Source organism: Callithrix jacchus, chromosome 6 (assembly GCF_049354715.1).
Source record: "Callithrix jacchus isolate 240 chromosome 6, calJac240_pri, whole genome shotgun sequence".
In the NCBI taxonomy this organism is placed as follows: domain Eukaryota; kingdom Metazoa; phylum Chordata; class Mammalia; order Primates; family Cebidae; genus Callithrix; species Callithrix jacchus.
This window is the reverse complement of record NC_133507.1, coordinates 58556329-59439798: the sequence shown is the minus strand read 5'-3', so window position 1 is coordinate 59439798 and position 883470 is coordinate 58556329. Positions and strand designations below refer to the sequence as shown.

The following is an 883470-nucleotide window of genomic DNA, read 5'->3' as shown; positions in this document are numbered from 1 at the left end:
TCCCTCTTCTCTTGGTGACAGAGGAGCAGGATCATATACTGAGTAAACAGGCCTAACATATCTGGGGGATTGAGATAAGTGGCAAAAGCTAAGACATATGCTAGGAGAGACAACAGGCTGGAAGTAAGGGCAAGTACCAACAAAGCCATATTGACAGCCCAGTGGGGTTAGAAAACCTAAGTTTAATGGAGCCAGTTAGAAAGATTTTGTGACTTCATGGAGCCCCTGAGTGGAGCAGCTTAGGACCTGAAGGATAGAAATCAGATGCTAAATTAATTCATGGGTTGGGGATTGGAGACACAGATACAATACATAAAGGATGCAATATAAGTTGATAAGATTATGGGTGCTGGTTGAAATGAGTGTGGGGTTCATGTTGGATTTGTAGGATAAATTGAGGGGTGTAGGACTAGAAGGGACAATAAGATTTAATAAGACTTAATGAAATCTTTCCAAGTGTTCTGAAATTATGCAAAATTGCTTCAATGTTGAAGCATTTAAATTCATTTATTTACTAAATATTTATTGAGCTTCTGTGTACCAAGCGCTATAATAAATACTGGAAATACAATGGAAAAGACATCAGATAGTCCCTTCTCTCACCTCACTTTCTGTACGATTAATGCTACAGCTGGTATGTGTGTTTGGAGGAGAAGAGAAGTAGAGTAGAAGGTGCTGTAGATGGGCCCTCTAAACCAGACTTGGGTGTATGAGGAGGCTTCCAGTGGGGAGAGATGATGATTCCCAAATATTGGGAAGGTGTTATCTGGGTGACACAGATGTGGAGAATAGTGATTCAGGCAGGCATAGAGAATATTGTTTGCAAAGAGTTGAGAGAAGACTTGTGGATGTGAAAGGGAATCATTTTGACTGTAAGCATGAGAGGTAGGTAAAATCTAGAAAGAGTTTTGTAAGCCATTCTGAGGGCTTACGACTTTTTTAGAGAGCAGTGGGAAGCGATTTTAGGGCTTTAGATAGTAGAATGACATATTTGCATTAGAAAAGTCAATCCAGCTACACTGGAGAAAAATCCACCAGAGTAGGGAAACCTGCCAGTTGTCTGTTGAAAGAGTCCAGATATAGCATGACAGTTGGCTCAGTAGGGGAGTTTTGGGGAGTTTTGATGGGGACAGAACGATGTGAGCAGTAACTGAAGAGAATAGACAGAATGCAGTAAAATAAGAGACGGCCAAGAATAGTGAGTGTCTAAGGTGTGCCAGACACTAAACTAAGTTCTAGGGATGTTACGTTGAACAAGACAGAAAGGGTCAGTGTCTGCTTACAGTCTGGTGGAAAACAACACTGATTATGTCATTACAGTTCAACAGGATGTTATCAGCAAGTTAGGCTATGGGAATCAATAGTCTTGTTTAGTTTGGGAAGTTCACAGAAAGTTGATGAAATGATGTTTAAGCTGAGACCTGAAAGAAAAGTAGAGGTGAGCTCAGTAAAGGAGGGAATGGGATACTTGCTTCCAATATTCTGAAGAGTGCAGCACATAGACCCTGAAATAAGAATAAGCAAGTTGCACTTAGGATACTGAAAGAAGTACAGTATGGTTGAAGCATAGAAAGCAGAACGGCATGTGGTAAGAGCTGATGCAGGAACAATAGGCAGAATTCAGATCACAGCTTCTTGAGGCGTGTTATGGATGTTGGTCTCTGTGGCCTTTATTATTTTGGTTATTGCCTCAGTTTAGAGCAGAGGTCAGCAAACCTTTTCTATAAAGGGCCAGATGGTTTCTATCACAACTATTAATCTCTGCCATTGTAATACAGAAGCATCCGAGACACACACACACGCACGTGTGTGCGTGTGTGTGTGTGTGTGTGTGAATGGGCGTGGCTATGTTCCAATAAGACTTAATTTACAAAAGTAGGCTGTAGGCCAAGAAAATGAGAGAAGGGGAACAGGAAGATTTGGAAAAACCATTCAGGAGGGTATCTCAATAGCCAGTCTATCTCAATAGCCAGAGGATATCTCAGAAGATGGTGAAAGTTACTATTATACTTAGGGCATAATTTTTAGTCTTTGTTGCCTTGGATTAGGCAATCGTTTCCTAGATATAACATCTAAAAAGCAGGAGGACCCCAACCCCTGGGCCACAGACCCGTACCAGTCCATGGCCTATTAGGAACCAGGCTGCACAGCAGGAGGTTAAGTGGCTGTAAACAAGGTTAATCTGTATTTATTGCCACTCTCCATGGCACCCATTACTGCCTCATCTCCGCCTCCTGTCAGATCAGTGGCGGCAGTAGATTCTCATAGGAGTGTGAACCCCATTGTGAACTAGCATGTGAGGGATCTAGGTTGCCTGCTCCTTATGAGAATCTTTTTTTTCTTTGGCGGGGGGGGGGGGGGGGGGGGGGGAGTTTTGTTCTTGTTGCCCAGGCTGGAGAGGAGTGCAGTGGCACCATCTCAGCTCACTGCAACATCCACCTCCCGGGTTCAAGCGATTCTCCTGCCTCAGCCTCCCAAGTAGCTAGGCAGCATGCACCACCACAGCCAGCTAATTTTGTATTTTTAGTGGAGATAGGGTTTCTCCATGTTGGTCAGGCTGGTCTCAAACTCCCGACCTCAGGTAATCTGCCCACCTTAGCCGCTCAAAGAGCTGGGATTACAGGCGTGAGCCACTGCACCCAACCCTTATGAGAATCTAATGCCTGATGATCTGTCACTATTTCCCATCACCCCCAGATGGAACTATCTAGTTGTATGAAAATAAGCTCAGGGCTTCCACAGATTTCACGTTATGGTGAATTGGATAATTATTTCATGATATATTAGAATGTAATAATAGAAATGAAGTGTACAATAAGTGTAATGTGCTTCCATTATCCAGAAACCATGCCTCCACTCCCACCCCCCAGTCTGTGGAAAAGCTGTCTTCCACAAAATCAGTCCCTGGCACCAAAAAGATTGGGAACCACTAATCTACAAAGCACAAGCAATTCCCCACCCTTCAAAAGGAAAAATTTGACTTCACCAAAATTTGAAACTTTTGTGCTTCAAAGGATAGTATCAAGAAAATGAAAAAGGAGAAAATAATGTTCAAATCATATATTTGCTAAGCCTTAATGTCCAAAATAAAGAACTATCAACAATAAAAGGACAACCCACTTAAACAATAGGCCAAGGACTTGAATACTTTGATCTGAGGGAGATATATAAAAGGCAAATAAGCACATAAAAACATTTCAACATCATTAATCATTATGGAAATGGAAATCAAAACCACCATGTGATACCACTTCACATCCACTAGGATGGCTTTAATGAAAAACATGGACAGTAAGTGTTGAGGAGGATGTGGAGAAATTGGAACTCTTATATATTGCTACTGGAAGTATGAAAGAATGCTATGTTCCCTCAAAAAGTTAAACATAAAATTGCCACATGACCCAGCAATTCCACTCTTGGCTATTTACTCAGGAGAATGAAAAAATAAGTTCACACAAAAACTAACACAAATGTTTACACAGCATTATTCAAAATGGTGAAAAATGTCTATCAACAGATGAATGAATAAGCAAAGGATGGTATATCTGTACAATGGAATATTATTTATCCCTAAAAGGAATGAAGTACTGATACATGTTACAACATGGACGGACCTTAAAAAACATTATGCTCAGTGAAAAAAGCCAGATACAAAGGCTACAAAAAGGGCCATTTATATGACATAGCCAGGATAGGCATCTTTATACAGATAGAAAGTAGAATTGTGTTTGCCAGGTACTGGGAGAAGGGAAAAGAGAATGACTGCTAATAGGGATGGAGTTTCTTTGTGGTGAGATGAAAATGTTCTGGACTTCAATAGTGATGGTGTTTGCACAATGTTGTGAATGAAACAAAAACCACTCAATTATGCACTTTAAAGAATAAGTTTTATGGTACGTAATTATACTTCAAAAAATCAAGTGACAATCATACACTCAAAGTATTAATGCATATTACAGTTATTTAGCCTACATTTTGACAAATTCTGTGATAAGGTAGAAAAAAATATAAGCATTACAGACAGATCTGGGTTCAGATCTGGCCCAACCCTTAATGGCTGTGTGATCTTGGAAAAATGTCACTGAAATCAGATTCCTCCTCTGTATGATGGAGGTAATAGTCCACTTGAAGCTTGTGCTGAGGATAGCTGTAATGCACAAAAAGATCCAAAATAGCTGAACTGATGAATCTAAACCAAAAAATTAATATGTGAAAAAGACTAATATAATAGCTGGCAGTCTCTACAATACGCTTATAAAATAGTTTATTTATAAATATATGATATTTGCATAAAGAAAAAAAGTAGTGGTCTGAAGTCGGGAGACCTGGAGATCCTTCAAAAGAAAAACAGGTTGACTTAGACTTAAGCTCTTCAGGAATAGAGACTGTGCTACTCACCTTCTTAGCCCCATTGCATTTTACTTCATCCGATATATGGACATACTTTTTACACGTTAATTGAAAGAAGAGTAACATTACACCTTGGAAAGTTGATTTCTAGGGTAGGTTTTTTGAAAATCTTTCAGATAGAGTGTAAAGAGGGTAAGACTTCCAAACTAATATGGGGTGGAAAATGCAATAATAAAAAGCAATCTAAAATAATAAGTGAAAAAGAAATGTAGCCAGTGAAGAGAAATGAAAGTACAATAAGAGGGTGGTATTTAAGTTTGTATAGTAAGTACATGAAATTTCAAATGATCTGAATTCCTAGTTAAAAGACAAAAATTGCCAAACTAAATAGAAAACCAACATAAGCTGTTTACAAGAGATACATATAAAATAATTATTGCTCTCTCTCTCTCTCTCTATATATATATATATATATATATATATATATATATAAAATATATATATATATATATATTTTTTTTTTGAGACGGAGTTTTGCTCTTGTTACCCTGGCTGGAGTGCAATGGCACAATCTCAGCTCACCGTAACCTCCGCCTCCTGGGTTCAGGCAATTCTCCTGCCTCAGCCTCCTGAGTAGCTGGGATTACAGGCACATGCCACCATGCCCAGCTAATTTTTTATATTTTTAGTAGAGACGGGGTTTCACCATGTTGACCAGGATGGTCCTGATCTCTTGATCTCGTGATCCACCACCCTCAGCCTCCCAAATGGCTATATTTTAAATTACTTTGGTAAAGATTGGCTACCAAAAAACTAGCTATAGGTCATATATTGAATGGTGAAAGGTTGAAAGCTTACCTTGGAGATTGGGAGCAAGTTAAGATGTCCTATTTAGTTCAATAAGACAAGCAACGAAATACAGTATAATGATTGAAAAGGAAGAAATAAAACTGGTATTTCAGTAATGATATGATTGTGTACACCTGATATGATTACACAGAAAATTCAAATCTACAGATGTACTATTCCAATTAATGTCAATAGGTTACTGGAAATAAAGTAAAAAATCAATTTCTATTTATCAAAAAATGAAAAAATTTAAAAGTTACTATGTATAAAAGCATACAAGTATCAAATTTCTGAGCAATAAAAGATTTGCTTAAATAAAACAAGATCAATGAGAAGAATCAAAGAGAACCTAATTAAATATATATGTTAAAAATTGGTAGACTGATTATTGTAAAGATAGTCTTCCTTAAACGTATCTATAATCAATGCCAATGCAGTAAAAATTCAAAGATACAAAATTCAAGGATGATTCTAAATTTTATATAGAAATGTAGACCTCAGCCGGGTGTAGTGGCTCATACCTGTAATCCCAGTACTTTGGGAGGCCGAGGCATGAGGATCATGAGGTCCGGAGTTCAACACCAGCCTGGCCAACATGGTGAAACTCCGTCTCTACTAAAAATACAATAATTAGCCAGGCGTGGTGGCAGGTGCCTATAATCCCAGCTACTCAGGAGGCTGAGGCAACAGAATAGCTTGAACCCAGGAGGCAGAGGTTGCAGTGGGCTGAGATCGCACCACTGCACTGCAGCCTGGGTGACAGAGCAAGACTTTGATCTTGGAAAAAAAGAAAAAAGAATGAAATGTAGACATCAAAGTTAAGAACAAGGGAGGGAGATTCACTCTGTTATCCAGACTTTTCAATAGCAGTGAAGATAATGTGCCAGCCAGGTGTGATGGCACATGCCTGTAGTCCCAGCTACTTGGAAAGCTGATCCAGAAGGATCACTTGAACCCAGGAAGTCAAGTCCAGCGTGGGCAACATAGTAAGACACCATTTCTTATGGAAAAGTTGAAAAACTGCCTATTAGGCTGGGCATGATAGCATGCATCTGTAGTCGCAACTACTTGGGAGGCTGAGGTCGGAGGATCACTTGAGCCCATGAGGCTGAGGTTGCAGTGACCCATGATCATGTGAACATTCGACTGCACCACTCCAGCCTAGGCAACGGTGAGACTCTGTCTCAAAAACACCACCACCCAACCAAACAACAACAGAAAACTACCTATCAGGTATTGTATGTTCTGTACTTAGGTGAGGGGATTATTAGAAGCCCCAACCTCAGGATCATGCAATATACTCATGAAACAAACCTGCACATCTACCCCCTGAATCTAAAAAAAAAAAGATAATACGCAGTTTGTGCAAGGGTAGATAAGTAGACCAAAGGAAAAGAGTCAAGAGCCCAGAAAGAGAGTTGTGTGTATATGAACACTGATTTATAACGAGTAGCACTGCATAGCAGTGGAAAGAGGATGAGCTTTTCAACAAATGATATGATCTATATTGGATATCCTCACACCATACAAAAATCTTTTCCAGTTAGATGGTAACCCTAAGTATAAAAAGCAAAACAATAAAGATATTGGAGGCTGTCATGGTCATTAATGTTGTCCACCAAATATTTCTAATTCCTTTCCAAATAGTTCCAGGTCCATGTTAGGATTATAATTCCCTACCCCTTGAAACTGGGTATAGCCACATAACTTGCTTTGGCTAATGGTGTGTGACTGGAAGTGATATGTGCTACCTGTGGAGTTTTTCAAAGCCAGTGAGTGATCATTCTGTTCTTTTTCTCACTGTCATGACAGTTTGCAATGTTCCAGTTGTCAGCCTAGGTAGGTCTCTGAGGGCAGGACAATCTGGCCGGATAAGCAAAATAAAATGAGCAAAAGTAAACCCAGTGTTTTAATTTGATGAGATTCTTGGAGTTGTTGAAACATAACCTCGATTATGCATACTGATCAAAATTGCTAGGAGGAACAGAATGCTTTTGTAACAAAAAGTTATTAATATAGGTATCAAGGATTTAAAAGTTGATGGTAGGTGATGATGAAGGATGAAAGGAAGATCCATGTTATCCAGGATCAAAATACTTATTGAGCTGTTGTGTGCTGTAATTGTGAGAGAATAACACACCTAATGAATTGGTGACTATAGGGAAAGAGCTGGAAAACAGAATGTGTTGCCTGTCATTGTTACAATACACAGGGTATTACACGGAAAAGATAAACTCACATATATAAATGGCCATTTTGTAGTAGGAATAAAAAATAACATAGTCTAGAAATTTGGTGGATTTAAGAGTTGGAACACACAACTGCTCTTAACCATAACCACTAACAGATAAAACAGAGAGCTTTGAGCAAGAAAGATTAAATTCAACCTTGTGGCAAAGATTGAATGAGAGTATGGTCTTGACACCATGGTTAAAACCTCTGAAAACCTCTGTGAAAGTATTTGTCTCAGAATCAAAGTCCAACTAAGGGTGTGTAGCAGTACAGCCTTTCAATTAGACAAAATGGTTTAGGGAAAAGAGACTAAAAGTATGGCTTTCTCACTGAAGTCCTAATAAATTTGATTTATCAAAAAATAAGTTGAAAGAAGAGTCATGGGAACTAGAAGGCAATGAATAGAGCAAATCTAAAAAGAATGTCTAGAAAGGAGCTGTTGATATAGCTTTTGGAACATGGATTGATTGGACTCCAATATATAAAAAGCATATGTTTTTAAGAGAGTTGTGTTGTTAAAGAAACCATAAATCTAGATATTAAAAGTCTGTGACTCTTTGGGCTTGAAATGACTTTGTACTACTACCAGCCATATATGGAAAAGAAGCAGGCTGAGAGAACTATGCAACTCCCAAGGAGGCAAATTCTCAAATGCCCACTCTAGATGTGGACAAAAAGTATAACGAGAAGGGAGTATATTCCCAGAGCCTGGAGCCACAGGCTACTAAGAACAATGGGCAAAGGAGCTCTTCCCAAGGAGCAGAATCTGGACCTAATCAAGAAATATTGCATACTCACCAGTAGAGGGACTTCAGAGTTTCTTCCCAGCCAGATTTCAAAATTGCTATGAATCAGTGACTGCTGTGTTTTCTTTAATTTTTTTCTGTCTTTTCTTCTCTCTCTGTTTCTTTTTCCTTTTCTTTCTTTCTTTTTTTTGAGACAGAGTCTTGCTCTTGCTCTGTTACCCAGGCTGGTGTGCAGTGGCACAATCTCAGCTTACTACAACCTCCACCTTGCAGGTTCAAGTGATTCTCCTGCCTCAGCCTCCTGAGTAGCTGGATTATAGGTGCTCGCCACCACAGCCAGCTAATTTTTGTACTTTTTAATAGAGAAAGTGTTTCACCATGTTGGCAAGGCTGGTGTCAAACTCCTGGCCTCAAGTGATCTTCCTGCCTTGGCCTCCCAAAATGCTCAGATTACAGGTGTAAGCTACCACACCCGGACTAATTTTTTAATTTTCTAATTGAAAGTGTTTATTGTTGTTATCTAATCCCTTATTATATATTTACATTTTGTTTTTTATGTAATTAGACTTTTTTTTTTTGATACGGAGTTTCACTCTTGTTGCCCAGGCTGGAGTGCAATGGTGTGATCTTGGCTCACTGGAACCTCCACCTCCTGGGTTCAAGTGATTCTTCTGCCTCAGCCTTCCGAGTAGCTGGGATTACAGGCATGCACCACTATGCCCGGCTAATTTTGTATTTTTAGTAGAGATGGGATTTTTCCGTGTTGGTCAGGCTGATCTCAAACTCCCAACCTTAGGTGATATGGTTGCCTCAGCCTCCCAAAGTGCTGTGATTACAGGCATGAGCCACAATGCCTGGTCCGGGTTTTTTACTAAAATAAAAGTTTTAGTAAATATGAATTTTTAAGAAGAAATTTTCAGTAAATATGAATTTTAAAATATATATTATATCACTTTATATTTCTTCTCTTGAAGTGTTCTAGGAAAACTAATCATTAAAATAAAGGGTCCACGGATTAGACTTTAGATTGTTAGAAGCAGATGTCAAAGTTAAGTAAAATATTTTGTCTAAAAGGAATATGATAGTTTTAAGTAAAATATATATGAGCAAGTACCAAATGTTAATAAGAAAATTTAGAGGAAATAAAATTAAAGGATTTTGGCCTAAAAATATTTGAGAATTCCTATCTGAGATCAAATATTTTATTTTTATTTTCTTTCATTGTTAGTATTGGCCCATTATACTCTAGCTAGTTTCCTTTACAAAATAGATTATAGTTCTTTTGCCAGCTATTTGCTGTTAAATTTTCTAAGTTATCCAAACTAATTGTATTATAAGGATACGTTAAGAGAATCATAATTATGTAACTTTACCTCTAGGCTTCTCTTTTCTTATATGACATTTAGGTTTTTAGATGACCTTTATATTTCTTCAGATCAGTGTCCCTTGCTTTAGTTTTTCCAGAGGGGATATCTGCAGTGGATGATTATGTAAAGATGATCCCATCACCTAGATTGGTTGCTTGCCTTGAATGAGTATTATAATCAAGCAATTTATCCTTAATGTTCTTAGTTATTTAAAGAAACAGTTGCTTCAAATAAATTACTTTCTCTTTAATTTTCTGCTATTATAACATATATAATTGTTTGTATTACACATAATAATGTAATAGTATATAATATAATTATAATATGTAATTATAACGGTGAAAGATCCACAGTCATGGTTCCTGGCACACTGGAGAGTTTTGTTTAGAGACAGTTCAGGAACAACCTTCCTCCATTGACTTTCTCCACACCCACTACTCCCTGAATATGCTCCCAGACTGGGCTTTGAACTTGCCCTCTACTACTGTTATCCTCCTTGAAGGCAAACTCTGTACTCTAAATGGTAGCAAGAGAGAGATATCTGTGGTGCCTGGAAGAGTCTCATGTTTGAAGTAATTAATTTGATTCCAGATCCCCATGTGATAAAATGACATAGAACTGTACATAGTTTACCAGTGTCAGTTTCCTAGTTTTTATATTGTACTCTGATTATGTACAATGTAAACTTTGGGTGAAGGATATTGGGACCTCTCTGTACTGTCTTTGCAATTTCCTGAAAATCTATAATTATTTCAAACTAAAAAGTTAAAAAAGACACACACACACACACACACACACACACACACACACACGACAGGTAACTGTCTATTCCATCTCTCTTTGTTTTTGACCTGCTAGTTGACATTATTTGGGGCCTGTCTCAATATCTTTTAATTGTGTTTAACCATCAGCCTTGAAGGTTTATTTTTCTTGGTTTTATTTCCTGCTTGTTACTAGATCTCACTGGCTTACTTCCATTTCTAGTACTATTCTGGCCCCCACCACTATGCTTACATCATCATTTTGAAAGAAAGAAAGATATACGGTAGAAAAAACGTACCTACATGTGACTACACATAGAGATTTATAGATCAGAGATTCATTAGTCAGGGGACTTAACAATGACCAGATGAACTTTTATTTTTATTTACTCATCCATACACCATATTTACTTAGGTTCTGTGTTCTTGTGTTATTCTGTCTCAAAACCCCCAAGGCATACAGTCTTCTACATTTCACCAATAAGAAAACTAAAACAGTAAGAGAAATAACTGCCCTCAGATGATTCAATCGGTGAATGGTCTGACCCAGCATGGCACTAAATCTTTCAGATCTTTCAGCTGTAACTGTTTAAATTAGCCACGGATACAACAAAGATGAAATGCAAACAGGCAGTGTACCTAAAGGAAATACCAAGCATTTCTATCTTTTGTTTTCTGTGGAAATTGATGGCAGGAAGTGGGATAGAGAGATATAGAAGTGTTTTATGTATTGATTTATTTTAAAACAACGTGCATTTATTGAGGGCCTCATGTTCAAGGCCCTGTGTTGGTTGTTTCCAGCAATACAAAGAAGTCAAAAGTCCGTGTACTCAAGGAGGTTATACTATAGTTGGTGAAACATTAATTTACTTGTAAAAAAAATAAGTAGGAATGCAATTACAGTATGAACCACACATGGCTAGCAGAGTAAAAACTATAAATGTCCTAGGGTTAGAGACATTGATATTATTAAGAAATACAGACTTTGATGAAGGGGAAAGGAAATAAAAGATACAATAGAAGGTGGGACGTGGAGGACGGATGTTCCTCAGTTTGCTAGAAGGAAATGGGGGCAATTATTACAAGCATAGACTTTTTTTTTAAATCACACAATTTTGTTCTCATTTAAAAAAAAGTTTTTGTGGGTACATAGTAGGTGTATATGGGCATAGACTTTTAAATCAGATAAGTCTGGGAGTAAATCTGTTGCCCATCTTCCAATTAGTTCTTTGATCTCAGGTAAGTGATTTAGCCTTTCTGGTCTCAGTTTTCTTGTCTATAAAATGAGGATTATTATGGCACTGACTTCTGGGGTCATTGGGAGGATTAAATAAGGTAGAACAGGACCTCCCTTCCCCACCTGATATTGGTTACTGCAAATATCTTTCCTCACTGGGTTATCTGTCTGTTTTATTTAAGTTTTGCCTACAGTGTTGTTCATGGAAGAGAAATGTTTAGTTTTGATATCACATTTATCAATTGTTTATTGGTTTGTCCTTTTGGGATGACTTGTTTAAATCAGTAAAAAGTACATGAAAGCCTGGTAACAAAATGAGAAAAGAATATAAATAGGTAATTCACAGAACCAGAAATCTGTATTATTATTATGTAGATGAAAGAAATGCTCAACCTCACTAACAAGGAAATACAGGCTAAAAGCATAACACTATTCTAGAAAGCATTAGAATTTCTTTGCTGGCAGTACCTGGCAAAGATAAATATGAATACTTTATGACCTAGCTATCCCAATCCTAGATATATATTTCAGAGAAACTTTTTACACAGGATATGGGTAAGAGAATATTCTCTGTAGTGTTTTTGTTATTGAGCACAAAAGGACTGAGGAAAATCTGTGGCTGTCAGATGGGCACATGATAGCAGAGGTAATTGTTCAAAAACATGACGCTGGGTGAAAAAAGAAAAAGGAATAAGATCTATAGCCCAAACCATTTATGTATATTAAAATGTATACACATTAAAAACCTCTATGTAATTTTGAAGAATACATTGAGATCCATGGGTAGTTTCAGGAACATTCTCTAGGCACTTGTGTTTGGGGGTAAAAGGAGGACAGGAAGAGAATTGGGGACACTGGAAAAAACAAAACCATAGGCAGACCTTGTGAAAATAGGGGATGATAGCCCAGATCTTTCACCCTAAGACCGGCACTCTCTAAGTAAAAGTATCCTCCATGTTTTGTAATGACAATTAGTGTTAGTCATAGTGACAATGATTACTGTTAGTGATAGGTAATAATAGTGAGTACAATACGGGTAAGACTAGTGCAAATTTTATAAAAAAAAGATTTATAGAGATTTAAAGATATTTGTAAATGACTGTTAATTAGATACAGTCAAATCAACACATTTCTCAGATCATTCTGCTAATGTTTAATTGGTTAATGCCAAATGCAAACTGCACGTTCAAAACACAGTTTACAAATGTTTCAAGATATACTAGCACTCTGTTTTCTTTTTAATGTTTATTATTAAACTTTTTTGTTTGGAACAAATTTTCAGAAAAGTACGTAATTCATAATTGTTTAGTGAGTTATCACGAAGTAAACATATCAGCACCCAAGTCAAAAATAAAACACAGCAGAGATGCCAGAAGTCTTCCATGACCCACCTCAAATGCTGCATCCTTTTTCCTTTCCAGATGCAATTATTATCTTCCAACACCATAGCTTAGTTTTGTCTGTGTTTGAACTTTTATTTAGAATTTTTAAATACCTTAGTACAGTAGAAATTTTAAAAAAATTTAAAGTTGAATATTAGACCTATATTTGAGATTTCATTTTGTAAACGGTGTTTTCTTAAAGAACTCTTCATTTCCAACTGTTTAATGCTAGTATAAGGAAATCAAGTGATTTTTTGTGCATTGGCTTGGTATGCTGTGACCCTGTCAAACTCACTTATTAGTTCTAGGAGGTATTTTCTTTTCTTCTTTTTCCTTTTTTTTTTTTTTTTTTTGGTAGCTTTCTTAGCATCTTCCATGTGAATAATTATGTCTTCTATGAATAGAAACAGCTCTTTGTTCCTTTCTAATTTGTATGACTTTTATTACTTTTTCTTGCCTTATTGCACTGATTACGATATCCAGTATGATACTGAATAGAAGGGATAAGAGCAGATCCTTCCCTTGGCCCTAATCGTAAGAAAAAAGTATCCAGTCTTTAACCACTAAGTTTGATGTTAGCCATATATTTTTTTAGTTGTCCTTTCACAGGTTAAGGGAGTTTCCTTCTACATTTTTAATTTGCTGGTAGTTTCAATTATGAAGAGATGTTGAATTTGTCAAATTCTATTTTTTTAATCAATTGGTACAATATTTACACCATTTATAGGGTAGATTGCGTTTATTGATTCCCCCCTTCCAGAAAAAGGATTGTTTTGTGGTTGTTGTTTAAATTTTATTTTAAGTTTCAGGATACATGTGCAGTACATGCAGGTTTGTTAAATAGGTAAATGTTTGCCATGGTGGTTTGCTGCATCTATCAACCCATCATCTAGGTATTAAGCCTCACATGCATTAGCTATTTATCTTGATGCCCTCCTTCCCCCTAGCCCCCAATAGGCCCCAGTGTGTGATGTTCCCCTCCCTGTGTCCATGTGTTCTCATTGTTCAGCTCCCACTTATAATTGAGAACATGTGGTATTTGGTTTTCTGTTCCTGTGTTAGTTTGCTGAGGATAATGGCTTCCAGCTTCATATATGTCCCTGCGAAGGACATGATCTTATTCCTTTTTATGGCTGCATAGTATTCCATGGTGTATATACACCACATTTTCTTTATCTAGTCTATCATTGATGGGCACTTAGGTTGATTCCATGTCTTTGCTATTGTGAATAGTGCATTTATTGATTATTGATTATTGAAATCAGCCTTATATTCCTAGGATAGATCTTACTCGGTGTTAGTATACTATTATTTATAATGCAGCCAATTAACTAATATTTAATTGAGAATTTTTGCATCTATGTTAATGAAAGATATTGGTCTATAGTTTTATGGTATTGTCTTTGTCAGGTTTTAGTATTATGGTAGTGCTGGGCTCATAAAATGAGATGTTTTCTGGAAGACATGGTGTAGAATTAATATTATTTCTTCTTTAAATGTTAGGTGGAATTTGCCAGTGAAGCAATTTGGGCCTCTTGATTTCTTTTTCAGATGATTTTAAATGACAGATTAATATAGTTACAGTTTTAGGATATGTAGGTTATTTGTGAGTTTTAGTAGTTTGAGGTTTTTGAGGAATTGGTCCATTTTATCTAATTTTTTAGTCTATAAGCATTGAATTGTTCAGAGTATTCATTTATCCTATTAATGCATATGAAATCTCTAGTAATATCCTCTTTTTTATTCCTGATAGGAGAATTTATGTCTTTCCTCTATTTTCTTTTCAGCCTTCCAAGATATTTGTCAATTTTATTATTCTCCTCAAAGAATTAGCTTTTGATTTCATGTGTTTTCCCTATTGCTTTTCTGCTTTCAGTTTCATTGATTTCTGCTCTTTATTATTTTCCCCCTTCCTCTGAGTTTGTCTTACTATTCTTTTTCTAGTTTCTTTAGCAAGAAGCTTAGATTATTGGTTTGAAATGTTTCTTTTCTTCTGAAATAAGCATTTAGTGTTTGGATATCTTTCTAGTTTCTCTTTCGGTTGTTGATTTCTAGTTTAAAATGTTCTATGTGTATTTAAAAAGAATTCTGCTGCTGTTGGGTGGAATATTCCAAAATTTTCAGTTACATACAGTTGGCTAATGATGATGTTCAGTTCTTACAATCTTGCTGATTTTCTATGTACTAGTCCTATTCATTACTGAGCAAGGAGTATGAAATCTCCAACTATAACTGTAATTTATGTGTTTCTCCCTTAAGTTCTGTTAGTTTTTCTTCATGTCTGAAGCTCTGTTCTTAGGCACATACACATTTAAGATTGTTCTGTCTTCTTGGTAAAATGACCATTGTATTATTGTAGAATGTCCTTGTCTTCTTGGTAAAATGACCGTTGCCTTGTAGAATGTCCTTTATACCTAGTCATTTTCTTTGCTCTGAAGTCTACTTCGTTATTAATACAGACACTCAGCTTTAAAAAAAAATGTGTGCCTGGTATATATTTTTCCATCCTTTACTTTAAACTTATCTGTATCATCATATTTAAAATAAGTTTTTTGAAGATAGTATAATTGGAACTTTAAAAAAGTCATTCTGATAACCTCTATCTTTTAACATGTATTTAGATCACTTACATTAACGTAATTATTACTGTGTTTAGATTTAGGTCTATATTTTAAATATTTGTTTTCTGTTTATCAGTATTTGTTTCTGTTTTCAGGCTTGTGAGATCTTAAACAAAGAAACTGGCAAGTTCTGCCAGACTTCTCATGTACAGAACAGTAAGATAACAGACTTGTATGGTTTTTAGCTGCTAACTCTGTGGTAATTTATTATGAACAATAGAAAATTAATACAAATCCCTTTCCACATTAAATCAGTGCTGGCCTATGTTATCAGTACAATATGGAAGAAATAACAATGTGTGACTTTGTTTCTCTGTGTGTGTGTGTGTGTGTGTGTGTGTGTGTGTGTGTATGTGTGTGTGTTTAGAGATGAGGGTCTCCCTTTGTTGCCCAGGCTGGTCTTGAAATCCTGGCCTCAAGCAATCCTCCCAACTCTGTGCGATTTTGAAGACTACATCACACAAGCATCATGGTAGCCCTGTGAAGAGACTGACATGGAAAGAAAAGAAATGCTTCTGCCATCATCCAGCATCATCTTCCAGACAAATGAATGAGCCACCTTGGAAGTGGATCCTCCAGCCCCAAACAAGTCTTCAGATGTGTGTAACCCCAGCCAATATCCAACTGAAACCTTGTGAGAGACCCTTGGCCAGAACTACCTAGTCAAGCAACTCCTGAATTCCTGACCACAGAAACAGTAAGAGATAATAAATGACTGTTGTTTAAATACTACATTTTGGGGAACTTTTTAATGCAGCCATAGATAACTAATACATGGGCCTACTGTATGCCTACATACTAGAGATATAGCAATGAGTAAAGCGAAGAGCCTGTGTCCTACAGTTTTTACTTTAAGAGAAGATATGTAAACTGTACAAATGGTTACAAATATACTTTGTCAGGTAGAAATAAGTGTTGAGAGAAAAACGAATCAGTGTATGAAGTTGAATAGTAATAGTAGGGTTTCTATAAGATGAACGAGGAACACATCTTTAATAAGTAAAAATATGAATACTAACCCAAGCCATGCAGGTATTTTGGGAAAGAACATTCTAGCAGTGGGAACTTCATGTGTAAAGACCATGAGGTGGGAATACGCTTAGTGAGTGTGAAGAATTGCCAAACATGTGAAGAGTTCTGTGTTGTGTTTTAATCAAAAAACTTCAAGAATGTTTGGAATGAGGATTGCCAGATTAAATACAAAATGCCTGTTAAATTTGATTTTTCAGATAAATAACATTTTTTTCAGTAAAAGTTTTCAAATATTGCAAAAATTATTAGTTCTTTATCTGCAATTCAAATTTAACTAGGTTTCTTATAATTTTATTTGATAAAGTAGGACTATTACAGGAATGGAAAGCACATCTCCTTGGAGGAATGGTGAAAGAGATCATATGTATATTCCAGAACAAAGATGGCTAAGTGAATACACCCATTTCTACCCCCAAATTAAGGCCACTTGGTAGAACTTTTAAAATGGACAATAAGAGGGGAGGGTTAGCTTAGTTGACTGTGTCCCAGACAGCTTCTCTCAGATGTTGTGCAGGCACTGGAAACTAAAACCCACTGAATACATGCATATCTTTGGGTGAGCATCCTCATAGGTAGAATATAGGGGTAGTGCCAGATAATATCTGCAGTCTCCTTCGGCTTTACACTCTGTGATTCAGTGAAGGGGTAGAAATGACAAACTAGCTTCTTGTTTTTTCATCTCCACAGCGATTAGAGCAAGAGTTGCTGAGTCTTGCAATGAGAGAATTGATAAAATGCTTAAGGAAGAATTTCTTAACTGAAGGGTAATTAAACATGAATGGCTTTGCATGGGAGGATGTAAAAATCTTGCTCCTTTGTGATCTTTGAAAAGAGGCAGCAGCTGTTGTGAGAAACTTAGACTCACAGAGTGCTGTCCTGGAGTAGGAGGATGAACCATCCTTGGGATAACTCATTTTCTGGTTGAGAGAAGTGGAGAGAAAAGACCCTTTACTAATTTTAGAAGTTGGTACCAGTTCTCTAGGACTTTGTTATTATGTTGATGTAGCCCTAAAACCGTCTTTCAAAAGTGTCTTTTTACTACCTACATTGATATTAGCTAGAATGACTGTTTAAAAATGTAGATTCCTGAGCCCTACACAAGATCTACTAAATCTGGAAGATGGGCCCAAGAATATACACTTTAACATGTTTTCCTGGTCATCCTTATGCACACGCCAGTTTGAGAATCATGGTTACTGAGAAATAAAAGGGTTTCTTTCTCTGCCTGGGCCTAGGCCTTTAATGGCCTATTTAATCTTACATGTGGTGATGGAGGCCCCTGCCCAGGCTTATTTTCTGCAGGGATGGTACACATGCTAAGAATGAGATGGGAGATGGAGATGCTGAAGAATTTAAAAAGAGGTTTTGGATGAAGATGTTCTGGGCCAGGGAGAGGAGGGGTTTGTGGGTTCTTTCCTACTTCTGCCAAAAATTCCCCTCAAAACTTTATTGACAGAATGTCCTAAAACCATTTCTGCCTCTGTTTATCTTCCTAAAGATTCTACCAGATCTTTTTTTTTTTTTTTTTTTTTTTTGGGGGGGAGGAAGGCAGGAAGGAAGGGAAGAAGGACGGTAGGGAGGAAGGAAGGGATGAAGGAAGGAAGGAAGGGAGGAAGCGGGGAGGGAGGGAGGGAGGGGGGGAAGGGAAGAAAGGAAATCAAGCAATGAAAGAGACATTGCCGACCTGGATCTAGAGGTTTACAAGTTGATTTCTTTTTTTTTGAGAGAAGGAAAGAAAAAAAAAAAAAATAAGTAAAGGAGAGGAAGAAAGAGGAAGAGAAAGAGGGAGAGTAAATGGAAATATTGCTTTATTTTGAAAAAAATTGGGTATTAATAATGGCCAATCAATGTTTCATTTAAACTAATGGGTAGGTGTGATGTGGTATTGACAAGAATGTATATTTTGTGTATTTGAAGTGGAGAGCTCTATAAATATTTATTAAGTTTACTTGTTCTGGATCTGAGTTCGAGTCCTTGATATCCTTATTAATTTTCTGTCTCATTGAATCTAAGTCTCCTATCTGGGTGTTAGGATCGTTAGCTCTTGTTGTTGCATTGATCCTTTTACCACTATATCTTTGTTGCTTTAAAATCTATTTAATCCGATACAAGAATTGCAACTCCTGCTTTTTATTTATTTATTATTTATTTTTGCTCTCCATTTGGTTGGTAAATCTTTCTCCATCCCTTTGTTTTGAGACTTTGTGTATCCTTGCATGTAAAACAGGTCTGGATGTAACATGCCGTTGGGTTTTGGCTGTGTCTTTTGATTGGGAATTTAGTCAATTTAAATTTAGGGTTACTGCCATTTGATGTTGACTGGCTGTTTTATCCATGTGTTGGTGTAAATTCTTCTTTATGTTGGTGCTCTTTACTTTTTGGTGTATTTTTAGAAAGGCTAATACTGGTTGTTTCTTTCTGTGTGTAATGCTTCTTTCAGAAGCTCTTGTAAAGCAGGCCTGGTGGTAATAAAATCTCTGAGTTCTTGCTTGTTCATAAAAGATTTTATTTTTCCTTCAGTTGTGAAGCTTAGTTTGGCTGGATATGAAATTCTGGGCTGAAGGTTCTGTTCTTTGAGGATGTTGAATATTGGCCCCCACTCTCTTCTGGCCTGTAGAGTTTCTGCCGAGAGATCTGCTGTAAGTCTGATAGGCTTGCCTTTGTGGGTTATCCGACCTTTCTCTCTGGCTGCCCTTAGTATCCTCTCCTTCGTTTCAACCCTGGTGAATCTAACGATTATGTGCCTTGGGGTTGCTCTTCTTGAGGAATATCTTTGTGGTGTTCTCTGTATTACCTGGGGTTGAATGTTGACCTGCTTTGCTAGTTTAGGAAAATTTTCCTGAATAATATCCTGAAGGGTATTTTCCAGCTTGGATTCATTCTCTCCGTTGCATTCAGGTACACCTATCAAACGTAAATTTGGTCTTTTCACATAGTCCCACATTTCTTGGAGACTTTGCTCATTCCTTTTTATCCTTTTTTCTCTAATCTTTTCTTCACGTTTTATTTCATTAAGTTGGACTTTGACCTCTGATATCCCTTCTTCTGCTTGAACAATTCGAGTGTTTAAACCTGTGCATACTTCTCGGAGTTCCTGTATTGTATTCTTCAGTTCCATTAATTCACTCATACTCCGCTCTAAGTTGTCTATTCTCAATAGGATTTCATCAAGCCTTTTGTCAAAGTTCCTAGTTTCTTTACGTTGGGCTACAACATGTTCTTTTAACTCACCGAAGTTTGTTATTATCCATTCCTTGAAGAGTGATTCTGTCATCAGGAGGCGCTCGTTCTCCATCAAGCCTTGTTCCATTGTTGATGTGGAACTGTGATCATCTTTAGAGGGAGAGGCGTTCTGACTTTGAGTATTCTCAGCTTTTTTACGCTGGTTTCTTCCCGTCATTGCAAATTTATCCTCCTCTCGTCTTTGAAATTACCAACTTTCAGATTAGGTCTCTTGAGTGGACGTCCAGGTTGTTAGTTCCCAGGGCCAGAGAAGCGGCATTAAAACTGATGGTGCTTTTCTGCCCAGGATTCTCCTGTCTGGCTTCCTTCTTGTTTCCGTAGTAGGCGACTCTGCCTTCCCGGGGCTCCAAACCTCGGTCAGAAGGGGAAGCGGTCCCGTTTACTCTGCTCCGAAAGCTGCCGCGCCGAGGTGCCGGCGGAACCGCTGCGCCGACCACGAGAGTCGCGCTGGCGACCCGTGTGTTTCCACCACTGGGGGATCTTCTGCTCCGTGAGCGACCAGACTTTGTCTGAAAGTGTGGCGTCCTCTAGTTCTCCGCGCCTTCCCTGAGAGCTGCAATCCCGGGATGTTAGCGATCGGCCATCTTGGATCGTTCTCCTCTTTTTTTTTTTTTTTGAGGCAGAGTTTTGCCCTTTGCTGCCCAGGCTGGAGTGCAGTGGCACGATCTCAGCTCACTGCAACCTGTGCCTCCTGGGTTCAAGCAATTGTCCTATCTCGGCCTCCCAAGTAGCTGGGACTGCAGGCAACTGCCAACACACTCGGCTGATTTTTATATTTTTAGTAGAGACAGGGTTTCACCATGTTGGTCAGGCTGGTCTTGAACTCTTGACCTCAGATTATCCACCCAACTCAGCTTCTCAAAATGCTGAGATCACAGACATGAGCCACCGTGCCTGACCCCAGACCTTTTTTTTTTAAATGAATAATATCTTTATTAAGCCAAAATGAAGGATTTTTTTCCATTCCAACATCAGGACAGACTGGGGACTCAGAATATCCCAGTCCTTTATGGGGCAGACAACCATCCCTTCTCAAAGTTTCAGGAAGAACCAGTGGAGCTTGAAAATGAAATAGGGGAAGAGCTTAGGGTCAGCTAGGAAGCAATTCAATGTCATTTAATATTACAAAAGGAATCTAAAGGCACTTAGCATCTCCGAATTCCATTTTGACCCTATAACTCAAGAGTTGTGGTTGTGAAAGACCTTGATAAGAAAGAAATTTGAAGGAAGGACTATTAAATAGAACATTTCAGACGTCCCCTTTAAGGCCTCTGGAGATTCTGCTGGAGCAGCTCCCTCCAGCTGACTTGATGGGCTGCATCTCAGCTCTGGGTTGCTTTTGGATTCCTCCAGATTTCTGCCAAGCCCTGGGTTGCTCATTCCTCTCCTCCTATCGGCATTTCCATGCATATCAGTCTGTTTCAAGCTCTCTTCAAATCCCATGCCTCAAACTCCTTTTACCCTGCCTTCTTTTACCTTCATTTCAAGTTGATGCAGGACAGGTAATGGCTTCCCTGACTGCGTCTCCTCTGCCTTAGACACAGAAAGAACTCTGATCCTGTGTCTGTGGGTGAAAGTGAACTTGGGGTCAGGGGACTTGCCTGCTTCGTATAAACTGAGAGCTCTGAAACATGCCAGAGTTGATTGTTTGAGCACCTCAACAAGCCAATTCAGCCCAAATGGGGTAAACCCCGCTTTAAGCCCAAACCCACAAATCGTGCCCCATAGCAGGCTACAGTCAGTCTTTGCTTATGGTAGCTCCAAACTGATTCTAAAAGTTTGTTCCAGAATAAACTTTTTCCCTAGCAGAGCAGCTTGGTTTGATTTGGGCTATTTGACTACAAAAGCCCAGAGGCCATGCATTTATTTCAAAATATTAGGAATCAGCAGCACAAATGAGATTGCATTTTTGTGAAAAGTTAAAGATTTCTCATTTAGGGAGAGAGTTCACAAAAGACCCCATTAGCCAAGCCTCACCAGTAATTAGTCTGATTTCTCAGGCAAAAGGCAGGCTAATTGTCTGCCATCCATTCCAAAAGACAGAGATACTTTAAAACCTACCACCCATTGAAAAATATCCTCTGGAGAATTTTTTGCTGTATCTGAAGTATTTTCCATTAACTAAATGTTCAAACTAAAATGAATATACAAAGTTATGAACAAAGTGGCTGATTATAATTGTGTCTTTTCAAATGTCAGAACATGGGCCTATTATGAACTGAACTGTAGAGAAATGGAAAGGTGCTAATATTTATAAGGCAATACTGTGAAATATATATTATTATTGAAGTTTAACAGATGAGGCAACTGAAGCTCAAAGGTAAACAACTTTCCCAAAATCACACAACGAGTTAGTGGCAGGGCTCAGATTCCATGTGAATATCATTTCCACAAGCCAGTGTGGAGCTTAGGAAGAAAGCAGCATCGAGTTAGGGGTGTTTTAGGCTGGCTATCAAGAGATCTGCAGAATGGTCTAGTTTTAACAGTGTGATCTCTCAAGGGATGGAATCCATTAGCCAAGTACATATGATGAGACCAAAGTTGAAACCAGTACAGGAGACCTGGCCTGAGCCTAACCTGTGCTCACCTGAGAGTTGGACTCCTCTCACTCGGTTTCATAGACCAGGCCCATCTGGAATATATGCACATAGCATGTTGGCCCATGACAGTGTCTGGCTCTAGTCAAACTCCATGCACGTGAAGCCTGTAGCAGCATTGGTGCTGGATGCTTCAGAAACATTTCTCAACATCCAGACAACCTGAGACACTGGCAGCTTTGGTATGAACAGCTCACCCACCTCCCAACCCCTGCAAGTTCCGTGAATGCATCAATAGGTCCCCAGAAGCAGCAAAGCCATGCTAGATAAGAAACACTGGCCTCTTGGCTACTTCCTCTCTGCTCCTCTCTAATGTCAGCGTGCGGCTCTATTCACCCCAGCTTGTCCATGTGACGTCCTCTGCTCCTGCTCCTCCATTCCAGTATGCAATGGCTGCTGCCACTGCTCCCATGCTGTACCCCAAGGTCTTCCTGCAGTCACAGTGCTGGGGTGGGGTGAATTCCCTTTGTCCTCTCTGAGTTACCAAAGCCACGGCCCTCCCCATAGAAATAGACCCCCAGTGAGTCTGTGCTACTGCACGGAAATGCACAGATGTGGCTAAAGCCACAGTGGGGTATAGGACAGATCCATGAGTATTAAACTTGGACACCATTGTTAAAATGTAGATTTCAAGGCCTTACATCCAGAGATTCTGATTTGCTAGTTCTGGTGTTTGGGGCTTGGATGCTGCCTTTTAAATTAGTTGCTCAGTTACTCTGGTGCAGAGGGTGGGCTGGGAAGCACTGGTGTAGGTCCATGAACTGCGACTCTACCTGCCTCTCCTTTCTGTGTTCATGTGTTTCGCTGGATGCTGAGCTCCTGCTGAGGTGGGACGATGGCTCATTCCTCCTTACATTTTAATGTCTAGGGCAGTACCTGGCATACAGATGGGCATCAGTAAGTGACTGTGTCGTGAATGAGTGGAGGCATTGTGTGAGGAGACTTCTCTTTAATTAAAGAACTGGATGAAAAACCTCCCTTGGTGCACTGTATTGACAGTGGCCACCCTGATTCCCAGATGCTGCTAGTAAACAGAGGGCGCTGGGGAAAGAAAGAATATTAGGAACATAGAGAACCTAATAAGCAAATGATGTGCAGGCAATAAGTATTTAGGGCCCACACCAGAATCTTCAGGTGACTCCATTTAAGTGTCTTTGGGATTATAGTAGAGAGGCTACCAGGTAATTCCAAAAAGGTGGGTGATTGGGCCAGGCTGGTGATGACCATCCTGCAGATAGACAGGTGCTGCTCTCCAGGGACACTCTGGTTTCTTCCTGCTTTCCAGATTTCTTAGAGGAGAGTTTATTTAAAGGCATTTTTTACTTTTTAAAGTATTTGTTGGAGGCCAAAAAAATCTGACCTAAGAGAAGGAATTGGTAAATTCTTACAGCAGAGATTTGGCTTTCGTGGTAAATTGCCCAATATACCCAGTTTTCTTATCAAATAAAGTCTGGGTGCATGTGTGTTGTGTCTTATTAAATGGTGGACAAAAGCCTGAACAGATTGTGGCTGCTGTCAGGGGAAGCTCCCCAGAGCAAATGCTATCTGGTCTCAGTGGTTCTCTTGTTACGCCTTCTCCCACTGAAGAACCCTCTTTGCCTTCAGAAGTCCTGCTTCCAGGACCACATCCCCTATGGCACTACCCTTGGACTCAGGAGTCTTTATAACTGCATCTGTCTGCATCTACAGAGTGGGGGCAGAAGACACCATCTTTTTAATAATAGCTACTGACGGCTGAGAGCTTACCATGCCTGAACCTCATACACACCAAGCACTTCATGTACACTGCTTCCCTCAATCTTCATCATAACCTCTGGGAATTCTCTCTCCACAGAGGAGGAAATGGAGGCTCAGGAGACAGAGTAACTAGCCCTAGGTGCCACAGCCGGTAATGGCAGGGCCAGAATTTAGTCCCAGATTTACAGGACTCCCAAGCCACATTCAATCTCTATGCTATATGGCATCCCTGATTTTTGCTAAAAAAAATAGAGTTTGAAGTCGATCTGTGTTGTTATTGTTCTGTCAGTCTCAACAGTCAGGCATTGTTTATTTTCTGAATTGGTCTTGGGAGTGGGTCATTTCTGAGGTTTGCTCTCCCTAAAGCCCTTGCACTGAGCCTGGTGTTGGGCAAAATGGAGCCATGGGTGAAACTTGCCTAGCTTCATCCCCCACTCTGCCTTCAGCTCTCCTTAGCCCATTCATGTCCTTCTCCAGACATGAATGGGCTCCCAGAGTGGCTGCTGTCACGGATCATTTTCTTCAGAATTACAGGTGAGTTCAAAATGCATCCCCTCTCACGGCACTTTGCAAACTTCAGAGGTTTCACGGAGATATGGCTTCATATCATCTTTGCCCTGGTTCACAAGGTTCAGACTCTACGAATATGTGAGGATCAGAATAAGTGCAGTTATATTTTTGAAATTTGTATTTGAAAATAACTCCAAAATTTCAACTAGTTGAAAAAATAAAAATAGTACAAAGAGCATCTATCTGGTCGTGTTTATACTCCACTTGCTTTATTATTATATTTGCATGTTTCTCCCCACTCCAATAAATGTGTATATATAAAGGTAAGTTACATATCTCATGCCCATTACCCCTAAATGTTCCAGTGTGTCTTTCCTAAGAACAGGGATGTTCTAATATTTAACTGTAATTGCCGAGTCTGTCCCACAGACTCTGGCTGAGGGATGGATGAATGGAGTTCACATGCACAGGTATTTTTGCCTTTGAACACAATTAGGGGACCACACATCTTAGCCTGTGGACAAGAAAGTGTGGCCTCCATAAGCCGGAGATGCTCGCATTTATTTAGTACAGATTTAATGACAAAGGCCTACAGCAAACACCATTTGTGGGTAATTAGCATTGTCGACCTCCCGAATAGGGGGTAGTCTTGGTTTCTGGAGAAATAGGTAAACAAACCTCTCTAGATAAATTCCTTTGCACTCCCTTGTTATCTCCCCTCTGCCATTAGCTCGAAGTAAGAGGATTAAGCTGCCTTCAGCCATAACCCTTTCCTGAAGCTTTTGCAAAACCTCCTGGCCTTCCAAGAAGGTTTGCGTCTTTTCTATAATTTTCCCACCATCCTGACTGATTTCCTATATCTCCCCCTTTTCTGGTTTTTGCATCAGTTTTTGTTGATTGAAGAGTACAGATGTGTGCAGCAACAGGTTTTTCAGGCACAGTGTTTATAAGTCATGTTTCGGCTTTGCATCCTAGAATTAGTAAATAAGATGAACATGAGTGTAATCAGTAACATTCTTTTCCAATCAAGAAGTGACATGTAGTGTTATTTGGCACCTCAGTCCAATTTGTGCCATTGCTGAGGGACCCCACTGGCGTATGTTAATCCTTTCTAGCCAAGCAGTCAAGTTGTTAGAGGCTGGCAAGGCAGTGTCTGCCTAAGTAACGGGCAGAAAAAAGGCAGATTTAGAAGATGGGTTTAATAGAGTGTAGCAGGTAGTAGCAGGCAAAGTGAGAGAATAAAGGAACAAATTATCTGGAGTGAATGGTGTCTGTGTCTGGAGCAGGATTCACTTAGCTTTCTGAGTCGTCTTTTTCAGTATCCCCCAGGTAATGTCTGGGCCTGTGTCATCCAAGGAAGCCACATGGTCCAGGGCTGCAGGTCCTGCCAGAGTCACTTCCTTCATTTCTGGTATCAGGTTGGATCCTAGTCACACCATGGTAAGGTTCTATGCATCGTGCTGGAACCCAAAGAGGGCCTGAGGGGGTGTGAACCCAAGCATATCCTCTTCCCCATGTTAGCAAATCATTTGGACCACATCATATATTACTACTTACAACTTTCCATAAAACTGCAGGTTTTATGTCTTGAGAGGTTTTTGCAGAATGGTTCTCTATAGCTGATTGAAATTTGTCATCTGATTTAAGAAATTAAGGGTAAATAAGGCTTGTGCTAGTAGTGTTGCAGGGTCCTTATTTCATATTCTCCTTTTTTTCATTTTCTGATGGTATTTTTAAGGGTGGAGTGAACTACTTTTGTAGGCAAAACTATGGGAGTATGAGATAAGAACTGAAGTAGTTTGTCAGCAGGAAGGGCATGCTCTACAGGGCCTGTATAATCAGAGAGTGCTATCTGAAGATCTGGAGATAGGGGCACTACTGCTTTGAATTGCTTTTTACTCAAAGAAATTCTTATGACATCAGGGTTGTAACCTGGCAACAGATTGCATCATCTGCAGCCTATATAGATGACTTTACTAACTAGCTGAATATAGGAAGATAGTGTTTTAGTCCCAGTATGTGAGCAAAAAACCTATTCTAGGAAGTGTAACCCTGGGGCCATCTGTCCTATTAATCCTTTTGGGGAATGTTTAATAGGAAAAACAAACAATTAAGCTGAATATTTTGGGTCTATGTGATCTAGTTGCCTCTGAGAAATAGCTTGCTCTATTTCCTCAATTTCCTTTTTTTGCGGCAGGGGTTAAATACCTCAGAGAATCAGGGCTGTATTGCCTTTGTGTGTATGTGTGTGTGTGTGTGTGTGTGTGTCTGTGTGTTATGGACTCTTGCTCTATAACTAGGCTGGAGTGAAGTGGCGCAATCTTGGCTCACTGAAACCTCTGCCTCCTGGTTTCAAGTGATTCTCCTGTCTCAGCCTCCAGAGCAGCTGGCATTACAGACGTGCGCCACCATGCCCAGATAATTTTTGTATTTTTAGTAGATACAGGGTTTTACCATATTGACCAGGATGGTCTCAAGCTCTTCACCTTGTGATCTGCCTGCCTCAACTTCCCAAAGTGTTGGGATTACAGGTGTGAGCCACCGCACCCGGCCTATGTTGCCTTTCAAGATAGAAAGCAGGTTTTGCAATTTATCAGTACTTATGCCCAACATGGGGCAAAGCCAGTTAATATTGCCCAGTAATTTTTAATAATCATTTAAGGTATGTAAATTGCTAGTATTTAATTTAAACTTTTGAGGCCTTACTGACCTGGAAGTTAGTATGTATCCAAGATATTTCCAAGGAGAGAACATTTGTATTTTTCAGGTGCTATGATTAAATGTCTTAATTGTATTTCTTTGGACAGAGGCATATAAACTTAAAAGTACTGGCTTTGTTGGGGCTGCTAATGAAATATCATCTATAAAATGAATAATCTTGCAATCGGGAAATTCTTTTCTACTGGGAGCAAAGCCTGATTTACATGATACTGACACATGGTAGGACTGTTAAGCATTCCTTGAGGAAGCACTTTCCAGTGAATTTGGTGAACTGGCCTTTCATTATTGATAGCTGGTATTGTAAACACAAATTTTTCTCTGTCCTATTCTGTAAGGGGAATAGCATAAAAGCAGTCTTTTATGTCAATAATGACTATAGGCCAATCTTGAGGAGTTGCTGTGGAGGAAGGGAGTCCCAGTTGAGGAGGCCCCATAGGTTGCAGATTAGCATTAATAAATCTGTAAGTCAAGCAGAAGCCTCCATTTGCCAGACCTTTTGGAAATGACGCAAATGAGTGAATTCCAACAGTTGTTGGATGGTTCTATATGGCCAGCTTTTAATTGCTCCTCAGCTAATTCATGGGCTCACTGTAATTTCTCTCCCTTTAAAGGTCACTGTTCTACTAAAATAGGATTTTGAGAGAGCCACATTAGGGGTAGGAGAGGAATAACAGTGGCTATTATTAGAAAGAGGTTTGCTGTTCACACAATTCATCAAATTCTGCCCTCCAGAGGAGGTATTGACTGATCTTTAGAGTTGTTTTAGCTAGCACTGACCAGTCCCATAAAGTCGTATGGGAGTTATTGTTAGTTACAGAAGCCACATGCTATGGCTTCAATTAATCCTTTTGTAAATAGGCTAGCAGCTCCGTGTTCTCTAAAGCTTTTTCTTTTCTTTCTTTCTTTTTTTTTTTTAAGATGGAATCTTGCTCTTCTTGCCCAGGCTGGAGTGCAATGGTGTGATCTCAGCTTACCGAAACCTCCACCTCCCTGGTTCAAGTGATTCTCCTGCCTCAGCCTCCTGAGTAGCTGTGATTATAGACATGTGCTACCATGCCCAGCCAATTTTTGTGTTTTTGGTAGAGATAGGGTTTCACCATGTTGGTCAGGTTGGTCTCGAACTCTCGACCTCAGGTGATCCACCTGCCTCAGCCTCCCAAAGTGCTGGGATGATAGGTGTGAGCCATCATGCCTCGCCATCTAGTGCTTTTTCTTATCTCTATAAGTGTCAAAAGAAATGGGTTCATATACCTAACTGCCTTGTTGATCTTGCATTACCAGGCAGGCCAAGAGCTTCCCTTCTAATGCTGCTTGCCTAAGACAGGGTCCCACAGCTGTAGTGTCTCCCTTGTCCTTTTTCCAATTTACTGGGGGAGGGGGCTTGGGGGAAACCTCTATTTCCTCTGTGGCACTTTTACCCAGTAATTGCAGGGCTGAGGGATAAGAAGGAGGAGGTAAGGTAGGTGACAGTTCCTCCTCCCTTCCCTTTCTAGGTTCTTCAGTGTAGAGCGGGGTCAAAGGAGCCCTGTCTGAGATCCATAATGTTAGAGATGTTACTGGGACCCGTTGTCCTTGCGCATGATGCTATTTCAGACTTCTCCCCACTTGTTTCCAGAGCTCTACATCTAGTGTATCTTCTTCCAGGAACCGTGGATTATGGGAAACAATAGTTGGTATTAGGTCCCTTCATCAAGCCTGTGAAACAGAGTCTCTGCTAGCTTTAAGCAGCCGTTTTAATACTTTCATATGCTATTTCTGTTGTGCTAATAACTATTGTCCCATGATGAAACCCTCGCTTGAACATTTCCCTCGAACTTGAAAATCCTCATCGGGCACCAATGACTTACTGACTGCGCAGTCTCTTCACCTTTGTTTTTGATGGTTCTGTTGCAATCCATCGCAGCCTTCCTCATGCAGGGCACCAACTGCCGAGTCTGTCTTGCAGACTCTGGCTGAGCGACAGATGAATGGAGTTCACATACACAGGTATGTTGTTGCCTGTGAGCACGGCTAGGGGACTGCACAGCTTAACCCACCAACGAGAAAGTGCAGCCTCAATAATCTGGAAATGCTCACATTTATTTAGTACAGATTTAATAACAAAGGCCTAGAGCAAGCACCATTGTCGACCCCCCCCCCCCAGGTAGGTGACAGTCCTGTGTGCGGATGATCAAAGTTTGGTTTCCAGAGAAATAGGTAAACGAACCTATCTAGATAAATTCCTTTGCACTCCCTTGTTATCTCCCCTCTGCCATTAGCTCGAAGTAAGAGGATTAGGCTGCCTTCAGCCATAACCCTTTCCTGAAGCTTTTGCAAAACCTCCTGCAAAAGCTTCTAAGAACGTTTACTTCTTTCATATAATTTTTCCCACCACCCTGACCCATCTCTTACACTTAATACTTTGCAAAGTACTTTATCTAGTCTATCCTCCATATGTCACTTTTGTTAATTAACTTATCAATGTCCTTTATGGCCTTTTCCCATCTCCCCCACAGGATTCAGTCTAGGGTCAGGTATTGCATTTTTTTGTCATTTCTCCTATCCTCCTTTAATCTGGCTTTTACAATGTTGATTCCCCCACCTGAACCCCCTCCACCACTACCTGCCGCCAATACCCTTTTTTGTTCTTTACGAATTTGTGTCATCTTTGTTCAGGACAATGCTAATATTCTCTGTGTCATTTCAGTTTTCACATATCTGCTTGCCAGAGCAAGCAGCACATACCATTCTTGTTTGAATAGCATGTTCCTTATTGTGTATCTGTCTCATGTTTCCTCAGGTTGAACTGAGGTTATGTAATTGCAACATGAATACTGTCCTATCCAGGGCACCACATCAAGAGCCACACACAACATCTGGACTACAGAAATGAGGTTAATTCTGATCACCTGGTCAAAGTGTTGTGCAGTTTCTCCCTTGTTTGGTTACTGTTTTGGTTTTCTTCTCCCTCACAACTAATAAGAAACTAATAATATTTGGGGATCACTTTAAGATGATGCAGATATCCTAACGCAATGATTGAGAGTACTTTTCCCATGCCAAGCACTGTTCATTACAGATGTGGCCTCTTTCCATCCTAGGAGGGCTCCTTCATTTCTCATGACTACAAACCCATCTTCTCTTGGCTTGAAGCCCTCTCTTGGATGCACTGTATCAGGAGCAGGATCAGATCTGAGGTTGCTAATGCTGTGATTGGGAAGCTGCAGATGGAACTGGAGCAGAGAAAAAAGGAAAAGAAGAAATGTTAATGAGGGGGTCCCACTGAGAGGAGGAAACTATTTTCAGAAGCCTGGCTCAGCTCCAGGAAAGGGAGAAACAGACTGGAGGGGCTGGGAGGTCAGGTAATTAGAGTCACTGAGTCATACTAGTGAGGCAGGCTGTTGCTCTGTGAAACTGAGCCCCTGGCCTCCCACACTCTGTGGGGTCAGCAGCCTGGGCATTTTCTCTGCGGGGTTGTCAGTGGGCAGTGGCAACCTAGAACAACTAAGAAACAACCCTCTTGAGCAAGCCAGTGGCTGCCAAGCCTTTTAAAAAGACTCCCCCCCCAAAAAAAAAATCCAACAGCTTCATGACAAAGCAAAACAGGGGCTTTAATTGTTTCAGAGCCCCAGAAGAACCATTTGAACTGCTGTGCAGATCCCAAACTGTGCACAGCCATTCCAGGACTGAGCAGATGCCAAGGGGCCTGAGAGAACTGAGCTGTGCTGGAAGCACACAACCGTGCAACCATTCACTGCAAAATTCTACCCAAGATCCAGGCAGCCAGGTTTTCATTCAGCTCTTCTGCAAAAGAAAGCAAAGAATCAAATAAGGGCATCTTCCTTATTAAATTCTGTTGTATGAACCCCAAATAGGCTTAAAAGATGTCTCTGAAAAAGAGCTACCAAGGAGCATTATGAGAGTTTTCTGCCAAGTTGGGAAGGTGCCCTGGAAGGCAACAATGCAGAGGCATTTTTCTGTCCATCTGTCTATCCATCATCCACCCATCCCTCCATCCCTCCATCTATCATCTATCTATTCATTCTTTCATTCATTCAACCAATGAATATTTCTTTATTAGCTACTATCTTCCTAGAGACCCAGGACACTGAGCTGGAGATGAATAGGGAAGACAATGCCCCAATAATAAAAGAGAAAATTGTTTTATCCTCATAGGGTGAATAGGGAAAACCTTTACTTTTCCTGTCATTGAGAAAATATATTGCTCTTAAGATCTTTGTAAATATAGAATCTAGACTCTTCCGAAAGAAAAAGACCTTCCTTTTCTTTCACTCTAGGAAAAGAAAAATAAAGAAACATAAGCTGACATTCATTAGAATCCACTAAAAGGTGGAATTTCACTTTGACATTGAGCGTTAGAACCAGGACACCGTAGACCCTAGAGTGATTCAACACTTTTCTACGCCCTCTGTCTTGAATTTGTGAAAATAGGTCAGGTCAGTAAGTGTGAGATGCCCAGAGGCTGGAGAAGGCTGGAAAAAAGCTCACAGTCCAGCCTATCTGGGGAGCAGAGGGTTATGACGTGAGTGTGTGATCCAGGACAAGAGCACCTGTCTCCCCAACTTCCCCCACCTCCAACCACAGCCTGAGGAGGGCCATTTGCTTGAGCAGTGTCCCAGTGTAAGGGATGGTTGGGTGCTTCTGCAGTCTTATGCCAGGAGACTTTGAGGGAACAGAAGCAGCAGGGCTCTTCCTGAGCCAATCTGCAGACTCCTGGGAACAGTTGAGATTTCTGCTGTTTAAGGAATTAAATGGTTGGGATCTCACTCACCCATTGAAAATACACCCCCGGATGATACTGAAATGTTGGGCCAGGGTTTCTCCTGGTACAGAAAAATCTAGGGACTGGTTGGTGCATTGCAGGGAGAGGCAGCAGAGGAAGAAGCTCTGCTTGGAAGCCGTTTCTGCAGGATGGAAGAGTGGCGTCTAATAGCCCAAAGTCTCATGAGCAGTGTGCCCACTCACAGCCAAACTTAGGGATCAGAGTTCCCTCAGGGATGGGGAAGACCTCATGCTTTCAGTAATTCTCTATAAGGAATAAGGAAATTGTGAGGGCGTCTTCTGTCCCTCCCTCCCCCACCTCCCCAGCCCTTCTGCCTCCCGTCACAATCATGAGCAAGTCTTTCCCTGAGGTATTTCATGAGTCGCTAATCCAAGTGACTGGTTCCATTTCCAACCCTGGCGATGCCCGTGAAGTTTTAGAGCGAGTGAAGCACACCCGAAGCCTAGTCCCCTTGTGAGGTCCTTACCGCCCACCAGTGTAGGACATGGCCACAAATGACAAAATAAGCCAGTAAATCACCAAAGAGGCCAAAATCGATGTCACAAAATGTTTCACTTGTTTTATTTATTTATACCCAATCTATTTTCAGAAAAACCCTCAGAATAACTTTAGTTACATGTAAAATCTCCATGAGAAACACATTTACACTAACTTTACACATAATTCAAATCATTTTTCTAAGTTCTAAATAAAAAGCAGCAAATAATCAAATGTGGGGGAAGCTACTACAGACAAATTGATAACAGCAGGAAATGACAAGTGCCAACAAGAGGGGAGACAGAAAAACTACTGTAATAGTCCCCAGAACTCAAAACTAACTTCTTGGGCCCGTTTAGTGTGGGGTTAATTAACCCTCAGACTCTTACACCTAATCTAGACTAGGCCACTTCTTGATATTTTCATTGATGACCTTAAGTCACTAAGAGGAGGTAAAATTATGTTTACTTAGGAAGTTGAAATGTATTTGTTTAGAAAGATCTTTGTCTCAAATCACTAAAATTTTTAAGTTTTGTGTGTAAATGATTGAATTTTCAAATTCTTGGAGACTTAGTCATTTAGAATGACTCACAGCACGAGGTTCAAACAAGTCTGGGTATCAGGTTTGCAGCTTGAACACAGGTGTGTTTGGGATTTTAATCAGTTGACTCTTGGTACAAATTATACTTCCCATCTTGAAAGGTATAATTTGGGGCTCCACATAGACCTTCATTGCTATGAATGCAAGTAGCATTAATATGATTCACACAGCAATGATTAGAACCACAAGGACCATATTTTTCACTTGGAATCTATGTGGGCTTATAAACAAGTGACCAGATGGATTCAGTGCTTTCCCAAATTAAAAAAGAGAATTTGGAACTGTAACTCAAGGTGTTTGATCTAAATTCCAAGGCTGTCAAAATTATTATTTTTGGTTTGGTTGATTACATCCTAAACCCCTGGTATTGACTGGCTGTAGGGCACAGTGGCCACTAGTCTTTGGCTGCTAAGAATCTAGTCTTCCTTGTTACTGGTGGAAAGATGGGCTGTACTTCTCCCTACAGAAGCCAGAGGGGCCCAGGTATCTTTCCTAGCCTGGAAAGAATGTGGCCATGTGACCCAGGATTGGCCTTGGCCTTTGAATCCACAGGAAGTAGTAATTGTTCATGATGTCTATACTATTTTAATGAGGTAGACTGTGAGTGTCAGGGTAGAGGGAAAACGACTGCCCTTGAAAAAAAAGAAAGGATCTTGCAGGATAGACTTTGATGTGTGTGTGTGGCATGTGGCATGTGTATAGCATGTGGTGTGTGCATGTATGTATGTCTGTATGTGTGCACACATGAACGTGCATATGTTTACTTGACAGAAGAATTTCTAGTGTCATACCTTGGGGAATGGGTGACGGTGAGACAAAGAAAATAGAGACAGTAGGACCAGAAGAAACTCTGTTTCTGCCCTTAACATAGTGTGGCTATACTATGTTAAGACAAGGGCTGGTCCAGTGACACAAAAGGCGAACATTTAACAAAAATAACAATTAAGATAGCTTATATTTTTTTAACACTTCACATGTCCCAAGTCCTGCGCTAAGGAATTACCATGAATTATCTCATTTAACACTCATTAACATATGTGGTGTGGCCTGTTTATACCCCCATTTCACAGCATCAGTCATGACTGTTTTATTGCCTAATCTAGGGGTCATTTTTAAGTCCTCATTTTGATGTTTAGTGGCATAAGATCTATTAACCTCTCTCTCCTTTGGATGTTTGCCTAACTTGTTTTCTAGGACACCAAATTCTTCTTGTTCCCGCTCTCTAGCCATTGCTTTATTTCCTTTGTGGTCTACACTCTGCTCTCATCACGTATGTGGGGATCCCATAATTTATAGTATCACCTATACATCGATGATGCTCAAAAATAGTAACGGACATTTACTGAATGATTTCTATGTTCCAGTTTTTTTTCCTAAGTAGTTTAGATGTAATAATTCACTTGATGTTCAACACCATGAAGTAATTCCTATTATCGTTCTGATTTTATAGATGAAGAAACTGAGCTACTCAGGCTGCTCACGGTCACAAGCTACTTAGTGGTAGAGACAGAATTCTAACCAGGTGGTTCAGCTCAAGAGCTTGAGTACAGGACCTGAGGTTGAAGGCCCTCTTTAAGAAAAAGAACACAAAATTGCAAATGAAAATTAAGTAGAAACGTGAATATTAAGAATGAGAAAAGAAATCATAACAAATTATAAATCTGAAATTACTAATAGAGGTTTCCATTTTTGGTTAAGATGGAGTGACAGAGACCACATTTACATCTTACCTGAAACAGCCAAAAACAACATCCAAAAAAGTGGAAAAAAATATGATATAGTGATTTTTCAAGACAGTAGCTATCAAGTAACAAAGGACAGTGATCATAAAGAATAAGAAACAAATAAATGTTATAATTACTCTAACTTACTTAACTGAGCATTTACAGCTATAGTCCAAAGAAGAAAATTCCAAATGAAACCTGTTGGACTACCTGAATTGAACAGGCTGAACTTACAGTCTGCGAAGTCCAGTGCATCTAGCGTTCATACATGGACTACTGGGGAGGAAAGAGCTCACAGAGAAGGAATTTCAGAGATCTGCAGAGGGCTGTCCTTACGTATTAGCAGGGTACTAATCAGTGCATGTGTATGAGGAAACTACACAGGGCCAGAGAAAAAAAATCACCCAGAAGGATATCTAGTGTTTGCATAAGACCAAGAATAGTATTTCTTTATACCAGCCAGATTGAAACCCTCAAAATTCTCAAAGCATTGGCTTGAATACTCATAAATGTATAGTCTCAGTGGTAGGAAGTAGCTTTAGAAAAAAGCATGGTCTTCCCTCATGTTAAAAAAAGTCTTAAAAATTCAAAATGACTGGCATCCAGTAAATTACCAGATATACAAAGCAGAGGGTAAATATGACTCATAATAATGACAAAACCAATTGAAATTGACCCAGAACTCATACAGATGTTAGAATTGGTAGGCAAAGACATAGAAACAGTTTTTATGACTGCATTATGTATGTTTACAATATTAAACAAAGACATGAAAGATATTTTAAAAATTCAAATTGAATCTTAGAGATGAAAACTCTCAATTATTTTCTATATCTGAAATTAAAAGTCCATTCAAAGGAATTAATGGTAAATTAGGCATTGCAGATGAAAAGCTGCACAGAGATTATACCACTGCACTTACCTGGAAACAGAGTCACCACACCCTTCCCATCCAACACACTAAGATTCAACCATAGGTGAAAGTCTTTCTCTATGAAAGCCACTCTAGATAGATTGGAAGAGTCAATTAATTCTACCAAACGCACAGACTTCAATGCAGGGACATAAGAAACATGAAACAACAAGGAAATATGACATCACAAAGGAACATAATAAATCTTTAGTAAGAGACCCCAGTGGAAAAAAAATTGACAAATTGCTGGAAAACATTTTCAAAATGATGATCTTAAGGAAACTCAATGGGATACAAGAAAATACACAAAGATGATTGGAAAGACAATGAAATCAGGAAAACAGTTTATGATATGAACAAGAAATTCAACAAAGAAATAAGTAACATTAAAAAATGAAACAGTCTTAGAGCTGAAGAATTCAATAAATAAAATAAAAAATACAATCAAGAGGTTCAGCAACAGACTTGATCAAGCAGAAGAAAGTATCCCTGAACTTGAAGATAGATTGTTTGGAATTGCCTAGCTAGAGGAAAAAAAAAAAAGAATAAAAATAGATAACAAAGCCTATGAGACTTAGAGGACACCATCAAAAAATAAACTTTCATAATATGGGAATGACAGGATAGTAGATGAAAAAATGCATAGAGAAAATATTTAATAAAATAATAGCTGAAATTTTCTGGGGAGAGATATGGAGACTGAATCTGGGAAGCTAAAAAATTTTGATATATATTTAACCCATACAGGTCTTCCCCAAGGCACATTATAAAGTTATCATCAACAGTCAAAGATAAATCATTCTAAAAACAGCAAGACAAAAGTGTCAAGTTACTGTAAGGAAATTCCCATTAAACTAACAGCAGATTTCTCCTCAGAAACCTTATTAATCAGAAGATAATGAGATGCTATAGTGGAAGTACTGAAAGAAAAGAATTTTTAGCCAAAAAATACCATACCCAGCAAAGCTATCCCTCAGAAATGAGGGAGAAATAAAGTCATTCCCAGACAAGCAAAAACTGACAAAATTTGTCATGACTAGGCTGGCCTTACAAGAAATACTTGAGGGAGTCCTGCATCTGGAAGCGAAGATGGTAATCATCACCACAAAAACACTCAAAAGTATAGAACTCACTGGTAGGCCCAATATACAAAAGAGAAAAAGAATCACACTTTGATTCTGAAAACCACCAAACTGCAATGATAAACAATAAAACATGAAGAAAGTAACGAAGGATATATAAAACAATCAGGAAACAAATAACAAAAAGGAATAAATCATTACCTATCAATAATAACCTTGAATGTAAACCAATTAAATTACATACTAAAAAGACATATGCTAGCTGAATGGATAAAAAACATGATCCAACTATATGCTTCCCCAGGAAACTCACTTCACCTTTAAAGACACAGAAAGAATGAAAGGAATGGAAAAGCATATCCCACACAAATGGAAATTAAAAGCAAGTGGGAATAGCTATATTTACATCAGATAAAACAGACTTTAAGTCAGTTAAAAAGAAAAGGGAGGTCATTATGTAATAATAAAGGTTTCAATTCAGCAAGAGGATATAACAATTATAAATATATATGCACCCAACACCAGACCACTCAGATCTGTAAAGCAAATATTATTACATCTAAAGGGAGAGAGAAACTCCAACAAAATAATAGTGGGAGTCTTCAAGACCCCACTCTTGGCATTGGACACATCATCTAGACAGAAAATCAACAAAGAAACACTGGATTTAAACTGCACTTTAAACTAAATGGACCTGACAAATATTTATAAAATATTTTATTCAACAGTCACAACATACACATTCTTCTCATCAGCACATGGAAAATTTCCAGGATAGATCACACATTAGGCCACAAAACAAGTCACAGCACATTTAAAAGAATTTAAATTATATCCAGTATATTTTCTGACCACAATGAAATAAAAATAGAAATCAATAACAAGAGGAACTTTTGAAACTATATGAATACATGAAAATTAAACAACATGTTCCTGAATGACTGAGGAGTAAATGCAGAAATTAAGAAGGAAATTTAAAAATTTTATTAAAACAAATGAAAATAGAAATACAACATAAAACCTATGGGATAAAGCAAAAGCAGTATGAAGAGGAAAGTTTATAGTAATAAATGCCTACATCAGAAAAAGTAGAATAATTTCAAATAAACAATCTAATGATGCATCTCAAGGAACTAGAAAAGCAATAACAAACCAAACCCAAAATAAATGGAAAGAAAGAACAAAGATCAGAGCTGAATTTTTAAAAATTGAAACAAAAATCCAAAAGATTAATAAAATGAAAAGTTGTTTTTTTAAAACATGAAAATGGACAAACCGTTAGCCAGACTAACCAAGAAAAAAGAGAAAAGACCCAAATAAATAAAAACAGAAACATATTTACAACTGATACCACAGATATACCAAGGATTATTAGAAACTATTACAAACAACTATATGTCAGAAAATTGGAAAACCTAATAGAAATAGATAAATTCCAGAACACATACAACCTACTAAGATTGAATCAAGAAGAAATAGGCCTAAACAGACCAATTACAAGAAACAAGGTTGATTTGTAATAAAAGGTCTCCAATCAAAGAAAAGCCGAGGACTACATGGTTTCACTGCTGAATCTATCAAAATTTTAAAGCAGAAGAATGCAAATTCTTTTTAAACTCTTTCAGAAAATTGAAGAGGAGGAAATTCTTTCAAACTCATTCTATGAGGCTAGCACTACCCTTATACAAAAATAGACAAGTACATAACAGCAACAAAAAAAATCACGCAAAATGATAGGCCAATATCCCCAATGAACATAGATGTAAAAATCCTCAACAAAGCACTAACAAACTGAATCCAGCAGTGCATTAAAATGGTCATTCATCATGACCAAGTGGGATTTATCCCAGAGAGGCAAGGATGGTTCAACATTTGTAAATCAACAAACATGATACATCACATCAACAGAATGAAGGATAAAACCATACGATCATTTCAATAGATACAGAAAATGCATTAGGTAACATTAAACATCTTTTGATAATAAAAATTCCCAATAAACAGTATAGGAGTGTATCTCAATACAATGAAGCCCACATATGGCAAACCCACAGGTAACATTATACTGAAAAACTTTCAGCTTTTTCTCTAAGAACTGAAACAAGATAAGAATGCCCATTCTCGCCACTCTTATTCAAGATAGAACTGGAAGTTCAAGCCAGAGAAATTAGGCAAAAACAAAAACAAAAAATAATAATAATGGTGATCTAAATTAAAAAGAAGGAAGTCAAATTATCCCTATTTGCAGATGACATTATTTTACATCTAGAAAACCCTAAAAGGTTCACCAAAATACTCTTAGAACTGATAAACAAATTCAATGAATTTCAGGATAAAAAAATCAACATACAAAAATCAGCAGCATTTCTATACACCAACAATGAACTTGAGGAAAAATAAATCCAGAAAGTAATCTCATTTACAGTAGCTACAAAAAAAAAAAAAATACCTAGGAATAAATTCAACTAGGGAGGTAAAAGTTCACTACAAAGAAAACTATAAAACACTGATGAAAGAAACTGAAGAGGTCACAAAAAAATGGAAAAACATCCCATGTCCATGGATTGGAAAAACTAATATTGTGAAAATTATTATACTACCAAAAGCGATCTACATGTTCAATGCAATCCCTATCAAAATACCAATGACATTCTTCACATAAATAAAAAAAATCTTAAAATTCATATGGAAATTACAAAAGATCTCAAATAGCCAAAGCAATCCTAGCAAAATGAACAAAGCTGAAGGCATCACACTTCCTGACATCAAAATATACTACAAAGTTATAGTAATCAAAAGAAGATGGTACTGGCATAAAAACAGGCACATAGACCAATGGACCAGATTAGAGAACCCAGAAATAAATCTGCATATTTACAGCCAACTGATGTTTGACAAAGGTGCCAAGAACATTTGGTGGGGAAAGGAAAACCTCTTTGATAAATGGCGCTAGGAAAACTGGATATGTATATGCTGAAAAATGAAACTAGACTCCTATCTCTTACCATATAGAAAAATCAAATGAAAGTGGATTAAATACTTAAATGTAAGACCTTAAGCTATGAAACTCCTAGAAGAAAGCATTGGGGAAATGATCTGGGACATTGGTCTGGGCAAAGATTTTTTGGGTAAGACCTCAAAAATAGAGGCAACAAAGACAAAAAAAAGACAAATGATATTTTATCAAGCTAAATACCATCTGAGCACCAAAGTGAACAATCTACAGAGTGAAGAGACAACCTACAGAATGGGAGAAAATATTTGCAAACTATTCATCCAACTAGGGATTAGTAACTGGAATATATAAAGAACTCAACCCGGTATCAGAAAAACAATTCAATTTCAAAATGGACAAATGATCTGAATACACATTTCTCAAAAGAAGGCCTATCAATGGCCAACAGGCATATGAAAAAATGCTCAACATCAGTAATCATCAGGAAAATGCAAATCAAAACCACAATAAGATATCATCTCACTCAAGTTAAAATAGCTATTAACAAAAAGACAAAAAATAACAAATGCTGGTGAGGATGTTGTGAAAGGGAAATGCTAGTATCCTGCTAGCTGGAATGTAAATTAGTATAGCCACTTGGAAAACAGTATTGAAGTTCCTCAAAAAACTGAAAATACATCTGCCAAATGATTCAGAAATCCCACTGCTGGCTAGATAGAAAGCAGTTTCACTACTGGGTTAAAAAAAGAAAATCAGTAGATTGTAGAAGTATCTGCATGCCCATGTTTATTACAGCAGTATTCACAATAGCCAAGATATGGAATCAACCTACATATGTATGAATGGACAAATGAAGAAAATGTAGTATAGTATACACAATGGAATATTATTCAGCTATAAAAAAGAATGAAATCTTGTCATTTGCAGCAATGTGGATAGAACTGGAGGTCATTACGTTAACTGAAATAAGCCAGGCACAAAAAGACAAATACTACATGTTCTCACCCATGTTATGAGAGCTAAAAGTGGCTCTCAGAATGGTGGTTACCACAGGCTGGGAAGGGGGAGGGGAATGAACAGAGGTTGGCTAATGGATAAAGAAATACAGGAAAATAGAAGGAATACGTTCTAGTGTTTGATAGCGCAGTAGGATGACTGTAGTTAAAAATAATTCATTGTATATTTCAAAATAGGTATAAGAGAAGATTTTAAATATTCCCAACACGAAGGAATGATAAATGTTTAATGTACATTTTAATTACCCTTATTTGATCATTACACATTGTGTACATGTATCAAAATATATGCACCCTATAAATATGTACAATTATTACGTATCAACAAAAAAGTCATTTCTTAAAAGATAAAGTGAGTTCTTCGAGAGAGCATAAAAATTCTAAATGTTTATGAACTTAATAACAATGCTTTAAATGATGTACAGTGAAAACCAATATAACTGCAAGAAGAAACAGACAAACTCTAATTATAGATTGGAGAGTTCAAAACCCCTAACTTAATAGGATAAGTAGAAAAACAAGAAAATAAAGATATAGACAACTTGATGAATAGTATCAACAAACTTGATCTAATTGACCTTCAAAGAGCACTCCACCTAATAGCAGAATACACATTCTTTTCGCAGTCCATATTCTTTTTGCAGTCCATTTACCAAGATAAACCATATTCTGCAGCATAAAACAATTCTCAGTATATTTAAAAAGGTTCAGGTCACATAATGAATGTTCTCCGACCATAATGGATTTAAATAAGAAATTAACAAAAGAAAGACTTGTGGAAAATCTCCAAATTTTTGGAAACTAAAGAACATATCTCTACATGGGTCAAAGAAGAAATCAAAAGAAAGAAAGTATTTTAAAGTAAATGAAAATAAAGCCACAGCCTATTGAGAAGTAGGTAAGGGTTACAACAGGTTATAAAGGGTCCCAAAGAAAGTTTTGAGGGTGATGGCTATATTCACTATCTTGATTATAAAGTGTAAGTGTGAGAATTTTATGCGTTTATAGAAATGTCAAAACACCAAATTGTGCCCTCAAAATGCATGCAGTTTGTCACTTATACCTCAACAAAGTGGTCAGTGAAAAGTCATTATAAAAAGGTGACAGATGCTGCCAAAGAAAAACCATCCAGAAAAATAACATCATACCTTATTAACCTTCAATATTTACTGAATATTCTTTATTTTCCTTTCTTTATGATAAAAGTTTTGTAACATTATTTTCTACGAAGAGATTGGAAATAATTCAGCTTTTATCACTGTTGATCAAAGTCGTGTTTTTATTATTTATATCTCAGAAAAATTTCAAACTATTTAACTCCACTGGTAAATTACACATTCTACTTTGGTATCATCAGATGTCATCAGGATAAGGTGAGTGAAATACACTAAATTATGATTTGCTGTGATGCAAAAGCCTACGTTTTCATCTACAGCAGCACTTGCTGTTTTTAAAGCTGCTGCTGTATTGTGCCTTACCAACACAGCAATGTTAGTATATTCAACTTTGGGTGATTCCAGTTGTATATGCTACATTTTAAAGTATAATTTTTGAGGGCCTATAGGTGCCAGGTACTATTCTAAGTGCTTCAGGTATAGTAGTAAGTGAAATTAGCAAAACATCCTTGTCCTTATTGAGCATAGATTTTACCAATAAGAGAAAGAAAATAAAAAAACATGTATAGTATCTTCTATTGTTGCATGCTATCACGAGAAACAAAGTAGGAAATGAGGACAGAAGCTGTATACAATGTGGTCTGGGCAGCCTCACTGAGTAGGTGACTTTTGAGTTGAGTTATCATTCTTACAACAGTAAACTCTTTTGAAAATAAGAAGAAAGTTTCCTAGGAATGGAACCCAGAGCACAGGGAGCAAACCAGTCTTCACTGCCTGAAGAATCCAAGGCAGTGTGGCCACGGGAGTAACTAGAGGGACAAGGCTGGCCTGTGTGTGGCATGCTGAGGAATAGAGTCGTTTCAGAGGTATGAGAAATGTGAGCGCCAAAGCAGGGGAAATCAGGCGAAGTGACAGATTGGGAAGGAGTGTTGTTTTTACTCAGGATGAACTGGGACTCTTTGGAAGATTTTGAGCAGAGGGGTGATGTGATGTGATTTGTGTTTTAACATAATCACTGCAGGGGGTTGAAGAGTGACCCCTAAAAGATATGTCCAAATCTAGATATATCCATGTCTAAGACCAGATATGTCCTAGTACCTGTGAATGTGTCCTTATTTGGAAATACAGTCTCTGCAGATATAATTAAGGATCTCAAGATGAGATCATACTGGATTCAGGGTAGGCCCTAAACCCAATGACTGGTGGAGGATAAGGAGTGAACCAGCAGCAGAGAAGGTAATGGGAAGACAAAGGCTGACGTCTGAGCCATCTGAGAACCAAGAGACTCCAAAACTTGCCAGGGCCTATCAGCAGCTAGGAGAGAGGTGTGGAACATCCAGACCTTCCCCTACAGCCTCTAGAGGAAACCAACCCTGCCCAAACCTTCATTACAGACTTCCGGCCTCCAGGAATGTAAGAGAATAAATTTCCGGTTTTTTTTTTTGGCGATGGAGTTTTGCTCTTGTTGCCCAGGCTGGAGTGCAATGGTGCCATCTTGGCTCCCCATAACATCTGCCTCCCGGGTTCAAGTGATTCTCCTGCTCAGCGTCCTGAGTAGCTGGGACTACAGGCAAGCACCACCATGCCCGGCTAATACTGTATTTTCAGTAGAGATGGAGTTTCTCAATGTTGGTCGGGCTGGTCTTGAACTCCTGGCCTCTGGTGATCCGCCCACCTTGGCCTCCCAAAGTGCTGGGATTACAGGTATGAGCCACTGCCAGCAATTTCTGTTGTTTTAATCCACCAAGTTTGTGGTAATTTGTTCCAGCAGCCCTCATTAATGAACACAATTTTATCGGCTTCTGAATGGAGAACTGACTCTCAGGGAAGCAAAGGACACCCCTGAAAAGGCCGCTGCAGTGATCCAGGTGAGGCCTGCTGCTGAGATGACAATGGTAGCAGCAGAGTGGGGAGAAGCAATAAAATCCTAAAAATATGTTTCAAGAGGATTTGTTGGCAGGTTGGAGGTGAGGCATGAGAGAAAAGGGTTTTAGAAAGGTGTGTGGAGCCTCAGTAGCCAAAGAAGTGGGCAGTGCTGGTTCGCAAGTTCATGTTTCTCACCCAGAGTTTCTGCAAACCAGTCTTCATTTTTGCCAGCGCCACGTCCATGTTCAGCAGAGATAGAGGCTGAACATGGACCTGGGGAGAGAGAATGGACGTGTTCTGCCGTGTTGACTTCTGATGCTGTCAACGACACTACCACATGAGCTAGTTCCAAATTCCAGCTTTTCCTCACACTCCCAGAGCAGCCACACAGGGCCCCTCTGAGGTACTGGCACCCGCTGGCCCTCATGCCCTCCTCAGAGGTCTGGTGGGTCCCTCCTCGAGACTGTAGGTTTTGACGAGCCCAGCTCTTCTCTCTGTTCCCCCAGCCCTCCAGTCAGAGGCTGCATCCTACAGTTACAACCTCTGCGCTGCCTCAGGGGCCCCCTTTTGCTTTTCAGACCTCTAATATCTGATTAACAATTGTTTATATTAATCTAATGCAGAAAGCACCAAGGATCCCAGGAAAAACCTGAGCCTTAAGACCTGGAGTAGCCACACACAAGGCCGGGAAGAGCACATCTAGGGTCTGGTTTTGGACAAGTTACATTTCGATGCCTGCTGGACATCATGAGGTGTCTGATCCTGAGTGGGCTGTCGGATGTGTGAGTTTTGAGTTCACGGGAGAGGCCTGGGCTGGAGATGGTCATGCAGAGGCCACCAGCATGGCCATTCAGCACTACAGGCCTGCAAGGCAGCCTGGAGACATTCCGGGTCTTCTACGTCTTCTCAGTTCCAGTGTCTTTGCACAGATCTTGGCAGAGAGAGAGACTTCACAAATATTTGTGGAGGAAAGGATACACGGATAAAAGAGTGAATGGTATGAGTTAAGTTATCGTGCTTATGACAGTAAACTATTTTAAAATAAGAAGAAAGCTTCTTAGGAATGGAACCCAGGGGACGGGGAGGAACACGGATGGACGCCTCAGAACCGACTTGCATGGCAAGCCAGGTACATGCACCAGAGTGGCCAATCTCCAAAGAGCATTTTCCCTAACAGCAAGTGTCCCCTTTGGATTTTTAGGCCTGGTTTTTGTTTGTTTTGTTTTTAGATGGAGTGTTCTGTGCTGTCCAGGCTGGAGTGCAGTGGCACGATCGCGGCTCACTGCAACCTCTGCCTCCTGGGTTCAAGCGATTCTCCTGCCTCAGCCTCCCAAGTAGCTGGGACTACAGGCATATGCCACCATGCCTGGCTAATTTTTTGTATTTTTAGTAGACATGAGCGTTTCACTGTGTTAGCCAGGATGGTCTTGATCTTCTGACCTCATGATCTGCATGCCTTGGCCTCCCAAAGTGTTGGGATTACAGGCATGAGCCACCATGTCTGGCTTGGTTTTTCTCAGTCCAAAACTAACATTTGGAAACAGGCTCAGTTCCCAGCATATGAATGTGAAGCTCCCCTTTCTGAGCTTCCTTAGGGATAAAATATGGCCTTTCCCATTGGGTATTTCTTTCTTTTATTCACCGCAAGCCTCACATGTACCATCCGCCTCAAGTTCTGGTGCATTGTTAATTATTCATCTCTCCCAGTCCTTTTTCTTGGGAGCAGGATTTCCCCTGGTTTAGTCTCATCTTTGGTCAGGTGGAACAATGGCAGGTAAGGCCCTTCCTCCTCTGCCAGGAGCCGAGTGAGTGAAAAATAATGCCTGGACCCTGCTACCTCAGGCGGCCCCAGCAGGCTGGCCGCAGGGCCTCAGGTGTCAGGTGGCTGTCATGATTCTGCTTTTTTGCTTGTCCTTGCAGCAGCACGGGATGTGAGCAGTGAAGGTGCGGAAGAGGACAAAACAAGGTAAGAGAAAGAATTTCCAAAGCCACTTATTCCCCCTTGGAGAATGAGACCTGTAAACTGCTCTTTCTGTCCTGCATGAGTTGGTATCATCCTGAAGAATTTTCCTTTTTAAGAAACATTACAGCTACCAGTCATGTGATTGTGATTATATCAGCTGCGGCACCAGAAGAGTTTAAATTAGTAAGGTTTCAGTAAATTTGACTTAATACGTGATTGAAAACTGCTGCTCGCCCCCTCTGCCCGAACATTCCGGTAAACTGCCTGCTGGGCCCTCCTGATGGGCCTCACCTGCTTGCCCCGTGGGAAGTTGGGAAGTGCAAGGAGTGGGGCTGGTTCCGTCCTCTAAGCTGTGGACACCTTCCTGTCCCAGAGTAGCCCAGCTGTGAGGGAGCCAGAGTGCAGATGGAGCCACAGCCAAATCGTTGCTGAGCGGGTCGCTTTGGAAGCAGGTGGGTTGCAGAATTGCTCAGACCCAGACCCCTAGAGCTCTGGCTCAGGGCTTCGGTGAACTTTTCTACCTGTTTTTTTTTCCCTGTAGTCCAAAACTTTTACCATGCAATCAGGCCCATGAGGGACTGATTCTGGAGGGAAAGCTTCAGAGTTCCAAGCACTAAATAGGTAGGTGGGTGGTCTCATTCCCATTTCTGCCCACCACAGGCTGGGCAGGCCTCCCTCCTTCCCTGTCTCTAAGGCTGCCCACCTGCAGGGCAGAGGGAAGCTGATGGAAGGCCGTGTCAGTGTTATCAGATGATAAGATGACAAGGTTTAGGATGGTGGCCAGAGGACAGATGCATGTAGCTTTCCTTACCCTCATTATAACCACTGCTCTAAAGTTGATTTATGCCGTTCTGCGGGCCCTGAAGCCGGTGAGGAAGTTCCCTTGCTGGCAGTCTGCCTCAGATGGGAGTAGATAAGGGAGATTGGGAGAATGGGTAATCAGGAAGCATTTAGAGAAAATTGCTTGCCCTCCCAGTGTCATGTTTTAAGGCTTACACAGTCCACTGACAGACACTGTTCATGGTGGCTGAGAGTGAACTTAGGATTTTTAAACGACTACAGAGTGTGGTGTGTGATCCCAGATGCATCAAGAACCTCAGCATGTTCGTCCTTGCTAGTGCCTAGCAGAAAGGCTGGTTGTTGGAAGCCTCTCATGGAGAGGTGAAAATGAGGTTGAGATGAACACATTTTCTTTGGCGGCAGTGGGCTTTGTGAGAGGTGGGAGTGGTGCTGGCTCCCATTGCTGCCGGATGTCACTGGGGCAGTCACTGCTGTTTGCCAGAAGTGGCTGTTCCTAAGCAGAAGCCGATGGACCCAATGCTTTTGCTGTCCTCTTCTGCTCTGCCCCAGCTGATCCCCAGACACTGCCCTCTTGAGGGTTTCACTGGGTGCTTTGGGAGTAGCTACTTGGTGTGGTCAAGCTCTCTAATGGAAACATAAAGGCTACTTTCTGGGTGGTTATCAGTGCAGGCTTGATAAGAATTGCCTAAGACAGTCTCTCCCATTCTAACCAGAGTGAGAACAAAGTCATTGTCCATTTAACGTCAAAACTCCCACATATAAAGTGCAGAATAAATTCGCTTATCTGACAGCTTTTCCTGGACAAGGCCATGTATTTAGGTTTCTTGGCTTTGACACATGGCTTGGTTGTATTTTTCATCAAAAATACGCTTGCTCTAGTGCATCTGAATACCCTAAATCTGCGTTTCTACAGTGGTGACCTTGTGCTCAGCCAGAATCTTTTGCCAGGTTGTGAACAGGCATATATATATATTTTTTGGCCAAATAAACCCTTTCAATGACAAAACAGAAGATGATGTGGTAAGGTAACCAGATATTGAGGTATAAGCATAAAGTAATGCTAAATAAATAAATACAATTATTTAAAAATTTGAAAAAGAATGTTTTTAAATTACTCATCAGGAATCAGCAGTGCTTTTTCCTATGAATAGGCCTTCTGTCATTTTCAGTGGCCTTGGGCTTGCGGGCAGGAGGTAACTGCAGGGTTGGATTAGCTTATTGATGCCGCTGAGAAAGGACAGTAGGATAAAAGGCTTTTTAATTGGCGGGCCTGAGACCCTGCGACAGGCTGATCATCCTGGCAAGAGAGGAGACCTAAATTGATTTAGGACCCTACCAGCTTGCCATTGCCCTTCCTCTTTGTCTCTCTCCCCGCTCTGCCTCTGTGTCTTTGCTTTAGTCGCTCTTCTTTTTCTGTTTCTCTCCCTCTCCTTGTTCTCTCTTACACCTTCTGTCTCCACCCATAAACTTTACAAAGCAGTGTGTATAATCAGGTATATGCATACATTTAAAATGTTCTGGAAACAGTCTCCCCCCCAGCACCCCAACATTTTAAGTTATCTCTGAATGAGAGGATTACACATGACTTTACTCTTTTCCTTCATATGTCAATACTTTTTAATTTTTTCAGTGAGTGTATACATCTTTCATACTCAGACATTTTTAATAAAAATGAGAAGTAGGATGCTGAGTTATCTCACATAAGACAGAGGTAGAAATCGAATGTGAAACAGTTTGTGCAAGCATCTCTTCCCTTGACTAACATCCACTGGGGACAGTGTGGGGACAGTGTCTTGCTCAGTGATCTCCTCAGGCCTAGGAGAACCACTTCACAGAGTGGACTTTGGTACGTGTTTGTGGAATTAATAATTAGGGAAGGCTATGTGGTGAAAAGAAAAGGCAATGTTAGAGGAGGCAGCTGTTTGGTTTTCAAATGGTTGCTCTGGAAGTTTCTGTCTACTTGAATAAAGTGAAAAGGATGGTGGGGTAGAACTAAAAGGTTCTGATTAGACACAGGCAGGATTTAATAAAACGCTCATGTTTAACCCCAGTAATCTTTTACCAGAGGGAATATTACAGACAGGGATCCAGAAATGGCTGTATCCATGAAAAACAAATCTGGGAGAGATTTTTTAACCAAGAGAGTCATTTCTCTGTGGGAATCCTAATACTGGTCTTTGGTTATTTGCTAAAAATATCTATAAAAGCAAGTGTGGGATGTGGGGGAACCTCCATTTTCTTTGAGTTTAACAAGGCTGTTTCTTTCAAGGGGAAATATTAATGGATTTATCTGGTGCCCAAACCTGCTTTACTGTCTCCCCATTCTACATAATCTGGGTGTTCAGCCAACTGACACAGATGAGCCAGAGGCCAGGCTAAGCAACATGCTCTGTACTCAGCTTTCTACCTCCCCGAAATCAACCACCTATAAATGTCTGGTGTGAAGACTACAAAAGTTGAGTGAGTTAGTAAAATGCTAAGCTGATTCCAACAGGACATTTATCGCAGCTGTTACTTTGATGGGTGAATGTAAAGCTCTGTTAAATCTTTCCAGGAATTTCATCTCTAAAGCAGCACACTTTGGGACTTCAGTGGTAGAGAATCCACACCCATATTTTCCTCCCCAAAATCACTTGTCTAGTTTTCATGTCTCCTCAGGACTCTGGTACATCACTCTGATGCTTCTAGAATATTTTGTGCTGAGTGACTTTGTCAGAAAACAAAAAAAGGAAAAACAATTGGTAATAGCTAACAGAATTTGGATTGGTGATGACTGAATCAAGGTGAAATTTCTGGTTATCGAGTAGTCACCTTATTTACTTGGCAGGATGACAGCAGTATTGTGAAAAAGTAATCTTTATTCATTTTGGTCCAATTAAAACTCTGAATCTTTTTAGTGAGAGGCCCCACAAATGTATTTTGAATGTCAAAATAATATGAAAAAAGACTGAAATGTCCTTAAGGGAATGGCCTTTCTCCTAAAGATAGATGCCTTCCTGGTATGGATGGGTAACCCTGCACGTCCCTGCTACCATCCCTCTGTGCTTACTGTCTACTTCATGTCAGCCTCTTAGGCTCATCTGAAAAACTAGAGCCCTAGAATAGAGACAGATGATTCCAGGAATACCTTGACCTTTGAAAATGTTTGTGGACACTCTGAGCCAGCCGTGAACTGTGAAAAGACATCTACTCATCTTCCCTGCCTCCTACACGCCCTTTGGTTCTCTTCATTCAAATATAAATTTGCTTAAATGATTAAAGAGCAAGTTAACTAAGTAAAAACAGTACTGCTTCCTCTGCAGAAATTACATGCTTGTTTTGATGAGGGCCATTTATTTATGAGAGGGTTTGCTGCATGTTATATTGTCTTCGCAGTCTGCTGAGCTACCTCGATTTGGATGCTAGGACAAAATTATTTCTCAATGTAATTTTATGCTTAATTTATAGATTGAATGCCTATGTTTTTAATCATTTCTGCTAGCTTTTAAAACTCTATTAATACTTTAATTATGAGTTTTCTTTGTTTTTATAGCCTAAGGCTATTTGATGGGCAAGCAGATTTTTATAAATTAAATAAGTAGATATGGTTCACTTACAGAGGAAACGAAGAAAATCATCAGCGAAAGTAAAGTATTTGGGGAAATGACTATAATCACTCTCCTAATTTATATAAAGATCCGCCCACAGTGCAGAGCCTTGGCGATTTGACTAGACCATCACTTTCTGGAAATAATGGAGCCTCCACTGCCATCCCCTACTGCTGTTACCTCAGACACAGAAAAACTTTCAACCATGATGTGAAAAAGGAATAAGATTGAATAAGATTGTAAGAAGAAAAAAAGAAAGAATGAACAAGGAAAAAGACAGTACAGAAACTCTAAGGCCTGGGAATGCTAGTCTTCACTCTTACTAATTGGCTGTGAGCTTGGGCACATTATTTACTTTCTATGAGCCTCAGTTTTCACATCTCTAAAAGTGTTAATAATAGCATCAATTTTTTTTCCTGTCATTATAGTGCTTTTTTTTTTTTTTTTTTCCAGATATATTGCCCAGGCTAGTCTCAAACTCCTAGGCTCTGGAGATCCTCACGCTTCAGCCTCCCAAGTAGCTGGGACTGCAGGTGTCACCACTGTGCCTAGCTTTTTTTTTTTTTTTCCCTGAAATGGAGTCTCACTCTGTTGCCAGGCTGGAGTACAGTGGCTCGATCTCAGCTCACTGCAACCTTCACCTCCTGGGTTCAAGTGATTCTGTTGCCTCAGCCTCCCGAGTAGCTGGGATTACAGGCACATACCACCATACCAGCTAATTTTTGTATTTTTAGTAGAGACGGTGTTGCACCTCGTTCACCAGGATGGTCTTGGTCTCCTGACCTCGCTATCTGCCCCCCTTGGCCTCCTAAATGTTGGGACTACAGATGTGAGCCACCACGCCCGGCCCACTGTGCCTAGCTTTGACAGGGCTTTTATAAGGGAAAAAGGACATAATAGATGTAAAACTGCTGTCAAACTGTAAGATATTGTGCAAATATAAGGCAGAGGCCACATGCTGGCATTCATGGGCCAAATATTGCACATATATTTCACTTGGTTTGCTCTGTATTTTTAAAAATAGAGCTAACACTTAAAAATAGAACCATTTACATAAATTTTGGATTTCTTATTTCTCTTGAAAAAACCAAGCAATGTGGCAACTGGGCCTCTTTTCTGTGTGGCAGCAGTTGGCCCAAGTTGAACTGTGGCCCCCCTCAAGAAGGGGCACACCCTTCCAGTTCTGGTGATCCGTACCCTTCCCTGCCAGCTCTCCGACAGTGACAGTGGTCTCTTTCACTGTTACACAACTGGCCTGGCTCACGTGTGCCTTTAAACGTGTGATACCTGAGTAAGATATTAGACAGACTGCTTTAATTCTGTGGCAAAACCCTTTGGATTTGTGAAGACAAAGCCTCAGCTTGGACATTTTTCAGCTGGGCAACTTGGTCAAGTCACTTCAGCTTTTGAGGCTTTTTTTTTCTGTGTACAATGGAAATATGCTAACTACCTCATAAGATTTTGAAAGGTTTTATACAAGATAAGAACCTCAGCTTATAAATAAGAATGAGGGCTCACGCCTGTAATCTCAGCACTTTGGGAGGCCAAAGTGGGTAGATCACGAGGTCAGGAGTTGAAGACCTGCCTGGCCAGCATGGTGAAACCCTGCCTCTACTAAAAATACAAAAAATTAGCCTAGCATGGTGGCCTGTGCCTGTAATCCCAACTACTCCAGAGGCTGAGGCAGGAGAATTGCTCAAACCTGGGAGAGGCGGAGGTTGCAGTAAGCTGAGATTGTGCCACTGCACTCCAGCCTGGATGACACAGAAGACTCCATCTCAAAAAAAGAGAATGAGTGACACATATCTGTTACGTGTTAGTAGATATACAGTTATTTATTGCCATGATGACGCTTTGTGTTACAACCATAAAATCTCAGTGGCCTATAGCAATGAACATGTATTTTCTCTTACGAGTTTATAGGTTGGATGGATGACTCTGCTGATCTTGGTTGTCTCACATGTCTGAGGGTGATGGCTGGGGCAACCATGCCAGCTAGGCTCTTTGTTCCATGTGTCTCAGATTCCAGGAGGCTGGTCTGGGCTTATTCTCATGGCGATGTCAGAGGAACAAAAGAGAGAAAGCAAGAATGTGCTAGTGCTTAAGATACTGCTTGTTTTATATTTGCTATGATCCCAGTGATCATGATAAGTCACATGGCAAAACCTAAAGTTGAGAGTTGTGACAGAAAGGCCCTTCTGCAATGGGAAGGCACTGCAACGTTACATAGGAAAAAGCCCAAGGAGGGTTGAGGATTTGAGGCCATGCCTGCCATCGATCAGCCACAGTAGGTCAGGCTAAACTGCTGAAACAAATAAATTCCAGAGTAGGTAATGACTGAAATACTCTAGAAGTTCATTTCTTATTTAACAGCACAGGTCCTGGAAACTGGATGGCTCCTTTCATTTCTTAGCTCCGTCATCACCTAGATCCCACTACTGCCTATATCAGAGATTAACAAACTTCTTAAAGAGCTACATAGTAAATATTTTAGGCTTTGAGGGCCATATGGTTTCTCTTGCAACTACTCACTGCTTCCCTTGTAGTACATAAGCAGCCACAGACAATATGTGAATGAATGGGCATGGCTGTGTTCCAGTAAAACTTTATTTACAAAAACAGACAACAGGCTAAACTGGCCACAAGTCATAGTTTGCTGACCCCTGCCCCAAGAGCTACAGGCCTGGTAGGCATTGGGTTAATATGCAAGTTAGCACAGAGGACAGTTTTACCAAACATTTTGCCCACGGGATAAGAGGAATCTCCAGCTTCCCCACCTGCCCTATCTCTTTGCTTTCTGGTGCCAAAACACTAAGCCAGTTCTCATACATGCACATTTTCCAAACAGTTGTTTTCCACTTCAAGATGATAATTTTGTAATTAAGGAGTAAAATAGCTTAACTGCTTTTTATTTTATTTTCTTTCTTTCCTTTTTAAGAGGCTTCAAGATGTGTCATGGCTCTCACATAATAGAAATTTATGTATGTAATAGTTAAGGCAGGTGTTCCTGATCAGTGACTGGCTTTTTTCTACAAGGAGATTCAGGGACCTACTTCCTTGCCCCCTTGGGGCTTTTCCATCCCCTCATAGCTACTTCTTGAAAGCTTTGGTCACAAATGGCACACATTACTTCTCACTTTCCAGGGAGGAGAATGTTGACATATAACCTCATGGAACTGCAACAGAGGCTAAGAAATCAGTCTAACCACATATGCTACAAACATGTTCCTATGCAAAGAAAGAATAGCTTCAGATGGATAATTAGTGTTGCCTAATATGTACAGAGCCAGAAACAGCCCAGTACCGACCACAGTGCCAGGTATGGTATGAATTGGTATTTATGGAGGAAGGAAGGGAGAGAGGGAGGCCTACTCCAGTCCAGGTGTATGGACTGCTCATTGACAGGCAGATGGGACTGTCTGTGAAGGATCATGTATCCCTGTCGTGCCATCTGTGGTTTAATCTTTGTAGTACTAAGTAATTCTTTGTGTCCCTTGGATTCTGTAAATGTTGTACTATAACCATACACATGTCCTCTTTGACTTTCATAGATCAAGAAGGAAGAAAATTAAACATTCTTCCTTTTACTTAGGTAATTAATGCATTCATTTTGTCACTTATGTGTAAGTCAATGGGAAGGAAGAAATAATATAAAAGCAACTGAAACAACCTTCCTAACCATATAGAGTCAGCGTTGTCAGCATCATCTCACAGAAGAGTGAGAGAGTGTGCTCATGTTTCTCCGTGCTCCCTTCTGCCTTTAAGGTGTATCTTAAATGGACTTTATTGAAAGTCACCTTCATCACAGGACTTTGAAGCAATTCCAAATGGCACTGTCTAGGTGCTGCCTGTGTCTGGCTGAGGAGGAAGATTCTGTGCAGTTACGTCCCTGGCTGCACATAGACAGCACCTCTCTGTTCAGTCACTTCTCACCACCCTCTGCTGTTTTGGTGACTGCGTGGGGCTGTTCCTTGTTGGAATCTCAAGAAATCCACTTAACCATTGAGGACAGTGCTAAAGGCGCAGTGGCCGAGGGGGAAATCCTTGGGGCAATGTTGAGCACAGTTAATGCAGGGAGGGAAGAGAAGCCCGGCACTCGCGGCTACCACCCCACCTTACTCAGATGGTGAAGGAGAGAGGATGACGAGAGAGGTATACTGGTGGAACAGAAAATGATAGGGACTGGACTGGTGTCTGCTTTAGGGCCCTGTGGAGCTGCAAGGCTGGTTCAGGCTTGCCCCAAGGTACCTCCCAGATTGAGGGTCTGAACTGCCATCTTAACCTACCCATTCTCTTGGAGGGACTTCCAGCGGTGAGTGTGTATAGTCTGCTAGACACAGTGCCTAACCAACCACAAAAGATGCCTTGGCTGGGATTCCCAGCAGAGGACTTGGGTGACTTTCTAAAATAGAACCACAGGCTCCACCTCTAATCAGGGTGTGAGAGTCTAGACAGGAAGGGAAAATAAAAATTAAAAAAAACAAATGATTTCTCAATTATATCAAATCTGGCCAGAATGACATAAAACAAGTCTAATTACTTGAGATAAATGGTTTTGGAAAGAGTTTAATATTTATCAATCTAGTATTATAAGAGAAAATTTATTTTTGAGCACTTGTCACACTCACAGTTCTGGAATGAGTTAATAGGCCACAGCCTTCTTTCTCTTCTATTCCATGTCATTCCATTCCATTGTATCTTTTTAATTTCATAATTTTAGCACATATTTAATGTTTCATAGTGTGCTTGTGTTTTACTGCTTCAAGTGGAATATTACTTAAGTTGTAATCACTATAGTAAAGCAATGAAAAAACTATACAGAGATAAAGAAAACAAAATAAATACATTTAAATAGAAAATGCATTTATATGTTTAAATAACCCAAAAGAAGGCAGGGAAGAGGAAACTAATTCCAGTTAATGCTAATTAAAAGCAGAAGTGGTGAAATAGATTTTTAAAAAGGATCCAACTGAGAAACACACACACAAAAATAGAACAAACAAAAAAGCATAATAAAATGGTAGAACTAAATTCAAACTGATCAATAATTATATTAAATGTAAATGGTCTAAACACACCAACTGTATGCAGTCTACAAGAAATTAACTTCAAACATAGTTATATAGGTAGAGGATGGGATACTGTATCAGTTTTTTTTAAATGCTGTGTAACAGATTACCAGAAGTAGTGGCTTAAATAAACACTTATTATCTCAGGGGTCAGAAGCCTGGGCATGGCTTAGCTGGGTACCTGACTTCAGGGCTTCACCGAGTTTTAACCCTCAGGGTCTTGGTTGAAGCTGTGAGCTCATCAGAACCTTGGGGATGGATGATGGTGGGGGGAAGTGCAGAATCTGATTCCAAACTTCCTCAGGTTGTTGGCAGAATTTATTTCCTTGTGGCTGCAAGACTGAAGTGTAAGTTTCTTATTCATATACATTTGTCAATGTAGATGAAACAGATTAGCTCCTCAGAAAACTGGAAGTTACCTAAACTAACCCAAGACTGAATAATCTGAATGGTCTTATGATTATAAAAAGTAACTGAATCCATAGTAAAAAAATCTTCAAAAACCAGAGTTATCAGTAAGTCCATCAAACATTTCAAAAAGAAATCAATCCTAAATAATTTCTTTCAGGAAATAGAAGAGAAAGAACTACTTCCCAACTCATTTTATGAGGCCAGCTTTACACCGAAAACAAAACTAGACAAAGGCAGTAACAAGACAAGGAAACTACAGGTCAATATCCTCACGACCATTGACACAAAAACCCCCAACAAATTATTAGCACATCAAATCCAGCAATATAAAAAAAGAATGCTATGCCACAACCAAGTGGAGTTTATCCTGAGAAGGCAAAACGAGTTCAATGTGTGAAAATCAGTTAATGCAATTCACTCTATTAATAGTCTAAAGAAAAAGCACATGATTATATCAATTGATGCAGAAAAGGCATTTTAAAAATTCATCATTCATGAAAAAAACCAGCAAACTAGAAATAGAAGGGAAATTATTATTTAATTTGCTTATTTTTGAGACAGGGTCTTGCTCTGTTGCCCAGGCTAGAGTGCAGAGGCATAAACATGGCTCACTGCTGTCTTGACCTCCTGGGCTCAAGCAATCCTTTCACCTCTATCTCCCAAGGAGCTGGAACCATAGGTGCATGCCACCATGTCCAGCAGCTAATTTTTTTATTTTAAATCTTTTGTGGAGACAAGGTCTTGCCATGTTGATCAGGGTGGTCTTGAACTCTTGGCTCAAGCAAGTTTCCTGCCTCAGCCTCCCAAAGTGCTGGGATTACAGGCATGAGCCATTGTGCCCAGCTGTAGTTCATGCCTGTGATCTGTAACTCTTAAACCTGATAAAGGACCCCTACAAAAGCCTTGAATGTGGCAAAACCAACACAGAGTTCTCATATGCTGGGCAACGTTGCACAGTACAATTCCTTTCCTTGTCCTAGTGTGGTCCAGCAATAAAATCCAAGCATCAGCATTTCCAAAATGGTGATTATTGTTCCTGTTTGTCTAGTGACCAGCAGTTGGTGATATCAGTGGAACAGAAGTGAGCTCTGAATTTTTACTGTGTGACAATTGGCATTAGGACTGCACACTCTGTCTTACTGTGACTACATCGGGCAGAAATGGGGTGGTGAAAAGAACATCAAGTTGGTGGAGCAGCACTTTGCTGAACAAGGATATAGGCTCTGATAACAAGGCTGTGCGGCAGGAAGCTGGCAGTTAATCCGATCTTGGGTGCCTCCTGGGAACCGATGCCAGCAATCAGCATCACGCAGGAAAACAGCAGGGACCTGGAAATGAGATTTCTGAAAGTCAGGAAGTTGGCAGTTGAGTCAGAGCTGCAGAACCAGCTGGAATGAGAACCTTTAGCTATCAGCACCAAGTAACAGAGCAGCAAAGAAGAGCTCACTAAAGAGACCATGGAGGTTTTTTTTTTTTTTTTTTAAATGAAGGGACACAGAAATAAAAAGCTTTGCTTAATTGTTACAGCCAGCCAGAGATTCAAAACAGTAGAGTCATAAAGAGAAATGTCTCATGAAGGTTATTCTCTCATGCAGATGAGTGCACTTGAATTTGTAGTCAGGCACTTCTGCTTTTGAGCTTGTTTCTGTCAACCAGACTTGCCACACTTTCTTCTTAATGACTGGAACTTCTGACTTCCCCAAGCTCTTCCATGAGAACTTGGGTCTCCCAGTCAGTTCAAGCAGAAAGAAAAAGAAAAGTTTAACAATGAGGCAAAGTTGGACGTTCATTTCAGGCGTTCTAATCTTCAGCACACACTTAAATATGAGTATATATCTTTTTCTTTCCTGTCCTCTTCCGGAATTGCTAACAGAATGCATCAGTTTAATTGCTCAAAGAAGGTGTCAGGTAAAGCTTAGCTTAACTCTAGTTCTGAAGTATAAAGTTGAGCTGCTCTGGTTCTCAAGATATCCTAAGCAAAGAAAAGTATAGAGACAAAGAAGTGGTATGGAAAAGTCTCAGAAACAAGCCAGCTCTTCCTGGAAAGAAAAATCACTGGATCTCTCAGTGGCCAACAGAAGAACCCCAGCTTTTATTTGAAACTCACAGCCTTCAAGGCAGCATGTGTGATAGAGGACACCCAGTCTGGGCAGTCAATGATGTAGGCTCAGACCCACATTTGCTTCTCCTGGGTAGTGGTTATGGTGAACTCTTGATTCAGGCAGTCTGGATTCAAGGGGCAAACCTGATATTTTCTTACTGTTGACCATGAGCAACTTAGTTCACCTCTTTGTGCCTCAGTTTCCTTGTCTATAAAAAGAGATGATAATCATATCTATCTTGTAGAGTTGTCATGAAGATTAAATGAATTACTGCATGTATAAAATGTCTGGAACCATACCTAGCTCATTATAAGTGCTATATAAATGTTTGCTGTTATTATATACTAACTAGGTCCTAGGGTAATTTACCTGTCTGGTCTCAACTTCCTCAGCTGTAAAGCTAGAGGACTGGCTGTCAAAATGTGGTCCAGAGACCTCTAGCATCAAAATAACCTAGAGTGTCAGTTTAAATAAAATCTCTTAGAGTGGGGCCTGGAAAGAGGCTTGTAAGAATGATTCCAAAGTCACTCTTAGGCATTTTTATTGAATTGTAGGAGAACCCACATAATTAAACGAGCATTGAGCTCATTCAAGAATTGAGTGGCTTTGGGAAGAAGAGAGAAATTGTGCCCTGAGAGGCACAAGCACTGACCCTCTGACAAGAGAATGGAAAGCTGAGTCTGAGCTGGAGACAGCCTGTGCCCATCCCAGCAGTGAGTGGGAATCATGGCCTGGAGATGGGTGAGCTGCCTTTTTTCATAACTGTCCATGAACTGGTCATGGAATTACCTGAAAGTCCTTCCTAGTTGTATGGACTCAGAGTGAACCCTTGAATCTTTGTGGCAATAAACAAAAAAAGTCACTTGTTGGAAGTCAGAACTAACTTCTCTGTCTTCTGTGCTCCCATTCACATTATTTCTATCCTATTACAATTCACATGCTACTGTACACAGTGAAGTGATGTGTCTTCTCCTGAAACTATGAGCGTCTTAAATTTAGGTTGAATACCTTATTCATCATCATATTACTTTCTCTTCCTCTTCCTTTGCCCTAGCATGCACATAGTGATTTGCCTGTGGCCGTTCTTTAGTAAGTGTTTGTTGAATGAATCAGCAGAAGACCCAGTTTGAACTGAGTCACTGGGATGGTGTTTACAAGTCTGTGATCCCAGGCAATGTACGCTGTAATCGATGAGACCCACAGAAACAAAGGCAGTGGAAAAATCCTGCCTCTATCACAAAGGCCTTTGCAGTATTAATACAGTGGAAGATATAAATCTTAATTAGTAGCAGGAAAAAGTGATGATGTATCAAGGTTCCCAAAATGTCAGCTGGTGGCTGCTCAATCCATTCATTTATAGCCGCTAACGGCTGCACTGTGATACTGAAACCAATACTGCTAATTAAAAGTGTAATGACAATCAGCCAGCTCACTGTTAATTGATTCTTAATACTTCAATTACTTGTTTTTATGCCAGTCGAATTTAATCAAAGGAGGTCAGGGAGTCATACAAGGCTTATAATTTTTAAATGATTTTCATACATTAACTTTTCATTATTTTCAAAAGCCAAGTGAAAAGGTACTTATATTCATATATACTTTACTTGCTTATTAAAACTTTTGGAAAATAAAGTTAATCCTTGACGATAATTAGATATAAATATTTCAACAACCAGGGGAAATTTTGTTGCATCTTAGACTTTGGTTCTATAGTCTATGTCTTTATCCTTGGCTGGAAAATAACTCTGGATTTTTAATAAGTTAAAAACTTTGACTTGGTCCACATTCTCCATCATCTTATTTTTCCCTTCTTGTCTTTGACAAGTTTTGAAGGGAAAAGTGGTTTACAAATCCTCTGTTAATCACCCTTACCATGCAGATGCGGCTTCTGCCTCTTTGCATATTTGAAAGCCACCATTAGCCTTTACTCGCTTAACTCAAATGGCCTTTTCATGGTCTTCAGTTGTCTTGTAGGCTTTAATACTATCGACCACTCTTTCTTGGAAACTCTGCCTTCCTTGGGTAGGATCTCCACTAACTACTCCACCAGGAATATTTTCTAGAAGGGATTCCCCACTTGCAATGGAGGCTTACCGGGCTGTTGGGGGCAAGGAAACCCTGGAGCAGAAGTGGTGGCTTCTTCTGGGGAAAAGCTAAATGGCCAGCAGGTCAGAACAACCAGACCAGGAGAGAATGGAAAATTCTAGTCCAATTCTGGGTCTGTGTCCATATTTAAGGGGGCAGGCTGGGAGCACACCTCTGAAAGTGTGGGATGCAGATTTTAGATGTGGAATCAGGCTGTGTTGAGTCAAGTCCTTTAAATCACCAGGGAGCCTGTACACCCTTGGAAATAGAATTGGCAGGGGAGAGAGAAAGCAGATCCCAGGTGGCTGTCTGGAGCACAGGATTGGGCTTTTCCCGGGTGGTGGAGGTGAGAGCACCTCATCTGGAGTTGATTGGAGATTCCCCGTGTGGGGTAGGTGGTGTGCCCAAAGCTGCTGTTGCCAAACTCCTCTTTTGACTTTTGGGTGTTTTAAGAAAACCAGTTTGCCAGCTTATACCCACGGTTTGCAGATGGCTTCTGTGACTACGAGAAGCTGGAGAGGGAAAGGCATTCCCATATTCCCTCTCGGTTTTCATCCATCTTCCCCAACTTTGATAGTCTCTGGCGATCTCCTGGTGAGCTCATCTCTCATAACACCAGCTGGGGAGGCAATGAGCTGTGAGGAGTGAGGCCTTCAGAATTAGGCAGACCCAGGCTGGAAAAGCTGCCTCCTGCTCATCCTTCTTAAGCCAGTTTTCTCGTCTGTAAATGGTCTTGTTGGGTTGTTGTGAGAATTATATAAAATAGAGCTTGTGAAGAGTCCAGGGCGGTGGCAGTCACTGTGCTGGACTCAGTGACTGCCACCGTGGTGGGCTTTTTGCAAGCTTTATTTTATATAATTCTTCTTGATTTATAGAAAATAATTGATTATTTCAAGCTCTGCCTTCTCGCCATTCCCAAATCCAAATTCTCTAGCCATGAATTTATGTCCAAGCTCTGGGTTCCAAACCTCCAGTGGCTTAAGGACATTGAATGAAAGGCTTACTCCTTGTCAGACACTGTGTCAGACTCTTGATTTATATCGCCTTAGTTACTGGACTTGTTTCCATTAGAGGTGAAGAGAGAAGAGGCATAGAGAGATTGTGAAACTTTCCCAAAGCCACACAACCAGATTTAAACTGAGATTTGTCTGACTTCAAGAAACTCATACTTTTTGGGTCAAAATTTGGACTCATCTTCCCTGACTAGACCTGCTCTTCACCAGCGGAAGCAGAAAAATTAAAAATTCCAAGTCCCCTTGAATTTTCCTTTCTTATCACCCCAGTCTCACTCCCTATCCTTTCTCCCTTGCCATCCTTGCCCACTCATATCCAACCAGTCATTATATTGTCCACTCCTTATTCCTCCAGTGTCCCTCTCCCCTCCTTCCACCATTGCCCTGACTCAGTTGTCAGCCCTTCCCAACATGCTCCCAGGAGGCACATTTTGCCCTGGTCTTCTTTGTAGGGCATAACACAGTGCACAGGAGGACAGACCTGGGAGCCTGACTGCTGGCTGCAAATACCGGTTCTATCTCTTATGAATGGTGTGGCCATAGGCAAGTTACTGTAACCACTCTGTGCATTAGCTTCCTAGTATCCACCTCAAAGGGGTGTCATGAAAATGAATTAAATTGACCTTTAAAAAGCATTTGGGCCTGCATCTGGAATACAGTAAGCAGTATATACAAATTAACCAACTGCAACCAGACCACTGGTCCTAACATGATGATTTCTTTGGGATTCTCTTAAGCAACTTCTAAACCCTGAAAAATTGAAGGCTAGTGTTGTGCCAAAACATCTACCCAGACTGATACCGCTGCCTCCTGTAGAAACCCTCTTCTGGTTCTCACACGTGCTTTCCAGATTGGAGCCTCACATTCTTGCTTCTCAGCAGCCATCCCTCTCCTGTGACTCTTGGCCAGCTTGCAGGACCCCTTCAGGACTTCCTCCTCCAGGCAGTCTCCCTAGCCCACAATGATGGCCCCTGCTTGAGACTTGGAGTTTCTTGCACTTATTTTGTATTTAATTGTGACCTACCACATATTTGTTATATTGCATTCTTTTTTTTTTTTTTCTTGAGATGGACTTTTGCTCTTGTTGCCCAGGCTGGAATACAATGAAGTGGTCTTGGCTCACTGCAACCTCTGCCTCCTGGGTTTGAGTGATTCTTCTGCCTCAGCCTCCCAAGCAGCTGGGACTACAGACATGCATCACCACACTAGGCTAATTTTGTATTTTTAATAGAGACGGGGTTTCACCATGTTGGTCAGGCTGTTCTCCAACTGCTGACCTCAAGTGATCTGTCCACCTCGGCCTCCCAAAATGCTGGGATTACAGGTGTGAGCCACAGCTGCTAGCCCATATTGCATTTTTAGACATTTTAATTTAACTTGTAACAATTCTTATGCTTTATCTACACAACTTAATTATAAGCTTCATGCCAGTAGAGACCTTTCCTTTTGCCTGTTTGTTTTTCTCCCACCATATCCACGATAATATTTTACACATGAGATATGTTCGCTAGACATTTGCCAATTGAAGCATATTTTAAAACAAAAATAGCTGACATGAGGCTAAATATAACAAAATTAAGTGTTATTTGGTTTCTTAGTTTCATTTAGAAAATTTTTGTTTCATTTTGAAAGTTTGGAAGTCTTTAATTAGAAATGCATCCTATGGAATTAGTATCCTATATGGCACTTTGAAACCAAAGATGTTAGAGTGACATCGCTTTATTGTTTTTGTAAAGTGTTTAGTGATGTGTATATAGAATATTGCTTGACTAATTTTTTTCACATTTGTATATTTTAAGGTATGGGCAGAGTGGTTTTTGAGATATGGTTAAAAGTCAAGTGAGAAGAATATACATTATCGCCTAATTTAATTTTAAGGTTAGACTGAAGCACAACAAACCTTAGCATCATTTAGTTCTCCTTTACGTTGTAAAGAACCAGCAATCTGATACCTATCCCGAGGACCTATGGGATTCTCTCTTTCTTCCTTTTTCTCACCCTACTCTAGTAACTGTTTTAACTTTCAGTATCTCTTCACTAGTAGGTTTCTATTTGTCACTTTAAGATACCCCCACATCTTTTCGATCAAAAGACGGAGTGGGAGGAGAGGAAGAAAAAGAGGAGGAAAGAAGTATAGCTATTCTTTATGTCTAGCACAACTCTCTCATGTTGCAGATGAGAACCAAGTACATTACTGGTGTAATCCATCTATTCATTCTTCTTAATCTTTTCTTTATAGTAAAAAATCCTAGATTCTTGAGCTTTTCTAGGGACATATTCTCTATGACTTTAATCATGTGTATTGCTCTCTTTGGAACCTTTTCTAGTTTTACAATAAAAACAATTTAATGGAGTTTCTGAGCCCTAGTGCTTTTTCTTTAGAAAAAGAGCACTTGCTTCACTGGAATCTATCCTCCTTCCCCTTCTTTCCCACTTCTTCACTTTCTTTTTAGTGTAAAGCTGAATTATATGAGAACTGAAGAAGTCATTAGGTTCTGTTCATTATTCATCAGTATGTGTCTGTGTGTGCATGTGTGTACAGTCTTAGCTCAAAAGAACAAACTTTAGCCAATAAACCAATAGTGAGAAATGTCTAAACTCCCCTCCTGGACTGGGGTTGGGGATCTTGGAGCCTTGCCTGATGGAGAAATTCCAATGGGCTTATGGTGAAAACATGGCTTACAGCATGTGGATCCTAAAGACCTTTTTACCATCTCCTATAGTGGACTGATGTTGTTTTTGCCCACTCAACATCTTTTCTCCTTTCCTCTGGGAAAGGAAGGAGCAGGAGTCCCATTTCCCATGGGGAGTCCACGTGGCTTGACTGGGGCAGACCCTGCCTGCCCACAACTCACAGGAGTAGGTATTAACTTGGGCCTGGCCAATCAGAGAGCTCCATTTCCTAATTCACAGTGATTGGTTCAGGGCTGGACACATGACCAAAGCCAGATCAGTTAGCACTTTCCTTGGGACACTTCTTTTTGTGCTGTTCTTCCACTGGAGGGGACTAACTTTATAGATTAGCAGCCTTGGGTTGCTGTGACCACGTTGCTTCTCAGTGGAAAGAGCCTGTTAGAAAGATGGAGAGAGTGATAGAGCGCTCTGAGGAAATCCTGTGAGTGATGCCTGAAATCAGGATAACCCTGGACATGTCTGAAGTTGAGCCAAGAAACCACCTTTGAAAAAAAAAACCAGCTGGTGTGAGACATGTTTTTGTCACTTATGCACAGTTCCTAATACACTTGTCATTTTATAATGAGGACATTGAGCCCCAGAGTGGTGAAGTACCTAGAGTAGCCTCCTAATTAGAAATGTTCCTGCCATGTTGGCATTATCCCCTTTCCTTCACTTCCAGCCCACCACTCCCCTTTCCCTATGACGCCAGAGCCATTTTCTAAACCACGTAAGTGGTTGTCTGATTGAGCCCCCCCCCCCTTTTTTTGAGATTAAGTCTTGCTTTGTCACCCACGCTGGAGTGCAGTGGCATGATCTCAGCTCACTGCAACCTCTGCCTCCTAGGTTTAAGCGATTCTCATGCCTCAGCCTCCCAAGTAGCTGGGATTACAGGTACATGCCACCACACCTGGCTAATTTTTGTATTTTTAGTAGAGGCGGGGTTTCACTGTGTTGGCCAGTCTGGTCTTGAACTGTTTTTACATTAAACAACTCCTAAGTCCTGCTCAAAGGATCCACCCACCTCAGCCTCCCAAAGTGCTGGGATTACAGGCATGAGCCATCGCACCCGGCCTGATTTCATTTTTTGTGATGAAACTCTTTGATGACTTTCCAGTTGCCTATGCTGAATAGAGCTGAAGCTCCCCAGCATGGCACATACCACCTCACAGTCAGGTCTCTGTCCCACACGCCTGCCTCTGCTTCTTGATATTTATGTTCCAGCTATTCTAAAATACTTCAGGTTCCCCAAGCATGCCATGCCATTTTAAACTTCTTTCTTTTGCCACTTAGAATTCCTTCTCTCTGGAATGCTCTTCATGTTCTGTGCTAATTTTGAGCTTTTTATTTGTCTTTCACAATTAATCCAGTTTTAAAAAAAAGTTAACCCAGTCATCATCCCTCTCCCTGAAGAAATTAATAGTAATTCTCTCCTTAGAAACTAATAGTAATTCAAGTGACTTCCCTGAGATGACTTGACTAATAGCCAGGACTGGAACCCAAGTCTCCCAACTTCCAGCCCATTGCTCTCCTACTGCCCTATGATAGATTTAACCTGGAAAAGGTCCAGTGGACCCTTAATTCTCCTCTGTTTACAAAAGCACATCAGTTGCACTGGATCACTCTTATTCCCCACCCTGGCATCTGGGTGGTAGCAGCAGATTTCATTGTAAGAGTTTGTAATGTGCCACCAATTATGTGCTGTCTTTCAGGTTGTGCTAATAGCATAAAATGTATGATGCTGAATGTTTTTCTCTAATCTATTCATATAGAGTGGTAGCTCCCGGCTCTAAGCATCTGGCCCATTAACTGCATAGTAAATAATAGTAAACATGCTATAAGTCTTAATGAACGACTTACCTAAAATTATTTCTGTATAATCAGGATACTGTCGTTGCTATCAATAAAAGCAGCCATTGTAGACAGGTGCCTGGGCCCCACTCTGGCCCAATTAAATAAGAATTGCTGAGGGTGAAGCCAGGCCTTGTGATTTTGAAAGCTTCTGTGGTGATTCCAATGTGCAGTCAGAGCTGAGAATCACTGGGCTCATGAGTTCCTCCTTGAGGGGAGGCCTAGACAGGATTGATAAAAGTTTGAGCTATGGGACAAAAATAAGGTCATAAGGGGATGTGACATTTTAAAAGAGTTATAAAATATATTTACTGTTTGGCTGATTCTGGGCATATTGCTTAGGAGTTAGTCCTGCTCTGGAAAGATATTTTTTAAAAAAGAGAAAAGTAAATTTATATATATATATATATATATATATATATATATATATATATATATATATATTTACATTTTAATTGCTAAAGCTAAATGTTGTCTGTATCCTAAACATCATTTTCTTCATTTCCGTATTTTTTCCTCATTAAAATATCCTCATAAAGTGCTGCCTTATTGCCAGGCAAACAGAGAGGAGTTCACCTAGTTAGCTTAGCCTTTCCTGGAGACCTTGTTCTACTTGGTTATACTTTGTGTTCCTACATCTCCTCCTTCCTGCAGTGCTGAGAATACAAAACATTTCTACAACATGCTCTGTTGGCTTCTTTTCCCTCTTTCCTTTGCCTCTCCAGGGTCTCACTGGTCTGTATGTTGTATTTCAATGCACTAACTGAAGTTTAGTTTTTACATTACACTCCTAAGTGATAGATTTCTCCTCTACTTAAAGCAATCTGTACAATATTTAAAATTTTACATTTTCACCAAAATCATTCTTGCTCAGTTTTGCTTTGTATCTGGTATGCACCGCAGCAGGCACAGGATGTTCTGAGTTAATAGACGCCTTGGCAAGTGGCATCAGGGCTTTCCTGGCTTTGGGGCTCAGGTATAAAAAATGAAACTCAGAACTTGTTCTGTACTTCTGAATGTTTTTCTATTGTTTTACTCTCTCTGCAAATACTACTTTTTTTTTTTTTTTTTTTTTTTTGAGACAGAGTCTTACTCTATAGCCCAGGCTGGAGTGCAGTGGCATGATCTTGGCTTACTGCAACCTCTTCCCCTCAGGGCTCAAGTGATTCTCAAGTAGCTGGGATTACAGGTACATGCCACCACACCTGGGAGATGTTTTGTATTTTTAGTAGAGATGGGGTTTCACCATGTTGGCCAGGCTGGTCTCAAACTCCTGACCTCGAGTGATCCATCTGCCTCAGCCTCCCAAAATGCTGGGATGACAGGTGTGAGCCACCAGACCTGGCCATGCTGTAAGTCTTAATGAACTACTTGCATAAAATCATCCTTTTTCCTTTTGTCTGGGAGTAGAGGTCCCATTTCCTATGAGGAGCCCATTCCTATGGCTTGAGCAGGGCAGCCCCTGCCCTTATGGGAGGAGGATTTGACTCAGACCTGGTGAATCAGAGAGCTCCATTTCTCCATTCATAATGATCTCTGTGATTCATAGGGAACTCTGATCATAGTGATTCATAGTGAACTCTGGTTCAGGGTTTCTTGTGTCCACCTCTTCACTTCTCTCTTGCAGTGGGGAAATTGATTCCTGCACTTCCCACCCATGGAACTCAGTGCCCAAGCCATGACAATATGTCAAACGGGAAACACATCCATGAATCATTCCACAATGAGTGATGAATGAAGTAAAACAGACATAGCCCATGTTCTGGTGTCTGTAGATAATGAAACAGAAGTTCATTTTAAAGTACTACTAAATTCACAGTAGCTTGTGCTATATGTTTTTCAATACCAGATAGTGAAAGTACAGCCTCTGCTATGGTAGGAGGAGGGGTGAGAAAAAAGCATAAAGTATTTGGCTTTGAAAAATGAGTCTTTCTCTGGAAATGGTGGGAACCATTGTTGTGCATCAAGACACTGGTTCGGTGGTGTTCCTTATACTCTCCCTTTATAATCCACAAAATGATGAGTTTAGAGCAGGGCTTCTGAATTTGAGGGACACAATATTCTCCTCTCAAACACAAGGGCTCACTGCCGCAGTGATCCTCAACTAGTGTTCCACGTACTCCTATGGAGAATAAGAGTGGAATTGGAATCTAAGGGTGGCTTGGGACATCGGGGTAGGCATATATGACTGGAAACGAGACAGTGTGGTGATGTTTATACCTCTACCCCTGTTCAGAATGTCGGAGAATGTGATTTGAGACTTGAACTATAATTGCTACTTAATGGCAAAACCAAGAGAGTAAAACAGCTCACACACTGTTTAGTTCCTGCTCCTTGTTTTGCCTAACCCACTGTTTATTCCTTCATTTATTCACCAAAAATTTGCTGAGTACTTCTGGTGTGCCAGACACCATACTACTAGGCAGTGGAGTTATGAAGGGAGCAAGACAGACAAGGTTAATATCAACAAAAGATCTCGCAGTCTGGAGACGTGACTGTGAATGAAGAAGCCTGAGAAAGCTCTTTTGAACACGAGACTTCCTTAGCTGCTGGATATGGTGGTCAGGTGAACAATGTGTGTTTTCCAGGAACCACTACAACTTTCTCCAAATGACTTTGTTTTTTAGATTTTTCTCCCTGCCACCTATTTTTATCCTTGAAAAGGGAATTTTACTTGCAATGTAAAGAAAAAAAAAATGGTCTGGGGGTTATTTCCATCTCAAATCGAATTTGCTTTCACAATACAAAATAGTTTTAAAAAATAACTTCAATATTCCAAAATTATGTTAAATTGTAACATTTCAAACTTATAGAAAAGAGCATAGAGTTGAAATTAAAGATGAAAGGAGATCCTATCAATCTCATCAATTCTATTCCAAGGTATTGTAAGTGAGAGAAAGAAAACATTTGCCCACACAGGAAAAAACTTTGTGCAAGACTATTTATAGTAGCTCTATTCATAATAGCTACAAAGTGGAAACAACTCAGATGTCCAGGACCAGGAGAATGAATAAGCTGTGACAGATCCCTAAAAGGAACACTACTTAGCAAAACAACCAACCAACCACCACAACATAACTACTCTAAATATGACAACATGGATCCATATCAAAATAGGCTTCCGTGAGCCTTGATTGCGCCACTGTTCGCCAGCCTGGGTGACAGGAATGAGGCCCTGTCTCAATTAAAACAAAAATAAAAACAAAAGACCCCTGCATACTGCATGACTCCATTTATGGAACTTTGAAACTGATAAAATTAACCTATGGTGCTAGAAATCAGATTAGCGGTTTCTTCCCAGGGTAGTGGGACTTGGCTGGGAATGGAAACGGGACTTTTCTGGAGTGGTGAAAATAGTTTTCCTCTTCATATGCATCTGACAAAATTAGATTGAATGGTATATGTATGATCTGAACATTTCACTCTGAGTAAATTATGCTTCAACTAAAAAATAACACAATTAGAGCTATTTTATAAATATAGTATGTTTCTGTCCCTTTCCCTATTAGCTTGAGAGTTCCTTATGGGTAAGTAACGTCTTACTCTTTATTCTCTTTTAATTTCAACATCTACCACAGAGTAAAGATAAAATAAATGTTTGTTGAATGAGGAAGAAATAATATTATCCTATACTGATACAGTGCTTTCACATTTATAATCTTGTGTAATCCCTGTAGTAACCCTGTAAGTTTACAGCTAAGGCCCAGAAAGGTGATGTGAACCACCTGAGATCACACAGCAAGGACTAGTATGGGTCTCCTGCTATCAAAATTATTTAACTCCAAATCTCATGCTATTTCCATGAAATCCCAATTGATGACATTTGAATAATTATCTGTGTTTTTTCATTAGTCAGTTTTGGCAACACATTTTATGCATCTGTAACTCCAAATTTTTAAAAAGTTTAACAATTATTTGGAGTTAGAAACTTGGCATTGTCCTTTAATATGCATTCTGCCATAACATGTCATTTTCTTCAGACTTCAGGCATGATTTGGTAGCTCCTGGCTATAAGTATCTCACCTGAGAGGTAACTGAGAATCAGAGATAAAGAGAAATCCTTTCTGTTGTCTTGAATCAGGTTGCCATTTAAGCAACTGAAGCAGCCCTGCTAATGTTTAATGGTGTTGGCTGACAAAGTGCACCAGTCTACTGTCCGTCTTTAACATTCTGGGCCACAGAAATCCTCTCTTCACTGAATTCAGTAGTATTTAACCTCATGTCAATATAGTGAAAATCAGCATGTAGTTGGCACTAATGCTACAGTATCCATTTAATGGGCAGGTGAAGGGAACTGACTCATGTTTATTCAGCACCTACTGTGGATTTATGTTTGTTCTCCCCTTTAACCCTTACAACAACAAAATGAAGTAGGCACTGTGGTCCCACTTTAGAGGTGACAAAACTGAGACTCAGGGGATTTGAGTATATTGGCTAAGGTCACATAGTTACAAAGTAGCCAAAGCCAGGATTCAAATACTGGTCTCTCTCCCTTCCCAAATGTGTTCCATCTACCTCTCCTATGCTGCCGCTTCAGGTTATTACACAATGCTAAATGCCAGTTTCAGAAGGTGTGGTTGGCAGAATAATGGCCTTGAAAGATGTCCATGTCCTAATCCCCGGAATCTTTGTTACCTTATATGGCAAAAAAGACTTCATAAATGTGATTAAATTAGGGATCTTGAGATGGAGAAGTTACCCTGGATTATCTGGGTAGGCTCTAGGTAATCACAAGGGGCCTTGTAAGTGAAAGAGGAAAGCAGGAGAGTCAGGGCTCAGAGTTAGAGAGAAGTTTGAAGATGCTATACTGCTAGGGGCCAGAAGCCAAGGAACATAGGCAGCCTCTACAAACTGGAAAAGCCAAAGAAACAGGTTCTCCATTATATCCTCTAGAAGGAATGCAGCCCTGCTGACTCCTTGAATTTAGTACAGTAAGACCTGTTTCAGATGTCTGAGTCAGAACTGTAAGGTCATACATTTGCGTTGTTTTAAGCTATGAAATTTGTGTTAACTTACAACAGCAATAGGAAAGGAATGCAGAGGAACAGCAGTTAACGCCTACAGAAAGTATCTTGGCATTTTAAAGAAGCAAATTTAATTCTCTCTTTTCATAGCTTGTGTCTTGATTAGGAAACCTTTTGGTCAATACCAAATTAAAATGTGCCTGAATTATGAGTCTTAATATTGTAGGAGAAATCTAATGTTGTCAAGGGTTTTATAGAGAAATGGTGATAATTAAACATAACAATAACAATGCCTTAAAATTCACAGAGACCCCAATAATGTGGAAATTTGTCACTTTCTCCACTGTTGTGGACATTATCCGACTTGCCATCTTAATTTCCAATATTTATTACATGTATTCATCATTCATTTAATAATAAGTGTAATTATGCAGCAATAAGGTATATATGTAGGGGTATACATTAGCAGATAGGCAAATAGACATACCATACATTCTGTAGGCGTCTAGATTCTGACGGACTGATTTTCCATTTTCAGTATTAGTTCACTTGCCGTCTTTGAATTAGATGGATACATAAATGTTTAAAAGTTTATCAGATATCTGATTACAAGAGATTATAAATAATTCAGTGCAGAAAATTACCGCTTTAGAGTTGATAGAGGTGGCAAGTAATATACATTTAATGTAATATAAATGATAAATTTTAATCTTATACTATAAGTTGCTTTGATGATTAATCTCGTTTTCAAAAAAAGAATTAGAACTCCTGCCAGAGAAAGAACACTCTGACAGCTACTAGATCTTATAAAAGTTGATTTATTTCTTTTTTATCAGAGTTAATTTTGAAACTTAGGGAAAAAAATCTTGATGCTAAAAGATATGGAAAATCATTCCATGCAGTATAACACGACTCAGTCAGAAGTCAGTCTCACTCAAATTGCAAGCTGCTCGTTTGTTGTTAGACTTGCTTAGCCAGGGATCTACAAGCAGTTCCTGCAGGGTATGAGGGGCAATTTAGGGCCTAGATTAAACACAAAATTAAATTTATATCTGATTTGGCCTAAGTGCGCTATTTTAAGAGTCCAGTAATCTAAATGACCTCTTTGAGCCTCTTTTTCTTATTAAATGAGGACATGTTCTCTGAATTCTCTTCCATTGCTAAAATGTTCCCTGTTCCCACATCATCCTGGGACTTTCCCCTCTCATAGTAGTCATAATATAGTTATCAACTCACAGTGTGTTCAGTCAATCCATTTAATGTTTCCTGCTCGAGTGTCTTGTATATTTAAAAATTTTACTACATTTGGTTGAGGAATATGAATAAACAAAATACAGAGGACTCATCTAGTGCCACTGGGTGAAATGCAGAAAGCTGTACCACTTGGTGAGCAAACGTGCCTTTGTGATCATTAGAAAAAAATGCCCTTTTTTTTGGGCTGATGAAGCCCCACACTAGGGCACATATGTTGGTGAACAGAGCATCGGCTAGATTATAGCTTCTGCATCTCTCCTTGACTAGGTAAATTTAGGCAGTGCACAACCTATCTGACTGCACTCAGCAACTCAGTCACCACTTTGTAATCTACTTGTGGGAATAGCACATCTACTCTACATTCAGTTCTTACAAATTACTTCTAATGGTGCATTGTTGATTCATCTAATGAATCAGAGGAACTAGGATATTTTCATTCTTAACAACCTTTGTGAGGAAACCACCATATGGCTGTTTGCAAACTGTATTGTTTTGTCAAGTTTGTTTTTAAATATCCAAAGTGCTTATGAATTTCACAAGTCTTGCATATAAAAGGAAGGTTGCTAAATCTTATCTATTCATCTAGCAAACATGTTTTGAAAACTATTGTCAAACACTGGAAGATCAGCAGTGGATGGTAAATAGACAGCCACCATCCCTGCCTGCATGGAGAAATATTCTGGGGTTGGGAGGGATTAGTAAACTAGGGACCCTGATAAAGAAGTCTTATTCCTGCTAATATCGGGGCTTACTGAGCAGGAGGCATTGAGGCAGTGGTGCAGATGGTTGCCAAGGAAACCTTTTCCCATTGAACAATAACAGGTGTGGGCCTGGATGTGCAGACGTGCATGTCATCATACTTAATGTTTCTAACCTGACTTGGAAAGAAAAGGAAGCTGGAGGCTTCCTATTGAAGGGACTGGATAGGCAGTTAGAGAGTGCCAGAGGTACTTCGGAAAATTAAGAAGGCTAATTAATTGGTTTCCTGAGCTGGCATAGCATAGTGTCTCTGCAGCTGCAATGCAGGTTGATGGGAGAGTTTCCTTGGGGACTGCGTGTGCCTGGAACCCGGATGTTTGACACCTAAGTAAGGAAGAGAAAGGCCATGGTTGTCTCTTATCTAGGAGAACCAGTGACTGAAAACAGCTCATTCATTGTAAGAAATAGTCTTAGTATATTCAAAGGTTTTTATATATTTTGATCATTCTCTAGTCTGTGCTACATCTTTTCCCAAAAGTTATTCATAAGCCTTAAAAATATTCAAATCCTTTTGTCCAGCAAATCTATATCCAGGACTTTAACTTAAAGCCATTAGGAGATTTATATATATGTGTATATATAAATGTTAAGATGTTGATTGTAGTGGTTCTTAAATAAGGAGAATTTGGAAACACAATGTTTATGGGGCATCAGTTAACTAATTTGGTGTGCCCATGTAAGGGAAAGAGGAATGGTCAGTAACGACCACATGCAAACTAGCAGTTTTCATATTTCTGTACAAGCCCTAGCCCACCAAGGAGTCTTAATGTGAGGGTGGGTGGAGGAGGATTGTAGCTTTGAAAGGAAGGTATAATTTTTAAAACACCTCCCTAGGTGATTCTGATACCCTGAGAGTGGACGTATTCCCTTTTAAGAATCACGATTATAGTTAAATGATGTTAAAACCTACATATGTAAGATTTTTAAAAATACTAAATATGAATAGTAAATAGTCAACACTGGTAAAAGATGCATACCCACACATAGACCCTCTCGAACCTACCCACATGCATTTTTTTTTTTAAGTCTGAAGGAAGGACACTAAAACGTTGAAAGTGATTAGTCTGGGGATTAGGGGTGATTTTATTTGATTTGTGTCCTGTCTGTATTTTCCTACGTGACATCTACAAACATATATTACTTTATAATCAGAGAAAAAGACACAACACATTGTTGAATTTAAAAATATTGTAAAAGTTAAAATAGTAGCCTGTCTTTGCTGAAGAGTGTTAATTTTGACAGAAAAAAAATTCCTGAATTGCTTGTTATACTGTGTGGTCTCTAAGTTATCCACAGTTTGCCTAGCCTGTTGGCTTATGGCAGAGCCAAACCCAGACATTGCTTCCCCCTCATGGCAGCTGCTCAAATTTCAGGACTAGTGTCTACGAATGTAGTAACAAATACCTAAGTTCTCTTCCAAATCAAGTTTATGCTCTGACTGAATAATTTTTTTTTTGAGGCAGGGTCTCACTCTGTCTCCCAGACTGGCGTGCAGTGGTGAGATCATGGCTCATTGCAGCCTTCTGGGTTCAAGGGATTCTCCCACTTTAGCCTCCTGAGTAGCTGAGACTACAAGCACATGCCACCATATGAGCTAATTTTAAAATTTATAGAGACTGGGGAGTGGGTCTCACTATGTTGCTCAGGCTGGTCTTGAACTCTTGACATTAAGCAGTCCTCCCATCTTAAGGTACCAGGATTACAGGCATAAGCCACCATGTCTGGCCTTCAGATTGAATTTCTGGAGAGTCAAATAGTTGTCTAAACATAGCCAAGGCCTTCTGGAACAGTCTCTGGTGACACATGTATAAATGCTATGGGCAGGTGTGTATGTTACCTTCTATGTGGAGAGCTGGATTCTCCTGTATTTTTCTCAGCACTTTGATGAGAATTTTCTAGAGGACTGGACTTTTCTATTTGTGGGTAGAAGTAAAAGTTGGAGGGTAATGAGCTGTACTAGAAGATGACCAGACCAGAAGGCTGATAATGGGGTTCTAGACCTGGTAAAATGAAGACAGGAGTGCCAGCCCTTCTTGCATTCCAGGATTTAAGACTTGGATGAGATAACACTCGAAGAAGTGTCATGAAAGCTATAAAATGTTAATCCTCCATAAACTGTTATTACCTTTTTTTTTTTTTTTTTTTGAGTTGGAGTTTCACTCTTGCTGCTCAGGCTGGAGCGCAATGGCACAATCTCGGCTCAGTGCAACCTCTGCCTCTAGTTCAAGTGATTTTCCTCCCTCAGCTTCCTGAGTTGCTGGGATTATAAGCACCTGCCACTACACCCAGTTAATTTTTTGTATTTTTAATAGAGACAGGGTTTCACAACCCCTGACCTCAGGTGATCCACCCACCTCGGCCTCCCAAAGTGCTGGGATTACAGGCGTGAGCCACCATGCCTGCCCAGTGTTATTACTTTTTAATAATAAGTTAGCATGGATTTTTCATAATCTGAGAGTTAAAAAAACCTACTGATTGGACAATACTGCTGTGGCCAATCCTTGTGAAAAGGAGCAGCCTCTTTTGCTTCGTGGAGTCATTTTTTTCTCAGAATCACATGTGGCAGACCAGGGTTTGTGTTCACCTATCATTGGCCTCACCCTGTGTGACTCTCTCCCTGCTCCCTAACCTCAGGCCATGCCACAGATCTTTCTGTTCCAGGAATGTCTGCTTGCCTAGGTATTGTCTCCGCTTTGGGCTTCACACAGTGCTTCCCTCTGCTGAAAACACTCCCTGTCCCCTATCCCTTCAGCTCATTTCCTCAGTTAACCTTCTGGAGCAGTGTTTCTCAAAGGGTGGTTCAGCATCACCTGGGAACTTGTTAGAGACGCACATTCTGGGGTTCTTCTCCACCACCAGGGTCAGAAACTCTGGATGGGGGGTCCAGCAGTCTGTTTTACCAAGCCCTCCAGAAGATTCTGATGAATATGAAACTTTGAGAACCACTCCCCTAGAGCCATGATTCACAAACTTTTTTGCTTCATTGGGATGCTTAAAAACTGCTGGTGCTCAGAACCATACTCCAGAATCTCCACGGAGAGGTGGGGCCAGGAATCCATATTTGTAAATCTCTTCAGGTGATTCCAATGTGCATCCACATTGGAGAACCACCTCAGAGGCTAGATTTCCTGTCATGGGCTCCTATAGCACCTTGCACTTCCCTTGTGTAACACTCCTGCTCTGAGCCCCACAGGGATAAGGAGGCTACTTTATTCCACCAGGACCTGACACACCACAGGCACCACAAAATGTTTTTGTTTATCTTGTTTGTTTTTTGTAGAAACAGTATCTCTGTTGTCCAGGTTGGCATGCAGTGGCAAGGTCATAGCTCACTGTATCCTCAAACTCCTGAACTCAAGCCATCCTCCCACCTCAGCCTCCTGAGTAACTGGGAGTACAGGTACACACCACCATGCCTGGATAATTTTTTTTATCTTTTATTTTTGTAGAGATAGGGCCTCACTGTATTGCCCAGGTTGGTCTTGAACTCCTGGGCTCAAGCAATCCTCCCACCTTGGCCTCCCAAAGCCAATAGATGTTGACAGAATGAATTACACTGTGCTTTGATTATAGAGTATATCGGAAGGATTGATTTTTGAAATTACTAATACCAAAGACTTCTGCATGACATTTTCCAAAATATGATTAGGGAGGTAATATGATAAATTATAGTAGTTTCACCATATTCAAAATGAAGGAAGATGGAGCTTTATGCAGAGAGAAGTATAAAAGTCTAGGAACAACCCCCAGGGATCTGTGTGTGCGCCGTGTGTGTGTGTGTGTGTGCACGTGCGCACGCACGGGCAGTGGGGAGGCAGGTAAAGCAGGTGAACTCCAGAGCCACAGATTTTTAAAATCTGAAACTGGACCCACTATTTGCCCTGTTTTTCAGGGCAGACTTAATACCCAGAGATTCTCTTTTTACCATTACGATTTTTTTTTTTAAGTATTAGCTAATGACTTTGGTTAAGTTCTTATTTGACTTAGAATGTCATTTGGAATTGAGGGCTAAAACCCATGAAATGAAAATGTGGATATTAAAATGGAGCAGAAAATTGATTATTTGGTTCTGCCAAAAATTTATCTGTTTAGAGTAAAACTTTTTTTTTTTTTGAGATGGAGTCTCACTTTGTCACCCAGGCTGGGGTGCAGTGGTGCAACCTCAGCTCACTGCAACCTCCACCTCCCGGGTTAAAGCAATTCTCCTGTCTCAGCCTCCTGAGTAGCTGGGATTACAGGCACCAACCACCATGCCTGGCTAATTTTTGTATTTTTGGTAGAGATGGAGTTTCACCATGTTGGTCCGGCTGGTCTTGAACTCCTGAACTTGTGATCTGCCCACGTTGGCCTCCCAAAGTGCTGGGATTACAGGTGTGAGCCACCACGTCCAGCCTGTTTAGAGCAAAACCTAATAAGATGTTCTTTGGAAAAATTATCCGGGAAGACACTCAAAAGTTAGGTATTTGTTTTCCTTTTTTGCAATTCATCAGCCATCAAGTGTAGTGCCTGGCACTCCATAAATGGATGAAGAAACCTGAGAGGTTAACCTCTGTTCGTCTTAATGTTATTTTTTGTCACCTAGGCAAAAGTGCAGTGATGTGGTCATAGCTCACTGCAGCCTTGAACTCCAGGGCTCAAATGATCCTCCCTCAGCCTCCCAAGTAGCTGGGACTACATGCGCATGCCATCATGCCTGGCTAATTTATTTTTTTTCTTTTTTGTAGAGACAGAGTTTTGCTCTGTTGCCCAGGCTGGTCACTTCTGGGTTCTTGAGTCATTCCTGACTTGATGTATGTATATATATTTTATTCTTGAGATCAGTGAGCATTTTTCTGCTACTCTTAGATGAACTTTCTAAACAAGCTACCTTCCAGCCTTAACAGTACATTCAAAACAAGTGGACATCCCAGAATAAAGTGGTGATTCTATAGCAACACAAATTAAATGTCCATTCCCCAAAATGTCTCATTGGAGAGAACAAATGATACGCCACATAATTAATAGATTTAAAATATTTATGGTACTTTAGCTTCATTAAAGATAGCAGCTCAAGCAAATTAAAATGAATAGATTCTATCCAGTTTACCTATTGTTATTTTTGAAGTCTGTTACAGAAGAGAAATTATGCAAATGGCTGTCAGGCTATTGCTGCTGCACTCACACTAGGAATGCATTATAATTCCTTTCTTAGAGGAAACACTTATCTGGAGCAGACCAGGCCCTTGGTTTATTTGCAAGAGCTTGTCCCTTCCTTCAAATGGTCCATTTTGAGCTAATAAGCACTGTCAGGATTGAGGTGGAGGGGCGGGGCTGTTGGGAAGGAAATGAGGATAAATTACTAGGGCCTAGTGGCTGGAAGGACCTGGAGCAAATCCCTGGTAAAGACAGTCTAGCCCATTCTCCTCTGCTGGGGCATCTAGTATTTTTTTCCCCTGGGCCTGGGCAGGCTGTCGGTCACCTTCCAGGCTGTATAGCCTTTAATTCCTTGTTGCAATGGGATCCTGCTGTCCTTTTGTTCTGGCTTTTCCTGCAAAAATCTGCCAAGACAATTTTTCGCAAAGAAAATGTCCTTTGTGACTCCACTGCTTAAAAGCCTGGTGTGGCACCCTGTCACCTCTGAGGTAAAATTCCAACCCCCAGGCTGCCTGAAAGCTCTGCCCTCGACTGATTCTTGGATACAAATTCAACTTCATCTCTTGATTATTTTTATAATTCTACTGGAACCAGGCTGGTCTTTTTAATAACCTGTTTCATTTTAATAACCTGCTCATTTGTTCTTTAATTTATTTACCCCACAAATAGATGGGATGATAAGTTCAGTCCAACTGTAGGATTTCATGATTTTACTAGCTGTAATATGAGCAATTATTATAGGAAAATACTGTAGGAAATATAGGAACATAGAACATATTATCCCCATTCTTAAGATTCTTATGACAGTAAATGGAAACACAAAGGCCATTATTGACCAGTGGCAGTAAGATCGCTGTCCTCTAAACCACCTTCTTCATATTTGCCTTCTCTGTGTGCTGTTTCTTGGCTCTGGATTTCTCTCCTGCCTCATCTACACTAATCTTTTTCACTTCTTCATTCAGAACTGTTCCTAGATTTATCTGCTCCAGGAAGCATTCCCACTCAAGTCCTGGGTTGAGCCGACTCCTCCTCAAAATTGATGGATATAACGAATCCAGTGTTATTTAGCTCTTGCTTCCCACTGCTTCAGTTATTTCAAGTGTCATGTCAGCTGGCCAGAAAAGAAGCTTCTTGGGAACCCTGCCTTCCTGTTCCTCACTTCCCCTCTCTCCTCCTTTTTTGAGACGGAGTCTCACTCTGTTGCTTAGGCTGGAGTGCAGTGGTGTGATCTCGGCTCACTGCAACCTCCTTCTCACAGGTTCAAACAATTCTGTTTGAACATGAACCAGGCATGAACAGGCATGAACCACCACACCCGGCCTCCCTCTTTCCTCTTAACCTACTGTTCTGCACATAGCCCGGGGCATGCTGCTGAATGCTGTTCAGTAATTGCTGTTTTTTTTTTTTTCTTGGTAGTTCAGATCAGAAACATGGTGTTTCCTCTGGTACATCTGCAGTTCACAAAAGTGACCCTGACTACATGCTTTGACTCACAAAAAGATGATTAGTTTTGATTGTGAAGCATTTGGAATGAAGGAATTTAATCTGGAATGAAGGAACTTTAAAAGGTTGGGAGAATATCAAATTGGAACTGTTAAATGACATGCAACTGGGATCTATGAGAATGGTTTTGATTCTGCTCTGTCTCCTGGTAGGAGATACTAAATAGATCAGGCTCACTACCAATTAGCATCATCTTAATCTTGCCTAATAGTGAAGCAAAGTCACCAAGGATTTGGTGGATTTATCGGCTCCTCCCACAATAGTCATCTGAGGCTAACACCTCTTGGAACCTAGGTCGAAAGAAAGTCCTTTGGTAACGATGTGTCATACATTCTAGTCATCAAAGACACCATTTTCTGGGCTTGAAGTGTTCTGCTGGTTTTGGAAGGAATGAGAATCCAACCTCTCATAAGCCGGATTCAGAAAATAGGTCATCGATGTGAGTTGCAGTTATTTTCCTTCCAGCTTTCTTCTGTGCTTGCTTTAGATTGCTTTTCTGCAAAGGGCAGATGCAGCTGCCCTGGCTGGTGGGCATTTGAGGGGGATGACAGCCACTCTGGCCTCAGGCCACTGTCTGACATTGCCCAGATTCCTGGGTCCTCTCAGTTAGCATCTGCCTTTTGTCTGGGTAGTTAAATTCCTATTGAAATACCCTCTTGAGTATTGCTTTGCGCGTGCGGGTGCGCGCGCGCGCGCACACACACACACACACACACACACACACAGCATCGTTCATAGTCACTTGATTTGCCACCTGCAGTTTATAACAGAACGGACCTGTGGGGTTATAAACCACTTTATTTCTGCACAGAATTTCTCAGCTTGAGGCCAAATTGAAGGGCATTAGTCGTCAGTAATTTGCAGTTATTTTTAACGTTTTTCACTCAGAGAGGTTTAAGGCAGCTAAAGTTAAGATAAATTTCCTCATGCTTTGGTGGGGAAATGAAAAATCTGATCATTTAGTTAATCATTTGTAAGAGCTGTGGGTATTTATTGTTCCTTAGTGACTGCAATATCATGACAGATTTGTGAATTTGGTAACATGACAATGTAAACAATAGTAGATAAATTCCATTATGCCACGATTCTTTTTTCCTCTCAATATTTTTGTATGTTCAAGGTTTAAAATCCATAGAACTCTGGAGAAGGGAACTTGGAAATCAACCTAGAGATCACTGGATTTCTCAACCGAGCTCTGTCAAATGCCAGTCCTGAGTCTTTCCCCTCGAGGTTCAGTGTCAGCAGTTCTGGGTTTGAACAAGCCAGTGAGGGGTGCCTGGAGCAAACTTTGAGAAACAGCGATTAGTTAAACCATCACACTTTTAGAAGGAAACCGAGGCACAAAGAGGTAAAGAGACTTCCAAGATTTGCCAAGGGCATTGAAAATCAAGCCTATCACTCAAGCCTAGGTCTCCAGGCTTCCAGCTCAGGGTATTCCTGTCCCGTCCCAAGAAACCTCGGGTTTCTCCTGCGCTGCAGTTAGCCTGGCGCAGCCCTGCATCAGCCCCTTCAGAAGCAGCGGAGACCTGGTAATTTATGTCTTGGAACGGAAGGACGGTGACCTCCATGTTAGGACTGTGGCTTCCTCCTGGCTTCATTGCCTTCCTCATTGGAGGGGGGTCTTGAAGTGCCACTCCCCGTCCCCTCGCCCCAACAGGGTGACCTTCTGCCCAAAAGGAGGTCTAGGGCAGGACTGGACTGGTGAAAAGCAACAAGCCCCTTGTTTGCTTGCCTCTCGGCCGCGGCGGACGCCACAGGAAGTCCCTCCCCTCTGTGCAAAGCTCAGACCCCATCCTCAGGCGGGGCCTCCCACTTGCAACTTGGTATTCCTGATGGGGACTACTAACCAGACCCACCCTGGCCACACACTCAGCCTAACCCTCTTGGTATCCACAATAAACAAGATGGTTCCAGAAGTTTCCACTGAGGGAGAGACAGTTCTGCAGGAATGGAGCGGGGGCATGGTGCTGGTCAAGGGGATGGCAAGGGTGAAGGCGCAGCCAGAATCGGCTGGGTGTGTCGCCCCGACAGGGGAGCTCAAGGAAGCAGAGGGAAGAGGAGGAAGTCAGAGAGGGAGAAAGCGGCCAGGCCTAAAGGGCCTGGCGGGCTATGGTGGGAGAACTTTGGATCCTACTCTTTCATAAAACTTTCAGAAAGATCCCTCTGGTAGCTGTGTGGAGAACAGACTGTTGGGGGCAGGGATAGGAACCGCAGCTGGAGACAGAAATAAGCGATCGTGGTTGTGGTCCAGGCAGGAGACATGGGTGGCTTGGAGCTGGCGATGGATGGTGAGGCTGCCACGTAGTGACTGTGGGTGGTGCCCCGGGCCAGGCCTCGCTGCACAGGAAAGCGGCCTGAGGTCCAGCCCAGCTCTGCTGGCCCAGCTGCGCGCCTTCCAGGTGCCGTGTCAGGAATATACTTTCAGGCTAGAGCTGGCAGGACTTATTGTCCACAAGAAGTGTCAGTTAATCTGTTAGGTATTTGTGAAATAATTTGGAGCTTGTTTGAGTTAAGAAATCTTGGCCTGGCGTGGTGGCTCACACCCATAATTCTAGCACTGTGGAAGGCCAAGGTGATCCTTGGATCCAGGGAGCCCAGGAATCTGAGAGCAGCCTGGGTAACATAGTGAGAGCCCATTTCTACAAATAATCAAAAATTAGCTCGTAGTGGTGGGACATCCTGTAGTCCAGGCTACTCCGGAGGCTAAGGTGGGAGAGTGGCTTGAACCGGGGAGGCAGAGGTTGCAGTGAGCCGAGATCGCACCACTGCACTCCAGTCTGCATGACAGAGCAAGACTCTGTCTATTAAAAAAAATAATGAGTAGTCTTGTAAATTTGAAAGATTTCCTTTTCATTTTTATGTAGCCTTCCATGAGTAAATCATGTCATTTTCCATTTTGATCTATGATAGGTGGGTAACTTTTCACCCTGGAGTGCAAGATTCCACCACAGAAGAATAGAATTATTTTTCTAAGTAAAAGCAGAGATTTTACAGAATGTCTTCTACTTATTAACACTTTTTCAGTTATTCATAGTTTTGGTAACGTTTGGTCACTTACACAAAGGAAATCTATTTTTAGGCAGCTAAATGAGACTTTTTCATCTACAAAAGTAGTTTTGCAAAAGTTAGAGGCCAAAGTGACACATGGCTTTATCAGCAGCCCCAAAAGATTATGACTGTTATCTGATTGTTCTATAAGCCTTGAAAAAAAAAAATGTTCATCTCATACTCACTTATCTTTCTTCAGCAGCTCAGAGCTGTTCTCCAGGCTGAGTGAGGTGTGCTGGCCTGGCTACCCCTTGAGGTGCAGTTCTGTGGACGGGGTTGACCTTGCTGCCCAAGTAACATTTAGAAACCCTTGCTTCTGGTTCACAGACTGCATGGTTCACACCCTGGCCATTCTCTCCACATCCTCACCTGAAGCCTTATTCAGATCTGATTGCCCTTCTCACCACACCTCTCAAGACAAAATTCCAGACCTTTCCTTGACCCTCCTCCTCCTTACCTGCTCAGGGGCATTTAGCCCCTTTATTAGCCAGCTTCTTCTTAAAATTCACTGTGCCCCATCTGCTCTCTCTGTTTGCTCCCTACCTACCTGACAGCCCCTTCTCTAGCTCCTTTTCCCTCTGCCTACACCCTCACAACACCTTCTAAATATAAAGATTGTAAATGATTCTGTCCTTGCCCCTCCCCCCATGTCCCACCTATGCCTTGAGAACCTGCTGGATTATGAGTCCATGTGCCCTCTACATGACCCTCCAACTAGTCTTCCCAGCACAAACTCTCTGCTAAGCTCCATTTCTGCCTTCTTGTTACTTAATGGACGTCTTCTCCATTTTCCACTGGAGCATCCAACCCAGCAGGTCCCAAATTGAACTCAGAGTCACCCCACAGAACTACATCTCCTCTGAGGCTCCCCATTTCTGTCACCAGTCTCCGGTCATCCAGGCTCAAAATTTTGCCGTCAGTTTTGATTCTGCTTTTTATTTTGATTTCTACATCCTATGCTTTGCCCCACATCTAGTGATCTAACTACCATTAATTTTCTCCCAGATATCCCTCTCTCTCTCTTACTAAGATTCTACCTTAGTCCAAACCCTCATAACTCTAACCGAAATCCACAGAAGCCTGCTTAATTTTTTGTGTGCTTAGTATGAACCAGGAGTAGGTCTAAGAAGTTTGCATGTATTTACATGTTTATTTCAATCAATCTATAGAATAATCCCATAGAAAAGATATTATCCATATTTTAGAGAGGAAATAACAGGCACAGAGAGATTAAGTGGTTTGCCTATAGAATATGGTTTGAATGCTTAGCAGGGTATTCAGGACTCCAAGGTTCAATCCCAGGTTTATTTTTCAATATTTAACCAATGTTTATTGGGCATTTGCTGTATGTCTCTGACTTAATGGTGCTTACAAACTCTATGGAGTGAAACAGCAGTAAGTAAACAAATAGATACATAAATAGTATTTATAGCAATTAGTGCCATAAGGAAAGAAACAGGATAATATCAGAAAGAATAACAGAGGAAACTACACAAGGTGGTTTTAGCTCATCTCTACAGTGATTCTCAAAGCTGCGATGCTGGAGCAGAGTGGGAAACAACTGCTTTAGAATTATTTGGGGGTCCATGATAAAAATATGGAGTCCTCTACCCACTATCAAATCGTTAATACATGTGGGACTTAATAGGTGCAGCAAACTACCTTAGCATATGTTTACCTATGTAACAAGCCTGTATATTCTGCACGTGCATCTTGGAACTTAAAATTTAAATTTTAAGAAAAGAGTGCATAATCAGTGGAACCACAAAGGAAAGGTCGCCTCTAGTCAGAAAATTAGGGAAGACCTCCTAGAAGACATTTGAGCTATACTAACAGTATCCAGATAGTTCCTCACAAACCAACTAGATAGGCCCTATCTAGCAGTATCCAGATAGTTGGTTTGTGAGGAAGCCAGTTCCTAGTCCTGCGTCTTTACCATTGCTGTGGTTTGAACGTCTCCTCCAAAGATCATGTTGAAATGTAATTACCATTGTGATAAGAAATGGGACCTTTGAGAGGTGACTAGATCATGAGGGCTCTGCCCTTATGAATGGATTAATGCCGTTACAGTGGGAGAGAGCTCCTACTCCTAGTAAAAGATAAGTTCAGTCTCCTTTTTTTTGTCTCTTGAGCTCTCATTCTCTTGCCCTGTCTCACTATGTGAGACCTTCCACCATGTTATGATGCAGCAAGAAGGCCCTCACAAGATATGGCCCCTTGATCTTGGACCTCCCAGCCTCTAGAGCCATGAGCCAAATAAATTTCTGTTGTTTATAAATGACGCAGTCTGTGATATTCTGTTACAGCAACAGAAAATGGACTAACACAACTATTATGCACTTGCTTATTTGTTGGGTTTGGAATTCTCTAATTTGTTCATGCTTGTATAGTATATGTAGTATGTATTTTTTTATTCTGTGTATCTCTGGGTGTTTATTATTTGTAATATTTGTACAGATTTCCTCTGAAATTTCACAGTTTAGGTTTCTGATTTCTTCTTTCTAAAAATCTATTATCTATATTTGAAAGCATTCTTCTTTCTATCTAAAAAATATTCTGAATAGCATACTCAACAATGGACATCTTCATGAATTTTCTAATGAGTCTAAAATGTTGCTTGGCAAGTTTCTATTTAAATCATGCTCGCTAGGCTTGACTAACTGCAGACATTCACAGGGTACATGCTGTAGAGTGCTTTACTTTCAACAAGGTAAGGCTGTACCTCCATTAGGGACTAATTCAGGGTATTCAACAGGGGATCAGACTAGGCCTATTGGGGTTGTTAAGGAACTAAAACCAGCTCAGGAGAAACTCAAATCAGCTCATGAAAAGAGGGGTGCTTAGAAGAATGCAGTAGGAAATTTGATGAAATACAAGGACAGACAACAACGCTTAGAAGGCCTCAGAGGGCCAAGATTAGAATTCATAGTGATCCCACTTACTAATCCTCTTTGTCTCACTCTCTCAAACATGGTCCTTTCAGTTTCTTGCTTCTCTGTTTTCCTTTTCTTCTCAGGATGAGCTTCTACTGTTTCATGTGGTTTCTCCTCTCCTATGACTTCAGCACACATCTGGGTCATAATAGTCTCCTCTGTAGAGATCTCTTATATTTTTTTTAAAAAGATTTGTTTTTAAAATAGAATGACATATGCACTAGCAAAAACCATGACTAAAAATGCATAATAATTTTAAAAAGGATATTAATTTCTCTGTTTTCCAAACTCTCTGATTTTTAGTACCTCTCCCTCAAGTTTAAGAGTTTCCTGTGGAGCCTTCTGGAAAAATATATATGTAGATATACACATACATACACACAAATATATAAATAAAATGACTAGAAATGCAAATATTCTTTTTTTTTGTTTACTTCCAATTATATAGTCACTTTTAGAGTAGGTGTGATGTGGTACTGATAAGAATGTATGTTTCGTGTATTTGGGGTGGAGAGTTCTATAAATGTTTATTAAGTGTACTTGTTCCGGGTCTGAGTTCAAGTCCTGGATATCCTTGTTATTTTTCTGTCTCGTTGATCTGTCTAATATTGACAGTGGAGTGTTAAAGTCTCCCACTATTATTGTGTGGGAGTCTAGGTCTCTTTATAAGTCATTAAGAACTTGTCTTATGTATCTGGGTGCTCCTGTATTGGGTGCATATGTATTTAGGATCATTAGCTCTTCTTGTTGCATTGATCCTTTTACCATTATGTAATGTCCTCCTTTGCTTCTTTTGATCTTTGTTGCTTTAAAGTCTATTTTATCAGAGGCAAGAATTGCAATTCCTGCTTTTTATTTATTTATTTTTGCTCTCCATTTGGTTGGTAAATCTTCCTCCATCCCTCTGTTTTGAGTCTTTGTGTATCCTTGTATGTGAGATGGGTCTGGATGCAGCATACCGATGGGTTTTGGCTTTTTATCCAATTTGCCTGTCTGTCTTTTGATTGGGGGATTTAGTCGATTTAAATTTAGGATTAATAATAATATATGTGAGTTTAATACTGCCATTTGATGCTAGCTGGCTCTTTTGCCCATTAGTTGATATAAATTCTTCATTATGTTGATGCTCTTTACTTTTTGGTATATTTTTGGAAAGGCTGATACTGGTTGTTCCTTTCTATGTGTAGTGCTTCTTTCAGAAGCTCTTGTAAAGCAGGCCTGGTGGTGATGAAATCTCTGAGTACTTGCTTGTTCACAAAAGATTTTATATTTCCTTCACTTGTGAAGCTTAGTTTGGCTGGATATGAAATTCTGGGTTGAAAGTTCTTTTCTTTAAGGATGTTGAATATTGGCCCCCACTCTCTTCTGGCTTGTAGGGTTTCTATGAGAGATCTGCTGTGAGTCTGATAGGCTTCCCTTTGTGGGTAACCCGACCTTTCTCTCTGGCTGCCCTTAGCATTTTCTCCTTCATTTCAACCCTGGTGAATCTGATGATTATGTGCCTTGGGGTTGCTCTTCTTGAGGAATATCTTTGGGGTGTTCTTTGTATTACCTGCAGTTGAATATTGTTCTGTCTTCCTAGGTTGGGAAAGTTTTCCTGAATAATATCTTGAAGAGTATTTTCCAGCTTGGATTCATTCTCTTCATCACATTCAGGTACAACTGTCAAACGTGGATTAGGTCTTTTCACATAGTCCCATATTTCTTGGAGACTTTGCTCATTCCTTTTTATCTTTTTTTTCTCTAATCTTGTCTTCTCATTTTATTTCATTGAGTTGGTCTTCGACCTCTGATATCCTTTCTTCTGCTTGATCAATTTGACTGTTAAAACTTGTGCATACTTCACGAAGTTCTCGTGTTGTGTTTTTCAGCTCCATTAATTCACTTATATTCCTCTCTAAATTGTCTATTCTTGTTAGCATTTCGTGAAACCTTTTTTCAAGGTCCTTAGTTTCTTTGCATTGGGTTAGAACATGTTCTTTTAGCTCACAGAAGTTTCTTATTAACCACCTTCTGAAGCCTGATTCTGACAATCATCACACTCATTCTCCATCAGGCCTCGTTCCCTTGCTGATGAGGAGCTATGATCCCCTGAAGGAGGAGAGGCATTCTAATTTTGGATGTTTTCAGCCTTTTTGCACTGGTTTCTTCCCATCTTTGTGGATGTATCCACCTGTCTGTCATCTTTGTAATTGCTGACTTTCAGATTGGGTCTCTGAGTGGACATCCAGTTTGTTGGTGGTAATGTTATTTCTGTTTCTTAGTTTTCCTTTGGCAGATGCCCCTCCCGCACAGAGCTGGCCCTTCTCAGGTTCAGCTGTGCTTGCTGTGAAACTCTCAACTGTCAGCATTTCCAATTGCTGATTTTTTGTGGGGGTGGGACCAACTGAGCCCGATCACCTGGCTCCCCGCCTCGGAGCCCCCTTTTTTCTTTCCCTAATTGAACTGCAAATATTCTTTTTATTTACTCAAAAGTTGTCATCCTATACACTATTCAACACTCTAAAAACAGATCTTAATTGCATATTTGGCATTCTTTCCACATTAGTTGGCACAAAATTTACCTTTTTTTTTTTTAGTGGTTACACATGGCTTGATTGTATTTAATTTTATGTAACTGTTATTATTATTAGATAATCTCTTGATGATGATGGGCTTCTAGGTTGTATCTGGTTTTCTACGGGAAATAACACTAAACTGAACAGTCTTGTATGTCTACTACAAGTTTAGTAGAGTTTTAGCTCTTATATTTGTTTAATGATTAAAGTTAATATTTTTATGTGGTATAAGGATGAAAATTCTTCTTTTTGCATATTGCTCTACAATTATTTTAGCACTGTTGAAAAGTTTTACTTTCTAGTATGTCAAAATACTAGAATTTAAAATACTGACCTTGTATCTGTAATTTTGATAAACTAATTAGTTCCTGTAACGTTTTTATAAATTCCATCAGATTTTTAAATAGATAATCATGTCATCTGCAAATTAAGCCCATTTTACTTCTTCCTCTCTAATCTGGATCTTTAAATTTTTTCTTGCCTTGTTATTCTAGCTTCACCACAGCATTCAATATAGTGATGAGAGCAGACATCCTTGCCTTGTTTCTGATCTTAAGATGAAAGCATTTAGTTTTTCATCATTAAGTGTAGTGTTAACTCTAGGTTTTTCCTAGATCCCTGTATCAGATGAAGAAGTTCCTTTCACTTTCTAGTCTGTTGAGAGGTTTTTTTGTTGTTTGTTTTTAAATTTTGAATATATGTTGAATTTCCTTCCAAATGCTTTTCCTGCATAGATTTAGATGATCAAATGGTTTTTCTTTTATGATGTGTTAATATGAATCTAAGTGTGCTTTTTTGATTATATATGTGAACTAAATGCCTATCAGTAGAATTACAGAGACAAAGGATATGGGCATTGGTAGATTTTGACTAATTCCTCAAAAACATTGTTTGGCTGGGCATGGTGGCTCATGCCTGTAATCCAAGCACTTTGGAGGCCAAGGTGGACAGATCACCTGAGGTCGGGAGTTGAAGACCAGCCTGACCAACATGGTGAAACCCTGTCTTAAAAAAAAAAAACAACAAAAAACATTGTTTACACTTTCACTCATGTTGTCTCAGAGTGCTTATTTCTCCAGATGCTTCTTAACACTATTATGAAACTTAAAAATCTTGATGGTATAATAGGAGACAAATGGTATTTCATTATTTTGATTTGTACTTTAAAATTTGTTAGTGAGATTTAGCATCTTTTATATCACACATTTGGATTTTTTTCTGTTGGGTTGTTTCTTTTCTTATTGTATATACTCTTGATATAATGAGAAAATTAGCTCCTGATGCAAACCTTCTTTTCTAGTTATTTTTTGGAAAAATATTAGTACTTAAAACAATTCTTTTGGTTTTAGAGAAGTTTTTACTTGTATGCAATTATGTTTATCAATTTTTTTCTTATGGATTTTTAGTTTTCTATTCTACTTGAAAATATTTCTTGCCTACACCAAGACTATAATGTATTTACCTATTTTTTTAAAAAAATTTTGAGCCACCATATTCTATTTTGGAGAAAGAAATGAGGTAACAATCTGGATTAACTTTTTTCTAAACAGCCAGCAAGTTAAGCCAGCATTATTTGTTGAACAGTATTATTTAGTCTATCTTTTTGCCTATTTATTTGAAATGTGATTTTTATCACAAACTCTATTGCTTTGTGTATTTGAGTCTACTTTTGAGTTCTATTCTAACTATCTGACTACTTATAGCTACCTCTGTGGCATAATGTTTTAATTACTGTAGCAGTACAACATGTTTTAGTGTCTGGTCAGATTATGTTCTCAATTATTCTTTTAAAAATTTTTCACATTTTCATGTGTTTAATTTTATTTTATTTTTTTTAGGTGAAGTGTCACTCTGTTGCCCAGGATTGAGTGCAGTGGCATGATCTTGGCTCACTGCAATCTCTGCCTCCCAGGTTCAAGTTATTGTCCTGCCTCAGCCTCCTGAGTAGTTGGGATTACAGGAACCTGCCACAATGCCCAGCTAAGTTTTCAGTTTTCAGTAGAGGTGAAGTTTCACTATGTTGGCCAGATGGTCAAACTCCTGACCTCAAGTGGCCCGTCTGCCTTGGCCTCCCAAAGTGCTGAAATTACAAGTGTGCGCCACTGTACCCAGCCCTCATGTGTTTAATTTTCTAATGAAGTTTAATATCATTTTGTCAAATTGTTTAAAAAAGCTGTAACAGTCAGGTGCAGTGGCTCACTCCTGTAATCCTAGCACTTCGGGAGGCCGAGGCAGGTGGATTTCCTGAGCTCAGGAGTTCCAGACCAGCCTGGGTAACATAATGAAATTCATCTCTACTAAAATACAAAAAAACTAGCTAGGCATGGTGGCAGGCACCTGTAATCCCAGTTATTTGAGAGGTTGAGGCAGGAGAATTGTTTGAACCTGGTAGGCGGAGGATGCAGTGAGCTCAGATAATGCCATGGCACTCCCGCCTGGGCGACGGAGCAAGACTCTGTCTCAGAAAAACCAAAAAACAGAAAACAAAAATCAAACAAAAACAACATTTACTTTCAGACTAAATTTAGGAAGAGTTGACATCTTCACAGTAAAGTTTCCTATCCAAGAATAAGGTAAATGGTTTTGCATTTTTAAGTCTCTTTTCATTTAATTCATTCACTTAAGATTTTACTTTTATATATTCTGCTCTGTTCTTGTTAGATTTAGCTTTAGGCATTTTACTCTCTTTAATTCCTATTAAAGTGGTATTTCCTTTCTGGTTGATTACTTTTTACATATAGAAAAATATATTTTGAAATGTTTGATTTCTTTATACTCAGCTCATCAATGAATTAACTTAATAGTTTTTCATTGTTAAACTTTGATTTTCCAATAATCAGTTATTCCACTATTTATTTTCACCAGCTTCATAGTGTTTTCTATTCTTTTTTTGTCTAATTTCAGTGGCTAATACTTCAAAAACAATGCAAAATTATATAGTGATTATAATACTTTAAAAAAAATTTTATTAGCAATGGTTATAGAAATTCACTATTAACTAAGATGTTGATGTTTGGTTTGAGTGATATGTTTCTGTGCTATTTAAATGCTGGAAAGGAATTAACCCATTTGAATTTTTCTAATGGTCTGAAAATTAAAACGGATATTGAAACTTACCACATTTATTTTGGGCATCTATTTTTAATGTTGTTTTATACTTTGATATATTAATGGGAAAATCAGGGTAATGTATTCCCTAATGTTGCGATATCTTTGCTAAATTCTATTGGCTGATTTTTTTCTATGGTTTATGTTTGTTTGTTCTTTATTTTTATTTTTTGTGGGTACATAATAGGTATATATATTTATGGGCTACATGAGATTTTGATACAGGTATATGAGATTCTGATGCAAATTTTGATATTATAATGCAAAATAATCACATCAGGGTAGATGGGGTATCCATCACCTCAAGTATTTATCATTTTTTTTGTATTACAAACAATCTAATTATACTTTTAGTTATTTTTAAATGTACAAAAAATTATTGTTGATTGTAGTCATCCTGTTGTGCTATCAAATACCAGATCATATTCATTTTATTTTTTTGTATCCATTAACCATCCCTACTCCCCACCACCACTACCCTTCCCAGTTTCTGGTAACTATCCCTCTACTCTGTCTCCATGAGTTCAATTGTTTTAATTTTAGCTTTCACGAATAAGTGAGAACATGCAAAGTTTGTCTCTTTGAGTCTGGTGTTTCCATCCATGTTGTAAATGACAGGATCTCATTCTTTTTATGGCTGAATAATATTTCATTGTGTATATGAACCAGATTTTCTTTATCCATTCATCTGTTGATGGACACTTAGGTTGCTTCCAAATCTTGGCTATTGTGAATAGTGCTACAATAAATATGGGAATGCAGATAGTTCTTCAATATACTGATAGCCTTTCCTTAGGGGTATACCTAGCAGTGAGATTACTGAAATATATGGTAGTTCTACTTTTACTTTTTTTGAGGAACCTCCATACTGTTCTCCATTGTGATTGTGCTAATTTATATTCCTTTATGTTCCTTCTATTCCCAGTTATTTGAGGATTTTTATCATGAAGGGATGTTGAATTTTATCAAATGCTTTTTCAGCATGAATTGAAATGATCCTATGATTTTTGTCCTTCATTCTGTTTATATGATATATTACATTGATTTGCATATGTTGAACCATCCTTGCATTTCTGGGATAAATCCCACTTGGTCAGGATGAATAATATTTTTAATGCATTGTTGAATTTGGTTTGCTAGTATTTTGTTGAGGAGTTTTGCTTCTGTGTTCATCAGGAACATTAGCCTGTAGTTTTCCTTTTTTGATGTACCTTTGTCAGGTTTTGGTATCAGGGTAATACTGGACTCATAAAATGAGTTTGGATATATTCCTTCCTCCTCTGTTTTTCAGAATAGCTTAAGCAGGATTGTCATTAGTTCTTTGAATATTTGGTAAACTTCATCCGTGAGGCCATCAGGTTTCAGGATTTTCTTTTTTGGGAGACTTTTTTATGGCTTTGATCTCATTACCTGTTATTTGTCTATTTAGGTTTTGGATTTCTTCATGGTTCTATCTTGTAGGTCATATATGTCTAAGAACTTATCCATTTCCTCTAAATTTTTCCAATTTATTGATATATAGCTACTCATAGTAGCCACTAATGGTCAAATGGTCATTTGGATTTCTTTGGTATCAATTGTAATGTCTCCTTTTCATCTCTTATTTTACTTATTTGAGTCTTCTTTTTTTTTTTGAGTCTGGCTAAAGGTTTGTCAATTTTATCTTTTCAAAAATCAAACTTTTTGTTTCTTTGACTTTTTCTTTTTTTATTTCAATTTTATTTCTTTCTGATCTTTGTATTTCTTTTCTTCTAGTAATTTTGGTTTTGGTTTGCTCTTGCTTTTTTAGTTCTGTTTTTTTTTTAGAGATGGAGTCTTGCTCTGTCTCCCAGCCTGTAGTGCAGTGGCACAATCTTGGCCCAGTGCAACCTCTGCCTCCCAGGTTCAAGTGATTCTCCCCCCTCAGCCTCCCAAGTAGCTGGGATTACGGGTGTATGCCACCACACCTGGCTAATTTTTGTATTTTAATAGAGATGGGGTTTCAACATGTTGGCCAGGCTGGTCTCAAATTCTTGACCTCAAGTGATCTGCCTGCTTTGGATTTCCCAAAGTTCTGGTATTACAGGCCTGAGTCACTGTCCCCAGCCACTTTTCTAGCTCTTTAAGATACATCATTAAGTTGAGGTTTTTCTACTTTTTTAATGTAGGCACTTACAGCTATAACCTTTCCTCTTAGTACTGCTTTCACAGTATCCCATAGGTTTTGTAGTATTTCTGTTATCATTTGTTACAATATATTTTTTAAGTTTCCTTCTTAATTTCTTCATTGACCCACTGGTGATTTAGGAACATATTGTTTAATTTCCATGTGTTTATACAGTTTCAAAAATTCCTATTGTTAGTGATTTCTAGTTTTAATTCATCATGGCTGGAGAAGGTGCTTGATATAATTTTAATTCTTTTGAATTTTTTAAGACTGATTTGGTGGTCTAACTTAAGATCTACCCTTGGGAATGATCCATATGCTGGGCAAAATGTGTATTCTACAGCCATTATATGAAATGTTCTGTAACTGTCTATTAGGTCTATTTGGTCTGTAGTGCAGATGAAGTTCAATGTTTCTTTGTTGATTTTCTGTCTGGATGATCTGTTCAGTGCTTAAAGTGAAGCGTTGAAATCTCTAGCCTTTAATTTACTAGAGCCTCTCTTTCTCATTAGCTTTAATATTTGTTCTATATATCAGAGTGCTTCAATGTCAGATGCATATATTTACATTCGTTATATCCTTTTCCTGAATTAACCCCTTTGCCATTATATAATGACCTTTGTCTCTTCATAGTTTTTGTCTTAAAGTCTATTTTGTCTAGTTTAAGTACAGCTACTCCTGGTCTTTTTTGGCTTCCATTTGCATAGAACATCTTTTTTCCCATTGAAATAGAAGCCAAAGTAGTTTATTTTCAGTCTCTGCATGCCTTGATAAGTGAAGTAGGTTTCTTGTAGGCTCAGATCATTAGGTAATTTTAAAAAATCGATTCAGCTACTCTGTCTTTTGATTGGAGAGTTTAGTTCATTTATATTCAATATTATTATTGATAAAGATTTAATTTTGCCATTTTGTCCTTTGTTGTATTTTCTGATAATCTCTTTCTTTCATTTTTTTCTTCTTTTAGTGAAGGTGATTTTCTCCGGTGGTATGTTTTGATTACTTGCTTTTTATTTTTTGTGTATCTGTTATGTTTTTTGATTTGTGATTACCATGAGGCTTGCCAATAATATCGTATAATCCATTATTTTATTAAGATACTGATAACAGTGATCTCTTAAGCAAACAGGTAAAGAGAAATTAATAAAGACTCTACATTTTAACTTCATATCTCTGCTTTTTTTGTTGTTTCTATGTATATCTTATTGTACTATCTATGTCTTGAAAAGCTGTAGTTTTAGTTTTTGATCCATTCATCTTTTAGTCTTTCTACACAAGATATGAGTAGTTTATACACCACAATTACAGTGTTATAATATTCTGTGTTTTTCTGGTGCTTACTATTGTCAGTGAGTTTTATACCTTCAGATAATTTTTTCTTGCTTATTAACATCCTTTTTTTCAGGTTGAAGGACTCCCTTCAGCATTTCTTGTAGGTCATTTCTGGTGCTGACCAATTCCTTCAGCTTTGTCTGGGAAAGTCTTCATTTTTCATTCCCGTTTGAAGGATATTTTGGATGGATATACTATTCTAGGATGAAAGTATTTTTCCCCTCAGCACTTAAAATAATGCCGTGTCACTCTCTTCTCCTCAGTAAGGTTTCTACTGAGGAGTCTGCTGCCAGATGTACTGGAGCTCCTTTGTATGTTATTTGCTTTATTTCTCCTGCTACTTGTTGAATCCTTTATTTTTCTCCTTTTGCAGTTTGATTACTAAATGTCTTGAGGTGGTTTTCTTTGGGTTAAATCTGCTTGGTGTTCTATAATATTCTTGTACTTGAATATTGATATCTGCCTCTAGGTTTAGGAAGTTCTCTCATTATCCCTTTGAATAAACTTTCTACCACATCTCTCTTTCTACCCTCTCTTTAAGGCCAACAACTCTTAGATTTGCCCTTTTGAGGCTGCTTTCTAGATCTTATAGGTATGCTGTCTTGTTTATTGTTTTTCATTCATTTTTCTTTTGTCTACTCTAACTTGATGTTTTCAAATAGCCTGTCTTCAAGCTCACTAATTCTTTCTTCTGCTTGATCAATTCTGCTGTTAAGAGACTGATGAATTCTTTAGTATGTCAATTGAATTTTTCCATGCCAGAATGTCTGCTTGATTGTTTTAAATTATTTCAATCTCCATTAAATTTATCTGATAGGATTCTGAATTCCTTCTTTGTATTATCTTGAATTTTCTTGTGTTTCCTCAATACAGCTATTTTGAATTCTCCATCTGAAAGGTCTCATATCTCTGTCTCCCCAGGATTGGTCCCTGGTACATTATTTAGTTTGTTTGGTTAGGTTATATTTTCCTGGATGGTCTTGATATTTATGGATGTTTGTTGGTGGCTAGGTATTAAAGAATTAGGTATTGTAGTCTTCACAGTCTGGGCTTGTTTGTATTTGTCCTTTTGGGGAAGGCTTTCCAAGTATTCAAAGGGACTTGGGTGTTGTGATCTAAGTTTTTGGTCACAACAGCTGTATCTTCATCAGGGGACACTTTAAGCCCTGTAACACTGTGATACTTGCAGACTCATATAGGCAGACCTTGGTGGTCTTAGGCAAGATCTGGAAGAATTCTCTCTCTCTCTCTCTCTCTCTCTCTCTCTCTCTCTCTCTCTCTCTCTCTCTCTCTCTCTCTCTCTCTCTCTCTCTCGCTGCCTAGAGCTGGGAGAGGGGTGAGACAAGTGCCCCTATGGCCACCACCACTGGACTATGCAGGGTCTGCCTAGAGCCAGCACAGTACTGGGTCTTACCCAAGGTCCACAGTAACAACTGCCTGGCTACTGCCTACATTCAGTCAAGGCCCTAGGGCTTTACAGTCAGCAGGTGAAGCCAGCCAGGCTTGTGTTCTCCCCTTTAGGGCAGCAACTTCCTCCCGGTCCTGTGTGGGCTTAGTGATGCTGTCTGGAAGCCAAAGCCTGAGTCAGAAACCTTAGGGATGTACCTGGTGCTCTTTTATGCTGAGGCTGAGCTGGCACCCAAGCCACAAGACAAAGTCCTTCCCACTCTTCCCTCCCCTTTTTATAGCAGAGGAATCTCCCTTGGCCACCACTGCCCAGGCCACAGCAGGAACTACCCGGTTACAGCCAATGTTCATTCAAGGCCCAAATGCTTTTCAGTCAGCTCACGATGAATGCTGGGACTCTCCCTTCAGGATAGTAAGCTCCCCTCAGACCCAGGACAGGTCCAGAAATGCCATCTAAGAGCCAAGGCCTAGAACTGAGGACCCCAAGATCCCTCTTGGTGCTCTACCATACTGGGGCTGAGCTGCTGCCTAAGCTGCAAGACAAAGTCTCCTTTACTCTTTTCTCTCCTTTTCTCAAGCAGAAGGAGCCCCTTCCCATTGCCACCACAGTTAGGAACATTCTGGGTCACACCTGAGGCCAGCATGTCTTTGAATCTTACCCAAGGCCTGCTGCAAATACTGCCTGGGTACCACTGCTGAATATTCAGGGCCAAAGTGCTCTTTAATAAGCAAGTGATGAATCCTGTTAGGACTGGGTCCTTCCCTTTAAGGCAGCAGGTTTCCTTCTGGCCCAGGGTGTGTCTAGAAATGTCATAGAGGAGATAGGGCCTCAGGACTCTTCCTGGTGCCCTGTTCTACTGTGGCTGAGCTGGTATCCAAGTTGTAAGACAAAGTCCTCTTTCCTTGTCCCTCTCCTGTCCTCAAGAAGGAGAGTGTCTTGTGGAGCGATGAGCTGCACTGCCTGGGGTAGGAAGAGGGGTGGCACATTCTCTTGGCCCTGGCTGGTGTGTTGCTAGGTAGAATACCCCCCAAGTCCACTGGCTTTGAGCTCAACACAGCATCAGGACTTGCCCAGGAATTGTAGTCTTTGTGGCCTAGACTGCCTTTCAGATTTCTTTAGAACCCCAGAGCACTTTAGTTCATGGTGGTGAGGCTTGCCAGAACTCAAGTTCCTATCACTGGGAGGTACAATTTCCCCCTGGCTAGGTTGTTCTAAATCCTCCCTCTGTGGGTGCTGGCTGAGTTCTGCCTGGTGTTACTTTCCACTGTGACAGGGCAGCACTGAGTTCCAATGAAAATTCCCTAATCACTGCACTCTCCCTCTCTCAAGTGCACAGATTCTCTCTCTGGGCCACATAGCTGCTGCTGGGAGAAGGGAGGAAAGGTGGCATCAGCAATTCAAGATTGTCTTTCCTACCCTCTTCGGTGAATCTTTCAGTAACATGAAGTTAAAAACCTGGTATTGTGATCCCTCACCTGATTTTAGGTTCTTACAAAGGTGCTTTTTTGTGTGGATAGTTTTTCAGTTTGGTGTTCCTGTAGGGCACTATCAGTGGAAGCTTCTATTTGATCATTTTGCTCCACCTCTAACCCAAGATTCTCCTATTGACTGATTTTTAATTTAGCATTTTGATACAAGTATTCTTAAGTGAGGTTGATTGTAGTTTTCTTTTTCTGTGCTACTTTTATCCTGTTTAGTAGGAATATTTTGTTACTTTAAGTGATTTGAAGTTTTTTTCTTTCGTCATGACCCGGAAAACATAAATTTTCATTGGAATTATCTGTTCTTTGAAGATCTGCAAGAATTTATTATTAACACCACCTGAGCCTGTGGCTTTTTGAGGGCTAGCTTTTTTTTATATTCTGAATTTCTTCCATTATTATATGTCTACTTAAGTTTTCTGTTTCTTTTGGGTTTCATTTTTGTTATTTATCTAAGAAAACATTCATTTTATAATTATAATTACAACAAATAATATTTATAATTTACTATTTTTGAGATTTTCAAAGTAGTTATAATTTTTAAATTTTTATGCATCTGTTTCTTTTCTATTTTTAATTTTTTCTTGATAATTTTATTTTATTATTTTGTCCCCAGAGAACTACACCTTTAATTATGTACTATTTTTCTATTCATCAATTTCTGCTTTTATATTTTTTATACTTTGCTTATGCTTATTTTATTGATCTATTTCTACCTTTTTGAATAGAATATTTAAAAAATTTGTTTTTATTTTCATTTGCTTGGTAAAATGTTTAATTCTATAAGGTTTTGTCTTGACCCAACCTTCTTAAGTTTTTTGCTTTGTAGTATCTTCAATATTGTTATTTTTATTTACTCTATAATTTCAGTTTTGACTTTTTGCTTCACATCAAGATCTAAGAGTTTTAATATTTTCAGTGGCTAGGTTTCTTCTTTTTATTGTTTATATTTAGTTTTGTACTGTGGTCAGGGAAGATTATTTACATTTCATTTTCTTGGAACATATTGAGGCTTTACTTTGTGGCTTAATGTATTCTTTATTTTAAAATTAAAACATCCCATTAGTGCTTGAAAATAAGTTTTATGTTAAATATGCACTCATTGATGTGCATCTAATGGGTTCATCTTTTTTTTGTATCACATGTTTTTTATTTTGTTGCCTTGTTCTGTTATAGCTGGCAGTGTTTTTTACTTTTATTGTGTTTCATTGATTTCTTCTGTAAGTTTATGCTTTTATGAATTTTGACACATTGTTTTTGATACTGAAGCATTTATACCATTTATAAGCTTATTATTGATTTAAACTTTGGCCATTCTAACAGTGCATAGAATAGTATCTGGTGCCTAGTAATTGCTCAATTACTATTGTTGAGTGTAAAGTAATCTTTTATGTTCTTTGATAGTTTTTAATTTACTCTTTTCTGAGTTAATATTATGACTCTCTTTGGCTTTGTCACCCTTTACTTCATTTATATTTGACTTCCTTTTTTTACTTTTAAAGTTTCTGAGTCATAGGCTCTTGAACAGCTTGTTTTAGATATGGATATCTGTAGATTTGTTTTTTTCTGTTTTTACCTTATTAAACAATCCTATGTTTATTGATAGAATAGATATTTACCTTATATTTTCTGTTCTTAATGTCCCCTAACCACCACCTCCACTCATCCTCTTACTCTATAGATTGTCTTTTTGTTTGATGTTTGTTTGTATGTTGATATGGGTAAGTGTGCTTTTCTTGTGGTAATGTCAAAGACTTATAATTTATTTTCAGGTCTTTTAGAGATCTATTTGATAACTTTATAGTAGTTTCAGCATCCATTTGGCAATTTATCAATTATCTATTGCCTACTTACTAAAATTGAGAAAGTTAGCATATATGTTTTCTCCTTATTAATATTGTCTTTTTCCTAGGTTAACTGAATTTTAAAGAGGATATTTAAATCTCAATTTCTTAATTTGGCATCTAAAAAGTAAAGAAAAAGGAGGAAATGTCACCCTTATTTTTCTCTCTGTTTAATGTGATCATTCATTTTTATTATTGAAATGTATAACATTTCCCTTTTGTAAACATACTTCACACTATTGATTAGCTTTATTTCTAAGAATTAATGGGTTCATTTCTTCTTATCAGACTTTTTACTACAGCTTCACAGTTACCTCTTGGTTAGCTAGATTTTGGAATCAAGTGACTTTTTCAGGAAGTACTGAAGCTGTTGCATGTCTGAAAGTGTCTGTTGGGGCCGGGCGCGGTGGCTCACGCCTGTAATCCCAGCACTTTGGGAGGCCGAGGCGGGTGGATCACGAGGTCAACAGATCGAGACCATCCTGGTCAACATGGTGAAACCCCGTCTCTACTAAAAATACAAAAAATTAGCTGGGCATGGTGGCACATGCCTGTAATCCCAGCTACTCAGGAGGCTGAGGCAGGAGAATTGCCTGAACCCAGGAGGCGGAGGTTGCGGTGAACCGAGATCGCGCGATTGCACTCCAGCCTGGGTAACAAGAGCGAAACTCCGTCTCAAAACAAAAACAAAAACAAAAAACAAAACAACAATAAAAAAGTGTCTGTTGTTGTCTTTATAGTTGAACATAGTTTGGCTGAATATAAAAATATTTGCTTACACTTTTTTTTTCCACTTCTGAACTTTATGCATTCTGGGCATGGTGGCTCTTGCTTATAATCTCATCACTTTGGTAGGCCAAGGTGAGAGGGTCATTTGAGCCCAGGAGTTCAAGACCAGCCTGGGCTATTAGGAAGACGCTGTCTTTATTTTAAAAAAAAAAAAAAATTAGCACGTGTAGTAGTGTGCACCTGTGGTCCCATCTACTCAGGAGGCCAAGGTGGAAGGATTGCTTGAGCCTGGGAGGTTGAGGCTGCAGTGAGCTGTGATTGTGCTGTTACACTCCAGCCTGGATGACAGAGCAAGACCCTGTATCAGGGAAGAAAAAAAAACTTTGTTCATATACATGGTTTACATATTTTTCTGGTTTTGAGTGTTAATTGGAGAGAAAATTTGGTTTTGGTTTTGGGGATGTGTGTATCCTATTGTATTAGTCAGGGTTCTCTAGAGTGACTGTGTATCCTATTGTATTAGGGTTCTCTAGAGGAACAGAACTAATAGAGGGAGTTTATTAAGGAAAACTGACTCAGATGATCACAAGCTAAAGCCATCTGCAGGTTGAGGATCAAGGAAGTCAGTGGTAAATCAGTCCAAGTCCCAAAACCTCAGAAGTAGAGAAGCCAACAGTGCAATCTTCAGTCTGTGGCCGAAGGTCTTAGAGCCCCTAGCAAACCACTGGTCTAAGTCCAAGAGTCCAAAAGCTGAAGAACTTGAAGTCGGATATTTGAGGGCAGGAAGCATCTAGCACAGAAGGAAGAAGAAGTCTAGAAGACTAGAAGACTCAGCAAGTCTAGTCCTTCTGAGTTCTTCTGCTTGGTTTATCCTAGCCGCTCTGGCAGGTGATTATGTAGTCCTGCCTAGATTGTGGGTGGGTCTGCCTCTCCCAGTTCACTAACTCAAATGATAATCTCCTTTAGCAACATCCTCACAAACACATCCAGTGATATGGACAGGAGACAGGGAAATACTGGGTAGAAGATGGTGGTTCCCTGGCAAAGACCCCACCCACAAGCATAGAAACTCATGGCCCTAATGGGAACAGGCATTATGTTTTCATGCCCAAAAGTTGCCCTTTGGACTGCCACACCCCCCTATCCTGTACCTGTATAAACCCCAAACCCCAGGATCCACAGAAGATGAGAAGACGAATAGAAGAATAACAGAATGGCACAGCAGAGAGAAGAAAAGGAGCTTCTGAACACCAAGAAAAATTCAGCTGGGGTGGTTGGAGAGGAGATCTGCTGCTGGACATCCAAGCTCCAGAGGAAGATCATCTTCCCACCCCATTCCCTTTCCAGCTCCCCATCCATCCTACTGAGTGCCACCTCCACCACTCAGTAAATCCCCGCATTTACCATCTTCAAGTCTGTGTGACCTGATTCTTCCTGAATGCTGGACAAGAACCTGGGTACCAAGAGAGCACTGAGCTGGTTAACACTTAAGCCATCTGTGGACGGCAAAGCTAAAAGAGTACACTGTAACACATGCCCACTTGGGCTTTGGGAGTCTTAGGTACCCACCCTTAGGTGCTAGTGTTGGTCAGGAGCTCCCAAGGCACTCACTCCAGATCCTGCACCTGACCATTTATGTGCTCCCCCTCCCATAAGGGGTTTGAGGAGGTACACAGCCAAACAGTCAAGCCACACCCCTGTTGCATATCCTGTGAGAGGAGTCAGGGAACTCTCCTGTTTCACCAAGAACAATAATTTGCATCTTTTAATCCAAGCAAGTTGACACTTAATATTAACCATCACACACACACACCTAAAAAATTCTTTCTCTACCTTGATGTTCAGGGATTTCATCAGGAAATATTTGTTTTTCTGAGAGTTGTTTATTTTTCCCTCAGATCTATGGGTTTCTGAGTGTTAAGGGCAGTCACAGTTGATGGATATCAGCTTTACTCTTCTCTCTGAAAAGTCATTGAATGTGCTGTGTTAGGGTCATTCCACCTGATAGGAGGCAACTCCTACAGCATGGCTTTGGAAATGTTCCTCTTTTTAGAATAGAGCCTGATTATTTCTCCTACTTCCTTTTAAGAGCCTAGTATTTGGCAGGCATGGTGGCTCATGTCGGTAATCCCAGCAGTTTCGGAAGCTGAGTCAGGAGGATCACTTTAACCCAGGAGTTTGAGACTAATGTGGGCAACACAGCAAGACGCTGTCTTTACCCACCGCCCTACCAAAAAACATTAGCTGGATGTGGTAGCACGTGCTTGTGGTCCCAGCTATTAATACTTTGGAGGCTGAGATAGGGTGATAACTTGAGGCCAGGAGGTTGAGGCTACAGTTAGCCATGATCACACCACTGCACTCCAGCTTGGGTGACATAGTAAGAATCTGTCTCAAAAAAAAAAAAAAGCCTAGTGTTAAGTAATACATGTAAAAAGTTCTTAGTAAATTCTTATTGAATGTATAAAAGAATGAATCTAGACTCATTTTCCTGCTGCTAACTCACCTTCTCTGTCAATTTTTCTCTAACTAGAGATGAAACTGCCTTTGCAAAAATTGTCAGTGAGAAAATGATGGCAGTGGGGGAGATTTGATCTAGCCAACTCCTCTAGTGCCTTTAGCCTTCAAGCTGCCTTCATTTATTCCTGGGGAGACATTAACTTTAGGAGACATTTAGTTTATAGCTTGAATGATAATAACCCTTCCCCCAAACTCAGCTGTCTTTGCAAAGCTAATGAGAGAGCACCAGGCTAGGAGAAGCAAAGGAGCCTGAATTCTGCTAAGATGTAGACATACATGGTTGTCAGCCATTATTTCAGATGTCACAAGAGATGCAACTTCCCCAATTACTCCTGCAGATAACATCACTATTTTTGAACCTAGGGATTGGTCTTTTCAGGTTTTTTTTTTTTGACCATGTCTGACACCTAGCTCCACCTTGATGGCCAACTCCTTCTGTGGCCCCACCCAACAGCAACTCAGCAAGAGGACAGCTTCAACTCCCTATGATTTCATCTCTGACCCAACCAATCAGAAGCAAGTGCCCAGTGCCTCCCCACTCCCACCGCTTCCTTCTAACTGCCTTTGTAAAATCCCTAATCTCCAACCTTTCAAGGAGAATGATTTGAGTAATAACTCCATCTTTCACATAGTGTGGCTGGCCTCATGTCAGTTAAACTTTTACTGCAATGCCATGAGTTGATTTTGTTTGTGCAGCAGGCAGGAAGAACCCATCAGGCAGTCACAGGGAGTGTTGCTGAGAGTTTTCAGTGTTTGTTTCTTCATGGTCTCCCAAATCCCATCACACTCTGGGAGAAAAGAGAGACAGTGAACTGCTTGAGCAGTGATTCTTAGGATCTATTACCTCTCACTTTCACTGAATGCTACTCTTCAAAGATTATGGCATGAAGTTAAATCCCTTCTTTTGTTTGATTACTGCTAGCATATTTTGTTTTGTTTGCTGGATTTCAAGTTTCCATGGTAGTGTTGTTTATTCATTTGGTTTTAGGGAAAGGAGATACTTGACTTCACTTTGCCATCTCACCTCGAAAGTCATAAAAATTTTTGAAACAAAGTTGGAAGCTCCAGAGCAGAACTCAGTTTCTTCTTCTTCCTTATATTTCTTGTGGAACCTAGTTTAGCTTGAATGTAATTGGCACTTATTATTTACTGAATGCATAAATTACATGTTATGGTAATTTTGGCTACTTTATGACCTGTTATTGAAAGAAGGGTAGATGGGGTACAATAACCTTGAAAAAATATCATTTCTGATTAATCTTAAGAGGTGTTGGGCAAAGCAGCAAGGAATGAGCAGTTAGATGTGGGAGAATCAGGCACACAACAGACTGAGTGTGTTTAGTGCTCACTGCAACCATGAAGAATTGAGCTCTTCTATTGTTTTTGACCTAATGTGGGAAATAAGCCCCTCGGGCCTCTGAAAAAATACAAGTGAATGATCAGAAATTTATCAGGAGCACCTTTCTCCTTTGGTTTTTTTTTTTTCCCCCTTCTTCATTAAACACATCAGTTTTAAAGGCACCATGCGAAATTTCATTTTTGATTCCTTTTATTGCTATCCTCAAGGCCCACCTTAAACTATTCTTCATTTTCCCTTCAGGTCTTTCACTGGGTGCTTAAGGGCAGTCCACCCAGCTAGTTAATGCATATTTCTCTCTTCTCTTATGTGGCTCTGTTTAGCCTTGGGCAGACATAGCTTCGTGCCAGGGGGCAGTTTTTTTTTTCAGGAACAAGATGAGAAAGATCACAGAGCTTTGTAGTGATGAGTAGTTTTGTTCATCTCAGTTTCTGCATGTTGATATTCTTTCTCTTTTCCTCCTTTAGGAGGAAGGAACAAGAGTTGGATGGGAAGAAGAAAGTCATTTGCGTTCTTCTGACTATTGCTTTTCCTTGTACCGTTCAGTAGTTTTTTGTAACTACAGCTCTGCATTTAGTGGCAGTTTGGGCTGGGACAGCAGCCGTATTGTGGGACTGACTGTATCTCAGTAAGCAAGAGGTGGATTGGGAAGGTGAATTTCTAACATTATGAGTGTGAGTGTTTTAAATTTATTCCTTTTCACTTAAGTTATCTAACATAGAGTGAGAATTAAAAAGAATAAATACGAGACAAATACCTGGTTGTTTTTTGTTGGTCTTATGTTAGTGGTTTACTGTTTATTACACAAGTAAAGTGCTCACCCACATAGACTTGGACTTTTTAAAGTAGTCTCAGGGTGATGGTGGGGAAATGCTTCAGGGAGAGGGGAATCCCCTCATGTATGAATACCGGAATATACACTGTTACACATTAACTACACATATTTTTTAAAAAACTTTCTTACGGAAATGGAAAAATATACAAAAGTGTACAGAGCATAATCATGCAATCCCATATACTCAGCTTCAGTAATTATCCTCCCATGATCAGTCTTGTTTCATATGTATCCATTGTTGTTTTCTTCTTTTCTATGTTATTCCCGACATAGCATTTCAGTATGTATTGCTAAAAGATGAGGACACTTTTATTATTTTATTTTATTTATTTAGAGAAGGAGTCTTGCACTGTTGCCTGGGCTGGAGTGCAAGGAAGCGATCTCGGTTCACTGCAACCGCCGCCTCCAGGGTTCACGTGATTCTTCTGCCTCAGCCTGCCAAGTAGCTGGGATTACAGGCGCACACCACCACACAAGGCTACTTTTTTGTATTTTTAGTAGAGACAGGGTTTCAGGATATTGGCCAGACTGGTCTCAAACTCCTGACCTCGTGATCCACCTGCCTCAGCCTCCCAAAGTGCTGGGATGACAGGCGTGAGCAACTGTGCCCGACTCAAGGACACTTTTAAAAAACATAACCACAAATACAGTTATTGAGATGAAAGGTCAAGTTCCCTTGATCCTTTCACAGGTGGGAACTAGAGTGCACTGGCTGTGAGACCAGCTAGCCACTTCAGCACTGGCAGCAACAAACTTCACTCACTGGAACCCACGGGGCTCAGCCCCTCATGGGAAGGAGCATGTGGATGCCTGGGTCAGGGCAAGTACTTTTGCATTCCGGCCCCATGGCAGTGTCTAGAGGTGTGTTACAATTAATGCTCTTTTAGCTTTGTGGCCCATGGACAGCTTAAGTGTACAGTCAATGTGACAGCCTTTTTGGGTTCAGTGAAGAGTCAATGTGATAGCCTTTTGGGGTTCCTGTACCCAGTGCATCCTGAATTATTGTCCAGAGTCCGGGAAGAATCAGGTCACACAAAAGTTTTGAAAGGTGTTGAATGGGGAGGATTTTATTAAGTAGTGTAAGTGGCTCTCAGCAGAAACGGAGCTAGAAAGGGGATGGAGCAGGTGATCTTTCCCTGAAGCCCAGCCCCCTGCAGCTGAGCTCCTCTCCATAGTCATGCAATCTGAAGTTAAGCCACATCTATTCATAGTGTCCAGTGTTCAGTTGCTTCTTCTGTCAATGTTCAGCTGCTGCTTTGCCAGCTCAGGTCTAGAGTTTATCTGGGCACAAAATAGGATGAGTGAGGTGGGACAAAATGGCAACACTTGGGCAGGAAAACAGGGATAACTGTTCTCATTTATGGCCCTGGTTTCCTGGTATTATGTTTCCCTAAAACATAATACCACTTTAAAGGCTAAGTCTCCAAATACAGTATTTAGGTATTTAGGTATTTCCCTACCTCCTGTCTGTATCATTATCACATCTAAAACATAATTAACAATACTTTCTTGATATCAGATAACAAGTCAGTGTTCTAATCTCATGAATGTTACAATTTTTAACTTGATGGTGTGAATCCATGCTTTATTTCACACTTGATATGTATTTTAAGCTTCTTTCGCTTCTTTCAGTCCGAAGGTTATGCTTTTCAACTTATTTATTTTTATTTGTCATTTATTTGCTGAAGAAATAGAGTCATTGGTCTTGGAGAGTTTCTTACAGTCTGGTTTTTGCTTATGGACCTCATGGTGTTTAACATGTTGCTCTGTCCTTTGTTTTTCCTGTAAATTGGCCATCTAGAAGCCTGATCAGATTCGGGTTTAATTTTTTTGGCAACTCTATTTCTTAGGTGTTCTTGAGTGAAGAAGCATAATGTTCGATGTTCTATCTTTTTTTGTGAATGCTAGAAATCTAGAGTGAAAATCTCTATAGTGTAATGTTTGATAAAACTGAACCACAGAATATTTCATGGCTTATTTTTTTTTTAAGTATGTCCTCTGCTGATCATTGAAACCAAACTCCTATAGAAGTCTGTAGACATTCAATCCTAGTAAGATAAAGCAATGCCTGGGGCATTAGTTTACAGCCATATGTGAAACTACTCATTACAGTGTGATGTTTAAATGTGGGCAAGTCACCACTCTCTTGGGGTGGGAGTGGGGGTGGATTTGGAGCTCAGCTGTTCTCTGGTGGTGCAAGAGCAGCCCCTTTGTTGTTAATCTCAAACAGAGGTCATGCTAAGTGCATCTGTTCTTGTCAAGAGCCATAGAGATACAGCCTCTGCCCTTTAGTTTGTTTCCTAAAAAGAAAGAAAAATAAAGGCAAGCAAATGACAATTGTTTTTAACTTCTAAGGTACCACAAGGATAAAGTATTCTACTAAATTATATATTAGGCCGGGTGTGGTGGCTCATGCCTGTAACCCCAGCACTTTGGGAGGCCAAGGTGGGTGGATTACCTGAGGTCAGGAGTTCAAGACCTGCCTGGCCTACATGGTGAAAACCCATCACTACTAAAAATACAAAAATTAGCTGGGCATGGTGGTGCCCACCTGTAGTCCCAGCTACTAGGGAGGCTGAGTTAGGAGAATTGCTGGAACTCAGGAGGTGGAGATTGCAGTGAGCTGAGATTGTTCAGCTGCACTCCAGCCTGGGCAACAGGGTGAGACTCTCAAAAAATTATCACCTACCTATCTATCCACCTATCATCTGATAGTGGCCTAAGTAATGAGAAGTTTGGGTATTTCCTAGATATTTGGTGATGTGTGATTAAAGATAGGCGAACACTAACCAGGAATATCTTTCCTAGGTGATATCCTCTTAGCCCTGCTAATAACTTGGCATTCCTGGTAGTGGAAGGGTTTGGATGACACAGGAGTATGGGGGACATCAGAATCTTGCTCTGAGAGAGTAGGCACTTTGATGAGAAATCCATTTGTGGCACTGACTTCCGAGTACTACCACATGCAACAACAAACTGTGTTGATCAGATCTTTATTTTAGAAGAGCTGCACACACAGACACATCCGGGCCAGTAAGACTTCTGATTGGTTTGCAGACTACATGAGCCTCCCCCACGGACAGGTGCCCTTGTCCACCTCTGCCTAGGTAGACCTAGTCCTTCCATTTGTCTTTCAATGAATACAGAACCTGTAACCTGAGTAACCTGAATTTTCTAGTCTCCTGAGTTCTCTATTTTCTTCATGTCTAAATAAATGCCTGAAGCCCCCATTTTTGGGGACTTTAAGAAGACCAAGTGCCTCTTCAGGGACTTCAAGGGTCCCACAGAGTTCTGAGGTTTCCAGGTATTGTCCCTCTCCAAACTGCTGCTAACCCTTTCTTGGGTCAACCCTGACTACTTCCATGATGCTCCAGCTCTGCCATGCCACAAACACAGACATAGGCAGAAGTTCAGTCTACCCTCAAGATTAACACATTGGCCAGGAGCAGCATTTTGGCTGTCAAAAGGGCTGCTCCAGCTGCCTCCCAAGACCACATTATCACCACTTTATAGGGCTGTATAAGCAGCTACTGTTTGCGATGACCGTTTAATCGATCCTCAGAGAGTTTATAGTGTCAAGTATTGATTTTAAAGACAGAAGCCAGGCAATGCTGTTATGCAGTGCATCTGCTCTGTTGCACCTTTAGTTAACCTTGTCTGTGCATGCCCAGAGAGTATGTGATGGACATGGGGGTAGAACCTGATTGGTGTGCCTTCTGCTCACCCATCATTGGTGCCGTCTGTAGCTGGACCCTCTGAGTGAGTTTTTCTCATTTAGAGGGAGCAGAGATTGCTGTTCAGTGGGTCTGTAGGGCACTTAGCTTCCAGGTCTTTGGTCTTCCCTGTGTCTGTGCCTTTATCTGCTTTTCTTATAAGGACCAGTTGTATTGGATTAGGGCCTCCCCATATGATCTCATTTTACCTTAATACCACTTTAAAGGCTAAGTCTCCAAATAAAGTCACATTCTGAAGTACTGGGGGGTTAGAACTTCAACATATGAATTTGGAGAGGGGACGTAATTCAGCCCATAACAGGGGGTGTGAGGTGGGGGTGGGGGTGCTTAATTGATGGTTTTCTTATGTCCAAATTGTCCCAGTTTGCCATGTTCTGAGAGGTTTAGCAAGGTGGTTCAGTTCAAAAGCAGCTTGAGGCAAAGCAGGATGGTTGATCACCCTATCAGGGTCCCATGGAGGGCACAGGGCAGGTGCTTGGTTTCCCAGACCATCTCAGCCAGAACTGCACCACTTCTCTCTGCTTATATGTCTACATGCTAATGAGATCAATTTAGCAAGAGTTTTGATTCAGTGGCCTCCAAGTTTCTCTCCTGCTGCCACATTCTGTGTTTTAATTTCTTTGAACACAGTGGAATTTGGTAGCTGGATTCAGACTAATTCAGCCATGTGTCTGAAACTAATAACTGACTGGAGCAAAACTCATTTAGTTTGTGGGTAAAAGTGACATAAAACAAAAAGGGGAAGTGTTTGTTAAGCCTCACCTGTTCTGAGGCAGATATTGTTGCTGTGCTGTCTGTGATGACAGATGATACTTACTGGGCTCCCATTATGCTTCCTAGATTCTGTTATCTTAATAGCTGCTCTGTGAAGTAGCTAGCAGCAGCTGCCCCATGATCCAGGTAGAGAAACTGAGGCTTACAAGATGAGTAACCAGTCCAAATCTCACACTGGCTGGGGCAGGGCCCCCAGCCTTTTGCAGGCAGTTTGGCTTGAGCACTGTTGCGTTCTGGTGCTAAGGCCAGATGCAGGTGTCCCTGCTGACGGGGAACAGGGGCCACATTGTAAGTGTAAGGTATTGACATTTAGGCTGATGGAGTCTCTCTTTGGTGCTTTCCCCAGCCTGTCTGGCCTTGACCAGCAAGCACCCCCAGCTGGTTCTACTTTTTGCTCTTATAAAAGCCAGGCTTGGTGCAGTGTTCTCAGGTCGTCAAGAGGTTTTGGGGATCTCGCAGTAAAGAATACTGAATCATACCATGACCAAGTTATTCCTTTGCTAATTAATTCTCTTTCAGGTCCTCTGATTACATCAAGGGAAAAGTTTTTGCCAGCATTTCATTCCTCTCCATCACTAAATGATCTCTCCCCTTTTAAGAAAAAGAGTAACCTTAGGCTGGAGCCCGGGGGCAGCAGTATCTGGCTGGACTTGAATAATTCTTTAGTGTTTTTAATCCTCTTTCTGCAGTTAATTTTGATATATGATAAATGATACCGGTTTTACATTTAGGATAATACTATAAAGTACCTTTAAAAGACATTTATTTAAGTGAAAAAGCAAATAATTTACAAGTATTTAGTAACAAATAGCACGATGATAGACAGATATGGCAAAAATGTGAAGCATGTGGTGAAAAAGATTGACTTTATAAAACATTGGATAGGAGGAAAGCTTGCAGTTCCTGAGAATCTTGGAACCAGCACATGAAAGGCAGGAGTTGTTTGACCAGCTGAGAATCACTGCCTCAGCCCATAGTAGGCTTTGCCTGGGCCCTTAGGGTCCTGTACTGGTTGTAGGCCCCTTTGTTGTTGTTTTTGTGTTTTGATCGTAATGGTGTTCAGTATTTTTGAAATACGGTCATCAGGGTAAAAAAAGAAGTGTGAATTTTTGTGCCTGGTTGAAAGGCTTTGCTTTGGGAGAATTCAGTGTAGAAAATAACTAGAATTAGAAGTGCAAATTGGAATGCCCCACCTGACTCAGCAGTGCTCACCCTGGGTGGACACTAAGCCACAGTGTGGGGAGTGGATATGGTCGCTCTTGTTTCTGGAGCCTGATTGTCCCTCCCCTGGGGTTTAGAAGCAGACCAGAGTTGGGATCTCTCACCCAGTCTGAGAGCAACTGAACTTGGAGAGGCTTTTTCATGGAATCAGTTTTGGGTGACTTTGCCTGCCACGCTTGCTGTTCATATTTAAACCCCAAATCGGTGTCCTTATTAAATAGAGAGTACGGCTAACTAAGGCAAAGTGAATTTGCTGCTCCTGGTTAACCCCTCAGTGTGATTCCCACACTAGGTATTACTGTATGGATAAGGTCTGAGTGTAGCTGTTTGCAGGCCCCAAGACCTTTGCAGCAATAGGTGTTTTACATTGACTGGTGTTTGGTACACGTACCAAACCTCGTCCTTAGCAGCCCAGACTTTGTACACAGATGTTGGGGATTAGCTTCCTGTGGCTATCAGGGAGCCCTCCTCAAGGTTACCACGACCTAGGGACGAAGGTTTTAGACTTAACAGTTTTCAGCCACTTTCCCTGGCAGCAGCCGCCATACAGCAGCCTATCATGACAACTGTCCAATTATGAACAGAACGTCCTCCTCAGCCGTTTTACTGTCTCCTGCAGTGTGTATATCATTTCCATTTTTAGAATCATGTTTTCAGGATGTCTCAGAGCCGTGTTACTCCTCCACGCTATCATTTATTACCATTTCTTAAGGAAGGTTCAAGTTCTTTTTTAAAAAAAAATTATTTAAAATAGAGGAAGAAAATAAAAAATAACACAAGGTTGCTGGTTAATAAATAAAAATCTTTTTTTTTTCAAAAGTCCACTGCCCCCAGTTCTGTGATCTGTTGCACATAACAAATTTTTCTCCTTACCAGGAAACATCTGTATGGATTATTTCACTATAATCCTATGATGCTTGGACTTGAATCACTTCCAGATCCCACGGACACCTGGGAAATTATAGAGACCATTGGTAAAGGTACCTATGGCAAGGTCTACAAGGTAACTAACAAGAGAGATGGGAGCCTGGCTGCAGTGAAAATTCTGGATCCAATCAGTGTAAGTAACAGTTGTAAATTGTAACCAAAATTTGGTGTTTATGCACACAGAGTTTTCAACTCCTTTTCTTGATTTTAGGCTTAATTTTCATGGAACCTGGCATGAAATCTCAAAATGGGTCATGATTTATCAGCTTTAGTGAATGAAGTGACTCCAGTTGGTGTTAAAACTTCCCTTGACTTTTGTTTCTTGTCCATTTTATTGTTGTGTTGGTTTGGGACCATGGAGATCTTCAGAAGTTATTCTCTTGGAAAGAGTAATATATCTTAAAACCTGATCTTTCTGTAAGTTACAAAGTGACCCAGATTTGTGATATTCAATCATCTTAGGCTGACATCTTATTTTAGAGCACTGAGCTTATGCTGTATGCTGTTTTTGCACAGTGAGGTTTTACATGTCTTATCCTGTGTTTGGTCCCTTCAAGCAACTTCACCTTGACTGCTTTGAAAATTCAGACACTTTTCAATAAAAAAGATATTTGTTATAGTATTACTAAAGAAAAAAAGAATATCGCAAACATTGATGTAATATGCAATAATAGAAGGTGTAGATTGTAATAATAGAATGTAATAATGTACTAATAAAAGGTGTAGATTGATGTCTGAATGTCTATTGTTAGGTATTTTGAAGACATGATAATGACATTGAAAATCCACAGTAAGAGGCCGGGCGCGGTGGCTCAAGCCTGTAATCCCAGCACTTTGGGAGGCCGAGGCGGGTGGATCACGAGGTCAAGAGATCGAGACCATCCAGGTCAACATGGTGAAACCCCGTCTCTACTAAAGATACAAAAATTTAGCTGGGCATGGTGGCGCGTGCCTGTAATCCCAGCTACTCAGGAGGCTGAGGCAGGAGAATTGCCTGAACCCAGGAGGCGGAGGTTGCGGTGAGCCGAGATCGCGCCATTGCACTCCAGCCTGGGAAACAAGAGCAAAACCCCGCCTCAAAAAAAAAAAAAAAAAGAAAATCCACAGTAAATATGTTTTATTAAATATTTGAGCATGATGTCATATCTGTACCCTTCCTTACTTATTAGAGTTAATCCAGCTTTCATTTTTCTACACTGCTTAGGACATGGATGAAGAAATTGAAGCAGAATACAACATTTTGCAGTTCCTTCCTAATCATCCCAATGTTGTCAAGTTTTATGGGATGTTTTACAAAGCGGATCACTGTGTAGGGGGACAGCTGTGGCTGGTCCTGGAGGTAAGAGGCTCCCATTGGGTAACCAGTGATTTGAACATAGTGCCAGGGGCCAACAGATGCTTTATTACCTTGAGGGTGTTTTAAGGCACACATTTGAAGTGTAGGTCCCCCATGCATATCACAGGTACCTCACCAGATGTGATATTCTCCCCCACAGTTCTTACAGGTAGGCCATATGCTAAAAATATTCTTGTTTCTCTGCTTCAGAGGTTTAATCATCTTTTATTCTAGTACAGGGTGAATATAGGAATACAACTGAAAAAATTAATTTTCTTCCCTAACACTTAATTGTAAACATGTCTGAATTGATTGCAACTCATTTTGAAAAATTGTTAACCCAAGGTTTACTTGGCTTGCCAAGCTTGGATTTGCCCATTCTTGTTCATCAGTCCTCATTGTAGATTGAGTTTCCAGAAAACTGACTTTGAGAATTGTGTGTGGAAAATTTGCTGGAGAGTTCTTCCCAGAGACAGACCCAGAAAAAAGTGAGGAAGGCAGGATCAGGCGAGGGAGACACTGAACAGCAATATGGTTATAACAGAGAGTTAAGCTGGTCCTCTGGGAAATGGAGAGCTGGGAAGTTTTTGGAATGTTGTCCTGAACTGTATCTCCACAGCAGCCAGTCATTAGCTGCATGCCACCCTTGGGAAGGAGCATAACTGTGGGAGTCTGTTCTCTGAAGTGGAAGCAAACTCCGGGGAGGGGTGCAGGTGAGGGCTGGGAGCTGGTGATATTTCTAGCAGCTTCCACTCTGAAGAGGGAATCTGAAGGGAACATCACTGTATCCACTACAGTCCTGCTTTTTTTTTTTTTTTAATCCAACAAACCTTACATACGCAATTCTCAGAGTCAGTTTTCAATTATGAATGGGAATAATGTGTGCATCTGGATGCAAAAGCGTCAGTTCCCCACAGATACAATTCCCTATGAGACTAAAATGACAGGGAAAATAATGATGATGTATGAATGAATGGATGAGGACAGGTCTATTGCTGCATTCTTACTAGGCCTAGTGAGTGTTTTGTTCTGGGCTCTGACCTTCTGAACCAACTCATGCCTCCATGCCTGAGGTCACATAGTTGACCCAGCAATGTGTGGACGCAAGTGGAAGCCCTAAGGAAGAAGCACCAGGAGAGAAACCAGCCCTCATTTCACTGTCTGATACCTCTTGTCCACATGTTTCTGGCTTTGGGAGGGCCTGAGCCTGGGATACTATGTACTGGCTGCCATGGCAACTGTGTTTGGGGAATTCATTTGTTATATTCAAATGGGATAATCTGCAGGGAAACTGGTTTGAATTTATTTCTGTCACATCAGTTGCCTTCCTCAGAATTTAAAGATGTAAGGGATTTTGGTTTTCTAATTATCTTTGTTCCTTTAGTTGACTGGTCAAGTCATATAACACACTTCTTTGGGGTTTTATTAACTCCCCAACCCCCACCCCAAGAATGTTAGGATTTTATCCTGCCAATGAAGCTCTTTAAAAATGCTATTTGGAAATGGCAAAGTACTGTTTCTGAGGTCTCTGATTATATTTGTCTTCAGCTCTATAAGATCTCTGTGTTTCAGACTTCAGTGTAACTTCCTATTAGAAGTACAGCGACCAAGGAACCTTAGTTTCTGCTCATTTTTGACTCCTGACTAAAAAAGACTCTGCATCAGATGTAGAGAACTGAAACTTCCAGGAATTTTTGAGGGCCCAAAAAGGAGCCTTCCCTCCATGCAACCAGGCAGGCAGGTGGGCTGCTCATACCTGAGGCCACCTGGTGAATGAATGTCCTTCCTGATGAGAGTGACCATCAGGCATGGTACCTCAGGTATGGCCAAAGCAGCCAGGAAGGTTGCACATGGCCTTGAAAGATGGGAAGGAGCCCAGAACTATGAGCGGAACCTTGTGCAGATGCTCCCTTGCCAACTGTCTCTAGTTTTTTCAGAGTGACCACAGGTAGATAATGGGGCTGCCCTGAGACACTGAATTATTCATACCTCTGCAATACAATATGCTGTCATTTATGATTTTTGCTGGTTGTTTTGGTCCATGCCAAAGTTGGTGATATGAGATGCTGGGTATCCTCAGTCGTTTCTGTCCCAGGATGGACAGTCTAAACCAGGCTGCTGGATGATCATGTGCAGTCAGTGTCTCCAGTAGTCTTAGAGAAGCACGGGAATTTCTAGTCTACTAATACTGGCAGAAGCCTCTCTGTTCAGTCCCCTAGCCTTCAGATGGCGGGCAGAGGCCCAGAGAGGTGAGTAACATGCCTATGGTCACATAATTGGTTGCATGGCAGAACTGGAAGGAAAAGCACATTTCAGCACACATTTTCTTTCATCACGTGCAGCTGCTCCTGTGATGCTATCCATTGGTCATGGAAACACAGATGTGAAGTCTCTAGCTGGGATCGCAGCACTTCCTGACCACACACACACACACACACACACACACACACACGTGGATGACAACAGTCCACACAGTACCCTATTTTGCTCCCTCTGCAGCTTTAAAGGCCTGCTTTACGGGACTTGCATACAAAACATTATGATCTGTTTAATATTGTTCTCCTCATCTTGCATATGAAGATGAAATTTATGTTGCCGTTGCTCTTTGTTTGCCTGACTCGATGAAAGGACCAGTGAAAAGCTATTCCACAGAGCAATTCTAGAGGATAGAAAAATGTTATTAATAATCTCCTTAAATCACCACTACTCTGAAAACAAAAGCAAATTAAAAATGTCATTTTCTGAAATTCATTACTGATTGTTAGTAGAAAGCAAACAAACGCTCTCTTTCATGATAGACACCTACTATATTGGAAAGACGTGGAGAGAAAACATGTATACATAATAGTGTTTTGGAAAATCTGAATGCATTTTAAGTGAATTTTTTTTAAATGTATAAGTCCTATTGTCTTTCACCTAAATGGTATACATATGATAAGAAATTAGACTTTTAAGAAAAACACAATACTCAGAAAAAATACCTAACATGTGGTAGCTAAGCCATGAACTATATATTCTTTTTCCTTTTAGTGTAAAACCTTTGGCAAATAGAACCTGGATTTCAGCATGAATCAAGTGTTCTGCTTAAAATAAATGATTTAGAATGCTGGTAAATGAGGCTGGAAAGTAAAACAAATAAACATCTTTGTTCTTTAAACCATGTATAAGATTAGTTTGACATCTTTTTTTCCTTTCAGAGATCTAGGTGTAAGTTCAGTATCTAATATATAGAGCCAAAGCAAAAGGGGTCTAGGGAGAGAGGGAGGGAGGGAGGGAAGAGGAAGAAGAGGGAGTGGAGAGGGAGAGAGAGAGGGAGGGGGACCAACCTTTGTCCAGGTTTTGCTTTTATCCAAGGCCCCAGAAAGTATAGTCTAGACCTGAATATCACTGCAAGTGTTATACATCGAACCACTTTCACCTGTTGATACTGTGGCGTGAAGTATCATGGCATGAAGTATCAGATAAAACCTGAAGTTTATCAGGTTAACAAATCAGGATCGTAGTCAGACTCCGATGGACTCAAACATAGGACTGGTGGATTTTGATTGGCCAGAAGTGGTTAGAAAGCACTGCAACATTTAACACTGACTCAGACAGTGGGTTCTAGAGTGAGAGACATTGGAATGCTGGAAGCCAGGATGAAGGCACAGAAAACTTGAGACTGGAGAAGGGAAAGACTTTGAAATGGAACAGCTCTGCATCCTACATACATATACTATATGTGTTCAGCGAAAGAGAAGGAGTTAAGAGGCTGAGGCATGGGAGCGATTCTGCCCACTCTTGGCTCTTTTAATAAGGATGTGCCCTGGAGAGAGACTGAGATGGGAGGTGAGTCTCAGGGCCCACTTCCCTCTCGTTGCATAAGCATCTCTCTACTCTGATAGAAGCTCTAGGGTTTCAAGTAACATAGTTTTCATTGGTCTTATGGCAAGCCGGTGACGTCAGCTGGCTTTCAGTAAAATAAACATGATTTGTCCAACACAGGAGAAAAAAATGTGCTGTTTGGGAACTGCTGAGAGGTGGACAGTGGCCAACATGATCCTTCCTGAAGGATTTTCTAGAGTAACTTTGACTATCTTTGACTTTTCCTTTATGTTATCTGTAGAATCCAATACCCTTAAAAGACAAAGTCTACTGAACAAAAGGGCACCAAAAAGAAATTCCTCTTAATTCTGCAAACTGACTAGGTCAACACAACATGCTGGTATAGAATCTACTTGAATGTTGGAGCCCAGGTCTGGTGATTGTGTTGCATGGGCCATTCTTTAATAATGTGGAAGAAAGTTGATGGCTTATTGAGCAAGGAACATTTTATTGCTTGAAATTATGGCTGTCTTAGCAAATGCACATACTGTGATTGAATCAATATTCAACGATGTTTTGGAAAATAGATGTGGAATGATTTTTCTATTTTTCTTGGTTTGGAGAAAAATGCTCATTAAATTCTAGATGCATTCAGCTGCCACATTTCCTGAATGCTGAGGGCATAGGGAGGAACTGCAGGGATGGAAATACACCTCTGTTTTTGAATCTGGTGGCTGGCAGAGTGGGCGGCAATAAAGGGCTGATGTGACAACCCTCTGGGTTGGGGTGGGAGGCTTGGTTGCCTTCTTACAATTCTAAGGGGATTATTTTATTTGGTGCATTTAAATATAATTCTTCATCGTGCTTTTAAAATGTTCAACCCATTTCACTGAACATTTATTCTGATTAGACAATTGTCAGTATACACCTGCTTTCTTTTTTTATATCCAAGTGCCCAGAGTCTTTTTTCTGTAACCCATAGGCTGCCCTTGAAAACCTTGCTGTGGGGCTTATCAGCTTCACAGGACAGCTTCTTTTAAAGGTGTCCTGAACAGTTTAATTACCTGTGAGTTCTGGGAAGTCAGACAGCTCTAATTCTCTGACATTTCGTGAACAAAAAGCACCGGCTGAGTAAGATTCCTTTGTTGTTTTTAAATCCATAGCTGTGTTTTGATCCTGCTGACAAATAGCTACTCTTAATCCCTTCAGAGGTTCTAGAGTTACAAATAAAGTTTCTAAGTTGGCTACCTGTATAAAATATTGCTGCAGAGGCCTTTGTTGCAAAAATGGCCACACTTAAAGTAGGGCAGGGAGAGAGACCAAAATGAGGTGTCAGGGGAAAATTCCAGGGTTGCATTTGCTTGGATCATCACCCAGCATTTAATTTAAAATTTCTCTCAGTGCTATTTTAATAGCATACTTGGAATTCAAGAAAGCCCGTGCCTCCCTGCGTGAGATGTGAGCCAGGCTGGGGAGTGGTCCTGATGAAGGTGCTATCATGCTTTGCATCCCTATTACTGCTTTTGCTTTACAGGAGCAGACTATTGATATTTTCCTAATTCTCACAGTTTACCTAGACTCTGTCTCTTCTTCACCTTTCACTTATGGCTGGTCAGAAATTCCATTCATTTCTATCTCAAAAAAAGTCTCCCAAATCTCTCCCTTCCTTTTATCCTCATACTTTTGACCCTGCCTCCCTTGATTACCTCAGTATCTTCTAATGGATACTCCAGCTCTTGGTGTTGTCTTCTGTCCATCCTCCAATCTGCTGACCAAGTCATTTTTCTAGAATGCAAATCTGAACATTGAGACCTCCTGCCTAAAATATGTTAAGAGTTTACCTTTTTTTATCTAGTGATATATTGCAATGTAATGTCCGTATTATAGAATAATAAAGCCCATACTTCTTAGCAGGGCATACCTATCATTCCCTGTCATCTGCCTTCCTTTTCCAACTCCCTGCCCCAGGCTCTGGCACCCTTTGTCCCAATAGTATAGAGTATTTAGAACTTATTACACACATGCACACCCCCCTCATTCTTTCACTCCCTACATTTGCACAAGATGTCTCCATCTTCCTTTTCAAAGAATGTTCTTTCCCTTCCTGTCCACCTGCCAAAAACCCATTTGTCCTTTAAACTTATTGTAAATGTTACATCCTCTGGGAAGCTTTCCTAGACTGTCCCCTCTTTGCTCTCCCTCAGCAGAGTTCACCCTCCCTTCTTTGGTGCCACCACACTTCCTTAGGCACAGCTCTGCTTCCACATTCCACACTATGATGACTCATATGTCCATTGCTGGGCAGTGAAGTCTTGGAGGCTAGAGATTGTGTCATATTCATGATTGAGTAATAGGTAATAAACTGGGCAATCACAAACTATTGAGAACAAAGAGGTGACTTTCTTCTCAATAACTGAACTAAACTTGCTTCTTAACCCCCAGCCTGACTAAAGGAGGCAACTGATTCTAACCCATTTTGTTAAGCTTAAGTCCAGTTGAGTGACTTCCTTGTGGAGCGGCATATTCCAGTATTTATGTCTGATTTTTACTGTCCAGCCAAAACTTAGTCATTTGGATCAGTACTGAGTTTTCTAGGGCCTCTTCTCTCCCTGTTTCCTCTCCCTTTTCCCTGGGTGGCATCTGGATCTGGGTAGAAGTAGCTGCTTACATAATGCCAGGGCAGGGAGGGCAGAGGGCTCTGAACTGTATGGTAACCACAAAGTCCTCATGATAATAAAATGGTATTTTCCGCTTTTGGTATCTTTGATGTTCCTGGTCCCTGACACTTCCTCCTGTCATGAGGTCCTCATGTTCTTTGTCCTTCTTATTTAAACTGTAACCTTATCCCTCTCCCCACATACAGCATAAAGTTCTGAGTGTCTTACAAGTTGTGAGCATATTGTAGAGAGCTGTTATTGTAATCTTAAGCGTGGCCTGCCTCACCATGCCATATTTCCATTTCACTTGACACGGACAGCCCTTGTCGTCAAGAGGTCTCCTTTTAGATTTCCAAATGGAAAGAGGATCATAAGAAACTGAAGTTCTTACACAGGCAGCCCCCTCCCAAAGAGAGCATCCTCATTCCAATCTTGTCCTCTTAATCTCCCCTAACTCCATAAGGACTCTTTTTTTTTTTTTTTTTTTTTTTTTTTTTGTCAGGTGAGAACTTCTTTATGTCAAGTCCCGAGCTCTGCCCTGGTCATCAGTGGACTCTGGTCAATTATCCAATTTTTGTTGCTTGATATGCACAATGTATTTTGGGGAGTTCTGAAAACATTTTGTGTCTCTCAAAAGCCTAGGTTTTAAGACTGTTCTATGAATTATGGCACCGAAAACGCATTCCGTGCTCAAGAGGGTATTAGATTGAACACTGAATGTTATTGGCCCTTTCAGAGTCATCTGAGCCATAGTTAGAATCAAAAGAATATGGAATCCTTTGGAAGACATTGTGCTGGTACTAACATTTGGGCCACCATCAGAGCCATGGGTTTTGAGTTGGAAGTTAAACCTGAAATTGGCAGATAGTGGATTTCAGGCTCACTTAATATAGTGCCAAACTGATGGAATCGTCATAGCCTTCAATGCATTTCACTGCTATTAGGGTCCCTCCTAAGTCTTTCCTGAGATAGTAATTTTATGCTAGTTTTAAAGATTCCTTAATTCTGTATTAAATTTTTAGTCATATACTATTGCTTATGAACAATTTAAATGGTGAAAAAACATGGGTAGATTCAGTTCCAGGCTGCCTTGATTATTAATAATGTATGCAAGGGATCTGCCAACTATATAGCAGGGACTGCACACATATTTCACATGTCATGTAAAAGCATCTATTCACCCTTTATTAAAATGTTGCAGATCTTCATAATTAGAGTTGAATAGATTCTAATGTATTATTATTTTGATAAACCTTATCTTTTAGGGAAGCTGTTAATCTATGCTTCCTCAGGTTTCCTTGCTTAAGAAAAGCCAGGTACAGTGGCTCACACCTGTAATTCTAGCACTTTGGGAGGCTGAGGCAAGTTGGAGACAGCCCGGGCAACATGCAAAACCCCATCTCTACAAGAGTAAAACAGTTAGCTGAGACTGGTGGCATGTACCTGTAGTCCCAGTTATTAGAAGGCTGAAGTGGGAGGTTGGCTTGAGACTGGGAGGCAGAAGTTGCAGTGAGCTGAGATTGAGCCACTGCACTCCTGCTTGGGCAACAGAACCAGACCCTGACTCAAAAACAGAAACAAAAAGCCAGACTCTGTCTCAACAAAAAAAGAAAAAAGAAAGAAAAGTCATTTGATTTAAGCAGCCACAACACAGGGGGTCACCTGCTGTTCTCTAGTTAATTATTTCCCAAATTGCAGACATAGTGCCAAAAGGAAACCTAGGGCTTTAAAGTAAGGGTTTTACCTTGATAAGATCAATGATAGTGTTGCAGAACTTTTTCCTTAGTTCAGCTAAAACCAGGTTCTTGTCACATGACCAGGAAAGATCAGGCTTGTGGACACGTAGAAGGGTGAGGAGCAGAATTTACTCGGCAAAAAGGAAAAAAAGAAAAAACTCAGAAAAGTGAGATGGAACCCTGCTAACAGGCCCTCTACCTCACCAATTGATTCCCAGGTCATCACAGGAGCTGAAGAGAATAGACTCTTCCCTTGCATAAGGTGTGAATTTCGCATGGCTGTGGTTCCACCCATTTTCCCCAGTGTGCCTCGTTGGCTTCAGTCTGCTGTGGTCATGCCCAGACATGTCCCGGGCAGGTTCCCTCATCTGCACAAAAGTAACTGATATAAACACTTGTGGGATGGGTCAGATACTCTCCAGGGATCCCTTTTATTTGCCTAGGCATTTGGCTGTCTCACTCCCTCATGGAAAGAAGTCCACCTAACTGCCATTAGAATAAGGCTAAGGTGAAGGGTAAGGATGAGACCCCTCTTAACTGGTTCCTGCTGGCAGGGGGTGCTGTTTTGGGAAAACAGCAGTCATTGCTCCCTCAGAGGCCTATTTAAGGGTCCCCAGCCACAGGGGCCATCATCTGAGGCCCCAGTTGCATGACCATTTGGAGTCTGATGACATGAAGGGGAAGAGACAAACTGGGTTATTAGAAAACATATATTAAAAGGAAACTGCAGAGGTGGGCTGGCGGGTGTGGGCAGTTAAGGACAGCTCAGAAATCCTGAGTCCTTTTACTTTTGCACAGAATAAGGAAGCCAAAAGCTTAGCACATCAGGCTTTTGGGTTCCTTTCCCCTGAGCCCAATCCTAACCAGTCTAAGGTTTGGGAAATTAACTATTCCTAGTTTGGAGGCTGTGTCTGAGGGGAGTGTCCCATAGTACAGACACACAATTACCTATCAGTGAAGAGAAGACGAAGGAAGAGAAAGGGGGGGAAAAAAGGCTTTTTTTCCTCAAAGGATTCCTAGGGGTTCGGGATACATTCAAAAGGGGTACAGATTGCAGATGAATGGCTACTCTTCTTGAAAGAGGAGAGCAAAGCATCCCTGGTTCCCTTCTCTTCCTAGCAAATACCCGGGGTATGTGAGGGAGAGAAGGTGAAGCATTCCTCTTTCTTTCCTCCATTCTTGTCCCAAGTCCCAGTGACCACGACAGGGTATCACCCATGGTGTCAAAGCAGCTTTCACCCTTGTTAAAAGGGGATCCAGGGGATGGGAGTATCCCCCTATCTCCTCTGCTGTCAGTAGCCTTTGAATTCCCTAGACTTCATTTATGCCATAAATAGTAGCATGGTATTTATCCATGAAATGGGAAGCTTGGATTAATTGGCAGGAATCAGTCATGCTCACTTGTGCTATGCCTTTTAACTATTATCATCTACCTCTGGATCCTTCAAATTCAGTTTCCTTTCCTAGGGCTTTGACCTGAAGCTTGGAATTCAGTATGGGACAAAAACATGCCTCAGAGAGCAGGTGTTGCATGGACTCCTTATCATAAGCCAAATGCCAAGGTGAAGCTGTGCAACTGGGTCATCCCCAACAAGGGAGAAAAAAGGATGTCTTATGACATGCCCAGATAACTGGTGGCTATAGTTATGCTTGCTAAGATCTGGGTGCATGAGGCTTGGCTTTGGCTAACTCCCTTGGTCTTACCTTCCCAAAAAGGAAAACTCTGGGTGATGGGCACCCTATTTATTCCCACCACCTGAAAGGATTTGCAGGATAATTGCTCAGAACTAGAATTTTGATCTAGGTTTTTACCTCACCCATCCCTTTTATTCTTTCTGAGCAGCAACTGGGGATTCCTGGTTGCTTCACAAGAATAAGCAGGGTTAGTTTAAAATGTAGGCAAAAACTTAAAAACAGGCTGGGCATGGCTCATGCCTGAAATCCCAGCACTTTGGGAGACCAAGGTGGGCAGATCACCTTAGGTCGGGAGTTCGAGACTAGCCTGACCAACATTGGTGAAACCCCATCTCTAATAAAAATACAAAATTAGGTGAACATGGTGGTGCATGCCTGTAATCCCATCTACTTGGGAGGCTGAGGCAGGAGAATTGCTTGAACTCACAAGGCAGAGGTTGCGGTGAGCCAAGATTATGCCATTGCACTCCAGCCTGGGCAAGAAGAGCAAAACTCCATCTCAAAAACAAAACAAAGCAAAACAAAACAAAAAAATTTAAAACAACAAATGAGTCTAGAATTTAATGATAAATATATGATAAGTTTTAAAACATAATTTCTCTCTCTCCAGTCCTCATTTTTTGTTTAAAAAAAAAAAAACCATGATAGGACTGAGTTGTTTGCAAAATAGACTTTAGTCTTTTTTTTTTTTTTTTTTGAGACGGAGTTTCGCTCTTGTTACCCAGGCTGGAGTGCAATGGCGCGATCTCGGCTCACCGCAATCTCGGCTCATCGCAATCTCCACCTCCTGCGTTCAGGCAATTCTCCTGCCGCAGCCTCCTGAGCAGCTGGGATTACAGGCACGTGCCACCATGCCCAGCTAATTTTTTGTATCTTTAGTAGAGACAGGGTTTCACCATGTTGACCAGGATGGTCTCGATCTGTTGACCTCGTGATCCACCCGCCTCGGCCTCGCAAAGTGCTGGGATTACAGGCTTGAGCCACCGCGCCCAGCCGACTTTAGTCTTATACTGGATACTAGTACAGCAATAATAATTGTTTCTACATAGACCTTTTAGATTGGCTTTGATGGAACTCTGTTGCACAAGGAATTTCAGATTAGACCTTTTAAAGCCAAGCACAGCCATGGGTTTATATCCTCAAATACCTGTGAGTTGGGTGATCCTCTCCTGTGAGTTGGGTGATCCTCTCCTCTTAAGGTCCCAAGATAAACTTAGAGCTCCTAGGCCTGTCAGAAAGTGACATTCTTTGCTTACCACAGGTCCAGAACTCTATACAGGTACTGCATAGGAAAGGGTATGAGGCCAGTATTCCCAGGGGCTTTTATCGGCTCTGCAAGTCAAGCTTGACTCCTTAAAGGGATATCCTTACAGTCAAAGCCTTGGTAAAACAGTTTCTCCAATATCTCCAGTTGCATCCTATTGCAAAAGAAAGTCAGTTCTTATTGCACTGATACGACCAACTACATTGCCATAAGAATATTCACAGCTAGTTTCCAAATTCTGCAGAAGCCAGGCAGAGAGAGACAGACATACATGCTCCAAATTTTGTTCACAGGAGTATACCTTACTCAGTCATTAAAGGCTATAAATAGGTCAAAATAAGTTTCCTTGACTGTGAAAAAACAAATCAAGGATCAGCAATATTCCAAGCAAAAGTAGAAAAGATTGCTTCAGTTTTCTATGAGTTCAGTCCATTTAGTTAACTCTTGTTTTGTATGATATTTGTGAACATTTCAGCTCTTCATGAGTCCTGTACTTTTTAACTTTTTTCCAATGTCACAGTCTCCAAAGTTATCAGGAACCTGTATTTGAAAACACCTGACAGAGTCATGTAGCACCTGTCAGAGTCCAGTTTATTATAAACTGTCTTTTGAAAAGGACCAAAACAAGACAACAATTGTTGGGAGTAACAGAATTGTCCGGGGTAGTTACAGAAACACAATTCACAAAGAAGTTTGGTTATTTCTGTGGTTTACAATAACATAACAACCCTAATTATGATTGATAACATATATATTAGACATTAGCATTTTAGAAATCCCATACCATTTTGGAACATACATTAGTATTATTCATCAAAATATAACCTAAAAAGATTGAACACCATTTTGGCAATTCCATGTAACTAAACATGCCAAATGATCTCTTTTACCTCTCCTTTGGGTACTCCAGGGGCTCTCTGTAGCATCCAAAAGCTGGACATCAGGAAAGACAATTTTGAAACTGAAGTTTGATTTTGGGAAGCCTATTAAATATATTCGTGGTTTAAAACGATGAAATAGAGTTCCAGATTACCATAAGTTATTTATTTTGACAAACAATGACTGAGAAATTTTAAAACGCAGAAATCTTTTATAACCCTTTACAAATTTTGCTAAAGAGCAGATTAGTGCCTTAACAGTATCTTGTTGTGCTTTTATTTCAATGTTCAGTTTACAGAAAAACCATATACCCTTTTGAATTTAGTCAATATGTTCACACACTGAATTTTTGCAAGATTAATTTTTACAGTCCTTCCTTCATTTGTTTAAACCATCAGCTTTATCTTATCTAATTCAAAACAATGCTTTAACCCTAGACAAGAATTTCCATACCTTCTTATAATCTTTTACGAAAAACACATCTTACTGTTCTTACATACCTTGCATGTAAATCTATTTCTAGTAGTTTCAATTCTAGTGGTAACCCCTAGCAATTTTAACTTTAATGTAAAACCTGGTAAGTTGTTTTTAATTACGTGCTAGGTTCAGCCAAGATTTGACTCCTTCCATCATAATTAAGGGTGTGGTTAATTCCACATGTCCCCAGGCCTTACCAATTGTGAAGCTGGCAAATTGAAAAGTTCTTAAAAACCAAAAAGGCAGTTTATAACCTTAAAACATTTAGCAAACCTAGTATCTGACCTGCATACTTTAGTTCACCTATCTACATTTTGACAGCATCTGCATTTTACCAATAGTCTTTAAGGCTGTTTTTATTTCTCAAAGATTAAAGTCACATGAACTAAAAGGTACCATGGCTTTTATCTTCCCTTTAAAAAAAATTTGATCCAAGCGCTTGTCTTCCATTAGACCAATTAATTAGAGCTCTTTTTTGTAGACATCACATATAGAACACGTATAACTACACAGACAGGTAGAAGAAAACCCAGCAGTCGTAAGATTTTCATTAGCCCAACTCCTATTTGGATCATGGGCCTCCAGGTGGAGCTTTTTAAGAGGCAGGACAAAGAAAATATGCAGCTTTTCAGGCCTATTAAATAGACACGACTGAGAGGAAAAAACAGATTTTGAGAGGGATCTATCTACTTTTAATTCCTGGGGTTCCATGAGAAAAACAGGATTCTTCCCCAGACAGAGTGGCACCTTATCTGTTTTTCCCAAGGAGTCCCAGGCCCCAGGAGTTATCTTAGGGCCTGTCATGCATGCGTTGAGAGAGGGGCAAGGCAAAATGGAGAAAAGTAACTCAGGAAAAGCCTTTTTCCAGTAAAGTAAGATCCCAGAGGAGGAAAATGCATAAAGGTCTTTTAAATATATCATAATTTGGACATCCACATTTAATTAAGCTGATCACTCTCTAAGAAAATTCTTTTAACTTGCTTATTACCTGACTGTAGTGATGCCAAGAAACTTGTATTTCTGGCTTTCAGACTTTACCAAAGGAAACCAACAAGCGTCACTTAAGTTTATGATTTCTCTGTGAGTGTATGTGGTATTTTTGAAGGGGGTGAGGGTAAGCGGTTCTTTCAAAATTTAGAAGCTTTGAAGGTAACCCAGAGAAAGGAAGATTTAAGAAAAAGACTAGAAGTTGTTCATGGTGGGGAAGAGAGTCAGCAAATGGTAAAAGTCACACAGATATTAACTGGAAAGTACTCATTTCCTAAGCTAAGATCGAACATGGGCATCATAGTGAAATGAAAGAACAAAAACATTGCTATGTCCTTATAGGTCCAGATCGCAAGCATGTAAAACAAGATGGAGGCCTGCAGCCAGGTTTGCTGTTGACCATACAGGAAGTCATGAAAAGCATACCAGATTGGCTACAGCTTTAGATCAACCTCACGAATCCTTTTACATCATTAAAACTTCACAGAAAATATAGACACTGATAATTGGGGTCCCTGCCTGGTAAATGTTTTCTGAAAAAAAGAAAAAAAGAGCTGGCTGGGCATGGTGGCTCATGCCTGTAACCCCAGCACTTTGGGAGGCTGAGGCAGGCAGATCACCCAAGGTCAGGAGTTCGAGGCTAGGCTGACCAACATGGAAAAACCCTGTCTCTACTGAAAATACAAAATTGGCCAGGTGTGGTGGTGGTATCTGTAATACCAGCTAATACCAGCTACTCAGGAGGTTGAGGCAGGAGAATTGCCTGAACCTAAGAGGTTGCCGTGAGCCAAGATCGTGCCACTGCACTCCAGTCTGTGCAACAAGAGCAAAACTCTATCTCAAAAAAAAAAAAAAAAAAGCCTTGGGGAAGAATCTCTTATTATTATACCAATGGGTTTCTCCAACAGGGAGAGGAACTTGGGAGCAGGGGAGCCACCAGTTTGCTCGTCCAGTCAACATTCCTGACCCCCAGGAATGACATGGTAGGGGGTGTTGGAAATGGGTTCTTAGTGTTGCAAGAAGAATCAGCACTGAGACAAAGGATCTCTCAGCAAGGTCAGTTTTACTTTCTGCAGAAACAGTGCCGCTCGATAGCAGTCCTGCCACAAGCACACACCTGGACAAAGGAGACAGGATTATTTATAACCTGACGCATCTACTCTGCTGCTGTGTCTGGTTTCTGTTGGCTGGAATGGGAAAACACATTCTATACTTGACCTGATTGGCTAATAGCTTGAGACTTTCCTAAGTAGGCTAGCAAAAGAGAGAAGAAAGAAAGAAAAAAGAGATGATCACCAGATCATCAGGGAAGTGCTTCCAAACAAGGAATGGCATGAACTATGGGCTGCGACTTGCCCAGGCCTGTCCAGCCATGCCTGAGTAGGCTAAAGCAGCTAACTGGACTAGACTATAGGGGCTAATAGCGGATAGAAATTGTGGAATGACAAATTATCATCTTTTTAGACCTTAAGATGGAAACTTCAAAGAGGAATTTCTGTACTTCTCTCAGGCATAATTTCTTCTACTCTCCGAAGAAGTCCAAGGACAAAAAGGCCTAGAAGCAAAAGGAAAAATATTTTTTTGGTTTGCAAGTTACTCACCTTTCCTCAAGCCCCATGTCTGGATGCCAAAAATGTTACAGAACTTTCCCTTTAGTTCAGCTAAAATGGGGTTCTTTCCTGGTCACATGACCAGGAAATATCAGGCTGGTGGACACATAAAAGGGTAAGGAGCAGAATTTATTGGGAGAAAAGGAAAAAAATAGCAAAGTGAGATGGAGTCCTGCTAACAGGCCCTCTACCTCACTCTTTGATTCCCAGGTCACTATACTGTTAAGAATGAAGAGTATAGTGAATGAAGAGACCACCTAAATAGGCTTTGAGTGACAAGGCTTGTTTATTCAGCCAGGTACAAGCAGGCTGAGTCCGAAAAGGGAGTCAGCAGTGGGTGGTGGGATAGGAGCTGGTTTTATAGGTTCAGGGTAGGCAGTAGAAAGTTATAGTTTAGGGCGGTTTTTTTAAGCCAGGGGGTTTGTCACAGGATCCAATGTCACCAGGTGGGCTCATCAGTTGAAGCAGGAACAATGGCAGAATGTTGCAAGCTTGGTTAATCAGGCACTGCAGGAGCTAGCTGTTCTTCTTTTGTGTGTTCCTGTTACCACAGAGTTTCTGGCTCTGGGAGGCCATCTGGAGGTGTACATGCAGGTCACAGGGGTCACCATGGCTTGGCTATGGTGTAGTCCATGGTGCAATGAATTCAAAGGACTTCGCTCACACAAGCTAAAAAGAGCAGGCTCCTTCCATGCATAAGGCATGAATTTCCCATGGCTCCACCCATTTCCCTCAGTTCATTTGTCAGGATCCAGTCTGCTCTGGGTATGCCCAGACAAGCCCTGGGCAGATTCCCTCATCTGCAAAAGCATCTGATGTAAACACTTGTAGGGCAAGTCAGAGATTCTCTGGGGACCCCTTTTTATCTGCCTAGGCATTTGGCTATATCAGTAGCTTTTAGAATCTGGTAAAAGCTCTGAATTTTCTCCCCAGTAAACTGCAAGATGCATGTATAGCATGCTGCCTACAATTTCAGGGTATTTCCATGCTCTGCTCAAAACAGTTAAGAACTCTTGATCTAGGATGCTTGTAGCAAACCCAAATGTGGGCAGTAAAAAAGTTCCTTTGTACCAAGCATCTGTTTCCAATGGACTTCTGCAGTTAATAAGAGTTACCTTTGGAAATCCTTAAGTTCTGAAAAAGTATAATTGTGACTGCTTTATGTACTCAAACTTCAGTAAGATACAATATATTACAAATAACTGATATGCAAAATAAAATCTTACAATGTTTTTAATTACACACAAAAAAGAGAGAAGAGCATAAAGTTGCTGAGAGCCTAAAATTGAACATGAAAAGGTTCATAAATGCACATATGATGCAACTTCACTCCATAAATTTTATCTGCAATGGCAACTCTAGAAAGATCTGCTGGTTGGGCTTTTGATACCTGCTAGCACTGGAGAAATCACTAAAATTTCTTCTCTCTCACACATCAAGGGCATCATCTTGTCTCTCCTGGTTTTTCCTTATCTTCAAATACACATTAAGAAAATAGACAATATTCACATAAAGTGAAAAATATCTAATAAGTTGCCACGATTTTTTGCAACTTATTAGATATTTTTGAAAAAGCATTTGCATATGCTTTTTCTTTCAAATTTCTAAACAATGTGCTTTATGTTGGAAAAAAAACCTCATGCTTTGAATGTAGAGACCTTTCAAACAGGCTTTGTGTGAGCAACATGGCTGTTTATTCACCTGGGTGCAGGTGGGCTAAGGCCAATAAGGGCATTGGCAAAGGGCAGTGGGATAGGAGTAGTTTTTATAGGTTTGGATAGTTTTTTGGGGGGCTGGGGGTGTTGCAGAGTAAGTTCAGTTACAGTGGTTGGGGGGTAGGGGCAAGGAGTATACAAGTGCAGTTACAGTGGCAGGGTTGGGTGAGCGGTATTTACATTATCATAAGAACAGGTAAGATGGCAGGGTTGGGTGAGGGGCTTGTGGGAAGCTCTGCTGGGAGATCAGGGACAATGGCAAATGCAGGCAGCGGGTGGGAGACTTCAGCCGGAGGCAAGCAGGACTTCAGGCTTTCAGACTCCAGGCTTGCATATGGAGTTGTGACAATTTATATTTTATTTTTTATTTTATACTTGGCAATTAAAAAGTTAGCATTCTGGCATGCGCTTTCACTCATAAATCATCACCTCCAATAAAAAATACATATACAAAAAATTAAATTTGGATAATGGAAATTTGAAGGCTGATTATTCCAACCTGGAGTTTTGTGATCTGCAAATTTACTACTTTGAATCGGTATCAGGTGGCTTTTCTTTTTAATTTCTTTTTCTTTTCTTTTTTATATGTGGTCTCCTGTTCTCCCTGTGTCTGGCACCTCTTCTCGCAGCTGTGTAATGGGGGCTCAGTCACTGAACTTGTCAAAGGTCTACTCAGATGTGGCCAGCGGCTGGATGAAGCAATGATCTCATACATCTTGTACGGGGCCCTCTTGGTAAGAACATCCATCAAACTGGGTATGACAGCAGAGGGGATGTTTTGTCCATTGCTTGGGTCCTTATTACATATTAACAATGGGGAAACTGTTCTATGATATGCAAGGAATATTAAAAGCCAGAAGGTGTAGCCAAATGTAGACTTTCATGAGAATTTTCAATAGTAGGGTAATTGCTTTTAAATAAGCATGTAAATTTCCCCTTTCTCTTTCCTGTTGTTTGGTGGTGGTGGGATGCCATGCAGGGCCTTCAGCATTTGCACAACAACCGAATCATCCACCGTGATGTGAAGGGGAATAACATTCTTCTGACAACAGAAGGAGGAGTTAAGCTCGTTGACTTTGGTAATGACTGCTTGTCGTTTGTTTTCTTGATGCGTGCAGTTTAGCCAAAGGGGACAATTTATTGCAATCTCAGAAGACTAGGGCCTCTCTGCTACACCATAGACTGAGGGACTTTTCCAGTCAAATACAGGCTGGGGGGTGGGGGTTCCAGATGGATCACTCTAGGAGATGCTGTTTGTTAATCTATTTTCAGCTTTAGAAGCAATTTTATTAAAGATCGAAAATAAAAGTGTTTCAAAAGAAGAACTTGATGAAAAAACTTTCTGGTTTTCTGCTAAGAATTTCATATCTCAGGGCAATTGTCTATAATTTACATTTTGTCATTTCTTCTTTTGCATATGAAAAGAGAAAGCAGTTTGGTCTTTCAAATGACTTTCACTAGCCTTAGGCATACTTATTCCCAGTGAGCAGAAGGTAAAATAGTCCTGTGGGCCTGAGAGCTAACATCCTTTTAAATTGTGTTTGTTGCTGCTACATGTGAATCTGGCTGAACTGGAAACATTAATGGGAAATGGAAGTGTGAGCGGAAATGCAGGGCAGTATCACCTAAGGCCAGAGAACTATTAACTATCTCCTTGTAATATCATATATTGATATTCACAAAATAACAAACCATTTGGTTTTCTTTCTTGTTTGTTGAATATTTAGTTTTCTAAATAAGTTCTACAATAGTTCTTCAGAGTCATTATTACAAATAATAAGAAAACATTTCCAAAGACACTTTAAAAATGTCAGTTATTATAGTAAAAAATGAGATTAATGATTTTTGAATATTTATTGTTGTATTCCTAAGAAAGAGTTGAGTATAAACATATATCAGTTTATCATTTGCTTAGAAGAAATTACTTAAATGAAGTTTCTTTAGACATACTGGTCTATTTTTACTGAAATGCAAGCAAAGAAAAATAGCCTAGGGAGTATTTTGTTTAAGTCTTATGCTCCTCTTTATAAGGAATGATGTAACTCGAATAATATGCTATGTGTATAACATTAGAGATTTTTTTCCACATGATTCTGGGGGCAGTAAATATGTTGTGAGGGGAAACAGACTGGATGGATGAGGATGGGATGGGAATTGATATTGATTGATTTACTCACCAGCTTTGAGATTTGACATAGAGTAAATAAATGTTCCTAATCTTTCCATTAGAAGGTCCTGAACTTTCAGTGGCTGCAAAAGAAATTTCTAGAAATTAGAACCTGAAAGGTATAGTTGTTTTTTTACCAAAATTGTGGTGGAGGACTTGGTAAAATGGGAAGTTTTCCATGGCCAATGGAATTTTAAGAGCTTCTTGGCTCTCTAATAAAGAGAACATCTGCAGCTAACACAACAGTCATCCCTGCCACAAAACAACCCATGGATCTTTGGCAAATCTATGCTGATGTTTCAAAGATGTGTCCTTTGCTAAGAAGGCACACTGTTCAGTTTCTAAGTTTTTGTCATCAGTGACATTAGTGGCAACCCTTGTCCTTCTCTTTAGGGCTATTTGAGACTTCTTTGTGGTATAAAAGAATATCTTACATGTGTAAAATGCTTTGCAATTTATAAACCATTTTCACATTTGTTCTCCTATTTGGTCTTAAGAAGAACCCTCTGTGGGTAGGTGTGACTGTTGTGATTATCCCTAGTTTGAAGATGAAAAAACTGAGGCTCAAAGGTGAAGGATTCACATAATTAGTAAAAAGCATAATTATGATGGAAAACATTGACTCTCAATCCAGTGTACCTTTACGCCCTCATGGTATGAAGAAGAGAGCTGCTTTTGTTTTTTTTTTTTTTTTTTTGAGATGGAGTTTTGCTCTTGTTACCCAGACTGGAGTGCAATGGCACGATCTCGGCTCACAGCAATCTCCGCCTCCTGGGTTCAGGCAATTCACCTACCTCAGCTCCCAAGTAGCTGGGATTACAGGCGCGCACCACCATGCCCAGCTAATTTTTGTATTTTTAGTAGAGACAGGTTTTCACCTTGTTGACCAGGATAGTCTCGATCTCTTGACCTTGTGATCCACCTGCGTCGGCCTCCCAAAGTGCTGGGATTATAGGTGTGAGCCACCGCGCCCTGACGAGAGCTGGTTAAAGGACATTGGAGTTACATTAAAATTCAGGTCCTCAACGTTGAGCCCCAGATAATATTACTTACTAGTCATTTTCTTTTTCCATTTGAACAAACACAGCTTTCTTGCCAGGTTTCCAGGCTTTTAGGCAAGATAAGACACTGTAATCTTTTTATGTCTACAATGATGCTCTGTTATAGATAGTGCATGCCAATCTTCTTTCTCCAAAAAATGAAGCACATTATTAAGAAAGAAATTATGTGAAATAATTTGGAAATACAATAGGATGACATTTTGGATTGATCCTAGTTGTTGATATTTTTCTTTTGATTTTTGCAGGAATATAGACAGAGATGTCCATTAGAAAAAAATATATACCCTAATGCCTTAAATAGAGTGATAGATGCTCCAGTTTACCAACTATAGCTAGTAGGCTGAATATGACCTGCCTCCTATTTTCACATGGCCTATGAGGTAGAAATGGTTTTACATTTTGAAATGATTGGGGGAAAAAAAAACACTATTTTGTGACATGTGAGAATTATATGAAATTAAAATTTCAGCATCTATAAATAAAGTTTTATTGGAATGCAGCCACATTCATTCATTTATGTGTTTACTATGGCTGCTTTTGTACTATGGCAGCAGAGTTGAGTAGTCATGACAGACCATACTGCCCACAAAGCCTAAAATATTTATTTGGCCCTTTATGGAAAAAGCCTGCCAATCCCTGGTCTAGTGTCATACTTTGTTCTCTTTTGAATTCTGATATCTTTTTCTTATAGGTGTTTCAGCTCAACTCACTAGTACCCGTCTACGGAGAAACACATCCGTTGGCACCCCATTCTGGATGGCCCCTGAGGTAAGCTGGAAATACCTGGTTCTTTCTTTGCACTTGTTGAATGCCTTGGCACTATGCTTTTTTCATGGGTAAGTCATGTGCTCTCCAGAATTTTTAGGGAGAAGAAAGCTCTTTATCCTCATTGAATTATAAGAGTTCTAATTTGGTAAGTGATGCTGATGAGGTGTAATCTCAGAAAAGCAGGATTAAGTCACAGCTACCCCATAAGGTACCTTCATGCAGTTAGAAGAAGGCGTCCCTCCAGAAGATGCAGCTCTCTCCAAGGGTCATGGCTTGGCAAATTCATCCAGCCCTTGTATAAATTAGAAAAAAGTCAACTTCCCTGGATAGACGCAGCCCTAGAGGTACATGGCTTGGTGAAGAGACAGATTTCTGCACCAACTGGCCTACAGATCTACCTGCAGTGGCCCTGGTTGTTTTTTGTTATCAGATACATAGCAACTTACCTTGTGTACTTTGTTGGCTCTTTGTAGTAAAACATGGGATTTATTCCTAATTTAGGTCTGGTATCATCACAGAACTCTCTGGAAAATGACACATATAGAAGTCTGGGGAACCTTCCAGCTGGATGAGGCATGCCCTGAAACACTAGTGCAGTTTAGTTTTTCAGGTCATTTAATTCCACAGGATGCTGACCTTTGCCTGAGAGTAGCTTTTTGGATTAAACAAATGGGTTATTTTAACAAAAGGACTCACATGGTCACCTCCTTAAATGTCTTTCCATCCCTGCATGGTGGTATTTCCTCTGTGTGACTGCCAAAGTGGTCTCCTAACAAAGTAACTGGTTCACATTAATCTCGGCTTAAATTTCAATACCCAACCCCCCATCATTTTTGGCCCTTTCTTTCATGCTTGGGTAATGGACAGGCCCACTTAAAAGAAAAAGGAAAATGCTACAAATGCCAGTGTTTACTTAGATCTTAAATATTTCTTAAATAGGTTTTACAAAACATGAAATTAGATATAAACTTTTTGTCATTTTTATTTGTAGAAATGTAAAACCAAAAGGAAAAAATGTGTTATGAAAAAACTGTTACACAAAGCCAGTAACACTCAAGTAAGCAACTTGAATTTTATGTGACAAATGATATTGTTTTGTGAATCTCAGTTGTCCTTTGCAGTGTGATTATGTTTCAGGACACAACAGCATGGATTATTTTGAGTCTGGCGCACCTACAACCACATACCACGTGGCGACCCAGTTCTCCTACTACTTTATTCCATTTCAGCTAGCATAATCTCTTTGTTCAAACAACATCTCCCTTGATCTCCTCCTGTTACATCTCTGTTGGCTTGGTGCCAACATCATAGTAAGCATAATATGGACACTGTGTGACAAATTGTCAGCCAGATGATCTAGAATATGTTTTTATCCCTTATTCTCCCATTATTATTCTTAATACAATTATCATTGAAACAAAACGAAAAACATAAAAAGTTTTTTAGGGCCTTTGTGAACCCTGCTTTGAGAAACACTGCAGGATAAAGTCAAAACTCCTTTAAATTATGAATAAAGCTCTTACTATTCCAACCCCTATCTGTCCAGCCTTATTTCAGATTTCTTCCCCCAATTTACTAGTTCTTAAAGCCCCAAACAGCAGTGAACAACAGGTGACTCTCCAAATCCCTACTGATGTACCTTTAAGCCCTTGATGTACTATTATATCATCTGGAATGGTCCCAGGTCTCTGGAAAGTTCCTCCTTAACCAACAAGTCTCAAATGCTAGCTCCTCTAGGAAACATTCCCTAATCCCTTGCCGACATTGAGGCTCCTATCCCTAAGTTTCTATCATGTCCTTACAACCTCCATTAATACAGTATCACCACTGTATTGTAGTTGCTGGGAGGCAGGTCTCCCAACTGGACTCAGCTCTAGCAGGGACTTGGGATGCCTCAGCTCTTAATAGAGTGCTTGATACAGAGCCCGATGCTTTAAAAAAAATCTGTTGGGCCAGGAGCAGTGGCTCACACCTGTAATCCCAGCACTTTGGAAGGCTGAGGCAGGCAGATCATTTGAGTTCAGGAGTTTGAGACCAGCCTGGCCAACATGGCAAAACCTCGTCTCTACTAAAAATACTAAAATTAGCTGAGTGTGGTGGTGCACACTTGTAATCCCATCTGCTTGGGAGGCTGAGGCAGGAGAATTGTTTGAACAAGAAGGTGGACGTTGCAGTGAGCCGAGATGTCACCACTGCACTCCAGCCTGGGTGACAGAGTGAGACTCCATCTTAAAAAAAAAAAAAAAGTTGAATGAATGAATGTATTGGTAAAAAAGCCAAAGGGATAAGATGAGTTTGAAGGACTGTTTGAGGAGGGCTTCACAACTATTGTATTAGTACCTTTCTCTGTAGATTTAGATTGATCTTTTCTGAAAGGAAAGCATGACCAAGGTCAGTCAACTAATATTTGTGGTGGCATAACATGGAAGATGGTATTCCTGTTCTAATCTAGAGCAAATTGGTGTTTTCAAAATCACAAAATATAATTAAGAGAAGTATTTTTTTTTTTGCTTTGTATATTTATTATGAGGTGTTTGTGACTTTCCAACTTTAGCTGGTTGAATAAAATATGTGCAGTATTTCTAAAGGGGGCAGCTTATGGTGAGCTTCTTTTTGCTCAGATTCCCTGGAAGTGGTTCCCCTGTTAGCTGGGAAATGCCAGCACTGATCCTACCTGTTGCAATGGGTCAATTGAAGAGTAAGCAGTTTAAGGTATGGAGACCCTCACAGCACATTTCAGGAGTGAGTGCCTGATTGTTCAGGCGCAGGATTCTCTCAGGATATGTGATACGTCTAGTATGCTCTGGGACCCAGGCTACAGTTCTTGGGAATCAGGCCTGCATCATCCTCACATTTTTATTTTCTAAATGGAGAATTACTTTTTCCAAGAAAGTCTCTTTTTGCTCCATAATCCTCCATAAGAATGTCCACAAAAACAACCTTCCATTTTTCAGTCCAGTTCAACAAACATTTATACTGTCCATGTGAGCCACGTTTTGGGTCAAGAACAGTCCTTAAAAGTATAATCAGTAATGGTTCAAAGTAGCATTGTCTGCAAAAGATGGCCTGTGTAGTGTATTGGTCCTGATATGCTTTTACTTCTGCTTGTATGAGTAAGTGGTCTTTAGATTAGACACAACAATGCATGCGATACTAATGCCAATGGAATAAAGAGCACTGCAGGTGACTTGTGCTTCATTTTTTAAATGCAGCTGAGAAATTCTTGATCCTATTTTATTTTTGAGGAATGGAACCAAATAGTTTTTTTCCTTTTTTATTTTCATTTTTATTCCATGAGCTTGAGTAATTGTAATATTTAATTCAAATAGCTATTCTACAAACCAGGTAGCTAATGGAATGTGACCACAATACAGTCAAATGTTGATGAGCAGTCAAGACACAGTTCACTGGGGCAGCTCAAAGTTGCAGCATGAAATGAAATGACTATATTGTCAACACTCTCTATGTTTTCTCTTACTACCTCATTTGGACACTATTAAAGTTGAAAGATACTGGCAGAGTAGTATCAATTCAGCAATGTAGGAGAAGAATTCTGTGGGATGCCCTTAGTGTGTTAGTACTTTGAAACAATACTATAGGGGAAATAAATTGCTTGGCATAGTAAAAGGGTTAGTCTGGAAATCAAGACCAGTATTTTTTTTTTTTTTTGAGACAGAATCTTGCTCTGTCACCTGGGCTGGAGTGCAGTGGCACGATCTTGGCTCACTGCAACCTTTGCCTCCCAGGTTCAAGCAATTCTGTCTCAGCCTCCTGCGTAGCTGGGATTATAGGCACACGCCACCATAACCAGCTAATTTTTGTATTTTTAGTAGAGATGGGTTTCACCATGTTGGTCAGGCTGGTCTTGAACTTCTGACCTTGTGATCTTCCCACCTCAGCCTGTTAAAGTGCTGGGATTACAAACATGAGCCACCACACCCAGCTCAGTACATTTTTTTTTTAATGTGGGTTCTTACTATGTTGCCCAGGCTGGTCTCCAGCTCCTAAGCTCAAGCATTCCTTCTGCCTCAGCCTCCCAAGAAGCTGGGACTACCGGCATGGGCCAACATGCCTGGCTTAAGATCAGAACAGTTTTTTTTATAAACTAAGCACACTGTGTGTCAGTAGCATACTGTGACTACAGGAAAGATTATCTTAAGAGTGAAAGAAAAAGTTTCACCTAGAGACTATCTATTTAGCAGATTATCATGAACAAAATAATTTGAGCAATAGATAATTAAGTTTCTCATATAGTAAAATCAGAGGCAGATTGTTCCAGAGTTTGTTGATTTAGCAGTTCATAATAATAAATTCATGAAAACTTCAGATTTTTAAATCTCCCTGGTTATGACCGCTGCAAGCTGCATGGTGTCATTGTTCAGAGACTGACTTCAGGGCACTTATGACTACATTGCCTGGGAATATCTGAGGGGCAGTAGTGGCTCCAACATGCTAATAACCACAGGCGAAGACACTCATGGTACAACCAAACAGCAGGAAGTTAAAGTGGGTTTTCCTTCTCTGTTGGGATTCAAGACTTGTCCACACTATATTTATTTCCCTGGGTTGCTGTAATCAAGTAGTACAAACTGGGTAGCTTTAAACAACAGAAATATATTATCTCACACTTCTGGAGGCTAGAAATCTGTAACCAAGATGCCAGCAGGGTCAGGCTTCCTCTGAAGCCTCTAGGGGAGGGATCTTGCTTTGTCTCTTCCAGCTACTGGAGGTTTGCTGGCGATCTTTGGTGTTCCTTGGCTTGCAGCTGCATAACTCCAGTCTCTGCCTTTGTAGTCCCATGGTGTTTTCTGTGTGTCTCTGTGTTCACATGGCCATGATCTCTTATAAAAACACCAGTTCCAATGGATTAGAGGCCCACCCGACTCCAGTATGACCTGATCTGAGTTCAACTAATTGTATTTGCAGTGACCCCATTTCTAAATAAGTTCACATTCTGAGATCCTGGGGGTTAGGACTTCAAGGTATCTTTTTTTTTTTTGGAGGACACAGTTCAACCAATAACAGCCTCCCAAATATTAATACTTAGCACCCTCCCTTTGTGTAAATCATTCAAGTTTCCAAGGTAGTTACTCAACTGTTTAGAACCTGCAGGGCTGCAGGTTATGGATGCTAGCATCGTTAGAGGGCTCAGCTTTGCCTGTTTACACACACACGCACACAACCACCTCCCTGCTCCACACACACCACACACATACCCTGTCTGCACTCTCTCAGCCTCTGGTGTTTGAGGCAAACATAGTTCTTTCTGAATGTACAATACATACTAAATTGCCTTCCTGTCTGGGCTCCCAGCACCCCTAGACTCTTGTTCTCTTCTACCTACTCCCAGACAAAGCATTTAAAAATTATTATTATCTCTTTAGGTGATTGGCCAGCTCACAGTCATTTCCTTGAATCTTCTCTACCTGATTAAGCCTTCTGATCTCCTGGCCTATAACTTTAGACTTTATTTTAAATACTTTAAAAAAACCCACAAAAACAACACGGTCTTCCTATTAGCCAAGTTTGTTGTTGCTTTTCTCCTCACTGTCTCCTGACAGCCGATTTCTTAGAGTAAATAGTATGAATAATACTATCCCACATTTGCATAGACTTTTTACCAAGATTTTTTTTAAAATACCACAACCTACCTGTGAGACTGCCATTTGGGCATGATTACATTGATGTTATAGATAAAGAATCTAAGGTTCTGTCAGGCCAAGTGTCCCTGGACACAGAATGGGTAGGTGGGTAATGGTGACTGGAACCATATTTTGTGACTCACTCAACTAAGGAATTTCCAGTATAACCCATGTCCACTGTCAATATTGCTCAACCAGTATTTGTATCAAACACATGCCAGGTAATATCCTGGCCTATAACAAAAAGGATACAAGCCTAGTTGATGTTTATTAGTGGTAATGGCAAGGGATTGGGGTAGTTGATACCTAAAATACCTTTTTCACGATCATATGTAGTGAAGATTTAAACTCAATGTTTGTAAATGACTGAAAGCCAAGAGAAAGAACCAAAGTTGCCATTATCGTTTTTATTGAGGAAACCAGTAGACTTTTGGAATAATGGCTTATATTTAGCTGATGTACACTTTGTGGCCATGCTGGTTGTTAAAATATTAAAATATTTTCATTCTAGATAGCAAATGGTTGTCATCCAGAGCCCCTTGAGTGCTTCTCAGCCACCAGAGGTGCCCTGTCTTTTACCCTGGGACACTTCTGACCTCCTAATGATCCAGCCATTGTGGGACAAAAGGTCTGTCTGACAAGCAGGGATGGCCAGTGCCACATAACACCTGATCGCCAGATATTTTGAACATTGCTCTTGCTGAGCAGAGGCATATTGGGAAGGAAACTTTCGCTTGCCGAGGGCTGGCTTTTGAAATATTTTATTTCATTTTCCCAATAGCTCTCAATCTTTTCTCCATTTTATCACGGAGGAAAGTGAGGCTTAAAGAGCTATAGGAGGAATCGTGCCCAAATTCACATACCTAGTAAACGTTGAAGCTGTTTGCCTTTTCAGAGAGGATGGGAATGAAAGCCCCGTTTTACAGATGAAGAAACCAAGGCAGGGAAAGGGATTCTTGTACTCTTTCACTTTGCAGTGTGTTCATATGGAATATTTGGTGTGGAAAATGTGTACCAGCCAACTGAGACAACAGCTCATATAACAGAGACATGCAAAGATATAGTGGAAGTTTACTCCAAAATTGGGGTGTGAGACACATTATTTTAAAAGATACACATGGAAGACCTATCACCTATATTTGTAGGTTGACTGCACTTTGCAATTCCACCATGCATTAAGGATCTAGTATATGCAGCATCTTCCTAAAACAGCTAAAGCTCTGTTTCTGTATTGGAAAACAGACTTGTGGATAAAATAAACATTTGTTTCTTTTTAGAAATTTTTTTCCATCTTCACTTCCATCTGCTCATTGTTGCAAACAAGAGCTAATCAGCTGAGCAGAGAAACAGATGTGCTGTGACGGCTCCAAAAATGGATCTCTCTCTGCCTGGCAAAGGGTCGTTGACAGGGGACGGTTGCCATAGCGACTAGCCTACACCAATGCAGAAATATCGCAGGCTTTTTGCAGCCACTCTTGTCTTCATTAATTATGCCATTCCTAGTAAATGATACGATAATGCTATTTCCTTTGGCATTGCCAGAGCTAGAGATGACAAATGAGATATTGTGTCAAAAGGCTGAGAAAGACGTACCACACTACAGAGCTGAATAATTATTATTGTCATTATTACCACTTTGTTCCCTAAGCTCTAGCTAACGGGTTGGGTTCCCAAATAAGAGTTAACATTTAGTGAGTGCCTACTATGTGTTAGGTGCTAAGGGAGTTGTGTGTATTAACTCATAAATATCACAACACTACCAAAAAGCTGGTGCTATTGCTAGTCCAATGTTTTAGATGAAGTAGGTAAGTCATAGAAAGTAACCGGTCTTGTCCTTGGACAAGTTATTAGGTAATGCCACCAGAATTTGAACCCAGAGATTTGGCTCCAAAGTCCTTACTTTTAACCATGATACCACAGCAAATTATTTAATTGTGACAACTAGTGTACCAGATAAGTCATGAATCTCTTTTCCCCCAGTTTTTAACTTAGAGGAGAATTATCCTTCCTACTATATGAAGGAAATGTAATATTTCAATGTGATGCTAGAAGCCAGTGTAATGAATGCCCAAGAGAAGAATATGGAAGAAAAGAAAGTTCTTTAGAACTGAATTTAGGAGATTTGCAATCTTAGTCTTAGCTCTGCCACCATTTTCTAAAAAGGATTGGTTCTGTTATTTTTATATGGCTTAAATTTGAGTAAAAATGCACAAATTTTAGAGCAGGATATATCTGGGAGCAAATCATAGGTATCTGCTTACCCATATAACCAATAACCTCAGGCAAGTTACTGAATATTTCTGACTGGTAAAGTGGGGAGAAGTTAAGAGGTAAAATGGGGAGGAAAAAACCTGCCTTAAAAGATAAAATGAAATAATGTACTTGAGTGTTCAGGGCAGTGCCAGACATAATAAGGGCTTTAACAGTGGTGTCCTATGTTGCCCCTACCCCTACCTCTGCTTATCCTGTTCTCATCTGTAAAAAAGAAGAAATTGGCTTCAGTAGTCTTTGCCTTTTAAGATCCTTTCTATTTTCCAGGGAACATTTACCGTTAGTAGAGGGAAGTCCCTCTTTCAGTTCTCATATTCCCTGCTCTGCTGTTCCGCAAGCAGTGGGGGTGGGATCTCACCAATTTCCCAGTAAGAGTGAACTGACGATGTCATGTGGCTGCTAGGATCCGTTTTACTTGGCTGTCTGTTAAAAGACTGGAGATTCGTGGGACTCTGCCAGTCATATCACTGTGAGGAATGCAGGCTTTGGGAGCTCAGGAGAGTTAAGCGAGAGGTTTAGAACTTCAGATTATTGGCTGAAAGACATGTCTGCCTTCTCCAGAAACATTCATCTCTGAGAGTCCGTAACCTTTTGCTGTTCCCTGGTTCACCCCAGGCATTGTGTGTCAGGCTCGAAGAGACAGAGATTCCTCCTCTTGTTCTGAGGCTGGCCCTGGCCTGCCTATGTTTGCAGAGTGGTTGTCTTCTAAGGCCTTGAGGCGCAACCCAGATGCTGAGTGCTCCAGTAGGGGAAGGGCCCCGGGCAAGGGTGAAATGACTGGATGCAGCCTCAGTTTTTCACCTTGGCTCCAGCAATAGTTCCCTCTCAGCTGGAGCTCTGTGGGGAGGTTGAGTCATGTGTCATATGTCAGTGTTGAGGTGGGAGCCGGCTCTGGAGGAGGTGGTGATATGTTATTACCCTCCTCCTGGTGAGTCTAAATATAAGACCCCACCTGAGGGCTTCAGATCCCAGATGTGCAAAGCATGTAAGGCCTAGAGCGGAGGCCTCACATCCCCTCTGAGTTCTGAGTGAGAAGTGCTAAGCCAGAAATATCAAAGGAACAACCACCGGGAGCATTTGGAACTTTTAAGGCTCTCCTCGCCCCTCGCTGGGAAGGTGAGAAGGGTCAAAGCATCTGCTGTTGCCACCTTCTCTTCATCTACCAAAGAGAGGAAAACGGGTTCTGTTACTGCAGGAACAGAAGTGTTTGCTGAAGCAATGTCAGAGTTGGCCTCAGCTCTTCCTGAGCTCTGGGTCCCAAATTACCTGTAGCTGACCTCCAGTCAGTGACTCCACTGCCCTGTTCTGGGTACAGAGTCTCAGCCGATGAAAGAGAATTCCCACCCAAGCCAAACTCTACTTTTGCTCCTGTGACTGATGTCCACTGAACGGTCAGAAGAGAACAAATGGTGGAGAGTGGTCAGCATGAGGGATGGGACCCCAGAGGAGGCTTGAGTAGGATGAAATAGGAACAAGTACAGGCAGATGGACTAGTATTTCTTGTGCTCTATTATGTCCCAGGTATTTCCCATACCTTTTTAGTGGGGAGGTCGGGAGACAAGGTCTTGCTCTGTTATCCAGGCTGGAGTGCAATAGTGGGATCTCGGCTCACAGCAGTCTCCACTTCCAGGGCTCAAGTGATTCTCATGCCTTGGCCTCTCTAGTAGCTGGGATTGTAGGCATGGGCTACCATGCCAAGCTAATTTTTGTATTTTTAGTAGAGACAGGGTTCATCATGCTGTCCAGGCTGGTTTTGAACTCCTGGGCTCAAGTGATTGACCTGCCTTGGCCTCCCAAAGTGCTGAGATTACAGGCATGAGCTACAGTGCCTGGCCTCTCATACCTTTTTCAATTTTAGAAAGTTAAACAGAATCATTCTCTAATAGGGGCATATGACACTCTCAAGGACATCCTTATTTGCACGGTGCTGTCAGCCTGGGTGAGGACAGAAACCGCAGACGACTTGCTGACGAAGGGGTATGCCCAAGTGGGAACTTTCAGATATTTTGCTTGATTTGCTTTCCTTCTTATTTTTCAGATGCATCATGAAGGAGGAAAACATTTTTTTCCTCCATAGTTTCTGATTGTGTGCTCATGCTTCAGTTCTGTTGCCTACTAGCTGTGGCCTTGAGTGTCTCTTAACTTTCTGAATCTGTTTCCTGACCTGGTTTAATAATACTTGGCCTAACAAGGTGTAAAATGGACTGAATTATGGAGGTCCGTCTTGCTCTGTCCCGAACATACTCTGGTGGAAATGGAGCAGTAACTGGCAAGGAAAGGGGCAGCAAGGGAGATTGAAGGCACAGGGAAGTGAGAGGTGGCAGGAAATCCATCTGTTTAATGCTTACATGCTGTGCTTATGGGCTCATAGTGTAGAAGTTACTGTGAGTGTGGCTCTCTGAATATGGAATCTATTTGGAAGTAGCTCAGCATTCTCCATTATTATAAGGATTCCCAAGAGATGCCTCACTCAGGAAGGTGGTGGGTAACCATGGAGTTTGCTTCTGCTTTGGCCATGAACCAGCTGTGTGACTTCAGACAAACCAACTGGCTCTCTCCTCAGACTCTCAGTTTTCTCTTCTGTAAAAGAAGGGAGTTGAATGAGGGAATCTTAAAGGTCCTTTCATCATCCATCTCTGTATGAGGAAGCTCTGGAACAGGCGAGGACAGTGGGATTGCACTGGGTCTCCAAGCAAATGTGCTCTTTCGATTTTTGAGTACTAAGGACACACATGAAATTTGGACATGCTGGGAGTTCTGTGGATAATGGTCCTGAGTCTGAGAGGGGAACTCACCACACAAGTAACAATAAATGATCTGTTCCCAGGGCTTCAGGGAATTTAGGTGCACAAATCAGTGTGTGGGCTGACCTCAAACCCAGAATGAGTACCCCTTCTACCCTCCACTAGCCATGGTGGGAAGCTGGTGTTGTGTTAGTGTGCTTTGTGTGTTTTTAATTTGAACTTGGCTTTATATCTCTGTAGACTTAAGCTGAAACTTACAATCCTGGGAAAAAAGAGACCTGTAGAACGTCACATAATTATAGACCTTTCTGAAGTTCATAAGAACCTTCTAATTTAAACTACTTCTGGCAATTTCTCAGTGTAAAAAATACAGGTCAATCTTAGCCTTAGTTTTGGTTTTATGAAAGACCATTTTCCTGCCAAATACTTCAATTTCAGTTCATCTAGTCCATATTTCCTTTACAAAAAAAAAAAAAAAGAATCTCAAATATATCCTCCCTTGAAATTATATTTCATCTTAGGTAAAATACTTCATTTGTTTATTCAGTGTCTCAGTTTATAACACTTTATGATCATTTGTAAAACTAATAAAAAAATATTTGCCACTGGAATATTTATACTGTAACTACAATTTCTGATTCCAGAGAAGTTCTGATTTAGAAATCTTTATAATCAATAATATTTTATTAATTATGCTGCATGAATTGTGTAAGCAAAATTAAGAATCCTATTTGCCTTCCTACCTCTCAGCCCATCTTATTTGCCAGTCTATTGCCTGCATTTTTGGGCTCAAGGTCAGCCAAGGATTAATAGCTTTCGTCTGTTTGCCTTGCCTCTTATTTAGCTGAATTTAACTCTTGAGATAACAGCATTTTGCCTGTGTACTTGAGTGAAATGTTAAACCCGACCTTTGGTTATAATTTTGGATTGCATGAATGATTCTAGTAAGGTGAGAAATCAGAACATAGAAGGCAAACCTAATTACATTTTTAATGACATTTAAAAATACTAATGGAAAAATAAAGTAGTCTGAATAATACCTATTTCTTAAGTTTGGTAAATTATTTCTTATGACCGCAAAATACCATACTATTTGCTTGAAAACATTGCTGTTAGAGAAACTAGGTTGTCTGAATCTAGATGCTCATATGTTGACTGTTTTTATCCCTTTTACATATAGTATAAGACGGATGCTCTTTTCAGATAATGAAGACCTTGCGATGAGAAGCCGCTAGCTCAGGTTCTTATAGACCAAGTCCTTCTGTAAGGGAGGGTTTATCTCACCCGTCTTGGTAACTTTATCAGTAAGTTCTAGTCGTGGATCATGGTGGCCTGAGAAAGTGAAAGTATTATGCCCTGTTCTTATAGTAGAAAGGAATATAGTGGGGAAGGGAATTTCATTTGTAAAACTGATTAAAAAAATATTTGCCACTGGAATAGTTACACTGAAACTATAATTTCCAATTCCAGAGAAGTTCTATTTTAGAAATATTTATGATCAATAACATTTATCAATTATGCTACATGAATAATTATGCTTTATTATTCTGGTAATAATCTCATGGGGACCTAGTTTTTTGTTTTGTTTTGTTTATTGAGATGGAGTCTTGCTCTGCTACCTCAGCTGGGGTGCAAAGGCATGATCTTGGCTCACTGTGACCTCTGCATCCTGGCTTCAAGCAATTTTCCTGCCTCAGCCTCCCAAGTAGCTGAGATCATAGGTATAAGCCACACCTGGCTAATTTTTTTTTTTTGTATTTTTAGAAGAGATGGGGTTTCACATGTTGGCCAGGCTGGTCTCGAACTCCTGACCTCGTGTTCTGTCTGCCTTGGCCTCCTGAAGCCTTGGGATTGCAGGCGTGAGCCACCACACCTGGTCGGGGACCTAGTTTTATAACTAATATACCACCTTTAACCTGCCGGATTTTTGATAAAGAATCCCAGCAGACGACAAATACTCCAGAAGAAAGAAACATGCCTTTGAAAATTAAGGCAAACTTTTCAATATTTATTTTTATTTTCAAGGCAAAAAAACAAAACTCCTTTTTCTTATAGAAATAATCCATGCTCTCTATAGATGTTTTGGAAAACATAAAAGATCTTAGAGAAGTAAGTAAATAAAATAATTATTGCCCATATGTCAGTGATCCGGTGATATCTACTATTAACAGTTTGGTGCCATAGAAAAAGCTGAATAACCAGCATTTCCATAAGCAGCACTTCAGATGAGGCTCATGAAAAAGGGGTTGCTTGGATTGCTTGCAAAGAAAAAGTAGAGGGAGATAAAACATTTTGTCAAAGTCACCCAGTGAGGGGGTGGCAAAACCAAAACAGAGATACCAGGTTCTGGCATTTTCTAGCATTAGCCGGAGGTGAAAGTCTCTTCACGACCCAAGAGCTGCTGACTGTTGTTTTTCTCTGTCATTCTCTGGCTGGTGGCTAAGGAAAGGAACAGCCATCTTCAACAGAACACAGCTGACCACGCTCAAGGACAGACAAGGGGATATGTGTCAAAGAAGTTGTGGATGTGGTTTCATCCCATAGATTCCTGCAGGAGAGGGGAGAAGGTGTTTCCTCTTTGGGGTAGGAGGGAGTGACTGGGGGTAGATTTAAGGAGTCTGGATCTGTGGAACTCCTTAGCCTGAAGAAGGCTAAAGAGAACTGCCCCAGCAATTGAAGACAGATAATGACTAGCCTTTGCTCCAAAGACCTGCCAAGCAAAGTCATTTGTGAAAACGTGTTTCTTGTTCTCACTTTTCTCCAGAAAGAAAAGTTTTTGGCAGCTAAGGTGGTAATGACCAACATTTAGGAGCCTCAAGCCCACTGCTGGGTAAAATGGCTATTGGCCTTGGGCACTAAAGCTGACAGTGCATAGATATTGCTAGTAATCCACCAGTATTAGTGTTTTTCTTCTTCCAAAAATAAGCAGCAGTGTAGTCTAATTGTACCAGAAAAGCCATAAGTTTGCATTTCAAGGTAGGAACCTGGACTTGCTCCAATAACCAACATCCAAATAATTTCTCTCTCACTGAAGCTCATCTTCCTTAACAGAGGCGTTATTATGACAACCAGCATATTTTTGTAGACCTTAAGACCTTTTACAAAATACTGGCAATAAAATCTCTTCAAAGTTCCAGTCATCCTGTTCACACCTCAGAATAATGTGTTATGCACTCTAGCTAATTTGTATGGCGATGTTAGCCTCTCAGTTTGAGATACTACCCCAAGATCACTTACTTGGAAATTGCAAGGTCATAGTCTGTTAGAGCTAGAAGGGATGGTCATTTATTTCCACCTTACCACTTTATAGATCAAGAGAGGTCCTGAGAGCATAAGTTACTTGTTTCAGATGTGAAGGGGTGTGCATTTGGGGTCCTGGGCCTTTGTCAACACCATCTCATTTCTCTCCACCCCTTTAATATGACTTGCAGAACCTGGAAAACCTGGTCCCAGAGCAGTGCACTCACTGACCACCGCTGCTCTCCTTTCTTAATGGAGCATCCTCACAACTGACTCAGAGAGTTCTTTTTGAGGTCACCTTCTGGGGGCAAGGGAAGAAAGACCATTCAACTATCCAAGCATCCTTTTAACTCCGCTTTATTTAACCTAGAGACCAGGAGAATGTTGAGCTAAAGAGAATGATAGTACTATTTTCTCTTAATGAAATAGCTTCAGACTTTGATATTAGATTGAGAATCCCATTCCAGGGTGTTGGCCTGCATCCTCTTAAGAGTGCTCCTTCAAATCTTATCATATGTGTAACCTGCAGAAAGGGCTGTTCCCTCCTGGTAAGGAGCAATCCCGAAAGAGAGACTCTGAGGAGATGATCCAGATGACAAAAGCTCAGAAAAGCTGGCTAGTGTTGTCAAAATGTGAGTGCAGACAGAGCTGATAATTGTAGCCAAGTATAACTTCTATTACATATAGCACTCATCATCTGGCAGTGATTTGTTTAGTTATCCTTCTCCCTGCCTGGGTTCAAATTCTGGCCCTGATAATTACTAGCTATGTGATGCTAGGTAAGCTGTTTAACCATGTTCTCCTCAGTTTCCACACCTGCAAAAGTGATCATAGCACCTGCTTTGCCAAATTATTATGAGGATTAAGTTCAGTGTGTATTTAACTTTCTCTTCCCAGGGCCTACGACCATGCCAGACTAATGGGTACTCAATAATTATTCATGAGTTATTTTATTAGCATAATTTCCAATAAACTTCCTTGGAAGGCTGAACTTAAGTAGTTTCTTTGTTACATGATGCACCAAAGAGAAGAATCAGGCCAAGATATGCTTTTCTGTTTATCAGAATGAGCAGTGGCCTCCTTCTAGATCTTAAGCATTTGGAGCCCATATCCGTTATTGGACATGTTAGTACACATTGTCTGAGGCCATCTATAGTTGTCCTGGTTTGTCATTTAATTATGATAGATGCACTTTATATTTCAATTGACCATAGCTCCTACTGGAGAAGAATAGAGTCTTATTTCTCTCTCCCTCACAGGCCTTATCACAGTGTCATGAATTACAGTGAACTATTTGTTGATTGATAGGTCTAAAATTATGTTTGTTCCACATTTTTTAAAGTGTCATTTCTGAAAGGAAAGGTGTTGAATAGCCTTCTCTAGGGATCTTTAAAAATAATGAGCGTTCTCACTTGATTGGGGTGAGGAAAGGAAGGTCTTTCTGGGCAATAAAATGGCCTTTGGTCCTGAAATTGGAATTATTTGAACTTCAGTTTGAATGTACATTTGAAAATAACGTGTTAAAAGTATGACAGGATATTCTATTCGGAAGATGGGGCTGGGGCCAGGCCAAGGATGTGGATATACAGAAAATGTTCTTCATCTCAGAAGAGAAGAATACGGGGCAATTATGAGAACAAGAGCACAGGGTCTAGAGCAAGGCAGTTTTGCCAGGCCTTACAAGTCCAGTGCAGTGGGTCTGGAAAACAGCAGGAATACTAGTTTTCTATCATGGCCATAACAATACCACAAACTTAGTGGCTTAAAACATCTGTTTCTTAGTCTTAGTCTATTTTGTGCTGCTATAATGGATTATCTGAGATTGGGTCATTTATAAAGAACAGAAATTTGTTTTCTCACAGTTCTAAGGCTGAGAAGTCTAAGGTCAAAGTGCTGGCATCTGGTGTGGGCCCTCATACTGCATCCTCACATGGGAGAAGGCAGAGGGGAGCAAACCCACTCCTACAAGCCCTTTTCATGGTGACATTAATCCATACACGAGGACCGAATCCTCACAACCTAACCACCTCCCTAAAATACTCTTCTCCATTTGTAAGTCTCCCAGGCATCTGAGACTTAATATATCCTAAATGGAGCTCCACTATTCGCCCAAAACCTGCTCCTCCTACTGTCTTCCTCATCTTAGTAAATACCAATTCTATTCTAGTGGTTGCTCATGTTAAAAACTTTGGGGTTTTCTTTAGCTCTTCTTTCTTATAAGCCCTGTTCAGCAAACCCAGTTGGCTCTACATTCAAAATTATATCTAGAATCTGATTATTTCTCACCATCTCACAATGCCTCACCTGGATCTCTGCAGTAACATAGTTACTGGTTTTGTTTCTTCTACTCACAATCTATCCTCTACATAGTAGCCAGAGTGATCTTGCTAAAACATAAGCTAGATCTGTCACTCCTCTGCTCACCACAGTCAGTTGTCCCATCTCATTTGAAATAAAAAAGCCAAAGACATTATGAAGATCTAAGAGGGTGGCCCTGTTACTCTGATTTTCCTGTGCTCACCCTTTAGGCGTTGCCCCCTCATTGGTGTTCTGGATCATCAAACATCAAAGTTTTCCACCTGGCCATGGCCATGGTGGCAGATTTTAGGTCTGATAGGGGTTCCTGGTCCTCCATGCCCTTTGGCTCACTTCTGACTTCTGTCCCCATTGTGAGAGTCATCAGAGTCTGAATGTAGGAGATGTTCTCGCCTAACTCAGAAAGTTGATAGAAACATTTCTCCACAGGGTTACATACTCCTCAATACAGTGCAAGCCTGGGGTCATTTTCTGGTACTGCTGCTGTCGTATCTAGTCAGGGCAGTAACTGGAATGGCAGCTGCTTCTGTGATGCACACCAGTTGTTGGAGTCTGAGGAGGGGAGAGGTGTTCTTAGAAAAAGGGAAGAGTGGAGTGGGGTCATTTCTACTTTATGTTAGCCATGTGGGTCTTCCAGCATCTCTCGGCTTAGTTGGTTCTACTCTTGGGGATTTCATGCATCTCAAAGTACACAGGCATCTTTGAGAACAATTGTTTCTTGTTGTTGAATTCAGTAGCTGATAGTGAGGTGAAGGATGTAGACAGAGCCTTTCCTTAAAGACTAGCAGGGTTGTGATGATGTGGGTATACACCCTGTTCCTCCCCTTGCACTGTTCTTCGTACTTAGACGGTTCAATGCATACTGTTTAAAAACTAAACTGACACATTTAAAAAAGTTAATGAACATGTAAGACAATAAATTAGTTACAGACAAATAAGGCCTAGAATACACACATTTTATCACTGGAATTCAATGTCATTGTGGCCAAGGGAACTGAGAAGGGGACTAAGATCAGCTCAGGGCCTTTTCAGGACATCCGATGTGGCCGTAGGGTTGATGTATGGTGTCCTGCTTTTGTCTAATAGGTCATCGCCTGTGAGCAGCAGTATGACTCTTCCTATGACGCTCGCTGTGACGTCTGGTCCTTGGGGATCACAGCTATTGAACTGGGGGATGGAGACCCTCCTCTCTTTGACATGCATCCTGTGAAAACACTCTTTAAGATTCCAAGGTAGGACACAAGATGGAGCTCTTGACTCATTGGTTCTTTGTGAAAGCATCTAGTTAGAGGAATAATAAATAGTTTGTAAGCAATTTCTCTCCAAACCTGACAAAGCCTGATTGTGAAATGTATTTTCTTTGAAAAAACAAGGGGGTGGGGGGTGGTCGGGAAGAGGATGTTCCTGAAAGATAACATACCCCAAGGAATAATAAGGCCTTATTTGAACAATGGCATATTTTCAGCACTCAGCTTTTTCTGAGATACTCATTTTTGTACTTTGCATAAGACTACGAATGGAACTGTGGATTAAGTAATCTGTCTAAATACTAGTGTTTTCTTTTTAATTGCATACTTTCTCCAGTATTCGGTGAAAACGTATGTGTATCATACGGCTCTATTCAGTCAGACAGCATTGAAATGTATCAGAAAATGTTACATCAGCACTACATCTTACTCTCCATCCCTTAATTTCTGTCTCAATGGAAAATTGTGTGGAAAGAGGTCTGTTTGGAGAGCATTTAAATGCAAGCATACTTTCTATTCTGTATATTCATTAGGGGTTTGTACAAGAGGTTGGGTTGTCTTTCATTGGAATCAGGCTGATGTATGGCCAGCTCACGGCTCTAGTTACAGAAAATGAAGCTATCCAGGGAGTTCTTCCCAGCCAGGGTACAGTTTGAGAGATAATTTGTACCTTCCAAATGTCTCTTTCAAAGGCAGGCTCTGGGCAGGCTGGGAGCCATTTAGCTGCTTTAACAATACAAGTGTTGACCTTTCCTTATCTGCACAATCACACAGCTATCACAGCCTTTAAACATTTCTACTGATTGCAATTTACATTTCTGATTAGGTCTATTTATATGCAGATGAGGCTCTCTGGTGTTCATCATCATCATGTTATCATTTTATACCTAATCCAGATGTGAACAACCACCAACCACTATTCCAGAAATGATTCCCACCCAAGCCAGAGTTAGTCTTTTTCCCTTTTTTGAATCACAAAAACAGGTCACAGTGATTAGAGGAGCAGACGGAGCACCTGGCTTTTTAAATTAATAGTCTGGTGAGCGTTCAAAAGGATATAAGAATGCAGGAGCCAAAAGCAGCATTGTGTACAGTAATAAGTCAGAAAATGGGAAATGGTGTCTGGAATGATTTGTGTGTGTGCTTTGATTTTTTTACAGATGGTTTACCCCTCACCATTTATTTAATGTGGCAACATAATTTTCTGAATATCAGGATTAAGGTGTAGCTTCTCATTAGCAAAATAATACGTACTTTTGATAAGAGATCATCTATATATTTTTTCTTACTATGCATATGTATATAGACCAGCTGTTCAAAAATTTCTTAAGGTGATAAATGTGAGGCAGCTAAGTGTGTGTGTGTGTGTGTGTGTGTGTGTGTGTATGTATATGTGTGTGTGTTTAAATAGACCCTTTCTCTCCAGTGACTCCACTTAGCTTGCTTCTGTGCCCAGCCAAGTTCTGATCTCTAATAATCTCTCTATTCTCTCACTACTCATCTCTTCCATCTTGGGAGAAGCCTCCAGATCTCCAGATGTGGGAGTAACTAAGCCTCTACTGCCTGCCTCAGGACAGAAGGGATCCCAGGAATTGGGCAATTGCTAGAAAAGGATCCTTATTCGACATAGTTTAAGGCTTTGTTTCTCTCCTCTTAGTGTTACCTTCTGCCCTTTTAATGTCTCTTGGTTCCAGTGCAAATGATGAATCAGATTGAACTAGGCATTGTCAGCAATAATCAGTTAGCAGATTCTCAGTGTGATGATGTGTGCTCATGTGTGTTCAACACTTGCCACTGTCACAACCTTCATGGCTGACTTGACATTCTTGAACGGGAATGATAAGAGGTTTTATTTTATTATATTTTTAAATCTTAGCATGTTTGTACAGCTTTTTTCTTCCCCAAACCAGGAAAAAGATGTTGGGTTTATATTCACCAAGTTATTTACTTTAGAATTACCCTGTCAATTAGAATTGCACAGTTCTCTTTGAAGCTTTGTGAATTGACCAAATGTGTGTGTCACATGTGTACTTAATTTTTAGTGCTAAAAATGTATCCTTTCGCCAGAAAAGCTCTTTGATGAAAAGTAGAGAAATTAAGCATTTATGTATTTTTTAAAAGGCACTCAAATTATTTACCTATGTGTTTCATTAGAATCAATCTCAGTGTTTCTCTTTGTCTCTGTCTCTCTCTCTCTCTCTCTCTTCCTTTTATTATTATTATTTTTTTTAAAGACAGGATTTCACCATATTGGTCTGGCTGGTCTCAAACATCTGACCTCAGGTGATCTGCCCAACTCAGTCTCCCAAAGTGCTGGGATTACAGGCGTGAGCCACCATGCCTGGCATCTCTCTCTCTTCCTAATGGAGAAGCAATTGACAAATAATAACAAAAATCCTTTGAACCTATTTGGCCTCGGAATTATTTTTCTTTCTATTTGAATGTGACTATTTTCAGTGTTTTTGAATTGTTGCCAGTGAAACAATGAGATCCATTTCAGGGTATGCTGGGATCCAGAATACTGTGTGTGGCTTCTTCCTCTGACTTTCCTCACTGACCTTTTCCCTGCAACCCTTTCTTTACTGGAAATAAATTGAGTAAATTACCAAGTAAGGGAAGAAAATAAAACCTTGACTGAGTCAGGGAAGAAGTAACTTTTATAAGTTAAAAAAGATTTATGAGTTACTGAAGTGCTGGTTACCTGTGAGCCTCAGATGTCAACAAAACAGGTAATTAGGAAGGTTCCCTGGTTTACTGTCAGGACATATGAAGCAACTTGCCTGGATGTGGTTGATTTGCCTGTACTTGGGTCTCCTTGCTCTTCCCCTCACTTCCTTTACCCACCTTCTCCTTTCTCTTGACCTTCACATTGCAAGATGACACACAGAGTCATCATGACCTGTCTTTGAAATACTTCATGACTCACAATCTTTCCCACTTTGCAAACACACAGAAATTATCTGCTGATTGGCAGAGCATCCACTATTTGCTGAACCTGTCAGCATGTGTCATCTCATCTAATGCCTGTGCTCCAAAAACGTCACCCCTCTCTGACTGTCGCTGCTCTGCCTGCTGCTATTTTTCTCCAGGAGTTATAAGAGAGCAAATGAATGAAAATCATTTCTCTCAATGTCAGTGGATTCAAATCTCTCTCACGACTCTTTACTGTAGAGGACTTCTTTAAAATTCCAGTGGCTTAAAATGATCTTGAAGATGACCTGGATATATTTTTACATAAAAAGAGATCTGTTTCGTAGACATAAATGCAAGAATCAATACAGTTAGTGGAAATTCACAGTTATGTTGGTCTTTTGACAACCGAGTATCTCTCCTTAGCTTAGAATCTTTGGCTAATGACTCTAGACTTCCACAGAGAGGAGTGAGGAAGGTGGTGGGGACCAGTGTGGGTGTGTTCACTGGTCAGTCACTGAGAGCTGCATCACCTGCCCATTTATCTGGGGCCAGGTAGCAGCTGACTTGGTCCAGTGTCTCATCTCACATTGAATACTTCCACTTTATTCCTTATGGAAAAACGCAGGATGTTTTCAGGATTCTCAGCAGAAATGTCTTTGGCTGGAAGTGGACAGCACAGACTGGCCCAAACATTCCAGTCCTTAAAGCTGGTGATTCTTTCTTCCTACAGAGAACTTTCCCTTCAGCACACAGTTCAAAAAAAGGAGAACTCGCAATCATCACCAATTTGCATTTTGACTTGTTTTCCTCATTCAGTCTAGGTTGTTCCAAGTCACCTGGACCCAACTGTATTTATTTCTTAAGGCTGCTACATCAAAATTGCCACAAACTTGGTGGCTTAAAACAACAGCCATTTATTCTCTCAGTTCTGGAGGCCAGAAGGCCAAAATCAGTGGGTCAGCAGGGCCACGCTCCCTTTGAAGACTCTGTAGAGAAGAATTCGTCTTTGCCTCTGCCAGCTTCTGGTGGCTCCCACTTTCCCCTGGCTTGTGGCAGCATGACTCCAATCTCTGGCTTCATCTTCACATGGCCACCTTTCCCATGTCTCAGGGTCTTCTTTTCTGGTCTCACGTAAGGACACAGACTTAGGGCTTATCCTAATTCAGAATGATTTCATCTTGAGATCCTTCCTTAATTACATCGGCAAAGATTCTTATTCCAAATCAGGTCACATTCTCAGATTCTGTAGACATATCTTTTGCGGGGCGGGAGGGGGGGTCACAGTTCAACCCTTTACACCAACTTTTATGTTTACCAAATTCCCTGAGAAACTAATTTGGGGGCAAGATACAAGACAGTTAGCTCAATGATGATGGAAAAATAATAGCTGCTAAGATCTGTCAAGTGCTAACTAGGGGTCAGGTACAGTGTTTTGTGTTTTAGAAATGTAAATGCATTTAATTCCCAAGGCAACTCTGTGATGTAAGTACTGTTACCACTCCTTTTTCCAGATGAGAAAACTCAAGGCTGTTAAGCAGGCTTGCTGGCCTCTGGTCATGCACCCAGGGAGGAAGAATGATTTGAATCTGAGAAGTTTGACTCTGAAGCCCACACATTTTGCTACTACATTGAAAAGTTAAAGCCCTTCCTTAAATTATATTATTTGTTAAGGAATTATATGTTGAGCACGGAGGGGACTGGGGCATATAGAAATGAATAGAAAGTGGTCCTGCCCTTTCTGTTCATCGGAGGGAAGACAGTCCGATGTTTTTCCTCCTACTCCCAATTTTAAGCTGACATTATTAACCTGAAAATTAGAATTTTATTAGCATCATGACTGAATCAGCCAAAAAACTGAAGAACAGATATCAAGAGTATCATCACAGGTGAACATAGGCTGTCTTTGGCTCATTGATTTATGACCCCCAAACCAGAAATCTCTCCCTTCTCCAAACTCCCCTTCAAGCAACTGCTTTTTATTTCCTAATTTGGAACACTTAAGGCAAGTTTTTCAGCTGAAGAACTGTAGAGCATATGTCATATAAAAGCAGAAAAATAGTTCAAAATATCATTATTCTCACCCAGAAGTTTCTGTCCCATCTCACCTTCCTTGCAAACCTGTATCTCCCGTGTCAGGGCTATTTCCAGTATAGCCAGCATCTTCTCCCCCTTTACCTTTCTCTTATTTTTTCCTCTTCCCTTTCATTCATTCATTCATTCATTCATTAGTAGGAAAAGCTCATTCTTGGTCCTGGGAAAACATGGAAATCTGTTTCTCGCATCCTAAGTTGGAACACATTTTCTCAAGAAAGCCATATTTTAAATGGTTATTTAGGAGGAAGCAGTAGAATAGCTGAAGTTCCCTGCTTTGGATGCATTATTAGATTTTTGTGGCTAAATAGAGCTGAATGACCTGGTCTAAGGACTTGAGCTTTCTCTAGAGCTTTATGTTTACAGAAAAAGAAAATGCTTTCTAATTTACACAAGGGCTTTGGAGCACAGTCCACTGGGAGCTTGGGAATGCCCATGTCCTCTACCCTAGGATACCTTTAGCTTTGTTCGTCCAGACTCAGGTTTGGGTTGGGTGCTTGGGTTGCAAAGATGACAGAGCTTTTGCTGTTAAGGAGCACATCACTTCACTGCCTCCTCCTCATTTATCGGTAAAGGTGAAACAGACAGAGTTTAGATAACCAAAAGGAGAAATCAGATTTTTGGAAACCCAGGGTCTGGATCCTCTTGGACTGCCTGGATGCTGTGGTTAGTGGGGCTCAGATGGACAAGTCACCACCTGAAACATTTGTGTCTATGGGAAAAGCTTTCTCAGGGACTCAGTGCCTACAATTGACTCTTGTCCTGAAATAGGATCTTTGGGTTAAACTTTTATCTTATATAGGCATTTTTTTTTAAAGATTCCTTTTGATTCGGACTTTCCTAATTCCCAAACCACATTGTTCCTATACGGGAAGCAGTAGTCCCTGCCTGCTCCTCAGCTGTGAGACTCAGAGGCAGTAGGGAGCCCTGAGTCACCAGTAATTGTCTTACTATTACAGAATTGTCACAGGACATTTTCCTTTAGGGCTGTGAAATATAAAGAAAAGAAATTAAAACTAAACTATTGTTGAAGTGTAATAAGTGAGGGGTGGTGAGTGTTTAATGGCACAGTGAGGCGGGATTTGCCCTGGGGAGTGTTGGTTTCTCTTCACCAACCCAGGTCACTTAGCTATTGGCCTTTGAGCAATGAATCCCTACAATCCAAGCTTCACTCATAAAGCACGAAGTGCTAGAAGAATTAACATCATTTAGCATTTATTGAGTGCCTAATAGCAAAAAAAAAGTCTTAAAATATTCCAGTAGAAAAACAATTATCTTTTATGAATCTTTTTTTTTCTTTGGGAGATGTCTGATCCCATTTTTAGTGCATTGCCTTGAGTATGTACCCCCTGCAGACCCCCAGAATATCTTCTGGGTCTAGGACTTGACATTCCATTTCCTTGGGAACCCAGTGGCTGGAGGCATCTGGCAGAAATGCCCCAGAAGGCTTTCACTCTGTGGAACACATTTCCAAATTCTTTTTAAATTTGAATTGAGCAGCTGGGGATATTCAATCCTGTGGAAGTACTGCTTGCTGCCCCCCTGCCTAAGTCCTGGCAGGCAGGCGGAATATAGCTTTGCAAGATTTCATTAGGGGATCAGGTGGCAAAGCAGGAGCATGCCTTCAGAGACTTTGGGTCCCCACCACCACTGAGTAAGAAGCTTACCCTGACAGAAAGGCCAAAGGTGCAAGGTGTTGACTCACAGCGCTATCTGTGTTTTCTTCTCATTACCCTGGTTTCGTTATTTTGGCACCACTCACCATGACTAATTTCAGCCCAGCTCCAAAATGACGGCAAGATGGGCAAAGAGATAGGCAAGGAAACAGAGCTCAAAATTGTACTAGAGTTGAGGCACCCTAGTTTCCTCACTACTCCAGAAAAAACTAGGAAATAAAGGTGAGGAATACTTATAACTGCCCTTATGGGTTGGCATAATGGCAGGGGCAGGAGTAAGACAGGGATGAAGAACAATAATGTGATAGTATAAGGAAGATTCTTCACAGCTGGAGCTGTCCATTCCAGCAAGATCCTAGAGTCAAGTGAAGCCGGTATCATTCAAAGGCTAATACAGTGTAGTGGTCCAGCATGGTTGGTTGTACAGTTAGCTACTAGAATGTAACAAATCACTCTCAAACTTAGTTGCTTAATCAACAAACACTTATGAATTTTTATGAGTCAATGGGTTCTCTGGGTGGTTCTGCAGATCTTGGCTGGGCTTGCTCAAGCATCTGTGGTCCACTGAGGATTTGGCTGGGTTGATTGTTCTAGGATAGCCTTGGGTAGGATGACGTGGCTCTGGTCCATGTGGTTTCTTATCCTCCAGCAGGCTAGCCTGGGATTATTCTCATATTGGTGGCAGGGCTCTCAGCATAGATAGGGGAAGGAATAGAAGATTGGACCAGTTTTGCAATCAAGCTATTTCAGTGTTCTGTAGTCAGTCTGCATGGGTTCAACTAGCAGCTCCACCAATTTCTATTTCACCAGTGTGAACTTGACCAAATTACTTCATGTGTCTGTCTCCGTGTCCTCCCTTATAAAATGAGGATATGAGTAATATCAACCTCACAGAGCTATTGTGGGAGTTAATGAATGTAAAGTGCTCGGAATAATCCATAGTAAGCATTCAGTTCATTCTGGGTGCTACCAAAGAAAATATCTCAAGGGCATATTTATATTGTAAGGAATTTTCTTTCCCTTGTAGCTGAAGAATTGAAAACCTCTATTCAAAAAGAGCCACCCATGAGATCAGTTATTTGAAATGAACTAATTGATTGATTGATGATTGTATGTGGAATTAAGAGAGAATGAAGGATGATTTCTCAGTAAGTTCCTACTACTTACATTGCATCTATGTGAAGGACTCTGCCATTAGTGTCCATTGTCACAACTCTTTGTAAATAGACACGCTTTTAAAAGATGTGGTCACACACACCTTGTCTTCACGCACATGCGTGAACGCTGTGACAGGAACTGCACATGTGGAAGCAGAACTGGCCTTAATCTCCACTCCTATGATGTCTACAATGAGTGATGATGCTGTCATCCTCTGAAGAGAACTAGGGCCACGGTGCCTTTCCATTGCTATCAATTCTGTCAATTTCTGTGGTGGCTTTGTGCTTGGTTGATGAGTTGTATGATTGGTCTTGGCTGCCTCCTTCTCTAGGGTCCTTTTAGCCCCCTTGGTAGGTTCAGTCTTCTCCAGGGTTCTAGAAATGTTTTATTTTGTCTGTAGGTAAAGGAGTCCTAAACTTAGGGTCACTGATTCAAAATTGATTCCCATTTTGCTCCTATTTTGTCTACCATAGAGAGTAATTTTTTTTCCAGCCCAACCTGGAAAAGCTCAAAACATTGGCAGAAGGAGACAGAAAATTGAAGCCTGGTGAGAAGATTGTAAGGAGAGCACCTGATTGTTCCAGATAAGTTCAGGTTTCTTAGGGGAGGAGTGATACTCCCGGTACTGAGGGAACATACAAGTGAGGCTGCTGCCCCATCATCAGGGCTCTTAGAATTCTGGAGAACAGGAACAGCATTAGAGGAGTGGAAAAGGGATATTGTGCTTCAATTCTTCAAAAAAAGGGAAGAGGGCGCCTGCAGACTACTATCTGGTGAGCTTGACTTTCATCTTGGGATAATTACTAAGATTTTTTTTTAATTTTCTCCTTGAATAGTGTGTGAATTCTTAGAAGAGAAAGCTGTGATCACTAGAAATAAGCATGGGTTCATTGTAAACAAGCCATGTCGGCCTAATTTTTTACTTTGGTGTTATTGTGAGGCTGGTATGAATGGAGACTATCTTAGACATAATATATTTGTATCTTTGGACTTAAGTAAAATCTACTGTGATATTGTAGTGGCTAAGATGGGAAAACATAGACTGGAGAATGGTAGTAGTGATGGATTCACAACCCAGGAAAAGCTGTGTTGAGGAACACTGGGTAATTATGTCAGTATTAACACACTGGGTGGGGGAAGTTCTGGAGGCCTGAGGCAGGACTCTGCTGACCATCCTGCCATCTGAACATTTTTAAATGTTTGATGAGTTGGAGAACATTGGCAGCCTTTCTGTCACATACAAGGAAGAGATGGTTGGTATCCTGGTGAACTGCACAGGCTGACAGAGCCATGACTTAATAGCCCATGGTGAAAAATGAATTTATTTGTAGCTGTAAGCCCAGTGGGGGTCAAACAGTAAGACCATCTTGCATGATTGAGATGAGGTTTGATAGAGCACATACTACCACTATCCCCCAGAGTGGCTCTGTTTTAGTTAGATGGGACGATGTCTTCCTTCTGAGTACTTCTCCCAAACTGCCACAAGGAAGTCTTACCCTGGCAGGACTCTAGACCTGAAGCTGACATTTCAAACTTGGATTCAGATACCTGGGTTCTGGTTCTGCTCCTGCTGTTACTGTTCCATCATTTCACCTTTCAGAGGGGAATAAATGACCACCATTCTTGAGCAAGAATGTTTTGCATTCAGATAGCAGGGCTTATATAAACAGTTTTCTTAAGCATCCTCTGTACACTCTGTGGCTTCTCAGTAGAGAAGAATGAGGCTGGCCACAACTGCAGGGCTGGGGCTGCTCACTACAGCAGCAAGTCTCACCAGGACAGGGTCCTCAGTCCTTGCCGTAGATGAGAATACCCTGGGAGCTTTTAAAAGATACCAGTGCCTGGGTACCATTCCCCAAGAATTTCAATTTAATTGGTTTGGGTCAAGTTTAGCATTTATATACAAATACAATTGATTTTACAAATATATTTTTGGAATCACATGCATATTATTTTATATTTACAAGTTTCCAAGATGATTCTGAAGGGGTTGAGTAAAACCCTTCCCTGAAACAACATCAGACCCTCATTTGTTTTTTTGTTGATGTTTTAAAACTACAAAGTCTCCTCTGGAAATTCTTGCTCCTACCTTCCCTATTCCCACCCCATGGTTGAGAATTGAGAAATGAGAGATTATATCAATGGGAGTGTATGAAGAATGTAAAGGTAGAAAAAAGGCTTCTAGCAGAATAGCCAGTGGTGGCTGCTATGGGTTGGACTGTGGTGTGCCCCCCACAAAAAGATATGTTGAAGTTTTAACCTCCAATACTTTATTTGGAAATAGGGTCATTGTGGATATAATTAGCTTACTTAAGATGAGGTTATACTGCAGCAGAGTTGATCCTTAACCCAGTGTGACTGGTGTTTTTTTAGGAAGAGGAAAATTTGGACACACACACACACACACGCACACACACACACGAACATCATATAGACAGACACACAGGAAGAGGGAAGGAAGGATCCTCCCGTGGAGGCTTCAGAAGGAGCATGGCCCTACCAACACTTTGATTTTGGATTTCTAGCTTCCAGAACTGTGACAGCATAAATTTCTATTGTTTAAAGCCACCTGGGTTATGGTACTTTCTTATGGCAGCCCTAGGAAACTAGTATAGTGACTACCTGGTTTGGAGTCCATTGCTCCTAGTCGTATCCTGGAGGTCTGCCCAGGGCATGGTTAGGGATGGGACAGCTGGAGGCCAGAGGGAGGGAGGTACTTTTCCTAGGAGAGTCCTAGTGGGTGGGTATGGGGGTCAGATTAGCCACTCTTCTATTCTTCAACCCATAAGTGGCATTTCTGTAGAAGTCAAGACACTCTTACATAACATACTTGGCAGGTCTCAGTCTGCTTCTAGATAGGAAGTGGGTACATGAGAGATTGTTCCTCTCCCTTGCTCCAGAATGCTGAGCCCTTCAGAGTGGAGAAGGGAGCTCTACGTTTCATCTCTGAGTTCTTCCCAGACTCAATACTTCCAGAATGGAGTACAGAATAAAGACATGGCTTTTAACCTCCAATCTCTCTATCTCAGAACAAAGGTGGTACTTGGGGTCATTGAGAGGTAGCTGTTGTGTCCTATCTGAGACAGGTCCTCTGAAGTTGGTGAGGATTTCTGAGAAGATTCAGGTGTCCATCTGGACAAAGGTCAAGCACTTGTGGAATACGATCCAAGGAACAGTGCCATCTGCTTCTTATGTCCCAAAGAGGCTTAAAAACACACAGAGGGCAGGTTGCATCCTGGCATCATGCTTCATCCTGGTCATGCGGAATGGGCATCGACTTCTACCAGGACTCATCAAGGTTTTGTTCTTTATCTCCATGCCAAGCAACTGGCCCATTTAGGGTGTCTTAGTCCATTTCAGGATGCTGTAGCAAAATACCTGACTTAGACTGGGTAGCTTATAAACAAGAGAAATTTGTTTCTCACAGTCCTGGAGGCTGGAAAGTCCAAGATTAAGATGCCAGCAGATCTGGTGCCTGATAGCGGCTCACTCTCTGGTTCATAGATGGGACCTTCTTGCTGTGTGTTCACATGGGGGAAGGCATAAGGGGGTCTCTCTTAGGTCTCTTTTAAAAGGGTACTAATCCCATTCATGAGAAGTCTGTCCTCATGACATAATTTCCTCCCGAGACCCCATTTCCTACAATAATCACACTGGTAATTAGGTTTCAACCTATGAGTTTTGAGGGGACATAAACGTTCAGACCATAGCACAGGGAATGGTAAGGAGCACTGAGTGGGGAGTCCCTTCCTGAACTCTCCTCTTTTATTGCTTCCTCTGCCTCTGAACCTTCAGCGCTTGCTTCCTCTGGCCTCACATTCTTGGTGGAAGTTTGTCTTGCTCTCTGGATTCATGGTTCCCACCTCCCCCTCTTCCTGTGCCCCTTGGGCTGGAAGCTCTTGTGTTCATGCTGCATTACTCATCAGTCTTGATTGGCAAGGCCTCTGCTGGCTGCCCTTACTCCTACAGTCCACACTTATCTCTGATGAAAATATCTATTTCTTTCCTCCTTCCTTCAGGAAGAGTGAAGGGATAGTGAGTCTCCCACTTGAGGGGCTGAGGTGGGTTTAAAATGAGTCATACCTAGGCCTCCAAGTCACAGGGATCCTGTCTGCATGATAGTACTGCTTTATATTTATGTGGATATGCTGTCTTCAGGCTCAGTCCCATACTAGCAACATCTGAGCTGCATACCTCTTGTGTTAGTTTCAAGAAACTATAGTAACAAATTACCATAAATTCAGTAGTGTAAAACAACACAGATTCATTATCCTATAGTTCTGAAAGTTAGAAGTCTGAAGTTGGTCATCCTGGGCTAAAATCAAGGTGTCATAGTGCTGTGTTCCTTTCTGGAGGCACTAGGGGAGAATCTGTTTTCTTGCCTTTTCCAGCTTCTAGAAGCTGCCTGCATTTCTTGGCTTGTGGCTCCCTTCTATCTTAAAAGCCACTAATGGCTGGTTTAGTCATCGCATCACTCTGGCACTGTCTCTTCTACCTCCCTCTACCCCCATTTAAAGACCCTTTTGATTATACTGGATCCACCCAGGTAATCCAGGATAATCTTCCTATTTTAATTTCAGCTGATTAGTTACCATACCCATCTGTTATCCTCTCTTGGATTGTAACCTAACATTTTCACATGTTCTGGGTATTAGGACACAGACATCTTTATTCTGCTTACAACACCTCCCAAAGTATTGCCCAAGAATTTTTAGAAATCTTCAAGAGTGTGCTCCTTATGTGCTCATAGCCATTTTGAGCTATCATTGTGTGGCCTTTGCCTTATTATTTCTCTCCCATCTAGTTCTTCTTTGGCCATGTTTACTGCCTGCTTACCTACCATCAGAACATCCAGGCTTTTGCAGGCTACTCATTCTGGTTACTCCCAAAGTCTCTAGTCCTGGGTGCCAAAGCACTGGATTCCACCCAGAAAAGGAAGTAGCCCCTATCCTGAGCTCTGAGCCATTCTCTGCCACTTAGGTCCCTGAGCCACTCTGGTTGTGCTGTGAGCCTGACCATTTTGGCTCTCCTCTCTCAACAGAGTAACATCAAATCCCTCTATATAAATAGGCCCTTCTATTTTTATCCTTATTCTTTGAATTAGTCCAAGGAGTTAGAGAGAAAACAGACCCGCACTACCCTGTCCACCTTCCTCCATGTCTCCTCTGCCCCAAACATAACACTTTTGGCCTCAGCAGTTTAGAAACAGATGTATTCATAGCAACATTTGCTTGAGGGAGAAGAGGAATAAGGGAGAGTTACTGACTATTTCTGTGGTCTCCAATATGGCAGCATCTGAACCAATCCCTCGGGTGCAGAAAGAAAATATTAGAACTTCTATTCATAGGTATTTCAAATCTAAAAACATCTGTGAAACTCAATACAGGAAATTAACTACAACCAAGGAACCCGTACAGAGCTCTGGCCCTCTGAAAGCACAGAAACGTGGCCAGTTGACTGTATACAACATACAGTCAAACCCTGTCAAACATACACCACAGTCAAACCCTGAAGGGAAAAAAAACAACCCAGAACCCTATTCAAGCAACAGCAAAGTGAAAAAGTAGAAGAAACACCAGTTCCCTCAGCTGAGAAGCAATCAGCAAAGAAACTCTGGCAATTCAAGAAATCAGAGTGTTTCCTTACATATAAAGGATTGTACCAGCTCCCCAGCAATGGATCCTAACCAAATTGAAATGTCTGAAATGACAGACATAGAATTAGGAATCTGGGTGGCAAGGAGGCTCAACAACATTCAAAAGAAAGTTGAAATTCAGTCCAAGAAAGCCAGTAAAACAAAACAAGAGTTGGAAGATGACATAGCCACTTTTAGAAGTAACCAAATTGAACTTCTGGAGTTGGAAAATTCACTACAGGAATTTGAAAATACAGTGGAAGCATGAACAACAGACTAGACCAGGCTGAGAATTTCAGAACTTGAAGACCAGTTTTTTTTTTTTTAATCAACCGGGATAGAAAAAAGTAAAAATGAATTGTAAAAATGAGCAAAGCCTTTGAGAAATAGATTCTCTAAAGAGACTAAACCTATGACTCACTGGGATTCCTGAAAGAGAGGGAGAGAGAGTTAGCAATTTTGCAAACATATTTGAGGCTATAGTCCATGAAAATTTCCCTAATCTCACAAGAGAGGTTAATATGCAAATTTAAGAAATTCAGAGAACCCCTGTGAGATACTATATAAGATGGCTTCCCTAAGAGGCATCGTTATCAGACTTTTCAAGGTCACTGTGAAAAAAAAATCTTAAAGGTAACTAGAGAAAAGTGTCAGATCACTTACAAATGAAACCTCATTATGCTAACAGTGGATTTATCAGCAGATACCTTACAAACCAGAAGAGAATGACAGCCTATTTTCACTGTTTTTAAAGAAAACAGATTCCAAACAAGAATTTCATTTCCCACCAAATCATGGTTCATAAGCAAAGGGAAAATAAATTTTTTCCAGATAAGTAATCATGAAGGGAATTCATTTCCACTAGCCCAGCCTTACAAGAGATCCTAAAGGAGTTCTAAATGAAAGAATGATACCTGCTACCACAAAAATACTGTTAAGGATATAGCCCACGGACTCTGTAAAGTAACTACGCAATTGAGATTACAAAGCAACCATATTGGCTGGGTGTTATTAGCAACCAGCTAATAACATCATGACAGGATCAGAACCTCACATAACAACATTAACCTTGAATGTTAATGGTCTAAATATTCCACTTAAAAAGCACAGAGTGACAAGTTGAATAATAAAACAAGACCCAACTGTCTGCTGACTTCAAGAGACTTATCTCACACATAATGACACCCACAGACACAAAGTAAAGAAATGAAGAAATAGCTATTATGCAAATGAAAAATAAAAAAGAGCAGAGGTCATTATTTTTAGATAAACAGGCTTTAAACCAAAAATAGTAAAAAAGGATATAGAAGAACATTGCATAATGATAAAAGATTCAATTCCTCAAGAAGAATGAACTATCCTAAATATATATATAAAACAAGATTTATAAAACAAGTACTTCTAAATGTATGACTTAGACACAATAACAGTGGGTGACTTCAACACCCCACTGATAGTGTTAGATCATCAAGACAAAAAACTAAGACATTTTGGACTTATATTTGATACTTTACCAATTGGACCTAATAGATGTCTACAGAATACTCCACTGCACAATCACAGAATATACATTCTTCTCATCTCCACACAGAACATACTCTATGATCAACTGCATTCTCAGTCATAAGACAAGTCTCAATACATTAAAAAAAAATTTGAAATCATACCAACCATACTCTTGGACCATGGTGGAATAAAAATAGACATCAGTACCACCCCCAAGGCCCCAGAGTCAAAGCCAGTTCCTGGCCCAGTCCCATCCTGCAGCAGCCTGTGTACTCTTTCCATTCAACATGACAGTTGCCACTGTGTCCTTAGCCAAGGACTTCCTGGCAGGTGGAATGGCTGCAGCCATTTCCAAGACAGCAGTAGCGCCCATCTAGGGGGTCAATCTGCTGAAGGTGCAGCATGCCAGCAAGCAGATCACCACAGTTAAGCAATACAAGGGCATTATTGACTATGTGATCTGTATTCCCAAGGAGCAGGGAGTCTTGTCCTGGCATGGTAACCTGGCCAATGTTATCAGACACTTCCCTACCCAGGCTCTTAACTTTGCCTTCAAAGATAAATACAAGCAGATCTTCCTGGGCAGTGTGGACAAGAGGACCCAGTTTTGGCACTACTTTGCAGGGAATCTGGCATCAGGCGGTGCTGCTGGGACCACATCCTTGTGTTGTGTACCCTCTTGATTTTGCCCATACCCGTCTAGCAACAGATGTGGGTAAAGCTGGAGCTGAAAGGGAACTCTGAGGCCTTGGTGACTGCCTGGTTAAGAACTACAAATCTGATGGGATTAAGGTCCTGTACCAAGGCTCCTACTTCGCTATCTGTGACACTGCAAAGGGAATGCTTCCGGATCCCAAGAACACTTACATCAGCTGGATGATCACACAGACTGTCACTGCCATTGCTGGGTTGACTTCCTATCCATTTGACACTGTTTGCCACCGTATGATGATGCAGTTGGGGCCCAAAGGAACTGACATCATGTACACAGGCATGCTTGACTGCTGGAGGAAGATTGCTTGTGATGAAGGAGGCAAAGCTTTTCTCAAGGATGCATGGTCCAGTGTTCTCAGAGGCATGGGTGGTAATTAGTAAACATAAGTTATTTCCTAGGAATTTTTCCCCTGTGAACAGGCATGTTATATTATATAATGCATCTTGAGCATTCTCAACACAGTCCTGGCTGTCAATTTGTCAGTGGCAACTATGTACTGGTTGAAAATGAGAAGCAATAATACTCATCTGACCAGTTTTCTCTTAAAGCCATTTCCATGATGATGATAATGGGACTCAATTATATTTTTTTATTTCAGTCACTCCTAATAACAAATTTGGAAAAATAAAAGTATCTTAAAAAACTCGAAATAAATACCAAGAAGATCTCTCAAAACCACACAGTTACATGGAAACTAAACAACTTGCTCCTGAATAACTTTTGGGTAAATAACAAAACTAAGGCAGAAATCAAAAAAATTATTTAAAATAAATGGTAACAGAGATGCAACATACCAAAATTTCTGGAATGTGGCAAAAGCAGTGTTAAGAGGAAACTTTATAGTGCTAAACACCTATGTCAAGAAATTAGAAAGATCTCAAATTACCAACCTAACATCATACCTAGAGGAACTAGAAAAACAAGAACAAACCCCAGAGCTAGCAGAAGATAAGAAATAACTAAAATCAGAGCAGAACAGAACAAAATAGATACCTCAAAATACAAAGGATCAGTGAAGCGAAAAGTTGGTTATTTGAAAGGATAAACAAGATCAATAAACCACTAACTAACAAAAGAGAGAAGACTCAAATAAACACAATCAGAAGTGACAGAGGTGACATTCCAACCAACCCCATAGAAATACAAAAGTTCTTCACAAACTATTCTGAATACCTTCATGCACACAAACTAGAAAATCTACAGGAAATGGATAAATTCCCGGAAATACACAACCTCCCAAAATTGAATCAGGAATAAACTGAAACCCTAAACAGATCAATAACAAGTTCTGAAGTCGAATCATTAATTAAAAAAAAAAAAGCCTGGCAATTTAAAAAGCCATGGACTAGATGGAGTCCCAGTTGAATTCTACCAGACATACAAAAAAGAGCTGGTACCAATCCTACTGAAATTATCCACAAAGTCAAGGAAGACAGACTCCTCCCTAACTTACTCCATGAAGCCAGCATCATTCTGATACTAAAATCTGGCAAAGATACAATGAAAAAATAAAACATCAGGCCAGTATCCCTGATGAATATAGATACAAAAATCCTCAACAAAATACTGTCAAACTGAATCTAGCAGAAATTCAGGAAGTTAATTCATTATAATCAAGTAGGTTTTCTTCCTGGGATGCGAGGTTGGTTCAACATATGCAAATCAACAAATGTGATTCACCACATAAGCAGAATTAAAATAAATTATATGATCATCTCAATAGATATAGAAAAATCTTCTGATAAAATCCAATATTCAGTTATGACAAAAATCAATAGGCATCAAAGGAACATCCTGAAAATAATGAGTCATCTATGACAAATTCACAGCCAACATGACTCTGAATGGGAAAAAGCTGGAAGTGTTCACCTTAAGAACTGGAACGAGACAACAATGCCCATGCTCACTACTTCTATATGTCATAGTACTGGAAGTTCTAGCCAGCGCAGTTAGACAACAAGAAGAAATAAAAGGCATCCAAATAGGAAAAGCCAAAGATAAATTATCTCTCTTCACTGATGATATGATTTGATACCTAGAAAACCTTAAAGATTCAACCCGAAAGGTTCCTAGAACTGGTAAACGACTTCAGTAAACAAAATCCTTGTGCAAAAATCAGTAGCATTTCTGTACATCAATCTTGTTCAAACTGAGAGCCAAATGAAGAACACTGTCCCATTTATGGTAGACACACACACACACACACACACACACACATACACACACACACAACATGGAATTCATCTAACCAAGGAAGCGAAAGATCTCTACAAGGATAACTACAAATGAAACACTGCTGAAAGAAATCATAAATGACATAAACAAGTGGAAAAACATTTCATGCTTATGGACTGGAAAAATTAATATTGTCAAAATGGCCATTCTGCTCCTAAGCAGTCTACAGATTCGACACCATTTCTATGAAATTTCCAATGCCATTTTTCAAAGAATTACAAAAAACTATTCTAAAATTTATATGGAACCAAAAAAGCCCAAATAGCTGAAGCAATCCTAAGAAAAAGAACACAGCCAGGGGCATCACATCACTCAACTTCAAACTATACTGTAAAGTTACAGCAGCCAAAACAGCATGGTACTGGTACAAAAACAGTCATATACACCAATGGAACAGAATAGATTACCCAGAAATAAAACTGCACACCTCTAACCATCTAATCTTTGACAAAATGGACACAAATAAGCAATGGGGATTTTTAATAAATCATGCTTGGATAACTGGCTATCATTATGCAGAAGAATGAAGCTAGACTCCTGCCTATCACCATATACAAAATTAAACTCAGCATGAATTAAAGACTTGGGACCTAAAACTACAAAAATCCAACAGGAAGCCTAGAAAATGCTATTCTGGACATTGGTCTTGGCAAAGAATTTATTACAAAGTCCTCAAAAGCAATTGCAATGAAGACACAAATTGACAAGTGGGACATAATTAAACTAAAGAGCTTCTGTGTAGCAAAATAGACTATCAACAGAATAAATGGACAACTTATGGAATGGGAGAATCTATTCACCAACTATGCATCCACAAAGGTCTAATATCCAGAATGTATAAGAAACTCAAACAATCTAACAAGCAAAAACAAAATAATTCGATTAAAAAGTGGGCAAAGGACATGAACAAATACATCTCAAAAGAAGACACACAAGCAGCCAATAAACATATGAAGGAAATGCTCATCATCACTAATCATCAGACAAATGCAAATCAAAATGACAGGGAAATATTGTCTCACACCAGTCAGAATGGCAATTATGAAAAAGTCAAAAAATAACAGACATTGGTGAGGCTGCAGAGAAAATGGAATGCTCATACACTATTGATGGGAATGTAAATTAATTCAGCAGTGCAAAGCAGTTTGGAGATTTCTCAAAGAACCAAAAATAGAATGATCATTCAACACAGCAATCCCATTACTGGATATACACCCAAAGGAAAAGAAATCATTCTACCAAAAAGACACGTGTGCATGTATGTTCATTGCAGCACCATTCACCATAGCAAAGACACGATAGGTGTCCATTGATGGTGGATTGGATAAAGAAAATGTGGTACATATATATCATGGAATACTATGCAGCCATGAAAAAGAATGAAATCATGTTCTTTGCAGCAATATGGGTGCAGCTGGATGCTATTATCCTAAGCGAATTAATGCAGAAACAGAAAACTAAATGCCATATGTTATCACTTATAAGTGGCAGCTAAACATTGGGTAACGTGGACATAAAGATGAGAATAGTAGACACTGGGAGCTACTGGAGTTGGGAGAGGAGAAGGGTTGAAAAACCACCTATTGGGTACTATGCTCACTACTTGGGTGATGGGACCAATTGTACCCCAAACCTAAGTATCACGCAATATACTTATGTAACAAACCTGCACATGTATTCTGTCAATGTAACATAAAAGTTGATGTTTTTTTAAAAAAGAATTCACTAGAGCTGGGTACAGTGGCTTATGCCTGTAATCCCAGCACTTTGGGAGGCCGAGGCAGGTGAATTATGAGGTCAAGAGATCGAGACCATCCTGGCCAACATAGTGAAACCGTGTCTCTACTAAAAATATAAAAATTAGCTGAGCATGGTGGCACACACCTATGGTTCCAGCTACTCGGGAGGCTGATGCAGGAGAATCGCTTGAACCTGGGAGGCAGAGGTTTCAGTGAGCCGAGATCGTGCCACTGCACTCCAGACTGCAACAGAATAAGATTCTTTCTCAAAACAACAACAGCAACACAGAATTCCGTTGAAGAAAGCTGTTTTGTTGGAGCAATGGGGATAAAAACCAAATTGGAATGGAACCTAGGTTGCTGACAACAGCCAATTTTTTTCGACTCTGGGTGGTAATTATACTAGTGTTGGGTTATGTGTGATCTATTTTATAGTATCAACAGAGGGGAAACAAAACCTGTCATTTGAGATAGTGAGCGCAGACACTCTTAGGAGAAATTTGCTTTAAAATGAAGCACAAAAATGGGATGGTAGTTGGAGGGGAAGATAAAGAATACATTTCTTCTTTTTTTTTTTTTTTTTGAAAACGGAGTTTCGCTCTTGTTGCCCAGGCCGGAGTCCAGTGTGCAGTCTTGGCTCACTGCAACCTCTGCCTCCTGAGTTCAAGCGATTCTCCTGCCTCAGCCTCTCGAGTAGCTGGGATTACAGGTATGTACCACCACACCTGGCTAGTTTTGTAGCTTTTAGTAGAGACAGGGTGTCTCCATGTTGGTCAGGTGGTCTGGAACTCCCGACCTCAGGTCACCCATGCACCTGCAGATGTGAGCCACTGCGCCTGGCCAAGAATACTTTTTTTCATGATGAGCTTGGGCAACATAGTGAGACCCTGTCTTTACAAAAAAAAAAAAAAAAAAAAAAAAAAAAGCTGGGCGTGGTGGCAAGCACCTGTTGTCCTACATACTTGGGAAGCCAAGCAGGGAGGATTGATTCCATCACCAGATTGAGGCTGCAGTGAGCTATGATTTTGCCACTACATTCTAGCCTGGGCAGCAGAGTGAGTTTCAATGGTCATCAGTACATGTGTGTTTTAAGTAGGGAGACTGTCAGTATGCATGCAAAATCCCACGATATATGTGCTAAGTGAATACATATAATGTGATCTTTCATTTTGAAGTATATGCAGTGTAGAAAAATAAGTTTTAGGGGAAAATGCCTGGTTGTGGCATGATGCTATATTTAGCATTGTTTAATACTACATAGGATGATTTGACTCTGTCAGCATTTAATCTGCATCTTTTGGGCTGATGATACAAATGTCTAAGAATGACATAGATTAGGCAGGTTTAATCAAAGTTCAATGTCAAATATATAAATGTTTAGGAAGATTGGAAATAGAACATAGGATAGCATCAATGGTATATGTGTATATGTATGTATAAGCACCTACAATGTAGGAAGACTACTCAAAGCTGGGCAGATGTAGCGATCAGTCAGGCAGAGCTTCTGCCCTGGAGAGAGTTCATAGTCTATTTGAAATTCTGTGTTGTGACTAAGTGTACACCTAGCAGAATGGAATGAAGGTATAAAGAAAGGGCATTGGAAACATAAAGGGAAAAATGACCAATTTTGACCAAGGAGATCCAGGAAGTCGTTGTACCTCATTTAAGCTGAACCTACAAGGGGCAGACTTTTCAAAAGGATGGGGGGTGGGGCCAAAGTGATCCTTCAGAACTTTAGTGAGAGCATCAGCAAAGGAATAGCTGTGCAAAGGTGGTCCAGGTCTGGAGTTGCTGGGGTGAGAGATGGGGCTAGGAAGTCACCTTGACAATAGGATGCTGAGCATCTTGGTGACCATGTGGAGCCATTGTGTGGGACTCTAGGGAACTGGAAGCCATCAGCTGCTTTAAGAAGAGTGACAAAAATTTTACTTGTGTTTAAGAAAGATCCTTCTAGAGACAGAGTAAGAATGAGCTGGGGAAAACTGGAGGAAGAAGGCAAAGTGAAATGTGAGGAACTGTAAGAAGGTTGTAACAAGTAAATCAGCACAAGGCAGAGAACGGGACAATGCAGTAAGAGTTGGCCATGTGGACTTGTGACTGGTTGTGGAATGGGTTCTGAGGGACAGGGAGAAAACAGCTGATCCTTGTTCACATTTGGGTAGATGTGCTCCCAGTGACCATGTATTGAAGTTACCCTCTAAATCTGGGAGTCCAAGTCAGAACCCTGGGGCTGTGCTCTTCCTTGTTCAGGTTCCTGCTCTAGAATCCATCTTTGCTCACTCCTTTGTGTATTTAGGGCCATTTGTGTATTTGATTATCTCTCTCCTTAGAATGTAAGAGCCTTTGAGGTTTAGGACTATAATTTTCTGAATTTGTTAATCTGTCATAGCACCTAGCACCACATTTTATGCATACTTAATCTCAAATATTTTTAAATTTAAAATTAAAACATGATTTTGAGGTTACTGATGATCACTGGATCATTGGATTATTAAATGACTTAAAGAAGGATAAATTGGTTTGGTAGAGATTACTGAGGAGACTGTAAAAATTGGAGGGGCTAAGTGGCAGGAGATCTTAGAACCAGACTTTGGTTATTTTTTGCTGTGTAACAAACAACCCTAACACTTAGTAGCCTAAATAGCAATTTGTGGTTTATCATGATTCAGTAGGTTAGGAATGCAGGCAGGGCTCAGCTGGATGGTTTTTCTGCTCCACATTGTGAGTGTCAGTTGGAGCCGTCAACTTGGCTGCTGCATTCAGCTGGCAATTGGGCTGGGTTGGAAGTTCCTAGAAGTCTTCATTTACATTCCCCAGCTCTTCTACATGCCCTCCTTTCTCTACCTGGCTCCTTCACAGCACAGTGGTCTCAGAGTAGTTGGATTTCCTATATGGCAGCCATCATCCTAGAGGGTCCTCTCCCTGTACAGGAAAGCAGAGCTGCAGATCTTATAAGGCTCAGTCTTGGAAGTTACACCATCACTTTAGCCACATTCTACTGATCAGAACAAATCACAGGGCCAGCCCAGTTTTAAGGAGAGGACTCCACTTTTTCAAAGGAAGAGGGACAAAGGATTTGTAGTCATCCTTAATCCAGCATGCAGACATTCAGTCTGCCATGGGCTGGTGGTATGATTTTGGATAAGTTATGTGAAATCTTCTAGCTGACATAATATCAATGTTATTGGGTACTATGAGAGAAAGAGATGGTAGGGCACAATACCCCAATATATAATAGTTATAGCTACTGTTATTACTATTGTCTTACGCTCTTAAAGGATAAATACAATGAATATTGGAAAGAGGATGTTTGTTGGATTTGACATTTAAGAGACTTTGAGTGACGGCTTAGTTTTGGAGGACAGCAGTTTCAAGGTAAGGAGCAAAAGCTAGTGGCAAAAGTTAGGCTATAAGTGGATTTGAGGGTAGCAAGTGCAGCTGGTCAATGAAAAGGGAAATCCTGCTGTCATGTGCCAAAGGGGCAAGTGGAGAGGTAGAAATGAACAGGAGATAATTGTTGAGGGCAGAGTTTTAAAAAGGCTTTTAAAGATTTTACAGAATTCCTGTTCAGAATGCTGTGAATATAAGCCAGAAAGCCACTGGGGTTGGCTTTCATAATGGTACCCCAACTCTTTACTGACTCTGTTCTTGCCTGCTGACAGGGCTGTCTTGTCCTCACTTCCCATAGTCTTCCTCTAGTTGGAGACAGACTTTTAAAGAACATGTAGCTCCTCTAGATTTTTAAGGCTTGGCCTCAATTTCAGAGCACCATGAATTCTTAGCCTATAAGTTACATAGCTGGAGGTTCCAAAACTCTCAAAAGGTTTATGCATTTCAAAAAGGTTATAAAAGAAAGCACTCTTTTATATAACCTGGAAGGTAATTGTGATAAAAACCTATCTTATATATGAATTTGAGAGTAATTATAGCATGGCTGGGGCCAGAATCAAATAATCAGAGTTATTAGGGACACTGCCAGGTACCTAGTTCCCATGCTCAGGTGTGGGTAATACAGAGACAGGGCAAGGTCAGGTTAGGGCAGGGGTCAAGACATGTGGCAGGCATGGGCCAAGACACAAAATAAAGTTGTCAGGTCAGAGGGATGTCAAAACCAGGAGCATCAAGATAGGCAGAGATAATGGAAGTAAAGGAATGTTAGTCCCTGGTTGCATTTAAGTCCAGATAATACCAGATTTTATTGCTTGAAGAAGATGTGTGGTTCTACTGAGAGTCTCCTTTTGCCTTCCAGTCCTGTACCTTGATTTTTCTCTTTTCTCTAGTTATGAGTACATCCCTCCATTACTTGGCTCATTCTAAAAAGTATTTAAGACCATTTACAAAAACAGAGTATGCAATGAGACAAAAACACATGACAGGAATTTTGTGTGAATGCAGCATAAAGATAGAATAGAAAAAGAAGATTAAGCCAAGGGGAGCTGGTAAACAAAATGCACACCATACTTTCTTGTTCACTTGTCGAGCACACACTTACTTCTGAGCTCCCTAGCTGCCAGGACAAAAAGGAAAAATTGTCACTTACACTGTTTGCAGTGTTCAGAAACTTAAACACAAGCAGAATACTCAGGATGAGTAAGATAGTAAACAATGTCTTCGCTATAATTTTTATGGATTCATAAAATTTTTATGTCTAAGAAAATGTGTATCAAGATGTTAATCAGATAGTGGGGTTTGTTTCCTTCATTTGGCTTATTTAGGTATTCTAATTACTTGAAAACTTTTTTAAGGTTTTCAAAATAATAAAATCTATATACCAATTTCGTTTTTGGAAAACTGCAAGTTTGGTCATTTTCAGCTGATATTCCCCTAGATGGGGAGAGGATGCCAAGTGTTGTCATCCCCCATTATCCACTGTTTTACTCTATTGCCATTGGAAGAAACCTGTTAGGAATGACATGGGCCTGTTTACAGCTTTTATTGAATTTCCATAAACTTTTGGCCCCACGGATGAGAATCTGTCATGAACCAATAGGTATGAACTCACCGTAGACCCCGAGGTATTGTGACACTTACATAAGAACCTGGGACTTCCTTCTCTCATTTGTGTCTCTCATTTCTAGTAGACATCCTACAAAAATGTAATTAGCTTATAACCAGCAACAAACCACCTTGATCAGTTAACTAGAAATGCATTTATTTAACTTAGAGAGCACACCAAGAAATGACATACAGCTAGTTCAAAAAGTAATATTTCATTGAGTTTCGATCCATCTGTTTTGTTTTGTGGCCAAGGTAGGCACTCAATCCATTACTCTAAAAAATCTGAAAATTAACCTTGCATTAGGCCAAGCCACCAGAAAGCTACATACATAGGATGCATTGTTTTATTAATTTTGACTGAATTTTTCTTTATAATCATACCAGTCGACACTGAAAAAACATTCAGAGAATGTTCATTGCAGCATTTTTTTCTTAATAGTCAGAAAAACTAACCGGAAGTAGGGAAATGGCCAAACAATTAGGATATATAAATTCTGTGGAATAATATGCATTTGTTAAAAAGAATGTGGTAGATCTCTATGTCTTGACATGCAAAGATTTCAAAACCAGAGGTCCTCAAACTTTAGTGTGCATCAGAATCATCTGCAAGCCTTGTTAAAACACAGATTGCTCGGCTTCCCAGTTTCTGATTCAGTAGGTTCGCTAAGGAGTAGAGCAGGAAGAATTTGTATTTCTAAACAAGTATTAGGAGATAATGATGCTGCTGATCTGGAGTCCACCTGTTGATAACAACTATTCCAAAACAGTGTTAAAGGAAAAATACCAAGTTGCAGATTATTGTGCACAATATAGTCCTAGCTACAATGAATCTTTGCATATTTGAATGGACATAAACTCATGGAAGAGGGCTCAAAGGATATACATCAAATGGTTAACAGTGCTTTCCTATGATGAGGGGAGTAATTTTGCTTTTTCTATACTACTGTATTATTTAAATATTTTATTCTAAGGATATATTTATATGTTACTTGTGTTAAAAAGATAAATTACAAAAACAGGAAGAGTGCACACCCATTTTGCTCTACTCTCAGAACTGGTTAAGTGTGCTCAGTAGTTCTAATAAAAATAGGACTAGAATTTGGATGAGAAAGACTGATCGTGATAGGATGTCTACTGGATCAAAAACCAGAGATTTTAAAAAATGATAGGGTTTAGAGCAATAGAATTAAAGTTTTACTTTGAATTTTGCTCATTTCTCAGACTCTGGACACAGCGGGCTTAGATCTGATATATTTGCTTTTCTCTGAGCCTGTTCTGCCAGATTTTGGATTAGATTTTTCTAGTCTTCGGCTTTAACTTCATGTTGTTTTAAAACCATAGTGTCCACCAGCACGCAGTTTCGGCTCCTGTCCTTGCTGCCCTGTACCGTATGGAAGCCCTCCATTGCCTGGCAATCACTGCTAGAGCCGCTTTCTGCGTTTCCTCCAACTGTGGCAAGCTGGTTGGAATGGGAGTTTAGGAAAGGGCATAGCAGGTTTTGAGAGGGTTGGAGCTGTGACCCCAGAGAAAGAGTACTCAACAAGGGAGCAACAACTGATGGCTAGCCATTGCATGAACTCACGCATGTGGTCTTTTTCACTGTGTCTCGTCAGCCTTTTGGAGTTGGATTTGGATGGTAAACATGAGAGAAAGGAAGAAAAGTATTTTATTCCAACAACCACTACAGCTAGTTGCATAACCATGGAGTTGCGCTTCACCATTTACACAGCATATCCACATGTAATATCTAAGTTAATTCTCAGACCTTGAAAGGCAATGGTATATTTATTTGCCAGATACAGAAATTGGAGCCTATACGGAATGCTACTACATAGCAGCTTTGGAAGTCACATGCCAGTTTTGTAACTTAGTTTCAGGAGTTCAGAAATGGGAAAGACTTCTTCCTTTTCTCTTCAGATATTGTTTTAGTATTTGCTAATGGAGTAAAGAAATGGGTGGGGCACAGGGAATGCTGAAGTGGTGAACATTTAGCCTTTATCTGGAGCCTTTAACGGGAAACCAACATAATCTTAAAATAAATGTTATTTTGTTTTTAAATAATATACACATTTCCTTCAACAAAATGGAATCATATAGGTAGCTCATAAATCTCTTGCATAGGGGCCTCTGGTGCCTACAGATATAGATAAATCACACCGAGAGAATGCTGAGCCATGAAATGACTCTGTTAACATGTCATCTGTCTAGAATAGATTTTCAAATCTCCAACAGAAGGGTCTCAATTATGAAGGGAGGTCACCTAGCAAAGCTGATACTTTGATACTTGATACTTTTAACTTCCTCCATCTGCTGCCTTTGCCTAAGTGTGGAATGTGGCCCAGTGCCTAGAGTACAACATGGTCTAATGGCTGATAGTCATTGTAATTAGTGATTTTAACTTGGAGTGAACTCTGAAGCTCCTCGAGCTGTGCTATCTTATGAAAAGTCATATATCAGTGCTACTTGTCTGGTCTTATAAAGGAATTCTGAATATTGCTTATTGTTATAATGAAAATTTTAAGCACAAACACGCCAAATTTACTGAATTCTTGCTTTATGCCCAGCACTGCCTGATACCACAGTGGGCCTTGGAAACATTCCCAAAATGGCTTTTGTTTTTAAGTTACTGTGAATGCAGTCTCAGAATTTGAGGTGAGGACTAGTAGGTTCGAGTGGTCTATTTGTATTCAGGTTTCAGTATACAATAATATGAAAATAGCTCTTCGCATCCAGTAAACTGGCAGATGCCAACTGACTGGTGAGGGACTGTTTTATTTCTGCATTTTATCTTACCGCTTCTAACCCATGACATCCCTCTTTCTAAATAGGAACAGAAGAGAAACATTTTTTTTTTTAACTTGGCCTGTGGAATAGTCCAGTGGTTCTCAAAGCTTGGTCTCTGAACCAATAGCATCAACATCATCACTTGGGAACATGTTAGAAATGCAAATTCACAGGCCCTAGCCTGGATTTACTGAATCAGAAACTCGGAGTGGGGCCCAGTGATCTGTGTTCTAACAAGTCCTGTGGGTGCTTCTGAGGCTCACTCAAACTTGAGAATCCTGGCATAGCTCATCTCAAACCTCTCTGTTACTGCCTTGGTGTGACCCTCATCAACTTAGACCATTGGAACAGTCCCCAGCTGGTCTCCCTACTTGCAGAGTTAACCTGTCCAGTCTGTTCTCCACATAAGTTGGCCTTCTTAACGAAATACTGATATTTGTCTCGTCACCAGTGGAGTACTCAACACTCTAGAGGGAACCCAAGTTTTCCTCCTTTACTTACTCACAAAGAGTAGACCAAGGCAAAGAATTCAATAGACCACGGTAGTGATAGGCCATGTAGAGGTGGCAGTGGTAACTGGTGTGGTTTGAATGTATCCCCCAAAACTATGTGTTGAGAACTTAATCCCCCATGCAGCAGTGTTGGGAGGTGGGGCATAATGAGAGGTGAGTGGACCATAAGGGCCATAAGGTGTATTAATGCTATTATTGCAGGAGTGAGTTCTTTATAAAAGGACGAGCTTGGTCCTCTTCTGTTTTTCTTTTGCCTTTCTTTGCCCTTTTGCCATGGGATGATGTAGCAAGAAGGCCTTCAGTTTTGTACATCTCAGAGTACCATTCAGGTATAATGAACAGAAAATGTATTAGCTTGTGAGCACCAGTGTCTGGCATTCTGTTGCAGCAGCAAAAACCAGACTAAGACAGTAACCATTATGGGAAGGAGTATTGGATCAATTTCTCTTTCTCCCTTTTCTTTCAGATGGGTTGGGTTGGGTGGTGTATATGTGTTTCCCTTAGGGTCAACTGTATTTGCCACTTGAGACTTAAGATCAAGAGGGCCAAGATTCCAAAGGGAAGGATCCAAAGAAACTACTCAGCCTGGAGCCAAGGCCAAAAGGATACTCTGAGCAATCTATAGTCTGGCCTGTCTCACCCAATGACCATGTAGAGATTTGAGGTCAAAGCCTCAACTGATAATTAAAAGTGATTTAGCTTGGAGCAACCCATCTGTATTTCTGTTTGGGGAAATGGAGGCAAAACTAGGGATCTCAGAATGCTGAGATCCTTCTGAGATCCTGGGTCCTTGCTTATATTGTCCCAGTAAGTCTAGGAACTTCCTCTTGTCTTACATCTCTGGATGGCCACTGCTGCTTAAAGGATGAAGTTTAGATCTCTTGTTACAGCCTAGAAAGCCTTTCATACTCTAGTTCCTGATTATTTTCTCTTGACTCTGCCTAATGTATCCTGCTCTCCAGCCATATCAAATTAAGTCTCTGAAGAAGACATACTCTTTCATTGTTCTTCATATGTTATACATACTATGTCCTCTGCCTGGGATGCTCATTTCTTCCTTGCTCTCATGTACTTCATCTCCAATATTCCCCTTGGACCTGCCACTATCTACATGGTGACCATCCTTCAAAACTTAGTTCATATGTCACTTCCTCCGTGAAACCTTCCTCAAACCCAGCAAGCAGGTTTGGACTCATGTGTATTTATCACATAAAGTTGGTCTAATAAACATTTTTTATGACGATTGCTTTATTCCTGGAATAAGACATTTCCAGGCTCAAAATGACTGCAATTCCCTACCCCATAGCTATTTTTTTGGGGGGGGGGAGGAAGGCAGGAAGGAAGGGAAGAAGGACAGTAGGGAGGAAGGAAGGGATGAAGGAAGGAAGGAAGGGAGGAAGCGGGGAGGGAGGGAGGGAGGGAAGGGAAGAAAGGAAATCAAGCATTGAAAGAGACGTTGCCGACCTGGATCTAGAGGTTTACAAGTTGATTTCTTTTTTTTTTGAGAGAAGAAAAGAAAAAAAATAATAAGTAAAGAGGAAGAAAGAGGAAGAGAAAGAGGGAGAGTAAATGGAAATATTGCTTTATTTTGAAAAAAATTGGGTATTAATAATGGCCAATCAATGTTTCATTTAAACTAATGGGTAGGTGTGATGTGGTATTGACAAGAATGTATATTTTCTGTATTTGAAGTGGGGAGCTCTATAGATATTTATTAAGTTTACTTGTTCTGGATCTGAGTTCGAGTTCTTGATATCCTTATTAATTTTCTGTCTCATTGAATCTAAGTCTCCTATCTGGGTGTTACGATGGTTAGCTCTTGTTGTTGCATTGATCCTTTTACCACTATATCTTTGTTGCTTTAAAATCTATTTTATCCGATACGAGAATTGCAACTCCTGCTTTTTATTTATTTATTTATTTTGCTCTCCATTTGGTTGGTAAATCTTTCTCCATTTGTTTTGAGTCTTTGTGTATCCTTGCATGTGAAACAGGTCTGGATGTAACATAACGTTGGATTTTGGCTGTGTCTTTTGATTGGGAATTTAGTCAATTTAAATTTAGGGTTACTGCCATTTGATGTTGACTGGCTGTTTTATCCATTTGTTGGTGTAAATTCTTCTTTATGTTGGTGCTCTTTACTTTTTGGTGTATTTTTAGAAAGGCTAATACTGGTTGTTTCTTTCTGTGTGTAATGCTTCTTTCAGAAGCTCTTGTAAAGCAGGCCTGGTGGTAATAAAATCTCTGAGTTCTTGCTTGTTCATAAAATATTTTATTTTTCCTTCAGTTGTGAAGCTTAGTTTGGCGGGATATGAAATTCTGGGCTGAAGGTTCTGTTCTTTGAGGATGTTGAATATTGGCCACCACTCTCTTCTGGCCTGTAGAGTTTCTGCCGAGAGATCTGCTGTAAGTCTGATAGGCTTGCCTTTGTGGGTTATCTGACCTTTCTCTCTGGCTGCCCTTAGTATTTTCTCCTTCGTTTCAACCCTGGTGAATCTAACCATTATGTGCCTTGGGGTTGCTCTTCTTGAGGAATATCTTTGTGGTGTTCTCTGTATTACCTGGGGTTGAATGTTGACCTGCTTTGCTAGTTTAGGAAAATTTTCCTGAATAATATCCTGAAGGGTATTTTCCAGCTTGGATTCATTCTCTCCATCGCATTCAGGTACACCTATCAAACGTAAATTTGGTCTTTTCACATAGTCCCACATTTCTTGGAGACTTTGCTCCTTCCTTTTTATCCTTTTTTCTCTAATCTTTTCTTCATGTTTTATTTCATTAAGTTGGACTTTGACCTCTGATATCCCTTCTTCTGCTTGAACAATTCGAGTGTTTAAACCTGTGCATACTTCTCGGAGTTCCTGTATTGTATTCTTCAGTTCCATTAATTCACTCATACTCCTCTCTAAGTTGTCTATTCTCAATAGGATTTCATCAAACCTTTTTTCAAAGTTCCTAGTTTCTTTATGTTGGGCTACAACATGTTCTTTTAACTCACCGAAGTTTGTTATTATCCATTCCTTGAAGAGTGATTCTGTCATCAGGAGGCGCTCGTTCTCCATCAAGCCTTGTTCCATTGTTGATGTGGAGCTGTGATCATCTTTAGAGGGAGAGGCATTCTGACTTTGAGTATTCTCAGCTTTTTTACGCTGGTTTCTTCCCGTCATTGTGAATTTATCCTCCTGTTGTCTTTGAAATTACCAACTTTCAGATTAGGTCTCTTGAGTGGACGTCCAGGTTGTTAGTTCCCAGGGCCAGAGCAGCGGCGTTAAAACTGATGGTGCTTTTCTGCCCAGGATTCTCCTGTCTGGCTTCCTTCTTGTTTCCGTAGTAGGCGACTCTCTACCCCATAGCTATTAATGAGAGACCTGGAGACTCCATTTTAAATGGGGAGAGCAGCTGGGGAAGCCATAGATGTGGAGCTGGGCCAACCAGATTTCCTTTCTTGGAAATTTTAACTGAGACGCAGAGGGTCATCCAATCAGTAGTGTGCATATGAGCTGAAAAGTTGGAAAGAGTTTGGCCTGGACTAGACTGGCCATATTAGACAGACATCAAGATGCATAAGCAGAGCAAACTAGGGAGGGGATGGGGGGTGGGGGGGGGAGAGAGAGAGAGAGAGAGAGAGACACACACACACACACACACACACACACCAAGCTGACTTTAGACAGAGAGAGGGCGAGAGAATGAGAGAGATACCGAGAGAGAGACCAAGCTGACGTTAGACATAAGTGAGACAATGATATCCAGGGATGAATCCACATTTCCGGCCTTTCTTCTTTTCTGTTCCCAGCTTTATTTACTTGAGGCCTGTCTGAATGTAATTTTGGGTTCTCAGATTCATTGGAATGCTTTATCCCTTTGCATCCTTAAATAAAACTCCTTTAACTCAAGCTTTTTGGAGCAGGTTTCTTTTCAGTGCAACCAGGAAAGCTTTGATTAGCACCAGGATTCTACTCACTGTGTTCTCACTTCCATATAGCACAGGGCCTGCTTTTAGTAGGCTCGGTAAATACTGGATGAGTGAACTAACACTATGCGGTAAAGATGCTGCAGAGCGCCCAGAAAATTATTCTGTAGAGTCAAAACCTCAGAGGCAGAGGGCTGTGTGAGGAAGAGAGGGAACTGACTACAAAGAGGCATGAAGCTACTGTTTGGAGTGATGGGATTGTTCTATATCTTGATTCTAGTGATAATTACATGACTCTGTATGCTTATCAAAATGCATAGAATTCTACACCTAAAAGGGTGACTTTTACTGTATGTAAATTACAACTTAATGAACTTAACCTAAAAAAGAATCATTGAAAATGAAAAAAAGAATGCAAAGTAAAATAATATTTTCTCTATAACACATTAATTTCCTAATAAAGCATCTCAATTTTGTTTTGCATTGTTTTATCCAATTCTTTTTTTCCCCCTTGTAACCATGGGATCCAGATAATAGAAATGTTGATTATGGAATATGATATTGCTTTTTGACTTGCTTGACATTGTTAAAAGTGTTGCTAAAATAGAAAGTACTATTTTCTACTTTCTAATTCTGAGTACCGATAAAAGCAAAATATTATGTTCAAAGAGAGATAAGTCCACATTTCTGAGCTTCAGCTTCTGCTAGGCTGTCATTTAATGTTGTTGCCTATTAACTATTTGATTTGAAAGCTTTAAATAATATTGCTTATACTCTCCTAAGCAGGCATCTCTTAGACTTAAGCATTGCTTCACAGGATATTTAAATAAGCTAATTGAAAACAATAACAACAATGACATTTTATGAAGGTTGCATTCCAAAATATATTTGGGAAATTCTAGCGTAAGCAACATGAGCACGTTTCTTTATTTCAAGACTTCCCGATGTCTTAGAATAGTCAGACATCAAGTTTCATCCACAATTTCCAGAGTTGGTATTTCTTTCCCATACCTTTGCTTTGGAACTTGATTTAATGGAATTGTTATTCCTACTATGACATTTTTTCATGTGTACTACATTCTAAAAATACTGTATGGTTGCATTCATTTTATTGTGTCTTATTTTTGAAAGACATGAATCTAGGGCCTCTTGAACTTTTTATTCATGTTTATGCTGAGTACTAGCTTACTTTAAAAACAAAAGTACTTGTGAGGAGGACTCATTAGCAGAGCATGAAAGGTTTTCCTGCCTTTTGACTTCTAAGGCACGTTTCTTTATTTGGGAATTGTTTTATGGTTTGCGTTGTACCATAAGCCCAGTAAAATCTATGCATAAAAAACAAAGCAAAATACCTGAGTTTAAACCAGTACTTGGCATTCTGTGGGGGTAAAGAAATACATTTGCACCTTAAATGATAGTGTTTATATTTTGCTCACACAGGAAAAGACAAAATAAAAACAAGCAACTCTTAATGATTCTGTATATAGTTATAGTGGTCATGGACCTTTAAATAGTCTCCATCATTATGAGAATTTTAAAAGCAGAATTTTTTAAACTTTACTAAATTCAAGCTGCTCTCCTGTCTGCAATGGCTGAGGACGTTAAAAGAACAGTTTCCATGACAGCCGGTGTCACCTCCTAGAAGGAATCATTCATAGATTACTTCTAAATTTTACTCCTAGAATAGCAATAGTCACTTTAGACAAATGAAATCGTGCAAAGAGCTAGTATCAGTTTCCCACCTATACCCACTTTCACCCAAGTCAGGAGGGGGTGATGTGGAATGGAACCTGGTGTGGGTCCAAGCCCTAAGTGAATTATTCCTAGTGTAGCCCCTTGAAATGGCAAATAAGTGGGCCACTTAGAGAACCTTTGAGTGAAACAAATTGGTCCTCTGTTATTTTTAGATTACTTATTCATAAAATCCAAGCTATATTAACTCTGGCTTCATGATGCACTAAATAATTTTCTAGCGTAGAACCCATAGGCTTATGGTTATCCAAGAGCCTCTAAAATCTACTTTGGTAAAATTGAGGAAACATTTTATATAGTATACAAACCCTGTAGCCTAACAGTCCTGTCGTGTTAATTGTACAGCTTACTGCTATAATTATTAATAGATTGTGAATTAGGGACATCTGGTCAATTATTAGAAACACAAAAATAAATCATGAAATTGTTATGAGAGCCTAAAGTGATGACCATCATAAAGGTAGGCAGGAATATTTTATATTTGGTCCTTCACAGGTAAATAATTTCATGTCTGCCTAATATAATCAATTACCTTTATTATAAATTTAATTCTTTGATCTTCATTTCCTTTTGTAGCAGCAATTTCCTATGTAAATTTCAGCAGCAGAAAAAGAATCAGGACCCTGTAATATAAAATGACTGTGTTTTTTGCTTTATAATGGATTTATGTAGATCATCATTCTCATTTCTGGTTTCTGTATAGTCTAGTCTAAAAGGCAAGGTGTTCCCCCACCCCAAGATATGGGCCATTTTATGGATTATACAATAAATGGACTCTAAAGGTAAATTGTTATTTTTCAAAACCAGCTGGTCAGGCAGGCAAGGCAGCTTAGATACAGTGAGTTCTGTTTTGCTCTAGTGGAAAATGCCATTCTGACAAGGTCAGTGCTGGGAACTGGTGTAATCCAGAAGCAGGCATGCAGCACCTGGGGGAGGCTGAGAAGGAGGCCCCTGCTCTGTCTGCTGTATCAGAGGAGTGCTGGAAATGCAGGGCTTCAGCAGCACCTAGAAGCCCAGGTTTAGCAGTAGGTTTAGGGGCTCCCGTAATCTGTATTAATGATTGTTACTGTTAGTCACATAATTACTAGTGTGTTTTTAGTGTATATTATGCTTTAAATAGCATTTCCCAAGAAACTAAAACATAGTGGTGTTTTTCACTGACCACAGCTGTCTTGGGGCAATCTCTTGAGCGGTCACCATCTATGACTGGTATAATGAATCATTAAATCAAAATACATCAGTTACTGGTTTTCAAAGAGAGTCTTGATTTCTGCATAATGTAACTTATATAAGGGTAACTGTATTGTTGCTGAGTGTGACTGCACAAAGAACTCACTGGGCACTGCTTTAACAAATGAAAGCAGGTCAAATGGATATGCGTCCTTTATAAATGGCTTCATCTATTCATTCAACTTAGGAAAGTTGAATTTCCTTTAGGCTAGTAATTTAAGGATAGCACTGCTGAGGACCAGGAATTTGTTTTTACCTGTATTGTTTCATCTGATTGTAAAAGTAATATATGCTCACTGAAAAAATAAAATACTACACACATGTATGTCTTACCAAGAATGAAATCTGCTGAAATCCTACCCCTCAGTTCCGCTGTCGCCAGTTTGCCATGCATCTTCCAGATATTTTCCATGCAGAATACATACATATGCATTTCTGCAATTTGCTTTTCCCCTGTAGCATTGAAGGGGATATGTATTTTAGAAGGACATTTTCTGATATACCGTGATAGAAATTAACTTTTCTATATATCAGATTTTAAAAATTATGGATGTGCCTGGAATGGGTTAAGATAGAAATATTTTCAGTGCCTATTTATCTCTGTAATATTCAAAATCCCTGAGAGACTATGGATAGTTTGTTAGATAGAATCAGAAAGAATAACTGCAGTACTAAGCTTTTTGCTACAGAGTGGGCTTCCAGTGCACAAAGCATTACAATTATTTGGAGACAATCTGTAGCCTTGGAAACAATATGGCAATAGTGACATCAGTAGCAATTATGTGTAATTTTTATCCCCAGTTTATCACCAAGGTAACCAGAGCAGGTCTCCCTGTTTGAAATTTTAAGAACGTCGTAGTCTTATAGACAGCAAGGATGTAGGAAAGGGTTATATTCAGAAATCCTTCTACAATTCATTCTACTTCCCTTATAAAACAGCTCTTTAGAATTCAAATAGCACATATCTATTTTTGGCAACAGCTGCAAGTTTTTGAAGCTATTAAATATAATTCCAAATATTGTAGATACTAAAAAGGGTTCATTCTAGTGCATAAATTTTTTTATCTTTTTACTGATACACAATGTTTGTGCATATGTTGAGGGACATGTGATATTTTGTTTTATGCATAGAATGTCTGATGATCAAGTCAGGATATTTAGGATATCTGTCCTCATGTGCCTTATAATTTTATGTGTTGAGAATATTCGAGTCCTCATTTCTAGCTATGTTGAAATGTACAATAACATTGTCACAAACTTTAGTAACCCTACTCTACTACCAAACATCAGAACTTACTCCTTTTACCTAACTGTATGTTTCTACCCATTAACCAACTTCTCTTCATTATCTCCCTAACCCCTGCCACACATACCCACATTGTTCTCAGCCTCTGGTAACTGTCATTCTACTCTCTACCTTCATGAATTCAACTTTTTTTGTTCCCACTTTTGAATGAGTACATGTGATATCTGTCTTTTGGTTTCCAGCTTATCTTACTTAATGTAATGACCTTCAATTACATCCTTGCTGCTGCAAATGACAGGATTTTATTCTTTTTTAATGGCAGAATAATATTCCATTGTGAATTCCATTGTGTGAATATATATTCCTCATTCATCTGTTGACAGACACTTAGGTTGATTTGATATCTTTGCTATTGTGAATAATGCTGCAATAAACGTGGGAGTGCCATGTATCCCTTTCATATATTGAGTTCCTTTCCCTTGGATAGATGCCCAGCAGTGGAATTGCTGGATTGTACTGTAGTTCTGTTTTTAGGTTTTCTGAGAAATCTCTTTACTATTTTCCCTAATGGCTGTTCTAATTTACATTCCCATCAATAGTGTATGAAAGTTCCCTTTTATCTGTGTCCTTGCCAGCACATTTGTTATTTTTTGTCTTTTTGATAATAGCTATTCTAATTGGGGTAAGAATAGCTATTCTAATTGGGGTAAGAATAGCTATATCTTATTGTGGTTTTTGTTTTGTTTTGTTTTGTTTTGGTTTTTTTGAAATGGAGTTTTGCTCTTGTTGCCATGCTGGAGTGCAATGATGTGATCTCGGCTCACAGCAACCTCTGCTTCCCAGGTTCAAGTAATTCTCTTGCCTCAGCTTCCCAAGTAGCTGGGATTACAGGAATATGCCACCATGCCTGGCTAATTTTGCATTTTTAGTAGAGACGGGGTTTCCCCATGTTGATTAGGTTGGTCTCAAACTCCTGACCTCAGGTGATCTGCCTGCCTCTACCTCCCAAAGTGCTGGGATTACAGGCATGAGCCACCGCGCCCAGCCTCATTGTGGTTTTGATTTGCATGTCCCTGATGATTAGTGCTGTTAAACATTTTTTCATATTACCTCTTGGTATGTCTTTCTGTGAAAAATATCTCTCTCTATCCTTTGCCCACTTTTAAAAAACTTTTAGGTTCAGGGGTACATGTGAAGGTTTGTTCCATAGGTAAACTTGTGTCATGGGGGTTTGTGGTACGGATTATCTCATCACCCAAGTATAAAGCCTACTATACAATAGTTACCTTTTCTTCTCCTCGCTCTCCTCCCACCCTTCACTCTCAAGTAGGCCCCAGTGTCTGTTGTTTTCTTCCTTGTGTTCATAAGTTCTCATCATTTAGTTCCCACTTATAAGTGAGAACATGCAGTGTTTGGTTTCCTGTTCCTACATTGATTTGCTAAGGATAATAGCCTCCAGTTTCATCCATGTTCTTGCAAAGGACATGATCTCATTCTTTTTTATGGCTACCTAGTATTCCATGATGTATATATACCACATTTTTTTAATCCAGTCTACAATTGATGGGCATTTAGGTTGATTCCATGTCTTTGCTATTATGAATAGAGCTGCAGTGAACATTTGTATGCATATGTCTTTATGGTAGAATGATTTTTATTCCTCTGGGTGTATATCCATTAATGGATTGTTGGGTTGAAGGGTAGTTTTGCCTTTAACTATCTGAGGAATAACCATACTGCTTTCCACAGTTGTTGAACTAATTTACACTCCCACCAACAGCGTATACATGTATGTTTCCTTTTCTCCAAAACCTTGCCAGCATCTGTTATTTGACTTTTTAATAATAGCCATTCTGACTGGTGAGATAGTATCACATTGTGATTTTGATTTGCATTTCTCTAATGATCAGTGATCTTTAGCTTTTTTTCTTATGATTGTTGGCTGCCCATATGTCTTGTTTTGCAAAGTGTCTGTTTATGTCCTTCACCCACTTTTTAGTGGGGTTGTTTGTTTTTCTCTTGTCAGTTTGTTTAAGTTCCTTATTGATGCTGGATATTAGACCTTTGTTAAATGTGTAGTTTGCAAATATTTTCTCCCATTCTTTTTGTTGTCTGTTTACTCTGTTGATAGTTTCTTTTGCTCTGCAGAAGCTCTTAAGTTTAATTAGATCCCATTTGTCAATTTTTGCTTTTGTTGCAATTTTGTCATGAAATTTTTGCCTGTTCCTCTGTCCAAGATGGTATTGCCTAGGTTGACTTCTGGGGTTTTTATAATTGGGTTTTACATCCAAGTCTGTTATCTATCTTGAGTTAATTTTTGTATATGGTGTAAGGAAGGGGTCCAGCTTCACTCTTCTGCATTTGACTCTTCAGTTATCCAACACCATTTATTAAATAGAGAATCTTTCCCCCATTGCTTGATTTTGTCAGCTTTGTCGAAGATCAAATGGTCACAGGTGTGTGGCCTTATTTCTGGGTTCTCTATTCTGTTCCATTGGTCTATGTGCCTGTTTTTGTACTAGTACTATGCTGTTTTGGTTACTGTAGCCCTGTAGTATAGTTTAAAGTTGAGTAATATGATGCCTCCAGCTTTGTTCTATTTGCTTAGGATTGTCTTAGCTATCTTGGCTCTTTTTTGGTACCATATAAATTTTGAAATACTTTTTCCTAGTTCTGTGAAGAATGTCATTTGTAGTTTGATAGTAATAGCATTGATTCTGTAAATTGCTTTGAGCAGTATGGCCATTTTTATCATATTGATTCTTTCTATCCATAAGCATGGGATATTTTCCCATTTGTTTGTGTTGTCTCTGATTTCTTTGAGCAGTGTTTTGTAATTTTCATTGTAGAGATCTTTCAACTCCCTAGTTAACTGTATTCCTAGGTATTTCATTCTTTTTGTGGCAATTGTGAATGGGATTGCCTTTCTGTTTTGGCCTTTGTCAGCTTGGCAGTTCTTGGAACTCTCCTGCCAAAAACAACAGAATAAATATTATTCTCATTGTCACATGGCACATACTTTAATATTGACCACATAATTGGACATAAAACAATCCTCAGCAAATGCAAAAAAACCAAAATCACACCAAACGCATTCTTGGACCACAATGCAGTAAAAATAGAAGTCAAGACTAAGAAAATTGCTCAAAATCATGTTTATACTCCTGAATGACTTTTGGGTAAATAATGAAATTGAGGCAGAAATTGAGCTTTTTGAAACTAATGAGAACAAAGATGCAACATACCAGAGTTTCTGGGACACAGCTAAGGCATCATTAAGAGAGAAATTCATAGCACTAAATGTCCACATCAAAAAGTTCAAAAGACCTCATGTTAACAACCTAACATCACAACTGAGAAGCAAGAATAAATCAGCCCCAAAGCTAGCAGAAGCTGAACTGAAGGAAATTGAGACACACACACACACAAACATTCAAAATATAATACATCCAGGAGTTGTTTTTTGAAAAAAATAATAAGGTAGGTCCTAGCTAGACTAATGAAGAAAAGAGAGAAGATCCAAATAAACACAATTAGAAATGATGAAGGGAATGTTACCACTGACCCCACAGAAATAAAAATAACCATCAGAAACTACTACAAATACCTCTCTGCCCACTTTTTAGTGGAATTTTTTGTTGTTATTTGTGTTCCTTGTGTGTTTGGCTATTAGTCCCTTGTCAGATAAATATTTTGCAAATATTTTCTCTCCCATTAGGCATGATGTATCTTTACTCTGCTGATTGTTTTCTTTGCCGTGCAGCTTTTTAGTTTAAAATCTTCCTATTTCTTTACTTTTGTACATTTTGCTTGTGATTTGAGGGTCTTAGCCATAATATCTTTGCCTAGACCATTGTCCCGGAGTGTTTCCCCTGTGTTTTCTTCTAGTAGTTTTATAGTTTGGGGTCTTAAGTTTAAGTCTTAAATCCATTTGGATTTGATTTTTGTGTATGTTGAGAGTTAGGTTTCCAGTTTCATTCTTCCACATATATATATCCAGTTTTCCCAGCACTACTTATTGAAAAGGTGACCTTTCTCCCTTCTCACTGAATGTTCTTAGCACCTTTGTCAAACATCAGTTAGCTGTAAATATGTGGTTTTATTTTGGGTTTATCTTTATTCTGTCCCATTGGCCTACATGATTTTGGTTTTTTTTTGTTGTTGTTGTTCATTTGTTTGTTTTGAGACAGAGTCTTGCTCTGTTGCCAGGCTGGAGTGCAATGGCATGATCTTGGCTCACTGCAACCTCCACCTCCCAAGTTCAAGCGATTCTCCTGCTTCAGCCTCCTGAATAGCTGGGACTACAGGTGCACACCACCACACCCAGATAATTTTTTGTGTTTTTTAGTAGAGACAGGGTTTTTCTACTAAATTGGCCAGGCTGGTCTTGAACTCCTGAACTTGTGATCCGCCTGCCTCGGCCTCCCAAAGTGCTGGAATTACAGGCATGAGCCACCACGCCTGGCCTTACATGGTTGTTTTTATACCAATACCATGCTCTCTTTGTTACTATAGCTTTGTAGTATATTTTAAAGTTAGGTATTATGATGTCCCCAGCTTTGTTCTTTTTGCTTAGGATTCCTTTGGGTTTTCAGGATCTTTTTTGATTTCATACAAATTTTAGAAGTTTTTTTCCCTAATTCTGTGAATTCATATTTTGATAAGGATGCGTTGAGTCTCTAGATTACTTTGGTTAGTATGATCATTTAAATAATATTAATGCTTCCAATCCCCAGGCCTTGGGTTGTGGGCTAGAGTGGGTGCAGTAGCAGTTCAGTGGGTGGAAAAGCCTATTTTTTTTTTTTTTTTTTTGAGATGGAGTCTTGCTGTGTCACCCAGGCTAGAGTGCAGTAGTGTGATCTTCGCTCACTGCAACCTCCGCCTCCCGGGTTCAAGTGATTCTCCTGCCTCAGCCTCTTGAGTAGTTGGGACTACAGATGTATGCCATCATGCCCGGCTAATTTTTTGTATTTTTAGTAGAGATGGGGTTTCACCATCTTAGCCAGGATGGTCTCTATCTCCTGACCTTGTGATCTGCCCACCTCAGCCTCCCAAAGTACAGGGATTACAGGCGTGAGCCACTGTGCCTGGTGGGAAAGCCTATTCTTAGGGTGTGAAAAAGCACTGAGTTGCTGAGGGGTCAGGGTTGCTATCTGTGATAGCCACCTAGGCAGGCAGGTTTGAGGCTCTGAGAAGTATGCCCTTTGGCTTCACTTTCCCCAGCATGTAGGACACTGTGTGGGCTAGAGTTCTGGGGATTCCAGTTTTCCGCTGAATCCAAGTGGCATTTCACCATTGCAGTTCTCTGGGTAGACTCAGGGGGATACCAGTGGTGTGCTCCCAAGATGCAGAGATGCAGAGGCTGTTGTGCCCTGGGCTAGGATGCAGTTTGGTGGGGGCTGGGCTCTCAGAATTGTGCTGTGCTGCCGGTGCCTGGAACTTTAGGGGTGTGTGGGACCCAGTGTGAGCTCCCTGCCAGGAGCTCTCTACTTCATTCTCAAGGCCTATAGGGATCAAGGGACTCTCTTGTGGCAAGGGTTATAGGAGCCTGAGATGAGAAGGCTCCCAGGGGATCCCAGCTGGGCTGTTGCCTTTGCCTCAGGTGTTTTCTGTCACTTCTTCTCTGAATTTAACATGCTTTCTTAGATGCTGTATTTAAAGTGTGACTCTCTACTTGCTATTTTTGTTCTTCTTTTTGCAGGAGTTCAGTGTCCTGTTCCTCTGGTCAGCCATCTTAAACCTCTCCCTGTAGTGCTTCAATTGTTGTGATGCTCTTCCCTGTTCGAATATCTCCTTTAGCTTTGAAGTGGTTATGGGACACACCTTTTTACAAAAACAGGAGAAAGGAGACAAATGGAAAGTCTTCTGGTCCTTTGTAAACCTCATACAGACTGGCTTATTCCTGAAACCAACTGCTATAAAGCTACAAGCCACTAACAACAATAATAATTGTCTCTTCCTAGATTGGAAGATTCTGCTCGGTTTGCTGTGTGGGTTAAATATCAGAAGGCTGGAGGTGGGCATTAGTACCTCTGGTTGAAATTGGCAGTTAAAGTGGCACATTACATTTGGATTTCTGGGTTATTCTTGATAAGTTTGGGTAAGTTGCATGCTGATTCTGAATGAGTGAATAAGTGGATGAGTGAATGCAAAGATGCATAGATGTACCTCATTGTGCAATATTGTATCAGTACAGTGGCTTCTCAGTTTTCCAAGAATCCCTTTTGTCCCATAGCTGAGCAGCTCTTAGGAATTCTTCACTCACATATGCTACTTCTAGTCCTTTCCATAAGTGGAAATCCATGGAACAAATACCATAACAATAACTACTCCACAGTTCTTTTCTGATCTAGGGTGGAAAATGTTGTGTCATATGTCTCTTCTTTTAAATCTGGGGGAAGAGACCAAAGGAGAGGCACAGAGGAAATGCCTCTCATGATGGAATCAATTTAAATGTCCAAATGAGCACTCTGTATGCACCAATCCTTGTATAGGGCAGTGAATCAAACATGGACATTCAAGGGTGCCAGAGTCTGATAGGGAAGACAGATAGGTCAATATAATTATCAGTTAAACCATATGACATTCCCTATATTCAAATGTTTTGACCTACCAAAAGCAGCAATCTCTGATGATTCAGCTCAATCCATGTCAGTATGACAGCTAAGATAATAGAGCTGTGTGTACATCCAGTAGGAGTGCAGAGAGGGGAGAGGCAGGCAGAGTGAGGACTCTGAAATGAAATATTTTTCAGGAGTTGAAACCTTCAAAACATTTTGGTGAACGATGGGGAAAACAGGGAGAAGAGGAAAGAGAGTGAATGGAAACTTTGGAAAATAATAAAAGCATGTATTTCCTGCAGAGAGTGGTCTACGTTGTTAAATTTGATTTTGTTTTTATGTTAAATATTTAAAACATACCAAAAAGCTTAAAAAACAGTGTAACCTCCCACATATTCAAAATAGTTTTTGAGAAAAGGAAATTCACACATTTGCTTAAACTCCTTTTCCTTTAGAAATAAGATGTCATAAAGGTAAAACACCGCTATCCTACTGGTCTCTCTCCTTTCCTGCAGATGACCATCACACTGAAATTGATGTGTATCTTTCTTACGCTTTTTAAAAAACTTTTATTGCATATGCATATACTCATAAAGTATGGTGTGATTGTTTTAAAATGTTATATAAACTGTCTCATACTATTATATTTATTATATTTTTATAAATATATTATAAATATTTATATTATAAATATATTTATATTATAATGTTATATAAGCTGTATGTCTCATACATATCCAGTTGTATGTTGCTTTTGAGTTGCTAAACATCATGTTTTGAAGATTTATCCATGTTGATGATTGCAGTTCTAGTTTATTCATTTTACTTGCTGCATAATGTTCTGTTGTTGGACTATGTCATGCTTTATCTATTAATGGCCATGTTCTTACTGATGGGTGGGCATCTATACTGTTATTATAATACAAATAATTCTCTACTTATCTTGCTGTGGACAAATATTAGAATTTCTCTAGAGGACATATCTAGAAGTAGAATTTTGATGTCAACTTAATCAGATATTAACTACATTCCAAAGGGTTTTTTGTCTTTACTAATTTGTAGGAATATCTTACATATTCAGGATACTAATATTTTATGTTTTATGTGTTGCAAATCTTTTCTCAGTCTGTGACCCCCATATTTTTGTTGGAGGGAGATAGAGTCTTGCTCTGTTGTCTAGATTGGAGTGCAGTGGTGCAATCTTGGCACCTCTGCTTCCCAGGTTCAAGCAATTCTTCTGCCTCAGCTTCCCAAGTAGCTAGGAACTACAGATGTGTGCCACCATGCCAAGATAATTTTTGTATTTTTTTTTTTTAGTAGAGACAGGTTTTCACTATATGTTGGCCAGGTTGGTCTCAAACTCCTGACCTCAGGTAATCTGCCTGCCGTGGCCTCCCAAAGTGCTGGGATTACAGGCATGAGCCACCATGCCCAGCCGTGATTTGTCTTTTAACTTTATGGGATTTATTCTTGAGCAAAAACTTTTAAGTTTAATGTCAAATTTATCAATCTTTTTGTTTTTGGTTATGCTTTTCATGTTATAGAAATCATTATATATGTTAAAGTCATAATGTTATTTTGTATTTTTAAAGTTTTGCTTTTCTCACACAAGGTCTTTAATTCATCTGGAATTTTAGATTTTTTTATATGACATGAGGGAGAAACCTAAGTCTGTCTTATATGAAAAGCCAATTGTTCCAATATCATTTACCGACTAGTGTTTTTTACCCACTGACTTATCATGTCACATCTACCATATATCTAGATCCCATCTATATGTGGATCTATTTCTGGACTTTGTGTTTTGTTCCATTGATCTGTTTGATAATCCTTGTGTGAATACCATACAGTTTGAATTATCATACTTTAATAATAATTTTTGATATTGTAAAGCAGGCCCCTTTAAATAAGCCAAATCTTGGAGTGTGGTCCAGATTTGAGGATGAGTGAGCAGAATTTCTATAGCAGCTAATAAGCAATGCAAAGGAAATGGATAGGTTTCTCCATTGCTCTGTTTTTGTTTTTTTTTTTTTGAGACGGAGTTTCGCTCTTGTTACCCAGGCTGGAGTGCAATGGCGTGATCTCGGCTCACCGCAACCTCTGCCTCCTGGGTTCAGGCAATTCTCCTGCCTCAGCCTCCTTCCATTGCTCTGTTTTATCTCATTGAACTATATCTGATGTGTACAGTTCTTGGTAGCCCCAACAGAGTAAGATGCCTTCTAAATCTGATTAACCTAAAGCTGGGGGCATGAATATTTGTCAATAATTCTATACTGACTGTGGGGTCTTGCTTGCTGGGTCAGTACTGGGGCAATTGTGTACCTGTTCTATCTGTACTTTTACCATATGATCTAGGCAGTTTCCCTTTTGTCTACTTAGAGGCTTTCCTGGGGCATATTTAGTCATGGTTGGTATATTCTTTCTCCTTTTCCTCTTCCTTCTCAAAAATGATTATGACTAATCTTGGCTTTTAATTTTTTAATATAAAATTTAGGAACACTATGTCAAGTTCTATCTTAATAGGAGTTATTTGGAACAGCATAAAGAGTAATTTAGAAAGAATAAACTTTTTGACGTATTGGTCTTCCTGGTATCAAAATAGCATAGACCTTCTTTAACTTAGGTCTTCTTTTATGCCCTCTAGTTGTTGTTTTTGTTTGCATTTTTTTCATTTTATTTTTCTATCAAGGTAAAAAATAAACATAAAATGTATCATCTTTACCATTTTTAAGTGTAGTATTCAGTGGTAATAATGACATTTATATTTCTTTTTCCCCCTTCATTCCTTCCTCCCTGCTACCGTTCTTGGCCTCTGGTAACCATTAATTTACTCTCTATCATTGTGAGATCCACTTTTTTAAGCTCCCGTGTAAGAGTGAGAACATGAGATATTTGTCTTTCTGTGCATGGCTTATTTCACTTAACATAGTATCCTCCAGTTCTATCCGTGTTGCTGCCAGTGACAGGATTTCATTCCTTTTATGGCTGATTAATATTTCATTGTGTATGTATACCTTATTTTCTTTACCCATTCATCCTGATGAGCACTTAGGTTGATTCCATAGTTTGGCTATTGTGAATAGTGATGCAGTAAATATGGGCGTGCATGTATTCCTTTTATATACTGATTTCCTTTCCTTTGGATATATACCCATTAGTGGGATTGCTGGATCATACAGTAGTTCCATTTTTAGTTTTTTTGAGGAACTTCTGTACTGTTCTCTATAGTGGCTGTACCAATTTGCATTCCCACCAAGAGGGTGTCAGTGTTCTCTTTTCTTCATATCTTCATCAACATATGTTACTGCCTGTTTTTGTTTTTGTTTTTTTTCATATAAGCTATTTTAACTGGATGAGGCTGTATATTATTGTGGTTTTGATTTGCATTTCCCTGATGATTAGTGATGCTGAGCATTTTTTCATATGCTTGTTAGCCATTTGTGTCTTATTTTGAGAAGTATCTGTTCAATTTGTCCATTTTTAAATTGTATTTTTTGTTATTGATTTGTTTGAGCTCCTTATGTATTCTGGTTATTAATTCTTTGTCAGATGAATAGTTTACAAATATATTCTCCTATTTTTAGGTTGTTTCTTTAGTTTCCTTTGCTGTGCAGAGCTTTTTAGCTTGATGTAATCTCATTTATTTTTGCTGTGGTTGCCTGTGTTTTTGAGGTCTTACATAAAAAATCTTCACCCAGATTAATGTCCTGGAGCATTTTCCTAATGTTTTCTTCTAGTAGTTTCATTATTTCAAGTCTCAGATTTAATTCTTTAATCCATTTTGATTTGACTTTTGTGAATGGAGAGAGATTGGGGTCTAGTTTCATTCTTCTATATATAATTATCCTGTTTTCTCTGCACATTTATTGAAAAGACTGTCCTTTCCCCATTGTATGTTCTTGGTGCCTTTGTCAAAGATGACTTGACTGTAAATACATTGATTTATATCTGGGTTATCTATTTTGTTCCATTGTCTATGTGTCCATTTTTATTCCAGTATCATACTATTTTGGATACTATGGATTTGTAGTAAATTTTGAAGTCAGAGTGTGTGGTGCCTCCAGCTTTATTCTTTTTGCTTGTATTGATTTGCCTTTGTGAGTCTTTTGTGGTTTCACATAATTTTAGGAGTTTCTTTCTATTTCTTTGAAGAATATCATTAGTATTCTAATAGAGACTTCATTGAATCTGTAAATTGCTTTGACTAATGTCATTTTAACAGTATTATTTCAATCCATGAACAGGGAGTATCTTTCCATTTTTTAGATTCCCTTCTCAATTTCTTTCCTCTGAGTTTTATAGTTTGCATTGTATAGATCTTTTGCTACTTTAGGTAGATTAATTCCTAGGTATTTTATGTTTTTTGTGTCTATTACAAATGGGATTGCTTTCTTGATTTTTTTTGTTTGTTTGCTCTTGACATATATAAATGCTGCTGATTTTTGTATGTTGATTTTGTATCCTACAACTTTGCTGAATTTGTTTATTAGTTATAACAGTTTTTTGGTGGAATCTTTAGATTTTTCTAGATATGAAATCATGTTGTCTATAAACAAAGCTAATTTGGCTTCTTCCTTTCTGCTTTAGATGCCCTTTATTTCATTATCTTTCCTAATTGCTCTGGCAGGAACTTTCAGTGTTAGAGCAAATAAGAGAGGTGAAAGTGGGTACCTTGTCTTTTACCAGTCCTTGGAGGAAAAGCTGAAAGCTTTTTAGTACAATGTTAGCTGTGGGTTTGTCCTATATAACCTTTATTATGTTGAGGTATGTTCCTTCTGTACTCATTTTGATGAGGGTTTTTACATAAAGCAATGTTAAATTTTATCAAATGTTTTTCAGCATCTGTTGCAACAATCAGTTGGTTTTTGTTCTTGATTCTGTTCATGTATTATATCACATTTATTAATTTGAGTATGTTGAACCATCTTTGCATTTCTGGGGTGAATCCCACTTAATCATAGTGAGTAACCTTTTTAATGTGTTGTTGAGTTTGGTTTGCTAATATTTTGTTGAGCATTATTGCCTATATGTTCAACAGTGATATTGACCTGTCATTTTTGTGGTTTGTTGTGTCCTTGGCTGTTTAAGGTGATGCTGTGCTTGTAGAATGATTTTTGAAGTATTCCCTCATCTTCAATTTTTTGAAGAGTTGGAGTAAGATTGTTATTAGTTATTCTTTAAATATTTGGTAGAATTTATCAGTGAAGCCATCGGGTCCTGGACTTTTCTTTGATGGGAAACTTTGTATTACAGCTTTATTCTCATTAATGATGATTGGTTTCATCAGGTTTTCTATTTCTTCATGGTTCAATTTTGGTAGGTTCTGTGATTCGAGGAGTTTATCCATTCTCCCAGGTTTTCCAATATGTTGGCATTATAGTTGTTCATAATAGGCTCTTATGATTCTTTGTATTTATGAGGTCTCAGTTGTAATGTCTTTTTTTCATTTCTGACTTTATTTATTTGGGTATTCTCTCTTTTTTCTTAGTCTAGCTAAAAGTTTGTCAATTTAAAAAAATCTTTTCAAAAAAATAAACCTTTCATTTCCTTGACCTTTTGTGGATTTTTAATCTTGACTTCATTTATTTTTGCTCTGATCTTTATTATTTCTTTCCTTCTACTAATTTTGGATTTGGTTCATTCTTGTTCCTTGAGGGGTGTCATTAGGTTGTTTCTCTGAAGTCTTTCTACTCCTGTTGATTATAGGCATTTGCTGCTACACATTTCCTTCCTAGTACTGCTCTTATTATATCTCATAGAGTTGTGTATGTTATATTTTCATTTTTGTTTGTTTCAAGAACTTAAAAAATTTCCTTCTCAATTTCATTGACTCATTGGTCATTCAGGAGCACGTTGTTTAATTTTTATGTGTTTGTGTATTTTCCAAGGTTCCTCCTGTTACTGATTTCTAGTTGTATTCCATTGTCATCAGAAAAGATACCTGATGTGATTTACATGTTTTTCAATTTGTTCAGAGTTGTTTTGTGGCCTAAAACACGATTTATTCTGGAGAATGTCCTATGTGCTGATAAAAAGTATGTGTATTTTGCAGCAGTTGGGCCTATTAGATCTAGTGTGGAGTTTAATTCTACTTTTTCTTTGTTGATTTTCTCTCTGGATGATCTTTATGCTACTGAGAATGGGGTGCTAAAGTTCCCTACCGTTATTGTGTTGCAATCTGTCTCTCCCTTTAGATCTGTTAATGTTTGCTTTATATACTTCAGAGCTCCATTGTTGGGTGCATATATATTTACAATTGTTATATCCTTTTGCTGAATTGACACTTTTATTGTTATATAGGTACCTTCTTTTTTTCTTTTTACGGTCTTAGATTTGTAGTCTTTTTCATCTGAAATTAAGTATAGCTATTTCTGCTTTCTTTTTAGGTTCCAGCTGCATGGGATACCTTTTTCTACTCCTTTACTTTCAGTCTATGTGTGTCTTTATATGTGAAGTGGGTTTCTTGAAGGCAGTATATAATTGGATCTTGTTTCTGTCCATTCAGCCACTCTCTACCTTTTAATTGGAGAATTCAGACTACTTATATTCAGTGTTATTATTGATAAGTAGAGACCATTGTCATTGTGTTGGCTGTTTTACGATTGTTTTGACACTCTTCCTTTCTTCCTGTCTTCCTTTGTGGTTATCTTCACTAATAGCATGTTTTACTTTTTTGCTTTTTATTCTTAGTGAATCTGTTATAGGCATGCATGCTGAGGTTACCATGAGGCTTGCCAAAAAAAACCTGTAGCTATAACATGTTACTTTAAAGAGAAGAAAGTTATCTTAGATCGCAAACAAAATAATAGAAACAAACAAAGGCAGCCAGGCACTGTGGCTCATGCCTGTAATCCCAGCACTTTGGGAAGTCGAGGCAGGTGGATCACCTGAGGTCAGGAGTTCAAGACCAGCCTGGCCAACATGGTGAAATCCTATTTCTACTAAAAATACAAAAATTAGCCAGGTATGGTGATGGGCACCTGTAATCTCAGCTACTCGGGAGTCTGAGGCAGGAGAATTGCTGGAACCTGGGTGGCAGAGATTGCAGTGAGCTGAGATCTTGCCACTGCACTCCAGCTTTGGAGACAATAGTGAGACTTCATCAAAGAAAAGAAAAAGAAGGAACAAACAAATGCAAAATACCATAAAACAATCTGCATTTTAACTCCATCCCCCCCAATTTTGACTTTTAGTTGTTTCAATTTACATATTTTTATATTACTTGTCTCTTAACAGGCTGCTCTAACTGTTACTGTTTTTGATAGACTTGTCTTTTTGGCTTCATACTAGAGTTATGAGTGGATTGCATGCCAAAATTATAATAATAGAGTATTCTAGGTTTGTCCATGCAGTTACTTTTACCACGGGCTTTTTAACACTTAAGATTTTTCTTTTTGCATGGTAGTGTTTTTTTTTCTTTTAGATAGAATACTCTCTTTATTGTTTCTTGTAAAATATGTATGGTGGTGAATTCTCTTAGCTTTTATTTGTCTGGGAAAGATTTTATCTCTATTTTATAGTTGGATTTTGCTGGGTATAGTATTCTTGGATGACAGGTTTTTTATTTTCTTAAAGCATTTTGAGATTGCCATTTTATCCCCTCCTGGACTGTAAGGTTTCTGTTGAAAAGCCTGTTGGGTGACAAACTGGAGCTCCTTTATATGTTATTTACTTCTTTTCTCTTGCTGCATTTAGGACCTTTTCTTTGTCCTTGATCTTTACTGTGATTATTATATGCTTTGGAATAGTCTTATTTGTGTTGAATCTGTTTGGTGTTCTCAGACCTTCCTGTAGCTGGATATTTATACCTTTCTCATGCTTTAGAACATTTTTTGTTATTTCTTTGAATAAGCTTTCTACCCCTTGCTCCTGCTCAGTTCCCTCTTATACATCATTAATTCTTAGATTTGGTTTTTTGAAATAAGTTTCTATATTTTATAGTTGGCATTCATTTCTTTTCACTCTTTTTCATCTTTTTTCTCTGACTGTGTATTTTCAAATAGTTTTCAAGCTCACTAATTATTTTTCTCTGCTTGTTCCATTCTGCTATTGACCATCTCTGATGAGTTCATTTCAGAAATGTATTTCTCAGTTCCAAGGTTTCTCTTTTACTTCTAAAATTATTTTAATATCTTTGTTAAATTTCTCTGATAAATTTCTAAATTACTTTTCTGTGTTACCTTGGAGATCACTGCATTTCCTTAAAACTGCAATTCTGAAATCCTGGTCAGGGAGCTTACAAATGGTTGTTTTGTTAGGTTAGTCACTGGATTTTTGCTTTGTCTTTTTGGGGAGGTAATTGTTCCCTGTTTGCTGTTGTTTCTTATGTGTAAATGCCTATGTTTTTGAAGGATTAGGTATTTATTCCAATTTTCTCTGTCCAGCTTGTTTTGATTTTTACTGGATATATTTGCTTAGTATATCACAAGATTGCTGTCTCCTTTTTGCCTCTAGGTGGTGCCTTAAGCCCAGATCCGCCTCAGCTCTAGTAAATGACCTGCACCCTGCTTGTCTCAAATGTGGATATCCCAAAGGGATTATCCAGCCAGTGTGGGAAGGCTGAGTAGGGGTTCATGCTCAAAAGACCTCTGAAATATACCTCCTACAATGTGATGCTGCTAAACAGCCACTCTCAATTGGCATCTGCATTAGCCAAATTACAGAACAGTTTTCAGGAATTAGGATGGTGGCCCTGCCTCCCACCTTCATCTTTGCAGGCAGTATGATGCTTCCAATGGGTTGAGTCAAGGACAGATCTCCTGCCAGGGAAACCAAAATGGTGGGAAAGCTACTAAAAATACAAAAATTAGCCGGGTGTGGTGATGGGCGCCTGTAATCTCAGCTACTCAGAAGGCTGAGGCAGAGAATTCCTGGAACTTGAGCTTGCATTTTTCCAGTGTAGAAATTGTGGATTGGGGAAAGGTTTCCACATACTTGTTGAGGGGCATAATGAGGGGGAGACGCATCAAGGATTTGGAAATCCAATTCTTTCACTGTCTACTTGGAATTTTTTTTACCTCCAAGATCTGTCTTAGACAGGATCTGTGTCGTCCTCATATTTGACTTCTGGGTTGTTGCTGGTGAGAATCTTGGCACTTCATACTTGGTTTTGGTTTTCCGTGGAAAGGAATGAAGTTAGATTGTTTGTGCACTGCTATTTGAAAACTGAAACTCTTCCAGTTAAGTTTTATACTTTTTCCATAAAAGTTTAGCACATTAAAAAAGATTTATTTTTAGATACTTATTTTTTATTACTACGAAAATAATATTTTGCTTGTTCTAATATTTATTTTCTAATTAGTTCTAATGCTTATTTTTTACATTATGTTGATTAAAGTGGTGACAATGGTTATCTGCCTCACTTCTCACTTTAAGAGAATGTTTCCAATGTTTTCAGATTTTTTTTGGTGGTAATAATCTGTCAGATTATAAATCTTTATGGAATTGCTTTCTCAACCTCTTCTCTCTCTGTGATCTCCATGGTATTGTCTAGCTTCCTGCAATTCCCCTTTTCAGTCTTCCAGCCAAGAAATCTAAGATTTATTTAGTCTGCTTTGCTACACACTTTTTTTTATGTACAAAGGTTAATATTTAATGAGAAAATAAACCACAAGAAATTATAAATTGTAAACCTCAAACATCACAATATCTTAAAAATACAAAATTTTAAAAACTAATTTTCTACTTTAACATACCTCTAGGACATGTCTTTCTTATGCTTTTGACAGTATTTTGCAATGGCATTTTCTTTCTTTTTTATAATTATACTTTGAGTTCTGGGGTACATGTGCAGAATATGCAGGTTTGTTACATAGGTATACACCTGCCATGGTGGTTTGCTGCATCCATCACCCTGTCCTATACATTAGGTATTTCTCCTAATGCTATCCCTCCCTAGCTTCCCACCCCCTGACAGGCCCTAATGTGTGATGTTCCCTTCCCTGTGTCCATGTGTTCTCATTGTTCAACACCCACTTATGAGTGAGAACATGCCATATTTGGTTTTCTGTTCTTATGTCAGTTTGCTGAGAATTATGGTTTTCAGCTTCATCCATGTCCCTGCAATGGACATGAACTCATCCTTTTTTATGGCTGCATAGTATTCCATGGTGTATATGTGCCACATTTTCTTTGTCCAGTCCATCAGTGATGGGCATTTGGGTTGGTTCCAGGTCTTTGCTATTATAAACAATGCTGCAATGAACATACATGGGCATGTGTCTTTATAATAGAACAATTTATAATCCTTTGAGTATATACCCAGTAATGGGATTGCTGGGTCAAATGGAATTTCTGTTTCTAGATCCTTGAGAAATTGCCACACTGTCTTCCACAGTGGTTGAACTAATTTACACTCCCACCAACAGTATAGAAATGTTTCTGTTTCTCCACATCCTCTCTGGCATCTGTTCAGTCTCCAGATTTTTTAATCGTCACCATTCTAACTGGTGTGAGATTGTAAGAATGATTTATGATCCTTTGGGTATATATCCAGTAACGGGATTGCTGGGTCAAATGCAGTTATAGTAAAACTAAAATAAGATTATATAATGACAAAGGTAACTATTTATCACTAATAAATAATAGTTCTGTACTTCTAAAAATTGAAAGAATTACAAGGAGAAAGGAATCAATTCACAATCAGCATACTGAGAATTATGTTTAATAGACTTTATTTTTTAGAGTAATTTTAGGTTTGAAGAAAAACTGAGCAGAAGATACAGTGATTTCTCATATGTCCCCTACCCTACATGTGCCTGGCTTATCCCATTCTCAATCTCTTCCACCAGAGTGGTACAATTGAACCTACATTGACAGATCACTATCACTCAAAGTCCACACTTTATCTTAAAGTTCAATTTTGGTGTTGTACATTTTTATGGATTTGGACAAATTTATAATGGCATATATTCACTATTGTCTCACACAGGGTAGTTTCACTGAGTATGGGAATTTTTAATAAGTTTAATTTGATGGTGGTATGTTGAAGCTTGCCACTCAGGATTAAAGGGTACACATTCCAAGTATACCTGAATTCAAACATTGAACATGAACTAGGTCACAACTTTTCAATAAATATAAAATTGAATTCACACAAATCACAGTATATAACCACAGTAAAATAAAACTATAAATCAATTTCCAAAAATATAGCAATCCATTTGTTTGAAACCTAAATTTCTGAGTCAAAGAAAACTACAAAAATAGGAACTAGGAACTAATTAGAACTAACTTACAATGAAACTAAACATTTTCAAAATTAGGTTTTAGAATAAATTTTATAATATATTATATTATCTATATATATCATAGGGGAACAAACAAAAATTGGTCTGTCTTCAACTCAAGATTGGTGGTAGGGGAATGGCAAGATAAGCCCAAAGAAGATAGCATATAGAGAATTTTGTTTTTAAGAATAGAAATTAAATAAAATAGAAACAAAGAAAGAATAAAGTTGATTGAGCCAAAAACTGTTTAAAAAGATCAATAGGTTCTGGTTCTAGGTGAGATGAAATAGACAAGCTCTGCTTTGTCTCTCCTATCGAATGAAGCTACAAAAATAGAAACTAGGAACTAATTCAAACTAACTTACAATGAAAATAACATATCCAAAATTAGTTGGATAGAATGCATGCAGTAGTTATTTGAGGATTCTGAAAAGTAAATAGGAGCAGGTGGACTGGGAAAAAAAAGGACAAAATTTTAAGAATCACCCAACCAGTGGTGATTTTATCATTTTTTTCCTCCCTTAGCCTGGTCTCAAGGTACCCTGAAACCAAGAAGTGGATATTGGCATGGGCAGAAAAAGCTCATGTGGAATACCTCTAGCCTTTTTTATACATCTAGAGCTCAAACTAGAGGTATTCTACATGAGCTTTTTTCACCATGCTGACTGTGAATTGATTCATTTCTCCTTGTAATTCTTTCAATGTTTAGAAGTACAGAGCTATTATTTATTACTGATGAATAGTTACCTTTGTCATTATATCATCTTATTTTAGTTTTACTATAAATTTTTGTTAGCATTTGTCTTATATCCTATTAAATCTCCCTCCTTTCAACATTGATGAGCCATTATGTTTCAAATGTTAGCTTATAAATAACATAGAGTTGGATTATTTTAAAAAATTTATACTGAGACTCTCTAATTGGCTAGTTTATTCTGTTTATACTCATAATTTCTGATATCTTTGGATTCATTTATACCATTTAATTTTATTTTCTATTTATGATGCTTTTCTTTTTTGTGTACATTCTATTGTATTGATTGAGTTTCTTTATTGCTTTTCTTTTCCCACCCTCTACCATCTGGACATTATATATTTGATTTATATTATTTTAGTGGATTCCCTTAAATTCTTAGCATACTACATTGATTTAACAAGGTATAAAAACAATCTGTGTCTTTACCTATTTACTATAAGAATAGATGGCACTTAAAAAGCTTTAACTCTAGAAATCTGTCAGTTCATCCATGTATTCTGTCTATATCTTATTTTTAACACCCTCTGCTCCCAAATTAGTCATTGCTATTATTATTTAAAATATCTATATTCTTATCGAGCCAAATATCTTTGTTCCATCTAGTTCTTTGTATCATATTTTTGTATTTAGGATCAAAGTACAGCCTTAAGTAGTTCTTTCAGAGTCTTTGAGTAATAAACGCTCTAAGGCATTGCCTTTCTAACAAATCTTTATTTCTTCTTTATTATAAGACAGCTTTACTTTTGAAAATAACTTAGCTGGGCATAGAGTTCCATGTTGAGAATTATTTTCTCTTGGTATATTGAACATGTTATTCCATAAAATGCTGGCTATCTTCTCTAATTCTTCTCTACCTGAAGCCCACTGTGGACCTGCTAAGCCAATAGAGTGTACTTTTTTCAGGGGTCCTAGACCCATAGCAGCCTACTGAAAATCATATAACTTTCTCCCTAGGAAAATGGGTAAAATATTGCCTATTAATTTGAGAGTTACAGTTGCTCTGATGCTCATCCTAGCCTTCAGTTTAAGAACACTTGTAATAGGGCTTTCAAAGGTAGGAGATCTTTCCAAGTGAGAGACAGGCCCTACATCTTTTCCATGTACACAACTTTGGACCTAAAGTTCCTCCTCCGATGAGCAGAGTGCTGGATCATGGACTGAGAGAGCTAGCTGAAAGAGACAGTAATGGAGACAAAAAGCTTATCCAATGTGAAATAAATTGCTAAACAGCTATCTATGTAGAAGCTGGAGGTGAAGTACAAGGTGCTATTCTGTCTGTATAACCATTGGTAGTTAGTGGTACAGCTACACTTACGTGGTACACCACAAAAGGGGTATTCAAACAGACTTATCAATAGGAATTTCTTAGATATCTCCATGTCGATTCAGTCAATAGAAGGTTCTTGTTAACCAGGCATTGGAAACGACAAAAAAGCATTGTATGAGATTAGGAAGAGGCTACAGAACTGAGCAGAATCTTGTAATGGGGAGGTATGAGGGCCTTTATGGGCATAAGCCCACTATTTATTGCCCAAAGGAGAGCAAAACCAACTGATCTCTGTATTAGTCTATTCTCACAATGCTATAAAGAAATACCTGAGACTGGGTAATTTACAAAGAAAAGAGGTTTAAGTGGCTTCTAGTTGCACAGGCTATAAAGCAGGCATAGGGGCTTCTGCTTCTGAGGAGACTTCCAGAAACTTATAATCATGGTGGAAGGTGAGCAGAAAGCAGGCACGTCTTATACGGCCGGAGTGGGAGGGAGAGAGAAAAGGGGGATGCTACACACTTTTAAACAACCTGATCTCATGAGAACTTACGAGAGCACCAAAGGGGGATGGTGTTAAACCATGAGAAACCACACTCATGAGCCAATCACCTCCCACCAGGCCCCACCTCCAACATTGGGGATTACATTTCAGCATGAGATTTTGGTGGCTACACAGATCCAAACCATATCAATCTCCTTCACGTATTGAATAAGATTATTAATAGGCAAGAACCATGTGAGAAATTAATGAGATGTACACTTTTTTCATCTTCGTCTTCAACAAACTTTTATCTAACATCCATTCTGACTGAGGTATGTCACTAGGAGCTGGGTTGTGAAAAGTCACCTTAGAAAAAGATTTTTTTCCCCCTTCCTCTTCCATATTTTATAGGCCTGAGAAACAAAACACACCCGTTTCCAACAACCACCCCCTCCCCCAATGACAGGCACCCACAGACAGTTAAGAATGTATGGGTATTTGTATAACTTGTAAAATGAATTGAGCTAAATTATAGCTTCCCATTTATAAAACAGGGGTAGTCTAAAGCTGCAGAGTGCAAAATTCAGAGATTGCCATAGTAACTCTGCTTTTCCCAGGAAGTAATTGAAAAAAGGCACATTTTATAAAAATAGAATATTGATGTTCATATCTATAAAGGAATTAATTTACTGACTGATAGAGGGGAAAGAAGAAAGATGAGCCATTGAGCTGCATTTTGATGTGATTGTGATTATCCCCAGGGTGGCAAGCAGCTTAGACTCGTTCTTTTATTTTTGCAGCAAAGAGCACTTTTCTTTTCAGCTTGGTTTGTATATAGAAATAGTTTCCAGAAATATATAGAGCAATAAGGAATTAGAGAGCACATTTGGTAAAACACTGAAAGGCTCCAATTTGTTTCTTGCCATTATCAGTCTGATGAATGTTAAAATTGCTTGGAGGATATTTAATCGCTGTTCATGATTAGTACAGCAGCAATACTATTGGAATAGCTGCAAATGTACCATTAGCAATTAGGGAATTCTGGTCTGTCACAGGTGCCATCATGAGACCAAAGACAAATATATGAATGAAAAATGATTAGGCTAGGAAATAATGATGATAATCATATTCTAGAAATACTATTTAGAGGGTTGATAGAATTTTGATGAAGACGTGTATGTGTATATTTTTATATATGTAGTATAAATATATGACATATATATTTCAGGGCCTGTTCTCTGGAAATTTTCTTCTAGAGAATTATAATTCTCAAGATAATTTTTTAAAAATTTCCCTATAAGATCCCAGCTGGCTAAAAAATGATCCAAATGAAAGCATCTCAGATGGTGAACTCTTAGGCCCTGTGGTAGGAATGGGGAGGAGAGTTTGAGGAGAGAGCCCTCCCAAGAGATCAGTGAGATCACACGCCCGGTAAGGTTGGTTCTAGCTGGCAGAAGTGAGAATAATGTGGTTTTTGTCCACCTGTAATGCCAGCACTTTGGGAAGCTGAGGCAGGTGGATCGCAAGGTCAGGAGTTCAAGACCAGCCTGGCCAAGATAGTAAAACGCTGTCTCTACTAAAAATACAAAAATTAGCCAGGCATGGTGGCTGGTTCCTGTAATCCCAGCTATTTGGGAGGCTGAGGCAGAGAATTGCTTGAACCCAGGAGGTGGAGGTTGCAGCGAGCAGGGATTGTGCTACTGCACTCCAGCCTAGGTGACAGAACGAGACTCCATCTCAAAAAAAAAAAAAAGGATAATTGGATAATTTCAAGCATAGATACCCTGGCATGGGAGTTTTGGAGAGGCCGTATTAGACTCTACTTAGGATTTATATCTACAGTCATGCACACATAATGATGTTTTGGTAAATGACAGACCACAGGTACGACAGTGGTCTCTTAAGTTTATTTTTTAATTTTTAATTTTTTTGAGACTGAGTCTTACTCTGTCGCTCAGGCTAGAGTGCAGTGGCATGATCTCGGCTTACTGCAAACTCCACTGCCTGGGTTCAAATGATTCTCCTGCCTCAGCCTCCTGAAGAGCTGGGATTACAGGCGCCTGCCACTGTGCCCAGCTAATTTTTGTATTTTTAGTAAGCGGGGGTGGGGGGGGGTTGGGGGGGTTCACCACCTTGGCCAGACTGGTCTTGAACTCCTGACCTCGTGATCTACCAGTCTTTCAAAGTGCTGGGATTACAGGCGAGAGCCACTTTGCCTGGCCTCCTTAAGCTTATAATGCCATATTTTTAGTGTACCTCCTCCGTGTTTAGATACATAAATACTATTGTGTTAAAATTGCCTAAATATTCAGTACAGTAACATGCTTTACAGGTTCGTAGGCTAGGAGGAATAGGCTATATGAGAGCCTAGGTATATGGTAGGTTAGGTTTGTGTAAGTATGTTCTACGATGTTCACACAAGGACGAAATTGCCTAATGATGCATTTCTCATAATGTATGCCTATATTTAAGTGATGCATGACTGTAATGTGATGTTTGCTATGCTCTGGAACAATACTACTATTTTTCATTTATGTATGTGCTTCCCCTACTAGGATATGAGCTCACAGAAGGAGGGAAGTGTCTTAATCATTTCTGAGGTCATAAGCCTGGCACAGTTCCTGAAATAGAGAGAGTGGTAAATAAATGCCTGATTGATCGATTAAATGAATGAACCCAGTGAGGCAGACTCACATCCTCTTTTTTAGGGCAATCCTTGCTCCCTGCACATAGCCACTGGCTTGTCTGATATCACAGTCACCTTCACTGCTGCCATGACCCTTAATAGAACTTTACAATAAATTTATTTTTTTTTAAAGAAATTTCTTTTTTAAAAAAAAAGAAATGAAAACAGCCAATATTTATTGAATACTTGCTATAAGCCAGGCACTGGCCTGAGTACTTTACGTGTTACTAAGTACATTTGATCTTTTCCAAAACCCTGGTAGGGTGTTATTAATATCCCCACTTTCAGAGAGGGAAACTGAGGCACAGAAAGAATAAGTAACTTGGCTAAGATTTTGTAACTGGCAAATGGCAGGGCCAGAATTAGAAATCAAGCGGCCTAGCTTTCATTTTTTTCCCCTTTGTTCTCAGAACACTGAGTATTAATGGAAATAAACCCAATTCTTAGATCTGAGAAATTAGGGTACAGATCTTTTCATTGCGGGCAAGGGCAGTAAGGGAAAAAAGATTCATTGCTAGATCACAGGAAGAATTATGTGGGGTCTTTGATAAAATCTAAAAACCTAGAAAGCGTTTTCCAAGTATTAGAAAACATTCATGTTTACATCGTTGGGATGAGATTGTAGCATTCCCGTTTGAGAAAAGTCTTCCATATTCTCAGTGGTGTGCTACTTAATGATAAAATAACTCACTGTTGTTTTGAGCTTGTAGCTTTTAAAAATACTTTCATATCTTGTTTTGTTTGATCCTCACACCCCCTCTGAGGTATTCAGTGCAGATGGGGCAGACATTAGAGTTGCTCAATATTCTGGCTTTCTTCTTTGGGTACAGGGTAGATTGCACTTACCTGCACCTTTGAAATCTGACTATATGAGCTGCTTTGGCCAAGGAAATGTGAGTGGAAATAACACGTGACATTTCTAGGTGAAAGCCTTTGAAAAGTGACTCACCACATTCTGTTTTCCCTGTTACAATGATGAGCAATGTTCTGGGATGGCGTAAGTTTATTAGTTTGTGTGTTTAGAGGACTGACATGGGGGAGGGCCTATATTAAAATAATGGAGTCATAATTTGCATATCAACACCTCTTATATTTTCAATTTTCTAAATCATTATCATAGTGCATATTTTATCTGAATTTCTGCCCCCAAACACGTCCCTCTGGGGAGTAATGTGGATATCACTGGTCTCCCTAGGAAGCTGGTAATCAGGCCTGAGGGCATTTGGTGCCTGGATGAAGGTGGCAGAATAAGGAGCTTAGTGATATAGATACAAGAATACCTATTTCTCCTTTTCTTTTCGTTTTTGGGCTTTGAAAACTAGATGATCAAGCATTACAGGAAACAACAACAGTATCCAACTCGGAATTTCTGCTGGCTGTTTTCAAATTGGTACATCCAGTCTGCAACTAGCTTTAAGTGCTCATGAAACAGACATCATGAAACCTAACCACATTACATCTTAAGTGATTTATTTGATAAGACAGATTTACGTGTTTTTTTGTTTTTACTTTCCCCCATCTCAAAATTAGCTAAGCATGAAGATAAAACAGATTTCTGTGTGAAGACTAAAATCCCAAGAAGAGTTGCTGAATGACAAAGGGAGTTTATTTAGTTAGTTGATGAACCACGGTGGGTGCCAGCACGTAGGCACATCAGATTTTACAGGCTACATCTTTGTGCATTGCCTGTTGAGAAGGCATCCCAGCCCAGGATATATCCTCCAAAAGGAAAGGGAGCTGGATTCTAACTGGGCAGCAATGAGATTAATTTCTTTGAATGTTACACCATTTACTTGTCAGTGTGTATTGAGCACTCAGCTGAACTGTAAAGACCACAGGACCCTGAGTTATCTGCACCAGCTGCTCAACCAGGTTTTATTTTGGTGATTGAAATCCTATTTAAAAGTATCCTAGTTGGCTAATGAAGATATTCTAGACTTAGATAAGTAACTGAGTCCTAGCAATATATTCAAATGTCAAATTTAGGGATGTTGACATTTTAGATTATACATCAAATGCTTCATCTGAAATCAGGAAACATCCAATTATAATACCTCAGATTGAATTGGTAATAATTTTAGATCACTCTATTTTTATACATTTCTGGGAACAAAACATGATCAAAATACTGTGGGATGTGACTAAAAAATTTATCTGCAGTCAAACTCTTATACGAAATTCAATTTACATTTAAAATGGCTGGAATGTGAAAGAGGCAGAATCCTGTAAGGAGAATGCCCTTAGCCAGAATCCCAGCTTTCACCAAGCAAAACAAAACAATGGCTGGGAGTTGCTGGGCGTTTAATGACTAAAATCTTCAATAGTATATAGACAATAACAAGTAGTAGCGATCATGAGTAATTGTTTCCTGATTGTGTGTAATATACAGTCATGTGCAGGGTGGCAGTGAGGACACGTGACCCAGTATCTCTTGGCCTTTTTGTGTGTAAGTGTATGTGCAAGGTGAGAAAGCCTACAGGAAATGAGCAACGTAGAGTGGTCACATAACCAAAGCGGAGACAGGAGGCTGGATTTTCCCTCTCAGGCACTGGCTCGATAATTAGAGCCAGCAGCAGGAGGCAAATTAAAGCCTTATTGGAAAATTTAAATGGATAGGTGTTTGTGGGTTTTGGATATTTCCCCAAAGCCCTGAAGCAAGACTGAAATATGGGAGCAGGCATAAGCAAGTCTTCCCACCAAGTTGGGTATATCCTTTAGCAGCCCTTAAAGTTCTTAAAAACCATAATGCTGCCATAGAGAGTGAGGTCTATGTGACTTCTGATTTTAAAAAAGGGCAGGCACAATGAGTATTAATAGTTGAAGTCAAAATTCTGTGCCTAAGGTTCTTATCTTGTATGTATGTGGTCTTGTGTTTCTTTAGCTCTTACTCTACAAGGCATTTTCTTTTAGAATGAATACATAAATGTACACAATTAATATCTACTTAATATGATTATTAAGAGTCCCTAAATAGAAAAAAAACCCTGCAATACTGAATGGAAGTACTTGCCTTAAATGGGTGGGTTCTCTGTTTTGTGCAATTGAAATGAGTTCAGCTGGGGCTGGGATTGTGAAATCTAAATAGGCATCGTCTACCTAGTGACAACAGCCCCAATTTCAGCATGAGATTTTGAAGGAACTAACTAGCTAACTTTAGAGGAGTGGTTCCCAAACTTCTTCCTGACTTCAAACTTTTGAAAGCTGTAACATATTTCTATTTGGAGGTACTTTCTATATTCATTAAAGTTTATTCTAGTTAGTTCTAGTAAAAGTCTTGCTAAACCATGGCAGGAGTGGGGGAAAAGATACTGGAGGGGATGAGGAATGTATGGTTTTAAAAAGGTCTCCTTCTTGCATTGAGATCACTGGTTTAAAGAATGAGTCCTGCAAAAACAACTTTATATGTGTTAATTTCTCAGGTGTTAAGCATACATTAGGAGAACGAGCTAAAACACAGAGGCCTATGAGGCAAGGATGTAGGCAGTTTTGGTGATATGATGCAGCGACAAAGAGAAGATAGTGCTTCATCCATTATTATCCCTTTTATGCCACTTGTTCTTTTCGTTTTTGTTTTCCACTTGAAGAACATTTATTGAGCAGTTATCTTTTCATTCTTGGGTCTACTAAAACAAACATGCCACGTTCTTTCTTTTTTACATAAAAGGCACATAACATATAATGTTTAGGATTTTTTTTTTCTGGTCACTTAATGTATCTTAGAGCTACAACAAAACTACTTCATTCTTCCTTTATGGCTTTATACTTTACGACTATGTAAATATTCCAACTATGTTAATAGTTGTCTATGAAAGGAAAACTATTTCTTTTTAATTTCTTGATACTACAAAAAAGTATTATAATAAATGTTTATGTATGTATATCTTTGCTGTCCAAAGATATGGGCATTTAGAAGTTTGGCAGATTTTACTCAGTTCTTGCCCAAAGAAGTTTTACCAGATTGTACCCACATCCACAGTGTATCAAAGTGAACCTCTGCACCCTTGGCTATGCTATATTGTCATTTAAAAAATCTCCATCCAGGCCAGGCGCGATGGCTCACGCCTGTAACCCCAGCACTTTGGGAGGCTGAGGCGGGTGGATCACGAGGTCAGAAATAAGACCATCCTGGCCAACATGGTGAAACCCCATATCTACTAAAAATACAAAAAAATTAGCCGGGCATGGTGGCACGTGCCTGTGGTCCCAGCTATTCCGGAGGCTGAGGCGGAAGAATCGCTTGAACCCAGGGGATGGAGGTTTCAGTGAGCCGAGATTGCGCCACTGCACTCCAGCCTGGTGACTGAACAAGACTCCGTCTCAAAAAAAAAAAATCCATCTTATGGGTGGAAAAAATGGTATTTCATATTCTCATTTACATTTTTAAAATTATGCATGAGGCTGATTATAATTTTTCTTTTAAGTTCAGGAGTACCTGCGCAGGTTTGTTACGTAGGTAAATGTGTGTCATGAGGATTTATTGGCAGAGTATCACTTAGGCATTAAGCCTAGTGCCCATTAGTTAGGTCACTTTATTCTTTGATTGCTTTCATCTTATAAAAAACTGGTAAGTCTTTGTTATATAAAGCTTGTTCAATATAAAATACTGTGACTCTCTCCATTAGTTGGAGCCACTTGATTACAGCTTGTTTTTTATACTTGTCCCAAGTACTTACTGCTGCATGACAAACTACCCCAAACTTTTTTTTAATGGGCCAGTTGGGATGATTAACAAATAAATAATAAATAGGTTTTTATTTATTACTTTTTGAAATAGGGTCTTGCTATGTTACCCAGGGTGATCTCAAATTCGTGGGCTCAAGTGACCTCCCACCTCAGCCTTCTGAGTAGCTGGGATTACAGTTATGCGCTACCACTCTTGGATCTATCCCAAACTTTAGTGGGTTAAAGTAATAAACATTTTATCACATTTTATAACTTTGGGGTTAGGAATTAGGCCAGAGCTCAGCTGGGTAATTATTTTATTTTACATGATACGAACTGGGATCAACAATGCTAATCTGCTGGTAACTGGTCCAGTCTACCGGGTCCAAGGTGGTTTCACTCATATGCCTGGGTGCTTTTGGTCGGGATGGCTGGAAGCGTGGCCTAAGCTGGACCCCTCTCCCTATGCTCGTGGTCTCTTCAGCAGGATAGTTGGACCAACATGTCTGTTCAAGGCTCCAAAAACAGGCACTCCAAGACACAGGAAGTAGAGGCTGCCATTCTTTTAAGATCTAAATTCCTAAACTGGCACCACTTATCTGCAAGATACTGTTGGTCAGAGCAGTTACAGAGCCTGCCCACATTCAAGGGGTGAAGGCGTAGACCCCACCTCTTAATGGGAAGAGTGTCAAAGAATTTTCATGTGGCAGTTTCTTTTTTTTTTATTGCATTTTAGGTTTTGGGGTACATGGGAAGAACATGCAAGATTGTTGCATAGGTACACGCATGGCAGTGTGATTTGCTGCCTTCCTCCCCATCACCTATATCTGCCATTTCTCCCCATGCTATCTCTCCCCAACTCCCCACCCCCTGCTGTCCCTCCCGTATTTCCCCCCACCAGACCCCAGTGTGTGATGCTCCCCTCCCTGTGTCCATGTGTTCTCATTGTTCAGCACCCACCTATGAGTGAGAACATGTGGTGTTTGATTTTCTGTTCTTGTGTCAGTTTGCTGAGAATGATGGTTTCCAAGTTCATCCATGTCCCTACAAAGTACACGAACTCATCGCTTTTGATGGCTGCATAATATTCCATGGTGTATATCTGCCACATTTTCCCTGTCTAGTCTATCATCGATGGGCATTTGGGTTGGTTCCAGGTCTTTGCTATTGTAAACAGTGCTGCAATGAACATTCGTGTGCATGTGTCCTTATAGTAGAACGATTTATAATCCTTTGGATATATACCCAGTAATGGGATTGCTGGGTCAAATGGAATTTCTATTTCTAGGTCCTTGAGGAATCACCACACTGTCTTCTACAATGGTTGAACTAATTTACACTCCCACCAACAGTGTAAAAGTGTTCCTATTTCTCGACATCCTCTCCAGCATCTGTTGTCTCTAGGTTTTTTAATGATCGCCATTCTAACTGGCGTGAGATGGTATCTCAATGTAGTTTTGATTTGCATTTCACTAATGACCAGGGATGATGAGCATTTTTTCATATGTTTGCTGGCCTCATGTATGTCTTCTTTTGTAAAGTGTCTGTTCATATCCTTTGCCCACTTTTGAATGGGCTTGTTTTTCTTGTAAATCTGTTTTAGTTCTTTGTAGATTCTGGATATCAGAATGATGTTGGTCTCATAAAATGATTTGGGAAGGATTCCCTCTTTTTGGATTATTTGGAATAGTTTCAGGAGGTATGGTAATAGTCCCTCTTTGTGTGTCTAGTAGAATTTGGCTGCGAACCCATCTGGACCCGGGCTTGTTCTGTGTGGTAGGCTCTTAATTGCTGCCTCAACTTCAGACCTTGTTATTGGTCTGTTCAGGGTTTCGACTTCTTCCTGGTTTAGGCTTGAGAGGATGCAAGTGTCCAGGAATTTATCTATTTTTTTCCAGGATTACTAGTTTATGTGCATAGAGTTGTTTGTAATAATCTGTGATGATGGTTTGTATTGCTGTGGAATCTGTGGTGATATCCCCTTTATCATTTTTATTGCATCTATTTGATTATTCTCTCCTTTCTTTTTTATTAATCTGGCTAGTGGTCTATTTTGTTGATCTTTTCAAAAAAACCAACTCCTGGATTTATTGATTTTTTGAAGGGTTTTTGGTGTCTCTATCTCCTTCAGTTCTGCTCTGATCTTAGTTATTTCTTGTCTTCTGCTAGGTTTTGAGTTTTTTGATCTTGCTCCTCTAGCTCTTTCAATTTTGATGATAGGGTTTTGATTTTAGATCTTTCCTTGCTTCTTATGTGGGCATTTCTTGCTATATATTTTCCTCTTGACACTGCTTTAAATGTGTCCCAGAGATTCTGGTATCTTGTATCTTTGTTCTTGTTGGTTTCGAAGAACATCTTTATTTCTGCCTTAATTTCATCGTTTATCCAGTTAACATTCAAGAGCCAGTTGTTCAGTTTCCATGAAGCTGTGTGGTTCTGAGTTAGTTTCTCAATTCTGAGTTCTAACTTGATTGCACTGTGGTCTGAGAGACTGTATGTTATGATTTCAGGTGTTTTGCATTTGCTGAGGAGTGCTTTGCTTCCAATTATGTGGTCAATTTTAGAGTAGGTGTGATGTGGTGCTGAGAAGAATGTATATTCTGTGGATTTGGGGTGGAGAGTTCTGTAAATGTCTATCAGGTTTGCTTGTTCCAGGTCTAAGTTCAAGTCCTGGATATCCTTGTTAATTTTCTGTCTGGTTGATCTGTCTAATATTGACAGGGAGTGTTAAAGTCTCCCACTATTATTGTGTGGGAGTCTAAATCTCTTTGTAAGTCATTAAGAACTTACCTTGTGTATCTGGGTGCTCCTGTATTGGGTGTGTATATATTTAGGATCGTTAGCTCTTCTTGTTGCATCGATCCTTTTACCATTATGTAATGTCTTTCTTTGTCTCTCTTGATCTTTGTTGCTTTAAAGTCTATTTTATCTGGAGAATTGAAACTCCTGCTTTTTTTGCTCTCCATTTGCTTGGTAAATCTTCCTCCATCCCTTTATTTTGAGCCTTTGTGTATCCTTGCATGTGAGATGGGTTTCCTGGATACAGCACACCAATGAGTTTTGGCTTTTTATCCAAATTGCCAGTCTGTGTCTTTTGATTGGGGCATTTAGCCCATTTACATTTAGGGTTAATATTGTTATGTATAATTTGATCCTGCCATTTTGATGCTAGCTGGCTGTTTTGCCCGCTAGTTGATGCAGTTTCTTCATTGTGTTGATGCTCTTTACCATTTGGTATGTTTTTGGAGTGGCTGGTACTGGTTGTTCCTTTCTGTGTTTAGTGCCTCTTTCAGGAGCTCTTGTAAAGCCGGCCTGGTGGTAATGAAATCTCTGAGTACTTGCTTGTTCACAAAAGCTTTTATTTTTTCTTCACTTATGAAGCTTAGTTTGGCTGGATATGAAATTCTGGGTTGAAAGTTCTTTTCTTTAACGACGTTGAATATTGGCCCCCACTCTCTTCTAGCTTGTAGGGGTTCTACTGAGAGATCTGCTGTGAGTCTGATGGGCTTCCCTTTGTGGGTAACCCGACCTTTCTCTCTGGCTGCCCTTAGCATTTTCTCCTTCATTTCAACCCTGGTGAATCTGATGATTATGTGCCTTGGGGTTGCTCTTCTTGAGGAATATCTTTGTGGTGTTCTCTGTATTTCCTGAATATTGGCCTGCCTTGCTAGGTTGGGGAAGTTTTCCTGGATAATATCCTGAAGAGTATTTTCCAGCTTGGATTCTTTCTCTCCATCACATTCAGGTACACCTATCAAACATAGATTAGGTCTTTTCAGATAGTCTCATACTTCTTGGAGACTTTGTTCATCCTTTTTACCTTTTTTTCTCTAATCTTGCCTTCTAATTTTATTTCATTGAGTTGATCTTCGACCTCTGATATCCTTTCTTCTGCTTGGTCAATTTGGCTGTTGAAACTTGTGTATGCTTCGTGAAGTTCTCATGTTGTGTTTTTCAGCTCCATCTATTTACTTATATCCCTCTCTAAGTTGTTTATTCTCATTATCATTTTGCCAAAACTTTTTTCTAAGTTCTTAGTTTCTTTGCATTGGGTTAGAACATGTTCTTTTAGCTCACAGAAGTTTCTTCTTACCCACCTTCTAAGGCCTGATTCTGTCAATTCATCACACTCATTCTGCATCCAGCCTTGTTCGCTTGCTGGTGAGGAGTTGTGATCCCTTGTAGGAGGAGAGGTGGTCTGGTTTCAGGTGTTTTCATCCTTTTTGCTCTGGTTTCTTCCCATCTTTGTGGATTTATCCACCTGTCGTCTTTGTAGTTGTTGACTTTCATATTGGGTCTCTGAGTAGATGTCCAGTTTGTTGATGATAAAGTTATTTCTTTCTGTTTGTTAGTTTTCCTTCTAACAGTCTGGCCCCTCTGCTGTAGGACTGCTGAGGTCCACTGCAGGCCCTGCTTGCTTGGGGATAACCTGCAGCGGCTGCAGAACAGTAAGGGTTGCTGCCAGTTTCTTCTGCTATCTTTGTCTCAGAAGGATACCTGCCAGATGTCAGTCTGAGCTCTCCTTTATGAGGTGACTGGATATACAGGGGTCAGGTAGCTGCTTGAGGAGATAGTCTGTCCTTTATAGGAGTTCAAGTGCTGAGCTGTGAGCTCTGTTGTTCATTCAGAGCTGCTGGGCATGTACGTTTAAGTCTGCTGCAGCAGAACTCATAACCCGCCCCCCGCTTTTTTCCCCAGGTGCTCTGTCCCGGGGTGTTAGGGCTTTATTTATGAGTTTCTGTTGTGCTGCTGTCTTTTTTCAGGGCTGCCCTGCCCAGTGAGGAGGCAGCCTAGTCACCGTCTGCGTGCAGAGGCTTTGCTGAGCTGCTGTGGGCTCTGCCTAGCTGCCGTGTGAACTTCTCTGCAGTTCTGTTTATACAAGTGCAGTTAGAACTACCTCGGCAATGGTGGCCCACCTGTATAATGGCGGACTCTCTCTCTAATGGCAGGCTGCCTCTGCAATGGCAAACTACCTCCATAGTGGTGGAGTGCTTCGGTAATGGTGGACACCTCTCCTCCACAGAACTGGACAATCCCAGGTTCAGCTGTGCTTGCTGTAAAACTCTCAATCCAGAGCATTTCCAATTGCTGTTTTTTTTGTGGGGGTGGGACCAGCAGAGCCTGATCACCTGGCTCCCTGCTTCAGAGCCACCTTTTTTTTTTTAGTTGAATGTTCGACTCTCTCCCAGGTGTTCCAGTTGCCTGTTAAAAAGGCGTCAGGATCTGTGTGATTTCCCGTGCGGCGACCCACTGCACTGGCTGAAACAGTCGCGCTGCGATTCATGGCACTCTTTTGCCCGGGAATCTCCTAGTCTGGCTCCCTGTTTCAGTCCCCTTTTTAATCAAATGAATGGGTGACTCTGCCTTCCTGGAGCTCCAATCACCAGCTAAAGACAGCATCCAGACCTGTGTATTTTGTGTGGAGAACTGCCATGCTGGGGTGCTGGCAAAACAGCCACAGCGGTGAGAACAGCCTCGCTGGCCAAATAGCTGCACCAGCGAAACCAGCCATGCCAGCCAGAACAGCCATGTTGGTGACCTGTGGGGCTCTTCCACCTGGGAATCTCCTGGTCTGTGGCAATAAAAATCTGTCTGGAAATGCAGCGTCCACTCACCCTCCATGCTTTCACTGGGAGCTGCAATCCTGAGCTGCTCCTAATCGGCCATCTTGGATCCCTCCTGCATGTGGCAGTTTCTAATGATTATTTTGTGCATGCGTCCATAGCATTTAGAACCTAAAGTCAGACCATGTGATGACTTTATTGTTTTATAAACTCCATCAGTGTACATATACAATTTATATGAGTGTGTGTGGGTGGTAATATGGGGTAATTTGAATTCAAACCTGATCCTTGCAACTATTGGTTATCAGACAGTGACTGGTGACTGGCCATTAGTTGACTTATGGTTTTCAAAATGTTCTTGTCAAGTAGAGTTCAGTTGGCTGGACCACTGTGCCTGTGAGCCCAAAGCCAGTGTGTCAGATTAGTAGTTCTGGCCCTGAGTTCACCTATCTGTCATTGCATTTATGGGTGTAAAGTGTTAACATGACAGATGTTTATTTTAGGGAAAAACAAGCCTAAGTTCTTCTGAACGTGGGTCTGGGATGTCATCCTTGTGCATACAAATCATAGGTACACATTGTATGTGAGTGTTTTGCATATTTGGAGACTGTAATAGAAAACTTTTAATTAATTTTTTTACAGGTAGCTTTGCATGTTCTCCGGCAAATGGGAATGGGAAAAACATTTTTTGAAAAACATTTTTTAAAAAACTTTTTATTCTCATTCACCCAAAAGTGATATCATTTTCCTTTTATTTCAAAATGTCTGTGATTCCTGGCCTGGGCAACATAGCAAAATCTTGTGTCTAAATAGATAAAAAATGGAAAAAATTAGCTGAGTGTGGTGGTGCATACCAGTAGTCCTAACCACTCTGGAAGCTAAGGCAGTAAGATCACTTGAGCCCAGGAGTTAGGGGTTATGGTAAGCTATGATCATGTCACTGTACTTTAGACTAGGTGACTAGATGACAGAGTGAGGGTGACTAGATGACAGAGTGAGGCCCTATCTAAAAAAAAAAATCTCTGATTCATTATTTATTTTAGCTTGATGATATTTTCTGCTTTTCTCTTGACTATTGGCTTAAAAAATCATATGTACTTTCACCAAAGAACAGGTTTTCTAAAACAGGTAGTGAATTGTGTCTTTAATGTGAGAAAATTAAAATTCTCTGTTCAGTGAGTCAAAAGTTTTTTTTCAATGCTACCTTTCTTGCTGTTATGAATATAATAGAGAATTCATTGAGTATCAGTGGTAAATGTGACCCTTTTAAGCTTTTAAATTTTATTTTGATGTAGATTTCCCATCCTTCCATATGGCCTTGCTGTGTTGCAAGACAAGGGGGGCCCAAAATTGAGGCTCTGCCAGGGAAGTTTCTTTATTTTGCCCAGGAAGAAATTCAAGGGTGAGCTGGTGGTGAAAGAAAACAGCTTTACTGAGACAGCAGTGTTATAGCTCCATGATAGCTCTTGCAGAGCGGGGCTACCCTGTAGGTAGTGCAGCAAGAATAGCAGCTCAAGGGTAGTCAGGCAGTCACATTTATAACTACTTTTAATTACATGCAAATTAAGGGGCAGTTTATTCAGAAATTTTTAGAAAAGGGTGGCAACTTCTGGATTGTTGTCAGGGAATGAATAAACCGTCATGGTTTTGGTGGGCATGTCAGCCAGTCTCCATTCTAGTCCAGAGTTGAGTCCTGCCTCCTGCTTCAGAAGTATGAAGGCAAGACCTTTTGTGCAACAAATGTAAAGAATGATTTATCTCAACTAAGAATGGGAAGTCATTCTCTTATGACCCCAAATCTAGCCTGCTCTGGCTCATAGTAAATACTCAATAAATATTTATTGAGTCAATGGCCAGGGCAATGATTTGAATGTACTGATCTCCTATTTCCAGCCTTTTGTTTGCCCTGTTGAACCCCATTGTCTCGGAACATGCTGTGATAATAGACTACTCTCAGGTTCTGAGAAAAACGTGAATGTTCTGTTCTGGCAACATTGCAAAAGGATGTTGTAATTGCTGTAGGCAGTGCCCTTTGAAGGCCTTTCTAGCATGCAGAAGCTCGAAAACAAAAATCAAAGAAATGATTGCTTCCTGTAATTATTTTTGTAGCCATGTTGCTGAGTGCAGCACATGCATCTCTCTCTTTCTCTATAGAAAGGCACCTCCCTGGGCCCGGTGGGTATAGATCACAATATCCCTGCCCAGGATTTATGTCAATGGATGTGCAGAAATCACTGCTTCTGTAACAATTTTGATATTTATGTAGGGAAAATTGCTGCCTCCTTTTTGATCTTAGGTAATCTTTACTATCTGAGACTCACTCTGGGTATATCTGGGTCTCTGTGCCTTTAAGTCCAGTGGGGCTGGTTTCATATATTCATGTTGATTTAATTTCTCATCCTTCTCCCCAGGATCCTTTTCCTTCTTGAAATACCACTTTTATTCTGTATTATATAGTTAGTGATTCCTTCTCACATCCCGACACACCTTTCCCTGTTGAACTCTCATGCTCCTTTCCTCCCTGGCCTTCAAGAAAAACAACATCAATAGTTAGTTACTCATGGAAAAATGCCTGCTCCTTTGGAAGCGGGGATACAAATTCAAATGTAGTCAGAGGCCAAGTAGAAAATGAGAACAAAGGAAACATGTAGGTGTAAAATTAAACAATAGGAAGTAGGGGGCCTGGGACTAGACTGATGAGGTTATGCCCTCTGTAAAGGCATTCAGAATCTTTTATTTTTAAATCCATGTAGGCCAATCAAAATGTATCTTTTGGCTGAATCTGGCCAGCTCTCCCTGTTGAATCTTGGATGATCTCAAGGGGATCCTTTTGAGATCTTTAAATTATGTATGCCACTATGGCATATAATTTCCCCCATAAAATGCCACAAAGTATGTGAAAATTATAAGTAGACCCTTCAATACTAATGGAAATATGATAGAACAATGAGGTTGGTTAGGAACACTCAGCCTCACAATTTGAATTGGTATCTCTACAAAATTGTAAATTACTGTGGGTAATAAACCAGTGGCTTGCTTGCAAATAGTCAAAATGATTACTGATAAATCTTTTAAACGCCAAAGAGCTACTAGTTCCTTTTTGTCCTGCCACTAGATCTTTATACATGTTGTTTCCCTCAAAGGGAATGTTCTTCCCACCACTGCTTACTCTTATTAACTTTAACTTGTCTTTTCTACCTTAGCTTATATTTTTTGCATCTTCAGGGAGAGCTTCCCTGATTCTCTCAGCCTAGAACCATATCTCTTTCACTGGTGGTGTTTACACTTCATGAGAGTGATTATTTGATGAAGTCTGTCTGGGCTGCTAGACTGGCATGCATATGCTCACTGTTTTACCCCCAGTTCAGTGCCTGCTCCGTACTAGTAGTTCTTCACTGAACCTTTCCCTGTTGTTGAATAAATGAATAAATGAATTTTCTGTAGACATCTTTTTTAAATTTGAAGTTACTGGATTTTCTTTTTGAGGTGATATTGACGTAGTATAAAATTAACCATTTTAGAGTAAACAATTTAGAGACATTTAGTACATTCACAGTGTTGTGCAACCAGCACCCCTATCTAGTTCCAAAACATTTTCATCACCCCAAAAGGAAACAGTGTACTCATTAAGCAGTTGCTCTCCATTCCTTGTTACTCTCAGACCCTGGCAACTATCAGTTTGCCTTCTGTCCTTATGCCTCTACCTATTCTGGATATTTTATATAAGTGGAATTATATGATATATGGCCCTTTGTATTTGGCTTTTTTCACTTAGCATAATGTTTTCAAGGTTTATTCACATTGTAGCATGCATCAGTACTTAAATCTGACTGACCTATGACTCAATAATATTGCATTGATTTGTAAACAACAGTTTATTTATCAATTCATCCTTTGATGAACATTTGAGCTGTTGATGAAAAGAGTCAAACTCTGTAAAATATTTGAAGAGATTTATTCTGAGCCAAATATGAATGACGATGGCCAGTGACAGCCCCCTCAGGAGGTCCTGAGAACCTGTGCCCAAGGTGGTCGGGGTGCAGCTTGGTTTTGTACATTTTAAGGAGACATGAGACGTCAATCAAATACATTTAAGAAATACATTGGGCCAGGTGCGGTGGCTCACACCTGTAATCCCAGCACTTTGGGAGGCCAAGGCAAGCGGGTCACCTGAGGTCAGGAGTTCGAGACCAGCCTGGCCATCATGGCAAAACCCCGTCTCTACTAAAAATATAAAATAATTAGCTGGGCATGGTAGCAGTCGCCTGTAGTCCCAGCTATTTGGGAGGCTGAGGTAGGAGAATCACTTGAACCTGGGAGATGGAGGTTGCAGTAAGCAGAGATCATGCTATTGCATGGGTGACAAGAGTGAGACTGTGTCTCAAAAAAAAAAAAAAAAAAAAGAAAGAAATACATTGGTTTGGTCCTGAAAGGCAGGACAACTTGAAGGTTGGGGGTGCTTCCAGGCTATAGGAAAATTTAAACATTTTCTGGTTGACAATTGATTGAGTCTGTCTAAAGACCTGGGATCAATACAAAGGAATGTTTGGGTCAAGATAAAGTGGGGAACTATGTTAACTTCTCTTCCCGGGTCCACAAGGGGCATGGTTACAAAGGCAAGAACTTCTTTGAAAGCGCCACACCTCTATCCATTCCCCCACATCCAGGAGCCTAGAGTTCTTTGTCTAACTTTCCCACACTCAGGGAGGTAGACAGCCCAGATGAGCTTCCTTTGTTTAGAAAGCCCGCCAAAAGCCTTGGAAGGCGGGGCTTTATTGCCAGCCGGCCAGCCAATCAGATATCAGAATCAAAGATCAGTCACTCCAGTAGAAGTTTGAGGGAACTCCTCTCATGGGATAAGAACTGGAATGGGGCGGGAGTAACTCCCAGATTAAAAGTCCCCCTGCCCCTTACCTGTGTGGACTCCACCTTTGGATCCCCTCCCATGACAGTGCGGGAGTTCTCTCTCTCTCTCTCTCTCTCTCTCTCTCTCTCTCTCTCTCTCTCTCTCTCTCTCTCTCTCTCTCTCTCTCTCTCTCTCTCTCTCTCTCTCTCTCTCTCTCTCTCTCTCTCTCTCTCTCTCTCTCTCTCTCTCTCTCTCTCTCTCTCTCTCTCTCTCTCTCTCTCTCTCTCTCTCTCTCTCTCTCTCTCTCGTCTCTCTCTCTCTCTCTCTCTCTCTCTCTCTCTCTCTCTCTCTCTCTCTCTCTCTCTCTCTCTCTCTCTCTCGTCTCTGTCTCTCTGTCTAATAAATCACTTTTCTGCAAAGCTCTTTGAGTCCGATACTCGATACTTGCTTGAACACTATCACTGCCGCCAGGGTCTCCTACCCATTCTTGGGTGAGGTCCCAAGGACCTGGAAAATAACACATCCGGACAGGGAACAGTGAGCACCTTTTGGGATGCCCCTGCAACCTGCTCCTGTCCCCCTAATTACAAAAGGATTGTGGAAACTCAAGTTCTTATTTGCAGAGAGAGCCTTCAGGTAGTAGCTTCAGAGAGAATAGATTGTAAAATGTTTCTTATCAGACTTAAAGTGTGTGTCGATGTTCGTGCCAGAGATGTATAATAAGGCATATTACACCCTCACTTCCCATCATGACCTGAAAGTCTCTCAGGTTAAATTTTAAAAGAGCCCTAGCTGAGGAGGAAGTCCATTCAGATGGTTGGAGGGCCTTAGAATTTTATTTTTGGTTTATACGCCTGTTTCCACCTTTTGTCTGGTGTGAATAGTGTTGCTATGAACATGCATGTATGTATATATGTTTTAATACCTGTTTTCAGTCCTTTTCACTATATATCTAGGAGTGGAAATGCTGGGTAATTCTGTGTTTTAGCTTTTTGAAGAACCGCCACCAAGCCATTTTCTACAATAGCTGCACCATTTCACATCCCTACCAACAATGTATAGGAATTCGAATTTCTGCACATTCTCTCCAACACTTGTTATTTTCTATTTTAAAAAAATTTATAGCCATCCTAGTGGGTGTAGATTGATACTACTCGTGGTTTTGATTTGCATTTCTCTGATGACTAATGGTGTTTTAACATTTTTTCATGTGCTTCTTGGCTATTTGTTTACCTACTTTGGAAAATATCTATTCATATTCTTTGACCACTTAAAATTTTAACTGTTTATCTTTGTGTTGCTGAGTTTTAAGATTTTTTTCTAATATATTCTGGATACTAGATCCTTATCAGATAAATGATTTACAAACGTTTTCTCCTGTTTTGTGGGTTGTCTTTTTACTTTCTTGATGGTGTCCTTTGAAACATAAAAGCTTTAAATTTTGATGACATCCATCTTTTTTTTTTTTTTTTTTTTTTTTGAGACGGAGTTTTGCTCTTGTTACCCAGGCTGGAGTGCAATGGCGCAATCTCGGCTCACCGCTACCTCTGCCTCCTGGGTTCAGGCAATTCTCCTGCCTCAGCCTCCTGAGTAGCTGGGATTACAGGCACACGCCACCGTGCCCAGCGAACTTTTTGTATTTTTAGTAGAGACGGGGTTTCACCATGTTGACCAGGATGGTCTGACATCCATCTTTATTTCCTTTGTTGCTTGTGCTTTTGGTGTGTCATACTTAAGAATCCACTGCCAAGTCCAAGGTCATGAAGATTTACCCCTATGTGTTCTTCTGAGAGTTTTATGGTTTTAGTTCTCATATTTGGATTGTTGATCCATTTTGAGTTAATTTTATATTTGTTATAATGTATGGGTCCAACTTCATCTTTTGTGTGTGTATATGCCGTTTTCCCAGCACCACTTGTTAAAAAGACTATTCTTTCTCCATTGGTCTTGAAAATCACTCACATGTATGGGTTTATTCTGAACTCTCCATTCTGTTCCATTGATCTGTATGTCGCTTCTTGTGCCAGTAAACACACTACTTTTATTGCTGTTACTTTGTAGTAAGTTTTGAAATAAGAAAGTGTGAGTACTCTCTTCATATTTTTCAACATTGCTTTTTGCACTAGGTAACTTTTTCTTTGCACTTGACTATATCTTATTTCTTTGCACACCCTCTTCTACCACTCACACAGCCAAGAGTCCTAAGATGCACATTTCTTCAGGGGTTCATCTTTTTTCACAGTCACAAATGTGTCCAGAGCACAGTTCAGGTTTGCTGTGATTTCATGATATGAATACTTTAAGACTGGTCTGGGATAGGATAAATTGATAAAAGGGAGCTGAAATGTGACATGAGCATCCTTCTCTGACCCATCCTGACAGCATTTATGTAATGGTCCATTCACTTATCTATGAGCAGACTGAGTGTGAGAATGGCACCGTTGATATTTAGTACAGCTCATGGCTTTTAGTAGGGGCTTACTGTGCCTATTTAGTGTCTTGCTGAACAAAGAAATCTCTGACTAAATGTGAGTAGATGTCATACCATGCCTAGGCAAGTGTTCTGACCCCACTGACAAAGGACTTGCTGGTGGTGATTAATAAATCAGTTCCTAAATTGTGATCTAAGTTTGATCTGAACCAAGAGGCAAATGCTCTCAAAGTGAATCCTGCATGAAAAGCTGGTGGGAAGGAGTAGAAATGTTTATTCTGCAATTAGCTAAGTCCTAATTATTCCTCTTGACATCTCTGCAGACCACTGTGCTAACCACATTCACTGAGGGTTAGAGGCCAGTTTAAATCACTCTGTTTGTTATCCAGGGGAATCACAACTACATATAATTTTGGGGGCGTGTTTACCTACAATTATTGTTTGAGTTGTGGTTGCACTTAAAACTGATGAATTTCAGGCCGGGCGCGGTGGCTCACGCCTGTAATCCCAGCACTTTGGGAGGCCGAGGCGGGTGGATCACGAGATCAAGCTATCGAGACCATCCTGGTCAACATGGTGAAATCCCGTCTCTACTAAAAATACAAAAAATTAGCTGGGCATGGTGGTGCGTGCCTGCAATCCCAGCTACTCGGGAGGCTGAGGCAGGAGAATTGTCTGAACCCAGGAGGCGGAGGTTGCGGTGAGCCGAGATCGCGCCATTGCACTCCAGCCTGGGTAACAAGAGCGAAACTCCATCTCAAAAAAAAAAAAAACAAAAAACTGATGAGTTTCTTAGTACCTTCTATGGAGGGGGGAATTCCACCTACATACTTGCAAATGTTTCTAAGTTACACATAGAGAAACTATTTATATTTCATTTGTGATGTCATCATGATGTTCTATTTTCTTAACCATTATGGAATTGAAGGACCTGGACAACTGTGTTTCTGTTTTAGACAAATGTAATAAAGACATTAGTATTGCCCCGCATTCCTGCTTTCCACATTTGTGGTTCTTTGACTGTAATAAGAAGTAAAATATTGCACTATGTTTGTCCCTTTGAAGTTGGCCTGCCTGGGTTGTTCACTTTAAAACTTAACATCCTTGAGATAGTTATTTTACCTTTCTGAACTGTGTTTTATCCCTCTGTAAAATGAAGGTTATGACCTTTCCCTTGAAGGGGAGTAATATGGATTACATGAGGCATGTAGATAACATGTGTGGCCAAGTGCCAAACATAGTACTCGGTAAATACATGAGAGCTCCCCGTATATATAATTTAAAAAAAACAGGTTAGGGGTTGAGATTAACCTAGAAAATTGATTCCAGATGAAGAGAGGGAAAAACCTACAGCTGAGCCTATTTTCAGGGCCAGCCTTGGCCTATGTCTAATCTTGCTGCTGTCTGATCCAGTGATAACATCTCTGCACTTGAACACTTAAAATGTTCCTGAAAGGGACCTATGTTATTCAGATATGCAGCCAGCCACCTGACCCTAGAATCAGTTTTAATGTCAGCAAGCATGATCTCTTAAAAATGCTCCTTTGAGAATATACGGAATTCATTTTGTATTGTTTCTCCCTCTCTTGATGTGGCCTTTCTTCCTTTTTCCACGCCCACCTCTTGGCCACCCTCTCATCCCAGCAGCTGCAGGCAAGATTTCTCTCCAGCTGTCCATCAAGTCTTCACAAGCCAGCTGGAATGTAATTGTAATCTATTTTCCACCCCTCAATAGTAGAGGGTGAAACACACACACACACACACACACACACACACACAGCTCAAAACTGCAAGGAGATGGGAGCCAGAGCTACCTCGTGACTCATACAGAGCCCTACATGGATAATATGGATAATTACTGCGATTCATTACTATCCCAGGAAAGAAAACAAGGGTCCAGGTGGGTTTTCGTGAACCACAAGCCTGACAAGTAAGAGAGGGAAGCGGGGGACTGTGCTCCCTCCCTACAGCCCCCCGGCCAATTTTCAGAAAAGTAACATCCTACTGACCTTCTGTTCCCAGCATACATCTTTTATTATGTTTATTTAGTGTGCAGTTTAGAATTCGTACTGTGGCCAAATTCTGCCAAGCACCTCTCTTGAGAAGGCCTCAATAACCTTGAAGCAGGTTCTGATTTGCCTCTTTTCCTGGATAAGGGTAAAATAGGCTCGGTTTTATTAATTCATGTATACATTCAACCAGCAGTTGTCATGAATTCACAGTGAAGAGCTAGATTCTGTAGGAAATGTCCAAGTTGTGTTCATCTCAATGAAGCTTGTGTGCTTTGCCACCCACTGTAACCCCTGCCTAGTAGCATCTCTTGTAGTCATACTAGGGTGCCATTTGCTGGCTCATCCCACTGAAAGCATTCTGTCCCTCCTCTGAATTCCTTTGCTTGTGCTCTCATCTTACCACCTTTCATTAGATCTTTCACTTGTTGCGGATAGAAAACATCACTGAGAAAGGGGGAGTATATACAAAAATACATTGACTCAACTTTCAGCAGAGTTTTTTATATTATTGGTGGGAAATTCAATTAAACTGTATTGACTGAATGAATGATCAAGTAAAGAACTATGTATTTTAAACTAAATGTTTTGAGATGGCTCTGGGGAGGGGGAGGCAAGTCCTAATGAAAGAGTAAGATTTGGGTTAGTTGACAGACATAGAAAGTCCTTCTAGAATGGGAAGTGTTGGAAGAAAAGCGTCTTGTGTTGCTGCTGGGAGTGAATCTCTAGAATTAGAATATGTAGAAGACTACACTAAGGATATATTACTCAACATTGTATTTATTACTCAGCGTTAGTCAATGTTGTGCTCACTATGCTGCTCAAGGCTGGTCCATCAGTATCTATGTGTTTCCTTTGGCAGCAGCCATTCTTTGCAGGAGCCCATTAACTGTATGGAATTTATATTGGGTGATTATGGACCTGATTGAAATTTTTAGGACTACCAAGTTTTTCTTTAAATTACAGGCATCTTGTTGTTCTTAATGTTTTGTTCTGTTGGTTTGTGGTTCTCACATACCAGCATGTGATTCCCTATTTCTTTTGCTTCTGAAAAGACTGAAGTTTTAGGAACTAGAAGCAGCATTTAACTTATGATTCCTGAGAGTCTGCATTATTTTGCAGACTGATTTCTCATAAATTTGTCACACTATGTCAGAGATAATCTGGAAAATTAGTAAAGAGACTTATGATTTACTTAAAATTCTTTTTTTTTTTTTTTGAGACAGTCTCACTGTGTCACCCAGGCTGGAGGGCAGTGGTGCAAGCTCGGCTCACTGCAACCTCTGCCTCCTGGTTTCAAGGAATTCTCCTGCTTCAGCATCCTGAGTAGTTGGGATCACAGGCATGTGCCACTCCACCTGGCTAATTTTTGTATTTTTAGTAGAGACAGGGTTTCACCATGTTGGCCAGGCTGGTCTTGAACACCTAACCTTAGGTGATCCACCCACCTCAGCTTCCTAAAGTGCTGGGATTACAAGCATGAGCCACCATGCCTGTCCTTATAATTTTTAATAATAGGGGAAACTTTAACTATTGCTTATTAAATGTTTACTTCATGTTTGACAGTTGAATGTTTTACATGAATCATTTTATTTAATGCTTATTTTATTTCTGTAATGTATGTATTATTGCTATTCCATTTTACATATGATAAAACAGGCTTAGAGGAGTTAGGAAATTGCCCAGACTCATGAAGATAATAAGCACTAGAACTGGAATTTGAACCCAGGCAATCTGACTTCAGAGCCCAAGCTTTATAGGCTCTCCCAGCCTTGACTTATCTCTGTGACTGGGACTCTGGTCCTGACAGATACCTAGAAAGATCACATTATTTGTCTCCTAGGATCTAGGCATATTAATGCAAATGTGATCTAAAAATGACAGATATCTGGGCTACTTCAGAGATGATTCTAAAGCAGATTTAGTGGATTATTTTTTATTGGAAGAATTACTATTGATTGTCATTGTGTTCATAGATAAAATAATTTGCCAAGCATTCCATATTCACATATCTCACCGTGTTAAGATCTCCAAAACTTCAGCCATACATCCATATGCATATACACACGTATATACATGTGTGTGTATTAATGAAGTATATGTACATATGTGTGTGTATTAATGAAGTATCTGACTTTAAAAGCTAATTATTTTAATTATTTTAGATGTAACAATTTACTGAATTATTTCCAAATTACTCTGAAACTAAGGTATTCCTAGGAAAATCAGTTGAAGTTCTTAAAAGGGTCCTTAAATGAATCACTTCATCTTCCAAAGAAGTTTTTTGTTTCTAAGAACAATTTTCCCTCACTGCATCTTCTGAATACTCATAAAATCTTCATTCTAAATTCTAAAAAGGTCATTTTATCTATCCACTTATGCCTGGGCAGGAAATCTTAGAAGAACATAGTACTGTTTTAATGACCTATAGAGGATGCCATGCCGGCTATCCTGGCAGCTTATTGCCATTCCTAATAATCTAGATAATCAGCAGGTACTTCCTGAAGTGTAAACCAAATATCTCCTGCTGCCTTGGTTTATTCCATTTGATTGTCATGAGACTGATGTTATCTTGTTCATGGTCCTTTTCCTTTCACAGTTATCAATACTGTGATTTCCTAAGGCCAAGAAAGCACAGTATTTATAACTCAATCAATAGTTATGGTCACATTCTAATTTTCTTAAATGCTTCCATCTTGAACAGCTCTCTCAGTCCCAATTTGTAATGTGGCTGAGGAGCTGTGAGCATGCCATCTGTTTGCAAGAATGGGGCCCCTAATGGCTGCACACTTGACTCTGAAGATGGCACTACACATCTCAATCAAGATTTGAGACCTATAGAAGCTGGCTACAGAAACCTACATCGGTTCTCACTTTGTAGAGAGATGTGGCCATTTGAAGGTAATTGGATGGAAACATGAACCTAGAGTGTGATTTGTCTTGCATTTTTGTTTATTGAGTATAACTGCTGTACTCATCTTTGTATAAAGCATGGAAGTAATAGGATCAAATTAAGAAAAACTACTTAGATGGAATAGCAGGGAAGGTTCCCTAATGAAAAGATCTGATAGACCATGGAATAGTCTTCCCCAGGAAGGCTGGTCTCATTGAGATGTGGTTATTACCGAGAAACCAAATAGTCCCCCACTGGCTGCATCTTGGGCAATTTTCATTTTAGTTTGTGACTTTGATTTAATTGGAAAAGTATCTCACATCTGTTGTTGACTACCTAAGGCTGTGTTTCCCAAATTCTAGTTATGTCACAATCACCTAGTGAACTTGTTAAAATGCAGGTTCCTGGGCCCTGTTCCCAGAGGTTCTGTTTCATTAGATCTATGATAGTCCAAGACTCTTTATGTTCACCAAATTTCCTGTATGATTCTATGCAAAGGGTTGTTAACTCTGTTTTGCAAAACATGGAGTTAGGGCCACTTTGGGAAAATTTCAGATCTGATAGTAAGTGTATCTGTGTATTCTGATTTGTTCCTTATCCTCATCCTAATATTCTCCTTTGCCCCATTACCAGAGTCCCCTTCCATTTGCAGACAGAGGAAATGTTTGGTGAAAGGCTGGACATTGCTAAGAAGAGAGTATTCCTCCAAGAACCTCTATCCTTACTTAACCTGGCATTTCCTGTGCTTCCCATGAGGCAGCTTTTTACTGCAGGATTTCCTAGCGTTTTTATCTTGATAAAATCTTCACCATTTTCTAACTTTTTGGTCACAGGATTTCTCATGGGACTACTGATTCATGGAACACGTTGAAAAACTGTGAGTTGAAAGCAAGAAAAATTAGTTTATAATTGCTACTTTTCACCCAAATAACACAGTGACCTTGGATATGTCCTTTATTTTCCTCATTTGTTTTCTAATCTATGAAATAGGAGTAATCATGCCACCTTACCTAAGTCATAGGTCATTTTGATGATTGAATGAAATACATTTGTGACAGTGCTTTGTAAATTATAAAGTGTCATTAGTTGTTATTGGGAAATTGACTAGTTGCATACAAGTTTGGAGAGTAGAGAGAGAGCACTGAACAGTTTGTATTCATCTTTGCCTAGTCTTTCCTTAGATTGACCAAATGGGACTGAAAAATCTGGTCTGCTTGCTTTACCAGGGTTTATCTTAACGCCATGATAATGGCTAAGTAGAAATTCTCTTTTACCACTTTCTAATTTATTCCACTGACAAACTGATTTGACCAAATATTATAGTCCTTAATACTTTGTAGTCAATGCAGATCCAGGACTAGGAAATGGTGGCACATGGTGAAGGAGATGTTCAGGACTATGAGCTAATAGGATGAGGAGGGCTAGGACTGAGGGAAGAACTGGAACCTGGGGCGCTGATGTGGTTATTGGGCTGTACCCCATGAGATGATTGGTCTCAGCCAAATTTCATTGTCTCGAAGACTTTGACCAAACCTGGGGTCAAATAGGCAAGAATCATATATAAGAGAGTCAGTATAGTGGGTGGCAAGAGCAGAGCAGTAGTTACCTCTATGCAGAGAAGATGCTTATAAATTCAGTAGCTGTTGTGTTGTAATTCTGAGTTGTTAGTGTGGGTTGGAGCTTGATAACAGCTAACACCCAAAGGTACAAGAATCAAGTTCCAGGCCTTCTGGAGATGAGGCCAAAAGAATCTGTGTCATGTGTCAAAATTCTCATGAAGTGAGCTTAGTACTAGCCCTAGTGGTGTGATCATAGTGTAATTTAGCATAACAATAGGGAAACCCAAATATACCTACAAAACAAGCACAGTGGAACTTGATAAGAAAGAATAAGAAAGGCTGAAAGGGTCATACATGTGGGGCTAATATTTCTTATTCCATATCTCAGATTTGGGTATAAAACTAATTTTGGATCATGTTTGCTAGAATGACCAACTCCTACATCAGTAGTAATAATAGCAAAGGGTTATTGGATGCTTATTTTATAACAGGCTTTACTCGAAACACTTTGTGTATCTGAATAAATTCTCAAATTGCACCATGAGTTAGGCACTTTTAGTGTTTTATAGGTTATAAATTTGATATAGAGAGAAGCCAAGTAAATTTAGTTCACATAGATAATAAATGGTGCTGTGGAGACTTGAATTCATAAAGCTTGGCTCCAAAGCTGTGTTCTTTTTCGCCATTTTATGCTGCCTCCATCTCACCACGATGATGGTGAAAAGTATAATTGTTGAAATGAAAAAAATTAATTATAGACCTCAGCAGATTTGGGATAGTAAAAGAATTAGTGAACCTGAGGAGAGATCTATAGAAATCAACCAACTGAAGAACTCAGTGGGAAAAAAGACATAGAAGACAAATTAACAGAGCTACAAAGACCTATGGGACACCACAGTGCATTACAGCATACATGTAAAGGAACTTCCAGAGGAGATGAGATAAATACATGTCCAAAATATTTTTTGAAAAAATAATAGGTGCAAACATTCCAAATTTGATGAAAAACATTAGTCTACACAACTGAAAATCTCAACAAACCCAAAGTATGATAAATACAAAGAGACTATGACCTGTACTCATAGTTGAACTGTTGAAAGACAATAAAATCTTGAAATCAGCAAGGAAAAAACAGTTGATCATGTACCAGGGAATATCAATATGATTAATGGCTAACTTTTCATCTGAAAAAATAAAAGTCAAAAGGCAGTGGGATGACTCCTACTATTACTAATACTCCTATACTATTCAAAGTGCTGAAAAAATTGTCAACCAAGAATTTTATACATAGGAAAACTATCCTTCAATAAAAGAAGTTAAAGGAAACCGCAGATAAACAGAGATTGAGAGAACTTGTTGCTAGCCAACCTGCTGTACAAGAAATACTGAAGGTTGTCCTTCAGGCTGAATAGAAATGGTAACTGAAGTCCATAGTAAGGAATAGAGAGCACAGGAAATGGCATAGATGTGGGTTAATATGAAAGATTCTTTAAATATGTTTTTCTCATTTTCACAACCCCCCAAGTAAATGGAACTACAAGCATGTGCCACCATGTCCAGATAATTTATTTTTAATTTGTTTTATTTTTTTGTGGAGACAAAGTCTCATTATGTTGCCCAAGCTGATCTTGAACTCTTGGGCTCAGGTGATCTTTCCACCCCAGCCTTCCAAAAGCTGAGATTACAGGTATGAAACACTGTGTCTGGCCAGTTGCTATTTTATAACAAAAACATAAGAAGTATATTATTTATGGTATCACATTCATAAAGCAAAAGTTATGAAAAATACAAGGAGATGCACGTTGGTTGCAAAAGTTATTTAATGAGTCTCTCTCGTTTTATGAGAAATAGATTTAAAAATAAGCAACAGTGTATGTTTTTGTGAATGTTTCATGGGCACTTGAAAAGAGATGCATTCTCTAATTTCAAGGACAGTGTTTAAGATATCTATGTACACTTAGTTTTAAATATAATTATATATTTATAATATAACATATGTCACATATAAATATTATATATACTCATACCTGCTATGAAAGCTACAAAGATATTCTCAAATTTCAAAAATGTAAGCAGTGCAGGCAACATTCTCTGACTGTAATGTATTATAACTAGAAATAAACAAAGACAGAAAACAAAAAAGTCCTTACTACCTAGGTATTAAAAAAACAAAACCATCTTTAACAGGTCATGTGGGGAAAAAATCAAAATGGAAATTAAACAATAAGTAGAAAATAATAATTTTCAAAGTACTGCATAACCAAACTGGGTGCAGTGTCATGCACCTGTAGTCCAGCCTTGCACTGCTGGACCCAAGTGATCTTCCTGCCTATGGAAGATCACTTGGGTCCAGCAGTTCAAGGCTGTAGTGCCCTGTGATTATGCCTTTGAATAGGTGCTGCACTCCAGCTTGGGCAACATAGTGTTACCCCATATGTTAAAAATCAAGAAACAAAAAAGAAACTCCATGTCAGAATTAATGGGAAATAGTTAAAGCAGGAATCAGAGGCAAATTCATAGCCCTGAATACTTATGTTAATAATCAAGAAAGAATAAAAGCAAATGAATTAAGCTTTCCACCCAAGAAATTAGAATTTTTAAAAATCTAAGTAAAAGATAAGAAAGGATTTAATAAAATAGAAGTAGAAATTCCTGAAGCAGAATGTAGAAACATAATAGAAACAATATACAAATCATGAGCTTTTTTTGGGACAAAAATAATAAAATAGATCATTTATTAACTAACCTAACCAAGAAAAAAGGAAAGAAAGTTTAAATATACAAAAAATAAAAAGAGGGAAGTAACTATAGATACAGAGGAAGTTAAGGGAGCCATAGAAGACCATTTAGATTAGTTCCTTGCAAATGAACTTGAGTACCTGAATGAAATGGGTCCTTTTTGTAGGAAAGTATAATTTAGTGAAAAGACCAGACAGACAAGAATGCAGCATTATTCACTAGTCATTCACAACTTGTGTGAAGTGAGAGAGATTACAGTTTCCTCTCACGAATGTCTGAGACATTTTTGAAAAAGGATGGTGAAATGGACACTGTATACTTAATGTGTTTTTATGACTTAATGTCGATGTATTTATTTTTCATCTTAATTAATATGCAGTATCTGTGATACACTCCCCCATTTTCTGAAAATTCTTGTGTAAATACACTTGCTGGCATTGTGGGTTTCTGCTAGGAGAGTAGGCCAGGCGTGGTGGCTCATGCCTGTAATTCCAGCACTTTGGGAGGCTGAGGCAAGTGGCTCATGAGGTCAGAAGATCAAGATCATCCTGGCCAACATGATGAAACCCTGTCTTTACTAAAAATACAAAAATTAGCTGGGCTTGGTGGCTCATGCCTGTAGTCACAGCTACTTGGGAGGCTGACACAGGAGAATTGCTTGAACAAGGGAGTCAGAGAATACAGTGAGCCAAGATCATTCCACTGCACTCCAGCCTGGTGACAGAGTGAGACTCCATCTCAAAAAAAAAAAGAGTAGCAGCACTATAATATATAGCACAGCTCCTCCACATTCACCCCACTCCCCTCCAGGAAGTGACAACAGACTGATTTTTGAAAAGAAATCTACGAAATAAACACTTACCTATATGTCTCCTGTATCCTCCTTCCTATTTCTGTCCCCTCAAAAGGTTGCTAGGCAACCAGGTAGGAAAAAATATCCAAAGCCCTTTTAAAGAGAAGACATGTTTACAATGTCAGAAAAATAAACGTATGCTTGCTCAGTTAGGCCCCCTTACGAACTGCCAGGACCTGCAGCATAATCCATTCAGTAGCAATTATTGAAATTGATCTTGAGGTTGGTGAAAACAATTGGCCATATTCTGGCTCAGTGGAGACGTGACCCAAGCCATCCAGGTGTGAGAGGGGATGCTGCTTTGGTGTCTTTTGCCCTTGAAAGAGGACGAATGTTCAGTAGTTACTGCTGGGGCCTGTCTCTCTGCCTGGGTATGATTCCATTCTTTCAGTGAGCACAGTCTCTGTAAAGCCTTTTTAGAGCTCACTGTTGTTGATGATCAATCTTCCTCAGGAACTGCTACGACATCTCCTCTGGGATTTCCTATATCCACCTGACTTTAAATGGTGCCTGTCAGTCTATGCTTCTGTGGACCTCGGCGTGCACGTTGTCTCTGGTGACCCAGGCTCAAATTGCCCTAAGGAAGTGTGCAGCCTTCCTACCTGGTGTGTGTGCCAGGGTCTGCTCATGGTGACAGGTGTTGGTGTTCAGCTGCTAGTTTCCTCCATTAGAGACAATGTGGTAGGATCTGATGATACAATCTGTTCATCTGAGGTCTGCCCTGATTTTTTCTGTCTAGAATATAATGCTAACTTTACGGAAACAATAAAAGAAGGAATAGATGCACAATCTGCCCTTTAAATGGTTTTGCTTTGCTGAGGGAAAAAAAATCCATAGCAGTCAATTTCTTTTTGTCTATTACAAATTTATTAACAGTGTGTTGTAATTAGGTGCATGGCTTTGCCTTAGAGGACAAATGGTGCTTGTTGAACTGTGACGTTGGTCTTATTGTGGTAAAATGACCCATTTGGTTTTACCAGCTGTGACTTTGAAGGGAGCTAAATGACAGAAAACGCATAAAACTCAACAGATGAAAACATTCTCAGCTCATACTCCCTATTGCTGATCATTTGGCATCCCAAACAAAATGTCCTTCGGATTTGCTTGCTAGTGTCTTATAATCTGAAGAATACTCTGCTTAAATTGATAGGATGAACTGAAGAATAATATGCTTGAGTGGATGCTTAAGTTGATAGGATATCAAAAGGGCAACTGGCTTATCGTATCAGACCTGCATTCCCCATTAAAATGATATAATTGCTCTAGCAGAATCTAAAGATGTGGTTTCTCATTATCCAAGAATAAATCCCAAATAGGGAAACAAGATGGTGTAGTAGTTGCAATTGTGGATTTTGGAATTGGGCTGCCTGCGTTTGAGGCTTGGCCACGCCATTACCAGCTTCTGAACTTCTCTAAGGCTCCTTTTTCTTATCTCTAAAACAGATACTTGTATATCTTCCTCATAGGGTTTATGTGAGGATTAAATAAGTGCATTATTAGCACAGTGCTTTCACATTGTTAGTTCTCAAGAAGTGTTAGCTATTGTTACGAATGACTCAGACCTCAGAAATAATATTAGACTCTGCAGGAAAATGATCCAGCTTATAGGAAAGTCTTGGGTTCCTGACTCGATCTTAAAGAGCCAGGGGAAAACCCGTTAATCAGCTCCCTTCGGCTGACTCCTGTCTTTGACTTAGCACCCGTGACTGAGTTGGTGAGAAATTGGGGCACAGAAGAAAAAGGAGTTCCCCTTTTATGGCCATGATCCTGGCAAAAGAGTTTTGAATCACGTAGACTTTCACTGGTTCCTTTACCTTTCTATGTTGTGAGAAATCCTAGAGGCAGAGGGACAGAAAAGAGTCAGAAAAGTGCCATGCCACCTGCCTCTTCACTTTTTCAGCGTATACAACATTGAAACCATAGGAATGGAAAACCATGAAGAGATTAAGTCTGTGTGTGTGGTCCTGTCCCCTCACTTGCTCCTGTGCTGGGTCCCTTTTTGTGCATTTTTATTCTTGACTGTCATTTATCCCAAGGATGATTTGGTCAATAAAGGATGCCTCACAGAACATTCCCATTTCAAATAAGGAACTTCTAGAATTAAAAAGTATGAGTCTTAATGAGGAAATTTCATGCCCTTGACAAGACATATTTTTTAAGTAGGGGAAGAGGGTTTCTATAATCTCTTATCCTAATGTCAGAGGAGACTGCACTCGTTCAGTTGATGATAGCTTGAAGTTGTCTATTGCAAGCCCCAAATTAAAATTCCTTAAAAGCTGGTTTCTCATCTTTTTTTTTTTAAAGAGCATGATAACACTCTTGGCCTCTGTCTTTTGGAATTCACTTCCTTCTTGCACCAGTTCTCAAGTTACTGCCTTTCAGCACTGAATCTACCCTTTGCGCTGCTTTGTGACACTGGAGTGGACTTGGTGAACATTTCTTCTTTGACATATGGCAGATGTTAAGCTTTGTCGGTAGAGGGCACTAGAAGGCCACTGGAGGAGCAAAGAACCCTCTTGCAGGTTTCAGTGTACTTTTTCCTAAGTGCTTCTGTGGCCTCTGGCTCTCAGTGGCATTTGGGACACCCTGTGGTGCTCACCCTCCAGTGAGTTCTGGCACCTAATCTGGTGGCTTCTCAGTGAATCTCAAAGGCACCCCAGCAGTTGGTCTCATGTTTGCCAGCCCTGGCTGGTCTCACCTCAGAGAACTTCACCATTGGGCCCATAGTGATACCCTTTCCACTGAGGTCTGAATCTCATCGTTGGATTTGGGGGCAGGGGCTCTTTCAGATTTGTTTCTTCTTGGGTACTCCGTCTCAGTAGAGGAGGCAGTTGCTTCCAATATCTGCTATATCTGTATTCTTCAGAGTTCTCTTTACTCCTTAGTATCTAATCCCTTGTTACAAGTTAATCATTCTTTTTTTTTTTTTTTTTGAAGCAGAGTCTTGCTCTGTCACCCAGGCTGGAGCGCAGTGGCGTGATCACGGCTTACTGCAACCTCCACCTCCCGGATTCAAGTGATTCTCATGCCTCAGCCTCCTGAGTAGTTGGGATTATAGGCATGCGCCACCACAGCCAGCTAATTTTTTTGTATCTTTAGTAGAGATGGGGTTTTACCATGTTGACCAGGCTGATCTCGAACTCCGGACTTCATGATCCGCCCACCTTGGCTTCCCAAAGTGCTGGGATTACAGCCACTGCGTCTGGCCATTAATCATTCTTTACATTAAATTTTCTTTGTTCAAATTTCTGGTGTGGTTTCTGTCTTTTGATTAGACCCAAACTGATCCTAGAAGAAGAGAAGTGGTTTATGCAGATGGTGGAAGAGGAACTGGTCATGCATGGCCCTGCTCTTTCCCTTCTGCTTTCTCTTGGAAGTTAGCCTGCCTGCTTGTTTGCTCTCAGCATACTTAAGCTCAGTGGCTCTGCTCCTGAGTGAGGTGCCTGTGGTGGCCAGGCACCCGCCCAGTTGCAAGACTAGCCAGATAAGTGTATCTCTAATTCTTATCTTTCAGTTTGAGAAAGCCCACTCCCTGCAGATGAAAACTACATTCTCCAAGATCAGTTCTATCCATAATAAAGGTGTTATTTTAGACTTTATCTGCTGACTATTTTTCTCAATTAGTTCAGAATCCAGGTAGGGAGAAGTCCTGCTTTTCATTGCCCCTCCCCTTTCCCCAGCAATTTTCATATAAAACAACTATTTTCAAATAAATTGCCACCAGAGAAAGTGATTGATGAGTATAGCGTGTTTAACCTTTGGCTTTAACTATTTTCTGGCCCTCCACCATACCACTGTGGTTTTTATCCCACCACATATGTAAAGCTTTTTTTTTTTCCTTAAAATGCTAATCTAATTGAGGAATGATTCTACATCTCTATTTAGACACACTGTAATGATCGCCTTCAAAGAACACACTCCCGAAGAACCCATGTAAACAGCCCAGAATTTGATAATGGAAAAGCATTTAGAGAACAACATGATCTATTTCAAACAGATCTCTTTAAAAATCATAATTAAAAAAAAATCGTGTGTTTGCAAATGTGTGTGAAAAAGAACAGACTTGTGGTTTCCACTGTGTGTGAAGGACCACCTAGGAAAAGGGTCATTAGCCAGCCCTGGGGCAAGGTCTGCTTCCCTGACACAATGGACATTAACAGTTGGAATTGATGATATTGCTGAGTTTTTATGGAAGGAGGAAATTAAAGAACGGATGTCAGTAAATGACCACATTGGCTCAGACAGCGAGCCACACACCCACTTGTCCCCTCCATCATCTCTACTGACATGGCACCTTCTATTGTCCTTGACGTTCTCCTGCACTCTTCACGCGTGGCCGAATTGCTTATGCATCCTGTGTGTTTGCGTAAGGAGAGCACAGTAGAGGGAAAGGTACTTCAATGTACTTTAGAGATAATGAGGAAAAATGTAATTCATACCCTTTGTGAACATTTAAATTTTGGGGTAGTGGTCAAGGATTAATAGAGCTTGGTGACACACCCCGCCAACCTCTGTAAGTCATTACCACAGGCCTGGGGTAATAATACTTAGCATGGGAAACATTGTAATCTTCAAATTCTGAGATGATCTTTGAAGCAGATTGGTGCTGGGCTGAAAAGCCAGAGGATGTGCATACCTGTCACTGACTATAGTGGTTAGGAATGGTTTTTTAGGAACTATATGATTCAATGTAGTAACTATATTTTAATGATTGTAGGCTAACATTGTAAATAGCATTATTTAAGGTATAGTATCAAACAGGTCATTAAGAATCAGAATTTAAAGAATCAGCAAGCTTAAAACTTAACTACAAGTCTTTGCTTTTCTCCTTACTAGCTTTGGTAATTTCTTCGGTTTTTGTAAAGTATCATAGTTATTAATCAGAACAGCTCCCTTTCTTAGTGGTGATCTAAGGCTGAGATGTGATTGAGGTGCATTTTGTCTTTGCTTTCTTCCAGACATTTCCCCATCTAGTGTTCTCCTTACACACCCTTTCTTCTCCTTTTCCCTACTTTTAGGGATTGACCCTGATTGGGAGATGCCTTCATGGTGGATTTAGCACTTAGCATGGATATCTTTTCCAACCTGGACAAATCTTTCACATTTAATGAGGGTAGAGTATATAGAACTGTGATACTGATTTCTGTTTCATTTTCATATCACCTGTTTTCTAATTTTAAAGAAATATCTCCAACTATTTTTTTCAATTGTTTTCTCTAGCAGAATTATTAGCATATGTAAATATATATTTGAAACATAGTTTCACTTTGTCACCCAGGCTGGAGTACAGTGGCACCATCTCAGCTCACTGACCTCCTAGGTTCAGGCCATCCTCCTGCCTCAGCCTCCCAAGTGGCTGAGACTACAGGTGCCTGCCACTATGCCTGGCTACGTTTCATATTTTTAGTAGAGACAAGGTTTCATTGGGTGCCCAGGCTAGTCTTGAACTCCTGAGCTCAAGTGACCTGCCTGCCTTAGCCTCTCAAAGTGCTAGGATTACGGGCATGAGCCACCACACCAGCCACATATGTATATTTTGAATTGCTCTTGGTCTGTGCCATGTATGTTGAGGTCATTACCCAGGGATACCCACCACTGGAACAAGGTAGCAGATTCTTGCAAGTGGAACCCAGCAATAGGGTTCAAAGTTTGGAGCTGCTGGAACTGAACAACTCAAGGTCACTATCTACAGTGTGTTCTGGCCCACAGAGCACTATTCATAATCCTATGGGACCATTTACTGGTTTCTTCCTTCTTGGCTTTAGTTCTATTGCCCCCACTGCTCTGAAATTGTTCACTGAGCCACCCCCAGAAAATGAGGCAATATATTCTCTCTTTGCATTTAAGTTTCTTGGAAGGATACTTAGTGTTCACTGACGAGCTTTTGCCACCTAAGAAATCTTTTAAAAGTTAGAAATCCCATATTACATGTGGCATATGTAAGTCATTTCAGCCTTCTTTCTGATAGTGAGAAAAAGAGAAACCTAAATGTTCACCAATACATGAATGGCTAAATAAACTATAGTTACCCACTTTGTGGAATGCCATTTAGGTATGAGGATAATATGTATGCTTTATAATCCCATTTCTATTGCTCTCAACTATGTTATAAAAATTAATTGGCCGGGCACGGTGGCTCATGCCTGTAATCCCAGCACTTTAGGAGGCTGAGGTTGGCACATCATGGGGTTAGGAGTTTAAGAGCAGCCTGGCCAAGATGGTGAAACCCCATCTCTACTAAAAATACAAAAAAAAATTAGCCGGGCATGGTAGCAGGTGCCTGTAGTCCCAGCTACTTGGAAGGCTGAGGCAGGAGAATTGCTTAAACCCAGGAGGTAGAGGTTGCAGCCAGCCAAGATCACGCCACTGCACTCCAGCCTGGGCAACACAGCCAGATTCTGTCTCAAAATAAAAAAAATAAATTATAAAAATTAAGGCCAGGTACAGAGACTCATGCCTGTAATCCCAGCACTTTGGGAGGCCAAGGCAGGCAGATCATCTGAGATCAGGAGTTCAAGACCAACCTGGTCAGCATCAACATGGTAAAACACTATCTCTACAATAATACAAAAATTAGCTGGGCATGATGGCGAGTGCCTGTAATCCTAGCTACTTGGGAGGCTAAGATGGCAGAATCGCTTGAACCTGAGAGGTGGAGGTTGCAGTGAGCTGAGATCGCTTCATTGCACTCCAGCCCAGGTGACTGAGAGAGACTCCATCTCAAAAAAATATATATTGTCCAATTTATATTGTATCGTATACTTACAGACACAATATAAATACAAATATATACAGAAAAACTGTGTATGTGTATATATATATATACACACACACAGAAAAACAGTATATATATATGAATATATATAATCATATATATACAGAAAAACAGTATATGAATATGTATTATATATTATGAATATATATAATGAATATATATGAATATATAAAAATACGTATGAATATATAATGTATATATGAATATGTATTATATGAATATATATTCAGAAAAACAGTATATATATGAATATATATAATATTTATAGCAGATATTACAAATGTATGTGATAAAAGGTCTTAAAGAATATAACCCATACTGATAATGGGGAGGAGACTGGTATTAGGGGTTATAATGAAGAGAAATTTTGCTTTTTAGTTTCTACATTCAGTATTGGGGAATTTTTTTTTAGATGGAGTCTTGCTCTGTTACCAGGCTGGAGTGCAGTGGTGCAATCTCGGCTCATTAACCTCCACCTCCTGGGTTCCAGCGATTCTTCTGCCTCAGCCTCCCAAATAGCTGGGATTATAGGCGCACACCACCACACCCGGCTATTTTTTTAATTTTTATTTTTAGTAGGGATGGAGTTTTACCATGTTGGGCAGGCCGGTCTCAAATTCCTGACCTTAAGTGATCTACCTGCCTTGGCCTCCCAAAGTGCTGGGATTACAGGCATGAGCCACCACGCCTGGCCAGGGAACTTTTTTTTACACTGAGATGAATCATGTATTATAATTAAATGTAAACATTTTTAAAATAATTCATTTTTGAACAGATAAAATATGACAGGGAGAAAAGCAACTTTAGGAACAGGACTGGGGCATGATGCTAAGAGAGACACAGACACAGGACTAACTGTGCAACTTCGTTAATGGGATCTACCAATTGTAATCAGCATGGCAACTCTGTTCCTGTAGTTAATTCTATCAGAACAGTTAATTACATTCAAATGTCTTGCTTTCTTGCTTTTATGGGTAAGTAAATAGAATGCCTTTTAAACACATTCCTAAGTATTTAACTGGATGTTAACAATTGTTTCTTAATTATTATACTTCATTCTTTCTATCTTCCTCTGTTACTCCCCTTCTCCTCTAACACCCTCCTCCCCAGTCAGCTGATTTATGTCCCCTCTGTGAACAGAGGTTCTGCCTTAAAATTTGCAACTTTCAGGAAGCCTTTCTTAATTAACAGCCTCACTGAGAAATTTTTTACTTAGCATCTTCTTGGTGAGTGTGCTTTAATGTTTGAGGACTTCATTTTGCACTTTCTTGAGGCATTGCTTGCTAATTGGTTTTCTGTCATTTTTTGCATGTATGTTCTCTTAATTCCTCTTCCAAAGTAATGGACTCTTCATGAGATAAAATACAGAAAACAATGAGGTATATGGGCATTGGAGACAGAAATACCTGAATTTAAAACATGGATCTTCCAACTTTTGCTGAATGTTTTTGACAAAATTTCTTCTTTTAAATTGCATTTTCTTCCCTTGTGAAACTGGAAGAATTTCCATTTAATAGGATTGTTGCAGTGTTTAGTTGACCAACATGTGAAGCACTTGGCATGAAGCTTTATGGTAGTGAGCACTCAACATATGATGGTTATTGGTATTCATCTTCTATCTCTAGCCCACCATGTTTGTGTGTATAATGGTCCTGACATCAGCTGATGTCTACAATGAGGTTTAAATCATTGTTTATTTGCTCATTTTGGTTATATATTTATTCAAGGACCTGGAGACATTTGGGATGCAGAGGAAAGAAGAATGTAGTAGAGGAACGAGGCTTCTTTTGTCAAATCCAAATCAACACTCTTCAAACTTGCTTGCTGTGAATCATTTAGTTGGAATTTGCTCATATCTGAAAGAACTGTTCCATATTTGTATAATTTTTATGCTACTTTGAAGACAAAGTCATATTTTATCCTATCTCCATTTCTTGGCCTACCTACAACATGTATATGTTTGTGTGCATTCTTTCAAAAAATTTACTGAATGCTCCTGTGCTAGCCGCTGTAGATACACGTGAAACATGAATAGGAGCCTGCCTGGTGGACAAATTATGGAGAGCATTCTAAACTGAAGGTACATCATGTGCAAAGGCCCTGAGGCATGAAAGAATAGGATCTGTTTTGGAGTTATCAGTACTGTGTAGCACAGTGCTATGGCATCTGGTGAACAAGTGGTTTGACATGAAATCAGGTAGACAAGTAGGTGGTAGGCAAGACATTTGTATATATCATGCAAAGGAGTTAAGATTTTATCATTCTGGCAGTGTGTATCTGCTGAAGAATTTTGAGCGAGGAAACAAGGTCATATTTGTATGTTATTTATAAATTCTAGCTACCAGGTATAAGACCGATTAGAGGGATATGAGGTAGAGGGAAGGAGAAAAACAAGGAGGAGTCATGTGGGTATGAGATGATGAGTGACTGACTGCACTAGGATATGAAAGAGGGGACAGGTTTAGAGTGAGGGATTAAGGAAGTAGAACTGAAGACTTGATATTTGATTGGTATATTAGTTTTTTATTACTGTCATAACAAATCACCACGAACTCAGAGGCTGAAAACAACACAGTGTTATTATCCTGTGGTTCTTTAACTTAGAAGTCTGCCGTGGGTCTCAGTGGGCTAAAGTCAAGGTGTCAGTAGGGCTGCACTCCTTTCTTAAGGTGTAGGGAAAATTTATTTTCTGGCTCATTGAGGTTATTAGCAGAATTCATTTCCTTGCATCTGTAGAATTGAGGTTCCCATTTCTTTGCTGTGTATCAGCTGAGGCCCATTTCCATCTTCCAGATGTTGCCTGCATTCCTTGGCCCGTGGCCACTTCCTCTGTCTTCAAAGGCAGCAATGACAGGTGAAGTCCCTTTTATGCATTGAATCTCTCCTGCCTCTTCTTTTTTCTTTCTGCCTCCCTCTTCCACTTTAAAAGACTCATGTGATTAAGTTGGGCCCATCCAGATAATCCAAGACAACGTGCCCATATCCAGGACCTTTACCTTAATTACATCAATAAAGTAGCATATTTGCCATGTAAAGTAGCATATTAATAGGTTCTGAAGATTAGAATGTGGACATCTTTGACGGAGCCATTATTCTGCCTTCGCTAATTGCATTTGGGGTTAAGAAAGAATGTAGAATCCAGGTTTCTGACTCCAACAACCAGGTCGAATGCAGCTTTAAGAAAGGAAGATGTTTGGTTTTGAACATGTTGACCTTAAGTAGTCAGATGCACCAGCCAAAAGGTGGACAAGAAATCAAGGCATATTAGGAAGCTGTCAGCATATAGTAAGCCCTCAGTGAATGTACGGAATGGGAAAAGAATGGGGAGAAGAACAGGATTCTGGGATCAATAATATTCTAGTGAGTGCAACAGGGAGAAGCACTCACAAATGAAACAAAGAATAACCTACATGGTTTCTCTACACTGCTGGTCTTTCTGGGTTGTGAGAGAATTAGAATTTATATTGCCAGTACAAACAAAGTACTGCAAAGCCTTCAAATTCTTTTGGTTTTCATTATATACAGATAATAATCTTTCATAAGATCTTGCTTTACTGAACCAAAGTAGGATGAGCTCCAGGAAAGGCAGGACATCTATAAGATCAAATGAGCTTCTCTTAACCAACTTTCTGTGATGCCAGGCTTCAAAGATGTTTCCTTGTGTGGCGTTTATGTGAAGCCACAGAGGGTTGGTGGTGACCTGGGTGAGTGACGGTTTGCTGCCATTCTCCTCAGACCAACAACTCAACAGTGACTCTTGTGCGTATTTCCTGCTGAGAAAGAGACTGAAAACAGGAAGGTACATTGTTCTCAACACTAAAGTGGATATTCACCATCCATTTCTCCTTGGACCCTTGCCAGGTCACTCTCTACTTGTGGAAGAGAGATGCCCTTTCCCTGCTGGGCTGGCCAGTGTTGGCCTACTAGTGTTGTTTCAGTCAAATCTGTTCAGTCTGTCTAGGAATGACTTAGTCATGGTGAACTGCTTTGGGGGTGAATTAAGTCTATTAGACAGTAGATTGCTTAAGCAGCTCTTCTCTGTGGGACTGACCTCAGTGAAGACAGAATGATCAGGAAACCGAGAAGATCAAGGAAAGTAAAAATCCTGGAAAGGGCTGTAGAGATGATCTAGGATAACCTGCTCACTGAAAGATATAGCACCGAGGCTGCCCACAGAGGTGAGCTGGCCAGGCATGTGGATGTAAAATCTCAGCCCCAGGCAGTAAGAACAGCTCAGCCAAACTAGAATTGAAGCTGAAGTTATGTGATGGTACTAGGGAAAGATGAAGGCATATACTGTTGAATGGAGTAAATGAGACAACGTTGTCTCTGATCCAGGAGAAGGGGAGGAAAAAAGAGGTAACCTGCAAAACATCTGAAGGGCGACCTTTAACTGCTGTTCTTTCTGAGTAATACACAGATAATTTACCGGTTTTTGAATTAGAAGATATGAAGGGTAACTCAATTCTTACACAGAGCAGGTACATCATCTTCCTCTAATCATTCTTCCTTCTCACCTTATCCTTCCCTCCTGCTCTCTCTTCAGACTCAAAAGATCATATATAGTCTAGCCCTAAAAAAAATTGCTCACATGTTTTGGACTTACTATGCTTTTTTACAGCTCTGTGTCTTGGTACAGATTGTTTTCTAAGCCTAAAATGGCTTCACTCTCTTTCTCTGTCTTGAAAAATCCCATCTAATTTTTAGGAGCCAGCTCAAGTTTATCTTCTTTATAAAGTCCTTTGGGACTCCCCAGAGTGAGTAAGCTGCACCTTAATTATACCACCCACATATCGTGCTTGTGCTTCTAGTATATCACTTATCAAACTATGTTCTAATCATGTGGTAGGAAAATACTTGGAAAGGTTATCTGACTGAGGATTAGACTCAGCCGCATGTACCAGTGGCTTAAAAAAGATGGAAGTTTATCTCTCTCTCTCTCTCTTATTAAAGAAGATTAGAGGGAAGCAGACTAGAGCTGGTCTGGCAGCTTTACAATGTCATCATGAATCCAGTCTTCTATCTCAACTCACAGTTTTCATTTTCATGTTCATCTGACATTCATAATGGCTACTCAAGCTCCAGTCATCATACCCATGCTCTAAAAAGCAAGAAGAAGGAAGGAAAAGAATGGCATGTCTCCCCTTTTTGAAGGAGACTTTCTGGAAATACCATACAATAATTCTACATGTATATCATTGACTAGAACTCAGTAATATAACCACATCTAGCCGTAAGGAGCTCAAGAAATTGCAATCTTTATTATGGCAGCAGTATGCTGAAGTAAAACTTGTACCATAGGAAATGGGAAGATAATGGATATTGAGGGGTAACTTGTGATCACATTACCTGATATATATTTATTTCTGGTAATTCTTGCTGCTTTCCATTCCTCTGCCTAATGAATCTGAGCAATCCATGGCTTTAGGAAGCAGTTAGAATCCAGGTAAAAACAAGGACCACATATGATGGCTTTAAAATTTATAGTCATAATTCAGGTGTGCAGAACTGTTACTTTCTTCATTTTCTGAACTTGAATTGCCCACAGCCCCTATTTCCATGTATTGCTAGAAAAAAAAATCTCATCAATTAAAGGTAATGTAGTCACTTCCATTTTAAAATCAAATCTCTTTGGAGTATTCGATCAAATTCAGGACTCTTCCCCCATCCCCCTCCTTTTTTCGCCCACTCACCAGTACATGGTCTGGTTACCTAAGGTTCTTTCTGCCATTCTCTCATTCTCTTGGACCTCCAATTATTAGGTAATTATTAGGTATGGTATACGTCTGTCTCCTTCCCTACCCAGCAACTTCAGGGAGTCTGGGACATTGTTTTGGCTGACTTTCTCTAGTGCTTATTGCAGAAGATGATACATAGGAAACAGTTGAAAATGTGACTGATGAATTTATGAGTGTACTTTAAATGCATCACATAATTAATTTAAATGGTACCATAATGATCTGAAAATCCTGTACAATTAAAAGTCTATTTCACTAAAGCCCCCAGCACTATGTTTATAGCTTTCTTATAGCACTAGTAATCCTCAGCTCTGTTATAGCAGTTTGTGTGCTTGCGTCGCCCCTCGTTACAGCAGCTGCTTCTGGAAGAATGTTCCTGATCTGTGTAGCTCTCACAGGTCCTGAGAAATCCAGGGACATAGTAGGTCTTCAGTCAATGAAAATGAATGACTACAGTAATAGGGGTTGGCACTTTATAATCTACCACTAAAACATGACTCCCATATGAAAACAGATTTTATTAGCGCTATTTAGAATGATATCAATAAAAACAAGCTGGTATTTTGCCTTTAATGAAATTCTTCTCTTTAAGAAAAAAATTGCTATTGTTTTTCAGAAATCCTCCACCTACTTTACTTCATCCAGAAAAATGGTGTGAAGAATTCAACCACTTCATTTCACAGTGAGTATTTCTTCACTAAAAACTGCGTATCTAGCAAAGGTCTTGAACAGTGATTGGAATTTACTTGGCACTAGAAGTTTTATGCTGTTAGCACATTATGACACAGGATTTGTTAGAATAAATGATACAGTATGGCTTTGCAAGATGTGATAAAAAGGCATTTCATTTGACCCTTGGTTATAATAAGTCCTTCTTATCATAGGGGTCACATTTATCTGAGAACCTCCTTTGTCCTAGAGCAAATATTGACAACTTGGCATGTTTAATGCGAAGAGACATGTTTAATGTCTCTAAAAATCTGATGCCCACACTGGGACCAAAGAGAAGACAGAATTTAGCAGTCACCAAAAGAGTTTTTTCAGTGTGAAAGTTGGGCTTGCTCTAGGACCTGTAGCATAGGAACAAGGGTCCAGTTTCTAAGGTGATTGAGGGACAAAGTAGAATCTCAGGCCTGGGGTACCAAGGTATCCCAGCCAAGGCTCAAGGTATGAGGAACAAGATGAAAGCCAAGCTGATGGTGTGACATACCTGGTAGGAGCTATGTCACCAGGCAAGATTTCCTGGGATTAAGACAAGAGCAGAATCAACAGTGAAACCAACAGTGGCTCAGTGCTGGGGTCATGGGCTTTTGACCTCACTCCTGGCGGAGGACCACACTGGTCCTAAAGCTGAGAAAGATACTCAGAATACTGGGGTACAAGCTAGGGGCCTGGTGAATTGTGGGGACAGGAATCTAGGCCAGGCATTACCAACCATACCAAGGCACAGGAGCTTGGAAGACGTACTGTGGGATCTAGTATATCAAATAAGGTGTTCAGAGGTCATGGGAGGAGAAAATAGCTGATCAATAAGAAGTGGGGAAGGGTCAACACAAATTTTTCTAATTTATGTCTCTGTGCAGACTTAGCTTCCACAAAGAAGCCAGGCAATAAAGCAAAATAGGTCTTTGATCATCTTCCTTAATAAATCACAATACAGATCAACTATCTCTTATGCATAATTCCAAAATCCAAAGAGCTCTGAAAGATAAACATTCTTTTGTAGTTGAGTCATTTAATGACTAACCTTCCATGAACCGATTTGGTGATAACACATGACCTTAACTGTGAGGCTATTTATAGTTGTTATTTATCTTACTTAATGTGAATATTCATGTGTTTAGAGGCAGATATATTTGTTTGATTATAGTGTGCTGCCCCAGATCCTGCTGGGGCTGTTATATAATGTACGGTAAATGTACCAGTTTACCTTTCTAAAATTCTATAAAATTCTGAATTCCAAAATACATTTGGCTCCAGGGGGGTTGTATAAACAGCTATGAACCTGTATTTCACTTTCATTTTCATTTCAAATGTAGTATAGTTCAGGGTACCTGAATTTGTCTGCCTGTCCCATCCCTCCTGGACTTTTGCCATGCTCCTCAGGAAACAGGAGTGGAAAAGAACTCAAAGAACCCTACTAAGAAAGACTGTTGGAACATGACCATGAAGTTGAAGGCCAGGGATGGAGGGTATCTCATTGCCCCTTCAGCCCCATGTTGACATTTTTCCCTGGCTGCAGAATGCACTAGGAGCAGACACAAGTTGAAGGTGATGGTGTCAGGCCATGTTGAGAGGAAAGCAGATAATTGCAGCAGGGATGATACATAAGAGCAGTGGAAGAGCCACTTTCAGAGGTTTCAGACCCAAAAGAGTACGTAGAGGGAACTAAAGAGCTGAAGACATGCTGGTAGCTTGGGACCACATTTCAGACCACCCCAAGGAAAGAAATCTGGGAGCTAAGGTTTCAATGAATTTGCTGGTAAGGGCTGAATCCAAAGATTTTTCCTTTTCATTTCATTGCTGCATACAGATACCCTTGATTGACCTTGTCTAAGCTGTTGTCCTAGAAAAATCCATTACATATTCACTAATGCACCTTCCCATACCAAACTCTCCTGATGCCTCCAAAAATGTGATCCGACTCACAAAACTTTGGCTTATGTATACTTTTTCGAGAGTATGTTTGTAATCATAAACTAAGCACAGTATTCCTTGGATGGATTTGAGAATAAAGGTAATAATTGATGACAGGGATTGGACTTTAAGGTTTTACACAATGCAGTTGACCCTTAAACAATGCAGGAGTTAGGGATGCTGACCACCCCCCACTGTGTGAAGTCAGAAATTGCCTATATCTTTTGACTCCCCAAAACCTTAACTACTGATAGCTTACTGTAGCCTGGAAGCCTCGCCAAGAACAAACTGTTGATTAACACGTGTTATATATGTTACATGTATTATGTACTGTAGTCTTACAATAAAGTAAGCTAGAGAAAAGAAAACATTATTAGGAAAATCATAAAGAAGAGAAATGAGTTTACTGTTCATTACCTGGGAGTGGATCATCATGAAAGTTTTCAGCCTCATCTTTTTCACGTTGAACAGGCTGAGGAGGAGGAAGAAGAGGAGGGGTTGGTTTTGCTGTCTCAGGGTTAGCAGAGGTGGAAGAAAATCCATGTAAAAGTACATCCAAGCATAAGTGCATCCATGCAGTTCAAATCCATGTTGTTCAAGGGTCAGCTATGTGGAAATTCCTCCCTAACATTGACAGTTCCTTATGGCAAATCCTCTTACATGCCAATTCAATTCTGCTATGTTTTTCCCAATTCTGAGAATTCCACATGCACTGATTCTGAGTTGCTTTAGACTTAATAAGGTCTTGAATACTAGAATGGAGGGCTAAACACAGAAAACAATGCCTTTGAGTATGCATGCTATCAGGATGCATAAAGCATCCTGTTGAAATTGCAGGGGAGGAAGAGTCGGGAAAGTTTCTAATGAATCAGGAAGGCAATTAGAAATTACGTGATTGTGTGCTTTATTACTAGTTTAAGATGGAAATATGTCATCAGTCTTCTTTTTGTTTAATTACTGTTTTTTTCTTAGTGAAAATATTTATATAATAGATGTTAATAGATTCTTTATTGATCTCAGCCCTCCAGTCCTGTTTTCCTATAACATCTTAAGTTCTTCAACCATAAATTCTTCTGCAATATTTTTGGGAGTATTTCTCAAAATTAGGGAACTGATTATTATATATTTTTAAAAGAAGCCTACCCATCATTCCCAAATAATACCTTTTTTTTTTTTTTGGAGACAGTCTCACTCTGTCACCTGGGCTGGAGTGTGGTGGCGTGATCTTGGCTCACTGCAACCTCCGCCTTCTGGGTTCAAGCAATTCTCCTCCCTCAGCCTCCCAAGTAGCTGGGATCACAGGCGCCCACCACTATGCCCAGCTAATTTTTTTATTTTATTTTTAATTTTTAGTAGAAATGGGGTTTCACCATGTTGGCCAGGCTGGTCTCAAACTCCTGACCTCATGATCCGCCTACCTTGGCCTCCCAAAGTGCTGGGGGATTACAAGCATGAGCCACTGCATCCAGCAATTTTTTTTTTTTTTTTTTTGGAGACAGAATCTCACTGTGTTGTCCAGGCTGGAGTGCAGTGGCGTGATCTTGAGTCACTGCAAACTCAGCATCTCAGGATCAAGAGATTCTTGTGCCTCAGCCTCCCAAGTAGCTGGAATTACAGGTGTGTGCCACCAGGACCAGCTAGTTTTTGTATTTTTAGTAGAGATGGGGTTTCGCCATGTTGGATAGGTTGGTCTTGAATTCCTGAACTCAAGTGATCTGCCCGCCTCAGCCTCCCAAAGTGCTGGGATTATAGGCGTGAGCCACTGCGCCCAGCCCCACTTAATATCCTTTCATTCTGTAGGGGAGACTGCTGACTACTCGGCCAATCAAGTGTAGTTTGATCAAATGCCATTCATTGTATTTATTCAAATCTCTAATTCAATATAAACAGTGATACTCACTGGATTTGAAACATCTTTTTAAAGAGAGAGCCTTAGTTTGTTTTTAAACTAGGAGGCAAGAGAAAGAAAGATGGAGGATTAAGACCTTCAGATTATAAGCTTTTCATTATTGGAGGGACTGGGTGGGAGAAGATGATTATCTGGTAATTTTAGGAAAAGTTTTTTTTTTTAACCTGAATTATACAGATCATTCTTCAGTTCCCTTTGTAGAGCAAGCCACAGTAAATGTTTCTCTCAAAAGAATAAACAGGGCTAAAAGTTCCTTAACAGCTTTAAAACCTTCAATACTTAGTCCTCATGTGACGGCTGAGCCATAATAGAGTTGGTTCAATACTCTAGGTCTTAGTCCATGCTGGTTGCTACCTGCCAAAAGGCTTCTTATGGGCTGCTGCAGGGATCTGCACAAGCTGGTCCAGCTGCAGTCTAGTGATTATAGCTGTGTAGACAGGACAGGTGTGTGTGTTTGGGCATGTGCATATGTGTGTAGGAGGATCAGGGGGGTAGGAAAGTGGGAGCAGTGGGTTGTGGCTTAGTGTTTTTCAGATTTACTTCCAGTCTCCTTAATTTGGAGATAGTAGCAGAGATTTTTTAAAACATCTGAAAGTATGAAATACTATTAGTAAACCTGTTTTGGGTTTTTTAAAAAGAAGCATCAGCCTGTTTGGTTCTGAACCTCTGGTTGTTTGTGATAATTGACCCATTTGCATGTATTAGTTATGCATTTGTCAAAGCATGATTCCTGAAAGCGTAGTTATGATAAATTAAGTGCAATGCTCACATAAATTCTCCACTGCTTTTTAGCCATATGCTAGGACCCTGCCTGATGTGTTTTGTCACCTCAATAATGTGTGGTTGGCTTTGTAGCGATTTCATTATCAGCCCTTTCCCCCATGACTAAAGCTGTTTGCATAACAAGTTTATCTGGTTCAAGTACCAGCCAGACTTCTGCTTTGTCAGGAGGCTCCATTCAGAAGTAGCCTTTTGTTAAGATAAAAAATAATTTTCATTTTGTCAACTTCACCTTGGTCCCAATGGATGTCACTTTTCTCAAGTTCAAACTAATTTCAGGTCTTTGGAATAAACTACAAAAATACTTTCCATGCCATTGGCCAGAAGGTATTTGTGAGCTATGCTTTCTCATTTTACCTCTAAAACTTTAGGGGGCTTTATTAGGAATTAAATTTAGGACTTCATCATCAATGGCTCTTGAGCCAATTAGCGGGACAATCAAGATAGATTTCTTTTGGTCAAGGTCAATTTCACCAGCAGCATCTCGGCTGCTCAGCTTTGGATTTAGTGATGACTTGAACTAGGTGGTCACCTGCACATGAACTGTTCTTTCTTGGGGTGGCTGGCTTGGGTGGTATAGGGGAGAAAAAATAATATCTTTTCCTCACTTATTTTGAGGTTAATGGGTGACACTTCTATAACAAAAGACAGATTAACAAAAGAAAAGTGGAAAAAATTTATTTAATATAAGTTTTATGTGACACAGGAGCTTTCCAAAATAAAGACTCAAAAACCAAGTGAAAACTACTTTTGTGGTTAGGTTGAATGAATAATGGACAGTTGTCTAGATGTGTAGTAGGATCTAATGGTAATAAACTGGGGGAAACTTAGCAAGTCCTCAGATTCTTCTCAGCCTCTCTGTGTAACATTTCTTCTTTCTGGTTATGGGGCAGGTCACCTGTCATATGAGGGTTTTCAAGAGAGAGGGGGTGGGAGAAGGTCAGAAAGACCTTTCTGTTTTTGTGAGTTTTTTTTTTTTTTAGACAGAGTCTTGCTCTGTCACTCAGGTAGAGTGCAATGACACAATCTCTGCTCGCTGCAACCTCTGCTGCCCAGGTTCAAGTGGTTCTCCTGCCTCAGCCTCCTGAGTAGCTGGAACTACAGGCTCATGCTACCAGGCCCAGCTAACTTTTTGTATTTTAGTAGAGACAGGGTTTCACCATGTTGGCCAGGATGGTCTCAATCTCCTGACCTCGTGATACACCCGCCTCGGCCTCCCAACGTGCTGGGATTGCAGGCATGAGCCACCGCACCTGGCCCTGTGGTTTTCTTAATTGTCTTCTGCTTAAAATACTCAAGTATGCTGAGGGGCCATATTTTGGGGTAGCATTTCCTGCACTGCGTCAGTATCTAGCATACCGGTTTGTCTGTTTCTCATTTCCCAGTGTGAGCATTGTGGCCGAGCCCTGCCATTTAGTCATGAAATGTTGAAACAGCCTTTCTTATCCCTCTAAATGACATTCAAATGGGTATAAACAGTGGCATTGAATGTTAACAAGATTAGATCACTCTGAACCATAAAACTACTAAGACTAATGGGCATTTGCATATATTTATTTTTTTTAAATGGAAACTCAGATCTGGAACATTTGCTTTCACTGTAGGCCTGAATGCTGATAAAGGTAACCATTTTGGGGTGGTTGTTTTCTTGACATTGATTGTATTTCCCTGAAGGCAACAATTCTTAGCTCTTTGCCTTTCTCCATTTTGTGTTTCAAGGCTGCTTAATTCCACATGGCTTTATAATGTCAATGAACAACACACTTGCAATGATAAATATCCTAACTCAGTGATTGATTAAGTTCCACAGATATTCTTGGCTATTTAAGTCTTGTCAGATTCTCAGGAGGCCATGCAAAGGGTTAATACTTCCTGGAGTAGAAAGATACAATAACCTCTATTTACATTACTTCACAAATTCATAATTTTAATTAAAATGAGCAGTGGTATCTCTAGTGACAGACTCTCTCCATTTTAGATTTATTTAGCCAATGATTAGCTATTATGATTTCTTGAATTAATTAGCATCTCTTGAGCTACAGGGAATTAGTGAATTAATAAAAAACTCATGGAGAAGCTAAAAATTAAAAATTAAGTTAAACACCCCCCCAAATTATCCACTCCTCACTTAACATATATTGATCAGTATACTTATAAATGCAACTCAAATTCTTTCTCATTTTGAAATATTGGGATTTTGTTTTACAGGAGAAGAACAAATAAAGCTATGTGTGAATTTCAAGGTTATATCTCCCTGAAGAGCATCTAATTTAGATTATCTAATAGATCATCTAAGGAAACCAAGGGCCTGATTTGATCTCACTTATATCCTACTTATAAAGTCAGCTAATAAAATCTGATTTTCTCACAGTGCAAACCAGGAAGCTGCTCACTGTGACTTGAAGTTTGCAACATGCTGCCCATATATACCTGGAATATACTAGAAATATATCCTATCTTCTTAGGAACAATGGCAATGTGAGAGAAATGAAGGTTTAACCTCACACAAAATAAGAAAAAGCATCGTAATGTGCATAATCTAGACTGTTGTCAGCATATCCTGTTTATTTCTTGACAGATGCGGGGTTTAGATTTTGTGAGAAACCAGATCTGTAGCACGTCATAGATTTTACATTAGTGCTTGTGGCACATGATGTTAGCTGACTATTGTAGCTGCAGTGGATTTGTTTAAATGATGTCTGTACCATTTTCTCCATACTGGCTTTTCTTTCTTCTTTTAAAAAAATTATACTTGATGTTCATACTGTAAATAAAAATGAGTCTGTAATTGAGATAATAGAAAGTGAGGGTGAGTGCTGCCTTGTCTGTATGTGCTTGTGCCTGGAGGTGGTGGCTCACACATTTGCCTGTCCCCAGAGAGCCACCTGGATCGTCACCAGGAGGAGGCAGCTGTGGAAGAGCAGTGCATCCAGCTGTGTCATTTGCTGGCTATGTAATCTTGGAAAAGATATTCAACCTGTCTGATTGCTGGTCCTCAGTTGTCAAATTGGGGCTGAGAGTAGTATCACTGTGAGGATTAAATTACATAATGTATATGTAGCACTTGACAGTAATAATAATAATTAACATATTTAACTTCTATGCTAGGCATTGTTCTCTACGTGTTGTATAATTCACTAATCCTCATAATTCTATGAAGTAGTTCTAATATTATCCTTATTTTATAGAAATTAAGGTAAAAAGAGGCCAAGAGTCCCAAGACTACAGCTGGTAAGTGGGAGAGCTGGGATTTGAACCCCAGAAAACTTGTTCCAGAGTTCATGCTCAACCAGCAGTAGAGACTATTTTTATTACCCTTTGCATTTGGTCAGTGCTGCTATTCTGAAACTGTGTTTTGAAAGTGACAATGACTTTTTCTTTCTTGACGCCAATGTACTGTTTCAATCTGTTGTCCACTGTCTTTTTGTTTGTTTGTTTGTTTTGAGACGGAGTTTCGCTCTTATTACCCAGGCTGAGTACAATGGCGCAATCTCGGCTCACCACAACCTCCGCCTCCTGGGTTCAAGCAATTCTCCTGCTTCAGCCTCCTGAGTAGCTGGGATTACAGGTATGCGCCACCATGCTCGGCTAATTTTTTGTATGTTTAGTAGAGACGGATTTTCACCATGCTGACCAGGATGGTCTCGATCTCTTGACTTCGTGATCCACCCGCCTCAGCCTCCCAAAGTGCTGGGATTATAGGCGTGAGCCACCGCGCCCGGCCTGTCCACGGTCTTTTTATTTAGACTTCAGCTCACTTACTTCTACAGTTCAGGCCTCACACACACCACACACTCATACTCACACTCATCCACCCTTTCTCAGTGGCAACACCTCCCTCAACCTAAGAGAACTGGCTGCAACAGGAGTCAAGACAGAATCAAGCCAGATGTGGTGGCTTACAACTGTAATTCTAGCAGTTTGAGGGGTTGATGTGGGAGGATCACTTGAGACCAGGAGTTTGAGCCTGGGTAATAAAGTGAGACCCTGTCTCTACAAAATGTTTAAAAATTAGCCAGGCATGGTGGTGTGTGCCTATATAGTCCCAGCTACGAAGAAGGCTGAGGCAGGAAGATCCCTTGAACACAGGAGTTTGAGGTTATAGTGAGCTAATTGTGCCATTGCACATCAGTCTGAATGATGGAGAGAGACCCTCTTTCAAAAAAAAAAAAACAAAAAAACCCCACAAATCGATGTAGACTTACCTTCACTTCTTTGCTCTGCAGACAACCCTACTTTTCCCCACCTTCTCCAAGTTGAGCGTCTCTCTGGGCTGTCAGCCAGCCACAGGTTTCTACTTGGGGAAGGACAGTGGGAAGGAAAATGGGTGCCTAGACCCTGAGAGGTAGAATCCACAGTACTTGGTAACTAATTTTGGGAGGAGACAGGTACTACAGAGAGGGAACAGTTAAACATGACTCCAGTGTTTTTAGCATGGAAATAGGGTCTTTTCAAAAATATATGTTGGAGAGAGAAAAGGTATAGGATCTAAAGTCAAACTGTATTCCAGCACTGCCAATTAGATTTTTTGGCCTTGAACAAGTCACTTAGCTTTTCTGAGCCTCAATTTCCTCATCTGCAAAAAGAGAATAATAATACTTCTATAATAATAACTAGTTGGGATTAAGATAAACTCTGCATGTGATAGAATACCCAAAAAACAGTGGCTTTGAAGAGTTAGGCTTTTCTTCTTTTCTCTCATGAAATCAGCTGGGAGTGAGGCCACATATGTACTGCGAGTATGGCAGGGCCACAGGACAGCCACCTGCTCCTGTCCTCAAGCTGCCCCACTAAATATGATCTCCATTCCCATGGAAACTCAGGGGCCAAGATGGCTGCTGGACCTCTGATATTCATATACTTATTTTAATAAGAGAGAAAGAGAAAAAAATGCAAGTCTCCTTACTTTTAGACTCTGGCAGTTTCACACAACATATCATTAGCTACAACTTTATCACATGGCCACACCTAGCTGCAAAGGAAGCTAAGAAATACAGTCCTCTGACTGGGCAGCGTGGACCCAAGTCACTGCTGGGGCTCTATCCCTAAATAAAGGGGAGAGCGTATGGACAGATAGCAGTCTGAAGCATGCTACTTTACAGGGTGACTGAGAGAATTAAGTGAGATACAGAGTGAAAGCTCAGCAAATACTAATGATGAGTACAGTATTATCCAAGGGATGAATCACAACAGAAGAGGATCATGAGGAGTAGCCATCAGGATTCTTCCGAACCCCAGGGCTGATCTGTGGCCTGGGGGCAGAGATGAGGAAAGTAAGGACAAGATGGGAGCAGTAGTGTGGCGGTGTTGACACCTTACCGGGTCTTCTCTTAAGAGCTGTGATGTTTTCCTGGTTCGGTGCAAAGCTCCCAGCTTCCTGCCTGCTCTTCCATTCTCGGCTGCTTCCACTGTGGCACTTCCACAGGCTCTGGTGCAGAAGGAAATCTGGCTCTGGGTCAGTAAGAATTTCAGTTAAAAATGGAAATGCAGGATCATGTCACCAGTACTACATTCTTTCAGCCCAGTGATGATTTCTGGCAGGGATAAAAATAGCAGACATAGCCCTTTGGCACTAATGAAGAACGGGGTATGTGTGTGGGTGTGTTTAAATGACTTAAAAAATTGTGACAGAAAATTTAGATATGCTAAGTCCTCGTAGATTCTCTTGGTCTTATGTGCTTTTGGGTGTGTGTGTGGCTTCCATCGCCTTCTTAGTATTTTAATTCAGAACTTCCTAGGGTCATCAAATGCATAATACTGAGGTATCATACAAGGTGGTGAATGGAAGGGGAAATCTCATAATAGATTTTAAATATGAAGAGCTATTTAATGATTTTTTTGAAAGTAACTTTATTTAAAAGGCCATATTTTGGTAAATAATGAGAATTTTTGCCTTTAAAAGATGCCCAAGGCTTGAACCCTTAGGCTAAAGCAATGCTTCACACACAGGTACAGAAAGCCTGGCTTCAATCCCCCATGTCATGGGTCAAATTGTGTCCCCTCAAAATTCATATGTGGATGTTTTAATTGTCAGTGTCGCGAATGGGGCTACTACAGACGTAATTAGTTAAGATGAGGTCATACTGGAGTGGGATGGGCCCCAATCTAGTATGACTGGTGTATTTTAGAAAGGGGCAATGTGTATACAGACACACAGAGAACATCATTTGAAGACTGGAGTTATGCTGTCTTAGGTCAAGAACTACCAGAAGCTAGGAGAGAGACCTGGTACAGATCCTTCCTTCCCTAGTACTTCCAGAGGGAGAATAGCCCTGCAGACACCTCCATCTTAGAATTCTTCCCTCAGACTGGAGACAACAAATGTCTGTCGTTTAGGTCACTTGGTTTGTGATACTTTATTACAGCAGCCCTAGGAAATTAATATACTCCATGACGGGGTATTGTAGGATCTTGAGGCATTTGACCTTTCAAATCTTTGTTTCCTAACCTGTGGGTTAGTAATATTTATCTATCTACCAGTGAGGATCAAGCATACCTTTGAATATTGTAGAGGAAGCTTGTCCAATCCTCAGCCCAGAAGCATCATGTGGCCCAGGATGGCTTTGAATGTGGCCCAACACAAATTTGTAAACTTTCTTAAGACATTATGAGATTTTTTTTAAAGTTAATTAGCTATTGTTAGTATTAGTGTATTTTATGTGTGGCCCAAGACAATTCTTCCAGTGTGGTTCAGGGAAGGCAAAAGATTGGACACCCTATTGTAGAGCAGCACTACAATGTCAAGTATTAATGTGACACCGTAAAATCAGTGTATTTTCTTCCCTCCCGACCTTCCTTTTTCCTCTCTTTCATTTTATTTTTTGTTTAAATCTGTATCATAAGGGTTTATGTTAGATTCCTCCTCCTGAACCAACCTCACAGTGGTAAAAGTGGAGAATTTCTGTAATCGTCAATGATTTGCTGGCCTTTATAGAGGACTTCAGGAACTAAATATATACTGGAATTTAAGATTTCTTGGTTTTAACAAGTACCTCTCCATGAGGAACAGATTGTCATAGAATAACATGGGCGATTAGTGTCAACTTGCATCCCATCACTGACCAACTGATCACTTCCTGGATTCTGACAGAAGGATTCTGACACTGCATCTAGGATAGAGCATCATGATCACTTAGTGATATTTGCTATGGGTCTAAACTGGAGTAATTGTAGCTCATGCCTTTGTGGACCTACAGTTGACGTTTCTTTTTAATTATGACCAAGTTCTTTGTTATGTGAAAATAACATACAGGACCTTAAGGCATTTGGTCTTTCGAGTCTTTGTTTCCTAACCTGTGGGATAGTAATAAAAAGTTCGCTTAGCCAAAGAAAGCGAATTGGCATACATTCAACTAAGTCAGCTGTAGCCTAAAAATACCTGAGAGCTAAAATAAAAGTAGTTGAATAAATTTGGAGTTGTCTGTGCGAGGAGTACAGATAATAATATTGACAGTAAGATTTATTTAAAGCTTACTGTCAGATGATGTGCATCTGACATGGTGAAATGTACTTTACTTGTGTGATTTCAATGAATCTTCACTGCTGCCATATGAAGTAGGTTACTACTCAGACGAGAAGCTGAGCCTCTTATAAATCAATTGTTGGGGGGCTGGGTGTGGTGGCTCATGCTTATAATCCCAGCACTTTGGGAGGCTGAGGCAAGTGGATCACTCGAGGTCAGGAGTTCAAGACCAGCCTGGCCAACATGGTGAAACCTTATCTCTACTGAAAATACAAAACTTAGCCAGGTGTGATGGTGTGCACCTGCAATTCTAGCTACTTGGGAGGCTGAGGAACAAGAATCACTTGAACCCAAGTGGTGGAAGTTGCAGTGAGCCAAAATCCACCACTGCACGCCAGCCTGGGTGATGGAGTAAGACTCTGTCTCAAAAAAGAAAAAGAAAAGAAAAAAGAAATCAAGTGATGGGCTTTAGCCTCACAGCTGGCAAAGCTGTCATTTAACACCAGGTCTGTAACATATTCCAGTATCTGCTCTGATGCTCATGATGCTAGAGTGTGCATGGGTGAATATATGTGTTTAATTGAGGTGAAACTCCCATACAGTATTAACCATCTTAAAGTGAACAACTCAGTGGTATTTAGTATTTCATAATGTTGTGCAACCACACTTTGGTCTACTTCCAGAATGTTTTCATCATGCCACAAAGAAACCCCATATCCATTAGACAGTCTACTCCTCATTTCCTTCTTCCCTTTAGCCCCTGACAAATAGCAATCTGCTTTCTGTCTTTATAGATTTGCCTATTTTGGATATTTCATATAAATGGCATCACACAATAGGTGACTCCTTTTTCTTAGTATAATGTTTTTGGCCAGGTGCAGTGGTTCACACCTTGCACTTTGGGAGGCCAAGGTGGGAGGATCATTTGAGTCTCAGAGTTTGAGACCAGCCTGGGCAACATAGCAAGACACTGTCTCTGTGAAAAAAAATTAAAGTAAAATATAACGTTATTGAAGTTCATCCATGTATCAGCATCATGTATCAGTACTTCATTCCTCTTTATGGCTAGTAATATTGTGTTTGGTTTTTTGTTGTTGCTGATTTTTTTTTTTTTTTTTTTTTGAGACAGTCTCACTCTGCCACCCAGGCTGGAGTGCAGTGGCATGATCTTGGCTCACTGCAACCTCTGCCTCCTGGGCTCAAGCGATTCTCCCGTCTCAGCCTGCCAAGTAGCTGGGATTACAGGCCCCTGCTACCATGCCTGGCTAATTTTTATATTTTTAGTAGACATGGGGTTTCACCATGTTGTCCAGACTGGTCTCGAACTGCTGACCTCAGGTGATCTTCCTGCCTCAGCCTCTCAAAGTGCTGGGATTACAGGTGTGAGTCACCACACCTGGCCAATATTGTGTATATTTTGAGGCAGAATATCAGCAGGCATCCTATGTACCTCCTTCACCTAGAAATACGAAGAAAACCCAAGTCTCAGATGCCTCCTCCATTTCCCCCTGACATTCTCAACATGGTGCCACGGATGACCAGACTGCTAAAGTATCAGGTGTTCTCCCCCTTCCTGGACATGGAGTGTTTGGACATGGTCTTCTGCCCTCTTTATGCGTCAGGCCAAAGCATCAGCAGGCTCTAGCTATAGGAGAGCTGACTATAGCTTAGTATATGTGGTTTCTCTAATCCACTTCTAATTTGGGGTAGAAGCTTTGTTATCTGTCTTTTTCTGGGTACCCAGAACATTCTGTCTTATAGGGGCCAGGTGTTTCTGGGTGATGATTCAGATCTCTGCTCCAACTAGAGTAGCAGCTTTCATAATGCTCTCCCTCAATCTTACTTCAAATTATCTACACAAAACAGTCAGTGTGATCTTTCCGAATCCCTAAACTGATCAAGTCATGCCCTACTCATAATTATTCTGTGGCTTCCCAGTGTTTATAGGGTGCACTAGAACTCTTTAATACACACAGTTATAAAGGATCTGCCCCCTTTCTATGCAATATCATTCTCTCCTCCAAACTCCCTGCACATTCTAGAAAAATAGAACATTGAACAAGTGATCCTTCCCCTGACTGTGCCAAGAGGACTCAGAGACACGTTCCTTCATGCTTTTATGTCAGCATTGTGCCTTTTACAAAACTTTATAATAAGGAGGGGAGAGGGAGCCTGTCAAACCATCCTGGAATGACTTGTTTTCACATCTGTCTCCCCACTCAAACTGTAAATTCCATGAGAGCAGAGAACGTATCTTTACTGCTTCATATCCCCAGTACCTAGCATAGTTCCTAGAACATGGCAGGAACTCAGTAAATATCTGTTCCTTTTGAAGAACCGAGAATTCTTTAGAGGAAGGGATACTCTTAAAATTATATACCTCATGGCCGGGCACAGTGGCTCATACCTGTAATCCTAGCACTTTGGGAGGCCAAGGTGGGCGAATCACTTGAAGTCAGGAGTTCGAGACCAGCCTAGCCAACATGGCGAAACTCTGTCTTTACTAAATATACAAAAATTAGCTGGGCATGGTAGTGGGCACCTGTAATTCCAGCTTCTCAGGAGGCTAAAGCAAGAGAATTGCTGGAACCTGGGAGGTGAAGGTTGTAGTGAGCTGAGATTGCATCGCTGCACTCCAGCCTGAGCAACAGAGTGAGATTCTGTCTCAAAAAAAAAAAAAAAAATTATACACCTGATATAATGGACCTAGTTAGAAATTGAATGTTAGAACTCATGGCCGGGCGAGGTGGCTCACGCCTGTAATCCCAGCACTTGGGAGGCGGAGGCGGGTGGATCATAAGGTCAAGAGATCGAGACCATCCTGGTCAACATGGTGAAACCCTGTCTCTACTAAAAAATTAGCTGGGCATGGTGGCACATGCCTGTAATCCCAGCTACTCAGGAGGCTAAGGCAGGAGAATTGCCTGAACCCAGGAGGCGGAGGTTGTGGGTGAGCCGAGATCGCGCCATTGCACTCCAGCCTGGGTAACAAGAGCGAAACTCCATCTCAAAAAAAAAAAAAAACTCATGATCTTTGGACAGTCTCTCCTAATGACAAATATAATGCTAAGGAAGAGAATAAGGGGTGGCAAAAGTGGTCAAATACGCCTTCCTCTCCGAATATACACACACTATCCAGAGCAAAACTGATTTTTTTTCGTTGACATAGCGTCTCGCTCTGTTGCCCAAACTGGACTGCAATGGTGCAATCTAGGCTCACTGCAATCTCCACCTCCCAGGGTCAAGCAGTCTTCCCACTTCAGCCTCCCAAGTAGCTGGGACTGCAGGCACGTATACATCCAGCTAATTTTTTGTATTTTTAGTAGAGATGGGCTTTTGCCATGCTGCCCAAGCTGGTCTCCAACTTTTGGGCTCAAGTGATCTGCTGGCCTTGACCTCCCAAAAACTGAAATTTTAACTGTAAGAAGAAACATGATAGGATTGTTAAATTGATAGCTACATGGTTAGCTGTGGACTCTTTTTTGGTTGCATTGAATGCATTAAAATAATATCAAAACAAATGTTCTCTGGCAATCTCAGTGGTTATTCCTCTCCAAAAATTTCTGCCCATCTTCATCCCTGTACTCCCTTATTTCCCACCACCAGCTCCTTCATCACATGCTTTAAAATTCCACAGAAAGTTTGAAGAGAAGCTACTTTTCAACTCTGGATTATAAGAAACACCATTTTAAGGCTGCCTTAGGGAAATATGCAAAGATGATGAGTAAAAATTGAGATATGGAAATGTTCAAGACCTAGAAATGCAACTTTACTTCCTCACTGTAAAATACAATTAGGTTGAAATTAAGGTGTTGAAAAAAAGAACATTAGGGGCAAAAAGAACATTAGGGCCATGTCTCACAGATGTTAATCTTGGCCACATACATTAATAGCTTAATACATTAATACAATACATACATTAATAACTTAATTGCTTCACACTAATAGATCTTACTAAAGAAAAATGATTTAGGATGGTAGTAAGCAGAAGAAATGATTGGATAAATTTGAATTTGAAGGATTTTTGCCTTTAGATCTTTCCATGGAAGATATTTCCTGTAAAGGTGAGGCCTTAAGTTTATACTTTTCCTAACACTTGATGTTGATAGGCCACATATATAAAGAAAAGGCCAAAAACATTACAAAGGAAGGGAGGAAAGTAAGAAGGGAGGAAGTTAGTTAAGAATGTTCACTGAGATGGATGAGAATGGAACAAAAGCATGACGTGCTCAGACGGGCTGAAGTCACAGGTCTGCAGGTATCAAGAGTAGTAGTGGCTGGAAGTTTGGCTCCTGTGGGTGAAAAGACTAAGAGGGCTTCAAACAAGACAAGGTTCAGAGTTGGACTCCTACTTGACACCAGTAATTGGGGTGGTTCATTCTGGTTGACAAAAAGAGACTGGGAAACATAATGGGATAGGGGAGGGGTTATGTAATCCTGTGCTCTAACTATGGCAATTTCTTCCATATGTTCTCCATCATCTGGGGTGATGCTGACCATCACCCAGGGCTGTGGCTTTTAGCCACCTTCTGGCCGAGGGTGGTAGAAGGATATGCAAGCAGCCAGGCCTGTGGCTGCCACAGTGATAGGCTCTTCCATATGCCTAATAAGACCATGAGACAGCAGCACAAAATGCCATTCTAAAACCTGGCTCTGGGCTAGAGACCCAGAGAGCCAAGCAGACATAACCATAATGTTATTAGAGTAGAGGGGTGGGCACAGGGGGAGTGAGAGGGAGAGAGAAAACAAAATAATCCTCCTCCTCCTCCTCCTCCTCCTCCTCCTCCTCCTCCTCCTCCTCCTCCTCCTCCTTTCAGTGAGCCTGCCAACTGAAATTTCAAAATAGATTAATAAAGCTGAGGAAGACAACTACCAAAAACAAGAATGAAGCATAAATTCATTTGAAATGAAATTAAATTCATGGAACAGTCTGAAGGACTAGTGTAGATATCTTTTAATGGTAAAAAGGAAAACAATTTGGGATAAAATATGTAAAAACTAACTCTAAATAATCATACAGTTGGGGCAGAGGCAGCGTCCAAGGTGTGATTTAGGCATGCAGAGGTGGTGGTGGTGGTGGTTGTTTTTGAAATGGAGTCTCGCTTTGTCACCCAGGCTGGAGTGCGGTGGTGCCATCTTGGCTCACTGCAACCTCCGCCTCCCAGATTCAAGTGATTCTTCTGCCTCAGCCTCCTGAGTAACTGGGATTACAGGTTCCTGCCACCACACCTGGTTGATTTTCGTATTTTTAGTAGAGATGGTGTGTCATCACGTTGGCCAGGCTGGTCTCCAACTCTTGACCTCAGGTGATCACCGCCCTCCTCGGCTTTCCAAAGTGCGTGAGCTGCTGGGCCCGGCCTAGGCATTCATAGTTTTTTTGTACTCAGAAAGGGAATAGAACTACTGGAAAATTTATAGGTAAGCAAACATGTTAAACTAATTTATAGTTAAGCAAATATGTTAAAACTATGGGAAAACAATGTTTAGTTTTGAAGCCAAAAGAAGAAAGAAGGGTCTACAGAAAATGTTATCAATCTAGCAGAAGGCAGGAAATAAGGGGAAAAAAAGCATTCAAGGAAAAGAGTGGTAAAAAGAGATTTCTATCTGTATGACAGTGCATTTGAATTATCAGGCAGTCAGTTTTTCCCAAGACTTCCAGTACGCAAGCAGTGCTGTGCTGGTAAATGTTTAAACTGGCTTGTTGGGGGTAGGGTTGGGAATGGGGCTGATTTTTAGTGTTAACTCATTTTCATGGTGTAAATATTCTCATCATAGTCAATTTCACGCTATCAATGTGATATCAACCAGTTCACAGAATTTCTGAAAATGTAACAATAATGTCTAATAAGCTTATGCATGTTGGTTCTAGAATATTGTTGTTTATTTGTTTGGGATAGACAGGATTTTCTCATTGTCTTCATACTGCATATAACTTTTGACAATGAAATAAAATTAAAAGATGCAACATTGAGATACCACTACATACCTACTGGAATGACACAAAATCTGGAACACTGACAATACCAAATGCTGGCAAGGATGTGGAGCAAAGGAACTCTCCTTCATTTTCGGTGGGAATGCAGATGGTATAGCCACTTTGGAATACAGTTTGCTAATTTCTTACAAAAGTAAACATACACTTACTGCAGGATCTAGTCATCACCCTTCTTAATATTTACATAAAGGAACTGAAAACTTACAGACACACACAAATCTGTACATTAATATTTATAACAGTTTAATTTACAGTTGTCAAAACTTGAAATCACCAAGATGTAGGTGATTGGTGAATTGATTCAGTAGGTAAATGGATAGGTAAACTGTGATACATCCAGACAATGGAACATTATTCACTGCTAAAAAGGAATTGGCTATCAAGCTGTGAAAAGACATGGAGGAATCTTAAATTCATATTGCCATGTGAAAGAAACCAATCTGAAAAGTCTGTATGCTGTAGGATTCCAATTACATGATATTCTGAAAAAAGGCAAAACCATGGAAACAGTAAAATGATCAGTGGTTGCCAGGAGTTGTGGGCAGGGAGGGAGGGATGAATAGGTGGAACACAGGATTTTTTGGGCAGTGAAAATACTCTGTATAATACTATAAGGATGGATTACACGTCATTAGAAATTTGTCCAAACCCATAGAATGTACAACACTGAGAGTGAACTTTAACATAAGCCATGGACTCTGGGTAGTTATGATGTGTCAATGTAGGTTTGTCAATTGTAACAAATGTACAGCTGGGGGATGTTGACAGTGGGTGCATGTAGTGGAGCTGAAGTGAGGTATATGGGAACTCTCTGCACCTCTCTCTCAGTTTTGCTGTGAACCTAAAACTGTTGCAAAAATTAAGTCTTTAATAAAATAAAATAAAACAAATTCTCTGTATGCTAATGTTCTAACTGAAATCATAAGGAAATTTATTATGAAAACAGGACTTGGTGGCATTCTGTTATTAGAGTATTCATCATATGGTTATGGAAGGCTAGTAATTTATGATCCTTGCTAGCAAAGCCAGATCAATACAGAGATAAATGTCCTCAGCACAAGAGAACTGATATCATCCACATGATAACTGACCACTGTGGCATACATTCATTCATTCACTGCACTATCTGATGTAAGTAGCAGGAAGGATAATATGTCTATGATTTATTATTAATGCATATTAGTATGAAATTCATGAACCAACTAACCTGTTACCTGTCCTTGGCAACATAGTATACAGATGTCTACCTCCAGTAATCGGATCCCACAGAAAGAATCAAACAACCTGTTTAATGCTAGGCATTGCCTATTGAATTAGAAGAGATCCATGAAGTGCCTGAGCTAGTGTTACTCCCTCTCTTCTTTTCTCTTCTCTTCCCTTTCTCCTTGTCATGGGTTCTGCTTCCTTCCCACCCCCCCCCCACCCCCACACAGAACACAGTGGCCTGTCCTAGAGCAGAGATGGGTGCGTAAATGGTCCTAAAAGAGCCTTTTATGTCACTGATTTGCTGCCATGAGTATATTTTGTGACAGCCATTCTACATCACCTATCTATGCATGTCAGTGCATTACAGTGGCTTAAAACTCGGGACATACCGTAATATCAAGGCAGGGAAGCAGCCTGTCCCCTGGGGGAAGAGAATGGAGAAAATGAGAAAGAAAAACAGAAAGGTAACCATTTAGAAATCCCACGTGTAGAGTTCGTTCCCTAACAATAGGAGTCAAAACTCTTCCAAACTGTCTCCCCCTCCCTTTTCTTTCTCAACCTCTTGGGAACATGTGTTGGTTGCCTGCAACGTCTGTGCTTTACTTTGCAAGGGTTAATTAGATGGCCTATTATTCAGCAAATTAAAGGCTTGGTTGCCTGAGAGTTCCTTTCAGAAAGGATTAGGGTCTCTGATGAGGCTTTGATGTAATAGATGGAGCTGTTCTGTTCCATCATGTTAATGGAGGAGTTTTAAGGACTCCCCAGGCTCTCTTTGGCAGTCTGTGTCTTTATTCATTCCCTTGCCTAAAAAAGAAAAATATTTTATCCTGCAAAAGTTTAATGCTTGAACAAGGCACTAGATTGACATCCTGGAGGTGGGGTGGAGGGGTGGAGGGTAAAGTGTTCATTTCTTGTCTAAAATCACACAGAAGCAGCACTTCCTGGCTTCCTTGGGTGGCCACTTCCTCTGCAAAAACCATCTCTAAAAAAGCAGCAGAAGCAGTAATTTGGGCCTTGTGGTTCATTGTCCTTGGAATCTTTTTTGCTAAGAAGTTGGGCAGGAGAGATGGCATGTGACAGGCATGGTGGTGGTTTGTGTCCTCAGGAACGTAAACCAAGACAGCCAATAGCTGTGCAAAATCCTATCTTGGATAAAACATGCACAACTACATGTTATCTGACAAGATTTTTTTCCAGACTTTTTAGTGTGGTTAAGTTGTTATGAAAATCTGGCTTAGTTCATGTTCTCCAATTTGATGTTCACATAATTGGCAATCAGCCAGAGAAGTGTTTAGTCAATTTTAGTCTTTACCAAAAGAATACACATTAAGGGAAGGGTACAAAATGTGGGTGGACACAATGCCAGTAAGACTACTGCAGCACTAGGTCATTATCCTGCCTCTTTAACTAATCTCCTAGCCCCACAGTATATTACGGCCAGACATTTCAGCTGGAATAATTATTGTCATCATTTAGGGAGCAAATTGGCTGCACTTTTGTTCCCATCTCCCCCTTGTGTGATGCTCCAGTCTTATTCCTGTCCTTCTCCAGCTCACATTGTTGGGATTGAATCGCTCCCTCCTTTGAGTTACTTTTGATTCATGGGCAATTTTCAGCAATCTTCTTTTCATTTTTCGCAATGAATAGCACATGGTAGCTTGGCATTCACCTTTTCTTTCCTTAATCGATGCCAGCATCCAGACATTCAACACGTCAGGAAGCAAGAGGCCTGACCCTATAAAAATTCACCAAGTTGCTGCTAGGTTTAGACATGAATTAAGACAGAGAGCTCCTTGTCTCTTTGTATTGGCCACCCAGGGAGATATTTTTTTTTTTAGTAGATAATATGAGGCATCAGTTGGGATTGAAGAATGTCCTAAGAAGCAGCCCTATGAAACCCATAGCCATGTTTACTAGAGAGTGATAATATTCATTACATTGCATGGAGCCATTTCTTTCTTCTTCTTTCTTTTTCTTTTCTTTCCTTTTTTTTTTTTTTGAGACAGAATTTTGCTCATTTTGCCCAAGCTGGAGTGAGTGCAATGGCATGATCTCGGCTTACTGCAACCTCCACCTCCTGGGTTCAAGTAATTCTCCTGCCTCAGCCTCCCGAGTAGCTAGTATTACAGGCACTCACCACCACACCTGGTTAATTTTGTATTTTTAGTAGAGATGGGGTTTCATCATGTTCGCCAGGCTGGTCACGAACTCCTGACCTCAGATGATCTGCCCGCCTCAGCCTCTGAAAGTGCTGGGATTGCAAGCATGAGCCACCACGCCTGGCTGCATGGAGCCATTTCTATGAAAACCCTGGAAAGCTGCATTTTTAGTCTTGTTACCTGTCATTATGTCATAGTTCTCCAAATTGCTGGTCTGTTTTATTTATTTATTTTTATTTAAAAAAATGTTTGAAGACAAGGTCTCACTCTATGGCCCAGGCTGGAGTGCAGTGGTACGGTCATGGCTTACTGCAGCCTCAACCTCCTGGGCTCAAGCAGTCCTCCCACCTCAGTCTCCCGAGTGACTGGGGTAATAGCTGTGCACTGCCATGCCCCCCTAACTTAAAAAATATATTTTTGGTAGAAACGGGGTCTCCCTGTGTTGCTCAGACTTGTCTCTAACTCCTGGGCTCAAGCAATACTGGCTTAACCTCCCAAAATGCTGGGATCACAGAAAGGTGTGAGACACTGCACCCGGCCTCGTCTGTTTTTATATCATGGATTTTAAGAAATATAGAACAGATTATATTTTATCGTTCACATTGTCTGATATAAATCCCAGAGCCCAATCTGTGGACACCTCTAACAAAGTATTTTATTTGGCATTCTAATTCCTATCTTTCTTCCCTAATTTCCCCTTTGCTTCATTGTTCTCTTTGTCTCATAATTTTTTTATCTTGTCTTATCACATATACTTTTATTTATTTAAGCACCTATTATAAGATATCTTAAATTATTTCTGGAACAAGATGAAATATTTTTAAATTTGCATATATTGGTAGGAATGGAAAATGATGTTATGATTTTGGAAGACAGCCTGGTAGTTCCTCAAAAAGATAAACATAAAGTTACCATATGATCCAGCAACCCAGGGGAAATGAAAACGTGTCCACATAAAAACTTGTAGCTGGGTGTGGTGGTTCACATCTGTAATCCCAGCACTTTGGGAGGCCGAGGCAGGTGGATCAGGTCAGGAGTTTGAGACCAGCCTAGCCAACATGGTGAAACCCCATCTCTACTAAAATACAAAAAATTAGCTGGGTGTAGTGGCACACACCTGTAGTCCCAGCTACTTGGGAGGCTGGGGCAGGGAATTGCTTGAACCAGGGCGTCAGAGGTTGTAGTGAGCTGAGATTATGCCACCGCACTCCAGTCTGGGAACGGAGCAAAGCTCTGTCTCAAAAAAAAAAAAAAAAAAAAAAAAAAGCTTATACAGAAATATTTGTAGTAGCAATAATTCATAATAGTTTAAAAGTGGAAACAACCTAAGTGTCTGTCAACTGATAGATGGATAAACAAAATGTGGTATATCCATATAATGGAACATTAACAATAAAAATGAATGTAATATTAATATATACAATGATATGAATGAACCTTGAAAACATGCAAAATGAAAGAAGCTAGTTACACAAGACCATACATATTATATGAAATGTCCAGATTAGGCAAATCTATAGAGACAGAAAGTAGATTTGTGGTTGCCTGGGACTGAGAAGTTTGAAGGAGTATAGGGTGTGAATGCTAATGGATATAGGGTTTCTTTTTGGGGTGATGAAAATGTTCTAAAATTGATTGTGGTAAGGGTTGCACAACTGTTCAAATAATACAAATCTTTGAGGGCCGGGCATGGTGGCTCACACCTGTAATCCCAGCACTTTGGGAGAGCAAGGCAGGCAGATCACAAGGTCAGGAGTTTGAGACCAGCCTGGCCAACATAGTGAAACCCCATCTTTACTAAAAATACAAAAATTAACTGGGCATTGTGGTAGGCGCCTGTAATCCCAGCTACTTGGGAGGCTGAGGCAAGAGGATTGCTTGAACCTGGGAGGTGGAGGTTGCAGTGAGCCAAAATCGCACAACTGCACTCCTGCCCAGGCGACAGTGCAAGCCTCCATCTCAAAAAAACAAACAAAAAAAACTTTAAATTATATATTTTTAATGGATGAACTGTATAGGATGTGAATTATATCTCATTAAAGTTATTATAAGAATTATTGGCAATAATTAGTAGTAAATTTTATTGAGTAGTTTTTGCTGATTTTCTTACATTTAAAATTTTTACTTAATGCCAGATATACACATTATAGTTGCACCTGCTCATTTTCAGCTGAATCTACAGACTTGTTTGGGATTGTGAGTCTCTAAGAATAGGGACAGCCTTCTCTATAGTATGAAAATTCTCTCTGAATTACTGAGTTTATACATTTGATCTACTAGAAAAAGGCCGTAATTGTTCAGGAACGAGTTCTAAGCCTGTGCGCATAAAAGCCATCAGTTCTATTTTCACTTCTCCTTGTCTTTGCATACCCTATCTCCTCTGCCCTTGTCATCTTATTCCACCTGGTAATGAAAAAGAGTGGTCAGAAAAGTAAAAGAATAACTAAGAGATGTAGCATCACTTCAGGCAGTGAAAGAGAATGTTTCAAGAAACCAGGGTAATAGTGGTCATTAGTGACCTCTTGAACAGACAGGTTGAATGCAGTCACTAAAAAGGGAGCACAGAATTGGTAACCTAAAGTCCTTTAGGGTCCTTTGAGAGAGGTTTTAGTTGGGTAGTGAATAGAAAAGATTTTTATGTTCATAAAGATTTAGCTACAGGCCCATCTATAAATTTAATTTGCCTAAGATTCCATTGGTGACCTCTTCTCTTTTCTTTCAACACTCTTGACTTGTCTTCAAGTTCCAGGGCTACAGTCATCATTTTTCCCTTTCCGCTTCCTTAATTCAGACTGTATTCTTCCTAAATGAACCCACTCCCTCCTTCTATTCTACTCTCTAATGTGGTGCCAGGTTATTTTCTGAAGCAAAGATAGAATTGTGTTATATCCATGCTCATGAACCTCAGTTTAATGTGGCTAAGAAAGACCTTCTAGGTTCTGAAAGTGTTCCAGCCAGATTCTCACCTCTGTCTCTGTTATAACTGCATCATTCTGTTCTACTCATATCCCTAGATGAGCCCTGCACTTTATACCAATGAACTTCCTCAAAGGGCTACTGTATCCTCCACTTGGAATGGCTCTTCCCTGCATTTTCTGTCAATATCCCTTTTGTTTTTTAAGACCCAATGATAATCTCTCATGTGAAACTCTTGCTCCTACTTAGAATTATTTACTTCACCTGAGCTATTCTAGTGCTTATACTTTTCAGTTTTAAATTATTATTATTTATGTCCATGTCTATTCTTCTTCTTTCTAAATCCCATGAAAGTGAATGTCCCATTCCAGGCATCCTTCCCCCAAGCATTTGCTGTAGTACCATTCACATTAAATATCTAGTAAGTTTTTGAATGATTCAATGAAATCAGTCTGAACCGATTCTCTAAATCTTTCCTATGTGTAAGTTTGGTATTACCCCAGAAGCTGATAAGTTTCTTGTGGAGGAATATAATATCTTTTGTTTGATTTGTACTCTCTTAGCCCCAACCGCAGTCCTGGTATAGTTTTGAGCATGTAATGATCATGCAGTATGGGATGAATTGTTCATTTCTTTTAGAGGATGGCTGGGTACTATCTATTCCTTCTCCTTGTAGGGAGAAGAATGCATACAAATAAGAATTGTGGTTTTAATTCAGGGAAGGGTGGCAAGTAGAACCATGGGAAGAAATACAATTCATGTGTCCCTGGGCATTTGAGCCTGGACTAAGAAGCAGACCATGACTGTTTGTCAAAATGGAAATTGATTTTTGAATCGAAGAAATGAGCGAGACATTAAAAAAAATAAGATTTCCCAAAAGCGTGAACTTGAAAATGCCACAGTTCTTTGCTTTTGCTGAATTGTCAGACCCAGAAATTCTCTTCCCCTCAGAACTTTGAAAGTTCTGATCAGGACCTCTACTATCAAACAGAAATTTGTCCTCAGTGGTAGGAATCACACTGAGAGAAAGTAGCTAACTAATGGGTGCAGCATTATTCAAATCTAACTCAAATTGCACATTAACATTTCCTTGTTGCTATGGTTTGAAAGTGTCTCCTCCAAAATTCAGGTGCTGCCATTGTGATAGTATTAAGAGGTGGGTTCTTTAAGAGGTGATTAGGTCATGAGAGCCTCTCCATGGTGAAAGGGATTAAGTACCCTTATAAACAGGCTTGAAGGGGAGAGAGTTAGTCTCTTCTTGCCTTTTGGCTTTCCACTATGTGAAGACAGCATTTCTCCCCTCTGAAGGAACCATCTTGGGAGTAGAGAGCAGCCCTCACCAGACAACTGAACCTGCTGGAAACTTGATCTTGGAATTCTCGGGCTCCAGAACTGTGAGAAAATAAATTTCTGTTCTTTATAAATTACCCAGTCTCAGATCATTTGATACAGCAGTGCAAAATGGAGTAGGACACTTATGTAGCACTCATACTGCTAATTATTAACAGGTGTAGGTGTACCGTGCTGTCTTCCTCCAACTGGACTGACTGACTGTATACCCAGGAACTAGTACAGTGTCTGGCCCAGGGAGCTGGCATTTATCAAGTGCTCACTATGTACCAAACACTATAGATGAACTCCCTTCACCATAACCTTTCTGACCATTTTAGGCTTTGATCTCCCAGGGATCACACCTTTTCCAGTCCTTTGAACTAAAGGGTGGCATCTGAACATAGACTAACAATCTGATAAGCTAGTTGCTGGGGCTGTGTGATGAAGTAATGGCTCGTGTTTATCAGTGCCCTGACTGTATCACATGGCTGGAGTTGCCTCCAGACAGATCTGGTTAATTGCAAGGTGCTTTTTATAAAGACTCAACCAAAGAAGAAAGAAAAGAAAGCAAGCAGGAGTAGAAGGTGATGACTTGGGGCCACCAGTTACAATCCTTACAACTGCCTTAGTTCTAGAACACAAAATTGACATCTTCTTGGCTGCCGCCAAGTCCAGCAGAGGGCATCCTTACCCCCATTCTTTGTCAAATGCCATGTGACACTGAAAGCATAGCTTAAACACAAGAAGGAGGTGCCAATAACAAGAACAAAACAGCCATCATAGTCAGTGTGCCTTCAGTTGGCTTTTTCTTGGACATAGCCCTCTTTACCTTGAACCTCTGCCCCATCTTGACCTGTCTCTTGGCTCTGGCCTGGTTCCACTTGGCCCTTCTAACTTCATCTCCTTTGTTTAGCACGTTTACATCTCTCTCCTTTTCTTCCTCAGACTGATTCTGCCTGTTGTCCACGGTATAGTCTCCTTTGCTCTGTTCCTCCTCACTGTGGCGCTCTACTTGTCCCCAGACAAGCAGGGCTGGAGGATCTAGAATTTTTGTTACCTCATCTCCTTCGCTAAGAACATAGTTAGTTTGGGCTTTTCTAACTATTTCATGTTGACCAAGGGATTAGAGAGAGAGGGTAAAGAGGTTTCTGGTTGACAGGTTTCACTCAGGCTGCAACCCTAGGGCATTACAGGGTTACACATTGCAGCTCTCTGCCTTAGTGGGGGTCTCTGATCTGGCTTTGTTTTTGCACAGGGACTCTCTCCAGCCACACTGGTGCACGTTCCTTAACTCTGGAGGTAGATTCTGTTTCATCAGAGATTTGACGTTATGGCTTTAAACCACCCTATATATTTTTTTTATGTGACCTTCTTCACTTTCTTTGAGTCTTCTCTGGGTGAGAAGAGTAGATGTTCTTTATCCCCAAGTTTCCTGCCCAGTCTCAGCCTTCAGGAAACGCAGTGTTCTTCCCTTTCCATTTCCATCCTAGATTTACTTGAGCTCACTCTGGACCTTCGGTACTGACAGCTTTGTCTAAAGATCAGGCTGACTTGCTTATCTTCCAAACCTTGCCCTGGGATCTCTGGCAAGACCTGTTCCCATTACTTACTTCAAAGGGAGACTCAGCTTCCTGTTCTAAAACTCTCCATCCTACCTTCTCAGGGCTTTTTTTCTTTTAGCAAATACTGACTGTTCTCCTTTTGATTGATAACCATAGATCTGCCTCACTGAGTGACGTACTCCCAGTTCTCATTTACCTGTTTCAAGGGAGGACCCCACTTCCCAACCCCAAGTGTGAAGCTAGGATGCAATTTCAGTTCTCACCAGTGAGATTTTCAAATAACATCAAATGTGATATGCGGACTTCAGGAAAACTGAAATGCAGTGAAATATTCCACCAAACAGGGAGGTGATGTTTCACAGAAATACCATATACAACATCAGGTGTCTCATTCTGCCTTCTTTTGAAGCATTAGTCATTTTGGGAAAATGCCTGTTTGTCATAGTCTTGTCTTCCCGAATGGAAATTTTCTTCCAAGACAGAGTACTGTGGGCTCTGATATTTAACCTATAATTAGTGTATCCTCTGGAGGATTTTCTCCCCTTGATGTAGAGGCCTCTTTGTCAGTCAGCCTTCTGTTTGATGATGATAGCAACCACAGGGCAGTAGAGTGTGAATCACAGGGCAGGGAAATGCTTTCTCAGATCCAAAATGTTTAGATCTTCTGTAGCAACGGGAACATGTAACAATCCAAGTAGCAAGCCTGCAAAAAATAGCAGGAAATATAAAAGACAGAGTATTTATAAAGAAATGAGGAGAGACATAAATTCTGAGTTTTGATTTAGTTTTGCCCCAATGTATGGAATAAAATTGCTCACCCTCATGCTTTTCTTACTAGTATTTTTAGTTTTTGCCTTTTCAGCTGCTCTGTATCAAGTGTTTTATTCATTGGTAAACAACAGTCGGAGGCTCTTGACAAATAGCTCCCCCTTGCAGGCATCTGGTTTTTGGTTGAAATGGCAATTTACAGGACAGAGAAGCTGTGTCATATAGCATTATTGTATGAGAGCAGAGAGCGCACAGGCATCACCAGCTCCAGAGCCCGCCCTTGCTTCTTGCTAAGAAATGTCTCCTTTTTGCCTGTTTTTGGCAGAAGCCAGACTGGGAGATTGCTGCAAATGGCTGCAACAACCTGTGTTTAATGTGGTGACACTAATAGATTCTGAGAATTAATCTTCAGCCAAGAAAGCATGATGGAAGGTACTAGAATTTCAAATTAGGTAGCGAATTGATTTCCTTCAAGGCTGTAATTTGCTTTTTCTTCTGGTGGACTTTCCTGTCATATTCAAGCCACCCACTATGGCCTTATTTCTAGAGTCTCTTGTATATATCTCACGGTATACATAAATTGGTATTCTGTTGTTTCGTTTTGTCTCTTAGCACAGAGAAAGCATATCTAAATCCAGATTTTAAAAAAAGATTTAAAAATCCAGGAATGAATGAAAGAATTACTTATGATTTGGGGGAAAAGTAGTGTATCTAAATCTAGTTCTTGTTACTTCTTTCCTAGATTAAAAAACTCTGGAAGGAGCTGAGCTTAGGAAAATGTCTCCCCAGTTTGAAACATTGTCTTTTGCAGAAGCAATAGCCCAACAGAGTGTCTCAGATGTGACAATAATTAAGGGTTATTAGAGCCTCCCCTCAGTCCACTGAGTTGAGGACACTGCTATCCATTCTAAAATCATGCTACTAATTGCTTACAACAGAGCTTCCAAGGATATCATTTGTGAGGCTGACTCACACACAAAAAGGTCTCTGGGTCAAGTAAGTTTGGAAACGTGGACTCAAACAGAATTAAACCTTTTTTTTTTTTTTTTTAACCCTAGTACTTGTAAGAACCTTTAATAGGCTTGTGTGCATTATGATACTCCAAACTTACTTGGTTTAGAGAATCACCAATGTTTTCCAAATTCTTTTGACTAGGAAACTAGTTTCTTTTTTTGATGGAATGCTTTATGTGTCTAGGGCTTCCCCTAATTCACCTAACATTGGCTGGCCCCCAACCCCATACAGAGTTTAACATTTTATGCATCCTTTTGTAAAAACTGCTCAGTCCCTGGCTGGGAGAAGATATTCTTCATTTGGAATTTGCAATTCCTGGTTTAAAAAGCTATACCTGAAATGAATAAGTATATTAGAACTTCTTTAGTTTTGTTTGTTCTCCAAATCAGGTTAAAGGAGTTCTGTCTTGCTTTATAAAAGGACATGGAGGCTATCAGGAGTTTTAAGAATCCCAGCTGTCAGTTTCATCTTCATCCTCTAAACCTCTGCTGACCAGGGATAGAAATGACAAGCCAACAAACTTAAACAGTAGTTTTGGGCACAGCCTACACAGTCTTAAGCAATATCAATTATCCCCTAGTTAAAGTTGGTAAAGGGACTAAAGGCATAATTGTTCTTAGGCGCTCAAGAGAAGCAGCTTAAGAGGTGAATGAAGGTCAGTGTTCTGGTGGTGTCCTGAGTTGCCGGCTTTACAGCTTGCCTGGTCTTGCTTCTTGCATTGCCAGTCTGGTTCTCCAATCTTAAAATGACTTCTGCCTTTGCTCCCCCAGTTTAGTTTAGTTCAATTTAGTTCCAAAACTTTCCCCAAGACTTACCTAGCTCAATTCTTACCAGCTCCAGGAAGTCTTCCCTGCCTAGTTCTTCCCTCTGGCCCTGAAGAATTGTTTTGTAGATTGTACCTTTGCCACTTTTAGCAAAACGGAGCAGAGTAGGACGAGTCCTCCTGTGGGAGTTAAGGAAATGACCTCATCACTGTGAGGACTTGGTCTCAGTCTCTTCACCTCTTAAAAGAGGGGTTAGAATCGAAAATCTCAGTCCCTGTGGCTCTGAAACCCTATGCTTTTGTGTTACTATTTCTTATCCTAAAGATACAAGAAAACATATAACTTTTGCTGTTTCATGTGTTTCTCTTGTCCTTCCATCTTTCCAATTAGATTGTAGATCCTTGAGGAAAAGGGTCATGGTTTCTAATTTATGTACTTTGGCTAATTCTGGTGCTGTGTAATAAATGTTTGCTGAGTAAATGATACGATCCTACACCCTGATATCTAGTAACGCAGGACTTCCAGCCCTGTCTGCACTTAAAGAATAACTTTTCTCTTTTAATCTGTAAAATAATAATTCCATTTCAGACTGGCTCTTTGCTTCATATGAGAAAAAATATATAGAGGAGTATTTTAAAATAAAGCTAGGCCCTCAAGTTCTTCATGCCCTTCCCCTAAAAATCCTCCAGTGCAATTGGAGAGTCACAACTCTGCTTAGCATTCTTTCCCTTTACAGTCAGTTTCAGTTTTGCTGCTCTTGTGGTATGATGGTGCATGGTCGACACACCTGACAGCTATAATTTAACTTGAGCATACCCGAGGATGGTCTGAGGATGGCAGTCGCACCTGAATATGTGTTTGGAGTTCAGAATACGGCCAACCCAGAGGTCAATTCCTTATCGATAGGGAACATCTGAGCTCTGGGCCCTTCCTGTGGAACATCATCGTACGGGGGAGTGAGACTCTTTGTTCTGGGTTAAATGAAGGTTGCCAGGTGAAGGTTGTTAGGAGGAAGGCGTGAAGTGAAAATGCTTTTCGCATGCAGTGGCGGTTCTTCTGTCCAGCACACGGCCACTGGATCATCCCTGTTTGTAAGTTTCTCCTGATAAAACCCTGTGTCTCATTCGTTGGCTCTGGGTCTCTCCTTTGGCCTCCTGAAACTGGTGCCATCCCTACTGAAGTTAATAGTGGTTTATTATGACAGACACTCAACCCACTTCAGTCTGTCTTACTTGGAGAGCTAACAAAGCCTTTTTGTTTTGAGACAGGGTCTCACTCTGTTGCCAGGCTGGAGTGTAGTGGTGTGGTCATTTCAGCTCACTGAAATTTTAAACTCCTGGGCTCAAGTGATCCTCCTGCCTCAGCCTTCCGAGTACCTGGGACTACAGGTGTGCTCTGCTAATTTTTAAATTCTTTTTTAGTAGAGACAAGGTCTCACTATGTTGCTCAGGCTTGCCTTGAACTCCTGGGCTCAAGTGATTCTCCTACCTTGGCCTCCTAAAGTGTTGGGATTACAGGCGTGAGCCACAATGCCTGGCCAACAGGGCCTCTTGATCATTGCTTCCAGAAAGTAGAATGCCCACTATCATCACTTTTTTTTAATCTTCAAGAAATAACAGATTTACTTGTTAGTTTCTTCTTTGTCTAATTCTCTGACTTCGTTATTCACTCATTTCTTTGATTCCTCCATAATCTAGAGAGGAACCCTCTCCAGCATATCAAACAATCTTGCAACCTTGTTGGAAGCCTTCCTTCTCCAGTGGATGCTAACATTGTGAAACAAGCTATACCACCTTTAACTGCATCCTTAGACTCTAGCAGAAACATATTTTCATAAGGCTGGATGGAGTATGGGTTTCCCAGTCTTTCTCAATCCCTGTTCAAGGAGCTTTACTTACCGAAGTATCCAAAGGACCTTGTTTTCAGGCCTCACCTGGAACACTGCCCTGAGGTACCTATCTTAAGGGGGAAGGTAGAGGCAGCTCCAGCCCATTTTCCCCTTCACATGCTGTGAATTTTTTATTAATTGCCTTCTCCCACCTTCAGCCTCTGCTCCTGAGTTTACTAATTTGAAGTGTTGCCACTAGCCAACAGGCTATTGAGGGTGCCCTGGTCCTTTTGTTCATTCTTTCTTTTCAATGAGCATCTACTAGATGATGATTCAATATTTAAAATTGTATATTTTAATATTCAGATGATGATTCAATAATTAAAACAGGAAAAAAAAAGTTGGGAAGGGTTGGGGATGGGTGAGATGAATATTATGTGAGGAAACAAATTTCTCTCCCCATGTTTGGGAAATACTTCAATACTGATATACCTATTTTGTGATGAGAAACCGACATAATGTGACTTATTAAAAATCACTGGGCAGGCTCAGCTTCAGATCCAGCAGTTCCTACCAATTTCTCTGAGGTGCATCTTCAGTAGGAACTCTCAGAGGACATAAGGACTATTTCTCTTAGGAGTTTTTATACACTCTTCCTAATGCTAGGAGGACTGGACCATACACCTATATTTCTGACAGTATCTTGGGTTCCTTCTTTTTTCAGGAAACATGATTATTAGCATGTTTACATAATATCAGACCATATTAGCTTTGATAGTTACATATAGAGGTGAATATACAAGGAATCAAGAGAAGATTGCTGATATAAAGACATGAACACAGTCTTTTTAAAGTATATGCACTGATTCTTTATTTTTCACAGAAAAATAATAGATTATACAAAAGGCCCTGAACCTACAAAAGTCAAATGATGTATTTCTTCTCATGGCAAGACGGAGGTGGTATTTATGGTCCTGCAAGCCGCAGAATGGAGATAATTTAGGTTCTGTTGGCTTTTCTAGCTGAAAGCTTCAGTTCCGATAGACAGGGAATCCCCTGAATCAATTCTAAAACAGACTGACTGGGAAATTTGCCGAATATCTTTTCAGGACTAGAAGGTAGGGGATATGAAAGTGTTTTGACCGGAAAATTGCAAAGGCTAAAGCTTTTTTGTAAGTCTAACGGTCGTGGATTGTTTCAAGAACTCTGCTTAAATGTTTTGAAATCATGTTCAAGGTGAGGCTGAACTTTTTTACCATTCGTCAGTGAATTTCGTTAAAAAAAATGCTGTATTTCAGATGATGCTGGCATGCCACTGTTAAGAAAACTAAAGACGTTTATTTCATGGAGTGGGCAGAATGGCATCCATTTATCCTAAGCCTCCGATGTGGACTGATAGCTTAAAAGGGTGGATGTTAAAATTTCTTCCTCTATCCAAGGGCAGCTACGCAGACTAGAAATGTGATGGCAGTTGGAGGGGTATTCATCAGATTCAACTTTGCTAGAAATTTCCCTGTATCGAAATCATCTTGAATAACACAGAAGGTGCAGCAAACTGTGCTAAATCATTGTTTGCTTTGAAAAGGATTTTGGATCTGAAACAGAAAGTAGTTAAACCGGTGTGGTTTTAACCAATTAACTACAGAAGAATTTAAATGCAACCCAATTTTTGCCATTTTGAATGGACTTTTTGTTCCTTGTTTGTATAAGTCTATCCAAATTCATCTGAATTATATCGTAGTCACTTCCTGTTCTGTGGTTTTTCTGGTTCTTCAGAAGACATTAGAAATCAAGCTGCCAAACTTTCTCTGTGAATGTTTCTTTATGATTAGTTTCTTTCCTTATAAACTCCTAAATGCATTTCCCCACCACTATACAAGGGGCTTTTTGTATATTAGGATTTAATAGAAGTGATAGTATTTAATTCTACATATTTCTGAAAGAAAGTATATATACGAATCAACTTGACTCCACTGAAAATATTTTTCTGTAATGAAAATGCAGATAGAATATTGAGCAGTCTATTTTCAGTGTTGAAATTCAAATTAGAGGTTTAAAAAGATACAATTGATGGCATTAAAAAAATACAACCTCACAAATAGGTGTCAACACAAAAAATTTTAAATTTAACAATTTAAAAATTGATGGTAAAAATTCAAATTGATGGTAGAAATTGTGTTTTCAACTTTGCTTAAAACAAACTAAGATTTCCGATGTTTTAATTAATTCAACTAATAGAGAACTACTATTTTTCTATTTTCTGGCACATATTAATAAAGAAAGAGCTGTTTGATCAGGTTTTATAAATGAGTTTTTACCTTCTCTCTCTCTCTTCCATATTCATAGGGGAACAGGGTGTCTAAGATTGTACTTTGGATTGTTTGTTGATTTTTTGCGAACAGGTGTCTTATTAAGGATTTTGAAAGGCGACCTTCTGTCACACATCTCCTTGACCACCCATTTATTAAAGGAGTACATGGAAAGGTTTTGTTTCTGCAAAAACAGCTGGCCAAGGTTCTCCAAGACCAGAAGCACCTAAATCCTGTTGCGAAAACCAGGTACCATACTCTCTTTATTCTTTCTCCCTGTGGTTGTTTATAAATATGTCATGTCATGTGTTTTGATTTGCCCAGCATTATTACTGGTAATTATCACATGCCTGCATTTTTAAGAGTTTTATTTACATGACATTAAGTACTCCATGCCCAGTGGATGAGAGCAGGAGAGCTTTGGAAACAAACTGCCCATTTGTGTTCTTCCGGCCAATTTCTCTCAAGTGGCTGAAATCTTACTCTGCCCTGGGGTTCAGTTAGCTCTAGTTAAAAATCAACAGATATATGGATTTACATTTAATAGAAATTTGGACTTCTTTTTTACCAGTAAAGGTAACTGTATAAAAGCAACCATGGCTGAGATTGTGTGAAACACCCTTACTTGGCCACTGTAGACTGAAGAGCAGTAATGTAGGCTGTTTCTCTAATGTGCTCTGAGACCATTTTCTCTTTAGTTTAAAACTCCTTAGAGTCAGTTTTGTATTTTTAATTAATGTTTTTCAGGTATTGCTTATGCTAGCTAAAGCAACTGTGATTCCTACCCTACCTCATCCTCTTTTGTTTTAGAAGGTAGATTTTTTTTTTTTAATGTTTATTTTCAGGGGCAAGTGCTTTAAACAGTATTCCCTGGTGAATCTCTAAGAAATAGATCTTTGATTTCTGTCCAGAGGGTGGCAGAATTTCTCTTTAAAAAAAAATTAAATGCAAATAAACCTGCTTCCTATGCTCACCAATTATTTGGTTTTACGAAACCATCCAGGATGTAGATAAGCTCCAGTTCGTTATTATTAAAAGAACATTCAAAGTACTGGAGGTGAAGAAAATGAGGTATCATAAGTTACAAGTTCTGGAAATAATCATGTATTCTGCAGAGAATTGTTTGCTAATCAAAAAGCCAAATATTGCATCAGAACTCTTGGAGCTGGAGGTATAGTTTCAAGGTGACTATATTTTCTGATTTTTCTCTACCACCACCAGGTTCGCTTTTGGATAGCTCAGGACCGATTTTTTTTCCTACTTGTTTGCTTTTTCCACTGCCATTTCTGTTTCTATGGCCTCCCTACAGGGTAGAGAAATGCAGCTAAGTTCTTGTGATGTTGAATCTTTTTGAAGCAGTAGGAACCTCTGTTTAAGCTGTATGAAGCTGAAATCTCTTTTCTCCCTCGTTTTGGTTCCTGTACACCAGCCACCACCCCTACCACCCACCTACACACACACACACACACACGCGCGCGCGTGCGCCACCACCACCACCAAAAATGAAGATAAAATAAAAGAAAAAACAAACCCAATATTTAAAGGCTGTGAGTCAAATCCAACATCTCCTCTTTATCTTCCTGTTTTGGGATTTGCCACAGAATGATTTCTGAGACTTCATTTGCCAAGTTATCTGGATTTTCACATTTGCCTGACTTTGCCTGTCCAGATCTATGCTTTCTCTCTATCTCTTTTTAAAGAAACCCAAACCTTTCTTCTTTTACCATAGAAAATTGTAACAGCAGCCTCTCTTATCCCCTTTCTCTAATTTCTCTTTATCTTTGTTAACTCCTTTGATGTCAGAAGCCTCATGTGGTGGCAAAGGCTTCTCACAGGGTCCTTGAAATCTTAGTTTCCCTCAGTGGTTTGTGTTTCTTTGAACTATCATTAAAAAAATACAACCTCACAAATAGGTATCAGCACTTTTAAACAGTCACTTCCTTAGGATGTAGGAAAATTTATTCCAAAGGAAACACAATGCATGTAATTGACACTTAACCTGCCACCTATCTTGTACTATTACTTCCTCTTAGCAACTGGCGAGGAGCTGGCTACAAAGATGTTTCCAGCCCACCAGGAAAAACTCTCAAATATCATTCCATGATGATAAATCAATATATTTAAAGTTGTGAGTTTCTAAGTTAAAGTAGAAAAAAAACAGAAAAATTGAGGTGACTGTACAGATGAGTGAGGCCAAATGACCCACTCATCATTTTTCTACACAGTTATGGCCACCTGGCAGGCAGTGCAATGTAGTAGTTAAAACCACTGGCGTGGCAGGGTGTGGTGGCTCATACCTGTAATCTCAGCACTTTGAGAGGCTGAGGTGGGAGGATCACTTGATTCCAGGAGTTTGGGACCAGACTGGGTACTATAGCAAGACCTCATCTCCACTAAAAAATTAAATAATAAAAAGTAAAAGAAAAATTACCCGTGCATGGTGGCACATGTCTGTAGTCCCAGGAGGCTGATGTGAGAGAATCACTTAAGCCAGAAGTTCGAGGCTGCAGTGAACTGTGATTGCACCACTGCACTCTAGCCTGGGCAACAGAGTGACACCCTGTCTCGAAAAGAAAAGAAAAAAGTCCATAGGCTCTGCCAGGTTTTCATCTCAGGCCAGCCACTCCCTGGATAAGTTTTTAACCTTCCTGTTCCAAAATTTCTTCTATAAAATTGGGAACATTTTGAGGGTTAAGCGAGTCAATACATGTAAAATGCTTAGAATAGTGCACCCTCCATAAACGTTTGTAGTAGTGGTATATATGGTCTATTTAATTCTGAGTCTTTCATTTCTTTTTAACACTACCTCTTTCCCATAATCTGTACAAATTCATCTTTTTACTTACTGTAAAAGATCATGAAAATAAACACTACTGAGGTACTGAATGTTAAAAGTATCCATTTTATCTCTTATTCAATATCTAATTTATTCATTCAAGAGGCACTTATGTATGTGTATGTGTCAGGTCCTATGCTGAACAGAGGGACTACAAAGGCAAATCAGATGCAGTTTCTGATAAAGAGCTAATAGTCTGGTTTGTGATACAGACAAGAATCAGGTGTGAACAGCTCAACATGAAAAGTACCTAGATAAAGGAATGCCTGGGATACCCGAGAGCACCTGGGATAGACACCTAAGTCAATCTGGGGTTGGAATGGTGGTGGAAGATGCCCTGGAGCTGCTGGGAAGATGATCCTTGAACTGTCCTGAAGAACAAATAGAAGATAGTCAAGGAAAGGGAGTGATTTGGGGTGGAGGGGAAAGAACAAGCAAAGGGCAAGGCAGAAGGGCTGGAAAGAGTGGGGGAATCTGGTGAACAATTGGCTGGAGCTTGGCATGGGGTAGGTGGGAGGGAGAGACAGACAGACAGGAGCCATGTCATAATGAATTTGTTTCTTAGGTGCTAGGGAGCCATTGAAGAATTCCAGAAAGTTGTTCTGGTTGCAGTATGGAGAATGGAATGGAGCAGGGCAAGGCTGCAGCCAGGGAGCAGTTAGTAATTACAGATGGCAGAAGATATTAAAATAATAGTATTGTCAGGACTTAGTGATAGATTGAGAGAGATTAGGGAAATAAAGAAGTGTGTTGGGGCCTACCCAAACTGGGCTGCCTCCCTGGCCTGGTTCACACTGCAGTCACATAGAAACTGCAAGACACTTCTTTACAGTTAATCAAATGCATTGCCAAGTACTTCCGGATATTACACAAAGCTTCCAGCTTTCCACCCAAAGGAGAGTTCTTCAATGGTCTAAGCAGTCCTGGACCCTCCAGCTGGAGCAGCTCTTTTGGATTTGAGAGCTGATACAGAATATTGAAACTTACAACCTGCAGGGAAAACTTTCTTACTATACCTGCAAAGGTAAGGAATGTTCTGTCCACTTTAGTACTTTCCCCAGGGGAGAGAGAAGTTGGTAGTTTCAGGGGGGCTGCAGGGAAGAATGCAAGTTCTTAAAGGATGGGGAACACTTGGAGAGGTGAAGGGCAAGGTTGCACAGAGAGGGAGACATTGAAGACAGAAGAGAGAGGAAGCAATGGAGGAAGCAAGAGGGAGTGTATCAAGGGCCTAAGAGGAAGGTTGACCTTAGAAGGAGAGAAACTAAGCTGGGAGAGACAAAGAAAGGTTGGACAAAAGTATTCATAAAACTTAAGTGAGGAGAGGAGGTATTGTGAAGAAATTCATGTTGAATGATCTTTATCTTTCAAAAAAAAATTTAGCAAGGTGTCAAAGTTGAGAGTGGATTGTGGACTCCAGGGAAGTGTGAAATCTTTGAGATAGTTACTATGAGGAATATGGTAAAGGGTCAATTAAAGACAGACATATGATTACTTAATAGCACAGAAAACTCAGGTGGAACATACTGAATAGCATCCTATTGTAGTGAAGCTTATCAGTGTTTTAAGATAATGCATGTAGAGCATTTGCAACAGCATTTGGCCCTAGAAACTCTCAGAAAATGTACCATCACCGCTGCTGCCTTTCTCATCGGTCATCTTGATTAACTCTTAGCAGCAAGGAATTAGGATTAGGGAAAGCAGACACTATGGTCTTCTTCAGGCTGGAGACTGGCTTCAGTGGACATGATGAGTGGGCAATGAAGCAAGGGAATGGAGGTTAGTAGAAGAGTGTCCTTGGGATCTTTGGGGGTAGGGAAGAAAGGGACACCAGAGTGGCTTATTGACTTTGAAGCTGATCTAGTCTGGGGACTGGCTATTATAATGAAGATGAAAAGCAGATTAATTGAGGGGATGTTGAGAAAAGGGATTGTAGAACTGAGATCCTGGGAACTGCTGAGAGATAATTAGGAACTAGGGATAGCTGAGCTTGTGGACAACTTCAGTGAAATAGAAATAAACATTTTTTTAAGTGTTGACAGGTTGAGGAACTCTTAGATCAGAATGTGGGAAGTGTTAACAAAGTCATTAGTAGGACATGGACAAATGTCCCCTACTTGCAACAAAGACTACAATCAGGGGAAGGGGTAGAAAGGTAAATTAGGGATCACATGCCAAAAAGGATGACATAAGAGTGTGAGGTGAACTTTTAAAAAGGGAGAGATTGGTCAGAGAGAACAATGGTTGGGAAAAGACAGAGGGGAGCAGGGACAATACAATTTCCCAACTCCATCACAGGGAGGGGATGGAAGGTAGTGCTGAGGCAAGCATGTTATAGGGAAGGGTCCATCTCAGTAATGGTGCATATGTAAGAGTATTCAAGAGCAAGGCTAAGAATCATGGAGAGCTTGTTCACATGGAGCAGAAGCTGTGCTGTGCATGGAGGGCTTGAGTATGGTAGGCCCCTGTCTCACCTCTCTTGGGTCTAACCATTCAGGCTTTCCGGAAAGCCAGGATATGATTCATCTCCATTTCACTATATATATGCTACAGATACAGATATGGGACAGTAGAGGCACCTGAGGAGAAGTGACATTGTAATATTTGAGATTTGATAGATACCATTACCTGATGCTGGTTATAGTGTAGGTATGACACCATTGGAATTTAAGTTTTTCCAGTAAACTATAATTTTGTCAAGGCATGTATTTAATTTAGGTACAATAGAGCAGTTATGAATCCAAGTCTTACTCTTTTAAAGGCGGTTAAGAAGCCCTAAAACCATGTGAACAGTGGGTTCAGGGTACATTGTTACTTAATCTGTCGGGGTGTTTTTAAACTATTTGGTCATTTCTTTTATATCAGCACCTATTTCCTTGATCTTCAAAAAGACTTCTTCCCCAACCTGTTTTACAAATTCCTGAATTCATTAGTATCATCTGGTGTGTCATTTCACGGTTAAAGTTCAGAGAAGTAGATTGAAAAAATGCTTTTTATTACTTTACAAGGGTTGCTGGGAGAAGAAGAAAACCACTGTCTGGAATGTGAGTGAAGGCAGGGGAAGGACTTGGTTGTTTCTGCCACAAACACGAACTCAACCGTGAACCTTAGTAAAATTACAACATCCAGCATGCCGTGCCCTGCAGGTGGCTTGGTACTAGCTGAAACCACAGATGTTAAACCCTAAATGCCAATGGTCTGTTCTAAGTATTACTTGGTAGAAGAATTAAGTTGCTGAGGTTTTTTATTTTTTTCTGCTCTGTTTAATGGATTGTAATTCTGCCCTTGCAATTTGCCTGAGGCTGATTAAAACAATGACTTCAGCTTTTCTGATTTCAACCTGCAGCACTGACCTTTAAAAACAGATTTCTCACTATTTAACTGCCAGCTTTCCCCAGTAATCCTTGCTCACTCTCTCCCTCTTCTACCTTCAAATGTATGCATGCATGGACACACACACACACTCTCACACACCCCATATTATATACACTAATGGGTTCTTGGGTTCTTCTGTAAATGAAGTAACTCCAGTAAGATTATAAAGTGCTGAAGAAGCTTGACACACAGGAGGTTAAGGATCCTCCTGTCTTCCTGATAGAAGAAATAAATCTACACCTTGCTATAATTAGTATCTGCTAGCTATCTATACCTATATCTATCTACAAATGAATGAATAAGTTAATTAATATTAATCTTATGCTGGTGCTACTGTTTCTTGCTGCTTAGAGAAGTTGGGTGTATCAAATACTCTTTAATATGATTAATGATAAGATGCTGATTTATTGGGATTCTGGCCAAAACTGTGCTTAGATGAAAAACGGGCAGATACTATAATAATTTCCACCCAAATAATTCTCCTATTTTTAAATCTATGCATTGTAATGTTTGATAGATATAGCCTTAAGTTCAGCGTCAAGATACAGTTCATGAAACTAGAGGTATCCAGCTGCTATTTCTGTCCATATTTGACTCGCAGTAGAATAACACCACTCCTCAATGGGCTGCTGTAGTTTTTCTCATTCTAGGCCCATGATGATATAGTTATAGTAAAATAAAAGTTTCTCTTTCATTGGCTCTGTTCTCAAAAGGTATATTGAATGGAAATAAAGATTTGGAAGAAATATTCAACATCACTGACTTTAGCAACAGTACTGTATTCTCAGTTTTGAGTAATGTTTTCCTTCTTATATGGAATCCATTGAATGCAGTGATAAGGGAGTGAGTTCTCTCTATGGCCATGCAGGCTTTTGTCCTAGATTCTTGAAGACTGGTTTTTTTGTTTGTTTGAGACGGAGTCTCACTCTGTTGCCAAGCTGGAGTGCAGTGCCGCAATCTCGGCTCACTGCAACCTCTGCCTCCTGGGTTTAAGCAATTCTCTGCCTCAGCCTCCCAAGTAGCTGGGATTACAGGCACATGCCACCACACCTGGCTAATTTTTTATATTTTTAGTAGAGACGGGGTTCTTGAACTCCTGACCTTGTGATCCACCTGCCTCGGCCTCCCAAAGTGCTGGGATTACAGGCATGAGCCACCATGCCTGGCAAGGACTGGCATCTTTGAGCTTGGAACTTTTTCCTATTCTCTCTCTCTCTCTCTCTCTCTCTGTGTCTCTATTCTCAACAAATTTTGTTTCCTTTTCCCTCTGGAATCTGGTGACAGTGTTAGTCATTCTCCACTTCTTATAGTTCCACTCTTGGGTGGAGGAGAGGGGTCTTATCTTTAGTGTGGAGGAGCAGAGCCAGAGGTGACCTTCACAATGCTACTGACACAGGGTGACTGTCTAAGAAGTGAGGAAGTATTTCTCAGTGCTGAGATTAACCTCTCGCTAGTGTATTGCTTATTGTTATTATTAGGCTGAACTGATAAGCTAAAAGAATTTGTTTCCTTCTCATGTTTGAGTTATGATTTAGAGCACCTTCTTTTATTACTTGTTTTTCATCATAGTTGGAGAGTGAAGGGAAGAACGTATCCTGTCTCACCTACATGAAGTTCTTGCAGCCCCATTTGTATCTATATGGAAGTCTCCACTTCCACAGGTATAATTGACAGACAGAAAGAGGCTAATTGATTAAGGAGCCACTTTTGGGCAAAATATGTTTGTCAATATAGTTCATAGGACTAGCATCTCTAACAAGGAAGCTATCAGGTGCAGTGATGGGATATTACAGAGCATTCACACAGAAATGGTTTTAACCATAATGCAGATACAGAGATTAAACTAGAGTGAAAGAAGCAGCAGCAGTTTAGGAATTTATTTCATGAGAATAATTCCTCTAGTATTTGAACCAGTTTGGTGCCCTCTAAAGCTCCTTTCCAACCCATTGGCCGGGCCAAAGATTTCAACAAAGACCCCCATCCTCTACCTCATCTATGCTCACTATTGTTTTAGGGAAACTCCCAGCCTCTACCTGTGGCTCTGTCTTTCCCATTCTTCAGATTCTATTCTTACGCCGCACCCATTTCCCTGGACTTGACAGTACAGACTTGCCCTCATTCCCACCCTACTTGATCCATGGACTCAGGTACCGGTTTCCCCTTTACCTGATCCCTGGAACCTAGGGCAGGCCTGCTCTCGATAACCTGCCCCTCCACTGCCATATCAAAGCCAAACTCCTGGAACCAGTCCAAGCCAAGACTTTCCCTCTAAGCTCCAACTCACAAACTGTCTGAGAAGTCAGCCTTGGCAGCCAACATACTTACAGACTCATAAAAACAAGTAGGAAATCTAGGAAAAGCAATATCAACATTACTGGAATTTGAAAACATCTTCTGAGTTTTATTTTACTAAAACTACAATGCCTTACCACATACTCTTGATTTAATAGGATGTTTTTGGCTATTTATCCATTCATTTATCTAAGTCTGCATTCCTCAGACCTTTTGGAATACTCAATCCAAGTAGCTTTTAGTTAGAGATCTGTAATTTTGACACTAAATGAGGAATTCATCAGCAAAAATTGATAATAGATGCAATTCTCAAGTAGGGCACTAGATGGAGCATATGAATTTAAAGGAAATTAAGATCTATAGTTGCTAATGACACAAATCACTTAACTCAGTAAAACTGAAAAAATTAAACCAAATTTATTTTTATTAACTTCAACTAAAAATAAGGAAATATAAAACAATATAACACTTTTTATAAGCTTATGCAAAGTCTAGGATGTTTTTAAAGGAGACTACAAATTGAGATAAATAATGTTTTTTTTCTTCAATAGAATCTCCAAACCCCATAGCCAGAGGAGGAAAGCTAAGCAGGCAGCAGTTTCCAAAGAACACTAGTTGGGGAAAGCAGAAATAGTGCTACACACATATGTATGTATATATATGTATTTTTTTCTGGTTGGGGACATGAAGTGGCCTTTGTCTGCTTAGTAGTAGAGATATCCTGCATCTACATCAACTTCTAGATAGCCTACTTCACTTTTAGGAGCAAATACTTCTAAAGAACTTGATTTCCTGGAAGCAAGGAAAGAGGCCACACATTGCTAATAATTGCAGTTAAAATTTTTAAAAAGTTATTTTTTGTTAATACAATATTATTGGGGAAGATTTTTTAAAATAAGTGATACTGCATTGTGCATATTCACACTGAAAATTAAAACTTTCTACTAGACTGCATCTATTTGTGAGACTGCAAGTAAGGTTTTATCAGTGCTTCCATTTTTAATTGGCTTATAAAAATGTCATCCAATGTGAAGCTCGGCATTCCTGTTTGCAGCTCAGACTGCCATTAAGTCCAGGTCAGGAGTTACTAAAGGGAAAAAGACCCTGGAAAACCCACCACTGGTTCAGTAGTGTTTTGAATTCTGACTTCCTTCTCTAATATACCTGTTACAATTTACTTCTAAGCATCTTGAGACAGCTGCTCCATGCATTCTGTCCAGGGTATTTAGTTGTCTTCAGTGAGGAGACAAGAGTGAAGAGTGCTTACTCCATCTTGACCAGAACCAGATCTGAGGCAATTTTTTAATTCTTGATTTTCTTTGTCACACGATGTGCAGAATAAACTCTGACTTAGCTTATTTTATGCAATTATAAGATATAAATATAGGAAGGAGATAACTAGCTGAATTTCATATGGTAATTTAATTATTTCATGAAAATGTGGTATGATATTTTTTGATGAACATCAAGCAAAATTATTCTTAGATTTTATGTGAAGGGAATTTTGGTCAGAAATATGTATCCTCCTGCTGTTTTATTTAGCAAAATGATTAGCTAGAGGCAGGCAGCAGCTCTGAGTTTTAGTAAAAATGTGTATTACAAACCAATTTGGTTTTTCTTTGCCATCACCAATATGTAAAGACAGAGAAATCATTCTGTTTAATAATTTTAAAGTGCTTAGGTTATAAATTTGATTTGATTAAATAAAAATTAAGCTTCATTGTACTTTGGACCTTTATATTAATTAGCAGCAAAACTGGTTCTAGAACTGGAGATAACTAATAGCACGCTTCAAATATCCCTTTTTCAAATCTATCAGTGATGGAGACTAAAAAGCAAGATTTACTTTAATAGGCTAGAAAGAGAAAAATCAGTTTTATTTGCCCATTTTAATTACCTTATAAACTCAAGACTCAATATGCAGAGCTGATAAGTGTGCTTCTTCCTTTTTACCTACTTTTGTGAAATGCACACCAAAGAGTAGGGTGTACATCAAGATTCCATGACTTCTAACTGGTACTTACCGTGAAACTTGCCGTCAACACCACCTTCTAGGGTCTAGCTAGATAGAACTGTATTGGTTGGTGACATCCTCATAAGTTATGATCATGATGGGCATAAAAGTGACAGAGAAGAACCAAGAAGTCATGCTTCTGTGCTAGTGAATTTACAGTATGTAGGAGGACAGTTTAGGTATGATTCTGTTTAGTCAATGATATTCGGAGTAATGTGTGTAGTTATGCAAATTGTTGATTCCGCCTTTTAACAAGGATGTAAGAATAGTAATTAGTCCATGTTTCAACTTTATTTCATTTCTTTATCCATGACTGTATGTGCTTTCACAGCAACCTTTGAGATAGACAGATCAGTTGTAAGTAATTCTATTTTTTTTTTTTTTTTGAGTCGGAGCGTTGCTCTTGTTGCCCAGGCTGGCTTGCAATGGTGCGATCTTGGCTCACCGCTACCTCTGCCTCCCAGGTTCAAGCAATTCGCCTGCCTCAGCCTCCTGAGTAGCTAGGAATACAGGCATGTGCCACCATACCTGGCTAATTTTGTATTTTTAGTGGAGACAGGCTTTCTCCATGTTGGTCAGGCCAGTCTCAAACTCTGAACCTCAGGTGATCCACCTACCTCAGGCTCCCAAAGTGCTGGGATTATAGGTGTGAGCCACTGTGCCCAGCCTAGTAATTCTATTTATAGATGAAGAAAAGTGACAGATTCTTAGCATTTTTATTGAAAGGTTAAAAAAGAAAACTGAGACACCGGTTGTTAAGGGATTTGCTGAGTATCTCATAGCACATTTCTCACAACTCTGAAACTAGGGCCCAGAGCTCTTCTAGCCAATGCTTTCCCCCTAAACCACATTGAGGAGTGATGAGTTTATGAAATGAATAATGGAAAGGCCTACTTTGCCCTTGAATTAGTTTTAAACATTAAAGAACTATATTTTAGTATACCAGAGGGGATTGTTTTTATCAAACAAGATTTTTAAAGCCCTGGTGAACAGTGCCCTCCAGGAGAAAAACTCACATATTTATACAAAAAGATGTATATACAGCTTTAAGTGCTGCATTGTTACTAGTAGCAAAAAAAAAAAAAAAAAATGGAATCAGCCTAAATGTTGATCAGCATAGGACCGAATAGACCGGGTACAGTGGTTTATGCCTGTAATCCCAGCATTTTGAGAGGCCAAGGTGGCAGGATCACTTGAAGCCAGGAGTTCAGGATTAGCCTGGACAACAAAGCAAGACCCCATCTCTACAAAAAATAATTTTTAAAAATTAGCCAGGCACAGTAGCACACACTTCTAGTACCAGCTAGTTGAGAAGCTGAGTAGGGAGGGTTGCTTGAGTCCAGGAGTTTGAGGCTGCAGTGAGCAATGATTATGCCACTGCATTCCAGCCTAGTGGCAAAACAAGACCCCATCTCTAAAAATGGATAAATAAATAAAATTTAAAAAACAAACAAAAAACCCATAGGACTGAGTAATAAATAGGTACATATTCATAAAGTATAATACTACCCAGTGATTAAAGTGACTGAACTACGTAGGTAGGTAAGGAAGGTAGGTAGGTAGTAGATAGACTTTAAAAATCATAATGTTTAATGAAAAAAAAAAGCTTGCAGAATAAAACCTAAGTATGATATCATTTTTATAACTATACATACAGAACCTGTATATTGCTCATGGGTACATATATGCATATGACCAATATTTTAAAATAGACTGGAAGGAAACCCATCAAATAGTGGTCACCTCATGAGAGAGGAGTGGGATGAGCCAAAAGTCACAAAGGGATTTCAAATCAATAAGAAAAAATGTAAACAATGATCAATTACTTGGTATTTACTATATTAATCTTTGAAAATGTTACGTAGGTTAAAAAAACTATCATAAAAGTTGGGGGTGCTGCTGGTAGATAGGGAAAGAGGACCTCAAGGCAAGTAAGGCACTTATGGCTATACCCCAGTGAGAACTCTATGCCTGACACTGAGCAGAAATCAGAGCTGTTTATTCTGGAAGTGCTGTCTTTGGCATTTAGGCAAAGCAAATATATGTATTAGGTAGGCCCATTTGGTAGCACTCCTCACTCTGGCAGAAAGTAGACTTGAACTGTGGAGATCACTTTATCCCAGTCGTTCTACAGTGACAGGAAAAGCTTGGGGCCCTGGACTGGACTCCTATCCCTGTCTCTGACGTCTCTGAACATATCACGAGATAAGATTGTGAATGAGCCATCCTTGCTGCTCACTTTCTGCTACATTATTTGCTGTCTTAATGCTTAAACTCTCTTGATGAATTTCTAGGCATGAGAGGATGCATACCAGAAGACCTTATCATGTGGAAGATGCTGAAAAATACTGCCTTGAGGATGATTTGGTCAACCTAGAGGTTCTGGACGAGGTACTAACTATTTAGTAGACAATTCTCATTGAAGACGTTTGTTTCGTGCGACAGGTCTTACCTTTCTGTTGCAGACCATGTCCTCCTAAGGTCGTTTGAAAATTTGCTTGTTTTTGTATCCATGGGATGAAGCTCAGGGAGCTTTCAGTTGCTGTGACTCTGATCCTGTGCTGTGTTTATTTAGATAGTTGCTAGAATGATGACGAGAAAAGGATTTGGAATTTTTTTCCAATAAAGTCTTTTATATTGTAGCCTTAATGATGGATTATATCAGCTGAAATAATTTTCTGTTTGATAAAATATTGCAATTAACCCTTAAGAGGTTGTTTGTTGTTCATAAGAAAATGCTTCATTTAGGGAAATAGTGAAGTTAATATAGCTTGAATTTTAAATTTGAAGTCTGTGATAATCCCCATTTAAAATATGCATGTTCAATAGAGCTGTTAATTGCACTGGACCTGTTCATGGTGAGTCTAACTCTGGGGACTGTTTCAGTGCTTAAATCACTACAGAGTAATAACAAGTGTTCAGTTTTGTATTTCTCCCACCTAGATTTTAAGTGCAGTGCTTTGAGAAATGGACCTCCATTTTGTCTGTGCTCTATCAGTAGGAACAGCTTATTAAACAAAATTTAAATACAACATTTTGACTGGTGGGCCTAATTCTTTTCATATATTCCTGTTTTTTTTTTTTTTCAAGGCAAATACTGGCATTGTTTTAATGAATTCAGGATCATTAGGGTCACTGTGTGATTTAAATGCACTACTTTCATCTTTTAGAGAAAGATGTTCTTGTCAGAATAAATTTGTTGTCATTTTTAGAATCTATCCATCGATTGGAAATAATATTTACTCTCAATACCATTTACCCTTTTCTTAGGATACAATTATCCATCAGCTGCAGAAACGTTATGCAGACTTGCTAATTTACACATATGTTGGAGACATCTTAATTGCCTTGAACCCCTTCCAGAATCTGAGCATATACTCTCCACAGGTAAGGGATGTTTTAAGAGCGTACTGCACCTTAATAGGAAATTAAAACTCACAAGGGCAAATGAAAAGAAAGGAAAAGTAAGAATAAAATTATGCTATTCTAGGTGTATATACTCCAAAGTGCAGATAGTAATGCAGTACAAATGGTATTTTTACATCTCGGGGTTCCTTTTTAAAGCAAACTATCACAATAGTTAACATTTATTGAGTGCTTACTGCATGTTAGACACTGGGTTACCTCACTTCTCACGCCATGTGGGACAGGTACTATTGTTAAGCCTAATTGGCAGACAAGGAGACTTAGCATAGAGTCAACTCCCTTGAACTAGCTCAGGAAGCCAGGAACAGAAGTGAAACTTGAACTCAGGCCAGCAGACCCCACAACCTGTACCCTACAGTCTTCCTGATGCAACAAGTCCCCTACTAAGTGACAGAGTCTTGGTTTCATGGGTAATAGGGAGTGGAGTATTAGATGGTCCAGGGAAGATTTTCCTTTAATTATTTTTCCTTCAGTTTTCCAGACTTTATCATGGAGTAAAACGTGCCTCCAATCCCCCCCACATATTTGCATCAGCAGATGCCACTTACCAGTGCATGGTTACTCTCAGCAAAGACCAGGTAGGAACTCACCTTCCTTTCCTACAGAACCACACAGTTAAGACGTGTTCTGTCTTCCTCGTCAGCTCCTAAGCCTTCCTGAAAGCTTTTCGTTCTGGTTGCTGGTGCTGACTCAAAGAAACAGGAGATGAGATGGCAGCTCAGTGGAACTTGAGCATAAAGCCATAGCATCAGGAGACTGTGAAAATGCTTTTCAAGAAACATAAAACATTCACATCAAGAGCATTCGTTTTCTCTGATAAGATGTAATAACAATTTTTCTAATAGGAATATGATGAGAATAGTGCAAACACAACCTGATTACATGGCAATGATTGTAATGAAAACAGCATGTACAATGGCATAAGTGAAATTTTTTCCTATTAAGGTCTTAGAATTTTCATGATTCAGTCGTTTTTGTGTGAAATATTGCACAGAGGTTGGCAGTGACCATGTGCCACATCATTTAGCTGCTGAAAAATTGATAGATTGGGTAGAGAATGAACAAAACTTAAACTCAATGCTAAACACAAGCTCATACATTTTACCTTTCTAGCCTTCTAATTCACAGTAGTGACATATCTAACCTTTGATCCCTCCTTTACTTTCAATAGGTATATTTTTATTTGTTTCTTTATTCTGTTTGAAATAGAAGTAGTCTAATTTGGCAAGTGATTTTTCTGAGAGTATCACTGTATGGATTTCCTAAGACCTGGGAACTTCCAGCTTTGAGGTTTACTGAGTAATAGGTGATATTTTACCAGTGTAGATTACAAAATGGAATACATGGATTTACTGTAGCTTAGAAACATAGCTCCTCCAAATTCTTACCTTTCCCAGAGACTTGTAAAATGTCCCTAGATTTCATAGAGATGAAGTAAATGGAGAGAACTACATAGTTTTTCAGTTCAGAAGTTGTCTTACTGTGTTGTCTTTTATGACACCACTTCTGACACCAAGTGTTGTATTTTTCCCAACACCAACCAATTCTCCAACACCAACTGGGTGCCCAGCAATTGAATTCAATTCCGACACTGCTTGGAGTTAGCACAGGCTCCACAGATTAACCGATTAGGGCCACACGTCAGTTTCCACTTTGGATTCCAGCTGCAAATGGAGTACCGAGGCTTCTCACACTTCTGCCCAGCCGAATATCGGTCCAGGGGTTCTCATGACTCTCCTCAGGTTTGATAATTCACTGGGAATGACTCAAGGAATTTAGGAAAACACTTTACTTACATTTATCAGTTTATTATGAAGGGCGTAACTCAGAAACAGCCAAATGGAAGAGACACATAAGGCAGGGTATATGGGGCAGGGAGGTGACATGGCACACAGAGCTTCCATGACTTTTCTGGGTACATCCCCCTCCCAGCACCTCGATGTGTTCACCAACTTAGAAGCTCTCTAAATCTCATTGTTCAAGAATTTGTATAACTTAATCTCAGAATTCCCTCTTCTTTCTAGAAGTTGGGAGGTAGGGCTGAAAGTTCCCACATTCCAATCACACGTTTGATCTTTCTTTGTTGTTGTTTGTTTGTTTGTTTTGTTTTGTTTTTTGAGACATAGTTTTACTCTTGTCTGCCCCAGGCTGGAGTGCAGTGGCACGACCTTAGCTCACTGCAACCTCTACCTCCTGGGTTCAAGTGATTCTCCTACCTCAGCCTCCCAAGTAGTTGGGATTACAGGCATGTGCCACCATGCTGGGATGATTTTTGTATTATTAGTAGAGATGACATTTCACCATGTTGCCTAGGCTAGTCTTGAACCCCTGACCTCAAGCGATCCACCTGCCCTGGCCTCCCAAAGTGCTGGGATTACGAGCCACCATGCCCCGCACATGTTTGATTTTTCTAATGACAAGTCTGAAGCTGTCTAGGGGCTGCGCCTTGAATCACCTTGTTAGGAATAAACTGAGGTATGGTTGAAAGGGACTCCTTGTGAATAACAAAAGATACTTTTACCAGTCATCGAAATTCCAAAGGTTTTAGGAGCTCAGTGCCAGGAACCAGGGACAAAGACCCGATATATAATTTTTATTATGCCACATCCACTAATTTCCTAGAAATGAATGATAAAAAGATCAATAATACAATAAAAAATGGCCAAACAACATGGATGGGTCTCATAAAAGAAAAGCCTTTTAAGCATATGGAAAGAAGCCTCATTCATAATTTTTAAAATGCAGAATGAAAGTGCACTGAGATACCATATTTTTTAACCTATCAGATTGTCAGAAATCTAACATATTCTGTTGGTGAGGCTACAGGAGAGCAGGCACTGTCTTATATTGGTATAATCCCTAGGAAAACAACTTAGTAATATCTATCAAATTTACAAACATATTTACCTTTTGATCCAACATCCCCATTTCTAGGAATTTCTCCTGCAGATGAACTTGCATAAAAATATAATGACTTATGTATAAGGTTATCCATTGCAATATTGTTTATAATTACAAAGAAAAAACTCAAATATCCATCAATATTGTACTAATTTTAAACAGTTTATGGTACATCTGTACAATGGAACAACAAGTAGCTATACAAAAGGTTGAAGAAGGTATCTGTGTACTGAAACAGGAAGATTCCTAAGAGATTTCTCAGTGAAAAATTAAGGTGTACAGTAGTAGATGTTATATGAAGCACATGAGTTGTTTCTGTGCTATAAATTCTTCACTTGACACTTCATTTTCTGTGCCAGTGCATTGTCATCAGTGGAGAGAGTGGCTCTGGGAAGACAGAAAGCGCCCACCTGATTGTTCAGCATTTGACTTTCTTGGGAAAGGTATTGACCAACCTGCTTTATGTATCATGGCTAGAACTTCCTACATACTGCATATTTTATAAATGATACAATACTGGGTTTTTCTTTATTAGGGCATTCCATCTTTGTTATGTTTGCCTGCTGATAGCGAGGCCTGTTAAGATGTCAGCATGCTATCCTTCTTTCACATAGGGAGGAAAATAATGCCAGCGCAAATTTACTAGATCACCGGCAATTAATTTTCATGTTTTCAATGTAATAGAAACATTCATCCATTAAGTAGTAAAAGTGCTTAAGCACTAGAAACAGGCTCACAGAAAGCTACTGTAGTAATTAAAGGGATGGAAAACAAAAGTCTTTGAGCAAAAGTTGAGGGAAATGAAAATGTTTAGCTTGGTGAACTCGATATTGAAAGAATGACTTCAAAAATCATTCAGTAGTTACTTGTACTCTGAATTAGTGTACTAGGTGACTAAGAATGTGTGGAATTTATATAGATAAGGTTTATTGACTATTATGATAAGTGCCAGAAAGGTTACGGGATCTATTTAAAAATCTTGCTAAACTGGGTAGGCATTTTATCTGTCAAGAATTTTAAATGAAATATGGCCGCAGTTTTAAAACTGCTGTCCTAATCTAGCCAAATCTGATTCATATGCAGATTTGGGGAGTTGCTCATATGAGAAAATGACGATGGTGGTTGATGCGAACTTCCCCCAAATGGAACTCTTTGTAAAAAGACAATGTGGATTTTGGTGGGCAAGGGGTGGGTGTACCTGGCAACTTTGCTGCAGTAATGTTTCTAGAGTCCCTTTTTGACTGTTCTCTGTTTGGCACAGGCCAATAATCAGACCTTGAGAGAGAAAATCCTACAAGTCAACTCCCTGGTGGAAGCCTTTGGGAACGCACGTACTGCCATCAATGACAACTCGAGCCGTTTTGGAAAATATCTGGAAATGATGTTTACACCAACTGGAGTTGTGATGGGGGCAAGAATCTCTGAATATCTTCTTGAAAAATCCAGAGTCATAAAACAGGCAGCGTAGGTGCACTACTTTATCACTCCGTTTTGCCCCGCAATAAAAACTGGGAGGCTTGGGGAATTTTCATGGTTCAGTTTTCACCCTTGTTCTTAATATTCCCCTGCCCTCCCCAAGGGCAAAGAATTATTTAAGCAAAGGATCAGTGGTAGTTTTTGACCTAAAAGAAATTAATGGAAAGAGTACAAAGGGCTGGGGTGGGTGTGCTTGTTTCCCCCGAGTTGGTTGTGTCAGGTAGGATTTAGCAGCATGCAGACATGTTTTAAAACCCTTAGGACCCTTAAAATTGAACTTGTTCATTAAAACAAAGAAGACACCAAGAATATTCCACATGTTAATTTTTTCCTTAGATTGAGACAGATAGAGAAAACAATTATTTGTTTTTAAGGGAAAGTGTTTGGTAATAGAAATCAATAGCACAGACTTTGACATTTCACTAACCTTCTCTACACCTCATCTGTGAAATGGAAATGCTACTAGTGCTGACCTCATGGGTCTGTTGTGAGGATTAACATGGTCTTTTATATAAAATTAATTAAAATAATGCCTAGCGTGGCACATATTATCAAAATGTTAGCTATTCTTCCTATTATAATAGTAGTAACTACAATTATAATTATTAATAATAGTAGCTATTATTATTATTATTTTAGGACACCAGAGTGTCCTGAAATAATAGCATGGCTCCACACGTACATATTCAGGCATTACTAAATCCCTGCTGTATATTAGTGCTGTGCTTTCTGTTGGATTGCAAGAGTAAACTAAATAGAAAAGGTCCTTGTATTCATGGGGCTTGGAGTACGTGGTATAGGAGGAAGAAGTCGGAGAGGATCACAGGCATTAAACAAGTAAACTTAAATGTAGAAGAATTGCAGTAAGCACCAGGCAGCAAGTAGGTGCTATTAAGGTGAAACAAGAGAAGGGAAAGACACATAACCTCGTCTAGGGAGAAAGAGAGGCTCACTGTGTATGGGACGCTTAATCTGAGATCCCAGGATCACCAGGAGCTAGGCAACAAGGTGGGGACCAGAATAAGGAGGAAAAGTGGCAAAGATAAGACTGAGACCAGATTATGTAGGGCTTTGGAACCAGGATGAGAATTTCAAACTTTTTTCTAAGGACTATAGGAACCGGCTGAACATTTCCAAGCAGGAAAATCACCAAAACCCAACTTGCATTTTGAAATGATCATACAAGCTTCAATGGGGAATGAACTGGAGGAGATCTAAGGACTGTGATGACGAGATTAGGAGGCTGTTGCCAAATTCATACAAGAGAGAATGCTGGCCTAGACTAAGGCGGAGGCAGTGGAGGTGAAGAGGAGGTGGGCAGTCTGAGAGATGTTGTGCAAGTGGAAATTACAGGAGTTGTTCTGGCTTGAGAACCCAAGCGTCTTCCTCTATCGTGTACTTGGAGTTTGCTCACACAATAGGGGCTGGCATGAACATAAAACAAATGAAAGATAGAGTGAGCATCATTTACGCTTCCCTGTGGTGTTTTGATTAATTTTTATGAGGTCCCCTGCTTCTGTCTCCCCAGCCTAGGATGGTTTTGAAATTTAGAGAGCTACCTCTGATAGAATGGAAACCATAGTGTTCTGTGTTCAAATGTAAAATGGTCTTTTACAAAGATAATGTGAGGAGAGCTCTAGGTCACTTGATGTGATATGTTGCTTATTGGTGTAAATATTCATATACCTTACTTTCCTTATACGCAACATGGGCATAATATTGTCAACCTGACAAGGCTGTTACGAGAATTAAATGAGATGAAGAGAGGATGGGGCCTGTGCCAGTCCTGTTCATCTAACTGCTGGGCTTCTACCTGCTTTTGGACACACTGTAGGGTTCCTGTGTGGCTGGGTATGGTCTTATGACTGGTTCTGGCAAGTGGGCATTTAATGGCAACCCTCCAGAGTCTGGCAAAGATGGGGGCTGCTCTGCCAGCCACAGCCCATCAGTGACTGCAGTGAGCACAGCCCCACTGCTGACCTGCCAGGGACATGTACTCTGAGCAAGAACTAAACCTTTGTTTAGTTAAGCTGCTAATATCTTGGGATGTTTATTACTGTAACAAAACCTAGCCAGTCTTGACAGATAAAGGGATGGAAATCAAACTGAATTTAGGCTAGGGATGCATATTGGCAGGAAACGTTTGGAAGAATTGAGAATTAGATGGATCTGTAGAGAAACTGTAGGAAGGTGAGACTAAGATGGGCCGGCCAAAGCCTGTGCATATAACAGAGGTTAAAGAACAGGCGATACTCATCTCAGGACTTTCGGTTTCTGTCTCAGTTAAGGGTGCCACAATCACTGGATGCTTAAGCTAGAAATCTAGGAGGCAGACTCTAGGTTTCTTTCTCACCGTTCTCATTTAGTCTATTAGGATGTTCTTTTGGTTGTTTCTCCAGAATATATATAATATTTACTCTTACTCTTGTTCTCCGTCACCACTACCATTACCTTGTCCAAGCTATTATGCTTTCTCACCTGGACCCCCTCACTGGTTTCCCTGTATCCATCTTGGCTTCTTATAATGACACTCAGAGAACATGAATCCCTTTAGTCCCATATCCCTGGCACCTGGTACAGTGTCTACTGTGACTGGCAATTAATATGTTTATTTGTTGAATAGTCACCTTTTTCTGTTTATACATATATCCTATAATATCGTGTTGTATATCTTAAATATACACATTTATTTTAAAAAATTAAAATAGGGACTGGGCACAGTGGCTCATGCCTGTAATCCCAGCACTTTGGGAGGCCAAGGCAGGAGGATAGCTTGTTTGTGACCAGCCTGGGCAACATAGTGAGACTCTGTCACTACAAACACAGAAATATTAGCAGGGCATGGTGGTGTATTCCTATAGTCCTGGCTACTTGGGAGGCTGAGGTTCAATAATCACTTGAGCCCAGAAATTTGAGGCTACCATGAGCTGTGATCACACCACTGCACTCCAGCCTGGACAACAGAGTGAGACACCATCTCTTAACTAAATTTATTAGTTCAGTGGACAAGTGAGTGAGAAATGGCAAGTAGAGGAATCTAGAATAGAAGGCAGGGATAAAGAATGTTACAGAAAAGCTTTGACAGGTTAAACAACCAAAGGAAGATGGGGATACCAAGTAGAGGCTGAACAGGATGAGGGCCATGCCACAAAGGGGGACAAGGGAAGAAGGACGACAAGATTTGTTTCCATGGAGCTAGCTTGACCAAAGAAAAGATTTGCCAAAATTCCAAGGTATCAACAGAAGAGACTGTTCTCCCCCTGAAGAAAGAAAGGGATATGGAGCAGTGCTTTTCAAACTATCTGGGCTAAAGGACCAGTTTTTTTTTTTTTTAATCTCCAACCCATTGTGAACTAATACCTTTGTAAAATGCAATGAAAATTAATTATCAGAAAAATCATCATGCTCTTGGATGTCATGGCAATGTCACTTACTGTAAAATATCTAGGCATGTACTTTCCAGTTCCTTTTTTTGTTCTAAGCTGACACCAGTCCACAGACCCTGCTCAGAGTAGTACCTGTCTGAAAGGACCCTAGCCAGGGTAGCCTAAAAGAGGTGGGTGGCAGTAAACCAGACTAATGAATGACATTTTGAATAGTTTTTTAAGAATACCAGCTTGGGAGAGTGAAGACCCCTAGTTCTGGACAAATTCTGCTCCCTAACCTGCTGTGAGACCTGCAGGCCACCTCCTGTAGGGCTCCAGTAAAGTAGAGGATTTGGCTGTTGTCTCTAGGCTGGAATTCACTGCCTCTGAAGCAACATGTGGTATAAGCAGAAGGCAGTAGGTATTTGGGCTGCAACAGAAAGGTCTCAACATATGCAACCTGACTGTTTCCTGTAAATGTCCCATTCTCTAAAGCCTCCTTTTGCTTGTAGTAAAGTTAAGTGTGTTTAATAATAATGCAAGATTTTGATGTTACTATACTAATCCTATCACTGTTCTGTAAGTGGGATTTATAATATTTAATTGCCTGAAAGTACAAATTTGCCATGGAATAATTTGCACAGAAACAAAATGGTGTAAATTACTTGAGGTGTGGAAGCCAGAATATGTTATTACTACAGTTTTTTTTTTTTTCAGGGGAGAGAAAAATTTTCACATATTTTACTATATTTATGCTGGCCTTTATCACCAAAAGAAGCTTTCTGACTTCAGACTCCCTGAGGAAAAACCTCCTAGGTAAGTATCAGGGGGGTTGGTTGTCAATTTTTGATGAATGTACAATTAGCAATTGACAAACATGGAAGTAAATGGAGCTGTTTTCCTAACTGGAAACTCACAGTCTATTTAACTGAAGTACCCAGGATGAGGTGGCAGGAACTATCTCACCATTTTCATTGTCTAGAAAGTTAAAAAACTCAACTGCACATATTTATTTTTTCTCAGCCATTTGTATCATTATTCCACCATAGTATTAGACTATGAAGGAAATAGGCTGGGCGTGGCAGCTCATGGCTGTAATCCCAGTGCTTTGGCAGGCCAAGGTGGGAGGATCACTTGAGGCCTGGAGTTTGAGACCAGTCAGGGCAACATATTGAGACCCTCTCTCTACAAGAAAAATTTTCTTAATTAGCTGCTCCGGAGGCTGAGGTCGGAAGTTTGCTTGAGCCTGGGAGATCGAGGCTACAGTGAGCCAAATTTGTGCCACTGTGATCCAGCTTGGGTGACAAAGCAAGACCCTGTCTCAAAAAAAAAAAATTAGCTGAGAGTGGTGACATACATTCATAGTCCCAGCTATTTCGGGGGGCTGAGGCAGGAGGATCACTAGAGCCCAGGAGTTCAAGGCTGCAGTGAGCTATAATCACACCACTGCACCTCAGGCTGGGCAACAGAGTGAGGCCCCATCTTTAAAAAACAAATGGCCAGGCACGGTGGTTCACGCCTATAATCCCAGCACTTTGGGAGGCTGAGGCGGGTGGATCACGAGGTCAAGAGATTGATACCATCCTGGTCAACATGGTGAAACCCTGTCTCTACTAAAAGTACAAAAATTAGCTGGGCATGGTGGTGCATGCCTGTAGTCCCAGCTACCCGGGAGGCTGAGGCAGGAGAATTGCTCGAACCCAGGAGTCGGAGGTTGCGGTGAGCCGAGATCGCGCCATTGCACTCCAGCCTGGGTAACAAGAGTAAAACTCCGTCTCAAAAAAAATAAAAATAAAAAAATAAAATAAAATAAAAAACAAACAAACAACAAATGGAAATGCCTGTACTTTCCAAGTCAGTGCTCATTCTGTTTGGTCATACTCCCCTTCATTTAGGTACATAGCTGATGAAACTGGAAGGGTGATGCACGACATAACATCCAAGGAGTCTTACAGAAGACAGTTTGAAGCAATTCAGCATTGCTTCAGGATTATAGGGTTCACGGACAAAGTAAGTGATCATCAAGAGGAAACTCAAGTGGCAATATTCTTAGATGAGTATGAGTAAATGTGGATATTTCTAACTTGGGACAGGATATTTGCTTTTCAAATGCCACGTTGGTCATGTTATAAGGTCTTGCTACTCAGAGTGTGGTCCCAGGACCAGAAACATTTTTATCAACTGAGAGCTTATTAGAAATTCAAACCCGGAGGTCTAGAATGAGTGAAGTAGAATATAAACATTTTAGGCTGGGCAGTGCGGTGGCTCACGCCTGTAATTCCAGCACTTTGGGAGACCGAGGCAGGCGGATCAAGAGTTCAGGAGTTCAAGACCAGCCTGACCAATATGGTGAAACCCCGTCTCTACTAAAAATATGAAAATTAGCCAGGTGTGGTGGTGCGTGCTTGTATTCCCAGTTACTCAGGAGGCTGAAGCAGGAGAATCGCTTGAACCCAGGAGGCAGAGGTTGCAGTGAGCCAAGATTGTGCCACTGCACTCCAGCCTGGGCAACAGAGCGAGACTCCATCTCAAAAAAAAAAAAAAAAAAAGAATATAAACATTTTAACAAGAAGCCCAGATGAACATCAAACTAGGAGAGCACTGTTGTAAGGACCATGTGCTGATAGATTGTTATCATTGTCATGAATTCTTTACAGATGTAATAACAAATACCAAAATCATATTGCATTTTTTTCTGATTTAGGGTTTTTCCAGTCACTAAAGTGAATTGGGAGTAGCAGTACAAGAATATGTAGATTATACCTTAGTCACATAAATATATTTATTCAAGTAGCTCATTGGGTAACAAGATAAATTAATGAAAACCCTTTCAACTTTCGTATAGTTACTTCCTTCTCCATGGTACACAGTTGCATATTATTAACTATAGCTCTAAGTACTGTACTACTTTTTTTTTTTTTTTTTTTTGAGACAGAGTACTGCTCTGTCACCCAGTCTGGAGTGCAGTGGTAGGATCTCAGTTCACTACAACCTCCGCCTCCCGGGTTCAATGATTCTCCTGCTTTAGCCTCCTGAGTAGCTGGGATTACAGGTGTACGCCACCACGCCTGGCTAACTTTTGTATTTTCAGTAGAGATAGGGTTTCACCATGTTGGCCAGGCTGGTCTCAAACTCCTGACCTCCAGTAATCCATCCACCTCACCCTCCCAAAGTGCTGAGATTACAGGCATGAGCCACCGTGCCTGGCCAATACTGTACTACTCTTATCATCCTAGATACAGGCTGTCTCTATTAAATATATGCTAGGGTGACAGACAATATTTATTACCCTAGGCTCAAATATTATTCTGTGATATATTATGTCATAGTTTCTGGGCTTCATGCCATCAATTTTGCAAAATACATGGATTCTTTTGCTTTTTCAACAAAGGGGATGAATGATTAGGAGGTAGGTGAGAGTGTTAAATCTTAAGGGATTAGATTACAAGACACTGCAGTTACCCTGGGACGGCCACTCCAGATAAAGGATTGCTTCTGTGTAATGTTTTGTGTTTGGCTAGCCCTTCCCTCCCCTGCATGGTTGATTTTAGTCATAATAGCACCTTTTTTCCCCCCACAGCCAGCTGTTAATTTTCTCTGTTGGCCTCCCACAGGCTTTAAACTGACAGACAGTGGAAAATCTCAAAGGTCAGATAAAAATAAAAATATATTTTCCTTGGCTCCTTAGAGGGGAGAAATTAAACAGATTCCAGCATTGCTAAAGGACCTTTATGGTTATTAACTTATAGAACAGGCTTTTTTTTTTTTTTGAAGTCACTGGTGTCATGCCAAAGTGCTCAGGGGCACACTTCCTTAAAAGGGTACAGGAACCATAGAGAAGCCAAGGCTAATAATCATTATTAATATGGTTAATATTTTGTTTTGAGTACAAATATAGTCATAAAATACTGTGAAGAGATTGATCCTAGCTGAACCCTTTCATGCTTAGTATTCCATTATTGGAATGCTAAGCATGTAGGAGTTATTTACACCCTGTTGCTCAAGGTCATCACCAAGGTCTGATTGCAAAAATTCAAAAAATTGCAACCTCAGGCATAAGTGGGTTAAAAGAAAGTAGATAATGGTGCTGTTTTAATAATAGCAATGTACTGCTGGTAATAATAAAACAGATGCCATCTGTTTCAGGTTAAACTATATTAAAAACTGTTAAAATCTGTTTTAGTATAACAACACTAAAACATTAAAAACAGAAGAAATTATGTATGTTAAGTATATGTCCTCAAAGTAAGCCATCTGGGACAAAAAGGTACAATAGAAATAAATGAATGACTGGTATGAATAAACGTAAAAGAAAAAAATGTAAAAGATGGTGAACATTTTTAATTAGTGCCTGGTCCATACTGTTAAATGAATAACCAGAATGTAATGGTGTTAAATGTGTGTATTTTCACCGTGTCCCATATTAATTCATACAGGAAATAAACCAGTTTATATCAGCTGCAACCTTAGAAATGAAAGGAAGAATCTGGATCTTATCTCTCCGACTCTGAATTCTGTGGTTCTATCTCTGCAGACAACCTGTTTTGCTGAGTTAACTCAGTTCACTTTATGTTTATAAACTCATAGTAGTGTGACTAAATTCAGAAAGACCCAGTTGAAAGTAGTCAGGAAACAGACACCAAATGCTGATGTAACAGAACTTTTAAGTTTTTCTGGCAGACATTTCTAGATAAAGCTTAAATGAACTGGTCAAGTCAATCCAAATTATGGTTCTTCTCCTTTCTTATAATGTCACTAGTTCCCGCAGGGTCCCTTTATTTTTTTCTCAAACCTTTACAGCAAAATTATGAGTAGCAAACTTTAACGTGGACTCAGGAGCATGAATTTTAAATCTGGGACACCAGCCAAAGTATCTGAAAGAACACTTGACCCTCAGTTTATTGTAAAGAGACTTCCCTGGTGGAGGAGTCTTCCAGGGATGATGATGACTCCTTGTGGAAGGTTGGGGAAATTATACCTAAGACCATATTGTGAAGATTGTGCTTTTCAACTCTTATTTCTGGAGCCAAACCGTACTCTTTTTGTTTAATATTATGCTTGTCTTACTGGTAGGAATTACCATAATACATTAAATAAATTGGGTTTTATATATGTTTATATTTAATGCTACATGAAAACTTTTTAGGCAGATGATCTATGTGATAGTCAAAATTGGACATACACTGCAGATTCCTGTTGGAGAGGTTAGGGAGTAGCCTTTGAGATTGGGGCAAAATTTCTTCCCTTTCTTCAAAATAGATTATGAATTGAGAGAGTACTGCTCTGAAGGGAGATTGAGGGATTATATGTTAAAATATGACTTGAGAGACTTGAAGATTTCTAACGTCTTGATGAGACAGTAGGACATACATTTGACTTTTAAGATGCCAAATGTTGTGAGGCTCTGCAGAGGAGGCTGAGAAGTGTTGGAACAGAGCCTGTAGGGAGGCCCTTCAGCTGGTCCTAATGCAGTACTTAGGGAAGAACTGCTGAAAAACTGGAGAGACTTACTTTAGAAAAGAAAGAAAGTAAAGAGAGACTGGGAAAGGAAGTAAATTCCTAGGAATATACTAGAGAAACAACTACCTGAGATGCCTGTGAGCCAGGCCCAGGGGGATTTCCTTAGAGTAGCACCAGGGTAACAGAGAAAACTGTTTCCTCTCAGCTTTTAAATTAGCCTCAGCTCTATAGAGAGAATATCTACACCAGTAAAAGAAGGGTCTTATGAGAGAAGAAGGAAATATCAGACATCCTGCAGTAGGATTTTGATGGAGAAATGCTCTTTCTTCCCCACTTTTGCTTGTTGGTAGTAAATCAGTTTATACTCATCGACAATAAATTGAGAAACCGTGAAGTTGTTCCATTTTATAACAGAAAGTTGGAAACTGGTAGAAATAGAGATAGCAGCATAGCAAGATTCTGTAGAAAATGGCAGAGATGCCAGGAAAGGCTCTGTAGCTGGAGATGGAGCAAGAGAAAATGGGCAAGGTAAAGAAGGTGAAAAAACCTTCCATGGCTTTCTATGGGAAGAAAATAAGAAAAAATTGATCAACAAGTTTTAGGGTGGGAAGATTAATCCCACAGGTGGACATATAACTGATTGATTTTACCATGAGTGTACGTGACATTTTGACGTGAACACAGAGGTTCCCAGGTCAGAAAGGGAGAACTAATTAACCCAAGGTTTAGGACTGATGGAGTCAAGTGGGTGGAATAACCCAGAAATGTAAACGCCTTAATAAGGTGAACATTGGTTACCCCTGTGTCGTTCTCACTAAATCAAGGAAAGAGACCCAATCGATCGTTAATTTCAGTGATTTACACAGTGTTTGAACATAAAAGTTTTTGCTCAAGGTCACAGTTTTCTGCTTTAAATGGCTGCCTAGGGACTATGCTGAAGAGGATATTGCCAGAGAAGCAGCAGGGCAGGATGCTGGTTTCAAGGGTAGTCTTTGACAGCCATTTTCTTGGTGATTATCCCAGTGTTGAAATGCCTGGAAGTCTTATTTTGGGAGGTTTCATAGCTTGTACTATAATACATGAAGAGAGAAAGAGTCATTGTGGGATGTGTGTTTTAATTACGGGAAATATGTTTGTTTGTTTGTTTGTTTTCCTGAGAGTACTGAGAGTTTCAGATAACCTCTTGAGATATCTGGATATAGAAACGCTGATGTAGAACTCAGGGCAAGAGGCTCTTTTACGCCTGGGATCTGCCTCTGTGGGAAGTTGCTCAGTGAGTGAGCAAGGCTCTCACTGTATTGATCAAAGTAATGAGGTGCTGTCATGTTAAATCCAAGCAAGTCCCAGATCACCTATTTAGTAGGTGTTCTCCTTAGCCACTCTTAAGTTGGGTGATTAAACAATGATTCTTAAAGTGAAAAACATGACATCTTGCCTTTGATTTAGAAGTTGGGAGAATAACGTTTATCCATTGTTGAAACCTAGTTTAAAATCTTCATTTGTCTTTGTAGCAGTATCAGGTATCCAGCAGATGTCGCTATTATAGTCTGTGTTTCTTTTTTTGGCTTTACTGAGTAATGTTTACGGAAGTTGCAATTTGTGAGGCAATACTTTATCAGTGGTCTAGTGACAGTTTCTATTCGTTTGCTGCTATGTAGAGTACTAAATCAAATTACCGGCCTGAGTATTCTTTGTGAAAGTACTTTTCTCTCTATAAGCATAAAATGCAAAATTTTCCTGGCTATATATTTTATTGTCTCACATATTGAAAATGTAAATTTTTTAATAAACAAAGGTACTTTAATTTCTTTTTACCACTAATGCTACATATGTATTCAACTTTCAGTCTAAAAATAGGGCTCAGATAATTGGAGCTGTTTTTCCTCACATTTCTGACACCAAATATGTGGGTTTTTCTCCTTCATACCAACAAATTCTCTGGCACCAGCTGAGTGTCTTACAATTTACTTCAGTTCTGCCACTATCTACCTGGAGTTAGCATCAGACCCATAAGCTAAGGGCTCAGACCCACAAGACTACCACGACTTCAGATACCAATCACAAGTCTCACATCTCCTATACCTCTGACTGTCTGGCTATACATTGAGAGTCCCCACAATCCCCTCCTCAGGTTTGATAATTTGCTAGAATAGTTTATAGAACTCAGGAAACCACTTCACTTACCATTACTGGTTTATTATAAAGGATACAACTCAATAATAGTCAAATGGAAGAAATGCATAGGGTAAGGTGTGCAGGAAGTAGCACAGAGCTTCCATGCCCTCTGAGAACACTACTCTCCCAGCACCCATGCGTTCACCAGCCTGAAAACTCTCCAAACCTCATCACTTAGGGGTTTTTATGGAAGTTCCGTTACATTGTCATGATTGGTTAATCATTGGCCATTGGTGATTGACTCAATGACTAATCCCTCTCTGCTCTCCAGAGATTGGGTTGGGGAGGACCCAGAAGTTCTCTCTAATCACATGATTGGTTCCTCTGGCAACCGACTCTCCATCCTAAAGCTATCTAGAGGTCCACCAAGAGTCACCAACCTAGCATAAACTCAAGTATAGTTAAAAGGGGCTTGTAAATAACAAAAGACTCCTAGCGTTCCTATCACTCACTTTCAAGGGTTTTAGATGCTTTTGTGCCAGGAACTGGGGACAAAGAACAAATACAATTGTCCCTCGGTATATGTGAGGGATTAGTTCTAGGACCCCCCAATTCATATACCAAAATCCAAGCATACTCAGTCTTGCAGTCAGCCCTGCAGAACCCACATATATGAAAAGTCAGCTCTATGTATATGTCAGTTTCACATCTTGTGAATACTGTATTTTTGATCCGTGTTTGGTTGAAAAATATCTATGTATAAAAGGACCTGTGCAGTTCCAGCCTGTGTTGTTCAAAAGTCAATTGTTGGGCAGGCATGGTGGTTCATATCTGTAATTCCAGCACTTTGGGAGGCTAAGGCAGGCAAAGATCAGAATTTCCGCCAACATGGTGAAACTCTGTCTCTACTAAAAATACGAAAAAGAGCTGGGTTTAATGGTTCGTGCTGGTAATCCCAGCTACTCAGAAGGCTACGGCAGGAGAATCACTTGAACCCAGGCGCAGGGGGTTGCAGTGAGCTGAGATCGTGCCACCGCATTCCAGCCTGGGTGACAGAGCAAGACTCTATCTCAGAACAAAGGTTGATTATATATATTTCTTGTTATATAAAAATATAATGTCACAGACAGTTATCACAGATAATTTCTAGTGAGTCTTTCAAAATATTTCCTGACTTCATAACTATATATTCCATTATTTAACTTTAAAACGTTCTAGGAGCCATGAATGAATGTCTTCCCAACTATTTCATAAATGCAATATTCAAGAGGTTAAGGAAACAGCTCCTCTCTTGCTTTAAACAAAAGATCATACCTGAATTTGGAAACTGGTATTAGGGTAAAAGGCTAAATGTGGCTTAAAGAACAAAGAAGATTAGTTATCTCTTAATAACCATTTTAAGGTAAGAAGTTCAGTTGCAGAGCAACTCCGTTAATGCAATTGTTGGTTTAAGGCAGCCTCATCAGTGGCATGGTTGAGGCTGGGTTGCTGGGAGTTCCAGCCGGCTATAATGAGAAGGAAAAGTGTGGAAGGAGGCGTGCTCACACTCGTGAGGCCTGGACCCAGAGGTGATCCACATCATTCTGCTTGCTTCATTGTTAAAATTTACTTATATGATGACCTCTAACTGCAAAGGAGTTTGGGACATTTGTGTGTCCAGGAGAAGAGGGAGAATGGACTTTGGAAGACAACTAGTAGTTTCCACCATAGGTCTAGCGGTTCATGAGTTTGATTGGCAATGACCTTCATCCATGGTTCTTGGTGTTCTTTTCAGGAGGTACACTCAGTGTACAGAATTTTGGCTGGGATTTTGAATATTGGGAACATTGAGTTTGCAGCTATTTCCTCTCAACATCAAACTGATAAAAGTGAGGTGCCCAATGCTGAAGCTTTGCAAAATGGTAATTATTTGATATTTGTGTGCTGTGTTGTTGCCAAAGCATGTGCTTCTTTTACTTTGGTAGTTTTATAAGGCCCTGTAAAATACAGTGCAGCATTTGCTGGTCCTTCTAATGGCTCTGGATGTTTTCACCGACTAGTATTTCCCCAGGGATGTCCTGTGGAACACCAGTGTTCCTTCCATTAGCTGCTAGTTTTCTGCAGAAAATAATTCTATGACAGGTAATTTTGAGCAGTGGTTTTTAACCTTGGCTGTTTTTCAAAAATCCTCTACAAACTGAAAAAAATACAGGAGGTTGGACCTATTGGGAATCTCTGAATCCGTTAAATCAGCATATACAGAAGAGAAAGCAGGCACCTATTTATTTTGAAAGTTCCACAGGTAGTTATGGTGGCACAATGAGTAAGAATCCTCAATTATGAAAAACAAACAAATAAACTGATTTAAATAAAGTAAAACTCTTTTTGTGTTAAACTGTAGGTCATTTTAGGGCCTTTAATATACGAATGTATTTTGTGACTAAGGGTAGAATACTGTCTGCAGCTATTTCTCCAACTTATTGGTCAAAAGGCCACCTCCTCTTCCTTTTCTTCATCAAGCATCTATGAAGTGAGAGCTTTCAGAACAGTTTGAGAGATACTGTGTCAGGCTGGAAGCTTCTTGGGGTTAGGGTCCTAGTTTGTTTTTCTTTGAGTCTAAAATACCAGGATGGAGTCTGGCACATAGTAGATGTTGAATAAATGCTGACAGACTGACTGAAGGAAGGTCTGGCTACGTTCTGTGTCATCCTTACTCTTTGTTTCAGCTGCCTCTGTTCTGTGCATCAGCCCCGAAGAGCTCCAGGAGGCGCTCACCTCCCACTGTGTGGTCACCCGGGGCGAGACCATCATCCGTGCCAACACCGTAGACAGGGCTGCAGACGTTCGAGATGCCATGTCCAAAGCCCTGTATGGGAGGCTCTTCAGCTGGATTGTGAATCGCATTAACACACTCCTGCAGCCAGACAAAAACATATGGCAAGTTCCTCAGAGAGCAGAGGGCTCCGGAGAGCTGTCATTAACCTCACCGTCTCTTAGCGTTTGCAAAAGGAAGCATTGGGTCCTCTCTGGGGTTTTCTTTCTTTTTTTTTAAAGATGGAGTTTCGCTTTTGTTACCTAGGCTGGAGTGCAATGGCGCAATTTCGGCTCACCGCAGCCTCCGCTTCCTGGGTAGCTGGGATTACAAGCACGCTCCACTATGCCCAGCTAATTTTTTATGTTTTTAGTAGAGACGGGTTTCACCATGTTGACTAGGATGGTCTCAATCTCTTGACCTCGTGATCCACCCACCTCGGCCTCCCAAATTGCCAGGATTACAAGCTTGAGCCACCGCGCCCGGCTGGGGTTTTCTTTATTAAAGCTTTCAGGCCTTTTCTTTTAGAAGACACAGGTGAGATCCAGGAGACTTGAAGCATTTGTACCTGACAGGCAAATGACTGAAGGAGCCACTAAAGTGTAGTATTTGAGAGAATAGTCTTGGCTGGGAGCTGGACAAACTGAGTGTGCAGCCAAATTCTACAGCTTAACCCATTTATGCCTGAGGTTGCAATTTTTTGAATTTTTGCAATCAGACCTTGGTGATGACCTTGAGCAGTAGGATGTAAATAACTCCCATATGCTTAGCGTTCCAATAATGGAACACCGGGCATAAATGGGTTTTAATCAGCTGCACGTTCTAAGTCAGTTTTCTCACCTGTAAAATGAGGATAATAATATCCTTTTCATAGTGTTATTTACAGAATCAGAGATATTTTATGAATGTTTTTAACGCACAGTATCTTGCATTATTTTTCCTACTTCTTCGACTGCTTTTTCTTGCTCTTTCCTAAGCATGGGGGTTTCCTATATTGGGGAAGAATTCACCACATCAAATTCTGAAGAGTACTCTTCCAGTTACCTTTGTGGGTAGATAGGTGGGAGAATAAATAAGCAACAGCTATAACCGCCTCAAACAAAGGGACTTTTAAAAATCTATTTTTTATATATGAAGTTTCTCAGTAAGATTTTAAAGGATTCTACTGCTTAAAAAAGAAGTTGAAAATACTGTTGACAGATAAAGGAACAAATAGTTTAAGACATAAACTGCTTCTTTTCTTAGAGGTGGCAGCATACTCTTTCCATCAGTGGGTGAATTTGGTACTCGGGTTGATAAACACTTGTGCACGTATATTCTCCTCATCTTGAGACGGGTGTTTCCTCTCCTAAAGAGTTTCGTTCTTCTCTGTCGTGCAGTAGTGCAGAAGATGGAATGAATGTGGGGATCTTGGATATCTTTGGATTCGAGAATTTTCTGAGAAATTCATTTGAGCAGCTCTGCATAAACATCGCCAATGAGCAAATCCAGTACTATTTCAATCAGCACGTTTTTGCTCTTGAGCAGGTAATAGTGAACTCTGAAGTAACTAAACTTGATGGGGAAAAGGTGTCTCCAAGTTGCCCACAGTTTGCAGCAGAAAGCCTGTAGATTAACAGGTAAAAGACTCTAGAGAGGAAATAGGGTGAAGTAGTCCTGGCTAAATAGTCTAAATTTGTCTGAAAAAAAAGAGATCTTGATTTCTGTGGAAAGGTATATTTCCTTCCTCACTTGAGTGGAGCTGGTGATAAGTTACTCATTTAAATCTTGCACCAAAACTCTTTTGAGCATATTGCTGAAAAGAGCAATATGCACTTTTGCATATTGCTGTGTCCTTTCTACTTAATTAACCAATATCTATGATTGTGTTCAAAATGACACAGGATGACCTTGAATTCAGGACTAGGTTCTTAACTGCTACACTAGCCCTCCCTATCCCCTATCTCCTGTGAACCAGATCCCACAGTAACTGGAGAGGTATCTCCAGGGGGAAGTAAGATGTGTTCTTGGTTTTCTAGAAATGGAAATCTTCCCTCTATGAGTTTAATAATAAATAAGACATAGTGAGAAACTAGTGGACCCAAGGGATGGGGGCTCTTTTCCTGTGGCAGCAGCCTGTGAGCAGTCTGTTCAACCCCAACCTTACTTAAACCCTAAGACTCTTCTGTATGAAGTAGTTACAATGATGAAACATTCTGGCCAAGACTCTTGGATACAGGGATAATTGTTTTAATGCAGGCGTGAGGACACACAAACTAAACTGTGATTAGATAGACACAAAGACCTTTCGTAACAATATCAGCATTGCTTTTCTCACTGGAGCTGGATAAATCTGTACAGCACTCCTCTCCCAATCCACTCTTGTTTCAGTCCAGGTTCCTTCCATTTATTTCCCTGGTAATCTGGAGTTTTTCTAGTTTTCCAACCCTAGATGACTCCTTTGTAGAATTCCTTGCAGAAGAGAAATCTCTTTTCTTGGTTTAAACCATATTTGTTACCAAAACAAATTTTTTTTCAGCTTTACTTCCTTGTACATTTGTTTGTTTGTTTGTTTTGAGACAGAGTTACACTCTGTTGCCCAGGCTGGAGTGCAGTGGCGCAATTTCAGCTCATTGTGACTTCCGCCTCCCAGGTTCAAGTGATTCTCCTGCCTCAGCCTCCTGAATAGCTGGGATTACAGGAGCATGTCACCAGGCCCAGCTATTTTTTTGTATTTTTAGTAGAGATGGCATTTCACCATGTTAGCCAGGATGGTCTCGATCTCCTGACCTGGTGACCCACCCACCTTGACCTCCCAAAGTGCTGGGGTTACAAGCATGAGCTACCACACCTGGCCCTTGTACATTAGTTTCTAAATGATAAGTTACCAAGTCCACGTTTGAGAGAGAGCTTTTGCTAGGTTTAGCTGCCTGCCATAGGCCACTCGTAAGTCAGATTTAAATGCATAGCCTCAATGGTATGCGGAAGATTCCTTTACTATACACATAAAACATATCCTGCTTTCCACATGCATTCAATATTGCCTAACCCAGAAAGTCCATGATAAAGTATCCTGGTGGTACCAAGACTAGTTTCGGGCTGGAGAGATTCACAATCCATTTCCCTCCAGATGGAATATCAGAATGAAGGCATTGATGCTATGCCCGTGGAATATGAGGACAACCGCCCACTCTTAGACATGTTCCTCCAGAAACCCCTGGGACTGCTTGCGCTTTTGGATGAGGAAAGTCGGTTTCCCCAAGCAACTGACCAGACCCTGGTTGGTAGGTACCTTCTGAGAAAAAGACATATATATTTAGAACAAAACTTGGCTCATGTCATCAATTGAGTGTGCTTTAATAAATTTACCTTACCTTAATAAATTTGCCTATATTTTGTCTATGTGGTGGGTTGTAAGAATATAGGCCTTCTTTTTCATTGAATTGAAATGTTCTGGTAGAATTTGAGTCTTAAAGCAAACCTATCGCTATTCCTAACCCCTTCCCACCCTCCTATTCCTGCCAACATGATTAGCATTAGCCTATGTTGATATCATTTTTACACCGTCCTCTCTCTTCTTTCCTATAGTCAATGTTTACTTCTCCTCCTTTGTGTGCCCCCAACTCATGTCTTCACCTGGACCCCCATTCACCTCTAATCTCATTTGGCACAGAAGCCCTTTCCAGCCTCCTGGCTTCCAGGCTCCTACTTTCACCATATACCCTGGACCTGCCAGCTAGTTTTAGTCTTTCTAAAGCCACCTTCTCATTAGGTTACTGTTATCTATAAGATGAATATAGGGCACCTCCCCTTGACATCAGAGGCCCTCTCCTCTGTTCTGTACCCTATTCCTTTGGAATCTTCAATGTTTTTCACAACCTTTGTTCCTCACTGAGATTTGAGGTGCCTGGGGCAATAAGCCTCAGTCTTTACATGCCATTAGTGCTTAGCAGTTTCTCACACCTAGTAGGCTTTCAACCACAGCACTAGCAAAAACTGTGTGTTAAAGGAGGAGCAGAAAGTTTCAAGCCTCTTCCCCAGGTGGAAAATTGATTTGTCGCAGAGATTCACTTTTATGAGTTGAAATCGTAGCCCTCAGTGGTTTTCTTTTATATATAATATTGTCACAAGTCGTCCAGATGAGTTTAAACCAGGGTCCTCTGCCTTCTATGGGATATCTTCACGGTTCTAAAACTAACTGGCAGGGCCTCTGATGTCATCAGTGTCCATGCTGGGAGTTCCTACAAACAGCAGGAGAACATACGATCTCAGAGCACAGCCTGACTAAAGACTACACTACACAACTAAGCAAGGATGTAAGGATAAATACCCATCATATCGATGATCTTGCTCTACCCTTGTTAATAACAAGGTCTTCTTCTGAAAGCCCTTATTCTAAGTCACTCATGGCTCGAGGAACAAGTTTTTGTTTGAAAGAGGAAATAATTCACATTGTAACTCTCCAATGTAAAAATCCACACAGATAAATTTGAAGATAATCTACGATGCAGATACTTCTGGAGACCCAAAGGAGTGGAGCTGTGCTTTGGCATTCAGCATTATGCTGGAAAGGTGAGGCCAGTGTGAGTTATTAGACTCGAATGTGACAAAGCGTAAGTGTCTATATTACTCTGTCTGTGCTGCTCGTGAAATTGCTTGCAGATTTCTTTCGCCTTTCAATTCTTCCTGAATACCTAATCATAATCCTTAAAGTTTCTCGGTGGTGCTGCTCACAGAAAGTTGCCCCTGGCAGAGACGCAGTTTCTCACTGAGGTGGCCCACAGAGTCGCCATCTGCTTCTCACCTGAGGTTTGGCCTATAACTGACAGCTCTCCAGAGAGAAAACATATTACAGCTTTTTGCAGTGTTTAGCGGTAAATGTTCACATTCTAAAGTCATTTAGTGACATATAGGTAATGGAAGAAGGTTAATATCACAGTGGGGCTCAGTTTTTAGTACTTTAATCATATGTCTAAGGGGCCTGAAAGTGTCCAGATGAAAAGAAAAAAAATTCACATTATTATCCAGATGTTAAGCTCTTACAGCTTAACTGAAATTTCCACTTTTTATACATTATACCTCAGTCTCAATTTCAAGTTCCTGAAGCAGATTAGTGACAGATTCAGGAAATTCCCTATCCTATAACCCAAGCTCCTTGCTTATGTGATTCCCAAAGGAGCCATTTGAGTTATGGCTAATTGGCTCCTCTGGGGTCTGCTGAGGCTGTAGGTCCAGAAAATAGGTAAGAGTCCAATAAAAGGCATTTTTGATTATTTTATTGATTTAAGATGTATTATCTTTCATATTTAATATCATGGCATTGGAACTAATTTTTCTAACTGGATATTGGGAAATTCTAGTACAAGGGAAGGGGATTGTTTTTTCTCCACCTAATACTTTATGGTATGTATTTTGAATCTTTGTTAGAAATTGTAATTCGGGCTGGGTGCGGTGGCTCATGCCTGTACTTCTAGCATTTTGGGAGGCTAAGGCAGGCGGATCACGTGAGGTCAGGAGTTCAAGACCAGCTTGGCCAACATGGTGGAACCCCGTCTCTATTAAAAATACAAAAAAAATTAGCTGGGCATAGGCCGAGTGCAGTGGCTCATGCCTGTTATCCCAGCACTTTGGGAGGCAGAGGTGGGTGGATCAAAAGGTCAAGAGATCGAGACCATCCTGGCCAACATAGTGAAACCCTGTCTCCACTAAAATACGAAAATTAGCTGGGTGCAGTGGTACATGCCTGTAGTCCCAGCTACTCAGGAGGCTGAGGCAGGAGAATTGCTTGAACCCGGGAGGCGGATTTTGGTTGCAGTGAGCCGAAATCGCACCACTGCACTCCAGCCTGGCACCTGGCATCAGAATAAGACTCTGTCTCAAAAAAAAAAATTAACCGGCATGGTGGCCTGTGCATGTAATCCCAGCTACTCAGGAAGCTGAGGCAGGAGAATTGCTTAAACCCAGAAGGCGGAGGTCACAGTGAGCTGAGATTGTGCCAGTACACTCCAGCCTGAGCAACAGAGCAAGACTCCATCTCAAAAAAAAAAAAAAAAAAGAAAGAAAGAAATTGTAACTCAGTTTTTACCCTTAAATATTTCATTTACCTTAGCATATTAATGTCCTCTTCAGAGTCTGAAATACCACCATCTTCCCTGATTCCCCTCCCTGTTCCTGTCCTCTTCCTCTCACCTCTCTCTCCATCTCACTGTCCTTTTACACCTGTTTCCTACCCACCCCTCTTCTTGACTCTCTTTTCCTTCCTTATTTTAGGGGAAGAACTTTTTTTCCTGACTGTGTTTTTGCTGCATGCATTTACGATTCAAAGCTTATTTGTAGAGAAGGAATTATGTGAAGGTGTTCCTTAAAATTTATCTGAACTGGATCCCCTCTGTTCTGAGAACCAAGAACTACTCAGCATCCTTGAGTAATCGCTCAGATTCATGAGGACTGAGGGAGGCAGTGAGAGTACTTAAAGTAGTTGTGAGCACAGGGCCAACCTGCCTGAATTTTGGTGCCTACCTACCACGTGTGAAATGTGTGACCATGGGCACATTACTCAGCCTCTTCCTAAGTCTCTACCTGCCTACCAATAAAACGGAGATAATAATAGTGTTTACCTCATAGGATGGATGCTTTGCACATGGTATCTAATATATTTTAATAATTATTCTGATGTGATTCATCTTTGATAGGGCTCTTCAAAAGACAACTAGACAGTAAGTTAAGATAAACTGGCCTGTCAAGATCATAATTTTTCCCCTTATCTGGTGCTCTAGATATAAAAGCATGGCTATGTCAAGATGAGCTGTACACAGAGGTTGGTTAATGACAGGCTAGACAGTTTGCCAATGTCACCACTGATGGAGAGTTGACCTGGCTAACTTGCCATTTGCTATTCATGTTACAGGTATTATATGATGCTTCTGGGGTTCTTGAGAAGAATAGAGACACTCTCCCTGCCGATGTGGTTGTGGTCCTGAGAACGTCAGAAAACAAGCTTCTTCAGCAGCTCTTCTCAATCCCTCTGACCAAAACAGGTACCTGGGAGCCCTCTGATAGCCCTGCTCCTAATACTTTTGCAAGATCAGGTGGCATTTTTCAGTTAGTGTCCAAATATTGCCAGGGCTGCACCACCAACATGGAGTGTCTTTAAGCAGGAGTAAGGGTCTAAATTCAAGAAAAGGAAAGTGATCGTTTCTTTTGTAATTTAGTTGCACAGTGTCAGTGTGTACACAGACACATGTCCATCCACACATAAACATACATACCCGGTCCATAACATCAGCTCTCAGACTTTCTCTTCCTTCTTTGCAGTCTTCCCTTTATAAAGCCATATGAAATCATTAATTCATGCTAAGCACCCTAGGATAGTCTCCGTTTACCAAGACTCATCAGGAAGATTATTTCTATTTGCGTGTGATTCCAGGTGAATGGAGTGTGCTGAATCAGAGGCATCAGAGGTCACGGGTTCCTCAAAGATCATCTTTGTCCAATTTCTGCCTAGTTATGACCCCACCCCACCTCTCTCCTAACCAACAGATCCATCAATGGCCTATATACATGGCCTTTGCCTACTTACAGTTACCTTCTGTTTAGTTGCTGACCGTCCTCATGCCAAAAAAGCAGGAAACTAGGGAAAGTAGGGCCAAAGAACAGAACTTCGAGGTCTTAACTGTTTTTCCAAATGGGTTCTAATTGAGTCAACCTTTTAAAATTTACCTGGGATTCTGCTGCTTTTAGCTGGGCAGCCAACTCAGTCTTCTCACAGCTCTACTCTCAAGGGCTTTATGTTTTTTAAGCTAGGTCTGGAAGTAGCTTTGGGCATGCTTTTAAGAAAAAAAGGAAGAGAAACTTCTTTATCACTGTTCACTGTTCACTATTTCCTCTTCTTTTCTTCCCTACATCCCTCTTACTGGCTGCCAGGTCTGATTTTTAGCAACTTGCAGAGGAATGAAAAGCCTGGCTAAGAAGAAAAGCCACAGTCTCCAGCCTTTGCTTCATCTTAACTTGGAAGGAAAGTTGAAATCAGGCTAATTCTTCAAACATGCTCCAGTAAGCAGAACTAGTAGCAGTGCCCATCAGAAGGCTGCCCTCCAGCTTCCATTCCAGACCTTCCTTGAGGCAGCCGGGGTGTAATTGAATATGGACTCCCGGGAGCTCGGGGCAGGTATGGAAAAGGCTGGTTGGTGTTTCCTTACCAGCGACCCAGGGGTGTAGACTCCTCATTAGGTGACTTCAGCACAGAGGTGAAGAGACAGCCATTACTGATAAGGGACATGCTCTTATTAGATGATTCCAAAATCCATCTAAATAACTCTTCAGCTGGCATTTACCTCCTCCCATAAATATTAGTTACGACTTGTCAAAACTGTTCACAGCCTTGGAATTTCCAACTTCAACCTTTGGCAAAATAAAAACAATTTCATGGCCCGGATCACTAGGTGGCGCTGTGCAGAAAGTAAGGACCTACAGCCATCCTCTGTTCTCTCTCCACTCGCCTGACAGTGGTGGAACAGGAACAAAGAGATAGCCTCCGCTGCTGCTGCTTTTTTTCCCCTCCCAGAGAGCTTTTCTCTTGTCTTGTAACTGTTTCTGAATCTTGTTTTGAAACTACACTTCACACCATTTGATAGAAAGAAAAGTGAAAAATAAGAATAGAAACAAACGTGATGTACCAATAGGCTTGCCAGTATTCCTCAGCTGTATATTATGCATAGTAATTTCCTTTGAGAGCCTGAGCTTGAGCATAGCTTAGGATTCTCCACGTTTTGAGTATGATTAAGAAGGCACAACCATAAAACTAATAAGCATGATTCTGTTTTCTTTTTGCGGAATTATTTACGTAGGAATGAATTCAATCAACAAACATATAGAACAGCTTCTAGTAATAAGGTACTTTTTAGGCAACAAGGGGAATGTAACAGTACAGATACTATGGCTTTGCCATACCATACACCAACTAGAACTTTCTTTTTTTTCTTTTTTGAGATGGTGTCTTGCTCTGTCACCCAGGCTGGAGTGCAGTGGCATGATCTCAGCTCATTGCAACCTCCGCGTCCCAGGTTCAAGCAATTCTCCTGCTTCAGCCTCCTGAGTAGCTGGGACTACAGGTGTGCGCCACCACACCTGGCTCATTTTTTGTACTTTTAGTAGAGACAGGGTTTCACCATGTTGGCCAGGATAGTCTCAATCTTTTGACCTCATGATCCACCCGCCTTGGCCTCCCAAAGTGCTGGGATTATAGGCATGAGCCACCACATCTGGCCTCAACTAGAACTTTCTTTTGCCTTCATTTTCTGTATAGAATTGGGCACTAGTTCTCCTTATGACAGTAGTTGCCCTCAAACCTCAATTGTAACGTGATTGTGCATCCTAGGTTGAATATCAGAATATTACTTTTCTAACTTTAAAACATTCATAGTCTATATTTTTGGGGGTTATTATGTTACAACCTTTGAAGATGGGAAACCTCACTGGACAAAAATAAGTTGTGCTGTTAATCACCAGTGCTTGTTTCAAGCATATTCCTTTTATGAAGTGGAAGGTGCCTATACATCTTGAGATTCCCACTGGAAGCAAGGTCCCATACATCCTGGCACTTTGGAAAAGAATATGCTAATATTTTCAATGCATAGGAAACCATTGTCATTTTAGTTTTTCCTGTTTTAATTGTTTTATCAAAATTAAATGGAGTACTAGTTCAATAAGCATAGATATTATGGGCAATTACTTTGCAAACCTCTTTTGAGGAATGAACTACAGGAAGGAAGAAAAAGATCAAAGTTGGGAAGCCTTGGAGGCAATTGCCCGAAACATAAAAGGAGGTCCAGTGTTGGACTCCTGAATTCTGAAAAAGAAGAGAACATTTATTAGGAAGACCCGTAAGAGACGTTGGCAGTGCTCTGGCTCCTGATCTTGGTTGTGGTTATATGGATGTTCACGTTATATTTATTATGCTGTACATTTATGTTCTGTATACTTTTCTGTGTGTGCTTTCTGTGTCACAGTAATGTTGAGGTTTTTTTCCCCCAAAAGATGGAGAAGAACCCTTAAAAACTGAAGAAAATAAAGCTTGATGTGGTAGTGCATGGCTAGAGTCCCAGCTACTCAGGAGGCTGAGACGGGAGGATCACTTGAGCCTAGGAGTCCAAGGCCAGCCTGGGCAATATAGCGACACCTTCATCTCTGAAAATAATTAAAATTTTTTAAATGCAAAGAAAAACTTTAATTTCTTTATCTAAGGATTCCTGACAGTTAAGTTGAGGTTTTCTAGTAGATAGATTGCCACTGTCCTTTGCTTTCAAAAATAGGTGTCAGAGAGTCCTAGGCTCACTTTCCTCTTCTTTCAAGTTACCTCCTCTCTGGGCTGCTCCGCGGGTAACAATCCCTTCATTAGGATGTATCATATCCTCATATCCTAATGCAAAAAAAAGTATAGTCATGTATAGCTTAATGATGGAGATGCATTCTAAGAAATGCATCGTTAGGTGATTTCCATTGTGCAAACATCATAGAGTTCTTACACAAACCTAAATGATATAGCCTACTATACACCTAGGCTATGTGCTGTAGTCTACTGTTCTTAGGCTGTAAACCTGTACAGTATGTTGCTGTACTGAATGTTGTAGCTAGTTGTAAGATAATAGCAAGTATTTGTGTATCTAAACACATCTAAACATAGAAAAGGTACAGTACAAAGATGGTATGATAATCTTAACGGACCCACCAGTGTATATGCAGTCCATTGTTGGCCAAAATGTCACATGGCATATGACTGTACTGGGGCTTGATTTAATTTCTTATCAAGGTTGAAAGGATCAACCTCTGTGTGTATATGTGCAATCATAATATGAAATCATATATAGTAATCCAGTTGGCATTTTCCTGTTTCCAGCTCCCACTTTCCAGAGTAGTGAGGAGATTAAAAACCATAAGGAGTGGAATAATGAGGCCCAAGGTCACCAGGAGACAGGGCTCCTCCCAGGTTTCTGCAGCCCCCTTCTTTTTTTTTTTTTGTTTTGAGACACACTCTTGCTTTGTCACCCAGGCTGGAGTGTAGTGGTGTGATCTCAGCTCACTGCAAACTCCGCCTCCTGGGTTCAAGCTAATTTATGTATTTTTAGTAGAGATGAGGTTTCACTGTATTGGCCAGGCTGGTCTCCAACTCCCGACTTCCTGATCCTCCCGCCTTGGCCTCACAAAGTGCTGGGATTACAGGCATGAGCCACTGCGCCCACCCATCTGCAGCCTTCTTCTGCTGATACACGGCTGCATCTTGTTGTGGAGGTGCCTGTGCCTGAGAGGCACACTCTCATTGCAAGGTTCTCAGTGAGGTTCTGGTGAAGGGAGGCAGCCACAATCAATATGAATTCTCTCAGATCTCTTCTCATGCTTATGCAACCAGCCTTTTGCCTGCAGATGGGCCACTTCAGACCTGATGAAATGTTCTTTGTAATACTTTCTATTGATAGGAAATTCTCTGAAGATTTTAGGTGTGAAAACTTGAAGTAGCAGCAACACTGCTTTCTAATCCTTCAGCTGGGACTTTTCAAACTGAATGATCCAGATAGAAAACATTAAAAGGAAGGATGTTGTAACAGGGTTTCATGGTGTATTTTCCTGTTTGGGGAATGTTCCACTTGCTACTAGTAAACTGACAGAAAAGTTCAAAAGGCTCACGGGGAGAAAGAAAGAGAGGGTTTCGAAAAGAACTTGAAAATTTGCTTTTGTCTTTGAATCACGAATGCGTATTTTGGGGTGTTAAGGGAGTTATGAACTTGGAAAAATAAGAATAGCACCAGAGGGAACATTCTCTGAACCTCAAAGTTTGATTTTTGCTTCAGAACCTAGAACTGAGTTTTACCCTCATTGCTTTCTTCTGTCTGAAGACTCAGGTCTCTCCCTTGGAATTTGATTTGCAGTAAAAATCAACAATAAAGTATCTCTTTCTTGACTTCTATTTGCTCCTCTTTTTTGGATGGTGGGAACACTTCGACGTTCACTTTCATAACACTTCCACTGCTGAAATTCTTGCTGTCAGTTTTCTGAGTCCTGATTCTGTAATGCCCAAAATGAATTAAACTCTTAAGAGAGTGCCTTTTCGTAACCATCTCTCAGTTTACATTTTCCACTTATGGCCGTTGCTCTATCTGGACAGTTTAGCAAAAGGATCTGGCAGATGAGCTGAATCTAAGTGACAAAGTTTCAGGGACACAGACATGGATAGTGCCAGCTCTTCCTGAAATGGAGGCTCTGATGACCCAGCACCATCAGGGAGCCCTGGGGAGTGAGTTCCTCCTTACAAAAACCTACTTCTATTCAATTTGGGAGTGTACTTCAGTCAATAGATAATTATGTATTTTGAATCTGTCTAGATACGGTGCTATGCATAGGTTATTTCTAGAAGTAATACAACAGAGAGAGTGCTAAATCCCAAAATAGATGAAAGATGAGCAAAAAATCTAAATTCTGAACAGGCATGTAAATCCGTAAGTGAAGCTATATAACAACTATGTCCATACAAATAAAAATAGAAGGAAAAGCCAGGGAAATGTCATGGGTTAACATGAGGAAAGACTTCTTTTAACCAAGAAGAGCTTATTGGATTGGTGTTTGTTTGTTTGTAATAGGAGACTAGAGAAAATTGGACAGTCTGGGAGTAATGAGGCATTCTAAGCCAGGGTCTACAGCACTGGAAATGAGAGGGAGGTGGAAGTTAGCTGATTAAATCAATAGGACAAGGAGGAAAGAACTCTTTGGGCAGAGGGAGGTTATAAGGAGGAAGAAATGATGGCAGGCTGCTGAGCAGAGGGTGGCTCATGATGCCTGTCTGAACTGCTCTAAGTGGTTGGGCTGGGCTCCTGAAGAGCACAACTCTAGGGTGAGATAGAAAAACTTGAACAAGGGTGTTAAAGACTGACTAGTGAGAGCCAGGGTGCACCCAAGGCATCTGTGTGTATAGCTGTGTGTGAACAGGCACTCATTTAATACTTTTACATCCTAGATTTAGCTTTAGGATCCAGTTTGAGTAAATTTTTGTTTAAGATGTGAGGTTTAGTGTTTTGATGTTTTTTTCCATAACTGTGCCCAGTTGTTTCAAAACCATTTGTTGAAATAACTATCCCTTCTCCATTGAATTGTTTTTGCCCCATTGTCAAAAATCAATTGGTTATTGTTTATGTGAGTCTGTTTCATAAATCAAGGTATCTGCCTCTTCACCAATACCACACTATTGCAGATTTATAGTAAGTCTTAAAATCAGGTAGTATGATTCCTTCAACTTTATTCTTTTTCAAAAGGGGTTTGGCTATTCTAGTTCCTTTGTCTTTCCATATAAATTTTAAATGCATCTCGTCTATATCTATAAAAAGTCCTCCTGGGATTTTGACTAGAATTGCATTAAATCTACAGATGAATTTAGGAAGAATTGGCAACCTTGCTGTGTTGAATATTCCATTCCATGGACATGGTATGTCTACTTATTTGGATCTTGTTTGATTTATTTAACCAATATTTTGTTATTTACAGTATACAGATCCTGTACATGTTTTATTAGATGCATACCAAAGTATTTCAATTTATAGAACTAGTATAAATGGGTATTTTAATTTTGATTTTAATTATTCATTGCTAATATGTAGAAATACAGATGACTTTTCTTTTTGTGTACTGACTTTGTCACTCGTAACCTTGCTAAACTCATTAGTCCTAGAAGGTCTTTTGTTTTTTGTTTTTGTATATTCCTTGGGATTTTCTGTATAGACAATCATGTTGTCTGTGAATGAGAACTCTTTTGTTTCCTCCTTTCTGATCTTATACTTTTTATTTGTTTTTCTTACCTTATTGTACTGGCTAGGACTTCTACTGTGATGCTGGATAAAAGTGATGAAAGGAGGCATATTGCTTTGTTCCTGATCTTGAGGAGAAAGCATTCTGTCTTTAACCATTAAGTATGATGTTAGCTGTGGGTTTTATATAGGTGCCTTTGCACTTACTGTTCCCTATATCTGGGAACACTTTTTTTTCCTAAGAGATACCCATGGCTAACATCTCTCTATTCAGATCTTTTCTCGAAACCTAACTTTTCTGGCTATTCTGTTTAAACCTTCAACCTATTCAACATTTTTGTCCCCATTGCTGTTTTATTTTTCTTCTTGGTGCTTATTACTACCTTACCTGTTGTATGCATTTTACTCATGTATCTTGTTTTTGTCTGTCTTCCTTTGCTGTAATGTAAGCTCTAAGAGGGTAGGGAATTTATCTCATTTGTTCATTACTGTGCCCTCAAAGCCTTAAAATATAACTGGAAGATAGTGGGCATTCAATATATTTTTGCTCAATAAATGAATAGATAGATGAGCCAAATCTGTGTATCCACCTGCATTTCCTGTCGGTCTGTCTTCCCTCTATATATATATATATTTTTTTTTTTACAAAGATACCACATGACCAGGGTATCTATGTTTCTTCTGGCCTAAGGGCTTCTAAACCATCCCTGCTCTTACTACAGATAAGATGCTCTCTACTTGTACATAGCATCCCTTTCTCTCTTACCTCCACAAAGATTTTGATCCTGTAGTTATTTCTCATTTCTTCTGTATATCTGTTTATTCCTCTTAATGTGATTGTTCTTACATAGTCTCTTTCATCTTTTTAATCATTTCTTATGGGTTGAATTGTGTGCCCTCCAAAAAAAGATACATTGAAATCCTAAGCCCTAGTACCTCAGAATATGACCTTATTTGGAATTAGGGTATTTACAGAGATAGTCAGCTTAAAATGATGTTTTTAGGGTGAGCCCCTAATCCAATATGAATGACGTTCTTATAAAAAGGGGAAATCTCAACACAGAGACACACACAGGGAAAACACCATGTGAAGATGAAAGCGGAGTTCATAGTGATGTATCTATAACATCTCTCCCCTGAACCTGCTAACCGAACTCTCTGCTTCTCCACTTGCCTTATATAGCCCAACAGCCATCTTAAAAGATACAAATTAGATTGTGTCACTCTCTGTTTAAAGCTTCCACTGGATCTCATCATACCTAGAATATAATCCAAACTCCTTTTTTTTTAACCTACAAACTCCTATGTAATCTGTACTGCCAGTATCTCTGTCCTCACTTCCTTGAAGTCTTTCATTTACTCTGTCTTCATTTTTTTCCTTAGGTATTCCCAAGCCTTTTCCTGACTCTGGTCCAGCTGCTCACTCTGCCTGGAACATACTTTCCCCAGATTTCTATGGGTCCATCTCTTTCTTGCGAGCCAGAATTTAAGCTCAAATGTCACCTCCAAAGAGAGGCCTTGTCTGTCTACCCAATGGAAAGTACCCCTCTCTTCCCCACTTATTCTATTACATCATCTGTTTAACTGTCTCTTTCAAGAGCCGACAAAAGTCTTTCTCTATCCCTGTGCCCACTCCATGCTGCCTGTAAATGACTTGAAGATAGAGCCCTTATTGGTCCTGTTTACTACCGTATATCCATGACCCAGAGCAGTGCCCAATGCATAGAAAGTACTCAATACATGTTTGTTAAATAACTCAGATAACTACTGCAAGATGGAAACTAAAGTTGAAATCCAAGTCTGGACTCCCAGTCTAAGGCTCTATATTAGTATGCTAGGGGTACTATGTCAAAGCACCCCAGATCGAGTGCCTTAAATAACAGAAATGTATTGTCCTCATTCTGGAGGCTAGAAGTTCAAGACAAACACGAAGGCAGGGTTGGTTCCTTCTGGAGGGCTCTGAGAGAGCGTTTGTTCCAGGCCTCTCATCTAGCTTCCAGTGGTTTTCTGGCACTCTTTGGTGCACCTTTGTTTCTGCACCAGCCTTCTGTCTGCCTTAACCTCCACAAGGCATTCTCCCTCCACATCTGTGTTCAAGTACTCCTCACGTCCACTTTGTTTTTTGAGAGGGAGTCTCACTCTGTCGCCCGGGCTGGAGTGCAATGGCACAATCTTGGCTCACTGCAACCCCTGCCTCCCAAGTTCAAGCAATTCTCATGCCTCAGCCTCCCAAGCAGCTAAGGTACCTGCAACCGTGCCTGGCTAATTTTTGTATATTTAGTAAAGACAGGGTTTTACTATTTTGGCCAGGCCAGTCTCAAACTCCTGACCTCAGGTGATCTGCCTGCCTCAGCCTCCCAAAGTGTTGGGATTACAGGTGTGAGCCACCACGCCCTGCCAAGTTTCCCCTTTCTATAAGAACATCAGTCATAATGGATTAGGGATCCACCCTACTCCAGTATGACCTCATCTAAACTTATTAAATCTAAAAGGACCTATATCTAAATAAGGTTACATTCTGGGCCGGGCGCGGTGGCTCAAGCCTGTAATCCCAGCACTTTGGGAGGCCGAGACGGGTGGATCACGAGGTCAAGAGATCAAGACCCTCCTGGTCAACATAGTGAAACCCCGTCTCTACTAAAAATACAAAAAAAATTATTTGGGCATGGTGGCGTGTGCCTGTAATCCCAGCTACTCAGGAGGCTGAGGCAGGAGAATTGCCTGAACCCAGGAGATGGAGGTTGCGGTGAGCCGAGATCGTGCCATTGCACTCCAGCCTGGGTAACAAGAGTGAAACTCCGTCTCAAAAAAAAAAAAAAAAAAAAAAAAAAAGGTTTACATTCTGAGGTACTTAAGGGTTAGGACTCCAACATATGAATTTTTTAGAGACACAGTTCAATGTATAACAGGCTCTTTTTGAGTGGGAGGGGACAGGGGATTGGGAGAGCTTAAGGTACTGAAGCATCACCAAGGAGGATGGAGTGGGGCTGCCAAACCCTAGGCCTGGGTGAGGATGGGACCAGCTTCCTGGGTTTAAATCACCCAGTCCTGTGGGTGTGCAGGAGGCTTCAGTGAGGTCAGGCCCTAGTTTGACTTTCATGTTATTGCCAGTATATTGTCCCTAGTGAGTTGAGGTTGGAGGGGGGCCCATGCTCCCCATACTGCCCTTGGCCTCCTGTGTTATTTCTGAATCTGACAATAAAGCATCATTGGTTTGTCTTTTACATAACTAAGAATGCCATTAAAATGCATCTTTTTATTACCAGAGGCGTTATTTCATGTCACTACTAGTCAATTTTCTCTTTGCAAAACTGGAATTTTAAGCTGGAATCTGGAAAGGTGTGAAAAGAGTCTCTTTCCCTGGAAAACAGTTTCTAGATCTCTTTGTGAAAAGTGCATCCCTAGGTCTTTGTAAAAACTCTAGCACCTAACCGAAAAATACAGGAGCTCTTAACAGCAGCCAGTGTTTACAACAGGGTGGAGCACAGTGCTCAGTCCAGACCTGTTTTCCTGGAAATAAGGCCCGTGATGAGAACAGAACTCTCTACACTTCTCATTCTAAGTTCAGGGAAGGTCTAAGTGTTGTTACCTTCATTCCCTGGCCCTGGCCCCCTGGGGCCAAAGGGAGAGTATACTTTTCTTCCCGCAAACTGAGGGAAGGGGGCAGTTCTCAAAAGAATCACTTGTGAAATTTGGAAGCAGTTACTTAAAAAAAAAAAAGATGCTTACAACTTTGTCCCCTAATTGGATACTTGCTTATCCACCAAAATACATGACCCTTCCCTTTGTAGGGAAAAAGATAACTAGAGAGCATGACTAGATGTCATAATGGGGAACTGTCCTGTTTTGAGTTTTCAGTTCTTCCATTTCAGAAAAATGGAAGGAACCTGTGGAAATTCACAGCCCCACCATTGTCTGAGGACATAGAAGAAATCAAGGGTTACTGTCTCATTGGGAATCAGATAGCACAAGGCATAAAGTTACACACATCAGATGAATGTATTGTTAATGTTGAGCTCAGGGTCAGCTAAAAGATATAGCCACTCTGGCATGGGATCATGTATTAGTTTGATATGGTGCTGGAGGAAATCCCCAGCTATTGCTAGAACCTGCCAGCCTTCGAGGACCAGGATGCACTTTTTACAAATAACTCTTTATTTCATCTAGGAAACTATTTTATCTAGGACTGCCAGAACAGATTAACACAGACTGAGTGGTTTAAACAATAGGAATTTACTTATCACAGTTCTGGAGGATAGAAGTCGGAGATCAAGGTGTCAGCAGGTTTGGTTTCATCTGAGGCCTCTCTCTGAGGCTTGCAGATGTCCCCTTTTCACTGTGTCCTTACATGGTGGCTCCTTGATCTCTGTGTATATTGTCTGGATTCTAATCTCTTCCTTTAAGAAGGACACCAGGCTGGGCACGGTGGCTCGTGCCTGTAATCCCAGCACTTTGGGAGGCATAGGTGAGTGGATCACGAGGTCAGGAGATCGAGACCATCCTGGCCAACATGGTGAAACCCTGTCTCTACAAAAAAAAAATACAAACAATTAGTTGCGCTGGCACATGCCTGTAGTCCCAGCTACTTGGGAGGCTGAGGCCGGAGAATTGCTTGAACCTGGAAAACGGAGGTTGCAGTGAGCCAAGATTGTGTAACTTCACTCCCTCCTGGCAAGAGAGCTAGACTCTGTCTCAGAAAAGAGAAGGACACCAGTCATAATGGATTAGGACTACCACTCTGGAGCCACATTTTAATTTACTGTCACCTCTTTAGAGACCTTTTCTCCAAATACAGTCACATTCTGAAGTACTGGGGGTTATTAGGGCTTCAGCGTGGGAGAAGAAACAGCTCAGCTGATAACAGATCACTAGGAGCCTGGGTAGCTGTTGAGTGTGAGCTCCTTAATTGTGGGGCATGTGGGAACTACCACCTTTCCTCATAAACCCCAGAGACCATTGTGGCCACCCAGGAAGGGTCTACAGCATCTCTAGTCAGAGAAGGAGAGCTCTGTCCCTCTCATCCCCACTCCCTCCTTCTCTGGGAGCTAGCCCAGAGAAGATGTGGTGAGAGAAGAAGCCTCCAAGCCATGAAAGCCATACATCCAGCTTGCGGCAAGGGGGAAAGTGGGGGGAAAGCTGTGCATTTATGTAATAGTAAAGGTTAAAAATAAACAAGAATGAATTATCAAAACCATAATAATATTTTGTGCGACCCCCTTGTAGACCCCTGCCCGGTACCCGACCCCAAATAACAGCTCGAGAGTTGGAAGCCGAGTTCAGGTTTATTGGGACCAGCGGGCAGGCCAGGAAAGGAAGGAGATCCGGGCTGGCTGCGACTGCGCAGCTGGGGTAGGAGGGTTTTATGGGGGGGTGGACGGGGCGTGGACACAGGGCTGGCGGAGTGTCGTAGGAGCTTAGGATAGGCTGTCCGTCTCTGGGCAGACTGCTGAGGTGGCTCAGAGGGTTACGTGTCGGTTCAGGATAGGCCGAGGCTTGGCGGGCTTTCCTGCTGCAATGATTGGCTGCTTGTTGTTGCTGGGCAGAACAGAGCAGGCTTGGCGGGCTTTTCTCAGGGCAGCAGGAAGCCTGGGGGGAGGGTGGGGGCAAGAAACCTGGAGGAAAGATGGCGGGACTTTCTACCAAACATATTTAATAACTGAAGATCTATGAAATGGGACTAAGATACAGTTAAGGAGCTGCCATCTTCACAGAAAGCTGAGTCAACATGGGTGAGGGAAGTTAGAGGGAAAGTGAAATTGTTTCTGGATTATCCTCGGAGAACTGAGAAGTCTCAGTATGCTAATTTCGTGCTTAAGGCACAAGCAGAGAACCACAAACCTTTTGCAGACCTGATCTGAGGAGGCTGGCAGGTTCTGTCACTAGCTGGGTATTTCTTCCACCACCAACCTGGAGTGGGTGACCGATTCTTGTCTCAGGGAAAGAGCAATGACACAGAGACTTCCGTGTGAATAATGGAACTGGCGAATGTTAATTACATGGGCTGCTCATCTCCATCAGTCTGCAGCTGGAGCTGTGCAATTCAGGGCTCTGGTCTAGCCAGCTACACAGTCCTATTTCATGTGACCATCTTGTCTGACAAGCTCGTAAGTGCCATGAGAACAGAAACTGGGTCTCCTGTTTCATTTATATACCAAACATGTAGTCAATACCGGTCACATTGCTTCACAGCTCCATGCTAATTCTGCTTTTTAGAATTACTTCTGCTCCCCAACCCCACCCCTCATCACCGTACCTTCCAACCCTGCCCTTCCTGTCTCCCCAAACTTGTGTTCAAAACTCAGTCCTACCTCTTCCAGGGAGTTTCTGATCTGGGTTGGGTAAAATTTCTGGTACCACTAGAACGTAAGTTCCATTAAACAGACATTTTTCTCCATTTGGTTGGCGCCTCTTTCCATTGTCTAGAGAGGAGTATGACAGGAGGTGCTCAGCAGAGTCTTTCTGTGCAGACAGAGAGTGCGATTCATGGACATAGTTTCCGGGTAGTGCTGGGAGCACTTGAAAGCACATCACAAATGTGGGTCATCCTGTGATTTATGGTGCTGGCTGGAAGCACATTAGAATCAGATCTATTTTAACAAGTTGTGAAATTCAGAAGGAGCTCCATTCAGAACTTTATATTTTGAATGTAGAGAGATGAGTGTGAAGCCTATATTAGGACTCGTGCACCAGAGGAGTGCAGATGTAATTGCAGTTACTTCTGGCATCTGAAACTGATTGCTGGCCCCCTTCCTGGGTTGGGCAGGGTGGAGGCAAACAGAACACTTTTGACTAAAATACAGACCTTGAAGCACGAGAACCACGTAGTCCCTTCACATTACAACGTCCCTCTGAAACGTGTTTGCCTAGAGTTTCCACCCAGCCCACTCCAGCTGCCCTGACTCTGGGTGGATGTGTGAGCGTGAGTCCCACCTTACTGCCACAGCCTGCTGGGAGGACCAGAAGCTGTATCTGTGAGATGGTGTGAGGGCTGTGCCCTATTCTGCCCTAGAACAGGTTGGAGGAGGGGCAGAGGGTCCTGGCCTCATGTGGACTGCCCTGGAGAAACTTCACACCTTCCTGGCTCTTCCCCTGTTAATGAGTTTCAGCCCTTGTTTAGAAAAATCTGATTTTCTTTGTAAGGCTTATTGAGGACAAAATATGTTTGTGATATGGCTGAGTGAAAAGAGCATCTCTTGAAATTCTTGTTGCTTTTTTCCCCCATCCCTGAATGTTTTTAGGTTTTAATTTGTACTCTCCAAGTGCTGTTTTGTTTTTTGTTTAAATGTAAGTGGCTTAAGTGTTTGTTTCATTTTTAAAATTCTCCATGCAGTTTCTTCTACCCTGTCAGCTATAGTGGAATGAAGAACTCCTGACCGTAAGTCAGGAGACAAGCTAAGAGCTACCTGAACTGGTACTGCACATCTGGCAGATTTGATTTAAAGTTCTGAGCAGCTTCCACATCTGCAAAGTGAGGGATGTGCATTAAGAAGAGCTTCTAGATTAGATGGGACCTTAAAAATTAACAGACTAAACCCTAATAACCTCTAGACCAGATGTTCAGTCTTGAGTTGCTTTGTTGTTGTGTAAGGAGAAGGGGTCTCACTCTGTTGCCAAGGCTGAAGGACGGTGGTGTGATCATATCTCACTGCAGCCTGGAACTCCTGGGCTCAAGTGATCCTCCTGCCTCAGCCCCCCAGGTAACTGAGATCACAGGCATGAGCCACTGCACCTGGCTGATATACTCTGGTTTGGAAGTTTTCATTTGGCTCTCTTCAGATAACCTTATGGGACAGTGCTGTACAATGTAACGTAAATGTTCTGTTAGCCACATTTAAAAGTAATAAATAACAAGTCATTGAAAGTAATTGAAATTAATTGCAATAATTTTCAACTCACATATCAGAAGTATTATTGAACATGTAATGAATGTAAAAGTTATTGAGGCCAGGCACGATGGCTCACACCTGTAATTCCAGCACTTTGGGAGGCGGAGGTGGGTGGATTACAAGGTCAGGAGTTGGAGACCAGCCTGGCCAATATGGTGAAACTCTACTAAAAATAGAAAAATTAGCTGGGCGTGGTGCTGTGCACTCATAGTCCCAGCTACTTGGGAAGCTGAGGCAGGAGAATCGCTTGAACTCGGGAGGTGGAGGTTACGGTAAGCCGAGATAACGCCACTGCACTCCAGCCTGAGCAACAGAGGGAGACTCCGTCTTAAAAAAAAAGTGATTGAAATAGTTTACATTATTTTGTACTAAGTCTTCAAAATTGGATGTGTATTTTATATCTATGGCACATTTCAATTTAGACCAGCCACATTTCATATGCGCGGTAGCCACCATATTGAGTAGCATGACTGCAGAGAATCACCGCATCGGACACAGAAGTGCCTCATTTCTGCTCTCAAAGAGAAATGCAGAAATGCCAAGGAGCCCTTCTTGTTGGTCCACCTAAAGAAAATAAAGTGAGGTGGGATAGGACAAAATAGTTCTGCAGGTTGGCTTCTTCATAAAATATTTTATTGTGTGCAGAGTTGACCTCAAATTATCTCCTGGTGTGTAAGGGACATTGTTCCCAGTTTTGCAGAGTTTCAGCAAAAGCTTTTTAGCAGTTTCCCGGGTTCTTTTTGGAGAGAGATATGTGTTCCATATTATCAGTATTGAGCAATGTTTCCCAAAGTGTTTTTCTTGAAACACCAGGTTTGTGTGGTGTGAAGAGGCGTAAGCTGAATAAAATTTTCATGGCCAAAAGGCGTGGGGAATATTGTTTATGAACATCCAATAGGTATCTTTACTGCGGAAATACCAAGAGATGGCTCCCATGTACCAGACATCCAAAATTAGTGAGAGCGTTTTTGTGAGGAGCACCTTGAGAGTCAAGAATCATTGTTAAGGCAGTGCTGATCAGATGATCTCCCTGAATCTTCCTTTTCCAGGACATCTTTCCAGTGTGGATATTAAATCCATTTCCAAAAGCTACACAAAGAAAAACTAAAATAAACTTTAATAATGAGTTATGATAATTAATATTGGGAAAACGTCTGTTGTGAATCAGGTTCACCGTCTTCCTCCAGCACATTTTAATAGTTCTTTCGTAGCTCCTGCATAAGGAGGTGAATGTACATTTTAAGTGGAAGTTCAATTTAGAACCATTTTGTTTTATTTCTTTAATGATCCTGCTAAGTATAGCAAACATAGAAGCTTTGATTTTTCAAATAGTCAGTTAGAAGAAAAATAAATTCTGCTTCTCTCTGCCACCATCCTTTTCATTCATAGGAAGGAAAAATGTTCCCATTTAAGATGAAAGATTCTATGCTTTTTTCATATTTATTTCATACTTCAGTAGCTCATATTGGAGAGAAGGTCTCAAAGCCATTTATAGTTTATTAATTCATCCCACTATAAAATCTTTTTATAATGGGCTTTTAGGTCATTTCCCTCCCTTAGTAACAGATACCTCCTGGCACTTTAAATCAAATACGTTAGAAACAAAGCCATTATAATTATTATCTCTCTACTTAAAGATGGATTAAAACTTTACATTTTTTTCCCTAGGAATTTAGGTCATGTTAATAGAAACTGTATTTTTCTCTTTAGAACACAAGACCGCCTTCTAACAGTCTGGTTTATATGTTAGAAACACAAAGTCAGTCATTTTGCTTTGGTGCCAACATGTTGGGTGCAAAGAGATGCTGTAAAGCACAGCTGTGTAGAGCAACAATTGTGAACTTTACTGGCTTGCATATGGGAGTCATCAGTAAACTAAATTAAGTGTTGCTTAACTGAACTTGAGATTTGGAGGTTGCAAAGGAAGACTGCTAAGATTTTGTTAAGGTTTGATTTTAGTAGAGTAGTTCCATTCTTTGCATTTCACAAGACACTTCAAGTTATGCAAAAATCACATCAACTGTTTTCCAGATGATTAGGTTTGGCTTCTCCATAACAATAGTGATTACCGGGTAATCAGTAGGAATCACTGTTCGGTTGACCTAGTTTGGTGTGTAAATAGCCAAAAAAAAAAAAAATCCAGACATCCTCTAAAATCAACTGGGCTCAATCGGTTTGGCCAGGCAGCAATCCCATCAGCTACTCAGTGGTCTTTCTTGAATAAGATCAAAATCCCTGAAATGATTATAGTGTAACTGGAGCGTCCTGATGGGTTCTGCAAGCATTACTACTTAGTGCTATGGCTTGAGCAAGAGACTTGAATACTCTGCCTTAGTTTTCTTTCTTTGTGGACTGGTGACATGGCTAACTGGGTTGTAGTATTAAGTAATTCATTTTAAAACATTTAGTGCAGTATCTACTACATTGTAAGCCCTCAATAAATGTTAGTATTTAAGCATTGTTAAATATTTTTTGATCTGGAGCAGAATGACAAATATGAGACAACAATGTCAATTTCCATATTTATTTCCTTAATCTTTGATTTCTTTTTGTTTTTTTTTTTTTTTACAATAAAGCAGTAGGTAACATTTGTTTTTTCTCTTTCTCTGTTTTTTCTTGAGGGTTTGAGATTTCTGTGTTTACCTTAAGAAGATAAACAGGACGTACCAGGGCTCACACCTATAATCACAGTTACTCAGGAGGCTGAGTCAGGATTGCTTGAGCCCAGGAGTTAGAGACTGCAGTGAGCTATGATTGTGTCACTGCACTCTAGCCTGGGTGACAGAACAAGACCTCATCTCTTAAAAAGAAGATATACAAGAAAGAATAAAATAAACCCCCAAACTTTATATTATTCAATTTATTTACTTTTTTCCTAGTCATCCAATTCAATATTTAAGGAGGCTTTAGGCACTAGAAAATTGGATAGTCTGTAAAACTCTGATTAACCAAAACTCCTAATTAAGAGCTGTTTTATAAATTTCAAAATATATGCTGAACTTCATAAATATGTACAATTAATTGTGTCAATTATAAATAAAATACATATGTATATATGCTGAAGAGATCATCACTAAGCTGAGCCAACTGATTTAGCTTGAACTAAAATTCCTTGGCTAACTAGCACTTCTAAAGGTTCCATGTGGCTCCAGTCAGATTTTCTGCACCATCAACATCTGCATCTCCACTCACCATTGAAACTCTGTTAACTATAAATTTAACAGGAACACTTTATTTCGCATGCTCAGTAAACATTCGTCCAGCCCTCTGTGGTGGATGAAACCCAGATACTAAGAAGTCAAGTCAAGTCCCCCAAGACCTCCTAATAAGTGAGGCAGAGCTGAGACAAATCCCTGGTGGTTTGACCCTAAAACATACAACCTTTTTTCTTTTTTTTTTTTTTGATTCTTATTTTAAATTTTTGTAGGAACATAGTAGGTGTATATATTTATAGGGGGTACATAAGGTATTTTAATACAGGCATGCTTTTTTTTTTGCAGTCAAAGTCTCACTCTGTAACCCAGGCTGGAGTACAATGGCATAATCTTAGCTCACTGCAATTTCTGCCTCCTGGATTCAAGCAATTCCCCTGCCTCAGCCTCCTGAGTAGCTGGGATTATAGGTGCCCACCAGCACACCTAGCTAAGTTTTGTATTTTTAGTAGAGAGAGGGTTTCACCATGTTGGCCAGGCTAATCTTAAACTCCTAACTTTGTGATCTGCCCACCTCGGCCTCCCAAAGTTGTGGCATTGCAGGTGTGAGCCTCCGTGCCTGGCTGATACAGGCATTCTTAACTGTACCTCTGCAATCCAGGCATCAAATAGCCTGAGCAAAAAGTCTGAAATGTGAAAGGATCGTGGCATGTCCAGAGACCAGCTAAGAGTTCATGGTATGTTGGGGAAAGTGGGGTAAGCTGGTATCTGCTTCTGGAGGGCTTTGGATGTCATGTTAAATTGAAAAATTAAAAAAAATTTAGTGCCACACCATTCATTCACTTATCCATTCACAAATAATTATTGAATGCTTACTATATGCTAGGTATATTGTACTAAGCACTAGGTACGAGGTGCTAAGTAGAATAGACTCAGTGTTTGCCCTCATGCAGCTTAGAATGTCCCCCATGTCTTAGAATGTCACAGACACAGTGTTAATTAGATTCATGGATAGCTTTCAGTGTTGCATCATTAGTTAACATCTTTGCCTTTGATGAGACATTCTCTAGAAATATTTAAACCATAAATCTATTTCATTCAGTTTTATCACTCATCCATGGTGCTACACTAGCCCTGCAAAATGGTTCATAGTCAATTGCTTACCTCCTGAGGATAATGAGCCATAAGTGTTCTTGGATGACTGAAAGAAGAACCTGTGATACTGATGTTTGCCAAGAGATAGTAGATATAATCTCTCTCTAGGCAGCTAGGGTAGGCACATTCTAAAATGTTCTTCTAGTTCATTTGACCTTTTTCTTTTTTTCTTTCATGTCTATGTGAAGGCTTAGGCAAAGGGCACTTTGCAAGTCTTACAGCAGTTGCTGAAGAAATATTTTTTGAGCCAGGTGTTGGATTACAGCTCACACCTGTAATCCCAGCACTTTGGGAGGCCGAGGCGAGTGGATTACCTGAGGTTGGGAGTTCAAGACCAGCCTGACCAACATGGAGAAACTCGGTCTCTACTAAAAAATACAATATTAGCCGGGCGTGGTGGCACATGCCTGTAATCTCAGCTACTCAGGAAGCTGAGGCAGGAGAATTGCTTGTACCTGGGAGGTGAAGGTTGCAGTGAGCAGAGATTACGCCATTGCACTCCAGCCTGGGCAACAAGAGCGAAACTGCATCTCAATAAAAAAAAATTTTTTTTTAATTAATTAATGGGAATAGAAATAGATACTTAGTACCTGGCTTCAAAGGGGTTGTAATCACTATAAGGAGCCAAATCATTTCTAAAGATTAATACAATATATACTAATATAAGATAGCATATTTACATTGATTTTAAAGGACATAGACACAATTGTGCTGACTAGCTGCAACCTCTAGAATCAGTGATGCTTGTAGCGTTCCTTCATCAGAAAATAATCTTTGTTGGCCTTTATTCTCAATAGGTTTCACTCTTTCCAAAAAAAAAAAAAAAAAACAGATTTACATTAAAGTCTGTCAGATAGTACTTTAATTTAGAAAGTCTTTTTGAAATCAGTTATTTTGGACAATACAGTATTATAGTTCCATAAAGCCAAGGTCTCCAAAAAACAATGAACTTCATTCTTCAATGCCATGAAATATATAAGATTCAATGGAAGAAGTGATTCCGGGCATTGGCATTTTATGAGTAGGTTATACATGCATCTGTGAGAAATGTGTATACGTGGGTGTTCAGAAACATGATAATGTAGCTTAGATATGAGTATTGCCGGCCAATTGCAAGTTTAGTTTCCTGCAGAATACCACTCATTTCAGTGTGTATCTCCTTATTTTCTGAATTCTCAAGTTGCTATAGTTTTTCCCAAGGATATACACATACACATGGATTTTTATACTAGATTCTTTTATAAAAGAGCAGTGACATGGAATAGTCATTCTTTAAAATAGAGCAAAAATAATTGGTAAATGTGAAAATTAGACTTTGATACCTACAAATCAAAAGCTAACCTTGAATGCTTTCAGAGACCCAATAGAAAAAAAAAAACATATATAAGTGATTATTGTCTTCACATTAGTACCCAGTTTTTCTAAATGGCTGGTATATGCAAATATGTAAAAGAAGCATAATCTTGGGCCGGGCGCGGTGGTTCATGCCTATAATCCCAGCACTTTGGGAGGCCGAGGCGGGTGGATCACAAGGTCAAGAGATCAAGACCATCCTAGTCAACATGGTGAAACCCCATCTCTACTAAAAATACAAAAATTAGCTGGGCATGGTGGCGTGCGCCTGTAATCCCAGCTACTTGGGAGACTGAGGCAGGAGAATTGCCTGAACCTAGGAGGCGGAGGTTGCGGTGAGCCGAGATTGCACCATTGCACTCCAGCCTGGGTAACAAGAGCGAAACTCTGTCTCAAAAAAAAAAAAGGAAGCATAATCTTTTAGTAGGAGAATAGATGTCATAAAGATGTTGAAAATGAACACCTTGAATTCATTAATCTTAAAAACATTGCAGAAAGGAAGCAAAAAACAATACCTTTGTCTCCTCTCTCATGTGCTAAGGAACAAGAATGATATTTTAAAAAGTGGAGAACTGGGCAAGATAGCGCATGCCTGTAATCTCAGCACTTTGGGAGGTCAAGGTGGGTGGCTCACCTGAGGTCAGGAGTTTGAGACTAGCCTGACCAACATGAAGAAACCCCGTCTCTGCTAAAAAAATATAAAATTAGCCAGGCATGGTGGCACATGCCTGTAATACCAGCTACTCAGCAGGCTGAGGCAGGAGAATCTCTTGAACCCGGGAGGCGGCGGTTGCGGTGAGCCAAGATTGCACTACTGCCCTCCAGCCTGCACAAGAGTGAAACTCTGCCTCAAAAAAAAAAAAAAAAAATTAGAGAACTGAATAAGCTCACTTTAGCCACAATAGTGAAGCAAAGAAGGAGGAATAACTGAAGAGGTCATAGCAACAGAGCCAGTGCTGATTGCTTGTGTTAGCTGTGAAGAGAGCATTGGCAAATGAAATATCCAGGCCTCAGTAAAACCACCATCTAAGCTTCCTCCCTTTAAGCCAGGCTATCATCACCACCCACTCGTTCTGTTGCCTACTGAACTGCTCAGAAATAACACATTTCACATATTTTCGTTTTATCACCTTTATTTTGTTCTTTCTTATTTCCCCCACTTCAGGGGTCTTTTGGGATATATTTTACAACTATAGAAAAAATTTCAGAGCTTGATGCAAGCCTAACGCTACTTAATATTTTTGTTGTTGTTAGATGGAGTCTCGCTCTGTTGCCCAGCCTAGAGTGCAGTGGTGTGATCTCAGCTCACTGCAACCTCCACCTCCTGCGTTCAAGCAATTCTTGAGTAGCTGTGATTACAGGCATGCGCTACCACACCCAGCTAATTTTTTGTATTTTTAGTAGAGATGGGGTTTTGCCATATCAGCCAGGCTGGTCTCGAACTCTGGACCCCAGGTGATCTGCCCACCTCAGCCTCCCAAAATGCTGGGATTAGAAGTGTGAGCCACCACACCTGGCCTACTTAACTTTAACTCCAACTTGAGGCCAGTTATTGCACTTACTCGTTTGCTTGTTGTTCAGCATGTTGTTGGTTTTTGAACAATACTGTTTACCGCCTTGATCAGCTTAGGTAAAGCTCACACGTGTCCTGGCCACAGATGTCATGCAATCTTTTATTTTGGCACCAGGCTGATATTACACACTGTTTGTTCTATCTAGTTCCCTTTCAGAGAACAGTCCACCCCTGTCTACGCCACATGCCTGGCATTGATCTAGGCGAAGCTACGTAGCCACAAAGGTGTTTATTGTGGGCACCATGTTGGAATGCCATGACACACAAGTGCAGAACCACTGATCTTCTCAGACTCCTCATTTGACATATAATGCTAGTAAGTCATAAAGAGTAGACATGATCTCCTTAGGTCAGTGGCAGGTTTGGCATAAGAATCCAAGTTTCTCACTTTCCAGTGTCCTTTTTATTGCTTCCATGCTAAAGAGGAAAACTCAAAAAAGCATTTATAGTTCCAAGCACTGAATCATAATCCTGCACAATGGAAGGCTAACAGTGTCTTGTTCATGGAAGCCCTGTGTAACTTTCTCAGGCTTAAAAACACAAGGAAGCATAGGTGTTGTGGGAAATTATATGACTGACCTACCATCAATAGATAGGTGTGTTGTGCAAATCTTCTAGGGAGGAATTTTTTACTTTGCATTAATCAGTTTATTCACTCCAGTCTGAGCATTTTATTTAGGATTCTGTTCTTAGACTGTGAAATGTAATTTCTCTGTATGAAACTACCTGACCCATATGAGATTTTACTCAAGACTTTGGCTGTATCAGTACTGTACTAACTGGAAGGAGTTCCCTACTAGTTTGTATCGAAACCCTACCTTTGGCCACATGGATGAATGGGCATTCTACCTGAAGAGCAGAACAGGCTTTTGTTCACAGTCCGACCAGTGACTTATGATACCTTAGCAAAGCCTTCCTGCCCATATTTTCTTTCCCCTAAAACTGTGCCCATAGGTAGCATTCTCATGGGAAGGGAGTGGTAAGTAACTTGTTTTTATTCTTGCAAGGGTAAAATAATAAATGTTTTAATGCTATTATTAAATGTCTAATTTTAAAATAAGAAGCCTTCTGGGAATTTGCCTTACAAACTCTCTGGAACTCTCTGGAACCTTCGGGTTTACATTCTGTGTCCGTCTTGTCCTTGACTTCCAGATAGAATAGCTTCCATTTCCTACCAAATTCATGTTTTGCTTTCAAAATCTGGCTCATTCCCTGCCTGCTCTTCAGTTTTTGTTTTCCTCATTTTCTCATGAAAACTTAGTGTTCTGTCTCTTCATGTCACTTTATTCAGAGGTTTATTCTAACACTCACCAGTTTACATTGCAATGAATTCTTTATGTGCCAGCCTTTCCCCTTCCCACAAGAGCTTCTCTGGGCTGTCCTCTCCTTGAAACAAAGAACTGTATAGTTGGCTCTTGAACAATGTTGATTTGAACTGTGCAGGTCCGCTTATATACAGGGTTTTGTTTTTTTTTTTTTTTCAACCAAATGCAGATCAAAAATACAGTATTGGTTGGATGCAAAACTGCATATATGGAGGGCCAACTTATATGTGGGTTCTTCAGAGCTGACTGCATAGATTTTGGTATACCTGGGGGTCCTGGAAAGAATCCCTCATATATATGCCAACTGCATTCTATTAATACCTTATAAGACCCATAGAAGGCCTTTACTGTATTATTTCAAAGTATGAATAACTTGAGCATCATTAAATGAAAGATATCCTATCTCAAAACTGTCCCCCTTACCTAGACCCTAGATCATCTGTAGGTACTCAACATTCCCATCAATAGAGTAATTTCGTAAATTTTTTTTCTAGGTAGCTTTTTTTTTTTAATCATATAAACATCTCACCTGAATGAATTAATATATTCATTTGTCCATTAACACATTATACCTGGATTAAGTGTCAGATGAATAGTAACCCATAGGTTTGGAACAAAGACAAAAGGAGATTTGATGGGAATATGGAGGAGGTGTGTACTGCATGGAAAAGTTCAAGGGTGGGACAGCGAAGCAGGGGGAACTGGATATTGGGATAGGGACGTGACAGCATTAAACCCATGTTGCACCCTCAGAAGTGGAAATAGAGAGGTGAAAAGGGACATGGGGAATTTGAATACATCTTTTGCCCAAATTATGATTTTGCCCAGGACTATCTCTAATTGCTCTGAGATTGGAATAAACCATTCTCATATCTCAGTGACATGGGTGCTGACAGACATGTGTATGTGGCTTTTATTTTATTGTGTTTTTAAATGGTCTTCTTGGGCAGTTTTTGGTTAAATGTCAACAGTTATAGGCTCTTGTACTTTGGTGAATACATATCATGCCATGTGGCAGCCATGTTATTTTCAAGCAAACTCCACCCAGAACATATGGGAAGAGCTTCCTTCATCTGGCTCTAAGAGGAAGGTCTTGTCATTAAAAGAGACTGACCTTCTGCCAATGTGGCAATAAAATGCAGAAAACAGAGCAACTCCACTCTTGGCTGCGTTAGGAAGGAGAAGGCTCGTTAGCTCCTTGAGAGTCTTGGATTCGGTACAGTCGTTTGCTGGACTGACATCCTGTCGATGAGTTTTAATGCTTAAGGAGAGAAGAAGGAGTTACTATTTGTTCCCTAGCTCTACAGTTTCAGATCCCTGGGTCACAAATCTTACAAGCTGTTTACATTCTAAAGAAAAAAGTTAGTGAAAACATTGGTTTGGCTTTCTTCAAGCAAATAGTCTAAAGGTGTTAATTATGTAGAAATTCCTTGAAATACCAGACAACTGCCAATTAAAAGTCAATACAAGAATAGGGAGGGGTTTCTTTGGGGCTTTGAATTTCTCATGTGCATGATAAAGTTGTATATTCAGAAAAGACAGTGAATTTGTTATCTGTGCATACCTTTTTTCAGGAAAACAGATGGAAGGACAGTGTGGTCTCTTACTTAACTCTTGATTCCTTCCCTCCACAAAGCTGCAATCCCTTCTATACATAGTTATGTGCATCACATAATGACATTTCAGTCAATGACAGACCACACATACAACTGGGGTCCCATGAGATTGCTATGGAGCTGAAAAATTCCTGTCTCCTAGTGACATCCTAGCCTTGTAAAGCGTTACTCACGTGTTTGTGGTGATGCTGATACAAGCCTACCGTGCTGCCAGTTTTCTAAAATACAGCAGATCCACTTATCATAGCACTGAATAATGATAATAAACAACTATGTTACTGGTTTACATATATGCTATAGTATGATTTTAAGTTATTAAGTTAGCGTGTGCTCCTACTTATTTCTTTTAAGTTAACTGTAACACTGCCTCAGGCAGGTTCTTCAGGAGGTATTCTAGAAGAAGGCATTGTGATTATAGAGAAGGCTTTGTGATTAGAGGAGAAGACAACTCCCTGTTACTGCTCCGTAGACCTTACAGTGGGACAAGATGTGTGGAGGTAAAAGACAGTGATATTGATGATCCTCACCCTGTGTAGGCCTCTGCTAGTGTGTGCGTTAGTGTCTTTGTTTTTTGTTTTTTTGTTTGAGATGGAGTGTCACTCTGTCCCCCAGGCTGGAGTGCAGTGGCGCAATCTCTGCTCACTGCAACCTCTGCCTCCCGGGTTCAAGAAATTCTCAGCCTCAGCCTCCTGAATAGCTGGGATTACAGGTGCTCACCACCACACCTGGAAAATTTTTGTATTTTTAGTAGAGATGGGGTTTCACCATCTTGGTCAGGCTGGTCTTGAACTCCTGACCTCATGATCTATCCACCTTGACCTCCCAAAGTTTTGGGATTATAGGCATCTGACTTAGTGTCTGACCTAGTGTCTTTGTTTTTAATTAAAATATTAAAAAGTAAAGAGACAAATTTTTAAAAAGATCTTAAAATTTAAAAAGACTTATAGAATCAAGATACGAAGAAAATATTTTTGTACATCTTACAATGTGTTTGTGTTTTAAGCTAAGTGTTATTTCAAAAGAGTAAAGGAAGTTTTTTTTTGTTTTTTGTTTTTTTAGAGAGGGAGTCTCACTGTGTCACTAGGCTGGAGTGCAGTGGCACCATCTCAGCTCACTGTAACTTCTGCTTCCCAGGTTCAAGCGATTCCCCTGCCTCAGCCTCCCGAGTAGCTGGGACCACAGGCGCACACCACCATGCCTGGCTAATTTTTTCTTATATTTTAGTAGAGATGGGGTTTCACTGTTTTGGCCAGGATGGTCTTGATCTCCGGACCTCAAGATCTGCCTGCCTCAGCCTCCCAAAGTGCTGGGATTACAGGCGTGAGCCACCACGCCTAGCCAAGAGTCAAAAAGTTTTTTAAGATTTTAAAGTTTGTAAAGTTATGGTAAGTGGTTAATTTATTATTGAAGACAAAGAAGGCCAGCGTGGTGGCTCATGCCTGTAATCCCAGCACTTTGGGAGGCCAAGGTGGGTGGATCATGAGGTCAGATATTCGAGACCAGCCTGGCCAACATGGTAAAACACCATTTCTACTAAAAATATGAAAAATATCAGCTGGGCATAGTGGCACATGCTTGTAATCCCAGCTACTCAGGAGGCTGAGGCAGGAAAATCGCTTGAACCCAGAGGCGGAGTTTGCAGTGAGCCGAGATTGTGCCACTGCACTTCAACCTGGGTGACAGAGTAAGACTCTGTCTAAAAAAAGGAAAGAAAAATATTTTTAAATAAATGTAGTGTAGCCTAAGTATGCAGTATTTATAAAGTCTACAGTAGTGGACAGTAATGTCCTAGGCCTTCACGTACCACTCACTCACTGACTCACCCAGAGAAACTTCCCGTCCTGCAAGCCTCGTTCATGTTATGTGGGCTATATAGGTGTACTGTTTGTTTACATTTTATATCATATTTTTGCTGTACCTTTTCTGTGTTTAGATGTGCAAATACTTTTCATTGTGTTTTAATTGCCTACAGTATTCCATACAGCAACATACTATACAGGTTTTTAGCCTAGGAGAAATATGCTATACCATATAGCCTGGGTGTATCAACCTTAAAAAAACAAAAAAACCACACACACACACACACACACACACACACACACACACACACAGAAAATTATCTATAAATATAAAATTTAGGAATATAAATAAGGATTATAATCTGGAATGGCATAAAATGGCAAGCCACCAGTGCATTCAGTGAGGGAACGGTTAGGGGAGCTTTTATTAGTAAAAAAGAGATTTTCATAAGCTGCTTAGAAATAGAGTTCATTGGTTCCAGAGGTTCAAAGCCAGAGTTGTCAGTTCATTGGTGGAGATTCTGTTACTGGGCAAGTGTTCTTCTGAGAACATCTTAACTGAATTACTGCAGTCCTATAGAATGCCTAGTGATAAACCTTATTAAAAGCAGGAGATGCATGAAGGATGCAAAAAGGTTTTTTGTGGGGTTTTTAGAAAGTCCTTGGAAACAGTTCTTATCTCAGACATGTAAGCATGAGTCTCCTCTTTTTCAGGCCTTCTCAGCCCTATTTTGTCTGACAAAAGTGATTTCATCTTCTATCTGTAATTGTCACAGTGTGCAGAGGCTATACATCTAGGTTTTTGTAAGTACCTCTATGCTGCTCGCATAATGACAAAATTCCCTATAACTCTTTTCTCAGAATATATCCCTGTCATTAAGCAACACGTGACTATATATACATTATCCATATTCTTTTCATAAGAGATTAGGTCATGTCCAAGTGGGCTGGGAACTCTTCCATCCTGCTTTGCCCATTTGTTTATATTAAACCTTAAAGCTGTAGATAAATGCTAAGGGAGAAAGTAAAAACTGTGGAACAAAATTTAACATCACACGTGATTGCCTTTTCTTGGCTTCCCACAGCTGTGTCATATTTTGTGTCTATCTTAAGTTACTTCGATGTATCAAATCTAAAATAAATTTTTGTTATAGATTTAGGAGAGATGGTTATGTAAAGATGAAAAAAGTTTTTTACCATACAAAATACTATAGGTTTGTGTTTTTTGAGATGAGGTCTTGCTCAGTTGCCCAGGCTAGAGTGCAGTGGTGTGATCATGGCTCACTGCAGCCTCAACCTCCCGGACTCAACTGATCCTACCACTTCAGCCTGCTGAGTAGCTGGGACCCCAGGCATGCCATCACACCCAGCTAATTTTTAAAATTTTTTGTAGAGACGGGGTCTCTCTATGTTGCCCAGGCTGGTCTCAAACTCCTGGGCTTAGGCGATCCTCCACTTTACCTTCCCAAATTCTGGGATTACAGATGAGAGCCACTGCACTTAGCTACTATAGTATTTTTTATAGTATGTTTTTATACAACTATGTACTGAATTTAACTCCTTGTGTTTTGTTAGCTACAGTATTATAAACTGAAATTGGAACATGTTAATTACTGCAAGTATTGCATTAGCCTACGTCTGTCCCAAGCTTGCTCCCAAACATTACCAACAAAACTCGCTGGTAACACAAAAGTGGAGTTTATTGCTTCCCACCACCTCTCCAAGCTTCGGCAGTGTCTTGGAGAAGGGAAGTCAAGGTCAGAGTTTGTTGAGCCAACATTTATTTTAAAGAAGCATCTTTCAAAGTGAGGGCCTTTGATTAGGATTGGGTAAGGATCACAAAGCAGCAATCCAGGGCTGGTGGAAACACCAAGGGGAGGACTTTGACAGGAGAGATTTATAGAATCATAGGGAATGAACTGTCAGGTTGATCCTTTCCGTGGAAGAGCTGATGAGTCTTTCAGGAAGTTTCTGTGATGAGCAATCTAACCATTTGCCTGGGCTTGGAGACTCCTGGCAAAAGAAAGTCATGCTAATGGAGACAGGAATTACACAAGCTTATTGTATTGTAGACGGTAAGATGTGGTTTCGGTTCTCATAGCTAAGCTGAATATGGGGTACATGATTTCAGTTCTCGGGTCTACTAAGATAACTTCATTTTGTAACGGAGGAACTGAAGCATCTGATTTTTTTTGCAGCTCCTTATATTTGTAGCTATTTGACACAAACAACTTTTGACATTTCAGCACTGCTTTGCAATCATTTCTTAGTTTATAAGCCTATTTCTGGGGTTTGGAGAGAAAATTAAAGCAGGAAAATTTCTCAAACAAATGCCCACCAACAGTCACCACTGGAACCCTGCAACAAGTCCTATAAACCCAGAGGATGCAGCAGAGGGAGACTGAATTCTGTGTTTGATTATTTAAAACCACAAGCTATCCTTTGGGGCAGTTCTTAAAAGATGACTACAGATGAAACCCTGGGTTCTGGGGTACTTTCCAAGCAAGGAAAATCCTCTGAAGCAGTAGGAAAATTGCCATCTTTTAAAAGTTCCACCTCTGTCTTCAGACCACTTGTATCTTTTTCTTTAAGTTGGAAGCAAGGAAACTGTGAGATCACTGTAAGCTCCAATTCAGATTCTCCCTTAACACAGTTCCCACACAGGACATAAATTCCATTAGATGTCTCTGACTTCTGTTTTCTGTTTCCAACACAGGACACACATTGGTAGTTGCAGTTTTGAGAAGCACAGGAGGATGTTCTGGGGCTGAGAAGAGGCTGTCTTGGGGGTGAAGCACTGAGGATGCTTAACATTTGAAAGAAGTGTGAACACTGTATTTACGTTTAAATTAAAATGGAAACTTTGTATAGGTTATGTTTCTGAAAGGTGTGTGTGGCGCATCTGCTGAGGTCTATTGTTTATTCATGCTGTAAATCCTTTGAAATGTGTTAAAATGCTTCCCACTCATTATAAAGCTCCTGCCACCCCTGGATTACGACTTTGATGTCACCAATCCTGCTTCAAAGGGTTCTTTCTGGGCTATTAATCACAGTTTAGCCTCTGAAGATATCGCCAGTGAAAACATTTGGACATCTTTGTGCTAGACTTGCTGAAACTTTGAAATCTTGAGTGTCTTGCATATGCACAAATTGCAGCACTTCCTTTCATTAACAACTTTTTATTTTGCTACGGAATCAAATGACACTGTAGGTAAAAAGGCAAACAAATCTCTTCACGCACTTGGTCTAGGGGAAGAGGAATCAGGGAAGTGGTGAAGGGTGGGTGGGGTAGTGAGCAGGCCATTCAGACTCTTCAAAGGTGAAATGTGGGAGGGATCTGAGTGGCCAAGAGTTGCCTCATCATTTTTTCTAACCTTTCATAGTTTTGTTTTTGTTTTTTTGACTAACCAGTGCTTACGTAGAGAATTGGTAAGATTTCCTGGTCTTTTCTTTATGCTTTGAGACCTTTGTGAACAGTTCACAGAAAATAATAATAAAATAGTGCCTAATGCGAAATGAATACTTGCCTTCCTCTAGTCCTGTGTTGACGACGTGTTTTGTGAGTTGTCTTGTTAAATCCCCTTAATAACTCTGAGAAGTATTATGCGAGAAAAACAGGTAGTACTGTTTTCTTATTATGGACAAGGAAACTGAGGCTTTGAAAAGTTTGAGGTCACGCCCCTGACAAATGCAAGGCCCTGTACAACTTCACCGGCCCCAGGATTCAGGGGCTGCGTTCTCCCACTCCCCACCCCACTGATTCACTGCAGGTGGCCACGTTTCTCCTTATGTGTAGAGGGATTAGTGGGGTTCAGGGCTCACTATCCCAAAATATGGCCCCTTGACCTATTGAATATTTTAAGCTGAAGGAATTTGAGAAAATGGCAGAAGCAGGAATGTCACTCTTAGCCCCCACTTCCTTCTCTCATAAAATCTAGGAAGGATTTTTCTGACCTTCCCCTAAAGCAGGCTGTAAGACTGTCACATAGGAACTGGTGGTCTTCTACCCACATGAAAGAAATATCTTTATCTCTGAAGACACAGGGACACAGAGAAGAATCTAAACAAATAGGCCTTGCTCTTTCCCCAGTTTCTTACCATTAGATGACACTTCTTTTATTTCTTTACTACTCTCCTTTTTATTTCCTTAAAAAGGCTCTAGAGTCACCTAAAACTTATATTAAGTAAATTTTTATACTTTTCCCTTGTTAATCTGTCCTTTGTTATAAGGGCCTCAACCATGAGCCTAGGATGGGTAGATAAAAAGATATTTTTCCTCCCCTGAAGGATCCTTACTGCCTGGTCTACTAATCAGTGTCTGTGTCCTAAACCCTCACAATGATGTACTCTATTATCTGACTCCTTTCTCAGGAAAACTTCCTTCAGTGTCTTTTTTCTTCCATATTCATGACTTTTAGTGATAAGCAGTGCTAATCACTGTCCCAGTTGGAGTCTTTTTCTTGTTACAGTAAAACAATATATATATGACATGAAATCTTTCTTTTTAAGTATACGATACTGCATCAACTATGTGCACATTTTTGTACAGCAGATCTCTAGAAGTTTTTCATATTATGTGACTAAAACCCAGTACCAACTGAATAGCAGCTCCCACTTCCTCCTGCCCCCAGCCACTGACGGCTACCATTCTACTCTCTGCTTTTGTGAGTTTGACTACTTTCAGATACCTCACGTAAGTGGAATCATGCAGTACTATGTTCCTGTGACTGGCTTATTTCCCTTAGCATAATGTCCCCCAGCTTCATCCATGTTATAGCGCATGGCAGGATTTCCTTGTTTTTTTTAAGGCTTGGTATTCAATTATATATATATACCATATGTTCTTTTTCTATTCACCTGTCGGTAGGCATTCGGTTTGTTTACATTTCTTGGCCCTTTGAATAAGTGCAAATATCTCTTAGAGATCTTGTTTTCAATTCTCTTAGATACATACTCAGAAGTGGGATTGCTGTATCATATGTTAGATCTATTTTTAATTTTTTTGAGGAAGCTTTATGCTACATTTTCCATAGCAGTTGTACCATTTTGTATTCCCACCAGCAGTACAGAGGGTTCTAATTTCTATCTATCTTCAACACTTGTTTCTGTTTCTTTGATGATGACCATCTTAGTAGGTATGAGGTACTATTTCATCTCATTATGGTTTTGATTTTCATTTCCCTGATGTTCAGTGATACCAAGTATCTCTTCATATACCTCGTAGCCATTTGTATGCCTTCTTTGGAGATACGTGTATTGAAGTCCACATTTAAATTGTTTCTTTTTGTTGTTGTTGTTGTTGTTGTTGTTGTTACTTTGGCTTTTTACTATTTAGTTTTAGGAGTTCCTTATATATTTTGCATGTGAATCCTTTATTAGCTGTATGGTTTGAAAATACTTTCTCCCATTCCATAGGTTATCTCTGCACTCCCTTGATTGTTTCCTTGGTTGAGTAGAAGTTTTAGTTTTATGTAGTCTCGTTGTCTATATTTGCTTTTATGGCTTAGGTTTTGGTTTCATATCTAAAAAATTGTTTTTTTAGATATGAAGTCATGAAGTTTTTCTCCTATGTTTTCCTCTAGGAGTTTTATAGTTTCCGTTTTTGCATTTTAATCTTTAATCCATTTTGATTTGATTTTTGTGTATTCTAACAGTTCAATTTTATTCTTTTGCAGTTGATATCCACTTTTCCTGACACTGTTTGTTGAAGAGATTATCTTACCCCATTGTACAGTCTTGGTGCCCTTTTCAAATATTATTTTTTCACATATTTGTGTGTGTTTATTTCTGGGCCACTCTATTTTATTTAATTGGTCTATTTGTCTTTATTTCAGCACCATATGTTTTGATTACTTTCTGTAGCTTTGTAATATGTTTTGAATTCAGGAAATGTGAGTTCTCTAACTTTGCTCTTTTTCTTACGGTTGTTTTGGCTCTTCTGGGTCCTTTGCGGTTGTATATGGATTTTAGGATACTTTTTGTATCTGCAAAAGATGCCATTGATTCTTAATAAGGATTACATTGAATCTGTAGAATGCTTTGGGTAGTATGGACATTTTAACAATATTAAGTCTTCCAATCAATGAAGAGTTATGTCCACTCATTTATTTGTGCCTTAATTTCTCTGAGCAATGTCTTATAGTTTTTGGTGAAGTCTTTTGTCTCTTTGATTAAATTTATTTCTGTTGTATTTTGATGCTATTGTAAATGGAACTGTTTCCTTAATTTCTTTTTTGACTAGTTCATTTTTAGTGGTTAAAAATTCAACTGAATTAGCCAGGTGTGGCAGAGGGCGCCTGTAATCCCAGCTACTCAGGAGGCTGATCATGAGTTGCTTGAACTTGGGAGGTGGAAGTTGCAGTGAGCTGAGATCATACCACTGCACTCCAGCCAGGGTGACAGAGTGAGACTCTGTCTCAAAAAAAAAAAAAAAAAAAGCAACTGAGTTTTGGGTGTTGATTTTATATCAAACAATGTTGCTAAAGTTAGTTCTAACATTTATCAATTCTAATAATTTTTTTAATGTGGATTTTTTTTTTTCTGAGATGAAGTCTTGCTCTTGTCACCCAGGCTGGAGTGCAATGACACAGTCTCAGCTCACAGCAACCTCCACCTCCTGGGTTCAAGTGATTCTCCTGCCTTGGCCTCCTGAGTAGCTGGGATAACAGGTGCCCACCACCACACCCAGCTAATTTTTGTATTTTTAGTAGAGCTGGGGTTTAGCCATGTTGGCCAGGCTGGTCTCGAACCCCTGACCTCATGATCCACCTGTCTCGGCTTCCCAAAGTGCTGGGATTACAGACATGAACACTGCACCTGACCTTAATGTGGAATCTTTAGGGTTTTCTACATATAAGATCGTGGACAGAGATAATTTGACTTCTTCCTTTCTGAGGTTGATGTCTTTTATTTCTTTTTCTTACCTAATTGCCCCAGCTAAGACTTCTGTTACTATAATATATTGAGTAGAAGTGGTGAGTGTGTGAATCCTTGTCTTTTGATCGTGAGGAAAAAGTTTCAATTTTTCACTGGTATGACGATTGTGTTACTGGAAAGAGGTCGCAATCCAGATTCCAAGACAGGTTTCCTGGATGTTGCCTAAGAAAGAATTCTGGGTGAGTCCATAGAATAAAGTGAAAGCAAGTTTATTAGGGAAGTAAAGAAATAAAAGCATGGGTGCTCCATAGGCAATGAAGCCCCGAAGCCTGCTGGTAACCCATTTTTACGGTTGTTTCTTGATTATATGCTTAACAAGCAGTGGATTTTTCATGAGTTTTCTGGGAAAAGCATTGGCAATTCCCAGAACTGAGGAGTCCTCCTTGGAGGCCACATAGGGTAACTTCCTGATGTTGCCATGCATTTGTAAACTGTCAAGGAGATGGTGGGAGTGTCTTTTCACATGCTAATGCATTATAATTAGCATATAATGTGCAATGAGGATGACCAGAGGTCCCTTTCATCACCACCTTGGTTTTGGTGAGATTTGGCTAGCTTTTTCTTTTTTTTTTTTTAACACAACCTGTTTTATCAGCCAGGTCTTTATGACCTGTATTTTCTGCTAACCTCCTGTCTCATCCTGTGGCTAAGAATGCCTAACCTTCCGGGAATGCAGCCCAGTAAGTTTCAGCCTTATTTTCACTCAGCTCCTATTCAGGATGGAGTTGCCCTGGTTCAAATGCCTCTGACATTTAGCTCTGAGATATTCATAAATGGCCATTACTATGTTGAGGTAATTTCCTTTTATTTCTAGTTTGTTCAGTGAACATAAATACTTTCATGTTCTTTCTTTTTGCTTATAAAACTAATATAAATTCATTTATACATTACAAATTATTTTAAACTTACAATTATTATAGTTTATAATTTATATCATCAAAGTTTCAAAAGCTTCCAAATTTTTAAAATTCAGAGCAAATTATTTTGAAAATTCAAAAACATATAAGGACACAAAGGGAACAATTACTCATGATCCTATTTCTTAACTTTTTCTTTAATTTATGTGCTTTGTGGTCTCTTTCTCAGGTAACTTGGCCCAGACAAGAGCTAGGACAACAGTGGCCTCAAGATCTTTGCCTCCACATTTCAGCGCTGGGAAAGCCAAGGTGAGTAACAGATTTGCACCAAACACGATATGGACTGGCAGGTACTATTGACCCAGGGATAATCCGAAAGTGGGCAGCATTAGTTCCTTCATGCAGCCCACTGCCTGAGCAGTTTAGTAGAGAGATCAAAGGCATTTAGGAAATCAGGGGTTAGGAAATTGGAAACATCATGGAATCCTCACAATCCTGATTCTCAGAAAGAGCACTTAAGAACAATGCTACCTAAAAATAAAGTCTGTCTAAAAAAAGATAAAGCCTTTCTCTGAAACTACCAGCAAGCTGGTGGACCAAATGGAATCGGGGAGGAAAGAAACTATGAGTGTTTCCTGTTGCTCTGCTTTGCTCTCTGAAAAATGACTTGTACACTCGTGTGCAAAGGGGTTATTAGAAGGGTGAAAAAATATCCAGCTGTAAAAATGTCTTTAACTGTTCTATCCTTTCAGCTAAAGTTTAGCGAGAGTCTTAAGGACTGCTTGGTTAATATTCATTGTAAGTGCTAACACAGAAACACAATGACCTTGAAGGTATTGATGTAAAAACTGGTCATATTGGCTGGGTGCAATGGCTCACACCTATAATCTCAGCACTTTGGGAGGCTGAGGTGGGCAGATCACAAAGTCAAGAGATTGAGACCATCCTGGTCGATTTGGTGAAATACCATCTCTACGAAAAATACAAAAAAATCAGCTGGGCGTGGTGATGTGTCCCTGTATTCCCAGCTACTTGGAAGGCTGAGGCAGGAGGATCGCTTGAACCTGGGAGGCAGAGGTTGCAGTGAGCTGAGATCGCACCACTGTACTCCAGCCTGGTGACAGAGCAAGACTCCATCTCTAAAAAAAAACACAATGAAAAACTGGTCCACATCTCTGTATTTTCTTATCTTTTGGTTTATACTGAAAATTTATTTGATAAAGAATAAACAATTTGGCCACACATTAATGCTGCTGAATACTATTCCAAAATTGGTACAGATATACATATTTATACGTACTTTGGTTGAGAATAAAAGACTTATTTGCTTAGAGTAGGAACTTAAATCAGTTTTTGTAAACAATAATTTTCTATTTTTAGAGACAGTCTCACTCTGTTACCCAGGCTGGAGTACAGTGGCATGATCTTGGCTCACTGCAACCTCTACCTCCCATATTCAAGCAATTCTCCTGCCTCAGCCTCCTGAGTAGCTGGGACTACAGGCACATGCCATTATGCCTGGCTAGTTTTTTGTATTTTAGTAGAGATGGGGTTGTACCATGTTACCCAGGCTGGTTTCAAACTCCTGAGCTCAGGCAATCTGTCTGCCTCAGCCTCCCAAAATGCTGGGATTACAGACATGAGCCACTGCGCCCAGCCATTAACAATAATTTTTACACCAATATTGCTATTATAATTCATTGTAATACCCTACATTTCACCCTTGCTACTTGAAGGCAAGATATTAGAACTATCTGGGGCTCTAAAAGAGATTTACACAGGAGTTTCAGTGGTTCTGAGGCCCTATTGGTATCACATGTAAAATTTTATCTGTATTTCATACAGTTGGTTCTCATTATTGGTGAAAGTTGTGCTCTATAAAGTTGCTGCAAACTCTGAATCAGCAAATACTGAACCATCGCTTCTAGGGAAACATAGGGCCAATACTCAGGTCACAGTATTTTTGTGAAATGATCAATGCATAACCTCATTTTACATGTGTTTCTGTTTAAAGACACCTTATTTAATATATGTTTCTTCTAAATAATTATAGTCAGTATTTTATAATATAAAACAGTGTATCAATTGCAGCATTTCTGTCATTGAACTCACAACTAACAGCACTGTAACACATGCTTGAGCAATAATAAGTATTTTCTCCATGAGGCATCTCACAACCTTCTTATGCTTAGAAACACTAGACAGCACTACCCTTGCGGAGATACATTGGGTTTTTTAAAGACAGTCTCACTCTATTGCCCAGGTTGGAGTGTAGTGGCATGATCAGAGCTCATTATAACCTGGAATTTCTGGCTTCAAGGATCCTTCCACCTCAGCTTCCAAAATAGTTAGGATACCACACCTGGCTACTTTAAAAAAAAATTTCTGTAGAGATGAGGTCTTGCTGTGTTTGTCATGCTGGTCTCTAACTCCTGGCCTAAAGTGATGCTTCTGCCTTGGCCTCCCAAAGTGCTGGAATTGCAGGTGTGAGCCATCACACCCAGCCTGAGTTGATAGGGGCAGCATTTTAAACAGCAAAGTTATCAAGAAAAACCACAGAACTGCAAAAAAAAAAAAAAAAAATATATATATATATATATATATGGACACTTGTTTATAGTATGAGAGCTGAAACAAGAAGGCAAAGCATCATCCTCTTTGACCTCAGTGGAAAATGTGTGCATAAAGGGACTGAGCTTTTCTGTGAATGACCGTGAAAGCATTGCAGGTATTGACTTTGGGTTACACATAAATTTTAGCAAGCAGACAAATCCTCAGATAATGAGGGTGTACTGCCTGTGTGGTTTTTTTGGAGTCGCTTCTACCAGTTCTAAAAGGGATTATGACACAGAGACATGAAAGAACTCCATGTAATATTTCCTGTCAACTTCCTCTCCTTTCCTCTGTTTGATTTTTGACTACTGGACTAAGGTATATCTCCTGCATTCCATACCCATAGTACCCACAGTACCAGCATACTGTTGCCTCCCTCCCTGTACTGTCTACCATGGCTCAGACCCTGCCCACATGAAAAGGGTGCCTTCTAGTGTGTGACATATATTTATATCATTAAAATAATAATAATGTGTATGGGTCTGATGAAAATAACTAAAGATTTGTTTTTACTAAGAAAATGAGTTGAAAGTTCTAATAATTAAGGTATCAAAAATACGAAGTACAATAATAGCAACAACAAATGAAACAAAACTAACTCCAGTTACTGTCCAACTTATCCAAGGTAAAATTAAACAGAAGTGACCCTGGATAAAGCTGGGCTCTATACTCAGGGAAAAGTAATGTTGTTTCCTCACCCATCAAAAGGTTTATGGCTGACATTTCTATAACCAAAAAAAAAAAAAAAAAAAAACAAATTAACAAGAGAAAAGCATACAAAGTTATTTAATGTAAGTTCTGACATGAGAGCCATCAGAAATGAAGACCCAAAGAAAAAAGGAAATCCATGTATTTTTATGATCAGATGTGCAGAATTATAACTGAAAAACAAAAGGGTATGATTTAATGGTCATAAATTGGGGCTTATTTAGCAATGACTATTTGCTCAGATTCTTCTTGGTGTCCCCATCTGACATTCCTTACCTCTGGGTATAGATCAGGACATATGTCACATGAGGATCTTCAGGGGAGAAGGGAGGGAGAATGGCAGAGAGTGACCTTCCGAGGCATTATGGCCTGCTTCAGAGAAGAGCTGTGGGAAGGTGAGAGCAGCCGTCCTGCTTCTGCTATTTAAATGCCAAAGTCCCATGTTTCGGGATAGTATGTACTTAATTCTGTCAGTTCCAACACATGGAACAGCACTCACAGAGCCAGTTTTCAATGTGTCTTGCTTTCTATTCAGTACTCTAAAGACGTTTGAGATCAGTGGTACTATAGGAGTTTTTTTCTTCTTCTTAAGGGATAGATATATCACTTGATAGCAAGAAAAATTCTTCTAAAATGGTTTTGTCAAGAAGATAATAAATAGGAGCACTTCTGAGGTTTCAGGATGCAAATAGTGAGCACTTACTGAGAACAGGAGGAAATTCTTCAGTTTTCATTTATTGCCAAAATCTAGATGGTTTATGGGATTTTTTGGAATTTACGTCTTTATCCAAGAGTAAATATAGTTGAAAAATGACGCAAATCTTTTTAATAATACCATGCTTTCAGACTTTCCTTTTACAAGTTATATCAAACCACGTCAGGTGGTGTAAACACCCAGTGAGTTTGCCTTGCCCACTGCCTAGATGGAGCCAATTGATCAAGACAGAGGAATTGTAATAGAGAAAGAGTAATTCACACAGAGCTGGCTGTGCAGGAGACCAGTTTTATTATTACTCAAATCAGTCTCCTCAAGCATTCAAGGGTTAGAGTTTTGAAGGATACTTTGGTTGTGGGGGGCAAGCAAATCAGGAGTTCTGATTGGTGAGGTCAGAGATGAAATAATAGGGAGTTGAAGCTGTCCTCTTGCACTGAGTCAGTTCCTGGGTTGGGGCCACAAGACCAGATGAGTCAGATTATTGATCTGGGTGGTGCCAGCTGAACCATCAAGTCCAGGGTCTGCAAAATATCTCAAGCACTGATCTTAGGTCTTACACTAGTGATGTTACCCCCAGGAGCAATTTGGGGAGGTTTAGAATCTTGCAGCCTCCAGCTGCTTGACTAAGATTTCTAATCTTGTAGCTAATTTTTAGTCTTGCAACAGCAGTCTAGTCCCCAGGCAGGAAGAAGGTTTGTTTTGGGGAAGGGCTATTATTGTCTTTGTTTCAAAGCTAAATGATAAACCAAGTTCCTCCTAAAGTTAGTTCAGCCTACACCCAGGAATGAACAAGGAGAGCTTGGAGACTAGAAGGAAGATGGAGTCAGTTACGTTAGATCTCTTTCACTGTAATAGTTGTCTCAGTTATAATTTTTGCAAAGGTCATTTTGGCCCCTTCCTTTGGGTTTTGTAACACCTTATTCTTAAGGTGTGGGCTATGAAGATAGACAAGATTGAAGACCACTCTAACATCTTCCTGCTGAACAGGGGGTTAGTGAGAGTAGGTGTCGACCCCAAGGTAAGAGGAGTGAAACTGCTTTGCAGCTGTCTGCATGTACTCACAGGTGCTTGGTTGGGGTTTCAAGGCTTACATGACAAGGGTGTTAGTATTCTCATCTGTAGTTTTAATGCAGCATTTATAGAACAGGTAAATAATGTGTTCTAGGATAAGGAGTGCAATTCCATGTTTTAAAAGTAAATATTTGAAAGCATTAGTTTGGGGACTTGTGGCCCACAAATAATTTAGGATTTGGCCCAAACTGCAGAAAATAATAAAAACTGAAGAACAACTAACAGGTATACTATAGTTTTTTTTTCAAGTATAATTTTTCTCTCACTAGTCCCCGATTTTATTAAAGATAAATAATAGTAGGTCAATTTTACTTGCAATATAAATTTTAGTCTTATTATGCTTGGCTTGATTATTTGCATAAACTCCAGTAGGAATAATTATTTGCCATATAGGCTCTTTTAAAATTGGCTATGCTGAAACTTTGTTCTATAAGGAATCTCAGATTATACTTTTAAAGCCTTGAATCTCACCCACCGATTTATCTATGCCTGTAAATACCTGTATGAGTTGGGTGAATTTTCCTCCTCTGAAGGTTTTAAGATGACTTGGTGCTCTTGGGCCTGTCAGAAAGTGACATTCTTTAATTAACTATAGGTCAGGAACCCTGTACAGGGACTGTGTAGACAAGGTATGAGGTTAGCTTTCCCAAGGGTCTTCATTGGCTCTATAAGTCAACTTTGATTATTTAAAGAAAGCATGCCATTCCAGTCAAAGCCTTGGTAAAATAACCAGTTTCTCCAGTTGTGTCCTGTTACAAAAGAAAAGAGATTCTTATTGCACCTATACAAAAAACTAGACTGCCATAAGTTTTGAATACTCACAAATAGTTTCTAAATTCTAGAGAAATCAGGTAGAGAAAATGCAATATCCTCCAAATTTCATTCATGGGAGTATACTTTACTCAATTGCTAAATGTTCTAGATAGCTCAAAAGAAAGAAAAGTTTTCATGACTCTGGAAAAAAAAAAGGGGGGTTAGCAATGTTTAACATATCAGCTCTCCATGAGAGTCCTAGAAATTTGTTTTTCTTCCCCCTCTATTCCAATAACACAATTTCTAAAGTTTATCAGAGACCTGCATTCGAGAGAACCCATCAGAGTCCTATATCTGATTATAAACTGCCTTCTGAAAAGGATCAAAACAAGACAATTGCCTGTGGATAGCAACAGTCTTAGGACAGCCACTATTAAAGCTATAATTGTCTAGGAATTTTGGCTACTTCTGTGGCATACAACAATTTTACATAACAATTAAAAGGCTTGATAATATACATTAAATTATATCAGAATTATAGAAGCTTCCTATAATTTTGAAACACATACAAATAACATATTTATACAAATGCAGCCCAAAGAAAGCCAAACATCATTTCTTATTTGACTATGTTTCCTGTGTGAGTTTTGTATCAAATTAGCCAAAATACATAATTTTTGCACTTTAGGGGACCTAATGTCTAAAAGATTAATTAGGTCAGAAAAAGACATACTTTATAATTTGATTTTGGAAAGTGTGTCAGATATCAAAAGTGTACAACACTGTATATCACTAAATAGAATCCCAGGTTATCATAAGTCATTCATTTAGCCAAAATGATAACTTCGAAATTTTAAAAAAGAAAAGTCATTGACTCTTACAGAAGGGAAACTCAGCTTTCTAGACAACAGGATGTAGTGAAGATAGCATGAGGCCAACTGAATCTGTCTCTTCTCTCTCCCCTCTTTTTTTCTGTGGTTTACTCAAAAGGCAAACAAGATTTTTTTTAGTTGTCTCTTAATATTACATAAAAATCTTTTTCAAAAGGGAAAACCAAATTTCATGTTTACTTTAGGGCATCTTTAATGCTAAAGCTAATTTTTAATAACATTCTATAAATTTATGTTGTTTTAATTAGTTTGACCGTAAGGTGAGATTTTTGTAAACTTCTTGTAACTCTTTACAATTTTCTGCTAAACAGATCAATTCTCTAAAAGAAAACCCTGGTATTCAGACACGTGGGCCCAGATTCTGGCTCCACATCAGTGTGCTTTTATTTTAATGTTCAATCTATGGAAAAATACTAAATAATTCCCTTCAAATCCTGGCCAATTTGCTTCTTCTCACAGAACTTCCTTTACAAGATCAGTCCTTCACGAACCTTTCCAACTTGCTTAAACCTTCAGTTTTGTCCTTTTACTCTTTTAGCTTAAGACAATCTTTAAAACCCTCTAAACTAGACAAAATTGCATTCCCTTTAACAAAGACCATATTCCCATGCCTTCTTATACTCTCCCACCAACACTACATTCTACTTTCTTTCTATACCTTGTAGTCTTGCATATAGAACTCTTTTTCCAGTGGACTCGGATACATGTTACATTGTTAACTTTCAGCATCTTTGATTTTTGATGAAAAGCCTGATAAGTAAATGATCTTAATATGTACTAGCTGTGGAGCCTAGGACAGCAGACAGAAGTGCAAAAAAGGTTTGGTTCTTCCTAGCACAGCAAGGGGGCATGGCTTATACCACATGTCCTCAGGTTTTATCTAGAACTTAATGGCTCTAAAGTAGGTAAGTCAAACAGTTTTCAAAAGTCAAAGAAGCAGTTTAAAAGCATTTACCAAACCTAATATCTGACCTCATTTAGACCAAATGTGGAAATTTTGAAGACATTTTTATTTTACCAATAATCTTTAAAATTCTCTTTATTTCCAAAAGATTGCTAAAGTCATGTGAACAAAAAGACATTAAAGTTGTCTATTTTTCTGAAAAAATATTTAAGCATTTATTTTTAACCCAATTGTTCAGAGCTCTTTCATATATAAATATTACACAGACAGATGTAAATATACAGTGAGAAGAAGGTCCAATAATTGTCAAGATTGTTGTCAGTTTTTAAGTTTCTTAATTGGATTACTGGCTTCAGGATGGAACCCTTGGAAGAACAGGGTCAGGAAAGCTTGCAGTTTCTAGGGCCTAATACGCAGGCACAGCCGGAAGGCAAAAACAGATCCCCAAAATTAAGGGTCCCATTTTTGTATCACATCCTGGATCCTCCAAAAGAGGGAAATACTATGGGAGAAGAGAGAGCAATGCTTTCACTGTGGATTTTATTTTAATCAGCCCATCCTCCATGAGAGTCTCATCTCTCAGTTGGAGGTGGGGATGTTTCCATACCTTCCAGGTGGCCGAGAATGCTTCTCTAAGCCAAGCATGCAAAGAACGAAATGTCCCTCCATAACAGCCCGTATGCCTTAAAAGTATATTTCCTGCCTAGTTGCTGTACACCAAGGCTAAAATCTTTCCCATAATGCAAAGTAATTTCTGATACCCCCAAAAGTCAAAAAAAGGTCAGGTTGCATAATGTAAAACCTAACAGAGCCTTAGATTTTGAGAGATCTGTCTGCTTTCAATTCCTGGGGTTCCATGAGGAAAACAGAGTTTTTTTTCCAGAATGGGGTCTATGGTGCCACCTCTGTTTTTCTCCAGAAATCCCAGGCTGTTCAAAATTCTTAGGTTCTCTCATGTGGGCATCAAGAGTGGCAAGCAGACAAAATGGAGAAAAATAATTCTGTCAACTGAGAAGAAAAACCTTTTTCAGAAAAACATGATTCAAGAAGAGGAAAAAGATAAAGCCCTTTTAAGTATGTATAGCTTGGATAGCCCTTTTAATTTAAGCTGATAGAGCTCTTTTGTTTAAAAAAAAAAAACTTTTAAAATCTCATATTACTAGACTCCAGCTAGAACAACCTATATAGATAGGCTTTTGAATTCTACCACAGGTAACCTCCCAGTGAAATTAATAAGTTTTAACAAAGGTTATAACTTAACCATGGATGCATAAGATGTCTCAAAGAGACAGTAAACAGTTTTTTTTTTTCCTTTTTTTTAACCTTCCGACAAGAGTTAGGATCTCCCCAAAGGTAATTCAGAGAAAGAAAAAATTAAGACAGGAAATCAGAAGCAGTCAATGGGGGGTGGAGGGGAAATCAATAAATGGCAAAAAGTTGCACAAACAACAAACCATAGAGGACTGATTTCCTAAGCCAAGAATTGAACCCAGGCTGCCATTGTCAAAAAACAAAGCCTTAGCTATGGAGCCACAACATTGAGCAGTTCCTATTGTTCTTCCCAAAGAGGCCTAGAGTTGCCAGTTTTGAGCTTGCAAAGGCTTTTAACTGCTTAACATAATTTTTAGGACTAGCTATGACATGACTCCCCAAATCCCTGTCCTCTGGATGGCAGAGACTAAGAGAAAGTATCCTCACATGGTCATAGGGCTAAGCTTTTAAGGACATGAAACAACATGAGAGAGAAACTTCATCTCGTATTGGTTTCAGGGGCCCACAGCAACATTTGCAACTGACCAGCCTGCAGGCTGGCTTGAAAAGTAGGTGTTTAGGGGTCCAAAGCCTGCTTTCTATCTTGTGATACTGCCTCTCCATTGCAGAAAGACAAATTCTTAGCACAAAGTACACTAGATTTGCTGCAGCCTAATAAGTCTAATCTCACAAATCCTTTTTTCTATAATCAAACCTTTGCAGAAGAGACAAACAGTGATGTTTACTATTTACATACACACGAGAGAGAGAGAGAGAGAGAGAGAGAGAGAGAGAGAGAGAGAGAGAGAGAGAGAGAGAGAGAGGAGAGAGAGAAGAAAGAACGTGCAAAACCAGAAACCTAGCAGACCTTTTTTTGCCAGCATTCAAGGTTTCTGGCTTCCTTTTCTCTGCAACTTCCAGAAGAACAGAGCAGCTTTTGATGACCCTGCTCCCTGCACCATACCTGTGGGGGCCAAGCCCTGTTACAAAAGAAAATGTCACTTTCTATTTTGTGGAATCAAGGCAACAGCTTTCCAGTTTTGCAAGATGCTGCCTGATGGGCTGCATGGGGAGCCGAACTAACATTTTCCATCCCAGCAGAAGAAGCAAAATACCCATAACAAAACAGACACTAGTCATCTCAATATCCACTTGACCTAATGAGGCTCTAACTTTCTCCCCTTCGTCCCTGATGTCTGTGATTCACTTAAGGTGGGGAGGAATGTCTCTGGGCAAGACAAAGAGTGGAGAATCACAGAGTCAGGCCCACTGGGCTTTCTTCAGGGCTCACTAACGTACACTTACAGAAGGTTCTTCCAGTTAGGCCTGCTGGACTTCCATCAGCAGTTTCTTCAGAGATCCCATCCACAAAAACAGACACATGAAACAAAGACAGGATGGACTTCAGGCCTCGCAAATCAAGATTCCTGCCCGAGAATTCCAGGAGTGTTCCTTCCAAACTAACCTCCTATTCTCCGTCTGAGAAATCTCCCCAAAATCTTCCTGATTGAGGATAAATCTCCCGAACCGAGACTCTTCCTACTCGCTAGGGAGAGCCAACTGAGACCTTGAAGGAGCCAAACCTATCAGGAGAAGGAAGGAGGTGTTGGCAGTACCTAGAATACTCACTAAATCAGACACCGCATAATGGGGCTATGGCTACAGACACTCCATGATCGGGGTACAGACAGATACCCTGCAATACGGCTCCAGTTACACCCCATGATAGAGCTAGACACAGACACCGTACCATGGGGCTACAGTTATGAAATGTCTCCTCATGACTATTTCTCTATTGCAATTAAATTCATGCACATTGGGCTGGCAGTGACCTGCCAGTAGAGACAATGCCAGAGTCAGCCCCTAATCCAAGAGAACTAGGTGGCAGCTTGGGTGGGCCTCTGGATCCGTCACCGGAGAGGGGCTACTGAACCACAAGCAGGTAGCCACAAAGGCAATTCCAGACCAGTCCCTAAATTTGTAACCACATGGCGGGCTCACCTTGGCGCCACCTAGATAGAGCCAATTTATGAAGACAGTTGAATTACAATAGAGAAGGAGTAATTCACAGAGCCAGCTGTGTGGGAGACCAGAGTTTTATTATTATTAAAATCAAAGAATTTGGGGGTCCGAATTTTTAAGGATAATTCCATGGCTAGGAGGGATAGTACATTAGGAGTTCTGATTGGTCAGCTCAGAGATGAAATCATAGGGAGTTGAAACTGTCCTCCTGCACTGAGTCAGTTCCTGGGTAGGACCACAAGACCAGATGAGCAGTTTATCGACCTGGGTGGTGCCAGGTGATCCATTGCAGGGTCTATAAAATATCGCAAGCACTAATCTTGGGTCTTACAATACTGATGTTATCCTCAGGAGCAATTTGGGGAAATGGAGAATCTTGCAGCCTATAGCTGCATGACTCCTAAACCATGATTTCTAATCTTGTGGCTAATTTGTTAGTCCTGCAAAGGCAGTTGAGTCCCCAGGCAGGAAGGAGGTTTGTTTTGGGAAAGGGCTGTTGTTGTCTTTGTTTCAAAGGTAAACTATAAACCAAGTTCCTCCTAAAGTTAGTGTGGCCTACACTCAGGAATGAACAGCTTGGAGTTTAGGACTAAGATGGATGGAGTCTGTTACGTCAGACCTCTTTTCACTGTAATAATTGTCTCAGTTATAATTTTTGCAAAGGTGGTTTCAGTGGCAGTATATAATGTTTAAGAAGTATGGTTTAGGAATCAGAGTGAGTTCAGACATAGGCATGGCCATCTACTGACTGTAGAACTGAGAATTTTACCTAAAATATGTTAGTCTTGACTTCCTTATAAGTAGAATGGGAAGAATAATAGTCCTTACCTTATAGGTCATTTTGAAACTTCAATGACATAGTGTAGGAAGTGTTTAGTACAGTGATTTCAGATAGGAAATACTTAACATATACTTTATTACTCAAATTTTGATAACCATTTAAAATGGAGCCCATATGTAGATAGAAGCTTGCTCAACTGCTACGGCTTGGGGATTGTAACACAATTTGTAAAACTTATTTGTGACTACTCTGAAGGCTAACCATTCACCAGGAACCAAGTAGGACGTTTGTCATGTGGGCAGAAAGCACGATTGCTCAGCTCCAACTGACTTACCTTGTTGTGTGAGTCAGTGTTGTAGGAGGAAGATATACCAATTTTTGTATTTTTAGTACAGACAGGATTTCTCCATGTTGGTCAGGTTGGTCTTGAACTCTCGACCTCAGATGATCTGCTCACCTTGGTATCCGAAAGTGGTGGGATTATAGCCGTGAGCCACCGCACCTGGCCTATACCTTTCTTCTTAAGGGAGAAGGAGATGGAGAAGTGTGGATGATTTCAGGGTATGGTAAATAATTTTAGGGGAATTTAATGGGCTTTGGTACTGAAGTTCTTATTTAATGTCGAGGGCTTGGGATAGCTTCTTAACAATGTGCACTATGAAATAGGTTCTGTTGCCTGACTTAGTATTTCTATTAGCCTAAACTTGAGCACTATATTTTTAATTAATGCTTTCACTATATTATTGGTCATTGCATTTGAAAAGGAAATAGCTTTGACCCAGTGAGTGAGATAATCTATTATCATTAATAAGTATTTTAGATGACCTATTGGAGGCATCTTTATGTAACCAATCTGGGTACTTTGGCATGGTCTTAAGCCTGGACTCCTTCCCTTAAGGGGAAATCTCTTTTGTACTTTGTTTATTAGTAAGCAGCGATCTGTAACTTGTTTGGCTAGGATATAAATCCTTATACATTTATAAACTCTGAAAACTTCATTACACATGTCTTGGGATCCCTAATGGGTCCTCTGATGCAATGGGACAGGGTTTCTTTTATAAAGGGGGTTGGACAGTATTTCTTTTTGATGTGGAAATATCCATTTTCCTTCTGAGTTTTCTTTAGCACCAATTTCTATTAGCTTTTCTTTCTCAGAAGAGAAAACAGGGATCATGGTAGTAGGAGGGAGGTAAAGGTTGAGTGGAAAACAGGCATAGAAGAAACAGCAGCTTGCTTGGCTTATCTGATCTGTTAAGTTATTTTCCCAACTTTTATGTGTTTTTTTTTTTGTTTGTTTTTTTTTTGAGATGGAGTCTCACATTGTCACCCAGGCTGTAATGCAGTGGCATGATCTCCGCCTCCTGGGTTCAAGCAATTCTCCTGCCTCAGCCTCCTGAGTAGCTGGGACTATGGGTGTGCGCCACCACACCCAGCTAATTTTTTTGTATTTTTAGTAGAGATGGGGTTTCACCATATTGGCCAGGATAGTCTCAATCTCCTGACCTTGTGATCCACCCACCTCTGCCTCCCAAAGTGCTGGATTACAGGTGTGAGCCACCACACCTAGCCCGTTATTTTCCCAACTCTTAAAAGACACATTTTTCTGGTGTTCGGGGACATGGACAATAGCTATTTTTTTGGCAGCTGAAGGTTATTTAATACTCGGGTGATTAACTTTTTGTGAACAAGGTTTTGACCTTTACTATTAAGACCTCTTCCAGTTTAAAATTTTTCTAAATGTATGAGCCACCCCAAAGTCTTACTTAGATTCAGTATAGATGATTCCTTCCTGGTTTTGCAGGTATTTTAAGGTTTGACTTAATGCAAACAGCTCACAAGTTTGGGTAGACTAATTATTAGAGAATTGTCTTGACTATTTCTTTAAGAGCTTTTCCATTAATTACTGAATACTGTTGTGTCGTCTTCCTCAGTCACTTGGGAGGAACCATCTATAAATGAGTGCCACCCTGTTTTGAAGCGGGGTGGGGGGGGCCCTTTCTTGAATTGGGCCTAACCTTTGTGTGATAGTCAATTAAATCTAAACATGTATATTCTCTTTTTAAATTTAAACTCTCTGTTAAGAAACCTGCTATGTTAGGTTCAGTGGTTACTGTTAAATTATCTTGTTTTAACAGAACAGCCTTGTACTTGAAGATTCCTGAGTCAATAAACTGCCTTTTTGCCTTTTTAACTTGATGGGGCGTGCTTACAACTAAATTTCCTCTGAAGATTAGTTTTTTTCTTTGTTTGTTTTTTGAGATTTTTTTTTTTTTTTTTTTTAACTCACTGCTTTCAACCCTTGGAAGGTAACGGACACATCCCTGCCACCAACATAGGGCATAATGTATTTCTTCTTGGGAGGCATGTCTCCTACTAGCATCATTTTCTCTTAAAAGTTCACAAATACATTCCTCATTCAACCCAAATTTTGGCTAGAAAACTAAGGGTTCAAGGATTGGTTCTTGAGTCCAAATGGAACAGCAATAGCTTATCATTTGTTGCTTTTTCTTATGTTAAGTCTTTTCATTACCTTTCCAATATTTTAACATGAGACCTAGGGGACAATGTTGGCGGGGGATATCTTTGTTGCTAATTTTATCCTTTTTATTCCTTGTCTTGCCTTGGGTATTTCTGATATTGGGTCCTAGTTAGGCTCAATCTCTTGTATCAGAAATGTCTTGCCTGTCCTTCTCTAGGGGCTTGCTAGGGCTATTCTGCTCATTTTCTCATATTAGAAATGTCTCTCCTATCCTTTAGCTTCACCTGCTGGAGGTTCCTTGCACCTTCTCTTACTTCATCTGCTCTGGCCACTTCCCTGGAGGGAAATTATGTTCCTCTAAGCTTTGGCTGGACTGTATAAACCCCAGTGTCAGGATCCCTACAAGAAAGCCGCCATTAGCCGTATGAGGTAATGATGGAACGCAGATTGGACTCAATCACTTCACACAGCAGTAGTGCTTGTTACCATTCACACACTTTCAACATCCAGAATCCCAACCACCAAGGAAATACTTCACCGCCCCATGGCTTTTCTTACCTTGGTCTGTGCACAGGGTTATCTGGTCACTGGGGTTTGTGAGCCTCATTTCCCCAAGCTGCTAGGGAAAGCTTTTTTTTTTTTTTTTTTTTTTTTTTTGAGATGGAGTCTCGCTCTGTCACCCAGGCTGGAATGCAGGGGCATGATATCAGCTCATTGCAACCAGCTTCTTTCCTGAGTTGCCGAGAGTCCAGGTTTTGTCACACCGGGTGGGTCTTGATTCCTTTACCTTGAGGCCGCTGCAACAAGGCAGCAGAGCATGCCTACTCACAGGAGAGGACCAGGGACCCTTCCCCAGTGGAGAAAAAATGCTCAGTGTTGCAACATGGAACCAATACTCAGGCAAAAGTTTTCTCAGCAAGGCAATTTACTTCTATAGAAGGGCATCTCATGCATGCAAAACAGAGGCAATGGAGAGCACGCAAGCAAAGGAGAGCAGCAGTTTTTATCCCTTAATGCAGACCTTGTTCCTATGTCTCCCCCCTGTGGACTGGGGTTGGACTGCACAATCTAGGCTAATTCTGATTGATTACTGTTGGCATCATTAGGGGGCAAGGGTGGGCTTTTGATGGGAAGGATGGTAACATAGGTGATGAGAAATGTTCAGGCATGTTTGGTCACAGTAGAGATAGGGAGGGCTGATAGATGAATGGGTAAGATTACTTTGTAGAATAGAAGAAAGAACCAGAAACCAAAAACCTTTGAAGAGAAACTATGTATTCTTAACAACAGTGGCAAGTGAATATGAAGGCCTGGGACATCAGTGTATACTCCTGTAGACTTTATAAACAATGTATACTTAGGCTAAGCTGAATTTATTTTAAAATGTATTTTCTTCCATAATAAATTAACCTTAGTTTACTTTAACTTTTTGATATTTATTTATTTACTTGCTTATTTACTTATTTATTTATTTTGGAGACAGAGTCTTGCTCTGTTGCCAGGCTGGAGTGCAGTGGCGTGAGCTCAGCTCACTGCAGTCTCCACCTCCTGGATTCAAGCAATTCTCCTGCCTCAGCCTCCTGAGTAGTTGAGACTACAGGCATGCAACTGTGCCCAGCTAATTTTTGTATTTTTTAGTAGAGATGGGGTTTTACCATGTTTGTGAAGATGGTCTCAATCTCTTGACCTCATGATCCGCCCACCTTGGCCTCCCAAAGTGTTGGGATTACAGGGGTGAGCCACTGTGCCCAGCGTTAACTTTTTTATTTTATGAACTTAAAAAGGTCTGCAAAACAAACAATGGCTTGGGACAAGTCTGTCTAAAAGACTTTTTGACTCTTTTTTATAATAACACTTAGCTTAAAATACAAACACATTGTACAACTGTATAAAAATCTTCTTTATATTTTTATAAACTTTAAAATTTGTTACTTTTACTTTTAAATTTTAAAAAAAAAAACAAAGACACCAACACATACATTAGCCTAGGCCTACACAGGGTCAGGATCATCAATATCACTGTCTTCTTCTGACTCCACATCTTGTCCCACTGGAAGGTCTTTAGGGCAATAACATGCATAGTTCCATTATCTCCTACAATAGCAATGCCTGCTTCTGGAATACCTCCTGAAGGACCTGCCTGAGGCTGTTTCATGGTTAACATTTTTGTTTTGTTTTGTTTTTAATGTAAGTAGAAAAAGTAACCCTAAAATAATGATTTTTTTTTTTTTTTTTTTTTGAGATGGAGTCTCGCTCTGTCACACAGGCTGGAATGCAGTGGCATAATCTTGGCTCATTGCTGCCTGCACCTCTTCTGTTCAAGCAAATATCGTGCCTCAGCCTCCTGAGTAGCTGGGACTTCAGATGCCCCCCACCACGCCTGGCTAATTTTTCTATTTTAAGTAGAGATGGGGTTTCACCTCATTGGCCAGGCTGGTCTCGACCTCCTGACCTCAAGTGATCCGCCCATCTCGGACTCCCGAAGCACTGCGATTACAGGTGTAAGACACTGCACCCAGTTAAAATAATGACTACTAGTATTATAAATATGTAAACCAGTAACATAGTTGTTGCTTAGCGTTACGCAGTATCGTACATAATCGTACATGCTATTCTTTGATATAATTGGCAGCACAGGTTTGTTTACACCAAATCACCACAAACACATGAGTAATGAAGTGCACTATGACGTTATAATGGCTACAGCATTACTAGGCAATGGGAATTTTTCAGCTACATTATCATCTATGGGACACCTGTCATATATACTGCTTATCATTGACTGGAATGTCCTACTTCCATGGCACGTGAGTGGAACAAGTGCAAGGCCACACAGCTAGCAAGAATTTCAACCAAGTGTGTCAACAGCAATCACTCAGACTAGGAAAGCTTTTCTGGTCTCTTTTTTTCTCCTAAGGTAAAAACACATAAATACTTTGGAGAGGATATTTTCCTTGTCAAATCCCCACTTTTGGGAAGAACTATTTGCTAGATGATGCCCTAATAGAATCCACTTTCTAGGTTATTTCAAAAAGCATTTTTTGTTAAAAAATTAAATAGTGCTACTACTATTATATTAGTGAAATTAATTCAGGAAGACAAACTCTTAGGCTACACAACAGCCTTCTCAGCCCTTTTGGTTTGGATTTGTGGGTCTGGCTTTGGAGTTCCCTGGGAGGCCTGATACCGAGAGAGGTCTAGTTTAAAGGGGTGAAAGAAGCAATTTATGATTTGTTCCTTGTCGGAAATTCTCTCTTTTAGATCCAGTCTAAGTTCAGGAGAACCTTATACTATGCAAATATACAAGAGACCCCTGGCCAACTGAAGACCTTTCTAAATTCTTAAATTAGAAAATGCCCCAATAACATGTCACTCATTCTGTCAAACACAGTACTAAATATGTAGGTGATGAATTACAGATAAACATTAACATTTCCAGGTTGTATATATCAAAGAATAGATTTTTACTTTCTTTGCAAACATTACTCTGTATATGGTTACAAGGACAGAATTTAAAGTCTTGTGAAACACAGATGCTATACGGTTAGACAGGGGCTGTCACTAGCTGGGAGCTCCCTCCTGACCACTATCCTTAGAACTTTTGGAGTGCAAATTGATGCTTAACTCTGCATTTTTCCAAGTTGCTATTCCTTTTATTTATTTATATTTTATGTACAGATTTATGGGGTACATGTGAAATTTTCTTACAAGAGTATTCCTTTTAGGTTGTGTTTCAGCTGAATTAATACACATCAGAGATTTTCTGGTCACTAAACTGTTAAATTCTCAAATGCCAAGGGTCTGTTGTAGGTTCTGAGGGAGGGTAATAGATCAATCCATGAACATCTACCAATAGAAAAATATAAATGAGCTTTTCAGCTGCCTGGGGGGCTGGTATTCACTAGGTAATTTGAATAAAAAGGAAGGAAAATGAAGGAGGAAAACCAGGTTCAAAGCAAGAGGTGCTTCTTCAGGGAGGATCTCCTAATAAAAAGAAGTGGTGGGCCAGGCCGGTGTCTCACGCCTGTAATCCCAGCACTTTGGGAGGCCAAGGTGGGTGGATCACTTGAAGTCAGGAGTGCAAGACCAGCCTGGCCAATATGATGAAACCTCATGTCTACCAAAAAAAAAAAAAAAAAAATTAGCCAGGTGTGTTGGAGTGTGCCTGTAACCCCAGCTACTCAGAAGACTGAGGCAGGAGAATTGCTTGAATCCCAGAGGGGAAGGTTACAGTGAGCCAAGATTGCGTCATTGCACTCCAGCCTAGGCAATAAGAATGAAACTCTGTCTCAAAGAAAAAGGAAGTGGTGGAGAAATTACCAAAGTGGGGTGTGTGTGTGTGTGTCAGATGGGATCAGGGGTAGAAGAAAATAAGGAGAAAAAATTTGAAGGAAATCCAGAATTTACAATTCATCCAAAGGCTGACCCTAGCCAAAGCCTTTTCTTCGGACCTGATTAGTTTGTCCCAAACCTCACCAGCTCTGAGTTCTGTACTCAAATCAGGGTGAGAAGGGGAAAGAAACCTCCAGAGCGGACCCATCTGGTGACAGTGGAGAGAATGTAACATGCTTTGCAGGCGGGGGAGGTGTGTTATGTTTTCTCTTTATTCCCTTTCCTTTCTAAACCCAGGATCCTTCCTTTCCTCCTTTCTCATTAGAAAAAATTAAAAAGTCAAACCTACAGGCAGTTGTATCATTGTTTCAGCTGCCTGTGAATGGACTGATGGCATCTGCCGGGCAGCCCACTAAAATAAAGCTACACTGTCTCTGAGGTCATAGACCTGCCCACAATTTAGATTGCTTTTCTAGGTTTAAAAAACTTAGCTCCCCTTCTTAAATAAACCTATTTTCTTTATCCTTCCCAGTTGAAGCATTTCCTTCCATTTTGCACACAGTCTCCTACATACTCCTTTAGGTAAGCCTCTTTATTTACCCCTCCTAACTCCCATCCCTTTTAGCACCAATTTTTCACTTTCATTGAACAAGGCTGCAGACATCCTCACCCCATGGGAAGGTGGCTGCCTGGACGGCGGTCCACCCATCCTAACCCACATGCTGACAGCAGCGTCTTCCATTTCAAATATTTCTGCTTTGTACCCTTGCCACCTGTTCAGAGCAGATGGGAAGCTGCCACGGCAAGGCCAGTGCTAATGCCACTCATGCACTCTGCAAATCAAAACAGAATTTTTGTTGTTGCATTATAATAACAAAAACACAGGCTGTTTACAGGCAGTCCCTACAATTGTTTTCATCAATAAATTCCTTCCAGTCAGCCCAGGTAGTTGGGTAGATATTGAGAACAGGTGCATTCCATTGGGTTCCCGAATGATTTGGTGCCTGAGCTCCTGTCTACAGTGAGCACATGGGAACTGTGGGAGGTAGGAGGAGTGTTGCAGCATCAGAGTCTGATGACATGGAAGACAACTGGTGCTGGCCTAATTTCCTGCGGTACAACCTGGGCTTTGGGACCATCGTGTCTTTATACTCATTTGGCTTCAGGTGACTTTGCCCAGTTTCCTTTTAGGCAATAGTTTGGTCTCGTGTGACCTTACTAGAGAATTTAACAGGAGTTCATTAGAAGATGGAGAAGTATAGAAATAACAGGGGTTTACACCGAGACCATATGGTGTTTTGCAGAGTGAGATACTGTTGTCAAATGGGCAGAACAATGCATATCCTTTTGTTTATATGTTTTGAAAAATTCTCCCCACAGTATACACTATTGTGTCCTAAATACCATGGCCCCTCAGATATTTGACCAAACAGGCCTTCAGATTTTGAAAAACATGGAGCATGAGTTAAGTGCCTAGATCCTCTAATCACTTCCCTGCACCTGTGCTTCCAGGTGGACACTCTGGAGGTGATACGGCATCCGGAAGAAACCACCAACATGAAGAGGCAAACCGTGGCTTCTTACTTCCGGGTATGGAGTCTTCTTGATCTCTCTTCTGCCTACTTCCAAAGAGGACTCTCCAGGCCTTCTTATGAGATGCCCAGATAGAATCATTGAAACAAGGGCAAAGAACAGAGTCAAGAAAGGTTGGGTTGGGGAAGTGGTGGTGGAAAGGTGGGAAGAGAACACTGGGCACAGAATCCTGCCCATTAAATGACTGATTCTGTTAGCATTTGAGCTGCTTCTTGGATTTAAAGCTCCTAGAGGCAGCCACTTTTCTAGCATACTGAATAGTAGTTAATAAAGTTCCAGAAGACGGCTTATCAAGTTCAGATACTGAGAGGACCTGTCTTCTCATTGACTTTATTTTCCTAGATTGAATTGACCAATTGTACAACTTATTTGAGCCCTATTATTTCCCATTTCTGCCACCCCAATTTCTGACATTTTATCTAGTTAAATGCCTCCTTTGGGTAAAGACTTGGTCTCTAGAAGGGCTCTCTTAAATGTATGTGATATAGCAAAGATAAGACACATACACTCTTGCAGCAATTTGCACAGATTTGTTTGACTTTTAAATATAAAGCATTAGAGTTGGAAGGCCCTTAGGGATCATGTACCACTGGGAGCTAAGGTTCAGATGGTTTCACAGTAAAAATGCTGTTAGGCTGAGCACAATGTTACACCTGTAATCCCAGCACTTTGGGAGGCTGAGGCAGCGGATCACCTGTGCTCAAGAGTTCCAGACCAGCCTGGCCAACATGGTGAAATCCCATATGTACTAAAAATGCAAAAATTAGTCAGGCATGGCAGCAGACACCTGTAATCTCAGCTACTCGGGAGGCTGACGCAGGAGAATTGCGACTGATACGACTGGGAATAAGGTAGTGGAACAGAAAAGCAAAATATAAAAGCAAGGCAAAGAGAATAAAGTAAGTATGCAAAAAGAAGACTATAGTGCCTGTCAACTAATATATATCAAGCAGCTGGTACAGTGCTCTCATAGCAAGAGGGGAAATTCAATTCAATCTAGGAAAATAAAGTCAATGTGAAGACAGGTCCTCTCAGTATCTGAACTTGATAAGCTGTCTTCTGGAACTTTATTAACTACTTTACTATTCAGTATGCTAGAAAAGTAGCTGCCTCTAATAGCTTTAAGACCAAGAAGCAGCTCAAATGCTCTCATAGCAAGAGGAGAGGAAGGACATGGAAAATCAGAGGGGTGCTTGTGAAGCAGGGCTCAGTTGTTCCTCGGTATTCTCAAAATACCAGTTCCATCTCAAAAAGAAAAAAAAAAAGAAATGTTGTTAGATCAAATTTAGAACTGGTCTCGGGGACAGCAGAATGAGATAGTAATATGGGGTTGACACAGGAGAGGGCTTGGCAGGATGAGAGGTCAGGTGGATGGAAAGCTGGAAGGCTGGCTGAAGGGCAGGACTTGGGAGCCAGCACTCTGGATAGAAGGCTCCATGGGAGGCTAGCAGGTGCAAGGATCTAAAGTGCAAAAATCCAACCTAGCCAACAGTGCCTCAGAGGCAGGCTAGAATTGAGCTCAGGGCATGAATTGCAGGGGCCCCAGACCTTTGAATCCAGTACTCCATCCATGCAGTAAGTTGTGCTATAGCATCTGCGGCAGTTGGGCCCCTGCCTCATCATTCTGATGTCTGATTATTTCTAATTGCTACTTATTTCTTATATTGAGACACACCTGGTCCTATCCCCTTTAGGGGCTCTAGCCTCATCTGTTAGTGCATTTTAAGTTGCTATGAAGGAATACCTGAGACTGGGTAATTTTTTTTTTTTTTTGAGACAGAATTTCACTCTGTAACCCAGGCTGGAGTGCAATGGTACAATCTCGGCTCACTGCAGTCTCCATCTCCTGGGTTCAAGCAGTTCTTCTGCCTCAGCCTCCCATGTAACTAGAACTACAGGCATGTGCCACCATGCCCAACAAATTTTTTTATATTTTTAGTAGAGACGGGTTTTCACCATGTTGGCTAGGCTGGTCTTGAACTCCTGACTTTAGGTGATCCACCCACCTCAGCCTCCCTAAGTGCTAGGATTACAGGCATGAGCCACCATTCCCAGCCAAGACTGGATAATTTGTAAAGAAAAGAGGTATATTTGGCTCACAGTTCTGCAGGTGGTACAAGCGTGTTACCAGCATCTACTCAGCTTCTGGTGAGGCCTCAGGAAGCTTTTACTCATGGATCAGGCATGTTACATGACAAGAGAGGGAGGAATAGAGAGGGAGTAAGACAGAGAGGGGATCCCAGACTCTTCAACAACCAGCTTTTGCATGAACTAATAGAGTAAGAATTCACTCATTGCCGTGAAGACAGCACCAAGCTATTCATGAGGGATCTGTCCCCGTAACCATAACCCAAACACCTCCCACTCACGAGGGATCTGCCCCTATGACCATGACCCAAACACCTCCAGTAGGCCCATCACCAACATTGGAGGTCACATTTCAACGTGAGATTTGGAAGAAACACACATCGAAACCATATCCTCCTCCTAGTAACCCTTGGTGTCTGTGTATGTTTTCCCACTGGATTTAGTGGGTCAGTTTACTCTGTGAAGTGATCCTCGAGATCTTAGGGCCCCCCTCTCAGCAGAAAAGCCTCTGGCTTATGGTTTTTCAGAAATATATCTGTAACAACCAGTTTGGTGTTCTCAAAATACAATTCCCAAATGCTAAACCTGGAAAATAAGTTACTGTGGTAAGCTAAGTAACACCAATTTTGAGCTGTAGGAGCAGTGACTATGAAATAATGGACCTGGTTTCTTTTGGCTTATAATAGCCTCTGAAGGTGTCCCCAGAAGAGCTCTAGCAATGGATGCCCCTGAGGAACAACTGAGTCCCCCTTCACAAGCACCCCTCTGATTTTCCACGTCCTTCCTCCCCTCTTGCTGTGAAAGACCTGTACCAGCTGCTTGATAAATATTAGTTGACAGTTACCATAATCTCCTTTTTGCATACTTCTCTTATTTTCTTTGCCCTATTTTTGTATTTTTCTTTTCTGTTCCACTACATATTACCAATCATATCAGTAGGATTTGTTTAGACTATCTGGTGGTTCTTAGGCTGAAGAAGCAATTAGCCCCTTCCTCAAAAGCTGGACATTTTAAATTACAGATATAGATTGTGGAACATCATCTTAGAATACCAGCGACAGGCATTCTAGTTCTGGCAAGGAAATATAGGCTGTCCTAGAGCACGTTCTTAGCTAAGTTTCTGCCATATGGGATATTGCTTAGCACTAGGTGATGTTTAAAGAATGTTTTTTAATCTGCAGCTGACTATAAGTAGAACTTATATTATCACCTTCTATTGCTGATTTCATGTTCTGCTTCAAGAAAGTCCGTGAGCCTCAAACTGCTTTAGAGGTTTCTGCAGGCCTGTGTTGTGGTAACCTCGTTCTTTGTGGATTTTTTTCCCCTGGTAGTATTCTCTGATGGACCTGCTCTCCAAAATGGTGGTTGGACAGCCCCACTTTGTGCGCTGCATTAAACCCAATGATGACCGAGAGTCCCTGAAGTTCTCCCGAGAGAGGGTGCTGGCCCAGCTCCGCTCCACAGGGATTCTGGAGACAGTCAGCATCCGCCGCCAGGGCTATTCCCACCGCATCCTCTTTGAAGAATTTGTGAAAAGGTCAGACCACCATCTTTGGGAATGCATTATTGTAAATGTAGCTCTACTCTGGCCATCCCTGTTTCCTAAGATCCTCCTTCCCACTCCACTCCAAACATGTAATTGGCTAGTTGCCAGCTGCCATTTACTTGCTTGAATGTTGCATTTTTATTGTACTTCACCTAAACGGCAGTGATTCAGCAGCCAGGTTAAGCTTCCTTCTGATCACATTTTAAACGTTCATGTACATTTATATGTTATAAATCCTTAAGTCTCAAGTTCTCCAGGCATTTTGTTGTTAGGATGAAAGTATCCCTCCATAAATGGGCCCAGATTCTGGTGGATTTGAATGCACCTACTCAGCAGTTCTCCTTCCAGTTTCTGGGATGATATAATATAATACTTAACACTTACATAGCACCTAAAGTATCCTAAGAGTACAGGACATTTTAGGGCACTATCCTAAAATGTATTATCTCATCTGATCCATACAACAACCCCATAAGCTAGACTCTACTATTATCCCTATTTTACAAAACATAAAGGTGAGAAAACAGGGGCATGAAAAGAAAGTAAGTGATTTTCCCATGATCTCATGCTGTTCAATGCAGAGCCAGGATGTGAACCCAGGCAGTCTGGTTTCAGCATCCATGCTTTTAATCTCTTCAGTTCAGAGCATTCCATCAGTATTTATTGAAATAAATTGCATGACACTTTCTTAACCCACAAATTGCCTTTGCCTAAGAATGAAATGCTGCTCTTTTCTGAACAACTGCCACAGAGATTATGTATGAATGTGAGTACAGGTAGAAATTTCTGTGAAGAAATAAGGAAAGCAATAACAAGAAAACACCTCTGAGAAGCACTGCTGTCTGAGGATGCCTGGAGAAGAATATTGAAATCTGCTGTATGCCTGACAAAGACAGACCGATCAAGAAAAAAACAAAATCCATTGTAGAACCCGCCTCACTCCTTCAGCCATCTTTAGTGTTCTGGTTTTTTTTTCCACCTCCATTCTGAAACATGTGCCCAAGGTCATTTTTTCCAACTTTTTCTAGGGAAAGACTGGGTCCTAAATATGATAGCTCGCTTCATCAGGTCTCCAAAACTTCTAAATTCCATGGAAAAGATAAGGCAAAAAAGTTCCTTGCAATGAGAACTTTTAAATTAAACATAAGAATGAAGTAGCTTTTAAAAAAGTGTCTTTGAGCTTCTTTTTTCCTCTTAAATTTGGAGGTGGAACAAGGAAAAAATATTTTAGCTCATGAATTTGACTAGTCAAGTATTTTTAGCAACAGTTTTTGAATACATAAAAATATTTAAGAAAACAGGTCAAATGCTGAATGGATTGGCACTTCTTTGTTCATATTCAGAAAGCCATTAGGCAAGTATGAACAGGAGTTTCAAAAATGCCAGTAAATCTGAGGATATCAAAGATTTCTGAGCCAGCAAGTTAATTGGTATTTTGATCCCTTTGAACAACTTAACAAAATGGATGAGTTAGCAATTTTCTCCCTTGATGTTATTCAACAAATAGGTACATTTCTTATCTTCCTGTTCAAGAGTGCTGTTGTGTAAACTCTTAGCAGGAAATATGCAGACAGGACAATCAAAGACAGGAAGCAGCCATTCAAGGTTTATTAAATGGAGTTAAATAAAAGATAAAAACTCATTTAATGTTACTCTACATTTTTGTATTTTCCGGCATTCAGGACTGAAACCCTGAGTATACACCTGGTGATGTTCCTGGGATCATGTTGTTGGGTTTCAGAAAGGGGAAAGATTTCCCCAATCCCCAGATTATCCAACTCTGCAGGCTTGGCCAAACCTGAAATGCTTTCTTCCCCTGTCATCTTTGAGCTTTCTGGCAAAATGACCTGGGTACAATGTCCTCTCATGAATAGGGCCAGGTGAATTGGAAGTCTTTTTTTTTCCTTTTTTATTGCATTTTAGGTTTTGGGGTACAAGTGAAGAACATGCAAGATAGTTGCATAGGTACACACGTGGCAGTGTGATTTGCTGCCTTCCTCCCCTTCACCTATATCTGGCATTTCTCCCCATGCTATCTCTCCCCAACTCCCCACCCCCTGCTGTCCCTCCCCTATTCCCCCCAACAGACCCCAGTGTGTAGTGCTCCCCTCCCTGTGTCCATGTATTGTCATTGTTCAACACCCGCCTATGAGTAAGAACATGTGGCATTTCATTTTCTGTTCTTGTGTCAGTTTGCTGAGAATGATGCTTTCCAGTTTCATCCATGTCCCTACAAAGAACACAAACTCATCATTTTTGATGGCTGCATAATATTCCATGGTGTATATGTGCCACATTTTCCCTGTCCAGTTTATCATCAGTGGGCATTTGGGTTGGTTCCAGGTCTTTGCTATTGTAAGCTATGCTGCAATGAACATTCGTGTGCATGTATCCTTATAGTAGAATGATTTAAAATCTTTTGGATATATACCCAGTAATGGGATTGCTGGCTCAAATGGAATTTCTATTTCTAGGTCCTTGAGGAATCGCCACACTGTCTTCCACAATGGTTGAACTAATTTACACTCCCACCAGCAGTGTAAAAGTGTTCCTATTTCTCCACATCCTCTCCAACATCTGTTGTCTCTAGATTTTTTTTTTTTTTTTAATTTTTTATTGGATTATAGGTTTTGGGGTACATGAGCAGAGCATGCTCAGACAGTTGCGTAGGTACACACATGGCAGTGTGCTTTCTTTTCTTCTCCCCTTCACCCACATTTGGCTTTTCTCCCCAGGCTATCCCTCCCCACCTCCCCCTCCCACTGGCCCTCCCCTTTTGCCCCCAATAGACCCCAGTGTTTAGCACTCCCCTTTCTGTGTCCATGTGTTCTCATTTTTCATCACCCACCTATGAGTGAGAATATGCGGTGTTTCATTTTCTGTTCTTGTGTCAGTTTGCTGAGGATGATGTTCTCCAGATTCATCCATGTCCCTACAAACGACACAAACTCATCATTTCTGATTGCTGCATAATATTCCATGGTGTATATGTGCCACATTTTTCCAATCCAGTCTATTATCAATGGGCATTTGGGTTGATTCCAGGTCTTTGCTATTGTAAACAGTGCTGCAATGAACATTCGTGTACATGTGTCCTTATAGTAGAACGATTTATAGTCTTTTGGATATATACCCAGTAATGGGATTGCTGGGTCAAATGGAATTTCTATTTCTAAGGCCTTGAGGAATCGCCACACCGTCTTCCACAATGGTTGAACTAATTTACACTCCCACCAACAGTGTAAAAGTGTTCCTTTTTCTCCACATCCTCTCCAGCATCTGTTCTCTCCAGATTTTTTAATGATCTCCATTCTAACTGGCGTGAGATGGTATCTCAATGTGGTTTTGATTTGCATCTCTCTGATGATCAGTGACGATGAGCATTTTTTCATATGATTTTTGGCCTCATATATGTCTTCTTTCGTAAAGTATCTGTTCATATCCTTTGCCCACTTTTGAACGGGCTTGTTTGTTTTTTTCCTGTAAATCTGTTTGAGTTCTTTGTAAATTCTGGATATCAGCCCTGTGTCAGATGGGTAAACTGCAAAAATTTTTTCCCATTCTGTTGGTTGCCGATCCACTCTAGTGACTGTTTCTTTTGCCGTGCAGAAGCTGTGGAGTTTCATTAGGTCCCATTTGTCTATTTTGGCTTTTGTTGCCAATGCTTTTGGTGTTTTGTTCATGAAGTCCTTGCCTACTCCTATGTCCTGGATAGTTTTGCCTAGATTTTCTTCTAGGGTTTTTATGGTGCCAGGTCTTATGTTTAAGTCTTCAATCCATCTGGAGTTAATTTTAGTGTAAGGTGTCAGGAAGGGGTCCAGTTTCTGCTTTCTGCACATGGCTAGCCAGTTTTCCCAACACCATTTGTTAAACATGGAATCCTTTCCCCATTGCTTGTTTTTGTCAGGTTTATCAAAGATTGTATAGTTGTATGTATGTTGTGTTGCCTCCAGTGCCTCTGTTTTGTTCCATTTGTCTATATCTCTGTTTTGGTACCAGTACCATGCTGTTTTGATTACTGTAGCCTTGTAGTATAGTTTGAAATCCGGTAGTGTGATGCCCCCCGCTGTGTTCTTTTTGCTTAGAATTGACTTGGCTATGCGGGCTCTCTTTTGGTTCCATATGAAGTTCATGGTGATTTTTTCCAGTTCTGTGAAGAAAGTCAATGGTAGCTTGATGGGGATAGCGTTGATTCTGTAAATTACTTTGGGCAGTATAGCCATTTTCATGATATTAATTCTTCCTAACCATGAACACGGAATGTTTCTCCATCTGTTTGTGTCCTCTCTGATTTTGTTGAGCAGTGGTTTGTAGTTCTCCTTGAAGAGGTCTCTTACATTCCTTGTGAGTTGTATTCCAAGGTATTTTATTCTTTTTGTAGCAATTGCGAATGGCAGTTCGCTCTTGATTTGGCTTTCTTTAAGTCTGTTATTGGTGTAGACGAATGCTTGTGATTTTTGCACATTGATTTTATATCCTGAGACTTTGCTGAAGTTGCTTATCAGTTTCAGGAGTTTTTGGGCTGAGGCGATGGGGTCTTCTAGGTATACTATCATGTCGTCTGCAAATAGAGACAATTTGGCTTCCACCTTTCCAATTTGAATACCCTTTATTTCTTTTTCTTGCCTGATTGCTCTGGCTAGAACTTCCAGTACTATATTGAATAGGAGTGGTGAAAGAGGGCATCCTTGTCTAGTGCCAGATTTCAAAGGGAATGCTTCCAGTTTTTGCCCATTCAGTATGATATTGGCTGTTGGTTTGTCATAAATAGCTTTTATTACTTTGAGGTACGTTCCATCGATACCGAGTTTATTGAGGGTTTTTAGCATAAAGGGCTGTTAAATTTTGTCAAATGCCTTCTCTGCGTCAATTGAGATAATCATGTGGTTTTTGTTTTTGGTTCTGTTTATGTGGTGAATTACATTTATAGACTTGCGTATGTTGAACCAGCCTTGCATCCCCGGGATGAATCCTACTTGATCATGATGAATAAGTTTTTTGATTTGCTGTTGCAATCGGCTTGCCAATATTTTATTGAAGATTTTTGCATCTATGTTCATCATGGATATTGGCCTGAAGTTTTCTTTTCTTGTTGGGTCTCTGCCGGGTTTTGGTATCAGGATGATGTTGGTCTCGTAAAATGATTTGGGAAGGATTCCCTCTTTTTGGATTGTTTGAAATAGTTTTAGAAGAAATGGTGCCAGCTCTTCCTTGTGTGTCTGGTAGAATTCGGCTGTGAACCCGTCTGGACCTGGGCTTTTTTTGTGTGGTAGGCTCTTAATTGCTGCCTCAACTTCAGACCTTGTTATTGGTCTATTCATAGTTTCAGCTTCCTCCTGGTTTAGGCTTGGGAGGACACAGGAATCCAGGAATTCATCCATTTCTTCCAGGTTTACTAGTTTATGCGCATAGAGTTGTTTGTAATATTCTCTGATGATGGTTTGAATTTCTGTGGAATCTGTGGTGATTTCCCCTTTATCATTTTTTATTGCATCTATTTGGTTGTTCTCTCTTTTCTTTTTAATCAATCTGGCTAGTGGTCTGTCTATTTTGTTGATCTTTTCAAAAAACCAGCTCTTGGATTTATTGATTTTTTGAAGGGTTTTTCGTGTCTCAATCTCCTTCAGCTCAGCTCTGATCTTAGTTATTTCTTGTCTTCTGCTGGGTTTTGAGTTTTTTTGGTCTTGGTCCTCTAGCTCTTTCAATTTTGACGATAGGGTGTCAATTTTGGATCTCTCCATTCTCCTCATATGGGCACTTATTGCTATATACTTTCCTCTAGAGACTGCTTTAAATGTGTCCCAGAGGTTCTGGCACGTTGTGTCTTCGTTCTCATTGGTTTCGAAGAACTTCTTTATTTCTGCCTTCATTTCGTTGTTTACCCAGTCAACATTCAAGAGCCAGTTGTTCAGTTTCCATGAAGCTGTGCGGTTCTGGGTCTGTTTCTGAATTCTGAGTTCTAACTTGATTGCACTATGGTCTGAGAGGCTGTTTGTTATGATTTCAGTTGTTTTGCATTTGTTGAGCAGTGCTTTACTTCCAATTATGTGGTCAATTTTAGAGTAGGTGTGATGTGGTGCTGAGAAGAATGTGTATTCTGTGGATTTGGGGTGGAGAGTTCTGTAAATGTCTATCAGGTTTGCTTGCTCCAGGTCTGAGTTCAAGCCCTGGATATCCTTGTTGATTTTTTGTCTGGTAGATCTGTCTAGTATTGACAGTGGAGTGTTAAAGTCTCCCACTATTATTGTGTGGGAGTCTAAGTCCTTTTGTAAGTCCTTAAGAACTTGCCTTATGTATCTGGGTGCTCCTGCATTGGGTCCATATATGTTTAGGATCGTTAGCTCTTCTTGTTGTATCGATCCTTTTACCATTATGTAATGGCCTTCTTTGTCTCTTTTGATCTTTGTTGCTTTAAAGTCTATTTTATCGGAGATGAGAATTGCAACTCCTGCTTTTTTTTGCTTTCCATTTGCTTGGTAAATCTTCCTCCATCCCTTTATTTTGAGCCTTTGTGTATCCTTGCATGTGAGATGGGTTTCCTGGATACAGCACACTGATGGGTTTTGGCTTTTTATCCAATTTGCCAGTCTGTGTCTTTCGATTGGTGCATTTAGTCCATTTACATTTAGGGTTAATATTGTTATGTGTGAATTTGATACTGCCATTTTGATGCTAAGTGGCTGTTTTGCCTGTTAGTTGTTGTAGATTCTTCATTATGTTGATGCTCTTTAGCATTCAGTGTGATTTTGGAATGGCTGGTACTGGTTGATCCTTTCTATGTGTAGTGCCTCTTTTAGGAGCTCTTGTAAAGCAGGCCTGGTGGTGACAAAATCTCTGAGTACTTGCTTGTTCGCAAAGGATTTTATTTTTCCTTCACTTCTGAAGCTCAGTTTGGCTGGATATGAAATTCTGGGTTGAAAGTTCTTTTCTTTAAGAATGTTGAATATTGGCCCCCACTCTCTTCTGGCTTGTAGTGTTTCTGCCGAGAGATCTGCTGTGAGTCTGATGGGCTTCCCTTTGTGGGTGACCCGATCTTTCTCTCTGGCTGCCCTTAGTATTCTCTCCTTTATTTCAACCGTATTGAATCTGACGATTATGTGCCTTGGGGTTGCTCTTCTTGCGGAATATCTTTGTGGTGTTCTCTGAATTTCCTGCAATTGAGTGTTGGCCTGTCTTGCTAGGTGGGGGAAATTTTCCTGGATGATGTCCTGAAGAGTATTTTCCAGCTTGGATTCATTCTCTTCGTCCCCTTCTGGTACACCTATCAAACGTAGGTTAGGTCTTTTCACATAGTCCCACATTTCTTGGAGACTTTGTTCATTCCTTTTTGCGGTTTTTTCTCTAATCTTGGTTTCTCGTTTTATTTCATTGAGTTGGTCTTCGACTTCAGATATTCTTTCTTCTGCTTGGTCAATTCGGCTATTGAAACTTGTGCATGCTTCGCGAAGTTCTCGTATTGTGTTTCTCAGCTCTTTTAATTCATTCATATTCCTCTCTAAGTTATCCATTCTTGTTATCATTTCCTCAAATCTTTTTTCAAATCTTTTCTCAAGGTTCTTAGTTTCTTTGCATTGATTTAATACATGATCTTTTAGCTCACCAAAGTTTCTCATTATCCATCTTCTGAAGTCTAATTCCATCATTTCGTCACAGTCATTCTCCGTCCAGCTTTGTTCCCTTGCTGGTGAGGAGTTTTGGTCCTTTCTAGGAGGCGAGGTGTTCTGGTTTCAGGTGTTTTCCTCCTTTTTGCGCTGGTTTCTTCCCATCTTTGTGGATTTGTCCGCTGGTCGTCTGCGTAGTTGCTGACTTTTCGATTGGGTCTCTGAGTGGACACCCTGAATGTTGATGATGAAGTATTTCTGTTGCTTGGTTTTCCTTCTACCAGTCTAGCCCCTTCGCTGTACGAGTGCTGAGGTCCGCTCCAGACCCTGCTTGTCTGGGGTGCACCTCTAGCAGCTGTGGCACAGCGAGGGATGCTACCAGTTTCTTTTTATGCTATCTTTGTCCCAGGATGATGCCTGCCTAATGTCAGTCTTTTGGATATAGAGGGGTCAGGGAGCTGCTTGAGGAGACAGTTTGTACTTTATAGGGGTTTAATTGCTGAGCTGTGAGCTGTGTTGTTCATTCAGGGCTGTTAGGCTGCTATGTTTGATTCTGCTGCAACAGAGCTCATTAAAAAAACCCTTTTTTTTTCTCAAATGCTCTGTGTTGAGGGAGTTGGGCTTTATTTTTGGATGTCCGTTGAGGTCCTGCCCAGCTAGGATGCAGACTAGCCACTGTTTGCCTGCCGAGGCTCCGCCCTGCTGTTGTGAGGCTCACCCTGGCTCCGCTGTTCTGCTGTTCTCCGCCACGCCCTGCGGCGGAGTCTCTCTGTTGTAGCGGGTTGCCTCGGCAACGGCAGGCTGCGTCAGCAGTGGGCATGTATCTCAGTAGGGACGGGTTGCCTTGGCAACGGCTGGCTGTGTCAGCAATGGGCGTGTATCTCAGTTGGGGCGGGTTGCCTCGGTAATGGTGGCCACCCCTCCCCCTCAGAGCGTCTCGGGTCGTCTGCACGGGGCTTGTTTGAAATCGCGGTTTTGTTCGTCCCACTGGGCCAATCCTAACGCTCTGTTCCTGCAATCCCCTGGGCTGGCCCACTGTCCAAGTCTAGCTCAGTCTCAAGTCCAGCCCTCTCACGTCTCCAGTTGCCGGTTCAACGGGGCACCCGGACAAGTGCGCCCTGTGGGGAGCGCTGGGTAGGGCCGGCCGCCGCCACCCCGGCTGCCGGCTTCGCCAGGCGGAATATCTGCCTGGCGTCCCACGTCTCCTCTTCACTTGGGAATTTCCCCGTTCTGTGAGCAACAAAGATCAGTCTGGAAATGCAGCTTAGACTCACCTCTCCGCAGACACAACGAGAACTCCAATCCTGGGTTGTTCTCACAGCGCCATCTTCTGTCTCTAGATTTTTTAATGATCGCCATTCTAACTGGTGTGAGAGGGTATCTCAATGTCATTTTGATTTGCATTTCTCTAATGACCAGTGATGATGAGCATTTTTTCATATGTTTGTTGGCCTCATGTATGTCTTCTTTTGTAAAATGTCTGTTCATATCCTTTGCCTACTTTTGAATGGGCTTGTTTGTTTTCTTGTAAATCTGTTTTAGTTCTTTGTAAATTCTGGATATCGGCCCTTTGTCAGATGGGTAAACTGCAAAAATATTTTCCCATTCTGTTGGTTGCCGATTCACTCTAATGACTGTTTCTTTTGTGATGCAGAAGCTGTGGAGTCTGATTAGGTCCCATTTGTCTATTTTGGTTTTTGTTGCCAGTGCTTTTGGTGTTTTGGTCATGAAGTCCTTGCCTACTCCTATGTCCTGAATGGTTTTGCCTAGATTTTCTTCTAGGGTTTTTATGGTGTTAGGTCTTCTATTTAAGTCTTTAATCCATCTGGAGTTAATTTTAGTGTAAGGTGTCAGGAAAGGGTCCAGTTTCTGCTTTCTGCACATGGCTAGTCAGTTTTCCTAACACCATTTATTAAACAGGGTATCCTTTCCCCATTGCTTGTTTTTGTCAGGTTTGTCAAACATTGGATGGTTGTAGATATGTTGTGTTGACTCCGTTGCCTCTGTTCTGTTCCATTGGTCTATATCTCTGTTTTGGTACCCATACCACACTGTTTTGATTACTGTAGCCTTGTAGTATAGTTTGAAATCTGGTAGTGTGATGCCTCCTGCTTTGTTCTTTTTGCTTAGAATTGACTTGGCTATGTGGGCTCTCTTTTGGTTCCATATGAAGTTTAAGGTGTTTTTTTCCAGTTCTGTGAAGAAAGTCATTGGTAGCTTGATTGGGATAGCATTGAATCTGTAAATTACTTTGGGCATTATGGCTATTTTCATGATATTGATTCTTCCTAACCATGAACGTGGAATGTTTCTCCATCTGTTTGTGTCCTTCTTATTTCACTGAGCAGTGGTTTGTAGTTCTCCTTGAAGAGGTCCTTTACATTCCTTGTTAGTTGTATTCCTAGGTATTTTATTCTCTTTGTAGCAATTGTGAATGGCAGTTTGTTCTTGGTTTGGCTCTCTTTAAGTCTGTTATTGGTGTATAGGAATGCTTGTGATTTTTGCACATTGATTTTGTATCCTGAGACTTTGCTGAAGTTGCTTATCAGTTTCAGGAGATTTTGGGCTGAGACGATGAGGTCTTCTAGCTATACAATCATGTCATCTGCAAATAGAGACAATTTGACTTCCTCCTTTCCTATTTGAATACCCTCTTTTTCTTGCCTGATTGCTCTGGCTAGAACTTCCAGTACTATATTGAATAGGAGTGGTGAGAGAGGGCATTCTTGTCTAGTGCCAGATTTCAAAGGGAATGCTTCCAGTTTTTGCCCATTTGGTATGATATTGGCTGTTGGTTTGTCAATAGCTTTTATTATTTTGAGATATGTTCTGTCAATACCTAGTTTATTGAGGGTTTTTAGCATAAAGGGCTGTTAAATTTTGTGAAAGGCCTTCCTTCTCTGCATCAACTGAGATAATCATATGGTTTTTGTCTTTGGTTCTGTTTATGTGGTGAATTACATTTATAGACTTGCATATGTTGAACCAGCCTTGCATCCCCAGATGAATCCTACTTGTTCATGGTGGATAAGCTTTTTGATGTGCTGTTGCAATTGGCTTGCCAGTATTTTATTGAAGATTTTTGCATCTATGTTCATCATGGATATTGGCCTGTAGTTTTCTTTTCTTGTTGAGTCTCTGCCGGGTTTTGGTATCAGGATGATGTTGGTCTCATAAAATGATTTAGGAAGAATTCCCTCTTTTCGGATTTTTTGAAATAGTTTCAGAAGGAATGGTACCAGCTCCTCTTTGTATGTCTGGCAGAATTCAGCTGTGAACCCATCTGGACGTAGGCTTTTTTTGTGTGGTAGGCTCTTAATAGCTGCCTCAATTTCAGACCTTGTTATTGGTCTATTCAGGGTTTCAACTTCTTCCTGGTTTAGGCTTGGAGGAGGCAAGTGTCCAGGAATTTATCCATTTCTTCCAGGTTTATTAGTTTATGTGTCTATCCCATTTATCTTTTTTTATGGCTTCATTTTGGTTATTCTCTCTTTTCTTTTTTATTAATCTGGCTAGTGGCCTGTCTATTTTGTTGATCTTTTTGAAAAACCAGCTCTTGGGGTTTTGAGTTTTTTTGATCTTGCTCCTCTAGTTCTTTCAATTTTGACGATAGGATGTCAATTTTGGATCTCTCCTTGCTTCTCAAGTGGGCACTTATTGCTATATATTTTCCTCTAGAGACTGCTTTAAATGTGTCCCAGAGATTCTGGTATGTTGTGTCTTCATTCTCGTTGGTTTTGAAGAACATCTTTATTTCTGCCTTCATTTCATTGTTTATCCAGTCAACATTCAAGAGCCAGTTGTTCAGTTTCCACGAAGCTGTGTGGTTCTGAGTTAGGTTTTGAATTCTGAGTTCTAACTTGATTGCACTGTGGTCTGAGAGACTGTTATGATTTCAGTTCTTTTGCATTCGCTGAGGAGTGCTTTACTTCCAATTATGTGGTCAATTTTAGAGTAGGTGTGATGTGGTGCTAAGAATGTATATTCTGTGGATTTGGGGTGGAGAGTTCTGTAAATGTCTATTAGGTTTGCTTGTTTGAAGTCTGAGTTCAAGTCCTGGATATCCTTGTTAATTTTCTGTCTGGTTGATCTGTCTAATATTGACAATGGGTGTTAAAGTCTCCCATTAGTATTGTGTGGAAGTCTAAGTCTCTTTGTAAGTCGTTAAGAACTTGCCTTATATATCTGGGTGCTCCTGTATTGGGTGCAATATATTTAGGATCATTAGCTCTTCTTGTTGCATTGATCCTCTTACCATTATGTAATGTCCTTCTTTGTCTCTTTTGATCTTTGTTGCTTTAAAGTCTATTTTATCAGAGAAGAGAATTGCAACTCCTGCTTTTTTTTTTTTTTTTGCTCTCCATTTGCTTGGTAAATCTTCCTCCATCCCTTTATTTTGAGCCTTTGTGTATCCTTGCATGTGAGATGGGTTTCCTGGATACAGCACACCGATGAGTTTTGGCTTTTTTTTTTTTTTTTTTTTGACATGGAGTTACACTCTTGTTACCCAGGCTGGAGTGCAATGGCACAATCTTGGCTCACCGCAACCTCCACCTCCTGAGTTCAGGCAATTCTCCTGCCTCAGCCTCCTGAGTAGCTGGGATTACAGGCACATGCCACCACACCCAGCTAATTTTTTGTATTTTTAGTAGAGATGGTGTTTCACCATGTTGACCAGGATGGTCTTGATCTCTTGACCTCATAATCCACCCACCTCGGCGCCCAAAGTGCTGGGATTACAGGCTTGAGCCACCGTGCCTGGCCAAGTTTTGGCTTTTTATCCAATTTGCCAGTCTGTGTCTTTTGATTGGGGCATTTACTCCATTTACATTTAGGGTTAATATTGTTATGTGTAAATTTGATACTGCCATTTTGATGCTAGCTGGCTGTTTTGCCCATTAGTTGATGCAGATTTTTCACTGTGTTGATGTTCTTTTCCATTTGGTATGCTTTTGGAGTGGCTGGTACTGGTTGTTCCTTTCTGTGTGTAGAGCCTCTTTCAGGAGCTCTTGTAAAGCAGGCCTGGTGGTAATGAAATCTCTGAGTACTTGCTTGTTCACAAAGGATTTTATTTTTCCTTCACTTATGAAGCTTAGTTTGGCTGGATATGAAATTCTGGGTTGAAAGTTCTTTTCTTTAAGGATGTTGAATATTGGCCCCCACTCTCTTCTGGCTTGTAGGGTTTCTGCTGAGAGATCTGCTGTGAATCTGATGGGCTTCCCTTTGTGGGTAAGCCGACCTTTCTCTCTGGCTGCCCTTAGCATTTTCTCCTTCATTTCAACCCTGGTGAATCTGATGATTATGTGCCTTGGGGTTGTTCTTCTTGAGGAATATCTTTGTGGTGTTCTCTGTGTTTTCTGGACTTGAATATTGTCCTGCCTTGCTAGGTTGGGGAAGTTTTCCTGGATAATATCCTGAAGAGTATTTTCCAGCTTGGATTCATTCTCTTCATCACATTCAGGTACACCTATCAAACATAGATTAGGTCTTTTCACATAGTCCCACATTTCTTGGAGACTCTGTTCATTCCTCTTTACCCTTTTTTCTCTAATCTTGCCTTCTCGTTTTATTTCATTGAGTTGATCTTCGACCTCTGATATCCTTTCTTCTTCTTGGTCAATTCAGCTGTTGAAACTTGTGCATGCTTTGTGAAGTTCTCATGTTGTGTTTTTCAGCTCCGTCAATTCACTTATATTCCTCTCTAAGTTGTCCATTCTCGTTAGCATTTCGTCAAATCTTTTTTGAAGGTTCTTAGTTTCTTTGCATTGGGTTAGAACATGTTCTTTTAGCTCACAGAAGTTTCCTATTACCCACATTCTGAAGCCTGATTTTGTCATTTCATTACACTCATTCTCCATCCAGCCTTGTTCCCTTGCTGGTGAGGAGTTGTGATACCTTGTAGGAGGAGAGGTGTTCTGGTTTTGGGTGTTTTCCTCCTTTTTGCTCTGGTTTCTTCCCATCTTTGTGGATTTATCCACCTGTCATCTTTGTAGTTGCTGACTTTCAGACTGGGTCTCTGAGCGGACGTTCTGCTTGTTTATGATGAAGTTATTTCTGTTTCTTAGTTTCCTTCTAACAATCTGGCCCCTCTGCTGTAGGACCGCTGAGGTCCACTCCAGGTTCTGCTTGCCTGGGGATCACCTGCAGCAGCTGCAGAACAGTAAGGGTTGCTACCAGTTTCTTCTTCTGCTATCTTTGTCCCAGAAGGACACCCGCTAAATGTCAGTCTGAGCTCTCCTTTGTGAGGTGACTTTTTGGATATACGGGGGTCAGGGAGCTCCTTGAGGAGACAGTCTGTCCTTTATAGGAGCTCAAGTGCTGAGCTGTGAGCTCTGTTGTTCATTTAGAGTTGCTGGGCAGGCATGTTTAGGTCTGCTGCAGCAGAACTCATAAACTACTTTTTGTTCCTAGGTGCTCTGTCCCAGGGAGTTAGGGCTTTATTTATGAGTTTCTGTTGTGCTGCTGCCTTTTTTTCAAGGCTGCCCTGCCCAGCAAGGAGGCAGCCTAGTCACTGTCTGCCTGTAGAGGCTTTGCTGAGCTGCTGTGGGCTCCACCCAGCTGCCATGTGAACTTCCCTGCGGTCCTGTTTGTATGGGGGTAGTTAGAACTGCCTCGGCAATGGTGTCCCACCCTGTATTGGTGGACTCTCTCTGTAATGGCAGGTTGCTTTGGCAACAGCAAGCTGCCTCAGCAATGGTGGACTACCTCCATAGTGGTGGACTGCCTTGGTAATCACGGACGCCCCTCCCCCACAGAGCTGGACCGTCCAGCGTTCAGCTGTGCTTGCTATGAAACTCTCAATCCAGAATTTCTGATTACTGTTCTTTTGTGGGGTGGGACCAACCGAGACTGATCACCTGGTTCCCTGCCTCAGAGCCCTTTTTTTCTTTTTTTTTTTTTAGTTGAATTGTCAACTCTCTCCCAGGTGTTCCAGTCACCTGCTGAAAAGGTGCCGGGATCTCTGTGATTTCCCATGCAGCGACTCACTGCACTGGCTTAAACAGTGGCGCTGAGATTTGTAGCACTTTTTTTGCCCAGGAATCTCCTGGCCTGGCTCCCTGTTCAGTCCCCTTTTTAATCAGATGAATGGGTGACTTCCTGGGGCTCCAATTGCCAGCTAAAAGGGCACCCGGACCAGTGTATTTTGTATGGAGAACTGCCACGCCAAGGCACTGGCGTAGCAGCCGCGCCGGCCAAAACAGCCGTGCTGGCGACCTGTGGGGCTCCTCCTCCTGGGAATCTCCTGGTCTGTGATCAATAAAAATCCGTCTGGAAATGTGGCATCCACTCACCCTCTGCACTTTCACTGGATTTCGCTGCAATCCTGAGCTGTTCCTAAATGGCCATCTTTGATCTTCCCGGGAGTCTTTATGTTCATGACTAGGCATGAAAGAGGCCACCTGGAGATGCTGGAGCCACACTGTTGAGGGACATCATAGAAAACCACTGTGAACATTTACTGTTTTTATGGGCAATGGATTCTGATACATAGTCTCTCAGAAGAAATACATAGGCAAACACATAACTGCTTGCATTAGGATGTGTTCTGGCAAACATCTAAAGAATAGGGATGGCTGGGCATGGTGGCTTATGCCCGTAATCTCAGAACTTTGGGAGGCCAAGGTGGGAGGATTACCTGAGGCCAGGAGTTCGAGACCAGCCTGACCAACATGGAGAAACCTCATCTCTACTAACAATAAAAAATTAGCTAGGCGTGGTATCTCATACCTGTAATTCCAGCTACTCAGTAGGCTGAGACAGGAAAATCACTTGAACCCAGGAGGTGGAGGTTGCAGTGAGCCGAGATTGCACCATTGCACTCCAGCCTAGGCAAACTGGGCAATGAGAGTAAAACTACTTCTCAAAAAAAAAAAAAATGATTAGGGCTGAGTCAGGCTGGGCTCGGTGGCTCACACCTATAATCCTGGTGCTTTGGGAGGCCAATGCCGGCAGATCACATAAGGCCAGGAGTTTGAGAACAGCATGGCCAACATGGTGAAACGCCGTCTCTACTAAAAATACAAAAATTAGCTGGGAGTGGTGGCAGGTGCCTGTAATCCCAGCTACTCGGGAGGCTGAGGCAGAATTGCTTGAACCCAGGATGCAGAGATTGCAGTGAGCCGAGATAGCGCCACCGTACTCCAGCCTGGATGACAGAGCAAGACTCCGTCTCAAATAAATAAATAAAGAATAGGGCTGAGGCTAATTGTTTATCTATGAAGCTATTGTAGTAGACAATGCAGTTTAGTAAGGAGACCAGTTCTAGTCTCCTTTTGTATATAACATCTGGAAAGTAACCCAACGTTCTGTAAAAGATGTTTCCTCATCTGCACGACAAGAAGGCAGGAATACACAAAGCCCACATTCTAAAGATTTTCAAGGATTACTTGCAGATGCCTGAGCCTTACTTAGCTTCTAAGTCTTCTAGGGGTTTTTGTGTTCCCAATCAAGCTCATTGGATGAGAGACCTGCATCTACCAGGCTAAGATTCTTTACAGTTGTTAACTCTTGAACAAAATAAAACTCTTCCCTCTTCCCTTTCATTGGCATCTTCTGTTTCTTCTCATGATGGCGTGGAGAACCATGGTGCCTGGTATCTCTTTCATCTCATTCTCCTTTCTATTCCTCCACTCTGTCTCCTCCAGAAACTAGGAGTCACCTTTGACTTCTCCTCATGTCCTTTAAATAATCCATCACCAGGGCCAGCTGACTACCTGCTAAAGTTTCTCCAAAATGTTCCCTTGGGAATATCTTATCCCTTCTCCCAAAGCTTTAGTCCAGGCCTTTTGTTGTTATTATAAACAGCTCAATTTAGATATAATTCACATTTGATAAAAGTCATCTTTTAAAAGTATACAATTCAGTGGTTTTTAATTTAGTCACAGAGTTGTATAAACATCACCACCATCTAATTGTAGAACATTTTGGTACCTAAAAAGAAACTGCAAACTCATTAGTGATTCTCCCCTTTCTCCTCAATCCCACCAGACTTAGGCAATCAATAATCTAACTTCCGTCTGTATGGATTTGCCTATTATTGACATTTCATGTAAATGGAATCATATAACATGTGGCCTTTTGTGCCTGGCTTCTTTCACTTTGCATGTTTTCAGCATTGGATGAAATAAATACTGGTATTATGTATCAGTATTTTTTTATAGATGAATAATATCCCATTGTATAAATATATCACATTTTGCTTGCTCATTTGTCAGTGGATGAACTTTTGCATTGTTTCCACTTTTTGGCTGTTACGAATAATGCTGCTATGAATATTCATGAACAATTTTTAATGTGGATATGCATTTTCACTTCTTTGGGTATATACCTATAGGTAGAATTTCTTGATCATATGGTAGCCCTATGTTCCAACTATCTGCACAATTTAAATTACCATCACCAGTGTTATGAGAGTCCTGATTTTTCCACATCCTCCCCAACACTTATTATTATTTGTCTTTTTTATTTTAGCCATTCTAGTTGATGTGAAGTGGCATCTCATCGTAGTTTTGATTTGCATTTCTCTAATGACTAATGTTGAGCAGCTTTTCTGTGTTTTTTGGTTATGTGTATATATCTTCTTTGGAGAAATGTTTATTCAAATCCTTTGCCTACTTTTTATTATTGATTGTTATGTACTCTAAATATTAGTCTCTTAGCAGATAGATAATTTGCAAATATTTTCTCTCTTTTTTAAATGAGGTATTAGTCACTTTGATATTTTCTCTCACTGTATGGATTGTCTTCTTCTTCTTTTTTTTTTCTTTGATACAGAGTCTCACTCTGTTGCCCAGGCTGGATTGTAGTGGCACAGTCTCAGCTCACTGCAACCTCCACCCTCCCCAGGTTCAAGCAATTCTGCCTCAGCCTCCTGAGTAGCTGGGATTACAGGTACCCGCAACCATGCCTGGCTAATTTTTTTTATTTTTAATAGAGATGAGATTTCACCATGTTGGCAGGCTGGTCTCAAACTCCTGACCTCAGGTGATCTTCCCACCTCAGCCTCCCAAAGTGCTGGGATTACAGGTGTGAGCCACGGTGCCCAGGCACAAAAAGATTGACTTTTGATGAAGTTCAATTTATTTATGTTTTCTTTCATTGCTTGTACTTTTGTTATTCTATTTAAGAAACTGTCACCTAATCCAGTGTCACAAAGATTTACTCCTATCATTTTTCTAAGAGTTTCATAGTTTTGTTCTTCTGTTTTAGATCTGTGGTCCATTTTGAGTTAATTTTTGTGTATGGTGAGGTAGAAGTCTAAGTTTATTCTTTTGTATATGGATATCTAGCAGTTTCAACACCATTTTGTGGAAAATACTGTTATTTCCTCTCATTGAGTTGTCCTTGCCTTCTTGTTGAAAATCACTTGCCCACACATTTTAAGGGTTTATTTCTGGACTCTCTATTCCATTCCTTTCTCTATATATTTTCTGGGCCTTTTAAAACATTTTTGCTTACCCTCTTGCCAGTTAGAATTCTAAGTGGACTTCCTTCCTATTTCATTCTCCAAAGAGACAGCAGAAGAGAATTGTTAAAATTCCCATCTGAGAATATTGCTTCCTTGATTAAAATGACCATCCAGGCCCCCATGGGGTGAGCTGCAGTGCTCCTGCCTGGTGTAGGGGAGTCCACCTGATTGGCCTCCGCTTGCTTTCCTAGTTTCTCTTCTCATTTCCCACATCTCAGATCACACTCTAGCCAAAACTGAATTACTCGATGTTCCCTAACCACCCCGTGCTGTTCTATTCTTTTGTACTTTTGCTCAGGCTATTTGACTAAATCTCCCTTCTCCAGGCCCTCAGTCTGCTGTCTCAGCCAAGCTAAGTCCTGCTCATTCCTTAGGCCTTTGACCAGGCATTAACTTTTCTGTGATATCCTCCCTGACTTCCCCAGGCTGAGTTAGGATCCCTTCCGATGAGCTTCATTGGTAGCACTTACTACATTGCAGAGCCGTTTATCTACCTCTCACCTCAACCTTAACTGCCTGGGGGTAGTGATATTTTTCGGCTCACTTTATTTTTATTTGTTGAGACAGGACCTTACTCTGTCACCCAGCCTGAATTGCAGTGGCACAATATTGGCTCACTGCAACCTCTACACTCTGGGTTCAAGTGATCCTCCCACCTCAGCCTCCCAAGTAGCTGGGAACACAGTCGTGCACCACCACACCCAGGCTGATTTTTTGGTGTTTTAAGTAGAGATGGGGGTCTCACCATGTTGCCCAGTCTGGTTTTGAACTCCTGAGCTCAAGCAATCTGCCTGCCTTGGCCTCCCGAAGTGCTGGGATTATAGGCATGAGCCACCACGCCTGATCTTCGGCTCGCTTTATGTCTGTACTGTCCAATGTAGTGTCTGGCACAAATTCAGTGTTTAATAAATATTTGTTGAGTTGAATCAAACTCTTACCCCTTCTTCTTCATCACTATTTTCTTTTACTTTCCCTTGACTCACCCTTTGATCCTTGTTCTTGGAAATATATGATATCTAGAACTGGCTTTGTTGAGGTTAAGTTTTACTTGTACTGTATGTGCAACCTAGATTGATAGAATGTAAGATTTCAGGAAAGTCATAGTAGGTCTTTATCAATAAAAGGTAAGAAACCTAAATAAGTTGATTTAAAATAAGACTCTAACCCAGTTTGATAATGCTATTATTAGAGGTTAATACATTAAAAGGCTAACTTTAAACAAATTTGCCTTCCTTCTCTCTATAACAAAAAATGATTATTTTCTGGAAATCCAAAGAGATAAGTTTAATAGGACAAGGAGGACTCTCTCCTTTTCCAGCTTCTTCTGTCTCATCTGCCTACGTCTCAGCTCATACTCCAGAAAAAAAGAAACCACTTGGAGCTTCCTAACACGGCATAAGTACATTTTATGGAAGCACAGTTCTATGAAAGCAGGCTGCTTACTTGGTGCATTAGTCGGGAAACTCTCCATAACAAGTAACTGAAACTCAAACTAGTTGAAGCAGAAATTAAAAGGGGATGATGTATTGGCTTATAAAACTAGGAAGTCCAAAGACATATCTGGATCCAGGCAATCAAATAGTTTTACTGCCAGCGTCGTTTTCCTTGTATCAGTTTTCTTTTTCCCCTTTATGAGTTTCTAATAAGGAGCCAGGTTAACTCTCCTTACATGTTGGCAAAGATGGTTTCTGGATGCTCCTATGGAAAGCATTCTGTAGGCTTAGCAACATTAGCAGCAAGAGAGTTTCTGAGAGTTCTTAGGCAAGGAACTCTCTGATTGTCTGAGCTTGGATCACATGCCCACCCTTGAGCCAATCACTGTGCCCAGGGGTATAATTGGCAGGGACTTGGGGCACGTGCCAGGGTTGCAGTCAACGCCACTTGACCTATGGCCTAAAGGATTCTGTTAAAGGTCAAGAGAGGAATGGACAGGCTGAAACGATAGGCATCCATAACCCTTAGTTTTGACTATTCTTTGCTCTAGTATAAATGGCAACAGTTCAGAAGGCTTCACCTTAGCCCAGGTATCTACCTACCTAGAGGAGCCCTTTAATTTAGAATTGTGTAGGAAGAAAAATTTTATTGACAATAACTGAATGTTAACTTTGGAATAAGAAATATATATATATTTATAATATATTACACATAATATATATTTATAATTTATATATTTATAATTTATTTATATATAAATATATATATATAGTTACTGTCGTTTTAACTTAAGAATGGTTGTCTTATTTGTTTTGTTTAAACATCACTTCACATAGCATACAGAGGGTTACTGAAAACAGTTTCAGCTCCACTTCACTAAGGGATTAGAGAAAACTCAGTTTATTCTGGCCCAGTTTGAATTCATTTCTTGCATTTGACACAGTTTTCTCTCTCTGTGGCCCATGATGTTCTTGTGCCACCTAGGACCCAGCATAGAAGTGCTGCATGTCACTACGTCCCTTCCCTTTCTCGGGGTCTCTTCTCCTAGCCTCTATTTGTGTTTTGTTTGTTTGTTTGAGATAGGGCCCTGCTCTGTTGCCTAGGCTGGAGTGTGGTGGCATGATCATGGCTCACTGCAACTTTGAACTCCTGAGCTCAAGCAATTCTCCTGCCTCAGCCTACAAGTAGCTGAGACTAGATGTGTGAATCACCATGCCTGGCTAATTTTTTAATATTTGTAGAGACAAGATCTCATTATGTTGCCTAAGCTGACCTCAAACTCCTGGACTCCAGCTATTGATCCTCTCACCTTAGCCTCCCAAAGTGCTGGGATTACAGGTGTGAGCCACTATGCCCAGCTTATTCTCTTCTTTTGACTATTTTCTGCCATACATTCAGAATGCTAATCTTATTCTTTCAGCTGAATTTTTGCTTACACTTTGAATGTGCCTTCCTAACTCTGGTCTCTGTTTACCTTATGTGATCCTTTATGCTGCCACCAGAGTTATGGTTATAAAAATATCAAGATGGGCCGGGCACGGTGGCTCACGCCTGTAATCCCAGCACTTTATGAGGGTGAGGCAGGTGGATCATGAGGTCAGGAGTTTGAGATCAGCCTGGCCAACATAGTGAAACCCCATCTCTACTAATAAAAAAAAAATTAGCTAGGTGTGGTGGTGGGTGCCTATAATCCTAGCTACTTGGGAGGCTGAGGCAGGAGAATCACTTGAACCCAGAGGTGGAGGTTGCAGTGAGCCAAGATTGTGTCACTGCACTCCAGTTTGGGCAACAGTGCGAGATTCCATCTCAAAAAAAAATATATATATATATGTACATACACACACGCATTTATACACACATATGTATACATACACATATACACACACACTTATACACACATATGTATACATATACATACACACATTTATACACATGTATATATACACATATACACATATGTATACATACACATACACACGTATACACACATTCATACACACATGTATACATACACATACACACACTTATACACACATATGTATACATACACATACACACATTTATACACATATGTATATATACACATATACACACATATGTATACATACACATACACACATGTATGCACACATACACACATGTGTATACATACACATACACACATATGCACACGTATCTCAAGATGATCATGTCATTCTCAGGAATAAACTTCTGTGCTTCTTCATTGTCTATAGGATAAGATCTAAAGCCTTTAGCTCAGCAAAGTGAGGAGGCCAAAGCAATTCCATCTTGGACACTAACCTGCCATGTTGACTTCTGATTAACCCCAGTTCCAGCAATGCCTCTAAGATTTTTATTTTATCTACTGTTTCTTATGCAAGAGCATCTACTTATTGTCCTGTCCTTAGGTCAAAACAGCCCAATTTACATAGCATGCTTGCTTTTCGCAGGGAGGTTAACTTTGATTGTTCTACACATTCCTTTTGAAAGGAGAGAGTTCCCTGACCCCCCCATAGGACATGTGACAGGGTGTGGCTCATCTGTTTGGTCACCACCACTGCTCAAACCACCTGCAGGAGGGGGAGCATGCGAATGGACAAGCTCAGGAGCTGGGACAGGCACTTTGGGTTCCAGCCCCCCTCTCCAACTAGTGTCTAGGGATGGGGTGTCTGCAACTCCCAAAGCCCAAGTGGGTGTGTTGCAGTATGCTCTTTCAGCTTTGCTGTCCACAGATGGCTTAAAGTGTTAACCAGCTCAGTGGACCCTCTGCCTCTTCACAAGGGCATTGGGCCATTGTGATAGCTTTCTGTATCCCAAGCTCTTGTCCTGTGTTCCAGAAGAATTAGGTTATACATGGACTCGAAAGATGAGTGCAGGGGTTTTATTGAATGGTGGAAGTGGTTCTCAGTTGGATGGTTGGGGAGCTTGAAGGGGGATGGAATCGGAAGATGATCTTCCCTGGAATTTGGCCGTCCAGTGGCCAAACTCCCTCTGAGCTCCCCTAGCAGAAATCGTCTTGGCATTCAGATGCTCCTTCTCCTCTTTCTTTCCCTGCTGTGCTGTTCTGCCATGGTCTGCTTGTCTCCTCGTCTGTTTGTCTACTTTTATAGCCTGGGGTTTGGGGTTTATATGGGTACAGGATAGAGGACGTGGTGGGCCCAAAAGCAACTTTTTGGGTGTGAAAACAGGCATACCTGTCCTTATTTAGGGCCGCAGGTATCCAGACTTGAGAGTGGGGCCTTTGCTGGGGAACCGCTTTCTTCCACCCAGTATTTCCCTGTCTCCTGTTCATATCACTTTCCTATGGTATATAAGTACTGGGTAGGGGGATTAATGGCTCAGGGATCCTCCGTCTTGTCTTACTGCCATCCTAGACACAGACATGGCTTCTGTTCATAAATCTCTATTAAAAGTTTCTTTCTTTCTAAGAAACTGGATATGTCAGCCTCTTTCTTTGGCCTTTCAACTTCCTCAGACTTTTGGGGGTAGGTTTGGGTAGGCCTGCCTACCACAGAGCACAAAGCTTTCCATAACTGGTCCCAACTGACTATTCTCATTTTTCCCACCATTCTCTCTCACACTGCCTAGACTGCTGTCAGCCTGACCTTGGGCCCTCCAGCCCCATTCGTCATGACCAGCCCTTGTGCCTTCTCTTCACTGATGGAAAGCCTCTTCATGTGGCAGTGTTCTCTTCACCTTTCAATTCCCAGCCCAGGCACTTTCTCTGTGAAGCCTGCCTGGACTCTGCCAACCTAGTGGTTGCTCCATCCTTTGTGCTCTCACAACTGGTTGTTGATATCTCTGTATTAGAACATATAGTCTCATTTTTATCCTAACGTGTCTGTCTGTACCACAAGACTGGGAACTTTTATAGGGATAGAGTGACCTTACTCATTTTTATATCCCTAGCACTTCACATGGTGTGGTATCTGGCTCACGATGTATGGTCAGTGTTTCCTGAATGAAGGACTCTATTAATCAGGAATACATTTGACTGTGAATAGCAAATAAACAAACATTCTTGGTGTCTAAAACCAGAGTTTCTCAACCTTTATGTCATTGACATTTTGGACCAGATAATTCTGTTGTGAGCTGAGCTGTCCTGTGCCTTATAAGATGTTTAGTAGCCTCTTTCTAGATTTGACATACTAGATATTGGCACCTCCATCCCCAGCAGTTGTGACAATCCTAAGTATCTCCAGATGTTGTCAAATGTCTCCTGGAGCGGGAGGGGGGAATTAGCCAAGTTAAGAACCACTGGCAAATAGGTTTGTTTTTTTTCTTCTCACATAAAAAAGAAGTTGAGGTGTAAGCTATTTCTGGCATTAGTTCAGCTGTTCAACGATGTCATCAGACACCTGGACACCTTCTGACCTTCTTTCATCCCTTTTGGCCATCTTTAGTATGTGGGTTGGCTTATAGTGTCACAGTCACAAGGTGGCTACTGCCCTTCCAGCCATAACGTCTGCATTTACGGCAGGATAAAGGGGGCAGGATGAATGGCTAAGGCAGCCACATCTCTACCACTTTTATCAGGAAAGAAAGAATTTTTTCAGAAGCCATTTTACATATACCTCATAGACCTGGCCTGGGTCCCATGACCATTCCTGTGGGGAGAGGCTTAGAAAGTGGAGAACAGCACGGGGGACACTGTCACCCAGTAAAAAACTGGTGTTCATTTAGCCAGGGAAAAGTGAGTGTAGAAATGGGGAGGCGGTTAATCATGTTTCTCTCAGAAAAGAAATCTAATATTTATTAATTGAATGAGGGGGGATTGAATGAATAGGGGCTGAATGAATATTGAATAAATATTTCCATTTCCTTACAATCCATTCACTTCTTACTCCTTGCTACCTTGTTTAAGAATCAGAAAGTAGGGCCGGGCATGGTGGCTCAAGCCTGTAATCCCAGCACTTTGGGAGGCCGAGGCAGGTGGATCACGAGGTCAAGAGATCGAGACCATCCTGGTCAACATGGTGAAACCCCATCTCTACTAAAAATACAAGAAAAAATTAGCCGGGCATGGTGGTGCGTGCCTATAGTCCCAGCTACTTGGAGGCTGAGGCAGGAGAATTGTTTGAACTCAGGAAGTGGAGGTTGCGGTGAGCCGAGATCACGCCATTGCACTCCAGCCTGAACTCCATCTCAAAAAAAAAAGAATCAGAAAGTACAGAAATGCCTGACTAGAAGCAGGTGAGATCTGGGAATCTTTTAATTCCATAGTCATGGAGAAGGTGTGTGGGTTGTTATATATATACACACACACATACATACATAATATATATACACATAGATATAAACATATACACACATATGTAGGATTAATATATATATATACACACATATATAGGTATATATGTGTGTATATGTGCACGTATTTATAGGTTTAATATACATTTTATAGGTTTAATATGTTTGTATATATATTAAACCCACAAAACCATATATATGTGTATATATGTGTGTGTATATATATTAAGCCTATATATATGTATGTGTGTGTATATAACAACCCCATACATGTACATACACACACACAGAGGTTTTTGGCAGGGTTCTTGGCTCATAACTCCCATAACCCTTATTAGTCTTTTATTTATAATGTTGGGTGTGTCAGGCCTCAGGAAACAGAATCCTTCTGCCATCCTTTCATGTGTCCCAAGGCAAGGCTTTAATCTTCCCCTTTCTGATCGTGGGTCATAAGATCCTCCCCAGAGAGGGTCCCATCATGTATCCTAGGGGAAGGAATGCTGAAGTCATGAAACTTTCATAATAACCCGAGAGGTTTAGATTCTGGATAGTTGAACGCGTGGAGGTTACTGGAGGGTGGCACGCGTGGATGCTCTGCACCCTTTCCCCCATAACTTGTCCTGCTCATCTCTTCATCTGCATCCTCTGCAATATCCTTTATAATAAACTGGTAAATGGAAGTTAAGTGTTTCCCTAAGTTCTGAGAGCTGCTCCAGCAAATTAATTGAACACAAAGAGGGTGTCATGGGAACCCCAACTTAAAGCTGGTCAGTCAGAAGTTTCAAAAGCCCAGATTTGTAACTGGCATTGGGGGGTGAGGAGTGGGTAATCTTAGGGACTCAGCCCTTAACCAGTGGGATCTGACACTATCTCCAGGTGAACAGTGTCCAGATTGATTTGAAGGATGCGCAATTGGTATCTGCTGCAGAATTAACTGCTTGCTTGTGGTAGGAAAAACTCACGTTTGGTCATAGAAGTCTTTGTGTTGATGATTGTTGTAGTGGTGTGAGAGCAGAGGAAAAACATAATTTGAGAGTTTTTCCCACAACAGTGTGTTGGCAGTTTTAAGCCTGTAATACATTCTTTAACTCTCACAAAGTGAACTGAACATCATCAGTTATCGCTGTGAAAATTCACCTATGAGGACTTGGTCCACGATAGTCCCTTATTAAGCCCTAAGGTTAGTGCTGGCTCACAGGATAGTATTGAGAGAACTATCTATACTATCTATACTAGCACAGAAGAACCCAGACATCTTGAGAAAAACTGAAAGTCAGACTTCAATTTTCAATGAGTTAAAGTTTCTGCTTTTTTCTCTGGGTAGTCAACAGTGAATAAGGAATAAGAAAACACAAATCCTCCAGGACATCATTAGATTTCTTTTCTTTTCACCTGTAATTACGTGGATTATAATCTGATATACATAGATCTTGATGTGTCACCCAGGTAAGCTAGTACATCTACAACAAAGTGAACAGCATCCTCAATACCCTGGAAATTGCTGGGTGCTGTGGCTTTTGCCTGTAACCCCAGGAGGCTGTGGAGGGTGGATCACTTGAGCCCAGCAGTTCGAGACCTGCCTTGACAACATGGCAAAACCCCAAAATATAAAAATTAGCTGAGTGTGGTGGTGCACACCTGTGGTCCTAGTTACTTGGCCACCAAGGTGAGAGGATCATTTGAGCCTGGGAGGTCAAGGCTGCAGTGAGCTGTGATTGTGCCACTGCACTCCAGCCTGGGTGACAGAGTGAAACCTTGTTTCAAAAACAATTAAGAACATTTTTAAAAGAAAAATATTCCTTGGAAATTAATTTACATGGTGTAAGGGACCTGTTAAGACATAATAGTTAGGGAGGATAACAGCTTCAACACTGTGAGTAAAATATATTTCATGCTTGTGTGAAGTCTCCACATCTACCTTCTAGGGGCAGCAGTGGCATGATGGCTTTTCTGGGAGGATCTTTAACATTGCTGTTTTTGCATACTATCATTTCCATCTGTTTTTCTTTGTTTAGGTGAGAGAGTGAGTTGCTAGCCCCTTCTCAACTATGTATGTTGCTGCCTTTTAGGTAGTTTATGTATTAGAGTATTAGGGAGGTGAAACCTTGAATGACTTCTTTTCTTCTTAATCCTTACATTTGGGTCCCCACCCAAATCTCATCTTGAATTCCCATGTATTGTGGGAAGAACTCAGTGGGAGGTAATTGAATCATGGGGGCATATCTTTCCTGTGCTGTTCTCATGATAGTGAATCTATCCAGAGACCTGATGGCTTTAAAAAGGGGAATTTTCCTATATAAACTCTCTTCTTTTTTTTGAGACAGGGTCTCACTCTGTCATCCAGGCTGGAGTGCAGTGGCACGGTCTTGGCTCACTGCAACTTCTGCCTCCAGGTTCAAGCGAGTCTCCTGCCTCAGCCTCCCAAGTAACTGGGATTGCAGGTGCATGCTACAATGCCCAGCTAATTTTTGTATTTTTAATAGAGACAGGATTTCACCATGTTGGCCAGGCTGGTCTCGAACTCCTGACCTCAGATGATTCACCCACCTGGGCCTCCCAAAGTGCTGGGATTACAGGTATGAGCCACTGAGCCAGCGCAAGCTCTCTCTTTGCCTTCCGCCATCCATGTAAGATACGACTTGTTTCTCCTTGCCTTCTGCCATGATTGTGAGGCCTCCCAGCCCTGTGGAAGTGTAAGTCCAATTAAACCTCTTTCTTTTGTAAATTGCCCAGCCTCAGATATGTCTTTATCAGCAGCGTGAAAACAGACTAATACACTTGTTAGTGCAGTAAACAAAAAATTGTTTTAAAATGTCTTTTACAATATCATTGAAAGACTCTAAGAAGTGGCCTGATCCAACTTTCTCATTTACAGATCTATATTTACAGATCTAATTTACAGATTTCTCATTTACAGAATCTGAGGCAATACAGGTGAAATCACTTCCCCAAGATATCTCTAGGAAGAGGCAATATCAATCTCTCCAGAATGTTATAGGCTAAAGAGAACTTCTGTGACCACCTCTACTCATTCTTACAGGGCAGGATGGGTTCAAATTGGCATTGTAGGCTGAGGACCCTTTCTTAGTTGCCTGAGGCAATTGAGACAAAATACCAAAACTAATTGTTTTAAGCCCTGCCTTTTTCATGGAGCCACTGGCAGCAGCTTTTCACATAGTCGATTAGAAAAATCATTTCTGTAATTGGTAGCTCTGTAGATTTAGCCAGGAATTTGTAGTGGTGATTTGAAAAAGTGGGTGCAAGAATTAATATTGATCACACTGTTCTCCAAAATACTGAATGGTGGCAGAACAGTAAGTCCGGGCTGTCTTTCCTGATTTTCCAAATGTTCTGTGCTATAACCAACCTCATGAGCTAATTCAGTTACAAGAGGAAAGAATTACGAAGGTGTGAGATCACATCTGAACACTTGGATTTGCTTGTCCAGCTTACTCGGGACGTCAGTGGCTAAATTAAAACTCCTTGCTTGGGGATTCTCTAAAACTCTTGGTAGTCAACAGTGAATAAGGAATAAGATGTCCTTATCTTATTCCTTATCATGAGGCTAACATCTGTTAGATAATAACAATGAAGCAGCAAAAAGAAAAATTAATGAGGAAAATAACAGAGGGAAGGGGGAAGAGGAGAAAAGGAGGAAAGAGAACATGAGGAAACCTCCTGGCATGGGGATGGCAAATACATGGCCTGTGAGCACAACTTCACTCTTCAACCCCAGCTGCAGACCTGGCTCTTCAGTGAAAGCATGTTTTCTTCACGGCCTCGATGTGGTCTTGGAATCCCTCCCACCGTGGTGCTCTAGGAGAATGCTCCCAGTCCATCAGCTGAGCAGCTGTCCTCTTAGCCATTACTGTTATAGCATGCTCTAGCTTCTTACAGTAAATATCTGCCTACCCCTGAGCACCATGGTTTAGGGATGACTTAGAGAAAAGATTGCTAACTGTGTTTCTTCACACATTTGGGTAGGGGAAGAGAAAAACAGATTTCTTAAAGGGGAGAAGAGAGAGATGGACATTTATTGAGAACCTACTTGTGGCAAGTTTCATGCTAGGGTTTTACATATGTCATCTCACTTAACACCGGTAGTAGTCCCCCAGGTAGATGGTATTTACTCTGGTTTTACAAATGAGGACACTAGCTCAAAGTTACACAGAGAGTACATGGGTGATGGAATCAGAGTGTGAAATACCCGTCCTCAAAATAAATAAATGAGATGGTTGAACACATCCGAACATTCATTGTGAAATCAGTCTGTAGAGTTCAATCAGAAAAAAAAATTAATACTTTTTTATTGTAAATATAATCTGTTTAAAGTTAAGTTTTTATTACAAATTAATTTTAGTAAATCCAGCCTCAATTTCCAATTCTCAGTGTCATTGTGATTCTTCCCCGTTAGGGCCTCTCATTTAAAGTTTATGAGGAGGCAGCAGCAGCAGCAGTATCAGTATCAGAAACATTTATTAAGCACCTGTTGTATGCTAAGTGCTATCTATAGTGAGTAATACTGCATTAGAAAGAAAAAATCTATAATTTCAGGACTTTTTCAATCTAATAGCACAGATTAGTGCGATTTCTTAACCCAAGGCCCAAATTTTGGAGTCTTTCTAAGGATATAATGAATATATGGCTTTTTTTTAGGCAGCAGATGGTGGCCAGCTGTTCTCTCTTTACTCAAGGCCAAGCATGAAGAGAAAAAATTAAAGTAACAAGGCTTATTGTAAATATAAGATAGAACTCAATGAACTAAATCTGAATTTTTATTCCCACAAAGTGTGACAGTCTGGGTGGTCAGTGATAGGGATTGAGGGTCCTTCAAGGAATATTTTAAAATGGGAAAAGTGTTTATTTCTTTGTTATATGACTGGGCGCATTTCTGCTTAGATGCAAGTAATATTGATCAAATTTGTATATCTATGATTCTTTGACCAGGACTTGGGCCCATCACAATAAAACCATAACAATTTTTACCCAACAAGTTTGAAGTCAGTTTTTAATTGCAAAAATAATATATGAGCACCTTTTCCTCTAAAATGTTTAAGTATTACATATAAAGTTAAATCTTTTTTTTACATATTCCTAATTTTATTTCCTAGCATCTGCCCCAGTGATGGTCCCTCTCTAAAGCAGCTACTGTTACTTTTTTTTTAGTAGTTTTATCCTTTCAGAACACACACACACACACACACACACACACACACACACAGAGGAGGAACTAGCACTTTTAGCTCGTGAACCACACTTTTTATACCATTTGGCAACTTGCTTTTCTACTTAATACATGTTAGAGATAAAACCATGTTGTTCCATAGCTCTAACAAATTCTTTTCACACCCTTCGTTGAAATTCATGATATTTATTTAGCCATTCCTCTACTGGTGGATATTACAATTGTTTCCAATTGTTTGCTAACACTGCTCAATAATCAATTCTAAGTATTAAACATGTGTGAGGATTTCTTTAGGGTAGATTCTGAGCAGTTGACCTTTTCCAAGAGAAAACGAGGTGCTCCAGAAACTCTGTAAGTCATTTGGACCTAACAAAGAGAAAAGATGATGGAGAGACATGGGAGCCAGTTTCTTTCCTCATATAAACTCTGTCACTGAAGACAAGTCACTTAATTTTCCTGGGATTCTGTTTCTCTAAGTCAGTGAGTCTCCAACCTTCTCACACAACAGAAACTCCTGGAGGGCTAGGTAAAATGCAGATTGGTGGGCCTCACCTTCAGAATTCTTGATTCTGTGAGAGAAAGAGAAAGAGAGAGAGAGGAGAGAATTTGCATTTTTAAGAAGTGTCCAGGTGATGCTGCCACTGCTGACGAGGACACTAGTGACACCACTGTTCTAGGTGGATGCTGAGGAGACTATCCTGTAAAAGTGATTATAGTTGAGGTTTTAAAGCCCCTAATAGATTATCTAGGAATATTTTAGGAGGCTTCCAACTTATTATCCAAACATAAGACAATAACTCAAGATTTGTCATAGTAACAGTATTGGATCAACGATAAACATCCATTTTAAAATCACAGAATCCATTCTTTTTAACCAAGAGAGAAGTCAACCTAGCATCTTAGAAGGAATCTCGAGGGATCATCCAGTCCAACTACCTGGCTAGGCTTTCGTCAGCAACATTCTTGGCCTCATCGACTCATGTCCCATTGATTAGATTCAGGGTTTACAAATTCGCTCCTAGCTCCTGGAGCAGCCCATTCCATGTGTCGAGATGTCTGATCACCATCATGTCCTTTGTAACCCTGACCAAAAGAAACCATCCTTCAAAAGCTTCTAAACGTCCGCCCCAGTTCTACCCTCTGGGCTTTACTGAACAAATCATCTCCCTTTTTCACTTGATGGCAGTCAATTATCATGTTCCCCGAAGTCAGTGGTTCTCAAACTTCAGTACTCAAGATCACTATAGGAGTTTATTAAAATATAGACTCCCAAGGGCCAGCCCCAGAGATTCTATGTCGGGAGTGTGGCCCAGGAATCCACATCTTTCATTAAATCTCCAGGTGATTCTGATGCAGATGATCTGCATATGACAGTTTAAAAGATCCTGCTAAGTCTTTTTGTTTTTAAGCTCCATGTTCCCAGCCTCTTCAGCAGTTTCTCATGTGACATGGCTTGAGTTTCATCACTTTCCTGGTTGCTTAAGGCTGCCTGCCAAAATATACCCCCAAAGTATACTCATTGACCCTCCCACCCTGATTTTTTATTCTTATCCTTATCCAAAATGATGTCCTTCATATTTTTGTTTGTGTTTGTCTTCTCCGTTGGAATATACAGCTTCATGAGGGCAGGGAAATTGTGTGCGTTGCTTACTCATGCCATTCAGCACTTCTGCCCATCCTGCTATGTCAGTAGATCCTAAATATAGTTTTATTGAATGGAGATGAAAAGCCAGTTTGATTTACAAATGGGTTAATGGTGACAACATGGTTATACCAAAGCCCTAAAATTATACAGAGTGAATGATCCTTTGTGAAAGAAGGAATTTGTTTAAAGTTTTTAGAAACAAAAAATGTTTCAGCCTATATAATAGTCTTGAGATACATTTTCACTGTTGACTTAGGGTTGTGCAAATCTCCAAGCAGGAGACTGTGCTGATGTTTTATATGCCTTTGAGTGCAGAGCTGATTCATTATAGGTTAGAATTTCAAAGCCATCTTTAAAAGATGCCCATCTTTCCCCAGTATAAAAATGCAGGAGCAGAATGATCAAAATGAGAGGTGCAAATAAAAAATGTAAGCAGTCTTCCATGCCCATACAATTTTTATCTAAAATGGTGATTCTTCTTTCTCCTCTCCTGTCTAGGAGTAAGGGTAATCATTAGGAAAAAATAGAGAAATTAAGTTCATTGTTCATTGTGAGAGAACATCATGGAGAACAAAAGGAAAATCCAGCCTCTTTAATCAAGGAAATACAAATTAAAACACAATTCAATTCCGTGTGATTCTTATTTGGCAGTAACCAATAAAATCTGTTAATTCCATAGATTGGAGTTGGAGAACAATGGGACTCTAGTGGTGACGATATAAATTGGTGTACTCTTTTTGGAAAATAGTTTGACTTGCTTGGTAAAGTCTAACATGAATATATTCCACAAATATTTTCCACTTCAAAGATTATAAGTAGAAAAGTGCCAGTATTTTTCTTTTTAGCCACTAGGTAGTCCTTTTAGGATTGCTTTGTAGCATTGTGTCTACCCGGGTATGAGGACTTCCTACCTGAAAACTTGCCCATTTGTGTGTGCACCTTTGTGTCAAACCTCTATAGCCTGGATTTTTGTACTTCTTCCTTTCTCTTGTTAAAAAAATGCTCAGAAGAAGATAAAATCATGACTGGCATGCAGAAATAAAGATGTATGTGCTAAAAAGAATTTATTTTATTCATATGTTATGAGGGAGCTAGGCAGATGTTATCATCAGTTCAAAGGAAGAGTCAAAATAGCATAGCTTATATGAAATAAAAGAATGTTGGGATGAATTGCAAATGGAGATGAAACTGGTTTTCTGTAGTGGGGAGGAAGTCAATTAGAATCATTACCAGACTGGACAGAATTTACAGATCTGTCTATCAGTTGGAATTTAGAAAGAATTGCAAAATGGCTCAAAGGGGAAAAAATAGGACTCTAATAATCTGATAACCCAGAAAGGTATTTTAAAGACAATGTGTACAGCTTTCTGCTGAAACAGAAACACCTTATTGATATACTAATTCAAATGTAATATTCTCTGGATTCCTCACACATATGTCAAGGAGAGCCAGACAGCTGGTACTCAGATAGAAGAAATGAGCACTTTAAGTCAAAAGCCTGACATTCCAGATCCCTGTAAACATTCATGAGTTCCAATGAGGTAAAAGGGGCTGGAGCATCAAAAGTCCCTGTTAGAGAGTCTAAGATATCGCTGCACATGGGAAGAGCTAGGAAGATTCGATAAATGTAAAGATGCCTGAACATGGAATTAGAAGACCCGGGTAAGCCTCAGATCTTCCACGTACTAAATTTCTGATCTTGGGCCAGTTGCCTTCTCTCTGGCTTTCTCCTCTGTGCAAAGAAAGAATTTTTATCAATGATTTTAAGATCCCCCTCAGGATCTAAATGTTTACTAAAGGAGCCAGCCAGTCCCTTGCACAGACAACCCTGTGGGAATGTCCAGGCATAGAGAGTTTTGACACAGGGCAGGGAAGATCTGTTTGTGAGTATGAGGAGGAACAATGGGATTGGGATGTCCTGGATCCCCTGAGTGTAGTGCAGAAGCGCCAAAATCTGTGGAAAACTCGGGCAGTCAGTGAACAAAGAGAAGAGAAATGATAGAGATGAAAGGAAGTTACTAAAAACAACCTTCTACCATTTATGGTTTTGCACAGAACTTACCTCTACCTTTAGCAATAATATTGTAAGTTTATCACCAAAGTTGGCTTTGTCTCCCTGCAGTTTACCTGTGTGAGAGCAATCAGGGGTACAGTCTAGAGACAGAATCCCTTCCTTCCTCCTCAGGGGACTTCAATCTTTTCTCTTAAGGCCTTCAACTAATTCGATGAGGTCCACCCACATTATACAGGGTAATCTGCTTTACTTAAATCATAATAATATTAATTCTCCTGACCTATAAACATGATCTCTCTCTCCATTTGTTTAGGTCTTTTTTTCAGCCAGTGTTTTATAGTTTTCAGTGTACAGGTCTTGCACATTATCAGATTTATCCCTATTTATTTTACATTAAAATGCTATTACAAGTTATATTTTTTCATTTTCAGTTTCTAATTATTGCTAATATATGGAAGTACAATGATTTTTGTATGTTGATTTTTATCTTAAAGCCTTGCTAAATTAGTTACGGTAGTTTTTTTGTAGATTACATTGGATATTCTACACAAACAATTGTGTCATCTTCAAATTTAGACATTTCTGCTTGCGCCTTTCAAACATAGATGTTATTATTATTTTTTGTCTTAGTGTGCTGGATAGGCCATCTGGTATATGGTTGAATAGAAGTGATGAGAGTGGACATCTTGATTTGTTCCTCATCTTAGGAGGATAGCATTGAGCTTTTCACTGTGAAATACAGTGTTACCTGTTTTTTCATAGATATCTTTTAAAAATCAAGATTCAGAAAGTTGCCTCCTAGTTTGATATTGTTAAGAGTTTTAATTTTTTTTTATTTTTAATAAGAATTAGATGTTGGATTTTGTCAAATGCTTTTTTTCATTTATTAGGATCATATGCTTTTTCTCTTTAGCTTATTGGTATGGCATAAAGTAATTCATATTTCCCTGATTATTTTTTCATTAATTAATTTATTTTTGTCATTTTTATTTTATTTTTATTGCATTTTAGGTTTTGGGGTACATGTGAAGAACGTGCAAGATAGTTGCATAGGTACACACGTGGCAGTGTGATTTGCTGCCTTCCTCCCCTTCACCTATATCTGGCATTTCTCCCCATGCTATCTCTCCCCAACTCCCCACCCCCTGCTGTCCCTCCCCTATTCCCCCCAACAGACCCCACTGTGTAGTGCTCCACTCCCTATGTCCATGTGTTCTCATTGTTCAACACCCACCTATGAGTGAGAACATGCGGTATTTCATTTTCTGTTCTTGTGTCAGTTTGCTGAGAATGATGGTCTCCAGGTTCATCCATGTCCCTACAAAGGACACAAACTCATCATTTTTAATGGCTGCATAATATTCCATGGTGTATATGTGCCACATTTTCCCTGTCCAGTGTATCATCAATGGGCATTTGGGTTGGTTCCAGCTCTTTGCTATTGTAAACAGTGCTGTAATGAACATTCGTGTGCATATGTCCTTACAGTTGAATGATTTATTAAACAGGGTATCCTTTCCCCATTGCTTGTTTTTGTCAGGTTTGTCAAAGATCGGATGGTTGTAGATATGTTGTGTTGCCTCCGAGGCCTCTGTTCTGTTCCATTGGTCTATATCTCTGTTTTGGTACCAGTACCATGCTGTTTTGATTACTGTAGCATTGTAGTATAGTTTGAAGTCCAGTAGTGTGATGCCTCCCGCTGTGTTCGTTTTGCTTAGAATTGACTTGGCTATGCGGGCTCTCTTTTGGTTCCATATGAAGTTTAAGGTGGTTTTTTCCAGTTCTTTGAAGAAGGTCATTGGTAGCTCGATGGGGATAGCATTGAATCTATAAATTACTTTGGGCAGTATGGCCATTTTCAGGATATTGATTCTTCCTAACCATGAACATGAAATGTTTCTCCATCTGTTTGTGTCCTCTCTTATTTTGTTGAGCAGTGGTTTGTAGTTCTCCTTGAAGAGGTCCTTTACATTCCTTGTTAGTTGTATTCCAAGGTATTTTATTCTTCTTGTAGCAATTGTGAATGGCAGTTCATTCTTGATTTGATTCTCTTTAAGTCTGTTATTGGTGTATAGGAATGCTCGTGATTTTTGCACATTGATTTTGTATTCTGAGACTTTGCTGAAGTTGCTTATCAGTTTCAGGAGATTTTGGGCTGAGACAATGGGGTCTTCTAGCTATACAATCATGTCATCTGCAAATGGAGACAATCTGACTTCCTCCTTTCCTATTTGAATACCGTTTATTTTTTTTTTTTTTTCTTGCGATTGCTCTGGCTAGAACTTCCAGTACTATATTGAATAGGAGTGGTAAGAGAGGGCATTCTCGTCTACTGCCAGATTTCAAAGGGAATGCTTCCAGTTTTTGCCCATTCGGTATGATATTGGCTGTTGGTTTGTCATAAATAGTTTTTATTATTTTGAGATATGTTCCATCAATACCTAGTTTATTGAGGGTTTTTAGCATAAAGGGCTGTTGAATTTTGTCAGAGGCCTTCTCTGCATCAATTGAAATAATCACGTGGTTTTTGTCTTTGGTTCTGTTTATTTGGTGAATTACGTTTATAGACTTGCGTATGTTGAACCAGCCTTGCATCCCCGGGATGGATCCTACTTGATCATGGTGGATAAGCTTTTTGATGTGCTGTTGCTATGGGCTTGCCAGTATTTTATTGAAGATTTTTGCGTCTATGTTCATCATGGATATTGGCCTGAAGTTTTCTATTCTTGTTGAGTCTCTGCCGGGTTTTGGTATCAGGATGATGTTGGTCTCATAAAATGATTTGGGAAGGATTCCCTCTTTTTGGATTATTTGGAATAGTTTCAGAAGGAAGGGTACCAGCCCGTCTTTGTGTGTCTGGTAGAATTCGGCTGTGAACCCATCTGGACCTGGGCTTTTTTTGTGTGGTAGGCTCTTAATTGCTGCCTCAACTTCAGATCTTGTTATTGGTCTATTCAGGGTTTCAACTTCTTTCTGGTTTAGGCTTGGGAGGAGGCAAGTGTCCAGGAATTTATCCATTTCTTCCAGGTTTACTAGTATATGTGCATAGAGTTGTTTGTAATAATCTCTGATGATGGTTTGAATTTCTGTGGAATCTGTGGTGATTTCCCCTTTATCATTTTTTATTGGATCTATTTGGTTATTCTCTCTTTTTCCTTTTTATTAATCTAGCTAGTGGTCTATTTTGTTGATCTTTTCAAAAAACCAGCTCCTGGATTTATTGATTTTTTGTGTCTCTATCTCCTTCAGTTCAGCTCTGATCTTAGTTATTTCTTGCCTTCTGCTAGGTTTTGAGTTTTTTTTTGATCTTGCTCCTCTAGCTTTTTCAATTTTGATGATAGGGTGTCAATTTCGGATCTCTCCTTGCTTCTCATGTGGGCACTTATTGCTATATATTTTCTTCTAGAGACGGCTTTACATGTGTCCCAGAGATTCTGGTATGTTGTGTCTTTGTTCTCGTTGGTTTCAAAGAACATCTCTATTTCTGCCTTCATTTCATTGTTTATCCAGTCAACATTCAAGAGCCCGATGTTCAGTTTCCATGAAGCTGTGTGGTTCAGAGTTAGTTTCTGAATTCTGAGTTCTAACTTGATTGCACTGTGGTCTGAGAGACTGTTTTTTTTTTTTATGATTTTCATTCTTTTGCATTTGCTGAGGAGTGACTTCCAATAATGTGGTCAATTTTAGAGTAGGTGTGATGTGCTGAGAAGAATGTGTATACTGTGGATTTGGGGTGGAGAGTTCTGTAAATGTCTATTAGGTTTGCTTGTTTGAAGTCTGAGTTCAAGTCCTGGATATCCTTGTTAATTTTCTGTCTGGTTGATCTGTCTAATATTGACAATGGGGTGTTAAAGTCTCCCACCTCATTATTGTGTGGGAGTCTAAGTCTCTTTGTAAGTCATTAAGAACTTGCCTTATGTATCTGGGTGCTCCTGTATTGGGTGTGTATATCTTTAGGATTGTTAGCTCTTCTTGTTGCATCAATCCTTTTACCATTATGTAATATCCTTCCTTGTCTCTTTTGATCTTTGTTGCTTTAAAGTCTATTTTATCAGGCCGGGCGCGGTGGCTCATGCCTATAATCCCAGCACTTTGGGAGGCCAAGGCGGGTGGATCATGAGGTCAAGAGATGGACCATCCTGGTCAACAAGGTGAAACCCCATCTTTACTAAAAATACAAAAATTAGCTGGGCATGGTGGTGCGTACCTGTAGTCCCAGTTACTCGGGAGGCTCAGGCAGGAGAATTGCTTGAACCCAGAAGGCGGAGGTTGCAGTGAGCCGACATTGTGCCATTGCACTGCAGTCTGGGTAACAACAGTGAAACTTTGTCTCAAAAAATAAATAAATAAATAAAAATAAAGTCTATTTTATCAGAGATGAGAATTGCAACTCTTGCTTTTTTTTTTAACTCTCTATTTGCTTGGTAAATCTTCCTCCATCTCTTTATTTTGAGCCTTTGTGTATCATTGCATGTGAGATGGGTTTCCTGGATACAGCACACCGATGGGTTTTGGCTTTTTATCCAATTTGCCAGTCTGTGTCTTTTGATTGGGGCATTGTCCATTTACATTTAGGATTAATATTGTTATGTGTGAATTTGATACTGCCATTTTGATGCTAGCTGGCTGTTTTGCCCATTAGTTGATGCAGATTCTTCATTTTATTGATGGTATTTACCATTTGGTATGTTTTTGGAGTGGCTGGTACTGGATGTTCCTTTCTATGTGTAGTGCCTCTTTCAGGAGCTCTTGTAAAGCAGGCCTGGTGGTGACAAAATCTCTGAGTACTTGCTTGTTTGCAAAGGATTTTATTTTTCCTTCACTTATGAAGCTTAGTTTGGCTGGATATGAAATTCTGGATTGAAAGTTCTTTTCTTTAAGGATGTTGAATATCGGCCCCCACTCTCTACTGGCTTGTAGGGTTTCTGCTGAGAGCTCTGCTGTGAGTCTGATGGGCTTCCCTTTGTGGGTAAACTGACCTTTCTCTCTGGCTGCCCTTAGCATTTTCTCCTTGATTTCAACCCTGGTGAATCTGATGATTATGTGCCTTGGGGTTGCTCTTCTTGAGGAATATCTTTGTGGTGTTCTCTGGACTTGAATATTGGCCTGCCTTGCTAGGTTGGGGAAGTTTTCCTGGATAATATCCTGAAGAGTATTTTCCAGCTTGGATTCCTTCTCTTCGTCACATTCAGGTACACCTATCAAACATAGATTAGGTCTGTTCACATAGTCCCATATTTCTTGGAGACTTTGTTTATTCCTTTTTTGTGCTTTTTTCTCTAATCTTGCCTTCTGGTTTTATTTCACTGAGTTGATCCTCGACCTCTGATATCCTTTCTTCTGCTTGGTCAATTTGGCTGTTGAAACTTGTGCATGCTTTGTGAAGTTCTCGTGTTGTGTGTTTCAGCTCTGTTAATTCACTTATATTCCTCTCTAAGTTGTCCATTCTCGTTAGCATTTCGTCAAATCTTTTTTAAAGGTTCTTAGTTTCTTTGCATTGGGTTAGAACATGTTCTTTTAACTCACAGAAGTTTCTCATTACCCACCTTCTGAAGTCTGTTTTGTCATTTCATCACACTCATTCTCCATCCAGCCTTGTTCCCCTGCTGGTGAGGAGTTGTGATTTCTTGTAGGAGGGGAGGTGTTCTGGTTTCGGATGTTTTCCTCCTTTTTGTGCTGGTTTCTTCCCATCTTTGTGGATTTATCCACCTGTCATCTTTGTAGTTGCTGATTTTCAGATTGGGTCTCAAAGTGGACATTCAGTTGATGATGAAGTTATTTCTGTTTTTTATTTTTCCTTCTAACAGTCTGGCCCCTCTGCTCTAGGACTGCTGAGGTCCACTCCAGGCTCTGCTTGCCTGGGGATCACCTGCAGCAGCGGCAGAACAGTAAGGGTTGCTACCAGTTTCTTCTGCTGCTATCTTTGTCCCAGAATGATGCCCGCCAAATGTCAGTCTGATCAGTCCTTTGTGAGGTGACTCTTTGGATATACGGGGGTCAGGGAGCTCCTTGAGGAGACAGTCTGTCCTTTATAGGAGCTCAAGTGTTGAGCTGTGAGCTCCGTTGTTCAGAGCTGCTAGGCAGGTACGTTTAAGTCTGCTGCAGCAGAAGTCAGAAACCCCCTTTTTTTCCCCAGGTGCTCTGTCCTGGGGAGTTAGGGCTTTTATTTATGAGTTTCCATTGTGCTGCTGACTTTTTTTTCATGGCTGCACTGCCCAGCAAGGAGACAGCCCAGTCACTGTCTGCCTGCAGAGGCTTTGCTGAGCTGCTGTGGGCTCCGCCCTGCTGCCATGTGAACTTCCCTGCAGTCCTGTTTGTTTGGGTGTGGTTAGAACTGCCTCAGCAATGGTGGCCCGCCTCTGTAATGGCGGACTCTCTCTGTAGTGGCAGGTTGCCTCAGCAATGGCGGGCTGCCTCAGCAATGGCAGACTACCTCCATAGGGGTGGAGTGCTTCCGTAATGGCAGACACCCCTCCCTCACAGAGCTGGACTGTCCCAGGTTCAGCTATGCTTGCCGCGAAACTCTCAACCCAGGGTGTTTCCAATTACTGTTTGTTTTTGTATGTGTAGGAGAGGGACCTGCCGAGCCTGATCACATGGCTCCCTGCCTCAGAGCCTTTTTTTTACGTTGAACGGTTGACTCTCTCCCAGGTGTTCCAGTCGCCTGCTGAAAAGGCACCAGGATCTGTGTGATTTCCCATGTGGTGACCCACTGCACCGGCTGAAATAATGGTGCTGCCCAGGAATCTCCTGGCCTGGCTCCCTGTTTCTGTCCCCTGTTTAATCAGATGGATGGGCGGCTCTGCCTTCATGGAGCTCCAATTACCAGCTTAAAAGGGCAACCAGACCCATGTATTTTGTACAGAGAACTGCCACACCGGGGCGCCACCAAAATAGCTGCACTGGCGACCCATGGGGCTCCTCTGCCTGGGAATCTCCTGGTCTGTGGGCAATAAAGATCCATGTGGAAATGCGGCATCCACTCACCCTCTGCACTTTTACTAGGAGCTGCTATCCTGAGCCTCCTAAACTGCCATCTTCGATCTTCTGATTATTCTTTTAATATTTGTAGAAACTACAGGATATCACCGATCTCATACCTGGTATTGGTAATTTATATTTTCTTTTTCTTTCTTTCTTTCTGATTTGTGTGGCTAGAAGTTTACCAATTTTATTAACTGTCTCAGAAAACCAGCTTTTGGTTTCGTCCATTGCTTTCCTATTTTTTATTTTATTGACTTCTATTTTAATCTTTATTATTTCCTTTATTTTGCTTACTTTGGGTTTAATTTGCCCTTCTTTTTCTAATTTCTTATGGTGGAGGTGAAGTCATGTATTTGAGATCATTCCTCTTTTCTGGTAAGTGTTTAATGCTATATGTTTCTAAATATCCCACAAATTTTGGGGGATCTATCTCGCTAAATATCCCACAAATTTTGATACATTATATTTTCATTTTTATTTAATTAAAAGTACTTTCCAATTTCCTTTTTGATTTTTTTCTTTGGCCTCTGGGTAATTCAGAAGCCCATTCATAGATATTTGGGAATTTTCCAGTTATCTTTCTGCTGTTGATGTCTAATTCCACTGTGGCCAGGGAACATAATTTGTGTGACTTGAATATTTTTTAATTTATTAAGTTATGTTTTTTGACCCAGAATATGGTATATCATGGTAGATGTGTCATGTTTACATGTCAGCAATTTGGGAGGCTGAAGTGGCAAATCACTTGAGGTTAGGAGTTCAAGATCAGCCTGGCAAATGTGTTGAAACCCTGTCTCTACTAAAAATACAAAAATTAGCCAGGTGTGATGGTACATGCCTATAATCCCAGCTACTCAGGAAGCTGAGGCAGGAATATCACTTGAACTTGGGAGGCAGAGGCTGCAGTGAGCCTGGGCAACAGAGATGAGACTGACTCCAAAAAAAAAAAAAAGAGTTGTTAGGTAGAACCAGAGCTGTGTTAATGACTAATATTTTTTCATCCTTCTGAGTACTCCATCTATTGTCCTGTGAATTATGAGATTAACTGGTTGGGCTGGCGTAAGCAGCTGGTATTGCCAGCCCTTTGTAAGCACCAGGCACTGCTCCATCTAATCCTCTCAGATGGTTCTTTCCAGCCTTGGATAGTTTTCTCTTGTGCATGTGCCAGTTAGTACTCTGCTGAATGCTTAAGAATATCCTCCAAGATCTCCAGAGTTCTCTTTCTCTTTAGCTCTCTCCCAGTTTTCTGTCCTATAAATTGTAGCTGCCTAGATGGTAGCTGTCAACATGTGGTAGTAGAGTCTGAAGTCTCATCAGTTCATTTCAGTTCAGTTTTGCCCACATTGTGTTGGAAGAGGTCAGGTCTAGTTCTTTACATGAATGAAAATAACTTAAGAAATAATCTAATTGACAACTGATGAGGAACACAGAAAGCTTCCCAAATTTCTAAACATTTCTTTTCCTCTATAATTAAGTTGCCTTTCAGTAAATACAGAGCTCATCTGGCTTAGAGTCCAGGGCCACCTTCCCTCTTTACTCCTTCTCCATAGCGCCCTCAGTCTTTCCTACCTCTCTGTCTTCTCTTTAAGGTCCTGCTTCCTCTGGGGGAAAGCCTGGAATTTCTTGGAGACCTGATAGACTTTGTTTCTGATTCTATCCTGGAAAAGCAATGTTTGGTCATTACAATTTCTTAGACTTACATCCTTCACATTCTTCTGAGTGAAGCCAGAGCAAAGACCACAAACCTTGTTTTTGCTGACATGGATCAGGTCTCATAGGACAACTGTGGGGCATTTAACAGAGTCTCTGTTTCTCTACTCTGTCTTACCAAAGACTCTAGTTTATTTGCACTGAAGAACATAAGAAAGGAGAATGAAGGAAAATGAAAGCTTCTGCCTCAAAAGTAATATTCTTCAAGTTAAATAGGTTAAATAGGCCAAGAAATTAACCACCGTTGATTTGATGAGGGATGTACCTACATTCCAAACAATAGCATTTTGTTGGGGACTCTCTATAAAGAGCATAATAAAGTGTAACATGGAAAACCCATTATTTCTAAACAAACAGTAGCTAAAAAGCTAAAAGAGATCAATTCTTGCCAAATCTCCAGTTTTTTTCAGGTGGAAAAATTTCATTCTTGTGTAGACAAATTTATCATTCGTGTCTTTTCTGGCAAGAAGTACCATTTAACTTTACTCTTTCTTATTTTTCCCCTTGCATCAAAAATTAAACTTCATTAGCTGTAGTCATATCAGTTCTTTAAAAATATTAATGACCTGGAAGTCAAGAGTTGGATAATAATTTTAGTCTCTGTCACTTAATTTGTCATCTTGGATAAGTCATTTTATATCAAGAGTGGTTTTTATTTTCATTACTAGACAGAAGACTTGATGAGCTTGAGAGATCTCTTGTGACAGCTTTAAAATATGTCTACAAATTATTTGATATTCCTCCTTTCGAGGTGGAACTTCATTCCTCTCTCATTGAATGTGATCTGGATTTAGTGACTTACTTCTAAGGAATAGAAGAATAGAGAAGAAATGAGAATATGTCACTTCTAAGCCTAGGTCACAAAAGACATTGCAAATTCTTCTCTTTCTCTCCCTCTCTGCCCCCTACCCCAACCCTAAGACCCTTTGCTCTGAGGGAAGCCATCTTCTATATAATGAAGCTACTCAGTCCTCTGGAGAGAACCATGTGGCAAGGAGCTGAGGCCTCCTACCAACCGCCAGAGAGGAATGGAATCTTTCAACCAACAGCAGTGTGAGTGAGTTATCTCGGAAATGGATCCTCCAGTGCCAGTCAAGCTTTCAGATGACTGCAGGCATGGCTGACATCTTGACTGTAGTCTCATGAGAGACCCTTGGCTGGAAAATGATAAGCTGCTCCTGAATTCCTGACCTTCAGACTGTGTGGTGATACATATCTGTTTTTAAGGCATTACATTTTGAAGTAATTTTTTATGTAGTAATATAAAACAAACATAGCCTGGAATGTTACAGATCCTTCCAGTTTATGATTCCATAATTTAAATGCAGGAGGATGTATGTCTAGTTATCTGTTGCTTCCCAAACTGCTTTCCAAACTGCTTTGCCTGTTAAGGAAACTCTTCCTTGAACAGTCTGCATTCCATGCAACAAAATGGTTTAGACAGAAAATTAAATGACATTTTTTGAATAGAGAGATTTTCCAACTGGATATATACTATTTTGATAGCTTATATGTTTTAATAAAAAGAAACCTTGGGAAATGTATGTCTTCCATAGAGTTCTGCAGCAGGAAGTGCTCTTTGGTCCTTGAGGGCCATCAGAAGTTATGTGGGGCCAGGTGTGGTGGCTCATACCTGTAATCCCAGCACTTTGGGAGGCCAAGGTAGGCAGATCACTTAAGGTCAGGAGTTCAAGACCAGCCTGGTCAACATGGTAAAACTCTGTCTCTACTAAAAATATAAAAGTTAGCCACGTGTGGTGGTGCATGCCTGTAATCCCAGCTACTCAGGAAGCTGAGGCATGAGAATTGCTTGAACCCAGGAGGCAAAAGTTGCAGTGAGCCCAGATCACACCACTGCCCTCCAGCCTGGGCAGCAAAGTGAAACTGTGTCTCAAAAAACAAAAAGAAGTTATGTGGATTCCTTGACATTGTATGTGATGTGTGGTGTTAAGAGCATTTGCTAAGATAGAATATGTGTAGCTTTTACCAGACTTTCATAAAGCCATGAGCCCCAACATGTCTCTCTCCCTACCCAAGGAAAGGGTTAAGAACCATTTATCTGGCTCCTATTCCCACTTGTGGAAAGTTAGGTACAGAGAGGTAAGTGAGAGAAAATTAGAGACAGAGATCTTCTGACTCTTAACTCAATGCTCAGACTCTAACATGTGAGATAGATTCTACTTATAGGAGGCAGCTCAGGAAAGTCTGGTTTTTACAATGCCCTCAAATATGCAGATTCTCCAGACAGACTTTTGCATTTATTATCTTGCCGTTGCATATATTTTGCTTGTTTAACTCATCATGCTGCTTCAGGAAAGGGATAAAATGCATCTCCTCAGAAAACTCTCCCTTCCTGGTGGACCTCTTGTGTTGGTTCCTTTCAGTTTGCCTTTACATTGAAGCACACAGGAGCTCAGTCAAAGTGATTTATCACCATGGTACCTGCTAGAATCCAAAATTATTCCATGAAGGAAACACATTAGCGTTTCTGACTTGATTACTATAGATATGTCACTTCTATGTTTCTTCACTATATTTTGAAATCTACCTCTTTACATACAGTACTGTTACTCATCTCTTTCTGAACTAAGCCAGATATGAATATTATTTTTGTAATAAATTATGATATTTTGGTTGATGGACTAAAAATCAAGTTAAATTCTAATGTTAATGTTCAGGATACATTCTGCCTCTTTATAAATTAACAGTTGCTAAGAAATACCCACAGATGTCTGAAAAATAAGTATAAATCTTTGGTGAACTGGAACAGATCTTGCATTCCTCTTATATCTTTCAAGGTGCTGGTCATTCATTAGATTCTTTAAATAATTCATCACCAATAACATTGAGCATTCACCGTAAGCAAGCCTGGGCTACTTAAAGCCATCAGAGCCCATGTTGTAAATAGCTGGTCCTAAATCTATAGGAAATCCTGATTTTACCACAGACTTTTCTCACCTTAATAGATTTGCCAGCTATTCCCACCATTCCCATGGGCTCCAGGACACAATCTTTTTGTTGGGGCCAAAGCCAAGTCAGAGAAATTATAACCTAGAGAACCTGGGGCCGAAGAATCTGTGCTGGTGTCATGAACTGTCCAGAGAAAGGTCTAAAAAAAGAAAAAAAGAAAGGTCTCAGCTTGACTCCTGGCTGTCCCGTCTCCCACTTAGCTCGGAAACATATCTGCTGTGAGCAGGTTCCTGGGTTCTGCCAAATGATCTAGCATCATCTGGTCTTGGCCACTGTTGAGGTTCAGAGGGCATTGCCCCTCCTCCCCAAAGGTGAAAACAAAAACTCAGAGCCTTAGAAACAGTCCCAGAATTTCTGAATGCAAATGTTTCCAGCAAATTCAGCATTATATCCTAACTTGTAAAATAATCTTGTAGCAGAAAGATAAAGTTGAGTGACTCAAGTACTGGTCAGGTACTCTTATTCTTCCATTAATAGAAAGATACGGATATATTTGGCAGGGGGAGGGATATATTTCACATTTTGGTGATTATTTTAAAAAGTAAAAACCACTCTCTTTAAAAGTAATTTCAAAATAGCAGATTAGTCTCTTTTGCGGAATGGCAGGAAAATCCTTTGACAAGGAAATTAAGTTTATTTTGAAATTTCCAAGGGATCGAACTTAATTATAGATGGCAGCGAAAAGCAGAGAAAAAACTTGCAAGTTTTCTAAAGAAAAACTACGGTGAGATTTTCAAAAAGGATAATACATTCAAAAAGTTATGTATAATATATATATCATATGTATAATATAAGTTTATATATTATATATGTTCATACATTAGACATGTTTATATATATATATATATGTATATGTATTTTTTTTATTTTTTAATTTTGAGGCAAAGTCTCCCTGTGTCACTCAGGCTAGAGTACAGTGGTGTGATCATGGCTTACTGCAGCCCCAAACTCGCAGCCTCAAGCCATCCTCCTGCCTCAGCCCCCAGTAGCTGGGACTATAGCCACATGTCACCATGGCTGGGTAATTTTTTTTTATTTTTTGCAGAGATGGGATTTTGCCATGTTACCCAGGCTGGTCTTGAACTACTGGCCTTAAGTGATCCTCCCACTTTGGCATCTCAAAGTACTGGGATTACAGGAATGAGCCACTATGCCTGGTACCTTAACAAGTTATATTTTTTAAAAACAGGGAGAATAAAGGAGAAGAAATGAAAGGGGAGGAAAAAACCCTTTTGGTAACAATGGAGTTCAGGACACACTACCCCAAAATATGGCACCTTGACATTTGAGAAAAGAGCAGAGACTGGAAAGTCACTCTTACCTTCTCTTGCCCTTCGCCGCTGAAGCAGGTCATACAATCTACGAAGGACTTTTTGACCTTCCCCTGAAGCAGGTCGTAAGACCCATATGTGACCCATTCTTTTTTGCCTGTACCCAGAGAAAAGGAAATACCTCTGAAGATTTAGGGACACAGAGAAGAATCTGAATAAAGAGGCCTTGCTAAATTCCCTCTTTTATTACCAATATGGTAATAAACTCTTTTCAATTCTGTTTCTCCACAGTTATTTGCTTCTTCATCAAAGTTGGCATAAAAATACACAAGTCTAACTGTTCAGGTTTTCATTTCCTCATGAAGCCTCCAGTGTCACTTAAAACTTCTGTTAAATGAATTTGTATGCATTTCTCTTGTTAATCTGACTTTTGTTATAGTGGCCTCAGCTGTGAACTTGGATTGGTGAGGAAAATATATTTTTCCTGGCTGGACGTGGTGGCTCACGCCTGTAATCCCAGCACTTTGGGAGGCCGAGGCAGGTGAATCACTTCAGGTCAAGAGTTCAAGACCTCCTAACAAACATGATGAAACCCCGTTTCTACTAAAAATACAAAATTAGTGGGTGTGGTGGCACATGCCTATAATCCCAGCTACTTGGGAGGCTGAGGAAGGAGAAGCGCTTGAACCCAGGAGGCAGAGGTTGCAGTGAACCGAGATTGGGCCATTGCACTCCAGCCTGGGCAACAAGAGTGAAACTCCGTTTAAAAAAAAAAAAAAAAAAAAAAAGATGTTTTTCCTTCCCTACAATGTTCTTCTTTGAAACTCTCATCTGAAAGTTTAGAAGTTCACGAAAATGAAGTAATTTTAGGAAACAAATGTGGTTTTCATGATTGTATCAAGAAAACACACCTCCTATGTACCTTGAATAAGATGAATGGCTCAGCAGAATCAATAGTGTTAGGCTGTGATCACTTCTGCTGTCTACAAATTGCTTTAGATGGAACTTTGCAGAGTCAAAATGTATACGGTGGAATTTATTTTTCTAATAGTAATACTAATATTTAAAATTACTTTCACTAGGAGAGTTGTCTAAATTTCAGCTTTCTCAAAGGATTAGATATTTTGATTTTGCATGCGTAAGACACCAAGTATGCACTGAATACGAATTACAATGCAACATTAAAAGGGAAATAAATATACATTGCAGAAAATATGAAAGTCAGTAAGAGCCAAGTTAATCAGTATCAATTTTGTATTTTTACTACCTACTATGCTATTATTGGTGCTGGACAAATATTTACTATTAAAAAAGAAAGTGTGTCAATGGTGCCGAGTAATTCTACTATACTGACTCAAATGATGACTGAAAATGCTTCACTTCACTCTTTTATTTTGCAGGTATTATTACTTGGCATTCAGAGCACATCAAACACCTCTTGCTAGCAAAGAGAGCTGCGTGGCTATCTTGGAAAAGTCCAGATTAGATCACTGGGTGCTGGGAAAAACAAAGGTAGTTCTTTCTTTATTGTTCAAATTGTCGAGTATGATTTCTTTGTCTCTTGGGCATGAATGGCTCTGGAAGTCACGTAGCTTAGCAAACAAGACCCCAACCTAACAATCTTTGCTGGTCTTAAGTCAAGGTGTTGGAGGCCTTAAGGACTAGAGGAAGAAGGTTTGCCTCCTGTTCTGTATGTAATTTCAGAGCCATTTAGCATTTCTAGAATGAGATCTTTGAGCTCATTTTAAAATGTTCTTTTTCTCAGTGCTGCTTATTCCAGTGCCTCAGGTAAATACACAAATCATGTTAATGGCAGTGATGAGTTTCTAGTAGAGTTGGTCCATTTTTTTTGGTTGGGCTCGCATTATATGCTGCATAGCCTGATTATTAGTCTTAGCATGTATAGTTTTTCATTTGGGAGAGCATCACGTTCCCATAGGATCTCAGGTTTTGTTTTGTTTTGTTTTGTTTTAAGACAGAGTTTTGCTCTTGTTGCCTAGGCTGGAGTGCAATGGTGTGATCTCTGCTCATTCCAACATCTGCCTCCTGCGTTCAAGTGATTCTCCTGTCTCAGCCTCCCGAGTAGCTGGGATTACAGTCATGCACCACCATGCCCAGCTAATTTTGTATTTTTAGTAGACATGGGCTTTCTCCATGTTGGTCAGGCTGGTCTTGAACCCCCGACTTCAGGTGATCCACCCGCCTCCCAAAATGCTAGGATTGCAGGTGTGAGCCACTGCGCCCGGCCCAGGATCCCAGGTTTTTATGGTCCACCCTGATTGTCTGAGTGTTGATGGCAGCACTGCTCCTCCTCAGCAGACGATCAGTGTGTATCCTCCATGTACCTCGCCCTCTGAACTTCTACTATTGGCTGGGTCAGTCCTCTTGGTTACCACCTTTATCAGAGGCTATGGGGAAAGAAAGTAGGCAGAGCTCAAACTGAGAAAATGGAACTCCTGACTGACACAAAACAGGCCTGTAGAGCATCTGGAATTGCCAAAACCCTGTTGACCTCATTATCTGTCTCCATCAATGGCTCAGTCTTAGAAGGGGAACTGTGTTTACCCACAAGAAGTCAGTAATGTGAGCATAAGTCACATCACTATAAACTTTATTTATATAATTGTTTGAATATTTTCATTTTGAATATGCTGTAGTAGAGTGAATTTCTGTTGAGGAATCCACATGTAATGTTAAAACTAATATCTCCTTTCAGGTTTTTCTCAAATATTATCATGTTGAGCAATTAAATTTGCTACTTCGAGAAGTCATAGGCAGAGTGGTTGTGCTACAGGCATATACCAAGGGGTGGCTTGGAGCCAGGAGATACAAAAAAGTCAGAGAGAAGAGAGAGAAGGGAGCCATTGCCATCCAGTCAGGTAAATGGTCCAGTTCTCATAAATACTGCCCTGAGTATTGGCATGTCATTTAGTACTGGGGAATACTCACCTGTTGCTTTTCTAGGTGGTTTCCCTCCCCTCCCCTCCCCTCCCCTCCCCTCCCCTCCCCTCCCCTCCCACTCCCCTCCCTCCCTCCCTCCCTTCCTTCCTTCCTTCCTTCCTTTCTTTTTTTCTTCCTTGCTTTAGCAAATGTGTATCAGTGCCTACTACACAGGTTCTGTGCTAGGTGCTGAGATCACAGCCGTGAACAGGACTGTGTCAGAGTGAAAGAAACTTTCTTTCCATGTCCGAAAGGTTTGATAATTTGAGTCTATAAAACAAACTGACAATGACAGATTAACAGGAGAAAAGACATACAAATTTATTAACATGCAAGTCATAAAAAGTATAAAACTCAAAGAAAAGCCAGATGGTTGAAGCTTAAATACCCTCTTCATAGGGGAGGGGGAAGTGGAGGATATAGATAATTTTAAGGGAAGATTAAAGATTTTTGGGGGGAAATGAATGGGCCTAAAGAACAGATAATAGCCCGGGACACAGTTCGTCTGACCCCTGGGTGGTATTTATTCCAGCCTTCCTTCCTGCTGTATGCATCAGTTTCCCCTGGTTGACGAGATATCTGGGGAAGGAATTCACACAGTTAAATATCTTCTGGAGGATCTAACCTTTTGATCGATAGGGGGAGTTCAGAGAAAGCTCTTCCCTGCATTTGCTGCTATCCAGATGCTCTAAGTTTGAAGTCCAAAGCAGCATATTTTGGGGTATCATTATCTGAGCCCCAGCAGTATAAATGGACCAATGATCTAAAGCCCCAGTCACACAGACATGCGCCGCATCTCCCAGAATGACTAAGATAATACGCACTTTAGCTCCATGGCCGGGTTTTCAGTATCAGAGTTACTAATGCCATTTTCAGAAGGCTTTTCTAGTCCAGATGGAACTTCTAAACCAAGGGGACAAGTTGCTAGTCTCTTTCATGTGCCCTGCCTAGTCAGTGCCTCTTTGTTTACATACATGTGTCTTTAGTATTACACACAACATTCAAGTTCCTGTGCAATAGACAAATGATTATGAAAGCACCAGATCTTGAACAAAGTGGATGATTTCCCTTATGCTCTCATAACCCAGAATCCTAATGTGCCTTAGTCTATTTTGGACTTCATGAGCTCACCCAGCAACTTGGAGACTTGCGATGCTCAGACTGAGATGGGAGGAACGAAGAGAGACGTTACACTCATCGTGGGTGGCTGAATGCCCCAGTATCTAAAGGGCCTAACCACCTTCGCCCCAAGAGTCCCTTCCTCTTTTCTCTCTCCTTTTTCTCCACTTTCTTCATTGCCTTTTCCCTTCCCACTGCACAGCTTCCTCTCCCTCAGCATACCTCTTCGCACAGAGTTCATCCACAAGTGACAGTGTCGTGCTACTTATTATTTCTCTTGACTCCTCTCTTTCTCTTCTTCAGCTTTCATCTTTATATTTTTCTCCCATATAACAGATTTTGAAAGGCTCAGGCTATTCCGCTTTTTTCCTACCATCCCTCTCAAAAACCTCGCCCTGCCTCGTATCCCCAAGTCGTGAAGACAGGGCTTTCTCCAGGGATTAGAATGACAGGAAACCATCTCACCTGGGGTAGGGGTCCCACATGACTTATCCCTGGAACCCAGAGTGTTCTGGAAATCACTGCCTGAACAAAAGCAACCCCTCAGAAGCATCCTCAAAGCCAAGCTGTGGGAACAGAGGGGCCTCTCTTCTTACCATAGTTCACGCACCTCTGCTTATTTTGTTCAGCGAGAAAGCAGAAAGGAGGATTAGCCAGGCAATAGATTGGAGGGGAAAACAGCTTATATCAATTCTCTGGCACGTTCTTAAATTAATGTCATTCCTAGCACATGGTTTTATGTTTTTAGCCTGGAGAGGATATGATGCTCGGAGGAAATTTAAGAAAATAAGCAACAGAAGGAGTGAGTCTGCTGTTCATATTCAAGCAGGTAATTAAAGCGTCATTTCACAGTGTCCGCTTGAAAATATTCTGTGACTAAGTTCCTATGAGCGTAGAAAAGCTGAAAGGTCAATAATTCAGGAACACTGGAATGAGTCAAGAATTCTGGGAGACAGGAGTCCCAGTGCTTGTTCCAGCCCTTCCTTTGTGATAACCATGATGCTAGCAGTGAGTAGTTGCTGTCTGCCGTACTTGGCTAAGGATGGTCTGACTAGGTTCTCTTGTATACCTGAGATTAGAGAGGAGGAAACGGAGGCACTGAGAAGTGAAGGGACTTGTCCACCCTCATACAGCTCATCAGTGGCAGAGCCAGCGTTTGAGCACAGGCTGTTTGGATAGAGTCAGCATTGCACATCGCCAACTGAACAATACCCTTTCCCTCTTGGAGTCACGTGTCCCTCATCTGTTAAGAGAGCATTGGTTAAAAAGGTCCAGAAGGAGGCTGGGCAGGGTGGCTCACGCCTGTAATCCCAGCACTTTGGGAGGCTGAGATGGGTGGATCACCTGAGGTCAGGAGTTCGAGATCAGCCTGACCAACACAGTGAAACCCTGTCTCTACTAAAAACACAAAATTAACCAGGTGTGGTGATACATGCCTGTAATCCCAGCTACTCGGGAAGCTGAGGCAGGAAAATCGCTTGAACCCAGGAGGTGAAAGTTGCGGTGAATCGAGATCGCGCCATTGTACTCCAGCCTGGGCAACAAGAGAAATACTCCGTCTCAAAAAAAAAAAAAAAAAAAAAAAAGGTCCAGAAGGTGCCTTCTAGTTTTGAAATTCTCTAATTATATGCAAGACCTGTCTCTCAGCACAACAGAAGAGGAATTACTCAGGGGGTTTCCGAGCAAACTGAGTTTTCAAAGTCCAAGTCTGTATGTGGCTACCATGGTCCTCGGGGCCCCATAGCATGAGCACATGGTGGCTCTTATGGCTCACATTGCCCTTGGCAGCCTGAGAGGTGTGAGCTCTGGTTTCTGACTCATCTGCCCCTCTCTGGCTCTTCAGTCACTCTGCTGTTCTGCAAATGGTAGTGTCTACTGTGGGTGCCAGCCTGGGCTCCCTCCCTCATGTGAGACTGCATATTCCTAATCGAGGCTCTGGAAGAAATAGACCCCTGAGCTCCAGGAGCCACAAGAAATTGGAGACAGAATGAGAGAAATAGCCAGGCTAGTAGATAGACTCAGCAGCAGGGAGAGGGCTAGGATTTCACATACCGCTGAGCTTGAAGTAAACCCTTAAATAAAACAGCTGCAACCTTTTCAAAGAGGTCCCTGCCCAGAACCTGGCTCCAAGTAAACTTCTCAGAACTCTTAGACCACTATAGAAGCCTGATGTCTTCATTCAAAACTAAAATAGTTGGGAGGAAAGGGTGCTATTAAAATGCAAATGTTAACTTTTAACACCATCCCCTAGGAATTCTAAGTTCTACAACTTCAAAGCCTCAGGAAGAGGGATGCGATTCTTGTTACAGCTTAAGAGAGAACTCAAAGCCCATCATTTGTTCCCTACTTGCCTGCCTCCCAACACACACACACACACACACACACACACACACACACACACACACACACCACTCTCCATGTGTTTTGAAATTTAACTTACTTGAGCTTATTTATTGTGTCTCCCCTGAGTTCAGTATATAGGAATCATAAATCCCATTCTCCCTGAGTGAAAATCATCTTTAGAGTGCTCCCTGTTTTGCACTGTTAATGCCAAGTGAATACTGCTGTAAAACAGAAATGGGTCCGCTTCCTCATATCAGGACAGTAATTTTTGTATCTTTTCAGTGGAGCACCTACGGGTAGCTGCCATGGAAGGATAATGTTGCTCAGCAGAACTATAAAAAGTAAATTTCTTTAAGGGTGTCTGCCTTTTTTTTTTTTTTTTAAATTATTTTTTTATTTTTTATTGCATTTTAGGTTTGGGGGTACATGTGCAGAACATGCAAGACAGTTGCATAGGTACACACATGGCAGTGTGTTTTGCTTTCTTTCTCCCCTTCACCCACATTTGGCATTTCTCCCCTGGCTATCCCTCCCCACCTCCCCCTCCCACTGGCCCTCCCCATTTCCCCCCAATAGACCCCAGTGTTTAGTACTCTTCTCTCTGTGTCCATGCATTCTCATTTTTCATCACCCACCTATGGGTGAGAATATGCGGTGTTTCGTTTTCTGTTCTTGTGTCAGTTTGCTGAGGATGATGTTCTCCAGATTCATCCATGTCCCTACAAATGACACAAACTCATCATTTCTGATTGCTGCATAATATTCCATGGTGTATATGTGCCACATTTGGGTGTCTGCCTTTTTTTAGCCTTGAAAGCACCCCATGGGACTTGAGAGAACAAGTTCTTTAAGAGTGCCTCCTTTTTTTAGCTTTGCAAGCACCTCCCGTTTCTTAGCTTTGCCGCCAAAGTATTCTTGCCTGTCAGATGATATTGGGAACTTCCATTAACTGAGTCTGCAGGGGCTTAGATGGGCATGAAGGTGGCACCAACACTACCTCTGCCCTCTTAGAAGTAGCATGGCAGCCAGAGCAAAAGCAGACAGAATCTGCCCTTTGGCCAACACCACTGATGTTGGACAGGAACTGATGAGCTGGTTTTGCATTGGTGGTAAAGGTGCATGAATGGGGTAGCAATGTTTGCAATTTCATGGGCGGTTTACTTTTACTTGGGAATATTTTCCTTATCTTTAGATTTGAAGGCATGGTTGCATTTATCAAAAAAGCAAAGCAGCTCATTCGGACTTATCTGTTTGGGATTGTGATCTTCCCAAACATAGTCTCATTACAAGCCTCTCTCCATCCCACTAGGACATTTCTGAGTAGAAGGAGACCCAGATACAGCTCCCACTTTGGGAGCCGGCAGGAAGTGGCTCTGGGATGTTATCACAGCATGGCCATTTCTGTTTATTTTCTAAGGTTATTCTCTAATTTATTATTTTTTCAACACATCATTTCATTTGAAATTTAGATTCTGTGGAATGCATTTGTATTTCTAGTTCTGGCCCAGAGTATTTTCTTAAGTGGTGTTGCTAAGATATGTTATATATATTTTTAAAAGAGCAGCCCTTAAAATTTAGGAAGCATTTGGCCTACATGTTGCTACAGAGCAGCGCATATTGAAATTTGTTTTCCTTTCATCTCCTTCCCAATAAAAGCAGCCGGGCGGCTTATCCCTTTAGCTTCCTCAGAACTTCCTTTCAGAATTCCCGATCTATTACGGCACATTCACATACCAGAAACAAGATGCCTTTTCATGCTGTCAACCTTTTTCATCTGAAATGTAAATTAATTCTTGCTGGTATGCCTTGACAGAGATCAAAGTCAGGGTATTAACCTTCCCGGGCTTTCTCCTCGTAAGGACTGGGCGGCCACCGTTAGGAACTCTGTGTCCTTGTTATGGGGCCCTCCTCCAGGCAGCCCTCAGTCTAGGAGTCACCATTTCAAAGGCTCAGAGTCCTTTGTAAATGTCCTCGTCATTACTTTAAACTGGAAGAGAAATGATCTGCCTGGCTAATTATCGAGAGACAAGCCTGCTCTTTTTAACTGTGGGCCCTTCACTCTGATTCCAGGAGCAGGTTTAAGTGGTGCTGACAGCCACTGGTCTTGGTGTGACTAAGGGAGGGACAAGGCTCCAGATTGGAAACCTCTTCCCTCACTCAGTGGGTCATTTCTTGCCTGTCAGTCTTTGAGGTAGGCCACATTTGCATTTTCAAAATAAACAGATGCCTTTCAAATACATGAGCTGGTGGTCTAGAGATCTCTGTGGGCCGAAACAGTTCACCAGCCAGTGATCAAATGCTGGAAGAGAAAACAAACGGAAAAAAGTACCCTGGGTACACAAGGATACATTTCCTATGTGTATAACGCTGCACAGTCAATAAAGGGCGTTTATGAGATGTAGAGAGGAGAGAGGAGCGGGAGAGGGTGTAGGAGCCCGAGCAAAGGTATTGTCAGTCAGTTTCTTTTCTGGGGGGCTGGAGGGAGGCGGGAAACAACTTGGAATGTCATCTTGGTAAGAAGTGGCACGTTTCATTGTTTTTAGTATTGGTTAATTTTGACAATGGGTTCTTGCCACAGGAAAACACATTCCTTTAAATGTCAAAGAATCAAAATACATACTTGTTAAAACCCCCCAAAAAAGTACATATTAGTGTTCAAATACATGGTATATTCTAAGTAAAAACTAACAGTGACATTGATTCCATTACTAATCTATTGTATTTTTAATTACCTTATATTTCAGAAATTGAACCTAACTACATTTATTCAACCAAAAAATGCTTACATTCCTCAGTGAAAATTATCAAACAAACTACAAGGAATTTTTTTAAAAACCTACATGTAATATCTCATTCATTATTTTTTCTAAAGCACTGGCTTTACAACTGCCCCTCTAATTCAGGGTCTGTTTTTTAGATGAGAGCGAGGTTTTGGGCCTCCCTCTCTCAAAGGGGAAATGCCTTTTTAAATAGGGGACAGTGGAGCCCTGGGGACTAGAGGCATCTCCCAGGAAGAGTGGCCTTCCAGCACCTACCTCACGGCTTCTCCCCAGACACACGAGGAGTCCAAAGAGCCACTAGTTTACAACACATTTTCATCTAATTGCCTCAGTGCTGTGGAAATGGTTATTTTCTTTCTCTCTGTTCTTGGATCAGCTTCCTACATACTCCCCTGCTTGGCCCTGCCAACAACACAGATGTTATCAGAAGATAACAACAGCTCTAACAGTGATGGCCCTTTCTCCTCTGACGCTCTTTGGGGAGAGTGCTTTTCCCAGCATCAGCAGGGACTCTGACAAGGCTGGCAGGGCGCCTTCCTTGAGCCTGTGAACAGGCATTTTAAGCCACTGCAGCTGGAAACCACTGGGCACATCATGTGATGCGTGCAGAGTAGAGTTGCTTTAAATGCTGCCTCCAGAAGAGAAAGCAAACATCGTATCCAGACAGCCTGACCCTGCATTGTACTAGAACCAAGTTTTTATTGTTTAAAAACCACCTGAACTTTTAAACTCTTTTAGTGCAAGGCTTTTTTCTAGCCTTTTCAAAAGGCTGTTTAAAAGGCTGTTTCCTCGCTGGGTGCAGGGGCTCACGTTTGTATTTGCACTTTGGGAGGCTGAGGCAGGCAGATCACAAGGCTAGGAGTTCAAGACCAGCCTGGCCAATATAGTGAAACCCTGTCTCTACTAAAAAATGTAAAAATTAGCCAGGCGTGGTGGCATGCACCTGTAGTCCCAGCTACTTGGGAGGCCGAGGCAGGAGAATCACTTGAATCTGGGAGGCAGAGGTTGCAGTGAGCCAAGATTGGGCCACTGCACTTCAGCCTGGGCAACAGAGTGAGATTCTGTCTCAAAAAAAAAAAAAAAAAGCTGTTTCCTTTAGCATTTTGTTGGTGGGTTGGCAATGTGTAGGTGGTTATAATTTCCTAGAACTAAATTTCCAGATATATCCCTATGTGTGCAGGACAACTATATTTAAACTGGGATCTTTCTTTCTTTCATTTACTTACTTAACTACTATTTGTTAAGTACATACTTTATGGTGGGGCTCCCATGGTAAACAGTGAGCTTTAATTTGGGGCTTCAAATTCTCCCAACTCTAATACAGAGGGCTCTAAAATGTACTTTCCCTCAAAGCGATGCTGTTTGAATAAATCATGTATTCTGTATTTTGCCAACACTCATTGGAAAAGAGTTCTGTGAAATCTAAAACAATACAAAGAGTAAAAATTATTATAAAACACAGCCAAGGCTATGCGTTGAGACGACCCATGGTTCTTGGAGGTAAAAATGACTGCAGTAGGTATTTTTCATCCTGATAAAGCCGTCCATAAGTAGATTGTTGATCAGCCAAACAAGAGGAGGAGTGTACGTAAATGCACCACTGAGAGAAAAGGCCCATTTTGAACAAATGGAAGGAAAACAAACTTGCCCTCTGTCACTCTTTTCTGGGTCTCTATTTGTAGTTCTACCTCTATTTCACTTTTTCTTCCCTCATTTCATTTCTATTTCTTAGAAAGATCCCTGGTAATTTCACACAAAAGCTTAATTCCTCAAAGTGAGAATCTTTCTCAGAGGAGGTACAGGTGCGAGAGAAGATAAGATCCAAACTCCTCTTGGACTTGGGCAGGAGGCAGCTGCCTCTCCTTTCCTGGTGTTTTCCATAGCCACGAAATAGCAATGAAACATCTGGGGGAAATCATTTACCAAATAATTTATCTGGTGCACCTGAGCTTGAGGTGCACTGTGAATTGCAAACTAGTCCCCTACTGCTTCTAAACCTTTGTTTAACACAAGATAGGATGATGCCCTTCAGTCCTAGGCAAGGGTCCTGCTCAGTTCACTCTCATGCTATCTTGGTTTCCCTAGTTCTCCCATACGTGAGAACTGGCGCTGATTTCCTTCCCTTTCCCTTTCCCTTTCCCTTTCCCTTTCCCTTTCCCTTCCTTTTTTTTCTTTATTGAGATGGAGTCTTACTGTCACCCAGGCTGGAGTGCAACGGTGCGTTCTCGGCTTGCTGCAACCTCTGCCTCCCGAGTTCAAGGAATTCTCCTGCCACAGCCTCCCAAGTAGCTGAGATTACAGGCATGCACCACCACACCCAGCTCTTTTATTAGTAGAGACAGGCTTTTACCATGTTGGCCAGGCTGGTCTTGAACTCCTGACCTCAAGTGATCCGCACGGCTCAGCCTCCTCAAGTGCTGGGATTACAGGCGTGAGTTACCGCACTCCGGCCTAGCACTGATTTCTGACAGCTGCAGGCTTAACATATCTTGTAGGGGGAAATGTTTAGGGGGCAAGCATTGTAGTTTACTTTAGGAAAACATGCTTTGTTGTGACAGGGCTTAGAGCCAGTGGTTTACTGCAGACAGAAGACGGCCTGTGGCTTCGAGGTTTCTGACAAGAAATGAGCTCTGCCAAACCCTTGTTTGGCACAAACAATAGAATTCTTGTCATGGCATAGCTTGGAATGCACAGGAATCTCCTTTGCTATGGAATAAAATTATTGCCCATGCTAGGATTAAATAAGCCAGAGGGCAGAATACTGTTTACCTGATGCACAGAGCGGAAGCTGCAAAGTCATTGTGGGCTTGCAGTCCACTTGTGCCTAATATTATATTGTTTGGCATGGCACAAAAGTATGCCTCAGATGAAACTTTTGTGCAGCAGTAGGCACCCCTAGGACTCGATGTTAAAACTTCAGAGGACGCCCATGGTTAGAGCCTCCAATTTGGAATCTGTTTTCTCCATTATGAACCTTGTTTAGAGCTCCAGACTCTGACCGTAAAGAAGCGGTGCCTGAAAAGGTATCTTTACCACCTCACCACCGAACGAAACAACGTTGTTATGATCAATAACACACTTGAGTTGCCTTTACTCTATGTCCCTAAAAATTTTCATGTAGAATCATAAAATACATTGTCACATTGTATAACTCTTAGTTGTTTAGACTGCAACCAGTAATAGTAAAGACACATTTAGGGGAAAACTAACTGGGCTATGGCAAGGATAATCATGCTATTTTTCTGCAAAAGAGTCTTGCAAATAAAAAGGCAGACTTTGTTTTACCCCTTAACAGATGAACCAGGAGCACAGAGAATTTAAAAAGTTGTGTCTCCCCTTAGGTGTTCTGCAAGTGTAAGCACTGGTTTCAGAGCCTCTTCAGACCCTTCGCTCAGTGCTGTTTCCAGTAGGCCATGCCCTGCCATTGCTTTCCAACTTGAATATGGCACATTGGACGCAAGGCACCAGTCAAAGCTTTGGAAGGAGTTAATATACTGTCCTAAGCATGTGGAGTTTAGAGTCAAACAATGGACTTTGAATGATGGCTATGCCAACATTTGCCATGTAGTTTGGGGAACATTACTTAACTTCTGAGCCTTAATTTCCTCAGCTGTAAAATGGGACTCATTAAGACCTCATCCTCAGGACTGCTGTGAAGATGATAGCCGGAAATATATGCAAAGCGTCCTGCACAGTACCTGGCACATGGTACATATTCACCAAACGGAATGTCACTTCCCTCTCTGTACTCCCTTCCTAAATGTGAACTTCGCTGGAAAAAAAAAAAAGTCTGAAATACTTTTCTATGGAGGACATAAGAATGTTGTAACTTCAGGCCAGGCACAGGGGCTCATGCATGTAATCCAAGCACTTTGGGAGGGTGAGGTGGTTGGCTCACTTGAGGTCATGAGTTCAAGACCAGCCTGGCCAACATGACGAAAACCTGTCTCTACTAAAAACACAAAAATTAGCTGGACATGGTAACACAGCCTGTAATCCCAGTTTCTTGGGAGGCTGACTGGGGAGGATTGCTTGAACCCAGGAGACGGAGGTTACAGTGAGTCAAGATCACACCACTGCACTCGAGTCTGGGCAACAGCGAGACTCCATCTCAACAAAACAAAACCAGAATGCTGTAACTTCAAAAAGATGAAACAGTTTCTTTCAGTTTTGGAGAAAAATAGTACCTGTCAAATCTCAAGATTTGATTACAGTAAAATCTTCATAAAAAAGAGAATTTTCCAAGTCTTATGTCTTGTTTATTTGACAGGGAAAAATTAGAATACAGCAATAACGTGTGAGAGATTTCAAGTGGTTTTGTTTTTGTTTTTTCAAAGAGCTATGCTCCATTCATGCTGAGAGCTTGATTCATTTGTGTATATAAATTTTTAGGAACGTCAAAATTATTAAGACTTAGGTGATGTACTCCTGATACCATTTTTCCTCCTCACTAGTTTGAGGCTCTTCTTCAACTCATTCTGAAAGATAGCAAGTTCCCTTGTCCCCCTGCATCTGTAAAGCCAGAAATTCTAAAATCTAGAAGCTAAATATCTCCCAGATTCGTTGCCTTCTGGTGTGGGAAGCAAGTTGCCTTTCAGATGTCTGAAGAGTTGGAAGATCTTGGTGAACCTATCATGTTTAACCTGCAGTGACGGGTGATTGGCATAATAACAGCTGAGTGACAGCCGTTTGGCTGGGAGTTCAAACCTCAACATGATGAGCCATAGCAGGATCATAGTTTGATTTGCTGTGGCCATGAAGTCTGAATCACCGAATACAGAGGCAGAGGCAAGGGTGACAGCTGGTAGCCATTCTTGTCAATGAAGTTGTGACGGTTGAGATGTACAAGTAACTAGAGCCTGCTAATTTCATAGACTCTGAGCCAAGTGCTTAGTGTCAAAACCACCTATGGTCAATGATGCAAATGGTTGTGAAAAGTCCCTCATCAACAGCAGGGCTCTCCCCATCAGACTGTTTCCCCCGATGGATTAGAAGCAGATTGGATCTTGCTTTCTAGGAATAGATCGAGTTTGAAGAAAAGGAGGCCTTATTTTTAAAAATTCTAGTAACTTCTTAAAAGTCAAATGTATTAAGTATAATTTACATGCAGTAAAATTCAGTTTGATAAAACTGGATCCCCTCTGCAATCAAGAAAAAGAACATTTCCAAAAAGTTTGCTTATGCCCTTCCTGACGCCACCCCCGCTCACCCTCAGCCCGATGACCACTAATGGGTTTTCTGTCCTATAGTCTTGCCTCTTCCAGTCTTGTCCCTATAGTCTTGACTCTGTAAATGGAGTCATACGATTTGAAACTTTTAAGTCTGGCTTTGTTCACTTCGTATAATGCTTCTGAGATTCATCTGAATGTTGTGTTTATCAGTAGTTCATCTATTTTCATTGCTGAGCAGAATTTCAGTGTATGGATGTGCCACAATTTTATTCATTTACCAGCTGAAGGACATTTGGATTGTTTCCAGTTCTTGGTGATTATAATGCTACAAACATTTAGAGCATTTTCCTTTTAAGTAAAATATATAAGAAAGTAAATAACTTTGTTTCACCGGAAACCAGAACTGTAGGAGCCAGAATGATCCTAGAGGTGGGAGTTGTTTTCTTCTTGATGAGCTGACAGAGTTATTTTATACTTTGCAAAGCAATTTATAGTCTATTCAAAGCACTTTCACTCACCTTGCTTCCCATAATTATTATAGTAACCCTGAGAAGTAGGCTAGGAATCTTGCTTCATTTTATAGATGGAAGCTAGGAAATCTCCTATAATCCAGACTTCCTAATCCTTATTTGCTGTCCTTCCCTCCAAACATTTCTCAACATCCTGTCTGTGCAGAACATTCTGCTAGGTTCTTTTGAGGTACCCACAAAAATTTTTTTCCCATCAAGAGGGAACAGTCTTACATGGAATCAAACTGACCCCCAACTGGCCCAGGCTTGAGAGGAGTACAAAACCGGGCCAATTAACACAGCCACAAGAAACGAACAGTCTTTGAAGCCACCGGAAGCAGGTAGGACGTAAATTTTAAGAAAGAAATCCAACCTGAAGCTGGTGAGAGTCAGACGAGAATGGATTGACGGTTCCTAGATGAGCAGAGGGAAGGGGAATTCCCCAGACAATGCTGTTCCAGGACAAGCAAGAAACTGATTTCCAGGATAATGGAAAATTTCCCTCCTTGGCTTCCAAGTTACCAGGAAAACAGTTACCAGGCAAGATTTTCTTTGAACTCAGTCAAAGTTTAACTGGGATAATGACTGGAATTAAGTACTGGATAATCAAAGTGGAAAATGCTTTCAGAGTCCTGGAATTGCTAGACTTGTTTTGTGTGGTAGAGATGGAGGCCAGGATTTTTTATAAGGCTGTAGGAAAAAAAGTGTCAATGAGATTCTATTCTTTAAGAATCCAACTTTCTTGGTGCTGCTTTTGGTGGCATTTGCCTGTCAGACCTCCCACAAGTTGGCCTCTTTATCCTTTATAGTCTGATAAGATGGCTGATGACCAGCTGTCAGTCCAAGCCAGAAACCACACTGGCTCCTTGTGAAATCTGCCAGCAGCAGTTAGGAGGGGAAGCCTGGGCTTTTGTGCCTCATCTGCATGCGCCTTCTCTGCCAGATACAGTAGGTGCCCTTTGCCAGGCCCATTATGAGGGCAGGAACATCTACCCAGCCTAGATCACCAACCAGGAAATCCACCAGGACAGTGTCTCTGCTGAAACAATGCCTGATCTGTCTTCTGGGTAGGTCACTAAATGCCAAGCCGGACCACAGCCTTTTTCCACAGCAGCGAATCTGTGGCACGATTAGAGGCCCAAGCACATGAAAGAATGTACAAAGATCTGATTTTTTACTTCCATTTATAAAGGGGAAAAAAAGGAAACAGGGATTATGATTTTTAAATGTTTAAATAAATGACCTGCACTCTGTAATATTTGGGAGTTCAGACCTTGGAACAAAATTTTGTGCTTGGGTTTGAATCCTGGCTCTGGCCCTCTACAGCTGTGTGACTTCGGGCAGTCATTTAACTTTCTCTTGTCTCAATTTCCTCAGATGTAAAATGGGAATAAAATAGTCACTCTCTTTTAGGATTACTATGAGGATTAAATGAGTTAATGTTTGTAAAGGGCTGGGAACAATGCATAGAACATAATAATCCATATGTATAATAATGTTTGTTAAATAAAAATAACTGAGCTTTTCTTACCTCTTCTTCCCACCCAGTTTTTTCCTGCACCTCCCGGCCAAATCAAGCTGAAAGTACATACCTTTCAGCTTGAGTTTTTCCTTCTCTTTCTTCTAATTTCAAACCTTAACATCTGCCGTTCCACTCCCCAACCCCAACATTAGATTCCTAGGGCTGCCATAGCAAATTCCCACAAACTCTGTAGCTTAAAACAACTGAAACTTCTTCTGTCACAGTTCTGGAGGCTGGAAGTCCATCAAGGTGTCAGCAACATCAGTTTCTACTGGAGGTTCTGAGAGAGGGTCTGTTCCGAGTCTCTCTCCTGTCTTCTCTTGGTTCCTGGCAATCCTTGGCCTTCCTCGATTTGTAGACCATCCCTCCACTCGTAGATTCTATTGTCATATGCATTCTCCCTGAGTCTCTCTGTGTTTTCATATGGTCTGTTTATAAGGACCCAGTCATTGGCTTCAGGACCCACCTTAATCCAGCACGACCTCATTTTTAATTAACTAACTGCATCTGTAAAACCCTGTTTCCAACTAAGGCCACATTCTAAGGCTCTGAATGGACATGGATTTGGGGATATCACTAGTCAAATCAACATACTCCCTTACAAGTTTCAGGTGCTTTCATCTTTTTTTTTTTTTTTTTGAGATGGAGTCCTGCTCTGTCACCAGGCTAGAGTGCAGTGATGCGATCTCAGCTCACTGCAACCTCCACCTCCCGGGTTCAAGCAGTTCTCTTGCCTCAGCTTCCCAAGTAGCTGGAACTACAGGCGCGTACCACCATGCCCAGCTAATTTTTGTATTTTTAGTAGAGATGGGGTTTCACCATGTTGGCCAGGCTGGTCTCAATCTCTTGACCTTGTGATCTACCCACTTTGGCCTCCCGAAGTGCTGGGATTATAAGCGTGAGCCGCCGCGCCCGGCCTATTTCATATCTTTAATGTCTTTTTCTTACTTTCTGTATTAGAATGCAGGCTTCTTGAACGAAGGGCTTACATCTTTTTAAATTTACTTTGAGGCAGCTGGAAATGTTTACTTGGCCACTTGAAAGGAATGGAGAGACAAGGATGACACCAAGCTGGGTATGGAAAAGTGATGCACGAGATGGAGGAGTCAACCAGGAGGGAGAAAGGCAGGATTTAAGAAAATCCTATGTGAGTTAATAATAAAGGAGAAAGGTCAGAGATACCAAGTATTCTAATATGGTGCATCTGGAAGCACTGCTGCCAGAAATAGAAATAGCCAAAGCCAGAAGGAAGGTGCAGGAAGTGAGAACAAGGTCTAGGTAAGAGGCTAGGAAAAAATGAGATGGGGACGGAGTTAGGGTTGACTGCCTCTGGGTAGAACCAGAAAAACATCTCCTCCATGAGGAGAAGGAGTCCTGCTGCCGGTGTCGTTTCTATCTAACGTCAAGAGATCCAGATAACTGAGGTAAAAGACGTTGGAACATCTTCATCCCCTCGCAACCTTGAGGTCATGGAGAATGGAAGAAGAGATGTGACAGCTGGGGAAATCCCTGGTGGAGACATGATGTTGGAGAATCTAACAGGAAGTAAGCTGACTGGACAATGAGAAGCTGCAACGTGACATTCCTCAAGAGAATATAGTGTGTAGTCTGTCTTCTTCCTAACGGCATAATAAAGGTCTATGATCAGGGCTGCAGGACGGCAGGAAGGGAAGGGTACTCCCAAGAGGCAGAGGTGTGGAGGAGAAAAAGGAGCAGCTTCCAGGGAGACAGCTCACCCTTCTTTTTATTTTCCTGGTAGTGGCAACTGAAAGAACAGGAAAGCTCTCCAGTGATCCAACCAAGAGTCCTGGCCAGGTGCACTCATGACCTCTGTTTGTCACCGAGTTTCCCTATTTGACTAATATCATCAGTGAGACAGAGTTTCTCCAAATTACCCAGTGTCACCCAGCTAATAGAGAATCTATCCAGAACAGTTAGTTCTCCTGTTTCTTACTATTGTGCCCTTTTTCTACTACGCTGTATTAAATCTTAAAAATAAGCACCAAGTCCATAGGTGAGATGAATCACCTTGGTGCCTTGAACCATAAAAGTGTGGATTTTCCTAGTCGACTTGGATCACCCAATTTGGTAATTCATCTAGGTGTGGAAGCATGACCTTGAGAAAATCCTTTTGTTTCATTCCACAGGGGACACTTCAAACCAAAGCAGTGGGCCGCATTCCCCCATCACAGTGGGCACCAGGGGAAGTGCCGAGGTTCAAGACTGCACCGAGTCTGGTGACCATAAAGGTGAAGTCATTTGAGGTTTGAAATGGGTGTTCTAAATTCAGGGGCATTCCAGAGAAGGTTCCAAAGCTGGAAGTGATCACCTGTTATAGAAAGACCTTCTGTCCACCATTCTTTTTCCTTTTTTCTTTCTTTTTTTTTTTTTTTGAGATGGAGTCTCACCCTGTCACCCAGGGAGTGCAGTGGCATAATCTCTGCTCACTGCAACCTATGCCTCCTGGGTTCAGGTGATTCTCCTGCCTCACCCGCCCAAATTGCTGGGATTACAGGTGCGCGCCACCACACCCAGCTAATTTTTGTATTTTTAGTAGAGATGGGGTTTCACCATGCTGGCTAGGATGGTCTTGATCTCTTGACCTTGTGATCCACCCGCCTTGGCCTCCCAAAGTGCTGGGATTACAGGTATGAGCAACCGTGCCTGGCCTCTTTCATTTTTCTATAGGTGACAGCAATTAAATTTAAGGCCAACCTTGCAGAGGACTCTGAAAGGTGATTTTTACAGAACGGAAGAGAATAGACAGGGATAAGCTCAGCTCCTCTGCAGCTGCCCCTCTACCTCCTTCCATGTTCTCTGGGACACTGGTCTAGTTGCAGCAATCCTTACCAATGGCTTCTTTGTAACCCATCCTCTTGGGGCATACTCTGACATGTTTGTATGAGATTTACCTTAAGACTGAGGAAAGTTTAGTGTCTTGGGAAGATCTTTCTATGATCCAAAACCTGGTATGTATATCTCAGACTGATTGAGAACATTCATGGAAGGAAGAGGTACTGTGGCCAAGAAGTGAAAATGTGGGTTTCTGGTCTCAATCCTCCACCAATTAATATCCCTAAGCTCCAGTCATGGTCACATGAGAGAAGTGGACTACATCAGTGGTTTCCAAACATTTAAAAAATATTACAGTCTCACCTGTTTGAATTTTGAAGGTCCCTGGACTTCCGCTTGAGAGAATATGATTTTTGAAGCATGGTCTTTAATGACAACACCTGCATTTGATGGAAAGCGAGGATTTTGTGGTAGAATTTATAGTTACAGTTTATCTGCCAGGCCCAGCGCCACTGCCCAATGTGGAGGCAGAGAGACTCTGGGTACTTACTTCAGACTCCTTTGGAATCTCTCAGCCTGTTTCCAGCAAATACAGAACTGGAACTTTACCCTGGGGCAAGGAGGTTAGGGAGTAGGAGAAAAAGAGAAGTAGCAGGGTCCAGGAGAGCATCAGTGTTTCATGAACTTGAGGAGACTTGGGGATGGAGACAGTAAGAGCGTTTTCATGTTCAAAAGAAGGGTATCTAGTTGTTACTGACCTAGGGTGCAGACCACTGTTTCCCCCTAGAAGTCACAAATAGGAGATCCTCCAGTATAGGAAGTCACAAATAGGAGGTCTTCCAAAGATGTGTTATGTTTGACCAGGCACACTGCTTTTTTTAAAAAAATTTCAGCCTGAATGACTTTAAGTGGGGTAGGAAATCTCTGGTTCATCACAAACTTCCTGATTCCCCATCTTCTTTGCCTGATACTTCACACATTTGTATTTCTTCGTAAGTGGCCCCAAAGGCATTTTCAACACCTGCTAATGGTGTTCTGTTTTTTTTTGTTTTTTCTTTTTTTCCTGACAGTCAAATGCTTTTCCATCTTATTTCAAAACAGTCTGGTAAAGACTTCACTAATATGTCTCCTTGAAACATAAGAATGGCTCATAGAAGTCAGATTTTGGAAGGATTCAGCTATTCCAGAACTGCACTCCAAGTGCCCCTTTACTTCATTAAACCAGAAACACTTAGGGACCCTCCCTGATGAAAGGTGACCCATCTCTAGAAAAGCTTCTATTGTCATAACTGCACATTCCCCAAGTATGGCATTTTATGAATCGTTCTACTATTCAAGTTCATAACTTTATTTTTCAGCCATGTCACTGGTCTAATTCCTTTAACTTAACCTATTCATACACTTCAAAGGAGTCATCTTATTTCTCTTTTATATCTCCATTTCTCCAATCTCCTTGTTCAGCAAGTCATTTGCCAGAGAGAAGCCAGGTGATTCTAACTGCCACCAGATCATACTGAAAAGTATTTGACAATTTTGGATGCTTCTTTGAACTCAATGTTTGATCATCTTATTTATTTCTTAAGTTTGGCCCAAATCCTTCTCCCTGCTCTTCAGCAAAGCTGGAGGATGGAGGAGCAGATTCCCTCTAAGCTTTATTCAGAATATTCTGTAAGTTTCTGGCTTTATACTTCAAATAACTCTTAAAAATCAATATTTTGATGACTGAAGTGTAAATTAATAAGAAGCATGGAATAAGTTTTCACTTCGATTACATGGACAGAAATTCTCTGGGAAGCCCCGCAAAGCAGCTGTGAGCATTTGCTGAGCAAGGTAAAGATGGTACTTCCTGTCATTCTGGTCTTGGACATGGTACCTTCATAAGGAGAGTCCCAAACCAAAAGAGATTTTATAGGTTTTTTCCCCATATCTCTTTGAGCTTTTTTCTTCTTTGGATTGCTGTTGCTCCTTATTATTTTTTTAGACTGAGGATCTCAAAATAGGTACAGACAAAAGCTTGCAATCTGAGCTTTCCACAGGAGAATATCATTTGGACTTTGATCAGTGGTAGCTCTCGGTGCTTCTGAGTTGGGCCAGAGAAGAAGATTAAAAATTATTTGTGGTGGTTTTTCCCTTCTTAACAGGGGAACAGAAAGATGTTTGTATCTCTGAAGTGGGTTCCCTTTTTTCCTTTTATGTCAGTTATTGCTTTTATGTTGCTTATCACAGTATTACAAGTGAGCGTGGGCCAAACAGTGGTTTAGAATCTCCAAGAGGGGAAAACCTGCCTGGTGCTCTAACTGAAGGATTTTTATCGTCCAAGAAAAGGCAACGGGGGGAGGGGAGGGAATTAGTTAATGAAATTCTAACAGACTGTGGCTATTTTTCTTGATTTCTATTTTTTTCTTCTTTCAATATTGTTGTTTCACTGGCCATAATGTTTTGTGCATGCGTGTGTGTGTGTGTGTAAAAATAAAAATGTATTAATGTCTCACTTCAATTTTTCTCTTCATCCTTTTGGTGTTTATAGCAATATTAATAAAAGCAATAACAGATGTTTTTATCCACCACCTTAGCTCAAAGAATTGCATTTATTCCACACAAGAAATATTTATGCTACGGAACCAAACTAACAATTTAAAATCAGCACATGTTCTTTCTAGAACAGGCAACACAAAAACAAGTGACTTCTATATTTTGTATTTATTTTTCTACACTCCATTTCTATCATGTATTCTGTCATTATAACATCAGCCATGTATTCATCTTCCACAATAAGTCACGATTCCCAAATTTATAGATTATCTTTGTTGCTTATATTTCAGCTTGGATGGTTCTAGGTTATCTAAAATAAGGGTGGCAAATAGGTGTGCAGTCTCCTTCCCACCCTAATTAATTGGCAGTGACTGCTTGGAACAGTGGTTCTCAGCCTTGGCAACATACTAAAATTGTCTAGGGAGCTTTTAATAATTGATGGCAGCTCCCATCCCAGATCAATATCAGAATCTCTAGGGGCTGGTCCTAGGCATGTTTAAAATCTTTCTGGGTGTTTGAAATGTACAGCCAGGATTAAGACTCACTGATCTGGAAGCAGGGTTTCTCAAAATTTAACATGGATTAAGGTCATCTGGAGAGCTTGGTAAAAACGCAGATTCCCAGAACTTACCTGTAGAGTCTCTGATTCACAAAGTCTGAAGTTGGGTCCGAGAACGTTCATTTCTAATAAGTTTCCGGGTGATGTTGATTGATGCTCCTTGGGAGTCCACGCTGCCAACTTTGACAACCACTGATGTGAAGCGTTCAGAAGGAACTTGAGGTTGAATTAAAGTTCAATGGAAAAGAAGGCCATGTTTGAGTAGCCGTGGTCACTGGAAGGAAGAATTGTATTTGTTACCCTCATTCTTGAGAAACTCATCAATAAACGGTCCTCAATCAAAATGTGGAAATGGGTTACTCCTGGGATGATTCCCTGTGTACAGTTAATCCTACCCACATCATCACATTTTGTTCCTTGACCTACTATCCACATCAGCAGGCAGCCTAGCCAGAACTGGAAACTGGTCTGCTGACTACTCTGTCCAGCACAGTGTTGTTCCAGCTATTGTTTACTGCTTCTGCTGGGAGCCACATCACTTGGAGCCTCTAATCTGTTATATCTATTGCCAGAAAGACGTAGTTTGTTTTCCTATAAGCATGAAAACAGTTTGCTGGCAGGGACCAAGCACGGAACGAGAACTGGAATCCTAGAACAGCTAAATTTTAATGACATATTCTAGAAAAAGGCTATAGAAAGTCAGGGAGTGGTATGAGGGAAGGGAGAGAAGGGCCTCAGAGAGTGGAGATGGGCACCAAAACCTAACCCTGCCTACTTCTGAACATATTCTTAGCCCTCCTTTCTTTTCTCTTAGTTCTCCAGGGCTCTGCAGATCATAGAAGCCATCCACAAGCAGAATTCAACAGTGGCCATGCACAGACTTCAAGCAACTCTCCTGCTGTCACAGAGAAAAATGGGTGAGTCCTGTCTGTAAGGTTCCCTGTTGTAAACTCAGGTGCTCCATTCCAGTGGCTAATGAAATGATAGTGGACAATGAAACAGACATATTTTTACCATGATTATATTTTAGTGAGCCACAGAGTGTGGAACCAAAAAGTGTTTCCATCACATTCTCCCATGTCATGGGCAAAATCTTTATTCTGCAGATCAAACTGAACACAATCCTACTTTTTGGGTTCTCTTCATGATTAAATCTATACTTAGCTTTATTAGGTTAAACATCCTCCTCAGGCCAGGCACAGTGGCTCAACGCCTGTATTCCCAGCACTTTGGGAGGCTGAGGCTGGTGGATCACCTGAGGTCAGGAGTTTGAGACCAGCCTGACCAACAAGCAGAAACCCGTCTCCACTAAAAAATGCAAAATTAGCTGGGCATGGTGGCACATGCTTATAATCCCAGCTACTCAGGAGGCTGAGGCAGAAGAATCACTTGAACCTGGGAAGTGGAGGTTGCAGTGAGCTGAGATTGCCCCATTGTAATCCAGCCTGGGCAACAAGAGTGACACCCCATCTCAAAAAAAAAAAAAAAAAAATCTCCCCCCCGGATATTTAGCAATGTCTGGAGACATTTTTGGTTGTCACAACTTTGGGGGGAAGAGTTGGGCTACTGGACTGTAATGAGTAGAAGCCTGTGATGCTGCTAAACTTCTTACAATGCATGACAGCCTCCCTGCAGCAAAGAATTGTCTAGTCTTAAATACCAGTAATCCCAGTTGAGAAACCCTACAGCCAGGCATGGTGTATGTGCCTGTAGACCCAGGTAATTGGGAGGCTGAGGTGGGAGTATCATTTGAGCTCAGGAATTTGAGTCCAGCCCAGGAAATATAGTTAGACTGTCTCTATATTAAAAAAAAAAGTAGAGAAACCCTAGATTTAAGCTAAAGCAAAAAGAGAGTATCATTTCCTGTTTAGCCACAGGTTTGAGTTAAATATAATTTAAAAGGAGTATAGCAGAGCTTGCCTTTCAGTGATCTCTGAGCTGCTCAAGATGCAGAACCCAATACCCTGGCTAAATGTAGGCTCAAGTCACTTTTAAGTCTAGCCAGGCCAGGCATGGCACCAAGAGCTAGAGACACAAGGAACTCCTGGGCCTGTTCTTCAGGAAGGCCTTTATAACCTGCCTTCTCCCAGATAAGGTTTCCAGACCCCATCACACACATCACCAAGAAGAGGACCCAGCTACAGGAAGGAGTGGACCCTGGCAAAGGGAAGGCCTACGTAGAATGAAACTTACCTTTCTTATTTTCTATTTTCTTCCACATTGATGTTGGGGAACTTCCTGAAAAGTTTTAGTCAAAGATTTCAAGAAAGAAGCAGGTCATTAGAGAGTTCTTCGCATCTTTTCATTTGGAAAAGAGAAAGTCTTAATTTGCAATTTCAAAAAATAATTCTTAATTATGTTTTATTATTTTATTTTTGGAGACCTCTTAATATGTTTGAGACTTGAAAAATTAAATCTCAGTACTTTTCCAGTGGTCTCAAATTGTCATCGGGCTGCTTTTAAAGTAAAGTACTTTAGACTACTTGCCTTAAAAGTCAGAATAGCTCATTTAAGGGCACTTTAGGAAAAAATCCCAATATCTCATATTAGAATAACAAAGTTTACAATTTTCTAATGTGGTAGAAAGATCACTGAGCTTGGGTGGAAGACTTCGTTTCTGATCCTGGCTAACGTTTTCCAATGGTTTGACCTTGGGCAAGTCAGTGAACCAGTTAGAAAATTACTTCAACCCCAGTCTGACTTCCTCAACCTCAACTGCTGTCTGACTTTACTGAGAACATCGGGACAGGGCTCTGAGCTCCTCCACTGCCCTTCTCTTCACCTTAGAATCTCTCCTTATCTTCAGCTGTCCTTCTTTCCTTTGCTCGCATCTGACAGACCCCAGATCCTCTTCCTTGTGCTGTGTTCCTGCCGTCCAGGCCCTACCACTATCAGCACCTCCCTTGCTTGCTCTGGTATCTCTTTCTATTTTGCTTATACCTCCCCCAAGTCCTAACAAAAGCTTGGCCTTGGCCTGTCCTTCCCTCTTTTTACTTTTACCACCAGACTTCCCCCAACTGCTATCCAGGTCCACTGCCTCGTTTTCTTACTAAACCAATCACTTTCTTCTTAATCCTGAAATCTGATTTGTGTCCCTACGGTGTCTCTAAAACTACCCTTGGGAAGCATAGCTCCCAGTTGCTAGAGCTTTATGTTTCATGGGCCAGTTGCTCGGGCTTTATGTTTCAAACAGCATTTAGTTTCATGGGCCGTGCATGCTTTCCTTGAAGAATCCTCCTCCAAAGGGTATCTGTAGTACGGTCTTCTTCAGGTTCTTCCTTAGAGATAGCCTCAGTCTTTGTTTTCTCTAACTCCATCCTTCTGCTCTTCCACTCACCATTAAAATAAAGGCCATTCTCCAAGTCTTAGTTTGTCTCCTTTCTCTACTTCTTCCCACTCACCATTGTGTTCTGGTATCAAGTCTCCGCTGTGTGAGTACGAGTCCCAAGTCTCTGTTTTGAGCTCCATACTCTTACGCCCAACTAATAGTGGACATATATTCCCGATTCACACACCAAGACTTCAACAGAAAAACCCCTGCTAAAGCACCTCCTCCACTGGACCTTCCCACTTCTGTGAGTCACATAAACAGTCTTGTTGCCAGATGTGGTGGCTCATGCCTGTAATCTCAGTACTTTGGGAGGCCAAGGTGGGCAGATCACCTGAGGTCAAGAGTTCGAGACCAGCCTGACCAACAAGGAGAAACCCTGTCTCTACTAAAAATACAAAATTAGCTGGGTGTGGTGGCGCATGCCTGTAATCCCAGCTACTCAGGAGGCTGAGGCAGGGGAATCGCTTGAACCTAGGAGGTGGAGGTTGTGGTGAGCCTAGACTGTGTCTTTGTACTCCAGCCTGGAAGACAGAGCAAAACTCCATCTCAAAAAAAAAAAAAAAAAAAAAAAAAGCACTGTCTTTTGACCTGGCCTTGAAACCTGGCACAGTCACTCTTGATCCCTACCTCTCACTTAACCTCACTTCCAGTCATTTTCCAAGTACCCTTTCCTGGTCCAGGCCTGCCATTATCTCTTTTTCTTTCTCCTTCTGCCTTTACAGACCAGCTTTCATTTTTTCACACCCGATCAATTGTCCTACAATATATTCTGACTTGTTCAAAGAACTTTAATGGCTTCCTATTTTAGACCAAAAGAGATTTGGACTTCTCAGGCTGCTGTTCCACGCCTCTCGCTCGCTCGCTCGCTCGCTCGCTCCAGTGTGTCCTCCGGTCTCACCTCCACTTCGTCCCTAATACACCTCATGGCTAACCAGAATCAGACTTCTTACTGTTCTGCCAATGCACCTACCTCTCTTCTCTCTGCCCATTCCTTTCTGTTCAGCTCTTGCCTTTTGGTCAAGATACGTTGTCATATCCCTTTCCTCCAGGAAGACCTAGTTCTTCTTAATACTCCTTGAGCTGTCACCCATTTGTAACAGTACTACTCAGAGTGCTGTTTTACCACAGGATAATGAATTTGTGCCCAAATGTAAATCAAGCCACTGCTTTCTTCATTAAGAAAGTCTTGTTACTAAAAAAATCAGCTGAACTAAATGATATACTTGGTGATGAATTGATTTACATTCTGGCACTAGCCTCTCATGTCATTGTGAGTAGTAACAGTTCACAGACGGGGTCCTCACGCCATACTTTGTTGTCTGTCTCTCTGGTACCCTTCATGTTTTGCCTGGTATTGTGGTTGACCTTGAGCTAGCAAGTTAGCTTCTCAACAGTGAGGACTGAGTCTTACTCCTTCTTGTATCCAGTATACACAGTAGCTACTCAATAAGTTTATTGAACTAACTTTCAAAGCCTCTTCTTAGCACTCAGATTTTTATGAGGGAAGTGTTTTTCATCAGCCTTTGGGTAGGGGCAACAATAAGAGGATCCTGAATAACTTACCAAATAACTTATCCTGGCCAGGGTATCCCTGATCCAGGGTCTGGGATTCTGTTTTCCCCTTTATGTTTGTCAATTTTGTGTTCTGTGAATCAACAAGGGCTGAAAGGAAGGAATTCTTGGGCAGAGGGCAGGGTGGGAGTAGGGAGGGGTTTGGGGTGAGCAGAATAAGAAGAGAGCTGGATTGTGTCAATGGTGATGTTCTCAATGGAAGTAACAGGCCTTCAAGCCATAGATTCAAGGATCCATGGGTTGAAGGCCAAGGATCCATGGGTTCCAGGGCTGGGTTAGCCATTCAGGAATGTCAGCAAAGATACCCCTTGCATCTCTTTGCTTTGCTGTTCTCGGCATGTCAGAGATGCCCCCGCTTACGGCCGTGAGGTGGCTGAAACAACACTAAGCATCACTTCCTCACATGGCAATGTCTGGAGCAGGATGGAAGAAATGAATGGATTTCTTCTCAGGAGTCTCTCTCCATTTGCTAGGAGGGAAATCTTTCCCAGAAGTCACTCAGGAGACTTCTCTTGCATATGATTGGCCAGAATTGGCAGTGGTGGTTCTGCAGGGGAGCTGCAAAGGAGGTTGGGAGATTAGGCAAAGAAGAAAGGAAGTGGGAAGCAGCCAACAATGTCTGCCTCAAGAGTGCCGGAGAGACAGGGATAGGACTAGATAGGTACCAGGGAATGATGAAGGGGAGGCAAAATCAGAGGGAGGAGTTCATAAGGAAGATCCATACATGTCAAGAAATATTGCTGCAAATAAGAGCTGCAGGGAAGTGTTGAGATCATTATTTAGATTTATTGCTAGCATTTATTGCTCTGCCAGTTTTTGTTTTTTTGTTTGTTTCCTTGCATTTTATCTCATGTAATTCTCACACCAACCTTTTGGGTTGATGTTACCCACTCCATATTATAGGTAAACTGAACCTGGGGAAGGCTAAGGCAAATAGCTCAGAAACATCATCTCAGAGACCAATACTGGATTGGTTTCAGATCTATCTACACCTGCCCCCCATCAACTAGTCAGGGAGTCACTGGATTATGCAAGGTCATACAGAGAATAAATGGTGGGTCTGAGCTCTGAATTCAGATCTTCTATCTCCAACAATAATAACAACTGCTAGCATTTAGTATTCATTAACAAATTCCTGGGCACTATGCTAAGTGGTTTATTTTATTTTTTTTTGAGATGAAGTTTTACTCTGTCACCCAAGTTGGCGTGCGATGATGTGATCTCACTGCAACCTCTACCCCGGCTTCAAGTGATTCTCCCGCCTTGACCTCCTGAGTAACTGGAATTACAGGCGCCCGCCACCACACCTGGCTAATTTTTGTGTTTTTAGTGGAGACAGGGTTTCACCATGTTGTCCAGGCTGGTCTCAAACTCCTGACCTCAAGTGATCCACCCCCGCTCAGCCTCCCAGAGTGCTGGAATTACAGGTGCGAGCCACCGTGCCTGGCCTGTGCTGTTTTACACACATTATCCTATTCAACCTTATGAGAAAGGTACAGATTTTAAAATCTCTGACATTGAGAGATTACAGGTAATTTGCCAGTGTTACTTAGTAAAGTGACAGAGTCAGGATTTGAACATGGGCCTTCTGACCAGAGCACTCATGTTTTTAACTGGTACATTCTACTGCCTCTCACAGCTCCAGGCTCCAAATAATTAGTCCAGGGCTTTTTCTCTGTATCCACGTTGTCTCTACACCTGTCATTGTTTAAATCTTAAATCACAACCCGCTGAGAAATATACCCTGATTGTTATAACTGTCACCCTGTGATTGATGAAGAAAATTCCAGCACCCAGTTCTTGGGAGAAAGCCAGGTGCTCCCATCTGTGCATGATGGGACAGGGTTAACTTGGCTGGAGAGAAGAAAACCTCAGGTTGAAAGTAGAAATGAGTGGTTGGGGTGATGCTTCTCTGCTTCTCTTCCTACGTGAGCCTGTAACTGTGTACAGTGAATGACAGAATGGAAATAGTCTTTTATGTTGTGGGGCTTTGCTTCCATGATGTTAATCCCCATTTTAATGCTGATAAATACAATGGTGAGGATTATGCCCCTTAATTTAATTTGGCCTGCATATGGCAAAGCTGTCTCGGGCTTTTATGTGACATTCTTTAGCACAGCTAGCCTGTTGTTGTGTAAAAGGAACCCGTATGAAGGAGGCAGGAGATTGATAATGCTGGTGCAAATGTTTTTACAAGACTGCTTGTAACAGACTCCCAGGGAAGCTGTTTCGTTGTGGGTCCTTCAGTCAGGATTCAGACTCAGAGTGATGGGAACCTCCATGACTCTGGCAGCTCAAGGAGAACTGGCATCTCACAAGGGGAAAACGAGTGCGTATTTCTCCCATGTGTCATCCTTGCAGCTCTGGGGCTTGGAGCCAATTGGGCTGACCTCAGAATTGATGAACCAGAGAAACAGCCTCCCAGTCAGCAGGGCCAACTGTGGGCCAGACTTTCATGTGGGCTGTGAAGTACAGATTGCAACACATCTTGATGAGCAGTTCTAAGACTGTTGAACAGAACAAGTCCTCCAGCAAATTTCCTATCACTGTGGTAAAGTTAGTGCACTAACACGTTGGAGGACCCCATATGAAACCAGAGGGAAAAGGGCAGCATGGTGTGGGAATGGTGGTAGGAATAGTAGCCTTCTCTGATGAAGTGCTTGTGATGTGGTAGACACTGTACATCTTATCTCATTTGGGTAGAAAAATGACCAAGCTTTGGTGGCAGATGTGGATTTGAATCTTAGTTCCACTACTTACAAGCTGAGACCTTGGACAAGTTCCTTCCTTTCTATGAAACTCAGTACCCTAGATGGCTAAAAGGTAATAATTGGGTAATAATCGAAGCAAAAGAACTAGCACAGTTCTAGACAGGTAGTGAATACTTAATAAGGGATTATGACAAGCTGCTGTTGGTCATGGTGATAGAAGTAGTAGCAATAATAGTAGTAATATTAGTATGGAAAAGTTTTCTGTAAACTCATATGAAGGGTCAAGACTTTGACTTAGCTCTAGAATTGTAGACCAAAATAAGCATTGAGGTTTCCATCACCTTAGAAACTTTGAACAATGCTAACTCTCTGCTTTTACTTGGGAGACAAATTTTATTTTTCTGTATTCCTGGCTTGTATCTCAGGGGTGAATCTGAGGTTGACTTTGGGTTCAGGAGTCACCCTTGTGAACATTGCCAGCATGACATTATCATACCCTCAAATAATAACCTTCAGAGTTTAGTTGATTGTTAGAGCTTTCTTAGACTTTAGATTTTTAAAATATTAATTGGTCACATGTATTTCAAAACCTTTTTGAAGGCAGAAAACTTATCACCAGCTGAAAGAAGCTTCAAGGAAAAATCTGTCTTGAGTTACATTGTTCCTTGGGGACTTGCTTATGGCCATACATAAATATTTATCTGCACTATTTCAACAAAACCTAAATCATCAGTGATCCTTATGCAAGGAATTCTTTTCGAAGATTTCTATATGTCAAGAATGTCAGCAATCTCTTTCCAGAACCAGATTCCAAGGACCAGAGGCCTCTTTTAAAATAGTTGAAACTGTTCAGTGGTTTTCAACATGTCTTTTGTTTTCATATTCTGTGTATCTATTCGTGCTATTCCGTCTGAATAGAATTCCCTTGCCAGTCCTGTCTTTACCTGTTGATGTTTTACTCATCTTTCAAGGTCTCATTCCTGTGGCAAGCAGACAAGGCCAAGAGAAGAGCATCCCAGGCAGGAATACAGAGTGGGCCATTGCCAGAAGTAGGATATGCAGGGGCCACTCTAAGGAAAGTGAGAGGTCCAGTGAGAAGAAGGCGGAGGGTAGGATGGGAGTGGTATGAGGCAGGAAGAACTATTACAGGGAATAAGGCACCGAGATATGGAAGGTCTTAAAAAGTGCACTAAATGTCTTGTTGTTCTATAAATCAAAAGACATAAACCCATAGTGTTTGGGTAAAATGTAGTCTACAGACATGTTTTGTTTGGCCTGCATGTTTGTAAATTTTTAAAATTAGTTTCCAATCTTCAGTAAAATACTGGCAAACCAAAAGCAATAGCACATCAAAAAGCTTATCTAGCACAATGAAGTTAGCTTCATCCTGGGGATGCAAGACTGGTTCAACATATGCAAATCTATAAACATAATCCATCACGTAAACAGAACCAAAGACAAAAACCACATGATTATCTCAATAGATGCAGAGAAGGCCTTCAACAAAATTCAGCAGCCCTTTATGTTTAAAAACTCTCAATAAACTAGGTATCAATGGAAAATATCTCAAAATAATGAAAGCTATTTATGACAAACCCACAGCTAATGTCATACTGAATGGGCAAAAACTGGAAGCATTCCCTTTGAAATCCGGCACTAGATAAGGAGGCCCTCTCTCACCACTCCTATTCAATATAGTATTGGAAGCTCTAGCCAGAGCAATCAGGCAAGAAAAAGAAAGAAAGGGCATTCAATTAGGAAAGGAGGAAGTCAAATTGTCTCAATTTGCAGACGACATGATGGTTTATTTAGAAGACCCCATCGTCTCAGCCCAAAATCTCCTTAGGATGATAAGCAACTTCAGCAAAGTCTCAGGATACAAAATCAATGTGCAAAAACCACAAGCATTCCTATACACCAATAGCAGACAAACAGAGAGCCAAATCATGAGTGAACTCCCATTCACAATTGCTACAAAGAGAATAAAATACCTAGGAATACAACTAACAAAGGACATGAAGGACCTCTTCAAGGAGAACTACAAATCACTGCTCAAGGAAATAAGAGAGGACACAGATGGAAAATCATTCCATGCTCATGGTTAGGAAGAATCAATATCATGAAAATGGCCATACTGCCCAAAGTAATTTATAGATTCAGTGATATGCCCATCAAGCTATCATTGACCTTCTTCACAGAACTGGAAAAAACCACCTTAAACTTCATATGGAACCAAAAAAGAGCCCGCATAGCCAAGGCCATCCTAAGCAAAAAGAGCAAAGCTGGAGGCATCACGCTGCCTGACTTCAAAGTATACTATAAGTCTACAGTAATCAAAACAGCATGATACTGGTTCCAAAACAGAGATACAGACCAATGGAACAGAACAGAGGCCTCACAGGCAATGCCACACATCTACAACCATCTGATCTTTGACAAACCTGACAAAAACAAACAGTGGGGAAAGGATTCCCTATTTAATAAATGGTGTTGGGAAAACTGACTAGCCTTGTGCAAAAAGCAGAAACTGGACCTCTTCCTGACACCTTATACAAAAATGAACTCCAGATGGATTAAAGAGTTAAACATAAGACCTAACACCATAAAAGCCTTAGAAGAAATCCTAGGAGATATCATTCAGGACATAGGCGTAGGCAAGGACTTCATGACTAAAACATGAAAAGCAATGGCAACAAAAGCCAAAATAGACAAATTGGATCTAATTAAACTGAAGCGCTTCTGCACAGCAAAAGAAACAATCATTAGAGTGAACCAGCAACCAACAGAGTGGGAAAAAAGTTTTGTAATCTACCCATCTGACAAAGGGCTAATATCCAGAATCTACAAAGAACTAAAACAAATATACACACAGATAAAACAACCCCATCAAAAAGTGGGCAAAGGATATGAACAGACACTTTTCAAAAGAACACATTTATGCGGCCAACAAACATATGAAAAAATGCTCATCATCACTGGTCATTAGAGAAATGCAAATCAAAACCACATTGAAATACCATCTCACGCCAGTTAGAATGGTGATCATTAAGAAATCAGGAGACAACAGATGCTGGAAAGCATGTGGAGAAATATTGTTGGTGGGAGTGTAAATTAGTTCAACCATTGTGAAAGACAGTGTGGCGATTCCTCAAGGATCGAGAAATAGAAATTCCATTTGACCCAGCAATGCCATTACTGGGTACATACCCAAAGGATTATAAATCATTGTATTGTAAAGACACATGCATACGTATGTTCACTGTGGCACTGTTCACAATAGCAAAGATTTGGAACTAACCCAAATGCCCATCAGTGATCGACTGGATAAAGAAAATGTGGCACATATACACCATGGAATACTATGCAGCTATAAAAAAGGATGAGTTCATGTCCTTTGCAGAGACATGGATGGATCTGGAAACCATCATTCTCAGCAAAGTGACACAAGAACAGAAAACCAAGCACCGCATATTCTCACTCATAAGTGGTTGTTGAACAATGAGAATGCATGGACACAGGGAGGGAACAGCACATACTGGGGTCTCTTGGGGGGTGGGGGGGCTAGGGGAGGGATATCAGGGGGTAGGGGATTGGGGAGGGATAACAAGAGAAATACCTAATATAGATGAAGGGGGAATGAACACCATGGCATGTATGTACCTATGTGACAATCCTGCTAGATCTGCACGTGTACCCCAGAACTTAAAGTAAAATTAAAAAAAAAAGAAAGAAAAGAAAATGCTTTTAGGTGGCACCATAGAACCATCCATGCTGGCAGATTGTTTTACTTATTTATTTTTTTCATTGTTTTTTGGGGAGGAATAGAAAAACTCCCATGGAATTGTTTGGTAACTTGGTAATTTGGTTTAGTAACTTGATGAACCTTGACACAAACCTATCAATTAGACTGGTTTTTAACTCATCTCTTGTTTTTGAGTCTAAGAAAACAGAGAAAAATAATCTTGGAAAGAAAAGGCCCTGGGTTAGAGTATCTCTTTCTTTCAGACCGGCAGGAATGTTTTCCTTTCTCCACTTTTAGATGATTTAGTCTATGAGAGATAAGGACAAATAAAACACGCCTTCTATTTCCTCCTCTAAGAAAGGAAATTTTAAGTGCGGTGGGAGGCACCAGTGAACTTCAAGGGCTTACTGAAATTATATTCAAAATTTTAAGAATAAATGTTTTTATTTGGGAAAAGAATTAGTTTCTAACACAAAAATAGAAAGATTCCATGTCATTCAGATTTCTGATAGCTCTTGAAAAATCTGGGTATCTGGCAGCAATCTGCTGGAAGTAAGCAGCGCTATCTTTTACAGAGCCCCATTTGCCTGCCTGCATAGTGACCTGGCCTGCCAGCATGTGAGTTTAGTTCCTGCCCACTGTGTGCAGGGCACCATCTAGGTAGAAGAAATGATTTAGCTACAGACCCTGGCGCCAGACTGCCTCTGTTCTGGCCCAGGTTTGTGTTCAGATACCTCAATGACTTTGGGCAAGGGTTTTTCTAATAATGGTACTTACCTCATGTGGGCGTGGTGAGAATAAACCATAGGAAACATTTAGATCATGACCTAGCATGTAGTTAAGTGGGCAAAAATGTTATCTTTTATTGCTGTATTCCACGAGATAATACACCGTAGGGCTGAAACTGTCCCCTGTTTCTGTATCACTCACAGAATCTAGAATTTAGAATCTTTGGCCATAACCGGCATAAAATAAAATAATTTATGAATGGATAAATGAATATGTGCTCCTTTTTGTTTCTGTGAGGTCGAAAACTAAATTTAATTACTTTGCTCTCTAGAAATGCTTCCTACTTGAGTTTGATTTGAGCAAACTAGTTAGGAGTTAGTAAGGAGCTAGCTTTCTCAAAAAGTCAAAAATGCTAATTAAACAGGTGAAGGGAGATTCTGTTAACACTGTCATTGTTCTGGGATACATCTACCTTCCTAACTGAAAAATAAACTTCAAGTATGGGAAGATGCTTATGTGTTTTCTTTAGGAAGCTCATTTCTTGGCTGGTAGCTGTCTATGGTTAATATCTCAAATTGAGGGTCAGTTGCTAGAAACTAGGACATGGTGAACTTCAGCAGATACGATGTTAGAATGCATGGTTGACCTGGGTTTTCTTATATCCCATACCTTGCATGCAATCCACACTTCAAGGCAATTTCTTTCTTTCTTTTTTGTTTTTGGGACATAGTCTTACTCTTTAGCTAGAGTGAAGTGCATTGGTGTGATCTTGACGCACTACAACCCCCCTCCTGGGTTCATGTGATTCTCCTGCCTCAGCCTCCCAAGTAGCTGGGACTACAGGTGCATGCCACCATGCCAAGCTAATTTTTGTATTTTTAGTAGAGACAGGGTTTCACCATATTGCCTAGAATGGTCTCAATCTCCTGACCTCAAGTGATCCACCCTCCTCAGCCTCCCAGAGTGCTGTGATTATATGCAGGGCCACTGTGCCTGGCCTCAAGGCAAATATTTTTGTGCCTGATACATCAGATGACAATGGACAGTTTGGCATAGGAACCTGTTTTTGGTTTTTCAACATTTCTTATATATAGCTGAAGTCACATCATCATGCTCACTGAGGTCTTCAGTATGATCACCTGTGGACATCAACTTTTGTGTTTACGTTAATCTAGCCCTAAACATACTTGCTGTCAACAGTGTTGCTCTACAGAGTTGACCAGCAAGGTTGGAATCACGTGCTCTCTGGAAAACTTGCACATTTGCAAACCCACTTTAATTTTATTTGAATAAACATCATCTAAAACTGTATCATGTACTCAGGATTCCAAAAAATTTGCTGTTTAATTTTGTCTGATAGCTCTCTTCTTTCTTACAAAAAGTCAATTTTTTAGTATGATAGTACCTCTACTTTTTCTAAAGAAATTTGAATCTCTCACACATGGACACAAAGAGGGGAACAACAGACACTGGAACCTACTTGAGGGTAGAGACCAGGAGGAGAGGGAGGAGCAGAGAAAATGACTGTTGGGTATTAGGCTGAGTACCTGGGCAATGGAATAATCTGTACAACAAACCCCTGTGATATGAGTTTACCTATATAACAAACCTGTACGTGTACACCTAGACCTAAAATAAAAGTAAAAAAAAAAAAAAAGAAATTTCGGCCAGGTGCGGTCGCTCACACCTGTAATCCCAGCACTTTGGGAAGTCGAGGTGAGCAGATCACCTGAGGTCGGGAGTTTGAAATCAGCCTGACCAACATGGAGAAACTCTGTCTCTACTAAAAATACAAAAAATTAGCCAAGTGTGGTGGCACATGCCTGTAATCCCAGCTACTTGGGAGGCTGAGGCTGGAAAATCACTTGAACCTGGCAGGCGGAGATTGCGGTGAGCCAAGATTGCGCCATTTGCACTTCAGCCTGGGCAACAAGAATGAAACTGTCTCAGGGCAGGCGGGGTGAGGGGGAGAAAGAAAGAAATTTCAGTCCCCCTCAGGTCTCTCCTTTCCTTCCTTTCCTTCTGTCCTTCTTCTCTCCCTCCCTCCCTTTCTTCTTCCTTTTTTCCTTTCTTCTTTGCCTCTCTCTTTAGACTATTTTTATCAACATCTCTAAAGTTCTGGTTTCTAATCCAAAGACAATTTCAAATGATGCGAAAATCTGGTAAGATCCCTAACCATTTCTCCATCCCTCGTCCCCTTCCTGCATTACCCATAGAATTTTCAGCACATTGCTGTTACCTACACTGTAGCCTCATCAAGACCTTTATATATTCAGGCTCAGAATGAGTTTTTACCTTTACATATTGAGCCTGTTTTGAAAAGTTTGAGAAAAGAAAATGGACTGAAGTGGAAAATATTACAGGAAACAAAATTTTGTAAAAATGAACTTGCTTTACTATCAACACATAAAGAAACCTAGATTATAATCCTACAGGTTGAAAGAAGATTAACTTTGTACATTTTCACAATTTTATTACCTTCACTTTCTCCACTGGGTTTTAAGGAAAACATATTAGTGTTTCCGTTCCAAGTGTATTTTGTGAATTACATAGCAGCTTGTTCCTCACTATAAAACACAGATATGCCAACGTATTTTCCACTAGCATCACCCCGGTCACCTTAAATTAAGAATCACCTGGAGTGTATTTGCTATTAAAAGCTGTTAACAGTAGTAATGCCACAACATCTCTGTGTGCATCTTAGTAACTTCTCTGACTTGTCTCCTTGATGAATAGACAAAACGGGCGGGGGGGTGAATTTGTTCTTTTTATCTGAATGGTGTAGGTGGGGAAGACAGAGAGCAATAAAGAGCTCTCGTGAAACAAAGCTCTAGCGACTGCTGTGCTTGGGAAATTCGATAATAAACAGTCCCTGATACCAAAATTCTAATGACTTAAGATCAACACAGTCTGGAGACACAGGTGGGAGTGGCCTTCCTCGCTCTGATCCAGACCCTCCCCAGAGAGCTCTTTGTGTCAACAAGAACTGCCAGCGCTCCTGGCCAGCTCCCAGGACTCAGAGTGGGGCTATCATTTTTGTTTGCTTTGCAAATATCTTAATGGGAAGTGGTTCAACACCACCTATGGGTTAATCTGAGGGGTTCTGCTTGGCAGCTGTTAGCTCTGAGAACCACATGGCCGCTCTCGGGGGCAGGGAGTCAGGCTAGCTGTTAACTACCCAGCGCCAGGTTGAGGCATCCTCTTTGCTTATTGGATTTACTGACTGGCAGGAAGTGCCTTGTTGACTTTTATTTTTAGTTTGTTCCTCTTGGGAGAGCAAGGATGTTATTCTCAGATCCAACTGTGCTTTTCTCTCTAAGGGAGGGCAGTTTAAATTATTTTTACTAGCATGAAGCATCCTTTCACCTAAGCTCATTCTCAGAATCTGAAACTTTGTATTAAAATTGGTGGTGTGGTGAAGGTGGAAGGGGTATTGTTGCTAGAAGAAAGATTTAGTATATTGGCCTGCAGGGAGGGCAAACAGTAGAAGCCACAGCCCTGTCTTCGCCTGGGATCTAAAGAATTGGATAGATAGCGCATTTCCCTACTCCTCCTCCCTCTCCTCCACCCCAACATGGCTTTTACTTGTCCTATCTTGACCCATAGGAATGTTTCCCAGGGTGACACACAAGTCATGCCTTTCTGAATCTGTGTCTGCTGACATTGACACAGATGATCTTTCTTTATGCTTTCCTCACTGGATTTCAGGCAGGTTGGATGGTTTCCACAAAGTAGGTTAGGGAAGTACCTGGAGTGACGACAGACGTGTAGACAGTTTCCAAATGCTCCATCTGTAAATGTGCAAAAAGTTCAGATTTCTCTATAGATTCTAGAAAAAGTGTCTAGCTACCCTCAGGAATAATGTAACCCTGCTTTTAATAAAGCAGGGTTATTCTTTAATAAAGCGGGCTAACTTTTTGCCTTATTCTTTCCTGGGAGTTGCCCACACCTATTTGTGGGATTGTCTGGTGATTGACAACAAGGGCCCTTGAGTTCACTAGACCTGCTACTACAGGGCAAGAACTTGATAAACCCACTTATTTTCTCAGGGATTCAGTTTCCTCTTCTTTAAATGGAAGATCAAATAGCACAATATCTACCTCACCAAGACATGAAAGTTGAATGAGGTAACATATACAAAGTATGTAGCATCTCATTTGATGCATAAAAAGCACTCAGAAATCATTGTAGTGATTAGAGGTGGTGTTGTTATCTCTAAGGCATTCACGTTGTTTAATTAATCTTTAATATCATGCATTTTTTCTAAAGTACTCATTTTGAAGTCTGTTACTTTCATCCCTTTAAAATTAAGCCAGTGCAAAATTGAGGACTATATGAGTATCAACGTAAATGATGACAAAAGAGTATGATCCATTGAATGAAATAAGAATTCATGAGTAGTCCACATCGATGGGTGGATGGAACAGAAAGAAGGGAGGGAGGGAGGGAGGGAGGGAGGAAGGAAGGAAGGAAGGAAGGAAGGAAGGAAGGAAGGAAGGAAGGAAGGAAGGAAGGAAGGAAGGAGAGAAGGAAGGAGAGAAGGAAGGAGAGAAGGAAGGAAGGAGGGAGGGACTGAGCTCTTCCTTATAATAAAATAAAATGATAAAGGTAGATGAAATTAAGGAAACAAAAAAACACCATTTGACAACTACATTAAAAATAATTGTTTCAGGCAATAATTACAAATGGATGCTGATGCTACCATGTAAAAGTTTGGGCTAGGCACAGTGGCTCATCCTAGCATTTTGGGAGGCCAAGACTGGTGGATCATGAGCTCAGGAGTTTGAGAACAGCCTGGCCAATATGGTGAAACCCTCTCTACTAAAAATACAAAAATTAGCCAGGTGTGGTGGCATGCGCCTGTAATCCCAGCTACTCAGGAGGCTGAGGCAGGAAAATCACTTGAACCTCCGTGGCAGAGGTTGCAGTGAGCGGAGATCACGCCACTGTACTCCAGCCTTAAGCTATTTGCATAGTCTCAGAGTAAATCCCCATAAGAAACTTATTAATTACAAAAGAACAGTGGAGAAACCTGGCAGAAACCGTCTTAACCAAGTGATGAAAGTTAGCATTAACTAGTAATTGAACAAACTAACAGCATGTACCTCCTGATATGATGCGTTGAGAAGAAGACACCATCACTTTTGCGGATTTCTTACCAAATGTGCATAACCTGAATTTAGTCATGAGGAAACAGCAGACAAGTCCAAACAAAGGGAGCCTTTACAAAATGACCGGCCTGTAGGCTCCAAAATGAAACATGGCAGAAGACTGAGGAACTATTCCAGATGAAAGGGGACTAAAAGAACATTACCACGAAGTTCAATAGATGACCTAGGAATTTCTTTTGCTATAGAAGACACCATTGAGACATTTGAAAAAATCTAAATACAATCTATAGTTTGGAAAATAGTATCATATTAACATTAAATTTCTGATTTTGATCATTATATTCTGGTTATATAAGAAAATGCCCTTCCTTTTAAAAACACACTGAAGTATTTAGGGATAAAAGAGTATCAGGTTTGCAACTGACTCGCAAATGGTTCAGAAAGAAATTATGCATGTTTGTGTGTGTATATATCCGTATATATAGAGAGAAGACAAAGCTAATATGTAAATCTGCTGAGGAATATATAGGATTCCTTATACTATTCTTGCATCTTTTCTATTAATATGATTAAATCAGAATAAAAAGTTGCAATAAAAAAATCAAGTCAGTGCCACTTCTTGCCCTTTAAACAGGGCAGTTCATCAGCCACTTTCTCTTTAGACTCTTTTTTTTTTTTTGAGGCAGAGTTCGCTCTTGTTACCCAGGCTGGAGTGCAATGGTGTGATCTCGGCTCACCGCAACCTCTGCCTCCTGGGTTTAAGCAATTCTCCTGCCTCAGCCTCCCGAGTAGCTGGGACTACAGGCGTGCGCCACCATGCCCAGCTAATTTTTGTATTTTTAGTAGAGATGGGGTTTCACCGTGTTGACCAAGATGTCTCGATCTCTTGACCTCATGATCCACCCGCCTCGGCCTCCCAAAGTGCTGGGATTGTAGGCGTGAGCCACCGCACCGGCCTCTCTTTACACTCTTGATCCTTCTCCATCCACACCTAAAAGTCTATTCCATGTCATCCTTGCCCTGCTCAGTGATGGTCCTCAAGCTTCTCTGCTGTGACAATGCTGACTAGTCACCACCCACTGCATACAATTTTGTTTAGGCTTTTCATTTTTAAAAGTTTCAGAAAATGTCCCTCCCTCCTCTCACACCCCCTCCCTCACCTGTCCTTGGGCCTCATCATTTAGTGCCAGGTGCATCATGCACTTCATTTCAGCACTTCTTCTTCTTCCCTGAACTAAGAATTGCTTTCAGAATTAAAAGAGGAAAACTGGGTTAAATATTATCTTTTGGGGGTGCAGTGGTAAAAACACCCCCCCGCCCCGCCCAGTTACGGCATGAAAAGGTTGTAATAAATGGTCTCTGAAGTTTCCTTTTTCTCCACAAGTCTATGCCTTGGCCTAATTCGGTCTTAAAGTGTTAGAAGTGTAACTCACAAAGTTAGAACTGTAGCTCAGCCTACAAGTTATCTCAAGACCCACCCAAAGGAAAAGCACAGATTCCATCCAGAAAGGCAGCCACACAGACACCTCATCATTATTATTCTCCCTTGAAGTTTCCATGTTTATGGGTTTGTCTTTCAGACATGCAAAATCATAAATAATAAGTAACCACATGATTATGTGTTTTATTTCTAACTTCTAACTACATGCACATCTTTAATTATTTTAAAATCTTGTGTTTTTACTTTGTTCTGCCCAGGAGAACAATTGTAATCATTTTTTCCTTAGCTCAGGCAAGACTTTTTATTTATATGTTGCTAATGAAGAAGTGGAGAGGTGATTTGCCCATGAGAGTTGCCATATTCAGCAGATAAAAATGCAAGATACTCACTTAGATTTGAATTTTCTGTAAACAACAAATAATCTGTTTTGTATAAGTACGTCCCATGAAGTACTTGAAAATACTTATACTAAATCATTGCAAACATACCTTGTTTTATTCCATTTTGCTTCATTACACTTCACAGATACTGTGTTTTTTACGAACTGAAGGTTTGTGGCAACCCTGTGCTGAGCAAGTCTATTGGTGCCATTTTTCAGTAGCATGTGTTTACTTCATGTCTCTGTGTCAGAATGTTTTAGCAATATTGGAAATTTAGTTATGTACATTTTTTAGACATAAGGCTATTGCACACTTAATGTAAAAATAACTATATGAACTGGTAAACCAAGAAATGTGTGTGACTCACTTCATCGTGACATTTGCTTTATTGAGGTAATCTAGAACAAAACCCGCCATGTCTCTGAGATATGTTTGTTGTTAGTCTGGAATTTAAATTCAACTGGGTGTCCTGTTTTTTGTTTGTGAAACAGGGCCTCACTTTATATTACCCAGGCTGGAGTACAGTGACATGATCTTGGCTTACTGTAACCTCAACCTTCTGGGCTTAAGTAATCCTCCCATTTCAGCCACCTGACTAGCTGGGACTACAGATGTGCGCCACCACGCCTGGCTAAATTTTTTTGTAGAAACAGGATCTCACTATGTTGCCCAGGCTGGTCTTGAACTTTTGAGCTCAAGCAGTCCTCTCATCTTGGCCTCCCAAATTGCTAGGATCACAGGCATGAGCCACCACACACAGCCTAGGTGTCCTATATTTTATCTGGCTAGAACTAATGAATCATGAATATGTATGATGTAGCCTGACTGTATATGATGATATATATTGCTAAACCTAGCAGGTGTTTATAGCATTCCTCTGACCTCTACATGTCATAATACAGTGTTTTTTGAAACCATATTCAGGGACACAATTCCTACTTATTAACGTCTATATTCAATGTCACTTTCTGTAGCCACTCAATTTAAAATTGCAGACCCTGCCTCCCATACTTTCTATCCCCCTTCCCTGCTTTAATTTTCCTCTTTGGCGCTTGTATTTAATATGCTACATAGTTACTTTTTTGTTTCAATTTGTGACTGCCACTTGAATGTACGTTCATGAGCAGAGGACTCTTGGGTCTCCTCTGCTGTATCCCCAATACTTATAATAATAAGAGACAAATTTAAAGGTGCTCAGTAAAGACTTGGGAGCTGAATGATGCCTGGGGGGGCTCTATATTGCACATGTCTAATATAACAATATAATATAATATAATACATAATGGGACCTTATATTGCACATATCATACACATTGTGCTTACACAGAATCTCAAGGGATTTGCCACCAGATTAGAGCCTTCAGTGTGGTACAAGTGTGTGTAATCTTAGTATTAGTTCACAGACAAAAGATAAATAGCAGTTCAGGCCAGGGGTTATACCTCCAGATATCATTGGGCTTCATTTAATCTGCCTCTTAGCAAATTTTCTAGAACTAAATGTTAGTAGCCCCAGGTATTATTCATTAAGATTCTTAATACAGCACTTTGGGAGGCCAAGGTGGGTGGATCACGAGGTCGGGAGATCAACACCATCCTGGCCAACATGGTGAAACCCTGTCTCTACTAAAAATACAAAAATTAGCTGGGCTGGTGGTACATGCCTGTAATCCCAGCTACTTGGAAGGCTGAGGCAGGAGACTCCCTTGAACCAGGGAATCGGAGGTTGCAGTGGGCCAAGATCACACCAATGCACTTCAGCCTGGCTGCAGAGTGAGACTCCATCTCAAAAAAATAATAATAATAATAATAATCCTTAATACAATTGTGTGACTATCTGGAAGAGTCCAGTAACAAAATGATGCTGAGGCTGAGAACGTGGGCTCTGGGTCAACTAGATCGGGATTTGTATCTGGTTATGACCTAGATTACTCAAACAACTCAAGCTTGGGTTTCCTGGTTTGTGAATTGGGAACACTGGGGGACCTATGCTGCTAGCACTGGCATGGGATGAAATGGATAGTCCAGCCAAGTCCTCAGCATAGTGCCTGACAGAAAGGAAGCTGCTTCCATCACCATCACCCAGGCCACACCACAAACTCCACCTGATCCCATAAAGCTCAGCTATTCTATCCATGCTGTGGCCCTCAGCCCATAGCTGTGCATCCCTTCGGATCACAGTGCCCTTCACCACTACTGCATCTTTTGTTTTATCCCTGAACTTTCTCTCAGATGCCTTGGTTGCTGACCATAAAGTGAAATAAGCTTTATGGGCAGCTCTCAGTTGAGTGTCCTTTTTTCCAGTAAAGGAAGCATTCTCAGCAGAATGAAGAAAAGCCTTCTGCTCCTACCTTAGACTTTTACACAGTGACAGCTGCCTGCAGTAAAGTAGTGAAGGAGGGAAAAGAAAATAAATGAGAATGCAAGGACTGGCAAATTAAGACTGTATGGGCTCACGGTTGGGGAAAAGCAATGAGGCAAACAAATATGATCACATTTAAAGGGCTCAGTGGGATTTGGGAAATTAGCGTAAGTGCATAAATCTAACTACTGCTAACTTAGAGCAATGGCATGAGACAGTCATCAGCCTTTCTGAGCCCTTCTGATGCATTTATCCTTGAGCCATGTTCTAAAACTTAAAATAATTGTGTGTTTTAGAGTGAACAAATATCCATATATTTAGATGTAATTTGCATATTCAACTCATTCTGTAATGGTTGGGATGGAATGCAGTATATGCATTCAGAATTGTTCTAAAAGTTACTGGATATGCAAACCTAATGAGAAAAAGTAATACAAAAGCTCTGAAGTTTATTTCTTCTTGTTTCCCTTATTTTCCTGCAATAATGATGATTGTATTTTTTGCACTGTTATTGTTTCTCCTCTCCTATGCTGTTTATATTTCCTTCATATCACACATTAAAGCCCAGGAATAAGGTTTTCCCTCTTTAGAAATCAAGGAGTACCAATTAAAATAATAATGATACACTACTTTGGAAAGAGATAAGCAAAGACTTAACAGACTAAGACTATTCCCCGTGCTGGCAATATGATAGGAAATGGGCCCTTTCATACTTTTTGTGAATTTGAGTGTTAATTTTTGTTGCTTTTTAGAGAATTTGATTACATAATTTAAAAGCTTAAAAATAGAAAAAAATTCTTACCCGTTGACCTGACAGCTTTATGTGTAAGATTTATCCTAGGGAGATAACTAGATGAGTAGTCATACCTGTGGCACCAAATATTTAATGATGCATTGTCTATAATATGAAAAATGTATAAACAACTTACGTATCTAAACATAAGAGATTAGTTAAGTCATGATAATCACTGTCTGAGACTTTAGTTAGAATTCTATATAGCTGTAGTATGATGATATACATGTAAATGTGCATATATGTGTATTACATACAAATATGTGGAAAGAGGCTCATAATTACACAAGGTAGGTTAAAGTGATAAATATGACTTGAGCCATTATTTTTAAAAATATTTTTATATGCATAGAAAAGTATCTAAAAAGATGCATGCAAGAAACTAATTAATTAGATCTAGATATGGGCATTTTCCCTAGTCTCTATTTTCTTCTTGAAAAACTGTATTTTATACAGTACAACAATAAATGTGCATTATCTTTTAATCATACAAAATAATTTTTAATCAGAAAAAAGGGAAAAAGAGCAACATTTTGCCATCAGTTCTTTTAGTCATTTACTTTGGGAGAAAGGCAGATATTACTACCTTTTCATTGATTTGTGTCTGGTGAATATTCAGACAACTTGGGAATTTGGAGCATTTTCATCAGCTGAAAAATAAAAGAAAGTTAATGAGCACAGCAATACCTACGGCTCTGATATCTCAAAAGCCAGACAAGTCAGTTACAAATGAATTTTCAGTGTGGTTATGCTCAATATACTACTTAAATACATCAGGGAGCCTCCAGTTCTTCCTAGAGTAGAAGTAGATGGGAGAATTGAGGCAGGAAAGGCTTTTCAGAGGAGCCGACACCTGAGCTAAAGGCTAAGAATGCAGTAACCAGGTGAGCAAGAAAGGAGAGAGCATTCAAAAGCATGGAAATCAGAACACAACCCTCAGAGATTTTGTGGGTACTTGACAAAATATTTGTGGTGTTGGTGCTGGCAGTAAATAGGAAACAAAAGGGTACTATAAATCGTTGCTTCCTGGTTTTTGTAATAAAAGGTGCGTGAGTTTACACATTTTGGGTACCTTTTAACTTAACCCTTAATGACACACAGTAACACAATAGAGAGTTTGTGTTCTTTTTTTTTTTTGGTGGGGAAGCTGGAGTGCAGTGGCACAATCATAGCTCACTGCAGCCTCAACCTCCCAGGCTCAGATGATCCTCCCACCCAACTTCCTGAGTAGCTGGGACTATAAGGGCATGCCACCGTCTGGCTAGTTTTTGTATTTTTTGTAGAGACAGGGTTTTACCATATTCCCCAGGCTAATCTCTAACTCCTGGATTCAAGGAATCTTCCCGACTCAGCCTCCCAAAGTGTTGGGATTATAGGCTTGAGCCACCACACCCAGCCAAAAACCTTTGGTTTTTGTTCAAGCTATCAAAGAAGTAGAAACAAATTACTTGGTTATTGCTGATTAGCCTTTCTTTTGGGGCTACCAAGTGAGGCACAGATTTACCAGGAGAAATACTCCCACATTTAGAGACAATGGGAAGCTAAGAAAAATCAACCAAGGTTGAATTAGCTGTTTTGAAATTAGAGTGTGCTTTCACATGTGAACAAATAAATGTATTTCTCAATTTGTCTCCAAGCCATTCTGACTTATAATTGATAAAAGATAATCTTGAAAACTTTATCAATATTAATAAAAAGTACACAAGAAAACTAAGCGAAGTTTAGAAAATGGGGAATCTGAGGGGAGCCAGTGTGTCTTAACTCCTATCCAACCAAAAGTTATTGATTCTAACCCTAAAATAGAAAAGGCCAGTTACTAGACAAGCTTAACTGATCAGCTATGTCGTCAAAGAGCACCCTGCTTCTTTTGCTTTAATTCTAACATGGAATTTAGTCTCCAGAGTGTATCCACCAACTAGTGAGGGAAAAAGTATAGTCCAGATCATACCATTCCTCATAAAATCACACTGGCATTCTATGTTTCAAATATGACTCTTTTGAGTTTGGTTATTGCAACTCAGTGCTCCCAAAAATCATCATCCCTCAATGAACTGACAAATTGAATTTTGAAGCCTGTGAAGCTGAGGCCCAGTCCCTGGACCATGGTGACTTCACCTAGTGCCACCAGCGCAGCGTGACAGAGCCAGCTGGCCTCATGGATCTTTGCTGCTGAAGAAGAAAGATGCTGGGCATTCTCAGCAGCCAGCTACTCAGGAGCCAGCCTTCATCTTGCCCCTCATCCGCTCACACTGGGATCCCGTTTTAAGAAGAGGGAATTAGATGTGAGTTTCGTCTGGGGGCTTTTTCAGGACAGATGCCCAGCAGAAGGGTTCTCAACGGTGACTGAGAGTTTCCGTCTCCCCTAGAACCCACAGTTCAATGAACTGACTTCAGCAAAGCAATTGAGCCCTGGAGGCAATCTGTTTGAGACTTCAGTTATGCTTCCAAGAGGCCAATGGAGCCCTAGAAATATGTGATGAATTATACAAAGAGAGACAACTACTTTCTATTCACCACACTTTGATAGCCATGTGCACTGATTCTGCCCGTTTAGCTTATGGTTTCTAACAGAGGCTAAGGACAGTGTTTTTTGTTAAAAATTTTCCTACAGATTCAATAAACAATATCACACTTCAAAAGTGAATTAATTCCTTAATATCATCTGATACCAATTCATAGTCAAATTTTCCCAGTTATTCCAAGAATATCCTTTGCATATGTTTATCCAGGCCAGGATCCAATCTAGAATGTTATAGCACATCAAGTTGTTATTTCACCTAAATCTCTTTGGATATAGAATAGTTGCTTTTTTCATAACACTGCCTTTTTCAGAGGATTGAGCCATAAAATAGGATTATCTCATAAAATAGCTCACCTTCTGTATTTAGCTGCTCACTTCCTGTGGTCTTATCCAGCTTGTCCCTCTATGCCCTGTGTTTTGTGTAGACTGTAAGTTAGATCTAAAGCCTTGATTTTTAAGTTAAATGTTTTTGACCAAAAGGAAAAAATACATCCTGGGAGATATGACATACTTCACGTTTCCTCACATTGCAAGACCATGTTGTTGTGGCATTAGTGATGGTAAAATTGAGCACTGGATTAAAATCATGACCTTCTGGTTTCTTCAGTAATCACTGCTCCTCTTGTGAAATGAAAGAAGGTGGTAAACCACCTGCATGGCAGGACTTTGGCACCATATGAATGTCCTGTTTCCCACTGTTTGTCTCATGATTTTATCAGCAATTAATGAGTCTTTTTGTTTTTTGAGACGGGTCTCACTCCAGTTACTCAGGCTGGATTGCAGTGGTACAATCTTGACTCAGTCCTCCTCGACCTCCAGGGCTCAGGTGATTTTCCCACCTCAGCCTCCTTGAGTAGCTGGGACTACAGGTGCACATCACCACGGCCCAGGTAGTTTTTTGGATTTTTAGTAGAGCCAGGGTTTTGCCATGTTGCCCAGGCTAGTCTCCAACTCCTGGACTCAAGCAATCCACCCTCCTTGACCTCCCAAAGTGCTAGGATTCCAGGCGTGAACCACCATACCCGGCAGCAATTGACAATTTTGGCCTGATAATTTCCCTCTAGCATCATTGTTTGCATAGCCAGTGGGTCTTATGGTATACTGCTTGCCAATTATGGTATGAAGCAAATCATTGGCTTCTTGATCTTTTATTCCCTTATATGTAAAAATAGGTAATTTTAGGAAGCAGAGGTAGGAGGATTGCTTGAGGCCAGGAGTTCAAGACCTACCTGGGCAACATAATGAGACCTCATCTTTACAAATAATCAAAAATTAGCCAGGCATGGTGGTAGCAAATTCCAGGCTACTTGGGAGTCTGAGGTGGGAGGATCACTTGAGCTCAGGAGGTCAAGGCAGCAGTGAGCCATGATCATGCCACTGTGCTCTAGCCTGGGGGCAACAGAGTGAGATTGTATCTCAAAAAAAAAAAGAACCAATCCACGTGGCTGTTGTTAGTATGCAACATGCTTTGCCTGGTGCCTGGTGGTATGTATGCATGCAATAAGCATTGGCTTTTTTTTCTTTCTTTTAAAATTTTAATCAAATAGAGACAGGGTCTTGCTATATTGCCCAGGCTAGTCTTGAACTCCTAGGCTTAAGCAATTCTCCCACCTCCACCTCCCCAGTAGCTGGGATTGTGGAGGTGGGAGGTGGAGGTGGGAGAATTACTTTTTGTTATTGTGCTTTTTGTCATATATTTTGGTAGTGATGGATTGCAGAGCATTAGGCAGTTGCTGCCAGTCTCATGTCCCTGAGGCACAAAAAAGAAAAGAAAGAAAGAAAGAAAGAGAGAGAGAGAAAAGAAAGAAAGAGAGAGAGAGAGAAAAGAAAGAAAGAAAGAGAGAGAGAGAGAGAGAAAAGAAAGAAAGAAAGAAAAAATAAATCTCTAAAAGGAGTAAGGAAGTTAGATTTTTAAAGCAAACTGACTTGTACCATTTTCTTAAAAGCAAGATGTTTTCTAAGAATCAGTAGTGCCTCAACATGCTACAGAGGAGAAGGGTCCATTATCAAAATAATGTCTAGGAAATGTTTTCTTTTCCTTTCTTGGAGTCTCATTGGACATATTATTAAAGTTTCTGGAAAGCCTCTGAGGAAGAAAATCTGCCTTGTAGATGAATCAAGTATTTTCTAGTTATTTGCCTGTAGATACTACTTGCTGACCTCTGGCACTGACTCTTCGTAAACACACACAAACATTACATTGAGCTGTCTTAGATTCTTCCAAAGGTTTGAATGAGGAGGGAATCAAGCAGATAAGCCGACCCCCTCTAGAGAGTTGGGAGGTGTCTGCCATTGGCTTCAGATGAAAAACCACACAAGCTAGAGGAGTTGTCAAGAGGTTCATTTTTTGAGGGGGCAGGAAAGGTAGAAATAGGGGGCCTGGTAATAATTCAACAGTTAAACTCTCTTTCTTAGACTTTCTCCTACAGGATCTTAGAATCCACCCATCCTATAGGTGTGTCATAGCTACTGGGACAGGAGTGAGTCCTTTGGGCCAGTGCTTAGATACTGAAGGGTATAGAGTATATTATGGTTCGAAGGAAGAGCAGAGGGCCTGGAGTCAGACAAACATGGGTGAGTGCCTTAGCTCTACCAGGTATTTACCGTGATACCTGGGAAAATCTCTTAACCTCTCTGAACCTGTTTCTTCATCTATATAATAGCTACAATGAAAGTACTTAGACCAAATGGTTGTGAAGCTTTTTAATATTTAAAAGCATTTTTTAAAATGAAGTAGTATATAAATGGTAGTTAATTTAATTTTAGTAGTAAGAGTATTCTTACTGATCTACATGGCCCCATAGTTTGTGGATTGAGTAATTATTCTTTATTCAAATGGTCTATATTTATTAAGCATCTACTATGTACCAGACACTGGGTAGGTGCTTCCATAGAGTGTGAAACAGAGCAGATCCAGTCCCTGACTTCATGTAACTTTCATTCCATTGTGGGACACATGATAAACAAATATATACACAAATAAATGTAGAATTATAGTCCCTTCCTTCCAAGTACTGATATGATAATTTTTTTTTCTTGAGACAGAGTTCTTGCTCTTGTACCCCAGGCTGGGGTGCAGTGGCGTGATCTCAACTCACTGCAACCTCTGCCTCCTGGGTTCAAGCAATTCTCCTGTCTCAGCCTCCCTAGTAGCTAGGATTACAGGTGCCCACCACCACACCTGGCTAATTTTTGCATTTTCTAGTGGAGTTGGGGTTTCACCATATTGGGCAGGCTGGTTCTGAACTCCTCACCTCAGATAATCCACCTGTCTCGGCCTCCCAAAGTGCTAGAATTGCAAGTGTGAGCCACCGCCCTGTCCTGATGTGATAGTTTTTAAATGGGCATATTGCTTATAATATATATTTTGAAGGTAGTATCCACAAATAGATATATAAAAATGAATTTGTGAGCTTAAGTAAAGAATACAATTATTCATATAGAACTGGAAGAGACTGTAAGAATAATTTATCTCAATCTCCTCATTTTATAGATGATGAAAACTAGGACCAGGAATACTACAGAAACTTACCCAAAGTCACATGTTTGTTGTGTGTCATGTGTGTCGCATGTGTGCATGTGTGTGAGGCAGGGGTCAGCACACGGATTTCCCTTTTTTAGTCAGTGCTTTCCCTTCTGCTGGTTCCATCTGAAAGGCATTATGCGCGACTCCTATTTTATCTGAGTGTTATAAGCATAATTTTATACAGTGTGTTCTGATTATGAAAAATTGGGGACCTAGAACAATGGATTTTTCCAAACTTTGTTTCGTGAAGCATTAATATTTTACTAGATGTTAATAGGTTATCTGTTTAAGCTTCTTGGTCAAATTACTTCTGGATACCCTGCATCCTCCCTGGATCTTTACTATAGAGATCCATAAATGTATATTGTGATTTTAAAAGATTATTCCTGCAGGAGGAAACCTCTTAAACTATGTCCAACCTAACATTTCCCAAACTTATTTGACTCTGGATTCCATTTTAAATTCTGTAACCATAAATGTGATTCACGTGCTGCGCAGGAAGTACAGCCTTGGCGTCAATGTAGATGGCTTCTTGGCCAGGTTTGTGGACGCCTGATGGAGCTCACTAAACCAAAGCCAATCACACAACTTTAAAAAGAGCAGTTTCTTGGATCTTAGGAATTCAGGCAGACTGCAGATGTGCAGTGACATGTAGGAGGAACACCTAGTAGGACTTGTTTTTTTAAGGTGACCGTGTCCTTTTAACCAAGGACTGAAACGGGAAACGATGGAAGCTTAAAGAGTATGCTTTGATATATCTTTGAAGAAAAACAATCCTCTTTAAGTTTTTCTATTATTATTTTCAAGTCTTTTAAAATTGTTATTATCTTTGTCTTTTCAGGCATTCACAAGCCCAGAGTTCTCCAAAAGGGCACGATATCTTCACAGGACATGCAGACAAGGTACCTGGATATCTTGATTTTGAAGTAACTGTGTATTCTTCCATCAGACTCATCCAGGTTCGCAGGCATGAAGCTTGTCTGTGGCTGCTTGGTTGGGCCATCCAAACTTGAAACTGTTAGTGATATTTTGAAGTCTTTGAGACAAAAGCCCAGCTTGCTAAAGAACTTTGGTTCAGTAGAGAGACAGGGAGGTACAGTGGAGAGAGAATCAAAAGCCTGGAAATTTGCTGCTGAGAATAAATGTTAGCTGCTCCCTGAGGTGATTTGTCTGTGCACTCCACTCTCTACAGATGTTAGAGCCTCTTTTTGAGTAAGGACCCGAGGATCTTTGGTAGCACTTTGATATCCTGCTCGAATTCAATATGTGAAATGGAGGCGTCTCTCTGTGACTTGGAGCCCACAGCAGGCTTTGAAGTCTGATCCAATTTTTGCTGCCTACTATTTGATGTTGAAAGGATGAAATGAAGAAAATGTACAGTTTTTGCCAGTAACTCTGCTGAGCATATGTAAGATTAAAAAAACAAAATCCTTTGGATGATGTACTTAGAAATGTTAAGTAGATTAATACCTTCCTATAGGTTTTCTTTTTTCTTTCTTAGGGATAAAAATTAAGTATAGGTCAAAATCAGCACATAGCTGTTTTATATTCTGTACTATAATTAATATAACAGGAGGCTAGGTTGACTTGTTCTGAGGAAGAAATAAACAATGAAGCAAAAGATGTTGAGACTTTGCTTCTAATTGCCCCAAGGAGAGGTCCTCCATTCAATTCTATGCAAGATGGGAGCAACTTACAAATAACTCCAATATACTTAACCTCTTCCTTTTAGTCAGGGTTAAGTGCCCCTTCGTTAAATAGAAGCCATGACCTTAAGGCTGTTTCATCAGAGGATAAGAATAATATTTCTTTTACTGGGTTTTTCTGAAGCACTCAGTTTCTGGGACTGATTTGCTGTCTTCTCGGATACGCCATCCTGCTCCAGATTACCAAGGACTGAGTCTCCGGGGAGCCCCTCAAAAGCCTGGTAAGAAGAATATTTTGAATTGCATGCTGCTTCTACCATTTACATGTTTTTAGTGTGTTTTTGGGGCAGGACTCAATTAGGTAGCAATATGACCAAAAGTTAGCAAAGAGTTCAATTTTAGGAAGCCATACAGGCTGGATGTAAAACTTGTATTAAAGGTAAAAGTTTACCAGGTACCCATGTCATTGAGGGTAATGAATATCAAAGACTATGCTTTTCCATTTACTTAACCTTAAACTAGGAAACTGTTCTCAAATTTCATTTTATTAAAGGGAAGATAAACAGCAGACCAGCTTTTAGTGGAGCGGGTCATGCAGGGTCAAAATCTAAGACTTGATAAAGAATATGAATTTAGAAAGTAGTTCTGCCCTTTTGGCAACGTGGTCATTCTTTGAGCAAGAAGACAGATATGCCTTTGGGAAATGACTGTTTCTGGCTCATTTTCTAAATTTCTTGCTACAGAATATGGTAAAAGTCAGTTTCAGGTTTGCATGCAGCTATAATCAGTGCTTCTGGAAGATAAAATACAAACATAATTGTTAGAAACATTTACAAGCCAGAAATACTAAGAACTGCATGAACCATTCCAAGAAAAGAAATGCTTCTGATGTTACACTTAATGTCAACCTCATCTATTTTTCTGAAATATAAAGCAATTTATCAAATCTCTTCAGTTTTCTTCTTAGCCTGTTTTTTGATGACCAAGTAGCATAGTATGAAGTGGGAAATGCATAATAAATGTGTTATGACTTCAGTCTATATGGATCTTAAACTCTTGGAGAGAGACAAGACGATGAGTCCATTATAGCAGAACCTTTTAAATGGACGTGTAGTAAATGATAAACCTGACACAGGAAATATTTTCCTCATAGCCAGACAGTGTTCAGGAATAAGGCCACAATGAAGTAGGGGTAAAAGTAGTACAAAAAAAGAGGAGAGAATTTAGGGGGAAAATAGTATGAGGAAGCAAAATTCATTATGCAAGATTTTGGTTCATGCTTTTCTCTATCCAAACAGATAATCTCTATCTTTTAATTGGAGTATTTAGAGCATTTATATTTAATGGGATTATTGATATGTCTTGGTTCAAATCTATCATCTTGCTATTTGTTTTCTATTTGTCCTATCTAGTTTTTCTTCTGTTTTGGTATTCTATTTTTAAATAGATGTAATTCCCAAAAAGAAAAATTTTAAGTATGGTTGAACAGCTAAACCATACTGACAGGTTTTGGCATCAGACCTGCCTCGATTCAAATCTCTGCTCTCCTGTGTTAATCAAGTTATGTAGCAACTCCTTACTTTAGTACCTACACGTGTAGAGTGAAGGAAATAGTAATGCATATCTGAGAGGTTTTACTTAGGATTAAATGAGCTAGTGTAAGTAAAGGGCATATCACAGTGTTTGGCTCATAGTAAGAGTCTAGTAGATGTCAATTGCTGCTATGGTAATTATTGTTATTGCTATTATATAAATACAAAGTTAATCTATGAACATGAAAACTAGGTAGAGATATAAAGTTCTTTTTGTAAGGCATTATGTTTTGGTGAGATAGTTCAGGAGAAGTAAAAATACATTGCATTTTGAATTAATAATTATTAAAAAGAAAAGAGACTTGTTGGATTACAATGGCCTTTCCCACTCTTTAGGAAAGTATCTCACAAAGTCAGATTTATTAATAAGTTACACATCTGATTTGTTATAAATGGCTCATATGCACTTTCTAGAGTTGTCTCTTCCTTCCAGTCTAACTGATTTTTACTGGGTCTGCCCCCATCACCATTACTCCCTGCCTCCATTCTTCCCCTTCAGCTTCTCTTATGCCAACAGAAACCTAAGATTTCTAAAGCAAAATCTGTCCATCCACACTCTTCAGTGACTCCCTAGTATCCCAGCATGACCTTCACAGCTTTCTCTGTTCTGATCCTAATCTTCTTTTCTAGCTCTAACTTCCACTGCTCTCTTTTTTCATTCTGTGCTTCCGAATATCCAAACTATTTCGTATTCCTGAACATGCCTGGTGTGTTCTTTCCCTCCTCTATGACTATTCATGCTGCCTCTTCTGCTCCACATGTCCTTCTCCCTCGTTTACTTTTCAAAATCCTCTTCAGTCTTCAAGATCCACAATGGTTCCCTGCTCTTTTAGTGTTTCTTATAGTACTTATCACATCCTGCTTTGTATTATAGTTACTTTAATGCATCTACTAAATTTAAAACTCTCTAGAATCATGGCTTTCCATTTATTAGTTCTCTCCTTACAACCTAACCTAAGTCTCAAATTGAATTCTCGAGCATCCAAAGTGGTGATGAAATATGATAGGAACAAGAGTGAGATGAAACTCTAATTAAGTAGCAATCAGAGATAAGTTTTAAAATGTATTTCTAACAATCCTGGAACAAAGCAAATGTTTCTGAGACAACCTCCAAATAGATAGTTAGTGAAAGGAATTAAAATAATCCAAGCTATTTCATTTTGTGTTATTGCTGTTTGGGGCAGGAGAAGCAAAGAAAGTTTAGACATGAAGACATGAGAAAGCATTATATGTAAATCAAATTCCTCTTGATCTTAGAAAACAACAAAGATGAAGAACAAAATTTTTTGTTTCGTTTATATTATCAGTTGTAGAAACAAGAATATATTATTTAAGAAACATTTTAGCAAATTATACCTTTGTGTTTAATTCTATGTTTTAAATGACCCATTGTTTTAACCCATGATTTTGTGGAAGGCTGAATGAAAATATTGTGAACTTTCCAGTTTAAAAAAAAACGCTAACATCCAATAGGTTTGCTTTTTAATTTGCAGTGAGGTCTAACTTCATTATTCTATGAAGCGGTTTTGTGAGGTAAGAGTTAGAAGCAGGGAGTAAATCTAAAGTTACTCCATCTCAAGCTCAGCTCAAGCAGCCATGCAAAGAAGTCTGTAAATATGGGTCTTAAGGCTGTCTTCAGAGTATAAGAAGTGTCCCTAACTGGCCCACATGGGCCAACCCTTTGCTCACATTAAGAGAAATGCACAACATACCCAGGAAGTTCACAATCCTAGTCACTTGGGCACTAATCCAAGCAGTTAAATTATTTAATATGACTGACAGCAATGTATACAGACCGTATCTGGTTTTACTATGTAAAAGCTTCTACTGTAGACATTTGTTCTTCTATTTATTTATTTATTCAAAAAATAATTATAAACACTATGTGCCAGGAACTGTCCTGGGCCAGTATTTCTCAAAATTTTTATTAAAGACCACTTTTTGGTTGGTTGCTTTCTATTTCACCACATGATACTATGTGGAATACAATGAAAATGAATTACTAGGAAAATAATCATGCATTTGGATGCTGTGTCAATATCAAAATATCCACATGATGCTACACTCTAGCAGAGGGAGGTAGACAATAAACAATAAGCAAACAAATAAGTCAGTTGTGCAGAATGTTAGAAAGGTGAAGAGTTATGGGGAGAAAATACAGCAAGGGTGATCAGGAGGGGCTCAAGTGTTGCATTTTTGGGTGGTTGCATTTTTAAACAGGTGGCTTCATTGAGAATGTGAGGTTTGAGTAAAGGCTTGAGGGTGGTGAGCCAGTTCACCATGTAAGTATCCAAGAGAAGAGCATTTGTGGCAGAAGACCATGACAAAGGCCTAGAGGAGAGAACGTGTATGGACTATATGAAAAGTAGAAGTCCCTGTATTGGAGCTGAGAAAGCAAAAAGTAGAGTAATAGGAAATGAGGAGCCAGGTAGCGCAGGTTTGTACTGCTTAATGTCCTAACAAACATCCTAGGGATCTAGATACAATGAAGATTCTCATTCAGCAGGTCTGAGTGGCTCTGAGATTCTGCAGCACTAATGAGCTTGCAGGTGGTGCTGGTATTGTCGGTCTGAGGTTCACATTATGAGTAGTAAGGGTTTAGTCTCAGTAAAATGGGAAACCAGTGAGTGGGCAAGTGACATGATCTGGGTTATGATTTAAAACAATAACTCTAGCTTTGGAGTTGAGAACCAACTAGACATCATCAAGAAATGAGATAGTCTGTGTAAGTACATTTTCCACGCAGCTGAAACTCTCTCAAACCTAAAATTACCTTTCATATTGAGTGCAGAAACAAAATTCTCCTTATTCTTTATATCTAGGGCATGATTATTAACAGCAGTTATCATATTGGGCTGCAATGCAGAGCAATTGTGAAATGGGGCCACCTACCCTTGCGTTAAATGGCCCTTGACCATTATGATTTTTAGTTAATGTGCCAGATTCTCTGTTTAATTTCTTCTCTCTCAACACAAAGCTGATGTTTCTTACTGTTGTTAATGAGCTGACTTTTTGTAACGTACTTATCTTCTCTTTTTTCTTTTTCATCTTTGCTGTGGTCTAAAAAACAAGGTTTAAGCAGTTTTTTAGGCAGTAAAAGAAGTGGGTCTGAGAGGGAAATCTAAGAATATCCCCTATGAATGAAAGAACAGGAACTCTCATGTATGTAGTACCAATATTAGGCACCAGGCCAGGTCCTTTACTTATATTTTCTTAACGTAAAGTATACAAGCTTTAGTTTAAACTTGTGACCTGTGCTTGTTAAGGAACCCTCACTACCTGCCCCTGGGTTTTCTGTTATACCGTACCTAAGAGATACCTCTGTCCTGGGTTTTCTTCCCATCTACAGAGAATATACCTTAATCATATTTCTTTTTGAAGGTCAAAAGTAGTAAGCAGTGTTCTACTGGCCCTCCTGCGGGGGTCACAGTTGGCAGAGCCCATTGTTGGGGTGTGGTAGAGCCGTCAGAGAGCATGTGGAGCCTGGTAGCAGGCATTAGTGATTGATTTCAGATCTCTTGTGGACTGTCTATTCACGGCTCCTGGCAAATCACACACACTTCCTTCCACTTAGCAGCTTCTTTAATGCCATCTACTTCATTATTTTCCTTTATCTTTCCAGTTGCTCATTATTAAATTTTATTGCTCTTGGCAGCAATTCAGCTATCAGAAAGCAAACTCAGGCTGTATTTTATTCTTGAAACCCTTAATCCTTAAGGTAACCAAATATTTCAACTTTCCTGTGACAGAAATGTTTTCCAAAATGTGGGATGTTCAGTGCTTACACCAGGACAGTCCCAGGCAAACAGCTGAGTCGGCCACCCTGTAACAATACAAGAAATTGAGCTCGATTTGGGCAAGATCACTATATCAGGCAAGACTATGCCTCAGATCCATGTGACAGAATCACTTCACACTGGCCGGCCGCCTGTGTTTGGAAGGGAGAGCTAGCAGCTTGCCAGACAGCAATGCTGTGATCATAAAGGGCTCAGATGTCTCCCATTTGACAGGGAGAGCATGTTCCTACAACAGAGTCTCAAAGGCCACATAATCTCCTTCAGGAAGGCACATGGAAACCAGACACTAAATGAAGGCAAGCCTACTGGGCCTCTCTGTCCCATACCCAGTTCCATGACTGAATGTCACACACAAGACTATTCATTTATGGGTAGTCTCTGGGGTTCAGAATCCCTGCTCTTTTTGGCTCCCTTAGTCTGAAAACATCTTTTCTTCTTGTCTGAATGCCATTGAATTCACCCTAAACCCTCATCAGTAAAACTTGGTAACATCTTATCTGAGGACTTTTCTCAGTGAAATGGCAAAGGAATTACAGATATAGAATTGTTATTGTCAGCATACGAGGTTAGAAAAACACCTCTTATTAAGGGACCTTTTTAGACAAATGTTTCTCAGACTTCACTGGGCTCTCTAGAATCACCCAGAATGCTAGTTAAATAGATTGCCAAACCCACTGCATAGTTTTCAGTTCTGTGTGGATGGAGGGGAGGATTTGTATTGTTACCAACTTTCTAGGGGATGAGATGCTGCTGGTCTGAGGACTTCCCTTTGAAAACCACTGCTCTGAACATGCCCTATCTCTATGGCACAACATTGAATCAGAGAAATTGGGCTTTATATATGTGACTTTCTCCTCATTCAACAAACATTTATTAAGCACCTACTATATGTCAACTACAGGACCAGGAAATGAAATAAGACATATAAGAGACTAATACAATTATAATATCCTGGTCTTTGCAGCTGTTGTTTTCCAAAGCTAGTTTGGTGACATGTTGAGTGTCCTCATGTATCTCAAGTGATCTCATTAAACTCTCGGGAGGTTGTCAAAAACGAAGTTACATTTACTTTTAGCTTTGCTCTACAGGAAGAGGGCAAGAGTGTTCCAGACTTCTAAAAAGTCTATAACATGTTTCATTTTCTAAAATTAGTAGGAATTATTGCCTTTATTGTTTGTTTGTTTTTGTGAGACAGGAGTCTCGCTTTGTCACCCAGATTGGAGTGCACTGGCATGATCTCAGCTCCCTGCAACCTCTGCCTCCCAGGTTCAAGCTTTTCTTGTACCTTAGCCTCCCAAATAACTGGGATTACAGGCCTGAGCCACCACACCTGGCCAATTTTTGTATTTTCTGTAGAGACAGGATTTCACCATACTTCATCTAGCCTGGTCTCAAAATCCTGGACTCAAGTAATCCACCCGCCTCAGCCTCCCAAAGTGCTGGGATTACAGGTGTGAGCCACCACATCCAGCCAGGAATTATTGCTTTTAAAGGTTTTTCCAGATTATAAACTATACTACTTTTGCTAGGCTGGCCCTGTAGTAATTTTTCCCACATGGCAAAATTACTCTAAGACCCACCAGATCTGAATGTTTTCACACACACACGCACATACATATTTTTTGAGCCAGAGTCTCACTCTGCCACCCAGGCTGGAGTGCAGTGGCATGGTCTCAGCTCACTGCAGCCTCTACCTCCTGCATTCATGTGATTTGTTTTCACATATTTGTAATACATATGTCATGGCCATAATGTTTGTTCCCTGACTTTTTGAGAAAAAAATCTAGGCAAGACCAACATGAGGAAGTATACAGTTTGAGATTTGTGGGCATGAGGAGAAAGGGATGGAAGGAGAAAGAAGATAGATCATAGTTGTCTTAATCCCAAATCTAATTTCTAATTTAGCTTCATTTATATTAATCATACACTTTTTTCTATTTGCTTAAGAGACTGATATGGTTTAGCTGTGCATCCCCACCCAAATCTCATGTTGAGTTGTAATCCTCAATGTTCCAGGAGGGACCTGGTGGGAGATGATTGGATCATGGGGGAGTGGGATTTCCCCCTTGCTGTTCTCATGATCGTGAGTGAGACCTGGTTGTTTAAAAGTGTGTAGCACTTCCCCCTTCTCTCTCTCCTGCTGCCACATAAAGATGTGCTTGCCAGGCTGGGCACTGTGGCTCACACCTGTAATCCCAGCATTTTGGGAGGCTGAGGCGGGCAGATGACTTGAGGTCAGGAGTTCGAGACCAGCCTGACTGTGGCGAAAACCTGTCTCTATAAAAATACAACAACAAAATATAGCTGGACATGATGGTGTGTGCCTGCAATCCCAGCTACTCAGGAAGCTTGGGCAGGAGAATCACTTGAACCTGGGAGGCAGAGATTGCAGTGAGCCGAGATCATACCACTGCACTCCAGCCTGGGTGACAGAATGAGACTCTGTCTTGAAAAAAAAAAAAAACGATGTGCTTGCCTCCCCTTTCCCCTTCCACCATGATTATAAAGTTTCCTGAAACCTCTCCAGTCATGCCTCCTGTATAGCCTGTAGAATTGTGAGTCAGTTAAACTTCTTCTTTATATATTATCCAGTCTCACAGTCTCAGGTAGTTGTTTATAGCAGTGTGAGAATGGACAAATACAGAAATTGGTACCAGAAGTGGGATACTGCTATAAAGATACCTGAAAATGTAGAAGCAACTTTGGAACTGGGTAATGGGCAGAAGTTGGGAACAGTTTGGAGGAATCAGAAGACAGAAAGATGAGGGCACGTTTGGAACCTCCTAGAGACTTGTTGGATGGTTGTGACCAAAATGCTGATAGTGATTTGGACAGTGAAGTCCAGGCTGAGGTGGCCTCAGATGGGGATGAGAAACTTACTGGGAACTGAAGTAAAGGTTACTCTTACTATGCTTTAGTAAAGAGACTGGTGGCATTGTGTCTCTAGAGATCTGTGGAACTTTGAACTTGAGAGAGATGATTTAGGGTATCTGGTAGAGGAAATTTCTAAGAAGCAAAGTATTCAAGAGGTGGCCTGTCTGCTTCTAAAAGCCTACACTCATTTATATAAATGAAGAAATGACCTGAAACTAGAATGTTTATTTAAAGGGAAGTGTGAAAAATTTGCAGCCCAACCATGTGGTAAACAAGAAAAATCCATTTTCTGGAAAAGAATTCAAGGCTGCAGAAATTTGCATAAGTAAAGAAGAGCTGAATGTTAATAGCCAAAACAATGGAAAAATACCTCCAGGGCTTTTCAGAGACCTTCATGGCAGCCCTTCCATCATAGGCCTGGAGGTTTAGCGGGGGAAAATGGTTTCCTGGGCTGGCCCCAGGGTCCTGTGCAGTCTCAGGACATGGTGCCCTGCATCCCATCTGCTCCAGCTCCAGCAGTGGCTGAAAGAGAGCAAGGTACAGCTCAAGCCATTGCTTCAAGCCCCAAGCCTGGTGGCTTCCATGTGGTATTGGGCCTGTAGGTGCACAAAAAATCAAGAGTTGAGGCTTAGGAGCCTCCACCTAGATTTCAGAGGATGTATGGAAACACCTGGATGTCCAAGCAGAAGTCTGCTGCAGGGGTGGAGCCTCATGGAGAACCTCTAATAGGGCAGTTCAGAGGACAAGTGGGGGGTACGAGACCCCACACAGAGTCCTGCCTAATGGAGCTGTGAGAAGAGGGTTACTATCCTCCAGACCCCTGAATGGTAGATCTACCAACAGCTTGTACTATATGCCTGGAAAAGCCACAAGCACTCAGTGCCAGCCTGTGAAAGCAGCCATAGGGGCTGCACCCTGCAGAACCAAAAGGGCAAGTTGCCCAAGGCCTTGGGAGCCCACCCCTTGCATCAGCATGGTCTGGATATAAGACATGGTGTCAAAGGATATTATTTTGGACATTTAAGATTTAATGATTGCCCTGCTGGGTTTCAGACTTGTGTGGGGCCTATAGCCCCTTTCTTTTGTCCAGTTTCTCCCTTTGGAATGGGAGCATTTACACAATGCCTGTACCCTCATTGTATTTTGGAAGTCACTAACTTGTTTTTGGTTTTATAGGCTTATGGGTGGAAGGGACTTGCCTTGTCTCAGATGAGACTTTGGACTTGGACTTTTGAGTTAATACTGGAATGGGTTAAGACTTTGGGGGACTGTTGGGAAGGCATGGTTGGTTTTGAAATGTGAGAAGGACATGAGATTTGGGAGGGGTTGGAGTGGAATGATATGGTTTAGCTCTGCATCGCCACCCAAATCTCATGTTGAATTGTAATCCCCAGTGTTGGGGGAAAGACCTGGTAGGAGGTGAGTGGATCATGGGGTGGATTTCCCCCTTGCTATTCTCATGATAGTGAGTTCTCATGAGATCTGGTTGTTTAAAAGTGTGTAGCGCTTCCCCCTTCCCTCTCTCCTGCTGCCATGTGAAGACGTGCTTTCTTCCTCTTCACCTTCTGTCATGATTGTAAATTTTCTCAGGCCTCCCCAGTCATGCCTCCTGTACAGACTGTGGAACTGTGAGTCAATTACACCTCTTTTCTTTATAAGCTACCCAGTCTTGGGTAGTTCTTTATAGCAATATGAGAATGAACTAATAGAGAGACTTTTCTCATTTTTACTAGATCTGGGTTTTTGGTTTGCTTGTTTTTATTTTGCTTTAGTTAGTCATTTTGAAGAATAGGAACAGGGTGCTTGGGACTTCAGTTATAGTCCTAGTAGTTTACCTCAGCTGAGGCCTCTGTTCAAAACTGGGGCTCTCTGGAGGAACTATGTAGATGCCTACCAAGATGGATCATAGTGCCCATTTTCCCTTGAAATTTGAGAATCTGGATTATAAGAAAACGAGTTATATTCCACAAAGGTCAGTGCTTTTCTCCACCACTCAGCAAGCTGAATCAAAACAAGATTCTGACTCTACTGGAGGAGCTGAGGCTAGAGTAGTCTAGAGGAGGCTGGAGGGAAAAGTGGCCACAGCGGTGAGAGTGGCAGATACAAGCCGCAGTGGTCACATGCCAGGCCACCATTCCTGAGGCCACATACCTCAGGGAAAACCTTTTACAGCCTGTTCTCATTCCTGAAACTCATTAAGGCACATTACAGAATTGAACAGTTTTTGACATGATTTCTTCTTAGATTGTTGCTGCAAACATATCTGTGAAACGTTCTTGCTAAACTTTTCCGGTGCTTTCCTGAGTTCGTTAGGTCACGATGCACTTTTTGCAATGCCAAGTTAGGTTCTGGCATTGGCCCAGGACATCAGGAGTGCAGATGCCAAACAACACAAGGCGGGTGGTGTGTGAGTCGAGTTAGGGTATTTGGCTTCTAAGATTGGATGTTGATGGCATGGCAGTAAAATGTGCCTAGAGAAAATTTATTTTTAAATTCTTTTCTTATTTGATGTAACTGAAACAGCACATACTCTGTAGACTGCCCTGTTAACCACAGCTGCCTAGTTTATTTCATTTTAAAGGATTCTTTCAAGTTTAAAATTAAACATATAATTGTTTAATGATGGGGGGTAGTGATTTTTCTTCTTTTTACATTTGTTTGTTTTCTAAGATTGAGGATAATAAATTTTTTTCAGTTTTAAAAATTAATAGCTCTATTTATTTAATTTTCAGCTTACAGAAATATTGAGCTGAAAGTACAAAATTCTTACATACCCTTTCTCCTCTTTTTTTCTCCCTGTTTCCCCTATAATTAACATCTTGTATTAGTGTGGTTCATTTGTTACAATTGTTGAGCCCATATTGGTACATTATTATTATCCATTAGAGTTCACTCTTTTTACGGTACATTCTGTGAGCTTTGACAAATGCATAATGACCTGTATTCATTATGACAGTACCATACAGAATAATTTCACTGACCTAAATATCTCATCTCTCTTTATTCCTCCCTCCCCCTAAGCCCTTGGCAAGCACTATTTGTTAGTTTGTCTATTTACTTATTTATTTTAGTGTCTCCATAGTTTTGCCTTTTTCAGAATGTCATATAGTTGGAATCATACAGTATGTAGCCTTTTCTGATTTACTTTTTTCACTTTAGCAATATGCACTTAAGAGGCCAGGTATGGTAATTTACACCTGTAATCCCAGCACTTTGGGAGGCCGAGGCAGGTGGATCACTTGAGGTCAGGAGTTCAAGACCAGCCTGACCAACATGGTGAAACACTGGCTCTACTAGAAATACAAAATCTAGCTGGGCATGGTAGCACACACCTGTAATCCCAGCTACTCAGGAGGCTGAGGCAGGAGAATCACTTAATCCTGGGAAGTGGAGGTTGCAGTGAGCCAAGATCACGCCACTGCACTCCAGCCTGGGCAACAGAGTAAGACTCCATCTTAGACAAAAAAAAAAAAAAAAAAAAAAAAAGATTCCTCCATGTCTTGTCATGGCTTGAATGGCTTGATAGCTTGATATGTTGGTTGTTTCCAAATTTGGACAATTATGAGTGAACCCACCATAAACATTTGTGTTCAGGTTGTGGTGTGGATGTAACTTTTTAATTCATTTGAGTTAACACCTAGGAGGGTGATTGCTGGATTGTGAGGTAAGAGTATGTTTAGCTTTGCAAGAAACTGCCTAACTGTCTTCCAAACTGGCTGTCCCATTTTGCCTTTCCTTCAACAAGTCAGAGGTCCTGTTACTCTCCCTACTTGTCAGCCTTTGGTGTTATGAATGTCTTGGATTTTGATTTTTTTTTTTTCCCTTGAGATGGAGTTTCACTCTTGTTGCCCAAGCTGGAGGGCAGTGGCAAAATCTCGACTCACTGCAACCTCCTCCTCCCGAGTTCAGGCAATTCTCCTGCCTCAGCCTCCCAAGTAGCTGGGATTATGGGCACCTGCTACTATGCCCAGCTAATTTTTCGTAGTTTTAGTAGAAACAGGGTTTCCCCATGTTAGCCAGGCTGGTCTTAAACGCCTGACCTCAGGTGATCCACCTGCCTCCGCCTCCCAAAGTGCTGGGATTACAGGCATGACACCGTGCCCAGCTGGATTTTGACATTTTAATAGATGTGTAGTAACATTTCATTATTTTAATTTGCATTATAAATGCAAATAACATATGATGTTAAGTATCTTTTTACATACTTATTTGACATCTGTGTATCTTCTTTGGTGAGGTATCTATTGAGATTTTTTGACCATTTTAAAATTGCATTGTTTGTTTTCTTATCCTTGAGTTTTAAGAGTTCTTTGTGTAGTTTGGGTACAGTCCTAAATCAGATATGTGTTTTTTTGTTTTTCTTTTCAACTTTTATTTTAGGTTCAAAGGTTATGTGTGCAGGTTTGTTACATGGGTAAATTGTGGGTCACAGAGGTCTGGTATAAAGATTATTTTGTCCCCTCAATAATCAGCATAATATTCTATAAGTAGTTTTTCAATCCTCACTCTCCTCCCACCCTCCACCCTCAAATAAGCCCCAGTGTCTGCTATTCCCTTCTTTGCAGCCATGTGTACTCAATGTTTAGCTTCCACTTATGAATGAGAACATACGGTATTTGGCTTTCTGCTTCTGTATTAATTCACTTAGGATAATGACCTCCAGCTCCATCCATGTTGCTGCAAGGGCCATGATCTCATTCTTCTTTTATGGCTATGTAGTATTCCATGATGTATAAGTACCACATTTTCTTTATCCAGTCTACCATTGATGGGCATCTAGGTTGATTCCATGTCTTTGCTATTGTGAATAGGGCTGCAATGAACACACACCTGCATGTGTCAAGTATATGTTTTGCAAATACTTTTTCCCAGTTTGTGGCTTATCTTTATTTCTCTTAACAGTGTATTTTGCAGAAAAATAATGAATTTTTAATGTATCTAATCAGGGAGAAAAATGTTTTTAAATAAGTCACTTTGGCTTGATACCCACTACCTACCTAAGAAAATAAGAACAGCTTCAGATAAACAAGGTAGTTGGCTGTACAGAAGCTGAATTCATGAGAACCATGACATGAGTGTGATCCCTAAATTAAATGTAATCAGTTTTTAGTGCTATAGGGTGGCAAGAGAGATGTAGTCTCACATTAAATGAGGAGAAAAAAGAATCTTGGTTATGTGACTGTAGAACCATATAAAGATTTTTCATTTTTATTTTACTCTCTTGGTTTTCTCACTATTTATGCTTGCTAAGTAACTAAAACTCTTGGAAAAACTAGAAAAACTCAGGTTGTCTGCGAAAAACAGTATTTAGAAAGAGATCAATTCGTTGGTTTAAATTTTGGAGGGGGCTGGGAGAGAATGAAATATACCTTTATTACTCATTCATTAGGATATTTGTCCAGCAGATGTTACTTGAGCACCTACTAATTGGCAGATACTATGATGCAATATACAGGGAGCAAGATCCAGGCTTCCTCTTGTGAAATTTATATTCTGAGAGAGATGGACAAATAAATTTGAAAACAAGTCTCCTTTGACTAGGGTGTTGATACAGGTGAGCACAGGAGCGGTGGGAGCTACAATAGTGATATTTGGTCTCCAGGGAGCACAGAAGGTTCACACAAGCTTACTCCAAAGCTCAGACCTGCAGAGGATCAAGAATTGTCCAGGCAAAGAATAAGAAAAGTTGTTTCCAGCCCTCTGCCTGTTCCCTTTTTACACTGGGAAATGCTCACATGTGAGAGATACAAGATCATGTGGTTGTTTATTTTTGTTTTGCACCTGCAACCTCTATACTTGGTTGTTTTTGGTTTTGACTTTTTAAAAAATTCTTAAATGTAATATGTTTACAGAATATAAAAAGCTTAAAATGAAAATGGACAGTGTAATAAATGATTATAATGTAAGCATCCTGTAAGCACAACTGAGATAACAAAACAGACCTTGCCAATGCCACCGAAGTTGTCAGCACGCCCTTTTAGGATTACGATTCTCTTTCTGCACCCTACAGGTAACCACCTGAGTATGTATCCCTAAATATTATAGCTTAAGTTGGTCTGTTTTTAAACTTTGCACTAGAATCACATAGCATATATTCTTTGACTTCCAGTTTTTTCTCTTTTTTTCACTCGACATATTTTAAAAATTAACTTGTATATTTTCATTGCTGTATAGTATCCATTTTAGGACTAGAGTGCACTTTATGAATTCATGCTTCTGTTGATGGGCATCTGGGCTGTTTCAAGTTTGGAGCTCTTACAAAGAAGAGATGTCCATGGATGATGGTCTCATACCCTTGGCAGAGTGACAAAGCTGGCTTTGGAATCGGTCAAACTTAAATTTACATCCCAGCTATGCCACTCTAATAGCTTTGTGACTTTGGTCAAGTTAACTTCCCTATACCTGTCTTTCCTCATCTCTAAAATAGGAATAATAAAAGTACCTATGTCACAGGGTATACATGTAAAGCGCTTCAAACACTGCTTCACATGTAGTAAGCATTTAACAAAAGGTTGGTGCTGTTATTCTTGTTACTCATAGGAATATTTTATTTTTCGTTGAGAGAGTTCTCTACCAAGTTAATATGGCCCAACCTATCCAGATTTAAGATTGTAGAAACCTTTGGGTCCTTTTGTTCAACTCTCATTTAAACTGCAATATTAGTTGGCCATCCCAGAGCCAGAACCCAACCAAGAGCTGGGCTCCAGGGAGACACAGAGTCAGTAGTCCCTCTAGATCCGCTCTCTGGTCCAGACTATTCTTAAGGGCTCATTGGATGGCCACTTTAGCTTCTTAAATGTCTTTCCCTTTTTGTTCTATAAATAAACAGGGGAAATTAGAAGCCTTAAAGGATTGACCACTTAGCTCTATATTTGGCTATAGACTGTAAAGTCCATTACATCATAGACAAGTAATTTGATTATTTATTCATTGGTCAGAATTCAGGATTTCAAGGGCTCTATCCTAATTAGGCTCAAAGATGAGAGAGCAAAAATAAGGGACATAAAACCATGCCTGGGGGAATCATTGGCATTAGGTAGAGGTGTTTTGTTTAATTTGGACTGCTGTTGAATTTGGATCAACAGTACTCGTAATTTTTTTAAAAGAACAGACAAGCTCTTATTAAACAAACTATGAATATAGTTTGGATGATGACAGGAGGGAGAAATTCAACATAAACTGGATATAATGAGTCTGTAATTTTTCTCCTAACCAAGAACAATTCACAATGATTTCCTGACCTCCCTCTTCAAATCATGCACTCTATCCTAGACTAGAGCTTTGCCTGAGCACTGCCCACCACCATCACCCCCAACTCACTCCTCCAGGCCCACATTGTCCCCCCTTTCCAACATTCTGCTATTTAAGCATTTTATTACACTAAAATTCCCTCTTCTGTGATCTGTATTCCTAGGTTCCTAAGAATGTGTGTTTATCTGTGTGTGAGTGGTGCTCTGGAGACTTTGAGGGGACCCTGGGTCAGGACTCATCCAAAAATAAGACTCCAGTTTATTGGCTTACAGCATGTAGAATAATGCCTGGTACATGGTAAGCATCTAATAAAGTTTAGCTGCTGCTACTGCTGTTTCTCACTCCTCCAATGAGAATCACTTTTGAAAGTACCTAATTTCCAAGTTAACAACTCCTTCCTTCTTTCCATTCAAATTGTATTCTGGAGTGTGCTAAGATTTCTGAAAACTGCACTTAGTTTTCCCTCGATGCTAACACAAGTCTCGAGAGCATATCACCTTGCATCTTTACAGCATTTGTGTGGGACCGATTTGTTGGTATTTTCTGTGTCTGGCAGTTTGTGTAATGGGAGGGAGTTATGTTTCATTAATCCACCTAAATGGTTTCAGGAATATTGATAACTTCCACAGACTCAGATCCCCAAGTCACCATCCAGAAAGGTCTGTTTGGCTGCCTAGCAGTGAGCAATTAGAACAGCCAGTCTACACAGACACCAGGCTGGTTTGTCTGACCTAATATGCATGAAGACCCAGTGTTCCCAAAGGGATTCTTCCTTTTTAGAGGAAGAAATTAATGATATCCCTTTTTGTTAAATTGGTGCCAGTATTTTCCCTAAGCAGCCTATTTAAAAGAGCAAATTCAAACAGATCCAAGAAACAATTGCAAGAGATCTACAAAGCTCTTAGGGGATGAGTTTACACACTGTCCTAATTTCAATGGAGACATTTTTATGCCAGGACACAATGGCCAGGTTCTCCCAATGGATACACACCCACTTTAAATGCTAAACTCTGCATTTATGCAGAAATCAGATAAATAGAGCTCTAGGTTTGTTTCTGCTCTTAACTGATTTGTCCTCCAAAGCGGCAGTTTCCATGCTAACTCATTAGCATGGGCAAATGTTTGGGGTACTGGTGAGGGACAGAACATCCAAGGATGCATTCCAAATCTCTGAGGGTCAAATTACAAAGTGTTCACTCCTTTTGTCCTTCACTGCTATATTTACCCATACCCAGAGCAGTTCAGCTCACAACACACTGGTACTCTGCCTTCTGATTTTCAACTTGGGTTGCCATTAAGAAAGCAAGGTAATTCCCTTCTCTTGTGGGCTGCTTGTTCTTTGCCCTAGACCCACATCCTCATATTCAGTCTATTAATGGAACCCCCATTCATGTCATGTAAGCAGTTTTTATTTACTACTGGGAGGGCACTGGGAAACAGTCCATCATGTTGTTTCTCCCCTTAAAAGAGGAGTGAGACACAGTGAAACCCCATGTCTACTAAAAATACAAAAAGTTAGCCTGGCATAGTTGCATGCATCTGTAGTCATCCCAGCTACTCGGAGGCTGAGGCAGGAGAATCACTTGAACCCAGGAGACGGAGGTTGCAGTGAGCTGAGATCACACCACTGCACTCTAGCCTGGGTGACAGAACAAGACTCAGTCTCAAAAAGAAAAAAAAGAGGAGTTAGAATAGATGCTTCCCTCTAATCTACCACCCTGAGCAAATTAATCCATGTGAGCAGTATGAGCAGAAGGGACAACCTGTGAATGACCACTGAATGATTAGAGAATTTAACATATACTGCATAAAGGTTTTACTTACTAGTTATCTGTACCCAGAGAATTCTAAACATTGCCCTTAGAGTGATGAACTTTTCTTCAGCAGTCTGACAAATGGTCATCTATGCTAATTTCCTGCATTCTTTTGCAGATCTTTTTATATCACAAGCTCCTCTGGGAAGCTAATGGAATCCATGCACCCTAACTCTAGAAAAATGCACAACTGTACACCTGCAACATTTTACACATAATATCCTTAACACCTTCATGTTCCCATCAGGGTCTGTATCCCAGGTTAAGAATTCTTGTACCAATGAGAGGAATTGACTAATTTTAAAGACCATCAGCTTCATGTTTGGTAAGCTTGAGAGAATTTTCTTTCTGCTTTCCAATAAAGGAAGAAAAAAAGATGGCTGTTTTTTCCCATGTGGTAGTTCTTCAGGTATTTGTAGATCGCTGTCTTTTTTGGTTAGATGTCTCTTTGGGGGCTATGTCTCTATAAATCATCAGATGACCCTCAAGAGTTATTTAAGAGAATTTTGTGCTAGGATTAAAGTCTTTGGGCTACAAGATGTACATGCGATACCAAAAATGAATAGACCTGTGGCTTCTCAAAAACGCCAAGGCAGGTTGCTATAGTCTTTTTCTTCTTCATTAAACAACAACAAAAAAAATTAATTCCTTTAAAAAAAATCAGAATTATTGAAAAAATAAAAACATTGAACCCTGTGTTTATTGTTCTACCATTTTAATTTGTTTTTGATTTAAAAATTACTTGGCCATTGCTCAATTTTCATATTTAATAGAAACAGAAAGAGAATTATTAGTGGAATTCTAGACTAAAGTTAGAACATAAAGATTGGGTAATGTTTTACATTTTACTTTGAGTTCTGGCAAAGTGGGGTTAATTTTTTTGAACCACTCTTATATGCTCAGATAATTTAGGCACAACATAAATGAGTGTTGTTGCTCTCCTTGAAAGCAGTTTTTTCCTGACTCTCATTCATATCAGTATAAACTTAGATGTTAACCCTATTTTGACATTTTAGATCACCGATTTTAAAGGAGTAATGATAGTTCCAGGCATCTCAGATATTTTGTTTTAGAGTTTTTACATTGTCTGTAGTTTGTCTTTCATTAAAGGCTGAACTGTGATTTAGTAGAATTTAGAGAAGAATTAAGTTATAGAAAAAACAAAACCCAAAAATAATAACAACAAAAGCTTAACTGAAAATCTAGAGATAATGTATTTATACTTGGTTCTGGGCAGTCAATTAGCCCTCACTAAAAATGAGTAAGTCGAGCCAAGTCACACCTGAATTTCCTAAATGCACACAATTCTATAATGTGAAGATATGAAAGGTCAGTAATGAAGTTCTGTGCTTTGGCAGATATTTGAGTCCTCCTCCTGCCTCCTGAAAATGATTGCTGTTTCTGCATTTAAGAGAGTATTTTTCAAACATTGATTGTGATCTGTATTTTAATAAATTACATCCTTCCTTTATATAGTTACTTCAGCAATTTCTATAGCCATGCAGTGGTGCTTTTAGTCTACCCCTAAAAGTGATTTTCTGCCCATCGTGTCACAATTAACTCTTTTCCCTCTTAAAGGGAAACGATGTGAGATGCTTGCTGGTATGAACCTATGGCCTTTCCTCAAATCCTTCGAATAATTTTAGCTCCCCTACTTCCCCATGCAGATAAACTACACACATACACTCTTTCTTTCTCTCTCTTAAACGCACACACACACACACACACACACACACACACACACAGAGGAATGTATCAGACAGAATCTCAGCAGGAAACAGATTGCACATTCAAATTAGGATAATTTGAGTATTGTTTAATAAAGGGATTATTTTTGAAGATTGTGGCAAGATTTAGGGAAACCATAAAGGATAGTGTAGTTCTCCAAGGACCAATGAGAGTAAAGCCATTACCATATACATGTAAAGGAGCAAGGAGAGAGTATGGCATCTGGAATGCAAAAGGAGAGAGTCATATTGATATAGGAGTCTTGAGAAGAGAGACGACTTTCAGTTAAGGACAGTCAACACAAGACAACCCCATATGAAGGGAGCTGGGGAATACAAGAGAATCTTCTTTCTTTGTCTTTTTCTTCCCTCTGATTTCCTGATAGGGCTCTCTGTTGGTCAAACCCCTGAGAAGCCAGACTAGTCCAGGCCAGGCATGGTGGCTCAAGCCTATAATCCCAGTACATTAAGAGGCTGAGGCAGGTGGATCACAAGGTCAGGAATTCAAGACCAGCCTGGCCAAGATGCTGAAACTGTGTCTCTACTAAAAATTATAAAAAATTATCCAGGCATGGTGGAGCATGCCTGTAATCCCAGCTACTTGCGAGGCTGAGGCAGTGAACTGCTTAAACCGGGGAGGTGGAGGTTACAGTGAGATCGTACCACTGCATTACAGCCTGGGTGACAGAGGGAGACTCCATCTCAAAAAAAAAAAAAAAAAAGGAAGCCAGACTAGTCCATACAGGTCAGTAAAATTGTAATTCAGTTAGGAATTGTACTCTGCTTTCAGAAATACATACTGGAATACAGTAACTTCAACAGGTAACTATTTTCCTCATGTCTAGAGGTAGATAATTTCTGGTGCTGTATCAGAAGATCAAGAATGACAAGCAAAGCCAAGTCTCTGCAGTTCTCTTCACTTTTCTTTCATGGTCCCAAGAACATGAAAGATGGCTACTGCTGAAGCTCCAGCCACTATGGCTATAAAAAGGATTTTCCTAGAAGCTCTATGCAGTGATCTGTGTACATCTCATGGACCTCCTTTATCTACAGGGGAAGCTGGGAAGCATATTTGAGCTGATTACATTGCTGTTGCATGTGACTTAAGGTTTCCATTAGGAAGGAAGCAGGGAAGAATGGATGCTGAGTAGACAAAGAGTAGCATCTACCAACATAAAATTTAATCATCTGAGGCACGTGTGCCCAGGGCATTGTTTCATGCTGTTTTCTGAACTTGAGAATTTTCAAATCATATGAATGATCAGATTTTACTTTGGGTCCTTCTTCAAGACCTGCAGGCAAGAAAAAGATCACTTAGATGAAATGGCTATAAAATTCTAAGGCATCCAGGTGAGGTGGCTCACACCTGTAATCCCAGCACTTTGGGAGGCCGAGGGAGGTGGATCACTTAAGGTCAGGAGTTTGAGACCAGCTTGACCAACATGGTGAAACCCTGTCTCTACTAAAAATATAAAAATTAGCCAGGCGTGACTCCCTCTCATCAATCAATCAATCAGTCAATCAATTCTAAGCCAAATATTTAAGTGTGTCTTGTGGAAACGGTTTGTGCAAATAAAATGAAGCTATTTCTGGTAGTCTAGAAATAAGAGAAATGGAAAAGACACACTTTGTAAGCATGCTGATGGAAGTATAAAGGATACCATTTTTGTACAAAAATATTTTATAATATGTATTGAGAGCACTGAAAAAATGTTTGGACCCTTTATTCTGACAATTCACTCAGAATCCTATTTTTTTAAGTACAGAAAAGCTTAAGAGAACAAGTAAATAAATTTGATACAGCCATACTGTAGAATATATATGTAATGGTTAAAAATTACATTTACAAAGTATTTAATGTATGGGAGAATTTTTTCATTATCTTAATAACCTAAGGCTCTGCTGCAGTTTTATCTGAAGTATCCTCTAATCCTCTAAGGTCTCTCTTTCCTTTAATATCCAATTAAAATTGCTTGATTTCCCATCCCACTTAGTAGTAAAATTCCTATTCTCTATTCTTTTGCTGCCTGTCACAACTCAAACTTCAGGGGGGAAAACATGCTCCTTTAGAAAGAAATTGACAAAGAACTTTAAAAGTCAGTTCATAAAAGGACAAAGTACAAGTGACCTATGACCCCATGCAAAAATGTTCAACCTCAAAATTTAATGAGAAATAAAAATTTCTTTTTTGCATATCAAACAGGCTATCTTTGAACAAAAAAGATAGTACATGGGCTGTCAAGAATGCAAGGAAACAAGAGCATTCGTAGTATTGTTTGTGGCAGGGAAAGAGCCTATGTGTAGAGCAGTCTGCCAATGTATCATTTGACCCAACAATACCTGTTATAAAACTTATCCTCTGTACATGATTGGGTTAAGCTATGCATAATATTTTTGTGATGGTTGTACTAAAACATGAAAAGAAAATGATGTTCATTTTGGGCCACCCGGAGAATCGTGGTAGATGACAGCGGAACAGGAAACTGTTCAGCATGGTACCTAGTACGTAGTAAGTGCTTAATAAGTGTTTCCCAAATGATAAATTAATTCAGATGGGTAGTTTTTAAGGGAGAAATTAGTTTTGCTTCAAACCGCATCTTGCATTTTAGTCATAGGTTGTAGATGTTTCTGGTCCACAGTTGTAGCCATAGGACTGGAGCTCAGGAGATGGGCACAGCCATCTGCCGAGAGCAGTGGAGGACCATAAGGAATGACATTTCTTTCTGTTTTTCTTTTTTTATATAGTCAAATTTGTTATGAAAATGAATGAAGTTTCCAAATAAGAGTAGAGAAAGAGATTAGTAGTGGGCCTTAAAAAGTCTGCAGGGGGCAAAGTAGACCAAGTGAGGTTACTCTGTGGTTTATGTAACTATATACAATACTTTTGATGAGAGAAAAATTAACTGGGTTATCTGATTGATAAACATAATCATTTGAGATACATTTGCATAGTCTATAGAGATGGTCTCAGGCCCTACTGAGAGAGGAGGGTGTAGCTTGCTTTAAAGTCTTTTCTCCTCCTCTGCTCAAATACTTTTCCCATAACACACCTCAAAAATCCCCAAACCTTTGTTGCAAGAGTCTGACTATAATAATCAGTGAAGGCAACTTGAAATATTAGTCTTCATATCAGTAGGTTATAGCATATTAAAATACACTTGGATTTTAATGATGAAAATATGCTGAATTAGAAACGTCTGCAAGTTTCATTATTTTCTCAGTAATTCCCAACAGATTGTACTCAAATCATTTAATGTAAGAAAACATCTAAAATAGGATATTAAGGAGTTTATTCTTAAGTGTTTTTGTTACAAAAGGATGAAATATTGCTGCTCAGTTTGAAGGGTTATTTTGGATTGAAAGTGCAGCATAAGTACATGGTGACAAATAAAAATTATGAGTTCTAAAACATGGTATTGCATTATTATTTTGTTGATTATAATGCTTGAGTGTTTTTTACCATGTGAGCCATGTAGGCAATAATGTTAAAATAGTTTAAAGTTAACTCTCTTTTTGAATATGCATTACAGCTAGAATTCTGTCACCTGGATTCTTCTAGGTTCTGCTTACCCAGGTAACTAAATATTATTGATCTTGTAGAGAGAATTATGAGTAGCCAATGAGAAAATTCTAATTTCTTCAATAACATTTTTCACTGATCAGTTTATTACTGATCTCCCCACTAAGTTTATTAAAATTACCAGATCACACATGTAGAAGAAAAGCCAAATTTTTAAAACTTGTGCACTGAGTGTGAATGGATTTAGCATTTGAAGAGGGTCTCATTCCCAGTAAATAAATCTTCTCTGTATAAATCTGGAGTTCAAATGGTTCTGATTAGAACCCTGCTTTCTTTTTCATACCTGCTGGAAAGCAATTAGATTAGTAGAGGGCATGAATCCCTTATATCCTGTCATGATTGAGTCCAGGTTTGAAAAAAGGACAGTAACCTCGATGAAGAACCACCGCATTCTATGCCTGAGTCACAGACTCAGGCTTTAATGTGGCTGTTTGTCAACCACCTCATCTTTAATATTGTCGTACTCTAAAATGAGACACTTAGCCAAGTGGCATATGAAAAGAGGTGGTAGAATCTTTTCAAGCAACCTTCTATGAAACAACAATTTGAGCTGTATTTATTGCATACATTGTTGTGAAGAGGATGTCTTCCTGTCTTTCCAGAGTCTATTTCCTAAGAGCAAAAATTAAATAATTCAGAAGAGGAACTGATTTAGTTCTAAACTTAATGCCAGTTTTAATAATGTTTTCTACTGAAATTGTCATTCTGATACCAAAATCTTGACTAGATGAGTATTAAAGAAATGAATAAGAATTTCAATAAGATCTTTGTGAATTTCTTGAAAATTCTCAACTAACCATGTAAAATTTTTCCCCTAACCACAGATTTTAGGTGATGCTAGTGAAGGGTATGGGAGATCCAAAGCAAAGGACTAATGGAAATGTTTGAAGCCCTCTTGGACCTGAAAGTATGGCATTCCTTCATTTGTATTGTGTTTATTCACATAATGAAATGTTTATGAAACTTAGCATAAAACAATTCCAATCAGGGCAGCAAAGAACAAATCACTGAGCTTTGCTCCTATCAGCAGAAAATGCTTTGTTTCAGTCTTTGGCTGAAGTTGGAGGGGGGAATGACCTGCTGAACAGCTCTTCTGGTAATGGTGAGAGACCTCCAGGCAGAAAGTCCAGTGGAAAAAGTACACCACAACTAGAGTGACAAACTGAGTATCACTGTGAGAAAAGCCACACCTTTCATTGCTTCTTTTGAAAAGCAGACATGACTCCAAGTGTTTGGAAAGTAGCATCTTAAGTAGTCTTGACACAGACCCAAATTCTGAAAAGTTTGATGAAATTTAGGCGTGGGATGGTGAGGAGCCATGGACATTTTTATGTGCTTTTAAGCATACATTTACATTTCATCTAGACACTTTTTAAAGAATTAGTAGTATAACATCACCATAGAAAATGAATACATTTTGTAACGAAACTTCAAGCAATATGCCAAGGTGCATTGATGGGTCATGGATGTGTTATGGTTGTGCCAAGGTATTGATACCCTCAGCTTTCAAAGCAGCCAGGTAGCACTGGGCAACTGGAGGCACCTCTGTCTACCTGATCTCTGTTTACCAGACCAGATCATACACATATTATCATTTTCTATGTTTGCCATGACATAGCAAAGCCTGAAAAACTCTGCTTTGCAGACATACTTTGCAAAACTCCTGAATTCCAATAAGAAGGGGTATGTAAAGTTATCTTATATCTAAATAAACAGAGGCAGAAAGAGCATAGTATGTATTCCCAGATACTGTGCACAGTGTATTTGGTAATAACAGGGGCAGCATATGGAAGACGGCCAGTGGAGGAAGGCCAGGGACTTTCTGTCGGGGCTTTTCTGCTTCTTTGGCTTGACTACACTGACTCTCTAACAATAAATATTCAGAAATTTTCTAGCAAATGTTCAGGCATGAGGGCATATGGAGTGTTGGATTTTGTTTGTGTTTAAAATATTGTTTCCACACAGATGGCATTGGTTTAGCTATTGTGTGACTTTGTTTGGATCTTCTTTTGCCCAAATAAGAGATGAGAACCATAGCTCTTTGAAACTCAAGCTACCAGGTTTGTATTCTGCAGTTGGCCTCCCCACATTCTTCAGAGGCTCGTGTCTCATTTTGTCCACAAAGATACCCTTATGTATCAATGAGAATACAGTGATTTCAATTGGCTCTTGAAATATAAGGATTAAGACATGAAGGGAGACCATGAAAATTTCATGAACCATGGATTTAGCTGTTTAGATACTTAGATTCCAGAGTGCAGTTACTGTAGCAGCAATCTGGCCATGATACTAGGGCTGACAAAGTCAACTCACTGTTTCTTTAAAGGTTGGATGGTCTTCTTAAAAGATGTCCAGGGACAAGGTCTACAAGAAATGAACTCAGTGACATGTGTGTCCTATTAGATAAGTTTCTGTTTTCTATCTAAAGATATTTTTAGATATCCAGTCTGCACCTTGTTAGTGCCGGTGGGTAGTAGGAGAGAAAAACAAGCAAACAAATAGAAATAATACCTTAGAATACAAGAAATTTATAAAATTGTGAACGTTTTTCTTTTGTTTATTAACTATCATGACTACACTTTCCTATTATCAAGGGCCTCAATACTTCTCCAGGGAACACGAGAGTGCCCGCTTTGTTTCCTCCCCTCTGTATTTCACTTTCCTTAGGTGAACTCTTCACCCACTCTTCCAAAAGTCAGCCAAAGTCAGAGTCTTGCTTTCACATGTCCCCAAAGCTAGGGAAAAAAAGCCTACTTCCAGCAATACTCAAATATATGTTCTTCTCTTCACAATAATATTGTATCTTACTTAATGACTGTAGAATAAAATACCTGCTTAATCACTAACAGTCTCTAAAGGCTGTTCTTCTGGAATCTGTGGACCTGAACTTGAATCGTGTGCTAATTCATAAGCAGAAGAACCATTTCCTTCCTGGGACCTTGTGAAAGACAGAAGGAAAGACAGAATCTATAAAACCAGGCTGAGTTATTTTTTCAAGTTTTAGTTTTTGAATTGTGATCCATAGGAAACTGAGAGTTGGCCAGGTGCGGTGGCTCACACCAATAATCCCAGACTGTTTAGCCAGGTCTTTCTGCAAGAACTGTCACGTTTAAGAAGTTCCTCATTTTTTGTATTTTTAGTAGAGACGAGGTTTCACCATGTTGACCAGGATGGTCTCGATCTCTTGACCTCATGATCCACCCGCCTTGGCCTCCCAAAGTGCTGGGATTACAGCATGGTGGCACGTGCCTGTAATCCCAGCTACTCAGGAGGCTGAGGCTGGAGAATTGCCTGAACCCAGGAGGCGGAGGTTGCGGTGAGCCAAGATCATGCCATTGTACTCCAGCCTGGGTAACAAGAGCGAAACTCCGTCTCAAAAAAAGAAAAAAGTTCCTCATTATAAGACAACATGGATGATTTGATCATGAGCATATTTCACCTATCTAAACCCAATTTAACTAGATGATTAAGGAGACTGAGATACTGGTACGATTCTGGAGAAAGATCCAAGATTAATATACTGAGATGCCAGAACTATTGTTTCACATATTGCAAAATCAGATTTAGATCTTGTCTGAAATTTCATAACTGAAGAAAAAGAGTTATCCAATTTAGAGAGAAAACCAACTTCTCTCAGCTGCTGCAACAGGATTAAGTAAGAAAACGACGTTTAGAGAGAAAGGAGGTCTAAATGTATGACATTAGTTTGAAGATTGCAGTTGAGTTGGGTTGTATATCTTCCTTTTTATTTAGCTCCTTCTTTTATATAAGGAAACCTTATATTATGAGATATATAATTAATATTTTTTAGGTTAGATCTCTGTGGACCAAATAAAAGAATATTTCCATCTCACAGGTGAGGAAACTGCTTTTTAAAGGTTGGGTTCATTGGCCACACTCATTCAGCCAGAAAGTGTTGGAGCCAAGATTCAACCCATTATTTTTTCACTCCAGAGCCTGGGCTTTAGCAGGCCTTGCTATGTCTTCCACAGCAAACACATGTTACTCTACCCAATGTTGTAAGACACTTAACTGTGCTTTTTGGTGTTTTTTCCTGATCATTATTGTAAGGCCAGCGGGGCTGATTTCATTTAGCAAATGACCATTTTGGTTATTTGTCCTTGAAGAAACAGTCATTTGCACATTATTCTGGCCTGGTGTTTGGATTCTTTATTTGACTTTTTTAGTGGTTTTTCATATTTCCAGGTGGTTCTCAGTTGTTGCACAAGAATCAAAATACTCTACAAATTAGCGTTACCCCAGTAACCCTCTTTGAGTCTCTTGCTCTCATTGCTCCCAGTGTGGTGCTAGGAACATAGATGGGACTCAATCTCTGTGAAACGAACGAGGCTATTGCATCATCCTGAGAGGATCACCAATAACATCTCTTTTGCTGACATAGGATTACCTCCAAAAAGCATGTTGTTAATGTAACCTTATGTTTCTTAAGATAGATAACATGTATATAGATTTAATTTGTCAGACTAGCTGCCTTTCACCAAGCAATGAGTAATTTTTGAAGGAATAGGAAATATTAGTAGATGTTTTTGAGTGAGAGCAACTAAAGGATTTATTCATTCCCAAATATGCATTCATTTGTCATTTGCTCTGATCCATGCCACTGAAATAGAAATATGAATGATTCTGTACCTGCCCTCAAGTGGATAATACTGTTATATTGTTATGTACAGTGTGAAATGGGAGCCCTGTGGAAGGGCGTTTAACATGGACTTGGAAGTCAGGGAAGGCTTCCAGAGAAGATGAGCCTGAGGTGTTTCTTACGGGGCTAGCAAGGCTAGTAGTTTTCTGTGTTGCAGTGTAGGCAGAGTTCTGAGGGGTAGCAAGAGATGAGCTGGATTGGTAAGTAGGTGTCAGATTAGGAAGGGCCTTGTGTGCTGAGCTGAAGAGTGCCATCTTTGTTCTGAATTTTGTGGAGAACTACTAAAGATGTTAAGCAGAGGCATGACATGCTCATTTAGAAGATTATACTGTCTGCCATGTGGAGAATAGATAGGATAGGGAAAAACTAGAGATGAGACTAGCAGAGAGGCTGTCGCTGTGGTCCGAGCAAGAGCTGATCAGAGCCCGAGTGAAAGCAGTGAGATACATGGGATGATTCATGTAGGGAGGATAAAAGTGGAGTATATAGGGCTTGGTGACCCATATATGACAGGGAGTAATGGAGGGAGGAATCTGGAATGTTTCTGACTTGTGTTCTTTCTGAACACATTGCAGAAAAGTGATGGCTTTTCAACAACTTTTTAAGGCAGTGAGTCTCAATGACAGTTGCTAAAATTATGATGAAATGATACTAGAGAAATAAGCATGTAAAAAAGGATCAGTCTTCCAGAATACCATTGAAACATCAGTGGTCAGGTGATAGAGAGGTGGAGAAGGCAGTCTAAGGTTAACACCTCAACCAGGAGCAGTGACTTACCCCTGTAATCCCAACATTTTGGGAGGTAGAGGCAGGTGGATTGTTTGAGCTCAGGAGTTCAAGACCAGCCTGGGCAACATGACAAACCCTGATCTCTACAAAAAGTACAAAAACTAGCTGAGTGTGGCGGCACACTCTTATTGTCCCAGCTACTTGTGGAGCTGAGGTGGGAGGATTCTTGAGAATGGGAGCTTGAGGCTGCAGTGAGCCATGATTGTACCACTGCAGTCCAGCCTGGGCAATGACCCTATCTCAAAAAAAAAAAAAAGAAAGAAAGAAAAGGCAAGGACCTCCTCCTCCTCCCACCAGAAGCATATGCCCTATGCCCAAGGCCAAAGTTGGCACCTTTTGATGTGATGTATCCCTTGTACAACATGGGAGATGTTCCACTGGGTAATCCTCTTTTGAAAATAATTTTAACAAATATAAATATCTACAAATATGTTTTGCTTAGTTTAAGAACCAAATGCACAATGTGATATATGTTGTGAATCTATACCTGGTTTCCCACTTACTCCAGACCAAAATACTATAAGAAGTAACTAATGACTGGTTTTTCCCTGGTTATTCCTTGGTCTCTTATCCCTTCAGTATTCATTGTATAAACTCTAATCTCCCATGCTTAGTATTTTGGCTGTGCCTTTTAGTTGGTCTTTGTGTTTTAACAGAGATAGGACTCTGATAAAAGGTATATATTCTTTAGAGGTATAGTGTAAATCTCTAAGACAAACCACTCTCTCTAGAAACATTATGTTCTAGAAATTGGATTGCTTCTAGGGGATATATATATATATGAACACACACATAGTATACATATACATATGTGTGTACTATCTTGTACTAGCAAAGTTTAACTATATTTAAATTAAACAGAATTGTCTAATAACTAGTAGGATGTAGAATCCTTGTGAATCAAAGTATGAGAAGACTATAGAATGGTTACCTGTGGGATAATGAAAAATTAATTCTTCCAAAAAGAGCTACATGTAGAGCTAAGAACATAAACTCTCCTGTGGTCCGAAAGGGGCTGTCAATTCCATTATAAGTCTTAAGTTTACAATTCCATTGTAAGTAACTGTTTATTTAAGTAAAATGAACAGCTGTCAAAAGGCAATTAACCTTATAAATAATCAGGAATAATTTGTGCTATTTAGTGTCATGCAAATGCCACTTTAATTGACTTTTCATTGATATAAAATTATCCAAAAAATATTTTGTACCATTATTATTATTATTATTATTATTGCTATTATTTAAGATGAAATCTCGCTCTGTCACCAGGCTGGAGTGCACTGGCACAATCTCGGCTCACTGCCCCTCTGCATCCTGGGTTCAAACGATTTTCCTGCCTCAGCCTCCTGAGTAGCTGGGATTACAGTTATGCACTACCATGCCCAGCTAATTTTTATATTTTTTTTTAGTTGAGATGGGGTTTCACTATGTTGTCCAGGATGGTTTCGATCTCTTGAACCCATGATCTGCCCCCCTCAGCCTTCAAAAGTGCTGGGATTACAGTCATGAGCTACCCCACCCAGCCTATACCATTATTAAATAAGCTCTAAGGAGAGGGAATGACTGTCCCAGCACAAAGTGGAAGAATTATTTCAAGGTAAGAAGTGAAAAGATAATACTAATATATATACTTTTTAAGAAAAAAAAGACTTGTTAAAAGACTAGATGTGGTCATAAATAGGACATAAAATGATTCTACTTAAGATTAATTTCTATCAATCAACCATAGTTGCCCTTTTCCCTCCCTAGTCATTTTCAAGTTGATTATTAACTATAGTCTCAGTTAAGTTTAAAGTTCCTTTAAATAGTGTTCAATGACGGCCTTGTTATTATTTCTTACTAGTGCTTAGAGCTGGAATATGCCTTAGAATTCAACATTAGGAAACACCCTGTTTTATAATATGGGAAGCTGATGGCCAAGAAAGCAAAATGACTTTCAGCAGCTCAAAGCAAACTAAGTAGCCTCCCACCCCACACTGCTTCAGAACACTGAAGCACTTAATATAATGTGCATATATTCATTAATCAGAAACACTTTACTGTGTTCTATTTACTACAGATAAATAAATCACAAAGCCTTCACTAGTTTTGCCCTGAAATGTGACCATCTCAATGATATGCATGCATGGTAGGTTCTCATTAACCTTTGTCAGATTTAAGAATACTTAATTCAGTTGGCTGTATTTTCAGTTGGCCATTATTTGATTTATTGAGATTGACTAATACAATATATGGTTTTTAGGATTTCAACACAATTTGGGGATTTTTTTTTTTTTTTTTTTTTTTGCAATGCAGATATTTTCCTTTTGCCCACGGTAATAATAGACAGGGATGAAAACACTACTTTAAAGAGAGTGTCTGCTGATTTACATATTTTAAAAGTATTAAGATCAAAGGTAATGAGAATTTAATCCATATGGCATGCAGAAGATAAATAAGAATATTAATACTGTATCAAATACTAATTAAAAGAAACACATGGATCTAATTTTAAGAATGTAATGCAAGGATGAAATACTCTTTGTAAAGTTAAAACATGATTCTCTTGTAAAAAGGACAGTTATGGTGAGTTGTTTCTCCCCCCTCAGGGTGAAAACTGGCTGGTTCATATATACAGCTTTCATAGAATCAGGGAAATCATTATGAGCACAGCAATTGTGACTTAACAGTTAACAAAGTGCTTTCACATCTTTTTTGATCCTCAAAGCAAACCTTTTAGTTCCTAGAATTCTTGCCCCTGTTTCACTGAAGAGGAAATACACTCACAGAGGCAAATGAACCTGGACCTAATAAATCAGTCTCAGTCTTAATCTCCTTCTCCCTCTCCCTCTTCTCTTGCCCCTTTCGCTTACTCTCTCCACCTCCTGTAATAATAATTACTCAGAAGAGTGCAGGGAGATGAGCACTCTCATTCACTGGGAATAAGGGTCTGTAAACTGGCTTTGAGAGTACCTGTAACTGTTCATAGATTTACCATAGTAATTTCACTTCTGGAAATCCAATCTTATAAAATAATCAAAGATGTGGTGAACTATTTATGCCTAGAGATGTTTGTGGCATTTCTAAGAGAAAAAATTTAATAAACCAAGTATAATGTTTGAATTATATCTTAAATGATATAGCATGTTTACAAAGAATATTTACAGTTTATCAGCAAGTGTTTGCATTTAAATGTTAGGAAAAAAGTAGAATATAAAGTATATGATATAATTTTCATATATGTATTAATATATACCCATACGTTCATATTTATTTTCTCTATATCGGGGGTCAGCAAACATTTCATGAAAGAAACCAGAGAGTAAATAGTTCAGGCTTTTGGGGTCTTAAGGCCCATTGCAGTTATTCAACTCTGCCATTGTAGGGTAAAAAAGCATAGACAGTACATAAATAAACATGATTGTGGTTCCAATAAAACTTTATGTGCACTGAAATTTGAACTTCATATAATTTTTATGTCCCACAAAATATTATTGCTGTTTTGGGCTTCTTTTCTAATCATTTAAAAATGTAAAAACCATACTTAGCTCATGGGCTGTCCCTAAACAGATATGGGCCAACACGGTCATATCAACCCCTGACTGATATTATGGATAAACATATCCTAAAATAGTCAGTTACTGCAGGGTAACAAGATTATGGGCAGTCCTTACTTTCTTAATATGCTTTTCTATACTTTTAATATTTCCTCTAATATTCTATACTTTAAAAATAAAAGGAAAAAATCATTTTTTAAAAGAGTTTGTCCAAGCTGAACAAATCATAACTGGTAGGGACAGGTTTTGAATAGAAAACCCGTTTCTCCCATGTTTACTGCCTTCTAGACACTCATAGCTGAAAGATTCTTTAGAGGTTTATGTACAATCTAATCCTTTATTTTATGAAAGAAATGAAGACTCCAAAAACTTAAACAGCTTACCCAAGATCATGAGGCAATTAGTGGCAGAGTCCCAGCTAGCCAAAGTCTCCAGACTCCCTATGTAGTGCTCTTTCTTTAAAGAATTTAACAATTTAACATTTTTTTTTTAGTTGTTAACCAATATTAGAGAACTGAAAAGACAGAAAGGAGACACAGAGTATCCCAGAGGTAATGATCTGAGGAAGCAGTTGCCACTACTAAATCCCGAGGAGCAGAGAGGAGCTGTGATTGTTAGAACTTAGACTTGGATGAGGGGCCTCATAGAGCTGAAGCTCAGACCTCTGTGTAGGGTGGCTGTCCTGCTGGTGCTGGGCTCTGAGGGGATTGCCGAGGCTAGTTCTGGGAGTATGGGGACCCTGCAAACTGGAACTACTGCAATGCCTGAAATCAACCATTGCTTCCAGAATGAAGATCGGTTGCTGTGGCAACAGTGGTAGGAACAAGAAGCAGAGAGAAGTCAGTCCCTCTTCTCCCTCATGCCTTGTAGTTTTCCTCTAGCATCCCCTGTTGGCAGTCTAACAGGAGTCATATGGCAAAGAAGTATAATTTGTAGAATCCCATTCCACCATCACACAGAGCATGGGGCTATGAGTAATATTACTAGGACAAGAAAGAGAAAAGAAATTAATGTTCTTGTGTGTACATACTTGCGCATTAAAACAAGCAAGAAGAAAATGTATATAGCTGTTATAGTCCTTGTTACTGTAAGTGAAATGGTCACAAAGCAACAGTTGATGCTTATAATTTCCTTACTCCTTTTTCTGTGATCTCTTAGCAAGGACTTCAGCTTGTTGAGATTCTTTGCCTGGCAAGGTAAGCCTAGCCTTATTCCTGAAGGGTCTGAATCACCAGTGGTTCTGCATATTTCTGCTTGCTGTAGTTTTCTGCAAACCATTACTATTATACATGCAAGTACTAATAGTAATGGAGAATATCCTGGGCTCCAGACATAGTCCTCTTTGCTCCTACTGTATAGCCCCCGTCCTAGCTAATCAGGATCAATACATCCAACAGAGTAATCTCTTTATTTGCCTATTGGTTCAGTAGCATAAGGAAACCAAAATGCCAAGTGGCAGTATCATCTTCTAATTCAGTGAAACCATTGTTGCATCCCTTGGTAGAAGCATTCCTTTCTTTTTTTTTTTTTTTTTTGAGATGGAGTTTTGCTCTTGTTACCCAGGCTGGAGTGCAATGGCGCGATCTCGGCTCACCGCAACCTCTGCCTCCTGGGTTCAGGCAATTCTCTAGCCTCAGCCTCCTGAGTAGCTGGGATTACAGGCACGCACTACCATGCCCAGCTAACTTTTTGTATTTTTAGTAGAGACGGGGTTTCACCATGTTGACCAGGATGGTCTCAATCTCTTGACCTCGTGATCCACCTGCCTCGGCCTCCCAAAGTGCTGGGATTACAGGCTTGAGCCACCGCACCCGGCCAGGAAGCATTCCTTTCTTAAGTACCAAGACCTTTGAACCAGTAGAACTCAAAGTTGTGAGGACAAAGAGCAAAAAATTCTATGTAAAACTAATAATTTTCAAAGTAAATTTATAAATCCAGAGTAGACCGATTATCTCTGATTTATCATTTCCCTGAAAATATATTTTTACCTTTGACTTTAATCTCCTTGAGGACAAAATCTGTAGCTGGTTCATGCTCACATATCCAGTGGGCCTTATTATAACCTCTGTTCCTTGGTAGGCAGTCAGTTAACCCTGGTTGAATGTATAGGTTGATAGGTAGCCGTCAACCAGCTTATATTGACTAACTGGTTAAAATGAGAAGACTAAAAATTTTAAATTTTCCTTTTCTATCTTGCATATGAAAGCTGTTTCTTCCATCTCTGGATTTATGAATATACTCTAGTAATCTGTGACTCAGCAATTCCATTTATTAGTATTAGATCGTTGATTACAAGTATATGAATTCCTTTGAGGAGACAGTGGGTCTCCTCTCCCCATCAGAGAATCGTAGCTTTGGATAGTGTTAATATTACTGGGCACTTTAAAATCAAATATCTTAAATTTTAGAAGATTCATTTTCCTGTGAGTGACATTCAGCAGAGAAGCATTTCATTAGCTCCTCTTCCTAAGTCCTGAGGATCTTCTGAAATATGAGCCAAAGCAGTCTTCCACAGCCTGGAGCTCCTTCACAGCATCAAACACATAATAAAAAATGTTTTCCTCAAACCTCAAGCATCTCCAAATATTAAGTGTGAAGAGAAAAGATTTTGCTCAAACTGCAGAGTGTTCTGGAACTACAGCGTATGTGGGAATATGTGTGTACTGTATATGTGTGTGCATGTTTACATGTGCACGCAGGTATGTTTTTCCTCTTTAATATTTTGGAAATTGATTTAATGTTAGGCCCAAACCCCCTCTAAACAAGGTTACATAAACAAACATACCTGTTTATGTTTGGCTGGTCCCCAATGTTAACATCAAGGGTTCATTAGGAAGAGGTAGCAGGGGCATAGGCTCTTCCCACAACACAGACAAGCTGTTAGCCTGAGACAGAAAGTGGGTTTTCACAGACAGCCTGTGGCTCTTGGGGTTGTGATGTCTGGAGACTAGAGCTTAAAACCTAAGGGATGTCGTTTGTGGGGAGGGGGAAGGCGGGGCCCAAAGGTGACAACTCAGATTAATTTGCATTGTATCTATCTTACCAAAGCACTATTTTAAGGAATGGCCTGGGCTTTTAAAACAGAACAGCTGTTTTGTATTTCAAGTTTCACTCTCTCCTGAGTTTCTGGGAAGTACTTTGTTTTAAACAAACCATGTCAAAAGTAGTTCCCAGTGGGTGGGTATTGGAAACTTAGTGTACATTTTCTGTTGAAGTATTTCAAAAGCATCGATGGTAGCAAGGTGAACGCTGTTAATTGCTACTAAAATTTACATTTTTATTCAACATCCTAGACTGTTAATATATTCTCTGCATTATCCAGTTTATACTCATTTCTCTAAACTAACTGCTAAAAAAAATTCCTGATATTCACTTGTGAAACTTGCTTTAACAGGTAGATATTGTGGTATAAGTGAATAGAGCTCCACCCTCCACATGCACGCCCCTCACACGCCCCCACCCCCTGCGAGGAATTGTGCTGTCCTCAGCCTGTGGTGGCATTATGCAGAGGACCTTGAAAGCCTACCCAAGGCTTGTCTCTTCAAAGAAGAATGACTTTGTACTGAAATCTTACATAGTCTGGGGAGCAGCAAGCTATTGTACTTAAGAAGTCCAAATTCTAATTAGTCTTTAAATCCTGGGCAAACTAAAAGTTACGGATTGATTATAATTACTCAGTATGTTTGCAAAGCGTATCACCATGGAAACAACTATTCATATAAAGCAATAGAAGTATGATTCTTGATTGTGTAACTAGTTATGTGGAAAAACTATGACTAGCAGAGAACTGAATAATCAGGATCATCAGATGTAAAAATTTGCATTCTGTAAATATGCTTTCTTTGCATGAGACCATTTAAGCTATTTGAGCACAGTGGGGCATTACTAGTTACAACCAAATTCTTAGTGCCTTGATTGTTATAATTATGAAGTATACTATAAACAAAATTAATATTATAACTAAAATATAATTCAAACACCCAGAAGAGAGGAAAAATACCAAAAAACCACCCACATAATAGGTCTTAACATTTTACCATATTTGCTTCAAGTCTTGTTAAATTGAAATTCTGTTGAAACCCCCACCATTCCTCTGTCCCAATTCTGTCCTCCTTCTCTAATACCCATAGTAATCACTATCCTGAATTTTCATTTCATTCCCTACCATATTTTTATATTTTTACTAACTGTACAGGCAGAAGCCAATTTGTCCTGAAGCTCAGGGCTTCTGGGCCAGTCACTCCTACCACTTCCTCCAAGGCCCAGAAGTTGTCAGGGCCATTGTCAGGGAAGCAGCCACAGCAACAGGCTGGAAAACTGGAGCACCCCCTCAGCCTGGGGGACAGTGCTAGGTCTGGGGTGGGTGGTCTTGAGGCTACTGACACTATATCCAGAGCCTCCCAGCTCCCATGGAAAACTTGCTCTTGGTGGATCCCCCCGGTGCCTCTGATGACCATATCTTATCCTGTGTGAAGGATCTGCTCCATAGCCCAGGCTGCCCTGGGAGCCCTTCCCAAAGAGGTCAAACAGCCACTCTGCTATCCAAGAACAGAAGTTATAGAGTTGTGATGCGTAAAGACTCTCTTCTAAAATGTTATTTTTCTTCCCTAAATTTGTTGATCAACCGTGCTACAGAAAAGATGGCATTATCTTTTTATAGAAAAATGTATTAGCATATGAGTTAAAAAGAATGTGACTAATAAATATAAGAAAAACAATATTATCAAGGTATGTCTAATAGTAATAATATTGTAAATGTATGTCTAATAGTTAATATCACATTGTTTTCCTGGACTTTATTATTTAGGGTACTTGCCAACTTTTACAAATTTATAACTTAGTATGACTTTTTTCTTATTCAAACTTGATATTTAATTTTGTGCCTAATTTTATATTTGTAATTTTATATTCCTTTCTTAAAAGCAAGCACTCAGGCCAGGCACAGTGGCTTACGTCTGTAATCCCAATACTTTGGGAGGCCAAGGTTGGTGGATCGTGAGGTCAGGAGTTCAAGACCAGCCTGGCCAATATGGCAAAACCCCATCTCTACTAAAAATACAAAACTTAGCCAGGTTTGGTGGCACACATCTGTAATCCCAGATACTTAGGAGGCTGAGGCAGGAGAATTGCTTGAACCCAGGAGGCAGAGGTTGCAGTGAGTCGAGATTGTGCCTTTGTACTCCAGCCAGGGTGACAGAGCAAGACTCTTATCTCAAAAAAAAAAGCTCCTCAAATTGTATAAGCCTCAGGTCCCACAAAACCCCCACTGTATAGCCCCAGTCCTACCTAATCAGGATCATTATGTATATGTAAAAGCATAAATAGTATATGTTTTTAAACTCTGTATAAATGCAGAATATATTTCTCACTCTGCAGGGTTTTTTTTTTCATTTAAATGTTTTCGGTATTTATCATGTTGATACATATAGAACTCTCATTAGTTTCATGACCACAATACAATATTCTTTTTTTCATTGATATTTTGGTTGTTCATGATTTCTCACTATGATAAATGATGCTGTGATAGATGTTCTTGTTTACATCTCTTTACGAAGAAGCACAAGAAAGTTTCTGGGTATGTATCTCCCTAGAAAGGAATTGCTAAGACACAGGATGCACATCTACCATTCAGAATATTGCCAACTTGCTCTCCAAACATATAGTACAAATTTGCACTCACACCAACAGACCAATGAACCTTCCTTCTCTCCATATTCCCACCAACTCTTTGAATTTGCAGATTAAAAAAATAAATTACCAAGTCAGAAGCACAAATGACATATCACTTTCTTTGCTTGTCTCTGATTAATAATAAGTATCGTCATTTTCTCATGTGTTACTAGGCCCTCCTTTTTGGTGAACTACCTATTCATGTCCCTTGTCCATTTTTCATTTTTTGTAAGAATTATTTCTATACTGTGGCTTTTAATTATTTCCACATTATATGGATTGCAAATATATTCTTCTAGCCTGCACCTTGCCTTCTATATGTATATGCAGCATCCTTTATTGAACAGGTGGTTTTAATTTTAACAGTCAGTTTTATCATTTCTTTTTTTAATGGCTTATGTGTGCTTTGTTTAAGAAGTCTTTCCTTCCATACTTAAAAAGACACTAAGCCTTATACCTTTTTTAAGTTTTAATATTTTATTTTTCACACATAAGTAACCACTCCATCTCAAATTTATTTTTATATATAATACATGGGATAAGCTTGATTTTCTTTTTTTCTTTTCTTTTTTTTTTTTTTTGAGAGAAGGAAAGAAAAAAAATAAGTAAAGGAGAGGAAGAGAAAGAGGGAGAGTAAATGGAAATATTGCTTTATTTTGAAAAAAATGGGGTATTAATAATGGCCAATCAATGTTTCATTTAAACTTATGGGTAGGTGTGATGTGGTATTGACAAGAATGTATATTTTGTGTATTTGAAGTGGAGAGCTCTATAAATATTTATTAAGTTTACTTGTTCTGGATCTGAGTTCAAGTCCTTGATATCCTTATTAATTTTCTGTCTCATTGAATCTAAGTCTCCTATCTGGGTGTTAGGATCGTTAGCTCTTGTTGTTGCATTGATCCTTTTACCACTATATCTTTGTTGCTTTAAAATCTATTTTATCCGATACAAGAATTGCAACTCCTGCTTTTTATTTATTTATTATTTATTTTTGCTCTCCATTTGGTTGGTAAATCTTTCTCCATCCCTTTGTTTTGAGTCTTTGTGTATCCTTGCATGTGAAACAGGTCTGGATGTAACATAACGTTGGGTTTTGGCTGTGTCTTTTGATTGGGAATTTAGTCAATTTAAATTTAGGGTTACTGCCATTTGATGTTGACTGGCTGTTTTATCCATTTGTTGGTGTAAATTCTTCTTTATGTAGGTGCTCTTTACTTTTTGGTGTATTTTTAGAAAGGCTAATGCTGGTTGTTTCTTTCTGTGTGTAATGCTTCTTTCAGAAGCTCTTGTAAAGCAGACCTGGTGGTAATAAAATCTCTGAGTTCTTGCTTGTTCATAAAAGATTTTATTTTTCCTTCAGTTGTGAAGCTTAGTTTGGCTGGATATGAAATTCTGGGCTGAAGGTTCTGTTCTTTGAGGATGTTGAATATTGGCCCCCACTCTCTTCTGGCCTGTAGAGTTTCTGCTGAGAGATCTGCTGTAAGTCTGATAGGCTTGCCTTTGTGGGTAATCTGACCTTTCTCTCTGGCTGCCCTTAGTATCTTCTCCTTCGTTTCAACCATGGTGAATCTAACGATTATGTGCCTTGGGATTGCTCTTCTTGAGGAATAGCTTTGTGGTGTTCTCTGTATTACCTGGGGTTGAATGTTGACCTGCTTTGCTAGTTTAGGAAAATTTTCCTGAATAATATCCTGAAGGGTATTTTCCAGCTTGGATTCATTCTCTCCGTCACATTCAGGTACACCTATCAAACGTAAATTTGGTCTTTTCACATAGTCCCACATTTCTTGGAGACTTTGCTCCTTCCTTTTTATCCTTTTTTCTCTAATCTTTTCTTCATGTTTTATTTCATTAAGTTGGACTTTGACCTCTGATATCCCTTCTTCTGCTTGAACAATTCGAGTGTTTAAACCTGTGCATACTTCTCGGAGTTCCTGTATTGTATTCTTCAGTTCCATTAATTCACTCATACTCCTCTCTAAGTTGTCTATTCTCAATAGGATTTCATCAAACCTTTTTTCAAAGTTCCTAGTTTCTTTACGTTGGGCTACAACATGTTCTTTTAACTCACCGAAGTTTGTTATTATCCATTCCTTGAAGAGTGATTCTGTCATCAGGAGGCACTCGTTCTCCATCAAGCCTTGTTCCATTGTTGATGTGGAACTGTGATCATCTTTAGAGGGAGAGGCGTTCTGACTTTGAGTATTCTCAGCTTTTTTACGCTGGTTTCTTCCCGTCATTGTAAATTTATCCTCCTGTCGTCTTTGAAATTACCAACTTTCAGATTAGGTCTCTTGAGTGGACGTCCAGGTTGTTAGTTCCCAGGGCCAGAGCAGCGGCGTTAAAACTGATGGTGCTTTTCTGCCCAGGATTCTCCTGTCTGGCTTCCTTCTTGTTTCCGTAGTAGGCGACTCTGCCTTCCCGGGGCTCCAAACCTCGGTCGGAAGAGGAACCGGTCCTGTTTACTCTGCGCCGAGCTGCCGCATCGAGGTGCCGGCGGAACCGCTGCGCCGACCACGAGAGTCGCACTGGCGACTCGTGTGTTTCCACCACTGGGGGATCTTCTGCTTCCTGAGCGACCAGACTTTGTCTGAAAGTGTGGCGTCCTCTAGTTCTCCAGGCCTTCCCTGAGAGCTGCAATCCCGGGATGTTAGCGATCGGCCATCTTGGATCGTTCTCCGATTTTCTTTTTTTCTATATGGATAACTGAATAGGTCCTGCTCCACTTACTGAATAGCGCTTCCTTTCCCTACTGAGTCTTGCTCAATCTCCCTCACAATTTTAGCTAAACAGCCTAACCTTTATCTGATTTATTATAAAAACTAAGATTAACTGTATGTCCAATACCATTACGCTTTTGATGATGGTATATGTTAATGAGCTATCTTCTCAAGCAAGACATTTTGTTGCAAGTTTACAAAAGCTATAAAAAATGTGCAGTGGGGCGGGGTGCGGTGGCTCACGCCTGTAATCCCAGCACTTTGGGAGGCCGAGGCAGGTGGATCACAAGGTCAAGAGATCCAGACCATCTTGGTCAACATGGTGAAACCCCGTCTCTACTAAAAATACAAAAAATTAGCTGGACATGGTGGCGCGTGCCTGTAATCCCAGCTACCCAGGAGGCTGAGGCAGGAGAATTTCCTGAACCCAGGAAGCGGAGGTTGCGGTGAGCCGAGATCACGCCATTGCACTCCAGCCTGGGTAACAAGAGCGAAACTCCGTCTCAAAAAAAAAAAAAACAAAAATAAAAATGTGCAGTGGAGAGGAGGCAAAAGATGCATGTCATTATTAACTGGTAAAAAACACCCTCAAAAGTTGACCATCATCTTAATCTAATGTAGGAGATACACCAATGTTGGACAGGCCCACAACTGTAAGGCAGCCTATTGATTTATAAATTACCTTCTATCCACTTTTGGAGAAGGAAAAAAAAAAAAGAAATATTGTCAAGGGCAAAGATTCTTTCGTACAACATAACTTTGTGAGTAAGTAGTTTAGGACTAATCAGATTCAAGTTCATGATGGCTAGAGACTCACTACCAGTAGGTCTGCAGAACTCCCATGAAACAAAGGGACAGGAGCTTCTGGGGTTTGATGTCATTCAAAGAAGCAATTCAAGTTAGTGTAACAACTGTTGCTTCCCTACTTCTACTCTGGAAAGGAAACAAAACAATAAAGGCTTTGGGACACGTGTGTGGGGTGGAGTCAAGATTTAGGGGAGCAGCACCGTTTGCAGGGAAGATGACCTCACTGCCCTCCTTTTCAGTTCTGGTCTCATTTTTGGGTGAGCTGGATCCACCCATACATCCCTGGTGAGGGGTGCTCTAAATGGCTGCCAAGATGGCCCCTCTAGTGGGTAGCACTGATTTACAGGTGCTCAGCCAGGCCTCACTCTCCTCCAAAGCAGAAAGAAATCCTGTTTCCTTCAGCGGCTTGCTTTTCCTCTCACCTTCCTTTCCCCCACTTTGCCACCCTACCCTTCCTCTACTTCTTCTTCCTCGCTCAAATTTTTATTTAAAAAAAAAAAAAAAATCCTAGCAGGAGTTGTTGCTCCTAGGTCCCCTATGAAAGTGAAGTAAGTAATAGCAACAGGCATTGAATATTCAGACCTTTTGTTAAGAAAAACAATTGCCATTGTGGGGTTTCTTTCTTGAGGCCCAGGGGAGAGAAACAATGGGATTTTCTCTTTCCCTCTTCCACAGAATTCCCTCCTGAGCTTATTCTCTGGAGGTCAACAGATCCTTTTCAGCCACTGCTCACTTCAAAGGGTATAAAAGTAGCGCTTGGCTAGGAGACACCACCCCCTTGCCACAGAAACTAGCCTTGGGCTCTCTGGGGGCTCCTGAAAGCTCCCCCTGCCCCTGGACTGCTGCCACACTACAGAATCCACCCCACCCCCACTACCAGCCGACACCCCCCCCCATCTTTCTCTACCTCCCACTCCCCCCATCCTAAGGGAACTTGACTGGGCTCTATTGATTATTTGAGTGTATTTGTGTGTGTAACTACCACTTGCCTCCCTTACCAGACTGATAGATTCTTTTTGGAGCAGGGACAAAGTCTAGTTTAATATAATCCACATCTGGTCCCTAGCAAGGGTTGATCACAGAGAAAGTGCTCAGGGGAGAGACCTCAGCCTGCCTCACCTGCTGCCATGAGGCAGAGGCTCCCAGCGGCTGGGTCCTTTCTCACTGAGCCTTGCCTGCAGGCCTTGAGGAACATTGCGTCATTTCTAAATTTGCCTCCACCATTCCCTTGGCCACATCCAAAATCTCTAGAAGAAATGGGAATGACAGGTCAAGGCTAGAAGCATTGGGGGTTTTTTTGAATTTTTATTTTACTTAGGGCCACTGGTCTGTATTCATATATAAACCTAAGCCTTTGCTCTGGGGACTCCATTTCTAAAATAATTGCATTTCTCTGTAGAAAAATTAAGATGGATACTAGGATTGTCTGTGCATAGTAAATAACAACAACATATTTCTTGAGCATTTTATTCTGTGCATGCAACCGGGTTGTTTATCATACAATATTGTATTTAATCCTGACAGTATCTTTTTAAGTAGATACCATTATTCTTCCCTGATGAGCAAATAGTTTGAGAGAAGTTTAGCTCCTTGTCCAAGGCCACACAGCTGGCAAATAGCACATTCTGACCTCAGACTCAGGTCTCATGGTAAGGAAAAAAGTTTTCCATCTTGAAGATGTCATTTTCCATATGTAACAGTAAAATTTTAAAAAAGTTAAACATCAGAAAGCAAGCTAACTTACAAAAGATCCTTTTTGTTTTCAAGATATCCTGGCAAAGAACTATATATATATTTATCCTCTCCTGCCCCTGTCTTGCTTTCTTTCCTTCTGTCTATAGTTGCATTTACACAATGCCAAAACAAAAATATAGTGATACCCAGATGTAGAATGTCTTATGTGCATGCCACCAGGCTTCGGGCTAATTAAATGAATCTGAATTTTTTATTCGATTTTAAACTTTTTGTCCAGGATTGTGGTGCCCTGTGGGGGTCTAATTCTGTGGTATATCTCCTTCCAACAAACTTGGAAAACATTATAAAATTGAATAAGTTAAGGTGTGGGTATTTAATTTTGTTTTTCTTCTTAAGAGAAAAACAGGATCTGTATACCCATCACCATTTTTATAAAGTATTTATTTACCAATTAGTCCACACTGTGAACTGGTTGATTTAATGATCCCTCATATGATCTATGTATAACTTTTATTAATTGAGCCCGTGGAGATGAAGGGCAGATAGAAATTAATGTGGAAAATGTTATCACTTGTCATTCCTTTAAGGAAATACAGTTCTCTTCAACCGTCTTTGCTGTTTGTTTGTGTTTTTCCCCCCATTAAGTGTTTCTTGGATTTTAGGTAAATAATTGCAGTAAGTGCCAGAGAATACTCTTAGGGATTAGAGGTTGGATTGGACTTTTCACACTTGTTAACATGATTAATAAGACCTTTTACTGATCGTAACTTGATTCTTAATATTTACATTATTTCAAAGGGAGAAGGCACTAAGCTTAAATTAAAAGGCAACTTAGAATTTCCAACATTGCCATCAGCCAAGCAAGCTGCTAATGAGTTATTTTTAGGCTGTCTGCCTTTGATTCTGACCCATAGGAGAAAAACTGAAATAAGTTTTCAGTAGACAGTAAGTAGTTACTCTAGAAATCTGGGATGCTTTTAAGAAGTCAGCTTGGCCGGGCGCTGTGGCTCACGCCTGTAATCCCAGCACTTTGGGAGGCCGAGGCGGGTGGATCACCAGGTGAACAGAGATCGAGACCATCCTGGTCAACATGGTGAAACCCCGTCTCTACTAAAAATACAAAAAGTTAGCTGGGCATGGTGGCCCGTGCCTGTAATCCCAGCTACCCAGGAGGCTGAGGCAGGAGAATTTCCTGAACCCAGGAAGCGGAGGTTGCGGTGAGCCGAGATCACGCCATTGCACTCCAGCCTGGGTAACAAGAGCGAAACTCCGCCTCAAAAAAAAAAAAAAAAAAAAGAAGTCAGCTTAACTGAGAACCTTTCCGCCTTTCTGTTCTCAGCTCGTGAAACGCAGGTTCACGCTACTGACTGTTACATGCAGCAGTTCTCAACCTTCGCTATACATTGAAATCACCAGGGGAGCTTTAAAGAATGTCGATCTGCTGGAATCCCACCTCCGGAGATTCTGATGTAATTGTTCTGGGGTGTGGCCTGGCCATTGGGATTATTTTAAAGTTCCCCAGATGACTCTAATGTGCAGCCAAGTTTGAAAATTACCGCTCTAGGGGCATGCACGGAAAGGAAACCTGATAAATAAGTCTTCCACATAAATTCCAACATGTCCTCAGGTTTCTACTAGCCTAAATAATGCATCCCAGGTGAATAATGTCGTATTCATAGTAATTCTTTGTGTCCTGAGCCAAGAAGGGCTTCAGGAGTTACTTGAGCATGTCTTCGTTTTATGGAGTCAGGGAGGACCGAAAAAAGTATCAGTTCTTATACCCAGCTCCACTCTGAAAGCTTCAGACAGGAAAAAAAAAGCAAGATGGATGTGCTGTCTGCTCACCTTCACCTCCTGCCTGCATTGGAGAGCCTTGAGCTCTTGCAGAACCACCCTCAATTTTCCACACTTTTTTTGTGTTTTTTTCAGGAGTGGACACATTGGGCACAGGTACTCTCTTGGCCTGGCTCCCTTGTGAGATTTGTGAGATGACCAGCTAGCATTAGGGGTACCATTTGTGGGAAGTGCAACAGTCCAAGTGATCAGGACACCTATAGCTCTGGCCTGATCAGCAACAGGCTCTGAACAAGCAGTAAGTAAGGAAATTGAGTCACAGCTCTTGGAATTGGAAATCACTTCAAGAAATCACACGGTGGCTGGGTGTGGTGGCTCACACCTATAATTCCAACATTTTGGGAGGCCAAGGCAGGCAGATCACTTGAGACCAGGATTTCAAGATTGACCTGGCTAACATAGTGAAACCCCATCTCTACTAAAAATATTAATATAAAAATTACCCAGGAGTGGTGGCACCTGTAGTCCCAGCTACTTGGGAGGCTGCGGCAGGAGATGGGGAGGGGAGGTTGCATTTTATCCTGGCCATAGAGAGAGTCTCTGTCTTAAAAAAAAAAAAAAAGTAAAAAAAGAAGTCACACAGTGTTTGTTCAGGGAGAGATTTTATTGTCCTCACTTAGGAAACTCACACCTTTGGGGGAGTGAATTTCTAAGCAGTGGAGTAAAAACTAGAAACTAGAATGCATATCTTCTTCTAGTAAACACTATATTATGATCCAAAAGTATATCTCTAGATTGCTTTGTGTTTGGTCTTTGACTTTGTGGGATGGGTTGCCTTTACTTTGTGACCTAGAGTTCACAGGCCCAATCATTTTGCAGTTCCCCTACGCTAGACTCAACAGAAACAAAAGGCTGAGAGCAGTAATTTTCACAGCAGCCTGGGCCTCACCAGCATGATTTATGTGTTTTTACTTGGAGATTATACTTTAATGCTGAGATTTTTCTGATTATCTTTTTGTGTGCACCCGCTCACCACATGGGCTCTTAATTTAGAAAATATTTAGCAATTACATGTGGAATTGATACTTTACATAAAAGCAAAAATGGTGCCTGTTATGTATGTTACTAAAAATTTTGATGTCTTTTATTTTTTTGGCAACAGAGATTCATGACCCAAAGAAATGGCTCATTATTTTTCATTTTCTGTGAGATGAAAAGTTCTTAATTTAAAAGTGGATCTCCCCCTGGAATAAAGGTCCCATGGTGGAGTTTTCGTTTTAGTGGTCCTGAAGCCTTTGCCAGGCACCAGAGATACTGCTGTGTACTCATAAATTTTAATTACTGATGGCTGGAAGCCAAATCTAAATTTGATTTCAACTAAGTCTAAAATTTTGTGAACTTAATTTTGATGTCAAAATCAGATACCTTGGCAGCTTTTTAGGACATAATCCTTCCAGAACTTCTACTTTGACAATTGATTCTCCAAATATTTAACAGCATGTATAAACAACACTCAAGGAAAAGCTTTGGGACTCAGTTTGTGTGGATTTTCTTCTTTCCGTGAATGAAATATGTTGGTTTTCTGTCTTGCCAAGTCTACCCAATGCCAACAAAGCAAGAATTTCAGTATTTTTGCTGAAGGGTCACTTTGTGATAAGAGAAAAATTACATAAAAGTGTGTGCTACCAGTTGTGTAAAAGTATAGCACATATACTTACGTACAGTGCATAATTTTAGATAATGATAATACTGACTCATGTATCTATTGTACTGCACCTTTTATTATTATTTTAGGGTGTAATCCTTCTACTTATAAAACAATGTGTGCTGTAAAACAGTGTGCTGTATTATGCCAGCAGCAGCCTCACGTCTTGTGATTACCACATCTGTTGATTGCATCATTTTCTCTTGCATTTGACTTAATCTCATGTTGTTTAGTTCGTCACGGCTCCTAAATGTACAAAACTTATGGCTAATGTTGGCAGTAAGAGGCCGTATTGAGTGACTGACCTCGAAACAAAAGTGATTAAGAACCATTACTAAGGTAGAAAGTCAGTGACAGTTATTCCTCACCAGTCAGGCATGCCCTATTCCACCATAGCAGTGATTTTTTTTTTTTTTTCAGAACTAAAAAAGAACTTATTTATTGAGGGCAAGGGAATGCAAACAATACAAAAATTAACAGCTTGTCTGGTATTTAACTTTTCTTTCTCTGCTCATCAAATGGGAGTTAGATTTTATTTGTACACTTGCTAAGGGTCCTGATCTGCTCATAAAATTCTTATATGGGGGAAGCTGTGGGGCAGATTCCTTAAGTGACCCTTTGGGACAACTCTTATCAGGGCCGGGGGAATTGCTCATTTCTGCCTACTTCTTTTCCTTCTGCTTCATGTGTACTACAAAATAGTCATTGCATGCAATGGTGAGGCCCGCAATTAGGGAAAAGAAGCTCCGGAAGCCCATTTTGCCGTCTCTGCACTGGTCCAGGTCCTTCATTATTTTGTCCATGGCCAGAGGGTCTTTTTGATTTTCCGAAAATCCAGGGAACTCCTTTTCCATGAGTACTCTCAGGTCCTCCTTTGTTAAGTAGCCTTTATCCCCAGCAAATTTGTGAAATGTAAACATCATGGTTTCCATGGCATGTTCCATTTGAGATGGCATTTTGATGTGGTCTGTTGAAGCCTTGGCCAAGGCACGGCGGATGCTGGGCTGTCTAGACGCGGGGCGGCGAAGCGAGCACCCATAGCAGTGATCTTGAAGAACAAGAACAGAGTGATGGAAGCTGGTAAGGGATTGGCTTTATTGAAAATAATGAGACTCACAAAAATTCAAGAAGGGTCTATATCACATATGGAGAAACTTCTAATGACCTGGATTAATGGCCAATCACAGAAGCACATTCTTCTCAGTACCATGATGATCACAGCCGAGGCAAAAGGTTTGTTTGCAATGTAAAAGAAAGGCCAGACCTGACTACACTGTTGCATTTACTGTTAGCTCTGGATGATGTAAACAATTCAAGACTTGTTGTTCATTACATAATGCAAAAGCGAGCACTGAGTCTGTGAGTGCTTCAGACTGATGTGAAAGCAGCTGAAGAATTTTTGGAAACTCTAGATAAGCTGATTATGGAGGAAAATTACTTGTCAGAGCGAATTTTCAATATGGATGAAACCTCCCTATTCTAGAAATAGGTTTCTGAATGAACTTACACATATGGAGGCCGAGTCAATGTCAGGTTTCAAGGCTTTTAAGAATAGGATAACAGTATTGGTTGGGGGGAATATTGCAGGCTACAAAGTAAAACCCTTTGTGATCTGGCACTGTGAGAACCACAGGGCCTTCAAGAATATCAATAAGCACACACAGGCCAGGTTCAGTGACTCATGTTTGTAACCCTAGCCCTTTGGGAGGCTAAGGAGGGTGGATCCCTTCAGGCCAAGAACTTCAAGACAGCCTGGGCAACACAGTGAGACTTCATCTCTACACAAAATTTAAAAGACAAAAAGAGCCAGGTGTGGTGGCACATGCCTGCGGTCCTAGCTACTCAGGAGGCTGAGGCAGGAGGATTGCTTAAGCCCAGGATTTTGAGGTTGTAGGAAGCAATGATCTTGCCACTGCACTCCAGCCTGGTTGATAGCGTAAGACCCTGGCTCAAAAAAAGGGAGAGGGTACACAGTGCCAGTGTACTATAGGAGCAATAAGAAGTCATGGTTGACTCAACTCCTCTTCCAGGATGCCCTCCTGAATTACCATGCCAGTGAAATGAAATACCATTTGGAGAATACCTTCCAAGATTTTGCTCATCGTTGATAATGCTTCCACACAGTCTTCTTTTACTGACGATCTTCATCCAAACATTGAAGTGGTATTTCTCCTTCCAAATATCACCTCTGATCCAACAAATGGATCAAGGAGTTATAGCAGCTTTTAAGGTCTACTGCCTGAAGAGGACCTTTGTTCAGGCTATTGCTGCAACTGAGGAAGACACTGAGAAAACACTGATGCAATTCTGGAAGGATTACAGCATCTATGACTGCGTCAGGAACCTTGCCTGGGCATGGGGTAATGTCACCAAAGGATCCATGAATGTCAGCTAGAAGATGACACTCAAGAGGTTCATTCATGACTTTAAAGAATTTGCCAGGGTTGCAAAAAGTTTGATACCATGGATCCCAACACCAATAGGTTTTCAGTAATTCAGAGAAATGTTCATGGTTCATTATCTGTTTATCAACAAACCTATAATGAAAACAAGAAACAAACCAAGCAAACCACTATGGACAGAGTTCTGAAGAGAGTGACACACCTCCTCAAGAAGAGCCTCAGGCCGGTCCTTTAGGAGGTGTTTCAGAAAGCATTGTTATCATAGGAGATGACAGATCTGTACATGTTCTTGCCCCTGAAGACCTCCCAGTGGGACAAGATGTGGAGATAGAAGACGGTGATATTGATGATCCTGACCCCGGGTAGGCCTATGGATATATTTGTGTCTTAGTTTTTAACTAAAAAAAGTTTTAAAAGTAAAAAAAAAAAAAAAAATTAATAGAAAAAAGCTTATAGAATAAAAATATAATGTTTTTGTACACCTGCACAATGTTCGAGGTCAGTCACTCAATATGGCCTCTTACTGCCAACATTAGCCATAGGTTTTGTTCATCTTTGTGTTTTGAGCTAAGTGTTATGAGTCAAAACATTTAGAGAATTTATGAGGTTAAAACGTTACAGTAAGCTAAGATTAATTTACTATTGAAGAAAAAAAAGTTTTTAATAAATTTAGTGTAGTCTAAGTGTACAGTGTTTATAAACTCTGGCAATGTATAGTAATGTCCTTCACATTCACTCACCATTCAGTCACTCACTCACCCAGTGCAACCTCGGGTCCTGCAGGCTTCATTCATGGCAAGTGCCCTATACAGATGTACCAGTTTTCATCTTTCATATCATATTTTTACTGTACCTTTTCTGTGTTTAGATACATATATACCATTGTGTTGTAATTGCCTATTGTATTCAGTACAATAATACAATGTACAGGTTTGTAGCCCAGGAGCAAAGGCTAGACAGCATTAGCCTAGGTATACAGTAGGCTGTACTGCCTAGGTTTGTGTAAGTACTCTATGAAGTTTACACAATAACAAAGTCACCTAACCACACATTTCTCAGAACATTACCTCCATCGTGAAGTGACATATGCCTGTATATAGGTGATACGGGAAGTTACTTTCCAGGACAAAAGTCTTGTTACAGTTCGTGTCTCAACACAGAACCAAAAGAGATAGGAAAGTCAATGTTTCCTATGAGTAAAGGGACAAAGATTTTTTAAATAAGGGATTTCTTTCTCAAAAGTTCTATCTTAACATTTCTCCTTATAGTACAAGGCTACCCACACCTAAGGTGACTGGAAGAAATGAAAGTGCTCCTTCATATTTTGGTTTTACATCCCGTGAAATTTCTCATATCCCCACCCACCCTCATACCCCCACATTAACGTATTTCTTTTTAAGCTACCTATAATGAGGGAACCAGACTGGGAACCCACCAAATGCTCCTCTCCTCAAACCAGCTGAGGCTACTTTCTTCTAACTTTTTTCAGACATTTTTCTGCCCATTACCAGAAGTAGTATACTATATATGATTGGCTGATTTTTTTTTTTTTTTTTTTTTTTTTTTGCCTCAGTTCTCTCTGAATCCACAAAATTCAGTTACCTGAAAGATCTTCGTCTTTGTATTTTCCTCCAGGGACAGGGCATGGAACTGAGCTAAGAAAAATCTGGCTGAAATTGGAGAAGAGAAAGTGGTCTGCTGCAGAGAAACCTAAGAGGGGAGAGTAGGAGGGGAGTGCTACTTAGACACCAAATTTAGATTTGCCTGGACCGTGGCTCATAGTATTTACAGTGGCTTCTCTTCCTCAGGCCCTCTAGGGTGCTGCGGGGAGAAACGGTTGGTCACAATGCTCTGTACACTCATGGTCTCTGATTTTGGCTTTGCAGAGGGATCTTAGAGTCAATTACCTTGAGAGAATATGTCTCAGTATTCAGAGGCCACAGACTCTTGCTAAAATGGCCTAGAGAAGAAAAAGGTCATGATAACAGATTTGCGCTCGGCATTTAAAAGTGAACATTTTCAAAGTGGGCTTTTGGATATTTGATTACTTCTCTCTCCCAACTTGGAGCTTTATTTTTTTCCAGTTGCCTCCGGTGTAGGTAGTTTTTTTCTTCAGGAAAATCTATTGACATAATTATTAATTTAGGTTTTTGATTGCTCTCCTTTGAGCATCAGCAGATTCCTGTGGACTTAAGAGATTGTACAGTATCAATATGTGCCTGCGATTTCAGACCTTCACAAAGGCTCATCTCATTTCCAGGAGGCCTTAAACTCTCGGGTATCTGTATTAAGGGTACACAGACCGTCTAGTATTTCTCATGATCGTACCAAATGAGTTCAAACTACTTTCTCTGAGATCAAAAATTTTTAAATCAAAGAGATGTCAGGGTTGTAAACCATAACTTTTCCCATTTCAGTGGACAAAAGAGATTTTCTTTGAATATGCGAGGTTAATGACAAAGACGTTAGTGACAGCAAAGGGTGGCTAACACAGTCATCAGCTGGCAGGCTTAGTGTGGAAAGGGAGGGTGCAGCAGAGCAGGACAAAGATTGTTTTTCTTTTCTGGCAAATTCTCTGACAGATTTTCAGTCCTGCAATCATAGAACTTTAGAATTAAAAAGGACCTATTCCAATCCTCTTGTTTCAGAGGTGAGGAACTAACTAAAGCCCAGAGCCTGTGATTGGCCCAAGGCCCCTACGTTTCCTGGTTAACTTTCTTAATGTCTCTTCCCCCATACTTCTGCCAAAAGAATAATGGATATACAGAATGCACCAATATTATGTATTGAACTTATTAAAAACACATTAAGCTTGATAGTAGAAATCTAGAACCAGCTGTAAATGTTTTACTTCCAGAAGTTCAACCATTTTGCAATAAACATGCAGTCCCTTATCAACTCAAGGCAGTATATTCAGTTATTAAACATGGATTCCACACCAAGCATCCCTTACACATTTATTCAATCTCCACAATAATCCTGTTGAAGTAGATTTTTAAATTCCCACCTACAGATGTGGTAAGTGAGGTATGAAGAGGTTGAATCATTTGCCCAAAATCCCATACTCGGTGCTGGGATTCCAGCCAGACCTACCCGAGCCAAAGCCTGCACCATAACCGTATCACTAAAATTGTTGTTATATGTGCCATTCTGTTGATGGAGGTGCTTTTTGAGGATGTTTCAGGTGTGGCATGGTAGAAATGTCCCTAAAAAGCTTCTTCTTATGGTGAAGTTGGTGGTAAAGGGTCAGCCTGGCAAATTAATGAGGCTTCCCTTCAAAGACAGGATTCAAGTCAAAATTTCCCCCTAATAAACCCATTCCCTACACCCTGGGTGAAGAGGAAAGAGAACCAAAGATTTGCAGAATTTGAGGGTAAGAAGAAAGATTAGAAAGCCTCCTCAAATCCCTCAATAAACCCATGAGAAAACTGGAGCTCAGAGAAATTAAAAGTCTTGCCACCATTTCTAGATTAAAATAAAATGAATGAATGGATTGGCAGGCGAAGAGAAAAGAAGGCAGTTCGCATTTAGTGAGCGCTTACTGTGTACCAGGCCCTGTCCCTGGGTGCTGTGTGAATTTCCTTTCCTTTCATCTGTCTCCCTCACTTACCATAAGGTTCCTGAGGGCAGGGCCAGGATCATGTCCATTCTGTTTAGTGATGTATCCTTGGTGCCTATCACATGGCCATGGTAGATGCTCAATAAATATTTCTGATTGTTGGAATACATTAATGAATGAATTACTCACCAACTCTAAGGAGAGTCTTACCATTTCTTTTTTTTTTTTTTTTTTTTTAAGATGGAGTTCGCTCTTGTTACCCAGGCTGGAGTGCAATGGCGCAATCTCGGCTCACCGCAACCTCCGCCTCCTGGGTTCAGGCAATTCTCCTGCCTCAGCCTCCCCAGTAGCTGGGATTACAGGCACGCACCACCATGCCCAGCTAATTTTTTGTATTTTTAGTTGAGACGGGGTTTCACCATGTTGACCAGGATGGTCTCGATCTCTCGACCTCGTGATCCACCCATCTCAGCCTCCCAAAGTGCTGGGATTACAGGCTTGAGCCACTGCATCTGGTCGAGTCTTACCATTTCTTATCTCTCTCTCTCTCTCTCTCTCTCCCTCTCTCTCTCTCTCTCTCTCTCTCTCTCTCTATACACATACACACACACACACACATCCATATCCATATATATATATGTAGTGAGAAAGAGAGACATCTATAGACAGAGAGACAGAGAGACTGTATCTAGATAGATGGATACATAGATACATGGATCTATAGATAAATCTGTTTACATATCTTTCTATAGATAGATATATCTGTCTATAGTGAGATGGGGAGAGAGAGAAAGACAGAGCCAGCCTTGCTTTGTCACCCAAGCTGGAGTGTAGTGCCATGATCAAAAATCATTGCAACCTCAAACTCCTGGACTCAAGCGATCTTCCCACCTCAGCATCCCAAGTGACTAGGACTGCAGGAGCTTGCCACCACATTTGGCTAATTTTTTAAAAATTATTTTTTGTAAAGACAAGGTCTCACTATGTTGCCCAGGCCGGTCTTGAACTCCTGGGCTCACGTGATCCTCCCACCTTGGCTTTCCAAAGTGCTGGGGTTACAGGCATAAGCTACCATGCCCAGCCCCATCTCCATTTTATAAATAAGAAAACCAAGGTGCAGTGACTCAAAATAACTTCTCTAGGTTCACAGAGTTTACCTAAGTCAGTTGACTGCAAGGTACGTAGCCTGTTGTACACATCCACACAGAAAAGCTACATCGCCAAGCTTATAAGCAGATCTGAATATCAGCTAACATTGGCTCTCTCCTGCCTCTTAGCAAGAGCTGGAGAACAAAGACCCAAGGGAGGTCTGTTAGTCCCTAAGATGTTTTTATTATCACAGCACATACTGGGATCTACTTATAGTATGCTGTGAGATATCATAAGTAATTAAAAGAGGACTGCACCTCTTAAAATAAGTGAGCTCTATGCACTTGAACATGATGCAGCCTTGGCCTTCCACTGTTTTGTTTCCAGCTCTCTCTGATGTGCACCTTGGTAGTCATGAGTCAGGAGCATCTGTAAGATTTTCCTATATCACGAAACATCCGAACATTTTTCCCAGAAAATCTATGTTATTTCTTGGAGTTCACTGATACTGTACATTCCGATATTCATAAAGACACTGTCACCCACTGTTAGTGGTGTCAGCCCAGCATTTTTTCTCTTCCATTTAGATCATGTTACCTTTCATCCTTTGGAAAATTACACCCTAACATCCACACCATGGTTCTAATGGGGCTGTCAGGCATATTACACTGAACCCTGACCAGAACTTTGGGTATGTGACCCAAGCTCATCTAGCCAAATCCGTTATCTCCCTGACCACTGTAATTGGTCCAGAGCAGGACAAATGTTTCCAGTTAGGCCTCTCTTAGATTTTATATATGGCTTTCTCTTATCCTCCATCCCATCCTCCTGCCCTTTCATTTCTAACACCGCCACCATGGCCAAGTAGAGGAAGGCAGTGTGAAGTTAAACCAAAAGTATGGTCAGTGCACGGCGAAGCGGGGGAGAGGGGAGCGGAGATGAGAGATGAGAAGAGGAGACACGCTAGGATTACAAGGCACAGAGGATAAAGAAGATGCAGATTACATGATTTTAGTCCCTGGAATACCTGAAGCCAGCTCTTCTAGGAAGCCAGTGTTTCCTGTGTTGGGTAAACAAATTTGCAATAGCTTCTGTCATTTGTAACTAACAGACATCTACAAATTTTTTAATAGCAAATAGGAATTTTACCATAGGTTTCAAGGGAGAGAGCAACATGATGGCTAACTTTTGCTGCAAATTCATTTTCTGAGGCTGGCAAGGGCCTGAACATCCCACCCAGTAGCAGATGTGTTGAGGCAAACTGTGCCACAAGCTCAGACTTACCCTTCATGTGCAAATCCCAATCCCATCTGCATTTGAGTCCACCTCCTCCTTGCAGCCTTTCCTACCTCACTTTTCTCTTGTTGTTCCATCTGCCCAGTGAGTACACGCTCTTTCCCGGTATTCACACAGCCTAATTGCTGTCACTTTCCTCTCTACTCTCCTGAAGGCAGCCACTACCAGGTACAGGAGGTAATTGTTAAATCCTCATTGGCTGCTCTTGACCCAGCTGAATTTGTGGTGTGAAGAGGACCTAAGGACAGGGCTGTGCCCCAGGCTCCTGAGGAGCAGGAGAGGGACACGGAATAGACATGGGCTCTGGAGCCCGATGATCACATCTGGCTCACTCTGTTACTCATGCTGGAGTGCAGCGGCATGAATATGGCTCACTGCAGCCTTGAACCCCCAGGCTCAAGCATTCCTCCCACTTCAGCTTCCTAAGTAGCTGCAGGTACGTGCACCACCATGACTAGCTAATTTTTGTATTTTTTGTAGAGATGGGTCTTGCCATGTTGCCCAGGCTGCTCTTGAACTCCTGGGCTCAAGCAGTCCCCCTGCCTTGGCCTCCGAAAGTGCTAGGATTACAGGTGTGAGCCACCATGCCTGGCCTCTGAGTGCTTTAAGGAATCCACTCTCCCAAATGAGGTTGCATCTTAGTGAGGACCTTTTACAGTGAAAATACCTGAAACCATGTGTTTCCAACATTTTCACCTTTTATCGTTCTCTCTCTTGTGGATGCTATTTTTTCAAATGTATGTCTTCTTCCAAGGATAGGATTTGTTTAATAAAATTAACTTTCCCACTTGATGAATTATATGGTTGCCGTTAGGGTTTAACCCAAGAGCATGATACAATCAGTGTTACCACACAGAGTAAGTGAATTTCTGGCCCAAAGGGGAAAAACAATGAAGTTCTAATTAGGCTGTTTGTGATTCTGGCTGGATTTGTTGTAATACTGCAAATAGTTCAAGAAGTCCCATCACAACCTTTCTGAGGGGCATCGCTACCCAAACTCCCCCAAAAAGCTGTCACTTCAGGTAGAGACCCTGGAGAGGACTGGCCCGGGAGCCCCTTACCTGGTAGGTGGCCCCTCTGTTGACGATTACCATTTCCAGCCCCTCTGCTTTCTCCTCACCAGAGCTGGCTTTTACCTGAGTTCATCTGGGCCTCAGAATACAACGTAAATCATGCAGAACGATGTTTCTAACTGTTCCACATACCAACGCATTACCACACATTCATAATTGGACTTGATTTGGCCGTGCAATTCCTTTATTCTGACTAGGTGTTTTCTCCCACCCATAAGGTTTGTAGGGGGAAGAATAACTCACTTAAATAGGCATCTCTTCCTCTCTTCTCTTTCCATCCTCCACCCCCCAACCACCACTACCCTACAAACCTCCCTTTGCTCCCCTAGGGCCTAGAGAAGGCCCTTCAAGGGGACAAGAAATGATGCATTTTGTGGAAAGCAACCTCCAAGCTTAATTAGGTGAAAGAAGCCATTGTTCTTAAGGAGTCACTAGCCTCAGGCCTGGAAAATCAGCTTAGATTCCTTTAGAAAAGAGTCTCTGAGCAGCCTAGCCCCTTCTAAATAAGTGTACTATCAGGCCGGGCGCGGTGGCTCACGCCTGTAATCTCAGCACTTTGGGAGGCCGAGGAGGGTGGATCACGAGGTCAACAGATCGAGACCATCCTGGTCAACATGGTGAAACCCCGTCTCTACTAAAAAATTACAAAAAATTAGCTGGGCATGGTGGCGTGTGCCTGTAATCCCAGCTACTCAGGAGGCTGAGGCAGGAGAATTGCCTGAACCCAGGGGGCAGAGGTTGCGGTGAGCCGAGATCGCGCCATTGCACTCCAGCCTGGGTAACAAGAGCGAAACTCCGTCTCAAAAAAATAAAAAAATAAAAATAAATAAATAAATAAATAAGTGTACTATCTTCACCTCTTCTTGACCCTCATGAAGCTGGTTTTCTGTCTATACATTTTCTGCTTAGGCAGGAAAATATGGCTGAGCTGGGGAATCTCCATTTCAGGAGTGTAGCGCTGGAATTCTGGGCTGTCCGACACTGACCTTGCCTTACTCTCAGCATCCCTGTCTTCCTTGGGAAATCTCACTGTCTAGGTAGGAAGTAGGCTCCATGTTGTCTCTGTATCACTACAGAGCCACCATGGAACAAACCCTTAAAAGAGACCCTGCCTTGAGAGCAGCCTGACCAACATGGTGAAACCTCATCTCTACTAAAATACAAAAAAAATTAGCCGGGCACAGTGGCGTGCCTATAATCCTAGCTACTTAGGAGGCTGAGGCAAGAGAATCACTTGGGCCCCAGAGGCAGAGGTTGCAGTGAGCCAAGATTGTGCCACTGCACTCTGTCTTGGGTGACAAAGTGAGACTCCATCTCAAGAAAAAAAAAAAGAGGCACTGCCAAGCTGGTACTCCTCCCAGACTCTTCAGCCAGCCAAGCAAGAAAATGGGGAGGCTGGAGAACAACAGCTGCTAGGCCTGTTTCTATTGTCCTGCCCTCCAGAGTACCCCTGAATCCTGCCTATTGTCCTCGCTGGGTTCTCTACCCTCCCATCAATTCTATGAGTCCCTGACTTCCTTCCAATGAATTCCCTTTTTGCATAAGATGGTCTCAATTGTTCCCACCTTGTCTAGTAGTTAGGGAAAAAAAGAAAAAGACGTCTCAGTTTCTGATGACTGCATTTATGAACTCTAACTGATTGTGGTTTTAACCTCCAGGTGAATGAATCTTCTGGCCAAGTAGATATAATAATATCTATTTTTAGTGCCTCTCTTGCCAACATTCCTGGCTCTATGTTCTGCTGTTTATTGCTCACGTAACTAAAAAGCTTCACATTTTAATACAGTGAATTGGAATAAGATGGCTAGAGACAGATCAGGACAATATCAGAGTAGGCAACAAACAATTCTAAAAGGGTCTAGTTGTGCAACCTGTTTCTCAATGTAGCACCTAAACATCATAATTATAGCATTTGGGAACAGGTAAAATGATTGATTTTGCAGAAAATATCTGTTGTTTAATTACAGGATCATATGGGTCTTTTGGCAACCAACAGATGCCAAAACAGTCTTAAGTACCATCTTGAGAAACTTGTGATTTGCTTAGTGTGCTTTTAATTTAAAGCATATGGTTTCACATTCAACTGCAGTGTCCAAAATGAAGACATTAGCAATGAATCACTCTATTGGAGAAAACGCAGTGCTCCCGGACCAGGTCTTTTGGTCTGTGTACTCAAATGGTTCTGTTTAGAGGCATAAACACAAAGCAGCTCTGCTTGCTTCAGCCGGCTGTTCCTGGGATTTGTGAGACATCAAAGGGCCTCACGAACAAATTCCCCTGCAATGCACAATGCTTGGCACCGTGGCCTGCCTCCATCTGAATAAACAGAGTACAGTTTGGTCACTGGAAACTAGGATTAGAATGATCAGAAGGCCGAAAAGATCATTTATTTTGTGGCAACTTTTCTTTTTTTAATCTCTCAGCCTTCCAGTTTAGTCTGACACTTCATGGCCCTTGGGGAATCCAACTATCCTGTGTGGAAATTCAGAACTGCAGCCTTTATACTAAGAACCATGCTCTGGCTACGGGCCACAGACCTGAGTCCATTGAGACCACATGTGGTCTACCTGCTGGTGAGGGATGTAAGTAAGGCATAGAGTGTAGCTGTAAGGATGTGGGCTCTGGAGGTCCATGGCCCAAATTTGTATCAACAAGCCATTTCCTAGTTATGTGAACTTGGGTAAAGAGGTCCTGGGCTTCAGTTTCAGAATCTGTACAATGATAGTAACAGTAAAAATGTTTCAGAGTTGTTATGGGAATTAAATGCAATTACCCATGTCCAGAGCTAAGTTAAGAATCTAGCATCTAGTAAGCTATAATATAGTTAACTGTTACTGTAATTATTATTATAATCATTATTAGAAATAGGTCCTGCCCCTTTGCCTCAAGTCCTTTCATGCTTCTGCTTAAACTCAGTGCACATTTAATGAAGTACCTACTGCGGGCCCTGTGTGTTACATGCTTTGACATACTTCTCAGAGTGCTGTATGGCTTGAAAAATAGCATTCGTATTTCTTTGTTCATTTTCTTCGGTGTTTCCACCCATCCTGTATTCATTTCACCCTACAGGACATTCTCCCTCACTCCTCATTGAGTTCTTAGTCATTCTCTATCTCTGCACCACCCAGTAGTAAGGACTACATCAAGCTACAGCATAGAATTCTGTTAGTACTGGTAGCACCATTTGACTATATTCCCCGCAGTTACATCAAAGGAGAGGCATCTCAGGTTTATCCAATCTGTTTTATTTTCCAAAGAGAGCTCTGAGTAGAAAATACAGTACTCCCAAAGATTTGTTGTAGCTCTTTATATGTTAGGCACAGTAACCTGTTGTCAAATAGAGCTGTTACAAGTATTTTTACCACTTACTCATTGCTTTTTAATTTTGTTTCAGTTCTGTTTGTTACCACTTGTTTTTACTGTTAAAAGTGTTTTTTCACCTGTAATCCCAGCACTTTGGGAGGCTGAGGCAAGTGGATCATTGGAGGTCAGGAATACACAAGTAGCCTGGCCTACTTGGTGAAAACCTGTCTCTGATAAGAATACAAAAAGCAGCCAGGCGTGGTGGCAGGCCCCTGTAATCCCAGCTACTTGGGAGGCTGAGGCAGAAGAATTGCTTGAACCTGGGAGACAGAGGTTGCAGTGAGCCAAGATCGTGCCACTGGATGCCACCTGGGCAACAGAGTGAAACTCCATCTCAGAAGAAAAATAAAAGGGTATTTTTTCTCATTTTGATGTACTCAGCTTAGTATTTTAGAGTGCTTGCCCTTAGCCTCATGCTTACAGAAATCTTTTCTACCCTGTGATCATATATTCACTCATATTTGCTTTCATCATTTTTCAAATTTTTTAATATTTAGATTTAATACAAATATTCTTAAGATATTTATCTTTAAACTAGGAATTTTCTAGCAAAAAATTAACTTCATAAGTCAGCCATGATTGTTGATTATTTTCCCTTCCTGGAGATCTTGACCTGCTTTTATGGCAGTGATGGCTCTTGGAAGTCACTAATGAAAGAATGCAAAAATGGTCCACTGGATGTAAGCAATAGACAGCTCTGAAGATAAGCCCTTCCTTTTTTCATTTCGTTTTGATTAAAAAAAAAACCTTGAAATTATTAGTTTATTAGTATTATCCAGGACTCAGATGTTTAGTATTCCTCCTGAAATTACATAAACAAATGCAAAGGGAAAGAATCCAAGTCAAAATTATATAACAAAACAGTGTTCCACCACAAAAGCGTGTAAAATTACAAAGCATACTATTTTAAAATACTGGCACGTTAAGAAAATGATAATCTCGAAAACCACAAAATTGCCAAATTGTTCCCCAAACTGCTAAGCCGATAAACATGACTAATGAATGAGTTTAGGTTTTGTGAAGAAAATCATTCAACGAAATTTAATCATTCATACTGAAATGCAAAGTTCAAATGTCTTCTTTCCTCCTATCTACTTGGATTTATAAAAGGGCAAACCATAATATAGTAAAACATACCCTATTTTGAATGTGGCATCTTTGTCTTAAAACCTGGCCCAATTAATCAAAAATACTTTTAATGGCTGGGCACAGTGACTCACACCTGTAATCCCAGAACTTTGGGAGGCCAATGTGGGTGGATCACCTGAGGTCAGGAGTTCAGGACCAGCCTGGACAACCTGGTGAAACCCTGTCTCTACTACAAATACAAAATGGGCGTGGTGGCACATGCCTGTAATCCCAGCTACTCGGGAGGCTAAGGCAGGAGAATCGCTTGAACATGGGGACGGAGCCAAGCCAATCGCTTGGCTCTTGCAGTGAGCCAAGATCATGCCACAGCCCTCCAGCTTGGGTGAAAGAGCGAGACTCCATCTCAAAAAAAAAAAAAAAAGCAAACAAAAACAAATCCTACTTTTAATGGAAAGTCTCATTTCCTGATTAGTCCATATTTAGATAAATGGGAAAAGACATAGCCAGCGTTTTTATAGTCTTCATTGAGACTAATGTCAACAAAAACTTTAATTTGTCAGTCTTGTATTTTAAAGTCATGCTTTTGGGGAAACTATCTCAGGTCTTCTTTAATGTGGGAACTGCAAAATATAACTGCCATTACCTGGTAATGAGAGTTAAAGAATAGAGTCCTCATGTAAAGGTTAGGACATAATTTTCTAATAGTCCTTTAACGACAGACTTTCAAAATGTTTGGTTCTAATAATCCCATGCTGTGAGTAGATTGATTACTCTTCAGTTTGTAGATATAAGTGGGCTATGTGAAATTTCTTAACTGATCAAGATTTTGGATTTCCAGTTATGGATGAAAATCACCTCAACCTAACTTTACCCCCATTATGAAATGCAGGGTGTGTAGACAAAAGCTTTTTATTAGCTAACTAAACGCTATAATAATTCATGTGATTCAAAATGAGCAAAAGCAAAAGACTAGCTTCCCTTCAAGAAGAAAATTTTCAGACCTATGAAAAGGACCAACAATATTAATTTAAAAAATTTATTTCCTTAGAAGCATTCAGAATGTCAGCAAAACAGCTGCAACTTTTTAAAAATAATTACAGTGTCATTCAGTTAACAGAACAACAATTATTTCATATAAGCTGCATCAGAGACAACTGAAGATGAAAAACTACCTTCCTTATATGTAACTAATTTGTGCTGTGCACCAAGAACCTGCTTTACATTTCCAGGCCAGTTTACACCCCACACCCTGTACCATGCAAGGTTAGTGGCTATTGAAAATACTACCAGGGCAGTGTGTAAATTATATAAGAAAAGACACTGTACAGTTTAAAACAAATCTTACACTGCCTTACATTTCCATTTTTTTCTTTGAAAGGAGTGAGTTGTGTATGGGAGGGTTAAATGCTTTATAGACAAGAAAAAAAACTGCTAGAATCAACTTATTCATCATCTTCATCTTCCTCCTCCTCATCATCCTCTTCCTCTTTTCTTGCATTTTTTCAGCCTTGACAAGTCCCTTTTTTGCTGCATCAGGCTTTCCTTTAGCTCGATATGCAGCAATATCCTTTTCATATTTTTCCTTCAGCTTCGAAGCCTTCTTTTCATAAGGTGGCTTGTCATCTGCAGCAGTGTTACTCCACATCTCTCCCAGTTTCTTTGCAACATCACCCATGGACAGGTCAGGATGTTCTCCTTTGATTTTTGGGCGATACTCAGAGCAGAACAGGAAGAAGGCCGAAGGAGGCCTCTTGGCTGCACTGGGGTCCTTGAATTTCTTTTTTGTCTCCCTTTTATGAGGGATATGGGTTTTCATTTCTCTTTCATAGCAGGCCTTGTCCACCTTTGCCATATCTTAAATTTTCCTTTCTCCTTAGCAGGCATGGTCTTCCACCTCTCTGAGCACTTCTTAGAAAACTCTGAGAAGTTGACTGAAGCTTCTTATGTTCCTCCCGACAAATTTGCACAAAAAATGCATATGATGACATTTTGCCTCTTGGCTTCTTAGGATCTCCTTTGCCCATGTTTAGTTATTTTTCCTCAGCGAGGCACAGAGTCACTCAGTGCCCATCCGGCTCTCACTTGCCCTGGCACTGTCTCTATGCAGCTCAATGTATTGCAATGGCTGTGAGAACGGGAGCCAGACACAGCCTCCTCACTCTCTGCTCTGTAACATTACCCTTCCTTGTTTTTATACAGTTAATCATTTGTAGCAATACACTGTAATAGCTTAGCCTTTTAATTTGGGTTCTGCTGCATGTATAACAAAATTTCAACTACAGAGTGAGTCACTGTTAATTAATAGGATTTGTCCTCTCAAGTGTGCTAGGGCAGGGAAAAAAGTTAAATTCACTCTTAGGTCCTTTTTGCTCTTTGCTTCTGCTCTTCCCACTTCAGCTAAGGCTTTCATCACCTCAGCTGGACTATTATAATGTCCTTTTTGATTCTCTTTTTTCCCTCTCTCCTCTAAATTATTCTACATGCCACTGTCAATTACTATATGTCATCTTCCTGGTCAGAAGTTCCAGTGTCTCCCCAAAGCCCATGGGATAAAAGACAAAGTCTTTAAGAATGACTTCCAACCAGGCACGGTGGCTCAGGCCTGTAATCTCAGCACTTTGGGAGGCCAGAGTGGGCAGATCACGAGGTTGGGAGTTCAAGACCAGTCTGGCCAGCATGGTGAAACCCCTCCACTAAAAATGCAAAAAATTAGCAGGGCATGGTGGTGCATGCCTATAATCCCAGCTACTCAGGAGATTGAGTCAGGAGTCGCTTGAACCTGGGAAGCAGAGCAGAGGTTGCAGTGAGCCGAGATTGTGCCATTGTACTTTAGCCTGGGCACAGAGCAAGATTCTGTCTTGTGGAAAAACAACAACAACAAACAATGGCTTCCAAACTTTCACAATCAAACTTTGTTTTCCTAAACTCTCCACTTCCCTGCCCCTGAAATCAGTGGTGATACTAAGGGAAGGCCTGTGGGCACTTTAACTACCCTCAGAATACATTACTTAGGTCAATGAAAATCCACCCCCCATAGAAGTATTAGTATTGTTTGAAATTTAAAATATTCATTATCCCTGTAATATAAAGTGTGAAAGAAAGCATCTTTAGGAAACATTACTATTTTGAAAAAAAAATCAAGTAATGTATTACCAAGAAAATACAAAATACTGTGCATTTGCTATATAAGCCCTTTGATAGCCCATAAAATACTCCCTTTATTCTAAAAGATTGTTTTTCTAAACATCTTAAAACTTTTTTTTTCTCTTCTCATTATTTCTATGGCATAGATTAGTGTTGCTGATATCCCCAGATTTCATAGATAAAAGAGTTACACAAACATCAGCTACCTTTTCTTACCAAAAAATATGAAAACAGTAGTTATTCCCAATCCAACCATCTTTGGGATTTAGGATGACAGTTGTCTACTTCATATTGGGTAAAGGTTTTGTGTGTTTTTAGGCAAAGGTTTTGTGTAATCAAGAAAATTTTTGGTCTGGTTTTAAAATGCTAAGAAAAGCATAAATATTCATCAGTAGAAACTTGTTACATGATGGCACATCCATAAAATGGAATCCTATGGAACCATGAATGAGAATGACATAGCTATATCATCATGGACCACATAACAACATGTTCTGATCAACAATGAACCACCTATAGGATGGTGGCCCCAGAAGATTATAATACCATATTTTTACTGTACTTTTTCTAAGTTTACATATGTTTAGATATACAACTTTTGACCATCATGTTATAATTGCCTACAGTACTGAGCACAGGAGCATGCTCTACAGGTTTGTAGCCCAGGCGCAACAGGCTATACCATATAGCTTAGTTGTCTAGTAGACTAAACCATCTGTGTTTGTGTAAGTTCACTCTAGGATGTTCCAGCAAGGACAAACTTGTCTAATGGCACATTTCTCAGAACATATCCTTGTTGTTAATTAGTGCATGACTGTATATATGTATGCAAAAGCCTCCATGTTATACTGAAATATGAAAAAAGCAAGGCACAGAGTGTGCAAATATGTTCACTTTTGAGGGGTTTGTTTTTGTTTTTGTTTTACAGGCAAGAGAGATGCCTTAGAATTATAGGTATATAGAATTGTTCACACAAGACAGTAATGGCAACAGTTTCCTCCCCAGCAAAGACTAGAGTTCTGGGGAGGACTTATTCATTCTATAGTCTTTTGTGCTATTTAACTTTTGTTTATACCTAAAGCATGTAAATTTTTTCAATTAAAACTTTTAATTAAACATTTTAAAAATAAAATTTATAATGAAATGTTCCCATCATTTAATAACCCTTAAGCTAAGAGGGAAGTGAACTATATCATCAGATATAGAAACCAACTAGGTCAGCACTTTTGAGTTAGAGAGGAACCGTGATTCTCTCTGAAACAGAAGAACATTCTTCAGTGACTGCATATCATTCAGAACTTAAAAAACAAAAAAAAGACAAAGCAGGGATAGTAAAGCTATAATAATTAAAGCAACCCAAACAGTTTGCTTCCAGAAATATGGGAAAAGGAAGTAGAAGAGAAGATGACCCTTAAGGAACATGGTATTTCTGAATGAGGCCACACAGTGCAGTTGGGCACATTGATAACAAGTTAGCTGGTTCCCAAGCTTTCATTTTTGCTGTTGGTAGAAAACAATTTGGTAGCTTCCAGGTATACTCAGTCACTTACAGGATTTTTCATAGTATCTCTTTAACATAAGCACTCAGTTAATTTAGGCTTCTCCTCCCTCACCCTTCTTCTCTTATCCTCCTCTTAGCCAAATTTAAAAACATTTTTCTGTACCTATTATCTGTATTTCCCCCTAGATAACCCCTTTGGGCCCGATCACTCTCCTGAAACACATTGTCAGGGTTGTCAAAAGACTTCCAGGTTGCCAGATTCGGAGGGTCTTCTCTGTCCTTTTCCTGTTCCACTTCTCAGCAGCATTTGACAAGGCCAACCCATGGTTTTCTTAAACCACTCTCTTCTCAGCTTCTATGAAGACTCATCCTCCTTGCTTTCCTCCAGCCTCATGCTCTTTATTTTCTCCCAAACCTCTAAATTCCAGAGTTCATCAGGCATCAGAGAACCTTTTTTCTTCTCCCTTTACATTTATTCTCCAAGCCTGAAATTCCACTGATGTGTTGATGATGCCATAATTCACCTGTCCAGTCCAGATTGTTTCTAGATTTCAGACACACACACAGAGCTTCGTACTTAACATCAGCACTCAAATGTTTCCAGGGTATCCCATGCTTAGCATTTCCAGAACTGAACTCTTGATCCCCTCATGTCTTGGAAACCTTAATCCTCCCTTGGCATTTTCTGTTTTAATAAGTGGCAGCAGCATCCACCCAAGGATCCAAGCCAGAAGTCTGGAAGCCATTCCTGATGGTCTCCTCTCCCTCATCTTCCACATCCGATGCATCAGCAAGTTCTGTTTTGACCTTCTGCACACATCTTGATTTTGTCCATTTCTCTTCCTCTTCATGCCACAACCCCAGTCCAGATAATCATCACCTCTGACCTGTAATAGACTCCTCACTGGTCCCTTCATGTCCCTTCTTGTGTCACTAGGCATATGGGACTCCCATCAGAGACAGTGATCAGTGTTAAAATAATAAACTGCTTCATATCTTCTTTCTTTGCATTTTCCTTCCATAACTTCCTATTGACTTTAAAAAAAAAAAAGCAAACTCCCTCCCTGGCCATCAAAGCTCTGTATGACCTGTCCATAGTCTATTTCTTCAGCTTCATCTCACATCATGATCCCCTTCCTCACTACAGTCCAGCCTCACTGGGCAGATCTGATCTGCCTCCAGGACGTGGAAATGGTGTTTGCATTATGCTGTCCCCTCAGCCTGGAACACTTTTCTCATTCTTCAGGCCTCAACCATCAACTCTTCAGAAAGGCCATTACCAACCACCATATCCTTGAGTTCCTTTTCCTCTGTAATTTTGACCTGAAACAATCTGTTTCTTCGTCTGCACTTACTGTTTATAGTTGAACTCCATCACTAGAATGAATGAACTTTCCATGAAGGTCATGTCTGTCTTGCCCACCTAATACATTCCTAGAAAGTGACACCTGGAGGACATTCAATCAATGATGAGTATTGCTGTGGATTTAGGAATGTGCAAATTTTTGCAACAATTTCTCTAACTCTGCTATGATGATCCTTTTAAAAACAAAACACAAGTAATAAATATGTTCTTCTCATAGTAATTATAGTCTGGGAGGAAAAGCATTCATGAGTAGAAATGTATGTGCCTATTTTTCTCGGTTATAATAAGTAAAATCCTATGATATTATCGCTATCAGATAGTTTGTTAATACTAAACAACAATTTCATAAGGTACAGATGAATAAGTAAAGTCTACATATTTAATTCAAGCTATTGCATCAATTGGGATAGATTAGATTATGATGCAGAAATAATCCCCACAACTTAGTGGCTTACAACCACAAAGGTTTCTTTTTCACTTGTGCTATATGACATGGGTCAGCTGCAGTCTGCTTTGTGTCCTCTTCACTCTAGGACCCAGGCTGATATAGAAGTTGTCATTTAGACATCCTGGGGGTATGGCAGAGACTTGGCAAACCACACTCTAGTTTCTAACTAGAAACACACATATCCTTTTGGCCCACATTTCACTGGCCAAAGAAAGTTACATGACCATTGCTGAGTTCAACAGGGTAGAGAAGTGAATCTTCCTGTTGGGAGAGGCACTTCATGGGTAGGAACACAAACAATATATATATAGAGATGAAGTCTTGCTCTTGTCACCCAGGCTGGAGTGCAATGGCACGATCTCAGCTCACTGCAACCTCCATCTCTTGGGTTCAAGTGATTCTCCTGCCTCAGCCTCCTGAGTAGCTGGGATTGCAGGCACCCGCCACCATGCCTGGCTCATTTTTGTATTTTTAGTAGAGACGGGTTTTCACCATGTTGGCCAGGCTGGTCTCAAACTCCTGACCTTGTGATCCACCCGCCTCAGCCTCCCAAAGTGCTGGGATTACAAGCATGAGCCACTGCGCCCAGCAAGAATACAAATATTTAGTGTAAAAGTAATACAGTCTATCGCAGATAGCCTGAGCAGTACTGCTTTCACCTGATAGTAGCTATCTACATTTTAGTCATTCATATACATCCTAGCAGTAAACAGGACCAGGCTTATGACATTTAGCCTATTCATAAATGCAGTATCATGTGGTAAAAATACCTACATTAGTTTCCTGACCTGTATTTAGCATTTTATAAGTAATAATGTAGGTTTCTTTTATTTAGCAGAAGCTCTAGCTAAAGGAACAAAGCTAGAGAGGTCACTGACTTTTGATTTTCTGTTTTAAATGTGTACACTCTTAAGGATAGCTATAGACAAAATCCAAGAATGCTTATGAAGTTGCCTGAAATTGGGCAAAGGTACACTTCTGGACATTTCCTATTCTAAATTAATCCCATGATATAAAGAATAGTTACAGCCATCAGAATGGTTTGGGAGCATATGGATTCTAAGGTAATTTCATTACTTATGTGCTATGTACTTTCTCTTTCTACAAGATACAGATACTTATCTGTACAGATACGTAAGTGACACAGACTTCTGGGTAGAGTTCATGGGTTACAAAAGAACTGATAATCAATTAATATACATCAAAAGGTTGGTACTTTGTAAGCATTACTTTGACTTCCCAGTGGGATTATACAAGATTGAAGGGTCCAAAAGCCCACCAAGAGAAGTTCCCATTAATGATAAACAGCATTTCTCTTATCCTCTCCTTTGCTTCTTCAGAGGTGGTACTTCAGATTCTGTTACTGTTTAAATGTCCTTTACATAGATGCACTCAGAAAGACATCACCCAAAAAAAAAAAAAAAAAAAACATGTAACTTTGCTCATGGTCCCAGAGGGAGAGAGAGAGAGAAGAGTATGCATGTGTGTACGTGTGTGTGTTTCAGCACTTCCAGCCTCTCATGAAATTAACCATTGATCTAAAAGTCAGAGACGTAAATCCAGAGAAAACTGGAAGCATTCCAGGGCCCACAATATAAAGTTAATTACCTAAGGAAAACTACAAGAAAGACTTTTGTTTTCTACCAAAATCTCCTCCCCAGGCTGTTAGCTATGTCGTACATGGGCCCAATCGATACATTAGTGCTTGAGAACCAAAGTCCCTTGGAATAAATTAATCTGTCAGGGAAAGAAATAAACAAAGAACAAATTAACATGTTTTAAGACATTGCTTAAATTTTCATAAATATAGACCTTGAGATGGGATGATGAGTTCCCAGGAGCCAAGGCTAATATTTGGTTGTAATTAAGAGTTGCTCTTTCATGTTTTCTCTGATGTAGGTGGGAAATCACCCACGTGCTTGCTGAGTTCCTTGCCCATGCTTTTTCACAAATGCCACTGTTTATTTCATTAATAAGAAATGGGTGCCTCACAGATTATACTGGCATACTTAGCTTGTTTTACATCTAACTAACATTAAAACCATACACAAATATACATACTCACACATATATACCCCCCCCCCCCACACACACACACGATACAAGCTGGTATTCCTTCAGGAATCTCATACATTTGTAGTGGCTCGAAAGGACCTAATGGTCTAATACATGGAGTAGTAGACTCATCCATGTGGCTGATGTTCATACCTCAGCTCTGCATTGCTAACAACCCCTATGTGCCCTTCACTGTGTGCAGGTGTGGAATGAAATTGCTGATTAGCAGGAAGAGAGACAACTATAAGTTATTTATTTGTAAGGACTCATGTAAATACAAGAACCAGAAATGTATCTCAAACAAGCATAGACCAAAAAACAATTTGTTGGGGTCCAGTGATGTCGTTAGGCTGCTGTTGCTTTCTCCCTATGGTTCAGTGGTGGTAAGGTGGCCACTGCCAGCCCTGAGCCTATATCCATGAAGTAGAACTCAAGATCCCAAAAGACAAAGGGCTGTCCCTCTTCTAGTGTCTGTATCTCAGATCTCCTAGAGGAATTCAGCCCTGCCTGGGTCTTCTGCTCACTTCTGAACTAATTAATCACTGTGGGTGGCGAAAAGGGGGGCCAGGCCCTGGCCATGTGTTCAGATTGATTTGTAAAGAGGCAGAATGGGGAGATGAGCCACATCCAAATACCTGCAATGTGCTCCCTATAGGAAAGAGGAGACTCTCACCACCACAGAAGGGTAGAGATGTTAGGTCACACAACCAATGCCCACCTCAAGAACTTTATTTCCAATTGCTGAATGAGCTGATTTACAGAAGAGGCCAAGATAGAGATCTTTGTGTTTACACAGCAAGTCTGAGCTCTGTTAAAAAAAAATTGATTACCCTCTATCAGGTGGTCAAGTAATTTTTTTATCAAGTTCTAAACAAAAACTCACTATAGGTCTTTAATAGCTGAAATGAGATACCTACATGTTTTCTCAGCTATGGTAGCTCTCTCAAATGAATTAAAATAACTTCCTACTTTCCTCTACATCCTACCTGATGGAATTTATCTGTGCTAATTATCTTATTGCTTACTACTACTAAAGCATACCCAGGAAAAAACCAACAGAGTACAGTACTTTTTATCAGTTGAGAACTTTTAAAATGCTAATTTCTGTGTTTGCATAATTTCATAACTCAGCACTCTTGAGGATTTTGCATTTGGGTAATAGATGAAATTTGGATTGCTTATTTTGATGTGAGATGCTTGTTCTAATTATTGAGCAATTTATATATTATGAAGCTAGTTTATATAATTCTCAATACATGGACACAGAGCTGGAAATACATTAATACTCTCAAAAGCTATACTGTCATGGAAAAGAAAATAGTCTCTGAACCAAGTAGTTGAGATCCATGGGGCCAGAGGAGTCGCTGAATCTGTTCTTTTTGGGAAGCATGGCTGGTGCTTTATTAGCCTCCATGTAGGACTCAGATTTACCCCAGTGAAAGGCATGGCAAATTCATCAGGACTACAAACAAACCATGTTCTGAGATGGATAGGATTAGCAGGTCAGCCCCCTCGGCAACTGGGGGGCACCAGCTAGATCCTTATGAAGCGGAGATTTGGCTGATTAAAAACACTCTGCCTCAAAATTACTTACATAACATCCATCATGTAGAAGCAGTATGTTTAACCCACGATTAGGGTAACATTTTAAAGTACATATTCTATCAACAATGATTGGGCTTTTTTGTTTGTTTTTTTAAATGGCAAGCGCCAGAGTCATTTTGGCAAAATAGAATCCCCAAAGACCAGCCCCTGGAATAACACTTATTGCAGCAAAGCTTCACGTGAAATGTGTGTAAAAAAAAAATTTGCACAAAATGTGGGTGGTAAGGACAGTGGAACCTATGGGAATTCTACAGATTGGAAATGGAATTAGAAGTAGTTCAGTGTTTTCTCCTTGAAAGTTACATTCCTGGGTATGGGAGAGGATCAGGCAGGGGAATTCAAAAGCCTCCTATTACTGCATTCAATAAAATAAAGAGAAGACAGCATGCTAAAGAGACTAGCAATAACATTTCATAAATCTTTGAAAATAGCAACCATGGGTATAGCCCAATTAATTTCCATACACCATCTCTTGTTCATAGGGAACTTGTCAGTTTCTCCCTCCCTGTAGCTTCAATGAGGAGTTTATGGGTTGGATTTATTTTGCTTTGCTACAAGTGAATAGACTGAAGCAGGGTTTTTCCTACTGTGTGGACCTACATCTATTTGTGGAAATGTCACAGATCAATTTTTGAATTCCATTTCCTCCTTGGCCCAAAAATTCTTCTCAAAAAGTAGAAAAATATGTTGCCTTTAGCATCCTAATGGAGCTCCAGGCCAGTTCTCAGGGACACTGAGTCCTATTCATATAGCAGCAGTGGATTGCTTGACCATACCTTCCCTTGACACCTGGGCAGGATAGGAGAGCCTGGACTCAGCCACCCGTTCCCTGAAAATCTGCACTCCCACCAGTTAGCAGAAACTAATGCATTGTCTTCTCTGTCACCTGTTCCACTCTTTAGTCCAGCTCCCATGAACCCAAACATTTTCCAGGAAAGAGCAGGAGAGGACAGGCTACCCCTAGTGTGTGTGAGGTGTTTGTGTGAGGTGTCTTCAGATCTTGGGAAAGGAAGCTTGACAGTGCTTGTGCTCAGGGTCTTAGGGACAGCAGGGCTAGTCATTGTGCCCTGACCTACTATTCCTTTTTTTGTGTAAATATTCTCTCTTACTGTCTAACATTCTATATACCACACTTACTTATTACCCCTATTGTTTATTGTGCCTGTCCTCATTAACTGCTAAACTCCATAAGGGCAGAAATCTTTGTTCGCTACAACATTCCCAGTGTGCACAACAAAGCCTGGCACAGAGTAGGCACAGAAATACAATCAAATGAGCAATAAGGAACAGATTTCACCATCAGGGAAAAAAGGAATCTGACACACTGACCTACACGTAGCAATAGAGCCAGGAGTTAGAGGGAGTAGTGATTCTGGGTACAACATGGCAATTGATATTTGGGCTCATCTTACCTCACCTAACCTGGTGCAGGTATTACGGGGAGGAAGAGCTCATGCTTGTGTATAGTGAGAGGCCTTGTTAAATTCGGTAATAGTTCAGGACAAGCAACCTGACTGTGCAGCTTTCTTAGCAGAGCATGACCCAAGGAATATGTCCCCTTTCTCACTTTAGAAAGACTCAAGCACTGTCTTTTTGAGATCTGTAAGCTCTCACAGGCTGGGTACATCAGAAGTGATCTGTCCTTGGTAAGTGGGGAGGCCCATGCAGAGCCCTCCCTGGGACCAGGGGCAACACTCAGATTAGGGTATGAACTGGCCATCCTGAGCAGGTGACTCTGGTAATTCAGAAAGCAGGGCCACAGTCCAGCCTCTCTCTTCACCCACCTGGAGCTCTTCAGGAGCTTCCCAGCGACCCTCCAGCTTTCTCAAACTATTCTGGGTACCAACACCAGATCATCTCTATTAATCTCACTCACAGCAATTACTTTTCAGAAGCATGAAAACCACCTCCCATCAACTTTTGGTTTGGAGTACTAAACATAATGCAACCTGCCAACTCTTAGTTCCACCCCTGCCTGCCATCCAAGTTCACACCAGCACTGATGGGACTTTACAGAAGAGGTTGTTCCATTTGTTATTATTATTATTATTATTATTTTTTTGAGAAGGAGTTTCACTCATTACCCAGGCTGGAGTGCAATGGCGCAATCTCAGCTCACCTCAACCTCCGCCTCCTGGGTTCAGGCATTTCTCCTGCCTCAGTCTCCTGAGTAGCTGGGATTACAGGCATGCGCCACTGTGCCCAGCTAATTTTTTGTATTTTTAGTAGAGACAGGGTTTCACCATGTTGAGCAGGATGGTCTCGATCTCTTGACCATTTGATATCTTAAGCCTGTGTTGAACTCTGGCACACACCTCAGTCCTTCCACCCTCTATCCAGAGCATTCAAGCTCCACATTGCTCCTCTGCTACATACTTGAGATTCTCCACAATCCTTCCTTCTCTGCTACTGCACCTGAGATTCTAAGCACTACTGCTGAAAAGCATATTTAATGCAGATTGATGCCACTCACAAAATCATCATCTCCAATTCTAGCTGGGCTTATAACACTCTCCCAAGTCTGAATCCTGCGATAGTTAATACTGAGTGTCAACTTGATTGGATTGAAGGTTACAAAGTATTGATCCTGAGTGTGTCTGTGAAGGTGTTGCCAAAGGAGATTAACATTTGAGTCAGTGGGCTGGGGAAGGCAGACCCACCCTTAATGTGGGTGGGCACCATCTAATCAGCTGCCAGTGCAGCTAGAATATAAAGCAGACAGAAAAATGTGGAAGGATGAGATGAGGCGCGCCTCCCAGCCTGCATCTTTCACCTGTGCTGGATGCTTCCTGCCCTGGAACATGGGACTCCAAGTTCCTCAGTTTTGGGACTTGGACTGGCTATCCTTGTTCCTCAGCCTGTAGATGGCCTATTGTGGGACCCTGTGATTGTGTGAGTTAATACTTAACTCACATATATATATATTACATATATATAATATATAACATATATATAATATATATAATATATAACATATATATATGAACTTGTTCAGGATTGTATTAAAGTTCTCTCTAAAGGGACAGAACTAATAGGAGAGAGAGAGAGAGATATATATATATCTTATATATATATACATCTTATATACTTATATATATATTATATATAGTTAAGTTCTGTCCCTCTAGAGAGAACCCTAATACAAGTCCTGAATAAGCTCCCGCTCTCATCCCCTTCTGCATTCTCTTTTAAGATTTCTTCCCTCTCCCATCCTTGTGCTCTCTCTCCCACCTCCCCTACCACTAAAGTGTAGCAGAAGCAATGGGGCATAGCAAAGGGGGCATGGACTTTGGTGCCAAATGAATCCTGGCTCAACTCTTTGCTTCTTAGTTGGGTAAACCTAAGTGATTTATTTTTTCTGCAAAATGAGGATGATTCTCACCTTGTAAGGTTGCTAGAGGGTTAAATGAGATAATGAGATAATATATATAAGGGATCCAGTACGCTACCTGACACAAAGCACACCACTCAACACACAGTAGCTGTTATGATGGGGATCATCACTGTCAGCAGACTATCTGGATTCCTGGGCTCTCTTTGGAGAAGAGAGAGGCCACAAGGTAGGAACTTCCTTTACTTCCTGCCAGGATTTCCAAATGTTCAATCCACCTGCACCCCTGCCATTTCCACAGACAAGTTGCTCTTCCTTCTCTCACCAGCATTCCTTCCTCTTAGCTGTGCTCTTAACCAGAGTTTCTCAAGTTTAATGTCCTTACAGATCATCTGGAACCTTAATATCAGATTCTGATTCAGTAGGTCTGGAACAGGTTCATTTCTATCTCTGACAGCTTCTCAAGTGATGCTGCTGCTGCTGCTGCTGGTCCAGAGCCCAGCATCTATAGCACAGGGCTTTCTATCACATTCTGTCCAGCTGCACCACGACCACAACTCCTCTCAGTCCTGACAGAGAATTCACAGGCTATGTCTGTTCTATCTTTAGATAGTTCCCTCCCAGTATGCGCCCTCCACCCATTGCTCTCTTCTCCCCTTTTCACAGCCTCATTCATCGGAGGGTAACTCTTACTACTGTTCCCTCTTCACCTCTCACTCCCTCCCTTGCTCACTCATCTAGCTTTTGCCTCCAACACAGTCTTGAAACTGTTATTTAATGTCATATTCACTTTCTGTTTCTTGTATTAAATGACCTCCCTGCATCTCTGTAGTATTCACTACTGTGGAGCCCCGTGTTTCAGTATTAAACTTTCCTCTGCTTCACCCCTGCTCTCTGATCCTGCCTTCACTTTTCAAGTGTAACTATACTTGAAAACCCCACAGGTACCTAAAACTCAACATACGTAGCTCTAGACTTATCTTCCTCACTCACTTCACCACACGTTTACTCAACACTTACCATTTCTAGGCCCTGAAGGAAAAGCTGTGAACAAAACAGGCAAAAATCCCTGCCCTCATGGAGCTGACAGCGAGAAAGACAAGAAAGAAAATCACTTGTTGGGTAGAAGGTGACACCTACAAATCAGGAAGGAGGCATAGGGTGTGCTAGAGGCACAAAGCTATGAGAAAAGAGCTTTCTAAAGATGATGGAATGGCCAGTGCCAAGGTCCTGAAGTGGGAGCAAAGCTGGTCCGTTCCAGAAACAGCAAGGAAGTCAGCATAGACGAAGGGAAGTGATGATGAGGAGTGTATTCATTATCTATTGCTTCTTGCAAAGTACAACAAAACTTAGTGGCTTAAAACAGCAAACATTTCTTATATCACAGTTTCTGTGGGTCAGGAATCTGGACACAGCTTAGCTGGGTGCTTGTGGCTCAAGGTCTGTTGTGAGGTTGCAGAGAAGCTGTTGGCCAGAGCTGCAGTCCCATCTGAAGTCTCAGTTTGGGGATGAGGGTTGGGGATCCACTTCCAAGCTCATTCCCAACGACTTCTCTCACCACACAGGACTCTTCACAAGGCTGCTTTACAACATGGCAGCAGTCTTCACCTGGAGAGAGTAAGAGAAAGCACAAGAGATAAAAACCACAGTCTTTTTGAAACCTAATCTCTAAAGTGATGGCCCATCACTGCTGCCATATTCCATTTATTAGAAGCAAGTCACTAAGCCCAAAGAGAAGGAATTATACAGAATGTGAATACCAAGAAGTGGGGATCACTGAGGGCCACCTTAGAGGCTGTCCACCATGATAGGAGGTGAGGCTTCTAAGGACTTTGACTTTTACTCCAAGTGAGATGAGAAATATCATGTTGTTCCTTTCAAATAAAGGAACAGCATGATATTTTGCTTTCTCCAAACCAAAGCACTTCTTCATTAAGAATTTCATACAAATACCTCAGTCTGACATTGAAGGCCAAACTCCACTTTGCTTTAATAAAGTGTACTTCCATGACACGTAACAGGCTGAGGCCAATTAATAAGAGTGTACCGTACTGGTTAAGAGTTCAATTCTAGAGACACAGTACCTGAGTTGAAATGTCAGCTCTTCTTCCATTTGTTAGCTGTATTAGGTAAGTCATCAAATCTCTCCTCCTCTTTCTCTATGGATAGTGACAATAATTGTACTTTTGTCAAGAACTGTAAAAAGTGAGATTTTACCCTGTTTGTAAGCTAACAAGTTAGTTAGCCTGCCCCATTTTCACACAAACTAGCAGAAGGCATGAGATTCCTAGGTCAGAGACAAAAGACTATTATTCACAACACAGCAGGCAGCATGAGCTTCAGGTTCACGTTGGTTTCCCTTGTCCCCAAATCCCATGGGGTAGATGGGAAATAGCCAAGGTAGATTCTGTGCACACAGTGGGTCTGTGTCACAGTTGAAGAACCCTGAGTTTAGGAACCTTGCAGTCTCATAACAGGCTGCAGCAAACCTGCCCATCTTTTGGCCTAGAGGGAAACATTTTCTTTATTATCCCAGTCAGGAAGCAATTCTGTCCTCTGGACTGGAGGAAGATATGATCTCTGTCCTCTCAGGGTGTTTGCTATACAAATATTTTTGAAAAGATAGTCCAGGTCAAAAGTTGTCACATATGTATAGAAACACCTGAAGAACTGCTCCCCCAGGGGGTTACTTCATAGGTTTAAGTTTTATCCAATGAATTAATTCATGTGGAGTATCTGGTACATAGTAAGGGCTCAATAAATTATTATGACACCTCTTCCAATACACCTTTCCTCAGGCAACTTACAAGATATTCTTTCCCACTTTTCACACATATTTGAAGTTCCATGTTAAATACTACCACTTGAATGAAGCCTTTTCTTACTAACTGGAAATTTTTATGTTTGTTTGTTTGTTTTGAGACAGAGTCTCTGTCACTCAGGCTGGAATGCAATGGCATGATCTCGGCTCACTGCAACCGTCACCTCCCAGGTTCAAGTGATTCTTCTGCCTCAGCCTCCTGGGTAGCTTGGACTACAGAGGCACACCACCATGCCTGGTTAATTTTTTTGTGTTTTTAGAAGAGACAGGATTTCACCATGTTGGTCAGGCTGGTCTCAAACTCCTGATCTCAAATGATCCACCCACCTTGGCCTCCCAAAGTGCTGGGATTACAGGTGTGAACCACCACACCCAGCTTTAACTGATCTTTGTCATCTGAATGGTATACCTGCTTTGGAGCATATGTCACATTCTGTCATGTATTATAATGTACCTATTTTTCCCACCTGTCCCCTAGATTTTAAGCCCTTTGACTGTAGGAGCTGCATCTTACCTTTGTATCTGCTTTGCATACAATTGACCCTCAGGAAGTAATCTTGCAACTTGGTGGCTGTTCTTGACCTTAATTTCAAAAGCCAAAAGCCAACTATTTCTACCTTTAAATTGGCTCCACCCTTCTAAATATTGAGAATCTAAATCTTACATCCTTTACTGATATAGTTCTCAAAAGAAAATTGCTCAAGTTTCAACTTTCATATAAGAAAGCCTGAGGGGACTTCCACCAAGATGGCCAAATAGGAACAGCTCCAGTCTGTAGTTCCCAGTGATAGCCCACCAGAAGACAAGTGATCTCTGCATTTTAACTGAGGTACTAGGTTCATCTCATTGGGACTGGTTAGACAATGGGAACAGCCCAAGGTGGGCAAGCCGAAGCAGGGTGGGGCATAGCCTCACCCAGGAGACGCAAGGGGCCCGAGAACGCTCCTCCCAGCCAAGGGAAGCCATTAGGGACTTTTCCAAACACTTTGGCACTCTGGCTCAGATACCATGTTTTTCCCACAGTCTACACAACCCACACACCAGGAGATTCCCTCCAGTGCCTACAATGCCAGCGCCCCAGGTTTCCAGCACAAAACAAGGTAGCTGTTTTAGTCAAGTGGCACCTGGAATGCCAGCAAGACATCATAACTGCTCATTCCTCTGGAAAACGGGGCTGAAGCCAGGGGGCCAAGTGAGCTGGCTCAGTGGGTTTCATCCCCACGAAGACCAGCAAGCTAAGAACCACTGGCTGGAAATTCTTGCAGCCAACACAGAATTCTGAGCTCGACCTGGCACATTTGAGCTTGGTACGGGGAGGGGTGCCTGCCATTGCTGAGGGTCCTGTAGGCAGTTTCAACATTGCCTGAGTAGAAACCACTGGGAAGTTTACACAGCAGCTGGGTGGAGCACTGCAGCTCAGCAAGGCCTCTGCAGGCAGACTTGTCAAGTAGACTCCCTTCTTGCTGGGCAGGGCATCTCAGAAAAAAAAGACAGCAGCCCATCAGGGACTTATAAAGCCCCCACCTTCCTGGGACAGAGCACCTGGGAAAAGGGGCAATTGAGTTTCACTTCAGCAGATTTAAACGTCCCTGCATGGCAGCCCTGAAGGGAGCAGTGGATCCCCCAGCACTGTGTTTGAGCTCCGCTAAGGAACAAGCTGCCTCCTGAAATGCCTCCCTGATCCCCCATATATCCTAAATGGGAGACACACCTGGCAGGTACCCTTTTGGGATGAAGCTACCAGAAGAAGGAATAGGCAGCAATCTTTGCTGTTCTGCAGCCCCTGCAGGTGATTCTCAGGCAAGCAGGGTCTGGAGTGGACCTCCAACAAACTCCAGCAGACCTGCAGCAGACAGGCCTGACAGAAGGAAAACTAAAAAACAGAAAGAAATAACTTCAACATCAACAGAAAGGATGTCTACTCAGAAACCCCATCCAAAAGTCACCAAAATGTCAAAGACCAAAGGTAGATAAAAGATGGGAAAGAACCAGCTGAAATTGCCAAAAACCAATCACAAAAAGGCTGAAATCACCAAAAACCAGAATGCCTCTTCTCCTCAAAGAGATCGCAACCCCTCACCAGCAAGGGAACAAAACTAGATGGAGAATGAGTTTGATGAATTGACAGAAGCAGGCTTCAGAAGGTGGGTAATGACAAACTTCTCCAAGCTAAAGGAGCATGTTCTAACACAATTCAAGGAAACTAAGAACCTTGAAAAAACATTAGATGAAATGCTAACAAGAATAACCAGCATGGAGAAGAACGTAAACAACATAACAGAGCTGAGAAACACAGCACAAGAACTCTGTGAAGCATATCCAAGTTTCAGTAGCTGAATTGACCAAGTAGAAGAAAGGATATCAGAGATTGAAGATCAACTCAATGAAATAAAGTGAGAAGGCAAGAATAGAGAAAAAAAAGTGAAAAGAAATGAACAAAGCCTCCAAGAAATATGGAATTATCAAATCTACATTTGATCATGTACCTGAAAGTGATGGCAAAAATGAAACCAAGTTGGAAAACACTCTTCAGGATATTATCTAGGAAAACATTCCCCACCTAGAAAGGCAGGCCAACACTCAAGTCCAGGAAATACAGAGAACACTACAAATGTATTCATCAAGAAGAGCAACCCCAATGCACATAATCATTAGATTCCCCATGGTTGAAATGAAGGAAAAAATGCTAAGAGCAGCCAGAGAGAAAGGTCGGGTTACCCATAAAGGGAAACCCATCAGACTTACAGCAGATCTCTTAGCAGAAACCCTACAAGCCAGAAGAGAGTGGGGGCCAATATTCAACATCCTAAAAGAATTTTCAACCCAGAATTTCATATCCAGCCAAACTAAACTTCATACGCGAAGAAGAAAATCCTTTACTGACAAGCAACTGCTGAGAGATTTCATCACCACCAGCCTTGCCCTACAAGAGCTCCTGAAGGAAACACTAAACACAGAGAGGAACAACCAGTACCAGCCACTGCAAAAACATACCAAACTGACCATCAACACTATGAATAAATTGCATCAACTAATGGGCAAAACAACCAGCTAGCATCAAAATGGCAGGATCAAATTCACACATAACAATATTAACCTTAAATGTAAATGAGCCAAATGCCCCAATCAAAAGACAGAGACTGGCAAATTGAATAAAAAGTCAAGACCCATTGGTGTGCTGTATTCAGGAGACCCACCTCACATGCAAAGACATACATAGGCTCAAAATAAAGGGATGGAGGAAGATTTACTAAGCAGATGGAGATTAAAAAAAAAGCAGGGGTTGCAATCCTCATCTCTGATAAAACAGACTTTAAATCAACAAAGATCAAAAGAGACAGAGAAGGGCATTACATAATGGTAAGGGGATTAATGCAACAAGAAGAGCTAACTATCCTAAATGTATATGCACCCAATACAGGAGCAACCAGATACATAAAGCAAGTCCTTAATTACCTACAAAGAGACTTAGACACACAATAATAGTGGGATATTTTAACACTCCACTGTCAGTACTGTACAGATCAATGAGACAGAAAATTAATAAGGATGTCTAGGACTTGAACTCAGATCTGGACCAAGCAGACCTAATAGACAGCTACAGAACTCTCCACCCCAAAACCACAGAATATACATTCCTCTCAGCACCACATCACACTTATTCTAAAATTGACCACATAATTGGAAGTAAAATACTCCTCAGCAATTGCAAAAGAACAGAAATTATAGCAAATAACTTCTCAGACCACAGTGCAATCAAATTAAAACTCAGGATTAAGAAACTCACTCAAAACTGCACAACTACATGGACACTAAACAACTGCTCCTGAGTGACTACTGGATAAATAATGAAGGCAGAAATGAAGATGTTCTTCCAAACCAATGAGAACAAAGACACAACGTACCAGAATCTCTGGGACACATTTAAAGCAGTGTGTAGAGGGAAATTTATAGCACTAAATGCCCACTAAGTGAGGAAAGATCTAAAATCAACACCCTAATGTCATGATTAAAAGAACTAGAGGAGCAATGTCAAACAAAGTCAAAAGCTAGCAGAAGGCAAAAAATAAGCTCGAAGCAGAACTGAAGGAGATAGAAACATACAAAAAAAAAAAAAAAAACCTTCAAAAAAATCAAGAAATCCAGGAGCTAGTTTTTTGAAAAGATCAACAAAATAGAAGACTAGCCAGACTAATAAAAAAGAGAGAAGATTCAAATAGATTGAATAAAAAATGATAAAGGAGATATCATCGCCAATCCCACAGAAATACAAATTACCATCAGAGATTACTAAAAACACCTCATGTAAATAAACCAGTAAATCTAGAAGAAATGAATAAGTTCCTAGACACTTTCACCCTCCCAAGACTAAACCAGGAAGAAGTTGAATCTTGAATAGATCAATAACAAGGTCTGAAGTTGAGGCAGCAACGAACAGTCTACTAATCAAAAAAATAATCTAGGACCAGACAGGTTCACAGCTGAATTCTACCAGAGATATAAAGAGGAGCTATTTCCATTCCTTCTGAAACTATTCAAAACAATACAAAAAGAGGGAATCCTCCCTAACTCATTTTATGAGACCAACATCATCCTGATACCAAAACCTGGCAGAGACACAACCAAAAACGAAAATTTCAGGCCAATATCCATGATGAACACTGATGCAAAAATCTTCAGTAAAATACTGGCAAACCAAATGCAACAGCACATCAAAAAGTTTATATATCATGATCAAGTCGGTTCAACATATGCAAATCTATAAATGTAATCCATCACATAAACAGAACCAAAGACAACATGATTATCTCAATAGATGAAGAGAAGGCCTTCGACAAAATTCAACCATCCTTTATGCTAAAAATTTTTAATAAACTATTTCATTAACTTATTAAAAATTAATAACTTATTAAAATAGTTAATAAGAGCGATTTATGAAAAACCCACAGCCAATATCATACTGAATGGGCAAAAACTGGAAGCATTCCTTTTGAAAACTGGCACTAGACAAGGATGCCCTCTGTCACCACTTCTATTCAACATAGTATTGGAAGTTCTGGCTAGGGCCATCAGGCAAGAGAAAGAAATAAAGGGTATTTGAATAGGAAAAGAGGACGTCAAATTGTCCCTGTTTGCAGATGATATGATTATATATTTAGAAAACCCCATCATCTCAGCCAAAAATCTCCTTAGGATGATAAGCAACTTCAGCAAAGTCTCAGGATAAAAAATCAGTGTGTAAAAATGGCCAGCATTCCTATATACCAATAATAGACAGAGAGCCAAATCATGAGTGAACGCCCATTCACAATTGCTACAAAGAGAATAAAATACCTAGGAATACAACTAACAAGGGATGTGCAGGACCTCTTCAAGGAGAGCTACAAACCACTGCTCAAGGAAATAAGAGAGGACACTAACAGATGGAAAAACATTCCATGCTGATGGTTAGGAAGAATCAATATCATGAAAATGGCCATACCGCCCAAAGTAATTTATAGATTTAATGCTATCCCCATCAAGATACCAATGACTTTCTTCACAGAATTGGACAAAAAAAAAAAAAAAAAAAAAAACACCTTAAATTTCATATGGAACCAAAAGAGAGCTTGCATAGCCAAGACAATCCTAAGCAGGGGAAAAAAAAAAAAGCTAGAGGCATCATGCTACCTGACTTCAAACTATATCATAAGGCTATTGTAATAAAAATAGCATGGTATTGGTACCAAAATAAAGATATGGACCAATAGAACAGAATAGAGGCCTTATAAAGAATCCCACACAACTACAACCATCTGATATTTGACAAACCTGACAAAAACAAGCAATGGGAAAAGGATTCCCTATTTAATAAATGGTGTTGGGAAAACTGGCTAGCCATATGCAGAAAGCTGAAACTGGATCCCTTCCTTACACCTTATACAAAAATTAACTCTAGATGGATTAAAGATTTAAACATGAGGCCTAACACCATAAAAACTCTAGAAGAAAACCCAGGCAATACCATTCAGGACATAGACATGGGCAAGGACTTCATGACTAAAAGACCAAAACTAATGGCAACAAAAGCCAAAATACACAAATGGGATCTAATTAAACTTCTGAACTTCTGCACAGCAAAAGAAACTATCAATAGAGTGAACCAGCAACTAACAGAATGGGAAAAAATTTTTGCAATCTGCCCATCTGGCAAAGGGCTAATATCCAGAGTCTACAGAGAACTTAAACAAATTTACAAGAAAAAAACAACCCCATCAAAAAGTGGGCAAAGGATGTATAAACAGACACTTTTCAAAAGAAGACGTTTATGCAGCCAACTAACATGAAAAAAAGCTCATCACTGGTCATTAGAGAAATGCAAATCAAAACCACATTGAGTTACCACCTCACCCCAGTTAGAATAGTGATCATTAAGAAATCAGGAGACAACAGATGCTGGAGAGGATGTGGAGAAACAGGAATGCTTTTACACTGTTGGTGGAGTGTAAATTAATTCAACATTGTGGAAGACAGTATGGCAATTCCTCAAGAAATACAAATACCATTTGACCCAGAAATCCCATTACTGGATATATATCCAAAGGATTATAAATCATTCTATTATAAGACACTTACACACATATGTTTATTGCAGCACTGTTCACAATAGCAAAGACTTGGAACCAACCTAAATGCCCATCAATGATAGACTGGACAAAGGAAGTGTGGCACATATACACCATGGAATACTATGCAGCTATAAAAAAGGATGAGTTCATGTCCTTTGCAGGGACATGAATGAAATTGGAAACCATCATTCTCAGCAAACTGACATAAGAACAGAAAACCAAGTAGTGCATGTTCTCACTCATAAGTGGGTGTGTTGAACAATGAGAACACACAGACATAGAGAAGGAAACATCACACACCAGGGCCTGGGGGGTGGGGGTGGGGTTGGGGAGGGATAGCATTAGAAAAAATACCTAATGTAGATGATAGGGCAAGGGATTCAACAAACCACCACCATGGCATGTATATACTGATGTAACAAACCTGCACGATCTGCAAATGTACCCCAGAACTTCAACTATAATAAATAAATTTTAATAAAAAATAAAATAAAGCCTGAACTATTTAATGTTCAGAAAATCAGTAATTTCCAATGTTGTAGTGTGGCTAATTGTTAAGGTCCCTAACCCTAGCCTACTCAACAGTCTCGAAGCTAGAAATTGTGCCTTAGTCCTTGCACAATGTCTTGCTTTAAAATATCCTCCATCAATGTTTATTTGAATTATAAAGTAATCAAAGTGATTTTTTGTCCTGAGAAGAGTAACTTTTAAATATCATATAAAGTAATACATGCTCATTCTTAAAAAAAAAAGCAAACACTTCAAACAATACAAAAGGAATACAGTGAAAACTACGTTCCTCCCACAAGCCCTACCCTAAGTCCCTGTTAGCAGTTTCTTATGCAATTAGTACGCAAGGAAATAAATATGTACATTTTTATATTTTTATAAATCAAGCTCAGATTACAAAACCTAGTCACTAAAGGCATCAAAGCCACCTTAGAAGTTTACCAACAGTTCATACAAAATCTTTTGTGAGGCTTTAGTATGGGATTGGACCAGTAGGCTTTAAGTTTGGATATTTTTAGCAAACGATTTCTTTAAAGAATCCTCCCATAGTCATTTCCAGGAACCCTATAATTCTGATCAGGGCTGGGTTTTCATTACTCAAGGGTCATGTTTATGTAATCACACTTATATCCTAAGAAAGCCAAAAGTCTCCATGAGAACAGTAAGAAATGTCAAAATCAAAGTGAGCCCAACTACAGAATGTTCAGGACAGGCTGCATCCATGCCACAGTGTTCTGTCTCTGGGACTTGTCTGCCTTTAAACAAGCTCTATTCTGTGTAATTGGACCTCAGATTAATACACTGTCTCGGACAGACTGGCCAGTTATAGGGATAAACCGTCAAAAGTCTAGGATTGGATGATTTAAAATGATCCAGGTTCAGTGCTCAGAATCTTGTATTTCTGCTAGGCTGCTTGCCACCTTGATTACCACCCCCTAACAAATGATGCCCACTTCCTGGATCAGCAGTCAGTATCATCTGACTCACCCTCTCTGGTGAGGCTGTATCTGAGCTAGTGTCCTATATCTTCCCTGTTACTTTTCCCCCATCCCAGGCATCTATAAACTGGCCAAAAGCTTCATGAGGGTAATTTTAGCAGAGGGTAAAATTATCAGAAAAGTACCATCACCATCTAAAAACAAATACACCCTGAGTCCTTTTTCTTATACTAGCTCTTTTGATATCAGAACTCAGGGTATACTGAAGACTAACGTTAAAAACCACACAAGAGGCTGGGCATGGTGGCTCATGCCTGTAATCCTAGCACTTTGGGAGGCTGAGGTGGGTGGATTGCCTGAGCTCAGGAGTTTGAGACCAGCCTGGGCAACATGATGAAACCCCATCTCTACTAAAATATAAAAAATTAACTGGGCCTGATGGCACCCACCCATAATCCCAGCTACTCAGGAGGCTGAGATTGAACCTGGGAGGCAGAGGTTGCAGTGAGCCGAGATCGCACCACTGCACTGCAGCCTGGGCAGTAGAGCGAGACTCCATCTCAAAAAAACAAAAACAAAAAACCCACACAAGAATGAACTTGGGTGCAATTACTCTTATGAACTCAGCTATAATATTAATGATCCTCACAATGAAATTAGAAGCTTTGTAATATCTCTTAACGACCACTTCATAGGGCATCTCTGTTCTCTAATCTGTGATCGAAAGAAATAAAATTCTGTATTTTAAACATGTTTTCTATTTTACATATTTATGGTTAAGGGGAAGGAGGAAGGCATATCCAAAGGTCTGAAAAAGAGAAAGAGAAAAGGAATTTAATCAACAATGTAAACCAAGTTGGTAGCCAAGTATATGCAATATCTGACACCTCTGACTGCCATTTCCTTGTACAAATTGCCTTAGAAAGTGAGCCCTGGCTTATTTTAAAAGTTTTTAAATTGTGTCAAAAATTACAACTTAAGATGATCAACTTGAACATAGGTTAAGTAAAGCTGTCTTTTTTTTCCTTTTTAGTCACAGATTGTATTGTGGTGTGTGGAATACAATTAACGCATTATTAGATATGAGCCCTGCCCCATACTTTATATTTGACGTATTCCAGTTACCTCATTATGAAGCATGTGTTACAATCTCTAGCTGCTATCAAAGTATAAGAGTTTGTTGGTCTTGGTACACTTGGTCTTGAGCTGGTCCCAACCCAGTTGCCAATAACTGGTTCATCATGGCCAGAAACAGGCCTGGAAATGTGGCTGCCTGGCCCTACTCTCAAAAACAGACCGCTTTGAAAATAACCTAACTTCCAGGGAAGGAACCATGTTGGAAATAACATAACTGTTTGTGTTTGCATGTCCAAGAAGAGGTCTCCATGAAGTTTTTTGTTTTTTTTTTAATCCAGCTTTGACAGCCTCTTTCCTTCCAGATGGTGCCTGGAGCCAAGCCTGTCAGAGACCCTTAGTCTCCTGCTGCCTTTTAATGCTAGTCCTTGATTGCTAATGACCCCTGGCTGGACTGGCTTCTCAACCCATTTAACCCCTCTCTGCTGGGTCCTCATCTCATGCAGGAGGAGAGGCTGTGAGAGCTGAAAGTGGGAAGGTGCCAAGTCAGCCAGAGCCTCCCACCCTTTCAGAGCTGGTGGCACCTTTCCCGGTGCCATCACGGATGTCCAAGATCATTCCAGTGGAGAGCTCATGTTAATATGATTTTCTCTATATTGTCAGATAAATGCTGCCAGGTTTCTGATTTTTAATATTTTATTTGACTAAACTAAGACAACCAAGTCCCTGAAAGAATATTTCCTTCAGGGGTCAAGAGCTGAGGACCACTGATATGAGCCTCCAGGAATATGTTCATTTGGAAACTTACAATGATATTGCACTGGTGGAATTATCTTTTAGTTTGGTCAAACCTCACGGCCAGAGCACTTGCTTATGCATCTGTGTTTGTGTGTGTGCAGGCAAAAATTAATTTCCTTGTCAAGGCTGAAATATCACTGGTATAACATAGGAGATACCCATTTTTCAGCTATGCTAGCAACAGCTATAACCATTTACTTTGGTTAAGCTTTGTTTGTTTTTTATGACATATTGGAAGGTGCTTATAGCTATATTAATCAGGCTGGTCACTCAGAATGTAGGGTTTGTGTGTGGTTTTTTTGTTTTTGTTATTGTTTTTGTTTTGAGATGGAGTCTCACTCTGCTGCCCAGGCTGGAGTGCAATGGCATGATCTTGGCTCACTGCAACCTCCACCTCCCATATTCAAGCGATTGATTCTCCTGCCTCACCGTCCTCAGTAGCTGGGATTACAGGCACACGCCACCATGCCTGGCTAATTTGTTGTATTTTTAGTGGAGACAGGGTTTCACTATGTTGAACAGGCTAGTCTCAAACTCCTGACCTCAAGTGATCCACCCACTTCGGCCTCCCAAAGTGCTGGGATAACAGGCACGAGCCACCGCACAGCCTGAGTATAGGGATTTAAAAGAGGGAGAAAAAAAATAGCTGATAATGCCAATTTGTTGAGAAATCTTGAGTCCAGTGGAGAAATTCAGATCTCTTGCAACCTCCTCAGGAAAGGGAGTGCATGAGAAGTCATCATTTTATGCATTATTTCCATAACAGCCTTTTACTAATCTCAAATTAGATTGTAAAATAAGGCAAAGAAATTTAGTAGCTCTGACCTGAAGAACTGAAATTTAAACTCTTGATTGGAGCAGAGAACCAAAAGCTTTGTGCTACCCAACTTGTATAAATGTCTCAGTGTTTACTTGATAGTTGGACCAAATTGATTTTAAAATGTACTTAAGAAATTTGTTCCAAAATTCAGCACAAGTTAGGAAAATAACCAAAACATAACTTTCTAGTCGACTTTGCGTCTCTCAGATACTTACTATTTTCTTGGCTTTTTTGGAGATTAAGACTGAAAGAATAACTGCATTTCTCACCACTCATACTTCATTGATTTCATTTTTACATCTTATTAATTAAATGCAAAATAAAAATTATATTCGTGATTTTATTGTGGTCTACTATTCACATTCTTTTCTATTTCTGCTCAATCTCTCTCTCTCTCTCCCCCCCCCCACACAAACACACATACACACAGCCTACCTGCCAGACATTTGTAGATATAACCTCCCCTAAACCACATCACTCATACTAATGACTGCCCTCTCTATGTGTGAAAATATTTTATAATTTATGGACCTGGGTGGGTATTTTGTACAGCTGTGCAATATTAATCTATATACTGCAGGTTTTGCCCACATCTGGGCAAAGGCTGAGTAGGTGAGGTTTTAATGTTGTCTTTTAGCCCATCAGTAACCAAATGACCCAGAAAGTGGTTCAGAGGAACCTACTTTGTGCAGCATTGCTCTTCGAATAAATGAATCATGTTAGAATGAAATTCTGGTGTATTTATGGAGAACTTTTTCCTTTGAAGCCTAAATGCATTTTGATTGGTCGTCTTTAAATTCCAAGCTGAGAAGCAAAAGCATTTATGTCAGTTTCACGGATGAGGCCCCAAGAGGTTAAGTGGCGATTACTCTGGAGTTATAGCATCTTAAATTCGGAAGGGACTTTAAAGGGCCTCTGGACTAATGGTTCTTAGCCTTTTCCTGCCTTCACCCTGGCTTCAGGCAACAGATTCCCCTCAGGCATGTCTCACTGCACACAGATGTTCACACACTGGGAAAGAATGTGACTCCAAGGAGAGCAGCTCCGAAGCTTCAGACCAGAACCTGTGTAATTTGCCACACCAATGTCCTCCATTAAAAACTACTACCTCAGTCCAACCCTCTTTGTCATTTTACACATAAAACATGGCAGCAGAGGGGTAAGGTATTCACTTAAGATCACATAACAATATGTGTCAGAACTTGAACTGTGTATGCCTGGGTCTTCTGATCCCCCATGTCCAGTGCTGGCTTCACTACAGCTGACCAGCCCCTTGCTCACTCACAGTAGAACTGGAACCAGGTCCTCAACTTAAAGAGTGAGGCAGAGCTAGGGATGACAAGTGCCCCAGGGTCCCCTGCTGCAGGGAATCAAAGACCCAGTCACAATTAGTTTAGTAAAACCAGCACTATCTGGTGTCCCATATCCGCAAGCACTTAAAATGTTGTTCCAATCTTCAAAGAAATTCTTTCATTCCATTTTTATCTGCTTTTACCCAGAACATTGTTTCCCAGCTCCCTGGTAGTTCACTAAGTGATTTGCATCTCATTAGAAGCTCCAGAAATGACATCTTCCAGACTGCTGCCTGGCATTGTGGGTCCACTAAGCATCAGATCTAGGTCTTGGATTTTTCGGGTTGACACTTTTTTCAAAGCTGAGTTAATGCTGTTTTCCCACTAGGTGCGGTTTGGATGGCCATTTTTGCCTTAATTCCTGCTCCCATGCTGGGTCGAAGTCAGGGAACTGCTATTGTCAAAGATGAAGTCAGTCATTTCCACGAGAAAGCACGTGGTGGATGAGAATATTGTGGGGCTTCAGAATAAAGGATTTTAAAGACTCCTAAAAACAGAAAGATGCTACATGATGCAGATATTCTGAGCATTACACAAAGCAAAACAAAAAGAAGGCAAACCAACAGCACACCATTGCTGAAGTTGTACGACCGTTTTTGACATTTGCCTTTTAAATATTTTCCCCTGGATCCAACCCTCCTGAGACCGCAGAGTTTTTACGCTACATTTATATTTTGCTTTAAAGAGAGCCTCCTTAGGTCAGAATGGCTTTTTGGCTTTTCTTTTTTTTTTTTTTTTTTTGAGATGGAGTTTTGCTCTTGTTACCCAGGCTGGAGTGCAATGGCGCGATCTCGGCTCACTGCAACCTCTGCCTCCTGGGTTCAGGCAATTCTCCTGCCTCAGCCTCCCAAGTAGCTGAGACTACAGGTGCATGCCACCACGCCCAGCTAATTTTTGTATTTTTAGTCGAGACGGGGTTTCACCATGTTGACCAAAATGGTCTCGATCTCTTGACCTCGTGAGCCACCCACCTCAGCCTCCCAAAGTGCTGGGATTACAGGCGTGAGCCACCGCGCCCAGCCCGGCTTTTTGGCTTTATCATTTCTTCATACCACAATCTCCAGAAGACCACTGAACAGCCCTGTACCTCTGGAAACCAGAGATAGTATTTCCATGGTCAGCAGAATTGTTCTCTTGGAATAAGAGAAATGATTTTCCCAGTGTCCAGGGAAATAAGGAGCCCTCGCGTCTGCTCTGGGCTCAAGCCATCTGATGCAACTTCTAGCACAAAGCAAATGCCTGATGGTGCCTAGAGCTCCCCCCACCCTTTTGTCCAGTTAAAACTTCTCTGAGCCTATACCAGCTTTTCAAAATGGCAGATAGCTCATCTGCAAAATTGATCTAAGCTCTTAGGAAAGGGTTAAAAAATCCATGGTTTTTCCAACCCTGGCTACAGATTAAAATCATTGGGAAAGAGGAGGAAGTTTGTTTTAGTAACACCACCAGAGCCCTATCCCTGACTAATTAGGATCTCCAGGGGTGAGGTCATGGCATCTGTATTTTTAGAAAGCCTTTCAGATTATTCTAATATGCATCCAGGGAGGAGAACCACTCCAGTACAACAAGAAATACAACAGCCCCTTCGCAGCACGTGCTAATGCCTCTGGTACCATGTTTTTATTTTTTCATATATTATCTGTCATTCTCACTACAACCATACAAGGAAGGGGTCATCATTCCTAAGTTTAGGCCTCTAATAAGTGCTGAGGTGGTTATCATACTCCAGTTTTTCTGACTTCAGATTTCCACCCCAACACATGTTTCTCAAAGTGTGGGACAAGGGCCATTGGTGGTCACCAAGTTGATTTTTGATGATGTGTGGATGTGACATTAAATAACATAATTCTTTTACATAACTTCTTATGTAAAAGAAAGTTACTCTTTTCTCCATTCTCAATTACAATCCTTCAGATTACTTTAAGGAGAAAGTCTTAGTGGTGCTAGTATGTCTTAAATTCCTCTCACATTTACTCATCTCTCTTTTTAACCTTTTAAGAAACCCAGAACCTTCTATAGGAAATGAAATGTAGCACAAGGGTAATAATACTGTTTCATTTTCATTGTATTTACTATATAGTTCACTACTATTTATGGCAAATGACACTGGTTTTCTATTTACAGTGGTGAATAAAGATCTAGTTTTAAATAAATGTATTTAAGCAAAAATAATCAGTTGAATTAAAAAAAATAGTACATAAAAAATAGTACAGGTGAATATAGTAAAAAATGCCTAAGCGGTAGATATATGACAGAAGTTTGAGAAATATTCCCCTACAACATGCTAATTTTGAAAACAGGCACACCCACACCTGTTAGCCAAAAGGACTGCTCATCTACCCTCCTACTCCAGCAGACTGGCAACAACCTGTTCCATCCGTTTTACATCCACCAAGGACCTATGAGCTTTGCCGCGGTTTCCAACTGAAGAATTCTGAATCACAAATGGCTAGTAAACTGGGAGGGTAGGAACATTCACTCTTTTCAAATAATGTTTCAAAAGGAACATTCACCCTTTTCAAATAATCAATGACATGCAAATAGAAACACAAATGAGGTGTCATTTTGCACCTATTAAATTGTCAGACTTTTTCTTCAAGAACTGTCTCATGCTGGTGAAGGCCTGATTAAATGCGGGATCTCGGTGCAGGTGGCAGCAGTGTATTTTGCTGCAAACTTTCGGGATGGCAATTGGGAAACAATCATAAGTTTTAAAAATATGCATACCTTTGGCCAGTAATTCTTCTTTTGGAAATTTATCCTAAGGAATAATGAGCATTTGTCAAAGATCAAACTATGAGAATGTTCCTCAAAGCAGTGTTATTATAGAAAAACATTGGAAACAATTCATATGCCCAAAATAGAAAAGTATATAATATCATGATTCATCCATAAAATGAAATACCACGCAACAATTAGAAATGATGCCATTTAAACTATCTTTGGAAGACAGATATCGCTGGAAACTTGTCTCAGCAGTTGCTACTATTGTGGGAATGAGATTGGGTGTGGAAAAAAAGACAATCTTTTTACTGCTTAACTTATTTAAACATTAGGTTCACTCATTACTTTTTTAAAAAGTAACTCTAAAGGAAAGATACTATTTTAAAAGTTGCCTAATAGAATGGAAAAATATTTATAACTTTATTGTTAAGTGGCGGGCGGGTGGGGGGGAGAGCCATGACCCAAATTAAATGAATGAATGCATTTTTTGGTTAAAAAAAATACATATTCCTAAAAAGATACTGAAAAGACAGTTATAAAAAATACTAAGGAACTTTGTTTTTATAGGCTGATTTCATCTCCCGCTTTGAAACAGCTCTGGACAGTTTCCTTAGAAGTATCCCAGGATAGGAAAGATCCTCTTCCTAATTGAAAGCCTTGACAAAACATCCCAATTGACAGTCAGAGAACTAAACAGGCTACATAGATGGAAGAGAGCTTAACGAGAATGGTGAATAGTCAGTATTCATTCATTCGTTCATTCATTCATTCATCATTTGTTGAGAGTGTGCCGGGCCCTGAGCTATTGGTTTCAGGGGAAGTTATTGCCACTGTAAGTAGAAAATTCCACATAGACAATTTATAACTTCAGCATCTTCCACAGGCAGTAATTTAACTCAGGGATATTTTCTTTGTAGCAGTTTTGCAATTTTGAAGAAGATTGTTCATGACATAACATGGCAAGTGGGAAAATTTGTAGCTTTCCTTTCATCTTAAAAAGCAGGATCTGAATTACATGCACCCCAGGAGAAAATCTCTCATTCTGGTTGTGTGTGTATGTGCTTTACAAAAGATTCCTTAGTTTCTCCTGAAGTTAGACTTGGTGAAGTGAAAACTTATGAAAATATCTCAGCAAAAGTACAAGCATCATAATAGAGGCCATGGCCTAGGCCCTGAGATTTTAAATCAAAAATCTTCAGTTCTACTTTAGGGGCCTAAGCTCCTTTGGCCTCAGACTTCTCAGATATAAAAGCAAGGAGCCAGACCACAGAGAATTCTCCTCCATGACATGACTTAAATTTGGAAATCTGACCTGCCAGAGCATAATGCCCCACCTCTAATAACCTGAGGATCTGTTAGGCTTTGAGCATCTCTAAAATAGTCCATGTCTCAAGGCATATTAGAGACAAATGGATTACAATACATTTCTTTTTTTTTTTTTTTTTTTTTTTTTTGTTGCTCTGTTGCCCAGGCTGGAGTGCAGTGGCACAATCTTGGCTCACTGCAACCTCCACCTCTGAGGTTCAAGTGATTCTCCTGCCTCAGCCTCTTCCCGAGTAGTTCAGACTACAGGCACATGCCACCAAGGCTGGCTAATTTTTGTATTTTTAGTAGAGACAGGATTTCACCATATTGGTCAGGCTGGTCTTGAACTCTTGACCTCTTGATTTACCCACCTCAGCCTCCCAAAGTGCTGGAATTACAGGCATGAGCCATGGCGCCCAGCCACATTTCTTCATTTTTAAGGTGATGTAGATTATTGGTAGACTTTCTGCTGATAGGGTTCTTATTGGGAAGGAAAGATTAAATATGGTCAAGTACAGTGGTTCTTAACCCTGACTACACATTAGAACCACCTAAAGAGATTAAAAAAAAAAAATCAATGTCCAATATTTTAAAAGTTGAACTGGTATTATGTAAAAAAAAAAAAAAAAATACTCTCAGTTGGACATTAAAAAGCCTGAATTCTCATTTGGGCTTTGCCTTTAACTGTATAATCTCTTAATCTTACTATGCCTCTGTTATCTCTTTAGGGTTTGTCCTTCCCAAAATGAGATGAAGTAAATAAAAAGTACTTTGCAAAACAAGAGTTGCTATATAAAAATGAAATGGTAAGGGGACAGGTCCTGTCTTCAGAAGCTATTTCATAGGAGTAGCCATGGAGTACCATGCTAATGGTCAACCCTCATTGAGGAGAAAGATCGTCTAGCTGACATCTGGGTTATTGTCATCTCCAAATGCCCTAAGAACCTTGGTCAGAGGAGTGACACACCTCCCTTTATGCACAAAGTTGGCAGAGCTCTGTAAATTAATTGCACAACTCTAATTCTATTTAAGTGCCCCAGGGGTATAGCTTATAATGTCATATAGGATTTACCATCTGTAAATCTAGAACACTGAACACTGTTTGCTTCAAAGGGATGTTTCATTTGGCCAGTGAACCTGAGAATACCTCATCCACAAAATGGCAAGCAGATCAGCAATCACGCTGCTCAGAAAGTATCCATGCCTGATGAGGGCCCACAGGCGGGTGCCAGGGACTATGGCTCTCAGGATATTCTCTTCCTTTCTTCCCAGGATCCCTGTGCATTGTCTGCCCATTCCTCGGGAGCCAAGAACCCATTCTGCCCCACCAAGCTGGGGGATACATGGGCTGCAGGCCCCATCCTGCCCTTCCTTGCAGTTGTCCTTCCCTTCCTTCCATCTTGCTAGGAAATTTACCAGAATGTAGCAGATGATGAAAATTGAAACATTAAGTTTTAGAGGACAGTGTAGGAGGGGGCATTTGCAGCCAAAATAGCTGCAACTCAGGAAGTCAAATGGAGTAGAAGACAGTTTTTCTTCTTCATCTCTGAAACTTGGAAGAAGACAAAAGCCTCATTTGTGACTTAAAACTGTGCATGAATTAGGGCTGCCAGATTTAACAAATAAAAATGCAGTACACTCAGATTTGAATCTCAGATAAATAACCAATCATTTTTTAATATAAATATGTCTTGAATACTTCATGGGTATAATAAAAAATTATTGGCTGTTGATCTGAAATTCAAATCTAACTCTGTGTCCTGCATTTTATCTGGCAATTCTAGCTTGGATATAGCTGCATGTTTAATAAAGAAAAAGAAAAATTAAATTTACAAACCAATTGTTTAAAGTTATTTGACGGATTGACTGAATTCAGCTATTTCTCTCTCACCAAGGCCTTGGGCACGTGTGCAGCCACAGTGTGATGGTTTGGGATTAGGAATTAAGGAATATGCATTTGCCAGTGCTCCTGAAATGCTATCCAGATTTCTTCCATTTTTCTGACAGATTTAGCTCTAGTTTATTATGAAGTTTTATAACAATTCAGAAGATGTGTCAAAGGTCTCAAATATGAAATCAGAAGGTGCAGGGCAGGGGTTTGGGGGTAGGTGCAAAGATTCATGAAAAGGAAAGAGACCTGTGTTAAATGCAAACTGGTATTCATAACATAATATACCCTTTAATGCACAGTAAGGAGGTAGTCACCAATGTATGACAAAGTGGAGAGTTTGGTTTGGCTCACGGGCATCTATGTGAGGTAGAAATAGGCCACTTTCAGAATATGAGCATTATGGTTCTCAGAGTAAAAACTGACATTCTAATGTGAATATTCAGGCCAGGCATCGTGGCTCACACCTGGTAATCACAGCACTTTGGGAGGCCAAGGCGGGTGGATTGCTTGAAGTCAGTGGCTTGAGACCAGCCTGGCCAACATGATAAAATCCCATCTCTACTAAAAATACAAAAAGTTAGCCGGGCACAATGGTGGGCACCTGTAATCCCAGCTACTCAGGAGGCTGCGGCAGAAGAATCACTTGAACCCAAGTAGTGGAGGTTGCAGTGAGTCGAGATCAAGCCACTGCACTCCAGGCTGGGTGACAGAGCAAGACTTCATCTCAAAAAAAAAAAAATGTGAATGTTCAAATTTGAGTTGCCCAGTTTCTCTACATAAACTAATCAAATGAACTAGGTAACTATCTGATAACCATATTGTTTTATATCTTAATGCAAAGTGACTGGCCCAAAAGCCAGAAGACCAGGTTCAAGTTTTCATTCTGCCACTTACAAATTTAGCCTTTTTTGTTTATAATTTTCTCATCTATGGAAAGAACTAACAGTTTGATACTTTGTGCCTCACTGATTTTTTTAATATTTAAATTTACAAGGAAAAGATGATAAACTTCTCAATGCATGTACATGCATAGATTTAGTCAATGTGCTTTATGTTATTTTGTATTTTACTTCTTTTTCCAAGTTTTGAATTTTCTTCTGTCAGCATCATACACATTTATTACTGCTTTGTCAGTGACTCAATATGAAACAATGTTTATATCTGGGTATGTATCATGTTTCTAGCTTTCTTCTGCTATAAAAAGTGTTATTATGTCTGTCTTTATACAAATCCGTTTTCTTTTTGGTTTACTTCATTGCAATGTGTTCCTTTGAACAATTTGCTTAGTTCTGGGTTTTTGTTTTTTTTTTTTCTGTTTTCTTTTGTTGTTGTTGTTGTTGTTGTTTAGAGACAAAGTCTCACTCTATTACCCAGGCTGGAGTGCAGAGGTGTGATCTCGGCTCACTGCAATCTCTGCCTCCTGAACTCAGGGGATCCTCCTGTCTCAGTCTCCAGAGTAGATCAGAAGACAGGTGCATGCCAACATGCCTGGCTAATTTTTTTGTAGAGATGGGGCTTTGCCATGTTGCCTGGGCTGGTCTCGAACTCCTGAGCTCAAGCAATTCACCCACCTCGGCCTCCCAAAGTACTGGGAGCCCTGCCAGCTCTATTTATTTATCGCCAAGTTGCACTTTAGGTGGTGGGGAACCTGTGGATTCTCCTGTTTCTCTGGGCCCCTCACACATTGTCTGCTGACCTTTTGGTGTATGCTAATTAATAACAAAGCAGTAGGAATTGCTAAATTGAAGCTGTTTGTCAGAATAGTTCAACATTTTTCAGTATCTTGTTTTCTAACTGTATTTCTCTGTCTCTTGCCTCAGCCTTTCTACATTATGGATGTACCTTTCATGTGTACATATCTTTTAATTGTTTTTACCTTTCCATTGCACTTCCTTTCATCTTAGTTTTGTTACTGTCCATCATATGGAATGTTTTACTTTAATATAATTAAACCCATGCATGTCGCTAACCTCTTCTTACACAGCTGAGATAGTCTAGTTCATTTCTTTCGAAAGTTTTTTGGAGAATGTTTAAAATGCTCAACCATGTAACTCATCTAGAATTTATCATGGCCTGTGAGAATCAAGAAATATATTGAGAAAAGTAGAGGATTTAGAATTTTTAAAACTAATTATATGACCCCAACAGCACTAACATAAACAGACTTAAGTAAGTTATTTCATGTCTTAAGATGGTGTCCTCTACTAGATTGAAAACAGGGGCTTTGTCTTATTTCTCTGTGTATTTTTCACAAAATTCTGCAAAGTACCCTGTACATAGGATAAATGTTATAATGTCTGTATTTAAGTCATATTTTTGCATATTGATAAATTATTCCAATAGCATTTATTAAATAATGATTTACTTCCCAATTATTTATTTGGTTGCTTACAATGGATCATGGTATCCATGACACTCAGATTTGTTCCAATGACAAAGCACCTGGAAGTTGCAGCATTCTTTGCAGAACACTGTGACATATGGAGAAATTAAACCTAAAATAACGAAAATTAAAATTTGATGCTACATCAGATAACTAGCTTATACCAGATTCTAGTAGAGTGTAGATACCATGAGATTAGACACCAACAGCTGTTTTTAAGTAATGGGAGAAATATTAAAATTAAGAACATTCTATCCAATAACTTAATTCCTTATAAGAATCAGGAAAAGAATAAAAGCTGATGAAACAGCAAGTTCATCAAGAACAGAAGTTGAAAATCATACCGTATATTAAGCATTACCAGTTGAGACAATATAAATAAAAACCTCTGATAAAATGTAAACACTATGTAAATAGCGAAGTCCAGCCTAACTAGGCTGAACTCTAGCTGAACCCAAAAACTTCTTCAGATCAGTCTTTTGAGCAGGATGGAATTCCTGCCGTATTAGAAAGTCTAAGAGAGAGTGGATGTCAGACCTCCAGAGCATGCTTCACACCAGCAGCCTGACCTCTGGACACTTCTGTTCATTCATCTATAAATCAGAAAGGAGATGACACAAAAGGGCCTCACAGCTTCACATTCTACCATATTGCAGAGTATGGACTTCACAAAGCAAACGAGGAGGAGTTATGTTGGAACCATCAGAAAGAACTGCTGTATTCTTTGTGTTCTCAGGACCTTACCAGCACTACAGGCTAGAGTCCTGTGCTCTGCACAGTGTTCATGAAAAGGTGAATGAGGATGTCTATTAAGGCTGTGGGAACCCTCTGCAAGCAACATCATTTTGCTATACTAATTAATACTTTTTCATTGAGGCTGGGCATGGTGGCTCATGCCTGTAATCCCAGCACTTTGGGAGGCCGAGGTGGGTAGATCACTTGAGGTCAGGAGTTTGAGACCAGACTGGCCAACATGGCGACACCCCCAACTCCACAAAAAATTTAAGTTTGCTGAGCGTGATGATGCACACCTGTAGTCCCAGCTACTTGGGAGGCTGAGGCAGGAGAATAGCTTGAACCTGGGAGGCTGAGGGAGGAGAATAGCTTGAACCTGGGAGGCAGAAGTCGCAGTGAGCAGAGATGGCACCACTGCACTCCAGCCTGGGCAACAGCAAGACTGTCTCAAAAAACAAAAAAGGACAATATGCTATAGTGTAAAAAAAAAAAAAAAACCTATTGGAACAAAAGTAAGAACTCTAGGTTTGGGCATCCACCCTGCCACTTGATCAAAGATAAGTCATTCAATTTTATGGGCCTCAGTTTCCCTTCTGAAAAAAAAAAAGGGTATTTAGAATGGATGGTTCTGATTTTTCTCAAAAAAAAAAAAAAAGACTGAATCTCACTTTGTCACCCAGGCTGGAGTATAGTGATGCGATCTTGGCTCACTGCAAACTCTGTCTCTCGTGTTCAAGTGATTCTCCTGCTTCAGCCTCCTGAGAAGCTGGGACTATAGGCACACGCCACCATGCCCAGCTAATTCTTGTATTTTTAGTGGAGACTGGGTTTCACCATGTTGGCCAGGCTGGGCTCTGATAGTCTTGTCCAAATATAGGTATGTCCCAATTCAAGAAAAATCAAGATACAAAACTTTATACTTAGGGAACAGATATTTCACTATCTTGCTAAGTCACTCTAAAAAATTCCTCCAGAGTTTATGATAAATACGCTGTCCTCCAGGATACTGATAGCTTTTCTCTAGACAACATTCATGGATAATATTCTATGACAGGTGTGTGTGTGTGTTGCCAAAAAATCAGACCTGCTGAACGCTGATTCAGATATAGAGCCAAAGGACAGTAGATCCATAAAATCATTTGCTTGGAAGGGAAATGAAAGATGACCTCTTCTGACTCATGGTTTCTTAATCTGCAGTGTACGCTTGGTCCAGGGTTCTGAAATCAGGACTAACAGGGAGAGACTGCTTCATGTAATGGTGCAATCATCCTTTCCCCTTCTCTTTTACACCACCTCCAGAGACTGCATGGATCAGTGGTATTGTTCAAAGCATTTCAGTACATTTTAGCTCAAGCCATTTCCCCTACCCCAAAAATGTATCCCACCAAAAGGTTTGCTTCTCATCTCCCCAAGAGTATGTGTGCTCCAGATGTTTTTGAACTCTCACTGCAGGATGTGGTGCAAACAATCCCAGATTGCTTTGGTTGTCCTAACTTAGTCATCACACTAAGGGCACCCCACTCTATAAACGCTGACTGCCAACTTATATGTCACCAGTGTGGAAACACCAACTTGCTTTCTGTCACTCTGGACCGCTGACTCAGATCAGAAAGCTGAATGCAAAGTTACAGACAGTGGCCCTGGTTTACACTTAGCAGTCAGTGCCTGTATTTTAGGATGGGATTTCTCCTAATATTAGCAAAGCTTTTAATATGCCCATTAAAATAGGATACAGTTTCTACTAAGTACATCCGTGAAGAGTCATTTTCCCTTAATTTTCTCAACACCTGGGACAGTTGACAGCACAGTTTTGCTACCCTTTTTCAGGTTCAGAAAATGGTCTCGCACAGAAGCAACGAACACCTCGCCGACGCTATCAGCAGCCCAAAATGTTGAGCAGCCCTGAGGACACCATGTACTATAACCAGTTAAATGTAAGTTCAAAGTGGCCATAAAGCGGTTTCACTGGCTTTGTTTCCAGTTAATAATTCTGTTATTACTACCTGTTCCCACCCCTGCAGCCCCACCCCCACTCCCATGCTCTCGTCTTGAACATGTGCTTAGGCTCTTTATCTGTTGCTTTCATGTCAGGATGTCTGCCTTCACGGTGAATAATTGATGCGGTTTATCAAAGACGAGCAAGATGCATGCTTCATCAGGCTCACTTGAGCCCTTTGATCAAAAAAATTATGCTGTGACTTCTGATATTATCAGCATCTGCTTGCATTCAACACAAAATCACTTTGAATTAAAAATTAACGACTTGCTGCTTTGCTTTGACTGTGTGTTCTTGGCCCTCTCCACAGGGAACTCTAGAATATCAAGGGAGCAAGAGGAAGCCAAGAAAACTTGGGTAAATATCTGTCTTCTTAGTTCTAAGCAACTGTAAACAGAAGGGGTCCTTTGTGATATTACAGAAAATGCAAAACTTTCCAGAGAGGCTTCTAAAAATATGCAATCCAGATATTGCCACTCTTATTGACACTGGAAACTACTTTTCACAGTATCAAGTATACGAAACTTGAATCTATTCTTTCCCAAAAGGTTGACATTGTCACCTAAGGGCAAATGTTATTTCTTACAATTATTCCAGGAAATTCTACTTTCTTCATAATTAGAGACATATAGTGGGTTATATAAAACACTCCTTCCACAAATAAGAGCACTCTACAAAGTGCAAATAGGCCATTTCCTCCACATTATCCTACCCCGGGCCTTAAAACACGTACAAGGAGAAATGTGCCCCACTGGTTAGACAGGATAGTAAGGAGTTTGTCTTCGTTTGGTTGTTAGCATCTCAATTGAGAATGGCAATGAAGTAAGTAATTGGTACTAGTTAGAGAATTGGGGGAAGTCAGGAGGAAAACTTTCTCATCTAGAGGGAACCAGATGGAGACAGACAGATGGTTCAATCCCACAAATCAAGTTGCAATATGACCACAACTTCCCAACACCACAAAACTGGACCCATTATCAGTGCGTGACCCAAAGGTGAAGGGCTTTGTGGATCAGACCCTGGTACCTCTGTATTGGGAAACCCTGAGCTTCCTAAGCTGTCCTTCCCCTCCAGTGTTGGGACTCAACCCTGTTTCAGCTACTCACACAACTTTAGCTGCTCCAGTGATGATTGTGACATCTGTTTTCTTTTTTGTTGAAAATCCTTTTTTTGTTGTTGTTGCAGCCAAATCAAAGTACTTGATGGGGAAGATGAATATTACAAATCTCTGTCACCGGTGGACTGTGTCCCTGAGGAGAACAACTCAGCCCACCGGTCCTTTTTCTTGTCATCCTCAAAAGGAGATTCTTTTACTCAACATTGACTTGTACCTCCTAGCCCCACATCTGTCCAGAGTAGGAACACTCATGATAATTGACTGTCACTGCATAAGAAAGCACTGACATGGGGTCAACTTCTTTGGACATGCGATCCATGCCTGAGCCTTACTGAACAACTTGCAGATTCCAAAACGTCTTATCCTATCTCTACCACTCTCCCACATCTGTTGTACAGCCTCCCTTCCTTTCCTGTCCCATAGGTCCCTATGGGACACTGAGAACAGCTTTACAATGGCATGAACAGTCACTGATGCCCCCACTGTCTAGGAAGATAACAGTCTCACCACAGTCTCATCATGGACCCTGATAATATTTCTTGATTTTTCCTATCAAGTTACTTTTCACTCCACTCAGAAGCTGTTCCAGTGGAGATCCAGGAGTCCCTTTCCTGTGCTCTTCTCCACCCTCTCACCCTTGCTGGGCTCTTCTATCACTCCCACCTCCCCAGGGTCAGGGCTCCACTGATGAGTGCCCCATCCTGGAAGATTAGCCCCAAGAGCTCCTAGGACAGGATAATTGCCTGTGTTTAGGCAGAGGCACCTAAATCTTTCAGATTCTTCAACAAGGCAAATAACCCCTCTCTTGCTAATTATTATGCTGAGAAAGCCATTGCCTCTTTATTTCACCTTGCCAAGACACCCACACTACTTTAGTAGTGAAAAGAAAGGAGTGAGAGGGAAAGTCCGGGTCACTTTATGCTGTAACTCTCCATTCACTGGTCAAATAACTCCATGAGGCTATTAGTGACTACAGTGGAAGGACCTGATCTTGTCCACCTTTGTGTCCACCACGCCTAGCACAGTGCCTGACAGAGGGGACCATCTAGTGAATGAAGAACAGCTGGAGAGACTTCACTAAGTTACACAAGCATCTGACAGAAATGTTACTTTCAATTTTATGTTACATGTGACTAATCACTTTTTGTACACTATAAACTCTGCTTTTTCACTCAAGCCTAAGCTAATTCTATTGTAATGATATGTTATAATACTCAATATGATTCAATATGACAAACTGTTTTGAGCACCTGCTTTATATAAAACAACATGACAAACTGCTGTGTGATGTAAACAAAAACAAAGCAGCCCTGTAAGACCCTTTCTCTAGAACAGATGCTCTGAATATTTTTCTTACACTAAAATATGTGGTAGATAGTATGCAAGAAAATACCTGAATTTTGAGAAAAATTACCTTGAAGAAAACCTTATCAGAGCTTTGAAATGGAGTGTGTTGATAGGCATCTTATGAAGATAAGTAAGGAGGCATTTAAAGATCTCAGAAATTATAATTTTAGAAGTAAAAGAAATAAATATAGCCCGTTTTTCAATAGCTGAACTTCACTCAAAAGGTAATGTTTATAAGTAAGCAGAGCAGAAGAAATGCAGATAAGTTTTATTTTATTGTTCAAAAAATAATGCATAGACTATATAAATTTTTCATGTCTATTCATATATGAGTGCTTTTGGAAGTTTCACTTTTATCATTGATTTGATAGTAATAGCTGCTTTTCAAATTGTTGAATGGAAATGTTCATAGCTCCCTGCTTGTCCATGTACAATGTAATTCTAAACCTGGCTTGTTTCTAATGTAAATATATCTATAAATAAAGTGAAAAAGAAAACAGAAGTAATCATAGAATCCTAATCCAGAAGCTCTGCTTGGTTACGTCATGAATACAGCTGCCCTCCTAAGAGTACTTGAGAAACGATGTGCACTTTTAGTCACAGCATAGAGAAGACAGATAGACTACAGACATTTATTCTTGTGCTAGTCACAGTGCCACAAACTCAAAAAGCAATTTTTAAACGAAGTAGATGAGAATGATGCAACCTGGACTCTTGTAACTGATTACATTTATCAAAGTAATATGCACATGACAAAAATCAAATGGTCCCGAGGGTTTATAGTGAAGCAGTCTCTCTTTCCACGTCCCCTCTCCAGGAAGCAGTCATTGTTTAACCCTATTTCTAATTCTTCTAATGATTGCTGCCGTGCCTTTGAATAATTTGCTTCTACCTTCTTTGTTTGTCATTTTAAACAATATTTAATCTCCCCCTTATGAAAAAACAGATTTATTTCAATTCCCTCTCCCCTTCTCACATCTCCAGGACTTATTATGTTTAAATGGTTGACTACCTTTTAGACTAAGTCATATAATTAAACATTTATTGTTTTGTACCATCAACATTCAACAGTATTTCTGTGAGGATACCTGAAATTAGGAAAACCAGCAGACTCATAGCTGGGCATGGTGGTTCATGCCTGTAATCCCAGCACCTTGGGAGGCTGAGATGGGTAGATCATTTGAGGTCAGAAGATGGAGACCAGCCTGGCAACCATGGCAAAACCCCATCTCTACCAAAAACACAAAAATTAGCCAGGCGCGGTGGCACACAGCTGTCCTAGCTACTCAGGAGGCTGAGGCAGGAGAATCACTTGATCCTGGGAGGCAGAGGTTTCAGTGAGCCAAGATCATGCCACTGCACTCCAGACTGGGCAACAGAGTAAGATTCCATCTCAAAAAACAGCAAGTAAATAAATATAAATAACAAAACTGGCAGACTGAACAATAACATCAAAACACAAAACAAACAGAAATGATTCTGGGAGTAGAACTTTTTTTTTTTTAAAGTTCCACTGCAGACATTTAGTGTTCATATTCTGAGCTGCTGCTTCTTCATTTTGGTCATTTGCAGATATGCCTTCATCTACCTTTTTTTTTTGAAACAGAGTCTTGTTCTATCACTCTAGCTGCAGTGCAGTGGCACAATCATGGCTCACTCAAACCTCTGCCTCCCAGGTTCAAGCAATTCTTGTGCCTCAGCCACCTGAGTAGCTGGGATTACAGGCATGCACCACCACACCCAGCTAATTTTTCTGTTTTTACTAGAGATGGTTCATTTGCCATGTTGTCCAGGCTGGTCTCAAACTCCTGGCCTCAAGTGATCCGCCTGCCCCAGCCTCCCAAAGTGCTGGGATTACAGGTGTGAGCCACTGCTCCCGGCCCAAACTTTCTTTTCAAATACAATACACATCCAGAAAAGGACACAAATCAGAAGATTCAGCTCACTAAATTATCAGAAAGTAAATGTCCATGTAACCACCCTCCCGTCTAGAACGAAACATTGTTAGCACCTAGAAGCCTCCCTCCAGGCCCCTCCCAGTTACCACTCCTGTCTGTGCCTCCCCAAAGATAAATATTCCCATGACCTTATTGATAAACACTTTCTTGATTTTCTTGGTAGTTTTATATTTACATGTTTTCCTAAACACTATAGTTAGGTTTGGAAGACTTGATATAAATGGAATCCTACGGTAAATTTTTTTTTTTAGGTCTTGTTTCATTCAATGTTGTATTTTCTAGGTTCATGTATGTCATGGAATGTAAATATAGTTTGCCGATTTTCATGTCTATGTAATATTCTAGTAGATGAATATGACATAATTGAGTCATTCTACTTTTAATGGACAAATATGAATTGTTTCCAATTTGGGGCTATTTTAGAAATTGCTGCTGTGAACATTAGTGTATCCATCTTTTGGTGTCCATTTTTGCATGATTTTCTGTTAGCTATATACCTAAGATAAAAGTTGCAGAGTCATAAGATGTACATATCTTTACTTCAGTACAGAATGCCAAACTGTTTTCCAAAGTAGTGATACCAATTTACAATCCTATTGGTAGTATAAGAGAGCTCCCATTGTTCCGCATTCTCACCAGTTCTTGTCTCTCATCCAGGACTCATGGGGTGCTAAATCCCAGAATCTCACTGTGATTATAGCTTATTTATCCCCCACTAATAATATTGGGCACATTTTATGTATTTTGTGCCCAATTTAGATAACTGTATAACATGCCCATTTTGAATTAATTTAACCATTGTTTTCTTTTAATGTGAAGAAACATATGTTAGTTATATGCATTGCAAATATTTTCTCCACTAGGTAGCTTACCCTTTCATTCTCTTAAAGTGCCTTTGATGAGAAAAAGGTGGTTTTAACGTGCTATAATTTATCAGTCTTTTCCTTTTTTTAACTTTCATTTCAGGTTCTGGGATACATGAGCAGTTTTGTAACTCACGTCATGGGGGCTTGTTGTACAGATGATTTTGTCGCCAGCTTTTCCTTTTCAACTAGTATTCTTTTTTTTTATGGTCTGTTAAGAAACCTGGTGGCTCACGCTCATAATCCTAGCACTTCAAGGGGACAAGGTAGGCAGATAGCTTGAGCTCAGGAGTTGCAGACCAGACTGGGCAACATAGCAAAACCCAGTTTCCACCAAAACTACAAAAATTAGCCAGATATGGTGGCGTGCACCTGTACTCCCAGCTACTCGGGAGGCTTTGGTGGGAGGACTGCTTGAGCCCAGGAGGTCAAGGCTGCAGTGAGCTGTAATTGCACCACTGCACTCCAGCCTGGGTGACAGAGTGAGACCCTGTCTCAAAAAAAAAAAAATTCCTACCCCAAGGCCACAGAAACATTTGACTTTAGAATCTCCTGGAAGCATTATTGTTTTGCCTTTCACTCACCATTCTTCAAACCACCCAGAACTGATCTTGTGAATGGCGTGCAGTAAGGGTTAATTTTCATGTTTTCTGTAGGGTTATTCAATTATCTCAGTCCCATTCAATAAAAAGGCCATGATTTTCCTAGTAAAATACTACCATTTACATAAGTCAAGTGTTCCTGGGTCTGTTTCCAGATTCTCTATTTTGTTCATGGATATATTTGTTTTTCTTTGTTTTAAGTACTATACATTTATAACAGGCTTCAGTATATGGCAGGACAAGTCCTCCAACACTGGTTTTCTTCTCCAAGCAAAACTTCATTAGTTTGGGTCCTTTCCATATTATGGAATCAGTCAACCTCTAAAAAACAAAAGCTGTTGGAGGGCCAGGCATGGTAGCTCATGCCTGTAATCTCAGCACTTTGGGAGGCCAAGGCAGGAGGATCCCTTCAGGCCAGGAGTTGAAAGCTACCCTGGTCAACATAGTGAGACACCATCTCTAAAAAAAAAGTTTTTTAATTAGCCAGGCATGGTAGCATGCACCTGTAGTCCTAGCTACTTGGGAGGCTGAGGTGGGAGGATCATTTGAACCCAGGAAGTCAAGTCTGCAGTGAACTCTGGATTGTGCCACTACACTCCAGCCTGAGTGACAGAATGAGACTCTGTCTCTAAATAATAATATTAAAACAATTGGGATTTGGGATTTCTTTGGAATTATCTTGAATTTATAAGTGAATTTGAAAGGAATGATCATGTTTACAATATTGACTTTTTCAATCCATGGCATATCCTTCCATTTCTTTAGTTATTTATCCCTTGTTGTCTCTAAATAATGATTTATAATTGAGACAGTCTCACTCTGTCACCTAGGCTGGAGTGCAGTGGCATGATCTCAGCTCACTGCAATCTCTGCCTCCTGGGTTCAAGCTATTCTCCTCCCTCAGCCTCCCAAGCAACTGGGATTACAGGCACACGCCACCAGGCCTAGCTAATTTTTTTTATTTTTAGTAGAGACGGGGTTTCGCCATATTGCCCAGGCTGGTCTCAAACTGCTGAAGTTAAGCAATCCCCCCGCCTCAGACTTCTAAAGTGCTGGAATTACAGCCAGGAGCCACCACACATGGCCAATGATATAATTTTACATGAGAAATTTGGCACATATTTTGTTGGTTTTATTTCTGTGTACCACATATGATTTGATATTATGTAAAAGGTTTTCTTAGTTATTTTCTGTTTTTTTTTATGGAAATGCAGTTGAGTTTTAGCATTTGAGATCCACAGCATTGCTAAATTTACTCATTAATTCCAATAATGTATCTATATACCCTTGGATTTTCTGTATATACTATTTTACCATCTGCAAATAACTATAGATTTTTTTTTTCTTTTCAATCTTTATACCTTGTTTTTTCTTGACTTACTGCCTCTATCATTTAGCTATTACTACATTACAAACCACCCAAAATAACTACATATTTCTTACAAGTCTAGGGGATGGTTGAGTATTTCTACTGATTTGAGTTAGTCTTGCCAGGGTTCACTTGTGCTTCTGCAATTAGTTACAGGTCAGCTAAGCAGCTTTGTTGATTTAGGCTGGGTTTCTCACATACTTGGGGCCACAGCAGAGACAGCTGGGCTAACTTAATTCTGTTCTACATGGTCTCAAGCTCCAAGTTGCTATTATTATTCTCAGTGGCAGTGGCAGAGTCTCCAAGAAAGGAGGGGAGAGAGAGAGGTCTCCGGATGCTCAGAAGTGCCACATTGCCAATTCCACCACATTCTTTTAATCAAACCAAATCACAGAGCTAGATATTTTTAATATTGTACAACCTATTGTAAGATCCTTTTGCATTTGTGATGCTGTCACTTATTTTTTCGTTATTGAGGTCTAGCTTACTCATCCTATGAACAGAACAATTCAGTAATAATTTTAAGTCTGAAATTTGTTGAGACTTTATAGCTGGAGGGTAGTAGTGCAATCATAGCTCATTGCAGCCTCAAACTCGGGCTCAGGGATCCTCCTGCCTCAGCCTCCTAAGTAGGTGGGAGTATAGGCACACGCCACTGCACCCAGCTAATTGTGTGTGTGTGTGTGTGTGTGTGTGTGTGTGTGTGTGTGTGTAGAAATGTGATTCTCACTTTGTTGTCCAGGCTGGTCTTGAACTTCTGGGCTCAAATAATCCTTCCCCTCTCATTCTCTCAAAGTGTTGGGATTACATGGCATTACAAGGATAAGCCACAGTGCCCAATTTTTGTCAAAATTTTAAAACTATAATATATTATTAGGTGCATACAAACACTTTTATCATTTGCTTGTGGCTACCCAAGAAATTACAGTATGCATCCTTAACTTATCCAATAATAGTCATCTAATATTACTTGTCCCTTTACTCTCTACCTAGACAATTCCAGAATTCAGGAACCTCAAAACACTATATCTACATCTGTGTGTGTGTGTGTTCTTATATATATATATATATTTATTTATTTATTTATTTATATTTATTTATTTATATATATATATATATAAAATCAAGAAGGAATATATATATATATATATATATATATATATATATATATATATAATTTTCCCACCGTTGTGGTATATTTTAATTTTGTAGATATTGCAAGCCACATAAGACATTATTAGCTGGGCATGGTGGCTCACACCTATAATCCTAGCACTTTGGGAGGCTGAGGCGAGTGGGTCTCCTGAGGTCAAGAAGTTCAAGACCAGCCTGGCCAACATAGTCAAACCCTGTCTCTACTAAAAATATAAAAAATTAGCTGGGCATCATAGCAGCCACCTGTAATCCCAGCTACTCAGGAGGCTGAGGCAGTAGAATTTGGGAGGCAGAGGTTGCAGTGAGCCCAGATCACACCACTGTACTACAGCTTGGGCAATGAGAGTGAAACTTCATCTCAAAAAAAAGACATTATTACTATTGTTTACATTGCTCTTCATTTCTTCTCACATCTGACCTCCTATTCTGACAGATTCCTATTCTGGGATCGATTTTCTTCTGCCTAAAGAACCCTCTTTAGTGTCTCCTTTAGTGTGAATCTGCTGCTGTAATTTTTGTTTAACAGAAAATGCCTTTATTTAATCTTCATTCTCGAAAGATATGTTTGATGGGTACAGAATTCTATGTTGGTGGTTATTTTCTCTTAGCACTTTAAAGATGATACTTCATTATCTTCCAGTTCTCATTGTTTCTGCTGAAAGGTCATCTGTGAGTCAACTTGTTATTCCTTTGAAGATAATCAGTCTTTTTCCCTGACTGCTTTTAAGGTTTCCTCTTTCTTTGGTTTTTAGCATTTTTACTATAATATGGTTCTCATTCATGTTTTCTTATATTCTTGGTTATTTCTTTATTGCAGGATGGAGATTGCATTTGAAAAATTATTTATAAAGTTAATTTGAGGTCCAGGATAATATTCTCTTCCTCCATAAAAGAGTGATACAGTTATATTTGCTGGGGGCATAAGTAAGTCAGGACTACTTTAATACAGCTTCAGAGCTGTAGTGATTTGAAACTGGCCTGCAGTCCCTGCAAGAGCAGGTGACTCTCTGGTTCACTGTCTCTTACAGTGCAGTTCTTTGTGATCCAGAGTCATAGTGCATGTGTGTTGAGGGGTAGATTTTAAGACTCAACTTTTGTTCCATGGGCCCTACACTGCTCAGCCTCACTTCTTAGTTACCTCTTTTGGAATGGGCAAATGCCTCCCAGAACTCTCCTCTTAGAATTTTGTTTTCTGGCTGGGTGCAGTGGCTCATGCTTGTAATCCCAGCACTTTGAGAGGCCAAGGCAGGTGGATCAGCAGGTCAGGAGTTCAAGACCAGCCTAGCCAACATGGTGAAACTTGTCTCTACTAAAATTACAAAAATTAGCCAGGCATGGTGGTACATGCTGTAATCTCAGCTACTCAGGAGGCTGAGGCAGGAGAATCGCTTGAACTGAACCCAGGAGTTGGAGGTTGCAGTCAGCTGAGATCACGCCACTGCATGCCAGCCTGGGTGACAGAGCAAGACTCTGTCTTGGGGAAAAAAAAGAATTTTGTCTTCTACTAGACCTTGGTTCAATATTCCCCTACTCTCTTGCTTGCTCTCCAATGCCTACAACAAGGTATATTTTCCATTTTGTCCTAATTTTCAAGAGAAATCACCTATTTCTCTATTACTAAAGCAAGTATCTTCTATCAATTTACCATCTTTCAAAAATATGTTGAAATCTGCTTTCTCTTGATAGGTCCCTCTTCCAGTCTTATCACTATTTTGAGCCTATTCTCCTTAGTTCTTATTTTTTGCCATTTAAATTCACGTACTACCACAGCAACTAATTTTTAAATTTTTGTAGAGACAGAATTCCACTATGTTGCCCAGGCTGGTCTTGAACCTCTGGGCTTGAGCAATCCTCCTGCCTCAGCCTCCCAGAGTGTTGAAATTAAAGACAAAATTCTGGAGAAAATTCCAGAGAAATTGAGGAGATAAATGTGTCCATGCTACATCTGCCATGTTGTACCAGGTCCTGCTTAAAATTATTTTTAAGTAACTTAAAATCATTTGTTAATATTAGGATTCGGGCTGGGTATGATGGCTTACACTGGTAATCCCAGCACTTTGGGAGGCTGAGGAAGAAGGATCTCTTGAGCCCAGGAGTTCGAGACCAGCCTAGGCAACATAGTGGGATTCTATCTCAACAAAAATTTAAAAATTATCTGGTATGATGGCACATGCCTATAATCCCAACTACTTGGAGACTGAGGTAGAACGATTGCTTGAGCCCAGGAGATCAAGGCTGCAGTGAGCCATGATCATACCGCTGTAGTCTGGGAGACCCAATGAGACCCTGCATTAAAAAAAAAAAAAAGATAAATACTAGGATTTGAACTATTATTTTTATAACAGCTGTTCTGAAATATAATTCACATGCCATACAATTCCCCCTTTTAAAGTAAAGCCAGTGTATTTCGAAATGTTATTAATAATAAATTATTTATGCCATACCTCATGACAATTCTTCAGATACTACTGGGGGTTTTCTGTTTATTTTTGTTTGTTTGTTTTTGAAGCAGGGTCTCCCTCTGTCACCTAGGCTGGAGTCCAGTGGTGTAATCTCGGCCCACTGCAATCTCCACCTCCTGGGGTCAAGTGATCCTCCCACTTCAGCCTCCCTAGTAGCTGGGACTACAGGCACCCACCACCACACCCAGATAATTTTTGTATTTTTTGTAGAGATGGGGTTTCACCATGTTGTCCAGGCTGATCTCAAACGCCTGAGCTCAAGTGATCCACCGCGCTGGCCTCCCAAAGTGCTGGGATTACAGGCGTGAGCCACCGCACCCAGCCAGATACTCCTGTTTCAAGACAGTGTTGTGGAGCTGCTCTAGGAACTTACAACATAGATGGGGAGATGTGACACATGCATAGACATTTACAGTAGGAAATGGCAAAGTAAGTAAGATGAGAGGAGCCCACATAAAGGACTGTTTCATGAAGGAATTAGTATTTAAGCTGAATCTTGAATGGCCAGTAGAGCAGAAATGGGCAGAGGTAGGACAAACTGGCACCCCATCAAGTGGGTCTCCATGACTGGTGCAAGCCCTGGGTGTGGTTTACAGAAAGCCCTCCTGCCCCCACATTCCAAGCAGCCTTGTGCAACTGGAACAACTAAAAGTGTTCCAGAAGAGCCCAATCAGATGAGGAAATAGGAAGCTTCAGGCCCTGTTCTCATTTTGAATAGAGCATAGTCAAACCAAAAATAAAGGTAACGCTGGAGAAGTAGACTGGGGGTGACTTTGAATGCTATAGTAAGGAGTTTGGACTCTATTTAGTAAGCAGTGAGAAACCCCAAGGGATTTTGTTCTGACAAATGCCATGATCAGAGCTGCAATTTGAAAAGGGGTTGTTGGCAGTTGTGCAAAGGGGAGAAGCGAGAGACAGAGATCAATTAGAAAATGCATGAAGTACTTCAACAAAAGGTAAGGAAGATCTAAGCTAGAGTAGTGACAGGAGAATAGAGAGGAGCTTGAGACCAACATATCCTGAAAAAACATCACTTTACGGCCAGGTGCAGTGGCTCATGCCTGTCATCCCAGAACTTTGGGAGGCCAGAGCAGGCGGATCACAAGGTCAGGAGTTTGAGACCAGTCTGGTCAATATGGCGAAACCCTGTCTCTACTAAAAATACCAAAAAATTAGCTAGGCGTGGTGGTATGTGCCTGTAGTCTCAGCTACCTTGGGAGGCTGAGGCAGAAGAATCACTTGAACCCGGGAGGTGGAGGTTGCAGTGAGCCGAGATCACACCGCTGCACTCCAGCTTGGGCAACAAAGCCAGACTCCATCTCAAAAAAAAAAAAAAAAATCACTTTACATACTGGAGAGCATGTACTACAGAAGAAAGGGGTGGAGGAAGGATACTTAAAGATGATGCCAAGCAAAAGAAACGAGCTGAGATCTGGCTCCACAGTTTTTTAACTGGGTGACTAGGACAGTCACTTTAATTTCCTGTAGCCTCAGACAACTCCAGAAACTTGGTGGTAGAAGGAAGGAAAGAAATGAAACGATAATTAAAGGGGGCTGTGGGATTGCCCAGATTTTTGAGGTGGAAACAATCAGAAACTGAAGAGAAAGATTAGGATTAAGGTTTAGACTGAAGATGGGAGGGATGAAATATTTTCTATGTTAATGAACTAGATGAAGTCCAAGGGTAAAAAAATCAGCATGTTAATTGGACTTCACATTCTTATTAATCATTACAGTAGTCATCGAAAGGTAGTTTGCTGAGGGCTGTACTTGCTAATATTGATTTATGAGATTTCATAATGTATTTATTACCAGCTCCTTGGTAACAGTTCCTATCACCTCCAACAGGAAGGGCCAGTTGTATCACATAGACCATTTTATAGCTATTTCAAAGATCAGAGCCTAACCCTAAAGTAAATGTTTGTATTGCTTTTTTTAAATTGCATATGGTGCCACTTTTCTATGTAGCTTTGACAGAATTACATTAATTTTCATCCTCAATCAAGTTTCTGTGAAATGGACATTTTAAAGAGATATTGAGATATTTTCACTTAAATTTGTTTGTATCCATAACTCACTCACCGTATCATATCTAACTATATATGGTGGTTTGAATTGTTTGATCCATGGAGGACCTCTCAATAAAGTCACTAACTGGTTATTGATGAAGTCAATTGGTTAAATGACTGAACAGGTCATCAATTCAGACTGTGTCTATGTGTAAAAATCAGTCTAACTCCTTATACTGAAGTGTCCAGCCAAATCGGGTTTTCATTATCCTCATGTTAAAAGTAGAGAAAGATTTTGTACATCTACACATGACACACATGAACTACTGACAACCTGTGAATATAGTAGGTGGGTGGGGCAGGCCCTCTACTTGTATAGTTGGGTCATGCTTCCCACTTCTGTGAACCTCTGGTATTTCCTGTTCTCCAAACAAGCTCCTTGGTTGATGAAAGCAAAAAATGCTAGTTTTTGAGTCACACAGAAAGTTTTCATTTGTATACTGTTAATGTTTTACTGGGCCATATGTTATTCAAAACAAAAGGAGGGGAACAAAAATTAAAACCACAAAGACAAAACCCTTACTGCCACTCACCCTGCAATGTTAGAAGCAAAGAAAATATTCCTACCAACTAATATTCCCTTGACAGCACTGGATGGTTGGATGCCTCTTGCCAGATCAGTGTAGGAACGTAAGTCTTGCCATATCACTCCCCTATACACACAAAGGTTACATTTTAGAACAGGAAGAATCCTTAGAAAATATACTTTAAAAATGCCAGTCCACTCTTTACAGGACAAGACAGAGATCCAGTGAGTCACTAACAGAGTCAAGAATTCAGGTTGATTTTTTTTTGCATTCTGTGCTCTTTGGACAAAACTGCCAGGGATATAATATCCAGGACCAGCCTTGTGTGCACACACAGCAGACAGCTTGCTTAGAAACAAGACGTTCTCTCCAAAAATATTTCCCTAACTAATTCTCCCAACGTGTAAGATATTGACCCCAGGCCTAATGCCTTGCGAGAACTCCACAGATATTTATAGATATAAACTGAAGACATCTAAAGCCACTATTAAAATAAAAATATTTAACAAGAACTGGCCAATTCACCGGCATTCTCTCATGATGTGCTGTCCATACCAGCTGTACATAGGTAAAAATTATAAAGGGTGAACTCACTAACATTACCTGACCATGGTCAGAGAGCTAGTTGGGAAGAGCAACGTGCAAATCCAAGTGGGTCAGATTCCTAAACCATGCTCCTTTCAGGGGCCAGGGAGCCTGCATTCCAGTGTCTTTAAGGAATGCTAATGGTTAAATGACAATCTACCTATAGCCAGAGTAAGCAAAATGTAGTTCAATATAAATTATGCTGATGCAGGACCAGGTGCTATGGCTCATACCTGTATTCCCAGCATTTTTGGAGGCTGAAGCAGACAGGTCACCTGAGGTCAGGAGTTTAAGACGAGCCTGACCAACATGGTGAAACCCGTCTCTACTAAAAATACAAAATTAGCCAGTCATGGTGGCAGGCACCTATAATCCCAGCTACTCAAGAGGCTCAGGCAGGAGAATTGCTTGAACCCAGGAGGCAGAAGTTGCAGTGAGCCAAGATCACATCACTGCACTCCAGCCTGGGCAACAACGTGCAAGACTCCATCTCAAAAGAAAAAATATATATATGCTGATGCTTTCATCTCGTTTCTATCTGAGAATCGCAATAACTGACATGTGTTGAGTACTTGTGTACAAGCCCTGGCTTTATCCCTATTGCTTCATTTGATCTTCACAAGTAACCTATTAGTTACATGTTTTCATCATTGTTAGCACCATTTTTACAAGAAACTGAGGTGTGGAGCAATTTAGTGACTTACCTAAGACCTCACAATTTGCAGCAGGGATTTGAGCCTGGGCAGGGGTTCCAGAGTCCTTAATTACTCCTTTATGCTGTCATATAGGCACCTCCAACCTCCATAAGAGGCCTACAGAAGGGGCTTGGTGGTGGTTCCATCAAGAAAGTTGTGGAGACCCCAGATTGCCAAGGGTTCAATGGAGGCAGAGGTAGAAAGAAGTCTGAATCTTTCAGACAACTGTGATTAATAGTTTTTGCAGTTACCAAAGGTCTTGAGGCAGCACGGACTAGCATTTACAGAGCCTGACAGAGAAATTCCTGGTCTCTCGGTGACAATTAACAAGGCGATGGGGGAAACGATGTGAGCCTTCTCTTTGGAGACCAGCCTGAGCCATCTTTTCTCCCAAAGAAGAACGCCTAAAATTATTTTACCATCTATGCTTCGGTTGTAATTAGCTTCTCAGATGAGTTTTGAGAGCTGGTCCTGAGACAATGAACCGGGATAAGCAAGTTTGTTGGGGATCTGTGGGCACTAAGAAGTCTGGGGCTGGAGACCAGCCTGGCCAACAGAGTGAAACCCCCTCTCTACTAAAAATACAAAAAATTAGCCAGGCGTGGTGGCAGGTGCCTGTAATCCCAGCTACTCAGGAGGCTGAGGCAGGAGAATCGCTTGATCCCAGGAGGCGGAGGTTACAGTGAGCCGAGATCACGCCATTGCATTCCAGCCTGGGTGACAATGCAAGACTCGTCTCAAAAAAAAAAAAAAAAAGGTAAAAGTCTGGGGCATGTAGGGCAAAGGCAGGTGGAGACAAAGCATGAAGAATGCTCACAGACAAAGAAACCTGCAGGGATAAAGGAAAGCAGGGAAAAAACGGAAGACAACTTCTCTCTCAGTTCTGGCCGTAGTTCTGACATTCAGAAACTAAACTGAAAAGACTCAGCCAGTTATCCGACCACTGTGCAAATATAACTCTAAGTTAACAGTGTCTTTATTTTCAAAAGTCTTTTATTAGAAATAGCATGCTATTCCTACGTCGCATGATTTTTGGTTAATGGTCATTTCTGCTTTCCTTCACAGAACATTCAGACCAAAAAATCAAGCACAGAACTCATTGGGCTTCCCCCCCAGCAACCCAGTAGTAAACTATCCAAGTAGTAAAATAAATATCAACTTTAATTACTGATGTGTAAAATTTGTTCCTCATCTTGGCCATGCAGGAAAGTGGCATTTTTCAATGTTACGTGTTGACAAACTACAACCTGGGTGGGCCAAAGCTCCTGACCCATAGTGTTTTTTGTTTTTTGTTTTTTACTAGTGATGAGGGTCTCATTATGTTGCCCAGGCTGGCCTCAAACTCCTAGGTTCAAGCCATCATCCTTCTGCCTCAGCTCCCCAAGTAGCTGGGACTATAGTGATTGCCTTCTGTACCCAGCCTCTTTTTATAGATAAAGTTTTATTGGCACACAGTCACATCCATTCATTTACATATTGTCCACAACTGCTTTCACACAACAACAATAGTGTTGAGTAGTTATGACAAAAACCTATGGCCTACAAAAATATTTACTATTGGCCCTTTACAGAAAATGTTTACCAACCCCTGGTCTAGACTGTTAATGACAGAAATGGAGAAAAAAGTTTTTTCTAACAACTTCCCAACAATGTAGAGGGGAACACCATATAAATTTGGCTTAGTGAAAGACTTGGACTAGAAGCTTGATAATATGATTCTGTTGCTTTTAAGTTGTAGGATTAATATTATATAAATGGGACTATGGAATATGAGCCAGTGAGTTATCCTAACTACTGAGCCCTGTGTTGCGCACTAATTGTGGGAAGAGGGAAGACAGTATGGAAAACTTAACAGCCCACCACACAAGAGAGAAAAATGAGTGAAGGAGCCCAGAGGGAAAGAATCTTTTCAAAGCTGGGGTTTCCTCATCTATCGAATGAGGGCACTGGGCTTCTCCACAGGACCTAGCATTAGTTTCACTGGCTTTTTGTCAATGACCACAAAAATCCCAACGTTTTGTTTCCTGAAATTCAGCATCCTACATTCACTCCTGGATGTGGTGTCTCCTTGAATCATACCATCAACTACCATCAAACCACTGAAGCATCTATTCAGTATACTGGGATTCTCTGGTTTCTTATTACTATTCCAACATCTTTAGTTTCCATATGGATAGTATGTCTGAGTGACTTAACTTTTATTTTAATTATGAGCAAATTCACATCTTTTCCCCAATACTAATACATACAAGCCAGCTATCACAAGACATTATTATCAGCCAAAGTTGAATTCAAAAGTCCTACAAGATTCAAAAGTCCTCTGAGGCCTCAGCAGTATCTTATTGACGACTCACTGCCGACTAACCTATGCATTTTGGGTCAGGCTGGGCGTGGCTGATAACTGTCCGTGTGAGGGGGCAGCTGTAGGTTCCTGACAATCGTGGTAGGTCATCATGTGACCAAATAGTAGCTTCAATGAGATTTTTAAAACTGTCACAGCTCTCTGAAGAGGTGTAAATAGAAATTATCTGTGCATCTCATATGTCTATATTATACAGCCAGGAATAGGGTTTGGGTCTATTAAAAATATATTCATTTATTCAACAAATATATGCTGAATGTATACTTTATGCCAGGAATTGGATTAAACTCATGTCTCCAACTATATATGGAACCCTTACATTATTTTGTGTTTCTTTTTATCCTATATTCTTGCTAAAGCCACATGACACAAGTTTTCCCTGATTTTTCTGATAAATATTGAACTGTCCACTTGATGAAATTTTCACACAAAAATCTTTTTCTTGATGGCTTTATCCACTTTTTCTTGATGGCTTTGGCTGCAGGGGGTCAAAATGCAGGGGGTAAAAAATCATATTTAACCAATGCTGTTCCCTCAGTGATAGTGCCCACTTTTTCCATCCCATTTAGCTATAAATCCTGTAAATCCTGCAGGGATAAACGAAAGCAGGGGAAAATGGAAGACAACCTCTCTCTCAGTTCTGGCTGTAGTTCTGACATTCAGAAACTAAACTGAAAAAACTCAGCCAGTTTTATAATCCAACCATTATAGCTAAATGGATTATAGCTAAATGGGATGGAAAAAGTGGGCACTATTACTGAAGGAACCTGCCACTTTTAGCTTGACATGAGAAAGCCATAAAAATTCAAGAAAGGGATGGGGCAGATGGGGCAGGGAACTAGTCACTGAAACCGGATTGTCCCTTTCAGCTCTGGAGGATAGAGAGTATTAGGGGCGGGAGCTACCTTTTCTTCTTCAGAAATAGGAAAGAGATGAAAGGAGGTTCTTGGGACCTGACCCAGCCCAGAAGGGGTAAAAATAGTGACAGCGAAGCCAGCGTTTCTCCAAGGGCCTCCCAGCCCATACATCAGAGCTGCCTGCAGGGCTCAGTACAGCAGACCTTTCCCTGGGCCTACCCAGACCTGGGGAGTCAGGGCCTCTGGAGCGTGGTGAGGGAAAGTCTAGACACCAAAGTGATTTCCATGCACAGCAAAGAGAACCCCTGTTGAAATGTTTATGAATTAATTTACAGACCTTTAACTTTAAACAAATGTGGCTAATGTTATTATGAAGTTTATTAAGACTCAAGCCTTGGTGAGTGACAGAAATTTATCTTGGAGTGGGTCTTTCTTCCCACCCTCTTCTCTCCAGCTTCCCTGCCTCTCCCCACCCCTCTCCCTCTTTCATCCTATGGGAAGGGCTCTAGGGCTAAAAACCAAACAATAAAAGCAGCAGCAGCAGCAACAGCAAAGACTAAAGGCCAGATGCAGGGCGGGACTAGGCATCAGCTCATGGGTAAGAAAGGGCGCTGAGAAAAGCAGAGAAGGCAAAACATTTACATTCTATTGTAGACATACATATATATATATATATATGGCTCACATTCAATCTGTAAAGATTAACAAGACTGGCAGAATTTATCCCTGCAATAGGAATCTCCTTCCAAATTATCCGTGAAGCTAAACTTCTTAATAATGATTACAGATGATACATGCCATTATCCCTATTGCAAGAAGTAGTTTTCCTCAGTCTCTCTATCCTGTTTTCATGCTGCCTAAGCAGATATTGACACGCCATGTCCCTTTCCTCCTCATCCTGCTATTCTCAGAAGCCTTTTGCTCCACTGATCACTCTTCTATCCTTGTATCCTTGGTCAGGTTCTCTCTCCATCCTTTTTTTTCTTTCTTTTTCTGAGACAGAGTTTCAGTTTTGTAGCCCAGGCTCAAGTGCAGCGACACAATCTCAGCTCACCACAACTTCTACCTCCCAGGTCAAGCAATTCTCCTGGCCTCAGCCTCCTGGGTAGCTGAGATTACAGGCATGTGCCACCACATCAGAGTAATTTTATATTTTTAGTAGATAAGGGGTTTCTCCATGTTGGTCAGGCTGGCCTCGAACTCCCGACCTCAGGTGATCCGCCCACCTCAGCTTCCCAAAATGCTGGGATTACAGGTGTGAGCCACCGTGCCCAGCCTCTCTCTACATCTTCTTAATTTCCCTTTGTCCCCATACTCCTACGTACTCTGTGATGTTTTAGACAGAAAAATGAAATAAATATCCTTGCCTTCCAGTCTCAAGCCATCTACATGAGACAGCAATCAAATAAACCCAAATCAGATGTTACACTCAACATGGTTCTTCCTGGCCACTCTTTAGCTCCTTCTTTTCCTCCTCTTTCTGCTCACTCTTGAAGTTTGCAACTTTTCTCCTATGCACTTTGCTTTTCTCTAAACACTGTCTTTCCCACACATCATTGAAAACATTTTGCAATGAGAAATACTTCCTTTGCTACATTAGATTAAACAAAAGGCATTTGATGAGGAAGTCACTGTAACATTTTAAATCATTTTTTAAGGTAACTGCAAGTACCACCTGGGCTTTCAAAAAAGAAAATAGTTAACTTCAATAGTTGTGTCATTTTATGGGGTAACCAAAACAGCTTTTAAATTGCTCCAAAATAATGGGGAGCAATGAATGAAAGAGTAATATAAAAATACATGTTGAAGCCGGGTGTGGTAGTGCATGCTCGGAGTCCCAGCTACTCAGGAGGTAGAGGCAAGAGAGGATTGTTTGAGCCCCAGGAATTCAAGACTGCAGCGAGCCATGATAGTAACACTGCACTCCATCCTGGTGACAGAGCAAGACCCTGTCTCAAGCAAAGAAAAATATATATATTTTTATCTGTATATACATATAAAATATAAAATATATATGTTATAGATATATTTAATCCTATCTATCTATTTTGGGCACCAAACAGGTAAAGCCTTTTCTATTTCCCTTCTGATTACATTGAAAAATACATATTGGTCTCAAGACATATATATAATAGAGATAGATAGAAGGCAAAGTGAGAAAATTAAGTGGAGACTATGCAGGAACTAATTCATCAAGAGTTGCTGGTTAATACCCAATGGGGAAAAAACACTAGGGAGAATATGAAATCACACCATGTGGAAAGGCTGTCTGTACATTAATATTTTAATTTTTGCCAAAAACAAAACTATATGAGAAAATGTTAAAATGCAGAGATTTCTCCTAAAAAGTGAAAATAGGCAGCTGGGCGCGGTGACTCACGCCTATAATCCCAGCACTTTGGGAGGCCAAGGCAGGTGGATCACGAGGTCAAGAGATGGAGACCATCCTGGTCAACATGGTGAAACCCCGTCTCTACTAAAAATACAAAAATTATCTGCACATGGTGGTGCACGCCTGTAGTCCCAGCTACTCGGGAGGCTGAGGCAGGAGAATTGATTGAACCCAGAAGGCGGAGGTTGCAGTGAGCCGAGATCGGTGCCATTGCACTCCAGCCTGGGTAAAAAGAGCAAAACTCTGTCTCAAAAAAAAAAGAAAGAAAGAAAATAGGGCCAGGCATGATGGCTCACACCTGGAACCCAACACTTTGGGAGGCCAAGGTAGAGGGATTGCCTGAGGCCAAGAGTTGGAGACCAGCCTGGGCAACATAGTAAGGACCCCATCTCTACAAAACATTTAAAAATTAGCTGGGCATGTTGGTGATGCCTGTAGTTCCAGCAGCTGAAGGAGGCTGAGGCAGAAGGATCCTTTAAGCCTAGGAGGTCAAGGCTGCGGCAAGCTATGATTGCACCACTGCACGCTAGCCTGGGCAACAGAGCTAAACTGTCTCTTAAAAAAAAGTGAAAACAGCTCTCTAAGTGGGCAGAAAGGAGATAGAGAACACTTAAACGCGTTATATTACTATACAGTAAATCAATCCTCACTTACCCATCCAAATGAAGGAAAATAGCAGCACATCATCAGTCCAGGGTGGGGAACCAAAAATAGCATTACTATTAGACTTTGAATATATTTCAGTTGTTCATTTTGACAGGGATGGGGGTTCTGTTCTGAGAATTCACCAGATTTCAAACCAGGAAATATTTAGAGTGCTTTTTTTGAGATGGAGTCTCACTGCATCACCCAGGCTGGAGTACAGCAGCGTGATCTTAGCTCACTGAAGCCTCCACCTCCCAGGTTCAAGCAATTCTCCTGTCTCAGCCTCCCAAGTAACTGGGATTACAGGCACGCACTACCATACCCAGCTAATTTTTGTATTTTTAGTAGAGACAGGATTTCACCATGTTGCTCAGGCTGGTCTTGAATTCCTGAGCAAGTGCTGGGATTACAGGTGTGAGCCACCGTGCTATTAGCATGCTCATTATGTACAGAGCACTCAACACAGTGTCTTGATTGTGACAAAGACTTGGCATCTTATGGCATAGTTTAGAACCTTCCTTCATGTTTACATAACATCTTTTCCAAAATTAATTTTTTATCATTCATTCATATATTCATTCATTCAATGAATCTCTGAACATTATGTTCCAAGCTGCTCTGAAATACAGAGCAGCCCTTGAAATACATCAAGGCCCTTGAAATACAAGCTGGCCCTTGAAATACATCAGTAAACAAACAGATAAAAAGCTCTGCCCTCTCACTCCTGTGGAGCTTCAACTTAGGGTGGGGGATGACCAGTAAGCATAATGAGTAAGTCAGCTACATAGGGTGTCTAACGCAGCCAGACATCCTGCTTTATGTCACCTAGCCTTAAACTGTAGACATCGCCCTGGCTCCCCTCATTCCAGTTGGTGACCCCTATACTCTCAGAAGGGTCATATTTGATTAATAAATTGTATAGTCACTCTAAGTATGTTTGAGTTAATAAGGATCATGGAAAGAAGGCAGAACAGAGATGGATTGCAATTTTAACAGGGTGGTCTGGGTGGGTCTGATCAGAGCAAGAGACATTTGAGCTAACATTTGAAGGAGATGAGAGAATTGGAAGGTCTACACTCTTATTATAAAACACTGAAATAATACCGAAGTATAAAAAGTTACTGTTTTTCTTCCCTACTTAATTCTACTGTTAAATAGTTTCTTTTTCAGGCATATGTAAGCCTTTAAAACATAAGTTGTATCATATTGCACACCATATGACATTTTAACAGCAACAACTTGTTATGAAAACAAGTCACATTCTACATCTTAAATATATAAAATTTTATTTTTAAAATAAAATGAAATAATGTTGTTGTTGTTGTTGTTTTTTTAAAACCACCCTTTCTTACCTCTCGATCTAAATCAAATTTGCTCTGGTAAAAGAAGGGAGTGGGGATTTTGGGGGAGAAGATGAGGAGAAGGGAGAAAAGTTTTAAACTTTTCTGGTAACGGAGTTTATGCTAAGGCTCAATGCGTCTTATAGGCTATACCAAGTTTCTGTAAAACAGAGATAGTGAAGATGACCACAAAGAATGCCTTAAGAATAATGTTTCTCTATGCAGAGACTGAAGAATTTGATTGTCTCAGTAGCAGTGAAATCAGTTAGCGAAGAAGTATTTGAGAGATTTCACTAATATTATAAATGCATTGGATTTATTTCTTTTCTTCACTTGGGTTCCCTTCTTCCTTTCCCTTGCAAACAGGAAGAGGGTGGGTGTCATTGACATCATAAATGAGTTTTTATTTTGTTTCTCCTTCCTGACCCTTCCCCCACCCCATCTGAAGAGTGGAGCCATCATGATGTCATGTTAAGCTAAGGGTATCCGTAAGCATAAAAGGCTGGGTACAAGGTCATGATTTATAATAGAAACACTTCTCCATGACCAGCATATTGTAAGCTCCACTTGATCAGGTTAATGTCATGGCAAGTGTGTAATTTATTTCTTTGGGTGAAACTAGTCCTATCATAACAGTACATTTTATGTACAATCTGTCAGCAGGCACTGAGTTAATAAAAAGACCATATCACCAAGACATTTATAGAACCAGATTCAGTATATCTTAGTAACTGATTCTTACTTTGGTGATTTATTACCGTTGGGAAGGCATACGGACTGATACTGGGTGCTCAGGACTTCAAAAATATTGGCATGAAAAGTAAAAAAAGATGCAATCCAGTATCTGGACATTACGGCCTACCATGGACCAGGCATTATCTGGCTTTTCCTAAACAGTATCAGCATGTTCCCAAGTCTCTGGAGGACAAAACACCCAGGCTGAAACCACCCCTTGTCAGTCCTGAGTTTAGGGTATGTAGACATAGCTTAATATCATGACTCAGAAAGAAGAGGGGAAAGCCTTTAGCAAATAGGATACATCCTTGTTAAGTTAGAGCTAATTAGACAGCATATATAAGACTTACAGTGGTTTCAATTGAATTCCCTCTGAATTGTGAGGATCCTATTCATGAATAAGAGTCTGATTAGCTTTAGTAGCTTTTCCAAAGTCAGTGTTCAGGAATACAAGACCTGCCCTCAGAGGCTGAGTCTAGCAACTCAGTCTCATAAAGGGATGTGTTTGATAGTTTGTAATATAAGTCTATGAACTACAGTGGTTTTTGTTTTTGTTTTTGAGATAGGGTCTCACTCTGTTGCCCAGGTTGGAGTACAGTGGTGTGATCACAGCTCACTGCAGCCTCAACCTCCTAGGTTCAGGTGATCCTTCTTCCCCAGCCTCCAGAGTAGCTGAGATTACAGGCACATGCCACCATATCCATCTAATTTTTTTATTTTTAGTACAGATGGGGTATTGCCATGTTGCCCAGGCTGGTCTCAAACTCCTGGGCTCAACTGATCTGCTTGCCTCGGCCTCCCAAAGGGCTGGCATTTCAGGCGTGAGCCACCACTCCTCTCCTGAACTACAATAGGTTTCTGGTTTTGGGTTTTTGTTTTTTTGAGACAGAGTTTCACTCTCATTGCCCAGGCTGGAGAGCAATGTCGCAATCTCAGCTCACTGCAACCTCTGCCTCCTGGATTCAAGTGATTACTTTGCCTTAGCCTCCCAAGTAGCTGGGTTACAGGAGTACGCCACCATGCCCGACTAATTTTGTATTTTTAGAATATGCTTTTCTTTTTTAAAAACTGTATCATTTAGGCCTTCCCCAAAATCAGACCACCCATCCACAGCGCACACACACTCATTCTCAAGTAATGAAACTGAACTGCACTATCATCATTACGCAAAGCCATGTAAAACAACACAAGTGTGTTAGGATATATTTCACCCACCTTTTGTCTATAGGAGAATCTGGGAAAAAATGAAATGGGCATCTATCCCTAATTCCTAATAGTAAATGTCCTTGCCTTTGCACCTTTCTGTGTTGTTGGAGAGAAAGAGATCAAGGTGAAAATATCAAGGAGTAAGAACAGACAAGGCTAAGAGGAAAGAAGTTTGCCAACCACCTGCCAGATGGGAAAATCCTTACAGTTCATGAGCATCTGAATTGCCCAAGACGTTTTATATAGAGACATAAGTTATACATAGAAGATGAATTGCCTGAGCCTCTGATTCACAAACTCTCTAAGACCCCCTAATGTTATTTTTAAAAATGTATGAATAGATACAACTTCCTTTTTTACTTTGTAATCTGAGCTAGAGAAAATTTACTACAGCATTATCACCCAGGTCTCATTACCTCTTGGTTAATTAGCTGACATTTGTAAAGTGCTTTGAAGATGAAAAGCATCATATAAATACTAAGAATTATTAAATAATATGAGGGGGAAATCATAAAATAGCTACATTGTTAACATTAATTTGTATTTTATCCGATTGTCTTCTCCCTCGCATTTGACATTTAGGGCTGGACTATATATAAAGGCTGAGGGAGTTACCATGTCTATTACAGCTGTGACTCAGGATTTCAACTAGCTCCAAATTAATACTTGCCAAAAAACAAGTTTCAAGCAGAAACAAATTAACTGTTCAGAGATGCCACTTATACTGGTTCAAGTGTTAACTAGTTAAACAATTTGCTCCCGAACCACAGTTAAAAGGAAAGGTATATTAATCCAGAGACTATTAATAAACATTTCTACTTCAAAAAAACCCACAAAATACACTGATGAATAGTGAGCTCAGCCAGACCATTTTGGTGTGAAACATGTGATTCCACTTTGCACCCACTGTACAGTTGCAGAGCTTGCTGCTGAGTAGCTCAGGGCAGTATATTATGTAGTGTTGACTGTTCCTGACATTTTGCTGTCATCAAAGCAAGTTAAACAAACTTCTGAAGCTGCAATTCCATTCCCTGTTATCTCACCTCTCCCTTCCCCCAGTCCCAAATGGACAGAAGGACAGACCGGCAAACCTGCTTTAGAAAGTCTTTGGCAGTCTGCCAGGGATTGATACTAGGAGGGGCAAAAAAAGCTATAGAAGAATATTCTTTAAATCTATGTATCATGAAAGCTTTCAATAGAACAGGAAATAATAGATCAAATACATTCAAAGTATTTGCAAACTGCTTAATTGGGTAAGGGCAAGCCAAATTCTGATCACAGCAACTTCCTTATTGTAAAGCCCACTTCAGTGATACTGAAGTTAATCCCAAGTCCTGTTACAGGAAACGTACCCTTATTAAAGTAACATTAAGTGCTCCTTTTTTATTGATCTTTCCCTTCAGCTTAATGATAGAAACTTACTGATGTTTTAATAATAACCTCACAAGCTTTATCTCATTTTACTTTGCCTTGGTACTAAAAGATGCAGTGGAAACTAACTTAGCATAAACATTTTGCAGATGTCTTTAAAGGCCAGAGGGAGGTGAAAAAAAAAAAAGATTCAATTGAGCTGTGTGTTAACAAAGATGGCTGAAAAACTAAAAGATAAAAGGGAGGCTCCAGTGTGAACATCAAAGAATTGTTAATGACAAGAAATACCATTAGGGTTAGCCTCTCTTTTGTTTCAACCCTTTCACACCTGCCGTGTGTGGTGAGCTAAGCCTTTGTTCCAAAATCTGAATTACCTCCATTAGCATTTATAGAAAAATGGTTGCAAAACAACAGAAATGGACTTTTGGTTCTCCTCCTTTGCTTGAAAAATCAGAAATTAGCTAGGTATCTGTGGGTCTCCTCCTAGTTACTGGGTGTAACTATAGACTCTATGGTGGAAGGTAATAGGTTGCAAATGAGTTTGGTTGAAATGTGAGAATAGCTTTGTAACTGAAAAAGAGAGGTAATACAAGCATCGTGGAGAAGCTCACTGAAGAAGCTCAGACATTAGCAATAGCAAAATCAGAGCGTGAAATTCAGATTAGCCCTCCCCAGGCTGTGAGAGGAAGGGGGTATTGCAAGACTTGGCATGGCTAAAGGTGTAACCTGTTTTATTTGGCCCCTGAAAATTTTTAACAGATGGTGCGACCAGCTGTCTTTTTCAGCCATTTAATAAACTCTTCGGTGGTAACAGTTTGGAAAGTGGGGGTTTTTCGTTTTAGGCCAGAGGAGAAAATAAAGAAATCTGTCCCAAATTGTCTTTGCCAAGTAGTAAAGCCTGGAAACATTCTGAAAAGTTAAAGGCAAAAGAAATCTAACAGACTATACAGTTGTATTTTTTTAAGAGAGCAGCAACCAAAATCTGCAAAGAAGATAACTATTGGCTAAATGTAGTTTGATCAATCTTCTGACCTGGGTTTTAAATTTTGGTCTTTTAAAAAGACGTGCCTAGTTTCCTGTTTAAGGCTTATCAGCAAATTAACAGCACTTTAAGGCAACTATCCACAGCAGCACAAAAAGAAACAAACTAAACATTTATTAGAAGTTAGTACTCATGGAAGATAAATACTTATTCATAATGAATGAAGCGGTGAATTCCTTCCAATTTACATAATTAGTCTAAAATGACATTGAACCCTTCTAATCGTGTCATGTAAATTACAGAGTCCAGCACCAGACCTCAGGGAATGCGGAAAATGCTCACGTCAACTTATTTTCAGGACAGGATCTAAGATATTTTTGCAATTTTGTAAAATTGGCATTTTTTTCCACCAATAAAATGGCAACTCTCAATTGCGTGAGAAAGAATTTACTTTCAAAGATTCTCTCCAAAGGCTACAAACACAACTCCTCTTTTGGCAAATGTTCATGATTCCTGGCTGAGCAACAGCTACGTCCATGTGACAAAGCTTTGTTCTGCCCACAGGCCTATTATGGATACCAGATCTATATTGTCCCAAGTAAACTGCAACAGTAAAATGCAAATTCTTTTCAGGAGAGATTCAGACACCTTTTCAGACCCCTCGGCCATTTGCAGCTTTCATTATCTGCAGTAAATCTCTTTTGCTTAGACTCCAGCTTGCCTCCTTTCCGGACTTTTCTTAACCAGCTACACTTTTCAGTTTGCCTTCTTAAACAGTAAAGTGTAGCTGGTTAAGAAAAGCATAATCCCAACTGGAGTCAGTTATACAGTCACAAGCCAGTTACCATAATTCACAGAATGCCATTTCTAATTCCCCGATTGCCATGATTTGTGAAGTGACTTAGACAAATTGCAGTTCTTTTAGGAATACCTTCTCCAGTCTGTAACATCAGCTACCACTCGTTCAACACATTCTTACTAAGCACCTACTATGCCTCGAGCACTGGGTCAGCAGCTGAAATATCATGGTGACCAAGACAAACAAGATCCCTGCTCTCTTGGAGCTTATATGGCCTCACGTCTTTAATAGATAAGAAATGAGAGAAAAGAGAAAGGCAAGAAACATAAGGCCCTTCACAGCACAGTGTTTAGGATCTTCAAAACCATCTAAATGACAGAGACAAGTTTGACAATTAAATGTGGGGGAAGGGGACTTGCCCTCTGCTTTCAGGAGGGGCAGTGGTAGCAGTTGCAAGTTCACTTTAGCAACCCTTAGCAAAGCACCTGGCTTCTTCGTTGTAACATTTTTGTTTTCCAGTCACTGGTTTTGAATAGACATCACACGCCTCTCACTAAAGTATGATCATCTAGAAATTACATAAATCTAGAAATTGTATGTATTTCCTCATGTACTACAAAGTGCTTTCTTAAATTTTGGGAATAGTTTCAAGTGGACTAAATAAAGAAATGGAGCTTTACTTTGTAGAAATAGAAGCATTAACACTAAGTGAAAGCCAGGCTGATCTTGTGGCTAGAAGGCAGGGACTTGCAATTATTTCTAGTTCCTACCTCCAAAACTTCAACACCTTTATGTCTGTATGAACCACTGCAGGTACCGAAGTCATTTAAAGACTGACAGCATGGCCAGGCATGGTGGCTTATGCCTGTAATCCCAGCACTTTGGGAGAGTGAGGCCGGTGGCTCACTTGAGGTCCAGAGTTCGAGACCAGCCTGGGCAAAATGGTGAAACCCCCCCAGCTCTGTAATTCCAGCTACTCGGCAGGCTAGGCAGGAGAATCGCTTGAATCCAGGACGTAGAGGTTGCAGTGAGCCAAGATCACATCACTGCACTCCAGCCTGGGTGACAGAGTGAAACTCCATCTAAAATTAAAAAAAAAAAACAAAAACTATACACACACACACACACACACACACACACACACACACACACACACGATTAAATACTGACAGCAGTTCTACCAGATTTTCCAGAATGTAGAAATGTAGTTCACCCTGAATACAAGAGAAAAAGGAGGAAATCATGTGAACTCAACTAAACCTGTGCTGGAAAATTTATTTGTTTCCCTATAAGGTATAATACTTTTATTTTTCTTTCAATATCATCAATCAACCAGTCATCTGGGCTTAATGAACATGGGGTTTAGGGACTAGTGATCAGCTTTCATGTTTTCAGGTCAACAAAATTAGGATCCCTGTCTGTCTGCAAGGCCAGTGCTCCAGAAGTTGCTGTGGCTAAGGTCTTAGACACCCATGCATGGGACACTGTCTGCTGTGGCTGGCCATGTCAGCTTCACAGTGCCAGGCAGGTCCCTGGCAGTGGTCATGGCCCAGTGACTGGTAGAGTAGCCCATAGAAAAGCAGCAACCCATGGCTGGGCACAGGGGCTCATGCCTGGAATCTCAGCACGGTGGGAGGCAAGGCAGGTGGATCCACTGAGGTCAGGAGTTCCAGACCAGCCTGACCAACATGGAGAAACCCCATCTCTACTAAAAATACAAAATTAGCTAGGCATGGTGGTACATGCCTGTAATCCCAGCTACTCAGGAGGCTGAGGCAGGAGAATCACTTGAACCCGGGAGGTAGAGGTTACAGTGAGCCGAGATCACACCATTGCATTTCAGCAAGGCAAACAAGAGTGAAACTTCGTCTCAAAAAAAAAAAAGAAAAGAAAAGAAAAAGAAAAGCAGCAATCCCTAAGAATAATCTCAGTGACACCAAAGTAGCAATCTGATAGCAGACTAAGTTCGCATATTTATACTGTTCCTAATGCCCCGCATAATTAAATGCTATATTTGACATCAATTTTTTTTTTTTTTTTTTACTAAAAAGTCTTTTCTAAGATGGTAAACCGTAACATTCTTGGCAAAGACAAAAGCGATATTTTACTCTGATGGAAAGCAGGAATTACAAAATAATAAAGCCCATTAAAAGGTGGTAAATAAATATTGGCCTATATATTTTCTTAGGATTGTTGAAAAATATTAATTTCAGAACTCTCTAAATATCCAGGAAACTGAAATTTAAAGAATAGTGCAAGAACTCTTTATATTTATCTTAAGCATTTTGTAATAGGTTCAATTCTTTTCTTGAGTTGTGTAATCAGTAACAGTTCAATTCTTAACATGTAAAGGAATTGGTTTAATAAATTAGTAGTACAGTGAAAACTAAACTGTTTCCACTGCCTTCACTATAATTAATTACAAAAATTCAACAGAGATTCAGTACTTGACAAAATAACTCTTGATTTCACTAACATTGTTCAAAACACATTGACTGAATATTTGCTGTGTGCCAGATACCATTTATCTGGGACAAAGGGCCCCAGAAAATACTAAAGGTGACAGAAGGAAAAAAAGGAAAAAGAACAGGGAAAAAAATCAAGAAAGAAAGAGGATATTTACTACTCAATGCTAAAATATACTATAAAATTACAAAAATAAGAGCATTTTGCTGGCACCAGAATAGATAGAGAAATCAAACAGCAAAGATGTGAAATAAATACAACTGTATCTAAGTATTTCTTATGATACAAGTGAAATTTTAAATCAGTCCAGAAATAATTTAATACATGATGTTGGACAAATTAAATTTTCAAAAAAATACAGTTCAGTCCTTGTCAAAACCTGTGAGGGCCTCAGGCTCTTTACCTACTTGCGAACTACCAAGTTAGCCTGCTGTAGTTTCACGGATATTGGCAGAAGGCACAAGACTTTTGGGTCAGAGACAAAATGGCAGTAGCAGCAGCCTGGAGGTCAAACGTTTATATGGGCTCCCTGAGCCCCCAGTTCCCGCAGGGTGATGTGAAGAGGGCCAGATGCTGCCTGCAGGCAGCTGGTGGGTTACAGGAGAGAAATCCCAAGCTGAAGGAGCTGGGCTCTTTTGTAATGGGCAGTATGCCTGCTTGATCTTTGCCCCAATCTTTATTACATACATAAGCCACCAACCTGCTCTCTGCTCCTAAGAGGACACCATCTCTGCTCTTCAAGGCTGTACTATACACACTCTGAAAAGATAGTTGAGGACAAAGCAGTGCCTTTGCTCAGAAAACATGCAGCAACACGAGAGATGTGGAGAACTGCCCCCCCCAAAATAGCCATTAACTAGTGCTTTAATTTAAAAAGAATTCTAGATAGATTAAAGAAAGAGTTGAATATAAAAAGAACAGGATGCATGGGCCTCTCATCCCAGTTATTTAGGAGGCTGAGGCAGGAGATGGTTAGAGTCCAGGAATTCAAGACCAGCCTGGGCAACGTAGTGAAACCCTGAGAGAGAAAAGAAAAGAAACGAAAGAGGATAAAGAAGAAAAAAGAGAAGAGGAGGGAAGGGGAGGAAAGGAAAGGGGATGGGAGGGGAAAGGAAAGGGGAAGGGGAAGGCAGGCAGGCAAGCTATAGAAAAACTAGGAGAAAATATATGTGAACATATTCATGCTTCTCAGACAGGGAGACCTTTCTAAGCATAACATCAAAGACAACATAAAGGAAAAATCATAATGTATTTTACTACATAAAAATATAAAATCTTTTCATGTCAAAGACACCATAAAATAAATTGCACTGAGGGAATGGAGAGTTATTGTTTAATGTATGCTGAATTTCAGTTTGAGAAGATGAAAAAGTTTTGGAAATGGCTCTCAATGATGATTTCCCAACAATGTTAATATATTTAATGTCACTGAATTGTACACTTAAAAATTTGTAAAATGATAAATATTATGTATATTTTACAATAAAAATGTTTTAAAATATTAAATTGCAACAAGCTGGAAATAAAATGTGTTGCATATATGATAAAGACTAATCTCCTTACTATTTTTTCATTCATCAAAGATGTATTGACTGCTATGATGCAGTAGGGATATGATGGAAATCAGGACACCATGGTCTTGCCTTCAAGGATGAGAACAAGCTTCTACAAACAATTAAGAACAAGAAAAACATCCCAATAAAAAAATAAAGAGGTAGTTTACAATAGAATAGAAGTGAATAAATATGAGAAAGTGTTCAGTCCAACTACAGTGGCTCATACCTGTAATCTCAGAATTCTGGGAGGCAAAGGCAGGTGAATCCCTTGAGGTCAGGAGTTCCAGACCAGCCCAGGCAACATGGTGAGATGCTGTCTCTACAAAAAATATATAAAAAATTAGCCAGGCATGGTGGCACACACCTGTAGTCCCAGCTACTTGGGAGGCTGAGGAAGGAGAATTGCTTGAGCCCGGGAGATTGAGGTTGCAGTGAGCTGAGATGGTGCCACTGTACTCCAGTCTAGGCAACATAAAATCCTGTCTCAAAAAAAAAAAAAAAAAAAAAAAAAGAGCAAAGTCTGGGTGTGGTGGCTCATGCCTGTAATCCCATCACTTTGGGAGGCCAAGGCAGGCTGACCATGAGGTCAGGAGTTCAAGACCAGGCTGACCAACATGGTGAAACCCCATCTCTACTAAAAATACAAAAATTAGCTAGGTATGGTGACACGTGCCTGTAATCCCAGCTACTCAGGAGGCTGAGACAGGAGACTCACTTGAACCCGGGAGGCAGAGGTTGCAGTGAGCTGAGATCATGCCACTCCATTCCAGCATGGGTGACAGAGTGAGACTCTGTCGCAAAAAGAAAAAAAAAAGTGTTCCACCTCACTAGTAATAAAATACAAATTATAAACAAAATACCATTTTACTTTCAGAATAGCAGTTATTTTCTTAAAGTGCTCAGTGTTGGTGAGGATACCGGGAAATGGATACTCCCCAAGTCAGCTACAGTTCATGAATTGTCATGAACTTCCCAGCCTGTATATACATCAGAAGCCTGAAAACCATGCTTACCTCCTGCTCAGCTATCTATTACCCTGATAGGAAGGCATCCTGGGAGAATGGTCTGAGATGCATACAAAGTGTTCTTTGCAGCACTGCATATAATAGCAAAAAAGAAAACCCACTGGAAACAATTTAAATATTCAAAAGTAGAGCATTAATTAGGTAATTATGTTGCCACCACACCATTCAATGGCATAATATACAGTCTTTAAAATGGCTCAAAAAGGTAGGAAAAAAAGCCTGGCTATAAAAGGTACAAAATGACACCATTTTTATTTTTCAAATAGGCCTAAGTAGCCATGAAAATATTAGAAAGACTTATACTAGGAAGTTGGCAATGTTTGTCTTTGTGCATTGAACATTTAATAGTTGTTATGAGGAAATCAATGTGTAAGGGAAGAAAGTGCCTGGCTCTTTTTACTTCATTCTATGTGTATTATTTGTATTTGAAGAAACCTAATTAGAATTCATTCTCTAATGCAAAATACTTTTCTGTGTAATCTTTTTAACACTGTCCAGTCTTGTTTAAATCTTTCTGTTTCCTGTTAAAACGTTCTAGGAATGGTCTTTGTTTTCTTTTTCAGAGACACTTTTTTAGGGTCTGGCTCTGTCAGCAAGACCGACGGGCAGCGGTGCAATCATAGCTCGCTGCAGCCTGGAACTCCTGGGCTCAAGCCATCGTTCTGCCTCAGCCTCCCAAGTAGCTAGGACTACAGGTGTGCGCCACCAAACCCAGCTAATTTTGGGAGCTTTTTTGTTTTGTTTGTAGAGACAGGGTCTTACTATGTTGCCAAGGCTGGTCTCGAACTCCTGGGCTCAGGCAATCTTCTCACTTTGGGCCTGTCAAAGTACTGGGAGTACTGGCATGAGCCGACATGACTGGACTAGGTATGCACTTTCCATCAGTTGTCTGGAAGAAAGGCCTTACAAACTGCATAATTAAAATAATGAATAAATGATTGTGCAACTATTATATATTAACTTTTTTGTTAATGATGTAGACGAAAGATGTCAAGGACATGTATGTGATAAACAGTATGGTTCCAACAATAAACGACCATGTATAGAAGCCCCAGAGGTAACAGACACAAGATGATGAAGATGCGCTAGGAGATGGGATAATGGATAGTCAGGCTGAATGTTGCTTTTATGTTTTCATTTGAACTTCCAATAAATACAAAAGAGAGGGGCTACATGAGACTCGGAAGTGGGTTAACACTGTGAGCCAGATGACTCAGACCAGGGCGCACTGGGGCCTGCCTGCAACTTTGTGGGGTCCCCACTTACCAAGGGACACAGCCCTAGCATTGCAAGCTCAAAAACTGAGTTTAATCTGTCAGAGGGAGTTCTGGCTCTGAAGGCTGATAAATGTAATCATTTTCAGAATGTTTTAAGTGATGAGCTTTTTCTTCTCCTGAAGTCTCACAAAAGTCCAAAAGTTCATTAAACACAGAACAAGCAAGTGGATGAGGTGGCTCACACCTGTAATCCCAGCACTTTAGGAGGTCAAGGCAGGCAGATCATGAGGTTAAGAGATCGAGACCATCCTGGCCAACATGGTGAAACCCGTCTCTACTAAAAATACAAAAAAAAAAAAAAAAAATTAGCTAGTCGTGGTGGCAGGCACCTGTAATCGTAGCTACTCAGAAGGCTGAAGCAGGAAAATGGCTTGAACCTGGGAGGCGGGGGTTGCAGTGAGCCAACATTGTGCCTCTGCACTCCAGCCTGGGCAACAGAGCGAGACTCCATCTCAAAAAAAAACAAACAACAAAAAAACACAAGCTGTTCTCATTTCAGAGAAGGCAGGGCCTGCGGAAGCTCCTTTCCTTCAGGCTCCCTCATCCCCAGTGCCCTGAGGCACCTCTGCTGACCCCTAGGCCTTTAAGCAAGTTAAACTTCCACTGAATCTTCCAGAAGATAGATTTATAAAACAGAACTGCCATTCATTGTCAGTAGGAAAATCCAAGCAAACTCTAAGAAGATCAAGCTAAGGTGACTGTGTGGGGAGGATGAGGTCAATATGGTAGCTACAGGCACATTTCTCAAAGTGCTGGGTGAGAACCCCTGAATGACACCCACACAAGCTAAGCAAAGTGCCTGCAGAGCCGCAGACTTACCGATCAGAGTCTCCAACTAAGGGCCCAGCAGTCTGCATCAAGACACACTCTCCGAGGAGGAGACGCTTGCAAGGGGGAGGGTATAAATTGACAGTCCTGATGTATCATCTGCATCACCTGATCTCCTACAAGGCAGGACAGGCTGTGTCAGGCCAGCTGAGCACCATTTTCTCGTGACTGACAAATGCTTCTTCCTTCAAGATTGTTTCTGATATTTTGCTTTCACCACCATGATCCTCTGACATTACAACACCATTTCAGGGCAGAAGAAACACCAATAATTAAAATATTGCTAATCCTGATGAGTCACCTGTTTAGCTGAGAGTTGGGAGAAACATTAGTCTCATCAATCACATCTGCAAATCAAGATTATGAGAGATTTCCAAAGATCCAACATTCATACATGCAGAACTTTATACATACATTGTTTCCATTTCAGAGAGAGATATTTCCTTATTATGCTTCTAATTTTGGAGCTACACTCTACTTGGGTCTGAAAATCTCCATACATTAATAAAAATCAACACTTTAAATATGAACTCCTCATAGAAAACAAGAAGAAGATAATCTAAAAATTTTTTCTTGACTGGGTGCAGTGGCTCACCCCTGTAATCCCAGCACTTTGGGAAGCTGAGGCAGGCAGATCACCTGAGGTCAGTTGAGACAAGCCTGGCCAACATGGCGAAACCTCATCTCTACTAAAAATACAAAAATTAGCTGGGCATGGTGGTGCACACCTGTAATCCCAGCTACTTGGAAGGGTGAGAGGCTGGAGAATCAATTGAACCCAGGAGGAGGAGGTTGGAGTAAATGGAGATCACGTCCCTGCTCTCCAGTCTGGGCAACAGGAGCAAAACTCCATCTCAAAAAAAAAATAAAGATGAAAATAAATCCTTTCTTTACCACCACTCTTTTCTTTAGCTAAAATAAGAACTTCTAAAGAAAAGGTAACGTCCATGGCACTGATTTATTTCATTTCTTAAAGCAGAATTCAGAGGCTAAAACTTTGCATTAATTACATTATTATTCTGATAATACAAGAGATGCATCTGATTCTTTGAAACAGTTGTGGCCAGATGGAAGTATAGTGTGAATATGACAGCAGCTCTGAAAGTTGTTAGATGGACTGCTCTGGGGACCAGAACTTGAGATTTCTCTGCAAAGCAGAGCATAAGCAAAAGTGAAGGTTTTAACTCTGGGCGCCCACTCTCTGTCACTGAGCCTCAGCCCTGTCCTGCTGAGGCCATCAGCTCCAGGTGGAAGAGCAATTTGGTTTCCTCTCGACTTAATCCTCTCCTGTCTGTGGAGGCCTCACCAAGGGTGCCAATTCTAAGGATGGCACTGAGTTTCAAACACCTGTCCACTAGGAACTGGACTCATACCCCCAACTTCCTTTCATGTAGCCACAAGACAGACATCAGATGGTGGTGACTTCTGGTCCTGCCTGAGCAGATCGGTTACACAGTGTCCAACAGCTCCCTGCTACAGCGTCACTATCTTCTGAATATTTATCTGGCTGTGGAATTTTAAATATAGACTAAAATAGCAAGTAAAATCTTCAGGGAGCCTTGCCAGAATGGTAGGCAACATGACTCTGCTTTCCTTGTATTTTATTCCCACAGCATTCCTTTATGCTCATTGTATTTTTTGTGTGTTTTAAAAATGTAATTGACATTAATTTTGTGCATTGCTTGAAGTCCTTTACATTTAGGAACTGTTTTAATCCACATAACCCTATAGGGCACATATTGTGTTTGTTCCTATTTTAAAGTTGAGAAAATGAGGCACAGAGAGAGGTTAAGTGTCCAAAGTCACATAGCAGGAAATGCAGGTGCTAGGATACACCCCCAGGCAGTCTGCCTCCAGAACCTGTGCCTAAGGTATAACACCAGTTGTCCACATTTTGCATATCACTAAAGCCAGGTGCAGAGAGGTTACTGCACTCATACCACTCCACTTGACCTTGCCTCTGCCAGCTGAAGCCCTGACTTACTCTGCTCATACCACCTTTGTGATGCCTGTGGTGGCCTTGTGGGCGTCCTCCCAGGCTGTAGGGTTTCCCTCTGAGTGCTCACTGTGAAACTGACAGCTGGAAACCCCCAGCAGAGAGAAATCAGTGACCACTCAAGGCTCTGCCTTCTGCTCAGGCTTCCCTAGTCTCCACCACCCTGAGTAAGCAGCATATCAGGACTTCCTCAGGGATCGCACTGGGGGCTAAATCCTCTCCTGCTACACACACTAATGGGATGCTGGGGTCACTCATTTGTTCATCCATTCAACATCTATTTAATGAGGATCTACTAACAGGCACTATGTTAACTACCAGATAGAATGTGAGCAAGACACATGTCCCTGCCTCCAAGGAGACCACAGCGCACATACAGATGGAGAGAGCCACAAAAAGAGGCAACTTCAATATCCAAGAGGAAGTGTCATTAAAGGAACAGCCACGCTAGGGTGTTGTGGAGCACAGTAAAGGGGCTAAAACTAACAGAAGGTTCTCAGGAGGAAGTGCCACGCACCCTCAGACTTCAGCCCCTGCAAAGGATCCTCAGCAGAACATTGATATACACAAGCTCATGAAAGTTTGCACGTAGGACCCCAGGTGATTATTGCAATAGCCACTGAGGAGTTTTAGACTAGCAGTCGATGTGACTTAAATTCAGTTTCCAACACAATTAACAATAAACACTAACACTTACTGAGCTGTGTTCTGAGTCTCTATGTGCATTGCATTCATTGCATGCTGACAACAATACAATGAGGTTGGTGTTACCACCCAGTTTATAGATGAGCTGCTGAAGTCTGGAGAAGCTAAGCCATCAAACGGGAGAGCCAGGCCTTGAGCCCAGGCAGTCCTGGGCTCTTATGTATGCTGATACACTCTCTGCCACTCAGCACAAGCTCACACAAGAGATTTAACAAATGTTTGGAACATTTGGTATTCAAATGCTTATGTTTTCACTTCTCCACCTAGCCCAAGGGTTCTTAGCCCTGTTTCTCATTGCAGTCACTGGAGAAGCTTTAAAAAAAAATAAAACAGGTCAGCCGTGGTGGCTCCCCCTGTAATACCAGCACTTTGGGAGGCTGAGGCAGGTGGATCATGAGGTCAGGAGATTGAGACCATTCTGGCTAACACATTGAAACCCTGTCTCTACTAAAAGTACAAAAAACCAGCCAGGCGTGGTGGTATGCGCCTGTAGTCCCAACTACTCAGGAGTCTGAGGCAGGAGAATCGCTTGAACCCATGAGGCGGAGGTTGCAGTGAGCCAAAGTCACACCACTGCACTCCAGCCTGGGTGATAGAGCAAGACCCCGTCTCAAAAAAAAGAAAAGAAAAGAAAATGTGCATGAAAGTTGATAGCAACTTTATTTGTAGTAGCCCCGAACGCCCTTCAGTAGGTGAGTGGGTAAACTGTAGCAGTTCTGCACAGTGGAATACTACACAGCAATAACAAGGCCCAAAGGACCCGTGCACACAACAACTTTGAACATCTCGCAGGGTATTATGTTCAGTGAAAAGAGCCAGTCTCAGGTCACATGCTGTATAATCCCATTTATATGACATCCTTAAAATGATAAAATTAGAGAGACAAAGAACAAAACTCCATGTGTCATAAAATGGCACCAATGGTGATGTTTTTTCATTTTGTTTTGTATTCTTTTGTTTTGGAGACAGAGTCTTGCTCTATCTCCCAGGTCTCCCAGGCTAGAGTGCTGTGGTGGGATCTCAGCTCCCACAATGTCTGCCTCCAGGGGTCAAGAAATTCTCCTGCCTCAGCCTCCTGAGTAGCTGGGATCACAGGGGCACACCACCATGCCCAGCTAATTTTTGTATTTTTAGTAGAGACAGGTAGAGACAGCAGCATTGCACAATGGAATACTATGCAGCAGTAATAAGGCCCGAAGGACTGATGCACACAACTTTGAACAGCTTGCTGTTCAAAGACTGGTCTCAAACTCCTGACCTCATCTGCCTACCTCAGCCTCCAAAGTGCTGGGATTACAGGTGTGAGCCACTGCACCTGGCGACATCCTGGCTTCAATTTTGTACTATAGATGCGTCAGATGTAATCATTGGGGGAGCCTGAATGAATAAGACATCCCTATTTTTGCAACTTTTTACAAATCTGTAATTATTTCCAAATAAAAGTATATCCAAAAGAAAGCCCATCCCTGATCCTCATAGATTCTGATTTAATTGGTGTGGGTGGGGCCTGCATGACATTAGGTTTGAAAAGCTCCCCAAATGGGCCAGGCACGGTGGCTCAAGCCTGTAATCCCAGCACTTTGGGAGGCCCGAGGCAGGCGGAACATGTGGACAAGAGATCGAGACCATCCTGGCCAACATGGTGAAACCTCATCTCTACTAAAAATACAAAAAAATTAGCTGGGCTTGGTGGTGTGCACCTGTAGTCCCAGCTACTGGGGAGGCTGAGGCAGGAGAATTGCTTGAAACCGGGAGGTGGAGGTTGCAGTGAGCCGAGATTGTGCCACTGCACTCCAGCCTGGAGCCTGGTGACAGAGTGAGACTCTGTCTCAAAAAAAAAGAAAGAAAGAAAAGAAAAGCTCCCCAAATGATTATTACGTACAGCCAGAGTTAAGCACCTTTGAAGGAATCCCTAAAGATGTAGACACTCTTTTGAGTTGACATGTTGTCTTCAAAAGCCTCTGATAAAATGCAAGAGGATGTGTATGAGGTTTCTAGCTGTTATCTGGCAGAGAACAGATCCCTGAGAGGCCAGGACCCCAGACATATCCACATTACTTATGGGGGCTGGGGAGGATGGGAGGTGTCCTACAGCAGGAGCAGTCAGCAGTGCCGACCCCCAGTGTGCTGGTTTGGTGGGGCTCCTTGCTGGTGTTGGCTCCAGAAGTCTGAGCCCAGATGCCCACGGAGGGATCCCAGTTCCTGCATTAAGACCTTTTCCCCTCCTGAAAGCCCTAGTCCCGAGGTCCAGTTTCAGGGCCCTATTTGATCTCTTACCATGACCTCGTAGAAAGGGTCGCTGAGTCCCAGATGGCCAACACTGATTTACTAGGTGATAAACCGTCTCCAGAACAGGTCTCATGCAGAAAGGTACCGCCTTGCACACCATGTATGTGAATGTTTTCAAAGGGTTATTCAATTGGTATTGATGAAGAGCAGGTCAAGAGATCCACCACTGATGGTTGGCAGCTGGCAGCTCAGGTTTCTGCTGGAAGTCTCCAAGAGCTCCAAAAGGGTCTCACATCAAGGACGGAAATAGACATTGAGTATCTGAAGCCCCAAGCTTCCCTGAGACTGCTCATGAGATGGGAGCCACGTGTGCTCCCACAGTTAGCAGAGTGGCCACCCACGGAGCCTTCTGGGCAGCTGCAGAGCGAGCCCTGGAATGCACGTTCTGGTCGCTGCATCTGGGTAAGGGGCAGACTTCCTGGCTGCCTCTTTCTTTTTTTTATAGCTTCTTGGCTGTCAGTGTGCAGAGATGTTCTGGCAGCTGCAGACCTGCCTTGGGGCGGATTTGGGGTCCGAGTCCTGATGAGTAGCTTTGTTCTCTTAAACACTATTGTCATCTGACTCACCTATTACTGTGAATAATTTACTAATTTTGGCCAAAAAAAACAAGTTCTTAGACAATCTGCAGTAATGTGTCTTTTTATGTCGGTCAGGGGAGTATTTTCCTGCCTCCTCCTTGTTTGATATGGAAATGAGCCTGAGAGTGTTATAGCCAGGAATTGAACACAGGAGAGAAGGAAAATTGTGTTCTCCATGAAGGTGGCTTCTGCTCTCTACTGCAAGTCTCTGAAGAATTCTCAGAAAACAGTCTTTCAAAATAAATAAACATCCAATGAGGGTTTACATGGGTGTGCGTGAGTACATTTTGGGTGTCAAGGAAACATACATATTATCTAATGTGTTGCTTGATACTGCTATTCATGAATCATCTGAGACAAAGCTTCCTTGATAAGGAAACTAACTGGGTTAGGAAAAAAATCATCACAAATCATTCAAATCTATGGATTCACAGTCATCTTGTCCAGCCACAGCAGGTCTGCCACCACTGCAGACAAATGAGGCCGAGATCAAGCCAAAGTGCAGGTGTCCTTGATCTTGGCTTCCTTTTGGTTCCCTCCTGCATGAATACAGTAGCTCCCTTTTTAGTAATCCAGCAGCCCACCTGTTCCAATGATGCTCCTTTCCCGAAGTTTCTGATAGAATCCCTTACACTTGTTGAAGGTCGGTTGATTACACTCTAAAGGGCCAGAGTGCCAATCAATCTGTTGCCTCAGCGAGGCATTTGCAATTTAAGACTTCTCTCCACTGCCTGAAAGCCACTGTGCTACTTTCAGGTGTTTCAAGCATCAGTGGACAGGTTGGAGTGGGGGGCACTAGAGAATTCCACACTTTTTCACTAACCTTAGCTTATCGAAGGAAGTGGGCCTGAAGTAAATAGGATTTAGCCGCTATTTGGCAAGAGTAATTTTTATTCACTAGCCCTTAAAAATATTTTTTTTTTTTTCAAATTTTTAGAGACAAGTCTGCTCTGTCCCCTAGGCTGGAGTGCAGGAGGCATGATCATAGCTCATTGTGCTCTGAACTCCTGCGCTCAAGGAATCCTCCTACCTCAACTTCCCTAGTAGCTGGGACTACAGGGTGTGCCACCATGTCCAGCTAACTTTTAAAAATGTTGTTGAGATAGAGTCTTACTATATTGCCCAAGCTGTTCTCAAGCTCCTGGCCTCAAGCAACCCTCCTGCCTGGGCCTCCCAAAGTGCTGGGATTACAGGCATGACCCACACAGTCAGGTCACTAGCACCTTTATAAAGCCTGGGTCTTCCACCATCACTAAGTTCCCATCTTCCCCTCACCTTCCCTCCTTCCTGATTCTCTCTCCCTTTAACTTCTCCCTTCCCCATATCAGTCTTTCCTCTTCCCCCAGCCCCTCCTCCTATTCTAACCCCTCCCCTGGCTCTCTGCCCCATATCCGCACATGCACGTTTTGTTGTCCAGCACAACCAATGCTATTTTCCCTTCTACCTAATGCTATTGTAAACCCTGTCATCTTTCTTTTTGGATTACCTGCACTGCAGCCCCTCATCTCCTCATGTAATAGAAAAAGTACTTGCTTGGAATGTCCTGAGAGACCCTGGCTTCTGCCTCAGGCTTCTACACTAACCCGCTCGGTGGCTTTCTATGAGTAACTTCTCTGGCTCTCAACTTCCACATCTGTAAAATAATAGATTGGATTTTCAGGCCTATCTCTAACATAAATATTATCATATTATCTACTTTCAGGAGTAACTTTTCTTTTTAAAAAACAAAACAGGCCAGGCACAGTGGCTCACGCCTGTAATCCCAGCACCTTGGGAGGCTGAGGAGAGTGGATCATGAGGTCAGGAGTTCAAGACCAGCCTGGCCAAGATGGTGAAACCCCATCTCTACTAAAAATACAAAAATTAGCCAGGTGTGGTGGCAGGCTCCTGTATTCCCAGCTACTTGGGAGGCTGAGGTAGGAGAATCACTTGAACCTGGTGGTGGGGGGTGGGGGGTTGGGCAAAGGTTGCAGTGAGCCAAGATCGTGCCACTACACTCCAGCCTGGACTACAGAGTGAGACTCCGTCTCAGAAAGAAAAAAAAAAAAAGCAAAGGAAGGAAATCCTGACACGAGATACAATCAAGAGGAACCTTGAGGACGCGATGCTAAATGAATCAGCCAGACGCAAAGGAACGAATTCTGTATTATTCCCCTTAGATGAGATATCTGGAGTGTCAAATTCATAGAACAGAAAGCAGAATGGTGGTTGTCAAGGGCTGGGGTAGGAGAGGAAAGAGGGAGTTATTGTTTAACCAATACAGAGTTCTCATTTTTCCAGATGAAAAACTTCTAGAGATCAGTTACATAACACTTTGAATATACTTAACACTACTGAAATGGTTAAGAAATGGTTTAGATGGTCAATTTTTTGTGGGTTTTTTTAACCACAATTTAAAACTTTTTTTAAAGGAAAAAAACCTTCTCAAACTTCACATATAAGGAAAAAAATGTTATTACTGTATTGTTGAAATCCAGAAAGAAAAGCAGGCAGAAAGAAAATCTGTCCCTTGTTTCACAGGTGAGGAAAATGAGTAGGCCAGGCACGGTGGCTCACACCTGTAATCCCAACATTTTGGGAGGCCAAGGTGGGTGGATCACCTGAGGTTGGGAGTTCAAGACCAGCCTGACCAACATGGAGAAACACCATCTCTCTTTAAAATACAAAAATTAGCTGCGAGTGGTGGCGCATGCCTGTAATCCCCGCTACTCGGGAGGCTGAGGCAGGAGAATCACTTGAACCTGGGAGGCGGAGGTTGTGGTAAACTGACATTGCCCCACTGTACTCCTGCACTCCAGCCTGGGCAACAAGCGTGAAACTCTGCCTCAAAAAAAAAAAAAGCCTTCTTAGGGTCACACATCTCTGCCTGTGGGCTCTCACAGAGTGCTGAACTTCTTACTAGTTTGTCATCAGAAACAGGAAAGATAAAGACTCAGTAGTTTCTTGTATGCTTTTAGAAGAAAACGATGTTAGCTCTTCATGCTGTGTCAAGAGTGCACGCAATATACATGTTTGTCAATTATTAATTAGGTTAGTAGAAAATAAAATACACAGGTGTTTTATTTAGTCCTCCCTTTTAGATCTAAATGTAAGCCATCATATTCTTAAGTTGTTGAGATCTGAAGAGTGATATTGCTATTGTGGCAACAATATTGCTACTGTGGCAACCTCCTGGTCCTGGGATGTGCATCCAGGGCACTACCCACTTGGCAGAGACTCCCGGGTAAAGAAAGACAGAGATGGTGGCCTTGTCCTCAGCAAGTGCTAGGGATGGGAGGACAGTGACTGGCCTGCCTTGGGCCATATTGAGATGCCCTTGCTGGGTTTCTGCTTTGCTTCAGCCCCAAAGGCACTGATTTATTTAAGATGGAGTTTCACACTTGTTGCCCAGGCTGGAGTGCAATGGTGCAATCTGGGCTCACTGCAACCTCCGCCTCCTGGGTTCAAGCAATTCTCCTGCTTTAGCCTCCCAAGTAGCTGGGATTACAGGTGTCCGCCATCAGGCCCGGCTAAATTTTTGTATTTTTAGTAGAGATGGGGTTTCACCATGTTGGCCAGGCTGGTCTTGAACTCCTGATCTCAGGTGATCCACGCTCCTTGGCCTCCCAAAGTGCTGGGATTACAGGCATAGCTACCTCGCCTGGCCCAAAAGTACTTTGTAATAATACTGAGACCTGGAACGTCTTTCTAAAATATCGAAAAAAGTCACGCTTTCTGTATCTTAAAAACACATCCTAACAAAATAAGCACAAGACATTACTGTGGCTGAAATAAGAATTATTCTCAGTTGGGTGTGGTGGCACATGCCTGTAATCCCAGCACTTTGGGAGGCCGAGGAGAATGGATCGCTTGAACCCAGGAGGCAGAGGTTGCAGTGAGCCGAGATCACGCCATTGCACTCCAGCCTGGGTGAAACAGCAAGACTTGGCCTCAAAAAAAAAAAAAAATATTATTCTAAAGAAATGGCTAAGCTAGGAAAGAGTCCCAAAGGTATCTGAAAGTCATGAAATCCAAAATCAAAGAGCAGTGCCCTGGTTTTCAGTATCTATTCCAGATAAATTCCCATTTATTACTGTTAGATAAAAGTAAGGTTACTGAGTAACTGAAAGGGGGCTTCTGGTGCAGAATCCAGGTTTTAATATTTAAAATAGAATGTTTAAGCCAGGTGCAGTAGCTCACACCTGTAATCCCAGCACTTTGAGAGCCAGAGGTGGGCGGATCACCTGAGGCCAGGCATTTCAGCTCAGCCTGGCCAACATGGCCAAACCTTTACCAAAAATATAAAATTAGCCAGGCGTGGTGGCCGGCATCTGTAATCCCCGCAACTTGGGAGGCAGAAGGACGAGAATTGCTTGAGCCGGGAGGTGAAGTTTGCAGTGAGCGGAGATTGTACCACTGAAGTCCAGCTGGGGTGACAGAGCAAGACTGTCTCAAAAAATAATAATAAAAATAAAATAAAACAATAATAAAATAGAATGTTTAGATCAACTAAATATTAACCTCAACCTCAAAATGTCCCATGTTTAAGAGGAGCTCACTCTCTGGCTATGAGTGAAGGAAAATGAAAACAGTAAACACTGTTAACATGAACACATCATGTAATACATAAACGCCATCAAGGGTTGTCTCTTTATGCGGCTTGTAAAGGCCACACTAATGAACACAGTGCCTCTATCACAGGCCTAATGACTGCTTCACTGTACAGGTAAAATTTAGACGGTTAACTTGAAAATAATTATCTACACACACACACACACACACACACACACACACACACACACACATAATGAAGTAGTCTTGTCACATGGCATATAACATTAGAATTCAGTTTTTGTGCTTTATTAGTATGAATTTAATAATTTAGGGATTGGTGATCATCTTTTCTGAAACTGGAAGGAATTTCATCAGTCTGGCCACTGGTTGTGCTTATGTCCTCCTTGGTCAGAGAAGCAACAGTGAGAAGGAAATTCCTCCTTGGCTTGATGGCATGTAGCGCTGGCAGATAGATTAAGACGTCAGGAGGATTAGGCAAAAAATTGGCATATGTTGAGACAAAGCACATGCAAGCACACACTCCCAAATAATTAAATACCTAAAATAGCTGCTGGAGAAACAAAACAGCCACACCAGAATGCTCCTCTCAAGGGCCTTACTCCCAAATTATCTGTGATTTGAAAAATAGCTTTCCTGGTAGGTTATATATTGTTGAAGATAACACATTTGTGTTGTTTGTTAAATATTTTACTGGAAAAGATCGTAAGAGGTCATTTCACCCAAACCCCTTAGTATAGTATAGAGATTAACCACTGCTTCCTTCCAACTCAATTCATGTTCGAGCCGCCTACCATGTACAGAGCAATGCACTAGAATGGTAGAAAGCCAAGGTGTAGCTGTAATTTTATGGATCTGGATTACACAACCCTCAGAAATATCATTCAGGTTGAAATTGCTAAAAATGTGGTTTTAAGGTTACATGGGAGAAGGAGAGATGAGCTGAGAAGGAAAATTGAAGACACAGTGCTATTCAGTGGGATGTGGCCTCTGAGCACTGAAAGTGGCCAGTGAGACTGAGGAACTATATATTTTAATCAGTGTCATTTTGAACGTCAGTAGCCATATGTCACTACTGGCTACCATATTGGGCAGCATAGTCTTACAGGACGTGAGATTTGCAAGGAGCTTGAAGGAAGGATAACTAGGAATTTGATAAATATAGAATATGACAATCCCAACCAAAACGCCAGTGCTGGTGAAACGGCATGGAGATAGGAAGGCATCAGTCATGGCCCAGTGAAGATCTATGGTATTGTTCTGTGGTACAATTGGATTGAAAGTGAGTAGTGGGTTAAAGTGAAAGATAAGGAAGTAAGTTTCTAAACTGAGCAGGATCGTGAATGCAAGCCTGAAGAATATATAATGAATTCCATATTCAATGGGGAACCATTTAAGGTTTTTTTGAGCAAGGTAAAAATAAATACGAGCTGCTTGGTGTTGGTGAAAGATAATCATCAGATAATATGGAAAATGGATGTGAGGGACATGGATAATATGGAACATGGATGTCTTGATTCCCTATTGCTATATAGCAAAACTCCCTATACTTAGTGGAGTAAAACGACAGCCATTTCATTGTGCTCATGGATTGTCTGGGTCAAGAATTTGGACTGTGCACAGAGAGGATGGTTCGTCTCTGCTCCATGATGTCGGGCATCTCAGCTAGGGTGGCTCCAAGAGCTGGAGGCTGGATCACCCAAAGGCTTCTTCTCTCATATGGTGGCTCCTGGGCTATACATTGGTTTGACCTAAAAAGGTGGGATATCTCAAAAGGGGTCCGCAGCTCATAGGTGAATTCAAAGATTTTCTTGTTTGCAATTGGTTAAGGAGGCAAAGCTTCATCTAAAAATTTGGAATCAGCTGTAAAGAATGTTAGCTCTGGCTTGTTTGTGGGTGTGACCTCCTCCAGGCCCCTCAGGTAGAAATTTGAAACAAGGAACAGAGGTTAGAGTTCAGTCCTCAGTTCCCCCTTACCTGACTGAGGTCTACATGCCAGTGGATCCATTTGGTGGGGTTTCAGGTTTCTAAAAAACAACTCAGGGACATACGTTAAGAGGTAATTTTGACCAGGTGCAGTAATTCATGCCTATAATCCTAGCACTTTGGGAGGCCGAGGTGGGTGGATCACGAGGTCAGGATTTTGAGAGCAGCCTGGCCAACATGGTGAAACCCCGTCCCTACTGAAAATATAAAAATTAGCTGGGCACGGTGGCAGGTGCCTGTAATCCCAGCTACTTGGGAGGCTAAGGCAGAAGAATCACTTGAACCCAGGAGGCAGAGGTTGCAGTGAGTGGAGATTGCACCATTGTACTCCAGCCTGGGTGACAGAGTAAGACTCCATCTAAAAAAGAAAAAAGGTTATTTTTAGATTCTACAGGGAACCAAACATTCTTATGATTCTAACTTCTTTGGCTATTGTTTTAAGTGATGATTACATTCTTGCTTATCAAGTTGCTCATTTACTTCTATGCTCTAGCCAGGTGCCTGAAATTACCCTTAAAGGAACTCAAGGTTTTCCTTTATTTCCATGCTTGGGGGTTCCTGCTCCATCTCACTACCATGATGTGTGTCTTAACCCTTAACAACTATGAATATAGGGCTGGGACTTAGGACCTGTTACAGCTGTCATAGAAAAAACAAGGGTACCACCACTGTACTTACTCGTAGGAACAGCAAAAACACAGTTCTTGCCTTATAACTGTTTACTTCTGCTTTCCAAATTTGGTATGCTGCATCTGATGGGTATGATCTAAATCATATATATGGAACCCTAGCTGCAAGGGAGTCTGGAAAATATAGTTTATTGTCTTCCAGCTCAAAAAGAGATTGGAATAGCTGAAATGAAATAATCTAAATATCTGCTACATTTGCTGATTATGCAGTTGCTTCATGTTCATTCCTAGTCTCCATTCCTAGACCCTCACTTCTCCTTTATGTCCAAAAACCAATGTGCTCTTTCTGCTTATTACAAACGCTAATTATGGTTTAGCCAATCTGGTCCCAGTTGTGATGGGGTTATGTCATTCAACCAACATTTACTGAGTTGCTACAATATATACTCCCTTGACCACCTCTCTCTCACACAACTCCCCAGTCTGTCTCCAGCTTGACCTTTCCCTAGAGTTCCAGCTCTGAATTACTAAATACCTCCTGGACATCTCCTCAGGAATGTCCCACCAGATCTTCAAAATAAATACATCCCCAGGAAACACCTCCTGTCTTCCCACTTTCCAAACCAATTTGTCTTCCCAAGATTTCCAATTGGTGTTTTTAAATTGGCTCAAGTTAAAACTGAGTTCCTGGCAGAACTGTGAATCAATTAAACTTCTTCTTTCCATAAATTACCTAGCCTCCAGTAGTTCTTTATAGCAGTGTGAGAATTGATGTAGGACTTTGCCTGTGTATCGGTCTGTTCTCACACTGCTATAAAGAACTACCAGAAGGGGCCGAGCACAGTGGCTCACACCTGTAATCCCAGCACTTGGGAGGCTAAGGTGGGCAGATCACGAGGTCAGGAGTTCAAGACCAGCCTGACCAACATGGTGAAACCCCATCTCTACTAAAAAAACAAAAATTAGCTGGACATGGTGGCACATGCCTGTAATCTCAGCTACTCGAGGCAGGAGAATCACTTGAACCTAGGAGGCAGAGGTTGCAGTAAACCAAGATTGCACCACTGCACTCCCGCCTGGGTGACAGAGTAAGATACCTGAGACTGGGTAATTTATGAAGAAAAGAGGTTTAATTGATTCACAGTTCTGTGGGCTAGACAGGAAGTATGGCTAGGCAGTCTCAAGAAACTTAAAATCATAGCAGAAGACGAAGGGGAAGCAAGCATGTCTTACCATGTTAGAGCAGGGGAGAGAGACCGAAGGAGGAAGTGCTACACACATTTAAACAACCAGATCTCATGAGAACTCACTGTCATGAGAACAGCAAGGGGGATATCTGCCCCGTGATCCAATCACCTCCCACCAGGTCCCTCCCCCAACTGTAAACATTGAGAATTACAGTTTGACATGAGATCTGGGTGGGAACACAGAGCCAAATCATATCAGCCTATAATCTCTGCCTCCCCACTTTTAAAGATCCTTACCTGTGAACCATCTGGGAGTTCAGGTGATAAGCTTTAGCTGTCCAGTCCTACTTGCTTAGCACCCTGCAATAAATGCCTCACTTTCTCTTGCTGCAATCCCAATGTCAATGTTTGGCTTTGCTGCGCTGGGTGGGCAGACCCAAGTTCAGTTTGATAACAGTAGAGATGGCATGAGTCTGAAGCTGGGCAGCTGTCATTATAGCTCTCCAGGAGGCAGGCAGCTTTCTGATGCCACAATTCCTCATCTTGGTGGGGGCAGCAGCTCCCTTGTCAACCTAAGTCTGAGATGTGGCATTGGGAGTCATCCCTGAAAGTTCAGTAATGATTCTGTTTCTTTTGCCCTCCAGTCATGCTGTAAGACATCAAACAGCTTTTTTTTGGAGGGGGAGACAAAGTCTCACTGTTACCAGGCTGGATTGCAGTGGTGCAATTTCGGCTCACTGCAACCTCTGCCTCCCAAATTCAAGTGATCATCCTGCCTCAGCCTCCTGAGTAGCTGGGACTATAGTACACACTACCACGCTCAGCTAATTTTTGTATTTTTAGTAGAGGCAGGGTTTCACTAAGGTTAGCCAGGCTGCTTGCAAACTCCTGACCTCAGGTGACCCACCCACCTTGGCCTCCCAAAGTGCTGGGATTACAGGCATGAGACACTGTGTCTGGCCTAGAAGTAAATATAATAAGTCCCTGTCTGTTTAAACCAGGTAAAATAGGTTCTGTTCATTATGAATGAACCCTAATGACACAATAAGCAAGAGACAAGCATGGATTCGGGTGCAGGTTCAGAGCCTCTTGTAGCAGTTATCTAGGAGAACCTTTAAATAACAACAAATGAGGAAGGTTTCAGGGAGCAGCCATGAAAAAAGCCTAAAAAGAGAGAAGAGAACAAAGGCAAAGGGGGATTGGAGCTGGTGCCCTGGACGGGAGGATCTGTACCTGTGTGTTTCTGCAGGGGAAGGAGGGCAGATCCAACCTGAAACTACACCATGACACTGACACCCAAATAAAAAGGGCATTGCCTCCTGAAGACCAAAATGCCCATGGGTAAGACGCTTGTCAGTCCTAAAGGAAGTAGAGATGATCTTTTAAATGGAAATGGGGACAGACGCCTGATATTAGTGTTAGTCTGTTCCCAGCTGTACCTCTAGAGATATTGGACTGATATTTATCTATATCCTTAAAATTGGTGCCTTGCATTTTCCAAGGTAAATAGCTGATTCTGTGTGCCCCCTGGTGGCTTGGGGCAGGGGGCCGGGCGGGGGGGGAAGAAAAGACTACTCTAGAAGTTAAGGAAGAGGTCATCATGGATCTGAACTATAATCCTTGAGGTCAAGACCCATATTTATCTTGGGTAAAACCAGATACCAAGCATCTCATGTGGGACCGACATTTTCACCATGAGGCAAATAATAAACAACAACCTGTAATGTGGCCAGTAAATATCCCAGACTCCATATTTAATAATGCCACCACAGACCCACATAGGAGTTAATTGTTTTTCCGATAATACAAAGAGATTTGCACTTACCCAGGGAGGTACTCTATTCTGATGGTTAAAAATGGCCCTCCGGAGTAACGTTACCTGCGTTAAATTCCAAGAACAAGATGTGGGATCTTGGGTAAATTACTCATCTGTAAAATAGAGTCATTGAGAAGATTCTGGGATATCCCATGCTGTGACTGGCAGCAGCAGCGTGGCTGTCCAGCCACACGGTCATGCAAGCACAATGGGGGAAAGAGCCTGTGTGTGCAGAGACAGCACACAGGCTGTGGCCCCCAAAAGACCACTACCAACAAACCAGAACAAACCTACAACCTCACCAGCCTGCCTCTCCGGCCCTAGTTAGCCAGCCCCCGCCTCCATCCAGGGGTGCTAGACTTAAGGGGTAGAAATGGGGGGGTTCAGACTTTATTTGTATTTCTCACTATATGACAATGTTTTTCACTGAATATTTGTTGACCTTGTATCAAAATTAATTCTCCTATATGTTAATGCATGCTTAATTTTATTACTATAATCTAGATCAAATTTTAAGAATTGTATATGTGAAACATTATTGCTTAGCCTAAAAGAAAGATTGATTGTATTCATTTCTTTTTAGGAAATAAATGCCATCACAGGTAAGTAACAGTACTCGGAGAATCTTTCCTTTCAATACTCGTGTTCCCTAGAAAAATGTTTACTGGAAAAATGATGAGGCTGGATGTGGTAGCTCATATCCATAATCCCAACATTTAGGGAGGCCAAGGCAGGAGAATCACTTAAGCCCAGGAGTTTGAGACCATTCTGAGCAACATAGGGAGACCCTGTGTCCACAAGGAAATAAAAAACAAATTAGCCAGGTGTGCCGGCACATGTGGGTGGTCCTTGCTACTAGGCAGGCTGAGGTAGGAGGATTGCTTGAGCCCAGGAGGTGGAGGTTACAGTGAGCTGAGATTGTACCACTGCACCCCAGCTTGGGTGACAGAGAGAGAACCTGTCTCAAATACTGTAGGTGAGACTCAGTTCTTTCACTCTGTGATTTCAAGGAGCCACCTTACTTCTCTGGGCCTGTGTCTTCATGAGTCACAGATAGTTGCCAGGCCCTTGCGCCGACAGTATTCTTCCCATGATTGTGGGACCCACCTGTGCTCCACATGGCCTCTCTTTTCCTAGTGCTGGATTCTAAACTCTCTGAGGGCACAGTGACTCTGTCTTGGGTCCTCTGCAGCACCTGGCACTGTGCCTGTGCTCACCTGGGCATTCCTCCACTGCACTGTCAAGATTTGTTTTTTGTGCCTAGAAAGAAAGATGTTTGACAGAGCCACAGCCTGCAAAGCCACAGTACTGAGTTTCTGCAGGTTCCTGCCATGACCTTAACTTCATGAATTTATTCGTGCCTTGATTCCTTCTCACATCAAGTGGTACTTGCTACAAGGTCATTTTGAAACATGAATATTAATGACTAAACCAAATAGAAAAATATATGCTTAATAAAGGAATTGTGGTGCTACCTTTTCCTAACATGTCTTTTGTAAGGAGGCCCTGTCTGTACCTAAAGATCATCCTTGTCCATGGCAGTGCTGTTGAAAGCAACTGTGCATGCTTAAGAAAAGCAGGTTTACTAGAGGACCTCCCTGTCATGGGAGGCACGTGGCACCCAGGGCTCCTTCCCCTGCTCCAGGTCACAGCACTCCTTTTCCTTACCTTCTTTTTTTTTTGAGACCGTGTCCTGCTCTGCTGCCCAGGCTGAGTGCAGTGGCATGGTCTTGGCTTACTGCAATCTCTGCCTCCTGGATTCAACGATTCTCCTGTCTGAGCCTCCCAAGTAGCTGGGATTATAGGCACCTGCCACCACGCCTGGTGAATTTTTTTGTATTTTTGGTAGAGACGGAGTTTCACCATGTTGGCCAGGCTGGTCTCAAACTCCTGACTTCAAGTGATCTGCCCACCTCCACCTCCCAAAGTGCTGGAATTACAGGCATGAGCCACCGCACCTGGCCTCTTCTTCTTACCTTCTTATCTGAGGGAATCCAAATGGCAGCAGAATGGAAGAGAAGGCAGGACTTAAACATGTGAGGCTTGAATGTGATTAGGTCAGGACGAGGCTCAGCACAAGCAAGTATACATGGCTGACCTGCCACCAGGTCCCTACTGCCCTTTGAATGTGCGACCACCCCTTTCACTCTCAGCAAAGACTGTGCTCTTGTCCTTTCAAATCAATAAAAAAGCAGCTTCTCCTTGAGTTTGTTTTGTTCCCCGCCCAGGTCAGAAGATATGTCCTGGGGCTATCCTTTCCCACCTATCCTGGCTAGGAAAAAGAAGTTCCTCTCCTCATAATGGAAACACCCACATTCTACTGCAGAACGCCAGTTTCTAGGCTCCCTACCTATCACTGCCCCCTTTTTCTAACATTTCCTTTTTACCATGTCCCAAAACACGAACACACAACTTTTTTCTTGCCCTGCTGTCTGTTCTCACTGATTTTTTAAACTCGATTCATCTGCCTTCTGTCCCCACCTCGGCTCTCCGAATGGACCCTCAAGGCTTCCTCTTGAGCAAATAGACTCCTCCTGTTGCTCACCACACGGCCCTCTCCACCGCCTTCCACAACCTGGGCAGGCACATTGGTCTTGCTCATCCTCCCACTCCTCTGCTCTGTGTTTTCTCCTGCCTCTCTCACTCTTTTTTCCTGGGTTGCTTTGATGGCTTCTATTCCTCTGTTCATCTTATATTTGTGTATTGTCTCCAAATCCTGTTGTAGCTTTTCTCTATTTGCTTGATCTCCACTCACTCTTTTGAGCTCCATTTTCAGCCCCGCCTACTTCCCAAAAGTTCTGTCTTTCCTTTAGTCCTGTCCCTCACACTCACTGCTAGTCCTGGCATTTACAGCTTTCTGCAGGCATTTCTTCATGTGTAGCTAGCCAAAATCTTAGATTCAATCACCCACCCTGAATTCAGTTCTTCTACTTAACTCCAAACTCTCCTTGTTCTCCTGCTTTTGTCAGCAACTGAGCTATTCCTTGTGCCTCACAGGCTAAAACCATAGGGTCCATTTGATTTGTATTATTATTATTATTTTGAGCTAGAGTCTTGCTCTGTCACCTAGGCTGGAGGGCAGTTGTGCGATCTCAGCTCACTACCACCTCTGCCTCCCAGGCTCAAGCAATTCTCCTGCCTCAGCCTCCCAAGTAGCTGGGATTACAGGTGCCCGCCACCATACCAGGCTAATTTTTTGTATTTTTAGTAGACATGGGGTTTCACCATGTTGCCCAGGCTGGTCTGGAACTCCTGACCTCAGGCAATTCACCCAACTTGGCCTCCCAATATGCTGGGATTATAGGCATGAGCCACTGTGCCCAGCTGTCCTTTTGTTGTTGTTTTAATTGTACTTCAGATTCTGGGGCACATGTGCACATCATGCAAGATTGTTGCATAGGTACATTCACAGCAAGGTGGTTTGCTGCCACCATCCCCCCATCACCTATACCTGACATTTCTCCCCACCCTTCCTCCCACTGTCCCTCCCCTAGCCCCACCTTGATTTGTTTTTAAACAGCTTTATTGAGATATAATTACATATCATATAATTCATCCATTTTATCTGTACCCTTAAATTTTTTAAAATATATTCACAGAGTTGGGCAACCAACACCACAATCGATTTGAGGACATTTTTACCCCCACCAGAAAGCCTTACCCATTGGCAGTCATTCCCTCTTTCCCCACCCCCAAGTCCCTGGCAGCCACTAACGTGCTGTCTCTGGATTTTTCCATTCTAGACATTTCATATACATGGAAACATACAATATGTGACTTTTGTGACTTTTTATTTAGCATGTTTTCAAGGTTCATCCATATTGTAGCATGTATCAGTACTTCATCCCTTTTTATAACTGAATGATATTTCTTTACATAGATGTGTCATGTATTATCCATTTATCAGGGAATGGACATTTAGGTTGTTTCCCACTTTTGGCTATTAAGAATAATGCTGCTTTGAACATTCATGTACAAGTCTTTGTGTGGATGTATATTTTCCATTCTCTTTGCATCTACCGAGCAGTAGAATTATAATTCCATGTTTAACGTTTTGAGGAATTGCCACATTGTTTTTCTTTTCTTTTTTTTTTTTTTTGAGACAGAGTTTCGCTCTTGTTACCCAGGCTGGAGTGCAATGGGGCCATCTCGGCTCACCACAACCTCCGCCTCCTGGGTTCAGGCAATTCTCCTGCCTCAGCCTCCTGAGTAGCTGGGATTACAGGCACGCACCACCATGCCCAGCTAATTTTTTGTATTTTTAGTAGAGACGGGGTTTCACCATGTTGACCAGGATGGTCTTGATCTTTTGACCTCGTGATCCACCCGCCTTGGCCTCCACATTGTTTTTCAATTGTTTTCTGTACCATTTTACATTCCTCCTAGCAATGTATGAAGATTCCAATTCTCCACATCCTTACCAACACTTTATCTTTTCTATAATCTAGTCATCCTAGCCAGGTGCGAAGCAGTTTCTCTCATTGTGGTTTTAATTTGCATTTCAGTGATGGCTAATAATGCTGGGTTTCTTTTCATGTGTTTATTGGCCATTTGTATATCTTCCTTGGGGAAATGTTTATTCAAATCCTTTATCCGGTTTTAAATTGGGTTGTCTTTTTATTGTTGAGTTGCATGGGTTCCCTTATTAGATATCTCATTTGCAAAGAATTTCTCCAATTCTGTGGGTTGTCTTTTCACTTTCTTGATGGTGTTCGTTAAAGCACAAAAGTTTTAAATTTGGTGAAGTTCGATTTACTATTTTTTCTTTCGTCATTTGTGCTTTTGGCATCACATCTAAGAAGATTTTGCCTGACCAAGGTCATGAAGATTTACTCCTTTGTTTTCTTCTAAGAGCTTTAGAGTTTAACTCTTACATTTAAGTCTATGATTAATTTGTGTGTGTGTGTTGTATGGAAACGATCCAACTTCATTGTTTTACATGTAGATATGTAGTTGTCCCAGCACCATTTGCTCAAAAGTTCTTCTGAGTTTCCCCTTTATTTAAAGTCTTATTCCAACCTGTCACCAAATTTTGCTCTTTTTCCCCTTTAAAATGGTGAGTCATCCTTTCACTACTACCACCAGTTTCCAGTCAAAACTTTCACCATCTCACATCTAGAAAACTGCATTTGCATCTATCCTTCCAGACTCTCTGCAAGCCAACCCTCCTAGGGAAGAAGCTTTCAGAAATGGAATTGAACTCACATTATTTACCTGCTCAAGAGTTCCTACAATAATGTATACGGCACAGGGGCAAACTCCTTGTTCTGACTTCACCATGTCCACACCAACAAATCAAAGGCCCAAAACTTCCTCTTGTTCAACTTCTCACTGAAGGAGGATTCTCTTTCTTCTGCCATCCCTTTCCCCTTCACCCTCTTCCTTTCTTTGCAATAAAATTAAAATTTAGTTAAAATTCTGTAGGTTCTTAAAGTCTCCTTCAAACCCCAGCTCCTTGATGAGGGGCTCACCTATCCTCTCTGACTTCCTCCTACATGTGTGCTCTGTGGCACCAGTCATTATGCAGATGATATTGGTATACACAATTCCACTCTACCATCCAACATCAGCAAGCATTTATTGAGCACCTACTGAAGTTCACAGCACTGTGCAGACAGGCCATGTATCGTGCAAATGCTGTTTCCTCCTGCCATCAAATGAGGGAGTAGAATCGGATGAGATTTTTAAAAATTCCTCCTAGTTCTACAACCAGTATTGTATACTGATCCAATCTGGAAGTTTAAACTTAAAATTAATTCAAGGATTCCAGTTAAGGAAATGGTCCCATTTCCGTGGAAACTAAAGTAGCTCGGTCACCAGGCTAGGTTACCAGCATTATGATTGCTTGTGACTGACTACTCCACCGTATTAATGATAAAGTGTCCCCGACTTGAGATGCTGGTGTTAGGGCACCTGTGATTTGATCTTCAGCTTAATCTGGGAGACCACCCCAAATCCTCAAAGTTAACTTAGAGTATCAGATTGCCATCCCTCCCCCGACCACCATAAAAAAAAAAATCTTTCAGATTGAAGAGGCAAAGTTTGATCCTTTCCTTGTTGAGAGATGAGAACAATAGCAGCTTTCCGCTCTAGCACAACTTCAAAAGGCTGCCGAGTAACTGCTCTGAGAATTCTTGGTTGTAGATGACTGAAGAAATGCATGGGCAGCCTCCAGCAATTCAGTGCCGCATTAGCACGGGGAAAATTCTGACCCCATCCTCCCAGAACCTTTAGTATAGCAAGGATTTAACTAGACAGATTCGGGCAATTGCAAAATTGAGCCTCCTTGGCAAAGAGGAGCAAGATCCAGCTGGTTAAGCAATGCCTTACTGTGAAAGGCCAAAGAATTAAGAATGTGTTGAAATTATCTAAATAATATCTAGATTTTTAGAAAATCAACTGGAGAGGGGTGACTATCTGATTGGATTTATACCAGAGGCGTGCATCCCTACTTGCTTCAAGAAAATGCCCGAGGCGAGGTACCAAGCTTGGGCTCGAAGTAGCAACCCGAGTTAATCCCAGAGCGCTCAGAGCTGGTCCGTCCCCTGCGCGTGTCGCTGCGGGTTCACCCACCCGCCTCTTCCTCTCGCAGGTGGCGTGCAGTCGGCGCTCGCTGCCCGCCCGCAAAGAAACTGCAATGCAAACTTCCCAGCCTCGGAACCCCACTGCTTGGAGAGCAGCTCTGCGGTGCCAGCCGCCTCCAGGAGACTGGTATTCAACCTCCCCGCCCCCCGCCACGGTTAAAGTTTGCTCCACATTCGCAGCTCCCACCCCACCCCCATCTCCGCCCCGAGGCAGGAGGACCGCAGAGGAGTTCTTGGGTCCACTGTGCGCAAACACACCCACCAACAAAAGAAAGCCCATTAAATCTTCCCTCCTGTGAACTCGCGCCCCAGCGGATACCTCTTTGAACTGACCCCCGCCCCCGCAGCCCCCGCGCTGTCTGGGGCGAGCCTGGCCCTCCCGGGCTTGCTCCCTCCCTCCCGGCTGCGCACTTTTGCTGCGCGCTCGGTCTTTGATGTCTCTTTACATTATGGCAGAGCAGCCACACGCTCTTCCCGGGCGCGGGGCTTTGTGTAATGGAACTGACATTTGGCCTTGATACCTGTATCTCTTGGTGATTGCAACAAATTTCTAAAATAAATACTGTACTTTGATCTCTCAGCATTGCATTTTTAATGGACGCTCTCAACATTACTTCATTAAGAACTTTTTTCAGGAGCTCCGAGGGCCAAGGGGGTTGGGGGAGGCTAAACTGCTATTCGGCAAAGTCTCCAAACTTCAGCTGCGGCCTGGGAGGACCGGAATCTGGGCGGGTTTTCACAAACGGAGATGAGGTCTAGAGCAGCCGACTGCGACCACTCAAGAGAGGTCCTACTGTGCGCTCAGCACAGTCCTAAAGACTTTGCATATATTAACTCTTAAACCTTCAGCCACTCTACTAGGGGCGCTATTGTAAGTCCCATTTTACAAATCGCAAACAGGTACACAGAGGCTGAGTACCTTGCTCGCCAAGGTCACCAACTAGCAAGTGGCAGGGCGGAAAAAACCTGTCTTCAGAGAGCTCAGACTCCGAGCTCTTAACCACCAAGCCACTATCTTTCACCCTATTGCCCATCATGGTGGTTTAATTGGCTAATTGGGGCATCTCAGAGAAAAAAGCTAATTCCTGTGACTATGGAGATGTAAAATGGCTCTTCTGGCCTTTTTGGTAAAGTAGCTATCAGATTCAACAAAAAGTGCTGCTTAGCCCGGCCCTGTCCGCCTCCCTGGGAAAGGGGGCTTCGAAGAGCTCAAAGGAGCAGGAGAGGAAACAAGCGCTAAGGTACCAGATCGCTTCGAGGGTGTGGGCATATGCCAGCGCGAGTGTGTGCCAAGGAGCTAGCCCTCGACTTGCATCCGGGAAAGGACTCCCTCGAGTTCCACCCTTCTCCAGGACTCGACCCCTGGACGGGAGCGTTGGAAGGAGCAGATCTGCCAGATCTCGGATGAAACCACTGAACTCTCTCCCCTTCTCAGCTCCCAGAATAGCCGACCTCATCTTCAGAAGCCAGATCGGGTCGGCCAAACTGTGGTCACCGATCTCGTTCTACAGGGGACAACTCGTTGGGGGACAAGGGGGCGTGCGAGTGCGGGATGTGCGAGGGACCCATTGTATTTGGGTCGCATGCAGCCCACCGGTCTTCAGTACGATGTTCCCATTCTGCAGGAGCGCCCTGGGCGTGCGAGAAGGTGGGTCTGGAGGCATCTCGTCCCGACCCCTGATGGAAGTGCGGAGGGCATCCTTATACAGCCCAGACTCCCGAGTCTGTTGGAGTTAGGCTAACCTCTGGCGCCGCATCGGGAGATGGGTCACCCAGTCCGTCCTCTTCCGTCAGTCGCCGTGCGGCTCCCGCGAGGAAGACGGGCAGAGAGGCTTGGAGCGAGCTGGTTCGGGACTCCCCCACGGCTGGTGGGCTGGAAAGTGGAGACCGTGTCCACCAGGAGACTGGTGAGGGAGAGGAGTAGGCCGAGCTCCGGCGGCCACTCCGCAGTGCGGTCTCGCAAGCCGGGGCCTCCAGGCCTCCATCACGGTTCACCGCTCCTAATGCCCCAGGGCGGTGAGAACCCGCGGCCCTCCATCCATCTCTTCCTCTTCCCCGCCCGCGCGCTCGTGGGAGGCAATCCCGGGGTCCGCAGCGCCAGGCAGGATGAACCCTGTGCCCTGAGCCAGGAGGAGGCAGGCGGCTGACAGTCCCTCCTCCTCAGGAGGTGAGCGGCCAAGGAGGGATGGGGGTCACCCAAGCCCCGGCAAGCGCGTCCCTGCCCAGGGCAAAGCACGCCCCGCACCTGGTGAGGAATTTTTTATTTCCAAAGGTGACAGGAACAAGTTTGTACTGACTTTTCTTTCCCCTTCGGGGGCCTCTCGTATGATTTGTGGTTTGTGGAACCACAACAACCAGGCTTCCTCGACCGCGCCTTACTTTTTTCCAGTAGTTCCTGGTCTGTCAGGCTTGCGAGAGCGCGTGCCGGCTTGGCGGAGCCCGGAGCGAGAAATCACCAGCAGCGCTGGGGCTTTCGGCGCCCCTGGCCCGGCCCAGAGCTCCTGGGCATCCAGGGTGGCCTGGGGAGAAGAGGGCGGGACAGCACAGCTTCTTCCCCTCGGGTGGGCTTGACGGGTCGCCTTGGGTGTCCTGCCAAGTTCAGCTTTGAGGGTATACGCGGCACGAGTGTTTTTCCCAGGTCCCCTCTTTGCAGAACTTGTGGCCTGCGGAAAACTTCCTGGTCACCAGCAGGAACGTCACACGAGAGCCCCTGTCGCTCATCAGGCGGGCGGCCCTGGAGCGTGCGCGCCACCCAACGCCGCGCTGGGCGGCCGCCCGGCCCCGCCCCGGGTCACAGCCTTGCCCCCGGCCCTACAGCGGTGGGCGGGGGGACACGCGGCAGGCCGGGCGCGATCGGTCCCACGCCCCACCGGAGAACTCGCTTGGGTCCGATGTGTGCGCTGGCGGGTGCGTGTGCGGCGAGGGTGCAGGGTGTGCAAATACAGGGGAAAGTTACACTCCTTCCCGTCTCAAAGTCCCGCGCCTGGAAGCCGAAGGCAGATTTTTCTAGAGATAACAAAGACACTTTGTCACTTTGGGCGCTGCCTTGGTGCAAATCTTTAAATTGCAAGTGTGTGTGTTGCGGGGGGTGGGGGGCGGGAAGAGTGTCTCGAGCAACCCAAGCGCGGGTCTCCAGGCGGCAAGGCCCCCTTTGATCAGGAAAATCCAATTATTTGTGTATATACATTTCCCACATAGTGATTACTTCATTAATTGTCCCGCCTTTATCTCCTCCCTTCCCATCCCCCCTAATAATCAGTTCTTTTATCCAGACCAACAAACACACCATAGGAGCTTTGTGGATTCAAAGGATTTGCTTTCGCTTCTGAAAGAGCCGCTATTCTTTGATGATTGGGTAGCGGCAAACTTCAAAGCCATAAATCTTCCCTCTGACTGGCTGGCGGCCCAGCAAAGTCCTTATCAAATTCTTGGAGGTGATCCTGAAGCGCTCAGACCGCGCGCGGGGCGAGCGAGCGGGGCGCTGCGAGGGGCGAGGGTGGGGAGGGCCCCAGCGCGCAGAGCGGGCTCTGGGGAGGCAGGCTGGGCGGCCGTTCGTCCTCGCCTTCGGGTGTCGATGCCTCCGCGGCAGCGCCTCGCTCCACAGCCAGCGGCCTGGAAGCCGTAGCCATGGCCGCGGTGGCCGTCCTCCGGAACGACTCGCTGCAGGCCTTTCTCCAGGTCAGGGCTGGGCCCGGAGGGGGCGGGAGAAAGGTGGAAGGGGCCCTGTCTGGTTCTCCCCCGGTACTCCGTGCAGCTTGAAATCTCAAAGGGAACCCCGCCGGTGGGTGCAGCTGGAGCCAGGCCTAGGGGTGCCCACGCCAACTTCACACCTAATCTGGTGTCAAGAGTGTGGCCTTTGCAGGAGGGACGCATGGATCCGGGATTGTTCGGAGGTACCCGGCTGGCTGAGAACACGACCGGAGCTCGCCCTGCTGGGCCCTCCTGCTGATTTCATCCTGGGGCGGGCGGGGGAGGAGCGCGAGGACTGGAGAGCTTAAAAGATGGGAGGGAGGGCGGCTGGGAGGCCGGGTTGTGGGTGTTTCCCGACTCTAACTGACCTCGTAGCCCGGAGTGGCCTGTCGGATGCCTCCCCCTCCCACTTTGCGCCTGCTTCCTCTAAGGCTGGATGGCGTCTCAGTGCACCAAGTAGTTTAGAAAGAAGCGCTCTCGTGCCCCACGTTCAGGTAGCGCAGGCTCCAAAAGTTTCCTGCGGCCGGTGGGTGCGTGTGTGGGGTGCGGTGGCGGGGGAGGGACTGCCGCGGCGGAGGAGGGACAGTAGTATAATAGCGGGCGCGGGGGCGGCGGGCAGGCCGGGAGTCGGCCCTTGGAGCTAACCTTTTGTCTCTTCTCTGCCCTCCCTCTCTGCGTATGCAGGACCGCACCCCCAGCGCCTCCCCGGACCTGGGCAAGCACTCGCCCCTGGCACTGCTGGCCGCCACCTGTAGCCGCATTGGCCAGCCGGGCGCGGCGGCGCCCCCGGACTTCCTGCAAGTGCCCTACGACCCCGCGCTGGGCTCCCCTTCCAGGCTCTTTCACCCGTGGACCGCCGACATGCCGGCGCACTCGCCGGGCGCGCTACCACCCCCGCACCCCAGCCTGGGGCTGACGCCGCAGAAGACTCACCTGCAGCCGTCCTTCGGGGCTGCGCATGAGCTTCCGCTCACGCCCCCCGCCGACCCCTCCTACCCCTACGAGTTCTCGCCGGTCAAGATGCTGCCCTCGAGCATGGCGGCTCTGCCAGCCAGCTGTGCGCCCGCCTACGTGCCCTACGCCGCGCAGGCCGCGCTGCCACCCGGCTACTCCAACCTGCTGCCCCCTCCGCCGCCGCCCCCCCCGCCGCCCACCTGCCGCCAGTTGTCACCCAATCCGGCCCCCGACGACCTCCCGTGGTGGAGCATCCCGCAGGCAGGCGCCGGGCCGGGGGCCTCCGGGGTTCCGGGAAGCGGCCTCTCCGGCACCTGTGCCGGGGCCCCCCACGCGCCCCGTTTCCCCGCCTCTGCGGCCGCTGCTGCTGCAGCCGCCGCCGCCCTGCAAAGAGGCCTCGTGTTGGGCCCGTCGGACTTTGCGCAGTACCAGAGCCAGATCGCCGCGCTGCTGCAGACCAAGGCCCCCCTGGCGGCCACGGCCAGGAGGTGCCGCCGCTGCCGCTGCCCCAACTGCCAGGCGGCGGGCGGCGCCCCTGAGGCGGAGCCGGGCAAGAAGAAGCAGCACGTGTGCCACGTGCCGGGCTGCGGCAAGGTGTACGGGAAGACGTCGCACCTGAAGGCGCACCTGCGCTGGCACACGGGCGAGCGGCCCTTCGTGTGCAACTGGCTCTTCTGCGGGAAGAGCTTCACGCGCTCGGACGAGCTGCAGCGGCACCTGCGGACTCACACGGGCGAGAAGCGCTTCGCCTGCCCCGAGTGCGGCAAACGTTTCATGCGCAGCGACCATCTAGCCAAGCACGTCAAGACTCACCAGAATAAGAAGCTCAAAGTTGCTGAGGCCGGGGTTAAGCGGGAGGACCCGCGGGACCTGTGAACCCTCCCCGAGGTGGATCCCCTTCCCAGCACCTCTGCGGGAGATCCGGGGATCTATGGGCAGCTGGCGGAAGGGAGACTCACCAAACGGACTCTCTCCGTTGCTTGCCGCCCAGAATGGAGCCAGGCCCCCAGCTTCCCCGGCCCTCGGACACGGGGACCCAGTTTCCAGGAGCCGGGAAGTAGGGTTGGGACCTGAAGCATTTGGGTCATGATTGGGAGTTCTGCCCTACGCTAGGGCGGTTCCAAACTCTAAACCGTTCCCACCGTCTGGGAGACCTACAGTTTTGGGGGACCACCCTGGGCTGGCCTTGTATATAGGAAACGCTGCTGAATTGAAGCGGAAGGAACTTGGGAGATTGGAAACAGTGCTCGGGTTTTCGCTAGGACTGGTTTGAGCTTTGTACAGGTTATTTAATAGCTTTGTTAAAAATAATTATAATAATTATAACAATAAAAATGTTACTTTTGTCTTCAGCTCCATGCGGAGCTACAGCATGATATGTCTCTGTAAAGTGATCAGCAGTTGCAGCGTGAAAATAAATACGTTAACTCAGGGGTCACTACAGGAAGACCCCACTGAGCTGGTCTCATTTGATCTTTTCTTCTGGGAGGCTGTACTAAGCGGTTGGGTTTCACCCGGAATTTGATGGTTCCTATAGTCTGCCTTTGTCGGAGGCTTCTTTGGTTTGGAAGGGTCTGGGCAAATGTGTTTGGTTCAGGAATGGAAGAAGGCAGGCAATTCGGTTTTGTGGCAAAGAGGAAGGGCAAGAGTTTTCCAGTCACAGCTTGAGTTTCTCATGCGGCCTTAGGACTTCACCTGAGACTGTTTCTCTGCCACGTTTGTTTTTACCTGGGGAATTCCTTGTGGCTTTCCATTTGTTGGTACTCTCGGGACAGGTCACAGCCGGCTATGCTGGTGTGAAGAGAGGTATTAGAGGTGCAAGGATCTGTTCACAGGTGAGACTTTGTGGAGAGGCACAGAGAAACTGGGGACCCTTGACCAGGTTGGTCTTTGCCTGGGAAAGAACCAAGAAGATAGCTTTCCAGGCGTCACTCCTGTATTTCAGTCCCATCAAGATACCCAGTGTTGTCTTGCGTGTTTTCTTCTTAATCTTGCTGTGGAAATCTTAACAAGTCTTACTTCACAGTAATCACCCAGGGATTTCTGGTTAGGCCAGGACGTTTAGTTCTATTTTGTATCTTTGAATTTTATTATGTTTTTAATCATTGAAGTAGTCCAAGATTTTTCTCAGGGAAGAGCCAGGAATACTCATAGTTTGGAAATGTGGAAATAGGGTATTTTTTGTCTAGGTGTCTCGCCTTTCTCTAAAAGTTGAAGTTTTGAAGTTTACAAATGTTTTGTGTCTAAACTTAACTCCTTGATGTTTTATAATATTTGAGTTTTTAAACCTGTAACTGAACCTTTAATCAGCAGTTAAATCTTCTGTTTTAAGATTAGTAAAGAACAGAAAATGTTCTAAATTTTATTAACATGTTAAGCTAGAATCATTAATGCCAAATTTTGATAGAGCCAAATAATCTTTTCATTAAAGAAGTTACACAAATTGATAGGATTTTGCAGTTTACAAACTGCTTTTACCTTGTCTTTCCTTTGAAGTCAGACTGAAGGATCAGTTTTTAAAAGCTTTAAGGGTTGTTCTTGAATCTTATATTAAGTAAAACACAAACATCAACATAATTGAGATAAGAATTACTTTTATATTCCTAAGAGATAGCATTTTTATTCTGGAACTTGGGACAAGGTAGTAAATGAATATTAGATTCATGGTGGCAATATGCCTTAGAATAAGAGATATTGGAACTATTTAATGACAAATTAGAATGTGAGTCTTCATGGTTCTTTACCCAGGAAGAGAAGTTTGGGTTAAATTTTCAAGAGTTTGGCAGTTTTCCAAGCAATAGTGATAAAGATGCTAGGCAGTAACATTAATATACACCTAAATATGTAATCTTAATCAAAATCATTGGATCTAAATCATTAGATTAAGACTACACATTTTGATGTATAAATCAATGAAAAAAAGTTATAGAAACTCACCTTTCCATGAAAAGTTACAGAAATTCACATCTGAACCATGCCCTGGGATCGACTATAGATTCAGAAAAGGATGTTTGGAAAGTGGTGGGAAAGAGGAATCCTTGTTAGAGAGTGAAAAAACCAAAGGCTCTGGACTCAAAATTTGAAATGATTCTTTCATCTGAAAGAATGATCTTAGTAGAGAAAGAAAAATGGCAATTTCAAAATGAGTCTACTAGCTATAATTGACAAATCCAATCATTTATTTAGAGATGTTAAGGTAAAGTTTTCTTATAACTTTTTGATTGTTAAGAGAAAAAGTAGATAAAATATATGGAATTTAATATCTAAACAAATGAGATGTTGGAAATAGATAACTTTGTAGTTATTAAGAGAAAAACTAGATTAAACTATATGGAATTTACTAAAATATATCTACTAAATTTACTAAAAATATATGCATAATTTTTTTAAACAGAACAAAGTAATATGACAGAGTAAGTTATGGTTTTACTTAATTGCACCTGCAAATTGAAAAAGTATGGTGTTTAACTTAGTACAACTGAAAAGCTTGTTCATTGTACCACTGCAAATCTGATAGAATTTGCAATATTTCCAAAGTAGGCAACATTTAAAAAGTAAGTTTAATCCACCACCTTCCTTCAAGCTTTCACTTAAAGATCCCAGCACACAATTCAATTAAGTTTAGATAACTAATTAAAGAAAATATGTTAATGATTGCCTCAAATGTCAGTAGACATTATAAATTTTAAAGCAACTGTTTTGTCAGTATGCAAATATAATGTAAAGTTATGTGTGTGTGTGTGTGTGTGTATATATATATATATATATATATTTTTTTTTTTTTTAGACAAAGTCTTACTCTTTCACTAAGCTGGAGTGACGAGGCACAATCTTGGCTCACTGCAAGCGATTATCCTGCCTCAGCCTCCCGAGTAGCTGGGATTACAGACATGCACCTCAATACCCAGCTAACTCTTATATTTTTAGTAGAGATGGGGTTCACCATGTTGGCCAGGATAGTCTTGATCTCCTGACCTTGTGGTCTGCCTGCGTTGGCCTTCAAAGTGCTGGAATTACAGGCATGAGCCACCATGCCCGGCCTGAGTGTTATATTTTTAAAAATACGAAAATCCATGTGATGTTATTTTAATTTTAAGTTTTTGAACCGTTTTGAGCAAGAACTTTGAAACATGGAGAAATCACATTATCAGTTAATTAATTAATTTGGAATTGTGTCTTTCTGAACTTGCTAACACTGTAGTTTTCTGCGTTTCTCAAGAAAAAGTTGTGCAAATATACTCTTCACTGATCACTAGTTTAAATAGTACTGGTAATGAATGAAAGTAAATTATGTTAAAGAAAATACAACTATAATCTCCATGTTATTTTCTAGTTTCAACTAGTGCTTAAATCTTCTGACTATATTGTATATTCTTTTAAACTAGTTTACTGTAGTCAAGCAAGATATGCTGATTAAAAAATTAATCTTGCCAAGCATGCCTCTTGCCGAAACCTATGTTTGCCGAAACAAATGACAGTGACATTTGTAGAAAAGTCAGTTTTTTACCCCAAGTTGTACTATTTTTTATTCTAATATTGTGGGGTTTTAAGTAATTAGTTTAAAGCAACTTCTTCAGTGTTTTCTATTTATTTCATTTCTGCTGTGACCATTTCACAGAATATTGTTATAGCTATGACTTCAAATTCACATAAACATCTAGTAAGTTGTTCAGGGCTCTAAAATTGCCACTTCTACTTGCATTAGCTCATCATATTAAATAATGACCAGTCAAGGTAAGTTGACCATTCTCACTGGGAAATGGTCTGTGTTATAGAATCAGATCCAAACCTTAAGCTTTGTGTTATAGTAAGTGTAAGTACAGTTTGCTAATGTCCCAAATTGAGGTCCACTCAAAACAAGTGATATTAATTTTCTATTAAATATTATGACCTTCTTCTGGTTTGCATAATAGAGGGAACTTTAAAAGAGTATGAGAACCAGGGCAGTTTTGAAATGTTCTGTGCCACCATAGTTCAATAGAGTAGGAAAAAATAAGGAAAATATCTAGATAGAGGTATGTTGGTAATGAGATACATGTTTAGATTAATACAACAAAATAACACGTTTCATTATTGGGCCACTATAATGGTAACCTGATTAGTGTGGCATGTAATCTATTTAATATAGACAGTAAATTTTTCTCTGATGTTCAGACTGAACACATTTTTGTATAAAGATCTTGATGTCAGTTGCTCCTTCCTTGATTGTTTTTAAGGAATCTGATATGTTGCCAGAGACAGCAGTGTTTCAGATTAATTTATGGACATTGTAGAATAACGTACTTAATGTTTCTTACTGTAATAAACTAATGGTATTTGTTCAACAACGATGTAATCAAACAGCTATAGATTGAGAGTTTCATAATTGTTTTACTATTACAACTTCTTAATACCAGTTGAAGATTTGTACATGATGACTGATATAGTTTCATGCTGACATTTTGATGACTTCCCTTTCTAGACTTTACGTACTTTTCTTTCTGTGTCTTTAGAAATTATCTAAAATATAACCCTCCACTGGATATTTGAGACTTAATTCATAATTCAGTCCTTGCATATGAACTATAGTACTACCTGCACAACACATAATAAACCACATGAACTAATACATTTTGGTTATCTACCTAATACCAACATTTAATTCAGGGTAAATAAACCTAGCTATTGGTTTGATACCACCTGGAAAATCTGCAACTTTTACTTTTTAAAAAGTTGTTTCAGCATTATCAAGATTCATTATGCCTATTATGAAATGGAAGTTCATTTTACAGTAAAACTATTCATCTAATATTTTCATTACTTATCAAAATTCTGACATCAAAACACACTAAAATTTTCTAAAGTCTAAGGCAGTATCTTGAGGTCATCTGATTTTTTAATATATAGTTAAACTGTTCAGTCATATATGGGTGCTTTCTAATCATTTTATGTTTAGCATAATCTAAAACACAGATGGAAAACATCTGGCCCTCAGCTTAATTTTACCCAATTCATGAGGCAGATATCAAGGCTAACTCATTTATGCTTATGGTTGGGAAAATGTGTCCTAATTTTAAAAATATTTGGTGGCAATTTCCTGAAAGTCTACACCACATACCATGAAAGCTCATTTCCCTTATTTCTATGTGAATTTTATTCTCACAAATTCTGTCTTGCTTTCTTTTCCATTCTGACTTGTGGATGTTACATGTCTTCTGTATATCGATGTCCATCTCTAGCATGGAAGCTTTCATTTTTTGTGTCATGTGTCTCTTGCTTTTCTGAAAGTATTTATATCCATGATTTGATTTTGTTCCCGATAATGCAGAACTCAACAGGATTCTAAAATGTATTTTAAATCTATTGGGTTTTTTTTGTTTTGTTTTTGTTTGTTTATTGAGACAGAGTCTCACTCTGTCACCCAGGCTGGAGTGTAGTGGCGTGATCTTGGCTCACTGCAACCTCGGCCTCCAGGGTTCAAGCAATTCTCCTGCCTCAGCATCCCAAGTAGCTGGGGTTACAGGTGCCCACCACAACACCCAGCTAATTTTCAAATTTTAGTAGAGACATGGTATAACCACACTGGTCAGGCTGGTCTCAAACTCCTGGCCTTAGATGATCCACCTGCCTTGGCCTCCCAAACAGCTGGGATTACAGGCATGAACCACCACTCCTGGCTGTATTTTTTAGTAGATATTTGTATTCTTTGGTCTAAATTTTACATGTGAGTGAATTAAATTTATAGTCCTATTTGTAGATTCAATTCATATTTTATTTATGTAGTACATGGCTGATGTTTCCTGTGAATTTGTGAACATCAGTGGGAAAAATACATAGCAATTTAAAGTAAAATTATAAAATATAGTAGAAAATTATGGTTTGAGGTAATAACCAGTTTGGATAGACTTTAGTAAGTAAAAAATATATGAATGAAGTATATTTATATACCTAAGTGGTTAAACATAGCCCTTTATTTTTTTAGCTAAAATTTAAATGAGGGGAATGTGAACTAAGACCTGTAAGCACATAGCTATGTATATTTCTCCTTGTGGTTATTATCTTCAATGAAGATTTGTTTTTCTTTTAAGCATTTTTCTCCCGTTTGATCCTTGAAGTCCATTGCATCTCTTGATAACACTGCAGACAACTGCCAAGAAAGTCATTGTGGTAAGAAATTCTGTAGCAAGCCTGGATTTGAAGTAGGAAGTTGCGAAGTTGTTTTCTAGGGAGAAAGCATTTCCTTCATCAGTCGTGATTCAGACCTGTCAATAGCAAGCCTGTGTGCCGTGAACAGCCAGCTCCTGGAGGCTGTGGGGCTGTGGCTGCCCCGTTGCTTCTGGAGCAGGGAGATTTGGAAGTAAGGAAAGGGGAAACAAATCATGGGGAATAACAGATGTGGGACTATCCTATCTAAATAGGATATGGAAAGGGGTTGAAATAGGGTCATTGGGTAGAAGTAAAAAGGCAAGGTTGGAGCAACTTCTCAAACTTGAAATGGACCCCACAGAGGAAGATGTTTTCCTCACCCCAAGGTTTTGGAATTTTGTGTTTTGGGTTTTGGGTTTTTTTTGACTAAAGTTGAGTATGAGTAGGCTCTAGAGGAGTTGTGGTGGACTTCAAGACCTTTGGACTGGGATTATCCTTATGGTCTCTTCCAAAGCTGAAATGCCTCAAATCTAATACCTATAAGCCAAAAAGTCTGAATAAATCTTATTATAGCTGGGCACAGTGGTGCATGCCTATAATCTCAGCTACTTGGGAGGCTGAGGCAGGAGAATCACTTGATCCCAGGAAGCAGAGGTTGCAGTGAACGAAGACCACACCACTGCACTCCAGCCTGGGTGGCAGACTGAGATATTGTCTCAAAAAAAAAAAAAAGAATATGTGAGCTGCATACTTAACTTGATATTTGTTATTTATAATTATTACATGTAGGAAACTAGGCACAAAACATGTATATATAACCAAATTCAATTTACCAAACAATGATTTGAAGTCTAAGTCTACAAGATGTAAGTTACAATGAGAATTTAAAGATGAACACAGTCCTTCAAAGAGCTCACAATCACAAAGGAGATAAAACAAAGGCCCAAATGAATGTAATACAAGGCCTCACACCTGCCAAAAGTGACCAACAAAACTCCCCTAAAAACACAAAGGAAAGAGAAATTACTTCAGGTAATAACAATGATAAACTGTTTGATTCCACAAATGGATATTCTGCTTTGAAAAAGAACAATCTCCAAACTGCATCTGTGGCATTCAGAATCCAATTAGATTTTTATCCAGAGCTGTTAATTCAAGACAATGTGGTCCCAGACCTGCAGCATCAGCATCACTTGGGATCACTGGTTAGAAATGCAGATTCTGGGATCCAACCGCCAGACTTACTAAATCAGAAACTCTGGGAACGGCCTGGCAATCTGTGTTTTAACAAGCCATCCAGGTGATTCTAATGCACAATGATGTTCAAGAACCACTGGTTTAGGAAGTTGCATATTTTAACCATGTGTAAGATGGAAAATATATATGCAAATTCTAGCCTAAGACATTTCTCACAAGTTACTCTGGGGAAATAGAAAATGCATGGACTGGCTGGGCATGGTGGCTCACGGCTGTAATCCCAGCACTTTGGGAGGCAGAGGCAGGTAGATCACCTGAGGTCAGGAATTTGAGACCAGACTGGCCAACATGGTGAAACCCCACCTCTAATAAAATACAAAAATTAGCTGGGCACGGTGGCAAAGCGCCTGTAATCCCAGCTACTCAGGAAGCCGAGACAGGAGAATGGCTTGAATCCAGGAGGCAGAGGTTGCAATGAGCCGACAGAGTAAGATCCGTCTCAAAAAAAAAAAAAAAGGAAAAGAACGTGGATAGACCATTTGGCTGAAATTCTCACCCAGTTGAGAATACAGCAATAGTCTTAATGAAATATTGATCCTTACATGCATGTTAGGTAATTATGTAAACAATTGTCCTTTTATAATATGTAATACCAATAGAGTATTTACATTTTTGAATTATAAGTCACATATTTTATATGTTAGTGGAATTTTCCCCATTAAGTTGAACAGTGACTTTAGCAATATCTGTTTTCCTAAAGGGAATAGTCAGCTAACTAAGCAGTAGTGTCATTGGATAATGAATAACCAAACGTCATGAGACACATATAAACTCCACCACTAAGGGTGAAAAACACGTACATATTCTGTGCTGCAGAAATGCAATGATGGCTCTTCTAAAAGATAAGCATAGTCACCACCAGCCTCTGTTTTGCTACAATAGCTTTTTTTTTTTTTTTTGAAATGGAGTCTTGCTCTGTTGCCCAGGCTGAAGTGCAGTGCGCAATCTTGGCTCACTGCAACTTCCACCTCCCAGGTTCAAGTGATTCTCCTGCCTCAGCCTCCCAAGTAGCTAGGACTATAAGCGCATGCCACCATGCCCGGCTATTTTCGTATTTTTAGTAGAGATAGGATTTCACCATATTGGTCTGGCTGGTCTTGAACTCCTGTCTTCATGATCCACCTGCCTTGGCCTCCCAAAGTGCTGGGATTATAGGCATGAGCCACTGTGCCCAGCCTACCATAGCTTCTTAGAACTACCCACAGGGAAGTGTAGGAGCCTGGAGCTTCTCTGCAGTAAACATAAAAACTTTGTGGATATTTATCTAAACCAAGAATGTTCACTTTCCTCTGTTCTAGCCCAATCCTCATTGGTCCACCTTTCTTCTCCTCCACAAAGTCTTGATCAAAGTACATTTCAGGGCTGTTTCCAAGACCAGAACATGATTTAGTAAAATTTTTTGGCAGTTGATTTCTGACCTTTGGAATTATAGAAGGCTGCTGGGAATTACCAGTAATAGGGAAGCCTATAACATGAATGAAAATACCTCCATGATTTTTTTTCAGGGAACGGGCCCCTCACTCTGCCCCCAAGTCCAAACTATCCAATCATCATTGTTTGATGTACTTTAGGAGGCCCCCTAGTGAATGATAAGAAGCTAGGATGATGCTGATTGTAGCATATTGCTAAGGAGTCCCCAGATCCCTGAGAGATCAAGGGAGCTCTCTAAGATGAGATAAATCTCTCCAGCCACAACTTACAGAATTTAGCATGTTGGGGTTGGAAGAGACTTAAAAATCACTGACTCTGAGGTGGGGTGTAGTGGCTCATGCCTCTAATCCTAGCACTTTGGGAGGCTGACGCGGGCAAATCACCTGAGGTCAGGAGTTCAAGACAAGTCATAGCCAATATAGTGAAACCGCATCTCTACTAAAAATACAAAAATTAGCTGGGCATGGTGGCAGGTACCAGTGATCCCAATTACTCGGGAAGCAGGAGAGTTGCTTGAACCAGAAAGCAGAGGTTGCAGTGAGCTGATATAGCGCCACTGCACTCCAGCCTGGGCAGCAGAGGGAGACTCCATCTCAAAAAAAAAAAAAACCACCAACTCTGACCCTCTTATTTAACAGAAGAGAAAACAGCATGCCAGATTCAGTGAAACCATCATTATCCATGATGCATTAACAAATAAGCACACTCAATAGCAATCCCGCAGCCTAGCAAAGGGAGAGATAGATGGTTGAGGAGCACAGAGACTGAGAGAAGACTCAAGGAAGAAATATAGAGAGAAGCTTTGGTCTGAAGTTGCCAAAGGACTACGAATGGTGGCTCTCAGCTTTTTACATGTGTGAAAATTACCGAGGTTGCTTATTTAAATGGAGGATCCTGAGCTACATCCCTAGAACTGCTGATTTGTTTGGTCCAGGGGTGAGGAAGCTGGTTTCATTATAACCATCACCCCAGTGACTCTACGACAGGTGGTTGGAAGATCACCATTAGAGAAAGCTTCCTTACAAGAGAAAACATAGTGAATGGTGTAACATCCACACATTTTGACAATGGCAAATGCTCAGGTAATAAATCCTATCTAATTTTCCTTTTTTAAAAAGTTGACAGTTGATTGCTGAGGTCTGACACAATATATTTCATGATCTTGAAGAGGAGAAGTGACTTAGAAGCTTTATCTTATTTACCTGGGTCTGTGTCAAATGCATAGTAAATGTTATCATCCTTTTCCTGTCAAAATATAAGAATAAAGACACTAAATGGTCCCTTGGATTTTCTAAATTCCCAACTAAAATTAATTAAATTCTGAACTGAAGTCACAAAAATTGAGTTAAATATATGTGTTCTAGATATTTTATTCTGGGCTTATATCTTTCTGTGACAGTTCAGAATCAAAGAGTCATTAAGGTTTATAACCAAAATGATCTCAGAGTTCACCAAATCAAATCTCCTCATTGTATAGATGAACCAGCCAATACTCATCAGGGTCCAGCCCTAATAGAGTTTACATTCTAGTAAAGTCACCATGTTGTAAAATCTTACTCCCTCCTCTGATGTGTCTTCCCCCTTTATCATTCCATTCACTTTCAGATTCATATATTCCACAAATATTTATAAATGTTTACAGATAGCACAGATGAACATCTGTCATGAAAAAGTCATACAAGATTCTTGCCTTCATGGAGCCTGCAGTCCAGTAAGGAATATAGAAAGTTGGCAGAGTATCCAGGGACACCAGGAGAGGAGAGGCTATTCACTACCACATACCAGAGCTTAATATAGTGCCTGGCAAAATACATACTCAGTAAGTATTTCGCTCTGAATATAAGGTACTACAAGTATGGTCAGTATAGTAAAGATGCCATAGTTTTAACTGGTATTGTTGCTTCCCATTAGTATCTATAAGAGGTGTGTTCAGATTATAGACCAGAATCCCTTTCTTCCTTGAGTTGTTTGAGTGGGGGCACGGTGGTGGTTCTAGGAAGCTGCTAACTGTCTCTCTCTACCTCTCCCAGAATCCTGGGTCTGATGGCTTCTCTGAGGCAATCTCAACTTCCCAATATCTAACAGTCATTCCTTTGCACTTCCCAAGTCTCATTACTCCAGCTTTTAAAGACATTCCTGGCCAGACACAGTGGCTCACACCTATAATCTGAGCACTTTGGGAGGCCAAGGCAGATGGATCACCTGAGGTCAAGAGTTCAAGACCAGCCTGACCAACATGAAGAAACTCCGTCTCTACTAAAAATACAAAATTAACTGGGCATGGTGGCACATGCCTGTAATCCCAGCTACTCGGTAGGCTGAGGCAGGAGAATCACTTTAACCCAGGAGGCGGAGGTTTCAGTGAGTCAAGATCGTGCCACTGCCACTCCAGTCTGGGCAACAGGAGCGAAACTCAGTCTCAAAAAAAAAAAAAAGCAAAAACCACAAGGCAGGAGGTGGAAGAAGTAACAGTTGAAGAGAGGAGTGTCTCAGATCGCTAAGAGGTGGTAGTGGTGTGGGTGTGTGTTGTGTGGAAGACTGATGGCTCTGGAGATATGGAAGGGTCATGCCTCAGAAGGAACAGGTACGGTGCTCCTAAAACAGACCTAGAACAGCAGTCTTAACAAAGACCCCTATGTGTTAGTTATTTTTTGTTGCAACAAATTACCAGCAACTTAGAGGCTTCAAACAATATACATTTATTAGCTCACAGGTGCTGTGCATCAGAAGTCCAGGCACAGCTTAATTGTATCATCTGCTTCAGGGTCTTTCATAAGGCTACAGTGAAGGTGTCAACCAAGGTTGGGGTCTAATCTGAAGGCTCAATTGGTAAGGGATCCACTTCCAAACTCAAGTGGTTATTGGTAGGATTCAGTTCTTTGTGGACTGTTGGACTGAGAACCTCAGTTCTTTGCTAGCTACTGCCTAGAGACTGACTTTAGTTTCTTGCCATATGGGCCTCTCCAGCATGGCTGCTTCATCAAAGCTTGCAAGCTGCAAAGGCAATAAAGTCTGCTAGGATGATGGTGGTACATCTTTAATAACGTAATCACAGAAGTGGCAGCCTATCAACATTCTATTCACTTGAAGGAAGCCATTCAAGAAAAAGGGATTACACAAGGGCTTTAGTACCAGCAGACAGGAATCAGTTGGGGCCATTTTAGAAGCCACCTATCACATCCTGTGATGCACATTGTCAGTAATATGGAGTTACATGTATAGGCCATAAAGACTTGGACCAAGAGTTTCTCAGCATCAGCCATGATGCTTTCCTACTGATGAGAGACTGCCAATCCCCACCCATTCATACTCTCTTTCTTCCTTTTGGTAATAGTAACCCCCAAGTTTTGGGGAGGTATGTGGCTATCCATCTAGAGATAACATATCCCAGCCTCACTGTCGACTAGGTGTGGCCATATGACTGAGTTCCCACCACTGGCATGTGAGCCTAAGTAAAGTATGTCACTTCTAGTTCACAACCTTAATAGAAAGTTGGATGCTTTCCCTTTCTTCTTTCTTGAGGCTGAAATGCAGACATGATGGTAAGCATTCAACTCAATCATGTGATTAGGACAACACCCTGGAAGATGGAAGAGCAACAAAACAGAAAGAATAAGGGTCCTCAGACCATCACATGAAGCAGAACAGCCTACTTTTTCTGGGCTGCCTCACCAGCTGGACTTTTATTTCAAAGACAAACAGACCATCTTGTTTAAGCCATTGTTACTTGGTGCCTGTTACAGTAACTAAACAAATATCCTAAATGATAGATCACAAAAATGCTTCATAAGGCAGTTATTAACAGTACTCTTGGTTAGTCTTCCTAGGAAAGCTATGAATTACATCCCTTTAAAAGAGTACCTGAGAAAGCAAGCCCAGGTGATATCCTTTTAAGCTCCTCTTAGGCTGTATTTGCTGGTGTCCTCAAAATGAGTTCTCACTCCCTCAAGGGTGTCTTCTCAGGATGCTGCTATGGAAGACTCCATCACTGTTTTCCAGCTTTGCCCATACTAAGGTACCCAGAGGACTTCACTCATTCGATTCTTCATTCGTTTCACTATTTTAGGGACTCTTCTCATAAGGCAGTCACTGTGTCAGGCACTAGGGAAACAGCAGACAACAGAACAGAACCAAGCTTTACACTGTCAGGAAGCTGATATTCTAGTAAGGCAGGAAAGCTGCAAAGATGTGTTAAACACGTGTTGATTGAATGAGCCAAATGTTAACATTTTTATGAGAGGTAGAAGGATAAAGCAACCCTTTTATTGTCTACTTCTTGTGTTTTGTACTTAACACATAGTTAAGTACAGCACATCTTTAACACATCTTATTTTCTTGAAATAAGATAATTTCAGGGAATTATACAACAAAACAACAACTTGACATTTGTCTTCATGTGCCCTGTAAATTACACAGGAAAACTGAGGCTATCACATTGCTGAATATCTTACGGTCTCTGTGGTAACCAGCCTTAGAGATGGCCCCCAATAGTCCTTGTCTCTTAATTGCCTCAGACTGAAGGAGACCCACTACTTGCACACACATTCCATTAGTGAGAATTAGTCCCATGAACACATCTAGAAGCATAGAGGATGGGAAATATAAAGAATCACATGGATATTTGTTGAACACTAACTGTGATCTGCCAATATGCTCATCATAAAAATTTAAGTAGGCTGGGCACAGTGGCTCATGCCTGTAATCCTAACACTTTTGAGGCTGAGGAGGGTGGATCACTTGAGGTCAGGAGTTTGAGATTCCTTGCCAGCATGGCAAAACCCCATCTCTAATTAAAAATACAAAAATTAACCGGGCATGGTGGCACGCACCTGTAGTCCCAGTCCCAGCTACTCAGGAGGCTGAGGCAGGAGAATCGCTTGAACCCAGGAGGCGGAGGTCACAGTGAGCTGAGATAGTGCCACTGCACTCCAGCCTGGGTAACAGAGTGCAAATCCATCTAAAAAAAAATGCAAGTACAAAACACAAGAAGTCGACAATAAAAGGGTTGCTTTATCTTCTACCTCTCATAAAAAAAAAACAAAAAAAAAAACTACTGTTAACCTTTGGCTTATTCAGTCAATCAACACATCCTTATGTATCACCTTCAATGTGCCTTGCCCTGTCCTAGATGCTGGATATGGTTCTTAACCTCATGTGGCTTCCAGTGTGTGTGTGTGTGTGTGTGTCCCTTGGCTTATAACCTGCCTCTTCCACACCTGGCTATGTGATTTCAGGCAAATTATTTAACTCCTGAGACTCCATTTCCTCATTTGTAAAATGCATAAAATAGAAAAATTAGCTGGGCATGGTGGCAGGTGCCTGTAATCCTAGCTACTTGGGAGGCAGGAGAATTGCTTAAACCTGGGAGTGTCTAACTTATAGGGTTGTCGTGGATATTAAATTGTATAGGTTAACAGAATGAATTGTCAACCTCTTAGATATACTTGAGTTTAGTTAAACAACCCTAAATATCTTCCCAGACCAGGCTTTAAAAATCTGATTTTCTGTTTTCTTTCTTCATAAGGCTTATTTTTCTCCTCTGCAGAATATGGCCTCATTTAAAATTTCTCCTCTTTCTATCCATGTTAAAGCACCACTCTTGAGAAGATACATGTGTTCCATTAAACACTTGAAAAGCACCCTTTTAATGTGTTCCCAGTGCTAGAACTTAATACTGCTATCTATAGAGTCTAAATTTATGATGTGAAAAATGTACCTTTGAATAGCAGTGATTTTAATATTAGACTGCCACAAATAAAATCTTTAAAGGGGAAAAATGTGTTATATATAAATTTTCAGTGCTGCAAAAGAAGTAGCACTTGAATATACATTTCCTCAGCAAGGCAATTTACTTCTATAGAAGGGTGCAGCTCACAGATGGAACAATGGTGAACGCACACCTGGACAAGGGAGAGGAAGCGGTTCTTATTCCTGCTGGAGGTAGCCCCTACTGCTATGTCGTTCCCCTATTGGCTAGGGTTAGACCACATAGTCTAGTCTAATCCCAACTGGCTATTTTAAATGGAGCAGGGTTATGAGCTGGAGTGGTGGAGTGGGTAGTTTGGTGGGAAGGACAGGTCAGAGCAGGTAGCCAGGGATGACCTAGGTCAAGGCAGGTGACTGGAGCAAGTGATCAGAGCAGGTGACCGGGACGAGTCAGAACAGAGCAGGGGAGCAGGGGAACAGATGTGAACTGCTGATTGGAACTGGTGGAAAAGGTTGTTTACTGAAACTACAAGGAAGCTAAACTGTAAAATGGAGGACAAAGAACTGAAAATACTGATATACTGATTCTTTGATGAAAAACTTGGAGTTCACTATGTCTATCAAGTGCAACTGCCCATTTTGATTCTTTGAGATTTCTAAAGGGCATAAAAACTATGTGTGATCTAGGAAAATCACTTCATTTCTCTGAGATCATTTTCCCCATCTATAAATGGAAGAGACATTAAAGAATTTCCAAATGTAATTCCTTAGGACCCTGGTGACTGATGAGATGTGTCAGGAGTCTCCTTGTAGATGGGTGCTCTACTTCTGTCTGTTTCATATCTTGAGCTTCTCTAATAACCACCAACAGCTGAATGATCCCTTTCACTTCTGTTATGAGTCTTACCCCATAATTTCAAGCACATTCTATGTCCCTCAAGGCCATTGGTTGATACACAGTATTTCAATACCCAGTGTTGAAAAAGGGAAAGAGAAGAAAAAGTGGCAGAAGCCACAGGGAAGAGAAGGAGAGAGACCAAGGAAAAGAAAGAATCAAGTTGGCCAGCCTAGTAAAGTGAGGGATGACTCTTTTTTTTTTTTTTTGAGATGATGTATCCCTCTTGTTGCTTAGGTTGGAATGCAATGGCACGATCTCGGCTTACTGAAACCTTCGCCTCCCAGGTTCAATCAATTTTCCTGCCTCAGCCTCCCAAGTAGCTAGGATTACAGGCATGCGCCACCATGTCCAGCTGATTTTTGTATTTTTTAGTAGAGATAGGGTTTCACCATATTGATCAGGCTGGTCTCGATCTCTTGATTTCATGATCCATATGTCTCAGCTTCTCAAAGTACTGGGATTACAGGGGTGAGCCACCATGCCTGGCCTTACAGCTTGATTTTATAAATTTTAGGGGGAAAGAAGTTACAGGCAGACATCAATCAATACATGGTATACATTGGTTTGGCCCAGAAAGGTGAGACAACTCAAAGCAGAGGCTTCCAGGTCATAGATGGATTAAAAGATTTTCTGATTGGCAATTGCTAGAAAGAGCTAAGTTATTATCTAAAGACTTGGAATCAATCGAAAAGAGTGACTGAGTTAAGATAAGGGATGTGGACACCAAGGTTTTTTTTATGTAGATGAAGCCTCCAGCTAGTAGGATTCAGAGCGAATAGATGGTAAATATCTCTTATTAGACTCTAAATGGTGACAGACTCTTAGTTTAATCTCTCCTGGATCAGGAAAAGACCTGAAAAGAGAAGGGGATTTTCTACAGAACATAGATTTTTCTCCAACAGAGAGAGTTTTTCAGGGTCATTGCAAAATATGTCAAAGAAATGTATTTGGGGGTAAAATACTTTGATTACTTTCAGGGCCTGCTATTTGTTGTGTGATGCTGTATTACAGTCAGCCTGGAATTTGATATTTTTTTTTAAGACAGAGTCTCTGTCACCCAGGCCGAAGTGGAGTGGCACAATCTCAGCTCACTGCAACCTCCACCACCCGAGTTCAAGTGATTCTCCTGCCTCAGCCTCCCAAGTAGCTGGTATTAGAAGTGTGTACCACCACACCTGGCTAATTTTTGTATATTTGGTAGAGAGAAGGTTTCACCATATTGGCCCTGCTGATCTTGAACTCCTGACCTAGGGTGATACACCCACCTTGGCCTCCCAAAGTATTGGGAATACAGGTGTGAGCCACCATGCTGGCTCTTTTGTCAATCTTAAAATCTCTGTTTCAGTGCTAATGCTGGTCAATTGTGCCTGAATTTCAAGGGGAGGAGGGAATAATAAGGCATGTCCAACCCTCCCTTCCCATCATGGTCTGAACTAGTTTTTCAGGTTTACTTTGGAATGCCCTTGGCCAAGAGAAGGAATCCTTTCAGTTGGATGGGGGGGCGAGGCTTAGAATTTTATTTTGGTTTATAATAGCAACAAAGATGGCTCCTTTGCAAAGTGAATCCCCCTTCAAGTTCTGGAGTCTACTACTTGAATCCAGGCTAGCCTTAGTGATTTGCTTGAAACCAATAAAATGTGACAGAATTATAACTAAAAAGACATTCCCTCTTGGAACCCAGCTGCCATATTGTGTGAAACACAAGCCATGTTTGGAGCCCACAAATAGGTGCTCTGGTTGACAGACTCAACTGATCTCAGACTTCAATTCATGCTAGCTCAGGCACCAGGCATGTCAGCGAAAAGTCTCCAGATGATTCCAGCTCCCAGGCATTCAAGTCACCTCCAATGGAGCCATTCCCAAAGGAGGCTCCAGACGCTGTCGGACACAGGCCACTCTCACTGTGCTCTTTGTGAATTCCTGTCCTGCATAGTACATGAGCATAGCATAATGGTTATTATTTTATGCCATTAAGTGTTGGGGTGGTTCTACTTAGCAACAGGTAAACCAGAACACTTGGTTATATGCACAAGCATTCATAAGAATCATGTCATTTTCAAGCAGGAAAAGACCTTAAGAGATCATCCAGTCCTCTTTCCTTAGTTTTCAGTTAAGGAATCATAATTATATGACTTGTCTGAAGTAGTGCAATTAGCTAGCAGATAAAGAGTCTGAAGCCCTTTCCCATTACAGTACAGATATGCTTATCATGCCCTGCAAATTCCTATGAACAGGAACTACAGCAGCTGTTCTGCCAGGAACAGGTTCTTCTCTAAAGTTCCAGCACTCTGGAGGGAGAAGGCCTGACGTTGGGTAAACCTTTAAACTGAAGCACCCTGTGGGATCTATCTAAGAGTGATCCCGGGCCAGCTGCAGTGGCTCATACCTGTAATCCCAGCATTTTGGGAGGCCGAGGTAGGTGGATAACCTGAGATTGGGAATTCAAGACCAGCCTGACCAACATGGAGAAACCCCATCTTGAACCCGGGAAGCAGAGATTGCAGTGAGCCGAGATTGCACCACTGCACTCCAGCCTGGCAACAGAGCAAGACTCCATCTCAAAAATAAAAAAAAGAAATCAAGCTGTAACCCAACCACACTGGGCACATGTTCTCAGGACCTCTTGAGTCTGTGTCTTGAAACTTGGTCACTCATATTTGGCTCAGAATAAACCTCTATTTTACAGAGTTTGACTCTTTTCATCGACACCATCATCTTCAGAAAAGTGCAGTCATTCACAGTCCCACATATAAAAGAGGTAACCAATGATGTGACTCTAAATACTTTTTAAGACCTTAGAAAGATTTCAGATGGTACCTCATGAACACTTGCAGACAGAAATAGGCTTTTCAAGGATTTTAACATACCACTTATCTCTTTAGCCCACAGGTCTTCAGATTTTGAGAAACCATACGAAAGGAGCTGTACCTGAGAAGCCTCATCAGTGCTTGCACCTGACTGAATGGCAAAATCTTGGACTTTCAGCTGATGCAGTAATAGGGTGAGGCTCTGCGGACCTTGAGGAAAGGGAGAGAACATTTTGTATGTGGGAGGGATGTGAGCTTCTATTGAGACTGAATTTAGTCTCATATTGTGCCCCAAATTCAGCCATTGCACTGAGGACCTTTCTTCTAGAATGCTTTGCTAACTGGAAAGACTGATTTGAGCCCTCCATACTTCCTCTAAAGTGTGCTGAAAAATCGAACAGTTCTTCTTTTTCCAGCCATTTTTCACCATAAGTAGAAACCAATTGACACTTTAAATTGTCTGCCAGGAAATCTCCTTGGCCAACCCCACTGTTTCATTAGGCATATTTTCTATTTTCAGCATTACCGTAGGTGACAATGTTGCTAAACCTTTTGCTACACTTAGCAAGGGTGCTTTTCTTCCACACTTCAGTCATAATTTCCTCCCCATCTTTCCACCTTCCCTGATAGTCTTCTCAAGGTCAGTCCAGCTTTCACCAGCAAACTTCTTAAGGCCATTTGAGCCTGAAAGACTGAATATATAAACAGACAATGGCCAGACAACATATAAAAATAGAATTCTGATACACAATCTGTAGCAACCAGCCCTAGAAAACCACCCATTTTTTAAATAAGCCCAAGAAGTAAGCCTACTAGAAATCAGACTGCTAGCTCTAGCAACAATCCAGGATACCAAATAATAGCCTCTGTAACAACTGGCCCCAAATGACCAACACTTGATCAATAACGGACAGCTTCCCTAATTTTTGTCTCCACTTCCAGCTTAGGACCAATCAGTGAAAGCCAAATATGCAGCCTAACCAATCAGAGAGGATGCCCCACTTCTAGTTAGCCTGCCTAAAGCTCCCCAGCACCAGCAGCTTCCAATAGAGCATACCGGAAGCCTTCCCTTTTTCCCACTAAAAGCTTTCCTGCTCCTCTCCCTGCCTTTGAGCATCTTCCAAAATGCAAATAACGGCAGCTGGCTCCCTTGCTACAGCAAGCTCTAAAGAAATAGCCTTTGGTTGTTCTCATTTGGTTGATCATCCTTGTGGCTATAAGCCACAAGCTTCTTTCTGCCGCCTAGTGAAAAGTTGATCGCTTTTGTGAATGTTTTGGGTTTCTGTTACGGAAGAATCCCACTTCCAGGTACTAAATTCTATTCTGGTTATCTATTACTCCGCAACAAACTACCCCCAAACTTGGTGGCACAGACAAGAGTTATGCTCACAGATTCTGTGGGTGAGGAATTCAGGTAGAGTAGAACAAGGATGGTTTATTTTTGCTCCACAATATCTAGGGCATCTGTTGGGAAAACTGGAGTGACTAGGGGCAGGGATCACGTGGCAGCTGCCCCACTCACATATCTGTTGCCTGAGCTGGGGTGGCTTGAAGACTGGGCTCAGCTGGGGCTGGCAACCAGAAAACCTGCCATGTGGCTTTTCCATGTGGCTTGGGCTCTTCACAGCATGGTGGCTGGGCTCTGTGAGGGAGTGTCCTGAGAGGCACAGCCAGGCCGTGAATGTACTAAGAGAAAGGTGAAAGCTGAGTGACCTTTTCCAAATTAGCTTTGGAATCACATTTGTTTTCTCAAGTGAGTCACTTAGACTAATCTATATTCAAAAGGAGGGAATTAGATTCTGCCTCTTTTTTTCTTTTGATTTTATTTATTTTTGAGACAGAGTCCCACTCATTCACCCAGGCTGGAGTGCAGTGGCGTAATCTCAGCTCACTGCAGTCTCCACTTCCCGGGTTCAAGTGATTCTTGTGCCTTGGCCTCTAGAGTAGCTGGGATTACAGGCACATGCCACCATGACCAGCTAATTTTTGTATTTTTGGTAGAGACAGGGTTTCACCATGTTGGCCAGGCTGGTCCTGAACCCCTGACCTCAAGTGATCCAGCTGCTTCAGCCTCTCAAACAGCCAGGATTCCAGGCATGAGCTACCATGCCCAGCCAGATTCTGTCTCTTGATGTGGGAGTGACAAAGTCCCTCTGCAGAACACATGGAATGTGAGAGATTGTTGTAGTCATTTTGGTAACTATGATTTGCCACTCCAGGCCATCCTCTTCCTGACATCCATCCATTCATTTATTCATACATTACTTATATTTACCCTACTTTCTTTAAAAAATTGTTTGAGAGTTGGGTACAATGATGCAAATGTGTAGTCCCAACTATGCAGGAGGCTGAGGCAGGAGGATTGCTTAAGCCCAGGAGTTTGAGACCAGCCTGGGCAATATAGTGCAGAGATGGGATTTTTGCCATGTTGACCAGGCTGGCCTGGAACTCCTGGGCTACAAAAAATTTTTCAAAAAATTAGCAATGCATGGTGATGTGTGCCTGTAGTTCTGGCAACTTGGGAGGCTGACGTGAGAGGATCACTGGAGCCCAGGAATTGGAAGTTACAGTGAACTATGATTGAGCCACTGCACTCCAGCCTGGGTGACAGACTGAAAGAGCCTGTCTCTAAAAACAAGAAGAATTTAGGGAAACTCCATTGTAGTTAGAAGATGGGTTGGTGGGCATGGAAGCAAAACAAAGGAAGTTGGTTGCTCTCAGGTGATAATTTCATACAGGTTATTCATTTATTCATTCCACAGGTATTTTTTAAGCATTAACAATAGACTCATACTGTGTTCAGCACAGATGTGAGGGAAGCAAAATTAATACAGATCCTGTTCTCATCAAGCTTAAGTCCAGCTGGTGAGGCAAATACTCTAAAATTATCACACAAATATGTAACTACGAGTGCTGTATAGCTCACAAATATTATGAAGCCATGGTCCAGGAATGTGCAGCACAGAAGCTTGGTCTAGTCCAGGCAGTTAGAAAAGACTTCCCTAAAACAAAACAATGTTGAAGCTAATAAATAACTCAAGAATGAGTATAAGGTAATTAAACTAGGGTGTTGCAAAGTATGTTACAGAAACCACTAATGTACACAGATATATTATTCTTGTCATTATTCCGTATTTTACAGTTTTGCATAATTTGTGACTGGTGAAATTGGTTTTCCATTTATGTTAGCATATAAAATTTCCTTGTAAAATAAATTTATTTAAGTTTTAAAAGCTGTCAATGTAAAGAAAGATCATAAGGAAAATAATAGAGTAAGCATTACACAGAAAGGGCAAACATGAAGGTGTTAGGTGTAAAACTGAAGCTCAGTAAATACTGCACTAAACTTAGTAAATACTGGACTAGGCGTGTTGGAGGCTGGGTTGAGGAGGAGAGTCGTGGGCATAAAGGAAGCTGCTGGGATAAAAGCCTGAAGTGGAAGACTCAGGAGTCCAACAAGCAGAAAAGGAGCCACTGAATCAAATCACTGAGGATTTGAATAGTGATTTATTTTATTTTATTTATTTATTTTTTTTTTTGAGACACAGTCTTGCTCTGTTGCCCAGGCTGCAGTGCAATAGTGGAATCACAGCTCAGTGCAACTTTGACCTCCTAAGCTCAAGTGATCCTCACACCTCAGCCTCCCAAGTACCTGGGACCGCAGGCACCTGCCACACCTAGCTAATTTCAAAAAAAAATTTGTAGAGATGGAATCTTGCCACATTGACCAGGTTGGTCTGCAACTCCTGGGCTCAAGTGATCCACCCACCTTGGCCTCCCAAAGTGCTAGGATCATAGGCAAGAGCCACTGTACCCAGTCTGAATAGTAAATTTTTAATAGAACAACCTTAGTCTATATAGATAACAACAATATTAACTTGCAGTGTCTAAGAGCTAATATTCCCACTGGAAATAGTGTTTCTCAATCTGTTTTATTTATCCTAAAATCAATGGGACACCACTGAAGAATTTAGGAAAGGGGAGTGATAAAACCAACTCTGTGAGATTTACAAAAGTAATTTCTTCAATATAACATATGCATTTAAAAAATTGTACAGGAACATGAATAATAATAAAACACAACATTCTGCTCTCTACCCTCTTACCCACCTCCAGAGACAACCACCTTACCTTTTTTCTGTTTTTATTCTCCTAGTGGTTTCCTCCTCTCCAGAAAAAAGGATCCATCTCCCTTTCTTGCTTTTTCACATTTGGACACTGCAGTGGATCCATCACAGGTGCTTGCTTAGATTTCTTAGGCTCAGCTGTCTCCCAGCCGCTCAGCCTGCCCTGCCCAGGCCAGCCCAGTGGGGACTGAGTGTGACCATGTGGTTCCACCACAGGAGCCGTCAGGCCACATGCCCAGATCTGGCTCTCCCAGTGGCCAACAAAGGGGCCAGGCGACACAACTTGGATGTGTGAGAGAGTTAATGCCCCAGCCAGCAAATTTTAACCAGCTGAAGACAGAAGACAAAGTGAGCCTGCAGATGCATTTTCTCTCCCTCCTGTCTTTGAGGGATTGTCCCAGGCACAGTATTTCCATCAAGTCTGTCCAAAGAGGTCCTTTGTGACTGAGAAGCCAGTCACCTGCTGAGAATCCGGTTCTGTTTATTCATGGCTCTTCAGGAAGCAATGGCAAGGGCAGTCATTCATCACCTTGTACTTGCTGCCATTCCTTCCCTGCCTCTCTTCCCTTTCCTCTGGCTCTCACAGAACTGGGACTGTACCTCCCCAAAAAGCTCAAGCACTGCCTCAGGCTCTGTGTTTTAGGGAAATCAAAGACAGACACTGCCAACATTACTGATAAACTCAAAATTATGATTTGTATCATCACTTCCATCTCTCTACCATGTTAACTCATTGTTAGTTCTATTAGTTATGCTTGCAAGCATAAATTACAACTTGCAATTTTGTGCCTGTAACTTTACTTCACTTTCCAACTATCAGAGCTAGTCTCTCTTGTTTCTGATACTCTGCAGGATGAAGACATGGGTGTCTTTTCCCTTCTTTGCACCACTCCTTCCCTGATTACCTCCAAAATTCTGTTATCACACTGTCACATCCTTAAGGTTGAAAGCATCTACATTCTGCTCTGTAATCATAATTATCTTCTGTACTTTTCCTAAGTGCTGATTCTAAATTTGAAAATCAGTATGCAGTGTCAATTACTATGATGACTATCCATTGAACAGGGAATGATTATTAAGAGTTTGCTATGTTTTGGGCACAGTTTTCTAGGCTCTAGGGATAGAACAGGGAACAAAAGGGATAGAAATCCTTGCCTTCACAGAGGTTTCATTTTGGTGGGGAGACAAAGAACAAGACAGATATGTAAACTGCAGAGCATGCTGGGTAATGGAAAGGACTAAGAGGAGAATAAGGCAAGGAAGAAGAATAAGAAGAGTGGTCAAAGGAGCTCAAATTTTAGGTAGGCTGGGCAGGGAAGGCTGCTCTGAGAAAGTAACTTAAGGAAGTGACGGATCAAGACAAGCAGCTATCTGCTGGAACAGCATTCCAGGCAAAGGGAACAGCAAGTACAATGGCCCTAAGACAGGAGTGTGCTTACTATATTCAAGCAACAGCAGAGAAGCTAATGTGGCTGGAGAAGATTGACCAAGGGGAAGAGTAGAGGGGAATAGAGACCGAGAAGTCATGGGGAATAGATCATGAAGGGCCTTAGACGTCAAAGCAAGGACTTTGGCTTTTACTATAGCAGAGGCAGATAGGCTTGAGAGGGTGTGAGCAGTGGAGGGATAGGATGTAATGTACATGCGAACAGGACCACTCTGGATATTGTGATAAGAAGAGGCTGAAGGGGATGGGGAGGAAGCAGGAAAAGTAGTTGGGAGACTTGAAACAATCTAAGCAAAGAATGATGGTGGCTTGAAGTAGGGTGACGGCAGTGAAGGAGATGAGAAGAGGTCAGAATCTCAATCTGTTTTGAAGGTAAGCCAATATGATTGGTGAATGATTGGATGTGGGAGAAAATGCAGGCAAGAATGACTTTTGCCTGAGCACCTGGAAGAGTGGAGTTGTCATGTAAGGACACAGGAAAGACTGTAGGGAGAATAGAGCTTAGGAGAAAAGATACAGACTCTGCTGGAGCCAGTTTGAGTTGCTGGTTTTCTTTTTTTTCCTTTTTTTTTTTTAAGACGGAATCTTGCTCTGTCACCCAGGCTGGAGTGCGGTGGCACAATCTCGGCTCACTGCAACCTCTACCTCCTGGGTTCAAGCAATTCTTCTGCCTCGGCCTCCCGAGTAGCTGGGATTACAGGCAACCACAACCACGCCCAGCTAATTTTTGTATCTTTAGTAGAGACAGGTGTTGGCCAAGCTGGTCTTGAACTCCTGATTTCCTGATCTACCTGCCTTGGCCACCAAAATGCTGGGATTACAGGCATGAGTCACCAAGCCCAGCCAAGTTGCTGTTTTAATTATCTATGTTGCATAACCAATCACCCCAAAACTTAGTTGCTCAAAACAGCAATTTACTGTCATCACTCATGTTTTTGTAGGTCAGGAATTTCCATAGGATTCAGCTGAGCAGTTCCTGCTCGAGGTCTCTCACTGAAACCGCCCCAGTTTTAGCCCTGAAAGTTCTGTGTCTTGGCAAATCCCTCCTACAGATGTGAAAAGTTCTGCTTGCCAGTGATGGGGCAGAAGTTGGGAGAGAAAGCAGAAAACCTATACAGTGACCCTAAAAACTAGACCCTGAAAGCTGTGCTATTTGTAGTATTAAGTGGATATAGCACAGACTCTCTGCCTTTGGTAGTCACTATCACTGATTTTTCCTGACCACTGAGGTTGGCAACTGTTATATGTAAAAGTTCGATACTGCAAAAGAAATAGCACTTGAAGATAAATCCTTCAGTAAGGCAGTTTACTTCTATAGAAGGGCACACCTCATGGATGGAGCAATGGTGAGTGCACACCTGGACAAGGGAGGGGAAGGAGTACTTATTCCTGACGGAGGTAGCCCCTACTGCTGTGTCTTTCCCCTACTGGCTAGGGTTAGACAGCACAGTCTAGGCCAATTCCGATGGCTATTTTATTTTATTTATCTATATTTTTTGAGACAGAGTCTCGCTCTGTCACCCAGGCTGTAGTGCCATGGTGCAATCTCTGCTCACTGCAACCTTCACCTCCTGGGTTTAAGCAAACTTCTGCCTCAGCTTCCCAGGTAGCTGGGATTATAGGCACCCACCACCATGCCCAGCTAATTTTTGTGTTTTTAACAAAGACCGGGTTTCACCGTCTTGGCCAGGCTGGTCTTGAGCTCCTGACCTCATGATCCACCCACTTTGGACTCTCAAAGTGCTGAGATTACAGGTGTGAGCCATCGCACCCATCCCCAATTGGCTATTTTAAAGAGAGCAAGGGTACAAGCCAGAGTGGTGGGGTGGGTAGTTTGGCAGGAAGGATGGTTACAGGCAGGTCAGAGCAGGTAGCCAGGTAGCCAAGGGTGACCTAGGTCAAAGCTGGTGACCAGGACAGATGACCGAAACAGGTGACTGGAGCAGGTGACTGGCATGAGTCAGGACAGAACAGGGAACTGGGGAAACAGATGTCAACTACTGATTAGAACTGGTGGAGAAGGTTGTTTACTGAAACTCCTAGGAAGTTAAACTTTAAAGTGGAGGACAAAGAACTGAACAGACCGACATACTGATTCTTTGAAGAGAAATTTAGAACGCATTGTATCCAACAGCAACTGTGGTTTGTGGTTAACACAATGTGGCATCACTTCAAGTCATATGAATTAAGTATGCAACTTGAGTTGCAACTGTGGGTGTTAATAGTCTGTCTGACTTCACCTATAGATTAACTGTTTGCTTTTTTTGAGACAGGATCTTACTGTTGCCCAGACTGGGGGGCAGTGGCACAATCATGGCTCACTGCACCCTTAACTTCCCAGGCTCAAGTGATCCTCCTACCTTGGCCTCCTGAGCAGCTAGGACCACAGAGTTGTGCCACCACACTCAGCTAATTTTTTATTTTTTGTAGAGACAGGGTCTCACTGCGTTTCTCAGGAGGATCTTGAACTCCTGGGCTCAAGTGATCCTCCCACTGGGCCTCCCAAAGAACTAGGATTACAGACGTGAGCCATTTCGCCCTACCAAATGTCAGAAGATTATCTTGACCACTCTGGAGAACTAGGATAAGCCCCACCCCAAATTCAGTTCAGATGTTAGAGCTAATAATGCCAAGCACACCTCAAGAGATAATGGAAAGTCTGATTACTTACATAACTGAGGTCTCTGGGGAAAGCAGATCAGGCCTCTCTGTAGATCCAGAATGGCCTGAGAGAGCAGGGAACAGACTAGACTGGCTCTGAGTTTTATTGTGGTTAGAGGGTGGGGGGCAGGGTGAGGGCTCCCTGCTGTTGGGAGAAGCTTATGTAGTTTGACTCTCTCCACAGCACCAAAGGAGAGAGCACCTAGCCTTTTTTTTTTTTTTTTTTTTTTGAAATGGAGTCTTGCTCTGTCGCCCAGGCTAGAGTGCAGTGGCGTGATCGCGCCTCACTGCAACCTCCGCCTCCTGGGGTCCAGTGAGTCTCCTGCTTCAACCTCCTGAGTAGCTGGGATTACAGGTGTGTGCCACCACACCAGGCTAATTTTTGTATATTTAGTAGAGGCAGGGATTCACCATGTTGGTCAGGCTGGTCTCGAACTCCTGACCTTTTGATCCACCCACCTTGGCCTCCCAAAGTGCTGGGATTACAGGCATGAGCCACCGTGCCCGGCTGCATCCAGCCTTTCTTATCAGCTTGCCCAGATATGGGGCAGAGGGGGAGACAGAGAGGTGGGGCTCAATGCTGTTGCTAGTCAAATGCCAAAGAGTGGAGCCAAACTCCTTATTCCAGAGAGTGCTAGTTTAATTTTTAACATTGTGAAGATTGTGGCGATATTTTCTAAAAGTTCAGATCGTGATAAAGAGAACAACTGCAATATCACCAGCATAACCCAGATCTCACTAAAAAGCAAGGCTAAATGACTATGTTCTTTTAAGGACAGAAGGAAGGACACAGACAACTGGATTAGGGAGATAAGTTGCCCAAATGGCACATACTGCACAATATGCAGAAAATAGCTTTGGCCTGGGCAATGCAGAAGAGGTGATTGTGAAAACACACATGGACGCTGGGCTTCACAATTCTAGGATTAGACAAGGAAGAACTTCTAAATCAGAAGGGTTTGGTTTTTTGTATTTGTTTCCCAAAGACACCTCTGCTAAGTTAAAAACAGTGAACACTGAATTGGTATGGGCATATCACATGAATAAACACACTGTATTTTATCATTCTATTGATGGCACTATGGGAGTGGTTACACTTCCTGCTTCTCAAGTTGAAGCTAAAATGTCCTGTGGGCAAACAAAAGAGGGAAATTTGAGAACTGACATGTTGGCCTCTGTAATAGGTTGCTAGGGCTGCCATAATCAAGTACCACAAAACAGGTGGCTTGACACAACAAATTTCTCCTCTCACAGTTCTGGAGACAAAGTCTGCAATCAAGGTGTGGGCAGGGCTGTGTTCTCTCTGAGGTTCTAGGAAGGAACCTGTTGCATGCCTCCATCCTAACTTCAGGTGGTCCTGGCAGTGCTGAAGCTACAGCACTCCAATTTCTCCTTCCAGCCTCACTTGGAATCATACATCTTCGGGGGCTGTGTGTGTGTGTGTGTGTAAATTCCCCTCTTAAAGACAGCAGTTATATTGGATTTATGGCCTACCCTAATCCAGTACGACTTCATCTTAATTTGATTACATCTACAAAGACCCTTATTTCCAAATCAGGTCACATTCACAGGTTGCACATGGACATGAATTTTAATGTTGGGGGTGACATTGTTCAGCTCTTCACAGTGTAGAGCTCATCTCATCAGACTGTACCTATGATCATACTTTCTAAAATACATCAAGAAATGAGTTGAATTACAACAGCAACAAAATGTTCTCCTGCTTTTAGCTACTTTAATTAGAAAAATGGAGTTTCATATAATTGTCTTATTTCTATGAAGATTTTTAGTGAAACTACGGAAAGCACAAAACAAAAAATTGTTCAAATGAAAACTAGACTTTCCTCATCTATCAACATATTCAGCAGAAAGTGCTGCTGGGAAAATCCTGGGAAATTCTATTCTGTTTATAAATTTCTATAATATGGACTTGATAATAGCAGAGCTGAAAGTCAAAGTGAATTTACATTTGCCTGTATTCAGATTACCACTGCATAAAAGGAAGGAGGAATGTCCTAAAAGCTGCGGACAGTTCAGAAAAGTATTATTGAAAAAGGCAGCTAGGTACGCTAGGTGATGCCTATAATCCCAGCACTTTGGGAGGCTGAGACGGGCAGATCACCTGAGGTCAGGAGACAAGCCTGACTAACATGGTAAAACCCTACTGAAAATACAAAATTAGTTGGGCATGGTGGCAAGTGCCTGTAATCACAGCTACTTGGGAGGCTGAGGCAGGAGAATTGCTTGAACCCAGGAGGTGGAAGTTGCAGTGAGCCGAGTGCACCACTGCACTCCAGCCTAGGTGACAGAGCGAGACTCCATCTCAAAATAAAAAAGTGATTTAAATCGTTAATTTAAATTTAAATTTGTGTGCATATGTATCTCTGATAGTCTACTTTTGAAAATAATTTAGTAAAGCTTTTTAATTAAAATGAGAAGTAACTCTATTAATTTCATTATATATCATACGTATATTTTTCTGTTTATTTAATGAAATAATTTATAGCAGACTAAAAAAAACTTTTTTCAGACAGAGTCTTGCTGTGTCACTCAAGGTGGAGTGCAGTGGCGAGATCTTAGCTCACTGCAACCTCTGCCTCCTGGGTTCAATCGATTCTCATGCCTCAGTCTCCTGAGTAGCTGAGACTACAGGCATGTGCCACCATGCCCAGCTAATGTTTTGTATCTTTAGTAGAGACGAGGTTTCACCATATTGGTCAGGTTGGTATCGAACTCCTGACTTCAAGTGATCCACTTGCCTCTGCCTCCCAAAGTGCTGGGATTACAGGCATGAGCCACTGCATCCAGCCACTAGCAACCATTTTTTAAGAGGAGATAGATAATATTTAACACTTTATGAGAGTTGACTGTTAGTGAAATATTTCATGATATAATTTAATCAAATAGCCACTAACTATATTATTTAATATGGTACAGGCAATCTGAAAGAAATCCCATAAAAGTCTTATTTATAGCTTTTATTTAATATGTTTTTTAAACACTGGTAGTCTCAGAAATCATTCCTGTTATAGGGGAAGAATTGGTGTTATAACTTACACTGATTTGCTATTCAAAAAGCGTTTTTCTTCCTAGCTAATAACATAGCCCTAAGGATGAGAATAGTGAAAAAAAGTTTTCTAATGTTTAAATATATTTTAAAAGTCTTTTTTTTGCCCAGGCTTAGTGGCTCATGCCTGTAATCCTAGCACTTTCGGAGGCCAAACTCTTGAGCTTAAGAGTTTGAGACAAGCGTGGGCAAAATAGTGAGACCTGGTCTCAATTTTTTTTAATTAATTCTTTAAAAAATCATTTTTTCCCATTAATAGCCAATAATTTACCAGTCAATATCCTTACCAATATTTCTTACTAATCATTTTAGAGATGAAAACTAAAATGTCTAATATGAAAAACACACAAGATGGAACTAATGTCAGATTGCACATTCCAGAAGAAACAATTAGTGAATTTGAAGACATTTTCATAGAAACTATCCAAAATGAAACACACAGAGAAAAAAATATTTAAAAAAGAACTGAACAGAATATCAGCAAGCTGTGGGACAAAGGGCCTAATACATGTATAACTAAAGCTCCCACAGAAGAAAAGAGAAATGAGGGAAGAGAGAATAATATGCAAAGTAGTAATGGATGAAATTTTACAAATTTGATAAAATGATAAACCAACAAATCCACAAGCTCACTGTTTTAGTCCATTCTCAAGCTGCTATAAACTGCCCAAGACTGGGTAATTTATAAAGGAAAGAGGTTTAATTGACTCACAGTTCCACATTGCTGAGGAGGCCTCAGGAATCTTACAATCATGGCAGAAGGCAAAGGAGAAGCAGGCACTTCCTTCACAGGGCAGCAGGACGGAGTGAGTACAAGCAGGGGAAATGCTGTATGCTTAAAAACCATCAGATCTAGTGAGACTTACTCACTATCATGAGAACAGGATGGGGAAAACCACTCCATGATCCGATTGCTCCATCTGGTCCCACCCTTGACACGTGAGGATTATGGAGTTACAATTCAAGATGAAATTTTGGGTGGGGACACAGAACCAAACCATATCATTCACCAAACCTCAAGCATAAGAAACTCAGAATAAACTACATCAAGTTTCATAGTAATCAAATTGCTTAAAAACAGTAATAAAGAGAGAATCATAAAAGCAGCCAGAGGCAAAACGACATTACATGCAGAAGAACAAAGAACAGTATGATAGATTTCTTTTTAGAAACAATGCAAGTGTAGCATGGCAAGATGAAGGTACAAGCAATGGAGCAACATTTTTTAATGTCCTGAAGGGAGGGAAGGAGAGGGAATCACTGCCAACACAAAATCCTTTACCCAGTCAAAATATCTCTCAAAAAATGGAAGGCAAAACAAGGACCCTTTTTAGACATACAAAAGCCAAAAGAATTTATCATCACCAGACCAGAACTACAAGAAATGTTAATAGTAATCCTTCAAGCAGAAGGAAAATGGTACCAGATATAAATCTGTGTCTACATAAAGGAAAGAAGTATATTGAAAATGGTAACTATATGGGTAAATATGAAGTGTTTTTCTTATTATTTAAACCTCTTTAAAAGATAACCAACTCTTAAAGCAAAAAATAAGACAATGTATTATCTATTAGGAAACTAAATGTATATATAACACATACAGAAATATAATATACGACAACAAAAGCACAAAGGCCAAGAGGGGAGAAAAGGAAGCATGTTTTACATTTCTTGTATTCTACAAGCAGTGGTATAATGTCACTCAAAGATAGATTGTGATAAGTTAAAGATGCATGTTCTATGCTTTAGCAATCACTGAAATAATACAACAAAGAGTTATACTAATAAACCAATAAAGGAGATACAATTGAATCTTAAGAATAATTTAATCTAAGACAATGAAGAAAATAGGAAAAAGGGAATAAAGAACAGGTGTGATGAATAGAAAACAAATAAGCACTAGGGACCAGCTTTATATATAAGGACACAAATAGGTAGAAAGCAATAGGATAGGTGGAGCACAGTGGCTCACACCTGTAATCCCAGCACTTTGGGAAGCCAAGGCAAGCAGATCACTTGAGATCAGGAGGTCAAAGCCAGCCTGGCCAACATGGTGAAACATCATCTCTACTAAAAATACAAAAAATTAGCTAGGCATAGTAGTGGACGCCTGTAATCCCAGCTACTTGGGAGGCTGAAACAGGAGAAATGCTTGAACCTGAGAGGTGGAGGTTGCAGTGAGCCAAGATCTCGACGGTGCACTATAGCCTGGGCAACAAACATAGCGAGACTCTGGCTCAAAAAAAAAAAAAAGGTAGCCAGGTGCGATGGCTCACAACTATAATCCCAGCACTTTGGGAGGCTGAGGCGGGTGAATCACCTGGGGTTGGGAGTTCAAGACCAGCCTGACCAACATGGAGAAACCCCATCACTACTAAAAAAATAATAATAATACAAAATTATTTGGGTGTGTTTGCACATGCCTGTAATTCCAGCTACTAGAGAGGCTGAAGGAGGAGAATCGTTTGAAAGGTAGAGGCTGCAGTGAGCCAAGATCTCATCATTGCCTGGGCAACAAGAGCAAAACTCCACCTCAAAAAAAAGTAATAGGATAAAAGATATATATATCATGGTAACACAAATCAAAAGAAGTCTGGGAACTATATTACCACAGACAAAATAGATTACAGAGCAAAGAATATTACCAGGGATAAAAAGGACCATTTAATTTTAATTAAATGATCAATTTATCAAGACATTATAACATAATAAACATAAACATTTATAACAATCCTAAATGTTTATGTCCCTAATATCAGAACTTGCGAACCCATGTAGAGAAACTGATGAAATTGCAAGGAGAAATAAATATACAATTATAGTTGGAGATTTTGACACCCTTCTCTCAATAATTGGTAAGATAAGTGGACCAAAAATCAGTAAGATATAGAAAATTTGAACAAAACTATCAACCAATTTGACCTAATTGACATTTATAGAACACCCCATGTAACAACAGCTGAATACATGTTCTTTTCACATGTTGCACATAAAACATTCACCAGAATAGACCATAGTCTGGGACATCTTAAAAGTACAAATACGTTTAGTAGAATTTATGTCATACAAAGTATATTCTCTGATCACAATGAAATTGAATTAGAAATCAACAACAGAAAGATCTCTGCAAAATGTCCACTTATTTGAAAACTAAGCAATATACTTCTAAATACCCCGTGTGTCAAAGAATAAATGAAAATGAACTTAGGAAGTAATTAGAACTAAATGAACATGAAAAACACAACATTCAAAATTTGTGGAATGTAACTAAAGTTGAACTTAGGAAGACATTTATAGCACTGAACATTCATATTTGAAAAAAAATAAAGACTTTAATCATTGACCTGGGAGCTCTCATCTTAAGAAGAAACCTGGAAATGAAGGCCAAATGAAACATAAAGTCAAGAAAGGAAATATCAAAAATCAGAGTAAGCCAGACATGGTGGTGCACGCCTATCATCCTAGCTACTCAGGAGGGTGAGACAGGAAGAGCACTTGAGCCCAGGAGTTTGAAGTTGCAGTGAGCTATGATTGTGCCACTGTACTCCAGCCTGGGTGACAGAGTGAGATCCTGTCTCAAAATAATAATAATAAAAAATTCAGAGTAGATATCAGTGACAGATAAAAACAGAAAGCAATGCAGAAAATTGATGAAACCAGAAGTTAGTTGTTTGAGACAATAAATACAATTATGAAACCTCTAATTATACCCCGATAAGGAAAAAAGAGAGAAGACCCAAATTATCAGTATCAGGAATGAAAAGAGTGGTATCAATAAATATTTTATAGATTATAAAAGGACAATAAGAACTATTATGAACATCTTTAAGCCAATAAATTCAACTTATACAAAATGGACAAATTCCTTGGAAGACATAAACTGCCAAAGCTCACTTAAGAAAAAATAGGTAACCAGAGTATCTATGAAAGAATGTGAATTTATCGTTTTAAAAACTTTCCAACAAAGAAACTCCATATCTAGATAGCTTCACTTGGGAATTCTACCAAATATTTAAGATAGAAATTCTACATAAATTCTCCCAGTAAATTGAAGAGAAGGAATACTTTCCAACTTATTCTAGAAGGTCAGCATTACTCTGATACCAAAGCTAGACAAAGACTTTACAAAGAAAGAAAAGTAGTGACTAATGTTATTATGAATGTATATGTAAAGATTCTTAATAAAATTTTAGCAGATTGAATCTGGCAATATTTTTAAACGATAATATATCATGGCCAAGTTAGTTTATCTCAAAAATTTGTTAGGTTTGGTCCGCTGCCGCTGCCTGAGCCGACTCTGTGCCGCCCGCTGCGATGGAGGCCGCCGCCCAGTTCTTCGATGAGAGCCGGGACGTGGTCTACGGTCCGGAGGCTATAGGCGCAATACGAGTACCGGACAACCCGCGTCAGCCGCGAGGGCGGCATCCTCAAGGTGCACCCCACGACCACGCGCTTCACCTTCCGGACCGTCCGGCGGGTGCCCCGGCTCGGGGTCATGCTTGTCGGCTGGGGCGGGAACAATGGCTCCACGCTCACCACCGCGGTGCTGGCCAACCAACTGCTTCTGTACTGGCCCACGCGCAGCGGCCGCAAGGAGGCCAACTACTATGGCTCGCTGACTCAGGCGGGCACCCTGAGCCTGGGCTTGGATGCCGAGGGCCAGGAGGTGTTCGTGCCCTTCAGTGTGCTGCTGCCCATGGTGGCACCCAACGACCTCGTGTTTGATGGCTGGGACATCTCGTCACTGAACCTCGCCGAGGCGATGCGGCGCGCGAAGGTGCTGGATTGGGAGCTGCAGGAGCAACTGTGGCCGCACATGGAAGCCGTACGGCCTCGGCCTTCCATCTGCATCCCCGAGTTCATCCCGGCCAACCAGAGCACGCGCGCGGACAACCTCATCCCGGGCTCGGGCGCACAGCAGCTGGAGCAGATCCGCAAGGACATCCGAGACTTCCGGTCTAGCGCGGGGCTGGACAAAGTCACCGTGCTGTGGACGGCCAACACAGAGCGCTTCTGTGAGGTGGTTCCAGGTCTCAACAACACGGCCGAGAACCTGCTGCGCACCATTAAGCTTGGCCTGGAGGTGTCTCCCTCCACGCTCTTCGCGGTCGCCAGCATCCTGGAGGGCTGCGCCTTCCTCAATGGGTCCCCGTAGAACACCCTGGTGCCAGAGCTCTTGAGCTCGCGTGTCAGCGCCGGGTTTTCGTGGGCGGAGATGACTTTAAGTCTGGCCAGACCAAAGTCAAGTCCGTGCTCGTGGACTTCTTCATCAGCTCTGGCCTCAAGACCATGTCCATCGTGAGTTACAACCACCTGGGCAACAACGATGGGCAGAACCTGTCGGTGCCGTTGCAGTTCCGCTCTAAGGAGGTGTCCAAGAGCAACGTGGTGGACGACATGGTGCAGAGTAACCTAGTGCTCTATATCCTCGGCGAGGAGCCCGACCACTGCGTGGTCATCAAGTACGTGCCATACGTGGGCGACAGCAAGCCCGCGCTGGATAAGTATACATCGGAGCTAATGCTGGGTGGGACCAACACGCTGGTGCTGCACAACACTTGCGAGGACTCCCTGCTGGCCGCACCCATCATGCTAGACCTGGCGCTGCTGACCGAGCTGTGCCAGCACGTGAGCTTCTTTCTGCACTGACGCCGACCCTGAGCCGCAGACCTTCCACCGCGTGCTGTCCCTGCTCAGCTTCCTCGTCAAGGCGCCGCTGGTGCCGCCAGGCAGCCCAGTGATCAATGTGCTTTTCCGCCAGCGCAGCTGCATGGAGAACATCCTCAGGGCCTGCGTGGGGCTCCCACCACAGAACCACATGCTCCTGGAGCATAAGATGGAGCGCCCAGGGCCCAGCCTCAAGCAAGTCGGACCCCTGACTGCTGCCTGCCCCGTGTTGAACAAGAAAGGACCGGTACCCGTTTCCACCAACGGCTGCACCGGTGATTCCAATGGGCACCCACAAGTGGAGGAACCCCAGATGCCCACCACCTGAGGCCCTTGTCACACAGCTTCGCCGCCCTTCCTCCCCGCTGCCCCCAGAACCCCACCTTTCCAGGCCGCCCCAAAGACAATAAAGCCGCTGCCACTCTCAAAAAAAAAAAAAAATTTTTAGGTTTACTAGTAGAAAAATCAATGCAATTCAACATAATAGTAAACTTAAAAAGAAAAACCATATGATCATTTCAGTAGGTGCAGAAAAAGCACTTGGCAATATTGAGTGTTTATTCCTGACAAAAATTCTCAGGGATAGACGGAAACTTAAAATCCTATAAAGGGTATTTATAACAAAATCTACCAAAAGCATTATACTTAATGTTGAAAGACAGAGTGCTTTCCCTATCTCTGCTAAAAAATAAAGCAAAGATGTCTACTCTCACCACTTCTACACAGCATTATACTGGAGGATCTAGCCAGTGCAATAAGATAAAAAAAGAAATAAAAGGCTTCTTTCAGTCCAATCACCTGAGCCCTGGATGAAAAAAAAAAAAAAAAAAAAAATAGGCTTCTAGAATGAAAGAAAATGCTAAACTATCTTTATTCACAGATTACGTGATTTTCTATCTATAAAATTCAGTAGAATTCACAGAACAGCTACTAGAAATAAGCAAATTTAGCAAAGTTTCAGGATACCAAACCAAAATACAAAAATTAATTGTATTTGGCTGGGCTCAGTGGTTCATACCTGTAATTTTAGTACTTTGGGAGGCCAAGGCAGGTAGATTGCTTGAGCCCATGAGTTCAAGACCAGCCTGGACAACATGGGGAAATCCCATCCAGTCTGGGTGAAAGAGGGAGACCCCATCTCAAAAAAAATTAATTGTATTTCTATATACTAATAGCAAATAATCTGAAATTGAAATTTAAACACTCTTTAAAATAGCATCAAAAAATATGAATTACTTAGGAATAAATGTGACAAAAGATGTTCAAGACCTGTACACTAGAAATGGCAAAACATGGCTGGTGCCATGGCTCAAGCCTGTAACTCCAGCACTTTGAGAGGCCAAGGTGGGCAGATTGCTTGAGCCCAGTTCTAGATCAGCCTGAGCAAAATGGCAAAACCCTATCTCTACCAAAAAAATACAAAAAATTAAAAGTTGGCTAGGCATGGTGGCAGGCCCCTGTGGTCCTACCTACTTGGGAGGCTGAGGCAGGGGTATCGCTTGAGCCCAGGGGGTTAAGGTTGCAGTGGGCCATGATTGTGCCACCACACTCCAGCCTGGGTGACAGAGCAAGACCTTGTCTCAAAAAAAAAAAAGAAAAAGAAAAAAGAGAAACAACAAAACACTGCAAGGGAAATTATTAAAAGAGACCTAAATAAATGAAGAGATATATAATCTTCATGGGTGAGAAAGCTCAATATTGACAAAATGTCAAATCTCTCTCAAATTATAGATTCAATGTAATTGCAATCAAAATTTCAGGAGGGATTTCTGTAGAATTTGACAAGCTTATTTTAAAATGTATATGAAAATGCAAAACAAAAACAATAAAAAGAACACCCAAAAACCTAGAATAGCCAAAACAATTTTTTTTTTTTTTTGACACAGTCTCATTCTGTCACCCAGGCTGGAGCACAGTGGCACAATCATACCTCATTACATCTTCGAATTCCTGGGCTCAAGGGATTTTCCTGACTCAGCCTCCTGAGTAGCTGGGACTACAGGTGCATTTCACCCTACCAAGCTAATTTTTTCATTTTTTGCAGAAATGGGGTCTCTTTGTGTTGCCCAAGCTGGTTTCAAACTCCTGAGCTCAAGAGATCCTGCCATCTTGCCCTCTCAAAGCACTAAGATTAATTACAAGCCTGAGCCACCATGCCCAGCCAACAACTGACAGAGAAGAACCAAGTTAGAAGACTTACATTACCTGACTTTAAGAGTTATTATAAATCTACAGTAATCAAGATATTTTGAAATTGACATTAAGATTGATGAATAGATTAATGGAATATGACAGAGCCCAGAAATATACTCAGATATATTTGGTCAGTTGATTTTTGGCAAAGGTACAAAGGCAACTCAGAATAGAAAAAACATTTTTTAACAAATAGTGCTGGAGTAATTGGAAAACCATACGTTTTTAAAAATAGACATCAATTCATACCTGTACCATATAGAAAAATTAATGTAGATGGATAGCAGACAAAAAATGTAAAACCTGAAAATATGAAACTTTTTCATATTTTTAAGAAAATGAAGGAGAAAATCTTTTTGGTCTAGGATTGGGCAAAAATTTCTTAAATATAAAACACACATGCTGGGCATGGTGGCTCACACGTGTAATCCCAGCACTTTGAGAGGCCAAGGTGAGTGGATCACCTGAGGTCAGGAGTTCGAGACCAGCCTGGCCAACATGGTGAAACCGCATCTGTACTAAAAATACAAAAAAAAAAAATTAACCAAGCATGGTGGCAGGTGCCTATAATCCCAGCTACTGGGGAGGCTGAGGCAGGAGAATTGCTTGAATCTGGGAGGCAGAGGTTGCAGTGAGCTGAGATCGCGCCACTGCACTCCAACCTGACTGACAAGAGCAAAACTCTGTCTCAAAAAAAAGATATAAAACAATAGTGATTCATAAAAACAAAAATTCAATCTAGACTTCATCAAAAATTAAAAGCTTCTGCTTTTGAAAGACAGAGAATGAAAAGACAAAACTATATATGGATTTTTTATGAGTATAAATGTATATATGTTTATACTATATATGTGTGTATATATATTATATATACATTATATATACAATATATATATAGTCCTATGCCACATAACATTTAAGTCAAGGACAAATTGCAGTCAATGGTCTCATAAGATTATAATGTCATATTTTACTGTAACTTTTCTGTGTTTAGATATGTTTATTTATTTTTGAGACAGAGTGTCGCTATGTCACCCTGGCTGGAGTGCAGTAGCATGATCTTGGCTCACTGCAACCTCTACCTCCCAGGGTCAAGTGATTCTCATGCCACAGCCTTCTGAGTAGCTGGGATTACAGGCATGTGCCACCACACCCAGCTAATTTTTATATTTTTAGAAGAGACAGGGTTTCATCATGTTGTCAGGCTTGTCTCAAACTCCTGGCCTTGAGTGATTTATCAGCCTTGGCCTCTTAAAGTGCTAGGATTGCAGATTTGAGCCACTGAGCCTGGCCTAGATATGTTTAAACACACAAATACCATTGTGTCATAATGGCCTACGGTATTCAGTATGGTAACACACTATAGAGGTTTGTAGCCTAGGAGCAATAGGCCATACCATACAGCCTAGGTGTATAGTAGGCTATACCATCTAGATTCGTGTAAGTTCACTCTAGGATGTTCCCACAAGGATGAAATCACGTAATGACGCATTTCTCAGAAAGTATCTCCATCATTAAGCAATGTAAGACTGTATATAAACCCACCCACCTAAATAATTAGAAAGAAAGTAAGGAAAATTTTAAACAGTCACAATATTTGAACAAAGACTTCACCAAAGAAAATATATGGACAGCAAATAAAAAAAATGCTGAAAATCATTAGTCATTGGGGAACTTAAATTAGAACTACAATGAGATAATGCAACAGACCTAATAGAATGGCAAAAATTTAAAAGACTCCCTATGGAGAATCACTTGAACCCAAGAGGTGGAAGTTGCAATGAGCCATGCCATTGCACTCCAGCCTGGGCAAAAAGAGCAAAACTCTGTCTCAAAAAAAAGGAAGAAAAAAAGACTGCACTAGGTGAGGAAGTAGAGGAACTGGAACTTTCATATGCTGCTGGTAAGAACATAAAACATACAATCACATTGCCAGTGTCTTAAAAGTTAAACATACACACACCAAATGACCCAGCCATTTCACTCCTATGTGTTTACCTAAGAAAATGAAAGTATATGGCCATAAAAAGTCGTTTTGGTTTTTCTTTTTATTTTAATTTAATTTTATTTTATTAGAGACAGGGTCTCATTCTGTTGCCCAGGCTAGTCTCAAACTCCTGGGCTCAAGTGATCCTCCCACCTCAGCATCTTGAGTAGCTAGGAGTACAGGCACATGCCACTACACCCAGTTAATTTTTTTATTTCTGTATTTTTTGTAGAGACAGTCTCACTATGTTACCCAGGCTGATCTCAAATAAATACCTGACCTCAAGTGATCCTCCTGCCTTAACCTCCCAAAGCATTGGGATTACAGGCATGAGCCACTGCACCCAGCCTGGAGTCTTATAAATGAATGTTCATAGCAGCTCCATTTGTAACAGCGAGAAACTGAAAACAACACAAATGTCCATCAGCAAGTGAACAGATAAATAAATTGTGGCACATCTCTGCAATGGAATACTACTTGGCAATAAAATTGAATGAACTATTGACTTTACAACATGATTAAATCCAGAATTATGATGCTGAGTTAAAGAAGCTAGACAAAATAAGTATATACTGTATAATTCCATTGATATGAAATTGTAGAAAATACAAAGATCTATAGTGGTAGAAGGCAGATCAGTAATGGCTTGGGAATAAGAGGAGGGACAGAAGATCTTTTTTAAAAAGGAGTAACAGATATGATAGATATGTTCATTATCTTGTATGTAATCATGGTTTCATGGGTATATATACATGTCAGTAGAAAAGTTGACAGATTATGAATACATTTAGCAACACAGAAATCAGGGAAACCCTTAGAAAGTACTCTGGAAAAATTACTCTGGAAAACCCCTTGTACCACAGTTAAGAGGGCTAGGCTCTTAACCCCTTTGTACCATAGTTAAGAGGGCTACCCATGCCTGCACTAGCTGCCCTATTTTCCTTTAGAGAGATCATTTAGTATTTTTAGAGGTACACCTTCTCCTCCTCCTCCTCCTCCTCCTCCTTCTTTGGCCTAAGGTAAGGTAGGGAATACTTGGCTACCAACTGTTCTATCCTAGAAGGAATGAGGGGGATGGTGTTCATTGCAGGCCATCACTTAACCCTCTCCTTTTTCTGTTCCATGTCACATGTCTGCCTTTCAAAACTGTAGCCATCAAGTCCAAAATCTCTAGGCTTTTCCAGATTGATCTCTTTTTGGGTTTATTTTCCATGCAACATAGAGGCTTAGACTGCCTCTATGTTGATTCATCAGTCATTATTTCTCCATTGCTTTCTTCCCTCTAAAAATGTCAAACTTTGACTAGGTGCAGTGGCTTATGCCTGTAATCTCAGCACTTTGGGAGGCCGAGGTGGGTGGATCACCTGAAGTCGAGAGTTCGAGACCAGCCTGACCAACATGGACAAACCCCGTCTCTACTAAAAATACAAAATTAGCTGGGTGTGGTGGCACATGCCTGTAATCCCAGCTACTTGAGAGCCTGAGGCAGGAGAATCCCTTGAACCCAGGAGGCAGAGGTTACAGTCAGCCAAGACCATGCCATGGCACTCCAGCCTAGGGAAAAAGAGTGAAACTCCATCTCAAAAAAAAGTGGAACTTAAAGATGGTCAGCCCTGCCTCAATTCTCTCTGTTATGGATGTAGGCTTTTTAAACTTTTATATTATTTTAATAAAGGTATTCATTGGGACGAAGAGATGATAAGCATAGCTGCTTAGTTTGTCATCTTGAACAAAACGTTCTCAAATTACATTTTAAACGACTACTCTGGCTCTTGAATGGAGAATGGATTTGATAGAGGAGACAGGAGTGAATGGAGTGATACTAGGAGACAGTTGAAGTAATCCAAGTAAAGGGTGCTGGTAGCTTGGCCTAAAGTGGTAGAAGTGGAAATGGACAAAAGTGCATGGTGTGGAGATTTAATCAAAATACAAAACTGACATGACTGGGTTATGAATTGGATATGGGGAAAGAAAATAAAGATGTTTGCCCCAGGCTTCTTACTTGCCAGTGGTTATAGTCACTAAGATAGAGACTGAAAGAGGACAAGATTTCTGATAGAAGATCGTTAATATAGTTTTAGAGCTATTGAGCTTGTATCACTGACATATCCAAATGAAAAAGTCAAGGAGGCTCATGCTGTATGAATTCAGAGGTGAGGTCTGAGAAGAATACATGTATTAGGGAGTTACTGATAGACAATGAGCCAAGCTGAATGGATGAAATGTCTTAGAAAATGGCTATGAATAAGAAAAGAAAAGGGTTGTAGAATACTGTAAAAAAAAAAAAATGGTTAAATATGCCTCTTGTCTCAATTTGCAAGACTCTGCAATGTGATTTTGTCTCCCAGTAAAAGGTGGAGTTTATTTCTCCATCCCTGGAGTCTGAACTGGCCTTGTGACTTGCTCTGACCAATAGAATATGGTGAAAGTGATGAGGGGAATCCGAGCTTTTGCTCTTGCCCTTGAGACTGCCATATTAAGAAGCCTAGATTAACCATTTGAGAAGGCAAATTACAATGAGACAAAGGCTCAGCCAATAGCCACCACCAAAACCCATACATGAGAATAAGATCATAGATTACCAAAGCCCTGGTCAGCCACCAGACAGATGCATGAGTGACCAAAGATAGGAGCAGCAGAAGCCCTCAGCCAAGCCAACCTCAACTTGCTATTTCACAGAATCATGATCAAATAAAATATTTGCCATGTTTTAGCCACTAAGTTTCTTTTTTTTGAAAAGGAGTTTTGTTCTTGTTGCCCAGGCTGGAGTGCGATGGTGCAGTCTCAGCTCACTCCAACCTCTGCCTTCCTGGTTCAAGCAATTCTACTGCCTCAGCCTCCCAAGTAGCTGGAACTACAGGTGCACACCACCACACCCAACTGATTTCTGTATTTTTAGTAGAGACAGCATTTTGCTGTGTTGGCCAGACTAGTTGAAATCCTGACCTTAGGTGATCTGCCCACCTTGGCCCCCCAGAACACTGGGATTACATTTAGCCACTAAGTTTCAAGATTGGTTGTTACAGTGATAGACTATTGATGCAGTAGCTGAGGAGTCTTGAGAAACTCCAATTTAAATATTCAATATAGAAATATCAACTGGCAAAAAAAAACAGTGGTAGTCAGAAACAGGAAGAAAATCAGAAAGGTAAAATGTCATAGAAGCAAGATATAGACCCACAGAAACAAAGGAAAGTGTTTTCAGAATAAAGGAATACAATGTGTCAAATATAGCTGAAAGGTCAAATAAGATGAGATGAGAAGTTACTTTTGGATGTAATGACCTGAAGGTTGTGATCACACAGTGACAACTGGGGAAGAGGGAAAACTTACAAGCTCAGCTTTGGACAAGTAGACTTTGAGTTGTCTATGGGATATTTAAGTATGTTTGTCCAGGACACAGTTAGATTATATAAGCTGAAGCTCAGTTTAGGGCCAGTCAGCATAGAGGTGGTCGATAAAACCATGAGTGTAAATGAGATCACCAGGGAGACCATGTCCACGGATGGGAGGGGATCTTAGGGCACAGTAAGGTTTTAGAGTGTGCGCACAGGCAGAAAACACACAAAGAAGCTCGAGAAGAGGAGAACTGGGAGAATGAGGGGCAGGAAAGACAAGAGAAAAGTGTTTCAAAAAGAAATGAGAAAGGCCGGGTGGCTCATGCGTATAATCTCAACACTTTAGGAGGCCAAGGTAGGAGGATCATTTGAGCACAGGAGTTCAAGACCAGCCTGGGCAACACAATAAGGCCTCATCTCTACAAAAATATAAATAAATAAATTACCCAGGCATGGTGGCTCACTGTAGTCCCATCTATTCCAGTGGCTGAGGCGGGAGGATTGCTTGAGCCTGGGAGGTCGAAACTGCAGTGAGTTGTGATGGTGTCATTGCCTCCATCCTGGGTCACACAGCAAGACCCTGTTGATGCAGGGTAAGTGAGTCCCAAAGTGGACCTTAGCTCACTGGGTTCTTGGCATTGCCCAGGAAAGAATTTCAGGGCAAGCCAAGGGTGGAAGAAAACAGCTTTGTTGAAGAGGCAGTGTTACAGCTCAGTGACTGCTCCTGCAGAGCAGGGGCACCCACTAGGCAGAGAGTAGCAGCTCAGGGCATTTTGTAGTCATAGTTATATTCATTTTTACTTGTGTGCAGATTAAGGGACAGTTTATGCAGAAATTTCTAGGGAAGGGGTAGTATCCATTGGGCAACTGTCATGGAAAGGTGTTCCCATGGCAATAACAAATTGACATGGCACATAGTAGGCATATCTGATTGAAAGCTGCTTTTGTCCCAGCCCTGTTTTAGCTAATTCTCAATCTGGTCCAGTGTCCAAGCCCTGCCTCTGGAGTCAAGTCCTGCCTCCTACCTCACCATCTCAAAAAAAAAAAAGGAATCAGAATGAATTACGTCAAATGCAGTAGAAAAAATCTCCTGAGACAAGAAGCAGAAGGTCCCTTCTCACATATACTCTGAATCTGACACTATTTGCCAGAGCAGTTTCAGCAGTGCCGTGCAAAGCCAGCAAGGGCATGCTGAGCAATGACGAAAATTAGAATATGGATGCCCACATGTAGACTATTGGTGCAGAGGACAGAGAAAAAAAGGGCACTTTTGAGGGCCATGTGCTTTGTTTTCTGTTTCATTTTGTTTTGAGGTGACTTAAACTTCTTTATTAATTGAGGGAAAACACCCCAGTGGAATGTTTTTCCAACATTTGCTTTCCCCAGCTTTTATGAAAAGCCCTTCAACTTTTGTTTAGTTTTAGCAAATATCATCTTTCATATGAGTATACAATTGGGCACAATTCCCAGGTTTATTTGCTTTTAGGTTAGTTGATTCTCAGTTGAGTGGGGGTGGGATGGGGCCTTTTTCTGACTTAACAACTATCTTCAAGACACAGTCAGAGGAAGTATCTAGTACTTCAAGAGTTCCCAAACAGCACTAAGAAAAAAAGGAAAATTCCCTGGTCAAATACATTTGAGAAAGGCTACACATTAAAAAAAAAACTCCCTCTGAGAAACTGACAAAGTATATTAGCATATTAAAGCCTCTGAGACATTCTACATTAAACAAAAAACTGTTTAACAGTTTAACAAACAAACTTCCCCCAGGGGAATGCTTTTTTCTCTGCATGTTAATAACATACCAGAAGAATTTTCCCTTATCACCAGTTTAGGAAACCCTGCTGTAGCTGGTAGATTCTACCTATGGATTCCTTTAGGGTTTTACAATAGAGAGATTCTTCTCCATCTTATCTCTAGATTTAGATTCCTGTTACCTCAGGGACTTAGAGCCCTCCCTAGACTATTTGCAGTGAAGAATGGTGATAACACCACCAGTTATTACCTTGGGAACCCCTCTGTAACATCAGGGTCGGGGGTACTTAACAAAAGATTGGGCAGAGGACAAGGATAATTAAGGGGAGCTCAGGAAGAGATATCTTTAATTAAGGGTAACAAAAATTCCAGGTCTGTGAAAGGACTGGTAAGTTATTAGACACCTTCCTAAAAGGATATGAATTGGAGACAGGATCCGAGTGCCTCCTTACATGTCTGGAGGAAGCCATTAACTAAACTACAACTCTAAGATACAAAATTGGGAATGGTAACTTATTTTGAAGTTCTGTCGAAATAAAGAATCATGATATTAATGCCCATGGAAATGAAAGGCTGATCAACACTGAGTTGAAAAAAGGGGAAATTGTAGAGCACATATGTGTTCGAGTGGCTGTGTGCTGTCTCCAGCAATACTCAGAGAAGAGTGAGAACAATGAAATTCTGATTGGTCCCAGTGTGAGCCCAGATGAGGTTCAGCTGCCAACCTTCTCTTTCTCATCTTATGAAACTCATTATTTAAGCACAACTTTTTTTTTTTTTTTTTGAGACACAGTCTCACTCTGTCACCCAGAACAGAGTACAGTGACACAATCTCAGCTCGCTGCAGCCTCCACCTCTCAGGCTCAAACGGTTTTCCTGCCTCAGCCTCCCAAGTAGCTGGAATTACAGGAGTGACCCACCATGCCTAGCTAATTTTTGTATTTTTAATAGAAACGGGGTTTCATCATGTTACCCAGGCTGGTGTCTAACTGCTGGCCTCAAGTGATCCACCGCCTCAGCCTCCCAAAGTGCTAGGATTACAGGCATGAGCCACTGTGCCTGACCCCACCAACCTTTCTAAAGATAATAATTTTTTTTTAATTGCTATTTCGCATATATATTAGTATTTAAATTTATCCACCCATCAAGAATTGGAAGATAATAATCATTTCCATGAAGCCTACAATAACAATGTTTTGGCTCCAGGCTCCCTCTACTGTCTTTGAAATAATAAACAAACATTTTATGGCACCCTCCTCACTAGAGTCTAGTATTTATGAAAGTCAAAACAAACACAATCCCATGCAATAATAAAGGATATCCTTAGTATGATAATTAGGAAGTTCTATATTTGAAGAAAGTTGAAAAAATATAAACTAATTAATAAAATATTAATATAAATAAAGCCATATAAAGTTGCCATTATTTGACCATTTTTTATCCACAGATGGTAATTTAATATGGTTTGACCTAACATATGAACACTTAATTGTCAAAGAATAGTTGTGTGTGTGTGTGTGTGTGTTTTGCAGCAAAGATTGTTGCTTTTAATAAATAACATCTATTATTAAATTCCCTAAATACACTGGTTAATTTACGTGATGTTTCTTGACAAATACTATAGGATATGTTAAGTCCATGTCTTATAAAAATATATGTTATATAATTTGGGTTTAGAAGAAAAAAATCTGCCTTCAGATTAATAAATGTGAAAATACAAAATGTTTCACATGAAAAGGTAAATGAAAGAAATGCAGCCAAGCCACAGGCTTGCAAGAGGAAAGCTGGAAATAAAACAGTTAACATTTTAACTGTGAGAGAAGGAAGTAGGACAATTTGCATAGACTTCAAACAATCTCACACTATTGAGAAAACCAGCAAATCCTGGAAAGAATTAGAGGTAAAAGCCAAAGTCAATACCCTTCAAATACCCTTGGCGTTTCACAGTAACTAACAAGAAAGCATCTTCTGAGTAAGTTCACACTTTGCACAAAATCAATATTAATTCCGTTATTAGTAGTTTTCCAAAAAGTTAATATTTTACAGTTCAGAAATTTGGTTTCTTAAATTTGCTTTTGAAGTTCAAGGAATGCCTTTTGAAGTTGTGTTTTCATAGACCTAGAAATTGAGTCTAAATATGAAAGATGCCATCAAAAATTTGTTTACAAAGATGTTCACCAAAACCTTATTTTTATAAGGTTTATAAAAATTTGTTTACAAAGATGTTCATCAAATCTATTTGTTTATAAATTTGTTTACAAAGATGTTCATCCAAACCTTATTTTACTGTTCTCCAATTAAATCTTATGTCTGGCATAGTGCCTGGTATATAGTAAGTACTCAACAAATATTTTTGAAACAATAAATTACATAAGAAAAGTTGGAAATTTTCAAATTGGGGACTGGTTGAGTTAATTACGGATAAATATTATACAATCATTAAAAATGTTTTGAGACTTAAATACATTTGGGAAATGTTTAAGAGGGAAAGTTAAGCAAAAAAGGATGCTAGCACTGCCTACAACAACTAATGAAAAATTTATAAAGAGTATATATATATATATATATATATATATGCACACAAAGAGAATAGAAGGAAAAATAGAATTATTGACAGGTTATTACTGAGAATTCTGGGTGGTTTCAGTTTTTTCTTTTGTGTTTCTCTGTATTAGTTTTATAATCAGAAAAACAGTAAAAGTGATTTAAACATTTTTAACATAATGCACTGCTATTCAGATCTGTAATAAAAATGGGTCCATTAAAAATCAGGGAGTTAGCCGGGCATGATAGCTCACGCCTTGTAATCCCAGCATCTTGGGAGGTCAAAGTGGGTGAATTGCTTTCTCCCAGGAGTTTGAGACCAGCCTAGGCAACACAGTGAGACCCTGTCTCTATAAAAAAGAAAAAAATATTAGCCGGGGGGCAGTGGCCTGTACCTGTAGTCCCAGCTACTCAGGAAGCTAAGGTGGGAGGATTGCTTGAGCCCAGAATGCAGAGGTTGCAGTGAGCTGAGATCAGGCTACTGCACTCCAGCTTTCCAACCTGGGCCACACAGCAAGACTCTGTTTCCAAAAAAACTCAGGGAGATTAAGGAAACGTAGTTGTGGGATGATTCAATATTTGTGTAAGACTGGCTCTTCCTCTTCGCTTTTTTAGAACAAATTCTCACTAGATAGACACTTGGTAATTTATTGAGTGGTGTAAATGCACAGGCCAGGGCTAAACTGTGCTTTATTTCGGAGTATAGCACCAATAATAACTGCTGCACAAAAGTGAGGTGAATTATTTCTCAAATTCTACAAATAAAGAAGAAATGTAACGCTTTTTTACCAGAGAGAAGTAAAATAATCATCATGGGTTCAAATAGGTACTGGGCCAGGCACTTTACCTAATGATCTTTAATTCTTACAGCTGTCCTGAAAGTACTTTTTTTCTTTGAGACTGAGTCTCACTGTCACCAGGCTAGAATACAGTGGCGCGATCTCGGCTCACTGCAACCCCTGCCTCCTGAGTTCAATCGATTCTCCTGCCTCAGCCTCCCAAGTAGCTAGGATTACAGGCACGTGCCACCAGCTAATTTTTGTATTTTTAGTAGAGACGGGGTCTCACCCTGATGGCCAGGATTGTCTCAATCTCTTGACCTCGTGACCCACCTGCCTCAGCCTCCCAAAGTGCCAGGATTACAGGCGTGAGTCACCGTGCCCGGCCCAAAAGTACTTTTACTTATATACAGAATATTATAGTAGAAGTAATAATAATATCTGAGTTGTTGATGAATTGTCATGTGCGAGGCTCTGCGTCAGGGGCTTTATTTTCTTTCATTCCATGTTCTGAGCTACGGGGGCAGGTAGTGCACGAATTTCCACTTGGCACTTAAAGACCTTGAGGCCCAATATGGAAGCCAGATCGCTCTAACCACTCCCCGATGTGGAGAAAATACTTTTATTCTCCAAAGTCATTAATCTTTTTTTTTTTTTTTTTTTTTTGAGGCAGGGTCTCACTTTGTCGCGTAGGTTAGATTGCAGGGGAGCAACGAAGGCTCACTACAACTTCGACCCCCCACCACTACCCCACCCCATCCGTGCCACCATGCCCAGTTAATTTTTTATATTGTTTGTGGAGACGAGGTTTCGCTATGTTGCCCAGTCTGGTCTGCAATTCCTGAGCTCAAGCGATCCATACACCTCGGCCCCCCAAAGTGCTGGGATTACAGGTGTGAGCCACCGAGCCCAGCCCATTAATCTATTTTTGCCCCCTTTCAGGAACAATAAGTAAACGTTAAAAACACCGCATTCTACAAATGAACTTGAGCTTCTCTGTTAGGGAGAAGAAGAGTAGGTAGAGAAAGTAAGTTTAATCAGATTTTATGTTTTCTTACACTTCCTTGGAGTAGAACAATGGGAATAGCCAGTCAGCCATTACCCATTCATCAGTACCAAGCAAATTCAACAAAACTAATGTTTTCAAAGACATACTCTTTTCCTTGTTTAAACTAAAAGTCCTCAATCAAACAAGGCATTTTCTATGTACAGGTGTTCCTGTAATAGAGGAGGCAGTGGCTTGCTATGTCCTTATCAAACTAGGGATGTATTTGTCAATAATTCCATTGAGTTTTCATTTTAATTTTTTTTAACTTCCATTTTGGCATTTTTCCCTTGCCTCCTACGTATCATCCGGGGCTCACGGGAGATTTAAAGAATTAATGTGAACAAATGACTAAAAGAATTAAAAAATAACCACGTCTCTGTGGTCCCTTGGTTCCAGAAATGGTCCAGCTGGTTCTATTTTATTATAATTAAAAAATTGCCATTTATTAAGCATCTTCTACATGTCAGAGCTTTATATATTTTTATGTCATTTTAACTTCACAACCATCTACCAAGGTACATATCCTCAGCGGGTACCAACCCCATAGGGAGTACACCAGATACGTGTCTACCATGTGAAAGCCGAATCCAGATTTGAGTCCAACAAACAGGCGTCCTTCAAAACACGTTGCCTAGCAACAAATTTATTCTAGTTACTTCCGGCATCCCAAGTGGGAAAAAAACAATTCCTTCCTAGAAGCCAAGCTTGAGGGACCTTTAGAATTCTCTAACAGAAAAGCTCTCCACCCCCTTCTGTGACTTAAGAACTAATACCTCCTATTGGCCGGAGTGGTCAAGCAGCAGCTCTGGCAAGCCGGTTCTCTGGTTCTAATCACTTGAATCTGACTTCTGGGAAAACTGGCGTCCAGCGACTCCCCCGGGAGACCCATAGTTTTCTTGAGGCGACCTCAAGTTGGGGGACGGGGTCCTGGAGGGAACACTTGTTCATCCACAACCAGAGACATCTCTCCCAACTCAAGACTTCTTTTTACTCCCCAGGTTTAAAACTCTGAGGCCACCCCGCCCCCTTCCCTCTCCCTCGCTTAGAATCAGGTATGGACACCAGCTTTCCAACCCTCTTTCCTTCTTCGGCGCTCCTGAAGGTAACCGGTGCGCGTGCGCACGTCAGTCCGAGGGTGTGTGCGCCCAGTTTCCGACGCCGCGGGACCCCCAGAACCGCGGGGCTGTCCTTCAGCCGGGCAGCCTGCCCCGCTCCGCCCCCGCAGGCCTGCTTCCCAGCTCCGCCCCGAGCCCTCTTCGCCCCGCCCGCTCCGTCCCGCGCTGTCCACCGCCCTCCAGTTTCGGCCCGCCCCCTCCTCGCTGCTCCTTGGCTCCCCCGACTGCCCCCACCCCCGCCCCCGCCCCCGCCGCCTCCACCGCCCTCGCCCCTCCCCTCCAGCCCCTGCCCTCGGCTGCTGCCCGAGCTTCCTCCGCGCGCCTTGCAGTCTCCACGGCTACGCGGCGTCCCCGGCGCTGATCCCCGAGCCCCGCGCGAGCAGCTAGCCGGGCTAATTCTTGGTGTCTGCCCTTTGGATGGTCGGCTGGAGAGGGCCGCCAGCGGGTAAGAGGCCACTGCCGGTCGCCCTTTCCCCAGCCCCGTGTGCAACCCGACCCAGTCCCCACAGCAGACCACCCGCAAGACCCGGCGCCCGAGACTGCGGACTGCTCTACCACTCCGGGTTCGGACTCTGGGCCCCGCGGCTGCCACGTGCCGCCGGGAAGGGTGCTGCGCGCAGCTGGGGTGAGGAAGAGCTGTGCGTGTCTACGCGGATGTGGAGATTACTGGGCGGTTCTGACAATCGTGTCTACACCACCATGCTTTGACCTGCCCCTTCACACACACCAACTCCTTTCCCCCAAATAACGAAGATGGCCCGTCCCATCCCAGGTCTTCCCTCCCCCTCCCTCAGTCCTCGCCCTTGCCCGAAATTCTTTTACTAATTTTTGGGAAATTAGTTAAGACATCACTACTAGCTAGATAAAACTTAATCAGCCATAAAAATTTCGATGGAATTGGGACAGATCATTTCTATTCCCGGGCCTTGTTCTCATCTTATGTAAAATGAGGGCTTCGGACAACGAATCGCTTCCATAGTCCAGTCGTCAGCCTTCTATGAGATGAAATTGACCTGAAACTTCCAAAATGTTGATATTTTTGTCTTTTGACTACTCAAACTATTCTACACTGAGCCCCTGTAGCCCTTATTACATGGGATAATGATCAGTTTATTGTTTGGCATAGGTGTATTGGCTGAATCTGTTTTTACCCCAAGAGAACCCCTGGAAGTTGTTGTTTTTTGTTTTTTAAATAAATCTGAAAAGTACTCTGGAACTATCTTTTAATATGTTTTATTTTCCTAAAAACCAAATGCAATGATCCCCAAATCCAACTTGTTATTTTTTAATTTTTATTTTGTTTTTGTGCATTGAAATTGTTTTGGTTTTTGTCATCTCTGGAAAACAGCAATAACAACAGCATTCCTCTTTAAATTTTGAGTCTTCCAGAGCTGAAATTCCAGCATCACTGAAGGTATTTCACTGCACCCACTCCAGAATTCCAGAGCTTTCTGCCTACCCTCACCAGTTGAGCCACATCCTCAGTGTTTTCTCCCCTCTTTGTCCCATCCAGTTTCAGTTCCGCATTTAGAACTGGCTTCATTTGTGATAGTTCACCGTCAGGACTGGCCTCCCTAGGCTGTAAATATTAATAATTGTAATAGAAAGAGGTGTTATAGTAATTGTTCTAGCAGGAGATGAGTGCTACTATTATTATTCATTAGTAGCTAATTATTTTAACCCTTGCAATAACTCTTTGAGGTAAGTAGTATTTTTATCCACACTTTACAGTTGAGAAACTGAATCAGAGAGGTTAAGGAATTTTCTCAAGATCACACAATTTGCTGGGATTTGAACATAGACAACCTGACTCCAAAGTCTGGACTCGTAGCACTATATTAAGCTCTAAAGGAAATATATAAAATTTATAATTAGTCACTTTAAAGAATGAATGTAAGTGATAGATGATCTTTGAAAACATTTATATACACATTTGAGGCTATACTATAAAATATTGTCCCCGCATCATGTAATGTTTCCCCCACCATGCTCCCTGAGGTTAGAGGATAGCGCTTAATCAGCTCTGTCTTTCATTCTCACAAGATTTACAAGGCCTGAGCATGTAGCTATCTATTCATTCTGCCTATTAGCTACAAGGTAGCTTATAAAAATCAATAGCACAAAACAGTAAAATAATTGCATTAAGTGGGATGAAGAAAAAATATGTCATTTCTTCCAATATTACAAGAGAAATCTAAAAGGTTCTGAAGTTTGAATTTTAAATGTTGATAATTCATTTTATAAAAGGTTTTTGTTGTTGTTGTTCCCAAATCTGTGGAGTCCAAATCATACCAATTGGGGAGGTTCAGAGTCTTGTGGCCTCTGTTTGCATGACTTCTAAACTACAATTTCGAATCTTGTGGCTAATTTGTTAATCCTACAAAGGCAGTTTTGTCCCCAGGCAAGAAGAGGGTTTGCTTTGGGAAGGGGTGGTTATCATCTTTGTTTCATTGTTAACTGTAAACTAATTTCTTCCCAAAGTTAGTTTGACCTATGCCTAGGAATGAACAAGGGCAGCTAGAAGGTTACAAGCAAGATGGAGTTAGTTAGGTCAGATCTCTGTCACTGTCATAATTTTCTTACTGTTAAAATTTTTGCAAAGGCAGTTTCACCTCTGTTAGTCCAATTTTGCCCCAACTGCCTGCTGATTCTCCTTAGGTATCTCCAGCCCATGAGCCCAAAAGAAAGCATATGATTGATCCTGGTAATCGGTATTCCTCAGTTTGGGCAGTATGGGAAATTACATTGTAGCCTCTTAGAGGGAAGCATTTGTTATAGTACTTTGAAGCCTGCTCTATGACATACATATAAGAAGTTAGTATCCGTTTCACCTGTAAGATTCTGAACTTCTCAAACTATAGTATCTTCATCTTTGTGTCCCCAGAGCTTAGCACAGTTATATCTGCCATGTAGTAGGTGCTCATCAAATGTCTGTTTTATTTTGTACTATTTGTTGTCTTTTTCTTTAGCGAGGAGTCCCATTCTCTTGCCCAGGCTGGAGTACAGTGGCACAATTATAGCTCACTGTAACCTTAAACTCCTGGGATCAAGCCATCCTCCCACTTCAGCCTCTCGAAGTGAGACTGTAGGCACACACCACCCTGCCTGGCTAATTAGTTTTTTATAGAGGCAGAGTTTTGCTATGTTGCCCAGGCTGGTGTCAGCCTCCCATCCTCAAGCTATCCTCCAGCCTCGACCTCCCAAAGTGTTGGGATTACAGGCTGGACACCTGACCCAAATACCTGTTTTAAATAGACATTGAATAGTGTATGAAAAGTTTGATTTATCATGCCTATGTTGTTGCCATTGCTGCAGGGACTGTTAAAAGATAGTGACTTTATCTGTGTTCTGAAATAGTCTGCTTCTTCCCTGGAGTTAGTGATCTTTATAAACAAATATCAGTACTTTAGGGCTTAGGTAGTTTTTAAAGTTAATTAAAAGCGCTCAGAGATAATCTGCTTGTCTCAATTGCAGTAAAGGCTCGTTTTTGCTTTCCTAAGCATTTTTAATTATCCCCATAGGACATCTTTCCAAACTATTCCTTTAGATAAAACATCAAATTGTTTCAACAGTGTCCTTTGTATATGACAGGCTCTGTGCTGAACCCTTTACCCAGATTATCCTATTTAATCCTTATAATGATCCACAAAAGGTGGCACCATAGTGGTCCCCATTTTTCCGATGGAAGAATGGAAGCTTAAAGAAGTTAAGTGATTTGTCCAACCTCACCTGGGAAGTGACAGAACTGGGATGTGAATATAGTCTCTTTTAATCAAGAGCCCCATCTTTTGAGTATTACTCTGTACTGCCTCCCAAGCAATTCAGTTTTATTTATGAAAGGAGATGAATTGGACATTTCCTAGCTAATGATAGAGCCAGACTAACTGAGCGTGGTTCTCCATCAAGGGCTGGGATCTGTTCATCCTACGTTTTCACCAGGTGAAGATGGTAGGAGAATTATATGCACGAATGTTTCATCTAGATGAAGAGTAGAATGTTGCAATCCATGAAGTTCCTAGAGCTAAAAAGGAAAGGACTGTTCTAAATATAAAGGTGGGCCAGTGCGGTGGCTCACACCTGCAATCCCAGCACTTTGGGAGACCCAGGCAGGAGGATCGATTGAGGCCAGGAGTTCAAGACGAGCTTGCAACAAAGCGTGACCCTGTCTCTTCAAAAATTTAAAAAATTAGCTGGATGTGGTGGTGCACACCTGTGGTCTCAGATAGTCAGAAGGCTGAGGTGGGAGGATTGCTTGAAGCAAGGTAAACGAGGCTGCAGTGAGCCATGATCACACCACCACACTCCAGCCTGGGTGATAGAGTGAGACTCTATCTCAAAATAATAATATTATTATTAATAAATATAAAGGTGATGCTCTGTGGGACATACAAGTACCCATAGGATTGTGGAAATCTGTGAAGTGAAAGTGTGTCTCAGGAGAGATCATGTTAGATTTCTTTTCTTAAGGCCTTTTTAGTTCATTATTGCTTTGTTTCCTCTTTGGAGCTTTACTGCCCTAGAGAATCAGAGGAAAATCATTTATCCTGGAGTTTGGTCTTCCTTAACTGTGTTTCCCCAAAATATGCCATGCTGTTCTAATAGACTTTAGTTCTCTGTGAACCTCTCCAAGAGAGCTAATCGAATTAACATATGTAACGTCTGGCTTTGTCAGGGTTCCCCAGAAAGCAAAGCCTGAGGTAGAAGTTTCTGTACAGCTGCTTTATTCAGGAGCATAAGTCAATGTGAAGGAGTTGGATTTAAAAAAATAAAAAATACGAAATAGTGCCACTTCCCTTTTATTGTCCACAGTCTTGGCCCTGAATTTTGTATTCCAGAAATCCCTCAGTAAGTAATAATTGTGACAATTTTTAAAATCTGGCTTGGGGCATGGGAACAAGTATTAGAGGAGTGAGCAACATGGATTGTTACTTAGGAAAATTTTAAGTGTGGCCCCTCCCATACTTGAAAAAAAAGCTTGTTTATTTTTTTCTTAACAATGAGAATGAAATTTATCCAGATATATAAAGGGCTACATTACAGGAAAATCAGTCCTGTGATCAGGTAACTTAGAAAGGTAAAAATTCATAGGGAAAACATTGTACCTTTATATTAATAAACACATGAGAACTTACGAGATAAGGATTGTATTTTAAAATCAAAGGTCATTTCTATATGTGTTTGTTTAAATAATTATTTAAAATATCATATATTGAAATACTGTGGAAGACTTTTTTCTTGTTCTGGTCACATGTACTCTAAAAGGTGTTTTTTATTTATTTATTTATATATTTTTGAGACAGAGTCTCTTTCTGTTGCCCAGGCTGGAGTGCAGTGGTGCAATCTCTGTTCACTGCAACCTCTGCCTCTAGGGTTCAAGCTACTCTCATGTCTCAGTCTCCCAAGTAGTTGGGATTATAGGTGCCGGCCACCATGCCTAGCTAATTTTTGTATTTTTAGTAGAAATGGCATTTTGGCATGTTGGTCAGGTTGGCCTCAAACTCCTGACCTCAGGTGATCCACCCACCTCAGCCTCCCAAAATCCTGGGATTACAGGCATGAGTCACTGCGCCTGGCCTTAAAAGGGTTTTTTTTTGTTGTTTTTTGGTTTTTTTTTCGTGACACCAGTAAACTGAATGTGGCAGATCGTTTATTTACATGTTGTGTTGTGTTTTGTCGAAGTAGGGAAGAGAAATGGTGTAAACATGAGCAAAGATGACAATTTCTAGGGTCATTTCCATAGGAAAGCAGAGTTCTTAGCCAGCTGTTGATTGTATTTAGATCTAGATTTAAAGTCCAAGTTACATAAAACCAAAAGGATAACAGAGAATTAAAGGCTTATTTAATGCATCGCTTTTCTTACATGCAAAATTATTCTTTTAGCTCTTTTAAAATAAACTCCAAGGTGAGATGGGAAGAAAAGGAAAACTTAATTTCTTTTTCTTTAACTTTTATTTTAGGTTTGGGGTATGTGTGAAGGTTGGTTACATAGGTAAATGTGTCATGAGGGTTTGTTGTACATATTATTTTTTTATCACCCAGGTAGTAAGCTCAGTATGCCTTAGTTCTCTTTTGTGCTTGTCTACCATCCCTCCCCTTCTCCCCAGAAGGCTTAATTTCTCTAGATTTTTTTAAACTAAATTTCATAATCTGGAAGAATGAGGTTTTCCAGTTAGAATGGAAATAATGCTACTAAATACTAAAACAAAATACATGCTTGATACCTAACTGACAGACTGTGTTCTGTGTTCTATTTGTATTTTAAATCTATACAAGTGTTTAGAGACTTATGAAGAACATATTTTGGTTTTTGCAGGAATTCTGTAGACAAGAGAGATACTGTAAAGGTAAGGTGAGGGTATACAATTTTTTAAGGTTGTTTTGGGTCTGTTTAACCATCAATTTATATAGTTTTAAAATAATCAGCTTTAGTATAAAAATGCATTTTATTCTACATAATAGAAATGTTTATGTAAAGGCTAGTAGTAAATTATTTCAACTATCTGAGATTAAATAATAATATTAGTTTTTATTTCTGCTTCTATTTTAGACAACAAAGAACAAACAGAATGGCAGATTGCTAATGTTTAATCCAAAGGGTAAATGATTTATTACTTTGAAAGAGTATGTTTAACCACTATTTTGTCCTAAATAATAAGAAGAATATGGGAATGTAGAGTGTCATTGAATGACTCAGCAATTAAATCCATTATAATTTTACCTGTCCTTTTTAAAAATCCTAAAGATTTGCCATTTAGAAATCTATGTTAGGGACATCACCGTTAATAAAATGCTTAGGGTATTTTTTTCTCTTTCAGAAAAAGTGATGATTGAATCAAATGAAGCAATGTCAGAGTAAGAAGATGTCTTTGTGCAGCTGATCTCTCCCATGCCTTTTAAGCAATTAGAACTAGATAATGCAGCCATTTGTCACCCAATTAAATTTGAAAGGCCAGAAATGCATGGATTAGCCCTTCAGCCTTTGCTTCAGTCAAAGCAATTGTTACTTAGATAGAAGGACAGTTAAAATGAAAAATGAATTTTGATAAAAATGTAGAAGTATAGATAATATTCACTTCTGCTTTAAACTCCCTGTATTCTATATTTTACTTGTATCATAATTTTCATTGCTTATTCCTATTTACCTTTGATACTTATTCTTTCAGAATATTTCTTCAAGCGAATATTTACTTTAAAATTAAATTATTTACTATAACATTATTTAATTTAGTATAAAATTAAATTATTTACTACTACTCAATAAAGAAAATAATCACCTCAACTAGTTAAAGAAACTGCTGTTGAAAACAATGACACTATATCATTTCCAGCCTTTGGCTAAGATCAAGTGTTAAAAAAAAAATCACAGTGCAATATCAATTTAGTAACTAAATTTTAAGTGTCTACTCTGTTCAAGGCTCTGATTCTGATAATCTATTAAAGCCTTTCCTGTAGTCATCTCCTGCCTTCTGAAAAAAAATTCTGTATTTGTTCTCTGAAAAAATGCAGCTTGAAAGTTGATCATAAACGTGTTTGTGGGGATTACCAGGAAATTAGTAGGTACCATTCTGGTGAGATTCTTCTATTCAAATTCATATTGTTTTGGTTTATTCTAAATATTATTGGCTGGGAAAAATTCTGCCTTAGGCAACATATATTTTAATTTTCACATTGTCAAAACTATTCACCTTCGCTTTTGTTATAAATTATATATATATTACATATTATATAATGTTTTTATATTAAAGAGAAAGTAATGTATAGCAGCAAATCAGTGACAGAGAACCTATATTTATTTTAATTTAAAGTTACAACCAACCAGAAATAAAGAGCCTTGCTATGTATTCTACATGTAATTTCATATGTGTCCTAGTACATGGTTGAAAATATATAATAAAATCTAAAAAATGTTTAGTTGTCTTTGAGGGAAATTTGAAATATAACTTTCAGTAATAGTGATAGAAGTTACTAGATCATGGATGAAAAGAAATTACTGTTGTATCCATGAGCCCCAGTGTCCTTTGACCGGTAAGCAGTGTTGGAAATAGAGCAAGGGGTGTTCCACCTCCTGAGATAGATAAACCCCAGGGATAAATCAAATGCAGCTTAGGCCAAAAGACAAAAGGAGAGTGGCTACTTGTTCTCTTAATCGCGGTCATAATTGCATCTGCCTCTCAAACTGCTTGCAAGGTCAAAATGATCATGTTCCCTTTAATTTGCTTGCAGAGAAGGACAAGGGTGGATATTGTAGTCAGTAGGCTTCAAAGGTGTGTCGTTTTGTCAGCTCAGGTACTTCACCCAGAGCTGAAGGTAAACAGGGCTAGTCCTAGAGAAAAATGATCAAGTAGGAAAAAAAAAATCGTGGGGGACCTTTGCATGGGAAGAGTGTGACTGACCTGCAAAGCTGATGAATTTTTCCAGCGTAGCTTCTGTTCCACTCCACCCTGCTGCTGGCTTCATAGTCTGACTGGCAAGTGAGACTTGCCAAAAGATTTCATTTAGGTTGGGTTAGGGAAAACTTAAAGTTTTTCTTTTCTCAAATTCTTTGCTTTAGTTTTTGGGTTTTTCACTCCAGTCCCAGCCACAAGAAGTATGTGGACTCCATAAACCAGGAGTTTCAAACTTCTGGGCACCACAAATCCCACATTTAACATTTTCTTTTTCCTTAGAAATCCCGTGTGGGAAAGATTTTGTGTACCCAGCAAACTGCTTTTCATTAACAATTTTCAGCAATAGAAATAAAATATGTATTTAATGCTGGATGAAGTTTTTTAGATTTTGGACCTTACTTGATTTTTTTGGTCAAGCTTTCAAGCATAAAGATTGAGGGGAAATGGCAGAAGCAAATCCACAGCACTCAACACTGACTGAGGTTGGAGAAAATTGTATCTGTATCTGTAGGCCTTTTCTTACATGATCATATGTTTTATCACCTTTTCTAAAATGAATAATGAGCTATCTTTTTCCCATTTTATACCTCAAGTAAATGCCTTTTTGGACGCAGATCAAGACCGAGAACCAAACTTAATGCCTCACCAATGCAGATCTCTCCAAATGTAGCCAAGACATTCTCAGAAAAGTAAGTTTTAATTAATTTTGTTTTTAGGCCCATGTTTGACAAGTATTAATCATTTTATGACAAAATTTAAAATAGACATCTCCTGAAAAAGTTATTAGTTTCAGTAGAAGTTTTGGGATACTTCCTGAAGATGCCCAGCACTTTAAGGAAAAAATTCTAAAACTTAGGTTAGCTGCCCTCTAGCATAAATATGTTCCAATGGAATATCTAACCTGATAAACTCTGTCATTTAAGTACTAAATTAAGTACTTTTGCATTTCCAAGGACATTATTACATAAAATAAAATTGTAAATCTTTCCTCAGTCGTAGTTAAGAAAAACAGATCTTTTAGAATATTCTATTTATCTGTTTTTCTTAAATAGTTAGAGGCCTTATTACCATAAATCACTTTCCCAAATAGAAGTCAATAGATTTTAGGTGAAGAGAAGATTGACCTTTGGGCCTCTGATTATTTGAAACTATGCAAGAAAGACCAAAGAAAGTGAACAGAAAAGGAATTTATATCTTACTGTTAAAATCAGGATTTGGCCAGGTGTGGTGGCTTACGCCTGTCATCTCAGCACGTTGGCAGGCTGAGGAAGGCAGATCACCTGAGGTCAGGAGTTCCAGACTAGCCTGACCAACATGGAGAAACCCCGTCTGTTACTAAAAATACAAAATTAGCTGGGCTTGGTGGTGCATGCCGGTAATCCCAGCTACTCGGGAGGCTGAGGCAAGAGAATTGCTTGAACCTGGGAGGCGGAGGTTGTGGTGAGCTGAGATGGCACCATTGCACTCCAGCCTGGGCAGCAAGAGCAAAACTCCATCTCAAAAATAAAATAAAATAAAAATCAGAATTTCATCATCTCTCATGTAGTTACTTTTCTGACATGTTCACTGCTTCCAAATAGTAATATTCCATTTATCTTCAGGTCACAGAGTATGTTGGCTGCCTCCATGTGTGTTTCATTAAAATTACTATAGACATTTCCAGTTACTCAAATACCTAGAACTATACTAGCTAAATTTCCTTTTTTAAGGATGTAACTTTGTGAATATGTAAGTATCACATTTCATTCTAAAGCACACATTTTTCATATTTTAACATCTCTTTACAGTCAATGTCATCTTACACTTATGTTTGGCAATATTGTTTTGCTTTTTTAGTATACATGAAACAATGGTATGCTTTATAATAAATAGATGGTATCTTAGACTAAATGAAATACTGTAATTCAGGGAAGAAAAAAGACATCAAAGCCCTTTTATGTCGATCAGCTTTGAGAGTGTATAAATTTTAGTAATCACTGGTTTGGTGACCTGTTATGTAATAGGAGTCTTTACAATCAGGAGAAGGGAACAAAAAAAAGAGAAAAAAAAATAGAAGTCTCACAATCCTGGAAACTGAATATTTCAGTGATTCTGCAACTTTTCATATGTAGAGTTTCTTCTTGGATGCTTTCTTTTACAATTATAAGATTGAGCAGGGCAGAGGCAGAATAAATGTAAATTACCTTTGCTGTGCGTTTTTCATTTCCAGAGAAGGGTTTTGCTGTAGCCACATATACTGGGGGAGTAAAGATCCCATTCTCCCTCATAGTATTAAGGATCTAACAAGCTGATCAATCTATTTGCTAAATCAGTGCAGAAGACCACTAATTTAACTACTAATGTTCTGGATTCACATTTCCATGAAGGAAAAAAACAGCCATTGTAACATTAGGGAACAAATAATACTTTACATCTTTTCATATATTTCCATGTAAACTAGAAGGTGAATCTTCAAAATTGTTTGAAGGAGGCAAATTGAAAGATTCTTGATATCTCAAAAAAGAGACGGGTTGTTTTTTTTTTTCCCACAAGCATAGTTGCCTGTCTTTATGAACAGAGGGCACTACATTAAGAATTCCTTGTTTCAATGTGATATTTACTAAGATGAAGCTTCAAGTTTAAAGATTAAAAGGGAGAGTTAACCCATTTTTAGTTAAGCTACTTAATGAAAAAGGCTATTTTATAATATGACCAAGGGCTAATATTAGTGTTGGAATCTGCATAAGTGTAGCATTTAGCAGTTACAAAAATTGATTTATAAACTTTAAAACTCCAGGCGAATTTTCTTAGTTTTATTCCATCATATCACTATGATGTACCAAAGACATTTCTATAACTGATTATTTAAATGCTCTGTTTAAAGAACTCTGAAAAGAGTCAAAGAATTGTTATACAATAACAATGCCAGTCAGCAATAGAATTTTAATCATCAGTAAAATAATTTGTAATGCTTTTTCATAAAGAAGATACTACATTTTACCTATTTAGTTTATTGTTGGCATACTATATTGTATGTTTGTATTAAATGTAATGTGTGTGTTTAAAGCATTAAACAGAATTATGAACTAAGAAAATATTTTTTCACCGTCTACTTTAACATATAGGAAGGAAGTCCCTTCTAAGAATATTGAAAATAAAGTCTCTCTAAAGAATACTGAAAATAGAGTATCTTCGAGGAGCATTGAAAGTAAAGATGTCTTAACAAATCTACAGTCTGACCTACAGTCATCTTCCTGCTTTAAAGAAAGCACAGGTAATAACGTTTATTTCACTGAATTAACTAACTATGGCTTCTAATTGAACCCTCCTTTTTACCACCTTTGGGAGCTGACAGTTCTGTAGGTCTGGGGCAGGTCATGAGACTCAGTGGTATTTCAAACCCATGTTCTGGGTGATTCTTATATTCAGTCAAGTATGAGATCCATGGATATACATTACATAAGATGATAATTACAGAGTATGAAATCCTAGAATGAATCCTAATAAAAAAATACCTGTGAAAGCATTAACACACTCCATTCATTTATCAACAGTTGAAAGCCAGAGTGCTAGGCACTAGTTTGGATACAACAGTTGGCAAATATGGAAAGTCCTTGCCCTTATGAAGCTTGCATTCTAGTAGAAGACAGACAGCTGACTATTGAAAATAAATAACAGGCCAGGTATAGTGGCTCATGCCTGTCAATCTCAGCACTTTGGGAGACCAAAGCAAGAGGATCAGCCCAGGTCGAGCCCTAAAGTTTGAGACCAGACTGGGCAACATAGCAAGACCCCATCTTTACAAAAAAATTTAAAATTAAAAAAAAATTGCCAGGCATGCTAGTATACACTTGTAGTCCTAGCTACTAGGAAGGCAGGAGGATTGCTTGAACCCAGGAGTTGAGGGCTGCAGTGATTATGATCACGTTCCTGTACTCCAGCCTGGGTGGGTCTCAAAAAGAAGTTAAAAAAATTTTTTAAATAAAAATAACAGGCTGATGCATAGATAGTAAGTTATCCAAGTTAATTGTTCATAATCAGCTACAGAATTCAATTTGTTTTCCTCTTTTTCCCCTTCTCACTACTGGACTTGACTAGTCTAAAAAAAAAAGCCTGTAATCCCAGCACTTTGGGAGGCCGAGGTAGGTGGATCACGAGGTCAAGAGATCGAGACCATCCTGGTCAACAAGGTGAAACCCCATCTCTACTAAAAATACAAAAAATTAGCTGGGCATGGTGGCGTGTGCCTGTAATCCCAGCTACTCAGGAGGCTGAGGCAGGAGAATTGCCTGAACCCAGGAGGCAGAGGTTGTGGTGAGCCGAGATCGCGCCATTGCACTCCAGCCTGGGTAACGAGCAAAACTCTGTCTCAAAAAAAAAACACAAGCACTGTAATCCTAGCACTTTGGGAGGCCGAGGCAGGTGGATCACTTGAGGCCAGGAGTTTGAGACTAGCCTGGCCAACATGATGAAACCCCATCTCTACTAAAAATACAAAAATTAGCCAGGCGTGGTGGCAAGCGCCTGTAGTCACAGCTACTCAGGAGGCTAAGGCATGAGACTAGCTTGAACCTGGGAAGCAGAGGCTGCAGTGAGCCGAGATCACATCGCTGAACTCTAGCCTGGGCAACAGAGCAAGACCTTGTCTCCAAAAAAAAAATAAATAAATATAAATGAAAACCCAAACAAATAAGCAAGGTAATTACAGGTTGTGCTATAATGTAAATAAACAGCTCCTGGGAAGAGGATTGCTTTAGATCTAGGGATCAGGAAACTTCTCTTCTGATGCTGAATGTTTGTGAAGTGAATGAGATAGTTCCTGTGACATCACAAAGTGCCCCTAATTCCTCATTATGACCTCCCTTGGTGACATCAGTGTGTTGAGTCAGTGCACACTGGGTGCACAGTGCACCATCAGGGTGGTTGTGAGCTGATGGAGACTGTAAATGAACCAGAAACAGGTAGATGGATGGCCTGAATATCACGACCATCACACTTGGGGGAACTTGATATTCCTTTTCAGGATAGCACTTTGGGTTTAGAGTCAGGAGGTTGTCGTAGATTCATAAGTTTATCTTTTTTTTGATCTGTGTTTTCTTAACATTGTCTTCTATGGAGCTCTCCTAGATTTCCTCCTTTTCTTCTTTCTACCATAAGTGTGAATACACTAGTTAGAGTAGCTTATAGCCACCTTCCCATCAAAGAAGACATCTCAGAGACCTCCCAGGCACTCAGAATCATACAAGAAGGGTTGGGTGTAACAAGTTCAATTTCAAACTGTGAAAGACTTCCACAAAGTTGAAGGAGCCATCAGGCTCACTCAGTAGTATTTCCCCAGGAGATGATTTAAACTTACTTTAATTGAAGTATATTTATTTTATATTAGTAAAAATAATGTAAGACATAATTAAGAATATGGACTCTGGTCGGGCGCAGTGGCTCACATCTGTAATCCCAGCACTTTGGGAGGCCGAGGTGGGTGGATAATGAGGTCAAGAGGTCAAGACCATCCTGGCCAACATGGTGAAACCCTGTCCCTACTAAAAATACAAAAATTAGCTGGATGTGGTGGCACATGCCTGTAGTCCCAGCTAATCTAGATGCTGAGACATGAGAATTGCTTAACCCCAGGAGGTGGAGGTTGCAGTGAGCCGAGATCATGCCACTGTACTCTAGCCTAGTGACGGAGCGAGACTCTGTCTCAAAAAAAAAAAAAAGAATATGGACTCTAGGGCCAGACTGACTCATAGATCTACCACTTAATTAGGTATGTGAAGTTGAAGTTGGCCAGTATATTTAACCTCTCTGTCCCTCAGTTTCCTCACCTATAAATGGGAATAAAAATAATACAGACCTCATTGATATTGAGAGATTTAAATTGAGTTAAAATATGTAGTGTTCCGAATACAAGTTTATTATGATAATTATGTTACTTTTATGAATGTATCAGTTTAATGAATGGTAATAGGATCTGGCAAAATTTGATTTGCAAACTTCCCAATGTTTATTGACTAAATTAGGTATATTCCCTTTTAGGTGAAGTGAGCAAAGATGCAGTCATTGTAAAGCAGGAGAAAAATAATGAATATTCCCTTCAGGATATTGATAATAAGTTGTCAGAATCAGCAGAGGATGATGGTGAAGACGATACCAGTGATGAAGATAATGATGAAGACAGTAACCCTAAAAAGAATATTCAGGCCCCACTAGAGTTAATGGCAGAAGTAAGTTTTACTTGTGCATATAATTTAAGAAACTTAAAAATACTGAAATATCTAAAGATGGAAGATTTAAAATCACTACTGTGAGAGCTAAAAAAAGTGGCTCTCCTGGAGGCAGAACACAGGATGGTGGTTACCAGAGGGTGGACGGAAAGAAGCTGGAGATTGAAGTCAGGTAAGGGGTACAAAAGTACAGTTAGATGGAAGGAATAAATTATAGTATTCAGCAGTATAGTAGGGAAATTATAGTTTACAGTAGTTTATTGTATGCTTTATAATAAGCAGAAGAGAAAATTTGTAATATTCCCAACACAAAGAACAGATAAATGTTTGAGATGATGGATAATCCAATTACCTTGATTTGATCATTACCCATTGTATGCAAGTATCAAACATGTACCCCCAAAATGTATACAATATTATATATCAGTAAAAAATAAACATTTTTTAAAATTAATAAAAAGATCCCTGTCTACACACAGATGCTTGCCTGGCTACTCACCTCTCTTACTGCTTTCACCAGGTTAGAGGTAAAAGAACATTCTGGAAGGACATGCAGTATTTTTGGTAAGGCTGAGGCAGGAGTAAGGAAGTTTTGGTATAAAACTCTTCAAGGACTGCTTTCAGGAAAGCTTTCTATATACCCAGCACTGTGCTAGTTGCTGGGTATATAGAAATAAATAAGAGAAGGTGTGGTGGCTCATGCCTATAATCCCAGCACTTTGGGAGATCAAGGCAGGTGGATCACTTGAGTTCCGGAGTTCAAGACCAGCCTGACCAACATGGAGAAACCCCGTCTCTACTAAAAATACAAAAAAATTACCCAGGCACGGTGGTGCATGCCTATAATCCCAGCTACTCAGGAGGCTGAGGCAGGAGAATCGCTTGGACCCAGGAGGCAGAGGTTGCGGTGAGCCGAAATTGCCCCATTGCACTCCAGCCTGGGCACTAAGAGCGAAATTCCATCTCTAAGTAAATAAATAAGAGAGACATGTCTTTGCCCTTGATAACAGGCACATATATAAATAATTACAATAAGATTAAATGCATGCTAGTAATAAAAATATTTATTAAGTTTTCTGGGAACAGGGAGGATTAAGGGACTAATTGAGAAAAGGAGGAGGAGCAAAGAATAAGAGGAGGATTTTTAGAGGAAGAGGCACTAATAGAATCTTAGAAACTTGAAGGAAGAGGCAAGCACAGGAATTCATCTGTTAAAACAAGAGAAGGCATTACTGGCATCGGAAAAGGCACATATGAAGGATTGAAGCCTGAAACATCACACTCAAAAAGTATACATACAGATTTACTGACAATTCTATGGAGAACAAAACAGTTTTACCTCACTTGTTGTGATATCACACTCTACCTTTAATTATTATTATACCAACTTCATGTATGTTGTATAATAAAACACTAATTTCTTTGCCATCCTTTGTATTATTTTGTCATACATTTACTTCTATTAATACATATGTTATAAGCCCCTTAATACATTATTATATTAAATGGTTAATTCTCTTTTAAAGAGATTTTTAAATCTCTTTTAAAATATCTTTTTTATCTACCCACAGATATTCAATTTCTGGTGTTCTTTGTAGCTTCGTGTAGATCTGAATTTCTACCTGATAACCATTTTCCCTTTACCCAAAAAGCTTCCTTTAGTATTTCTTATAATGCAGTTCTACTGGCAATAAATTTTCTCTGCTTTTTTTTTTTTTTGGTCTGAAAAGGTCTTAATTTCACTTTCATTTAAAACAAATATTTAGCTAGAGAATTCTAGATTGCCAATTTCAGTGCTTTGAACGGTTGCTTCATTGTCTCATAGCTTGTATAGTTTCAGAAGATATACCTGCTGTTCTTATTATTCATCTGTCTATAATATGTCTTTTAAACTTTTTTTCTTCCATATCACTTTATTTCACAATTTGATTATAACATGCCTAGGTGTGGTTTTCCTCATAATTCTTCTGCTCATTAAGATTCTTGGATCTGTGAGTTTATAGTCTTCATCAGGTTTGGAAAATATTCAGTTATTAATTCTTCACATATTTTTTCGGACCTCTGCTCTTCCTCTTTCCATGTAAGGTGCAATTGCTAAAATGCTGAACCACCCGATATTGTTCCAGGGCTCACCGGTATTCCATTTAAATTTTTTTCATATGTTTTATTTTAGATAATTTCTATTGCTATGTCTTCAAGTTTATAATCTTTTCTTTGCAGTTATAATCTGTTGTGAATCCCATCCTGCATTATATATTTGTTGCATTTCAGATACTATACTTGTCATATTTAGAAGTGCTATTTAGATATTTTTACACCTATTATTTCATCATCATGTTTATATTTACATCCTTTGTGAACATATGGCATATATTTATAATAGCTGTTTTAACATGGCTGCCTGGTATTCTGTCATCTTTGTTCATTCTAGATCAGTTTCTACTGATTGTTTTCTCCTGCTTATGAGTCTTATTTTCCTGCTTCTTTGCATGCCTGTTTTTTGTTTGTTTGTTTGTTTGAACAGATGGGGTCTTGCTTTGCTCAGGCTGGAGTGCAGTGACTACTCACAGGCATGATCGTGATACACTACACCCTCAAACTCCTGGGCTCAAGCAATCCTCCTGCCTCAGCCTCCCGAATAGCTGAGACTACAGTTGTACACCACCACACCTGATACCTGCCAATTATTTACCCAATCACAAACATTGTAAATTTTATGTTTTGGGGTATGAACTTTTGTTATTTTTCTGTAAATATTGGTGGACTTCTGTATTTGTTCTGGGGTACAATTAAGGTGCTTGGAAGTAGGTATCTCTTTTGACCTTTGCTTTTAAGCTTTGTTAGGGAGCATCCAGGGCAGCCTTTATATAGCGTAGGGACAGTACTAAGGCAGTGCCCTTATGAGGATTCTCCCCAGTGCTCTCCATGTTAAGAGGACCTTCCACTCTGGCTGGTAAAAACGTGAGCTGCTCTCCACTCTGTCTGATAGCCAGTGATTATTTCACCTACTCATTCTAGTGATTCTTTCTTCAGGCTCAGATACTTTATTCACACTCACATGCAGATCATTACCAGCCAGAGACTCAAAGAGAGACCTCTGCAGATTGCTGAGATTGCTGGAGCCCTCTGCTTTTGTGAAACTCCTTCCTCTTCTGAAAATTATAGCCACCTTGGCTATAATCTCTGCAGTCTAAGCTATGTTATTTCAACCCAGAGAAATCCCTGGTTTTTGTTTAGGTTCTTCCTCATGCTGGCCCCCAGAAACAGCCTACAAGTAGTAAGCTAAGGCAATCCTAGGACCTACTTTATTTTCTTTCTCTCAGAAACATGGCTGTCCTGTGATGTCTGTTGTCCCGTATCTGAAAACTGTTGTTTCATATATTTTTGTCCAATTTAATGGTTAAGGAAGGACAGTAAGTCTGCTTTCTGTTACTCCATCATGGCCAAAAGCCTCAATTAGATTTTTAGCCCACACACAAAAAATGCTTATGTACTTCTCTTCTTAGATAATTTAATCCAATTGCTAGCCTTGGAATCATATAGGGAAATTAGTCATATTGTATTTACTATATTTCCTTCCTAGAATAAAGCATATATAGGAAACTTTGAAACCTCCTTAATAATATAAGGTGCTTTTAAGAAGGAAGAAGAAAAAATGATGCCAAATATTAGAAAGACTTCACTTAGTCTTCCTTTTGACTAGAGACCTAAATACTCATGAATTATAGAGCATTCCAAGACGCTATCTACCATAACCAAACTCTCTGGAGTTGCTTGTTTTCTCTTTTTTTCTTTCTTTTTCAACATTTAATTATAAAAGTAATCCATTAATTCATTTTCATGTAAAAATTCAGATAACATGAGATTGCTTACTTTCATATCTTGTTGTACAGTTCATAAGATCTTCTCAAAATGTGTCCCTTTTTAATTGCTCCAACTTTATTTATTTATTTGGAGACTGAGTCTCACTGTGTTGCCTAGGCTGGAGTGCCATGTTGCAATCTCGGCTCACTGCAACTTCCGCCTCCCAGGTTCAAGCGATTCTCCTGCCTTAGCCTCCCAAGTAGCTGGAATTACAGGCACATGCCACCGAGCCCAGCTGATTTTTGTATTTTTAGTAGAGACGGTGTTTCGCCATGTTGGTCAGACTAGTCTCGAACTCCTGACCTCGTGACCTGCCCACCTCAGCCTCCCAAAGTGCTGGAATTACAGGCGTGAGCCACCGTGCCCGGCATGGATACATACTTCTGACTGAAACATTTGAAATTAGTTGTAGACACCATGAAACTTCTCCCATAAATACTCGATCATTGATCTTCAAAGTTCATTCTTTAGTGTAACACGATATCCTTATCACGACTAAGAAAATTAGTAATAATTCTACAATATCATATAATATTCTACCAAATTTAGATTTCCAAATTTATCTTTAAAATGGCTTTTCTAGCTAGACTTTTTTTCCAGTCAGATTTCATCAGTGTTTGTGCTGTTTAGTTAGCCTTTAAGCATGTCTTTATTTTGAATGTCGCAAGTAATTTTTTACACCTGTCTTCAGCTTAATTTTGGAGTGTTAGACAATTCACAAGGGCTTTGGCTGAACATTCATTGCAAGAATTTCTTAATTTTACTGTCTTTTGAACTGTTAGGGAAATATTTTTTTGTTAACAAAAACAACAAATAGGTCAATACAAGAGAGTCTGAAATTGATTCCATACTTGTTTTTCTGAGGCTGGTATTATTAATATAATGCTTCATTAAATAGACTACATATTAGATGATATTAAGAAATTCCTAAATGTTTATCTATGATAGTAATATTTTGATTGGGTTTTATATTAATATGAAATGAGATGATATCTGTAAACTACTTTAAAGTAATCCAGACAGAGGTGAGGAAAGAGTGTGTGGTGATAATGATATAACCCAAATTTCGAAGCTGAGAATTGGCAACTTGGGTTTCTTTTACTATTCCCTGTACTTTTTTGTATATTTAAATTTTCCATAATAGATTTAAAAAACATAAAAACAGCTGCATATTTTACTGATCACATTCTCTGTCCATGATCAATTAAACTGGGATTTTAACAAAAATAACAAGAACAAATTAAAACCACTTAAAACTAAAAAAAAAAATTCTACATAGCATGAATGTAAAAGAAAAATAAAAAATGAACTTAAGCTGGGCACAGTGGTTCACACCTGTAATGCCAGCACTTTGGGAGGCTAAGGCAGGACAATCACTTGAGGTCGGGGGTTCAAGACCAGTCTGGCCAATACAGTAAAAACCCATCTCTACTAAAAATACAAACAATTAGCCGAGTATGGTGGCGCATGCCTGTAATCCCAGCTACTCAGGAGGTGGAGGCAGAAGAATTCCTCGAAACTGGGAGGCAGAGGTTGCAGTGAGCCAAGATTGCACCACTGCACTCCAGTCTGTAACAGAGCAAGTCTCCATCTCAAAAAAAAAAACAAAACAACAACAACCTTAAAAGCTATTTGGAAAATATCGATCACCACAACACTAAATATTAAAATTTCAAATGCTTTGATGAAGAAGAAGATGATGATGATGATGATGATGATTCAAGAAAGAATGGCAATAAATGAACTAAATATGAATGCTAGAAACCAGAAAAATAAAATAAACATAAAATGAGAAAAAGAAACTTTAATTCAAACTAAAAACTAAATGTGTCAAGAGCTGGGTATTAGACAAAAAGGATGACATAGATCTAAACTACTAGGTAACATAATTAAAATGGAAAAAAACCACAAATAGGAATGAAAATGAAAATGTACCTAGATAAGAACAGATTTTGAAAATATAAGAATTCTATTACATGAACTAAACATACCATGTTAATTAGTATGTGAATGAGAATTTTGATGAAGTTAATGACTTACAGAAAAATCTCTGGAAGAGTTATATTTACATTAGAAAAAAAAAATTTTTAACCCATGGGAGAAACTGAGAAAACCGGTAGAGAACTACATCTGAAAACAGTACCTAGGTATTTATCAAATATCTAGAAGTGTATGAAAAGGGTCTCTTATACATTATTCTATGCCCTTATATCTTACAGAATAAAACTCATTCAGAATATGTCACACACAAGCAAGAACAATCATCAAAGTATGGGGTGTGTGTGTGTGTGTTTTGGCAGAAGCAGTCTAGATAGTAATAGAAGATTAGTAAATTGTAGCCTAAGTAAGTAAAAATATGTAAGAAGATTTCATGCCATGGGGAGACAATGATCACAATCTGGTTTGCTTTTTTAAAGTTACTAAATAATCTTAAATGTCATAAATACGTTTGTGTTCATTTGTGGAAAATAGTACTTGAAAGAATATACATGTAGATGTTAAAAATAAATGTGTTTATTTTTCATAGATGTTAGAAATGTAAGTGCTTCTTAATTGGGGACAGAATATGTTTATTTAGCTTTTAAATTTTCTACATAAAAAATATTTATTGTTTTGTAACAAGAAAAGTATAATAAAAATAATAAAAGCAAATTGGATGCTATAAGAGCAACACTGGCAAATATCAAATGTACATATTGTATGTCTGCATTTTTTTCACCTGTCATATGATTATGGACTAAATTACAAGTGAAACCTTTTATCTAAAGCAAAGGAATATTAAAGTGATTAATGTCTTCACTATCTGTGCCAGTTGAATCAAATTGTTCAGTAGTACATACACAGTATATAGTTGAAGGAAAGCAGAGGTATCATCCTTACCGCATGTGGCTTTGCCATCAGAGGTCCTTCAATATCCGTGATTGATTGGTTATAGACTGACTCCTGGAAAAACATATGGAAATGTTAAAAGCAAAATAATTATTAATGGAAGATTTTTCTAGGGAGTTTAGAGTTACAACATTTACATTCACTTATTTGAAGAATTTAATGTTTTTCAGTTCCTGAGAGCAGAAATGGCCCGAGAGTACCATCTGGCAAAAAAATTATGTCAGATGAGTAAGTACAAAATACTTTGATATTTTCTAATCTTCTCTTTGTTTTCAAAAATGAATTCCGTAATATGTAAGATGGTGTGATTATTATAAGTTTAGTGAATTCCCCAATCGTGTCTCAGTGATTCCTTGATAGTAAACTAGGTTTGTTGGTGTAAGGACTAATTCAGACTTCTAGAGTACATTCTAGTGGAATAAATTAATGTAAACTAACATTGACTAATTAGCACCACTGGAAAATAAGTCAAAAATTTCACCCTCATGATGATGGGTTAGTAACTTTATACCTTTAGTTTCAGAGAAGTGTCAGGTGGTACAGCACTCGAACCTTAACTGAACATGCATTTACCCCACAAACATTGAGTGCCTACACGTGCCAGCCACAATTCCAGGCACTGGAAATACAGTAGTCACTCAGATGACAGTCCCACATTTGTGTCTAGTGTTGGAAAGACAATAAACAGATGAATAGTGTCTCATGAATGATAGATGCCATGGTGAAAAATAAAGTAAGGAAGAAGGAATAGAAGGTACTGGAGGAAGGCAAAGCAGTTTTAAATAGGATGGCCCAGGGAGGCCTCAGTGAAAGACTTGAGGAATAGCCACGTGAATATCTGGAGGAAGCGTGTGCTGGGGAGGATGAATGGCAAATATGCTATGACAGGAGTGTGCCTGAAAGGAATAGCAAGGAGGACAGTGTAACTGGAGCAGAATGAGCAGGGGGAAGTGTGAAAGGAAATGAAGTCAGAGAGGTCATGGGCAGGGGGTTGTCAGACTGCATAGGATCTCTTCTTGATATAAAGATCTTCCTGTTTGTTCTGAGGTGGGAAAACCACTGGAGGCTTTTGAGGAGAGCAATGATATGATCCACCTTATTTCTCTTTCTGTCTTTGGTTTTTAATGGCTTGACTTGATGTTCAAAATAGTTGTGGGTTTTTGTTGCAGTTATACTGTTTGGGGCATGTGCTGAGTTTCTTAACTCTCTGGGTTGATGTTTCCATCAGCTTTGAAAATTTCTTGGCCATTTCCTTTTCAAATACCACTTCTACCCTATTCTCTCTCTTCTGTTCCTGGTCTCCAATTACACATAAATTTGACTTTTTTTCATGGTGTCCCATGTGTATCTTATACTCAGCTCTAGTGGAGTCTTTCTTTCTTTCTTTCTTTCTTTCTTTCTTTCTTTCTTTCTTTCTTTCTTTCTTTCTTTCTTTCTTTCTTTTTCTTTCTTCCTTCCTTCCTTCCTTCTTTCTTTCTTTCTTTCTGTCTTTCTTTCTTCTTTTTTTTTTTTTTGAGACAGCTCTGTCAACCCAGCTGGAGTGAAGTGGGGCGATCTCAGCTCACTACAACCTTTGCTTCTTGAGTTCAAGTGATTCCTATGCCTCAGCCTCACAAGTAGCTGAGATTACAGGCATGTGCCACCATGCCTAGCTAATTTTTATATTTTTAGTAGAGACGGGTTTCCCCCATGTGGAACTGGTTGCATTCTGAACACAGTCTCGAACTCGACTTCAAGTGCCCCACCCACCTCAGCCTCCCAAAGTGCTGGGATTACAAGTGTGAGCCACCGTGCTCAGCCTCCCAATTATCTCTTACTTTTAGCCAGAGGAAGAGCACACTTGATGTTTCAGTGCCCCCTTGGGGGCCACCAAGATATTGAGCAGGAGTCACAACATTAAATGGATGACATGGAATTATGAATACTCCTCAAGGCTGATAGGAAGTAGTAGAGAGGGACCTGTGGAGCATTTTGTAAAAAGGTGAATAAAATAGTCTAGACAACTCTGAAACTAAGGGTAGAAATCTTTCTGGCCTCTAGGGTTTTGGTAACATACTAATAGCCTCAAAAAGTCTATTGGTGAGTTCCAAAAGAAAGGTGACACAGTCACATAAAGGATCAGCAGAAAGGAATAAATAGTGCTAAAAACAGTGGGTTCAATGAAGGCAGAGAACATTGTTAAGCCGGCGATGACCAGGGTGTAGACTACAGTGAAAGCTGTCAAGATGAAGAGAAAGAAGTAACATCACTTTCCCCTATTGGAAAGATGTAAAAAAAAAAAAAAAAAAAAAAAGGGGCATCTCTACCATGGAAGAGGTTGCATTAAAAAATAAAAATAAAAACTTCCTTTGTGTTCTGATGAGACCTTTAGTAAAGGATGTCATGTAGACAGGTGGATGACATGTGATGAAGGATTAACAGACCTCTAGGCACACAGTCTTCTCATTAGCAAAGTCTCCATATTTGGCAGGATTTGTACCTTCTTTGGGAAATGATTATGTTCATGAAACACTTTGGCTACTGGCCTATGAGGGAAGCCATACTGAGGTGATAGAGATTGCATTCTATGGATAGGAGGTAGAAAATAAAATGAGGGCGGGAGTGGTGGTTCATGCCTATAATCCCAGCACTTTGGGAGGCTGAGGTGGGCAGGTCACTTGAGGTCAGGAATTCAAGACCAGCCTGGGCAACATGGTGCAACCCCGTCTCTACTAAAAATACAAAACCTAGCCAGGCATGGTGACACATGCCTGTAGTCCCAGCTACTCAGGAGGCTGAGGCAGGAGAATCTCTTGAACCCAGGAGGCGGAGGCTGCAATGAGCCAAGATTGTGCCAGTGCACTCCAGTCTGGGTGACAGAGCAAGACAGTGTCTCAGAAAAAAAAATGAGGATCATTTCTCTTCCAAAGCACCAAATATAAGTGCAGCATTTTTTATATTTGCACTGAGATATACCTGTGGTATAATCATTAGTGTTTATCGCTTTGTGCATTTCACTTGCTCTGAGTGACAGTTCAATTTCATTCTAAGGATCCTTTTCCTGAAACACTGAACCTTAATAACACATTCTCTTGTCCATTTTCAGTCCTAATCTATGAACCAGAAAATTCTGAGGCCAAGGAGTTCTTCACACTTATTGAAGAAATGTTGCTGATGGGTAATTTTAAAAATTGAAATTCCTTGTTTCTTATAGAACTATAAGCAGTCACTCTTTAAAAACCCATTATCCCGGGAGATTGTCAATATATCTTTAGGAAGTGGTTAAGAAAAGGCTACATAGCTGTCTTAAATGGTTTAGTGAAACAGCTTGTCCTCTGTGGATGGTCACAGTGACGCCCTTCTTTCTGTGGGATAGAACTGCCCAAGCAATGCAGGCTCCCTAGGCACCAGGCAACAGGTACTGAGAAGCAGAACAGGCAAACACAGCCATGTGTTAAAGGAGTTACCCACAATTCCAAGGGACGCCAAAGCCTCTAAATTGCCCTGTCTCACTTCCTTTCGATGAATGGTTTTACTGTGGTCAATGAAATTCTGTGATAGAAAGAATTCTATAAAATTATTTAATATAAATTCATTGACAATAGTAAAATTAGTTTTATAGATCTATTTTTAAGTTAATTTTAAATCAAAAATACCTGTATGCCGGTAAAAATAACGTTTCTAGTTTGTACTACCACTTTGACTCTATGTGCAGTTAGCCAAGTCCAACTCAGTTCTTACATTGCAAATGTATGTATTTCTTTGTAGAGGGAGGGGCAGGGAGAATTATTTTTCAGAGCGAAATATTAAGCAACACCTTAATCCTCTTCCTTTTTGTGGCAGAGAAAACTCAGAATCGTGAGAAAGACAGTGAAGATAGTGAGGAAGACAGCAGCGGTGAGAGTAAAGGAGAGAGTGACGGGAGCTCTCACGAGGGTGAAGATGGATCATGAGTGTTGCTGCGATACTTAAAGCTTCCTGTATTTTCGTTAATGTATATCATGCAAATATAAAGACGAGAGTGGCATTTTAGTCTAATTATTCCTTATTTGATACAGAGTTTCTTTTAAGTTACCTATATTCTTAGTTTAAGACTCTTCCTAATATTTAGGCCTTAGCTCAGTATATGAGTTACTTACTCAAAAGGGGAAAATAGTTGAAAACACTTACACAGCACTGTGTGCCAGGTACTATTCAAACTGCTCTACACACATTATATAATCCAATAACCCCATTAAGTACTATTATTATGCCCATTCTACAGATGAGAAAACTGAGGCACAGAGAGGGTGATAATTTACCCAGTGTCATACACCTATTTGTTTGTAGAGCCTGTATTTATGCATGGACATTATTGCCCTATAATTAATGCATTTAGTCCCCTATAAATTACCACCATTTCAGGCACTTTTATATCATTCATCATTTGTTTGTTTGTTTGTTTAGATATGGGGTCTTGCCACATTGACCAGGCTGGTCTCCAACTCCTGGCTGCAAGCAGTCCTTCCATCATGGCCTCCCAAATTTCTGGGATTACAGGCATGAGCCACTGTGCCCAGCCCATTCATTGTATGTTCTTTACAGCATGTATCACTGTCTGAAATGCTTGTTTAATTGTTCATCTTCTCCCTACCTGCCAGAGATTGTAACACCCATAAAGCAGGGCTTTGTTATTTTCCTCATGATATCCCTGGCAACTGGACAGGTGCCTGGCAAATAATAGGGCATATATACCAAACGAATGAACAAATGAAGTGAAAGTTAATGGAAATATGTATATTCTTTCATAAAACATTTACAAACTTATACTTCTTTCGTATCAATCTATGTTATTTTGCTGATTCTGTAGTCCTTGATGAATTTCTGCCACCTTCAAATTAGGTTGTAAGGTAACTGTCTTAGTCTGTTTCACTGTAAGAGAACACCTGAGGCTCGGTAATTTATAAAGAAAAGAGGTTTGTTTAGCTTACAGTTCTGCAGGCTGGGAAGTCGAAGATTGGGCAGTTGAATCTGGTAAGGGCCTCAGGCTGTTTCCACTCATGGCAGAAAGTAGAAGGGGAACAGGCAAGTGCAAAGAGATCACACAGCAAGAGAGGAAGGAAGAGAAGCCTAGGAAGCCAGGCTCTTAACAAGCCTGGAAACTAATCCATGCCTATGAGAGCAAGACCTCATTCACCCCCCACCCCAAATTAACCTACACATGAGGGATTCAACTCACCTGCCTGACCCAAACACCTCCCACCTCCCACATCCCACATATTAGAGATCAAATTTCAGCATGAGTTTTTGTCTGTTCTTTTGTTTTGGTTTTGTGTTGTTGTTGAGACAGGGTCTTGCTCCATCACCCAGGCTGGAGTGTAGTGGTGTGATCATGGCTCACTGCAGCCTTGAACTCCTGGGCTTAAGTGATCCTCCTGCCTCAGACTTCTGAGTAAGTAAGACTACAGGCACATGCTGTAACCACACCTAGCTAATATTTTTTGAAACAATTTTTGTAGAGACAGGGTCTTGCTATGTTGCCCAGGCTGGTCTCAAATTCCTGGCCCCAAGCGATTCTTCCACATTGGCTTCCCAGAATGCTGAGATTATAAGTGTGAGCCACTGCACCCAGCCCAACATAAGTTTTGAAGGGGACAATCTGCATATAGAAAAAGCAGTAACTAAGGTAAAAGAAAAATATTCCTAAGTAAAGTTATTTAGGGATGTGCCAATTTGGTTTGAGGGGAAGCGTTTTGAATTTTTATCTTATGTTACTGCAGTGACACAACATATCCAGAATGCTTGCAACACTATTTATTCTTTAGGCATTTTGTGGCCTGCTAACATTCAGAGGAAGAAAATCTGCAGCACCAATTCATAGGGATGACCAAAAGAAATGAAGACGGTTATGTGTGATCCTCTAGTCACCCTTTCTTAATCTGCGGTAAACTCTCAGGACTTCATGCATAAATAACCAAAAAGCATCAGAGGTCTGGCTGACACCAATCTCAGGAATTACCTGTTCTTTTCATTTCCATTTGGGTTTAATATTCGTTCCATCATAGGAAAACCACCGTATGTCAATCTGATGATGCTTACCTGATTAAGGAGAACTCTCCATAACAAGTTCATAGTATACCCTAAAACTGACATTGAAGACTAAATAAGTTACAATGACATTTTAGTTTTCTTTTAAAGGAACAGGGAAGCGTCGAGGAAGAAACTCTCTGAATAAAAAGCTATGATATCACAAGCCATGTTATAGCTAAATCTAAGAATTTATGAGGTTTGTTCATTCAGGATCATCAGTACCCCCATCCATACTCTTCATTCTATTTGCACTCATTAATCAATGAAATGGTAAGGTGACCTGGCAATAGGCATGTGTGTCTGTATGTACTAATAATAACTAAAAATCTGCAAAGTATTTTTTACATTATTTAACCTACTTGCTTCTCACAGCATCTAAAGAACATGCCATAATCCCCATCAATTACACAAATTGAATTTGATGTGATTGAGGAATCTAAGGTTAAATATTGACTAGAATGTTGGAATTCAGGTGAAGAAACTGAAACTTAGAGATGCTTGGTTATGCCCCCATATAAAAGATTTTGTGAACCTTGACCCACTGTTCTTTGCTGCCTCACACAGAGCTAACCTCTAGGAACTATTTAATAGTCTGCCAATGAGTTACGTCTGTGTAGACAGTTCAGTTCCAGACCTGTGTCTTCTTTTTATTTTTATTTTTATTTTTTTTTTTAGAAGGAGTCTTACTCTGTCACCAGGCTGGAGTGCAGTGGCACAATCTCGGCTCACTGCAACCTCCGCTCCCGAGTTCAAGAGATTCTCCTGCCTCAGCCTCCTGAGTATCTGGGACTACAGGTGTGTGCCACCACGTGCAGCTAATTTATTTATTTATTTATTTATTTTGTATTTTTAATAGAGACAGGGTTTCACCATGTTAGCCAGGATGGTCTCAATCTGACCTTGTGATCTGCCCGCCTTGGCCTCCCAAAGTGCTGGAATTATAGGTGTGAGCCATGACACCCAGCCCGGACCTCTGCCTTCATTGTAATGATGTTAATAAACCCAAATATCCAAAAATCTGAGAATATATAAGAATACCTACTCAATAGACTTGAGAGAGGAACCCACTGAAAAAGTTTCATGTATTTATACAATAAGTATTTACTAAAGGCCTTCTAGGTATTCTGTAGGGAAAAAAACCCAGTCTCTGTTCTTAAACAGCACTGCTGTGAAATACAGGTTATAAACACTGCCATTGTGGGAGCATGTGGGAAGGCAGGAGGGACACCTAACCCAGTCTAGGCATCCAGGAAAAGCATGTGGAGGGAAGTGAAGTCTAAGCTAGACTTAAGTGGGAATTAGCTATAAGAAGAGGTGGGTAGACAACAGTTTGAGGAGGTAACACAACTTGCAAAGGCTCAGAGACACAACCTGAGTCCAGAAAGTTAAACATGTAAGGTTGGATTTTGAAGTGAAAATGAACCAAGTAGAGTGGAGAAAGATAAAGCTACAGTGATAAAAGAACTGGGTGATGGAGGGTCTTAGAAGCTGTGTTAGAGTTTGAACTTCACCTTAGAGTAATGGAGGCATTGAGTGATTTTAAGGAAAATAGTTGTATTTTAGAAAGAGCATTCTGGTAGCCAGGTAGAAAAGATGTCTTCTTAAACTGCACATTACCATCCATTGGTCAGTTTTGAAATCATTGCAGTAAATCACAAATAGCTGGGGTTTTACAAAATTAAACACATAGAAAATTTCAGCATATACTGCAAAAGAGTATGGCAAGTATTGTTTTATGAAACTTTTGTTTCAGGAGTGTGTGTGTTTCCTAGATCTTGATGTGAAATGTATTTCTTCCTATGGATCCAAATAAAAAATAAAACTTGAAAGTATAGAGAACAGACTAGAGTTGAATACAGACTCTAGCGGTTCAAAGTTGTAACCTGAAAAGAGACAGTAGCAGGGAGATGGAATTGAATGGAGGGTTTACTCTAAAGGTAGAAAGAATTGGCAGAAATTGGTGATAAAGTAAATGTGGTAAAGAGGTAGAGGTGAAGGATGACTCATAGTGGGAGGACAACATGTATGGTGGTGCCAGCCCCTAAAGAGAAGAACACAGGAAAGCAGCTTTGCTGAAGAAGAGGGAGGTTCACTTGCACAAGCTGACTATGGAAAATGTATTCATTTCCTACTGCTGCTATAAAAAGTGACCGCAAACTTTGTGGCTTAAAACAACACAAGTTTATTATCTTACAGTTCCAGAAGTTCTAAGTCCAAAATGGGTCTCACTGAGCCAAAAGCAAGGTGTCAGCAAGGCTGCATTCCTTCTAGAGGCTCTAGGAGAGAATCCATTTCCTTGCCTTTTCCAGCTTCCAGAGCCCACCCATATTCCTTGGCTCGTGGCCCCATCTCTCCACCTTCAAAGCCAGAAATGTCTGACCAAGTCCCCTTCAGGCTGCCATCTCTCTGTTCTCTCTCCTGCCTTTTTCTTTCACTTTTAAAGACGTTTGTGATTACACTGGGTCCATCTGGATAATCCAAGATAGTCTCCCTATCTCAAAGTCAGCTGATCAGCAAGGTTAATGCCATCTGCAACCTCAATACCCCATTTCTATGTAACCTAACATATTTGCAGTTTCTGGGTTTTAAGATGTGGACATCTTGGAAGTAGAGCGGTGCATTATTCTGCCTAATTCAGGAAGTACTGGGTAAGTGTTAACTAGTTTTCATGGTATGAAGCTTAAAAAACACACTTGGGCTGGAAATATACCTTTATTCGGAGTCATCAATTAGAGATAGTAGTCAAAAAAACAGAGTGGGGGACCCATGGAAAGAGTGTAGTTGAAATAGAAGAGGACTAGAGATAGAATTATAGTGATCACCAACATTTAAGTGGCAGTCCATGAAAGAGAAGTGCACATAATAGACTGAGAACAACAACTAGAGGAAAGTGGGGAAAGCAAATATGGTGGACACGGACACTGTTGCTCTCCTACTCAGCAACTATCCTTTTCCCTTTCTTTGCAAAGAAAGTCTGATTCTCTTCAGATGTTCACTCCCCACATACACAGCCATGAGACTCAGTCAACCAGTGCCTGGGCATTTCTCTGGTGACTGTTATGTCCCAGAGATGGACATGTAACCTACTTGTCCTGAAAAGACTGAGGACTTTATTTCATGATTGGGAGGAGATGGATGTTCCTCTAGTCTTCTGGTTAAGAACCGGGAAGCATGCTGCCCTAGCTACTGCTGGCATCATCTCATGATCATGAGAGAAGCTAATCTTAGGAAGAAGCTGTTGCTGTGGATGGAAGAACAAAAAGAACCTACGTCCCTAATGCTCAGCCGCTGAATAGACAGCCCTGGGAGCCAGCCCTCTGAGTTTGTTATGAGATAAACTTTCTTATTGTTCAAGCCAGTTGGATCTAGGTTTCTTTAATCTGCTGCCAAAAGCCTCCTAACTGATACTGAGCAGCACCACAGAAACCCAGAAAAAGAGTTTCAAGGAGGCTGCCAAAGCCTGCTTTGCCAAAAGTTGCAGAAAAGACAAGTAGCATAAGAACTAAAAGAGTAATTGGATAGCAACCAAGAGGCGGTTGGTGATATTAGGGAAAGCTGTGTCAATCGACTGTGGTTGGGGGGTGCCATATTTCAGTGAATTTGAGTACACTGAAGGTGAGGAAAGAAAAAAGTATCATTGGAAGACACAAGGTAAGTGGAGTATTATTTGTAAAACATTTAAGATGAGCATGTTTACCAGCCTAGGCAACATGGCAAAAAACATCTTCATAAAATATATAAAAACTTGTCGAGAGTGGTGATACGTGAGTAGCTACCTGGGAGGCTGAGGCAGGAGGATCACCTGAGCCTGGGAGTTTAAGGCCACAGAGAGCCATGATCTGATCGTGCTACTGCACTCCAGCCTGAGTAACAGAGGGAGACTCCATCTCAAAAAAAAAGAGAGGGCCGGGCGCAGTGGCTCAAGCCTGTAATCCCAGCACTTTGGGAGGCCGAGGCGGTGGATCACAAGGTCAAGAGATTGAGACCATCCTGGTCAACATGGTTAAACCCCGTCTCTACTAAAAATACAAAAACTTAGCTGGGCATGGTGGCACGTGCCTGTAATCCCAGCTACTCAGGAGGCTGAGGCAGGAGAATTGCCTGAACCCAGGAGGCGGAGGTTGTGGTGAGCCGAGATCGTGCCATTGCACTCCAGCCTGGGTAACAAGAGGGAAACTCCGTCTCAAAAAAAAAAAGAGAGAGAGAGAGAGATGAGCCTGAGCCTGTTTAATAGAATGGATGATAATAAAGCTACTGACAACCTGTAGTGTGTTAGGCACAATACTAATCATTTATATGTTAATGTTTTTAGTCCTTAAAACATGTGTATGGGATAGACATTATTATTCCCAATTTACATATGAAGAAAGTGATGTGTAGAGAGCTTTTCTCTTTCTAAAAATCACATACTTGGGAATTGGCAGATTCAAGTCCAGGTCATTTTATTCTAATACCCTGCCCTTCATGCTATGGTTTCCTCCCTAAGAGGCCAGTGGAGAGGAACAGATTGGAAAAAGGGATAACTTACAAGGCATTTATCTAATACATTAGAAGAACTAAACACACGGCAGTGTTCAGTTGAACCGCTACCCCAGCAGTCCAAGTGTGGAATCAGAGCTGCATCCCTTCTCCAGTATTGGTCCTTTCATAGCCTTCAATTACCCTAGATTATCTTATGTACTAAACAAGGTGATAACCTGTCTTGATTGATTGATTGATTGACTGATTGAGTCAGGGTCTTGCTCTGTTGCCTAGGCTGGTGTGCAGTGTTGTAAACTCAGCTCACTGCCTCAAACTCCTGGGCTCAAGTGATCTTCCCACCTCAGTCTCCGAAGTAGCTGGGACTACAGGTGCACACCACCACCCCTGGCTAATTTTTAAATATTTTGTTGAGACTGGGTCTTGCTATGGTGCCCAAGTTGGTCTTCAATTCCTGGCCTCAAGGTATCATTCTACTTCAGCCTCCCAAAGTGTCAGGATTATAGGTGTGAGTCACCATGCCCAGCCTGCATTTACTTTAATTACAACGTTTGTTTCCCTTTAGCTTTATCCTGGTGGACATGTAAGATAGATGTAACTTTGGTATTTCCCTGAAATATTGATGTTGGTCAAGGGGAAGCACCTGAACAGAGCTCACGGTACCAGATGTGAAGTAAAGTCTACAGACACTGGAAACGTTGTGGGACTCGGGGCAAAAGTCCTATACCAGGAGGTCTTGAGAGTTCACTAGAGGCAGGTAAGATAAGGCCTCCAAGGCCAGACTAAGGAGTATAAAGGTCTCTCATTGACCCTCCTAATAAGCGCCCCCAGTCCTCATAGGATATGAGTTATAATGGAGCAGGGGGAGTGTGCAGAGCTTGGAGGAGCTTGGGAAGTAAAGCACTGGGAGAAGAGATTGGCTTGCACAGCCTTGTTCAAAATGTACCCTTCTGAACCAAGAGACGGCTTATAACATATATAATGGTTGGTTCCCCCTATATCCATTCCACACAAGATGATAAATCTAAGCTAATCATGGTAATCCCATCCCCTTTGCTACTAGTTATTACTAGCCATGGGCAGAACTACACCAATTTCAGCTGATGAAACCTCAGGAGGAGCTGGATATTAACAAGGGGGAAGGGAGTCCTCACGGCTGTTGGCAGCCATCTTAGAATCAGGAGTAAGTCTTATGCTGAAGCCAAGGCTAAGGACAGCAGAGCAGAGAGAAAAAGGAACCCAGTCCTTGAAGACATTTTCTTTTCTTTTTTTTTGGGATGGAGTTTCGCTCTTGTTACCCAGGCTGGAGTGCAATGGCACAATCTCGGCTCACCGCAACCTCTGCCTCCTGGGTTCAGGCAATTCTCCTGCCTCAGCCTCCCGAGTAGCTGGGATTACAGGCACGCACCACCGCGCCCAGCTAATTTTCTGTATTTTTAGTAGAGACGGGGTTTCACCATGTTGACCAGGATGGTCTTGATCTCTTGACCTCATGATCCACCTGCCTCAGCCTCCCAAAGTGCTGGGATTAGAGGCGTGAGCCACTGCACCCGGCGACATTTTCTTACTAGGTAAGATAATACATTTTCTTGCTATTTAAACCATTTTGCTTCACTTCTTCTATCACTACTAGCTGAGAGTATATCTGGTGTATCTCTCACAGCACAATAAGCACGATAATGCCAATAACGTCTCCTAAGACTGTGTAAGTCAAAGTGGATGCTTAGGTTACCCTCAGCTCACCAAGTGTTCATGGGCACTCAAAGCCAAAGAAGAGGAATTGGCGGGTCCTTCTGTCAGTCCCAAGATAAGCAGAAATATGAAACTGGTTACAATGGTTATCTCTGGGTTATGCAATTGAGGAGGGGAGGTAGGTAAGAAGATTTTACTTTTCATTTTACACCTTTCATTTATTCCCTTAAAATTTTAAAATCATGGGCATGTATCATTTGTATAACTAAAAGTTTTTTATTATAAACCATACATAACATGTAATTTATCATTTTAAGCAATTTTTTGTTTTTGAGACAGAGTCTTGCCCTGTCACCAGGCTGGAGTGCAGTGCAAGATCTTGGCTTACAGCAACCTCCACCTCCTAAGTTCAAGCAATTCTCCTGCCTCACCCTCCCAAGTAGCTGGGATTACAGGCGTGCGCCACCATGCCCAGCTAATTTTTGTATTTTTAGTAGAGATGGGGTTTCACCATGTTGGCCAGGCTGGTCTCAAACTCCTGATCTCGTGACCCACCTGCCTTGGCCTCCCAAAGTTCTGGGATTACAGGTGTGAGCCACCGCACCCGGCCTCATTTTAAGCATTTTCAAGTGTATAGTCCTGTGGTATTATGTACACTTACATTGCTGTGCAACCATTACCAGCACCCATCTCAAGAACTGCTTCATCTGCTCAACTGAAACTCTGTCCTCATTAAATGATAACTCATCATTCCCACTCCCACTAGCCACCATTCTACTTTTTGCTTCATGAATTTGACTAGGTCCTGTGTATAAGTGGAATCATATATGTCATTTTGTGACTGGTTTATTTCACTTAGCTTAATGTCTTCAAGGTTCACGCCTGTCATAGCATATATCAATACTTTATTCCTTTTACTGCTAAATAATAGTCCACTGTATGCATATGCCACATTTTGTTCATCCATTCATCCAGTGATGGACACCTTGGCGGCTTTCACCTTTTGGTTATGGTGAATAATATGCTTCTGTGAACACCAGTGTACAAGTATCTGTTGGAGGCTAAAACCTTTTACATTTCGCCTATACGTCGGGTAGGGGGAAATAATGGGTGAGGAGGGTTAATGAAAATGCTAACCATGGTTGTGCGTGAGTGATGAGGTTATTTCCCTTTCATTGTTCTAAAGTCATAAGCTTTCTTTAGCAATCATATATTACTTTAAAGGAAAGAAAGTGTGCATTTTTTGAAAGAAAAAGACTTTAAAAGAGAGTTAAGGTAAAATTGACCGTAGGATCAGAAACATTAACATAAGGAAGGGTATCAGCATTCATGGAGTACCAAATGCCCAAGTGAGGCATTTTAGTATGCCTTAGTACTCTTTCTGGTGTGCTGGAAGCTTCTAACGGGGATAAATACTAATAAATAAGCTAACAGGTCATTAAGTGCAGGGGAAAAAAAAGTCACCTGAGAAGGAAATTTGCTAATTTTCATAAAATATTAACCAGTTAATGCATTTACAAATTGCTTATCCTGATGCCTAATTGGATATTGAAGCAGGGTTAATTGCAATCCATCTCCAATAGTCTCCAAAGCCCCTGTTTTATTAGGATTTATTACGTAGTTCCTTTTGCTGCACAATAACATATATTTTAGTAGTTAACTTTCATAAACCCCTATTTAATGCTTCAACTACTTTGTAACTAGGCTTTTGGTGTCCCATGCTCTCAGGTCCCTAATGTCCCTTCTTCCCTAATAAAGATTATTCTAAATGTCTTTTCATAAAAAGACTTGCTTGAAAATGACTATTCTTTAAGATGATGGATTTCACAGTTCCCAGCCTACCACTGGACAATATGTTAAGAGAAAAATCTCTTTTCCATCAAAACAGGCACCAAATTCAGTTTCTTCCAATTGGCATCTGAAGAATCCAACTAAAGGTGAGGGCAGAGTTTTTTTTGTTTTTGTTTTTTTGGTTTTTTGAGACCAAGTCTTGCTGTGTTGCCCAGGCTGGAGTACAGTGGCGCAATCTCAACTCACTGCAACCTCTGCCTCCCAGGTTCAAGCGATTCTCCTGCCTCAGCCTCCCGTGTAGCTGGGATTACAGGTACCTGCCACCGTACCCAGCTAATTTTTGTATTTTTAGTAGAGATGAGGTTTTACCAGTTGGCCAGACTGCTCTCAAACTCCTTACCTCAGATCATCTGCTCACCTTGGCCTCCCAAAATGCTGGGATTACAGGTATGAGCCATGGCACCTGGCCAGAGAACAGAGTATTTAAATCAGCAGATAACATCCTCATTCTAAAGCCACCTTCTCTTAGCTCACAACCTGCCAATGAAAGAAAATAAGAGAAAAAATATTAAAAATCATATGTCACTAAACAAAATTAAGGGAATGTGTCAAGAAACTTATCTCAAATGAAAACCTGCTAAATTGAGCTTTCTTTAAAAACCTGTTAAAGCAGACTGGGCACATTAGCTTACACCTGTAATCCCAGCACCTTGGGAAGCCGAGGTGGGATGATCAATTGAGCCCAGGAGTTCAAGACCAGCCTGAGCAACATAGTTATACCCTGTCTCCACAAAAAATAACCAAAAACCAAAAAATTAGCCAGATATAATGATGTGAGCCTATAGTCCCAGCTACTCAGGGGTGGGGCTCAGGAGGGAGGATCACATGAGCCAGGGAGGTCAAGGTTGCATTAAGGCATGATTGCACCACTGCACTCTAGCCTGGGTGACAGAGTGAGATCCTTGGCCTCCCAAAGTGCTGGGATCCACAATGCCCAGCCTGCAATTTTAAATATAAGGATAAAGGAAGATCTACCTGGGAGAAGAACACGTGAATATTTAAGTAAAGACCAGAATGAGAAGGAACGAACCCTACAAATGCCTAAGGAAAGAACTTTCCCAGCACAGGGTTAATAATTACAAAGTCCCTGGCCTATTCTAGTGTATCTTTATGAAACAGCAAGGAGGCCATTGTCCCTAGGGTGGAGTGAGAATGGGGCAGAGCAGTACCGGAAGTACAAGAAGAACTCAAACAGCAACAAGGTCAGATCGTGTAGGGCCTTGCAAGTATTATAAACACTTTGTCTTTTCCTCTGAGATGCAGAATCATTAGAGGGTTTTGAGTAGAGGAAAGCCATGATATGAGCATGACTTAGTATTTTACATTGTGTGTTTTGGGGAAGGAAATGAAGGATAGTAAGAACAGAAACAGTGAAGTTGTTAAAGTTTGAAAGTAGCTCCAGCAGAATTTACTGACAGATTGAAAGGAAGAAGTCAGTGATACCTCCAAGGTTTTGGACCAGAGCCACTCGAAGGGTGGAGTTGCCTCTAGTTATTTACTGAGATGGAGAAAACTGAAATAGAAACAGGTTTGGGGAAAAGCATCAGGAGTTCAATTTGGGACACCTTAAGTTGTAGATGCCTATTAGAAATCCAAGTGGATGGCCAGGCACAGTGGCTCACACCTGTAATCCCAGTACTTTGGGTGGCCCAGGCGGTGGATCACCTAAGGGCAGGAGTTCAAGACCAGCATGACCAACATGTCTCTACTAAAAATACAAAAATTAACCAGGCATGGTGGTGCATACCTGTAATCCTAGCTACTAGGGAGGCCGAGGCAAGATAATTGCTTGAACCTGGGGGCAGAGGTTGCAGTGAGCTGAGATCGTGCTATTGCATTTTAGCCTGGACAACAGATTGAGATTCCAAAAAAGAAAGGAAAGAAAGAAAGAAAAGGAGGAAGGAAGGAAGGAAAAAGAAAAGAAAAGAAATTCAAGTGGAAAATTCAACTGGACATATGAACCTGGAATGTTGGACAGACATTCAGGGTAAAGATATAAATTTGGGGGTCAACAACATCTAAATTATTTTATTTTAATTTAAATAAAAATTAAGATATCTGAAACTGCCAGATTGGATGAGAGTACAGAGGGAGAAAATGGAGGTTGGAAAAGAGAAAAGATCAAAAGATTGAATCTCGGCAGAAATCCATAATTATGTGTAAATTTCACCTCATACAAAACTGGCTCCCTCTCTCCCCTTCCTATGAGTCTGAATACTCCATAAGAAAACTTTTTCCTCTGCAAATCAAAATATTTCTGTGGACTAAAAAAAACCTCTAAGGCACTAAAGAGGAGGGCTTTGAGTCCTATATCAGGGAATGATCAGCAGCACTACTGAAAGAAATTGGCAAAATAATACAAATAATATAGTTAGATTATACATCCAAGGAGAACAAATTTAAATTGATCAAAATCACTGTTGAACTAAGGGGAAGGAGCAGAAGCAGCAATTCACATGTAATGAATACCATTAACTAGGCACGGTTGAGCTTGCTAAAATGGGTTCTTTTTTTTTTTTTTTTTTTTTTTGGAGACTGAGTCTTGCTCTATTGCCCAGGCTGGAGCACTGTGGTGCAATCTTGGCCCACTGCAATCTCCACCTCCCGGGTTCAAGTGATTCTCCTGCCTCAGCCTCCTGAGTAGCTGGGATTGTAGGCATGTGCCACAGCTAATTTTTGTATTTTTAGTAGAGACAGGGGTTTCACCATGTTAGCCAGGCTGGTCTCAAACACCTGACCTCAGGTGATTTGCCAGCCTCAGCCTCGCAAAGCGCAGGCATGAGCCACTGTGCCCAGCCTAAAATGGGTTCTATGAGCATCAAATAAGATAGCCTACAAGGCTAGTATTAAACCCCATTTTACTTAGAAGTAAGCTTGGAGCCGTTGAACAATAGCCAGTAAGTAGAATCTAGATTTAAACTCAAGTCGGACTGACTTCAACATTCTGCTTTTCTTCCAGTAAAAGCTGCCTTGAGGGCCTCAAGAGGTTCTTGGGTCCATGGCAAGATATTACAACATGAGAAGAGTCACTAGTGAGAAGAATCACAAAATACCTGCAATAATAAATTATTTCAGATGAATGAAATAATCCGGTCTTATCTTATACCCTAACCCTCCCATTATGGGGTCTGGAGAGATTCTATGATTTTTCTGAGATCCAATGATTATTATATGACAGAGCCAGAAGGCTACACTGAACAAAGCATCAGGCGCTGGGACTGAGGGAAGAAGAAAGCATTTCCAGGCCCCTGAGCACTAATCATGTGGTCTGGGAAGTCCTGTAGCCTCTCTGGACTTAAATTTCCTCATCAAGAAAACGGAAGACCTCAGATGATAATTAACTGAGAATTCATGCAATAAACACACTACACAACTTCCCTGAGACTTATTTCCTACCTGTATAATGTGAGGATAATGATTAATCATGTTGCTAAAGAGAGAGAAACATGTTGCAAGCGAGACCGAGATACAGAGAGAGAAGTTTCTAATATCCCCCACAGACCTCAGCACCACTACTGTTGGCCAGGCTGGGCCCACAGTAAGCAATTCTGGGCAGCCAGATTTCCCCTGAGTTCCACTTTGCTCCCCACTTGGCCTTTTTTTTTTTTTTTTTTGAGACAGAGTCTTACTCTGTTGCTCAGGCTGGAGTGCAGTGGCATGATTTCGGCTCCCTGCAACCTCTGCCTCCCAACTTCAAGTGATTATCGTGCCTCAGCCTCCCAAGTAGCTGGGATTACAGGTCATGCACCACTATAGCCAGCTAATTTTTGTATGTTTAGTAGAGATGGTGTTTTGCCATGTTGCCCAGGCTAGTCTGGAACTCCTGGCTTCAAGCAATCTACCTGCCTCCGACTCCCAAAGTGCTGGGATTACAGACATGAACCACCACACCCAGTCAGCCCTTGTCCTTCTTGGTGTAAGAGAGTGTTTTCATAAGCTACTGTCACAATATCTAAATATGGTGCTGAAATGTGATCCGCAATGTCGAAGGTGGGGCCTAATGGGAACGGCAGTGATACACCCCTTCTGCTAAGTTTCCAGTACTCCCCTGAGTAACTGGCCAGGATTAGGGGAAGAAACCTGACCTGGAATCAAAGTTTAAGTTATTAGATTCTTCACAACTAAGTCAGAAATTTCCAGAACCTTTTCACAAACAACTGTCCCAGATACATAGGTTTGAAAATAGGGATTAAATATCTGTTATTTTAAATAGTTCAAGAGCTTTAACACTAAAAGGAATCAATAAAATATTACTGTACTCAGTCTCCCATGAATTCTGTATTTCACTAAAGCATCTCAGGTGGGAAATCCTTCTTTTTGCATCCCACCCTTTTGGGGAAGGACTGATTTTGCCTTGGTTTTTGTTAAGATCAGAAAACACAGATACACCTTTGAAGCTCCCCGTCAGAATTGCAATCCAGATCTGTATTTCCTTGGTTTTCAGTTTTGCAATGAAACCATTTCTTACCTAATATTCAAAGGTTCTCTATCTTTGGGATACAGCTAGGTGGGAAAAAAACAGATTCCATGCACCCCCTGGTCTTTCACCAAAGGGACACACCATCCTGGGTGTTTCAGATCACTCGGCATTTCTGAGCATTTGAAAAAGCTCTGCTTTGTGAAATATGGCAGGGATGAGTATGAGCCTGCATTCTTCCTTGAAGAATGCTCCCTTGGTGGGCACGGGAGGTGGGGGGAACTGTTGTTTCTTCTCAGAAATTGTAATCTATTGCCACCTGGTGGTTATTCTGTGTTCGTGTTTAGAAGAGCAAGAATTGAGCGTGTTAAGATTTTGCAGATTTGCCCAAACACAAATCATCCCGTCCTCCTTGATTAATTTCTTTGTATTAGAATATTTTCATCTTCTGACTATCAAGGGGGAAGGACCACTTGCCAATTATCAGAGGAATTCAGCTATCTTCTTTAGAAGAAGTGATTGTAATTCCCAGAGTCCTCTCCAGCCTTCCAGCATTCTGCTGTCTCCCCTCCCACCCCCTCGCACCCTTTTAACCCGTTCCTGCCACCGAGCTGTAAGTGTTGTGTGGTCTGTTGGGATGAGGGTGTGGATTTAGCCATGGTCCTCCAAGAAAGTCCAGAATAATTCAGGGAAATATTTTTAAAGTACAAAACAGCAAATGGACTTTAGCTCCGACTTAAGCCGAATGAAAGGTTAAGTAACACTTCCCCCAGTTCTCGTCTTGGGAGACAGACGTTTAAACGGAGCACTGCCATTTTTTTTTTTTTTTTTTTTCCTTTTGGGTCATAAATTGGACACTTAAAATAGATTTTAAAGAGCCAGCTGAAACGAACCAATACCGTGGGTCTAAGTTACCTTTCCTGGAGACTGAAAATTCTAAGGGCGTCAAAAAAAAAAAAAAAAAAAAAATGACGTGTCCTGTCTACTCACCTTTACTGACCACGTTTTAGGCATAAAGATCTCCTCGCAGCCCGTTTGGACGCTCCTCCTACCCACTCGCTTTTTCACTTTGAAAGGCTCGGCCCCAAATCTGGTTGGAATATCCTTAAACAATCCCCCACCCACCCACGCCACGGAAAGGAATAAAGGGCATTGTGGGTGGAGGGTCCTGTTCTCAAGTCCCAGTTGACCTAAGGAAAGGTTGTCCTCGGCAGACAGGGTGGAGTAGCCGGGGCTGCAGGCTCGCAAATCCCTAATGCTGGAGAGAGACTGGAGGGGTCGCACATCGCCCCCTCCTTCTTCTGCCTTTGAGCGCCGCGTTTCCATTTCTTCAAAGAGCTTCAAATGCAATCGAAACAGCTGGACGGACACCACTCCCTTCCGGGCCGCGCCTCATCACCGGTTCGAGTCCCTGGAGAGGATATCTTTTTTCCACCCCCATTATCCCAAGAATCCTCCCCCAGGAGTAATAAAAGATTAAAGGAAGAGTGAAAGATATAAACAAAAACGTAGGTTTCAAATGTTGTGAAGAGCTGAATGACAACCACGGCCACTCTTAGTCCAAATTTCTACCGTAAAGGAGAGCAGTGGGCGAAATACCCCACCCTCCAACTAGCCAAAACAAACACAGCAGTTACTGCCAGGAGGGAGGTGGGCTGGGGCGAGCCTGACGGGTTGGCCCAGAGCTATTGGCAGAAGCGGACGAAACCGAGGCTTGGGGATTAGAAGGACGGGAGCTGTCCTTCGTGCTGAAAGATCTATGCCCTACCTCAAAACTGGGTATCAGGATGGGGTGGAATTCCAGGCCTTCAATTCCTTACTATTCCTGCTGTGCCCAAGAGTCCGAGCTGGAGGGGAAGATCATTGAAAATTAAATTAAATTCATGAAATAGATCTAAGTCCGCTCCTCTCCCTGCCTTAATGGAATGTCCACTCCGGCGTGCAGGATAATATAAACCGCAGGGGCAACGCAAATTGCAAAAAAAAAAAGTGCTTGGCACATAGTAGGGGATTAATAAATATTCTTTTAATCAATTATTGCTAATATTCAATTAAACATTCTAAACAAGGAAGGGCAAGAGGCTTCATTCCTCCCCTCCTTACCATAAAGAAGAAAGAGAAGGATGTCCTCGAAACTGGACGGACTCAGCTTCAATTTGAGATACCTAGCCTTGCAGGAGACTCCTTCTCCAACGAGATTATCTTATTGGCTAAAACGTTGGGGGTGTTTTGGACTCTGGGGTCAAAGGAGGAAGTGGTTGGAAATGTCTCAATCTCGTGCCACAGGTGAAGTAAACGAATCTTCCTTTCCTGCGAATCTCGGGTGTGGGGAAAAGGTTGAGGAGACAGGGCGAGCGGGTGTCTATGATGGACGGTGAAGATCGAGGGGCACCGGGAGACGTGTGGCCTCCTCCGTCCTGTCTCCTGCCCCGAGAGTCTCGAATGATTTAGCACTGGCACCTGGCTCCCTGATTGGTGAGACAGTCTCATTTAGGGAAGGCTCTAGGAGGGCCCATGGATGGAATTCCGAGCTTCACCTCATTGTATGCCGCCCACTTCAAGCGGGGCAGAGCAGCTGCGGGTTGAGCGGTTTGGTGGGGGGCGTTTCCTACGTGGAGCAGACACCCCCAGCCTGTCCAGCCCCAAGCTTCAGTGCTCAGGGCTGCAGCCACCGCGCGCCCCGCCGTTTAGATGTTTTTTGTGTCCTTAAAAAGAAGTGCCCGGGATTTTGTTATCAGGTGGGGAGAAGGAGACAGAACAGTAGTTTCTTTAGTACCGAAGGCAAAGCGGTGATTTCAAACCCCACAGCGAGATCCCTCTTGCTGATCTGACCATATCTGTCCAGGACAGACCCTTCGATCTCCCTCGTGGAATTCTCGGTGATTTACAAGATTTTTTTGTGTTTCCATTGTGTTGTGGCGAAAGGTGATAAGGCATTAAAAGAAAAGGGACGGGTCTCGGCTGAACCAGCGAGGCCTCAGACGTGCGCATAAATAACCTCTGCCTTCTGCACCACCCGGGGAGGTGGGGAGAACCGCGGTGAATACCAGTAAAGGAATCACTGCGTACACGGTCTCACCCAGACACGCACAGACGTCCACTTTTTTTGCCCTAAAGAAAAAGAAACTGGGGAAAGAAGAAAGGGGAGAACTTAAACTAGTGACAGGGCTGTGAGGGAAGGCATGAAGAGGCCGCCTGGCCAGCGGCTCCAGGTGTGGCCTCGGACGCTGGAGGAGACACCGGAGCGCAGGCCCGCTAGGTCTCTGGGCTCTTGGCGCCCTCTGGTGGGAATTTCTCCATCAACGCATTTTTACGGTGAGGGGCTTTTCCCAACGCAGCGGTTCTTTAACTGTGCCTAAATATTGCGAAGGGAGAATCCTTAATGCGTGTGAAATCGAAGAGGGAGTGGGCCAGGGCAAGGAGGGGGGCTGCTCTGCCCCTCCTGAACCACCTCTGTGCTCGGGTTCCCCATGCGCGTGCAGCGGCGCTCGTGCGTGTCATCAACCTTCAGACGTGATTAATCAGGAGGCCTTCTTTTCCCGTCACCAAGGGGGCCAAAGCAAGGAGCGGGAGCATAGCGAAAGGGATGCGGGGTCCTTTTCTCTGCCGATGGCACTGGGTAGCTGTGGCCAGGTGTGGTACTTTGAGGAGGCCCGGGGCTGGATGAGGAAACTGGAATTCCTCCATGGTGTAAGAGGTCTCCCCGCATTTCTGCCTCTTTTGCCTTTACAACAATCCCGTCTCTGTACAGAGCCAACGAGGACTCAACCCAGAGCGCGCTTTCGCTCAAAGAAGCGTCAAAAGGTCACAGATCTGGGGGAACCCCGGGGAAAAGGACTGAGGCAAAGCCATCGCTCGTCTCCTACAAGATAGGGGAGGGGGAGAGGAAATGGGGGAGGGGAAAGAAGGGGAGGGAGGAAGAAAAGCTCAGAAAGGCAGAATTCTTCGTAGGAATTATCTTTTCCCTCCTCTCATCCGACACCCTGCCTATTAAAAAAGAAAAAATAGAGCGTGTTGAGTACGTTCTGGATTACTCATAGGACCTTTTTTCCCCTTCCGGGCGCAAAACCGTGAGCTGGATTTATAATCGCCCTATAAGGCTCCAGAGGCGGTCAGGCACCTGCAGAGGAGCCCCGTCGCTCCGCCGACGAGCTGCCCCCGCGAGCAACGGCCTCGTGATTTCCCCGCGGATCCGGTCCCCGCCTCCCCACTCTGCCCCCGCCTACCCCGAAGCCGTGCAGCCGCCTCTTCGGATCTCTCTTATCCTGGCGCTCGCGTGCGGGACGGAACTAGAGAGAAAGGAAGCAGCTGGAGGTGACGCCGGGCAGATTACGCCTGTCAGGGCCGAGCCAAGCAGATCGCTGGGCGTTGTGCAGAGGAAAGGAGGGAGTGCCCGGCTCGCTGTCACCGAGCCGAGGTGGGTAAGCGCGCGACCACCTGGATTTCCAGCGTCCAACCTTAGCTGTTCAGCCAGGTCCTCTCTGCCCGCGGCTTATCAGCCAACCCCCATCCCCGGCGCCAGTCACCCACCCTCCCGAGATGAATGCTTCCCGCCTGCCCTAGTCCCTGCTCTGTGGGTGCGCTGCTCAGGGATCCCCCCCCCCCATCCTCGTCACTCTTCTTATCCCTGCCCGCCGGATTCACGCCCCGGGGACATACAAAGGCTGAGGCGCGAGTTGAAGTGGGGCAAAAGCAATGTTCCCTTGAGCTTCCATGCTGCGAGCGCCTGTCCCTCCAAAGGGCGCCTCGGCAGCAGCAGCCGAAGGCGCGACTAGGAGCAGTAACCTGTTACTTCCCCAGCTGAGGTGGTCGACCCGCTGCCCAAGTTGCTGTGCGAGTGTGCGCGCGGGACTAGGTGTGTGGTCCGAGGGAGGGTGTGGAGGCGATGGCCGGTGGACGCTTCTATTCGGGGTCCTCGATCTACCCAGATTCGCCTACAATCTCTCTGTCCCGGGGCCTTCGGGCGCCATCGCGCCAGCGCAGAGTCGAGCAGGGGCGCCGCGCAAGATCTTTGTCCGCCGCTTCCTGCGCGCTGCGCTCAAGTTCGTTTCCCCGGTGACGTTCCCCATTCTTACCTACCCTGCCCTCTCCGGATCTGTACCGCGAGAAATCTGGGGTCAGGGGGGCTGGGGTAGAGAAACGCTGAAACCGGACCAAAACCTCTCCCTAGGCTAAGCGATGGCTCAAAATCGGCTGAGTCTAGAGGGAGACAAGCTAGGTTCCGACTCGCTGCTTTCTGGCTGTCTGGAGTGCAAGGTGACTGTGGTTCTTCCCTGGCCAAGTCCGAGTAAGAACGTAAAAATATGGGCCTTCCCCCACCCCCACCCCCACCACCTCGTCTCACCGAAGTCCCTGGTCCTCAGAGCAGTTAGCCTCTTTCTTCCTAGGGAATTAGCCAGACACAACACCGGGAACCAGACACCGAACCAGACATGCCCGCCCGGTGCGCCCTCCCCCTACTGGCCCGCACGCCGGTTGCTGAGTGCCCAATGGGGCTTGTCGCGGCTTGCCTGGAAAATCGCTCATTGAGCGCTCCCCTGTGCTCCTAGCCCAGTCCCCCACACCCCCGCATCTTTTACGGGCCTTGGACCCCCACCCCCACCCCGCCTCGCCTCAGCGCTTCACTACAGGTCGCGCTGCTACGCGGCCAGACTCGAGAGCGGCCCAGGGCTACGCTGCCAGCGCCCCAGTCCCGGAGCTAGCGCGCACGTCTCCTCCGCTGCCCCCACCCCTACGCACCCGGACCAGGCAGGCTCGCTGCCCTTCCTCCCTCCTGTCTCCCCAGCTCCAGATCTTCAAGGGGAGCGTCCGCGCCTCTGGCCGCTCAGTCCCTCGAGTGTGCAGGACCCCGGAAGTCCTCCCCACACAGCTCTCGCTTCTCTTTGCAGCCTGTTTCTGCGCCGGACCAGTCGAGGACCCCGGACAGTAGAGGCCCCGGGACGACCGACCGGATGGCGTCTTCGACCCCATCTTCGTCCGCAACCTCCTCGAACGCGGGAGCGGACCCCAATACCACTAACCTGCGCCCCACAAGTAGGTCCCGCTCCAATTTTCTATCAAATGAACTGCGGGGAAGATGGGGGCGCTGGGACGTCGGGAGGCTGAGCTGGCGGAAAGGGAAGGGGGAGCGCGGAGATGATGGAGGCTAGGAAATAAATGGGGCTCTGACTGGGTCCCTGCCAGAGGTCATTCAGCTGTCAGGGACGCTAGGTGACTCCCAGGGCACCGGAGAGCGAGGACCTCGCAAGGTCTGAGGGGCGGCGATCGTTGAGGGCTTCGCGGCAGAGGAGGGGCGCGCCGCCAGAGTGTTGTTTTTATTCCGTTGTGTGTGGTTTCTTTGCTCCGTGGGACAACAGGGGTCAAAGCAGGGGGCGGAATGAAAAGCCGGGAGTCCCAGGAGGAATAAGAGTTTTCAGTCCCCTGCTTTCGTTGAGCCAAGATCTGACCTCCTCCTTTCCTCCTGCGCTGTGCTCAAAGTCTATAATCAGCGGAAATTTCGACGTTAATTGCAGCTTTTAGAAAACTCAAGGTCCCTAATTGCTCCAAATTTGCATCAAGCTATTGACTAGTTAGGGAAAAGCCAGGGGCGGGAAAAGTGCATAAAACTGAGACTGAGCCTTGACATTTCATACAATTAATGACATCTCAGAAATAAAAATAAATAAATAAATAGGGGAGCGGGCAGCATCCTGAGTGGCAAGAGATGGGGCACTGGGAGGGGGCAAGAAGATTTATCATAGAGAGGAGAGAGCACCCCTCTCCTTACCCCGGGTAAGAGATCTGTCAGGAGGTGACACGTCCCGAAAAGAGAGAAAGAAAAGAGACACCAGACAAAAGAGGGGGGCAAATTTATGTTTCCCTGTCTTAAGCACGGCAGGCTCCTCAGAGCATTTCCAGAATCTATCTTTAATTTTATTTCCTACCTCTGTAAAGGCTTCAGATGAGAAAATTGTTTTTCTTTTTCTTGTTGGAGTGAAGAAGTGTCTCCCGACCCTACTCCCCTAAAAAAACTATCAGCTTTAGACTGCAAGGGTTCCCGCTCGCCCCTTTGTTTATTTTTCTGAGATGTAATTAATTGTATGAATTTCCAGAATTTCTACACAGAACGGGTTTAAGAAGGACAGTGTGGTTACGAGGAGTGCCTATTGAGGCGTTTTTGTGGCACTTTATATTTGGGAAAATAAGTGTCCTCGTCCACGAGGCAAGAGTTATTACCGGAAAGCCCCTTTAGGCGCTGGCACTGGCTCCCAGGCAGAAGGTCCTGCGTTAAGTCCTCGGGTCTCATTCCAATTTCCTTTGCAGCTCCCTCTTTCCGCCACCCAGGAGGGATACAATTACCCACACAACAAAGAGGGCCTCGGGAGAGCCGCCAGCCCTGGTAGCAAATGAACCAGGCACCGGTGTTGGAGCTGGCCAGAGCGGGGCGGGAGGAACGCGAGGCCTGCGCGCCTTTGTGTGTTGCTCTCGCCTTGATGGATTTCTTTTCTGACGTTTTCCACATTTCCCGCCCCTTTTTTTTGCCGCCTGGGGGTGGGAGTAGGGAGTTAGCAGGCAGGTGCGTTAATTTACCCTCCACTCCCGGAGCCCATACTTCCTGGTGGCCGCCAGTCGCCGGCGCAAGTGCCCAGTCACTGGTAGAAGACCCAACAGAGGCGATGACCTGAATCCGCACGTGGCCTGGTTCGCCTGGAAGCTACCGAAGAGAAGGCTAGAGAGGCGGGAACCCTACTGTGGAAAAGCAAGCTGCGCGTGTCCTAGGGACACCGTTGTGAGCCCTTAGCCGAGCTACGGCATCCGCACCCCAGGCTACGCAGACACGCTGGGCGCTCTAACCACTCTCACCCTCCCTTGCAGACAATACCCTCGCCCGCCCAGCTAGCTCCACTTCTCGGCCCCTTTAGGGTCTTCTGGGAGGTGTCCTTAGTGCAGGCAACCTTAGACGCTCTCTTGCTCCCGTAAGCCCTAAGTGGGGCTTGGAGCCCTCCTTGTCCTCCACCACAAGGTCTTCCCGACCCCTTGCTTCATCAAAGGGGCTCTCTGGCTTGCTCTTCCTGTCTCTCCCTTTCTTTCACTGCAACCCCCAATTTTGATAGGCGGTGCAATGTGTCTGAACTCCAACTTCTCTGCTGAGTAACCTTGGAAAACTCATGTAACCACTCTGAGCCTCAATGATTTTTCTTTGTCAAATGACTCTTAGATCAACACTCCTGCCAGTCTCATAGGACTGTTACAAGAATTAGAAGAGATGATGTTTAAAGCGAAAACACTTTATCGGGTCCAAAAAGCTTTTTATCCGCCGGGTATTATTTGGGTTTCGCTTTTGCACTAATTTCCTGTCTGTCACTGATTTCATCTGTGACATGTAGTCTCACAGACGTCAGGCTGTTTCTTCTCCCGGCTGGGGCTCTGTTGTGCCTCGGGTTTAATGGATGTCACTCTCCTTACCGCCTTCAACACTTGTGCGAAGCTGTAGGCACCAGTCGGGGTAGGATAAGGGATGGGAGTGTTTAGAGAGCGTTGCTTTGAGAGATTGGAAGGGGATTTCACTCTGGGCTCACCACGCCAGCCTGCTTGGGGGCTTAGCGGGCATAGGGCTGCTTTCAGCGCTTCTTACTGGAAGTTGAACCCCGAAGGCTGCAAGTAGACCTCGGGGGGTTTGGGAACAGTCGGAAAAGAAGGAAAATCCAGCAGTACCACCGCCCTCGGTTCTGACACAGAGGAAGGGTGCTTAATTCCATTCACCTTTGCCTACTCCAGACCCAAGATGTCAGAAGAAAGGTTAATGAGGGACAGGTTAGGAAGAGGGGGCTGGGGATGAGGACCCGAGGCGCACTGTTGTCTTCCGCACTCCCCAGTCTGACTGAAGAGCAGCCATGCGAGCCCGATCATCTAGTCAAATACTATTTTTCACCCAATTAATTCTTGAACTCTTCCGCGACCCCATTTCATGCCAGTTTATTTTAAGCTGCCACTAGGCTGGAGACCCGCCAAGAAATTATGAGACGTTTTGGTCCCAGATGCCTGTGTTCCCTTTCTGGGCTGATGTGGTCGCCCTTCGAGTCTGTGGGGCTTGGCAGGTGGGTGTTGGGCAGCTTGATCGGAGCCTGGCCCTTTGCGCGTGGGTCAGCCTTCACCCAACTCCGACCCCAGCTCTGGGGCTGCCAGGCAGGGGGCACTTGGGGACCCAGTGGGGCGCTGGGTGCCCCGCCTTTCAGAGACACCGTTCTATAAGTGAAGCCAGGACGGGGCGGGGAGGGGGGCGGCTCCGAGGGTACAAGTCTGCCTGTCGGCTCACAGATTTGGTTCCTAGCTTCTTTCAGGAAAGAGCTTTTAATGAAGAGCTCTGGCAAAGACCTCATCCTCCCCCAAGAAAACCATTGCCCTCCACCCAGCTCCCCACCGTGGAAGCCTCCCTGACAGCACCTCTCTCCCTCTCTCTCGTCCTAGCGTACGATACCTGGTGCGGCGTGGCCCATGGATGCACCAGAAAACTGGGGCTCAAGATCTGCGGTAAGTGACTGGGCGCGCTGGGGTCCGGGGGAGGCGGCGCGGGGTGCGGACCTTTTGGGCTTGGGAGATTGCGACGCAAGCGGAGGGGTATCCCGGCTTTCGGATCTGATTTTCAAATGTAATTACGGCCAGGACAACCGGCGAAGACGCTCCCCTACCGACCCCGACCCTCCTTTTCCCTCCCCAGACGCGATCCCCAGGGGTCTTTCCTCTGGAGTCCCCAACCCCCAAGACCCCGCGGAGCAAATGCTGGGTGTCCTGCCTGGGCGCAGAAACTGGAGGAAAGCGCCCCCGCGCGGCCACCCCGCTCTCCTAGCCCCGCGCGCAGGCAGCTACCACCCGGTGCCGTGCACTCTGTCCACGCGTCCCCTTAGGTCGAGTAGAAAGATGAACTGGTCTAGCTTCCTGGAGAGCAGACCAAAGGCGCGGTATCTGCCAAAAGCTGTAGCTGACACGTCTCCCCCATCCCCTCAACATCGCCTACCCCTCCCTCATCCCCACCTCCACCCGCGGTGGGGTCGCATTGAAAGTGACCTCTCCAGCTAGAGGGGTTTTGCCCTGAGATTTCATAAGGGATTCGGGTTTCTTTCTTTGGGGCCTCGGAGGCTAAAGGATTGCCTGCAGCCCTCTGCCTGCCTAGGAGAGGCGTGAGGGTTTGCCTGGCGCATCCTTAAAGGCGAGGAGAGAAGGGAAAGGGGACAAGGAGGGACGGGGGGAGCTTCAGGGGGCGAGAGGACCGGGCAGTGTCGGACGAGATTTGCGGGGAAGGAAGAAAATAGATCGGGGAGCTGGAGACGAGAAAGAACTGTTTTCTGGAGAAGCGAGGGTCTGAAAGGAAAACTCCCAAGGGATGTAATTTTTTTAAAGGAAAAAGGGAGATTTGTTCGATGGGACACAGCTGAGTGACGCCAGCTGAACAATAAGGACTTGCTTTCTTTGCTGCATTTCACCGTCTAAAATTGTCTAGCCTTATCGGGGCAGAAAATACGGATGTCCTGGGGCAGAGGATGGAGAGGCGGGGGAAGATTAACGAGGGGCTTATTAAAGAGCCATCCGTCAGCTGCTGCGCGCGGGAGATAGCGGCGGAGCAGGCGCGGGACACGCCAGCACTCCCGCCCCAGACCGGGAGCGCCGAGAGCCGCCCGCTGCCTGGGTGCTCTCTGCACCTGATCTTCCCAGCATCCCTGGGACCTGGGGAGAGAAGGGTGGCAGTTTGGTAGTCAGTGCAGAGAGGGGCTATTTAGCGGCTTTGGGGAACCACTCCCTTTTCCGCTTGGCCGCGCCGCGCCCTCCCTGCGTTGCTGGGGTTCTGTCCTCTAGACCTTGGGACTCGGCGTTTACTGAGGAAGGGGCGTTCAATTCCTAGACTCAGCCATTTTCCACCGAAAGCCCAGCCCTGCCGCCGGGCGGCTTGGGAATTTGGCCTTCTCCCCAGCGCGCGACGCCCGTGCGGGCAAGGCCGGGGCCGCTTCCCTGCGCTAGGGTAGCCGGCAGCCACCGAGCTTTGTTCTATAAATAGCCCTGTCCCACTCCCAACCCCACCTCCACCCCCCAACCCTGCCGCCATTCTGGACTTAATGGCCCGTTTCGCGCCAGGTCCCTTCGGCGGCGCTCGGCTTCGGCAGCCGTCATTGTCATGCAGCCAGGCAGACAGAAGCAAGCAAGCCCTGGGCGCCCGCCACAGCCGAGGACTGGGCTAGGGCAGACTCTGGGTGAGGGCTACTTACCTGCGGCGCCCAGCCTGCCGAGGGTGGGGACAGCCCTCATTCACCCCCATCATGTCCCCTGCTGTCCCCTGCTCCTCCGGCTGCAGGCGCTCCACTTCCGCGGGAATAAAAGGTCTAAGTGCTTCTTAGAGGGACAGACCCTGTTCAGAAAGGGTAGAGGCGGGAAAGAGTGGGGCTTTGCAGGGTCCGAAAATAGGGAACCTGGAGTTGGCCTCAACTTCACCTCCCCCACTGTCAGTCAAAGCCAGTTTCCTCCCTGTTTCTGCTCCCCCCAACCCAAGGTAGTCTGTTGAGGAGAAATTGCCTTGGACTAAAGTGCTCTGGCTTTGGGGCCACAGGTTAGGCGGCTTCCCATTAGGTTTGATTCTGAAAGAAAACAAAACACGAAGAGGATTTATTTTCCACACCTTGAGACAACTCTTTAGTTTTCCATTTTAATCTAGTGGAGACAGTGCGGTCTTTGGTGTTGGCTCTGGGTCCACAGCTCCTTGCCTGCCTACACACACACACACACACACACACACACACACACACCTTCATCCCTGGAGGGATGGACCTGGAGGGTCCCTTCTTAACTTGACACCATCCAGGTTGGTTTGACCTTTCACATTAAGAGAGCAGAGGAATTCATGGTCCTCTTCCCATTTCCAAATCCATTGCCCTGGATGACTCTCAGAAGCAACCTTAGTGGCTTGCCAAAATTCCACCCCTACCCACTCTCCCCCTGCTCTTCCCCTAAAGCCACAGAATGAAGTTGCAAGGAAGGCCCTGGGCCCCACTAGTGGCAGGTACCCTTAGCTCTGGAGGCAGAATCCCCTGGGGGAGCATAATCAGCTAGAAGAAAGCCATGGTCTTGCCAAGAGCTGGAGAGTGGCTGCAGGCATGGTGGCATGACCGAAATACGAAGAGCTGAAGGGATGGATCCCTGAATTCTGGCTCTGGGCTCTGCTAACTTCCCAGGGTGTCCTTGGGCTTCTGTCACTTATCTCTAGCTGCCAGTTATAGTCCCTGAGCTGTTTTATTTAGCCTACACTCTGTGTGTGTGTGTGTGTGTGTGTGTGTGTGTGTGTGTGTAATTTTGTATCAATTGCCAAACATTAAAAATAGAGAGATTTCAAGTGTTCTCTTTTTCTGGTTTACCTTGAAAAAAATGGGCAGGGTAGGAAATGGGGGGAAAACATGGTGGGTGCTGTTAGCCCATGAAAATCAGAAAAAGAGGCCATGGTGGCTCACATCTGTAATCCCAACACTTTTGGGAGGCCAAGGTGAGGCCAGGAGTTTGAGACCAGCCTGAGCAACATAGGGAGACCTCATCTCTACAAAAACTTTTTTAAAAAATTGGCCAGGTGTGGTGGCCGCATGTCTGCAGTCCTAGCTACTCAGGAGGATGAGGCAGGTTCTCCTACTTGAGCCCAGGAATTTGAGATTACAATGAACTACAATGGCACCAATACAGTCCAGTCTGGACAATAGCAATAGAGTGTGACCCTGTCTCAAAAAAAAAGAAAAAAGAAAAAAAGAAAGAAAGAAAAAAGCAAAACAAAACAGAAAAAGAGCCCCTTCGTCTATGCATTTACAATTGCATGCCATAGCTTGGTGAACAGAGAATGTGCTGGGCTTCAGCTCCCAGGTGCCCTGTTGGCCAAAGGTGCTTATGCCATACACAGCTCAAAGCCCCACTTGGCAACAACTGGCTGGAGCCAGGTGCTTTCTAGCTACACATGCACCTGCTCACAGGCACACACACACATACACACACACACACTCTCTCGCTGGGCCCCATAAACCCTTCAGTTTGGCAGCAGGGTGAGGAACCCACAGCCGGAGCTCCCCTCAGCTCAGAGGTGGAGTTGTGACTGGGCTCCCCTGTTCTCCCCTTGAAGCTGGCTGGAGTGCTAGCACCCAGCCAAACACAATGCAGCTTTGCCTCTCCTCAGCCTTCCTCTTTGCCTCTAAGAATGTAAAGCTCTGTGACTGGTTACCCACAGGCTTGAACCAGGTCCTTGCAGCTGGGGTGTAGAGCAAGAGGGAGTACAGTCTGCTTCGTTCTCTGGGACCTGTGCTTCCAGGACCCCTTGCTAGCCAGGAAAATTGTCAAGGCACTGACCTCCATGTCATCCACCACCTCTCCATCCTTGGAGAAGCAGTTCCTTTCAGAGCCTCTCAGAGCCAGGGGAGATCTGGATCATCTACCTTTCTGAGGATTCCAGTATTTTAGAAAACAAACACCTTCCTTAACAAAAATATATATTACATGTTTACATTGGCAAATTAATTGTTTTTAACATAAATTATGATGCAGTGTAAGTGTGCTATTCCTAAAATAATTACAGGATTTGGAGAGGATTCGGATCCCTAGCACATTACTGGAAACGCAGCCCAAGAAATGGGATGCAGGTTTAAAGCTGTGTCATAGGGCCAGGCGCGGTGGCTCTTGCCTGTAATCCCAGCATTTTGGGAGGCCGAGGCGGGTGGATCACCTGAAGTTGGGAGTTCAAGACCAGCCTGACCAACATGACAAAAACCTGTCTGTACTAAAAATACAAAACTTAGCTGGATGGGGTGGTGGGTGCCTATAATTCCAACGACTCAGGAGGCTAAGGCAAAAGAATTGCATGAACCCGGGAGGCAGAGGTTTCAGTGAGCCGAGATTGCACCACTGCACTCCAGCTTGGGTGACAGAGCAAGACTCTGTCTCAAAAAAAAACATCTGTGTCATAATGATCATCAGAGAGCCTGAGTCAAAACCTCAAACCGGAGTCCCGCTTCCTGCAGCTGCCCAAAGGAAGGGGCTTCAAGGTGAGGAGACCCAGGGAGAGAATCAGAAGCCTAACCAGATGTCAGGGACAACAGAGTGGAGTTCAGCTGGGTTGGACCTCACCACATGAGGCCACATGGGTTTGGTCTTTCAAGTCTGGCAAATTCCACAGCGCTGTGTTCTGGGACAAGGGAAGCAGTCTCAGAGTTCAGGCGCTAGCCGACCTGCATCCCTCTGGCCAATGAGCGCTGGCTCCTGGTTCTGGACTTTGAAGACTTGGAGGAGGAATTCAGGAAGTAGGCAAAGAGATATGGAAAAGGTACAACCCCACCTTTATACCCAAGTGTGGAGCTCTATTACAGTGTTTTTCCCCTGTCTCATGTCCTTTTGAGCTTTAGTGACAAGTGTAAAAGGTGCTGGGAACAACAAAAAGCCTAGTGTCCGCTTTCCCATTCTTCTCTCCAAAAATAGCCCCTGGCTCCCTTGTGTGGGAGGATTCTAATCACCGCAGCCTTCCCCAGCATCCGTCCTTCTCCCACCCATCACCATTGAATTGTGGTCCTGGGAAGCAAAGCTGAATTCTCCGGATTAATTTGCCTTTTTGCACCTCTTGGGAGTTTCTTCCGAGTCTGCCTCGTGGCATATGTGACTCCTCAAGGATATTGGCATTTACAGAGACAGCTTTGGAGTCACCAAGAAGCTTAGAACCTTTTCCTCTTTTCAGTGTGTAGCATTTTGGGCTAAGACTGAAGCTGAATTGAAGGCGGAGAAGCCCAAGGAAAGAGCAGACATGCGGGACCAGAGCCCGCAGGGGATGGTGGAGATGAGGAGGGGAGTGTGCTCCACGCTGCCGGGTTCTCCTGCCCTTCTGGCTTAACCCTCCTTCCCCCTTTGCTGCTGGGGAGGTTTGTTCTGCTCACCTCAGGCGGGAGAACTTTCCACTCTCTCTGAGGAGCAGAGGTGAGGGGCTGAGAATCCTGCCCTGGGTTCAGAAGTCATCTCTGTGGAGTTCTTGGATGACTATCTTTATTCCAGCGTTGGTCACCATCTGCCAGGCTGTAGGCTCCTAGAGGGCAGGGGATCTGTCCCATTCAGCTTTATCGGTCCCCCAGCCTAGATGCTTAGCAAAGTGCTTTTGTACAGCAGGTGCTCAATAATGCTTGTAGAATTAAATGGCAACACACAGAAGATTGAAGCTTTATTTGTCTCCCAATACCTTTGTTCAAGGAGAGGGGGTGGTATAAGAAAAGCCACATTCAAGTTTGCATTCAGAAAAATATCACTCATGTTCAACCCTGTGAGCATTAGCTGGTGCTGGAGGAAAGTATCTGCTCTAATCCTCAGTGTTGGACCTCACTTCTTCTGCCGTCCTCTCCCCTCCTCCTTCTGCTGTCCTCCCTCTGCTGTCTTCACCCTTCTCCCTCTGCAGACCTCATCCTCTTCCCTCTGCTGCCCTGGTGAGGACATCCTCCTCCCTCTGCTGTTCTCCCTTCCTTCCTCTGCTGTCCTCTCCCTCCTCCCTCTGCTGTCCTCTTCCTCCTCCCTCTGCTGTCCTCGCCCTCCTCCCTCTGCTGTCCTTGCCCTCCTCCCTCTGCTGTCCTTGCCCTCCTTCCTCTGCTGTCCTCACCTCTCCTCCTCCCTCTGCTGTCCTCACCCTCCTCCCTCTGCTGTCCTCGCCCTCCTCCCTCTGCTGTCCTCGCCCTCCTCCCTCTGCTGTCCTCGCCCTCCTCCCTCTGCTGTCCTTGCCCTCCTTCCTCTGCTGTCCTCACCTCTCCTCCTCCCTCTGCAGTCCTCGCCCTCCTTGGTCTGCTTTCCTCACTCTCCTCACTCTGCTGTCCTCACCCCTCCTCTCCCTCTGCTGTCCTTACCCTCTTCCCTCTGCTATCCTCACCCTCCTCCCTCAGCTGTCCTCACCTCTCCTCCTCCCTCTGCTCTTCTCTCCCCTCCTCCTTCTGATTATAGAGCCCATAAACAGTGCTGGCACCATCTTCTCAGATTGTGTCTTCTCCTTTAAAGCCCCATCCTGGGGCTGATCACTGGAGTGGAAGCTGTCCAACTTACTTAATTGTGAGTTCACTGTCACATTCAAAGAGGAGAACAGGCTTCACTTACTGTTGTTCTCTCTTGCATGACTGGGTCTTTGCCACTGATGACACTTGGCACTGCCCCCCTCCCTGCCTGAAGGCAAGCAGTGCCAGAGCCACTACATTTAAAATGCAGACACTCCCTTCTCTTCTCAGAAGGAACAAGGGCCTTGCTTGGGGAGTTAATTCGCCCCGCAGCTGACCCTCAGGGGCTGGCAGTTTGAAGCACTCTCTCTGACCAGCTTCTTGTGCCATAGGCTTCTTGCAAAGGACCAACAGCCTGGAAGAGAAGAGTCGCCTTGTGAGTGCCTTCAAGGAGAAGCAGTCCTCCAAGAACCTGCTTTCCTGTGAAAATAGCGACCGAGATGGCCGCTTCCGGCGCACAGAGACGGACTTCTCCAACCTGTTTGCTCGAGGTAGTCCCTGCCCGACTCCTGCCCCTGTGCTAGCCAGTAGATTTCTTTCATTATTATTATTATTATACTTTAAGTTCTGGGGTACATGTGCAGAGCGTGCAGTTTGTTACATAGGTATACACGTGCCATGGTGGTTTGCTGCACCCATCAACCCATCATCTATGTTAGGTATTTCTCCTAATGCTCTCCCTCCCCTATCCCCCACCCCTCGACAGGCCCCAGTGTGTGATGTTCCCCTCCTGTGTCTGTGTATTCTCATTGTTCAACTCCCACTTATGAGTCAGAACATGCGGTGTGTGGTTTTCTGTTCTTGTGTCAGTTTGCTGGGAATGACAGTTAGCAAGTAGATTTCTTATTTGAGTTTCTTGACTTTTTCCTGTAATTTTACCTCTTTTATCAATAAGTGTTATTACTTTCTCTGCACCGCATGAAACTGCTTTTCTGACTTTGTGGAAGTATAATCGACTCCCTCCCTCCCTCCCTGCTGCCTGGGTCTCCATCATTTTGGAAACTGAATGAGGGCAGTCAATAAAAGTCAACTCTAAAGACACTCGAGGGAAAAAATATGAATTCATAGACTCTCAGAGTCGGAGGAACGTTACATATAAGAACATCTAATGATTTCCTTAATAGCATTTATCCTGCAAGACTGGCCACACACACACACACACACACATACACACACACACAGAATCACACAGCGGGAAGTTGCATGCTGGGACTCCCAACCAAGGAGTGTCCTGGAACCTGCCTCCCTTTCGGAGGCCTTTCCCTAACCCCTGCCACCCCACAACTCTGGTCTCAGGAGGTGCTTTATCATCTCTCCTGAACAGCTCACAGGTAGATCCACTGCCATTCCATTCCATGAATTCCCCACAGGGCCACGGAAACCAGACCAGAGTGTTAAACAAGACGACTCTAAAACCCGGGAGCTAACCCAGGGAGTCACAGAGTATTGTGCACAGCTGCACAGCCAGCCTGTGAGCTATGGAATTGGGCCCTTACAGCTTTTTTTCTTGCCTAATCTCTAGCCTGATGACTGCAGAGCCTGTCACCCAAAGTCCTCTCTGGATATCTCAAAGTCCAGGCCCAAAAGGATGAAGTCAAGAAAGAGGCTGGGGTTCCCTGTCCCATTTCTTGAGCCTCATCTTCCAGCTCCAGTTTCCGCCAAGGGCCAAAAACTGGATTCCGCCAAGGGCCAAAAACTGGATACCGCCAAGGGCCACCCTCTTTAGGGGGGACCTCAGCCTCTACCCACCGAGGCCTTACCCTCTGATGCCAACAGACCAAGCACATCAGAACACCCAACCAGATGGACCGGGACATGCCTGGTCCCAGGGGAGCACAACAGACACCCCCTCCATCATACTCCTCACAGGTGTCCATTCAACCTGCAAATGACAACTGAAGTCACAGGTGGTTTATGGCTTCTCAGAGCACTTCGCTCCATCTCTGAGCATCGTGTCAGAAAGACCATGAACCCCCAGAAAGCATGCACAAAACTTCTGTGTATGTGCATTTTTCTGGGGATGCGGTACACCAGATTCTCAGTGCACATACATATCCCAGAGTAAAATCAGGTCCTATAAAGATAGCGTGGTTAATCTGGGGGGTATCTGGGCTGAAGAAATCTAGATAGGAGTCAGGTGATAACCATTCATTGCTCTTCCCCATTCAGATCTGCTTCCGGCTAAGAACGGGGAGGAGCAAACTGTGCAGTTCCTCCTGGAAGTGGTGGACATACTCCTTAACTATGTCCGCAAGACATTTGATCGCTCCACCAAGGTGCTGGACTTCCATCACCCACACCAGTTGCTGGAAGGCATGGAGGGCTTCAACTTGGAGCTCTCTGACCACCCTGAGTCCCTGGAGCAGATTCTGGTTGACTGCAGAGACACCTTGAAGTATGGGGTTCGCACAGGTAAGGGGGAGAGCTGGGTGGACAGGTACTGCCAACTTTGGCCTCCATCTCACCCTTGTCAGTGGTGAGGATATCAAACCTGTGCTGGAGAAAAACACAGCCCTGGTGAGGGAAGGTGGCAAAGTGCCCAGTGAGCACAAGAACAAGCTTGGGCAGTAACAGCTGGTGGAGGGCTCTGACCCAGGCAAAAGTTTATCAGCATGTATCATGGTCAAAGTAGATCAAAAATATACGGATACATGGTGCTAGGTCAAGTTCCATATAAAGAGTTTTCATTCTGGCCAAGCATGATGGCTTATGCCTGTAATCCCAGCACACAAAATATATATATATTTGTGTTTATGTACAATAAAATTATCTGGGCATGGTGGCATGCACCTGTAGTCCCAGCTACTCAGGAGCCTGAGGCCAAGAGGCAGAGGCGCTGCAGTGGTGAACCAAGATCATGCCACTGTACTCCAGCCTGGGCAACAGATCGAGACCCTATCTCAAAAAAAAAAAAGACAAAGAATTTTTATTCTTGGATTAGGCTATTTGCAACCTAAAGAGAGCAGAATGACCCATCCTCTGCTTCTTTTCTTGTCTCTATTTTCAGGTCTATTCCATTCCGATAAATCCTGCCCTTGCCTGTCCCTGACACTAAGGAGAATTGGGCTATTTCCCCTGACCTTCTATAGGACTGCCATTATAAATGACTACAAATTGGGTGGCTCAAATCAATAGAAATTTGTTCTCTCACAGTTCTGGAGGCTGGAATTTAAGATCAAGATGCCGGCTATGCTCTCTCTGATGGCTGCTGGAGAGGATCCACCCTTTGCCTCTACCAGCTTCCAGGGGTTGTGGACATTCTTTGGCATTTGTTGGCTTGTAGATGCATCACTCCAACCTCTGCTTTCACTTCACATGGCCTTCTCCCCATGTGTGTCCAAATTTCCCTTTCTTCATAAGAATGCCAGTCATTGGATTAAGCCCCACCCCAATCCAGTATGACCTCCTCTTAACATGATTACATCTGCAAAGACCCAATTTCCAAATAAGGTCACATTCACAGGAAACAGGAATTAGGACTTGAACACACTTAGATTGAACACAATTTAACCCATGACACCTTTTATTGGCTAGGCCAAAAAGACACACACACACACACACACACACACCTCATTCTGCTGCAACTTCTGGAGTTAGGACACTCTGAGTCACCAAATTCTATTTCCAGTGGCAGTCCTTGAGGATGATGTCCTTTTGCCTCCTTTTCATGTTCCAGGAGCCCTCTCTAATCAGCAATCTTCATCAAAGCAGTTGCTTTCCAATTGCCTCACATTCAAGGACTTTGGGGCCTCTGTCTGAGATGCTTAGAAACAGCTCAGACTGTGGACTAAGCCCAGGAATGAAGCAGTGGTTTCTTCTCCCTATAGCTTTCTCCACACTAGAGTCTGGCTTTCCTGAGCCCTCAGGCAGAAAGAGCTAGAAGAACAGACAGTCCCTAACGGAGTTGCCACCACAGGGGAAGCTCCAAGGCCACACTGGCATCCCGAGTTGTTTTTTCTTCTTTATCTCTCCTTCTCCTTCATTTTCCCTCTCACTCTTCCTCGTCATTTGAAGATAGATTTCAGACTGAGACTGGAAGAATGGTGGTGATAGAGCTGAGTAAGACTGTTGGATGTCAAAAACAAAGTGTTACAATGAAATCATGATGCTGGCCAAAGACACTTTTTGAAATGAGGAATCCCAGATAGCCGCTGAGGTCTGCCTGCACCAGCGGAATAAGTGCAGCTTCATTAAACAACTGCTGGCTGCACAGCACTCCATTATATGTACAAAGTCCACTTGGTTTGCTTTTCAAAAAAAAGCACTCTATCAATTTACATTTAGTTACTTCTTATCTTGGTCAGCTAGCTAATCTATTCCTGATGGAAAACAAATAGTTATTTGGCTGCATTTTTAAAAGAGTTGGAATTCCTCATATATGTTTAGCTTGACTTGCTTTGGTCTGATTTTTTGAATTTTGTCAGTTGCTCTATGCCTACTTTCTTAGAGAAATGGGAATGACACCATTTATTATGGCAGTCCAGAATGGCATTGTCCCTCAAATAAAAATACATGATTTTGTCATAGTATCATCTAATGTCATCTACAAAACTGAAGCATCTTGTGGTCAGAGAAAGCATGGACAGGCCTGGCCAGGTGGCTCACACCTGTAATCCCATCACATCAGCAGGCTGGCCGGTGGATCATGTGAGCCCAGGAGCTCAAGACTAGCCTGGGTAAAACCCCATGTCTACCAAAAATACAAAAATTAGCCAGATGTGGTGGCATGCACCTGTGATCCCAGCTACTCTGGAGGCTGAAGTGGGAGGATGGCTTGAGCCTGGGAGGCAAAGGTTGCAGTGAGCTGAGAATGCACCATTGCACCCCTCCAGCCTGTGTGACGGCAGGACCTTGTTTAAGAAAAGAAAAGAAAGCACTGACTTTTATTAGTCCAGTGTATGAACCCACTTAGGTACTTAGCCTGCAAACATTCATTTTTGTTCCTCAGAGTTTCTTCATGGGGCAGATATTTGCCTTTACAGAGTTCACTGTCTTCCAAGCAATGTGAAACCTGCTGCATCTCAGGACGTGACCCTGATAAAAGCATGCTGTTGCTGCTGCGTCAAAACAGCTCCTGGTTGCTGATGTGGAATTTAAGCATAGACGTAGGATCAATAGGGTACACCCCACAGGTAGCTACACACAGTAGAGAATATTTTTTAAAGGATATTAATGCATTAATATTCAGCCAAAATAATGAATTGGGCTTTAATAGTGAAAACACACTGATACAGGTATAGTCTGTAAAGAGGTGATGATGGCATTTAGAAATTTCTCTATAAATCAACAAAAATCTTCTTTTACAAAATGAACTATCATAGAGATTCTCTATGAACTAACAGGCACTAGTCAGCCTTCAGCCACAGAAGCTACTTAAGTGATTTGTAGATATGCTGGACTCCCTTCATTGTTCTTTTCTGAAACTTTTTCTTATGGAAAATTTTAAACTTATACGAGAGTAGAACCCTATAATGAACCCTATATACCTAATGCCCTGCTTAACTATCATCAGCTTTTTGCCTGTACCTCCATCAACTCCCCGTCACCTATATTACATGAAAGCAAATCCCCAACACAATATTATTGTATTCATAAATATTCATTCTTAAGAACTTAAAAAAAACCCACAATGTCATTGTCATACCTGAAAAAAGAAAACAAATGTATAGCTCCTTAATACCATGAAATATTTAGTCAGTTTTTAAATTTCCAATTGTATCATGAATGTCATAAAGGTTTTCCTCTTGTCAAACTCATTTGAATCAGGATCCAAATAAGTCTCTTACATGCATTTGGTTTCCATGTGACCTAATCAGGAGATCCCCCTGCAACTCTTCTTTTTTTCTTGTAGTTTATTTGTAGAAAAAGTTTACTTTAAAAAATAATTCTTTCCCTCTCCCCCTACCTGAATTTAGGCTATGAGCGGCCCAGCACCATATCTGTCATCTGTTATTGTCATCCAATATAGAGAACTGAAATTGAAATGTAAAACTATTTTGTTACTTAATAGAAATTCTGGTAGATATAAGATTTGGGGGCATAAGGTTGTAACCATAAGCTAAAAATCAAGTTCTGGAGGACTTCGTGTCCTTTATATTTTAGTGGACAGACAGATACTGTTTCACTTTGTGTTAATCTGTCTGTCTGTCCCCCTTTGCTCTCTGCCAAGTTGGGTGGTTTTGATACAGTATCAAATAGTGTGATTGCATTTATTTACTATTCAGTCTTGTCTTAAAATGAAGTGTTTATTGTTAAAAGTGTTTAAATGGATATTGCTTATATATTTTAATGGCTTTCAACAAAATGTGTTGTTTCAGGAGATCTCATAGATTCTGTTGGAAACGAGCAAAGTAGAGTAATATGGCATCATTTAACTGTTTAGGATACTCCACATGGATACCTAGAATCTGGCCCCATACTTAAACTAAGTTTACTAGTTATGCTTCTTTTAGTTGTCTCTAAAAATCAGTATGATTTTGTGAGGGCTCTTAAGATGCAGAGGTTGGTATCTTCTGATATAAGAAGTCATAGTCCAGATGTTCTGAATCACATCTAGGGAAGAATAGAGATTCTCAGAGAGGAGAGTTAGACCAGGAGCATTCTAACACTAGCTCTCTGACAGTTTTTCCCCCCAGAGGCAAAGGCAATTTCCACTGGAAACACAGCAGTCAGCATATCTTTCTAACCAGTTCCCAGCCACACGTCCCCAGATAATCTATTGCGTTGACTCCTTCCTGACAGCTGAGCCAAGCCTGCTGATGTGGAGTTGAATTTTCCATTGAATGCTAAGTTGGCAAAAACTTGGCAACAATCCTGAATTTTCTGAGAGCAAAGCCTATTAAAGCATACTCTGGGTTACACAGGGATTTAGAGTTACGTAGTAAAAACAATTATTTCACCAACAACTCAGTGAGTAAAATAGGCTGTATCTGACCATTTCACAGAGGAGAGCTGGGTCATCTCAGCCATAAATTTATTTTAAAGGTCACCTGACTATATATATATTGGCAAAACACATCAAAACACAAAACACTGGAAAGCATGATTTGTTTCATGATATTAGATATTATTATTTAAAAGCATGATGCTTTAGAAACATAGAAGTTTGGGGGACATCATGAATGCTAAAGGTTGGTATAGGTTGGGTCAACCTGCCCTTCCTTCTCCAGTATCTTTGAGCAGTCCTATTCAACATATCACTGGGATGGAAGCCCCATCGGTGTGACCCAGTGGGGCAGGCTGTTTCCCTTGAAGATAGGTTAAGAAATCTGCATTTGCCTTGATGCTTTCCTGTTACCTCTCTAGGTCATCCTCGATTTTTCAACCAGCTCTCCACTGGATTGGATATCATTGGTCTAGCCGGAGAATGGCTGACATCAACTGCCAATACCAATATGTAAGTCCCACACACCATTTTCATGTAAGCAACCCTGATGTGTGACTACGGATTGTTGCTTTAAAAGTCCAATTTCAATGGTGCTATTTTATTAAAGTTGCCATGGTCATTTTTTCTCTGAAAATCTTTAGGTTTATCACAGTTCTGCTTTAATGGTAAATACTTGATAAACTATTTTTCAATTTAATAATGCAAAGTACAGGCCGGGCACGGTGGCTCAAGCCTGTAATCCCAGCACTTTGGGAGGCCGAGGCAGGTGGATCACAAGGTCAAGAGATCGAGACCATCCTGGTCAACATGGTGAAACCCCATCTCTACTAAAAATACAAAAAATTAGCTGGACACGGTGGTGCATGCCTGTAATCTCAGCTACTTGGGAGGCTGAGGCAGGAGAATTGCCTGAACCCAGGAGGCGGAGGTTGCGGTGAGCCGAGATCGCGCCATTGCACTCCAGCCTGTGTAACAAGAGCAAAACTCCGTCTCAAAAAAAAAAATGCAAAGTACAAATTCATAGAAAAGTAGATTACAAAACTGAATTTAGGTAAAAGGGTTGTATTGCTTAAAAGGAAAAATTTCATTTGATATCAAGATAGAAGGTAAATTATCCGTTTTTCTTAAACAAACTGCTCTCAGTCAGAAAACCTGAAGGGCATTTAAAATTACAAAGTAACCCATATGCATTCTAAAGCTGTTTAATGCTGTGAGTCAGATACTTAACTACATTCAGAAAAGTTTCTATTAATTAAGGATTTCTGTTTTCTTGGCTAATTTAAAACAACAGTGACAAATTTTAAAAAGCAAATGTGACAAGTGAAGCCTTTGGTGCTAAAAAGCATAAAAGATTAAACTGATTGAAAAACTAGAATGGTTTTCATACTCCCTGCTCGCAAGTCATGGTTAGCGTCACGGAATGTCCATGTTGGGTCACTAAGATTTGGAAGGGCCAAGAGTAATTCAGGTCAGAGATACAGTTGCTTGGATTTCAAACAAAAAGCTCCATTTAGCAATCTTTCCTGTATGGTGACTTTTGAGATAAAAATATACCATCTAGCACAGGCATCACAGTAGACTTACTTATAACTTGGGAAAAGACACTAGTGCTTAATTGTACTATCCAACACTAAGGAACAGTTTACATTAGGAAATAGAGTGTATTTGGAAAATAAGTGAGAAAAACAGAGTAAATATCTATTAAAGTTCAAGTACCTATATTAATATAGGCACTGAATTCACTCAGCACCTTTACGTGTGTGTTCTTTAGGGCTCTCAGCTGCTATATATATCCTATCTCAAGGTAAATAAGGGACCTCCTCCCTTTGAACCACTTATGACCAGATATTCTTCAACCAGAAAAATCCCACAAATTCTCCTTTTTTGGTGTGTGTTCATAAAACCAAAGTCCCTTACTCTTCTCTTAGCTCAGCTGCAAAACACTAAAATGTGTCCCAGCCATCTGAGGTCAAGGCCAATCTAACCAAAGACACATAATAATTGTAGCTGTACTGAATGGTAGATATTTATAAAATATGATCCGATTCTAACAGATCGATAGAGAAGGTTATTTAAAACGGCAAAATAGTTTCTGTCAGTTCTAGAGACAAGGCTTTGCCTGAAGAAGTAATAACTATTATCTGGAAATTGTTCTAAGCCAGTTCCCCTGGAAGATCATGAAATGTGGCAGCACTGTCAGGAGCTGAGGCAGAATTTGCTCCCTTGTGACAACTCCGTCTCCAGTTGGAAACAGTGCTCAAAATAAGTCTGGGAAAGAATGGCAAAAGGATCTTTCTCTGGCAGTGCAGGATTTATTTAGTGATAATGCCTGGTTTTTGGTCCTGTACTCTCATTGAGTTCAGGTGGCACCTGACATAGAGAATAAAAACTATATTCCTCAGTATAGTTTCTTTAAAAGAATGATCGAATAACCTGACTCAAGTGCGAAGTGCAAGGTCTCAGACTATTAGAATAGAAAGACTGTAGGTCAGGCGCAGTGGCTCACGTCTGTAATCCCAGCACTTTGGGAGGCCAAGGTGGGTGGATCACCTGAGTTCGGGTGTTCAAGGCCAGCCTGGCCAACATGGTGAAACCCATGTCTACTAAAAACACAAAAATTAGCCGGGCGTGGTGGCAGGTGCCTATAATCCCAGCTACTCAGGAGGCTGAGGCAGGAGAATCACTTGAGCCTGGGAGGTGGAGGCTGCAGTGAGCTGAGATTATGCCTCTGCACTCCAGCCTGGGAGACAGAGCAAGACACCATTTCAAAAAAAAAAAAATAGAAGTCTATGTTTGTGCCTTTACATCTGCTTTTGCTTTGAAGTATGTTCTTCTTCCAAGGACCCAATGAAGATCCAAAGAAAACTTTACAAATGTCTAGTTGTCCAAGGCACATACAGCTCTTTTCCCCAACACAGGGCCACCAAGCACAACCGTGCAGGTGGAGCCGGACCCAAGTGTAAATAACAGCCCGCCCTCAATACCTGATGGCAATACATAATCATAATGGCAAAATCTATCACAACCCTTTGCTATGAGGTTATGATTTCAAGCATCTAGCACTTTATTTTCTAGGAAATATCCAGGAGGAATTCTCTATGGGGTTATTCGTCATTGCACACCACTGGGCAGGTCATTAGACGGGAGCCCGCAGTCAGCAGTCAGCAGTTCGCATTTGTCATGCAAAAGCAGCTGGGACGTAAAGGATCTGGAATTCTGATGAAACACACTAACTGGGAGATCTTAAAACAAATCACTGTATTTCTCTGAACCTCAGTTTCCTCATCAGGAAAATGGAGGATAAGATTATCCATGCTACAGAGTGCTTCTGAAGACTAAAAATGGCTCCAGTCCTAAGTGCCTAGTGTATACAAGGTACAGTGTGTGCACCTCGGAAAGGCAGCCACCACACAGGTCACTGTTGCTATTTGAGACCCTCCTGAGTCTTTTATTTCTGCCTCATCATCTGGACAGCAGAGGGCTTTCCTAAGCTCCCTTCAGCTATGTTACCTTTTAAGGTGAAGATGTGCTACCTGCCACATCTGTAAGGAGAGGAATAGCAGGATAGAGTCAGCATGGAAGATTATTTCTTTCTCTCATTAAAGAAGTTCCCAGTTTGACAGTCACCAGGGATCCAGATTTTGTGTGCCTTTCTAATCCCTATTGTAGCACATGGCTCCCATCCTGAAAGTTGCATCGTGGTGCAGGCTGGCTGCTAGAGCTCCAGCCATCACTCCTGTGTTCCAGAACTCAGAAAGGAGGGAGGGAGGAGGGAGGGGGAAGGGAGGAAGGAAGGAGGGAAGGAGGGAAAGAGAAAAGAAAGAAGGAAAGGGAAAGGAAGAAGAGAGGGAGGAAGGAAGGAAGGAGAAAGGAAGAAAGGAAGGAGAAAGGAAGAAAGGAAGGAGAAAGGAAGAAAGGAAGGAGGGAGGGAGGAAGGAAGAAAGGAAGGAAGGAGGGAGGGAGGGAGGAAGGAAGGGAGGGAGGAAAGGAGGAAGGGAGGGGAAAGGAAGGAAAGAGGAAGGGAGGGAGGGATGCAGGGAGGGAGGGAGAAAGGAAGGAATGGTGGGCAAAAGAGACATACTCCTTTCTGATTAAAAATAAAATTAAGGCCGGGCACGGTGGCTCACGCCTATAATCCCAGCACTTTGGGAGGCCGAGGTGGGTGGATCACAAGGTCAAGAGATCGAGACCATCCTGGTCAATGAGATGAAACCCCGTCTCTACTAAAAATACAAAAATTAGCTGGGCGTGGTGGCGCGTGCCTGTAATTCCAGCTACTCGGGAGGGTGAGGCAGGAGAATTGCTTGAACCCAGGAGGCGGAGGTTGCGGTGAGCCAAGATCGTGCCATTGCACTCCAGTCTGGGTAACAACAGTGAAACTCCATCTCAAAAATAAATAAATAAATAAAAATAAAATTAAAACCTTTCTCGGGAGTCTCACACATTTCCATAACACCTCTTTAGCTAGAACTTAATCCATGACCACACCAAAAAAGAGTAGAAAACAGTCTTTGGTCAGAGTGAATTGCAACCCTCGATAAAATTTAACAAAGCAAAGAAAAATTGATATGGCCAGCAACAAGCAGACTCTGCCACATAGGACCTACAGCTTGTTGACAATCAATTTGCCTCCATTCTGAGTGAACCCCTCTGGGAAGGTGAGTTGAACCCCTGAAAAAGGGCTGACTCACTTCCCTACGCGGAATATAGACATGCTCAAAATGCTCTTTTAGTGTCACTCCACGAACGCCACCATCCTACTGTTTGACATCCTTACTTCCAATCCCATGTTCTTATGCTTCAACCCAGAACTTCTGGCAGGCTTAATTTCTGGTTCTGACTCTGAAATGTAATCTTAGATTTTGACTTTAGCATCTAACCAGCTTCTTCTGAATTCATATTTGACCTTTGATCTCTTGACTTCATTTGCTTTCATCAGTATTTTACTAAAAGGGTACCAACCTGGAGTCCAGGTTGCAAGAGAAGAATCTCCTATAGTTCTATACAAAATGATGTGCCTATCTTCAGTTTTTACCTGGAGAGGGGAACTGCGGATTTCCTAAGATTCCCAAAGGAGTCTGTGATCCCAGTTAGGTGAAGAACCACTGGGCATGGTAGCTCATGACTGTTACCTCAGAATTTTGGGAGGCCAAGGCAGGAGGATCACTTGAGGCCAAGAGTTCAAGACCAGCCTGGGCAACATAGTGAGACCTCCATCTCTAAATAAAATACAAAAAAAAATTGAAAAAAAAATTTTTTAACTGTTTTAGGTGAACCACAAGGCCTTCTTTAAGGCTGTGGGCAGCTGTACAGATTGTAAACATGACCCAGGATGGGGCAGCAGGGTCAGAAGAAGTGTCAGGAATGAAGAACACCATGTCAGCCCATTTGCCAGGCCTGGCTGTGGATCAGCAGCCATGGACCTATATGCCAGCTTTCAGGAAAGCATGTCAGGACTAAGCTCAGGAGTCAGGAAAAGAGTGGAAAATTGGTCCTTTAGACTCAGGCAGGGACTATCAGACAGGATGCAGCTAAGGCCAAGAATCAGACGCTAGATTCATCCTTCCTCCTCAAGGTTGAGAAAGGTATCTTCTAATATCTTAGTTTCTTAGTACATAGGATGTCACCTGGCAGAGAATAGTCACTCAGTATTTGTTGAATAGAACCAAAAGAAAGTTTAAGAATCAGGTACCTGGCATAGATATGGAAACTGAAATCGATGAGATCAGTTAGTCTCATGATCAAACTCACTAGACTCTTCCTCCTGAGAGTAATGGCCATGTTCCTGGTCCTTAGGGAGGCTAATTCATGCAAACCTTGGGCGTAATTTGATTTGAATCATGAAGCATGGAGTTGGACCTATGCCTGATATTCAGTCCCTCTCCCTTGTCTATGTGGTTCCTGCCTGGACAACATTGACTTGACTCTAAGTCAACTTTCATCCAGTCTTTGATGTGGTTGTGATATTATGGTATGTGATTTCGTTTGTTCCTTGCCTTACCCCAGAGAGCTTTCTTATATGGTACTGGGAGATTGTAGCACATGCACTACCCCCAGTATCTCCCCACCATGCAAACATTTTTGCCATTTCAATATTTCCAAAAATCAGCAGAACCGTTAATAACACATTTGTTCAAGAATGGTTAGAAGCCCATCGTGAGTTTGCCTCTTGGTACACTCAGCAGCACAGGCTAAATCAGGAATCCTTCTCTTCTTCTTCCTTTATCAGGCCATCAGACATGAGGGAGTGTTGGTTGCTACGGTGATGGGGCTCAGAGCAGAACCAAAGCATGATTGTGACCTCCAGAGGTGATGGTAACTGCACACATGGTTTCCAAGGGTCTTCCTAAATTTCCAGGCGCCTCCCAAGGAAAATGGACATATTCTTTTTGGAAACAAAATGCTTCTACAAACATATCTGAGGATCCCTCAGGATCTTTTTTGTCTTGTTTTACCTCCATGTGATTAATTTAACTGCTTTTTTCATCCACAATTAAAACTTAGTAGCTTCACCTGTGTCTCATGTACAACAATAGTTATCTCATCCTTACAAATAGCTTTTCTAAATCATTAAACAAGCAAGAATTCCCATTAGTCTTCAACATTAGCATTTGGCTGAAACACCCTAACCAGTGATAAAGCTTCCCCATGCCACTTGGCTGAGTCAGTCTAGGCATCTCTTTTCAGTGAGAATGGTCTGAGCCCAGCCTACAGACTCTAACGCTGAAGAATGCCAAGCAAGAACAAGAAGGACAAAGAGCCTCAGAGCTTAGTAAATATCTTTTTGTTTTCTGGCTTGTCTGTGGACAGATCTTCCTTGATTTTTCTGAGGCCCCACATTTGGTCTCATGATCTTGTTTCAATGACTAGTCTACCAGCCTGTGCCTCTGCATTGAATTGCTTTGAAAAGAGCATCGCTTGCTACTTTTAAATCAGTTTGTTAGAAGACGAATGTAACCTGCCGAGATAACTGATGCCCACAGCTAGCTGTGTATGCCAGTTGACCATCTTGCTGTTATTTATAATTTGTAATTAGAAAATCATCATTTATAATTATTCCTGACATATACTGACTTCAGAGAATTATAGAAACATAGCTTTCCTTGAGAATTATTAGTAGAAAAACCATGTAGATAATTATATTGAGATCTTTAAAATTTGGGTCAATATTTCCAATTATCTTCACAGTTAGCTTTCAGATGTTTACATTATCTTTAAAAGATAGACTTTGGCTCTGGACTTTATATATTCTACAAGTGTAAAACTGGCAGTCAGTTTTTTTAAAAAAAAATTGTAAACCAATTTTATGTAGAACTTGGAATGCTTTTTTCAATTAACATTTGCATTGTCCTATAATCTTAGCGGTAAAAGGGACTCAGAAAAGTCATTTTCTTTCCTTCTGTTCCTCTGGGTGGACCATGCCTAAGACATTCTATTCAGTTAAGAATCTATTTTGTTGGTGAAGTATCACAGGGCTGGCACTTCCACCACCTCTCTCAGTAACCCAGGCTGGTTTCTGACATTTTATGATCGGCGACTTAATGCATTTCCAGGAAATGGATCATATTAGTGGTTTTGAACAGCTTTTTTAAGAACCCAACTACAAACAGTAAACCAATCTTATGCTCCTAAAATAAGTGATTTGACTTCTTTATTTTCTTTCATCCTTTTTCTTACCACCTTTCCAGGTTTACATATGAAATTGCACCAGTGTTTGTCCTCATGGAACAAATAACACTTAAGAAGATGAGAGAGATAGTTGGATGGTCAAGTAAAGATGGTGATGGGATATTTTCTCCTGGTAGGTTTCTCTTCTCTTCCTCTTCTCAAGGTTTGAGATTCTTGAGAATACAAAATATGAAGTAGGTCTGTGGAAGAATAATGCCTTAAAAAATTTTTTGGGATATTCTGACTTCCTATCTTTCTCAAGATGAAGGCTAGCAAAAGTGCTACGTCCTATATGAACGAACTAACAAAGGCTGTGCCTAAATCCATAAAAACTGACAAAGGCTGTGTCTAGATCATGCTAAGGAACCCCATTTTTTTGAGACAGGTTCTTAGTCTGTCATGTAGGCTAGAGTGCAGTGGTGTGATCCTAGCTCACTGCAGCCTCAAACTCCTGGGCTCAAGCAATCTTCCTGCTTCAGCTTCTCAGTTAGCTGGGACTATAGGTGTGTGGCACCATGCCCAGCTGTTTTTAAATTTCTTTTGTAGAAACAAGGTCTCACTATTAAACAACTCCATTCTGTCAGTTTGATTATGCTGGGGATCAGTGAATCAAGATTATTAATTGATTGATTGATTTCGGCTAAAGTAGTACATCTACTTTGAATCTCTAGTTTGCAGTAGATAAAATAAGAATTTTTAAAACAAGAATAGGTATTCTGATGGTGTCAGAGACAGTGTGATTGTGTACAAGGAAAAAAGAAGAAATAAGAATTGCAGTTATCTAGGTAATTGAAGCAGACCACAAATTTGCCAGTTTAATTGTCATATAATTAATGTAAAATTAACTAGTTTGTGTTGGCCAGACATACATAGTTATGTCAGTTCTCCTTGTGTCTTTATTTATGTAAACATGGGTTTGTTCTTATTTTAATAAACTTAGAGTTCTCCTAAATGACTCAGTAATTCAGTTGGGCTGAAGAGAGCACCTAGGCAGGTAACCAGGAAATGTCATTGTTTCTGTAGGCTCCATTACTCTCTCTCACTGTCTTTCTGAACTCAGGGAACAGATACACCTTTGCTCAGTAAATAGATTGAGCAGAAAGTTAAAGCAGGAAGGTTATAACTCACTCATCCCTTTGCAGCCACTGCTGCTGCTACCTCTTATATTTCTGTCTAGACTTCAAGTGGAAAGGGCACTGAAGTACATGAATTACCTCCCGCCAAACTGCCTAGATAGCTTTGGTAATAAGTGTGACTACTTGTATTCCCAGGGTAAAGGGTCCAATGGGAAGCCCCAGCAATAGGGAAGCCAGCAAAACCTATCAGGATATTATCCTTCCGCTTCCTGACCTCCCTTGTCTCTTGAGACACCAGCTCAGCGTTCGTTTTTAGAAACAATAATGAAAGAGCCCCAACACCTCCCAATATATCCGCTTGCTGACAGGGGGCGCCATATCCAACATGTACAGCATCATGGCTGCTCGCTACAAGTACTTCCCGGAAGTTAAGACAAAGGGCATGGCGGCTGTGCCCAAACTGGTCCTCTTCACCTCAGAACACGTGAGTCGGGGATGCTTTCTCATGAATAGTGGTGTTTTTGAGGGGACTCTCCAATTTCTAACCTTGAGCCTCTGTTTGTTGCAGAGTCACTATTCCATAAAGAAAGCTGGGGCTGCACTTGGCTTTGGAACTGACAATGTGATTTTGATAAAGTGCAATGAAAGGTAGGCAGGGGAGAGTGAATATTAGGTTCTTGATGTATTAAATGTGTTCATCTGGTAAATTTGTTTTATTGTGCTTAAGGACTGGCTCAATGCAGTGTGCCAAGCTGCTAATGGTCTGTTGAAAATATCCGATTAAATTGCTTTTTGCTGCTGCTAAAGTTTTTTCATGTGCAATCTCATTGATTCTTCATTTTAATTTCCCTCCTTTTCCAACAATTATAGGGGGAAGATAATTCCAGCTGATTTTGAGGCAAAAATTCTTGAAGCCAAACAGAAGGTATGTACTCTGTGGTACATCTAAACACCATTGAAAACATGTTTTAAAATACCTTCTTCCTGCCCTACACAAAAAATGTCCTTGATAAGAGACAATTTTCTTGTGTTTCTAAAACTATTCTTAGATAATGTGCTTATTTCCAACTTGTAAGATATTTTATTTTAAAGCTATATCTATACAATGTCAGGTTTGTTTTTCTTTTTTTAATGAAAAATGCAGTCATTAAACTATTTGTCCCGTCTCCATTGTGCCAAGTGATTGGTTGGATGTTCTTCAATAAAATCAGCTACTGAGCATCATGAAGATAGAGCCTAATCGAAATTTTTACTTGCTACTTGTTGGGTATTATCTCATTTTAACAAATGCCATTTTAGCTTAGGATTCTGTTTAGCAAAGTGCTTCCATGCCCTGGCAGATGGCCCATGGTGCTTGGTGAATCCAGCCTCAACAAACTCTATTAAACAAAAAAAAATCTCATAGAATAGATGTATCCACAAGTCACTGCCAGGAAGCTGTCAGGCCATTTACCAACACATGGTTGTTTTGGTTACATTCTTGTACCTCCTTCTCTTATTGTAGTTGTTTGCTTGGGTCTTGGCACAGGAGTTGGATCTGAGGAAGGAGCAGAGGTAGAGCGGAGCTTCAAAAAAGACTTAGAGGCCGGGTGCTGTGGCTCACACCTGTAATCCCAGCACTTTGGGAGGCTGAGGCCGGAGGATCCCTTGAGCCCAGGAATTTAAAACCAGCCTGGCAACATAGGGTGACCCACATCTGTACAAAAATGTTTTTAAAATAGCCAAGTATGGTGGTGCATACCTGTAGTCCCAGCTACTTAGAAAGGTGAGGTGGGAAGATTGCTTGAGTTGGGGAGTTAGAAGCTGAAGTGAGCCATGATCATGCCAATGCACTCCAGCCTAGGTGACAGAGCAAGACCCTGTCTCAGAAAAAAAGAAAAGCTTAAGACTCACAGATTTCCCCAAACTTGTCTTATATCTATTACTCTACTCCTTCATTTATTTTTTGTTTATGTCAACATTTCACCATGTCCACTGTTAGTGAGTGTATCAGCTTTCACAATATATAGACCTGTTTTAAATAATCAAACCCCACAATGTTTCAGTATAATTATTATATCAATTCACTTAAAACAACACAGCCCCTTAAAAGAATAATGCCCATGTGATATTCAGAACTACCTGGCCAGCATTCCAAACACTTATTATTACTCTTTTTGCCATATAATTTATTGCTATCAAACATATTATATATTTTGCTTATTTAATTTAGCTTATTACCTGTCACTTGCTGCTAAAATGTAAATTCCACAATGACAGAATTCTTCATCTATTGTGCTCACTGCTGAGTCCCAGCATATACAGCAGGGCCTGGCACATAAAAGGCACTAAAAAAAAATTGGTTGAATAAATGAATGAGTGAGTGAGTGAAGGAGCCAACAAAACACTACTAGACATAGTATCTGGTAACACTCAAGCTTTGCCAATTACTCTTAGAGATAAATGCTACGCAATTCTTCTGCTTCCTGTGGAAATCAGCAAATGAGAAAGGTCAAAAACACTAATCAGCCTGTATCTGTCTTTCCTTGTAGGGATATGTTCCCTTTTATGTCAATGCAACTGCTGGCACGACTGTTTATGGAGCTTTTGATCCAATACAAGAGATTGCAGATATATGTGAGAAATACAACCTTTGGCTGCATGTCGATGTAAGTGCTATAAATCAGAGAGGCCCAGTCCATGTGGGGGGTGGTGGAAGCAGCTCTTTTTTATGATTTGCCTCAAGCTTCTTCCCATGCCCCAGCCAGCCCCTCTCTCCATACCACATTAGTTCCAGTTCTTGTCTGGACCCTAGCCAGCCATTCACAGTCAGTACACACCACAAACCTGGAACATCCTCTGGGACTCATCCAGTTCCTTACTAGTCAATTGATGTCTTCTGTGGTTCATCCTAGAATATGGTCTCATCACCTTCCCAGGTAGCTTTGTTGGGACAAAGGGCTACAGACTAAAATATAACTGATTTCAGAGGGAAAAAATAGAAGATACAATATACAGAGAAAGGCCATGAATGTGAACCCTCAGCTACCTGCCTTCAGTCCAGCCATCTATGACACTTCTCTTAAAAAGTACATACCTGGCTGGGTGCGGTGGCTCACACCTGTAATCCTAACACTTTGGGAGGCTGAGGCAGGTGGATCACCTGAGGTCAAGAATTTGAGACCAGCCTGGCCAACATGGTGAAACCCTGTCTCTACTAAAAATACAAAAATTAGCCAGGTAGGGTGGTAGGTGCCTATTATCCCAGCTACTTGGGAGGCTGAGGCAGGAGAAATGCTTGAACCTGGGAGACAGAGGTTGCAGTGAGCCGAGATCATGCCACTTCACTCCAGCCTGGGTGAAACAGCAAAACACTGTCTCAAGAAAAAAAAAATGCATAGCTGCTACATTTAGGAAAAATAAGGCAGTGTATGGAAAGCATCATCAACTAAGAGATTTAGTCCCAAATTTTCCCAGGAACACAAAAGATGCATTTTCACGTGTGACTGGGTGTATTTTTTTTTCTGTCTCTCTGCCCATTTTCTTAGGGATTTAACTTCTCATAATTGGCCAATAGTCGAATCTGCCTTGCTACTGAACTAATGACTAACAAAGGCTGTGTCACGTGGCATCCCAAGCTATTCAGTAAACATGCATTGTGGTACCCACAAAAATGTCTTGTTGTTGTATAAGCTGTTGTGAGACCTCCAAACCCAGCAGGAACTGCTGCTTTTTGAGTGTTTCAGGAGCTGTTAAAATTCTACTCTGGAAAGAACCAGACAGCAGGCCTCAATTTTGGGGGGCAGCTTCCAGAGCTACCCGGAGGGGGAACTCACCATGTAGCTCTGGCTTCCCACAGCATGTCGGGCTATTGGGCCATTGGACCTTTCAGTCTTGGCAGAACAGGCATCACAGGCTCAGACCTGGCCTACCTGTATCACTCGTGCAGCTACTCTCCAGAGGAACTTTGAAAAAGAAATGACAAACAATGAAGAATCACAACTGGTTAAACAATCAATGTGGGCTCAACTTTTCAGAGAAACTTATGTTTTTCACTTTAGACTTTCTTGCTCACATTTTACTAGAAGTGAGGAGTGACTAGTTTTAGATTCTTAAATGTCACTGCTCCCCCTCTCCTCACCTCTCCCTCTCCCCACAGGCTGCCTGGGGAGGTGGGCTGCTCATGTCCAGGAAGCACCGCCATAAACTCAATGGCATAGAAAGGTAAGAGTCAGAGCTCGCCAGGCCTCCTTCCATCCAGCACATCAAACAGACTATACTCTGAGGTCAGCCTGCACCGCCCTGCCCTGATTTCCAGCATCCGATTTCGGTCTAAGTTCACTTTAGTTCAGCAGGCATTTGTTGAACATTTATTGGATGATTGGTAACAAATGTGACTACTTGTATCCCCCGTTAAATGAATCCTGAAGGAGTTCACCATTTAGAAAAAGAGAAAGACAGGCCCGGTGTGGTGGCTCACACCTGTGATCCCAACACTTTAGGAGGCTGAGGTAAGAGGATCACTTGAGCTTAAGAGTTTGAGATCAGCCTGGGCAACATAGTGAGACCCTGTCTCTAATAACAATCAATCAATCAGTGAGAAGGACAAGTAAACAAGTAGTTAGAACACAATGTGATAAGTGTAACAGGAGACAATTGCAGGTGCCCAGGTAGGAGACGAGAGAGACTAACCAGTGAGGGAAACTGGAGGCCATCGGAGTTTGCCAAGGGCACAGGAAGGGCCACTGGTTCACGTTCCTCTTCTTCCTCATTAAGCTTACTTGCAGAAAGGGCAGGACACTCAGCTCCTAACTTATTTTCTTTTTCACCATGTAAGTTCAGTGGATATTCTAGGCCAAATATGATTTTGACCTGACTCCTAAGTGCTGAGCCATTACAAAGACACATTGATTCATTGATTCATTCAGCATATATTTACTGAGCACCTATCATGAGCCAGGTAGGAGTGGATGTGAATATTCAGTTACCTGTCTTCCATCCAGCCACCTATGGTGCTTTTCTAAAAATATGCATATCCAACAAATGCAGGAAAAATAAGGCAGTATATGAAAGGTGTTATCAACTAAGAGATTTGCCCTCCTGAAGTTTACACTCCAGTGGGCTAGATGTTCATAACAAATATTTAATCTGTCTCATAGTAAAGAAAAATAAAACAGGGTTAGGTAACAGTGAGTGATAAGGCATGCTGTTTCAGACAGGGTAGTCAGAGGCCTTTCTGAGGAGGTGACATGTCAGCAGATACTGAGATAAAGGGAGATAGGAAGCAAGGATATGAGGAAGAGTATTCTGGGCAGCGGGAGTGGCAAGTGCCAAGGCCCTGAGGCAGGACAGTTCTTGGCAAGTGGGAGGATCATCAGAGAGGCCAGTGGGGCTGGAGCAAGGTGGGAGAGGTAGGAGCAGACTAAGGAGGGAGAGGCGAACAGGGAGGAGGCAGCGGGAGAGCACACCCATGGCTTCTCTCGTAACCAGGACTCTGGCTTTTGTTACCTCTACTGTGCCTCCCCAAAGTTCTGACACAGTTTTGAAAGACCAGTGTCAACATGGGTGAGATCAGCTCTGTGAAGTGGACAACCCCGTAACTTGCAGAATAATGTAAGAAATCTCAGCTGGGCGCAGTGGCACATGCCTGTAATCCCAGCACTTTGGGAGGCCAAGAAGGGCAGATCACTTAAGGTCAGGAGTTCAAGACCAGCCTAGCCAACATGGTGAAACCTGTCTCTACTAAAAATACAAAAATTAGCCAGGTGCGGTGGTGTACACCTGTAATCCTAGCTACTTAGGAGACTGAGGCAGGAGAATCACTTGAACCTGGGAGGCAGAGGTTTCAGTGAACTGAGATCACACCACTGCACTCCAGACAGGATGACAGAACAAGACTCTGTCAGAGAGAAAGAGAGGAGACAGAGAAAGAGAGGAGAGAGAGAGAGAGAGGGAGAGAGAGAGAGAGAGAGAGAGACGAATCTGGATGAGCCAAGCCAACTTAACTTTAGATTTCTCAATGTTAATTTTCTGTCTTTGAGTCTAAGAAAACTTGAAACATTTCATAAAAGACGTTTTTTCCTAACATTTTAAATCATATAAGGCTTCTAAAGGAAATTGAATTTATATTATGTCTTATTACTTTCCCTTTGTAGCAGCAAAGAATCATTTACCTCAAACGTTTAGGATATGCAGAAAAACCATTTAAGACATTTTATGAGACCTAAATATAATTTTTTAATGACTTGGTAAATTATAGCAATGAGAAATTTGATTAAATTCACTATCTTTTAAATATGGCCGGACACTGATGCTTTTTAGTGAGCTAAGCACTTAGTTAACTTTCCTTGGAATTTTTCACAGGTCTCTTTCACAAAAGTTTTATCATACACTGAAGGGAAAGGGTCTTCAGACCTTCCTCTCTTCTCCTTGAAGCACAGTGCACATGTGCATTAAATTATTTTCTTAGGTTCTTTAACTAAAAGACCTAATGAGGATGAAGAGGTTGAAAATTCACAGCAAGGGTTTAGTGCTAGGGAGAGCAGAGGTAGAATGATTCTGAGCCAGCCAATTGCTCTATCTGGGGGAAATGATCCTTCACAGATATTAAAATGCAGTGCCTAGCTATTGGCCAGGCCTTTCGGAAGGAGTCTGCAAACCAATGAAGCAGGTTACTCAGGTTTTAATCATCATGTTAGACTTAGTTGTTTCTGTAATGCCCTAGCTAGTGTGCTCCTTAACCATCTAATTGTGTCTGACAGAATGATGCGGTTGCTAGGAGACCATGCTTGTTAAGCTATCATTGCAGCCCAAACTGGCACAATCTTGCTCATTTAGCATTTAAATAATGCTGCTAGGTAGTCAGAGTCTAGACTAGTCCAGTCGAGCCTTGCTTTTAGGTACCACTCTTGATACTGTCCCTTAAGTGGATAGGTCAGTGTCACCAGCCTATAAATGAGAAGAAAAAGGCAGAAAGAAGCCACTGATCTCCTAAAGAGAAGCAGTCTAGTAGAGTGGTTACGAACAATGGCTGTGCAGTTAGAATCCTTGGACTTGAATCTTGGCTCCAACACTTCCCAACTCAGTGTCCTTGGGTAATATATTTAACCTTTTTACGTGTTAGTTTCCCCATCTAAAATAGAGGTAATAATAGTACCTACATCATAGGGTTGTGGTGGGAATTATGTGTGCCAGGCACTCTTGTAAGCATTTGATATTTATAAAGCCATTTTTTCCTTTATTTAATTCTGTGAGGTACACACTCCCCACTTAACAGATGGGGAAACTGAGGCACAGAATATGCCCAAGTTAACAAATGCCCGAGCCGGGACTCAGACTTAGACAGTTTGGCTCCAAAGCCTGAGTTCTTAACCATGATACCATATTGATATAATACCTGAAAGCTCTCAAAACAATAGGACATATAATAAGTTATTCACAAATGTTATCTATTGTTAATAGCAGTCATTTCTAAGATACAGTCAGCAATACAATACTCCAAGTCTACCTGCAAAACCTTTGTTTACTACTTGATTAGTCAATTCAGGAGAATAGGCATGGGTAATATTTACTGACTTGAGTTGGGATGGGGGTGTTTTCTTCAAGAGAAAAGTTTTCTCTTTCTGACTCTGGCACATTCTCAAAGTCTCATGCGCTTCTTTCAGGGCCAACTCAGTCACCTGGAACCCTCATAAGATGATGGGCGTGCTGTTGCAGTGCTCTGCCATTCTCGTCAAGGAGAAGGTCTGTATTCCCTTCAAAGCTATGCTGGGGCCTGCACGTTATTTAGAAGGCAGGAAAAGAGACGCACACGGGATCTCTTTGCAGTACTTGTTGGCTGGCTCATGAGATTGACAGCCCCATTGAAAGCCTGCTGCTGCTGTCCTTTCCTGCCCTTGCAACTAACCTGGTTTCTTCTTTTGGCTCTTGCTGTCTATTCTGCTTCTTCCTTGATCAGTACTCAGGGTCTGTCAGCAACTGAACCTTAAAGGAATTATTTAATTGAGTATTCATGTTTGCACAATTAGGTGAGGCATCCAATCAGTTTTGTCCTCAGTAAGGACAAAATCCACTCACTGGAGCATGCTCGGAGTTCTTAGCATGAATGTGTGGGTCCCAAGACAAATAAATGAGAGGAAACAACAACTCTAAATATCAACTTGGGGCCACAAGAAATGTCGCCCCCAAAGCTGCTGTAAATGGTTGAGCCTCGGCCAGGCACGGTGGCTCACGCCTGTAATCCCAGCACTTTGGGAGGCTGAGGTGGGCGAATCACAAGGTCAAGAGATCGAGACCATCCTGGCCAACATGGTGAAACCCTGTCTCTACTAAAAATACAAAAAAATTAGCCGGGCGTGGTGGTGCGTGCCTGTGGTCCCAGCTGCTCGGGAGTCTGAGGCAAGAGAATCGCTTGAAGCCAGGAAACAGAAGTTGCAGTGAGTCAAGATCGCGCCACTGCACTCCAGCCTAGTGATAGAGTGAGACTCCGTCTCAAGAAAAAAAAAAAAAGAATGGTTAAGCCTCATATTCTCTTCTTCACACCCCTACTAATAGGACCCTGCCCTCCAAGGCATTGTTGCTGTATTAAAACTTCCGTTCACAGAAGCATTCCAAAAAGTCTGTCTCCAGCCTGTAGGAGCCAGACCCGCACAGCCTCTTTACTCCACTCCTACGTGGAGTCCATGCAACTTCATAGGAGGCCCTGGAAAGGGTGGAAGGCTTTTGCCAGAGCGCTTTTGGAGAGAAAAATTCTTCACAGCATGAAACTGTCCCACCCACTGAGGAAGTTTCTGTCTCTAACCTCAGCCACTGAATGCCACAGCACTTCCCAATCTTGAAACAATCCGAAACACCCACACACATTTCCCCTTAGAGGGATTACATCTGAGACAGGAAGATCATTTTCTAATCAGAGAGTCAGAGACAAAGGGATGGCAGTTTTTCCAAGGGTGATTGTAGAGAAGAACATCAGAACTAGTGTAAGGCCTCATAAAGACAGCAGAAAAAAGATTGCATATGACCTCAAGCCCCTCCTTCCATCCAGCCCCGTTTTAAAACCAGCTGTAAATGTATCTGACATGTAAATGCAGATGCACTCATCTTGATTTCCATGATAGGGTATACTCCAAGGATGCAACCAGATGTGTGCAGGATATCTCTTCCAGCCAGACAAGCAGTATGATGTCTCCTATGACACTGGGGACAAAGCAATTCAGTGTGGCCGCCACGTGGATATCTTCAAGTTCTGGCTGATGTGGAAAGCAAAGGTATGAAGGGAATAATTCAGGAAATAGAGCAGAAACTTAATTTGCACAGACTGGCTGGCAAAAGGGAGGTGAAGATATATCACAGATAATTCACTATAAGTGGAATCAATACCTAGATAATTGAATTAACTGTGTTTTCTTTGTGAATGAAATTACTTTATTCCTTGCGTCAAATTCTCTCTCCTTTCATTCAGTCTCCTCAATTTGAACTATCATGAAGTCTTCTTATAACGTTCTCATAATGACTAAAAATTATGCCAAGATAAGGATTTCCACAGCAATCCTTGGGGATGCTGGAATTATTTAATGCAGGCATAGAGAAATAAAAAAATTAAATTACTGCATTATTCTGAGTAGAACCTTGAATTATTTCATGGGCTGTGTATGACAGTTTTAAATGCTACTTCAATAATGCCTTTCCCATTGTTTGTGCTTAATACACTATTCTGGGAAATGTGTACTTTATTGTGAAAAATCCTACTGTTAGACAGTAGCATGCTGTGTCTGCATTCATCAGCCTTTTGGGTTTCATTTCCGTACCTAAGGAAAAAAGCTAACTATTGGAATTTCCCCCAAAATATGAGTGACGGAGAGGATTGCCATTTGACTATTTGTTTCTAAAGTATTTATGTGAAATCAAGTAAAAGGAGTTTTGATTTCATACTTTTATATTGCATACCTTGTTTTTGTTTATTGTAAATTAATTTTAATTATTTCTATGTTTAAGGTTGGGTCTAATTAATACTCAAACAACAAGATTTTCCTGCAAAATATCTAGTCAAATATTTATTCTGTAGGAAATATTTGGTAGATTATTAATTTTCTTCTCAATAAGTCTTTTGTTTGTTTGTTGTTTGTTTATTTGGGGTTTTTTGAGATAGTTTTGTTCTTGTTGCCCAGGCTGGAGTACAGTGGTACAATCTTGGTGCCCTGTAACCTCTGTCTCCTGGATTCAAGCAATTCTCCTGCCTCGGCCTCCCAAGTAGCTGGAATTACAGGTGTGTGCCACAATGCCCGGCTCATTTTATATTTTTAGTAGAGATGGGGCTTCACCATGTTGGCCAGGCTGGACTTGAACTCCTGACCTCAAGTGATCCACCTGCCTCGACCTCCCAAAGTGCTGGGATTATAGGCGTGAGCCACCACACCAGCTATTTTAATATAGAAATAGTCTGAATTGATTTCTATTACAAAGTAATCCTAGGTATTTTAAACATATAAATAGCCATAGACCGGGCACGGTGGCTTACACATGTAATCCCAGCACTTTGACCAAAGCTGGTGGATCATTTGAGCTCAGGAGTTCAAGACCAGTCTGGGCAATAAAGTGAGACCCCATCTCTACAAAAAATACAAAAGGTAGTCAGGTGTGATGGTGTGTTTGTGGTCCCAGCTACTTGGGAGGCTGAGATGGGAGGATCACTGGAGCCCAAGGGACAGAGGTTGCGTAAGCCGAGATCATGCCACCGCACTCCAGCCTGGGCCACAGAGACCCCATCTCAAAAATAAATAAATAAATAAAAGCCATAAACGACGACAACAAAAAAGGAGTCCTGTTATTTTGAAATATAATGACTGCACAGCCTGTTTCAGTAATCTGTGTCTCCTTTTTTGTTTCTAACAATAACCTCTTGAACCATCTGCTGGAGGTTTTGATCATAGCTATTGATTGCTGAAATGGGACCCCAGTGCAGGCTTCATTCCTAAATGGACTTACTAGGGTGTACAGTTGGTGGTGACACTACCTGGGGAGGCTGACGCTTGGTTAGTGCTGGACTTCGCTCAGGCCCATTAGCAATCCACAGGCAGCCTTGTGCATCTGCTCTCCTTGTTAACACCGACCCACTCAACAACCTTCACTGCTGTTATTAATCAGCCATGCTGGCTTTTGAAACTCATGTTCAACCAGTTTGTCAGTAGTTGGAACTATTGCAATCTCAGGGCATCCACTGATACCAGTGGCTTCCCCATCTGCCTGTGGGCCTGTCACCTAAAAGGCATAACACTGTTATGTGGAAGGTAGCCTGCCTGACAGGGCATGGGACATGTTTCACAAGGACTTACTGCTGGGGAAGATGAGTTCTACAGCAGTATCTTTTGAAGCTTCTATGATGAAGAACCTGTTATTTGTTGTTGTTGTTATTGTTGTTGTTTTTGAGAGGGAGTCTCGCACTGTCACCCAGGCTGTAGTGCAGCGGCACAATCTCAGCTCACTGCAATCTCTGCCCCCCAGGTTCAAGCAATTCTCCTGCCTCAGCCTCCTGAGTAGCTGGGACTACAGGCATGCACCACCATGCCCAGCTAATTTTTGTGTGTGTTTTTTTTAGTAGAGATGGGGTTTCACCATGGTGGCCAGTATGGTCTCAATCTCCTGACCTCATGATCCACCCGCCTCAGCGTCCCAAAGTACTGGGATTACAGGCGTGAGCCACCACACCCAGCCTTTGTTGTTTTTAAACCTATCATGGACCAATACCCTAAAGATGAATGGCTAGAAACATGAAATTTAAAAACATACAAAGAGCAAGCCACTATTTTTTATTAGAGCCGATAGACATAAAATCCCTCTGTCCAATTGCTATAAAAGTTTCCTATGCTTAATCTCAACTTCTACACTCATTTGATTGCAGACAATCAATGAATTACAGGTTTTGGATTGGCCTCAGTTCGTAGATGACACTTTGAGCAGTACCATCCTAAAGCAAACCAGAATCAGGTATAGGTCCAGTTGAGAATAATTACCCAGAGACTGGAGTGCCTTTGAAAGAGGAAGCAGGCATACACCGTTTATTTTATGCACAGCTGTGAAAAAGATGTATATATTTGATTAGACTGTTCTTCCTAACCATCTCCAAAAATACTTTTTTATATATGTCCCACAGACAGGAACAGCATAGCCTTCCCAAATGCTCATCACTGGGAAATGCAACCGCAAACATGACTTTTCTCTTTAAAACAGGGCACAGTGGGATTTGAAAACCAGATCAACAAATGCCTGGAACTGGCTGAATACCTCTACGCCAAGATTAAAAACAGAGAAGAATTTGAGATGGTTTTCGATGGCGAGGTAGGTAATCACCATGGACCAGGTACCTAGTATTTCCAGAAAAACTGTTGAGGGAAACTCCTGAAGCCGGATTTTCCCATATTGTCAGAAACTGCTTCAAAATTTTTATTCTTATGCACCCTTAATTCCTCTCTTTAATTGCTTCCATGTCTGTGAACTTTTCTCCTGGTAGCACAGGGATGATGTTTTTCTTGATGTCTTTTAAAACCATGTTGCTCTTGGCCAGCTTTTGGCAGTCGAGAGAGGTCTTTCCTTGACAGGTCTGAATCCTTCTTCATTCTTGAGTTTGTTTTGTGTTGAACCTTTATGATAAAGTGTTTTTCAGGCTGGGCATGGTGGCTCATACCTGTAATCCCAGCACCTTGGGAGGCCAAGGCAGGAGGAGTTCAAGACCAGCCTGGGCAACATAGCAAAGCCCTGTCTCTATAAGAAAAAAATATATATAATTTATAAAAACAAAATTTTTTAAATGATAAAGTGTTTTTTATTTCCAAGAAGCTTATAGGATGAGTATATTCTTACCTCCCAAGACTTGTTCTAACATAAGCTTCTACTTAACATAGATTCATAATGAGGAGAGCAAGATAAAATTGTCTCTGCCCTGAGTTCATGTACATACTGCACACAGTAAAGTATTTGTCACTGTTCACTGAGTACTCACTGTGTGCCAGGCCTCCTACTAGGACCTGGATTCTAGAGTAGTGAACAAAACAGATTCTTTCTCTGACCCAATAGCGCTCACAGTTGAATAAAGAAAGATAGAATAGCAGCCAGTGTTGAATAAAAGAATACCCACTTGTAAGCCAGTGTAACATAACACTGCCTACAGTCCACATTATTCTATTTATCAGGCAACCTAAACTACTAGGAACACACGTGAATCACCAAATGAACAAAAAGGAGCCCCGGGCAGTTTAAAATCAATGACACCACTCTGATCATTTGCACACTACTTTAAACACTCTTAATAGCAGATTAAAAACAACAAATGTGATGTCTCAAACCAATTAGAGGCAGGCACAGTAATGGCAAACAGCAACCAGGGAGAAAACTTTAAAACTATAGCAAGAATACACAGAACTCGAAAGGCACAGGAATCTTTAGAGGAGGGACACTAAATAGTCTGAGGCATCTCAGTAGGCCTTGCCTTATGCTGTAGAACCAGTCTTAATGTTTATTATGATAGTCCTGAGTCATCCAGAAAAGATTCAATATCAATATAATAAACTCAATAAAATATTTAGCATCAATAAACTATGTTTCAAGTATCTTCTATATGTGGGCCATTTCTACAAAACGACAAGATGAACAGATGGATACCTTCTTTTAAAAATTGCCCAAACGCGATTATTTGTAACATTTCAATGTTTAAAGTTAGTAACTTTAGTTACCTAGAAAATTGGTTGTAGGGAACAGCTCTCTTGCCAGATATGATTGGATAAATGAACCATTGTTCTCTCTGGTGTGGAAGTAACATTGCCTTTGAGATGAACATTCAACCTCTTTCTTTGGTCTAAGAAGATGTATCTTCCACTGAGGATGTATATGGATTTGGGAACAGCTTTCTTTCAAGTTATCATAATTTTCTTTGTTTGCTTGTCTGTTAAAATCTCTGCAGCCTGAGCACACAAACGTCTGTTTTTGGTATATTCCACAAAGCCTCCGGGGTGTGCCAGATAGCCCTGAACGACGGGAAAAGCTACACAAGGTATGGACTCGCTTTTTGTCTCATCTAATTGTCTGCAGTTTCTCTGGCTGGTCAGGACATCCTCATTCCAATGTGCCTTTTTAGTGGGGGAAATACAAAAAAAATAAAGCCATGGGGTAGGTTTCTAGTGATGGGGTGGTGGGGAGCTATCTTGTTATGTTCTTCATAAGCCTGCATTGCCCCCTTACTGTGGCATTTTACTGTCAGTAAGACAAGGATGCATCTTGTCTCCTTGTCCTTGGTTGATGTTCTTCATTGAAGGAGCCCTATGCAGGGTAATAGAATAATGTATATATTCCTAGGGACATTCTAGATTAATGTATATATTCCTAGGGACTTCTAGATTAAACTGTGTTTGTTACAATAACCTTTAAATTCAAGCCCACTGTTACGCTGATTCATTCTAGTTGTTGATTTGTATACCCAGTTTATATCTTATCCAGGGTTCTTAAGATTATATTTAATTTATATAACATTTCATTCATCCAACCATTAAACAAATATTTGTTAAACACAGTCTATGTGCCAGGCAGTATCCTGGGCTCTGGGTTATACAAAACCCTTAATTTGTGCTGTAGTCTATAAGAGTTTTTTGCTTTCATCTTCATTTTTTATTTCACTATCAGTGTTCCATCACTGGCTTTCAAAATTCAGTTGCACAGTACTTTCTGAGGGAACTCATGACCAGGTAGTCATTTGATATTAGTCCCTGAAGATTCCTAGATATGAAATATTTCTGTGCTTTTATGTCGGTGTAAACACAATTGCAAAATGCAAGTTGGGTTGAATTGTTAAAAAGAGAGGGGGTTGGGCCAGGCATGGTGGCTCACACCTGTAAGAGTTTGAGACCAGTCTGGCCAACATAGTAAAACCCCATCTCTATTAAAAATACAAAAAATTAGCTGGGTGTGGTGGTATGCGCCTGTAATCCCAGCTACTAGGGAGGCTGAGGCAGGAGAATTTCATGGACCCTGCAGGCGGAGGTTGCAGCAAGCCAAGTTTGTGCCATTGCACTGCAGCCCAGGCAACAGTATGAGACTCTGCCTCAAAAAAAAAAAAAAAAAAAAAAAAAAAGAGAGAGAGAAGAGAGGGGGTTAATATCAATCTTGAGGTGTTTTTTTTTTGTGTTTTCCGTCACAAGGTGGCTCCAAAAATCAAAGCCCTGATGATGGAGTCAGGCACGACCATGGTTGGCTACCAGCCCCAGGGGGACAAGGCCAACTTCTTCCGGATGGTCATCTCCAATCCAGCCGCTACCCAGTCTGACATTGACTTCCTCATTGAGGAGATAGAAAGACTGGGCCAGGATCTGTAGTCACCCTTCTCAGAACACGAGTTGAGGGGAATGCCTTTTCCCTCTGGCTCTCCAGAACAAACCTCTATACGTTGCTGAAACACATAGGCCATTTCATTGAAGGAAAACATAATATCTTGACGAATACTCTTAAAACCTTACTTAAAGCTTCTTTGTCATAGTTAGTAGGAAATAGTGTTCTTTTTAAAAAGTTGCACATTAGGAACAGAGTATATTTGTACAGTTATACATACCTCTCTATATATATACATGTATAGTGAGTGTGGTTTAGTAATAGATCACAGCATGTTTCCCGCTCCACGAGAAGTCACTTTACCTTCAGCAGTTACCGAGGAGCTAAATGTGCTGCCAACCAGCTTGTCCAACAACTACAGGAAAGCTGTTTTTCAAAATGCCATGTCCTAGAGGCCAAGGGAAATGCTTTTGGTGAGAATCGACCTCACTGTCAGCATTTCTCCACCTGAAGTGTTGATGGATGAGAAAAAACACCACCAGATGACAAGTTACACCCTCCCCCATTAGTATCCTGTTAGGGGAAAATAGTAGCAGAGTCATTGTTACAGGTATACCATGGCTGTATTTTTAGAGATTAATTCGTGTAGATTGTGTGTGTTACCGTTGTCTGACCTTGATGGTGGGAGGGGGAGACTATGTGTCATGATTTCAATGATTGTTTAATTGTAGGTCAATGAAATATTTGCTTATTTATATTCAGAGATTTACCATGTTAAAGAGACGTCTTGTATTTTCTTCCCATTTGTAATGTATCTTATTTATATATTAATGATGTAAGTTCTGAAAACTGTTTATGGTATTTTCGTGCATTTGTGAGCCAAAGAAAAAGATTAAAATTAGTGAGACTTGTATTTATATTAGAGTGCCCTTAAAATAATGATTTAAGCATTTTACTGTCTGTAAAAGAATTCTAAGATTGTACATAGAGTCATATATATGGAAATCCTGTTACTAAAATAGCATCTGCTCTTCTCTTACCCTCTCTGTCTGGCTGTACGTCTGGTGTTCTCAATGCTTTTCTAGTAACTGTTGAATAATAACTAGATCTCCTGTAATTTTGTAGTAGTTCATGACCAATCCCTGTGACTCGCTTAGCTAAGGCAACATTTCCGAAGACCTTCCGAAGATCTCAGATAAAGTGACTAGGCTCACAACTGTTTCTGAAGAAGAGAAATTCACACTGTGCGTTTTAGAGTATGCAAGAAGAACATAAATAAATAAAAATATTCTCCATGGAGAATTTGAACCAAATTTTCTCTGGTTTGTGTTTCATACAGAAATGTTTGTAGTTATAGTTACTGGAGTTGCCCATAGCCCATTCACTTTCTACTGGCTGACTTTAGTGATGCTGTCAGTACCCTGATTAATCTGAAGAAGACTTGATCTGCCGTCACAGGCTCTGAAGCTCCTCATCTATAAAATCATCATGGGCTGGGCATGGTGGTGCATGCCTGTAATCCTAGTTTTTTGGGAGGCCAAGTCAGACAGATCACTTGAGCTCAGGAGTTTCAGACCACCCTGGCTAACATGGCAAAACCCTTTCTCTACAAAAAATTAGCCAAGTGTGGTAATGCACACCTGTGGTCCCAGCTACTTGGGAACCTGAGGTGTGAGGATCACTTGAGACCAGGAGATCGAGGCTGCTGTGAGCTGAAATTGCACCACTGTACTCCAGCCTGGTTGACAGAGTGAGACCCTGTCTCAATCTCAATCAATCAATAAATCAAATCATTATGATTATAATTAAATAAAATGTTCAGTTCAAGCCTTAAGAAGGAAGCCATCCCTGTTTCTCCTTTTCCTACTTGCATCTTGGAGTGACATTCATTCAGTCATTCAACAAACATTTCCTTCCTCTATATCAGGCACTGTTACAGGCACTGAGGTTACAGTGGTGTGCATGGCAGACAAATATTCCTTCTAGTGGGCATCTTACATCTCTTGGTGTCTGTGGTAATTGAATGCCTCTAAGACCACAGAAGCATACCTTCCTGCTGCTTTATGCTTGTAGAGTGGTCCCAATTCACTTCCTAGGGAAATATATTTTGGTGCTGAATCATTAGGATATGGGACCCATTTTCTACAATGTTCTATTCAATTATATTAATACAATCTCATTCATTTGGAATACAAGAAGCTCCCTATTTAGCACAGGTAGGGATTAGAGATGAATCCTTTGTAATTAGCACACTGATTGCATGTAACCATTGTATTAAACAAATGACTCCATAGGGAGTGATCATAAAGCCACTTATTTTTCCTCCACTATTTCTTTAAAACACCTCTGTAGGCTGATTTTTTCAATACCTCTATTTGAATTTAGGCCAATCTCATAGCTTTTCTGGCCTCTCAGGTGCATGAACAGTCTCATTTTTGCAACTGAAGGTCCAGCTTGATGTAATAAGCAAAGCTTCAAATTTTATATGATACAGAGTTGCTTCCCACATCCCCACGTCTGGCATCACTTCAGCTGCAAGCCTACAGTGGCAGGGAGAATAAGGCTGATTGTTGGTGAGGTCACCTTTTTTCTTCGTCTTTCAGCTCATCTGCCTAGCTCCTGTGCTTCCCCATTCAGGGTCAGGCCTAGGGGGAGAAAGGGTTAAAGTGAGTAAGGTAAAATTGTACATGGCTGTTAAATTATCTTTGGGCATCAGAGTCCCTGGAACATGAGTTTTGTTTTTTGAGTTTTTTTGAGAAATTTTCTGAATAAATGAGGATTTTTTTTAAATTAAGGTAAAATTTAGATATAATAAAATTCTTTGTAGTGTACTGTGTACAGTTTTCTGTGGATTTTGAAAAGTCCATTCAGTCATGTATTAATAACTATCACCATGATCAAGGTCTTGAACAGTTCTGTCACCCCAATGAATTTCCCATCCCCCTTTGTACTGAACACCTCTCCTAACCCCCAGCCCTTGGCAACTTCTGCTTTATTTTCTGTCCCTAGAATTTTGCCTTTCCCACCATGTAAATGGAATCATGTAATATGTAGTCTTTTTTAGTCTAGTTTCTTTCACTGAACGTAGTGCACTTGGAATTCATCCATGTTGTCTCTATATCAGTGTTCATTCCTTTTCACTACTGCATACTATTCTGTTTGCATAGATGTACCACACTCTGTTTATTCCTCCCTTAGTAGAGGAAAATTTCCATTTTTTTCCAGTTTTTTGGCAATTAGAATAAAGCTACTGGAAAAATTCGCGTGCAGATTTTTGAGTGAGCATAGATTTCATTTAACTTGGGTAAATACCTATGTGTAGGATAGCTAGATCATATTAATAGTATGTTTAATTTTATTAGAAACTGCTAAACTATTTTCCGAATTGGCTGTGCCATTTTGCATGCTCACCAGCAATGCACAAATATTCCAGTTGCTCTGTATTTTTGCTGACACTTGGCACTGTCATTCCCCCCCTCCGCCATGTTGGCCACTCTAAGAGTATACCTTGTGCTTTTAATTTGCTTTTTCATGAAGCACTTTTGAAGGATCCCTCTGGGGTCCTCCCACCTCATGGCACAGGAGGCAGTGAAGGCTTCTCCTCCTTCAACCTCTTAGGATTCAGCCCCTCAACCCTGAGTCCCTGGCAGTCTACAGTGTTCAGATCTCACATTGGGATCCTTTCTTCTCCAAGTAGTACATTTGGCCAGGACCCCTTTTATTTAAAATCAGTTACTGGCCAGGCACAGTGGCTCATGTCTGTGATCTTAACACTTTGGAAGGCCAAGGCAGAAGGATTGCTTGAGCCTAGGAGTTCAAGACCAGCCTGGGCAACACTGGGAGATCCCATCTCTACACAAAATAAAAAAATTAGCTGGGAGTGGTGGTGAGCCCCTGTGGTCCCAGCTACTCAGAAAGCTGAGGTGGGACGATCACTCGAGCCCAAGAGGTCAAGGCTGCAGTGAGCCATGATCATCCCACTCAATTCCAGCCTGAGTGGCAGAGTGAGACCCCATCTCAAAAAAACAGAAACGAAATCCTCCTTAGATAATCTACAATAACTGATTTTTTTTTTTTTTTGAGACAGGGCCCCACTTTGTTACCCAGGCTGGAATATTGTGGCATGATCACAGCTCACTGCAGCCTCGAACACCTGGGCTCAAGCAATCCTCCCACCTCAGCCTCCCAAGTAAATGGGACTGCAGTTGCGTGCCACCATGCTCAGCTAATTTTTTATTATTTTGTGGAGAAGGAATCTTGTTATGTTGCCCAGGCTAGTCTCAAACTCCTGGACTCAAGTGATCCTTTCACCTTGGCATTCCAAAGTGCTGGAATTACAGGCATAAACCACTGTACCTACCAAGAAGGGCATTTTTAGACATACACATATAGGACAAAGGGTGATGGCATTATACTTGAGTACCCACTACTTAGCCTAAGATATAGAACATTATTATTATCATGACCTTAGCACTCTCCAACCCTGTCATGAACCCTCCCCTAATTGGATACTCCCCACTCCTTAACAAGCGATCACTATTCTGAATTTTGTGTTAATCACTCTCTTATTTTTCTGTAGTTTTACTACATACATATGCATCCTTACTGTTTAGTTTTACCTAATTTTGCACTTTCTGTAATGCAGAATTTGTATACTTCTGTGATGTGTCTTTCTAGTCAACATTATTATTTTGTTTGTCTAGAGCTAACCTGTAGGGAGACTTTGTGCAGTTTAAAATAAAAAAGATACCCCTTCCTTGGTGGCCAAGCGTCCCTGTGCCAGTGGAGCTGGAATAGACTTCAGCCCCTATTCAACCCATTGGCACACCCTGCAAACACAGTCTCATGTGGAAGCCTCATGGTTTTGAGAGTCACCTCTGACAATGGTTCCAGCTGTAATTCATTCATTTTTATGGCTGCAACGCTATTACAGCGTACGAATATACTTCAGAAGATTTATCCATTCTTTTGAGGGTGAATATATGAATTTTTCCAGTTTTGCCTTTAGAGATAACATTGCCGTTAGCATTCTAGTACTTGTTTTCTGGGGCACACGTGCAAACGTTTTTTCTAAGGTTTATATGTAGAAGTGAAATTGCTGGGTCACAAGGTATTTATTGAACTTTACTGAGTAGAGTGGTCATACCAAGTTGCACTTCAAGCAGCCATGCGCATTGTTCCATAACTTCACCATCAGTTGCCTAAGATTTTTGCCAGTCTGGCGAGTATGAAGTAGCATCCAATTGTAAATTTAATTAGTCTCTCCCTGATTACAAATGAGGTTAATCTTTTCACATTATTATGAACTATTTGTGCTCTGTCATCTATGAAATGCCTAAATTATGCCTTTTGTCAAATTTTCAATTGAGGTATTTGATCCTTTAGGTATTCTTTATATATTCCAAATCCTCATTCTTTTAAATTATATTTGGAAAATTTCTTCTTCTAATTCAGGGCTACCCTTTTTACTTGGTTAATGGTCTTTTCTGAAAACATAAGTTATTAAATTTAATGTGGTAAATTTATCAATTATTTTCATTGTTTCTGCTTTTCTTGTATGTCTTCTTTAAGAAATTCTTCCCTATCCCAGAGTCACAAAGACATTCACATGTATTTACTTTTAAGTTTTAAGGTTGTATGCCTTTCACATTTAAGTCTTTAATCCACCTTGAATTAATTTTTGTGTTTGGTTCTTTTTTGAGACTGAGAGCGCTATTATTAGCCCTTTAATCTTCCATATAAATTTAGAATCAATTCATCAAGTTTCTAAAAAATTCCTGTTGAAATTTTTATTGAAATTTAATCAAATCTGTGGATCAACTGAGGAACACTAACATCTTTTTAATATTGAATACAGTAGCCATAAGCATAATATATATCTCCACTTCACTAGGTCATCTTTAATATGGTGAATTTATCAATTTTCTCTTGTAGTTTAATAAGTGTTGCTTTACTATTAGGTATGAGCAAGTTTATCATTTTCATATTTTTCTGGTGATTTAAAACTTTTATCACTATGTAGTGGCCAGTGTGGATGTGAGGTTTTTTGTTTTTTGTTTTTTGTTTTGCCTTTTTCTCTAATAGTCTATTTTGTCTGATATTAATATGGCTATACCACATTTCTTTTTTTCTTATTTCTTTTTTGTTTTTTGTTTTTTGAGATGGAGTTTCGCTCTTGTTACCCAGGCTGGAGTGCAATGGCGCGATCTCGGCTCACTGCAACCTCTGCCTCCTGGGTTCAAGCAATTCTCCTGCCTCAGCTTCCCGAGTAGCTTGGACTACAGGTGTGCACCACCATGCCCAGCTAAGTTTTGTATTTTTAGTAGAGACGGGGTTTCACCTTGTTGACCAGGATGGTCTCGATCTCTTGACCTCGTGATCCACCTGCCTCGGCCTCCCAAAGTGCTGGGATTATAGGCGTGAGCCACTGCTCCCAGCCCCACATTTCTTTAATCTCTGCTTAATATACATTTATTTCTCTTTGAATTATAATATTTCTGTATCCTTATGATTTAGGTTTGTGTTGTATAAATGGCCTAGAGCTAGATTTTATCTTTTTCTTTTCTTTTTTCTTTTGAGGCAGGGTCTCACTCTGTCATGCGCTAGAGTGCAATGCCATGCTCACGGCTCACTGCAGCCTCAACATCCTGGGCTCAAGTGATCCTCCTGCCTCAGCCTTCTGAGTATCTGGGATCACAAGCATGTACCACCACACCCAGCTAATTTTTGTATTGTTTCTGGAGACAGGGTCTCAAACTCCCGAACTCAAGCAATCCACCCGCCTCAGCCTCCCAAAGTGCTGGGATTACAGGCATGAGCCACCATGCCTGGCCCTTTTTCTGACTCAATTTGTCTTTTAACTGAAGGATGTCACTCACTTCATTTATTGTGTTTACTGATATATTTGAATTTAATTCTACCATCTTATTTTGTACAGGTTTTCCACTTTTTCTGTTCTTTTTTCTCTGCTTGTCAAAAAATTTGGATTTGATGAGGTTTTCTGTTCTTTTGTTTTTCTGTTTCTCCCCCTCTGCTTGTAAGTTATACTATGTCTGTTTTTCATTGGTTACCCTAGATACAATCGCATAAATATTTTACCATTTCAAAAGTTAATAATTTTATTCCCCTCGTGAGTCATCTGAGAACCCGAGAATACTTTTACTCTGATCCTCTCCTTCCCAATATGTATGCCAATGCTACCCAGTATTTTAAGTCTCTCTTCTTTTAACCCCACAATTTGTACATTATTAATAATTTTGTTCAGTTGAATTTTGCTTGATGTGCCCGCATATTTACCACTGTGTTTGTGCATGATTCCCTCTTACATCTCAGACCTTTCATTTGGGTCATTTTCTTTTTTCCTGATTTGCATGCGTTTGAACTTTTCCCATTGAAGCCTATTAATAGCCCCTCTCTAGAAGGGGCTCTCTAAATGTCTGCTTCGTGGGCAACATTTCTGAGACTGGTTTGAAAGCACAATGATCGAGGTCATTTGCTGCGTTGAGGATGGGAACAGTAACACTTAGATAAAACAGACTTTGTTAAACAGGAAATGTTCCAGTCACACCACAGGGCTCTGCCTCTAGGCATTACGAGGCCTCTGTTGTCTCTTACACATAAAGGATACCAGAGACATGCATCAAAATGTACCTGCCAGAATCTTCAATCCTTTAATCTGAGCAAACGATAAAAAGCAAATTAATAGGCCCAGTCCCCTCGCCGAGTCCTTCTGCTAACGCCACGATGATATGCGGGGCGCCCTCCGCCGCGCAGCCGGCCACCGCCGAGACCCAGAACATCGCCGACCAGGTGAAGTCCCAGCTTGAAGAAAAAGAAAACAAGAAGTTCCCCGTGTTCGAGGCTGTGTCCTTCAGGAGCCAGGTGGTTGCGGGGACGAACTACTTCATCAAGGTGCATGTCGGTGACGAGGAATTTGTCCACTTGCGAGTATTCCAAAGTCTCCCTCACGAAAACAAGCCCTTGACCTTGTCTAACTACCAGACCAACAAAGCCAAGCACGATGAGCTGTCCTATTTCTGACCCTGACTTTGGGCAGGTCCTTCCACCAGAAGGCTGGTGATTAGCGATTCTGCGTGGACCAGAGCGTGCACCTGGGATCATAAAATGAGCATCTCCTGGCTGCGCCCCTCGGGGGGAAGGGGCCGGATGCAGCAGCTGCTCTTGCATTTCTGTTCCTAAATTTCATTGTGTTGATTTTTTCCCCCTTCCAATCAGGTATCTTAATTACTTTCAAAATATTTTCAAAAAATAAAATACATATTTTAAAAATCAAAAAAAAAGCAAATTAATAAAGAAATCTCACTATATTTTGGGCTGAAGAGTAGAATTCTTTATAATAAACGTGGTATCCAGGGTTGCTTTAATATTCCAATAAAACCACTGCAAAATTCTTATTCCTGGTTCCCTCATTCTCTATAATGACATTTGTGGGGTTTTTGTTGTTGTTGTTGTCTGTTTTTAACCTTTTTTTTTTTAAATCTTTTCTTCCTCTTTTTTTTTAAAAAAATATATTTTATTACACTTTAGATTCCAGGTACATGTGCAGAACATGCAGGATTGTTGCATAGGTATATACATGGCAATATGGTTTGCTGCCTCCATCCCCATCACCTGTATCTAGCATTTCTCCCCATGTTATCCCTCCCCAACTCCCTACCCCCTGCTGTCCCTCCCCTAGTCCTCTCCAACAGACCCCAGTCTGTTGTGATGCTCCCCTCCCTGTGTCCATGTCACCTGCCTGTGAGTGAGAACATGCAGTGTTTAATGTTCTTTTCTTGTGACAGTTTGCTGAGAATGATGGTTTCCAGATTCATCCATGTCCCTACAAAGGACACGAACTCATTGTTTTTTATTGCTGCATAGTATTCCATGGTGTATATGTGCCATATTTTCCTTTTCCAGTCTATCAATGATGGGTATTTGGGTTGGTTCCAGGTCTTTGCTATTGTAAACAGTGCTGCAATGAACATACATGTGCATGTGTCTTTATAACAGAATGATTTATAATCCTTTGGATATATACCCAGTAATGGGATTGCTGGGTCAAATGGAATTTCTATTTCTAGGTCCTTGAGGAATCACACTGTCTTCCACAATGGTTGAACTAATTTACACTCCCAACAGTGTAAAAGTGTTCCTATTTCTCCACATCTTCTCAGCATCTGTTGTCTCCAGATCTTTTAATGATCGCCATTCTAATTGGTGTGAGATGGTATCTCAATGTGGTTTTGATTTGCATTTCCCTAATGACCGGTGAGCATTTTTTCATATGTTTGTTGGCCTCATATATGTCTTCTTTTGAAAAGTATCTGTTCATATCCTCTGCCAGCTTTTGAATGGGTTTTTTTTTTTTTTTCTTGTAAATCTGTTTTAGTTCTTTGTAGATTCTAGATATTAGCCCTTTGTCAGATAGGTAGATTGCAAAAATTTTTTTCCCATTCTGTTGGTTGCCAGTTCACTCTAATGATTGTTTATTTTGCTGTGCAGAAGCTCTGGAGTTTAATTAGATCCCATTTGTCTATTTTGGCTTTTGTTGCCAATGCTTTTGGTGGTTTAGTCATGAAGTCCTTCCTATGCCTATGTCCTGAATAGTTTTGCCTAGATTTTTTTCTATGGTTTTTATGGTGTTAGGTCTTATGTTTAAGTCTTTAATCCATCTGGAGTTTATTTTAGTGTAAGGTGTCAGGAAGGGGTCCAGTTTTTGCTTTCTGCACTTGGCTAGCCAGTTCTCCCAACACCATTTATTAAACAGGGAATCATTCCCCATTGCTTGTTTTTGTCAGACTTGTCAAAGATCAGATGGTTGTAGATGTGTGGCGTTGCCTCCAAGGCCTCTGTTCTGTTCCATTGATCTATATCTCTGTTTTGGTACCAGTACCATGCTGTTTTGATTACTGTAGTCTTGTAGTATAGTTTGAAGTCCAGTAGTGTGATACCTCCAGCTTTGTTCTTTTTGCTTAGAACTGACTTGGCTATGTGGGCTCTCTTTTTGTTCCATATGAAGTTTAAGGTGTTTTTTTCCAGTTCTGTGAAGAAAGGCATAGGTAGCTTGATGGGGATATCACTGAATCTGTAAATTACTTTGGGCAGTATGGCCATTTCCACAATTTCTATTCTTCCTAACCATAAGCATGGAATGATTTTCCATCTGTTTGTGTCCTCTCTTATTTCCTTGAGCAGTGGTTTGTAGTTCTCCTTGAAGAGGTCCTTTACATTCCTTGTAGTTGTATTCCTAGGTATTTTATTCTCTTTGTAGCAATTGTGTATGGCAGTTCATTCTTGATTTGGCTCTCAGTCTCTTATTGGTGTGTAGAAATTCTTGTGATTTCTGCACATTGATTTTGTATCCTGAGACTTTGCTGAAGTTGCTTATCATTTTCAGGAGATTGTGGGCTGAGACCATGGGGTCTTCTAGCTATACAATCATGTCATCTGCAAATAGAGACAATTTGACTTCCTCTTTTCCTAATTGAATACCCTTTATTTCTTTTTCTTGCCTGATTGCTCTGGCTGGAACTTCCAATAGTATATTGAATAGGAGTGCTGAGACAGGGCATCCTTGTCTAGTGCCAGATTTCAAAGGGAATGCTTCCAGTTTTTGACCATTCAGTATGATATTGGCTATGGGTTTGTCATAAATAGCTTTTATTATTTTGAGATACGTTCTGTCAATACCTAGTTTATTGAGAGCTCTTAGCATAAAGGGCTGTTGAATTTTGTTAAAGGTCTTCTCTGCATCTATTAAGATAATCATGTGGTTTTTGTCTTTGATTCTGTTTATGTGGTGGATTACATTTTAGACTTGCGTATGTTGAACCAGCCTTGCATCTTCGGGATGCAGCCTACTTGTGATGGATAAGCTTCTTGATGTGCTGTTGCAATTGGCTTGCCAGTATTTTATTGAATATTTTTGCATCTGTGTTCATCATGGATATTGGCCTGAAGTTTTCTTTTCTTGTTGAGTCTCATTTTATGATTTGGGAAGGATTCCCTCTTTTTGGATTGTGTGGAATAGTTTCAGAAGGAGTGATACCAGCTCCTCTTTGTATGTCTGGTAGAATACAGCTGTGAACCCATCTAGAGCTGGGCTTTTTTTGGTGGGTAGGCTATTAATTGCTGCCTCAACTTCAGCCTTTGTTATTGGTCTATTCAGGGTTTCAACTTCTTAAAAGTTTACAGAACCCCTATGTTTTCATCTTTTGTTTCTAACAACAAAGATTATAATGACAGAACTGAATGATCAGAATGTAAAAATATTTGTGCAAAACTGCATTAATTGTTCTTACCATCTAAAATAGGGGTAAAACTTTAGAACACACAATTACAATAATGAAGAAAAACTACATTAAAAGTAATTCTACTTTAGATTTCAAACAACATGGATTATACTATTGCTAAACATTAAAAAAAAGAAACATGGCACCATGAGAGCAGCAGGAACAACAAATGATTTGGTGATTATGCCAGCTAAGGAAAGCTGATACTGGAATATGCCAAAGTTAATCTCCACAACGGGCATCCATCTGAAAAGACTGGAAACAACTGGAGGGCTTACCAACTCACTTCAATGTCTTTATTCTTTTTTTTGTTTCTTGAGACGGAGTTTCGCTCTTGTTACCCAGGCTGGAGTGCAATGGCGCCATCTCGGCTCACCACAACCTCCGCCTCCTGGGTTCAAGCAATTCTCCTGCCTCAGCCTCCCAAGTAGCTGGGACTACTCGGGAGCACACCACCATGCCCAGCTAATTTTTGTATTTTTAGTAGAGACGGGGTTTCACCATGTTGACCAGGATGGTCTCGATCTCTTGACCTTGTGATCCACCACGCCTCGGCCTCCCAAAGTGCTGGGATTATAGGTGTGAGCCACCGTGCCCGGCCCAATGTCTTTATTCTTAAATTTGCAGGTGATAAATGAAATATTTAAGAAAGTCTTTTCCCCTCCCTCTGAAGGAGTGTTTCTTGTGTTACTGGCAATCATTAAAAGAGCTGAATCATAGACTCTCTGGATTCACCAACACCAATCCATTTAACTGGAATTTGAAGCTCATCTTTAATAAATCAAACATAGTTTTGTGCATTAACAGGTAGTTCTTTAAACATCCTTGCATTTGATATGTCTGTGTTCCATCCTGGGAGAGTCTTATACTGAACTTCAACTTTATTTAAGACTTCTTGGTTTGCTGGGATATGAGGTATGATTTCACCATCTAACTTGCAAGCAACTCCAACTTTGATTTCCGTAAACATGTGTGAAATATCCAACTTGGTAAGTGCCAACACAGTAAATCCATTGATTATATAAGCATATTTGAGCAAAACGAGGTCCAACCAGCCACATCTTCATTTCCTTCCAGTAGTTACACCAAACTCTCTACCCCTTGTGTGTAATAATTTTCCAATTTCATTGTCTTGCTCTGTAGGAAAGGCACCAATACAAACTCTAGTAGTATAAGCTTTCACAACTCCATAAATTTCTCCTACATTTTGAGGGGGTATACCCAAACCAGTACAAACACCTCCAACAGTACAATTTGAAGAGATTACAAAAGGGTAAGTTCAAAAATCAATATCTATTAGTGCTGCATTTGAACCTTCTACCAAGAGTTTCTTTGGTGATCCCTGTAGGGCCTCATATAGGAAATAAACTTCATCTCTCACCATTGGCCTAATCCTTTCCATATAACCCTTGAGTTTTTGTAAATCACCTTTGATGTCTATTTCCAAAGTGGGGTATATAGATTTGTATTGGTTGGCTAAAACTTTAAACCTCTCCAAGAAGCCATCAAAGTCAGAAACAAGATCTGACATCCTAAGTCCACTCTGAGCAGCTTTGGAAGAATAAACTGGCCCAATTCCCCGTTTTTGTTGTACCCAAATTTTTTCCTGCTTGTGCTCGTCTCTGTTGTTCCTGGATACCATCAGCTGCTTGATGAAAATCAAATACAGTATGAGCTCTGTCAGATATAATCAGCCTTTTTTCCCCAGCCTTCTAGTCCTTTTCCTTTTTGAACATTTTTCTCTGCTTCTTCAAACAATCCAGGTAGATGAATTACCACACCATTTCCAATGAAGGCAGCCACACTTGGATTAATTATTCCACTGGGTAAGAGATGAAAATCATAGTCCACAGAATCCACAACAACTGTATGGCCAGGATTATTTCCTCCCTGGCAGTGGCACATGATGTTGGCGTCCTGCGCCAGCAGATCCACCACCTTCCCTTTGCCTTTGTCACCCCACTGTGCACCGAGCACCACCGTCACCTGGTTTCCTCCGGGCCATGCCCTGGGGCGGCCACAGTCGCCATTGGGCAGGGAGGATGCCATGGCTCCAGTGACGCGAGGAGAGCCCAAAGGAGATCGACAGCAAGCTGTACTGCTCTGCAACCGCCAGCCACATGTGGAGGAAGAAGGAGGGACATTTGTGTTTTACGCCTGCGTGGCATCTATTGTTTCTTCTTCTGGTCATATCACCTTCATTTTTCTTTGAGAAAATGTTCTTTCTTCATTCTTTCCCAATGAAAGTGAAGGAATGAGCTCATCCTCTGATTCCAACTCAACTTGATTGACCCAACTCAAGTGTGATCAACCAAGGCATTCTAATCCTCTGGGCAAAAGGGATGGACACCTGACCCTAGACAGGCTGATGAGATTCCTGGAGTGAGATCATGAAGCCCCAGACCAGTACTGAGTCCACGAGCAAAGCTTTGAGAGCCTAAGCAACCTTGGCCTTGATGCAACTGATGAAGCAAGCCCACCCTGTATTCACCCTAGGATTCTTCAACCATGCCTGAGCTTATCTGGAGGCCTGTAGTGGTTTCCTATGGCTGCAGCTAATTTCTACAAATGTAATGGCTTAAAACAACACAAATTTGTTTTCTTTCGATTTTGTAAAAAAGTCCAAAGTCATTCTCAGTGAACTGAAATCAAGTTACTGTCAGAGTGGTGTAGTGGCACACACCTGCAGTCCCAGCTACTTGGGAGGATCACTTGAGCCTGAGATTTCAAGGTCACATAATCATGTGACTGCACTACAGCCTGGGTAACAGAGCAAGACCCTGTCTCAAAAAAAAAAAAAAAGAATTTTGGATTTCAGATTTTCAGATTAGGGATGCTAAACCTGTGCAGAAATCTGTGAAGAGGAGGTGGTTAGAAGAGAAGTTGTTTCACTACAGACTGAGAAATATAGAGCATAAGCCGGCATGGCTTTGTAGCCACGTAGCAGAGTGGAACCCACAGTGTGGGTGTTTGGGGACCAGAGACCAGTGGCTTTCTGGAAAGGGCAATCTCTTCTGTCTGGAACTCAAGTTATTGAATCATGTTTGGCTAAAACAAAGGCTCTAACGATGATGGATTCAAAGTGGTTAACTTTTGAAGGTATTTTTTCCCACCCATAAATACATAGGCAAGACTCAAGGGAAGAGAAACTATTGAAAAGCACAACACTGTCCTGCTGTCAGTAGTGAAGATTTTCCTGCTCCAAGGCAGAAACTCAGCCTTCACTGTACGTCCCTGGTCACTGCAACAAGCATGAGCAGAGGAACGACGGGCAGATCCAATGGGAGGAAAGCGTGGCTGGGTGAGCCCTCACAGCAGCTGTGTGTGGATGCTACGGTTTGGGCGTTTGTCCCCTCCAAATCTCATGTTGAAATGTGATTCCCCGGTGTTAGAGGTAGGCCTAGTGGGAGGTGTTTGGGTCATGGGGATGCATCCCTCATGAAAAGCTTGGTGACCTCCCCGTGGTAGTGAGTGAATAACCAGCTCTATTCACACAAGAGCTGGTTGTTTAAGAGTATGGTTGTTTAACAGAGTCTGCGACCCCCCCCCCACGCTTTATTCCCTCTCTCTTGCTCCTTCTCTCACCATGTGACACTTTGCCTTCCACCAAGAGTAAAAGCTTCCTGAAGCCTCACCAGAAGCAGAGCAGATACTGGCACCATGCTGGTACAGCCTGCAGAACTGTGAGCCAGTTAAACCTCTTTTTTTTATAAATTGCCTAATCTCAGGTATTCCTCTAGTGAGCCCTCAAAGCAACTGTGTGTGAGTGATACGGTTTGGATGTTTGTTCCCTGCAACTCTCACATTGAAATGTAATCCCCAATGATGGAGGCAGGGTCTGGTGGCCTAACACAGTGGGGGAAATAGAAGAAGGCATGAGCAATGGCATTATACTTTGTAGCAGGTTAATGAGTGGGATTTTGTTTGCCCCAAATTGGTGCTTAGGATCCAATGCTGAAGACTAAAAGGCGGTAAGTACCCCACATTATAAAGAAAGTGGCTGATAATTGGGATGCTACCACGCTCGCAGCTTACTAAAGGGGTTGAGCTGACCCTTTTTTTTTTTTTTTTTTTTGAGATGGAGTCTCACTCTGTCGCCCAAGCTGCAGTGTAGTGGCACCATCTTGGCTTACTGCAACCTCTGCCTCCTGGATTCAAGTGATTCTCCTGCCTCAGCCTCCCGAGTAGCTGGGATTACAGGAGTGCCACTGAGCCCCGCTAATTTTTGTATTTTTAGTAGAGACGGGATTTCACCACATTGATCAGACTGGTCTTGAACTCCTGACCTTGCGATCCACCTGCCTTGGCCTCCCAAAGTGCTGGGATTAGAGGCATGAGCCACTGTGCTGGCCAAGCTGGCCCTTCTAACAGCAGCCATAGCCTCAAACCAGTCCCCTCAACCCCACCACCCTCTTAGAGAGGAGAGAAGGGATTTGTTAGGGTTGTGAGTTGGGGCCCAACACCCCATTGCAGCTAGAGCCTGGAGGTTGAAGAGGAGGCAGCATCCAAGAGGTGATCCAGCCCTTGTACTCTGAGGAAAGGTGGAGGGAGAGGACCAGAACAGTTCATGGCCCTGTCCCGACCACTGTAGTTCCTTTGAGCCACGAGCCTGACAAGATGGGAAAATAGACATCTTTGAGAAGCTAGAACATCTTTAATAATCAACGGTATCAGGAAGTTAATGGAATCTAAGCTGGTGGTGGTGCTAAGGGGTCCACTACCTAGTGAGAAGGAGTATTTGGGAAAGGAGACAAAGACAAAACCAGTTCATGTTTTACTCCACCCAGTTAGGATTGTTCAAAAATGTTTACAATTTACAATCATGGCAAAATAAGCACCAAAAATCTTCTTTTTTAGGGGAGGGGTCATGGAGTCTTGCTCTGTTGCCCAGGCTGGAGTGCAGTGATGAAGTCTCAGCTCACCGTAACCTCTGCCTCCCAGGTTCAAGCGATTCTCCTGCCTCAGCCTCCTGAGTAGCTGGGATTACAGGTGCCCGCCACCACGCCCAGCTCATTTTTGTATTTTTAGTAGAGACGGGGTTTCACCATGTTGGCCAGGCTGGTCTTGAACTCCTGACCTCAGGTGATGTGCCCACCTCAGCCTCTCAATGTGCTGAGATTACAGGCATGAGCCACCACACCCAGCTGTTTTTTTTTGTTTGTTTGTTTTTTGAGTCAGGGTCTCACTCTGCTGCCCAGGCTGGAGTGCAGTGGCACAATTATGGTTCACTGCAGCCTTGACGTTCTGGGCTCAAGTGATCCTCCTTGCTCAGCCTCCCCAGTGGCTGAGACTACACACACCACCACACCCAGCTAATTGTTTGTATTGTTTGTAGAGACAGGGTTTCACTGTGTTGCCCTTGCTGGTCTGGAATTCCTGAGCTCAAGCAATCCTCTCACCTTAGCCTACCAAAGTGCTGGGATTATAGGTGTGCGCCACTGTGCAGGGCCAGCACTAAGGATCTTATTTTCTCCCAATGGTAGTCAAGCTGACTTACTCTTTCCTATTAGGGAAAAACAAGCTGGAATGTGAATATTCCACCCCCATCCCCAGATAACTTCAGAGAACAGAAACAAAAGAGCCCAAAGCAAACTCAACCATCTGATGAGCAGAGAAGGACAAACAACTTTGACTAGATTTCTTATGTTCTTACACATTGGAAGAAAGGAAGGAAGGAGTGAAAAGTCACACCCTGGGGTCCAATAAAGGCAATGGCTCCATTATGCCAGGGCATGGCGTTAGTGAAGTGACCGACGGTGCATGGCCTGCAGACCTACGAGAGCATCTCCTACGAAGGGCCACTGTGCAACCAGGGGTACCTTTGGCACATCACAGCAAGAACTGGAAAATGCCTCCCAGCAGTACGGAGACCAGCTCACCCATAGAGACCCCCATCCAGGCAGCGCTGAAGGCATTAAGAAGCAGACACCCAGATAGAACAGCAAAGTGGGACTCTCCAGGGGCCAACAGCCTTTCGAGCTGAGAGCCTCAGGGGCTGACAGCATTCTGGGCTGAGGGCCTCGAGCAGACTGACTCATGTAGTCTCTCTGAACAGGTGATTATTATTAGCAAACAGTGTTCGGTATTTTCTCAAAGAACAAAAGCCAACTAGGTAGGCAGCTGGTGCCTGCTTACCGCTGACCACAGACAAACTAAAAAGTATTCTCCACGAGGGAGCCACAGGGGCAGGGTCAGATATCCCGAACTTAAAGAATTGTTTTAACCGGTATATGATATACATATATTGTTTTGCTACTTTAGAATGCCCCAAGCAGTTTTCCACTGAGGGGGTGGGGCAGCTAAGTTTTCCTTGCCATCTTCTTAGCAAACAATATATTCTATCAGACACTCAGCATTTCTCAACACAGCAGGGCTGGAAGAAATGGTGAATTTCTCGTGGTATCTGAGGGCATGGCATTCCCACCCGAGGCTTTGGATTTTTTAAGTTTTATTTTCTTTTTAATTGACAAACGATAATTAAGTATGTTTACGGGGTATAATATGATGTTTTGATACATGTGTACATTGTGGAATGATCAAACTAGGCTGATTATCCATTGCTTCAAATAATTTTTGTTTCTTTGCAGTAAAGCATTTAAAATCCATTCTTTTAGCTATTTAGAAATATGTAATACATTATTAACTATAGTCACCATGCCATGCAATAATAGATCACCAGAAAAGCAGGCCTGGAGTTTCCTCAAATAATGCATATGGGGTAGCCTGAAATAAATAGTGTTTTATTGCTAATGTTGTGACCCTATTTTTCCTTCCATGCAGATGTGGCCGGGGGAAAGATGGGAAAAAGGAAACCAGAGGCAAAACTCCAATCTCTTTCTTCCCTTCAAGCTGATCTAGAAATTCACTTTCAGCTGTGTGTCATGGCTCACACCTGTAGTCTCTGCACTTTGGGAAGCTAGGGCAGGAGGATGCCTTGATGCCAGGAGTTCGAGACCAGCCTGGGCAAGATAGCAAGACCCTGTCTCTACAAATAAATAAAATAAAACTCACAAACTGCTTTGCATTCCCTGGAAATGGCAATGTATTTGATAGGCATAGCTTTAGTTTTCATTTTGTAGGAGCAAATCCTTGTAACCTCTCTCTTCTTAGGTCACGCCATGTCCTCTGCCTGCATAGACACTCGTGCACTGCACAGACACTCGTGCGCTGTGGAGACCCTCTGTTAAATACCGCTTAGTTGATAGCAGAGATTTTCTTCTTCTACTGCTCCTCCTTCCAAAGTAAATTTAAAATGGAGCAAACTTGAAAGAAAAAGGAGAGACAGAGAAAGGGAGAAAGAAGAAAGAAAGAAAAGGAAATCTGTGGCTAAACTTCTTACTTGGGGCCTTGGAGAAAATCAGCTGAAAGCAAGGGATGGGAGGAGGTGAGAGTTACTGGTGCTCAGTGGACTCCAATGACAACCTAATGGCAAACAGCACTGTGGGGCCATGTTTCAGACTTGAAGGGACTCCTTGTCTTACTCTAGTCAGGGGGGATCTGAGAGAAGCTGCATTCCCCTGAGAGAGAGGCTTAGAAAGGCGCCTTGTTTTAGTGTTAGTTTTAGAGTAGTGGGGGCGGCAGTGATGGTGGTGAATGAAATAAACAGAAAGGGAAAAAAAGCCAAAGAACACTTCCTTTGTGCTTTAACAGAAAGCCCTCATTCTCTCCTCGGGCTCCGCAGACGCCACCTAGTGGGCAAACAACCAGCTGACACTCCGCCCGCAGCTGGGGTCGGCCAGGGTTGGCATTTCAGGAGTCTTGGCTTCACCTGCCCAGTGCACGAGTGTAGACAGTGCTTCAGCTCCTCGAAGGTTGCCCATCACGTTTAGGGTAGAAGCAGCAGATCAGGACTAACAGAAAGTTGCTCGGGAGAACCAGGGAGCCCCAAGAGGTGGGACAGAGCAAAGGGGAGTCCTAGCTGCTGACAGCTAGCCAGGAGTCAGGAACCAGAGAGACTGAGGACTGGCCAGGGTTCCAGCAACACCAAGGATCTGGAATCTGGGGTGTCTGATGAGGTGAGTTGGAACTCACTGGTCTAATGCTTACAAGGTCATCATTATTCAAGACAGCAGCTCCAGCCTGCAGATATGCAATGGTGAAGTTCATTCTCCACAGGAAATCGCTCTCCTCTGATCCACGCTATCTTTTATACTACTGTGTGTGTCCTTCTGGGCCTGGAGAAGACTTCTGGGGCTCGAGAAAGTCTGGATATAAGGAATATTGAACATAAGTCTACCAATCCATTGACCTTAAGATAGGGAGGGTAGCCTGGATTCTGCAGGCAGGCCCAGTGTCATCACCTGAGGACCCAGAGAGGCACCGCTGAGAAGTCAGTGCACGGTTGCTGTTTTGTAGATGAAGGGGACCATATAAAAGGAATTCTAGTGGCTTCGAGGAGCTGGGGACAATGCCAGACTGAAAACCAGCCAGGATGCAAGGACTTCAGACCTACCGCAGCAAGGAACTGGATTTGGCCAGCAACCTGAACGAGCCTGGAAGCACATCTCCCAGAGAAGCCTCCCAATGGGAGCCCGGCCCAGCTGATCTTGGGAGCATAGGCATCTAGGCAGTGAGTCCAGCCAAGCCCACCCAGATTTCTGACCCACCGAACTGTGAGGGAATAAATGGATGTGCTGTAAATTTCCCAATTTATGCAGCACCACCCAAGTTATGCAGTCTGTCATGCAGCAATAGAAAACTAAGACCAACCCTAACTGAGTTAGCTGGGATGGAGGGGGACTCAAAAGTTACATGGCATAGCCACCGTAACAAACACTCTCCCCAGCAGTTGGGAGGCAAGGTGGGAGGTTCACTTGAGCTCATGATTTCAAGACCAGCCTGGGCAACATAGCAATACCCTATCGCTACAAAAAAAAAAATTTTTTTGTAATTAGCTGGGCCTGGTAGCCTGTACCTGTAATACCAGCTACTCGAGAGGCTGAGGTGGCAGGATCACTTGTGTCTGGGAGGTGGAGGCTGCAGTGAGCTAAGATCGCACCACTGCAATCCAGCCTGGACAGCAGAGCAAGACCCTGTCTTGGGAAGATTGTATTTATTTATTTATTTAAACACTCTCAAGTCAAACAAATTTGAAATGGTTCTATTTTTCTCTAACCACTGCCTTCAACCATATGAAGACACATCTTACTGCCTACTGGATAACAGGTGCTCTAACAATATATTGGGTGGTTTCTTCAACTTCCTGGTCATTCTTAGTTATTAAAAGTCTGTCTAGGCCAGGCTTGGTGACTCATGCCTATAATCCCAGCACTTTGGGAGGCTGAGGTGGGTGGATCACGAGGTCAAGAGATCGAGACCAGCCTGGCCAACATAGTAAAACCCCGTCTCTACTAAAAACACAAAAATTAGCCAGGCGTAGTGGCACATGTCTATAGTCCAAGCTACTCAGGAGGCTGAAGAAGGAAGGAAAATTGCTTGAACTCAGGAGGCAGAGGTTGCAGTGAGCTGAGATCACACTACTGTACTCTAGCTTGGGTGACAGAGTGAGACTACATCTCAAAAAAAATAAAGTCTATCTAAGGTTCCAACATTATATCTGACTGAAAGTATTCCCTCCCCTCATCACCTGAGAGCTTATAACTCCAGGGAACTGAGTGGAGGGTGTGACTCCTTTATCCTTCCTCCATCTCTTCTGGATGGGGTAGCTGGGGCACAGTCTGCCCTAGAGACAGTTTCCACAGGACAAAGGCTCCTGTGGGCTCTATCTCCTCTGGGGGGTTAAGTCAGGGGAGGAAGAAGAAAGAAAGGGACAGGTGTCTCCTACTTCACTGGGCAGTGTTGTGGCCTTGTCCTGTGGCTGTCCTGCATCTCTGGCTCTCTTGGGATCATGAGTTCCTCAGAGGGCTCTTAGCAGGGAGTCTCCCTTCTGCGCCATTGCCCATGTAAGAGTTCCGGCTCTGGCCCAGCCTCTCTCAATCCCTCTTGGCTCCTGCCAGCCCTCTTGGCCCAACTTCCTTTACCCTCTTCAGGGTCCATTTGACCGGTGCGAATATCATACATCCTTGCCACATCAGCCAGTGGGAATGAATCCTGCTCCACATTCACCCTCCTCTCTTGATCCTGCCAGTGTTCTTTTATTCTCATTTCCCCTACTTAGAAAGGCACAGGACAAATTCACATATCTACTCCCTAACCAGACAGCCAACAAGAGAATAAAATATCTAACTCCCCTCTTTCCAAGCTTCCCCATTATCTATGAGTAAAGTGCTTTGAAATCCTCTCCCATTATTTAGCTTCAAGGGAGAAGGGCATTCCCTCCCCTTCACCAAAGCAATGTTCCTTGCAAAAATGACTGCACGGCTCACAGGGATGAGGGCTTGAATGACGATGCAAGTAGGAAAGTCAGTTAAGCCACAGCTTAATACTCCCAAGGGAGGCGCCTAACCCAATGGTTGGTGGCTCTCTTTAGAACGTGAGGTGCATAAACCTTCTTTGTCCTCATCTTTGAGCCTCAGTCAGCAATTCCTGGGCTCCAGAAACAGTTCTCACTCAACATCCTGTTTCAAAAGTAAGAAATGGCTGGGCTCATGACTGTATTTCCAGCATTTGGGAGGCTGAGGCAGAGGATTCCTTGAGCCCAGGAGTTCAAGATTTCAGTGAGCTATGATCATGCCACTGCACCCCAGCGTTGGCAACACAGTGAGACCCTGTCTCAAAAAAAAAAAAAAAGAAAGAAATTAAATGAAAACTGTCTCAACACAAATGCAAAAGATTCCTTCCTCTTTTGCCTAATGACAAACAGTTTTAATAGATTCACAAGATAGACATGTAGATGTGTATAAACACTGAAATACATCAACTATACAACACAGGATGAGCATGATAAGGCTTAAAGTTCAAGTAACAAGAAAAATAGAAAGGCTGGGAGATTTTCATGGATGAGCTTGCAGTGTGACTTGGCTGCCAATGTACTTAATGAAATCTGTGGCCAGACACATCAGAGTATATTGTTCAGCACAGGATGGCAATAACCTCATTGCTTTCCACTCTGCTTGAGCCACATCTAGAGGACTATGTGCAATCCTGGGAACCACCTGGGAAGGAGCAGGTGGTCAAGTAATATTGATGGAGCTCAACAAAAGGCAACTGGATGAGAAGGTGCTTATAAGGTGCCCCGTGGGACTATCTGAACACACTGGGGTGTTTCATTTGGACATTACTTGAGGACAGGGAGAGGAAATGATTGCTCTTTGAAGGATGGTAGTAGTTCCAGAAAGCAAAGCCAAAGCAAATGAATATATGAGTTACAGGAAGGAAGACTGCAACTCAATACAAGAAGAAACATCAGACTTTTCTAATCATACTAATTGTTATCACTGAGTGCTCACTGTGAGCCTAGCACTTGACTTGCATGAACTTATGAAATCTTCACAGCAACCTATAAGGCAGGTACTATTGTTGTCCTCAATTTATGGATGAATAGATTGAGTGGCATCAAGGTAAGTAATTTGTCCAAGGTTACAAGCTCTTGAGCGTCAGGGTTGATGCAAATCCAGGAAGTCCAGCTCCAGAATCCAGAGTTCATCTTTCACCCTACACTGCCATTCCATGGAGAGGGTGCTCTCCTTCACTCCAAGGATGCAAAGATTAGAGGATTTTTCTGCACTGGGTTGGAGGTTTGACTGAGTTCTCTGAGGTCTTTCCAAATGTTATGATAAACTACATGTGATTGTTTTCCATGAAAGTAATTTTTTCTTTTTTTTTTTTTTTGCTAGAGACAGATTCTCACTCTGTCACCCAGGCTAGAGTGCAGTGGCTCGATCTCGGCTCACCACAACCTCCACCTCCCAGGTTCAAGTGATTCTCCTGCCTCAGCCTCCCAAGCAGCTGGGATTACAGGCACATGCCACCACACCTGGCTAATTTTTGAATTTTTAGTAGAGGTGGGGTTTCACCATGTTGGTCAGGCTGGTCTCGAACTCCTGGCTTCAGGTGATCCACCCACCTCAGCCTCCCAAAGTGCAGGGATTACAGGTGTGAGCCACCACGCCCAGCCAAAATGTCCCCTTCTTATAAGGATACCAGTCATACTGGATTAGGGCCCACCCTCACAACCTCGTGTTAATTTGATTGTCTCTAAAAAGAACTTATCTTTAAATAAAGTCCCATTTCGAGGTACCTGCAGTTAGGACTCCAACATGTCCTTTTTGGGGGAGACACAACCCCATAAATAATGAGGAGAAGGATGGGTAAATCCCCAGGGAAGGATGGTAAGGACCTTTAAGAAAACAATGTTTAATAGTCAATTTGAATGTTTCTTACACCTGTAATCCTAGCAGCTTGGGAGGATGAGACAGGAGGATTGCTTGAGCCCAGGGGTTTGAGACCAGCCTAGGCAACATAATAAGACCCTGTCTCTACAAAAAAAAAAATAATTTTTAAGTTTAACTGACATAGTAGTGTGCACCTATAGTCCAGCTACTCAGGAGGCTGAGGCAGGAGAATAGCTTGATCCTGGGAGGCAAAGGTTGCAGTGAACCGAGACTTCACCAATGCACTCCAGCCTGGACAAGAGATCAAGACTGTCTCAAGAGACAAGAAAGAGGAAGAGAAAGAGAAAGAGAAAAAGAGAGAGGCTGTGAGCGGTGGCTCATACCTTTAATCCCAGTACTTTGGGAGGCTGAGGCAGGTGGATCACCTGAGGTCAGAAGTCTGAGACCCGCCTGGCCAACATGGCAAAACCCCGTCTCTACTAAAAATACAAAAATTAGCTGGGTGTGGTTGTGTGTACCTGTAATCCCAGCTGAGCTAGGAGAATCACTTGAACCCGGAGGTGGAGGTTGCAGTGAGCCAAGATGGTGCCACTGCATTGCAGCTCTGTCTCAAAAAAGAAACAAGAAAAAAAAAATGTAGACCCCCCAAAACATTCTAGCCATGGGTTGATGAGGTGGGTAAGAGATTACTCTTAGGTGTATTCCTCATGGTCTCCAGATTCCCCAGCAGCATCAAGCTCTCGTGTCCCACAGTGGAAACATGCTTTATTCACTTCCTTCCCCTCCTGGTCTCACCTTCCCACTGCCCCATCAGTGCTTCCTGGGCTCAGCTCCTACGTGAACTACCTGTGATCAAACTCTAGTCTGTGGATTTGCTACTGGATGATCCCAAAGTTGGACAATAACAAAAAATCTGCAAACTAAAACTGGGATCCAGAGCTTTCTTAGCTCAGCATGGAAAAAAAAATTCTAATATTCTTAATTAATGTTTGTTAATGTCCTTTTTTCTTTTTTAATTGTACTTTAGGTTTTGGGGTACATGAGCCGATCATGTAGGATTGTTCCATAGGTACTTACATGGAAAGGTGGTTTGCTGCCTCCATCCCCTCATCACGTATATCTGGCATTTCTCCCCATGCTATCCCTCCCCAACCTCCCCACTCCCACTGTCCCTCCCCTACCCCCCCAACAGACCCCAGTGTGCTTCCTTCCCTGTGTCTATGTGTTCTCATTGTTCAACACCCACCTATGAGTGTGAACATGTGGTGTTTGATTTTCTGTTCTTGTGTCAGTTTGCTGAGAATGATGGTTTCCAGATTCAACCATGTCCCTACAGAGGACATGAACTCATCATTTTTATGGCTGTATAATATTCCATGGTGTATATGTGCCACATTTGCCTTGTCTAGTCTATGATTGATGGGCATTTAGGTTGGTTCCAGGTCTTTGCTATTGTAAACAGTGCTGCAATGAACATACGTGTGCATGTGTCTTTATAATAGAATGATTTATAATCCTTTGGTTATATATCCAATAATGGGATTGCTAGGTTAATACTTTTGATAAGCCTTTGCCCTGGAAAGCATTATCATATCAAAGTCTCTTGTTTCCTTTATGGCTTTCAGCATTACATTGGAAAAGCTGGAAGACAACAAATATTTGTATTTTTGGAGTTCAGTTTTACTTTGCTCTCTGCTAGCACCTTAAAGCAGATGGTATCCATTCAGATGGAAATGAGGTATAAAAGTGATTTTTATTAAAATTAACATTCAATTTAGACTTTGCTTTATTATGCATACCACAAATAACCGTGTGAGTTCCCTGTAAAGAGGCTGTATATATGACATAATTCATAGTTATTCATGCTCTACCAATTACACTGAAATGATGACTGGAGTCACCACAGAACCTCAATAATCATTACTATGTAATTTGCAGTTTTCTGGATTAAGGAATTCTTTAGAAGCTGTATGTAACTAGCCAATTGTTTTTAGAGAGTACAGTAATGACTGTTATTACTGAGGAGCTGAATGAAGCTCTTTTTTATGCCCTGAAGATTACTTGATGATTACACTTGATGATACCTTTTTTTGAAGGAAAAAAAAAAGTAACTAACAGATAAACAGACAGCAAACCAAGTATATAGCAGTCCAATAATGTGGGCCAACACTGTTGGCTGTGAAAATTACCACAATCTTCCACTGATTTTTATTTCTCTACTGAGAACACCTGCCTATACAAGCATACTTAATTAGATGGATTTCCTTGGCCCATGAATGGTATTAGAACAGATGAAAATAAAGGGAAGATTTCTGAGATTTTGTTTAGTATATGAAAGTACAATAGGCTGCAAAGACAACTCAAACTAAGCCAGGCTCACCTTATTCATAACAAACCTAACTCTATCTTCCCTTCCAAACTTCTTGAATACAGTGCCCAGATCCTTTCAGTAACATGACCCTGGACTAGAATTTATTACTACAGCTCACTTCTCAGAAAATCTTTATTTTCTATAGGTAAAGCCCATTAAAATATTTTTTTCATTTAAGTACTTGAAAGCGATATTTCCCCTCTACATTTTTCCCTTTTAAACTAAGCTGTAGTAGACCACCTTCAGACATTTTTTGGTGCACAAAAATATATTTTTCCCCCAGAACAGACCCCAAGCTGAAGTGTTAGGCATTTGCTGTTTGCTTTCTATCCCACTAATCTCCTTTCTTTTCCCCCACGCCCCTCTTCCTACATTCACCTTTAGATGTGCAGCACACATCTGAGCAAAGCCTGCTTTTACAACAGTGCCTCATGCCTGCCCATGTGTTACCTTTCCCAGTGCTCACTGCTCTGTAAATTACCACTAGGCAGTGAATAAGATTTTTGCCCCATCTTAAAGTACCTCAGCCAGCAGGTGGGGGAAAGCATTTGGGGAGGGCCAAGTCGCTTCTGAAATCTAATGTCCCAGGCTGTACCTTGTCAAGTGACCTTCCTTAACTATGGGTATAGCTGGTGAAAATGCCCACCATCCAGATTTCTCCGCTAGAAAAATGGATGTTCCTCTCTGAAAACAACAACAACATGGGGACTTAGTCTTTGATGCCCTCATTTTCTGTAGCAGTGATTCCAGAATAAAAGCTCCCACCTTTCACCGATAAGTTGCCCTAGAAACCACTTGAATATGTTTATTAAGATCTTTGTGCATGCTTTGTCACCCAACTAGTATTGGGCTCCGGTTTGTAATTTTAGTAAGACTGATACAAGCTAGGTCACTGAAATAGCTCTCTTATATTTTTATTCAATGCATCAACTCCAACTGTTTTATAACTAAACCATTTTATTTAATAGTCTCCAAAAGCACCCCATAAAATGCTTCATGAGTGCTTTCTTGGGGCTGTTTTCATGAACAAGACCTACTACATTTTTTGAAATTCCCATAATCAAAATATCCTTTACTTCTAGAAAACTCCAACTGATGGCAATACAACCTACAGAAAATCTATTACCAGATGGGTATGGTGGCTCACACCTGTAATCTCAGCACTTTGGGAGGTCAAGGTGGGAGGTTTTCTTGAGGCCAAGAGTTCAAGATCAGCCTGGGCAACACAGTGAGACCCCATTTCTACAAAAAATAAATTATCTGGGTGGTATGTACTTGGAATCTCAGCTACTTGGGAAACTGAGGCAGGAAGATTGCTTGAGCCCAGGAGATCTAGGCCATAGTGAGCCATGATAGTGCCACTGCACTCCAGATGACAGAGCAAACCCTGTGAAAGAAAGAAAGAGAAAGAAGAGAGAGAGAGAGAGAGAGAGAGAGAGAGAGAGAGAGAGAGAGAGAGAGAGAGAGAGAGAAAAGAAAGAAAGAAAGAGGAAGGAAGGAAGGAAAGAAGGAAGGAAGGAAAGCAAGAAGAAATGAACATCTGTTGCCTGTGTGGGATGAAATGACAAAGTGACAAGACTGACAGAAAGGCTGCAGTAGACACATTTGGGTGCTGCTCAGCTCTCCCTCCTCAGGAAACTTCCCTCCTGACCCAGTTCCACAGAGGAGGGCCGTCGGCAGCTACGTCTGTACTACACATCTCCACTGCCCTGGTCACCACTAACTGGACCTGAGGGGAGCAACTAACCAAAGTTGAGCCAATCCACTTCTTTGTCCCAGGAATTTGGAATTGGGACTGAGAAGTCAGTTGGCCTGTGTATATTTTGCAAGCTCAGGAGCAAGGGATGGGGGTGAGGGGTGGATGTCACATGCTGCCAGGTGGACAAGAAAAGCAAGTAAGCCAATCTGAAGAGAAAGGAGAATGATCGCAACAGGTAGAGAGGACAAGAGATCAAGGGTGCAGTGTTGGTTTGTTTTTGCTTGGGTTTTTTTGTTTTTGTTTTTGTTTCTGTTTTTTTTTTTTTTTGCCTTTATTTTTATTTCCATAGGTTTTTGGGGAACAGGTTACATGAGTGAGTTCTTCAGTGGTGATTTGTGAGATTTTGGTGCAACCATCACCTAAGCAGTTTACACTGAACCAAATTTGTAGGCTTTTTTCCCTCTACCCCTTCTGACTCTTTCCCCCCAAGTCCCCAAAGTCCATTGTATCACTCTTATGCCATTAAGGGTGCGGTGTTCTAACCATATTCCAGTCCCTCGGTCCAGCCCTTGCTGAAGCTCAGCTTCACTTTGTGCTGCCATCAGATTCCATGAGCACCCCTTGCAGCCTTTCGGTAAAGCCTTCAGTTCTGCTAAAACTGGCCTCTTCTCATGGCTTACTTGATGTCTTTAAAATGTATCCACACATTCTTCGACACTCCTCCCTTCCAACGACGAAGGCTAATTTCTCTCCCTTTGAACATGGGCTAGACTTTAGTGACTCACTTCTAAGAACTACACTGGGGTGGAATTGACCATGTATGACTTCCAAGGTCAAATCATAAAAGGCATTGCCACTCCACCTTGTTCCCTTGCACCTCACCTACTCTGGGGCAGTCCAGCAGCCATGTTTTGGGGACACTCAAGCAGCCCGTGATGAGGCAACCCAAGTTGAGAGGCAAGGAGGCCCCGTACATCTACCAGCTGTTCTTCCCAGCCATGGCATGAGCCACCTTGGAAGTGGGTCCTGCAGCCCCATCACGCCTTTCCATGACTGCAGCCATAGCCAACATTGAGACTAAAACCTCAGGAGATTCCAAGTAGCACCATCCAGCTAAGCTACACTCAGATTCCTGGCCCAGAGAAACTGCAAGGATAATAATTGTTTATTGTTTTGGCTTTTTTTTTTCTTTAGACAGTCTTGCTCTGTTACCCAGGCTGGAGTGCAATGATGCAATCTCAGCTCACTGCAACCTCCGCCTCCCAGGCTCAAGCAATTGTCCTGCTGCAGCCTCCCAAGTAGCTGGGATTACAGGCACCACCACACCAGGCTAATTTTTATATTTTTAGTAGAGATGGGGTTTCGCTATGTTGGTCAGGCTGGTCTCCAACTCCCAACCTCAGGTAATCCACTTGCCTCAGCCTCCCAAAGTGCTGGGTTACAGGCATGAGTCACTGCACCCAGCCTGTTTACTGTTTTAAGCCACTAAGTTTTAGGACAGTTTGTTACTCAGCAGCCTTCAAGACCCCACATGTTCTGGGCACCCTTTCAGTCGTCATTTCTGGCCCCCTGCACTCTTTACTCACTATGTTCTGACCATGTACCTTCCCCCTTACAGCCTTACATAGGCATCCTCATAACCTGAAATCCTCTTCCCCCAAACAGCACTTTTGCATCTTTTAGCTCTCAGCTTAAATGCCAATGCTTCAGAGAAGTCTTATCCTGCCGCCCAATCTGAAGCCTGTCCTCCCACCACAACCTGTCTATTCCCTCACAGCATCTTGTTCTTATTCTTCATAGAATTTACTATAACTTATACTTACATATTTCTATGGTTGGGGGTTTTCTTGTTTATATCTGTCTTTCCATTCTAAGTCCAGAGCCAAGTATATAGAAGACCCTTAATAAACACTGTACATAAAGTAGTTTCCATCAGTTACTACCAGCCTCCTAAATAATGGCCCAACACCTAAACACTGGGCCAGGAATCCTAGATTGTATTTCCTCACTTACAGTAAGCTGAATGCTCTTTTGAGGGAATTTCCAGCTCTTCAAGGAAATCTGTAGGACAGGTAGATGCTCAATTAATGAGGAGGGCACCAGAGCCCAGGTGATGAGTCTGTCAGAGGCCAACCAGTGTAAGGACTGTGGAGCTGTCCCACCAGTGGCTGAGAATCACAAGCACCAGCTCTCCCAGGCCACTCCACCACTCTCCGTCCACCCACAGATTCCATATAATGTGTTTTTCAGCCCGTTTTAGAACGGAAGCATTTACCTCCATCCCAGAACATTATGAAGATCTCATTGTCACTGCATCTGGTGTAGAGCTCCCAATTTCCTTTCTGCGAGAGCTAGAGGCTCTTTACTCTCCTACTCTCCTACGACTCAGAAGAGCTCTTCCCCCTCCCTCCCATCCTGACTCCACCCTGCCCAGCTTCCACAGCTCCTCATTCCTGAAGTCCCCGAGCTCTACTGCATTTTCAGACTGCCTGGCACCAACAGTGCTATCCCCACCTGGATCCTACCTCAAGTCTGTCATGTACCTCTTAGGAGAGCTTCAGCCTCAGGGACCCCATCCCTTGGATCACCCACAGGAAAGGTGACATTTCCTCCAAACTACCAGGGCCTAAGCCTGCAAAGGACACAGATAAGCTCCAGGAATAGCCAGTTCATGGGCATAGTCATGGCTTATGTGGCTGAATACGTAGGTAGCCACAGCTCTCTCTTTTTTTCTCTCTCCCTCTCCTTCCTAACTCCACTGGTCTCCTTCTGTGTCTGTTTCCCTCTGTGCGCCCACCGCATTCTTTTCTCACTCTCAGCAGCTTCCTTTTTTACTTAAACAAAGCCCACCCTATGCTCCATTTTCCGCAGGCCCATACATCACAGTACCCACAACTCACCAGGGTTTCTCTGTGTCTTTTACTTCTAATTCTCAAAACTGCCTCTGAGAAGTTCAGGTCATCTTTTTAAGCCAACCAATGCCAATCAGAGGGCACTGGCTCACCTCTGCACAGAGGCCCTTGGCCAGTGGCCTAGGGATTTAGGGGCCGGGAACAGGGTCCTCAGCAGAACTGGCAGTAACTCCTCCAGAATGGCGCAAGGTGGGAAGGCTATCTGATGAAATGCCACTCCTCTAATAAGACCTGCCTCTTTCTTACAAGGTTAGGTGTGATCTGAGGGTAACCCAGACACCTAAATATCTACTCCATTAAATCTCAAAGTTCAAGAAATTGTCTCCAGAAAAGTCATGCTACTGGACAGTATGTTACACACAAGCACAGCTTGGGAGACTTACAAAACAGTAAGGCTCATCTCGTGCCAACTCTGACTGCCTGCAGCCTGGTATTGTAAAGAATGTGCCCTATTCTCAAAAGAAGACATACAAGTGGCCAAGTAATGTGAAAAAATGCTCCACATCACTAATCACTGGAGAAGTGCAAATCAAAACCACAGTGAGATACTATCTCACACCAGTCAGGATGGCTATTATTTAAAACTCAAAAAATAACATGCTGGCAAGTTTCAGAGAAAAGGGAATGCTTATATGCTGTTACTGGGATTGCAAGTTAGTTCAGCCCCTGTGGAAAGCAGTTTGGAGATTTCTCAAAGAACTAAGCATAGAATTACCATTCAACCCAGCCATCTCATTACTGGGTATGTACCCAAAGGAAAGTAAATCATTCTACCAAAAAGACACCATCACTGGCATGTTCATCACTGCACTGTTCACAATTGCAAAGACATGGATTTAACCCAGGTGCCCATTAGCAGTGGATTGGATTTTTTAAAAAATATGGTACATATATACTGTGAAATACTATACAGCCACAAAAAAGAACAAAATCATGCTTTTTGCAGCAATGTGGATGCAGCTGGAGGCCATTATCCTAAGTGAATTAACATACAAAGAGAAAACCAAATACTGCCTATTCTCATTTGAAGTGAGAGCTTAATACTGGGTACACATGGACATTATGATGGTAATAATAGACACCGGGGGCTCCAAAAGTGGGGAGGGAGGAGCAGGGAGGAGCATGGGTTAAAAACCTACGTATTGGGTAATATGGTCACTATTTGGGTGATATTCAGTTGAAGCCCAGACCCCAACATCATGCGATGCATCCATGTAACAAATCTGCGCATGTATCATCTGAGTCTAAAATTGAAAAAATAAAAATAAAAAGAATTATTTTTTTGCCCTAATCATTTTGTGATGTTTGGGTGTGAGTTATTTGCTGGATATTTGTTTGAACATGTTGAGTCATTCAGCACTGTTTTCTCAGGGGAACCATCTTTTCCCTAATCAATGTGGTGGAGTGGGGTATCTGTTATGCTGTCCTGTCTATTCCATCCTCAGTGATTGGCAAATGATCCAGGCTGAACCAATTACAGGACACCATCCCTCTGGCCTCAGTGATGGTGCAGAGAGAATATGTGATCCCTGCAAGACTGGAGTGTTTTCTATAATAAATATGTCTTGTTAAGCTAGCAAGCTCAGGCTGCCAAATGCCCTCTTCCTCATGATGAGAGAAAGCCTGAGGCAGCCTGAAGACAAGGGAAGTCCTGCAGAACAAAGAGTTGGAGAAAGAAAGAGAGAGAGAAAGCCAAATCATTTTATAATACAACTTTTATAATACGTTTTCTCTACTGGGTCCAACTATGCCCAAAGAAGCCAATAAATTCCTTTTTTTTTTAACCTTAAACTATTCAATTGTTCTGTTACATGCAACTAACAGAATTCTAACTAGCAATTCCATTCATTGTATAGATGAAGGGACTGGGAGTCCAAGAGATTAACTGATTTATTGGCCTATGACCAATCACTCAGCTAGTAAGTTATATGGCCAATTAGAAAGGCGGCTCTAAAAGAATGTGACATGGATCATCTATTCTTGCTGGATCAGAGAAAAAGGTATTTGGATGCTGATTCTGTCATTAATTCTCTTTTCCAGTTCTATGTCATCTGAAAATTAGATAAGCATACCATAAATGTCAAAGCCACTATTAATATTCTTGGACAAAAAAAACTAAATCCCAAGCATCAAAATCTTCCCCCAGAGCTGGGGATGGTGGCTCACAGTATAATCCCAGCAGTTTGAAAGGCTAAGGCAGGAGGATGACTTGAGGCCAGGAGTTCAGGACCAGCCTGAGCAGCTCCCCATCTCTTAAAAAGAAATAGCCAGGCGCAGTGGTGCTCACTTGCAGTTCTAGCTGCTGGGGAGGTGGGAGGATTGCTTGAGCCCAGGAGTTGCACGCTGCAGTGAGCTATGACCACACCACTGCACTCCAGCTTGGATGACAGAGCAAGACTCCAACTTAAAAGATGAAAGAGAGAGAGAGAGAGAGAGAGGAAGGGAAGGGAGGGAAAGATATCTTCCAGAATGACACTGACCCATTAACCAATATTCATTTGCTATCACTGTTCAGTTGCCTACTAACCCCCCTCCCCTCACTGTACTATTATACAGTCTACACCCTTGCCACTCAAAGTGTGGCCTGTGAACCAGCATAATTGGCAGCACCTGGAGGTTTGTTACAATATACTCACAGGCCCCATCCCAAACCTACAGAATAAGAATTTGTATTTTAACAAGATGCCCAGGGGATTCACTGCACAGTAAAGTCCAGATGCACTGGTTTTCTTGGTTTAATAAAAGGAAATATTGGCTGGGCTTAATGTCATGTTGCCAGAAGTACAGATTAGAGGAACTTCTTTTGACTTTTTGAAAATTGAGATTTTTTTTTGGAGATTTGCCCATCTCAACTCTTTCCAAAATCACCCTTTATGTTCCTCCAACACATTCCTCACAATTCCTTAAAGACAATTAAAGGAGTTCAGTGATTTCATTTGGAAGTGTTTTCAATACTCTGGCATTCTTCCAGGTCAGATCACTCCAGCTGATTTAGAGCATCTAGGTTAGTGGATTGCAACCCTGGCCGCACATTAGAATCACCTGAGACAAATTTAAAACCACCAGGGCCTGGACCTGTCAATATGACAATTAAATCAACATCTCTGGGTGAAGCCCCAGCAGGGTATTCATTTTTTAAGCCCCCCAGATAATTCTAATGTCCACCAAAATTAGAAGCCATTTACAGAAGGTTTGTGTGTATGGTTTTAAAAAATCTAATATCTGGAGCCCACAGACTTAGAATCTCTGTGGCTGAGGCTGAAGCCTTGATAGCTTTAAGGTCCCAGATGATACACAGGTGCAGCAGAATGAAAAACGCCTAATCCAGGTGTGCTCAATACACCGTTCTCTCCTGCCCCAACTTCCCTTTCCTTTCTGGAGGGAATTCTCCTTGACAAAGAAGTTCGAAACAAGAAAAAAAAGTTAAAACTTTTTTAAAAATTGAAAAAGAAAGTGAATGGGGAAGCCAAGGCAGGTGAATCGCTCGAGGTCAGGAGTTTGACATGAGCCTGGGCAATATGGTGAAACTTCGTCTCTGCTAAAAATACAAAAATTGGCTGGGAGTGGTGGAGTGTGCCTGTAATTTCAGCTACTCAGGAGGCTGAGGCAGGAGAATCACTTGAATGCAGGAGATGGAGGTTGCAGTGAGTGAAGATTGTATCACTGCACTCCAACCTGGGCAACAGATCGAGACTCCATCCCCCCAAAAAAGTGGCTGGGTGTGGTGGCTCATGCCTGTAATCCTTTGGGAGGCCAAGGAGGGTGGATAACCTGAGGTCAGGAGTTCCAGACCAGCCTGACCAACAAGGTGACGCCCTGTCTCTACTAAAAATACAAAAATTAGCTGGGTGTGGTGGCAGGAGCTGGTAGTCCCAGCTACCCAGGAGGCCAAGACAGGAGCAATGCTTGAACCTGGGAGGCAGAGGTTGCAAGGAGCTGAGATTGTGCACTGCACTCCAGCCTGGGTGATCAAGCAAGACTCCGTCTCAAAACACAAAAACAAAAACAAGTTCCTGAGGCCTTTCAGAGAATCTAGTTTTATAGTTTCATTTTGTCACTTTTCTGTTTCCACCCCCCTCAGGGTACTTCGAAGTCTTCTAGATTTGACCAGCTTGTCCCTAGAAACACACTTTCCATTTCTCATGCAACCTGCTGAGTCCCTAGTTTTGGAGCCCAAAACCCAAACACCATAAATGCCGTTCTCAGGTATTTATAGTCAGAGGAGTCAGCAGTTTATACAGTCTACCACTTTAATGCAATATTCCTCCCAGATTAATTTCAAAAACCTGAAGGGGAGGTATGACTGACCCCATTTTGCAGATGGAAAAACCAAAACTCAGGAAAATTAAGTGACTTCCTTAAATCCATACAGCCAGGAAGTGACAGAACTAGGATTTAAATCCAGGTCTCTGCTCTAAAGCTCATACCCTTTTTTTTGCTTCTGGCATCCTGAAAAATAAATAAATAAATAAGATCATATCCTTTCACTATAACACGGTGCCTCCTGCGTTGTTTATAAAAATTTGTTCCTAAGGATTTTTTTAAAAACCAAAATCTTAGGTGCACAAAGTGTTGTTGCAGATATAGGGGAATTTGTATTCTCATTACAGACAAGATTGGTCATAGAATATCTGTCCCAGATTCCCAGTTAAGCTGTATTGTGCATAACCTTGAAGCAGGCAGTCTTTCTCTGTCTAAACGTCACAATTGTAAGATCAGACCCTGACTTTCACAAATGCTTGCATGAGCTTGAGCTATGGGAATACGATGCTTATTCAACATATTCTCTTGCTTGTTAAACAATATTTTAAAATACTGAAATTCCTTGCAACTCTCTCCTTAAAAGGAAAAATCTAAATAAATTCACCCTACCCACCTGTTAACCAAAGCACCATCTTTTCTTCTGAGAAATAAGTAGAAGATGGCTAATTGGTCTCAATTGCCAGTGATGATAGAGAATAAAATGGATTTGGGTTATATTTCAGAAATTTAGATTAGATATAGGCAAGTTCTTTGTCATGTTAAATATGGGGACAGGAAAAGTGTCCTCTCTGAGAGTCTTTATCAGTAGAGTCAGGGCTTTCGAAGAGAGAGGAGGAATAACATTCTGGGATTCTGAGACAGAGCCGATTACAATTACTTAGGGGCCACAATAAGATGCTCTACCAAGAATGGGAAGTGAAGGAAATGTCGACTTTTCAAAAGTTAAAATGCAAAAGAAATACATTCTGGATTAGAGTAGGTAGGGTCAAAGTTACCTAAAGACAGGATGCCTCCCAGGCTGGCAACTCCTTTACAATCTGTTTTAATGTCATTTCTGCTCTTCTTCCTTCCTGCTGCCAGAAATGTGTTGAAATGGCTGGAGCAGTCCCAGCTGTCTTGGATCATGAGATGACCTTGAGAAGAGAAGCCACTTTGCTGAAGATAGCAAATTAAAAGTATAGCAGGCTGAGATTTTGTTGACACAGAAAAGCTGCTCTAACACCACACCTAGAAGGTCTACTTCCAGATGAGAAATTGTTCTCAATGTAAGCCAGATATTATGCATTCTTCTATTGTATGTGGCCTAACCTCATCCAAACAAATGCAACTTGAGTTCACTATCTACGTAAATTATTTGGGCACTCCTAGCCCAGGGCCCCCTTGAAAGCAAGGAGAAGAGATCCACGGAAAGAAAAGTAAAAACAATTAAAAAAAAAAGTTTAGGAACATAATACATCAAATTAGCTCAATAACTGAGGGCATATTGTTATGGAACTGAAAATATTCCTCTAGCCACCCCAAAGATGGTAAGATGGCCTTTTGCCAGACCAGAAAAAAAATAATTTTAACTCTTAATTGGGTTTTCATCCAAGTCACTAGAGGAAGCATAAGGGCAGCTGGGAGTAATAATAAAGGTGGAAGCTGGATGGAGGGAAGGGTGGAGGGCAGCCTAAAAGCTTCACCTGCACACAGGCTAACAGTCTCCCGTGCAGGTGTAAAGACACAGGAGTCCATGCAGCATGTCACCCAGACCCCAAAGCTGAACTAGTGAGGCCACTCCGATGTCACCCTGAACTAACCTCATGGCAAGGATGGCACATGTGAATAAGAATATCTAGTTACGTGGCCCTTTTATTAATTTCAGCTGATCTATCAATTTGTTCCAACCTACACTGAATGGAGGCTGGTCCAATTAGTCTCCTCCTGGCTGTGGGACCTGCATAATTATATTTGGCATCTAGTTTATCTCCTTAGAGCCTTCTTCATGAAAGAGGTCACTGACCTCCCGGAAAAGAAAGTACTTTATAACACACCATTTCCTGGAGAGGATTTCACTTGCCAAATGGGAAAATACAGCTTGTCAGGCAGCTGGGCAAGGCATTCTTCATGCTCTGTTTTCTTTCAGCTGTTCAGTAGGCTGTGGCTACCCACACACCAGGCTACATAAGCCACACAGCACTGCTAGCAACACTTCCATGGTTAGGCTTCTTTCAGTTCTTCAGAGGTGCCACATTGCTTTAGAACAAGCAGTGAACTGCAGGTCTGGGTTCAAATGCTGACTCCTCCAGTTATGACATGACCCGGGGTGATACCTCCCAGCAAGTCTGCTAACTTCTGAGGGCTTCAGTACATTTATTTGTAAAATAATGGGTTTAAGTATTCTTTTTAAAAGCTTTCAGCTTTAACAGACTAGAATTTCGTGAGTTATCTTATTTGGAAAAGAAAAATGAAAACTCATCTATATTTTTGTTGCACATGACCAATTATTTTTTCCAGCTTTACTGAGGCATAATTGACTAATAAAATTGTATCTATTTAAGTATAACACATGATGATTTGCTTTACATATATAGTGAAACGATTACCACAGTCAAGTTACTTAGCACATTCATCACATCACATAGTCAACTTTGTGTGTGTGTGGTGAGAAGTCAAAACCTACTCTCAGCAAATTTCGAGTATACAATTCAATATTATTGATTCTAGCAATTATTTGTATTACTCAAATAGCCCACATTCTTTGCCAAAAGTACAAATACATATTCACAGAAAGATGAAAATGTAAATATTCCATAATCTCACCACTGTTAATGTTTTGTGTATATCCTTCCAGACTTTTATCTAAGCATAAACATGCTCAAAATCTTTTTACAAAAAAATCACGTGCTATCAACTGCTCTGTTGTTTTTCACGGAACACAATATTCAAAACGTTTTTCCAGCCAGGTGCGGTGGTTCACACCTGTAATCCTAGCACTTTGGGAGGCCAAGGTGGGAAGAGAACTTGAACTCAGGAGTTCGAGACCAGCCCGGGCAACACAGTGAGACCGTGTCTCTATAAAAAATAATAATAAATTTTAAAAAATATTTTATGGGAAGTAAAGCACTGCTCAACAAATGCAAAACAACAGAAATCATAACAAACAGCCTCTCAGACCATAGTGCAATCAAGTTAGAACTCAGAATTCAGAAACCGACCCAGAAACACACAGCTTCATGGAAACTGAACAACTGGCTCTTGAATGTTGACTGGGTAAACAACGAAATGAAAGCAGAAATAAAGAAGTTCTTCGAAACCAATGAGAACGAAGACACAACGTGCCAGAACCTCTGGGACACATTTAAAGCAGTCTCTAGAGGAAAGTATATAGCAATAAGTGCCCATATGAGGAGAATGGAGAGATCCAAAATTGACACCCTATCGTCAAAATTGAAAGAGCTAGAGGAGCAAGATCAAAAAAACTCAAAACCCAGCAGAAGACAAGAAATTACTAAGATCAGAGCTGAGCTGAAGGAGATTGAGACACGAAAAACCCTTCAAAAAATCAATAAATCCAAGAGCTGGTTTTTTGAAAAGATCAACAAAATAGACCACTAGCCAGATTGATTAAAAAGAAAAGAGAGAACAACCAAATAGATGCAATAAAAAATGATAAAGGGGAAACCACCACAGATTCCACAGAAATTCAAACCATCATCAGAGAATATTACAAACAACTCTATGCACATAAACTAGTAAACCTGGAAAAAATGGATAAATTCCTGGACTCCTGTGTCCTCCCAAGCCTAAACCAGGAGGAAGCTGAAACTATGAATAGACCAATAACAAGGTCTGAAGTTGAGGCAGCAATTAAGTGCCTACCACACAAAAAAAGCCCAGGTCCAGACGGGTTCACAGCCGAATTCTACCAGACACACAAGGAGGAGCTGGTACCATTCCTTCTAAAACTATTTCAAACAATCCAAAGAGAGGGAATCCTTCCCAAATCATTTTATGAGACCGACATCATCCTGATACCAAAACCCGGCAGAGACCCAACGAGAAAAGAAAACTTCAGGCCAATATCCATGATGAACATGATGCAAAAATCTTCAATAAAATATTGGCAAGCCGATTGCAACAGCAAATCAAAAAACTTATTCATCACGATCGAGTAGGATTCATCCCGGGGATGCAAGGCTGGTTCAACATACGCAAGTCTATCAACGTAATTCACCACATAAACAGAACCAAAAACAAAAACCACATGATTATCTCAATTGACGCAGAGAAGGCATTTGACAAAATTCAACAGCCCTTTATGCTAAAAACCCTCAATAAACTCGGTATCGATGGAACGTTAATAAAAGCTATTTATGACAAACCAACAGCCAATATCATACTGAATGGGCAAAAACTGGAAGCATTCCCTTTGAAATCTGGCACTAGACAAGGATGCCCTCTCTCACCACTCCTATTCAATATAGTACTGGAAGTTCTAGCCAGAGCAATCAGGCAAGAAAAAGAAATAAAGGGTATTCAAATAGGAAAGGTGGAAGCCAAATTGTCTCTTTTTGCAGACGACATGATAGTATACCTAGAAGACCCCATTGCCTCAGCCCAAAAACTCCTGAAACTGATAAACAACTTCAGCAAAGTCTCAGGATATAAAATCAATGTGCAAAAATCACAAGCATTCGTCTACACCAATAACAGACTTAAAGAAAGCCAAATCAAGAGTGAACTGCCATTCGCAATTGCTACAAAAAGAATAAAATACCTTGGAATACAACTCACAAGGAACGTAAGGGACCTCTTCAAGGAGAACTACAAACCACTGCTCAACAAAATCAGAGAGGACACAAACAGATGGAGAAACATTCCATGTTCATGGTTAGGAAGAATTAATATCGTGAAAATGGCTATACTGCCCAAAGTAATTTACAGAATCAACGCTATCCCCATCAAGCTACCATTGACTTTCTTCACAGAACTGGAAAAAAACACCACGAACTTCATATGGAACCAAAAGAGAGTCCGCATAGCCAAGTCAATTCTAAGCAAAAAGAACACAGCGGGGGGCATCACACTACCGGATTTCAAACTATACTACAAGGCTACAATAATCAAAACAGCATGGTACTGGTACCAAAACAGAGATATAGACCAATGGAACAAAACAGAGGCACCGGAGGCAACACAACATACATACAACTATACAATCTTTGATAAACCTGACAAAAACAAGCAATGGGGCAAGGATTCCATGTTTAACAAATGGTGTTGGGAAAACTGGCTAGCCATGTGCAGAAAGCAGAAACTGGACCCCTTCCTGACACCTTACACTAAAATTAACTCTAGATGGATTAAAGACTTAAACATAAGACCTGGCACCATAAAAACCCTAGAAGGAAATCTAGGCAAAACTATCCAGGACATAGGAGTAGGCAAGGACTTCATGAACAAAACACCAAAAGCATTGGCAACAAAAGCCAAAATAGACAAATGGGACCTAATGAAACTCCACAGCTTCTGCACGGCAAAAGAAACAGTCACTAGAGTGGATCGGCAACCAACAGAATGGGAAAAAATTTTCGCAGTCTACCCATCTGACAAAGGGCTGATATCCAGAATTTACAAAGAACTCAAACAGATTTACAAGAAAAAAACAAACAAGCCCATTCAAAAGTGGGCAAAGGACATGAACAGATACTTTACGAAAGAAGACATATATGAGGCCAACAGTCATATGAAAAAATGCTCATCGTCACTGGTCATCAGAGAGATGCAAATCAAAACCACATTGAGATACCATCTCACGCCAGTTAGAATGGCGATCATTAAAAAATCTGGAGACAACAGATGCTGGAGAGGATGTGGAGAAAAAGGAACACTTTTACACTGTTGGTGGGAGTGTAAATTAGTTCAACCATTGTGGAAGACAGTGTGGCGATTCCTCAAGGCCTTAGAAATAGAAATTCCATTTGACCCAGCAATCCCACTACTGGGTATATATCCAAAAGACTATAAATCGTTCTACTATAAGGACACATGTACACGAATGTTCATTGCAGCACTGTTTACAATAGCAAAGACCTGGAATCAACCCAAATGCCCATTGATAATAGACTGGATTGGAAAAATGTGGCACATATACACCATGGAATATTATGCAGCAATCAGAAATGATGAGTTCGTGTCGTTTGTAGGGACATGGATGAATCTGGAGAACATCATCCTCAGCAAACTGACACAAGAACAGAAAATGAAACACCGCATATTCTCACTCATAGGTGGGTGATGAAAAATGAGAACACATGGACACAGAAAGGGGAGTACTAAACACTGGGGTCTATTGGGGGGAAAAGGGGAGGGCCAGTGGGAGGGGGAGGTGGGGAGGGATAGCCTGGGGAGAAATGCCAAATGTGGGTGAAGGGGAGAAGAAAAGCAAAGCACACTGCCATGTGTGTACCTACGCAACTGTCTTGCATGCTCTGCTCATGTACCCCAAAACCTATAATCCAATAAAAAATTTAAAAAAAAAATATTTTATGTCATATATGTGACATATATACATGTTTAATGATCATAGCATTTTATTGTAAAAAATATACCAAAAGTTAAACAAAACTCCTATACTTTTTGATATTATTCTGTCATATATATTATTTTGCTATTTTTCTATGTTGTGTGTATATATACACATACACACACACACACACGTTTAATGATTATTCTATTGTAAAAATATACCAAAATTTAACAAAACTCCTAGGCTTTTTGCTAATATAAATACTGCTGTATTAAACATTCATGTATATATAACTTGTCTAATTTCTTTGTTTCCTTATGAAAAATTCCTAGAAGTAAAAAGTATGATTCCTGGATTTAATAGTATCCTCTTTTTTTTTTTTTTTTTTTTATAATAAGACAGGGTCTCGCTTTTGTTGCCACGGCTGGAGTGCAGTGGTGTGATCTTGGCTTACTGCAGCCTCAACCTTCCAGGCTCAAGTGATCCTCCAAACTCAGCCTCCAGAGTAGCTGAGACTACAGGCATGCACCACCATGCGTAGCTACTTTTTTGTATTTTTAGTAGAGACGGGTTTTGCCATGTTACCCAGGCTGCTCTTGAACTCCTGGGCTCAAGCAATAGGCCTGCCTCAGCTTTCCAAAGTGCTGGGATTATAATCATAAGCCACTGCACCTGGCCAACAGTATCTTCTTTTTAAAGACTTTATAAATATTCCAAATTGTCCTCCAGTGAAGTATATTAATTTATATTCCCCCAGTAGTGTGTAAAAATACATTTCCCCATCCTCTTGCTCATTCCTTTTACTTTTTATCTTTCCAGTAGATACAGCCTATTACTTTTAGTTTTGCATTCTATCATAACCAGTAACCGACTCCAGAAAGCAGAGGAAAGAGACACAGAAATTGCACCCCTAAAGATATGAGGACAGCTGACACAGCCCTCCAGGTGACTACCTGAACCTTGGCTGCAATAGTTAGGGCACTGGGAGAGCCAGAGCAGCCCATGAGCTGTCATGTAGAAAAAGTGACTAGTAGAAGACAATGTCCAGCTGCACTACTGGCACCCAATACATATTTATGCTTTTGGTTATTTGATAAATATTTTTTGAGTATTTACTATTTATTAGCCAGGAACTGTGCTCTCGAAAATTAATAAATATACTATGGTAAATTGTTACTTATATACCCATTTGCATTTTGTTTCTGCAAAAGGATTCTATTTTTGGTGTTCAACATTCAGAAGACTATCTCATTTGAAATATTTAAGAGGTGTAGGATCCTCAGATCCTCAGAATAGGATTTGAGTAGATGAAATGGAATACTTCTCCAAATGATACCTTGTTTCCATTGAACCATGAGATTAGACAGGACCTGGAGATGAAATGTAGAATTGTAAAAATGCTCTAAATGGTTTCTTTGGGACCTGGGGAATTGATACAGCCCTAGTCCCAGCCAACTCACCACGTGGGATATGTTTTCACAAAAGGCAAAGCTATCAAGAGTTTGTACTGAGTAGTGGCGGTAGCAGTATTATCAGTGGTACTAAAACATCTAACAGTTTTTACAGTGATATAAGTTAAAATATTTTAATGCAAGAATCTCCAGACTATTGATATTAAAAAATGGAAACTTCTGAATATGACGCTGTGGCAGCTGTTCAGTAATTCACTACAGCTGACTCAGAGAGGATTTCAAAATTAGTAGAGTTCAGCCCCTCCTCCTTACCTGCTTCCAAATAGCGACCTCTGGTACAATAAAAAATCAATAGTTCAGTCATGTGCATTATCTCAAAGGTATGAGGCAATATAATAAATAAGGCCCTCCTTTATTGCCTGCTCAGATTTGTGGGGCAGTTTTCACATTTCACCCTGGGCATACTACTTGCCCAGCCAGTTTTCCTTTCCATGAGCTTTGTTTCAGTGGACCAGAGGCTAAATGCCACAGCTTGTAGCTTCCAGCAAAGGGTGGGGCTGGGGGTGTCTCTCACAATCTTCCAAATAAATAATAGCCATTCGGGAACACCGACCTTTGTTTCAGCAGCTCAGGAGAATTCATTCTCCGTAGAGAAAACTCATTTGCTCATGGCAGTGATTCAAGCCGCCAACTTCACAGAGAGTATTGCTGGAGCCAAATTCTTTCTCAGTTATGGAGGTCAGAGGTGAGGCAACTGTGCTTACAGGGCAAAGCTCTTTTATGGATTCCCTTGGCTTTCTGCTTTCTTCTTTACAGCTGATTAACACCCAATGGCCATTTCTTTAAAAAAGAAAAATTCAATTCCTTGATTTAATTAACTTCCTTAGCACAGTATTTACCACAGCCTGCCAGAATTCAGACAATGATTTGAGACTTCTTAATACTTGCTTTCAGTTCGCGGTAATTCATTGCTTGCAGCTCACTAAATTCCAAATATCGTTTCAGGGCTGTGTGGTCAAAATCAGGTCTGGATTCAACCCTTAGCTGGCACACGCAAGGACACCTGAGTGTTGAGTCCATCCAGGGTGATTTTGGACGGCCTGAAACTTTTTGCCCTTAGTTTGAGATTTTGACCCCACTTCATGGTCAAAGCCCTAAAATCAGTCTTCCGTCCCTCTCCCAATCCCAGACTCGCTGACACCATGGGTTTTGTTATTGTTCATTCTAACAAAATGTGGGGTACTTCCTTCTGCCTCATTTTTTGAACAATCAATAAACAAGTTTTTATTGAAAATCCAGAGAGCATGGTTTACTATCTACATTTACTTAGTAGCTGTGGATTTAGACAATCGTATGGATTCTTATTCTTTCATTACAGCTCTTCAGTACTTTATGGTGTAGGCAATACAGTATAAAGGTTAAGACGGTGACTGTTAAGTCAGTCGCCTGTCTTCAAACCCAGCACTGACATTTAGCAGCTATGTGATTTTGGGCAAATTAATTCATATCTCGGTGCCTCAGATCCCTCATATGTAAAACGAGGAGAGTAACAGCGTCTACTTTGGTGTTAAATAGTAAAGAAGTTAACAAATGGAAAGTAGTTAGAATGGTGCCTGGCCCCATAGTAAGCCCTCATCATGAGCATGTATTAGAGGATGTCACTACTGAGAGATCATTATTTCAACAAGAGGTGAGGCTGTAAATTATCTACAACTAATTGTCATGTCAACTACCATTCATCTATTACCCACTTTGTGGGTAATGGTGGGTGATGGAGCTACAAGGGGTGACTCCTATGTAAACTCTACTCTCTAGTTGCTTGGGGATTTTGTACATACATCACAATCATGTGATGAGTTGCTGCATGCAGAGTCACCCCATTGCAGCAGCCTGGCTGTGACTGAGTCAGGGCCTCGTATATCACCAGATAACATGAAGCATCACAGTGCTCTGACATCCAACTTATTATTTCCTTTAAACCTTTCTAAATCACCTCACCGTCGTCTGTAGTCTGTGCTTCCGGAAAAAGCTCAGGACACAAGAAAGAAAACAATTCGGTCTCCTTTAAAGAGAACCCTGAGGAAGGTGTTACTATATACCAGTGATTATAAGGTGCATATTTTTTTCACGTTCTTCCTCCTCTGAAATTGGATACAGCAAGATAGCATTGCCATTGCCTACGTGTGCACAAACAGGCTTATAGCTGCCCATCTGTCCCTGCAGTTGAGGGATGTGCATTGTTCATAGCACAGGATTTGAGATTAATCGATGTCAAAATGTCTTTCAGATTGAGATTGAAATGAAAAGTTATCGAACATACAGAAAGGCACAGGAACAGAGCAGTGCAATATATGAGTTAAGAAATAATGCCTAGTCAGCCTAAAAGAGGCTTTCATTGAACATAAAACAAAATTCTAAGTGCTAAGAACACTGCGTCATAGTTTAGTTGACAGCATTTTCTTGTTTCTTCATGGTACAGGATTCATTTTACAATTAAAAGCCTTTTAGATTTGATGAAATATGATACATTTTAGAGTGCTAGCAACAATCTGGAGAACCTAAAATAGCTACCTTGAAATTTTCCCCAACATTCCAAACTTTCAGCTTGTTCCATCAGCACTAAAAATATTTCATTTTAAAACTTGGCCGGGAGCACCAGCACTAATAATATTTAATTCATTTTAAAATTTGTCTGGGTGCAGTGGCTCACACCTGTAATACCAGCACTTTGGGAGGCTGAGCTGAGTGGATCACCTGAGATCAGGAGTTCAAGATCACCTGGCCAACATGGTGAAACCCTATCTCTATTGAAAATAGAAAAATTAACTGGTCATGATGGTGTGTGCCTATAATCCCAGCTACTCAGGAAGCTGAGACAGGAGAATCATTTGAACCCAGGAGGTGGAGGTTGCAGTGAGCCAATATCAGGCCATTGCACTCCAGCCTGGGTAACAAGAGCAAAACTCCATGTTAAAAAAATCTTTTTTAATAAAATAAAACTTATCTCATTGTTTAAACCTAAACACATTTCTTTTAGAAAAAAAGTATATTATTCTTGTTAATGTAAAATGGAGGTTTTGATGAGCTAGTTGATTTAAATATAAATTAAAATAAATCTGTTGCCATTAAGATGAACAAAAATGTTTGACCATTTACCACATAAAATTGTCTTACAGTAGAATACAGACATGCACAGAATCCCTTGGGGAAATGCCACATTTTGATGACATTCCACCCCCTCAGATTTATCTTTCCCTTCCAGCCACTGAGGCAGATCCCAATCTGACATTTCCAGACTCGCTTTGCATTTGCTTCAAGAAATTTCCACTGAAAAACCCTGCACAAACTGAATTCACAGACAGCTGCTGCCAACTTAGCATTCTAATCCTTCATACCCACAATGCCCAACTGTTTTTTGTTACTAAGGGGTAGAAAGTTGGGTGTCCTACTTTGGCTGTGATGGCTGACTCTGCCATGAATTCTTACCAACATTTTGACACAATAATTTTGAAACTTTGGGAGAAGGGTCTGATTTTAGCCTAGAGAAATCATTTTTAAGGTTGGTACTTGTCCTTCGATTCAATTTGTAAACCCTGTCCTATGTCTTCTTTGACTCAACAGAGCATCACTTTCACATATGGGCTGGATTCTTGCATCTCGAAGATGAGGAAATCCTGTTCATCAGCAAGTGACAGTTTCCCCACTTGCACTTCCCACTCATCGTATGGCTGTTGTCAGGGTCCTATCACAAAGAGGAGCTCATTAACTTTAATTATTTTTGAAATTCGTTGGTTCAAAGTGAAGCTAGCAGGTGCCAGAGGTTCATCATTACAGATATTAATTAACAAATGAGTGGAAGCTCTTATTAGCTGATACTTTTTTTTTTTTTTTGAGACAGGTTCTCATTCTGTCACCCAGGCTAGAGTACAGTGGTGTAATCTCAGCTCACTACAGCCTCGACCTCCCAGGCTCAAGCAATCCACCTCGGTCTCTCGAGTATCTGGAAGTACAGCTGTGTGCCACCATACTCAGCTAATTTAAAAAAAATTTTTTTTGTAGAGACGAAGTCTCACTTTTGCCCAAGCTGGTCTCGAACTCCCAAAGTGCTGGGATTACAGGTGTGAGCCACTGCTCCTGGCTAAGCTGATACTTTTTGCTATCTTTTTGTTCTACCATTAAACCAGTTTAGAGTGGGTCTCAGACCCTTCAAACTGGAAGCAGAGAAAAGGTAAGAGCTAAGTGTCCGAGACACAAGAAATCCAAGTTTCAGGCCCCAGACAAGAGCAGAGCATTTCCCTAACTCCTATTCCATCATTTTCCCAACTCACTCACTATTGCATCCGGATCTAGAAAACCCACAGATTAGTTGGTTTTCAGATCACCACCAGCTGATGTTTATGTTTATTTAATTCCAGATAGAAGGTGACACTTAAAAGCTTTGCTGGAATCCCTCTGCATAGTAACCTGTTAAAATTATATTCAATGGCTCGTGGAAGTCCTGGCTCTGTGAAGATATGGCATTTTGCTAGTATTCTTTAAACATCAAACCAGTTATGATCTGGTGTCGATTTCATTACTAAATCCATGCTTGTTCCAATTTCCCCTTTTGAAACTAACTGCTTGATGTGGAAAAGTATTATCTTCCAACGCCGCTAGAGGCAGTATTAATTAGTATAATCTTCCTTTATAAATTTCTTCTGCTTTTTTTTTGGTACAATCTTTGTTTTTGGGGGGAGGTACGGAGTTTCGCTGTTGTTACCCAGGCTGGAGTGCAATAGCGCGATCTCAGCTCACCGCAACCTCCGCCTCCTGGGTTCAGGCAATTCTCCTGCCTCAGCCTCCTGAGGAGCTGGGATTACAGGCATGCGCCACTGTGCCCAGCTAAATTTTTTTTGTATTTTTAGTAGAGACGGGGTTTCACCATGTCGACCAGTATGGTCTCGATTTCTTGACTTTGTGATCCACCCGCCTTGGCCTCCCAAAGTGCTGGGATTACAGGCTTGAGCCACCGCGCCCGGCCCGGTACAATCTTTCTTGAAAGCAAGATAGCTATAAGTTTCAGATGCCATAAACACACACATCATTTGATCAAAATTTCCACAAGTATTTTGTCCAAGAAAATAATAAGAAATGCAGGCAAAGATTTATCAACAAAGATATTCATTCCAGCATTAGTTATAGTACTGAAACATTAGTAAAACCTAAACATCCCAAATAGGCCAATTTGTCAAATAAATTCCAGTACATCCATCTGAATATAATATATAATATAGCCAGTGGAAGTAATAACATATAATATTTGACACAGGAACACATTTACTCTATACTATGAAGTCAAATAAGCATATTGCAAAACTATATATAATGTTATTCTAATTTTATGTGTGTGTGTGTGTTTTTTTTTTTTTTAGAGATGGGGTCTTGCTATATTGCCCAGGCTGGCTTCAAACTCATAGGCTCAAGTAATTCTCCTGCCTCAGCCTCCCTAATAGCCAAGACTATAGGCATGCCACACTGTGTCCAGCCTAATTTTTGACGTTTGTATACATTTATAACAGTTATGGGTGGTAGAGTTACAGTAAATTTTATTTTCATTTATTTATGTTTCTGTATTTTTCAACTTTTCTGCATTGAACAACTACCCCTCTTTTAACTACCCCTTTTTAATATTTTAAAGGAACATAACATGATTTTTAAAAGAAAAGAAAGTGGGCTGGACACAGTGGCTTATGCCTGTAATCCCAGCTCTTTAGGAAGCCGAGGAGGGCAGATCACTTGGGCTGAGAAGTTCAAGTCTGCCTGGAAACATGGTGAAGAAACCGGGGTCTCTATCAAAAATACAAAAATTAGCTGGTAGCATGCACCTGTAGTCCCAGCTACTCAGGAGGGTGAGGTGAGAGGATCATCTGGGCCTGGGGAGGTCAAGGCTGCAGTGAGCCACGATTATGCTACTGCACTCCAGCCTGGATGACAGAGTGAGACCCTTTCCCAAAACAACAACAACAAAAAAAAAAAAAAAACAAAACCAAGTGTGGGAAGTAGAAAAGTTCCTCTTTAAAGTCTCCTTTCTTGTTAAAGAATAAATCATAAGTGTGCTAATAACTCTGTGTTAAGCCCTATCCTATGTAGCTGTTAGACATGCCATGCTTACAGGCACATAGTACATTCTATGTCCTTGTACTTTAACCAAGATATCTGTGCTGGCCGTGCTCACAGGCACGTCCCAGATTGCCATTGCTTTTACCTGTTTAGGAAAGTTTTAAGTTGTTAGCCAATCGGGTTTTAATTTAGATTGTGAGGTCTGGCTCCAACCAACGAAGATCAGACACAGCAGTAAGGACAACCCCAAATGCGTAAGGAATAAATATGTTTGCTTTTCCTTTGTTCATTGTACTCTCATGGCAAGATGGCTATCGAGGGTACCCTTCCTGCAATGCAGGAAGTAAAACAGTAAAAATTGCTTTGCTGAGAGATTCGTTGTTTCAGTGCTAATTTTTTTTTGTGGCACCGAGCATCTGTTTCCAACACCAAGCAAGACACCTCCTTGATACATAGCACAATGGTATGCCTTAAGTCATACAGAGTATATAAAACTCAAGTCTTTAAGTTCAAAGCTTACAAAAATTAAAAGTTTTAAAAAATGAAGCTCTTATTCTTTCCAAAAGTCCAGGAAGGAAGGAGACTATGATTTGTTGAGGGCTTGCTATGAGCTAAGCACTGGGCTAGGACCTTTTGTATATATCATGCCACTTATCATCACAACAGTGCTATAAGGTGGCTACTAATAACCTTATCCTATGGATGAAGACACAAGATAAGAGAACTTTAAGTAGTTTAACTTATCTCAGTTCAAAGAACTATTAAATGAGAAAGTCAGAATTCAGAGTCAAGTTTCATTCATTTGTTCATTCACTAATTTTTTCATATATTTATACACACCTAGTTTTGAGAATAAATAAATGCTTCTAGCAACTGAAAACAGAGTCTAATATAACAAACATAGACAATAATATGGAAAATATCCATAAATTCACCTTCTAGCTTAAGAAATAAATATTTCAGCTACAGATGATGCCCCTGTGTACTGATTCCCAATTCCATTCTCTCTCTTCCAACCAGCAGTAACCAGTATCTTAAACATGGGGTTTATTACTCCCATGGAAGTTTTTATCCCTTTGCTACCTGTTTGTATCCATAAACTATATTCAATCAACCACTGTCCAGTCAGGAAAATGGAAACCACTCTGTGCATTTCACACAACGGAGATTTAATACTGAGAATCGGTTATAAAGGTATAGAAAGGAAGGGTTGAAGAAGCAAATGGAATAAGGGGTTATGTTCAACTTCATCCATTTATCCTCCAGATCAATTCTCTACCTTTTTTTGTGCTTAGAAAAGTGAGCGATGTAGACTGCCTCACTGGACCCCCTTCATCTCTGGTTTCTGGTTGGTTTTGGCCAATGGGAAGCACTGGTAAAATGTGAAGAGGAAGAGGAGAAGGAAATCAGAGTACCTGTTCACTTGGCTTCTTCCCAGTTGGGTTGCTGTAGGTTGGCACTGCTACTGCCAAAGAGCCACTGATACTACTGAAATGCTCCTCTTCAGTCACTTACTATTGCTGCTGCTGCCATTGCTAGGAGCACTGCCAGGAACAGAAAGAAAAATGGCATCTCCCATCTTTTTTCTAATCTCCTGCTACTGCCTTGCATGGGAAAGCCTAACCAGAATCCAACTAGCAAGGAAGCCTGCAACAGGTGTGTAGCTTACAGGTTTCTAGCCTCTTGCAATACAGAAGAGTGCACAGCACATAACCAGCCCAAGTGTCTAGTACTGTTTGCATTTTTTTTTGAGACAGGGACTCATGCTGCTCCCTAGGCTGGAGTGCAGTGGTGCAGTTATGGCTCACTGCAGCCTAGACTGCTGGACTCAAGCAATCCTCCCATCTCAGTCTCATGAGAAGCTGAGACTACAGGTGTTTGTTACAATGCCTGGCTAATTTTTAAAAACTGTTTTTTGTAGAGATGGGGGTCTCACAATGTTGCCCAGGCTTGTCTCAAGATCCTGGCCTCAAGCAATCCCCTTGCCTCAGCCTCCCAAAGTGCTGGGATTACAGGTGTGAGCCAACTCACCTGTTGTTTGCTTTTTTTTTTGAGATGGAATCTCGCTTTGTTGCCCAGGCTGGGGTGCAGTGGCACAATCTCGGCTCACTGCAACCTCTGCCTCCTAGGTTCAAGAGATTCTCCTGCCTCAGCCTCCCAAGTAGCTGGGATTACAGGTGCAGCCACCATGCCCCGCTGATTTTTGTATTTTGTATTTTTAGTAGAGATGGGGTTTCACTATGTTGGCCAAGCTGGTCTCAAACTCCTGATCTCAGGTGATCCTCTCACCTTGGCCTCTCCAAATTCTGGGATTACGGGCATGAGCCACCACACCCAGCCAGGAAAAATAAACATGGTTACTAGCTTCAAGGAGGACCCTTTGAGACTGGTATTGCCTGCAACAAAAATATCTAATTTATCCATTACTAATAATGTTTTTTCTGTTCAATTCAATCTATTACTCTTAACAATATACCTTACATAAATTACCTCTAGAACTCACTTATTATTTCCTGCCCCATTCCTAGCCTTGACCACAAAAAAGGATTTTTTTCTGAATAACAAAATAATTTCATATTTCAAATAAGGTAATGATAATCTTATGGAAGGTCTGAGCTCAACTATTGCTAGAAACCCTTTTTCTTGGAATGAAATACTGCTGTCGCCTGACCAGAAGATTTGTTAAAATAGCACTTAAGAATTGTTAGTGTACAGAGAAACCTTTAATATGGGAAAGAAAAAAAGAATTGTTAGGGCATTGCCTTCATAAATATTTGACCTAAAATTTGGATAACTTGCTATTAAATTATTGGCTCTTCGTTAAACAGTTATACCACCACTAGGTGTCACTGTCTAAAAAAAACAGATCAGTATTCATTACCATTCAATTATCTTTGTCTTTAAAAACAAAACGCTGTTCAATTTCCATGCAGTTATGTGGTTTTGAGTGAGTTCCTTAATCTTGAGTTCTAATTTAATTGCACTGTGGTCTGAGAGACTGTTATGATTTTCGTTCTTTTGCATTTGCTGAGGAGTGTTTTACTTCCAATTATGTGATCAATTTTAGAGTAAGAACCAAGTGGTGCCAAAGTGGGCAAAGGACATGAACAGACAGTTCTCAAAAGAAGACATTTATGTGGCCAACGAACACATAAAAAAAGCTCAGCATCACTGATCATTAGAGAAATGCAAATCAAAACCACAGTGAGATACCATAACACACCAGTCAGAATGGCAATTATTAAAAAGTCAAGAAACAACAGATGCTGGTGAAGCTACGGAAGATAGGAATGCTTTTACACCGTTGGAGGGAATGTAAATTAGTTCAACCATTGTGGGAGACAGTGTGGTAATTCTCAAAGACCTAGAACCAGAAATACTATTTTACTCAGCAATCCCATTACTAGGTATATATCCAAAGGAATATAAATCATTCTATTATAAAGATATGTGCATGAGTGCATGTTCATTGCAGCACTATTCACAATCATAGACATGGAATCAGTCCAAATACCCATCAATGATAGACTGGATAAAGAAAATGTGGTACATATACACCATGGAACTACTATGTTGTCATAAAAAGGAGCAAGATCATGTCCTTTGCAGGGACATGGATGGAGCTGAAAGCCATTATCCTCAGCATCCTGCACATGTACCCTGAAACTTATAATTTTCAAAAGTATTAAAAAAAAACTCTGTAAAGAAAATGGTCACATAAACTGTAAAAAAAAACTTTATATTTATTATTATATTTATCAATAGAACAAGATTTTTGAAGCCAGGCACAGTGACTGACACCAGCACTTTGGGAGGCTGAAGCAGGTGGATCACTTGAGGACAGAAGTCGAGACCAGCCTAGCCAACAGGGTGAAACCCCATCTTTATAAAAAATACAAATATTGGCAGGGCATGGTGGTGTGTGGCTGTAGTCCCAGCTAACTGAGAGGCTGAGGTAGAAGGATCACCTGAGCCCAGGGTTGAGGCTGCAGTGAGCTGTGATCTCACCACTGCACTCCAGCCTGGGTGACACAGTGAGACCCTGTGTCAAAAAAAAATTTTTTTTTAATATGACCCATGAATGACAATTGCATCCCTCACTGATCCCTATTGGTACCATTGTGTGTCTAGTTTATTTTTCTGCAAATTGGGGTAGATCTAACTCTAGAAATTTTGCAACAGTTTAAACTTTCTCCAGAAGTAGTCCACATATTTTTGCTAACACTGGGTTTATCATTAAAATAGTAAGGAAAAAAACGTATCTTTTTTTAAATTTTTATTGTGATATATATGAAATATAGATATAATTTTTATTATATATGTAAATTTACCACTGAAATAGTTTTAAGCATACAACTTTGTGGGATTAATTACATTCACAATATTGTGCAACCAGATCACTATTTCCAAAGCTTTTATCTCCCTGACAGGAACTCTATCCTCATTAAGCAATAATGCTCCATTCTCCACTCTCCCAGACCTCTCATTTACTGTGTCTCTATGAATTTGTTTAGTCTAGATTGTTCATGAGTGAAATCACACAATATTTGTTTTTGTGTGTCTGGTTTATTTCACTTAGCATAATGTTTTCAAAGCTCATCCATATCTATCCATTCATCTGTTATGGTCAATTGGGTTGTTTCCACCTTTTGGCTATCATGAATAATGCTGGTATAAACATTCATGTACAAGTATCTGAGTCCCTGTTTTCAAATCCTTTGGATATATTCTCAGGAGTGAAGGTTTGGGGTTATATGGTAATTTTTTTTTTTTTAGACAGAGTCTCACTCTGCTGCCCAGGCTGGAGTGCAGTGGCACAATGTCAGCCCACTGCAACCTCTGCCTTCCAGGTTCAAGTGATTCTCCTGCCTCAGCCTTCTGAGTGGCTGAGATTACATGAGTGCATCACCATGCCGGCTGATTTTTGTATTTTTAGTAGAGATGGGGTTTTGCCATATTGGCCAGGCTAGTCTTGAACTCCTGACCTTAGGTGATCTGCCTGCCTTGACCTCCCAAATTGTTGGGATGACAGGCACTAGCCACCACACCCAGCCACTGGATTATATGGTAATTCTAGTTTAGTTTTTTGATGAACCACCAAACTGTGTTCCACAATGGCTATACCATTTTACATCCCCATCAGCAATTCATGAGAGTTCCAGTTTCTCCATATCTTCACGAATACTTGCTATTTTTCTTTCTTTCTTTCTTTTCTTTTCTTTTGGCTTTTGGGGTATTTTAAATAATACCCACCCTAATTCAGCGTGAAGTGGTATCTTACTGGGGTTTGATTAGCATTTCCCTAATGACTAATAATGCTGAACAACTTTTCATGTGCATTTTGGCCATTTACATACCTTCTTTGGAGAACTGTCTGTTTAAATTCTTTGTCTATTTTTTATTGGGTTGTTCGTCTTTTTGCAATTGAGTTGTAGGAGTTCTTTATATATTCTGAATGTTAAACTTTTTTTTCCAGATACATTATTTTGTTTTCTCTTACTTTTTTTTTTCTTTGAAGACAGCGTCTTGCTCTGTCACCCAGCCTGGAGGGCAGTGGTACAATCACAGCTCACAATAACCTTGGGCTCACCATAACTCTTGGGCTCAAGGGATCCTTCTGCCTCAGCCTTCTAAGTAGCTAGGACTACAGGTGCACATCACCATGATTGGCTAATTTTTAAATCTTTTGTAGAGATGGGATCTCACTATGTTGCCCAGGCTGATCTTGAACTCTTGGCCTCAAGTGATCCTCCTACCTCAGTCACCCAACGTGCTGGGATTACAGGCATAAGCCACTAAGCCCAGCCCATTTTCTCCTATTATACATGTTGTCTATTCACTTTTTTCATAATGTCCTTTGATGTGCAAAAGTTTTTCATTTTGACAAAGTGCAATTTATCTATTTTTGTTGTTGTTGCCTGTGCTTTTGGTATCATACCTAAGAATCTATTTCCAAATCCAAAGTCATGAAGGTTTCCCCATATGTTTTTTTCTAAGAGCTTTATTGTTTTAACTCTTATACTTAGGTTATTAATCTATTTTGAGTTACTTTTCACATATAGAGTGTGGTAGGAATCCAACTTCATTCTTTTGCATGTGGTTATCCAGTTGTCCCAGCATGATTTATTGAAGAGACTATTCCTTTGCCATTGAATAAACTTGGCATCCTTGTCAAAAATCAATTGGCCATGGATGTGTGCATTTCTTTCTGGAGTCCCAATTCTAATTTATATTTCTATTCTTATGTTAGTGTCACGTTTTGATTAACATATTTTTGCAGTAAGTTTTGAAATCAAGAAGTACGAGTCCTCTGATTTTTTTGTTGTTGTTGTTCTCTCTCTCTCTCTTTTTGAGACAGGGTCTCACTCTGTCACCTAGACTGGAGTGTAATGATGCAATCATGGCTTACTGAAGCTTTGACCTCCTGGGCTCAAGCCTCAGCCTCCCGAACAGCTGAAACTACAGGCATGTGCCACCATGCCTGGCTAATTGTTTGATTTTTTTTGTTTGTTTGTTTGTTTGTTTTTTTGGTAGAGATGAGGTCTCACTACATTGCCCAGGCTGATCTTGAACTCCCAGGCTCACACAATCCTCTACCTCAGACTCAAAGTACTGGGATTACAGGCATAAACCACCACTCCCAACCTTTTTTCTCAATAATTATTTGGTTATTGTGGGAGGTGGGAGGGGGTTTCTTGCAATTGCATATAAATTGAATATCAGCTTTTTAATTTCTGCAATAAAAGGCTGTTGGAATTTTGATAGATATTGCAGCAAATCTTTAGATTGCTTTGGGTAGTGTTGCTATCTTAACAATATTGTCTTCCAATCTATGAACATGGGATTTTTTTTCATTTAATTAGGTCTCTAATTTCTTTCAGTAATATTTTATAGTATTTGATATAGGTAGAACCTATTTTTTTTTTTTTTTTTTTTGAGACATCGTTTCACTCTTGTTACCCAGGCTGGAGTGCAATGGTGTGATCTCAGCTTACCATGACCTCCACCTCTTGGGTTCAAGCAATTCTGCCTCAGCCTCCCGAGTAGCTGGGATTTCAGACATATGCCACCATGCCTGGCTAATTTTCTATTTTTAGTAGAGACAGGGTTTCTCCATGTTGGTCAGGCTGGTCTTGAACTCCCAACCTCAGGTGATCTGCCTGCCTTGGCCTCCCAAAGTGCTGGGATTATAGGCGTGAGCCACTGCACCTAGCTGGTAGAACCTATTTTAATTGACTTTAAAAAAATTTTCTGGAGATACTTGCCTTTTTTCATATTTCTATTGACTATCTGATTTCATCTTCTATAATTACTTATTTGAATTATTTGCTTCACTGCCTCTTGAGATGGTACCTTTTCCTTAAAAATTTGCCTTCCTAGTCTTTCTCCTTCAAGTCATTTATTGTTTTGTCATCTGTGGGTTTCATATATGTATTGAGAATATTTTCTCCCATTCTGTGACTTTCCGTTTTTAACAATTGTCTTTTGAAGAGAAAAAGCATTAAATTTTGGTAAGTCCAACTTACTGTGGTTTTTTGAGACTGCTTTATAAATCTTTGCCAAATCCAAATTGCTAAGATGTTCTTCTATTTTTTCTTCTTGCAGTTATATAGCTTTTGTTTCTACCTTTGGGTAAAAAAAAATGGTCTAGGACCCATTTCAAGTTAATTTTTATATGGCGTGGGAAGAGCTGAGGTTTATATATTGCATTTGGCTATCCAATTGTTCCAGCATGATTTGTAGGAAAAAATATTTCTTTCCATCTATTCACTTTGGTAACTTCATGCCATAGCTGAAAGGAAGGCACTAAGGTCGCCCTACCCCAAAGAGGTTGATGTCCAGCCTGAAAACATTCCTGTAGACGTTATCTTAAATGCTCAAAGACAAGTCCTAAGCACAGTTCCACTGAAATGGCACCAGTGTGCCCTACAGTGTCCTGATCAGCCTCTAGGAGGTAGAACCTGAGACGATGGGGTCAATTCCATTCTTTACAACTAGCTAAATAATTTTCGCTTCCTTAATTCATTCTTTTTCTCCCTTTCTCATTCACTCTATCCCCAACATTGCCCTCATCTTCCCCCAGGTGCTATGTGGCTGTACTGTGAACATTTGTACCATAGATAGTCAAGTGATCCCTTCGCCCTGCGATGATGGCATGAAAAGACTCCATAGGGAAGAGCTTCTTTTCCCTAGGGTATGCACCCAGTGGGAAGAGCTCATTGTGGAGTTTAGTTTACTTCCAGACAGATTTACACTAAACATACAACAAAGCTGCTTATAAACAGTTATATACAGGTTTTTGTATGAACATTTTGGATAGAAATTTATCTTCTCTAAATATCTAGGAGTGAGATCACTGGATCATATATTAAGTGTTTAACTTCATAAGAAACTGCCAAACTGTTCTCCAATGCGGCTGTACCATTTTCACCAGCAATGTTTGCACATTCTAGGTGCTCTGCCTCCTTGCTAGTGCTTAGAATTGTCAGCTTTTTAAATTTTATTTTATTTTTTGAGACAGGGTCTCCTTCTGTCACCCAGGCTAAAGTGCAGTGGTGTGAACATGGATCACTGCTGCTTCAAACTCCTGGGCTCAAGCTGTCTTCCCACCTCAGCCTCCCAAAGTGCTAGGATTACAGGCATGAGCCACTGCACCTGGCCAGCTCTTTTTATTTTAGCTGCTCTAACAGATGGGTAATGGTATCTCATTGTGGTTTTAATTTTTATTTCCCTAAAACTAATGTTAAGGAGTTCGAGACCATCCTGGGCAAACTAGCAAGATCGCTCTCTCTACCAAACAAATTTTTTAATTTAAAATTATTCCAAAATCAACATTTTGTCTAAAAAAAAATACTAAAAAAAGTTTGACAATAAAGGTGATGGAAATGACAAAGACATATAAGAAACTGAGCACAATTTGGGTCTTTGTGGCCAAGTCTGATTGCTAAGAGGATTCCTCCCAGTTCTAGAGATTCTTATTCATTACCTGATTACCCATAAAAGATTAGAAGTTTATTAAACATTGCTCTAATGGGAAAGTTCTCAAATGTGTGTTTAGAATCACCTGGAAACTAATGACAAATACTGGGGCCCAGGCTCATCGAAGTAGACTAGCACTTGTACTTCTGTATTTTACCAGGTTCCCTGGTGAACCTGATACATACCCCAGCTTGAGAACCACTGGTCTAGTGCTTTTCTGTTGACATTGTTACAGAATCCTTATGGTGTTGCTTTGCCAGCTGGAAACTTCTGTGATCAGCAGCACCTCTGCTTGAGTTTTGCTTGTGCCTGCTGGGCTTGTTCTGCTCACTCAGCCTGGCAGGCTGCACTTGGCTCATGCTACTGGCCTGGATCCCACACCTGCCAAGGGTGAGTCAGGTGTGTGAGTGAGTGAGCACGGGGTCTGGCCTCTTTGTACAGTCAGGCACACTGGCTGCTGTGGCAAGGTGGGCAGCCCCAAGCACTGGGACAGGCACCAGCTCCATGCGAGGCCACAACTGAACCAGACATACCATAAGTGGCTTCCACTGTGGGCACCAGCATCTAGAAGAGGGGAGTCTGGTGGCATCCAAAAGCTCAGAGACACCAGGAAACACAAGGCTCAAAAAAGAGGGTATTACAGTATATCACAGCCCTGCCTCAGGGAGCCCTGAGGTCTGGACTCCCAGAAGGGCCACAGGTCTTCTCGCCTCGTTGCCCACAGCATGGTGAGTGGGGGGTGGGAGGGTGTGTTTTGGAGGTCATGTTTCAGCTATTTGTGTTACAGCTCTTTCAGTCCTGCCTTCACACTCTGGCCCACAGCTCTGGGCTAGCCTGGCCCCATTGCTGCTTCCTGTCACACAGGGCGGCTGCCTGGCACCAGTGGAGGATGGAAGGGCTACAGTGTTGCAGCCCCTTTAGCTCCCACCATAGCTCAGGGAGCCAGCCAGGGAAGTGTTATGGCTCCTTTCTCTTCTACCATTTGGTGGGTCCTGTGTTCTTGTCCCACATCCAGGAAGAATGAGGTTGCATGGACAACTGGAGGGTGATCAAGGCAGAGAAGAGCTTTACTGGGAGACTGAACAGCTCTCAGCAGAGAGGAGACCCAAACTGGGTAGCTCCTATCCACAGGCAGGTATTCCCAATGAGTGTAGAGGAGACCCAAAGTGGGTAGCTCCTATTCACAAGTAGGTAATCCTGATGAGTCTCTGAGTCTGGCTGAGTCTGGGATTTGTATGTGCTCAGTAGGGAGGAAGTGCATGCCAATTGGTCCATGGAAAAGGCATCATCCAACTGGCCAAAAGGCATCGAGGAAGTTCTCACTCTGGGTCATGAACTCCACCTGGAGCTGGCAGTAGGGCCCCCAGGTTTCAGGGCATCCCTGGCTTGATGATGGGGTTTCATTGGGGACATGCCTCTCCCCACCTAGGACTCTGTCTCTGTCTCCTGCCACCATCAACATGCAATTTGCGGTGCCCAGGCTGTCTGCACCAAGGGGCACCTGCGGGCCTGTGTCAAACCTCATTCAGCACCCCAGCCTTGCTCCCATGCTCACTGGCACCCAAAGTCTGAAGGGGGGCAAAGCAGCAGAGGGCTGGTGCCTCAGTATTACCCTGAGCACACACACACACACACCTGGCTGGGTTGCGACAGTGCCTGGGCTTGGCCACAACTTTGTTCCACACCAGAGTGGGTACTGGGGATATGGAGAGGCCAGGGAGCAGGAGAAGGCACTTCTGAGCTTGTGGGGGAAGGGGGCTTCCTGGGTCTCTGAGAGTGTTGGGATTTCCGAGTCTGGAGCTATAGCTGGGCAGCTGTAGCTGCACCGGTAGGGAACAGGGACTCCCATGGGGATCACCCGTTCCTGGCCCCCAAGGGCTCCAAGGAGTGTGCAGCCCTGGCCACACCTCCCCCACTACAGCTGGTGTACTTGCAATGGCCACTCCAAATGGGCTGCCACTGCCATCAGCATGACTATTAACATGACCATTCACTCACTCAACAGCCATGTATTGAGCAACTATTATGTGCCAGCTCTTTGTTACTAAGAGTACAGTAGTAGAAACTCAGGCAAAGTCCATGCCCTAATGGAGCTTACATTCTAATATGCAAATAAATACACACTGACTGAGTCTCTCCTTGTATTTCCAGTTCCAAGTCCCCAAAGAGAAAAACTGATTGGTATAGCTAGTCACTACCATCCACTTGTGGCAGGTAGAACCTTTTCTAAAGGCTACCTCATTCAGTGTGGGTGTTGACTGCCTGTATGTCAGTGTTCCCCTCCAGTCCAGTCAGCTGTGATTGAGACTGCATGGCACATAACATGGTCTCTCATGTGGTCTCATGTGCTTTGCTCCCTCAGCAAAACACAGTAGGTTAGGAGACCCCCTCCACCGTGTCTTCCCTATCCAATGTGATTCTTATCCAAATATGGTAGGAACCAAACTTTCTCAGGGCTTTCTGAAGGCAAAAAGATAAAGCTGCACTAGCCAATACCAAGTAGAGTATTACTAATCTGAAAATCCAAAATCCAAAATGCTCCATTTCAAAACTTTTTGAACACTGATATAATATTCAAAGGAAATGCTCATTGGAGCACTTTGGATTTTAGATTTTTGGATTAGAGATTCTCAACCAGTAATGTTCCAAAATCCAAAATACTTCTGGTCCCAAGCATTTCAGATAAGGGATATTCAATGCATATGATAAAAATGAACCCTCCATCATGAACCACTTATTTACAAGAACTCAGAATTGGCCAAGTGGGGCGGCTCACACCTGTAATCCCAACACTTTGGGAAGCTGAGGTGGGCAGATTGCTTGAGGCCAGGAGTTTGAGACCAGCCTGGCCAACACAGCGAAAACTCATCTCTAATAAATATACAAAAGTTATCTGGGCATGGTAGTGCATGCCTGTAATCCCGGCTTCTTAGGAGGCTGAGACACCAGAATCACTTGAACCCAGGAGATGGAGGTTGCAGCAAGCTAAAACTACGCCACCGCATTCCATCCTGGGTGACAGAGTGAGACTGTCAAAAGGAAGGAAGAAAGGAAGGAGGGATGGAGGGAGGGAGGAAGGGAAAATGGAAGGATGGAGAAGGGAAGGGAAGGGGAGGGGAAGAGGAAGGGGAAGGGAAAGGGAGGGAAAGAAAGGAAGAATTCAGAATTAATGAAACTCAGAATACACACCAAATTGAGTGTTAGATGCTTCTTCCAGAAAAATAGATTGCTTCTGGTTTTTAAGCCTGTAGACATTTGCTTTTGCTGGACTTCGCTTTTCTGCTGTTTCTGATGTTTCAAAATACCAACCTGCCCACAGCAGATTCTTACTCCAGTTGAGGCTGATTTAACACTAATCTCCCACGTGTTCCCTCCATCATGTTGTATTATTTATATTAGCTTTGGCACCTTCCTTGAGATTTTACTATTTGCTTTCTGTTGGAGCGTATTCCCCAACTAAAAGAGGAAGACAACTGGCACCTCTTTTAGGAAAAGTGGGGCAATCATTCTCAGATTTTTTCAGTCCCAAACCAGGTGGGTCCTGTACCTCACCCCCCACTAACTGCCGCTAAAGAAATAACACAGGTTTTTAACATCACCCTGGGGATTAGAGAAAAAAAGAAAAAATAACACGGATTTTGATGAGACACAAACAGTAGCCACAGAGGTAACTTGTTAACTGATTCTGAAAAAGAAAAGCCTTTAAAACTATTCATAAAACACAGTTAATTAAAACCAACAAACAGTACTACCATGTTCCCAACATTCAACCAGGAACTGGGGATCTAAAGATGAAAACACATGACTGGCTGGGCGCGGTGGCTCACACCTATAATCCCAGCACTTTGGGAGGCTGAGATGGGAGGATCATGTGAGCCCAGGAGTTAGAGACAAGCCTGGGAAGCAGAGTGAGACCTCATCTCTGCAAAAAATAAAATAGCCAGGTGTGGTAGCGCTTGCCTGTAGTCTTAGCTACTCAGGAGGCTGAGGCAGGATGATCATTTGAGCTCAGGAGGCGGAGGCTGCAGCAAGTTGTGATCATACCACTGCACTCCAGCCTGAGAGAGTGAGACCCACAGAAAGAAAGGGGGGGGTGAGGGAGGTGGGGGGAGAAAGAAAGAAAAAGAAAGAAAGAAAGGGAGGAAGGGAGGGTAGAAGGAAGGAAAGAAGGAGAAAAGAAAGAGAAAAGCAAGCAAGAAAGGAAGGAAGGAAGGGAGAAAGAAGAAAAGAAAAAAGAAAATCATATGATCCTTGCTCTCAATAAATGGACCATAAATAGTGGAAGACAGGGCTGTGATGATGATGAGGAGGAACTAAGTGTTCCAGGGACTCAAGGCAAGGAAAGAGTCACTCTGACATTAAGGATAAATAGCTAATATTTGAGATGGGCCTTAAAGGATTAGAATTTTTTCAAAGTTAGGATTTTTGTAAGTGGAAAATGTAAGGAAGGGCGTTCCAGAAGTAGGGACTAGCATAAATAAAATCAAGAAGGTAGGAAAGTAAATGACTTGTGTGGAGAATAGCAAGGAAACACTCATGAAGCTGAAGCATATAGTACAGCTCCCAGGAATGGCTGGACTTGCCCACGAACCACCAATGATCCACAGCCCGATTTGATGCTGTGGCTGGCATCAAACACACGGGAGACAACTGGTCCAAAAATTTTGACCACTGAACATGACAACAGCTTACGAAACTATCATGAAGATGGTTATAATTGCCAAGCAGAATGAGAACATTATAATTAGATCTTTTATTTATTCTCTTGAATTATATTTATTAATTTGTTGAATTAGCTGCTAGGCACTGTGGTAAATATCAAGAACACAGAGCCTACTCCACTGTAGCCCCTGTCCTTGAGGAGCCTAATAACTGGAGATCTCATTTATGTATTTATTAGGCTTTCTAAAAGCCTGCTATTCACTTATTGATAGCAAAGAAAACCATTTTTAAATTTTAAATAATCTTTTCTTATTACAAAAGCAGTTCATGAGCATCATAGTATATGGAACCAGTCCAAAACAAAACATCTCTGAACCACCCAGAGATCACCATTGTACCCCTTGGTTCATCTTCTCCTCCAACGTCTTCATATACATACATACATATTAATCTGTATTTTGAGGACATGTTTTGCATATTGTCTAAGATACATCCTGTCTTGTAATCAGCTTTTTAAAAGACAATAGGCTGGGCGCCGTGGCTCAAGCCTATAATCCCAGCACTTTGGGAGGTCGAGGCGGGTGGATCACGAGGTCAAGAGATTGAGACCATCCTGGTCAACAAGGTGAAACCCCGTCTCTACTAAAAATACAAAAATTAGCTGGGCATGGTGGTGCGCGCCTGTAGTCCCAGCTACTGAGGAGGCTGAAGCAGGAGACTTGCCTGAACCCAGGAGGTGGAGGTTGCGGTGAGCCGAGATGGCGCCATTGCACTCCAGCCTGGGTAACAAGAGCGAAACTCCGACTCAAAAAAAAAAGACAATAATTTCCACGTTTCTATATGAATACTTCTAATACTCAGCACGTATTCAAATTTCTCCAAATGAGCCAAAAATGTCCTTTACGCCTATTTTTCCAAGTTGGCCCTCAACTCAAGCCCTTGCACTGTGTCTCTTGGTTATGTTCTTCGCGTTCCTTTTAATCCGTCATAGACCCTTTCATAGGATTCTGACTCGATAAAGAGAACTGGCCAGCTGTCCCGAAGGAAGGCCCACCTCCTGTATTTGCCTGGTTCCCTGTGGTGTCATTTTACTTACTCCTCAATTCCCCTGACTTCCTGTAAATATCAAACTAAAGATGCCATAGAGGCAAGTTAACCATCTTGGGCTAGAATACCTCATGGGCGGCAGCATGTACTTTACATTGCTCACTTCGGAATCCACGTCATACCTGGTTGACGCACCGTTAGTCCAACTGACCACAAGACAACTGGGGGTTTCGGAGGGAGTACACGTCAGGGGCAAAAGCAGCAACGGAATCAGCCTGAATGCGACCTGGCTACCTGAAGGAGGTGGGACGGGGAACCGAACAGTAGCAGGTGGTGGAACGCCAGGGAAATCCAACCGTGCTTCCCTCGCTGGCATCGCTCTGTGACCGACCAATCCTTTAATCTTATTCTAACAACTAGGGAGAGAGAAAAAAAACCCAAACAAAAAAAAAGTTGGTAGGTGACTCTGAGACCGCTGTTTTATGAACGTTTCCTTGTATAAAATTTAGCTGAGCAGATGCGGTATGCAGTCCACAGAGGGCCACTGTTCCGCTCAGCTGTACACACTCTGGGGAAAGACCTATACTCCCGGAGAACAGAGTGCTGAGTTCGCCCCTGTTCATGAGCACGCCTTTCTTTACCTCTGGCCACCAGGGGGAGCTGCAACCAAGTAACTGTTCTTTCGAGTGAGCGGGAACGCGCCTGCATAAATCTGGTCCAATCCAGGGCCCCGTAGCAAGGCGCCAAAGCTGAGGGAAGCGCATTTCTGTTTTCTCGCGAGCACGACGAGGCGCTTCCTCGTCCTCTCCCGGCCCTCCCTCTCCGCCTGCCCGGCCGCGTGCGCTGGGGCCCCTCCCGGTGGCTCGCGGCAGGTGGCGCTGTCTGCGGCGTCGCAGCTGCCAGGGCTGCAGCGGAGACGATCTCCCGACTGGCTGTGCGGCCCGGCTCTCCGGCGGCAGCGAGTGCCACGTCCCAAGTGCTACGCGGAGGAGCAGAGCGGGCGGTGCGCAAGGGGCGGGAGCAGAGCGGAGCCCGGCTTGGCCACATCGATCGCCCGCCGCCATGGGCTCTTCGCAGAGCGTCGAGATCCCAGGCGGGGGCACCGAAGGCTACCACGTCCTGCGGGTAAGGGCCCCGACGGCAGCCCGGGAGCTGCGGGCTGGAGGCGGGGCCGGCGGCGGGGAGGCGGAGGCCCCCTTGGGCTTCTTCACCGGGCAGCCAGGCCAGACCTCGCGAAGTAGCGGCGGCCGCGGGCTCTGCTTTGGCAGAGGCTGGTGCCGGAGGCCGCTTACATCCCGCGTCCGCCGAGCGCCCTGGGCCTGGGGTCCGCGGCTGTGGGAGGACCGGCTGGAACGACTCGGCCGGGGGGCGGCCCTGGGAAGGGGGAACATGCTTGCTCTCCTTCCGCACGGCCTTCTTTCTCTTCCACCCCCTCGTTTTTAGCTTCCAAAGTTAGGAAGGGCGCGGGGGGCAACCTCTCCAAAGTGGTGACTGTGAAGGCAGCCTTTGCGCTTTCCTAGGAGAGGGATCCTGACCCGCAGTCCGGAGGCGGGGCCTGCGGCGGCAGGTGTTAAGTCACCTCGGCGCCGGCCAAGTGGCCGGAAAGGACAGCGGGGCAGGAGATGGAAAACGAAATGGGCTGGAAGTAGGTTTGACAGACTTAAACAGACTTGATTTTGACAAGAGTTTTCCTCTTCTGTGCCACTCCTGACCCTCCCAACTCTCCTCCTCCAAGATTTCCTGGAGTGGGAACTTCCGTTCTTTTCCGACTGCTGAGGGTGTGGGGCAGATTGAGGTTTAGGTCCCCAGTGGTAAAGAGGTAGTGCAGAGGAGTGTTTAAAAAAATCAGAGTAAATAAAGGAAAGCAATCCTAGCTTAGCTGCAAGTACACAGAGAATCATAGTATCTGAAAAGGCGTGCTAAGCCCCTACCTGTGAACGGCCTGGGCCTGCGTGGTACAAAGCAGGTGGTCTCTTCCTCATGGAACCCGGTGCCTTTAGAAGTAGCATTGATGGTTGTGTTCTGTGACACCTGTGTGAGTGTTAACATGATGAACTGTCAGCAGAGTGTCCCCAGCGTGTAGCGCCATTTAGGGGTGTAATAGAGTGTCACTCAATATTAGCTCCTCACAGGCAAGAACATTTTCTCTGAAAGTAAGAGAGTGCATTTCCTGGTGCTACCTTCATTTCCTGTCCTGGGTCCCATGTTTTACGTGAGTCAACATTCTTAAATTATCCAGCTGCTGGGTGATAAGGCTGAGACAGATCATCTTTCTGATCTTCAGGATTATCCTGTCTATTGCCTTTCCATTACACTAAAAATCCCTCCTCTAGCCATACTCTTTGTAGGAAAGGGTGATTTTTTATTTTCCCGAAAGGAAAAGGGAGCCTATAAATAAACCGTATTATCTTTCTATCCCCTTCAGCTAACCAAACCCCCAAGTGCCTAACTAAGAGAGGAAATGGAAGGAGAATTGTCAGCTCCCAGATGGGAGGTGAAAGCTGTGCTTTTCTTTCTATTATCTGGTCTGATTTTGAGTTTTCTACCCTGGAGTGTTACCCAGTATTATCAGCTGTTTCTCACAGTGGCTCATTGTGGTCATGAATCCTTGGGGATTCATGATATTTTTATAATACATGCACTCAGGGAAACTCAGTAAAACACATTAGTGTTAATAAGCAAAAAAAAAAGTCTGGAGTGTTTGAAAGAAAGCCATACACATCAAAAGGATTCCAACTTAATGACTTCATTCCGACATAAAACAAGTTTGTATTTTCTTTATGTGAGTGCACTCAAGTAAATCAGGGTTCATACATATTCAGTAGTGCAGATGTGTTATTAATCTATAAATCTGATTTTTAGAAACACTAGGGACAACCTTAGTTACCAATCTGCATCTGGAGCATTAATGTTGCACATGACGAAATAATTCTTATTTAGTTAGACTTTTATTAAAGAGAGCTTTAAAATAGTAATGATCTAGTTTAGGAGAATTTGTGTCTGAGTTCCTAACTCCCTCTGCCTCTGATTCTGTAATTGGTTTTCTTATCTTTGTTTTTGGAGGGAAAAGTGCTATGTTAAATCTTAACATGTAAAAATGTCTTCTTTTCATTTGTTACTGCCTAAAGGGTCAGCGATATGTTTCATTGTTAGATTACTGAGCTTGTAAACCAGAGTAACTGGCAGGAAGTTTTTGAATAAAATCACCCATATTTGACAAGTTCTAGAATGATTTAATTAGAAGGTAGTTTTCTTGAATAACCAATTCCCTGGCCATATCCTTATTGTAGTAAAAACTTATATGACTGGCTGGCTTTTGAAATACCAATTATAATAACATCTATATCCACTGCTGTCTTATGATTTCACAAGTCCCTATAATTCAGATAGATTGAATTTTTCATATTTTTTATTATTTTTCAATATCCACCTAAAAATCTTTAGGGGACAGCCTTGAAATGGATTCAGAAGTTCTGTTATGAGCAATGTAGTTCCTTTTTATATGTTTTCTATTTATGTATGAGTGCATACTTTCATGATTTGGATTATATTTTGAACCCAACTTCATCTCCCCATTGCAGAGGTAACCACTGTGAACAGTTTCTTACATAGCCTTTCAGATATATTTTATGCTTATAAAAGAATCTCTTCCTGTAATCCTAGCACTTTGGGAGGCCGAGGCGGGTGGATCACGAGGTCAAGAGATCGAGACCATCCTGGTTAACATGGTGAAACCCCATCTCTACTAAATATACAAAAAATTAGCTGGGCATGGTGGTGCGTGCCTGTAATCCCAGCTACTCAGGAGGCTGAGGCAGGAGAATTGCCTGAACCCAGGAAGCGGAGGTTGCAGTGAGCCGAGATCATGCCATTGCACTCCAGCCTGGGTAACAAGAGTGAAACTCCGTCTCAAAAAAAAAAAAAAAAAAAAAATCTCTTCTCACACCCTTCTCTCTGTTTCTTTTTGTTACCTTGGAATCCTATGATCCGTGCTATTACACACCTCAGTCTTCTCAGCTGATGACCTATCTTGGCAGTGTTTCTGTAGCAGCAAGTGGAGATCGGCCTCATGCTTTTAGTTAGCTCATGGTAGTCTGTTGTACCATAGGTTGGTTAAGCAGTACCTCCTGGTGTTGAACATTTGGTTTTCTAGTCTTCTGTTGTTATAAGTACATATTTACAACTTTAAATTATACTTTTTGTTTTCACTTAAAATACATACTTTTCCCAGATTACTTATTGAATTTTAATGGTAGCTGCCTGTATAAATGTTGATTTTCATCTTAGTAAATAACTACATTGTTTTCTGATTGTCAGCATGTGTTCATTAGAGAATATTTGAATAAGGTTAAAAAAAAAAGTACAGCGAAGAATTTAAATTACCTGTAATCTCACCATCTAAAGGCAAATACTGTTGAAGTATTTTTCTTCATCTTTTTTTTTTTCCTGTGGGCCTAACATCGCCTCTTAACTATGTTTCACAAAGATTTTTAATGATATGACGTATTCAGGGACTATATGGCCAAAAGTTTTCATAAGAGGATAACAATACAACCAAGATATCCAACAGCTGAGGAATTATTAAACTAATCAGGGCCTAACCACAGACAGAATGCTATACATTCACTCAAAATTGTATTTCAAACACCCTGTGTATGTGCAGGTACATTTGAGCACTCAGGAAAATAAAGCTGAAAGGTAATAAACCAGGATGTCTGAAAAATTATTATTGGATGGTGACTTTTTTTCTTACTTAAATGTATTTTCTAAGATTTCTGAAGTGATCATTAAATACTTACATAGTCACCAAAAGTATAGTTACAAAAAGTTACTTTTAAAAAAGCAGTGGAAGATTTCAAAATTTGTGTAGAAGTCTTCTTCTAAAAATAACGTATTTCAGATTTTCCCTTGTACAGTGGGTCAGATTCTGTGCTCACCATGAAGGGTACTTTTATTTCGGTTCTCCAATCCTAATGTAAGGCAGGAAAAATGTTAGGGCTTCTCAGTCTTCAAAGTTATTGTAACTTACCTCCTACGTGTGAACTATGTTTAATATCAAATTTTTGCCTACATTTTCCATTAGTTATCAAGTGAACCCAACAAGACCATTTTCAAAATTAAATTTTTGTATGCCTGTTACAGGACCTGCTTCTACATTAAAATCTTCATATTCTGTTCCACACTTACAACTCTTTAAGATGGGGGCCATCTGAGGGCATTCTTTCTGGAGCGAGTATTCACACCAGTGTGGAGACATGGAAAATAGCATTTTCACTCTCATGCTTTCTTCTGGGGTGATGGATGTTTTGAAGGAAGGGTCATTGACATGAAGTATATCACCAGTGTAATAACAGGTCTTTATCTTCGAAGCCATTTGCTGCTGCAGACTGGGCAGCATTTAGGTTTTTTCCTCAGAGAAGCAAGTGACTGCAAGTGGAATTACTTCTGTAGAAAATGCAATGCCTAGATTGTATCTACTATAATATGGAACTCTTCATTTTAAATGGTGCATAACAAATCTACATAAAACCCTGTTGTGATGGGATTTCAATTTAGTACTTATTTTGAAAAAATTAATTTCTAATATTCGATGGTCATTTTCTTTATTCTTCTAACACTGTCTTTCTCAAACTTTTGAAACTCATGTCCTCTTTTTCTTTTTTTTTTTTTGAGACAGAGTTTCACTCTTGTTGTCCAGGCTGGAGAGCAGTGGGGCCGTCTTGGCTTACTGCAACCTCCACCTACCAGGTTCAAGTGATTCTCCTGCCTCAGCCTCCCAAGTAGGTAGGATTACAGGCATGTGCCACTATGCCTGGCTAGTTTTGTATTTTTAGTAGAGATGGGGTTTCACCATTTTGACCAGACTGGTCATGAACTCTTGACTTCAAGTGAGCCACCTCAGCTTCCCAAAGTACTGGGATTACAGATATGAGCCACCATGCCTGGCCTCATGCCCTAACACAGAAATCTCACTCTGACTCCCTTCTCACTCATTCTGGAAACAATGCGTAAAAAGAAAACAGTGGTTGTTTGGGATTGTTTTCTGAATATAAAGTTATAATTGGGAAACCACCTAAAGAGTCTGACCCTGCACCCAAAATTAATCTCTCCTTTTTTTTTTTTTTTTTTTTTTTTGAGATGGAGTCTCATTCTCACCCAGGCTAGAATGCAGTGGCACAATCTCGGCTCACTTCAACCTCTGCCTCCCAGGTTCAAGCAATTCTTCTGCCTCAGCCTTCCGAGTAGCTAGGATTACAGGTGCCTGCCACCATGCCCAGCTAGTTTTTGTACTTTTAGTAGTGACAGAGTTTTACCATATTGGTCAGCGTGGTTTCAAACTGCTGACCTCAGGTGATCCACCTACCTCGGCCTCCCAAAGTGCTGGAATTACAGGTGTGAGCTACAGCACCCAGCCCAAAATTGATCTTTTCTAATGAAAGGCCCAGAAGTTGTTTAATAAACATTCTTTGAAATTGCTTTCAAATGTAGGAATCAGGATATCTCAGTTTATTAAAGCCATGGAATATAATGTATAAACCTTGGGACACTTGTAGGAATTGTATCATCGAACATAAACTTTTCCTGATATTAATAGGCCTTGAACAAATTAGTAGTATCATGTTGTTTATATACACTTTGGTTTTTTTGAGACGGAGTCTTGCTCTATTACCCAGGCTGGACTGCAGTAGTGTGATCTTGGCCCACTGCAACCTCTGCCTCTCAAGTTCAAGTGATTCTCCTGCCTCAGCCTCCCAAGTACCTGGGATTACAGGCATGCACCACCACCCCCAACTAATTTTTGTATTTGTAGTAGAGACGGGATTTTACCATGTTAGCCAGGCTGGTCTAGAACTTCTGACCTCAAGTGAGCCTCCCATCTCAGCTTTCCAAAGTGTTGGGATGACAGGCATGAGCCACTGCACCCAGCACTCCCACAACTCCCCAATCTCCTTTTTTTTTTTTCTTTTTGAGACAGGGTCTCTCTCTAGGCTAGAGTGCAGTAGCACAATCTCCACCCACTGCAGCCTCCACCTCCTGGGCTCAAGTGATCCTCCCCCATCTCAGCCTTCTGAGTCACTAGCACTTCAGGCACACACCACCATACCCAGCTAATTCTTTGTATTTTGGGTGGAGATGGGGTTTTGCCATATTGCCCAGGCTGCTGTCAAACTCTTGAGTTCAAGCAATTCATCCACCTCAGCCTCACACAAAGTGCTGGGAGTACAGACATGAGTCACTGCACCCGGCCTCTGTAAGCTTTCATACTTACTTGATGAGGTATGTTTTAATGCCTGCACTAATAATCTTCAGGATTCTCACTGGGGGAGACTGGGGGAGATCTGCTCAGCATTGATTCTCCTGCCTTCTGAATCAGATACTAACAGGGCTTTTTAATAATTCCTCTGAAACTTTTATAAAAATTGAGCTTACAATAACCATTAACATCAGTGTGTTCATTTTGCTGACTTTAATGTTCTACTGAAAGGATTATATATATTGATTGATTCACTAATAAAGTATTAATGTAAACTAGGACATATTTATTTATAAAGTTTGGTATGTGCTTTAGAAACTGTGACTTTTGTTTTTTGAAACAAGATCTCTCTTAGTCGCCTAGCTGGAGTGTCGTGGTGTGGTCATAGCCCACTGCAGCCTTGAACTCCTGAGTTCAAGCAATCCCTTCATCTCAGCCTCCTGAGTAGCTTATAGGCACATGCTGCCACACCCAACCAATTTTTAAATTTTTTGTAGAAAGGTCTTTCTGCGTTGCCCAAGCTGGTCTTAAACTCCTGGGCTCAAGCAATCCTCTCATCTTGGCTTCCCAAAGTATTGGGATTAAAGGTGTGAGCCACCACACCTCATCCAAAGTAGTTACTCTGAGATACTGTATATTTCCCTGTTGGCATTGCAAATAAATTTACTGTAGCATGAAGAGAATTATGCTGGGTTTTTTTTTTCTCTCTCTCTCTTTCTTTTTTTAAGCATCAATGAGAGATCACTCAAGCACATTGTCAGAAATAAGAACACTTGAGCCGGGCACAGTGTGCACCTGTAATCCCAGCTACTCCAATCAGGAGACTGAGGTGAGGTGGGGACCAAGAGTTTAAGACCACCCTGGGCAACATAATGAGATCCTGTCTCAATAAAAACAAAAATGTCACTTTTTTATAAAAGAGCCCAGGAGTTTGAGGTTGCAGCCAGCTCTGCTCACACCAGTGCACTCCAGCCTGGGTAATAGAGCAGCGTCTCTAAAATTAATTAATTGATTAATTTTTTTTTTTTTTTAATTGAAGTCTGGGTGTGGTGATTCATGCCTGTAATCCCAGCATTTTGGGAGGCTGAGACAGGTGGATCACCTGAGGTCGGGAGTTCAAGACCAGTCTGGCCAACATGGTGAAACCCTGTTTCTATTAAAATACAAAAGTTAGTTGTGTGTGGCGGCACATGCTTGTAGTCCCAGCTACTTGGGAGGCTGAGGCAGGAGAATGGTTTGAACCCTGGAGGTGGAGGTTACAGTAAACTGAGATAGCGCCACTGCACTCCAGCCTGGGTGACTGAGTGACTCCATCTCAAAAAAAAAAAGCTTAAGAAACCTGGTCTTGCTCTGTTGCCCAGGCTGGAGTGCAGTGTCGCAATCCCAGCTCACTGCATCTTTGACTTCATGGGCTCAAGCAGTCCTCCCTCCCTAGCCTCCCAAATAGTTGGGACTACAGGTGCATGCCACCACAGCTGGCTAATTTTTTTTGAAGGAACAAGGTCTCGCCACATTACCCAGGCTGGTCTCAAACTCCTGGACTCAAGTGAGCCTCCTGCTTTAGTCTCCCAAAGTGCTGGAACTATAGCTGTGAGCCACATACTTGTCCTAATTAATTGATTAAACATTAAAATCCAGGCTTTGTAGCATGTGCCTGCAGTCCTAGGTACTCAGGAGGCTGAGGCGGGAGGAATATTTGAGCCCAGGTGTTCAAGAGTAGCCTTGGAAAATAGAGAGTGGAGGAGGAAGCACTAGGTACAGTGACTTTCACCTGTAATTAGAACACTTTGGGAGGCCAAGGCACGGGATTGCTTGAAACCAGGCGTTTGAGACCAGCCTGAGCAGCAAAGTGAGATCCTGTCTCTAAAAAAATAAAGCAGGAAGGAAAGAATCTTGTTGTCTTTGTGGACATGAGTACATTGAGAAACTGTCATAGTCAACTACCAGAGACCACCTTTGGGAACTGGATTCTAGTGCCAGCCCTATCACTTAATTCTAGTTCCTTGGGCAACCCTTTGAACTGCTTTGAAAAGCTTCAGTCTTTGTATCTGAAAAGTACAGATAATAGCAGAGCCACTTCCACTTCTTCCACTAAAAACCACATTAGATACTGTATATGAACATAAAACAATTGAGCACTATTAAATCTCTTGCTTAAAATAACACTGTCTACCTCCTTGATTATCTTGAGGATTAAATGAAATATTCCATGTAAAGCACATAACTTATAATGTGGAACGTGGTGAGGATTCAAATGTTAGCTGATGCCTTTATTACTAGCATTTGCATTATTTTGTAGAACCAGTATTGTTATGGCAATATTAGCTGAAATATTCCACCGCTCTTGTAAACATTTTTAGTAGTATTTTTATTTAAGCAATAGTTATTTTTGTCTGTTTACCTAACCTGTACTTAACTGCTGTTTAAAATGTAAGTTTGAGGTCAAATATGACCCATTAATTTTAGTCATCTACTTACACACATAAATGGTGCTGGTTAATTTTCTCATATCCTCATTTTTAAGGAAATTGTTTTTTAATTTTAAATGGAGAGTACCAGTATCTTTTCAATGCATTGCTAAAGTGTTACTACACATTAAAATGACTGAGTCTATGTAATTTAAATGATCTTGCTGTATTTGATTTTCTTCATTGTAGAATCTATAGATAGCTTAGCAGCAGTTAGTCTTATTTCATGATGGGTCATTCAGGTTTACAGATTACCTAATTAGCCTCCTCATTTTTGCAGCTAAAGAAAAGAAGCACAGGCCAAGCGTGGTGGCTCACACCTGTAATCCCAGCCCTTTGGGAGGCCCAGGCAGATGGATCACCTTAGTTTGGAGTTCGAGACCAGCCTGGTCAATATGGTGAAACCTCGCCTCTGCTAAAAAAAAAATACAAAAAATTAGCCAGGCATGATAGCGGGTGCCTGTAATTCCAGCCACTTGGGAGGCAAAGGCAGGAGAATCATTTGAAACAGGAGGCAGAGGTTCCAGTGAGCTGAGATTGAGCCACTGTACTCCAGCCTGGGCAACGAGAGTGAAACTCTGTCTCAAAAACACAAGAAAAGAAGCACAGAGACGTTAATCTGATTTGCCCAAGGTCACACAGCAAGTTTTCTTTCCCCAAACAAATACCAAAGTTATTTGAAGAATAGCGTAAAGAAAACTTTAAAGAAATTCATTAAGAAGTTGTCAGAGTCTTTGCTTCTTTTAGAGCAGACTTGAATTTCTTCCAATGTTATTTTTCTAATGTATAGATCTTTTCTAGAAAATTATTATGCAATAATGGGTTTTTATTTCCTTTTAGTTGCCATTAGAATTTTATTTTAAACTGCTTGAATGTTAAAAATTATGTCAGGGTTGGTTTCAGGAGAACACACAATTTGCTTTATTTGGGAAGAACGTGTGGAGACATTGTTTTAGCAGGTGAGGCTTGAACTCTTCTAGTCTACTGCAAAATTATTTACAATACATTTGTGTCAAGACTCAAATAAGGAAAGTTACCCATCTGCAGACACAGAATACAGTAGTCTCACCTTATTCACAGTTTGACTTTCTGCAGTTTCAGTTATCTTGGTCAACTGAGGTCCAAAAATATCAGATGGAAAATTCCAGAAATGTACAGTTATAAGTGGTAGATTTTTCTATTTTGTTATTAGTTATTGTCGTTAATCTCTTACTGTGCCTAGCCTATAAATTGAACATTATAATAAGTATTTGTGTATGGGAAAAAACATAGTACAGTATATGTAGGGTTTGGTACTCTGCAGTTTCAAGCATCCATGGCGGGATCTTGGAACATACCCCTGCAGATATCAGGGACTGCTGTAGCTCCCTCACCCTCCGCCACTAAAAAAAAATACCTATTATAATTGTGGAGGGTTTAGGGTTTATTTTTTGTTATATCACATTCCCAGATCTTTTCCCATCATTTTGATCACCTATGCACACATATAGAGCATGAGGATTTATGTTTATAGTTGAAGTGGGTCATTTAGGCATTGCATGGATTGAATTTATTTTCTAGTCTTGTTTAACATCTCTACCATTTTTAAAAGCAGTACAAAAGAGAGAGTGTTAGAGGAGATGATGGTGTATGTAGATAGTCATGCAACAGGGCTTTCCACACATTTTATGTGTTAAGCTTTTCTTAACACGTTTTATGTTTGGAAAGGAATATATGGTACAGTGATAAAAAGGAGACGGTTATACATTCTAGTAAGCCAATTTTGTGGTAAAATTTTCATTGTTAGAAAACTTAAGGAAGATCATCTACATATCCGCCAGAAACGTGGACAAGTGTATCTTTGTATATCACCTAATAAAATGCATAGTCTGGTGATGTATCTGTGCAGCAAGTTGCCTCGTAGTTTTCTTTCTTTGTTACTTTGAGGTAGCAGGTCTGTATACCTCAGCTGAAATTCAAAGACCAGTGCAGTTGTGAGAATGCCTCCCGACCCCCAACTCCACCCAAACGCTTCTTCCCTCTTACTTTGCCATTCCTCCCTCCTCCAAGTGAAGAATTAAAGAGAAAGAGAGGTTAATGATAAGTGACCCAAACCTACCATAAGTAGTAGTGTTTGAACACTCTTAATCCTAGAAGAAGAGATGCATGCTTCACTGGAAAGCAATAGTTAGGTCTGTATGTTAAAAGAAAAGGAAAAAAAAGTTTAGGCTAAATCTGGTAAAACTTTTAATGATCCGGGATCAGAAGTGGAGGGAAAAGTCAAAAAGTTAATTGCTTTTTTTTTTTTTTTAACCTGGAACTTGATGGAGCAAAAGTGTTAATGGTATCTTGTAGGACAGCTTTTCTAAACTTTATTTTTATTATAGCTCAAAGCAGAAAATATATTTTCACTGCAACCAGTACATACTACATTTCATGAAGAATATAGGCCTTTATTATATCGTGAATTTTTGACAAATTTTCTATTCTGATACACAATAGATACGCATTTAGTGTGTCTATTGTGACACACTAAATGGATTTCAGAACCTACTGAAATCATTCACAGTAGTTGAATGACACCACTTTAGGGATTATTTCTACTAAGTTGGTGATTTAAAAATCCAGCTTCTAATCATTGATGCAAATTTCTTTTTACATAATGGAAATGTCTCTTTACTGTGCAGTTTCATCATAAGCTTCACATTTTTGTTTGTTGAGGGGTAAAAATTGTGTAGCAAATATCATCTTGTTTATTGCAGCCGTTTTTTCTAGAGTGTTAGGAGAGAAGCATTTCTTTCATGCTGCTGTGATTTTTATTTTGTAAGCTAACCTCAGATGTATAGTTTGAGCTCTTACAAGTGCAAGTTAGTGTGTTCATAATTTCTTTTACCTGTCCATGTTTTGGTAATATATCTTTTTATAATTATTATTTTGTAAGCATAATTGCACTTTTGTGTTTTCAACTGCTCTATTATGCTTCTTAATTGTCAAAGTAAATTGTGTGGCCCTAAGAAGAATCAGGGGAAAAAAAAGGCATTGGAAAAAGTACAACGTCAATATACTTGTTTTGATGCAGGGAGCACCTCTTAAGACTTTATATTAAAAGAATGCACACAAGTGTATAGCTTGGTGAATTTTCACAAATAACACACTTATGTAACCAGCCTCTTATCCCTTTCCAGTGACATCCTGCACACCTCCACCTCTGCAGGGTGAATAGTATCCTAACAGCAAAGATTAGTTTGGCCTGTTCCTGTACTTTGTATAAGGGGAACCATGTGCTGGGTACTCCTTTGTGTCTGGCTGCTTTTGCTCAGATATTGCTTGTGAGATTTATTCATGTATATGATAGAAGACCTTTCACCATCATTAATGTATTTGGTGCCATTGAGAGAATATGCCAATAGTTATTAACCTGTTGATAGGCATTTTTGTAGTTTTCAGTTTGGGGCTTTTACAAATAGTGCTACTATGAACATTATCATGTATTTCTTTCAGAAAACATGTATACCCATTTCTGTTAGATATATACTTAAGGCTGGAATATGTGGTCAAAAGGGGTGCATATTTTCAATAGTAATAGATATTGCCAAGTCATTTACTAGTTTGCATTCCAGCCAGCAGTAATTGAGGTTTCTAAATGTTCTATATTCTCACTGACACTTAATATTTTTCATCTTTTTAATTTTGGTCATTCTGATAGGTGTGTGGTAGCATTGCATTGTGGTTTTAATTTGCATTTCCTTGATGGCCATTGAAGTTGAGCACATTTTCATATTTATTGATCACTTCAGCCTCCTATTTTGTTTAGTGTCTGCTAAAATCTTTTCCCCAGTTCTCTATTGGGTTGTCTTTTTTCTGTTTTAAGCAACTTTATTGTGATATGAGTTGCATACCAGAAAGTTCAGACTTTTAAAGTATACAATTTAGTTGGTTTTTAGTATATTCATAGAGTTGTGCAACCATCACTGCCTAATTCCAGAATCTGTTTATTACTCTGGAAAGAAACCCATATGTATTATTAGCCATTCCCCTATTCTTCCACCCACAACCCCTCGTAACAACTACTCTACTTTCTGTCTCTATGGATTTGTCTATTGTGGACATTTCATATTAAAGGAATTAAACAATATGTGGTCTTTTGTGACTAACTTCTTTTACTTAGCATAATGTTTTCAAGATTTATCCATGTCACAGCATGCATTGGTGCTTCATCCTTTCTTATGGGTCTACTATATCTTGTTTATCCATTTATCAGTTGGGGAACATTTGGGCTGTTTCTAATTTGGGGATATTTTGAATAATGCTGTAAGGAAATTTGTGTACAGGTTTTTGTATGGAGATATATTTTCATTTTGCTTGGTTGTTTGTGTACATGGAGTGGAATTGCTGGATCATGTGATAACTTTGTATGTAACATTTTGAGGATCTGCCAAACTGTTTTCCACAGCAACTATACCATTTTACATTCTCACCAGCAAATGTGTGAGTGTTCCATTTTCTCCACATCCTTGCCAGTGCTTGTTACTCTCTTTTTAATTGTGGCCATTCCAGTGGACAAGAAATGGGATCTCATGGTTTTATTGTCCATCTTTCTTAGTGGTTTACAGTAGTTCAGGATTTGTTCTGGATACACATCCTTTGTTGGATATGTATTATATATATCTTTTTACTTTCTTAATTATACCTTTTGATGAGCAGAAGTTCTTAGTGTAGTTCACTTTATCAATTTTTTTTAGTTGATCGTGAGTGCATTTTGTGTCCAGTTTAGGAAGCCTTTGCATACTTGAAGGTCTGAAAGATATTCTTTATGTTTTTCTCTACAGGGTTTATTGTTTTACCCTTGACCTTTAGATCTACCATCCATTTGGAATTGATTTGTGGGAGACAACATTTGAAAAAATGGTTTGTCTCTCTTTCCTGCTAACACTTTTACGAGTCTTATTTTTTTCTTTTTAAGAGTAAGAGGTATTTAACATGGTTGCAAAAATAATGTCTTGTCTAGTAATTGGTTAGCTATAAAGATTTACCCTCAGGTGGTGATTACAGAGTTAGGAGGATGAGCTTAAGATTTCTTGGGCTTCTATCCTAGGCTTGAGACTTAACTAGGGATTTCATAAACTTAACTCATCGAATTTTTACAACATTCTTGTGAAGTAAATGGCATTATCCCTTACTTACAAATAAGAAAATTGAGGCCCAGAGTGGTAAATAAACATTACCTAGCTCATGCAGCTAATAAGTGGATGAAATCATGGCTTGATTGAAACCAACTCCGTCTGGTTCTAAAAGTCTATTATTTTTTTCACTGTATATAATCTTATAAAATCTTATTTATTTATTTATGTTTGAGATGGAGTCTTGCTCTCAAGATGCCCAGGCTGAAGTGCAGTGTTGTGATCATGACTCATTGTAGTTTCAACCTCGTGGGCTCGAGCAATCCTCCTGCCTTAGCTTCCTGAGTAGCTGGGACTACAGGCACGTGCCACCACACCTGGCTGATTTTTTAAAAAATTTTTGTAGAAATGGTGCCAGGTATGGTGGCTCATGCCTGTAATCCAAGCACTTTGGAGGCCAAGGCAGGCGGATCACCTGAGTTCGGGAGTTTAAGACCAGTCTGACCAACATGGTGAAACCCCGACTTTAAAAAAAATTTTTTTTTTGTAGAAACAGAGTCTCACTTTGTTGCCAAAGCTGGTCGTGAACTCCTAGCCTCAGGAGATCCTCTTGCCTCTGCTTCCCAAAGTGCTGTGATAACAAGTGTGAGCCACTGTGCCTGGCCTTAATTATTAAATTTATAAATTTAACCTGTTCATCTTAAATTGCTATGATATTTGGCCCAGTAATAAATGTTAAATGGTCTGTAGAGCCAAATATATATAGACTTTTAGTTAAGATGACTTGAAGAAAGCAGAAGATAAATTAATAATCAGGAGATCTCATAAGGGATAGAAAGTATTGAAGTGGTAATCTGATGCTTGAGAGATTAGGTGCCAGAAGATTCTTGTCAGTGGATAACATTGCAAGAGAAACTTAACCCGTGTTAGTGTTTGGTTTGCTATGTTGTAGATCATATTTTCTACACTACAAAATATAGGAAATTTCCTTTGGGTATATTAGGGTCAAAGAGAGCATTTTTCTAAGGCACCCTCTGCTAGCTTCCTAGCAATAATTAAGATAGCTATCTGATGTAGTTGTGCAGATACTAATGATGTAAATAAATTTAGGAAAGAAATTAATTTCAAGGGCCATTAGAAACAGAAAGGAAATCGATGTTAGTAACAAATGAAATGGAAAAATAGAGTTAGGGAAAGGATCAAGTTTATTTTAGAATTCAAATTTAGCTATCGAATTCTTTTTGAATTATAGGAAGAATACTTCTGATATTGGAAAATTTCCATTTCAGACAAATAGTTTAAACTTTATACGGGCAGCCTGATAACAATCAGTATGTAGGGTCAGCTTTCTAAATGAGTGATTACATTATAAAAATGCTATCTTTAGCCCTTTTTAACTAAAAGGTAAACTTCTGGCAGTCTCAGTGGCAAAGTCTGAAACTGATCAATGACCTAGTTGGGTTCTAGATAAAAATGCTATTAATAGTTATTTGGAAACACTCAGATTCAGAGAATTAGATGATGGGATGTGGGCTTTATTAAATGAGAAGCTCCACTCTGAGGAGGCACCTAAGGATCTGTGCTGGTCATCCCTTTTCACACCTGACGCCTTTTTTGTTTAATTGATAACCACCTAATAGGCATTTCACATCTAGTTGATCTGACTCTGTCCCAGATAACTGTGACATGACCTCACTTTTCTTGTAACTCCAGGCAGCCATTACTCCACCTTTCAGAGTTGCCATTTGAGAAGAAATATGCTATTTTTAGTCCTAGACATTTTCTTTGATAAAATATAGAACATGAAATCCCCCCCATTTTAGAAAACTGAGTATACAGAGACTAAAAGCTGGATGTGGTGACTTGCTCCTGTCATCCTAGTATTTTGGGAGGCTGAGAAGGGAGGATCACTTGAGACCAGGAGTTCAAGACCTGCCTTAGCAACGTAGCAAGACCCTCACCTCTGTGAAAAATTTAAAAATTAGCCAAGCATGATGGTGCACTCCAAGAAATTTAAAAATTATCTGAGCATGGGTTTGCACACATGTAGTCCCAGCCACTCAGGAGGCCAGGAGTAAGCTATGAATGTACCACTACACTACAGCCTGAGCAAGAGTGGGACCCTGTCTCAAAAAAAAAGAAAAAAAAAAAGGAAGAATAAGAAACTGAACACCTTTAAATAATAAATTCCTTTGATATTTAACTAATTAACAAAAATGATTTGATCCCAAATTTGCAGGAAAACATAAAAACATGATCAAACAGTTTTAGGGACTTAAACATTGAACCATCTAGGGCAACTATACTGTGACAAAAGAATATCTAGTTCTACTACTTCTGAGACAATGATACTGTAATTTGGCTTAAAATAAATAAAAGGTAACATTAAGAGGTAATGAACAATTTTGATTGACATTGGTATTAGAGGGATGTATTTTAGGAACAATCTGTTCCATTTTGAAAGTATTAAAATGACTTGTTACTGTGTAACTGCAGCTTTATGTGTGGTTGAATATGTATCTGTCATTTGCTGTTGGTATTTGCAAAACTGAGTATAGATTTGGACTATTATAGAAAATCAGCCTATAAATATCAATGAAAACTTTTGTTCTGTGAAATAGGTTTTTTGTTGCTGTTGTTGTTGTTGTTTTGTTTTGTTTTGTTTTGAGACAGGGTCTTGCCCTGTTGCCTATGCCAGAGTGCAGTGATGGGACCTGGGCTCTGTGCAGCCTCAATCTCCTGGGTGCAAGTGATCCTCCCAGCTCAGCCTTCCAAGTAGCTTGGACTACAGAAGCACACCCCCATACCCGCCTAATTTTTTGTAGAAACAGGTCTCCGTGTATTGCCCAGTTTGGTCTTTAACTCCTGGACTTCAATCCTCCTGCCTCAGCCTCCCAAAGTGCCAGGATTATAGGCATGAGTCACTGCGCCTGGCCATGGAATAGTTTTGACATTATTTAATAATATCAAGCAGAATATAAATTCTTTAGACAGGAAAATATTTTGGAAAAAAATGCAGAGTAGATTATATTTGCTTTTTTGTTATGTTTCTACTATTACTAGCTACTAACATTTTACTATAAATTTTGACAATTTGACAATCTGTTGTTGAGAAGCTAAGTAATCTTTCTTATTCTATGAACCTATGAATTATATTAAAAGTAATCGTGCTCTTCTATTTAAAGGCCAATAAATCTAGCTCTGCCCTTTCTTTCCAGCCTTCTGTTGTGCTAATAGTTTCAAGATAGACTTGGCCAGGTGCAGTGGCTCACACCTGTAATCCCAGCACACTGGGAGGCCAAGGTGGGCAGATCATTTGAGGCCAAGAGTTTGAGACCAGCCTGGCCAGTGTAGTGAAACACTGCCTCTACAAAAAAATTAATTAATTAAAAAAAACAAGGCTGCTATGGTGGTGGTGCACACCTGTAATCCCAGCTACTTGGGAGGCTGAGGCACAAGAATCATTTGAACCTGGGAGGCGGAGGTTGTAGTGAGCCGAGATCATGCCACTGCCCTCCAGCCTGGGCAACAGAGCAAGCCTCTTGTCTCAAGAAATAAAAATTTAAAAGATGGAGTTTTGAGTTTCACTTCCACCATTAAGCAACTACAGGATCATAAGATACGGGATTCTTTTAAAAAATATATGTGGGATTCTTTTTTTTAACCTATAAAATAAAAGAACTGCACAGAGTACATGGTTTTTAAACCTTCTTGGAGTCATGGAGCAACCCTCTGAGAATCTGATGAAAGTCACCAATATTTACACCCTGAAAACTGCTTATTCATATAAAAGATTGCATGTAATCTCAGGAGCTGTAGTATTTTCTAAAGCCATCCACAGACCTCAATTTAAGATCCCTGGATTAGAGGATTTCTGGGTTAATCTTAGTTTTCAAAATCTGTAATTCTCTATTTCTGTCCACACAACCCTGTTGTCTAGCTATACATGCTATGATCCTCATTCTTCAGACTGTTGCTTCTGGATGTTTACTCACATTATTTTGTCCATTTTCAGATGTCCTTCATACCCCCTTGCCCATCTTTACCTTTGAGTGTTCTACCCTCTTTTTAAAGCACAGTTCAATGTCACTTTTTGTGTGTGAAGCTTCTTCAGTCAGAATTAATCTGATCTTTCCCTTAGAACCTTATACTGAAAGGCCCTTAACCTGTTCGGTCTTACAGTGATTAGAAATGGGCTGCATATCCATTGCCCCTTCCTCTTCTCACCTGTTCCTCAACAGTTTATAAATGACTTGACACAGGTGACTGTGTGCCTGTCTTCACTTTGTAACTGAGTGGTACCTTGCTAGTAGTAGTCAAGGAATAATTGCTTGAATTTATTGCTTAATTGTAATGATTAACTGTCTGTTATGTCCTGTGCTAATTGCTGAGAGGATTACCCCCTTTCTCTCAAAAAAGGAGAAAGTATTGTGGAAATAGAACCACGGAGGGATAGAAGATGAACTAAGCCCACTGCAGTGGCTCACACCTATTATCCCAGCACTTTGAAGGTTGAGATGGGAGAGATTGCTTGAGCCCAGGAGTTCAAGACCAGCCTGGACAGCATGGCAAAACCCTGTCTCCACAAAAAATACAAAAATTAGCTGGACATGGTGGTGCACACCTGTAGTCCTAGGTACTTGGGAGACTGAGGCACGAGAATCGTTTGAATTAGGGAGGGCAGAGGTTGCAGTTGAACCGAGATTGTACCACTGCACTCCAGCCTGTACAACAGAGTGAGCGTCTGTCTCAAAGAAATAAAAATATAAATAGAAGATGAATGTAAAGAACAGGTAGAGTTTAGGGAGCTGGACAGGCATGATCTGGGAGAGATTAAGAGAAATGAGAGAACTAGTGTATATCATATTTCATTATCAGTGAAATTGGTCTATTTTTACTGAAAAGAGAGATTTGGCTTAACAGTTTTCATGTAAGCTTTACATTTTTTTGTTTTTGTTGTTTTTGTTTCTGCAGGTACAAGAAAACTCCCCAGGACATAGGGCTGGATTGGAGCCTTTCTTTGATTTTATTGTTTCTATTAATGGTTCAAGATTAGTAAGTTCAACTTTTTGTAGTTTTGTCTATAGTATTTCTAATCTCTCAAAATGGAATTTTTCAGAGATGTGATGCCAGTTTATAGAAATAATCATGTATTAATAAACCTTGAAATGTCTAGAATATTGTAGCTTATGCTTCACTGATTATCTTAGGGAATTCTCCAGAATTACAGGAGTCTTTTATATGTTAAATATTTGATTTTTATAAGCAGAAAGAAATAATTAACATGTAAAAGATTGCTTTTTAAAGATGTAAGACTTCTGTTAGTTGTTGACCAACAGATTAGTAGAAAGATTCATTCTTTCATCTAATTCTCTCAAACTTGTCAGTTTTCTTTGTACTAAGTTTCATAGTATACAGATAATTGTGTTAGAACCAGACAGAGAGATATGCTGCAAAGTACAAAATTAAAACCACTTTTTAATACATTGTTTAAAGTTTACCCGTAATAAAGTTCTAAGAAAAGGAAATTATATAATCTTGGCAAAGAAAATTCTTATGATAGTAGTTACTTGGTTGGTTTATTTTTTCATAATAAAGTTTTTGTTCATTACTTATAACATCTCTGACATATAAATAAAGGCCAACATCTGGCCTTTGCTTATGAAATGAAATGTTTAATATACTGTTTCTACTTTTTTTTCTATTTGTAAATAATGTATTTAGAAATAGAGTCCAAAGTTAAACTTTAACCCCAGTAAATGTTTGAGATTTTTAAAATCAAAGTCATCCCAGCACTTTGGGAGGCCGAGGCGGGTGGATCACAAGGTCAAGAGATCGAGACCATCCAGGTCAACATGGTGAAACCCCGTCTCTACTAAAAATACAAAAAATTAGCTGGGCACGGTGGTGCGTGCCTGTAATCCCAGCTACTCAGGAGGATGAGGCAGGAGAATTGCCTGAACCCAGGAGGCGGAGGTTGCGGTGAGCCGAGATCGCGCCATTGCACTCCAGCCTGGGTAACAAGAGCGAAACTCCATCTCAAAAAAAAAAAAAAAAAAAAATCAAAGTCATCACAACTTCGTTAGTAATATGACTTCTTAAGGCATATTTTGTTTTTTACACATCGAAGTTCTGGATCATTCTAAATAATGTTGGGTTGCAATTTATAATCCATAGTGAGCTGTTAGAAGAAAGTCAGTTTCAAGTTGTTGCTAACATGAGAGTTGTTCTTAATTTCTTGACATTCTTCTACATGAAGGAAAATGTAAATGTTGGTGAAACCTTTGTTGAATGTCCTATTTATGATGATGATTATTATTACTTTTATAATAACCATTTGGATGCTTAAATTAACATTAAATTTTATTTACTAAGTAATATGATTTCTATGTGTTCACAGAATAAAGACAATGACACTCTTAAGGATCTACTGAAAGCAAATGTTGAAAAGCCCGTAAAAATGCTTATCTATAGCAGCAAAACACTGGAGCTGCGAGAGACCTCAGTCACACCAAGTAACTTGTGGGGTGGCCAGGGCTTATTGGGAGTGAGCATTCGTTTCTGCAGCTTTGATGGGGCAAATGAAAATGTTTGGCATGTGTTGGTAGGTATCAACTGGGCTGTTACTGGTAGTCACAAAGCAATGTAGAAAGATGTTTTAACAATGGTTGTTTCTGGCTTAATAAGATTGTAAGGAAATTATTAGGCAGTTTTTGCCAAAAATCAGCATTCATTGCTTTTTTAGATATGGATCACTTTTTTTTAAGTTGAGGAAGAGAAGCAAATGTAGAACTTTAAGAACTTTTTCTAATGATCTGTTCATTATAAGAAGATGTATTAAAGTAGATAGCGGCCGGGCGCGGTGGCTCAAGCCTGTAATCCCAGCACTTTGGGAGGCCGAGGCGGGTGGATCACAAGGTCAAGAGATCGAGACCATCCTGGTCAACATGGTGAAACCCGTCTCTACTAAAAATACAAAAAAATTAGCTGGGCATGGTGGCGCATGTCTGTAATCCCAGCTACTCAGGAGGCTGAGACAGGAGAATTGCCTGAACCCAGGAGGCGGAGGTTGCAGTGAGCTGAGATCGCGCCATTGCACTCCAGCCTGGGTAACAAGAGCAAAACTCCGTCTCAAAAAAATAAATAAAGTAGATAGCTACAAAAATATTTTAAATATTTGTTAAATATTTTATAATTTTTATGCTCAGAAGTTTAAAATATATTCTATAGTTTCTGACATCTGACACATCTCTAGCAAGACAGAAGTATACAGATTTTAAAAATCAATATAATTAAAAATTGAGACTATAAACTAGATTATTTTATATATATTAATTTTAGTGTGTGTTTTTCTGTCATTGTAGGAAGTGGAACCAAATTCTCCTGCAGCACTGGCAGGTCTTAGACCACACAGTGATTATATTATTGGAGCAGATACAGTCATGAATGAGGTAATTTGTATGTTTATTAATAGTGAAAACTATATAAAATTTCTTCATTGATGTTTGAGTTGAGAAAGATATTTGCATGCTTTGCATTTAGAGTTAAAATTTCAGTCTTTGTTGATCAAGTATAACTTATGCTTCAGGGTATTAAATGGAACATCTGTTAAGTGTCTTATTAGGTATAGCTGTGAGGAAAAACACATACTGTGCAGCAGTTGCACAGATTTTGTGTATAATATACAGAAATCTCTGCATACCTCAAGTCTAAATCAAATTCTCATTTTCGATTGTTCAATGATTTCATTTTCTCTTCCCCTTTTTATTCAGTGACAACATTAGCTCAGCTATATTAGATCCTTTTCGTTGTCTGTTAGCTAGTGGAAGTACACACTGCTAAGTCAAAAACGAGAGAAAAGGCCAGGCGTAGTGGCCCATGCCTGTAATCTCAGCACTTTGGGAGGCAGAGGTGGGAGAATTATTTGAGCTCAGTAGTTCGAGACCAGTCTGGGTAGCATAGTAAGACCCTGTCTCTATAAAAAAAAAAATCCAGGAATGGTGGTGCATGCCTGTAGTCCCAGTTACCTGGGAGGCTGAGGTAGAAGGATCACTTGTGCCTGAGAGGTTGAGGCTGCAGTGAGCCAAAATCATGCCACTGCACTCTAGCCCCAGCAACAGTTAGACGCTATCTCAAAAAAAAAAGAAAAGAAAGAGAGAGAGAGTAAGAAATAAGGTGCCCAGACAACCAGGTTTTTTTTTTTTTGAGATAGAGTCTTACTCTATCACCCAGGCTAGAGTTCGATGGCGCAATCTCAGCTCACTGCAACCTCCACCTCCCAGGTTAAAGTGATTGTCCTGCCTCAGCCTCCCAAGCAGCTGGGACTACAGGTGCCCACCACCATGCCCAGCTAATTTTTGTATTTTTAGTAGAGACAAGGTTTCACCTTATTGGCCAGGCTGGTCTCAAACTCCTGACCTCGTGATCCACCCGCCTTGGACTCCCAAAGTGCTGGGATTATAGGCATGAGTCACTGCACCCAGCCTGACAAACAGGTCTTAATAATGGGAAGTAAGAGCAGAATATGTAGAACTTGGGTATAGAAAAATTGTACTGAATGCCAACTAGATCTTAAGGAATTGGGCATAAAGCCTTGTATGTAGTAGGCCTTGCTTGAATTAATATATTGAATTAAATCTGCTTGGTATATTTGTTTTCAGAAGTGATTTTTATGTCTGGGGCAGGGCCCAGAATCTGTATTTTTTTTCTTAGGTTTCTCAGGTGATTCTGATAGTACCCAGGTTTGAGACACACTGTTCCAAAGTACAGTTAACATAAAACATTTTTCTCCTGTGATGCTTTTGCAGTCTGAAGATCTGTTCAGCCTTATTGAAACACATGAAGCAAAACCACTGAAACTTTATGTATATAACACAGACACTGATAACTGCCGAGAAGTGATTATTACACCAAATTCTGCATGGGGTGGAGAAGGCAGGTAAGGTCATTTTTTAGACTAAGTTGTGACTACTTAAACTTACCAGTCAGATATGTTGTAAACATTGGTTGTTTTTATTTCGAAAGAACTTACTGGTTTATTATAAGAATCCTCTTTAAAAAAGTGAAGAGCTAGCCTAGAATATTGGAACCCATTTTTTTAAAGTACATATCTAGGGAACGAATTATATGTACTGTAGTCCTTTTCTTTACTGACCTAAGAGCTAACAGCGTTTCTTTTTAATTTGAGGAATTATTGCACATAAGCAGTAATTATAGAAAAGCCTAGGATTTGGAAACTTTCCACGTGTTTTCAAAAGTTTTAGTCCTATGCTGGGAAAAGGATAACTTAGTTGCTGCAGGCAGAAAAAGCCTCCGTTTGCTCACCATACCTTTACCCACACTACCTGAGATTCTCCAGCTGAATGTGTTTTGCCACAAGAATTCCAACTTGTGCAGTTTGAGAAAAGTAAGATAGATGTGTCATCCAAGAGTCTGGCCTATCTAGGGCAATACTTGATGAAATTATTGTCCATTGCCCAGGTTTGTAAGCACCCAGAAATACGATTTACTCAAGCCATTCAAAATTATTCACTTCCTCACATAAACTAAATTTGCAGAGAAGCTCCTGTATTTATTTGCATGGCAAATTTTCAGTTTGCAGTAGAAAAATACCCCCTCAGATTAGTACCACAAGAATGCCTGGTGAGCATGGAATCAAACTGGAGGAAGAGATCCTGTGGACAGTGAAGACCAACAGCAAAGAATATCACATATTCTTTCTTTTTTAATTATGTTGACTAAATTTTTTTTAGTCAAAAAAATGTCTTTGGAAGACATTTTTCCTTTTGATGTGTTAAATACTGTCAGTTGGCCATTGCGTTAGCTAGGCCCATACAGAATACTTTCTTCAGTCTGCCTCTGACCATGAATTTGGCCTTTCTGTGCCTCTATTTTTATTCCTTTCTCAGAGGCTGGCCACGTTTCATTTATTAAATCTTCTTTCTCTTAATTTCATTCTTAGATGATCTTCAGGTTTGCCCAGAGTCTTGCTGTTGCCTCAAGTTCATTGTCTCTTACCACTTAATTACTTTGATCAGTAAGGACCCTGTTTTCAAATGTAGCTACCTCTGAAAGGCTATAATTGATCAATATAAATTATTTAATCTTTATTTCTCTAAATCTATGTGAGATCCAGTCCAGTGAGAATTGTAGGGTTTTGTTTGTTTGGAGACAGGGTCTTGCTCTGTTACCGGGGCTGGAGCACAGTCAGAGTTCACTGTAGCCTTTAAAACTCCTGGGGTCGGCCGGGCGCGGTGGCTCAAGCCTGTAATCCCAGCACTTTGGGAGGCCGAGGCGGGTGGATCATGAGGTCAAGAGATTAAGACCATCCTGGTCAACATGGTGAAACCCCGTCTCTACTAAAAATACAAAAGATTAGCTGGGCATGGTGGTGTGTGCCTGTAATCCCAGCTACTCAGGAGGCTGAGGGAGGAGAACTGCCTGAACCCAGGAGGCGGAGGTTGCAGTGAGCCAAGATCGCGCCATTGCACTCCAGCCTGGGTAACAAGAGTGAAACTCCGTCTGAAAAAAAAAAACTCCTGGGGTCAAACAGTCCTCCTGCCTCAGCTTCCTGAGTACCTGGGACTACAGGTATACATACAGGAATACCTGGCTAATTTAGAAACTTTTTTTTAGAAATGGGGCCTTGCTTTGTTTCCCAGGCTAGTCTTGAACTCCTCGCTTCAAGTATTCTTCCCACCTTGGCCTCCCAAAGTGCAGGGATTATAGGTGTGAGCCACCATACCTGGCTGAATAGCTTTTGATTGTGAGGGAAGAAGGAAAAAATAATTGTGAGATGAAACATCATTGTGCAAATCAGACTGGTTAAAGAAGAGCAAGGCCTGGCACGGTGGCTTACGCCCGTAATGCTACCACTTTGGGAGGCTGAGGCTGGTGGATCACTTGAACCCAGAAGTTCAAGACCAGCCTGGGCAACCTGATGAAACTCCATCTCTACAAAAAAATATAAAAATTAGCTGGATGCAGTGTCATGTGCCTGTAGTCCCAGCTACTCAGGAGGCTGAGGTGGGAGAATTGCTTGAGCTCAGGAAGCGGAGGTTGCAGCGGTGAGCCAAGATCATGCCACTGCACCACAGCCTGGTCAACAGAGTAATAACTTGTCTGAAAAAAAAAACAAAAACCACGAGCCAAAGTCGGCCACTGGCGGCTCACCCAGCTTTTGGTGGCAGTGGAGATAATAGATGGTGTGGCAGGGAAAGGCACAGAGGTATTCATGCATGGCCTACTCTGAAAGTGTCAAGTTGTTTGGGAAATAAAAGACATCATGAGGGAAACATAAGTTGGAACCTGATGTGGAGAGCCTTAAATACCCCAGTCAGGAATTCTGATATATTTTGACCAGTTGAAGCTGTGATAATTGTATCAGTAGAGGTTTTTGGGTTCAAATGATAAAAACCAGCTGTCAGCATTATAAGCAGATAACATGCTTATTGATGTAGATTAGCTCATGTAATCAAAGAAACAGCTAAAGAACCAGATGTAGAAAGGACAGGACTCAGAAAACCTCTAGGGATTTAGATAAGAAGAAGTATTTGGCAATTTCATCAGCATTCATTCTGCTAAAGCCATTTTTGTTTTTTCTCTGACTCCCAAGGTTTGCAGCCATGGGCAAGAGAAATTTGCCTGGCTTTGACCATGGTTTGCCCTTGGTTTGACGGTCTCACCAGCACTGCACACAACAGCAGAGAAGTAATTCCACAAAGGGAGGAAAGAGAAACAAATGTTGGGAAGTCATCAGACTAGAAAGAAGCAATGTGATCACATCTGGTAGCAGTGGGAGGATGAAATAGTATCTGGGTTGAACATACATGACTGATTTGTGTCAGGTTCTGAAGGAGAACTATGGAATGTGTAAATGATGTCATCATACAGAAGTGCTTAGAGCGCTTCAGTGGAAAGGCTGTCTGTATGTCATTCATTTAGCAAATAATCATCGGTGTCTACCATATGCCAGCAGCTGTGAAGGTAGTAGACAGACAAGGTCTCTACCTTAAGGACCTTAACATTTTGTTGAGGGAGATAGATAGTAAATAAATACGCAGTGTGTTGGACAGTGATGAATGCTTGAAAAATAAAGGAGTAAGGGTGGTATCCACAGTGGAGGAAAGGGTACCGTTTTCTGTGGGGTGGTCCAGGAGACCTCTGCTTAGAGACATTACTGAAAAGAATGGAATTTGTTTTTATATTTTAAAATCTCAAAAAAAAAGTGCATATTCAGGGCAACTTGAATCTATGCTCTTGAGTTACCAAAAAAAAAAAAAAAAAAAAACCTCAAAGAAATACAAGCTGTGATTGATAACAACATTAAGAAAAAAATGTTTTTATAGCCTAGGATGTGGCATTGGATATGGTTATTTGCATCGAATACCTACACGCCCATTTGAGGAAGGAAAGAAAATTTCTCTTCCAGGACAAATGGCTGGTACACCTATTACTCCTCTTAAAGATGGGTTTACAGAGGTAAGATAATATTCCTACCTGAGTATATCATGAAGTTTTTACCAAAACAAGTCTGTGGCAGTAACACTATGAGATAGGGTAGATGATGAGTTAAGTATTGATTATTTTAAATTTGAGGTTCACGTAAAATACCTAGATAGAGGTTAGCTGTATGAGTCCGGATTTTGTGAAGAAGGACAGGGCTAGAGAGCAGATTTGGGAATCATCAGCAAAGAGAGGGTAATGTAACCCAATGGCCGTTATGATACCTGTACTGGTAGGGATTGGGTCTGGCTGGGTCAGAGGACTATAGTCAGAATCTTGAAAATCTGAATGGGCAGAGATCTAGCAAAGGAAGCTCAGCAGAAGGCCAGAGGGAAAACAAAGCTTCAGGAAATTGGACACAGCCATGTCAGGTACTGCAGAGGAGTCAGGTGAAAGGAGTGGGAAAAAGAATCATGTCCTGGGTGAGAGCAATTTCAGAGACTTGCCAGTGGGCAAATATTAAATTGCAAGTCAGCAGAGTGAATGGATGGAAAGGTGCTGCTAGCTGTTGCTTACTGTTTCAAGAAACAATGGAGAAAACGAGGAGAGCTGTGTGGGGGGGGGAGGGGTCATGAGGGGAGTGAGGGGGCTATTACAGGATCAAAGGAAGACTTTTTAAGGAACGAGATATTTGAGCAAGGTTATAGGGTTTTTGAGGTTTCTTAAGACACCTCAGGGCAGTTAACTCTTGTCTGCATAACTAAATAAAAACCAAACATCCAAAAAGAAAATGCTGCTGTTGTAAAGACAGGGCTGTTGCCACTGTGGTTTTGTCTATGCAGTTTGGTCATCCTGAGTTCTAGAGAAAGGAAAGAGGAGCTGCTGAGAAGTTTCATCACTGCCATTGCCTCATGACTAGAGCCAATATAGTTACTTGTTAAGACCCCAACCACCATATCCACTGACCATAATCAGGGCTTTCCCAGATGAACCTCTTTGGGTAGTCTGAGAATATGAAACAGTTACTAGCAGCTAGGGAAAGGGCCGGAATACAGGTCGTCTCAGAATGTACCAAAGGGCACTGGAGTTGCAGAAGGTGGATTATTCAGAAATGAAACCACCCATCTGTAGAGTCCTTCTTTTTCTTCTCCTGAAAGGCCGAGATCTGGCTGCTACATTTATTCACTGATGAGAAAATACTAAATGGACTCATGAGGTTGGAAATCTTGAGAAGTCTATCATGTATTACATTTGATCTTAGCCAAAAGGCCGAGAAGCGATGTTTATCATGTATTAAAGACTTTAGCTGATTTCTTTCCTGAACAAGGAAAGTTAAAATAAATAAATAAATAAACAAACCAGCTGGGAATTCAGAGTGAAGAGGAAAAGAGTGGTGGTTTAAAGGCTGAATAAAATGATTTCCAGGTGGTGAGGAAAGAGGAGAGAGTAGAATCCTAGTGTGGAAGTATCTAGAACAGTGGGTGCAACTTGGGGTAGAAGCCATGTGTCCCAAGACTAGAAGTGACAGGACAGGGAGATGCTTCCAGTGCATGGTCCATGACACGTGCCAAAATTAGGAGGGAATGTGTGAAGGCAGACTTGCCAAATGAAGCTTTTGACAGCTCGTATATGAACAAAATATGTATCTGGTTCAGATACAAACAGGTCAGGTAAGAGCCAATGTTTATATTTTCTTTTAAATAAACTTAAGTAGTCTTCCTTTTCTCTCTTTTTTTGGAAGGTCCAGCTGTCCTCAGTTAATCCTCCGTCTTTGTCACCACCAGGAACTACAGGAATTGAACAGAGTCTGGCTGGACTTACTATTAGCTCAACTCCACCAGCTGTCAGTAATGTTCTCAGTACAGGTGTGCAGAAAAATATATTCTGTTTTCAGTCTATTTTATTTTGTAATATTATTGCATAGAATTTTAAAAATTGACCAGATACAGTGGCTCATACCTGTAATCCCAGCACTTTGGGAGGCTAAGGCAGGAGGATTGCCTGAGCTCAGGAGTTCGAGACCAGCAATATCGTAGAACCCTGTCTCTACCAAAAAAATAAATAAATATTTAATTACCCAGGTGTGGTGGTATACACCTGTAGTCCCAGCTACTCAAGAAGCTGAGATGGGAGGATTGCTTGAGCCTCAGAGGTTGTGGCTACAGTGAGCCGTGATTGTGCCACTGCATTCCAGCCTGGGCAACAAGAGCTAGACTCTGTCTCAAAAAAAAGAATTCTTTTTTTTTTTTTGAGACGGAGTTTTGCTCTTGTTACCCAGGCTGGAGTGCAATGGCGCAATCTCAGCTCACCGCAACCTCCGTCTCCTGGGTTCAGGCAATTCTCCTGCCTCAGCCTCCCAAGTAGCTGGGATTACAGGCGCGCACCACAATGCCCAGCTAATTTTTTGTATTTTTAGTAGAGACGGGGTTTCACCATGTTGACCAGGATGGTCTCGATCTCTTGATGTCGTGATCCACCCGCCTCGGCCTCCCAATTTTCTGGGATTACAGGCTTGAGCCACCGCGCCCGGCCAAAAATAATTCTAATAATTAATGCCAGTGTACCTTGAAAACTGCATATGTACTCTGTGTTGACAGGTCCTGTCTGTGAAAGCTTTTTCTAAATCACCATGTGGATACATACGGAGCTTAAATCTCTTTCCTGAATATTTTAGACCCTGAGCTTTCCTTAGGTTCTACAACTTGTAAAGTCAGAATTCTAACTTTAAATTCTGTTAAACTGCTCTGGTTACTCAACAAAATGTTTGCGTGTTTCTGAAGTAGTAGGCGCTGGAGATGCAAAAGTGAGTACGAACTCCTTTCTAAGGAGCTCAGTCTCGCTTAGGAGACATGTGCCTGTCTCCTTCCTTTTCTTTTTTCTTTTTTTTTTTTTTGAGACAAAGTTTCTCTCTTGTTGCCCAGGCTGGAATGCAGTAGTACGATCTTGGCTTACTGCAACCTCCGCCTCCACGATTCAAGTGATTCTCATGCCTCAACCTCCCAAGTAGCTGGGATTACAGGTGCGTGCCACCACACCCAGCTAATTTTTGTATTTTTAGGAGACACAGGGTTTCACCATGTTGGCCAGGATGGTCTTGAACTCCTAAACTCACATGATCAGCCCTCCTCGGCATCCCAAAGTGCTGGGATTACAGGTTTGAGCAATTGCACCTGGCCTTCTTCCTTTTCTTCATTCCTTGTTCTACCTAAGGTAGTCCTTTTTGTTTTGGGTTTTTTTTTTATTTTTTTATTGCTTTCTTAAGATAAAATGCATATTACTGCATATTACCATACAATTCACCTGCTTAAAGTATACAATCCAGTGTTTTTTAGTGTATTTGTAGAGTTGTGCAACCAATAACTTCAGTCAATTTCAGAATGTTTCATCACACCAAAAGAAACCCTGTACCCATTATCACACTCTTGTCACCTAAGCTGGAGTGCAGTGGCGTGACCTGAGCTTACTGCAGCCTCCACCTCCTGGGTTCAAGTGCTTCTCTGCCTCAGCCTCCCAAGTAGCTGGGACTACAGGTGCATGGCATCACACCCAGCTAATTTTTGTATTTTTAGGAGACACGGGGTTTCGCCGTGTTGGCCAGGCTGGTCTTGAACTCCTGAACTCACGTGATCAGCCCTCCTCAGCCTCCCAAAATGCTGGGGTTACAGGCATGAGCCACCTCACTCGGCCCCAGGTGCTCTTCTGATTTTAGGAGATAGTTGACATGTCTCTTCAAGCCCCAGTTTCTCTTCGACATTTTAAATCTTTCCTCATTACATTGTAGTTAAAATGCACAGAGATCCCTGGTTTATGGCACTGCAGAGAAATGGCTTCTGCTAAAGACAAATGTAAATAAAGCAGTAATTGCTCAAGAGACTGAAAAAAATTGACATCATCACTTTTGAGTAAATAAATTTGAAAAGACTAAAATGTTCTAGCATAATAACAAATGAGAAACAACTTTTTGATGGGCATTTAGTTTTCTGTCTTCACTTTTCATTATATTGCTTGCAAAGTAGCCCATACAATGTGACATAGTGTAATATAATAGCCTATGCTATGTAACTGTAGAGGTATAAAAGTATATATATTTTTAAACTTTTTTGTGGATGTGAAGATTTTTGGATTATAAAATTTTTAGAAAATGACTACCATTTTGAAGTGGCATTCATCATTGTGACCTTTTCAGTGCACCCCTCACATTTTCTGTTCTCCTTCCCTGCTTGATTTTTCTGCAGTGTATCACCTTTTTTTTTTTTTTTTTTTTGAGATGGAGTCTTGCATTGTCGCCCAGGCTAGAGTGGAGTGGTGTGATCTTGGCATACTGCAACCTCTGCCTCCCAAGTTCAAGTGATTCTCTTGCCTCAGCCTCCCAGGTAGCTGGGATTATAGCGCTCACCACCATACCAACTTAATTTTTGTATTTTTAGTAGAGACAGGGATTCACCATGTTGCCCAGGCTTGTCTTGAACCCCTGACCTCAGGTGATCCACTCGCCTCAGCCTCCCAAAGTGCTGGGATTACAGGCATGAGCCTCCACACCTGGCCCGAGTGTATCATCATTTTACATGCTATGTATTTTACTTACTTGATTTTTCTCCTTTCCTTTTCCTCTCCTCATTAGAACATAAATTTCCTGAAGGTTGTGATTTCTGTTTTCTTTAAGTTGTAAAGTGCCTCGGTGCCTAGAACAATGTGTAACATATAGTAGGTGCCCCAAAAAACTTGAATGAATGACCACACTCAAGTATTCATTCAACTCCTTTGAGAATCTGATGAAAGCAAAGAACCTGCCTTCCAAAAATTATTGTATACAATTTTAGGAGCTTCACAGACCCCCTGAAGCCCGTTTGTGGGCCCTAGATTTAGAATTCCTGGCTTAGATTTAGTAAGTTATTTTTGAGACTTGTGAAGATATCCTTTAAGAATGAAAAGAAACTTATGTTAAAGACTTTATTGGGAAATAGAAGAAATTTGCTTAACCAAATCCAAGCTGCTTTTATTTTTTTAAAACCAAGATTTCAAAACAAATATAAAAAAATTATAGCATTACTATTGTGTGTGACCACTTAACAAAGCACACAGTCACTAACATTTTGGTACAGAGTAGAAAACAGCTTCTTATATTTGAGTGAAATTATGCAGTCTGGGATCCAGTAGAGCATTTGCCAGTGCTTCTGTTAGACTGTTTTCTTATTTTTTGCTTGCCTCTGAATTCTGCAGAAAAGTAGACAAATGAATAAATAATAGACTGTCTGCATGGTTGATTCATAGTTTTAGGCACAATTTATTCCCACTACCATATTTATGTAGATCTGTAAGACAAAATCTGGAATCAGTGTGCAAGATAAATGAAAATGAATGCTTAATTAGTGAAAGATGTGCTTTCATTTATTGTTTCAACATCAGCAAAACCTCCCACTGCGGTAAGTGGTAAACATGACTAGGTGGTATCCTAAGGCTTACTTGTACATGAAAACCATAACCTCCTCAAGCTAACCTTAGTACAATGGAAATGTGTTAGACTTCAAAGGACTATCACAGAACCTAAGGTCAAAAGGAAATGGACATTTAGGAAGCCAGGTCATTGTCTCCATCCTAGAGTTTCATATGCTGTTTTGTCTCTTTCAGGCTACCTATGACATTCTCTGCTTTCACAAACCAGCATTCTCTGTTTCACAGGACACATAGTCCCCCTGAAACCCCAGGCTTACATGGCATCTTAATTTAGGAGCCCAGTAAAGATTGACTAGAATCCTTGTGTCCCATTTACAAATATCTAAGATAGTTTTCTATTCCCACCCTGCTTAAGTCAAGCGTAAACATCTCATCCAGTGAGCTGGGCTGGGAGTGGGATTGCACGGCCTCCTGCCCTCTTGGCCCAGGCTCTGGTAACAGCCTTGATTAAGAGAAGAGCCGTGGGCAGCGTTAGTGGAACTGCCATAAAGGGTGACATAATCAGTTGCAGCTGGAAATTGGGACCAAATGAAAACCTGACAATGGTGCAGGGAGGGGACTGAAGATTGTACTAACGTGTTCTGTTCATTTTTTGTCCACTAAATTTGTTAGAAATGAAAAGACTGTGCTTTCATTTTAGGTGTACCAACAGTACCGTTATTGCCACCACAAGTAAACCAGTCCCTCACTTCTGTGCCACCAATGAACCCAGCTACTACATTACCAGGTAACCACCAGGGGACTAGAGATGTGGCTAATGATAATAGCATTACTAATATTTGCATCTTAAAAACAATGAAAAATATTATACCTATGTGGTAACTTTTTATGTCTTTTAATCTCAATTTATCTTGGCAGTAAGTTTGTGATAAATGAGAGCTAGGGCAGCTCTTCTTAGTAGCCAAGGAACCAGAGATGTCAGTTATCAGCTAGTTAGCTGCAGAGCCTAGCACTCCTTATCCCCAGCCAGTGGCCACGTGCCACCCCTGCAACTCCACAGTGCAGCAGCAGCCAGGAATCAGGAATCTGCAGAAGTCCATTCTCCAGTGTCTCCTTAGTTACAGATGAATAGTCGTTCGTGTGAGCAGACACTGTCCTGGAAGAGAAGGCTCCTTATTTGGGTTAGCAGCTCTAACATTAAATTAAATGTTTGTGGTTTTCTCTTTTTATTCCTAGTGAAGACCAAGTCCCTTTAGCCAGCCTTTAATAATCAAATATTATTTCAGTGATGAAATATACTTTCATTGTTAGGGCTTTTAATGTATAGCTAAATATGTCATTATCCAAGCATATTAAGCCATGAACCAAATATGTGCACACACAGAATGATAAATCAAGCATGCTGACACGTGGACATGTGGGAAGTTGGGTGAAAGGTATATGTGGGGATTCTTTGTACTACTTTTGCAACTGTAAGTCTGCATTTATTTTTCAGAATAAGAAATTTAGAATGCCATAGCGACTGTAAACCTCAACCATCAAAGAAAAATTCAGTTTCATTTTCTGCCATATTTACTGAAACAAATCAGCCTTTTCTCCAAGGCACTCGGGCCATAATCATTCTTATTCCAGAGTGTTAGGAGTATTATTTATTTTCATCTTTACCCATTTAGCCACCTAATCCATCTAATCACTTGGGTATAGAAATACATTTCAGTTAAGTGAAATTTTGTGGTTATTAATGCGATTATGATATGAACTGCCACACATTAGGTGGACTTCTGGTACTGTCACTTGGAAGTGGCTAGGATTGTTTTTAATACACATGGATTTATTTCTTCCCCAGGTCAAGTGATTTCCCTTTTGTTCTTTTCTGCCTTCTGTTCAGGTCTGATGCCTTTACCAGCAGGACTGCCCAACCTCCCCAACCTCAGCCTCAACCTCCCAGCACCACACATCATACCAGGGGTTGGCTTACCAGAACTTGTGAACCCAGGTACGTTGCAGACCTCACCCTCCTAGGATTCTCTCTAATAAAAAGTTTCATTCAGGAATGCCCATCCTCTTCAGTTTTTTTCTGGAAAGAGTAATCAGTTCAACAAATTTCAGCTACTTCAAATAACTATTCATCTTTTTTGTTTAAAAAGCTTAAGAGCACACCTATTATCCCAGCACTTTGGAAGGCCAAGGTGGTGGGTGGATCACCTGAGGTCAGGAGTTCAAGACCAGCCTGGCCAACATGGTGAAACCCTGTCTCTACTAAAAATACAAAAATTAGCTGGACGTGGTAACACCTGCCTGTAATCCCAGCTACTTGGGAGGCTGAGGTAGGAGAATCACTTGAACCCAGGAGGCAGAGGTTGTAGTGAGCTGAGATTGCGCCACTGTACTCCAGCCTGGGTGACAGAACGAAACTCCATCTCAAAACAAAAATAAAACTGAAGTACTATTAGTAAAGTCAAAGAACCATTTACTGTCTCTGCACTCACCCTGCCTTTCCTTTTGTGCACTGTATTCTTGGCTCCTCCTCTGCCCTTTCCCCAAATTTGACAGGCTCTCAGCAGTGAGGGTTTCACCAACCAGGGGTTGCCCTTTGAACCTGTGCTTTACACCCTGCTTTTCCTTTGTTTCTTGAAGTAATTACCCTTTCCTTCATTCTGCATTTTAAAATCTTTTTTTTTTTTGAGACAGAGTCTCCCCCTGTTGCCCAGGCTGGAGTGCAGTGGTATAATCTCATCTCATGGCAGCCTCCACCTCCTGGATTCAAGCAATCCTCCCACCTCAGTGGCATTGTAGTCCCTAGTAGCTGGGACTACAGGTGTGTGCCACCATGCTAATTTTTATTTTTATTTTTTTTAAAATAGAGACAAGATTTTGTCATGTTACCCAAGCTGGCCTCTAGCTCCTGGGCTCGAACAGTCCTCCCACCTCAGCCTTCCAAAGTGGTGGGATTACAGGCGTGAGCCACCTCACCTGGCCTTGCATTTTAAGATCATCATAATGAGCCCACCAAGTATAATATAAATGGTTGTCAATCACAGATTTTAAGCAGAGGCAGGGTACCCCTGTTGAGGACAGTGGAGGGGGCGATAATCCAGCCCCCTCCTTTCTGCTGCCTTCGCAGGATGCCTGTTGCCTACCTCTTCCTGTTGTCTGTCAAAAGTGGAGCTGTAACTCAGCTTGCAGCTGGCCTGAGTGAGCATGAGACCCCCTGTCTGACATCCAGTGTAGCTGTCACCTGCTGGGTGGGCTGCTATCTGTCGTGACTGGATCATTTCTTCCCTGAGTCAGTTTCCCCCAGTGCTGGGCCAGGTCACATAGAGCCTAGAAGCTGAGAACCTATTCCTCTAGGCAGCCTTGATAGGGAACAGTTAGCCCTGCCAGGGCCTCCATCTGGAAAGGTTGTGATTTGTGTTACCTCCTCAGCTTCAGTTTCCTTAATGAAATGTAAATAAAAATAGCCCTTTGGTGATACCTGCTCTCCTTTCAGTGCCGGGAGGATGTATGACCTGTGCTGTTTCTGTCCTAGGTCTGCCACCTCTTTCTTCCTTGCCCCCCCGAAACTTACCCGGTATTGCACCTCTCCCCCTGCCATCCGAGTTCCTCCCATCATTCCCCTTGGTTCCAGAGAGCTCTTCTGCAACAAGCTCAGGGGAGCTGCTATCTTCCTTCCCAGCCACCGGCAACCCACCCTCCGACCCTGTCACAACTACTGCAAAGGCAGACCCTGCCTCCTCACTCACTATGGATGTGACACCCCCCACTGCCCAGGCCTCTGCCACTGTTGAGGACAGAGTCGGCGACTCCACTCCAGTCAGCGAGAAGCCTGTTTCTGCGGCTGTGGATGCCAATGCTTCTGAATCACCTTAACTTTGAACCGTTCTTCAGAATCGGCGTGGTGTATTTATTTAAACCACGGGAGCGTGTCTGGAAATGCAAACTATCATTAATTTCATACTAGTTTGTACCATATCTGTAGGCATCCTGTAAATAATTGCAAGGGGAAAACTAAACAAGAGGACATGGGTTGTATCCTGCCAGGTTGAGTGGGGCTCATGTGCTAGGGAGAGAGATGTCAGAAAGTGCTTGTATTTTAAACAACCAAAAAGAATGAAGGGTGGCTTGCTGCCAGGCTTCCACCGCCATTCCTAGGGGTGTGTCTTCAGGAAAGGTGGTGGCAGGGCGTCCACGAGGTTCCTTGTCCCTTGCTGCTCCTTCCGTACGAAAATGAAATATTCTATGCCTAGTACTCACATGCAACATTTCTTGTACTTTGTAAGTTGTTTGCGAGAATGCAGACCACCTCACTAAACTAAATGGTAAAGAGATTTTACTTTTGGTCTCCGTGAGTCGCATCTCTATTAAGGTTTACACAGAAATTCCACCTGAAGACTTGTGTTAAAGTTCCACAGCGTGCACTGTTATTTGAACATCTTTTTATTCAGCCTATACACAGATCCTTGTTTTAAGCTCTCAGAATCACTCAGACAACATTTTGTAACTGCTGCTGTTGCTTTCTACAACCACCTTCTAAAGTGGCATTTCAAAAGAAATAAAGAAGGTGTCGCAGTTTTAAACCAGAAGGTGGCACTCTGTGGCTCCCTGTAGTAGTATAGCTATACTGGGAAAGCATAGATACAGCAATAAAGTACAATAATTTTACTTTTTTTCTTGTGTTACATCTAAATTACAATCCTTAATTGCCACATGTGCACTTATTACTCTCCAGTATGTCACGCGTCTTTAACTTTTCACGTCCTATGTTTGCTTTCTCCCATTTTCTAAGAGATGGTAAGTTAACAGGAATTGATTTACTGATTGAAATTAAATGCAGCTATTCCTGTTTTTGAAATAAGACCAAAGTGATTCCTCAGTTATTGCCCTGGTATGAGTCTGAAGGTGCTCATCCCCTGCAGAGAGGATGTGGCTGAGGTGGCAGCACCCTCACATCACCCTCATGTCACTCGCCTCTGGCTGCCCTGCTAGACACTCGAGGTCAATGCCAGCCTAGCACTCTCCCAGGGGCCCAGTGCCAGTTATGGAGGGTAGATTGGTTTCTGGGGCCAGGTTTGTACTTAAAACTGAATTATGAAAGAAGGCTCCAGCCCTAATCATAGCTTCTTCTGTTTACACTGTGGAAATGTTTCTAGAATATTTCAGTTAGCAATCCTATTTTTTTAAAAAGAGATTGTAACACGTGAGGAAAGTATTCACAAGCACATTTAAATGTTACAATTTTTGACTTTCCAGGACAGGAAAAGTTGAAGTTATTACTTTCTAAAAGATTTCTTAAAACAAATATTAAGATCCTGTTAATATTTGTTGCTTTGCATTAAAAAACAACAGATATTAAGGAGATCCCTTAGTGAAAAGCAAGTGAGTAATTTTTAAGTTATTCAAGATGATTTTTTAAAAACAGGTCTTCCGAGGCAGTGGTTGTGAACTCTGGTTCAGTCACAGCTCTCATTTGGGAGCAATAACAGCCTGGGCTCTTCCTGGGCAGATGTCCATAGCGTAAATGAGACACTAATCTCTAGTGAGGTTGAGGGACCTTTTTTTTTTTTTAAAACGGTCTTGCTCTGTCACCCAGGCTAGAGTGCAGTGGCTTCATCTTGGCTCACTGCAGCCTTGACCTGCTGAGCTCAAGCCATCCTCCCACCTCAGCCTTCCAAGTAGCTGGGACCACAGGTGTGTGCCACCATGATGGTGAGGGAATCTTTAACACTCACTTGGCAAGTGGACACAGACCTGGCCTAGATTGGCTCATTGGATCTTCCCTGAGGTGGAAGGTACTTCATTATTCTCTGCTGTCTTGGGAAATACCATTTTGAGTCTTTAACAATGGTAGATCTGGTACCGGGTTCCAGAAACACAGATGTAAGAGAGAACTTTCCTGACAGTGGGCCACTCTGTGGCCTTGTAGGGAGACAGACCAGGGAATCGGTCCTTAGGCCAAGACAGAAGGATTGCTTGCGCCCAGAAGTTCACTGCAGCCTGGGCAACAGAGAGACCCTGTCTCCAAAAAATTAAAAATTAGCTGGGCATGGTGACACATGCCCAGAGTTCCAGCTACTCAGGAGGCTAAGGTGGGAGGATCGCTTGAGCACAGGAAGTCAAGACTGCAGTGAACTGTGAGGAAGCCATGCAAGGTTAGGAAAAGTCTTGAATATTTGTGTGCATGAGACTCAGTCCTATGTGCTGGGCTAGGGAGTTTGAACTTTGGCTTAAATACGGCAGTCACGAAGGCTGGAGGGCAGCGGCAGTTGGGAACCAATTTCAGGAGGGACGCTGACCTGAACCGCCTTTGCTAGCTAAGACTGCTTTGAGTCTTGGATAATGACTCTATTTGTCTGTACTCATACTGCTATAAAGAAATACCCATGACTGGGTAATTTACAAAGGAAAGAGGTTTAATTAACTTAGTTCCACGTGGCTGGGGAGGCCTCAGGAAACTTAGAATCATGGCAAAAGGTAAAGGGGAAGCAAGAACCTTCTTCACATGGCAGCAGGAGAGAGAAGCCCAAGCAGGGGAAATGCCAGAGGCTTATAAAACCATCATATCTCAAGAGAACTCACTCTCACTGAGAACAGCATGGGGGAAACCACCCCCATAGTCAATCACTTCCCACCGGATCCCTCCCTCAACACGTAGGACTTATGAGAACTATAATTCAAGAAGAGATTTGGGTGGGACAGAGCCAAACCGTGTCAGTGACTACCTTTTCCCCTCTGATTTTTGTCCATGTTTTATCTTTAGCCCATTACTAATTGTGCTTACTTGGGAGCAGCTTAACTTAGCTCATTTCCTGAAAATTCTGAAGACCTCTTCCTCACCTGAGAGGCACCTACCTACTGAAGCTCAAAGATGGCTCTGCCTTGGATGTCCAAACATTTCTGCCCTTGACTACAGTGAAGATGTGAGACCAGCAGGTTGCTGGAGCTGTGGGAGTGACATGGAAGCCCCGGTCCCACCTTTAAGGAACCTATGGTTTAGGTGGGAACATGAGGCAACTTCATGCAACCCTCAGCAAGAGAAAAGAGTCTCAGCTGAGCAGAGACCCGGAATGTCGAATCTGGGTGAAGGGAACATTCTCTGGCAGCTGAAGAAGACTTACCCAGACCTACATTTTATCAGGGGGAGAAGGGGTTTCCAGCAGCAGTTGGCTACAGGTGCATTTTATTAGAAAAGTACATCTTATTTCAAGGATTTATTTGTGGAAAGTTTTTTCTTACAGAGAATGGCCCTATTTTTTTAAGTTAACTTTTGAAGGAAGGTTGGGTCTTCCCCCTGTGACCCTGAAGATGAAGTCCTTCTTTAATTATCTGACTTTCCAGCAAGTTTTCAACCCTGTCTTCAGATTAGAATCGCCTCAAGTAGAATATTGATTCCTGGGATCCTGAAGTTTTTAAACACTTCTCCAGGGAAGTGGGTGAGCGCCACCATACTAAACACATTTTTTTCCTCCTGGGTGGGCCTGTTTAACTTCGGGAGGTAATAGGAGCTTAGGAAGGTCATTGTTCTTGCTGGGTGTTTACTTTTACCACTAAGCAGCAAAGTGCCTAGGTTAGCAGAAGTATCCTTTTACTGCCTTTTTTTTTTTTTGCATTAGATCTAGGAAGAACAGTTTCTGGTTTGGCCAACCAAAGTGTTCCTTTATAAGCTTTTGCATATCGAGCCAATTGATAAAATGGGGAATTAATGCCACAGCTAATTATTCAAGCACTAGGACTGCTCGGAAGGGCAAGTGGGACCCACTCCCAGCTGGGGGCTACAGGTGAAGCAGATGGGGAGGGGTGAGGAGTGTGCACAGGTGAAGATGACACCCCACTGCCTCTCCAGGAAGTTACACAAACATGGGTACTCTCGTCACTGACAGTTTAAAGAAAACACACTGGAGTCATTAATGGAGGTGGGCCCTGGACTTTCAGTGTGATCAGAGTTGAGGTTACACCGTATTTCCTGGCAAGAAATAGATCCAAGCCCATGCTCCATGAAGGCCACTGGGGCTTGGGATAGTAACAGTAGCCAGCGTTTATTAAGTGTTCCCTGTTGTACATGGGGTGAAGAAAGATAAGAGCGCTCTGCCCAGCAAACAACAGGAAGCACACGGGTTTCCCCCAGGCATGTTCCCTTTCAACTATATATCAAAATGTGAATTAATTCCCAACATTCAAAAACCAGAATGTTTCACGTAAATCCAGATTACTGGTTTCACTTGTCACAAGATCTGGTAACGGATCAGCCCTACAGACAAGTGAACAACCCCTGGAGTCTGCCCTCTGGTCTCCAATTCTCACAGCCCCACCTGCGAGTGCCAACCCGCCTCCCACCACCCACAGGTGCCTCAGTTTGCAGAGCCCTGTGTTATCCTGGTAGTAACATGGCTGAGGCTGGGGAGAGGGGAGAAAACAAGGCTTCCTTATAGTCAGTGGGGCCAGAACCCATGGGGACCCGG

The 883470-nt window shown here is 41.0% G+C and overlaps 6 protein-coding genes, 2 long non-coding RNA genes, 1 other non-coding gene and 6 pseudogenes across 28 annotated transcripts; 7 read left to right on the top strand and 8 right to left on the bottom strand.

Annotated features, from left to right (window-relative positions):
- Positions 1 to 29994: 29994 nt before the first annotated feature.
- LOC118154955 (U6 spliceosomal RNA) lies at positions 29995 to 30102 on the bottom strand. The gene has a single exon (XR_004745203.1). It is a non-coding gene; the product is annotated as a U6 spliceosomal RNA (small nuclear RNA).
- Positions 30103 to 79355: 49253 nt separating this feature from the next.
- MYO3B (myosin IIIB) lies at positions 79356 to 582571 on the top strand. 5 transcript variants are annotated; one of them, XM_035304564.3, is made up of 36 exons: positions 79356 to 79525; positions 110988 to 111171; positions 112243 to 112377; positions 129828 to 129932; positions 130178 to 130277; positions 133118 to 133194; positions 150494 to 150639; positions 250425 to 250490; positions 284543 to 284698; positions 297258 to 297354; positions 298234 to 298350; positions 298863 to 298967; positions 301650 to 301733; positions 302552 to 302754; positions 306849 to 306947; positions 308027 to 308141; positions 315481 to 315607; positions 316412 to 316622; positions 317877 to 318024; positions 319607 to 319760; positions 320960 to 321048; positions 323384 to 323513; positions 358145 to 358224; positions 377947 to 378024; positions 381447 to 381652; positions 424874 to 425005; positions 429594 to 429705; positions 430910 to 431072; positions 433001 to 433081; positions 446725 to 446826; positions 451276 to 451378; positions 479519 to 479579; positions 480508 to 480604; positions 579442 to 579548; positions 579921 to 579967; positions 580796 to 582571. In XM_035304564.3, coding segments are annotated over exons 1-36 (4158 nt in total). In that variant the 5' UTR covers positions 79356 to 79523; the 3' UTR covers positions 580935 to 582571. The 5 variants fall into 5 exon arrangements, with proteins under 5 accessions (XP_035160455.3, XP_035160457.3, XP_035160456.3 ...); XM_035304566.3 differs by lacking the exon at positions 424874 to 425005; XM_035304565.3 differs by lacking the exon at positions 433001 to 433081.
- On the bottom strand, positions 183389 to 185977 carry LOC144576797 (uncharacterized). The gene is made up of 2 exons (XR_013519324.1): positions 185845 to 185977; positions 183389 to 184904 (listed from the first exon to the last, which is right to left on the bottom strand). It is a non-coding gene; the product is annotated as an uncharacterized LOC144576797 (long non-coding RNA).
- Positions 526747 to 527335, bottom strand: LOC100894948 (protein S100-A10 pseudogene; annotated as a pseudogene). The gene has a single exon (XR_013519323.1). The product of XR_013519323.1 is annotated as a protein S100-A10 pseudogene (transcript).
- LOC108592181 (high mobility group protein B1 pseudogene) lies at positions 541577 to 542266 on the bottom strand (annotated as a pseudogene).
- Positions 582572 to 624582: 42011 nt separating the features above from the next.
- On the bottom strand, positions 624583 to 641291 carry LOC144576645 (uncharacterized). Its single transcript, XR_013518886.1, has 4 exons — positions 641145 to 641291; positions 629947 to 630000; positions 626297 to 626357; positions 624583 to 624763 (listed from the first exon to the last, which is right to left on the bottom strand). It is a non-coding gene; the product is annotated as an uncharacterized LOC144576645 (long non-coding RNA).
- LOC100396181 (uncharacterized) lies at positions 633712 to 639309 on the bottom strand (annotated as a pseudogene). The gene has a single exon (XR_013519230.1). The product of XR_013519230.1 is annotated as an uncharacterized LOC100396181 (transcript).
- Positions 633718 to 642623, top strand: SP5 (Sp5 transcription factor). 4 transcript variants are annotated; one of them, XM_078327419.1, is made up of 3 exons: positions 639973 to 640199; positions 640587 to 640737; positions 640896 to 642623. In XM_078327419.1, exon 3 carries the CDS (start codon positions 641073 to 641075, stop codon positions 642039 to 642041), a length of 969 nt encoding a protein of 322 aa, XP_078183545.1. In that variant the 5' UTR covers positions 639973 to 640199; positions 640587 to 640737; positions 640896 to 641072; the 3' UTR covers positions 642042 to 642623. The 4 variants fall into 4 exon arrangements, with proteins under 4 accessions (XP_078183544.1, XP_078183545.1, XP_002749411.1 ...); XM_078327418.1 differs by lacking the exons at positions 639973 to 640199; positions 640587 to 640737 and adding an exon at positions 633718 to 638169; XM_002749365.6 differs by lacking the exon at positions 640587 to 640737.
- Positions 642624 to 675961: 33338 nt separating this feature from the next.
- Positions 675962 to 677799, top strand: LOC100412257 (inositol-3-phosphate synthase 1 pseudogene; annotated as a pseudogene).
- A 13959-nt stretch (positions 677800 to 691758) lies between these two features.
- On the top strand, positions 691759 to 718241 carry ERICH2 (glutamate rich 2). 6 transcript variants are annotated; one of them, XM_054257532.2, is made up of 11 exons: positions 691759 to 692104; positions 692447 to 692562; positions 698431 to 698461; positions 698665 to 698713; positions 698933 to 698969; positions 701098 to 701193; positions 703609 to 703757; positions 706520 to 706707; positions 713631 to 713688; positions 716546 to 716617; positions 717283 to 718241. In XM_054257532.2, the coding sequence occupies exons 1-11, from the start codon at positions 692057 to 692059 to the stop codon at positions 717390 to 717392; spliced, it is 954 nt and encodes a 317-aa protein (XP_054113507.1). In that variant the 5' UTR covers positions 691759 to 692056; the 3' UTR covers positions 717393 to 718241. The 6 variants fall into 6 exon arrangements, with proteins under 6 accessions (XP_054113507.1, XP_054113510.1, XP_008996979.1 ...); XM_054257535.2 differs by lacking the exon at positions 692447 to 692562 and having other exon boundaries at positions 691759 to 692054; XM_008998731.5 differs by having other exon boundaries at positions 691759 to 692562.
- A 15710-nt stretch (positions 718242 to 733951) lies between these two features.
- On the bottom strand, positions 733952 to 738016 carry LOC144576644 (uncharacterized). 4 transcript variants are annotated; one of them, XR_013518884.1, is made up of 3 exons: positions 737292 to 737353; positions 736174 to 736236; positions 733952 to 735934 (listed from the first exon to the last, which is right to left on the bottom strand). XR_013518884.1 is itself a non-coding variant. In XM_078327415.1 (3 exons), exons 1-3 carry the CDS (start codon positions 737915 to 737917, stop codon positions 735902 to 735904), a joined length of 327 nt encoding a protein of 108 aa, XP_078183541.1. In that variant the 5' UTR covers positions 737918 to 738016; the 3' UTR covers positions 733952 to 735901. The 4 variants fall into 4 exon arrangements, 3 of the variants coding, with proteins under 3 accessions (XP_078183541.1, XP_078183540.1, XP_078183539.1); XM_078327415.1 differs by lacking the exon at positions 737292 to 737353 and adding an exon at positions 737687 to 738016; XM_078327414.1 differs by lacking the exon at positions 737292 to 737353 and adding an exon at positions 737687 to 738016 and having other exon boundaries at positions 733952 to 735809.
- On the top strand, positions 736210 to 780182 carry GAD1 (glutamate decarboxylase 1). Its single transcript, XM_008998729.5, has 17 exons — positions 736210 to 736364; positions 737836 to 737980; positions 741395 to 741457; positions 748284 to 748442; positions 750121 to 750363; positions 755257 to 755347; positions 762526 to 762638; positions 763950 to 764065; positions 764150 to 764229; positions 764452 to 764506; positions 766113 to 766229; positions 767720 to 767784; positions 771225 to 771303; positions 772677 to 772826; positions 775786 to 775893; positions 777512 to 777601; positions 778743 to 780182. Exons 2-17 carry the CDS (start codon positions 737899 to 737901, stop codon positions 778914 to 778916), a joined length of 1785 nt encoding a protein of 594 aa, XP_008996977.1. The 5' UTR covers positions 736210 to 736364; positions 737836 to 737898; the 3' UTR covers positions 778917 to 780182.
- A 2751-nt stretch (positions 780183 to 782933) lies between these two features.
- LOC100411185 (cystatin-B pseudogene) lies at positions 782934 to 787169 on the top strand (annotated as a pseudogene). Its single transcript, XR_013518885.1, has one exon. The product of XR_013518885.1 is annotated as a cystatin-B pseudogene (transcript).
- A 3119-nt stretch (positions 787170 to 790288) lies between these two features.
- LOC100395470 (adenylosuccinate synthetase isozyme 2 pseudogene) lies at positions 790289 to 792358 on the bottom strand (annotated as a pseudogene).
- Positions 792359 to 843280: 50922 nt separating this feature from the next.
- Positions 843281 to 879869, top strand: GORASP2 (golgi reassembly stacking protein 2). Of its 2 annotated transcripts, XM_035304560.3 has the most exons (11): positions 843281 to 843479; positions 850338 to 850438; positions 862151 to 862231; positions 863577 to 863780; positions 864541 to 864627; positions 865984 to 866114; positions 869524 to 869656; positions 871362 to 871485; positions 875715 to 875801; positions 876903 to 877010; positions 878544 to 879869. In XM_035304560.3, exons 2-11 carry the CDS (start codon positions 850343 to 850345, stop codon positions 878882 to 878884), a joined length of 1392 nt encoding a protein of 463 aa, XP_035160451.1. In that variant the 5' UTR covers positions 843281 to 843479; positions 850338 to 850342; the 3' UTR covers positions 878885 to 879869. The 2 variants fall into 2 exon arrangements, with proteins under 2 accessions (XP_035160451.1, XP_002749406.1); XM_002749360.6 differs by lacking the exon at positions 850338 to 850438.
- The last annotated feature ends 3601 nt before the right edge of the window (positions 879870 to 883470 follow it).

Bases quoted from the DNA above. Each gene is read 5' to 3' on its own strand.
- MYO3B (XM_035304564.3), top strand. The intron at 298,351-298,862 runs GTAAGGGATGTT...TTTTTCCTTCAG, and splicing joins TGAGCATATACTCTCCACAG to TTTTCCAGACTTTATCATGG. The intron at 425,006-429,593 runs GTGAGTGAGTTA...TTTATTTTGCAG, and splicing joins ATCTTTCAACCAACAGCAGT to GTATTATTACTTGGCATTCA.
- SP5 (XM_078327417.1), top strand. From the start codon at position 640,523: ATGGGAGGGAGGGCGGCTGGGAGGCCGGGTTGTGGGTGTTTCCCGACT. The intron at 640,706-640,895 runs GTAGCGCAGGCT...CTGCGTATGCAG, and splicing joins CTCTCGTGCCCCACGTTCAG to GACCGCACCCCCAGCGCCTC.
- ERICH2 (XM_008998731.5), top strand. From the start codon at position 692,057: ATGGACACCAGCTTTCCAACCCTCTTTCCTTCTTCGGCGCTCCTGAAG. The intron at 698,714-698,932 runs GTAAATGATTTA...TTTCTCTTTCAG, and splicing joins GCTAATGTTTAATCCAAAGG to AAAAAGTGATGATTGAATCA. The intron at 706,708-713,630 runs GTAAGTTTTACT...AATGTTTTTCAG, and splicing joins CACTAGAGTTAATGGCAGAA to TTCCTGAGAGCAGAAATGGC.
- GAD1 (XM_008998729.5), top strand. From the start codon at position 737,899: ATGGCGTCTTCGACCCCATCTTCGTCCGCAACCTCCTCGAACGCGGGA. The intron at 748,443-750,120 runs GTAGTCCCTGCC...TTCCCCATTCAG, and splicing joins CTCCAACCTGTTTGCTCGAG to ATCTGCTTCCGGCTAAGAAC. The intron at 772,827-775,785 runs GTATGAAGGGAA...TCTTTAAAACAG, and splicing joins GGCTGATGTGGAAAGCAAAG to GGCACAGTGGGATTTGAAAA.
- LOC144576644 (XM_078327413.1), bottom strand. From the start codon at position 737,917: ATGGGGTCGAAGACGCCATCCGGTCGGTCGTCCCGGGGCCTCTACTGT. The intron at 736,237-737,686 runs GTGCGTAGGGGT...CTTTCTCTCTAG, and splicing joins AGCGAGCCTGCCTGGTCCGG to TTCCGTCCCGCACGCGAGCG.
- GORASP2 (XM_035304560.3), top strand. From the start codon at position 850,343: ATGAGAGATCACTCAAGCACATTGTCAGAAATAAGAACACTTGAGCCG. The intron at 864,628-865,983 runs GTAATTTGTATG...ATGCTTTTGCAG, and splicing joins CAGATACAGTCATGAATGAG to TCTGAAGATCTGTTCAGCCT. The intron at 869,657-871,361 runs GTAAGATAATAT...TTTTTTTGGAAG, and splicing joins TTAAAGATGGGTTTACAGAG to GTCCAGCTGTCCTCAGTTAA.